Here is a 1,153,433-nt window from a genome sequence, read left to right on the forward strand (position 1 = left end):
CTGGGACCTGTGTCATTGAAGGGAATGGATATCTTATTAACTTGAGCAAAGTTAAATGTTGCTTTTAAAACTTCAGAACTTAAATTTGGAATAAGAGCAGATATTTGTGTTTAGGTTTGAGGTTTTGTGTATATGTATGATGTGTTGGGGATGGTGCAGTATGTGAAGAAAGATGATCTCTCAAATTGGCTTTGTGAATTATGCAAAGTATCAAATATCCTATAATATGTATCTTATTCATTTATATGATAGGGGTAATGGATAGAAGACTGGACCTCCTCTCAAAGCTGCTGTCAGGATGCTCCTAGGCAAGTCACTTAACCTTCCAGTGCCTCAAGCAATTCTCATAAATTGCCTGAATAGGTGCAATCCTTCTGCAGAAGGAAGTTTCTTCACTTAGAGTTTCATGCCTGTGAAATCTCAGACAATCTTCCCTCATTCCTTCCAAATACACCTGACAAAGGTGTGTTGAAGTCAGTTCAAATCAGTTGGAGAAGAATTGTTACATTTTTGGGTGTGAGCATATACATCTTAAAAACTGTGGAACTCTACAAATCAGGGTTTGATTGTTGATTATCAAGAATTAAGAAAATAACAGAGAAAATGTAAAGGATGCAGATTAAACATAAAAGTAGGTCACATTTATCTACCCTCCCGCGTTGTCAGAAAGAAAAATAAATTATGGTAAACTTACTAGGAGTGGAGTCCTAGTTGAAGTTTAGTTTCTGAACTATGGTTTTTCTCATAATTTATTGGATGTCTAGTCAAAATTTTCTGAACATGAAAGAAAAACTGAAAACATTTCATTGATAATCTTTCCAGTGCTCAGTATGTAAACAACTGCTTATTCAATATTCTATTTAGTCTCAGTCTGTCTCTCTTCCTATCTCTCTCTCTCTCTCTCTCTCTCTCTCTCTCTCTCTCTCTCTCTTTCTCCCTTTCTATCACCTATCTGCATCTACCAATATCTCTATCATCTCATTTCTCTGTGTACACATACATAGCATTAATCTATCTGCCTCTGTCACCTTTTGGTCTAACTTGTGTCTGTCTGACTGAATCCATTTATCATCAGATATCTATTTGTCTTCATGCAGATCACCACTATGTCTATGTTTCTCATCTAACATATCTGTCTTTATAATCTGTTTTTATCTATCCATCTATCATCTGTCTGTTGCTGTCTGTCCGTCTATCTGGATGGAGTAGATGCTAGTCACTTCGGAAGAAGAGCAGGACATGTGGAGAGGTAGGTGGTAACTGAGAAGAGTATTTTGAATGTAAAAGTAATCAGTGCATATTGACAGCATAAAAGCAATTCAGCTTTTCTCTTTGAAGGGCCAAAGGTCATTTGCAATAGCTGTGTGGAATTCTTGAGAACGGTTTTGCTGCTTCCAGCTGGGGGCTGGAGAAGAACAGATGTCACAAGATAAGATAAATGATAAGAGTTCAGTTCCTCATTGTTGTAAACAGTGGGTGACATCGAAGGGCACATCTGCACTATTACAATACACTCAGCACCTGTGTTTTTGTTTTCTTTGCAGCAGGGCGATTGACCTGGTATGTATCAGGAGCATCTGTCTGCCTCCCAGGCAGAGAATCAGGAACCCAAATACATTTCACTTGAGAATAAATGGCACATTTGACTCCCATTCCCCATCCTATTCACAAATATGAGCTTTATGGATGCCTAATGCAACTAGGGAAAAATGATAAACTTTGTAAAATTTAAGGAGACTTTAACAATGATTCTTTGATTGCATTGCTGGTTCATTAAAGATTTGAGTTGTTTAGTTATTTGAGCCTGAATCTTTTTGACTTTTGATTTAGACTATTTAGCTTTGAAAAGTGCCTTTCTTTGCATGATTATACCAGGGTTCGTGTTCTAGTCCTACTCAGCAAGCAGCTACCGTTGAAGAGAATGGGATTGCTTTAGTGATATGGGGCAATCTAAAAAAGAGATAATTTAAAAAATCATATCAGTTTCTTGGTATTATGATTTCTAGAGTTACACCAGAATTACCCACATTTTTCCCAGTTTGAGGGAAGTGTGAAAGCATCCCAATAAAAATGTACTTTAAAGAAAGATAGACTTCAAGAAGGCTTTAGAGGAGATCGCTCCTAGGGGACTAGTCATGCTCTTAGAGCCTTTTCCCAAGGTCCCTAACACAACAATGATGAAATAAGATGGAAAATAAGAAGCCTCAGTTACAATCCAATGGCTCAAAAGCAGCTTCTTTTCATAATAAAAAGACAGTCAGAAACATTTCAAAGTAAGTTTTGATGTTTTTTGTCCAGCGTGCTTGGAATGAAATATAGCCTCAAGCACTCTGTACACAGCAGAAACTACATATGGGTATTTTTGACAGTGCAAAAGGGATAGTTTTGGAATGACATATTGAATGTTATTCTATCTAAGATGCATGGAAAGGTGAAATAATAAGGTAGAACAACAGAAAAAAAAGAAAAAAAGGACAAGAACCACCACACGAAGTAATGAATATTCCAACAACTCAGAAATGGCCTCATGGGATTCAGAACTAGAATAGATCTTAAAGATTATTGAATGCAACCTCTTCATGATACAGATGGGAAATGGAAGGGTAAAGCTACACTGCCTTCTAGTTAACAATGAATCTTCCTATGCAAAACTATGTAAAATGCATAGTTCATTTTGTGAACATTTGGGAGCTTCAGATCTAGAAAATGTCCAGTGTGCTGTAGTTTTGACAGCAATGACTCCAGACTATGAGGGCCATGTTGCTCTCCTCTGACAAATCTACCAGATTTTCAGATACAACAAACTCTTTCATACGGAGAAGTTGGAAAACTTCATCAGTCATGAGTATTGACTTTTTCTGGGAAAATTTCAAATATAATTCTGGAAATTGTAGGTATATCCATCAATCAGGGAAAGACTGGACAAGTTGTGCTATATGATTGTGATGGAATTCTACTGTTATAAGAAATGATGAGCTCACTGATCTTAGAAAAACATGGAAATTCTTGCACAAAATAATTAAGAGTAGAACAAGCAGAACCAAGAGAATGTTGTATACAATAACAGCAATATTGTTTTAAGAATGACTTTGAGTGAAGTAATTTTGATTATTATAAATATACAAAATAAAAATAAAAGACACATGAAGAAAGACAACTACATCCAGAGAACAATAAATAGAAGCATATATAGAATAATTTTATATATCTATACTTATTTTAATCGAATGGTAGCCATCTCTAGGGTAAGGAGAGGGGTAAGGGAAGAAAAAAGAAATTTACATGATACTTTTATTATTTTTATATTTAAAAGGAATAGCATGTTGTACATAATAGATTTGCAAATTAAAATTTAAAAATAGATACATATATATTTATAGATATGCATACATACAATACATAAAGAAATACAAAGATTATTAAGTCCTTGTATGCTGTCAATTTGTGGATTACAAGAAAGCTTTATAATTCAGTGGAAATAATAAAATAATGAGGAGACGTTAGGAGACAATGAGATAAACCCAGCATATTTCTGTATCCTCAAGAAGATAATTTGATGCAAAACAAGATTCCAGGTGTTTGAAAAACTGTAGTCAACATATTGATCAACATTAGTAGGAGGTCATCAAGGGAATCCAATCACTTCAAAACAATTTATTGTAATGGAAGGTGTTGTTCTGAAACCTTGATGGGAAAAACATAACAATGAAAAAGAACCTCTTACATATTTGATTTTGGAGGAGTTTAGTTACTTACTAGCCAAGAAAATTCCAACAGCTATTGGACATATCAGGCTTGAAGTGAACCTTGATAAAAAAGTGAATGTACCATGAACTTTTTTCATCAAATATGACTTGCAGACTTGGCAGGGATTTGAATATGTTCAACCAACAGTCCTGACAGCACAAAAGTTTGCACAGAGAACTAATGGACCAGCAAATATGAAGTGTCTTGGATTAGTTTCAGCCATATCAATAAAATATGAAGCAATGATGAGGGGGTCAGTGCAGATGCAGACAGAAAGTTCCACTTCACAGTCTTGCCTTGAATAATCAGCACAACTGCTTGAGCTCAGTTAGTAGAAAGCAGAAAGATGACGGGCATTATCCTGGATGATTTGCAACAAATGAAGGTCAAGAGCAGCTTATGAAGTGGAGACATGCTAAGTGTAAGTCATGAAAACAAGGATAAAGAATCAATTGCAAAATTTACATAATAGAGAATATTAGGTAACAATTTATTGTAATTGAGTAAAAAATTTAGTCAAAGATTAATTTTGTTGTTTGGACAGAGGTAAAAATGATAAATATGGGATTATTATTAGTTATTATTAAGCTATAATTATAAAATAATGATAATAATTAGTTCAGATATTTAGTGGATCTGCACAGTTACACTGTTGAACAGTGATCAAGCTGAATGAGTAAATAAAAAATGCATTCTTAGGTTGAATTATTTCCATTCATTGGAAGTTTTACCTGGAAGATGGCTTGAATTATGGGAAGGCTATTACAATGAGGGTCAAATTTGGCAAGTGACATTCATTGATCTCAATGACAGGCCAAAATCACATGTTAGGAGAAGGAAGAAAGCGAAAAAGACAAACAATTAAAAGAAAAGTTATTTGTTCTCTGTCCTTGGAGAGGACCATGACATCAGGGAGGGATACCTTGACATGCAAATGAATTGGATTTAAGTGGAGGGAGGGCTGTGCAAGGTCACCTGCCTCACTTTCTTCTCCAGAGGCATCTGGGTCCATTGGCAAGATATAAATTAAGAGACTGGAGGTGTCCTGGATGAAATGAAAGACCTTGGTCTTTTTAAGTTAAGATCTTTCACAGGTCTCTGTTTGACTGAGGCTTAATAACTATTCAGTTATTAAGGATAGGGAGCAATTAAAACAATAAAAGAATCTCCTCTTTCACCTAGTCCAGAAAAGATCTACATAAATAAATAAACAAATGAATGAATCTGGGAGGAAAGATTCTCAGGATTTCTGGCCAAAGCAGAAATAATTGAAATTTACATTCATTCCAAACGATGATCAAATAGGCTTGGTCTAAGATCTATTGATGGCCAATCAGAATCAGATTGGTAAAAAGCACTTATTTGACAGGGGACTACAAAGGGGTTATATTCTATTAAAGCTACTTATTTGAATCCCTACATATATATTTTATATTCTTTTAAAATGGGTTACATATGGAGAGACATAGAATTCTGCAGTGGTAATGGATAATCCTTAGAGTCAAGATGGCCTCATTTCAAATCCCACTTCTCTGTGATTATGTAAAATTGTTTGCCTTCGATGTTCCTCCCAAGTGACTCTCAAATATTAGTCACTCTGGAGTTAACTAAACTAGTGAAATCACAAATCTGGACTTTGCATAAACAAAATGTCTATGTCTAGCAGTAGTTGTGGGCATTGGTATTGTACTGAGAAGTAGAAAAGTCAGTTACCCTTTTCTCAGCTTCTCCCTTTATCTCCAGTCATGCTCTGGACTTCAACCTTCAGGGAAATATTTATCTTTCAAACCTCCCACAGGAAGAACAATTGGAATGATCCAGATGTCTCAGAAAGGATAACCTTAGCTCCATTATAAACCTTCCCTCCATTAGGTGCTGACTCGTGTAGTTCTATGCATTGGTCTGAATCCAGAAGTTCTTCCACTCTGTAAGGAGGGTGAATAGATATTCTCAGCCTCTTTCCAGATTTTTAGAACTCACTTCCAACTGTGCATGACTCAGGTGCTTGTAATAGGATATGACTGATTGCTGAGCCAATGATTAAAAAAAGAGACAAAACTACCAGCTATTCTTTCTTACCACTGGTTGTCCAGATGATATCATATAATTTTAGTGAAGGGTAGAGGGAAATGGTCTTTTATGGCAATTTTAACATGGATCCCTGTGTGTAATATGGCCTTAATGATGTAAGCTTGTGTTAAGGTTCCTGGCCACCTTCATCATGTGTGTGTGTGTGTGTGTGTGTGTGTGTGTGTGTGTGTCTTTGATATATACCTAGATCACTTAAAATGTCATTTACATTTTACATTACATATATGGAAAAAGTTAGGAAGCCATAACACCCAGCCTGGATTGTTGTATTCCTAGATCCTTGTGGTTCATGTTCCTAGATCAGAGACTTCACCCCTTCCCCTGAGAATGATCAAAAATTTAAAAAAATGGATAGAGGCTCAGGCCCATTTCTTGAGGGAGTTGGGAGGGTTGGGAAAGGAGGGACAAAAAGTCTTTTTCTTAAACCACATGTTATAATAGGCTGTGAATGAAAGAATTAGTTTAATCTCTCAGAAGTGAATATTATAAAAGCCCTCAAAGTAGTTTGATTGAGACGATTTGAAATACCTATGGATTCTGTCTACATAAATAATGGAAAAAGTCTCCTCCCAACAGTATAATAGACTAACACCAATTATCCAAACCTGATCTAGCCTCCCAGATCTCCTCAAGATCTTCCAAGTGAATGATAACATCTTAGGTGGTTTAGGCACTTATCAGACCCTCATTACATGTATGTACATATTCTTTCCTCATCTTAGGCAAATGAGCACCCCAATGGTAAGTTTATTAGGAATAGAAACAAACTTATGATTTCTGAAAGATCTGAAGATCCCAGACTTGCTAAGTGATAGCTGTTGTGTTGCTGGAAGGTCAGCGACTGACAACATGGGAAACTTCGTCATTGGAGAAGTAAGTCATCTCAAAGAATTTCAAGCTTGGCTATCTGACTGGACAATTCCACTGAGACAAAGTACAAAATGTCTAATTAGTAACTTTTCAAACTGTTTTATGCCTAGTTATCATTTTAAACTCATGTAAAAAAATGAACTTGTTATCTTTCCTCCAAAACCCTATCCTTTCTTCCTGAATGCCCTATTATTATTATTGAGTGGATGTGGTGTTGAAGGTTACCACTATCCTTCCAGTCGTTCAGATTCACAAACTTGATATCACCCTCAGTTCGTCACTCAGTTCTCTTACCCTAGAACTAATCAGTAGCCAAGTCCTGAGGATTCCACCTTTGTGACATTTCTAAAACACTTCCCCTTCTTTCCTTTGGTACCCACCATGATACAAATCCTCAGCACCTTATTCCTGTACTATTACTATAGCTGCTACTTGGCTTTCTTGCTTTAGGTTGCTTCCTGCTCCTGTACATCTTCCACTCTGCTGTCACAAAGTGCAAGTTTAGGAAGATCAATTTGATATTTATATCATATAAAGTCCAGAGGTTCCTTGTTCCCTTTGTGATAAAATATACAATTTTCTGGTTTCAAAGTTCTTCCCATCTTACTATCTTACTTCCTCCCTGCCCCATCACCACCTTTCCAGTCCTTTTAGATTATATTCTCCTCCTGATATTATCTGATTCAATGACTCTTACCTCCTTTCACAAGAAGTAATATATGTTCTAGGGTATGCAGGTTGTAAGAGGAAGAATCCACTAAGTCAATAGCCAGTCAGTCAACAACCATTTATTAAGTACTTATTTTGTGGCTCATTAGAACTGGATACAGGAAGACCTGAATTCAAATTTGATCTGAGAACTTTACTAGTTGTATGACTAGTTAAGCGTCTAGTTGTATGTCACGTAATCTTGGTTAGCCTCAGTTTCCTCAACTGGAAAATATGGATAATAATAATAACACCTACCTTGTAAAGTTGTTGTTGTGAGGATCAAATGATATATTTGTAAAACACTTAGCATAATGCCTGGTACATAGTAAATTCTATATAAATAGTAGCTATTATTATTATTATTATAACACTGTGCTAAATGTTAGGAGATACAAAGAAAGGCAAATGAATGGTTTCTGCTCTCAAAGAGGTCACATTCTAAGAGAGAGAGAATATAAAAAAACTCCATACAAAAAATATATGTGCAGAATAGATCTCAGATCTACTGTAATCTCCGAGAGAAGATACTAGCTAAGGACAGGACAGGGTAGAAGGAATAGAGGGGAAAAATTTGCAGAAGGTGGGATTTGACCTGAATTTTGAGAGAAAGTAGGCCCAAACATGGGCAGCACAGCCTGTAGTCAGAAAGATTCATCTTTCTGAGTTCAAATCCAGCCTCAACACTTACTAGTTGTGTGACTCTGGGCAAGTCAATAACTCTTTTTGACTCAGTTTCTTCAAGTGTAAAATGAATTAGAGAAGTAAATAGCAAACTACTCTAGTATCTTTGCCAAGAAAACCCCAAATGGGCTCACAGAGAGTTGGATATGAATGAAGTGACTGAATAATAGTAACAAAAGGCCAAACATGATGGCACATACCTGTAGTCTCTGCTACTGGGAGAAGTTGAGGCTGGTGGACTGCTTCAGTTTAGAAGCTCAGAGTTTCAGTAGGGTAAAGTCTGGCACCAGTGTAATGAGCCCTTAGGAGCAGGTGGCCATTAGGAGGGGAAATGGATCCAGTTTGGAAATGGTGAGCAAGTTAAAACTTTCATGCTGATCAATAGTAGTTGCTGAACTGGTAGCCTGGGTGAGGGGGGGAGAAAAAAAAGGAAGGAAGGTAGGAAGGAAGGAAGGAAGGAAGGAAGGAAGGAAGGAAGGAAGGAAGGAAGGAAAAAAAGAAAAGAAAGGAAAGAGAGGGAGGAAGGAAGAAAAGAAAGAACAAAGAAATATCAAGGAGGTAAAAATAAAAGGGAGAACATACCAAGGATGAAAGATGGGACCGGAATCAAAAAGGCATTGAATAAGGAAAGGAAAATATAATAAAGGAACAACAAGAAGTCCAGAGTCTGGATTGTGGAGGCATGGGAGGAAGGCAACTGAAGGAATAGTGGGAAGGTAAGAAAGGACAAGGTTGAAAAAAGTTTTAAATGTCAAACAGAAGATTTTACATTTGATCCCAGAGATAATTGAATGAGGAAGCAGAAGAGGAGGAAGTCAGTTCTCTATTTTAGGAAAAGAATTTTAAACTTTATTTGGTTTAACAGGAGCCACTGAAAATGGACTTTTCTGCTATACAGAAAAAAGCGAATTAAACCTGTTTTCACTTCCTCTGTTATTTCAGCCCAGATTATTTGTATTCTCTTTGGTTAGAGAGTCAGAGAGGAAAGAAGAACACTCTGAGAACTTTCATGTGGTTATCATTTCTGAGAAAAATCTTTCTCTTGTCATCCATATGTCTGGCACATCTGTCTCAATGTGTCTGTTTGGGACTCTGTGAGGATATTGTTTGAAGAAAACAAAGTTGTTATTTTCAAAATATGGAAAAAAACTGAGTCAACAAATAAAAAAATCGTCATCAGAACATATTTAAGAAACCATATCAGATATGAAGAGAATTTTTTCAGGCTGCAAAAATATTCATAGGTTTTGGGCTATCCACAATATTAACCACTTGATGTATAACAAGAGTTACTAAAAATAAAAGAACAGTCTGCATATTTCAATATCTTTATACCACACAATGGTATTTGCCTTTAATACACTACTGATAATTTGGTTGTATAAAATTATAATGAAGAAATCCAAAGAAAGCATAATAAGTTCATTCAGTCAGCCCAAGACTGCATTAAAACACGGTTGGAAGCCAATGAATTTTGGCAAAAAGATTCTGCTAAGGAATCCAGCACAAATTCAGATAAGTGGACCAGAAGCCAGCTAATGCTTTGTTCCCAAGGGGCCAGAAACTTGGACTGCTCCAATGAGAAACCTCTAGGAAAAGCCCCAAACTTAGTAGCATTGTCACTAGGGGTGTCTGAGCATCATAGACCAGTGGCCAGAGCTGAAAGAGTTAAGATCAAGAGCAAATAGAGCTTGATCACCCCAATAAAGAATATGGCAAAGAGTGCAACTTGATCCTGATATGAAGTCACATAGTAGAAACTAAGGCTGGAGATATGAGGAGAAACATTGAAGACATTGAAAAGGGACTGCTTTTCCTTTTCTTTGTTTATTTCCTTGTGTACTCATGCTTAACACATTGCCCAGCACAAAATATGGACTAAGCAAATATTTATTGACTGACTTACTAAATGTAATGAAGAAATACTATAGGTCAAGAGATTTCCAGGAGATAAAATTAGAAAAAGAAAGTGATTTCATAATACTTGGGCAATTAGGTGACTTAGTGGATAGAGTGCTGGGCCTGTAGTCAGGAAGATGAGTTCAAATATAGCCTCAGACACTTGACACAGATACTTGATCCTGGGCAAGTCACCAACTCCATCTGCCTCAGTTTCCTCAGTTGTAAAATGATTTGGAGAATGAATTGGCAAACTGTTTCATTATCTTTACCAAGAAAATCTCATAAGGGGTCATGAAAAGTTGAATTCAATAGAAACAACTGAACAACAATAATAAAAGTGTAGAGGAAAAAAATGTTCTGGTCTTGGGACTACAAAAAACCTGAATAAAAGACAGAGAAAAACAATGAAATAAGAGTTCCGGAGGAAGAAAAAAAAGTTAGAAATGAGTGCGGAAAAAACTTATCTTAATAGTAGATTCTGAAAATAAGAATGGGGCAAACAGAATAAAGTAAAAAAGATTGAAGAAAACAAGAAAATATAAGGGAACTGTTATTTAAAATTCTAGTAAATAATCTAGAAAAAATACAGAAAAAATATCATCTAACAATCATTATTAGACTTCTGAAAAACATGACCAAACAAAAAAAAAACAAAACTTGGGTCCATGTTTTAAGAAATAATGAAAGAAAACTACATAGATCTCTTAGAACTATAGGGGAAAGTGAAAATAGAGCAGTGGGTCATCTGAAAGAAAACTTGAAATTTAAAACTCCTAGGAAGTGATGGCCAAAATCCAGACCTTCTAGGTCAAATAAAAAAAATACAGTTACCAAGCTAAAATAGAGTTCAAATACCAAAGAACCATAATCAGAGTCATTCAAGATTTGTTAGAAATGACTATAAAGAAAAGAAAATCTTGGAATATGATATATCAAAAGGTTAAAGATAAAAGACTTAAAAGCAAGAATAACTTAACATGTAACTGAAAATTATTTTTTAAGTAGGAGCTATATCTATGAGGCCCTAATATATAAGTTTGTTTTTCTCTTAAAAAATAGGGCAAGTCTTTCTGAGACTTGAATGGTCCTGGGTTTAAGTCTTGAGCAGTTTGTCTGACTTTGCATTCACTAAGAGCATAAAAAAGACAATCCCAGAAGGAGTTAGTACCATCAATTTTGATGGATGTTTCACTGATTTTGAGCCAATATGCTCTTTTGACTTGACAAAATAGACTGCATTTACTTGAACCAACATGGTATCCCTGTTGAATATTATTTCCACATCATGGCTTAATAAAGTAAAGTAGTCTATTATTAAACTGTCAATTGGACTAAAAAGTCAAGAGGACTTTTGCTAAGAGTATGGTTCTTGGGGTGGAAGTGAGGGAAGAATGATATAGAGGAAGTGGAAGTTTAGGCAACTTAACTGACATGGATGGTCTGGCATTGTTCAACTACTTTATATGAACCTTTTGGGTTCACATGGGACAGAGAGGAGGGTTCCCATTGACTGCAAGGGATTACTCAGTGAGGAAAGATTTTCAGGATATTGTCTGTGATCCTAGCAAAGCTGAACTGTTGGCATAAAGAAAATGAGAGTAAACTAGTTCATCACTTTCAGCAATAAGAGACAGTGCTTTTGGATTTTTAAGGACAATGTTTAAAGACAAAGGAGGTGACTGATGGACTTAGTAACACTGAAAGTAGAAAGAACAGTACTGATGAATTCCGGGAGTAATAGGCCATGGATGGGACATATAGTCCCCAATCTAGAGGTTTCATTCAAAAAATTCATTAAATTCACTTGAGATGAAGAATATAAAGGAAGAGATTGGGAATGGAAGTGAGAATTAGATTTGGAAATTGTGAACAGTGGTTCATTTTGGGAACTATAAACTTATTGTATCACTATACTTTATATCAGGATTTCCTCTACAGAGGGGTTTGAGGATAAATGGGCTTTCACCTCTAAAAGAATTAAAAAGAGAAATTTAAACCATCAGATAAATTTTCATTGAGGACATCTTCAAATGGACCCATTCTGGAAATTCTCTCTATAGCAACTTCATTGACTTTGGGAATTTCCTGAAGACCTATTTCTGAAAGCTATTTAAAATCAGTTACAGGTTCCAGAAGACGACTAGTTTTTGTATTGTTGCAGGTAGCTAAAATTAGGAGTTGTGTATTCATGGTCCTATGAAGTTGAAATCTTATTGTAGCTGGTTCTCTCATGAGACTCTGAAGGGAGGTGTTAAATTTTAAAAAGGAATGTGTTCAGAAAATTGGATCCATGTACCTCTTCCCTAAGTCTTATGACCTGTCTGTGTGGGGAAGAATTAGATCTTGCCTTCTAGGCAGAGTTCAGAACTATGGGATTCTTCTAAATGTCTTTTATCTTACCATTAAAGAAAAAAGAGCACTTCAAATGGTAAAATTCAAGCCAGATATGTGAAAGCAGTAATTGTTCAGGCAAATGTATTTGTTGACACAAATAAAACTTTAGGGATGGTAGGCAGAAGCACAGTATCCAATGACCCAATGCCGTGGGATGATGACATGTATGAAGTCCTGTAGATCCTGCTTCCATCCCTGTACTTATAATCATCCAAGGAGACAATTCCTCTGGAGAGGGAGCCAGCTAATCTTACTAAATGTCAACCAATTGTCACAAATGGAGCAGGCAAGCCCTGAGAGATAAGAGCCAGCATCTACTAGGAAGATAAAATTGCCATTGCCACCCAGACCACCATTCATTCTTATACCAGATGCAGATAGCCAAGAGGTCATGAGACTCAGGACCAGCACTGGTTCTAGTCTAGAACCTTCATTCTGGGAACCAATGCTTATAGATGCATGTGGCCACCTGCCAAAGTTCTTGTTCCTAGAGTTTTTGGCACTGTCAAATATCAGAAACAAATTATTTTATCAGTGGAAATGACATTAGGGAGAAAACATTATCTGCTTTGCCACCGTGGCATAAGGACCACAGGACTTTTCTTTTGAACTTTCAGTTAAAACTTTCCCTAATTGGCAATTAATTTTTCATTGCCCTCAATCCTTACACCAAAAAGCTCTGGAGGTGGAGTGAGCGAGGACAGAATTAGTCCCAGCTAGATGCCTTTCCTTTGGGCCTGGTGCACCTCCACATACATAGTGATGCTCTTGTTCTCTCTGTCTTTATTGCTTTCTGGTTAAGTGCTGCAGCAGGCAAAGCATATTCTCACTTTTTTCATATTTCTCTTTTTCTGAAAGTGGGCAGGGAGAATTGAGGATTATTGTTTGTTGCCAGAGAATGGTGGAATGAAGACAAGATTAGTATGTACCAGCAAGCTGAAGCAGCAACAAGGGAGATTATAGAGCTCAAGCTGGCTTGAATGCCCTGCCAGAGCATGGGAACTAGAGGGGAGAGTTGAGTGAGTAAATTAGAGATTATCATTCTCCATTAATTCATCAGAATTATGTTAGTCTTTTAGGCTTTTGCTGCAATTTATGAGATTTAGTGAGGACTGGAGACAATGTCACAAATAAATAAGATTAAGAACCATTTCCTAATATGAAAACTTTAACAATTATGTTCTGAACAAATTACAAATACAAATTATTAATAACTACTTGAAACATATATAAAATCATTAATATTCAGAGAAATGCATATTAATACAACCCTTCCATATGACCCTTTCTTAAGGTAGTTTGCATGATATTCTTAAGATGAAGTGTGAGGAAGGCGGACTCCATATGTCAACAGTATGAGACACAGGAGTATATAGAGGGAAAGTAAAGTAATATAGGCTGATTACAGACTTTATTTAAAAGATAACTGGAAGCTGGGGAAGAATTTTGAACAAGAGACTGTTCTGTTCAAAGCTACACTCTAAAATGATTAATTACTTTTAGAAGTGTGGATAGAATGGGGAAGAACAAGTAAGGGTCTAGGTGAAATGTAATGAAGAATTAAAATGGTGAGACAGTGGTGGTAATGGAAAGAAAGACATAGATAAAAAATATTTTTGACACAGAAGAAAATAAATGAGCAGGGAATAAACCAAAGATGATTTCAAGTTATTCAAGAAGGATGACTATATTACCATGAGCTTCCTAGAAACTAGGAATTCAGAAAGACCAAGAAGTTTAGTTCTGAATATATTATTTAATAAAGTGACACCAGCAATGTAGTTATGATTAACCTAGTTTTATCTTAGAGATAATAATTGAGGATAGGACTGAAATCATAGCTGTCACTAAGATAAGGGTATAAAGTTTGTGAACATTGTTTCACTTACATTTTATAATAACCTTGTTAAAGTAGACAGGACAGATAAGGAAACCTGGGCCCAAAGATACTTGGCTGACACATTTCAAAGTTGGGATTTGAACTTAGGTATCGCTTAATTTCAAGTTTATCACATTTTCTATTATACTTCCCTCTTCTAATATTGACACAGATTAAAAAAAATACTGATGGAAATTATAAAATATATTAAATCATATATAAGAATCTTAATTCTCTTTATTCTTTCCTCCCCTTTTCCTTGTTTCCTCCTTCTCTCCTTCCCTTCCTCATTTCTTCCATCCTTCCATCTTTTCTTCCTTCCTCCCTTTCTCCCTTCCATTCTTTTATTCTCTCTTCCTCCCTCCATTCCCCATCCCTCTTTCCATCCCCATCCCTCTCTCATTTCCTCTCTTCCTTCCCTTCTTTCTTTCCTTTCTTAACCTCTCTCCTTCCCTCCTTCCTTTCCTCCTTTGCTCCCTTCCACTCTCCCCCTCATCCTTCCTCTCTCCCTTCTTTTCTCTCTCTCTTTCTTTTCTCCTCCTTACCTCCCTCCCTTTCTTCCTTCCACCCTTCTTTCCTTCTCTTTTTTCCTCCTTCTCTCCATCCTTCCTTCCCTCCCTCCCTTTCTCCTTTCCTTCCTCCCTCTCTTCTTTCCTCCCTCTTTTCCTTCCTCCCTTCCTCTCTCCCTTCTTCCTTCCTAACTCCCTCCCTCCCTCTCTAACTTCCTTCTTCCATCTTACCTTCCTTCCTTCTTTCCTTCCTTTCAGAGCTTCAGATAACTCTCCATGGTCCTAATTTGCAGATTTCCTATTTTAATATGTATCTATGGAGAGTATTTTCCTCCTTTTCTCTAACCAATGAAATCAGATGTCCAGAACAAAAAGCCACGGGAAAAATATTATATATTGTGAATGTGGGCCAGTTGATGAGCAAATAAAATTGGTCCACCAGAGAGAACACTGGTGTCATTTGAAAAATGCCCTGGCTGGAGCTCTGTTCCTGCACCTCTCCTGAGAAGACCCTGTGAGAGGATAAAAGGCTCTAGAGCTCAGGGCTGCCATTAACAGGAGAAGGCCCCACACTGATGGTACATGGGAAGAAGGTTTCTAGCAACTTGGTGCTTTCTGTCCTCCTCTGTGGACTAGCACCTCATCCCTTTCCCTTAATTACTGCTGGTTAAAGTGTGTGTGTGTGTGTGTGTGTGTGTGTGTGTGTGTGTGTCCTCCTGGACACACTGCCCAGCCGTTCTTGTCTCTAGAACTTCCCCTGCAAGGTTAATAAACCATTGTGATGAAGAGCATTCCAATGTTTCCTTTTTCTGGCAGAATCCTACCCTAGGGAGGTGAGCATAGCTAGCTCAGGACAAGGGATTACTAGAGAGACAACCTCCTTTCCTTCTTCTGACTCCTCTACCTCCACATACACATTCGGTTGATTCCCAGTTTCTGGTTTAGCAAGTTTTGTAGGTCTACAGATTCTGGTAGATCTCTTTAAAGGTCTGGGCTCACTCCAAAAGGAAATCCATTATTAGAGTCAATACTTTCCCCATCAGACCTATATAACTAATAGTACGAGCAGAAGGCAAAGTTGAGGTTTAATTTTCTACACTGTTTTTACTTAACCACATTATTCTGCTATTTAGTAGACTTCAATGACTCTTTACTGGATCTAAACAAAAATAATTTTCTCTGGTGGTTTTTTAAAGCCCTTCACAAACTATTTGTAGTCATATGAAAAGTTGCTCCAAATCATTATTGATCAGAGAAGTGTAAATTAAGACAACTCTGAGGTACCATTATACACGTCTCAGATAGGCTAGGATGACAGGAAAAGATAATGATGAATGTTGGAGGGGATGTGGGAAAAATGGGACACTAATACATTGTTGGTGGAACTGTGAATGGACCCATCCATTCTGGAGAGCAATTTGGAACTAAGCTCAAAAAGTTATCAAACTGTGCATACCCTTTGACCCAGCAGTGTCACTACTGGGCTTATACCCCAAAGAGATTTTAAAGAAGAGAAAAAGACCCATATGTGTAAAAATGTTTGTGGTTGCTCTTTTTATAGTGGCTAGAAACTGGAAATTGAATGGATGCCCATTGATTGGAGAATGGCTGAATAAATTGTAGCATATGAATGTTATGGAATATTACTGTTCTGTAAAAAATGACCAGCAGGATGATTTCAGAGAGGCCTGGAGAGACCTACATGAACTGATGCTGAGTGAAATGAGCAGGACCAGGAGATACACTTCAACAACAATACTATATGAGGATCAATCCTGATGGACGTGGCTCTCTTCAACAATTAGATGATCCAAATCAGTTCCAATTGTTCAGTAAAGAAGAGAATCAGCTATACCCAGAGAGAGAACTATGGGAAATAAGTGTGGACCACAACATAGCATTTTCTCTCCTTTCTGTTATTGTTTGCTTGCATTTTTGTTTTCCTTCTCAGGCTATTTTTACCTTCTTTCTAGATCTGATCTTTCTTGAGCAGCAAGATAACTGTATAAATATTTATAAATATATTGTATTTAACATATACTTTATTGAACTACCTGACATCTAGAGGAGGGAGTGGGGGGGAAGGAGGGGAAAAGTTGGGACAGAAGGCTTTGCAAGGGTCAGTGTTGAAAAACTACCCATGCATATGTTTTGTAAATAAAAAAACTATTAAAAAAACCCTTCACAACATATATCTGACTGAACTCTTCAGCCTTTCCCACAGTTTCCAAACTAGCCTTCTTCCCCTACTTTACACCTGATACTCCATCTCTCATCTTTGTGCTTTGCCATTGGCTGACTTTCATGTCTGGGAGACTTCCTTTTTTTCTCTTATTTGTTCACTTCATTAGCTTCATTTTTCACTCATACACTACCTATGAAACTTTTTGTGTTCTTCCCAACTGCTAGTGGCTTCCCTCCAAACTTTGTGCTTATTTTTTTTATTTTTATTTGATAGCCTGTTATTTGCAGGTTATATGTATGGGTAACTTTACAGCATTGACAATTGCCAAACCTCTTGTTCCAATTTTCCCCCTCTTACCCCCACCCCCTCCCCCAGATGGCAAGATGACCAGTAGATGTTAAATATATTAAAATATAAATTAGATACACAATAAGTATACATGACCAAACCGTTATTTTGCTGTACAAAAAGAATCAGACTCTGAAATATTGTACAATTAGCTTGTGAAGGAAATAAAAAATGCAGGTGGGCAAAAATATGGGGATTGGGAATTCAATGTAATGGTTCTTAGTCATCTCCCAGAGTTCTTTCGCTGGGTGTAGCTGGTTCAGTTCATTACTGCTCCATTGGAAATGATTTGGTTCATCTCATTGCTGAGGATGGCCAGGTCCATCAGAACTGGTCATCATATAATATTGTTGTTGAAGTATATAATGATCTCTTTGCCCTGCTTGTTTCACTCAGCATCAGTTCATGTAAGTCTCTCCTGGCCTTTCTGAAATCTTCCTGTTGGTCATTTCTTACAGAACAATAATATTCCATAATATTCATATACCACAATTTATTCAGCCATTCTCCAACTGATGGACATCCATTCAGTTTCCAGTTTCTAGCCACTACAAAGAGGGCTGCCACAAACATTTGTGCACATATAGGTCCCTTTCCCTTCTTTATGATCTCTTTGGGATATAAGCCCAGTAGTAATACTGCTGGATCAAAGGGTATTGTGCTTATTTTGTTATCGAGAGTTTCCTTGTATTCCTTCTTCTAACCTCCATGTGGATGAACAAAAGTTCTTTGAACACGATAGATAACAAATCAACTAACTAAACAATTTTGTGATTATTTATCATACAGTTTTACGTGAATTTATCTTTCTGAGAGGATATAAACTCCTTGAGAGTAGAAATTTTCCTTTTATCTTTGCAACCCTAGTGCATGGCACATGGAAGATGCCTAGTAATTGCTTGTTGATTGGTTGTGGTTCTGTTCTTACTACTTTTCCAGCTCTAGCATTATGTGCTTCATCATTTGTCCTTCCTGAATTTCTGAAGGAAACTGGACTTCAGGAACTTCCTCCTTTCCACCAAATACACCCTATCTCCAGAGCTGCCATCTCTGAGTTTGACAGTAAAGATGTTATCCCTAGAGAAGTACAAGAGCAGGTCTTTGATAATTTCTGGATGAATGCCCCTTTGCATCCCAATTCTGATACCTTTTAAAAGCCAGTTCAAACAACTTCATTCACAATAATGTAACCTAATCAAATCATCCCTCCAAGGGAGATAATCACTACTGAAGTAGTTTTCACACTGTTCCAGTCCCAAACAAGGACTTCAACTCATTGAATCTCATCAAATCTCCTAACCATTCCTGATAAATTCTGTCCATTAAATGCTCAACTCTCTGCCTTTAAAATTCTATTGTGATTTTTTTTATGATCAGCTATCAAATTTCAGTATAAATATAATTTTGAATTTTATATTTTTCAAAGTTTCAGTATATGTGTGTGAATATACATAACATTACATATTTTTCCCTTTCCCCCCTCCTTCTTTTCTTCTCCCTCCTCTACAATACTTGAAAATATCCATTTTTTCCAAAGCTTGAAAATCAAGATATTAAGAGTTTGCTTTAAAAATGGTAACAGCTGAGATATGCACATATGCATTTAATTCTAGGGTTTAGCCACCTCTTTTCTGGCTCTTTGCCTATACTGTTCTGCCATCTCTCATTGAAATTCAACTGAATTTAAAAGAACAACAGGATGAACATTGTATTGGGCAAATGGGAGAGTTCCACTCTTGTATATAGTCTTGAATTATTCACTAATAGTTAGCATTACAATTAGAAGATGAGTAAGATCAGAAAAATGAGGGCACTATTGAAGGATGTGTGGCTTTTACTTGTGCAAAAATAGAATCAATTAAAAAAAAAACTTGGCCATTTTCTGATATTACTCCCTACCCCTCAGCAACAAAAATTAAGCTGGAAGAAAGAAAAGAGTTTATTATCTGTTCTTCAGAAAATATTTTACTTTTACTTTTTGAATGCTATATAGTGTGTGTATATGTATGTGTGTGTGTGTGTGTGTGTGTGTGTGTGTGTATGAAAGAGAGAGAGAGAGAAAGAGAGAGAGAAGAAGAAGAAGAAGAAGAAGAAGAAGAAGAAGAAGAAGAAGAAGAAGAGAAGAGAAACAGAGACAGACAGAGACAGAAAGACAGAGAGAGAGAGAGAAACAGAGACAGACAGACACACACACACATACACACACACATACTCACACACAGCCAGGGACTTATTTTCCCCTTCCAAGCCTACCTGGGGGATTCTGGCTACAAGAAAACTTTTGCAGTAATAATTGCTGATTTCTTCTTTTCTGAGAATTTAATGATTTCATGTGAATAGACCTCAGGCTTTCAATCTTAAGATGCCTATTGTTTTAGGTACCAATTGTTATCATTTTTAACCATCTCTGGCCTTATCTTTTACACTTTTGTGAGTTTTGCCTCAGATTCTCTATATAAGTAGCAGTTAATTTAGTTTTCAGATTAAAGCTGTGGTGGAGTTAAGTCTTTCCAACTTCTGCTCTCTCTCCCTCTCCCCCAATTGCTAGTAGCTATTTACCTTTGATGAAGGCATTTAGATCAATTTCCTGTGCAGCTTTTTCTAATTTTGATATTGTGTCACAAAAATAATTTGGCACACTCATTCCTAGAACTCACCTACTAGGATAGCTGTGAATCCCATTGGCATCTTCTTTGCCATGTGAAATTTCAAATATTTTGCTATGGTTATTTTATCTCCAAAGGGAATTTAACATTCTCATTCTGGAAATTACATTTTTTTCCCCTCCTTCCAAAGGTGGCATTTATTTTAAGCACAGATAATTTTATTTCTTTATTGAATACATCCTGGAATTGTTTCCCAGGCAATATGTCAGAAGGCCCCTAGCTTTTTTTTTGTATTAATTTAATTTTTTGGAGATGGACTGAACATATATAGACTAGCTTGGCTTCATTCCCTAGCTGATGCTACCACGAAAACACTATTAGATTTATCTATTCCTGAACCTTACTGTCATGCAGTATCTCAAGCAAGTTTGGAATGCTGTTGTATGCTGAATTATTTAGTATGTATTTCATGAAAAGTCATTGATATGGTTTTAATGATTTGAGTTGATTACTAATGCCTTGATATTTTACTGCTTAAACACAATAAAAATAAACTCATAAAGCAGTATTGCTGTTAATACTACATATTTATTACTTGAATATTTCTACACTGATATTGACACAACTTGAAAAAAAGATGGGAACCAAGTTTCCTTTATGCACACATATGGATATATGAACACACAAACATTCATGCATACTTACATGTGTCATTAATATACAATTACACACTATACAAACACAATGCATAGATATGTATATATAAATATATGCACAATATATTTCTTTAGCACTTACCTTACAGCATTCCTTGCTTTTCATTTGCAAATAAGGCTATATAGGTTATGCATGTGCTATCATGTGAAACATAATTCCATATTAGTCACAGTTGTAAAATAAGAAATAGATCAAAAGGAAAAAACCTTACAAAAAAGAATAAAGTAAATGAAAAAAGTATGCTTCAATTTTCATTCAAAGTCCATCAGTTCTTTATTTGATTTCAGATAGCATTTTTCTTCCTGAGTCCTCAATATTTGTCTTAGATCATTGTATTGCTAAGAACTGAGTCATTCATAGTTGATCATCACACAGTGTTACTATGTACAATGCTTTTTCTTGATTCTGCTGTCTTAACTTTGTATCCTACGTGTCCTTCAGGTTTTTCTGAAATCTTCCCATTCATCATTTCTAATTGCCCAATAGTATTCCTGTTAGTATCCATATATCACAGCTTGTTTAGCCATTCCCTAATTGATGGGCATCCCTTCAGTTTCCAATATTTTGCCACCATTAAAAGGGCTGCCATAAATATTTGTGTACATGTAACTGCTTTTCCTTTTTTTTTATTTTTTATTTTTTAAAATAATCTCTTTGGAACATAGACCTAGGAGTGGTATTGCTAAATCAAAGGTTATGTGTAATTTGGTTGCCCTTTGGGCATAGTTCTAAATTGCTCTTCAGAATGATTGAATCAGTTCACAACTCCCCCAACAGTACATTAGTGTCCCAATTTTCCCATATTCTCTCAACATTTATTTTCCATTTTTTTGTCCTATTAGCCAATCTGATAGGTGTGAGATGGATGGTACGAGTTGTTTTAATTTGCATTTCTTTAATCAAAAGTTAGAATACTTCTGCATATGCTTATAGAAAACTGATTTATTCATCTTAAAATTGCCTGATCATATCCTTTGACCATTTATCAGATGGAGAATGCCTTGTATTCTTATACATTTGATTCAGTTTCCAGTATATGTGAAGCCTGTCCTAGAGACATTTGTAAAGATTGTTTCACAGATTTCTGCTTTTCTTTTAATCTTAGTGGCATTAGTTTTGTTTGCACAAAACCTTTTTTAATTTAATATAATCAAAATTATATATTTTACAATTTGTAATGTTATCTCTTATTTAATCATGAACCTGTGACTCATCTAACTTCTCTAAGAATCTGGATGCTATAATACTTGGTGCATATACATTTAGTATCGATATGCTTAATTGTTTATCATACCTTTTAGTAAGATGTAATTTTTTCCCGATCTCTTTTAATTAGTTCTATTTTTGCTTTTTCTTTGTCTGAAATCAATTACTACTCACTTTTTTTAAAACTTCAGCTGAAACAGTAGATTCTGCTTCACCCCTTTACCTTTACTCGCTGTGCATCTCTCTGCTTCAAATGTAAACAATAAATTATAGGATTCTGGTTTTTGATTCATTTTGCTATCCATTTCTTTTTTATGGGAGAATTCCCATTCACACTCACAATTATGATTATTGTATATTTTCCTACATCTTATTTTTCCTCCTGTTTGTTTTCTGTCCCTCCTTTAACACTTTTCCTTCTCGACTGTTTTGCTTCAACTACTGCCTTCTCCAGTCTGCCCACTCTTCTCTGTCCTTTACTTGTCTTCTCTTCTAATTTCCTCTGAGGTAAGATAGATTTTTATATTCAACTAATTGTGTATATCATTTCCTTGTTGAGCCAATACTGAAGAGAGTAAGCTTCAAGCAATGTCCATTTTCCCCTCTAATAGATTTTTCATGCTTCACGTGAAATAATTCTATTCTATCCCTCCCTTTCTTTTACATTCAGTGCCCTCTTACAACTTAAAATTTTTTAGGACATTTCCTCTAATTCACCTTTCATCCATTTTTTCTATGTATATTTCTTCTGGCTGTACTATTGGTAGTATAATTTTTAAGAATTACAAGTATCATCTTCTCATATATGGATGTAAAGGCTTCTATTGATCTTGATATTAGAGATCAATTTTTTTGTTTATTTCTGGTTTTCTCCTTGTGAAATTTGAAATTCTTCTGTTTTATTGTTATGCTTAATTTCATTGAGTGGGTAATTCTTGTAGTCCTAGCTCCTTTGTCTTCTGAAATATATTCTATGACCTCTGAGCCTTTAATGTTGTAGGTGCTTAGTCCTATGTAATCTTGATTGTGGTTCTAAGAAAACTTGTCTTTTTTTTTCCCCCTGGGTACTTGAATTATGTAATTTGGCTATAAGGTTCCATAATGTTTTTATTTTGGGATTTCTTTCCTGAGGTAATTAGTGGATTTTTTCAATGCCTATTTCATCCTTTGATTCCAAAATTTCAGAGCAGTTTTCCTTAATAATTTCTTGAAAAATATTGTTCAGGTCTTCCTTTAGATTATGGCTTTCAGGTGATTCGATGATTCAGACATTTTTTCTCCCAGATCTATACTCTATTCAGTTATTTTTCCTATGAGATATTTAAAATTTTCTATTTTTTCATTTTTTTGAATGTTTAAATTCTTGCTGCCTCATAGAGTTACTAGTTTCCACTTGCCCAGTTTTATGTTTTCTATAGTTAGCTTTTGTATTTCTTTTTCCATTTGGCCAATTCTATTTTTTAGGCAGTTTTCTTTTCCTAAACTGTTGACTAACTAACTAAACTGTTTTTATGCTTGATTCCTGGAGTAGTCTGTTCCTTTCCTTGACTATGTCAAAGTAGATGGGGGCCCTGGTCTTAGCCTACTGCACTGAACTAGGGCTCAGGGTCTCTCAGTGGTTTGCTAAGTGGGGCTTACTACTGACTAGCTGGAATGCTAAGTGAGACAGATCTTTTTTACTCATCATCCAAGCTTTTGGGGCTAAAAGACTATTTCACTCTCTCATTTTGATGGTTCTGTTCCAGGATTTTGGGTGCTATTTTGTAATTGTTTAGAGGTAAACATGGGAGAATTATGATTTCCTGCTTACTCCACCATCTTCTCTCCTGGAAGTCAGTTTTTAACATTTTCTAAAAGAATTGACAAAAAGAGGACTTTTACAGAGCACAGTGACATCTATTCTTTCCCTGATTAAGTTACCACGTAGACAAAAGCTCTAGATTGTGTACCCCATTGGATTAATGCTCTCTGGGCAAAGAGGAGTTGGAATCCAAATCCAAAGCACTTTGTCCAACCTTCCACAGCAAAGTGCTTTACAATTTTCACTTGATTTTCATTACAGACCTCTGATGTAGGTACTAAATTTTATGTATTAGGAAGTTGAGGCTTTATGAGACTAAGTGACTTATTTATTCATTGTTAGAGCTAGTAAAGTATTTGAGGAAGACAAGGATTCTGGGAAATAAGTAGAAAACACTAAAATAACATTAATATTAAAACACAATGAATAAAATATTAGCAAAGTGGTGACAAATGTTCAAAAAGTATTAGTTATAGCTAGGATGGATTTATAACAGAAGTGCAGAAAAGGCTCTGCACTAGAAAAGATAGCATCTGAAAGAGAGAATTTCTGGGCAGTGTCTAGAGAAAACTCCATGTCTAATAGAAGTACATATAGAACAAATTTGTCCAGTGGAATAGGGAATGATAGTAGTAAAGTAGCTTTATGACCAAGGCATGGGTCCAGGTGTCAAACATTTCTTACATGTGTACTTTTAATCTATGACTTTGTTTTGAACTTTGCTGTCTGGCTCATTTAATTTTTAAAATTTAAATTTTATTTATTTTATTTTTAATTTTAATATTTATGTTATATATATTATACATTTTATTTTAATGGCGGCTCTTGTGCCATAGTGTTAGTACAGATTTAGAGAATATCTTCAACAAAGAGCAACTGCTTTCTGTGTATATTCCATTGGGGAACCATTGCAAGAACTCTAATTTATTTTTTCATCTTTTCCCTTCACATTCATTTGCATAATACACAAAATAATTTTATGGTTGAAACTTTGGGTGTGGGCTGAAACTCAGAAAGCTTATGGTAACTTATAGAGGCAGTCTCTCAATTGCAGTTTATTAAAATTTTTGAGCGCTTTTAATCCTAATTCAGAGAGTTTGAAAACTACACTGGGCATATACAAAAAGTAGAAGCAAAACTGCCTCTTGCTCTTATTGTCTCTCAGATAAAGGTTCCAGATATATCCGACCAGCAGAAAGAATGGGACCAGGGAGAATCACAAAACTAAAGCCAACGGAAATCACCAGCAAGCAATGCCCATGCTCCTGCCAGGGAACACATATGCAGAGGGACAACCACGTGAGATTTGATTCCTGGGAAGGAACATGATGTTATGGCCAGCAGATATCTGTGGTGACCCTGAGGCAATGGAGCTCAGCTGTTCTGTATGCATGTGCTTTTCCAAATATATGTTCTAGCACACAGAAATCAATCACTAGATCACAAGCAGTTACTAAGTGTTTATCCCATACTAAATATTGTGCTAACTATTGAGACAAAAAATAAGACTGTCTGTCCTCAGAGAGCTTACAAAGTTCTGGAAGATGATGTAACATGCTCCTATATAGGTAAATAGATGTCTACCAAAGGCATACAAAATGATTTCAGGGGTGGGGAATCAATAGCTGTGTGAATCAGCATTTGAACTGAACCTTGGTTGGAGCTAGGGAGTTCCCAGAGGCAAAGGTAAGTTCTTGAAAGAGCATTTGAGGCACAATGGAGATAGATACAGGAGATACAACAGCATTGGCTGGAATGGATATGTGGAAGGTTGTAATATATTATCTCATGGAAAGATAAACATGGATGTTTGTACTTTATCCTAGAGGCCATAGGGAACCTCTGAAGTGTCTTTAGCAGAGAAATGATGTAGGTTGGTTTTCCAGGTAGGATTATCATTTTGGCAGCTAGCAACAAAGAGGATGGAAAAAGAAGGGGAAGTCTGGCTACAGACACAATGAGGAGGGTATTGCAATAGTCCAGGAATGAGGGGCACTCTGACCTGAGCACAGAAAAACGACCAGATACAAGATTGTGGAGGTAGATTATTCCCTAGTGGTGTGCTCTCTTGTCTCTGATGGTGGATTTGTGGGAAGTGTCAGGCCTGTAATTCAGGAATACCAATCCGATAGCTAAACTAAGTCAGTAAGCACTTCAGATGTTGGGCACTGTGCTAGGTACTGGGCATATGAATAAAAGCAAAATGAAAGACAGTCCCTACACTCTTTGGAAGGTGACATTCTATTAGGAAAAGATAACATGAAAAAGAAAAAGGGGACCTAGACAGAAACATGGTGGAGAAAAAAGTTTGGAGAGCAAAATTGGTTCCCTTCCTACCCCACAATGAGTAACCATAATTGGCTTGGGGATTCTTCCTAAAAATGGTGGAAGGAAGGGCCTGCAGCTGCATAAGAAGGCTGCTGGAGCATGGTGGAAAAAAGTCTGGAGATCCATGAGCAGATCGAGACCTTTCTCAAAATGGAGATTCCTGGAGAAAAAAAATAAAAACAAAAATGACCAAAGGAAATTATCTGTGTGGAGAATGGAATGGAGGCAGGAGAAGTTTGATGCAGGAAAAATGATTGTGAGGCTCATTAGGGATTTGAAATATTTTATTGTTTCTTTATATACTACTTTATTTGCTTTGTTTTGAATAGAAAAAAGTTAATTGGTGGGGTATTTCGAGTTATGGTTTTGAATGAATGCAAACTCTAGAGAAGCTTTGTCTGGAGGGTACACTCTGCAAGGTGGGGTGTGGGTGTCCCCAGCTAGTACATATAGATGAATAATACAGGCTTTGCCCTCAATTGTTATATTCTGGGGACATGTACACAAATAATTAAAATATAAAAAAATAGTATGAGAGATGTGACATATTTGGGGAAGGAAGTTACTTAAACTGGGAATGGGAAAATAAATAAAATGTGAATAGAGGGACCAATGAACAAAAAATTACAAGTGGGAAAGTACAGAGAATTCTGTGGAGAAGCAGCATATACAGTGAATAAAAAGGCAGCATGGAGTAGTGAGTGGATGGGGCATTTGAATGGTAGGTAGTCAAGAAGGCTCAGAGATCAATCTGGGGCAAAGCATCAAAGATTGCCTCAGTTTCCTGATCTATAAAATGAAGGGTTTACACCTGATGGCTTCTATGGGCCTTTTTCGGGTATAAATTTATAATCCTATAAATTTGGCTATAATGTAGGATACAGAAAAAAGTGCATTAACTGAAAAGATAGACTAAGGTAAGGTCATGAAGAGCCTTAAATGTCCTGTTAAAAGCACCTGATTGTTTTAAGAAGTCATTAGGCAGAATATGCTGTGAAGGAATATCCTATAGTGTGATTCATGGTACTGATTTAGTGGCCATTCAAGTAAACTCTCAATCATCTATCATATTGAGGCATCAAATACAAATGCTAAGATATTAGAAATTAATCTCTTGAAACTTAAAACTGTCACTGAGGATATAAAAATATTTCAATCCCACCATTAAAGAATTCCACAAAAACTTCTTCTTTCCTTTACATTTTAAATTTTGCCTTCATGTTACATTTTCATCATCCCAACGTTAATGCCAGAAATGATAATTGCAGATAAATATATCTGTACTACGGATTCATACTAAAATTACATAATTGTCAAAGACGGCAATAGAATGAAAAACTTTTTCACATATGTTATGCATTTTTGGATTGATATTGCTTATTTTGAGTATAGGATAAGAAAGGAACCCTTAGCTAGATTAGATGCCCACAGCCACTTCCTTGGGTAATTTTCCTCTACAAACATTGAAGAGTACATATTGAGGGTTGGGAATATGATCTCTTATAAAGCCTTTCCAACTTTTTCACTTTTCCATCAGTGGTCTCCCTCCACTCTGGCCACAACAACACAGCACAATCTCAGGTGCCAAAGTCAATCGCAAGGAATGTTTTGTCAACCTTAGCTTGGTTCACCATGATCAGGATCTTAACTGTCTTTACCTATATCCCATTCCCAAGTCTTCACTATTTCATTCCTTTCAAGTCAATAAGTTCCTTTGCTAGTTTACTCTTTAACCCATTGAGTACTGTTTTGTTAACTAGATTTTATAAAGTTTACTCTTCAGTTTAAGGTTAAAACTGCTATCCTGGTAGGCATCTGAACTTTTACCCTAGTGGTGTCTTTGATCCTGGGAATAGTCTTTCTTTCATTAACCATTCTTCTGCTCTCAGTCTACAACATCCTGCCTGTCTAAACCTTCCTCCCTGATCAGATACTTTTTTTCCCCCCTGAATCATCAGTTCCTCAAAATGTCACTAGGTTTCTTCCCCGTGTTGTTCCTCAGCATCGCTAAATGCTATGAAGTTCCTATCTGCCAGTTATAGGATCATGTTTAAAATATTAATTTGACAAGCATGTCTTGAGATGTTATAGGTTCATATAGGCAGAGCTAAAAGGGAACATAAAAGTCAATTATGCCAACTCTTTTCCTTTACAGTAAAAAGAAGGCTACAACAACTCAAGAGACGTTAAACAATTTGCCCATGATCATACAGGCAGAACCTGTATTGTTCTTTTTACATAGAGAATTAAGTGACTTAATGCCCCATATTTGCATGATTTAATTCAAGAAATACATAAGCTAGAGTAGATCTTGCATCATATAAGTATTTTAAAATCTTCTCATCTTTCTTTCAGGGATTTCTGCTATGTGGAATATAGTTGAATTCCATTCCTTTTGTTACTAATAGAAATTCACACAATTCTTATGTGTGAAAACCCCAGGCTTAGAAATATCACAAATTATTGCATCTTTGAAACATCAATGATTTTACTCATGTGAGCTGTGTCATTCAATATGGCTTCCTTGTTCATGAAAGGACTTTTGTAGTGTAGGAAAAAACCTCAAAATGAGATTGTAAAAGTTACCCTTGTATTCATCAAAAGGCAGTCAAGAGAGAGATCTCTTCAAATGTCTTTATTTGCCTCATAGCTACAAGTCTTGTGATTTAAACTTATTGCAAGGAAACAGAAAATGACCCAGTATGTTGATGTTTAAGTCTTTCTTCGAGAAACATGGTCATAGATGACAACTTGCAGGTAGAGGTCCGTTTGGATAGGAGTCCTGGTAGAGTTATCCCCTGGGTGAACCTGAAACACAAATCATATAAGTCATAAGTACTCAAATATTTCCCCTCATTTAATTGTTAAATCTTATAGAGAAATCAACAATTTATGATTTTAGAGATATTGCAATCATTTTCCTTTAGAAGCTTTTTGGCAGGGAGGATTGACAATTTAGATTTTGAGATTGTGACTTGGAACTCAAAATGCCCCCCCATAACATGATGAGATAATGGGATAGGATTTTCATGGCAGCCTGTGCAGTTATTTCAGAAAAAATAAGGCAGTTAAGTAATTTTTAAGGACTTTTTAAGCTTCTATATTATAAGAGTGGAAGATCAGCAAAAAGGAGTTTCTAGTTAGAGAAAAGCATTGATTATTGCTTGTGCTGGACTGAGATGAAAAAAAGATACTGGAAGAGAAATGAGAAATAGTCAAGCAAAAAAGATGATATCCTTAGGCAGATAAGAGTCTCAGACAAAGTATGTACTTTACAGGGTACAACCACAGAATTAGATGAATTAGGACAATGAATGCCACCTTGTGGCTACCTATCCTGTATGTGAAAATTCCCATTAAAGATAAACACAATTATTGCTACTCCACAAAAAAACAAAACAAAACAAAACAAAAAAACCCCAAAAAACCCCAGCATCTTGAGTGCTTCAACTGCAACTCTAAAAAGTGAAAGAAGATTATTGTTCTATATTCATGATCTCATGGACCACACTGTCCAGGAGGTTTCTTGGCAAAGACACTGTAGTGTTTTGCCATTGGCCTTTCCTAGTGGATTAAGACAAACGGGGGTAAGCTAGTAAGTTTTTGGCATTGGATTTTAACTCTGGTCTTCCTTACTCCAGGCTCAGAGCTGCATCCACTGAGCCACCAAGCTGCCCCTTCAGCACTCACACCTGTTATTTGGAAATATTAAGAGAATGTAGTGGCATATTGCTGAAGCATCATCATTTATAATAGGGGCTTTTACTCCCTTCCTCCATTTTTTGTCATAAATCCCTTTGGCAATTATACTAGTAAAGCCCTAGACTTCTCAGAATAAAGCTTTTAGATACATAAAATAAAATACAGGATTATGAGGAAAAAGTTATACTGAAAATTACAATGAAATATCATCAAAATAGATAAAGCAAATTGTAATATAGGAATATGTCAAGTAGTGAGCCAAAAACACTAGTCATTTCAAGTAGTGATAAATGTATAAAGTATATTTCAAAGTATCAGCAATGATTGCAATGTGATATGAACATCTATGATTTCTATTGTACCAGTCACAAGGATTGCTTACATTACTGTTTGTTGCCTATATTCATAATTAAGACAAAATGCTAAATTTTAATTGGAGCTTAGTGGAAATAAAGCTGTAATAAGGATATATATTTTTCTCAGTCAAGCTCTGAAAATCTAGTTACACTCAGCTCAAGAGTGTGTGGAACTTAAGACCCACAGATTTAGAGATATTCACAGGCATATTTTCAGATGATTAATTAAATTATGAGCATCTTTTAACTATAATTCTTCAGTGCCATTGTGATGGTTTTTTGATTTTGATATCATTTTGATCTTTATTGCAATAATTTTGTGGTTTTGTTTTAGGTATTTTACTAATGAAAATAAGGCTTGATCTTCTAAAAACTTAAAATTTAAGATGGCCATATACAGAGGGCTTACATCTAGATAAACTATCAAATAAACAAAGACAAACATTCTATTAACATTCTATCCCTGGTCAGTTGTAAGAATTTCTCCTTGTCCCTGACTGTCCTGAGCTCATTTATTTTCTTGATTGTGTAATAGATTGAAGAGCAATATCTCTTTTGAAGTGAACACAGTCTAAGTGTATATATTAGGATAGTGAATGAAGCTGAATCTTTTGATAGGCTGGTATCAGGACATATTCTTTTAAAATAGAAGCTGCTAGATGGTACAATGGATAGAACCTGGAGTCAGTAAGATTCATCTTTCTCAGCTTAAATCTGGTCTCATACACTTAACTAGCTTTGTGACACTGAGCAAGTCACTTTACTCTGTTTGCCTCAGTTTCTTGATCTGTAAAATGAACTGAAGAAATGGCAAACCATTTCAACATCTTTGCCAAGAACACCCTAAGAACCAGACAAAATGAAAAACAACTTTAAAAAATTTAAGACAAAGATTCTTCTAGGTTTTCAGAGTCATCCACCTTAGTCACCTCTTATTTATTTCTATGGCAGAAACATACTTTGTTCTTAATCATTCCTTCTGATCCACAATTGATACTTAACTTCTATCCTAAAGTCTCTCCTTGAAGTTAGACTGATTTTGTTATTGATTTTTGTTATTGATTATACTATGTATGAGAGACAGGAAAATAAGTGAATAGAGCTGAAATATCTCTAACTCCCTATGTTTTTGCCTTTATTCTTCAGTAGAGTTCGCATGTCTATTAGTTTATATTTTTTAGAGCTATTTTTTACTAATAAAAACAGTATCATTTCTTCGGATCTTGTTTACATTTAAAAACATATAGGCAATTTCCCCTTCTAAACTAGTTAAACATTTATGTATACAGAGATTGACATCCGTATGTAATTGCATATGCAAATTTATTTTTCCCTTTCAATACATAATATAAACTAGATTAAAACAGAGGAGGGGTGAAGGCATACTATTGCATATGAAGATATGCTTTGTAATGAAATGATTATACCAGATAGACAGGAGAAAGCATGGTTAAAATTATTTTGGGAAAAGCCTGAAGAAAACAATTTTGTGATTGGAGTATATCACAAACTACCTGGAGAGTAAAAGAAAAATAGGAAAGGAATTTACTAAAATAGATTACAAACTTGGACTAACATCACAACATGGTAATGCTCGGCAAAGACTGAAGAGTAAAGTTCACTTCTCATTTTCATGCCAATAATCAATAAAATGTAGGAATTTACATAAGTAGCAAATCTTGGTGAAGTAGGTATAAAATATTGTGAAGCAATCCTTCATAAAGTAATGCACTCAAAACTTGTTGATCGATGTGAAAAAAATGAGTACTAAGATTCTCCAGTCAAAAATAGAAACCTTTTTTTCAATTTGTTGTAGATAATATATTTTAACTAAAAGGAATTAAAATCAGTGGCCTTTAAAAAAAAGCAACCAAATACACAAATTTGGAATTTTTAACCAGTGAGCAATATGAGATCATATTTTAGGATGTGAATAGTTTTCTTTTTTCTATTTTTCATGGATACCATTCATAGGCAACTGCAGTTCATGAAAATAGTTTCCCAGAGTTCCCTATTGTAGAGATCTTTTATTTAAATCAGAGACATTTTTTTTTCTTTCAGTGGAGTCGGTTAAAAGGCATATATATTTTCTAACTTTGGGCCTAAATTACTATTTTTTGTTTATTTAGTATTTAATTTTTTCCCAGTTATAAGTAAAAACAATTTTTAATATGTGTTTTTAAAACTTTGAGTTCCAGATTCTCTACCTTCCTCTTAACTGTTGAGAATTAAGCCATTTCCTCCCCCCATTGAGAATGCAAGCAACTTAATATTCAATAATTCAATATGCAAGGCTATACATGTGTGGTCATGCAAGACCACACATAATAACCATGTTTTGAAAGAAAATAGACCAAAGGAAAACCCTCAAAAATAAAGTGGAAAAAAGTATGCTTCAATTTGTATTCAGACTTCATCATATCCATCCATTTTTCTTTGGGGATGGATAGCATTTTTTCCATCCTAAGTCCTTCAAAGTTGTCTTGATCATTATATTGCTGAGAATAGCTAAGTCATTCCCAACCAATCATCTTACTTTGTACACAGTACATTTAAATTTATATTTGTTCATATATTTGTCTTTCCAGGTTTTTCTGAAAGCATCCTGCTCATTATTTCTTATATCACAATAGAATTCCATCAATTTGTTCAGCCATTCCCATCCTCTCAATTTCCAATTCTTTGCTACAAATAGTTTTTGAACATATAGGTCCTTTTCCTTTTTGTTTTTTATCTCTTTTGGGATATAGACCATATAAATGCTTTTATACATGGCTTTACAGTTCTTTGGGCATAGTTCCAAATTGCTCTATAGAATGGGTGAATCAGTCACTAATAGTACAATGTCTTTTTTCCCACATCCCCTCCACCATTTGTCACTTTTTTTTCTGTCCTATTAGCCAGTCTAATAGGTTTGTAGTAGTAGCACTTCAGAATTGTTTCAACTTGCATTTCTCCAATCAATCGTGAGTTGGAACATCTCTTTATATGGGTACAGATAGCTAGAATTATTTTATTTGAAAACTATTCATATCTTTTGATCCTTTATCCATTAGGGAATGACTCTTATTGTGATAAATTTAACTTAGCTCTCTATGTTTGAGAAATGAAGTCTTTTTCAGAGCAACTTCATTTTTTTTCATAATTACTCTTCTTAAATGTATTTCCCCATTTAATTCTATCCTCCCTCTCTTTTCACTTTGTCCCTCATCAAAAGTGTTTTGCTTCTGATAAACACTTCCCTAATCTGTCCTCCCTTCTATCACCTCTTCCTTCTTTCAGGAGGTGATCCGTGGATTCTTTCAATTTCTACTTTTCCTTCGGGTTCTAGAATATTAGGGCAGTTTTCCTTGACAATTTCTTTAAAGATGTCCAGGCTCTTTTTTGATCATGACTTTCAGACAGTCTAATAATTAATCCCTCTTCTATCTTCTGGATCTATCTTCAGTGAACTTTTTTGTCTCTTTTCATTAGGCCAATTCTGTTTTTAAGACACTGATTATTTTTAATGGTGTTATTTTCTTCAATTTTTTTTGGTGATTTTTTTTTTTTTTTTTTTTTTTTTACCAAACTTGACTTTTTTTTTTTTTTGTCATTTTCTTGCATCAGTATCATTTTTCTTCCCAAATTTTCCTCTACTTCTCTTACTTGGATTTTCAAAAAATTTTTTGAGCTCTTCCATGGCCTGAGGTCCATTTTTTTTTTGGAGGCTTTGGATATAGGAGTTTTGACTTCTTCTGAATGTGTGTTTTGACCTTCCTTGACGCTACAGTAACTTTTTATGATCAGAGTTCTTTTTTTCTGTTTGTTCATTTTCACTTTTAATTATACTGAAAAGTCTACTTCCTACCTTCCAGTGGAGGGCTCACTATCCCAAGCTTCAGAGTTCTGTTCTATTTTCAGAGAGACTTCCAGGGACTTGCATGTTTTTGTTTTGCCAAGTGGACATAATCTAAGGAGAGGTGGGTTTCCCATTTCCCTTGTCTGGGCTCTGTTTTGTCAGTGGCCATAAGCCACATTGTGTTCTATCCTGAAACTGTGATGAGGGATCCCATTTCATTGTGGCAGTCATCTGTAGTATGCTCCTCCTTCTCCTCACCCTGGGGCTACCACCCAAGACTGTGACCCGGATCTGAATATCACCAAAGCAATAGTCCTGCCTCAGTGCTAGCAAAGAGACCACCTGTAACCTCCCCACCAGTTATTTAAGCCCCTCACCCTCTGGGCTTTGGAAGCTGCTACTGAGACCCATTCAGGGGCTCCAGAGCCTGCTCCTGGTTAGCTGGGACTGGGTTATGCTGGAGCAGCCTGCACTGGACTGTACTCCACTTTTACCCAAATGTGACAAATCTTTCCTGCCAATCTTCTAACTTGGGCTGGAAAACTTTTTTTCTTGGGCTGGAAAACTTTCACTTGTTCTTTTTGTCCGTTCTACTACTATACAATTATTAGAATTTGTTGGAATCCATTATATAAAGGTATTTGGAGGGATTTGGGAAGAACTCAGCCACTTTTTAATATTCCCAGCATGAGTACACAGTAGGCTCTTAATAAATGCCATTTGATTTTCTTTATGCTTTTAAATTAAGATTTATAAATTTTGTTTATATTCTCAGAGAACCCACTTCTAGTTTTGCTTATCTATTACATACTCTTGGGTTTTCAATCAAACTATATTTTTTACTTTTCAAGATTTCCTTTATATTTTTGCTTATTGTGGATTTCTTGAACTTCTAGTTCAATTTATTAACATTCTCATTTTTATTTTGTTAATGTGTATTTTAGGGATATATATTTTTCCTCTAAAGTCTAGTTTTCATCTAATAGTGATTTGTTTTAGAATTTCATTATTAAGTCTTAAATCTGGGCTTGAGTTGTTTACTTCTGGTCTTTGAATTAATTTCTCTTTTAATTGGGTTATGGCCAGCTAAGAATGTATTTGCCTTAATTTAGAATTTCTCTGTATTTTTATGCATTTATATTTTTGTGAAGGTGCCATATGGTATTAGAGAAATGTACATTATATTTTTAGTGGTTATCTTCTGAGGGTGCCATAAATCTTTTAGTTCCATCAATTATTCAGTTCATCAATTTCCCTTTTGCTTATCTTTCCATTAGTTGGGTCCAGCTTTGAGAAAAGAATATCAAAATCTATTTTTAATGTTACTATTTATGTTTTGATCTACTGGTCATCCTGCCATCTGGGGGAGGAGGTGGGGGGAAAGAGGGGAAAAACTGGAACAAGAGGTTTGGGCAATTGTCAATGCTGTAAAGTTACCCATACATATAACCTGTAAATAAAAGGCTATTAAAATAAAAAAAAAACTATTTATGTTTTGTCCACTTAGGAAATTTTTCTTTATGAATTTAAATGCTATGCCAAAATTGATGCATACAAATTTAATATTCACATTGGTCCATTGTCTAACATAAAATGTTATTTTCTTGGGTCATTTCTATTAAGATTGATTTTTGTTCTAATAGAATGATTGCAACTTCTGTTTTAAAAAGTTGATCTTAAGCATAAGTAAACTTAGTTTCAGTTTTTAAATATTATCACTTATTTTCTATTTTGTATATATCAGATATGTTTTCTTTGAGATCAATTCAGTGTAACAATTATAGCGAAGCAAAACAAATCTATTCATTCGTCAAATCCAACAATATATCTGGTCTAATATAATTTTTATAGTCTCTTACCTGAGTTAAGTTGTTCATTTTAGTACTAAGTTGTTTTAACAAAGTTGTTTATTCTCCTAAGTATTTAGTTTTGATCTTTCATTTCATTTATAATATAGAAAAAACCCTAACCAAATCCTTGTCTAATTTTTTAAGGAATTCCAATGGGGTATTTGATAAATCTATATTTATAAATAATGTTGAATTCTCTCTCTTTCTCCCTAACTCTATTCCCTGCCCTGATTTGTGTTTTAGGCATATCTAGTTCCATAGTCATTATTTGTTTTGTTTACTCACTTTCCCAGCATTACTTTATGATTTGATATTTGGCATATTTTGTTAATCTCTCACTTAACTTCTAGAATTCCTAATTTGGTGTTTAATTGGGGGCCTTTAATTTGTTGGTTCTCTATTTTAGTTGCATGCCCAATTCATTGATATACTCTTTCCTTTTTTGACTAAACTATTGAGATATAAATTTTCCCTTAATTGCCTTGACTTAAAAGCCTGCAATTTTAGTATGTTGTCTCAATGTTGTCATTATTTTTAAAGAAATTACTGGTTTGAAGATTTTTTGACTCACTCTTTATGATTAAAATTATTTAGTTTGCAAGGAATTTTTAATCTTTGATTCATATAATTATTATTGCATGATGATCAGTAAAAATGCATTTGCTATTTTTTCTTTTCTGTTATTTATGAAGTTTGAAAAAAGTCCTACTACATGGTCATTTTTATGAAGGTGTCATTCACATCTGAGAAACCACCAAACTCCTATTCCTATTCAACATCTTTTTACCTTCTTCCTTGTTTACTTTGGTTGATTTATTTAGCTCTAACAGGGATAAATTAAGATCCCCTACTATTATAGATTTGCTATTTCCTTCTGCAACATGTTTTTAAACTTTTCCTTTAAGAATTTAGATTCTATGTCATGTGATGCAAGCATATTTAACTCTGATTTATTATTAATTCACTGCTTATGATGCCTGTTAGTAAAATATATTTTTCCTGTTTATCACTTAATTAGGTTATTTTGTGATTTTGCTTTGTTTGTTCATTACCGCTACATTGGCTTTTTTTTTTTTTTTTTTACTTCAGCTGAAGCATAATAAGAGTCTACTCCAGACCCTCTATGTATAACTTTCTGTTTCAAGCATGGTTTTTTTAAACAGGTGAGTTCTGATTTCTTATTCATTCTATCTTTTTTTGTTGTTGTTTTAGAATTAAACATTTATCTTTGTTAACTTTATATTTCCCTCCTTCCTATTTTTCCTTCTTATTCCTTTTCTTTTCCTTATCTTCCTTGATCCTTCTTTAAAAGTCTGCTTTGCTTCTTACTAATGACCATCTTACCTCCCTCTTATTTATCCACTTTCTCTCAACTCTTTCTCCTTATAGTTCTCTATAGGGTAAGATATATGTACTTTTCCCTCCTTATCAAACCAGTTTAGGAGTGAAGTCCAAGTGTAGCTCACTTCCTTGCCTCCAATAGTCTCCTGCAATGTACAAAATGTCTACCCTCCATTTATCCAAGATAATTTTCCCCATTATTCCTCTTACTGAAAATATGTAAGATGGTAAATAGTTCTTCACCTTTTTAAAAATCCCCATTTCTTGTTCATATTTACACTTTTATGCTTGTTTCCTATATGTAAAATTTTCTACTCAGTTCTAATCTTTCATTAGAAATACAGGGTTAAAAAATATTTTGTTAAAAGTCCCCTTTTCCTCTGTTGGATTGTATTTAATTTTGTTGGATGGGATGCAAACCTAGATCCTTTTCCTTCTGTAATACAATATTCTTAGCATACTGGTGGGCTACTAAATCTTGTGGTTCTTCAGCACTTGAATTCTTTCCTTCCTACTGCTTACAGTGTTTTTTCTTGATCTAAGTGCTATAGATTTTGGTTATAATATTCCTATGGGAATATGGGAGTTTTTATTTTGAGGTTTTTCTGAGGTGTTAACTAATTAGATTTTTAAAAATGTCTACTTTGTCCTTTGAATCTGAGGTATATGGACATTTTAATGATTTTTTAAAAATATGCCTGGGCATTTAAAATTTTTTTTGGGGGTGTAGCTTTCAAATAGTCCAAGAATTTTTAAATGACCTCTCTTTAAACTGTTTTCCAAGTCATTTGTTTTTTCTATATTTTCCATTTCCCCCCAATTTTCCAGACCTTTGAATTTATAATTTATAAATAACCTATAGAGTCAGTTTCCATTTGAACAATCTTAATTTTCAAAATGTTATTTTCTTCAGTACAGTTTTGATATGTATTACCTTTTTCTAAACTTCTAATATTCCACTGATAGTTTTGTTTAGTTCTTGTTCCCTTCGCTCATTTTTCTTCTACTGCTTTTAATTAGTGTTTAAAATAAGTATTTGAAAAGAATATAAAAATTAACTATTCTAGGAATTCTTATTGGATGTGTACCCAAACTGCAGTTTTCTTTGAGACTTTTGTTTGTAGATATTTTTGAATTATTCTCTTCTGTGTTTCTCTTGAGCTTCCCTGTCATAACAACTCTTAATAGAGAATTTTCCTTCTTTCTCCTCCTACTCCTTTTTGCTCATTTTATGTTAGTGTTGGGTTCTTTATAGCTTCAGGAGGAGGTCTGACTTGCCTGAGGCCTGTCTGACCAGAACTTTTAAAAATGCTTCTTCTGCTACTTCAGTGGCCTAGACTGGGCCCTGAAAGGTTTCAGTATTCCCCATGTCATATAACCCAGGGTGAGATCTGTTCATTGCCCTCCTGATTTGAGCTCCTTAAGTTCCTAATCCAGGTTTTAAGTTTTGGTTAAGAGTTTCAAGAGACCACTGCTGGACTTATTGAGAGACAATGAAAGTTCAAAGTGACTGTATTGCTGGCTCTCCTTTGTTCTGGGACTCCTGTCCTAATTATTCCATTTTAGATTAGAATCTGGGCTACCTGGTAGGTTTCAGGAACTTGTTTCTTAATTCAGTACATACCTAGGGTCCACACTCTGGACAGTTTTTCTCTCTGCCCTGAATGTGTGACCCAGAACTGGGAAATGGCCATTTGAGCTGCCACATGATATCTATCTGTACCAAGGAGGCTCTGAGAGCTCTTTCTGCCCTCATGTCTTGTCTGGCTCCCCCTGCTTCTAGTTTTAAAGACCTTAAGATCTTTCTAAGGAGCTCTGGACTGGAAAAATGACTCATTGAAACTTTTTCTTGGTTTTTATCATCAGTATGTGGTCTCATGCATTTTCTAAATCATTGTGGAGAAGGGAGCTAGGCATTAATGCTGCTTCTCATGTCACCACCTTCCTCCACCTCCCAAAGTTATGCTATCAAATAGAAGAGGTAACAATAGGAATTCTAGCTTTTTTGCTAGTGATTTTTGCAGTCATTTCCAACTTTTTCTGAGTTTATGGACACAAACTTTATAGCACACGAGTGCCTTCTACCTTCCACTTTTTTAGTGACATTATGCATTATTCTTATGTCTTATTCTTTGAACCACCAATTCTTTAAGATTAAGTTTGCCTCCAGCTGTCTTTTCTTCAACAGACATTTATTTAACTTTTATCGCATTATAGTTAGTAAAGGATGTGTTTGAGATTTTGTATGTCCATAGTCAATTTAGTAGGTGTCAGCTGAAAATTATGAATTATTTTTTGCTAGTTTCATTTAAAAATTACCAGAAATCTGCAATATCAAGTCAACAAACATTTATTAAATACTTTTTATCAGACACCATGCTAAGTGCTAAGGACATATAGAAAGATAAAGACAGTCCTTGTTCTCAAAAACATGATCCAATGGAATAGATAAATAAGCTAACAGTTCTATGCAAATGAGATACGGGATAAATTATAGGTAATTAATGAAGGAAGGAATTACAATTAAGATATATTGCCTCTTGTGAAAGGTGGGATTTTAGCTGAAACTTAAAGAAGGTGAAAGCATGGAAGTAGAAATAAAATTCCTGGAATGAGACAAGCAGTGAAAAATGCATACAGAGGAGATGGATAAAGTGCATTTCTAACTTTTTAGGTTTTCTTATGTTTTTATTTAGTTGTAAACATTTTTCTAGCTCTGAGAGAGTTATATTGAGGTCTCCCCCTCATTATAATTTTCCTCTTTTTTCTGCCTATAACATTTAACTTTTAAAAAATGTTTATATATTATGCTATATGGTGCATATGTTACATATTGAACCTTATTCACTGTCTATAGCAAAAAGGTTAATTAAATGTGAGTCCATGGGCTGTTACAGGGTGCCTACTACACTCCCTAATATATTTTTTTGTACTTGGTCTTTCCATCTCTACTATCTTCTTCTATTTTATCCCATTTTTGAGTCAGTTATAATAATTAGCTATATTTCCCATCTTCCTATTTTTTTATACTTTCTCCTCTTTTTACCTTCTCTTTACCTCCTCTATCCGTAGGATGGGTTTTTCTTATTACTAGTATATCTTCCCTCTAATTCCTTATCCCCTCTCTCTGTTCCCTCTCATTTCCTAATTTAATTGAATATCAAGATTATGTGAGGTAAGTTCCCTTGACATCTTTTCCTAATCCATTTTCTCTATTTCTTCTCTTTGTCCTTTCAAAATTCTTAAACAGAACAAAATCATTTCCATACCTTTTGTCTTATTTGATTCACTAGATTGTGAGCTCCAAGAGGAGGAACTGAGTTGTCTTTTTTTGGGGGGGGTCTTTTTTTGTATCCTTATTACTTAGCACAGTGTCTGGCATATATCAGGTACTTAGAAATGATTATTGGTTCATTTTAACTCACTCCATGGTCTTTGATGTCATGAGAGTTTAAAATGTAAACCATTTGTCCATATAAAGTCCCTCCCAATTGCCTATTTGTAGTTAAAAATTTTTTTTTATATTATACTTTAGGCCAATGTTTATATTTCAAAGTTCTATTTTACCTGGTCTTTTTAATCTGGATTACTTGGAAATCTTCTATTCTACTGAAGGACAACATATTTTTTTTCTGCTCTAGGTTTATATAGTCAATTTTACTTGTAACTTACTCCACCTTAGTTCAGAATTAGAGTGAAGGTTAAGGTTATCTTGGCTATTTAAAAAGTGACAATTATAAGTGTGTGGGTAGATAATTTCTTTTTTTTTTTTTTTTTAAAGAAAATGATACTATGAAATTTATAAATGTTTCCATCCTTATGTGATTTTGTTGCATGGTTCACCTAGAAAAAGTCCTTGGCATACGGTTACAAACAATTAGACTGTCATGAGCTATGCGGAGAATTGTGTTATCAACTGAATCAAACCAAAATGATGATAGATGAGGCAGAAAAAGAGCACAGAGAGTATAGAACAAAAACTTTGAAATTAAAAGATCAGGAAATGATGGCCAGATGATTCTTTCCATTGACTACTCTGTATCGCTTCAGTTTACAAAGCTCCCATCAACTTCAGTGGATGATTAAAATCTGGAAAAGCTACTTGAACAAAAGAAATGGGAGATTTGGATTTTCTTTTTTAAATTAGAGTTTATGTTTGTAGACAATATGTATAATTTATATGTTGTACTGGATATTATATTGGGGTGGGAAAATAGGTAGGATATATAGGCAATGAAGGTGGTGATTGAACAACAAAAGGACTCACAGACATGAAACCTGCAGTGGTGCCTGCCAGTAGTTCAGTGAGGAAAGATGTTCATCAAGAGGAATCCACAAAAGTAGAACAGAATGGAACAGATAGTCTGGGGAATTTTAATTATATTTTATCAAGAGGCAGGATTGCAAGATGGTCCAAAGCAATGTTTGAAAGCTCAAGAACATTTTAATAGTAAAAATACAACTCATAACTCTGAGGACCAAGTATGACAGATTTCATGAGCCTTGGCAGGCCGTCTTCTGGTTTCTGGTAGCATTTATTGTATATTTTCAAATAGAAACATTGGTGATCTGAGAACCTGTTACAGAAGGATTCAGCACTGACCTATGTACCCATAGACATACATATATATGTGTATATACATACATATAAATATCCATGGGGAGGGGGAGGAAGAGACACAGAGAAACACACACACACAAAGAGGAAAAAAAAGAGAGAGACAGAGATAGAGAGAGATATATGCTGAGGATTATATCTGTCTTCTTCCTAACTACTTTCATCCAAAAGCTGCATTATAACCTGTGATTTTTCAATCTAAAACACATTTACTAAGAAATAATGGCCTGAGGTATGATATGAATGGGGAGGATGAGATCCAACGATTTAAGTCTTATGTCAATAAGGAGGCAACCAATGCTTGCCTAGCAATAAGGAGATGTTTCTTATCTCTTCACTTCCTTTACCTCTAATAATTGGTGCTATAATAGTCCCCTTCTATGCTAGATTAAAAGATGCAAATCCTCAAAACTTTTTCTTACCATACATGTATGTGATTCAGGTATCCAAAATTAAACTTCTTCTAAAAGGGAAAAAAGCCTTGAGAAGAATAAGGTTTCCAGTGAATTTACTTTATAATTGGGGACATGTCAATTCTATATGGTATGAAAGAGTTTTCAACTTCATGGCAAAAACAATTTTCTTATTTGTTCTGCTGTCTGAAACATTTGGTTGGGCATTTGTTTTGTTTGTGTGTTTTTCCCTCTGTGCTGATTCCTACTCTTTATGCATCCCAAAAGATAGATCAGTTATGCATGGAGATGCCATGAACTAAAATAATAAGGTAATTTAAACTATGTTTGTAAAGTAAAAGGAAAATGCAGAAATACTACCTTTGTTAATTCAGATCCTATGAATGAATTTAATGTTGAAATTTTATATAGGCATCATTTCTTTTTGGTCATGTCATATCTGGCCTTTGTTAAAGAATGTTACTATTAAGTTGAGAAGAAAGTTTAACACAGAAAATATCTGCTTTTTGATACTGTCATAATACTTTGCTCTGATAATGATGTCTAATCACAAACACTCATGGGATGTAAGCTAGGGCTACCAACCACATTTCTAAAAGCTGGTTAGATGATGTAGGCTGGCAGCATGCAGCTGTCCATCCTAGTTTAAGATGTGCAGAAAAATCCTGCATTCTACATATTTAAATGAGAATTCAGTAAATAAATACATATTTAAATGCCAGCAGTTGGCATTTATGATATTGTGCTTGTGTAACAGATGGCTAATCCAATGCCAATAGTGACCTAAATACTAATGATCATATTTTAGATTTATGAATTTCTGGAAGTAAGATTGCTTTTTTCCATCTGCTAGACAGAACTAAAAATACTTCCTAACAAACATTCAAAGATGCAAAGAACATTATCATGACAGTAATTTATCTGCTCAGAGCTATTTGAAGGAAAGGTACCACACTTAACATTTTTAAGTTAAAGTATTGAACTCTGATGTTGAATTATTCTGTTTGAAGAGTAAAACATAAAAAAAACCATAAAACGTCATCATTTAATCTCAATTTTCAAGTTAAGTTAAAGGTCATGAGGGGAGACCTAAGGTTAACTTTTATGCTAAGGTAAAAAAACAGCAACACAAGTTGTTAACTTACAAATTATGCTGAAGGAACACAATTTATAGACTATAACAACTGTGAATTTAAGAAGGGAGCCATTTAGATGATGCAAGGAACAGAGTTGGGTCTGAAGCAATAAAGATCTTAGTTCAAATTCAGCCTCAGTAGAGGGCGGAGCCAAGATAGCAGAATAAAAGCAGGAACTTGCTGACTTTTCCCCTAAATTGCTCCAAATTCCTTTAAATAATGACTCTAAACAAATTTTAGAGAGTCAGAGTAGATAGACAAAAGGCAGAGTAGAACATTTTCCAGTTTATTAAGTTAGGTGGTATTGTGACAACAGGATGGGAGCCCAGCGTGCAGACCCTACCAGTGCAGATCTGAACCCACTAGGACCTCTGAATCAGCTGCAGTACTGGTGGCTTTTAGACTTCTCAGCCCAGAGACAGCAAAGAGGAACTCTGAAAGATCTGTGGAATCAGAAGGGAACCCAGGTGAACAATCTCAGTACAGGCCATGCCAGTGCGCCCCAGGATGAGCACCTGGCCCAGCCCTGTTCTCTCCCCCAAAAGCAGACTCTGTCGTTTTTTACCACAGCTACAGTGGGGCAGGGACAATCCTAATAACTCCAGGGCAGAAATGAAGGCTTGTGGTCAGGCTCTTAGAAAAATAATCTCTGCACAAAAAACACAAAAAAGCACATAAAACAGCTGCACAAAACTACTGAAGCTTGTGACAGTGCACTCTCCACCTTGGAAACAGTTTACAAAGAGTTAAAATCTGGGTAATAGGCTAGGAAAATAAGCAGACAAGATTCTGACCATAGGAAGTTACTATGGTGACAAGGAAAATCAAAACACACACTTAGAAGATTACAAAGTCAAAGCTCCTACTTCCAAAGTCTCCAAGAAAAATAAGATTTGGGCTCAGGCCATGAAGAGTTCAAAAGGGATCTTGAAAATCAAGTGAGATAGAGGAAAAATTAGAGAACTGAGAGTGGTGAAAAAAGGAAATTTAAAAAAGTTAATGAGGAGAAGAATGACTTAAAAAGCAAAATTGGCCAAATGGGAAAAGAGGTAGAAAAGCTCACTGAGGAAAAGAATTCCTTAAAATAGATCTCAAAGAGATAATTTAAAAATTATTGCTCTACCTTAAAGTTATGATCAAAAAAAGAACCTAAATATCATTTTTCAAGAAATTATCAAGGAAAATTGTCCGGATAGTCTAGAACCAGAGGATAAAATAGAAATGGAAAAAAAATTGACCAATTACCTCCTAAGAGAGATCCCCAAATGAAAACTTCCAGGAATAGTATAGACAAACTCTGGAACTCCAAGATCAAGGAGAAAATATTGAAGCAATCAGAAAGAAAAAATTGAAGTACAATAGAGCCACAGCCAAGATTTAGCAGCTTCTACATTAAAGGCCTGGAGGATTTAGAATAAGATATTCTGGAGAGCAAAGGAGCTAAGATTACAGCCAAGAATCATGTACCCAATAAAACTGAGTATAATCCTTCAGGGGAAAAGTTGGACATTCAACAAAATCAACCTCAGACACCTCATAGTTTTGTGACCTTAAATGACAACTTCTGTTTGAGGTACCTCAGTTTTTTCAGCTACAAAAATGAAGAAAATAACAGAGCCTGTCTTGTAGTGAGGACAGGTAAGTGACAGTGGATAGAGGGCTGAGCCTGGATTCAGAAAGTTTTGTTATTGTTTCTTCAATCCAACTCCTTGTGACCTCAATTAGGGCTTTGTTGACAAAGATACTGGTTTGCCATTTGCCACTTCTTTAAAATGAGCCTGAGGAGGAGTCAGGAAGACCTGAGTTCAAATCCACTCTCAGACACTTATTAATTGTGTGACTCTGGGCAAGTCACTTAAGTGCCTCAGTTCCTCATCTGTACATGATCTGGAAAAAGAAATGGTAAACAAGTCCACTATCTTTGTCAGGAAAACTCCAAATGGGATACTGGAAAGTAGACATGACTAAAGAAAAATGGCAGTAGCAGAAGCAACAAGAATAATAAAATACTGATCCAACCTTGGTCTCCTGGTATAATTCATACATGGTTGTATTATATAATTTCAAGATATAGGAGTTGTATCCTTGACTGAATAGTCTTTCTTTTCTCTGAATGTTCTTTCCTAGCTATAACTAAATAAATCTTTTATTAATGATTAGGTGGACTACTGTATTCCATATCATTCTAACCTGAGTCCTTCTATGCCTAAGTAGCTTGCCTGCACATTCCAATGGGTCATCCCACAATCCCTTGCGTTAGTGTGATACAATACTAGGTGAATGACCTTACTTGGAAAGTAATTATTCATGGTTAATATTAATTTGGAAAGAGAATTCCTATAGAATGGTCTAGGGATTGTGTTTGGTCCTATATTGTTTAATATTTTTATCAGTGATTTGGATAAAAGAATTGACATGTTCCTCAAATCTGCAGAAAACAGAAAACTAGATTATACAATGGATGATAGCTTGGATCCAAAAAGGTCTTGATAGGCTGGAGCTCAAGGCTAAATCTAATAAGATGAAATATAATTATATATTTTAATTCTTAAAAGTGAAAAGAAAAACTGACTTCCTAGATATAGGATGCACGTTGCTTAGTCAGTAGTTTGTATGAAAAAGCTCTGGACTTTTTGTTCAATATCAGTCAGCAGTGTGACAGGGCAACATCATGAAGTAATAGGTCCATTGTACTCTGCTCTAGGTAGATCACACTAGAGTATTAGGATCAATTTTGAGTGCCACAGTTTAGGAGGAACACTAATAATTAGGCCAGAAAGTAGATGAGGGAAGCCAGGATAGTAAAACCTCTCTTGATCAAGTCCTATTTTTTTTTAATGGGATTTTAATTCTTGAAGAATGGATTAAAGGAACTAGGGATTTCTTCACATATTATGCAGAATGAAGATCAAGCTTATTTTTTGGGAGAACCCAAAGTATAGAAAATAAAGCGGGGAAACTGAAAAGACAAATATTTAGATTTGTTAGGATAAATTTTTGAACAGTTTATATTTTTCAAAGCAATATGGCTTTGGGATATTGAAAATCTTCCAACAGAATCTGAATGACCACAAATCCATAGTCTACTTCCACAATCTTGATCCAAGAATTTGGTTTCCCAATTGTTAAATATGCTCTCCTTGAAGATCTAGTGACAACTCTAAGGGGTTAGGATCTCATAAGCCCTCAATGATGTGCTTTTGACTACTAGCTAGTAACTCTTTGCAAGTATTTTTTTTAAAACTAAGATGGCAGAATGAAAGTAATTGGTACCAAATATGCCCATAAAGATCTTTCCCTTAAAACACAAGATTCCCGGAGGGAAGTAAGCATATGGGTATGAAATACATTGCAAAAGTGTACTTCATAAGCATGGGGAAACTCTTCTTTGTGGAGTCTTCATGAAATTTCTCTAAATGTAGCTATTTTCTGAGTTCTCATCAACTAAGTCTGCAGTTAGAATATTCTGTCATGAGGAGGGCCTAATCTCTGAAGGTGCTGCTTCTCTTTGATGACTATCTTTTTGGACCTCTCTGTGGCTGTCCATGTATTTCCTTATTCCTCTTTACTACTACTTTGATGTATTTTTTAAACTGTAATTTTACTGTATACTGTATTTACTGTATTTACTTTTCAAAAAAAATCTATACAAAAAAATGACTATTGGATGGGGAAGGGAGATTCTTACTTTCTCTGTGGTCCTTTCCTTTTTTTCCTCTCTGTATGCTCAAGGGTCTGCCTATTCAAAGCACTACCATGTAATTTTGCTGTTCTAAACTACATTCCTGTTTTACACATCTCCCAAGAGAAGTAAGATTTTATCTAATCCACTAATAATAACACTTTGCCTCTGTAGTATTACCCTGCTTTCATCCAATGGCCTAAAGTCCTGTGATCTCTTCAAAATGATTAAGAGCATGGCATTCCTTAATGTCTAATTCACTCTACTGATTGATTTATCAATTCAATTAAATTGTCTGTGCCTTAAATGAATACATTATCTGGATTAGAGACAGAAATTCCCACCCTTACCTAGTTGTAGTATAATGGCTATTAATTTGGGGTATAGTTTGGACTTAAGAATTACAAGTGGAATTCTGTGATTCTGAACTCTGTGTAAGGAAAGAAGTATATTGAACATCAATTCTCTAAAACAAATATTTAAAACTATTTGGTATATTATTCATATTGTTGAAATATAACTAACTTTGAGACGTGAAATGTGATGTCAGACATATGAAACTATTCAGAAATTGATAATGACTTGTTTCATATAATTCAAGTTACTGAGAATTAACTTTCCCTTTCATACCTTTATAAATATAATATAGTCAGCTAAAACATAAAAAGCTTTGTAAATATCATTTCATACACCTAAGATTATTATTGGTGGTTTCCCTGAATTGAAATTAACTTGTTTTCAGAAGAGGATGTTTAGACACATTTTCATAGTCAAGTGATACATAAGAAGTTATTTCTAGAAGGAACATGGATAAAGTAGTTTCTCAAGTAGTAATATATATATATATAATGATAATAATGATTATTATTTTCCATGCCATAAAGGCTCTAGCCTGAACTAAAGCTCTTCATTTATTTGGTAGTAAGGATTTTAAGTCTTAAAAGATCTTTCCTTTAGTTACATCCTTACTATTATATTTAATTATTTTTCTTTCTTTATATATAATTAGACTCAAGAACTTCTAGAATTCATGAAGATGACATCACATGACCAAAATATTTGTCACCAAATAGGAAAAAATTCTAATAATATCACTGTACCTTTAAATAAGTAAAGGCTTAAATTTGCTAAGTAAAATACACATTTTAAGACATCAATCTTTTTACAAATGAAAATGCAAATATTTGTTCTTCAATAAATGAATTAAATTTAAAATATTTCCCATTAACAAATTCACACAAGTACAGATATGCACACTGAATTTGCTTTATTGATAAGCTTATAGCCAGGAACTGGGAAATACATGAGGAAGAGTATACAAATTCCTGTTCTGTGCAAAATGTATATGTAAGGTTAGGTGTACTGGGATTGAGAATATTCAGACCATTTCAAAAATGCTGCCAGCTTACATACTAAGTGAAGGAAAACTATTCTGGAGAATTCAAATTCCATTTTCCCATCCCATTTCAAATCAGAGTTAATAATTCATTACTTTAAATAATCTTTCCTAAGTGAAACAGACTTATTTTTGTAGTAGGAGAATTTTCCCATTTGTGTGTTGTATAGATATTCCTAAAAATTCATGGTGATTATTAGTTTATTAGCTTCTGAAAGGCCAGAGGGGACTCCCGATCCATATTTTTAAGACCCGATACTAGGGAAGCTTGAGGCTGATGGATCATTTGAGTAAGAGAACTCTGAAATATAGTGGGCATGATTGACGGTCTACACTAAGTCTGGCACCAATATGGTGAAATCTTGGGAGTATAGAGCCATTAGGCCTAGTGAGGAAGACACACCCTGGTCTAGACTGGCAATGGAAGTCAAAACTTTCATGTTAGAATTGGATGGAGGGCCCATCACTGGCAGCTGTTCTATGCTAGGTGAAAAAGGATGATCCAATCTCACAAAAAAAAATTGAATTGTAAAGCTTGGTTTTAAAAAGTGAATTGACATTGTTTATTTGAAAATTTCCAAATGATATTTTCTTCATGTACTCTAAAAGGAGAAAACTTAATGCTTTAAAAAGTACCAGATACTTAGCTGAACACTTTTAGTTTTTAAAGTATGTTAAATACTAATGGAAAAAAAATGAATAAAGAGCCAAAGAACTCTTACCTTTGGATCTACATTGATAATCTTCCTATCTCTCTTGTATTTGAAGAGCAAACCATCACAGTTTTCAGCAATCACTTGATAATTAGGACTTGAGTTCAAAATAGCAACGTGGCTATCCCAGTTGTAAAAGCTATAAAAATAATATAATATTGATTGAATTGATACAACTTATTAAATTACCTACTGTGACTCTGCTGGCTTTGAAGTTAGAGGGCTGAATTCAAATCTTGACTCTATCATTTAGTACTTTTATGATGTGAGTATAATTCACATAAAACTCTCGGGGCATTGGTTTTCATGGCATCCATATAGGTTCAATTCCTATAAGCTTAAACCTAATCAAGATCCTGCTACAAACTTAAAAAGTTAGCGAATAAGGCCATGAAAAACAATAATAAGAAAGCACAGATAGAATGCCACAAATTAAAATTCTAGAGAACAAATCGGCCTTCTCAGTCACTCAATATGTATTTGTTAAGCACCTATTATGTGCCAGGTACTGTGCTAAGTACAGCAGGATACAGATACAAAGAAAGAAAGACAATCCTTGCTTTCAAGGAGTTTATTGTTGTTTGTCCCTTGTTCTTTAACTGGATCATGATATTATAGAAGTGATGCCATGATATGCAAATGAGGGAGAATGGTACAAAGTTACCAGCTTCACTTTACGGTTTAATGGAGGGAGACATAAGAAAATTGACAAGGTAGGGAGATATGGTGGAGGCCAGGTAATTCTCAGTACAGTATAGCTAGATAAGAAATAAGGACATGTTTGAACTGAGGTCTCTCCTTAAATGAAATTTGAAGTTCATGGTCCAACTCTTCAATCAAAGGAGAGGCTAGATCTAGAATCTAGATATACAACCTAGAATCTAGAAGACAATGAGAAATAAATATGAAGAGAAAAAAGGGAATTTTTCTTTATTATACTCTATTTCCCCCATATACATGTTAAAACAATCTTTAACATTTACAAAATTATCTGCAGGAAAATGTGAGAACATGATAAATTCAAGCCATAAAACATGAAAGGAACTCTCAAATATCAATTCTGATAAATGTTGGGAAGAATATGGGAAAACTGGAATACTAATAAATTGCTGGCAAAGTTATGAACTCATCTAACTATTATAGAGAACAATTCGGAACTATGCCCAAAAGGCTATAAAATTGTGTATACCTTTTTATCCAGCAGCATCACTATCGGGTCTATATTCCAAAATAATCATAAAAATGAGAAAAGGAATCACATGTGCAAAAATGTTTATAATACCTCTTTTTGCAAGTAGCAAGGCATTGGAAATTGAGGGGATGCCCAGCAATTGAGGAATGGCTAAATAAGTTGCGGTTTATGAATATAATGGAGTATTATTATTCCATGAGCAGGCTGATTTCAGAAAAACCTGGAAAGACTACATGAACTGATGTTAAGTGAAGTAAGAACAACCAAGAGAACATTTTATAGAGAAAGAGTACAATTAGGTGGTGATCAATTATGATGGACTTAACTCTTCTCAACAATTCAGTGATCCAAGACAATTCAATAAACTTCAGATAGAAAATGCCATCTGCATTCACAGAGAGAACTATGGAGATTGAATACAGATTGAAGCATTCTATTTTCACTTGTTTTTGTTTGTTTTTCTCTTGATTTTTTCTTTTTGTTGCGATTTTTCTTTCACAACATCATTAACATGAAAATATGTTTAAAATGATTATACATTTATAACCTATATTGCTTGCTCTCTTGGGGAAGGGAGAGGTAAGAGAGGGAGAAAAAAATTTGGAACTCAAAATATTACAAAAATGAATATCTTTAAATGAAATTGGAAAAATAAAATACTATTCAGATTTTTTAAAATGTGAAGCTGAATTGTTAAGAGATTTCTGAAAGAAAACAAGAGAATGGGAAAGGAAAAAAAAAACCCAACAAAGACTGTCCCTATGTTCAGAAAAAGAAAAGAATGGAGTCTGCCAACTATAGACCATTGGGCTTAATGCAAATTCCTGGAATACCTCATTAAATTTCTAGAATTACTACATTAAAGGATGCATAATGAATGTATTGAAAAGGAAGTGGTAAAAATAAAGAGACAGTGTATTTGTCAAATACAAGTCACATTAGAGCAACCACATTTCCTTTTTTTCCCAAAGGATTACTGGACTAGGGGAATTCTACAGATATAATTTATATTTATATTTTAATACATCATGTAACACATCATGTCATATAGTGTGACACTAATCATTTGGAAAATATTTAAAGATGTGAGTGAATTCATAAACTTGATGAATAGTGGCATCTGAAAAGTAGCTATCAGTGGCCTAATATCAGCTCAGAAGGTCTCGAATGCAATGCCAGGTGCTTAGCCCCGTGCTATCCATCAAAATATCAATGACATGGCTAAACTGGCATACTTATTCAATCTTTAGATGATGCAAAATTGGTAAGACTATAACTAACACTCTAGATAACAGAATCAGGATTCATAAATCTCTCTTCAGGTTAGACTATTTCATGGAATGAAATGGAGATTAAATTAAAGGACAAATATAAAGTTTTATATTTTATATAAAAATATTTTATATTTATATAAAACAAATATATAGTTTTACACTTAAGAGCAAAATCTCCCAATTTTGTAAGATCATAAAATTGTAACTTTAGAGATAAACATTATAAAAATTCATTTTGTTTAAGCTTTTCAGAAAGTTAAGGAATTAGAAATAAAGGTTCAGAGTATGTCAGAGTATGTGATGATACAGGTATTGCCTGACCTAGAATTCAAAGTCAAATCCTCTCAGTTAGGAGCCAGTATTTTTTCTGATAGAGAGGACAAGTATAGATATGATTGAATTTGAGAATTCTTGTATAGGGCCTTGGTGGACTCAAACCTCAGTACGAATCAATAATGTATAGGATTGTATTGATTGATAAAATCAATAATTGTATAGGAATTTATTTTTATCTGATTATTAATTTTTATTACTATACTCTGGAAACTTCTCTCCCCCTCTGGAAACTTTACATAGTGTTTTACATATGACTACCTGAACTGGAAATAATAATAAAAATTTGATAAATCCCAAGCATATATGATATATATCATACTTAGGCAGCTAGATGAAATAGTGGAGAGAATGTTGAACCTGGAATCAGGAATGCTATCTCAGATATTTATACTTGTGTGACTCTGGGAAACTCATTTAACCTTTGTTTTCCTCAGTTCAAAAAAAAATTATCTTTTTTAAAAATTTATCTTCTAGGATTGTTTTGAAGATAAAATGAAATGTTTGTAAAGCACTTTGCAAATCCTAAGCTAGTTATTATTAGCATAGTAGTCATAATAAAAATAACATACTTGTAACGTATGTGAAGTATGTTATGTGCTTGATACACACTACTATACTTGATCTTGAAAATGATTTTGTGAAGTAGTTATTATTCTTATATTCATTTCACAGATGGGAAAACTCAGGGATAGAGAAATTAAGTCACTTGCACAGAGACAGAGCTACAACCTTGACTCAAACCCGGGGCTCTGACTTTAAATGTTTTCTACCAATTTAAAATTGGTAATGTGGCTCTTCCAATGTGGCTTTCACATAATCTTGAAGGTCACCTGGTCACAACTGAATATAAAAATGAATATGAATGTCAGCATCTCTGGCAAATGATCATCTGGACTCTGATTGAAATGAATAGTTGAATAACTTTTTTTTTTAATGTGGTCCATTCTTCTAGCTTCAATTATTAGAAATCTTAAAACAAAATTTGCCTCTTTGCAAAAATTACCCATTATTTCTGAATGGAACAAAGTCCACCTTCTTTTCTTAGCATAGTCATTCAGATGATAGGATTTGTATATATTATGTCTTTCCTAAGTCTTCTCTCTTCCAGTTCTTCCAATCAGTTCTTGAATGGCATGTTTTCCTAGCCTTCTTGCAATCTTGTCTCACCTTCTCAGGCATGCTTTATTTGGCTAATGCTTTTTATCAAGACCAAAATGATAATCCAAATGGACAAGGCAAAGTGTGATGCACTAATTTTTTTGGCTGCCAGGTCACACTATTAATTCACAATGAGCTTGTAAGCCATTAAAATACTCAATATTCAAATCTATTTGTGATCACATCGGTGCAGGTTATTTCTTCTAACACTATAATTATGATGAATAATAAGGTTAATTTTTACTAAGAATATTACATATATCATTTTATAAAACGGCAAACTGAAGCCCAAAGAATTGAAATGATTTTCCCAGAGTCACACAGCTAATAAGTATTTAAGGATTTGAAATTGCATCTTTGTAACTCCATCTAACCCTTCTAACCCTTGTAATTGTCCATATACTTTGTGTAAAATCTCATTCATGTTCATCTGAGAGTCCATCCCAGGGCTTCTTTAACATTTTCTATTCATAAACTCTTTTTGCCTGTGACATTTTTATGTGGCTCTAGGTATATAAAATAGGTACAAATAAAATACTTGCTGATAATAAATCATATTTTACAACCTTTACATTCAGTTACATGACCCTATATAGGGTTGCGACACACAGTTTAAGTCTATCCAATGTATCTGAACCTACGGGCTTTTCCTGTCAACTACTTCCCAAGCAATGCTTTGGGGGGTTTGATGCAAGTTTGATAATATCTGCATATGGGATAATTTGAAAGACTTTATCCTCTCTAGAGAATTCCTTTTCCATGTGGACACTGTATATTCCTTTGTTGATCCCATACTCCAAAAAGGATCTTTTATTTCTTTTGTTTTTTAATAACATACTCAACAAGTGGCTTGGTTACCTTCCAAAGCAGCCTATTCCATTAGTGGACAACTCTTATTGTTAAGTTTTCCTGACAGTGAGTCTGCTATTCCAGAAGTGGTTTGATCAGGGCACAGTAGAGCACAAGATCTTGGGTATTTTGACCTTTTTTTGGTCTTCAGGGACTTCTCCTTGCCCCAGGTTCTGCTAATGTATTCAGAACATCAATTCTCAACATAACCCCAAGATCTATCATCCAGTACTACTGAATTCAACAAAGAATTTGAAAAAGAGCTGGTTTATTTCAGTTTGTCTTTCTGCTATCATGTCACAAATGGTCCTTTACCTTATTCTTTTTGATCGTGGATCTTTTGATACTTGGAGGAATTATAAGATGCCAAATGGGGTAATCAATTAACCAACCATTTACTGAGCCTATTATGTGTCCAGCAATATATTATGTGCTGGAGAAAAAAGACAAAAAGTTCCCTGATTCTTCTCCCTACAATTCTATCCCTACCATTAAATGGCTATTAGCCATTTTAAAGTATTTTATTTCTCTTGATTTTTTTTCCCTTTGACTTTGTTTCATCATTTTTTTCTTGTCTCCACATTTTGTGTTCTAAATTTTTTTCCAGAGATTTTGTGAAAGTCAATCATTTTTTACATTTTCTATTCTAGATTGTCTTATTCTCATTGATCACTTTCTTCATTCTTCTGTTCTAATTTCTGTCTTTTCTTTCTAACCTTTCTTCTTTTGCTTCTTTGCATTTCATTTTTCATTTTCATTCTCATATGGAGATTCTTTCAGTTGAAACACTGTCATTAACAGGGACTTTAAAACATCATATTTCTCCTGTTCTCAGAGATTTTCAAACCAATTTCCTTTACATCATATTACTTATTGTATTGTTCCTATCTGGTCATCCACTAGGACAGGAAAGCTTACCCAAGCTAACCTTCTGTCATCCATTTTACAACTGTCCCTTCCTACCGGCAACAATGATAATCTGACTTCAGATTGAAAATCATGTCCACGACATGAAAAGAGATTCTTCTTAGGAGTTGAGTGGGTGGCTTCAAACCATTTCCAATGCTTGGGGCACCATGTTTTTCCCAGCTAAGTTATTTTGCCATTAATCCTGTAATTGTATATGTTTCCCTGAAATTCAGTTTGTCTATTTTTTTTGGGGGGGTAAACAAAAAAAATCAACTAAATATTATACTTACTAATGGAAAAGGTATGAAAATTTACTGATCTATTTCTCTATCCACAGTCACTGTGATAGCCTAGATCAAAACTCCCTTCTAAGGTTACCTACGCACTTCTCCATTTGTGTTATATAAATAATATGCAATTTAAAAAATTGCAAGTATCTGAAGACTGACTTTCACTTTTTATCTTGATATTTTTGATAGCTGGCATACAGAAGACATATAATAAACATCTGTTGATTGATAGGTGATGAGAAGCTGAACCTTTTCATCTTCAAAAGCCTCTCATGATATCCTTTTCCCTGCCTTTTCCCCAAATCCTAGAAAAGTTCTTAAGTCTCTGATTTTGAGGACATGGCTACTTCAGGAATGTTTCAGGATACATGCTCATATCTTGTTGAAATATAATATGACCCATACAATATAACAGAAGCTCTGCAAAAGTGACATTTATCAATTGACATTTCCAGACAAGCTTCTTCCATCATCATCAGTTTTTTTCCTTATGTTCTTCCAAAGACAATAATATCATGAGATACAGTAACAAATTTCACATAGTTCATGTCACAAACTACTTTCTCCAGCTTTAGAAAGTGGCCAGTGATTCCAGAAGCTTTGTGGCATAGTTTTGTCTGATAAAACTAGACTGAACAGATGAAGATAGTATTTTCCTTATCTTTCTCAACTTCAGGAATCTGTTAACATTCACTTATATCTTTAAACCTGGCTCAGTCTATAGAGACTCTTTGACCTCTACAGACTCCAGTGACCAGCTCTACTTCTCCAGTATGTCTTTAAATCCCCACAATTGTTATGGCTATCCCTATGAGTAACATTCTATCTGCTCTACATATATATTGTATGCATATGGTGATTTGTATGACTAGCATTTCCATGAGAATGGAAGCTCCAAAATGGCAGGGGGCTATGTTTCTGCTATCCCTAATATTGTATCCCTAATATTAAGCCTAGTGCCTGGCATATAAGTAAATGCTTAAGATAAATGTTTGTTCATTGACTAATCCAAAGGCAGATTCTCATTCTGTCGCCTTGTTGTGGTATACTGTTTCAAACCTCTGATATACTTATCATGAATTAGTGTGATTTATTATTCTTGTAGGTTATAAACTATATTCTATTAGTTATAAACCATATGAGTACAGTGAGCATGTCTTATCTAAATTCTGTATTTCTTTTAGGCCCTAGTATAGCACTCTTTACATGCAAAATGTTTAATAATAGCATTTAATAATTTCACACTAATTCATTTCAAAGACTATTTTGATCTTGTAATATGAAGTAGCATTGAAACATTTCTTCTCTGGTGCCTGTAATATGAAACTATGGGTACAATCACTGAGAATACTAAAAGAATGCATTTCTGACATGGGAAACATTCTAGCTTAGAAATTTCCTCCCTCGACTTACACGAACTGATGCTGAGTGAAATGAGCAGGACCAGGAGATCATTATATACTTTAACAACAATACTATATGATGACCAGTTCTGATGGACCAGGCCATCCTCAGCAACGAGATCAACCAAATCATTTCCAATGGAGCAGTAATGAACTGAACCAGCTATGCCCAGAAAAAGAACTCTGGGAGATGACTAAAAACCATTACACTGAATTCCCAATCCCTATATTTATGCACACCTGCATTTTTGATTTCCTTCACAAGCTAATTGTACAATATTTCAGAGTCTGATTCTTTTTCTACAGCAAAATAACGTTTTGGTCGGGTATACTTATTGTGTATCTAATTTATATTTTAATATATTTAACATCTACTGGTCATCCTGCCATCTAGGGGAGGGGGTGGGGGGGTAAGAGGTAAAAAATTGGAACAAGAGGTTTGGCAATTGTTAATGCTGTAAAGTTACCCATGCATATATCCTGTAAATAAAAGGCTATTAAATAAAAACCAAAAAACAAACAAACAAACAAAGAAACAAAGAAATTTCCTCCCTCATATTATATATACTATATATGTATATATATATATATATATATAAAACTGATTGCAAGATCAAGTTGGAGTGTCATTCTAAACTTGGACTGTCATGATTTTATTCAAAGAAGAAAGAAAATTCTCTTTAACAACTGAAATGAAAAATGAGACCCACAGTTAAAAATCCTATTCCATGTAATTAAGTATCACTGACTTTGATATACTATCTACAATTGTCATTACTTTCATGTCATGTCAATTAAGACAGGTCAAAGAGGCAACCAAATTTCCCACTTTTACTTCAGTAATGATTAGAAAAAGCACCATATTCAACAATGACCAAGAAATCCAAAGATGAAATATCAGTAAATTTCTTCATGCAGTGAAGAAAACCCAGAAAAGTTATAGATACTAGAAGAGAGCACTGTTTCACTACCATGAGTGCCAATAAACAGAACAGAAGATTGTGGAAACTCCTGAAATTAGGAAGCTTAACTGAAGAAGCCCCAGGGAAAAGAAACTGTTTTAATAGGGAATTCCGTGGGAGGGACATTCAGTACTCTGATTAAGGGAATCCCATGGGAGACAGAAGTTTTTCTAGAACTTTGATTGGGAAGTCAGGGTGGGATGGAAAACTATGGCAATCACCTGAATGGATTAGAAATAAGAGAAATTTTAGTAACAATTTTGCTTAATAACTTGCCAATGAAAGTTATAACTTTTTATTAATGTTTAAGTTGTAACATAAACATTAATACCTATAAAAAATAAAATACCCTGGCATATGAATGACCTAATCTCACAAGAAACTGTATAAGGAGCTGATGGATTATATGAGTTCTACCAAATATTCAAAGAATAATTCATTCTAATAAACTGATTTCAAACTAGAAAAAGAAGAGACCTTACCAAATTCCTTCTATGATAACAAATATGGTCTTGATACCCTTAACCTGGGAAAGCAATTGGAGAAAAAAAGAAAACTATTGACTAAAATTCCTAATAAATATTAATGCAAAAATCATTGAAAAAATTAACAAAGAGGATCTAGCAATTTATCAAAACTTTTTAACACTGTGACCAGGATGAGTTTATGTGGAGAATATGACCAGGATGAGTTTATATGGGGAATGGACTTGGTTCAATTTAGGGAAATAATATATATTACAGAACATATCTGGAACTAAAACAAAAGGTTATGATTATGTCAGTAGCTGTAGAAAAAACAAAATTTAATGTCTATTTCTGTAAAAATAACCCAAACACTGAAAATTATAGGAGCAAAGAAATTTTAAAAACTGACAAAGCATTTAATATAAACTGAAGCCCTTTCCAATAAAATTAGAGATTAAGGAAGGATATTCCTTATTAGTATTACTACTTGTAATTGTTTCACAAATGCTTGCGTTGGCAATGAAAAACAAAAATTGCTTATTTTTGTGGATAACAGAATAATTTATTCACATTTAAAATATAATTTACATTACTTTTTGCAAGCAATTAACCTTTCCTTTCCATTCCTTATTTCAAGTGAAAAATTAAAAATGACTAAAATATCTCATACCATATACCTCAATTAGACACAAATTTATGCAGAACTAGAATACAAGGTCACATCACAAAGAAATTAGGAGATAAAAGAAAAAATTAATTTTCCCAATAATGGATAATAAAAAGTTTCATGATAAGTGAATGGAAAGATAAAGGCAATAAAAATAGATTATATTGATTATGTAAAATTGACAAAGTTTGGCACAAATTAAATCAGTAGTCAAAAACAAGAATAAAGTAGGGAAAAACTTTATAAAGGATTTCACTAAAAAGTCTAAAATATATAAGTAGAAGAACAATTTCCCAAAATTTAATTGGTCAAAGGATAAAAACAGATTTTTTAAAAAATAAAGCTTGCTATCAAAAACACATAAAAGATTCCCCCAAATCACTAATAATAAGGAAAATTAAAACAACTTTGAGGTTGTACCCCATGCCAGCAATATTCTAATCTACAATATTTCACCATCTGCCCCATGATTTCCAATAACCTATATGATCAAGGTCACATGTGTCATCTTCAGAATACACACAAAAATATTTGTAAAAGCAGTTTTTCTTATATTTTTCTTGTTGCTTTCTTAAAGAAAGAATTATATTTTCTTATAGAAAAGAAATGGAAATTAAAGGGATAGCCATCATTTGAAGAATGGCTGAACAAATTATGGCACATGAATGAAACAGGACATTATTAAGCCATAAGACAATGAAAGACTTGAGTGAATTTGTGTGAAGGTGCTTAGAGTTGGGGGAGGGGGGGGGCAGAACCAGGAGAAAGATTTGTATAATGACTACATTGTAAAGAAAAACTGTTTTGAAAGATTTAATTCTGATCAATGAACCAACCAATGGCTAAACACCATTGCTTTTACTTGACTAACTCAAAACATCTGACCTTTACCAAATGAATCTAGTTATATAGCCTTTAATTCATTCTCTATCAGTTGAATGTTAGATTTGGTAACATATAGAGGAGTGATGAACCATCAGGTCAAGAATGAAATGGGCATGCTTGGCTATCACCACATCTGTCTTGGTCCGCTGCTTCAGATTTGGATCTGACCAGGAAAACAGGTAAAGAGGCTGCTTTTAACAACACTGGAGAAGGTGAAGATATAGAATTCCCCTGTACCTTAGCAAGTTCAAGCAGAAATAAGGGCAGTGACATTTAGCCATGTATCATTTCAGACACTGTAGCAGGATAATGAGGAAAGCAGTGGCACTCAAGCACCACCAGGTAGGAGAGAAGAATGATCATAATAATATTCACTCTCAGGTAGAATCTTTAATATCTTCCAATTGCAGCAACAATCAATTAACAAAGATTTACTATGTGTCCACAAGGCACCATACCTTGTTTAAGCCCTGGAGACACTATAAAAGACAAAAAAAAGTTCTTGTTCTCATAGGCCTCATAATTTCATATGGAAAGGGCACCGTGGTTTGTGGCCTCGGCACTACTCATGCAGTTTATTAAAGCAGTAATAGTTATTAGGGAGTGGAAGCAGTCTGAGGTCTGCCCCCTCAGTTCTGCCACCTGATAGGCACAAAAGAGACAGACCTATGTCGATTTCTTTTTTTTTTTCTCTGTTGGTTTCTTGTTGCTGTTTTGATGGAGTCTCACTGGTTTTACTACAAGTAGGAGCTCTTATATTGTGAAGCTGATACTTGTGACAACCTCCTAGGTTATTGGAAATCATGGGGCAGGGGGTGGAATGTTATTATCTAGAACATCACTGACATTGAGGAGAATTGAATTACCCCTTCTCCACTCCCACAATTACAGACCACCATTCAAGAGTTCTTACGAGTCAAGACTATGAAACAAGCTTGGGAAAGTTTAGTTAACTGCTACCAATTAAAAATCTGTTCTAGGCCCCAGCTGTGGGGCCTTGGGGCAAGAAGCTTCTGAACTCTAGAGGAGAACTTTGCCAATTGAATTTAATCTCTTTGTTGGCAACTTTTATCTATCTGTAACTCTTTGGACTGCTTTTTATCACCTTGGGGACTGATTTTACCTGGAGACATGTTTTTATTAAAGAAATTGCTTATATGAAATCTCCGGGTCTCAATGATTGGTTGCATCTGACATGGGCCATGATCAGGTCAAAATTCATAAGAGATATACATCTTTAATGAAGATACCATTGGGCCTTCTATACTGTTTGAATTTTATATGTGAAAAAAATCAAAATGTGATAATATTTCAAATTCTGCATATAACTCTCTTTTTCTATTCATTTTTGGGTATAGAAAATTCCTATTTGATGGTGTTTATTAAGTTCAGAATAAGTAAAAATAAAATGAATTTTATTTCATAATGTATAGCTATATCTTGCATCAGAGTTCACAATATTATTTCTAATCAAGCCATTCTCCAATTGATAAATGGCCAAAGGATATGAATAGACAATTCTCAGACGAAGAAATTGAAACTATTTCTAGCCATATGAAAATAGGCTCCAAGTCATTATTAATCAGAGAAATGCATATTAAGACAACTCTGAGATACCACTACACACCTGTCAGATTGGCTAGAATGACAGGTAAAGATAATGCAGAATGTTGGAGGGGGATGTGGGAAAACAGGGACACTGATACATTGTTGGTGGAATTGTGAACACATCCAGCCATTCTGGAGAGCAGTTTGGAACTATGCTCAAAAAGTTATCAAACTGTGCATACCCTTTGATCCAGCAGTGTTTCTACTGGGCTTGTACCCCAAAGAGATACTAAAGAAGGGAAAGGGACCTATATGTGCCAAAATGTTTGTGACAGCCCTGTTTTGTAGTGGCTAGAAACTGGAAAATGAATGGATGCCCATCAACTGGAGAATGGTTGAGTAAATAATGGTATATGAATGTTATGGAATATTATTGTTCTGTAAGAAATGACCAGCAGGATGAATACAGAGAGGATTGGCGAGACTTATGAACTGAGGCTGAGTGAAATGAGCAGAACCAGGAGATCACTATATACCTCAACAAAGATACTATATGACAATGTATTCTGATGGAAGTGGATTTCTTCGACAAAGAGATCTAACTCAGTTTCAATTGATCAAGGATGGACAGAAGCAGCTACGCCCAAAGAAAGAACACTGGGAAATGAATGTAAACTGTCTGCATTTTTGTTTTTCTTCCCGGGTTATTTTTACCTTCTGAATCCAATTCTTCCTGTGCAACAAGAGAACTGTTTGGTTCTGCACACATATATTGTAGCTAGGATACATTGTGACATATTTAACTTGTATAGGACTGCTTGCCATCTGGGGGAGGGGGTGAAGGGAGGAAGGGGAAAAGTCGGAACAGAAGTGAAGGCAAGGGATAATATTGTAAAAAAAAATTACCCAGGCATGGGCTCTGTCAATAAAAAGTTATAATAAAAAAACAGTATTATTTCTATTAATCAATCTAACATTTTTGGCCCTCTGAAAAGCATCAGAAGAATTTACTAGAGATAAAAGATTTATAGTATATGTAGGGAAGATGCCATGCCTGTTAGCTTCAATGTTCAAGGCTTGAACATTCTTTTTCATTTTATTGTTAATCTAAAAGATAAAAAAATAACATTTTAAAGAGTCATGAAACAAAACCACACTCTGCAATGACACTGAGAAAATATTCTTTTAAATGAAAAAGCTGTTCTCCTGTCATCAGAAGATATTATTGCTATTGGGCTTCCTAGCTGTATTCACAGGCTTATATATTCCCAAAGATGAAGAAAGACCTCAAAGCTCATCTAATTCAATTTCTGATCTGAAGAATGAATCCAGTGTTGCTAAAAAGTGATTTATAAATAAGTGATTTTTTAAAAAAAAAGCTGTGAATGTGATTTTGTCCAGCATCCATGGAGAGGTGTGGGGCCTCATAGTGATACAGCTAACTCTTATAACATGCTTGTAGATCCAGAGGCCATCGAGTCCAACCCTCTTATTTGTAGACAAGGGAGTTTAAGGCTGGAAGAAGTCAAATTGGTCAATATCACAAAGAAAGCCCTTGAGGTGAGATTTGAGTTCAGATGCCTATAATAACAAATCCAGAATCTCACTTCATCTCATCACTTTAGAAGCCTTGGAATATTATTTTATAATAATTTTTTATAAATTGATCCTTTTGCTAGATAATCAAGCAGTGAGCTTATCTAATTTCTATGGCCTTTTCCAGTACCTATCCATTTTCCTAAGGCAATTGGGGTTAAGTGACTTGCCCAGGGTAACACAGCTAGGAAGTGTAAGTGTCTGAGGTCACATTTGAACTTAGGTCCTCCTGACTTCGGGGCTGGTGCTCTATCCACTGCGCCATCTAGCTGCCCCTCTACCAAAGTATTTAGTAAATAGTACTTTATTTTTTATTGAATTAGAATCTGAATTTATGTTGTAGGAGCCTTAACATATGAGGCATATTTGTTCCCATATCCTGGATACATTTCTTAACCTTTTGTGCAGTGGCATTATTGCAGGGTCATTTTGCAAGCTCTCCATTTCCATTTGAGAACTTCCATGTCTCAGGATACCAAAAGTATAACTGGTGGTATCATTTACATGCCACATTGTACCTAGAAGCTTGAGACATGTTGAAACTGGGACTGATGAAAAAGGTTCTGGCAGAGAATTCTGAGAAATAAAAGATGCCAGATGGAGTAAAGGAAGGAAGGAATTAGATTTAGAATTCACATAGTGTCCTTTTTCTTGATCTTATATTTGAAAATGTGGGTGCTCAAGCATTTTGTGCATCCCCAGCTCATAGAGACTCTGACAACTTAATGAATTGCTGCCTTTGAGGCTAAGGATCATCTCAGACTTTTCATTAAGATCATTATAGAAGATAATTGTAGAGTTAATTATTATGAAGAATAACATTAGATTACATGTTCATATTGATTATACAATATAAATAAAGATTTAGGATTATAATGGGGTCTGTAGACAATGAATTTTGTAAGATATTAGTTCAAAAGAAGAAAGAAAACATTATGGCCACTTAGACTATAACACTGCATCACTAATCTTACAATACTTCTCTGGCATTTGAAATGAAAGCTAAAGATACCTTTGAATCCAACATATATGGAATAAGCTTACTGAGAGACACTGACTTTGTTTCTATACCAAAGCATTATTTTGGATAAAGAAATGTAATGAGGAGAAAGGGAGATCAGTAGGTTTAATTACCATTATTTAAATCATAAATAAGCTAGCATTAATGTATAAAGCATTTAAAGGAAGATTATAGAATATGTCAGAGATTCAGGACTCTTAGTTTCTCACATAAAAGTATTTTCTAGTTAACTATACAATCATTTCACATTGACTACACAGATCTCTTATATGCACATCAGATTTCTTTGCTAATGTTAAATTTTGGGGTATATGAAAAATTTCTATTTCTATTCTCTTAATTTCTATTATTCATTATCCAAGTTTCCAAGACTAAGCATAAGAGCTAATGTTAATCTAAATGGAGAGTGGGTACTTCCTCACTGGGAGATTACTATGCAGATGAAATCATAGGTCTAGTCAAAAAACAGAAACAAAATAACCTGTTGAACCTCAAACATTTTTATGCCATCACAGTGATAATTTGGGGCAGGCTACAGCAAAATAAAGAGGCTCTAGAGATTAGTGATTGATATGTGCTTGTGTCCAAGGACCAGCTAGGCTCATCACTCACTACTTGATTACCAAGTATCAGATGGGCTTTCTAATCTCTTGTCAACTTATGCCTTCTTAAGGCAAAGGAGGACATAATGATAAAATTATAGCTTACTGAAATATTCTATTAAATAAAGAAAAAAAGAAGATATAGGAAAATAAGTCACTGATCTTGGCATCAAAAAACCCGTGCTCAGACCCAACTCTATCACTTCTTAATCACATGATCTTGGGCCTTTCAAAACCTCATTTTCTCTTAATTGAACTGTCTTCCCTTTAGTGTTGTTGTAAGAATCAAATGAGATATGTTTTAAGTATTTTGTAAATATAAAAATTTATGTAAACATCAGCAATTATCTAATAAACAAAATAGCATTATCTATAAAACAGTTTTGTTTGGGGACTTTTCTCTTGCCTCTTGATAAATTTATCTTTTAAGTTTGTAGTTTTCTATCTGCAAAATGAAAACAGGATTTAAGTCCTTTGATGATGAAGAATGTGTCGAAACTATTTAGTTCAACAAAACTAGCAATTTTAAGCACATACTATATACATGGCACTGTGTTAGGAGTTGAAATTACACAAAAAATCCCTATCCTTCAGAAGTTTAAGTCTGCTGGGTCCATGGAAGGGCCCCAATGCTGGAGTGAATTATATAACACCTAAATGGATGAAGATGGTATAAAATTTAATGAAAGGATTAACTGAAGGACTTTGGAAGAGCTCTGTTTCCAAAAGGATTGTACTTCTATTTAAATTTCAAGGAATGGCATAAGCGGCTTGCCTTTCTGGGGTCTGAAAAAAGAGAAATCTCTTAAACAGGCTCTTAATAATAGCCAAAATTACTTTATGTTTTCTTTATTCCTTTGGTGTTCATTAGAAGAGTCATAGGGTTAGACACACAAGTATGCTGAACATGGAAAATCTTGAAGGTACAAAATCATGTCTCCTATTTGATTTCCTTTTGGGATTCTAGGATTGAGATTACAGAGTATCTATCTGTTTCCATAGCAAAGCTTCCTAGCTTTCTTAGATTCTATAGGAAATAATTTCCCTGAAACCTTTCTCAATACTTTTGGCATAAAATAGCAGAGAGACTCCAAAGGCTTATTATAATTTATTTGTTTCCTTCCCACAGAGCAGATGAAAATACTAGGTTGGGTTGATGATTTTAAGAAGCTGAATGAATTATGGTAAGATCCATGATACACATTTATGTGTACTATTATTTTTTTATTTAATACTACGTTAGTATTATTACTTTAATACTTCAGTAAAACAAATGTTGGTTTATCAAATATCAAGTCTTTGACATAATAAAACTAATTTTTTCTACTGTAGAAAATATGTTTCTAGATTTGTAACAAAAGTTGAATGTGATGCAAAAATCCTCTTCCTTAAAATAGTGAAAGAATGCTTTCTTCTAAGTGCAGGCTTTTGGAAACAATTTCTTTTGTGGTTGGCAAATCAATCTTTCTACAAAAGACTGCTATAATCGAGTGTGTTGTAGATTCTGCTTCTATGAATAGAGATATATTCAATCTGTCTGTAAAGTTTGGATATCTTTAAACAACACAATCATCAGTACAACTTTATTGCTGAAGTTGAGACTATTAGGTCAGGTTTCACGTCCAATCTGGCCTCAGAGCAACAATGAAGATGGCTGGTACTTCCGATCATTTTTTAAAATTTTTTTGAATTAAGGAATGCTATTATGATAAAACTCATCATAAGAAAGAGTGGGGAGGTTTGTTACATGTGGCCTCAAATAGAAAACTGTTCATTTGTATAATTTATAACATGCCTCTTGAACTCTTTCTTAAATATGTATCAAAAGATCTATGTTTACATGGAAAGATGTTTGGATTTAGAGAGATTAATATGAAAATAGAGAATGATCTTTTGCCCAAGACAGATAAGAACTTGCTGGCAGCTTGGGAGAAAGGGGAAGAATTTGGTTGGCAACCTTTGAGAAATTTTTAAAAAATTCTAAAAACTTGAAAAGATGGTTGAGTTGAGTTTATTACTCTTTGGAAATTCTAGGCTTAATAAGCCTCTGAGTTATAATGAAATTAAACTATAAGGTATATACTATGGAGAAAGAGAGGCATCTGGACAAATAGTAAACTTTAATTAGGCCAATAGGTTAAAAGTTAGTGGTTATTAAATCAGTACTCCAATAATCTACAGTTGTAGACAGATGAGAAATGTAATTAAGACAGCAGGACATTCAAACTATCAAATTATTGTAAAGTTTATAACCAAAAAACCAGAGCTCCAGAATGTCATATTGCTGTGACAATGTGTAAGGGACAGGAGGCACATTAGAGTTCAGAAAGTAAAGCCAAGTATATTCTTTCAAGTGCCTTGGCCGAAGGGAGAATAAGAGATTTCTGATGTTTTTTCCATCATGTTTCCTGAATGTTTAATAACAATATCAAGTAACAAGCATTGCATCATGATAGCTCTTATTGGATGGCTCATCCATAGGGAAAGAGGCTGTTTCTAAGCAGAGATCTTTGATATTAAATAAGAATATATACATAGCCCAATAAGTCTTAAAAACTTCATCTACTAGGGACCTTAGAGATCATTTTAGTGATAAAAGCTTATAATCAGGAATAAGCCTTGGGAAAGAAATAAGACATAAAATCGGGGTCTTCCTTTGGGATTCAGATTATTTTCCACCTATGGAAAGCCATTAACAATTCATTAAGATGAATGAATATCTCTCTTTAATGGGACATAGGGATGAGAATGAGTCTTTGCCTCATGAGTAATACTAGTCAAAGCACACTTTATTGAGGATGAGTAATTAAATTTCAGTATTTGGAATATTTAATTTGAATAATCATAGATAGGAATGATAGCTTTTCATTGAAGCCAAAAAAAGCAGCCAGACACTGCTTTTGGCCAGACAAAGAGACAGGACAGGAACAGAGCTGAGAATAAACCTCTGTTGGGGTGGTGGTAGGGAAATCACTCTCTATCTCTACAGCTACCCAAACTTCAAGACATCACTCATGAAAGTTATATGATCTTAGAAGATGATGAAGTCAATAAATAAAAAGACACATTTCAGTTACACATGCTCAAAATAGGTGGCCACAGCTTCACATAGTAATGGAATGGCCAAAGAAGCTGCAGCCACATTTCTGGAGGGGTGGAGAGCTCCAGAATCTGGGCTTCTAGGTGTATAAAGAAAATGGACAGTGCTTACTAGAAAACAAAAAAGCGTATCAATTTGTTGGTTTTGTGCAGTTGTTTCAGTAAGAGATGATTCTTTGTGACTCCATCTGAGGCTTTATTTAGGGCCACACAGTCAATAAGTATCTGAGGCCAGATTTGAATTCAGGAAGAGGAATCTTCCTCACTCTGGCCTTAGTACAAAATTTTCATTGTGTCTTCTTAGCTGTATAGTAACAGTGTATACACACCTGTAAATCTTTTTCATTATATCCTCATTTCTGTTATGTGGAATAAAGGCTGTATACAATATTGTGAACTGGGTATTAAAAGTAGAGATATGCATGACAGAAAATTTAAAGTTTCCATGGAAATGTGAAGGAAGGCAAAACAAATCAGAAACGAGATTCTAAGAAGCCCTCAAAGATTAAATCAGTCTTTTTACTTAAAAAGATTACTTAATCCCATGTAAAGGGCTGAAACTCTGAACAGATGCACTGGGACAATTGAGCACTTAAGGCTAATTACTTATTGGACAATACTCTATTAGCATAGGTTTGGAAAATGGCCCGCCCCACTATTCTGTGCTGGCGAGATCTGTTGGTGTATACAGAGAATTGTAGGAGGGATTAGAGAGTGGAGTAAGACAAGTCAGAGTTACTTTTGGGTGGGAGATGAAGAAGAGAGCTGTGGAGATTCCTGTGTGGAGATTCCTGTATCCATTCCTCTCATTTCGACCAAGAATAAAAACCAAGGACTTTTGCTTATTCTGACTCCAGCTGATTCTAAAGTATCCAGGGTGCTAACTCGGTCTTCACAATCCCAGGCCTTAAAGATCTGGGCTACAGGTTAAATTGTCCAACTCCCACATTTTCCAGATAATGAAACTGAGTGACTAGCTTAAGCTGACTCAGAGAGCAGAAAAAAGACTCGAAATTATGTCTTATGACTTTATATTGAGTTTATTTCCATTCCACTAATGTTTCCAAAAGTAAAATTATAAAGAAAAAAAGAGGTATTATTACCTCTCTTATTTTCTCTACTATGCATTAGTATTCCACATAGAATTCAATGAAAATCAAACATTAGGAAAAGACTTACCATGGAGAGATAAATCAGAGAATGAAAACTGGTGAGCAGTTGTGCTTTGTGCTGGTAAGGCAAGTAGACCACTTCACATTATTTATTCTCTCAATAATGACTGTAGGGCCCGGGGTTGAAAGTAGGTCTAGGGATTTGGGGAAAACTGTTCCCAGTTTTGAGGTCCTTGAATTGAGGGTTTTGGGTAATCTCTTTCACGGTCTAAGGAAGATGATGAAGCAATAGAAAGTGATTAGAAGGAGGAACTTTTATTGTTGGATTTCAGAAGTTTTATTGTTTTTGTTTGTTTTTTATTTCCATGAGGAACATAAAGAGATCAAAAAAGGAATAAATAGATATAAACCACAAATCAAAGAATAAGAGTTTAGAATAAACATAAAGGGAATATAATTAATGAAGAGAAGAAGAAAAATCATCTTTAGCAAAAGATCAGAAAAAATGAAAAATAAAAAAAAAACCTAATGAAGAAAACAAGTTAGGGGAAGGAGAAGAAGAGGAATTTTAAACTAATCATTGAATTGGGAAGAGAAAAAAAGGAGAGAAAAAATCAGCTAAAAAAACTAAAGAAAATGGATAATTAAAAGAAAATTCAAGACTAAATAAGAAAGACTGATAAATGGGAAGGAAGGTGATGGAGAAGGAAATAAACTTTTAGAAAGAGTATTACTTCAAAATAGTTTAAATAAAATTTAATCATACACACAAAACATGGCTTAAAAAAAGAAGATACCTTTAAATACTCTAAAAATAATAACCTAGAAAAGAGACAAATAAAGGAAAACATAAACCCAACTCCTATAAATTTAAATCAGAATTTATTATGTAATACAATAAAATTATACAGAATGAACAAACCCAAAGACAAGTTTTTAACAAGAAACAAACCTAACAGCAAAGTCAGAAATAGAATCTGAAGGAGAGGCTGAAGTAAAATATATTCTATATCAGGTGAATTAAAAACCAAACAAACCCAGGAGATACATTTGAGGTATATTAACACAATAAATGTAGGAAACTTTAATATTCATATGCATATACATATTCATAATATTATTCATAATATTCATATACATATACATATTTGAATATACATATTTGTCAGAACCAAACATATGAAATGAACCAAACATATGAAATGACTAGATCAAAATCCAAATTATAGAAATATTAACTATGAAAGATAACTCTAATGGAAAAACATCAAAATTAAAAAAAGTCATCCTCTGAGAAAACAAAATTATTTCATAAGAATGTACATTAATAGAAATAGAGAGGCTTAATGAACTGTGTTACAAAAATGAGAGCTAACAAATAAATGAACTCAAAATATGTACAAAAGCTAAGATTTTGAAAATTAAGGAAGAAATAGATCAGTTGAAAGACACAAAGACTGATGAAGTTTAACAGCTGACTTTTTAAAAAGACTAACAAAATTGACAGACTTTTAGTCAAATTTGGAAATAGAAAGGAGCACAAAGTAGCAGAACTGTTTTGAAAGCAATGTGAAGAACTTATTACTTAAAAAAAGCAAGTGGAGACTTATTTTTTAAAGTACAGAGTTTCATGTAAAATCCTATTTTTGTTTTGTCAAGTATGTGGAAACGAATGCTTATAAACACCAAGTTTAAGTCCACAATAAAATTGTATAATGTTGGCTTGGAGAAATAATTATGAAGCTATATGGAGCATACTTGAGAATAAATAAGTGAATAAAATGGATGATGATTGTGCATGGCTCTATAGCTAATACTGTGAACAAAAGTATAATTCCTAATTTTTAAAAGAGCATTTTATTTAAGAGGATACACACACACACACACACACACACACACACACACACAGACTTTTTAATGCATTTAAGTTCAGAATCAAAATAATAGCAAGACTTTAAAATATTCAACTTTATAGAAGTAAAGAATTTAAATAACCCAGTCTCAGAAAAATAATTTAATGAACGAACACAAACACAACCCCTCTTCCTCTCCCCCCCAACCTCCCAACAAAAGCCTCAGGATCCAGTTATTAGAGCTGAGAACAGCTGTTTGGAAAATAGTAAAGCAATCTGGGAGAAATCTCTGTTCTTAGATAACTTTCTGATATCATGTTACAGGTAACGCCACATAAGATACATGACATATATGAAAAGTGACATTATAAATTAAAGGAGAATAGGATATTCCTTTCAGAATGCTGGTTAGTACAAGAAATCTTTAACTAAAAAGGGAATAGAAATGGTCATAAAAGATAATTTGGTTATATTATATTGCAAAGGTTTTGTATGGAGGCATATTCCTATAGTCACTGTTACTGGAAATGCTGAGGCTTGTGGATTGTTTGAGTTTGGAAGATCTGAGCTTCAGTAGAGCTAATGTTGATCAGGGATTAAATCTCCACTATGGTGAGCCACTGGTAACAACATAAGGACCACTAGGTATCTTAAGAAGGGGCAAAGTGGACAAGGATGGAAATGGAACTGGTCAAATCTTCTCTATTAAGCAGGATGGAAGTGGAGCCTTTAGTGGTTATCACATTCCAAGTGGAGGTAGACAGGGATATCCACCTGATCTCAAGAAAGAAAGAAAGCAGAAAAAGAAGGAAAGGAAGGGAGGAAGAAAGGAAGTAATGGATGAAAGAAGGAAGTCAGGAAAAGTTTTGCACTATTTGTACAAAAAATCATTTCAATTCAACTTAAAGCAGAAATAATCAGAAAAAAAAAACCTTTGTAGAATTTTTTTTATAAAAAAAAGGCTGAAAAACCTAGATGTGTAGAAAATTGATTTAAATATATAAGAACAAGAGTCATCCTCTAACAGATAAATGTCAAAAGACTGTGAACAATTCTATTTCAATTGAAGATATCTAATCAAGATCATGTGACAAAATGCTCCAAATCATTCTCCTTTGAGCCAGTAATACCCCGGCTAGACATATATCAAAAAGAGATCAAAGAGAGAGAGAAAGGAGCCATATGCACAAAAGTATTTACACAGTAGCACTTTTTTGGAGAAGCAATGAACTGGAAACAATGTGAGTGTGGTACCCATCAACTGAGAAATGGATGACAAAATTATAGGGCATTACTGTTATACCTTAAAAATGACCAAAGAGACAGATTCTGAGAAACCTGGGAAGAGGTATATGGACTGATGCAAAGTGAAAAGAACTAGTGGAATTAGTTATACAACAAAACTGTTTATACAGAGACCACATAATTTTAAAGAAAAACAACTCTCAAAGATGTAAAAACTGTAATCAGTAAAAAAGTCAAATCTGAACACAAGAATCATGAATGAAACATTAAAAATTACAAAGAACAGCATAGAAACAAGTTTAGAAGGTGACTGACAAGCAGCACAATGTTGGTGGTTACCATGTTAAATTTAAATTATAATTTATAATTTATAACTGAAAAATTATGAGTCATAGTTTCACAGAAAATGCTCTTTTTATGATTCACTTGTTTTTTCTAGCTCAGTTTAAAAAAATTAAAAAGAAAAGACTACTAAAGGATTTGATAAGTATCACAGGTTAGACATAAACATTATTATAATGTAAAATTTATAACTTACTATGGCTGGGAGCTGTGATTTAAACAATTAAAATGAAAAATAGTTCCTGCCCAAATTGAGCTCATGCTTTATTATGGGTGGTAACATGCAAGCATAAGTAATAATTATAAAATCATAAGAGTGAATGAGGAAAGACTTCCCATAGAAAGAGGACCCAAAGTGGCAGAAAGTTGTGAGACGTAGTATGTTTTAGACAGTGGAGATAGCCTTACCAAAAGATAGATCGGTAACTTCTGTAGGCTAATCTGTCTAGAATGTGGATCACATGACAGAAAGTAATTTGTGACAGCAGACATGACAGCAGTATTTGTGAATACCCTGAAATCAATAAATAATCAATCTGCAAGCACTTGAGCAATGCCATGTGTGTTAGGTATTATCATATGCTCTGGAGATACAAAGACTTAAGTCAAATGTTAACTTCCCCTGACAGGGAAGACATAAAACAATATAGGTCTATATGTATGCAACATTTTGAAGACAAAACTGGCTGTTTTGGATGGCCTGGGAAATTAAGTCAAGATACTCTCTTGGACCAATGAAATCTTAGGGATGACTTCCTTGCCTTAAAAGGGAAACAAAAAGCATAAACTACATGATGAGAGGAAAGAAGAGAGAAAAGAAAGTTGGTAGATATATGGACCTTTTGTTATCACTCTAACCCACAATCCAACTACCTCTAGAAGTTTTAGGATCAAATTTTGGAGAAGATGGAAAAGAGACAATGTAGAAGAAAGGACACACAGCATGCTGAATTACTGATTCTCAATTACAGAATGACAGAACCATGGAATCTTGAACTTGAAGAGACCTTATTAGGCCATTAAGAACAACCCAAACTGGGAAAATAATCAATGCCTTCTACATAATTCCCTACAAATGGGAGAAGAAATGCTGTTTTTCAAGGATATCCATTCCATTCCATTTCTACAGTTACTTTTACTAACTGTATTTTCCTCTATCCTATTTCCCTCCTCTCCTCTTCTCCCATTTATTCTATTCTCTTTATCCTTTCACTCTGTCCCTCTTCAAGTGTTTTGTTTCTGACTTTCCCTTTTTCCAATCTGCCCTCCTTTCTGTGGTTAATCTCTCATTCCTTTTCCCTCCTATTTTTCTGTAGGGTAATAATTTAGATTTCTATATTCAATTAAATGTGTGTCCATTCCATTTGTAGCCTAGGTTCTGTATTATTTGCTTTCCACCTGGCTTGACTTTTTAAATCCTTAACAATAGGGCTACAATTTATATGTTCAGCTTTAACAAGAAGAATGCTCCCTCAAGATTAGTTTTATAAATTCATTGAAAGAAAGTAACACATCATGCTTATATTTTTCCAGAGGTATATGTACACAATACTGTTTTGTTACATGTGAATGATTTGCATGTGAATGATTTTTACTTAATTTGTGACCACTCTTTAAAAATCATGTCATACATCAAGCCTTCTGAAATAAATATCCCTCCATTTTTAAATTTATAAAAATAGTTTTGAAGTGACTTGATGTTTTAGGAAATGAGGACATCATCTGTGTACATGCTTCCTACTTCAAATAACAGGATGGGTGAATTATTTTCTGTCTGTAAAGTGCTGGGTGTGGCACTGAAGAGAAGGATTCAAATTTTGCCTCAGAATCTTAGTAGTTAAGAGACAAATCAGGTAAACTTTCTGCATCTTTGTGACTTCATTATAAAGAAGGAAGATAACAGTATCCATCTCATAAAATTGTTATGAAATTCAGGTGTATATGAAATGTTTTGAAAAATGAAAATGTCACATAAATTTGTTATTATTTTTACTTATTACTTGCATTTTCTCTCTTTCAAAAAGTAAGATAGCAGGGACATTTTATATTCTTAAAAATCATATTTCAGGTAGTATACTTGTTCAATGTGGAAGAAATACTCTAAATCTTTCCACTGAGCAGATTTTATTTTCTTTAATAAACTGAAATTTACATCAACAAATGAAATTAGAAATGAAAGAAGTAATATTTACACCAACAGAAGCCAGATGTGGAAGCACACTTCTCCAGATTAAACATTCACTGAGTTGGCAAGGATGAACTTGGTTTCTCATTTATCCAAATGTTTCATTTGAATGGATTCTAATTTCCTCTAATTCCTTTACTCTTTTCACCATCATTCTGTTGTCCTGTTTACCTAACAGTGGCTCTTACCACAGTTTTGTACAGCTGCTTCCCAGATGCACTAAGCAGCTCATTTTAGCCTTTAGAAATTTTTATATGATGGAACTAACCCTATATATCTTTCATAGAAAGAACCACCAAAATCCACCTGAGTATTTTTCACTAGGATATAATCATTTCCAAATGAAGATTCATAAGTATATTTTAAATTAAACCATCATCAGCCTGTTAATAAAAGCAAGGTTAAGGTGCCAAAATCTTGCAGTCACAAAATAGTTACAATATGGATTTTTAAGAGTGTTTCACATCATTGTGGCATTTTATAAAAGTAAATAGGACACCATATAATACTAACTCCACAGAATGTGACTGATAGAATTGCAAATTAGGAAAGAAACAAATGGACAAAAAATGTTCTTTTGTTAATAGTATTTTTCCAAATACGTGCAAAGATAGTTTTCAACATTCATTCACCTTTACAAAACCTTGTGCTCCAAATTTTTCTCCCTCTCTTCCTCCCTTTTCACCTCCTCTAGATAGCAATCTGATGTAGATTAAACATATACAATTCTTCTAAACATATTTTCATGTTTATCATGCTGCACAAGCAAAATCAGATCAAAAGGGGAAATAACACGAGAAAGAAAAAAATTAGTAAACAAACAACAACAAAGGTGAAAATATATGCTTTGAACCACATTCAGTCTCCATAGTTATCTCTCTGGATGCAGATGGCTCTTTGGATCACAAATATTGGAATCTCCTTAAATCACCTCACTGTTGAAAAGAGCCATATCCATCATAGTTGATCACCACATAATCTTCTTGTTGCTGTGTAACCACATAATCTTCTTGTTGCTGTGTACAATGTTCTCTTGGCTCTCTCACTTTAGTTAGCATTAGTTCATGTATGTCTTTCCAAGCTTTTCTGAAAAAAGCCTGCTCGTTGTGTTTCTTACAGGACAATAACATTCCATTATACTTATATATACCATAACTTAATCAGTTATTCCCCAACTGAATATTCATCTATTCAGTTTCTAACTCCATGCCACTACAAAAGAGATGTTATAAACATTTTTGCGTAGCAACATGCTTTTCTGATTCTGCATGAACAGAGACTATTATAAATGGAAATCTTCATATACAAAATATGAATAGAAATTAATGTCCTATACTGACACTACTAAAAGTTTATATATGGCAGGATTTAATTAAAACTTAATTATATGGATTATATCATGATAAAATACTCTATTAACAACAAAAGATAAAAGCCTACTATAATATGGTTAACATATTTAACAAATGTCTGTGTTCAAGAGGGAAAGGTTGTATTTATACCAAAATATGCTCACCAGAATTTTTGTGATATAAGCATTAAGCTGGAAAATGTAGATGCCTGTCATTTGAGAAATGGCTAAACAGTTATATGTGAATGGAATGGAAAATTTATAAGAAACCATTTCAGAGAAACATCAGAAGACTTGTATGATCCAGATGTGAAGTGATAAAATTGAGCAGAACTAGAACAGTATAAATTATGACCCCAGTAATATGATGGAAAGTAAAGACAAAAGGCAGCAGATCTGATCGTGATGACCAATCTCTGTGCTGTTGTTGTTCATACTTTGTACTCTAGGAGGAACAACGACATGGTCAGGGTACAGCATGTTTGACTGTGGTGGATCAGTCCTATATGAGCTTAGAAGACTACCATAGCTCAGGCATAAAAAGTCTGAACATTTGAATGGAGATGTCTTTAGTGCCTCTGGGGATATGCATCTTACTTTTTCTTTGGGATACTGCAATTCTGCCTTGCTCATATAGCACAGCATCTTCTTTGATATGGGCACACTATGTTGGGCAGTTCTGTGCTTCATTTCCATGCCTCAAAATCAATACTAAAATTCTTCCAAGACACCTTGAGAGTGTCCTTGTACTACTTGAGCTCCCTGTGAGCACATGCTTTATATGAATTCTTCATAAAATAGTCTTTTAGGTAAAAATGCATTTGATATTAAGGCTATGTGGTTAGGCCATCAGAGTTGTTTTTTGTGTAGTAGAGTTTGAAACCTTTGCAATTCAGTTCAAAAATGGATCTCAGTTTCTGGTACCTTGTATTGCTAGGTAGGTAATCATCAGAATCTTTCCAAAACAATTCAGATGGATGCAGTTCAATTTTTTTCCTGGCACGGTACTGGCCAGGTTTCATAGGCATATAACAATGAAGTGAGTACAATGGCTCTGTAGACTTTAAGTCTGATAGGCTATTCTAATACCTCTTATTTTTCATACTTTCTTTAGGAGTCTCACAAACACTGAACTAGCTTTGGCAATGTGTGTATCAAACATCATTTATGTGGACATTCCTCCTAATGCAGCATAGATAGGTAATTAAGTATACATACATTGTTAGACAAGATGTTGGGTCAATTCATTTTTCTTAGCTTTTTTTCTTTGATGTGTAATAAGGTTCAATAAGGATTGGGAAAGATATATCTTATTACAAAAAAAAAACAGGAAGCATTACTGAAAGGTTCTTCACTTTACTCAACTGGATCTATCATCTCATTTAGAATTTCTCTTTAAAAAAATGACACCCATGACTTTGTGTTAATTAGGCTTCTTGTCCAAGTCCTTCCATGAGTTCATGGAGGAAAGAGGAGACAAATGTAAGGTCTTTTTTTTCCCCTCTTCAATTGTGAGACAGTATCAGTGCATAGTAATTTTCCTTATGCTTATCACATTGTCAACCCCTCTTCCTGACATACAACTTCTTGCAGGCACCTTGTACTCCTGATAAAAATGAGATCATGTTTTAATATGAACTTTAATAGGCATTAACTCAACAACATTAAGAAGTAACTAATCATCAAATGATAAATTTCTTTTAATTTTTTCACAGAGAAAAAATGCAGTGAGTGCCAACCAAAAGCAAGGTGTTTATTATATTATAGGCATAAATAATTTAAAGATAAAAATAAAGTGATTCTTGTCCTCAACAAGCTTAAAAACAATTAGAATAAGGTATAACACATTCAAGTAAAATACTTGAGGAAATCAGGAAATGTAGTGGAGTCAGAATTCTAGAGGCAGTCAATAAACATTTAATGAGCACTTATTTTGTGTCAGGCATCGTACTAACCACAAAATACTCAAATATAAAAAAGGTGAAACAAAAAGGATTTTGTAAGGGTTAAAAAAGAGGGAAGAGTCCAGAAAATTTACAGTCTAATAATAGATTATAACCAGACATAGGAAATGATATCATGCAAACAATAAAAAGAAAGGGCATTCATTTTTTAAAAAATCTATATGAAAATGTCAAGCCAATTTAGTTTTTCTCAAATGAATAAACACATGTAACTTTTCTCAAACCTGCTCTTTTGCTATTATTTTAATCCATAATTTCATTCTAATCTAATAACGTTGCTAATATTGAAGCTCAGATTAAGAAGAAGAAATATTTGGTCCCTCTAATAATGCTGAGGATGTCACCATTAAGTGTAATCAATCCTTCTTTCTTTCTCTGTTCCTGTTTTTTTTTTTTTTTTATCACATTCATTAATATAATAGCCCTTTAGAAAATTCCAAATAATTCTCCAGAATGGATGCATAAGCTCAAAATCTCATTACTGTCTCTATTTTTCCAGTTTACTCCAACATTTTTCATTTTCCTTTTCTGTTATGTTGTTGTTGCTGTTTAATCATTTCAATTATGTTCAACTCTTTATGACCCTATTTAGGGTTTTCTTGGCAAAGATACTAGAATGGTTTGTTATTTACCTTCTCTTGTTTATTTTATGAAAAACTGGGGCAAACAGGGTTAAATAACTTATTAAGAGTCATACAACTAGCAAGTATCTGGGATCAGATTTGAACTTAGGTCCTTCTAACTCCAGACTTTATCAGCTGTGTCTCTTAGCTATCTGTTATCATGATACCTCATCTAACAGGTATAAGGTGGTATTTAAGAGTTGTTTTGATTTGCATTTCTCCAATCAGGAGTGATTGATAGCATTTTTTTTCATATAAACAAAGCTTTGATTCCTTCTGAAAAGTTCCTATTTATATCCTTTGACTACTTATCAGTTGGCAAATTACTCATAGTTTTATAAACTTAACTCAGTTCTCTATACATTTGAGAAATGAGGGCTTTATTGCAAAAATTTGCTATAATTTCCCCCCTCCCCTCCAGTTTCCTATATTCCTTGTAATCTTGGCTTTTGTTTGTGCAAAAACTTTTAAACTCAGTGTTATCAAAATTATCTATTTTGCTTACTACAGTGAGCCTCTCTATCTCTTGTTTGGTCACAAATTCCTCCCTTTTTTGTAGATCTGACAGCTAAAATTTTCTATGCTCCTAATTTGTTTATGTCTAAATTTTTTACCTTTTTTCACGTTTTCTTGGTATTATCTTGTGAAATGTCGATTTACCTAGTTTCTGCCTCTCAGTTTTTCCAGCATTTTTTCTTTGTTTTTGTTTCTGTCTTCCTGACGCAATTGGGGTTCAGTGATTTGCCCAGGGTCACACAGCTAGTAAGTGTTAAGTGTCTGAGGCCACATTTGAACTCAGGTCCTCTTGACTTCAGGGCTCATGCGCTATCCACTGTGCTACCTAGATGCCACTAGCATTTAAAAAGAATTTTTTTTATTACAGCTTTTTATTTACAAGATATATGCATGGGTAATTTTTCAGCATTCATAGTTGCAAAACCTTTTGTTCTAATTTTTCCCCTCCTTCCCTCCCCTGCTCCCCCAGATGGCAGGTAGACCAATACATTGTTAAATATGTTAAAGTATATGTTAAATACCACACACACACACACACACACACACACGTCCATACAGTTATTTTGTTGCACAAAAAGAATCGGACTTTGAAATATTGTACAATAAATCCGTGAAGGAAATCAAAAATGCAGGTGGACAAAAATAGAGGGATTGGGAATTCTATGTAGTAGTTCACACTCATTTCCCTGAGTTCTTTCGCTGGGTGTAGCCACTAGCATTTTTTAAAAATGTGAATTCTTTTTCCAAAAGCTTGGATCTTTTGAGAGTTAATCAACCACTAGGTTATTATGGTTATTATTATTTTTTTTTTACTATTGTGTATTATATACTTAATCTATCCCAATGATTTGCCACTCTATTTCTTAGCCAATACTAGATTGTTTTGATGTTACCACTGTGTAACACATTATCTTTTACTGCTAAATCACCTTCCTTCACATTTTTGCCCACTGATTGATTCCATTGATATTCTTGATCTTTTTATTCTTCCAGATAAATTATTTTTTCTACTTCTATGAAATGATTTTGGGGGTAGTTTGATTGGTTTTGTACTGAATAAATAAATTAATTTAGGTAGAATTATCATTTTGGCCGTTTTAGTTTGGTCTCCGCATAAGCAGTTATCACATTTCTAGTTATTTAGATCTATATTTCTGTGAAAAGTGTTTTGTAATTTTGTTTACAAAGTTCCTAAGTTTATTTTGGCAAGTAAAATTCCAAGTATTTTATATTGTTTGCAGTTATTTTAAATAGAATTTCTTTCTAGCTCTTCCTGCTACAAAGCTTTTTGAATATCTATCTACCTATCTCTATATACTGATGACTTACTTATTAATAGCTTTATTTTATACCCTTCAACTTGCCTAATGTTGTTTCAAGTAGTTTTTAGTTGATTGTCTTAATTATTCCATCATATTATCTGCAAAACATAATTGTGTTTTCTCATTACATATCCTAATTTCTACAATTTTTTCCTTGTTTTATTGCCATAGCAATTTTTTTTTAGTACAATGTTGAATAATAATTGACTTCCTTACTTCACCCCAATTTTATTGGGAAGACTAGCTTATTTCCATTACAGATAATGCTTGCGGATGGATTTAGATAAATGCTACTTATCATTTTAAGGAAAGCTCCATTTATTTATTCAGCTTTCTAGTGTTTTTAATTGGAATTGAGTGTTGTCTTTTGTCAAATGCTTTTTCTGCATCTAGTGAGATAATTATGATTTTTTGTTTACTGACATATCAATTATGCTGATAGTTTTCCTAATATTAAACCTACCCTGCATACCTGTTAAACATCTTACCTGATCCAAGTGCTGTAAAGTCTTTTAGCCAGATTTTATTTAAAATGTTTGCATCAGTATTATTTAGGGAAATTGGCCTATAGAATTCTTCACCCCTCTACTTTGCTCCTCCAGGTCATCAGCATCATAAATGTGTCATAAAAGAGATTTGGTAGGATTTTCTGCTTAGTTTTCCAAATAGTTTATATAGTATTGGAATTAATTTTTAAAAAATTTTAAAAAATGGTAGAACTCCTTTGTGAATCTATGTAGTCCTGGGTGATATTTTTGTAGAGACCTCATTTATAGCTTGTTCAATTTCTTTTTCAAATTTGGGGTTATTTAAGTATTCCATTTCCTCTTCTAATAATCTAGATAATTTACATTTCTGCAAATATTCATCCATTTCACCACTTAAGATTATCAGATTCATTGTCATATAATTGGAAAAATAACTCCTAATAATTGCTTTAATTTCATTTTCATTGGTTGTACATCTACCCTTTTCATTTTTTGATACTGACAATTTTCTTTTCTTTTAAAAAAAATCTGGATAGAGCACCAGCCCTGAAGTCAGGAGGACCTGAGTTGTTTTTATGCCCTAATGGTCAGTTTTTTTGTGTGAAGGAAGCACTGTCAGACCCAGCCAGAGGGAATAGTTAAATGAGACACAAAGTTGGTATACAATAATATCATTTTTGTAAAAGTTTTTTCTCGGCAATCACATCCCTCTCAGGGTTATCCCTAGAGGTCACCCCTCTGAAGACCCAACTTGTGAGAGTGTGCAAGTTAGGGGTAATCTCTTAAAAGAGATTGTAAAGATTGTAAAGGCTTTGCCTAGCATATCTGGAAGACACCCCTTTCTAATATGGTTCTGCTTCTGATTCTCTAGACTTTTGTACTTCTGCTCTTACTGTTCCCTCAAGGTAGGGATGCCAATACCCCTGCAACCCACTCCTCTAAGTTCCTTCCCTGAAAATCCATTTGAGCCTATGTCAACCACGTTCATAGCTAGGTCAGCTCTCATCTTGACTGTATAGACTTTTTCACCCTGTCTCTGAGGGGATACCTTCCTTTTACCACTCCATATTATTCCCAGTTTTTTAGTTCCTTTTAATGCGTTTCTCAACCTGTTAGAATGTAAACTCTTTGAGGACATAGAGCTGGCTGTGATTTTGTATTATCCAGTGTTTTGTATAATGCTTTTATATAATGGCACATAATAAAAGCTTTCTCTAATCCAAAATCCCCATAATTGTGGGGACTCATGGGAAAGATTTTTCATCTTGATCTCTCATTCTTGGTTGCTCTGATTTTTCCAAAATTTTTAGAGTAAAAGGAACAATTTTCTTTGTTTGGATTTAAAGTCTAATTGTGTAACTATTTTTATGGTTTTTCCTTTATAAATCAGATCAGTTTCTATGAGAAAATTAGCTTATTAAAATAACTACATGCTGATATCTGTTATATTACTGTATCTATTAAAACTACTGTAGCAATCCAAACAGCCTAGCCACAGGGGTCTCAAGATTTGACCAAATAGTTAAAACAACTAGAAAACAGTCTTGCAGAAATCAGGTTTAGTCTAACATCTCACACCATATTCCAACATAATCTTAAAATGGATACATGAATTAAGTCACATCATAAATTAGAGGAACAAAAAAAAAATCACAAATTATCACAAAAGATAAAATGGACAATTTTAATTAAGATTATAAATTGTTCTGCAAAAACAAAACAGATTAGAAGGCAAGCAACTAATGGAGGAAAAAATCTTTGCATTAAATTTCTGTGACAAAGTTTTCAATACTAAATGTAATGAAGTAATTCCAATTTATAAAAAGAAAAGCTATTTGCCAAAGGATATGAACTGGCAGTTTTCAAGTAAAGAAATCTTATCTAAAGCCAGCTGGGAAAAAATATTACAAATCACCAATAATTAAAGAAATGAAGTTCCAACTTATATTTATCAGACTGGCAAAGTTGACAAAAAAGGAAAATAACAAATGTAGGAGGGCTACAGGAAAAGAAGCACATCAATGATTGCTTCTCTCTCTTTTTCTCAAATGGCCTAGAACTTTGAACATAAGAGATTGTCCATCAATTGGGGAATTCCTGAAGAAATTCTGGAGTATAAATGCAATGTAATACTATTTTGCTATGACAAATGAATAAGTTGTCATGCAGAGAAATGTGGTAAGATGTACATGAACTAGACAATTTATACTATGCCATCAACATCATAAAAACAAGTGTAAAACGCTTAAACATTAAGGTCAATAAATAATCAACAGTGATTCCAGAGAGATTACGATAAAGAATGTTACCCATTTCTTGACAGAATTATGATGGACTAATATGCAGAATGAGATACACATGTTTGGACATAGCCAATATGGGAATTTGTTTTGTTTGACTTTGTTTATTTGTTACTAGGGCTTTGTTTATCATTTTTCCCCTGTGGGGTGGGGGAAGATGGAGAGAGAAACAATAAATGCTTGATAATTTAAAAAGTACTGCATCTAATAGGAAGAGAATGGTTTCTTCATCTGTGAAATACTGGTGGTTAGCACTCTGCCTAGAACGTACTATGAAGTTCCTTTAATGCTGTGTTTCCTTTCAAACAGATTTAGATTGTCAGCTTTTCTGGGATTCCTATGTACTGCAGATCAAGAATAGCTTTGTCTCCTGGCCTAGAAATACAATAATCTACTTGAAGTTCTTAATCCATTTTGGGAGCCTCACTCCTTCTAGGGCCTTTTTTGACTTTGTTTTCTTCTAGTTGTCCTAGTGAAAGATGAATGCTGACATACATTTGGATTTCCTATGTGTTTCAGGGATTACTGAAGAAATGCTTAGTTCTCTTAAGTGCAAGGGCTCAGAAGACAATTTTGTTAGTGGAATCACCACCATTTTTGTGAAAGAACCCCCTGAAGGCACTTGTGTGTCATGGGACATCTGGAGATGATATAACCATTCAGCCAACCTGCTGTTGGATATCTTACACACCAGAATTTTTAGTGCTCTATGTTGTTACAGCTTCCCTGAGGAATTTTCTAGAATTAAAGTTAGTCAGAACGTGTGGATCCAGATCAGAGAGGCTCCTTGGGGAAAACATAGAGCCCTACTTTGATGTAGCTCTTGGTACCGCAGGGCCCAAAGTAGTGGGGTTTCTTGATGTGACAGGGAAGTGAGCTCCACTTTATCCACTCCAGTGTGACAGTGTTGTTACAAAAGCATCAAGCTAAAGGAGTTTGACTTTTCACCTGAAGGATGAGGGGTTATCTTTCCACCTGATCTTAGGATGAGAGAGCTCCCCCATGTGTTCTGGAACCTCTTTTGATATTTTTTAAAAATCTTTTTTTTCCTCTGGATTAGGGAAGGTCTCTCATTCACTAAGAAAAGGGGCAACCTAAGAAACTTTGTGAAATGATGAGTTCGTTGAATTGGAAGAGTGGAAGAATGCTAATCTCCAGGTTTCTTTATGAACTGATCAATGTATACTCTTTAGTATAAGAGAGTAGGGAAAGAATTTGAAAGAACAATGCTTGAATCATCTCTAGGAACCCAGAAAATATGCAAGATTAGAGGTGTAAGTACAAAATATAGCCTAAATGATAATGTGAAGAATAAAATAAATAATAGGGGATGAGTACAGGAAAATAAAATGTAGATAAAGTAGCCCAGAAGGGTCATTCTTTGAAGCATACATAGATAGTCCCTGCCTGATTTCAGTATACTATAAAGAAGACTACTTCTAATAATAGAGTAGGATTTGTCCTGTGAGATAACAAAGTCTCTTCATTGGATAACAACCCCAGGGGAGGGATGACTGAATATATGAAAAGAAGCTCTAATATCTTGGAATAATTATTAGAAGCCAATAATTTTTGGAATCATCTGTCTTTTCTAGTGATGATTAAGAGAGGAATGATTTGAGTTGCTTGAGAAATAGATGGGAGAGTGGAAATTAGATCCTTTTCCCCACCAACCTATACAGCTAGATGTTATTTTTCCAGGTCTATCAAAAATCTCTTGACAGTTTGATTGGTTAGACTAATTTAGCTTTCTTTTTCATATTATTAGCATAGCCTATTCATGAGCAGTGAATAAATATTAATTTTAAAAATTATATCTAATGTTAAGAAAAAAGTATTTTGTACCTGCATTGATGTCATTATTGTCTGCTTGACCTCCAAACATTTTTATACTTCTTGGAAGTTATTTTGAATGGAATTTGCCTTTCTTGCTGAGTATGGCTGCTTATATGTAGCGATAATTTATGTAGAATTAATTTATTATCTTGTAAATTTACTGAATTGATCATTTCATTAGAGTTTTGGTTGAATCTTTAGATCATATAATTTTCAAAAAGTAATCATTTTGCTTTCTTTTTTTCTTGTCTTATCCTAGCTAGCATTTCTATAGTCAAGTTAAATAGTAATGATGATTATGTTTATCTTCCCTTATCCTTGATCTTTTAAGAGAGGACTTTAAATTTTCTCCATTATATATGATTTTCTTTTAATTTTAGATACTACCTAATCTTATTAAAAATGACAAAAGAAGAAGAAAAATAAAAGTCCATTTAATCTTACCCTTTTTAAAGTGTTTTCTAAAAAACAGAAATGAGGTTTAGATTTCATTAAAATACTCTTTTCAGTATTTATTGGCAAAATCATGTGGCTTTTTGATTTTTATCTTATTTTTGTTAAGTTTGCTTAATATAAGAAAAATCACAAACATAACAAAAATAAACATCTGCCTTCTTTCTCTTGTTGGGCAAGTGACAAAGGTGTGAAAATATAACAATACTTGCCACTCAGGCTAGGTAGGGTGATGGATCCAATTTTTACTTTACTATACAAATCTCATCCAAATATTCCTTATCTTAATGGAAAGGACAGATGATTCCAAGAGCCAAATAACTTGTTTTCTTCACTTATTCAGAGCTTCTGGGCTCAGTAGCCAAAGAAGAGGCTTAATCATCAGTGCAAATCCCAGTACACCACAATACACCGCAGCAAAGAAATACAGTAGAATAGTTTTGAATGAAACAAAAGATCTCAGTTACAGGAATAAGGACTCATTTTTTAACAAAAAATTGCTGGAAAAACTGGCAGGCAGGCATGACAGAAATTAGATATAGACCAAAACAACAACACATCATATACCAAGATAAGTTCCAAATGAATAATGTCTTAAGACCTAGAAGGAAAAATTGAAATCAAATTAGAGCAAAGAACAAATTGCTTTTCCAGTATACAAATAGAGAAAAACTTCATGATAAGGGAAAGACAGCATCACAAGATAAAATGAGCAATTTCAATTACATAAAATATTAAATTTTAGGGACAAACTAAACAAAATCTGTTAAAATTCCAAGGGAAAGAGGCAACTGGAAAAACCTTTACCTTACTCTCTGATGGAGATTTTAAATCTAAAATATACAGGGAAATCATCCCAATTTATATGAATAAGATCCATTTTCCAATAGATAAATGATTAAAGAATATGAATAGGTAGTATTCAGAAGAATAAAAGGCAAACTATTAGTAACCACTTGAAAAAATATGGTATCATTAATAAGAGAAATACATATTAAAACAACTATCAGATTGGCAAAGATGACCTCCCAAAATAACAACTTTTGGAAGGACTGAGGTAAAACAGGCATACTTATACCCTAGTCATGGAGTTCTGAATTGGTTCAGTCTTTCAGGAAAGCAACTTGGAATGATGCTTCAAAAGTTATTAAGTTATGCACACAGTCAGTAATACTACTAAGAGTAAACTCTAAAATTCCTTATAAAATATGAGAATAGAGAAGATAAGGAACTATATTTATACAGTCTTTCTCTTTTCACATAGCCACGAAACTTAGAAGTTTATTATGTATTGACCATCAGTGTCTGTTATAAAGAAGGTAATCTATTAGAAGATGACTAAAAATAATTATGATATGTGAATGTAGTGGAATATTAACTAACCATATGAAAAAAGTGTTTCAGAGGGAAAAAAATCCTATATGAACTGGTGTAGAGTGAAATAAATACAAACAGGAGAACAATTTATAGAGTAACAACAAAATAAAGATAAACAACTCTGAAAGACTTGAGAACTAGAAATGACAATTCCAGAGGATCAAAGATGAAATATATTTCCATCTCCTAAGAGAGAAGAGATGAACTCAAGATATAAAATAAAATATGCATATTTTTAGACATGACAATGTGAAATTTGCTTTGCTTGATCATGAATATATTTTTTATAGAGATAAATTTTTTTTTAATTCAATGGGAGGAGGCAAATAGAGAAATTAGAGTTAAGGGAAGAAAATAAGCATTTATCAACTCCTTCTTATAAACTAGGCATGGTACCAAGAGCTTAACAAATATCTCATGTAATTCTCTCAATGACCATGTGAGGTAGATGCTATTATTACCAGCACTGGAGGTAATTAAAGAATTACAGTTGAGGAAACTAAGGCAAATAGAAGTTAAATGACTTGCCTAGGGTCAGACAAGTGGGGATGGATTTCAGTTTTACTGACTCCAAGCTCAATCTCTACTTGCTGGGCCATTAGTGTTTACTATTTGAAAAATTAAATAAAAAAGAAGGCCCTCAAAACATACATGAATATAGTGAAAAAGGCAAATTTCCAAATTGATTATGCATAAAATGGATGTTTTTATTTTTATTGTAAGGACAAAAGGAAGCAATTGATATTTATTGAATGGTAGAGTCATATAAACCAGCAGTTAAAGCAAAGCAATATTTAAATAAGTCACTTTTGAAACCCAACAACATCTTAATGATTGCTGGATTACCATATACTTTGGGATCTGGTATTACTATTACTTCTACTTTTTTTTTTCATTACTTCCTTTATTAATTCCAGGCCTTTTGCTATATCCAAAAGTATTGTTATTTTGACTTGGCCTATAGACTATTCCCTTGGCAATTTGATATGTATAGTATACATGTATACATTAATTTAGGTGTTATCATTTTTATTTTATTTGTCTAAATCAACCATGAACTATGTAATTTTCTTCCTTTATTTCTGAAAAGAGTACCTTATATTGCATGTGTATAAGGTTTGAGGATGTCTTGATAAACTAATTTTGAAATCATGATTTGAATTTATCTTACCTAGTTTTTGTTAGTACTGCCTAGAAATGCTAAGGATTTTTGTTTTTATATTGTACTCTACTATTTTATTGAAGTGATTAATCATCTTAATGAATATCCTTGCTGACTCTGAGATAGTCTGAGTAAATCAACATGTCATTTGTAAAGGAATATTTTATATATTTCCTCAGTGTTTATACATGATTTCTCATTTAAAGCTTATTACTATAGTTAGCATTTTTAGAACTATGTCAAAATAGAGTAGAAATCATATTTACCCTGGATTTCTGTCTATGCTTATTGAGAAAATCTACAGCTAACAAATACTTATTAGATTTTGGTTTTATACATACATACACATATAAATATAAAAATATGCACACACATACATATACATTTATATAATCAATAAACAGTATCTTTCTATTTCTATTCTATTTACTTTTATTTTTTGAAAAATGATTGCAATATTTTTTTCAAAAGTTTCTTCTATATCCATTGAAATAATTGTTTTTGTTGTTTTGTCATTTACCCAAAGTTTTGCCTAGTGCTTGTCACAATTTTGTTGTTCAGTCATTTCAGTTGTGTTTGAATCTTTGTGACTCCATTTGAGTCATTTTTCTTGGCAAAGATACTGGAGTAGTTTGCTATTTCCTTTTCCAGCTCATTTTACAGATATGAAAACTGAAGCAAGCAGAATTAAATGACCTGCATAGGGTCATATGGCTAGTATGCAGGACTGTATTTGAACTCAGGTTTTCCTGACTAAGAATGGCACTCTATCCATTATGCCACCTAGCTGCTTAACTTACTAAATACGTTGATTTATATGATTAGTAGTGAAGTTTAACTATCCTTGCAATCCTAGAATATGTGCAAATCTATTAGAATCCACAATGTATTTAAACTTTATTAATGAAATTTCTTTGATAAGATTTTAGTTTAAAATTTCAGTTTGAAAACATCTGACACTCATTACAATGAAATTTGTATATAAAGTCTCTTTTTCTTTATGTTACCCTTTTCCTGGTATGGCTTATCAGGGGACTATATGTTTTCTCTCTCAAAAATTGAGAATGATTTTGTTAGGTATTCATTTCCCTTTAAACATTAGGATCAGCTGTCAATCCATTTGTTCCAGGTCTATCTCCTTCCATTATCTTCTATCTTGTTCATAATATGGGCATTTATATTTGGTTTATGTATCCATTTGGAGCTAATTGTGGCATATTGTATGGGCTGGTCTAAATCTAACTTCTTCCAGATTGCTTCCCCATTTCTTATGCATGTTTTTGGTTGAATAACCAAGTTTTAGTTTCTTGACATCTTTTCTTTTTTTGGTTAGTGTATCAAACACTATGATATTATGTTTCTTAATTACATAGTCTCAGTCACCAATTGACTTTTCTATTTGTTTTTTAAGCAGCTCTCTTTCTTCCCACTTGATATTCTTGACTTTTGGATCCTTGAGATAAGTTTCTGTGATTTTTATGACACTGATTAAGTTAGTTTATATAGTATTATCATTTTTATTATATCGCCAATTCAACTATGAGGAATTAATCATTCTATTATCAAATGTCTTTATTTCTATAAAGTGTTTTGAAATTTTATTTATATAATTTGTATGTGTCTTGGAGCTGCACTTCCCATGCTAAGCAATTTTATTAATTTAAAAATATCTCATTTGATCCTTGAAACAATCTTTTGAGGTCAGCACTATATTATTATATGCATTTTCATAGTGGAGGAAACAGACTGATAAAAAGTCTGAGGCCACTTTTAAATTTATTCTGACTCCAAGCCCAATGAAAAATTTCTTTTTTTCCCTCTCTATCTCTCTGCTGAGTTTTGTTGGAACAGACAAGCTGATGATTTTTGTGTGGATTTGTATAGCTTGTTACTTCACTGAAGTTATCAATTCCCTTTTTTTTTTAATATAAAAGAGGATTGGTTAATAATGGCCTAGTCCAAGTAGTTTCTCCATTCTTGTGCTTCCTTTTTATCAGCTAGTAGATTCAGTTTTTTAACAAAGGCAAAATTTATTCTACTGGTATAGCCAGAACATTGGTTACAAAGCATTCCTCCCTGTACTAGTAACAGATTAGAATGACCATTATTAGCTCTCAAGAAGGGCTAAACATCCTTCCCAAATCTAAAGTGAAAACTAAGGAATACTGTAGCTAAATTTCAGAATTATCATTATAAATATAATTATAAATTGCAGAATTACTTCAAGCATACAGAAATAAACAATTCAAGTATAGTGGAGCCCACATCAGGATTTACCTAAAACCTAGTACCTTCCATATTAAAGGATCAGAGGGGCTTGGATCTTCTGGATCTTCCAAAAGGCAAAGGACTTTGGATGACAATCAAAAACCAACTGTCCAGCAAAGCTAAGTATTATCTTTCAGGGGAATAGATGGGCATTCAATGAAATAGGGGACTTTCAATCATCTCTGATGAAAAGGCCAAAGAACAGAAAATTTGATTTCCAAATATAAGATTCAAGAGACACATAAAAATGTAAATGAAAGAAAAAATATTTTTAGAGTTAAAATGTTTACATCCCTACAGAGAAATAAAACATGAATAACTTTTGAGAACTCTATCTTTGTCAAGGCAGTTAGTTCTAAATGAATTTTAATGTGATGATATAAAAAAAATTAGGGTTGGAAAGGGGGATTGAAGTAGAAGGAGAAGAAAGAGGATCATAAAATCAGTTATGCCACATGAAGAGGCATAGGCACGAAAGATCTATTATAGTTGAGCAAAACAAGGGAGGAGAACAAACATTATTTGAGTCTTAATTTCATCAGATTATTTGAGTCTTAATTTCATCAGATTTTGGAGGTGCTGTTATAAGCAATATACTAGTAGGCAAGGAAGAAAAAGGTGAAAGGAGAGAAAAAAGTATAACTTGGGGAAAAATAGGATGGCAGGAAATACAGAATTAGTGAATTGTGAATGTGAATAGATGAACTGTTCCATAAAATGGAAGCAGAAACCAGAATCTTACAATAAAGTGATTATAAGAAACACATTTGAAGCTGAGATATACATACACATAGAATACATACATACATACAGAATAAAGGTAAAAGGCTGAGCAATATATACTTCAGCTGAAGTTAAAAAAAAAAGGTAGCAATTCTGATCTCAGATTAACACAAAAATCAAAAGAAATTTAATTAAAAGAGATAAGGAAGGAAATTACATCTTGTTAAAGGATACCATAGATAATGATGTGTTTTCAATACTAACTGTATATACCAAATGATACAGCATCCAAATTCTTAGAAAAGAAGTTAAGCCAGTTACAGGAAAAAAACAGATACTAAAACTATAATAACCATCCCTTCTCAGAATTAGATAAATAAAACAACAAAGTAAACAAGAAAAAGGAAATGAATAGAAAAGTTAGGTATTATAGCCCTTTGATAGACTACATAAAAACTGACATATATTAGGGCATAAAAGTCTCGCAATCAAATGCAGAAAAGCAGAAATAGGAAATGCATAATTTTCAGATAATGATACAATAAAAATTACAAGTAATAATCTAATCCTAAAGAATGAATGGGTGAAACAGCAAACCATGGAAACAATTGATAATTTCATCCAAGAGTATGACAATAATGAGACAACATAAAACTTATGAGATATAATCAACGCAGTTCTTAGGGGAAATTTTATATCACTAAATGCTTACATGAACAAAATAAAGAGAAGATCAATTAATTTGGCTAAAAAAAGGCTAGAAAATCAACAAATTTAAAATCCCCAATTAAATACCGTATTAGAAATTCTGAACATCAAAGGAGAGATTAATAAAATTGAAAGTAAGAAAACAATTGAACTAACAAAACAGAGTTGGTTTTATGAAAAAACCAATAAAATAGATAAACTTTTGATTAATTTTATTAGAAAAAAGAAAAAATCAAAATAACAGTATCAAAAATGAAAAAGGGTGACCTTACCACCAATGAAGAAATTAAAGCAATAATTTCGAACTATTTTGCACAGTTGTATGTCAATAAAACTGATAATTTAAGTGAAATGGATAAAAACTTACAAAAGTATATATTTCCTAGGTTAACAGATGAAGAAATAATTAAATAGTCCCATTTTAGAAAAAAAGAAATTGAACAAGACATTAATGAACTCCCTAAGAACCAGGACCAGATGGATTTACAAGTGAATTCTACCAAAAATTTAAAGAACAATTAATTCCAATACTATATAAACCATTTGAAAAAACAAGGGACGAAGGTGTTGGAATCCTTACAAAGTGCTGACTTATTAGAGTTGATAGAGACAATAATTATCTAATTTAGCATGGTTCAGTATGATTGATCTGATCTTACAAGGAGATGTTATGGGCCAGAACTTAAAACAAGGTACTAAGTGGAACTGATAGAAACAATGCTTGTGTTCACACCTTTAGAGAGCTCATATAAGCAAGAAGCTCTTAGGGCCAAAGAGCACTCTGGGACAGACAGAGCACTCTGGGAGATTGAGAGCCAGAACCCTCTCTTAGAGGCGGAACCAGATTCATTCATCCCATCTCACACCACTGTGGTGGCTGGTCTTCTGCACTTCCCCCTGAGACCAAGGCTGGTCTGAAAGGGTCTCCAGAAAGCTGCCCAGCCCCAAGGCAAGGAAACAAGACTCAGAAGGAGGACTCTGGGAGGAAGCCCACAAGCCCACTCTCAGAGGTACCAAGAAAACTAACTGGGCTATTTTGGAGGAAGCAACAAAAGATCTGAACTTTTAACACCTGGCTGCATTTGGAGTGATTATTACTTTTAAATGAAACTAAGGCTGCCTCCAGAAAACTTCCCTGAGAAACCTGCTCCCAGAGAGAACCATTATATTTTAAAAAAGAGAACACCACAAGAAGTCCTACCAAATTCGTTCTGTAACACAGCTATGGTACTAATACCTAAACCAGGAAGGTCAAAACAGATAAAAGAAAATTATAGACAAATTTTCCTAATCAATATCAAAACCAAATAATATATTAGCAACTTATATTCAGGATCATACACTATGACCAAGTAGGATTTATACTAGGAATGTAGGGCTAGGAATAATTGATTCTATCAATAACCAAACTAAGAGAAATCATGGGTTATCTCAATTGATGCAAAAAAGCATTTGACAAAAATCCAACATCCATGCCTATTAAAAACATTAGAGAACATTGGGATAAAAAGTTTTTTTTAAAATTGAAATTCTATCCCAGTGCAGGCTTTTCTCTTGAAGTCAGTTTAGGAGATTTCTCCCAATACTACCTAATTCTAACCTTCTAATTCTATCTAAAATAATCATTTTGGCACCATGAAAAACCATTATGCTTTTTAAAAAATTTAAATAAAATCTCATTTTATGAATCCTTTTTTAAATTGAAAAATGAGTTCCAAATTGATATTTTTAAAATTATGGAAACAATACATTCTAGGCAATGTAGAAATGTTAAAAGTATCTTGGGAAACAAACTGAGGTTCAACATGCCATGGCCAATCTTCCCTTAAGCAATTTTAGGTTGAAGCCATAATTAAAAGCCAGTTTTAGTTTTTTCCAAAGTTATTCCACACATAAGACTGTGGGTCACTATAATTTCTACCCATGATGACAGAAATGAAGGCTTAGTTAAGTACAAAGGGACACTTTCTGCCAAATACAATGATAGAAGGGAAGTGGTCAGGGTGGGGACAGGATGGCTGAAATACCACAGTCTTAACCATGAATACCAGGAGTGTTGTAACTTCTGCTAAAAATACCAAATTAAGAATTTTCAAATTATGAAATTATAAAAGAATTATATCATCTGAAGGTTCCTTGATGTAAAGAAGGTTTCTAAGGCCAAAAGCAAAGCAATTTTATTTTTCTTTACATCAAAATCCTCTATCTTTCATATGAGAATAATTTTTCATCCATGATATTCTCCTTCCTTCCAAATCCACAGAGGTAATGTTGAATAGGGACATTTGTCTTGGAGGCTTGGATACTACCAGCTATATGACTGGGCAAAGTACTTAACCTTGACTTCAGTTCTTCAACTATAAAATGAGAAGGTGACTTCTAAGGTCCTTTCTAACTACATCTACAACCATCTATCCAGATACATCAATTGTTATATTGATACTTCATAAGTGTTAGATTTAGAAGGCACTTTTAATAAAATTCATCCAACCTCCTTATTTTACATAAGTGGAGATGAATGAGGAGGACTAGAGAGATGAGTTGCTCAAAGTCACAGAATAAATAAAACAATAAAGATATAAAGATTTGGATCTGACTTCAAATCTAACACATCTCCTACCATATCACGTTGCATTTTATATCAAAGAATTGTAAAAAAAAATTAGTTATTTGCTTGGCAAAGATCAAAGAATGAATGTAAGTGACTAGGTCTTTGGTTTCCTAAGTCAGGACCTTCATCTCGAGTTAATCACTAGGGAGAATGGTGTTTTTTTTTTTTTTTTTTTTTGGCTAATGCTATACCAACTGGTGCACAACAACCCACAGATAGGTAAGCTTAAAAGACTGGAACTTTTCAAATCACTAGTACTACTTTCATATGAGTTTCCAAAGCCATCATTTCAGGAAGCCAGTCACATTAATAAATGGATGACTGCCACCAACATGGCAGAAAAGCCCTAAGGCAAGGATCCTTGAGAAAGACGTACAAAGTTATCAAATGGCAGGCAAATCAAACTACTAACACTACCATGACCACTTTCATATAAGTTCTTGAACTTTTCAAAAGTCTTGGGAGTAGCAATGCTTCTAGAGCAGAATCTTTGTAGAAGTTCCTCACTGTCAAAGTCGTAGGCATTAAAACTGGCATGATTTTATCAATAGAAATGATAGTAAATAAGAGGTAACTGCTTTGCTTGCTATAACCTAAGGACTATGGGATCTTTCCATTTTACATGTAGTTTAAGCCTTCTAATTGTGTTATCTTAGCAGATTTTACTTTTCTATTTGTATCCCTCGTGCTTAGTAGTGCTTTGTACACATAGTGAGTGCTTAATAATCAACAACAGTCAGTAAATTAGTGTTTGTTAAGTCCCTGTTATGTTTTAGGAAACATGCTAAGCACTAAGCATACAAAGAAAAGCAATAGTAATTCCTTTTCTCAAGGAGTTCATAGGCTAATTCAGGAGATTGACAGGCAAACAATTATGCACAAAGGATAGAAACTGAATAAAATAGAGATAATAAAAAAAAAAGAGCTCTGTGTGTGTGTATGTGTGTGTGTCTGTCTGTCTCTTCACACACACACACACACACACACACACATACATACACAAAAAAACTAACACTAATGTGGATCAGGAAAAACTCCTTGAGTAGGTGGGTTTTTTAAACTGGGATTTGAAGGAAGTTGGGAGCTAGAGATGATGAAAGGAAAACATTCCTAATAAAGGGCATAACCAGAAAAAGCTGACGATGGAATGTCAAGTGTGAATAATAGCAAAGAGGCCAGTCCTGCTGGATCACAGACTTCTGAAGATGTCAGGGAAAGGTAAGTCTAAGATGTCTAGAAGCAAAATGGACAGAGGATTTTATATTTGTCACCTGAAGGTGAAGGGGAGCCAATTAAGTTTGCTGAATAGGAGGGTGCCATGGCAGGCTGTGCTTTAGGGAAGCTTTGGCAGCTGAGCTGAAGATAGCTTGGAATCAGGAGAGACTTGAGATAATCAGCACATTATTGTAATCATTCTATTTGAGGTAGTATGAGCTACACCAGGGTGGTGGAAGTATCAAAGGAGAGAAGGATTAAACAATAGATTGGATATGGAGGATGTGAGGAAGTATGGAGTTGAGAATGATATTTAACTTGAAAGCCCGAGTGACTGAGAAGGTGGTGATAATAATTATAGAAATAATGGGAAAGATAAGAATGCAAGGTGGTTTTGGGAAGAAAGATAATGAGTTTGGGTTTGGGCATGGTGAATTTTAAGATGTTTTTAATTTGCATTGTCCAATAAGCAGTTGGAGATATGAGTGTGAAGGTTAAAAGTGAGAACAGAGCTAGATACATAGACATAAAAATAGTTAATAGAACCTATTGGAGCTAATGAGATCAAGTAAAAGAGAGGGAGGGAGGGAGGGAAGGAGAGAGAGAGAGAGAGAGAGAGAGAGAGAGAGAGAGAGAGAGAAAGTGCCTCGGTAAATATTAGGAAGGATGGATAAAGATCTAACAAAGAAGACTGAAAAAAAGGTAGTCATGCAGGTAGGAGAGAGAGAGTAGAGAGAAGAAAGGATCCAGGGAGAGAGAGTGATTTGACAGTGACCAAGGCTGATGACAAATCTATGAGGATGAAGGCTGGGAAATAGGCATATTAGTGACTTTGGAGGGAGAAATTTCAGTTCAGTTATGAGGTCAGAAGCTAGAAGAAAATAAGGCAAGAAGAGAGGTATGAGATAATAATAGAACACTTTCACTGTGCATGTAGGCAAGAAGGTAGAGACTAAAAATCAGAGAATAGGGATGAAAGAAGAAACAACAGTGGGATTACTTGAAGCTGGGGAAGAGGCCCATGAGTGGCATGTATATGAACTTAATTAATGGTATTTCTTCTTGCCTTCTTACCTTTTCATGTGATATGTGGTGAAGGAGGAAGCAATGGTATAAGTCAACCAATGAGATGAAAAGGAGGGTATAAAAAGGGAGTTCTTGGTGAATAGTCTTAACTTTTTCAGTGAAATATGAAGACAAAGACAAAAGGAAAGAAGAAAAAAGGCTCCTGCTTTCAAGGAGCAAGGTCCATATTTGTATCACCAAAGACTTAATTTTCTGACAAACTTCTGTTATAAAAACTCAACTAAATGGTAGGATTTTCTCATTTTTGATTATGTAGGGAAATATTTACTTCATTATAAGAAGGATTCTTTACAGATTGGTAAGTCAGTCTTAAGTTGATGAATATTTGGCTTAGTTTTTTTTTTTTTTGAATGTCATTCGGTGTTATGTGCAGGCTTTTGCTAAGTACTAATCTCTTAAAAAATAAATTCATTATGAAAAAATGCAAAGTGGCCTGGCAGTACCAGACCTAAAACTTATAAAGCATCAATTATCAAAACCATCTGCTACTGGATAAGAAATAAAGTGGTTAGATTGGTGAAGTTAGTTAGATACACGAGATAAAATATTCAATGACTACAGTAATGTATTGTTTGAGAGACCCAAAGAGACTAGCTTTTGGGATAAGGAGTCATTATTTGACAAAAAAGTTTTAACAAAACTAGTATGGCAGAAATTTAGCATAGATCTACATTCTTTAACAACCCATACCAAAATAAAGTCAAAATGTATACATGAGTTAGGCAAAAAGGAGGATTCTATAAGCAATTTAGGAGAGTAGGGGATTGTTTTATCTATCAGATCTTTGGAGAAGGGAATAATTTAAGGCCAAAGTAAAAGTAGAGAACATTATGAAATTCAAAATGGATAATTTTGATTGTACTGAATTAAAAAGGTTTTGCACAATCATAACCAATATAGCCAAGATTAGAATGGAAGTAGAAAGCTGGGGAAAAAAATTTTATAACCAATGTTTCTGATAAAGGCCCATTTCTGAAATATATAGAGAACTGAATCAAATTTATTAAGAATACAAGTCATTCCCCAATTGATAAATGGTCAAAGAATATGAACAGATAATTTTCAGATGAAGAATTTAATTTTATCTATAATCATATGAAAAATGTTTTAAATCACTATTGATTACAGAAATGCAAATTAAAACATCTCTGAGGTACTACTTCATATCTTTCAGAATGGCTAAGATGACAGTAAAAGATAATGACAAATATTGGAGGAGAAGTGGGAAAATTAGCACACTAATTCATTGTTGATGGAGTTGTGAAATGATCCAATCATTCTGGAGAGCAATTTGGAACTTTCCAAAGAGCTATTTCATTCAGCCATCTCACAAATGAGTCTGAATCCCAAAAAAACTATATAACAGGAAAAAAAAAGATTGATGTGTGCAAAAATGTATGTAGCATACCCTTTGATCCAACAGTGTTTCTACTGGGCTTATATCCCAAAGAGATCTTAAAGGAAGGACAGGGATCCACATGTGCAAAAAATGTTTGTGGCAGCCCAAACTGGAAACTGAATGGATGACCATCAGTTGGAGAATGGTTGAATAAATTATGGTATATGAATGTTATGGAATATTATTGTTCTGTAAGAAATGACCAACAGGATGATTTGAGAGAGGCCTGGAGAGACTTACATGAATTGATGCTAATTAGTAGAACCAGGAGGTCATTATACATGGCAACAACAAGATTATACAATGATCATTTCTGATGGATGTGGCTCTCTTCAACAATGAGATGATTAAAACCAGTTCCACTTGTTCAGTGATGAAGAGAGCCATCTATACCCTGAGAGAGGATTGTGGGAATTGAGTGTGGTTCACAACATAGTATTTTCACTTTTTTTGTTGTTGTTTGTTAGCATTTTATTTTGTTTCCCTTTTTTTCTTGTGCGGCATGATAATTGTATAACTTTGTAAGCTTACAAAGAAATATGCAAATTTCTGCCATGTTTAACATATATTAGACTACTTGCCATCTAGGGTAAGGCATGGAGGAAGGGGGGAAATTGGAACACAGGATTTTGCAATAGGCTAATGCTGAAGAATTGTCCATGTATATGTTTTGAAAAATAAAAAGCTTTAATAAAAAATGTATATAGCAGCTCTTTTTGTGGTGGCACTGTAGTATTTGAATGTAATGGAATATTATTATTCTATAAAAAAGAATGCACAGGTTGATTTTAAATGAACTGATTTATATGACCTGATGCTGAGAGAAGCAAATATAATAGGAAAACTCTATACTTTAAACACCAACAAGAAGATTGTATGATGATCAAGTGTAATGGACTTGGTTCTTCCCAGTATTCAGTGATACAAGATAATCCCAATAAACTTTGAATGGAAAGTGTTATCTATATCTTAGAAAGAGAACTATGGAGATTGAATGAAGATCAAAGTATAGTATGTTCTCCTTTTCTTCTGTTTTTTTTTTTCTCATGGTTTTTCCCTTTGGTTCTGATTTTTCTTTCGCAACATGATTAATATGGAAATATCTAAAAATTAGTATAATTTATAACCTAAAAATTAAATTCAGAGAAGGCGAAGCCAGTATTGTGGAATAAATAGTGACTTGCCAAGCTCTCTTCCCAATAGTGACTCTAACAAATTTTAGAGCATCAGAACCCACAAGTGATGAAAGGACCAGAGCTGAATAGAAGCTTTCAGATATAGGTCTCAGGAGAAACATAAGGGCTTAATCAGGAAAGGAATATCATAAGGGACTTAAGGTGTATTTGTTTACATTCCTACATTGGAGGGTGATATTTGTAAAGAGTTTCTCATTTTTTATGGCAGTTAGAATGAGTATATTTGTGAGTTTAGTATGAAGGAATAATATTTAAAAATATATTAATAATTAATAAAAAATTAAGGGGTGAGAGAGGAATATACTGGGGAGAATGGGAGAGGTAGAATGCCATATCTGTCACAAAACAGGCAAGAAAAACTTTTACAGTGGAGAGAGAAGAGGAAAAGGAGAGAGGGAGTGAACCTTACTTTCATCAGAATTAACTCAAAAAGGAAATAAAACATACATACTCAAAATATGAGTATAGAAATCTATCTTACCCTGAAGGAAAATGAGAGGACACATAGGAATAAGGGAAAGTGATAGAAGAGAAGGAATACTGGGGAAGTGGGTGGTCAGTAGAAAAAAACATTTTTAAGGAGATCAGGGTGAAAGGAGAGAAAATAGAATAAACAAGGGGGAAATTCATTTTTCAAATGTATAGAGAACTGGGTCAAATTTACCCCTCCCCCCAAAAAAAGAAACCATTTCCCAACTGATAAATGATCAAAATATATGAACATTGTCAAAAGGGTTATAAAATTATTTAACCCAACAATAATACCATTACTAAGCATGAATTCCCCAAAGAAATTTTTTTTAAAAAGGAAAAGGACCTATATGAGCAAAATACTTGTAGCAATTCTCAGGGCAAAGAACTGGAAATTGAGGGGATGTCCATCAATTGAGGAATGGCTGAAATAAATTGTGATATGTAATTATGATGGAATATTATTGTTTTATGGGAAATGATAAGCAGGATGCTCTCAGAAAAACCTGGAAAGTTCTCCATGAATTCAAGCAAATTGAAATATATACTGCGCACAAAGTAATAACTATATTGTGGGATAATCAGCTGTGCATGATTTTGCTGTTCTCAGCAATAAATGATCCAAGTCTATTCTGAAGCACTTATGATGAAAAACGCTATCCATACCCAGAAAAAGGATGGATTGTCTTTATTTTGAGGTTTTGTTTTTTTTTTTTTTGAGAGGGAGAGGGGAAGAAATTTATGTTTTCTTTTGCAACATAATTTTTATGGAAATGTTTTACATAACTTCACATGTATCTTCTTAAAGGGTGGTGAGGGAAGAAAGGGGTAGAATCTGGAACTCAAAGTTTTAAAAACAAATATATAAAGTTGTTTTATATGTAATTGGGGAAAAATATTAAATACATATACATATATGTATATGACCCAAAGAATATAGATGAGAAGAAATTTAGCTTGATTCTTTGCTGAGGTGAGAGGTCCTCTATCATATCAGCCAAAAAGTGTGTGGAGCATTCAATATAATGTTAGATTTGTAGAGATAGCTGATTTGCTAATATTTTTCTTTCATTCTTTTTATTTAAAAATACTTTGATATAAGGGCTGATTCTTTGGAAGAAGAGTGGAAAAGGATATCAGGGCAAATCTAATGAATGTGCAAACAAGAGACATCAGTAAAAATCTATGAAAAACAGGCTAAAATTAAATTCAAAAATTTATTAATTATTATGTAGCTTTGATTTAAGATAAGACTTTTCCTTAGGAGTAGAAACTTTTGAACTATTAAGACATAAGGTTTCTGAACCAAAACAACAGTATTATTGGCATAGTAAAAAAGGAATTTTAAGTCTATCATAATATTTTTAGGATGATAAGGAACTTTTTATGGATCAGTATTAAAACTGTTTTATCCTTTGTCAATGAAATTTTGATTCAAAGCAATATGAGTCAAGATGCTCTCCTATTGTTCTTTTATATCTAATGTTCTGTGGACAAAAATCCATAGAATGCAATAGTATTAGTAGGCAAAATAATCTGTAAATAAATAAAACGAGTGGCATGATAGCTCATTTTGGGAGGGCTTGCTGAAATCATCATCAGGACAACTCCAGTAGCTGATGGTGCTAAGATGATGGATACCTCATCTACTTCCCATAGGACATAGAGTTTCTTGGCTAGATCTCTCTCTATATATTATATGAAGCTGTTCATCCCATGCTTGGAGGGTAAGTATACTTGGGATGGCAGTATTAAACACACATAATTCTTCAGTTGTTAAGATTTGAGATGCTGGAGATTACAGGCTATATAGTTGGTCTGTGATAATGATTCACTTCAAAGGTCCTTATTTGGTCTCCAAGATACTTTGAGGGAAGTCTATATTTGTACCACGGGGATTTGACATTTAAATGTCAATGTCAAAAAGAGTCCATGAAACGCAGCATACTTTTGATGTGTAATATTAGCTGCCAGGAACCTGGAAGTGATGTATTCATGGTTTCTATCATTTCTTTTCATAATCTGCATCATCAAGTTCAATTTCTATAAAAACAGCTCTGCAATTACTGATTCAATGAACAAATACATCCACAAAGTAATCATCATATCAGTACTTTGTTGAAATACTGTGGGCTAATGCAAAAATGAACTCTCCATTATCACCAACAGAGCAAGCAAGAATGAACAGGAAGTATGTAAAAATAGAATTCTTAACACTTTTCAGAAGAATATTTTGGTTTGATTTTTTGTTTTGTTCTCTAAATCCCTGATGATTTTAGTTTAACATCATAAGACTTTCATCATATAAAGTAATTATTTGAAGGTTGATACCATTAGATTTTATCAGACACTGTTAAATTATACAAAGTCTTATCACTTTATTTATCACAACAAGCAGCTAGTAAATAGATCTGAAAGGAATAAACAATCCTAAAAAGATAAAATGGCCCATTTGAGTGTAAGCTAACCAAATGAAACAATTTGTAGACAGTGGTCTAGGACAGAATTTTTTGATTCAGAATTACATTGAACAATATTTTCCAGAAGCAGATGATTTCATGAAGACGGCGGCTAAATTCAAGATACAATGAACCAAGATAACTGCTATATAATTGAACATTAAGATGCTTGGCCTGTTTCATATTTTTTGGTCATCTTGATTATAATGTTTCATTTATTGTTAGTTTTCTCTTACATTTCCTGACCCTTTTGGAAAAGTAATGAAGGGCCAGATTTAAGACAAAATAGGAAATTTTAAATCCAGGGTTTTTTGTCTATGATTCTTGCAAAATGATTGGTAAATATCCCACAGAAAAATTTCACTGGCTGTTCCCATGCCTGTAATTTTCTTTTTTCTCGCTTCTGCCTCCTGGATTCACTAGCTTCCTTCAAGTCTCGGGTAAAAAAATTCACAACTTCTGTAATATCCAATAATATGATCCAGCTCAATACTAATGCCTTCCCACTACTTTCAGTTTATCCTATCTATATCTTATTTATACATAAATGTTTACATGTTCTCTCCATTGAGAACAGGGACTATTAACTTTAAAAAAAAGTCCTTGGTTCTTAGCATAACATCTAATATAGAGTTCCATAAACACTTACTACCTGATTGAGTGATGTGTTGTCTATTTGTTACAAATGTATTTCAATAGCTTTTATTAACCTGCTTATCATTTGTTCCAAGAACTACTGTGCCTATTTCTTGTAACAGCTAATGTTAATCTTTCTTTAAGTGTCTTAGGAATGATGGGCCTTTTACTTCATCAAAGTTCTATGGGTTTTTTCCAAGAGTATTTTCTAAATTTGTAGGTTTATTTTACTGTTCTGAAAGTATACATTATGATTGGTATTGCATATAAGGTAACTAATTTAAATGCATCCTTCTCAATCATATTTAACTTCAGAAATCCAGTGAATCTCTTAATATATCCATCCACAGCATTCTTTTTGACACAAGATGAGTGAAGCCTGTCACAGGCCGAATTATTTATAGTTATCGACTTCATTGAGTAAATATGATCTTGGAAGTTAATATCAAACTTTTATTTTTTATAATTCTTTTTGGTATTTATTAGGAATTTCAACATTTCAAGCCCAAATGACATTTTGATATTTTTGGAAAAAGACTTCCCCAAAAGAAGGAGATAATTAGTTTGTGTGGGGTTTTTTGTAAGCATTTTTTTCAATTTACATGTAAAAAACAGTTTTCAACATTCATTTTTAAATAAGATTTTAAGGTCCAAATTTTTCTCTCTCCATATGAAAAATAACGTAAAAAAAAATAGTAAGTATTTTTCCACTTAAAACAAAATAGGAATCTCTTCCTTTCTCTAACAGATAATATAATCTGATTGGTTGGGGTGAAAAATTTTATAAGAAATCACATATAACTTACCTCAAATCAGTGGGCCTTGGAAGCAGTTTTCTTTTCCCAGTGAAGTAGACTTCGAAATCTTCCATCTTAAGCCTGTGTGCGTAGTCAATATAACCAGACAGCTCCTGACCGTGTGCATTTCGATCACGAATGAAGATTATAGACTGGAAAATAACATAAAAGTGGAAAAAATAAATCAATAAAAATAATGTCATATTCTATTTGAACAATTGCTAAATGTGTTTTTTCCCCCTCTCAGTTATGAACTGTGATAGATCTGTGATGAAACAACATGGCTATTCCTACTTGACATGCACTCTGCAACAACTGCAATGTGCTTTTTCATTCTTTTCCATGTTCAATTTAATTTGATAAATGTTTAGTTAGCCTAGTTATGAAAAAAAAAAGTCTCTTTCTTCAATATGTTCAAATTCTGCTGGTGTCAAAATATCTTGGAGACACCCTGTTTCCCACAGCTAAGGCCCTTCTGACTGTGCCCTGAGCCACAGCATAACAACAATCCTTTGTGCTTTGGATGACCTCACCCTCTGGCAAAATGTATTGCTTTGACCAGCAGCAGATATTCACTAAGGGAGCTTCTCCGATTTCCCAGGGATTTGAGAACCAGAAGCAGGTGATCCATCACATCTCCACATGCTCACAACCCTTGTTTTTGTAGCTGCCAAATGAACTGAACCAGGTACTGCAGTCCTGTTCCCACCATACTAACTCTGGTTCGGTACCCCACTGTGAGACAATCAACTTAGACTGTTTCCACAGACCCCAGGAACGCTTACACTGTCCACACCTGAGAAAGTGCTACATGATTATATCATGGTTCAACCACTTTTATGTATATAAAGCATTGTCTTTGCTCCAGCATGGTAAGTTGTCCTCCTCAGGAGAGGAAGACATCCACTTGCAAGTGCTTCCCTCACTCTGAATTATGTTTGTTCCCTGATTCTCCTGTCTCTTTGTTTGATTAGTCTGGTTGATATGCTGTCAGAAGTGGAATTTGATATGGAACAGGGCCAAATGGAATTCTAGTGGGGTTGGACTATATAACCACCAGAGATATCTCCAGATTCTGAACTCTTCTCCCCCCTTTCAGCTGTTGAGTTCACCATTCTTTCCTACTCTATTCCTCTGAGCTCACTCTTGATTAGTTTGCCTTTCTTTTTAAGGAAAAGTCCAGGGCCCATACCCCGACACCCCCCCCCCCCCAAACCTCTGCTCTCTGCCCATCTCTATAATTTATAAATCTATAATTTGCTATGTGCTTTTTTCCCCTGCATTCCTTAACATTATATACTTCCCCTAATCAACTGTATGTACCAAGTCAACTGGATAAAATTAAATTTGCACACCTGGTCATTTGCATTATCTTGTCATTATATCTGTGCCTGTGTCTTTATAAAATATAGAATGCCTGTGTTGTGTGTGTGTTGTGAGCTAGATTCTGTAACTTCAAAAGATTTAAAATGCAGCCAGACAGAAAAAAACCTTCTAAGCCTGAGTTTAGAATACTGGAAAAGACTAATTTTCGTAACTGAAACAATTGGCCCTGTAAGCAGAACTAGTTCCACTTTAGTTTATCCATAGGAGATTAGATTATAAGAAAAAAAAATCCTAAAAGACACTTTTTTCCCTACATTTTTCCAACATTTGCCAAGTTGTGATTAAAAAAACAAACTCAGATAATAAAATTTGTAGAACCACCAGAAACATCTTAGCAGATTCTGAAGGTTTGGAGATTAATTGCTAAGGAGTTCAAAAATTAATTATTTTAAGATTGTAGGAAAGAACTCCTGAAACTTTGGGGTAATTCCAGGACTCACTCCCTTCTGAAATATCCTAATAAATTTTGGAGTACCAACATGTGGAACAAGTTTTAAGAAAAAAATAAGGATTAAATCTTATATAAGTTAAAAAAAATGTTTTTAAAGGTAATTAGAAAGACTGATAGTTTTATTGTTCTAGGGCTTTGGTAGTGATCTCAGAAATGAAGAGAATGAAGAGGAAAAAAAAAGGTAACCTTTTTGTACCTTATAGCAATGTTAATTTTTCTCTGACTTTTTAGCTTTTATTCCATTTTATTATTAATTTTCACATACACCCTCCCCCATCTCTAAACAAATCGGCTATTTCTGATGAGTTGGAATCTTTACAAAGTGTTAAAGTCATTAGAGTTGATTGATAGAGACAATAATTATCTAATTTAGCATGGTTCAGTATGATTGATTTGATCCTATGAAATGTTATGGGCAGAACTTGAAACAAGGTGCTAAGTACAACTGATAGAAACAATGCTTGTGTGTTCATACCTGTACAGAGCTCATATAAGCAAGAAGTATTTAAATACTCATTGGAGTTCACACATTTGGGAGATTTCAGGGTTTAGTATGAGATATTCGAATTTACACCTCCCAGAGTGCTCTCTCTGATGGGCAATATTTTGACACTGAGTATTCCCTTGAGACCAAAGTAAGTGGAAATAGGATGAAACTAGTCTCCTAATTTCTTCTGTACCATTAGGAAAGGAAAGTATGATCTCTTTAATCCACAAGACACACAAGATAAGGGTTTGTTTTTACTGTAAGAAACTTGCTCACTGGAAAACAATGTAGAATAAAGATGATGAAAAAGGGAAGGTAACCCAGAAGATACTGAGGGACCCTCCCCATGAGACTGATCATTCAGCATGATAAGGCTCTAGGAAGAGATAGCAAGAGGAGGGAGCACTCAGTAAGCCCTCTTGCCTTCCCAGGAGTCATCGTGTATTTCAGTTATGGGGACTGATAACAAGACCAAACAACCCTTGTCTTTCTATTAAGCACTCTTATCTCAGGTCAAATTAAGAAAAAAAAAATGTTGGAGAATTGTAGGGAAACTGGAATTATCCACTCTCAGAAGTGGCCCCAGTGCCTCTGTGACTGTGGGCATTCAGTAGCCTGCCACTCTAGGCAGGCCTGGGGGAATCACACAGATGCAGTACATCCTGCTTATCCTGTCCCAGCACCCAGGAGCAACTATAGTTGTCAGGGGGCAGGGAGGAATAAGACCATATGCACATTTGCTTTGCCAGGCCATTAGGAATTACCATTAATGAGAAGCTCTTGCCACCAGCCAAGCCAGCCCTTAAGCAGGAGTGTCCCCCAAGGCACCCTACAAAACCTGGTCAGTTCAAAGTGGGCCTAACCATAGCAGGTCCTGGCAGCTGAGAGGGATCTGCCAAGATTTAGTCCCATCTGGAAGAGGCCAGATGCCCTTGTCAGTGCTTAATGTGGCAGTACAAGGGTAGCCAGCCAGCTTCTGCCCTTGATGAGCCTACCCTTCTCTGTTCTGGTTACAGATATGTATTAATAGGCAAGCTATCTTATCTCTGCTCCACTTTCCTATTTGTAAAGAAAAAAATAATGGTATCCATGTCCCAGGATGATTGTGAGATCAAAATGACATGATGATTGTAAAGTGCTTAATTATATATACCAGAGACTGGCATATAATAGGCACTATATTATTTCTTTAATTTAATTGTTCTGTACCTGAAAACTATAAAGTGGTTTTTAAATATCTAAGATAATATGTGACAATTTGGAAATGAAATTTATTGTTTGCTTTATTACAGTATTTCTAAATTGTATTGCATTTCTAAATCTATAAATTGTAAAATTTGAGAGATTACTGTAAACCAGAAATGCTGGTGGACAAAAACTTTTAATCTGGATTTTGCTACATATGAATTGGTCTTTTAAAAGAAGGTAATAAAAACTGGGTATTTGAAAACTGTTGAATATTTAATATTAGGGAAATAGCAGGAAACATATTTAAGCCCTATGTTATGTTATGGCTAGTGAAGATTTGCTATTTAAGGTAAAATTTCTGGGAATGTAATTGCTATGTCTTTTTACTTTTGTAGAAAATTTCTATAATGAAGAAGTTTTTTTAAACACTAAATCTATTAAATAATAGATTGATAGTGGAATATCTCTGAGTTGCTATGATAGGATTCAAGTATGAACATTTTATAATTTTAACCTACATTTGTGGTCAAATTATAATAGAGGGATAATATTTTCCTAATGGGGACATGATTAAATAAAGACAAAGATTTAACGTGAAAATTTTCTAAATAAATAGAATAGTAAATTTTAAGAAAGAAACAGGAATAGACTGTTTTCTTTAAGAACTATACACATATGTATATGATTGGTTTACAAATTTATCTTTCATGAAAATACAGGTCTCAACTATGTTTTGGTAATAAATTCTCAAAACTGTATTAAGGATTTATCAATTAAAGATTTATTGTATTTTATACATAAATTATATCTATAATGGTACATCATAAAGGGAAATTATTTTCCTATTTTTAGAATGTGATGATTTTTTAAAAAGCAAAAGACTTCATTTTATAGTTGGCCACATAACATTTTAAAAGATTTTTATATCAAGTACAGGATTTAGGTAAGGACAGAAACAGCAAATGATATATAAATTGAAATTCTCTGAAGTTTCAAAATTGTAAAATCAAATTTAAATGGTTGTACAAAGCTCTAGATTTGGAACCAGAGAAGCTGTCCTGACAATAAGCACATTGTCAAAAAAAAAGTTATTTAGGAACCAGATAGATACGTGAAACATCTGGGACTCAAAATGTGGGGTTGATAACTGTTGTATTGCTTTGTTCTTTTGCTCCAAGTTATTTATTTTCAAGTTTTCTTGGTTATCTTGGTGACAAGTAAATCCCCCTTCTCAGAACCAGTACATTTTAAGCCCTCTAAGTAATTTGATCTATATATACTTGATATAATTATATCTTATATGGGAATTCTGTGAATAACTTTGCTGCATTATTTAAACCTAGCCCTGTGTGGCTGAGAAACTGAATCATCTCTCTGTACAGATTAATATAATATAATATGATATATAATATAACATCATAATTAATAGTTTTCTCACAATTGTACAGCTCAAGCAACCCATATGTTTTGTCTGAAAACTGATCTGATCAATCAATTACTGTTTTTAATAGCCCTTACTGTCTGTCTACTACTTCCACAGTTGCCAAAGTTATGGGTGTGCAGTTAATACGATCAACTACCAAGACTCTAATTCAAGTGTGGGTTGGTATTCTCTCCCCTTACATTCTTGTACTTCCCCTTGATTTTCTGCTCGTAAGGAAACAATGGCTAGCAGTGATATTTAGGACACACTTTCTCAATAGGTCCCCCTCAAGGAGCTAAACTCCCTGGTCAACATCTCTTCCTGGCCCAACTGACTACTTGTGGCATCTTAGCTTATATCTGCCTCTACTTTTTTGGCCAGGATTCTGGAAGGGTAGGGGTTCTTTTAGACCCCTCTCTGTGGTTCAAAGAGGGAAATGTCAAAATATTTTAGAATCACCTGTTTCTCAGAGGTAAACCCCAGCAAGTAGGCTAGTGTCCTGCACTTGAGATAACAATAATACTTTGTGCTCTGGATGATTTTACCTTCTGGCAAAATGAACCATTAGGAGACATTATTTTGTACAATAAATCAGTTCAAGTGAAGTGACAGAAAAGTTAAGTCTGGAAAGATTGAAACTGAGATTGGAGCAAGGCAGAAAGCTTTGTTCCTTGTAACAAGGAACCCTGTTAAGTTAGGGGGGAAATCTGATTAATTAAGTATATTATTCTGACAACTGCATATGGGACAGTGTGCAGAGAGGAAGTTGTTGCAATATTTCAGGCAAGAGGTGAGGAGGATGTGATTTTCCTCATAGACACACAGTAAAGAATAGGGTAAAATTTTAAGTGCACTGAGAGTAAGCCATATATAAGATACACGTGGGGCAGAGATTGCATAGCTCCTGGTACTCTAAGACTTGGGAGTATTTTCAGAGACTTCCCAAAATTCTCTCGTTGCCTTGAGTTCATGGCTGGCACTCCCCAGATACCATTAGGGACCTCTTTCTGAAGCTGCCACTTTTACCTCTCTGTATTTATCTGTCCTATATATGTCTTCCTACTCCATGATGGATGTGCTGTCCACCACCTGGTCCAGTCTATCTAGTGACACCATCAATGATAAGGGAGAGAAGAAAATTCTGTCTTCCTTTCCCTTCACCAGGTACTTCGTCTCAGGGACCTGACATCTCAAACTGAAATTATGCAGTTTTTTAAAACCTCCAAAGGAATAGGCAGACTGTCAGTAGAGATCATCATACACTTTAGACACAGAAGCTCATCATTGTAGCACCTTGTCTGCATTCTTGGTCTTCAACAATTACATTCATAGATATGTATGGTGTGTCCAGAAGAAAGCCCCTACCCTCCTTTATTTATAAAAGAAGGCCTGGATGATGTTTAGTAGACAAAAAAAGACAACAATCTCAATAAGACGACTGCGGAATATTCAAACAGCAAGATGGAAAACTAGAAAAGGACAATGTCACAGACCTGAGAAATTAGAGTGAACTAAGGCATGGATAACAGGGCAAACAATTAAGAATGATATTTGGTTTGGCTCTTAGTATTGTGTGCCTACAGGGACTGGAAAATCAACTGTGACCTTCTTTAGGGTGTGTTCTGTCTAAATTTTATGACAATAATTTCTCATGGTATTCCTTCTACTATTCAAAAGCTCCTCATTTTCCTTTGCTGGAATTGTATTCATGTCATGCTTGGTAATACAGGTATCCACTGAGGCTCTGTTTTGGATTCTCTTATTTTCCCTCTATACTTTTTACTTGGTGTTTTTATTAGCTCAAATGGATTTAATTATCTTAATGCTGATATTTCTCCTTTTAAATTTTTATTAATTTATTATTTTTAATTAAAGATTTTTATTTTTAAAACCTATGCATTGATAATTTTTCTATACTGAACCTTGCAAAATCTTGTGTTTCAAATTTCCCCCCTTTCCTCTTACCTCCTTCCCTATATATGTTAAACATGTTAAAATATGTGTTAAATCTAATATTTGTGTGCATATTTATACAATTATCTTGCTGCACAAGAAAAATCATATCGAAAAGGGAAAAACAAGAGAACAAAATGCAAGTAAACAACAAAAAGAATGAAAATGCTATGTTGTGATCCATTCTCAATTCCCAGAGTCCTTTTTCTGGGTATAGATGGCTCTTTTCATCACAAGATCATTGGAACTGGCCTCAATCATCTTGCTGTTGAAAAGAACCATGTCCATCAGAATTGATCATTGTATAATCTTGTTGCTGCTATATATACAATGATCTCTCCTAGTTTTGTTCATTTCATTTTATGCTGATACTTCTCAAATCTATATATCAAGCCCTACCTCTTGATCTTCAATCTTGCACTTCCAATGATCTATCAGACATCTCGATTGAGATAAAACTCGAGACAGCTTAACATGTCCAAAACTAAATTCATTCTTTCCTCTCAAATGTTCTTTCACACTTCCCTATTACTTGTTATTATTACTTGGCAATACCATCAGACTCCTCACTCTCACCCTCTATTTCCAATATATTGCCAAAGCCTCCTGATTTTAAAACTTGTGTGATAGTTCTCAAATATGTCCCCTTTTATGCTTATCACTTTATGTCTGAACTATTATAAAAATCTATTGGTGTGCTGTTCCTCTGTACACCTTTTCTGATCTTTTTACCTGGTACTTCCTTTTGCTCCCCACTTCAATCCAGTGACACTGTTCTTTTTGCTGTTTCTCAAACAAGTTATTCTATTTTTAGTGGCTGTCTCTCCTCATTTCTGCTTTATTTGCTTTCCTGGCTTTATTCTACAGCAAGCCTTTCTAACACCCCTCTTAATTCCAGAGCTTTTATTCTGTTGATTATTTCCAATTTATCCTGTAAATGGCTTGCTGGTTCATGCTTATTTGCCTGTTGTCTTCCCCATTAGGAGGAGGGTAGGCTGCTTCTTGAGAGTAGGAATTATCTTTATTTTTTTTTTGTATCCCCAGAGTTTAGCACAGGGCTTGGCATATAGTAGTCTCTTATTAGATGTTTTACTGAGTGACTATGTCTTGAATGAGTCAAATTTCTCTGAGCTGAAGGAAGCAGGTCCTTTGCTGGCTTTTTATAAGCATTTTTTTTAAAAGAACTGGTTATTTTTTTAAAAAAGTTATTGAATACACACTTAAAAGAATGTTTAATTTCACTTCCACTATCTAGAAAATCAGGTACTTTTGTTTTCTTTCCACATTTAATAAGTGAGATACTAATAAAATATCCATCTGTTCTAGCATCACACTCCATCTTCAAGGCCTTATAATTCCAAAGTTCCAACGTTTTTCCTCCCCATTTTCCTTATGCCCCCCTTCCCCAAGACAGCAAGCAATTTGATATAAACTATTTGTGTACAATACTTTTAAATATATTTCCATACTAGTCATATTGTGAAAGAAAATAAAAATAAAACAGAAAAAATCACAAAAAGTAAACAATAAGAGAAAGGTAAAAATAGTATGCTTTAAACTACATTCAATTTTATTATTCTTTCTGGAGATGGATGAAATTGTCTTGGATCAGGGTACTGTTGAGAAGAGGCAAGTCTATTGTAGTTGATCATTACAAAATCTTGCTGTTGGCTATGCATCATGTTCCCCTGGTTCTGCTTTCTTCACTCAGCACCAGTTCATTTAAGCCTTTCTAGGATTTTCTGATATCAGCATGCTCTCCATTTCTTATAGAACAATAATATTCCATTACAATTCTATACATAACTTATTCAGTCATTCCCCAGTTGTTGGACATCCACTCAATTTCCAATTTCTTGCCACTACCAAAAAAGCTGCTTACAAACATTTTTGCACAAGTAGATCCTTTTCCCTCTTGTATGATTTTTTTTGGATACAGACCCAGTAGTGGCACTGCTAGATCAAAAGTATGCATAGTTTAATAGCCTTTTGGGAATAGTTCCAAATTGCCCTCTACAATGTCCAGATCAGTACAAGATTCCACCAAGAATGTACTACTGTTCCAGTTTTCCCACATCCCCTCCAAAATTCATCAGTATCTTTTCCTGTCCATCTTAGGTCAATCTGATAGGTGTGAAGTGGTACTCCAGAGATGTTTTAATTTGCATTTTTGATCAATAGTGAGTTAGAGCATTTTATATGACTATATATGACTTTAATTTCTTCATCAAAAATTTGTTCATATCCTTTAATCATTTATCAATTAGGGAATGACTTATATTCTTATAAATTTGACTCAGTTCTCTATATATTTTAGAAATTAAGCCTTTATCAAAAACACTTACTATAAAAATTGTTTCCCAGCTTTCTGTTCTCCTAATCTTGACTGCATAGGTTTTGCTTGTACAAATTATTTTTAATTTAATTTAATTATTTTGCATTTCATAATATTCTCTATATCTTGTTTGGTGACAAATTCCTCCCTTCTCAAAAAATCTGACAGATAAACCATACCTTGCAGAGCCTAAGAATATATAAAAAGGAACCATTTATAGAGGTTTCCAAAAAAATACAATCTGTAATTTTATTTTGCATAAATCAGCAACTTCAGGATATGATCAAGTCTCCAGAGTAATGACAATGTTTAATATACTAAATTCTTCTTACATATTCACTCCCAACACTATATGCTTGCTTTGGGAAAAAAAGCTGTTTTCTTCAGAGGTAAGACTCTATTATTGGGAGAGAGGCCATGAATAACTGGGTTTAGCAGTAATAGTACAGCACCCTCTAAAGCATCATCTAAAGTGCATCAAATCTCAGCAAAGTAGCAGGGAAGGTTATGTATTGAGAGGGAGAATAGTGAAGTACAAGCACAGTTGCTCTGTTATGAGACAGTCAATCAGTGACATGGCAAAAACAGAGAGGACCTGGCTGAGATTAGTGACTTTCATGATTAGGAATAGAAAAGGCAGATTGTGATGGTGGCACAAATTAAAATTGGACAAAGTGCGGGGGGAGGGAGGAAAAAAACAAGGGGATAAAAATTTCCCGGGGAAAAGAAGGTACTTGTTGAACTGAATTATCCCTAGAAAATAGTCCACAGCAATGAAGGGGGAGGGGAATGGAAGTCACAGTGAGAATAAAGTACTTCTTTAATAAATTACTTGTTTAGGGGAAACAAGGCAAAGGGAGAAAAGGAAGTCCAGCAATTTCAGGAGTCAATAAACATTTAAATGCAACACTGTACTAAGATGTGGGGGCACAAATATAAAAAAAAATAGTTTTCGTCCTCAAGGAGTTTACAATCTAATGGATAAAATATATATATATATATATATATATATATATATATATATATATATATAAATGAATTTCACAGTAAAGAAAGATGAAAAAGTTATCTAGCAAATAAGGGAGATTTCAAAGGGAATAAAAAAAGGGCCAGATTTCAAATTAACCACAAAACAATGATCATCAACATGACTGTGTAATGGTTATAAATTGAACAGATTAAATACACAAACTATATAATGAATAGAGTAGTACTGTATTTGATAAACTCAGAAATCTCACTTTTTTGGTAAGAACACATCATTAGGCAAAAACTTCTGGAGGAAATTAGAAAGCATTCTAGAAGAAATCAAATATAGACCTGTATGTCTATCTACCTACCTACCTTTCTATCTTTTGTAGAGACAAGAGTACACCAAAACACTGTGTATACACATATATTAAATGTATACATATGTATGAAAACATATATGAAATATGTACATATATGTGTACATATATACATACACACATACAAATATGTATATATAATAAAGTAATAAGGAAGAAATTGCCATTAAGATCAATGGATAGGGAGGGGAATAGATCAAGAGATATTGGATAGGGGCAGCTAGATGGCACAGTGCATAGAGCACTGGTCCTGAAGTGAGAAGGACCTGAGTTCAAATCCACCCTTGGACACTTAACACTTTCTAGCTGTGTGACTCTGGGTAAGCTGCTTAACTTCAATTGCTTTAAAAAGAAAGAAGGAAAGAAAGAGAAAAATGAAAAAAAAAAGAGGGTATTTACACTCTAGAATGAAAGAGGATATAATGGAGACAGAAACAAACTTCAAAAATGCATATTTTTGTAACTTCCACCCAAATAAAATGCACAATTTTAATTATGTAAAATTAAAGAAAACTTATACAAGCATAATCAATACAGGCAAAATTAGAAGATAAACAGAAACTGGGAAAACCAGTCTTTACACCAAGTGGTTCTTAAATCATTAAATTAATAAATGAGAAGATTGGACTTGGCGATCCTCAACTTCTTTTCAAGTCCATATCCTTTGTTGTTGGTCTTTCGTCAGTCATATCCAACTCTCTGTGACTCCATTTTGGGCTTTCTTGACAAAGATGCTAATGTGGTTTGTCATTTTCTTCTCCAGCTCATTTTACAGATGAGAACACTGAGGCAAGTCACTTAAGACTTGTCTAGGCCAGTAAGCTAGAAAGTGTGGCCAGATTTGAACTCAGTAAGATGAGTCTTGATGATTCCAGGCCTAGCATTCTATCCACTGCATTACCTAGGTATTTATGTCCTATACTCTATGAATTCACATTAATTTTTAAAAAAAACATTTGCTGGTTACAACTAAATAACTAACTAATTAATATTCTGTGATCTGACAATAAAACAATTTAGGGTCCAAAGGAATTTCACTTATTTCTCTAACAAGAGAAATTCAATTTCAATAAAATTATTGCTTTATATATTACCTTCTAATAACAAATTATAATATTGTTTTTGTGAGGTACAGGATGACACTGGGAACATAGGTCTGGTATTTCCTCTAGCAATATTTGATCTTTACATTTCCAACAGGTCAAATGAAAACTACACTTGATACTTTTAGATTTTTAGAAAACTAGCAGTACAGGAAAATCCTAAATATAAAGGCAAACATATTCTTTATGTTAAAGTGTGATTAGTTGACAGTGGGAAGACTTTCTCATATGGCTGTTCTGAAAATTTTTCTTTTTTCTATAACTTGCAGGATTCTTTAAGGCCATTTGTATTATCTTGTATGTATAGAATGCTTCCTTGGAAATTGAATCAGGACCTTTATCACTGTAGTATTCACATAGTTGATCTCCTACTAGTTTCCAATTAACTGCCTCTGTATCTTCTTCCTTTAAGAACCAAGGGGACATGAGTTCTAATGTACCCAAGAGTCTAGTGATCTGTTCCCATGTTACAATTAAGCCTTGTCCCTTGATCATCTTGAGAATTCTTTCTATAGTGCTCCCTTGGGGTGGGGGGTGGGGGCTGGGGATGGGAGAGAATCTTTTTCTTAATATCTGCCCCATTTCAGCTAGAAAAGGTTACTAGTTTAGCCCTTAACAAAGCAAGTTCCCTGTTTGTCTGTTAAAATACTCACCCTATTTCCTGGTCACCAGGGATTTCTTCAGTGAAATTAGGGTCCTTGGTTCACATGTTGGGCACCAAATGTGAAAATTTCATCTATATACTATATGACCTAAGCTTGGGCCATCTTTTCATTGAAAAGTCTTATGAAAGATCTTATAAACTTATCTTTCAATCTCATGTTTTTGGGAAAATAAATTGACAGGAAATTTAGTATATTACTATTTCATGTAGATCTCTGGTTGATCGTCTTTCCCCAGATGTGGAATAAAATACAGATTTGTAAGAATGTGAGAAGGAATTTAATCCCATATTGCCTGGCGTTTCTTGCCAAATATTAATGAGGAGAAATAGACAAGATCCTTACAAAAAGGGAAATGCATATATAGAGAAGCCAAAGTAATTTTATTTTAAAAATATAAGCAAAGAAAGTTTCAGACATTCACCCTTGCAAAAATTTGTGTTCCAAGGTTCTCCCCATTCTCTCCCCTAGACAACAAAGTGATCCAATATAGGTTAAACATGTGCAATTCTTTTAAACATAGTTCCACAACTGTGAAGACCGTGTATTTTTAAATCAGCAGGAGTCCGGAGTTCAGGTTAGGGGAAAATCGTCAGTCTTTATTCTCAGTGAAGAAGGATCGGAGGCGGAAGAGAATCGGCGATAGCAATGTGTGCAGCTGAGTCAAGAAGCTAGCTAGACCCGCAGCCACACGACCAGCAGCTAGGAGAAAAAACCTAGGCCCAATCTCTCCCAGCTTCTCTTCCTGTTCCTCTCTCTGCCTCCACCCACCAAAATCGTCATTTCCTGTACAACACATCAGGACTTGCACAGAGAGTGGGCAGGGACCATTCTTTATCCAATCTTGTATATTAATAGAGTATAGCCTAATTACTATTTAGCCTCACGTACTTGGGACCTCAGTGCATCAACTCAAACCTCAGCCCATTACACACAACTATCATGCTGTACAAGAAAAATCAGATCAAAGAGGGAAAAAATAAGAAAGAAAAAAAAAGTAAATAACAAAAAGGTGAAAACATTATGCTGTGATCCATATTCAGTCCCCATAGCCCTCTTCTTGTGTAAAGGGCTGAAACTCTGAGTTGATGCACTGGAATCAGCTAATTACCAATTGGTATCTATTAGCATATGCTTGGAAAATGGCCCTTCCCACTATTCTGTGCTGGTTCGATCTTTTGGTGTACACAGAAAATTGTGGGAGGGATTAGGGGGTGGAGTAAGACAAGCCAGAGTCACTTTGGCAGTTGACGAGGAGAAGGAAGATTGTGGAGATCCTGTGGCCATCCAATTCACTTCTCCCCCCAAAGACCAAGGACTTTTGCTTATCCTGACTCTGGCTGATTCTAAGGTGCTAACTCGGTCTTCACATTTGGTGCCCAACATGTGAATCAAGGACCCTAATTTCACTGAATAAGTCCCTGGTGACCAGGAAATAGGGTGAGTATTTTAATAGACAAACAGGGAACTTACTTTGTTAAGGGCTAAACTAGTAATCTTTTCTAGCTGAAATGGGGCAGATATTAAGAAAAAGATTCTCTCTCATCCCCAGCCCCCACCCCCCACCCCAAGGGAGCACTGTAGAAAGCATTCTCAAGATGATCAAGGGATAAGGCTTAATTGTAACGTGGGAACAGATCACTAGACTCTTGGGTACATTAGAACTCATGTCCCCTTGGTTCTTAAAGGAAGAAGATATAGAGGCAGATAATTGGAAACTAGTAGGAGATCAACTATGTGAATACTACAATGATAAAGGTCCTGATTCAATTTCCAAGGAAGCATTCTATACATACAAGATAATACAAATGGCCTTAAAGAATCCTGCAAGTTATAGAAAAAAGAAAAATTTTCAGAACAGCCATATGAGAAAGTCTGAGAAAAAAGAGGAAGACAAAGGACAGATTAATGGCAATATCGCCAGAGGGCATGGGGAGTTAAGGGAGGTTTAAAGGGCATGGTGATTCTCACTCTCACAAGGCAGCTTCAACTCAGACTATGGAGCAGATCCTTGACATACCTCCATCAACTCCACCTTCCGGGATGGAGGGAGGAGGAGTAGTGGGAGGGGCAGTGATACTACCAGCACCCCTTCCCCCTTCCCCCCCTAGCAATTACCCCCTCCTATGACTAGATTGCAAAAGGCACTACTTAAAGCCTTGGAAGAAGAGAAAGATGTAAATAAATTATGACCACACATTTTTTCTTGTGATTCAACAGTTTAACTCTTCAGGTCAAGAAAGTTACACAGTATTTATTCTTAATGATTCAAAGTTTCTACCAGTGGAGCCAATACTCAACCTTTCTAGGGAATCAATGTTTTCTTATCTGCAAAACTGAAGTAATAATAGAAGTTACCACACAGGCATCTGTGAGGACCAAATGAAATCATGTATATAAAAGTGTTCTAGAATTCTCAAAGCACTACATAAATGTTAGTAATTTTTCTTTTTATATTATAATATTATAAAAGAAGAAAAATTGTGAGAAATTATTTGGTCACAGAAATAAACTCAGAAAAGAGTAAGGATAAACTTACTTTTCCACAATGTATTAAATAGCACCTACTTAAAACAAAGAGTTGGGATTATTTTTAATGCAGAAATTCTAGAGGTCTTCAAAATCAGATCAAAGGTAAAGTAGAGATGTCCATTGCCACCACTATTTGGTAGAGTTCAACAAATGCTAGTTATATCAGTAAGATGAGAAAAAGAGGAGGGAGTAGAGCCAAAGAAGTAAAAAAAAATGACAAATTTTGCTACATAATTGTCCAGAAACTTACATTTTGCCCCTATCACCAATAAACCTAAGACTAAGTAGATGATGACATAAATATAAATTTAAACAGACAACAATCTTTGCCAAAGGAATTTTTTTAGGAATTAGTAATGTTTCTAACTGGAGGATAAAAGAATGAGTATGATAAAATTTAACTTTTCATCTAACATAACATCATCAATACATCAGAGAAGATAGCCGGGACTACTTCTGAGCTTCAGATAACTTCATTATTGCAACAATGTGTAAAACAAAAGAATTTCTATAACTCTTTTGGCTTCTCATTCAGTAATTTCCTTCTAGTATCTCTCTAGGCTTCTGGCTATACAAGAAGTTCTGGATTGAATGGATATTTTTTTAGTCATTGTTCTATTTATTATTATTTGATCTTAGGTTAAATTGGAAAGCCTAAGAAAGACAAAGTCCCTGGGGCAAATCAACAGTTCTCAAATTGACATAATCCAGAATAGAGGATGCTTGGAATTTAATTTTTGAAGACTCAGAAACAAAAATAAGTAAACAGCAAAAAAAAAAAAAAAAAAGATTTTGATGATGTCAGATATGGCTGATATATAGACTGGGTAGAGGAGAATAACTTTATTTAAACACTTATAATTAAAACTTCAAAGAAAGAAAAGCAAACCAAATTTCTCACAAGAACAATTAGAATTCTTCAAAAAAATAATGCAAGAATTTTTTGTTTGTTTGTTTGTTTTTTTTACTAGAAATAAGCTGGGGTGAAGAAACATGAAAAAAAGGACTGGCAGCTTAATTGAAGAGACACAAATCTTATCCTTGCAACAAACTCCCTAAAAACAGAATAGAGCAAATAAAAATTAATGATTACAGGATAAAACAATAATTCTTAAAGTCAAAAGAATAAGAAAATAGAAGAAAATGCAAACTTCTGTTATTAAAAGAAAAACTGACTGCATGAGAGATCAAGAAGAGATAAGCATCATAAGCTTAACTTAAATCCATGACCAAAAAGAAACTAGATATCATTACATTTTTTTCTAAATCATTAAATGCCCACAGAAAATAGAAGAAAGCAATGCAAAAATAAAAAATATCAACTAATCAAATCTTGAAAGAAAACCAAAAATGGAAACTCCCAGGAATGTTACTGACAAAATCTCTATCTTATAGGCCAAAACAAAACACAAAAACAAAAATAAAAAATATACAAGTAGGCAGAAAATAATATCAAGCAGTCATAATCAGGCCTGCACAATATTGAGAATTTATCCCTTTAAAGGAATGGACAACATACAATTCAATTCAGTATTCCCAAGGGAAAAAATGGTAAAAAGTTTCCAATAATAACACGCATCAAATAGAGAAAGAGCAATGAATTGGCCATGCAATTAAAAAAAAAAACACCCAGAAAAAGAACAAATTTAAAATCTTCAATTGAATATTAAATTGGAAATCCTGAAAACTGAAGGAGAAATGAATTAAATTTAAGAAAATTAAGAAACAGATAAATAAAACAAGGAGCTGTTTTTTTTTTTTTTTTTTCCCCTCTGAGGCAATTGGGGTTAGGTGACTTGCCCGGAGTCACACAGCTGGGAAGTGTTAATTAAGTGTCTGAGACCAAATTCGACTTGAGGGCTGGTGATGTTTCCACTGTGCCACCTAGCTGCCCAAGGAGCTGGTTTTAGAAAACAAAAATAACAATATAATAAATTAAACATTGATTAATTTGATTAAAAAAAAGAAATAACTGGTATCAACAATGAAAATGGTGATTGCATCATTAATAAGAGGAAATAAAAGCAATTAGTAGTTATTTTACCCAATTATTTGTCAATCTAAGTGAAATGGCTTAATATTTTTAAAAATATAAATTGTCCGATTAACAGAAAAGGAAACAAACATAAATAATCAAATTAAAAAAAGAAAAGAAAATGTACAAGTCATAAATGAGATCCCTAAGAGAAAATTTTACAGCCTGATAGTAAATTCTACTAAACATTTAAAAAATTAATTCCAACACTATATAAATTATTTGGAAAAATAGAGGCCTAATAATTTTTTCTCTGTGTCTCTGTCTCTGTCACTGTCTGTCTGTCTGTTCTCCCTCTCTCTTTTTTTCCCCCCGATTTTTTTAGCAAGACAATTGGGATTAAGCCTTGCTCAGGGTCACACAGCTAGGAAGAATTAAGTATCTGACACTTGATTTGAACTCAGCCTCCTGCCTTCAGGACTGGTGCTCTATCCACTGTACTTAATCTAGCTGACCCCTAACAAATTTCTTTTACAACACAAATATGGTACTGATACATGTACCAAGAAGGGCAAAAACAGAAAGAAAACTTTTCCCTAATGAATATTGATACAAAAATTTTAAGTGAACTATTAGCAGGGAGATTACAGCAATATATCACAAAGATCATACACTATGACCACTTGGGATTTTTAACAGGAATGTAGAGCTGACTCAATATTGGGAAAACTATCTGCATATCTAACCATATCAATAACAGAAACAACAAAATCCTATATTTCAATATATGCAGCATTGAAAAATATAATACTCATTTCAATTAAAAACTGTAGAATGCATAGGAATAAATGGAGCTTTCCTCAAAATCATAAGTGTCTATCTAAAACCACCAACAAGATTTTTATATACATGTTTTTTAATTATAGCTTTTTATTTACAAGCTATATGCATGGGTAATTTTACAGCACTGACAATTGCCAAACCTTTTGTTCCAATTTTTCACCTCCTTCCCCCCATCTCCTCCCCCAGATGGCAGGTTGACCAATCAATACATGTTAAATATGTTAAACTATAAATTAAATACAATATAAGTATACATGTCCAAACAGTTATTTTGCTGTACAAAAAGAATCGGACTTTGAAATAGTGTACAATTAGTCTGTGAAGGAAATAAAAAATGCAGGTGGACAAAATAGAGGGATTTGGATTCTATGCAGTGGTTCATAGTCATCTCTCAGAATTCTTTCGCTGGAGTGTAGCTGGTTCAGTTCATTACTGCTCCATTGGAACTGATTTGGTTCTTGTCATTTGCTGAAGACGGCCACGTCCATCAGAATTGATCATCATATAGTATTGTTGCTGAAGTATATAATGATCTCCTGATCCTGCTCATTTCACTCAGCATCAGTTCATGTAAGTCTCTCCAGGCCTTTCTGAAATCATCCTGCTGGTCATTTCTTACAGAACAATAATATTCTAATAATAATAATATACCACAATTTATTCAAACATTCTCAAATTGATGGGCATCCACTCAGTTTCCAGTTTCTGGCCACTACAAAGAGACCTGTCACAAACATTCTTGCACATACAGGTCCCTTTTCCTTCTTTAAAATCTCTTTGGAATATAAGCAAGCTTTTTATATTTAATGGGAATAAGCTAAAGACTTCTCAATGAGATCAGGGATGAAGAAGCAAGGATATACATTATTGGCACCGTTATTCAATATTGTACTAGAAATGGTAAAGAAAAAGGAATTGACGGAATTAGGCAAAGAGGAAACAAAAGTATCACTCTTTGAAGATGGCATGATATTATAAAATAAACCAACCTAAGTCATCATCATTTCTACATATTACTAACAAAGTTCAGTAGGAAGAGAAATTCCATTTAAAATAATTAAAGATAATATCAGATTCTTAGAAGTCAGCCATGTTGTCAAACATGGAATTAAAGTTAGCTACTATACTGATGGTAAATTCTTCAACTTGAAAAGGCCAAAACTAAAATGGAGGGCGTGTTGGTGCATGATTCTTTGCAAATATAATGATTATGTACTCCATGCTGAACCTGAGATGCAACAAAGTATGAATTAGTTCTCTACTGCTTGTGCTAATTTTAGCATAATGATTAACATCAAGAAAACACAGGAACGCCAGAAGTCAGCAACACCATATGGAGGACTACCAGTTACAGAAAAGTCAAGTTTTGAATTGTGTGACTAACTTCTTTTACCATGACATTATACTTAACAGGGATGTCCACATTGATAATGGGATTGACACATGTATTCCCAGAACTAGCTCAGTGTTTGGGAGGCTCTGAAGGAAAGTGTGGGAAAGGAGAGATATTAGACTGACTAACAAACTGAAGGTACAAAGCCTTTGTGCTGACCTAATTGTTGTATGTCTGTGAAACCTGGACAGAATACCAGTGCCATGCCAGGAAACTGAATGGCTTCTACTTGAATTGTCTCAGGAAGATTCTTAGATAAAAGATACCAGACACTGAGGCTCTTTCTACAACTAGACTGCCAAGCATTCCATCTCTACTGCAGAAATCACAACTCCACTGGGCTGGCTATATCATTCGAATGCCAAATGTGCATATGTTTGTCAAGAAGATTATTTTATTGAAAACTTACACAAGGCAAGCATTCACAAGATGACTAGAAAAAGCAATTCAAGGACACTATCTGTTTAAGAAAATTTGGAAATGATTGTATGACATAGGAGACACGGCATGCCCTCATCAGAGAAGGTGCTGTTAGAGAACCAAGGCAGAATTGAATTAATTCCAAAGAAATGTGAGACATGAAAAGTTAGAGAGTCCACCCCAAATGAAATAGGACTATTTGTGTCCAACCTGTGGCAGAGCATTCTTAGTTTGTATTAGTCTGATCTACTACAGTCAGTCAAACATACTGCAACTTGACTCCAATACAGTGATGTCATTTTGGTCCTCTTCAAGAATGAAGGACAACAACCAACTTTGATTCCAAGATTTGTGATATAAATAAAAGAGAGACATGGAAAGACATACAAAGAATTTTTGCAGATTAATTAGAAAAAGAAGAAAAAACATTTTTCCACATCAATATTATAAAATGAACTACTTTTAAAGACTTACAATATGTTGAAGAATGAATGGAGGACAATTTCTAAAAATAACAAAACTATAAAGACAAGCATGTTTGTAAGTTTTAAGAATTATGATGATCAATATGAGAATCATTTATGAATCCACAGGAACAATGAATTCTCACCAAAAGTTACAGATTAATTTTAATGAGCTTGGACCTAGTGGTCTATGTAAGTTATGAAATGAAGCACTGAAGACTGCAAATATTTTGCATCTATAACATGCCTAACATGATATGACCTGGTGAATTAAATCATACTCAGAAAACTACATTTTATGAACTGATGATAGGGCATCTTACTATAAATACTAACCCTTAAAATCTTTAATCATTAGTCTTAGAAAGGAACTGAACTAGCATCATGAGCTGAAATACTTCCTACATTATCTCCTGTACAGAACATTGATCAAAAAAACTTTTAATAAATAAATTGATTAATAAATAACTAATGCTATTGCACCAAATACTTCTAAATTTCTAAGGCAGTTTATAAAACATTAAATGTAAAAGAATATAACAGTAGGATAAACAACTAGTCAAAGTCAGAACTAATCAACATTCATATTTTCAACATAAACATTGTCATCTTCAACTCAGCAAGCCTAAAACTGAAGCCATTATTTTTTCTCCCCAAACCCTTCCTGTTTCTTAATTCTTTTTATTATTGTGTAAGGTACCACCATCATTTCTGGGACTCAGGCTCACAATCAAGATGTTATGATTAAATGAGAAAGTAGAGAATTAATCTGTTGCCAAGTCCTTTCAATTCTACCTTAGAAACATTTTTCTTTTTTTTAAAAAAGTTTCATTATTTTTAATTACATGTAAATTCTATTTTTAACATTCATTTTGGGGAAAAAATGAGTTCCAAGTTCTCTCTCCCTTTCTTCTTTCCCATCATTGAGAAAGCAAGCAATTTGATATAGATTATACATGTGCGGTCACATAAAGCATATTTCCATATTAGTCATGATGTGAAAGAAAACAGACCAATTCCCCCCAAGAAAAAAATATATTTTTTAAAAACTTCAATCTGCAGTCAAGACTCCATGAGTTCATTCCCTGGAGATGGATAGAATTTGTCACCATAAATTCTTTGGAATTGTCTTAATTCATTATATTGTCAGGCATAGTTAAATCATTCACAGTTGATCATCTTTATAATATTGCCATTTTGATGAATGTTTTCCTGGTTCTACTCACTTCACTTTGCATCAGCTTATTTAAGTCTTTCCAGATATTTCTGAACTCATCTAGGTCTTTATTTCTTATAGCATAATAGTATTCTATCACAATGAGATATCACAATTTGGTTAGTCATTTCCCAACTGATGAGCATTCCCTTAATTTCCAAGTTTTTGCCACCACAAAAAGAGATGCTATAAAATATTTTTATTCGTATAGGTCCTCCCCACCCCCTTTAAAAATCTCTTTTTTTGCAATATAGACCTAGTACTGGCATTATGAGGTCAAGAGCTTTGCATCAGTTTTATATAGCCCTTTACAATTCCAAATTGTGCCCCCAAAATGATTATATCAGTTCACAATTGCACCAACAATGAATGCACTAGTCACTTTTTAGTTATATCCAACTTTTTGTAACCCCCTTTTAAAGATTTTCTTAGCAGAGAAACTTGGAATGGCTTGACATTTCCTCCTCCAGGTCATTTATAGATGAGGAAACTGAGGCAAACAAGGTTTAAATGATTTGTCCAAGGTTCCACAGCTAGGAAGTTGGTATATACCTAGTTTCTGCAAAACTACAGTTTTCTCAGCAGTTTTTGAAAAATAGTGAATTTTTGCATCTTTGTATTTATCAAATACCAGATTAATATTGTAACTTGCTATCATGTATTATATTTATGTATATAAACATCTTTAATATACACTTTCTCTTCTCCTCTGACAATACTACCACCAGACCCGCATCATTTTATACTTGAACTATTGCAGTAATCTTTTAGATGGTCTCCCTGCTTCAAGTCTCTTCAAGCAGTCTTTCTTCTCCTTAGCTATTAAAGAGAGCTAACTTCCCAGAGTACTGCTCTGACCATGTCACTCTTGTCTGTACACCCATTTAATAAATAGCAATGGCTCTTTATTACCTCCAGGATCAAACAGAAAATCCAGTGACCCTGATTCTCTGTGCTGCTGCTCCTCTCACATCTGTTTCCATCACCCAATTTTAAATTTTCACTGGCTCTCCTCCATAAGTGGAATTCTTTCCCTCCTTATCTCTACTCTGACTAAGTCTTAGGCAAAATTCTGCTATATTCTTCTCTAAAATGTAAAGTTTTCTGGAAGCAGGTTTCTTTGGGGGGCTTCTGGAGGCAGGCTTAGTTTCAGTTCAATAATCACAAGTGCAGCCAGGGATTAAAGTCCAAATCCTTTATTGTTTCCTTTTAAGTCTTGTCTCCTTCCTGGGTCCCAGTTAGCTTTCTTAGAGGCCTCTCTCTCTCCTTGGTTCTGAGAGCTTAAGCAGACTTCTCTGGCTTGCGAATCTCCTTGACTGAATCTGGCTGAGGCTCTAAGAGCTTCTAGTGAGCTTCTATTCTAGTAGGCTTGTCCTCCAGTGGGCTTGTCTTTCCTGGCCCTGAGACCTCCTTCTTATATATCCCACAGAGTATACACCAATCATTATATCACTAGGAAACCATTATTTGTTGTAGGATTAAATCAATGCTAAACTAGATTTACCACTGTCTCCTCAATTCCACTTACTTAGTACCTTGTAAGAACCCTAACAAAATTCAATTTATATGAAAAGTCTTTCCCAACCACTTTAAAGTATTTCCCTTTAAAATTATCTACATTTTTGTCTTTCATTTGTCTTCTTTATAAATAGTTGTTTAAAATGTTCCTTCTCCATTAGACTGAATTCTCTTGAAAGCAGGACCTGTTTTTGACCTTCATTCTATACCCAGCATGTGGTAGTAGGCACTTAGTAAATGCTTGTTTATTAGATATTGATATTGAATAACCCAGCTTTTAAAAAAGATAACTTCTTAAGTAGAATTAGTCCACTATCAGTTTAAAAAATCTTTTCCTTAACTATTGGGGGAAAAAACTGAATTCATGAAAGAAGTGTACAAAGACTTTTGCTTCATCTCCAAGAAACCCAGGTTCCAACAGTCTTTAAATATTGCTGAAGGCTTTTCATATTATCCTTATGCACCTGCCTGATCAGAACGTCAGCAAATTATTTTCACTGGCAAGTAACTAATTTATGAATAAATAAGAAGTTGGATTCTAAGAAACTGGAATAATAAAGTCAATTCCTTAAAGTATTCATTTAAACATTTGCTTAAAATTGGCACCAAAAAATTTTTTTTTTGGAATTTTAAAATTCTGTCAAGGAGAGCATTTGGGAGACACGAAGATGAGTACATAAAAGATCTTTTCACATGGTAAATCCTGTAGATTGATTTTTTTTTTTCTGTTAACTATTCTGATAGATTCTCAGAATGGTCTATCACTCTGTGTGTGTGTGTGTGTGTGTGTGTGTGTGTGTGTGTGTGTGTGAAAATATCAAGCCAATGGAAGCTTATCCATCAAGTTTTAGTTAAAAAGTTCCCTCTAGGATGAACAATCATTCACTGTAAAACTTTCTGCAGGTGTCCTGGGGTGTCAGCCGGCCTCTGTTTATTATTGGTGTGCTGTGTACAGGGTGGCTGGCTGGGCCATCACTAACAACTCTGTGCAAATGGGTCAGAGAAATGAAAATAAACCCTGTTCTAGCAGGAACTTTTCGGGTCTGGGGTTTTGTTGGCAATCCTTGTCCTAGTTTCTCTTTAGGTGCTACTTAAAATTGCTACTTATTTAACTTGGAAGACACTTCACACAGAGAAGTCTTTGTGAGATATGCATAGTAGGAAAACCAGGTGGAAGCAGGTGTGCAGCTGTTTTATTTTAAGTTTCACTGGAGGAACACTTCCTCTGCTAGTTCTGAGGGTTTTCTCTTCTTCAGAAGTCTGTTTGTGGAATTTGTTTTCCAGGGAGAGTCGGGTGTGTGTGTGCGTGTGTGTGTGTGTGTGTGTGTGTGTGTGTATTTGTGTGTGTGTGTCTGTTGAGAGGGTAGAATTACTATGAAAATAATAAAATACTCATTTGCATGATTTTGAACTTAAATAAAAAATGAAACTTACTTGTAATTAAATTTTTAAAAAAGAAGCAAATACCTATTAAAACAAATTTTTTTCCCTACTTGGCTTTTATGTTGTTTATGGTCCCTCTGGTTTCTTAAGCACTTGATTACTTCTACATCAATTCTCTAATCATTCTAAATCATTTGTTTGTCAGGCTTTTTCCTTTCTGAGAAGGGACCTTAGAGATCATTTCCATTCCCTTTCCCCTAAAATCACTTTGTATTTATTCTGTGTATATGGATGTGTGTGTGTGTGTGTGTGTGTGTGTGTGTGTGTGTGCTTATAAACATATATATACTCACCTATATCCTTAGTGGCAGAATCTGATTTATTTTCACCTTTGTATTACAAACACCTACCCTAATGCCACATACAACGAAAGCTTTGTAAAGATTTGTTCATTTATTAATCTTACAGATAAGAAAATAAAGGCCAAACTTGTCCAAGGCCATACAAGTAAACTGAATCCAGCTCTTCTGAACACAGATTTAGAAGTCTCCCCATCACCCTCTATAAAATGCTCTTGAGTTCAATATGCTTATATGTGTCTTTAGTTCTCAAACTCCCCTTCTTTTGTTTTGTGTGTGTTTTTTTTTGGGGGGACAATTGCAGTTAAGTGACTTGTCCATGGTCACACAGTGAAGTAAGTGTCTGCAATGGGATTTGAGGTCCTTCTGACTCCAGGGCTAGAGTCACTACTATATTCTCTCTTCTTGAGCTCTAAGTAGATGATTCCCAAAGCTATGTATCCAGTTTTAGTCTAATGAATTTCAGTCCTGAATCATCAAACGCCTCTTAGATATCTCCAATTGAGACATCTCAAGATGGCCAAGACAATTCATTATCTTTTCCTCTCCTCTTTTCAGTTTTTCTTTTCCTCTGTAGGATATCACAATCCTCGAATTCATTGAGGCTTACACCCATGGAGTCATCTTCAACTTATCACTTATACTCACCCTACATTTTAATTCTGTTGCCAAGTTGCTCCTTTACTTAATGCATACAATTCTTATCCATGTGCAGGCCTAGACTTCTCTCTGGGCTACTGAAATAGCTTTCTGGTTGGTTTTTCTGGTTTGGCCTCTGTTCACTTCCTCCACTCATTTGCCAAAATGATGTATTCAGAAGACAAGGAGACCAGTGTCACTTTACTATACGCTAGGTAGTATGGTGGTTGGAGTGCTGGATTTGTTGTCAGGAAGACTTGAATTCAAATCTGACCTTCAAGATACTTACTAGTTGTGCAACCCTGGGCACACAATCTCTGCCCGCCTAAGTTTCATGTGGATAGTAATACTTCCTTCACAGCACTGTTGTGAGAACCAAATGAAATAATATTTGTAAAGTATTTAGTACATTGTCTGACAGCACTTTTCTGCTCCCCCCTTTTTTTTGTTCCTTTGCTCCTTCCTTCTACACTTCCTTTTCTTCCTTCTTTCCTTCTCTTCCTCTCCCTCCTTCCTTCCTTTCCAATTCAATAAATTCCAGTGATCCCCTACTATCTGGGGATATATAAATATAAATATAAAACCTTCTGATACCTAAAACCCTTAACATTGGCTTCTTCCTGCTTTCCCAGTCTCTACACAAAACTTCCTCTCCATGTACTTTATACTCCAGCTACACTGGCCACCTACATTTGCTCTTCTAAGTACAACATAATCCAACTTCTAATTCTATGCCTTTTTTGCTATTCCCTCATTCCTGGAATTCTCTCACCCATTATTTCAGCCTTCTGGCTTCCCTGGTCAAAAAACACCTTCCCTACAAAACACCTCAAATCCTATTAGAAATGGCATTTTTCTTAGTCCCTTCTCAAATGCTCATACCTTTCCTATGAGATTAACTACCATTTAGACAGTTTATATCTTGTATCTACATAGGTGTTTGCATGCTATGCAAACATTATATTGTGAGCATTTTGAGTTTGGGGACCCAGTTTTTGCCTTTCCATGCACTAATAGTGCTTAGAACAGTTCCTGAGATTTAATGAGGATTTAATAAATACTTGCCAAATGTCTGACAATTTCAGTTATTTAATATGATTTAACTCAATCTTTTTCTACCACTTAATTCTAGGTGCAGCTCATTTCCATTTTCCACACCTACCTAAAATTATATATACACCAGTTTCCTGACTCTAAGGGGCTGCCTCTACAGCTGCTTAACAAAATATAGAAGTATGTGGTCTACTTTTCCAGTGTGGAATGCTAGTGATTGCCCTTGAGTCACCACAAATTTCACTATAAGATAGTCCAAGTTGTATTGAAGTCTAATATAAATCACTAAAACACCATCCAAACAGAAACATTTCTACAACTATGCTCTCAATCGGAGAATCTAATTTCTTTGTTTGGACTTTGCATAGGATATCAACTATGATAATAATAAGCAGTATTTGTCAAAATACACATGTATATATGCATATATATGTATCTTATCTATAGCTCTTAAACATACAAATAAATGTATGGGGAGTAATGATTGATTTACTCAACTCAATAGGTAACTTAATAACGTGAGAAAAAAATCTCTATCGATCACTCGTAGGCTTTAGATTAAGTCAGGAGAATGCTTGACAAAAGAGTGTTTTATAAATATATATATATATATATATATATATATATATATATACACACACACACACACACACACACATATTATTAAGTCTTTGGGAAAATAATATGTTTAAGATGAAAGTAGTAAATCAATAATCCTATAAAGTTAAACATGCCAATTTTAGATAGAAAACTATTGCTCTACATTTTAGATAAGTTAATTTCAAATTTCAGAGAAAAGTTCATTCTGATTCTTTGGTTAGAGAGAGCTTGCCACTGTTTAAGAATGGCTGTTTCTAGTATGTTTCCATATTATGTGGTGAGTGAGAATTTAATATATATAGTTGCAAATTATTCAAAGATATTTAGAAACTGGAATCAGCTCTACAGAGCAAGCCATCAAAACTGGTTATATGCTATAAACATGCCTATGTCTACTTCATCCTCAAAAAACACTCAATCTATTCATCCCTATTAGCTACTGTCTCCATCTCCTCTCTTTTGTGGCTAAATTTCTTGAGAAAGTAATCTACAATAAGTGACTTTAATTCTTTTCTTCTCCCTCTCTAAACTCTCTACAATCTGGCATTCAACTTCATCATTCAACTGAAACATTTCTCTCCAAAGTTACCAATGATCTTTCAATCTCTAATGGGTTTCTTAAATACTCACCCTTTCCCAAGATGGTAAAGGAACAGGAAAAAAGTACAGTCTATCTTTTCTTAAGTATTACACACATCTAGAAAATGTAACAGATTGAGTCCTTATCATAGGGAGTAATTTTCTTCCTCCAGTTCAGGTTGACCACAGCAGAGAAGAATGCTTTGTGAACACTGGGGATGGAATGCAGAGCATTCCAATACATGAACATCTAGCACAGAAGTGACAACCTGGACAAGAGTACAGGAATAGGGGCCAATAGGAAGGTCTATCACTGACACCCAATTCTGGATCAAGATATTCATGATAACTACAGAACTTTGAAAGGTCTGCAGTCAAATTTGTGTTTTAGGATAAGAAGCTGAGCAATTAGTAGGTATGTGGCTCTAATGCTTGGACAATGGAACTCAATTCCAGCTTCCACTCTAGTCTAAATCCTGTAAAGGGTACCAAAGAAGAGTTTAAAGTTCAATAATTCTGAACCTGCAAAGCTTTCTAGCTGGTTGCTAGTATGTCTAGTAGTAGTCTAGTATAAAGTATAAATCTAATTAGGAACAAACTCATAGGACATCATTGTACACAGCAACAACAATATTATATGATGATCAACTGTGATGGGTTTAGCGCTTTTCAACAATGAGGTGATTCAGACCAATTTCTTTCTTTCTTTCTTTTTTTTTTAAATAACTTTTTATTGACAGAACCCATGCCAGGATAATTTTTTACAATATTATCCCTTGCACTCACTTCTGTTATGATTTTCTCCTCCCTCCCTCTCTTCCCTCCCCCAGATGGCAAGCAGTCCTATACATGTTAAATAGGTTACAGTATATCTTAGATACAATATATGTGTGCAGAAAGGTCTCTTGTTGCACGAGGAAGAATTGGATTGAGAAGGTAAAAATAACCTGGGAAGAAAAACAAAAATGCAAGCAGTTTACATTCATTTCCCAGTGTTCTTTCTTTGGGTGTAGCTGCTTCTGTCCATCCTTAATCAATTGAAACTGAGTTAGATCTTCTTTTTGTCGAAGAAATCCACTTCCATCAGAATACATCCTCATTCAGTATCGTTGTTGAGGTATATAGTGATCTCCTGGTTCTGTTCATTTCATTCAGCATCAGTTCATGTAAGTCTCGCCAATCCTCTCTGTACTCATCCTGCTGGTGGAATATGGTGGATATGGAATATGGAATATTCCATAACATTCATAAACCATAATTTACTCAACCATTCTCCAATTGATGGGCATCCATTCATTTTCCAATTTCTGGCCACAACAAACAGGGCTGCCACAAACATTTTGGCACATAGAGGTCCCTTTCCCTTCTTTAGTATCTCTTTGGGGTATAAGCCTAGTAGTAACACTGCTGGATCAAAGGGTATGCACAGTTTGATAACTTTTTGAGCAAACTGCTCTCCAGAATGGCTGGATGTGTTCACAATTCCACCAACAATGTTCAGTGTCCCTGTTTTCCCACATCCCCTCCAACATTCCACATTATCTTTTCCTGTCATTCTAGCCAATATAACAGGTGTACAGTGGTATCTCAGAGTTGTCTTAATTTGCATTTCTCTGATTAATAATGATTTAGAGCATATTTTCATATGGCTAGAAATAGTTTTAATTTCTTCATCTGAGAATTGTCTGTTCATATCCTTTGACCATTTATCAATTGGAGAATGGCTTGATTGATTCAGACCAATTTCAATAGCCTTGTGATGGAGAGAGCCATCTGCATCCAGAGATAGAATGATCAGGACTAAATGTGGATCACAACATAGTATTTTCACCTTTTGTTGTTGTTGTTGATGTTTACTTGTTTCTTATTTTCCTGTTTGATCAGATTTTTCTTGTGCAGCATGATAGATGTGGAAATATGTTTAGAAGAATTGCTGTTAAGCCTATGTTGGATTACTTGCTGTCGAAGGTGGGAAAGGAGGGAGAAAATTTTGGATAATAAGATTTTGCAAGGGTGAATGTCAAAAACTATCTTTGCATGTACTTTGAAAAATGGGGACTTTCATTAATTCATGACCAATGAGGATTCTAGAAGATTTATGATGAAACATCTTACCTAAATAGTAATAGAGAAATAATGGACTCAATGTGCAGAATGTGACATTTGGAAGTGGGGGGGGGGGGAGGGATCATAGCCAAAATGAATATTTATTTGATTTTATGTGTTCATAATGGGACTTCTGTTTTTCTTTCTTGAGGGACAGTTACATGGCATAGTGAATAGAGCATTGGGCATCAAGTAAGGAAGACGTCATGAGTTCAAATTTTACTTTAGACACTAGCTGCGTGACTCTTGGCAAATCACTTAACCCTGTTTTCTATCTTTTGTTCTTCTAGTATCTTTGCCAAGAAAACCCTAAAAAGGGTCATAAGAGTTCAACATAACTGAAAATGACTGAAAAACAAAACAATAATATTTTCTTTTTTTGGATAAGGCGAAACAAAAGAGAAGGTATATTTTTTTGATTGAAAAAATCTAATTAAAAAAAGAACTAGAGCAAAGACTTGCTTTTTGAATTGATCTGTCAGAGGACATGGATAAGAGACACAAAGAACATGAAGATATGTTATATTACTGGAAGAAGTATATGCATCAATTAGACTACCATGAAATGTTGAAAGTAGATATTTGTTTTTGCAAATGTTCATTTTTTACCTTTTTCTCTTCCTCTTAACTGCAAGAGTGTTTAATCAGACTCTTCTGCCTTAAATCTGAAATACAATATACTCTTCTAAGATCTACCAATCAGGTTCTTCTTTCCTTTGTTTTGCCTTGAATGCTGCCAAACTGAAACCATGCTATCCAATTGCATGTTCCAGTGTTTTTTTATCTTGTACCATATACCTCCAAATTTAACCATGGCTTTCTAGACTCACCATCAGTGAGATTTTTTTTCAGAACCGTAAATGCTCTAAGATAAGGGTATACATTCACTTCCTTTAAAAAGGCCATTTCCTTTTTAACATAAGACCTATCTCAATGATATCAACAAAGACCAAATAACACCAACTCTCTAAAGACCAAAATTCTTCCCTCTTCTGAAAAATATTTTGATTACAATGTAAAAATGCTCTATTCTATTTGTATGTCATCTAATGAAGACTGTCAACATCTTGTAGACAAGAATTACCTTTATAAATTCTCTGCCTACAACCTCAAAAGCAATTTACCATATTCTTTGAGGACACAGAATAAATATGATTTGAGAATGATTAAATTTACTGTGACTCATTAATGTAGTTGTGCTTTTTAAAAATTGGCATGTCCCAGAATGTGGCCATATGACCGTAACAAGTGAAAACATGCTTACAATCATTTTGTTTACTTCAATGCTATATAAACTTTAGTTGAAACATTCTTTCATTTTGGGCCACCACATTTTAAAAAGCACATAATGAAATTATAGCAATTCCACAAGAAAGTATGAAAATGAATGAAACATTGGGACATTGTGTGCTATGAAACTAAATAAATTAGGATTCTCTCAACTGAAGAAAAAAACATTCTGGGGAGATATAATGACTGTTAGAAAGAAAGTGAATGAGTTTTACAAAGAAGATGAGAAATAACCATTAAGGTAAATATTATAAGGCAATAAACTGTAGAAGTGTTAGGTTACACACAAGACAGAGCATGCTGAAAAGGAAGAACTATTTAAAAAAAAAGATATTGTAAAGTATCAGAAGAATGAAATAAGCTAATTATATTTGCCCTTTCCATTTGTTTTTGGGAAAATTGCATCGCTCTTTTACTGACCCTCTTTTTACTTAACATGAAAGCAAAAGCTAACATTTTCAAAACCATCGTTTTATTTGCATTGCAATACATTAATCAGATGTGGAACTTTATTGTCTCTGAAGAAATAAAAATGACTATCATGGAGAGGAGAATAGGGAGGTATGTGATAAATGTGAGAAGGCTGCAACATATAATGAACAAGAAACTAAAGAAAAACAGGAATAAAGGAATTGTAAAATAAGAAAAAAAGATGGATTCAACATATGGGAAGAGTGAGGATTAACAGTGCCCCTGAGAGATTAGAAGAAAGCAAATGCTTTGGTAAGAGCCATATAAACTGGGCAATATGGATGAAATACGCTTTGAAGCATTAGAGAGAATTTCCAAATAAGGAAGATCATAAGTTCATTTATAGAGCCCTGCATTATTATAATTTAATCAGAATATTAAACCTAAATATTATCCCTATCCAGACAAAGAACTAATTGTGTGGAAATACAGACTGAAGCATGATTTTTTTAATGTTATTTTCCTTGAGGTTTTTGTTGGTGGGGAGGGGAAAACTATGTTTTCTTTTGCAACTTGGCTTTTATGGAAATTTTCTGCATAACTTCACATGTGCATTCTTAATGGGGAGGGTAGGGAAGAATGAAGAGAGAATCTGGAAGTCAAAAGTTTTAAAAACAAATGTTAAAAACTGTTCTGGGTTTGAAATTCCTATATTTACTATTTTATTTTTTTTCCATTTGCATGTAAAACAGTGGATTCCTATTGCTTCCAGGATTAAATACAAAATATTCTATAAAATATTCAAAGTCCTTTCATGATCTAGACCCATCCTGCCTTTTCAGTTGTTTTATACCTTATTTCTCCTGTGACATTGGCTTTCTGGTTGTTCTATAAAGAAGACAATTCATCTCTTGGTGGGCATTTTTTCTGACTGTCTTCTGTAATGTTCTGGTTGGTTTTCCGGAGGTCTCTGGTGCAGCCTTTTTTTCAGCAATCATCACCTCGAGAATAACCAGGTGTTAAGTCCAAATTCTTTATTGTCTCCTTGCCTGGGGCTCGGCCAGCTTTCTTGAAGCCCTTCAGATGAGCCTTGGTCTCAGTGGGGAAAGCAGAACAACAGGCTAGTCAGCAGGGTCGTGTGAGAGGGAGTGAATCTGTCTGGCTGAGTTTGTCCCTGCTTTATATACTCTACTCTACTAATTACATTATCATAGATGTGAAGAGTGTAGAATAGTACTAAATACATGTACTGAACTAGAGAACTATTAATCACTATACTAAATTAGATAACCATTGTCTTATCAATTCCACTTAGCACCTAGTAAGAATCCTTGTTTCAAGTACAGAGTTCTGGCCCATAACAGTCCTCCATGCCTGGAATGTTTTCTCTCCTCTCCTTTCATGGATTGTACCTTTTATATCCCTAATGCTTAGCATAGTGTTTGGGACATACATAGCAGGCAAATATTTACTGTTTAATCAATAGAAGATAAAAAACAATAATAAAATATAAGAGGAAGTAAGGGAAATGGAAGAAAACCTTTCAAAAATAACTATAAAATGCATGCATGCAATATTTGGCGATCCAAAAGGAAAAACCTACAAAATATTCACATAGATTGAATTATACAGGTCTACTCCTGAGAGAGATAAAGAACAACTTAAATATTTGGAAAAATATTCCAATACTCATATTGTAATGCCAAAGGTCACTTTTAATGGGGGTGACCAGTTCCTCCATTTGTCCTATTTCATAATTCTGCCTTAAGGTCATGACCGTCCCCTCTTAATGGTTGAAATAAAGGTGTTATAGACATTCCTTAATGTCATTAGAATATCAGTAACCTCCATCTATGAGGCTATCCCTATCTAGGTCTTTCCATTCTGCCATTGTTCTTGTTATTCCATAAAAGGCTTGCTGTCCCGATACTCCGGGCTAGACTCTTTGAGATGATAGTCTCTCATCTAGTCCTGGGATCCAGTGGTCCCAGTATTTCTCTCCATTTAATAAACTATTGAATTGGTCTCTAATCTTTGTCTTGCTCAGTTTCTTTTGGCATTACATTTGGAGGCCCCCCAGCGAGATAATTAGAAAATGAGCAAGATTAGAGATGAGACTTTCGGGTCTCTGCTTTGAGCAGGATGGCTGAGAATCTGAACTCTTGGCCTGGAGAGGTCGGCCCTCCTGGATTTCTTTCCAGAGCCTCCAGGAAAGAGAGCAGTTTCCCAGCCACAATAGCCTGATGGTAGACAACCCCATTTCGGCCAGAGGAGAGTAAGTTTGTCTGGGTACCTTTTGGGGTACCATGTGGTTACTTGTTTTGTTTGTTTGGTTTGGTTGATGAATAACCGGATTCACCGGGTTGCACGGTTGTACGGTTGTCAGGTTGATTAGTGAATAACCGGACACAGGGTCACTTGGGGTGGCCTTTTGGGGGTGCCATTTGCTTGGTTGATGAGTGGCCTACTGGACGCGGGAGGTCACTACTGGAGTGTGATCTAGACACTCCACCGCCTCAAAACTCTTTTAAACTCTTTCTGTCCAACTCTTTTCCAGACATAAAGGCCATCTTTGTATTTCTAAGAGGTCCTCCCACTTCTTCCATCGAGTAGGAAATTTGAAAATGGGACTCAGTTTCCCTGTTTGGGTCATCCTGTGTTAAGAGTAATGCCGGCCCCTCTGGCTTTTGCATGCTCAGGGGGCTATCTACAAAGACTGGGGGTTTTAAAAACACCATTTGGTTTGGCTTTAATGTTAGTGTCCTACTGAATGTTGTAATTGTGCAGTCTAAGTGTGATCAGTGTTCTGTATGTCTTGTATGTTATTGGACAGTCTAGTTGTGCTCTGTGTTCTATGTGAAATTGTAATTTGTCTGTTTCGGTAACTTAAGAGCTCTGTTAAATTTAAGAATAATGATCAAATTTAGGAATTGGTTATTTCACTACTGAACTCCAGTTGGTGAAAACATTTGATTAGGAATTTAAAGATGATTCTAAATTTGGGAAATGGTTTTACTTAAGTATAAGATCTTAAAGGAACAATAGCTTGTTAAAGAAGTTCTGTTAACCTGCCTGAAAGAGGTCATGTGCCTTTAATTTTACCTTAAGTATGTAACAAGGACTTTTCTGAAAGCTTTATCCCTGGCCAAGCTGGGCTTAGGAGAAGTCCATTGGGAATAATGGCCACGTGGGGCCAGAAGGAGAGAAAGAAACTATGTTTTATTTGAAATGAGATAGAAATGGATTATATGCTTTAAATCCAGCTCTGCTGGACATGTAGGTTTTATGGGATTCCCCCATCCACCCACTGATTTCTGCTACTTTAAATGTTGGGTGGGGTAGGGATCTTTTGTAAAGATTTAAACTCAACCCCCCCCCCCCCCCCCCCCCCCCCCCCCCCCCCCCCCCCCCCCCCCCCCCCCCCCCCCCACACACACTACTGCTGCTACTTCAGCTATAGGAGCCATTTAGTTAGCCTGGAGTGATTTCGCTCCCCACCCTTGTGGAATTGGGGGAAGGGTAGTCACATGAAATTCTATTCTCCCCCCTTATTCTTAACTGTTCCAGACATTTTAAAAGCAGCAAACTGATAAGATTATGGTAAATATCTGTTTAGGATTTGTTACTAGAGGTAAAATATCTTGGGTTTGTAGTTAATATGCACTGCATTTTTTCCCTCCTGTAATTGATTTCTATAATGGTCAATAAGAAATTGTTAATTCAATTATGTCATACTTTGCTGTTTCCAATCTGGTTATGTGTAATCACTATATTCTAAATACTCGAGCAAATAAGTATTTAGTCTGGTCATCTATTGGTTACTAGATATTGTGTCTGGAGAAGCCACATCTTGTACCAGTCCTTGTGGACCGGTCTTTCTATCTCAGACTGTTCTAATTTTTCTTTGTTAGATTCGTTTTTATTTCTAGATTTGGTCAAATTGCAGATATACTGACTTGCTTCTGGGACCCAGATCAAACCTTTGTTTGTCAGCTCGCCACACTACAGACCCATCCCCCACCAGGACCGAGCATCGTCCCTGTTCAGCTTGGAAGAAGCAAATGACAGCCATCACCCACTTTTCCTGATGTAATTTGATCTGATGGAGGGGAGTGGGAAAGTGGTTGACTTGTTAGAATTTTCACTGTATTACTGTGCTGTGTTTAAGATTTGGAATGGAAATTGTTACACTTGTGTAACTATTGCTATTATGTTTGAGGGACTTTTAGTCTGTTATGTATATGCATCTGTGTATGATTTGTATGTGGGATGGTCATTTGATAATTCCTTTCCAAAAAAAAAAAAAAAGGGGGAGGAGAAGAAATAGGAAATTGTGAAAACTGGTACCTTGCTAGTTCAGATTTAATTGGAAGTTGGGAAAACTGGTATCTTGCTAGTTCAGATTTAATTGGAAATCCTTTACTCCTTGCTTAAATTTACTAGACTATGATTTGCTGGTTGTGCTTTAACTTGGAAATCCCTTATTCTGTTGGAATTGCCTTGGCAGACTCAGTTTTTGGGATTATTTATTAGAAACAACCAGAAATTGGATACCTGTCTTGGAACTGGCAGTCTCTCTGATCTGTTTCTCCACTCCTGTCACCCCAGGTCCTTAATTAGTATTTCAGCGTACTTAAAAGGACCTTGTTGATATCGAGGCCTCTAAAAAGTTTGGGGTTGCCTGCCTTGGTCTAACTGCATAATCTGCTCCAAACTCTGTATTCTAGTGGCAGCCCTGTTTGTTCCTCTGGGTGGGACAGGTGGGGCTACTCCAAGCCTCTCCCTTCTCTCCTGGAGCCGGCCCTCTGAATGGGCAACACATATTCCTTGAGCCTGCTGCTCTCCGTAAGCAGAGGCCGTGTCATGCACAAATGACCACAGCTGTCCATATATTCCCCAACTGCAGAGGATCTGACAATTGATTGTCAGAAATAATTGAAATAAGGAACCTTGTGTATTGCTGATTAATTCTGGGATTATCAGGGAGAGACTTGTCCTTGCATTGGGCTAGCTTTATTTTGATTTACTTCACATAAGGTTGTTCAAATTATAGTGCTAAGGCCTTTTAGAGTAAGGTAATTCAAAGATTTGAATAATTCCAAGAGAAAAAGGAAGGAATGTAATGCCAAAGGTCACTTTTAATGGGGGTGACCAGTTCCTCCATTTGTCCTATTTCATAATTCTGCCTTAAGGTCATGACCGTCCCCTCTTAATGGTTGAGATAAAGGTGTTATAGACATTCCTTAATGTCATTAGAATATCAGTAACCTCCATCTATGAGGCTATCCCCACCTAGGGTCTCTCCATTCTGTCATTGTTCTTGTTATTCCATAAAAGGCTTGCTGTCCCGATACTCCGGGCTAGACTCTTTGAGATGATAGTCTCTCGTCTAGCCCTGGGATCCAGTGGTCCCAGTATTTCTCTCCATTTAATAAACTTTGAATTGGTCTCTAATCTCTGTCTTGTTCAGTTTCTTTTGGCATTACATTATCTATGTTATGCCAATATATAAAAAATGACAATACAATCATAGTTCTCTTATAATTCTAATTATGCCAATCAAATTACCAAAGGAATACCACAATCAAATAATAACCAAATTCTAAAATATTCAGGAAAATGAAAAAAAAAGTTAGAAATGAAGGGGAGATTGCATTCCATTCCCCAAACTCTATCAAAACAGTTTGATAATCATAAAACAAATCCATCAAAGAGACTAGACCAAGGAAAACCAGAAACAATTACCCAGTATTTTATAAATTTAAAAGACAAATTAATTAGGAAAGAATATATTTTTGTAAAAACTGTTGAGAAAATTGGGCAACAAGTCTAGACAAAATTAGGCTTAGACCAATTCATTCCACAAAATATTTAAAATTGATGTGTTATCTTCATTCCAAAGATCACACCATAACTAGAGAGCAAGCAGCTATACATATTGCCCACTGAAGAATACAGGCAATTACAAAAGAAAAAAAACTTAATAAAACTGAAAAACTTTTGAACAAAGTTAATTCATTTAGTATTAGATATGAAGTGATCAAACTGATAAAATATATCAAATTTCTCAGATAAGGATTTGGAATCATCCAAAATACATAAACAATTAATCTAGAAGAAAGACAAAAAATGATATCTATCAGATATATAAAACCAAAAATTAAATGTACAAAAAAGATGAACAAATCTTAGAAAATCATCCAAAACCTACTTGAAACAATTAACACTTTTTAGCAAAGCTGTAGGATATAAAATAAACCCACACAAATCAATATATTACTGATAAAGCCCAGCAGCAAGAGATAGAAAGAGAAATTCAGTTTAAAATAACTGGTGACAAAATAAAATATTTGGGTGTCTATCTGCCAAGACAAACCCAGGAACTATATGAACACAATTACAAAACAATATAGCAATATTCACTGGGAATGCTGGTATGCTATCAAACTCATTCTTCAACATTTTATCTTCATATTTTAAAAATCTGATTTAAAAATGAATTAAATTCCAAAATGTGCAGTTAATTTATTAAAGCATGACACTTATATATCTTCAATTTCAATATCTGTTGCACTGACAGCTGTAATAGCTTTCTTGGTGTTTATGGTTTCTTTTTTTCATTCTCTTCATCAAAGCCATTTCTAAAAATATTAACCTGTTAGATTATGTGTTGCACGTTAGACATTAACAAATGTGATTTTCAAACAGCCTTTTGTGTGACACATATAGAATGAAATATTTGTGAGAGATTTGATTCAAAGGACCACAATTGCAGGTTAGTTCCCATTCTCCCATTTTTTTTTTTTTTTTCATTTGTTTGTGGCTAGTTTTAATGTGGTCATGGTATACAATCACAAGATTTACGATCAAATGGATTAACCACTAATTTAAGCCTCATTCAAGCATTGTCCATAGGCATACCTTCCAGATGCTGGGCAAAAGCAAAAACATCATTATAAAGAATTATTCAGACCACATATTTTTAAACACAGAAGAAATAGCTTAACATACAACTCCTATAGTATAACATTACAGAAAATGCCCAGATGAAACCAGAATGCCTCTGACAAAGGCATATAATTATTTATAGCCAAAACTGTCTGATTTAGAGCAAACCTATTGCTTCTAACCACATTTGGTGCAGAATTTTTTTGGCTAACTGTAGGACACTTAAGCACTGCATGAAGGCATATGCACTGCGACACACCCTGTAATTATATAGGAAGGGTTCTTTTTTTCATTACTTTGTGCTGGCTCATTCTCCCTAGGAAAGGGGTTGGAAAAGTATGTTGTTGCTTTCAATAGAGAAGACAAAAACGAAATGTCTTAAAAAATTCAAATTGTTTACAAAGTAAGCCGAACAAACATCTAAGAGACAGACAAAAACATTTACTAAGATAGTGCTAGATGTCAGGCATTGTATTAAGTTTGGGGATATTCGGTGCAAAAGGAAACACAAGAATAACAAAACAATTGGAACTGAATGTTGAGAAGTCATAGTGAAAAAAAAAAAAAAAAAAAAAAACTTGTCCCCAAAGAAGAGATATGAAAAGACATTTCTCAACTTATTTTCAGGAGTAGGAAGTGGGACATTGAACATGTAATCAGACTTTTCTGATGTGGTGACTAGCCAAATTTGTCTCCCTGCTCCCCTCTATTTTTTAAATATGGATATGGCTATTAGGAAGATGCCTGATATCTGTGAAAAGTAATGTGGGAAGAGGTTTAAGCCTAGAAATGTACCTAGGAAAGAACTCCTAGGAATGTACCTAGGAATTGATATGAACTTTTGGAAAAACTGGAAAACAATCTGGTAGGAATTAGGCTTAGAGTAATATCTTACATCATATTCTGCAACTAATTCAAAATGTATGCATTGCCTGGATATTAAATATCATACCATAAAGAATTTTGAAGAGAAGCAGATCATATACCTTTGGGCAGAAAAAGAATTCTTAACTAAACAAGGGACTGAAATAAAATAGATAAGTTTGATTAGCTTTTGAACGAAATGAATGCATCTAGAATGAAAAAGTAGGTGACTTAAAAAAACTATCAAATTTTTCTGATACAGTTCTGATATCCAAATATATATGCCCATATAATTAGGTAAATATTAAGACTACAAGCCTACTTTGTGCCAGGTCTGTGCTAAATACTGGGAATAAAAATATAAAAAAAGAAAGTCCTTTATTTGAAGGAGCTTACAATCCAATAGGGGAAGACAACATACAAAAAAGAAAGCTAAAAAAGCAGAGGGGAAACATGGGAATATGATTGTGAAGCTCAAAGAAGTAAAGACAAATGGGAATATGAATATAAAGCAGGAGAGCTTTCTCTTTAAATGGAGCTTTTTGCAAGCACCTCTTTACTCTTTATTCAGAAGGAGAAGCCCTAAGGGTAAAGGGTAGTGATTAAGGGCAAATTCCAAAGCTGAAATGATCTTTTAGCATGACGTTCTGGGGGCATGATAGTGAAGTTCAGAGGAATGCAATGTAGATGAATAGACAGATGGCCTTGGCCACCTCAATCCCTAATATCTCCAAATTTTGAATAAAAAGAGAAATGAAAATAAAAACCAACCCTAAGGCTTTCTCCTCATACCCATAAAATTGGGGAAGAAAAATAAGAATAGTTAATGTTGGAGAGACTATGAAAGACAGGCATACTAAATACACTGTTGGCAGGGCTGTGAATTGGAAGAATCATTATGCAAAGCAATTTGGAAATATATACAGTGGTTCAAATGTCCATACATTTTGATCTAAACACTTCATTCATAAACATATTTGTCAAGGAATTGACTGAAAAGAATAAAAGTTCTATATACACCAAAATGTTTAAAGCAACATTACTCATGGTAACAAAGAGCTAGAATCAAAGTAGTTGTACATTGATGGAGATTGTTAAACCGCAGTATATGAAGACTATCACAATACAGTGAGCATGATGTTAAACCTAGACAGCAAAACAACATACATAATGCAAATGAAAACACAACAATAATAATGAAAAAACTAAAACCAAATATTGAGAAGTCATAGTGAAAAAATAAAAAATAAAACCCTTGCCCTCAAAGAAGAAATATGAGAAAACATTTTCCTCTCTTCTGTCCCAATTTGTTCTTGGGATAGGAAAAAAGAATTTGTAGGAATGGCATACTGTATATATCATCAGACTTTTCTGATGTGATTTAGCTTTGCTGGATTTTTTTCTTTTTAAAATTGGCTCTCTAGGAAAGGGAAGTTGGAGAAATAAAGGGAGAAACGTTGCTGATAGTAAATAGATTGAATCGAGTGATTTGAAAGCCAAAATACACAGAATTAGGAAGTGAATGTTGAGTGGAGACATTAAGGGTAACTGGCTTTATTTCTAAGGGTTTGGTAAAGAAAAATATGCTGGCTGATAGAAGGAATTGTAGGATCTAGTAAAGGTTGATTGTATTTTTGTTTGTTTTTGTTTGTTTTTAATGAATAGAGGAAGCTTAAATATATTCATAAATAGTAAAGAATGAACCAGTGGACAGAGGGAAAATTTGAGATTAGAGAAAGAGGGGAATGTTGGGTTTAGGTTATTCTAAATATTAAATTCTTATTTATAATTCAATAAATTCAGGATCTGACTGGTATGAGTTAGAGTTAGCAACACATGTATGCCTTCTCATCCTGTGTCACTTAAACAATCTCTTATAACTCCTTCATGGGGAGTCTACTGAATGTATTAAGGACAAACTTTTAACTCACTGGGCAATGCATAAATACAGATGAAGTAAAAAGGTCTTAATCAACACTTGTTTACCTCATTCTTGCTACATGAGTGGTCTTTTCTGGTGATAGATATCTCTGAGGACATTTATGCTGCTTCTGGATAATTAATAATTATTCATTGGCAATATATTGAAATTTACTAGTGCCCTCCAAACTCTCCTTTGCTCATTGGGTGACCCACACTTTTAATTCTTTAGAGCTTGTATTGTTTCAGGACTTGAAATGCAATCTTACCAGAATTCGGATTGATACATGAAAGTGGGCCCTTATCTTGGGGAAAAGCTTAGTTAATTAACAATACTGTATTATTCTTCAAAAGAAATCTGATCTTTTTGATTCTGGGGTCAGAAGAGCAGTATTTCCCCAAGCAACGCTAATTGATGGATTGGACTTTATGGGTTATCTATTCAACTGTACATTCTTTTCTGTTCATTGGCAGGAAGTTGTTTTTGCCTATTTGGTTTTTTTGTGTGGCTAGGCAGATTGGATTGCTTTAAATTATTCTGATATGATATAGGATGCTCTACAACATGTTCTGGGAATGTTGGAAATCTGGCATATTCAATGACTTTTCCTATAGACGAGGTTCTGGTAATAAGTGTGTATACTGAGTCTTTAGTCTTAGATTGCATTCTTTAAAAGCTAATGTTGGAGACTCTGTCTTGAAGTCTGTTCTTATCAATGCAAGAGTTAAATCTTGAATCTAGCACTGGATACTGAAGCTAAGGGTCCAAAATCTGAGACTCAGGTCCTGGTGGGGTTAACAGTATGAACGGTGAAAAATCAGTCCAATATGGAAATAGAGACTTTGCTCTGGCCTCTACATAACTGTAGTAGAAATCTGAGCTTCTGATATAGAGTCACATTAGAGTAATAATAAATACGAGGGCAGCCGAAACCTTTGCAAAGTTCAAGGAGACAATTACTTCCACAATCCCAGTAATTTCTCTCACCTGAAATTATTGGATTCCTCTGGAGTCACTTGTCTCAGACTTTTATTCTCTATTCTCCTATGAGACTTCACAGTAAAGACAAGATTCATGATATTTGTAGGACAGCGATTTCAAAATAACTTTAAGCTTATTTCTTGTTTTGAAACTTTTGAAACTTTTTTTAATTGGCTTTTCCTTTGTCTACTTTTGCTTTGTATTGAATGTTAAAATTATATAATCAATTTAGTTCAAAAGGTTTCATCACGATTTTCATAGAATTTTTTTCACCTATCTACTCATCACCTGCAATATAGATAAGCAGTTGTATCTTTTTTCCAAAGGTTTATATCATATCGGGGCCTCTAAGGAGAATATGTAGGCTACTCATTAGCAAAAGTCTTTTTGTTTGGGAATTTCAAAAGTCTGATTTTTTCTATTCCTTTAGTCCAAATTGAGAGGGAAAACAAAACAAAACCAAACAACTTCTCAGGGACTCTCTCTGGCTTCATTTCACTCAAGCATAACAGGAGAGAGAGGGAAGGAAAAAACCCAACCTTAAGAACACTTAGGTGCAATGTCTCCAGATAAAACCTCAAACAGGTCTCTAACTCAAAAAGGCTCTTTTGGAAGAACTCAAAAAGGATCTTAAAAAAGAGAAGAAAAATGGGGAAAGGAAATAAGAACTTTGCAGAAGAGTGTGGAAAAGGAAACACAGAAACTAACTTTAGAAAACAACTTCTTAAAAAATATACTTGGCAAAATGGAAAAAGAAAACAACTTGAAAAACAGAATTGGTGAAATGGAAAGAAAACAACTCCTTAAAAATAGGATTGATAAAATGGAAAAAAAAATCCAATGAACAAAACAACTCTTTTAAAAGTACAATTGGCCAAATGCAAAAGGAAGTTAAAAAAAGCTAATTGAAGAAACAATTAAAAATTAAGTTAGACAAACAGAAGTGAATGACTCAATGAGACATCAAGAAGCAGTCAAACAAAACTAAAAAAATGAATAAACTAGAAGAAAATATAAAATACCTCATTGAAAAAAAACAACTGACCTAGAAAATAGATCCAGGAGAGACAATCTAAGAATTATTGAACTACTTGAAAATCATGATTAAAAAAAAAAAAGTCTTTTTTTCAACATCTTTCAGAAAATCATCAAAGAAGACTGCCCCCATATGCTAGAACCAGAGAGCAAAATAGCCATTGAAAGGCTCCACTGATCATCCCCTGAAAGAGGGCCCAGGAATATTGTAGCTAAATTCCAGAATTTCCAGAACTATCAGAACAATAAATACTGCAAGCAGCCAGAAAGAAACAATTCACAATCAGGATAAGCTGCTTCCACTTTAAAGGATAAAAGCACATGGAATAAATATTCCAGAAGGCAAAGGAACTTGGACTGCAGCAGGAGAATCAACTACGCAGCAAAATTAAGCATTATCTTTCAGGGAGAAAGATGGACATTCAATGAAATAGGGGATTTTCAATCATTTCTGATGAAAAGACAAGAGCTGAACAGAAAATTTTATCTAATTCAAGAGAAGGATAAGAAGGTAAAAATGGAAGAAAAAAAAAACTTTGGTTTACACATCCCTACATGGGAAGATGATGTATATAAATCTTGAGAAATGTATTTTTGTTAGGGGGATAGTTAGTTAGAGGGTATAGAGTATAAGTTGAGGATATGAAAATATATATGAGAGGATATGAAAAAGAAACTAGGAGTGGAAAAGGGATTGTATTGGAAGAGAAGGAAAGGGGAGGTAAAATGGGGTAAATTACATCACAAAGAGGCAAAAAAAGACCTATTTACAATTGAGGGAAAGAAAGGAGGAACATGAGCAGTGTTTGCATCTTAATCTCATTGGATTTGACTCAAAGAGGGAGTATCATACACATTTAGTTTGAAAAACAAAGTTGTCTCACCTTAAGGGGAAAGAAAAAAAGAAAAGGGGGAGGGTAATAAAAAATGAGGAAGTGGAAGGGGGAAAAAGATAAACAGATAAAAAGATAAAAGTTGGGGAGAGGTGGGGAAAAAAGGATGGCAGATTGCAGGAAGTGACTGTCAGAAGCAAAAAAATGGTGAGAAGGGAAAAAGAGAAAAAAGTATAATTTGGGAAAAATAGAATGGCAGGAAATATAAAGTTAATAATTTTAACTGTGAATGTGAATGGGATGAACTCTGATAAAATGGAAGTGGATAGCAGACTGGATTAAAAGCCAGAATCCTACAATATATTGTTTACAAAAACACATTTGAAGCAGAGAGATAAATACAGAATAAAGGTAAAAGGTTAGAGCAGAATCTATTATACTTTATTTGAAGTTAAAAAAAAAAAAAAGCAGGGGTAGCAATCCTGATCTCAGATAAAGCAAAAGCAAAAGTAGATCTAATTAAAAGATAAAAAAAGGAAACTACATCTTGTTAAAGTTGGAATCTTTACAAACTGTTAAGTCATTAGAGTTGATAGAGACAATAATTATCTAATTTAGCATGGTTCAGTATCATTAATCTGATCCTAGGAGGAGATGTTATGGGCCAGAACTAGAAATAAGGTACTAAGTACAACTGATAGACAACAATGCTTGTGTTCACACCTTTAGAGAGCTCTTATGAGCAAGAAGTATTTAAGCACTCATTGGAATTCACATGTTTGGGAGATTTCAGGGTTTAGTATGAGATATCTGAATTCATACCTCCCTTGAAGATCTTAGGGCCAGAGAGCACGCTGGGAGATATCCCACAATCCCACTCTCAGAAAAGCAGCATAAATAGAGCTTCAGTGAAGCTTGAGTGAAAACTCACTCGAGAGTTTTTACTTGGGAACATTCCCAGGGGTGGGAGATTCAGCACTCTGGGAGATTGAGAGCCAGAAGCCCTTTCTTGGAGGCAAGAGAGATTCATTGCATCTTCCACTTTGGTGTTGGCTGGAGGCTGAAGAAAGCAGAGGCAGAAGCCAAGGACAAGGCTGCAAGAGCTCTTAGAACCAAGCAGAGAGATAGGCCTCTGAACTAACTGGGCTATTTTGAAGGACACAATAAAAGATCTGAACTTTTATCAGCTGGCTGTGATTGTGGGTGATTATTCACTTGTAACTGAAACTAAAGCTGCCTCCAGAAAACCTCCCCAAGAAACCCTCTCTCCCAGAGAGAACTTTCAAATTATATTATAAAGAACAAGATTACCACATTTAAAGGGTATTATAGATAATGAAGTAGCATCAATATTACACATATATTCACCAAATGGTATAGCATCCAAATTCCTAGAGTAGTTAAGAAAGTTGCAAGAAGAAATAGACAGCAAAATTACACTAGGAAGGCATCTCAACTTTCCTCAATCAGAACTAGATAAATATAATCATAAAATAAACAAGAAAGAAGTTAAGGAGATAAACAGAATTTTGGAAAAGTTAGATATGATAGATCTTTGAAGAAAACTGAATGGAGAGAGAAAGGAATATACTTTTTTTCTCAGTAGTACATGGAACCTACACAAAAACTGACCATGTATTAAGTCATAAAACTTCACAATCAAATGCAGAAAGACAGAAATAGAAAATGTACATTTCCTTTTCAAATCATGATACAATAAAAAATGACAAGTAACAGGGGGCCATGGAAAAATGGACCAAAAATTAATGCTAAAGAATGAATGGGTGAAACATCAAACCATAGAAACAATTGATAATTTTATGCAAGAGAATGACAACAATGAGAAAACATGTTAAAATTTATGGGATGCAGTGAAAGTAATTCTTAGGGGAAATTTTCTGCCTTTAAATGCTTAGAGAAAGAGAAGATCAATGAATTGGGCATACAACTAAAAAAAGCTAGAAAAAAGAACAAATTGACCCCCTCCCCAATTAAATACCAAATTAGAAATTCTGAACATCAAAAGAGGGATCAATGAAATTGAAAGTAAAAAAAAAAAACTATTGAACTAATAAAATTAAGAGTTGGTTTTAGGAAAAAGTTAACAAAATAGGTAAACCTTTAATGAATTTGATTAGAAAAAGAAAAGAAGAAAATCAAATTGCCAGTATCAAAAAAGAAAAGGGTGAATTTACCATCACTGAGGAGGAAATTAAAGCAATAATTAGGATTTCACCCAAATGTATACTAATAAATCTAATAATCTAAGAGAATTGGATTAATACTTACATATAGATTGCCCAGATTAACATAGGAGGAAATGATTGAAATAGTTCCATTTTTGAGAAAGAAATTGAACAAGTAATTAAGTCCCTAAGAAAAATAGGAATAAATAGTTTTCCTTAAAATAGTAAGTAACATCTATCTAAAACCATCAGCAATCATCATATATGATAAGGTTTAAATTTGGGGTACCCAAATGAAAATGGGGTCTAATGGCAGATTTGCGGTACAGGGAGTCAGATGGAGCTCCCCTGTAACCCCTCTGGATTCAGCGCAAGGGTAGGGAGTTAAATGAGGCCTAGGGGCAATGCAAGAGTCCCCTGTAAAGGAATTTACAGACCCAAAAACCTAGATTGATAAAAGAGGTTTATTATGGGGATTGGAAGCAAGGTTCAAATCTAGTTAGTAAAAGGTGTTAGGTAAAGAGGGAAGGGCACTAGAAACATTATTCCAGTGGGCAGAGACCCTTGGCAGGCCATGTGTAGGACTGACATATTTGGAACCTCTGCAAAGAGAGGACACCAGCTTGGCCCTTTTTATAATTAGAGATTTAGCTAAAGGGGCCGTGGGTGGAGTCCCAAGTTGGCTCAGATCCCATGGGAGTTGTGAGAGCTCAAGTTGGCTCAGGCTGGCACAAGCCCGGATCTTCTATTGGAATTCAAAAGGGTGCTTTTGATCAGGATTTGTGAATCAAAGGTCCTAGGAGGGGTTGGGAACCAGAAAGGAATAAATCAATCTGAAAGGACTAGTTTCTTTTTTCTTTTCTTTTAAAATTTTTTTTTTTATTAAAATAACTTTTTATTGACAGAACCCATGCCAGGGTAATTTTTTTTACAACATTATCCCTTGCACTCACTTCTGTTCCAATTTTTCCCTCCCACCCTCCACCTCCTCCCCTAGATAGCAAGCAGTCCTATATATGTTGAATATGGAGGACTAGTTTCTTAAAGGGACCACAACCTGCTTCATTATATCCTGGAGATAATAAACTAGAAGCATTCCCAATAAAATCAGGGGTGAAACAAGGTGACCCATCATTACAATTCAATATTGTATTAGAAATGTTAACTTTAGCAATAAGAGAAGAAAAACAAATTGAAGTAATTACAGTAGATAATAAACAAAATTATCATTTTGTCAAATGGTATGATGACATACTTAAAGAATCCTAAAGAATCAACTAAAAACTACTAGAAACAATTAACATTAGCAAAGTCGCAGAAAATAATATAAATTTACTATCAACAAAGTTCAACTACAAGAGATAGAGAAATTGCATTTAAAATAGCTATAGCTAATATAAAATATTTGGGAGTCTGTCAAAACAAAGCCAGGAACTACATGAACACAGTGACAATATACTTTTCACACAAATAAAGTTAGATCTAAACAACTAGAAAAATAATCCAGTGATCATGAATAGGACAAGCTAATATTCTACCTAAATTAATTCTATTGAAATTAAGTTACTTATTTAATGTCATGCTAATAAAACTGTCAAGAAAATACTTTAAAGAGCTAGAAAAAATAACAAAATTCATCTGGAAGAACAAAAGGTCAAGAATTTCAAGAGAATTAAAAGAAAAAAAAAAAAAGGAAACAAAGGTAGCCTAAGATGTACCAGACCTAAAACTATATTACAAAGCAGCAGGCAGCAAAATCATTTGGTACTGGCTAAAAAATAAGAGTAGTTGATCAGTGGAATAGGTTAGGTTCACAAGAGACCATAGTTAATGATTATAGTAATCTAGTTTTTGATACATCCCAGCTTTGTAATAAGAACTCACTATTTGACAAAAATTGCTGGAAAAACTGGAAAACAGTATAGCAAAAACTTGGCATTGATCCATACACCAAAATAAGATTGAAATGGGTTCATGATTTTGACCTAAAGGGTGATACTATAAGCAAATTGGGAGAACAAGGGATACTAAGTATATCTCTCAGATCTATGGAGATGGAAGGAATTTATAACTAAAGAAAAACTAATAAACAAACTAAAAGCTGGTATTAGGAAAAAACAAACAAAATAGATAAAGTTTTAATTAATTTCATCAGATAAAGGAAAGAAGAAAATCAAATTGCCAGTATCAAAAATGAAAAGGGTGAACTTACCACCAATGATGAGGAAACTAAAGCAATAATTGGGATTTCGCCCAACTGTGTGCCAATAAATTTGATAATCCAAGTGAAATTGGTTAATACTTACATAATGATAGTCCAAATTAACTAAAATATATAATCACTGAAATTTATAAGAATACAAGCCATTTTCCAATTGATAAATGGAAAAAGGATATGAACAGGCAATTTTTGGATGAAGAAATTGAAGCCATTTCTAGTCATATGAAAAAATGCTCCAAATATTGATTGATTAGAGAAATGTAAATTAAGACAACTCTAAGGTACGACTTCACACCTTTCAGATTGGCTAAGATGACAGGAAAAGATGGATAAATGTTGGAAGGGATGTGGGAAAACTGGGACATCAATACATGAAGCTGTAAACTGATCTAACCATTCTGGAGAACAATTTATAACTATGCCCAAAGGGCTATCAAACTGTGCATATCCTTTGATCCAGCAGTGTCTTTTAGTGGGTCTGTTTTCCAAACCCTTGCTTTTGTTCTGCATTCCAGAAACATGCAAATATCATGAGTGACAAAGATGAGAAAGGCCTCAAAGGCAAATATTTCATCTTTAGACCTGAGCTTAGTGAAACCCAAGCATCTTCTGAGAAAACTTTGTGCTTTGTTGGATTTAAAGTTAGAGCACCTAACTCTTCAATCCCCACCTCATTTTGAGGTAAGGGAAGAAAATATATCCAGATAGCTGTATTCTATCTTGGCCTCACCCCTTTCAAATAAGGCAAACAAGAAGTGTGGGGCATGGTTCCCAAGTTAGTCATTCCCCTAAGGGAGCCCATTGACTATATTCCTTAATGTCTATCAAATGATAGGAACTAGGTATTCTTCCTGAGTCTTCTAGATATTATGACTTGGCTTCCATGACAGTAGTTCCAGGATGCCTATATGTAAAGAATTAAAAAAAATTCTTCTCAGTGGTTTCAGTTCAGATTCTATCTTTGGGGTACCAATTGTGGTACCACAATTCTAATGGGACCAATTTATACAATCCGATGGACTATATTAGTGGCAAGCCCCACTGAAATATATGAAATGAACTAGAAAATCAGGTTTAATCCAGCATAGGTAAAGCTCACATAGCAGATAACTGAAAAACCAATAACTACACTCATGGATCTAAATCACCAAAGGGTGACCTTTCCCAAATGTAATGACATGATTAATGTAGCCTTTACTAGATAAATGGATCCATGCTCAAATCACCTATGGAAATAAACACAATATGTAGGATTGGCTTACCAGGGAAGTCTCTATCTCTTCTTTTTTTAAAATTAGTATTTTTTCCCATTAACATGCAAAACAATTTTAACATTTTCTTCAAAACATTCTCTCCCTTCCTTCCTCCCAATCCCACCCCACTGAAAAGGTACATGTGAAGTTATGCAAAATATTTCTCAAGAAAATAAAGTTTAAAAAAGTGTGCTTCAATCTGTATTTAGACAAAATCAATTCTTTCTCTTGAGTATGGATACCAATTTTCATCATAAGTCCTTCAGAATAGCCTTGGAAAACTGTATAGCTGAGAACAACAAAGTCAATCACAGCTGATCATCACCCAGCATTGCTATTACTTTGAACACAGTACATTTCACTTTGCATGAACTCCTGAAGAACTTTCCTGTTTTTTCTAAGAGCATCCAGCTCAGTATTTCTTATATATACAACTATTCCATCATAGTCATCACTCACATATCACAATGTATTCAGCCATTTCCCAACTGATGAGCATTGCCTTAATTTCCAATTCTTTGCCTTTAGAGAAGAGTTGCTATAAATATATTTGTACATATATGTCCTCTTCCTTTTTTAAAATCTCTTGGGATACATTCCTAGAAATGATATTGTTAGTTTAAAGGAGATGCATAATTTTATAGCCCTTTTAGGGGCTGTAGCATAGTTCCAAATGGCTCTACAAAATCAGTTCACAATTTCACTAACAACTCATTGTTTCATTTTCTCCATATTTCCTCCAACATCTGTAATTTTCATTTTCTGTTCCATTTTCCAATCTAATAGGTATGAGGTAATACCTCAGGATTGTTTTAATTTGAATCTCTACAATAGTTGAGTTAAGACTCTTAAGTATTTTTATATGGATATAAATAGCTTCATCAGTTCATCTGAAAACTGTTCATATCTTGATCAATTATCAAGTGGAGAATGACTCTTTGTTCTTAAAAATTTGAATCAGTTCCCTATACATTTAAAAAATGAGGCCTTCATGAAAGAAATTTACTTAAAAATTCTTTTCACAATATTGCTAACTGTATATTCCCATTTATTGTATTCTCTCTCTTTCACACTGTCTCTTCTCCAAAGTGTTTTCCTTCTGACAAACTTCTTCCCCAATATGCCTTACCTTCTATTATACTCAGTTCTTCTCCTATCCCCTTCCCCTCCTAATTTACTGCAGGGTAAGATAGATTTCTATATCCATACTGAGTTTATATATGTTATTTCCTCTTTGAGTAATTGTGATGAAAGTAAGGTTCTCTGCCTCTCCCTCTCCCTCCTTGCCTCTTTCCTTCCATTTGTAAAAGCTTTTTCTTGCCTCTCCCTATCCATTTCTTCTTGTACATTCCTCTCTCACCACTCAATTTCTACTTTTTTTAGATATTGTCTTTTCAAATTCTTTTCACAACTGTGCCCTCTTGTCCTCTTCCTTAATAATTAGAATGTTCTTAAAGTAACAAGTATCATCCTCCCATATAAGAATATAAACAAATCACCTTATGATTTTCCTTTCCCGATTACTCTCTTATGCTTTTCCTGAAGCCTACATTTGAAAGTCAAAATTTTCTGGTGAGCTCTGGTCTTTTCATCACAATTGCTTGAAAGTTTTATATTTCACTGAGTATTCACCTTTTCCCCTAAAGGATTATATTCAGTTTTGCTGTGTAGGGTATTCTTGGTTGTAATCCTAGCACCAATGCTCTCCAGAAAATTTTATTCCAAGCCCTTTCATCCTTTAATATAGAAGCTGGCTATATTTTGTGTTATCCTGACTGTAGATTCACTGTATTTTTTTTTTTCCTGGATGCTTGTAATATTTTCTGCTTGACCTGGGAATTCCAGAATCTGGCTGTAATATTCTCAGTAGTTTTCATCTTGGGATCTCTTTCAGAAGGTGATCAGCACAACACAGTATGTTCAAACTCATTTTCTTGTTATTTGCTTGCATTTTGTTTTCTTATTTTTTTCCTTTATGATCTTGTTTTTCTTGTGCAGCAAGATAATTATATAAATATGTATACATATATTGGATTTAACATGTTTAACATATACTGGATTACTTGCCATCTAGGGTAGGGGGTGGGGAGACGAGATGGAAATTTGGGACACAAGGTTTTGCAAGAGTCAGTGATGCCTTTATTCCTCCATCTAGACTCGGCCTCTCCAAGGTCTCTATCTCTTCCAAAAAGAAGCCAAGGAAGTGATGACTAGTTGTACTTCTATTGACACCATTGCCACATAGCATATAGTATTAAGATCCCTGAGGAAACATATCCCAGGAGGTAAGGCCTTGGGAAGTTGATTATCTAGGCCCTCTTCTATAGCATTAAAATCCATTAAGATCCTATGGTCAGAAGTAGTGGGAGGTACATGGTAAGGCAGGAGAACAATTTGGTGCAGATGGGTAGGAAGTGGGCAACAGTCAACAGAGTAGGCCTAAAGGGAGACTAAGGGGACAAGCTGCCTAAAGAATAGTGGGGGAAAAAGTGATTAGACATAGAAGACTTGTAGAAAAGGAAACACTAGATCTTAGCCTCCACCCTTCTTTGCTTTATTTCCACAGGTAATTCTGGACACTAGATGGGAACCTGTAGAAATACTGTAATTCCATTTTGACTTTTCCTGTAGACCTATTTGATTTTGTACTTGATCTTTGATCCTGGCCATCATCCAGATGATGGAATCAACTATGAAAGTTCTCATGATTTTTGCAAGAAATTTCTTGTTTTTGTGTTTGTCTCCCAGTACATTGCCAATGAAGTTCTTTCTGCACCTTCCAAACAAGAGTAGACACACTAATTTCAGCAGCAGAAGGAGCTATCACCTGAGGGTTTGATTATGAACACTGTACACAGTTCCATATGCAAAAGTTGGCTCATTGTGTAGTATCCTCACTCAGAGGGCAATGGGTGCTGCACACCAAGACTTTTCCCTGTTGGCATCTCTTCTACGTCTTCTCCAGTGAGTAGTAAAACTCTTTGTAAACTGCTATCCCTGTTTCTACTGCTCTATACTGGAATCTTCTTACATACACTATGGTATTTAAAAATTATTCATGGAAATGAGGCTGGGAAGAATGATGTGTATTATAAAATCAAGACAGTGAAAGATGCAGGAGAAAAACACCAACCAACCAGAAGTTAATAAGGGATAATGAAAAATTGTAGTTAAATACAACAATTAATTTCAAGTATCAAGTTTCTATGTACCATATTGGAACTTTCAAACCAACAGCTATTTTAATCTATGGGGATGAATAAAGCAAACATGTTTAAGAATGAAACATTTACATATATATAAGGCTCATACATGCATCTGTATGAAGACATGAGTCTTAGATAATTAACAACAGCATGTGGGGAATTCAGTATAAGTAAGCATCTCTTGTATATTTACAGAGTATTTTATAATAGTATTTTCAAATTAGCTACTTCCTCTGATTATTTTACTATTCTGATTTCAGGCAAAGAAAATAAAGTAGTAAAAATGCTTTGTTGAATATCTTAATCATAATGTATGAAAATTATATATATTTTTTCTGGAATTCTGCATTCAGTTGAGTATGTCTTTCCTTTCTCCTATGTCTTTTCTTTCTTTTTCCTTCCTTTGGTTCACTGCCTTTGCTCTGCCCAAAGGATTGTAAATTTTGATCACTGAAACATAGCAAGATAACTTTGGGTTCAGAGCTAGTACCATGGTTTAAACCCAAATTACGCTTATTTACATGGACTGACCAATAATAGAGCACAAGTCAACTTCCACTTAGTCACTGTACTGATCCAGATCAGCTCAGAATGAAAGTAAATAGCAATTGTTTATGTTTTGAACAGAAACACTGAGGATCTTTCCCTCCTAGATTATTTTAACTGGGTAAAAATGTCCATTCTCCATCTCATTTCTTACCTAGCCTTAATTATTAATTGGGTGTTGCCTCAATTGCATCAGTCAAACTGAGACCTGTTAAAGACCTCAGTTTAAAAAGGCTAAGGTTTCCTTCTGAATCCAGGGTCATCTCCCGTCACATAGATCTATATCTTGCCACTGGACAACTCTTTCTCAGGGAGGGCCTACAGGCCTGGTGGGGAGAGCTGTTGGGAAGCAGCTTGTTTTGACTTGTTAAAGGGGGGTAAAAAATGTCTATTTGTCAATTAGAAAGGCAAAGCTACCTCATGATATAGCAAGGTATTCTGAGAAGCGCAGGAATAACAAATGTCCGTCATGTTTCCAAGACTGGTCCTCTCTATTATCATGAAACACTTAACATTTCTAATTACCAGCATTATCAACTATAAAGGAAGAGAACATAAACCCAGTCAGCCCAGGAATAGCAGCACTCCACCCCTACCCCCCAAGGCCATAACACTGCTTTCAGCCCAACTACTGTTCAGTGTAACAAACCTTTTAGGAGAAACATCCAGAATCTATTTCTGCAGATAGCTCTCCCACTCCCTTCTCCAGCAGCCAGAGCTATAGAAGTCATAGAAATTCTCACTAACAGTCTTTGGTACCTTAAGTGATTCATCATTCGAAAGAAATATGTGGTTTTAACATTAATAGTAAAGAAGTTTCTTTGCTTTGGCACTCTGCTGAATCTTTCCATTTGGATTTTGGTTGAAATTTACCCCTATTCCCATGAGAATATGTGCTATAAAAAGCAGAGATTTCTATTTGTATCCCCAAGACTTAGCACAGTCCTTTGCACAGAGTAAGCGCTTAATAAATACTCTTTCATCCATCCATCCATCCATTATTATTATTTTGCAAATCTGAGACTGAATCATGGACTAACCTAAGCTTAGACTAGGTTAAAGTATCATTCATTTTACAGATAAGGAAACTTAAGACTCAAGTTATAAAAGTGAGAAAGTACTAGAAAGAGACCTAAACCTAGATCTTTGTTGTTTCTTTCCTCTCCCCAACTCCCACACCAATCCAATGTTTCTTCACTCTTCCTGTAATCCTTTTTCCCTATAATTCATGTACTGGGTGGCAAAGCCAGGAAATGGTTGCTAAATTCTACATAAACTACCTGCATTCAAATACCAAGGGACAAGACGAACAAGAATGGAGAAAAATTATAATAACCACTCTACTGATATAACATTTTACAGTTTCAAAAACTCCTTCCCATGCATTATCTCATTCAACAACCTTGTAAATTTGGCAGTAGTCATTATAAACAAATGATAATATATGAAAAGTGCTTTGCAAACCTTAAAGCTCTATATAAATGCTAGCTCTTAAAATTATCATTATGCCTATTTGATGAAATTTTTTTTAATGAAGGAGGAAACAAAGGCTTAAAAATGTAAATGATTGGGCTGTTAAATGGTAGAGCCACATCCAGAACTCAAGTTTCTGATGCTCAGACACACTGTATTTCATTTTCATGTTAATACATGCTCACTATTCCCATGACATCACTGGCTGTAGCATCTCTTCTTAGCCCTGGCCTCCTTTGAACATACTGTCTTTCCCTATGATAAAGTAAGTGTGGGGGTGGGGGAAGAGGCTATCTTATTTTTCCTACACAAAAACTTAGCTCCATACCTGGTACAAAGAGTCCTTCCAAACATAATTTTTCATTCATTTATTATTAAAACTGCTAGTAAAAATATCTGACCAAGAATCATTGTTTGCACAACAAAACTTACTATATTTTTCTCTTCTGATAAATTTATATTGATACCTAGTTTGGGAGCATTACCCTCCAACTATTTATAAATTAAAACCAACAGAACATATAATTTCTTTTCTTTTTTTTTTCTTTTATTGTATCTGTTTGGGACAAAAAGACCTACCCAAATTGACTACTCAGAGATCACTCATAGAAAGCAGAATTTTTTATTACAATTTCAAGAAGTGGACCCCACCCTGGTCTGCGAGCAAAATTTCACAGCAGGATGGAGCCAGAGCCTCATTTCAGACAAAGAACCTCCAAAATCTCACCTTCTATATGCTGTGATTGGTCACATAAGTGTACTGTTCCCCTAGTTGGTCAGTGGAATGTAGTAGACAAGGTGATATACAGCTTCTTTGGCCACTGGAATGCAGTCCAGGCCTTATCTAAAACCATGTGACTCCAGAGAAACCAAAACTGAGGCCTATAGGCTTGACCTACTTTAGCTAACAGTCTCTGATCAATGTGCTTAATCTGTAAGTTCTTCACCTTTTCCCACACATATCTTTTTATTTACAAAACATATCCAACATATATGCATGGGTAATTTTTCAACATTGACCCTTGCAAAACCTACTGTTCCAACTTTTCCCCTTCTTCCCCCATCCTCTCCCCGAGATAGTCCAATACATGTTAAATGTATGAAAGTATATGTTAAATACAATATATGTATACACATTTATACAGTTATCTTGCTGCACAAGAAAAATTGGCTTTAGAAAGAAGGTGAAAGTAACCTGAGAAGGAAAACAAAATGCAAGCAGACAGTAACAGAAAGAGTGGAAATGCTATGTTGTGGTCCACACTCATTTCCCATAGTTCTTTTGTTGGGTGTAGTTTGTTCTCTTCATTACTAAACAATTGGAACTGATTTGGATCCAGAACATATATTTTCACTCTTTCTTGAAAACCATACCATAAAATTTTTTTTATTTATTTGACAAAACTAGTCCTAGAATAAAAATGGGAAGCAAATAATTACTATTAACCCCAGAGATATCTTGGATATAAGGATAGAGCATGAGACTATCCCCAAAAATAAATTTCATGGGATTTGGTTACAGACACTTAATTTGTAGCCAAGGAGGGTCCTTGTTTGCTAAAATAGACACACAAATTTAGCACTCTCTTATTGTAAATCTTTCAAAGTATTTCAAAGATTATCTTGATAGGATTTAGTATCCTGACAGTATCACTGTCAAAATGTATCATATATTTAAAAATTTCCTACACAGCACTCATACTATAACAAGTTGTATTTTTCCATGCAAACATGTGCGCGCCCACGCACACACACACACACACACACACACACACACACACACACGATTTAAAAAAAAAACTTGTGGAAAATAGAATTTAAGTTGGGCAAAGGTTTTATTAATGTTTCTTGCATAATTATGTTCCCCAATTACACTTAAATCTATTTTATATCTTTAACAGTAAGTAAACTTGTAGGTGGCAATTTATTTTTATAGTCTCATTAATATAGAAATAAAACCCTCAGGATGATTATGGATTGTAATATATATAGTGGTATAGTTTAATAACTTTATTTGATATATTAGATAATATGAACTAAATAGCAATTTAGCCAGAATTTTTCTTTTTTTTCCTTTTTGTGTCCTATTTCTCCTTTAAAAAAACAAACAGTTTTTGATACTTAGGCTCAAAACATCTTAACTGAATAGAGTTTTGCCCACTTAAAACCATGAGATTAAAATACTCCATCTGGAGTTTTCACCTTGGGAGTTAGCCATCTTGATTGAATTAAAGGTCTGTTCCAAAGAAAGGAGGTACATATAATTTTTCCTCCTTTTGCTGCAAACATTGATGATGGCAACCTCAAGAGGAGTCTAACTAGCCACTAATCTGTCACCAATGCTCAAAGAAGAAATCAACTCCAAATTAAAAGCAATGTCATATATATATATATATAATTTTTTATTATATTTCCTTCCAATTTTATTATATTTCCTTTAAAATTTTCCCAAATCACAATAATATTATGTTGATCATATTTTCTTAGTCCAACTTTAATATAATCTACTAATCTTTCCTACAAATATTTCTTGAATCTGCCCCTAATTTCTATAACCAAAACACAAGTTGATAGATCAGCATTTATTAAATACAACAAATGAAATAGTCCCTGATATTCCAAAGTTTACATTCTTTGGGAAAATAAATATATATCACATATATGTGTGTGTGTCTATGTGTATATATGTGTGTGTGTGTGTGTGTGTGTGTGTGTGTGTGTGTACAATGCTATTTATAGGGGGAGAAGACACTAGGAAACTAGGAGAATCAGGAAAGATTTCATATAGATAGCTGAGTTTTGAAACAAACAAGGGGTTCTAAAATAAAGAACCAGAAGAACCTATATTCTATATTCTGGGAAAAGGTGACAGACAAGGCAAAGACTGGTGAAGAGAAACAGAAGTTCCAAATATGAGTAATGGTAAAAAGGCCAGTTTTGACTAGACCACAGAGTATATGAAAGCAAAGTAAGGCCAAGTAAAGTTGAAAAGTTATTTTGGATTAGTTTGTTTCTTTATATGTCAAATAGAGGAATTTATGTTTTATGTATAGGCAATAGAGAGCCATTGGAGTTTACTGAGGAAAGAAGTAAAAAAAAAAAAACTCCTTTAGGAAAATTACTTTGGTAGTAGTAGAATGGAGGATAAACGAGGTAATGATACCACTGAGGAAACTATTGCTACATTGGAGGTGAGGGAATGAGGGCTTGAACTAGGATGGTGCTGTGCGACCCTCCGCCACCCCACCCCCCCAAAAAAAAAGGGGGGGGGGAAGGGTCGGAAAGGAACCTTTGGGGTAAGAAAGCTGTTTTCTTAGCCTAAATAAACCCATTTTTGCCACAAACCTCCAGCCTGTATTCATTGGGGTTTGCAAATTCTTTTGTAAAGTCTGCCACTGGCCAAGGGGGATCCCATTGCTATTGGGGCAGCTCTCAACCCTCAATTCTTACACCTCAACATTACATAAATAATATATAAAATACAAAAAAAATGTAAAGTATTACATGGAAAAATGCCTGAAAGCAAATGTAGAATTCAACATCTATGCCTCCTAACCTGTCTAATTCAACAAAAAAACAGATTTATAATCATGAATTCTTAAGCTAAAATCTAACTTCCAGCACCTACTAGCTATTGTGATCTAGGGAAGACTCCAAACCTTTCTGGGTCTCAAATTTCCATATCTGTAAAAGTTAAACTATATTAACTATTGAATTATTGAATTATCCTCACTGGATTATTGTGAAGCTCATATATTTAATATTTTGCAAGCTAATATTTTTTAAAAGTCAATTATTTTAACTACATTGAGAAAGAGAAAAACCTTAAGAGTAGTATGAAAGATCCAGATGGCCTGAGGCATGAATATGATGGGGGTGGGGTTTCAATTGACTAAGGAATGGGGTCACTATATCCTTTTACACAGTCAAATTTTGGAATCAACATATGCCTGAGAAATAAGGGTGCTACTTTGAAAGAAAACATATAAAGTAAGAGTGAGGTAATGAGGTGGAGTGGCAAACAGACTGTAAATAGCAACTGTAATCACAGACCAAAGATCTTAGTCACACTCTTAGCACACGGATAATGACCACCCTCGAAATACAATCCTTTTAGGAAATAAAAGACAAAAATGACCATATTTGAACTATATTTTTAAAATGTGTTAGGGTAAAAGCAAGTCATTTACCATCTAGTATTCATGAATACCTGTGATAAATTGATGGGATTGACCAAGAGCTGTCATTGATGACAACTCTAGGATTTAGCTGAGGGTAAAAGTACCATAAGAAGAAGCAAAAATTGTCTAGGAAAAAATGCATTTCCATTAAATATCTCTAAAAATATTAAAATATACAGAAAATAAATATAAGCCTAAGAGCCATTCCCCAAAAGCTAAGTGGTCAAAGAACATAGAAAAAGAATTTAAAGTAATATACAGAAATAAGAATAAACAGCTTAAAGGTATCAGTCTTATTCAGCAGACTGGCAAAGAAGACAAAAGAAGAAAATTTTAAATTATTTCTCCTGTACCTATTTTCTATAATTATCAAGGAATTATTTTCCTCAGTGAGGTCTTGTACCTCCTTTACATATGACCAATTTTGCTTTGTAAGGCACTTTTCTTTGTCAGTTTTTTCTTAGCCTAAATAAACCCTAAATAAAAGCCTAAAGAAAAAAAAAAATTAGTTAATTTTGGAAGTATCGTTGAGAATTAGGGTTAGGGTTATTCCAATGTTAATGTATTAAATCGGTCCTTTTATTTTGGAAATGAATTGGAATTGTGCAAGAAAAGAGTATTAAAAATCCTTAATTCATTGATCCTGGGATCCCAATGGTAGACATAATGCTGAACTATTTGCTTTTTTAAAAATTTCAGAAGGTAGAACATTGCATGTATTTGGAAAAGAATGTGATAGAAAAGGAAGAAACAATGATTGATTATATATATATATATATATATATATATATATATATATATATATACACACACACATACATATATATGTATATATATACACATACACATATTCATTACTACATTATCATTTATATTTTATATATTAATACTTTGAATCAAGAGCAAAATTGTGGAAAGTTATGTATATGGATAGTATACTAATACACACATATGTAAAATGCTATGTACACACATAATATATGGGTATTTCCTCCAAGGTTGAGTAAATGAATAGAAAGATAAAGATATGTCTATATCTAACTTATCTACAATCAATTCTATTTTTTTAATAGCCTTTTATTTACAGGATATATGCATGGGTAACTTTACAGCATTAACAATTGCCAAACCTCTTGTTCCAATTTTTCACCTCTTATCCCCCCCCCCTCCCCCAGATGGCAGGATGACCAGTAGATGTTAAGTACATTAAAATATAAATTAGATACACAATAAGTATACATGACCAAAACGTTATTTTGCTGTACAAAAAAAACAGACTCTGAAATATTGTACAATTAGCTTGTGAAGGAAATCAAAAATGCAGGTGGGCATAAATATAGGGATTGGGAATTCAATGTAATGGTTTTTAGTCATCTCCCCAAGTTCTTTCTCTGGGCATAGCTGGTTCAGTTCATTACTGCTCCATTGGAAATGATTTGGTTGATCTCATTGCTGAGGATGGCCAGGTCCATCAGAACTGGTCATCATATAGTATTGTTGTTGAAGTATATAATGATCTCCTGGTCCTGCTCATTTCACTCAGCATCAGTTCGTGTAAGTCTCTCCAGGCCTTTCTGAAATCATCCTGTTGGTCATTTCTTACAGAACAGTAATATTCCATAATATTCATATACCACAATTTATTCAGCCATTCTCCAACTGATGGACATCCATTCAGTTTCCAGTTTCTAGCCACTACAAAAAGGGCTGCCACAAACATTCGTGCACATACAGGTCCCTTTCCCTTCTTTATAATCTCTATGGGATATAATCCCAGTAGTAACACTGCTGGATCAAAGGGTATGCACAGTTTGATAACTTTTTGAGCATAGTTCCAAACTACTCCCCAAAATGGTTGGATTTGTTCACAACTCCACCAAGATTGCATCAATGTCCCAGTTTTCCCGCATCCCCTCCAACAATCATCATTATTTTTTCCTGACATCTTAGCCAATCTGACAGGTGTGTAGTGCTATCTTAGAGTTGTCTTAATTTGCATTTCTCTGATTAATAATGACTTGGAGCATTTTTTCATATGACTAGAAATAGTTTCAATTTCTTCATCTGAGAATTGTCTGTTCATATCCTTTGACCATTTTTCAATTGGAGAATGGCTTGATTTTTTATAAATTAGAGTTAATTCTCTATATATTTTGGAAATGAGGCCTTTATCAGAACCTTTGACTGGAAAAATATTTTCCCAGTTTATTTCTTCCCTTCTAATCTTGTCTGCATTAGTTTTGTTTGTACAAAAACTTTTCAGTTTGGTATAATCGAAATTTTCTATTTTTTGATCAGTAATGATCTCTAGTTCTGCTTTGGTCATAAAGTCCTTCCCCTTCCACAAGTCTGAGAGGTAAACTATCCTGTGTTCCTCTAATTTATTAATAATTTCATTCTTTATGCCTAGGTCATAAACCCATTTTGACCTTATCTTGGTGTACCGTGTTAAGTGTGGATCAATGCCTAGTTTCTGCCATATTAGTTTCCAATTTTCCCAGCAATTTTTATCAAACAGTAGAACTTTACTTTTCTTAAAGAGTTTTTTTTGGGGGGGAAGGGAATCTACATTTTCTTTCACAACATGACTTTTATGAAAATGTTTTGCATAATTTTATGTGTCTTCTTAAAGGGGTTTAGGAACAGGAAGGAAGGGAGAGAATCTGGAATAAAATTTTTAAAAACAAATGTAAAAACTGTTTCACATGTAACAGAAAATAAAAAATATTAAATATTAAACATGAAGGACAAACAACAAATAAAAAAGAATTGCATACAAAAAGTGTATTTTTTAGCAATTTACATTACAGTTTTTGTTGGTTGTGGCAATCTAACTCCATTTCCCTCTTTCAATGTATCAATATTCACATTTTTGCTTTCATGCCATTTTCTAGAAATTTTAGAATTGATAATTTTAGAATTGATTAAGGATTAATTTTATATAAAATATATACTATTACCTAAACAATATAAAAGATGTCATTTTTTAATGGTAGAGAAATTAAGATATCTGCATACGTGCACATTTTTTGGTTTTCTGCACCTGTGGTCTGGATCCATAGTTATACTGGTGTGTAAATCTCATCCATGTCTTCTCTGGTGGTTTGTTTCAACCAATGCACTGGAAAATTTCTGAGGATTCTTTTGATATCTTATGAATACTTATATATTATTCAGGATGTTCATCTGTTGAGAGTTTTCATTGCATTTAATTAAAAAGTACTTACTATGTGCAGGGGAATGGAGTTACAAGGCAAAAAGAAAGTGGTTCCTGATCATAGAGTTTCTGTGCTTCTGGTTCTGTCAGGAAAGGGACCAGCCACCCCAAATGGCTAACTAATCTCTACTAGAAGAATTTTTGGTTAGAGAACCTACTATCTCTCCAAACTATCCATTCCATTTTTGGAAAGCTCTTATTAAAATGATTTTCCTTATTAAAAAAAAGAAAACAACAACAATAAAAGAATTTTAAATTGGGGTTAACTAGTGGCATAGTGGATAGATCCCCAGCCTTGGAGTCAGAAAGACTTTAAAGTTTAAATCTGACCTCCCTGAACAAGTAATTTAACCCCACTGATTCCAAAACAAACTAAACTTTCAATCTAATTCAGTCCAACTTTTCCCATCCAGTCCTGGACAAATCTCTCTTCCACAGAACAGGTTTTCATATAAAGACAAATATCATTCCTCAAATGATAAATAGTCAAAGGATATGAACAGACCATTTTCAGTAATGAAATTAAAGCTATTTATAGTTATATGGAAGAAATGCTCTAAATCACTATTGATTAAAGGAATGCAAATTAAAACACCTCTGAGGTATCACCCCACACCTATCAAATAGGTTAAGATGAAAGGAAAAGATAATGATAAATGTTGGAGGGGATGTAGGAAAACTGTGACACTTAATGCATTGTTGGTGGAATTGTAAAATGATCCAACTATTCTAGAGAGCAATCTATAATTATGCCCAAAGAGCTATAAAATTCTACATACCCTTTGACCCAGCAGTACCATTACTGGGTCTGTTTCCCAAGGAAATCATAAAGGAGGGAAAAGGACCCACATGTGCAAAAATGTTTGTAGCTCTTTTAGTCGTGGCAAAGAATTGGAAAAGGAGCGGATGCCCATCAATTGGGGAATGGCTAAACAAATTATGGTACATGAAGATAATGGAATATTATTGTTCTATAAAAAATAGTGAGCAAGTTGATTATATAGAAAAGCCTGGAAAGATGTACATGAACTGATGCTGAGAGAAACAAGCAAAACCAGGAATACATTGTACAGAAGATCATCAAGAAAGTGTGATGATCAACTATGAAAGGTTTGGTTCTTTTCAACGGTTCAGTTCAAAGCAATTCCAATAGACTTTGGACAGAAAATTCCATCTGCATCCAGAAAAAGATCTAAGGAGACCGAATATAAATCAATACAAACTATGTTCACTTCTTTTTTTTTTTTCTCTTTTTTAATCTCTTCCGTGGTTTTTTCCCCTTTTGTTCTGATTTTCTCTCCCAACATGATTCACAAATCAATGTTTATTAAAAATAAATAAATAATCTTACTACAATAAAAAAGGCTGCAAAAAAGACAAATATCATATGCTAGTTAATTTTTTCCTCCTTAAACAATCTCTGTTCTCTATATCAACACTTATCTCTAAACTTCTTACTTTCCTTATTAATCTATTCTGGGTTTTCTCAAGCTTATAAATGTTCCTACTAAAATGCTGTGTCCAAAACAACACAGCAAAACCAAGCAACATAATTTCAAATTCATCTGACAGGCAGAATACAAATTGTATCTATGTATCTATCTACCTATCTGTATCTGCCTATCTAATCTATCCATCTATCTACACACACACACACACACACACACACACACACACACACACACACATTGATTATTTGCACTTATGGGACTGCATGTTTTCTCCTCCATTACATTATGAACTCTTTGACAGACACTGGTTTGTTGGGATTTTTTGTTTTTGTTTTGTTTTGTTTTGTTTTTGTGAGTTTTTTTTTTGTTTTGTTTTTTGCCTTTCTATCTTCAGAGCTTAGTCATATTATCTGGCACACAGTAATTAATGAATACTTCTTGTCTTGATTAATTATTTTTATAACCTCTTGAAAAACAGATGTAAATGAATCCCTAGCCTCAGTACTATTCATCCTTAGGCCACTAAGTCCTGAAGCAGCCACATACTAAAAATAGTAGTGAAGTTTCTGATCTCTGCAGTGAGGAATAGGATAGAATTATGGCCCAACAGAAGGTAGGCTTATCCAGTGAGAGGAAGATGATATGGTGTAGGAACAAGCATTATTGGGGCAAAGCCCCTCAAATTCCAAACAATGGGGGCTAGTCCCTCAGCTAAATACCTTCATTCCTGCTTCAGAGTGCCACCTGCTGGTTACATGTCTGTTAAATTTTATCCTACTCTGGGTCAATAGTCAAGCATGTTGAGTTTTTTTTTGAATGTATGATCTCAAAAATGTATGACCTATATTTTTAGTTTTCTGTCATCTGCAAAACGGATAATAATGACACCTATGCCTTCAGGAGTTGATAAGAATACAATTCTAAGAATTCTCAAGCATTCCATTTGAGACCTCACTTCAAGTAAACTCTATCTTCTGATTAATTTTCAAAATTGTATATTAGTTCAGTTTCTTGAAAGTTGGAGCTATGCCACTTTAATAATTAATTTTTTAATTAATTTAATAGTTATATTAATTTAATTTATATTAATTAATTATATTACTAGTCTTACATATCATAGGATTTTAAGAACTATTTATTGAAATGAACTGAATTAGCATTTCATGAGATTTATATAGTTATTTATCGTGACCTGTAGGATATTAAATTTTAAAAATGGCTTCTTGAAGCACAAAACAGCTTAGGATCACTGAAAGAAGGGCACAATTTCTCAAATGGATGTAATATGTGTAAATTTATTTACACTTATTATAAACTTCTCCTGAGCTTTTTAACACTAAAGTTAAAGGCACTTGAGGAAAAAGGAAGTATGATGCTATAAGCAAGCAGGAGAAGAAGCATCAAAGAGTCATCAAAAGTTCTGAAGAGTTGAACCATTTGAAATAAAGCAATGATCCTGACCTGAGTACAATGGGGACGTGATCTATGGATTAAAGAATCAATACCAGTCTGGGAAAAGAGATAACATCATTCCCCCTCCCTTTTCCTCTCTCCAGAAGAAAGCTTTGCTTAATTCCATGCTTTTCACCTATCCTTTCCCTTCCTTGGCTCTACAAGAATATTTGCTATAAATAATTTTCACATGTAGATCCTTTTCCTTTTTTCTTTCATCTCTTTGGGAATATAACCTACTGCTATTGCTAAATGGTATATGTATAGTTTCTTTCATGCCTACTTCCAGGCATGCCTACTTCCAAATTGCTACTGGGATCCCTCCCAGATTTTAAATTCTTTGATTCTTTGAATTGATCAACTCTAATATTGAAGGGCTGACATATTAGAAGTCATGATAAGGCAGAAACATAGGTTTAGAAAGAAAATTCATAGGAACTGTCTGTGACTATTCTGAGAATTAGGAGTTTAAGCATTTTGAGGGAGCATCAACATTGATGCTACAGGCCATTGTTAGAAAGTCAGGACAGGGAAAGAGAAGACTGAAAGGAAACTAGATGGCAAACTTCTTGAGAGAGGAGGGAAGGTTAACTGGTTGTCAACCTGTAATATTCACCATGAACTAAACTTTGTAATTGGATAAACTTCTAATGATGAGAAGTTGGTATGTGCTAGTGGAAAAGAGAGAACCTAGAAATGGCAGGGAGTATTTATTGCCTTCCAAGGTTCCCTTCAGAACCATTGTGTGTAGAGTGGGGGAAGTTAGGGATATGGGAGGAATGAAGATCCTGAGCTAGTCATTTGACCTTTGTTTACTACAATGTCCTCAACTCTCAAATAAGGATCAAAACTTACTTAACAATGATGTTTATAAAATACTTAGCATAATGCCAATATACAAACAAGGCACTATTCCCTTCCTAATCTCTCTTCTCATTTCAGGGAACTCCACTGCTTATGTTTGGAGAGAGAGAATACCACCATGGGGGTGGGTAAGAGTCTTCTAAAGTTTTTCAGGGCATATGGTCTATGAAATAGCCTCAATCCTTGGCCTTTGAACTTGAGATTTTTCTTTTTATTTATTTTTAACTGCCTTTTAATTTTGAGTTCCAAAGTTTTTCCCTCTAGTTATACAGTGAAATTGTGCAAACCATATTTCCATATTAGTCATGTTGCAAAAGGAAATGAGAAGATTATACTTCAATTTGCACTGAATTTATCAATCCTTTCTCTAGAAGTGGAGAGAATTTTTCATTCTGTTTCTTTCAAAATTGTCTTAGATCACTGTATTTATTAAAGTAACTAAATCTTTCCCAGTTGATCATTACACTATGACTGTTACTGAGCACAATGATCTGGTTCTGCTCACTTTACATCAGTTCATACAAGTCTTCCCTTATTTTTCTGAAACTATCCTGCTCATCATCTCTTATAAGACAATAGTATTTCAACATAATCATGTTTTATCCATTCTCTAACTGATGGCCAACTTCTCAATTTCATTCAATCCATGCCACCACAAAAAGAGATGAAATATTTTTGTACATATATGCCTTTTCCTTTTTTCTTTGATTTCTCTAGAGTACATATCTAGTAGTGGGATGCCTGGGTCAAAGAATATACAGTTTTATAGTCCTTTTGTGCTTGAATTTTGAAAGGCACAGGAAGTACTCAAATAAAGATCTATTGATTAGATTACTGCCTTCAAAGAATAACAAGTGAGGAAAGTGATAAAGCAACCAGGCACTTGGGGAGAACATTAAGAGACACAGGAAGAGGAAGAAAGAGAGCATAAAAAACAAACTTAGACTCTATGTCACTAATTTTTTTTCTGGATTACCCTTTATGTTAATGTCAGTAATACCCCCTCCCCACCTTATCTGAATGTCAAACTTGTGACAAGCTCAACTATTCTAAGTATAGCTGCAAAACATAAAGGAAAATGTTTCTTGGCAGCACAGAAAATAAGCCATCACAAAGTCTATGGATTTTACTTTGTAAAGTGAATAAATACCTGCTGGCCAATAGCTGACTTGATCTAGTATTCAAAATAAAGACCACTAACTAAACAAACTTAGTTATTTGAATTTCCCTGGATAACTAGTTCTTCCTGGGTTAAAAAAATAACTAGAGATTATAAATACCAAGCTGTTGAGAAGACAGATATGCCGATGATAATAAGGAGTTATATAACTGACAGTAAGGAAGGAAACCAAAGAAATGTTAACTAGGAAAATATTGTGTATAATTTGGGTCACTGCACATGGACTGATCATACATCATGCATTAGGATACATAATTGCCTTGTGCTTTATTGTGTTCTCAGAATTCAACAAAGTTGCTGATTGGTAGCCAAATTGGTAGCCAACTTTTAAACTTTTAAAAGTCATTCAACCAAAAAAATATCCTCTCATCTTAAATCAGAATACATATAGATACAGGGGATGAGGAAATGACTGTTGAATGTTGAAGTGACTGGCTACGGATAATAAATCAATAAAAGCAATGTCAAAGAGAAAAAAAGAGTTCTAAGAACCAGATTCAAATAAGATGAATGAAAGGTGGATTAATGTGTTGTCTGAAGAGCTTTTGCTCTAAGAACCAATTTTAAATGTCTCTTTAACTTCTAGCATAGCATGATGGACAGTGTTAGAATCAGTCAGGGAGCCCTATGTTTGAATTCTGTCTCAGACACTTTCTCGATTTCCATTTACTCATCTGTAAGTTAAAAGGTTCAAGGATTTCTGAGATTCCTTTAAGCTTTAAATCTATTATTCTGTGCCTATAGATTTTCATTTCTGATGTGGCAAGGCTCCACTGAGGCCACTAGTTAGTACCAGAGTGCATAGAATGCAGAATGCTAGGCTTCTAGTCAGGAAGAACTGATATTAACAGATCTTAAGTTAAGTAATGTGCCCAGGGTCTTCCTCAAAAATGGGGATAATAGCACTTCCTAGGGCTGTTGTTGAGTATCAAATGAGATATTTGTAAAAAAAAAAAAAAAATCATGTAGCACAGAGCTTGGCATATATAGTTGGCGCTATATAAACGCTCATTCCCTTCCCATTTAAAGAAAACAGCAATGAAAGAAAAAAGTCACTATATATGTGAGAAAATGTGGAGTACTGCATAGAGACCTGTCCTCAAAGCCAGGAAAACTTCCCACAGATCCCCTTTGAGAAAAATGGGATTATATTTACAATAGTACAATAGTACTATAGAATTGTGGGTAGAGAATTGTCCTTAGAGTCAGAAAGAACTAAATCAAAATTCCATCTCTTGACATATTTAGCCTCTTTATGAGTTACTGGGCAAAATACAAATGCTTGAGGTGAACTAACACCACGTGATCCTGTAGGGTTTCATGTCCTTTTTCTCTTTGAGAAGACTTATATAGCTCCTAATTTGTACAGCAGCTCTGCCTGATAAACAGCTCAGCTTGATTCCTGCTCCTCTCCAAACTCAGACTCTCATCTTTATTGCCAGGGGTCTCATTCCTTGAAGTTTCCTTTTGTCAAAGCCTTTCAATTTTACCTTTGCAATATCTATTGCATATGTTTCTTTCTCTCCTTTGTCAATGCTCCAATCTTCATGCAGGCTCTTATCAGTTCATGTTTGGACTATTATAATAACCTGCTGGTGGGTGGGTCTTCCTGCCTCAAATTTTTCCCCACTCCAATTCATCCAGCAGTCAAAGTGATCTTTATAAAGCATAAGTCTGACCATGTTATCCTTTTATTCAATAAATGGCATTGGGTTTCCTACTATCTCTAGGATTGCTGCTGTTTGATATTCAAAAAACTTCAGACCCTGGGTCTTTTCACTAGTTGTCCTTTATTCCTGTGAAAAATTCCCTTTTCGTCTCATCTTCTGACTTTCCTTCAAGTTCCAGCAAAATCTTATCATTAACCATTACTCTTTCCCAATCTATCTTAATTCTAGTGCCCTTCCTCTAATATTTCCTATTCATCCTTTACATAGCCACTTACACCTTATTTCTTCCACAAGACTGTGAGCTTTGTAAGAGCAGGGCCGGCTTTTACCTTTCTTTATATATCCAGCATATATAGCACAATGCTTGGCGCATGGTAAGGCTTAGTAAATATTTACTGATAGATTCTGATTATCTATCTGGCTTCAGGATTGATAAGAGTGACTACTTCTCACCCAGTAGCTGCCCTTCCAAGCTACATGTGATGTGAATTAAGAGGAGCAAGAAGAGGAGGAAAGGAAGGAGAAGTCACTTTCAATTCAAAATGCTCAAATTTATCTAAGGCTTTGCTATTTAAAATCCTTGGAAAGTAGTTGTATATCTAATAAAAAGTCATGATAAAGGCCAGAATGTAGATCCTGCCTGATTCACCTACTACCATTTAGAATGTGATCAGAGGGAACAAGGAAGAACATCCCTGATGTTCAATGACCAGCAGAAAGTAGAATCAAGAGCTGAGGTTTGGCCCTAGGCAGGGATGAGTAGCCAGCAAAGATCAGTATAAGGACCGTATCAGCATTCATAGAAAGCTGACCACAAGTCAGCAATAATTTATAGCATTTTTTTTCATATGACCATAGTTTTATTTCATCTGAAAACTGATTTTATATTTTTGATCATTTATCGATTGAGGATTGACTCTTATTTTGATAAATTTGATTCATTTTCCTGTATATTTGAGAGATGAGACTTTTATCAGAGAAAATTGCTTCTGACATTTTTTCACAGTTAAGATTGTTGATTATATTTCTCCCAGTTTTATTTCCTCCATTTATTCTATTTTCTCTCTTTCACCCTGTCTCTTCTCAGAAATAATTTGCTTCTGACTTTGTCTCCCCTAATCCATCCTCCCTTCTGTGACCAAATCCCCCTTTTATTCCTTTTCCCTCCTACTTTCCTATACACAATTGAGTGATATAGAAGATTATGATGTACGCTGGACTAAGAAGCAGAATTAAAAGGAATAAACTCTCAATTGGAAATTTTCTAATGATCTAATATGTATGAGGTAGTACCTCAGAACTGTTTTAATTTGTGATATCTTATTTATATATCTATATATACCTGAGATCTCTCTGAATTATAATGGTAGAGAAAATTCTTCATTGGATGCATACACTGAGTAAGTCCCAAACGCATCTTATTCAAAAACCTTTCCCACTATCACACACATCTGGTGCCTTCTTTTTGATATATTTCCATTGTACATATCTTGAATGTACAATTGTTCATATATTTTTAGCCTATTAAATTAAATGTGAGTTCCTGGAGATGAGTGACCTTTTATTTGTATCCCTGGTACTTAGCAGTGTAGGACACAGTAAGCACTTGTTGATTGAATGAATTACTTAACTACCTTCATTGCATATATACACTAATATGCCATCACAATCATATATACCACAACTTTGTAAGCCATTCCCCAATTCATGAATATTCCCTCAATTCCCAATTGTTATCTAACATAAAAAGAGCTGCTATATATATTTTTATTTTTTGCTATAAATATTTTTGTATAAATCCATTCTTTTCCCTTAAAAAACAAAAATCTACCAGCAGTCTTTTTGAGAGATAGACCCCCAAGTTTCAAAAACCACTTTTATACATCTTCTTCTCAAGAGACTTATAGTTGACAGTCAGATAAATCAACCGGGGACAATGTTAACCTGCACTAAAATTTGTATCACAAGTTCTTTGCTTGCAAAGAACCCTCATGTTCCCACACCACCAATTGGTCTTGTGGGAGAGTAAGGGGAGTTAATTCACACCCCTAGACTCTGCTTCATAAGAAGATATAAACTTGGAGGGTCCAATACAAAGTAGAAATAGTGTTAAGAGTAAGCCTAGAGACCAAGGTGGAATAGAAGAAATAATGCATTGGTGAAGATGTGAAATGTTTATGCTTTCGTTATTACAATGTATTCAGAGTAAATATCCCAGTCTTAAAAACTGATAATGTTAAATGGTTAAATAGAAATAGGACCCTAATCATTTATACCATAGTATCTGTGTATGTAGGAAGGAGATAAGGGGATACAAACAGTGTGAACTCAAGTTAATTGCATTAAAGGAGGAATATAGTCTGGATGTCTCAGGTTACCTCTAGATCCCTGAGGAGGAGATGCCTCTAGGATATTAGGCTACAACATAATCACTAGATAATCATTTTACAGATGAGGAAACTGCTTAGTATCAGAAGTAGATTATAAATCCTGGTTCTCAATCTTCAAGTCCAGCATTCTTTTAACTATTTCATTAACTGACCAGCTAATATTAGTCTCAGAATTTATTGTTATTCTGAATTTAATAAACACCAAATAAATAGCATTTATATATAAAGGGTGGATAGGCTCAAACCCAGTCTCATAAATTTACTTGGGCAAGTCATTCAACCCCATTTGTCTCAGTTGCTTATCTGTAAAATGAACTGGAGAATTAAATGACATATTCTCTAATAACTTTGCCCAAAAAAAACCCAAATGGGATCATAAAGAGCCATACATGACTACAAACAATTACACACACCAGATATAAAGAAACAGAGAAAAACAATATTGCACATGAAACTACAGGTCTCTGTTAAATACGGTTTACTTTTTTAAAAAAATGTAATAAACTCAAATTCAAGGTCTATACAATCAAAGTTATGTTTTTTCCAATAACATTATATGGCCGTGAGACTTAGACTAAAAGGAAAGCTAAATGCTTCAGAATCAATGTTTTCAAATTGTGGGGCTAGAAAAGATTTTTGAGAATCCCTTGGATAGAAAGGAAGTCATATCAGTCAATACGTACAGGTCAAATACTGAAGCTTCAGTCGAAATAATTTGGCCACATAATGAAAAAATAGGAATTTTATTAGAATTGATTAGAAATGACCTTGATGTTGGGAAAGATTGGAAGGCAAAAATAAAAAAGGGATAGCAGAGGATGTGATGGATGGGTAGTGCCAAGAAAACATGAGTTTGAATACATTTTGGGAGATGGTGGAGGATAGAAGGGCCTGGCATACTCTGATCCATGGCATCACAAAGAGTCAGACATGATTGAATGAATGAACAACAACAATAAATTTAACATATAACTTTCAAGACTGCCCTACTTGTCTATGATTCTTTCTGGCTTTTATTCTGTTATTTTCTTTCATACAAAAAAAAAAACCAAACTTTTTTTCAATGACTCTATTTATTTTAAACAATCTAGCCTTACCATCCTGTCCTCAAGTTGGGGGGGGGGCAGAATGTAACAAATATTCAAAACAGTAAAACATTTCATTTGAACTATATATTAAAATGTGTATCTGGAATAGGTGATGGGCATTGTACTGATTAATAGTTCCTAAAACTTTCCAAGTTTTTTTTTTAAATAAAGTTGTTATTGTGTAAGTCATTCTCCTTGTACTATTATCTTCATACTTCTTTCATTTATACAAATCTCCCAAGTTTCTCTAAAATTATATGCTAGAGTCTGGCTCTGGTTACCACACCGCCTGGCTCTCTCCCTCTTCTTCATTGTCTTCAGTGGGCTGTGGGGGGCTCTGTGCCGCGGCCGTTAGTATGTCAGATTCTGGAAGTTATGATCAGTCTTGGGGCAATCAGCAAAGCTATTCCTATGGCAATCAAAGTGACCAAAGCTATGGACAAGCACCACACGGTTATTCTGGCTATGGGCAAAAGGCTGATTCCTCTTATGGACAGAAGTATGGTGGCTACTCAAGTTATGGACAGAGTCGTCAGGTTATTCACAGTCCTATGGTGGTTATGAAAATCAAAAGCAGAGCTCATATGGCCATCAATCTTATAATAACCAGGGACAGCAAAATGCGGACTCATTGGGAGGCCAAGGTGGAAGAGTGCCTTCATATGACCAGTCAGACTATTGTCAACAAGATTCATATGACCAACAGTCTATGACCAACACCAAGGTTCATATGATGAGCAATCAAATCATGATCAGCAGCAAGACTCATATAATCAAAATCAGCAGTCCTATCACTCACAAAGGGAAAGTTACAGCCACCATACACAAGATGACCATCGTGACATGAGTAGGTATGGAAAAGATAATAGAAGATATGGTGGGTCACAGGGAGGAGGTAGAGAACATGGGAGATATGACAAGGATGGAAGAGGTCTATGACAGGATCAAGTGGTGGTGACTGTGGTGGCTTCAAAAATATTGGTGGCCACAGGGATTATGGACCGAAAACAGATGCTGACTCCAGAGTCTGATAATTCAGACAACACGATCTTTGTTGAAGGACTTGGAGAAGGGGTATCAACTGATCAAGTTGGAGACTTCTTTAAGCAAATAGGAATTATTAAGACAAATCAGAAGACTGGTGAACCGATGATTAAATCTATATACAGACAAGGGTACAGGCAAGCCAAAAGGAGAGGCAACAATGCCATTTGATGACCCTCCTTCAGCTAAAGCTGCAATTGATGGCTTGATGGAAAAGAATTCCATGAAAATATCATCAAAGTATCTTTTGCCACTAGAAGACCTGAATTCCTGAGAGGGGGTGGAAGTGGAAGTGGGGGATGAGGTTCATGTGGAGGATACAAAGGGCTTGGAGGCTTTCAAGGTAGAGGAAATGACTTGAAAAGTGGTGACTGGATTTGTCCTAATCTGTCATGTGGAAACATGAACTTTGCCCAAAGGAATTCCTGTAATCAGTGTAATGACCCCAGACCACAGGACTCTCGTCCTTCAGTAGGAGATTTCTGAGGGAGAGGCTATGGTGGCAAGAGGGGCTATACAGGCAGGGTGGCAGAGGTGGAGACTGAGGAGGCGGTGGCTATGGAGGAAACCAAAGTGGCAGCGGCTACGGTGGTGACCAGAGTGGTGGTGGTGGCTGTGGGGGCGACTGAAGTGGCAGTGGCTACAGAGGTGACAGAAGAGGTGGCCATGGTGGAGACTGAAGTGGTGGCGGCTACAGGGGAGACTGAGGTGGTGGTTATGGAGGAGACTGAGGAGGTGGTTATGGTGGCAAAATGAGAGGCAGAAATGACTACAGAAATGATTGGCGTAATTGACCATACTGAAGACCGTCTTGATTGTTCCTTTGCCTCTGACATGTTTGATAGTGAAGTTGCCAGAGTTCTGTCTGCTGCTTTCCTTGTGGTCTCTTCTCCAGTAGTGGAATTAAGTGACATTTGGATTTTTATTTTGGTGGCGGGGATGGGGCAAATTTTTCTTTTAGAAATGTCCACTGAAATTTCCCCTTTTAATTTCCAACCTTCTTCCCAGCCCCTGAACAGTTTGAAAACTGAAAATGTTGTAAAATATTGCCAAAATAGAAAGTGTTTTATCATACTGCAATAAAGGCTGCTTTTTTGTTGTTGTTGTTGTTGTTGTTGTTGTTGTTGTTTAGAAATAAAATAAAATTATTTGCTACATCTTTTGGCATGAATATATTCCATTATGCTCATCTGTCATAATGCATCTGTCCATTCCCCAACCATTTTCCGTTCTTTACCACTATCAATAAAAGCTACTACAATTAAAAAAAATACAAACAGACCATTTTTCTCTTTCTTTGAACTCTCTGGGAGTATAGTATAGACTTAGTGGTATCACTGAGACAACAGGTATGCATATTTTAGGGACTTTGGGACCTTGATTTCAGATTTCTCTTCACAATTTGCAGTTCTATCAACATATTCTTGTGAAATTCCTTCAGTAACTATCAGTTAAAATATCACATTTTGGAATTTTAATTAAAAATACTTCTTATGTAATATCTTTGTTTTTTATTTGCTTTTTTGAAAATAATCTCATTATATAACTAGGGTGACACATATAGAAAAACATGCAAATATTCATTACATTTTAGCTTCCAACATACAGCTCTTTTGCACCTCAAAGTACATCAACTTTTGTCTTGCATGCCCTTTGACAGAAAGAAAAATGAATTCATTTTCTATTTTACAATTACCATATATTTTCTGGGTAGTATGGAGAAAGATATTTGATTCATAATGAGGATTTGGTTCAAAACAAATGATACTCTTTATAAAACTTAAAACTGGATAGCCAATCAAAAAATGCTAAAATTCTAATAATTATGGGTTCCACTAATTTCCCTACAGAATGCAGATTGAAAAGATGCTTCAATTTTTTAAGGTCAATCTAGCTTAGGTTTCATTAAGAACATCAGAATGTCCAGAAGAAAGGATAGTACCATGTTACACCTCCCTGGGCAGACAACTTCTGGAATATTATATTCAATTCTAGATGTAATCTTTTAAAGAAGGAATGCTAAGCTGGACTATGGAATTCAGGACTCAAGATTATGTCTTATGAAGAGTAACTGAAGACAGAATTTAGCCTGAAGAGAACTGGGAAAAGGTATGATGAAAAATGGATGAATAAAAGCTAAAGGGGTAATTACAAATGGAAGAATTTGCTCTGTTTGTTGACTGCAAAGTGAAAAACTCAAACCACTGATTAGAGGCTTCAAAGAGATACATTTAGGCGTGGCATGAGGAAAAACATTGGAAAAGTTAGAGCTCTTCAAAAGTAGAATGTGCTACTTCACTAGCGGTCTCCATGGAAAGATTGGAGGACATTGATTGCAAAGGTTATTCTAATCAGACGTGATTTGAACCATGGTTCCTTTCAACAGTGAAACCAGTAAAGTCATATATATACTGAGTCAATGAAATATAATTGTGTTTTTCTCAATGAATTGCACTATATATTTCTTGGTATGATTTTACATACATATTTCTATTATTTCCCATTCATTATTCTATTGTCTAAAATTTGTAATTTTTGGCATCTACAATAAGTTACTTCAAAAATTTTCAATTAATTTCTGAATTAAGATCACATTTTAACACTGGAAAACTTTTTAATAAGGTATCATTTTTGAATGTTTTTAGGAAAATTGTGTAATTTAGTATAATTTGAATGTAAGTATAATTTTGTCATTAAAACTTGATCGGCTGAATCAATCCATAATTTTAGGTCAAGAAAAAAAAGAAATATACACACAAAGTAGGGATAAGAGGAGAGAAGAGGCAGATAGAAAGGTCCAGAAAAGCTTAATTTTTTATATTTAGACAGCTAAATATATATATACATATGTAATATACATATTATAGACTGAATTTAAGTATATGTACATGTGTAAAAGATATATCTATCTCATATTAAATTATATATTTATTCAGTGTGACTCATACCAGGTGGTATGTCTCTATGTGAAAGTCTGTAAGTATGTATGATGTCTGTCTGTGTTAGCAGGATTAGCAGGCCTAATCCTGTTACCCAATAGTTCAAGTTTGATTTTGAGACTATATGAAATACTTTTGCCACTGAAAAGTCAACAAATGGATGTTTACTTTGCCCTAATCAAGTAAAAACATACAACAAGGAAGGCTACAGCAATATTTCAGTTTTACAGACATCTTCCTATCACATTACTCCCCACTCCAGCATGTTCAACAGGGTAGGGTATTGATTACTTGAATAGTCTTCAGGCATCCATCTAGTCTGAGGGGCGTATACATGTATAGGAATATAGGTGTGTGTGTGTGTGTGTGTATGTATTAACACATGGAATTCTCCCTATAGGGATGAGAAACGTAGGTTTGACTAGACGGCACTCTCACTGTTAATGGTTAAATTATTCCAAATAAAAAAATCTTACTTGATTACCCTCAACATACAAGTTTCTGTAATGCAGATACAGACAAAACATCTCTAGGTGTACCTTTCATATACAGGAACACCAAATTTTCCCTAAGAATTCCTTTTATAAATGTAACAATCTTTTTGGAGGTCCAGATATTTTCCTGTATCCTATATCCTAGCCAGAAATTTTCAATGAGCATGGTGATAGTAATGGTTTCTAACTCAATCCTCATCAAAATGAGATGATTACCTAAAAAAGAAATAGAATTTAAAAAAGCCTTAATATGTGCTGGGCAGTCCCAAAATCCACTAGGGGTTGATTACTTGAGTTTTGTAAGCCAGCAAGGAAATTCTATCCAACAGACTTGTAATCCATAGGTATCTCAAATAAGCCATCTGGTCTCATGTCACAAATAAATTAAGAAGACTAGGACTATTTTAAAGCAAAAAAAAAACAAAAACAAAAAAACCCCCCAAAATTGACATTTGTGAGGTATCATAATATGCTGGTGAATTTATAGCACCATTATTTTAAGTTTGGGAATATCCATACACATCTTAGTCTTTATAAGTACACTAACACAAGCCATAAAATAACAACTCATCTGACTCATCAGGAAACCCACCAGAAAAAGAGTCCAATTGCAATCTTAAACAAAAGAAGGTGAAGAGAGGGAATCTAATAATTTTTCTCTAGTACATAAATAAAATTAGGGTATCCATTAATAAATTCCCAAGTGGAGAATTTCTCCAATGTGCCTTTGCAAATGGAAATGGCATAAAATTTATTCTAGATATACTTCCACATGTAGAATCAGTGGTTGTAGTAGAGGAGATAACTGGTGATCATACTTGTCACTGTCCTCTCTTCTGTAGCCATACCTGTTAACCTGATTAACTCTATCTAAAACTTGGGAATAAAAAAATGACCTCTTAGAAGCATAATCGAGTTCAGAACCCCTAGTTAGGAAAACGTGTCCAATTAAGGCTCTTGGCCTAGTTTAAATTTATGTTTATTTCTACATAACTACTAATCTCTGTATAGTTGAAACAAAACTTCAGGTTACTGCAAATATTGGGGCAAAGAATGAACAAAATATGTTCCGGTGTCTATTAATGGGCTGGCATTAGGAGGAAAAGAGGGCAATATGACAGATTCTTTCTTGGAACTTCCTTCAATTTTTGAAAAGTGTGCAAAATCCATAGTTTCTGCCAGAGTCTTCTGTTCCAAGATGCCTGTCAAGAGTCCAGGACCCTCCACAATTTCTCACTTTTCTGTTGCAGCTTAGTTTTGTTTTTTCTTTCTCTTTTTGCCCAGTGGCCATGTGGTCAATTCTTTCCAACTTAATTCAAGAGGTTCCCCTTTTTTCAGTTTCTCTTGCAGAGTAGATATCTCTTTAAAAACTTTGGAGAATGACTGCAATGTGTCTCTGGCTCAAAGAATAAGATGGTACCAAATCACTCCCAGGGATGAAGCAGAATGTTTGTTCCTCTGAACTATAAAACTTGCAGGATACCAATCAGTCCTCAAATCCCTATCACACTTCTATATGGTTAAACACCTTAACAGTAAACACATGAGCCACAATTCCTTTAAAAAGGAGAAGATGCTTGCCATCTGGGGGAGGTGGTGGAGGGAGAGAGGAAGAGAGTGGAGGGAGAGAGGGTAAAAATCGGAATAGAAGTGAGTGCAAGGGATAATATTGTAAAAAAATTACCCTGGCATGGGTTCTGTCAATAAAAAGTTATTTAAAAAAATAAATAAATAAAATTAAAAAAAAAAAAAAGGAGAAGATAGGCCAATGGTCTGGAGGGGAGGAAGAGAGCTTGATGCTCCAAGGGAAAGAGACCGGATAGATAAAGAGTGAGAACAGATGAAGCCACCTCTGTTTTCTTGCTTATTATGGAAAAAGGCCAATGGGAAGCCATCTTGCTCCTCTAGTAAGGGAGAGGAAGGGACCAGAAAGCCAATGAAGGCAGAGTGAAAACCCAAAGGAGGTAACTTCAGAGTCAGTGCCTCAGTTTTAGAGGGAGACTAACAACTCTGGGCAGCTTTGCTTCACTGAAATCTGGTCAAACAAGTCAAGAAAGAACACCTCAGGGATGTCACTGACCTTCTTAGAAAACAAAGGACAAACAACAGAAAAGCAAGCAGGACAGCCACCCTGGGAAGAACAATACCCACTCGCAGTCCTACTATGGAGGGCCAATTCTAAAGGAGACAGGAAGTTCTTTTGCCAGGGACAGAGTTACTTTTCCCTATTAGCAAACAGAAAATAACATGAGACCATGTAATGTTTTGGGGAAAGGGGTGAGGCGACTCTCCAGAAAAGATTCATCCTGTAGCTGAGTTTGAGAGAACAGAATTATTCTGACTCTCCCCACCGCCCCAACCTTCCATACCCGAATTACCATCATCTCTGCTTTAACTCCTGTCATTATATGTGATATATGTGGACTTTGATATTCACACAGATTTTTTTCTTTTTTTTTTTCCCAATTACATGCAAAGATAATTTTCAACTTTTATTTTTGTTGAGATTCTGAGTTCTAAAATTTCCCCTCTTCCTCCATTACCTTCATCTTTACAAAACAGCAAGCAATTTAATATGTTACAAATGTACAAGCAATTTACACACATTTCCCTATTATGTTGTAAAAGAAAGATCAGAAAAAAACATGAGAAAAACAAAAAAGGTAAAAAATAGTATGTTTTGATCTACATTCAATATCCATAGCTCTTTGCAGATTATATTTTCTATCCCCCATCTATTGAAATTGTTTTAGATTACTAAATTGCTAAGAAGAGCTAATTTTATCATAGATGATCATCATACAATCTTGTTGTTACTTTGTACAATGTTCTCCTGTGTCTATTGATTTCATTCAGCATTGTCATGTAAGTTTTTCCAGGTTTTTCTGAATTCAGCCTGTTCATCATTTCTTACAGAAATTTTATATTGCATTATTTTCACATAACCATAACTAATTTGCCATTGCCCAACTGGTTGGCATCCACTCAATTTCCAATGCCTTGCCACCAGAAAAAGCTGCTACATGTGGGTCCTTTACGTCTTTTATGACCTCTTTGGAAGATACAGCCAGTAATGACACTGCTGAGTCAAAAGATATAGTTTTATATAGGCCTCTCTTTGGGCTTAATTCCAAATTGCTCTCCAGAAGTGCTGGATCAGTTCACCACTCCAACAACAATGCATTTAGTGTCCCATTTTTCTCAAATCACTTCCCCCACATTTATAATTTTTTCCTGTCATCTTAGCCAGTCTAAAAGCGTGATGTGGTACCTCAGAATTAATTTACATTTCTCTAATCAATAGTGATTTAGAGCACTTTTAAAAATATCATAATAGTTTTCAGATGAAAACTACCTGTTCATATCTTTTGACCTGCATTCTTATAAATTTGACTCAGTTTCCCACATATTTTAGAAATTAGACTTTTATCAGAAACATTGGCTATAAAAATTTTCCCAGATTTCTACTTCACTTTTAATTTTAGTTGCATTGGCTTTGTTTTAATTCATTATAATTAAAATTATCCATTTTGCATTTCATAATATTCTCTACTTCATGTTTGATCATAAATTCCTTTCTTCTCCAAAGATCTGATCAAATAATAGATTACTATAGTCATTGTCTATTGTGTCTTGTGCACCTAATTCATTCCACTGATTCACCACTATTTCTTAGCCAGAACCAACTACGTTTAAAGATTGCTGCTTTAAAATATAGTTTTATATTTGGTATGGCTAGATTCCCCCCCTTCCTATGCACTTTTTTCATTGCTTCCCTTGATATATTTTTCACTTTTGTTCTTGCAGATAAATTTTATTATTTTTTTCTCGCTACATAATTTTTGGCAGTTTCATTGACATGGAACTGAATATTTAGGCAAATTGTCATTTTTATTTTATTACTTTGGCCTATTCATGAGCAATTGATATTTTTTCAGTTGTTTAGATATGTGTGAAAAAAATGTTTTGTAATTGAGTTTATATAGTTCCTGGGTTTGACCTCACAGGTCCAAATATTTTATATTGTCTACTGTTATTTTAAATGGAATTTAAATGCTGGATGCTGGACTTTGTTGGAAATATGTAGAAATAATAAAGATTTATATGGGTTTACTTTATATCCCTGAACTTTAAAGTTGATGTTTCAAATAATTTTTTGGTTGATTCTCTAGAAGTCTCTAAGTTTACCATCATATCATCCGCAAAGAGTGATAGTTTTATTTTCTCACTGCCTACTCTAATTCCTTCTATTTCTTTTTCTTTTCTTACTGCTTCCACTCATATTTCTAGTACAATACTGAATAATAATGGTGATAATGGTATCCTTGTGATCACCCTTGATTTAATTGAGAATGCTTCTGGCTTATCTTCAATTACATATAATGCTTCCTAATGGTTTTAGATAGATGCTGCTTATCACTTTAAGGAAAACTTTGTTCTATGTTCTATATTGTTTTTAATAGAAATGGGTGTTGTATTTTGCCAAAAAAATTTTCTGCATCTATTAAAATAATCATTTGATTTTTTGTTTAGTTTTATTATTGACATGGTCGATTATGCTGATAGTTTTCCTGATATTGATATCCACTCCTGTATTACTGGTATAAATCTCACTTGGTCATAACATATTATCCTGGTGATTAATTGCTATAATCTCTTTGCTAACATATTTTTGCATAAATATTTATTAGATAAATTGTTCTATAATTTTCTTTGTTTTGGCTCTTCCTGCTTTAGATTTCAGCACCATATTAAGTGTCATAAAAGGAATTTCTTTTTCCAAATAGTTTATATAGTATAGGAATTGTTCTTGAAATGTTTGGTTGACAGCAGGATGATTACAGAAAGGCCTGGAGAGATTTACATGAACTGATGCTGCTGAGTGAAATGAGCAGGACCAGGAGATCATTATATGTACTTCAACAACAATACTATATGATGATCAGTTCTGATGGACATAGCTCTCTTCAATAATGAGATGAACCAAATCAGTTCCATTTATTCAACAATGAAGAGAATCAGCTACACCCAGCAAAAGAACTATGGAAAATGAATATGAACCACAACATAGCATTTCCACTCTCTCTGTTTTGGTCCACTTGCATTTTTGATTTCCTTCTCAGATTATTTTTATCTTATGCCTAAGTCCAATTTTTTCTTGTGCAGCAAAATAACTATGTATATGTATATATATATATACATATATATGTATATATAGTATTTAACATATACTTTAACACATTTAACATGTATGGGACTACTTGCCATCTAGGGGAGGGGGCGGGGGGAAGGAGGGGAAAAGTTAAAAAGAGGGTTTTACAAGAGTCAATGCTGAAAAATTACCCATGCATATGTCTTGTAAATAAAAAGCTGTTTTATATATATATGTATGTATATAAAATAATTTTATATATATATATACATATATATAAATTTTATATATACCATTAAAAACATTAACATTAATAACATTATAACATTAAAATAACATTAAAAAAAAAGAAATGTTTGATCTTAGTCACTGGAAAATCCATCTGGCCCTGGGGATTTTTTTCTCAGGGAGTTCACGGATGGCTTATTCAATTTCTTTTTCTAAAATGGGGTTATTTCAGTATCTTCTGTTCATATATGCAATTTATATTTTTGTAAATATTTATCCATATCAATTAGAACTAAAGAAAATGGGTTTAAGTGATTCATTCAGGGTCACACAGCTAGTACGTTGTTTGATGCCAGATTTGAACCCATGAAAATAAGTCTTCTTGACTCCATGTTTAACATTCTATCTACTATGTTGTCACCTAGAAAAAAGTTAATTGAATGAATTTTTCTTTGAAGAGAATGTATATAGCCTCAAGAATACAAAAAGTTATTTTAAACTTGGGCTTAATCAGACCTTGTTAATAACAAGAGTGTAAATAATTCTATGAAATCAGAAAAATTGTATCAACTGATGTCCTTTTCTCCTTTGATGGTACTCTGCTTAATATTTCTGTGTAAGCCTTGAATTGTCTTAATTGATAAGTCTAAATCTGGATCTCAGGGTCTCTTCCCCCAAATCACAATTATCACTTGTTCTTTGTAATAATTCACCCTTAATGATTATGACCTGAAGATAGATAGTGATTAGAACCTCCTAGATCAACTGTCTACTTTTGATACGAATTTTTATTATCACATCTGATAAAAATGATCATTCTGGAGGCTCAATCCTGTACTGTTTATTCAATGCTGTATAAAAATCTTCTTCCTGCTCTCCTCAGCCTCATAGCTTCCCAAGTTTCCTTTCTAGATTCACTTCAAGTCACACCTTCTACAGGAAGGAAGGCTTTCCAAGTTCTCTTAGAAGCTGATTCCTTAGCCACTGAGATTGGCATCCTGAGATTGCCATCACTTAGTATATATTAATATAAATAAAGAATATTACACATAATATATATTATACATGCATGTATATCTCCCTCATTGAAATGAAAACTCCTTGAAGACTGAGGACTGTTTTTGCCTTCTTGTTTACGTCAGTGCTTAGAATAATTCATGGAAAGCACAAAGCACTTAATAAATGTGTTCTGGCTAACTAGTTACTCCCATGATTTAAAAAATTTATATCAAGAAGTAAACAAGAAAATGAAGTAAAGATGAATGAAAATCTCAGTTTCCTGCAATTATACCATTCTATATAGCATAAAACATCTAGAATTCAACATGAAATTATATTCTTTTTTTTAAATATAAAGACTTAAGGTAAGTTATGATATTGGCAACTATGTGGTACAATGGACACTCGAGTGCTGGGCCTAGTCAGGAAGAGTTATCTTCCCAAGTTCTAATCTGGTCTCAGATACTTACTAGCTATGTGATCCTGGGCAAGTCACTTAACTCTGCTTACCTCAGTTTCCATATCTTTAAAATTTACTGGGAAATGGCAAACCACGTTAGTATCTTTGCCAAGAAAAACCCCAAAATGTTACGAAGAGTCACACATAGGTGAAACAACTCAACAATAATTCATGTAATTTTATAATGACAGGTATGCAATCTTATGTCAACAATAGTGGGTTTTAATCACATTCACTATTTACAACAACAATCAGAAACAAAACTATAAATTGAAAGCATAGGTCACTATTTTTCCTGGGAATTAGGCTTCCTTTTTAAAATGATTTGACATGATCCAAATTATAATATAATTTGATTTATATTTGATTATGCTTAAGTGAGAAACAATGAGCTATGGGAGTTCAAGTGAGATAGAATATTAAGTAGTTATTATTTTATAGATACTGTGCTAAGCTCTGCAAATATAAATATAAGTTAGCAAAAGTCCCTGCACTCAAGAGGCTTACACTCTTAATGGAGGATCACATAAAGGAAATCTAGAAAGGGAAGAGATGAGGGAATGATTCTTTTTAAAAAATTATTATTTTTATTTTCCCCCAATTACATTTAAAACATTTTTCTACACTTATTTTAATCTTTAGTTTTAGATTCTCCCTTATCCAAAGTACATGTGAACTTATGCCAAATATTTCCATAAAAGTCATGTTGTGAAAGAAAATATCTATCTTCTCCCTTAAAAAAATCCTTAAGAAAATAAAGTTAAACAAAGAGAAAGACTATGTTTCTATCTGTATTCAGATACAATCAGTTCTTTGTCTGGGTATGGATAGGATTTTTCATCATAAGCTCTTCAGAGTAGTAATGAATCATTGTACTGCTGAGAATTGCAAAGTCATTTACAGCTGATCCTCCCAGAATATTAATATTACTTTGTACACAATACATTTCACTTTGCTTGAACTCATGGAGTACTTTCCAGGTTTCTCTGACACCATCTTGCTCTTCTTTTTCCATAGGAAAATAATATTCCATTACAAACACATATCATAATTTATTGAGTCATTCCTCCATTGATGGTTATCCCCTGAGTTTTTTTTTTTCTCTGAGAGGAGATCTGCTATGTTTTTGTACATATATGTACTTTAAAAAAATCCCTCCTGGAATTCATGCCTAGTAGTAGTATTGTTAGGTCAAAGGTTATGCTTGATTTTATAGCCTTTTGGGTACAGATCACATCTTTTGATCATCTATCAACTGGGGTATGACTTTTTTTTTTTTTATAAATTTGACTCAGTTCTGCTTACGTTTGAGAATTGAGGCCTTATACCAAGATAAGGTCAAAATGGGTTTATGACCTAGGCATAAAGAATGAAATTATAAATAAATTGAAAGAGCATAGGATAGTTTACCTCTCAGACCTGTGGAAAAGGAAGGAATATATGACCAAAGAAGAACTAGAGATCATTATTGATTACAAAATAGAAAATTTTGATTGTATCAAATTGAAAAGTTTTTGTACAAACAAAACTAATGCAGACAAGATTAGAAGGGAAACAATAAACTGGGAAAACATTTCTACAGTCAAAGGTTCTGATAAAGGCCTCATCCCAAAATATATAGAGAATTGACTCTGATTTATAAGAACTCAAGCCATTCTCCAATTGATAAATGGTCAAAAAATACGAATAGACAATTTTCAGATGAAGAAATTGAAACTATTTCTAGCCATATGAAAAGATGCTCCAAGTCATTATTAATCAGAGAAATGCAAATTAAGACAACTCTGAGATACCACTACACACCTGTTAAGACTGGCTAGAATGACAGGGAAAGGTAATGCAGAATGTTGGAGGGGATGTGGGAAAACAGGGACACTAATACATTGATGGTGGAATTGTGAATACATCCAGCCATTCTGGAGAGCAATTTGGAACTATGCTCAAAAAGTTATCAAACTGTGCATACCTTTTGATCCAGCAGTGTTTCTACTGGGCTTATACCCCAAAGAGATACTAAAGAAGGGAAAGGGACCTATATGTGCCAAAATGTTTGTGGCAGCCCTGTTTGTAGTGGCTAGAAACTGGAAAATGAATGGATGCCCATCAATTGAAGAATGGTTGGGTAAATTGTGGTATATGAATGTTATGGAATATTATTGTTCTGTAAGAAATGACCAGCAAGATGAATACAGAGAGGCTTGGAGAGACATGAACTTATGCTAAGTGAAATGAGCAGAACCAGGAGATCATTATATACCTCAACAACAATACTGTATGACGATGTATTCTGATGGAAGTGGATTTCTTTGACAAAGAGAAGATCTAACTCAGTTTCAATTGATCAAGGATGGACAGAGCAGCTACACCCAAAGAAAGAACACTGGGAAATGAATGTAAACTGTTTGCATTTTTGTTTTTCTTCCCGGGTTATTTTTTACCTTCTGAATCCAATTCTTCCTGTGCAACAAGAGAACTGTTCAGTTCTGCACACATATATTTTATCTAGTATATAGGGTGACATATTTAACATGTATAGGACTGCTTGCCATCTGGGGGAGGAGATGAAGGGAGGGAGGGGAAAAGTCGGAATAGAAATGAGTGCAAGGGATAATGTTGTAAAAAAAATTACCCAGTCATGGGTTCTGTCAATAAAAAGTTATTAAAAAAAAGAGAATTGAGGCCTTATCAGAAAAATGTGCTTCAAAATTCTTTTTACAATTACTACCATTTCCTCCCATTTATTCTGTTCTCTTTCACCCTGCCCCTCCTCAAAAATTCTGCTACTGACCACTCCCTCTCCCAACATGCCTTCTCTTCTATTGCCCTCTCAGCCTTCTCATTCTTATTTTTCTGCAAGTAAGACAGATTTCTCTATATCCAAGTGTGTATGGTGTTGAGACAATTCTGAGAACAAAGTTCACTCATTCACCTTCTTTTCCCAGTGGGGAATGAGTCTTGAATGAGCACAGTGAATAGTCAGAGAAGTGACACCATTATGAACATCCTCGCTAACATTTATGTAGTGCCTATTATGTGCCAGGAAACATGGTAAGTGCTTTAGAAATATCTCACTTGAACCTCACAAAAACTCTAGAAAATAGCTATTATTATTATTATTATCCCCATTTTGCAGATGAGGAAACTGAGGTAAACAAGAGGCTCAGTGCTTTGCTTGGAATTAACACAGCTATTATGGGTTTGATGCCATATTTGAACTCAGGTCTTCCTGACTCCAAGTCCAGTATTTATCCTCTTAGAGGCTTCTACAGAAGCACTGGCCTCCAAGAAATAAGGCAAAAAAACAAACAAAAAAAAAAAACAAAAAAAAACTTAGCCATCACAGATATAGGACCCAGGTGTGGGATAAAAGTTTGGAGGATGGATTTGGAGGAAGCTCTATCTTTGACTAATCCCAGCTATGGGATAGGCAAGTTCTTTTCACTTTTTAGTATTCCAGGTAACATTCTAACACAGGTCTTTTGATATTAGGTCTATGATACTATGTGTATTACTGTATGCATTTAAAAGCATTATTCTGAGAAGGGGTCCACAGGATTCACCAAAGTCAAAGTGATTGTCCATGACCACAAAAAAGTTAAGAACCACTCTCTTAGGCCTATACATTGTAAACAATCTCCTTTAGTATAAGAAGTCTGCCTAATAGAAGTTCTATACACCATTGCCCAACAAAAAGTATAATAATGATGAAAATATTAAGAGTTCTGCTATTACAATTGATTGTTTCTGATTCCAAATAACCCTTCCTTCCAATTCCCTTTTAATTTTTTTAAAAATCACACTATTTTATTTTTCTTTTATCACACAGCCACCATCTCACCTCGTTCAGGGTTTCATCACCTCTCCTCCTAACTGAATTCCTGATCTAAAGTCTCTCCCCTCTCTCCAAATTCATTTCTGACATGGCTGCCCAAATCAGTATCCAAAAACTCATTTCTAAACATTGGCTCTCGATTTCCTCTCAGCTAAAATACAAACGTTGGCATTTAAAACTCTTATCATGGCTTCAGGTGTTCTTCCCAAGACTGTTTCTCAGCAGAGTTCTATACCCACTCATATGGTCTAACTAAAGTGGAACACTCCATTGGCTTATTCCTAAAACCAACATTCTGTCTCCTGCCCATGTCTTTGTGATGGCTCTGCTTGTTCCCGGAATGGACTTTTCTTTAGCCCTCTAAAGATCCATAGTTCCCATTAGGGCTAAACTAAAGTGATGTCCATCTCCTATGAGGAGACTTCTTGTTAATGAACTCTTATTAATGTGCATCTCACTCTTCTAGCAAGTTAAGGATTATTTGGGTGTTTTTGTGCTCTTGGTACCTGGCACAGTGCCTAATAAATATCAGAAAATGTGTGTCACCTGGAGCTGGTTATATACTAACCTACACTAAATTGATACAATGTATGGTAATAACAGTAACTCTAAACTGTATAGTATTAGGATTCTACATAATATTATGTGTATTATTGTATGCATTTAAAATAATTATATATGCTAGGATCTTCCCTGGAATGCAGTTTTACCTCAATTTCACAGTATCTAGCATCTACTGAGATCTTAATAAATGCATGCTAAAGCCCTTTTTATAGTGCCAAGGAACTGGAAATTGAGTAGATGCCCATCATTTGGGAATGGCTAAATAAGTTATGGTATATGAATGTAATGGAATATTATTGTTCTGTAAGAAATGACAAGCAGGCTAATTTCAGAAAAGCCTGGAAAAAATTTAAATGAACTGATAAGTGAAGTGAGTAGAACCAAGAGAACATTTTACACAGCAACAAGATTACATGATGATCAGCTGTGAAGGACTTGGCTCTGAGTAATTCAAGGCAATTCAAATAGACTTGTGATGGAAAGTGCCACCTATATCCAGAGAGAGGACTATGAAGACTGAATGTGGATTATAATATAGTATTTTCACTTTTTTCATTGTGGTTGTTGCTTGTTTTTTTCTTTCTCGTGTTTCTTCCCTCTTAATCAGATTTTTTTTTTTTTGTGCAGCATGACAAATATGGAAATGTGTTTAAAAGAATTGTACAAGTTTAATCTCTATTGGATTGTTTGCTGTCTTAGAGAGTTAGGAGAGGGCAAAATTCTGGCATAAAGTTTTTGCAATGGAGAATTATAAAAACTATTTTTGCATGCATTTGGAAAAATCAAATACTACTAAAATAAAAAAATCTGTATAAGGAAAAATAAATAAATGCATGCTCATTAATGGCTTGTTTGACTGTCTTTCTTCGATCTCAATCCAGGATATGCTCCACTAAACTGAACTGCTTCGTGGAAAAAAATTGGAGAAAGCTCAAATGAAGAGGTCCAAAAACAATGAGTAATGACAAAACAAATCATATCTTGAAGGCTATTTCTAATAACATTATGATTAAAAAATAGAATAATACATTTTAACAGCATTGGTCAAAAATCTACAAGAGTTCACAGTCTCATCCATTTGAACAAACATGCATAACACAAACGAATATATATATGCATAACAAGCCATTTGATGTACATGTATATTTAATTTTGAAGATGATTTTCCACATATTATTTCTGGGAATTTTCTTTTTTTAAAAAAACTTAACTCCCACAAGAAGATAATTAACAAGTATTAAAGAATTTGAATTATTCAAGTATGACTGATACCAAACACACTAACAATCTCACAACAGACATATTTCATAAGATTATTTATTGTTACTTCAGTTCTAGTCTAACATTTCCTAGTCATCTATACATTTCTAAAATGAGATAGTTCTTATCTTTCTCTTATTATTTCATAAGGTTGGAGTGTGTGAAGAACAGAAAAAATGCCAGCCTTATGACAGTTTGTCCATTTTAAAAAGTAAAGACGTGATTTCTGTATCTGCAATTAACTAGTGTTTAGATACATTAATTTTCTTTTGGAAAAAATTATACATAAACAATTCTACAATGGAGTAAAATATATCTACATTGACCTACATATGGTCTAAATTAGCACCTGTATATTTCAGTTATTAAATGAAAAACAGCTCTTTTTTTTTGACCCATAGAATTCTTGTATAAAAGAATCTATCAAAAAACATTATGTATTCCCTTATCAAATGTGTGTGGTATGATATAATGATGTAATGTAACATAACACTTCAGTACAACTGGCATGATTTTTAATTCCCAAGAATTGGGTCATATTACCTTTCTCCTTGTTTTTAAAGCAGACAATATATATTAAGTATCTAATGGAGAAAGCTTGGATTTTTACCTTGGGGAATTCAGACCTAATCTGAGAATTGGAAACCTAAATTTAATAACAGCCTGAAAATTATGAGTTGAATAATCATTTACTAGGATAAATCATGAGACTCCAGAGGAATTTAATGGCGAAAGTTCAAGTGCTTCTTATATCTAAAATGTGCAAAGACTAACACAAAAGTATGAACACTTTTCTCTGAATAATTCAGAAGGGGCAATGTGATAGTATCAAATTGGATCACAATTTGGGGGTTTTATATAGTTGAGTAAAGGGAAAGATTCAGCAATTTTTGGGTCAGAGAGAGCCAAAGTGGATAAGTAATCAGGAAGATAACCAGCTCTTTAATTTCTCTCCTCTTCTTCCTCCCTTCCTTCCTTATCCCTTTATATTCAGCCCTGATAGCAGCGAAGTTAATTATCTAGGATGTATATACAATTGGCAGTGAGTAGGTTCTATAGGTTTTAAGGAATAGATACATTTAATACAGACAAGGATACATAGAGACACCTTGAAAAGCACCTCAAGAAGCAGGAAAAAGACCTGACCATAGACTCAAGTGAAAACCCAAGAAATCCAAAAGTTTTGCTTTAGTGTAGCTGAACTTGGGAGGACAGCTGAGTAAGAAATGTTATGCCTTAAAAAGGCAGTTTTATGAAGACTCAATAAGCAAAGAAAAGACACTGGTGCCCTAAAGTTCTGGAGTGCTAACAACTTCTCAGCTACATGTGTGTCTTACTGCCATTGGAGAATTTGTACAAATCTTTGAAGCAGAAAAACTGTATATTGGGTTTATAAGGGCAATGTTTATTTGCTGTTCAGTTGTTTCAGTAATGTCCAATTTTTCATGACCTCATTTGGAGTTTTCTTGTCAGAGATTAGAATTTTTTTATTGTTGTGTTTTTTATTTCCTTCTCCAGTTCATTTTACAAATAAAGAGCTGTGGCAGTCATACATCATTAGTAAAGGGTTTTGCTAATCAAAAATAATTTAGAGCATTTTTTTTCATATTATATTTGGATTTTATTTCTTCCTCTGAAAACTTCATATCCTTTGACCATTTATCAAATGGGGAATGACCTGTATTTTTATAAATTTCCATATATTTTAGAAATGAGGCCTTTATCAGAAATACTGGTTGTAAAAATTGTTTCCCAGCTTTGTATTTCCCTTTTAATTTTGTTTGCATTGGCTTTGTTTGTGCAAAACTATTTAAATTTTAATATAATCAAAATTATTCATTTAAGCATTTTAGAATGTTCTCTCTCTCCTGTTTGGTCATAAATTCTTCCCTTCTCCATAGATCTGACCAGTAAACTATTCCCTGCTCTCCTAATTTAGTTATGGCATTACCCTTTTTGGCTAAATTATGTGCCTATTTTGACTTTTTATCTTGGTATAAAGTGTAAGATGTTGGTCTATGACTAGTTTCTGACATACTATTTTTTAGTTTCCCTGGAAATTTTAATGAGTTCTTATCCTACAACTACAAGCAGGAATGTCCGGGTTTATTAAATGTAGATTACTAGAGTCACTAACTATTGTGTCTTATGTACTTATCCTATTCCACTAATTTACCACTTTTTTTCTTAGCCAACACCAACTAGTTTTAATAATTGCTGTTTTATAATATAGTTTTATATCTGGCATGGTTAGGCCCTCTTCTTTTGCATTTTTCTATTACTTCTCTTGATATTTTTGACCTTTTGCTCTTTCCGTTGAATTTGGTTATTTCAAACTTTATGAAATAATATTTTAGCAGTTTGGTATGGCACTGAATAAGTAAATTAATTTAGTTAAAACTGTCATTTCTATCATATATAGTTTAACCTACCCTTGAGAAATTGATATTTTTCCAATTACTTAAATCAGACTTTGTATGAAAACTGTTTTGTAACTGTGTTCATGTAGGACATGAACAGATAATTTTCAGATGTAGAAATTAAAGCCATGTGTAGTTTCTAAATCACTATTAGGTCTGCCTCCTAAAGAGATTATAAAAAATGGAAAAGGACCACATGTATAAAAATATTCATAGCAACTCTCTTTGTGGTGGAAAGAAGTTGGAAAATGAGTGGATGCCCATCATCTAGGGAAGGGCAAAACAAATTGTGGTATATGAATGTGATGTAATGCTATCGTTTTATAAGAAATGATAGGCAGACTGACTTCAGAAAAGCCTTTAAAGACTTACATGAACTGATTGATACATGAAGTGAGTGGAACCAGCAAAGATTGTATATAGCAACAGCAACATTTTGGGAATGATCAATTTTGATAGACTTTGTTCTTCTCAGCAATACAATGATCTAAGACAATTCTAAATGACTCATGATGGAAAATGCTATCCATATTCAGAGAAAAACGATGGATCCTGAATGCAAACTGAAGTCTTCGATTTTTCTTTTGTTTTTTTTTTTCTTATGATTTTTCTTCCACAACATGACTAAAAATATGTTTAATATGAATGTACATGTATAATCTGTATCAGACTGATTGTCATTGTGGAGAGGAGTAAGGCTAAGGAGGGAGAGAAAAGTGGAAATTAAAATCTTGTAAAATTAAGTGTCAAAAACTAATCAAATATATTTTTAGAATTTTTAAAAAAAAGTCAAAGACACTTGCTCAAAGTGAAATGGTTGATAAATATCTGAAGTTAGATTTTTAACTTATGTTTTCTTGGTTCCAAATCCAAGGCTCTATTCACTGAGAAACAAGGCAAGATTTATATGAACTGAGACACAGTGAAGTAAGCAGATCCAGCTCTCAAAGAAAATTGTGAATTGGTCTCATTCTTAGAAAAAGAATCCCTGGAATAACTCAAAAAGGATTTGTAAAATCAAGAGAAAAAGAGGAAAAATTGGTAGAAGAAACGAAAGAAGAAAATGAAAAGATTTTTCTGAAGATTATCCTGCTTATCATTTCTTATAGCACAATAATATATTATCACAATATATGACAACTTGTTCAGATGTTCCTCAATTGATGGTTATCTTCATGATTGTTCCCAGTGTCTTGTTTCCAATTGATAGCCACTACTAAAAGAGCTATTATAAATATTTTTTGTACACAATCTTTTTTTAACATCTTTAGGATTTGATCTAGTAGTGGTATTGTTGGGTCAGAGTGGTATACATGGTTTTATAGCCCAATGGTATAGTTTAAAATTGTTTTCCAGATGGTTAAATAAGTTCACAGCTCTATCAGTAGTGGATTAGTGTCCCACTTTTCCCACATTCTTTCCAACATTGTCATTTTTCTTTTCTGTCATGTTATGGAATCTGATAGATATGAGGTGGTACTTCAGAATTGTTTAATTTCTAATGAGTTGTTTTAATTTCTAATGAGAAGTGTTTTAGAGCATTTTTATATGATCAGTAGTTTTGATTTCATATTCTTTTGGCCATTTATTAGCTATTGATTGACATGTATTTATTTAAGTGATGAGGCCTATATTAGAAAAACTGGTTATCATTTTTTTCATAATTATTACTATGTATTTTCTTCCATTTCCTATTTTTCCATTTAGCACTCACTTCTTCCTTCCTTCCTTCACCCCTCCTCTCTTTCTCTCTCTCTCTCTCCCTTCACCTCTTGTTTCTGACCATCATTGACCATCATCTCGCCCAAACTACCCTCCGAAATTTCTCTAAGCAACCCCCTTCCTCTTCTTTTATCTCTTTTCTCTCTTCCCTGTAAGATAAGATACATTTCTATACCCAACTTAATGTTAATTACTTAACTTGTACTTTAATTTCTACTACCCCAAATACTATGAAACTATTTGTTTGCTTCTGAGTGTTGGAAACAATCTGTTCAACTCATTAATCCTTTTTCTTTCTTTAAAAACATTTTTTACTTTTTTTCTCCTTAAAATTACATTTTGTACATTATGTTTTTGCTTCTGAGATATATAAAGAAACAATTCAAGTGAATATTTGAAGTCATTACAAAAAAAAATAAAAACAGAAAGTTAGAGAAGAAATCCTTAACAATTGTGTCAAAAAAAGATGCTTTCACTTATTAATTATTAGAGAAATGTGAATTTCCACTTCACATCTATCAGAATGGCAAAGTTGAAAAATACTGGAGAGGCTATGAGAAAACAGGTACAAGCATGCAATGCAAGGAGAACTGTGAATTGGTACAGGTACTATGGAAAATAACTTAGGGCTATATATATTAGAAAATCACTAAACTGTATGTATTCATTGACACAGCAATAATCCCACTACCAAGTCATTAATCCCAAATAAACAAAGAAGAAAAGGACGTATATATAAAAAAATATTTATAATAGATATTTTCATGATAGTCAAAAACAGGAACCAAATGGGGTGTCCTCCTAATGGAAATGACTAAACAAATTGTGGGTTATATATGTAATTGAAGAAAGAAACTCTTGAAAAAAAAACCACAGAGGCAACAGAGAATACTTTTATGCAGATATAAATGAGAATAATTAGGATAATTTATAAAATAGCAGTATAGAGGAAAACAACTTTTAAAGAACTTAGAATTCTGATTAATACCATGAGTCCAAAAGAAGAAAGATGAAACATGAGACATAATATACATTTCTGAACATGGCTATTACAAGAATTTGTTTTGCTGAACTACGTAAATTTATATTATATAAAGGAATTTGTTTTTCAGAAAATCTGCTGTTTTCTTAGTAAGGGAGGAAAGTATGAGAAGAACAAGTTTTTTTGAAAAATAAAAACAATAAAATAAAAAAAAAACAAGAAATTGTGGAAACAAAATAATTCCAAATGGAGAAAAAATGGAATCTAGGAGATTATATTGCTATGAAGAGTCTCAACAACTAAGTTGGATTTTAAAAATTAACAAATACTGAAGGACAAATAAAAATATGTAAAGATATGACATAGTAGTAAAAATATATAAAGATATAAAACTGAGATGCTAAAAATCAGAATGAGTTGAGGTTAGTAAGAGAAGCTAATATATGTGTGTAACTGTGTTAAGAACAAATGAAATAGAACCTTTGTTTAGTGGAGGGGAAAAAGAACAACAACAAAAATTAGAACAAAAATTACTAACAGGGACTTGATACTCAAGAAAAGGAGATAATAACTAATTATTCTTTATGAATTCAAGTCAGCTTAGCCAGGTAATTTAACAGTCTTGGTAGATGTAATTGCTAGGTACTCTCAGGGATATCTGAAAAATTATGAAAAAAATAGAGGGTTCCATAAAACCAACTAAGTGAAAATATTTTCTTAATTTTCAAAAAATAGGAAAAATATTAAGTGCTCTTGGAGAGGCTGAGCGAATATAATAAAGATGACAATACTCCCTAAACTAATCTATTTATTTAGTGCTATACCAATCAGACTTCCAAGAAAATATTTTAATGATCTAGAAAAATAACAACAAAATTCATATGGAAGAATAAAAGGCCAAGAATCTCAAGGGAATTAATGAAAAAAAAATCAAATGAAGGTGGCCTAGCTGTACCTGATCTAAAACTATATTATAAAGCAGCAGTCACCAAAATCATTTGCTATTGACTAAGAAATAGATTAGTTGATCAGTGGAAGAGGTTAGGTTCACAAGATAGAATAGCCAACTATAGCAATCTAGTGTATCCTAACTTTTGGGATAAGAATTCATTATTTGACAAAAACTGCTGGGATAACTGGATATTAGTATGGCAGAAATTAAGCATGGACCCATACTTAACACCATATACCAAGATAAGATCAAAATGGGTCCATGATTTAGGCATAAAGAACGAGATTATAAATAAATTAGAGGAACATAGGATAGTTTATCTCTCAGATGTGTGGAGGAGGACAAAATTTGTGACCAAAGATGAACTAGAAACTATTACTGATCATAAAATAGAAAATTTGATTATATCAAATTAAAAAGCTTTTGTACAAACAAAACTAATGCAAACAAGATTAGAAGGAAGCAACAAACTGGGAAAATATCTTCACAGTTAAAGGTTCTGATAAAGTCCTCATTTCCAAAATATATAGAGAATTGACTCTAATTTATAAGAAATCAAGCCATTCTCCAATTGATAAATGGTCAAAGGATATGAACAGACAATTTTCAGATGATGAAATTGAAACTATTTCCATTCATATGAAAGAGTGTTCCAAATCACTATTGATCAGAGAAATGCAAATTAAGACAACTCTGAGATACCACAAATTGGCTAAGATGACAGGAAAAAATAATGATGAATGTTGGAGGAGATGCGGGAAAACTGGGACACTGATGCATTGTCGATGGAGTTGTGAACAAATCCAACCATTCTGGAGAGCAATCTGGAATTATGCCCCAAAAGTTATCAAACTGTGCATACACTTTGACCCAGCAATGCTACTACTGGGCTTATACCCCAAGGAGATACTAAAGAAGGGAAAGGGACCTCTATGTGCCAAAATGTTTGCGGCAGCCAAGTTTGTAGTGGCTAGAAACTGGAAAATGAATGGATGTCCATGAATTGGAGAATGGTTGGGCAAATTGTGGCATATACCACAATGTTATGGAATATTATTGTTCTGTAAGAAATGACCAGCAGGATGATTTCAGAGAGGCCTGGAGAGACTTACATGAACTGATGCTGAGTGAAATGAACAGAAGTAGGAGATCATTATATACTTCAACAACAATACTGTATGAAGATGGATTCTGATGGAAGTGGATTTCTTTGGCAAAGAGACCTATCTCAGTTTCAATTGATCAATGATGAACAGAAGCAGCTACACCCAAAGAAAGAACACTGGGAAATGAATGTAAACTGCTTGCATTTTTGTTTTTCTTCCCGAGTTATTTTCACCTTCTGAATCCAATTCTCCCTGTGCAATAAGAGAACTGTTCGGTTCTGCACACATATATTGTATCTAGGATATACTGTGACATATTCAACATATATAGGACTGCTAGCCATCTAGGGGAGAGGGTGGAGGGAGAGAGGGGAAAATTCATAACAGAAGTGTGTGCAAGGGATAATGTTGTAAAAAATTACCTTGGCAATTAACCATTACCATGGTTCTGTCAATAAACGTTATTATAATAATAAAAAAATCTAAAAACATTTTTCAAAAAATAGAACAATTAAAACTTCATTTTTTGAAAGTTCTAGAATTGGACATTAGAGAAATGGCTAATGAATATCTGGAAAAGGAGCTGTGAATACCAAGAAACAGTAGGATTTTCACAAGAACAGATCTCATGTGTCACCTTAAGTTCACTTTCCTTTTTGACAGCATTACTTACTAAACTAGTATGTGATAGAAATGTAGACAAGAGATCTCCTAAATTTTAACACACTTTTAAAATATAAATGTTTTAATACCACCATTCTCCTCCTATCTTCTTCCTTCTTTTCTAAAATTTTGTTTTATTAAAACACTGAGTTTTAGCAAGAATATTTTTATATATAGCAGAATATAAAAAGATTGAATGTGAGACCCAAACATGAATATTCGTAATATTTTTACAGTATATAACTGATTTCAAAATAGTCTGGCTTGTCTTTGCTTCCTTTTTAATATCTTCCTGTTTCTTTCTGTCCATTTAAAAAAATATATGTCAATGTTTGTCCCTTTTATGTTTTATTGGCATCATTGCTGCTACCCTTATACTTCCCTATTAGAATCAAAGAGAACAGAAATGAAAAACATTATCAGATGTTTATGTTATATTTATAAATCTTATAAATAAAAAAAATCCACAGTGTGTCCATCATCTAAATCTTTATGTCCCTTTCTGTATGAGTCCTTTGCCTCTCTCTAAAGGAATGGGTAACATGTTCTCATCAAAATTGTTTGTCGTGTATGTTGTTGTCCTTGTATAAATTCTTTTCCTCATTCTACTCTGGATCAGTGCATACATAATAGTTAGGATTCTCTGAAATCATCTCTTTTGCACAATGATTTTCCATTATACTCATATGCTACAAATAATTTAGCCATTCTACAAATGTCTCAGGATTACAATTTTGTTTATTTCTAGCTATTTTCTCCCTAGTAATACTCTCCCTTAGCTAGCTAGGCGGTTGAGAGGATAGAGTTCTTGGTCTAAAGTCAGGAAGACTCACCTCCCTATATTCAAATCCAGTCTCAACCACTTCTTAGCTGTGTTACTCTGGCCCAATCACTTAACCCTGTTTGTTCAGTATTTTCATCTGTAAAATGAGTTGAAGAAAATGGCAGACAACTCCGGTATTTTGCCAAACAAAACCAAAACCAAATGGGGCTGACAGTCAGACGTGACAAACAAACTGAACAACACATTAATCACTCTTAATTCCTTTTCTCTATTTTTATTTCTCTGTTGGGTATGAGCTGTGTGTTTAGTATTCTTTTGTCAATTTTAAATAGGGAAGTTCACCTGATACATGTTTCCCCCATTTCTTACGTTAGTTTTTTTTTTAAATAAATTCTTCATACATTCCAATAAAGAAAAACAGAGTCTCTCCTCCCCTGCCTTCTTTCCTCCTTTTCTAAATAGGGTATTCTATTTACTCTCTCCTTTTTGTCTTCTTTAAATCTTCAGAACCAATCCACCTCCCACTGCTTTGGTGTTTTTTAATTAAAGTCTCTCAGTACCTTTCAAAAACAGTAAAGATCTGAAAGTATGCTTATATTAATTAGCATTGTCATCATACAGTACCTTCCAATTATTCAAATAAATTTTTCTCTATTTCTCTTGATTTTTGTGCTTATATTTCAAAATTTTCTAGTTTTTTTTCATCAGAAATGCTTAAAAATCTTCTCTTCTACTAAAGTTCTATCTTTCCCATTATAGCATTATATTAAATTTTGCAGAATAAATGCTTGTTGTATGATTGTTGATTGAATACGTCTATTTTTTGGCTTTTTTTTTTTTTTACAGTATCATATTCTAAAATCTCCTTTAATTTAATGTAAGAGCTGCCAGTTTTTCTATGACCCTAACTGTGTTCACTCTGTATTTATTTTTTTAGATAGCTATACTGTTTCTTCTTAGTTATGACTTTTTAAAGGGATTTCTTTTCCTTTTGGGGCTCCTTTGAGGAAGTGATCAGGGGTCTCTATTTTCTGGATTTAATAGATGAGGGTATGTTTTGTTGATTATTTCTTTAAACAGTGTCTAGGATCTTTTAAAATCATGGTTCTCAGGGAATCCATTGATTCTTAAATTATCTCTGTTTATAGCTGTTTCCCCAGTCAATCATACACATATATATCATATATATTTTCATTTTTTTTCAATCTTTTGTTTTTGTTCTCATTTCTTGCGTCTCAATGAAATCACAAATTTCTGTTTGTTTTGTTCTAGGTTTCAGGGAGTTTGTTAGCTGGGTAAAGTTTTTTGCTTTTTTTCCCCAAGCTATTTATTCTTTTAAATGTTTTCGCCAGAGCTTTTATTTCAATTTTTATTTCTTGAATATTTGAATGAAGGAATGAAAGCATTCTTCCTACGTGCAAAGCACTGGAGATACAAAGTAAAGCACTCATGCTCTTAAGCAGCTCATGTTCTCTTAGGAGTAACCGAAAGGTTCTGTTGGTAGACAAAAACATTCTCAGTGCTATTAACATTGTTTTCAATAACTGGGATAAAGGCAGAAATAGGTGACATGTTTGCTTCATTTACAGAGGACACTGAGTGGGGTGGGGTGGGAACTTAACAAGGGGTGGCAATCCAAGAGGATCTTGAAAATGTGGAAAAACTGTGCTGTATCTAATAAGATGAGATAAATGTAGAGAAAGAAATGTATGGATAAATGTAGCCTTGCAATTGGATTAAAAAAAAATATAAGGTGGATGGTTGGTAGATGGTTATTGACCTTCTCTAAGACAACCAAAATGACATTACTATTTTAGAATCAAGTTACATGTCCAAGTGTGTCCAGACCAATACAAACTTGGAATACTCTACCACAGATTGGACACATATAATCCATATAATCCATGTGAACATCTAGGATGGATTCTCTAAATTTGTGTCTTTCTTACTTCAGTTCCACTTTGATAACAGAGCATAGTATCTGTGAATATGCCATACTTGACAGTTCTTTGCCAGCATCTCCTGATCGATTCTAAAGTTCTTTAGAGAGACCCTTCAGAGTGTACTTATATTGCTTCTTCTGACCACCACATGAACACTTGCCTGTGTGAGTTCTCTGTAAATTAGCCTGTTAGGCAAATGCATGTTTGGCATTCTAACAGAATGTTGGAAGTTTAGTTAAAGATAGAACCTTAGTTTTTAGTAGCTTATCCTGCCAGGCAATCTTCAGAATCTTCCTGACATAATACAAAGGGAAGCTATTCAGTTTGCTGGCAAGGCACTGGTATTCTGTCTAAGTTTCATAGGCATACAACAAAAAGAGCAACAAACACAATGGCTCTGAGACTTTCTGCTTGTAGGTAATCTAATACTCTTCCCCCACACATTTTCCTTCAGAGACTACCAAATCCTGAGCTAGCTCTGGCAACGCACGCATCAACCTCAACAATGTGTTGAGTACTTGTTCCTTCTTTTCTTCCTTCTGCCTTGAATTTTCCCAGAACCTAAAATCTAGAAAGTACATTTCCAAGGTCAATGAACTTATCCACAGTATTCATTATCCATTTTATCCATTTGCTGTATCCTGATGGTTCCATGGATGGATGATGTAGTGCTACGCTAGTGGAGCACCTTGTTCTTTTGGTGATTGTTAGGCCACAATTACCACAAGCAGCAGAAAATTGATCCATACTTAGTTGTATCTCATCTGCATTCTCTGCATTAAGTGCACAATCATCTGCAAACAAAAAATCATGCACCAATTCTCCCTCCACTTTAATCGATTTGTAGCCTTTCTGAGTTAAATAATTTACTGTCAGTACGGTAGTTGACTTTGATGCCCTGTTCATTCTCATTGAATTGCATCTGACAATGTTGTCGAAAATATCATGCTAAAAAGAATGAGAGCAAGCACACAATCTTGTTTCATTATATTGGTGACTAGGAAAGTGTAAGAGCATTATCCATTATCCAGAAGCTGGGCAAGCAATCTCTGATCAGGAACCTTGCCCTTGAAGGGCAAGCAGAACCAATACATGACTGGCCAAAGTGGAACAGAAAAGGAATGAGTAGTTTTCAGAAATTTAAGTGTACAGTACTATATTTATTCATTTGGCTCAGAATACTCACAAACATCAAGACTGATCTAACAAAAATGATGACGAAATTCAGAAGCTGCTAAATGAAAAAAGAGATCTCCATAATATACCAGCACTATACAGTTCATCTGTCGTGAGGGTGGCAGCATTTAACTCCATCAAAAAACAAAGAGTAGCATTCTTGGCTCAGAAAGAAGACAGATGAAAATCAGTTCTACACAAATTCTTGTTTTGTTTATGTTAAGCTATCCTAAAAAAAGAGAAGGATAAATAATAAGGGGCAGGACCCTAAGAAGATTAGTGATGGAGAGGTCAGAAATGATATATTAAACTGCTATTTTTTGAAGTGGTAATACACACCAATTGCAAAGTAGAAATGGACTACCAATGTAAATGAGGATATAGTAAGTATCCTTTATGAGTCCAACTCACCCAGATGAACTAAATTTTGGTATTAAAAGAACTGACAGATATCACTGCTGAGCCACTCTCGATGATATGAAAAAGATTGTGGGGGGAAACATACTGTGGGAAACAGGAGGGGTACAGAGGACTGAACAACAAAAAAAAAAGTTTGTACTGATGCTGAGCAAAACAAGCAGAACCAGGGATACATTGTATACAATTCCAGCAAGAATGTACAATGATCAACCATGAAAGACTTAGTTCTTCTCAGTGGTTCAGTGATCCAAAGCAATTCCAATAGACTTTAGACAGAAAATGCCATTTGCATCCACAAAAAGAAACAAGATTGAATGTAAATCAACACATGCTATGTTTACTTTTTTCTGTTTTTTTTTTTTTTGTCTCTCATGATTTTCCCTTTTGTTCTGATTTTTCTCTTCCAACATGATTTATAAAGCAATGTACAAATAAATTAATTAATTTAAAAAAGAACAGTTTGTAAACTATAGATTTGAGTTTGATTTTAGGTTCTGGGAAAATTCAAGGCAAGAGGAAGAAAAGAAGGAACAAAGTTTTTAGTTAGAAAGGAAATGTACCATGTGTCAGGTTCTGGGCTAAGAAATTTACAAATATCTCATTTGGTCCTCAAAACAACTGTTGAGGTAGGTGCTATTATTATCCCCAATTTGCAAATGAATAAACTTAGGCACAGATTAAGTGTCATGCTAAATCAAGACCCAGTATTTTTATCTTGACACCAACTGCCTTTATTAAAGAGATAGTTAATGCCATCTAGGAAATGAGGCAATCTTGTTTTTCATCAATAGGACATGAGACATTAATCTTATTTCATTTTTGGACAAGGTTTGTAAAATGGTAGGAAAAAAGGAATTCTGTATATTCAGTTTACTTGACTTTTAGCAAATCATTTCAAAAATGTTCATGTACTATTCTTAGAAAGGAAGAGAAGATGGAAAAGATATAGACTAGATGGTAATAGAAGATAAAATCAGTACTGGCTGAATGGCCAGACTTAAACATTTGTTAATAACTCAATGTCTACTTGGAAAGCAGTTTTAAGAGCAGCATCCTAGGGATTTTTGCTTTGAATTATTCTGCGTTTTTTTTTTTAAAGACTCAGATTAAAGCAGAAGTGGCAGGCTCATTGAATTGTTCCTTTTTTATTTCTGTATCTCCAGGATGTAGCACAGTTCACAGTGGGTACTGAATAAATGCTTATTAACTGACTGACAAGTTATTTAATAGCAGTTAGGATGAAAACCAAGCTCTCTAGAAAATAGATCCAATGTTTCTGATATTATACTATAATGTTTCTATTTTAGTTCCTAATATGGTGGTGCGGTACATAAAATTCTGGGTTTGGATTCAGAAAGACTCATCTTCCCGAGTTCAAATTTGGCCTCAGACACTTACTATGACCCTGGGAAAGTCACTTAATTGCATCTGCCTCAGTTCTTCAGCTGCAAAATGAGCTGGAGAAGGAAATGAAAAACTATTTCAATATCTTTTCAAGAAAATCCCAATAGGGTTATGAAGAGTCAGGATTCATTTTCAAGATGACAGAGAGAACAATATTTCTTTTCTTGCCAAGGGGAAATCCTGAAGTCACTCTGAAGGAATCTTTGTGATAGTGTACCTTGTGGATGGTGAAGGGGAATGAGAGGAAGTGGTGAAATATCAATGATCAGAAATCATTCTAAAATTCACAAAAGTGGCAAGAATTGCTACTTCCACTATACATGTGGAGGGGCAAGACTGACAAGTATGCCTTCACTGGGCTGGTCACATGCAAAAAATAGCAAGATGCCCTCAAAAGCAGTTGTTTGAGTAAGATGAAGTAAGCAGGATGACAGACAAAGGAATCAGAAGAAATATGAAACTTTTGATAAAATTTACTCCTAAATAATGAAGACTTATGTCTTCATTGTCGATGGCTATAAAGTGGACCTGAAGAGCAGCTATCAGGGCTGCCCTTACTAAACCTGGGCAAATAGTTAAATCTCTCCTTAAGTATAAAAGAATTCTGAAGAGTGGCAATCTTGTCAAATAGCAATTCAAAATGATGATAGAAAAAGCCTAAGATATGAATTGATCTTTTCAAAGTCACATATACCAAACACTAATAAAATCAATAACATTATACTTGAAAAATAAAATCCAAAATAGCAAAATAGTAAGATTTGACGGGTGAAAGTAGAATAATCTTCAGGTAAATAAATGTGATACCTCTGAAAAGTAAACCAGCAAAATAGAAAAAATAATTTAAAAAAACTAGGTTACCAACAAATTAAACACAAAATTAACATGAAAGAAGAATTCTTTTAAATTAGAATTGGAATATATACAATGAAAACCAGAAAGTGCCACAGAAATGATCAATAAAATTTAAAGTTAGTTTTTGAATCAACAAAATTAGCTAACCTAGATTTTTAATAAGTAAATCAAATTACTAACTAAAAAAACAGATAAAGTGAATTCATAAATGATAAGGAAAGGAAAATAATTTGTAGAAATTACATCATTGTATGTCAACAAACTTTTAAAAGCCAAGAGATTATAGCTTTCTAAAAAACAAAAGATCTAATTAAATAAAATAACAAAGATCTTAAGCAATAAAGTTTTAGAAACAGATATTGAGCACCTTATAAAAGAACTACCAAAGTATTTGGGGATGGTGATAGTGCAGTCGACTTAACCAGATTTATCAGTGATTTTTTAATAGATTTTTCAAAATATATGCAAAAATAGTTTTTTAACATTCACCCTTGCAGAACTATTGTGTTCCAAATTTTTCTCTCTCCTTTCCCACCTCCCCCACCTAGCCTTAGACAGCAGGTAATATAATATAGATTAAATATGTGCAATTCTTCAAAATATATTTTCACATTTATACTGCACAAGAAAAATCAGGTCAAAAGGGGGTGATGAAATAAAAAAAAAAAAACAAGCAAGCAAACAACAACAAAGAAGGTGAAAATACTATGTTATGATTCACATTCAGTCCCCAGAGTCTTTTTTTCTGGATGTAGAAGGCTTGCTCAATTACAAGTCTATTGGACTTGGCCTGAATCATTTATTCATGAACCATGTTCATCATAGTTGATCAAGTTGTTTTTTTTTTTTTTTGCTGTTGTTGCTTTTTTAAGAATAAAGTGTCAAGTCTTTTTCCCTTTCCTTCTGCAGTTATGATCTCTGGGGTGGCTGAGGGAACCTAGCAATAGCACAGGTACTTTATTATTTAAGTTTTTAGTACAGATTTATTCAACATTTAGTGTGTGTCTCATGGACAGAGTGCATCAGTATGCACAACTCATCTTTGCAGGTAACAAGAAGAATCATCTAATATCATTAATACTATGCTCACACACATTCCTCCAATCATATTCCAGTATACTTTCCCCTTGCGGGCCCTGCCTCAACCCTGGCATCACCTCACATATTTAGAGCCTACTTCTTCTAAATTGACCTTGTGTCACAGTCTAATTATGATTAGATACCTTAGTGTATAAAAATGTTTCATGATTCTCTCTCTCCCCTACCAAATCCATAAAGCTTTGTAATGGAAGAAGAAAGTCAAATTCTTATCCAGGAACAGTCACTTTACTGCTTTTCATGAAGTTTATGTTTATGTCTCTATCTATGTGCAAGCCATTATGCTAGATATCTGCAGGGATACAGAGATCATATGAGACATTATTCTTTACCTGAAGGAGCTTATCAGCGATTTGGGATATTAATATATTACCACTTCAGGCCCAGAGAGCCAAGGGCACTGGGAAGCTTGTGGGACAGAGGCAGAGAAATGGTTGCTCATTTGCCAATGCAGGGGGCACATAAGAAAGCAAACAATGTACTGAAATTATGCAGTTGAGAGAGAATATGGTAAGGAATTTTAGTCATCATGAAATAGAAAATTTTTTTGTGTATGAAAAAAAAGTTGTTAGCCTAGATACAAAGAGGGAAGAGCATGTTGGGAAAATCAGTAGTCCCAGGAGCTACTGTGTAGTCTTCCATATGAAATAAAGAGTGATTAAGAAGCAAGTTCTTAATTCTTAATTCTCTGGCTGGTGGTTATTTTATCATATAATGTTTATGTTAATCAGTTCTTATCTCGATCATGTTTTATGACCTGGCTGTTGGTGTATCCACCGTGAGATAACAGATGGAGCAAACAAATTTAAGATCAAATTCTATCTAATATAGGCCATATCATAGGTATGGGGCCAGGGGATAGTTATCAACTGAGCTTGCCTCCGGTCCCTATCCCTTAAGGACAGTGACCAAGGTTATTAGGGTACAAACTACATAGAATATGAAGTATAAGGCATATTTACCTTGTGAGTTGCTCTTAAGACATTTAATTACTTTTTAAAATTAACTAATTTGTGGGAAAGTAGAAATAAATCATAAAAAAGTTTTACTAAATTTTTGAAAATAGTTGAAATTTCAACTATGAGATAAGGACTTTTCACCTCTATCATTATGATACTCATAAACACATATGCTAAAATATGAAATACCCAAAGGAAAAGGTACAATGTTAAATACTTGCAGATTTTATATAGTAGAGAAAAGGCACAATTATAATTTCAAAGTAAAAATATTTAACGAATATTCTTTTATTTCTTCTTTTGTCAGGAGGTTATAAAATTAAATTCCTATGTCCACATGTCAAAATAGAATGCAAGAAGCTTAACTTTTCACTATATAGGATAAGTGTGTGTATGCAACAACTGGGGATGATGGGAGAGACTGGTCTGGTCCTGTGATCTCACTGACATAGTGAACTTCCAACAAGGAAAATCCATCTACCCAGGATATGTCAGTAACTGTACTGCAGTTAGAAATTGCACTGATTCTAGCCTTATAGGTTAGGCACAAAATTGAAGTTCAATTATGTTACATTTTACCAAATTTATGAAGTAAAAGGATTAAACTATAGCTTCTTCCCAACCCCTTATGCTACAAAAATGATAAAAATTAGTTCAGGAGTCTTAATCTGGAGTTTGGGAATATTTTTAAATATTTCAATTTTATTTTAATATAGTTGAATAAAATTGGTTTCCTTTATATCCTCACGTACTTTATTTTATGTACTTATACAAACATTATTCTGAGAAGAGGTCCACAGGTTTTTAGCAGACTGCTGAAGATTTTTATGACAAAAACTAGTTAAAAATTCCTGTCTTAGAACCTTTATAACCATATATAACTATATATAGATATAGATAAAACTATATGTGTGTGTGTGTATACACACACACACACACACACACACACACACACACACACATCCAAACACATATCCAGCACACATTAATGACATTTTATATAGATATTTTTAAAAAACTGAAATGTTGACATTAAAATATTTACTACTTAAACTTCATTTTTTTTTTTACCTTTTTGTGGAGCTGGTGGAACTTCCTGAAAGTTCTATGGTTTTTCTGAATCTACAGAGAACAAAATAAGACAACTCTGGTTGAAAAATCAGAAAGTTTTGAGGCCTTAAATTTCCAGAAGAGGCCAAACAGTTTTAACCTCATCACTATAATGACACACAATTTAAATAAAAGCTATAAACTACAATAGTTTCCCATCTTTTAATTGCATTTTTTGGTTATAATGTAATTTTATACACTAACTCCTCCAGACAAATAAGTATTGATAAAGAATTATGAATTAAAAGGAGATCCAGGGCAATATTATATATAATCCATTCAGAAAAGTGAAATATTCTCCCAAATTTTAAACACCATAGCTCTCTGAATTCCTTCCAAAGATTAGGGAATGTTTTTAAAATATCACAAATGATCAAATGTTAACATTTCAAAACGTGGGACATTTTGGGAAGAATAAATAATGGGAAAGATATTCAAAGCTAAATAATTTGTATGACTGTAATAAAATAATCTTTGTGAATAAAAACCACTATCAACAAGCAAAATAATATATACTTTTAGAGAAGGAAATTCCACAAAAGGTGGAATGAATTTCATAAACTTTGAAAGACTTCTCTAACTTTGATTAAAATATGCTAGGTCTTTTTAAACATTTGTTTGAAGCAACTTAAAATGTTTCAATTATCCTATAACAATAGTCATTTTAGTTCAGTGTCAAACAGCAAAATAATCTGTTCTGCCTTTACTCAAAGAATATTTTTTAAGGCTAAGTGCAAACACTTAGCCAAGAAAATTAGATTAAATGATTTCTTCCCATTTCAGCTACATGCTGGTTTGTACATACTTAGAATAGTATTGGAGAATTTAGTGCAGCTGTTCATTATGTTAAGAATGAGAGGAAATCATTAAAGAAACTTCCAGGCACTTGACTTCCACACCAAAATAGAAGCAAGTGGTACAGATCAGGGAGCAAATTCACATGCCAGCAAGGGCTTTTTGCCAAAATGTAACTTTCCTGGTAATGTGTTTCGGTAAAATGCAATTGACAGCTTTCCAGTTTTGCTCTCCTGGGTCTCCATGTTTATAATTCCAGTAGCAAGAATTTACACAATTGCAATTTCACTTTGATAATGTTATTGGGCTCTTTTTATGCTTAATTTTCTAAATAGTTGCTTCTTCAATTTAAAAACTCTGTTAATTGTCTCAAACCCAAGGTGAAAATGTGGACCATATTTGATACCATTGTTAATTGAAAAAATAGCATCTCATGGTTTTGGAAGAGAGGGGACTCCTTTTATTTTCTCTTCAAGAACTACATATGCAAAACATTTGGGAAGCCAACACAGCTGCAGGGCTTACTTACCATACCAGTACTGTCTACTCAGTATCCTTTTAGCTTTTTTATAGAAGCTAGTTTAAAACACATGAAATTTATTTCCTGAAATAATTCCAAAATATTTGCTTTAAAATCAGTGTTTCAGAAATATTGTTCCAGTAATTCATGGATTGGCTATTTTCTTAAATTATCTTTATGAATTTCATATTACCTTTTTCATATTTATCCCCATTTCTTTTCATGTTAGTTAGACAGCAAAAGAGCTGCTTAAAATAAATCTATATAAATCAAATGATAAATACAAAACTGACCTCTTAAACTGAAATATGTTAAACTTAATTACTTTATTACTACTTTATTGGATATTAAAAGATCAGTAATTTTATTGATAGGGAGACACTTTTCCAATAGTGCAGATAGCAGTCCATTCATGCCCATATGACTTGTGTACATCTTGTCCCTGATTTCCTATAAATCTTCCAAAGATAGACTATCTCATTTTTTGAGTACCAAGGCTATACAACTGTTTTCACTATATGACTGGCCCATTTCCTCTAGGATAGCTTACATGTTACTGTGTGTGTACATTTCATCATCAGTAACAGGCTGTAGAATATGTTCATATAAAGACTGTACAACTCATGTATAACTTCATTATCTTTGAATGACCAGCAATTTTGATTTTTCAGAGATTATTCAGGTATTTTATCATTCACAGCATTACAGTATCTATTAAAAAAGAGTCATCTATTAAATTCACTTTAACAAACACTTATTAACTTTACATCAGGTACTGAATTCAGCACAGAGTATACAAATACAAAAAAAATCAAGCAGTCTCTGCCTTCAAGTTTCAATTGTATGGAAAGCAAGCAATAGATATACCGAAAATAAATACAAAACACATACAAAGTAATTTCCTAGGAAAGCTAAGTCAAGCTGACAGAATAGTAAGAAGTATATATAGGGACAGCTAGGTGGCAGAGTGGAGAGAGCACCAGCCCTGAAGTCAGGAGGACCTGAATTCAAATCTAACCTTAGACACTTAACACTTCCTAACTGAGTGACCCTGGACAAGTCAACAAAATTCTTCATCAAAGACCTAGAACAAGGATCAATCAGGAAGTTCAAGGGAAAAAAGCACTGACTTATTTTTTCAGTCCAAGTCAACAAGGGGAGACAGACTGAAAAGAATGTAGAAACTGGGAATGAATGGGTTATATAGCCAGGAGCTTGTTGCACAGAGAATTTGGGCATTTGTGAGAGAGTAAAGACTAGGAAGAAACAGAGATTTCAGATCTTTATTGTAGCATATGATTTCCTGAAGGGTGTGGAATCAGGTGCCATCTGGTAGATTAGGCAGATTACAGATACAAGAAAGAAGGATAAGGACACCTACAAAGGAGTGGCCTTTAAGGATAAGGCATGATGGCATGTTCCTTTCCTGACTACCCAGCCAGAAATATAGTCAGAAGTAATCAGCAGCTGGTGGCTCTGATATAAGGAGAAGAACTGTATCTCAGTTCCAGCTTCCGGCCCCAGTAATGTATAAAGATCAAGGCAGGAAACCCGGACCAAAATGGAACTTGCATTTCCACCACTCTAAACTAGCAGAGACTCTCAGATAGCTAAGGGCATGAGTCTAGAAACAATCTATTAAAACATCCAAGCAGGGACAAGTCCACTGGAATATTGCTCAGACCCAAGCCTTGATCAAAAACAAAGTCAAAAGACTGAAAAAAACAGAAGAAAATATAAGATATCTCATCATGAATGGAAAAGAGACTGAAGATGAATAATTTAAGAATCATCTGATGACCTGAATGCTTTGTACAAAAAGCAGCCAAGACATAGTTTTAAAAATCTTAAAAGAAAATTGCCCACATCTCTTAGAACTGTAGGGCAAATTAGATTTTGTTCTAAACATCTACCAAAGAACCACTGCAAGAAAAGAAACCCTGAAATAAAAAGTCTGGGAAATATTATAATCAAAATCCAGAGCTTCAAGGAAAAAATAATTGCAGGTAGTAAAAAAAAAAATTTGGTAATAAGGAGTTACAGTCAGGATCACACAAGATTCAAAAACCACCACCATAAAGGAATAGAGATATTGCAATATAATAACCCAGAAGGCAAAAGACAAAAGCTTATAGCAAAAGAATAACTTAAACCAGATAAACAGAATAATTTTACATAGGGAAAAATATATCTTTAATAAAAGAAAGGATTTCCAATAAAATAGCTGAGTAGAAACACAAATACAAATATAGGAGTCAAAAAAGCACACACAAACTAGTGAACAATCATAAAGTTTAAACAAAGTAAAGTGTGAGAAAAAACATTCAATTGTTCATGTAGCCTCTTAGAATTCTAAAATCATAGAAGTCATAAAAGGCAGTCTAATTAGACACAAGGCCTGAAGTTCTATTTTGATGATTCCAAAAGAAGCAATGGAAAAACCTGGAAAAGAAATATATACTGAGGGCTGGGTGGAAGGAAAGGAAGGATGGAAAAAAGTATCTCATGTAACTGGAGAAAGGCTTAGGGAGAGGAGTGAACAAACTCCTCTCCCTAAATCACATTCTTTAGAATGGTCAAAGGAGGGAAGAAAACTCAAACATAGCTAGATACCAAAATATATTTCACTAAGCAGATAAACAGGACAGAAAGAAGATTTAAAAAAAAAGAATAAGAGTTAATTAAAAATACGCAAACTCTTAAAAAGGGAGGAGAGAAACAAAGGGAAGAAAAAATATAAGAGAACAGATAGAGATGGAAATACGCAATTAATAAGCCTAATTGTGAATGTAAATGGCATAAACTTACCAATAAAATGAAAACAGATTAGAAAGCAAAATCCAACAAAATGTTACAATTAAGAAAGACATTTGAAACAAAGATTTATACAGAGTCAAAAGAAGACGGAACAAAATTTATTTTGCTTTAGATGAAGAAAAATAAAAGGCAGGCTAAGCAATCCTAGTCTGAGACAAACCAATAGCAAAATGAGGCTTAGTTAATTAAAAGAGATAAAGTGAAACTGCATGTTAATGAAAGCTAAAATAAACAATGAATTAATATCAATATTAAACATAAAGGCATCATATGCCATAGAAAAGAAAATTAATCGAGTTTCATAGAGAAACAGTAAACCTATAGTGTAAATATCATTATTTTATCTTCTCAGATCTAGATATCTAAATAAAAAAATTTTAAACAATATAAAAGATTACAGAATTTTAGAAAACTTAATTTTGATAGATTTCTGGAATAGGAATGAAAAAAAATATGCCACTCATCAGTGCATAAAACCTACACACACACACACACACAAATTATTGTATTATGACATAAAAACCTTGAAAAGAAATGCAAAAAAGCAGAAATTTTAAGTGTATATTTTACAGATCATAATGAAATGAAATACACTCAATAAAGGACCTTTAAGGCAAGAATTAGAAATCAGCTGGAGAATAAATAACTCAACCTACACAATAGATAAGTCAATGAACAAATAATAAAAGCAAATAGTGATTTCATTAAATATAATGACAACAAAAAGACACATATCAAAACTGCAATCAAAGCACTTTTTAGAGCTAAGTTCTTTGTCATTCTTATTAACAAGATAATTATTAAAAGCAGATCACTGAATTGGGTATTCAACTTAAAAAATTCCACAGAAACCTAACAAATTTAAAAACTCCCATTTAAATACCAAAAAAGAGGGAAAAAAATTCAATCAGAAGAACTTGACAAAATTGAAAATTATAATATCTAAACACTTAAGTTAATAAAACTGAACTGATTTTAAAAATAACAAAACTGATAAACCATTAGATAACTTGATTAAAAAAAACTGTCAATATCAAAAAACGAAAAAGGTCCATTTATAACCAATGAAAAATATAAGTAAAAAGAAATGACTAAAAAGTCATTTTGTTAAACCATATGTTGATAAAATTGGTATTTTAAATATGAAATGAATAATTATACATACATAACATGTTCAGGTTAACTGAACAGAAAGAGCTTTTAAATAATTCAAATCTAGAAAAAGAAATTTAATAAACCTTGGATAGACTTCCAAAGAAAAAACTTTAGGACCTAATGGATTTACAACTGAATTCTACCAAATATTTAAAAAAATAATTCCATTATTACATAACTATTTGGAAAAAAAATAGCAAAAGAATGGATTATATCAAATTTCTTTTATGATATAAATATGATCTTAATATCTAAAGGAGAGTCAAACAGAAAGAAAATCATAGACCAAATTTATAACAAATATTGATGCAAATATTTAAAATAAAACATTATAGATAGAAGATTAGCAAAAACAAAGACAAATCACTTAAGAGAAAATATACAGGATTCAAACATACAAATGATTTTAGAGATCATCTAAATCACTTTTTATAGAGGAGTACTCTTGAATCTAAGAAGTTAAATGACTTCAGGGGAAACGGTAAAATTATAATGGAGAAATCATTACTTTATTTCTCAGATCTAGATATCTAAATAATTTTTTTTAAAAAGAAATTAATTAGAGCCTTTTCTATTCTAATAAGACTAAAGAAACTAATGCCACCAGAAGTTTGAAAAGAAAAGCGACAATGCTGGAATAGTTTTAAGTCTACCCTCATATATCTTCTTAGGGCAAAACTTAACCCAAACTACATAACACTTGCTCTGAGTTTCTTTCAAAAATCATATCTGGAATATTTGACTAAACTTATGTTCTCTAATCAATATAGAATAGATCTCTACCAAATGAAATAAAGAAGCAGGTCATTAGTTTATATTTATTTCACTGTAACTCAATCCAACAAGCATGCTTTAAAAACATCTACTATGAGGAAGGCACAAAGGAGAATCAAACAAAACAAAAAAAAAACAAAAAGCAAACAAACAAAAAAGAGCCTACTCCTGGTTCTAGGGGAAGCATGTCTCATATCTTGAATAGAAAATCTAAGAAAATATACAATAGAGGCAAAATGTCAAGAATTATGGCAGAATTAAAAAATAAATTTCACAAGTATATGATGAAACTGGTCAGTAATTTGTGTGAAAAAATTTGGAGGTAGAGGATTAGTGGCCAACAAGTTCAATATACTGGGCACTGGAAGACTAGTAAATAATGACATTTTTAAATCCTCTTATTGTATTACCTTGATATGCCTTTGAGAAATCTATGAATACTATCAAAATCATTTTGTATTATCATCTATAAATACTTAACATTAAATTTAATTCACCAATAAAGTTTTTTTAAAGGACTTAGGACTTTTGCACCAATTTTTGCAAAGGTCTTTGAAGACTAAGCAGCTTTCCCAGAAGATAAGTATTTATTACTTCAACATAATACAAAATGAAGAATAGAAGCTTACATTGGAATTAATCATCTTCTACACCACAGAACTAAAGTAATTACCTTATTAGAGATTAAGATAATAACATACAAGTCATTGATTTAAATTGGATACAGGTGGCTAGCCAGCACTGGTTACTGAACACTAAAGCTATGGTAAAAGAATTTTTAAGCTAACTAAGTATAACATCTGGTTGAAGCATGTCTGTTCCTTTTTTTTCTTTTATTTAATAAATATTGCATGGGATGAAGGAATGCTAAGGCCAAATGCTCTAATACAGATGTAGAACATATGCATTTGTATTAGCTGGAATCAAGATTACAGACTTCTATACACTGTTGAAGATGGCAGTTGAAACCTTCCATTTTAATTAACACATGATCCAGAGACACTATCTCATTGGGATTAGTTGATTAATAGCTAAAATATGTCTGCTTAAGTTTGCAATGTGAAAGGACCTAGAGGAGCCTAGGTCTCCCATAAATATACCAGCAAAGGTCCAAAAAGGCCCTAGAGAAAATAAAAAAGATCAAAGAGGCATGAGTAAAATCCTCCATTCAGAAAAAAAAACTGCCCAAATAGCAGAAATCCTGTGAGCACTTTGGTGGGAGGACAAGCTAGAAGAGATAAAAGCCAGAGAAAAGTTACCAATAATTACTTAACTGCCAAATAATAAGGCTTTTTCTTAATCCTCATCCTCATTTCTGCAGCCTGTGAACTGTCAACAAGTCAGGGTGTTCTAATAAACATTTAATTATCAGCGCTCTGAAAAGTAGGGCATACTTTTAATAGGCATTATTAACATTTTCATTATTAGCTTCCTAAGCTTAGATAATTAGCAAAACAATAAATTAAGCCCTTATTTATGGCCTTTGCTATTTAAGTGATCACACTCAAAATTTAACAATCTCAAGACTATCTCAGCAGACCTTCAAAGCCTCTTTTTCTGGATACTCTCTCCTTATGAAATGATTGGTTTGAAGTGTTTTTTGATTTAGGTTTTTTTGTTTTTTTTTTTTGTTCTCTGGTAAAAATACCTGTTTGGCCACTTCTCAGTATCCTTTATAGAATCTTCAATAAGATCTTACTCAGTGTTTCCCCATAACTCTGTCTTTTGGCCTTTTTTTTTCTCGCTCTAATAATGATTTAGTGATCTCAGCTTCCAGTTTAATTTCTATGAAGATAATTCCCAGATATACATACATACATATATATATATACACACATACATATAGATGGTAATTTATATTACACTACATCACATATTATATTATACTATATTATATAACAACATGTTTTGCTATTTCTGGGCTCTCACTCCAGACTAGCATTACCAACTGCCTCTTGCACATCTTAAATTGGATGTTCCATAGGTGCAAACTCAACAGGTGCAAAGCTGAATTCATTATCTTTTCCCCCTAAGTCCTCTATTCCTACCAATTTTCTTAATACTGTTTGTTGAGGCATACTTTCAGTCAGAAGCTCACAGCCTCTATGTCATCCTGAACTCACTCATGCTCACCTCGTATCTCCAATCTTGTCAGAGTTTGTTGTTTAGGACTTCACAACATTTCTCATTTTTATGTCTCTTTCCCTCTACTCACACAAAACAGCCACCACTCTTCAGGCCCTATTCACTTCTTGACTGGATTACTACAAAACATTCTAGTTGGTTTTTACATCTCATATCTTTTCCTACTCTGCTGTCTTGTCATTTTCCTATTCTATAAGCTCCACTGGCTCCCTATTATTTACAAGATCAAATATAAAACCTAACTTGTTAGGCATTTGAAGACCTTTGTAACCTGGTTCTTTCCTACTTCTTTGTATTCTAGTATGCTTTATCCTATAATCTTCCTTACTTTCCTACTCCCTACATACATACATACTCTTCAATTCTTATGTGGTGACCTACTTGCTTGCTCACACATAACACTCCAAAATATCCATGAAGCTAAATGGATAAATAAACTTGAAGACGGGATTTTGAGATCAATAAACTGTTAGTTAATTTGATTTTAAAAAATAAGACAGAGAAGAAAGCCTTAATATCAAAGTCAAAAATAAAAAGGGAGATCTAGTAATAAACGCAGAAAAAACAAAATCATGAGAAATTAAAGTCTCTGGTTATATGTCTCCCATAATGAATAGATGGAAGGCATTTTATACTTATAAAATATTTAAATTAACCAAACATTGAATAAGAATCAAAACAACTAGATCTTATAAAGAGAAATTGGGCAAATAATAATGTTATCCCAATGGAAAAAACCTCTAGGACAAGAAATAATTAAATGTAAATTTAATCAAATATTCAAAGAGCAAATAATTCCTAAGCATATAAATTGTTCCTTGTCTTCATAAAAAATAAAGGCACTTTAAGAAACTCCTAGAAACAAATAACTAAAAAACCAAAGTATTTACACTTATAGACAAAAAACTTTCAAGAAAATCTAGTGCCTATATATGTTAAAAATTCTAAAAAAAGTTCTAGAATATAAAGACTATTATACACAAAGTATCTTTTCAAAACCACTGATTAGAATTATTTCTAACAATGGAATCTTTCCATTGTTAAATAATATAGCCAGTGACAAAGCATTTATTTCATGATTTCCACTACTATTTAATATAGTCGTAGCTATGTTAGCAACAGCAATGAGATAAAAAATTGAGGAAATAAAAATAGAAAAAAAGAGGAGAAACCGAAAAAAGCCTAATTTTTTTCCCCCAATTGGGGTTAAGTGACTTGTCCAGCATGATACAGCTAGGAAGAATACTTTGAACTCAGGTTCTCTTGACTTCAGAGTTGGTACTCTCTACTGAGCCACCTAGCTGCCCCCAAAGCCCAGATAAAAGCAACTAAGAGCTTTAAAAATAGTAAACATTTTCAAAAATAAGTTTTTTCTATATACCATCCTAGCTGAAGAGAAAAGAAATTTTATTAAAGATAACAACAAAATACACAAAATTATCTTGGAATTAGCTTTCTAAGATTCATGCAGAATTTATACAAAACAACTATGCAACGTTAATGAAAATTAAAAGATTAAAATATCATGTTCTTGGATAAGTAGTTTTTGTGTTATGATGATTAAATCACCAAAAGAATACTATAATAGAATCAGGAGAAAAATAACAAATTCATGTTTTAAAATTAAAGTCCAAGCACATAAGGAGATGTAATAGAGGAAAAAGTGGAAAACATGTGAGCTTGTTGTTGCTAGTAGATCTCAAACAATATGGTAAAAATATTAACTTTTAAAGTCATTTGGTATAGAGTAAAAATTGGAAAAGTATATTGAAAGTCAGGGAGTCAACAGGCATTTATTAAGTAACTACTATGTTCCAGGCTTTCAAAGCCCTTCATCACATCACTTCCATACCTTTCCATTCTTCTCAAATTTTACATTCTATACCATTTACTCTTTGATCCATTAACACTGGATCCTTTGCTATTCCCAGAAGAAAACACTCATCTACAAGCATTTTTTATTGGATGTCCCTAAGTCATGAAATTTTCTACCTCCTTATCTTCACCTACTAGTTTCCTTCAAGTCCCAGCTAAAATTCCATCTTCAACCTAAAAGCCTTACCTAATCCTTCTTAATTCTAGTTCCTTTTTTCTGTTGATTATTTCTATTTACTCTGTATATCATTTCTCCATTGTTTCTATGTTGTCTTTCCCATTACATTTTGAGCTTCCTGAGGACAGCTAGTGTCACTTCTTTATATTCCCAATGTTTAGCATAGTACTGGCACATAGTAGGCACTCAATAAATCTCAATCAGCTAGTTATGGTATAATTATTAAAGTAATGGATGATTATAGTACTTTAACAAATAGGAAATGGAAAGAATCAGTACTCATCATTATACATTTATGTAGCACTTTAATTCCCCTGTGTGTTACTTATTTTCCCAAAGATTCAGTTATAGAATTTGAGAAATGGAAGGGACCTTCCCCTCATCAGCCATCTATCCTTAAACCATTCACAAAAGGAATCATTACAAACTTTTCAATAACTAGTCCAATCTCTGCTTTTAGGCCTCCAACAAGGGGAAATCTACAACCTCTTGAGGCAGCCTATTCCACTTTCTGGACAGCTCTAATTGTTAAGAAGTTTCCCCAGACATTAAACCCAAAGTGGCCTCTAGGGTCAAACAAAATATTTGAAATTAGTCTTTCAATCAAAACTAGGGCTGGCTGCCTCTCAAGAGTCACAAAACCACTCAATAGGCTAGGAATTGTATTTCTTCCTGGATTTGGAAGTGATGAAACACTCTAGGGAATCATAGGGAAAAGTTTTCCCCTGCAGGGGCTGTTTTTAAATCTCTTGGAATGGCATAGAATTGGAAATGTGAGGGAGGAGGAGATGTGTGCAGAAGAGGGTGATGGGGGCAGAATGGCCTCAGTAGCAAAGTGAAGATGCTACTAAGTAGCTAGAATCTTGTCCTATCCTTTGGGCTAGTTGCTAAACTGGTAAAGAAAACCCAGAAAGGAGGTTAAGGACTACAGTAAAGCAGCTGGACTGATGGGGAATGACTAATCTCATTCTGCCCCCCACCCCCGCATTTTATTGCTGCCTATAAACAATCGATATAGTTTGCTTTGATTTTTTTTTTTTTTTGTATTTTAATGATGGTCCTAAATAAAGATCATTTTTATTGTGTCCTTTTTTATTCTAGAGAAGGGGAAAGGGAATGGTAGTAGAGAGGAGTAGCAATGAATAATGGCGCTGTACCAGGTTCAGACTGCTGGCAGCTTTGGAAAACCAATAGCTTTGCATAAGAGATTTGCGTAATTTTTTTAAATTTTATTAAAAATTTGTATTATTAAACTTTTTAACTTTGCAGTGAAGGGAAGCCATGTGTAACTGGTACATTTGCCCTAGACTAAAACCTTCCTGAGTGAATCTCATCTCTAAGCAGGCAAGCCATTCTATACCACAGGCTTTGGGTTCTTCATCATTGTGCTCCCATGAGGAAAGGTACCAGAATCCAGCTGAAAATTCTTTACTCCAGTTTCTCCAAGATCCTCTTATTATATCTCCAGGAAGAAAGCTCCTCAGTCTGTCCATGAGGGGAGAGGCCATTAGAGATTTTTTTTTTTTCTCAGTCAGGTCTTTGCTATACAAATATGAAAAAGACAATGTCCTGAAGACATGCCCTTGGTTAATGGTATGAGATCAATATGCAAAAAAACCCATAAAACATGACATGAGAATAATATGGGTTGTTATTTTAAATGTTATTATTTTTTAAGACTGCAATCTAGGGGCAAGTAAATGGCACAGAAGATAAGAATACTGACTTTAGAGTCAGCAGGACCTGAGTTCATATCTGACCATAGAGGCTTAATATTTCTTAGCTATGTGACCCTGAGCAAGTCATTTAACCCCAACTGCCTCACCAAAAAAAAGGACTGTTATCTAATTTGTTCCCAAAATGTTGTTTCTAGAGTCATTTATAATTTATTCAACTTTAATCCATGAGACAAGTATTTTTTCACTCATTTGCACTGTGAATTTATTATAATTTCTGGAATAATTCTAGAATCTCAAGTTCTGTGATGATGGTATGGCTACATTAAAGGTCCTGACTCTATTTTAAAATTACTAATTACAATATAGCTATGGTCAACTAAAACCACCTTTAAGCAAAGTACCATATGCTAGAGTAGCCTAAAAATCATGCATAACTGACATAATACTGAGAAAGCTCACACCATGTTCACAGATTAAAGAATATAACAAACATACATAAAGAGGACTATATTTTATAATCAAAATAAAGGTACACTAGAAAAGTGGAAGCTCTAATTGTATTACTAACTGAGCACTTTGCAAGATGAGTTGGATGACTATAAGTTCTCTAGATACTTTCAGTTAAAAAAGATTCTTTGACTCACCCAACTTCCTGAATTTAACAAAATAACCCACTAGCACTGAAACACACATACAAATGCACATGCTTGCCCGCACACACACATGGTAATTGAGGAAAATCTTTTTCTGCCCCAGGTAATGCAAGCCAAAGGGCAACTATCAGGGAGGCCTGATGAATACTTCTTAGGATGCTTTAAGTTGAGGCATTTCTTACTCTTCTTAAAAATAGCTCAGAGATGATTAGGAGAAAAGACAAAGAACCTGTATGTTTTAAAATTTTTTCTAACAGCTTTCTTTGTGTTGGCAAAGAAATCAATTGGAGAATGGCTGAACAAATTGTGGTATATATGACTGTGATAGAATACTACTGTGCTCTAAAAAATGTTGAGTTCAGTGATCTTAGAAAAACATGGAAAAATTTGCATGAAAAAAATGAAGAGTGAAATGAACAGAACCAAAAGAACACTGTATACAGTAACAGCAATATTATTTTAAAAAATGACTGAGCAAATGTTATTTTGTACTATAAATATCCAAATTAACTATAAAAGATATATAGAGATGCTATCTGCATCCAGAGAAAGAACTATGTATAGGTTAATTTTACATATATAAGTGTATGCACACACAAGTGCACATACATACACCTATTTATGTAATGTTACCCATCTAGAGTCTAGGGAGGGGTGAAGGAAAAGAAAGAAAACAAAAGGAGAAAAAAAGCCATTTTCATGATAATTTTGTTGTATAGTTAAAAGAAATAGTAAGTTATACTCAATAGATTTGCAGTTTCAGGTACAATCATCTTTTTTATTTTACAATATTATGGAAATGCTTTTATGCCATAATTTTTTTATTCCATAAAAATGAATTTATGTAAAAATAAAAAGAAAATAATCTCTCACTAGAAACAAGATTTAAAGTTCTCTAAGAATGGCTAGTATTTGTTCCTTTTTTTCAACTAATAAAAGTAAACATCTTATTTGCCCTTATTTTTTCTGAGGGTTCAGTGGACAGAGGGTCCTCACATGACTAGGATGTTTGGAATCTCTGCAAAAAGGGGTTCCCAGCGTGGCCCTTTTATAATAGGCCTCCCTCTATAAGGGAGATATATTCCTCCCTTCCCATTTTTACTCTATTCAATAAATAAATTCACAAGGCAGATTTTTCTTCTAGATAAATTTTTAAAATCTAGTATTGCCAGGAATGATTAATTAACTGAATAAAAAATTAATGATGGAACCACTATTTTAGGTTATTTATATATGACAATGGTCAGATTTGGAGATTTTCTGTTAATTTCAAACATTATTTCTTTTTAAAATCTACCCTTATAGCATTGTGAATTGGTCGAATCATTGTGACAGATTATATTATAGTTATGGTTAATTATGGTTGAAGAGTTTTGTTTTTCCTCCCTACATATTTAAGTTTTTTGTACTGAATTTGAAAAAAGCTGAACAATCAAATGGAAAATGAATACTAAGGTTATGGGATTGACATGATAGTGGAATACTTATTCTCCACCAACCTCTCCAACATTGTTGTTCAGTTGTTTTCATCATGCCTGACTCTTTATGATCTCATTTTGAAATTTTCTTGTTAAAGATACTGGAGTAATTTGACATTTCCTTCTTCAGTTAATTTTCAGATGAGAAAACTGAGGCAAGCTGCGTTAAATGACTTGCTCCAGGTTACACAACTAGGCTATTAAGTGTCTGAGGTAAAATTTGAACTCACAAGGATGAGAGATCTCCTGACTTCAGGCCCAATACTCTATGCATTGAGTCTTCTAGCTGCCTCTCTAACCTAAAAACCTTTTAAGAAACAAAAAAGATAAGCCAATGGGAATAAAAACTAAAAGATGAAAGAGAAAAAATAAATTGAAAGAAATATAAAAAAAGAAAAAAGAAAAAGCACCACATATTCCCAGCTCCCAGACAAAGACAAATGTAAAAATGACTGAAAATTTAAAGATAATATTATGCATTGAAAATATTATATGAGAAGGAAAATACAACAAATTTCCCCTCTGAAAATATTTCTTCAGACTGCCTAGTGATAACAGAAAAAATAGTAAAATTTGTTCAAAAGAAATAAAACACATAGAGATATCAGGGATGAGACTAAATTAGAAATCTTAGATCTGACAGCTGAATTCAGGATAAACAACAGGATACATAGAAATGACTAAAGAAGAATATGAAAAACAAAAAATTCCAAATTCCAAAGGAAAAAAGGCTCTGAAAGAATCACAGATATGAAAATTAAGATATAAAAGTTGAAGAAAATTGAATAGAAAAGGAAAATAAAGTTAACATTAAAATAACACTAAATAAAAACAACTGTCCTTGAAGACAGGATATACAGTAATTTTAAGGAGTGAAGGTCTTCCAAAAAAACATGAAATTTTTTAAAGATATCATTTTAAAAGATAACTTTTTAAAGATAGTGCAGGAAACCCTCTTTGTAGTGGCCAGAAACTAAAAATTGAGTGGATGCCTATCAATTGGAGAATGGCTGAATATATTGTGGTATATGAATATTATGGAATATTATTGTTCGGTAAGAAATGACCAGCAAGATGATTTCAGAAAGTCCTGGAGGGACTTAGATGAACTGATGCTGAGTGAAATGAGTAGGACCAGGAGATCATTACATACTTCAACAACAATACTATATGATGATCAATTCTGATGGACGTGGCCATCTCCAGCAATGAGATGAACCAAATTAGTTCCAATAGAGCAGTAATGAACTGAACCAGCTATACCCAGGGAAAGAAGTCTGGGAGATGACTATGAACCACTACATAGAATTCCCAATCCCTCTATTTTTGTCTGCCTGCATTTTTGATTTCCTTCACAGGCTAACTGTACACTATTTCAAAGTCCAATTTTTCTTGTACAGCAAATTAACTGTTTGGACATGTATACATATATTATATTTAATTTATACTTTAACATATTTAACATGTATTGGTCAACCTGCCATCTGGGGGAAGGGGTGGGAGGAAGGAGGGAAAAAGTTGGAACAAAAGGATTTGCAGCTATCAGTGCTGAAAAAATTACCTATGCATATATCTTGTAAATAAAAAGCTATAATTAAAAGAAAAAGATACTAAAGGAAATGATATAATTGTCCAAAACTTCTGAATACAGATAATGAGATATTAATTCATTGAAATCACAGATCACTACTAGAGAAACTCACCAAGAGAAAACAGTTAATCACAGTGTACTTTCTTGACAGATTATATTGTGATAGAAACAATGGAATGTGTCCTTAGTATGTAGCCTTTTCAACATCCTGTATTGAGGGACAAACTAAGATATAGTGTATGACAGCTAAATTTCACAATTTCATCAACAAGACTTCAGTTATGAAGAAATGTCCAGCGAAATGATACGTACATATTCAGCATCCATTAGAAGTCACAAAGGGAAGTGAACAGGATTTCTAAAAAAGCAATGGGACTCAAGTAGCAACCCAAATTAAAATATCCTACAAAGTTCAAACTTAATCATGAAGGAAAAAACGATGTGAGAAAGATTCCTTTCTAGATCCCCATCCCCTCATAGTTAATAATGTAAATTACCCTTTAACTCACAAATCCTGGTCCCTTTGAATTCCAATAGAAGATCCTGACCTGTTCCAGCCCCAATCTGGATCTGAGCCAATTTTGGGGCTACACCCCAAAGCCCCTCAAGCTAAGTCTCCTATTATAAAAGGGAACCCCTCTTTGCAGAGATTCCAAACATCCTAGTCATCATGTGAGGACCCTCTGTCCACTGGGCCCTCTGTCCACTGGACCCTCTGTCCAGTGCCCTCCTTATCTCTACCTTCACCTATCTCCTTACTTCCAAACCTAATAATAAACCTCTTTTATCAATCTAGCTCTCGGGTTAATAAATGCTTTTATTGAGGACTCGCACCACTACTAGACCTCATTTACCTCCATATCCTTGCACCGAATCCAAGGGGGTTGCAAGGGAGCTCTGTTTGACATCCTGTACCCCAAACCTGCCACTAGACCTCAACTAAACCATAATTTCACTTAGGTACCCCAAATCTAGACCTCAACAAAAATAGTTAGGAAAAAAAAAAAAAGCAGAGGCATTTGTGGTATTCCCCAAGCATGCACAAAGAGAAATATACACACACACACACCAATCCACACCCACACTGGGAGGGAGAGAGAGAGAGAATGTTGGACATTCAATGGAAAACATTTCAAATAAAAGAAATACAAAACAGCTAAATAGCCTTTGCTCAATAATCACACTTAACAGAATCAGTTCCCTAATATTTATAGTCTATGGCAACAAAAGAAAAAAAATATAGTTAAAGTTAAAGAAAGTTAAACTATATTATTATTCTGTGGAGTAAATTCTATTCTCTATCTTAGGGATTCATGCCAGAGAATACTGCGCATAGAAAGGATAATACTAAGACAGTTTCAAGATTCAGGAGGTAGAGTGTTCTAAAAGATATGGCTTGCTGATACTTTTAAGGGCAAGCAGAAAAAGTAATTTCAAGAAGCAAACAGGCTCACCACACCTCTACACACAGAATGTACTTGCATGCTCTAAGAACTAGGAAACCTAGAGACCACTAAAGGAGAGAACAGAATTCAGAACAGACCAGGAAGGAATAGAAACAAGGAAGAGAGCAAAAGAACTTATAACTAAAAACTTAAGAATTATTAGATGATGATAACAGTGGGGGTTGTGATGATATTGTTTAGAGGAAGGGGAATGATGTTGAATCACACACCAATCTCAACAGGAAAAGGGAAGAGAGATTGGATAGAAACAGACTATTTTCTGAGCTGTTGTGAGGAACTAACAAGAGACTAAGTAAAAGGAGGGAGTGAACCCAGTCAGTACAGTTTTATGATTTCCTCCAGCTCCTTTCAGTGGTGAGTGAAGAGGAACAAATGAAGTAAATGGCGTGATTAATCCAGGGTTGGTATTAGCAATGTGTGATCAGTAATAGGCCAACAAATCAAGGAATTTTATTACCTATAGAGTAGAACTGATTCTTCAAGAGGTCAAGGCAAGAGAGCCCTCCTTTCCTTACAGCAAGGTAGGAGTGATGACAAGGAAAAAAGAATAAAGGGAGGGGTAGTAGGAACAAAGGTCACAATAAGGACAAAGAACAAGGAAAAAGAATGAATGATAAAAGGTTATCAGATAAAGGGATTCTGGAGTTTGTAAACATGAAAGTGGAGTTTTTGTGAGTGACAGCAAGATCAAGATATGGCCATTTTCGTGTGTCATAAACATTGTGTTTGACAAAATTATTTTGTCATATGTAACTAAAAAGATATAAAGGTAGAGTGGAGGAGTTTGGTTATGTAACTGTGACTAAGTGTAACCCAACAAAGAAAAGAGAATGGTGTCCTAAGAAAGGTCCTGTGATGGAGGAAGACTTCAGAAGATGAGAGTCAAAGGATGAATGAATGTTTGAATGTCAGAATAAATATCTTTCTAGTTCTCTAGACATGTAAAGAAACCAGTCTTCCACTAAACTTCCAACTTCTGAAATCCATGTCCCTAGTGATTACTAAGAAAGAATTTCTCTGGTTAAACTGTTCCTTCTTTGGTCAAGCTGAAATTTCATCTCCCTCCCAAAGAGCTCATTTACCCTCATGTATTCTTTTGTTGGCTCCAATCTGTGTAACTTCTCCAATTTCTTTTTGTTGTTTGCTTTGATAAACTGGCTTGTTTGTAATCCCAACATTTCTGTCCTTGTCCGTGTGTGTATCAATTCTTTGATAGGAATGAGCAAAGCTGGCAAAGAAAATGTTGCCTTACCTTTCAGGGTAAGCAGGTAAAGTGGCCTTTATTTGGAACCTCTAAATAACGGCAATGTATTTAACTACCTAGAGATATTTGAAATTTGGTAGGTACAGTTCTAGCCCAACATATCCCTGGAGATAGGAAAGTGAATATTTGAGTGTTTAGGTCCCCATCTTGCTCCCCATAAAGAAAGAAATCATAGTCTTCTGGGAGATGAAGAAGACCAGGTCCTCAGTAAGATACGTACCACAAGTAAGCCAACAATATGTATATTAAGTGGTTATCTACCTGTAGTACCTGAGGAACTGAGAACATTGAATATCTATGTTGGAGTTTCTGGGATGAGGGCAACAGTTGAGATAGAAGGATTGGATAAATTCATTAAGAAATAAAGAAGAATGTTCTGAAAGCCATCAGGACCTGGACTGGTGATGCATTCTCATAGTATGAGAGCCTACAGAGGAGGCTGCTGAGTTGATAGTAGTGAAGAGTGGGCCTGAATATGGCAATGATGAATCAGAAGTATTCCAATTCCACCATCACAGCCAGTGAAGGAAGGTTGGGATCAGGCATGATTTTTCACATGCCTGTACAATAGCCAGCACAATAAATAGTTTTGAGGGAAATGAAGGGTATCAGATTTCAATGATGGCCAAATTATGGAAAGAACAGGAAAGGAAAAGATTAATGATGAAGAGAAGTATATTAATTAAAGAGCAAGCATCCCAGAGGACAAGGTAGAAGAGGTAAACATATTTGGAAGAGGACACTGGAGAAACAGGGTTCAGTTGGATAGAAATAAGTGGTCAATTGCATGTGGGGAACTGGATTTGTACATCAGTAGACAGGAGGTTGGAATTTCCAGGATGGGGCCAAGTAGGGGAGTTTGCTTACTATGTGTGAGTCAAAATAAAGGATTAGTGTTTGGAGAAATTAGATTGTTCTAGGTCTTCTGTGATTTAGCCTCATGATAGATGGCGATTTCTGGTGCTGTGAGAGCCCATCTCACAGTAGGCAGGTGTAGATGGAGACATGGAAGCCCCGAGTGGAGGTGGCGCCAGGTGACAGAAGAAATCTTATCCACCGAAGACAGTCCTCTATTAGTAACAGTCCTGGGGTAAGAATCCAAAGAAGCCATCAACAACTTTCTGGCATACAGCTTTGCGCTAGATATAGTCCAGGGACAGAATCCTACAGAAGGCAGCAGGTGGCACGTATCAATAATTCTAGCCTGAAAGTTGAGATTTCAGATTTAATTTCATTCATACTATCTTCTAAGAGATAATGGAATCTCAGTGGAAACTCCAACACACTTTCTAGTTTTGTTTGTTTGTTTGTTTTGTTTTTTTTAAGGCCCCACACGGAGGAGGTGGCAAAATCAAAACTAGACTAACCCTCCCCCAATTATTTAATATTGAAAAGGAAAAAAATAAGGAATATTTTAGTTTTATTTCAGATAAGAAACCTAAGTAAGACATGCATACATTGCTTGAGATTTCATTTAAGGAAATGCAGGAAAGAAGATAACAAGTCTAACTGCATCTCCCTATATTTAAAATTTAAAAAAAAAATTAAAAGATTATGACAATTTAGTAAATTTATCCAGAACACCATGACCACTAAATGAAAAATCATTGTTTAAACAATCCATTGAAATAATATTTACTAAAATTTAAAAAAAAAAAGCGTAAGCTAGAAAAACACAGTAGCAACTTTCTTATTTCAAAGGAAAAACAGCAAATCATCATGCTGATCATTTTAAGGAAGAAGTATATAATTAAGGCAAACGTTATTCATCCTCACAAAAGTTGCAAGAAAAACAGAAATAGGAGAAAAATAAATATGTTTCCTAGGGATAGCAGATGCATTACTTAATACGTGTTCATTAAACGAATGTTCCTTTCCTGTGCCTTTCCAACTGTTTTTATTTTTGACATGATGAAAATGTGAACCACCCCAAGCTCATGAGAAATAGTTTCAGGATTCTACGCGGCCTTAATGGGTCGGGCCTGGATAGTAACCTGGGACTTCCGAAACCACCAAGATCTAGCACACCACCGCGAGGAGGCGTTCAATCGCCCACTAGGAGGAAGGCAGTTTGGGCCTAGGAAAACGTATTCTATTTGGAGCCATAGGGCCTGGGTTCGGATCCGGGTTCTGCCATTTTTACTGCCTCTGTTTTTCTACTTTGGGCGGGTCGTTTTTTTCCTCTCTCATTCATTTTTTTTTCTGTAAAATAAGGAGGGCGGCTCCCAAGGCCCCCCAGAGGTTCTAGCGCTAGTCTGCAGCGTAAGGAGCTGTCCAAAAGCGGAACGGGCTGCGATCTGCACTCGCACCTCCCCCCCCCTCCCCCCGCAGCCCCCGGGCCAGGGTCAGTCAGGGTCAGCGCTGGGGACTTTGGTTCTTACTTCTTGGTCTTCTTGGGGTCCGAAGTCCGGGCCAAGCTGAGCAGGGGCCTGGTGCTGGGCGTGGGCGAGCGCCTCCGACGACCCGTGGCCACCGAAGCTCCCCGACGGCGCCTGGGCCGGGGCCGAGGGGATGGCGAGCGCCGTTTGCTGGGGTGCCGAGAGCGGCGGCGCTGCGTCGGGGAGCCCCTCTTGACCTTCGGCGGCGCGGACGGCGCCCGCCGACGGGACGGCAGGGCTGAGGAGCAGCAGCAAGCGCGGCGGCGAGGCGAGGCCTTCCGCCGGGGCGTCCCAGAGTATGGCGACTCCGAAGGTCGGCGCGGAGAGGCGTGCGACAGCAGCTTCTTGCCCCCAGGGGAAGACGAGCGCCGCCTCCGGGGACCCTGCGGGGTGCGTCGCCGCCGGGTCGCGGGCGAGTGCTGCCGAGGCCGCGGAGGTTGCAAGGACGGCGGCAGTGACGACGTCAGCGACTGTGGCAGCGACGGTGGCGGGCGGCGGCGCCTCGACAGGGCCCGGGGGCTGCGGGGACTGCGGCGGCGGCGGCGGCGGGGCCTCGGGCTCGGGGGCGGGGAGAGGTGGAGTTCTCCCCAGCCTACGTGGAGGGGGCACTTCTTGCTGGACCGGTGGCGCTCCGTGATGCTCCCGGGTGGTGGGGCTGCGCCGCGCAGCGTTCCGCTCCGTGTGGCCGGCCCGCTGTCGGCGTCGGGTGGCAGTGGTGGCGGCGGTGGCTGCGGCGGTGGTGGTGGTGGTGGTGGTGGAGTAGGTGGTGTAGTCGGTGATGGTGGTGTACTCGACGACGCTGCCGGCGAGGGGCCGTTGCGCGCCTTGGAGCTTTCGGGCCGTCCGCCTTCGGAGGGGGTTGGGGGTGGGGGGCACGAGCCATGTCGCCCTCATCAGCGCGTAGCCTTCGCCTTGCCCTGGTCTCAGCTCCAGGGCCCCTGAACCTCCTCCTGCACCCGAGGCTGCGCTGGAAGAAACGGAGGCAGCAGCTCGCCCGAGGCATGGGGGAGGGGAAGAGAGAGTTGCGTTTGTAGTGGGCAGACGGAGGAGGGTGGCCGGGCCCTGGCCAGAGAGAACTTGCCCTAAATGACCCAAGTCTGGAGATCGTTTAGGGGAAGAGGAGGAGGAGTCTCGCGGGCTTGCGGCCGTTTGGTCTGATTTCCTTGGGGGACGCACGGAAAACACACCTGGACACTGATTGGGACCGGTAATAATACACAGCTCTGCAGGCATGAGGCCGTCCAGCCTCGGCCAGTTGTTTTTTTTTTTACCGATGGGGATCAGTTCCAGAGAGCCCGGGTCAGCCAGGTAGTTTGCATTGGAGGCAGCATGTGAACTCAAGGCTTGTGACTCCAGAGCCATTGTTCTTTCCTTGGTACCACTCTTGAGCCCCTTTTAAATCCACAATTGTAACCATCTCATGGGTTCTAGTTAACATCAAGGAAACCTGTCGTAGTGGGACAAAGGGAATTGATGGGGGGAAATCATGCTAAGTGTATTGATGGATTCATGAACTTAATGGCAAGTGCATCAATCTAACTCCCCTCCCCCGTCCCAAACTATATGGAATCATACAATGCTAGAGCTAAAAGCTAAGTTCTCTAGTCAGGACAGGCTCATGTTACAGATAAGCCAACAGGCAGACACGGTTAAATGATTTGCCAGGAGCACACAACAAGTATGTGAGTTGCAGATTTGAACTGATTTCTTCCTATCTACAGGCATGGTGATTTATTGTGCCACCTAGCTGCCCAAGCAGGCTTTAGGAAGTTGGAATTGCTTGGACCAGAGACCCTACAACAGCAAGCAATATTGCTATTATATATAGTCTGTTGCAGGGTTTCTACTTCAAGTATTTATAGCACTTTAAGGTTTGTTCTCCATTTTACACATGAGGAAAGGAAGGCAGATTAAGTGACTTCCCCAGTGTCATGGCCGCTGAACTTTGGAGGCTGGATTCACATTCAGGTCTTCTTGCCTCTACTTTTAAAGAAAGGTTTAAAATAGGTTCCACTTTTAAGGAGCTCACACACTGCTTGGTGTGGGAATGAAGGGATGGGAAATAGAGAAATACAAGTAAATAAATGTAAAGGGGATAATGAAGAGAGCACTAATAGGAAGTGGGCTTGTGGAAATCTTTATTTGCCAATTGTTAAAATTTCCATTCTTAAGCATTTACATCAGCAGAAGCGGACAAATGAAACAAATTGAGGCTTGATTTTTTATTTGTTGGTTAAGAGTCTCCTTGGAGAAAATATTAATAGTGAAAATAAAAGTTAAAAGTGTATCCTGAGTACATTCCTCCACCTCCCCAACTGCCATTCATGAGAACTAGTTGTTAAAATACTGGGCAACTAGGTGGTGCAGTGGATGAGGTACTAGCCATGAAGTCAATTTAGGTGATATGCTAGGTTGAAATCTGGTCTCAGACACTTAATACTTCATAGCTGTGTGATCCTGGGCAAGTCACTTAATCCCAATTGCCTTAGTAAAAAAATAAAATAAAATTGTTTTACCAGCACATCCCCCAACATCTCCTATGCAATAACAAAGAATGGGAAATGAAATGCTTGAGTTTTGGGAACAAGCCAATTTATTTATTTGGGGCTTAATGACAACCCTTAAAATGAACAAAAACAAAGCCACTCTGGCTGCATATGGTAATTATAGAGGAGTAAGAGGAGAAGATATTCATCTTAAATACAGAATTTATTGGGATTGGTAAGTGTCTGAGGGATTTGAATTTAGGTTCTCTTGACTTTTGGGCCTAGGGTTCTATTCAGTACATCTAGCTGCCCCCTCCCCTCATCTGAATCTTTTCATTAATTCCAGTAAGTTTCCTTTTGCCTCCTATGTAGACTAGTTTTTAAAGCCCTAAATTGCCTGAGTCACCTATCTTTCTAACCTCATTAGACATAACTTAACTCCTGCACTGACCCATCTTCTACACCTTGAATACACTCCTTGTTTCTGCTTCATAGAGTACCTCTCTTCCATTGAGCACTCTCTTCTATATGAAGTTTTTTCCTAATTCCTTTAATAATACCCTCCATCTCAGACTACTTTTTATTGAATGTGTATATATATTTGTATGTGTACATTTATACTAACTTATTATATGTTCAATATATGTAGATATATATGTTTGTGTATACTTGTCCTTTCTTCACCACCCACACAATAAATTGTAAACTCCTGAGAATTAATTGTTTCATTCATTGTATTTACGTCACATTGTACCTAGCACAGTGCCTAACACACAGGAACATAACAAATCATTGTTCATTCATTCATAGATTATTAACATTCTGTTGTTAGTGCACAATCTTTGTACAACTATAACACATTATTGAAAGAACTGAATCACGTCCTAATAACAAAAAATAGTGTTTTTCATAGACTCCTCTCCCAAAAACATACAAACTTGGTCACTGAATGAGATGGAATATTTTTATATGATAAGAAATGCTAGATATGTGGAATTCAGAGAAATTTAAGATTTGTTTGCACTGATGCAGAATGAACAATACTAAAACAACCCAGTATATACCATGACTACATCAATGTAACTGAAAAGACCTTTAAAAGGAACTTGAGATATGAACAGAAATTTTTCAGATGACAAAATTAAAGCCATCTATAGTCATGAAAAATGCTCTAAATCACTACTGATCAGAAAAATGCAAATTAAGACAACTCTGAGGTGCCACTACACATCTCTGATACTGATTAAGATGACAGGAAAAGATAATGATAAATGTTGGAGGGGATGGGGAAAAAATGAGAAACTAATGCATTGTTGGTGCAGTTGTGAACCCATCCAACCATTCTGGAGAGCAATTTGGAACTAGGTTCAAAGGGCTATAAAACTGTGCATATCCTTTGACCCACCAGTGCCATTTCTGGGTCTGTACCTCAAGGAAATCATAAAGGAGGGAAAGGGACCTACATATGGAAAATATTTGTCACAGCCCTTTTTGTGGGAGCAAAGAATTGGAAAATGAGTAGATGGGAATGGCTGAACAAGTTGTGGTATATAAAGATAATGAAATATTATTGTTCTATAAACAATGATAAACCAGCTGATTTTAGAAAGCCCTGGAAAGATTTACACGAACTGAAGCTGAATGAAACAAGCAGAACCAGAAATACATTGTACACAAAAACAGCAAGAATGTGCTGTGACCAACTATGAAAGACTTGGTTCAGTGATCCAGAGCAATCCCGATAGACTTTTGAACAGAAAATGGCCTCTACATTCAGAAAAAAAGAATTATAGAGAATGAATGTAAATCAACACATGCTATGTTCACTTCTTTTTTCTGTTTGTTTTTTTTGCTGAGGCAATTGGGAATAAGGGACTTGCTTAGAGTCACACGGCTAGGAAGTGTTAAGTGTCTGAGGCCACATTTGAACTCTGGTCCTCCTGACTTCAGCCAGTGTTATACAGTGTGCCATCTAGCTGCCCCTTTTTTCTGTTTTTTTTTTTTTTTTTAATCTCTCCCACAGTTTTTTTCCTTTTGCTCTGATTTTTCTCTCCCAACATAATTCATAAAGCAATATGTATTAAACAATTTTTTTAAAAAAGGAACTTGAATCCTGAGTAAATGAAATACAAGTGAAGGTCTTAGAGAACATCAGATATATACCTCTTTCCTCAAGGCAAAGAGATGGGGAACTACTAGAACCAATAAAGCATATGTTATCAGGTATATCACTGTAGCAGATGCTTTTGCTTTATTATTTGATGATACAGTAGCATTTAATCCAGAAGGGAGAAATGACAAATGATTTCTGAAAAGACATGAAACGTTTTAAAAAAATTATATTGTAGACAGGAAATGACTGGTTATAGACATTGGTCACTGAAGAATCAGGTTGTCTATGTGTAGCTAGCTTAATGACCAGATGGAACAATATATCCAATTAAAATGAGATCACAGACTTTGCTTTCAAAGAGATGTCAGAGACCATATAGTCCAACTCTTCATTTTGATAAGGTACTTGAGGACCAGATGATAAAACACTTGATAAAGCTCCAATTTTATTTGCTTAAAGAATCTTTAGATTACTAACAAAAAAACAAACAAACAAAACAGAAACAAAAATTTAAATGTTATTTTTAAAAATATTATCTGTTGACATGCCTGCATTTAGCAGGGCTAGTCCCCCAGAATACAAATACTCTTGATTTAAGAGCCTAAGAGTATTCCTTTAAACCCATAATTCACAAATTCATAAGGTAAACATCAATGAATTGACCTTACCCAGAGGATACAATTAGTCTAAAAGGAAGGCATTCAGTGGAATAGCATAGTAAACAACACATTCCTTGCTGAACCTGGGGGACACTTTGCCCAGACATCCATGAGAAAAATTAATGCCTGTACATAGGAAAGTCACATGGAAAGGCATAGAAGCAAGGAACATGTGTGGACAGGGTGCAAACATGGAGAGATCCGCGTTTATGGCCAGGTCTTATGCATGGAGAGCTAACACTTGTCTCTGATGTGGTCAGGCTATTGATGTCTTTCTAGTTATGTTGTTGTCCTGCTCCCACCAGGCCTTCTTTTCTGCAGGGTTTATTGTCTCCATCCACTACTTCTCAGCTGTACACTACTGCCAGATGCTGCTTATGGGCTTGGTTTGACTGCTTGACTTGATGAATGATCTTCCCTTCTAAACATTGTTCTGCTGGAAACATCTCTGTGGAGCTTCTCTCTGCCTCAGTATCTGCCTCATTTGAAATCCTTTCTGATTATAGTTCTTGTGGAAGAGAGAGCAACTCCAGTTTTGGATTGGCAAAAAGTCTTCTCTTGGCTTCTCTCTTTTTCTCTTCTGAATTTTAGCTAAAGGGCAATACCAACCTCTTTAGTTGGGCCCTCTCCTAGCTGGCTAATGCCTCAATTAAGTTTCATCTTTTCTTAGTACATTTTCTCACCTTGGAACATGGGCTTGGTCCTTCTGTTAGAGACTTTACTCTAACTCAATGCTGAATATTCCATACATATATCTTTAATCTCTGAAGACTGGACTCTAAAGTAGGTAATGGTTATATGCCCAGACAGTTGTTTGGCATGGTGGATAGATCATTGGGCCTAAAGACAGACTTGTATAGATATCCAGCCTCAGATACTAGCAATGTGATCCTGAGTGAGTTACTTAACCTCCTTTTGCTTCAGTTTGCTTATTCATAAAATAAGGATAATAATATCTCCTGTTCTCCAAGTGAGATAATATTTATAAAATTCTTTGAAAAATCTTAAAATGTGTATAAATATTAATTGTTAATATTAAAATTAATAACCAAAATGACTAGGATTTGGGTTCCCTGATTTTTTAGTCTTTTTATTTTATCCAATAAATGAATGAAAAGGATAAAAGGTACAAAGACAAAATGAAAGCCAAAGTTATTTTATCTTCTGTCATTTAGCTGTATCCCTGTGTATTCCACATATACCCACAGCTACCCAAAGCCTAAGAGAGCCTCTAAGACACACGTTAACATCAGAAAATTACTAATTTACACCAGGAAAACTGAACCCATTAAACACCTGAACCAACAGGTAATCAATCCCTGTGCTTATGACAGTCACAGTGGTTTGGCGTTCAATATTCTTTACAAAACATTGGAAGATAGGATGACTAAAGATCAGAAGCATAATTAGCTCCTAAATGATAGATGAGGAAAATAGATTTAAGTATCAAGGGAAATGAGTTTATAAAAAGCAAGCACAAAGTTAAGTGATTCACAAAAGGTCACCGCTTATACATGTAAGAAGTAGGATTGAACCTGAATCATCCTGAGTATAAGGTTACCATGTCAGCAGTTCTTACTATAGACTAATTATAGATGCTGAGAACCCCAGAATTGTTCAGGAGGTCTGAGAAGTCAACATTTTCAATATACTAAGACATTATTTGCCTATTAAATTACTGTTTCCTATAAAGTTGTACTCATATATTTCAATCAAAACAATATATCATAAGATTGAATGCTGAAACACATGTGGAAATGCATCTGTCTTCTATTAAGTCAGACATTAAAAACTTCCCAAAATGTGTTAAAATCTGCCACTCACTAATATTTTTTGTTTTAGAATATGTAATTGTTTTTAGGAGGATATCCAGGAGAGGCCAAGTGAGAGAAAGGAAGGGTATGTCAAAACTCTCACAAACTCCCCTCCAAGCAACTGTAATACTTCAAAATGAATTCTGGAGCAGCAAAAGTCACGAAAGGATGAGGTGAAACAATTTCCCAGTCCAAGACAACTTAGAAGGTCATCATCAGTAAAAGTCTGTTGCAATAGTGTGAGAGTAGAGCATGCTCCAATGCAGGCTGCATCAATGCAGACTGTGCCCCAACAAATTTGCAGCAGGCCTTTGTGGAAAACTAAATCAGCAGCTTCCAGAGCTCTCAGTCCACAGATAGTAAGGGGAAACTAGTCAGGAGGATTCCTTTGCTGGCATTGGATGCAGGATTCTGTTGCACTGCCCATGCATGGATTCAGTTTACAATCATAGTGGCAGTCTCAATGTGAAGAGAAACACTAAAATACCAGAGTTTGTACCCACAGAGTGGCATGGGACTCTGATTGTAGTTCCAGGATAAAAAAGAGGACTTGCAGTAAATTACAGACCAGAGCACAAGTTAAGAGAACAGTGACCACACCTTTCTTTAGAGTATACAACTTTGGAAAAATTAAATACTATGAACTCCTAGCACTAACTCAGAAAACAATAGAAGGAAAGGCCTGAAACTTGTGACAATGCTCCTTTGATTTCAGGAGCAAATCTCCATTTTAACATAGAATTTAAAAATCAAGAAAAAGGCAGGAGAAAGAAGAAAACAAAAAAGAAGCTACCCATAGAAAGTTATTACAGTGACAGGGAAGATCAAAACACAAACTCCTAAGAAGATAATAAAATTAAAACTACTGAGTTCTGGAGGCAGAGTCAAAATTGCAGAGTGAAGCCAGGAAGCTGCTTGAGTTCTCCTAGTTTCCTTAAAAACTCACAAGAAATCAAGCTTCTGAGCAGAATCTAATGGAATGAAACCACTCTCCAGCTCAAGATAAATTGGAAGGACTTCAAGAAAGGCTAGTCTCTCTGGGATAAAAGAGGTGTTCAGCCCAGCTCAGACAGAATGTGGAAAAGTGAGAAGGTTTTAAATACAACAGATCAGTAACTGAGACCCTTGATCCTGGCTCACTAGTTGAGCAGACTAGTAGGGCAGCTTCCAGTCACAGCTCAGAAGGCAAATTCTGGGAAACCAAGCTATTCCTGGAAAAAGCAAATAAAGCTACCCTCTGCTGTGAGTAAAATAGTAAACACAAGGGGCCCCTGTGCTCTAAGTCAAGGCTTAGAGTTGCATAGGAAGCTTGGTACAGCATTCCTTTTTTTTCCCCAGGAGCAGAGCTCTACTATGATAGAGGAAATGCAAAAAGAGTAAGGAAAGAAAATCAGCAAGAAACATAAAAGAATCTTAATCATAGAAAGTTACTATGCTGACAGAGAAGACCAAAATAACAACTCAGATGAGTACAAAATATCCACAGAAGAAATCTCAAAGAGTTATGTGAATTGGTCTCAAGCCCAAAGAGCTTTTTGGAAGTTCTCATAAAATATTTTAAAAGGAAAATAAGAGAGGCAAAAAAATGAAAAAATAAACAAGAAGTATGTGAGAGAGATTTAATAATTTGGAAAAGGAAGGAAAACCATTGAAGAAAACAATTCTTTAAAAAATACAATTAGCCAAATGCAACAACAACAACAACAAAATCCACTGAAGAAAACACCACCTTCAAAAGTAGAATTTATCAAATTGAAAAAGAAATGCAAAAGCTAACTGAAGAAAATCATTCATTAAAAATAGAGCTGAACAAATGGAAGCTGATGACTCTATGAGACATCAAGAATCAATCAAATATACTAAAAAAAAAAATGAAAAAATGGAACAAAATGTAAAATACCTAATTAGAAAAACAGCTCACCTGGAAAATGGATCCAGGAGAGACATTTTAAAAATTATTAGTCTACCTGAAGGCCATGACCAAAAATACAGTCTGGATAGCATCCTTCAAGAGATCACAAAAGGAAAACTGTCCTGATATTCTAGAACCAGAGGAGGAAATCTTTATTGAAAGAATCCAACAGTCACCTTGGAAAGAGATGGATCTTGTGATGAAGAGAGCCATCTACACCTAGAGAGAGAGCAGTGGGGTCTCAGTGTAGATCACTACATAGTATTTTCATTTTTTGTTGTTATTTACTTGCATTTTATTTTCTTTCTCATTTTCCCCCTTTTTGATATGATTTTTCTTGTACAGCATTATAATTGCAGAAATATGTATAGAAGAATTGAATATCTTTAACATATATTGGATTACTCGCATTCTCAGAGGAGAGAAGAGAGGAAAAGAAGGAGAAAAAAATTGGAACACAATGTTTTATAAGGATGAATGTTGGAAATTATGCATGTGTTTTAAAAATATAAAGCTTTAAAAATAAAGAAAATAATGAATGGGTCAAACAACAAATCACAGAAACAATGTCATCCAAGAAAATGACAATAATGAGATAGTATAACAAAACCTTTGAGATGCAGCCAAATTTGTTATTAGGGAAAATTTTATATCTCTAAATAATGACATGAATAAAATAAAGAGATCAGTGAATTGGGTATGTGACTAAAAGAGCTAGAAAAAGAATAAATTAAAAACCTCAATTAAATATCAAATTAGACATTCTGAAACTCAAAGGAGAAATGTATAAAATTGAAACTAAGAATACTATTGAACTAATTAATAAAACTAAGATTTGGTTTTGTTAAAAAAAATCAAATAAAACTTTGGTTAATTTGATTACAAAAAGGAAAGAAAAAAACAAATTTCTAGCATCAAAAATGAAAAGGGTGAACTTACCAACAGTGAAAAAGAAATTAAAGCAATAATTAGGAGCTCTTTTACCCAAATGTATGCCAGCAAGCTTGACAATATAATTGAATTGGTTGAATATTTACAAAAATATAAATTGCCCAGATCAACATAAGAGGAAATAAATTACTTAAATAGTCCCATTTTAGAAAAGGAAATTAAAGCCATCAATGTACTTCCGAAGAAAGAATTTGCAGGGCTAGATGGATTTACAAATGAATTTTATCAAACATTTAGGGAACAATTAATTCTAATATTATGTAAACGATTTGGAAACATATGTAAAGAAGAAGTACTGCCAAATTGCATCTATGACTTGAATATGGCATTGATACTGAAACTAAGATGATCTAAAGCAGAAAATTACAGACCAATATCCCTAATGAATATTGATGCAAAATTTTTTAATAAAATTTTAGCAAAAAGATTACAACTTATCAGCAAGATAATACACTATGATAAAGTGGGATTTATACCAGGAATACAGGAAAACTATTGCCATAATCTATCATATCAATAACAAAACCAACAGAAATCTTATGATAAGCTTATTAGTTGCAGGAAAAAACGTTTAACAAAATACAGCACCTATTAAAAATACTGGAGACATAAAGGGCGTTTTCTTAAAATAATTAGCAGCATGTATCTAAAATCATCAGCAAGCATTACTTGTAATGGAGTAAAGCTGGATTCATTCCCAATAATATCAAGGATGAAACAAGGATACCCATTATCACTACTATTATTTAATATTGTGCTAGAAATAATGACTTTAGCAGTAAGAAAAGAAAAAGAAATCAAAGGAATTGGAATAGCCAGAGAAGCTAAAACTATCACATTCTGCAGATAATATGATGATATACTTAGAGAATGCTAGAAAATTATCCAAAAACCTACTTGAAATGATAACTTTAGCAAAGTTGCAGGATATTAAAATAAATCCACACAAATCATCAGCATTTCTACATATTACTGCCAAAGCCCAATGGCAAGAGATGGAAAGAGAAATCCCATTTAAAATAACTGTAGACAAAATGTTTGGGTGTCCACCTGCTAAGACAAACACAGTAATTGTATGAACATAATTACAAGACCCTTCTCATATAAATAAAGTCAGATATAAACAATTGGAAGAATATCAATTGATTGTGGGTAGCCAAGTTAATATAACAAAAATGATAACGATAGTTAATTGTTCAGTGCCATAACAATCAAACTGCCAAAAAACTATTTTATACAACCAGAAAAATGATAACAAAATTCATGCAAAAGATCAAAAATATCAAGGGAATTAATGAAAAAAAAAGATACAAAGAATGGTGACCTAGCAATAGCAGACCTAAAACTCTATTATACCAGTCATCAAAGCCATTTGGTACTGGTTAAGAAATAGCATGGCAATCAGTGAAATAGGTTAGATACACATGATACAATAATCAATGACTATAGTAATCTTGTAGTTGATAACCCCCAAACTCCAGGCTCTTTAATAAGAACTCACTATTTATTTTTTTGTGTGTAGATCTAAGCATATTATTTTTACTTTTTGTTTGTTTACTTTTTGGCATGATTTTTCCAGAATGGGTAAATCAAATCTCAAGTCTACCAACAATGTAGTAGAGTCCCAGTTTTCCCACGTTCCCTCCAAGTGTAGTGATATCTCAGAATTGTCTTAATTTGCATTTTTCTGATCAATGTGATTTAGAGCATTTTTTCATATGACTAGAAATGGTAAAATTTGAGTAATCTCTATACATTTTAGAAATGAGACCTTTATCAGAACCCTTGGATGTAAAATTTTCCCTAGTTTTCTGGTTCCCTTCTAATCTTGTCTGCATTGGTTTTGTTTGTAGACAAACTTTTTAATTTCTATAATCAAAATTATCCATTTTGCATTTCATAATGTACTCTTTTTCTTCTTTGGTCATAAATTCCTTTCTTCTTCACAAATCTGAGAGGTAGACTATCTTGTTCTTCTAATTTGCTTATACTATCACTCTTTATGTCTAAATCATGAAGCCATTTCGATCTTATCTTGGTATAGGGTATTAGCTGTTTGTTAATGCCTAGTTTCTGCCACACTATTTTCCAATTTTTCCAGCAATTTTTGTAAAAAAGGAATTCTTATCCCAGAAGCTGGGGTCTTTGGCTTTATCAAACACTAGATTACTATAGTCATTAACTATTGTGTCTTGTAAATTTAACCTATTCCACTGATCCATTACTCTATGTCTTAACCAGTACCAAATGGTTTTAATGACCACTGCTTTATAATATATAAACTTAAAAAAATTCAAATAGAGAGGCAGAGGAAAAATTGGAAAAGGAAATGAGAGTGATACAGAAAAATCATGGAAAAAAGAGTCAATAGCTTATTTAAAAAAGCACAAAAAATCCTGAAGAAAACCACCTTAAAAAACTGAACAGAATAAGCTAAATGGTAAAGATACATAAAAATCCACTGAAGAGAAGAACTTATAAAGCAGAATTGGCCAAATGGAAAAGAAGGCACAAAAACTCTTTGAAGAAAATAATTTTTTAAAAATTAGAATTCAGCAAATGGAAGCTCCATGAGACCTCAAGAAATAATGAACAAAATCAAATAATGAAAAAAATAGAAGACAGTGTGAAATAACACACTTGAAAAATAAATGACTTGGAAAGTACACTGAAGAGAGATTATTTAAGATTGTTGAATTTATACTGAAAGGCATGATAAAAAAAAGAGCCTAAATATTATCTTTCCAGATATTATGAAAGAAAACTACTCTGATATTCTAGAACTTGAGGGTAAAAGAGAAATGGAGAGAATCCATTGATAACCTCTTTAAAAAGATCCCAAAATTAAAATTTTCAGGAACATTATAACCAAAATCCAGCATCTCCATCTGAAGAAGAAAATATTCCCAGTGGCCAACTCTCTTAGTCAAAATAGCAACTTCCACTTTAACAGATTAGAATGGAGTCCAGGGGCTAAAGGAGCTAGGATTCTAATCAAGAGTCACCTAACCAGAAAAAACTAAGTATTATTCTTGGGGGTTGAGGGTGATTGAGGGGAGGAAATGGAGACTATTCAATGAAATAGAGGACTTTCAAGCATTCCTGATGAAAAGATAAGACCTGAATGAAATGTTTGACAAACAGAAAATTCAGGAAAGCATTAAAAAACCAAACACGAAAAAGAAATAATAAAGAATTTAATAAGGTTAAACTATTTACATTTCTACATGCAAAAATACTTGTGACTCTTAAGAGCTTTCTTATTACTATGGGAAATAGAAGCCATATAAAATAGAGGGAAGACATAGGTTTGAGTTGATTAAGATGGAAAGATATTTTAAAAAATAAGGGGGCAAGGAAAAGGAATGAATTGGGAAAAGGAGATGTATAATGGGGTAAATTATACCACATAAAATATGTGTGAAAGAGTTTTTACAGTGGAGGGAAAGATGGTGGGGGAGTGCTTGAATCTTACTCATTAGATTTGGCTTAAAGAGGGAACAACAAATATACTCAATCAGGTACAGAAATTTATCTTATTCTACAGGAAAGGAGGGGAAGGGAATAAATGAAAAGAAGGTGGGTAATAGATTGGAAGACAAATGAGGGAAGGTAGTAGTCAAAAGCAAAACACTTTAAAAAATGGACAGCATGAAAAAGGGGGAGTGATAGAGGGAGAGAGGAAGAGAAGAGAAGGATAAAGAGAGAGAGAGAGAAAGAGAGAGAGAGAGAAGGATTAATGAATGGGAGAAAAGAGGATGAGGTAAATAACTGAAAAAAATTTATAGCAAGTTTCTCTGATAAAGTTCTCATTTATTAAATATATATACAATTGCGTCAAATTAACAAAAATAAGGATATATTGATGGTCAAATGATATGAAAAGGCAGTTGTCAGCCAACATAATAAAAGCTATTTATATTCATATGAAAAAATGCTCTAAGTCACTATTGATTAGAGAAATGCAAATCAAAACAACTCTGAGGTACCACCCCATACCTGTTAGATTGACTAATGTGACAGAAAAGGAAAATTATAATTATTGGAGGGGAAGTGGAGTTGTAAATTGATTCAATCATTTTGGAAAGAAATTTTGAACAATAGTCCAAGGGCTATAAAACCTTGGCTCAGTAATACCATTATGAGGCCTGTAGCCCAAAGAGATTAAAAAAAAAAAAAAAAAAAAAAAAGGAAAAGGACCTATATGTATAAAACATTATAGCAAAGCTTTTTGTGGTTGAATTGAAAATTGAGAGGAAGCCCATCAATTGGGGAATGATTTAACATGTGGCATATGATTATAATGGAATATTATAAAAATAGCAAGCAGGATACTCTCAGAAAAATCCTGGAAAAACTTACATGAACTGATTCAAAGTGAAATGAGCAGGACCAGGAGAATATTGTATATAATAACAGCAATATTGTCCAGTGATCAACTATAAATGACTTACCTACTTTTAGCAACAAAACAATCTAAGACACTCCCAAAGGATATAAGATACAAAAACATTAACCTCCAGAGAAAGAACTGATGGATCTGACTGCAGACAGAAGTATATATATTTTTAACTTCATTTTTCTTGGTATATTTTTGGTCTGTTTGTTTCACAATATGACTAATATGGAAATATTTGGAATTCAAAATTTTTAAGAACAAATGTTAAAAATTATTTTTATGCGTAATTGGAGGAAATATTTTAAAAATAGTTGTTTTCATAAAAAATCTGTTATTTATGTTATTTATCATTGCTATTTTAATTAATTTTAAATTTATTTATCAGCTTTTATTTCTAATAAAATTGATAAATACAACACACATAAACTAAAGGTTTTGTGGCCCTCAACAACTAGTAAGGGTAAAGGCATCCTGAAAAGAAAACATTTAAGAAGTTCTTAACTAGACTATACTGTTGCTTTCATATAGTATGTAAGGCAATGATAACTATTAAATTGGCTCTAGCTTAAGTTGTGACACTTGAATAATTTTCAATTTAACTTATTGATATGTTGTGAGTAAAAAAAAAAAAAAAGATTATTAGCCTAACGAGATTTTAGGGCTGACAAATCAAACTTGATTTAGAAGAAAAATATTCTTATATCAGTTGTCATCAGGATAATAAGAAATTGCTTTAGGTCACATATATTAATTTTCTCTCTTCAACTAGATTATTAAATTCATTGAGGTATGGAATTATGGCCATTATTTATACTCACCAAAGTTGTCATGAAGCAAGAACAGTACACACACACACACACACACACACACACACACAATCCATTCATATAGCAGATACTCAGTAACAGCAGACTGTTAGTGCAACGGATACAAGAATAATAAAAATATATGGTTACATTTTTGACCATTTAATGCAACTAATAAATCATATTTGTTTTAGAAAAGAAGAGACATTACAATAATTGCTTATTTAAATGTCAGATTAGAAGTAAAGGGTACTTGATACATTCACTGGAGCCTGAGCAGGTGACTGCCATCTTGTGGTAAAGTGATTTAGAGAGTTTAACTTACCTTTCTGAAAGGTTGCACAGTCTGTGGACTTAGACTGGGACTCTTTCCCAGATATTTACTGTGGTAGTAAAATATTCCTAGGTAAATTTCCAATTACAGGAGTAGCCATTCATTTCATTTTTTATTTTCCAATATTACCTATTCTGACAAGGAGAACATTACCATATAATTTGAAAAGCCAGCAGTATATTACTCTTTATTTTAAAAAATATTCCCACAAATAATATGTGAAGTAAAAGTAAGGTAAATAATAGAAACAAAAGCAGTTTAGAAAAAGCACCTTACTCATTTAAAAAATCACATTTTCCTTAAATTAAAGGAAAATCATTTTGATTAAAGCAATATTCAAAAGGGGAGAAGGCTGCTCCAAGAACAAATGAGGTTTCCATTACTGAGAGTCTTCAAGTGAAGGAGACCATTTGCTGACTGTGCTGTACAAGATATTCCTGGGGTTTATTAAGTGGATTTATCCCTTATATATGTGATTTTCTTACATTTGTCATTACTATTTTAAAGAACTTTAGTTCATTGAAGATTTTAGATTGGTTTTTGTCTTTCAATTAGTCTATGTCCCAATTTTCTTCTCTTTTGAGTGAGACCATTTTCAATATTCACTCTACACTCCATCACAGTTTTTCCAACCTTACACTTTTATTTAATAGACTGTGAACATTAGGCAACTTTAAAAGCACATAAATCATATTGACTTAAGAATTTTTAAAATTATATTAGATACCATGTTATTAAAATTAACTGAATAGATACAAGAAAAAAATTAAGGGAAAAAATCTCAACACATTAGATTTTTTTTCATGAATTTGCATTAGCTTCTTTGGGCCTTTTTTCAGCTGAAGAGTGTCTTGTTATTTTACTGGCAAATAGAAAGATTTACCTAACTTCTGCTTATAAATCTGGTAGAATGGCTATGAATTACGGTTATAAACATACCACAAAGTAGAGGAACTCTCAAAGTCAGTTCTGTTTGAAGCCATCAAGATTCTCCCTACATCAGAGAACCATCATGATTCAATATCAAGTCTCATCACCAGAAAACAGGAAATTCAATACATAGTAAAGTATTTATGTTGCCTCTCCTCTAAGGGTGTACTAGGGGAAGGAGGGGGTGACCCATGAGGGAAGAAGAAGGCAAAATACAAAAAAAAAATTGTATCTAATTACAAGTTTTTTTTGTTTGTTTGTTTTTTGCCTTTTTTTTTTTTCTTGACCCTCGTGTAGTTTCAGGGCCACACAATAGAAAAGTCAATAATAGAAACTGAATGTCAATTAGCATCCATATGGGGCATTTACTGATGTGGCAAATACACTCTGGCTGAGGCTGCTTTAGCTTTCCTTTAGGGTTTTGAGAGTATTCTGAAAGTTTGAGGGTTGTGTCTTCTCTAAAACAAATGAGACCCCAGCAGTTGTTCTCCCACACACATTGATAGGTACATTGAGTAAACTAGTGCTCCAGTTTCATTTGATGAATTAAAAACAATTAGCTTTTCAAAAGACATATTTACTTCAAAGGTATATCCATAACAACAGATCAAAATTTTTCTCCTACTATTTTGGGGCAACATTATGCTTTCCTCCAGCTCAGTCTCTGAGAAGTAGGCTTACTCTTAGCAGTGCTTACTACCTGTTCATATCCTCAGATCATTTGCCAATCAGGGAATAGCTTATGTTCTTCTATGTTTGAATCTATTTGAAAATATTTTAGATACAAGATCTTCATAAGTGAAACTCTCATAAAGATTTTGTTGCAAAGACTTGTAAATGGGAGACATTTAACTATTTCTCTTCTAATTTTAATTGATTTTGTTCAAACAAAAACTTTTAATTTTTTAAAAATAAAAAGTATCCATTTTATTTCTCTATCCATTGTTTAGTCATAAACTCTTCTATTCATAGATCCAAAAGGTATTTTCTTCCTTGTTATTCTAATTTGTTTATGATGCCAGTCTTTACATTGAAGTTATATATTTATTTGGAATTCATTTTGTTTTATTGCATAAAGTACAGGAATGTATTAGAAAAAAAAGCTAGTCTACTTCTTAATTTCCCCTATAGTTTCTGTAGAATAGTGCATCATTACTTAGAATCCATGGTCCTTGGTTTTATGAAACATTATACTACTGTATTTGTTTGCTTCTGTGTACCTAATGTGTTTCAGTATTTGTTTGCTTCTGTGTAATATGTCAGAAACTCTGCATACCAAACTGCATGCCATACCAAATAAGGTCAAAATGGCTACATGATTTGGGTATAAAGGGTGATACCATAATCAAGGGATAATTTATCAGATTTTTGGAGAAGAGAGGAATTTTTGACTAACGAAGAACCAGAGAGCATTATGAGATGAAAAATGGACAATTTTGATTATATAAAATTAAAAAGTTTTTTTGCATAAACCAAAACAACACAAATTAGATTAAGAGGAAAGCACAAACTGGGAAAATTTTCTTACAGCTGATATTTCTGATAAAGGCCTCATTTCCAAAACAGATAAAGAACTAAGTCAAATTTATAAAAATACAAGTCATTCCCCAGTGGATAAATGGCCAAAGCATATAAACAGACAATATTCAGATGAAGAAATCAAAGTCATCCATAGTCATATGAAAATAATGCTCTAAATTGTTATTAGAGAAATGCAAATTAAAATAAATCTGAAGTACTAACTCATACCTTTTAGATTGGTTAAGATAACAGGAAAAGATAATGATAAATAGAAGGACTGTGGGAGAACGGGGACACTAATACATTATTGGTGAAATTGTGAAATGATCTAACCATTCTGGAGAGCAATTTGGAACTATTCCCAAAGGGCTAAGAAACCATGCATACTTTTGATCCAGTAGTGCCCTTACTGGGTCTCTATCCCAAAAGAATCATAAAAGAGGGAAAAAGCAACCAAATGTGCAAAAATGTTTGTTAGCAGCTATTTTTGCAGTGGGAAGGAACTGGAAATTGGGTGAATGCCCATCAATTGAGGAGTACCTAAATAAGTTATATAAATGTAATGGAATATTATTGTTCCATAAAAAATAATGAACAAGTTGATTTTTATAGAGGCCTAAAAAAATTTATACATGATGCTGAATGAAACAAGCAGAACCTGGAGTACACTGCATGGGAATAACAGCAAGAATGTGCTATGGTCAATTATGAAAGACTTGGTTCTTTTCAGAGGTTCAGTGCCAAGGCAAGCCCAATGAACTTTGGATGGAAAACACTATCTGCATCAGAGAGAAAACTATAGAGATTGAATGTTTAATCATTACATGAACATATGCTATATTCACTTTTTTCCCTTTTTTTCTTTTTTTTTCTCTTGTGATTTTTCCCACTTTGTTCTGATTTTTTTCTCCTGACATGATTCATGAGAAAATGTATTTAATAAAAAAGTGATGGAGAAAATGTTAATGCAAATTGAACATAAAAATAAATGTCACCCATTTTTAAAGAGCCAGTTACTAAACATTTACCATCATTCCACAGCCATCTGGGCTGAAACTTTATTATATAGACAGCTTTAGACAAAAGCCAAAATGATACTAAAAACACACTGCTACATCATCCATGGAAGAAGATGACTGGATAATTTGGACAAGTGAAATGAGGGTATTTTCTGAATTACATAATAAGGAAAAAAGAATGACTCAAGAAACTTAATAATATTCCATATAAGTAAGAGGCTACAGGAGGAAAAATAAAAATATACAGGGTCTTTCTCTGAATTTGTTAATTATCTTCAGTATACATGTATACTTGTGAACTGAAATCATTCCAATCAAATTGATTTTTAGCATATCACTTTCTATAAAAATAACCCTATAACAGTGAATGACATTCAATTAAAAAATAATTTATATAGTATTGTCATTTTTATTACATTGTCATGTCATACCCATTAATAGTTAATATTTATTCAATTACTTAGGTCTACATTAATTTCTGTAAAAAATGTTTTTCCATTGTGTTTATAGAGTTCCCGACTGTGTTTTGGTAATTAGACTCCAAAGTGTTATATATACTATCTAGTTATTTTGTAGTTATAGGAGTCTAATGGAGAGTTTGTTTTTTACTGAGCTATTTTTTTGGGGAGAGGCTATGCAGAAAGGATATATTAATATGTGATGCTTTACAACGAATATTTTATATTCTGCAACTTTGCTGATAGTTTTCTGTTTGGGCCATTTTAATATTAGGGAGTTCAATTCCTAAGTTAGGTTTACCACCATCTGTTCAAAAGTATTACTTTTTATTGTCATTCTTTGTTCTCTAGCTATTATGTACTTTTGTTTCATTTATTCCAGGTACTTCTTTTTGCGTCTGCATTTTATCTTTTTTTTTTCTTCACACAGTGGCTTCTCTTCTCTTGAACCAAAAGGAACGATTTAAAAAGTATAATGTAAAGAGAAATATCTATAATTTCTTCTATCTAGGTCAGTACTACACAAATAGACTGCTAGAAGTCTGCAGAGTCTCTGAACAAAGACAAATTTGATTTGTGCTTCCAGTATCACTTTATCATTGACAACCTTTTTGTTTGTAAATTTCCTAGATTTGCTTTGTATTGTGAATAGGTTCTGCCCACTTTTGTAGGCAGTTGTCTTCTCTAGAATTTTTTTATTTTCTCTGGTTATTGAGTGTTTCTCAAGGGTCATAATGGCAGTTTTAAAACTTTCAGACGTCCCCAAATAGTTTGAGTTTTTTAGGCTCTTGACTTCAATATGGGTCTGAACAATATAACTGAAAACTTGCCCCATTGTGGAGCTCCAGTAGACCAATGCTCTATCCATTGTACCATCTGATAATCCAATTTATAAATACACACACACACACACACACACACACACACACATTTCTCCCTGATAGCTGTGCTAGAAACTGTGGAGATGTGACCTCTGTCTTCAGGGGTCTTAGACAGTTAGTGAAAGACTTTGCAAGATCCCAATGACAGACCTCTTAGTCAGTCTTTGGTTTGCATTGCCAACCCTGGTTATTTGCCCCCTGGGAAAAGAATGATATCTCATTCCAGGAATCAGAATAGCAGAGCTGCCTGAAGACTTATAGCTAGCCCTGGTTTGTGCATACAGGTTGAATATTATTAGTTCTTGCTCTGAAAGGTTGTGAGTAAGCCCTGTTATATAATTCTTTTCCTGATCACTTGACTTTGCACCTATTTTATGCCAGAAAGATGACGCACTGATTTCCCTTGAATTTCCTTATCATTTCTTAGTGTTGAATTATTGTTGAATTAGCTGTGGAGAACAGCTGGCCTTTTGCCGCTTCCTTCTATTTCACCATATTTGCTGATCTTCACATTCTTAGATGTCATAAAAGACCTGGTCTCACTATGTTACCTAGTCCTGAAATTCTGGGACTACATATGGGCCCAGTCCCTTTTTAACCAGCATAGTAGCTCTAACCTGTTCTGTTTATGAGTAGGAATGGTTATCCTTCCTTAGACTATCCAGTAACCACATCACTATATTAATATTAAACTTAGTATAGACATGAAGATGACTTAGTACATTGAGGCTCAAAACTTAAGAGATCCTCTAATTTCTGCCTCATAATAGGAATTACCAGAATGTGCTATCATACTCAGTCTTATATTTTAAACCATAATCCAAAATCTGTATCTTTTTGTCAGTAGTTAGCTGTTCTAAACTAAATAATTTTTTCTTCTACAACCATTATCTTCAATGGTCAGCAGTGAATAAAACATAACCTGTTCCATATTGATACCTTTCTCAAGAGTATAAATTTTGTGCATGTGAATTAGCAGAAATAGAGTAATTTTGATTCATTATGGAAGATTCTCTGCTATGGTTTGAATATGATGTCCTAGGAAACTAACCAATTTCTATAATTGTTATCAAGTCAATGGATGACTATGTTGGTGCTATAGTCAATCTAGTAACCAACTACCATTTCTCTTCTCCTCTGAAACATATTTCATAATTTTTCATGTGATTGTTTTTGTGGCTATACTTTATAATTTCTTTGGGGACAATTCAAAGTTCCTGTCCAGAGCATCTAGTTTTTTCTTTTAAGGAATAGTTTCAAATCTTTTTTTTTTAACTCTCTAAGTACATTTAGTTTCTTTCTCATAAGGAAAAATCTCTTTTTTTTATCCTACAGGTGCAAAATTTTTCTTTTATTTCCATTCCTTTTCTGTGTGACATTTTTTGCTTTTCAATTTTTCAGCAAGGGCCAAGTTTTCCTTATGCCACATTAGATCTTATTTTTCCTGTTAAATCCTTCCATCTTTTTTTAAAGGACTGTTAATTGACCCTGATGATTGGATTGTGGCAAGGCATCCCCTTGAGCCACTAATCCTTCTCTTGTAGAAAGAAGAACAGCCTCTACCTTAGAACATAGATCGAATTACTTGACTAAGGCAGAAATACAAATGTCTCACCCAATAAAGTCTTTTCAAAATTAACTTTGCTCTCAGTATTGTTTTTAAAAATTACCAGTTTTCACACTTCACCTTTTAATTACTTCCAACCTTTCTACTTTTGTACTTTAAAAACTTGGCAAACATTAGTCAATTTGGTTGCTCTTCTCATCAATTCTAGAGATGTTCTACTTAGTTCTTTTTGTTAACCCTATTCTTTTACTTATTTCAACAGTTTATTTACAAACTAAAACAATTTATCTTACTTTTTCTTATGTAACTTTCTTTTCCAACTATCTTCTCCTTTTCCTTTTTTTTTTTTTTTTGAGTTCTCTAAATTATTTTTTTTTCTTCAACTCTCTTTCAATGAGAAAACTCATATTAAGGAAATGGAGGTGCCGAAGTCAAGCATTATGAAATCAGAAGCAGAGCAGTGACCTGGAAATTTTAATTCTTCAGTTCTTATTTTTTTTTCTCCCAAATTCAACTTTATCAACTTTTCAAAAGCCTAAATCCTTCCAAATCAATTACAACATTTTCTTCTCTTTTCTGAGCTCATGTCCTTAAGTTCTCCTATTAATTCTTTAACAGTATTTTCACACTCAACTTTAAATAAAATAAAATAAGTAAATTAATTCTTTTTAGTGAGTGCTAGCTCCAATTCTTCCTGAACAAAATAACCTGTTTAGTAAAAACTTGAGCAAAAGACTAGCATTTAAATTCTATTATACCTGTGCTATTTAACAATTTGAAAGCTATATAACACATAGAGCTTCATTTCATCCAATTGTAGTTATATATTATATAATAATGTACAAGAAACTTATTAACACATTTCATATGCTTACCTCATATCTTTAAAATTTCTCAATGTTCAAAAATATTTACAATTATTTACAATTCAAGATTATATCATGATTAATTATACCATTTGTAAACTCTCTATGGTCTTTTTTTCTTGTCTTTGTCTACCTTTCAAACATTTTATTGCTCATTATATCTATTATAAATAGGATAAAAAAATAAAAATCAAAGGATTTCACTTTGCCTGTATTATATGGGTGAAAATATGTTGTATGAAGATAATATGGGGAATGAAGATAGTTTCAGAAAGATGTATGATTGGAAATGGAAGTGAGGTAGTCATGCATGGAGATTGAGGGATAACTGAGAAATAGACTACTCCATTGCTATTTATAAAATGTAAAGAAATCTAGAAGTTCCCCAACATGTTAAATGAACCTTTGTAGAAGAAATAAGGTGGAGTAGTGGATAGAGTTATGAGCCTGGCATCAGGAAGATCTGACTTTAAATCTGGCCTCAGATATTAATGAGCTGTGTGAATCTGGGGAAGTGTTTCAGTTTCCTTACCTGTAAAATGGGGATAATAAAAGCATTATTGTATAGATCAAATGAGATAATATCTGTAAAATATCTAGCATGGTGTCTCACACATAGTAGGCACTTAGTACCTTTTTTCTTCTGTTTTTCTGTGAGACAGAAGTCATGTGTAATCAATCAATAAACATTTACCAAGTTCCTACTGTGTTCTAGGTTCTATACGAAGTCCTGGAATTAGATGTTATTTATGAGTTGTATAATCTGTCTGTCAGAAAATAATAGTAATTATGACATAGTTAACTAACTTTTATAATAATACTTTAAAGTTTTCAAGTATTTTATATAAATTACCTTGTTTATTCTCATATTAAACAATTCTGAAGTATTATTCTAATTGAAGTTCTGGGACCAGGTTTGGTAAGTGATAAGGCTGACCTCCCAAGTAAAATGATTGCTGGTGAACATCTGTTGATATTATTTATGCAGACTAATTTTACCACAAATCCCTGAAAACTGACAATTATAATCCAAGGCAGTAGTTTACAAATTCTATTTACCAACAGGACAGATAGCTAAAATGTATATATTTCACTTAGATTTCCTTCTTTAATTCATTGATACCAAATTAATCTAATACACAAAGCATCCACTTAGACTACAAAGAAGCAATTGGTAAAAAGGTCTTGTTTAAGGAAATCCTTTTCAACTTAGAAAAATTTTCCTTTATGAATTAAAAGAAAAAATTCTTGACTCTTCTTACAAGGACTCCCCTCCAAAAGCCTATTGCTACTGTTTTCCATATTATTCACTCATCGGGTTAATGAATGGCAGTTACAAAATAGTATTTCTATTGCAATGTACAGATGTTGATAGTTTCCATGATTTTCTTGGATTAAATAGAGGGTTTTCATATTGAAAATATTCATTTCAGATGTAAGAGGAGAACTCAAGTTTCCAATTTTTCATATATACAGTGTTCCATTTTTAAAGTTTACTTCAAGAGATTGTCTTCCTTGGCAATGATAGGAAGCAGATGTTATATAATGGAGCCAACAGGGATATTGAATGATCATGGAGAGTTAGGAAGAGAAACATGAATGTATAGCAAGTCAAAAAAAGGGGGTGGAATGGAACTTAGAAAAAGGTGAGAAAGAAATGAGGGGAAATGACAAAAGATGGTGGAATTGAAATATTTCAGATAATCCTAAAATGAAAAAATATGGAATTGTCTGGATTTCTTAATTTTAACTATTTTTATTTCAAATTACATTTAAATCTGATTTTATGTAATTTATATAATATTATAGCATCTTGTACTAAGCGAAAATTAATGAAAATTACAGGTAAGTTTCTTAGGGAATATTTAAAGAAGATCAGGATATTCTATTTAATGTCAAGGTTAAGTAAAAATCTTTGTTATCTAAAACTAAAAAAAAAAATCAATTTGATGTATGTTATGGATAAGCCACTTTTCATCTGTTTTGAAACAGACTGTTAAATGTTTTAGATTAGACTTTGGTAGAATCTGATTAATGTACAGAATTGGGAAATTGTGCTCATTTTTCAGTGTGGTTTGATAATGTTAATGAGAAGTTTTAATGATACAACAATATGTTAATTCTTTGTACTCTAAATTTCTGATGTATTATTGGATTGTGATATTGACATTGGTCTTGAAGAGTAGGTCAACAGAACACAACTTCTTTCAGGTTTAACAACACTGGAAAAACTTTTCATTTGCATATGCATTTATGAATAGTTTATATTTCCCATATGTATTTCCATATGCATTTATAAATATATACACATACATTTACATAAGCTTCATTATTGGCTTGTATATTTGCCATTCAAGTATAAGCCTAGCTAAGTTCAGCATAGTAGGTAACCAGGTTAAATATCATCAGGAAACAAATTCTTTTTCAAAGCAACTAATAAAGTTGTTAATAATTACATTTTTCTCCAATGTCTATAATTTTTATTTCTTTGATAGTTATCTAATATTTAGCAGTCTCAAGCAGGAATTTATGAAGCTAGTACTGGGTGTAAACACTTGTGTTCTTGTTCTGATCATTTCTTAATCATTTTCATAATAAATGGAATCAGTTTATAGGACATTTGATGATTTTTATGGTACCATGGCATACAAACTTTATTTATTGGATATCTATGAGATACTTACTTTGGGGGTTTTATATATGAGTGTGTTTTTGTAGGTCTCCAGTAATATACAATCATGCCTTTATATTTACATTTCATATACTGAACTTTGTGATCTATATTAATATTCACTATGAATGTTAATGATTTATATCTTGTAAAAAGAAGGGTTTTGCTTGATTGGTTCACATATTTCCTTCAAACAAAGAAAGTTAAAAATTATTCAAATGAATGGGTAAAAAAAAAACACTTATGTGTCAAGAACCAGAAATTAAAAAAAAAAAAAAAAAAAAAAAAAAAAAAAAAAAAAAAAAAAAAAAAAGCAAAAGCAATCCCTGACCTCAAGAAGCTTACATTCTACTGGGGAAATAACACACATACAGAGAGGAGCAGAGCAGAGGCCAGAATAGGGTCCTGAAGGGCCTTTCTATAAGCAGAGCCCTGAAGGGAACAGATTTACAAAGCCTTTCGACCAGCAATGGCATTATGAATTTTCTTATGATTAAAACTGAAAAAGAAAGAGTAATCTGCACCAAGGCCTAAACTAGTGTTGAAGCAATGAGCTATAGGTACTACATACAAGGACATCCAGGCTTCAGAGCTGATTTTAGGATATGAAAAGTTAAGCTTTTAGGAAATAAAAGATTACTTGCGGGTCACTGTATCTTAGAGTGGCAAGGTAGCTTGTGAGAGGGTGACTGGATTGAAGAATATAAACAAAAGTTAAAAAGTTGATGAAAAATTAAATTCTACAAATACATTTATCACATGACTGTTCAAAGATAAAGTTTCAAAAGTAGCAAATATAAAACAATCATGTTTACTAAATAATATTTTGTTGAAAAATTTTAAAATGAGATTATACATATATAATGTTTTGCAAAACTTAAAACATTATGTAAATCTTAGATATTAAATAAAGTATGACAGTCTGTTTATTGGTTTTAAAGGCTTTCATGAAATTTGTATACTTTATGAATCTTTTCTACCAAAAAATTCAAAGTGCTTTATGAACTGAAGCAAGTCTCTGTATTTCTTTGTAATTAACCTATCTATATACCCTTTAAAAATATTCCTTCATGAATTTAAATAGAAAATTCTAATTTAAGTATAAATTGGATTTTAAAAGGAACAGAATTTAATTTTTGTACTCATGTAAGCATTATTTAGCAACTACTGGGGCAAAATATCCACCAAAAGAAGAAAATGTTTTAAAAAGAAAGCAGGGAAAACTCCATTATGCAAGCTGATTTGTGTTCTATCAAAGAATTGACAGGACTTTTAAAATAAATTCTTTAATCTCATCCTCAAAAGAAAAAATTATTTAGAAAACATTTTATTTTATAAGAATAAACATACATAACTACACATCCCTTCCACAAAATGAACTTGGTATGATATAGAACCATTATTTCTGACATGGTGATGGCAAAACTTCTATTTTAAATCTTGTTAGTGGCCCAGAACTTGGCAAGCTAAGGGTTTTTATACGTTGTTCAGTCAGTTACAGTGAAATTGTTTTTAGAGGAGTCCAATTCATTTTTCCCTTCTTTAGGGTGTGAATATGTAGTAATATCATTTGTGATCATATACTAAGTTTTTCACCGACCATCCCAAAGTAAAAGCAAACAAACACATTCCCTATCCTGTCAGAATACACTGTAAATCTTTGTAACTCTACAGCCAAATGGTAAACCACAGGACCACATGACTTAATTCTCCTGAGACAGTGAATGTTATTCCTGTCAGACTTTTCTTCCCTCATTCATCAGTTAGAGGCTTTCATCTCCTTTTAAAGTCATGACCTTTGGAGTAGGGGTGAAATTACACCTGTCAGAAATAAATGTTCCTAGTACTCCATCATTCTGTCAATTCACAAAAGAAATTAAAAGGAGCCATGTCTTTCTTCACGTACAGTAAAGAACACTCTTTTTTCTTTGTGTTACACTTAAGGACCTTCTAATTAAACTATGTAAAGGAGACAAAATAAAAAAGAACCCTTGTCAAGACTGAGAAAAGAGTTGAGAATGGTAGATGTGTGCCTGTCTATTCAGCTGCTGGGGGATTACATCTTTACATACCTGCCTGTCTTTGAATATAGAAATTCAAGAATTCCCTTAAAACTGTTCTTGAGAAACTACAACTTGATTTGTTATTCTTTTTTTATCAACAATAGCAGTCTAAATGTGCCCCTTAGCACACTTGTTATGTTATGGCTGGTTTTTTTTTAAAGGTTACACTCTGATAAGTTTATGGTTTCTAGCAACATCACACAACAGGTGCACCTGAATAGTTCCCACTTCATTTACGCAGAGAACAAAGTTAATGTTTTAGCAGATTCAGGCCACACCTGGATTGAGATCTCAGGAGGAAGTCAGGATTCAAAATAGAATTGCATTGCATTGTTTGCTTAAGATTTTAATTCTGTTGAACCAACCCTTTCTGAGAACTTTTTGGGGAAAAATTGTAGCCTCTTCTATTTAACTTATCCATTAAGCTTAAAAATAAAGGCAGACTTAAAAATCTAAAAAAATGCTGAATCATCACTCCAACTAATATTGGATTGTACCTTGACTCAAATAGTGGGACTCGCTAACCTTCTTTAGAAGTCTCATGGATATTCTTGTAACTACAGAATGAATACATCTTAGTATACTTGAGGATATTTTAATGTATTTGAATCTCTGAGACACGTTCTGTAGTTAATAGTCAAGCCAATACTAGACAAATTAATGTTTTTCAAGCCTAACCTAAAATTGATCAGAGTCAAAAGTCTTTTTCATACCTTTCAAAGAGCAATAATTCATAAAGTGATTTGTAAATGGTGTTGAGACCAAGAAAACAAAAAGAAATCAGTTACAGAATGTTAGAGCTAGAAATGACTCGGACCATACAGAGGTCTTCAAACTACGGCCCGTGGGCCAGATGCGGCAGCTGAGGACATTTATCCCCCTCACCCAGGGCTGTGAAGTTTCTTTATTTAAAGGCCCACAAAACAAAGTTTTTGTTTTTACTATAGTCCGGCCCTCCAAACGTCTGAGGGACAGTGAACTGGCCCCCTATTTAAAAAGTTTGAGGACCCCTGCCAGCAACCCTTATTAAAAAGGACTATCCATTTCAATCAAAGTCCATCAATGAGGGGGAAATCTACTATCTCTCAAGCTAACGCATTACCTTTCTAAACAGCTTTGTTAATAAATATTTTCTGACATTGAGTCTGAATTTTCTCCTTCATTATTTCCAACTATATCTTCTGGTTGTATACCTGTATCAAGAAAGAATTCTTTCTTCTTGATAATAGCCTTTAAATTCTTAAAAATAACTATTGTGACTCCCAAAACTTAGGACCCCATGGGAAATGATAATGATAAGAAAATAGAAGATGAGGATAATAATGATGATGATGATAGTGATAATTGCTCAAGTTTAGCCAATTTTCTATGAAGTGAATCAATGATTGACTTATGAACAATGACAGAATGATGAATGATATCAGAAGCAAAGGAATACTAACTAGGATGATGCAGAATAGAGATTCTGTCTAATTCTTATGAACAGAAACAGTTAAATGCTAGCCATTTAGACTCTAGTAGCATTCCTGATAGGTAGTTTCTCTTAAAAACACAAGCCAGATGAAGCATGAGTTTGCTAAAACACTAACTTTGTTCTCTGTGTAATGAAGTGGAACTACTCAGGTATATCTGAAGAAGATACTTGAAATCCATTATGACTTTGCCTATCTCCCCAAACCAATCATCTCTTTGAAAAAGAATGATGTGTACCCTTCATATTAAAGAGGGGAATCAATCCAAAATATTTTAGTCACTTCATGTTCAAGCTTTGTGCTAGCACAATGTTTGGTACCTAGCAGACATTTAATAAATGCTTATTAATTCATTGAAGGATAATTGTCACTATTCTCCACTGTACCCAACTTTACATTAAAGTCAGGAAATAGCAAATTCAAATATTGTCTTCACTATATTTGTCATATTCTTCCATTCTCTCAGTTCTATTTCACTACTATATTTAAGCTTCTTATGACCTTCTGGCCTACTAATCTTTTCTAACTCATCCCTATTCTCTATCCCCTCCTCTCATCTGCTCCTAACACTGGGAAAAGAAAAAGGAAGTTCTTGTAAGAAATATGCATATTCAAACAAAAATTAGTGTCCACCTGGATGTGGCCATTTTTTTTTTGCTTTCTTATATTACTTTATTGTTAAGAAGTGAGGCTTCATCATCATTCTTTTTAAACTGTAGGTGGTCATTGCATTGATAAAAGTTTTCTAGTCTTTCAAAGTCTTTCTTTTAAATTTCATTATTTTACACATATATTTTATTCATAGTTCTGCTCACTTTACTCTGTAACAGTTTATATAGGTTTCCTCAGATTTCATTGAAACAATCCATTTAGTCATTTCTCATGACAATAAGGCTCCATTACATTTATATAATGCAATTTCTTTCACCATCCTCCAGTAGATTGGAGCTCGTAGGTTTTTTTTTTTTCTTTCTTACTATAAAAAGGGGTGGTATAAATATCTTTCTTTATATTAATCCTTTTTCCTTAATCTCTTTTAAGTTCAGGACTAATAGTATTAGTGAATCAAAAGGCATATAACTTTAGGGGGAAAGGATGGGAACAACAAAGTTCCAAATTGCTGTCCAGAATGGCTGGGCCAAATTTTAGCCCCACTAAATATACATTCTCCAACAAACATCATTGCCTTCTTTTTTTTAACCTTTATCAATCCAATTTCCTTACTTGAGGTGATCCCAGGACTCCTTCTTATCATTAAAGATAAGAAAGCTAATCTATCTGAAGTTACTTTCCATGTGAGGTACAAAGGGACAACTGTCCTTGCCTCTAGCTAGCACATCCCTACTCCAACTCTCTAACAGGTGAGCCAGATCTCAGATCAAAGTGAGCTATGCAAACTATGAGTAGTTAGTATCTATGTATTTGGACAACTCATATAGACATAATTATATATGTTAACATACAGTGGTCTTACATCTATAACCCTTGTTTCCTGTTCTTATTTCTGGAGTATGTTGCCACAGGGATGTCAGATTCTGGAAATAGCAAAGAGACTCTGTCCTAGAACTTATCAATTCAACAATGCCTTTTTAAATGTAACCTTTGAAGGCTTCTAGGAAAAAAGAAGCCAGAAGGTTATCTATCTTACATCATATGAAAGAAAGTACTGTACTGGTCAAGTTGTGGTTGGGAATACATATTCCTGCCCCTTCTCTGAGACTTGGACAGATTGCTGCTGTAGGATCATTGCTCTAAGAACTAATTGGATATCCGCTACCAGTTCCATGCTGTTATCTCTTAGATTAGGGGGAAAAGAGAAATAAGGGAAACAGAGGTCTGCTTTCTATCAATTACCACTGTGATCAGTGCTTCTTTATGTTAATATATCCTTCCCCATACTCCAATTGAGTCTAACTCTCACATTATCAGCTTTGTCCCTATGTAATTATAAACAAAATTTTGGGAACCCCCGTATAACACTGTTGCATGCCCATCACAGAAATTTGCAAAGTTTTAAGATCTTTAATGGAAAGTGATGGACATAGTTCCTCATTTTACCATCAGCTTAGAAGAAGGAAAGGGCTTATGGATTTTCTATGTGTAAGAGAAGTAATAATCAGATCCTCTAGGGAAATGCAAGTTTTTTATAAACAGGAAAATGCAGAAGATAGAATAAGTTACAAATCCTTACCCTTAATGCAGATAAGTGTTTGAGGCAAATGAAATTATAGCCTTACATAGAGCTGCCCTGGAAAGCAGGTGGCTATTTCACTAGAGAGGTCCTTCTTTATCCTCTCTGCCCTGCAGATTGCTGTTAGAGAGAGGAGTTCCTCTCATCCAATATGTCTTCCAAAGGGCATTTCTGTTCTAGACATCTAAGGGGGTGTGTGGTAGGGTGTTGGCAGCCATGTATTAAAGTGACACTTTTTCCTTTAAAAGGGGCATAATCTTGCACACTAATGTACATATGTGCGTGTTATCCCCAAATTAGCCAAGTATTCCCCTGCCTTTTCCCCCACATAGACTTTTGATATTTTACAACTCTTTATTTTCTTATATTTAAAAAATCAAATTTTAGAATCCTGTATTTAAGTTTACAAAATAGTAGCAACAATCATGCAATTATAGAATAGAAATGTATGGTTTGGCAACAGTTTGTGTGAAAGAATCCAGGAGATTTGAAATGCTCACAAGCTTAATATGAAGGATTTGCTGCTATTGATGCTAAAAAAAGCTAGCAAAATCCTGGGCTGCTAGTAATTGAAGTGTAGTGAATAGATACCCCTATGTTCTACAGTGGTCCATCCACATTAAAGCTGCATTCCCAATTTTAGCAAAACAATTTAAAAGGAATGTTGATAAATCAGAGCCCATTCAGAGAAGAGTGACCAGGATCAAAGAAACAACAGTAAAAGAGAACTATCAATGTTTAATTTAAAAAAGAAGAAACTTAGAGGAAATGTATTAATTATACAATATTTGAAGGATTTCCTAAGAGACAAAGAACAGTAATGGGGAAAGTTACAAAGGGATGAGTTTTGAGTCCACCTAGGAAAGTTATCAAGTAGAGTTGTCCAAAAGCATGATGAATCATTAGGAGCATTCAGAGTTTTGGGGATTTCTTCTTATGGATACTGCCACAGAGGGATTACTGTGCTAGGTGGGAGGCTGGACCAAATGATCTATAAATTTCCTACAAATTATGAGACTTTATGATTCCAATATCCATTTCTCCTAATATTGGTTTAATTCTGTAGGTACCTCACTTTAAATTTAGGGTTTTGATAATTTGGAAATCAGTTAATATCATCTTAAATACAAAGCCAACTTAAACTAATAGGATTGTTGTTAGGGAGCTGAAACCTTGTCTCCTCCATCATCGACAAAGCAGTACAATCTTTTATGGGATCCCCCAAATCACATACTTCATATAATTACCATTAGTGTATGGTGTAGCAAATTTAGTCCTTATCTAAAGAAAGTCCTTAACTAAGAAATGCAACTGGGTTAACGTATAAAAGAACTGCATATAGTTTAAATAATATTAAAAGAGATAACATCATGAAACATTATTCAAGGAGTGATATTAGACTGTTTTAGATATTATAAAAGCAGACTGATTTTTCCCCCCTGCTTTATTTTCTTTGTAGATATATTTTGAGCCAGAAGGAAATGCCATAGGCAAAAGGCTCATGCTTCAAACATATTTTTGACTGTCATTCTTTTTTTTTTTTTTTTTTTTTTGGTTAAAATGCTACATAGAAAAACCAGTGATGGTACTCTTTAATGTCATTTCATACTGAATATGTAATTTGATATTCCACTTTTCCAGTCCATATTTGGATTTGGATTTTAAAAGGTAACTGCTTATATATTTTAGGAAAAACACATTTTTCCTAAAACTTTAGACTAAAACTTTTTGTGTTTTCATCTGCCAATTTTGACAGCTTTTTTGTCTTTAGAAAATAAATTTCCATGTGCTTATTTATTTGGAGAGGAAACATATGCTAAATATATCTTCACAGAACATATTTCTTATTAAATCCAATGTCTTTCTTAAAAGAGGAAAAAATGTTTTGACTTGACATTAAAATATTATTGTGTGGTACAGTGGAAAAAAGAGCTGTATTTGGGGTCAAGAAATTGATTCAAACTTTGGCTCTTCCACATACTCTTTGTATGACCTTGGCAAGCCACTTAATTTCACTTGGACCTGTTTACTTACCTATAAAATGAAAAAGTTGAACTAGATGACCAAAGACTCTTCAAACTTTAAATCTAGGATTCCTCATGCCTTAGATTCATGATTTTTAATATAAAATGCTCACAATGCATTTAAAAGTAGTAGCCTTACTTTCAACAAAAGAAAAATCAAAATAAGCTTAAGAATTTTGCTGTTTTCACACAAAGCACATTCTTTTCATTTTTTCCTACATATAATAGTTTGGACTAGATGGCTGAGATCATGCTAAATGTTTTGACATTAACCTATACTTGTTTGTGGGACAAAACAGGATGATTTCACAGCTCATTTATAAATCAGGAAAAGACCTTTTGTAAGAAATGGTTCGAACTAAAAGTTGAAGAAATCAGGGTATTCTAGAACCAGGGGAAATGTATATATTGTTATTGTTGTTTTGGTTATTTTTTCGGTGGTATTTGAAACTCCATGACTCTTTTTGAGGTTTTCTTGGCAAAGATACCGGAGTGATTTGCTTTTTCTTTCATCAGGTCATTTTACAAATGAGGAATTAGGAGAAATATGGTAAAATGAATTGTCCAGTATCACATAGATATCAAGTGTCTGAGCTACTAGAACTCATGAAGATGTGTTTTCCAGACTCTCGGTCCAATTCTCTATTCACTGTATCACCTAGCAGCCTCTTAGGTATATGTACAGAATACAGAGATACCCAGAACTGATTTCAGATTCAGTCTCCTTCCCAGTTCAGTATAATGGGAGTTTCCCGCATAGATTCAATGACCAAAGTTTCTAGCTAGTCCATCAGTTTGAAGGACTGCCATAGAAAAGGAGAATACAGCATTCAGAACTTTGCCAGATTGCCAAAACAGAAAGCTAGAAGAACAAATTAAGAGAAAAGGATAATGAGGTATAATAAAGGTAAAGATGCTCAAGATACAAACCCAGAAGAGGATAATATTTAAAGCAAAGCCTCAAAGAAAAAACACACTGCTTACTCACAAATTGGAATTCCTAAAACAAATAGTGCAAGAATTTAAAATTATTTTAAGATGATGTAATGAGATGAAAATAATAGAGTAATTTTGAAAAAGAAATGAGAAGAGGCTTGGACAGAGAATAGCTTAAAGGTATGAAATTTTGCCAAATAGCAGACTCCTCAAAAATTAGAATTGAACAAACAGAAGTTAATGTGATCCATGAGACAAGAAATATTAAAACAAAGTAAAATAAATTTGAGGAATAAAATGGAATTATAAAATAGTTTATATAAAAAAACTGACCTAGAAAACCAATGAAGCAGAATTTAAGAATCATCAGACTACCTGAAAGCAAAAAAAAAGAATTTAGATATCTTATTTCAAAGAACCATAAAAAAATCTACTTAGATCCTTAGAACCAGAGGGAAAAACTAAAAATAGAAAGAATACACACCAATGAGGGCCTGAAAGAAACCCCAAAATGAAAACTTCCAGGAATATTATAGACAAATTCAAGAGCCCCCAGGTCAAAAAATACTGGAAAGAACCCAGGGAAAAAAGTTCAAGTACCAATTAATCACAGTCAGGATCACACAAGATTTAGCTTCTCCCACTTTAAAGGGGTAATGGTCCTGGAATATGACATTCCAAAAAGCTTAAGATTTAGGCTTACAATAATCAAACCAGAAACACTGAGGGGGGAGATAACTTTTTAATGAAATAGAAGTCTTCATAGAATTCCTGATGATAATACTAGAGCTAAATAAATTGCAAATAATCAGGAAAGGCCTCCTTAGGATGAAGTATTTGCTTTCTAATAGGGAGGGGCTAAATAAATAAGCATTCCTTAAGAACCAAAATATCATCCTGGTCATGGAAGGAATCAAATAAGAGGAAAGTCCTGGGAGTGAATTTTGTTATGTTGTGATTATCTTAAAAGAAGAAAGGCAAAGGCAAAAGGGAACAAAAGAAAAAACAGAAAAAAGACCTATTAGCTCACAAAACTGGGGGGCAAAAGTAGTAGTTTATGTAAATGAGGAAGGAGTTGGGAGACCAGGTATCATTGGAATCTTGCGTGAAATGTACAGAACAAAAAAAATTGATAACCTGATATAAAAATGAACAATTTTGAAAAAAATTTAAGACCTCTGATCAGCACAATGATTTCTGAAGATAGGTCATTTAGAAATCTGTCTACCATTGACAAAGGAGTGATAAATTAGATATGCAAAGTGAGATAGGCAAGAGAAAGTCACTGTTATTTCTTGAGTAGGAGAGTAACTTAGTCACTGTTTCAGCTGTGTGAAGGATAGATTGAATAGGAGAGAAATTTAAATGAGAAAGACTAATTAGGGACTATTTTAATAATTCCAATGAGGAGCTGAATAAAGAGTGATTACTATAGAGAGTAGGAGATATTGGGAGACAGAGGATAGTGATGTTTGGAGGTAGAAGTTATAGCATTTGGAAATTAATTGGATTTAACAAATATTTGTTGTATTTAAATTTGAATGAATATTTCAAAATGGTCATGGTAACTAGGCCAATATGTGTTGTTGTCCAGTCATTTTTCAGTCCTTTCTGAAGCTCTTGGCCCCATTTGGAGTTTTCTTGACTAAGATATTAGAATAGTTTGCCATTTCCTTCTCTAGCTCACTTTACATATAAAAAACTGCTGTGTTTGAGATTAGATTTGAACTCATGAAGATTCTAAGCCCAACACTCTATCCACTATATCAACTAGTCATCCTGTTTAACAATTTTTAATAATCAAACTATCATAGGCAGGGAAGTAGTGATTTACTGTGACTAGTTGGAATATGTAAATCTTGCCACTTTGGGAAACCATAAAAGATTCTGAAACATAATTTGCTAAACAACTGAGGAAAACAAAAGAGCAGAGTTTTTATTACATTTTGTGTCCACAAGGAAAATCAACTAACACTGTCCAGAACTAATTGAAGTAAAGATTGAATAAAAAATGATAGAAAATAGTTTAAGACATTGTATTTGATATATTGATTCCAAAAAATGACATGTCTGTAAAGTAATAACTTAAGCTGCATCAGAACTGTGGGAGGCAGTAAAGGGGTAGGAGGGAAGTTCATTCATTGATGTTGAGAGAGAGAAATTTTCTTTGGACTGGCCATATCAGATAATATGTTTGTACAAGAAAAAAAAAACAGATGGAAAAAAAAGTCTTGCATGTCTAATGTGAAAGGAAAGCATATTTGTGCCTAATATATTGCAGAAACTAAGTAGGACTCATTCTTTCAAAAATATTACCTTCATTATGTGGCCAAAGTCAGCATGAATTTTGGTAATCTGTTATGTAAGTTCTGATCATATAGGTTAACTGGGTTACTACGTATTCTGACATTCTGCCTTTTAAAAACATTTTTTCTGTTTATTATTCATGAGTTGCTATTTTCTTTTCCTTGGAGATTTGGTAACCTCTAGCTTTTTTTATTTTGTTTTGTGCACCAACTTCAACTTTGTATCTTCCAAGTTTCCTAATGCATGAGCAATAGCCTTCATTGCTCCACTGCTAAAGATACATATAATGATTTGTTCGTAGGCCTTATAAAAGCACTACTATAAATGTTTCAGGAATAAATTGCCCTTTACAACCTAAACATTAGTATCAGGCCTCAAAGGTTTACTTGTAGAATAGCTCAGTCCTAATGCAAAAGGTCAAGAACATCAGCATCTCACTCTGTGCAAAACCCATAACAATCTTTAAGACACAAGAATGTGAGTCTGGGGCCTGAAATTCTCAGTTATTCACATTAAAATCATAGAACTATAGAATTTTAGAGCTGGAAAAATGTTAAAAGTTCTACAATTTTATTATATGTATGAGGAAATTGAGGTCCAGTGACAGGTTTGGAATTTCACAGATTTGTTGATTGACTTTTGGGCCCTCTTTTCTTTCTCTCTGTATTCTTTTACTTGGTGATCTCATCCACTTCCATGAGTTCAGTTGTCATCCCTGTGTTGATGATTCCCAGTTCTGGTCTGCCTTCTACTCAACAGTGCTGAATTAGCAATGGTTTAATGGACATTTTGGAGTAGAAGTCCCGTAGCCATCTTAAGTCTTTTAAATTCTAATACCATCTTGGCTTTAGTGCCATACTTTACTCCCATTTCGGTCCATTTTGATTTTCCTTAGTTAAGTTAACCTATCAAGACATTGGCAAGATTTATATAATGATTACGGTAAATATTCTGTAGAAATAAGGAGGTACACTTCTGGGAGCCAACATGGCAGAGTAAACAGTAAATCTCAATAACACTCCCATATTTACCTCCAATCAATCATAAAATAGGATCCCAAACAGATCCTGGAACAATAGAACCAGCAAAAAGATGGGGTGAAACAATCTTTGAATCCAAGAAATTTGAAAGATTGACAAATAAAGTCTGTCTCACGTGGGTAAAAGGGGAATGCAGTCCAGGATAGAAAGCATCCTGGCAAGACAGCAGCAAGTCCCATCTTAGCAAAATAGTGGAACATTCTCAAGTCCCAGGATACTGGAGCAAATGATAACAGAACATCCCCCCTCATTGCCTCAACCTATCCAGAAAAACCAGCAGACTTCAGTTCCAAAAATAACCATATTCTTTATTCTTCAGTGTATTCTCATGCAAACAGGCATCCTACACAAGCTTCAGCACAACCCCAAGCAAAAAGGCAGTCCCCAACCATATTAGTGCCTAAGCAAACAGGCATCTACCAGTCCCACCATTCTTCAGCAAAACCCCAGGGAAAAAGGTAGTCTCTGAAGGCCTGACTTGCTTCAGTGTAGTTCCAGGAAAACACAGAAACACTTCAGCACACAACAAACATTAGTGTCTCCTCAGAATAACATCAATGCAGCCAGATAGTGCAGTCATTGGCACAAGAAACCTGAAACACTCCCTGATCCTTCTACCCTGGAAGCAGAGCTCAAATTTAAAAGAAAGGGAAAAGACCAAAAGAAAAGAGCAAAAAGAAAAAGAATCTGATAATAGAAAGTTATTATGGTGAGAGGGAAGACTGAGACACAAACTCAGAAAAGGACAATAGGGTCAAAAAACACAAAAATGTAAAAACCCCAAAGCAAAATAGGTAGTGGTTTCAAGCTCAGAAACAACTCATGGATGAGCTCAAAAAAAGCTTAAAATTATGTAAGAGAGTAGAAAAAAACTGGGAAAAGAAATGAGAGTGATGCAAGAAAATTATAAAAAAAAGAAATAACATCTTGGAAAAAGAAATCAATTGCTTAATAAGGAGAATTGGCCGAAAGGAAAAGGAATACAAAAAATCCACTGAAGCAAACAATTCCAAATAAAAAAGGAAATACAAATCTAAGTGCAGAAAACAACTTCTTAAAGTTAGAATTGGGTAAGTGGAAGTGAATGACTTTATGAGACATCAAGAATAAATCAAATACATTCAAAGGAATGGAAAAAATAGAAGTAACTGTAAAGTATGTTGAAAAAAATGACTGGGGCAGGTAGTTGGTGCAGTGGATAGAGTACTAGCCCTTAAATCAGGAAGATCTGAGTTCAAATCTGACCTCAGATACTTCACTACCTAGCTATGTGACCCTGGGCAAGTCACTTAACCCCAATTGCCTCAGCAAAAAACAAAAACAAAAACTGATCTGGAATCCAGGATCCAGAAGAGACAACATCAAAATCATTGGACTACCTGAAAGCTATAATCAAAAGGAGGACTAGGATATCCCTTTGAAGAAAACTACCCAGATATTTTGGAATCAGAGAGCAAAACCTATTTTACTATATTGCTGTATTGAAGTTATATACCAATCACATCAGGAAAGAAAAGTCCCCTCGCCCCCCAAAACTTCAATGAACATTATAGCCAGATTACAACTATCAGGTCAAGGAAAATATATTAAAAGTGGCTAGAAAGAATGAATTAAACCATCAGTGAGACACAATGAGCATTATATAGGATTTAGCAGCTGCAACATTAAAGATTTGGAGGTGCATGATATTCTGGAAGGAAAAGGAGCTATGACTATAAACAACTAGGAATCATCTAACTGGCAAAATTAAGCATAATACTTGAAGGGAAATGTTAATTGTTCAATGAATAGGATTTCAAGCTTTCATAAGAAGACTAGAATTAAACAAAAAATTGATCTCTAATATCAAGATCCAATAGAATCCTAAAAAGGTGAAAAAAAGGAAAGAAAATATAAGAAAATCAATGAAGCTGAAGTGTTTATAGCTCTGCATGGGAAGATGATACTTATAATTCTTTTTAAAATTATTTATTTATTTATTTTTATTATAGCTTTTTATTTATAAAACATATGCATGGGTAATTTTTCAACATTGAACCATTGAACCTTCTGTTCTAACTTTTCTCCTCCTTTCCCATACCCCCTTCTCTAGATGGCAGGTAGTCCAATACATGTTATATATATTAAAGTATATATTAAATCCAATATATGTATACATATTTATACAGTTATCTTGCTGCACAAAGAAAATTGGATCTAGAAAAAAAGAAAAAAACCTGAGAAGGAAAACAAAAATACAAGTAAATAACAGAAAGAGTGGACAAGTTATGTTGTGGTCCATACTCATTTCCCATAGTACTTTCCCTGGGTGTAGCTGATTCTCTTCATTACTGAAGAATTGGAACTGGTTTGAATCATCTCATTGTTGAAGAGAGCCACATTCATCAAAGTTGATCATCTTATAAATAACCTTGTTGCTGTGTATAAAGATCTCTTGGTTCTGCTCGTTTCACTTAGCATCAATTCATGCAAGTCTCTCTAAGCCTCTCTGAAATCATCCTGCTGGTGATTTTTTACAGAACAATAATATTCCGTAACATTTATATACCACAACTTATTCAGCCATTTTCCAATTGATGGGCATCCACTCAATTTCCAGTTTCTAGTCACTACAAAAAGGGCTGCCACAAACATTTTTGCACATGTGGGTCCCTTTCTCTTCTTTAAGATCTCTTTGGGATATAAGCCCAGGGATACTTTTAATTCTTGAAAAATTGTATAGGAGAGATAGAATCTGATAAAGACCTACCAAAGTGAAGGAAATGATGGCAGGGTAGGCGACAAGCATCATTTAAACCTTACTTTCATCAATATTGATTGAAAGTGGGAATAATATGCCCAATCAGTTGAATATAAAAATCTATCTTATTAGATGGAAAATGGAGATTAAATAAAAGCAGGGGTATACTAAGAGAAGAGGGAGCAGACAGGGGGAGGTGGTAGAAAAAAGCAAAACACTGTTAAGGAGAGAAAAGGTGAAAAGAGAGAGAGCACAAACAGGAGGAAAAATAGGATAGAGAGAAAATACATAGTTGGTAATCATAACTGTAATTGTGAATAGGCTGGAATCTCCCATAAAAAGAAATAGATGGCTCAAAACCCAGAATCCTACATTTTGTTGTTTATAAGAAACATACTTGAAGTAAAGAGAGACACACACAGAGCAAAGGTAAAGGACTATAGCAGAATCTATTATGCTTTAGCTGAAGTTAAAAAAAAAAAAAAGGCAAGGGTAGCAATCTTGATCTCAGACAAAGTAAAAGTGAAAATAGACCTAATTAAAAGAGATAAAGAAGGAAACTACATCTTGCTAATGGGTACTATAGATAATGAAATAATATCAATATTAAATGTATATACATACAATTTTTAGCATTCAAATTCCTTTTTTTATTAAAGCTTTTTATTTACAAGATATATGCATAGGTAATTTTTCAGCATTGACAGTTACAAATCCTTTTGTGACAACTTTTTCCCTCCTTCCCCCCATCCCCTCCTCCAGATGGCAGGTTGACTAATACATATTAAATATGTTAAAGTATAAGTTAAATATAATATATGTATACATGTCCAAACAGTTAAAGAGTCGGACTTTGAAATAGTGTACAATTAGCCTGTGAAGGAAATCAAAAATGTAGGCGGACAAAAATAGAGGGATTGGGAATTCTATGTAATGGTTCAAAGTCATCTCCCAGAGTTCTCTCCCTGGGTGTAGCTGGTTCAGTTCATTACTGCTCTATTGGAACCGATTTGGTTCATCTCATTGCTGAAGAGGGCCACGTCCATCAGAATTGATCATCATAGTATTGTTGTTGAATATATAATGATCTTCTGCTCCTGCTCATTTCACTCAGCATCAGTTCATGTAAGTCTCTCCAAGCCTTTCTGAAATCATCCTAGCATTCAAATTCTTAAAGAAATTAAGTGAGTTAAAGGTTCATGACTAAAGAGGAGATAGATAGGAAGTACTAAATGTAAAATAAACAAAACCAGTGAAACCAAGATTAGAAAGCAAGCAGAAAGCTATGAAATGATCTTTATAACAAATGTCTCTGAGACAGGTCTTAGTTTTCAAATATAGAGAGAATGGAGTCAAATTTATAAGAATATAAGCCTTTCTCCAATTGATAAATGGTCAAAGGACAAGAACAGGAAGTTTTCAGATGAAGAAACCAAAACTAATTATGAAAAACTGCTTTAAACCACTTTTGATTAGAGAAATGCAAATAAAAGCTATAACACCTCACACCTATCAGATTGGCTAATATGTCTAAAAAAGGAAAATCATGAATGTTAGAGAGGATGTGGGGAAACGGGGAAAATAATGCATTTTTAGTGGAGTTGTGAACTGATCCAATCATTCTGAAGAACAATTTGGAACTTTAGCCAAAGAACAATCAAACTATGTATATCCTTTAATCCAGCAATACCACTACTAGTTCTGTATCCCAAAGAGATCATACAAAAGGGAAAAAACCTATATGTGCAAAAATATTTATAGCATTTCTTTTCATGGTGGCAAAATTAATTGGGAAATGGTTGAACAAACTGTGGTATGTGAATGTAATATTACGCTATTGTGCAATAAGAAATGATAAACATATAAATTTCAGAAAAAAACATGGAAAAACTTGTATGAATTGATGCAGTAAAAAGAACCAGGCAAATATTGTATGCAATATTAGTGACACTGTGATGATCAACTATTAATAACTCAGTTCTTCTCAATGATCCAAGAGAAATTTAAAGTACTCAGAATGGAAGCTATGATGGGCTTTAAATGAAGACTGAAGTATATTTTTTCACTTCACTCTTTTTTGTGTGTTTTTCCTTCTTTTGATCTGTTTCCTTCACAATTGTAATGTAGAAATATGTTTTACATAATAGCACATGTAATACCTATGTCAAATTGCCTACCATTTTTGGAAGAGGCAAGGGAAAGAAGAAAGGGAGGGGGAAAATCTGTAACTCAAAATCTTATAAAATTGAATGCTAAAAGTTGTATTGACTTGTAATTGGGTGGGAAATACTATTTTTTAAAAAAAGAAACATAAAACCAAGCATCTGAACAGAATCTGAAGGAATGAAACTTCTTTTCAGTTCAAAACAGATCTGAAGAACTTCAAGAAATGTCAGTCTCACTGCAGTGAAAGGGGTGTTCAGTCCAGCTCAGATAGTGACTGGGAAAGCCAGTGAGTGGATCTTGATGACAGCAGATCAACTGATACCCTTGATCCTGGCTAGTAGTGGAGCAGACCAGTGGGGCAGCCTCCACTCCCAACTCGGAGCACAAATTGCCAGCTAAGGAAACCAGGCTGTTTCCTTGAGAAAGGAAGCAGGACTACTCTCTGGTGTGAGCAAATCAACAAGCAAAAGGGGCCCCTGTGCTCAAAGCCAAAGCTCAGAGCTAGAGGAAAACTTGGGACAGTGTCCTCCAGGAGCAGAGCTAGACCATAAAAGGAATAAAAGAGGGGAAAAAAGAGAAGGAAAGAAAATGAGCAAGAAACAGAAAAAACCTTAACCACAGAAAACTACTATGGTGACAGGGAAGACCAAAATGCCAAGTTAGATAAGGACAAAATGTCTACAGAGGAAATCTCAAAGAAGGACCTTAATCCCCAAAAGGCTTCTTGACAGTGCTCATAAAAGATTTTAAAAATCAAATAAGAGAGGTAGAAGAAATCTGAGAAAAGAAATGACAAGTATGCAAGAAAGATTCAACAGCTTGGAAAAGGAAGTTTAAAAAACTGACTGAAGAAAATAATTCCTTAAAAAACAGAGTTGGCCAAAGGCAAAAAAAAAAAAAAATCCAGTAAGGAAAACAACACCTTGAAAAGTAAAATAATCAAATAGAAAAAGAGATACAAAAGCTAACTAAAGAAAATCACCCATTAAAATGTAATTTTAATTACATTAAATTAAATTAAAATTAATTAAACAGCAGACCTGGAAAATAGGTCCAGGAGAGACATTTTAAAAATTATTAGTCTACCTGAAGGCCATGACCAAAAATAGAGCCTGGATAGCATTCTTCAAGAGACATAAAAGGAAAACTGGCCTGTTATTCTAGAACCAGAGGAGGATATAGTCATTGAAAGAATACTTCGATCATCTCTGGAAAGAGATCCTACAAGGAAAACTCTAAGAAACATTGTTGTGAAACTCCAGAACTATAATCTCAAGGAAAACATACTGCAATCTGCAGACAAAAACAATTCAAGTATTGAGGAGCAATAGTTGGAATTGTCTAGGATTTGGCAGTTTCTACCCTAAAGGATCAAAGGACTTGTAATACCATATTCTGCAAGGCAACCCAAACAGACTGAGCATCATTTTTCAGGGGAGAAGATGGATTTTCAATTAAGTAAGAGATTTTCAATTATTTCTATTGAAAAGACCAGAACTAAATAGGAAATTTGATCTTCAAATCACAACTCGAGAAGAATACAAAGATATACATGAGGAAAATACTTACATATATATATATATATATATATATATATATATATGTGTGTGTGTGTGTGTGTATACATATATATACACATATATATTTTCTCTCTGTTTATATAAATCATATGATAATTACAATATATGCAGAAAATGCTTTTGACAAAATACAGCATCCATCCCTATTAAAAACACTAGAGAGCATAGAGATAAAATGAGTTTTATAACTCATATATATATAAACTGCATATATATAAAACCATCATCAAGTTTTATTTGTCATGAAGAGAAGGTGGACATATTTCCAATAAGATCAGGGATGAAACAAGGATGCTTATTATCACAGTAAGGAATTAGAATGGCAATGAGGACATAAAACTATTACTCTTTGCAGATGAGATTATGGTTTACTTAGAAAATCCTACATAATCATCTAAAAATCTACTTGAAACAATTAGCAGCTTTGCCAAAGTTTTAGTATATAAAATAAACCCATAAAAACAATCAGCATTTCTATATATTACTGACAAGGTCCAGTAACAAGAGATAAAAAGAGAAATTCTATTTAAAATAAATGAAGATAAAATAAAATATTTGGGTGTTCACCTGTCAAGACAAACCCAGGAATTATGTGAACACAGTTACAAAATACTTTTCACACAAATAAAATATGATATAAACAACTGGAAAAATATAAATTGCTTTATTTTAATTTATCTACTTGTTCAATGCCATACCAATTAAACTGCCCAAAATTTATAGAACTAGAAAAAATAATAGCAAAATTTATCTATAAAAGGTCAAGAATATCAAGGGAATAAATGAAAAAAATATAGAGAATGGTGGCCTAGCAGTATTAGATTTGAAACTGTGTTATAAAGCAGCAGTTATCAAAAACATATGGTACTAAGAAATTGAGTAATGGATCAGTGAAATAAGTTTACACATGATACAATGATCAATGACTATGGTAATCTTATATTTGGTAAACCCTTGAACTTGAGCTTCTGGGATAAAAACTCACTTTTTCATGAAAATTACTGGGAAAACTGACAAATGATGTCAGAAACTTGGTATAAACCTACAGCTTATTCCCTAAATGAAAATAAGGTCATGATTTAGATATAAAGTGTAGGCCAATTAGGAGGGAAAGGGATAGTTTACCTATCAGATCTTCGGAAAAGGGAGGAATTTTTAGGCAAATAGCTACAGAGCATTAAAATACAAAATGGTCAACTTTGATTACATTAAATTAAAAAAAGTTCTGCACAAAGAAAACCAACAAAGCAAGAAGCACAAAGTTGAGAAATATTTTTATAGCCATTGTTTAAGATAAAGGCCTCATTTCTAAAATATATAGAGAACTGAGTCAAATTTATAAGAATACAAGTCATTCCCCAATTGATAAATGGTCAAAGGATATAAACAGACGATTTTCAGGTGAAGAAAATCAAGTCATCCATAGTCATATGAAAAAATGCTCTAAATCACTATTGATTAGATAAATGCAAATTAAAATAGCTCTAAAATATCATATTATACCTCTCAGATTGGCTAACCTGACAGGAAAAGATAATAGTAAATGTTGGAAAAGACATGGGAAAACTGAGACACTAATGCATTGTTGATGGAGTTGTGAAATGATCCAAACATTCTGGAGAGAAATTTGGAACTATGCCCAAAGGGTTATAAAATTGTACACCCTTTGAACCAGCAGTGCCATTGCTAGGTCTATATCCCAAAGAAATCATAAAAGAGTGAAAATTACCCACATGTGCAAAAATGTTTTTAGCAACTCTTTTTTTATGGTGGCAAAGAATTGGAAAATGAGCAGATGCTCCTCAATTGGGAATGGCTGAATAAGTTATGATATATGAAAGTAACTGAATATTATTGTTCTATAAAAATGATGGACAGGCTGATTTTAGAAAGACCTGGAAAGATTTACACAAGTTGACACTGAGTGAAACAAACAGAACCAGGAATACATTGTTCATAGTAACAGCAAGATTGTGGGATGATTAACTATGAAAGACTTGGTTCTTCACAGTAGTTCAGTGATACAGGACAATTGCAATTAACTTGGGATGGAAAACACTATCTGCATCCAGAGAGAGAACTATGGGGAATGAATGTAAATCATATGCCATGTTCATTTTTTCTTTTTTTTTTTCTCCCATGGTTTTTCATTTTTGTTTTGATTTTTCTCTTCCAACATGATTAATAAAGAATTGTGTATTAAAAATAATTAATGTACATGTATAACCAGAAAAAGGAAACAATTAAAAAGTTGAAAAAGAAAGGAGAGAAATAGAGAACAAATAACTGATGGGATATGATTGTAATTATGTAATCCAAATTACAATAACACCACATTAATTTTATTGTTTTAATGCTTATTTATCAAAACAATTTAGGTATGTTATACAGAAGTAGACAAAAAATTAAAATTCATTTGAAGGAACACAATGTCTCAAATATCACTATTGATACCACTTAGGTATTTCCTATGCATTTTTCTTACATATAAATTAGGCATATGATTCTAGGAAAGTCAGATATAATTAGAAAAATCAAAGGTAACTTTAGGGTACAGTGGATAGAGTGCTAGGTCTGGAGTCAGGAAGATCAGTGTTCAAATTTGTCCTCAGATATTTGTTAGTTCTGGGACCCTAGGCAAGACACTAACTTTTCTTTGGCTCAGTTCCCTCATCTGAAAAATGAGAATAACAACAACACATATCCTAGGGTTTTTCTGAAGATGAAATAAACAATAATTGTAAAGTTCTTTTTTTTTATTATGGAATATTCTTTTTCTTTCTTTTTTTTTTAATTTAATAGCCTTTTATTTACAGGTTATATGCATGGATAACTTTACAGCGTTAACAATTGCCAAACCTCTTGTTCCAATTTTTCACCTCTTACCCCCCACCCCCTCCCCTAGATGGCAGGATGACCAGTAGATGATGTTAAATACATTAAAATATAAATTAGATACACAATAAGTATACATGACCAAAACATTATTTTGCTGTACAAAAAGAATCAGACTCTGAAATATTGTACAATTAGCTTGTGAAGGAAATCAAAAATGCAGGTGGGCATAAATATAGGGATTGGGAATTCAATGTAATGGTCTTTAGTCATCTCCCAAAGTTCTTTCTCTGGGCATAGTTGGTTCAGTTCATTACTGCTCCACTGGAAATGATTTGGTTGATCTCGTTGCTGAGGATGGCCTGGTCCATCAGAACTGGTCATCATATAGTATTGTTGTTGAAGTATATAATGATCTCCTGGTCCTGCTCATTTCACTCAGCATCAGTTCGTGTAAGTCTCTCCAGGCCTTTCTGAAATCATCCTGTTGGTCATTTCTTACAGAACAGTAATATTCCATAATATTCATATACCACTAATTGTAAAGTTCTTAGCAGAAGGTCTAACACAGTAAGTACTTTGTAAATATTTGTTATTATAATTGGCTATTAACAATATATTTTCAGAAGTGACCAGTATGCTGATAAGAAAGCAAACCCCAAACCCCTAAGAATAACAAAATCCCCCAACCTACTGGCCATTTCTTTTAACCCAACCTCTGCTGCCATCAGTGAGAATGAAACCCCTGTGAAGAAGGGGTTAACCATCTCTATCAACTGTGAACCAATCAACAACTCCTAAGAGAGAAAAGAAAATAGAAAGTCAAAATAATTATAGTACTTTATTTCCAGATCTCAAGGAAGAAAGCCTGGGGCTCTGAACCCAACCTTGGGAATGGCAATTCCTTCTTGAACAATAGGTCTCCTTCTATCCTGTGTTCCAAACCCATCAGTGAAGAGAGAAATCACTGTGGAAAAAAGACTCACTTTCATTACAAGCACCACTATCACCAACAATCATTGACCATTACTCTCAATGGTCAGATATGCTCAAGAACCCTGGTCATGGCAGTACCCTGTCCCCACTGGCCCTGTTTGAAGACCAGTCCTCAAAGCCATCATCTCAAACAACCTCGTGGAGATGAGTTTTGGCAACTACTTCACAACCCCTGTGTCCTTAACAACCCAGGAAATACTTCTTGATACTAAAAGCCTTTATCAAATGATTCAACACCAAAAAACAAATATAATTTTATCATGTAAAATATCATTAAAGAAGTTCTACATCTGCACTGTCATTTACTTTACTACTATAGCATAAGAAATATAGGCCTTTTTATCTGCCTGCAACTAAAACCTCTCTATGTGATCTCCCCTTGAGAGTGGAATCTGTCCCTTCTTTTCAATTTCTACCCAAACTTCTATCATAGTGCTCTGCTTATAGCACTATCTTAATGAGTGCATTTGCATTCATTCAATCAATGTATTTGGCTATTATTATTTAATATAAGGGAATGACTCTTGGGAGGAGCAAGAATGATATAAAAATAGAAGAGAATTTTGTATAAGAAGAAAAACCTGGAATATGAATGTGATAGAAAAATCATGTAGTAAGAAATGATGACTATGAGGAATTCTGAGAACATGGAAAGATTTGTATAGAATCTCATATAGAGTAAAAGAAGTAGAATCAAGATAAGATATATGAGGAATTTGACAAATGCAAGGAAAGAGATTTCTTAAGTGAAGTCAGATTGCCTAAATGATGAAAAATGAAGGTCCTTCCCCATACCACAGTGGAGAGGCAAAGGATAACTAGGAAAGCAAGTTGTATTCATCATCAGATTGGGTAATTCAATTTATTTATTATAGATAATTCAATTTATAATAAAATGTCTTGTGGCATTAAGAGTCCAAACAGAATCATAGGTTGCCAAACAAGGGAGGAGAGATGGAGCACGGCTGCCAAACAATTGCCTTTGACATCAATCTATAGATATGTCCACAGGCTTTAATAATCAGAAAAAATTACCTCCTTATGTTCTGGCTCCTACTCCCAACACAATAAAATCGCCTAACTCTTTCCCCCCAAAAGAGAGAGAAGAATAATTAACTGGAGCAAAGTAAGGGAGCTTAACCAAAATACAGGTTAACAGTCTGTAAAATGGTGAGGAAGACCAAAAAAACCAAAACAAAACTGTGAAACTGTGTACAAAAATCGAAGATCCCAATGATCTTATGAAGATCAGAATAGTGTTAGTGTTGATAGGGAAAGCTACAGATAGTATCTGCTATTACTTGCTAACAAGCCCCTGAGCATCAAATTAAAACATGTGATGAAATTGGGTTCCTTATAATCTGTCTATTACAGTAGACTAAAAGAAAAAATATGTGTTGAACAAGAATCTCAACAAATAAAGCTGCTCCCAGTGGTACCTTCTTTGCCTTTGACCTCTAGCAAGGGCAAATGAAAGAAATGACTATATTAATCACAATTTCAGACTCTCCCAGGGCAGCCAAGGCAGAGACTCGGGCTTCCAGAAGGTACAGGCTCCTATTCTTTTTTTAAAGTCTTTTAAAAATTATTATTATAGCTTTTTATTTACAAAACATATGTATGGGTAATTTTTCAACATTGACTCTTGCAAAGCTTTCTGTTCCAACTTTTCCCCTTCTTCCCCACATGTTAAATATGTTAAAGAATATGTTAAATCCAATATATGTACACATATTTATACAGTTATTTTGCTGCACAAAGAAAATTGGATCTAAAAAGGAAGAAAAAAAAAACCAGAGAAGGAAAACAAAAAATACAAGTAAACAATAACAGAAAGAGTAGAAATGCTCTATTATGGTCCACACTCATTTCCCATAGTTCTCTCTCTGGAAATAGCTGATTCTCTTCTTTACTGAACAATTGGAATGATTTGAATCATGTCATTGTTGAAGAGAGTCACATCCATCAGAATTGATCATCATATAGTATTGTTATTGAAGTATATAATGATCTCCTGGTCCTGCTCATTTCACTCAGCATCAGTTCATGTAAGTCTCTCCAGGTCTCTCTGAAATCATCCTGCTGGTCATTTTTTACAGAACAATAATATTCCATAATATTCATACACCACAATTTATTCAGCCATTCTCCAGCTGATGGGCTTGCATTCCATTTCCAGTTTCTTGCCACTACAAAAAGGGCTGGAGTGGCTCTCTTTCAAACACTAGCTCACATGATTCTGATTAGTATACTTTCCATGAATAATCAGCTGATTGACTCAGTTAATTAGCAAAGATTTTACCTAAATAATATAGAAATAAAATTACAAAGCGTTTTCCCTCTCTCTCAAAAACCCCTCCAAAAAACCCATACAATACAAAAAAAGGGACAGATTCTTCCATAAACATACATAGAGTCTGGGGGGGTTAGAGTGGGAAGGATGAGCATGAAGTTAGTATACAATGATGGTGAGACATATGTGTAGGATGGGACCAAAGCCATGACTTTGTGACTCTGCAACTGCAGGACTTCTATATCCTATTTCTCTCAGAGAGTCCTCACAAAGTTCTCTATGGACTATTCACTCCATAGCTCTGCTGGGCTGGCTCCCTGAAGAAGCATCTCAGTTAGAGGAATAGACCAGTCAGCCTTGCCCCTCCTAGGAAGTGGGAATCTTGGATGGATGAGCCAATTTAGTGCTTGGCTGGGTCAAACTGGTCACTGGTGGCTACACCTGCTCCCTACCAAGCCTGGTTGTGGCTGGACTGGCCAGGTAGCTTGTTTTGCTCCTGGGTTGTGGCTGTCTCCAGCACAGAGAGGTCACCCTTCCCCTGAGCAGTGGTGGCTAAGTTTGGTCAGAAAGATCGCTCAGTTCCTGGACTCTTCTCAGGTTCTGGACCCCCTGGACTCACTCTTGAATGGGCAGTTGTAGTTATTTTCCACTTTCTACTACTGGCTTTGCTAGGCTGTATAGCTGGAGTATTACAAAGCCTTCTCAGAGCAACTACCCTCAGCGTAGGATTGGCAGAAGCCCCTTTCTTTTGGCTCCCCACATCCATAGCTCAGAGACTATTTGTCAAGGAGTCTAGACACTCCTCTTTGATAATCTTTTCTGGCTCAAAATCCTTTTCCCTCAGTAAGGTACTCCACCTTTCCTTAGAGTGATCAATTCCAATTGTCAATTCCACCTCCCATATTCCTTTAGGGATATTATGTAGGTCAGTGTCTATAGGACAGTCTGTAGACTGGTACAGGATTATTCATATGCCATGGAGCTATTCAAGCCTCAGACCCCAACTAAAGTGGGAAATGTCTAGTTTGCATTGAATATCTTCCTTTTCACATTTTAATATCTCTATCTTTTAGCTCTTCCAGAACTTAGCTTTTGTTGAAGTCTCAGAAGTCTTACATAAAGAAAAAGGAAAAATGTCAAAAATCATTTCATCAAACAGTTTCTTAAGGTTTCTGATATTCATTATGAAATGATTCATATGGCATGGTCTTGATAAATATTTTCTAATTGGCAACCATTGCTAAACATTCATAAGCATTAAGAATTTTATCAAAAGCATTAAGAATATTATCAAAATCAATGATGCAAAATATTTAGGTATCATGTTAATTTTTAAAAAGCTGATAAAAAAGAAAGTTTGTTGTTGAAACTAGGTGTTATTTGCTGAGATGACTCTAATATTTCTTACATCAAAATGCTCCATGAGAGCAGAAAGTGTCTTTGTATCCCTGGCATTTAATACAGGACCTGGAAAATAGTAGGCATTTAATAGATGCACAATGTCTCCAATCTTCTCTTTCTGCTCCATTTTTTTCTTTCTTATTCTATTGTTCCCTTAACTTTTATGTTCTCTCTACTTACTTCACACCATCAGAAGCTGTGTTGAAGCAATAATATCTGTTACACTCATTCATCTTGGATGCTTTGGTACTTGCATGGATATGAGATTTTATCATAGATACAATAGATACCTAGACCAAGATAAATCTAATTCCTCAGCTTGTGTGATTCTTGTCCATATTTCCCCATGGATCCTCCACAAAAACAAAACAAAACAAAACAACAAAAAAAGAACTAGATATCATCCTGTTTATTTGTTAGCACTGAGTTACTAAGGTGCCACTTAAGTTGAATACATGTTGTCTCTTATTCTTATCCCATTACCTTTCTGACTACATATAAATTATATTGATTATAACATCCATAAAGTAGAAGAAAACTTAAATATTACAAGCTATTAATTAAGCTGATGAGGCTTAATGTTTATTATTTTTCTTGCCATAAATGTATGACTTTAATGGGGGGTCAAGGCCTTTAAATCTTAAGGAAAATTTATTTATGTGTTTAAGTTATTAATCGTTCAATGAGAATTCTTTAAGCATCTAATATGTGCCAGGCACTTGGGATAGAAATACAAAGAATTAAACAATTCCTATTATCAATGACTTTACATTCTAATGTGAAAGGCAGGTACATATGTGTATGTATACAATGTATACAACATAAAATTAATGCATCAACATACCCACACAGAAAGTAGTCAAATATATAAGGTAGTTTGGGAGGGAAGGCACTAATAGTTAGATTAGGAAAATCTTTATGCGGAAAATGGTTTTTGAACTGAGTCTTAAGGAAAGAAAAGAACTCTTTAAAAAAATTTATAGCTTTTTATTTACAAATTATATGCATGGATAATTTTACAGCATTGACAATGGCCAAACCTTTTGTTCCAATTTTTCTCTTCCTTTCCCCCCATTCCCTCCCCTAGATGGCAGGATGACTAATACATGTTAAATATATTAAAGTATAAATTAAATACAAAATAAGCATACATAGTCCAAACCATTATTTTGCTGTACAAAAAGAATCGGACTCTGAAATATTATACAATTAGCCTGTGAAGGAAATAAAAAATGCAGGCAGGTAAAAATATAGGGATTGGGAATTCAATGTAATGGTTCTTAGTCATCTCCCAGAGTTCTTTCGCTGGGTGTATCTGGTTCAGTTCATTACTGCTCCCTTGGAAGTGATTTGGTTCATCTCATTGCTGAGGATGGCCAGGTCCATCAGAATTGATCATCATATAGTATTGTTGTTGAAGTATATAATGATCTCCTGGTCCTGCTCATTTCACTCAGCATCAGTTCATGTAAGTCTCTCCAGGCCTTTCTGAAATCATCCTGTTGGTTATTTCTTACAGAACAATAATATTCCATAACATTCATATACCACAATTTATTCAGTCATTCTCCAATTGATGGGCATCCACTCAGTTTCCAATTTCTGGACACTACAAAGAGGGCTGCCACAAACATTTGTGCACATACAGGTCCCTTTCCCTTCTTTAAAATCTCTTTGGGATATAAGCCCAGTAGTAACACTGCTGGATCAAAAGGTATGCACAGTTTGATAACTTTTTGAGCATAGTTCCAAATTGCTCTCCAGAATGGCTGGATGTATTCACAATTCCACTAACAATGTATCAGTATCCCTGTTTTCCCACATCCCCTCCAACATTCCTCATTATCTTTCCCTCCCATTCTAGCCATTCTGACAGATGTGTAGTGGCATCTCAGAGTTGTCTTAATTTGACTTTCTCTGATTAATAATGACTTGGAGCATCTTAAGAACTCTTTGAGAAGTATAGAGTACATTTCAGGCATGGAGAATGTCTGGTGTCCAAATAGATTGATGGAGCATTGTTGGTGAGAACACCCAGAAGGTCTATATGGCTGGATCAGAATGCCATAGACAGCATAGTATCTACTGAGGCTTTAAAGGTAGATTTTGTGGCCCAAATTGTGTAGAGCTTGAAAAGGTAAAAGATTAATGCACTGTTTTAAGTTATATTAATCCAGTGACAAAAAGAAAGAAAAAGAAAGAAAGAAAGGAAGGAAGGAAGGAAGAAAGAAAGAAAGAAAGAAAGAGAGAAAGAAAGAAAGAAAGAAAAAAGAAAGAAAGAAAGAAAGAAAGAAAGAAAGAAAGAAAGAAAGAAAGAAAGAAAGGAAGGAAGGAAGGAAGGAAGAAAGAAAGAAAGAAAGAAAGAAAGAAAGGAAGGAAGGAAGGAAGGAAGGAAGGAAGGAAGGAAGAAAGAAGAAAGAAAGAAAGAAAGAAAGAAAGAAAGAAAGAAAGAAAGAAAGAAAGAAAGAAAGAAAGGAAGGAAGGAAGGAAGGAAGGAAGAAAGGAAGGGAGGAAGGAGGGAAGAAACAAAAGGAAAAAAGAAGGGGAGGAAAAACATAAAAATAGATGCAAAATATGTATACAGAAAACAAAGTTAAAAACTTGATTTGGGGGATTTTTTTTGAGGGGAGTAGGCAGCTGGGAGGATCTAGAAAGACATAATGTAGGAGGTATTGAGCCAATTATTGAAAGAAATAGATATCAGTGAGACAAGTATTTAATGGGGAGGGAAACTTTTGTATAACTCCTGAAATTATGGTAAGGGGCAGTGGGCCTTGTCCCTCTGAAAATAACCCTCAACATAGCTATCTTCCAGTTTATAAAATAGCATCAATTCATCATGTAAAGATTTTCATCTAAACTACAATGTGATGACTACTAGATTTAAAATAACATCATCCATATTTTAACTTATAAATATATGAATTTAATGAACCAATTTGCTGATCAAAAGAAAATAATGCTTTGGAACACTGTGTGCCCTAATTTGCTCCTCACAGCATGAATATAAAAATACAGCTGCAACATTATATAACTTGTTATTTTATTTTATTTTTTTTGGCCAGGCTCGCCATCAAGTTCTATGGAGCAGATGAACAATTTTCATAAAATTCTAAAAGGAATCATTGGTATGACTCTTTTCTCTGAAGGCCAGCTGTATAATTTATTGCAATGTTTTGAACATCCTGACAGCTGATTTTTACAAGAGTCTCACTTATCAGACCATTAGTTAATTTTAGGAATTGAAATGATCTGTTGACAGAATCACTGTTTATTTCACTCATTTCCATTAAAATTTTTCATGCATAAACAATTTCTTCCTTTTCTCATTGCTTATTTGGAGGTAATCAGTCATAATGTGAAACTCATTGTGTTTGTTAACTTTCAGCAGCCAGCTGTTGTTTTTTGTTCTTTAGATTCATGCATTTGAAGAAAGAAACACTGTTGTTCAGGATCAAAGGTCAAGCCTACTAACGAATGCAGATGGGAATAATTGTATTCGAAAAATACATAACCAGAGAAATCTTAACTATTGTCTCAGTTTTGTACAGTATACAGTATAGGATGGAGAAACCTTTTATTTATATCAGGGCAATTCTACCTTGGAGTTCCTGTATTTCCTACTTGTCTCTGCCTATTAGAAATTTCTACTTATTTTTCAGAAAGGCTTGACTTTTCCTCCATTGGCTTCTAGGAAAATAAAGGGCATTTTAGCTCTTTCTGAGCATGTGGTTCCTTATATAAATAGAGAGGTGACTATTATTCCACAGGTGGAATCCCTGAGCTGAGTAGAAAAGTTTGAGACTTCAGATTCCTTTCAGAGGGAGCTGAGGAGGTTTTATTGGTTCCTGGGGCTGAAGTGAGTCTAAAATGTCAATTTTAATTGCAAATTGAAAGATGATTTATTGTTTGCTGACATTACAGAATGTCAGAATTTGAGAATTAGAAGGGACCTCAGTGACAATCTAGTCTCAGTCATCCCTCTCACTATAACATTCACCAAGTGGTCATCCAGGTTTTGCCTGAAGATCCCTAATAATGGGGTTCCTACTACTACTTCTTCAACTAAGCCATTCCACTGCAGGATGGCTCTAAGAATTTAAAAGTTTTAAAAAAATTTCTAATGTCAAACCTAAATTTGTTTCTTTGCAACTTACACAACCTGTTACTGGTTCTGATCTCTAGGGCCAAACAATATGCTTAACTCTTCCTACACATGCCAGACTTTCAAACACTTGAACACAGTTAAAACATTTTCCTTGAGTCTATTGTTAGGAATATGTCTATTCCTAAATAAGAGCGATCCGGAGAGACAGAGAAAGAGAAAGAGAAACAGAGAAAAGACAGAGACAGAGAGAAAAGAGACACAGAGACAGAGACAGAAAGAGAAATAGAAATGCAGACAGTGAGATAGACACAGATACAAGGTCAGAGAGAGAGAAAAAGACAGAAACAGACACACAGAAAGCCAGAGCCAGAGAGAGACACACACACAGAGACAGACAGAGAAAAAGAGAGAAATGGGAGACCGAGAGAAAAAGAGAGACAGGGACAGAAAAAAGAGAGACGAAACAAAGACAGAGAAAGAAAGAAACAGAGACAGACACAGAGAAACAGAACAGAGACACAAAGAAACAGAGAGAGAGATAGAAGCAGATACACAGAGATAGAAAGACAGAAAGACACAGAGAGAGACAGAGAAAGAGAGATAGATATAGAACCAGAGAGAAGAAAAAACAGAAACAGATAGATACAGAGATAGAACCAGAAAAAGAGAAAGACGAGAGAGAGAGAGAGAGAGAGAGAGAGAGAGAGAGAGAGAGAGAGAGAGAGAGAGAAGAGAGAAGACAGACACAAATAAAGAGAGAGATACAGAGAAACAGACACACAGAGAAACAACAGAGATGCAGAAAGATGGCAGAAAAAGATAAAAACGGATGCACAGAGAGAGACAGAGACAGAAAGAGAGAGAAAGATTCATAGACAAGAGACAGACAGAGAAAGAGACAAACACAAGCAATCATAAACAAACAGGGAGAGAGACACACACAAAAACAGAGACAGAGAGATACGGAGAGAGAGAGAGAGAGAGACAAAGACATACAGAGAGAGACAGAGATAGAGAACTAGAAACAATGAGCGGCAGAGAAATGGAAAGACAGAGAGACAGAAACTGAAACTCAGGTTGATAGGAACAAAGAGGCTGAGCAAGAACTCGCTCAAATTTTAAGAACAAAGGGTACCTAGCAAGATGAGCACCAGGAGTACTTTTCTCCCTTTCTGGAGTCTTTATGAAGCTCTCCTTCCATGGAACTCTCTGTGGTGTTCACTGGATCAGTGCCTTCCTAGAGTTCATGGCCAGCAGTCTCTCTATCCCGAGAGAGCACACAGAAACTGGTTCTTCCTTTAGCTAATCTTTTGTAGTTGTTTGTATTTGTTGTGTTACTCAGCTCCCAACTGAAGACACTATCTTCTATTAGTCCAGAATTTCTAATTACATGAGCAATGGTGAGGGAGTTGGGAGGGAGGTGAGGAGATTATAGCATTCCTTTTGGGACCAATTGCCCATCTGATGTCCTCTGAAAAAGGTACAAAGTTATCCTTCCTTAAGGTGCTCCTAGGCCTGGAGTATTTCAAAGCTTTATTAGTACAGTGGTGAACTGCTTTAAAAAAAATAACCCAAAAGATGCAACTTGATCTTCTGAATCAATGATAAGATGTTTTCTGTGTGACATCATCTGCCTATTATCTAATGCCTCCAATTCCTTTCAAATTAATTAAAGTCTTAGTCCTATTTTTTGGTGTGGTCATAAGAATTAGCTAATTTATTCTGCTGTTTGAATGAATGAGTAAATCTGGCTTGGTGGTTGCCCCAGGATCAGAAGTCATCTGAGTCACTATATCCTGCCTTGGTATCCAAACTTGTTTCATTAAGGAAGGAGATCATTCAAAGCTAAATACACGTTTATCCTTGCTGATATCTTTTTAAAAAAAATTATTAAATAAGCCCCTTTCGCTCATTGTTCAGTGACGTATGAGTTTCTCATTCCATCCCAAAGTGGACCCTTGAACCAACCGGCCTCAGGCCACCCCTAACATTCTCATCTCAATATTTCTCTACATTTTCCTCCATGTCTTCCCCTAAAGAAGGCATATTTTTCTTCTCTACCTGTGACTTTTATTTCCATTCCTCCGGATTACAATCCCCACTAGTATCTTGATCAGTCATCCCCTCTTTATTGTATCTTCAATTTGCTTGTTACACATCTACATCTCTCTACTATCCAAAAATAAAGTAAAACAAAATGATAAGGACATGTTTCTCATCCATGTCATCCTTCTTCAAGTTGCTAATCTATATTTTGCATTCTGTTTCTTGACAGATTTCTAGAAAGAATAGACATTCAGTGCCCACCCTGCCTCATTATCTGCTTATTGAATCCTTATAGTTTGATACCTGTACTCACCATTAACTGACAGTGCTCTGAATATGGTCATATTCATAATATTGAATATGACCTATTTTTAATTCATTATATTGGTACCTTAAAGGCACACAATTCTGATTATATCATTCTTATATTGAAAATTTTTCAATGGCTCCCAGGTGCCTTAGGGATAAAATATATGCTTCCTCAGTTTGTTATTTAAAACCCTCCAAACATTTGTTACATGCCTAATATGTTAGCCAAATGGAACACTCCTTGCTGTCAAGGAACTTACATTCCATTGAGGAGACAACATGTGCATATTTGTGTGTGTTTGCATATACAGAATAAATAAAACTAATACTTGTAGAGATCATGAAAGTCTTCATATAAAAAATTATTGAAAAGAAAAGATGACAAAGGGGAGGAGGGTGTGCATTCTTGTCATGGAATACTGCCATCTCATAGTCACAGTTCTGAGGAATGGAGTGTCATATTTGAAGAATAGAAAGAAGGCTAATTTGTCTGGACTGTTGAGTGATAGAAGAGGAGTGATATGTTATAAATGAGCCTACAAACATAAATTGGAGCCAGATTGGGAAGAGCTTGCAAAGTCAAAAGCAGTAGTTTATATTTTATTCTCAATAGGGAGTCATGGGAGTTTATTGAGTAAGGGAAAGATATGGTCAGACCTTCATTTAAGGAATATCACTATGAAAACTATGTAAAGTAAAGGCAGACAAGAGTGGGAGACTAAAAATCACTAACCTCTCATCTTCCTTGAATCTATGTTCTAATCAGTCACCAAATTTTATTAATTCTACCTTTTCATTTCTACTGCCACTGATTCACATTCTCATTATCTGTTCTGGACCTCTGCAATAGCCCTATTTATTCTAATCTCTTTGCTTCTTCAATCCATTGTACATACTTATTATAGTTGTTCAATGATGTCTTAATCTTAATGATCCTATGGATTTGTCCAAGATTTTTTTTTTTGGTAAAGATACTGGAGCAGTTTGATATTTTCTTCTTCAGTGTGTCCCCATTTTCCAGATAAGGAACTGAAGCAAATAGGAGTTAAGTGACTTGTCCAGGATCATACAGCTGGAAAGTTTCTGAGGCTGAATTAGGATGTTTAATCTGCATTATTAAATTTCTTTCTATCACTTTTTTGTCAGTCATCAAAACAAGAAACCAAACCCTGTTTTGCAGCATTTGCTGATTTCCAAGATGTAAATTATCACACTGAAATTTTAACTATCAGTGTTCTTGAGCCCCTATAAGCTGACTCTAGCACACCTATAATTCTTCTCATCAAATTCTTAAAGGACAAGATTAAAAGATAGCTTCTTTATAAAGTCATCCATGATCCTTTTAGCTAGCTGTACAATCTCTCTCTCTCTGACCCTCTATAGTGTCTTGTAGACTTCTTATTGTCACTTTTCCTTTTCCACTTCATATTTTTATAAATTAATGTATCTTTGTATGTCTTGACACTAATCTCTAATCAGATTAGGGGAATTATGTAAGACAAATACACTGAGAAGATTTTATGAAGGCAATGCCTTTTGATACAAACTTGGGCATTTTAATATCCTGTAACATTAGTCCCCTATGTGTAAGTTCATGCAAAAAAATTGCTGAATGATTAAATATCTAATGGGACAATATCAGAAATCAACTACAAATTGAAGGAGATATTTTTGAGCAGATGCCATTTTCTCTACATTTGAATAGATGTCATTTACTCTTTTGACCATATTTACTACTAAAAATACCTTATATTTCATTGCTTGATGAATTCATGTTGTTTTTTTCCTTTGTTCTTGAAGAGAATGTAAAAATGTATCCCAAAGAGATCATAAAAAAGGGGAAAATACCCACATGTGCAAAAATGTTTATAGCAATCCTTTTTGTAGTGGCAAGGAACTGAAAATAGAATGGATGCCCATCAGTTGGAATGGCTGAGTTTATTGTGGTATATGAATGTAATGGAATATTATTGTTCCATAAGAAATGATAAGCAGGATGATTTCATAAAGGCCTGGAGAGACTTATATGAACTGATGCTAAGTGAAGTGAGTGATCCAAGAAAACATTGTACACAGCAACACGATTATGTGATGATCAGTTCTGATGGATGTGATTTTCAATAATGAGGTGATTAAGGCCAATTCTAATGGACTTGTGATGGAGAGAGCCATCTTCATCCAACAAGGGGACTGTAAAGATTGAATGTGGATCACAACATAGTATTTTCACTTTTTATTGTTGTTTACTTGCTTTTTGGTTGTTTTTTTTCCTTTTTGATCTGTTTTTTCTTGTGTAGCATGATAAATGCAGAAACATGTATAGAAGAACTGCATATATCTGACACATATTAGATTGCTTGCTGTCTGGGGGAAGAGGTGGGGGAAGGGAGGGAACTCACGGTGTTTGGCAAGGGTGAATGTTGAAGGCTATCTTTGCATATATTTTGAAAATAAAAAGCTATTATTTAAAAACAAAAACAAAAAATAAACTATAGCTTAATAAGCCTTTCTTTTGGCATTGAAGATATCACCCTAAGGAAAGTACGGGCATTTCTACTGGGGCTTAATGAGGTTTGGGGAACAATTTTTTTCACCTGAGACACTTCTGGGCCCATTGACATGTAAGGATGATTGACCAAGTCAAAGCATTTAAGATGATTTGTTACTGTGACTTTTATAGATGAATATGATATTTAGATTTGGTTCTTTAAAAGGGGAGCAGGAGATCAAAGAGTTGACAGAAATGATAGATCAGCATAGATAGAGATTAGCAATGAGACAAGGGTTTGGGGGTTGGAGGAGTGATAGCACAAAGAGAAAAGCAAGGGATTTAAATCAATACTGACATAAGGATGACAAATGCTGGAAAATAGCTACAGAAAAATCTGGGATCATTTTAGACTTCTAATGGTTCAAAAACACACATTGATGTGAAAAAGATCTTGCTCTATGCAAACAAAACAATAAAATTACACATCCTCATAAAGAACTATGAGATTGGCCAGAAGACCCTTGGCAGAGTCAATCCTGCTTTTCCTGGGTGAGGGGAAACAGGAAACCTACAGTGCTTCCCCCAAACCTCACCCTTTTGGAGGTAGCAGCCTTCATTCTGGTAGGATATGCATGTGTGAATTTTTCTGATGAAGCTGAACTGTTCAGGGCAGATTATAAGTAGATCATCTTATAAAATAGTGTTGCTTAAGATAACACGGAGAATTCATATCACGAAAGAGTTATGCTTTCCCTGGTGTCTTCACTTCATTGGTGCAGACGGAAAAGAGGGAAAAGGAGAGAAAATTGTTAGTCACTGATAATGTAAGAAGACTGAATTGCTATGAGAAAAGCAAGGGCAGACTAAATCCAGAGTATTCTGAAGTCAATTTCTCACACTATTGAATAATTCTTCTCTTCAACTAGTGGTACCCAAAGCATAAGAATGAATAGAGAAGGGATGAGCGCAGGAGGCAGAAAAAATGGTCAAGAAGATGGATCAGGGAAAAAAAATTGTAGAAAAAGGTAGAAAATTAGTAATCCTAGACTCTTGAGAATGGCTGAGTCCTCATCTTGGACACCTTGAATGCCAGGCTGGCAATTTCCCAGAGCCAGGGGCATTGACAACTTTATTGAACTCATCCTGGGAAGATTCTGCTCACCATCTGTGATTCTCTCCTGCTTACAATTGTCACTCCAAGCTCTTCTCTTTGCCAGAACAATGCATGGGCTTCTTTGATGTTGCTCTTGCTTTCTGTTGGCTCTGGGCTTCTAGTTTGGAAGTAACTCAGATGCCCCAGATGGAGATCTTGATTCCCCTGGCAAGATCATGGATGTGGACATGGACACAAATGCTTATTTGATCTATTGAAATTCCTACTTAGGTATCACTTCTGCCACCTATCAATGACAAGACTCCTAAAAATCTCTCACATGTTGAGCCTGGAACACAGACTGTGCCTTAACCTTCTTTGCATTAGGTAATAGCAGATATAATGACTTCCCTTGTTAAAGTGTCTTAGTATAAGTTGAATTTTGCATAAAAAATAGGGACTAAGAGAAATTGTTTCCCATTGAATATATTCTAATTCTAAATTAATGTTATTTATTATTGCTACAGCAGTTCACAAGTTTTAAAACTCCAATTATAGGAATATAGAATATATGTACATATCCATATATAAAATTATTTATATCCATATATACAAATATATGTACATATATGGAACAGAATATAAGTATATATGCAATATATATAAATTTACATAGGCACTATGCATTTGTGTGTATATATATATATATATATATATATTATGGACGTACATACACACATACACATATAGCTTCAAGAGAAATTATTTCATATTGCATACATCTAATCTGACTAATCTACTTATGAACTGATAGAGTTCAAAAGTTTTAATAGTCAAATTATATATGTGTATATTTGTAGAAATATATTAATTCTATTCCATTAATGTAGTATACATGTACATATATATGAAACAGAATACATATTCATATAGAAACACACTTATTCCCCTTCCTTTTTACAACTTTGAAAAACTTATAAACTTTTTGTATTATTCTACTTTAGTAAAATGGGCTCAAAATTTATTTATCTAAATCAAATAAGCCCAGAGATGGATGAATCCAGATCAGATAGCTAGGATGGGACCTCAGATATCTTAGATATCTATATACATGCACAGGAGATAGTCCCAAAGCACTTGGGCACATTGTGTGGTTTAGAAATATCTCTGCCTCCCTAAAAATGAAAAGGCATGGGAGGGAGGGTGTATTTTCAGACAGATTCAAATTGTGATTGATGAAAAAGCTATGGGGTAGCATGACAAAATAAACAACTTGACAGATAAATGAGTGAATGAATAAACTAGTGAATAAATACATAAGTAATGAAATGACTGACATGGTGGAGAGATAGGAGACCTGCTTTCAATTCTACTCAGTGATCTAATTGTGTCATTGGGTAAGCCACTTGGTCCATCTAGGCTTTATTTTCCCGAACTATAAAATGAAACTTTACAGTAAGTGATCTCTAAATCAAAAAAGGTCCCTTCTAATATTAACTTGGTCAAAGGATCTGGTTTCAAACCATCCTCATCTGTAAAGTGAGAGGACTGAATTAGATAGCCTCTTCGGCCATCTCTTAGGTCACTTTCAGTTCTAAATCAATGATCCTATCAGCCAATATTGTATGAAATTTTATATTGTATATACATTATATATATTATATATTATATGAAAACAGATTATTGTGACAGAGATCCCATATTATTGAAGACCTATGAAATGCAGGTACTTCTTCCAGTGTAACCATATGTTATTCATTTGCTAATGACCACTAATGATTACTTATTCAAGAAAATGGTTGTCTTTCTTATTTCTAGGATTAAAAGGGCTTTGTGGAAGAATTAGATGAGTTATAGATATTGAAAGCAAATTATTCAGAAATTTTAAGAGAAAGTCATATGTCTTAAGCAGAGATATCTAAGGAAGTAGAAAGGATTTACAAGGAAAGGGTACCAGAACAATTCAAGTAATTCCTCACTCTGAGATGAGAATTGAAACATTGAAACTAAGAGAGCCCAACCATCTCCCTGCCACAAGATTTCAGACTCGCACCAGGAATGGGACTGCTTACTTTTAAAATTTTGGATTTAAGCCTAGATATTTGACTAAGGCTGTCCTCATAAGTGGAGATAATGATTATCTCATGCTTTGTGCCTCAATGAGGGTTGCATGAAGTTGGTGAGACCTTGGGAGAAGAGAGTTCTTTTTGGTTCTTGCTTCAAAAAGTGATATATTGTTCCAGGCTCTTTTCAGGGAGAGAACCCTAAAGGAAGAGAAAGATTTTGGGAGGAGCTAGAACCTCAAGCATGTCTCTGTTTCTAGTCTTCTGCACAACAGACATTGGGGAATTTCCTTGGTTGAGGTGAGATAAAATATCTCGTTCCAAATGACAGAGTTCATTCATTCTGTGTATTATAAAACATATTCCAATTTATAGAATTTTCATGATTTCTGTTTGCTTTTAACTTGGATAAAAATGGTTTATTCACTATTCAATATTTGTGATGGTCTTTGTATAACTGAAATTCGATGGGAAGGCAGTCAGACTTTTAGATATAATAATAATATAATAATAGATATAAGACTTTCTTTCTCCATTAAAGGATCATTAACTTAAACACATCTTTTCATTGAGTCTAGCAATATTTAAGGAAGCTGGTAGATAGAATTCTTGTCCTGTATCCCCTTTCTGAGAGAGCAGAGAAACCAGTCACCTGGCCTCAATTTTATGCTTCCCTGCAGGGGGGAAACAAAGCCTCTTGTGGAGAGCAGAAGGTGAGATATATATTCACTGCTCCCTTCCTGCTGCAATTAGATACACCCAAGTTAAGTATACAAATACATAGCTTATGTGAGCAAAGCACATATCATGCTACTTTAAAGCAAGCTTTAGAAGGGGGAGGTAAGGAATATAATCAAGGATGTTGGCAGGGAACCTTAGTAGGAAAAGGGAGGCCACAATTTTGTAGAACTCCCAAGGCCATGCTTTAGGAAAGTAGAAGCAATTCTGAATTCAGGGCAACTTATCTCCTGGGAAAGGAGGATATTGCTCTAGAATCAGAGCAGCTCAGATGCTTCATAGAAAAGGAAGGAGTCCTACTCAGGTAGGGTTTTTAAATTAATAAATATATACACTTTTATTGAGCACACTTAATGGTTTGCTTTCTCTAATTTGGTCATTGTCAAATTGTGAATATTTGCATATGTGAACATGTATCTTGAACTCAGAGTTTTATTTACCTCTGAGGTTACAGATGGGGATACAACATCCAGCCCCCAAATTGGAAGTTTTTAAATATAGAACATTTATATTTGGAGAAGGATCTAGAAAAGGATAAAGACATGATTAAGGGGATAATGAACAGGAGAAATAGATGAAGCTAGGAAATGAACAACCTGTTGGACAGAGAAAGTCTAGGCTAGAAAACCCTTCCTCCTCCAAATCATAGCAGACCTCTTCCTTAAATATTCAGTTGGTTTTGAGAATGTAAATATTGCATATTCAAATATATTTGTGAGCCTGTCTATAGCTCATATTTTAAAAAAACACACAACAATTCTGCAATAGATTTTTGTACAGGAAGTGTAAATTCACTGGTGCATTTACCTGGATAAGATGTGTTTGATGTGTTGTATTCTTAACTTCATTTTTTGCTTTGCAAAGTAGTAAACTATTAATAGTCCTTCTAATTTTGTCATCTGAGAATCAATATCCTGAAGCTGCTCATTAACCTAGATGTTTGCCAATATGGCACAATTTGTTGTTATTCATGGAACTGTGGTTTTATACCTTTGGGAACTCCCCGATAAGGAAACTTATTCTACCCAAACAGATTAAAACCTGCTTTTAAATTTATGAACTTAGAAAGTTGCCTGGGGTACTGAAAGGTGAAGTGACTTACCTAGAATCATACATGTACCATTCACCAAAACGTGAAGTTTGAAACTGGTCTTCCTGATTCTGAAGAGTGCTTGTTAATCATTATGACAAACTGCCCTCCTTACCCCCCCCATATTACTATAATATAGTATATAGTATAATATAGGATAAAAGCTTAATTTCATTACTGTTCTGTGGTTTCATTTGGTTCTTTATTAAACAGCTGATTCTCTCTCTTTTTTGTTTTATTTTATTTAGGAGACACAAAGTCTTCACTCATGATAGGATATACTAATTTTTTTGTCCAGGTAACTAACAAATATGACATCTAGCAAGATGCTTTTCATGGAGTAAATATTTTTTAAAAATTGTTGAATTGATAAACAAACCAAATATTGATCTCTACTGTGAACAAGGTTCTTTACTCAATAATTGAATTATCTTTTACTTTGTAAACTTTAAATAGTAGAGAAATTCTCTGATTTTCTGGGTAGATCTTTGTAAATGAAACAAGGATACAGAGTTTACAGAAGTTTCTAAGAGTTTTCATATTAGGATATTTAATTACATTTTTAATATAAGATTAACTGTATTTTCATATAAGAAATAAGATATATAGTTACATGAATCATAAAAACTATTATTATTATTATGCATATAATTCTATATATATACATATTATATATATTTAGGATTTTGAATTAAAATGTAGATATGAAATAGAAAGTAGTTAGCATGAGTGGATGCAAGCAGTGACATTTTCCCTCATGAAATGTGCAGAAAACTGAAGCTATGAATCTTACACTATATCACAACTAATTCCAGGAAATACAAAGTTTAGGGTTTTTTTTAATGTTCTTCCTTTTAATAGAAAGGGGATTTGATATACATTTCATTTTCCAAACATAGACATGTTTGTTTGAAATTAAAACATGATCTTTATGTCATACAATTTCCATAGGGGTTTAGTGATTGTACAAACATGGGTTCAGTTAAAAGGGAAATAAGAATTTTCACAATACTTTCTTTTTCTTGAAAGACTGCATTTTTATAGAAGTTTGAAAATAGCAAAGAGGGGAAAGATCATGTCAACACAATGTTTTGGGTCATATACAACACAATCTTCTGTTTCATTGAGATTTCAACACAGGAAATGGGTATATTAGGAACTGCCTCATTCACAGATTTTTCAGACTCAGATACAGTGCTTTCTTTGAGTGATGGTGAAGGAATGAGCTGTAACCAGTGCTTTTATACTAGCCTCAATAATACACATTTCAAAGTAAAAATGACCCAGCCTTATAACTGTTTGCATAGTCAATATTCTGTGGGAAAATAAGTGTCAATAGGTTCCACATTACCAACTTTGAATAGCATCTGATTTCTTAATTACTATTCTCATATATTTCTGGACAGGAAATGCATTTTCCTATTCCTTTTTCCTAATCCCTACTCTCATCTCTAATCAGTAAACCAAAAAACTATTAGCTTATAGCCATTTCAATAATAGTATAAGAAATACAATAGCACAATTCTATCTAGGCAACTGAGAAATTTGTTTATAGATTTTTTTGATATTCAATTTGTTATATTATAAAATCAAATGATCAAGAGAATGCTATTCTTTTTAGTGAAGTCATTAGTTCCATCCCCAAATCAACATGAACAATCTTGCTACTTTTAGAAAATTTTAGAATCAGAAATAACCTTGAACTAGGCCTCTAAATCTTCTCTAATTAAATTAGCCAAATGAATCTTACGTTAACTCTAAAGCAGTGCTTTCCATCTAATGGTTTGTTAATACCTGGTAGTTCTAGACAATGGTCTGAAAGGTTTAAACTCAAAATTCTTAAATGGCTGACTTAACCACTGGTTTTGAAAGACGACCAGTTTGATTTTTTTATACAAGGAATGCAGAGTTGGTTCAATATAAGGTATAATAAAAATATAATAAAACATGACAGTAATTTCAATAATGAAAGTAAGCAGCTCAGTGGAGTTCCCACTAGGCTGGAGAAGAAAATGGCAAACTACTCCAGAATTTTTTTGCCAATAAAACTCCAAATGGACTCACAGTCAGATGACAATAACATGTAAGATATATGAGAAAGTGATTTAAAGTTATAAAGATTAAAAATTATTCCAAATACAAAAATGGTCAAAAGATATGAATGTCAGTTTTCAAAGGGAGCAATCTAAGCTATCAATAAGCATAAAAATAATCTATGATACTAAGTAGAGAAATAGAAATTAAACAACTTTTAGGTTCTATCTCCTATTATTAGGCTAGCAAAGAATGACAATAGAAAATATTGGAAGACTGGGGAAAACAGGCAAACTTTACTTTTAGTGGTTCTATGAACCCAGAATATTGACTATGCAAACTGTTATATGCCTGGTACATTTGGTCTTGGAAATGTGTATTCTTTTTTAAAAAAAATTTATTATAGTTTTTTATTTACAAGATATATGCATAGGTAATTTTTCAGCATTTACGTTTTGTTCCAATTTTTCCCCTCCTTCCCTCCACCCGCTCCCCAGATGCCAGGTTGACCAATACATGTAAAAGATGTTAAAGTATAAGTTAAATACAATATATGTATATATGTCCATACAGTTATTTTGCTGTACAAAAAGAATCAGACTTTGAAATAGTGTACAATTAACCTGAGAAGGAAATAAAAAATGCAGGCGGACAAAAATAGAGGGATTGGGAATTCTATGTAGTGGCTCATAGTCATCTCCCAGAGTTTTTTCACTGGGTGTAGCTGGTTCAATTCATTATTGCTTTATTGGAACTGATTTGGTTCATCACATTGTTGAAAAGGGCCACATCCATCAGAAATGATCATCATATAGTATTGTTGTTGAAGTATATAATGATCTCCTGGTCCTGCTTAGGAAATGTGTATTCTTGAGACTAGTATAAAAGTATTGGTTACAGCTTGTTCATTCACCATCAGACTACTGTATCTGAGTCTGAAAAATCTGTGAATGAGGCAGTTTCTAATATGCCTTTTTCCTGTGTTGAAATCTCATTGAAACAAAAGATTGTGTTGTATATGACCCAAAACATTGTGTTGACAAGATCTTTCTCCTCTTTGCTTGAAAGCAATTTGGAACTATTCCTCCAAAATTGCAAAACTATACATATCTTTTGGTCCACCTATACCATTCTTTTGTCTATATATTCTCAAAGACATCACAGAAAGAGGAAAATGACCTTTTTGTACAAAGTATTTATCACAACTTTTTTCATAGTAGCCCCAAATTGGAAACTAAGAGGTGCCCGACTACTTTTGTTGATGTTTCAATTGTGTCCAATACTTTGTGACTCCATTTGGGATTTTCTTGGTAAAGATACTGGAATGGCTTGCTATTTCCTTCTTCAACTCATTTTACAAATGAGGAAATTGAGGTAGAAAAAGTTAAATGACTTACCCAGGGCCAGAGTGCTAACATTGGAGGCCACATTTGCACTTGGGAAGATGAGTCTTCCTGCCTCTAAGCCTACATTTTATCCACTGTATCACCTAGTATACCAGAGTCCATTAGGGAATAGTTAAAAATTATGTGTTATGTTCATATAACTGAATACTATTGTGCCATAAGAAGTAATGAAATGGGCATTTCAAAGGATAGTGGAGAACCTATGAATGATCCAGAGTCAAGTAAGTAGAATTAGAAGTGCAATTTATACAATCACAACTTTATGTAGAAAAAAAAAGCTCAAAAGCTTTAAAACTTTGATTAATGTAATGATGAATCACAAATTCAGAAGATTAAAGACAAAATGCCACTCATCTCTTATCAGAGAAGTGATGGTCTTAAAATATAGAGAAAATGTACAGTTTTGGACATAGCTATTATGGGAATTTGTTTGTTGTATGTTGAAGATAAGGATTAAATTTTTGTTTCATAGCTATTGTTCAATGAAGACATTGAGACATTATAAATTAATGCAAAAATAAATATTTTAATTAAAAAAGAAAACTTTTGCAAGAGAGATGTGTACTAATTTCTGAATGGCACTAGAAAGGAATATGCATACTATCAGTAGTATATGGTCGCTTTATAAAAAATGCCCATACCACCATTACCACCACCATCTTCACTAATATTTATTAGTCTTTACTTTGTGCCAGACAACATGTTAAGTGTTTTATAATCATTATCTAATTTGATTCTCACAATAACTATAGGAGATAGATACTATTATAACCTCATTTTATAGATAAAGAGGTTCACCCAATTAGAAAAAAATATGAAAATGGATTTGAGTCAGTTCTTCCTGATCTGAAGGCCTGAATTTGCATAGAAACCTCATAGAAATGTGGAAAATTGGGAATATATATTCTTTTTTTTATTTCTTTTTTTTTTTTAACTATGAGAGAGTTTAATCAAGAAAGTATAGGTTGACTTACTTTTGGAAATTTCATTAAGTTCTTCATGTGATATATTTTTCTTCTTCATCTTTTGCTCAAGATGTGAACATAGAAAATCAACTTAAAAATATTTGTAAATACTTATTGTGAACACTTTATTATATAATATTTTGTTATATATATAACAATATCTAATATTATGTCTCTTGTGGCTCTTCTATATACACTCTGCTGGATCCTTTATTTTTCTCTCAAAGAATAATCTGTTATCTTTTCTTTTCTTCTTATATTCAGATTTCTTTCATAGTATCCATCAAGATTGAGCTTATTTAATTCCTTTAGTACAAGATATCTGCCATTCACAGATAAAAAAATCAAAACAAGATTTCTTGAAATTTACAGCAACAGAAATAATCTTGCTTGACATTACCCTTATTATCAAGAAAAACATAAAATATAGAGATGTGCACATATGAAATAGATTTGCCACTGTTATGAAGGAAAACCAGAAAGAATTTGATGAGGATCCTAAGATCCTCTTTTTTTGGATGCATTATATTAACTGAACTAAAATCTAAAACATTTCAGAGCCTCCTAAATGAGCTCCATAATAAGAGAATTTAATTTATTTCTCAGGGAATACCAAGTGAATAAAAATGTCTTATTCAGAGTATTATATGCAGTTGGATGTATAGAGTCCTATAGAACTTGTCTAGTAGTGAGCATTCTTTTGCATGAAGGAAATCAATGTACTTAGAATAAAAAGAGAACTTGTTAATTATTTTTATAAATCCTTATCAAATATTTTTATAAAAATTTCATATCCAAGATCTATAGGGAATTCACACACAAACACACAGTTTAGTTGTTTTAGTTTAAATATTGTTTAGTCATATTTAATTGGGTTCAAGTCTTCATGATTTCTTTTGGAGTGTTTTTAGTAAAGATACTGGAGTGGATTGTAATTTCTTTTTCCAATTCATTTTATAGATAAGCAAACTGGAGCAAAAAGGATTAAGTGACTTACCCAGCATCACATCAGCTAGCAAGATTTGAATGCACTATACCACTAGTTGACTGTATATATATAATATTTGAAATATATATTGAATATATTTAAATCTGTAAATATACAATACATACATAAACACATACAATACATACATACAATACACATAAACATACAATACATATGTACATACATGTACATACATACATACATATACATAATATGTATACAATATGATCTCATTCTCTAACAGAGCTTCTCAAACTACGGCCTGCTGGCCAGATGCAGCAGCTGAGGACGATTATCCCTCTCACCCAGGGCTATGAAGTTTCTTTATTTAAAGGCCCACAAAACAAAGTTTTTGTTTTTACTATAGTCCATCCCTTCAACAGTCTGAGGGACAGTGAATTGGCCCCCTATTTAAAAAGTTTGAGGACCCTTGCTTGAATAGATCAGTTATATATGTGTGTGTGTATATATAAATGTACACACATATATAGTATATTTATATATCTAGTGAGAGAAACAATTAGGAAACAATTGACCAATTGATTTTCATTCAGCTTAGTTGATGAAATCATAGAAATTAGAGAGGTAAATATTGGCTAAATATTGATCAAGTCCTGATGGGCCTTTAAAAAGAGAGATGCACATATGTAATGGAGACAAACTGCAACCATTCCCAATAAGATCTGGAGTGAAACAAGGTTGCCCACTATCACCGTTACTATTTAATATTGTATTAGAAATGCTAGCTTTGGCAATAAGAGCTGAGAAAGAGATTAAAGGAATAAGAATAGGCAATGAGGAAACCAAATTATCACTCTTTGCCAACGATATGATGGTATACTTAGAGAACCCCAGAGATTCTACTAAAAAGTTATTAGAAATAATCCACAACTTTAGCAAAGTTGCTGGTTATAAAATAAACCCACTTAAGTCATCAGCATTCTTATATATCACTAACAAAATCCAACAGTCAGAGTTACAAAGAGAAATTCCATTTAAAGTAACTACTGATAATATAAAATATTTAGGAATCTATCTGTCAAGGGAAAATCAGAAACTTTATGAGCAAAATTACAGACCACTTTTCACACAAATTAAGTCTGATCTAACCAATTGGAAAAATATTAAATGCTCTTGGTTAGGGCGAGCAAATATAATAAAGATGACAATATTACCTAAACTAATCTATTTGTTTAGTGCTATACCAATCAGACTCCCAAAAAACTATTTTAATGACCTAGAAAAAATAACAACAAAATTCATATGGAAAAACAAAAGGTCAAGAATTTCAAGGGAATTAATGAAAAAAAAATCAAATGAAGGTGGCTTAGCTGTACCAGATTTAAAATTATATTACAGAGCAGCAGTTACCAAAACCATTTGGTATTGGCTAAGGAATAGATTAGTTGATCAGTGGAATAGGTTAGGTTCCAAGGGACAAAACAGTCAACAATTATAGCAACCTAGTCTTTGACAAACCCAAAGACCCCAGCTTTTGGGATAAGAACTTACTGTTTGACAAAAATTGCTGGGAAAATTGGAAACTAATATGGCAGAAACTAGGCATTGATCCACACTTAACACCATACACCAAGATAAGGTCAAAATGGGTTCATGTGCATTGTTGGTGGAGTTGTGAATGAATCCAACCATTCTGGAGAGTAGTTTGGAACTATGCTCAAAAAGTTATCAAACTATGCATACCCTTTGATCCAGCAGTGTTACTACTGGGCTTATATCCCAAAGAGATCATAAAGAAGGGAAAGGGACCTGTATGTGCACGAATGTTTGTGGCAGTCCTCTTTGTAGCGGCTAGAAACTGGAAACTGAGTGGATGCCCATCAGTTGGAGAATGGCTGAATAAATTGTGGTATATGAATATTATGGAATATTATTGTTCTGTAAGAAATGACCAACAGGATGATTTCAGAAAGGCCTAGAGAGACTTACACAAACTGATGCTGAATGAAATGAGCAGGACTAGGAGACCATTATATACTTCAACAACCATACTATATGATGACCAGTTCTGATGGACCTGGCCATCCTCAGCAATGAGATCAACCAAATCATTTCCAATGGAGCAGTAATGAACTGAACCAGCTACGCCCAGAGAAAGAACTCTGGGAGATGACTAAAAACCATTACATTGAATTCCCAATCCCCATATTTATGCCCACCTGCATTTTTGATTTCCTTCACAAGCTAATTGTACAACATTTCAGAATCTGATTCTTTTTGTACAGCAAAATAATGGTTTGGTCATGCATACTTATTGTGTATCTAATTTATATTTTAATATATTTAACATCTACTGGTCATCCTGACATCTGGGGGAGGGGGTGGGGGGTAAGAGGAGAAAAATTGGAACAAGAGGTTTGGCAATTGTTAATGCTGTAAAGTTACCCATACATATAACCTGTAAATAAAAGGCTATTAAATAAAATAAAATTTAAAAAAACAACAACAAAAAAACAACAAAATGGGTTCATGACCTAGGCATAAAAATGAAATTATTAATAAATTAGAAGAACACAGGATAGTTTACTTCTCAGACCTGTGGAAGGGGAAGGAATTTATGACCAAAGAAGAACTAGAGATCATTACTGATCACAAAATAGAAAATTTTGACTATACCAAACTGAAAAGTTTTTGTACAAACAAAACTAATGCAGACAAGATTAGAAGGGAAGCAATAAACTGGGAAAATATTTTTACAGTCAAAGGTTCTGATAAAGACCTCATTTCCAAAATATATAGAGAATTAACTCTAATTTATAAAAAATCAAGCCATTCTCCAATTGAAAAATGGTCAAAGGATATGAACAGACAATTCTCAGATGAAGAAATTGAAATTATTTCTAGTCATATGAAAAGATGCTCCAAGTCATTATTAATCAGAGAAATGCAAATTAAGACAACTCTAAGATACCACTACACACCTGTCAGATTGGCTAAGATGACAGGAAAAAATAATGATGATTGTTGGAGGGGATGCGGGAAAACTGGGACATTGATGCATTGTTGGTGGAGTTGTGAACGAATCCAACCATTCTGGAGAGTAGTTTGGAACTATGCTCAAAAAGTTATCAAACTGTGCATACCCTTTGATCCAGCAGTGTTACTACTGGGCTTATATCCCGAAGAGATCATAAAGAAGGGAAAGGGACCTGTATGTGCACGAATGTTTGTGGCAGTCCTCTTTGTAGTGGCTAGAAACTGGAAACTGAGTGGATGCCCATCAGTTGGAGAATGGCTGAATAAATTGTGGTATATGAATATTATGGAATATTATTGTTCTGTAAGAAATGACCAACAGGATGATTTCAGAAAGGCCTGGAGAGACTTACATGAACTGATGCTGAGTGAAACGAGCAGGGCCAGGAGACCATTATATACTTCAACAACCATACTATATGATGACCAGTTCTGATGGACCTGGCCATCCTCAGCAATGAGATCAACCAAATCATTTCCAATGGAGCAGTAATGAACTGAACCAGCTACGCCCAGAGAAAGAACTCTGGGAGATGACTAAAAACCATTACATTGAATTCCCAATCCCTATATTTATGCCCACCTGCATTTTTGATTTCCTTCACAAGCTAATTGTACAATATTTCAGAATCTGATTCTTTTTGTACAGCAAAATAATGATTTGGTCATGTATACTTATTATGTATCTAATTTATATTTTAATATATTTAACATCTACTGGTCATCCTGCCATCTGGGGGAGAGGGTGGAGGGTAAGAGGTGAAAAATTGGAACAAGAGGTTTGGCAATTGTTAATGCTGTAAAGTTACCCATGCATATATCCTGTAAATAAAAGGCTATTAAATTAAAAAAAAAAGAGAGAGAGAGAGAGATGCATACAAGAGGAAGTAGACAAGGGAGGAAAAAGTCTGAGTTACATAATTTCTGGTAGTAGAGAAGAGAGCCATATATGGTAGAATAACCCAGCTTTTCAGAAGCAATATTCCTTTCCTCCAAGAAATCAGAGTCAATTTCTCATTCTTTCCCTCACCATTTTGTGACAGCAACTTACAGTGGAGCTATTGTCTAGTAGTTTATATTATATATTTGTTAAAAAATAAATGGTTCTGTGGTATTTGATGCTAGCCATTATCCAGCATGTATTTTTTCCCTAAATTACAGAATTCACACACACACATATTATGTATCATATTAGTTATCCATCTATCAATAGAATATATCTTGAACAGAAATTTCCATAGATCTAATCCCTCAGTGTATGTAAGGCATAATATTCTTTGTCAAACATAAAAAAATAATTAACATGGGGAATGTAAGAAAAGATATAGAAAAACAATGATACAGTAAATAAAGAATAAATCATCAAAAAATTAACTATGAGAAAGAGAATGACAACAATAAGAATATCACTAAAATTTTAGGGATGCAGAAAAAGCTGTCCAGAGAAGAAAAAACAGTATCATTGATAAATTTTCTTAACTCAGTACAAGATCAATGAAACGAGCATGTGACTAATACTAAATAATGAACTAAGGAAACATTTAAAAACAATAGTTTATTTAAATTTAAAAGAGATAAAATGAGCTATACAAACTAATAGTTGATAAATTTTCACTAGCAATCCCCCAAAAAGAGGAAAATAAAATTAACAAAATTAAAAATAAACAAAATAAACATATAATGTATAAGAAATTATATGAATTAACAGAAAGCACTGAATGAAATTATGTTCTAGAAAAAATCAGGAATTTTCAAAAATGAACTATGCTTGGTGAAAATGTAAAAACCTCAAATAAAAAAGAAATAAAGATTTTTTAACAACCTAATTTCAGAGGTAGGAATTGAATAAATCATAACTGAAAATAGAAAAAGAACTCAATTCTGATGGAATTAAAAGCAAATTCTATCAAATGTTTAAAAGGTGCATATTTCTAGAAAGTAATTGTCAATTATTAAGAAAGGTTGTTTCATATAAAATTTTTTATTGGAAGAATATGATACCAAAATCTAACCAAAGAGGGATAAATTATAAAAATGTAACTATAGACCAATATCATTAACATTTTAAAAGTTTTATCAAAGTATTTTTACCCTTAATCCTTATGTATCCAAAGAGAATTATACCTTTCTTATTTTAATAGTATTTTGTTTTTCCAATACCTATTGAGATAGTTTTCAACATTCATTTTTGTAAGATTTTATGTTCCAAATTATTTTTCCCTTCTATCTACTCTTTCCAAGACAGCAAGCAATCTAATATAAACTATACAAAATTACTTTTAACATATTTCTATATTAGTGATGTTGGGAAAGAATAATCAGAACAAAAGGGAAAAACCACGAGAAAGACAAAAAAACAAAAAGGCAAAAATGGGATGGTTTGATCCACATTCAGTCTCCATAGTTCTTTCTCTTGTTACATATGGCATTTGCTATCCCAAGTCTATAGGAATGGTTTTGGATCATTGTATTGCTGAAAAGAGCTAAGTCTATCATATTTAATCATAACATAATCTTGCTGTTACTGTGTACAATGTTCTCCAGAATCCTGTCCTGCTCACTTCATTCAGCCTTAGTTCATGTAATTCTTTTCAAGTTTTTCTGAAATCAGCCTGCTCATCAATTTTTTTTAAAACAACAGGATCCCATTACATCCCATAATATAAACCATTGTATGTACCACATATAACATTCCCCAACTGATATACCATATATCACATATACCATATGATATACCATGTATCATATATAACATGATATACCATATATCATATATAACATATAAACCATATATCATTCCTCAATTGATGGACATCTTTTCAATTTCAAATTCCTTGCCACCACAAAAGCATCTGCTTACAAACATTTTTATACAAATAGTTTCTTTCCCCTCTTTTATGATCTCTTCAGCATAAAGAGTTTCAATGATACTGCAGGATCAAAGGGTACACAAGGTTTTTAGGGCATTTAATAATGACCTATTGTAAATATTGATGCAAAATTAATAATATACTTTTTGTACCAGGGATTCAAGATTGTTTCAATGTTAAGAAAGCAACTAACATTACTAATCAGATGTTAAAAACATACAAAAACCACGTGATTATATCAATAGCTACAGCAAGAAACTTTTTAGAAAATCAACAATTATTTTGTGCTAAAGTTAAGAAAAGAATAGGCAAGAAAAAGTCTCTTTTAAAAAGCTAAAAAGTATGCATTGAAAACCTAAGGTTAGTATTATTTTCAAAGGAGAAATATTAGTATCTTTCCTAACAATGTAATATTGTACCTTCTTCCTACTATCACTTCACATAATTCTAAAGATATAAGTTGTGATGGAAACTCTATACTAACTTTCCCACCTTCCCTCCCATCTCTGTTATAAATTAGGCTACTTTTCCCCCTTAAAATGTTTTGAGATAATCCTTTTAATTTGATTGGCTCTGGGAATTAAGACTTGGGACATTGATGTAGCTTCCTGATTATCAGGACACAAGAAACACAAATCTTCTGACCTATAATGAACAATAAGCATGAATAATACTGAGAAGCCATGATCATCTGAATCAACATTTTATCCTGGGAAAAGATTTCTCCCTTCCTTTGCAATCTTTCCCTTGTTATCGCTATGTAAATTTTCTTTTGGTAACTGTTAGATGGATTATGAGTATCTTATTTAATACCAACTTCATTTTATGCTATCTAGGTGACTAATCTAAATCAGATTCAGTAAGATGAGAAAATTAAAGCCACAGAAGTTTGTAAAACATGATAAAATTATTCCTACTTGCAAATAATATGGTAGTTTGTGTAAAAGTCCCAGGAAATCTTCAAAGAAATCAACTGAAATAATTAATAAGGGAGAAAGGAAGAGAATAAGCATTTATATAGCACCTACTAATTGCTAGGTAGCTAAATTTTACAATATTGCCTAATTTTATAGCTTCAATAAAATATCAGGATAGAAAAATACTTACACAAAACCATACAGCAGTAACAAAACCATGAAAAAATTATATAAAGAAAAATTTCCTTCAAAATAATTTAAAAATATGGAAAATACTTGACTTATGTTTCAAGACTCACTCAAAACTTATTCAAATATAATTACAAAATGCTTTTTACAGAAATAAAAGAAGAAATAATGAGCAATAATTTTTGCTCTTTTTACTGAACATTTTTATCTGAGGGATTATGGAATATAGTCCATTTCTAATTTTTCCTTTTGAGTCTAATATAGATGTTTTGAAAGTTCCACTTATTGAAAGCTCCTACCCTATTTCAGGAATTTGTTTTTTATCCTTAGAAATCAGAAGTCTGGTCCCTGTCACATATTATCATGGATTCATGCAGTTTTCAGTAGATATGCTGTCTTATTAATTTGTTTCTATGCTTTTTGATTTGTTTTAAAAACAAATAGGTATATTATTTTGTCAAATGCCTTTTTTTGGTATTCATTGGTATAATCATTATTTGCTATTTATTTGGTCCATTATGCTTGTAGTTTTTCAAATATTGAATTAACACTATACTCCTGGTATAAATTTAACATACCATAATATATAATCTTTTAAATATGTGATTGAAATATTCTTCCTTGATATCTTAATATTTTTGTTTTAAAATTCATTAGTTACATTGGTCTACAACTTCCTTTCTCTACTTTGCTCTACTTTGTTTGGAATTATAAAATCTGGTCGTGGATTTCTATTTCTTGTGAGTTTATAACTTATTCATTTATTTTTTCAGAGACTGAGTTATTTAAAATTTCTATTTCTTTTTCTCTTAACCTTTATATTAATTTTTTTGAAATATTAATTTCATTTAAGTTAATCATTTCTGGAAGAATAGTTTTTGATCATTTCCTTTATATTCTCTTAATTTGTTGTGAATTCTATTTTTTGATTGTGGCAATTTGATTTTTTCCTCTTGTTCAAATTAGCTAACAACTTAATTATTTTTATAAAGTTTTAAAAAGTTTTCTTTACCAAATCAGTATTTTGTGTCTTCATTTTTATTTCTTTTTTACTCTTATTTCAGTGTAGTACAATTAATAGACCTTGAAAACCAGGAAGGCATTAGTTCAAATTCTGAATTTTACAGACTGTATGGCTAGAAGAATCACAACCTCTAATGATCTAAGAAATATTATAAAACTGTAACAGAAAAGGTATCAATCTATATGATAGGAGTTTTCTCATTTGATTATTTCATAGAATAGAATGAATTAATATGCTCTATATAATAGTCTCTATTGACTATTCATTAACTTACAGAATTAATGTTTCTCTGTCTGTCTGCCTCTCTCTCTCAACTGGAGGTATTGCTTCCAAAACAGTTTAAAAGAGTCTCAGTGACAGACTTTTGATGAAACTGAATGGGAACAGAAAGGAATATACTTTTTCTCAACAGCATAAGGCACTTACACTAAAATTGACCATATTTGAGGATAAAAATTTCAAAATCAAATATAAGAAAGCAGAAATATTAAATGTATGCTTTTTTGATAGTTCAGTATCTCATATCATATATCAGGATAAGGTCAAAATGGTATATGATTTACACTATTGATTAGAGAAATACAAATTAAGACAACTCTGAGGTACCATTTCATACCTCTCAGATTTGCTAAGATGATAAGAAGAGATAATGATAAATGTTGGAGGGAATGTGGGAAAACTAAGACACTAAGACATTGTTGGTGGAGTTGTGAACTGATCCAACCATTTTGGAGAGCATTTTAGAACTATTTTCAAAGGGCTATCAAACTATGTGCACCTTTTGATATTAAAGTGTCTCTATTGGGTCTATATCCCAAAGAAATCATAAAAAAGGGGAAAGGACTCACTCACATGTGAAAAAATAGCAGCTCTTTTTTTCGTGGAAGGGAACTGGAAACTGAGTGTATGCCCATGAGTTGGAGAATGGATGAATAACTTATGGTATATGAAGTTATGGAGTATTATTGTTCTATAAAAAAACTATCAGCAAGATACTTTCAGAAACATTGTACACAATAACAAGAAGATTTATACAATGATCAATTCTCATGGATGTAGCTTTTTTCAACAATGAGGTGATTCAGGCCAATTCCAATAGCCTTGTGATGAAGAGAGCCATCTGTACCCAGAGCGAAGACTATGAGAACTGAATCTGTATTACAATATAGTATTTTCATCTTTGTTGTTGTTTGATTGTTTTTTTTTCTTTCTCATTTTTTTCCTTCTGATTTTTTCTTGTGCAGCATGATAATGTGGAACTATGTTTAGAAGAACTGGATTACTTGCAGTCTAAGTAAAAGAGGAAATAGAGAGGGAAGGGGGAAAGAGAAAAATTTGGAACACAAGGTTTCACAGTGGTGAATGTTGAAAACTATTTTTGCATATATTTTTGAAAAATTAAAAACTATTAAAAAAAAGAAAAAAACCTAAAAATTGGGCAACTGCAAAAAATGGTATATTATTTAGACATAAAGATTGATACCAAAAGCCAACTGGAAAAGCAACTAATAGTCTACATGTCAGATATATGGAGAAGGAAAGAATTAATGACCAAATGAGATAAGGAACATTATGAAATATATAAAATATAAAATAGATAGCTTCATTGTATTAAGTTAAAACGATCTTGCAGAAACAAAATCATTGCAACTGAGATTGGAAGGAAAGCAAAAAGTTGGGAAACAATCTTTACAGCAAGTGTCTCTGATAAAGACCTCATTCTCAAATATATAGAGAACTGAGTTAAATTCATAAGAAGGCACAGGGTTTTCCCCAATTAACAAATGATTAAAGGATGCGAACAGATAGTTTTCAGATGAAGAAATCAAAGCTATCTATAAATATATGAAGAAGTTATCTAAATCACTTTTGATCACAGAAATGTAAATAAAAATAAATCTGAGGTACCATCTCATACCCATCAGATTGGCTAATATGACAAAAAAGGAAAATGATAAATGTTGGAGAGGATATGAGACAATTGAGACACAAATGTACTATTGTTGGAGTTGTGAACTGATCCAACCATTCTGAAGAGCAATTTGGAACCATGCCCAAAGGGCAACCAAATTGTGCATACCTTTTTGTCCATCAAAACCACTATGAGCTCTGTACTCAAAAGACATCATTAAAAAAGGGAAAAATACCTCTATGTACAAAAAATTTTATAGCAGTCCTTTTCATGGTGGCAAAATATTAGAACTTGAAAGGCTGCTCATCAATTGGTAAATGACTCAACAAGCTATGGTATATGAATGTAATGGAATACTGTTGTGCAATAAGAAATGATGAACAGGCAGATTTCAGAAAAACTTGGAAAGATGTGTAGGAGCTGATGCAAAGTGAAATGAGTAGAAGGAGGGAGATATTATACATATGAGCCACATTTTGTATTGATCAGCTATCAAGTACTCAGCTCTTCTCAGCACCACGATGACCCAAGACAAATATACAGGACTCCAAAAGGGAAACGCTATCCACATCCAGATAAAGAACTGATGGACTCTGACTGCAGACCAAAGCATATTTTTTTTCACTTCATTCTTTTTGCTGTGTGTTTTCTCTCCTTTTGATCTGTTTCTTCTTTCACAATTGTGAGCAATATGAAAATATGTTTTACAGCATAGCACATGTATTACCTATATCAAATTGCCTAACTTTTTAGGAAGAGAGTAGTGTGTAGGGAAGGAGAAAAAATTTGGAATTCAAAATCTTGTAAAAATGAATGCTAAAATTTGTCTCTATGTGTAATTGAAAAAATAAAACAGCATCAAAAATTTTTAATTCTTTTTTTATTTATTTATTTAATATTTCCCCCAGTTACATTCAAAATTTTTTAAAAATTACATTTGTTTTTAAAATTTTTGAGTTCTAGATCCCTTCCTTTTCCCTACCTACAATTAAGATACATTTATGTAGTCATGCAAAATATTTCTATAAAAGTCAAGTTGTAAAGAAAAACATAGATTTCTCACCCTAATGAAAATAAAAAGCCTCAAGAAAAATTAAGTTTAAAAAGAGAGAGAGAGAAAGAGAGAAAGAGAAAATGCTTCAAACTGTATTCAGATACAATCAGTTTCTTCTCTGGGTATGGATAGGATTTTTCATCATAGTAGTCATGGATGATTGTATTAATGAGAATAGCAAATCATTCATAGCTGGTCATCCCAGAACATTGCTATCACTTTGTATACAAGTACACTGTACTTTGCTTGAGTTCATGGAGGACTTCCCAGGTTTTTTTCCCCCTAAAAGCATTCTGTTCATCATTTCCAATAGAACAATAATATTCCATCATAAACACACACCACAGTTTATTGAGCATATCCCCAATTGATGGACATCCCCTCAATTTTCTTTTTTTTTTGTCCTAAGAAGAGTTGTTATAAATATAGTTTTGTACATATAGGTCAAAATAAATAGTTTTAAAAAGAAAAAAGGAGTCTCAAAATCATATGACAAAAATATTTCTTGGAGACCAAATCATCTTTCAGACTATAGTAATCCCCAAAAGAAAATTAAACAAAACTTTAAAGAAACATAAAACTCTCCAAAACTGAGGATTCTAACTAGTATATTTTAAATTCTTTAATGCTTCAAATATTTGGTGATGTGGGAGTTTCTTCAATATGGCAAAACATACCTTCTCTTCTCTCTTTGATAGTATCTGACCATAATCCACCTAAAGATGAGATTTTTAGGAATTTGCCTGATTATCAGGCAACTGACAAGCAATCATATTTAATCCCTTGTAGTAACCTGCCAAGGTTTCTTTTGGTTTTGATTTCACTTCCAACTAACTTTATCAGATAAGAATGAGTAATTTGTTAAAAGCTTTTAAGCTTTGATAGTTAAAAACTGTACTGAGATTTTTGGGACATCCTATTGAAGAAAAGTTATTAACAAGATATTGAAGGCCAAAATGAATAGATAAGTGGTAAGCGAGAGAGTACCGACTGAGATCAACTTCTGGTTTAGAACTACATAATGAAACAATTGGGTGGATAAGACTGGTGAACCATTGATGATAGTCTCTGGAAAATGGTGGAATACTGATAAGGTGTCTATTAAAGATGAGCAAAGGTTTTAATATTGTTTTGAATTTCAGAAAGGATGAAGGCTTTTTTCTGAAGCCATTTTCAGAGCAGTAAATTTGTTTTTTTCTCAAAAATATTTCTAGAGCATATTTCTAAAGGAATGAGTTCTATGTACTACAAAAAGGCAGCAATTATCAATAAGACTCAGTATAGATTCACAAAGGACAGGCAATGCAAAATCAGCTCATTTTGTTTTTGAGAAGTTTATTAAACTAGAGAGACAGTGTGATGTGAAGTATAAATTCACCAAGATCTGTCTCTAAATCCTATCTCTGAAACTTGTTAGTTATATGACCATCAATAAGTCAACCTTTTAGAGCCCTCAAATAACTCTATGAGACTTTAAGTTTAAATAGAGTGCCTGTTTGCATTAATAAGAGAGAATTTACAACTTGGGAGTTTCCTGCATCTATGGAATCATAGATTCTGGTAGAAAACCAGTAATAGCAAACCTAATTTTGGTGGATTAGGGCATAAGAAAACCACATCATACATGGATTCTACCATGATATTGGACAGTCTCTCATGATATGATAATGAATACAATACAGCTGAAATATAGACACAGACAAAATACATACATGGATAAAAAGGAGTCATACAGCGCTCTTATCAATTATTGTTCTTATTATATGACCAATCTCTCTCTTTTTAAAAATTACATTTAGTTGAGCTACATATGTTCTATTCCCTGGATAAAAAAAATTGTGTATAATCAGATGATCCCTTGGTCCCCATATCTGAAGGCTGCTTACAATAAAGAACATGGAAGGAGCTGTATATCTAAGATGATTAGCACCAGAGCCAGAATAATTTGTCTACTTTGGAGGTTATAAAAAGGAAGGACAAACGGTTTCTAATTTCTTTTAAAGAATTATCTTCTTAAGAACATGGCCATTGCCAGTTTTGCCTTGGACTTCTAGTGAGATGAGGGGATGCGATATAACTCTACTCTCTCACAGCAACAATAATGATAGCAAGTACAACTCTAATAAACCTTGGAGAAAAGGGTCAAAACCTAAAGCCAATTTCCCCTTCCTCTAAGTGTTTAAGATTTAAAGGTTTATTTTTACTTATTTATGTAATAGAAAGGGGTGGGGCTGCCAGAGAGAAGAGAATGTGGAACCTTAGAAACTGGGAAAATCTTTCTATAGTATCTAGACACAATAAGAATCTTCTCTAAAGGAGATTACACTCTTATTTTGAAATACTGGGATATCCTCTGACTTTGATCTCAATAATCTTGAGCTATGCCGTAAATGAGAAAAATTCTAACTCTCTCCTAACAAGATTATTTCTTGGTAAAAAAAAAAAAAGTCATCAGTAAAATGTATCATATATCAAACAATATCCTGCAAAATATATTCTTTTGAAATATTGTTAACAGCATAGAAAAGCATCACATTTCCCATATGACTCCACTAAGAAGACTATTTCACTTGGATTGACATAATTATAAATTATTTCTCCAGATATCTTCCATTCTGATATTCAAAACCATTATTTTAATGTCAATCATGAAGGAAATTTTCTCACTTTAAAATCTCACTTTAAATTTCAATGAAAATAATTTCTGTAAATTTTTATTTCCTACCTTTGAAGGAAAAAAATTCTAAACTAAAATTAAATATTAAATGAAGATATGAAAATAAAATAAAATTTATTGTCATAAAATAATTTTATTAATTTTCTTTAAATTATTTTTGGTGAGAATTATACCAAATCCTGGATTTGGTTTATATGCATTTTAAATTATGTTGCTTCATAGTTACTCACAGTTACTTTTCCAGTACGGTTGTCATCCTCCCTTTGTGCTAGTGCTTTCAAAAAATTGTCTCTCAGTTCTTTGCCTGCACTAGCCAGTGCCCTATAAAAAACAAACAAATAAATAGGACTTTTGTTATAGCATAATTCATAATAAATGCACTTAAAATAAGAGGAATGGCAAGGAACATCAGTAATTGATGTGTACCTTTTTATGTAAAACTTAAATCTATTTTCCAAAAAAAAAAAATGAGAAGAAAAATTTATGAACTTGGTCATCAATTTCAGACACACAGATAATAGGTTTATTATCTAGCATAGTTCCCCCACTGAACCCTGGCTAGTCAAAGAATGAAAATAAAAATTTAAAATATTTACACAGCAAGGAAACAGTTCCCAAGACTTTACTAGCCAAAACTGCTGAGATCTCAAGCTCCATAATGATTATTGAATCTTCCCGGGAAACTGAAGTCATGATGGTACAGCTTCCAAGTAGGACTATATTGGTAAATGTTTAATGATCAGCTTTTCAGCTTTCCAAAAAATGAAGAACGCACTTTACATCTTAAATCACTTAAATCACACTTAATCTTCATCAATTTTTTATTTCACTTTCTTAAGATTAGAAATCAACAAAACAATGAATCAAGCCCAGTTTTGCAGTTTTAACATTTCTGAGACATAAATATTCTGAAATTTAAATGAAGCAACATAATTTAAAAGAGGAGGAGGAAGCAGGAGGAGCTGGCTCCAGAAAATTCCTTTTCCCTGGTTCTCTTAAAATATAAAAATGTGAACCCAAATTGTGAAGACCGTGTATTTTTAAATCAGCAGGAGTCAGGAATTCAGGTTAGGGGAAAATCGTCAGTCTTTATTCTCAGTGAAGAAGGATCGGAGGTGGAAGAGAATCGGCGATAGCAATGTGTGCAGCTGAGTCAAGAAGCTAGCTAGACCCGCAGCCACACGACCAGCAGCCAAGAGAAAAAGAATCCAGGCCCAATCTCTCCCAGCTTCTCTTCCTGTTCCTCTCTCTGCCTCCACCCACCAAAATCGTCATTTCCTCTACAACACATCAGGACTTGCAGGGAGAGTGGGCAAGGACCATTCTTTATCCAATCATGTATATTAATAGAGTATAGCCCAATTACTATTTAGCCTCAGGTACTTGAGACCTCAGTGCATCAACTCAAACTTCAGCCCATTACACCAAATGAAGTTATTCCAAGACCACTTACCACATTCTTTCTTATTGATTGGGCTGTCAGCTAAAAAAAGAGTTGCTAGAGTCCACTCACCTTATAGGGAAAAGGATAAAGGACTCTAGTTTACACTCATGTAATTAGGGAGCAATTCCTAGTTGTGACCATATTGACTTGTTACTAGCAGTGACCATGAAGCCAAAAAAGGAAACTGAAAGTATATCATGTTCACATGTCACACAGACTTACAACAATAATCTCTACCAATGAGAAATGAATCCCATACCAATGAGTTTAAGAGCTCAGATTATATTCAGTTATTATTATTAAAAAACAATTTGTAAAGTAAAATGAAAAATGTATTTTAAGAATTATCAGGCTACTATACAAAAATATTTGTAGCAGATGCTTTTGTGGTGGCAAGAAGTTGGAAACTGAAGGGATGCCCATAAATTGGGGAACAGGTGAACAAGTTGTGGCATATGAATGTAATGGATTACTATTGTTCCATAAGAAATGATAAGCAGGCAGATTAAAAAAAACAAACAAACAAACCTGGAAAGACTTACATGAACTAATGATGAGTGAAATGAGCAGGACAAGAACACTGTGTGATGATCAACTGTGGTAGACTTACCCCTTTTCAGAAATGCAACAATCCAAGACAATTCCAAGGAATTCATGATGGAAAATTCAGACCACATTGAGAGAAAGAACTATGGAGTTTGAATACAGATTGAAGCATTCTATTTTCACTTTCTTTTGTTTTTCTTTCTCATAGTTTTTTCCTTTTGTAAAGTAACATGACTGATGTGAAAATATGGTTAATATGTTTGTACAAGTATATGATAGATTGCTTCCTATTGGGTAGGAGGAGAGGAAATAAAAGGAAAAAATAACGGAGCTCAAAATCTTACAAAGATGAATGTTAAAAGCTATCTTTAGCATGTAATTGGAAAAATACTATTAAGTAAAATAGTTATGGCATGATACTCTCAGAAAAAGCTTAAAAGAGTTACATGAGTTGATGCAAAGTCAAACATACTGTCTACCAAGTAACAGCAATATTGCAAGATGATTGGGTATGAGTGATTTAGTTATTCTCATCAATACAATGACCCAAGACAACTCTGAGGAACTTGTGATGAAAAATCTTATCCAACCTCAGAGAAAGAGTCTCAAAGCAGATTGAAACATACTTATTTTTTCTTAAGATTTTTTTTTGATGGGAAGGGAGTTGATATATTTTTTTTAACAACATGACTAATTTGTAAATGTTTTACCTGACTATATATAAAACCTATATTAATTGCTTCCATTCTCAATTATGAGGGTGAGGAATGAGGAAGGGAGAGAATTTGGTACTCGAAGAATTAAAAATGATTGTTAAGGGGAAGCCAGAAAGTTGCTTGAGCTTTCCCAGTTTTCCTCAAAAACTACATAAAACCAAGCCTCTGAATGGTCTGGAGTGACAGAACTTAGAAAGAGAAGAAATGAAACTATTCTCCAGCTCAAGACTGGTAGGACTTCAAGAAAGGTCAGTCTCTCACAGTTCCAGATCAGACTGTGTCTAGAAAAACCAGTGGGAGGGTCTTAATAACAGCAGACCAGCAATTGAGACCCTTAAACCTGACTCAGTAAAACAGTACTAGAGCAGACCAATAGGACAGCCTCTGGTTCCAGGGTAGAAGGCAAATTGCCAGCCTAAGAAACCAGGCAACAATGGGTGAGACTAAGTTGTATTATCCCTTTCTGTGAGCAAGCCACCAAGTACAAGGGGTCCCTGTGCTCAAATCCCAGGCTCAAAATTGAACAAGATGCTTAGGAGAGCCTGCTCAGTACCTCAGGAACAGATCTTATTTTAAAAGTCATGGAATAGGAAAAAAAGAAACAAAGAGAGAAAATGGCTAAGAAACAGAAAAGAACCTTAACCATAGAAAGCTACTATAGTGACAGGCAAGACAAAAACAGCAACTCAGACAAGGACAAAATGCCTACATACAAAAACCTCAAAAGTGGATATAAATTCATATCAAGTCTAAGAAGCCTTCTTGGAAGAGCTAATAAAGGATTTTAAAAGTCAAATAAGAGAGGTAGAAGAAAAAAAAATAAGAAAAGCAATGATAGGGTCAACAACTTGGAAAAGGAAGAACAAAAACTGACTGAAGAAAACAATTCCTTAAAAACCACAATCTGCTGAATGGAGAAAAAATCCACTGAAGAAAACATCTTAAGAGTAGAATTAATCAAATGGGAAAGGAAATAAAAAGCTAACTGAAGAAAATCATACATTTAAAAACTAGAACTGGGCAATCTAATGACTCTATGAGGCATTAAGATTCAGTCAAACAAACTAAAAAAGAATAAAAAATGGAAGAAAATATAAAGTATCACATTGGATAAACAGCTTATCTGGAAATTAGATCCAGGAGAGACAATTTAAAAATTATTTGTCTACCTGAATGTCATGACTAACAAAAGTACCTGCATAGCATTCTTCAAGTGATCAAGAAAAATTGCCCTCATATGTTAGAACTAAACAAAACAGTTATTAAAAGAATCCATTGATCATATTCAGAAAGAAGAATAAGGAAAATTCCAAGAAACATTATTGCAAAACTCCAGAACCATAATTTCAAGAGAAAAAAAAATACTGCAGACTGCCAAAAAAGTAATAAACAAACAATAAACAAAAAATTCAAGTATCAAGGAGGCACAGTCAGTATTATCCAGGATTTGACAGCTTCTACAAAAAAAGGACCTGAAAACCTGGGAATATTATATTTCAGAAGGCAAAGTACCTGGGATTAAAACCAAGAATCAACTACCCAATAAAACTGAATATCATCTTCCAGATGAATTTTCAATGAAGTAAGGCAATTTCAATCATTTTTATTAAAAAGACCAGAATTAAAAAGAAAATTTGATCTACAACCCAAGACTCAAAAGAAACATAGAAAGATAAATAGGAAAGGAAAAAAATCATGTAATTTAAAGGTTATACTATTTGCATCCCCACGGTGAAAAATGATACTTGTAACTCTTGAGAACTATATCTTTTATTGGAGCAGTTAGAGGGGGCATATATGGACAGAGGGTGTGAATATAAACTAGTTCTGATGTCATGATATTAAAGAAAAAGACATTAGGGGTGGGGAAAGGATTGTACTAGGAGAGCATGAAAAGTGAGGTAAAAAAAGGGTAAATTATATCAGATGAAGAGGCACATTTGAAACATTCACACAGAGTAAGACTAAAAGGCTGGAATAGAATACATTATGTTTTAGCTGAAACCCAAAAAAAGTAGGAGTAGCAATTCTGATGTCAGATAAAGCAAAAGCAAAAATAGAATTAAGAGAGATAAGAAAGGAAGCTACATCTTGTCAAAGAAATCCATAGACAATGAAGTGGTATTATTACTACACATATATGCACCAAATGGTACAGCATCTAAATTCTTAGAGAAGAAATTGTCATGTACAGCAAAACTATACTAGTGGGAGACCTCAAATTCCCCCTATCAGAATTAGATAAATCTAACCACAAAATAAACAAGAAAGAAATTAGGGAGGCTAACAGAATTTTAGACAACTTAGATATGAGAGACCCTGGAGAAAATTGAAAGGAGATAGAAAGGAATATTCCTTTTTCTCAGTGGCACATAGCAGCCATGCAAAAACTGACAATAATGAGATAACATAACAAAACTTATGGGATACAGCCAAAGGAGTTTTTAAGGGAAAATTTTATATCTCTACATGCTTACATGAATAAAATAGAGAAAGAGAAGGTCAATGAATTGAGCATGCAATAAGAGAGCTAGAAAACAATAAATTAACCCCCCAATTAAATAGCAAATTAGAAATTCTGAAAATCAAAGGAGAGATTAATGAAATTGAAAATAAGAAAACTATTAAAATAATAAAGAAAACTAAGAGTTGATTTTATGAAAAAACAAACAAAATAGATAAACCTTTGGCTAATTTGATTAGAAAAAGGAAAGAAGAAAACCAAATTACCATTAAAAATGAAAAATGAAATCCTACTATCAATGAAGAGGAACATGAAGTAATAACTAGGAGCTATTTTGTCCAACTATATGCCTATAAGTCTGATAATCTAAGTGAAATGGATGAATACTTACAAAAATATACATTTCCCAGGTTAACAGAAAAGGAAACAAATTATTTAAGTAGTCCAATTTTAGAAAAAGAAACTGAACAAGTCATTACTGATCTCCCTAAGAAAAAAATCTCCAGGGCCAGTTGGATTTACAAGTAAATTCTATCAAACATTTAAAGAACAATTAATTATAATACTATATAAACTATTTGGAAAAATAGGGAATAAATGCTACCAAATTTATTTTGTGTCACAGATATCCTGCTGATACCTAAACCAAGAAGGGCCAAAACAGGAAAAAATATGCATAGGCTAAATTCCCTAATGAATATTGAAACATAAATCTTAAATAAAATATTAGTGGAGTTTATAGCACCTTATCACCAGAATAATACACTATAACCAATTAAGATTTATACCAGGAATGCAGGACTGGTTCAACATCAGGAAAACTATCAGCTTAATTGACTACATCAATAATCAAACTAGCAGAAATTATATGATTATCTCAGTAGATGAAGAAAAAGCATTTAACAAAATACAACACCGATTCCTATTAAAAATACTAGGGAGAATAGGAATAAATGGAGTTTTCTTAAAACTATAAGTAGCATATCTCTAAAATCATTAGCCATTATGTAATGGGAATAAACTAAAGCATTCACGATAACATCAGGGGTGAAACAAGGAAGCCCATTATCACCACTACTATTCAATATTGTAGTAAAATGTTACCTTTAACAATTAGAGAAGAAAAAGGAATTGAAGGAATTAAAGTAGGCAATGAGTAAACAAAATCATCACTCTTTGCAGATGATATGATGCTATACTTTCCTAGAAATTCAACTAAAAAACTACTAGAAATAATTAACAACTTTAGCAAAATTGCAGGATATAAAATAAACCCACACAAATTATTGGCATTTTTATATATCACCAACAAATTCCAGTAGCAAAAGTTACAAAGAGAAATTCTATTTAAAATTACTGTAGATAATATAAAGTATATGGAAGTCTACCTCCCAAGACATTTCAAGGGAATTAATGAAAAAAACTGCAAAGGAAGGTGGCCTCACTGTACCACACTTAAAACTATGTTATAGAGCAGCAGTCATCAAAACCATTTGGTTTCGGCACTCACTAATAAATACAGAACTGGATCAGTGGAATAAGTTAGGCTTTCAATACACAATAGTCAATGACTATAGTAATCTTGTATTTGATAAATCCAAAACCTCTAGTTTTCAGGATAAGAATTCACTATTTGACACAAACTGCTGGGAAAATTGGAAAATAGTACAGCAGAAACTAGGAAAGGACCAACATCTAACATCCTATACTGAGATAAGATCAAAATGGGTTCATGATTTAGAGATAAAGACTGATACTATAAGTAAATTAGGAGAACAAGGGATAGTCTCCCTTTCAGATCTGTGGAGAAGGGAGTAATTTATGGCCAAAGAAGAACTAGAGAACATTATGAAATGCAAAATGGATAATTTGGATTATATCAAATTTAAAAAAGTATTTTCACAACCAAAACCAAAGCAGTCTAGATGAGAAGGGAAGCAGAAAGCTGGGAAAAAGATTTTTATAGCCCGTGTTTCTGATAAAAATGATATGTCTAAGATATATAGAGAACTGAAGAATGCAAGCCATTTCATAAATAGTAAATTGTCAAATGATCTGAACAGACAATCTTCAGGTAAAGAAATTTAAACCATCGACAATCATATGAAAAAATGCTTTAAATTATTATTGATTGGAGAAAAGCAAATTAAGAGATACTTTACTCTGAGGCACCACTACATACCTCTCAGACTCACTAAGATCACAGGAAAAAGATAATGAATGTTAGTAGAGTTGTAAACTGATCCAACTATTCTGGAAAGAAATTTGTAACTATGTCCAAAGGACTAGAAAACTGTGCACATTATTTGATCTAGCAATATCTCCACTGATCTGTATCCCAAAGAGATCATAAAAAGGGGGGAAAGACCCACATATGCAAAAATGTTTGTAGCAGTCTTTTTTGTAGTACCAAGGAACTGGAAACTGAGTGGATGCCCAACAATTGAGGAGTAGCTCATTAATGGAATAGAATATTATATTCTTTAAGAAGTGATGAGCAGGATGATTTCACGGAGGCCTGGTGAAAATTACATGAACTGATGTTAAGTGAAGTGAGTAGAATCAAGTGAAAATTGGACATGACAACAAGAAGATTATGTGAGGATCAGTTGTGATGACTTGGCTCTTTTCAGCAATGATGTGATTTAAGGTAATTGCAATAAATTTTTGATGGAAAGAGCCATCTGCATCCAGAGAGAACTATGGACACTGAGTATGGATTAATACCTATTATTTTTACCTTTTATTGGTTGTGGTACTGTTTGTTTGCTTTTTTCTTTCTTGTTTTTTGTTTCCCTTTTTGATCTGATTTTTCTTTTACAGTATGAAAAATATGAAGATATGTTCAAAAGAATTTCCCATGTTTAACCTATAGTGGATTGTTTACTGTCTAAAGGAGGAGGGAAGAGGGAGAAAAATTTGGAACACAAGTTTTTGTGAAGGTGAGTGTTTTGCATGTGTTTGGAAAAATAAATGGTTATTATATAAATAAAATATTAACAAAGAGATTATAACAATTTATAATCAGGATAATACACTATGACCAATTGGAATTCATACCAGGAATGTAGGGCTGGTTCAATATATATTTAGAAAAAACTATTGGCATAATTGATATTATGACCAATAACAAAACTAACAGAAATCATATGGCAATCCCAAGAGATGCAGAAAACTTTAACAAAACACAATACCCATTCTTATTACAAATTACAAATTACAAATGTTAGCAAGCATAGGAATAAATGGAGTTTTCCTTAAAATGATAAGTAGCATTTCTATAAAACCATCTGCAAGCATTGGAAATAATGCTAGAAGCATTCCCAATAAAATCACAGGTAAAACAAGGATGCTCTTTATCCACACTTATTATTCATATTATACTAGAAATGTTGATTCTAGCAACAAGAAAAGAAAAAGAAATAGAAGCAATAGAATAGGCAATACCTGCTGATGATATGATGGTATACTCAGAGAATTCTAGAAGATAATCAAAACAACTACTTTAAACAATAACTTTAGCAAAGTTGATGGATATAAAGCAAATTCACACAAATTGTTAGCATTCCTATATGTTGCCAACAAACTTGGCAGCAAGAGAAAGAGAAATTCCATTTAAAATAACTGTAGACAAAATAAAATATTTGGGTTTCTACCTGCCAAGACAAACCCAGAAACTATATGAACACAAATACAAACACTTTTCACACAAATAAAGTCAGAAATAAACAATTGAGAAAAATATCAATTGCTCATGACTAAGCCGAGCTAATATAATAAAATGGGAATTTTATGCCATGCCATTAAAATTGCCAAATAATATTTTGTAGATCTAGCAAAAAAAATAACATAATTCATCTGGGAAAAGTAAAGGTCAAGAATATCAAGGGAATTAATAGGAAAAAATTCAAAGGAAGGTGACCTAGCAGTACCAGACATAAAACTTTATTATAAAGCAGCAGTCATCAAAACTATTTGAAACTGGCTAAGAAATAGAGTGGTGATCAGTGGAATAGATTAGATACACATGGCACAATAATCTCCTGTTTGATAGAGACTCTATGTTTTGGGATAAGAACTCACAATTTGACAAAAATTGCTGGGAATACTGGAAAATATTATATCAGAAACTTAGCATATTCCTACATTTCACATCCCATATCAAAATAAGATTAAAATGACTACATGATTTAGGCATAAAGGTGATACTATAAGCAAATTAGGAGAGCAAGAGATAGTTTACCTATCAGATTGTTGGAGAAGGGAGGAATTTATGCCAAAGAAGAACTAAAGAACATTATGAAATGCAAGATAGATTATTTTCATTACATTAAATGAAAAAGTTTTTGCACAAACAAAACCAATGCAGACAAGATTAAAAGGGAAGCAGAAAGCTGGGGGGAAATTTTACAGGCAGTATTTCTGATAAAGGACCCATTTCTAAAATATAGAGAGAACTGAGTCAAATTTATAAGAATATAAGTCATTCACCAATTGATGAATAGTAAAAGAATATGAACAATCTTCAGATAAAGAAATTAAAACCATCTATAGTCATATGAAAAATGCTTTAAATCACTATTGATTAGAAAAATGCAAATTAAAATAACTTTGAGATACATTTCACATCTCTCAGATTGGCTAAGATGATAGGAAAAGATAATGATAAATGTTGGGGGGATATGGAAATAGTGGTACACTAATAGTGGAGTTGTGAAATGATCCAACCATTCTGGAGAGAAATTTGGAACTATGCCCAAAGGGCTATCAAGTTATGCCTTTCTTCTAGCAATATTTCTATTGGATCTGTATCCCAAACAAATCATAAAAGTGGCAAAAGGACTCAAATATGCAAAAATTTTTGTAGCAGCTCTTTTTGTGGTGGCAAAGAATTGGAAAATGAGTAGATGCCCATCATTTGGGGAATGGCTGAGTAACATATCGTACATATAAGTAATAGAATATTATTCTTCCATATAGGATAATAAACAGGTTGATTTAAGAGAGGCTGGAAAAGATTCACATGAACTCATTCTGAGTAAAGCAATCAAAAACCAGAAAATATTACATACAAGAAGAAGATTGTGTGATGTCAATGATGATAAACTTTGTTCAGTGATTCAAGACAATCCCAATAAATTTTGAATGGGAAAAACCATAAATAGAATTATGGAGACTGAATCTAAAATGACACATACTATTTTCACCTATTCTTTTCTTCTGCTTCTCTTTTGCTTGTGGATTTTCCCTTTTGTTTTGATTTTTCTCTCTCAACATGATTCATAAGAACATATGTAAAAAAAATGAATGTACATATATAACTCCCAAATTGTTTTCACATATAACTGGGAAAAATAAAAATAATATAAACCAACAAAAATGAATATTAAAATTGTTTTTACATGTAATTGGGGAAACAAATAATAAATTTTTAAAAAGTTCTCTAACAGATAACTTTCTTTTCAATTCAATAAATTTAAAAACTTTCACTGAGGATCTCCCTTCCAAGGGGAAAATCCACCATTTTTATTAATTCTCAGTCTATTTCTATTAATTCTCAGTTCTATGAATTCTTGATCCTTTTATATGGGAATTAAAATTTAATACCTAAAGTCTTGTAATATATATTCTGCAAACAAATTTTATTCCAATATCTAAAAGTCCTATAATTCCTTCATCAAATGGATAGTGCCTCAATAATAAATTTATTATTAATTAAATTAATTAAAAATAAATAAGAATAATAAAATTATTATTTGGGATTGACTAGACATAAGATAATCAGAACACATTTTTGCTTCCCAATATAAATTTTAAAATGGAAACTTATCTTAATAGGGATCAAAGTTAGGAATTTCTAAGATGATTTTCATATTTTTTTCCTTAAATCCATCTTTGTACTGAAGTTATACAATTGTCAAATTACATGCTCAAAAGACTGCTTTAAGATGGTAGAATGAAAGGGAACAGAAAAGTTTAGGCCTTCCAAAATTATTTCACCAAATATGAAAAAGTACTATACCAAGTAATAATTAAGAAATCCAAGGAAAAATGCTAGATGATTTTTTCAAGTTCAGACAGGTCCTGACAATGAAATAGTTAGAAATCTGTATGTACTAGGGGAAGAGTCCATCCATCATATAGGAGCACAGTATATAGAAGAATTTTAACACAGACCAATGGAAAATCTAGTTTTTCTCTATGGAGCTTACAACTATATCACTCTGGTCTAAGAATCTAGCCCAGGAGTCTATATAAGTTGGACTGGGAGAGCAATGACCTGGCCATGATCTGGATCAGACTGCGGTTTGGTTCTGAACTACTCTAAAGATTCTTTGTAGACCACAGAAAGCAATACCTGGAGGAAGCAGTGGAAAATCATACAAATAGATCAGGACCAAACAAAACTCCCAGAATTCCTTCCAAAAATGTTCAGAACCTGATCTTGACACAAAGTCCAATTCAGGAATTAATGCTGGGAAAATGAAATAAAATATGAATAAATAAAATAAAAAAGAAATATTATAGACCTAGGGATGCTCTGGACACAAACTTGGGAGAAGAGAATAACTCTATAGTGACTAAAAGCAAAATTTCAAACAAAAACATAGACTTGCTATAATTTTTATTAGAATTACTAGAAGAAATGATGCCCCTAAAATAATATTTTAAGTGAAATGAGAGTTCTAGAGGAAAGAAGCAGAAGGAAATAAGTAATTTGGTAATGGAAATACAAAATATTAGCTAAGTAAAAAGCTCTTCAAATGTAAAGGACTCTGGGAAAATAAGAAATAAAAAAAAGATAGGGGGAAAATGTAAGGCATCACCTATTAAAAACAATTGACTTAAAAATAGATAAAAAGATCATTTTGTATGTCCTGCAGAAATGATCAAAAAATTCTAAATAGCATATTTTTTAAAAATTATCAATAAAAACTGTCCACAACTATTAGAACCAGAGAGAAAGTGAATTAAAAAGAATCTACCAGTTAACTCTTTTGTAGAGAAAGTAGAACTTTAGGTGATACTCAAAGGAAACCAGGAGGCAAAGGAGAAGGGAATGAATTTTAAGCATGGCGGACAGCTATGGAATATCTTATTCCAGGAATAGCAAAGAGGCAAGTGTCACTAAATAAAAAGTGTTTTGTAGGGAATAGGAAGATGTGTAATAAGATTGGAAAGGTAGAGAGGAGTCAGACTATGAGAAGGTAATAGGGAGCTATTGCAATATTCTACGATGAGAAGATAGTAGTGTCAGAAGAAAGAAGGGAAAGTAACATGTTAGAAAAGAGAAAATTTGGGGGTTATATTACAAATTTTGTTTTGGAGTTTAAGATAGTTCTAGGACATCCAGTTCAAGATACCTAATAAGCAATTAAAGATATAAGCTTGGAGTCAGCAGAAAGGTTCTACATAAAACAGATTTGAGAATCCTATTACTAATTGAATCTTTGGAAACAGATGAGATTATCAAGTGTATTATATAAAAGAAGGGAGGAGGACTCAGGACAATGTCCTGTAGGACACCTGTAATTAATGAGTGTGACCTAGACAAAAATTTAGAAAAAGAGACTGAGAAGTAGTTAGATAGAAAACAAAGAGAACCTTGAGAAAAAAAGAGTATTGAAAAGAGAGCGAGGTACATTACAAAACCATCAGTACTTCTGAGAAAAACTGCTACTGTTAGGATCATGGAAGAAAAAAGAGAGAAGAAATGTGAACATTTACAAAAGCCAGCTGTTTCTTTATATTTTTCATTTTTAGAGAAAACCTATTGGGAGTTCTAAAAACTAAGTTGTTCTACATCAATCAAACCTCATATTGCTTAGGGAAACAGAGAAAAACTATACTTATCTCTTTTTGGAGACAGGGAGGGGATAAGGAAAGAGTAATACTTGGCAAATGGTCCCCGTTCATTCTTCAGAAGAGTTAGAGAGCTTATTTTCACACTTCGGAATGAGAGTTGCCTTGACAACAAATAAATGTTCATTTTATTTGAGTGAAAATTATACTCCTATACTTAATCAGGGTGTTTTTCCTTTATTCTGGGAAATTGAAATAATTAAAGTATTCTTTCTTGAAATGTACTTGATGTGCTCACAGATTTTAAAGTTATATATGGCCACATCTAAATAATCAAAATTAGGTGGAGGGCAGAGGCAAACAGCTATAAATTATTGGTGCAATTACCCCAAGACCCTATAAGAATTGCCCCATGTGTTGTATGATTGTGGGAAAGTGACTCTGAATTCGACTTGAAACTGGAAAAGCATTTCAAAACTTCAAAAACTGAGACACAAAGTCTTTATTTTTAGAAATAATGGCTTTCTCTATTTTAGATGAACCTTCTTTTGTATTTGATTTCACTCACCCCACTATTTTGCCACTTTTCTTCTGTGATGTTTGGTAGAAAAAAAAGAAAAGGATTATATATAAACAAACATAAATTTGTTGTGTTGTTATCTTAACATACACTCCTTCTTCTCCTTTCCTAGCTCTCTCTTTTTCTCCTACCAGATTATCAGGTCATTTTCTTTGTCTCTTGGTAGATCTTCCACAAATTTATATATTTGTATAGAAAAGACAATGGTCTTTTAAAACTATACTAGTATACTAAAGTTGTTACTTGGATTGAATCAAGCAGCTTCATTCATTTTAGTATGGTTTCTTATGTTTCATTTACTTGTTTATTTTAAAATGCTATATGCCATAAAATCATCTATCTCTCTCTGTCTCTGTCTCTCTGTGTCTGTGTGTCTCTGTCTGTCTATCTCTCCCCTTTGCTTCCCTTCCCTTCCCAGGAGCATTGTACTAGAGTCCTTCAGCCATGATGACACTGGACCCTTAACAACTATTCTTTGTGACTGGCCATGCATCTAGTTCTAACTCTATTTGATTATTTTATCTAATCTGTCTCCCCATCTTCTCCACAAGAATGGAATGAGACATTTTATCATAAACTTTCCTAAAATCAAGCAAATTATATCAATAATATGCACCCTCATTTAATTAGTTTAGTAATTGTGTCAAAAAAAGAAATGAGATGAGTCTCTTGAGATCTTTCTTTTTTTAATAAAACTTTTAATTTTTAATTTATGAAATAAAACAAATGTTTCCATAACATAGTGAAACAAAAAAGATGATCGAAGACCTGTTCTTTATACAGATTTGCTTCCTTTTTCTAATCACTGTTTCCTTTTCTAGATGGGCAACAACCATCTCTTTATCGATACATTCTAGAATTTTACCAAATTCTGTTCCTTTCCTTTAAAAAAATACTGGGATATTTTCCTTCTACAATTTATGGTCTTAGTGGCAGCTAGATGATGCAGTGGATAAAGCACCAGCCCTGAAGTCAGGAGGACCTGAGTTCAAATTTGACTTCAGACACTTAACACTTCCTGGCTGTGAGATCCTGGGCAAATCAATTAACCCCAATTGCCTCAGCAAACAAAACAAAAACTATTTATGGTCTTACCCTTACTTTCTACTAGCATTCAAATATTATCAGCAGTGACTCAGTTACATCTTTCAGTTCTTTCAGGTTATCAGAATTGATTGAGGGTAATTACATACTTTTTAAATTTTCTCTTCTCTTCAGTTATTATTGTTTGATCCACACAGTCTGGATTGTTAGAACTCAACTATTGCCACTATTTACTTTGGATAAATACCAATTTTCCCCTTATTTAATTTGTGCCTTTAGAATTTCAATATTAACCATAACCCCTTTCTCTTGAGGATAATTTTCTTGAAGCATTTTAATCCATAGCACTCCTTTCTCTTGTGAATGATTTTTTTGAAATCTCTATTTTCTCTATTTGCTGAATGTATTGAAACTAACTTTGCTTATGTTTATGGAAAATATAAGATTATACCAACATTTCTTTTCCTCTATCACAGATTTCACAAGTAAGTAATCACTTTCCCATTAGGATCTCCAAAATATTATTTCATAATTTTAGACACTGAAATTTTAAACCTCAGAACAATATATAGATGAATTGGTTATATATGTAAACTCTGTCACTGTTACTAAACTTTATATTTTAATGAGAATAAAACTTTTATTGCATTAACTATTAATGAATGAAATGAATTGCTAATTGAAAAAAAGAACATGGAATGTATTGGGTAGACTACTATATGATATAGAAAGGCTTTTTTTCCCTTCACCTTTAACTCCATCTCCACCCTAAATATTCACCACATCATTAGTTGAACAAGATATATGGAATAATAAACAAGGAAAGAACAACAGACCACCTGATGAAAGGCAGCAGCCAAGAAAGCCAAAACTGAATAGAAAGTTGTTCAGATCAGAATATAACAAGAAGGAGATGTCTACCATTTTACAGAAAAAGACATAAAGTATATTGTCCATTTCAGCAGAGAAAAATCCTGGAAATGTGAAGATAACTTGGAAAAAAGGGTGGGGGAAGTAAAAAGTAAATATCTCATTGTATTCTGTGTTCTCAGAATTCTTCTTCATCCTGTGGCCTTTCTTGAATCCTTAGTTCTTCTAATTCTTGGTGAAGTTGGATGATAAAGTTCCCCATTTAACCTGAAGAATTTTCCAGAGGTAGAGATGCTCATTGTCTCCTCATGGAGAGAACACATGGAATCCCTCTGGGAGTGGATTTAGGAATCATACTGCTCTGAGAACTTTGAAAGTAGCTGTAAAAGTTGTGGAATGGTGTAATGTTCTTCTCTAAAATATAATGTTCTCTGGGAGCAGGTTTCTTGGGGGGCTTCTGGGAGCAGTCTTCCTTTCAGTTCAATTATCACCCCAAATGCAGCCAGGAGTTAAAGTCTAAATCCTTTACTGTCTCCTTCAAAGTCTTATCTCCTTCACTTGGGGCTCGGCTAGTTTTTGGAGGCCTTCCAGATCTTGGTTTCAGTGTTCTCCACAGGACAGCCTGCCACCACTTCTCTGTCTTCTTTAGTTCTGCCCGACTGCCTTCTCTGGCTTCTGAATCTGCTCAAGTGAATCCTGGCGGAGGCTCCTAGAGCTTCTAGTGGGCTTGTCCTTTCTGGCCCTGAGACCTTCTTCTCATATATCCCACACTGAGTATACACCAATCATTATATCACTAGGAAACCATTATTTGTTGTAGGATTAAATCAATGCTAAACTAGATTTAACCATTGTCTTCTCAATTCCACTTACTTAGCACCTTATAAGAATCCTAACAGAATGCCATGGAGAGGAACATGATCTCTTTCATTTCAGGACTTCCTTTCATTCTGCACTATACTCTCTTTCTCTGTATGTGCGTATCTATCTATCTAGATATATATATATGTATATATATATATATATGTAAGCATGTATATATACATATATAGAATATATTTATATGTGTAAATACACATATATAATATCTATATATCTATATCTATCGATAGATATTCTAGCTGGGATACCTAGGTGATGCAATGGACAGAGTTTTGGGTCTAGAGTCAGGAGGACCTGAATTCAGATATGACCTCTTCTGTACACTTACTAGCTTTATAATCTCAGAAAAATTAATGATTTCATTTTGCCTCAGTTTTCTCTTAAAATAAGACTTATATTAGCATCTACCTCATGGTGGTTCAAATGAGATAATATTTGTAAAGCACCTAGCACAGCTTATAGTAAATGCTAAATGTTAACTGTTCTTGCTACTGTTGCTTTTATTGTGTTGTTCTTCTTGGGCTCTTTTCCAGACTGTAGCAGGTAGAGGAGGGAGGGGGATTTCTCTTTTTCCTTTTGCCCTATAAAAGCATCTTATGGAGACTGGAGGAAAACAGTGAATTAATAGAATTCAAGTGACTGGCTACTCTCTGATACTCTGTTTCCTTTTCTGAGTATTAGTCAAAGATAGACTTGTCATGCTTAAATCTGAAAACAATCCAAGCTGAGTTTTCCAAAGTTCCAATGTTCAGGAACCAGACTCTTCCTTTCATACAGTGCTTTTTGGAGAAAGGAGATAATCTTGCACATGAAGAAAGGAGATAGTCTTGCTCCTGAAGTCTTGCCATGACATGAAGTTGCAGTTGTGTGGTGATTGGAGGAGATTTGGACCCTGTCAAACCTTTATACTATTGCCATAAGTTGCTTGGGCATTATAGGCTATGGTGAATGGAGAATACTTGTTTTATCGGCTCCCCAACTTATGTTTCCTTTAATGGGGAGATTGGTGAATGTAATACATTCTTAAAAAATAATTTGTTTCTGTAACCTGGTTTTCCAAGCCTAGGGCATTTTGTGTGTCATTGGCTAGGCAGATGATTACTCCTAATTGGTGGAGAAATTGTAGATGTAATTCTGAGTAGCTAAGTGGCAGATGGAGTTGGTTAAAGCACTTCAAGAAGGGGCATGGGATGATAGATATCTTTGGGGACTGATTTCAGGAAAGAGAGCAAAAAAAGATTGTGCAACCTTCACATTAAGGGAAATCAACTCCTTGACACATAACTGCTTTCTAGCTTTTTTCCCTAGAAACTTCTGAGAATTTCTCTTAGAATGAGATCAAACATCCCTCTTGGTTTGAGTTGAGGTCTTCCAATAAAGAACTCATTCCCTTTTGTATTTTTAGTTATGTTTTAATCTGTATGATTTTTCTGATTTTCTATTTTATTGAATAAATAAGTTTACTCACTATTCACTATTTATGATGGTCTTTTGTAGAACTAGCATCTGGTGGGATAGTCATAATCTCAGATCATATCTATTCATACCTCCTCATGAGTTGCAAATTTACATTTAAAAAATCCATGTGGAAATACATATTTTTACAAGGGCAAACATATCTTATATTTCTAAGTGCATTTATGGACTACTGTGTAAACTTGGCATATTATGCATTTTTTGTGGTGGTGAAATAAAGGATGTACCATATCTTATGCCCACATTATATACTGAGTGCCTGTACCAGAATTGGATACTCTATTACTCACGTTTGGGAAACACTAGACATGAGCTATATATAAGCTTTATTTTGGAGATTTTCCTGGATTAACTCCAGGTGTAGGAAAAGAGCCAGAAAGAAATCAACACTTAGGGGTCATGTCCCTAGGATCAAACCAAATTTCTGTGAGCCAAGAATTTTAGGGTTATTGGGCTATGGGTCACATCTTCTTTTGTTGTTTGCTTAAACATTGCCATTAACCATGTTTGGCCCATTAGCAATGAATAGGAGTTATTCTATAGGTTTCTATAAGGAGTTTATTAAAAATAAAGTATAACTTAATTTACCCTTCATTACTTTAGGTTTGTGAAAATACATTGACTTTAGATTTGTGGAAAAAAAATCAATAAACATGAAAAGACAAACCAAAATAGCTCTTCCACTTCCAAATCTATTCATTGGTCTTAATAATCTATGAATAAACTGAATATATCATCTTATTTTAATCTGTTTACATTCAAAGTAAAAAACAACAACAACACATCTAGCATGTTTTTGCTGATGCTACTTAACTTTGGTGTTTCAGTATATTCAGACCTAAACATCATGGATATCACTTACAGCATGCATTTATTTGAGATATTGCTTCTTATGGGGACAACTGGACCCTGATTTTCACAGCAATATTATATCTGATTTCTTCCAAAAGTGTTGTTTAGAAATATTCTTAATTTCAGGATAGATTCATGGCTGTAGACTATTTCTCAAAAAAAATTATTGCTGTCTGTAAGATATTAAATGTTTAAAATAAAGAAAAAATGGTTAGGGAGTATTAGCCATCAGATGAAATCTTGTCTGGACTATCTGAAGAAATTAGTATGTGATTCTTAATCTGTTTCTCGTGAAACAGTTATATAGACTCTTATATATGGTTCCATTCATAAATTTCCTTCATATATGAATTCAGAAACAATGTGAATTAGAAACAAATATACATTTGGTCAATTTTTTTTTCTTTTTGGATTTACTTATTCATTAAAATTTCTTCAAATAATTAGTTTCCAGACTGCACACATGAAGAATGTACTATCTTGTACAATTTGTAATTGGATTAGGAAGTCATTTTTTAAAAGTTTAGACTGTTAGTCATTTTGACATTGTTGGCAGGTTGTCAGGTAAAAAAAAATGTACTATAAAATTTTTTGATTGCTACTTATATAGTCTAATGTACAGGAAATACTTCTGTAAGGCCTCATGCCATATCTTTTGTTATTGAATAAAATGAACAAGAAATTGTGAAAACTATACTTACTACATGGTATTTGAAACTCCATGGAGTAAATGATTTTAAAAAAATATTATGGTTGCTTATAAATTTCAGTTCCACAGTTTCCATGGTTATTGGAGTTTTTGGCTTACATTGAAGTCTACACCTGACAAAACATTGGTGCCAGTGTTTCAGGTTAACAGAGAGCCCCAATAACACAGTTCTGTCATTTATCCAATATTCACTATATATTTATGTATATCCCTATATCAGCTTTGTACTGTTAGTAAAAACAAAATCTTGCCAGAAAATATCCATGATTGTGAACCTTTCTTAAAGTTTAGGATACTTGAAGAGCTAGATTATTATTATAATTATCATTATATTATTATTATTATTTGTTATATTTATGCACATAGAACTAAACACACTTATGAGTGGTATACATTGTATAATATCTGTGTAATGGTCTAGTGTGGGAGAGGCAGGTAGCTCACTAGAACTGGTTTTGTGATCCTGGCCAGGTCACTTAACTTCTTGGTCAAAATCTTTAAGAGTTTAACTTTCAGAACAATTTCAGGAGCCTTGTAAATATGCATTGTCAAATGGTCTTCCTTAGTTAGGTATGTAGTATTTAGGCTAGTGGGCATAGAGCCAGGAAAATTTGAATCCAAATCTGACCTCACACACTTTATTAGTTATTTCTTCTTGACTAAGTTTATTCAATTTTCAACTATAAAATAGGAATAATAATGGCAACTACCTCACACAATTGTTGTAATGATCAAATGATATATTTGCAAAGTGCTCAACAGTCCCTGGCACCTGGTAGGCATTAATGAATGCTTATTTTCTCCTTTCCCCAATGGAAGCACAGGTCTGAACAATAACAGCGAAAACATTTTGGCTGAATGAAAAGAAAGGCAATTATCAAAATTTAAAAGCCCCTCTTTTTCTTTATCTTACTTCATAGGAAAAAGGGACAACAATTGCAAAGAAAAAAATTTAGTTTTGTACTGAAGAAAACAATTCTTTAATAATTTGAGTTGCCCAAAGGGGTGATGCATTCACCACAATTGGATCTTTTCAAGTGAAGGATGGAGGACAATTTGTTATAAATGTTATTCAGATATAGGTTGGAATAGATAGTCTCTCCTATTCTTTCTAACTATGATGTTTGATGATTCTGTTATTACTTAAGTTATATAACATAAAGATTAAAAATCTAAAAATTCACTTTTAACACTGGACTAAAAGAAAGCAAGATCTCTATACTTTTGTTTTTGTTGATAATTAATAAGCCGTGACTTCAACATTTCACACATCTATTCATCAGGATGGGTTCTTACCCCACAAATGTACATGAAATGGTCTCCACTTTCTACCTATGGCTTAACTAAATGATTTCTAGATTTGGGTGAAAAGTTCATCACCTGGTAGCCAGTTTCCAGTGATCAATCTCTACAAATTTTAGTGAGGCTAGTCCTCAGATTAGACTTAAATTTCATCACAAGACCACACACAAAGTCTTTCCAAATAGTGCATACCTGCTAGAGCTTAGAGTCTGTTCTTACAGCCTTTGAAAAGCTTCTACCGCATGATGAAGAATCAGAATAGGATAATAGTGGAAGAATAAAAAGTAATGTACAATAAATTAGGAAGGAAAACTTACTTGACAGAAGGTACAGATGGCTGATATATAGGAGTAACAAAACCAAGTCACAGAGGATAAATGTAAGTATGAAATAATACTATAAAAATAGTGGCAAGATAGTTTTTCATTTTACCTAAATTAAAAAAATTAAATTAAATTTTATTTTTACAAAGATCCATTTCCTCACTTTCCTCACCCCTACTGTGAAAGCAAAACAAACAACCCCCCAAAATTCCAACAAAACTCCCACAAAAACTCCTGTTACAAAAATGTATAGTTAAGGAAAACAAATTCCAACACTGACTATGTTCAGAAAAATGTCAATTTGCACTGAGTCCATTACCTATCAGAGGGACTAAGCATTTATATAAGATCCTATTATGTGCTAGGCACTGTAATAAATGCTTTTTGTTAATTATATCATTTGATCCTGAAAACAGCCCTTTACAGATGGGAAACTGAGGTGTAGTCACTTGCCAAGAGTCTCATGGCTAGTCAGTGTCTGTAACAAGTTATATTAGAACTCAGGTTTTCTATTTCTAGCCATATGAAAAGATGCTCCAAGTCATTATTACTCAGAGAAATGCAAATTAAGACACTCTGAGATACCACTACACACCTGCCAGATTGACTAGAATGCCAGGGAAAGATAATGCGGAATGCTGGAGGGGATGTGGGAAAACTGGGATACTGATACATTGTTGGTGGAATTGTGAATACATCCAGCCATTCTGGAGAGCAATTTAGAATTATGCCCAACAGTTATTAAACTGGGCATACCCTTTGATCCAGCAGTGTTACTACTGGGCCTATACCCCAAAGAGATCTTAAAGGAGGGAAAGGGACCTGTATGTGCATGAATGTTTGTGGCGGCCTTCTTTGTAGTGGCCAGAAACTGGAAAGTGAGTGGATGCCCATCAATTGAAGAATGGCTGAATAAATTGTGGTATATGAATATTATGAAATATTATTGTTCTGTAAGAAATGACCAACAGGATGATTTCAGAAAGGTCAGGAGAAACTTACATGAACTGATATTGAGCAAAATGAGCAGGACCAGAAGATCATTATTTACTTCAACAACAATACTATATGATGATCAATTCTGATGGACCTGGTCATCTCCAGCAATGAGATGAACCAAATCAGTTCCAATAGAGCAGTAATGAACTGAACCAGCTACAGCCAGTGAAAGAACTCTGGGAGATGACTGTGAACCACTACCTAGGATTCCCAATCCCTCTATTTTTGTCCACCTGCATTTTTGATTTCCTTCACAGGCTAATTATATAATATTTCAAAGTCTGATTCTTTTTGTACAGCAAAATAACTGTATGGACATGTATTCATATATTGTATTTAACTTATACTTTAACATATTTAACATGTATTGGTCAACCTGCCATCTTGGGGAAGGGTGGGGGAAAGGAGGGGAAAAGTTGGAACAAAAGGATTTGCAACTGTCAATGCTGAAACATTATCTATGCATATATTTGTAAATAAAAAACTATATAAAAAAGAAGAAAAAAAAGAACTCAAGTTTTCTTTTTTTTTTTTTGAATTCAAGTTTTCTTGACTCTAAGTCCAGTGCCTGTTTTACTGTACCATCATCCATCTGCTCTCTGTATCAGGTGGCAGGCAATATGTTTCATTATAAGTCCTCTGAAATTACTGGTTTTCATTATATTGATCAGAATTTCTAAATATTTCAAAGTCATCTCTACAATTATGTTTTTATTATATAAATTTTCCTGGTTCTGCTCATTTCATTCACCCTAAGTTCATAAAAGTCTGCACAGGCTTCTCTGAAACTGTCCACTTAATTTCTTATAGCTCAATAGTATGCAATCACATTTATATGCCATATAAATGTTTACAATTTGTCAATTTCTATTTATTTTTACTAATCACAAAATGGCGCTACAGATACTTTTGTACATATTGTTCCTTTCCCCATTTAAAAAAAAATCTCTTCATGGTATAAACAAAAACTAAAAATAAACAGACAAATAAATCAAATGGTATGCAAAATTTAATAACTTTGGGGGCATAGTTTCAAATTGCTTTCCAGAATGGTTGGAACAGTTCAAAGTTCCAACAATGGTATATGTTTCTTCACAGATCCTTCAGCACTTATTATTTTATGTTTGTTTTACATCTTGTATTATTTTCCTTGTCAAAATGATACATGCCCATCAGTTGAAAAATGGCTAAAGAAAATAAGGTATAGGGGGCAGCTAGGTGGTGCAGGGATAGAGCACCAACCCTGAAGTCAGGAATACCTGAGTGCAAATCTAGTCTCAGACACTTAATATTTCCTAGTTGTGTGACCGTGGGCAAGTCACTTAACCCCAATTGTCTCAGCAATAAATAAAATAAAAAAAATAAGTTATTGTTTATGAATGGAATGGAATATTATTGTTCTGTAAGAAACAGTCAACAGGGTGATTTCAGAGAGGCCTGGAGAGACTTATATGAACTGATGCTGAGTGAAATGAGCAGAACCAGAAGATCATTATACACAGCAAGAGCCCATTCTGATGGACGGGGCTCTTTTCAGTAGCGAGGTGATTCAGACCAGTTCCAATGATCTTGTGATGAAGAGAGCCATCTGTACCCACAGAGAGGACTGTAGGTATTGAGTGTGGTTCACAACATAGTATTTTCACTTTTTGTTGTTGTTTGCTTATATTTTGTTTTCTTTCTCATTTTTTTTCCTTTTTGATCTGTTGCCAATTGCCAATTGGGGAATAATTATTATCCTTATAAATTTGACTCAGTTCTGTATAAATTTTATCAAAGAAACTTGTTTCCAAAGATTTTTTTTTCTAATTTGTCTGCTATTTATCTAATGTTAGTTATACTGGTTTTAGTGCAAAAAATGTTTTTATTTTATGTAATAAAAATGTCCATGTTATTTCCTGTAATGCCTTCTGTCTCTTGTTTGGTCTTGAGGTTTTCTCCTCTTCACAGATTTTACTTTTTTTTTTCTTGCTTTTCTAATTTGTTTATTATGTTGTCTTTTTACATCTAAGTCATCTACTCATTTGGAGCTTATCTTGACACTTGGAGTAAGTATTATCTATACCTAGTTTTGCTGGTCTATCTGCAATTTTCCCAAAAGTTTTTATTATATATTAAGTTATTATTCCAACAGCTGGAATTGTTGGCTGTATCCAAATATTAAGGTACTGTGCTCATTTATATCTGTATATTGTGTATTTATCTGCTTCACTGAACATTACTAAATTGTTTTGATGATTTCTCTATTGCAATATAATTTGAGACCTGATATTTTTACATATCACTTTTGTTCTGACTTTTAAAAATTAGTTCCTTTATTATATTTTATATTTTTAAATTTATATATAAATATGTATATATCATTAAAAAATATATATTGTATATATGTACCCACAGGACTATGGTAATTTGATTGACATGACATTAAATAAGTAAATTTGTTTAGTTAGTATTGTTATTTAAATTTATATTGGCTTGGTTAAATCATAAGTAATTAATATTTCTCCAATTATTTAGATCCATCTTTTTTGTGTAAAGAGTTTTGTAATTGCATTCATATGGTTCTTGGGTGTGTGCTGGCAAGCAAAAGTGTCAAGTAATGTATAATTTATATGTGTATACACACACAAATACACACACACACACACACACACATATATATATACAAATACATATACATATATAGGTATAATATGTACATTTTAAATGGAATATCCCTTTCCATCTTTGATGGATTTTGATGCTTTATGTATATTTATTTTATATTTGCAACTTTGATGAATTGGTTAATAATTTTAATTACTAGTTTTTTAGTTGATTGTAGGGTCCTTTAAATAAACCATAATGTCATCTGTGAGAGTGATAATTTTTTCCCTCTTTTTACTATGTTTCTTCTCTCAATTTCTTTTCCTTGTCATTTCTAAAACTAATATTTCAAGTACAATATTGAATACTAATAGTGATAATAGGCATCTTTGCTTTGTGCCCTATTTTATTGGAAATGTCTCTTCTTTAATCTCAGTAACAATATGATGACTACTGGCTTTAGATATATTTTTTTCTAATCATATTTAGAAAAAAAGGACAATTTATTCCTGTGCTTTCTAGTCTTATTGTTTAAACAAGAATGGGTGCTACCATTCATCTAAAATTTTTTTTTGCTTTTATTGATATAACCATATTATTTTTGTCTCTTTTTTCAGTATTGCTAATTTTTATAGCTTTATAATTCTCCTAATATTGAACCAATTGTGAATTCCTGACTTTAGCCAGTCTAGTTATAGAGTAATTTCTTGTGATATGCTGTAAATGAAATTTTCTTGCCAGTATTTTGGTTAAAACTTTCATATCTATTTGTTAGGGATATTAGCAGATAGTTTTCTTTCCTCTTTTTGTGTCTTCTTAGTTTAAGGATCAAGACCACATTTGTATCATAACAGGAATCTGACATAAACCTTTTCCTACTTTCTGCTTATTTATTTTTAACACATAATTTAAAAATTAGTAAATGAATATCTTAAATGAATTGTCTTTTAAATCATTGATAAAAGTAATTTGTAAGTCCATTTGGTATTGGTCTTTATTTTTTTTTTCTTTAGTTCATTTATGACTGGTTGAGTTTTTTTCCTCTAAGATTGGATTTTTAAGTTCTTTATTTCTTCTTTTTGTTAATCTGAGCATTCTATGTTTTTATGAAAATTCATGTATTTCATTTAAATTGCCAGTTTTATTGGTATATAATTAAGCAAAATCTTTACTGGATGGAGCTTAAGAAACTCACAAAACTATACTAATTGGGACCACTGTAAATTTTTACTTTACAATCTTAATTTGTCTATAACTAGATCAAGGTATTCCTTGTATATTTCTCCATAGAATGGAGAATATAACCAGTCCAAGATAATCCTGAAAAGAACTGAAGGGTGAAGGAAAATCATAAGTATAGGGTAGGAGTCAGAAGGGAGAGATAGAATGATAAAAAAAAAAGGTTATTATGATCACAGGAAAGAATTTCAGATTTCATGAACATGGAAATGATGTGGAATTTTGTGGAAAAAGGTATAATCATCTCTTTTTATACCTAAAATGTAATGGAGGAACAGTCCCTGTGAAATGAATGTGAAATGAAATAAATTGAAGACCTGGGAATTTAGGTCATTAGAAAAAAAATCAAAATGTATGTTGAAGACTTCTAATATAAGGGCAGGAGTTGGGAAGGAGAGAAAGTGAAAGGCACTAAATCAATTAAGGAATCATTAAGGAGAACGTCATGAGATAGTTAAAATATAGCAATAGATATGGATAGGAAAATAAATTTTGATAGTATGAATCTCAGAGAGGTTGCTGAGGTAAAGAAAGTGTCTAGATGTGCTATTGAAAAATAATGCTATTTTTTAGTAGGTACTATTATTGTCCCAGTTTTGTTGATAATAAATCTGACACCAACTAATTAGATAATTTACTCAGGATCAAGTAGCTAGTATATAGCTGAGATAGGATTTACCTCCAAATCTTGATTCACTTAACAGCTGAACGAAAAATACACAAACACACACATATATACAAATACATATACATATATATGTGTGTGTTTATATATAGTACATATATATATATATATAAAATTCAGATTTTTTCTGAAACATCCAAATACCTCGTTTCATCTTTAGTTGAACTTATTGACTAGAGAAACATGTAGTTCAATAAAAGCAAAAAAAGACAATCAATCTCTATATTAAAGAGATTTCTTTACCCATTAAACTACATGAACACAAATAATAAAAATTGTTGGTATAGAAACTGAAATGGTTTTGTCCTGTGAATGTTGGAGAGGAAGTAAAGCTCTTTTATTTGTAATCAGTTCTATCAGCATCTTTATGTTGGTTTGCTTCTCAAATGGAAAAAAAATATACTTCTTCCTTGACTACTAAGATGAATAAAAGAAAATAATTTGTTTTAAATTCCAGGTGCAGTTGTGATAAGGAATGCCACTTGACTAGACATAGCAATTCAAGTATTTAAAGATCTTGGAGAAATATCATGACTTTTTCACCTGAAGCATAATAGATTTTGCTCCAAAAAAAAAAAAAAAAAAAAAAAAGAAATATCATGACTTTGATGATGTCATCACTATGATTTGTGATCAGGGGTGAGTCATAATTTGCTTTGACTAAAAATGCATTTCATTGAACAGAAAAGAGAGCATTGTACATAGTAACAACAAGATTATGTGATGACCAACTATGATGGACTTGGCTCTTTTCAACAAAAAGGTGATTGAAGGCAATTCTAATAGACTCAGAATGGAAAATGCCATCCTCAGCCAGAGAATGAACTATGGAGATTGAATGTAGATCAAAGTATAGTATTTTCACTTTTTTGTTTGTTTTCTTTATCATGGTTTTTCTCCCTTTGCTCTGATTTTTCTTGCATGACATAAGAGATAGCAGACATAATCAGATAACTTGTATCAGATTGCCTGCTGATTTGTGGAAGGGAAAGGTAAAGGAGGGAGGGAGAAAAATCTGGAACACATAATCTTCCAAAAATGAATGTTGAAAATTATCTTTATGTGTATTTGGAAAATAAAATACTATGGAAAAATTTTAAAAGGAATACTGAAAAATTGCAAAAATTAAAAAATATATGTCTTAACCATGACACACCAAAACCAAACTTCTAATTGTATTTGTTAATACAACTATTTTTAAAGATTTGCCGAGAAATAAATTTCATCCTGTTTTGTTGTCATTAACTCAAACTATACACAAACTATCACAACCACTACCACTAGCTGACAATTTATGTTCTTGGAACATCAAAGAAAAAAGTTATCATATCTTCATGTGTACCACTCTCAATTCTTTTGGAATAATTTCTATAAAATAACCTAAAAAATACATTTTTTAACCAGCTAATCTGAAAAAAAAATTGTAATTCTTATTAAAGGACTTGAGGCCTTTCTATTTTATTTTGTTCCCTGGAGAAGAATCATAAGAAATATAATTTTATATTGCTTGCCCTAAACGTAAAAGGAAAAAAAAAAGGTTTTCTTCTGACATTTGATAAAATGCAACATGTATAGGCAAGAGAAACAAAAAGAAAGGAAAGTAGGCTTTGAAGGTCAGCTGGACTTGTTGAATTTGAATTAAATTATGGAAGGAGACTTTGATTTATATCTTTTTTTTTAAATACATCTGACTACTTTGTTTAAATGTAAAATCTTATAATTAATTAGATTGATATTTTAAAAAATATAACTTCCTCCAAAAAGGACTAAAAGGAATCCCTCCAAAATTTAAATACATTTGTAGATTTTTATTTTTTAGTCCGCACAATAAAAACTGGAACCTTATTAGTATTATGTAGATGAATTCCTGTTTTTCATAGGAATGGATGTTCATTCCTTCTCTCAATGTGAATTGTAACACCTTAACTTATTATTGCTATTTTACCAAAATGTGTCCTTGTGGTAGAAAAGTCTCTAACAATACTGAGGTTTTTATATAATTAAAATGGCATAAAATGCCTGCCTGGGTTCCCAACCAAAAAAAAAAAAAAAAAAGTTCAGAATTAGAGATTTTCCTTCTTAAGTGATTGAGACATTTCAATAAGAGAATCTTAGAATGGAACCCTGATTGCCCACACCTGTGCATTCTAATAAATGTTAACATCTAATTAAACTCTCCCACTGAAAAACCACACATACACACCTACAAACCCAGAGTAAAAAGCAGAAAGCCTTAAGAGACACTACTTAAACACAACATTCTTCTCTTTTATATTTGTCTGAGTAACCACTGACAGCTTCAATTACTTTGTTACTATTATGCAAATTATATTGAAGGCAGAAGTCATGCACCTGGGCATAGCTCTGGATTTAATATTTCTAATGAGTCCTTCAAGTCTATTCTACAGAAAAGCTCTGGGAACTTCTCAGCTCAGATGACAATAGATCAGGTGAAAAGCTTTTCGTAGATAATAGTTTCAAAGAATTTAATCCGGCCCAGAAGGCTGGAAGCTTAGACCTAGTTGTATGGGAAGTGAATATAACAAAAGTACTTCAAATTATTGAAATGTTTGTTTAGTAATAGAATTCTGTAACCAATTACTTTCAAGTAATGAGAAACTGAAATGGCGTTAGCCAACTCTAAAGAGCTTACAAATTAAGGGTCTTTGTTGTTTCTTTGCTTCCATCCATAAAAACCTAAATCAAAACTGGCCTTCAGTTTCCTGGCTTTGTCTTTGTTCTCAAAAACTACGTGTGCGATTCATATCCAGTACGATTTTTTAATCAATAATTTTACATTGATTTTATCAATATCAATTATCAATTTTATTAATAATTTTGTCAAGAATTTATCTAATGGGGGCAGTTAGGTGGTGCAGTGGATAGAATCCTGAAGTCAGGAGGACCCTGGGCAATTACTTAATTGCCCCTTAAACCCCAATTGCCTCAGCAAAAAAAAAAATAATAATAATAATTTAATGAAGAACTCGTCTATTACCATATATATAGTTATAAGATTTTAATTTTTCTAATTTTATGTGCTAGAATGCTCTAAAGTACATCCTTACTGATCATCATCTTCTTGAATTCTTAAGAGTTGGAAGTCTTAGAAACATGAGGAAAAATGGTTTCTATAATTCTGTAATATTTTAAAAGTGTAAGGAACCAACCTAGACTATGTTGACTATTCCCTTTGTTTTATAATTGAGGAAACTCTCCCGAAGAGTTTAAGTGACTTGTCAACGGACACATAGGCAATAAGTTGCAGATTTAGGATTTAAAACTGTAAATCCAAAATATTTTCTGTTGTACTATGCTGCCTTCAAAGTTAGATGGAAAATATCAATTGACATTAAATTAGATGTCAACAGTATCATGGGATTCAGCCATACTTGGCCTTTATGAGCACAAGTTGATGAAATCTCTTGTTAGAGCATTTTGGTGAGGAAGTTGCCAGATGTGATGTTGACTTGTAATAAAAGCCTTCCTAATTCAGAACCTTCACAGGTGTTTTGTCTGTTCTGGTTCCTTTTTAGTTTTTGATTATCTGCTGAAATGTGAAAAAGGACATGTATACAAAATGAATTGACCAACTTTTTTTTTTTAACTTTTTGCATTTTTTTTAGTCTAGCTCCTTCAAGAGATATACGGTAAGCTTCTCAGTGGGAAGAAGTTTTTGAACTGTCCTAAATGGTGCTGGGAAGTGGGTCATGAGTATGAATTCTTTAACTCTTCTTTCTTACTTTCAAGTTTTAGGTGGAATAGCAGAATGAAAGATGACCATGACCTTGTGAATTCTGAAATTTTGAAATAGTTAACACCACTGAAGTGGGTGCTGAAGACCATGCCAGGATTTGCAGAGATGGATAAAATAATAAGAGACAGAAAAATGTGCCTCCTCTTTCTTTGCTATTTTTTCTTTATTCACTCTGCTTTTTCCCTCATCTCCCTATCCCCCATCCTTATGCTTTGGGTAGAAAGAAACCTTCATAATTTCTGTTTCTGCTCTTTCTTTCCACTAAATAACTCTTTGTATGTTTCAATTTATGTTGATTTGTCAAATGATATTGGGTTACTGATTATTGGAGAGTATAAATGATATAAAGTAAATAGTAATTGTAACTGGCAATTGATATCAATGCGAATACCTAAATCCCTATGTGCTGATAAATATTTAACAACCAAGTTTCTGAAAATAAGATATAATTTTAAGTTTAAACTATATTATTAACATTTTTCCATTATTTTCTTAAGTCTAGGCAATTACTAAAACAACAAATCAAGCCCTGTTTGTAGTCTTTGCTAATTGAAAAAGTATAAATTCTCACACTAAAAATTTAATAGTTGGCACTTGGCAGCCCATTGGAACTGATTCTACTGTACATTTACCTCTATCTTGAAACCTGAGGTAGAGTAGTCTTGTTCTAGTAAAGTTAGGTTAGAATACCCAAAGCTTATAAGTGGCAAAGATGGACACATCTCTAAGTTTTCAAAAAATTGATAAATAGAATATTTGAGTGAATAAAAAAATGAAACCATTAATTATGGATTAATCTTCTACAACATAATCTACTTTAAACTACCTTTTGAAGAGAAAGCCATCAACTGTTAGAGGATATGCATGAAGATTATTCTAGGAAATAATGTAAGACATTCTCTTGCCATATTGTGTAACCCCAAATTACAAAGTTAATGTGCATTTAGATCATAGAATCATAGATTTAAAATAAGAAGGGAATTCAGAAGTCATCTAATTCACCATTCCTTCCTTTTGTAGTTTAACTAACTCTGGCCCACATAGCTTAAGTGATTGCCCATAGTCACATAGAAGCAGCAGAGCCTGAATTTCAACAAAGTCTACTGAGTTCAGCTTTATATCAACAGTACTGATGAATTATAGGGTACAGAAGTGCTGAACCCCAAAAATACATTATGGTTTCAGAACGCTCCCCAAATGCTCCATCAAATGTTGGGGAGTGGGGATTTTACTCCTCAAATTTTACTCCCCAGATATATTGAGGTTCTAGACAGCGTCCTTTAAAGATGCTCTGTAATTTCCCATAGTCAATCCAGTCAATTCTTCCCTTCCTATTTTATTCTAGTCCCAATTCTTTGTCCATATGCAAATGAAAGATTTCCAATCATTGGAAACCATATTCTGAACAATAGCCAATGAACTTGTTTTTTCTCCTGAAGCTGGTTAGTCCAAGTAGTTAGAGTAGTTAGAGATCTTGTCAAAGAAGTTCTGCAATGTTTTGGGACTCTTTGCAACCAACATAGTATCTTCAAATAACAATATCTGGGGGAAAAACCTCTTTTAACTTGACCTCTATATTGAATCTCCTCCGTGGCAATGGAAAACCACTCCTGTTAATATTCATTTTTCTGTTTTATGCTTGATTTTAATGATCAGAGGGTTTTTGTACAATGCTCTCTTCATTATGAAATTTTTCATGGAATCTTGGATAATTTTGATCTTTATATAGAAGAAAAATTCTTTAAGATCATATATTGCTCTGCCCAAGTGAAAGCTTTTCTATATCCACCAAGATAAGAATTGTTGGGTCTAATGTTCTCTTTAAGTCTTTTAATTTTGAGACAGCAAAAATACGCTATTGGAAAGACCTATCTATTCCTGACCAATGCTTTCATTAGGGATGTTTTCAGTATGTATATACACGCACATATACACTCACATATATACAGAGAGATACATATATTTATATTACATATAGTTATACATAAATTCAATTTATATATATATATGTGTGTGTGTGTATACACACACACACACACACACACACACACCTGTAAAAAGAGCTGGAAATGACAGTATCTTTGTCAAGAAAACTCCAAATGGTGTCATAAAGAGTTAGACATAACTAAAAAGAGTGAATGAGAACAACGACAACTGTCAATTCTATAAGTAAATTCCATGCTGAAATGTTAGGGTCCAAGTGTTGTGGTTCCATTTTATTTAATGAATAAAAGTTTATTTTAATAATCTTTGCATATGTTTTCCATCTTTCATGTGTTTGTTATTCTCTTTTGTTGTATCATTAAATGCCCTTGGGATGACTTTGCTTATTTGGTTCTTGCTCCAGGTTTTATTTTAAATATTTTTAACTTTCGTTGCTTCTCTCTTTTTTTATGAGGGATGGGCAATACTGGTCATAATTTATCCCTATTCTTTCTATGTAAAATTTTAACAGATGAATTTATGTTCTAAACTGGTTCATCTTTTTCTGCAATAGCTGTTGCTTTATAATAAGGAACATTTGTTTCCATTGTCATCATTTTGCAAATGCCTATCATGAACACTACAATCCTAGAGGACCAAATATCCCATGAAAAAATGTGTGGTGGTGTTTTTTATTTTTATTTTTTTTGTTGTTATTTTAATTATTGGCTTTGAATACAAAATAAAAGCCATTTTCACCAACTGTTTTACTTGCCTATCCAAGAATTTGTGAAACATCTTTCATTTAGTTGCAATTAATTTCTTCTGATTTAATTTCTAAATACAATTCACTTTCTCTAAGAGCATATTTATTAATTGGTTATTGGTGAAGATATTACATTTAGCATATGAATAGCATATGTTTATTTAAAACATATAAAGCTTTTTGATTTTTCTCCAAATTGAACTTCAGGCTTTCTATATGATAATCCAGGAATTTCTTTATCCTGGAGATTCACTGGGGCCCTGAAATTCAAATTTTGGAAAGTATCCTCTGAGTCTGATTGAATCATTCTCTGATTGAATTACTTCTTCCAGAACCTCCATTTAAAGAGAGTATCCAAGGCAGCTAAATCTTCATTTTTCTCTAGACTGCACTTTGGTCTTTGTTTATTATGCTTCCATATAGTGTCCCCCTTTTCAGCTTCCTTTTATGTGTTGTTTTTTCTTGTTAGAATGTAAGCTTTCTGAGGACAGGAATTGTGTTTGTATTGTTTTTTGTATTTGTATTCCCAGAGCGTTCCATGCACTACATGCTGTAAAATAGCATAGAAAGTATTTTATACATACATACTTTTACATATATATGTATATTTACATACATATATTTATATAGTTATATATACTTATGTATATAGTTATATAAAATATACATGCATTTAATAAATGCATATATATAAATACTTTATATATATATTGTATATATATATATATATATAAATACTTTATATAAGACTGACTTCTTTTTTGAAGTTTCATGTCTTTCCTCAAGAATTCTTTACTAGTTGGCTATCCTACAGGTGATGAATCTCTCCTTGTATAGATAGGCAGCTACTTGAGATATAAACTCAGTCTCTTGCTGGACTATGTAAGAATTATTTCCTGTTTAGCAAAATATGCTAAAAGCTCACACTCCATCAAGTATAGCATTTAAGGTCCCAAGGCCACCTTAATGACATAATGACCTATCAATGTGGGGCCAGGGATATGTTTTTTTTTAATTATAAACATTTTAGTGAAATGTATAAATGTACATGTTAGAAATCGGGAACTTATTTTAAAATAGAACATGTTAAGCTGGAGTTTCTGAATTTATTTATAAATATTTTTACTGTATTTCCATGTAATTGGTTTCCTGTATTATACCAAGTACTTTATGTGCTGCTTTATTTTGAAAAGGGGTTTATAGACTTCACCAGACTGCCAAAGAATTAAGAACTCCTGATGTAAAGAAAAAACAAATGCTAGTCTAGGAATAAGTTTATTTTCATTTCATATAAAATTCAATTGCAGACTTTTCTCCAAGTATATTGTTTAACTTAGGATTGTAGAGCTGGGTATAAAGGACTTCACAGGACATCTGGTCTAACTCCTTCATTTTCCAGATGAAGAAACTTAATCCCAGGAAATTTTAGGGTCTTGCCCACTGTTACATATATAGTGATCATCATTTTTATTGGGCCATATGGGTACAGCTCCCCATCTTAGTCGGTGAAAAAAAGAGAAAGGATGTTCCCCATCTGGGGTCCATGACTGATTTAATGGGCCTTGCAAAAAGTAAGTCTTCCATAAGATCCAAAAGTCAATGGAACTCAGCAGCCAAGAAAAACTGGTCATTGGCCCATAGAATGACATTGTTCCAATGACTCATCGAGTTGTTTTTTATACTTGTTTGTTCTCCCAGGTTTCTTGGTAGTGAAATCCTAGCCCCCTTTCCCTGCTTAGTCAGTGAAGAAAAATCATTCCCCAGGTTTTCTTACCATTGAATGAGTCCCAAATTCTCATCCTCACTCTTACTCTCATTCTCCTCTCACATTGCCCTTATAATAGCAAGGTTCAACACATTTTCTAGTGAGTCCTTTTGTTTGGAGAGTTGGGCTGCCAAATGGCACTGGGTTCCCATTTATGACCATCTATTCACCCAAGATTCCTCTTTAAATTGACCTCAGTCTTCTTCATTTATGAGGTCAACTACAAAGTCATTTTGATCCAACTTTGCTGGTATACCAAATGTCTAGGACGGACTCAGACCAATCTGGTGGTACAAAATTAAAATTAGAACAAAATAAGACACTTATAGATGATTTAACAATAATGATGTAGTGTGATGAGTATAGCATCTTAGGAAATGAGTGTTTGGAGTTGAAGTACATGGGAAGAAGACAAAATAACTGAATTAAGATCACAAGAATGAGAGCTGGTACTCTAAGGGGAAGAACTGTATAAGATGGCAACTGTGAATGATTAAAGTTCAGGGATCTTTTTCTTTTATTTTCAGAGGAAGGGAGATAGCAGGGAACTATGATGGAGGAGGCAATTGGAAGATACAATGTTTTAAATGGGTATTAAAGTCATGATATAAATGGCTAAACTCACAGCCAAGTGCTCTCTAGCTACTAAGTCTCATGTTGAGAAATGACTGAATTGTTCTTTCTTGAGCTACTTCTGGAACTGGCAAAATGCTTCAATTCTCTTCTCTACCTCCTCCACCCAGTTTGATTGTTGCGTACAAATGTCAGGAATATATTTTCTAAGTGTTGGGTAGCTTTTGAAGGAACATTTTAAAGTCTATTCATAACTTTTGTTTGAATCATGCTTTTAAAAGCATTTTTCTTTATTATTCATTAATTAGTAAATATATTAATATTTATATTTATTGACAAAATATTTAATCATAACTTCTTTGTTATGCATATATACGTAAAGAGAGAGACACACACAGAACAGAGAAACAGAGAGACACAGACAAGGAGAACAGAGAGAGAGACAGAAAGACAGAGAGACAGAGACAGACAGAGACACAAACATAGAGAAAGAGAGACATAGAGGAAGGGGAAATAAAGGATGCTGTGAATGTAGGGCAGTTGATTAAAACTGTATCCTGTTGGTTAGGATCTTATCCCATCCCCATCTCTATGAGCTGAAAATGAGAAAAGGGCTTCATATTAATGGTTTTATTAATAAATTTTATAAACTCCCACCAAAGTGACATTAAATTAGATCCAGGACTTTCCTTTGCTCTAGGCTAGAAAATGGAATGACTGTAGTCAGAATCAAATAGCCCAGACCCTGGGTGACTCTGATAGCTAGAAGCAGCTGGATGGCATTGTAAATTGATCATCAAGCCTAGAGTCAGGAAGTCCTGAATTCAAATCTGGTCTCAGACACTTACTAAGTGTGATTCTGGATGAATTATTGAATCACTGTTGGCTTCAGTTTCCTCATTTGTAAAATGGAAATTAAAAACACCCTCTGCCTCATGGGTTGTTAGGATCAAATGACATATTTGTAAAAAGTGCTTAGTATAGTATCTGAAACACAGAAAGTATTATATAAATGCTTATTCCCTTCTCCTTCCCTCTCTATTAAATCTCATTTTCACGCCAAGAGTAGAATAGGAGTATCGTATTAAGGAAGTTATATCCTTGAGGCTTCTCAGTGGGAGATAGAAATGAAACCTCCCTCCACATTAACACCTTTAATAATATGTATATATATATATAAATTTCAATACTATTTTATTTTTCTAATTGCATCTAAAGATAGTTTTCAACATTTATTTTTGTAAGATTTTGAATTTTAATTTTTTCCTCCTTTCCTCTATTACTGTTTCTATGCTCAACACAGCAATCTAATATAAATTATACATGTACAATATTTTTAAGGTTAAATATGTGCAATTCTTTTAAACATATTTCCATATTCATGGACAAGTTTTAAACATATTTTCAATTAGTCATGTTGTAAAAGAAAAATCAGAACAAAAAGGGAAAAAACACAAGAAAGAAAAGCAAATAACAATAAAAAAGGTGAAATAGTACACTTTGATTTTCATTTAGTCTCCATCCACAGTTTTCTTTCTGGATGTGGATGGCATTTTCTATTTCAAGTCTACTGGATTTGTCTTGGGTCATTGTAATGCTGAGAAGAGCTAAGTCTATGATAGTTGATCATAACATAATAATTGTTCGCTACTGCATACAATGTTCTGGTTCTGCTCACTTCACTCAGCATCAGTTCAAGGTTTTTTTGAAATCATCCTGTTCATCATTTCTTCTTCTTATAGAACAATAATATCCCATTATATTCATATACTATAACTTCAGCAATTCTTCAATTGATGGGCTCAAATTATTGTATTAATTAGTATAATATAATGTAATACAATATTAATACTATTATAATAATATAGAAAGAATTTGCTATAAGGAAAAACCATTAGTTTAGTTAGGTTTATCTTTCCTCATCTCCATCTCATGATATGAAGATAGGAAGGTATCTTAATTTACATAACAGTGCATCAAGTATAAAGAGCACCAGTTACTTGTGCATTGGTTTTTCTTTTTTTTTTATGCTTTAAGTATACAGCAGTTCCTTAGACCAATTAAAATTTGAGGATGTTTTCATTGCCTTTTTAGGAAAAAACTAACCTAGCCTACTAGGTTACAGAACTAGGAATAATGGGTAAAAGCTGCAGAGTTAAATTTGGATTTCATGTTAGGAAAAACCTTCCTAACAACATCCAAAAGTGGGTTGTTTTAGAAGATAATTGGGTTTTTATTTATTTGAAATATATAATCAAATGCAAGTTGAATGCAATACCTTTTGTTTTTCTGGTAGAAGGATTTTTTTTTTTTTTTTTTTTTTTTTTTTTTTTTTTTTTTTTTACTATTGTGAGTTATAACATTACACGGCCGTTCCTTCTAACTACAATTCACTGATTCTTTGTTCCTGAATACCTAAGTGGAAGTGACTAAGTTGCCAAAATGATATGACTGCAAGAGTCCACTTGAATTAGATTGCGAAAGTCCTTCAATACCAGACTCGAGTCAAAGTATATCTCTGTAGGTAATAGACTATTGCTTTCTGATCAAGAGAGTAATAGTTAACAGCAATTTTTTTAGGAAGGTGAATCTTCTAAGCTTCTATTATTTAATGACTTTAAAAATAGCATTATTGGTGAAGGGTGAGATGGGGTAGTGGTAGGGGGGTGAAGGAAAGTTAAGAATTGAGAAAGGAAAGGATGAAGATTAGCTCTAAAGAAAAGAAAAAATGTACCTCTCTCTTTTTTTTCCCCACAGAGGCACTAGGCAGAGATTTAGTTGATGTGTTAGTTTTGTCAAACTTCCTCTTTTATTTATTTATTTTGTCACATTTATGTTATGTTTCCCCATTAATTACTAAAATTGTAAACTCTTTCTCATTAAACAAGTAACTCTTAATTCCCGTACCAAATTATTTAAATATTTTATAACATACATAATTCCTTCTCTTATGGTTGTAACATACAAGTCTAAAGAATATAAAAAATTTAGAACTTTCCCCAAAAAATGAGTATTGATCTTTTAGAAAGTTAACCTTTTCCAAAGTTAATTTAATAGACATCCTTATTTTTTACTCCTGGTATGGCTTTTTTATTGGTATCTATGGATATAGGGTTTAGGAAATAGGTTGTAAAAAATATAAATAAAGTTACAAATAATAGTAATATCCAGCATGCTCTTTAATGTTTCCAAAACACTTTACAAATGTTAACTCATTTAGTCCTCACAACAACCTGTGAAGTAGATATTATTATCCTCATTTTACAATTAAGAAAACTGCGGCAAACAGATTAACAGACTTACCCAGAGTCACACAGTTTGTAAATGTCAAAGGGTAGATTTGAATTCGTCTTCCTGATTCCAAGATCAATATTCTAACCATTGAAGCATCTAGATGCATAAAACTCTCAAGGTGATAAGTGTTTGTCATTTTACTATATTTCATCTAGTAATAAAAGAGAGGTTTGCATCTCATTTCTCATTACTTGTAAATGCTTTTCACTGATGCTTTTGATATGCTTTTCTTTACGGTTTTAACTAAATTCTCTATACATGTCTCCTTCCCCTCCCACAACTATGACAACATTTGGGCAATCATCCTAAATAAACACACATTATGTGATTTTGTATGATGTAATTTCAATCTTCTGAAATGGCTCCATCAACACTGATTTGAAATTCAATGTTCATAAAAATATCTTATATATGGCTTTATATACATATATAAATATATATAAAGATATGTATAACTTTATATATTAAAGAAACATAGCTATATGAAATTGTTAAAGTTTAATTTGCATCACTACAAAAAGCAAAATATTAATTTGCTATTGTCAATTTTCAGCTCATATGGGCATTCTGGTCAAGAGAAAGGACTTAGAGGTTTCTATGCAGCACATCAGTTTTCACTGCCTTTACTGTTTTGTAATTGTTTTTATTCATTTCAATGACCTTAAAAGAAAATTTCATTATATAATTGAGAAATGAGACTTTTATCAGACAAATGTCTTATAACATTTTCTCTCAGTTTCCTGCTTTCTTTCTCATCTTCGGTTGCATTGTTTTTATTTGTGCAAAGTCTTTTTAATTTCATCTAATCAAAATTTATCATTTTACCTCCCATGATATATTTATCTTTAATTTGCTTATGAATTCTTATTTCTATGTCTGACATGTAATTTTTTTCTATTTCCCTCTAATTCGTTTATATCATCCTTTATGTCTAAATCATGTATCCATTTCAAGATTACCTTGTTATACAATGTAAGATGTTGGTCTGTTCCTAGTTTTTGCCAGACAAATTTTTAGTTTCCTCAGCAGTTTTTGTTTAATAGTGAGTTCTTGTTCCAATAGCTGGGCTCATTGGATTCATAATCATCTATATACTGTATCTATTCTATTGATCAACTGCTATATTTCTTATCCAGTACCATATTTTATTTATTTTTTGATAATTGCCATTTTGTAGTATCGTTTTGGATCTTTTCAGCTACCTTCTTTTACTTAAAAAAAATTAATTCTTTTGATATTCTTGATCCTTAGTTCTTAAAGATGAATTTTGTTTTTGATTTAACTCTAAAAAGTAATGCCATGGTAGTTTGATTGGTATGATTTTGAATAAATAATTTAGATGGTATTATCATATTTATTAAATTAATTCCATTTATCCATGAGCAATATATATTTTTCCAATTATCTAGCTCTTTATCTGTGTAACATTTCTCCTTCATGTTTAATTTTATTTATTAGTGCCTTTCCTCCTCATCCCCAATAATTTGGATGGGATAATAGAAGACATTGCAGACCCAGAAGCTAAGAGCCTCTGGCAGAATATTAAGAAAATCTCTTCTACATTTATGATGACTAATTAACAGAATAAGACCGAGGCACACTGAATGCTCAACCTAAGGCAGGGTAATGTCGTTGAAAGAAAGACCCAAGCAAACCAGCAAGTGGCTTCTTCACAGTTGCTTATAAACAGCCATGAATCTCTGTTGTCCATATGTAGTTGTTATAGGAAATGTCACCTCTCATCTTATTTTTTACTCAGATGAGTTTCCCAAAATAAAATACTCCATTTGCAACATAAGATTATGATTAAAAGATACATTATTCTATTGATCTTTGTATTAATTCCAAACTATAGATAATAATCCAGGCAAAATACTTAATTGTCAAAGCTTTCTTCTCTGGAGATATTTCCTTCCTCACTTGCTTTTTTCCAACTGTAACTCCAGTTAGTACAACCTCACTAGCGATTTGTAGTGGTTAACACTGCTTATAAAAAGAAAGTAAATATTTGGAACAGAGAAAGGTAAACAGATTGCCCTAATCTCCCATGTGGAGATGAAATGACTGAGTTCCTGTGAAGGACCTCAAGGTATAAAAGAAGATGCAGAATGACCACTGTTGCATGGGCATCTGGGAAAGTTTCAGTAACATAGTTTTTGTGCTGACCTGCTTTTGTATTTTATTAGTCTAAGCTGCCTTGTTTTCTAAGTTATGAACCCCTTTCTCTTTTTAAATTTTTTTTAATCTTTAAAGTTTTTATTTTCAAAACATATGCACAAAACATGTGCACATATGCACATTCATCCTTGCAAAACCTTGTTTCAATTTTTTCCTCCCTCTCTTCTCCCCACCCATTCCTGTAAATGGCAAATAATCCAATATATGTTAAACATGTGCAATTTTTCTATACATATTTCTAGAATTATCATGCTGCACAAGAAGAAGTGGGTCAAAAAAGAAAATAAATGAGAAAGAAGACAAAATGCAAGCAAACAACAAAAAAGTGAAAATGCTATGTTGTAATCCACCTTCAGTTCTCATAATTTCTCTCTAGATGCAGATGGCTCTCTCTATTGACAGACGATTGGAACTGGCCTGAATCAACTCACTGTTGAAAAAAGCCAAGTCAATCAAAATTGATTATCATATAGTCTTGTTGTTGCTCTGTACAATATTCTCTTGGTTCTACTCACTTCACTCAGCATTAGTTCATGTGAGTCTCTCTAGTCCTCTCTAAAATCATCCTGCTGATTGTTTCTTATAGAAAAACAATATTCCATAACATTCATATACTGTAACTTGTTCAGGCATTCTCCAGTTGATGGGTATCCATTCAATTTCCAATTCTTTGCCACCACAAAAATTAGGCTGCTACAAACATTTTTGTACATGTGGGTCCTTTTCCCTTTTTTACAATCTTTTTTGGAATATAAGCCCATTAGAGGCAATGCTGGATTAAAAATTATGCACAGTTTGATAGCCTTTTGGGCACAGTTCCAAATTGTTCCTCAGAATAATTGGATCTTTCACAATTCTACCAACAATGTATTAGTGTCCCAGTTTTCCCACATTCCCTCCAACATTCATCAAAAACTTTTTGTATCATCTTAGTCACTCTGAGAGGTATGAAATGGTACATCACAGTTGTCTTGATTTGCATTTCTCTGATCAATAATGATTTAGAACATTTTTTTCAAATGACTAGAAGTGATTTTAATTTCATATCACTTGACCATTTATCAATACAAGAATGCCTTATATTCTTGTAAATTTGAGTCAATTCTCTATATATTTTAGAAACGAGGCCTTTATCTGAATCTTTGAATGTAAAGATTTTTCCCCAGTTTACTGCTTCCCTTCTAATCTTGTCAGCATTGGTTTTGTTTGTACAAAAGCTTTTTAACTTAATATAATCAAAATTATCCATTTTGCATTCCATAATGTACTATGGTTCTTCTTTGGCCACAAATTTCTTCCTTCTCCACAGATCTGAGAGGTAGACTCTTTTCTTCTTTGAATTTGCTTATAGTATCACTCTTTATGTCTAAAGTCATGAACTCATTTTGATTTTATATTGGTATATAGTGTTAGGTATGGGTCAATGCTTAGTTTCTGCCATACTAATTTCCAATTTCCCAGCAATTTTTGTTAAATAGTGAGTTCTTATCCCAGAAGTTGGGGTCTTTGGGTTTAACAAAAACTAGATTACTATAGTCATTGACTGTTGTGTTTTGTGAATCTAACATGTGATACTGATCAACTATATGTCTTAGCCAATACCAAATGGTTTTGATGACTGGTGCTTTATAATATAGTTTTAGGTCTGGTACAGCTAGGCCACCTTCATTTAGAGTTTCTTCATTAATTCTCTTGAAATGCTTGACCTTTTATTAGTTTGGCAGAAACTAGGCAATGATTCATACCTAATACCCTATACCAAAATAAGGTTGAAATGGGTTCAGATTTAAACAGAAAGAGTGACATTATAAGCAAATTAGAAGAACAAAAGATAGTTTGCCTCTCAGATCTATAGAAAAGGAAGGAATTTGTGGCCAAAGTAGAACTACAGTACATTATGGAATGCAAAGTGAATAATTTTGATTATATTAAGTTAAAAAGCTTTGGTACAAATAAAACCAATGGACACAGGATTAGAAAGGAAGCAGTAAACTAGGAAAAAATCTTTACAACCAAGTATTCTGAGAAAGGCCTCATTTCTAAAATATATAGAGAATTGACTCAAATTTATAAGAATTCAAGCCATTCTCCAACTGACAAATGGTCAAAGGAGACGAACACTTTTCAGATGAAGAAATTAAAACCATTTCTAGTCATATGAAAAGGTGCTTTAAGTCATTATTGATCAGAGAAATGCAAATTAAGACAATGCTGAGATACCACTACATACCTCTAAGATTGACTAAAATGACAGGAAAAGATGTTGGAGGGAATGTGTTAAAACTGGAACACTGATACATTTTTGGTGGTGGTGTGAACTGATCCAATCATTCTGGAGAGCAAAGTGGAACTATGCTCAAAGGCACTATCAAACTCTGCATATCCTTTGATCTAGCAGTGTTTCCACTGGGCTTATATCCCAGAGAGATCATAAAGGAGGGAAAGAGACCTACATATGCAAACATGTTTGTGGCAACTTTTTGTGTATGGGAAGAAATTGAGTGGGTGCCCATCAGTTAGAGAATGACTGAATATAGTTTATGAATGTTATGGAATGTTATTGTTCTATAAAAAAATGATCAGCAGGTTGATTTCAGAGAGGCCTGAAGAGACTTACATGAAATGATGCTTAGTGAAGTGAGTAGAACCAAGAGATTATTGTACATGGCAACAGTAAGATTATATATTTATCAATTAATGATGGATGTGGATCTGTTCAACAAAGAGATGATTTAGACCAATTCTAATGGTTTTGTGATGAAGAGAGCCATATATACCCAGAGAGAAGACTCTGGGAACTGAATGTGGACCACAACATAGTATTTTCATTCTTTTTCTTGTTATTTGCTTGCATTTTGTTCTTTTTCATTTTTTTCCCTTTTTGATCTGATTTTTCTTGTGCAGCATGATATTTGTGGAAATATATATAGAAGAATTGCATATGTTTAACATATATTGGATTACTTGCCATCTAGAGAAGAGGATGGCAAAAGGGTGAGGGGGGAATATGGAATACAAAGTTTTGCAAGGGTGAATGTCGAAAATTATGCATGCATATATTTTGAAAATAAAAAGCTTTAATTAAAAAAATGAATTCTTGACCTTTTGTTCTTCCAGAAGAACTTTGCTATTATTTTTTCTAGCTATGTAAAATAATTTCTTGTCAATTTGATTGGAATGGCCCTGAAAAAGTAGATTAATTTAGGTAGTATTTTCATTTTTATCATATTAGCTCAACTTGTCCATGAGCATTTGATATTTTTCCAGTTGATTACATCAGACATTTTGTGGAAAGTATTTTGTAATTGTGTTCATATAGTTCCTGACTTTGTCTTGGTAGGTAGACTCCCAATATTTTATATTATCGACAGTAATTTAAATGGAATTTCTCTGTGGATCTCTTGCTGCTGGACTTTGTTGGTAATATAGAAATTCTGATGATTTATGTGGACTTATTTTGTATCCTGTAACTTTGCTAAGTTGTGAATTGTTTCTAGTACTTTTTAGTTGATTTTCTAAGATTCTCTAAGCAGAACATCACAATCTGCAAAAAGTGATAATTTAGTTTTCTCATTCCTTACTCTAGTTCCTTTAATTTCTTTTTTTCTTCTCTTATTGCTAAAGCTAATATTTTTAATACAATAGTAAATAGTAATGGTAATAGTAAGCAACCTTGTTTCACCCCTGATCTTATTGGGAATGCTCTAGTTTATCCCCATTTTACATATGATGCTTGCTGATAGTTTTAAATAGATGCTACAGATCTTTTTAAAGAAAACTCCACTTATTCCTACAATTTCTAATGTTTTTAATAGGAATGGGTGTTGGATTTTGTCAAATGCTTTTTCTGCATCTATTGAAATAATTGTATGATTTCTGTTTGCTTATTGATATGGTCAATTATGCTAATAGCTTTCCTAATTTTGAACCAGCCCTACATTCCTGATATAAATCTTATTTGGTCATGGTGTATTATCCTGGGGATGATTTTCTGTATCTCTTTGCTAATATCTTATTTAACATTTTTGCATCCATATTCATTAGGGAATTTGCTCTATAATTTTCTTTCTCTGTTTTGACTCTACCTGGTTTAGGTATCAGCACTATATTTATATCATAAAAGGAATTTGGTAGGATTTCTTCTTTCCTTATTCAAATAGTTTGCATAGTATTGGAATTAATTCTTTAAATGTTTGGTAAAATTCACATGTAAATCCATCTGGTCTGGTTTTTTTTTTTTTTTTTTTTGTCTGAGGCAATTGGGGTTAAATGACTTGCCCATGGTCACACAGTGAGGAAGTGTTAAGTGTCTCCATGGTCACACAGTGAAGAAGTGTTAAATGTCTGAGACCAGATTTGAACACATGTCCTCCTGACTTCAGGGCTGGTGATATATCCACTGTGCCACTGGTCTGGCCCTTTTCTTAGTAAGAATTTTCTGTATCTGATGTTTCACCTCTCAGTACAACATGCCCTTACTATGCCCCTTTCTCTGAATTTCTATGACTTTCCTTCCTACAGCTTCATGTTTCTTTTTTAATTTATTTTTTTCAATGAATAAATTTGTTTACTTCTTCCTACCTCCTCCCCCTTGTTGAGGAAAAAAAAAGAAAAACAAAAGCTTTGTACCCCTTATATGTGAGTTGCCAACCCATATATATACCTAGTCAAAATTAGTTCACTTTGACCATGTCAAAAAAAATGTTTCATTATGTCCTTTGCAGTCAACACCTCTCTGTCAGGAATTCAATAGCATGTCTCATTATCAGTACTGAAGAACAATTTTTGATCATTACATTGATTAGCATTCTTAAATTTTTCAAAGTTGTTTGGATATGTTATAATATAACATGGTGCTATTATAGTATAAATTGTTCTTCTGATTCTGTTTATTTGACATAAGATTATTCAAATCTTCCTAGGTGTCTGTAAAGTTATCTTTTGTCAGTTCTTAAGACATAATAATATTCAATTACATGCATATGTCATAATCAGTTCAACTGTTTTTTAATTGATAAGCTTTTTTATTTTTTTTGCTAAGGCAACTGGGGCTAAGTGACTTACCCAGGGTTACACAGCTAGAAAGTGTTAGGTGTCTGAGGTCAGATTTGAACTCAGATCCTCCCGACTTCAGGTCTGTCGCTCTATCCACTACACCAACTAGCTGTCTCATTTGGAACAATTTTATACAACTGTGGTTCCCTTTTCTTTCATTCTCCTCTAGTCCCCTTCATCCCCCATCTCTCTAGCGAGTACAAGTCTAAATTGTACATAAAGATATGTGGATATATGTGCCAAATCATTTCATGCATATCTATGCAATTAAATATAAAGGAATAATAAAAAGTCATTGCAATAATATCAGTAGAGCTATATAATAATACCTCATGTACTAAATAGAAACAAAGTCACTAAATCATACATAAAGATCCCTAGAGACCACATGTTGACTTAGAAAAGACAATAACCTTATCAACATTATGTTTTATTTTTATTTATATTATTAAATATTTCCAAATTATATGTTAAACTGGTTCTTCCTGTCCTGGGGAGTATTGGTGCCCATTGCAGACCTTGAGCTACCCATTTGACGTCTTCACTAAACATCAACATACATACAAGGAGATAATCATTTATTAGCCAAAAGACAAAGATTTCTATGATTCATAAATATGTGGCAGTTACTATATGCATTAATGAGTTTGTGCAACAACCACTTCCTTTAATTCCTTTGAAGTGCCATAGATTGGTTTGGTCACAGGTCAAATGAACCTTGGTATTTTATGAACTATTGGTTCATCTCCCCTATATCTAAACTTGCTAAATTCAAGCTGATGATAATACTCATCAAAACTATGCTTCTGCATCCCAAAATATAAAGTGGTGAAGGGTACAGCTTCAATAGCAATTACTGTACTATGTGGGGTAACCTCTTCATCTAGGCATCTCAAAACATTAAAGTTCTAGGCAGGGAGTCTCTAACTCTTCCATAGATAAAGAGCAAGATGTTTTTCACAGGGGCCTTGATGATTTCTATTTGGTTATCCAGTCTTTCCATTACAAGGTAGGAAGTAGCTTTTCATTGACCTGATAAACTTGTGTATCCCCTTAACAGCAAAATTTTTTTCTTTGTTGGTGTTGTTGAGTTTCTTTTTTCAAAAAAAATTTTTAATTTTTCTTAATTTTATATAAAGAAATTTTTAACATTTTTTTTTAATTTTTGAGTTCCAAATTTTCTCTTTCCTCTTTCACCTCTGCCATTCCCTGACACAGTAAGCAATTTGATAGGGTTTATACATATTCAATCATGCAAAAATATCACCATATTGGTCATGTTGTAAAAGAAAACAGAGATCCAAAGTGGGAAAAACACAAAACAATACAGAAAGTGAAAAACAATATGCTTTGGTCTGTATTCAGACTTTTATCAGTTCTTTCTCTAGAAGTGGAGTACTTTGGAATTATCATGGATCACTGTATTGCTGAGAATAGTTGTCATTCACAGTTGAGTAGTACACAATATTGCTATTACTGTGAACAATATTCTCCAGGTTCTACTCATTTTACTTTGTATCAACTGATATTAATGTATCCAGGTTTTCCTGAAATCTACCTGTTCATCATTACGGGATAGTAATATTATATTACAAACATTAAGATTTCTTAGTAAGGTACTGGTTCCTTATTCAAAGTATTCCCAATGAATTTGGGAATCATACCATTTCTTGTTTTTGTTAATGCTATTCTGAATTAAAGTGGTAGGATATTTCAAAATCTGAGTAAGCAGATGTAAGATGTAAAATGGAATTCATTTTTTTCCTCTCAAATTCTTCTCTTTTCTAAACTTTCGTATATCTGTTGAAGGCACCTCTTCCAGCCATCCAGGTACACAACAGAATCATTTTCAATTCTTTCCTGTCCTTTATTAGTCATATTAACTTACTTGCCAAACAGTGCCATTTTTGTATCTATAATATTCTGTTCATCTTCTTTCTTTTTACAATCATTAAATTGCATTTACCTCTTGCCTGAACAATTTCCATAGCATTTTAATTGATTACTGAATGAGTGACTGAATGGAAAAAAAGAAAGACATTTATCAGAGTGATTCTTATGTGCTAAGTACTGTGCTAAAACCTGGGAATATAAATATAAAAAATGATAGAAACTGCCTTTGAAGAGTTTACATTCCAATAAACAGAATCATCAATTAAACGGTAATGGTGGCCAGGAAGAGTTGTGTTGGTTTAATAAGTCAGAGAGATATGAATGAAAGTATAAAGGACTGCATACAATGACATTCCTTTTTTCAGTATCAATGGCAATATATAATTTTTACTCCCAGAGAAAGAGGTGAAATCAGAGGAGGTTTGGGTGGAAGAGGCAACCCAAATGACACAGCTTACTCCTTGTGTGACTTTGAGCAGGCCACTAAATCTCTCTGAGCCTCAGTGTTCTTAGGTATAAAATCAAGGGGTTAGATGACATGACCTCTAAAATCTTTTCTAAGTCTAAATCTATAAGCCCAGGATATTTTCACATGAATAAAATAATATTTCTTCTTTGTAAAAAAAATTAAAGAATGTTATAAACTCCCTAAAATAAAATATAATACTAGGCTGTTACTTTATTATTTCCAGAAATTTCCTGAAATAAAATGTAAAAATAATAAAACAGGTTCTAAATTAAAGAGGAAATGGTCAATAGTCTAGTGGTTAGAACTCAGGATGTAATCCAGTAGTGTTTAGTTTCACTCTCAGTTCTGTTTCTTGTTAAGATATGACCTTTAATTTATTATTTAGGTTAGCTATAATTTAATTTATCCATCAATTTCAAAAAGTCATTTTGACTACACAGATAAAATATGTTTAAATGAAAGAAAAGGTGAGACCACATGAGTGGCAAAATGGTGGAGTCATTTTTTTTTTTTTTTGTCCATAAACCACTGTAACCCAAAAGCCTCAAAAAAAAAGGAATTATGGATCAGGTATAGAGTAACTAAACCTGAATTCAACATATTAGAAAACAGAAATACTTTAATAGGTTAAAAAGCCCATGAAATGATTTTGGAGAATTTAAATACTTGGAACACCCAGTGCCTTTACCTACCTCTTAGTATATTACTGGAGGCAGTAGAAGCAAGCTCCCAGGTTTATGCTTTATGGCTAGGGACTCCTGTCCAATCCACTTTACTCCATAAGAAACAACAAACATAATTTCCATTTAGTCATACAAAAGGAAGAACTAAATAGATGAGATAGATGGGAAAAGACTCAGGCAGCAGAGAGTACACAGCAGATTCAGGCCAGATGAAATAGAATCCTTGTACCTAAAGGAAGGGGAACTAGAGTTTTCTCTGAGTAGGAATCTCAGTCAGCGCAAACCACTTCTCTTCTCTTCTCCCACAGATAGGAGATTGAGTATTCTTAATCTGGCGGGTTGGGGAAAGAGAGGAAAGTGAGAAAATATGTGCAAGTCAGGCCAAATAATAAACAGAAAAAGTAAAGTCAAGCAATTCAGAATACAACAAAAAGGTTGAAAGGCTAACAGTGACCCAAAATATTGTATCTCATTAAACTAAATTTTTAACTAATTTTAAACTAATACTTTCAAAGGATTAGTCTTAAGGTAGAATATTTTAGGATGTACAAAAGCTCTTTTTGTGGTGAAAAAAACTTGGATACTGATGGGGTACCTATAATTTGGGGAATGGCTGAGCATTTTATGGTTTATGACTATGATAGGGTGCTATTGTGCTTTAAAATGATGGATGATAGTTTCAGTAAAATCTGGGAAGACTTTATGAACTGATGCAAAGGAAAGTGAGGGAATCAGAAGAATAATTAATACGAAAGCAATACAATTAAGTAGAATAATCTTGAAAGATTTAGTAATTCTGATCAGTATAATGACCAACTACCATTTCAAATATTCTACCTACTCATCTTCTGACACAGAAGTGAAAAAGCCAGTCAATTGGAGAATGGCTAAATAAATTGTAGACATGAATGGGATGGAATGCTGCTGTATGGTAAGAAATAATAAATGTGATGAATAAAGAGAAACATGGAAAGATCTACATGAACTCATGCAGAGTGAAATTAGCAGAGCCAAGAAAACATATATACAATGATTTTAATATATATGTGTATATATATATATATATATATATAAATGAGAATAATCACATTAAAAATTAAAAAAATGAATGTAGCAAAATTTTAAGTTTAACTGAATGAAGAAATTTGAGAAGCTACCCCCAATTTACCCTGGAGGTATTTCATATTAAACATGTTTTTGGAATTTTTTTCAGTGCATTGACCAATTGTACTTATTTTTTCCTCTTCATTGTGTTTTTAAATAATACCATTTGTTATAGGGGATGAATTTTTGAAGTGGGAAGCAAAGGGACATTGAGGAAAATTGTGATGTAAGAAAAAATAGGAAAAGATGTTTTAAGAAAAAGAAAATAAACAGAATTAAGAAATAGAATAAATTATTAATAGATCAGCGAGGAAGCCAATGTCTTTGGAAAGAAGAATATATTGTTAAGGTAGAAAGAGAGATAGGGGTGTAAAGTAAAAGAGGACTGGAAAAGTTGGTGGGGTAGAGTTGATACTGGAAGTGAGAGAGAGTTACTGGAGTTCATTGAGAATGGATGGAGAGGAGGTGTTAGATGTTGGGTAGAGGATGGATTAGAGTGGGGACAAACTTGTAACAGTGAGATCAACCAGCACACTGTTGCAATAACAGTACAAACCTTAAGATGAGACTTGCAATAGAGTGAAGGTATATTTGAGAGATGTTGCAAGCTAGATAGATAGTGCTTGGCAAAAAATTGTACATGAAAGAAAGTAAGGAATTAAGAATAAAACATAGCTTGTGAGTGTGAGGGATCAAAAGGATACATAAACAATAAAAGGGAAATTTGAAAGGAGAGAGGGTTCAAAGTAGAAAATTCTGAATTCAAATTAGAATATGTTGAGTTTAAGATGTCTGCATCTAATGGATAGCTGGAGATATGAGGCTGGAGATTGATAATGCGGTAAGGACTGAATAAGTATATTTGAGAACTATAAGCATGGAGATGATAATTCACTCCATGAGAGCTAATGATTCACCAAATAATACTAAAAAGGGCAGTTTTAGAGAAATCAGAGAAGACTTTTGTGAACTGATCAGAATGAATGCAACAGGACCAGAAGAACAATATATACAAAAACAAAAATAATGTAATTTTTTTGAAATACAAGAATTTTGATCAACATAATGAACAACTATATTTCAGAAGACTCATGGTGAACAGTATACTTCCTGACAGAAAAGAGATGGACTATTTAATGAAAAAGATATTTTGACATAAGATCAACATAGAAATTTGTTTTCTTTCACTATGAATAGGTACTATAAGAGTTTAATTTTTTATATTGGGGGAGTATATGACTTAAAAATAGCAATAAGGAGAAAGGAAAGAAGGAAGGGAGAAAAATGTTGATACCTTTTAAAAATAGCTTTTTATTTTCAAAATATATGCAAGGATAGTTTTCTTTTTATTTATTTATTTATTTATTTTAATTTAATAGCCTTTTATTTATAGGTTATATGTATGGGTAACTTTACAGCATTAACAATTGCCAAACCTCTTGTTCCAATTTTTCACCTCTTACCCCTCACCTTCTCCCCCAGATGGCAGGATGACCAGTAGATGTTAAATATATTAAAATATAAATTAGATACACAATAAGTATACATGACCAAACCGTTATTTTGTTGTACCAAAAAGAATCAGACTCTGAAATATTGTACAATTAGCTTGTGAAGGAAATCAAAAATGCAGGTGGGCAAAAATATAGGGATTGGGAATTCAATGTAATGGTTTTTAGTCATCTCCCGGTGTTCTTTCGCTGGGCGTAGCTGGTTCAGTTCATTACTGCTCCATTGGAAATGATTTGGTTGATCTCATTGCTGAAGATGGTCAGCTCCATCAGAAATGGTCATCATATAGTATTGTTGTTGAAGTATATAATGATCTCTTGGTCCTGCTCGTTTCACTCAGCATCAATTCGTGTAAGTCAAGGATAGTTTTCAACATTCTTTCTTGCAAAACCCTGGGCTCCAAATTTTTTCTCACTCCCTTCCCCTGATCCCTTCCCCCAGGCATCAAGCAATCCACTATAAGTTAAACATGTGCAACTCCTCTATACATACTTCCACAATTATCATGCTGCACAAGAAAAATCAAATCAAAAAGAAAAAAAAAAGAAAAAACAAAAAGCAAGCAAACAACAACAGAAAGGGTGAAAATACTATGTTGTAATCCACATTCAGTTCCCATAGTCCTGTTTCTAGATGCAGGTGGCTCTATCACAAGTCTATTAGAATTCACTTTAATCATCTCACTGTTATAAAGAGCCACGTCATCAGAATTGATCATCGGATAATTTTCTTGTTGCTGCATATAATGATCTCTTGATTCTACTTATTTCACTTAGCATCAATTTGTGTAAGTCTCTCCAGGCCTCTCTGAAGTCATCCTGCTGATTGTTTCTTATAGAACAATAATATTCCATAATATTCATATACCAAAACTTATTCAGACATTCTCTAACTGATGGATATGTACTCAGTTTTCAGTTCTTTGATACCACAAAAAGGGCTGCTACAAACATTTTTTGCACATGTGGATCCTTTTTCCTCCTTTATGATTTCTTTGGGATACAGATCCAATAGAAACACTGCTGGATCGAAATGTATAGTTTTATAGTTTCAACTTGCACTCCAGAATGGTTGGATCAGTTCTCAACTCTACCAACAGTATATTAGTGTCCAGATTTCCCACATCCCCTCCATCATTCATCATTATCTTTTCCTGTCATTTTAGCCAATGTGAGAGGTGTGTAGTGGTACCTCAGAGTTGTCTTAATTTGCATTTCTCTGATCAATAGTGATTTAGAGCACCATTTCATGTGACTAGAAATGGTTTTAATTTCTTCATCTGAAAATGTCTGTTCATATCCTTTGACCATTTGTTTTGAAACATTTTTTCATACAGAGAAAAGAATAGAAGAAAACACAGATAAACACGACAACTTTGAAAATTATCTGTTAAATGTACATGCCTAAAATGAGACTAGTATAACAGAGATTCGGTTTTATGTACATCCTCTTTTTCTGTTCTACTTTGTATAGGGAAATAATAATATTTGCTTTTTTAAATTTAGCATTTAAAAACCTTTTAAAATCATTCATCAATATCCTATATTTTGAATGCAAAATTCTATGCAGCAACAATGTATCCTTCCTAGAGGCATTTAAATGATGCACATAGATCAATGAACCTGGAGTCATGAAGAAATGATCTCAAATCCTTTCTCACTCTTATTAGCTGCGGGATGCTAGGCAAATCACAACCCCTATTTCTACTTCAATTTCCTCATTTGTAAATTGAAGATAAAAATAAATAGTTCTTATCTTACAAGACTGTTGTGAGAATCAAATGATATGTGACTTGGTTGCAAATTTTGCAGCACTATATAAATATTTGCTATTGTTATAAGATGTTATTAAACTTGACTTAGGGATTATCAGCGACTTTACGTTATTATAGTATACTTAATAACTGTGGGGTTTTTTGCCCCAGTCACCACTGTTATTTTCCATATCTTCAATGGACTTTTACTACTTCCAGCTGTACAACAAGTAGATTTGGGTAGCTATCTTATTAGCAGCAATTTGCCTGTTTTTATTTTTTAAGTAGATACAGTCCACTTCCATTTGGTTATTGGAATGAATTAGAACTTTTAAAGGACCAAGGGAAACTAATAAACCACAGTGAGCACGTAGGCGGCTTGGCAGGGATAAAGAGGGAAAAAATAACCACACCACTTCCTGTGGTTAAAGTTTGAGAACTCCTTCCAGAACAGACTGTACCAATATTGTGAGGTTTGTTGGACTCTGATTTATGAGGATCGGAAAGACACTTCTTACATATGAGCTTGGCTTCCAGTAGGATGCACATACAAAACAGATGGAATTTATATTTTTATCACATACAATTGAAAACTGTCATTGAATATACCACTAGATGCCATAGATAATTAAATAGTTCTGGAAGAACATAATAATTGTTGCTTTGATAGTCATTTCAACACAATAGGTTATAGAAACAAATGAAAAGATATTGCTTACAGAACTGGTAAAGCTCTAAGGCTTCATGTACCTAATTCAGTATAGTCATTAATTTTTTTTTTTAATACTCAACTAAACCTACCCATATTTCAGTGTTTATTTGTGTGTGTGTTTTTTAATAAAATGCAGGCTCTTGCAAAGAAACAGTTTTTAATTTAAAGCATTTCTATATTACTCTATTTGGAAATACAAATTTGAATAAATTAAAAACAGTTTCTCTCATATTTCAAGTCTTTTTAAAGCATACAACTTTTTGCATTACAAACTTTTATTTATTGTGTTACATTTTCAGTAGTAGTAATGTGTGAAAGAAGTGACAAAATGAACAATGACTCTACACTTTTTGCTTTAGCACATTTAATACAGTGATGGCCACACTGCAGTTTTTCATCTTCTTCATAAGGCTTATTTCTTGCAAAACTTTGTGAAATAAAAAATGCGGAAAAATCTTGAATAGCTAACAAAAATGATTATAAAGTAAGGGTTAAATTACTTTTCGAAGAAAATTACTTTTGCAAAGTAAATGAAATATATATTCTTTATGAATTAGAAACTAAATAAGTAAACTAGTCTTTACCATAAAAACACATTCAATACTTTAATGGATTTCATTCATGAGAATATTCTATCTGTCCAAATCACATGCTTCCTATTCTTTCTTATTTTGTGTGATTCAATGTATTATAACAATTTATTAACATACAACATATTTGTGTGGATGTCAAAATATTCAGTTAGACAAAAATGGAATTGGTAACATCTCTTGTATAAGGAAAAGGACATATGGCTTTTCTTATCAAGATGATTGCTTTTATTGGAGGCTGAATGTGAATTGAATTAGTTATTTTAAAAAATTCAACAAGAAACAATAGAAAGTGACTTCTTCCACCCCAGTGATGCATAAAAAATCAGCCAAAAACCCAAAAGTAATGGGAAAGTGATCCTTGCCAGCAAAACCTATGAAAACACAACGTAACCTCCCAGAAAGAGCAGAGACATCAATCAGATAGTCTTCCAGGCTCTACTAGGGGCAAGAGTAAGGGCTCCCCTGAGAAAGCCCCAAGGTGGTCAGAAGCCTCAAATAGAGGTAGACACCCATACATTATATTAGGACTCAGGTTGGAGCAATGAAAGCCCAGGGGCTCTTATATTCCTAAGAGTTTTTCCTGAGATGCCAAAGACAGCCAGAAGATCTAGAACTCTAAACCTAAAAAATTATGGAGGCCTAATCACAAGAAGTAAAGTTAAGGGATCTAGGTAAGAGCTAACCATCTCATCAAAAAACACAGATAGGGATGGAATTTGGCCCAAACTCAAAACTCCAATTTAGTTTAGGAACTAAAGGCTAAAAAAATCAGTAAGTTTCAACCAACTAGTCTAAAAAAAAAATTGAAAATTTAGAAATCCAAAGAAGAGAGAGATTACAATAGTCAATCAGAATCTCAAAGAAAAAAAAACAAACTTTTACCACATATAAGAATACTTATGAAATGAATTTTTTTAAAAAGTGAAATATGCTATTATTTAAAGATTAAGTAGCTTGTAAGAGAAAGGTATAAACCTTAACCAACAATGAACTATCTGAAAAATAAAATAGTAATTAGTAAACAGCAAATGATAAATCTATTAGTTAGCCAGAAATGTTCAAACAAAATTGGTCTGGATAAAAAGGTCAAGGACAGATAAAGGACTTTTGGATTCCCCCCAAAACCATGATTCCCTCCCCTCTTAAAAAAAAAAAAAACCAAAAAAACCCAAAAAACAAATAACAAGAGGGACAGCTAGGTGGTGCAGTGGCTAGAGCACCAGCCCTGAAGTCAGGAGGACCTGAGTTCAAATCTGGTCTCAGACACTTACCACTGCCTAGCTGTGTGACTTTGGGCAAGTCACTTACCCCCAGTTGCCTCTGCAAAAAAAAAAAATATATATATATATATATATATATATATATATAGAGAGAGAGAGAGAGAGAGAACCCCAAATCCTGAACACTATATTTAAAGAAATCACAATCACAAATGAAATCTATCCAGATCTATCAGAATCCTAGAGAAAAATGAAGTTTGGGGGAAAATACAACAACAATGACAACAAAAACATTGATCACCTTCTGTACTGAAGGTACATTGTCATAACTCAAATTTAAAATTTCTAAGAGAGAGAAAAAAAAAAAACCCAGAAACAAAACAGTGTAATCATCTAGAAAGAAATATTTTGAGTACCACAGAACTACATTCAAGATCAATCTAAATCAGGCAGCATTTTACTGGAAAAGTTTTACTGAAGGAGTTAAATAAGAAAAACAGAAAGCCAGAGGGTGGGGTGGGGAGGGAGTGGACAGATTCTTTTTTTGAGAGCTTTAAGAAAAGAATAAGAAAGGCCCTAGAGTTAAGACTACCATTTATACTTGAAGATAGTAGGTGTTTTCTTTTACCTGTAGCCATTAGGGGCCTACATAGTTAATCCTTAGGGCAGGCTGAGCCTAGAGCCTATGTACCACTCAGGCATCTTTGGTATTTCTAATTGCTGATGAGGGCACTCTTTCCAAAGGGTTTCTATGGCCCTCTGATTCATCACTTTGCAGCCACATGGCTGATGAATCTTTTCAATCTCCATTAGACCCTGTGACAGGAAACATCTTATTAAGAGTTGCTCAAATATAATACAAACTGATACAAACAAAATAATACAAACTAATTTTAAAATAATTCAATAGAATGTCACAGCTATCTGACTATGCAAAAATAATTTCAATCAATTGGCTTGATGTTTAAAATCTTTATAATTCTGTCTATGCAAAGAATTGGAAAACGAATGAATGACCATCAATTGGGGAATGGCTGAATAAGTTATAGTATATGAAAGTAACAGAATATTATTATTTTATTTTTAAAAATGATAAGCAGGCTGATTTTAGAAAAGCGTAGAAAGATTAATATGAATTGATGCTTAGTGAAGCAATCAGAACCAAGAAAACATTATACACAGCAATAGGAAAATTATATGAAGATCAACTAGGATAGACTTGACTCTTCTCAGCAATTCAGTAGTCCAAGGCAATAAACTTTGACTGGAAAATGCCATCTGCATCCAGAGAGAGAACTATGGTGACTGAATGCAGGTCAAAGCATATTATCTTTGCCTTTTTTTTCTTCTGCTTTTTTTTTTTCTTCTGTTTTTTCCCTTTTGTTTTGATTTTCTTCTTTCAACATGATTCATATGAAAAGATGTAAAATGTACATCTGTAAATGTAGATCTATAAAAAAATTAAAATTAAAAAGGAGAAAAAATAATTGTGCCTATATAGCCTGTGACTATTTTTGTGCAACTAATGGAATAAAAATAGATTAAGACAAAGGCCTAGTGAAATATAATGAAATATATTATGCAACTACATGACAAATTCATGTCTGACATAAGATATTAAACAAGTTTAACATGAATTGTATTCATTCATTCATTCATGTATACATATGTTTGTTCATTCAACAAAAGCATTTATTACTGGACTAGTCCTTAGGGGTACCATGGCTCTGCCTTCAAACAGTTTATTGGGTGGTAGAAGAGAAACATGGAAGGTAGAATTAGAGTTGAACCTTGAAGAAAGGATCTGAGAGTCAGAAGTGAGGTGGGAATGCATTTAAGGCATAGGGAAATAGCCTGGGCAAAATGCTATTTGTTGGGCAATAAACTTGGAAATGTAGAAATAAAATTATAGGGCTATAAAAGTCAAGGAGAAGAATTTGCATTTTATTTTAGAGGCAAGAAGTTTTAAAATTAAAGACTACACAGTTGTGTCTTACTTTAGGAATATCAGTTTGACAGCTGTGTAGAGAATGATTAGAGAGGGGAAATAATTAAGACAGAGAACAATTGGAAAACAATAAGAGCTTAAATCTGGATAGTGTAGAGAAGAAGGTGGATAAGAAAGATATTGGGGATTTGGAATTTAAAACACTTAACGATTAACTGTTTAGATGAGAAGAAAGGAGAAAGAATTAAGAAAGAATGGTAGTATCTTTAACAAAAACAAGTAAATTAGGAAGAGGGGAGGGTTTGAGAGAAAATGCATTTGGACATGTTCAATAGGCAAGTATGTATGAATTCAGGAAAGAGATTTAAGATGCATATATAGAGATGATAATTGAAACAAAAACTGATAAGGAAGAAAAACTGATGATGAAGAAAGCACATGGAGAGTCTAGAATGGAATCCTGGAGGAGTGGAACAAAAATGAAAATTTAGCAAAGGAGAATGAGTATTAGAATTCAGATGAATAAGAGAAGACATTTTTATAAATTATGAAAATTCTAGGAGGAAAGTGTGTTTGAGATTAGTCAGTGATCTACAGTGTCAAGGGCTATAAAAACAAACAAACAAATACAAATAAAAACTGAGAAAAGACCATTGGATTCCACATTTAATGGATGGTTAGAAAATAATTTCATCTGGGAATGCCCAGTTCAACCCAACTCCCCCCCCAAAAAATAAAAATGTTGCTAAAGACAGCTGTAAGAATTCTATTAGATTCTATATTCTACTAGAATTCTATTAGATTCTAGAAATCTTAATCAAACTTCTATTATTTTCTCTGAGGTGAAAATTTTAGGTGTCTGTGACATTAACTTCTTTTAAAGTGGATATAATAGATTATATAGTAGTGGCTTGAATCCCACTTATTTTTCCAGGTATAAACATGACTTCTGGGTTTCAATCTGTCCACCTGACAAATTAAAATAAAAATAAGTTGCAATTTTTCTAGTTACCTCAGAAAAAATTTGCTAAGTTAATAACTATAGAAAACTTTCTATTCCTTTCAATAAATACTGTAATATAACTAACAAGGATCACATCACTCAGTCTTTCTGTGTTAAAATTAAAGGTTGAATTTCAAAATTGATGATGTGAGTAATAAAGGCATTTGTTCTTAGTAAAGAATAAAATAAATTATACTTTATCCTTTCTTTTTACTGTAACCAAAAGTTTTTAAATGACTAAATTAGATGCAGAAATATTCTGAAAAAGTATCTTCATCTTGGATCTCTAAAATGCTAATGTAATTGGGGCTTTGGAGCATGCTGAGATCAACTAATGTAGAGGTGCCCTGCCTCTGGGAGAAGACATCCTAGAGTCCTCCACTACCTAAGAGAAGCCTCCTTTGACTAACTGCATACCTGGAAGAGGCTACATCATTAAAACTGCTAGGCAGAGACAATATTTCTCTTTTTCCTGATTATTTGCTTGTTTGATTAGCTACAATGATCAAATTAAAATTAATAACTAATTATGAACAAATCATCATTATTTACAAACTTATCCTCTCTCTCAGTACAGACATAGGGAGGGATTTAAAAAAATAATGAAGAATGTTCCATTCACATTGCTCTTACTATTATACTAATACATTGTGTACTTTATAAATGTACACAAAAATAGACGTTTAGAAATGCTGAATAGGAAGGTCAAATTTCTCTTAGTAATCACAATTTTATTCCAAGGAGGCTCTACAATTTCTGGAATTGGATGCATTCACAAATAGGAGCATATGGAAGAACTCATCATCCACAGGGAATCCTGGACTATCATCAGGATCTATTCCATCACAGTTGTGAATTTCTTTACATGGCATATATCTACAGATAATATACATAGCATTTATGACTTTCCTGATATTTGTGATCAAAAGGTCATTGGAAAGTGTTAAGAAATCTTAGTTTTCATATGAATGGGAGATATTTTATTGTAAAAGAGCCTGCATCATTCAGTTAATTATGAATAGGACCATAGTAAGATAATAAAAAAAAATCAGTGAAAAATTTCACAACTCCAATCAATATTGTGATCAATCATGATTTAATAGTTATGTCACCAGTCTCATTTTCTTCTCCCTATTACTATCCTCCCAATTCCTTAGGAGGATGGTAATACAGAAGAGAAAATGAGGCTGGTAACTTTGCAAACCTATTCTTCACTTAAAGTAAATCACTTGCCTGTCAAGCTCTCACCTTCCTAATATTATGTTCCTCTTTAAGAATAAAGGACAATTAAGAATAGGAAAGTGATGGGAAGGATTTTGGGGGAAAGATAATGAGTTCAGATTTGAACATGTTGAGTTTACGATTCTTTCTGGATTTGAGATATCTGAAAGGCAGATGGAGTCATGGGACTGGAGGTCAGCAGAGATGTTAGAACAGGATAAGTAGATCTGAGAATCATCAATATAGAGATGTCAATTAAATCCATGGGAGATGATGTGATCACCAAGGAGAAAAGAAAAAAGTCCAGGACAGACCAAAGTTAATGGAAGTGACCTGGAGGAGGATCCAGCAAAAGTGATTAAGGAGTGGTTGGCTAATTTGGAGTGGTGCTCTAAATCTCTAGAAAGAAAGAGTATTAAGATAAAGAGGGTTATCAACTTAGGCTTCATAGAAGTCAAATAGAATAAGGAATGATTTGTCAACTAGAAAATACTGATAACTTTGGAGAGAACATTTTCAGCTGAATGATGTAATTGAAAGCCAGATTTTAGAGATTTTAGAGGTACCTATTATAGACCACAAGGGGCAGAATAAATATGGAAGGTCCTTGATATGAGGGACTGTTTCATTTTTGTCCATATCCCCACATAGAAGTTAATAGTGAGCAAGCACATGCTTTCTGAATTAATCCCCAATTTCCTGATAAATAGTTCTAGCTCCCTCTTCTCTACTTGCTACTTACAATTGAATTAGCACAATAAAACTGCTATAGGTAATTTCTATTTATAACGGATTACCAATAACCTTTTAATTTTGTATCTTTCAAAAAGAAAAAATTTTTGAATGCTCTGAGCAACTGAGTTCAAGGGGTTATTTATAGAATATATTATATTATTAATATATACTTCAAATCATTTTATCAGAAATTTATCCTTTTCCTTAAGTAGAGAAAGAATATGAAATATTTCTTCCTTTTCTTTCTCTTTGTGGGCATTTGGTATTCATTTCAATGAACATTTATTAAGTACCTCATACACTATGAGAAAAATGCTTTTACAAAACTTACAGAACTATATATTATAAGCTATCATTATTATACTATAGTTAGTTATCATTAATATTTACAGATAATGTTTTGCATGACTACACATGTATAAGTGGATAAATGATGGATAAAATGAAAGTAGAGAGTAGGAATTTATTTTTTATTTTTATTCTTTGTATTTTATTCCCCCTTGATCAATGGCAGCAGCTAGGTGATACAGTGGAGAGAACATTGGGCCTGGAGTCAGGAATATGAGAGTTCACATCTTACCTTAGACAGTTATTAGCTATGTGACTCTGGGCAAGTCACTTAATCCTATTTACCTCAGCTCCTTATCTCAGAAATGGGGACACACTGGAGAAGGAAATGACAAATCATTCCAATACCTTGCCAAGAAAACACCACGGACAAAGTCCATGGTGTTATTTAAGAGTTGGACATAACCGTACAACAAGGTGCTCAATAGCAAGTATATAATAAATGCCCAGTGCTCTATTCACTGTACCACCTAACTGACCCCATTTTATGTGTTTAGGATAGCAATTCCTCATTCCAAGTGATGTTTGGGATTAGGCCACATGAAAGAATTCACAATGGTCTTTTTTTTTTCTTGGCAAAAGATAGATTTATTTAGGAGAACAGGTTACAGACAAAATGAAGTAATACAATAGACACAAGAAATTGCAAATATGAAATTGAGTTAAGAGATCATAGAGTTAGCAAGGAAAGGTGTTTTAATAATTAAAAATGGAAAAGACAAGACAGTGGAAGTTCTTAGTGGAACTTACAGTTAACTAGAAAAAAAGGAATACTCCATGAGGTGGAAGCAAGCTAAAATCCATAAATTTTTAGCACCTTAAAAAAATTAGTTAGCTATAAAATGGAGAAAAATATCAGGTGGCTTGGGGGAGAGATAAAAACAAAGACTCCATGAGGCACAGTGCCAGGGCAGGCTTAACCAAAAGGGGTTCAAAAAAGATGGCACAAACCATGGATAGATTTATAGGATAAAATTAGCCTTAGGGGTTTGATATAACTTGGATTTCTGACTGGACATAGTAAAATGGAGCTATCCATGACTTCCATATAAGGTTAAACTGATCCCCATCAGTGTCTTCCTCTGCTTGTCTCAGGGAGTAATTTTATTAGTACTTTAGGCTCTCTCTGCCAACCCCACCTAGCAATCCAGGACCTTTTCACATTGAGCACTTACTATGTACAAAACGACAAGCCAGGATTTGGGAGTAAAATAAAAAGAATAAGAAAAAAAATCCTCACTTCCTACTTTCAAGAAAATAGAGAGAGAAAGAGAGAGAGAATAAGTGTAAGCATAAGGTGTTAAAAAAAATTAGGAAATGAGAAAGGGCACTACTGAGTTGTCCATTATGTGTATGTGTGTGTGTGTGTGTGTGTGTGTGTGTGTGTGTGTGAGTGTTTGTGTATATTACCCTATGGGCACTGAATTTTACTCAAGAAATTGGAGAATGGCCAGAGGAAATGGTAGGGGCTTTGCATTCATGGCACACGATTATATAGCTCACAGTTATATTATTAGGAGGTTCACAAAGCACTTAGTATACATGATCTCATTTGACCATTACAATAGTCCTATGAAGTAAATGGCTATTATGTTTGTTTTATAGATGAGGAAATTTAAATATAGAAAAATTAAGTGACTTACCTATGACTATAGAGCTAATAAAAGTGTCTGAAGATGAATTCAAACTTATGTCTTCCTGACCCCACATTCAGAATAGTAAAGACTCTTAGCACTTTTAGGACTATATGCATGTTTGTGTATAAGTCTATATGAGGATATACATATGTGTATATGTACATATATACACATACATATATAATATATTTACATATGCACATATATGTGTGTGCTATGATGAATTTTCATCTTTGATTTCCTTTTATTAATTTTTATTATCTGAGGGAAGGTCAGGGCAATATCTTTTGTGTTTAAGAGGTTACTGAGCTGGGTAAAACCTATCCCATGAGGTATGAAAAATTACTTAAAGACCCAAGCATTCCTCAGATGAGAAACCAAAATAAGAGTCAAAGTTTCCCAAGTAATTTAACTTAAGAGTCATAAAATTCCAACTTTGTATATATGGTCATATTGTATTATCCTGGTGATAAGTTGATTAAAAGACTTTGAAAATATTTTATTTAAGATTTTTACATCTATGTTTTTGCATCTATGTTCATTAGGGATATTGGTCTATAACTTTCTTTCCCTGTTTTGGTACATCCTGGTTTTGGCATCAGCACTATTATTTGTGTCATAGAAGAAATTTGGCAGGACTCCTTTGCCTATTTCCCCAAATGGTATTGAAATTAACTATTCTTTAAATGTTTGGCAGAATTCACTTGAAAATCTATCTGACCCTGGAGATGTTTTCTTAGGGAATTCATTGAAAACTTGTTGAATTTCTTTTTCTAAAATGGGGTTACTGCAGAGATGGAGCCAAGACTGTGAAGAATAGATGCAGCTTTATATGACCTCCTCTGATCTTTCTTCAAACCAACAGCAGATTAAGCTTCTGAACTTGTTTTGGAGTGACAGAACCCACAAATATTTGGAATATGACAAATTTCCAGAAGAAGATACTTTGGAAGAATTTCAGGAAAGATCTGTTTCAATTGGGCAGGGGGAGAGGCTGCTGAGCCCAGACCACAGTGTAGGAAGCTGGGGGCAGTAAGGAGGGTGAGGAGGTAAGGAGCTGAGGTGGGGAACCGGAGTGGTAAAAGACTTCGCCAACCAAGGACTCTACTGTGAAACTCTAAGGCTACTCTGTCCTAGTTGCAAACAGGTGGTTTAGCAGATAAGCAGATTAGCAAATACAAAAGGCAAATTGTAAACCACTGAGCCCCAAAAGAGGGAGCTGGCCATGATAACCCAGTACCAAAGTCAATCAGAAACACTGGCCCAGGGCAAACTAAAATGGCTGTTGTGAAGACTGTGTATTTTTAAATCAGCAGGAGTCAGGAATTCAGGTTAGGGGAAAATCGTCAGTCTTTATTCTCAGTGAAGAAGGATCGGAGGTGGAAGAGAATCGGCGATAGCAATGTGTGCAGCTGAGTCAAGAAGCTAGCTGGATCAGCAGCCACATGACCAACAGCTAGGAGAAAGGAATCCAGGCCCAATCTCTCCCAGCTTCTCTTTCTGTTCCTCTCTCTGCCTCCACCCACCAAAATCATCATTTCCTGTACAACACATCAGGACTTGCACAGAGAGTGGGCAGGGACCATTCTTTATCCAATCATATATATTAATAGAGTATAGCCCAATTACTATTTAGCCTCATATACTTGAGACCTCAGTGCATCAACTCAAACTTCAGCTCATTACAGGCTGTCTGTTGCCCCTTTCCCTTAAGAGAAGAATTCATCATCTGGAGCTGCTTTGCCTTTAGGAATCTCAGGGTTTGAGATCTGTTCTCTTTCTCCATAAAGGCTGTTCTTTTTAAAAAATAACTCTAAACATGGTCAGCCTTTATGGAGAAAGAGAACCAGAACTTTAAATATGGTCAGCCTTTATGGAGAAAGAGAACAGATCTCAAACCCTGAGATTTCTAAAGGCAAACCAGATCTGGATGAAGCTCCAAAATATGATATAAGTTGGTCCCTATTTCACAAGGCTCTCTTGGAAGAATTTAAAAAGAATCTTAAAAGAGAGTTAGAAGAAAAATGGGGAAAAGAAGGGAAATCTTTGCAAGAGGATATGAAAAAGAAAAACCAGAAATTATCTGAAGAAAACTTTAAAAATAGACTTCCTGAAAATCATGATTGAAAAAAAAAAAAGAACCTAGAGAGCATCTTTCAGGAAATCATCAAGGAAAACTGCCCTGGTGTCCTAGAATCAGAAGGTAAAATAGCCATTGAAAGAATTCATTGATCACCTCCTGAAAGATACCGCAAATTGAAAACTTCAGGGAATATCATAGCTAAATTTCAGAATTATCAGATCAAGAAAAAATATTGCAAGCAGCCAGAAACAATTCAAGAAACATTTCAAATATTGAGGAGCCAAAATCAGGATTACTTAAGACCTAACAGCTTCCAGCTTAAAGGTTCAGGGGACCTGGAATCTGATATTCTGAAAGGCAAAGGAACTTGGAATGCAGCCAAGAATCAACAATCTAGCAAAATTGAGCATTTTCTTTCAGGGAAGAAGATGGATATTAATTTTTTTAAATTAATTAATTAATTAATTTATTTTTTATTTAATAGCCTTTTATTTACAGGATATATACATGGGTAACTTTACAGCATTAACAATTGCCAAACCTCTTGTTCCAATTTTTCACCTCTTACCCCCCACCCCCTCCCCTAGATGGCAGGATGACCAGTAGATGTTAAATATATTAAAATATAAATTAGATACACAATAAGTATACATGACCAAAACGTTATTTTGCTGTACAAAAAGAATCAGACTCTGAAATATTGTACAATTAGCTTGTGAAGGAAATCAAAAATGCAGGTGGGCATAAATATAGGGATTGGGAATTCAATGTAATGGTTTTTAGTCATCTCCCAGAGTTCTTTTTCTGGGCATAGCTAGTTCAGTTCATTACTGCTCCATTAGAAATGATTTGGTTGATCTCGTTGCTGAGGATGGCCTGATCCATCAGAACTGGTCATCATCTAGTATTGTTGTTGAAGTATATAATGATCTCCTGGTCCTGCTCATTTCACTCAGCATCAGTTCGTGTAAGTCTCTCCAGGCCTTTCTGAAATCATCCTGTTGGTCATTTCTTACAGAACAGTAATATTCCATAATTTTCATATACCACAATTTATTCAGCCATTCTCCAACTGATGGACATCCATTCAGTTTCCAGTTTCTAGCCACTACAAAAAGGGCTGCCACAAACATTCGTGCACATACAGGTCCCTTTCCCTTCTTTATAATCTCTTTGGGATATAATCCCAGTAGTAACACTGCTGGATCAAAGGGTATGCACAGTTTGATAACTTTTTGAGCATAGTTCCAAACTACTCTCCAAAATGGTTGGATTCGTTCACAACTCCACCAACAATGCATCAATGTCCCAGTTTTCCCGCATCCCCTCCAACAATCATCATTATTTTTTCCTGTCATCTTAGCCAATCTGACAGGTGTGTAGTGGTATCTTAGAGTTGTCTTAATTTGCATTTATCTGATTAATAATGACTTGGAGCATCTTTTCAGATGACTAGAAATAGTTTCAATTTAGAAGATGGATATTCAATAATACAGGTGAATTTCATGTATTTCTGATGAAAAGACCAGAACTGAACAAAAAAATTTGATCTCCAAATACAGAACTGAAGGGAAGCATAAAAAGGTAAAAAGAAAAGAACTCTTGAGAACTATATCTCTGTTATGGATATACTTAGAGAATGCAGGTATAATTTGATTTTACCATGATAATAATAATAATAAAAGAAATAGAGGTAGAAAGAGGACTGTACTGGAAAAAAGAGGAAAATAAAGGTAAAATGAGGAAAATTATATGTCATGAAGAGACAAAGAAGACCTATTATAATTGAGAGAAAGAAGGGAGGGCGATAAACATTGTGTGAATCCTACTCTCATCAGATTTGGCTCAAAGAAAGAATATCAGACATATGTGGTTTCAAAGAAAAACTTTTCTCATTTTATAGACAAGTGGGAGGGGAAAGGGGGGAAAAAAGAGGAAGCTAATAGAAGGGAAAACAGAAGCAGGAGGGGAAAGGTATAAGAAAGAGGGAGGGGCTCTAAAGGAAGACTGCTGTTTGAGGGAGGTGGTAGTCAGAAGCAAAATACTGGAGACTAGGAAAAGAGGGAAAGGAAAGAGAAAGGCATAACTGGGGGTAAATAAGATGGCAGGAAATACAGAATTACTTATTTTAATTGTGAATGTGAATGGGGTGAACTCCCCTATAAAATGAAAACAGGTAGCAGACTGGATTAAAAGCCAGAATCCTACAATATGTTGTTTACAAGAAACACATTTAAAACAAAGTGATATGTTGGAATCTTTACAAACTGTTAAGCCATTAGTGTTGATAGAGACAATAATTATCTAATTTAGCATGGTTCAATATGATTGATTTTATCTTAGAAGGAGATATTTTGGGCCAGAACTTGAAACAAGGTAATAAGTACAACTGATAGAAACGATGCTTGTGTTCACACCTTTAGAGAGCTCATAGAAGCAAGAAATATTTAAGTACTCATTAGAGTTCACATGTTTGGGAGATTTCAGGGTTTAGAAAGAGATATCTGAATTTACACCTCCCTTAATCCCTGCCTCCAGAAGGCAGAGTCAGCCTTTTACACTCAGCATAAATATAGTTTCAGTGAGCCACTCGAAAGAGTTACTTGGGAACATTCCCAGGGGTTGCAGAGGAGCACTCCGGGAGGAAGCCCACAAGCCCTTTCTCAAAGACAAGAAAGATTCATTTTCATCTTCCACCTTGGTGCTGGCTGGAGGCTGAAGAGAGCAGAGGTAGAAGCAAGGGACAATCTCTTGGAGCTCTTGGAACCAAATAGAGAGATAGGCCTCTGAGCTAACTGGGCTATATTGAAGGACACAATAAAAGATCTGAACTTTTATCAGCTGGCTGCAATTTTGGGTGATTATTTACTTTCAACTAAAACCAAGACTGCCTCCAGAAAACCTCCCAGAGAAACCCTCTGTCCCAGAGAGAACCATTATTATTTTAAAGAATAAGATCACCACAGTGATACATTTAGAGTAAAGGTAAAAGGCTAAAGTTGAATCTATTATGCTTCAGGTGAAGTTAGAAAAGCAGGGATAACAATCCTTATCTCAGATCAAGCAAAAGCAAAAATAGATTTAATTAAAAGAGGTAAGGAAGGAAACTATATCTTGCTAAAGGGTACCATAAATACTGAAGCAATAGCAATACTAAATATATATATATATATATATATATATATATATATATATACCAAGTAGTATAGCATCCAAATTCCTAGAGGAAAAATTAAGACAGCTGCAAGAAAAAATAGACAACAAAATTATACTAGTCTGGGGATCTCAGCCTTGCTTTATCAGAACTAGACAAATAAAACCACAGAATAAATATAAAATGTTAAGGAGATAAATAGAATTTTAGAAAAGTTAGGTATGATAGACCTTTGAAGAAAATTGATTGGAGACAGAAAAAAGTATACTTTTTTGGCAGTTCATGAAACCTATACAAAAATTTGCCATGTATCAGGGCATAAAAACCTCAAAATTAAATTCAGAAAGGCAGAAATAGTAAATGCATTTTTTCAGATCATGATGCAATAAAAATTACATGCAATAATAGGCCAGGGGAAAATAGACTAAAAATTTATTGGAAACTAATCTAAACCTAAAGATTTAATGGATGAAACAGCAAATAATAGACACAATAATTTCATTCAAGAGAATGACAATAATGAGACAACATACCAAAATTTGTGGGATGCAGCCAAAGCAGTAATAAGGGGAAATTTTATATCTCTAGATGCTTACTTGAATAAAATAGAGAAAGAGAAGATCAATAAATTGGGTTTACAACTAAAAAAGCTAGAAAGAGGACAAATTAAAACCCCCAATTAAATACTAAATTTGAAATTCTGAAAATAAAAGGGGAGATTAATAAAATTTAAAGTAAGAAAAATATTAAATTAATAAATAAAAGTAAGATTTGGTTTTATGAAAAAACCCAACAAAATAGTTAAAACTTTAGTTAATTTGATTAGAAAAAGGAAAGAAGAAAATCAAATTGTTAGTCTCAAAATAAAAAGAGAGAACTTTCCACCAATGAAGAAGAAATTATAGCAATAGTTAGAAGTTATTTTGCCCAATTTTATGTCAATAATTTGATAATCTAAGTGAAATGGAGGGATACCTAAAAAAATATAGACTGCTCAGATTAACAGAAGAAGAAATAAATTATTTTAATAGTCCCATTTTTAAAATAGAAATAGAACAAACTTTTAATCAACTCCCTAAAGAAAAATTTCCAGGGCTAAATGGATTTACATGTGAATTCTATCAAACATTTAAAGAACAGTTAATTCCAATACCAAGCAAACTATTTGAAAAAATAGGGAAAGAAGTTCTACCAAATTCCTTTTATTATACAGATATAGTGCTAATACCTATAGGATAAAAACAGAGAAAGAAAATTATAGACCAATTTCCCTAATGAGTATTGCTGCAAAAATCTTAAGAAAACATTAGCAAAGAGATTACAGTAAATCACGCCCAGAATAATAAACTAAGACCAAGTCGAATTTATACAGGGAATGCAGGACTAGTTCAACATTAAGAAAACTATTAGCATTACTGACTATATCAATAACCAGACTATCAAAAATCATGATTATTTCGATAGATGCAGAAAAAGAATTTGATAAAATCCAACACTTATTCCTATTAAAAACACTAGTGAGTGAGCGGAGCCAAGATGGCAGAGATGACACATGTTACTGTCTGACCTTCTCTACAACCCTCACAATAATTATGAAATCCAGCCTTTGAATTAGCTCTGAACCGGTAGAACACAAATATTGGGAGTGCAACAAATTATCAGCAGAAGATAATTTTGAAGATTGCCAGAAAAGGTCTGTTTCAATTGCAAACTAGAGGTAGGCAGCCAGCACAATCAGCTGAATACAAACACTAGCCCAGACAGTGCAGAGTCCTAGGGTGTTGATGACTTTGCATGGCAGAGAATCTGTGGGTAGGAATCCACAGGAATCTACAGTGGTGTTGGCCACTTTGCCCTGGTTGCAAGCCAGTAGATCAGCAGAGAATGTATAAAACATCCAACAGAAACACAAAAGATCAACAGTGAACCCCAAAAGGCCTGGTTTTATTATTCCTTGTCACCATAATAGCTTCCTATGGTTAAAGTTCTTCCTATTTCTCCGTTTCTTTCTTTCTTTTTTACTATTTCATGACTTTCAAGCTCTGCTCCTGGGGCAAAGGAAGCTCTGTCCCAAGCTTCTTGTGCAGCTTTGAGCCTTAACTTTGAGCACAGGAGGACCTTGTATTATTTGATATGTTCTCACAAGGGGGTAGCCTGATCTAATTCCATCTGTTATTTGCCTTCTATTCTGGGACTAGAGACTGCCCCACTGGTCTGCTCTGCTACTGAGAGAGAAGCTAGGGTATCAGTTGCTGACCTGCTATGATTAAGACTCTGTCTTTCCCAGATACTGAATGATCTGGGCTGAGTATTCCTTTCACCCCAGTGTAACTGACCTTTCTTAAAATCCTTCAAATGTATCTTGAGCTGGAAAATAGCTTTATTCCATCTGTTTCTAGGCTCTGTCATTTCAAACTCTGTTTAGAGGCTTGGTATCATATGGTTTTAGAGAGAAACTTGGAAACTCAAGCAGCTTGCTGGCTTCGTTCCACTATCTTGGCTCTACTTTCAGTTAATAAAATGAGAAAAAGCTTCATATTATTAATGTAAGGGAGGAAGTCTCCCTTTCTATCACTGACAATTGTAGAGGGCTGGAACTCTGAAAGGGTGTATTTGAATCTAAGACAGCAGAGCACTTAAGGCTAATTACCTACTAAAGGTGTGATAATGGTTCTATAAACATATGGTCTCTTCTCACAATTGACGCTTACTAAATGTGTTGTGATGAGGTAATCAGAGGCAAGGATTAGAGAGCTGAGGGAAAGGGTCAGAGTCTCTCTCCACAGCACACTGAGGAGAGAGGACTTCTGGCTCCAGACTCCAGAGTTCAGGATTCATTTTTGGCAAGCTGAGTGGCAGCTTATCTGCCTCCTTCACTTCTCCAGGGAAGAACCCTCGTGGTTTGAGTCCCAGTGAAATTTGGCAAATAGATGTGACCCATTATAAATCTTTTGGTTGTCTGTCTTTTATCCACGTTGTAGTAGATACCTTTTCAGGATTTACTTTTGCAATACCAGCAGCAAAAGAGACAGCCCAAGTGGTCACTGAATTCCATATACAAGCTTTTGCAATCATGGATGTGCCACAAACAATAAAAACATAATGATCTGCATATACTTCTAAAGATTTTGCACACTTTTGTGTACAGTATAATATTTTACACACCACTGACATATCTTTTAATCCTCAAGGACAAGAAATAGTAGAGAGGAGAAACAAAGACATCAAGATGTTCCTCCATAAACAAAAGAAAAGGGGAGTCACAAATAACCCTAGAGAACTTCTAAATTTAGCTCTTTATACAATTAACTTCTTGATTTTTGATAAAGATGCACTGGCTCTGGCAGACAGGTTTTTTAACCCACCGGAGGGGCAGTGTCTGGTGGTGAGCAGCTCCACTATCTTTAGATAATCGCCAGGTGATGTGGAGAGGTCCAGAAAGTAGTGAATGGAAGGGACCAGATAGGTTAACTGCTTGGGGGAGAGGGTTTGCTTGTATCTCTATAGATGGAGAAGGAATTAGATGGGTACCAACAAGCCGTACTTGCCTTATCCATCAGAAAGAGATGGAGAAGACCCTTGAAACAAAGGAGAAGACCCAAGAAACATCAAGTGGTTCTATTGCTGACTGTGCCCACCACTGAAAAAGCATGGCAGTTATGGAAATTGACTCACAGACATCAAAAATTATTAATGAGACTGATGCAAGACTTCAAAACTGTCAGGAATTATTGGAATCCCTGAGACATGACAAGATTGTAGTAGGACTTGAAAACCTCAGGAATCATTGGATTCCCTGAGACATGATAAGACTGTTGGAGCTGGTAGAGCATGAGACTCAATCTCAGGTTTGAGCCCCACATTGGGCGCCAGCATATAATGTCCAGGCTAACTCTCTGGAGGGCCTCAAGATCAGTCAGAATCAGGATCAGTCAAAGTCCTTGGTCTTTAAGAGAAGTGACAAAGGTAGGCAAGCTGCCACTCGGCTTGCCAAAGATAAACCCGGGACTTTGGAATCTGGAACCTGAAGTCCTCTTTCCTCAGTGTACATGGCAGAGAGTGTCTGACCCGCTCTTTTAGACCTCCAATCCTTATTTCTGATTATCTCATCACAACACATTCAGCAAGGACCAATCATGAAGAGAGCCAACATGTCAACATATGTTTATAGAATTATTATCACACATTGATTAGGTTATTAGCCTTAAGTGCTCTGCTATCTTAGATTCAAATATACCTTTTCAGAGTTCAGCCCTCTACACACAGCAGAGTTAGCATTTCAAACACTTAAGAATGTTTGAACATCATGACCTCCTCCAAAAGTCTCCACATTTAGGAGCAGCTCAGGAATGGGGGCACAAACAGGAAAATCAGTTTCCAGGCAGTTATGTGGAAGAATGATTGTAAGAAATGAAGAGAAAAATGAGATAAGGAAAGGAATCAGTTCAGAGGCCATTGTATACTCTTGATGAGAGGTTTTAAGGATCTGAATTTAGTAGCCATATGAAGGAGACTCACATGAAAGATGTTATGGAAGTAAGTTGACAAAACTGCAAATGATTGGATACTCAGAGTGAGGAGAAGGAGAAGAAAAGGATAACTCTGAGAAAACTTATTATCCAAACTTTGGCCAAAAATATCCTCATCTTTTCTTAGAACAGAATAAAGAAAATCAAATCAAATAAGAAAAAACAACAACAACAAAAAACAAACACATCAAATAAAATTGCAGATTGAAGATAAGGCACAAACACTCCAAATTTCCTCAAATCACAATGTCATACATTTCTCAAACCTCAACAGAAATCAAATGAAAACTGTCCTGAGGCTTCAAAGATTCAGAGATATTTTGAATCAACACATAGTAAATGAAAACTAATGGTAGGCCAGAATGTACAGTTAGATTTGAATTTTCCTAGAGAACAATTTTCAGATTGGCATTTTGTTTTGTAGGTGGTTTTTTGACATTAGTTCTTGGTTCTATTATATATGATCCCAACCCATAGGTTTTGGTGCTACTATGAATGTTGAAAAAACAAAACAAAACAAAAAAATGTGGCTTCCACCTGATGCCAGTGGATAAAGGAGAGAATTAAACTGTTAGAAGAAATAAATTTTGGGGGAATTTTTTTCCTTAATATAATAATAGGAAGAACTTGCTCAGGAGTAATTTCATTTTTTTGTTTAAGAAGAAGTTGCAAAACTTTCAGGTAGAATGTGGCAACTGATCATTTAGCACCAAACATTTCCTTTCAGTTAACAGAAGATAATCCAGGAATTTAAATTTTGTGCTCCCAAATGGCTGTGCTCCACATTACACAAGCCTGAAGGCAAATAAATCCTTTAATATTTTTGTACCCTCAAGTAAATATTGCAAACAATTTCTAACAGGAGCTTCATTTCATGTGTTACAACTCATAATAAAAGTTAAGAACAAATTTACAAGTCAGAAATATTTCAAGATGAGCATCAACACATTTTGTTTATTAATGCATGTGTTTTTCCCATTCTAACCTTTAATTTTTAAAAATATCTTTTTGCCATCAAGAGGTTGGCTATTATTCAGTAATTATAAGAGAAAATTGATGGAAAATAAGTAACTTATTAATCAAAATTATAAGGATGTTTTTATGTGTCCTTTTTTCCTATTGCAAGAAAATTATCTTGTTATCACTCTTCTTAACAATGATGTCATGTATTCCAAGTCATGTGTGGCTGTTTGTGATCCCATTTGGGGTTTTCTTTGCAGAAATACTGGAGTGATTTTATTTCCTTCTCAGCTCATCTTAGAGATGAGGAAACTGAGGTAAGTAGGGTTAAATGACTCGACCAGAGTCAGACAGATATTAAATGTTGTCTGAGACTGGTTTTGAGCTTATAAAGATGAAACTTTCTGACTCAAGGCCCAGTATTCTATTCACTGTACCACCCAGCCATCCCTTTGTTTAACAAAACAAAGCTTTCTACAGAGACTTCTCAAAAGTACAAAACAAATATTACAGTTAGTATTGTACCAAATAGCCACTTGAACTTAAAGTATATTAACATATTTAATGATTGAATACATAATTGAAGGAATGAAAAAAATTATTGAGTATTTACTATGTGTCAATCACTGTTCTGAATTCTGGAAATACAAACAGAAAAAGAAAAATAGTCCTGGTTCTCAAGAATCTCACACTTAGGGAGGCAACTCCTTAAAGAATGTTCAGGACAGATGGAAAGGTAGAGAGATCCTTAAGCTATATAAGTAGGTTAGATCAAGTCTTCTTAAAAATTTTTTAAAAATTTTTCCTTTTTAATTGAGAAAAATTTTAGCTGACCCTGGATATATAGGCATATAAAATAGGTATACAAGTTAAACACATGTTGATAATAAATCATAATTTCACAACCCCAACATTCAGTTATGACATCTCATATTGGGTCATGAACCACAGTTTAAGAATTAAGAGTTAAATTATAGTGATAGGGGACTGCTGAGTGTAAAAGCAGGGCAGGTGGGAAGGCTTGGAACACATTAGAAGGATAGTAGTGGGAAAGATGGTTGAAACCTGGTGGTTCTTTATCTCCTCAAAAGAATGGAATTAAACTCATATCTCCTATGAGTCCTCTGAGAAGTTAAACAGTCTGGGTGAGCAGGGAAAACAAGGGGTGTGGAATGAGGAGGGAGGAGGCAAGTTTTTCAGCTACAGGGAGTCCTGGATTGATTCCAGGAAACCCTGGACCAGAAGAGGGAATGAGGGGGAGCCGCCAAATCCCCAAACCCATAAAAGTTGCTGTGTCTATAATTGGAAATGCTGTATGTTTAGAGTACAAGGAAGAAGGAAGGATTTAGGAATACCACTTTAAAAATAATTTAACATAATATTTTAATGTAATAATTTATAGAATAAAGTGTTTGAGATAACCCAAATTTTGGGGTTTTGGCTTTTAAAAATTTGCTTCATATTCAGAGGAGGAAAACAGTAACAACAACACTTTGCCTGCTTCTGTCATTCAGTTTAGACTCCTGATTTGGTCAATAAAAAGCATCCTGAAAAATTAAAAATAAAATTGTTTATTTTGTAAGTTGGTGAATCATAGAATTATAGCTCTTGAACACAAAGGGACATCACATTTCAGTTACTTCAATATCCTTATTGTACATAAAAGGCAACTGAAGTCCAGTAAGTTTATATAATATGTCCAAGGTTACAGAGGTCAAAAGAATTTAACCTAAGTTTTCTGACTCGAGTTAAAAGAAATGAAAGTGTATTAAAATATGTTCTAATTTTCATAGGATCAAAGCTTGAGAATTGGAAAGGACCCTAGAATGGGGGACAACCCCCTCATTTTGTAGAAGAAAATAAAAATCAGAGACATGAAGTAGTGAGTCCACTTGTAATCTATGAAATAAGTGGCAATGTTAATATTTAAACCCAGATCTTTTGAGTTTTAATCTCATGGCCTTTTCCTTATGCAACCCTAATTCTCTAAGCTGCTATTTATTTAGATACTGGCTTTTAGAGCTTAAAAAATGAAAGGAGAAAAATAATTTATAGAACTAAGATCACAAAAATCAACCCAATCTTGGGAAACTTAGTTTCTCTTTTCAATCTTTATTTTAAAATCAATCCAAAAGACGAGGAGGAGTAAGTAGAAAAGCACTGGTCTATTATAAGCAAGGCATTGTGCTAACAACAACAATCCTATGAAGCAGGTGCTTTTATCATCCCCATTTTACAGTTGAGGAAATTGAGCAAACAGATAAATGACTTACCCAGAATCACACAGCTAGTATTTGAGGCTGAATTTAAAATTAGGTCTTCCTGACTCCAGTCCCAAAGTTCTGCCACTATACCACCTAGCTGTGATGACCACTTATCTTATTTGCAACAAATAATTTGAGATTTTCATTTATGGAAAATTTCAAAACTACAAATCTTGTTCATCCCCCTGGTACACTGCTATTTTCTTTTCTCTCTTCGCTCTACTCTTTGTTCTCCTCAGTTTAATGATTTCCAATTTTTTGCAACATATTCATCTTAATTTCCTAGATAACAAGTTTTTAACAACTCAGTGTACTAAATTTTTTATAGTTTTTAGATGACTGAAAATTTTTGATGTTGTGATATTGAACTTGCTATTTTAACTTGTCCAACAGTAAGTCTTTGTCAATCTTCTAATTAAACAAAGAATGGTGATGACATATAGATAAAGAATGGCACTATCCATGGCATTTCAGCATGAAATAACTGCTCTACTTTTAATGGCCTGTTCACGGACATTGGCTGGAGAGCCCCAAAGGCAGTCTGATGATCCTACCCCAATTAGAAATGTGCCTTTTCCCATTGATCTGAAGCACATTTCTGGTAAAGGAATTTCGTGCATCATAAAATCAGCCTTAAATTCTATATTCCCATACAGAGCTGCCACCTGTGTAGTTATTGAGCCATTTAATAAGTCTTGCTGATTCTTCCTCAATTTCTTTTATTACTACCCTATTTTATATAGCAATTCTTGCTCATATAATCGATCCCACCTCAGGGATTACCCTTTATCCAGAGGATCTGCCATTATAATACAAAAGATTCCTGACTTCCCAACTTCAGAAACTGTTGAGTTAGCAAAATGTTTTAAATCAAATATTAACTCTCTATCTCGTGAATTGAAAAGTAAACTGTCTGCATGAAATGCCTAGTCCTTCATGGGAAAATACATCTATGATGGTATTTTTAAAGAAAGAATAAAAATACACAATTTGATAAAATTTATTATTTCTAAATATTCTGGATTGAATCAAAAGAACTGACTTCCAGGGGTCTGTCTTCCAGTGGTTATGAGCAAGCTGAGTCATAAGTCTGGCCTTCATTTTTTCATTTGAAAAGGTGAAAGTTATATCAGAATATAGGATCATTGATGTAGACGGACTTCAGAGGACATCTAGTCCAACTGAGACCTTAAGAAGTTAATTGACTTGCCAGAGTCAGAAATCAGGAACCAGAAGCCAAAAACCAGGGTCTTCTGATTCCAGATATGATGTACTTAAAAAAATATTTCAAACTTAAATAAAAAATACACAATTAAAAATAAACATTTCTACAAACATAGAACAACATAAAAGGATAATTCAACACAATTTTCTATTTCACAGTTTCCTTTTTTTTGAAAAATTATATAATAAATACTTCATTTTTTAAAGGTACCCAACTTTTCTGTGCTTCATTCTAAGTTTTCTTTTGTTCTCTGTGGTATACTTTTGAGTTTTTTCTCCCTTTCTCCCTGCCCCTCTCTAAAGAAAGCTACTATTAGGTGTGTGTGTGTGTGTGTGTGTGTGTGTGTGTGTGTGTAAAACCATTTTTGTATCTCTTTCTCTTTATCGGTTCTTTTTCTGGATATGGATCGCCTCTTCCTTCAGCTTTGTAGTTGATTTGAATATTTGTAATATTCAAAATTCTTAGTCTTTCAAGGTTGTTCTTAGAACAGTATTGCTGTCACTGTTTACAACTTTCTCTTGTTTTTGCTTATTTCAATGTATACTCTTGGGAATATATTGTAGTCTTCTGGAATATATTTTATTTAGGATTTTTACACCCATACACATTAATAAAACTGTTCTATAATTTTCTTTCTTTGTTTTGGTTCTTCCTGGTTTGCTACCATATTTTTTTTTTCATAAAAGGAATTTGGTAGGATTCTTTCTTTGCCCAGCATTTTAAGCAATTTGTTTAACACTGAAATTAGCTGATCTTTAAAAGCATAATATACTTTCTACAACACCATACTGATCTTTAAGGTTCTTTAATATCTAAAAAGTTGAAATAACATTCATATATTGAATAAACATATAAACTTCAAATTTACTTCATATTATAATTAGGACTTTTATAAAGATTCTAAAAATTTCACTCTTCTAACTGAACTGAAAATGTGTGTTAGGAGATAAAATGTTTAGTTGTAAATTAAAACACATCTAATCATTTCTGCTCCTATTTATTCCAACATGTTTGGGGGGCTTTGTCATCCCAATCTATATATCTATAGAGCAATAGTGAAATAGAGAGGAAAAAAATTCTTTAGTGAAATAGAGAGGAAATAATAATGATTTCCATAGATTTAATTGCTTTTTTTTTTTAAATCAATCCATCAAGTGACAAGTAAGTGCCTATTATATGCCAGGTACTGTACCAGATCTGATATAATTAGGATCAAAATGAAATTATTCTTGTTCTTCAGGAGCATAGACCTAGGTTTTTTCATAAGAATTTGGAAGGTTATCACCTATGAGCTTAACCATATTTTTGTTATTCATAGGAGAATTGTTTTAATATGCTTACCTAGGCCATTGATGCTTGCCAGTCAAGCCTAATGCCAAACAAATATTGTTCTACTTTTTGGCCCCCTATATTCACATCCTCATAGACATTTGTTTAACCATCTTGTTTCTGTTTAAAAGAACTTATCATCATGGCTTTTCAAGTTTTATACTCTACAGTGTAGCAAATATATAGCACCTATATTTGAGATTTTTTGTGATCAAACAAGATAATATTTATAAAAAGTTCTTATTACAGTGCCTCACATAAAGAACGTACAATATAAAGGTTAGCTATTATTATTATAGTAACTTGTTAACATGTGATTTTACATGGTGAACCTTCTACTCGTGTTAGAATTGCTTACACTCTGAACAAAAATCAATTAGGCATATTAACACCCATAAATAGACAATATTTTTTGTGCTTTTAAAATCATTATTTGGCCAAGAATAATATTACATAGACTTACATATGATTTGTGACCTATAAGAAACTATAAATTGTGAAATATTTTTACTGAAAATTGAATCTCAATTATCCTTCTCTACCCAAAGAGTTAAGTCAGAAAATGTTCTATTGCCCCTATCATATGAGTTATTTCCTTCTTTATGTCATAGTGGACATTATGACAACAAATCCAATGAATTGAGTATGTATTTAGTAAAGATAGAGTAGAGAATGAACATGATATGTTATACTCATTATATATCTATAAATGTTATAAGACACAAGCTTCAAATTCTTATCAACAGAAACTGCGTCTTGGAATAGTTGTAAAGGAAAAAAAAAAGATCACATTTGAATTATTTAAAAGGGAAAATATACTTAACCATGTAAGTGATAGAAGAAGAAAAGGATAAATCATTTTTAAAAATCAAATCTCTGGAACACAGTAAATTGGCACAGCTGGGTGGAACTATAAAAAGAGGGACCTGGAAGTGACCATTAGTAGACACTTGACAGGTAGAAAGCAGAAACATATGATTTTGCTTAATGACAATTGCCTCACAGTTTATTGTCACTAGCCCTCAAGAGGCTCTCCAAAACGTGTTAATGTAACTATTGCAGGTGCACATTCAACTCAGTTAGCAATAATAAAAAGATTATGGCAAACTCTAGTCCAAGTTATAAAGCAGAACTGGACATCTGCTGCTTGGACTTAAATTTTGTGGCTCCCCTTCTCTATAGTCTTGACACATCTGATTTAAATGAATGTACACTTTTTTATAACTATTTTTTACAGTACTAAGCAAAACAAAAAAAAACAAGAGATTAAAAAAAATAACATTAACTTGTTCCTTTTCACATATATATCGGTTAGGGTAGAAATGGATTGACAGAATATAAGATTGTTGAGGGAGAGAACTAATTGTTTCATTTTTGTCTATTTGGACAAAATAGTGCCTAGTTAGTAGTGCCTAGCACATTTTGTTGTTCAGTTGTTTCAATTGTGTCCAATTCTTTGTGACCCCATTTGGGGTTTTCGTGGCAAAGATACTGGAATGATTTGCCATTCCCTTTTCCAGCTCATCTTACAGACGAGGCAAACAGGGTCACACAGCTAGGAAATATCTGAGGTCAAATTTGAACTCATTTCTTTCTGACTCCAAACCTGGAATTCTATTATTGTGCCACCTATTGCATATAATAGAACCTTAATAAATACCTCCTGATTTATTGATTGATTTTGGATAGTCTTATCTCACTGTTGTAAAAGAGCAATTCTCTCATATTACACTTAGCTTCCTGGAGTTAAAATTAAGCATTAAATGTGAATATTAAATTATTCATTATTCACTAAATATTAAAATCATTAAATAAATTAAATTATTGAATTATTGAATCAAATATTATGGAGGAAAAACCTATAGAAGAAAAGTTATATTTTGACTCAGTAATCAGTAAAGTGAAAATATACATTTTTACAGTATATACATATTTACAGTGACATTTGATCATAATATTTTCATGATGTAATATTGAAATAATATTGGACTATGTAACTTTCTGCAGAATAGAATTGGGCACTGGATTTGGAATTAGGAAGTGTTTGGTTCAAATTCTATCTCATGGTAATCACTTTGCTTTTCTAGTTATCCATTTCCTCGACTATAAATTGAGAATATAATAATGATCTCATATAGCTTTAAATTTTTACTACATACATTTTTAAATCTCTTTACACTATAAACCCACAATTCTTTGTTCCTTTTTTTTCAGTAGACACAGAAAACTACTGATCCTCAACTTTCTCTTGACATAATGGACAAAATGTTTTCTCTGTTTCTTAGACTAGTCATCAAGCCATTCTAGCTCTTTTTACTTCTTCTCATGTATCATTCTTTGTAAATATATCTTCATCCTTTTGGTTTGTTTCTTCTTAAAAACATCAGTATCCTTCTCAAAATGTGATTTCTAATACTGACAAAAATAGAACAAGTCTTGAACACAGGCAATAGTTTTGAGTTTTGAGATTACAGGTTTGAATGGTAAAGGCATTCCAACAATCTAATACCATTCCAAAATCCCTACCCCACAGCTGAATATAATTCTTCTGAGTCATCGAGCACTTTGGAAGAAAAATTTAAACTTAACATATTATCATCCCATAATATAATCTGCTCTTAAAAAATTATACTATATTGCATCTATAGCCTTCTGAGCAAAATACAGTAAATATAGATTTGTTTGAATGTCATTTTGCTCTTTAAAATACTAATAACTTCTATCAATCTGGCATGACTTGTTAAGTTTATAACCATGGTCTTCAGTCCATAATTCTAGTTCTTAAAAAAAAAAATAGTTGAACATGAGCTTGTGGATCTCCATTTTGGTTCTTTTTGGCAACTTGTTTTTGCATTGAATAAATTCATGGTAAAGTTTTTTAATACATTCTCAACCAATTATTTTATTTTGTTGAAATAGGTCACATACTAATAATTTGTCAAAATGTATTGAATATAATAAAACTTTCAATTAGCACAAGCTATATAGCACATCTACTGGTTCCCCTCTGCTAAGCCAGCTGCTTTATTAGAGGAAGAAGTTGCATTCTGTGCCTTGCTTTTGATAAACTAGTACTAACTGTCATTTAAAACCCTTCTTGATAAAAAATTGGACTTAAAATAATGGTTCTGGAATATTTCCATGAGAGGAAAATTTTTATGAGTGATTATAATTATTAAGAAATTTTTTCTTATTTTCTTTTTAGTGTCATAGGCATTGTTTGCTGTTTTGTGTTGCCATTATCCCTGTTATTTTTAATTAATTTTAACTTAAATGTGGCCTAATTAAACATACAGCAAAATATGTGTATAAACATTAGAATTTTAAAAATCCATTTCAGACCTCATTATTTAATATTTTACTTTATTTCATAAAAACATTATTTATATTAAACAGAAAAATGACAAAAGATGACAATAAAAATGAGTATATTTTCATAGATTTTGGTTAGTTTCTTTTGGTTGTTTGAAAACTATGGGGACAACTCTATGCTAATTTTTTTAAATAAGTTTTTTCCTTCCTAATGTAATCAAACAGAGCCCTAGAATCCTTATGGAGATTTTTATGGGTGATTACTAACAGGAATGTAACAGAGGTAGTCCTCCAGTTAATGGATCCTTCAAAATGGTAGAAGAAAAGTATGGTAGAATAAGTGATCATTAAGGTCAGTAGCCATCTAACATTTATTAAATATCTACTATATATTAGGAAAAGAAAGGCAAAAAACAATCTCTGCTTTCAAGAAGCTCGGTATAATGGAATAGACAACATGCAAATAATCATGTACAAGTAAATAAGAAATATAAAAGACAATTTGGGGATAAACTCAGAAAAAAAGACTTCAACATTAAGGATGGTTAAGAAAGGCTAAAGGTTGAATTTTATCTGAGATTCAGAATGAACCAGGGAATCTAGGAGACAATAAGGGAAGGCATTCTGGACATGAGGGGAAACTGTTGAGTTTAAGATATAGAATGTCAGCTGAGAGCAATGGCAAAATAGCCAATGCCCCTGGATTAATGGAAGAAGTAAAAAGATTTTGTACACATGTCCCTGAGATAGGCTCCAGTTTCTGCCATATTCTTGTTATTGAGAGAACTTAAAAAAACCAAAACCAGTAAATTTAGTAAATTTCAATATTCAACCTAGAACCATTTTAAAAAGAATATATTTGAACTATGAATAAAAGTTATTATTCTATCTCTTCCCATTTCATCTAGAATCACGATCATTTAACTAAGTTATGAAGATTCATTTCTTCATCTCATTCTACGAGACAATTATCAACAATACACTGTATACCCTTGAGGAAAGCCATTATTTAATCACTTCAGTGTCACTTGAAGGCTGACTACAAGAAATTGCTAATTAGCTGGAAATCTTAATTTATAAACCCACACCCCTAAATTTAATTTTGGAAAATGTTGTTTTTGTAAATTCCCTACCTTAATTTGTGCTCTCTTGAACCCTAAGGAATTCAAAAACTCTCACTTCCCTAATCTTTTTGTGGACTATATGGTTCCATGGGAAAAAGAATTGGACTGAGAATTAGGAATCCTAAATTCTTATCTCTCGTCCACCACTAATTAGCTACACCAATCATTTGGCCTTCATGCTTAATCTATAAAATCTATAAAATTCCCATCTATAAAATAAAGAGATTAGAAGAGAACATCTCTCAGTTTCCTTTTAGCTCCAATACTCTCATCTTATTAAATTTCAAGGTCATTTTTAGATCACCATCCCATTTTTTTCAATAGTTGAAAATTGGGGAAACAAATTGAATCACAAGCCTAAAAACACAGTGTATGAAAAAAATGTATATATACGTATATTTAAAGTTCAGCAGTATTTGCAAGACATAATCAATTCCAGTTTGGGACTTAAGGGAATGTCTGTGCAACCTTCTAAAATGGGAATTAGGTTCCAACTAGGTGATTTATATTAAATTCCAAGCTGAGGACTCCTAAATCAACATTCTAACAGGGCCTGCTAGTGAAAGTGCAGGGCCAGCATTTCTTGCCCTGGCTGAAAGCAAATTGAAAGCTGTGACTGAAGGATTGCTGCAAGGCCATGCACTGCCAAGGCCTCAATGTAAACACAGGTGTTGTGGGAAGGCGTGCATCTAGCAAAGCAACTGAAGGAACACAGGCCGTCATGCTGTGGAACTGAAATGCTAGATTCTTCTCCCTCCCCTCCCCCCAAAAAGAATTCAAAAATTAACATTTGAATTTCCTTTCTCTACTTCTTGATGCAGTTGTAGATCCAATGGTAAATTACTCTGTCATTGTGGTTACAGAGATGAAGTATATAATAAGTTTTTATTTTTTAGAAAGGTTATTTTATTTTTAAACATTAATTTTTAAAATTTTTGAGTTCCAAATTCTTTCCTTCCCTCATCCCCTCCCCCATCCATTGAAAAGGCAAGCAATATGATACCCATATAATAAGGTTTTTAAAGCATTTTTTTCTTTCTAAAAGTCTTCTTTCAGTGCAGTTGTTCTTACCACCTCATTTATTGGCATTTAAAAAAAGTTCTTTTTATGTATCTAATACCACCATACAGTCCTTTTTTTTCCTATCTAATTTTTATTAAAGAGCACTATTGTTATTTTAAGGTGGCACAAACCATGTATATGGGCAGAAATAAAAGTCAAATTCTACAAAATAGATATGTTGAAGTTCTTATTCCTCAAAGCCAGTAACACAAAGCATTTACTTAAGTATATACTATATGCCATGCATTGTGCTACACTCTGTGAAAATTAAATAGAAATGAAATTGTGCTTGTTCTCAAGAAGCTTGCCTTCTTTAAAAAGAGAGCTTATGTTTATATATTTTGAATTTTAAGTCAGTTATTAAATTTTCAAAGCTACATCAAAGTGTAAAAAACAGCTAAAATAACCAAATAAAATGCAAATGCATTTTGTACTTTGACTTATCAATGTACTTAAAGGAAAAAAAAAACCATTCTGGATAAATACTGTATTATCTGTTTTCACTTTCTCAGGTCTTAAAATTTTTCCCTTAGGAAAGAGTTCTCCACAGGTTGAAAGATGATACTTGAAATTCATCAAACTCTCTTATAAAAGAAATACTGTGTTTTGTGTTTTCATCTCCAAGCTATAAAACAGTTTACCGATTTCAAAAGTTAACTCTGGCCATAAGATTGAATCAATATATCCAAATTTAACATCAAAACTTAAGGCTAGGGGGAATCTTACAAGGACTAGCTTCCTTGTCTTATAGATGAGGAAAAAGAGAGATCCCAAAGACTGATGTGACTTTCCAGATTTACTCATCTATTTAATAACAGAGCCTTTACCTGAATCCAAGCCTTCTGATTTCTAGTCCGGTGCTCAGGGATTTTACTGTCCTACTCAGCTTCAATTCAAATTGATTTCTACTAACCATAATCAAATGAGAAGGGGATATATTTGGACATAGAGATCAAGAGATTTGTTGCTTTTTTTGTCCTAATTATTACAAAACACCTTTCTCCTTCTAACCTATTTATCTTAACTATTATATAACACTACCATTTGAGGTAGATAAAAACTCAAGCTGTTTTTCTGGGCAACCAGAAAGCTAATTTTGTTGTAAACAGCACTGTTTTAATGGCAAAGAAGTTTGACTTGGCAAACCATTTGTTTAAGTGTGCTTTGGACTCCAGGATAGAGATGCATCAATAAAAGGGTAGAGAAGGGAGAGCTGGACTGTCAAGACTGGGGCTACTGGAAAAGTGACAGATGGACAAAGCTGAGTCAAAAAGAAACAGCAAAGAGATGGGAATAGGACAAAGAAAAAAGCTTCATCCCCAGGGACTGGGTCTTCCTGGGATTCCCAGAATTCCTCAGATTATGTTCCTTTGCTAAAACAAATATTTTTATTGTCCTGCTACTTTCTCCTAAACTGTCTTTACTACCCTTTTGTCCAAAGTAGCAATTCTTCTTCTTATAGATAGCAAAAAGGGGTCTATGATCTGAAATTTATTAGCTGGGTATTTTTTGCTAAATGATTTCTTCTTGGTTCTCTAAATCTTCCTTGTTGTATGAATAATGAATATGGATTAGCCATTTAACAATACAAAACATGGACTAGCCATTTAATAATACAAAATATGGACTAGCCATTTAACAATATAATAAAGAAGAAAAACTAGATCACGAGTCTCTCATGTCCAGTCTCTCTCTTTCTCTCACTACATACATACATGTCCAACCAGTGAATTAAGTGATGATTCCATTCTATACACTCTATTTACACTCTATTCCCTCTGCAACCATCATAACATAAGGCCATATATTTCTGTCTCTATCATCTATATCTATAGAGATTCATTTTTATCTCAGAATCAATAGATATGCCCCACAATACACAGGAGATAAAATACAAAATAGCAACCATGGTCTCAAATGTTTATAGACAAATGATCAAAGTTTATTCATCAAAGAAAAGGAACTAGAGATCTAAAACAAAGGGATTTTTGAGCTCATAAGCATTGCTAAAACTTAATTAGTTAGAACCCATGAGTGAACTATGTCTTTGGATAGGTATAATTTATTAAAAAGAAACAGGATAAACAAAAGGAAGAAGGGAAGGAATGGAAATAAATATTGCAATAATGCCTATTGTGTGCTAGTTATGGCATTAAGCACTTTACAGACATCATCTAATTTGACCATAAGAATAATCCTGCAAGGTTCATGCTGTTATCTCCCTCATTTTACAGTTGAGAAACTGAGGTTAAAATGGTTTGCCTAGAGACATACAGCTAATAAATATCTGAGGTTGGATTTAAACTCTGGTCTTTAGGACTATAGACCTACTGTTCTATCCAAGGTGCCATCTAGCAGAGCATTGTGCATTAAAAAGCAAACATTATCTGGGTGAAGACTGAAAGAGGAAGAAAGAAAAGTGATTTGGTCATTGGAATTTACATCATTCAACCTAAATAAAAAGAGGAAAAAAAAAATGAGGAGTTTGGGAAATAGCTCCTAAGCCAAACACAAAGGCATATATAATAGTGAGGGTGGGGAAAAACTTCCATTATCAAGATATTTGTTGGAGATCTCTTTACTGAAAGTATAGAAGTTCATAACTCTATTTTTAGTGATAATTTCATTCTACAGAAAATTAAGGAAGGAAAAAAGAAAAATTCTATTCTGGATCTTATTCTAATTATCTGGAAAGGATTGATTGCTCAGAAAGAAATGATGAAAAAGCTTGGGGGAACAGTGACCACTCAAGTTTTCAATAAAGGAGAGGAAACATAGGCTTACTGTGATATGTAGCCTAGACTCTGGAAAATCATATTGCAAAGGATTTAGAGGAAATATGGAAGAATGGGATTTATTTGAAGAGACTGGTATGAAAGCCTAGAAAACTTATCAACCAACCTAGATTTTAAAAAGAATATGCAGTATATATATATATATATATATATGTATAAAATGAAAAAAAGCCAAGTAAAGAAAAAGATGATGATATTATTCAATAAATTTAGCTCATTCTGAGCTTAGTTAGGGGTCATTGAGAAAAAAGCTAAAGGACAACAAAAAGAATTTTCTTTAAATTAAATTTAACTAAATTATTTATTTTTGCAGTAATGGAAGAAAAATGACTATCAAAGAAGAGACAATATCTTTGCTGGGGGTAGATCAGATAACTGAAAACACAGAAAAGCCACATTTATTCAGTTATTATTTTATTTCTTCCTTTTTCTCTGCAAAGAAGAATTGTCTTTAACCTGGACATATTTTAGGAGACCATAAAATAGCAATGAGTGGCTTTGAATGATTTCAGGTCTCCTACTCCAGATGTACTATATCAGGTACTGAAAGAATGGAAAGATAGGATTAATGAACCTGTGTCAGCATTATTTGAAAAGTCATGCCTTTTGCTTGTGACTTTACTCCAGATGTGATGGGTCACCAACAGCTTTACTGGGACCACCTGTGCAAAGTAGACCAGAGGTCTTTTTTGTGCTGCATGTCTTTTGGCCAATACCAAGGCCTTGGGAAGTATGCAAAAGATGTAAACTTCAAGAAGGAACTTCAGAGGTCATGTGTTCCAGTCCCTGATCAACCTCACTGGTATTCTTACACGTTATTCCCTTCTGTATATTCTATAATTCAAGCAAAATGGCCAACTTGCATTTTCTTAGACATGATATTCAATCTTCCATTTTGAAGACTTTGCATTGATTATTTCCATGTTTAGAAGGCTTTTCTTCCTTACTTCTGTTTTTAAAATCTCTATTTTAAAAAGAAATACCCAAATTAATAAATATTTATTAATCATCTGCTATGTGCCAAGTTTTCTTTGAAAATACAAAAAGTAGCTACTGGATTATAAACTCTTTAAGGGTAGGAAATGTCTTTTGCCTACTCTATCCTTAAGAAGTTTACAATCCAGTAGCTACTTGCCTCAAGCACTATCTTCTGCAGGAGACCTTTCCTGCTTCCCGTATCTCCACAGGTATTAATATCTTCCTCTATAAAGTCACCTTACATCTATTTTTGTGTCCTTGGCAATTGTTATCATTTTTCAGGGATTCCCAATTATACTTGTCACTCACTGCCCAGACTGTCTATCTCTTTATCAATATTGCTCCCTAGGAAGTAATTCCCAATTTCCAGTTCTTTTTTATGTGCTATTCCCTTCCATTAAAATGCAGATTACATGAATAATGGAGAGTGAAATGAAAAGAACCAAGAGAGTATTGTATGTGGTAAAAGAATATTGTTTTAAGAACAACTTTGAGCAACTAAGTCATTTTATTTATTATAATTACCCCACTTAACTACATAGGACATATGAAAGAGAAGATTATCTGCATCCAGAGAAAGAACTTATAAATAGAAGTATGTGTAGAATGATTTTTACACATATATGTATATATATGCCCATCGGTTGGGCAGGGAGAAAGAAGAAAAAAAAAAGAAAAAACAAATTTATATAACTATTTAATATTTTAAAAGAATAGCAAGTTGTAGGTAAATGGGTCTGCAGTTTAAAGTGCAATCATTTTTTTTAAAATTATACTATCTCACACCTTCCCAATCATCAATGGAGTGAAACAAGGCTGGATGCTTGCTCCCATGCTTTTAAGCTCCCATGTTTTCAGTTATGTTGTCGAATGCCATCAATGAGGACAAACATGTTACCAAAGTCAGCTACCACACTGATTGTAAATTTTTCAGCTTGATAAAGCTACAGACCAAAACTAAAGTGAAAGGAGTGCTGATGCATGACTTTTTGTGCACAGATGATTTTGTGCAAATTGTGCATAGCATCCGAAGCTGAGATGCAACAAAATATGAATCCATTCTCTGATGCTTGTGCTAATTTTGGTCTAACAATCAACACCAAGAAAACATAGGTTCTTCATCAGCCAGCGCCCTATGTGGAACAACCAATTACAGCAAAGGGAGAAGTTTTGAATGCTATGGATAAGTTCACTTACCTTGGCAGTATACTTTCCAGGGAGGTACAAATGGATAATGGGGACACAGACACTGCCAGAGTTAGCTCAGTGTTTGTACAAAAGAAAATTTGAGAAAGGAGAGGTATTAGACTGAACTAAACTAAAAGTCTACAGAGCCGTTGTGAGGGCCTAATATACCTGGGAAACCTGGACAGTCTACCAGTGTCATGTCAGGAAACTTTACTGCTTCCATTTGAATTGTCTTAGGTAGATTCTGAAAATCACCTGGCAGGATAAGATACCAGAAGTCCTTTCTCAAACTAAACTGCCAAGCATCCTATATGTACCTCATGAATTTTTGTTGAGTGAATGAATAAGTAAGTGAATGAATAAGAACTATACTTTTTTTTTTTTTTTAAGTTGGGCCACATTGTTTGAATACCAAATGTTTGCTTGCCAAAAAGACTATTTTATGGAGAACTCACAGAGAGAAGGTGCTTATGTGGTGGTCAGAAAAAAGTCAGACAAGGACACTCTCAAGATCTTTTATAAGAACTTTAGATTTGACTGTATGATGTGGGAGACATTGGAACAGGACCACCCAGCATGGTGTGCCCTCATCAGAGAAAGGGTTGTGCTCTATGAGCAAAGGAGAATTAAATTAGCTGAGTAAAAATGTGAGATATGCAAAATTAGAGAATGTATCCCAAATGTTCATAGGGACTATTTGTGTCCAACCTGTGGCAGAAGGTTCTGAACTCGTATTGGTTTGATTAGCCACAGTCGGACATATTCAATGATGCTATTTGGATCCTCTTTGACAATGAATGATGACAACAAATCAACCATGTTATGAAAATTCTTGTTTTATTCCATGAATTAAATAAAAATAAATAAAATGAAGGTTGAGAATAAGCAGAGATTATCTTGCTTTCTTTCATTTGTGTACCTGGTTCTTCACACAGACCTTGGTATGTAGTAAGTACTTAACTCTATCTGTCTGCCTTTTGCTCAACTATCAATGTGATCTATCCATATATCTCATATTTAAAATGCACTTTTCTTTCTTCTTTATATGCTACTTGAGGGCAAAGACTATTTCATTTTTGCCTTTGTATCCTCCAGGATTTGACACAATTCCCGAACAATAATTTCTTGTTGATTGAATCTGCTCATGTAATTATTCTGCTCAATAGTCTTCAATGCCTCCCTTTGGACTCTCAAGTTTAAAGCCTGTTTCCTGATATTTGAGACCGGAAATAATTTGATGTGTCCCTTCATTTCATCTCTTTTTGCTATATATTCTAAACTAAACTGGGACAGTTTTCATTCTACGCCACAAAATTCCATACAAAAATAACAACTAGCTTGTTCTGTTCCTTTTTGTCTATAATACTTTCTCCTCTTCCTTGTTGAAAACTTGTCCATTCTTCAAAATCCAGGTCAAAAATCTTCTCTTCTACAAAAACTTTTCTGATCTCCCCCATCAAAAACTACCTTCTCACATATCACTTATTTTTGTTTTTTTCTAATTTACTTATTACATGTTTTCCATTATAGTTATCTTAATTTGTCTTCTTTTCCTAGCAGACAGTAAATTTCATGGGAATGAGAATGATGCTTTATTTAAAAGTTCTGCCTTGCCTCAGCATTTAATACTACATGAATCTCATGATTTTTTGTCGAGTGAATGAATAAATAAATAGAACTTGAACTGTACTTGTTTTTTTTTAAGTATCTTAATATATCTACAACCCCGGTAAAAAGGTGAGTAACAAAACACTTTATTTTCACTTAACAGTATTTCATTTTCTCCGAATCCATGTAAAGATAATATGCAGCATTCATTTTTGTAAGATTTTGAATTCCAAATTTTTCTACCCCTCTCTCCCTTAACTCCTTCCTCCCCAAGAAAGCAAGCAATCTGATATAGGTTATATGTATACAATCATTTTAAACATATTTCCCTATTAGTCATACTAGGAAAGAAAAATCAGAATAAAAGGGGAAAATAAGAAAGAAAGAAAAAAATAAAGTTAAAGAAAGAAAAAAAATAAAAGTTAAAATAACATATTTTGATTGTTATTCCATCTCCATGGTTCTTTCCCTAAATGTGAGTGGTATTTTCCATCCAAAGTCTATTGGAATTGTCTTAAATCATTGTATTGTTGAATTAAGTCTACCATAGTTGATCATCATATAATTTTGCTGTTACTGTGTACAGTGTTCTTTGGGTTCTGTTCACTTCCCTCAGAATTAGTTCATGTAAGTCTTTCCAGGCTTTTCTGAAATCACTCTGCTCATCATTTGTTATAGAACAATAATATTCCATTATATTCATATTCCACAACCTAGCCATTTCTTTTTATTTTTTTTTAATAGCCTTTTATTTACAGGTTATATGTATGGGTAACTTTACAGCACTGACAAGTGCCAAACCTCTTGTTCCAATTTTTCCCCTTCTTCTCCCCACCCCCTCCCCCAGATGGCAGGATGACCAGTAGATGTTAAATATATTAAAATATAAATTAGATACACAATAAATATACATGACCAAACCATTATTCTGCTGTACAAAAAGAATCGGACGCTGAAATATTGTACAATTAGCCTGTGAAGGAAATTCAAAATGCAGGTGGGCAAAAATATAGGAATTGGGAATTCAATGTAATGGTTTTTAGTCATCTCCCAGAGTTCTTTCGCTGGGCATAGCTGGTTCAGTTCATTACTGCTCCATTGGAACTGATGGAAGGAGATCCACTCAGTTTCCAATTCCTTACCTCAACAAAAAAAGAGCTGCTACAAACATTTTTATACATTTGGTCCTTTTCCCTAGGAGATAAAAATTTAATGGATTTTCATAGTACTTTAAGATTTATATTATGCTTTATAAATATTATCTCATTTTATCCTCACAACAGTCCTGTAAATCATCATACCCATTTTTCAGATAAGGAAATTGAGGTGGAGAGTCAAATGACTTATACAATATTTCATGGCTTGTAAGTATGGGGACAGGTTTTGAACTCAAGTCTTCCTGACTGCTGATCCAACATTCTATATCATTGGACTACCCATTTGCCTATTCTAGTTACCTTTACCAACCACAGTGCTCTCAGTCAGTAAACATAACTATATCATTAATACTTAGGGAGAGAGAATATTGAAGTTCATATAACTTAATAAATGTGGCTTTGCTTTTTAAAAATATATTTTTAATGAAGGAACTTTATATAACTTAATATACATGTGTTTCTTTGCTGCATTTACTATACATTTTCCCATTGTAAGAATTATCCAAGAAAATGGCATTTTACCTGGAAGAAAAAAAAAAGATGACAATCGGAGTCTATTCAAAATCTATCAATCCTAAATATGAAAGTCATGGTGTGATGCAAAACTTAAAAAAAAAAAAAAAACTTTTCAACATTCAAACTTTTTTTTTCCATTTCACTTATTTACAGATGGAGTATATCAGCCAGAACCAAGAACTTCAAAGGTTCAAAAAATAAACTGCAAACTAGCAAACTTTTAGTTTTTGCTTTACTTCCTTTATTTTTCTAACCTTTCATTTTGAAACCCACTTTTCTTGCATTTTCCATTTTCAGATAAAGTTGGTAGGACTGAAATAATTTATTTTTAAAAATTATAAAAATGTTGTTAAACCACTCAGGGTTGGACTTAATGACATACAAACTGTGAAGTTCCAAATTTTACAGCCCCTTCCATCCTGCCATAATATTTTAACATCTCCTAGTCTGCTTCATATTAAAGGCTAAGTGGTTGATCATTACTGACTGGTAGAAAAAGCAAGTATACTGTGGGCAAAACAGAATACATTTGTGTCCTTATATTCTCCCATTACTAAATTTTCTACTCTGCAGGTAAAGTACAATTGACAGCTTTGATTTCCTCTTCAAAAATGGAAAAAAGCTGGCCAAAATGGGGAGCTAAAACTTCTTCAATGGAAATGTTGCTTCATTTTCAGTTTGTTGATTGTTATTAAATGATTTCCACCTAAATTAGGGGTTTATCTTATCCCTCCCCCTTTTTTGCCAAATCTATAATTTTCTGAGTATATGGAATTCCTGATATGCAAATTCTTGCTTATCCACTAGGATAAGTGACTTGTTTGGGGTCACTTAAAAAGAATCAGTGCTTAGAGCAGCTAAATGGCACAATGAGAGAGCACCAGGATATGATTCAGGAGGATATGAGTTCAAACTTAGCCTCAGATGCTTACTACCTGTGAGACTTTGGGCAAGTCAATTAATTCTGATGAAGGAAGGAAGGAAGGAAGGAAGGAAGGAAGGAAGGAAGGAAGGAAGGAAGGAAGGAAGGAAGGAAGGAAGGAAGGAAGGAAGGAAGGAAGGAAGGAAGGAAGGAAGGAAAGGAGGGAGGAAAGAAGGAAAGAAAGAAGGAAGGGAGGAAGGGAGGAAGGAAGGGAAGGAGGGAGGGAGGGAGGGAGGAAAGGAGAGAGGGAGGGAGGGAAAGAGGGAAGGAGGAAATTTAATACTTTATCCACTACTTCATGCCTTTCTTTCCTGTTTTGGGACTAAGAAAAAAGGTCACTTCCTGAAGGTCTACAGAAACTAAATATTCCAAGTGTCATTCAGTTCAATGTTGCTCTAGTCATATTATAGAAAAGGGTGATCACAAAGTTCCTTCCAAACTCCAACTGGCTCTATGTTCTGGCAAAAATAAAACCAAATCAACCTGCATTTACTAAGGATCGAATTAATCATTTCGTCAGAGAGTAAATAATGAACATTTAGTAAGCACCTACTTACAACTAGGTGAAACAGTGGAGACAGTGTTAGGTCAGATGTCGGGGGGACTGAATTCAAATCCATCCACAAAAATTCATGATTCTGGTAAGTCACTTAACCATGTTTGCCTCAGTTTTCTTATCTACAAAATGTGTTGGAGAAGAAAATGACAATACCCCACTGTGTTTGCCAAGAAAACACTAAAGGGGTCAGAAAGAGTTGGACGTGACTAAGATGACTGGACACAACGGTGAGAGCTCAGGAGAGGTAGCTTTAGTAGGAAACTTGATGGCACAGTGGCTAGTGTGTTAGGCCTAGAGTTAGAAGACCTGAGTTCAAATCCAATCTCAGACATTTATGAAAGGTATGATTCTGAGCAAATCATTTAATCTCAATTTGTTTTAGTTTTAACTGTAAAATAGGGATCTTGTGTTGTGAGGTTCCAACTGAATAATATGTGTTTGTGTGGGATGGGTGCTAGACCCCCTTTCCCAAATCAACTAATTTGAGATATCTTCAAGTACAAAGAGAAAGCATTTATTTGGTCCCTGCAGGGAGAGGCCCAGCACATCCAGCAGGCATCCCAGCTCCCACCATGTGCTCCTGAACCTGACCAGCAGGAAGTAGAACACCCAGTTAAATAGCAAAAGACTCAAGCCTTTTCACTGGATAGACTAAAAGGAAGTAACCATCCTTGACCAATGGTCACCAATGTTGCCTGCTTCCTGTGGGTCACATCACTTTCTATAACTTCTTGCCACTGACTTGAGTCTGACCTTTAGAGACTTAGGCCCAGAGATCATATGACTCCCTGAAACCTGAGGCCCAAAACTTCATCTTCTCTGGCTCTGAGAATAGGGATCAGGTGACTTAGGCCTAGTCTTATAAACTGAGAAAACTTCACCCAATCAATCCCATTCATGTTGAACAGATGCTTAATAAATGCTATTTCCTTACAGGGGTCCTCAAACTTTTTAAATAGAAAGCCAGTTCACTGTCCTTCAGACTGTTGGAGGGCTGGACTATAGTAAAAACAAAAACTGTGTTTTGTGGGCCTTTAAATAAAGAAACTTCATAGCCCTGGGTGAGGGGGATAATCGTCCCCAGCTGCCGCATCTGGCCCGCAGGCCGTAGTTTGAGGACCCCTGCCCTGGAGTGGATACAGACTGGTGTCTATATGGCCTTATATACCTAAACTCTGGTCTAATCTGAGCCTTCCCCAAGCCTGTGACCTCAAGGGATTGTGACTTTGAGGCCTTCATTTAAGATGAGTCCTCCGGGCCCAGACTGAGCCTCCCCCAAGTCCTTGGCTGGCTGCTTGGGCCCAGTTCTAGGGGGAGCAGCCTGGGAGAATTTTGGGTAGGTTCAGGGCAGCTCTGCCTTCCTGAGTCAGCTCCCACCTGTTCCAACCCAGTCCTAGTCCAGCAGGGAAAGTAGTTTCAGGGCCTTCCAGGTGGGTCCAGTGAGGCACTAGTGGCTGGAGTCCAACTGAAGGAGAGGGGCCCAGAGCAGAACTCAGCCCCCAAACAGTTCCTGAGGCCTGTGGTGGGCTGGGCACTGGAGTGGGAGTGAGGGGGGGGGGGGAAGGGAAAGGGATGCAAAGACAACCCACAGCATGGGGTTCTCTGAGCTCTCTGAGATAGGCAGAGCCTAGACTGAACAACATGGCAGTCCTTCAGGAAGGGGGCACACTGTTTCTCAGGACGAGGCAGGCCCTGTCCACATCACTGGGTTTAGGGGCTCCAAGCAAGCCCTACACAACTGTATGATGTAGTTGCTAATACCGATAGGGAGCACAAGGGATAGAACTTTGCACCTGAAATGAAGAAGATTTAACTTCAAATTAGGCCTCCAATACTTGTTGTGTGACCCTAGTGGGCAAATCATTTAAACTCAGTTTCCTCAGCCATTAAATGAAAATAACAATAGCATTCACCTAACAGGATTGTTGTTAGGATCGTAGGAGATAATTGCAAATGCTTGGCACAGCACCTAGCATATAGTAGATATTCAATGAGTTCTTTCTTTCTTTCTTCCTCCTCCCTCCCTCTCTCTCTCCTTCTTTCTCTCCCTTCCTTCCTTCCTTCCTTCCTTCCTTCCTTCCTTCCTTCCTTCCTTCTTTCCTTCCTTCCTTCCTTCCTTCCTTCCTTCCTTCCTTCCTTCCTTCCTCCCTTCCTCCACACAGAAAGTTGCCAAAATTTCTTTATCACTTCATTTCCTATGGTACCTTTTTAGCAAAAAAGAGAATCAAATCAAAGTTCTTAGAACCCATATAGCTCAAATTCAAGCATTATCTTATACTTGAGGAATCATGTTCACAGAAACATGTAAGTGATTAACCCTAGATCTCTGAGTTAGCTTAGCATAGTAAAAAGTTAGAACCAAAAACAAATATATTATATGCGCAGACTAGGACATTTGCCCAGGAAGAGTGAGGAGAGGACCTTGAGTTACATGGAAGTAGTTGCTTTGTCAACATCAAACAACAAACTATACTAAACCTCTTTAAGAATGAAAGCTTCTTGAATTTGGGAGCTGAGGATTACTTTAGGGAGCTTGTAGGTGGGATATTGGATTGTTATCATTGTTATCATTTCTGATTCCTCTCTATTTTTGATGAAGCAGAAGATTTCAATGACTTTTTTTTTTAACATTCTGACCAACAGGTGGGAGCTACTTGGTTCGATAAAATTATTTTCCACAGCTTTCCCGGTGTGAGTGACATACTTTCAAAGTAACTTGCCTCTTTATGCTACAGATGTCCCTGATAGGGATTATATAACTATTAAAACATGTGCTATAGCTTTTAAAACATATGCTATAACATTTAAAGATATTATGGGCAAGGTTTATATGCAATTAGGGAAACAGCTTTTCAGAATGTTTAAAGCTAATCTTCTGGTTTAAAAATTAAAAAAAAAGACATTAGATTAATGCTAGCAACATGAAATTAAGAATTTAATTATCATCTCTACAAATGTTACTTCCCTATTCATATATCCAGCCTCAGTGTCTCCTGAGCTCCATATCATCATCTGCTTATTGGATATTTTCTGACAGTCCCAGAGGTACTTCACACTCAATATATTCAAAATCTCATCTTTCTACCAATGTCTTCTCTTCTTATGAATTTCTCTATTGTATTAATGTAGAAAGCACCATCGTCCTTCCCATTCACCCACAATCTCAGTATTATCTTCAACTACTCACAGATTCACATTGCATAGCTAACCAGTTGCAAAATAAATGTAAATTATCCCTACTCTTCTTCCATAAAAGCTTTTAGTTCAGATGCTCATCTTCTCTCAGGTGAGCTGTTGTAATAACCTTCTTAATAGTCTCCCTGCCTCAGGTTTATGTCCACCTCAATCTATCCTCTACATAGCTGCCATAATGATTTTGCTAATATTCCTAACAGGTCTGACCATATTGCTTCCACCTTTTTTAAACTTTGCTAATTCCTTATTGCCTATAGGATAAAATATAAATACCTTTTTTGGCATTAAAGTCTTAAGCTATCTTGGCTCAATCTATTTTATCAGACGTATGGCTTGCTGTCTCCTTACATGGACCCAACCTTACAGTCAGCCTGGACGTCTTACTCTTCCTCATATACACTATTCCCTTCCCATCTCTGTGCTTTTGGACTAACTGTCTCCTCTACCTGGAAGGTACTCAGACTCTCCTCTGCCTCTCAGAATTCCTAATACCCTCAAGACTCAGTTCAAATTCCATTCACCAAAGTCTTCTCCAAATTCTAGAAATTTTGTGGCTTTTCCCTCATGATCTGTCTTAAACAATCCATTTTATGTCAGATAATTGTAAATTTGGGGCAGCATTTTCTTTAATATTCTGATTCAATATTCAATATTCTTTTTTTTTTTTTGGCAAACTTTGGGGTTGAGAAAAAGTCAACTTCTTTACTTGGGCATTGGAAAAAATCAGTTAATTTCCAAATATCTGGAATTCTTGGTAGGCTGTTCACCTTGGTAGGTTAACACATAGTATACCTCATACAGCCAATGTCCTCCCAAAGTTATCAAGTAAGAATCAACTGTAGTTTTCTTTCAATGATTCTAAAACGTTTTGACATGGTGAATAATCTCTAGTATGTCAGAGCTCTAATTAGAGCTTCTAATGGATTCATTTCTTGCTCTATAAAGCTTTTCCTTACTTTCCTATCAAATCATCTATGTACAACACGTATACATGGTCTCCAGTGGAAATTTAAGTCAGTTTTCACGTGTGTGTGTGTGTGTGTGTGTGTGTGTGGTATATTAATTTTAATGTTGATTTAGGGGTAAAGAGTCCTTTGTTTTGTTCAGGATGACCCTCCACTCTCTTTTTCTGGAACTCCTTAATTCCTCCACTACAACCATTATCTCATATTCATGTAACTCCTAACTTGGTCTAGAAATACCGTACTGCTCAGCTATTTCCTTTTCCTTCAGCCATCCATGAGGATGAATATTTCAATGGAGGGACTTGCTGTTAAGAGTAGATTTTTATTCAGAATACTGGAATCCATGTATATCTGATCATCTCTTGTTCTTTTCTCTAGACTGTGGTCTTCTTTTTAATGTTACAACTCAAGAACGTGTATGAACTAGCTGTGACTGTTCCATCATAATCAACTTGAACTTCCACTTCTCAAATGAGTGGAATGAGTGAATTCCACTTATGAGGAATTAATATGTCCAGGGAATCTCACCACCTAAGAAGGTGTCATCAATAGCAAGAGCAAATACTATCCATTGTGGCAACAATAAGATAGCATAATGCCATAAATGCATTCACTATCAAGGTAGTATTTCAAGGTAGAAGAGCTGGTTAAAGATCAGGCCTGAACCAAAACCTAGTTTAAATTTTTGTGGAGAAATTATAATTCCTTTCACCTTTAAAAATGAAGAAGTTTACAAAGTTGGGAGGAAGTTTTCCTTTTATGATAGTTATGCACACATGGTGTCTATGAAAGTTAATGAGCTGATGTTTTCAAAGGTTACAAAACTTCCTTCCATCCTCCCAAATATCCCTGCGTGTGGGCTGGGGACTAGGGGAAGGGGAGACTTTATCAAAAACATACATCATAAAGCCAAGTTGGTTTTAATTTAGTACACCATCTGCATGCCTGGATACAGTCTATTCTGGGCATGTAAATGGGTGTTTCAACAGATGTGGCTATAACCATATATGAATTTCAACATCAAACAAGAAACACACACTAGAAACAGAGAGAAAAAGGTGGGGCTAAAATTATAAGTAATGTGAAATCATCTTTCCTGTTATAAAACTTAATGTGGTAAGACTTAAGGATATAGGCAGAAAAATATAACTACAAAAAAGGAAATGTCTATTCTGTGACACGCACTCTGCAAGGCATTTACAAATATTATCTCATTTGATACTCACAACAAGCTTAGGAAGTGAGTGCTATTATTATTTCCATTTTATAGCTGAAGTAGTTGAGGCAGATAGAGATTCAGCAACTTGAATTAGAGGATGGATTTGAACTCAGATGTTCCAAAAGATTTGAGAAAGTACTCTGATCAGCTGAAAAAAACTAAATATGTGACCTGGTTAAGTCATTTATCCTCTTCGTAGAGGTGTTTCTTAAAATGAAGGGTCTGAATAATATGACTTGATAAACTTTTCAACTTTAACAGGCAATGACATTCTGAGTTAACATCCAGTTGTTTGCCATTGCTGTTTGGTGGCCCTGAGCCTATATAGATTACCAAAAATTTCAAAGACTTACAATAAAAAATATACTTGTCACTGAAATGTATATGTATAACACCTCTTGTTAAGTTGTGACACCTGGGAATTTCATTTTATTATTTTTTGAGGTGTACATTTACAGAATTCAACAAGAACACTAATTTTATTTCTCATATTAAAAAAAACAAATTCATTTTAAGATAAACAGCTCAACTTTTCTTTGAAATGCAACCTTTAAAATGAGGTAGAGTACCATTTTTTGAGAAATCAGTTTACTCCCTATTCACTGAAATCATATTCAATATTACCTAGTATTTCTTTGAGGATTCAGAAATTCTAGATCATAGAAATGATATTGATTGTTTTGAACATTGTAGATAACAAATTTAGAATGAGGTCTTAATATTATCCACCCTGGTGATTACATGTTATTTTAGAGAACTATACACTTAAAAATTTATAAATTCCATTTCTAAGTAAATGGCAGTCTAATGTACACCATTCTTGAAATAGAAGGAAATTTTTAACAATAAGTTTTTATTGATATCTTCTGTTTTTCACATTCCCATAATCTCTCTAGTATCACTTCTCTTTCCTTTTCTAGAGAGCCATTTGATAGAACAAATAGCATTTTTTAAAAGAAAAGGGGAAAACAGAATAAGTAACCAATATATCAAAAGAAAGGAAATATTGAGAAAGATTCCATTTTTACACATCTAAGATGAAGTGCATTTTAAAATCAATTTTGAAGGCTAAGATCTGCAATTTCATTGGTGCAAGAAACTCCTTCTACTAAATAGATAAGACACTTTCCTTCAAATTATAGTTTCACAATTGCCAAAAAATGAGACAACAAAGATAAGTATTTCCAATTCACTACTTAATATGTCATCCTTCACTGTTTATACCTTAACGTCATAAATTTATTGGATCAGTGCAGGCTAACGCACATTAGATCAAAAGATAATCTAAAGTCAGAGAGAGAGAAGGAGATGGAAGGCTCATATTCATTTTACATGACAAATCTATCAAATGTCTCTAGTCTTGAAGAGACTTTAAATAACAAAATGTCAATAGAACACGACCTATTATTACAAGAGTAAATTGTCTACCATAGAATCAATGGTAACTGGATGAGTGTGAAAGGGGATGTGAAGGATTCATTTCCATTTGCCTCATCTCCCTTTGCTACTGCCCTCAAAAGACACAGGTAGAGTAAATGACACAAACAGTTCCCATTTCATCTCCTTACATTTACTTAAATCCTCAGAGGTCCTCTTGGGACTAATACCCAGGCGGGCCCCTGAGTAAGGGTTTCTTCTGAAATCTTCACTTATTATATTTTATTTTTTGTGTCTATAGAGAGTCACCATTATTTTCTGCATGTCTTTGCCCCCCATTAAAAATGATGTGAAGAACCACCCATAGGAAGGGAACCCCTCCAACATCTGCTTTTTATTGTTGCTAGTGTTGCAGCTGGTATGAGTTAAGAGTATATGCAAAGGTGCTCCCAAACCTATGCCCTTCCACAACCTGGATCTTTCCCTTGCTCCCTGCATCCTACAAGAGAGAGCAGGCTGTCACATAATTAATTATCCAGCAGGCAAGTGCTGCATATGTACTTGAACCACAAGGGGGGGGCTCAGAGAATACACAAACTACTCCTCCCCTCCAACTACTAAACTACTACTAAGCTACTAAGCCTTGGATGGCTGGTCCCAGGTATCATGTTAATCTAGAGATATGACCTAGAATAAAATGAAAATTTCCCTAATAGGATATTCTCTCATCTCTGCTCCAAAATCAGAGGTCCTGCCCAGCTGCGTTGCCGGGGCTGAGGCTGAATTTTGATGAGATTGCTCACTAGGTTTCCACTCTCGTTCCACAAACCTTTTCTGCTGACCTTCTAGGTTCTTTTTGGTGTCTCTGGGCTGAGAAGTCTGAAAGCCACCAGTACTGCCACTGATTCAGAGGCTGGGCCGGCAGGAGCTGGGCCTGGATCCAGGGCTGCGCAGTATGTCCTGTCCCACGACTCTTAAACGGGTTCCACAGACCTTTTCTGCTTTGTTTCTAAGTTGCCTTCATCTGGAAAATGTGCTACTCCATCTTTTTGGGTGTTCTGATGCTCTAAAATTTGTTTAGAGTCATTATTTAAAGGAATTTGGGGCAATTTGGGGGAGAGGTTAGGCAAGTTCCTGCCTTGACTCCGTCATCTTAGCTGCACCTCCCCTAGAAAGGCTTTTTTAAGAGCAAAAAAGAAATAAAAATTCAAGGATTTCAGTAAATGGATGCTTGTACACACTTCCCACCTTCATGGTTCAGAGCTCCACCTTCTAAGGCATTGGAAAACCTACATATAATCATGTTTTATTTCTTTTTTTTTTTTTTTTTAAGGAATGTAAGTAAGAAATAAGGTATGCGATTGTTATTCTTTTCCATAATATGTCAGAGAAATGGAGAAACCTAGTCAAGTGTGATAAGGGGTAGTAATACAAATGTAAATGGACCATTCCTTTACTTGTGCCCTCAGGAAAAATAAAATCACATTTTGCTGGTCCATATTTACAAATGTCCCTGTCAAATTAACTTTGTTAAAGGAAGAAAAGAAGAAAATATGCAATAAGCATCTAAAATGTGCCGGGCCTTGTCCTATCTACTTTACAAATATTATCTCTCTTAATTCAGCTTTTGAGAGGTAAGTGCTATTGTCCCCATTTCACAGTTGAGAAAATTGAGGTAAACAAACATCAAATGATTTGTCCTGATTATATGCTGATAATTGTATGAGTATATATTTAAATTCTGGACTTCCTGACTCCAGGTCTAATTCTAAAGTCTTGGAAGTTTCTAGGTACTCACCCCCTTGACCCTCTGGAAACATTGTGCTCCCTCTCAACATAATTACTCCATGCTCAGCCCTCAGGAGAGCACTATGAGAGTTTTCTTTAGCCCATTCCACTTACTACTTGAATTTCCATGAACCTCAATATGACCTATGGAGAGGGAGAAGGAGATTAGGAGCATTATCTTAAGTCTTGAGATGTAAGTAAATTTGTGTTGTTACTGGCATACTGAGTTGGAACCCTGAATATATTTCCCCCCACAGAAACCCTGTCATAAATAGCTTCTAAAATACTATTAAATAGGCTTTTTGTGAACTGGCCTGAGAAGCCATCATGTAAAGTATTATTTCTATGAAAAAAGAGTATTCCAGACTACTGGCTTACAGATAAAGTTTTGGAACACAAATGTGGTTGTAAATTAGGAACTGCTTTAAAAGAAAATCCCATTCTGTCCTTTTCTTCAGAACCAAGGCTTCAGGATTCTTTTGCTCTTTTAAAAATTATTCAGGATCACAAAGAGCTTTTATTTTTGCAGTTTATAGCTACCACTATTTGCCATATTGGAAATTGAAATGTATTATTATTATTATTATTAAAAGTTGGTTTCCTCAAACTCCCTGAAAGAGCCTTGTGTCCTCCCTGGCATAACATAGACCACAATTTTACAATTAATGATGTAATATATTACTACTGGGGTTGTTTGGAGAGACTTCTGAGAAAAAGGCTGACTATGAGATTGGGTAGAATCTTCACCATTTCAAAACAGCCCAAAATGTATGAAAGAAACTAACAATAATCTCAAATAAAAGGAGGAGAGAAAAAGAAATTCCCATAAAGCAACCCCCCAAAAAAATAAAAAGCAGAGTCAGAGTAATTAAGAAAACTAAGAAAAACTTCTAATACAACAAAGATAAAGTGTGGTGTAAGAGAATTTGAGTACCAAAATTCAGACAAATAAATGCAACAAAAATCCCAGAACTTTGGGATTAGAGATTTAAAGAAAGAAATTTTAAAAAATAGAACTCTTAATGAGATAAGAACAGAGTTCTACGTGAAAAACTCAAAGGGAAAATGGATGTTTTAAAACTAAAACAATACAATATCTAAAATTTTGATTAAAAAAGAATTAAAGTAAAAATTCAAACAAAAATTAATGATACAATAATATTGAAACAAAATTTAAAAGCAGAAAAAGTAGAAGATAATGTCAAATCATCACTATCAAACACAACACATGATTAGTTTATTAGAATTATATGATGAAACAAACAAAATAGATGAATCGTATAATTCAGGAGAACATAAACATTTTTTAAGTATTTGAATGAAAAATGGTATTATAAAGTTCAAGATTTCCAGGATCACAATATGGTGTACCATAAAGCAAAGTAAAATGACATACACCAAAATGTAATTATTCTGTCAAGTTGAACATAATTTGGGATAGGTAATGGTAGGGAGGACATATATGTAGCAGGATGAATTTGGGGAAAAAAAAGTCAAAATCTGACTAAACTATAAAATACGAACAATTAAGAGATAATCAAATTTTAAAAGCTCAAAAGAGATTGATGTTGATAAAGTACTTAATTCTGAAATAAAGGAAAAATTACTAGTCCTACTTTATTTAAGAGATCATCTGGGGTAAAAGAGTCTAATAGTATATATACCTAGTGTTGTTTATTATTTTCTTCTAAAAGAAAGCAATAAGATTTGATGAAGGAGAAAAAAAAATTAACCTTAAATGTAAATGGGATGAACATGCCCATGAAACAGAGGAAGTTGATTAAAGGAATTAAAAAGCACACTCCAGGAATTTGCTATATTCAGAAAATACATAAGAAACACACAGAATTAAACAGAGGGATTTGAATAAAATTTATTATGTCTCAATTGAATACCAGAATGAATAACAACTATTATTACAGCTAAGGCAACATTTTAAATAAATGTGTGTATGTGTGCGTGTGCATATATGTATGTGTATGTGTAGTCAAGTAAGATGGCAAGGAAACTAAATGATGCTTGAATGCATTATATATAATTAAAAGCATCATCAATATTAAAATATAAATCATTTGGCATGATAATTTTGGGCTAGAAATGTCAGCTTTAGCAATCAAACAAGAAACAAGAAATTGAGGATTTAAACATAAGTAAATGGGACTTGTAGATAAATATATATTTATAAATATATATATTATAAATTATAAATAAAAATACTTGTAGATAAAACGATTTATTTGGAATACTGAAGAAAATAAATGAAAAAATGAACTGTGACAATTATTGGAATCAGTTGTTAGAATGCACATCATATTTTAAAATAATTAGCTTTTCTCTATAGGCAATGATGCAATGATGCTCTGTATGTTATCTGTGCTAACAAGCCAGGTTATTAGAGGAACCTCACCTTCAGATCTGATCTCCCAATAGGAGTTTTCCTTTACTCATTCCTTCAATTTATGGGGATTGAACTATATTTACAATCCTAGACAGGGAGACAACAATCAGGGATGTGATAACAGCCTCCTCTCTCACCATCAATAAGTTAATCACAACCTCTGATCCACTAAACCAGCAAAAGACAGAGGAGAGGGAAGAGAGAGAGAAAGGGAGGCTCACTTTTGTTCACTACCAAAACTGTAGACAGAAAAAAGAAAAATAGAACTAGCATACTAATAGAATACTGTAGTTCTAAATCTCTACTTCTTCTCTCCTAGGTATTACATTATTTCTTTTTTTGACTACACTTGGTGCTCAACCATGTTTATCATGAAGATGACTTTAAAGACAGATAATCCTGCAATCAGGAGGCCTCATCTTCATGAGTTTAATCTGATCTCTGATATTTACTACCTGTGTCACCCCATACAAGTCATATAACCCTGTCTCTTCAATTAGTCATCTTTAAAATGAACTGGAGAAGGAAATGTCAATTCTTTCTGGTATTTTTGCAAAAAATAAAAACAAAAGGGTCAATGCAGGAATAGAAATATATTTTTATCTGGAGTCAGAGCTTTTGTCGTTCCTTGAAAAATTAGCTACTGTACACAAGACATCTGCCATCATTTATCAAAGTATTATTGCTTCATAGAACAGGGATATTTAATCTAGCATTTCTTGTTTTCTTATCTCAATCTGCCAGTCATGGCAAACATACAAGAGCAAAACAGACAATACACGTAGCACAGTGTAGAACATCACTCAATAGGGTGCTTCAGTGATGATAGATCCAAGTGACAATATGAGACATGCAGTCTATGTACATCCATAGATGAAAGCAAAAGTCATAGGAGCAAAACAAAAACTCTCAATACCAAGAGATTTATGGAGTAACAAAACATTCACAAAGAGCACCATATATGTAAATAAACAGCAAAACAACATTTACAGTAAATGCCTGCTCCTAATACAGAAGCAAATAAACATGAGAAAAAAAATAAAGCATGCTCAAAACATGTTTTAACTGACACATTTATCAACTAACATATGAAAGTACATTCTAGGCGTGTATGACATATTTATTAGTATTGTCACCCATTGCCATATGTAATCACTTTTCCGTTTTCTCCCAGAACCTCATGAATTTGGCACCAGTTGAATAGACTTTGTCTCTTATGGCTTGCTTTCCTGTCTGCTCCTATACTTGGGACTATGATTGATCATAGTGGTCATCAGATTTAATTGTTTCTTCCTAAACTTTGGAAAGGGCCAAGCATGGCTAACAGCAGTTATATGCTGTGCAGTGTCTATGTACCTTAAGAATCCCTATAGCTGAAATTCTGGATATTGCCTTGCTTTCAGTCTTTTCCCTTTATTTAAATAAGTTGTTGAGTACATAGAGTCTCCTTGAAATATCTTTTTTGGGGGCCCATTTTGTTTGCTGTTCAATATGTTTATGTAAGCAGGCAAAAATTAAATTCTTGGTGGGAAATGTACTTTAGACCTTTTTTCCTTCTAAGGCTGCAATGATAAATGCATGGCCTTGCCTGCAGTTGTTTCTTTCATTCCTGTATCTATTATTCCATTTTTTAAGTGAAGGAGATTGAAATAATTATGTCCTAATAAGCTTCAGAAAGTCAGCAGAGAGAACCATGAGAAGATCTGGGAGCAGAGTCCATGACACATTTTGTGGTCAGCTAGTCCAGTATATAGATTCCAAGAAATAACCTTTGAGACCCAACTCAGCATTAGATGAGGTTAAGACAATGACACATTTTGGAAGTGAACTTGATAGGATCAAAGTTATATAGAACCTACTTTAAATTTAACCTCATTTCTGCCCAAGGACTGAAGTAGATTACAAAAGTGTTCCCTCTCTGTTTTCTTTTTCTTTTTTTGGAGAAAGGGAGAGAGGGAAGGAAAGAAACAAATATTTTTTACTTTATATGCATTATCTCATTTAATCCTGGGAGGCAGATACTATTATTACCTCAATTTTTACAATTGAGGAAACTGAGGGAGAAGGGATTTAAGTGAATTACCCAGGATCATGTAGCTCCTAAGTATTTAAAGCCAGATTTAAACTCAGTTCTTCCTAACTAAAGAGCCAGTGTTCTCTCTACTGTACCACTTATTTGGAGGAAGGGGATGGGGATGTTTGTAATTCTGTTCTTGCTAACTCTTGGAAGGTAATAATTCTATAGAAGCTTTTTTTAGCTATGATTTTTACACAGCTGATGATGGTCTAATCTTTTTTTTAAGTCTTTTGAGGTAACTGTTCATCAATTTTTGCCAACTCATTTGGAAGTTTCATATCTCTTCTATAGATAATATAGATTCTCCTGTCTCCAGTCTCTGAGGTATTTTATGAATATACAAGTCTTTCTATAACTTTCTATGACTAAGCATAGAGTAGGTCTCCATCTGTTAATTGTGTTTCCCCTGAAAACTAAGATTTATCAAATACATGTTTTCTGCCCTCAGGGAGCTACCATTCTAAATGAAGGAGACAACAAATAACTGTACATACAAGATATATACACAGCATAAATAGTAAGTAATCTTAGAGATTACTTCCAGTGGATGGAATTTGAAATGAATTTTGATAGAAGTCAGGGAAACAAGGAGGAGAAGGTAAAGTGGGACAGCATTCCAAGGATGAAAAAAAGTCATTGGAACAAAGATGTGGATCCATGCAAAGAATAATGAGACAAGAATTACCAAATTATAGAGTAAACAGAAGGAATAAAGTACTAGAAGACTATAAAGTTAGGAAGAGGCCAGTTTATTTTTTAAAAAATTTTAAAGTCAAACAAAGGATTTTATATTTGCAGGCAGTAGAGAGTCTGAAATGTATTGAGCAGAAGAGGAAAATGGTCAAACCTGTACTTTAGGAAGATTACTTCAGCAAATAAATGAAGGATCGTTTGGGATAGAAAAAAGACTTGAAGCACAGAGAACAAGCAGAGAAGCTATTATTGCAATAGACTTTAGAGCGAGACAATGAGGACCAGGAGAAAAGATGATTATATTAAAAAGATGTCATCAAGGTAGAAATTTAAAGAACTGACATTAAATTAGATACACAAGGCTACTGTGAGTGAAGATGAAAGGAAAAGAGAATATGCACATTTAGGCAACTGGCAGGATGATGGCACCCTTGACAGTAATAGAGAAATTTGGAAAAGAGAAAGGATGATAATGAGTTCTCTTTTGTACATGTTGAGCTTAAGTTTAAAATTAAAATTAAAAAAAAAAAACCAAAAACTGGAGGTCCAGGAGAGAGATTAAAGCTAGATAAGTAGATGGGACAATTATTTGCATGCAAATAACAACTGAGCCCATGGGAGCTGATACAATCACAAAATGAAATAGTGGAGAGAAAGAAGAAAAGAAAGTTCAGGATAGACCAGAATGTCTGCTCCCTCTCCTCCTCAGAGACTCTAAATAGACCTTAATTTCATTTTCTAAACATGAGTGAAAACCCTTTGTCATCATTACTGGTGATGAATGGGAAATAAATGAAGATAAATAAGGAAAGCCACATATTGATTCCACTGAGATTTTCATTCTTGTCACAGTGTTCCTAACATATTTAGCAGTGACATTTGAAATGTTCAGGCTGTGGGTCTCTTTTGCATAAAAAAATATAGTTCTAGATTTCTTGATGTCAGCCAATATTAACCTCAACAGTGAGCTTTCAAATTCTTTTCTCTGCTCAAACTGGATCCTGACAGGAAGCCTGCACAGTGAGAGATGCTCTTTCTACAATTACTTTAGCAATTGTGAGAAATTTCTGGTTTTTATATTGACTATGTGCCTGAATTGTGAACCACCACCAAGTTATGGTTTATAGTCTTATTATCTTTCTCCAATGAAAGACAATCAATGCAGATAAGATTCAAAAATTTGCTAATGTTTATTCTCCAATTATTCATTTTAAGTGGATAGCACTGTATTCTGTATACAAGAAATCTATCTTGCACAGTGACATATGCAGCCTTCTTGAGACAGAATAATTTGTTTCTTACTAGCTCTAGATTTTTTCTTGATTATGTGTCCAAAGTTATTATGTAAAGCCTGCATGGCCATAGAGTCATGTACTAGCAACACCAATTGCTTCCTCATGTTATGTATGGGTGAATGACAATCTGGTTCAGTATTCTATTGTTCAGATCTAACTTACACAATTTTTGTCAACAGCAGGGTATCCTGAGGATTATAACCATTTTGAATCACCGACTTACTTTGTGGCTTGGTATCACTTATATCACTTTTCTCAGACCTTCATCAACCATTGGCTTGTACCATTAATTAGCCATATGAACTGAGATAGATATTGTTAGGTTACTAAGATACCGATGCTGCTGGCATAATGTCTGATAGAAGTCCCTTCTCTCAATTGCATTGCTATTCTTTATAGCCCAACTCCCTGGCCTTCATTTTTTTTTTTTTTTTTTTTAGATATTATCATGATTTTAGTCTTATATAGTCTTAAGGCTAGGTCATTTGTATTAGCATTTCTTGAGCTTAGTTGGCAATATATGTTCAATTTCTAGTGGACCCATCTTTGCTGAAGTAACATATAACTAACCACTGATCAAGATATCAATCAGTCTAGTATTATTGGTTCAAATGTTCAATCACATTTCATATGGTCTTTGAACTTCTCAGTGATAGTCTCATTTCAAAGCTAAGAAATCCTGGTTGTCTAGATTAGATGCCCAACTTTTTAAACTGTTATCCAGTATCCCATATGGGGTCTTGTAAGTGAATGTAGGGGTTGCAAAATTATGAATTATTATCAGTAAATGTTTGGTTTGTATACCTATTTTATATACCTATATACCCTTCATGAGTTACTTGAGGCTACCTAGAGAATCTCAGAGAGACTGAGGAAAGAATCACTCTCCTTTTTAGGGCTCACTGAATTTTCTTAGCTTAGGGGATAATTCTATCTAATGAAGCTTTTTCACAGCTTAATTACATTACAAATTTTTCAGTATTTTCGTTTTGGTTACTGACCCCAATACATTTAGTAATGATATTTGAAATGCTCAGGCTATGCTCTCTTTAAGAGTGGTAAAATGTAGTTCCAGACTTCTTGGTATCAGCAAAATGTAACAGCTCCTTGAATCGGTGTGCTTTCAAAGTCCTGATCTTATGGCAGAAGCTTCTTACTCTTCACAGGGTAGGGAACCAAAAGAGCACTTGGGTTTGCTGTCATCCCAAAGAAATAAGTTCTTCAGAGGTAAACACGTGTTTTCCCAGAAGTAGCCAGGGCAACTCAGAGCACATCCCTGAAGGCTCAGTGCTACACATGTTTTAAGGGGTAGAAACCCTTTTACATATAGAAAAGTAATTATTCTTAGAAATGCTCTTTCGGGTATCTATCCCATATGCTAAAAGCATAATAATCTGAGGGCTGCAATTCATTATAATGACATGTTGATGATCAAATTCCAATTTCTTGATGAGAGACTCAAAATATGCCTCAGACTCTCCAAGTCAAGCCTTATGTACCAATTTTAGTCCCTCCACTATTCTAAATCCCATTGTAAGCATCGGGGGAGATATGAAGATAAACATGCTTAAGTATTGCATACATCATTATGGCCATCTGTTTTTATTTTTCTTTCTCATTTGTTTCTCATTCTTTTTAACTCCAACAAATAACACAAGCATAATTTTAAAATTAATTGTTGACCAAATCACAAGAATTGCTTTAAGTTAAATTAACATCTCTGAAGACTAATCAAAAACATAAATGCAGACAGTTGTTTTCATTTTGAAAAAAAATGTGTCAAATCCTTTCAAACAAATCCTATAATCCACACCCACAACTTCTGCTGCTTAGCAATATCTCAAGTGAAGTGTAACTTAATTACTTTATTTTTCAAACTTGAATTTTTTGTGCACTTTGAATTGTTTCCCCTTTACAAAGCCAATTATTATCAATGGTTTTAGCTATTAGAACACAGTATGTACATCTACTCCAAAAGTTTTTTACCCAAATGGCAACATGCAGATAAAACTCTGATAACTCTATGCTCCATAATCCAAGTATTATAAATCCAAGATGTTGATAAATTCTTAGGGAAATTTCAAAAGGCGTTTCCCAGTATATACTTCTCTGTAATAAAGGACAGTAAACTAAGAAAGCTGGTTAGCATTCATAAGTTTTTGAATGGATTATCTTTAGATGAATTTTAGTAGGAAGTGGGAAGAACAAAAATCTATCTGTACAGATAGATTTACAAAACCTCATGTTAATTAATATCAGTCAATACATATTTATTAAATCCCTTCTGTGTACGAGACATTGTGTTAAGCTCTGAAACAGCACTTTACTATTTAGAAAGCATTTTGGGGGCAACTAGGTAGCACAGTGAATAGAGCACCAGCCCTGAAGTCAGAAGGACCTGAGTTCAAATTTGACCTCAGACACACTTCCTAGCTGTGTAACCCTAGGCAAGTCATTTAACCCCAATTACCTGGGGGAAAGAGGGGAGGTGATGGGGAGAGAGGGGGGAGGTGGCGGGGGAAAAGTATTTTCTTCACAAGACCCCTTAGAGATATCTAATGTTGCTTTCCCTCTTTTCCATATGAGGATCATATTCACACATGTTTTATGGTAGAGATTAAGATTTGAACCCAGCTCTTATGATTATAAGACCACTTTTTTTTCCAGTGCTCCATGATATCTGTAAACGGCAATACCCAACCCCCATTTTATTTTCTAGGTATCTTGTAGTATTTCTATTTGCAAGGAAAGAACATTGCAATCCTTAAATTCTACAGAAATATGAGTTGTTAAATTATGCTATGTGAGTGGTTTGCAGGAATGAAATAAGTATTTAATAAGCACCTATTATATTCCAGGTATTGTGTTAACTGCTTTTACTACTTTTAATGAAATTATTTTATTTTATCTTAACAAAAACTCTGTGAGAAAGGTGCTATTATGTTTCCTTTTTTACACATGAGGAAACTGAAGCAGGTAGAGGTTAAATCAAATTGCCCAGGATCACACAGATATTAATTGTCTGAGACAAACTTTGAACACAGGTCTTCCTGACTCCAGTCCTGTGATTTATCTACAATGCTACTAGTTGCACCTAGTTAATCAGATTTTAAAGGATAAAATGAAAAATTGAGCAAAAAATTTGCCATTATCTGTTCAATAGATATTGTCAAAGTCCAAGAGAAATCAAAAATAGTCAATAAAGTATCTGTATTATGCTATTTATTAACCTTGTGATATGGAGTAAATTCCATTTAATATTTGTGGGCCTCAGTTTCCTTAATTGCAAAATGAGTTAGGTAATATGATTTCTAAGGTTTCCTCCAGCTTTAATGTTCTGTGAGTCTATGTGAATTCATCCTATGAATCAATGTGATTAATATCCACTCACTTTCCAAAAACAGCAGAACTTAAATCACTCATTTATTAAAAAAGAAAAATCTTATTTTTCTTAGTGAAAGTTATAGATTGTTTTATCACACTACTTTAATTGAGTGGTAACCTGAAACAGATTTCTTTTTTGTGAATTTTGTATGTCATGAAAATTGCTATTCTGAGAACCATTAGATGAAACATTTTTGGCATGTTTCACCAAGAACTAATATGATAACTTTTAAGGAATTGAACTGAAAATCATAATAGTTAAAGTCGATATTATAGTTTGTTTTACAAAATATTTTGTATACCTTATCTTATGTGATTCTTAAAACAATCCTGTGAAGTAGGAGCTAGAGGAATTGTAATTCTTCTTTTGAAAATACAGGTTAAATGACCTGTACATGGCAAGTCAAGAAATATGAAAGATGAAATTGAATTTCGGTCTCTGGATTTGAAATCAGGTCTCTATAAGCCCTAAACTGGGTATACATTCGTCTACATTTTAATGCCTCTTATCCCACACAAGACAATTTGCATAATCACCTTATTGATATTTATATCAACCTTAACTTGGATGAATGTTTAAAGTCTGAATATTCTCTTTTTTTCCTTTCACTTGGGTCACTACTTCACAAAACTCGTTTTAAGATGTTCCATTCTTCAACTTTCTTAGTTCTACTATTTGTAAAATATTGCCACATTATCCCTGTTTAAAGCTTCATTATAAACATTTCCCAAATCTACTTTAACGTCCTTACTCAATTCACATGTTTATTGATTTTACCTTACTTATTTCCCATTTGCCACAGTTTGAAGTCAGAGAAATCTGTGTCAGCCCCAGTTATCCCAGTTAATTAGCTGTGTGACCTTGAGTCATTATCTTCATCTAATGAGTTATATTACCATTGAGTCTCAGTTTTCTCTACATGCAAAAAATAATGTATTACCTACTGAGGTTTTTCTAGGATGTATGGAGGACTTCTCATATCTACTGAAGTGATAAAAGAGGATTGGCAGATTCTTTTTTGAGAATTTAGGTTGGGTATATGAGAGGCCAGGCTGGGCACAGACCCAGGGCATTATGGAGAGGATGGCATCCCCTCCCAACAAAAAATAAAAACAAACAAAAAAAGTGTGGCCTTGATATATATGGAGAACCTTGGGTACCAGTTATATGATAGAGTCGATAAGCCATAGCCTGAAGGTTGTTTCCTAAAATATAAATGAATACTGATTTCTACCAGGAAAGGATCACTGATGCCTATGGCAAATAAACCACGATTCCTTGAAATAAAAGTTGTGATAAATAAATAAATAAAATAATGTATATGACAGTGTCTTGTAATTGTCAATAACTTTATAGAAAAAAGCAATCAATCACCTTTGCCAATGAGTCACTTTTCGCTCTTTATCCTTACCTCTCATATCTCTACCAAATTACTTTGGTTCTAACTTAATAGCACTCTCAACTATGCCCTTCATTCACTTCATACTGTCTTCATCACCTCTGGTAAGAGATTGTTATAATAATCTCCTAATTGGTTTCCTTGCATCCACCTAAGCATCCCCTTCTGTAATCTACCACATAAACTGATAAAATGAATCTACATATAACACAGTTAGACTGTGTTGTTCTTCTCAAAAATCCTCAGCAGCCCCCCAAACCCCAAGTATAAAATACTAATGGTTCCCTTTATTATTTTAAGAACATTACAATTCTGCCTTTCGTTGATAATTGATTATTCATTATTTCCTTTCATAGGTTTTATTTACTAATAAAAAAAAATTCTTGGTTTGCTCCATATTTGACATTCTATCTCCTCTCCCTGTGCTTTTGCAAGGATATCCCACATTTCTGGGATCCTTTTCCTCTTCATTTAAACTTCTAGGAACAAAATCCTTTTTCCAGTCATGTTTAATCAAGCACCACCTTGTGTATATTTGTCTATACATAAAAATATCTATATCTTTTTACAAGATAGATTATATAGGATATAGTATACAGGGGACATGAACCTACCCAATATTTTCCATATAGTTTATGCTTAATAATGCTTGTTGAATTGAATTAAACTAATTATAAGTGACTGAGACTCAATCAGTGATTTCACTGTTATAGGGAACAGCTGGGTTAAAAAAAAAAAAACACCTTTCTAATATAGGTTGACACTTTCTCTGTAGGCTGGAAAACTAGTAGTTTAAGTGATTTGTCAGTAGTATTCCTGGATCACACAAATAACATATATCAGGGTTTTCTAGTTTAAAAACCAGCCCTCTGTTTACCTCTCTAAACTGATGATAATTGTGGTAAAACATAAAAATAAAGTCATAGATAATAAAGAAGAACATGTGTCTGTCCTTCCAAAGGGGCACCTACTCATACTTCTTGCTAATGGATATATGTGACCAGTGACTCCTGATTGGTCCCTGTAACTAAAAATTATATCAAAGAAGATGGGTGACAAAGCTAGAAAGAGCTCCTCTCTGAGGGCTCTAAGAAGTAAAGAGACTTTTTTTATTTTAATTTAATTTTTTTTTTTTTTTTTTGCAGAGGGAGATAGTTGATACCAGCTTTTGACTGGGCTTCTTATGGCAAAGGTTGGTGATTTCTCTCCTCTCCATCTCATTTACAGAAACGTTGATTGCAAGTACATGATAGCAAGAACATATGTTTGCCTAGACAAAACCTGAGATTAGACCTCACTCAAGTCCTTGGCTGCCTCTTTGTTTTGACTTTTTTACCAGTGGCCCAGACAATCAGTAATTGTGAGGAATGTATATTTCCATCCCTGTCCTTGTTGGTTGGTCTCTTCCCAGTTTAGTCCATCCTTGTCCACTCAGCTGCTAAAGCGATATTCTTAAATTGCAGATCTGACCGTGTCTCCCCCCCCCCCCCTTGGCACTCAATAACTCCAATGACCACTAATCACCTCCATATGTACAGAAGTTTTCTTTAATAAATAAAAAGGGGCTGTATTGTCATATAAGTCCACAGTGAAGGAAGAGATAATGAAAACAGATATCTGAATGACAAAATAGGGAAGAGCAGGAAAAGGAGCTTGTTAGTCTCAGTTAAGATGTGCTGTATAAGTTAATATCCTTAATTAAAGTGTGAGGAGAAAGATGCAGTGGGATGCTTAATGAGCCATCAGGTCTGAAAGATCTCCTGTGGAGAATGGGATAGTGAATTAATTACGAAGGAAATAAAATTGTTGCCTTTCTTTGGTGAGGGCTCAGGTAACGTTAAATAACAAACTGTAGTGAGCTCAGTCACCACTGTTTAGTGATTTCCTCCACCTGCATTTGGTAGCTTAAAAGTCGGAGTGAAGAAGGTAGATGGAGCTTGGAAATTCATGATCAGAATTAGGATAGGGACAGAGGAACAAGAGAATCAAAAGTGAAGGACAGCGACAGGTGCAGTGAATAGATGCTAAGTCTGAGACAGGGAGACTCATGTTCAAATCCAGTTACTAGCTGTGTGATTGTGGGCAAGTCACTTCATCCTGTTTGCCTTATTTTTCTCATCTGTAAAATGAGCTGGAGAAGGAAATAGCAAACTATTGCAGTATCTCTGCCAAGAAGGGGTCAGGAAGAGTCATGCATGGTTAAATTAACTACACAACAACATGGCCAGCCAAGGAGTTGACATAAGAAGAGAGGAAAATGTATCCATTGCAGTATTACTTGGGGATTAATTGAGGGGTAGAGGGCAAGGAGGTCACAGGGAGGACAAAGAACAGTCATAAAATATAGGAAGAGATAGAATTATAAGCAGCTAGGACTCAAAGTTTTAATTTATCCATAAGTGTTCATTTTCACTTCTAAGATTATAAAACGTGATAAACTTGTTGAGCAACAGAAAACAAAAACAAAAACAAAAACTCAGCTATTTGATAGTTTACCTAATGGTCAGATAAGAGAGAGTAGAATTTCCCTTTTGAAAGATGATAGAAATATTTATTTGACTAAGTAGAACTGGGAGCTAATCCAAGAGGAGGAAATGTATATGTATGTGTGTCAGGGGTAACAGGTGGGGGAGGGAAAGTGTTTAACTTTCATAAACCTTTTAAAATATTTAAGGTACTAATATTTAATTACTTCCTTTTTGGTAAGGAGGCAGTGAGTCAGAAGCTGTGTGTTGTTGGGAAATAGACGCCACTGTGTTAGTAAAAAATTTAGCACTTCCCTGAAGCATCTGAGAACCCAAGCTCTGAGAAAGGAATAAGGAAGTTATTGATGTAGAGTCTCAAAAATAATGATTCTCAATGATGCTACTAGGGACCAAACTTGGCCATGAATTACACGAGGTGACTAGATAAATGTCTGCTAATTCAGAGAATTAATCTATATTTTATTTTATTTTATTTTTTACTGAAGGAGAAAATAGCTGTCCTATGTACTTGATATGTATTGATATTGTGCAATGAGATCTATTCTAGAAAGAATCTCACTAATTTTACTTGGAAAAGCCCTAGATTTGAGTCATACCTCAGCCTTGTAGACTTTTCTATGTTGGAAAATGAGGATAAAAAATAGTGAGTTAGAGAATATCTCTCTCTTTTAGAGATCAGGCTCTTCTGGGATTGAATCTGGTCCATAGGAATCTTAATAGAGCTGATTTTGGGGGAATAAGTTTCCCTTGTACTATGGATGATGTCACTTATGGTGGGTAAAATATACAGTAAATAAACATTTACTAAACCATTGCATCTCTAAACTTAACTTGAAGAACATCATGTCTACTGTGTGGCTTTCTCACTACAAATGAAACTAGAAGTTAATTATATCTAAAGGGAATCATAGCACAGAGTTTCTCGGGAGAAGCAAAAACCCCTCTAAGAAGCAGACCATTCACAAATTTGTTTTTTTTTTTTTTTAAATTAGTGGACAACCAAATTACCAATGTTAAAAATGAAAAAGAAGTCATCACATATGAACAACACATAAGGAAAATAATTGAAAATTGTGGCAAATGAAATTGAAGAACATTTATAGAAATACAAAACAGACCATCAAAAAAAGAAATAGAGAATTAATTTGATCTCAGAAAAAGAAGTTGAACAAAATATATCAAAGAAAGGATTTACAAGAGAATTTTATCAAAAATTCAAAGAATAATAAACTTCTATTTTGCATAAATTGATTATACAAATAGGAAAATATAGCACCCTACCAAACTTTTATGTGATGAATTAGATACTGACATCTAAATCAAGAAGAGATGAATCAGAGAAAGAAAACTACAAACTGATCATTTTTAATGAATGCAAAATATTGAATATAAAATTACTAAATTAAAACATATTAAAAAGATTCACTATGATCAGATTGGTTTTGTGGCAGGAAGATAGAATTATTAGAATTATTATTAGAAAAACTACAACCTTTTTGGAGCTGGGGAAACTGTGGTAAACAGAAGTAACTTGATCACACCAGTAGTAAATGTTTGAAACTGTATATGAACAGTGTATATCTCCTGACTCCAGGTCAAGCATTCTATTTACAGCACCACCTACCTGTCTCACAAAATAGTGAAAAAACATTGAAAGTCATAAATGACACCAAATGGGGAAAAAAATGCCAGCATGTTTGTAATGAAGAAGGGAGTGGGACAGAGTTTGGGTATATACTCATAGTTATGGAGAATGATACAAAGAACTGAGAAGTGAAAGAACAGAAAGGCAATGCATATGGACAAGATTTTTTTTACTTTTGATGTTTTCTTTGTTTTATTTTTAATTTGACTGGAGAGGGGAAGGAAGGACATGTTGAGGTTTAGTGAATGTTTCAGAATGGGGGGAAAAGTGGGGGTATATTCAAAGTCTTCACTGAAGGAATCAGTACACATGGAAATGTTGAAGATAAGAAATGGAGGATGATTATGAAAGTAATCTCTAAAAGACATATGAAGGACTGAGATCACAGATACTGTAGAGGTTGACCCTGGTGAGAAGGGTCATCTTTTCAAAATAGACTGGAGTAAAAAGGGAGAAAATGAGGCATAAGGTAAAGTTTTCTTGAGAGAAAAGACAAAATAGGAGTTTACTATTAATGTTTGTAATTTTCTTGGAAACATGAGATAAGATTTAGAATGACTCTGTGGGGTGGGACTCAATCGGGCTAAGAGCCTATTGAGTTTAGATAACATAAATTTATGTTACTGATTGTATTACTTGTTGTTAAACAAGGCATAACAAGGATGAATGAGATGATAATAACTGACAATATAGAGGAAAAAAAAGCTATTCAATTATTATTTTGTTTCTGTTTTATCTGCAAAGAATGACTTTGACGCAGGAAATGAGAGAACAGAGAAAATTAAGGAGATCATAAATATGCCAAGCTGCTCTAAATAAATTCAAGTTACTAATATCAATAGATCCTAAAAAAACTGGAAGATGTGATTTCTAGGTCATTGCCAGTGATATATGAAAGATCATGGAAAATGGGAACCATACCATAAGACTGAAGGACAAATGTCCTGATTTTCAAAATATAAAGAGGATGACGTTTGTAAGTGATAGGTCCTTGAATTTTCCTCTAATTTATGAGAAAATCATAGATCACCTCATGAAAGAAGTAGTTAGTTGCCCATTAGGGAAGCAGTGATGACAAAGAACCATCAATAGCAGGTAATGACAAGTTAGCTTTATTTATTTATTTTTTATGAAAGGATTTCTAAACTAGGAGATAAAGGGGATGCCGTGGTATATAATTTGCCCAGATTTTGACAAAGCTTTTCGATAACACATGTAATACAATGCTTATGGAGAAGATGGACAAAAATGCATTAGATACTAATTCATTCATATTGATGGCTTAATTCAAAGAGTACAATTGGACAATGTCAACATATCAGAAGGTCTCCTGTGGAATATCCTTAGGGATCTGAGCTGGATTCTGTGCTATTTGACCTTTTTTTTTTTTTTTTAAATCAGTGGCTTGGCTAAAGGCATAAATGATATGCTCATTAAATTTACAGGTGATACCAAACTGGGAGTAATAGATAACATATTGGATGATAGAATCAGGATCCATAAGGATCTTGATAGTCATCAGCATTGGGCTGAATCTAATAAGATGAAATTGAATTTTGCTTTGGGGTACAAAAAAAAACCTTTCAAAAATGTGATGATTGCAGAAAATCTCTAAGGCACTTTTTAGTGGATTTCAACCACTTAATATTAATTAAATGTCACTTAATAGTGGGGTGTAGCTGCATTAAGGGGCATAGCTTCTCAGAACTGGGACTTGATAATCCCACTGTTATCTTCTCATAAAAGACCTCATCTGTCACATTGTGTTCACTTTGGGGCATGATGATAAGAAGGACATTAGTAAGCAGTAGAGGTCCACCAAAGGTAATTAAATACCTGATGTAGGGATTGGTTGAAATTGGGCATGTTTAGTTTGGAGTAGACTTGATAGATATTGCAGTTTTCTTTTGGTATCTGAAGAGCTTTCATTGTAAAAAAGGAACTAGATTTATTCTGTTTGGGTCCAAAGGACAGAGCCAGGATTATGACAGAAAAAAATATAGAAGTCAATTTAGGCTTGAAGACAGAAAATACCTTCACAAAGTGAAATGGACTAGGAATCTTCCAACAGAGGACAGATAACTATTTGTTGAATAACTTATAGTGGGGATTCTTTCTGTGAATAGGTTACATTAAATGGTTTTTAAGTCACTTTTATTACTGTTATTGTTGTTGTTGTTTAATTATTTCAGTCATGCCCAATTCTTTGTGACCCCATTTGGGGTCTTCTATACTCAAATTCTGTGAGTTGATAAAAAAAAATAGTCATTCAAACCTTAAAGTATTTAGACTTTAAACTAAAATTCTTTAATCTATATGATGTCAGATTTGTGAGTTAATCTTAAAAACATACACACATAAGATTAAGAAACCTAAGGTACATGGTTACCTCTCTCATTTCTCTACAAATGCTACATGGATAGATTTTAAGGGTTCTGTGAATGTGGATTGGGAAGGGAGTTACATCTTTAGTTCTTTATCATCTTATGTCTTTTATGCATTTAAAAACATCATTCTGAGTTTACTTGCTCAGACATTGCTAGACAGTGGCCAATGAGAGCCATCTTTCCCCCACAAAAAAAGATTAAGAATTCCTTAACTAATTTTTCTCTTAAATCTATAATTGCTCCCTCTCTATTACTTCCTTCCCCTCTGCATATGAACTTTCTCGTTTTCCCTTATCCTAAAAAACTAAAACAAACAAAAAACCCCAACCAAACAAAAAAACAAACCTTTCCCTTATCTTTGTATTCTAAAGTCAAAATTTTCTTTCTTCCTTTTTACTGCTTAAGGTAAACTTCTGGAAGCAAAGAATAGTTACTGTCTAATCAGTGTCTTATAGCATCCTTTGAAAACCCTTTTCTCTAAACTTGTCAATGGCATCTTAATTGCCCAATCTAATAGTTTCTATTCATTCCTTATCTTAACCTTTCAACTACACTTTACACTGCTGACCACTTTTCCTACTTGACATTTCCTTGACCCATTACTTCGGTTTTACTGCTTTCTCCTAGTTCTTCACTTTCTTCTTTGATCAAACTTTAATCTGCTAAATTAGTTCCTCCTCTCAACTAAATCTATAAACTTCTGCTCAGATATCATTAGCCTCATTTATCCTCTCTTCTTCTCTCTTTATGTTACATGAGGTCAGTATGTACCCTTTCTTTTAAAAAGAACAAATTAGAATTATAATGTTTAAAAAAATCTTAATATTACAAAGTTTTAGATCTGGAAAAGACCTTAGATCTTTTAACCCAGCAACATGATATAGAAGAAAGAGCACTATTTTAAATCCAGATAGCCTAATTTCCAGTTTTGTGTGATATTTGGGCACTTAGATTTTTCTCAATCTCATTTTTCTTATTTACAAAATGGAATGTGAGGTCTCAATCTATTGTCCTGGGAAACACAGCTGTATGCCAGCATTATTCTTAATATACAAAAGATTTGAAACTTGGGTCAATAGTAGTTTTTAACTGTTTCAGTGAAACTAGAGGGGTTAAATTATTTTAAATTTTTATTCCTCATCATCCATAGATTGTCCTGTACATTTTGCAAGTAATAATGTTTGCAGCATTCTAATCTGATCAGATCTGGTCCTTATATCCGCTACATGATAGCAGGAGAAGTGAACAGAGTCCAACTGGAATTCAAAAATCTATTTTCATTCTATTTGATTATATGTCCTAGAGAACTTTCCTGTTGTACTTTTGAAAGTAAATGAAACTGTGCAAATAAGTAAGAATGTACTTGAAGTTCTTCCAGTAAGATCTGTGTCTTTCAGATTTAACTTGTGACTGGAATTAAACACTTTCACCTAAAAATCTGCTATTTCTGCTATAATCACTCCCCAGGCCATTCATTCCAAGGTTTAATTGATAACACCCTCTCAACCAGCAGCTCCAGAAGAAGTGAAATGCTTTTAAACAGTGACTATGGAATAAGGCAACATGTGATTAAACTTCCAGACATTATCTCTCAGTATTTTATTACTGCAGGTGCAGATCACCACTGATCAGAGACTTGCTAAGGGCAAGGTTCCCTTTCACTAAAAGCAGTTCTATTTATGCACCTGCACTTATAAAAGATCCTGAATGGAGAGGTGGAGAAACAGGTCATGGACTGACAAAACAGCAGCAAATAATATAATCACAGAGGTTCCTCTCTAACTTTAGATGAGGAATGGTATAAAGAATCCCTTACCACTTTTCCAAAACTTACACTAGAGTTTTCAGCAGTTTAATTCAATAAACATTGATTAATGTATGCTTTTTGTAGGCACTATGCTAAGCACTGATAATACAAATAAGATAAAGAAATTCTCTGACTGATAAAGCCAAAAACCCCAACTTCTGGGGTAAGAACTGACTATTTGAAAAAAAATTGCTGGGAAAATTGGAAATTAGTATGGCAGAAACTAGGCACTGACCCACTCCTAGTACCCTATACCAAGATAAGGTTGAAATGGGTTCATGATTGAGACACAAAAAGTGATAGTATAAGCAAATTAGAAGAAGAAAGGATAATCTACCTCTCAGATATGTGAAGAAGGAAGGAATTTGTGGCCAAAGAAGAATTTGAATACATTATTTAAATGCAAAATGGATAATTTTGATTACACTAAGTTTAAAAGTTTCTGTACAAACAAAACCAATGCAGACAAGATAAGAAAGGAATCAGTAAACTGGGGGAGAGGGGGAATTATATCCAAGAGTTCGGATAAAGGCATTATTTCTAAACTATATGGAGAATTGAGCCAAATTTATAAGAATTCAAGCCATTCTCCAATTGATAAATGGTCAAAGGATATGAACAGACAATTTTCAGATGAAGAAATTGAAACCATTTCTAGTCATATGAAAAAAAATTCTTTAAATCACTATTGTCCAGAGAAATGCAAATTAAAACAATTCTGAAGTACTATTATACACCTGTCAGATTGGCTAAGATGACAGGAAAAGATAATGATGAATATTGGAGGGAATGTGGAAAAACTGGGACACTGATACATTGTTGGTGGAGTTGTGAATGGAATCAACCATTCTGGAGATCAATTTGGAACTATACCCAAAGGGTTATCAAATTGTGCATAACCTTTGATTCAGCAGTGTCTCTACTGGGATTACAATCCAAAGAGATCTTAAAGGAGGGAAAGGGGTCCACATGTGCAAAAATGTTTGTGGTAGGTCTCTTTGTAGTGGCAAGAAACTGGAAATTGATGGATATTCATCATTTGGAGAATGATTGAATATGTTATGGTATATGAATGTAATGGAATGTTATTGTTCTAAAAGTAACGATCAGCAGGATGATTTCAGAGAGTCCTGGAGAGACTTACATGAACTGATGCTAAGTGAAGTGAATAGAACAAGGAGATCATTGTACATGGCAACAGCAAGATTATATGATGATCAATTCTGATGAATGTGACCCTTTTCAATATCGAAATGATTCAAACTAGTTTCAATGGTCTTGTGTTCATCATGAGAGAACTGTGGGGACTTACTGTGGATCACAACATAACATTTTCACTCTTTTTGTTGTTTGCTTTTGTTTTCTTTCTCATCTTTTTCCTTTTTGATCTATTTTTTCTTGTGCAGTATAACTGTGAAAATATCTATAGAAGAATTGTACATGTTTAATATATATTGGATTACTTGCATTTAGGGGAGAGAGTGGGGAGAAGAGAGGGAAAATGTGGAATACAAGCATTTGCAAGGTGAATGTTAAAAATTATCTATGCATTTGTTTTGAAAATAAAAAGCTTTAATAAAAATATTATTCAACTTACAGCTGTGCACCTTCCTCTCCCTCCCCCCTCTATATGTATGTTTAGTATGTGGATATATACATACACATATATATATATATATATATAACACATACACACACTCCTAATTGACTTAATAAGAAAGTTCTTATATGTTCCAAGTTATCATCTTTCCATGTAGGAATGTAAACAGTTGAAACTTATTGAGTTCCTTATGATATCTTTTTCCTGTTTACCTTTTTATGTCTCTCTTGAGTCTTGTATTTGAAAGTCAAATTTTCAATTCAGCTCTAATATTTTCATGAAGAATGCTGGAAAGTCCTATATGTCATTGATTGTCCATTCCCCCTCCCCCCCTAGAATGATTATGCTCAGTTTTGATGGGTATGTAATTTTTGTTTGTAATCCTAGCTCCTTTGCCCTCTGGAATATGATATTCTAAGTCCATTATTTCTTTAATATAGATACTGCTAAATCTTGTGTTCTGTGACTCCATGATACTTGAACTATTTCTTTTTGGCTGCTCACAATATTTTTTCTCTGACCTGGAACTTCTGTATTTGGGCAATAATATTCCTAAAAGTTTTCATTTTTAGATTTCTTTCAGGAGGCAATCGGTGGTTTTTTTCAATTTATATTTTACACTCTTTTCCCAGAATATCATGGTGTCTAGGTTCTTTCTTTTATCATGACTTACAGGAAGTCATTTTTTTTCAATCCTCTCTCTTGAATCTATATTCCATTTTTTCATATGACTAGAAATGGCTTTAATTTTTTCATCTCAAAATTGTCTGTTTATATCCTTTGAACATTTGTCAATTGGAGAATGGCTTATATTCTTACAAATTTGAGTCAATATTCTATATATTTTAGAAATGTTCTCATTGTCTTTTTATGCCTCTTTTATCATTTGGCCTACTCTGTTGTTTAAGATATTATTTTGTTTAGTACTTTTACGCTTCCTTTACATAGCAGGAAATTTTTTTTCATGATTTTCTTCATCAATCTAATTTCTCTTCCCAATATTTTTTCTATCTCTTACTTTATTTTTAGAATTCTTTTTGAACTTTTCCATAACCTGAGACTAACTATTTGTAAAAGGGAGGCTCTGCTTTCAGGGAGACACATTGTCCCAAGCTTCCAGGGTTTTTGTAGCTGTTTTCAGAGATAGTTTTAGGGAAACTGTAAGTTGTCATTTCTTCCAAGGTGATATGATTTAAGGAGAGTTGTATTTTCTCATCTCTTGGCCTATAAGTGGCTCCAAGCACTCTTTTCTGTTCTGGAAGTGTGAGGAGGGTCTCTACTCCACTGAAGTCACAGAAGCCAAGCTCTGATGTGCTAGTGCTACTCCTTATCTTAGGAATGCCAACCAAGGACTGCAATTGGATCTGAGTATGAGCAAAGTAACAGCATCCTGCTTCTAGTACCAGCAAAGAGTGAATGTAATCTTCTTCTGATCACTGTTCGACTCCCTTAGTTTCTATTGGCTGAGAACTCTGGAAGCATTTGATGCCATTGCTGATTGAATGGCTTCAAAGTCCTGCTCTTTGTTTGTTGAGGTCCATTCTGCAGTGATGTAGCCTGCACTGTAATGTGTTCCATTATCACTCCAGTTCTCTAGGACTTCTTAGTTGTCCTTAACTGGAAAATTATTTCACCTTGTCCTTTTATGTGTTCTACCCCTCTAGGATTTATTTTAGGGAATTATTTAAAGGTCTATGGAAGGGTTTGGGGAGCTTTGCTAAGACTCTGCTTTTTCTCTGCCAATTTGGCTCCACCTCTTGTCTGTCTCTTAAAAATACTTTTTTACTTAAATGTTTTAAGTAATTGAATTTCCTCTCAACCATGAAGAATTTGAGGGTTAGCTAGAGATAAATATAAATGTAAATTGAAGCAGATTCAAATCTTTGCCTAAATGTTGAGCATTTTCCTTAAATTTTTCTCAAAGCAAAGGGTGAGGAGAAAAGGAAAATCTATGGACCTGAACCTTAAAAGAACTAACTATTGTGACTTCTACTGATATGAGGCTAACTCAGAAGTGTGCCCTTGACCAGATGAAATTAAATTGAGCTGTTTTTCTACATATAATTTTTATACAATTTCACTCCTTACCCATATTTCATTGTTTTCTTTCATTGTGTTTTAAATTTTGGGAATTTTAAAAATAGATATAAGAGTGTAGCACAATGACTTATAGAAACATTGCAGTAGTTTTTAGTATAAGGAAATTTAAAGACTTCAAATATGTTTAACCTAACTGTAATAAGATTAACACAATGAAAAGCAAAGGAGAGTTCCATCAAAAATGTCATTCAGATAAATTCATCTTCAAATAATCATAAAATAGGGCCCCCAAATAAATCTTCAAACAGCAGAACCATCATAAAAAGAAAGAGTGAAACATTTTTTTTTAGCTAAAGAAACTTGGTAGATCCATATGAAAGCTCCATCTCACTTGAGAAAAAGGGGAGTGCAAATCAGGACAGGAAGAATCTCAATAAACTAACAGCAAGTTCCATCTCAGCAAACCAGCAGGAGATTCTGAGCCCCAGTGTGATGGAGCAGGCAAAGTTGGGAAAAAAAGAAATGAGAGTGATTCAATAGAATTATGAAAAAAGAGGCAATATCTTGAAAAAAAGAAAGCAACTACCTAAAAGGTGGAATTTGTCAAATGGAAAAGGAGATACAAAAATCCATTGAAGAAAGCAAGTCCTTAAAAAGTATAATTGACCAAATGTAAAGAAATCACAAAAGCTAATTGAGGAAAACAACTCCTTAAAAGTTAGAATTGGGCAAGTGAAAGTTAATGTGTATATGAGACATTAAGAATCAAACAAATTTAAAAAATGAAAAAAATATAAAATATCTCATTGGAAAAACAATGGACTTGAAAAATCGATCCAAGAGAGATAATGTCAGAATCATTGGACTATATGACAGCCATAATCAAAAGGAAGATCTAAAAAATTATCAAAGAAAACTGCCTTGATATCCTTAAACCAAAGGGCAAAATAGGCATTGAAAGAATTTACCAATCACTTCAGGAAAGAGATACTCAAATAAAACTTCCAATAAACTTTATAGTCAAATTATAGAACTATTAGATCAAGGAAAGAAAATGAAATATGGCAAGAAAGAAAGCTTTTAAATATCAGAGAGGCACAATTTAAGATTACACAGGATTTAGCAGAAGGTCATGAGACATGATAATATGGAAGGCAAAGGAGCTAGGACTAGAACCAAGACTCACTTATCTGGTGAAATGAAGCATAATACTTCAAGGGAAAAAAGGTCATCCACATAAATGGAAGGATTTTAAGTTTTCATAAGAAGATGACCAGAAATAAAATCAAAAATTTGATCTCCAATATTAAGACCTGAGAAAAGTATAAAAAAGTAAAAAACAAGAAGAAAATAGAAGGTATTCAATAGAGCTGAAGTGTTTATTTATATCCCTACATGGGAAGATGATACCTGTAATTCTTAAAAAATATATCACTAATAGTGTAGCTAGAAAGAATATCCATAGAAAGTATAGGCATAAGGTAAATTTGAGAGAATGACAAAAATTAAGGGATGAAAAAAGAGCATTCTGGGTAGAGAAGGGAGAAGTAGAATAGGCAATTTTTTTCACATGAAGAGGTATAAAAGACTTATTATAACAGAGGGCAACATAAAGGAGTAGGCCATAGGCAACATTTGAACCTTACTCTCATCAATATTGGCTCGAAGAGAAAATAATATATATAATTAGCTGAATATAGAAATCTATTTTATCAGACAGGAATGTAGGAAGGAGGAGATTAAACAAAGGCAAGGGGGAGGAAGGAACTGACAGAAGAGAGGACAAATGAAGGGAGGTGGTAGATAGAAGCAAAACACTGTGAACAGGGAAAGGGTGAAAGGAGAGAGGACAAACAGGTGAGAAAATAGGATGTAGGAAAATTCATAGTAAACTGTAAAAGAAGGAGATGAAAACTCCATACACAGTAATTATAATGGTAAAAGTTAATGGGATATTTTTCTCTTTTAAGATGATTTTTTTTCCCCTCTCCCAACATAATTCACAGGGAAATATGTAAAAAAACATGACTATACATGTATAACCAAAAAAAATGTTATTTTTATGTATAGCTGAGGAAAATAAAAATAAATAAACAATATCCGAAAAAGTGAGTAGGATGAAATCTCCATAAAAAAGAAATGGATAGCGGAGAGGATCAAAAACTAAAATCTTACAATGTATTGTTTATGAGAAGCACACTTGAAGTGAGACTCCCCCATATGCAGAAAAGATAAAGGGCTAAAGCGCTCCAGCTGCTTTATTATGTTTTAGCTGAATTTTTTTTAAAGTAGGGGTAGTGATCCTGCTTTCAAAGCAAAAGAACAATACAGACCTAATTAAAAGAGATAGGGAAGGATATTACATTTTGCTAAAAGCCATGGTAGACAATGAAGTAAAATTGATATTAAACTATTAAACATATGTATATATGTATATGTGTGTGTATCACACACACACATATACATATATACATATGTTTAATATCGATTTATATATACATATATATAAATTTATAAAAATATATAAAATTTATAAAATTACACACACACACACACACACACACACACACACACACACACCAAGTGATATAGCATCTAGATTCTTTTCTTTTTTTAGCTGAGGCAATTGGGGTTAAATGACTTGCCCAGGATCACACAGTTAGTAAGTGTTAAGTGTCTGAGGCTAGCTTTGAACTTGGGTCCTCTTGACTTCAGGGTTAGTGCTTTATCCATTGCACCAACTAGCTGTCCTAGCATCTAGATTCTTAAAGAAGAAATTAATTAAGTTATAGGTTCATGACCAATAAGTAATAGAGATTACAAAATATAAAATAGATTATTTTGATTATATTAAATTAAAAATCATTTGTACAAACAAAACCAATGAAACTAAGATTAGAAGGAAAGCAGAAAGCAGGGAAACAATCTTCATAGCAAATACCTCTGATAAAGAAAGTTCTCATTTCAAATTTATAACAAGCCATTCCTCAATTGATAATAGGTCAAAGGATATGAACAGGCAGTTTTTCAGATGAAGAAATTAAAGCTATCTATAGGTATAGGAGGAAGTACTTTAAATCATTTTTGATTCAAGAAATGCATATCAAAACAACTCTGAGATACCACCCCACACCTATCAGATTGACTAACATAGCAAAAAAAGAAAAGGATAAATGTGGGAAAATTAGAACACTAATGGAGTATTAGTAAAGTTTTGAACTGACTCAACCATTCTGAAGAACAATTTGGAGCTATGCCCAAAGGGCAACCAAATTGTTCATACCTTTGATCCATCAATATTAATGCTAGATCTGTATTCCAAAGAAATCATAAAAAAAGGGAAAAGGAGCTACAAGAACTAAAATATTACTAGTAGTCCTTCTCATGGTGGCAAAATATTGGAAACTGAGGAGATGCTCATCAGTTATGGAATGGCTAGATAAACTGTGGTATTTGAGTGTAATAGAATACTACAATGTAACAAGGAAAGATAAATAGGCAGTTTTCAGAAAAACCTAGAAAGACTTATATGAACTAATGCAACATGAATTGACTGAGTAAAACATTGTATACAGTATCAGCAACATTGTATGATAATCAACTATGAAAGACTTGGCTCTCCTCAGCAACACAATGATCCAAGATAACTACAAAGGATTCAAGAAGGAAGGAAAATTTGATCCACATCTAGATAAAGAACTGATGGATTCTGAATGAAGATTGATGAATTTTTTTCATCTAATTTATTCTTCTTTTTTCCATATGATTTTTCATTCACAACTGTAATAAAGGACACATATTTTACATGAGAGTACATTAATAAAACTTATGTACATTTGCCTTCCATTTTAAGAAGAGAGGAGGGGAGGGATGCAGGGAGAAAAATTTGGAACTTAAAATCTTGTAAAAGTGCTAAAATTTTCTTGACATGTAATGGGGGGAAAATTAAATACTATCAAGGATTTAAAAAATGACAAGCAACCTCAAGAACTGCAAAAATGTTGCTATGAAACAGTATACTTTATCCTTAGAAAATAAATCAAAGCATTTAGAGACCTGACAGCTAGAGAAGTTGTTATTGATTCCTCCACAGTGTGAAAGAGGGTTTTTGAAGTTAGAAATCAGTTAAAAAACAACAGCTCCTGTTCACCTTTGCAGATTTAAAAAAAAAAAAAAAGATGCTAATAGACAAGGCAAAACAAAGACCAGAATATGAAGGATTCAAAAAAGGGGGATTTTTACCTATAAAATTCATTTTTCTATTCACACCTATACTAAAACCATTATTAGAAGTCCAACTGTGTCTATAATATCTCAGTAATTCTTATAGATTGCAAAACCTTCTAACTCCCCTCAAATACTTTGGAAATATTTTTACTTCTAGTGGACCTGAAAGTCATGCCCTTACTGAATGAACAATGAACACTGGAAAAATTTCAAATTGAGATAGAAGAGATACAGTGTAATCTATGACACATAAAAGCTTAAGAAGTTTATTCAATGGATAGAAATAAACATTCTTCACTGGCTTGGGACCAAAATTGATTTAAATCATTTTGGTAATTTCTGGGCTATAATCAAAGCTACACTTGAAAAATAGATTGTTAATTAAAAATATGCTTCATATGTGATTTTCTGATGAAAAATTAATTAAGATGTCTCAAAATCTTATGAACAAAATCCTAAAGAAGAGTAAACAATGTAGTGAACAGAACCCTAACTCTATAGTTAGGAAGATGTGATTTCAAAATTCTACCTCAGAAATTGACTAGTTGTGTGACCCTTACAAGTCACCTACCTATTTTAGGTTTCAGTTATTTCATATGAAAAATAAGAGAGTTGTATTCAATGATCTCCTAAGGTTGTTTATGAAATAATATAAAATGATTGAAGCAAAAGGATGAAATGTTGCATATTAAGTTTTTTTTAAGACATAAGTTGTAAGTTTTATTTTATGCCAATATATGAAATTAATTTAGTTTGTCCTAGATAATTTGCTCATTACTTCATCTTATCAAAACATCATATGAATATCTTCCTGGAGCAGAGTACTAATGATGATTATATAAAGCAACTCTAATCAATTTTTTCTAGTTTAGATTTTGCATTCCTTAGCCAATAAACTCACAGTTCTCCTTTGAAAACATAAAAAATATATTACAAACAAAAACACTCATAAAATTGTATTTTTCCAAAATGTTGCTGAATAAATAAAGAATAATAAATGTTATTTGAAGAACTCAATGTGTTTCCCTTTATCTAAGGGGCCCCTTTCTATTCTGGAATTATATTTAGACTATATTTTTGTGACTATAACCTGCTTCTGGGCCCTGTAACAATCCACATGTTCCCCAAGAATTCATAAAATAGATAGTTAATTCAATTGGAGATCTGTATGTACCTACCTTCAGGTATTGTTTTCTACAGAGAGTACCCAATATTATCCAATGGACTCCTGTTATATGAATGCCTAGTCTAATTGTATTATAATCTCAACAAATAAAAGATAAACAGACTCAGTTCGAGAAAAAAAAGAGAATAGGATCAGGTCAATCCTAAGTGAATGTGAAGCTCATAAAAAATGGTGTTGATTATTTGGAGTCTAGAAACGAGAAGAAAACCTTATCCTATGTACCTATAGCCCATAGGGACCTCATAAGCAATCTAAACCTGTTTATAAGGAAAAGCAAATAAGTATATAAACAAATAAAGGAGCAACTTAAATCTGGAAATTACTATTTATGGAAGATCTTTCCACTGAAAAGCTTTACCAAGTCTTGGCATAGGTTGATAGGAGGCAGAGCTTATTGTAAATGATTTACAGACTGGGTTCTCACTGGCTAGTACTCCATTACACCTGCTGATAGGAAGTTAGTCTCTAGGGGAACTATGGAGAAGGAGAACATATCTTGCCACTCGGTATTCATTAAATGCCTTTTGTTTAGAATTTCAAGTATCACACCAGTTTGATCTCCAGGAGAATATAGTAGATTATGGCTTTAGCTAGAGATTTAAATAACTATTCCCCTACCCCCAAAATATCAGTCTTTATCTCAGGAACTAGAAAGGGACAACAATCAAATGAAAGCCTCTGGGGGATTTGTTCTTCATTAGAATCTAATGAGATAACATATATGAAGTGCTGTGTAAACCTTAAAGCAGTGGTTCTCAAACTTTTGTTTTCAGTATCTTTATTCTATTAAAAATTATTGAGGATCTCTCCAAAGAGTTTTTGTTTATCTAGATTATATTTATAGACATTTACCATATTGGAAATAAAAACTATTTTTGAATTTGTAGACCCTCTAAAAGGTTTCAAAGATCTCCAGGATTCTCTAGACCATACTTTGAGAACCACTGCCTTAAAGCATTGTATAAATGCAGCCAATGATAATAATGATGATTATGAAGATGAGGAGGAGGAGGAGAATTACTAATGAGACCAACACATATTGGTAAGCAGATGGGAATTATGCAGTAAAGAGGCAGAGATTGAAGGTAATCCAGCATAATGAAAAATGCGTTGGTTTTGAAGATAGCAGAAGTCTGTTTTCAAATCCTGGCTCTAACACTTGCCCTTTTGTGGACAAATTAAATGTCTCTCTCTTTCCTTATATATAAAACAGAAATAAAAAGGAAAAAAAAAAGAAAAAAATTTAAATGTTAGCTATATCTGCCTCACAAGTTTGTTATAAATAAATGTTTTGCAAAAGCTAAAAATGCTGTATAAATATGAATTTATGTAGGGACTGGACTTGTGAGTTCATTGGTGTAGAAAGTGTCCTCAACAATGCATACTGGCATCTGCTCTGCAACTTAGTCTTTGAGAAGTTACCTAAGCACTAAGCACTTTAGTGACTTGTTTAGGGTCACAAAGAAAATAAGTGATAGAGACCAGACTGGAATCCTGGTCCTTCTTATTCTAACACTGGTATCTGGCCATTATGATTTATTGATTCATGTCACTATTATTATTGAAAAACTGGGGGAAAATGAGATTCAGATAGAGACAATCCTGGACCAAGTTTCTACTATTTATTCTTTCATATTTAATAATCTGTTGTAGAAGCAGATAAAAACAATCAGTCTTAGTAACTGAATAAGAATATTGGATATGTTCTGAAAACTCAGTATTAGAGACATTCCCATACCAGAAAGGATGATAGTCATGACCAAATCTGTTTCCATAATCATATTTTCTTCCATTAGGTATTTACATTTTGAATATATTTCATTCCATGTTGTTTGGAAGTTATAAACATTATAAGTATTTGACAGGAATGAACCCTGAAACTCTGTCCCCTTTAATCTGTAAAAGAAGAGTGATTGGGGTCTCAAGCTTTCCTCTGGGAAAAGCTTACCTCTCCCAGACTATGCCCTCTTAAGTGGTCTCATTCAGTCAGACATCTCCACCTGATATTTCTATTGAGTGTCTTGAAATTCCAAGATAAATACTTGCTTTTCAACTGGAAATCTAGGCATGGGAGCATTGACAACATTGAGGGATTCTCATTCAATTTTGAATGGAAGCCCAAGCCTCAGACAACTAATAAAAGACAATTCTGAACTCCAAATCTCTGCAGAAGTTCAAAACAGGAATTTGCTTTGCCAGGAAGATCTCTTCTTGGCAAAGCTGCCTGCCAGGATTCTTGCCCACTGTGAAGATACCCTCTTCTCAGTGTTAATGTTATTTTCCCTGACAGGACCTTGCCACTAAGAAGCCTGTTCTCCTAGCAAAGCTGGCTTCTCAATGTCAATAAAATTCCCTTTTGCCTAAGATTTCAGGTTTTTAAATTCTTTCACATTGGCTTTGCACTGACCAGAGGGGATTTCCCACCTCAATTCTCACACCACTAGCACTGCATCATATTCAGTAAATCAATAAGGGCAGATAGAGCACCAGGCCTGAAATCAGGCAGACTCATCTTACTGAATTCAAATCCAGTCACATTAATTGTATGACCCTGGGCAAGTCACGTAATCCTGTTTGCCTCAGTTTCCTCAGTTATAAAATAAGCTGCAGAAGGAAAAAGACAAACCACTCCAGTATCTTTACCAAGAAACCCCCAAATGGGGAAACAGTCAGACACTATTGAAAAAAATGAACAAAAAAAGCTACTTTTATTAAAGATATCTGTGGAAAGAGGACCAAGGATCTATCTTTGTTTGCTTCTAGAGCTATTGATTTCACTGTTAGTCAACATATCACAGAATCACTGAATTTGAGACCTAGAAGAAACTTTAATACCTCTCTAGTCTAACTCATACATGAAAGGAATATACACTATCACATACTTGACAAGTTATCATCTAGCCTCTGCCTGAAGATTTCCAAGGAGGAAGAACCTATTCTAATCTTGGCCATCACTCACTGTTAGGAAGTGTTTTCCTAACATGAACCCTAAAATAGATTTTTTGTAACTTCCATCCCTTATTCCAGATTCTGTCCTCTAAGGATAAATAGAACAGGTAACATCTTTCTTCCTCTGATAGCATTTTATTTTTTTTAATTTATAGAATAAAAAAAATTTCTATAACATATAATAAAAATGACTGCACATAAAATTGCAAATATATTATGTACAACTTGCTATTCTTTTAAAATATACAATAAAGTTATCATGTGAATTTCTCTTTTTTCTACATTTCCACCCTAGAGATGGTTGCATTAGACACAAATAGGCACATGTATTTATACATGCACACATACGTATATATACACATGTATAAATATATATATATATAAACACAAAGACACTATATATATATATATACACAAACATATACACACAGATATATATATATATAAAATTATTCTATACATATTTTTATCAGTTTTTTTCTCTGGATGCCGATGGGTCTTTCTTCATATGTCCTTTGCTGTTAATTTGTGTAATCATAATAGACAAAATTACTAATTTGCTCAAAGTAATTCTTAAAACAATATAGCTATTGCTGTTACAATGTTCTCTTGGTTCTGCTCATTTCATTCTTTGTTATTTCATGCAAGTCTTTTCCTGTTTTTCTAAGATCACTGAAATTATTATTAGCTTATAGTACAGTAGTATTCCATCACAATCATATTCCATATCTTGTTTAGCCATTCTCCAGTTGATGGCATCCCTACAATTTCAATTTCTTGCTACTACAAAGAGAGCAGCTACATTGTGGAACATGTAGGCGCTTTCCTTTTTTCACTAAACATCTTTGGAAATAGATTGGAAATTAGTGGCAATGCTGGGTTAATGGGCAGTTTAATAACTCTTTGGGTATAGTTCCAAGTTGTTCTCCAAAATGGTTCAATCAGTTCACAATTCCACCAACAATGAATTAATGTTCCCAATTTTTCCATGTATTTATCTTTTACATATTTATAGACAACTATATTGTTCAGTCTGAATCTACTCGTCTATAAACTAAACAGGCTTATTCCTTTAAACCAATCATGTGTTAAAGACCCAAATACCTCACCAGCCTGAGTGCCCTCCATCTAGTTCAGTAATCCTGGAAAGGAAGTGAGATAAATCTGGCATGAACTGTTCTTGGTAAATCCAAAGTGGTTCTTTGTACTCACTTCCTTTCTCAATGTTTGCTAATCATCTTTTAAATGATGCATTTGAGAATCTCTCCAGGAATAGAAGTAAAGCCTAAATTAGGTCAACAGTTTACAGCTTGTTGTTTTCTTTCTTTTTTAAGAAAATTAGATCATTTGGCCTTCTGTCATCATATGGTACCTTTCCCATTTTTCATGACTTTACAATTAAAGGTGCAACCACACTTTCCAGTTCTTTGAGTATATGAAGATGGACAAGATTAGTGTGAATACATTTTGGGGAAATGTGTTGCTATGAGAAAGAATTTTGATGACCAGTATACTGATTCCAGGGAGAATAATAGAAAGCTCTTAACCACCTTGCAATACTTCTTCCAGGAAATTCTTATAACAATTTCCACTAAACATTCTTCTATCAATCTCCTAATTTTGTATTTCATTACTGCCTTTCCCTATTCATCTTTCAACTCTTTACTACCCCAATTAACTCTGTTTCCTCATCCCAATTATAAAATTATTGATTGGCCAACCAGACTCTATTTTAGGGAAAATATGTCGATGAGATTTTCTTGTATAGCCGTGGTCCAATAGTCTATTATGTCCATGGTAAAAATGCTTTGGTTAAGCCTGGAAAATTCAAAGCATTAAATTAATGTGTTGATTTAATTATTTTCATGCAGTGCCCTAGATTGAGCATGGCTTTCTGACTCAAGTAAGCTTGCTTGGGAGGTCTTCCCCCACCAATACCCCTGGATTTCACCTCGTATATCTTTTGAAATTTCTAATTAGAGGCTGTATAAAGGTTGAATTCCTTTCTAGGATGCTTGAATTGTGTGTGTGTGTGTGTGTGTGTGTGTGTGTGTGTGTGTGTGTCTGTGTCAAGGTGGGGAAGGGAAGGAGAGGAGAAGCAAAAGTATGACTTACAACACATTTTTCTGAAAGGAATCCCAACAGGTGAATGCTTAATTTCCCCTGTCTTTATCCAAGTTACAAACTGTGAGCTGCTTAGGAATTGTGGTAGCTACTCTTTCTAATAATTCTCCAGCTGTGGGGAAGGTTTCTTTTTAATATCTCCCAGCTGTGGGGAAGGGTCCTCACTAATTATCCCCCAGCTGTGGGGGAGATATCTGGTTTCTTGAAATTTCTTCTGGGAACTTTACCCCCTCCCCGTCAAACACTTCTTTCTGGTCCTGGCAGGGGTGGGTGTGGGGGTGTGTGTGTGTGTGTGTGTGTGTGTGTGTGTGTGTGTGTGTGTGTGTGTGTGTGTGTGTGTGTGTGTGTGACATTCATAGCTGGTTTGCTTTGATCCTAGATAAATTCACCAATGTCTATTTTGTGTTATGAATATACTGTCTTAGGTGACAGTGGCATGTATTCCAAACTTGCCTCTTGTGTGAACTATATTCCAGAATGAAAAGTGTGTTTTCTCAGCTTGTCTTCTCTTAGACCTTTTAAAATGATTTGTAACTGGTGTTTCCCAGTGGTTGAATGACGATCAAGTTAACTCCTTCCCCTTTAACTCCAAGGAAGAGTTTCTTTAAATTAATCACAGGAACAACAAGTGTTCAGCAAGATTTCATTTGTTAGGGAATAGAAAAAAATAAACAGAAAAATTAAATGGTGGGGAGAGGAATAGATCTTAAACAATTAGTGCTGGGAACTTACCAAAACTCAAGTTGGAATGGAGCCCAGAAAAGTTTGACCAGTATTGTATAATGTTGACAGATGTTTGGTTTGTTTGTTTGTTTGTTTTCTTTCAGATATATATGATTAACTCTTAAGTGAGGAAGTGTAAATTCTGGAGTAAGTTTTAAAAGGAACAAAGGAACTTTCCCAATTTGAGCAGAAATCTTTTTCCTTGATTTAGTCAATCAGGGGACAGGGAGAGATCATGAAAAGTATAATTAAAAAAACCCAAAAAAACAAAAACTTGAGTTTATCTTTCTTATTGTTCAGGTTTTTCAGTTGTGTCTAACTCTTCATGATAAAATTTGATGATTTCTTGGCAAAAACATTTCAAGTGGTTTGCCATCTGGGTCAATAGGGTTGAATGACCTGCCCAGAATCACATAGCTAGTAAGTTTCTTTTCTTTTTTTGCTTTTCCCTGAGGCAATTGGAATTAAGTGACTTGCCCAGGATCACACTGCTAGGAAGTGTTAAATGTCTGAGGTCAAATTTGAACTCAGGTCCTCCTGACTTCAGGGCTGGTGCTCTATCCATTATGCCATCTATATATTTGCTTGTTTCCCCTCCTATTAGAATGTAAGCTTATTGTAAATAGGGATTATTTCATACTTTGTATGACTGACACAGAGTAGAAACTTCATAAATACTTTTTGATTAAATTAAACATTCATTCCAGGTAGTTATTGGTACTGTAAGAGAATACATATATATTCCCTATATACACACACACACATATATTTGCACAATATGTATCCATATGCATAAGCAAATAAATTATATGTGTGTATATGCCTATATATGAATATAATTAATGCTTCATTTTTAGTGGGAGAAATTTATACTTCCTATGAGCCAGAAAATATAAATAATCAGGTGGAATTCAATTATTTGGCAAATTGAAGGAACTTAGTGTAGATCCAATTGTAGCTAGTATTCATGTTGTGATGGGTAAAGAAAATGGACAATGAGTAAAGAAAAAATTGAAAGAAATTTGTTCAATATGAAGAAAATATAGTATGTTGAAGAGAGAAACATGGAGAAAAGGAAAGCTTGAAGTAACAATACAATTAAAATCCCCTAAACATGGAACAAAATAAAAGAAATACAGTAGCCAAACAATGAGAAATATTTTAACTTTACAGTTGAGTCTGTCTGAATTGCAAGTTATTTGTAAGCTACTGGAAATATAGAAAACTGAATTGATTTTTTAAAAATGGTGCATAGGAAAACTTCTCCCTGTTAGAAACTGTTTGGGATACAATTTTTCTCCATTGAGTTGGAGAATTGAAAATGATTTTCAAATGTAGTTTTTCTGATTGTAAGTATCTTGGAATTATAGAACTACTTTAAAATTTAGAATTGAGAAATTTAAAATGAAATATATATTGAGTTTGATAGTTTATTAAGCACAATTATATATCTATAGAAGAACTGATCCAGGTTGTAGATAATACTTAATGGTCAATGCTATCTCACCTTTGCAGCTGTGAAATCCTCTGTGCTGGGGTTTTGAATACAACCAGCATGAAATGCCAAAACTAGCTGACAGCACAGAATATTTTTCCCATGTCAATAATTTGGACATGCATTCAACTGAGCTAAGGTTATCAAATTGCTGGAAAGAAGTTCTGTTTTCTGTTTTAATTGTTCATAAGATGCTAATGCTATGTTTGAGTTTCAAGATTTGTGATTGTAAAAAGTATTTTAAAGTTCTGCAGTTACTTGGAAATGATACCAAGACTAATATTAAGGGCTTAGAAAAATATTTAAAATGTGTATACTCTGGTATTTGATTTGGTTTGGACAAACCATAGAGGATGTCTTAAGAAAAAAAATTTAAGGTGTAATTAAGTTTGGAACAGGAATTAGCTAACTATAACCCCAAATTACTAGCTTCAAATTGATTCTCTAACAGCATGAAGAATAAAAAAGCTACTTTTTTAGATGATGAACTAGCTAAACGATGGCTCAGGTAGCTGAAATTCTTTAAGTCTCAAAACAAATTGAAACGATGCATTTTTTTAGCCTGATTATAAATTGAAATCAGAAATGCATAGATATTTAGAGGTCTCTTGAACATAATACTTAGAAAATTGGGTTTATACTTAAAAGAAAACTCTTTAGAATATGATAAAAAAGCTAAGTTGATTTTATAAACTGTATACATCTGGACATAAGCATATTTATATAGAATACCTAAAGATAACTGAATTCTATCCTTCCCTTCTCATAAGATGGGAAGGTTACTGTTATGTGTGTTTTATTAAGGAAATTTATTTGATACAATGATTAGCATTATTCTAAGAAATGAAAGAAAGCAGTTCATAAGAACTAGAAAAATTTAGAATGTTATCTAAATAAGCTACCTATACTGTACTTAAATTAAAAAAAAATTGGAGTATGATGAGGTTCCTTTAAAAGCTTACATCATTCTGTTTGTCAAATTCCAATATCTGTGGGCATATCTATAATGTTACATTGACTGAACTCATTCAATTTATATCATTTTTTAATAACTACATCGTATGCTTTCTAGGAAGAATTGTTGATACCTTTTTCTTGAAATAATTTAGAATATAATTCAAGTAACAGCATTAATGTTACACTTGAGACTAGCTAATAACAAAAATCACCTAATTCTGGAAAAAATACTAACTAAAACTAATTTTTTAGGTCTTCTTTTAGTATTTCAAGAGGAGTATCACAAAGAATCAACACAATTTGGCATTTAAGATTTTGTAGCTATAGTATAATCTAATTTAAAAATTAGACCTATCTTCTATGATTATTAATGGCTATAATTTAAATACCATATGGGAAAGTATATGGTACCAGAAGACATCTTTCTGAGTTTAAATCAGACCTCAAGCACTTAATATCTGTGTGACCTTGGACAACTCATTTAACCCTGTTTGCCTGAACTCATCTGTAAAATGAGCTGGAGAAGGACATGACAAGCCATTCCACTATCTTTGAAGGGAAACCCTAAACAAGGTCACAAAGAGTCGGTCGCAAATGAAAAAGTAACTGAACAACTACATGAATAGTTCAGTAGTAGTGATGAAATTTGTGGGTACCAACACAAGGGAAAGGAAATCCTTTTCATGTGTACAGATTATTAAATATGGTTTTATCACTTCTCTTTCTTAATTCATTTTAAACAACAACAAAATGACTAAATGTTCCACATCAAGCTTTTGGTGTGAACAAATGAACTTTATAGAGCTTAACTCTGTAAGTAAATTGTGGATGGACTCAGCACTTTTATACTTTCAGAGAGGAAAAGCAAAATAAAAAGAAGCACTTGGCATATAAAATTTTTAAACATGTCAAAAATTATTGATTATTTATTTGGTCATCAATTTGATGCTTAGGTAATTTGAGAGGCTTTTTGTCCTTTTAAAAATTCATATACATTGACTATCTCATTAGATGCAGAAAAAGCATTTGACAAACTACAACACTCATTCCTGATAAAAACACTAGAGAGCATAGGAAAAAATTTAGTTTTCCTTAAAATAAGTAGCATATATCTAAAACCATCAATAAATATTATACATAAGGACATAAGGGTATTATACATAAGCTAGAAACATTTCCATTTAGATCAAGGTTGAAACAAGGGTTTCTGTTATCACCACTATTATTCAATATTGTGCTAGAAATGTTAGTTTTAGCAATAAAAAATGAAATTGGAAGGATTAGAGTGGGTAATAAAGAAACAAAACTATTTTGCAGATAATGGTATATTTAGAGAATCCTAGAAAATCAACTAAAAAGCTACCTCAAACAATTGACAACTTTAGCAGAGTTAGGATATAAAATAAACTCAGATAAATCATAAATCATTAGTATTTCTATACATTACCAATGAAGCCCAACAGACAACATAAGTTATATGGGAATCTACCTTCTGAAACAAAGCCAGGAACTATACAATAACAAAACATTTTATATACAAATAAAGTTAGATCTAAATAACTGGAAAAGTAGAAATTGCTCATGAATAGGCCAGGCTAATATAATAAAAATGACAATTTTACCTAAATTAATCTACTTATTAATTACCATACAAATAAAGCTATCAAAAATTACTTTATAGATCTAGAAAAAATAATAACAAAATTTATCTTGAAGTTTAAAAGGTCAAGAATATCAGGTATTGACCAACATCTCACACCTAATACCAAGATAAGGTTGAAATAGGTTCATGATTTAAGCATAAGCAAATTAGTAGAGCAAGAATACCTGTCAGATCTGTAGAGATAGGAAACCAAAGAAGAACTAGAGAATATTATGAAATGAAAAATGGGTAATTTTTGATTACACTAAATTTAAAAAGTTTCTGCACAAACAAAACCAATGTAGCCAAAGCAGAAAGTTAGGAATCAATTTTTAAAGCCAATATTTCTGATAAAGGACTCATTTCTAAAGTATAAAGAGAAATGAGTGAAATTTATAAGAATACAAATCATGCAGTAAAGTGAGTAGAATCAAAAAAACATTCTATACAGCAACAACAAGATTATGTGGTGATCAACCGGGATGGATGTGGCTCTTTTCAACAATTAGGTGATGTGATTCAGGCCAATCAAATAGATTTGTGATGGAGAAAGCCATCTGTATCCAGAGCGAGGACTATGGATATTGAATGTGAATCACAAAGGAGTATTTCCACCTTTTTTTGTTGTTCTTTGCTTGCTTGTTTTTTTCTTCTCATTTTTTTCCCTTTTTGATCTGATTTTTCTTGTGCAACATGATAAATGTGGAAATATGTTTAGAAGAAAAGAAAAGAATACAAGTTATTCTCCAATTGATAAGTAGTCAGAGGAATATGAACATATAATTCTTAGATAAAGAAATTAAAGTCATTTATGCTGCTGTAGAGAATGAACTCTTAGATTGCTAAAATGACAAGAAAAGACAGTGATAAATGTTGGAGGGTTATGGAAAAACTAAAAAAGAACATTAATGCATTGTTGGAGGAGTTGTGAACTTATCTAACCATTCTGGAGAACAATTTGGAACTGTGCCCAAGGGACTATAAAATTGTCTACCCTTTGATCCAGCAGTGTCACTCTTAGATCTGTATCTCAAAGAGATCATAAAAGAGGGAAAAGGACCCGTATGTGCAAAAATGTTTCTAAGTTCTTTTTTGTGGTGGCAAGGAACTGGAAATTGAGTGGATATCCATCAGTTGGGGAATGGCTAAGTTATAATATATGAATGTAATGGAATATTATTTTTCCATAAGACATGATGAGCAGACTAATTTCAGAAAATCTGGAACGATGTTCATGAACTGATGGTGAGTGAAGTAAGCAGAACCAGGAGAACATTGGATACAGTATCAACAAGATTATGTGATAACTGTGATGGACTTGGCTTTTCTCAGCAATGTGGTAGTTCAAGATCATTCCACTAGACTGAGGATGGAAGAATGCCATCTGCATCCAGAGATATAACCATAGAGACTGAATATGGATTGAAGCATAGTTTTTTCACTTTTTTTGTTTGTTTATTTTTATTTTCTTGCGTTATTTACCCTTTTTAGTCTGCTTTTTCTTATATAACATGACAAATATGGAAATATGTTAAAAAGGATTAAACATGCATAACCTACTTAAGATCACTTGCTGTCTTGAGAAGGGGTAAGGAAAGGAGAAAACATTTTAATATAAAATCTTACAAAAATGAATGTTGGAAACTATATGTACTTGGAAAATTAAAATACTATAGAGGGGGGAAAGCCATATATGTTTTAGATCACGAGTGAAATACTGGATTATTTTGTAAACTTCGTGTCAATGAGAGGTTAATAGGAGATGTGACTGACAGTAATTATTTTCAGGCTTTATGCAGTTTAAAATCTACTTTTCAAGGTTTCTAAATGAAGGGTGCTGTTTTTAGAGGGTCATAAAATGGAGGTAATTTGATTTTAAATGCTGGTCTACAGCAATTGGCATTTCAAACTCCAAATTAAAAATAACAACAGAATAGGAGGTTAGAAATAGGAGTTACTGTTAAGAAAGGTAGTTTCAGAAGATGCAATAAGTAGATATACCAAAATCTCAGCTGCTAAGGAAGAAGACAGGATTAGCAGACCAGTGAGTTCTTGGGCTTCCATTTATTTTCCTTGAAGAGTATTAACTTGTTGCAATGAACGAACAATCATCATAAAAAGGAAATATTTTATAACAGCTATTTAAACAGATTTCATTTATTTGTTATTGTGGTTTCCCCCTAAAATTACTTAGTATGAAAACATTTTTAAAAGTCAGAAAATTTTAAAAAGGAGTCATAATTTGTTCCAAGGTTGAGCAAGTTTGTTATCACTACTCAATTCCAGGTGCAAAAACATTTTTGCTAATATAACAAATTCACAAGTTAGGATAGAGAGCTACACAAACACACCTGCACTTTTGCAAAGCTGATTTAATATTGCATCAAAGTACATACATTATGAACATCAATGTTTAGTCACCAAAAATCCCCATAGTTCAACCCACATGTGATTTAGAGGCAATGGGTGTGTGAATGTCATGGAGTGAATAGTACAGGCAACTTATCTGCATTCATCACTTCCTTTTTTAAGCCTCAGTATTTCAGGATATTTTTATCAGGCAGCACATGGTGCTGATAGAAATGGAAAAACCTGGAAGCTTCTCTGCTAATTAGTTATTTGGCAACATGATCTGGATAGCTGAGAATATATAGCAATTATTCACCTGTCAAGCATAAGAAAAGAAACTTGACTCTGAAAGTCCGGAGTTGAATGGACACAATTTCCTTCCTGCACTTCAAATTCCTCATGCCAAATCTGTTCCTAGGCAGCTCCATCAAGGGCACCATTAAAAATGTGATATGTAATGAAGAAAAAAACTTCTGTGATGTTATAATAGTTAAATGTTAGCCTATAAATTATATGTTATATTTTAAATTGGCAACTCTTGTTAAAAAAAAAAAAAGAAAGAAAATAAACTCACTTTTTGATTCTGCTTAAGGGCAAAATCTCTACATACAGACTTTCTCAGTTCAGGAATATCTAAGTCACCCTGACCTCTCCCCTACATAAGTTTATATAATTCATACACAACCACTACATTTATAGTAAGAAATGATTGCATCAAACCTTTTAATTTTTAATCAATGTAATCTGACCTTTTTGTTTAAATGAAGTCTATAAAAGTAAAGAATTCTAAAAATATTTTAAATTTAAGCTAGTTTCGTCAATCTCAAAGATATCTTCATATGACAGGGAACTTAGCTCTTAATTACAAAATATTTGATAAACACATGTTGAGGAGGGAAGAATCTTTCTCTCTGTCTCTGTCTCTCTCTTTGACACACATGTGCACTCACATACACACACACACACTATGGAAACTTGGGATTTGGCTAAAGCAATACGAATTGATTTGTCATCAAATGTGGAAATGATAATGGTAGTTTCAATTTTTTCATACCAATATGATGCCAGAGAAATGAAAACCCAGTAGAAAGACTGTATTGGTTATTAATGGAGGTAGGTAATAATGGTACTTGTAAAGAAACTGTAATCTTTTTTGAGGTCTTGTATATTCAAAAAGAATAGGAAAGAAGAGAAAAAAATTATGGAAAGCCCAGAAAGATCCCAGACTCAAATCAAGAATGATAAACAGCAGGTTAGGTACCTAGGACAAAAAACAATTGTTAAGAAATTTCTGCAGACTGAATCCAGAGTACATTGAATTAAATTCAAATGCCCTCAAAAAAGGTACTTTATACTTGAAGTCAGAGGAATGGGCATCATCGCCCCAACGAAAAAAGACCCTGAAAGTAGAGTATCTGAGTCAAAATTAACTAGATTCAAGTCTTATCTCTGACATATATTGGCTATGTGACACAAGTACTGAATAAAAGAATAATAGACAAAGGAGCAAGAAGAAATAATTAATGGATTAAAAGTATGCAAAACCAGGTGAGTAATATTAAGATTCTATTCCTAACACTAAGATACTAATTTTCCTCAACTTTAAGTAGTCCTAAGGATTCCTTCAAATTGTATGAAAATTAGTTGGGCTCTTTGCTAACTGGATAGAAGCCCATTTCAGTGAAAGATATGGGACAGAAAATTTTTTTAAAGGCGAAAGTGTAAGAAGAAAGGGATTCCCTTGGAGATGGTGATAGAAAGTTAGTCAGGAATACCTGGAGGGAAACTTTAGCTTTATGTTTGACATTTGCTTCCAGTAGCACCTTTTTAATCATAATACTAGAAAATATTTATAAGAAAACCAAAGCACCTGATAGTTATATAAAGTTTCATTGTGGAATTTTAATCTAGGTTGTCTTCATCCTAAATCCTTTTCACTACTCCACACTGCCTAAGCTTCATTTAAACTAGGAAATAGGTATTGGAGATACTATTTCAGCAGGCATAGGGAATCTTTTGTAAAGAAATTCCCTTTACCAATTCAATTTGGTAAACCTTCACTTTAAAATCTTAGAGATTGCTTCAGAGCTTTCTATAGTTTTAGAATCCTTCTATTTAGGTAGTTAGGTGGTACAGTGGATAGAGTGTGAGACCTAGAGTAAAATCTGTGTTTAAATCCAGCCTCAGCTACTTATTAGCTGTATCACCATTAACAACTCATTTACATTCTATATCACCCCTAAGAAAAAATTTCCAGGGCCAGATGGATTTGTATGTAAATTCTATTAAACATTTAAAAAATAATTAATTTCAATACTATGTAAACTATTTGGAAAAATGGGGAAAAGAGTCCTACCAAATTCCTTTTATGACAGATATGGAACTGATACCTAAACCAGGTAGGATCAAAACAGAGAAAGAAAATTATAGACCAATTTTTCTAATGAATATTGATGGAAAAATATTAAATAAAATATTGGCAAAGAGATTACAGCAAGTTATCCCCAGGATAATACACCATGACTAAATAAGATTTATACCAGGAATGCAGGGCTGATTCAATATAAGGAAAACTATTAGCATAATTGATTATATCAATAACCAAACTAACAAAAATCATATGATTATCTCAATAGATGCTGAAAAAGCCTTTGACAAAATACAGTACCCATTTTTATTTTTTTTTAGATTTTTTTTATTGTAGCTTTTTATTTACAAATATATGCATAGGTAATTTTTCATCATTGACAGTTGCAAATCCTTTTGTTCCAACTTTTTCCCTTCTTCCCCTCACCCCTTCCCCCAGATAGCAGGTTGACCAATACATGTTAAATATGTTAAAGTATAAGTTAAATACAATATATGCATACATGTCCAAACAGTTATTTTGCTGTATAAAAAGAGTTGGACTTTGAAATAGTGCACAATTAACCTGTGAAGGAAATCAAAAATGCAGGCCGACAAAAATAGAGGTGTTGGGAATTCTATGTAGTGGTTCATAATCATCTCCCAAAGTTCTTTCCCTGGGTGTAGCTGGTTAATTACTGCTCTATTGGAACTGATTTGGTTCATCTCATTGCTGGAGATGGCCACGTCCATCAGAATTGATCATCATATAGTCTTGTTATTGAAGTAAATAATGATCTCCTGGTCCTGCTCATTTCACTCAGCATCAGTTCATGTAAGTCTCTCCAGACCTTTCTGAAATCATTCTGTTGAGTACCCATTCTTATTAAAAACACTAGAGAGTACAAGGACAAATTGATTTTTCCTTAAAATGATCAGTAACATCTATTTAAAAACCATCAGCAAGTATCGTATGTAATGGAGATAAACTAAAACCATTCCCTGTTAAGATCAGGGGTGAAACAAGGTTGCCCACTATCACCATTACTATTCAATATGGCATTAGAAATGTTAGCTTTGGCAACAAGAAAAGTAAAAGATATTAAAGGAATTAGAATAGGTAATGAGGAAAACAAATTATTACTCTTTGCAGATGCTATGATGGTATACTTAGAAAATTCTAGAGAATCAACTAAAAAACTACCAGAAACAATTCACAACTTTAGCAAAGTTTCAGGATACAAAATAAACCCACATAAATCATTAGCTTTTTATATATTACCAACAATGTTCAGTAGCAAGAAATACAAAGAGAAATTCCATTTAAAATAACTGTTGATAATATAAAACATTTGGGAGTCTACCTTCCAAGGCAAAATCAGGAACTTTATGAACACAATTACAAAACACTTTCCTCAGAAATAAAGTCAAATCTAACCAATTGTGAAAATATCAAGAGCTCATGGGCAGGCTGAGCCAATATTATAAAAATGACAATATTACCAAAATTAATCTACTTATTCAGTGCCATACCAATCAAACTCTCAAGAAATTACTCTACAGAGCTAGAAAAAATAATAAAGTTCATCTGTAAAAACAAAAGGTGAAGAATTTCAAGGGAATTAATTAAAAATGCAAATGAAGGTGGCCTAGTTGTATCAGACCTAAAACTATATTATAAAGCAGCAATAAGGTCAAAATGGATTCATGGTTTAGACATACAAAGTGATATTATAGGCAAATTCGAAAAACAAAGGATAGTTTACCTCTCAGATCTGTGGAGAAGGAAAGAATTTGTGGCCAAAGAAGAACTGTAGTATTGAATTACTGACTACAAAGTAGATAATTTTCATTATATTAAGTTAAAAAGTTTTGCACAAGACAAAGTTTTGGCAATATTAGAAAGAAAATAATAAACTGGGAAAAAAACTTTACATGCAAGGATTCTGATAAAGGCCTCATTTCTAAAATATAGAATTAACTTAAATTTATAAGAATTCGAGCTCCAATTGATAAATGGTCAAAGGATATGAACGACAATTTTCAGATGAATACACTGAAACTATTTCTAGTCATATGAAGAGGTGATCGAAATCACTATTGATCAGAGAAATGCAAAGTAAGACAACTCTGAGATACCACTACATACCTCTCAGATTGGCTAAGATGGCAGGAAAAGATATGATGAATGTGTGAAGGGATGTGGGAAAACCAATGCATTGTTGGTGGAGTTATTGAACTGATTCAACCTCTCTGGAGAGCAATTTAGAACCATACCCAAAGTAGTATCAAACTGTGCATACCCTTAAATCCAGCAGTGTTTCTACTGGGCTTGAACCCCAAAGAGATCATAAAGGCAGGAAAGGGACCCACATGTGCAAAAATGTTTGTAGCATAGCAGCCTTTTTGGTAGTGGCAAGAAATTCAAAACTGAGTGGATGCTCATCAGTTGGAGAATGGTTGAATAAGTTATAGTATATGAATACGATGGAATATTAGTGTTCTATAAGAAACTAAATAAAATAAGAATAATAAAAAAATAATAAAAATAAAAAATAAGAAGCTAAAATAAAATAAAAAATGAAAGTAAAAGCTTGGGCAGCTAGGTGGAGCAGTGGATAGAATACCACCCCTGAAGTCAGGAGGGGACCTGAGTTCAAATGTGACCTCAGATACTTAACACTTCCTAGCTGTGTGACCCTGGACAAGTTACATAACCCCAAATGCCTCAGCAAAAAAGAAAAAGAAAAAGCTTTAATTTAAAAAAAGAAAAATACAAATTTTATATTGCTTCCGTTTCCTCATGTAAAATGGAGATATTAACAACGCAAATCTCCTAGCACTTTTGCAGATATAAGGTAAAATGAAGTTTGCACCTCATTTTGTTCAAGCACTATATGAATACTAGATATTTTTGTTACTATTATAAATAAAAATTTGGCAAAAACTTTAAGGTGAAAATTTCTCTAAAATTATTATTTTGGTACTTATAGACATATAATATAAAATTCATTAAAACAAAACAAAACAGGGAGTTTTAAGAGAACAGTTTGGGAAACTGGCCCATGAGATGTTAAGTGATTTATCCAAGATCATGCAATCAAAATGTATTAGAAACAGGGTTCTTTTCCCGGTTTTGAGGCCATTTCCCTATCTATTGTACCATGTGTCCTATTCTTTAAAAATGAGAAAATAAAACTGACCAACCAGGGAAATCATGTGCTATAATAGAAACAGTCTTTGTTTACTTTCTAATTTTGTGACTTAGAGCATTCATACTTACTTCTCTTAAATTCAGTTTTGTCAAATTTGAAAATAGAGATTGTTGTAGAAAGCATACATATCTGTATGTATATCTTTAGCAGTGACCAAGCCCTGTTCAGGGATAAGGAATTCAGAAGCAAAATTCTTACTTATCAAGAAAATATATAACAGTTGTTTGTATTTGGCCCAAATCCTAGGCAGAGAGGAGGAGTCCAGAGATGAATGAAAAGGATATGAGACATTTAAAAAAGCAAAAAAACAAAAAAAAAACTTTTTTGATGAGATTTTTAAGTGAATGCCAAGTGAAACAAATTCCTTAGCTGAGCCTCACTACTTACATTCTTGAATAGTAAGTAGTGATTAAGATCACTCACTAGATCCTTACAACAATAGTAGTAGATAAGAAATCTATAAAGTCTAGAGGTATTAATAGTCCCATTTTTTAAGTTTCAGAAAGTTAAGTGCTTTGCCCATGGTTGCACAGCTAATAAGCGTCCTGAAGTGCTTCTTCAGGAGAAAGATGGTAGTCATGGAAGGCTTATAGGGCAATTAAAACTTGGTCTGCATCCTAAAAGAATTATGAACTATCATAAAAGAAATAGTGAGATACATTGTAGGGAAAAGCCACAAAATTAGCAAAGAACTATTTGAAAGCTAGGAAGAAAGTGGCAAAGGTGGATAACAACAAAGAGATGGGTCAACACTAGAAAAGGGTTCATCTTAGGGAATCGTAAGAGACAAAATTGGAATCAAAGTGTGATAATAACAGTATTGTTGCTACTACTTTTAAAGGAGGAGTATTTTTTTCTTGGACTAGCTCTCAAGGTACTGACTACTTCAGCTAGTTGCAAAACAGACTTTTCTGAAGAAATCTGTTGGGGGAAGGATAATTATTTTGTAATAGGAACTGGATTTCTATTGGTTGCTGATCCCAAAGTGACTTTCTAATACAAGATGAATTTCAGAAGTGCTTTCCAAGTCCTTATTTTTTAATTAATAGTATTTTATTTTTCCAATTATATGCAGATAGTTTTCAGCATTCATCTTTGCAAAACCTTGTGTTCCAAATTTTTCTCTGTCTTCTTCCCCCTCCAAAACAGCAAGCAATCCAATATAGTTTAAACATGTGAATTTTTTTTTCTTTTATTATAGCTTTTAATATACAAAACATATGCATGGGTAATTTTTCAACAATGACCTTTGCAAAACCTTCTGTTCCAACTTTCCTCCTCCTTTCCCCCACTCACTCCCCTAGATGGAAGGTAGTTCAATATATGTTAAATATGTTAAAGTATAGGTTAAATCCAATATATCTATATATATTTATACAGTTATCTTGCTGCACAAGAAAAATCGGATCTAGAAAGAAAGAAAAAAACCTGAGAAGGAAGACAAATGTGCAATTTTTCTAAATATAATTCCATATTCGTTATATTGTGCAAGAGAAATGGGATCAAAAGGAGAAAAACATGAGAAAGAAAAAAATCCAAGCAAACAAACAATAGCAAAAATTTTCAAATCTTTAGTTGGATTTGCTTGGTTTCAATAGGAGACCCTACCTGATTGCAACATTTCTGTTTCAATTGTTTTATTTCTTCAGAATGAAGTTCAGTGCTAAAACCATTCATTTTAATAAACATTTACATCTTTAAAAAAAGAAGCAGGGCACATGAACTCACAAGCATACTACTTATAATAGTGGTAATCCAGTGGAAATTGCACTGAATTTGGAGTTAAGAGTTGCTTAAATCCCAGTTCTGTTACTATGTGATAGTGCCTAAATAAAAGCCATTCTGGACCTCAGTTTCCACATTTATTAAATATAAATGTTGGACTGTGATTTCCAAGATTTTTTGAAACTTTGAATCTGTAATTCCAGAAAGAGGGCTCTAAAATGGCATCCAAATAATTCTAATTGCCTAAAACAATAGCTCATGGTGACACCATCAATAATTCCAATTTCATCAACAATATCAACATTAATAACAATAACAATATCATCATCATCATCATCATCAATAGCAATAACAGAAAGGGAAAACAAGATAATGATAGTCTCTCTCAATAAGTTTTCACAGGGGTTAATGCTATGTGCTCTAGTGGACTACAGAAGATAACTTGCCATGAGGGTCCTCAAACTACGGCCGACAGGCCAGATGCGGCAGCTGAGGATGACTATTCCCCTCACCCAGGGCTATGAAGTTTATTTATTTAAAGACCCACAAAACTAAGTTTTTGTTTTTACTATAGTCTGGTCCTCCAACAGTCTGAGGGACAGTGAAATGGCCCCCTATTTAAAAAGTTTGAGGACCCCTGAATCCTGGCATATCCCAATTACCTCCACTGGAGTAATTTCTTTCAGGTGCTCATCTAAGCTTCAGTTAAACTCAAAATTCAGAAAGATTTCTGATGATACAGAAAAGTAAGAGTTTATGCATAAACCTAGAGTTCTTTATCATTACTTCAAAGTAGAAAATAACTGTTAAAAAGGAAATTAAGAGAAGAAGAAAAGAATTCCCTTAAAAACAAGAAATTACAGAAAATGAGCAAGTAAAGAAAAACATCCCGATATAATTTAAATGGCTTTCAGTTAGTTTAATTATTTTTGTTATTTCTCTTTGATTAATTTTCCAAATCAGTTATTTTCCGCATGAGGTATTTCATCTTTTATCCCATTTTTCAGTCTTTTGGCTCTGTTTTATTGGTTCTTGATGTCTCATGGAGTCTTAGCTTCCACCCAACCAATTCTCATTTTAAGGAGTTATTTATTTGAGTGTTTTTTGTGCTACTTTTATCAAATTGTTAATCTCTTTTCATGATTTTCTTCCATTGCTCTCTTTTTTTCCCTCAATTTTTCCTTTATCACTGTTATTTGCTTTTTAAAAATAATCTTTTTGCTTTTAAAAACAAAACAAAATAAAAAACAACCAACTCTTCCTTTAGATCTTTTAGGAATTCTTCTGAGGCTTATGTCCAATCTGTTTTTTTTTTTTTTTTTTTTTTTGAGGTTTTGTTTGTAGATGTTTGCAAATCATTGTTTTTTTCTGAATTTGTGTATTGAGATTTCTTATCACCATATAAGTTTTTTATACTTAGACAGTTTTCATTTGTTTGTTTGTTTTGTTGTGGGCTCATTTTTTAGGTTATTTCTTGACTTTAGATTTAATGTTAGAGTTGGGTTTTGCTCACCACTGGGTTGGGGGACCGGATGACTACCTTGAGCTTCTGTATCTCCATCTAGGTACCTATAGGATTTTGCTGATTACAAGGTGATTTGGGGAAAATTCTGATTATTAATCCCTGCTTTGATCCTTACCCAAGTATGAACTTTATTCCCTTGTGATCACCAATCATGACTGCTCTTTTGCCTTGGAATTATGGCCAGAACTGAATAATAAGTGAAGGAGTAGTTCAACTACAGAGTTTAAAGGGAGATCAGAAATGGTAGGTTGTCATTTTTCCTTTTACCTCGTGGGTCTTCTGACAATGTGAATATTGCTTCTTTCCCTGCATTTTATGGATTGTTTTATGGTTACTGTGTTAGGAAAAGGAATAATGTTTTGTTATAAAAAGTTGTATGAAGAAAAGTGTTTTTTTTTTCAATAATCTTAAACAAAAGATTACGGTTATGCTTTCCACTGTATAGAGGTTAGAGGCAAAGTGATCTGGAAAATTCACATAAAATATTTTGGTCCTCCTTTCATACCAAAAAAGAAGTCTGAAGGTGTTTTCAATACTATACATATATTTTATGCATTCCTGAGTTTCTAAATCTTTTTTGTGTGGTCTGCTTATCTTTACGTGTTATCTGCCACATAACTCCATCCAAAATTCCCATTTAATTTCTTATGCTGATCTGAAATATATCAAAATTGTGATGGGGAAAGTCACAATGTAGAAGGGATAAGTACAATTTTTGGTGATTTCAGGTACCTAATTCCTATTTCCTATAGGTTCAATGCATCAATATTCCAGTTTTTGGTTTTTTTTTATTTTTGTGCTATTTTCCAGAAATATTACCCCTGAAAAAGTTGAGGATTGACCATATATACATATTTGATACTTCTATATCTTCTCTAAACCTTTGATCTTTTTTCAATTCTTACTTCACAACTCATTTTCCTAAACACTTTTCATTGTCTTCCTACATCTACCTATGGATTGACATCATGGAGTATTTAACTTGGAGGACATTAATAATATTCATAAATTTTCTTTATCATCATTTCATATGTACCAGTGGAGATGTTTTTCATTATGGCTTTGCTGCAAATGTTTGTCATAGCCATAATTATATAAGATGTCCCAATACATATCCTATGAAATGATATCACTGTAGCTTTTGGAGGCATAATAAAACCATATCCACCAACTCCTTTATTTGCCTCAGTAAGGAGAACCTTTGAGTTTATAGCAACTTTCTTTTGATTTCTGGTTGTATTTACAGAGAGAATGTCAAGATTAATATGATTCAGTTCCTCACTCTATATTCATTTGGTCCTTAGTTCAACATATTTTGAATAGCAACAGTTAAATTTATATTTATATAGACAGTCTAAAAATTAATTGGTTTATTTTCCACAATTTTCTGTAGTTAGTGCAGAAACATAAAGGGATTACATAGTCATTTTTGTTCTTTGTGCTAGCATTTACTTTCACTCTTTTCCTAACTATAAAACTATAAAAAAAATTCATTGTTCAATTGAAACTGCCTTTTCTCAATTCTCATCCATTTTGATCTCTTTGTAGTCTTTAATACTGCCAGTGATACTTATTTTGTTTGGGACTTGATAAGAAAAAAATCAACCCATGAGGTCTCAGTCAAATGCTATTCTTGAAGTAATGAAATTATGTAGCTGAATTTAAATCAATATTATTGATAGAGAAAAATGCAAAGTTTTAAAACAGTGTGTTTTCTTCTTGTTGTAACATATGACAAAGTTTTAAAGTGTGATAGTTTCTATTGGTGTTACCTTTGCCAGCCTGCACATTCACCAGCATGTACTTGTTAATCTAACAGCCTGTTTTTATAGAAACCTCAATCTGTTATTGATGCTGCCTTTAATTTTCCATTTTTTCTTCTGTGTCTTTTGTACTTTGTTGTTAAGATTTAACCAATATCTATAAAGTTGCCTTCCCATCCTCCCTCATTCCCAATATGGGTTTTCTAAAAAAAAGAGAGAGTCTTACCAAAGTCCTAATCATAGCCCCTGCACTTCCTTGATAGCAACATCCTGGGTCCTGGTATGATTTCCTGACTATCTAAAGACATACAAAGGTTTATTAGTGTGGATTCTGGTCTCTTCACACTTGGTGGATGCTCTAAAATTGATCAAATTCCCATACCCTGCCCTGCTGCTCAGACAGATTTCCATAATGGGTAGAGGGATTCCCACATCTATTCAAATTGAGTGTTACTGTATGTATTCCTGCTGAATATCCTTCCTATGCTATAGCTAAGTAAACATCTTTCTGATAACTGTTTAATGTCTGTTGAGTACCTCGTTTAATCCCAGTATTGTAGCTGAACTTATTTGGTGTCAGTCTGGATCAGATGTGCTCTTAAGAATTATACAAAGAATTTCAAAGGTAATTTGAAAGGAAGTATGAGCATAAATCAAAGTCCATGGACACTGCTAAACATTTGTACTGGAATGGGTCAGATGCTTAGACAAAGATGATACCAGGACAATTGTAGGAAGATACTGTAGTGAATAAAAAGTGTTCATAAAGAGAATAGAAGAAATATGAGAAAGAGGCAACAAAGTGCAGTAAGCCCATCAATTTGTCAATTGGTAGAGTGGGATGGGTCAACTGACTGGTTGTCAGAGATCATGAGGCATTGATCAGTGTTCAATCATACAGAATGTGCCCATATATTTTCATTTGTGAGAGCCTTCCCAAAGACTATAAAAAGACAAAGCCAAAAGAAATAAAACTACTTAGGAAAACTTTTGTATTCTAAAGTTATATAAAGAAAGTGTTGTATTTTATTAGACCTGTTTCTTAAAGGAGATTGGAAAAATAGAAGACAACTACCCAGGTTGTGGGTACCAGGAAGTATTTCAGCCTATCTACTATACTGTTTCACATAGCTTGAAATTGTATGATTAGATATTTATTCTTTTGACTTAGGCATTTCCTCTGTATACATTTTCCTTTAAGATGCAAACCTGTCTGGAAGTAACCCACTGTGGTTATCAGAAGTAATGATGCAAGGACATATTAATAAAGCATTTTACAGTTTTTGCATGAAAAGAAAATTGTTTTTATTATAAAGCAATGACACCATTAACTTACTCTACTGTATTTACCAATTGGCTTTACTCAGTTTGGCTTTACTCAATTTGTCTTTACCTTTCCATCTATCTATACTCAATTCTAACACTTGCTTAAATGCTCAATTCCTTTTATATCATTTAATATGGTAGCAAATGACAAATACAAATATTAGTACTCTTGTTTTATAAGTTAGGAAATTGAAGCTCAATGAGTTTAAATGACTTATGTTCACACAGCTCATGATTGGCAGAGCCAGCACACCAGCCCAAGTTACCTCATGCTTGTGCTCTTTTGAATGTACCACATTAAGATGTTAAAGAGTCATAGAATCTCAGAGTTAATCTTTAATAAATTAGTGAAAATTAGAAAATAAAAATAGTTGTCTCTATTATTAACATGATTAAAATTAAATAAAATTAAAATAAATATTAGTGAGGATTTTTAAATGCATCATGCTGTAATAGATAAGAATACTAGATTTAGACTTTCTCTCTGGATATTATACTGTATCCACCCTCTGGATGTCATTGGTCCTATTCAAAAATAAAGAATGAACAATAACAGCAATCTAAAATGATGGTTCCCAAAATTAAATGCAGTACATCAGATGTGATCTAACCAGAGAAGGATACTGAGGGATTTCACATCATCATTTCAGGAAAATATTCCTTTCTTAAAGCAGCATAAGATTACATTAGGTGATTTTTTTTTTGGTTGCCACATCACATAGTTGAATGACATTGAATTTGCAGTGCATCAAAGACGCCACATCTTTTGCATATAAACTTCTATCTATGTCTCTCCTGCCTGATTTAAAAAAAATAAATACTAATTATTATTGTTATCCAATAAATGTCTGCTATTATGATATAATGTTAAAGAAAATAAATTTGTTCATGAACAACTGTAGAAAGAATGTAACTCTGGGTGTAATGCCATTTTAAGGCAAGAACAGTACTTAGTAATAGAGGAAGTAGGGATAAAAGGGCATGGTAAGAGCCACAAGCAATGGGGTCCAAGAAAAGGGTTAAGTTGACACTAGAGGTATAATTTTTCTCAAGAGCAATAGAGGAGAAATACTTTTTAAAATCTGAATTTAAAGATCACCTATATATCATCGTAGCAGACAGTTTATAAGGGAAAGGGTGGCTATAAAATAATGATTTTATAGAAATGTCAATCAGGACTATACCTCTGAGAAAAAAAGGAGATCTTGGTGTCAATACTGTTAAGTATTCAGAGATTTAGCAAAACAACCTGAAAGATAGTTATGACTTTTAGCCAAAAAAGTATCAACTTCCCATAATACTATAGGAGATAACACAGAGGTTAACCCAATTCTTCCTTCCTTTGCCTGCCTGCCTTCCTTCCTCCTTCCCTTCCTCCTTCCCTCCCTTCCTTTCTTCTTCCCTCCCTCCTTCCCTCCCTCTCTCCTTCCCTCCCTCTCTCCTTCCCTTCATCCCTTCCTTCCTTCTTTCCTTCCTTCCTTCCTTCTTTCCTTCCTTCCTTCCTTCCTTCCTTCTTTCCTTCCTTCCTTCCTTCCTTCCTTCCTTCCTTCCTTCCTTCCTTCCTTCCTTCCTTCCTTCCTTCCTTCCTTCCTTCCTTCTTTCCTTCCTTCCTTCCTTCTTTCCTTCTTTCCTTCCTTCCTTCTTTCCTTCCTTCCTTCTTTCCTTCCTTCCTTCCTTCCTTCCTTCCTTCCTTCCTTCCTTCCTTCCTTCCTTCCCATGGACAAAGTGAGAATAAAAAGTCAGTAAAGCAGGAAAAAGAGATATTGGAGAACAAACTCCAGTAAGAGGTGAAAACGAGTGAAATGGAGACAGCTAATAAGTTAGCCTTCTTTTAAAAAAATTAATTTCAATTTCTGAGACAAATTTTTAGGAGCAAAAGGAAAAAAAAAAAGTTGAGGCTGTTTATTAGATGGTATTGATCTCAGCAAAGTAAGAGAAATAAAATGTGTCTTCCGGGTATTTTCTTTACTGATTTAAAATACTATAACCACAGAGAAGAATACACACAGACAGTTTGTTTTATACAAAAACAAATTATTCATGTCTTTAGCAGTATTTTTTATACATGATCAACAATTTTTATATCAAATAGGTTATATCAAGTATAAAGTAATATGTGAGTTGTAAGGCCTTGTATACATACACACACACACACACACACATACGTGTGGTGTGTGAGTGTATAGTTTTTTAAAGAAATTTCAGCTAGACACTTCTAGTTTTTATTACTTTGTAAAAATAATAATAAAAAAGAAAGTTTTCACTTTAAGTTTTACCCAAGACATTATACATTGACTATGTTTCATTACAGTTTAGATTATTTTAGTTGAACTCCAGACTGACTACTAAAGTTCAATAATGTTAATGGGTTTTTGTATTAACAGTGAGCATTAGGGCATTAAATTCCAGACCTTCTAAGGTCTGGAACAAAATAATTACAAGTATTACCAATTAAAATTGGACATTCAAAGAATTAATTTAAATTTCACAAATAAGCAAAAAGTGCTGCTCCATTCTTTGTTCTGCAGAATAAATATATGAGGGCTTTTAGTCATAAGAAAAAAAGAAAAGCTGAGTAAAACCCCTTTATACTAATAGAAGAATCAAAATCTAAACAGTTCTCTCTAAAAATGAATGTCAAATCAAACAACCTAAACAACCAGTGCTTTGGTATATCTTTATGTCTTTTCAATTTAATGTATATGTATGCTGTAGCATAATGTGGGATATAGAACAGCTAACTAAAAATGTTTTGTTAATTAAATGGTATTCTGTTGATTGGTAAGATATGATCAGTTTCTATGTATTACTTTAGGCTTCACAGGATACTCAAACATAGGGATAAACACAAGGTATGTTGTTGAATGTGAGGAGCAAAGATTTGTGGGAAGGGAATAGAGTGAAAATTAAAAATTAAAAAGATTATTATAAACCTGAGAAATAGCAAAGAATCCTAAGTCCAAAGTCACATCCATTTAGTACATATATTATTGAGTTACTTTTAAACAAAATTTTATTGGCATTTTCACTAAATGTATTTTTTTATTTTATATATTAGTACATCTATTTTTTTTATAACCAGCACATTCCAGTTGATTGATCATTGTAATTTGTTGAAATAATTTTAGTTCATTCTACATCATTCAACACTTCTACAGTTGAGAAAATCCGATAAGATTTCTGGGGTGGGGGTGAGGAGTTGAAGGGACTGTCAGTTTTCAAAAAGGAAAAAGTAAGTTTTTGAAATCCAAATGGACTGTATATTGTGTTGAGCAGCATCCACTTACTTTTTCTGACTCCTTTCTGCAAGTCTTGCTATCTCAATAGCTGCCTTCCTTGCTTCAAAGTCTTCCCTTCTCACTACTTCTCCAGTTCCTCTATATCCCAGCTCCACCAGCTGGCGGGCCAGGTCTTCATCCTAAAGAAAAACAAAATAAATCTGCATTTTAAAAAATATTAGACTACTGGCAGATTTAGTTTACACAATTAAAGTGGATATTTATTATTACAAATGAGACTTTTATAAGTAAATCATAGTTAAAATCACAATTTTCCCATCTGTAAAAGAGAGGAGAAATATTCAACTTTTTACTACCAATCTCATAAGCTTATGATTTTCAAGCAAAATCATGTTTATAAATAACATATATTCATATATATGAGATCATGTTTATGAAATGTAAAGAAAGAGCTATCTAAATAAGAGGTTTTAATTTTGCTGTTACATTTTGTCAATTTGGATCATCTACATAAAGTATATTGCAGTCTTTTTAATGCTATATAAATACCAACTAGTAATTTACCCTTTAAACAATGTATTTTTATACTTTTGATATTTGCCTTCCCCCCAAACTACCTAACATGCAATACAAATAGCAAAAAACTCCAAATTTGTCTTTAGAGAGAAAAAATAATAAATCATATTTTAAAATCAATTCTGAGAAGATTCAAACACCTAATAGACTGACTTCCAAATAATGAAACTTGTACATCAAGAAGGAGCTTTCTTTAAGCCATCAAAAGTAACTGTACCAAAAAAAACCCCCAAAACCCAATAGTGTTGTTTTCATAGGAATCATCATCCTAATCATTTAATTTTTTGAATTCATTCTTATTTCCTAATTCCCAATTATTTGTTGTCATGGCATACTATAATGTAAAAGAAACAGATGAATTTCCCACTAAATTATAAAGATATTTATATATAGTATCTCTACTAATAAAAATAAAGAGACAAAATGACTCCCTAAGGGTAAAAAGCATTAGTAAAATGTTTTCAATTAATTTCGATTATAACTTCACAGCAACATTAACTAGAACTTCAACACATGAAAAGATTCATTACTTTTTCTGTATGAATACTGCAAAACAGATTACATAGTCTCTCTATATCTTTTGATCTTACTGTCCTGTAGAGGTATGGATTAGACAATAATTCAATAAGGTAGATTCAGAACTGGTTGGATAGCAAAAGATAATTGTGAATAGCCCAATATCAACATGGCAGGATGACTTCATTGGATACCACAGGGATCTGTGCCAGTTATTTTCTTTGTCTTTCTTTCTTTCTTTCTTTCTTTCTTTCTTTCTTTCTTTCTTTCTTTCTTTCTTTCTTTCTTTCTTTCTTTCTTTCTTTTTTATTATAGCTTTTTATTTACAAGTTACATGCATGGGTAATTTTACAGCATCGACAATTGCCAAACCTTTTGTTCCAATTTTTCTCCTCCTTCCCCCCCACCCCCTCCCCTAGATGGCAGGTTGACCAATACATGTTAAAGTATAAATTAAATACAATATAAGTATACATGTCCATACAGTTATTTTGCTGTACAAAAAGAATCAGAAATAGTGTACAATTAGCCTGTGAAGGAAATCAAAAATGCAGGCGGACAAAAATAGAGAGATTGGGAATTCTATGCAGTGGTTAATAGTCATCTCCCAGAGTTCTTTCACTGGGTGTAGCTGGTTCAGTTCATTACTGCTCTATTGGAACTGATTTGGTTCATCTCATTGCTGAGGATGGCCAGGTGCATCAGAATTGATCATCATATAGAATTGTTGTTGCTGTGTATAATGATCTCCTGGTCCTCATTTCTCTCAGCATCAGTTCATGTAAGTCTCTCCAGGCCTTTCTGAAATCATCCTGTTGGTCATTTCTCTCCGAACAATAATATTCCATAATATTCATATACCATAATTTATTCAGCCATTCTCCAGTTGATGGGCATCCACTCAGTTTCCAATTTCTGTGTGCCAGTTATTTTCATCAATGACTTAGATAAAGATATAGAAGACATCCTCCTCAAATTTGATGATGACACCAAAGTGAGAGGGGATGCGAATACAATGAGTAACAGGGAATAAAGTCCAATCTTAAAATACTTAAGTACTAGGGTGAAACAAATAATACTTACATAAATACAAAGTCTTAGATTTGTGTACCAGCAATCAGCTTCACAAGTGTATGATGGAGGAGACATGGATAAACAGTTGTTGTTTTTATGGGGAGGGAGTTGACTTGGTGTACTGACTACATGTTTAATATGACCAGTATGATATAGTGCTAATGCAATTCTTGGGTTATATCAAGATGGCTTCTATATATAGAAAGGTGATAGTTCCACCGTATCCTGCCCTCATTGGAGTGCCTTTGGTATAATGTGTTCACTTCTGGAGACCAAAGAATGTTGAAAGCAACAGGAATGACCAAAATTCTTGAGTCTATTTGGGGGTTTGGTTGGAAGAAGCTAGATGTGTTAAGTCTGTAGAAAAAAGGACTCAGACTCTGTATGTGTGTGTGTGTGTGTGTGCGTTTATGGAATATGATAGTTTTCTTCAAATATTTAAATTATGACTATAATGTGGTAGAAAGGATGAAACTTGTTCAGATTGACTTCAGGGGGCAGAATAGAAAATAATGCATAGAAATTACAAAAATGTCCATTTAGCTTCCATTTTTGAAAGCTGTCTTGTAATATGTATTTACTGTCCTTCTCTTCTCAGGCCTGGCTTCTGTGTTCCCCACAGGGATTTAGAGATACTCTGAGAGGATTGGATTATCTGTCTTAAAAAAAATAGGTGGAGTCCCTTCTGACTGCACTCCCCTCCATTTGACTTAACATTATCTCCTACGCAAAAATTTTTTATTTTAAAGACATAGCCACGTCTTTATAAGGGAAAAAGTTTATACTTATTCCTATACCACTCCCTTCTCTGAGGGAATAAATTCAAACTGAAGGAGTAGCATAGTTCCTAATTGATTCCATCAAATTCTTATTCAATCAAGACATCACAATTGATTGAGTTCTTCCATTAATTAGGCTGAAGTTACTCCCAAAGATCTCCCACTGCTCAGGGGATTGATTGTGAGCTAACTGTAAAATCCAGCATGCATCCCAAGCCAAAGATTCCTGTACCTTGCTCTCAATGTCAGAGACTCTGCTTTCTTCACCAGGAACTATGATTGAACATGTCTTTAAACTCTACCAGAAGTCAAATGAGGCAAAGAAACCAGAGCCAAAGAAGATAGACTGTTTTGGATTGGATCCCTCTGCAGCCAGGAAAGCAGCCTCCTCTTTAATACTTGTTGAAACAACTGGAACCAGTTATGGCCTGCCTATATATGCTCTAGTCAGTCTCTCCAAGGCGCTTTATTTACATGTCATCACATTTCTTCTAGATGCACGCTTCCCATGTTCTCCATGTGGAGAGATGCTACTTAGACAAATTCACCAAACCCCACTTACAATTATACTTGAAACAGTCCTAGTTTCTAACTGAAAATTGCCCACTTTCTGTACTAATCCATAAAGCATTCTGCTTTTTGAAGTCCAGGAAAGTATTACTTAACTGTAATCAGTCAACAAACATATTAAATATCTTGTGCTAAAGAAGCTAATTTAACCTAAATGACTCTTAAGTGGCCCTAGTCACAGAATGCTCTTTCCTCTTCAGCAACTACAAGATTTCCCAATTTTGGTACTTAGTAATATCTAGATCTCATTAAGCACCTTGCCACTGAACCCTGCCTATGTTTGACTTTTCCATTGTCCTTTTTCTTGTTATACAAAAGAATCCTAGGTATTGAAGGATTTTTGAGTAACTAGTAGAAGCTAACTCTGAAATTAAGCAATGCCTGAGCATACTTATCCATCAGCCAAAATATTAGCCTTTATTGCAACAATCCAAAATAAAACCCATGAAATAATGAGACAGGAGAGATGGACTTTAGCAATGGATATAATATCTAATACCTAGCAAATGGGAACTCCTGAGTAAGTCCCTGATTTTTATTTCTCAGTCTTCTTAAGTGGAAGATGATGAGATACAAAATGAGGTTTTCCACATGCAAAAATCTGCAATACTGAAAAGAATATACCTGGTTATGTTATTCTTAAGGCAATTACTGTACTTTCATTGCTACTAAAGGGAAATTATTTTCTTAATGCAAAATAAATGCAGCATGCTGTCTAGAGAGAGTTGGACTCAGTGTCAAGAAGAACTTGAGTTAATTCTCACTTCTAACACTTGGCAGTGTGAGGGTGAGCAAGTTACTTATAAATTACAACATAATCTGTGCTGGTAGATGAAGCTGCCTTATGGAACATAACATATTATTGTTCTCTAAGAATATATTCCCCACATTAACAAAATCAACAAGATCTAGTTTTTTTTAAAAAAGGAAGAAGGACAAGGAGGAAGGAAAGGAGGAAGTGGAAGAGGAAGATTAGAAGGGAGCAGGAGGAGGAGAAAAAAAGGGGAGGAGGAAAATTGCTAAGTTTTTAAACTAGAGAATAGAGAGCCCTGAAGAATAATGACACTTGCCATTTGCCTTCATAGAAATATATTTGGTTTTTTTTTTCAATCTTTAGTGTAAATGTGCAATGCAAAACTGAGTAAATGCTTCCACCTAGTGGATTTGACAATCTTTAGGAGAAAATAGGTGAAGCTCTATTTCCAGCTCCACCTCCCCACAAAATTGAAACACTGTAGGTTTAAATTTTTTAAATTGTAGGTTAATTTTTCTTCCTAAGAACACAAATATGTCTGTCTTCACAAAATTCTGTGCAAGGGGTTCATGCTTTAGACTAGTCTAAAAGAATACCAGAAGATAAAACTCTTCAGCAATAGAACTCACCCTAGATCAAATTTCATTTTGTAGGCAATGCTGTTCCAGTGAAATTTAGTGTATCCCTGTTTACAAAGGACAAACATTTCTTTTTTCTCTTTCTTGACTATTAGAACAGAGATGACATTTATAAAATCATAAGAACAATTATGAGTCAAAATGTTTTAGACTGTCAAATACAAATATTCCACTTTGAGAATATAAACACAGAAACCACAAAAGGTATGACATCACTGACATTTTTCTCTATTGCTTAATCCATTCCCCTAGTTAAACCTTTCATAATATAAATCAGTGCCATGCAGAAATGGAGCTCATGGCAATCTGACTGTTACCTCTGTTTAAACAAGTAAAATTTTTTGGCTTATATGATTGTGACTCAGCACCTTGTTTTTGATAGGAAACATGAAACAATGAGCTTCCTTCCAGTGGATAATCAACTAACTGGGGTTCCAATGCATTTCTGGAACCTTTGTGATTCTATGACTCAAGACTGACTTGAGAAAATAAAAATGAAGAACTTGCCAAAGTGATCCTATCTACATGATCTAGTGAACTCCCTGAGCAATCAAAGGTCTGGCCTCTCTGGACCATGACAAACATGTATCTGGCAATATGCAAGTTAATAACCTCAGCACTAGCTTACATTTCAATACCTAAGAAATAATGCCCTAAGGCTGCCCCCAACACACAAGAAGCACTTTTTGCATCTGAAACAAAACAAAACAAAATAAAACTTGAGTGGTCCTAAATCTCTCTCATGTTATTCTCAGAAATATATGAAGTAACATGGAGGGCATTTTAAGACTTCCACAATTTGATGCAAAGGTGCTCTAAATCACTATTGATCAGAGAAATGCAAATTAAGACAACTCTGCAGTACCACTACACACCTCTCAGGTTGGCTAAGATGACAGGAAAAGATAATGATAAATGTTGGAGAGGATGTGGGAAAACTGGGACACTGATACATTGTTGGTGGAGTTGTGACTGATCCAACCATTGTGGAGAGCAATTTGGAACTATGCCCAAAGGGCTATCAAACTGTGCATACCCTTTGATCTAGCAGTGTCTGTATCCCAAAGAGATCATAAAAAAGGGAAAAGGACTCACATGGGTAAAAATGTTTGTGGCAAGGAACTGGAAACTGAGTGGATGCCCATCAATTGAAGAATGGCTGAATAAATTGTGGTATGAATGTTATGGAATATTATTGTTCTGTAAGAAACGACCAGTAGGATGATTTCAGAAAGGCCTGGAGAGATTTACATGAACTGATGCTAAGGAAAATGAGCAGAACCAGGAGATCATTATATACTTCAACAACAATACTATATGTTAATCAATTCTGATGGAGGTGGCTCTTTTCAACAATGAGATAATTTAGGTTAATTCCAATTGGCACAGGTCAGTTGTGATGGAAAGAGTCATTTGTACCTTGAGAGAGGACTGTGGGGGTTGAGTGTGGATCACAACATAGCATTGTCACTTTTTTGTTGTTGTTTGCTTGCATTGTATTTTCTTTCTCATTTTTTCCATTTTTGAATTAATTTCTTTTGTGTGGCAAGATAATTCTATAAATATGTATACATATATTGGATTTTGCATATTTTACCATGTTTAACATATATTGAATTACTTGTCATCTAAGGAATGAGGTAAGGGGGAGGGGGGAAATTGGAACACAAGTTTTTGCAAGGGTTAATGTTAAAAAATTATCCATGCATATGTTTTGAAAATTAAAAATCTTTTTTTTGTGTGATCCAAAAAAGATCCCCCCAAAAGACTTCCACAAGTTGGTTCCTAACTACCTTTCCATTTTTATTTCATACTTCTTTTCTCTATATCAGCAAAACAGAAATTCTAGCTTTCTCTTACACTTGAAACTCCATTTCTCCTCTCTAAGAATTTTCCTGGAATCCCTTCATCTCTCAGAATCCTTGTCTTCCCTCAAAACTTGGATCTAATGCTACCTTCTTTCTCTGAGAGTTGATTCAATGGGCCTTCCTTGGTTTTCCCTTCTCAAATTTGCCTTGTATGCTTCTTATTGCATCTCCTCCACTTTATCTAAAGAGAATACAAGTTCCTTGTGATCTGGCCCTGGTCTCAATATCTAGGAGAATGTCTTGTGCATTTGTTTTTCAGATTGATCTGTGATTTCATTGGTGATTGGGGTGGGGATACTTCTCATTAGGAAATCTCTTCCACTAGTGCACTAATGCTCTGAAACTTGGTCTTCCAACATTGTCCAAGGGCACTGATAAAATAGTATGGTTTGTCCAGGGCTACACACCCCATATGTGTCAGAGATAAGACATGGATCCAGTTTCCCTGATTACAAAGCTGGCTTTCTGTCTATTATGCTATGCTGTCTCTTCCCTTGGACATATTAGGTACTTAATAATCATCTATTGAGAAGTAACAGGAACCAATCCAGCTGAGAGCCCTTTCACAAACCCCTCCAATGAGATTTCAAAAATACACCTGACCAAATCATAATGGGGAAATCTAGAAAAAGGTCCCAGTGAGTCTTTCATAAGGACCAACTTGGAATAGGAAAATGGATATAGTAGTCTGTGGAATTGAGGATGGGGCTGATTGGAGATTGCTACATAATGAGTACTAGAGTGCCAAGAGAAAGGCTGTGCACCAAAACAAGAAAAGATCTCAGACCTGATGGGAACAGTGTGAACTGGACATTTTTTTTTCCCTATTGCCTAGTTCTGGGTCACAAATCTAGAGGGAACTGATAAGGAAGCCTACATAGTATTATTCTGGGGTACTAAGACTCTGGGTTATGAGCAAAGAAAGGGGGAAGTGAAGATGCAATATTGTGATCCTGAACCCAAGCCCAGAGGAGAACCTTACTTCTAGTAGGTTTACAGAGGAATAACCAGGGCAAAAGTCCCAGGCTAAAAGGGATCCTTCAATTCTGTCACTCTAACTCAAAAGAGCTTTCAATTGGCTGACAGTGGAGGTGTACAGTCACAATGTATTGCTTAAACTAAAATTCAGGTCAACAAAGCTCAGATCAGGAGGGCGGCAATCAAATTTTGTTCACAATCAGACCACTTTGGGAATATTAAAAGCTTATATATCATCTGCCTATTTCTGAGATCCTGGGATAATATACTTAACGCAAGAAAATAAGACCAGCCCAAATTTTCCTTCGAGAAATATTGAGACTAACTTCAATATCAAGTCTGTAGTCAGGAAGTAGTCTGGAATATGGACAAATAAAAAAAAAAAGAATCCTACCATAAAAAGCTATTTTAGTGGAAGGGGCACTCTAGATTCAAATAGAAAGGAATATAATTCCATTTACAAGAAATGCCTCAGGAAAAAAAAAAAGAAAGAAGGAAAAGAAAGAAAAAGAAAAACATAGCTTGGGCACAGATTCAACTAGAATCCCTGGAAGAGATGAAGTGAGAGTTTAAAAAAAGAGTGAAAATGTTTTTATAAGTGAAATGAGAGTACTTACTTGGAGGGGAAATAGGTTGGAAAAAATTGAGAACTATGAAATAAAAAAAAATTTGTAAAGGGAATTAATAGCTTCACACAAGAAGTACATGTGCCAAAACAACAAACTCACAGAACATTAGAACAGACCAAAACAAAGCTAATAATTCCATGAGATAAGAAATATCAAAATAAAGTCAAAAGACTTTAAAAAAGAAGAAAATGTAAAGTATTTCACAGCAAAAACACAACTGACTTGAAAAACAGATTTAAGAGAAAAAAAAATCTATAAATCTTTGGACTATAAAAATGTAACCCTTAGCTTGAAGTTCCAATTGTATGTATCTTTCTCCTTGTTAGCTGACATTTATTGCTCAATGTCTTGTGCCTGTGTGAGGAGTGGCAGGATTACTGAGAAATGGAGAGAATAGAGATGAAGATGTACCATTTTAATTTCTCTTCAGATCAATGAAGGAAAAAAAAAAAAAAAACTCTGAGAAGAAGTGGTATGTAGAGGAGTTGGCAATTTCAATTATATCCCTATCTTTATCTTGCTACATTAGAAACTTTGGGAAAATTTCTCCTTGGGTGAGCTTTAGGACTGACTCAATTAAGCTGAGATATCTTATTCTCTTTTTTGTTTGTTTGTTTGTTTGTTTTGCTTTGTTGTTTTTTGTTTTGTTTTGTTATTTTGCTGTGGCAATTGGGGTTAAGTGACTTGCCCAGGGTCACACACCTAGGAAGTGTTAAGTGTCTGAGGCCACATTTGAACTCAGGTCCTCCTGACTTCAAGTCTGGTGTTCTATTCTCTGCACCACCTACCTGCCCCAGATATCTTATTCTCAATGAGAGCTCCTTCATTCTTTAATGTCAAATATATTTCTTATGTATACCTTCTCTGATTTTCATTTTGCTATCAACTTGGATAAATGGATGTCTTTACTTTCTACCATGTTTTTATTGCACAACTAGTGTTTGATGGGAAGTCAGTTTTTGAATCTATAGCTTAGGGCCCTTTTTCCCATTAAAGAATAGCACTCAGAAATATAGCTTGAAAATAGAAAAGTTACTTCCCCAAAGTAACAACATGTAAGGGAGTAGATAGATATTATAAGTTTATTCCAGAAAACTTGGTATACTTCTATTTCATTCAATGATCATTTCTCTTCTTGATATATTATGTTTAATTTCACTAGGTAGGTGGTTCTTGATTGCAGTAATGGTTCTTTGGCCTTCCAAAATATCATGTTTCATGACCTCAAGTCTGGTGTAATCCTGATTGTGGCTTTCTGATATTTGAATTCTTTCTTTCTGACCACTTGCAGTATTTTTTCCTTGCTCTTATACTTTTGAAATTTGGCTAAATATTCCTTGGAGTTTTGGTTCAGGATAGTTTTCCATGGGTGATAGTTGGATTCTTTCAATACCTATTTTGCTCTCTGTATGTGAGGGCAGTTTTCCTTGATAATTTCTTGAAATTTCCTTGATAATAGCTTTCATGTGGTCTAATGATTCTGACATTGTCTCTCCTGGATCTATTTTCTACGTCAGTTGTTTTTCCCATGAGTTATTTTACATTTTTTCCATTGTTTCATTCTTTTGAATTTGTTTGATTGATTCTTGATGTCTCATAGTTATTAGTTCCTAAGTGCCCAATTCTAAGTTTTAAGTTGTTTTCCTCAATTAGCTTTTGTACTTTTCATTTTCAACTACTTTAAAAAAACTTTTCTTTTTCCAAGCTGTTGACTCTTTTTTCATAATTCTTTTACATCACTGTCATTTCTTTCTCCAATTTTTCATCTACCTCTTTTATGTGATTTTAAGCACCTTTTTGAGTTTTTTCATGAGGTTTTCATGAGGTAGTCTCAAGACTACTTCTCATTTTTCTTTAGGGTTTTGTGTCCATAGGTGTTTTAACAGTGTTGTTCTCCTATGAGTTTGTGTCTTGCTCTTCCCTGTCACCATAACTACCTTTTATGATTGTATTCCTTTTGTATGTATATATATATATATATATATACACACACACACATATACATATAGTATCACCCTTTATTTCTGAATCTTGAACCTATTTCAACCTTATCTTGGTATAGGGTGTTAGGTGTAGGTCAGTGCCTATATTCTGCCATACTTTTTTCCAATTTTCCAGCAATTTTTAAAATATTGAGTTCTTATCCCAAAACTTTGGGTTTATCAAACATTAAATTACTTTAGTCATTGACTAATGTGTCTTGTGAATCTAACCTATTCCACTAATCTATTACTCTATTTCTTAACTAGTACAAAATGGTTTTGATGACTACTGCTTTGTAAAGAAGGATGTTTAAAAGCAAATTAGAGATATAAAAGAATAATTAGAATAATAAATGAGAGTAATGGAAGACAATCATGACAAAAAGTCAATAGCATGGAAAAATATATACTAAAATTTTCCAAGGAAACTAACTCCTTTTAAAAGTGGCCAAATTGAAAAGAAAGTACAAAAGCTCAACAAGGAAGATAATTCTTTAAGAATTAGAACTGAACAAGAAGGAACTAGTGGTGCTACAAGACATTAAGATACCACAAAACAAAATCAAAAAGGTAAGAAAAAGAAGAAAATGTGAAATTTCTCACTGAAAAAGCAACTGATCTAGAAAATAGATGGAGATTAAACAAAAATTAAAAATCAATCAATCAAACAAACAAAAAGCTTCCTGCCCTGCTATAGTAGAAATAAATGGCAAAATAGAAATTGAAAGAATCCACCAATTATAGCATGAAAAATACCCTAATATGAAAACTCTTAGGATCATCATAAACAAATTCCATAGGTCACAGAATAAGGGGAAAGCTTTGAAAGCAGAGTAAAAGAAACAATGCAGATATTATGGAGCTACAGTCAGTATCTCAAAGGATTTGGCAGCTTGCACATTAAAGAACTGGAGGTCTTGGAATAAGATACATTGGAAAGCAAAGGAGTTAGGATTATAACTGAGAATCATCTACGCAGGAAAATTGAATATAATTTTTTTTTTTTTTTTTTTGCTGAGGCAATTAGGGTTAAGTGACTTGCCCAAGGTCACACATCTAGGAAGTGTTGAGTGTCTGAGGCCACATTTGAATTAAGGTCCTCCTGACTTCAAGGCTGGTGCTCTACCCACAGTGCCACCTAGCTGTTTCTAAATATAATCTTTCAAGAAAAAAAGGATGCTTAACAAAATAGAGGACTTTCAAGCATTTGTAATTTAAAAAATGAGTGGTGAATAAAAAATTATTTTAAGGTACAAGGCTCAAAAGAAACATAAAAAAGTAAAAAAGAAAGAAATAAAAATATAAGAAATCGAATAAGGTTAAATGATTTATATTTCTATATGGCAAGATAATAAATTAATATTTATTAATATAAGTACAGTTAGAAGGAGTATATGTAGACAGAGAGTATGGATATATGCGACTTTGATAGGATGATAATACCCCAACCCCCTCCCCCCCCAAAAAAAAAAGAAAATGGTGAGAAATAAAGTTGCATTGGAAGAAGGAATGGGAAAATTGAATTTATCTCACATAAAAGAGGCATGAGAAAAGCTATTTTAATGGAGGGGGAGATGAGAGGGATGATGAACAAAGCTTACACCTTACTTTCATCAAAACTGGCTCAAAGAGGGAATAACATATATATATACAGATGGATATAGAAATTTATCTTGCTCTAAAAGGAATTAAAAAGGAATAGGCATAATAGAAGGGGGAGGGGAGACTGGAAAAAAGGGAGGGTATATTGAAAAAGGTGGTGATTAGAAGGATTGTGAGAATGAAATGGTGGGAGGAGTTAAGAGTCAGCAGAAGAGAAAAGCAAAAAGTAGCATGAAGAGATATACAATTAGTTATCTTAATGTTGTTTATAAGAGAAAAACTTTTGAAGCTAAGACATACACACAGGGAAGAGGTTGGGGCAGAATCAGGTAAAGATAGCAGGGGTAGCAATCATGATTTCAGACAAAGCAAAGGTAAATAGAGCTAATTAAAAGAGATAAAGAAGGAAGCTATATCTTGATGAGAGGTATCACAGACAATTAAATTCTGTCAATACTAAATAGATATGCACCAAATGGTATAAAATCTAAATTTTTGAGGGAGCAGTTGAATGATTAACAGGTAGAAATAGACAGTAAAACTATACTAGTGGCACCCTAAATTTCCCCTCTCAGAACTAGATAAATCTAATAAAAAAAACAAACAAACAAGAAAGAAATTCAAGAGGTGAATAAAATTCTGGAAAAGTTAGATAGGCAAGATCTCTGGAGAAAATGGAATGGGAATAGAAAGTACATGGCATCTAAACAAAAATTTCCATGTATTAGAACATAAAAATTTATCAAATGCAAAAAAGCAGAAATAGTAAACAATAGTAAACACATTTTAGATCATAATGCAGTAAAAATTGTCTTCAATAATGAATAATGGGAAGATTAAAAACTAATTAGAAATTAATTAATCTAATCCTTAAAAAAAGTGACCAAAGAACACATCATAGAAATAATTGATGATTTCATTTAAAGAAAATGGCAATAATGACACATCATTTCAAAATTTATATTATGTAGATAAAATGGTACTTAGCAGAAATGTTTGTATTTCTAATTACTTACATCAATAATATAGAAAAAAAGCAAATTAATTGAGCATGCAACTAAAAAAATCTAGAAAAAGAACAAATTAAAATTTTTCAATTAAATACAAAAATTGGCAATCCTTGAAATCAAAGGAGAGAGTGATAAAATTGAAAGCAAGAAAACCATTGCACTAATAAATTACACTACATTATGGTTTTATGAAAAAATCCATTAAACAAACAATAAAATAAACCACTAGCTGATTTGATTTTAAAAAGAAAAGAAGAAACCCAAAATATCAAAAAAGAAAAGGATGAATTTACCACCAATGATGAGGAAATTAAGATAATTGTTAGGAATTATTTTGCCAGATTATATTCCAATGAAATTGACAATATAAATTAAATGGATGGATATCACAAAAATATAAATTACCCCTAGCAAAGAGATTATAGCAATATATCACAAGAATCATGTCGGATTTACGCTAGGAATGTAGGGATGATTCAATAGTATGAAAATGATCAGATAATTAACTACATTAATAACAAAACCAACAGAAATCATATGGTTATTTTAACTGATATAGAAATTTTTTTTTACAAAATACAGCATTCATTAATAAATACTAGTAAGTACAGGAATAAAGAGTTTTTTTCATTAAAATGATGAGTAATATTTATCTAAAACTATCAGCAAGCATTATCTATAATGTACAATCAGGGGCAAAACAAGTATACCTATCATCACCTCAATTATTTAATATTATACAAGAAATGTTAATTATAGAAATAAGAAAAAAAGAAACGAAAGAATTAGAATAGATGATGAGAAAATAAAACCATCCCACTTTGCAGATGATATGATGGTATATTTAGAGAATCCTAGAGAATCAACTAAAAAATTACTTTAATAATTTAACAATTTTAGCAAAGTTATAGAATATAAAATAAACCCATTGCCATTTCTATATGTGTGACCAACAAAGCCCAGTAGCAAGTGATAGAAAGAGAAAATTCATTAAAATAGCTATAAACAATATAAAATATTTGGGAGTCCATATGCCAAGACAAACCCCAGGAACTATATGAACACAATCACAAAACACTTTTTCACACAAATAAAATCAGATCTAAACAACTGGGAAAAATATTAATTGCTAATGGGTAGACCAAGTCAACATAGTCAAAGTGACAATTTTACCTAAACTAATCTATTTATTCAGTGCCACACAAATCAAAGTACCCCCAAAAATTATAGAACTAGAAAAAAATGTGTTAACTTGACTCAACTGTTAAATACCAGTGGCAGAATCTGAACTCAGCTTTTCCTGATTCCAAGTATATATGTCAATTAAACCTACCTTCTAATATTTGAAAAACTAAAATTTCAAAATTCAAAGATTTTTTAAGTAATTAAGAAAAAAACTAATAATTCTCACTTCAAAAATATGCCTTCAGAAATAAAGGAATCATTTGTATCTTTATCCTTAACTAAGGGATACATTTCTAGAATGAGCTAGTGAAGTCTGGTCTCTAGAGACAGAAATCATTTTAAAATGTGTCTCCACCCAATTTCATAATAAAGATACCACCTACAAATTCCAGGATAAATTAGGAATTGATTTAAAATTTTAAGAATATGAGTCATTCTCTAACTGATAAATGGGCAAAGGACATGAGTAGGCAATTCTCAAAGGAGGAAAGCCAAGCTATCAACAACCATATGAAAAAAAATGCTCTGAATTATTAATAATTAGAAAAACTGCAAACGAAAGTAACTCAAAGATAAAAACAACAACAACAAGGAAAATGAAAAAAAATTTGATGATCTTATGGGAATAGAACCACATTAACTCACTATGAATTTTGTAATGGAATTCTGAATTGTTACATTTTAGAGATGAATTGGGGAAATATGTGCCCACTTGACTTTGATTCACTGATACTTTAAGTAGGCCTATATACTAAAAGCAAGAAGAGGAGGCCTATATATTAAAAGAAAAAGGAAGAGGAACTAAAGTATAAAATAACTACAGTAGTTATTTAATATCAAAAGACCAGAAATGAACAGTGATATCTACCAAATAAGCAATGGCTAGGTAAATTATAATACATGAATGTAATGAAGTACTATAATGATGAAAGGGATGAATTAAGAAAAACCTAGGAATATTTTTATGAGCTGATGCAGAGTGAAGTGAACAGAATCAGGAGAATAATTTATACAATATTATGTGACATTATAAAGTCAACAACTTTGAAAACCTTAAGATCTTTAATCAATTCAGGAACTAATCACAATTTCACAGGATGGATGATGAACTGTGATATCCTTTGCTCTTTCTCTTTTTAATTTAAAGAAAAATGTTAATTTATGGAATAAAACAATAATTTCCATAACATAACATAAAAAGATTACATGAAATTGCGAATCAATTATGCACAAATTGACAAGTAAATTTCTTTTTTTCTTCCTTCCCTGTTCCCCTCCATAGAAATGGCTACTATTATACACAAATCCATACATTATCTATCTCTGTCTCTCTATCTATCTATCTACCTACCTGTAAAATTGTTCTATACATATTTCTATTTATGAATTTTTTCTCTGGATGCAGGTGGTATATAGCTAATTTAGTTTTTGTAACAGAGAAGATAAGTTATTCATTCAAACTCATTTTAAAAATAATATTGCTATTACCATATACAATCTTCTCTTGGATTTGTTCATTTCACTATGAGCAATATTATATATTTCAATATATATGATCTGGAAAACTTCAGTGAGCTTTTGTATGAGCAATGGATGCAATCCCCCACCTTGTAAATCCTAATTGGAATAAAATCAGCACCTAGTGTTTGCATTCAAAACCTCTTCTTTAGTTGGAACTTTAGCTAGCAGTGTTTGAGTTTAACTTGAGCATTGATTCTTGATAAAACTTTCCATGTTTTCTGAATGAAAAAGTTTTCTGAAGATCATTGAACTCAATTTCTTATAGTAGTATTCCATCACATTTATATTCCACATCTTGTTCAGCCATTTCCCACTTGATGGTATCTCTATCGCTATTTTTTTTTTTTTTTTTGCCACCACAAAGAGAGCTGCTATAATTATTTTAGAACATAAAGATTATTTTTCTTTCCCCCAAATCATCCTTGGAAGTCGTGGTATTGCTAGTTCAAAGGCATAGGTAGTTTAATTAACTCTTTGGGCATGTTACTCTCGAAAATGGTTAAATTAGTTAACAATTTCACCAATAATACCAATTAATTTAATTTTTCTTTCTATCTTATAGCATTTGTTGTTTTCTCTTTCTATCATTTTAGTCAATCTGGTAGGTATAAAATGATCTCAAAATTGTTTTAATCCACAATTCTCTAATCTATAATGATTTAAAACATTTTTATATGACTTATAAATTGTTTTGATTTCTTCATTGGAAAACTATTCATATCCTTTGGCCATTTAGCAATGACTCATTCTTATAAATCTGATTTATAATAATTTATAATAAAGTTATTTATATAATTTTAGATATGAGACCTTTATTTGATAAACTGTCTATAAATTTCCCCCCATTTTTCTTCTTTCCTTCTGATCTTGCCTACATTTTTAAAATTTGTACAAAATCTTTTTAATTTAATATAGTAAGAATTATTCATCTTGTATCTAATTTTGCTATTTATTGTTTATTCATAAATTGTGTAGCCATCCATAAATATGAGAAGTAATATGTTCTGTGTTGTTTTTGTTTAACAAAGTTAAACAAACCAAAGTTGTTTGGTTATTGTATTTCATTCTCAAAGATGACCAAAATGATATCACTGTGTTTCTCACTGGTTGATCCAGACCAATATGAGCTTGGAATGCTCTACCACAGGTTAGACACAAATAGGGTGATCTCTCATTGTGCACATCTCATGTTTCTTCTGAGCTACTCCCTTGTTTATAGAACACAGAACTTTCTCTGATAAGGGCATCATGCTGGCCATGTCATATAATCAAATCTAAAGTTCTTAAGAGAGACTTGAAAGTGTTCTTGCATTGCTTTTTTCTGACCATCACTTACCCTGTGTGAGTTCTTCACAAAATAATCTCTTTGGCAAATATACATTTGACATTTGAACAGTGTGGCCAACCCGATACAGTTGCACTCTCTGCAATATAGTTTGAATGCTTGGAAGTTTAGTTTGAGAAGGACTTCTGGTATCTTATCTTGCCCAGTGATCTTCAGAAGTTTTCTAAGACAATTCAAATGGAAGTGATTCACTTTCTTGGCATGGAGCTGGTACCAACATGTCCAGGTTTCACAGGAATACAACAATGAGGTCAGCACAAGGTCTCTGTGGACCTTCAGTTTGGTAATCAATTTTTAAAAAAAAAATTAATAGCCTTTTATTTACAGGTTTTATGTATGGGTAACTTTACAGCATTGACAATTGCCAAACCTCTTGTTCCAATTTTTCCCCTCCTTCCCCCCACCCCCTCCCCCAGATGGCAGGATGTTGGTAATCAATTTAATACTTCTCCTTTCCTACACTTTTCCTCAGTCTCCCAAACACTGAGCCAGCTCTGGCAATGTATGTGTCAATCTCATTACCAACATAGACATCCCTAGAACGTGTACTGCCAAAATAAGAGAACTGATCCACAGCATTCAAAATTTCTCCATTTGCTGTAACTGGTGGTTCCACATATGATGATGTTAGGTGATGGAGTACCTGTGTTTTCTTGGTGTTAATTGTTAGACTACAATGAGCACGAGCCGCTTCTCAGCTACAGAGGTTCCACTTTAGTTTTGGCTTATAGCTTTTTCAGGTTAAAGAGTTTACTATCAGTATGGTACCTGACTTTGTTTGCATGTGTGTTCTCACTGAAGGCATTTGACAATGTGACTGAAATATGGAAACAATCATACAATCTTTCACTTCATTAGTAACTTGAGAGCATTGTTCATTGTCCAGAAATCCAGGAAGCATACTATCATGAAATTGACATACTGTATTGATGAACTTCTCAAATCAAATTTTGACATAATTTTCAATAAGCCCTATCAGCTGACAGTATCAAAGACCTTGGTCAGATCCATTAATATTATATACAGACCTTTGTTCTGCTCCTGGCATTTTTCCTGAAGCTGTCAGCCCCTTCTGAAGCCATTCTGTCTCTCAGGTAAATTACCTTTTTCCAGGTGTAGAGTTAGTCTATTAAAGAGAACTCTGGCAAAAATCTTGCCAGCATCAGTTGAGAGAGAGAGAGAGAGATTCCCCCCCCCCCCTCCCCACCCGCATTATTGTCACAGGACAATCTATAACCTTTAATTTTACAAAAATGGACAATGAGCTAATCCTTGAACTCCTGGGGCATAACCTCCTCTTGCCTTATAATCTGGAAAATTTCAGTTGGCTTTTAGAATCACCACCTTGTAAATCTTAGCTGGAATAGAATTAGCATATGGTACTTTACCATATGAAAGTATCTTAAAGGCTTTTAACCTTTTCTTCAGGTGGAACTTTAGCTAGGAGTGATTGATTTCAACTTGAAGTAAGCAATACTTTCAGCATTTGAGAACACTATGGAAGTGTATTTGAGAACACTGTGAGAGTGTTCTATTGTTGAGAACCCTATGAAAATGTTCAAACCATTTTTCTGGGATCATGTCTTTATTACTTTCTTGTAAAAATCTCTATATCTACATCATGTATCCATTTTGACCTAATTGTAAGACATTGGTCTATGCATAGTTGCTGTAATACTGCTTTCTAGTTTTCCTACAATTTTTATCAAATGTTGACTATTTATCCCCAAATCTACACTTATCAAATACAGGATTCTTATGTTTATTTCCTGCTATAAATTGTATGTCTACTCAGTTTCACTGATCAACCTTTCTATTTCTTACCCAGTACCACATAGTTTTAATAATTACTGAGTTATAATATAGTTAAGATCTCATATTGCTAAACCTTCTTTCTTTACATTTTTCATTATTTCCTTTGATATTCTTTTTTTTTGTCTTTCCAAATGAATTTTTTTTGTTGCTACCCTTCTCTTGACATAAAAGAAATAATTTCAACGTAAAAAATGAGATATTTTTAAACATAGACAATTTGGGAAATTGTTTTGTTTGACTATATATACATGTGTGTATGTATATACATGCTTTTATATGTGGATAGATGATTTATTTGCAACATAGGTCTTTTATTTTTTTAATTGTGAATTGGAAATTAAAGCTGGAGAAAATAATTGAAAAATAAAATACAACTGAAAAACACCACCTTAATAGTAATGTAATGCTATGTTCGGAATCATCTTTCAGTTTTATAATGAGATAATAAAGATAAATTTGGCTGATATTAAAATCATTTTTAAAAGTTACTCCTTAAGTTTTTTCCCTTCATATTCATGCATTTTTATAAAGCTAAATATGATTGGGTTAGGGGTAAGCTGTATGGTATAGTGGATATAGAGCTAGCTTTTGAAACAGGAAGATATGGATTTAAGTCCTACAGGTACACTTAACCTCTCAGTAACCTCAGACTGGTTTTTAATATTATAAACTGTAGAACTTCTACAGTTGTTATTGTTATTATTGTTATTATTACTATTGTTATATTTGGTTAAAAAATTTGATCAACTTGCAACCAACAAATTCATATGTTTAAGATATCTTAATTCAAGTAAACAAAAAAATTATTAAGCCAGGGATGAAGGATTTTTTTTTGGATACTGGATTTTGTTATTTTATTATTTATATTACAATTATTATGTCATATTATATACAAAAATGATATATTATTTTTATTTTGTATATAATTTGTGTTATTGTATATCATGCAGTTTTCTTTTGTATATTATTCGTAATTTATTATTATAAAATATGATGATATTAAATCATTGTGTTAAATATATTCTAAACCTATTTTCATAATTTTTTCAAGTTTTAATATAAAAATATAATTGCTCCAATAATTTTTGTGCTCTGTGCTTGAGATTTTATCCCTCTAAGAAAGGAGTTCTTAACTTTTTTTTTTTTTTTTTTTTGGTGTCATGGATCTTTTTGACACTTTAGAGAAGCACATGTACTACAGAGAATGTTTTTAAATGTATAAAATACATAGAATTCACTTATTACAAAGGAAATCACTTATATTGACAGTTATCTAAATACTTTTTTCAAAGAACATGTTAATATGGCTCAACATTAAGAATCCACATGCTAAAAACACAAAAATAAACTTTCTTTAACCCATCTCTGCTCAAAGGATAATCTGAGGACTAAGGTCTCTGGAACCCTTTCTGTCAGTCTAGGGGGTCCAAACTGTTTTCATTATAATATATAGATGTTTTTGTTTCTAATATAGTAAATAGTGATAGTTATTTCCACATAAACAATAATTCTTGAGGGGGGATCCTCAATAATTTTAAAGAATATGAAGGGGTCTCCAGACTAAAACGTTTGACAGTGATACTTTAGCCAGACTGTAAAACGAGAAGAGGAAGAAAGGAGACATTTTTCACACGTTAGAAAGCAAATTATTTTAAAATGAAAATCTTCAATCATAATGATTTTCATTGAAATCTTCTACTTTATTAACATTCATCAGTTCTCTACGTAAAAATCTGGAGTTGACCTGTTTTGTTTGAGGCATCTGTTAAAAGTAATTGCAAAGACAATCCTTAGACTCCTGTAATAAGAGGGCAAGAGACAGATTTAAGTTCTTACATAATTTAACCCTTAAATCCCTGATCTAGAAGCAGCCTTCTTCTCAAATAATCATTAGGGACGAGTGATTTGTTAGCAGTAAGACTAACTCTGCTTTCTCCTTTACATAGAAAGGTAGTTTAGCCATAGCAAAATTCTAATGAAGATAAAATTCACTGAAAGTTAAAACTTGAAGAAAACTTTGAGGTCCTTATTTTCCAAATTGGGAAACCGAGGACCAAGGCGATAAATCCGGTTCCACGGTCACATAGAGTCAGTATTCAGACACAGATTTGTTCCCTCACCTCGATTCGGACCCCGATAATACATAAGTTCTAAGAAGGCAGGACTTTTTTACTTTTTTCTTTGCATTCTCAGAATCCATTATATAGCTTGTACTACATAATAAATTCTTTTAAAAACTGCTTTTCGATTGATCCCTGCGGAAAGGGCAAGAGCAATGTCGTCAGAGGACCAAGTTCAGACGCTGCCTCTGACATTTACTACCTGGATGACTTAAGGCACGTCATTGATTATTTTATCATCTGTTAAGTAAAAAGTTTGGACTGGATGGCCTTTAAGGCTCCTGCCATCTCCAAATCTATAATCTGTGATTCACCTCTACAAAGGAAAAACTCCAGGTAGTATTGGAATTGACTACTATTTGTTGGGCTGGGAAAAGACAGGGAATCCAGACTCCCAGGGGAAAGGAGGAAAAGAAATACTATGGGTTTCCCCTCCCCTCTAATTTACACTCTCGAATCACCCAGAATGCAACCTCTTTTAGAGGACGCATCAGTCCCTGCGCTGGCTAGCTGCGTGGGTGCACGTGTGGCTCTGCTTCTCTGCGTTGGAGTGAAGTGGCTTGGACCCATCTTTCCTCCGTATGTTTTCAGAACCTGGCAGGCTTCTCTAATGGTAGTCCGGCAGGTAGGTTGAGGGACAGAGTATGCGAGCACCCCACTTACCTCCAGGTAATAGAGGTCCAATGTGGTAATCTGCGAGTCCAGAAAATCTTCGTAAGTGTTAAACTGTGAGACTATATTGTCCACGGTCGATACCCCTTCCTCATTCTCTATCATGGTTACTAAGGGCGCGGCGTCCCTAGTAACCTGGAGCCAGGCTCTGGGGAGGGATCCTAAGTAGCCCGGCTCTTGTCCAGCCTCTTAATCCCCTGAGGGAAGGTGATCGGAACTTTACGCCCTTAGGCCACGACCTTGCCCAGGTCCCTTCTCCCGGTCCTTAAGTCTGCCTTTTATCTTTTCTAGTTTGTTTTAGACGTTCTAGAATGAACCGCGCCTTCAAACATTCCGAACCTTACTTCATGTATTATGAAGCTCCAAGTGGAGATAGTCTTTTGTTCCAAGTTCGTTAATGAGCCGAAATCAGTTTAGGGTTCGGGGAAAAAAGAAACAAAACCAGAGAACAGAGGGAGAGCCACAAGCAGAGCTAAAAATGAAGGAACGCTTTTGGAATTTGAGGGGAAATGTTCCGTAACAAAGCACAAATACACCCTCGCCCCCATCTCAATTTGTTCTTTAAAAGCCTTTTGCAGAAAACTAGGAATGTGGTAACGAGTCCTGAGGAGGAAGCAAAGAGGGTGATTTGTATCCCCTAACCTGGATGAAATCTGTCAGACTGTTCAAACTCGCGTGTCATAGAGATGTACTCTTCCTTGACTTTCTCTTCTCTTCACGGAGGAAAGCCAAATGATTCCCTTAAAACAAACAAAAACAAACAAACAAAAAAAAAACCAGACAAAACAAACAAACATTTTTAACTTTCTGATGCCTCCATGTTGAAAAGGACAGTCAGGAACTTGGTAGTGTTGTTTTTTTTCCTCTTTGAATGTTTAATTTTAAGCTTTTGACGAATGATAAAAATATTGGCTCATACAAACCCGATTTGTTTATTCTATTTTAGATATATATTTAACCTTTGTTCCCCTCTTAGGGATAAGCTTTAAAGTCGGGAGTGGACTCCCATTTTGGTAATTGATAGACTAGTCAGTGGGAGATGAATTTATGAGCCAGCGATAAAGTTAAAAGACAGGAGGTAGATTCTTTTATTCTGAGGAAGAATCTGAGACCTAGGGTGTTTTTATTTTTTATTTTTATTTATTTTTTTGATGTGAGTCAACAGAGTCCGGGAAGAAAGTGAACAAAGTTGGCTGTTTTTCTCCTCCTGGAAGGCTGAGTAAGGAAGGCTGAAAAGCACAGTTATGTCCTGGAACAGGAATGAGTTTCAAGGATAGCTTTACCCAAGAAAAGGAAGGGAAGAGGGGAAGTGACTGACATCATCTGTGACAGAGCCACCTTGTTTGGCTTCAGGTAAATGATAGCGAATCTAGGTCTTCAATGAGTAAAAAGGGTTCTTTCCATTGTATCCATTTGGTTCTCCAAAGGTTCTGTTGCCATGTAGGTTCTAGGGGGCTTAAAGGATGCTCAAGTAAATTTTACATGGAACTTTTCGTTCTTAAATTCTATGTTCTTGATTTTGATTTTGTAGCATCATAGAAGCAGAACTGAAAGAGACCTCAGAAATCAACTAATCCCACGACCTCATTTTCCAGATGAGACTGGGAGAGATTAATTACCTTGTCTGATCACACACTAATTTGGTGCATACTGTAACTAACAAAATAGAATCAAAATACTGAATTTTCATTCAAAGAGGACTGGTCTGAATCCTAATTTTGAAATTTACTAACTTGGTGATATTGGGAAGGATACAACCTCTAGGGACCTTATTTTCTTCATTTTTAAAATGGAGGAGTAAGATTATTGTTCCTCCCAGTTCTCAATCTATGATACTAATTTTCCGAGAGGATTTGAATCTTGATCTCCTGACACCAAATTACAATATTCTTCAAGTTCTACCATACTTGGATTCTTTAAGCAAATGTGGAAATAATATAATACGGCTGCTGGAAAGCCTCTTAGTAGATATTTTAGAATTGTAATTGCTTTCAAAAGCTCTTGAAATGTTAGCACCTTGTACTGGAATATTAAATTGAATACCTCTCTTTGAGAACTAACCTCACACACAAGAGCACCAGGCTAGTTAAATAATTTTCACATGGCAAATGAGTTACTTTTAATTAGTCACCTAAAAAATAGTAGTGTTAAAACCTATGCAAAATTTCATGAAAATAAATGGATTAAAAATCAACATTATGAATTTAAAAATATATTTTGGACATGATCCTTCTTCCATTGTCAATAAAACCAAATATAGCAACTGAAAATTTTTTAATGTAAATTTTTTCACTAAATTCAGGAAAAATGAATGAGAGATAATAACAACAAAGGAGACCTATTTAAGGTTACTGACAGAACCTAATATCATAGTATTAAGTAGTAAATTCTTTAAAAAAAATTATGCATATGGCCAATGGTCAAGTAATAAGAATCAGTAACATTTATAACATTTCTTTACCATATAGGGAAATGATTCTTAAACATTGTCCTATTATACAATCAATTCTGTAATTCCATGCTGAAAGAATATTATAAATAATTTAAGTGTAAGGAAAAAAGAATCATTAGGGATCTTAATTACTACTATATTGATATTATTATTAATAATAAGAAACTCTAACATTTACGTAGTGCCTATTATGTGCCAGATACTGTGCTTAGCACTTTAGTGCTAGACACTTTATAAATATCATCTTAGTGGATCCTTACAACAACTCTGGAAAGTAGATACTATTATTAGCTCCATCTTACAGTTGAGGAAATGAGTCATAGATTAAGTGATTTGCCCAAGATCACACAGCTAATCTAAATTTAAATTTTAATTCAGGTGTTCCTGACTTCAGGCCCAGCGGTTTTTTCTACTCACTCATCTTGCCACTTCCATATTCTTTTAGTTGCTAAGAAGGAATTGTATGTCTGAATCTTAGATCATTCTGTTCAATTCAATACATACTTATTAAGTACTTTCTGCATGCTTCTACTATGTTCTCCTGGGGAAGGGAAAAAATAGTTCAGATACAATATGATCTCAAACCTCTTGAACTTAAAATAAGTGAGTGAATAAATATATCCAGATAACTATATACAATGCTCCAAAATATACAGTAAATGCATTGGAAAGGTGAAAAATCAAAGAGGTTAAAGAGAGGAAAGGTCACTACTGGCTGAGGAAATCAACAAAAAAATTTCTGGAGGAAATGGAATTTGATGGTTTAAAGGTTGTGTAGAAATTAAGATGGTAAAAACAGGAGGCAGAATATTCCAGATTATAACAGTTTGGCAGAAAACCACAAAGCCCAGCTTCACTTTAACAATTCCTAAATAACAAGTTATCATCCTAAATCTAACTTGATAACCTTTTTTCCCCCCCTGTCATTGCTTGATCTATATTTGACTTTTAGTGGGTTTACTATTAAATTCAATGCAATAAACATTTATAATCATCTAATATTGGGGAAAGTACCATGCTAAGTGTTAGGTATAATAAAGAAAAATGCTAAAAACCAAAACAGTCCCTGCTTTTAAGGAGCTTACATCCCATTGAGGATTATAAATTTAAAGAAAGAAGGAAGCTGAGGGAATAAAATTTTTCAAATAATTTTTATATTTTACTTATGAAATATTTGTATTTTATAATTGTATCATTTTACAGATGAAGTAATTGAGGACTGGAAAGATCGAAATCTTATAGATAGTTAAGAATAGAGTTGGGACTTCTGTTTTCGAATCCATATTCCTGCTATTCTACCAAAAGAACATAAGAGTATAGAGATTTTTTTTTGGTTTTTGTTGTTGTTTTATATACTTTTTTCAATTAAGAGCATTTTATTTTTCCAAATACATACAAAGATAATTTTCAACATTCACCTTTACAAAATCTTATGTTTTAATTTTTTTCTCTCTCTACTTCCTTCTCCCTCCCCAAGAGGTTAAACATATGCAATTCTTCTAAACATATTTCTGTATTCATCAGGCTACACAAGAAAAATCTCATTAACTGAGAAAAAAAAACACAAGAAAGAAAAAAAATTTAAAAAGCAAACAAAAAACAACAATAACAAAGGTGAAAATGCTAGGCTTTGATCCACATGCTCCATAGTTCTCTCTCTGGATGCTGTTAACACTTCCCATTCCAATTTTACTGGAATTATCTTGAATCATCTCATTGTTGAAGAGTCAAGTCCATCACAGGTGATCACATAATCTTGCTGCTACAATGTTCTCTTGGTTCTGCTCACTTCACTTAGCATCAGTTCATGTAAGTCTTTGCAATTTTTTCTGAAAGTTTAGAGCTAGAGATTTTTAAAGGAGCTTATAGGTCACTCATTCTACATATGAAGAAAACTGGCCAAGGATAAAAGCTAATAAATGATGGAGTCAAGACTATGCCCTGGCTCTCTTCATTTCTCACCATACTGCATTCCTCTGGAAGGACTTCTGCATCCTTCTTCCCTTCTCCCAAGCACAGGTAGATACCTTCCTCTCTTTTCAGTTTCCATTTTTGGGTTATTTTTCCAATTAGACTAAAAGCTCATTGAGGGTAGATATTATCTTTCTTTTTGCTTGTACTTATTCCCAGTACTTAGTACTATGCCTTAAATTAATAAATGTTTATTGACTGACTGATAGACTTGGACTCCAAAATCAGTATTCTTTTTAGGAAAGGAAAGTAAATAGCAAATTATTTGAGGAAGAGTACCAACAACTAGGAGGACTGGGAAAGTTTTCTCAGTATAAGGTACTTAAACTAAGCATTAAAGAAAGCTAAGCGTTTTGAGAGCCACAGGTAAAGACAGTGCATTTCAGGCATGGGATATCCCTTGTGCAAAGGAGCAGGAGCAGGAGATAGAGATAATGCTAAGAAGCAATCAAGTGAATTAATGCTGGTCCTGGAAATTGGTTAGACTTGGGAGTCAAATATTTTTGCTCTGACTTCTTTTTAGAGGAAAGGAAATGAGCATTTATTAAATATTTTCTATGTGTCAGGCCACAAAAGAACTGTACAAGAAAGATCTTAATATTACTGATAACCATGATGGTGTGGTCACTGATTTAGAGTCAGACAACTTGGAGAATGAAGTCAAGTGGGCCTTAGGAAGCATTGCTAATAATAAGCTTAGTAGAAATGATGGAATTACAGTTGAGATATTTAAAATCCTAAAAGATGATGCTGTTGAAATGCTGCATTCAAGATACCAGAAAATTTGGATAACTAAACAGTTGACACTGCTATAGAAAACAAACATTAATTTACACTCCAGTCTTAATGAAGAGCTGTCAAATTACTAAACAATTGTACTCATTTCACATACTAGCAAGGTTATGCTTAAGCTTATGCACTCTAGGCTTCAGCAATATGTGAACTGAGAGTTAACAGAGGAACAGGATGGTTTTCGAAGAGACGAGGACCCAGAGAACAAATTATCAACATTCACTGGATTATGGAGAAAACAAGGTATTTCTAGGGGAACAAAATCTACTTCTGCTACATTGATTACACTAAAGCCTTTGTGTATATCACAAGATATAGCTAGTCATCAAAAAGATGGCAATAGCAGATCATCTCACTTGTTTCTCAAAGAATCTGTATATGGATCAAGAAGCAATAGTTAGAGCTAAACTTGGAATCACTGATTGATTTAAGATTGAAAAGGAGTATGACAATGCTGTATAATGTCACCTTTTTATTTAACTTATATGAAGGAAGTATCATGTAAAATCCAGACTGGATGAATCAAAAGTTGGAATTAAAGTTGCCAGGAGAAATATCAACCATTTCAGAAATGCCAAAATACCACTCTGATGTCAGAAAATGAAAAGGAATTAAGAAGCCTCATGATAAGAGTGAAAGAAGAGAGTATAAATCTAGGAGGAGAAATGAAAGCAGTGTCAGATTTTATAATCTTGGGCTCAAAGATCACTGCAGATGGTGACTGCAGTCATGAAATTGAAAGATGTTCCTTGCAAGGAAAGCTATGGCAAATCTGGATAGCATACTAAAAAGCAAAGTTATCACCTTGATGATAAAAGTCCATATAGTCAAAGATATGGCTTTTCCAGTAGCAATGTAATGCTTGTGAGTGCTGGAGTATAAGGAAAACAGAATGCTAGATAATTGATGCTTTCAGATTATGGTGATGGAGAAGACTCTTGAGAATCCCTTGGACAGTAAGGAGATCAAATCAGTCAATATTTAAGGAATTAATTCAGGCTGTTCACTAGAAGATCAAATGCTTAAGTTGGAACTTAATACTTTGCCATATGATGAGAAGAGAGGATTCATTGGAAAATACCTTAATGCTAGGAAATATAGAAGCCAAAAGGAGAAGAGGATGGTAGAGGATGAGATGGATAGATAATGCCATGAAAACAATAAACAGGAACTTGGACATACTTTGAGAGATAGTGTAGGATAGAAGTATCTAGACAGCTGTGGTCCATGGGAACACAAAAAGCTGGATATGACTGAATTACTAAATAACTTATGTTAAGCACTGTGTGAAGTTCTTTAAAATATTATTTTGATTCTCATAATAACTCAGGAAGGTAGATCCTGTTATATGTTATATGTTATAGGGTCATACAGTCTAAGAATAGATGTGAAACAAAAAAACTAATTTTCCTTCATATACTTTGTTTTTCTATCATCTTCATTTTTGAGTATTTCTTTCCCAATGAGCCATCCTTTATATTGCAGTAGTCCTTAAACTTTTGTTCTCAATATCTTTTTTCCTATTAAAAATGATTGAGGATCTGTCCAAAGAGTTTTTGTTTATGTGATTTATAGTTATAGATATTGATCACATTAAAAATAAAAACTAATTATGAATTTGTAGACTCTCTGAAAGGATTTCAGAGAATCCCAGGATGCTCTGGACCAGACTTTGAGAACCACTGCTTATAGCATAGAATAATAAAAGGAGGGGAAAACAGTTCAGTAAAACTAACCAACTTACCAACTAAGGTTGACAGCATATACAATTTTTCACACCCCTCATCCCATATCTCTACAAAGAAAAAATAAAGTTGCATTTTCTCATGTCTTCTCTGGGACTAAGTTTAAAGCTCTGACATTTACATAGCTGTAGGATAATGGGCAAAGCATTTATTGCCTCCAATCCGCAGTTTTAGAGCACCTGTAATACATTTAATGTTAGTGTAAGGATCAAATGAACTAATTGTGCATAAAAGTGCTTTGCAAACTAAGAAAGAGGTATGTGGATATTTTCTCTGTAGATATCAAGGTTTGTTTGGGTGTGAGCCCATTCCTTATTTACTTTACCTTAATTTATAAATAAAAAGACTTAATTAAAAAACAATTAAGCTATTATTAAATAAAAAAGGTAAAAAGTCAAATAAAATACTATAACATACAAAAATATGGAACCAGCCATCATATTAGGGTCTATCCCAAAGCCTCATTGCACTGGAGTAAACTTGTATTCCTGAAGTCTAAAGAACAAGCTTTAGTAAATACTAAAAAGCACTATCAACTTCAAGTAAGGGCCCATTAAGAAGAGAGTATGGAAATAGAGACGAGCACATTAACTAGATGGAAAAGGAACTAACTACTGATACTACTAATAGTGAACAATCTGGCAAGGTAATCAAAGGAGAAGTCTATGCAGGATAATAACAAGACAAGAACTGGGCTAAACCGGAGTCACATGTATAGATTTAAAGTTATAAAAGCTGTTTATAGAACTGGTAATTCTCCAGTAATTCCCATACTTTGCTTCACTCTTATTCCATTGCAAAAGAGGTAGACCAGTTTCCCAAATCTATTTCTTAAGAGTCTGTTTTCTTGTTTGGAAGTCTGTGTTATTAACTGAAGCCTCCACTGATTATATTATCCCAAATTTAGAGGTCCTTTGCACTCTAGCTCCATTTAACCATTTAAAAGTCAGATTAGCTTTTACAAAGTATTGTTTTCTTCAAAGATATGTAACAAGAGCAAATATATTAAGAATTCTCTCTCCAAGATTTGAGAGAATCATATTTTTAGGGAATGTGTTACTTAAAAAAACATATATATATGTATACATATACATATATATATAAGCTTATATATATATATATTTTCTTGCTAAGATGTTCATTCATCTTAAAGCTTTACTTATATAGCTTTCCTTTATAACTCTCATTTCTTTTCTAATCATTTCCTTTAACCTTCTCATTTTATGTAAAAAAAAAAGTTAACTGTTTTTTTCAATTTTTGCTTCATTTCTTCCAAAAATTCTAATTGAATTTGTGCCCAAGCTGTATTATTCTTTTAGGTTTTGTTTGTTAGTATTTTGAAAACATTCTTTTCTTGGATTTTTTTCTTGGAGACCTCTGCCACTATGATCCGATTCTATTTTGTTTGCTCTTTGTTTCAGCTTTACTCCTGGAATTTTGATTTTGTGTTAGGATCAAGCTCTAATCACTTCTGGAGTGAATTTTAGTTTTGCTTATTTCTATTTTGAATTGTCTTGAATTCTGCTGGTGCTTTCTTTGTGTATTGTATTAAGTTATATCTTCTTTAAGAATCTCCTAGGGTTTTCTTGTGCAATATGATAATTGTAGAAATATGGAGAGAAGAACTGCACATGCTTAAATATTAGGTTAAATTAAATTATTGGATTACTTGCCATCTAGGGGTAGGGATGGGGAGATGGAGGGAGGAAAAAAATTGGAACACAAGGTTTTTCCAAGGGTAAATGTTGAAAACTGTCTATGCATGCATTTTGAAAATAAAAGGCTTTAAAAAAAATCTAGTTATTTCAGGATGAGGTCTTTCAAGCTTTCATTGTATCCGGAGTGAATTATGATTACGATTCTCCTGGTCTGAGCTTTACAAGCTTCTGACCCAAGTTTGGGTTTGGACACCACTGTAACTCCATTAAACTGCTTGCTGATGCTTATCCCAATCCCTATCAACTAACTGAAAGACTCTGTAGGTTTTTTCTTGGTCTAAATCCAGTGGTTTTGAGATGGGACTTCAAGCTTCAAACCACTCTTGGGGCAGCATCTGAGTTCTTATTCTAGGTACTGAGCCAACCAAATGTTCCATCTTTTCTTCCTGCACTTTACCAGAATATAGTATCAGGAATATAACTAGTCCTTCCTCTAATGCATCACATTTAGGAACAGGTCCCCTCCACAATTCTCAGTGGATCTGAGATTTAGCTCTGGGATGTAAGAGAAAGAGTTGCCATTTGATACCTGTTACTATTCCAACAGAGTATGATAAATATTAGAATGGTTAGGGGGAAAAAGAAGGGAGAGGAAAGAGAAAGAAAGCAGACACATTAATGCACCCTTGGTAGAGCTGTGAATTCATGAAGTCATTCTGGAAAGCAATTTGGAACTATGCCCAGAAAGTTGCTAAATTGTGTATATATACCTTTTTGCCCCAGTGGAGCCATTTCTTTACTTATACCTTTAAAGAAATGAAACAAAGAGAAAAAGGATCCATAATACAAAAATATTAATAGAAGCCTTTTATGGTGCCTAAAATAGACTAATGATCTGTTCCTATTGCAGTTGTTGAACAATATCAACATATTCCATGTTGGATCTGGGCCTTCTTGCTTTGGTGCCCAATCATAGCCTCTAGTTCACTCTTAGTTGAAAACCTACAGTTGCAGCATCTGCAACTCTGAACTGGTTGGAAAAGATAGTGGTTGTTTAAAAACCGTTTATTGATTACTAGTTCCTGGTAAGCAGACAATACGGTTTTAACCTGTTAACCAGGAAAATGGAGGCATAATTCCCACAACATATGATGAAAGATCCATCTGTCACAACCCAGGCTGATTCCAGGGACAAAGAGATAGAGATGAAGGCTAGAAGAAAGGTAGAAACTTTTTTCTTTCTCTTTTATAAAATTCTTAATTTTTGGAGGGATTGATAGTTTCATTTTTTAAAAAAGCAGATTTTTTTCATCTTTGGAGCAGACAAATGGGGGGAGAGAAAACAAAGGAATTAAAGTTAAATCCAAGGACATCAAGTTTTTGTCTTCTTTTTGACCCTGCCATTTGCAAGAAATGAACATTTTAGAGAAAATGAAAAAGAGTCAAATTTTTGAAAAAGGGTGAGACACTTGAAATGTCCCAGAAAAGAAAGAGAAGAGAATATGTCCAAATGTATAGAATCAAAAAATAGAAATCTGTGTAGAAGACAGTAATAGGAGGAATATGCCTCCAGGGGAGAGGTCAGGAAGGGAAATATCAAGAACCGAGTGAGTAGAGTGACAGTGGGAGGGCTTTGAATCCAAAAAGCAAAACCAAGAAGCTTTTAATTGAGGGTCATGCTGCTTAAGAAGATGAAAACTTTTGGAAATGATTGCATCCCAAAGGGAAACTATTCTGGTTCAACCTGTTTGAACAGCTCCAGAAATATTTTCAGAATATATTCAGAAAATATTTCAGAATTTTCAGACTGAAAAGCTTTAGTTTCAGTCACATGAAGATGGAATGTGACATGTTTTAAATGCTTTCCCTGCTTTGCATTCCTTTTTATCATATGAATGTATTTTATTACTGTTTAGAAAACAAGCTGGTGGTGTTGTGATACTTTTGACAGCAGGTGGCAGCCTTGGACCATAAAGTCCCGATACAGCATGGACGTGAGAGCAAAAAGATAGTTCTGCTGAGGATGATAGTTGTTTCATCAAACTCTAACAGATTAATGAGATTTTCCCCTCCCAAAAGGATCTCACTGTCCCAGGCATCTACAAGGTCACTCAAGGTAATCAACAATTTCTAAATAAGTAATTGTAAATCACTGTAAAAAGCTGTTATTTATTTGGATTTATTAAATATCATGTATTAGAATCCCCATGACAAGCATGTGCTTTTCAGAATGTTGGATTTGAAATTTTCTGCTTATTTTCAATGTGACTGAGCAGAGGCCACTGAAGCTCTGTGGGGCTTCTTTTCTCAGCTCTAAAATAAGCGGTTGAACTAGAGAGTCTCGGAGAGATCCTCTAGCTCCTCAAGATCCATGATCTAATAAGCAGTACAAAATGTTCTTCTCTAGTACCTAGTATGAGACATTACACTATTTTAACCTTGACTGCATTGATTGCAGCAGTTCCGGCTCAAAGTCAGTTTAGCAATAGAGGCAGGCAGCTACTCTATAACTCAAGTCTTAGAGAATTCTTTAAGGCACTCAAAAATTAAATGACTTACTTGTGTTCACATACATTTTGTCTTGTGTAATTTTCATTTATGATTTCTTGAAATATATCTCTGAAAAACCAAGCTCCGTTAAAGCCCAATGTGTTTCAAATAGGGCTATTTGACTATAACTTTAAGCCCAAATCACTGGTCTTTTATGAAGGAAAACTAGGCCCTTTGTTGCCTCAGTTCTTACTTAGCATTTAATTATTGAATAGGTGTTGCCTCAGACAAACTGAGACCTAGGAAAGACCTTAGGTTAAAAAATCCAACGTTTTCCACTGTGTGGAGATCAGTGACAGAGAAGTGAGAACTCGTAGGAGTAAGGGATGGATGAAGATAGAAGAAGGGGCTGGATAAATGGGAAAGTGGACAAAATGAGCCAAAAGTCTTTTCTTTCAGTGCTAGAGGTTTCAAGCCAAGCCTCAGACCAGGGTGAGAATAGAATTCTTCTGTTTTCACTTGGAAGGGTTTTTTAGATGCTTTTGCATATGTGTGTGTATGTGTGTGTATGTATATGTGCATTTCTTACAGACTTTGCATAATTTGAATTTACATAAAGAAGGAACTGTATGTGCTTTTAAAAAGTTTGTTGAATGAATACATAAGTGAAAACTGACATCATTATTGCTTATAGTCAAATTCATCAAAATTTAATGTTTTCACTGTAATCCTAAAGGTGTCTGATTTTAAAAAATGTAAAATAATCAACCAGGTATGATTTTTAACAAGGTCATCTTCTCCACCAGTTCAACTAAAAGAAAGGAAATGAATATATTTAGAGTTGTTCATGCCTTAATGATACAACCAGGAATTTGATTTTAATAATAATTCTTTTCAAATTCAAAATAACACAATTTCTTCTAAATTCAGTATTAAAAGTCTTATAAACGTTTGCTTAAAAATACAGAGAAGAGTTTTCAGTGAAGAAACTAATGAACACCAAAGAATCTCTATTTCTCATCCTAGTGTCTTTGTTACTGTTAGGATGTCTGTCATTTTGGGATAATATGTATTTCTACATTGCATCTAGGATCTTTAAAATCTGAAACAAAATTATCAACATTCTCCCAAATTCTACCTTTTGCAAAAGGATAAACAAGGATGTGATCAATTCATCACAAAACCCAAAGATGTTAAAAGACAGAATCATACATTCATAGGATTACAGATTTAGAGCTGGAAGAGACTTTTAAGGTCATTCAGTTCAACCTTCTCTTTTTATAGGTGAAGAATTGAGACCTAGAGAGATGAGGAAACAGAGAACTCAAATCACAAAGTTCATCATATTGATGAAACCAAGATTTAAACTCAGGTTTCTTGACTCCAGTGTCAGAATTTGGTCAGATGCATCTAATAATTTACTTGAATAAGTGCTTTAGATCAGGATTTCTTAATTTTTTTCCATTTGCCATCCCTTTTCACCTAAGAAATTTTTATGTGACTTTGAGCATATGGGTATATAAAATAGGTTATAAATCAAACATTTACTGATAATAAATCACAGTTTCATGACTCTACATTTAGTTACAAATAACAATTTAAGAAGATGGTTAGATAGTGAATGTAATTTATTTTTAAAAATTAATTTAATTTAATTATTACTTTAATTTTACTTTACTTTAAAAAGCTAGCATTTTTCTAGCACTTTAAGATTTTAAAATATTTACAAATTTTATCTCATAACAACCTCGAGAAGGAGATACTATTATTATCCCAGTTTTATGGATGAAAACATTAAATAGGGGTTAAGTTATTTATTCAGAGTCACACAATGAGTAAGTGTTTCAGTCTGGATTTTAACTATAGTAAGCTGAAGGCAGCTCAATAGATAGAACATTGGGCCTGGAATGAGGAAGCCCTGAACTTAAATTTGGTTTAGGAGACTTGCTTGCTGTGTGATTCTGGGCTACTCACTTAATCTCTGTTTGCCTTAATCCATTGGAGAAAAAATATCTTGTACTGGTATCTTTGCCAAAGAAACCCCATGAACAGCATTAGTGTGTTGTGGTCCACAAGATCACAAAGACTCAGACATAACAATGTTCTTAACTAGAGAAAATACACCTTAGAATTTCAAATCCAATTCTCATTTTTATTTTCCAAAGTAACTACTGTCAGCAACTTATGTCGCTAGATATGTGGAGAAGAAAATAAGGGACAGGTTGACATAATAGTAATTGTTTTAATAAGATTATTTCTGAGAAAGATTATGAGACTCTAGTCACAGTGTTGTAAGAAAGGAAAAAAAAATGATGTAATAAAAATGTATAACTATAATGTTGTCCTATTGCTTAATTATTAGTAATACATTATGTAAGTATTAGTATTCTTGATAATGACAGTAACACTGAATTTATTAAGGTGTTTCTTCTAGTAAGATCATGGAACTTTATGTATTTTCAAAGTTCTTCAGAGATCAAATTAATATGGGGCCAATGGGACTTTGCCCTTCAGTGCTGATAACACCCTCTTAGTATCTAGTATTTTAGTATCTAAAATAGGAAAAATTAATTGAAATGAGAAATAACCAAAAAACATGCACTGGATTACTCTGAGTGAACTCTTTCTTGTACATCCAGCCCATTGCTCCTCCCTACTCTTCCTGATAGTGGTATTTAAATATGGTTACCACACTTGCTCTGGGAACATTTTGTGCTATTTGACTTTCAGCAATAGGAAGAGGGTGAGGACTGAGAGAAGGGTAGAATTGCTAAAATTCAGGTCTTTCACTTTAAAAAAAAATCTCTCTCCCTCTCTTTTTCTCCCCCCTCCCTTCCTCCCTCCTTTACTCTCTCTTTTCTCTCTCTCTCTCCTCTCTCTCTCTCTCTTTCTCTCTCTCTCTCTCTCTCTCTCTCTCTCTCTCTCTCTCTCTCTCTCATCAACTTAAAACACCAACCATCACAAACATTTCAACATACAAAGGAGAACAAAATAGATTCTGTGTAAAACTGAATTTTGCCCATATGCTACTTGTTTTCTTTAAAGTTCATATTAAATTTAACACAGTAGCAATAACATTTTCTGGCTTGCATCCCCTTTGGAATTTATTTTTCGCTTTCCTCTGTATTTTTTCAATGTTCCACTGATGCTCTTTTCTTTTTTTCCCTGTATGTATCTACATGCCAACACTCAAATCAAGTCATGATTGTTAATTGCACTGATTAAGACTTCTGAAGTCTTTCAAAAGTTATTTTTTTGGACATTATTGTGAAAAATAACTTCTTGTTCCTCACTTCACTCTGTATCCATTCTCACAATTCCTCCCAATTTTCTCTATATACATCCCTTTTGACATTTATTATGCTGTATTAATATTTTTCATTATATCTATGCACATACTTTGGCAATATATTCATCAATTGATTGGTTTCCAAACTTTTACCAATATAATCCAATAAACATTTATTGTCTACTATGTGCTAGGAATTGTGCTATGTGTTGGGGATACAATTTTTAATGAGAAAGACAATCTCTGCCCAAAAGGAGCTCACATTCCAATGGAGGGAGAGACAACACATAAAAGAAGGCAGGAAAATAGGGAGAGGAAGGAAAGGGAGGAGAGCTTGGCTTGAAGAAATTTTTTTCAGTGAATCTAAAATCGGGCAAGGCAGCCGAGTGGAATGAATAATAGTCTAGTTTCTGTCCTCTCTTAAAGAAAGGCACTGGGAAGAGTTTAGTACCCTGAGAATCTTACAATCAGAGAAGAGAGATGGTGAGACTGAGAGAGTTGGTATAAATCAAAGCAGGAATTAGCAGCATGGTGATCAGATTAGAGGTAATTAGAGAAGCATCTTATTTGGTCAAGTTGAAACTAGGCTGAGTATGACATGCAGAGAGTACATTCTAAACCTGTTTTCAGTTCTTTGCTATAACACCACAAAAATCCTGCTATAAATATGTTTGTGTATGTGGAAACTTTTCCTTTGTTTTTTATATTTTGGTGATATATATATATATATATGAATATATATATGTGAATATATATATTATATATATATATATATGAATATATATATGTGAATATATATATTATATATATAATGAATATATATTTATATGAATATACATTCATATTATACATTCAATGAATTCATTGAATTCAATTGAATTCATTCATATCATACATTCATGAATATATATATATGTTCCCAGGAGAACTGTCTTTGGGTCAAAGGACTTGAACAATTTGGTGGCATTTAGGATATAGTACCAAATTGCTAGTTTGACTGATTCACAGCCCCTCCAAAAGTGCATTAGTGTTTCTATTTTCTCAAAGCTCCTCCAACAACTAACATATTTTCATCTTTAATAATCTTTGTCTCTTATTAGTAATTTTAGTATTTGTGGATTGCTTACATTTCTTAATTTTAAAAACTGTCCACTCATATCTTTTGATTACTTATTCATTTCAGGTATGTTCAACTCCTCATGTTGCCATTTTGTTTTTATTTGTTGGTAAAGCTACAAGAGTGGTTTGCCATTTCCTTCTCTAGTTCATTTTATAGATGAGAAAACTGGTTATTTGACTTGCTCAAAGTCACATAGCTAGTAATTTACTGAGGTTGGATTTGCCTTTTTATCTATTAGAGAATGGCTCTTGTCCTGAACAATTATATCAATTTTCTGACTATCTTTGCTATTAGAACTTTATCAGAAAATCTGCTAACTTTAGTTTTCAATTGGTTTCCCTTCTAATTCAAATTGCATTGACGTGTAAAAAGCTCAAAACAATTATAAAATTGAAATTTTCTTTTTTGTCTTGGTTGTCAGTCCATATTGAACAACATGGAATTGTAGACAGTCTTTAAACCAGAAAAACCTGAGTTCAGATCTTTGATTTGTGAAGTAGGAGTAATATCTTAACCCGCTACCCTAATGTGAGTTAGACTATTTTTTCCTTTAAAAGATACTGAAGAATTTTCTGAGACTTAATTGGCTCAGAGGACTAAAGCCTCAAACTGTTGACAATAATTCTCATTGCCTGAAAACAAAGCAGCCTCAAGAAGCTCCAGGGGGTCTCTGATAATTGGTTGGTGAATCATGACTAGGCTGAATTAACTCAAAGGTTACTCTTGTTGAATGTCTGTATTTGTTAAATATCCTTCTCTAGCTATGACTAAGTAAATCTCCTATTGTTAAGTGCTGAATGACCTATGAATATCTTGTTCCATTCCAATATCAAACCTAAACTTCCAAGAAAATGGTCTGAGTCAGGCCCACCCCAGAATAATTACTGTATTCTTGAGAGATTGGCACATGGTGAGCTCACTGAAGTGGGAACATCAGCAATACAGAGAAAGGTGAGATTATGTTGACCGTCATATTTCTGATGGTGCTTTTAGGGCTGCTTCTAGAAATGTGTTTGTTTTTGTTTTCATTTTTTTCAAATTGTGAGACACACTCCTTCCTCCAGTTCCTGGGAGCTGGTTATTGAGCCAGAAAAGAACAGTGTAAGAAGTATAGCTTAAATAAAATTGTAGCAAACTATGTTTTAGGCCCTTTGTGGGATCTTCTAGTCTGGTAATTTGAGCTTTCTCCATGTGTAGTAGGGGAGCTTTTTAAAACCTTCAAAGCAGATTGGGAAGGATTAAATTTTAAGATGAGGGGAATAAAGAAAGAGATTTTCCCCCTTATTAAAAAATGAAGTTCAGAAGAACTTGATGTGTTTAGACTTTGCTGGTATAGATGCCTTTATATTGCTAATAGTTACCATCATCAATCACCATTATAGGAAAATACTATTTACTGCTACCTCCTTGGACCCTGCCTTGAACTTCAGGAATCATTATTTATGGCCTTGTAGGCACCTCATCTCCCCCTTTCCTGAAGCTCTGGACAAACTTGTGGACAAAGATAACTGCCTTTCACCCTTCCCAGTGATTCTGAATGCCCAGTTGGTATTATTCAAATGCCTTTTTCTATCTTCTATTGACCAATTCCTTATTCTCATGAACCTCAACCCTTCCCTCCCAAGCTCCTTGTTCTATTACTATTCAACTTTATCATTATGCTTTTTAGAATGACTGCTCGATGGGTAACAAATTTGATTTCATCTTAAATCTTTTTTCTCCTTTCTCCCTCCATCTTCTTTTACTCATTGAGACCTGACTCCATCCCTATATCAGTTTTCTTGGATGCCATTTCCAGCACTGCTTGAACTTTCACTTATTCTTCCCAATTAACTGGTCATGGTGCAACATGGGCAACTATAAGTACCTGTTCTATAGGTAGGAATTTCTTGTTTTAGATAAAATGAATTCAAACCCAATTGTTCTGAGTCCCTACTTAGGAAAATCCCTAACATTTAGACAAATCAGATTATCTCCCTTAATTTATATCTTTCTCTTTGTGATTGAGGCAAAATTCAGGTTGCTGGAAATATTTGAGTACAAAACAGCAAATTATATCATAATATCTGTGGATAAAATGAGAAGAAATCAGGGAAGAGCAGACCTATTAACAACACTTCCTTCAGTCCTTAAGTAAGTGGATGCTACAATGGAAGCATCATGCTGAGTCTTATGCCAACATGCTTATAAAACTAATGGCCCTCCTTTATCTCTTCTCTGTCATAGCTCAACCCTTCCTTCTCTTTCTCTTTTTGTTGGTTTTCCTTGGATTTCTGATTCTTTCCAAATCAACTTTCTATGACCCATTCTTTCTCTTCCATTTCTAAACCTTCTGAATCTTTTTGATTTTATGATAGCTCACCCTATTTATACAAGTTCCATAGGTTCTGCCTTATTCTCTCAGCAATGGCTCTGATTGATTTAAAGAAATGTGAACTCATATTAATTCAATCAAAAAGTGTTCTTAACTAACAAAGTAAATTAATTTTAAATAGGACACAATAATTAGTTCAGACTCACTCTTACCTTAGAGACAAATTTAAGAGATTTTTGAGATAGAATCATAGCAGTTATTGTTTTTGGTTTTTATTAATTTTTTTATTTGAGATCACTTTTCTCTTTTTAACATTTCTCTGATTAAAAATCAGCTGACAAATTTTAAATGTTAGTTCTTTATGAAACATGTTTGATATTTAATAAATCCTAAGAAAAAACTCGGAGGGTCATAAAGGACACTTGGAAAAATAATCATTTTCATGGGAAAGGAAACATTTTGATGCTCTGATGAGGATAAGTGAAAGGAAACAGACTATTTCTATGAGGAATATACTTAGCTTTCCCCAAATATGAGATGGCTATTGTCAAATTCTTATGAGGAAAGGCTTGATCTATTTTAGACCAATATCTGGTTTCTAGCTTGAGCATTAGATGCCCAATCTCATCAAGTACTTAACTATTTTTGCAGCTACTGTAACCATATAGGCTCAGGAATGTCTATTTCAATTAAGGCATATTATTACAAGAAGTTATAAATCAGGTCTAAAAGATTTGTGGTTATGGTTTGTAGCACAAATTCTAATCACTTCTGCCTACCAACTTTTTTCAATGTCTAATGCTTTCCTTGGACTCAGCCTACTTAATCAGAATGAAAAATATCTCAAACTACCTTCTTTCCTGGTTCTCATTTGACAATGAAAACAAAATAATAATAATAAAAAAGCATTGCCTACAATGAGATGAAACAAAAAACTCAAAAATATGATTGCTTCATATTCGACACTAATAAGAAACATATTTTCTTACAACTAATGTTAGAGCTAGAAAGAACCTTAATAATTTCTCAGCCCAATATCTTTATTTTATGAAGAAAAAAGATTGAGGCTCAGTGAAAAAAGGACTAATACCGTGGTCTTCGAATTACTTATCTGATGTTTTCTCCTGTTGTACCATATTCCTTGTGACTGACGTGTGTGTTGGAATAGAGTAAAGAAAGGGTCCTGTAATAAGTCCTCACTTTTGAGTATAAATCAGAGAGAAATCTCAGTAAATTTGGCTTTACTTATGTCTAGAACCATACCAAGAGACATCAATAAGGCCACTTCCAGAAAATTTACATAGTGTATACTTTGACCACAAAAGAAGTGTATAAAACACAAAAGACTTAGAAGTATATTTTGATAAATATTTAAAATATTAAATTGTAGCATATTTAACCTATTATACTCTCCTAGGAGATAGAAAAGACTTCCAAGAGACTTAAAGATACAGTGCTTCACATTAAATCCATAAATACACAAACACATTACCCATCATCTCTATTATACTCTCTTAAAAGGTAAAGACTCCCAGGAGACTTGTAGGACTGAATACAGGATAAATTTTACTTTTCAGTTTACAATGTCCTAGGAGCAATTCAGTGATTTAGATAAAGACATAGATGGCAGGCTCATCAGATTTGCAGATGGCACAAAGTTATAGGGAACCTGTGACACTTTGGATGACAGAATCAGTATACCAAGAAGTTAGAATATTGGATTAAATCTAATAAAATGAAATACAATAGGGATAAATGCAATTCTTACATTTAAGTACAAAAAATAAAAAAAAAGTCATAAGTATAAAATAGATAGCTATTGTTCTGTTAAAAATTCAAATGTTTTACTTTGAATACTAGAGTGCTGGGCCTGGAGTCAGGAAGAACTGAATTGAAATTTGGACCAAAAATATTTATTAGTTTTGTGACCCTTGGCAAGTCACTTATATCTCTGTTTCCCCTACTCAACTATAAAATGGGAATCATAATAGCTTCTATCTTCCACAGTTGTTGTAAGTATCAAGTGAGAAAATATTTTTTCCCTGAGACAATTAGGGTTAATTGACTTGCCCAGGGTCACACAGCTAGGAAGTGTTAAGTGTCTGAGGCTAAATTTGAACTCAGATCCTCCTAACTTCAGGGCTGGTGCTCTATCCACTGCACCACCTAGCTACCTGAGATAATATTTTTAAAGTACTTAGCATATAAGGTGAGAGAAAATGACAAATATTGGAAGGGATGTTGGTGGAGTTGTTAACTGATTGAATCATTCTGGAGAACAATTTGGAACTATGTCCAAAAGGCTATAAAATTGTATATATCCTTTGATCTGGTGCTGTCACCATTGGATCTGTATCCCAAGAAATCATAAAAGAGGGAAAAGGACACACATGTGCAAAAATGTTTGTAGTAGCCCTTTTTGTAGTGGCAAGGAACTGGAAATTGAGTGGATGCCCATCAATTAGGAAATGGCTGAATAAGTTGTGGTTTATGAATATAATGAAATATTATTGTTCTATAAGAAATAATGAGAAGGAATATTTTAGAAAAGCCTGGAAAGATTTATATGAACTAATGATGAAGGAAATGAGCAGAATCAGGGCAACATTGTAATATTATGCAATTATCAACTATGACAGACAATTCTCTTCAGGAATACAGTAATTCAAGATGATTTCAATTGGCTGTAATGGAAAATGCCATCTACACCTAGAGAAAGAACTATGGAGTCTAAGCATAGTATTTTCACTTTTTTTCTTTTTTCTTTCTCATGATTTTTCCCTTTTGTGGAGTTTTCTTTTACTACATAATTAATGCGGAAATATGTTGAAGGGAGACAAATTCGGAATTCAAAAGTTTACAAAAATGAATGTTGAAAGTTATCTTTTCATGTAATTGGAAAAAGTAAACTATGATTAAGTAAAAAAAGAAAGAAATCATGAAAAAGAATGAATCTAAACAAAAAACAAAAATTAAGGAAACAATCTTTTATGTATAATCATTGAAGAATAATTGAATAAATTATGGTATATTAAAAAATATTTAGTGCAGTGCCTAAAATTTAGTAGGTGTTTAATGAATGCTTGTTTCTTTCTCATTCCTCTCTTAATGGATTACGAATTCAAAGAAATATGATGTGACAACATCTAAAATGACCTTGGGCTGTATTAAGAGGATCCAAATGGTTAGGAATAGGAAAGTGATCAACAAATGGCATGAAGACCTGAATGGCCAGATTACTGAATTTGAGAATTAGAAAGAACATTGTACTCATTCATCACCAGCTGTCATCTGGAATATTATATATCAGTTCTAGTTTAAGAAAGGCTTTGGATAAGGTCTAGTGTTTAGAGGAAAGCAGCCAGGATGGTAAAGAAGCTTATATCCATTTCATATAAGTATTAGGGGAAGGAAATGATTATATTTGGCCTGGAGAGTAGAATAACCAGTCTCAGCTTGGCTCAAGAGCCAGAAGCAATGGGTGAAGTTTGCAAAGAGAAAAAAATGGATTTAGGAAAAACGTTCTAATAAGTGGAGTTGTTCCAAAATAGAATGAGCTACCTTGAGAGGTAATGGGTTACCCTTCCTTAGGGTCCTTTGAATAGAGGTTAGATGGACACTTGTAGAGTGTGTTTGAGTGGGGATTCCTTTTGTTTGTGGGTTGGACAACAGGGATATTGAGGTCCGTCCCTTATAACTTCTCATATCCTGTGATCATTTAGCCAGCCAGATTTGAATGCCACTAATAGTGGTCGTCTCTGAGAAAGCAGTAGTTGTGGGAAGCACTTCTTGTTTCCTACACTCAGTAACTTTCAACCTCTCAAACTCTCAGAGCTAGAAATTTTCATGCTGAGACTGTTGTTTGGTGACGTGCATTATCCTCCTAATTCAGTGAGATCATTCTGCTCCACTAAGGCTCCCCTTTCCAAATAGGTCAAGCCTAATTCAGGCCAGTCTGGTACTTCAGGTTCAGAAACAGAACAACACGAAACATTTGTAGAATGTTTGACCATTTGCTTAGGCAAGGAAAGGAAGGTCCATTCACATCATTGATTCCTATGAGCTAAGCTTCCTGACCTTTGTGTTAGCCAAGCTGGAACAATAGTCTTACCTAAATGAGAACAAATTTGACTTTTTCATGGTCTGCCTTTTTCACTAAAGTTAACAGGAAATTATAGCAACAGTCCAAAACTTAGTCTCCTGAACTTACAAAGCCTTGAGAACAGTTTCAATATCTTTTAAAGAAAAAAAACTAGTAGGGGTAACTAATTGGCACAGTGAATAGAGTACTGGCAATGGAGTTGGGAAGACCTAAGTTCAAATGTGATCTCAGACACTTACTACTTGTGTGATCTTGGGCAAGCTATTTAACCCTAATTGCCTCTTTACTCTATTCTACTTCCCATCAAAAAAAAAAAAAAAAAAAAAAAAGAAATAAAGAAAAACTAGCCGATCCTAAAGGGTAGATATTTATCCTACCATATAAAGAAAAAGATGAGTATTGGCAAATGCATTCCTTTAGTCAGAGATACACTAGAACCTGCAATCAGCTTTCGAGAGCCAATAATTTAAATTTCAATGTGAGCATTTACACCTAGGGAACTGACAAATGCTACACCCTGGATTTGATTTTTTTCTTTTGTTGATTATTTAGACTTAAGAACGTGAGGTAGAAAATGCAGGTTAAATCTACAAATGTATCATGTATACATATTTTCAGAGAGCCAGCTGTTGAATGTTTACCAGCATATTTGTGCCTATAGAAGGCTGCATGTTTATAAACATATAATTGCATAAAAAGGACAGAAAATATGTGATCCAAATGTGCTAATTTGTTGATTATAAAAAATATATCTGATGATAAGCAGGATGATTTCAAAAAAGCCTGGGTGCTGAGTGAAGTAAGCAGAACTAAGAGAACATTGTATAGAGTAACAACAAAATTATGTGATGATCAATTGTGATGGACTTGACTTTTCTCAATGATGCAGTGATTGAAGATAATTCCAATAGACTTAGGATGGAAAATGCCACCTGTATCCAGAGAGAGAATTGTGGAAACTGAAAATGGCTTGAAGTATAGTATTTTTACTTTTTTGTTTGTTTTTCCTTTTTCATTCTTTTTTTCCCTTTTGCTCTGATTTTTCTTGCACATCATAAATGTGGAGATATTTTAAAAGAACTGCACATGTTTAACCATTAATGACTTATTTGCTGTCTTGGGGAGGGGAGAGATGAGGAAGGGAGAAAGAAAAATTTCGAACACAAAGTCTTATAAAAATGGGTGTTGAAAACTATCTTTACATGTATTTTGAAAAAATACTATATGAAATTAAATACACACACATATATCTTTTAAAATTAAAACTTTTTATTTTCAAAATATATACATGGATAATTGTCAGTATTCATCCTTACAAAACCTTGTGTTCTAATTTTTCCCTCCCTTCTCCCACACCCTTCCTTAGATAACAAGTGATGCAATATATGTTAAACATATGAAATTCTTCTATATATATTTCCACAAATATCATGCTGCACTATAAACAGCAGATCAAAAGGAAAGAAAATGAGAAAGAAAACAAAATGCAAGCAATAACCACAAAAAGAGTGAAAATACTATGTTGGGATCCATACTCAGTTCCCACAATCCTCTCTGGGTGCAGATGGTTTTCTTCATCACAAGACCATTGGAATTGGCCTGAATCATCTCATTGCTGGAAACAGTTACATATATCAGAATTAATCATTGAATAATCTTGTTGTTGCCATGTATAATGAATTCCTGGTTCTGTTCATTTCATTTATCATCAGTTCTTGTAAGTCTTTCCAGGTCTCTCAGAAATCATCCTGCTGATCTTTTCTTATAGATCAATATAATTCCATAATATTCATATACCATAACTTATTCAGCCATTCTCCAACTGATGAGCATGCAATAAGTTTCCAGTTTCTTGCCATTACAAAAGGGCTGCCCCAAACATTTTTGCACATGTGGGTCCTTTTCCCTCTTTTGTGATCTCTTTGGAATACATATCCAGTAGTAAGACTAGTGGATCAAGGGGTACGCAGTTTTATAGCCCTTTGGGCATAGTTTCAAACTGCTCTCCAGAATGGTTGAATCAGTTCACAACTCTACCAATAATGAATTACTGTCCCAATTTTCTCTCATTCCCTCTAACATTCATTATTCTCTTTTCCTGTCATCTTAGCCAATCTGAGGGGTGTAGAGGTGTGTCGTGGTACCTTAGAGTTGTCTTAATTTGCATTTCTCTGAGCAATAATGATTTGAGCACCTTTTCATTTTACATATATATATATATATATATATATATGTTAGGAGTCAGTATAGGAAGTTAGGAGTCAGAGATGAATAGAAAGAGCATTTCGTGTACAGGAGACAACCAGTGAAAATTCAGAGTTCATTTGCTGCAGGATTGTCTGTGAGGAAGAGTGTATCTAGATTGTGTAGCTTATGGAAGGGAGCAATGCAAAAAAAGACTGTAAATAAGAAGGTACCAGAATGATGAGGGATTTAAATGCCAAATATAGGTTCTTGTATTTGTTCCCAAAGGGAGCAGAGTTTATTGAATGCTTGTGCAACAAGTACGGGGTTGGGGGAAGCAGTGTTGGGGTTTAGGTTGGGCGATGACATAGTCAAACCGTCATTTGAAGAAAACACTTTGGCAGCATAGTGAAGAATAGATTTAAAGAGAGGAGAAAAATGCTTAATATGATGAATATTTGAATTTTATCATCAAATCAGTCACATTACAGGGTGATATATATTCTTTTTTTTTATTTAATAGCCTTTTATTTACAGGTTATATGCATGGGTAACTTTACAGCATTAACAATTGCCAAACCTCTTGTTCCAATTTTCCACCTCTTACCCCCCACCCCTCCCCAGATGGCAGGATGACCAGTAGATGTTAAATATATTAAAATATAAATTAGATACACAATAAGTATACATGACCAAAACATTATTTTGCTGTACAAAAAGAATCAGACTCTGAAATATTGTACAATTAGCTTGTGAAGGAAATCAAAAAATGCAGGTGGGCATAAATATAGGGATTGGGAATTCAATGTAATGGTTTTTAGTCATCTCCCAGAGTTCTTTCTCTGGGCGTAGCTGGTTCAGTTCATTATTGCTCCATTGGAAATGATTTGGTTGATCTCGTTGCTGAGGATGGCCAGGTCCATCAGAACTGGTCATCATATAGTATTGTTGTTGAAGTATATAATGATCTCCTGGTCCTGCTCATTTCACTCAGCATCAGTTCGTGTAAGTCTCTCCAGGCCTTTCTGAAATCATCCTGTTGGTCATTTCTTACAGAACAGTAATATTCCATAATATTCATATACCACAATTTATTCAGCCATTCTCCAACTGATGGGCATCCATTCAGTTTCCATTTTCTAGCCACTACAAAAAGGGCTGCCACAAACATTCGTGCACATACAGGTCCCTTTCCCTTCTTTATAATCTCTTTGGGATATAAGCCCAGTAGTAACACTGCTGGATCAAAGGGTGGGTGATATATATTCTTGTATAGAATACGTTATTATCAAGAAGGATATCTTTCATAGATTTCAAATTGGAGAACAATTCCCTGTAGATGATGAGGTCCTTCAGGCACTCTTGTTTTCAGTTAATATTACATTGATCACATAAAAATACAGTTTTTAGGAACACTTCCAAAATGAGATCAATAATAGAAAAAAATGAGACAATGTTTCATAAATGCAGAACCAGATTGATGGTGTACAAACCATGGATGACCAGTATAAAGAGCTTAATCACCATTTATGTAAGTTTGCCATCAGAGCTGGACAATTAACTCAGCATAGAATTAAATAATAATAAGAAAATGGACTGGATTATCTTTGAAAAATTGCACAGTACACTTAATGATTCCAATATGACCCAACTTCTAATGAGACTAACTGGTATTAAAGCATTAATAGGAACTGGGGATATGTGAGTAATATCCTATGATCCCATCACACATTACTTCCAATGCTATTGCCTCATGGAAAGAAATTTTCTATTTCTGTAATTTTGCAGTTCTTTATTAACTTTTTCCCCCTTTCCCATGACAATTTTTTCATTTGCCTCGAAATCTCTTCCTTGGATCCGTGACTTTCCATTCTTCTGAATGTGTACAGTTCCCAAGAGTTTAGATTTGACTTCATCTGAAACAGAATGAATGGTATCTCTGAGTCCCAAACCCTCTTCTTCCATTGAAGATCTCACTAGTGGTATTCTTTCCATCACAGAATAAAGAAATTTTTCCCTTCCCCTTATTCCAGTTTCTCTAATTGCCTATTTATTCATTCTCCTTTAGGTTCTTTTCTTTCTGAGAGACTATCAGAATTATTTTTGATTCATTCAATCAAAATGAATTCATTTCAATCCATGTTATTTAGATTCATTCATTAACCTTTGATTTGATAGCATACACATTCTTCTCTATCTTCTTCCCTTTGTTACTTTCTGTAATTTAATACCATAAGAATATTGGATCTTCTGTAGGTTCTGTATTAAACAGTTTAGCTCATGGTGTTTTATGTATAGAAATTTCTTAATGGTATTTTTTTTGGTTCTTGATTGTTGTATTTATTGACATGAGTTATATTTCTATTGTCTGGAAGTGTATAACAAGCAAACAATTTGTTCAAATCTGGTTTTCTTTATAGAAATGTCTTGGATTTTTTTAAAAAATTGAACATTCTTATCTTTTAATTAATGAATAAATTGAGGTTTCTGGTAGGAAAAGACTAGTCTTGTGTCATTTCAATTTCCTTTACATTTGAAAATCTTCTGGTCACTTGCAGAATTTGTTATTGAAAAGATTAAGTTTAATTATTAGGAGTCTTAGAGTTTATAGCATAGTTTTTTTGGTTGTTGTTGTTTTGTTTTTAATTTTCCTGGAATCAGTTTGTGGATTTCTTTCATTAGTATTTTGTTTTCTGTGTTGAGAAGTTCTGAACATGTTTTAAATTATTGTGTGCATTATTGTACACAATATTTGTTGTATACAAATTTTTTGGTTTGTCATCTTCTTCATTCTTTTAACTAGTTGTTCTTTCCTTTATTTATTTGGTGAGACTTACCTTTGTGGATTCCTTTTTTTCTCTTTGGCCAATTAATTCTACTTCATAACATTCTTTCTCTCTTAAAACATTTGAGAACACCCTGTTTGTGATTTCACATTTCATTGGGGATCCATTAGATAACTTTGAGGAAAAAATCTTTGAAATAATTTTCTGTAATAGAAGTTTTATTTACAAGACTTATGAAGAGCTGATTAAATTTTATAATACTAAGAACCATTTTGGTTGATAAATTATCAGTTTTATAGAGGCTGTTTTCTTTTTTCAAATAGTATTTTATTTCCCTCAAATTATAGGTAAAACAATTTTTAATATTTGTTGTTTATTTTTTTATTGAATTTCAAATTTTATTTCTACCTCTTTCCCCTTCCCTCTCCCTGATACAGCAAGTAATCTGATACAAGTTACACATGTGCAAATATGTAAATATTTTCATAATAGTACTTTGTGCAAGAATATCAAGAAAGAAAAAAAAGAAGGAAAGAGAAAGAGACTGGAAGGAAGAAGGAAGGAAAGAAGAAAGAAAAGAAAGAAGGAAAAAAGAAGGAAGGTAGGAAGGAAAGAAGAAAAAATAGGAAAAATCATAGACTTCAGTCTGTACTCAGATATCAGTTCTTGATAACATTTTCCATCATGAGTTCCTGGAGAATATCTTGGATCACTGAGTTGCTAATAATAGCCAAGTCATTCACAGTTCTTCATCGTGTAATCTTGTACAATGTTGTCCTGTTTTTTCTCACTGTACTTTGTTCATGTACTTCTTCCCAGTTTTTTTTCCTGACATCTGCCTGATCACCATTTCTTACAGCACAATGAAAATCCATTATAATAATGTGTCACAGTTTTTCGGCCATTGTCCAGTTGACTAGTATCCCCCAATTTTCCAATTCTTGGCCACCTCAGAAAGAACTACTATAAATATTTTTGTACAAGTAGGTCCTTTTCCCTTTTTAAAAATTTTCTTTGGTAGACTGAAGCCAAGATGGTGGAGAGTAGACACGTCTTTGAGCTCTTTGTGGCTTTCCTCAGATCAACCCCAGATTAAGCCTTTGAATAGGTTTTGGAGTGCCAGAACCCTCAAATATTTGAAGTGTATCAAATTTCTAAGAGAAAAAATTTTAAAAGAACTTCAGGAAAGGTTTTTCTTAATAAGGCAGGGTAAGGGTTGCAGCCTGTGGCTGGGTTGTAACCCAGTGGATGGTGGAACCCAGTGCAAGGGACCCAGGGAGGAGCAGCCTCTGAGTTCAGGGGGAATATAGTGCTCCCACACTTAGCCACAGAAGTGTTTGTTACTCTATCCTGGTTCAAAATCAAGTGAATAAATTTCAGCAGACTAGTTGTGAGACCCCTCCCCCCAACACAACCACAGAAGGCAAATAGTAAGCCCCTGAACTTCAGCATAAAAAGTAGGACTTGACCATATCCACCCAGCACAAGAAGGAAGCCTGAAGCATCAGTCCTAGGGCAGTGTGAAGTGATTGTCAACTATAGAGGAAGCTTGGGACAATAACATTTGCCCTAAGAGCAGACTGCAAACTTTAAAAATGAGCAAAAAAGCAAAAAGAGCTCTGATCATTCATAACTTTTTTGGAGACAGGGAAGAACAGACCTCAAACAATTGAAGATGCTAAAGGCAAAATATCTCCAAATGAAGCTTCAAAGGCTGATATAAGTTTGTCTCTATCTCCAAAGGCTCTCTTAGAAAAAATCAACAAGGATCTTAAAAGAGAGAAGAAAAATGGGGAAAGGAAATGAAAACTCAGGAAAAGGAAACAAATTATCTGAAGAAAATCACTCCTTAAAAACAGATTTGGCAAAAAGGAAAAAGAAAACATTTCCTTGATAAACAGAATTAGTGAAATGGAAACAGAACAACTTTCTAAAATATGGAACTGGAGAAATGGAAAAAAAAATCCGATGAACAAAACACCTCATTTAAAAGTTCAATTGGCCAAAGCCAAAAGGAGATAAAAAAGTTAACTGAAGAAAATAATTAACTAAAATTAAAATTGAACAAATGGAAGTGAATGATTCAATGAAACACCAGGAACTAGTCAAACAAAACTAAGAAAATGAAAAAATAGAATAACATTTAAAATATTTCATTGGAAAAACAATTGACCAAGAAAATAGATCCAGGAGAGATAATCTAAGAATGATTGGACTACCTGAAAACCATGATTTAAAAAAAAAATAGCCTAAACAACATCTTTCAAGAAATCATTAAAGAAACTGTCCTGATGTCCTAGAACCAGAGGGTAAAATAGACATTGAAAGAAACCCCAAAATGAAGACTCCAAGGAATATTGTAGCTAAATTTGAGAATTATCAGATCAAGGAGAGAATAATGCAAGGAGTCAGAAATAACTATTCAAATATCAAGAAGCCACAATCAGGAATACCTAAGACCTAGCAGCTTCTACTTTAAAGGATCAAATGGCATGTAATATGATATTCCAGAGTGCAAAGGAGCTTGGATTGCAACAAAGAATCAACTATTCAGCAAAATTCAGCATTATTTTTCAGGGACAAAATGGACATTCAATGAAATAGGCAGTTTTCATTTATTTTTGATAAAAAGAACAGAGTTAACAGAAAAATTTATCGTCACATACAGAACTTAAGAGAAGCATAAAAATGTAAAAAGGGAAGAAAAACAAAATTATGTTTTTAAAGGTTAAAATGTTTACATCCCTATATGGGAAGAAAATATGTTTAACTCTTGAGAACTGTATCTTTGTTAGAGGTATACTTAGGGGGTATAGGTATAATTTGACATTACTGTGATGATATAAAAAATAAATTAGGGGTGGAAAAGGAATTGCACTTGAATAAGGGTAAGGAGAGATAACATGGTATAAATTCCACTACATAAAGAGGCAAAAAAAAAAAAATCCTATTTCAGTTGAGAGAAAGAAGGGCATTGTGTGAACCTTAATCTCATTGGATTCGGTTGAAAGAGAGATTTAGAGTATTTAGTTTGATAAAGAAATTTGTCTGATATAGAAGCCTGAAACTCTGAAAAGGTGTGCTTGAATCAGATAGCAGAGCTCTTAAGGCTAATTACCTATCTAATGTGAGATAATGGCTCTATATACATATATTTATATGAGATGGTGATGTGATGACTCTTCTCACTATTGGTGTTTGCTGAATGTTTGGTGGTGTGGTAATCTTGGCAAGGATTGGAGGGCTGAGGAAGAGAAGTCTGAGTCACTTAGCTGCAGGACAAAGAAGAGAGAGGCTGGAGACGCCATACTCCAGAATCCAGGATATATCTTTGGCAAGCCATGTGGCAGCTTGCTTGCCTTCTTCACTTCTCTCTCTAAAGACCAAGAACTTTGATTGATCCTGACTTTGACTGATCCTGAGGCCTTCCAGGGAGATAGCCTGGACATTATCCCAGACATTATAGTCTCATCCTATAGGGAAGTATCAGGAGAAAGGGGAAAGGAAAGGAGATGGCTAAAAGAAGGGAGAATAGAAGTAGAAGGGGAAAGTACAAAAAAAGGAGGAGGGATGTAAAAGTGGAAGGCAGAATGAGGAAGAGGTGGTCATAAGGAAAATACTGGGGAGAAGAAAAGGCGACAAGGAAAGAGAAAAGTATAACTTGGAGAAAAGAATGTGAATGAGATAAACTCTCCCATAAAATGAAAGCAGATAGCAGACTGGATTAAAAGTCGGAATCCTAAAATATGTTATTTATAAAAAAATATATTTAAAGCAGAGTGATATAGAGTAAAGGTAAAAAGTTGAAGCAGAATCTATTATGATTCAGCTGAAGTCAAAAAAATAAGGGTAGGGATCCTGATTTCAGATCAAATGGAAGCAAAAATAAATCTAATTAAAAGAGATAAGGAAGGAAGCTATATGTTGCTAAAGGATACCATAGATAATTAAATAATATCAATGCTAAACATATATGCACCAAGTGGTATAGCATCCAAATTCCTATAGGAGAAATTAAGAGAATTGCAAGAAGAAATAAAACTGCAAAACTATACTAGTGGGGGATGTCAACCTTGCTCTCTCAGAACTTGATAAATTAACTCACAAAGTAAACGAGAAAGTAGTTAAGGAGATAAATAGAATTTTAGAAAAGTTAGGTATGATAAATCTTTAGAGAAAATTGGAGACAGAAAAATTGAGACAGAAAGGAGCACACTTTTTTCTTGGCAGTTCATGGATCCTATACAAAAATTGATCATGTATTAAGGCATTAAAACCTCAAAATCAAATGCAGAAAGGCAGAAATAGTAAATACATCTTTTTCACATCATGATAGACTAAAAATTACATGCAGTAAAAGACCAGGGGAAATAGACCAAAAATTATTTGGAAACTAAATAATCTAATTCTATAGAATGAGTAGGTAAAACAACAAATCATAGACACAATCGATAATCTCATCCAAAAGAATGACAATAATGAGACAACATATGAAAATTTATGGAATACAATCAAAGCAGTTCATAGAGAAACTTTTATATCTCTATATGCTTACTTGAATAAAATAGAAAAAGAGAAGATCAATGAAATGGACATGCAACTAAGAAAACCAAGAAAAAAAAGCAAATTCAAAATCACCAATTAAGTAGCAAATTTGAAATTCTGAAAATAAAAGGGGAGATTAATAAAATGGAAAGTAAATTTTAACATATATTGGATCACTTGCTGTTTAGGAAAGGGGGTAGGTGGAAGGGAGAGAAAAAAAAAATTAGAACACCAGATTTTGCGAAGGTGAATGTTGAAAATTATCCATGTATATATTTTGAAAATAAAAAGCTTTGATTAAAATTTTTAATTAAAATTTTAAAAATTTAATTAAAAATTTTAATTAAAAAATAAAAAAATTGAAAGTAAGAAAACTATTGAATAAACAAAATTACAAGTTGGTTTTATGAAAAAAAACAAAAAACACATAAACCTTTAATTTGATTTTTAAAAAGAAAAAAAATAAAATTGCTAGTATCAAAAATGAAATGGGTGATGGTTCCACCAATGAAGAAGAAATTAGAGCAATAATCATGAGCTATTTTGCCTAACTGTATGCCAATAAATCTGATAATCTAAATAAAATGGATGAATACTTACAAAAATGTAGATTTCCCAAATTAACAGAGGAGGAAATAAATTACTTAAATAGTTCCATTTTAGAAAAAGAAATTGAACAAGCTATTAATTCCTTAAGAAAAAATCTCCAAGGCTAGATGGATTTACAAGTGAAATATACCAAATATTTCAAGAAAAATCAATTCCAATACTATGCAAACTATTTGGGAAAAATAGGGAAAATAGAAGTCCTACCAAATTCCTTTTATGGCACAGATATGATGCTGATATCTAAAGCAAGTAGGCTCAAAACAGAGAAAGTAATCTATAGACTAATTTGTCTAATGAATATTAATGCAAAAATCTTAAATAAAATATTAACAAAGAGATTACAACAAGTTATCTCCAGGTTAATACACCATGATGAAGTAGGATTTATACCAGGAATGCAGAATTGGTTCAATATTAGGAAAATTATTAGCATATTTGACTACATCAATAACCAAATTAAGAGAAAATATATGATTATCTGTTGCATAAAAAGAAGGAAGACTAGAATAGAAGGGGAAAAGTATAGGAAAGGAGGAAGGATGTAAAAGTGGAGGGCAAAATGAGGGAGAGGTGGTCATAAAACACTGGGGAGAAGAAAAGGGGGAAAGGAAAGAGAAAAGTATAACTTGGAGAAAAGAATGTGAATGAGATGAATAAAAAGCATTTGAGTATATTCCCAACACCCATTCCTATTAAAAACACTAGAGAGTATAAAAATAAATGGAATTTTCCTTAAAATGATTAATAGCATCTATTTAAAAGCATCAGCAAGTTTCATATTTAATAGTGGTAGAGTAGAACCATTCCCAATAAGATTGGGGTGAAACAAGATTGCCCACTATCATCTTTGGTATTCAATATCGTATTAGAAATATTAGCTTTAGCAATAAGAGAAGAAAAATGAATTAAAGGAATTAGAGTAGGCAATGAGGAAACCAAATTATCACTTTTTGCAGATGATATGATGGTATACTTAAAGAATCCTAAAGAATCAACTAAAAAAAAACTACTAGAAAAAATAACAACTTTAGTAAATTTGAAGGACAAAAAAAATTCATATAAATTATTAGCACTTCTGTATGTTACCAGCAAAGTCAAGCAGCAAGAAATACAAAGAGAAATTCCATTTAAAATAACTGTAGATAATATAAAATATTTGGGAATCCCCCTGCCAAAAGAAAATTGGGAATTATAAGAAGCCACCAATAAAAAATCTAATCAATTGGAAGAATATCAAATGCTCATGGGTAGGCCAAGTAAATTTTTTTTTAAATGATGATTCTACCTACATTAATCTATTTACTCAATACCATACCAATCAAACTCCCAAAAATTTATTTTAAAGAGCTAGAAAAGATAATAACACAGTTCAGCTGAAAGAACAAAAGGTCATGAATTTCAAGGGAAATAGAGTTATCCTTCTGATTTCAGGGCCAGTGCTTTATTCACTGTGCCATCTTAGCTGCCCCATAAAAAGCTATTATTAAAAAGATAAATGTGGAAATATGTTTAAAAGTATTATAGTGTTTAATCTATATTAAGTCTAGGGGATGGGAGAGATGAGTAGAGAGGGAAAAAAACACCTGGAACACAAGATATTGCAAAGGTGAGTATGGCAATTATCTTTGTATTTTGAAAAATAAAGAGCTATTATTATTTTCAAAAAGAAAAAAAATCTCTTTGGGATACATACTTAGAAGTGGTATTGCTGGATCAAAAGGTATGCACGGTTTGATAGTTCTTTGGACAAAGTTCCAAATTGCTCTCCAGAATACTTACATATGTTTACAACTGCACTAATAGTGCATTTGTTCCAATTTTCCCACAATTCTCCCAACATTTATCATTTTCCTTTTTTTGTCATATTATCTATTCTGATAAGCATGAGGTGGTACCCCAGAGTTGTTTTAATTTGTATTTCTCTAATCAAAAGTGATTTAGAGCTCTTCATATGTCCATAGATAGCTCTGGTTTATTATTCTGAAAAATTCTATGTACAGGTTACTCTGAAAGGAAAAAGTACAATATGTTTGTCATGTCTACCTAGGTCTAGGGTAATCTACTCTTAAAATCTAGTAGTTGGGTTCCTATCAGGATCTGGAAGTATGAATTAAAAGATCAGATTAAATCTCTATGGGGGGTTACTTTAAGAAAAAAAATCCAGGCACCAAAATTTGAGGGATTAAAATGGAAATACAAAATTTATCTAGGGGTAGAAATTAATACCAAGAGATCAGTAATAGATTACAAGGTAAAATATAACTAGGCAAGCCTGTCTAACTGAAATAGAAAGTCACCTTGATGGAGAAACAGAAGACAATGTATGCTGGGAAAGTCATACTACCATCACGATCCTGTCTACTGCCTTCCTGAGGGCATTATGGAAACATCTCAAAACTTGATTTTAAGAGCATAGGAATTGCTGCTATCACAGTATCTTCAACTATCTTCCCAGGAATAATGATAAAAGCTAATTATAGCTGAAGAAGCAGAAAGGCAAGTTGTTGTCATTGAAGGCCCTGGAACTATCAAATGTTTCAAGATAAAAAACCGATATGATTTTGTTAGTGGAAATAACATTAAAGCAAAGACATTAATATTTCCTTGGGTTCTGGATCCTAAGGACCATGCTTGCAGTTTAAATGTACTATATGTATTGTTTTCCCTATTAGAAAATGAGCTCTTTCTTACTTTTCTATTTTTCTCATGCCCTGAACTAACATATAAACTAAATCAAAGGTTTATTCTGCCATGTCTACACATGTTTTGGCTACACTATGAGATTAGGGCTCATGGTTTCAGGCTATAATTTAATGGGGTATCCTTATTAAGCACTTTTATCAATTCCAGGATATGCACATCTAATTAATCAACCATCCAACTGACCAAATAGTAAGCATAAATGCCCATTTTGTGCCTGGCACTGTGCTAGGTATTGGATACAAAAACAAAAATGATAGAGTCTTCATATTCAAGGAATTTATAGGCTTCTATCCTGCCAGAATACCAAGTATGACTAAAAGATACTCTGTTGATTTTGTAATAATGTTCATTCTTCCTTCCCATTCACTCTTATTGGTGATAGGCAAGGACAGGTAGTCAAGTATCAATCCTAATAAAAGCTATTGAATGATCTTATGTATAATCCTGACTGGTGATTCCTGCGCAGGGATATTTTACCCTTACAGTAAGTTTCTGAGAATGTCTGATGGTGCCAAAGTTATGGAAAGACAGCTAGATATTTATTGTAATACTAAATTTCTCAGTTTCTGCTTGTCTCTTCAGTTTTTATGAGAAATGTTTGAAAATTCTCATTTTGTAAAAAGTCCATTTTCTTCCCTCTAGGTTTATATATAGTTTTGTAGATAAAGGTATTCTTTACTGAAATCTTTATTTTTAGAATATTTTAGAATATAGCATTCTAAGATTTTCTCTCCTTTATGGTAGTATAGCTTAGCATAGCATAGCATAGTATAGTGTAGTATAATACAGGATAGTACAGTTTAGTATTGTATGGTCTTGACTGTGATTCTTTGGAGCTTGAACTCTTTTAGGTTTCAGGAGTTAAATGGGGAGGGAGGTAGTTGCTCTGTCTTGCACCTGACCTCCATGTCTATGAACACATATATTAACAATCAGCATTAACCACTGTACTGGGAGCTGAAAATGAATTTTTTTTAAAATAAAAAATCCCTTTCACAAGGAATTTACTATTATTTGGCCAATTTTGTCCTTTTTGCTTATCTTTTTTTTTCTTTTCCTGAGGCAATTGGGGTTAAGTAACTTGCCCAGGGTCACACAGGTAGGAAGTGTTTTGAGGTCACATTTGAATTCAGGTCTTCCTGACTTCAGGGCTGATGCTTTATCCACTACACCATCTAGCTGCCCCACCTTTTGCTTATTCTTCTCTAATCTTAAGCAAATAAATATTTCAAGAGGAAAATATTTAGAACTGTGCCATATAGATTTTTCCTCCTGAGACTCTTTAGGCCCAGGAGCAAGGGATTCAAAAAGGAAAATATAGGTTCTCCCCAAGTCACTAAAGAAATATGCAAAATTTGGGACTATTGTCCTTTGCCAAACACACTTAGGTAAATTTTAGAGGACAGCAAATATTAAAACATCATGAAAGGCAGATTCAAAGCTCTCTAAGGAGCCTGGAAGAAAAGCTATATTACATCTAAAGGGAATTTCATGAATACTACACAAAGTGAAATACATAGGAGCTGTGAGTTACTCCTTTAGCACATGCATTGTCTTTTCTCTTTTATTTGTTATATAAATAAATAGCTATTGGACTTAATTTTTTAAAATTTGTTTAATAGCAATGATAAAAACTGTGTGTCACCCAATTAGAGTCAGCTTTGTTCTAGTTCTGAACCCAATCTAGAACTAGAAATTCAGAGTTGACTAGTTTTACACTAAATTCTTCTCTAATGATTCACCATTGACATATATAACACTAGAAATGTGTTTGGAGATGTGTAGTATTTAGATAATTTTAAAATGTACAGAAAGAGAATTTGCAATAGTATCATTACCTCTGTGAGGATCTTAGGGATTTTTAAATATGGCCTGTATATAAACATGTTAAGTTTACAAAAATATTAGAACACTGGGCAAAATCTTATTTCTTAATTGGAATGAAAGTATGAGAAACATGTTAATGAATTCCACCTGAAAGCAAGACTCTCACTAGCAGCTGGTAATTTGACCTGCTTAACTTTTACGAAGCTGACAATTTACATATGTTTCACCTGAAATGTCTACAAGCCCAGTCAGAAAACACTTTTTGAATTCCATGTAATTTATTGTTTCGCTATAAAATATGATTGTCACATTTGTTGTCCATATCATTCAGTCACTAGTATATCCCTAGAATAGTAGTACTCTTGTGATTAAAGTAATTTTTATGCCTATTTTGGGATTTTACCCTAGGGGGGAAAAACACACTAAAAATGGCCCTTTTGAATCAAAATCAGTCAAAAAGTACTTTTTAAGCACTTCCTTTCAGCCTAGCATTGTGCTGATTATCAGGGATTTATGTACAAGAATGAAACAAGCCTTACTAGCAAGGGCATGTACTCTTATTTGGAGAGATAAATACATAAAAATATGTATTTACATATACAATACATAAATACATAATAGTAAATTGTTTGCCTGTTGCCTAATGAGATCACAAGATGGTTTCTTGACTTGTATATCAATTGGATTTCAGTGAGGCAAAGTTACATAAAGTCATCTGCCTTACTCTCTTTTTCAGAGTCCAGTGGCAAGTCAAAAGATGACTAGTGATGGCCTGGAATATAGACTGTGACTTTGGCATCTTCAATGAATGGCCAAGGTCTAAGCAATCCATAGCACCTACTTCTGCTGCTTTTATGGTTGATAAAAATGCTAAACAATTTATTATCAATGCTAGATCTTTGGGTACTCCACTAGAGATTTCCTGTTCCCTTGACCCTGAATTAACAAGACCACTTTCAGTCCAGTCATCTAACCAGTTTAAATCAATCTGATTGTACTCTCATTATTCTAAACCATATTTCTCCTCTGGTTCTTAAAGAATAATATGAGACACTTTTATCAGAAGCTTTGCTAAAATCTAAGTAGCCTATATTTACATTTTTCACATCTACTAAAATAGTAAACTTACATAAAAAGGGAAATAAAGTTAGTGTGACTTAATCTTGATAACATATTGGCTCTTTGTAATCATCTAGTTCATTATAAATTCTATCCTTTATTCTGATACATTGATGATCTGAGTTTTCAAGCAGTTCACTCAGGGATAATTTCTGTGACAATAATAAGTTTTTTTTTTTTTTGATGCTTGTCAAGTTGCAATTTCACTTTTGTGATCTTATTTGTACTTACCACATTCAACTCCTGCCTATTATCATTATTATTATTATTATTATGTTTAAAGAAATGGTTGATTGTGCTCTGGAAAAACTCAGGTCTTTATTTCAGCTCCAAAACATACAGAATTGGATTTATAACAAGTTACTGTTCCCCTTCAGGATTCTAGATGTACTCCTCCCTCCCCCCCCAAGGATAGTGTTGTTAATTTCTAATTCCATTCATTCTCTCATACTGATGAATTCTCATTAATGATAACCATCAATAATTAGTGCTCCACTATTATCAGGTAGCAGACAGTTCTAATACTTTATCTAAAAGAGGGAAAAAACAAAAATAAAAACAAAAGATGCAAGCTAGTATTCATGGGTCACATGTTTTCTAGATAAGGAAGACCTGAGACTTTTCCACAACCAGAGGCTTACAGAATATCTTATTTGCTGGTTCCTGATGGGAAGGATAGTACCTTATGGAAATTTTTTAGAGATCTTTCAGTTCTGCTTCAGCAGCCAATGAAAAGATTCACATTCATCATTAGGTAAGTAAACAAGAATATATTCAAAATAAATTTGTATGTCATCACATTTTTAAAGAAGCAAGCTTCCTAGTCTCTTCCATGAGGGATGGAAGTAGGCAAAGCATATCTTGTACATGCTTTGGGGAAGGGGATTCCATTGACCAGGCTCCTTATTCCCTTATTTTGTGAAACTATGTTTCATACCTTATATGAAAACCTGTATCATTGGACTAATTTCTTTTTTCACACTTTCCTATATCTCTCTCTTTCATTGCATTTTTTCATGGGTACTTATGTAAAACTCAGACGTATGGTGGATACAAACATACATATATTTGTATAGGTATTATATAATATGGAAGCATATTACATATAAGATTACTTGCTTTTAAATGATCTCCCACAGAGACCTTAGACACTGTTAGTGTGTCTTTAGGAATCACTTAGATGCTAAAAACCTGGAAGCTGTACTGGCAGTTTTAAGAAATTGAAAAGAGCAAAGATTGACAAAAATTATGGAGAAGATAGAGAAAGAAGAAAAACTTCTTCCTTGGAATAACTAACTCACATTTTGAAGAAATATTATAAAGAAATTCCTTGAGGAGACAGAGGAGTTTTAATTATCATTATCAAGAATAACCTGTCATGACAAGTCCTTGGCACCATGAAATGTTTCCACATTAAAAACTTATATGGTTTTTATTCATGGAAACCACACTAAAGAAGATACATTACTAAATACCTTGCTCTGGCACCCTATGGACCATTGGGCCTTTCCACCTGACTTGCAGTTGAAACTTCCTCTCTATGTTGTTTCCTCCATTAAAATATGAGCTTTTTGAAAGTACAAACTATTTTGCTTTTCTATTTATATCTTTAATGCTATTCTTTTTGTGCATTAAGCATTTAATAAATGCTTTTCCATTCATCTGTCCATTCATAAATAACTAAAGAGAGACTGGATGATTCATAGAAAATACTAAAAAAAATGGATTTATCTCTATATTAAAAGGAAATATGAAACTTTATTAGGTATCCTAAATGAAATAAATGACAAAAAGGTATTTCGGGAACAAAGTCAACTATCATTTTCATGATGACGTAATGTGATTTTCACTGTGAGCCTTTTGAAGCCCCATATTTCATAAATAATTGTCTGATTTTTAGTTTTAGTACCTGGAACATAGTAAATAATTAATGCTTCTTGAATGATGAATTGGAAAATCAGTTATTGAAACTGTGAGCACAAAATAAGACATCCATTGTAAATCCAAGTCAGAAAGGATGCCTGGAAAAAAAAAAAGTCAATGAAGCTTCTATGAAATCTAAGAACTCTTCAGAAGTCAGTCCAAAGTTAGAGCAAATTTCAAAAGGGTATCCAGTAAGATTTGAGCTCCCCAAAAGGTTTCTAAACAGTTTTGTCACATTCAGTTTGCTGAACACATTTGAGTCATTTTAAGTCTGGTCATTAGATACTTATTTCACCCTCATCTGAATTGTAAACTGTGACTATGTAGAGTTAGGTACATTCAGATTCCATGGCAATTGGGAAGCTGTAGAGACTAGGGTTACTATATAATAGGATTATATATTTGCCCCAGCTTAGAATCCATTGTTCTCTTGCCTCAGACAATTCTAGGTCATAAAGCTAAGTCATGTATGCTTCTGAAAGTATACAAACCAAACTGTTAGTTAATGTGAAAAGAGGCTAGGATGGAAGTGGAACAGAATGCAGCAGAATTTTGAATCTTAGGGATAAGAGGATACAAAAAATAAACAAGAGAGTATCAATATGAAGAATGATTCTGGACATGCAGTGATTTTTCTGTGATAAGACTACTTGGAAGACTGTGTTTTGGGGTAGAATTTTGACAAAGAGATGAGTGGATAAGGATCAGAGTAAAAATTTGAACTCAAGTTTTACTGACATCATGATTGTTTGATATCACTTAATTAGCTCCTATTTCAGAAATGCTGTATTAAGTACGTGTTCAGCAAAGATGTGGACACACAAAGACATGTGTATATATACATGCATGTGTATGTACATATATGAAAATATATGTATGTGTATGCATATATATACACACATAAAGATTACACATACATTCATATACACACACTGGTCTCGCTCATTAAAATGTAATCTCCTTAGATTTGGTATTGTTTCAGGGTTTTTTCTTGCTTTTGTATCAATTATAAAATATTTACTTGTCTCTTTTTGTTGTTGTTTGTTTGTTGCTCTATACCAGGCACAGTGCTAAATACTTAGTATACAAAGGAAAAAGAAAAATAGTCACTGGCCACTAGGAATTTACTAGGAATGAAAGAGACAACAGGATAAATGCAAATTAGATGGGAGATAACTTCAGCGGGAATGACCCTAGCAACTATGGTTATAGGGATTAGAAAAAACTTCTGCAAGAGGTGATATTTGAACTGAGTCTTAAAGGAAACAGAAACTTTATATCATTAGGAAGCAGTGCATGTCCTAAGAATTCCACTCCAGACCCAGAACTCCTACTTTTACCAACTAGTTGTCTCTGTCCATATTAACAGAGGTAAGGGTTAATAGCTTGCTTTGAGATATAATCAATATTCCAGCCAGTGCCAGGTTAGGAATCATACAGGATGATATCATACTGGTCTTTCAAAAGTGGATGCTCTGATTAGCATGAGGAACATAGCTGGTCTGAACTCCTTTCTCAAGTGGATATGTGGTTTTTGCTCATAACAACATAGCTTCCCAGCTCCTGTTTCCATATTTGTAATAGTTCTACTCCCTAATTTCTGCTATTCTAATATTAGAATCAATTTGCTTATTCAATTCATTTGACATATGATGTCTCTGATGCATGCTGACATGCCCCACAAATGACCATGTGATCTCAAGGGCATTAACAAAATCCCTTTATTGGTCTTGACCCCAAAGGAATGAGCCCTTAATTGTTCATTACTGTATTTCCAGGCTCTAGGCTACTCTGCCAGCCCCAAAGTCACTGCCTACGAATCAGTGTAGATAAAGGTCTCATATCTTTCTCAAGGCTGTTTCAAAGACAACTGTATAGCCTATAGCTCAAACCATTGGGAAGCCTTCACAAGAAATTCGTTCTTCAGAGCATCTGCTATCACTGAATTAATGACTGCTGAAGTCCAATTCTGTGCATCTCTCTCCCATAATAATCAGAGCCATCAGTAAACAATGTTGCTCAGGAACCAAGTCTTCACAGGCAGAGGCACACTGGGCTAGCTGATTGAGTTGCAACTTATTTATGATGAGCATCACTTCCTTAAGAGCTAGGACTGACTCAATCTTGAATTTGACATATTTATTTAACAAAACTGTAATTTTGTGCCCTATCTACCTTGGTAGAGAACTCATATTATATAACCCAAATCATAATGAGGATATCTGGGTGAAAAATAATCCTTGTTTAGAAACAAGGAAGGTTCAATAGTAGAAGACTAACTGCTTTTCAAAAGAAGTATAGTGACATGATGCTTTGGGAAGATTGTGACTTCAGAAACCTAATCTCTATTTGACCTAGCCACTCTTAGGTGCCTTTCAAAGGTTCTGTTCTACTTTATCTTTGGGTATAGAGACTGCCAAAAATAAAGACCCCACAGAGTAATGAGGGTCAAGAGAGATTCTGCTGGATAACTGGGTCTTTCAGGATTCTTCTGAGTTACACTCAAAAGAGGAAGATTTGCAGATGATTGGTACATGGGAATCAATTGGAATATTCAAGAGGGGAATATGATTTCTCTAGAACATTTGCAGTATCTAATAAACTTCTGGACTACACGTTTGGATGTGGAGAAGTTGTCAGTGACTTATTCTGGATCATGTCCAGAAATATCTGGGTTCTTTAAATTCATTATATTCCCAAGAACTTTCCTGGGTGGTATAGACCTTGGATTTTCTTGACAATAATTTCCCCTGTCTTTTACTCCATATTTGTCACCATTCAACCTAGAGTCTTTTCCATTGTGGGTCTCATCTGGCCCCATTGATATAAGTCATCTAAATAGTGGTATACCTTATGCCCTCATAAAGAGAGACCTTTTACGGGTCTTTGTCTACCATATGGCAACATATGAGTGAGTTCAAGTATTCCTGGGGAAGGATTGTGAGGGAATACTTGACTGTAATATTGTCTTTAAAATGTAATGTTCTCTGTTGGGGTTTTCTTGGGGTCTCTGGAGGCAGCCTTCGTTTCAGTTCAGTAATCACCACACGAGTAGCCAGTGGTTAAAAGTCCAAATTCTTTATTGTCTCCTTCAAAGTCTTGTCTCCATCACTTGGGGCTTGGCTAGTTTTTCTGGAGGCCTATCTCTCTCCTTGATTCTGAGAGCTTGAGCTCTCACCTGCCTTCTCTGCCCTCCAAATCTCTCCGTTTCCAAAGGTTTGTGCTTCAGCCTCTAGCCACCATAAAGGGGGACGATGGAATAAATCTGTCTCGGCTTCTGAGAGCTTCTAGTGCTTTTTGTCCTTTCTGGCCCTGAGAGTTTCTAGCTTATATGCTATATACTCTGAGTATACACCAATCATTATGTCACTAGGAAACCATCATTTGTTGTAGGATTAAATCAATGCTAAATCTACTTTACTCCTCAATTCCACTTAGTAATTCCACTTAGTACCTTGTTTCAAGTTCTGCTCCATAACATTATTTGTTGTAGGATTAAATCAATGCTAAACTAGATTTAACCATTGGCTCCTCAATTCCACTTAGTACTTTGTTTCAAGTTCTGGCCCATAACACTTGACTCCTTCCCAGGTGAAATTAAACTGTTCCTAACACATCTCAGCTATAGAAATAGAAAAAAAGCTTTGCCAAGGTCAACAGTCCCATACTACTGACCTGGGCTATTCGATCTACCACACTGATGAAAATAAGGATAGTTGTAACTATGGATATGGCAATTTTGTTCAGTATACTGAACGTTACATGCTATCCACTGTCCTCTCTGGTCCTCCCTGCTGTAAGGGATGATGATATAGAGAAGTATCTGAGATTCCATCATCTCCATCAGAAAAAAAAAGATAATTGATTTCATTCTCCCTTGCTGCTCTCTCTGACCCACCACAGGGATCCAGTATTGTTTGACATTAACTACATATAGGGTTCAGGAAACTTCAAGCATACTATTTGTCCCCTACCCACAATGACTGGTATAAATTTTTGAAAATCTATTTAAATTTTTTATTAATATTTTTATATTACAAACATTAACATGTTGTTTCCTTTCATGCAAGAGTTGGAGGTAGGGAGGAGAGAAGGAAAATAAGCATTTATATATCACCTGCTAGCTTGGCTTTACTTGGGAACCATCTCAGCACTATTCTATATGTTGGTCTTAGACTGTGAATATATTAAGTGACTTGCCCAGGGTCACACAGCTAGTAAGATTCTGAGGTCAGATTTAAACTCATGAAGATGGGTATTATTAATTCCAAGCCAAGTGATCTATCCATTGCACTACATAGCTTCCACATGTGGAACTATTGGTTACAGCAAAAGTAAAAATTTTGAATTCTATGGATAATTTTCTTTGGCAGTATATTTTTCAGGGAGGTACATATATCTGATCAGGTTAATGCATGCATTGGCAGAGCTAGCTCAGTATTTAGGGGGCTCCAAAGGAAAATATAGGAGAGAAGAGCTTACCAAACAAAGGTCAATGGAACCATTGTGCTGATTTCATTGCTGTACATCTGTGAAACCTGGACAGTATGCCAGTGCCATGCCATCACTATGTATGCACTTACACCTTAATTATCTTGGAAAAATTCTGAAAACTACTTGGCAATATGAAGTCCTTTCTTGAACTAAACTTTGAAGTATTCAAACTCTACTGCAGAGAATGCAACTCCAACAAGTTGACAACATTGTTCAAATGCCAAAAATATATTTGCCTTAAAAAATATCCTATGGAGAACTCAGACAAGGCAAGTGTCACATGGAGCTCAGAAGAAGCAATAAAAGTATACCCTCAAGGTCTTTCTGAAGAAGTTTTGAATCAGTTCCAATACATTGGAGACATCAGTACAAGACTACCCATCATGGAATGTGTACTCATTGAAAGTGCTTTAGGGGCAAAGCAGAATTGCAGCAGCTCAAAAGAAACCCTAGTTGTACAAATTTAGAGGCATTCCACTCCAAATGGACAGTTTGTGGACAACCTATGATAGTGACTTCCAAGCTCATATTGGTCTGATAAGCCACATCTGATACACTTTATCTCAACCCCAACATAATGATATTTTGGTCCTCTTAGAGAATGAAAGACAACAATCAACCATAGGCTAGATACTATGTTAAGCATTTTATAACAAATATTGATCTTCACAATCAAGATAGGTGCATTTATTTTCCCCATTTTATAGTTTAGGAAAATGAGAAAAACAGAGGTTAAGAGATTGCCTATGGTTACAAAGATAGTAAGTCTTTGAGACCAGATTTGACCTTCAGTTCTAGCAGTCTATTCACTGTACCAAAAACTGCCAATAGAAAGATCTCTTGGAATAAAGAAAAGTAATTAAGCCAAGCTAATCCCACAGTGATCTTACCTGACAGCAAGATACCACCTTTTGCATTTAAAGCAACCTCAACTCTCTGTTTTAAATTGTTTTCAATCTTTTTTTTGTCTCCCACCACCATTGGAAAAAAAGAGAATATAAACAAATTCATTGTGACAAATATGTATATTCAAGCAAAACAAATTTCCGTGAGCTACATACAGATCAATTGATTAATAGATATAAATTAATATTTATTTATCTGACTGTCTGTCTATGTCATTCTGCAACTTAAGTCTATGATCTCTCCAGATGGAGGTCAATAGTATTGGTCCTCTGGAATTATGGTTGGTCATTACATTGATCATAGTTCTGACAGCTTTCAAAGTTGGTTGTTGCTTTGATTACATATACTGTTCTCTTGGTTTTACTCATTTTATTCTTTATCAATTAATAAATATCTTAGTATTTTTATAGTATTGATATAATTATTATATTATAATTATATAATAATATTGATATAATTATAAAATATCCTTTGGTTCTGCATGCTTAATGAAATCAATTCAAACAAATCTATCTACAAAGTCTTTTTTAAAATGCCATTTCCTCATGTTTTATAATACAATGGAATTCTATTCCATTCTTATAATGCAATTTATTTAGCTATTCCTCAATTGATGCCATCCATTTTGTTTCTAGGATTTTTTTTGTCACTGCACAAAGAACTCCTATAAATATCATGCACCTACACTATATATATTATTTATATGTAAATATAGATACACAATGTATGTTATATGTAAAATGTATATTATCATATGACTATATGTGTATAATTTGCCTATACCCACATAGATGAAATATTTTCCTATTTCTTTGCTATCTTTTATGTATATCCTAGTAGTTCTATTGCTGAGTCAAAGGGTATTCTCTCTTTTAAAATTTTACACACACACACACACACACACACACACACCCCTTTGACCCAGCAATACCTCTACTAGGTCTGTTTTCCAAGATGATTAGGGGAAAAGGAAAAGAACTTATATATTTTAAAATATTTATAACAACTCTCTTTTTGGTGTCAAAGAATTGGAAATTGTGGGAATGCCCATCACTTGGGGAATAGCTGAACAGGTTGTGGTATATAGTTATGATGGAATACTACTGCACTCTCTAGTAACTTTTTTGGGGAGACAATCTTAAGCTAGTTTCTAGAATGAATAGTTTTTGCTGAAAGGACTCAAATTGGTATTTAATCCTTGATACTCTTCCCCTTCATTCCCATAATATACTCTATCTAATTTACCATAACTGTGACCCATATAAATGGTTTTTCATATACTTTGAGCTGAGGGAGGATGCCTCCTCCTCAGAAATCTGCCCCCTGAATCTTGCTATGGAAATTAGGATCCCTCCATGCATTCATCTGGGTTTCTTTAGTATGGTAGTATCTTGGATACCTGAATGTAAACCTTAATATACTTGGCATCCTGTTCTTTTCCAGATCCACAACCAGGACCTATGTTCTTCAGTCTCTTTAAGGTCCTTCAGCTAGGATGATTTTCCTCAGAGGAATCTTGACCTTGTACTTGTTTAGGCTCATGTGTCAAGTCCTTCAAAAAGGAATCCAAAAATTTGAATGAATCAAGACTGCCAAGTAGCATGGGAACTATAAGATATGTCTTAAATTTGAAAGGGGCTGAAGGATCCCTGTTCTAGATACTGTTACATTATCATTAGCACCATTAGGCTGGCAATCAGGTACTTTTTTAAAAAATTAAATCCATGTTTTAAAAGCTATATCCAAAACTTTCTACTAGAAATGTTCTACCTATCTGGCAGGTCAGCAGATGTAGGGCCTTCTTCCACTATCCTTGGAGTACCCATTCACACCCACAACTATATTTGCTTTGATCAACACTTGTTCCAGTCTCCTATTCAAATTTCACTAGTTGATTTGCGTAGGCCTATATGGTTGTATGGAGAGGAAATAAACACCCATAACTAAAATTTGCTGCCATTTGAGTCAGACTCCTCCCAGAAAGTAGAATCTAATTATCCTAAGGTAGGATATGGAAGGCACTACATAGTCTTAGATGACATAGTGAATAGAACATTACACTGGAATCAAGATAATTCATCTTTTCTAAGCTCAAATCTAGCTTCGGACACTTACTAACTATATGATACCAGGCACATCACTTAGTCCTGTTTGTCTCAGTTTCCTTATCTATAAAATGAACTGGAGAAAAAAAAGGCAGACCAATTGAGTAACTTTGTCTAGTATATTTCAACTAGGGGTCATGAAGACATGGACATGATTGAAACGATTGAACAACAACAAAAACCTGATTAAGATCCTGACTTCCGGGGTTACCAGATACATTAAATGATTCTTAACAAATACAGTCCTTAAAAGTCAAGTGCTTTGTTTTTAGTTAGTTGGGCCAGCTTACTTTCTGTCTTATTATGCTGTCAGTGCAGTTCCTGTAGGATAGACAACCAGAAAGGCTAGACTTTATATTTTCTTTACCCTTCCTGTCAGCCTTTTCTGTTATCTCCTGAACTAATTGTTCTGTGTTAGCAGGTACTTGCTCCTTATTCTATTAAGAAGACATGCCATATATAATCAGAAAACCTTCAGCCATCAAATTACCAATATGAGGTTTCTGGCTATCCCTTCCTTCTATATTTTCAATCCTTGTCCCAATTCCATGATGTGATACATGAGACCGTCTTGTCCTACTGGCTATGCCAAATATTAGAAGCAGATCTGATATCAGCACTCTGTTTGTTCAGGTTCATTTAGGACAAAATGAGGGTCATGGAGGCAAACCCCTTAGTTATAGCATAGAAAGGATATCAGAGAGGATACAATAGGACTTATGCTTTGGTAGACATAGCTTCCTTGCCCTCTTTTAGAAACACATTTGGTCAGCTGGGCTGGGTATGGTGACTCTAATGATATGAAGGTCTCCACCAATATAAAGATATTTGCCAACTTTGAAATATCTTTACTACATGTGGGTGTCACTATTTATGTAAAGAGGTCACTAGCTTAATATACTCCTTTCTCCTCTGAAACCGATACTTGTCCAGTGCAACTCTCACCTGGATTATAACAATGGCTTGCTGGTGAGTCTGCCTACCTTAGCTCTGTCCCCATTCCAATTCACCTTCCATTCAGTCATCAGAGATTTGTTTTCCTAAAGAAAAACTCTGAACATCTTATTCCTCTTCTCAATAAATTTCAGTGGCTCCTTATTGCTTTAGGATTAAATATAAAATGCTCTTTTTTGGGATTCAAAATCTCTTTATAATCTGTCCTCTTCCTATCTCTCCAGAATTCTTGCTCCTTACTTCCCAATAGGAACCCTTTGATCCAGGAACATTAACTACCTGGCCATTTCACAAAGAAGATAGATAATTCATCTTTCAGATTCAGTATTTTCTCTGTCCCCCAAGCCAAGGGTTCTCTCTCCTCTATTCAGCCTATTCTTTCCTGGATCTTAACAAAACTCCCTTTTTTTATTGGAAATTTTCAATACTTCTTAATTCTAGTGCTTTCTCTTTCAATCACTTCTGAGATCTTTTATATAGCTTGCTTTGTAAGTATTTGTTTCTATGCTGTTTCCTCTATTAAAGTGTTCCTTGAAAGCAAAGAATGCCATTTTGCTCTTTTTTTCTATTGCCTAGCACATCAATTGTTGCTGAGTCATTTCAGTCATGTCTAAGTCTTTGTGACCTTATTTGGGCTTTTCTTTCTTTTTTTTTTTTCATCACTAGTATCTTATTTTTTCAATTATACTTTAAGATAATTTTCAAAATTCGTTATTGTAAGATTTTGTATTACAAATTTTTTTCTTCCTCCATCCCTTACTTCACCTCTCCCCAAGACAACAAACAATCTAATATAGGTCATATATGTACAATCCTTTAAAACATATTTGTCATGTTGCACAAGAAAAATCAGGCTAAAAGGGGGAAATACACATGAAAAGGGAAAAAAATAAACAAACAAAAAGAGCTGAAAAAACAATGCTTCAATCCACATTTAGTTTCCATAGTTCTGTTTCTGAATGCAGATGGGATTTTCCATCCCAAGTCTATTGGAATTGTTTTGGATCACTGCATTGCTGAGAAGAGCTATGTCTGTTATAATTGATCATCACATAATTTTGCTATTATTATGTATAATGTTCTCCCAGTTTATTTGGGATTTTCTTGGCAAAAATACTGGGACAATTTGCCATTTCCTTTACCAACTCATATTACAGATTGGAAAACTGAGGCAAAGAGAGATAAATAACTTGCCCAGGGTCCCACAGTTAGTAAGTGTCTGAGGCCTAACTCCAGATCCAGTTTTCTATCACTGTGCTACTAAGCTAGAGATTGTCATTTAAAACAAAAACTTCTTTTTTTTTTTTTTTTTATTTAATAGCCTTTTATTTACAGGATATATACATGGGTAACTTTACAGCATTAACAATTGCCAAACCTCTTGTTCCAATTTTTCACCTCTTACCCCCCCCCCACCCCCTCCCCTAGATGGCAGGATGACCAGTAGATGTTAAATATATTAAAATATAACTTAGATACACAATAAGTATACATGACCAAAACATTATTTTGCTGTACAAAAAGAATCAGACTCTGAATTATTGTACAATTAGCTTGTGAAGGAAATCAAAAATGCATGTGTGCATAAATATAGGGATTGGGAATTCAATGTAATGGTTTTTAGTCATCTCCCAGAGTTCTTTTTCTGGGTATAGCTAGTTCAGTTCATTACTGCTCCATTAGAAATGATTTGGTTGATCTCGTTGCTGAGGATGGCCTGATCCATCAGAACTGGTCATCATCTAGTATTGTTGTTGAAGTATATAATGATCTCCTGGTCCTGCTCATTTCACTCAGCATCAGTTCGTTAAGTCTCTCAGGCCTTTCTGAAATCATCCTGTTGGTCATTTCTTACAGAACAGTAATATTCCATAATTTTCATATACCACAATTTATTCAGCCATTCTCCAACTGATGGACATCCATTCAGTTTCCAGTTTCTAGCCACTACAAAAAGGGCTGCCACAAACATTCGTGCACATACAGGTCCCTTTCCCTTCTTTATAATCTCTTTGGGATATAATCCCAGTAGTAACACTGATGGATCAAAGGGTATGCACAGTTTGATAACCTTTTGAGCATAGTTCCAAACTACTCTCCAAAATGGTTGGATTCGTTCACAACTCCACCAACAATGCATCAATGTCCCAGTTTTCCGCATCCCCTCAACAATCATCATTATTTTTCCTGTCATCTTAGCCAATCTGACAGGTGTGTAGTGGTATCTTAGAGTTGTCTTAATTTGCATTTCTCTGATTAATAATGACTTGGAGCATCTTTTCATATGACTAGAAATAGTTTCAATTTCTTCATCTGGGAATTGTCTGTTCATATCCTTTGACCATTTTTCAATTGGATAATGGCTTGATTTTTTATAAATTAGAGTTAATTCTCTATATATTTTGGAAATGAGGCCTTTATCAGAACCTTTGACTGTAAAAATATTTTCCCAGTTTATTGCTTCCCTTCTAATCTTGTCTGCATTAGTTTTGTTTGTACAAAAACTTTTCAGTTTGGTATAATCGAAATTTTCTATTTTGTGATCAGTAATGATCTCTAGTTCTGCTTTGGTCATAAAGACCTTCCCCTTCCACAGGTTTGAGAGGTAAACTATCCTATGTTCTTCTAATTTATTAATAATTTCATTCTTTATGCCTAGGTCATGAACCCATTTTGACCTTATCTTGGTGTACGGCGTTAAGTATGGATCAATGCCTAGTTTCTGCCATATTAGTTTCCAATTTTCCCAGCAATTTTTATCAAACAGTAAGTTCTTATCCCAAAAGCTGGGATCTTTGGGTTTGTCAAAGACTAGGTTGCTATATTTGTTGACTGTTTTATCCCTTGAACCTAATCTATTCCACTGATCAACTAATCTATTCCTTAGCCAATACCAAATAGTTTTGGTAACTGCTGCTCTATAATATAATTTTAGATCTGGTACAGCTAAGCCACCATCATTTGATTTTTTTTTCATTAATTCCCTTGAAATTCTTGACCTTTTGTTTTTCCATATGAACTTTGTTGTTATTTTTTCTAGGTCATTAAAATAGTTTTTTGGGAGTCTGATTGGTATAGCGCTAAATAAATAGATTAGTTTAGGTAATATTGTCATCTTTATTATATTTGCTCACCCTATCCAAGAGCATTTAATATTTTTCCAATTGGTTAGATCAGACTTAATTTGCGTGAAAAGTGGTCTGTAATTTTGCTCATAAAGTTTCTGATTTTCCCTTGGCAGATAGATTCCTAAATATTTTATATTATCAGTAGTTAACTTAAATGGAATTTCTCTTTGTAACTCTGACTGTTGGATTTTGTTAGTGATATATAAGAATGCTGATGACTTACGTGGGTTTATTTTATAACCAGCAACTTTGCTAAAGTTGTGGATTATTTCTAATAACTTTTTAGCAGAATCTCTGGGGTTCTCTAAGTATACCATCATGTCATCGGCAAAGAGTGATAATTTGGCTTCCTCATTGCCTATTCTTATTCCTTTAATCTTTTTCTCAGCTCTTATTGCTATAGCTAGTGTTTCTAATACAACAAAAACTTCTTTGTGTAATTTTCAGTTTATTGGGATCATAGAATCAATCATAAATCATCAAAATTTAGAAGTAGAGGGGGTCTTAAAGATCATAGAGTGAAACTCCCCTCCTCCCAATTTTACAAATAGTCTTGCTATAGTGACTTGTCTGAGGTGACCAGCTTGACTCAATATAGGGCTCTTTCCCCAATTTTTCCCTTTCCTAGGTTCCATCAAGATGCCCTAAGCATACTTATAAACTCTGGTGAAATGCTGCTATAAAACAGCCCAGTATGGGAACATCATTACAGACATGAGACACCCAAAGGAAAACTATTCTTGGAGAAAGTGGGAGCTGCACATAAGCAATGATTTTCCAAGATGCTCCCAAATCCCTATACCTTTTCCCAGCAAGAAAATTCTAATATGATTTATCAAGAGACATAAAAGTTTTTTGAGCAGCTGCTGCACAGAACTCTGACAGCTGGTGAGTTACTCTTTTTAACACAAATGTGGAGTGGACACAGTTTTTTCCCTCACTTTTGCCCTTCTACACAAAGGAGAGACTCAAAGATGTTTTTGTGCAGAGAAAACATCTGCCCAATCCTGAGTTATCTGAGTGAAAAATCTAGTTGATTCCTGCTTCCCAGGTAATTCAGGCAAAGGTCTGTGCTGTAATTTGTGTCTGTGTTATCTAGGCATTTGGCTTAATTCACAACCACAATCTAGATGGGAAGATCTGGCTTCCGTGAGATTTTTGTTCCCATTTTGGTTGTCTTTTAGAATAAAACAATGATAGATTTGTTGGAAGAGACATGAAGTCATTCTCACAAACTGTTTCCAACTGTCACTCCATCTGGCTGGCACTTTGACATTCTCGATCTGGAAAAGTCCAGGGTGAAAAATGGCAGGATTTTTTTTAGTTCAAAACTGTAATGACTCCCTTAAAGAGTGCTTTGGGAAGGGAGTATTGCAAAATCTCTGACTAACATTTTTTTCCCAGATGTGTTAAGTAAAAAGGCTCAGAGGCAAAAGACAAGAAGACAAACAAAGACTAAGCGTGGGCCAGCACTTCAGAGTACAGGTGTGATGCCCTGAGAAGGTATCCCTAACTACCTAAGACATGTTGCAAATGTACAACTCCTGGCAAGACTATTTTTCACCAATATATTTACACAAAAATGAATATGAAGTAAGTCCCAGCAACAGTTGGCATATTATGCACCTGTTGGAAAGGAAAGAGGGTCCTGAAGATTTTGTTCTCCTATTTCAGATCTCTTGACCTTTTCAACTTTTTCAACTGCTAACTTCATAATGCTCATACTGGTGGCTAATGGTTGACACAGCAAATATGAACCATGAGTTTTGTTTCCATTTTAATTGTAAATCCAAATCAAAGTACCAATTCCTTTGAAAACATATAACTTGGAAATATACTTCAAGAATCTCAGCATTTAGAAACTAGAGAAATAACAGAAATGAGAAATAACAATGTACCATATTATTATTGCTGTTGTTACAATTTCTCAGTTCTTATTGAAATAACTGTGCCCACTGTAGTTAGATATATGCCTAGTGAAATGAAGTAAGGCATTGATTACATTATATAGAATATATTCTTTTAAAAGATATTCTTGCTCTAATTTTCTGAACATTTAAGACAAACATTTTTATGTACATGTTTTTACTGATTTGTATTAGTCTCACCATTGCATAGTTTCTATTGCATAATTTTCCTTTATCTGCTAAACACACAGTAGTTACATTCTCTTATGTAGAAAAGATGTTATATTCTACCATAATGTCATCTTAATATCCTTTTCTTCATTAATCTATCGTACAGATTTCTCTGTAAAATGTCTTTACACAGAAACAATTCAAAGGGCAAATGAAGCAGTGTAGAATCCCTGACAATGAGTTCATAAGCATTTAAATAATGCAAGAGAACATCTGTCTAAAAAGACCCAATTAAATAGTTGATTTAGCAGTCACTCCATCTATGAAATTTAATTATCTTACACTTGCCTTTTTTTCCCCTTTTGTAAAAAAAAATGCTCCTGGAAGCATTTAACCGTACTTGGAATAATAAAAAACACACTATCTTTTGGCATCAGATTGATAACAAAGCAATAAAATTTAGCTAAGAATTATATAACTGTTTCTGAACACACCATGAAGCTTTCAGCATATATGTCTTCCTGTCTCTGCCCTAAGTCCATCTATCATCTACATATGGTTGTCTTCATTAGAATTATTTTTTTTCTCAGAGGCTCATTAAATCATGCAGCTGGCAGGGCAGCCTTCTGCCAAATGGGGGATGAAGTTCAGGAGGAACCTCCTGACCCCACTGCCTAATCTTACATAGGGAATGTCAAAGCCATGGGGCACCCTCCTGTTTTAGCAGAAAAAAAAAATGAATTTCCTTTGGAAAGAACCTGATCTGGAAGTTAACCAAAAAAGGCAATGGAGTTTGGATAAGGTTATAAGTCCTAATGATAAAGTGATCAGGTTAAACCTCTAATGTAGCTTCATCCCTGCATTCACATGTTTTGTGTTACACACTTAAGCAAACAGGTTCGTAGGTAGCGCTTTAAAAATTGCTAGGGAAGTTTATTTCATCTGTTTGACTGTTTTTTTCTAGATTTTTTTACAAGTGACTTTGTACCTTTAACACTTTGCTCATTTTCCTCCTTGTCTCCTTTCCTTCCTTCCTTCCTTCCTTCCTTCCTTCCTTCCTTCCTTCCTTCCTTCCTTCCTTCCTTCCTTCCTTCCTTCCTTCCTTCCTCCTTCTTTCTCTCTCTCCCTCCCTCCCTTCCTTTCTTCCTTCCTTCTTTCCTTCCTTCCTTCCTTCCTTCCTTCCTTCCTTCCTTCCTTCCTTCCTCCCTCCTTCCCTCTTTCCCTCTCTCTCTCCCTCCCTCCCTTCCTTCCTTTCTTCCTCCCTCCTTCCCTCTTTCCCTCCCTCTCTCCCTCCCTTCCTTCCTTCCTTCCTTCCTCCCTCCTTTCCTTCCTTCCTCTCTCCCTCCCTCCATCCCTCTCTCCATTCCTTCCTTTCTTATTATATAAAAAAACAGCTTTCCACTATGTACTGCATTTTGACAAAGTAGATACTATCATTAATCACAAATTCACAAAAGTACAAATCCCAAATATGTCTATTTATAAATAATGTACCCTAATATGCACTCACAAAGCAAATTTTTTTAAGTATGCAGCTTTTAGTCACTTTGAGAAAACTGTAGCCTCTGTAATGGCATTAAAGAAAGCAAAGTCATTTAAGGTATGAGAAAGTTCACAAATCATAAAATCTGTTTCCCAAACTTACTTAATTGAGAAACTAAGTAGACAGTTTAAAGAGGAAATTATCAACTCAGATAAGGCTACTTTTTTCACCTAGATATGCCAATAATAATATTATTTCAAAACTCTACATTTAAATAGAAAATAAATATTTTCATGATTGTCCTGTCCTAATTACATTATACTTTAGTTAATCTTTGGCCAAGAAAGAGAGAGGCCTACCTGGTCCATTGTTCCTTTTCCACAGGATTGGGCCTGGTTGCTGGAAGAATCCTAGCTCATAAGCAATTAGGCTCATCCTGTACTCATGTTGCTGCTCAAAAAAAAAAAATCAATCAATATGTGTGTGTGTGTGTGTATATTTCTTTACCCTATTTTACTTTATGTAAGCTTGTAAAGGGGCAAGAGCTGAAAGGAGCAATTTTTGAAACAAAGCTTTATAGTAGCTCTATCTGAATAGTTTTCCAGTCATATATACTTCAGGGACTGCTGAACAGTGGTACACACATGGAGAAGAGATAATAATATAACCCCAAACTCTTAATAGCAATAGACACAGAAGTGAACTATTTAAAGAAAATATTGTTTGAGACTTTGTATAAAATACTATAAACAACCATTCAAAAAGTTATTTGGTTGGTTTGAGGTTTAGAAACCTAAAATCTTAAGTTTGTAAGAGACTTGAGAGATTATCATATTATATATGTGTATATATATATATATGTATATATATATATATATACATATATATATACATACATGAGTGTGTATTTAAAACCATACCATATACGTGTATATTACCATTCCTAATACTGCCCCAATTCAGTAGAAGTTTTTATTAAGACTGCTTTTTGTACAAGATGCTCATGGATGCCATTGGCTCATAACCCTTTATATCAATAAATGTTCCTGATGTATAGCTTATATCTTTCTCATTGTAGTTCAAGACAGTTGCTTTTTTGTTTGTTCTCAAGTGAAGAGGTATTAAGTGATGCTCTAGAGTACTGGACCTACATTTGTTTGTGTCAATAAAGAGTAAATATAAAATTGCAATAATAATAACAGCCAATTTTCAGTCATTTAAAAAATGTTCTAAATCATCACTAATTAGAGAAATGCAAATGAAAACAAGTTTGGGATATCATTTTGCACCTACTAGACTGGCTACAATGATTGGAGGGGAAAATAGAAAAATGTTGGAGGAGACATGGAAAAATTTAGACACTAATTTATTGGTAATGGAATTGTGAACTGACCCAACAATTTTGGACAGCCAACTGGAATTATGCCCAAATAGTTACTAATCTACTTCTGACCTCCGACCTAGAAATACCATGACTAAGTCTATTTCCAAAGATTAGGAAGAAGGAAAAAAAACCTATATGTTCTAAATGTTTATAACGACTCTCTTTGTAGTGGCAAAGAGCTAGAAATTTCAGTGATGCCATCAATTGGGTAATGGTTGAACAGATTGAGGTGTACAATTGTGATGGAAGACTATTACACTATAAGAAATGAAAAGCTCTATGATCATAGAAAATATGGAAAGACTTGCACAAAATAATGAAGAGGGAAATGAATAGAACCAAAGAACATTGTATGTAGTAATAGCAATATTGTTTTAAGAATAACTTTGAGTAAATAAGTTATTTTGAATTATAATACCTAAAATAACCATGAGGGACATATAAAAATATGCTATTTACATCCAGAAAAAGAAGTGATAGATAGAAATATGCATAGAATAATTTTTTACACACATATATTTATGTCTAATAGTAGCCATCTATTAGTAAGGTGGGAGAGAGTAGAAAAAAGAGAGAAAAAAGAAACAATAATTTTGATATACATTTCAAAAGAATAATAGGTTGTGCACAATAGATTTGCAATTTCATGTGCAATCATCTTTTTTTATTATACTAACTTATGAAAATGCTTGGTTTTGTCCATAAAGATGTATTAATACAATAAAAGAAGAAAAACTAATTGTATCCAAAGTTGTAGTGAAGATAACATGAAATGTTTGCAAAATGCTTAGCATAGTGACTGGCATACAGTAGGCACTTAAATCTTTCTTTTCTTCACATATATATATATATATATATATATGTATATACATATAAACAAACATACATAGATATGCATATAAATCCATGTGCATATGCATGTATGTATAACATTTATGTATATGAAAGAGACAGAAAGAGAGTTACACACATATGGGGGAAGACAGAGAAAAAGAAAGAGATACACACACACAGGTAAAGACAAAGAGACAGAGACAGAGAGGGACACAAAGAGAGAGACTGATGCAATGTTCTCTCCGTCTTACAGGGAAAGCAAATGAGGTTGATGGTAAAGAAACTAGTCCCATTGAGTATATAGTGGAACTGATCATGCTTTACTGTTTCTTTTTGTGTAAATATTCATAGAATATTCCAACTGAGAGGGGAGTATATTCTTCAGGGTGAGAGGGGATCAGAATCTTTCCCCTGGACAACACAAATCACAGTGAAGCAGACAGACTGTTGGAGTGGAGTAAGAGGATCTTGATTTGAATTTCAGTCAAGTTATGTTTCTGGCTCAGCTGTTTTTTTTTTTTTTTTTTTTTTTATCATTTCTAAAAGGAAGGAGCTCAAATAAATGGCCTAAATTCCCTTCCAATTTTAAATCTTTGATCTATTTCTATTTCCTTTTTCTTCGTTACTTCAACATGCTTAAACATGTATTCATTGCTAAGGCAGGTAATTACACTTATGTCAGTGAATAATTGGGTATGATGATGGGCTTACTTGAGGAAATATTGACTTGAGAATTTGAAGAGTCTATGATTTTATTGATGTGCCTTATCTGCTGTCTGAATAATAAAGACATGTACAATTTATTGCTATTTTGCAATTTTACTGCAATATTGTATTTGTACATTATTGTGTTAAAATTGTGCCAAATTGTATGTAACCTGGTAATAACTCCTTCTAAACTTAGCAAGGCAGGTACTGGGGCAACAGATATACTGTAAATTAAAGTGAAATAAAATTCTTGAGGAAAGGACTTAATTTGCTAGAATTGTGAATCTCAGTCTCCCAAATTCAATCTCCTTGACATTTGAAATGGGGGCTTTGGGGTGCAAGAACTCAGATGGCAATAAAAAGGGTGAAATAGTCAAGGAAATGATAGGTCATGAGGACATGATCTCTAGAAGGCCAGGACATGCCATGCTAGATTGGAGAAGAAATTGATGAATATTATAAACCAACACCAATTGTGGAGAATCTCTACATATTTGTTTATTTAAAGAAAGCAGAGAAGATGATTCTGAATCTTCTTACCTTTCTCCTGATATTACATCCTATTTTTTTGAAAATTTAAAAATTTATTAAATTTATATTTTGACTTTAAAAGTCAGAACAAGATAAAATTCTCATTTTTTGAAAGGTCTTACAAGAAATACATAAAGAGCACATAAGATTAATACAAGAAAATAATATTTTCTTTGCCACTTTCCAATCTCATTTTGAGGAAATCACTTAAGCCACTTGAGTCATAGTTTTCTCATCTATAAAGGGGTAGGATTACCCTACATTAGTGGTGTCAAACTTAGAAAAGGTCACTAACCTGTAAAAGGAGATAGAATGGTAGGGCTGGATATATTTGTAGGTAACATGAAAGGAACCAATAGATATGTAGAAAATGAAGATGAAAGAGAGAAAATAATGGATAAAGCAAACTCTGAGAGGAAACAGAAAAGGATTGAGGCTGAAGCTAGAGTATAGAGAAGGCTCCTCAGAAAACAGGAGCCAAAATAAAAGGAAAGGGAGAGACAGAGACACAAGGGGATTTGGGAGTATGGGACAAAAAAAAAGCAGATGGAGTTTATAGTAGATAATTTTAAATTTCTGGTAAAGTAGGAGTCGTAAACATATTTTATAAGATATGGACGAAACAGTGGTGGTAAAGGAGGGAAAATAATCAAGAACTAAAAACAAGGTACAGTTGAACTGGTCAAAACTATTGTTATAGAGGCACTTCCACTGGAGCATGTGTTTCAGTCTATGAGATATGGGACAACTAGGACTTTTAATCTCTAATGATAAAGGAGATAGGTAGATAGATGACAGATAGATGTGTCTATCTCGCTATCCATCTCCATATACTATATGTATCTATATGTACTACGTACATATCCATATATACTATATATACTATGATATATATATATATACACATGATGTATCTGTATATCTATCCACACATACAAATATGTAATATACTATGTATACTATATGTATTTATGTAATATGTACTACATATATGTATACATATATATATATGCTGTGTATTGGTATTTACTTTGCATACGATCTGTATGTATTTATGTATCCTTATGTTTGTTTTTCCATATGATGATGGATCCATGACCCATGATGAAGTGTTGGAGCAAAAGAATTATTCCTTGAGCTAGCAAAGTGTCCCATAAAGTAGATCTCAAAAAAAAAAAAAGACTCAGTCTTATGGCATACTTTCTTCTCCAGTTTGCTGAGTATGTTTGGATTATTCAAGTCTCTCCTTTAGATTTTCCCTGAGAGGAGGTAGGGCTCCCCTCTCCACCCTGTTACTGCTAGATAAAAGCTCACATGGTAGCTAGGGCATGTGCTTGTTTCAGCAAACCTGAGGTTGGACCACAACACTAATCCCAGGGCCCTCTTCTGCTTTTTCCCTTCTTTTCCTGAGCAGAAGTGACAAATCAGTGCTTCTTCCCTAGCCTCAGAGGCAAGTTCAAGAGGTTGGGATTTCTTCAGTTGGTCTGAGCTGCAAGAAGGGGAGGCTTTCCCTGAGAAGAATATTAGGCTTCTCAGAGCAGAAGATGAACATTGCCAGGAATATGAGCTGGAGTCATGCCTTTGCTTGCCAGAAGATATGTACCTAGAGGGAGTTGTTTGGGCAGAGCTAAGGCAAAGGCAAAATCACTGTTCAGTGGCCCCACAAAATGTTTAATGTTTTGATGTTTTTAGTATCTCCCTCCTGGGAGAATACAAGAGGAGTTACAACCTACGATTTCATGTTTCAAGTAAGTCTTTCTCAATAAGTGTTTTATGTATTAAACATTTTAATGTATTCTTTTCTGGTGAAAGAAATAAATAACAGTTCTATACCTCATCTACATTGTATATCATATACCTTTCTGCTGTCTTTGGGGAGACAGACTTAAGCCAAATGTAAGTGTTAAATGATTGGGTGCTCTGGGTTCGGGTATAGTGAGCCAGAGTGAAACACTTAAACATTTTAGTCCTTTTTTTAGAAGCCAAGATTCTCCATGATTGAATAGAGTCCATGGGAGTCTAAAGCTGGGACCCTTTTGAGCTACCCAGGCTCTTGGACTGCTGTTACTTTCATGTTGTATTGTGAAGAAAAGAAAGTGAATGAACTGGATGATGACAACCAGGGAATTAACTGCAAGAACAAGGAAGCATGGAAGAGACTAGAAGTTACAATTGATTCACCAAGTAGTATAACCACTTCAGGGAGAATAATGTAAAGTATAGAAATGATGGCCTAATATATAACTGTGAGTAGAGGCAATGGAATTAATGGTGAGAATGAAAAATAGGGTTAGGGATTATAAAGTATAGGGATTATGCTAAATGAAGAAATATTTCTGCTTTCAAATACTTTGTACTCTAATGATATTTTACCAAACCCCAACCCTAGATTACTCCCATTATCCATCTCTTTGCTCCTACTAACATGCTGTTGAATGGCATCGGAGGTCATCTTGAAACTGCAAACTGAGTCCACTATACATTTCTCTTATCAGTTCTCAACTGGGTCATCACTGCAACAAAGAAAGATTCTATTAATCTCTAAACTAATTGATTTACTATCCTAGTCTCCACAGATCAGGCTTTCCTTCCAAACCTTTTTCAACTTTCCTCAAGTCTACCATAGCATCCCCTTATCTATATTCTCAACTAAAAATATTCAAGAACCACTTAATTCCTTGTCCTAACCCTTTAAATATTTTTCTTCGTTCCATTATTCCTCTCCCCACTTCATTTTATTAAAGTTTGAAATTCCACCAAAGAGAGATTTAGTTTAAGAAAACCCTTTTATTTTAATTAAAATACAAATACTTATGAGAAGGTTCAATCTAAGGTGAACCTATTAAATCAGTATTTTGTTTTGTTTTGTTTTGTTTTTACAGACAACTAGATGAGATCAACTGTACTGAGAAGCTAGAAATTTGCACAGGCCAGAAGATAGATATTTTTGAAGTATGAGGCAATTGAGAGAGAGTAGAAGATGACTGGAGAGAGAGTTGAAGTGTATCTTTGGAGTCTCAAGAATAGCCTGAAAACATGTTGATTTTAGGAAAGAGGAAAGGAGGAAGGAGGAAAGTCCAAGAAAAAGGTGCACAAAGGAAAGTAAAGAGGTATCAATGTAGTGTTTTCTAAATTATATATTGTTCTCTGTGAGCAGGTTTCTTGGGGAGCTTCTGGGGGCAGCCTTCATTTCAGTTCAAGATAATAATCACCCCAAATGCAGCCAGGAGTTAAAGTCCAGTCCTTTATTGTCTCTTCCAAAATAGCCCAGTTAGCTTTCTTATAGGCCTATCTCTCTCCTTGGTTCCAAGAGCTCTTGTTGCTAGTCCTTTTGCCTCTGCCAGCTTCAGCCTCTAACTCTCTCTGAATCTTTCATTCTGCCCAACTGAATCCTGGCTTCTCAATCTCCTAAAATTCTCTAATTGGTTTGTGGGAATTCTTTATATATGATCTCTTAAAGGTGTGAACTCAAAGGTTGACTCCTCCTCCAAAAGTGAGATTGTGGGAGCTGTGACTTGTGAATCTCCTCCACTGAACTTGTGAATCTCCTGAACTTGTGAATCTTGTAGAACTCCAATGAATACTAAATACATTCGTGAACCAGAGAGCTCCTAAGCATGATGCTAAAATTAGACAACCGATTTAATACTTTGTAAGAATCCTAACAAATAGGGACCTACCTATTTTAGAATTTGTCTAAGGAAAGGTATATGCCCAGGAAAAAGAAAAAAACAACCAATCTTTTTTTCCTCATCATTTTTGTCAATGAATAGCACACTCCTAAGACTCAGAAATCAATATTTATATTTGTAGTTTAAGTATGTTTTAGTATATTAACTTGGGAACTTCACATATCATAATATTATTGTTATGGAAAACTGCATTCTGAGTTCCAAACACTTGACTTGCAATAACTTTTAAACAATTAAGTTCTTCTTTCATTGAAGTGGTGAGAGTCTGTGGAAGTGAAATATTCTATTTATTGACCTAGTCATTTTATTTTTTACTGACCTGGTCATTTTATTGTTTGAACTTACAAAATTGATTTTTTCCATGAATAATTTGTGAAAATTTCATAAATTTCATAAAGAATTAAAATCTGTTACAAGACATGGCTTAGTTTTAGGGGACAAGGATATATGGAAATGAAAGTGGTAAGAAAGAAAAAGGAATACTTTAAAAAAAAAGTAACTTAGAGGTTAAAAGAGACAATACCTAAACTCCTTTCTAACTTCAAAATCATATGTATATATACAAAACAAATCATCCCCTCCTAAAATATAGAAGATTTTTGCTTGGATTACCGGGTGATTGGTCTCCATTTTTTCATTTGTTTTGCTGATTTGGAAGTGACTGGAGAGTTGAGGAGCATTAACCATCCACATTGAGGCTGATAGGGTTAGGAGTAAACCATGCATTTTGGCCACATTCTATATCCTGGCATTCTCTCCAGACAACATCTGGGTAAGTACATGGAGGTGATACTTCCTCCCAACCCCGATTCTTGCACCAAGCATTTTTACATTATGCTTCCATAAATAGTATACTTTTTAATGTTACCATAGTAAGATAACAGAGCAAATCTGGGCTTTGCATGGATTCTAACTCTGATTTTAGTGACTGGTTTAAACATTAGTGACCTATTTGATATACATGATATTTGGGCTTCACTTTTCATCCATTTCAGCTTAGGAATTTGAAAGCAAAGGTTTGTTATGTGTGGATGAACACTGGATGCCAGATATCTGTCAAGCATACCAATATTCAGCCAGCTACTGCATTAGGTTTTGGTTTAAAGCCACTCTAAATGATTTATTGTTTTTAAATTATTTACATGGCATTATTCTTTTCTTGTAAAATGCAAAAGTGCTGTCAGTAATATCTCTGCAGCTCTGTTATGTATGTTATTACAAATAAATCAAGGTAATTAAGGGCCTCATGTTACAAATACTGGCATATCCTATACCAGCTACCATTTCACTGATGATAATAAAATTTGCATGATTTCCTTATGTTATATTCACTGCATTTTCCCACCCCCTGTTCACAGTAATTACTTGGGGCATGATCTCATAGTCACTGCAAGCAGAACTCTCACTGAACCCAACAATGAATATTACAGGTGTTTAGTTGTGATGAGGACAGAATGAAGGGGAAAGAGAGTTCCTGACATTGCTTTAGGGATATGGGATATCTTGGCAGGCAAGGAAAAAAGGAAATATTCTCAATTGCTCCTAAATATATCCAGAATAAATTATAATTGTGTATTACCAAAATGAACCCCACATTCTGAATTTTGATAGTATTGATCCCAGGAATTTTCTTTGTGAATCTTTAAATTAGAGTGAATAAAAAAGAGATTATTTATATATGTGTATTGATACATACTTAGTCACATTTATAGACATACATTTATAGTCATCATTATATATTATGTGTACATATGTGTGTTTTGTGCACTCATATAATTATATATATATATATATATATATATATATATATGTCTATTTTATGCTAGGCTTGCCATGAAAAAATAAACACAGTGTCATGCTATTAGTCAGGGTTTAGGAAGCATCCACATAATAGACCATTGGGTTCTATCATTAGACTTGGAAATAACTAAAAGCAGACAAATATAAGGTCAGCCAAAACTTAGGTGGCACTATACCCGATCAATTGTTTTATTATTTTATCTTCAAATGCTTAGGAAGGCCTAATGATTGTCTAATTATTTGATAATTTTGGGGGAAATGTATCAGTGAGAAGACTTTGCAAGCACAGAGACAGTATGGTGTGACACATGTAAGATGATATATGTGGGTGTATATATACATATAGATACCTATATACACATAAATACATGTGTAATAAATATATAGATATGGGGCTTATAGATGTTATCGTTGTACATAATTTGAAATCTGGCCCAAAGAAGAGGGCTAGGCTGGTCTCACCAGCACATATTGCTAGTAGTGGTAGGGATAGGGGGAAAGTGTCAGGCAGGTTCTAGAAATGATCAAGTTTGAGTGATTCCTATTTTGTTAAATTATATTTATGTGACACATTTCAAATGTCTATGGTATAGGGCGTACAAGTCTGTATTTCAAAACCACAGCAACTATCTTTGATTACTCTCAAAGGGGAAATAATACTAAGCTTATGCTCACTAGCTAATAAGACTGACTTTACAAAAGACTATCCTGATTAATGGTCTTATTTATTAATGGTATCAGAAGATAGAAATTGGAGCAGCTATTCAGTTTAGAATATTTCAAAAGAATAAACAAGAATAAATGAACTTTTCAAATCTCTTTCACCAAGTGGAGCCCATTTTCTAGAGCTGCTGGCACTAGAAGTCAATAGATATGATGGGGGATGGCTTTCCTATGTATTTATACCTCTGGATCACCAGTTATCCATTTAATGGTTCATGACAGCCTTGAGACAAGATCTTTTTTCACAGTGTCATTGAGTAATCTCTCACATACAGATCTACAGCATTTCTCGGAATTATTTCCACCATTCAGGAGATACATCTCCTTTTGAGTATGCAATATGAAATAGAGGGTTGATTAAATGAATCTAAAGCTTTAGTGGAAGTAGAATTAGGGGTTATTGCCAAAGAGAAATGAAATCCATGGTGAGAAAGGAGAAGCAAGTAAACCAACTCAATTAAACTTCTCTAGGCAAGGCCTTGTTATGCAAAGGTCTAAGCATATGGTTATGATTGTTATGCATATGGTCAAAGCCTGAGAAATAATTCCTTAAATTTTTATAGTACTTTAAATATCAAAAGCACTTTTGTATACATTATTTCATTTGATCCTCACAACAATTTTGTGAAGTAGCCCATTTTATAGATGAGAAAAAAGCACAAGAAGATTCAAACAGGTTATAAGTTGCCTAATATCACAGATAATAAATGCTAGGGCTAAACCCAGAGAGATCATTTGACAAAATCTTGTGAACTTTATTGAATGGGTAAAATACAGAAACCAAGAAGAAAATAGTAAGAACATTTTCTTTTCTTTTAGCTCAAGTTTCTAATTTCTGAAGCATTAAGGGAAGAACATATTATGGTTGTGTGTCCTATCACCTATGTAAAGTAGAAATCATAAAGAAATCAGAGCAGCATAAAAAGACATATGAAGTGGTAGAGTGTGAAATAAGCAGAAATAGGAAAATAATATACATAATTACTAGAGCAATGTAGGAAAGAATAGCAATACAATGCAAAAATGAAATGTGTAACCACAAAAACCAAGCTTTACCCTAAGGAAGAGATGAAAAGAAAATGTAACTTCCTTCTTTCCTGGCAAAGATGAGAGGCTATGGATGCGGAACATCAAATTTGGGAGTGGACTATCAAATTTACTGTTAAGATTTTGTTGGTAGTTAAATTTCCTTTTCTCTTTGTTTTTCTTCTTTATTACCAAGTGTGATCCTTTGAGCAGGAAAAACAGGAAGGACATATTTGGAAAAGAAAAACATATATAAAACTAAAGAAATGGATAAACATTAAAGTATTATATAAAATGATAATTTGAGTATTTAATTAGGTGCTTAAATCTTTGGGTTTTGAAATTTACTACTTCTAATATCAAAAGGTTACTACTCTTTGGTAAAACTGTGAAATATTCTAACAAGTCTACATATCATCAAAAAACAAAATAATATACTGATTATTCAAGTACTGGGGTCTGAAACTGGAAGAATTTTAAATCCTGAGTTGCTCAGGATACACATCCAAAATATCGCACCCACTTCCTTTGAATTCTGTTAGATTTAGATGATATTTGCTAAAGTGAACACATTTTCTCAAATGTTATAATTTCTTCCTTATTCCTAACCTGTATTCTTTATTTCATGGTAAGTGATATGTGTTTGGATTAATATATAAACAGTCTTTAGCAAAGTAGAAGAAAAGTCCTTTGTAAAGAGTTTGGCCTAATTAACACAAAAGATTACATCAATCTCTGTGGTAGGTTTACTCATTTTTAATTATATCCATTTTTAGACCAGTAGTAATTTATGAAAATGCTGGAATGTGTTGAGTAATCCACACTGTAGACTGACTCACAGTCTCAGAAGAAAAGATTCCTAGTATGCCCTAAATGGTATGACTGTAGACTTGCATCACTGGTAACCCATAAGCTTTAGTAACAAATGCACCAAAAGTGCATGGTCTGATGAACCCAATAGTAAAAGTGAAGGGTTATAAAATGGCATTATATGAATAATTATAATGTATGCTGGGTAAAGGATATTACTAAGGGGTTTGTATGTGTGTGTATGTGCTTGTGTGTGTGTGTATGTTATTTAAGTCAAATTCCTTTTTTTTTTCCTGTGCCTTATTTGAATATGCTCTCCTTTGTATAATTCATTTCTTATGAAGTTGGTAAACTGCAGAATAGACACTATGACCAATTCCTACACAAACTTCTCCTTCCAGAAAAGTAAGGAAAATGATCTTTATCCAAATCCGAGGTGGGTGTAGACTCTTGATAGTAGAAGAGATTTTTGAAAAAAAAATCTTTATGCTCAATTTATATTCCATCACTCGACTGTTAATACATATTGTTTCTATTTGAAGATCAACATGAGAAATTTAGAACTATTAGTGTGACTTTCCAAGTAAGGAAAGTTTGGGTCTTTCTCATCCTTCCACTGACATTCTGACTCTTTATTCTGAGGGCTTTGTCTCTTATGGGTGAGCTTTCAATATATCTTTCTTGGAATTAGAACACTATGACATTTTCTGGTCAATACAAAATCATACTCTCAGGTAGTCCTTCCCCAAGTCCCTTTACATAAGCTTCTTGAGGGTAGGGACTGTCTTGCTTGCTTGGAATTGTATCTTCTCTGCTTATCATGGTATCTGGCACAATATATTTTTTCCATTCACTCATTCATTTTGAACTAAATAATTCCACTATTATAAATATTACAAATATATTAAAAGTAATAAAGTAGCTACTGTAATAACTTCCACACAAAATTTGAGTGTTATATCTATTACTAAATAAGTGCTATTTTGGTATTTTGTACATTATGGCAAATCTTATAAAACATTTTAGACCATAAAAATATTTCTTGACTTGTTTGTTAATGTGGTGAACCATCATCTATCAATGTAGTCAAGAGGAAAAATAGACTCAAGGCAGAAGAAATGGCCAGCATGACAAAGAGATGTCTAGATCACCATTCTTACTTTCTGACATTGTAGCTTAAGGATAACTGAATTGGTTCAACCATGTTATTGTGAAGTAGGCATGTTTTATGTCACTATTTTACAGATGAGATAAAGGATATAGCTAAAATCTATTTCAATCATTTTGAAAAAGAAGTTTTACAGAAAGGTCAAATGAACCAAGAAATAATTAAAACCATAAACTATTGTTTTAAAACATTTGAACTCATTTTAATTCTTTTAAGACAGGGACTTAGTCTTAGTATGACAAATCCAGGGACAAGGACAGGGTTGACAACATGGGACAACAGTAGTAAGGGAAGAGAGCTTCAGGATAAAAGATTCCACCAGTTTGAGCTGTATGTATATCTGCATGAATTGATTAATTCTCGATTTGAAGATGGCTAGCATTTTTCATCATGAGTTCTTGGGAGTTCTGGTAGATCACTGTAATGATCAGAGTTACTAAATCTATTACTGTGAATTATTTTTACAATATTGCTGTTGCTAGGTTCTCCTAATTCTGTTTTCTTTTCTTTGTCTTAATGTCTTTCCAGACTTCTCTGAAATCATTGTCTTCATGATTTCTTACTGCAAAATACTATTCTGTCACATTTATATATCAACTTGTTCAACCATTCTCCATTGATGGGTATCCTTTGTTTTCAACTCTTTTCTACAACAAAAATTGTTATGAATATGTTATGAATATTTTTATGTGCATGGATGCTTTTCCTTTTGCTCTTTGCTCATAGTTCCAAATTGTTCTCCAGAATGGTTGGACTACTTCATAGGCCTACCAACAGTGCCTTAATCTAGCTATTTTCCTCCTAGACATCATTAGAACATGGTGTAGGAGAACAATAGTAATGGGTATAAATTGTCAAAGTCTTAATGTACCAAGATAAATTATCATTGTTATAATTTTACTGTAAATAATGATATACATTTTAGATAGAAGGAAGGAAACAAACATTTATTAAGCATTAGTAAATATTTGTGCCAAACATTGTGCTAAGTAAATCGCAAATATTACATCATTTAATTCTCAAAATAACCCTGAGAGATAAGTCTTATTATTTCCATTTTACAGATTGGGGGAATGAGACAGAGGTGAGATGGCTCACCTAGATTCACATATCTGAGACTGGATTTGAACTCAGGTCTCCCTGATTATAGGCTCAGAACTTTATCCACTAAACTACCATACTGTCTCTAGGTATAACATATTTGGGCATTTGCTCTCTCTAGTTTTCAATATTTCTTTAATGATAAATTAGCAGTAGTTCCTTCGAGTTATTTGGTGATTATTTATCATATTATATTATATTACATTGTTCCATTATACATTGGAGAGAATCCAGTATTTCCCATTTGTTTCCTGCTACTTGAGAATTCACAATTTAAAGAAAAGACCTAGACCTTAAAAAAAGGAAGAAAAATCGCTGAAGCTTAGGTGAGAATGATAAATGCTTTACTGCTCCCTTAAGTTGAAACATCACTTACCTCATATGCGTGCTTCAATTAACCCTTGAATGAGTCACCCTGATACTTGATGAAAATCTGCAGATGGCCCTGTTTCCCCTTCACAGAAATGGTGTTGACATGCACCCATCTCAGGCTTCCCCCATGCCAGACCAATGATCACAAATGTGAATCCTGTCTGTGTCTTCACGCCCACCTTTACGCCTATGCACAGAGTTGTGACCACAGAGCCAGACACTCACAGGGTGGTCCACTAAGCACACCCTCAGGAGAACAGCCAGAAACTATTTATTGACAGCAGTCCAGCCCTACTGGAATGCTTGCTCTAACTAAACCCGAGGGCCCTTCATAATAGTATGGTATCATTGCCAGCCTCCTCACATGTCCTGGGGGGGTGTTCATTCATACCAATCACAGCAGGCAAGACAAGAACAGGTCTTCTCAGAAAAAAATTAGGTATAATCCCATTCACATCAGCAGCAAGAAGATGCCATTTTTTTTCAATCATGCAAAGTTGATAGGCAAGTAGAAATGCTGTTAAAATGGTTAGAGATACAAGTCTTACATCTCTAGACATTCATTTCCTCATTAATAAAATCAATGCAACCACTAGTAGGGAAGCTCAAAGTCTTTTCAAAGGGAAGATATGTAAATCAGACTTGATTCAGAAAAAATCATAGAGTAGAATCAGGAATTTATGGAGCCAATAATGAGGTGTATATAAAGTGGTACTAGAAATTCCCAATACAATAATATTTCATCCAGGATGGAATTTTGAGTGGGAGTGGGAGAATTAGAAGTTACTAAATCACTGTTTACTCCAAAACCATTCAATAATAGTGAATTCTGGTCAATTAACATGAGTTTCTGATCAGCTTAACTTGTGTGGGAAAGGATAGCTCAACAGAACGACGCAAATGAATGAAAATATGGCATAAGATAGAAAAACAACTTTATTTGCTATATTTCTATATCCACCAAATGGCTTTTTGATATATAACTTGCTTTCGGGGTAAGGCTTTGAACCAAGATTATGTAACATTTTTTAAGTAAATTAATATTAGGGCACAATTTAGCCTCTTGAGTTTAGGTAGGATGATCCAGTTTTTCTAAGATATGTTCAGCTTTGAAATGAGTTGAGAATTAAGGTTCGAAATCCCACGTGCTGAGAATTGATTGTAAGGTACGAAACGTCACCTGCCAAGGGATGTTTCCACATCTTTGAAAATGATCCAGCAATACTACAAGATTTCCAACTCCAGACCTGTTTTCCTGTGGTCTGTCTTTCAGAGTCACAAAGCCTTGATAAGCTAAGGACAAAGGACCATCAAGATTGGCAAAAACATTCACTCCAAGAGATCCTTTTTAATGTGCAATTCACCTTGTGAGATTGAACACTCTTATTTCCCCCAATTAGCTTCTCTTCTCTAGACTAACTATACCCAATTTCTTGAACTTATCCTCATCTGTCATGGACTCAAGGTCCTTCACCATAGTCATTGCCCTCCTCTCAACATTTTCCACCTTACTATGGTATGGTATTGGCCCAGACCCCATGGGTGCCATTGTGATGAATCATGATTTTACATGTTTTTTAGCAGAAGGCAGCACATTTTCATAGACTGCTTTATACTGTCTCTTCTAAAAATTAAACTAATCATCTATACTGATTCATATGGATAGTGACTGTCATGAAGGTCTTACTATTTTCCTGTGAACATTTTAATATTCTTGTAATAGTTACATTTAATCCCATGGGTACTATATTCAAGGGAATATAAAGAGATTAGTGAGTTCTTTCAAATTTCAAATGGATAACCTGTGTCAAAATGGGAAGATAGGTTATGGAATCTCAGCATACTACAAAGAGAAACTGATCATAAAATAAAGCCTAGCCAGGAAAGTGTAGGTTTAATTGTACTCTAGAGAGTAAAAGGACATCCTACTGCCTTTTCAGCAAAATTTCACCTGACTCTATGGAAATCTGATAAATTTTCTAGTTTCCTACTGAGGGAATGACAGAGAATTTAATGAGAAACACATTTGAACTGTAACTGTAATGGTGAGATTATATTATAACTAATCTCTCTGTAGGATACAGAATGACTATGCTCTCAGGGAGTGTTCATGTGGGGTGGGGGAAGGGTAAAAAGGAGATGGGGAAATACAATTAGAACCAAATTACCAAAAGCATTGTCTTCACCCTCCTACTGAAATCTCACTGGAATGCTTGTTTGACTTGTGAATAGCTAAGCATTGACAGCTACATGATAATCCAAGCATTTTTATGACTGCAAAACAAATCAAAATCTATTATGATGATATCCTAATAGGGATAAATCAGCTTTTCACTTCCTGAGTCCCGCAGGGAGAAAAAAGGTGGCAAGAAAAAGAGACAGTATTGCTTTAAAAAAAATCACATTAAATGCAGTTCTATGTGGGAAAAATGTGATCTTATAAGCCATAATTAATGTCAACTTTATCCTATATTGATATTTAATAAAACCTATGTGTATATAAATATTAGTAGACATAGTGCATATTGACTATTGGAGTAAATACTATCTTTATCACCAATGTCATGTCCAGAAACTTTACAGTGCCTCTTTACATTGGACATTAAGTTGAAAAATGAGCAGAGGGTATTAGATATAGTTACTTACTTCAAAAAGTTTACAATCTGAGATTGAATCACTGGCACAGATAGTCAAACAAATGTGAACTGAATATATTAATTTCTTCTTAATTGATTGCTTCAGAAGTTTTCAATATCATGCCTAGAACAATGCATGAAAATAGTGGGCATACAATATTTGTTGATGTGCTAATTAAATAATAAACAAGAAGTTAATATCATGTAAAATTAAAAAGTCCCATGTTTTCCTCACTTTAAGCCACATCTCTTTGTCATAAATGTAGCCTAATCATTAGAGCTTGGTTTGAGTGTATACCTGTATATGTTTTTGCTTTCAGAGATGCCATATTGGGGAAGCATTATGTAAATGAAATCAGCTTATATTGAGATGAAGTTTGCTGATAGAATAGAAAACGTTTGAGTAGAAAAGAGAAAGACAGCGAGTTTCAAAAACAGTCAGTGTGTATAATGACAAGATTTTAGGTGATCAGTTTATCCTGGGGAAGGCATGAAATGGCAGATTAGCTGATGGAAAATGGAGTAACACAGAGGAAACATTAATTTCCTGATAATTAGGAAGATAATCTCTCTTTATGTCCAAAATGCAAGGAGAAATGATCATCACTTAGCTGATTAAATTAAATGAACAAAAATTAAATTGTATTTAAAAAAGATGAAGATATTTCAATGGCCTTCCTTTTTTTCCCTTTGGGAGATCATCATCCATGTCTCACCCCCAATTGTGGGTCTACAAAGCCCTATTCTGTACCAATTAGCCTTCTTTCTCTATACTCTCCCTTGATGATTCCCTCAATTTCAACAGGTTCAAATGTGTTTTCAATAAAAGATGACTCCCTGAACTTTAATTCCATGTCACCAATCGCTTGTTGGATATCAAACTCAACATGTTCAAAAGAGAAATAACTATCTAATAATTATCTTTCTTATTCTCTATTTTTCTTGAGAATAACACTTTAGTTGAGGAAGAAATATCTTAATACTTTATCCCATGCTGGCTAAGCTAATTTTTACTTGTAATGTACTGAGACAGTTGGACCAGCAGAGTATGGCTTATACCATTGATGTAGATTCTGGTGCTTAAATACAAAGACTAGTGCATACGGAGACAGCATTTCTTCTGTCAGGCATGTGCCCAGCAGACCAACAAGAACAATGCAGACTGGAAAGCTGTATCTAACTGAAGTTAATGCTACAGTCTGGGGAAATAGTATTTCTCTGCTATGGCTACATAAGCTTAATTTTGCTAAATGTTAGATGATCTACAAGTGAATAAATGAATGAAAAATATTTCATTAATCATTTTCTATATTTTAATCACCGTCAATCACAAAAAATACAGATAGAAAACAATTAAACAAGTTCTTCCTCTCAATTTCAGTGTCTAATTTGTGACACGTGTTGTGTGTGTGTGTGTGTGTGTGTGTGTGTAAGTTCAGCTGCAGTGCAGATGGAAAGGTCCAGAGGACGAAAGGCTTCAGTAGAGGGGTGGATGGTTAGAGCTGGGATATTTAATGTCATATCTCATATCAATTCAGAATTTGAAGAAGCTTGAATTAGGCTTATGAGAATCATCCTTTTAGCTATCCAGATTTATAACTTCAAAGTCATCATCGATTCATAAAGCAGAAATACTTTCAAATGATTCCAATTGTCAACTCATCTATAATTTATAGTCTATGAAAATTCCCTGGTGCAGCTAAAAGTTTAGTGACTTGCCTATAATTGTGTAATCATTATGTTAGAGGCAAGATTTGCCTCAGGCCTTCCTGACTCCAAAGCTAGCTAGCTATTATATCACTATGAGCCTTATATTACTTTAAAACTTGTAACTGCAAAACTTTTTGCAATTTTTTTTTTGCAAAATTTGCAGTTTGACTAAGTAAATCACTTTTCTTGTCTTTAGAACTCATTGCATATATACTTATAGCTTGAATATTTTTAAAATGAAATAATATTAATATTTTGAGTTTAAAATGTATAATCCTAATGTCTTCTATTGTCTGTAATCTAATCAAAGATCATAACAATCTCAGATACCTGTATAGGGTCATTTGTAGCCTAGAAATATCAATTTTTTAAAATGACTTATCTTTTCTATGCCCTAAATGCCATGAATAATGACAACTCAGAGGCATCTAGGTGGTGCAGTGGATAGAGCACCAGCCCTAAGTTCAGGAGGACCTGAGTTCAAATCTGGCCTCAGACACTTAACATTTCCCTAGCTGCGTGACCCTGAACAAGTCACTTAACCCCAAGTGCCTCAGCAAAAATAAAAAAAAAAGAATAATGACAATTCATATTTATATCATACCTTATAAAGGCCTACTACTTATATAGGACCCTGTGTGCTAAGTCATGAAAATCTTTGTGTTATTTTGCAGAAAAGGAAGCTGAATTTCATAGAGATGAAGTGACTTGCCAATGGCTACATAGATATCAATGTTCAAACCCAAAATTCAAACCCAGGCAGCTTCTTTATTTTTATTAAAAATACTAGGAAACATATGAATAAATGGAAATAGTCTTAAAATTATATGTAGTCTTTATCTAAGACCAAGGACAGGTATTATCTGTAATAGGGACAATAATATGAGGGATAAAATAAGGATGCTCATTATCAACATTATTATCCAATATTGTAGTAGAAATGTTAGCTATAGCAATGACAGGAAAAATAAATTGAAGGGTAGTGGTGAAAACCTATTACTTTTCATAAGATGATATGGGGGTATATTTAGAGAACTCTTGAAAATTAACTTAAAAAAAGACTCATTGAAACAATTACAAATATTAGCAAAGTTAAAAAAATATAAAATAAATCCATATAAATCATCAGCCTTTCTATATATTACTAGCAAAACCCAGTAGGAAGAGATAGAAAGAGAAATTCCACTTCAATTTACTGCAGACAATTTAAAATACTTGTACGTCTACCTGCCAAGATTCAGAAAGGAGTTATATAAATACGACTATGAAATACTTTTCACACAAATAAGGACAAATCTAAACGACTATAGAAATATTAATTGCTCATGGATTCTTTGAGCCAATATAATAGAAATGACAATATTACTGAAATTAATTTACTTGTTCAGTTCCATACCATTCGAATTACCAAATAATTATTTTATAGAGGAGCTATAAAAATAATTTTAAAATTTATCTGGAAGAACAAAAGGTCAAGAACATCAAGGGAATCAACGAAAACAATATATAAAGGAAGGTAGTCAACCAATAACAGCTCTCAAACTATACTAAAAAGCAGTAATCATCAAAACAATCTGCTACTGGATAAAAAAAAATAGAGTGGAAGATCAAGGGGATAGATTAGGCACATATCCTATAGAAGTAAATGAACACAGTAAACTAATGATTGATAAATCTAAAGATTTAATAATTTGGGCCAAGAATTTGTTATTTGACAAAAACTGCTGGCAAAACTGGAGAACAGTCTAGCAGAAACTAGATATAGACCAACATCTCACAACAAACACTAAGATATGCTCAAAATGAGTATATGATTTTATCATAAAGGGTGACATCATAAACAAATTGGCTTATGCACAAAATTCTTGTCAGATTTATGGATAAGGGGAAAGTTTATGACCAAACAAAAGATACAGTGATTAATAGCAGGTAAAAGTGACTAATTTTTACTACATTAAATTAAAAACTACAACTTGTACAAATGCTGTCAAAATTAGAAGGAAAGCAGAAAATGGCGGGGAGGAGAACTTTACAGCAAATTTCTCTGATAAAGGTCTTAGCCATTCCATAATTGATAAATGGTCAAGGCAGTTTTCAGAAGAAAAAAATTCAAAACTATCCATGTTCATATAATAATTAATAATTATTTATTAATATATAATTAATAATTATTATAGATAATAATCTAATTTAATAATTAGAGAAATTGAAATCAAAACAACTCTGAGGTACCAACTCACTCATCAGATTGGCTAAGACGGTAGAAAAGGAAAATGATGGAAGGCATGTGAAAAAATAGAAAACTGGATCAATTATTCTGGAGCACAATTTGGAAGTATGTCCAAAAGGAATAAAACTATCAATACCCATTCACTCAGAAATACACTATTAGATCCAAACAAAAAAGAAAAAGACCCATATGTACAAAAATATTCATAGTACCTCTTTTTTTGGTGGCAAAAGATTGGAAACTAAGGATGACCATCAATTAGGGAATGGATGAACAGACTGTTATATGTGATTGTGATGGAACACTATTTTGCTATGAGAAATGACAAAATATGTGATTTCAGGAAAAACAAAACAAAACAGGAAGACTTGTATGAACTAATGCAAAAGGAAGTGAGCAGAGACAGAAGAACAGTAACAGTAATATTGTAACAACAATCAGCTGTGAAAGATTTATCTGCCCTGAACAAGACTATGATCAATAATCCATGAGAATTCCAAAGGATTTATGATGAAAAATGCTATTTACCACCAGAGAAAGATCTGATGAACTGAGTGCAGATTGAAGCATTTTCTTTCTTTTTTTGCTTTTTTTCCCTTCAAATGACATAAATCTTGACATGACTTCCTATGAATAAGGAGAATCATATTTCTTGCCTTCTCAATAGGTTTGGCTCAGGGTGGAAGAGAAGGAGAAAATTTGGAATTGAAAGCAAAAATTAAATTAAATTTTAAAAAACCAATCAGATCCCAGACCTCCAAGTCCAGTGCTCTCTCCACCTTTTCACATTGGCTAGCAAGGGAGTGTTAGTAACTCTTTAACAGTTTTAATTTGCAGGCTTCTCTATCCAGACCAAACCGTGGCTCTTCTGTGAAATAGCGTTTTCTTAACATCAGGAAGAGTAAATTCAGATTGGACATTTGTCTCTCCTTTTTGGAGTAACTTTAATTCAGGGCATGAGTGTGAAGTGGAGAGCTGTTTCCCTTTAACCTAACAAATAAAACAATAACTTATTTAATAACTTAACTGATCACTACTTTAGTATTTTTTAAAGATTGTTCATACCTATTGTCTCTGCTACGAAATCTAAACAAACTTTTTTTTTAACAACAGCAACAAAATATATATAAGAACAATTTCTTCAGTGAAGTCCATCTAAAGCACACGTTTCTGATTTTTTCATGACAATGTTTTTGCCACATTATTGATAAACAAGTGTAAATCCAACTGGAATTTTATGTGATTTTAACAGTAATAATCATTGTTATTGAAATTGTTTCCATATACAATACTGACCATATTTGAAATGTTTTCATTGCTTTGAATAAGGGCACTAATTAGAAAGTAAAATAATTTTTAAAAATCATTAAAACTAATACTTACATTGCTCTTGTCTTTTGAAAACCAAGATATTATAATAGATATTGGGAGAAAACTATTGTCATTTACCTTCTTTCTTATTAAGCTAGGTTTTTTTTAAAGAGGGAGGTAGGGGAGAGGAAAAGAAATCTAGAGCATGTCACATACAAAATGGATATTTGCTGTGCATCCATGTATTCTTAGAGCCATCTCTTCATAGATTGATCTAACTGAAGAATATTTTAATTTTAAAGGGAAAATTTGAAATAATGAAACAAATAATTTGCCTTGGATGTTTGTCATTCCTAAAATTTTAAAGTTAAATTTTGTTAACTTTTTAAAATGACCACAACTACATTTAAATAACTTGATTAGCACCTTTTATTATCCTACTTGTAGAGCAAGTTCTGTGATTCAAATGCACCCACAAATACTATAAATAGCAATCTTTAAATAATAAAGAATATTAAGAAAGTATATGATATAGGTTTTCTGAAAATGCTTCATTCAATTAGCTAATTTAGGCTTCACTGAACATTAATTAAATGTAATTGTGTAAGGCTGGTAAACCGTAGATAAGAAATGCAATTTAATTTTTTTTTTTAGGTTGGATTTAAAATGAATGAGTTCTGGCATGCAGAAGATATCTCTCTTTGCTTATCCTACTTTATCTCTGCTTCTATTAATCTAGTCAAAATTAAGCATATGAGATAACCTACAGGGAGTTTGAAGTATGATTTAAATGACAATAAGTACTTCTAGGACAATGGTAACACAGGCATTCAGATCTGATGTCATTCTTGTCATCCTTTAGAGAAACATATTTATTTGGTTTTATAGCTTACATTCTTCATATGTAGGTAACAATTTAAATCAATTCATAAAAGGAAACAATTGCAAAAAAAGAATCACAAATATGCTTTATTATGGATTAAAAATTATTAATATATTGTGTATGTACATAAAATAGCCTAGCTTTGATAGCTGGATATGCCAATTCATGATGAAAACAACATCTGTACTTGTAAAATTTTCTATATTACCATCAAACTAAGTCAAACCTGAAGCATGTATTAGAGTTTAAATTATATAGCTTTTGTAGGTTTTGCAGAGTTAAAAAAAACAAACAAAAAAACAACCAAACTAAGGCCTTGAATTCACAAAGAAACCATGCATTAAACTGAAATAAAGTTTAATTAAATTACTAGTTTTATAATGGAATACTCTATTTGAATTACAGCATGGCTTTGCTATTTATACTAATTGCCTTAAAATATATTAGCATAATTAATGAGAACATTTTTATCCCACTGAAACAAACCAGGCTGACTTAAATGGTAATACATTCAAGTCTTGTAAAATTTTTTATATCACATTTATACAGAAAAAACGCTGAATCTTTGATTTTTTTAAAAGTATTCATACATACAGAGCAACAAACATATCTTTAAATGTTTTCTTAAATAGGAGACCAATAGTGTGATGAAATAGATACCTTTTGTGAAATATGTCATTCTTACCAAGAAAGACACACAATTTCCATATTCACTACACCATTTTATTGCCACGTTTCTATATATAAAATGAATTCAAATATATTCACAAAAATTGCATATAAGTGAGCACTCAAGTAAATAATGTATGTAAATAATGTAAATAAAGTAAATAAATTATGCAACTAATATTAAAAAAATTTGTAGACTAGCACTTGCTCTAAAATATGAAACAGGGTTAGACACCATCATTATCTGTTTTTTGGTTTTTTTTTTTTACAAGTTGCCTTCCAGTGGACATCACTTGTTTCCTATTAAAATGAAAGGCTGCCATTGTTATAGGAATGGTTGATTATCTTTGGAAGGGAAAGACTTTTAAAAGTTTGATTTTATGACTACAGTGGCAATTTTTGATGACAGAGACATAGATAAGAATCATCTAATAGATCTTTGAAGTGAATATGGTTCTTTTTGTTCTCTTACAGAGGAATGTTTTTCATAGATCTATCTAGCAGGGATGTTACATTAAAGGTATTTTAAGTCCTCCATTCAGCATGTTTGTTGGACAAAGTAAAATGTACTCTTCTACTTGTTGGGTGTGGGGTGGATGGGTGAGTAATTGTGGGGAAACAGAAGAAAAGAAGAAAAGGGAAGGAAACGGAAGGGGAGGGGAAGAGAAGGGAGGGGAGGGGAGGGAAGGGAAGGGTTGTCCTGACCAAATGCTGTACATATTTGGAATCAAAAATGATTTCTGTATTTGTCCCTCCAAATGCCTTTCTCTTTTCTCCCCAAAGCCTCTTTCTGTGTATTCTTGCCTTTACTCCAATCCCCATTCTAGCCCAGTAACCAAAGAAGAATGAATCCACATTACAGAAAAATTATATAAAAAAAGAAATCAAGATGACCCTCGGGCTCTGAGGGAAGGAAAGAAACATTTTAAGACGCAGAGCTAAATGTAGAACATCTGATGAGGTATGGTCTAAAAATAATGAAAAATCTGGGAGAAAAGAAAATGTAGAAGAGATGCACATAAATTACAAAAGAGTTTTAAATGCATGGATAAGTGATGTATATTACATTAAAAAATTCCTTAAATTGCAATAATGAAAGTAAGAAAATATGCTTTTTTTCTTAAAAAAAAAACAAAAGAGTTAATAAAATATTTTCTCTGCACCAAAATATTCTTTGGAAAAAAAAATAAAAATGTTCCATGTATGTTCTTTCAATTTGTTTTGTAAAAATCATCAAAATACACAATCCAGTCCTGAAAATAGAGGTCCAAATGCCATTGAGAAGTAAGCAAACAAAAGGTTTTCCATTTTCATGATTTGAAGCCATCTTCTTCCCTTTAGGCTCCTACTAAGAACATCACTTCAGTTTGAACGCTTCTTCATTGTAAATCGGCAACATTGCTTGAGTCTAGAGATGCAAATTGTTACCTCCCTGCACTGCTTTAATGGAGAAAAGTGCAGCTTGTCCTACATTCTAGGTCTAGAACTCTGAAGATACCCATAGCAACTAGTGAAGGGAAAAAAGTCTTCTCACAAGACCAACTGCTATCCAAAGCGAAACTTGAGTCTATATTTGACTGTATTTGGCTTCTTTCGAGGTACAGGAAGGGGGACCTTTGGTTTGATCACGTTAGGAGGTCGCTTGTTTTTTTCTGGAACAGTGACTGTAAAAGAAAGTTCTGGCTGTTCTGACTGTTTGAATCTTGGAAGGAAATGTGTAGAAATATGTTGGGGTTTGACCCTTGGGCTACAACCTCTTTTGGCTTTACCTCTTTTGTTGAGTGCCACATACCATTCTCTTCCAGTCTTTTCTGTCCTGTGGATGGCTGAAGCATAGGTATTATAGCTATTTTCTTGAAACCGCTCCTTGAATTTGCAGTCATCTGTAAACTTGGCCTAGAAAGCAAAATGAGAGAATTTTGACTTTCAGAAGAAAGGCTTCAGTAGACTTGAGTGGCAAAATTTTCAGTTTGGATTCAAATAACAGAAGGCAAAGTTTCTCGTGATCCCTATTTCATGCCCTTAAATAAAACTTCCCAGACATTTTTATCATTAACACTGCTCTATCAGTTCTAATATTCATGACACTGATTTCTACTGAGTTACCACAGACTCAGTAGCCCAAACATTAACATTCATAAAAGCTGCAATTAGATGTCTTAATACATTTAATTGTCATTAATTCTATGAAAGGTCTAAAAATAAATGACCTCTGAGATCTGTAGTCCCTTGCAAATTTGCAGAAAAAAGCTCCTTTTTCTAAGGTAGACTCTTGCAAATTTCTGAACACTTAATCTTAAAAGTAACCAGAAACATTTCCTTAAGAAATGTCCCTTGGCAACATATGAATTTGTGTTCTGAAACCTTGGGTTACATTTTGTACCACTAAGAGATAGCCACCATGTAATTTTATTCACATTCTGTTATATAAAGAACATATAAGTGAATATAAATATAGAAATATTTATGCATAAATAACATAAATCTTTATAAAATATATCATCAAATAAGTGCATAAAGCAGCAAATGTCCTGTGGCTCTGCTTGTGAGAAAACTACAAGTAATTTCTAGGAAGGAGAAAATTGGTAGGAAGAGAAGGAGCAAACTGGTAGGAAAAGACAACAACAACAATATATTTAAGTTACTTTCCTTTTCTTATGAAAATGTATTATTTGCTGAAAAGCGGAAAAGGCAATTTGTGTGAACTATAGAAAAGAAATGAGGACTTAGCTAAGAGAAACAGAGAAAGTAGCTCTTCAGATAAAAGTTCTGGGAAGACTGGAGAAAATTCTTTTCTGAGGTAAAAGTAGTAACTATTGTTTTTCCATTGTTAAGTTGAATATAACTTTAGGTTTATCATTAGGAAATGTCAAATCAAATGACTGTTTAGTACTATGAGATTAATGTTTAATAATCATCAAAGCCATATTTTACATTACTATGGATTCTGGGTTTCTCAGCCTAAGTTTGAGATAGGCCACTGAGACCCTGATTTAATATTTTAAAAGCTAGAGGGGAAAGTTAGATCATTGACTCTTTGAAAATGTTGATTGGAGGAAAGGAGAATCCTTTAAAATGGAATGAAGGATAGGTTACAAGGAAGTAGAAAAGTAATCTTATTTTCTAACAACATCTATAGTTTGAAAGAGGAGAAAACTCTTCAAAACTTGTTGTCATTTCTCTTTATTCCATTTATGAGGGAAAAACCCATTACAGCTTATAAGCGAGGGAGGGGACTTTTGTATAACCCAGAATTAGAAAGAAATACTTTTTTCATTGAAAGAATATTACATTGCATATGTCCTTAACCAAAGGAAGATGGGAACCACTGTAGAATCCAATTATAAGATTTCTTTCATTTAGAAAAATCTTCACTTTAGTGGCTCAAGAATAACACAAATGACATATCTCAAAAGAGTAACAGGTGGCAAGTGGTATAGATTATTGACAGAAAGAATCCAGACCTGAAGACTTTAAGATCATGAATTACTTTGGTCACATGTTTGCCTACTCACATGATTCTCTGCTGGATTTCTGTAAGGGTGTTATCACCCTTTCCCCCATCTCTCAAAATCATGAAAAAAATAACCCCGATTTATAAGTGGTCTATTACATTTTTATTATGCTTGTTTTTATCTTCTATTGAGTAAAATTATATTAAGATTATTATTGCTTTTGACTAATCTGGTAAATTTTTCATGTTTAAGAGTTAATGGTATTGTTACTGATGTGCATAAACATGAAGCATACATTTAGGGGTTTAGGAGCTATAATATGAGTATAGATATATAATATTCTATACCCCCCCAACATCTGGAACCCAAAGAATGAATGATAATCACATTTCTGTCCAAATTATTCCAATCTGCCAGAGAGTAATAAGCAGAGGGGGGGGGTCACTTCTCTTAAAATTTGCTACACTAATAAAGCTTTTTAGAAGTTCCAAGGCTATTTCACATTTTATTTGACCCTTACAATTGTTCATGAGGGCCCCCCCCCCACTCTGAAATAGTTTTGGAAAGAAAATGTTTAGGTTATTTAGGAGAGAGAAAGAGAGATGAACAGAAAGAGAGAGAGTGAAAGAGAGAGAAAGACAGACAGACAGACAGACAGATAGACAGACCCAGGCCCAGAGACACAGACAGAGACAAAAAGACACAGGCACAGACAGACATTTGGAAAGAAAAAGTGGGTCCCTCTTCCAGGTTTTGGAAGGTTTAAATTATATAGATCTTGATAAAGCTATCACATACAAATCACATAAGAAATCACATGAAAGAATCCCAAGGCAAAAACTTGGGTAGACCCACAAGACTGATTAGCTTTCTCTTGAATTCTTAGAGAGTTACTAGAGTGAAGCTAACATTCTGGATGCAAAGTCTTTAAAGCAGCATAATAATGTTTTCCAAATAATATAACAGCATTCTTTCCATACAATAAAGCTGTGAAATAGGGATAGTGGACATTAGGGCCCATGTAGAGAACTAAATATCAGTAACATGTAAATTTGTCTAAACTGATTATTTGCAGTCAGGTACAGTTTGAGTTTTGATGGCAGCCTTTATTTGTGAATTGTCCCCCCATGCATTCAAATTTTCTAAATCTCTACTGTTGATAATCTGTAGTCATTCTATATTTGAGAACCAATAGATTGAAAACCAAATAATTTAAACAAAGTGTAATATCTTTGGAATCTTATTCCCATTCTCTAGAAGCCCCCCTTTATGGTAAAAGCTAATGCTGGTATCATTTTAAGAAATCATTTAAATAATTCTTTTTGCATTTTTAACAAAAAAAGGATTCGTTACAAATAGAAGTGTGAAATTGTTATTAATTTCTTAGCTTTTAAAAGAATTGATGTGCTCGCTTGTTTAAATTACATAGTCAAAGTTTTACCATAAAATAAAAGCTACAGCCTTATATGAAAAGGTAAGCATCTTAGAAATGAATTTTCTCTTGAAATGCAGTTGAATGCAATGATAAATATCTTACATACGGTGTACTGACCTCATTTTCATTTCTGTCTTACAAAATTCATTGTCTCTAAAACTTAAATTTGGAATGATCAAAACCACAATTTGAGCCAACTACCTTGAAATATACTGAATTCTTTGGTCCCTGCTTTGCATTTATTTTTTCTTAAAGATGCAGTGGAAAAAGATATGGAGAATATAACAAAATTTGTCATTGTTGTTTGTTCAGTGAAAGGATTTTATTTCACTTTCATTGATACATAAATTTTGCTTTTCAACTTTTAGACCCTCTCCTTAGGATCCATAGCATTAGTGAAAACCCTTCTTGAAAAGTTCCCTTCCCCAAAACTCTTGTTACAAAAGTTCTGATGTTCCACTGGGAGTGATCAGACCTCTTTGTTGGGTGAAGTAAGTTGTAGAAGAGAGAACACTTTAAAAAGTTTCTAGTATGCAAACAACAGGGGCCAACAATCATTTGAGACTTCAGTGATATTAGTGGAAATACCTCACTAATCTCATTACACACACACACACACACACTCACAACACACACATACACACACACACACACACACACAAACACACACACACACACACAGAGAGAGAGAGAGAGAGAGAGAGAGAGAGAGAGAGAGAGAGAGAGAGAAATAGAGACCTGAGCCTCATAGACTGTTTTAGACATCTTAATTGGGTCCTTATATCTGGAAACTTCCTTGAATTATGGCAGAAAAGATCTATTTCAAGTAAACATTTTAATAAATGTTTCCTCAGAAAATAAAGCTTTTCCATGAAAAAACTTTACCCCAGATAAGTACCCCCAGCCTTATGCATACATGGTGCTAAAAAGGATGTAAGGCACCCTTGCATCTCATGCAATGAGACTTTTGTGCTGGCCAATCTTGAATTCACATAGACTTTGAGTAAATTTTTTAGAGACATAAATTTCCCCATTGCAAGTTCCTATGAAGTCACTAAGTGGTACAGCGGATTGAGTATTGGGTTTCACATTAGGAAGTTCTGAGTTCAAATGTCACCTCAGACACTTACTGGCTAATTGACTCTGGGCAAGTCTATCTCTGTTTGCCTGAGTTTTTCCATCTATAAAATGGGAAAAAAAAACAACTTCCCTTCCAGGATTGTTGTTAGGGTCAAATGAGATAATAGTTATCAAGAACTTGGAACAGTGCTTGGTATATAGAAGGTTCTTAATAAATGCTTATTCCTACCCATGAGATTTCAAGAAACCATCATTTTGATCAGAAGTCATATAAATACTATATTTATTAAATCAATATAAGTAATGTCAGAGGACAAGATTTATTAAGACATTATGATAATTTTAAAAATTTCTGATTATTCAGGCAGTCCACCAGTAAGCATGTATGAAGAATCTTTTATATTCCAGGCACTGTGCTAAACTCTGGGAATAAAGAGAAAGTCATGACTGTTCATGCTTTGAAGGGCCCATAATCTAATGAAGAGTCAACATTCAAACAACCGTGTAAAAACAAGATATGGACAGGAAAAATTGGAGATACTATCCATATCATACAGAGGCTAATTCAGTGGATTCAGGCCTAGTTGAATTGCCAAAATCAGAGGCACAGTCAATAGTTCTAGGTCAATTTGGAAGATAGTTTCTAAAGAAACACCTTAAGGAGCTGTACTTGGCATTGTATTATTTAAAACTTTTATCAATGATTGGTGTAAAACACATAGGTAGCATGTTTATCCACTTCAAAGAGACAGAAGGATGTTCAGAAGGATAACTAATTCATTGGATGACAGTCAGGACCCAAAAAAATGAACAGGCTAGAATATGGGGCTAAATCTAACAAGATGAAATTTAACAAGGCTAAATATAATGTTTTAAATCTGGAATGTAAAAATCCCCACTCAACAAGAAGAAGATAGGGTAGATGTGATTAGATAACAATTTCTGGGAGAAAATAATCTTAAGGTTTAAATGAACATTAAGCTGAATGTGAATCAACACTGACAAAAGAAAAAAATGAAGCATTTTTAGGCTTCATTGAAAAGCATAGGATTCACAGAATGGGGAAGTCCTAGTCAATCTTCAGCTGAAATAATGTTTGTTCCAAGTACCACATTTTAGAGTTACCAATATGGTGAAGGACCTTATAACTCATGATAAATGAGGGCTCTTTGAAAGTTCTGCCTGTTCATTCTAGGGAAGGTAATACAGGAACATGGACACTGGATTAAAATTGTTGAAAGACTGTTATATGAAAGAGAAGGTCTAGTCTGTTTTCAGAGGACAGAACCATGAACAACAGGTAAAAAGAAAGGCAGACTTTAAAAGTTCATTGAAAGAAAAAACTTACTAAAAATTAGAACTCCCCCCAAAAGTAAACTTTTCCAGTAAGTCATAAGGAGTCATGAAGAACCAGCAACAAAGGCTTAAAGCAAGCAATAAGAATCAAGAGGAAAATCAACAGAGATGAGAACTTCCATCATTAAAAAAATGAGGAGGGAGAAAAGACCAATGATTTTTAGCTTATAAAACATCTTGTAAAGAGGAGGTTTTTTTTTTAAAGAATTTTAAAAGATGGGTGAGAAATACATATATACAAAAATATTTATAGCAGGATGTTATATTGTTACAAAGATTGGGTAATGCCCAAACAGAATATGATAGAAAAATATAATAGTGATATATATGATTGTGCTGTTAGACATAACAAAAGGAGCATATTTCAAGTTTGGATAACTTGTATGAATTGACAAAACCAAGTGAACAAAACCAGGGGAACAGTTTACCCAAAGATAACAATAATTTAAACTAAGAAGATTTTGAAATTTAAAACTCTGATTAATGCACTGACCATTCACAATTTTTAAGAGATTGATTAATAAGAATTTTTTCTACCTTTTGACAGTTCTGATGGATTAGAGATGCAGAATAAATTACATATTGTCAGATTGTCTTTTCTAGATGAACAATTTTATGATTCTACATAGAAAGGGTGGTGGCAAGGAATTGGAAATTGAGAAGATGCCCGTCAAATGGGGGATGGCTGAATAAATTGTGGTTTATTAATGTAATGGAATGTTATTGTTGTATAAAAATGATGAGCAGGCTGATTTCAGATAAGCATGAAAAGACTTAAATGAACTGATGCCAAATGAAGTAAGCTGATCCTGGAGAGGACTGTACACAATAACATCCAGATTATGTGATGATCAGCTACAATAGACTTAGCTCTTCTCAGAAATACAGTGATATAAGACAATTCCAATATTTTCAGGATGGAAAATGCTATCCACATTCAGAAAGAGAATTATGGAGACTGAATGTAGGTCAAAGCATAATATATTCACCTTTTTTGAGTTGTTTTTTCTTTCTTATGATTCTCTTTTGTTCTGATTTTTCTTTTACAACATGACAAATATGGAAATACGTTTAAAATGATTGTTCATCCATATCAGATTGCTCTCTGACTTGAGAAAGGGGAAGTGAGGGGAGGAGAAAAAAAATTTAGAACTCAAAATTTTACAAAAATGAATGTTGAAAACTATCTTTATATCCAATTGGAAAATGGAATAATTTTGAGGAAAAAATAAAATGGCTATAGAAAGTAAAATTAATCTCTGATTTTTTTGTTTGCTTATGATTTACTTCTTCTTAAACAACAACAGTAGAATTGAAATCTATGCAAAAGTGAGATACTTCTGTTCGTCTCCCTGAAAGGCCAACTCTTCGAAGAGGAGGAACTTCTGCTATCCTGTATCTCCACTATTGTTGCCTTACTCATCTTCAAACTTCTCTCCAAGTGGTGCTGTTCTCCTCCCACCACTTTGGTTCTAATTATCAATTTCCATTTGTTCAGAGACTATCCTTCCTCATTCAGTAGTGCCCCCTTGTCACCAATATGCATTAGTAGTAATTCTCAAAAAAAAAATAAAATTTAAGAATGGAAGATATGAAGGAAGAAAGGAAAGGAGGGAGGAAGGAAGGAAGGAAAGAAGAAAGGAAGAAAAGGAGGGGGAGGAAAAAGGAAGGAATAAAGGGAGGGAAGTGACATGTTGTTTTAATGAGAAAACCTGGCCCTAAAGAAGAGATGATTGATATAAATGTGTCTCACATCTTTACAGAATTAGAGGACTATGATTATATGAAACTTTGCTCATGTTTTTACATTCCACTGATGTGTTGGTTAAAAGAAAGAAAATAGAACACTTGTATTTTCTTTCCCCTCACTTCGGGAAGTAATTGGTAAATTCTTTCTATCTTGACTTTTTCTTCTGGTCCTAAAATAGATCTGAGAAGTTTTCATTTACATCTTGAAACATAATGTCTCAGACTTAAAAAAAAAATTCCATCAACAGGATTTTCATGGAATCCAATGATTTTAAAGGATTTTTGCTTGACCCATTTTCCGATTTGATGTTAGATATCTTACACATATATTCTTCAACTTTTTCATCATTTTAATTTTGTTCTAATATGTCTTGGTGTCTCATATTTATTTATTTGTATTTGATATAGTCTAGCTTTTAGGAAGATTATTTCTTAGATAATGTTTCCTTCTTTCTCTTATAAACTATTTATGCTCTTTCTACTTCTTTTCTCCATGGTTTTTATTTCATTTTTAAAATGTCTTGTTTCATTTTTTCTAGTTATTTATGTAGTCCTTATGGAAAAATCTATTTTTTCCACTGAGTTTCTGCCCACAGTTGCTATGGAGTTATTTGCTCCTTCTTTTGGGGAATTTCTATATTTGTCCTATATGTATATACACGTATAATATACAAATATATGCATATACACACACACATATATGTGTACACATATCTCTCTCTATATGCATACACATAACATACATTTATTATTGGTCGGTATTTTCTTTGATTTATTCATCTTGCCAACTTTTTAATTACTACACTGGAGCTTTGTGCCAGAGACAGGCTTTGCCCATAGATGTGCTTTTGGATGATTTAATCTACTCTGCATGACCTGGTCCTAGATTTCCTGGCTTTCTGTACTGACCAGATAACCAAAGTAAAATTCCCCAGTTTGCATCTTTCCACTTCTTTCTGCCTCTCTTAGGCCCAGAGTGATGGGATTTCATACCATGTATGGCATCTCAAAACAAAGTGCTCAGAACTTCTGAGCACCTGGATGCCTGGTCTATCCTAATGGGAACATCAGTGTGTTGCACTGCTCACTATACCCACTAGAGCTTTCAACGTCTCCATCTTGGAGCTTTCTTACAAACTAGGTCTCTATCAGTGGGTCTTCTTTCTCGCTTTTGGATACAGAACTTTGTAATCTACACATGTCTCTAGCCCATCTCTGGGCATGCTTGAAGGCTGGGCTTATTTGCCTTTTCTGATCCTGGCTTTTCTTATGGTCTTCCCATTTTTGCCCATAGGCTTCTGGGTGATTTTTTTTTCAATTCTGGAAAGGAAAAATAATTTGTTATTATTTCTCATTACATTTTTGGATCATGATTCAGTTTAGTATAAATTTGAGATGTTTTTGTTTGTTTGTTTTGTATTGTTTTCTATAATGGTACTGTTAAGAGCGGGCAATGTGTCTCCATTCAGACAACCATCTTGATCATTTTTATTTGCTAACCAAAAAAGAATAGTTCTAGAACTAGGAATTTTGAGTCAGATAGCTAGAAAGTGAAAAATATTTTTAAATTATTGGACCTTGTAATTGAAACAATAACCATGTTTTATCTTAGGTCATCCTTATAATAATTCATTGATATAGGTACATCAAGTATTATCATTATTACCATTTTTACAGATGAAAAAGGCTGAGGCCCAGAAAATTTAACTGACTTACTCATGGCCACATGCCTACTAAATACTACATCCTAGATGCACACCCAAGTCCCTCAATTCTAAGCCAAATATTAATCCTTCTACAATACTCTGTCTATCTGTGGAAACAGTATATAAAAGGAGAAAGAGTAGAATGGTAGTCAAAGAATCAGTATACCTTAATTCAATCCCAAGATCTACTACTTATTAGCTGTAGGACTTGCAGCCCATTACTTAATGTCCTTAGAATTTACTGTCTGTCTCTTTAAAATATAACATTAGACTATAGAATTTCCAAAGCACCTTCCTAGTTTTATGTAAGGAATTTAGAGTTGAAAGAAAAGGGGAAGAAAGGAATAGAACTTACAACAACCCTGGAAGGTATGTGCTAGTATTAGCTCCTTTTTATGGTTAAGTAAATTGAGGCAGACAGAGGGTAACTGACTTATCCAGGGTCACACAATAAAAGCATTTGAGTCTGGATTTGAATTCATTTTCTAGACTCCTGAATCAGCACTCTATCCATTATACTATCCATTTCATTGCCTAAAGGAATTTGTACTTATTAGTCCAACCCTTTTAGGTTACAGTTGAAATATGGTGGCTTAGAGACCTTAAGTTATTTGCCTAAGGTCATGAGGTACTAGGCAGCTAAACTAAAATGAACATGACCAACACTGAAGACCACTTCTGTTGCCTAAGATTCTATTAGTACTTACTACACTTTGATTTTTCCAAATCAAGAGAATTATAAAAATTACCAAAAAATTACATAGATGAAGATCTTCTAGTCTCATAAATAACATGATTAAATTCCAGGTATTACCATTAGACTTCAGAAACTTAATATAACTCAATCTCCTGCTTCAAAGGCATCAACCTTTTCAAGTTCAATCCATTCTCCCATGTTCATTTCCTCTCTCTCTCTCTCTCTCTCTCTCTCTCTCTTTCTCCCTCCCTCTCTCTCTTTCTCTTTTTTTCTGTATTCTCTCCCTTCCTCCCTCCACTGAGAGATACAAAGAAAATTAACATAAGAGAATAAATGACATGTATGTGCATATATATACATACATATGTACATATTAATACAATGCATATGTACATATACTTCTACACAATGCATGTATTTGCATGTGTTCATGTATGAATGCATGTGGACACATGTGTGTGGTCATGAATATGAATAAACATAAAGATGAAAGCAGAAAAATCTGTTCTTTTCCTTTAAGTTCATCATGAGTAAATGTCTCATAATCAAAAAGTTTACAAACTGCAAGTAGAACCAGAAAGAGCATTCGGACGTAAGACTACTATATAATACATACATACATGCATACATATATATGTGTGTATGTGTATGTGTGTAACATATGTGTATATATATGCACATATACTTGAGTTTACATGGCATAAAAATTAGTTTTAAAAAACGTATTTGAACTGCAAAGATAGATGACCCCTTTTTGTATGAATGTTTTACTTTTCCCAATAATGTAGTAGAATTTTCAGAGTTGACAGTGGTCTTCTAAATAAATTTAGACTAACAAAGTTAAATTATAATATCCTAGATATAATATAATAATATAATATCCTAGATAATAAAGAGGTATGGGGATAGGGGTTGGGGAGGAAACTTTATTCTAGGTGATACTTTAGCTTTTAGCTTGGCAAAGGGGATATTTCATTAATGATTGTCAATATGAATGAAAATCATTATTCTGTTCTTCATTGCACTGTGTGAGAAGTACCTCTGGTTTTAAGAAAAGCCCCTGGGAAAGCTGGGTAAGAAAAACTGGTGAAACCTAGACCATACCTTGAATCAAAATGATTTTTCCTAGGTAAACTAACAGGTATAGTATTCAATAAGAGGAGAGGCCTTGTAGGGTTGCTTTAGGGTTGATCAAGTACAATATCCTTACCTGTTTCATAATGCCCTGCCCTTAGAAGATTTTTGTTTTTTACTATATTTTCTATGATTCTTCAGATTGAGAATTACATATCAATTAATGGATAAATATTTATTGAGGGTCTACTATGTGTCAGTCACTATACTAGGTACTAGATTTTAAAAAAAGAAACAATTATGAACTCAAGAAGCTTACATTTTATCACAATAAAAATAATACAATTATATATATACATACATACATACATATACATATATATATATATATCCTTTAATAGAAGAATGAAAGAATTTATATCAATCCAGCACTTTTAGGAGTTCACTGAAGGAAAATAGTAAGATTTTAAAAAGGTGCTTCAACAATAACAAGATTATGAAAAGGCATATATCTTTTAAGAAGTAGGAATTAGGAATTAGGGACGTTTTACAATTAAGCATAATTTAGGGAGAAGAAATATCTATAAGAGGTCAGAAAATGCCCTAAGTAATACATTTTATTTTATTTTACTTTATTTTTGGAGTTAAGAAAGTTTTTTTTCCTCTGGTTTTGTTTTATTTATTTAATATTTCTCCCAGTTACATTCAAAACAATTTTTTTTACGTTTGTTTCTTAAATTTTTGAGTTCTAGGTTCTCTCCCTGATCACCAACCACAATTAAGAAACCACTTGTGAAGTTATACAAACATTTTCATAAAAAAGTTGTGAAAAAAACCATAGATCTGCCATTCTAATGAAAATTAAACCATCAAAAAATTGAGAGACAAAGACAGAGACAGAGAGACAAGAGAGACAAGACAGAGAGACAGAGAATTCAGACACTATCAGTTCCTTCTCTGAGTATGAATCAGATTTTTCATCAAAAGTCCTTCAGAATAGTTGTGGATGGTTGTACTACTGAGAATAGCAAAGTAATAGCCATGTCCTGGGATGACCACCACTGTGGTCACATAGATGTTCATCCCAAAACATTACTATTACTTTTTATATAGTATATTTCACTTTGCTTGGATTCAAGGAGGACTTTCCAGGGTTTTTTTCCCCAAAGACCATCCTGTTCATCATTTACCATAGAACAATAATATTCCATCATAAGCACACACCACAGTTTACTGAGTTACTTCCCATTTGATAAGCATCCCCTTCAATTTCTACCTGAAAAGAGAGTGGCTGTGAATATTCTTTGTACATATAACTCACTTTCCTTTTGTTTTTTGAATCTCTTTTGGTATTCATGCCAAGTGAGTGGTATTGTTAGGTCAAAAGACACATATGAATTAATTACCCTTTGGGCACAGATCATATCTTTTGAGGCATGATTCTTATTTTTTAGAAATTTGACTCTGTTCCCTCTACATTTGAGAAATGAAGCCATATCAGAGAAACTTGTTTTGAAATTCTTTTCACAATTACTACTGTTAACTGTATTTCCCTCATTTATTCTTTCCTTTCACCCTTTCCCTACTTTAAAAGTGTTTTGGCACTAAGTAAAATATTTTATTTTATTTTTGTTGAAGCAATTGGGGCTAAGTGACTTGCCCAGCATCACACAGCTAGGAAGATTAAGTGTCTGAGGCCAAATTTGAATGCAGGTCCTCCTGACTTCAGGGTTGGTGCTCAATCCACTGCACCACTTAGCTGCCCCTAAGAAAAATATTTTAACAAAGATAGAAGTAAAGGCTAAGCAGGATGCTGAGCTGTCAAGGAAGATACTTTTCTACCTTACCAAGAAACAAATAAACTTTTTCCTGAGAGAGAATACTAAGGAGGAGCTAAAAGCTGCTTTATAAATAGGAAGCTAGAGATCTCCTTCCAGAAGAATAAAATCTGGACCTTCTTGGGAACTGAAGAAGGGCTTCCTATTAAAATGCAAGGAGTGGTGAGGAAGAGAAGATGGAGAACTAAAAGGATTACTTCCAGGAAAACTTTTTTATTCAGGTTAAGAATTATCTGAGAAAGAGAAGAGGTATAGAAGGAATGATTTTTGCACTAATAGATGAGATAATTTGAGCGACAATTTTGGACTTCCCCACTGAATTCATAAGGGTTCCTTTGCTTATCTATTTCTTTGTTTATTTATTTATTTATTGCTACTAGGGAAAATCAATTAAAAGAAGAAGTAAAAGATATTACACATGGCCATCTAGTCACATTTGTGGTGCATTGCAACTTGTCAATGTAGTCCTAAAATCTGTTCTTTTATTCCTAAATAGAATTTAATGCTGCTTTTTTTTCCCCCAAAAAAAGTACAACCTGCAAGACTCCTATATACACTGGAGTGGGTATGTGATTTTATATAAAAGTATAAGTATTTTATAGCTTTTAACAAAATTGCCAAATACCAGTAGCATTATTAAATAATGGTCATATTTGAATTAATGAAAAAAATTTCTATGATTGAGCTAAACAGTGCTATGAAACCAGTTCTTTGTAATCCCACACAATACTTTTTTTTTTAAAGTAGACAAATAAAAATAATTTTGAAGGAACAAAAACCAGATCTTCTTTATGCCTCAAATCCAGATTAATTACAAGGATCCAGAATTGGTTTCTCATTATATAAATATTATTAGGGTGGTTTTGAGGATTAAATGAGATAATATTTCTAAAGCACTTCATATAGTTCCTGATACATTGTAGGTTGTTAATACATGCTTATTGCTGTCTCCTTACCCAGTCAAGAATCTGGGCTGATGTTTTTAGGCTTGTAAGTATCCATTCATTCACTGATGAAATTAAAGGAAATATATCTTTAAAAATCCACTTTTAGATTCAAAGATTCATCTTGAAATTTAATCAAGTATTTATAATGTTGCCAACCAAAACCTACCCATTAAAATTCATTTAACATGCCAAATCAATCAATCAGGAGGTATTTATAGAGTGCCTATTATCTGCCAGCCTCTGTGCAAGGCACTTGGGATAGTGAAACAAAAATGAAACAATTTCTTCCTTACCTCAATGTCTTTATACCCAGGGACACATAGTATATACAAGGTAACTTAGTGGGGGTGGTATCAGCAGTCTCATGTAGGTAGACTGAAATTGAAAATTCACTACTGAAGATTCTAGCTCAAGATGATATCCCCCAAATATAACATAAAATGTTAATAAAAAGCCATAATTAGAACTTTTCAACAGAGTAAGATAATCCAAATGTTTCCATATGGGACTAAGTAGAACAGTATTTTTTTTAGCATATGTTTACCTAGCTACAAGATAATTTTGAAAGCTCAGGATGTGCCTCCAAATCCCATTTTTTAACTCTGTAAGTATCCAGTAATCTTCAATTGTATTAATTTCAAAACAACAACAAGAAGTCAATGTAGTTCCAAGTCAAGGATGGGATTTGAGGGGAGCATTGATTATAGTAAGAATTATTTCACTTGCTCTTTTAACATTGGCTTCTTGTAGGAACTCTCTTAGTTTTATTGTCATAGTACCTCAAACCCATGGAGATACCTCATAAATTCCTCTGTTGAATTGAATGCTATAGCTTTATAGGAAAGCTCAACATCTTTATAAAACTATTTATTGAAAGTAATTCAAAATTATTCATCTAGATTTCACAATACATCTTTTGTATGTGGATATATTATATAACTGTCTTTGTGATTCAAACTAATCAATATTTGGGAAACAGTATTAAATTTTCAAAAATGTAAACCGAGATTTGAAACAAGGAAAAAAACCTAACCTTGCATGGAATTGATAATTGCTAGAATTAATATTATTTCTTAATTCAGAATATTTAAGAGTGAACTGATTTGTAAATCAATTATGTTGTCCTATAAAGAAAAGGTTTTGTAAAGCTCATAAAGCTCAGATGAGAGAATGAGAGCTTGAAAAATATGGTTTTGAAAGAGTCCACATAATTGTAGGAATTAATATTTATCTCCACTTCAGCTCAAAGTCATCAAAATGACTTTTATATCAAAGCATTTCAGTGAGTGATGGGAACAAGACTCGCCTTATTCTGTTTAAAGCTCATTAGGCCATGAAATAACTATCCTGTCAAGTCAGGACAGGAGAGCATATAGTGTTTTTGCATTATCTATGTTATTTAGACCAGACTTCTTTAGAAACATCTGGGTCAAATTTCTAGAAATTTGTTGCTTGAATTTGACTGAGGAATCAAGTATCCCAATCTTATAACATTATGTAGTTAATCGCTATCCATTTGTAACTCAGTACTTTTGATGACAACTGTTCTTAACCTAATCCAAGTTTAATCTAATTTATATAAGCCATAGGCTAGCAATCTGAATTTAAAGAAAATAGTAAGTTGTTCTTCTCTACCTTAATTAAATATTATCAAAAAACAAGAGTATATTATATGGTTATATTTAAATAGATAGATGGATAGATATTGTAAAATTTAATCTTTTTTACTAGTGAAAATAGATTGGAGAAAAATTATTCTATTCATCATAGATACTTTATTATTGATATGTCTCCTTTATGTTTATCTCCTTTATTAATATTGCTAATGGGATTAATGATAAAATGGGGTATCCAACATTTCCCCAAAAGATGCTATAGCAAAATAAAAATACAGATGTTTTAATATAGCATATCATTATAGTTACTATAATGTAAAGCATTGGCGTTGAAAATTATGTTTCTATAAATATACACACACATATATATATAAAATACATAAATCATTATTTTAAGTTAATTGGATATAGAATTTCATCATGATCTCTCTTTTATCTTAAAAATATTCCATAACTTTAAGTTATATTGTAGGATCTAGAAACATTTCATATTCCATTGTTCATTCCAAGAAGCAATCAGAGTTTTTTTTAAAGGCTTATTGAGTTGTAAAATCATTACATTACATTTAACTGGTATGTAAAAATTTCCCAGAGTCAAATAATCTCTAAGATCACCATAAGTGATTTTTTTCTTTTATTGAGTTAAAGTGTTTCTCCTACCAATTAGCATTCATTTTAATCTCCTTTAAAAACATTTATTTCTTGAATAATGCCATTAAATGTTTGTTCACTACACTGGATAAAATATCTTCCACATGTATTTTTTTTTGAGTGGTCCCCCCCTCTCTCCTCTTGGTGCCAGAAAAACAATGATTTGTAAAGTGGTAATAAGCACTATAGTATTGTAAAAACAAAGAATATTTATGAATCAAAATAATCTTAGAATATACAAAATCCTCTTAGACATGAAACTATTTTATAAGGCTAATACATAAACATAAAATATAGGAACAATGTTATGAGAGACTGCATATACAAAGTTCATGTACTTTTCATTTGAGAAAACAAATGAAATTATTTATCTAATTATGAATTTACTTGTATGTAATCTATGAAATACAAACTACTTGTTTACAACATGTATTAGATAACATTTGGATCTTATTAGATGTATGCAGAATAAACTCAAAATGAAAATAAGTATCCTAATCATAAATGTAGATATATATGAACATCATTTGCACTATTTGCATTCATTCCATTTCTAAGCATTGAAAATTCATATTTTCCAAGTAAAATTAATGTCATTTCTATATGTACTTCTTTATAATTCATGAGGATATTTGAATCCAATAAAAACATTTGTGTGGTTGAAATGCATATCAAATGTTTAACAACAAAACCAATTTTTGCTAAAACACAAATGAATCTATAACTTTAATATAGATATGTACACGTATAAATATGTAAATTCATATAGACACACACATACATATGGGCAAGTTGTCACCTCTACCTAATGACTTTGGAAAATAACTTTGCATGTAAAGTTTCCTTAACATCTTTAATTAATGAACATAACACAATTCTACTTACACTTGCATGGAGTTTTCCCTTTTTTGACATCGCTAAAAATTTGTTGCTGAAAACTCCTCGTATTCCTACAATCCCCTGAGACACAGCAAATATTTCCAAAATACCTAGGATGACAGAAATCCCAAAATAAAACACAGATTGTTTGATAATGCTGTGAAGAATTCAATGTATATGTAGTTTCTCTTTATTTTATATCTTCTTTGTAAAACCTAATCTATCTTCTTGTTTTGGTCAATATTAACTTTAAGAAAATTGGTTAATACCTTAAATTATTAATTGCAGGCTCCAAAGAGATTTCATTAGTCTCTTTTACTATCAATGTTCATTTGCTTTCTTGCAAGTATTGATTAACATTTACTAAATAGTACTTGATGATGATACCTTTAATATAGAAATTCAAGGAACTTTTTCATCAGTATGCTTTAAAATCCAATATAGAGTTTTTGGCAAGAATAATAAATTCCTTTTCTATTAAATATAAATAATTTATTCTTTAAGTGAAATATAAAGAAATGTTGGTTCAATAAAATTAAGTTTAATAGATTAAAGTTTTTATAGTCATATAATAGATTAAAGTTATAGTTATAGTTAAAGCTTTCATGGAAATGTAAAAATTAAATTGAAATTACTTAATTCATGTTATATATATTAGTCCAATATCATTGATATTTTTTGGTCTCTGTTCCTTTATTTGGAAATTATAAATCCGTGAGAATTAAGGAATAAATAGCAGAAAACTATAGGTGAAGCAACTTTGATTGAATCCACAGATTGGATTTTGAAAATCAATATTATGCCTTAAAAGTACGTATCTTAGAATATAGCTTTAAGCATCTTGCAGTCATATATTTATATTTATCAGAAAAACTGTGGTTGATACTGTGAGGAGAAATTCCCTGTTTTCATTTTCTCCATTATCTGAATATTAGAGAGACAGGGCAAAAGAAGCCTGCTTCCCTCCCATCATATTGTGGACCTATCATCACTTTCAAAACACCTGATATACAACTCTCCACATTTATAAACTATATAAATTATAAACATATAAATTGTGATCATACTTGTATTATAAAGGGATGCTCTATTTTACATTAGGGTTTCCCCTGAAGAGTTTCAGAAAAAGAAGGTGTACTTAAACTTAGCACTATTGAGACAAATCTCTCGGCCAAATTCCATGAAATTACCTGGCCAGGTGGCAATTCCCTGTAGCAAGAAGGGTCATCTGAAAGACTTTTTGAAAAAAAAAATCTTACTGAACACTTTTATTTAAGAAAAGCAACGACAAATTTAAAAATGCTCATTTTAAAACAAACTCCTAAAGAAACTTTTTAGAAAAAAAATAAAGTAATATTATTTGCCATTAGGGTGTGGACAAACACATCAGTTACTGTCATGTATTTCCCTGTCAATTTCAATTTATATTATGTTTTAAACACTACTACTCTTTAATAAATCTTTCAAAGAAGCAGGTCTAACAATAGGAAACTAATTAAAGACTTATTCTAAGGTTGTTACAAATTTGCTTATTAAGAACTCCAGGGAAAGGTTCTTTCTATAAGAATAGTATTAGTACCTTTAGAAATGTGCAATTTTGCATTGACTATATGTAATAGAAAAAAATGAGATAAAAATAGCAAAATCTCTAAAATATGGAATGAATGTGGTAGGGGGACAGATACCCTCCACGATATATCCCCGTTATTATTTCTTAGAATTTCACATTTTAAAGTTTCCAATTTGTATTTCAAAAGAAAACAAACTGAAATTTATCATTCAGACGATCCATCTGAATGAAAATGAACAATCTAGCAATTGTATATTATTTATTTCTTATATCAAATTAGCATTATTTATCTATTTGCTCATATGGGTTTCAAAGAATAAAAGTATTTGACTTTTAACATTAGTATATTACATCTGTTTTGAGGCTATGACCATTGTATTTTTATGAGACAAACTGTATTTTGAGGGAATTATTACTGATAATTCATCTCCCAGGAAACTTGTACTTTTTTGTGGTTAAAAATGAGATATGCTTTAATGAAATGCAATATTGAAATATATGCAACTGATTCTTATATGTTTACATTTCCTAATTTGAAAAGTACAATCTATTTGCATAAACTTTACTAATTCACATAGGCATTCATATAGATCCAGGGCAAACATTACAGACCTTATTTTAATATTTTGGCAAACATTACAAAGATGTTAAGGGCTTAAAATCCAAAGCAACTCCAGTAGTGGTTTCATGATAATTCATTTGTATTGGGCAATGGATAAAATTTTCTATGTTCTTTCATCCTATATGTTCCTAGGAGTTTTTGGAAAGCAACATATTTACTATGCCAAATCTCAATAAATAAATCAGGCCTAAGATTGTGGCTATATGTAAATTAATGCATATATTCAATAAATGCTAGCTAGTTGGCCAATATCTGTTATGAAGAAGTTAGTAGTTATTTAATCCTATTGTCCTTAGAAGCCTAGAAGGTTGAGTATTTAAATCAGAGATTTTGTTAGCAATAATATTATACTGAGAAAAAGGACAAACCTTAACAGAATGTATGGTTAATATATCTGTTGAGCAGAAATGAATTGTGTAAGATTATATAGCAAGTTAAAGTTCATATTCTTAATTCAGACTCTCCTTTCTCCTTTTCCCTTACTTTCCTTCTCAGAAACCACCCTTCCATTCTCAGTTTTCCCTAATCACAGAAGAAAATTTTCCAAGATAATTTACCCTGAGGTTTTATTGATTTAATATGCTATCCTTCCCAAAATGTTTACATTTTAAGAAGAAATTAGAAGAGAGAAATGCTCAATTCAAATGAATTCATCACTAATAGAAGAATTGAAAGAAACATAACACCTGAACATGGAAGATATTTTGAAGAAAGAGTATATCCTTGGTGGCTCCCAAGTGATAGGACACAGACATCTATATGGTCCACTTAAGCATAAGGCAAACTCATTGTTCTAAGGTAAACATACTCAATTATGCATCATAATATAGAGAATGAGACTATTGAAATGTAATGGAAAATATTAGGAAGAAGTGTGTTTTCTAGATAATTTTTTCCTCTGAGATATAGAGGAAAATATCTTAAGTATGAAATCATATAGAATGTATCTTTTGTGCAAACATAACAAGAGCTCTAATAATGTAAACAATTCCTTCTTCAATGAATATTCACTGGTTTGTAAAATCATAGAAGCTATAACCAAATAAAGAACTGAAAAAAAAGAAGGGGGAGCAAATTCAGGAAACATTCATTTTTTTCTCAAAATCCTCAAACTGTATGTTCCCCTGAGTTTACCTTACATTGCCCAAATCCATCAGATAATTCTTTCTGTTCACTTAAGCTAATTTAAGCCCAAAAAAAGAGTACCCAGATGGGCAGCCTAAAAATTATTTTATCTAATATTTGTAGTCAAGAGGTGACATAGTAATTTAGTTTCAGTTTCCTCATCTGTGAAGTGTATATAGAGACTATACCTTTCAGGGTTATTGTGATGCCTAGAGGACATACTCTTTGTGTACATAGGGTAAAGCAAAGAGCTAAACTGAAAGTGTTATGTGAACACCACTATTTATATTTCCCCAATGGCTAGTGAAGGGGCCAATTTATAGAAAACTTAATTTTTTTTTTTAAAGAATCAGATTAATGAGATGATTGCTTAATTCTGACTTCCCTTTGACAAAGTATACATGGCCCCAATCCATTTTGGCTAGAAAGAACATAATCATGGCTGTTAACAAAACACTAGAACACCTGAATAATTGGCCAATCCAGTTGTATGCATATGTATGCAGGTATTTTTGCATCAGTGAAAAAAGAATAGCATTTTGGAAGAAAAATGAAATGATGACGTTTTTCAGTTTTTTTCATTTTTCAGGCAAATGTTTTTTGCTTCATTGAAATATGGCTTTTGCCTACACTGCAACTTATGCCAAACTTGATGATTTCCAAGCAATTCCCATGGTATTGCTATGACATTTAAAAAACACTTGCATTCCAGCAATATTTTAAACATATAAGAAAAAGAGGTGAGGTAAGATTGGGCAGATGAGACAAAAACCTTTACAGATCTACTAAATAATGGAGATCTCTATTATCCCTTTGTATTTCCAATTGACAGAAAATTAAAGAGATTTAGAGTTGACCATTTTATAAACGAAGAGTCGAATACCCAGAGAAGGGAATAACAGATCTAAGGTGTGAACCTACATCTTCAGATTACTGATACAGGACACTTTATTTGAGACCGCTGACACCCAGATAAATATATCAGAGAACCTAAGAATATGTTAACATTGATAATTTTATACTAATGTGACACCCCATTCAAATTCTTTCAAACTCAGTGCTCTGGGTCTAGAGGCAAAGATCATAAATTGGAATCATAACTCTGCTACTTTCTTTATACTTCTGTGACTTTCTGAACTTCAATTTCTTCATCTATAAAAGGAGGCAGTTGGATTACAAGGGGTCTTAAATTCTAAGTCTATGCTTCCAAAATCCATCCTTTTGAACTGCAGAACTCCAAAAATTTGAAAAAAATTTCCTAATGTCAAATAATTTTGTAACATATATCCACATTGTTAAAATGTTAATGTTTGAAATAACTCTTTTTGAACTTACAGAAATGTTGGAATGACTTTGCATGGCAAAAAATTATCTTTTCTCAGGGAGATAAATATATAAAGTGATCATGTTTTGAATAGTTCTCTGTCTTTTCTGCAAAATATACACACTAACATTGTTAGTGCTGTTTCAAGATCCTTTTAATGATTGTCAACTGTCTTAAACATGCTCTGTTACAACCCTATCTCTTCTGCTATCATTGGTCTCTTACATATAGTCTTTTGTTCAATCATTTTCCCTGTGCTGCAGATTGTTACTTCAGATGCATGAAACCCACAAAGTGATAACATTGTGTTACTGTAGAAATGACTCTGATTATGGAGTCAGAGGAAACAAATTCAAATCTTGTCTCACACATTTGCTACTTATGGTACCTGGAACACATCATTTCATTTCTGTGAACCTCTATTTCTTCATCTGTAAAATAAAAGGGTTGTACTACTACCAGCCCTTCTTATTCTGAATCTTAAGCTACTAACTGATAGGACAGAAATAACCTATAGGTTTTTTAATATTTATAAGAGGGAAAAAATAAGGCACTGTTGGGTGTGGGTGTTCTCATGCCTAGAGTAGGGAGCAGGGTTTAAACTTCCTTTCATTCTTCACAGCAATTAGTGTAGTGCTGGGCATATAAAAAGTAAGCAATAATATGAGAGTAATTTATATTTATAAGTACTTTATAGCATATATACATATATTTTACATTTACTATAATTTCACATAGTGAGATTATTAAAGTGAAATTTTTTACAAATAAGGAAATAAAGACTTGGGAGAGGTATAAGCAATTTGCCCCACATGACACAGCAGGCAAGTAGTGAAGCCAGTACTTGGAACTGAGACTCCAGCCTGCAGTCTAATTTTGCTCCCAGCAGAATCAAGGAATCTGGGAACCAAATACTGCATGAAGTGTATATAGGCTTTTTGGAGGTAGTGGTGGTGAAGAGATTTCTGTTACAAAGGAGAGTTTAATTACAAGGATGAAGGAAGTAATGTATAAAGAAATGATTGTGAAATAAAAACAAAAGGTATCAATACATTAAATATACATGTTGGGGATATGGTATGGACTTGTGATTTAATTGGGATATGGAACCTTTAGATCAGGGGTTTTCTGATCTTGGATTAGACCTCTTAATAATGCAGATCAGCATCTTTTCTTCATTTTATAGCTTGAGAGAATTGCCTAGAGTAACACCAAGAGTTTCAATAATGTACCCAGAGTCCCTTAGGCTATATGTGTTAGAGCTGAGATTTAGACCCAGGTCTTACGTGTCACATCTAGTATGCCACATGGTCCCTCCAGTATTAAAAATCTAGTAACTAAAATTCATTCTGTTAAAAAGTCTAAACTTAACATTGCTTAATAAGAAAAAAATCACACAAGTGTTAACTCTTAAAAGAAGTCTATATCTCCCAGAATGATACATAGATATTCATTTTTTGGCTAATGAAAAACATGTGAGGCAGTGGGTCACAGGGAATCAAGTTTCAGATTTCAAGATCTCTGTTCAAATCCTATCCCTGACATATACTGATTATGAATCATTTAATTCCTCCAGGCCCTAGACAACTCTTTTAAAATCAAATTATAGAATAGTAGTTGTACATCCACACTCGAAAGAGTTTGTTCCCTAAGAGTTCCCAGAGAGAGGCGGGATAGTAATATAGTAGAAGGATACTAAGAGAAAATTCAGAAGTTTTGGATCCAAAGGTGAAAGGGTGTGATTTTGAGAAAGTCCCATAAGCCTGTGCTGTAAAATAGAAGTAAATCCTTTTCTGCCTACTTTACAGGGTTGTTGTGAAGATCAAAAGAGATATGTATGTTACACAAACAACCTCGATGTATTATGGAAATAAGAGCTATCTTTACTCCCCTTATCTCATACAATCCTAGCTGTTTTAAAGTGTTGCTAGTCAGTGGGAAGCAAACCAAGAAGAAGGATACCTCTAAGTATCCCTAGGCCACTGTTTGAGAGTATAAATTGAAGAGCAGGTGTCAATGATAACCATGAATAAAGTGATTTACCTCACTGGCAAGTTTTTGGATTAAAATAAACAAGCAAACAAATTCTGGTCAATAAATTCTTTTCTTAAATGAATTTGCTCTAACATTCACTGTTAAACTTAGATATATATTTTTCTTCTCTCTATCTTGAATAATCTCTCTCATACTCTGGCAACAATAAAATTTCAGGTATCTCCCCTGTTTTGCTTAAATCTGCTCAGATACACAGGTCATCTCTTGTTCAGGAAAGAAGATTGGAACCAGCATTCATACAGAAATTATTTTCCATAATTAGAAATACTTATGTAAAAAACTTACATAAAATGTAAACAAAGAAGGAAACAGAGAGGAATTTTACTTAGGGTCCACAACTATCCTAATTGAAGCGATACCCCAAAGTGATTACTAGCCAAGATAGATCTAAAAAAAGACTCTGGGAGGGAAGTGGGGGTGGGGATTTTGAAACACCATCTAGGGTGATGTTCGAAATGATTCCTTTGGAGGAATGAAAGATTGTTCTGTGAGGTGGGAAAGACTTGAGGCTGACGTGTGGATCTTGATGGTAGGGACCAAAGAGTTCCTCATACTAATGATTAGAGTGGAGAGGAGGGGAGGTTAATGGAATACAAAATCCCTTTTCTATTCATCCCAGAATTGGATGCCTTTGTCCTTGCAGGCATAACACCAGAAGAAATAAATGAAAGGACCCTGACAGGGCTCCCTAAAATATGTGGCCATGCATTCCCTGGATCTTGGAGGAGGGGAGAATTCTTGTTGGTAGGATATGCATGTCCATTTTCAGAAGGTCAAACTCCAGAGCCCTCTACTCATCTGTGAAGTTGTGAAGAATCCTAGAATTAGCCAGTTACACAAAAATCTGCCACTCAGCCAAGCTAAAAGAGGAAAACTTGGTAGTCCAAAACATGGAGCATTGACTTTACAGCTCCACACTAACATTGAAGAGCCATGAAGGGAATATGGAACCCATGAGCTGATTCACAGAAACTGATGGCTCACACTGCTAGAGACTTGAAACACTGTTAAGATAACCAAAAACTGTTATGACAGGCTTCTCTCAACTCCAGGGAAGAGGCATTCTAGAGCACCTTCTACCTAATATACATGCATATATACCCTTGTGCTTCTACTCAATCCTGTGGCATCCTTTTCTTGTCTTTGCTTTTCTTCAGCCATCAGCTTCTGGGCTTTTGGAAACTGCGTGGACCAGAGCTGGCCTTTCTGTGCCACCTTACCTTGTTTTTTTCAAACATTGCCTGCACCTATAACCATGACTCTGAAGGATTCTAGGATCATGGATTTTGAGAAATGGGACCTTGGAAGTTATATATAGCAAAAAACAAAAACAGCCCCCCAAACTTAGAGAGAAACTGAGGCTCAAAGGCTTAATAAGATCCGGGAACTAGCAAAGTAATCAAGCTCTTTGGAATCACCCAAATCAACATGTAGTTTTAGAGTATATGTTAGCTTGAGGGAAACACTTTGAAGAAAGAGTGTAGAGAGCAGAGATAGTTTACTTCTCTCTCTCTCTCTCTCTCTCTCTCTCTCTCTCTCTCTCTCTCTCTTTTCTCTCTTTCTCTCTCTCTCTCCCTCCTTCCCTACTTTTCCAATAACAATCTTATTTAAAATCCTCTTGACCAAAATGTTTTATTTAATGTCTCACAGAGGTACTAATTTTTCCTCTAGGGCTAATTCGGTAATTGATTTGCTAGGGCATCTAAGTATTATAATGTGAGACCCCCAAAACCCATAAACCCAGTTAGCAAGTGGCAGAGAAGAAAAACTGAACGCAGTTCAATTTGCATAAATGCTGTCATTATTTGCTAAGAGAGATGTTAAAAGTATTTGAAGGATAAAGGAGGTAGTAGAAGTAGAATGCACATTTAGAGGTGCATTATAAATTTCATTTAAAAGGCTGATGGGAGGGAGTTGCAAACTTGGCAAAGTCCTAACACAGGACTCTTTTTTTTTTTTTTTTTTTTTTTTTTTTTTTTTTTTTTTTAGAAAAAGAGCTGAGAATGTTGAATCCCTTACATCTTAGTACTTATATTCCAACCCTGTCTGCTCTCCGTTTCTTCATAAATATCTGTCCTCTAATCTACCTCCAGGAATACTAAAGACTGAGCGGACAACCATCATTACAAGGAGCTGCAAATAGCCCAGTTGATTTTCATTCTGATGTCAATCAGATCGCCCCGTTAAACGTGCCTGTTAGCAGAATCACCATTTTTGGGATATTTCGCAAATACAGCATGTGGTGGAGATTGGCGATATGACCGGGTGTCAGATGTCCTTACAGGATTTTTGTGAAAATAGTTTGCTGTTCCTTGCAGTGTTGTATTTTTCGATGAAGCAGTTGGGACACGGGGGCAAGGATGTGCTTTAATTCTTAATGAGGATTCCAGCCATGCAATAAATCTGAGCTAAAGACAAAATCATAGAGGAGAGGGGATAGGTAGGAAGCGGAGAGTACATTGGAGGAGAGGAGGGAATCGAGTCTTTGTGTGTGTGTGTGTGTGTGTGTGTGTGTGTGTGTTCGCGCGCGCGTGTGTGGTTCTGATTGTCATCCTATGCCATTATCGGTGTTTACATTTAGAGAATGGGGAAGCGACAAAAGTGGTATCTTACTTAGCTAAGCTACCCGAAAATCTGGATTGCAGGTATATATAGATATGAATATATGTAACCACTAGCTTGTATGTGTGCTGTTTGTGTCTAGGAAAGATGGGTCCCCACCCAACTCGTGTGATTATAACTAGCACTGGTTCGGGTGCCAGTGTCCAAGAGTCGGGAGAGGATGTCTTTATTTCCCTGAACTCCAGTGTTCTCCCAGTTCGCCCGACACCTGGCGCTGCGAGGCCGGTTTTCTAGGATAGCAAACAACTTACTTAGCATATTGGCTTCGTGGGAGCCGTTGACTTTGCCATCCGGATGGATCTGCAGATGGAAACCGATACCAACTCTGCAGTAGAGACTACCAGTCCGGCGTCCCGATGGGCTCCACTGAAAGCTGCTCCGCTCCGAGCCGCTGCCTTTAATTCCCAGGGAAGAAGAGGAGGAGGCAGAGGAGGAAGAAGAAATCAAGGAAGAAGTGCTGTTTCTGCCCCTGCTGCCGCTGCCCCCTCGATTACGGTTACTGACTGTGGGTCCTAGTTGCGCTTTGGGAAAGAGTTCCTTCTCTTCAGTCCGAGAGCTGCGAATCAGGTGGCCGAGGAAGAGGAGGAGGAGGAAAAGGAAGGACAAGCTCATTCTTCCAGACCCAGAAGTCCTAAGAGCATCTTGCAAGGGTCCTCCCGGGATCCTTGGCCCCGGTGCGACTGCGGTAGTGGCGGCTGCGTGCCTATCCTGCTCCCCTCTCTGCACTCGGTGGACATAGCCTCAGAGGGGAGGGGGGGTGGAGAAAAAGAGAAAGGGGGGGAGAGGAGAAAGGAGGAGAGAGAGAAACAACCCGAACAAATTTCAACCGTGGCCCAGAGATATTTATAACAGGAGTGATCTCACTACTCAATGCATGCTTGCGAAGCTAGAAGACCTTTCTCCCGCATCCGCTGCTTTGTGTACCAGTCGGCCAGTGCGGTTAGGGAGCTAGCTAAGGGAGAATGGGGGGGGGGGGAGGGGGGAGGAGGAGAAAGGAAAAGATGAGCAGCAGGAGGACAAATAGGGAGGGAAAAGGCTGCACTTCAACTCTGGATGCGTTCAGCGGAGGGCCACTGCCAACAGCTCTCACACGCTACCGGCACAGGGTTAATTCCTATCCCACAGCAAAGCCTGGGAATCCCTGACACTAGGAAGACAGATCTTCCGGCAGGCAGTGGCGGAAATAGGTGATTTAAAGATGGAAATTTGCCATTCTCCCCCCCGCCCTCACCATACACTCATCAGAAATACCTCCCACCTCAACCCAGGTCATCTACTTTCACAAGCAAATAACCAACCACCTCTGCCTTCCCATCTCCCTGAAAACCCCACTAAAACCGGAATGTTTCTCCTCGAGGAATCCCTACCAATCCTGAAATACATTAGAACTCAAAGCCAAAAAGCACTTGAAACTACACGTGACCAGAGACCTTCGGTCTCTCATATCCCAGTTCTAATTTCTAGCGGCTTTGGTAGGAAGCCGGAAGGGAAAAGGGGTTGGGGTGGGGGAGTGGAGAATCAAATACTTAAAGATTAGTAATGGCCCAGACTGATTAATTTCTGCATAAAAGAGATCTGTTCAGATCAGCATCTACTGATGCTCAAAATGGGTCGCAGGGTTCATCTACTTTTCTCTCTTAAACATAAATTCCACCTACAAGGATCCTGGACAAAAACTAGTCTAGTGTCTGGACTATAATAAGAACTTAAATGTTTGTTTACTCTCTGAAGGACTGATTCCTCATCTTAGCCAAAACATTTGAAATGCTTCAGTGATGAGAAACTCATTACCTCTCAATTGTTTTACCCTTCCATTAGCCCATTTTTTGGTCTGTATTGTCTTGAATATATCCGTGGAAGAATAGAGTCTAGGCAAGTACAGAGGTCTGCCTAAATTGCCCTCCCTCTCACAAGGTTTCCCTTCTCCTTGGGGCATGCAGCTCTATTTGCAGAAATACCATGAATTATTAATGATAAATAGCTTCTGATTTTAACCTTAAGAAAACCGAGAATAGAAGATTTCTCTTTATACAATTCTCCAATTGTCACTTAACCTGAAAAAATATGCCTTGCATTCTTGGAATTGTCTGCAAATATGTTTGTTATAAACTACATTTTGATGCATTATTCACTGAAAATCTTAACGACAAAACTATATTATAGGCCAATAATGCCAGTTCACACAGGCCAGGGATAAGGTTAATACTATTTGACTTTGTAGATTATTAAGTAACCATATGAGGCTTCCTCTCTTAATAATGAAGAGTACATAAAATATATGTAGATGTTTTCGAAGTGAAATTCTTCCAGTTCTTTCAAGTATTTAATACTACCCAGGTAGAGAATCATTGAACAAGCATTGGGGCCAATGTCATCAATAAAGAAAGGAGACATCCTAAAATAATGAATGTGTATACTAACAACAGGAACTATATAAAAAAAACTTTAAAAAGACAGACAACAGGGAAAAAGGAAGAAGAAAAAAGAGAAAGGTAGGAAAGAACGAACGAGAAAGAGAAGGAAAGAGACAGAAAAGAAAGTGAAAGGGAGGGAGGAAGAAAAAAAAGAATTAGAAAGGGAGGAAGGAAAGAAGAAAAGATGGGGAGGAAATAAGGAAGAAAAGACGGGGAGGAAAGAAAGGAAGGAAAGGAAGAGAAAAAGAAAGAAAGAAAGAAAAGAGGGAGGGAGGAAGAAAGAAACGACTAAATTCTACAGTGCAGGTTTCCCTAGTCTACTAGTAAGTCTGTGGGAAATTTAAATTAAAAATGCCTTGTCTCTGTATGATCCTGTGAAATATATTGTACTTATTAAATTGTATTGTCATTTAATCATATTAAATTATATCATTTTTCTAAAGTAGACTTTTTTTCCCTTTCAGATTCCATTTCTGTTTTCCTCTAGAACAGGTGACCTTGCAGGAACCACTAGAACTGAAATTTCATAAAGGGAAAGAAAGTTTTGTGACTTGGACCAGTAACACCTGAAAAAAAAAAATTGACTACGCCTACTAAGGGAGTACCCTCATTCAGGTCAGACTTTGACTCAAAAGAAGAAAATAAAATTATGACTCCAAAAGTACAGAAGATAATTTTTTCCAGACACCTGAACGACTTTTATGTCTTTTCCAACTTTCGAACCTCCTCTTAGACCAAATAAGGATATGCTACATACTTGTAGCTGTTCCTGAGAATTAGACAAATCAGACCTGACTAGGACTTCTGATTATGCCCTGATGCATGCCTGTATCATAATGAGGAACTCTCCTCCTCCTAGGCAGATCCTGCATCTACTTTGAAACTTGAAAGACACAAAGAGTTGGAAGAAACTTTGGGAGAGATTAAATGACTTGCCCAGGGTCATATAGATAGAACATTTTTCCAAGTAGGGCCTTCCTGACTCCAAGGCCAGCCACACTGCCTCTTTGAAAGTGTTTGGATATACATTTATTTAGAAACCAAACTGGGGTCGGAGTTTGAAGAATCCCTGTGAGAATGAGAATTGTTCCAGCTAAAAGTCTACAAAGGTCTCCTAGATAGCCATGCTCTCTCTGCTGGGACTGATCAGGTCTCAAAGCACTTTTCCAGGTCTGCCCCAAAGGCTAAACCCCTAAATGGTCGGAGTTCGAACTGTGCAAATTTTTTCGGGTCTAAAGACGTGTTTCCAAGGTGTATTTCTGGTCTCCAAAAGGATGATCGTTTATCAATCCAGTAGCACCGGGCTTAATTCGCATTAACATCTCAGAAGAAAAAGCTTATTGCATTTTTTTTTCTCTATCCAGCATCTATGATCTTCACTTAAAAAACATCCAAGCTGAAAAGCTGCTTTCTGTCCCTTTTATCAACTCTTGGGTCACTGAGATGCATCTCGGAACGCCTCATTATGAGTCAAAAGGCTACTTGCACAGAATTTTCTTTATCAACAGCTCCGCTAAATGGTTATAGTTAATTACATACAAATTTCTCAGCCATTGACAACAAGGTCAGGGAGAAAATGTATTCGAGCAGCTCAACCTGCAGAAATAAAAACAGGAGACAATTTTCTTTAGATTGGAAAAGAGAAGGAAGCCCTGAAAATCGACAGAAGCTGGTTCCAGGCCTTGTAAGAGCACCTGAGGCTTCTTGGAGAGTTGAAGCTACTTTAACCTTTCCTGCTTGGCTCCTGTTTCCTTGGGTATCTATTCACCTTGTGATCTGGAAGACTCTGTGAATTACCTATGTAGTTCCCTTACATCCTTTCCTCCTGGAGTGAAAACAGTTTTGACCCTCTCTTGCTTAGCGTCCCTTTCCATGTTTTGCAGTCAGTAGTGTGAATAAATTTATAATCAAGGATGATAGCAAGGCAGCAGACAGTTTTATATTGAGATCTGGGAAAAGAGAGAAAGAGGAGAGGAGAAGAGAGGAGAGGAAAGGAGAGAAGAGGAGAAGAAAGGAGAGGAGAGAAAGGAGAGGAGAGGGAAGAGAGAAGAGGAGAAGAAAGGAGAGGAGAGGGAAGAGAGAAGAGAGGGAAGAGAGAAGAAGAGAGGGAAGAGAGAAGAGGAGAGGGAAGAGAAGAGGAGAGGGAAGAGAAGAAGAAAGAAGAAGAAGAAGAAGAAGAAGAAGAAGAAGAAGAAGAAGAAGAAGAAGAGAGAGAGAGAGAGAGAGAGAGAGAGAGAGAGAGAGAGAGAGAGAGAGAGAGAACTGCGCCCAGAAGAAGGCCTTAGCTGAGGTTTATCTCTATCATTACATGCAACTGCCCTCCCTAATTCCTTCCTCAAATTAGGGATTGTTCAGAAACTTGGAGTCCTGGGAGAACAGCCTTGGAAGACCCTCCCCTCTTCTTCTACTACACTTTAAAATAGCTGAGGATTCATGGAGCAGGATCTTTAGATATCCTGTGAAGTTGGAGTGGAGGCAAAGGGTCACTTCTTCCTAGTATGAACAATCAGAAAACCCATAATTCAATGTTACCCTAATTTAGAATGTATCAAACTCTTCTAGAAGCGAAGGCCAGCATATTTATTAGGAATTAGTAAAATATGCTTGTGGGATCCCCATTGTTTGATTCCCCAAAATGTACAAACAAGATTTATAGAACTTTCCCCTCTGTGAGAAGGATAAGGGTGGGTTGCTGCTTTTGGGTAGGCAATCTCCAGATGGGCTTTAAGACACTCCTCTCTCCCATCCTCACCCCACTTTATGACCTCACTTAATTTCAGAGAGTAGGGCAGAAATCCCCCTCACCCCACAATGACCTCCTCCCCCATCTCTCCCAGCACACAGTATTCTACTAAAGACTAATTTGGCGGGGAGGGGTGGGTAGGAGTCGGGAAGTGATCCTGTTGAGGCCTTCTGTCGACACTGCTGCCAGGTCCCTTTATTTCCACCAGGCCTGTCCTTAGATCAGCCAAGTTGGCAGCAGAAACTAGCAAATAGCCTCGGGCAAAAGGGGGAGGCTAAAAGGAGGGGTCATTTTGAGGGTGGGCATGGATTTGAAAGAAACAAAGACACTAGGAGAGTGTGTGGTGAAGGGGAACACTCATGGACTGGAGAAAATAGAGAGCCTCCATTCCCTGATGGCACTGCGAAATATGATTGGAAACCCCCCTGTAGATGCTAAGGCTTTGGTCCAGGGAACTCGGCTCACCCAGGGTTCTCCCAAGGTCTTGATCCCTCTGAGTAAGCATCTGTTCCCTTAATAGGGGACAGGAGGCTACTACTCACTTCTTTGCAGAGGGGGGTTGTGTGCTAAAGGTGGGGGTGGTGCATGAGATGGAAAGGAAAAAGAGGAAAGATATTTTTGCTAGACAGCATGAGAACATTTTAAAAAAAGATTTTTAAAAGATTCTTACACACTTTGCTTTCTCACTTTCCCCATCCCTCTTCCCTCTTCCTTCTTCTGACATTATTTTGCTAACTAAGCAAACCTAGCCCACTTTGCTTATTCCAAAAGAGCTCAGAATTCTACACCTCAAAAAAAAATCTGCTAGTATCACCTTCCCAGGTAGCTGGGATTACAGACATACTTAGTAGCTAGCCGTTGTGCTAGGGACTAGAGACACATACACAGTTCTTTACTCTCAAGAAGCTTACATTCTCAGGAAAGAAAAAAGGGACATTATACACACACACACACACACGCATATATATCTATATATGTCTATACAACACAAATATAAAGTTAATAACATGAAATAGTTAAATACAAGATATTTTGGATGGGAGGGCATCAGCAGTTAGGGGGGATCCCGAAAAGCTTCATCCAAAAGATGTTCCTAAGTAACATATTTTAAGAAGAGTTAACTCTATCTTGCATCAGTAACTCTGTTTGGGTACAATGTACCTCTTCCCCTCCCCCCAGCTGATCACCTGAAATTTCATTGCCACCAAAAAAATGAGTCAAGTTTTGATACTCAGAACCTTCTCATTCTCAGTTGCCTCGGCCCTCTGACTGCAGAGCTGAAGGTCCAAGCACTAAATGCCTTCCAAAGCTTTTCTTTATGGAGGACTCACAAGCTTCCTGGCAATTCCATTTTCCATCAGCAGCTTTAATTCCAAGGAACCACAGATTCCTCTGCCAGGCACTCCCCAGTGTTCTTCCCACCCTTTTAAGCTTCTTTTTGTATGTTGTCTTTTTTCCTCAGATTATAAACTCTTTATCTTATTCATATTTTCAGCACTTAGTACTATTCCTGGCATGTAGCCAGCACTTAATAAATGTTTATTGAATTGAATAGAAAGTTAAGAAGGGAACTCATTTTAGTCATGGGGAATGGCTGTTATAAAGGCACCTTTACATCTCCATCTGGGAGATGGAGTGTTGTGTATTTATGAAGAATAGAGAAGAGATCTTTTAGACTGAATTTCAAAGTGTGTGAGAGGCAGAGTGTTTTCCAAGGAATAGAAAGATAGACTTGGTTGTATAGAGCTTGAAAAACTAAACAAGGAGGTAATATGAAGCTACTGGAGTTGGTTGAGTGGCAGCAGGTGGTGGGAGATGGAGAGGGGAATGTCATATAGTGAGATCTGCACTTAAGGAAAACTATTTTGTCAGCATGGGGGATGGACTGAAATGAGGAGAAATGTGAGATGAGTTATCAATAGAAAGTTATTGTTATAATCAGGTGAGAAGTGATTAGAGTCTGTAGGAAATGGTAATTTTGTGAATGTAGAAAAGGAGGTGACATCAGAGTTGACATGTCTTAGAAAAATTTTCCTTTTCTTGGTTATTGCAATTTGAAAAATTCATTGTTCTAATCTGACATGTGAACCTCTGTGTTAACTTCCCTTTCCTTGTCTCTCCCCCCGCCCCCATTTTAGACAGAGCTTCACAATCTACTTCGAGAGCTAAATCTTGAACATCTTAGAAGAAATAGTTCTGCCTATGAGAGAGCAGGAGAAAGCACCAAAGACTTTATATGTGGAATGAGAAGGGTTGAAGGAAAAAAAAAAGTCAATGCTATACTTTGTGTAGCATACATAGGCATAAATCTGCCAGAAATAATTCTATTTAATTTAACATTAATCTAATATCCAAACCATTTCTGGTTTACAGAGACAGATGTCCAAATTGGCATAGTTCCTCCATGACCGTTCTCTACTCTGAGATTATTAAAGGTAACATTCAATGGAATATTGAACAAGCAAAAACATTGCAATAAGTACAGTATGGGGGTTAACATTCTAAAAATAATAGTCATTACCCTATTCCTTCCTGGAGCACTCCCCTTAAGAAGAGAATGGAGAAAGATATATCCTAATATTATTTTCAGAACATGGGCTCTGTCACTTCTGGAATAGGGATAGCAATGATCTAATCTAGATAAGAGTTAAGTTTGGTTATCATTCTTAATACATTTCCCTAAGAAAGGTTTTAGTTTTTCTATGGTCTTTTCTAAAAAAAAAAAAAAAAAGGTTTCGAAAGTGTTTGGTTCTCCTTCACTTCCCACCCATAGAAATTATTTTTTAATATTTCCAGTTACAATAAAAGGAAGGTTTGTTGTTAATGATTAATATGCTTCCACAAAGAGTACCAGCAGATTATAAAGGTGAATCTGACTAAAAGGAGAAAACCAATGCACTCTTCTAGTGGCAACTGAATGCTAGGAATTGGAAAGAAAAGGGGGAAAAACAGTTGAGATAGACACACTCTAACAGCAATCACCAGCTAGAGCAGAGTTAAGATGTTATAAAAGCATTGCTCAATTATTGAGTAGCCCAGCAATTTTTTTTCAGAAAGTAATTTGATCAAAATGGAACTCTCTGACTTATTTACTGAATTGGTGACATACTCTATGTTTTTGTGTGTCAAAATAAGGTGCTTGATTTTCTTCAATCCCAAAATTAAAGCAGTAACAGACTCTGGGAGGATAAATAGCTTAGATAACTAATACTAAAGTAGCCACAGATAAATGGTTTCCCTTGATGCTCTTGTCTATGCTCCTCCTCCCCAATAGACACTTTCCTATCCCCAAAGAGTTTGCATAGAATGTTAGAATGATCTGGAACTAACTCCTTGTTCAGAAACTGTTGTGTTGCCTTTCTTTCTTTCTTTCTTTCTTTTCTTTTTTTCTTTTCTTTTCTTTTTTTTTTTTTTTTTTTTTTTTGCTTTTTCTTTCTCATGTTTTTTTTCCCTTTTGGTCTGATTTTCCTTGTACAACATGATAAATATGGAAATACATTTAACATGATTGTGTGTGTATCTATCTATCTATCTATCTATCTAAAACCTATTTTAGATTACATGCTGTCTTGGGGAAGGAGAGGAGGTAAAGGAGGGAGGGAGAGAGAAAAAATTTTGAAAATACAATCTTATAAAAAATGAATGTTGAAAATTATCTTTACCTGTATTTGGAAAAAATAAAGTACTATTAAGAAAAAAAAAACTATTGTGGTAGAGTTGAGGAAAAATTATGTTTACTTGATGGATAAAAACAAAAACAAAGAAGTAACAATCCCAGAAATATCCCCTAAGAAATAACTGGTATTTTGTTCATAAGATTCACACAGATCAGAATTTTCTTTCAATTACTTTTAAGTGATTTGGTCTCTAAAGCTGCTTCTCATAACCACTTTTTCCTCTTGTCTCAATTTTCATCTGAAGCTATAGAAAGGAAAATCTGTCCTTATCTCTAAATGACATCCACTGATATCACATGTCTAACAGACAGCTAGCTAGATATGTCACAAAAAAGTTTAAAGAAAAGGTGGGAAAAAGTATACTTCAATGTGTACTTAATTCATCAGTTTTCATTCTGGAGATCTATAGCATTTTTTCATTATTTGGAATTGTCTTAGATCATTGCTTTGATTAGAGTAGCCAAGTCTATCACAGTTGATCCTCTTTATTATATAGTTATTGTGCAAAATGATGTTTAATTTTTCATCAGTTCATATTTTGCCTCCTGAAACCACACCCCTCATAATTTCTTATAGCATATATTCCATTACAATCACATGCCACAACTTGTTAAATTCCATAATTGACATGTATCCCTTCATTTTCCTATTCTTTGCTACCTTAAAAAGAACAACAATATTTCCCCTTATTCCTTCTAGCATTGGTTATTTCTCATAGATGTGAGGTGATATCTCAGAATTGTTTTAATTTGCCTTTCTGTAATCAATAGTGGTTTAGGTAATTTTTTATTTGATTATAGATAGCTTTTTTATTTGATTACAAATAACTTTATTTGATTAAAGATAACTTTGAATTCTTCTTCTGAAAACTGCCTGTTCCTATCCTTTGATTATTTATAAGTTGAAGAATAGCTCATATTTTTTAATAAATTTGACTCAATTCCTATACATTTGAGAACTGAGGCCTTTATCAAAGAAACTTGATGTAAAATATTTTCATATTACTTTATCATCTGTGCAGCCTTTTGGCAAAATGTAGTTTTCCTTATTATTTCTTTTAATTAGGCCTACTTTTGCTTTTGCTTTATTTGAGATAATGATTGTCAACTCCTGCCTTCTTCACTTCAAGTGAAACATAATATATTCTACTCCAGCTCTTCCTTTAAACTGTGTGTGCTGTATGTGTCTTTTGATTCCAAGTGTGCCTGCCTTCCATATTTCTTCTCCCCATCTCTCCCTTTTTCTCTATCTGGTAAGATAGATTGATTTCTATACCCAAATGAGTGTGTGTGTCTCTGTGTGTGTGTGTATGTGTGTTTGTATGTGTCTGTGTGTATGTATGCATATATGTGTATGTATATTCTTCCCTCTTTGAACTATTTCTGATGTGTGAGGCTCAAGCATTACTTGCCACAACTCTCTGCCTTCCACTATAAAAGCTCATTCTTCAATTCCTCCTGTATGTGTGAAAATTTGCTATATTCTGCTTCTCCCTTACAGCTTTTCCCAATGCATTTCTCTTTCTCAACCTTACCTTATTTTGTTGGAAATCATTTCAACATCATATTTAATTCAAACCTATGCCCTCTGTCTATTCAGACTCCTTCTAACTGTCCTAATAATGATAAAGTTCTTAGCAGCAACATGTATCATTTTCTCATATAGGAATATGAACACTAACTCCATTGTGTCCCTTGAGATTACTCTTCTCTTTAGTCTTTTGTTTCAATGTCAAATTTTCTATTCAGTTTTTTCATCAGACAGGAATGCTTAGAAGTCCTCTATTTCAGACTCACACTCCCTTTTTTTTTAAATAGAAATTCAATATGAAACAGGCAGTTTTATTCCCCTAAAGAAAGGTAATTGCTAAGCAATTAAGAATCATAGAATCATTACAAATAAAGCCAGACTATTTTAAAGGCCCAGTTGGGACATTTGCAACATGGCTGTTAATTAGCTATTTACATTTCACCTTCCCTGAGTATAGCCTAAACAACAACAAATAAATATTCACTCATTCGCCCACTCCCTCTCCCTTCTTCCACTTGTCTCAGTAGAAGGCTCCCCACTTTTCTGCTGGCAGTGTTGCCACTATAACTTTTTTATAACCCAATAATTTGGGGTTTTAGGAAGCAGAAAACTTGTAGCTGCCTTTAAGATTTCTCAAAGTTCAGTATCAAAGGAATGAAAACTAAGAAGGGAGAGCCTCACAGCAGACACAGGCTTATCAAGAAGGTCACATAATGATGGGCTGACCCAGGGGAAAGAAGGTTATCCTCTCTATTCTTCAGATATAAGATAATCATTCTCATACTTCAAGTACAGACCTACAGGGTCTTTCTTAAGACCCAAAGGACAGAGATTGTGCCTTTGTTATATCCATGGAGTTCTGGCTCAGTAATTCTCATGTGTCATGAGTCCTCATAGTAGACAGGAAGCAATAAAAGGATATTTGAACCTCTTCTGAAAGGATGGTAGTGCTATACAATTAAATGCAGAAGATGATATACATTTCCTATTTTGACTGCCATAATATTTTTAGAAAAGACATCATGTTTTAGTGGAAAGAGGGGCTGGATTCAAATTATAGACCCGATTTCAAAATATATCTATGAATGTTCATGAGAAAATCATTAAAACTCTCTCATCCTCAGACAGTATTGTAAGTCTGGAATTCATAGAATACTAATGAATTGTCTTGGTGAGGGATTCTCATATGGTGGATATCACGTCTTTAAAATATGGACAATTATATCCACAAAAGAAAATGGCTAGATTCTGCACGTAAATCTTTAAAACATCAATCAACAAATATTGTGTTGAATTAAATACACTTTGCTAGACAATAAAGAAAATACAAGTTTAAATGAGACATTGTCTGCCCTCATAGAGTGTACAGTCTGTTTTTTGAAATGATAGAGACATAGATTCAATCTTGTTTTATTCATTTTTATATCCTCAGCACTTCAATGAATGAGTCCTTCACTTTTACTCATAACACCATTTTCTCACATTAAGGTGTCTACCCATGCTAAACCAACAAGATGACTCTAGCTGCCATACTGAAAATATATGGTTTGAACGTTTTATCTGAACCAGTATTTGTAAAATTTGGGGAAAGTATGTCCTGAACTCACACTACAATGATTATGATTTGCTCCAAATGATTAACTACATGCTAAATGTTTCTTTAAAGGATGAATACAGTGATTTAGTGTAGAGGGCTGAAACTCTTGAGTTAATGCACTGAGGTCCAGACAACGGAGCACTTAAGGCTAATTACAGATTAGACAATACTCTATAAGCATATACTTGGAAAATGACCCTTCGCACTATTCTGTGCTGGCTCAATAATTGGTGTATACAGAGAATTGTAGAAGGGACTAGGGGGTGGAGTAAGACTAGCCAGGGTCACTCTCTGGCCGGGAGATGAAGAAGGAGGTCGTGGAGATTCTACTTCCAATCCAATTCAATCCTACCTCTAAAGATCAAGAATAAAGATCGAGGACTTTTACTTATCCTGACTCCAGCTGATTCTAAGGTATCCAGGGTGCTAACGCGGTTATCACAGTTTAGGAACTGAGTTTAGATGTGTCCATTTAACCTAGCAGCAAGATTAAGTATTTATTATGTATATGCCAGACACTATGCAAAATGATGTAGATAGAAAAAAGATGAGTTCCTGGTCTCAAGGAACTAATGTCCTAATAGGGAAGAGAATATATAAGTTAATAAGCATTCAAGGCACTATCAATTAAGGAGTCTAGGAAAGGCCTTCTGTACAAGGCCTTTAAAAAAGCTGAAATTCTAAAAGGCAGAGGAGGAAAAGGATTCCACTTAAATTATGTATGCAAAGATATTCTTTTAATATCTATGTTGCATCTTGTAGTTCACTTGCTGATTTCTTTTAACCACATCTCCTGTTTTCCTTGTCTGAGATAATTGCCATTCCTGCTTTTTTCTGAGTTTTCCTAAGGCCTAACAAAACTTCATTTTAACTCTCTATGAAACTTTGTTTCAGCTATTGAATTCTGCTTTTTAATGTACTTTCTAGCTATTGGATTCTGCTTTTTATGTACTTTCTATCTTCTTTTTAGTGAGTTCATGTCATTCACATAAAACATAATTATTATTAATTGTGTATTTATCTTTATTAGATACTTTTTCTATATTTTCTCCATCATCCCCCTTTCTTTTCCAAATAAAGTGATGAAAGCAAAGGAATGTGTTTATATTATTAATCTATAATTAAAGTAATCTACTCCAATTGTACTACACCTCCTCTTGTCACCTTGACCACAACCCTATTATTACCCCTCATGCTTTTTCCCCCATAATCCTCAGTTAAAGATCTTTGATCCAGTGTTGTTGTATATTTTCCTTATGTCTTTTCCATCTTTAATTTTATTCTCCACTGTAGACCATAAATTCTGCCTTTTAAAAATGCTTCTCTCTTTTAAAAATATTAATGTAATACTTTCCCCAACAGTGAACAAGATTGTCTGAGAAAAAAACATGGAAAATCCTTCGTTAACTTCATGAAGTGAAATGTTCTCTATATAAAATAAGAGCAATGTTCTGGGATGGCCCACCATGAGAACTTTGAAGAACTTATGATGAAAAATCTTATCCAAACAAAGAGAAGAAACTGATTGTGTCTGAATACAGATTGAAGCATTCTCTCTCTCTTTCTCAAAGAGGAGCTTATTAATTTATTTTTGTTGAGACTATTGTGGTTAAGTGACTTGTCTAGGGTCGCACAGCTAAGAAATATTAAGTATTAAGTGTCTGAGGTCAGATTTGAACTCAAATTCTTCTGACTTCAGGGCTGGTACTCTATCCTCTCTCTAACTCTAACTCACTCTCTCTCTCTTTCTCTCTCTCTCTCTTTCTCTCTCTCTCTCTCTCTCTCTCTCTCTCTCTCTCTCTCTCTCTCTCTCTCTCTCTCTCTCTCTCTCTCTCTCTCTCTCTCTCTCTTTCTCTCTCTCTCTCTCTTTCTCCCTTCCTCCCTCCCTCCCTCCCCCCTTAATGGGAACTGAGGATGGGAATAAAAGAGAAAATCTGGAATTCAAAGATTTTAAAAACAAATGTAAAATTGTTTTAAATTTAAATAGAGGGAAATATTAAATAAGTATATTTAATAATATATATGTATTGATTAAGGGTAATGAATGGAAGGTTATGTACTGTTGCTACTATTATTTTATATAGTACTAGAAATATTAGTTATGGCAACAGGAAAAGAAAAAAAATTCAAAGGAATAAACATAGGTATATAGGAAACAAAAGTATCACTTTTGCAGATAAGATGTTTTACTTAGAAAACTTTAGTGACTCTACTGAAATATTTCAGCAAATCAATTATTTTAGCAAAGCAAGAAATAAGCCCTCTTAGAGAAATCAGCCCATCTTACATAAAGAATAAGAAAATTCTATTCAAAGTAACTCAAGAATATGAAAAATATTTGGGAGTCCACATACAATTTCAGTTATTAATTTGTCATGATTGAAACATGCCCCCAAAAAAAGAAAAGAAAAGAAATGACAATATAACCCAAATTTACAAATTAAGTGTATTCTATTTAAGATCCAAATGGTAACTTTATAGAACTAGAAATACAATTATCTAAGGGAGCAAAAGGTCAGAACTTTTTAAGGAAATTGTTCAAAGCAAAATGAGAAGGAAAGGAATCTACTAGTATCAGTACAAATATTCTACAATGCAGAAACATCCTTATCAAAACTAGCAATGCTTAAAAATTAGAAAAGTTGCTTAGTGACATAGATATCAATGTAAAGTTTTTGTACAAATAAAACCAATACAGTTAGAATTACAAGACAAACAGTTGTTTGGGAAAAACTTGGCAGCAGAGTCTTATGGTGATAGTCTGAGACTCAAGATAAATAGGAAATTCATTCAAAGACATTAGAATAAGAATCATTCCCCAATATGGAAATAATCAAAGGCTGTGAATAGGGAATTCTCAACAGAAAAACAAATAAGCAAACAATAAGTTGTCAATGACCATATTTCAAATAATAATAAAATAATTATAATAAAATAATAAATCATTAATAATAAAATGCTCATAAAAACTCTGAGATCCAATCTATCATCTATCAATTTGACAAAAAATGACAATTTTTGGAAAGAATGTGGAACTTCAGATGCACTAATGTATTCTTGTTGAATCTGTGAATTGGCCTCAGCATTTTGCAAATACAAAGCATTTTTATGCCTCCAGAAGCCACTCAACTGTGCATAACTGTGCCTCAGTGATACTACTACCCCAAAGAAATCAAATAAAGGAGAAAGGACCTGAATGTTCAAAATCATTTAAAGTAATACAAAGTAAAGATTGGATCAAGAGGTTAGTCTTGGCAAGGATCATCTTCATCAGAGAGTGGAATAAATGAGGAAATACTATATGCTTTTATCAGAGATATGATACAAGGAGTTTGGGATAAAAGGAAACTTCGCTCAAATTGTCAATTAAGTGTGAGATATTTAGATGAGAGAGTGGAATAAAGAATTCTGTGGGAAGTTTGAGATGAGAAGAAGCAATTTGGAATAACCACTATGGTGGATAGAATAGATAACTGATTAGGAAGGAGTAGATATATTGCCTTGCTACTGCCTTTGACTCGGGCAATTTGGTTTCTCCCACCTTGATTTAGCAGTATGTGAGGAGAAACAAATGAAGTGAATGGTGGGAGTAAACTAGGGATGGAGTTTGAAAAATTTGATCAGTTATGGGACATGAGAATAATGGATAGTGGAGAATTGAACTGATATACATAAAGGGCAAAATTGAGAAAGGAGAAAAGTAAAGCTGGAGTTTCAGTGATTGATTTAAAAAAAGGACTGAGTATTAGAGGGAATAATGAGAACAGAGAATAAGTTCAAGAGTAATCAAATATAAGGAGAGATGGAATAACCAAAGGCAGTGGTCACAAAGGAATTTCACTTTTTTAAATATGGGAAAAAAATATATATATATAAAGGGTATCTATCACATTTAGCATTATATACATTTTCTTCCTTCCTTCCTTCCTTCCTTCCTTCCTTCCTTCCTTCCTTCCTTCCTTTCTTTCTTTCTTTCTTTCTTCCTTCCTTCCTTCCTTTCTTCCTTCCTTCCTTCCTTCCTTCCTTCTTTCCTTCCTTCCTTCTTTCCTTCCTTCCTTCCTTTCCTTCTCCTTCCCTCTCTCTCTATTGTTGTTCTCTTCCTTCCCCCCTTCCCCCTCTCATTATAATCTCTGTAGCCTTCTTCCTTGGCTGAGAGATGCATCATAATAGCATTGTAGAAGACATATAGATAGATTTAATTATGTAACTATTTAGTTGTCCAAATATATGTTGCCTATCTTGCTAATAAACGTTGTATTCTTTATTTTGTATTTTTGAATACCTAGTTTGATATTATTCACTAGCAGAGTCTCCAGATTAAAAAACTGAATGACTAGAAAAAGACATGAGTGAATGTAATGTAGAAAATATGAGATATATTTTGTGAAAAGATTCAATAGATGTTTGAATTTTCTTCTAAAAATGAGATAAACCTTTAGCACTAGTAAGTATAATGTGATTTATTCTTCATTGTGAAGGTCTGAGTTGGAGCAAGGGGTGTGTGTGTGTGTGTGCATGTGCATATGTGAATGTATATGTGTGTGTTACATGTACCTTAACACTGTTCTTAATTACAATAATTGGTTCTCAAAAATCGGTTTTGTTTTCTCCTTCAGTTTCCTGGCTCTTGGCAGGATACATCAGGAAAACACCTGTTGTCTGGTTATAGAGAGAAACACCTGTCAGTGGAACGACTAAGGACTGACATGGGGCCTGTCAATACCCTCTTGGGAGGCTTGAGTATTGTGGGGATAAAGGAACAGGCACCTGTTTGGGACCATTGCCGACTGAATGACAGCTTATTGACTTCTGACAGATGATGTCAATAAATTGCTCATTCTCCTCTGAACTATGATCTAAGGTCTCAACATCTGTTAAGAGCCAATGTTTAGTATTTTTTAAAAGTATGTGTAGCTTCCTTTTTATAGTAGAAAATAGTGGATAGAAAATGTATCCAGCATTTTGTGGATATCTTGTAGAAAAAGAAAAGTAAGAAGGTTGAAAAGATGAAAGACAGAGAGCATAGGATTGTAAGGGAAGGAGAAAAAAGAAAAGAAAGGAGAGGGAACAATGAATCCAAACAAATCATGCTAAGGCAAAATGGAATGGTTGAAACAGAGACATCAGAGGTATATTTGAATGCATCTCTTCCTGATTCCCTGTCAAAACTCTATGAAGTTGAATTTTTTTTCTTTTCTCTTTTTATTAAACAAAGAGCCCGGTGTTCTGGGTACAAATCCTGGTTCTGTGTTTCAGTTGCTTGTATTACCTTGAATAGGTCATCTGTCCCACTTTCTAACACATCTGTATGATGGAGGAATTTAATGGCAAAAGCCTTTTCCATATCAAGATCCTATGCTCTTTTTGAAAGCTAACAAAACCCGCAAATTTCTCTTTAAATATCTAAGACTATTCTCTCTCTCTCTTTCAACTTCATAGAGTTTTTATATGAAATCAGGAAGAGAGGCATTCAAACATACCTCTGATGCCTCTGTTTCAACCACTCCATTTTGCCTTAGCATGATTTGTTTGGATTCATCGTTTCATTCCCCTATACTTGTTTAGGAATCTTGAGCAAACAAGTGGATTAGCACGGGGTATGAATGTAGATTGTGCCTTTTAATCAATCCTTTTTCTCACTGACTACTTCATGGGCAATTCTGAGATTCAAGCCCATTTTAGCTTCTCAGTCCTTTAGTATCCCAGACTTTCTGCTTTTGTCAAATTCTCATGGGCACCCTGTTTATAGAGTCAACATTTATTTCATTATAAAAGGGTATATTTAGAAGGATGAATTATTTGATTTTTTGATTATTTTTCCTCCTTTTTGTCCATGGCTAAGATTTAGCATGAAAATTTAGACTAGCTAAGTAGGATTTCTTCCCTTGAAGAGCAACCTACAAAGCTGGATTATGGAAAAAGAAAATAATAAAAAATAAAAAATAAGATGAAACAACCAATCCATTTACTATCTCTTCACAGTAGAATGTATTTTCTATCATGAAGACCTGCCAACATGAATATGCCCTCAAGATATATTTTTCCTTCCTGTTTTCCCCACATCTATCATATACACAAACCATTAAATTTTTTACAGCCTGCATTCACTGTTCTCCTGGAAGAATTTCTCCATCAAAGACACTAGAGAGTAGCTGGAAATATTTCATGGTAGAAATTGAAATTATCTGAAGCTAAAAACTTTGGAACCTCTCCTATAACTTGGATCTTGCCATGTCAGTCAATCTGTCAAAAAGCATTAATTACATGTTGAAGGCAGAAGTAGGATATTCCATGACCCAATTTTACCACCTCAGTTTATTTATTTATAAGGGCTAAGTAGAAAAAATGAGGAGGAACAAAGTGAATTCCAGTGCTTCTTAGGAAGATAATTTTTATCCTACTATTTTAAAAATTAGGTTTAAACTGTTCTAGGATGCTGTCTGCATTGAAGGGAAATAATCCTCTGGGTTTCTTCTCCATCATTTTGCCTCATTCTCTTGTTCCTTTCCCTTCTGTGAGAGAAGTAGCTAATGAAAAAAGTGGTAAACTGGGAAAAGAAGGATGTGTGCTCCTGTTATCTTTGCTCCTTCTTTCTTGTCTCTGCTTCAACAACAGTTCTCATATCCTTTATGAATGCCCTAATAAAATGAATAATGAAATGGGAGGCTATAACATGGAGTTAGTTTGGTAGGGTTGTATCTTATTTATTATTCTTGGTGTTATGCTTATTGTATAGTATTATATTATATATTATTATACTTAAATTTTAAAAGTTAAGCCCAGTTTTTGGACGCAGTTTTTCTTTCAATGCTGCCAAGTGAACCAAGTGAGAGACTGATGTTTAAGCATTTAGGTGCAATCTGGATCAAGCAAAAAAAAATTTTTTTCTTAGACTAGAATGTTTACAGCATTTTTGCAAACTGATACAACTAATATAAAATAGATAAATGTAATCCAAAGCTAGTGGGGATCTATGCCCCCTAATGGATAGAAGGAATTCCCCAACCTTTCTCTATCTGAGAATTATACAATGTTTCTCTATCCATTTTTAAGAGACGAGTAAGAGGGGAGGCCTTTTGAGAAGTAATTAATGTATGTCAGTAATTGGAGAAGGGAAGGGAAGACAGATTGGTGGAAGAAGTCTGGGAAGTCCAAGAGGGAAACCATCAGCACTGAGTGGGAAAACTCTTAGGAGTAGCTCTAAGAACATTATCTCCAGAGAAAACCATGCAGATAAATGAAGACCCAAGAAGGAGTCATGCTGCATATTCACAAAAGGTAATAATCTGTTCAAAGAGAATACTAGCTAGCTCTGCTTACCAGTCAAGCACCTTCCATGATCCCTTGTTAAATAAACATGTTTATAGGTATACCTTGCTTTGGATAAATACCCATGTAGTAAAAACAAATATATATGTATGTATGCGTGTATGTATGTATGTATGTATGCAACAACTAGATATTCAGCTCAAACAAGTCAGATAAAACTATCTCCATGTATATGTGACATATACTCTCTTGCTTCCTCCCCAAAACCAGGTCTGCCACATCACCTCCCAGAATTCCAGGGCTTCTTGGGAGGGAGTCATGGTTGTCTAACCCCATTGGTTTGAATGTCCACCAGCTAAACTGACTCCATTTTTAGAGGCTACTCACTATTACCTTAGTTTCATTTTAACCATTAACATCAGGTAACTTTTCCCAAAGGATATGTATTTCAAAGATGTAGCAAGAACAAAGTATAAAAGTTTCTTTTAATACTTCCAGGGCATACTCTTGTTTATAAAGCACCTCAGTCTCCAGAGCCCAGCTTCTTAAAATGTGGGTTGTGAACCCCATGTGGCTCCTTGCAACTGAATGTGGGGGTTGCAAAATTATTATTTATTATCAGTAAGTATTTGATTCATATAACTGTTCTAACTACATACCCAGAGTCATGGAAAAATTTCCTGGCAAAAGGGGTTACAATGGAAGAAGTTTAAGAAGCCCTGTTCTAGAACAGGTGGAAATTTTAGTTGGTTCTTGGTTCTTACATAGTGTTGGTTCTACCAAGTTCACATCCAAATGTAGCATTTCTTTGGGATGAATCCTTTTCACAGCCATGACCGGGCTGTTGTCCCAAAAGTCACACCCAAAGATATCAATATGGGGCTAGTTATGACATCTGTCAAGTCTTAAAATAAGTCAAACTCGTGAGTGGAGGAATAAAGCATCTTTAATTAAGATATCGGGGAAACCTATCACCCTGAGAGATGTCACATCAATAGACTCATGGAAAACTTTTCTTATACTTTTAGGAGAAAGGAGACAGGGATGGGAATGAGGGAAGGGTCCAATTAAGTAGCAAGGTATGGCCATGAGATTCCGATTTCCCTTGGCAATCTAGCCAAAAATACCTACTTCATTTTGACTATTTTATGCTGCATGAATCAACCTGTCATAAATCTCAATGAATAGGACAAGAACATTGGGAGCTGAGATCAAGTTCAGATAGGTTCCTTTACAAAGTAAAATCCCAGAGTGAGGACTTAGGGTATAGTTCAGTTCAACCTAATCAAGAGTAAATATTTTAAGAATAGGACTGGAAGGACATTTGAAGAATTTTGACATTGTTAAGATTATTAAGAAGAGTGGTAGGGATTAGGTAATTTTTTTGATATTAATATGTCTGTCATTATATTAATTATTTTCCTATCACATCTCTTCTGGATTCTTCTGACTCATTCTGTGGACCAAGTTGGAGACTCTAGTCTTTAAAATGGAAATTAACAAATTAAAAAGTCAAAGATTAAAGCTTTTTTGGGGGGTGGGTGGGTAAGTGTTATGATTTCAAAAGGATGAAAACCCTAAAACCTTTTTTCTGATAGCATAGTCAACCAAAAGAACAAAAAAGCCTTCTTAGACAAGAATGAAGAAAAGAGGAGGCTGAAACTGACAGTTTTTTTAAGATACTGATTGTCCCAAGTAAACAGCACATTAACTAAAAAAAACCTCAAACAAAACAAAAACTCCTTCCAATGAATGATGCAGTTAGCCAATGAAAACCATTACAAAATAGTATTGTATGGTCTATTGGCTCTTTAAGATAATTTTCTTACACATCTTAATACATGATTAACAAAGAATCATTTTCTTGGCCTCTTTTTGTGGAATATTACTATCAATTGAATGAGAAATGACACATATGACAAATTCAGAGAAACATGGGGACATTTTTATGAACTTAAGTAGATTCAAATATATTGGTTCAGGAGAACACGTTCCACAGTGCTATATAAAAAAAAAAAACCCAAAAAACCCCAACGCTTTTAATATGCAGACGTCACAGCACAGGTTAATTATTCAGTAGCATCATATGAGCAAATTGCTGCTAATGCTATCAAAGCGTGGGATTCGATTCACAATAAAAATGATAAAGGTGAGGCCTTCACAAAAATAATGCAAGGGCCAGATGAGCCCTTTGCTGACTTTGTGGGACGTTTGCAGACTGCTATCACAAGAACTAATGGGGAAAATCCAACAACAGATGTTTTAATAAGGCAACTTGCTAAGGAAAATGCTAATGAGGTGTGCAGAAGGATTATACTAGGACTGCCCAAGGATGCTCCTTTAGAGGAGTTCATAAGACGCTGTGCCACAGTGGGCACAAATGCCTTTTATAGCCAGACTATGATGCAGACTTCCCAAGATCCCAACATGGGTAGACAGGGTCCCTTCCAGCAAGGGACTTCTAGAGAGAAACGGCAATGCTTTCAGTGTGGTAAAGTAGGGCATCTGAAAGCTCAATGTTGGTATAGAGGCAGAGTGAGAAAGCAGGGTGGGAGAACAAGACCCAGTATCCCATGTCCAAAATGCAACAGAGGCTTCCATTGAGCCTCAGAATGTAGACAGGTTCAGGGAAACGGGATGAGGGGCCCAGCCCCAGGGCCCCAGGCAAAAACACCTGGGGCATGATGGCAGCCAATGGTGCACCCAGAGAGTGCCTAGACGGCCAATACCCCAATATGACCAATCAGCCAAGAAGCCATATGATGGCAGAAAGGATTACACAATCAATCAGCCAGGAAGCAACCTGATGGAAGAAAGGATTACAATTAGGGAGAATAGAGTTGTGTGCAGCTGAGACAACTGAGATACCCCTGGAGAGGTGAAATCTGTTCCTCTCCAGCCTATGGATCCCTTGCCTCCAGGCACAGTAGGCTTGACCATTTTACCTCCTGAGAGTACGTACAAAACAGTGTCCATCCACATACTGATGTGGGAAACTGGGAATGTGTAGATAATATCCCAGTCACCAATACAGGCAGACAATGTGTGACTTATCACCCAGGAGAAATAGTAGCATCAGGTTTACTCATACAGAATCCTAATAAGCAGCCTGGTGATAGTCACCCAGATTCTGATTCCAGATCACAAAATCCAGCAGTTTACTGGACAGCAGCTGTAACAACTGACCGACCTATGCTCACAATCTATATAAATGGCCTTCCATTGGAAGGATTGGTAGACACTGGTGCAGATCGGTCATTAGAGGTGCCAGCTGGCCCAGTCACTGGCCAAAGATTAAAGCAGACACCTACATGTCTGGTGTAGGAGGATCAATAGCAGCTGAAGTTAGTGCTGCCCCATGAGATGGACTTTTGAAGGCAAAACAGGAGTTTTACTCCTTTTATAGTTGAAAAATCCCCATCAATCTGTGGGGAAGAGACGTTTTACAGCAATTAGGGTTAAAAATGAGTACTTCGGTTTTTTAAGCAGGGCTGCTGTTGAAGGCCTGCCAACACTTTCACCTGTTCCTATCCAATGGAAAACTGATACACCAGTGTGGATAGAGCAGTGGCCCTTAAGTAAAGATAAAATTCAGGCCTTATTAGATATAGTACAGGAGCAGCTTGACCAAGGACACTTAAAACCTTCTCTAAGTCCTTGGAATTCCCCAGTGTTTGTTGTGAAAAAGAAATCTGGAAAATGGAGGATGTTAACGGATTTAAGAAAAGTGAATGAACAGATGGAAACTATGGGAACTCTTCAGCCTGGACTTCCATCTCCTACTCAGTTGCCTAGAGAATGGCCTCTTTGGGTCATAGATATTAAGGATTGTTTCTATTCTATCCCTCTGGATAAGGAGGATATGAAAAGATTTGCCTTTTCAGTGCCCAGCGTTAACTTAGCTGAGCCTTATAAAAGATATGAATGGACAGTTTTGCCACAGGGAATGAAAAACAGCCCTACTATGTGTCAAATGTATGTTGCTGCTGCTCTTGCTCCAGTAAGAAAAGCATTCCCAAAAGTTATGCTATTACATTACATGGATGACATTTTGGGATGTGCACCTGAGGAACAAATGTTAGAGGCATGTCTACAAAAGACCATAGAAACACTAAGGAATTACAAATTATACATAGCACCAGAAAAAATTCAAAGACATGCTCCTTTTCAATATTTAGGATATGAAGTATACCCTAAGGTGCTTACAGTTCAAAAACTCTCCTTAAGAACAGAAAAGCTAAACACATTGAATGATTTTCAGAAATTGATAGGAGATATCCAATGGATGCGACCAGTGTTAGGTTTGACTACCTATCAGTTACAACCGTTATATGACATTTTAAGGGGAGACAGTGCTTTAAATTCACCACGCCAGCTTACAAAAGAAGCTCAAGAGGCTTTGAGAGAAGTTGAACTGGCTTTATCCAATGTGGTTGAAAGAGTCACTCAAAAACCCTTGGAGATATCAGTTTTTGCCACACAAGAGGCACCCACAGCAGTCCTTCATCAAGGACACAGTGTGATAGAGTGGGTGAACCTCCCAGCACAACCAGAACAAAGCCTTACACCCTACCCAGTGCTTGTGGCTAGAATTTTATTAAAGGCCACTAAGCGAGCAGTACAATTATCTGGGACAAGACCTGATAAGATATACACCTTTTATACCAATACACAAATTAATGTGTGTTGTGAGACCATCCCAGAGTGGCAAATTTTATTAGCCATGGCTCCAAATTTTTTACATGGGTCTCCATTAAAGATAACTAGACTATTACATAATTGGCGATGGACTCTTGAAGAAAAAGTTTCTAAAGTTCCTCTTCAAGGACCAACAATCTTCACGGATGCATCCAAACATAATATTTGTGCTGTGTACTCTCATGATCTAACTATAAAGAGAGTAGTCAGAACTCCTTTTCAGTCCACTCAGCAGAATGAATTGTACGCGATCATTCTAGCTCTTACTTATTATCCAGGAGACATAAATATAATATCTGATTCGGCCTATTCAGTAGGTGTGGTACAAAGAATTGCCACAGCCCAAATAAAATTTGCAGCCTCTAATATATATCAGCTCTTTAAGAAACTTCAAGAGCAAGTGAGAAAGCATCCAGGTAAGATCTATATATTACATGTCCATTCTCATAGTGGACTTCCAGGTCCCATATTTGATGGCAATTCAAAGGCAGATAGCCTTCTAACTATGTTGGTCAATACCCCTTTGTTCCAAGAAGCTCAGGCATCTCATTCTAAATATCATCAGGCTGCTCGAGCTTTACGTTTACAATTTGGAATAACAAGAGAGGAAGCTAGGAGCATAGTAAAAGCCTGTACGGCTTGCCTTCCTTTCCACGCTCCTACACTGCCTCCAGGGAAGAACCCTCGTGGTTTGAGACCCAATGAAATCTGGCAAATGGATGTGACCCATTATAAATCTTTTGGTCGTCTGTCTTTCATCCATGTTGTGGTAGACACCTTTTCAGGATTCACTTTTGCAATGCCAGCAGCAAAAGAGACAGCCCGAGTGGTCACTGAATTCCTCATACAAGCATTTGCCATTATGGGTGTGCCACAAGCAATAAAAACAGACAATGGTCCTGCTTATACTTCGAAACATTTTGCACACTTTTGTGCACAGTATAAGATTTTACACACCACGGGCATACCTTTTAATCCTCAAGGACAGGCAATAGTGGAGAGGAGAAACAGAGATATTAAGACACTACTCCAAAAACAAAAGAAAGGGGGAGCCACAGGTAACCCTAGAGAACTTCTAAATCTAGCTCTTTATACTATTAACTTCTTGATTTTTGACAAAGATGCACTGGCTCTAGCTGACAGGTTTTATAACCCACCGGAAGGTCAGTGTCCAGTGCGAGCAGCTCCACTATCTTTAGATAATCGCCAGGTGATGTGGAGAGACCCAGAAAGTGGTGAATGGAAAGGACCAGATAGGCTAACTGCTTTGGGGAGAGGGTTTGCTTGTATCTCTACAGGTGGAGAAGGAATCAGATGGGTGCCAACGAGCCATATTCGCCTTGTCCATCGCAGAGAGACGGAGCAGACCTTTGAAACAAAGGAGAAGACCCAAGAAATATCGGGTGGTGCTGTTGCTGATTGTGCTCACCATTGAAAGAGCGTGGCAGTTATGGCGTTTGACTCATGGACATCAAAGATTGTCGGACTTCAAAACCCTCAGGAATCATTGGATTCTCTGAGCCATAGGACTTGAAAACTCTCAGGAATCATTGGATTCTCTGAGACATAGGACTTGAAAACCCTCAGGAATCATTGGATTCTCTGAGCCATAGGACTTGAAAACTCTCAGGAATCATTGGATTCTCTGAGACATAGGACTTGAAAACCCTCAGAAATCATTGGATTCTCTGAGAAATGATAAGACTGTTACAACACTTCAAAATCTGCTGGAATCATTGGATTCCCTAACACATAAAAGACTTTTTCAGGACTTCAAAAACTCAGGGGGATCATTGGATTCCCTGACATGTGAAACTATGGACAATAGATTGGTTTGGACTATCTCTTGGCTGCTGAAGAAGGTGTATGTGTGACTGTTGTTTACATACCCACTTTCTAGGACTTCTGGTGATCTTTTCCAACACCATGTTGATTTATATTGTTTGCTATTCTGCTACTTGTGTGTACAATTCATGTTTGTTACACCACATCGAGCCTGCACTGACTGAGGGGAGGGTCATCCCTAATAGCCTCGGCGTTATTGCTATGTGCTTGTGTCATACCTCCCATGCTGATGGGTTTGTGCATAATAAGACCCTTCAGCCCAGAAACCCGCTAGCAACCCCATTTCCCTTTGGTGCTTTTCATCTCCCTTCCTGAGATGTCAGGTAGGGCGTGACCTTTTTAGTGCTTTCACCGCCTTTTCTGAGAAGTCAGGGAGGCTGTGATCACCTCCTTTTCGGTGCTTTCACCTCCTTCCCTGAGAAGTTAGGGAGGCTGTGATCACCTCCCCTTGGGGGCTCTGACCTCCCTGAGGAGTCAGGGATGGCATGACCACCGGTGTTCTAAAATAAAAGAAAGTGGGAAATGTAATGGGCTGAGGTTTGAGCTGATGCACTGAGGTCCCAAGTACATGAGGCTAGATAGTAATTGGGCTATACTCTATTAATATACATGATTGGATTAAGAATGGTCCCTGCCCACTCTCCTTGCAAGTCCTGATGTGTTGTATAGGAAATGATGATTTTGGTGGGTGGAGGCAGAGAGGGAAGAAGAGAAGCTTGGGGAGATTGGGCTGAGTTCGAGACTCCGAGCTGCTGGTTGTGTGGCTGCTGGTCGAGCTAGCTTCTTGACTCAGTTGCACACATTGCTATCGCCGATTCTCTTCCACCTCCAATCCTTCTTCACTGAGAATAAAGACTGACGATTTTCCCCTAACCTGAATTCCTGTCTCGTGCTGATCTTAAAATACACGATCTTAACACATTTTCTTGGCCTCTTTTTGTGGAATATTACTATCAATTGAATGAGAAATGACACATATGACAAATTCAGAGAAACATGGGGACATTTTTATGAACTTAAGTAGATTCAAATACATTGGTTCAGGAGAACACGTTCCACAGTGCTATATAAAAAAAAAAAACCCAAAAAAACCCAACGCTTTTAATGTTTTACTTTTCTATGCTTTATTTTTTTTTAAATAAGTAAGGGCTTCTATAGTGGAAAGGGAGAGGACAGTGACTTAGGCATGAATAAATATGTAAAATAAGAGAAAAGAAAAGTTTATGAGATACTAAAGTTTTACAGGAAAAAACAAACAACAATTTTATTACTTTAAGGTTAAGTTTAATATAGACTTTTAAAAATTCATTTTAAATTTAAATACAAAATGAGAAAAGAAAAAGGAGAACATTTTTATGGACACAACAGAACATAAGAGGATTCAATATAATACAAAAAATTCTGTTTCAGAAAAACATATAATAAATATTACATATTGTTTTCAAAGCTGCCCAACTTTTCTTTACTTAAGATAGACTTTCAAAAAGTAAACAAATTCACAATTTTTGTTTTTATTTGTAATGAAACATTTGTTGATGATTGCTAAGTTTATAATAAAAAATTTAAAGTTATAATATTAAATTTAGTTAAAGTTATACTAAAAATGACTAACATTTTAAAAAGGTTTAAAATAATGTTCTTTATCATTTGGTTATTATACATCTTTACATCCAGAAATGTCAGAAGCTTCTCCTTAGTCCAGATCACTTTTCTCTGAACTATTCAAGTCTTCAAAAGGTCATTTTGAATTATGTTTATTTTATGAATTAAATTTCTTCTTCATTTTTGAAGGAAATTACCGAAGGCAAAAGATAGTAATAAAATCATAAAAAAATAAATATGTATAGAAAATATTTGAAATTCTACACGACTTTCAACTGTCTTTTTGAAACAAGCAATTATTTTCATTGCTAGGAGATATTTAAAGATAGCCAGAGTCAGAGAATAGTATGCAGTCTTCTCTGACTTTAAATCCCATAACAGGTGCTGTAGCTCTCCATGTGTATAAATCTATAGAATTAACTTGTCTATTTTTTGAAACAAATTATCTGGGTTTGAGCTTCAGGTTACCTATTCAGCATACCTTTGTGGAAGTCATCTGGCCATTATAATATTAAAAACTATTTGTCTTGAAAGATTATAGATATGTTGAAGTGTTTGAAAATATGCCTCAGTTTCTTTACCTGTAATAATCCTGATTTTATAGATGTGTCAAAATCACTGAGTATATTTAAAAAAATAATATCTTTGAACTCCTCAGATTAATTAGAAGACAATAAGCTTAAAAGAAAACAACAAAAATCAGATCATCGGAAAATATATTACACATGTAATATATGATAGATGAGCATTGAACAGACAGAGACTGGTCCATGTGTGACATGAATAAATAGATATATGATCTGGGGTCTGTTCCACTCTGTATCCAAGAGAGTCTGATTTTGTGGGAGTAACAAAAGTCTGTAGCAGAACATTCATGCCTTAGCATTCCTAGTCCCAAGAAGGATATTGGGCTACAATTCTATATACATATGACACTTCAAAAATTTCTAATTTATGGTCTGATGCCATTTTAGGAATTCAGAATAAAAGCTACTTGCCCTGGTCATTCTAAAGGAGAAGGTAAAATCCAACTTACTCTTGGCTTTGTTTCTTCTCACCTAATGGTGGTTACACAAAAAACAATCACAAATAAAGAATAACACATTTATCAAAGAAAACAAATAAAAGTCAAGGAAATTATAAAGATTAAAGTAGTTGATAGAATACATAAAATTAATGGAGCTCTTCAATGTAGAAGCAAGATATCCAATTCTTAGGGAGATTTTTTGTCTCTGCAGAAGTGTATTCTTTGTCATTTCTGGGAGAGAGAAATTGGTTATCAAAGGAAATGACAGAGGATGGCTTTGCCCATATGTGTAAAGTTCTAAAATGATCTCATTTGCTGTGCAGAAATGTATACCTTTTTTCTAGCTCTTCTCTGTTAAATTGATTTTCCGAAGTCTATGTCTATGCAGTTTCATGGGCTCAAAGGTCTTCTGGACAATTGGGAGTCACATCTATCTTCTGGGTAGTATCACAGGACTATCCTTCAGAGAACTGCTTCAAATTTTCTGTGGGAGGGGTATTATACAATAACTTATTTTTAATTACATAAGATGCAAAACAAATAGCTACAAAATATTCATATCAGCACAAAAACTCACTGGTATAATAATTAGGTAAATATGGGGTAATATTCCTTCAGAGACATAGAAAATTATTTTAAAATTATTTAACTTAAAAAAGTTTCTTTCTGAAATTTTTACTAATTAAAATGCATGATCACTTTTCTATTTTCCCCTATCAAATCTGTGAAATATTACACACACACACACACACACACACACACATTGTTTATGGGACAGCTAGTGGATAAAGTGCAGTATCTGGAATCAGAAAGACTCATCTTCCTAAATTCAAATCACTTACTAATTGTGTATCACTGGACAAGTCACTTAATCTTGTTTGCCTCCATTTCCTCATCTATAAATTGAGCTAGAGAAGGAAATGGAAAGCCACTCCAGTATCTTTGCCAAGAAAATCCCACGGCTCATGTAGAGTTGAATGAGACTAAAAATGACTGAGCAACAACAAATACAATTATATATTCTCTCTATGCATATATGTGTGTGTATAATTGTATTTATATTTGTAACTTGTGGTCTACCTGATATCCCCCTCCACACACACATATACCCTCCCACTAAAAGATTACAAATTCTGTTACTTTTAATCCCTCTACCCCAAATGCATTTTAATTATAATGTTCTTAATAAACAATAGATCTGAAGCTGAATTTAAGAATACCTAGGTGGGCACAATGGATAAAGCTCTGGCCCTACAGTCAAGAGTTCAAAATCCATCCTCAGACATTTACTAACTGTATGACTTTGGGCAAGTAACTTAATTCTAATTTTTTTTAATGAAGCTGAATTTAATCCAACTGTAGAGATACCAATGCTAGCAAGCAGGTATAACACTGGGGATGATATACAAGTCTGCAGCTTCTTAGAGGGGCACACCTATTCATACCTCTCTTCTTATGGAAATGTTCTCCTTTGGGAACTTCTGAGAGAATAAAGAAGCATCAAGATCTAAATAGGAATTAAACACAGAATGTCAGCATGATATCAAAGGATACCCTAGTTTGAACACTTGAGGATACTCGATTAAGTCATTAGGCACTCTTTTTCTCATCCATCCTAAGCCTGATTAAGGTTTAAGAACCACGAGCGTTGTAAACAAAACACTTTTTATATTTGAGAAAACTTAAGTATAGTAATGCTAAATTACTTCAGCTCAAATTGGGAGATGAAGCTCATCTAGAATGGGAAACCATCACCATCAAAAAATGTTTGTTTTTCTGTGTCCAGAGGTGACTCTTTAACTTGATGTCACCTAGTATGTGACCTTGGTTTTATCTGAGACTCAGTTTCTCCATCTGCAAGATGGAAGTCATAATACTATACTTTCCACATAGTAGAGCTTTTTTATAACTCTTAAATTTAATGTAACGTAAATCTGAGTTATTTTTTCTTTCCTGGTGCTATCCTTCTTATTGGCCATATATCTAGAGCCTATCTCTCCTCATCCCAGCTAAACAAGGAGGGAAAAAAATTGGAGAAGACACTCATCTAGGCTATCCTCTGCTAAAGATGAATCATTTGCCCAAGTTTTTTTAATCACCTTTCTATGATACCGTCTCAGGAAGAGAGGTAATATAGTGCCCAGATTCTTAAACTCTGAGTCATGATCCCGTATGGGTCCTGTAACTGAATGTGAGGGTTATGAAATTATGATTTATTATCTATAAATGTTTGATGTGTATGCCTATTTTATATACTTCACAGTCATATAAAAATTTCTCAGGCAAAAAGGGGTTGCAAGTAGAAAAAGTTAAGAAACTTTGACAAACTGTATAGAGTGCTAGACCTGAAGTCGAAAAGACCAAGTATAAACCTAGCTTCATTAGCTGTATTGGGCAAATCACTTAATCTCTCCCTGCCTCAGTTTCTTCAACTGTAAAGTATGGATAGGAATAACATCTATCTGCCAGAGTTGTAAGGATCAAGTAAGATAATATTTACCAAAAAGCTTTATAGAATGCCTTGTACATTGTATATGCTTAATAAATGTGTTTCCTCATTTCCATTATTAAAAGGGGAAGAAGGAGAAAAAAAGTTATTTAATTTGAGGGCTATATCTCACAAAAGACTTCTGTCATAAATAACAATGACAATTATATTGACTGACATATAGCAAAATGACAGTCATCCTTTTAAAAACAATGGTGCTAAAGCGTTGAAAGCTATGAAAAAGTGACAGTCCATATTCTTCCATTACCAGAGTAATATCACCCAGACACTTATATTATTTATTATATGAATGATAGCAGCAATATTTCTTCTAGATAATAAAGACACCTGTCACACAGTGCTATAATGTAGAATAAAATCACCCTCTACTTGTCAGGTGGATGGAAAACAAAACATTTTTTCCTGAGATTGTGGCTGCTTTTTTCATACACTAAATTTATAATAAGGAGTTTTTTTTTTCATGTCAGAGTACTTACAAATTGTTTTAATGTATATTGATGGTTTTACTTCACTTTCCTTTTCAAGTCTCTTCTTTTTTTCTTAGCTCATTTTATCATTGTTTAATCATGATGACCCATCTCTTGTAACAAAAAATAAAAAGAAAAGGAATTTTGAAAAATAAAAACATCAGTTCATCAAAACTAACTAACTCATCATCCAAGCCAAGCTTTTCAGTCTAGGTGGCTTTCCAGATCATAGTCTGTTACCATTACTCAGAAGGGAGGAAGATGAATTTTTTTACCTTCTCTTTTGGACCATGTTTGATCATTATAATCTACAACATTCAAGGCTTTATGGGATGGATTTCTTGTTCTCTTCTTTTACCTTGTTCTATTCATCACATACATTGTTTTTCTGGCTCAGTTCTATAGCAGTTCATGCATCTTCCCATATATCTCTATGTGGGAATATATCTATCCCATATATTTTGCCTTTAATTAACTTTGTGAAGTTGGATTCAATCTTTCTATGCATCAGCTTTTTGCATCTGGAAAATAATAATTAAAATTTAAAACAATAAAAAATTTTGTTAGTAAAGTTAGTAAAGAATAACAAAACAGGAGCTTCCCTCAAAAACCACATGAAACCAAGCAACAAAACAGTCTAATAGAACGAAATCACATTCCAGTTCAAGATAGACTGAAAAAATTTCACAAAAGATCAGTCTCACTGGGGTGAAAAGGGTGTTCAGTCCAGGTCAAACAGACTCTGGGAAAGTTGAGGAGATGGGCTTACTCACAGCAAATCAGCAACTAAGACCTTCTATTATGGCTCAGTAAAGGAGAAAATCAGTGGGGCAGCTTCCAGTCACAATTCAGAAGGCAAACTCTGGGAAACCAGGTTGTTTCCTGAACAAAGTAGGCAAAGGTACCTCTGAAAACACAAGTGGCCTCTTTGCTCACAGTCAAGGCTCAGAGCTGCACAGGAAGTTTTTATGTAGGTGCTATGTACTGCTAAGAAAACATGTACATAGCACCTACATAAAAACTGATCATGGATCAGGGCATAAAAACCTGATAATCAAATGCAAAAAGGCAGAAATAGTAAATTCTTCCTTTTCAGAACACAATACAATAAAAATTATATTCAATAAAAGGCCAGGGGAAGAGAGACTAAAAACCAATTGGAAATTAAATAATTTAATAGTAAAAATGAGTGGGTCAAATAACAAATCGCAAAAGCAATCCATAATTTCATTCAAGAAAATGACAATAATGAGACAACATGCTAAAATGTATATGCAGTCAGAGAAGTTTTTAGGGGAAATTTTATATTTGTAAATAACTACATTGATTAATTACATTAGAAATAAAATAAATATTGAACTAATAAACAAAATTAAGAGTTGATTTTATGAAAAAACTAACAAAATAGATAAGCCTTTGGTTAATCTGATCAGAAAAAGGAAAAGAAAAAGCAAATCACCAGCGTTAAAAATAAAAGAGGTGAAAAAGAAATTAAAGTAACAATTAGGACCTATTTTGCACAACTCTATGGCAGCAAGTTTGACAATTTAACTGAAATGGATGAGTATTTACAAAAAATATAAAATGTCCAGGTTAACAGAAGAGGAAATAAATCACTTAAATAGCCCCATTTTAGAAAGGAAATTGAACAAGTCATTAGTGAACTCCCTAAGAAAAAATTCCCAGGGCCAGATGGATTCAGAAATGAATTCTACCAAACACTTAAAGAAGGATTATTGCCAAAATCGTTTTATGACACAAATATGGCACTGATACCTAAACCAGGAGACGCCAAAACAGAGAAAGAAAATTATAGACCAATCTACCCAAAGAATATTGATGCAAATATCTTGAAAAATATTAGCAAAGAGATTACAGCAATTTATCAGGAGAATAAAACACTATGAACAAATAGGATTTATACCAGGAATACAGGGCTGGTTCAGTATCAGGAATACTATTATAATAATTGATCATACCAATAACAAAACCAACAGAAATCATATAATAATTTCAATAGGTGCAGAAAAAGCTTTTGATAAAATACAGCACCAATTCCTACTAAAAACATTAAAGAACATAGGGATAAAGGAAGCTTTCCTTAAAATAATAAACAGTATCTAGCTAATACCTACAGTGAGCATTATTTGTAATGGAGTGAAGCTGGATGAATTCCCAATAAGATTAGGGGTGAAACAGGGATGCCCATTATCATCACTATTATCCAACATTATTCTAGAAATATTGGCTTTAGCAATAAGAAAAGAAAAAGAAATTAAAGGAATTAAAATAGACTATGAGGAAATAAAACTATCCCTCTTTGCAGATGATATGATGATATACTTAGAGAATTCTAGAAAACAATTCAAAAACCTATTGTAAACAATTCACACCTTTAGCAGAGTTGCAGGATATAAAATAAACCCATTTTAAAATAAAATCATCAGCATTTCTATATATGACTGACAAAGCCCATTAAGAGATATTAAGAGAAATTCCATTTAAAATTACTGTACACAAAATAAAATACTTGGAGTCTACCTACCAAGAGAAACCCAAGACTATATGAACAAAATTACAAAATACTTCTCACAAAAATATAATCAGATCTAAACAATTGGAAAAATATCAATTGTTCATGGCTAGGCTGAACTAATATAATAAAAATGACAATTGTTACTAAATGGGTCTCCTTGTTCATTGCCAAATCAAACTGCCAAAACATTATTTTATAAAACTAGAAAAAATAATAACAGTATTCATCTGGAAGAACAAAAGATCAAGAATATCAAGAGAATTAATGAAAAATACAAAGGATGGTGACTTAGCAGTACCAAACCTAAAACTGTATTATAAAGCAGCAATAATCAAAGCCATTTGGTAAGAAATAGAGTGATGGATTAGTGGAATAGATTTGATACACACAACACAATAATAAGGCCTATAGCAATCTAATATTTGATAAATTCACAAACTCCAGCTTCTGGAATAAGAACTCACTAATTAACAAAAAGTTGCTGGAATTACTGGAAAATAATATGTTGGAAAATTGGCATAGACATACAGCTCACACCCAATAGCAAAATAAGGTCAAAATGGATATATGATTTGGGCCTAAAGTATGATACATAAACAAATTAGGAGAACTTATCAGATCTTTGGAGAAGGGAGGAATTTATGACCAACAGAAAAACTAGAGAGCATTATATGAAAGGCAAAATGGACTACTTTGATTACATTAAATAAAAAAAGTTTTTGCACAAACAAAACCAACACAAGCAAGATTAAAAGGGAACTACAAATCTGGGGAAAAACATCTTTATAGTCAGGATTCTTGATAAAGGTCTCATTTCTAAAATATATAACTGTGTCAAATTTATAAGAATCCAAGTCATTCTCCAATTGATAAATGGTCAAAGGATACAAACAGAAATTTTCAGATGATGAAATTAAAGCCATTTATAATTATATGAAAAAATGCTCTAAATCACTATTGATTAGAGAAATGCAAATTAAAACAACTCTAAAGTATCACCTTACACCTCTCAGGTTGGCTAACATGACAGGAAAAGATAATAATAAATGTTGGAACAGATATAGAAAGACTGGGACACTAATGCATTGTTGATTAAGTTGTGAAATGATCCAACCATTCTGGAGAACAATCTTGATGTCCAAAGGCTATAAAACTGTTCATATCTTTTGATCCAGCAGAACCATTATTGAGTATGTATCCCAAGGAAATCATAAAGGAGGGAAAGGACCCACATGTGCAAAAATGTTTGTAGCAGCTCTTTTCATGGTAATAAAGAATTGGAAAAGGAGTGGATGCCCATCAATTGGGAAATGGATGAACAAGCTGTGATACATAAAGATAATGGAATATTATTGTTCTATAAAAAATGATGAACAAGCTGATTATAGAAAGGTCTTATGCCTCTTACAACAGAAAGAAAAAGATAACTATCCGTAACAGTGGATGAATCATTGTGCTATCTTTTAAATGTTTTTTTTTTCTTTTCTTTACTTTTTTTGATTTTCCTCTGTAAAGCTGAATTGATTCTTGATTCATTTCACTCGTTTTTATGGCATTAATACCTCTATTTTTATAGCCATATTTTAGCCATTGGAAAGTTCTGTGACTGCAGAATTTCTCCAGATTGCAGCCAAATTTCTGATGTACCGCACTTCACAAGAAGTGATATATAAACAGAACGAGAGTCTGGAAGATGACAAATACTTCTTTCATGCAGCAGTGAATCTCTCTTTGATGAGAATTACAAGTAAATATCATTGTTGCCTTCATTTTGTTCCTTACCATTTTATTTCAAGAAATTTGAATTGTTTCTATTAGTCACATAGTTGGTAAACATATGAAACTAAATTTGAACTCAGGTATTTCTTTTTTTAGGTCCAGTGTGCCACCTAGTAACTTTTAGTATGACAGATAGATAGATAGAATTCAGAAGTTAAGTAGCATGAAAATGATAACAGATGGATTGTCTAAGTGCCATAATAGTATCCAAATAAGTAAAAAGATCTACTCTTTGGTGTAAGGATATGGATCAAGGAGAGGAAGGCATTGAAGGTTACACTTCGCCTTATTACAGACTACACATTTTGAGAGAATATGGAAAAAAGCACAAAAGAAAATAACCAAATGAAAATATATAAAAATAGGATGAACATAGAAAAATATTAGAAACACTTAAAGCTTACAAAACAAAATGCTAACAATAAATGTGACAGTAAACATAAATATTATTTTGATCTATATTCAGAGTAAGAAGAACAAGAAAGAAATGAGACTACCGGTCTAAATCAGATGATATTCAGATAACAGAAAACAGAAGTAAAACAAGTCAGCTCATATATGTTTCTATCTTTTTTACAAAAAAGAAATCATTTTCATACTGGGAAAGATAGAACTATCATGTTTAAGAAGTCCAGTGAGGTACAGAGATGGAAAATCCTTTAAAATTTCCTATCTTTATTTTCAAATTAATTTTACCCCAGAATGTTTTTTGTAAGTTTAGAGAAAATCTACAGTATTAAGAAGAAGTCAGTTGACTAAATTTGATCAAAAGTCTTTACATTTTTAAGAAAAAGAAAAGAGGTAGATCCTAGAAACATAAACTGTTAAGTTTGATATTTGATTCCCTAACCAAATTCTAGACTGGGTGAACAGATATCAGGTACTTAGAAAAATTACTAAAAACATGTTACTTTTAAACAACTTTCTTTACAAAAACATACACTTTCCCAGATTAACAGGATATAGAATATTTAAAAGACACTATCTTTTAAAAAAATTGAACAAGGGAAAAATTAGCTCCCTAAGAAAAAAATTTCCAGCACCAGATAGATTTACAAGTGAATTCTACCAAGAATGTAAGGAACAATTTGTCCTGATACTATATAAACTGTTTGAAAAAATAAATAAAGAAGAATTCTGACTAAATTCCTTTTATGACACAAATGTGATTTTGATGTCTACACTAGGAATAGTAGAAACAGAGAAAGAAATCCATAGGTCAATTTTTCTGATAAATATTGATGCAGAAGTTTTAAATAAAATGCTAGAAAGGAGATTACAGCCATAAATCACAAATATCACACTATGACTAGGTGGGATTCATAATAGGGCTGGTTCAACATTAGGAAAATGATCAGTATAATTGAACATATCAATAACAAAACCAAAAATAATGATTATTTCATTAGATACAGAAAAAAAACTTTTGACAACTATAAAGCATGAAAATAAATGAAGCCTTTCTTAAAATAAGTAACATTTTTAAAAACATATTTAGCATGTATTGGTCAACCTGCCATCTAGGGGAGGGGGTGGGGAGGAGGGAAAAATTGGAACAAAAGGTTTTGCAACTGCCAATGCTGAAAAATTATCCATGCATATATTTTGTAAATAAAAAGCTATTTAAAAAATAGTATTTATCTAAAACCGAGAGGAAATATTGATTGTCATAGGGATAAGCTAAAAGACTTCTCAATAAGAACAAGGGTTAAGCAAATATCATTCCTTATTGTATTCGAAATTTTAGATGTTAAGAAAAAGAAATGCTAGCTGTAGAAATAAGACAAGAAAAAAGAAATTGAAGGAATAAAAATAGACAATAAGGAAACAAAACTATCACTCTTTGCAGTTGATAAGTTGATAAGAACTAGACAATATCTACAAATTAATTGAAACAATTAGCAACTTTAACAAAATTGGAGAGTATAAAACAAAACCACAAAAGTATCAGTATTTCTACATATTACTAACAAAATCCAGCAGGAAGAGATAGAAACTTCAGTTAAAATAACTTCATATCGTATAAAATTATGTATAAAACTAGGAGTCTACCTGCCAAGATAAGGCCAGGGACCATATGAACACAATTAGCTTGAACAACACTTTCCAGACAAATAAAGATAGAACTAAACAACTGGAAAAATATGAATTATTCATAGATAGCCTGAGCCAATATAATAAAACATGACTATTCTACTTAAATTAACTGACTTATTCAGTACCATACCAAACAAACTACCAAAGAATTATCTTATAGATTTAGAAAAGTATAATAACAAAGTTCATCTGGAAGAACAAAAGGTCAAGAATATCAAAGGCATTAATGAAAAAAATATGAAGGAAGCTTACCTAACAATATCATATATCAAAATATATTATGAAGTGGTAATCATGAAAGGAATCTGGTAGTGGCTAACAAATAGAATGGTGGATCATTTAGGTGGGTAATATAATAAAATTAAGAAATAATAGAAAAATTTACTCATCAGATTTATATATAAGGAAAGAATTCATTATCAAATGAGATAGAAAAAGTCACTAGAAATAAAATGGATATTTTTTATTAGATAAATTTAAAAATTTTTGCATTAGCAAAACTAATGAAGTCAAAATTAGAAGAAAGGCAAGAAACTGGGAAATTTTTATAGCAAGTTTTTCTGATGGAAGTTTTATTTCCCCACACATATAGAATGCTGTCACATGTACAAAGATAATAGTTATCCCTCAATTGATAAAGAATATGAACAAGCAATTTCCAGAAGAAGATATCAAAGCTATCAATAATCACATGAAAAATTTCTCTAAATCACTATAATTAGAGAAATGCATATGGAAATATCTCTAAGCTAAATATTCATACCCATTACATTGTCTAACATGTCAGAAAAGGAAAATGACAAATGCTGGAGAGGATATGGAAAAATTAAGATACCAATATACTATTGCTAGAGTTGTGAACTGGTAATATGCCCAAAGGACTGTAAAACTGTACACATACCCTTTGACCCAACAATACCACTACTAGGACTATATCCCAGAAAAATCAAAGAAAAGGAAAAGGATATATGCAAAAATATTTATGGCAGCTACTTGTATGGTGGCAAATAATTGGAAGTTTATAACTTCTCCCTCAATTGAGGAATGGCTGAACAAGTTGTGGTATATGATTGTAATGAAATAGTCTTATTCTATAAGAAATGACAAGGTGAGTGGTTTCAGAAAAAAAATGAACATGGCAACATCTATATGAATGCAGACAAAGTGAAGTGAGAATAGCTGGGAGAACATTGTACATAGTAACAGCAATATTGTACAATGATAGATAGAAACTATTTTGATCAATACAATGATCCAAGAATATTCCGAAGGGCTCATGATGAAAACTGCTTTCCACCTCCAGAGTAAGATCTGAAGAACTATAAGTACATACTATCACACATATTTTTCACTTATTTTTTATATTTCTCTTGCCACATGGCTGTTCTGAAAATATAGATTTAAATTGATAATTACATGTTTAATTTTATTACATATATATATATATATATTACATGTATAATTGATAGCATATTGCTTCTTATTGGGTGAGAGAAGGGCTGGAGGGAGAAGGTAATTTGAAATTCAAAATAAAAAAGAATCTTAAATGGACGAATAAATGGTTGAACAAATAAGTTGATAAATAACAAAAACAACACATGAAAGAGGTTTTTGTTGAAAGTCATTTGAAAAAGTCTTTTCTCTTTCAGGTGCAGGGCAGACAAGATACTTCTTCTTCAATATCATTTCCACTGATAATATCATATCCATTTCTGGCATTTACCAAGTGACAAGGATGTTGGTGTTGAAAACTTTGGGTTTTTTTGAGTCTTTAATAGATAATGCTACAGCACTTGGAGCAGTTGCAAAGCTCCAATGCCATGGCAGTTGCTTCCTAGGAGGATGGCTATTCTTAATCACCAAGATAAGACAGGACTTGTGATAAAAGGCTACCACTCTCAAACCTCTTGGTTTTTCCTGCCTGTCAGTAGTAGTTGGTCAACAGTTGTTTTTGATGATGTTGATGATGTAATAATCCTTTTCCTTAGTTCATCAATCTTAGTTCTTTAGTGACCAGTTTGGAGGTCAAAGTCCAGGGCTGACTTCATCTGAGGAAAATGACCGTTGAGGTGGGTTTGGCTCACTTGGCACAAGATAAGTCATATCTCCTTCCAAGAATCTTGCTGCTGGAAAATATAAGACAAGGTTCATAGTAATTTTACTTTAATTTTTTTATGTTAAAGCTTTTATTTTCAAAACACATACATAGATAGTTTTCAACATTCATCCTTGCAAAACCTTGTGGTCCAAATTTTTTTCTCCCTTCCTTGCTTCCACTTCCTCCCCTAGAAAACAAGTAGTTCAATATATGTTAAACATGTACATTTCTTCTACAATATTTCCACAATTATCATGCTGCACACAAAAAATCAGATCAAAAAGGGAAAAAATGAGAAAGAAAACAAAATGTAAGCAAACAACAACAAAAAAGTGAAAATACTATGTTGTGTTCAACACTCAATCCCCATAGTCCTCTTTCTGGATGCAGATGGCTCTCTCCATCACAAGTCTGTTGGAATTACCTTGAATCACCTCATTATTGAAGAGCAAGTAAGTCACAATTATTGCTCATCACATACTCTTGCTGTTACTGTGTATAGTGTTCTCTTGATTCAGCTCACTTCACTAAGGATCAGTTCATGTGAGTCTGTCCAGGCCTTTCTGAAGTCATCCGGCTGACCATTTCTTATACAACAATAATATTTGGCCATTCTCCAACTGATGGGCATCCATTCAGTTTCCAATTCCTTGCCAATACAAAATACGTCATTATCTTTTCCTGTCTTTTACCCAATCTGAAAGTTGTATAGTGGTACCTCAGAATTGTCTTATTATATTTCTCTGATTAATAATGATTTAGAGCATTTTTTAATATGACTAGAAATGGTTTTAATTTTTTTGTCTGAAATTGTTTGTTCATATCCTTTGACCATTTATCAGTTGGAGAATGCTTATATTCTTATAAATTTGAGTCAATTCTCTATATATTTTAAAAATGAGACCTTTATCAGAATTCTTGGATGTAAAAATTTTGCCAAAGGATATGAATGGGTAGTTTTCAAATGAAATAAAAACTATGTATAGTCATATGAAAAAAATGCTCTGCCTTACTAGTGATTAGGGAAATGCATATTAAAACAACTCTGAAGTACCACCTGATACTTTTCAAATTGGTTAATATGACAAGAAAGAAAAGTGATAAATGTAGGAAATTTGTTTTCCTTGACTCCAGAGAGAACTAGAAAGAATTTGTTGGCAATCCTCCATGTAAGGAAATTAATTTTTTAACAATTCAAACTGTCTAAAAGTTGAGAAGTATGAGGTTTCCATCACAAGAGGTTTTTAAAAAAAGACTAGGTACATATCCAAAAATGTATGCTTCCACCTGTATCATGAACCCATTGTTTCAGAAGAGATGGGTAGCATATATGGCTAATTATTGAAATGTAGGAATTTGTTTTGCTTTACAATGAAAGTTACATGGGTTTTTTCTTTTAAATTAGAAGTGAGTTGGGGAGGGGAAAAGTGTTTGGTGGGGTATGTGGGAAGACTGGGACACTAATTCAGTGTTCAGAGTTGTGAATTGTTCCAATCATTCTGGAGAAAAATTTGGAACTATGTCCAAAGGGCTATAAAACTGAGTAAACCTTTTGATAACAGCAATATCCCTGTTATGTCTATATCCTTGAATTTTCTCTCTTACCCCCCTCCACCCTGTTTCTAACAAATTGCCAAGTTATGTTGATTCTGTCTTAAAAAACATCTCTTGTGTATGCCTTTTTTTACTTTTCTGACACTGCTACAGTACAGGCCCTCATTGCCTCACATCGAGACTTTTATGATAGCCTTGTGGTTGATTTCTTTGCCTTATATTTCTTCCATTCCAGCCCACCCTCCACTCAGCTGTCAAAAAACTTCCTAAGTACAGGGATAACCATGTCATTGTTGTGCAATCATTCAGTCATATTCCACTCGATATGACTCCATTAATTTTTGCTTATAGGATATTCTTAGCAAAGATATTAGAGTGGTTTGCCATTTCCTTCTTCAGTGTGACCCCATGTTATAGATGAGGAACTGAGATAAATAGGGGTTCAGTGATTTGCCAAGGGTCACACAGTGTCTAAAACCAGAATTGAACTCTGACTCCAAATGCAGTGCTTTAACCACTGGTAACTTAGCTGCCCTTTACAATGTAAGGCTCACTTATCTTCTTGGAAATAATCCACTTTTGAGACAGAAGGCTTGGGTTACCTCTACAATAAAGTCTGTGACTTCTTTTTCATCCCCTGATATGGAAAATTATTTTTATTACTTCTCTCTTGGATTCTATTAGCTAAAAGACTTCTAAGACCAATCTATCTGTGAAAAAAGAGAGGAATGCATGTTACTGCAATCCAAGATTGATATTTTTATTCAGTAATTTTTTAGTCATGTCTAACTCTTTATGATTCTATTTAGGGTTTTCTTGGTACAGATACTAGAGTGGTTTGCCATTTCCTTCTCTAGATCATTTTACAGATAAGGAAATTGAAGCAAACAGGGTTGTTACTTGCCTAAGGCCAATCAGCTAATAAGAGTCTGAGGCCATATTTGAGCTCAGGAACACCTCTTCTTGATTTCAGGCATGGCACTGTTGCCATTGTGCCACCTAGCTGCCCCCAAACTGGTGTTGCTAAAGTTCATAATTTAGTTGTTAAGCTAATTTTTTTCATTAATAATTCAATAATATTTTTGTACCTGTCTCATATTCTAGCCATGTGATATTTAGGAAACTAATTATGGGAAGCAAATATGACAGGTCATTTTTTCTTTTTTTAATATACACTTGATTTTAATAAAATGACTAATAATAACTAAATGAATAAAAATGACTAAGTAATTCACTAGGAATAAATTTTGCCATATTTTCAAAACAAGTAGAAGATAACCTTTTTGACAGTGTCTTTATTAAGGTCCAGACTATTTGGGCTAGTTCTTTCCCTATGAGTCAAGGGAATTGCCTTCAGTAGTTGAATAGTTAGAGTTCAAGTTTCTTGCTGTTGAAATATAGCTTCCTGGTAGCCTCAAGTTGTGCTGACTTAGTTTTCTGATGATCTAAAGGCATTAACAAAAAAATGCTCATATGCTCTGTGTGTGTGTATGGGTGGGTGGGTATTAAGGTGGGAAAAAAATGTGGAACTTCCTACTTGCCAAACATTCCAAGGATATTGGAGTTGCCAGTCCCTGCTCTGCTGACCAGAGTACATCTATATGGAAATAATGGCAGTGGCATCTATTTGGGCTTAAGTGATGCATCCTTGTTGCATACTCTTTCCATTCCCTGGCTATCTCACCTTCCTTTACTTACTAATTGCTAAATGACTTGTGATTATTTCATTTTATTCCAATATTGGACCTAAACTACTATTCAGGTCCAACTCATGACAACATCCTGCTAAACCAACCTTCAAAGTAGTCACAAAGAAATTTTTTAAACACTAAATTCATTTGTCCCATCATAAAAAGAACTTTTGTTCCAAGTAGTTTGCAGCCAAAGAGCATGGTAACTGTGCTAGTAAACATTTTTCCTGTTCAAAGTCAATGTGCTTGTGGTAGTCTGGAAGTGGAGGCATGCAATTTCCAAGACAGAAAGATATGTACTTTTATATTACATGGCTAGTCCTAGTCTGTAAAGATTTGAAAAAAGCATAGATGAAATATGAGATGTAGCTCTGACTCTTGAATAGCCAGCTGTCTTTACTATTATATATTTCATTTGATACTCTTTATCTCAGTGGAAAAGTTGTGTTCTTTTAAGAACTTATTTTATGTGTATGAATAATGATTATGGTACAAATTGTTTCCTCTGATAATACTGCTCTTCATAATGATAGTTTTAGCTATGTTTTTGATACTGGTGATCTAAGTGAAATGAGATGAGATTGTTATCATATTATATAATCTAAAAAAATTGTGTGTGGGGGAGAGGAAGATGGATGGTTTTAAATGTGCTGATTGACATTCAGTATGCTTATTGTTTACTAATACTTTCGTCATTCCAAGGATACAATAATCTTACTTAGACAACTAATTAGGACTTGAGTATCTTTACTGTCTAGGTGAGGTACTTCTTGGATGGATCTCATATGGCAGTCCCATTTGCAATATTCATAAATGTTTAGAAAGAAATTATTAGTTGGGACAATTAGAAAAAGTCATTGCCCTTATGAAGTACTCCAATTGAATCAGCTAACCATGGAATTCAGGAGTGTATTAGGTAACCACAAAAGAATAATCTTTTTTTCATTAATGTGTATGACTATCTAACAGACTAAAACACTCCAGTGGAAGAAAAATGCTCTAATATTCAGGATTCCTTGAATGACAAACTATAAATTTGAATGAAAAACTGATCATCACTGTTGGACAGACGCTTTTTTCAATAAATCAGATGTTCCTTCTGACTTATGGCCATGAAGTTATACCTGGAAGTTCTCAGGTTGGGAATTCAGCCACTCAAAATGCTCTATTCATGCCAATGGGTTCACTGAGGAAGTGTACTTGATAAGGGCTTTAAGAGTATGTATTTAGGTGGGAGTGATCTATAGTGATATGTGGGAGATTAGGCTCTCAAAATTGCTAATCTCATTTTGAGTACTGTTGAAAAAAAACCCATATATTTGGTATGGAATGAAGAATAAGTAAAATTTTTGTTCTTAGAAACATACATCTGAATTCTGTGCAATAATTTTAGATGAGAATGTAGAATGTAGTGGTATGATAAAATTTTGGTATCAGACAAAGAGAGAGAAACATGCTGCCTAATGAGTTCTAGTTGTATAGGAACAGTCATATAGATTCAGAAAATTCATTTTGTTATAGCAATTGCTAGGGGATCAAACTATTTATGGTCAACTGACTAATAGAAAAATATTACTTTTAAGTTCTATTTTCTCTTAAATTGGATCCCCTGAATGCCAGATAGTTTTGCTCCTCTTAAGAGATTTCTGGTTACTATTCAGCAAATTGAAGGACTAGAAGAATCAGATATATTCAAAGCTGGGTTTTTGTCTCCACCTACTGCATTGGTTTCTGAATCTCGACCAATATAATCTACTACATATTCAAGACAGTATCTCAAACTGATTTTGCCATTTGGTATACTATTATAAGCTCTGCAATAATTTTCTTCATAATTTTGGTTTTTCTGTATTTACTGCATCAAAGGAAAATACAGAGAAGCCTCTGTTTACAATTAACTAACCCGAAGTGAAGCCAAGATGAAAGAATAGCAGGAAGTAAACCTGAGCTCCCTATCACTGCTGCTCCACAGAGATCTGGAAAATATACACAATTTATTAAATTATATATGCACAATATACACATTTATTAAACATCAGCGAGATGCCATTCATTGCACTATGTGCTAAAGATATCAAAAGAATTGTAAGGCAGTCCTTGCCCTCAAGAAGCTCACAAACTAATAGATGAGAAAATAAACAAGCAAATAGGTACTGATAAACTACATATGAGATAAATACAAAAGTAATTGAGAAAGAGGAGACACTGAGATTAAGGGGGTTGGGAAAGGCTTCCTATAGAAGATAGGATTATGGTTGGGACTTTAAAAAGTAGCAGAGACTATGATGGACTTGGCTCTTTTTAACAATGAGATGATTCAGATCACTTCCAATAGACTTGTGATAGAAAAAGCCATCCATATTTAGAATTAGATATATTAGAGTTAGATTCAGTCCCCATATAGATTATGGGGACTGAATATGGATCACAACATAGTATTTTCATCTTTGTTATTTTTTGTTGTTTGTTTTTTCTCTCATTTTTTCTTTCTTTTTGATCTAATTTTTCTTGTGCAGCATGATAAATGTGCAAATATGTTTAGAAAAACTGCATGTGTTAAACCTATATTGAATTACTTCCTTTCTAGGGGAGGGGAGGTAGAAAGAAAGGGAAAAGTATGTGGAACACAAGGTGAATATTAAAAACTATTTTTGCATGTATTTTGAAAAATAAAAAGGTCATTGAAAGAAAAATAGATGGATGGATGGATGGATAGATAGATAGATAGAAAGATAGATAGATAAACAAAAAAGTTCATGGCAGTCCAATAGACAAGACCAGAAGAGGAAGAGCATTCCAGGACTGGGAGGCAGCCAGAATAAAATTCCTGAAGCTGAGAGAAAGAGGATCTTGTTTGTGGAACAGCAAGAAGGCTAGTGTCAAGGCTAGATTTTAAAGCCTTTTAAATGACAGAGAATTTTGTGTTTGATATTGGAAATAATAAGGAGCCACTAGAATTTATTAAGTTGGGGACAGGGAATGATATTGTCAAACCTGGAGTTTAGAAAAATCACTTTGGTGATTGAATAAAGAATGTATTGGAGTAAGGAGAGATTTGAGGTAGGCAGATCCACTGGCAGAATAGTGCAGTAGGCCAAGTATAAGATGATGAGGGACTCTGCCAGAGTAATGGCGTTGTCCAAGGAGAGAAGGGGATTGGTCTTGAACAAGAAATCTATGAAAAAAATCATTGAGTCATTTTTTTGAGCCTAGGTCAGTGTAGGGAAGCAGAGAGGGTCTGCAAATGCTGAGGACAGGATGTAGTCAGCAACAGCTAGTAATAAAGCATTATACTAAAAGAATTTTAAAAGGATTGAAGCAGTATATCATAGCAAAAAGAGGTATCCAGTCTCATAAGATTGGTTCCCCCAGGTAAGATTCAGGAATATATGCCAACTGGGAAGTTTTTTCACTATCCAGTTGCAGGCCAAACATCCTGAGATGACTGCAGAGAGGGCCTACACCTATAAGTAGAATTCTAAGGTGAGAATTGGTCCTAGTGAAGATACAGCTCAGCAAACATCTAAGAGACTCTGATTCAAGGAATATAATAGATTCTCTGTTCCAGCTCACTCTCTGTCTGAAGCCTCTAACAAATAACCAAGGCATGAATCTCAGAGCAAAGAATAACCTCAAATCCTATTATTCTGAACCTGTAGAGTCTTCCAGATGGCTGAGTCTAGAACTATAATCATGAGGTAGTCCAATTGTTCGTTGCTCAGATCTAAACATGGGTCAAAAATCTAAAAAGCTCATAGATCCAAATTTTGAATTCTTTGTGTGCTCCTATGCAGTGCTCATTAGACCAAGAAAGTAACAAAAAGTTCCAAGAGGATCCAAGATTACCCCAGACATTTGCTGCTGAAATGAACAGCGCCTAACATAAAGTAGAATTCAAGAAGTATAGTGAAAGAATAAGAAAAAAATGGATAAGGAGCTATTACAGTAACAAGGACACTCAAGAAATAATGTAAATGACTCAAAAATATCTATAAGCAGATCCTGAAAATATAATTACAAGTCCAACAAGAATTGTTGTTTTTTTATTAAGACTTTTTATTTTTAAAACCTATGCATTGGGGGACTTCCGGCCAAGATGGCGGCGAGGAGGCACACAGCTGTGTAAGCTCCGCATTTTCTCTCAGAATCCATCTCATTACAAGCCTCTGAATTAATGCCTGACTGAAAAAAAAAAAACCCACAAACAGTTACCAAGAGAAGACATCCTTGAGATTAGCTAGGAAAGGTCTGTTTTTGCTTGAGGCGGGACGGTTTTAGATCGGGCACAGGCTGAGGGCAGGCAGCGGCCGAAGCTGGCAGGCAGCCTCCAGCCGAGCAGACCGGAGGTTGGGGTGTGATCTCAGCCATCTCTGGGAGAGCTCACCAGGATTGGATACTTTGCCCTGGCAAGCAAGTCGGCCCAGCAGAGAAGCTAAAAACCCTGGGGGTGAAGAATACAACCCCAAACAGCTGGAGTTCCTTGGACGGCCACCTCCCACAGCGTCTCAGCACACCTCAGAGTCTCAGAGCCAGGTGCAGCACAGTCCTGCTAGTGCCTCGCTGCTGCCCCCAGTCTGTGAGGAAGCCAGTGCCACCCAGCCCCTCCCCCAAAAAAGCAAATTCCATTTGGGGTTTTTTCCCTTTTTTTTCTTTGCTAGTTTGTCTCTGATTCTTCTCTGACAAAATGAGCAAAAAGTTTAAAAGGACCTTAACGATTGACAGCTTTTATACAGACAGAGAACAGACTCTAAACCCTGAGGAGACTAAAACAGATTATCTTCAGGTGAATCCCCAGGAGGAGATCATCTGTTCCTCACCAGATGAATCTTAGAAGAAATTAAAAAGGCTCTCACAAGAGAGCTAGAAAAAATGGGAAAAGGAGAGGCTTGGCAAGAGAGTCGGGAGAAGTCATCCCCCACTTAAAGACAGAATGGATAAAGAAATAAAATCCTTGAAAAATAGGATTAGTGAACTGGAAACAGAAAATAGCTCACTAAAGAATAAAATAGGCGAAATGGAAAAACATTCCAAAGAACAAATTGGACAATTAGAAAAAGATATAAAAAAAGTGAGTGAAGAAAACACTTCATTGAAAATAAGAATAGAACAAATGAAAATGAATGACTCGAGGAGACAAGAAGAATCAATCAACAAGACCAAAAACCAAACAATGGAGAAAAATGTGAAAACCTTCTGGGAAAACAACAGACCTAGAAAACAGGTCTAGGAGAGACAATCTGAGAATCCATTGGACTCCCAGAAAATACATTGAAAAAAGAGCCTGGACACTATTTTCCAGGAAATTATCAAAGAGAACTGCCCAGAAGTCATAGAAACAGAGGTAAAATAGACATTGAAAGGATTCAGATCACCCATGAAAAGGATCCAAAATCAAAACACCAAAAATATAGTGGCCAAATGCCAGAACCCTCAAACAAAGGAAAAAATACTCCAAGCAGCTAAGAAAACCCAATTCAAATATAGAGGACCCAATAAGGATCACCAGATCTAGCAGCATCCCATTAAAAGATCGAAGGGCCTGAAATAAGATATTCCGAAAGTCTAAGGAACCTGGTATGCAACCAAAAAATAACTTACCAGCCAGAATGAGCATCTTTCCAGGGAAGAAGATGATCATTCAACGAAATAAGTGAATTTCACCTATTTTTGGTGAAAAAACCAGAACTTAACAAGAAGTTTGATCTGCAAATATAGAACTCAAGAAAATCCTAAAAAGGTAAAAAGAAATCTTGGGAACTATATTTCTGCTGTAAAGATGTATAAAAAATACATGTATACCTTGTTCTAGAAATTAGAGGTAGAAAGGACATTGTATTAGAAAAAGGGTAAAGTGGGGGTACTATATCTCACAAAGAGGCAAAGGAAACCTATTATATCTGAGAGAAAGAATGGAGGGGGATGAATATAGTGGGTATTTTATTGCCATAAGAATTGATTTTAAGAGAAAAAATGTTAGACATTCAATATATGGTGAAACTTCTCCCATCTCATTGAAAAGTGAGAAGGGAAAAGTGAAAAGGGAAGGAATAAGCTAAGCAGAAGGGAATACAGAAACTGAGAGGGAAAGGAGTAAGATAGGGGAAGGAACTCTAAGGTGGGGAGGAGGATACTAAAAGGGAGGGCTGTGAGAAGCAAGTGGTGCCCACAAGTTTAATACTGGAAAGGGGTAAGGGGAAAGAAGGAGAAAAGCATAAATAGGGGTTAACAAGATGGCAAGTAATACAGAATTGGTAATTTTAACCATAAATGTGAACGGGGTAAACTCCCCCATAAAGAGGAAGCGATTAGCAGAATGGATTAAAAGCCAGAATCCTACAATATGTTGTTTACCCGAAACACACCTGAAGCAGGGACATACATGCAGAATAAAGGTAAAAGGATGGAGAAAATCTACTATGCTTCAGGTGAAGTCAAAAAGAGGGGTAGCCATCCTGATCTCAGATCAAGCAAAACAAAAAATTGATCTAATTAAAAGAGAATAAGGAAGGGACTATATCTTGCTAAAGGTGCTAAATAATGAAGCAATATCAATATTAAATATAATGACCAATGGTGTAGCATCTAAATTCTTAAAAGAGAAATTAAAGAGCTGCAAGAAGAAATAGATAGCAAAACTATAATAGTGGAGATCTCAACCTTGCACCTCAGAATTAGATAAATCAAATCACAAAATAAATAAGAAAGAAGTCAAAGAGATAAATAGAATACTAGAAAAGTTAGATATGATAGACCTCTGGAGAAAACAAAATGGAGACAGAAAGGAGTACACTTTCTTTTCAGCAGTTCATGGAACCTATACAAAAATAGACCATATATTAGGACATAAAAACCTCAAACTCAAATGCAGGAAGTCAGAAATAGTAAATACATCCTTTTCAGACCATGATGCAATAAAATTACATTCAACAAAAAGCCAGGGGAAAGTAGACGAAAAAATAATTGGAAACTAAATAATCTCATACTAAAGAAGATTGGTGAAAAAGCAAATCATAGAATGATTAATAACTTCACACAAGAAAATGAAATAATGAGACATCATATCAAAATGTGTGGATGCAGCCAAAGCGGTAATGGAAATTTCAATCTCTAGAGGCTTATTGCATAAAGTAGAGAAAGAGAAGGTCAACAATTGGGCCACAAAAAATGCTAGAAAAGGAACAAATTAAAACCCTAGTCAAACACTAAACTTGAAATTCTAAAAAAAGGAAGGATCAATAAATTGAAAGTAAAAAAACGATTGAATTAATTATAAAACAAGAGTTGGTTCTATGAAAAAAACCAACAAAATAGACAAACCCTTAGTAAATCTGATTAAAAAAGGAAGAGGAAAATCAAAATTGTTAGTCTTAAAAATGAAAAGGAGAACTCACCACTAATGAAGAGGAAATTAGAGAATAATTAGGAATTACTGTGCCCAACTTTATGGCAATAAATTCGACAACTTAAATGAAATGGAAGAATACCTTCAAAAATATAGCTTGCCCAGATTAAGAGGAAGAAGTAAATATCCTAAACAGTCCCATCTTAGAAAAAGAAATAGAACAAGGTATTAACCAACTCCTAAGAAAAAATCCCCAGGACCAGATAGATTTACATGTAATTCTACCAAACATTTAAAGAACAATTAACCCTAATGTATAAACTATTTGAAAAAATAGGGACTGAAGGAGTCCTACCAAACTCCTTTTACAACACAGACATTTCTGATCCTAAAACCAGGTAGGCTGAAAAGAGAAAGAAAATTATAGACCAATTCTCCTAATGAATATTGATGCTAAAATCTTAAATAAAATATTAGCAAAAAGATTACAGAAAATCATTCACAGGATAATACACTATGATCAAGTAGGATTTATACCAGGAATGCAGGGCTGGTTCAATATTAGGAAAACTATTAGCATAATTGACTATGTTAATAAGCAAATTAACAAAAACCATATGATCATCTCAATAGATGCAGAAAAAGCATTTGATAAAATCCAACATCCATTCCTAATAAAAACACTTGAGAGTATAGGAATAAATGGACTTTTTCTTAAAATAGTCAGGGATATATTTAAAACCATCAGTAAGCATCATATGCAATGGCAAAAACTGGAATCTTTCCAGTAAGATCTGAGTGAAACAAGGTTGCCCACTGTCACCATTACTATTCAATATTGTATTAGAAACACTAGCCTCGGCAATAAGAGTCGAGAAAGAGATTAAAGGAATCAGAATAGGCGGTGAGCCAAACTATCACTCTTTGCAGATGATAAGATGGTATACATAGAGAACCCTAGAGATTCTACGAAAAGCTTATTAGAAATAATCCATAACTTTAGCAAAGTTGCAGTTATAAATAAATCTCCATAAATCTCAGCATTTTATACATCACCAACAAAATCCAACAGCAAGAGATACAAAGAGAAATTCCATTCAGAATAACTAGGCAGCATAAAATATTTGGGAATCTATCTTACCAAAGGAAAGTCAGGAATTATATGAGCTAAATTACAAAAACTTTCCACACAAATAAAAGTCAGACTTAAAACAATTGAAAATATCAAGTGCTCCTGGACAGGTCAAGAATATAATAGATGACAATACTCCCTAAACTAATCTATTTATTTAGTTATACCAATCAGACTTCCAAGAAAATATTTTAATAATCTAGAAAAATAACAACAAAATTCATATGGAATAATAAAAGGTCAAGAATCTCAAAAGAATTAATGAAAAAAAAATCAAATGAAGGTGGCCTAGCTACCTGATCTAAAACTATATTATAGAGCAGTCACCAAAACCATTTGGTATTGGCTAAGAAAATAGATTAGTTGATCAGTGGAACAGGTTAGATTCACAAGACAGAATAAAGTCAACTATGCAATTTAGTGTTTGACAAACCCAAAGATCCTCACTTTGGGATAAGAATTCATTATATGACAAAACTGCTGGATAACTGGAAATTAGTATGGCAGAAATTAGGCATGACCCACATTAACACCGTATACCAAGATAAGATCAAAATGGGTCCATGATTTAGACATAAAGAATGAGATAATAAACAAATGGAGGAACATAGGATAGTTTATCTCTCAGACTTGTGGAAGAGGAAGAAATTTGTGACTAAAGACGAACTAGAGACCATTATTGATCACAAAATAGAAAATTTTGAATACATCAAATTAAAAAGCTTCTGTACAAACAAAACTAATGTAAACAAGATTAGAAGGGAAGAACAAACTGGGAAAAACATCTTCAGTTAAAGGTTCTGATAAAGGCCTCATTTCCAAAATATATAGAGAGCTGACCTAATTTATAAGAAAAGCCATTCTCCAATTGATAAATGGTCAGGATATGAACAGACAATTTTCAGATGATGAAATTGAAATCATTACCACTCATATGAAAGAATGTGCAAATCATTATTAATCAGAGAAATGCAAATTAAGACAACTCTGAGATACCACTACACACCTGTCAGATTGGCTAAGATGAGAGGAAAAAATAATGATGAGTGTTGGAGGGGTTGTGGGAAAACTGGGACACTGATACACACACTGTTGGTGGAGCTGTGAACGAATCCAACCATTCTGGAGAGCAATCTGGAATTATGCCCAAAAAGTTATCATACTGTGCATACCCTTTGATCCAGCAGTGATCTAACAGTACCATGTTAGTTTCAAGGAGATACTAAAGAAGGGAAAGGGACCAGTATGTGCCAAAATGTTTGTGGCAGCCCTGTTTGTAGTGGCTAGAATCTGGAAACTGAGTGGATGCCCATCACTTGGAGAATGGTTGGGTAAATTGTGGTATATTAATGTTATGGAATATTATTGTTCTGTAAGAAATGACCAGCAAGATGAATACAGAGAAGCTTGGAGAGAATTACATGAACTGATGCTAAGTGAAATGAGCAGAACCAAGAGATCATTATATATGTCAACAACGATACTGTATGAAGATATAATCTGATGGAAGTGGATTTCTTTGACAAAGAGACCTAATTCAGTTTCAGTTGATCAATGATGGACAGAAGCAGCTACACCCAAAGAAAAAAACACTGGGAAATGAATGTAAACTGTTTGCAGTTTTGTTTTTCTTCCCGGGTTATTTCTACCTTCTGAATCCAATTCTCCCTGTGCAACAAGAAAACTGTTTGGATCTGCACACATACATTGTATCTAGGATATACTAGGACATATTCAACATATATAGGACTGCTTGCCCTCTAGGGGAGGGGGTGGAGGGTGGGAGGGAAAAATTGGAACAGAAGTGAGTGCAAGGGATAATGTTGTAAAAAAAATCACCCTGGCATGGATTCTGTCAATAAAAAGTTACTATAAAAAAAAAAACCTATGCATTGATAATTTTCAACATTCACCTGTGCAAAATTTTCTAAATTTTTTGCTCCCTTCTCTCTATCTCCTCCCCTAGGTAGCAAATAATCCAATATATGTTAAGCATTTCAATCTTTCTATACATATTTCCACAATTATCATGCTGCATAAGAAAAATCAGATCAAAAAGGAGGGAAATGAGAAAGAAAACAAAATGTAAGCAAATAACAACAAAAAATGAAAATACTATGTTGTGATCCACACTTAGTCCACACAGTGGACTCTCTCTGGGTGCAGATGATTCTCTCCATCACAAGACTATTGGAAGTAGCCTGAATCTCTTTGTTATTGAAAAGAGCCACATTCATCAAAATTGATTATCATATAATCTTGCTGCTACGGTGTACAATGCTCTCCTGGTTCTACTCACTTCACATAGAATCAGTTCATAAAAGTCTCTCCAGGTCTCTGAAATCATCCTGTTGATCGTTTCTTATAGAAAAGTATTCTATAACATTCACATGTTATAACTTACTCAGCCATTTGGCAACTGATGGACATTTTCCAGTTTCTTGCCACTACAAAAAAGGTGTGCTACAAACATTTTGCATAGGTGGATCCTTTCCATTTTTTATGATCTCTTTGGGATACAGTTCCAGTAAAGATTCTGCTGGAGCAAAGGGTATGCACAATTTGATAATTTTGAGTATGGTTTCAAATTGCTCCCCAGAATAGTTGGATCAGTTCACAGCTCCACTAACAATGGGACCCCAGCACATAATTACAGCACAGGATGCACCAGTTAAACTCTGGGCTGGACCCAGACCTAGCTCCAGACCTAGCCCTGGATGGGGCCCCAGTTTCAATAAGAATGGACTTCTGAATCAGTGAAGAGAGTGAAGGTTTCTGGATCTTTCAGTCTGGGACACCAGATAGAGCTTGGAAGTTCAGAGGAAAGGATCTACCACCCCAAGGTGGGAGTCTGGCACGTAGTCCAATAATAGGCCACATGAGTGCAGTTCCAGACTTCTGAATCTACAATGCAAGACTCTGTTGCTTTAACACACTAGATCTTAGAACTATAATGGGGTAGGAGCTCTGCCAAGAGCTCCATGGCAGAAAGCAGTTCTTGTAGTCAAGTCCATAAAAAGACCACTGAAAATAGCTGCACAAAAATCCCTGATGCTTGGGACAGTACACCATCCACCCAGGAAAGAGAGCCCTACTTTGATAAAGAATTAAAAACTTAGTAATATACTAGGAAAATGAAAAAACAACAGAAAAATTTTCTGACCATTGAAAGTTATTATGGTGACAAGGAAGATCAAAACAAACATTCAGAAGGTGATAATAAAGTCAATGCTCCTACATTCAAAGCCTCCAAGAAAAATAAGAATTGGGTTTAAGCTATGGAAGAGCTCAAAAGAGATTTTGAAAATCTAGTAAGAGAGACAGAGAAAATAAAGAAAAGAATCAAAAGAGATGCAAAAGGAAATATAAAAAGCTAATGAGGAGAATGCCTTAAAAAGCAAAATTGGCCAATTGGGAAAGGAGATACAAAGGCTCAGTGAGGAAAATAACTTCTCAAAAATTAGAATTGAGTAAATGGAAACTAATGACTTCATAAGAAATAAATATACAATAAAGCAAAACCAAAAAAAAAAAAAGAAATAAATGAAATCTCTCATGGGAAAACCATTTGACCAGGAAAATAGATTTAAGAGAACTAATTTTGAAATTTTTGGTTCATCTGAAAGTCATTATAAAACAGAGAACCTGAACATCATCTTTCTTTCTTTTCTTATTCTTTTGCTGAGGCAATTGGGGTTAAGTGACTTGTCCAGGGTTACACATGTAGGAAGCTGAGGCCAGATTTGAACTCAGGTCCTCCTGACTTCAGGGCTGGTGCTCTATCCACTTCACCACCTGGCTGCTCCCCTCCAACATCATCTTTCAAGAAATTATCAAGGAAAACTGTGCTGATAATAAAGAACAAAAGAATAAAATTGAAATTGAAAGAATCTACAAATCAGCTTCTGAAAGATACCAAAATGAAAACTCCCAGGAATATTATAGCCAAATTCCAGAACTCCCAGGTCAAGGAGAAAATATTGCAAGCATCCAGAAAGAAACAATTCAAGTATAGCAGTGCTACAGTCAGGATAGCATTCTACATTAAAGTATCAGAGGGTTTGGAATATAATATTCCAGAGAACATTGATAGCTAGGATTACAACCAAGAATCCCCTACACAGCAAAACTAAGTATAATCCTTCAGAGGAAAAGGTGGTCATTCAATGAAATGGAGCATTTTCAAACATTCATGATGAAAAGACCAGAGCTGAAAGGAAAATTTGATTTTCAAATATAGGACTCTGCAGAAGCATAAGGAGGTAATCAGAAAAGGCATAACATAAATGATTTAATAAGGTTTATCTGTTTACATTCCTACATGAAAGGATATTTTTAACTCACTAGAACTTTCTCTTTATTATGGCAGTAAGAAGGAAAATTATATATATACAGAAAGAGAAAAAAAGGGAGGGGGTTATAGGTGTGAGTGAGTTGAATATAAAGGGATAATATCTTTTCTAGAATGATGAAATTAAGGGGTGAGAGAGGAATGTACTAGGAGAAAGGAAAAGGGAGAAGTGGGATGGTGTAAATTATCTGTCATAAAAAAGAGAGATTTGTTCTTTTCTCTCTCCATAAAAGCTATCTATAGTAAGAGTTCTTTTTTGTTCATTTTTTTAAATGCTTGAGGTCTGCTCTTAATGCAAAGGAGTGACAGCTGCTTTAGTTCACCCTGGGGCAGTTCTGATGATTGATTTCCGATGTTGGGCAATCCAGCTAAATCCTGCATTCTTCCAGAGTTCAGGGTTTTATAATTTTCCTTTTGTAGAAAATCTACTAGATCACCCATTTGCAACCAGGACAGAATAGTTACAGGGGTCCTCAAACTATGGCCTGCGGGCCAGATGCGGCAGCTGAGGATGATTATCCCCCTCACCCAGGGCTATAAAGTTTCTTTATTTAAAGACCCACAAAACAAAGTTTTTGTTTTTACTATAGTCCGGCCCTCCAACAGTCTGAGGGACAGTCAACTGGCCCCCTATTTAAAAAGTTTGAGGACGCCTGGAGGAAGCACACAGAAGCTTCCCAGGTGTGTGGAAGCTGCCCCTCTCTGACTTTCTGCCCCCAGCTCCTTGCCCCAGGCTCCCTGTGCTGTGGTCTGGGCTTGGCAGACTGTCCCTCCCACCCCCAGCATCTGTTTGAAACAGACCTATTCTGAATTTCTTCCAAGGTATCTTCTTCTAGAAATGTGTTGTACTCCAAGTATTTATGGGTTCTGTGACTCCAAAACAAATTTAGAGGCTTAATCTTCTCTGTTGGTTTGAGAGATGGTCAGAGGAGGTCATAAAAAGTCCTGTCTGCTCCCCCCCACTCCCCCCAGAAACATTTTGTGCAAAATATTCCAAAGAGCCAAAAATAAAATTAGTACCAAGGAGCTACAATCAGGATCACACATCTTTCAGAAAGGCAAAAGATAAAGGCCTACAATAAAGAATAATTTATTTACAACGTGAATATAATTCTAAAAGGAAGAAACTTTTCACAAAATATAGGATTTCTAGGCATTCCTGATGAAAAGGTTTGAGGTGAGTAGATACTTTGAAACAGAAACACAAGAGTCAAAAGAAAGATTAAAAAGGTAAACATAAATGAACAATAATGAACTTTACAGATGTTCTGGTGGTATATTCAGAGAATTGTAGATAATCAATTAAAAACCTGCTTGAAACAATTTTAACAACTTTAGCAAAATTGTAAGACATAAAATAAACCCAAATGAAACATAAGCATTTCAATATGTTACCAACAAAGTCCAGTAGCAAAAGAAAGAGAAATCCTATTTAAAATAAATGCAGACAATTTAAAATAACTGGGAATCTATCTGCCAAGAGTAAGTCAGGAATTGTATGAACACAATTACAAAACACTTTTCAAACAAATACAGTTAGATGTAAGCAACTGGAAAATGTCTAGTACTCATTGGTAGGATGAGCCAATATAATAAAAATTATAATTCTACCTAAATTAATTTACTTGTTCAGTCCCATACCAAGTAAACTGCTAAAAATTACTTTATAGAACTAGAAAAAATAATAACAAAATTCATCTGGAAGAACAAAAGGTCAAGATAATCAAGAGAATTAATGGGAAAAAATACAAAGGAAGGTAGTCTAGCCATCTATATTATAAAGCAGTAGTTATCAAAACTATTTTGTACTGGCTAAGAAATAAGACTAGTGAATCAATGGAATAGATTAAGTACCCAAGACACGGTAGTCAATGACTGATAATTTAGTGTTTAATAAACCCCAGAACTCCATCTTCTAGGATATGAACTCACCATTTGATAAAAACTGTTGGAAAAACTAGAAAATAGTATGGCAGAAATTAAGCATTGACCAATATCTAACAGCCTCTATCAAGATAAGATCAACATGAGTTCATGATTTAGACATAAAGAGTGATATAGTAAGCATATTAATAGAGCAATTGATGGACTGTCTCTCAGGTCTGTGGAGAAGGAGAGAATTTATGTCCCAGATGGATAATTTTGATTAAATTAAATTAGAAAGCTTTTCTACAAACAAAATCAATGCAGCCAAAGTTAGAAAGGAAGTAGAAACATGGGGAAAATATTTATAGTCAGTGTTCCTTATGAAGACCTCATTTCTAAACTATATAGAGAACTGACTCAAATTTATTAGAATACAAGCCATTTCTCAATTAATAAATAGTCAAAGTATATGAACAATTTCTAATCATATGAAAAACACTGTAAATCAGTATTGATTAGAGATTTGTAAATTATGACAACTCTGAGGTACTACTTCACACCTCTCAGATTGGTTAAAATAATAGAAAAAGCAAATGATAAATGTTGGAGGAAATGTGGGAAAACCAGAACACTAATAAATTGTTGGTAAAGTTGTGAATTGATCAAACTATTTTGGAGAGCAACTTGGAACTATGCTAAAAGAGCTATAAAACTGTACATACCCTTTGATCCTGCAGTGTCATGATTGGATCTATAATCCAAATAGATCATAAATGAGGGAAAAGGATCAATACATGCAAAAATGTTTATAATAGCTCTTTTTTTGTAGTGGCAAGGAACTGAAAATTGAATGGGCACCCCTCAGTTAGGGAAATGTCTGAATAAGTTATGGTATATGAATGTAATAGAATATTATAGCTCTATAAGAAGTGATGAAAAGCCTGAAAAGACATGAACTCATGCTGAGTGAAGTGAGCAGAACCAGAAGACCATTGTATACAGTAATATCAAGATTATGTTTTGATCAACTATGATTGGCTCTTCTCAACAATGCAGTGATTCATGACAGTTCCAATAAACTTGGAATAGTAAATGACATCTGCATCCAGAGAGAGAACTATAGAGACTGAATTTGGATCAAAGAATAATATTTTCAACTTTGTTTTTACTTTCTGTTTTTCTTTCTCTTTTGGTCTTGCTTTTTTGCACAATATGACAACAATGGAAATATGTTTGAAAGTATTGTATTAGATTATTTGTGTCTGGAGGAGAGGGAAAGTAAAAAAGTGAGGGAGAAAAATTTGGGACACAAAATTTTACAAAATTAATGTTGAAAACTATCTTTACATGTATTTGAAAAAATAAAATACTTTAAAAATATTTATCAATTATAAAAAAGAAAAGATCATGAAGGACTAAACCAGGATAAATTGTTTGTATTCTAATTCATGCATCCCATCAGAATCTCATGATGACCAGAGGCCATAGAATGAATCTAATAATAAAGGCCTGAGTGTTATTTTGTTATGTTTTAATGAAGAAAAAGGAAAAAACAGGAGAGAAAAAAGAATATAGCAAGGGGTGATAAAGAGGAATGATAGGAGAAATGATCTCACATAATTGACATATGCAAGTAGAGGACTATTCAAACAAGGAGTAAAGGAATGGCCCACACTGAACTTCATTCTTATCTGGAACTGGTCACAGAAGAAAAGAATGCCAACTCATAACTGAATAGAAAAATACATTTCATGTAAGAGTGAAGGAGGGGAAGGGAAGAAGAAAAAGAGTGAATTATAAGATAAAGTAGAAAGGAAGGATAAAAATCTATGATTAGGGTTTAATGAGAGAAAGAGAATGGCAAAGGAGAAAAAAACTACTACAAGAACTGTACTGGAACCAAGAACATTTTACCTCAATTGTTATGCTCCTTTTTTTTCTCTAAAGGGCACAGAAAATAAAAGAAGAAACAAAAGTTTAAGAAATGTAGATGGAAGGAAATAAAATTAAAGATAATTAATGAGAGCACCAGTACAATGAACTTGCACAAAATAGAGGACATTAACAAAATGGTTTAGAAAGCTGAATTCAGTAATATGTCATTTATAAGAAAGACACTTACAAAGAATCACATAGTGAAAATAAGGAGTGGGAGAAAATCTATTATTCTTTAACTTAAAAAAGCAGGGATAGCAATCATGAACTGAGATAAAAAGCAAAAAAATAGACCTAATTAAAGGGGATTACCTGGAAAAGTATAAATTATTGAAAGGTACTCGTAAATGAATGAATTAATATCATCACTAAGCAGATGTTCCTTAACATCTAAATCCTTAAATGAGTGATAGGGAGAAATAGACAGTAAAATATCACTGCACAGGACCTCAATTCACTACCCCTTGGATCTAAAAAGCTAGCCAAAAATAAACAAAAAAGTGATTTTGGGGGGGAATTTTAGAAGTTTGATGAAATAGACCATTCCTGGTCTTTATGACCAAAGCAGAACTAGAGATCATTACTGATCACAAAATAGAAAATTTCGATTATACCAAACTGAAAAGTTTTTGTACAAACAAAACTAATGCAGACAAGATTAGAAGGGAAGCAATAAACTGGGAAAATATTTTTACAGTCAAAGGTTCTGATAAAGGCCTCATTTCCAAAATATATAGAGAATTAACTCTAATTTATAAAAAATCAAGCCATTCTCCAATTGAAAAATGGTCAAAGGATATGAACAGACAATTCTCAGATGAAGAAATTGAAACTATTTCTAGTCATATGAAAAGATGCTCCAAGTCATTATTAATCAGAGAAATGCAAATTAAGACAACTCTAAGATACCACTACACACCTGTCAGATTGGCTAAGATGACAGGAAAAAATAATGACGATTGTTAGAGGGGATGTGGAAAAACTGGGACATTGATGCATTGTTGGTGGAGTTGTGAACGAATCCAACCATTTTGGAGACAAGTTTGGAACTATGCTCAAAAAGTTATCAAACTGTGCATACCCTTTGATCCAGCAGTGTTACTACTGGGATTATATCCCAAAGAGATTATAAAGAAGGAAAGGGACCTGTATGTGCACGAATGTTTGTGGCAGCCCTTTTGTAGTGACTAAAACTGGAAACTGAATGGATGTCCATCAGTTGGAGAATGGTTGAATAAATTGTGGTATATGAATATTATGGAATATTACTGTTCTGTAAGAAATGACCAACAGGATAATTTCAGAAAGGCCTGGAGAGACTTACATGAACTGATGCTGAGTGAAATGAGCAGGACCAGGAGATCATTATATACTTCAACAACAATACTATATGATGACCAGTTCTGATGGATCAGGCCATCCTCAGCAACGAGATCAACCAAATCATTTCTAATGGAGCAGTAATGAACTGAAATAGCTATGCCCAGAAAAAGAACTCTGGGAGATGACTAAAAACCATTACATTTAATTCCCAATCCCTATATTTATGCACACATGCATTTTTGATTTCCTTCACAAGCTAATTGTACAACATTTCAGAGTCTGATTCTTTTTCTACAGCAAAATAACGTTTTGGTCAGGTATACTTATTGTGTATCTAATTTATATTTTAATATATTTAACATCTACTGGTCATCCTGCCATCTAGGGGAGGGGGTGGGGGGGATAAGAGGTAAAAAATTGGAACAAGAGGTTTGGCAATTGTTAATTCTGTAAAGTTACCCATGTATATATCCTGTAAATAAAAGGCTATTAAATAAAAAAACAAACAAACAAACAAACAAAAAGAAATAGACCATTCCTGCCTCCCACCCCTACCTAAAGATCACTGAATGGAAATATAAAGGTGTATACATACATATTATCAGCTATACGTGACCCTTTCACAAAAACTAGCTGTGTCTGGATGCAAAAACTTCACAAATATATGCCAAAAATCTGAAATATTTAATGAATATTTTATGAAGCACGAGGAAATAAATTATATTGAATAAAAGGTCACTGGAGAAAATTAAATTGGAGACCAATTAAATTAAACATAAGGAAAGGGTGAGTAAAAGAATAAATCATTGAAATAATTGAAAATTTCATTAAAGATAATGATAGTTATGAGTGAATACACCAAAACTTTAGAATTCTGCCAGAGTATCCCTTAAGGAAAGAATCATATTTCTAAATATTTTCATTGATAAAAGAAAGAAAAGACCATTGAATTGAAAATGCAATTTAAAAAACTCAGAATATAAATCCAAAAGAATAATTTTAAATAGCAATTTTAAAAACTGAAAGACAAAATCACTGAAGTGATGAATAAAACTAACTAAATAAATAAACAAGAAAATAAATAAATGAAACAGAAAAATTAGCTAACTTGATTTTACCAAAAGAAAGAAGAAAACCAAATAATCAGTTTAAAAATGAAAAAAGGTAAGTTCATAACCCAAGAGAAATAAAAGAAGCTATTAGAGATAATTTTTCCAAATTATATGCTAATAAAATGACAATCTACTTACAAAAAATATAAAATGTTTAACAGAACAAGAAGTAGAGAGCTTAAATAATCCAATCCTAGAAAAAGAATTCGAATAAATCATAGATACGTGACATCAGATAAATTTACAAGTGAATTCCTTCAAACATAACTGATGTTAATGCCTATACATTACAAGCTGATTAAAAAAAATAAAAATAATTAGGAAAAGAAGGGATACTACCAAATTCTATGAGAAATACAATCTTGATTGCTAAGCCAGGGAAAGTCAGAATAGAGAAAGTATACACCAATATACCAAATGAATAGTTAAGTCAAATTTAAAAACAAAATTTTAAAAAGGGAACTATAAAAAATATCACAAAGTTTATACACTAAGATCAAGTTAGATTTATTTCAGGAAAATAGTGATAGTGCAATTTAAGAAGCAATAAGAACAACAGAACCAAGGTTATGCTAATAGATGCAGAAAAAGCTTTTGTCAACATAAAACATTCATTCATGTTTTAAAAAATGTTAAAATAAGAAAAATGAAACTTTCTTTAAAATAATAAATGGCATTTCTTTGGAAAACCAAGAGCCAGCATTATCTGTAATATGGATAACAAAGACCTTTTCAATAAGATAAGGAATGAAGTAAGGATGTTCATTATCATCATAACTATTCAATATTGTGTTTGAAATTCTAGCTGTAGAAATAAGACAACAACAACAAAAAAAATTAGAGTAAGAAAGAGAAAACAAATTTGTTAATTTTTACAGATGATATGATGATTTATTAAGAGAACCTTAAAAGTCACTCAATAAAATTGGAAACAACAATTGTAGAAAAGTTGTTGGGTATAAAATAAACTCACATAAATCATCAGCATTTCTGTATATTATTATTAAAATCCAGCTGCCACAAAAAATTACCTCTCATATTAATGGGTAGGAAAGAGTGAACTGCCAAACAAGAGCTAAAAAGAATTCCAGAAAGAAAAATGGACAATTTTGGTGACATAAAATTAAAAAAAATTTTTGCACGAATATATAGCTAAACCTAGAGATGCAGGTAGGTAGGAGAAAATCTTTGCAGAAAGTTTCTCTGATAAAGGTATCTTTACCTTTATATAATGAATTTGTTAAAATTTATTTTATTTTTTTACTGATTAAAATTTATAAGAAAAAAAATTCATTACTAATTGACAAATGGTCAAAGGATATAAAGTTTTCAGAAGAAATCCAAGCTATCAATAAGCATGCACAGATCCTTCAAATCATTAATTAAAAAATTCAAATTTAAATGATGCTTAGATTCAACTTCACATATTTCAGATTGGCAAAGTTGATAAAAAAGGCAAAGGACAAGTATTGAAGGTGCTATGGGAAATCAGGTACATTAATTCACTGTTGCTTGAACTGTGAACTGGTCTAGATATTATGGGAAGCAATTTAACGCCATGCCCCAAAATATATTTTATTGTCCAGATCTTTGATCCAGTGATGCTCATAAAGTGAGGTAATATTCTTACAATGCAGATTAAGACATTTATTTAAAATGTCTATTAAAACGATTTGCTTTTGGTTGAGTAATCATGTTTGTAACAAAAAATTGCATTTTCCCCTCAAAGTGAGAATATAGGGGTACCATAGGAAGGAAAGAGTTTAAATTTTCTTTGATTGCTAAATAGTACTTTGATTCTTAAAAAATGAACAAAAAGTATCTTGCTACTAATTAACAGGAACAAAATGGGATCTTGAAATTAATGAACAGACACCATGCCTCCAATTTGTTTGTGTTGAGCACAAAGGAGATAAGGAAAAAGATGTGGCAGCACATTAAGGTCACAACCCCAATTCTTTCTTATAGAAATAAGATATGAATTAAGGTCAGTATCTAAGTCTGAGGATCCTTTAGAATCTTTAAGGAGACTCCTTAGAAAGAAGTTAAAAAGCATAAAATTAAGATGATGAAGTGAGAGGAATTTTTTTTGGTTACTCCTTCACCATTTCCTTCAAAATGATCCGTGCACCAAAAAAGCATCAAACAGAATTCTGAATCAAGAAAACCAAAAGTAATAGTCAATTTAAAATGACTTACTATGACTTGGGACTGTGACTTACTATGACAGAGTTGATAATGAGGTGCAGTGATGGCAGGAGCAAACTTTGGTAACAGGAGCATAGAATTGAAATAATGCCAAGTATGATAAAGGAAATGTGCACCTAGGCAGAAAAATATCTTAAGGGATGTGTTATTCTTGGGAGCAGGAATGCATATCATCTGACAACTCTGTTGTGTATTAGCCAGTTTGGGGTCAGAGTTCCAAGGTAGAAAGGAACAATGGCAGTCACAAGGGAATAAGGACCATACTTGTATAAAGAGCAAGGAATAACTTCCAGAATCACAGGTGTGTGGTTCTGAGTCCAAGCTCACAGAGCTAACCTTTGGTCCTGCACATAACATTTTAATTTATAGTTCTGCAGGAAAATAAACCAGAACAGGAGAACAAAAGGGAATTAGCAGTTCAGTGACTCTGAACATGCAGAACTTTTCAGCAACAGTCTTTTGAAATACAACAATATACAAGCCAAATGATCTAAATTAAGTCAACAATTTACAGAATGCATACCAGACCTCTTCTTCAATCATCACTTTGGAAGCACCAAAAACGAAAAACCACTTACTGAGCTATGAAAGCAAAAGTTGGACATAAAAGATAGACTTCTGACCAGATATACCCCCTTCCAGAGATGTGAACAGAGCTTGATGCTAACATAAAGTTGAAAGTTAAAAAGTAGGTTGGAAAAATGAGCAAAAATAAGAACAACAAAAAAACCCTCATCATAAAAAGCTTTTATGATGACAGTAAAACTAAAGGCAAAAAAAAGACAGCAATGACTTGAAAACATCTACAAGTAAAACCTCAAATAAAAAATCAAATAGGACACAATCCCAATAAAAATTAATGTTTCAAATTTTTTACCCCTTTCTCCCTCTCCCTAAGACAGTAAGAAATATGATATAGATTAAATGTGTACAATTATTCTAAAGATATTTCCATATTCATCATGCTCATCATCAATCAGATCAAAAGGGGAAAAAGCATGAGAAAAAAACAAAACAACAACAAAAAGGTAACAATATTATGTTTTGATTTACATTCAGTCTTTATTGTTCTCTCTCTGAATATTCCTTACCACCACAAAAAAAAAGATCTGCTACAAACATTTTTGTACATATAGACCCTTTTCTTTTTTTTTTTTTTTGTTATTTTTTGAGGGTACAATCAAAATCATTCTTTTTGCTTTTTATAGTGTTCCTTAATTCTTCTTTCACCATAAATTCCTCTTTTCTCCACAGATCTGAAAGGTAGAATATCTCTTGCTCTAAGGTTTTAGATGTTGGTCAATGCCTAGTTTCTGCCATACTATTTTTCAACTTTTTCAGCAATTTTGGTCAAATAGTAAGCTGTCATCCCAGAAGCTATATATTTTTTTGGTTTATCAAGCATTTGTTTACTATAGTCATTGTCTATTGTGTTTTATGATACAAATCTACTCCACTGATCCACTTGTCTATTTCTTTGCCAATACCAAATGGTTTTGATGACTGCCACTTTATAATTTAATTTTAGATCTGGTCTGGCTAGGCTATCTTCCCTTGTACTTTTTTTTCATTAATTCTCTTTATAATCTTAATCTTTTGTTCTCCAAGATGAATTTTGTTATTATTTTTCTAACTCTATAAAGTAATTTTGGCAGTTTGATTGATATGGTATTAAATAATAGATTAATTTAGGTAGAATTGTCATTTTTGTTATATTAACTCAACCTGCCCATGAGCAATTGACATTTTTCCAATTGTTTAGATATAACTTCATTTTTGTGAAAAATATTTTGTAATTGTGTTTATACAGTTATTTTAAATAGAATTTTTATTTCTACCTTTGTTGGTAACATAAAAATGCTGATGAGTTTTATGGGTTTATTTTATGTCCTGCAACTTTGTTATTAATTGTTGTTTAGTGTTTCAAGTAGGTTTTAGTTGATTCTCTGGAATTTTCTAAATAACCATAATATCATATACAAAGAGTATTAGTTTCTAATTTCTTCCATTTCTTTTTCTGTTCTTATGGTGAAAGCTAACATTTACAATACAATGTTGAATAATAGTGATGATAATGGGCAACCTTGTATCATCCCTGATCTTATTGGGAATGCTTCTAGTTTATCCCTATTACATACAATGCTTGCTGATGATTTTAGATAGTTATTACTTATCATTTTAAGGAAAACTGCACTTATGTTCTCTAGTATTTTTATTAGGAATGGGTATTATATTTTGTCGAATGTGTTTTCTGCATTGATCAAGATAATCATATGGTTTTTGTTAGTTTTGTTATTGATATCTTCAATTATACTGATATTTTTCCTGATACTGAACCAGCCTTGTGTCCTTGGTATAAATTCCACTTGGTCATAGTGTATTATCCTGGTGATAAATTGCTATAATCTCTTTACTAATATTCTATTTAAGATTTTTACATCAATATTCATTAGGGAAGTTGGTCTATAATTTTCTTTCTCTGTTTTGACCCTTTCTGGTTTAGGTATCAACACCATATCTGTATCATAAAAAGAATTTGGTTGGATTCCTTCTTCATATATTTTTCCAAATAATTTATATAAGATTGGAATGAATAATTCTTTAAATATTTGGTAGAATTCAGTTGTAAGTCCATCTAGCCCTGGAGATTTTTTCTTAGGGAATCTTTTGATAGTTTGCTCAATTTCTTTTTCTAAAATGGGACTATTTAAGTATTTTATTTCCTCTTATGTTAATCTGGGCCCTATATATTTTTGTAAATATTCATCCATTTCCCTTAAATTGTCAAATTTATTGGCATACATTAGGGTGAAATACCTCCTAATTACTGCTTAATTTCCTCTTTATTGGTGGTAAGTTCACCTTTTTCATTTTTGGTACTTGTAATTTGGTTTTTTCTTTTCTTTTTCTAATCATATTAAACAAAAGTTTTTCTTTTTTGTTGATTTCCTCCTCCCCATAAAACCAACTCTTAGTTTTGTTTATTAATTCAATACTTTTCTTACTTTCAATTTTATTAATCTCTTCTTTGATTTTCAGAATTTCTAACTTGGTATTTAATTGGAGGTTTTTAATTTGCTCTTTCTCTTACCTTTTTAGTTGCATGTTCAATTCATTGATCTCCTCTTTCCAAAGTTAACATGTCTTTAAGTAATTTACTCTCAACATTATCTACATTGGTTCAAATAACTAATGGGAAAACCATACAATGGAAAATATGTCTCCTATAGTACTTAGCAACCATGGAAACGTTTTGTTTTTAAAATGTAGTTTTTAAATTTCCATGTGTGCAGTAAAAATATCTGCATGCAGTAAAATGATCAATTACTATTTAAAACATGACATGTATTGTCTCATCTTGGTAAGGGAAAAAAAAAGTGAAAATAAGTTCCAAAGTTTTGTTAATCCTTATATTGTCCATGAATGCCATACAAATCACATTAATTTTCTTTATACAATAAGTAGAGATCTCATATTTTTAACAGTGACTTCAGTCATCTTTGAACATTAAAATCTGTTCCATATGAACTTGGCAATTCTTGCTTAAATTAATTGCTTCAATATCCAAAACTGTCATATTAGAGGAAAAAAAGTTTTAGTCTGGGATTCTTAAATTTATAAAAGTGGTAATCATATTTTAATATGATTTGGGTCCTTTGTATACATGCATACACACACGTGTTTGTGTATATATATGTATATATATATATGTATGTGTACATATATATATGTAGAATTGTTTCTTAATCTATTTATTTTGGGAATTTAAAACTATTATTCTGAGAAGTCTGTGGATTTTACCAGACTACCAAAGGATTCTGTGACACAATAAAGTTAAGACTCCATATTAAGCTTTCCTGGTTATGATACAATATGCTTTGAATAGCACCAGTGACTTCTAAGTGTATTTAGAAATAGCCTTAAATAGTATTCTATTGCACAACTAGAATTTTTCCATTGTCACAACAGCAGAATACAACCTAGGGACTCTAGATTGGATCCTTTAGCATCACTGACTTACTTCTTAGCTTGTATTGTTTTCCACAGTTCTTCATCAGCCACCTGCTCTCTCTACCAATTATCTACAGACAAATAAGGCCTAAAAGGGTTGATTTAATGAAATAAGGTTCACATATGCTGCTGGCACACTGCCTGCTGGAAATCTCAAACTCTCAGCTACATTTCTATTTGTTGATACCCCTGATCCCTGGGTATTGCAAATCATTAATACTTTGGTATTACTATAGTCATATCATCTTTGATCACAGATAATCATCATCCATGTTTGTTTTCCTTAGATTGAAGTATATACTGAAATTCAAAAATTGGCCAGTTCTGCTACTCATTTCTGGCAAGCAGAATTTAATATGGCCCTAGTCAAAAAATAAACTAGTCCACACTTGAAATTTAATTCTATACAATAGACTGATATTTAAAAGTAATAGTCCACTTCCAAGTCATGAACTCCAGTTTATGTAAAGAATAACAAGTATTATTATCATTGAGTTCTCTGGTAGAAAAGGCCATTAGAGTCAGATGACTACCACTCTCTTAGTACAATGCTGTTCCCTTGCCTTCCAAACCAATCCCTAAATATAGAACAAAAGACTTCTCTGAATCAGCACAGGTCCAGATTAATGCATTTGTGAGATAACTCACTGAATCTTTAAAACTATCCAATGATAAATAACTTTAAATAATTGGAAGTCAGAAGACTATTCTAATAATGTCTTTTAAAAAAAAATTCTCTGGGCCCTCTCCTAAAATCAGTGCTTTAGTTCTAATTTCCTGTCCAAAGATGTTTAAATATTTGTTAAATTATATTATTGTTTTAAAGTAATAAGATAAAATTATATTTAGCAAATTAATAAATGGTAAACTATTACACATTCAGACTATATAGTAAATAAGCAATGTAATAATGGCTATATACAATTAACATGTATCAAGTTAAACAGGGAAGTTGTCATTAGTTTGCAGCAACATTTTTAGATACTTAACATTTATGATACTATAAAAACATTTATTTAATGTTATCATGTTATCATTTATTTAATAAACTAGAGAAACTTTTCCCCCCAAACAAAATTGTTCATATTGTTTCTCTAGATCATAAACCTTAATCTCTTAGGCATACATAAATATTAAAGGAACTGGCTATATAATTTATTTGTAAGATAGCCAATAACAGCATGAAGACATATGCTATTATTTACAATGTTTCATCTGCAAGAGAGATTGTAGTTAAAGTCATGTTGACCATCAGTACATCTCAATCTTTTCTCACTTGTATAGCACAGTCACATTATTTAGTTATTTCCAGTTACTAGAGTCTATTCTAATGAATTTTCTTCATTTTTTTCATAATTTAAAAATTAAAATAATTATTTAGACCAAAAAAAAAAAACAATCCTTTCTCTGTACTTCATTCAGTCTCTTTCTAGTTATGACAGTAAAGCAGATGATTTCTAATAGTTAAAATCACTTCAAAATCCAATAGCCTATTGCAAAAATGCAATTGCAATATCTATGATCTTTGAAGAGCAGCATATAATTCAAGGTAATCCCAATAAACTGTGGATAGAAAATGTCACCGGCATCCAGAAAAAGAACTATGGAGACTGAAGATAAATCAACATGTGCTATGTTCACTTCTTTTTTCTGTTTTTTTTCCTCTCCTGTGATTTTTCCGTTTTATTCTGATTTTTCTCTCCCTACATCATCCATAAAACAATGCATATTAAAAAAAAAAGTAAAATAAAAATTTTAAAAGAAGACATAACGCTCTATGTAATATAAATGAGTTGCTGATACTGATACTGCTGAAATAATTAATTCAGAGCAAATACACATACACATAAATATTATTATATGCTAAATGAAAAAAGTCTTTCAGATATGAAGCTATGAGAAATTTGAGTGCTGAGAGATGAATTTCAGAAGAGAAGAATCAAGGAAGACTCCATAAAAGAAGTGGCAACTTAATTGTCTCTTGAAGGAGAGATCTAGTTCAATTGTAGAGATTGGTGGCTGAATGGAGAAAAGTACATTCCAGGTATAGGGAGGGAGCAAACACAAAAAGGAAAGAACAGGAGCAGCTAGATGATGCTGTGGATAAAGCACAGCCCTGAAGTCAGGAGGACCTGAGTTCAAATCTGATCTCAAACACTTAACACTCCCTATCTGTGTTACTGTGGGCAAGTCACTCAACCCCAATTGCCTCAGCAAAAACAACAACAAAAACAGTGTAAAAATGAGAGATAAGGAGAAATTCAATTGATCTAGAAAATGGATCACATTAAAGTAACTAGTACAGTGGATCTAGGAAAATATGTCATAGTAAGATTTTTAGTCTTGAATGGAAGTGTTATGACAGAGTTGAATGATATTTACTCAGTCATTCCAATTCATTTAAAGTAGATTATAAAATGCTCAATTTATCTTTAGCTGTATGAAGAAGTCTTTGAAAGTCAATGAATGAAGTGAAATGATATCAGATAGGAAATCTGTTCTTGTTAGCTGAGGGATTACATTGTGCCCTGTGGCTGAAATTGGGGAGTTCCAACAAGGAATGATGCAGGGAAAGGGAGAGGGAGAGGGAGAGAGAGAGGGAGAAGAAGAGGGAGAGGAAGAAGAAAAAGGAAAGGGAGAGGAAGAGGGAGAGGGAGAGGGAGAGAATTTGGAGAATATGTGTTCCAGTAAATGTCTAAGAATAAACTGCATAAGGTGGGGGGTGGGGAAAAGAGAGGCTTTAGCTTTAATCAATAAGCATTTATTAAATAACTACTGTGTACCAGACATTGTGCCAAGTGCTAGGGATGCAAAAAGAGGAAAAAGACAGCCCTTGACCTCAAAGAACTTACAATCAAATGTTAGAGACAACAATCAGGTTTATGTCTTCTTTTTCACTTACCATTCTGACTAGAACAAAACTGTGGGTCATGTATCTGAATGTGGGGGACATAAAAACCGACAATAGTAAAAGGTATTAAATATTTCAGAAAGACTTATTCTTTTCTTTCAGCAGCCATGGTTAAGTGACATGCCAGGATTATATACTTAGGAAGTGCTAAGTATCTTGAGTTGAATCTGAAGTTGAAGTTCTGACTCCAGGATCTGTGCTCTATCCATGGAGCCATCTAACTGCCCCAAGACGTAATTCTTTATGTAAAAATAAACTTTGCACATCCATAATATTAGTATGATAATTTGCTTTTGTTATTAATAAGTGATAAAATCAAACGTATACCAAAGAATTGTCTTAAAATAATTTTTTATGTTTTATTATCAATATTATACTTATTTTATATACCTATATACTTGGGATTGTGGAAAAATTTCTTGGGCAAAAAATGGAAAAAGTTTAAGAAGCCTATGACTGGAAGAGGACCACATGAACTTCAAAAAGCCCAAGAACTGTGGGATTTCCTAGCTTCTCATTAGCATCCCATTTCATCTCCACAAGAGAGTAGCAGCTGCCACAAATGTTTGCATTAGAATAAAAAACAGCCTGAATATAGATTAACTACACTAAGAAGGACTACCTCAGGTACAGGTAAGAAGGATTGCCAGCAATGAGGATCTGGGTTTCCCTTCTTATAAGTTTGAGCCAACTTTGTCTTGGACTTTGTACTATTTGTGAGAATGAGTGTCACAGATTTAAGATCATGTTTTGTTGATCACCTTTCTTACTTTTCCTCTTCAGTAACTATTACTATTCAGTTGTGTCCAATTCAGGATTATTATTGTTCTATAAGAAATGATGAGCAGGCTGATTTCAGAAAGCTTTGGAAAAGCTTACATAACTGGTGCTAAGTGAAGTGAGCAGAATCAAGAGAACACTGTACACAGTAACAGCAAGACTATATGATGAACAATAATTGTTATGGACTTGGCTCTTTTCAAAGTGATTCAATTCAATTCCAATAGACTTAAGATGGAAAGTGTCATCTACACCCAGAGAATATGGATCAAAACATAATATTTTCACCTTTTTTGATTGTTGTTTGTTTCTTCTTTTCCTTTCTCATGTTTTTTCTCCTTTGATCTGATTATTTTTTGCCCAGCATGACAAATATTGAAATGTTTAGAAGAATTGCACCTGTTTAACCCATATGGGATTACTCCTCCTTGGGAGGGGGTAAGGGAGAGGAGAGGGAAGAAAATTCAGATCACAATTTTTTAAATAATAGCTATTTATTTTCAAAATATATGCATAGATAGTTTTCAACATTCACCCTTGCAAAACCTTGTGTTCCAAATTTTTTTTTCTCCCTTCCTTCCCCCACTTTCCCCTAAATAGAGTTGTAATTCAATATATGTATTGGATTGCATATGTAAACATGTAATTTTTCTGAACATATTTCCACAATTATCATGCTGCACAAGAAAAGTCAGATGAAAAGGAAAAAATGAGAAAGAAAACAAAGAGCAAGCAAACAATAACACAAAAACCAGTGAAAATACTATGTTATGATCCACATTCAGTCCCGATAGTCCTCTTTCTGCATGCAGATGGCTCTTTCTATCACAAGTCTATTAGAATTGGTCTGAATCACCTCAGAATCCATTGTCATAAAATCTTATTTCTTTGTACAATATTCTCTTTGTTCTACTTACTTCATTTAGCATCAGTTCATGCAAGTCTCTCCAGTCCTTTCTGATATCATCCTGTTGATCATTTCTTATAGAACAATAATATTCTATAACCTTCACACACCATAACTTATTGAGCCATTCTCCAACTGAGTGGCATCCACTCGGTTTCCAGTTCCTTGCTACTACAAAAAAGGGCTGCTACAAATATGTTTATACATGTAGTCCTTTCTCTTTTTTTATGATCTTTTTGGGATACAGGCCCTGTATAGACACTGTTGGATCAAAGAGATGCAGCCTTTGGGCATAGTGGAACACTAAGTTTTATAAAGGTGAATGTTGAAAACTATTTTTATATGTATTTGGAAAAATAAAATACTATTAAAATAGCATTTTATTTTTAAGGCAATAGGAGTTAAGTGACATACCTAGAGTCACACAAATATTAAGTGTTAAGTGTCTGAGGTTGGATTTGAACTCAAGTCCTCCTGACCTCAAGGTCTATGCTCTAACTACTACATCATCTAGGTGCCCCACCAAATAATCTTTTTTTTTTTTTTTATTGAATAGCCTTTTATTTACAGGATATATACATGGGTAACTTTACAGCATTAACAATTGCCAAACCTCTTGTTCCAATTTTTCACCTCTTACCCCCCCCCCCCTAAATGGCAGGATGACCAGTAGATGTTAAATATATTAAAATATAACTTAGATACACAATAAGTATACATGACCAAAACATTATTTTGCTGTACAAAAAGAATCAGACTCTGAATTATTGTACAATTAGCTTATGAAGGAAGTCAAAAATGCAGGTGTGCATAAATATAGGGATTGGGAATTCAATGTAATGGTTTTTAGTCATCTCCCAGAGTTCTTTTTCTGGGTATAGCTAGTTCAGTTCATTACTGCTCCATTAGAAATGATTTGGTTGATCTCGTTGCTGAGGATGGCCTGATCCATCAGAACTGGTCATCATATGTTGTTGAAGTATATAATGATCTCCTGGTCCTGCTCATTTCACTCAGCATCAGTTCGTGTAAGTCTCTCCAGGCCTTTCTGAAATCATCCTGTTGGTCATTTCTTACAGAACAGTAATATTCCATAATATTCATATACCACAATTTATTCAGCCATTCTCCAACTGATGGACATCCATTCAGTTTCCAGTTTCTAGCCACTACAAAAAGGGCTGCCACAAACATTCGTGCACATACAGGTCCCTTTCCCTTCTTTATAATCTCTTTGGGATATAATCCCAGTAGTAACACTGCTGGATCAAAGGGTATGCACAGTTTGATAACTTTTTGAGCATAGTTCCAAACTACTCTCCAAAATGGTTGGATTCGTTCACAACTCCACCAACAATGAATCAATGTCCCAGTTTTCCCACATCCCCTCCAACAATCATCATTATTTTTTCCTGTCATCTTAGCCAATCTGACAGGTGTGTAGTGGTATCTTAGAGTTGTCTTAATTTGCATTTCTCTGATTAATAATGACTTGGAGCATCTTTTCATATGACTAGAAATAGTTTCAATTTCTTCATCTGAGAATTGTCTGTTCATATCCTTTGACCATTTTTCAATTGGAGAATGGCTTGATTTTTTATAAATTAGAGTTAATTCTCTATATATTTTGGAAATGAGGCCTTTATCAGAACCTTTGACTGTAAAAATATTTTCCCAGTTTATTGCTTCCCTTCTAATCTTGTCTGCATTAGTTTTGTTTGTACAAAAACTTTTCAGTTTGGTATAATCGAAATTTTCTATTTTGTGATCAGTAATGATCTCTAGTTCTGCTTTGGTCATAAAGACCTTCCCCTTCCACAGGTCTGAGAGGTAAACTATCCTATGTTCCTCTAATTTATTAATAATTTCATTCTTTATGCCTAGGTCATGAACCCATTTTGACCTTATCTTGGTGTACGGCGTTAAGTATGGATCAATGCCTAGTTTCTGCCATATTAGTTTCCAATTTTCCCAGCAATTTTTATCAAACAGTAAGTTCTTATCCCAAAAGCTGGGATCTTTGGGTTTGTCAAAGACTAGGTTGCTATATTTGTTGACTGTTTTATCCCTTGAACCTAATCTATTCCACTGATCAACTAATCTATTCCTTAGCCAATACCCACCAAATAATCTTAAAATTTTTTAAATGCAATTTAGTAGTTAACTAGCAATTAGAAAGCTCAAAGAAATTCTCACTTAAAAGATTGGTTTTGATCTGAGCTTTGAAATAGAAAATAGGAACTGATAAAATTGGGATTTGATGGGTATGCAAAGAAAACATTTTTTAAAAAGAAAAGAAAATGAGTTTTGAGTGTTGGTTGCCTAGGAAGGTATTTCAATAGAAATAGAGAAGATGGAATTAGGAGGATGAAGAGATAATTAGTTCAGCTTTGAAAATATTTTGAGGGGTAAATGGGAAATTTGTGTAAAAATACCAGGAAACTTTAAATGTAGGACTAGACTGATTAGAGAAAAGGTCAGGAGTAAGTTTAGTTATTGTTGAGGTAAGTAATTGATATTATTTAATTATGAGATCATCACAAAAGAGAATACAGAGAGAGGACCAAGAACATCAAGACACCAATATTTATAGAGTGCCTTAAGGCTTGTAAAAGCAAGAAGCACACCTTTTCTCGTATGATCTTGAGGAACCAAGATATGTGATAGCACAAAGTCTAGAGTCAGAAAGACTTGAATTCAAAATCCTGCCCCCAGATACTTATTAGTTGTATGACTCATTGAACCTCTATTTTTCTTTATTTCCTCAATTAAAATAGGGATGACAATAATAGTACCTGCCTCTAAGGATTTTCTTGTGGATCAAATGAGATAAGTTTTTTTTTAAATAGCATTTAGCATAGTGTCTGGAACATAGCACCTGTTGTAGATATGCTAGCTATTATTATTGTTGTTATTATTGTTATTATTCATTAGAGATGAGGCAATTTCATAGAGTTTACATGATTTGCCCAAATTTATTTAAACTTTGGAACTAAGATTTGAACTATATTATCTATATATTTATATATGTATCTATTCACAGACAGGTAAGCTAAGATTTGAACCCAAGACTTTTGGCTCTGTCTCCAGGACTATCTACTGTTCTTTCCATCACGATCTGTTGCCTCAGTTTCAACAATTACCCTTCATTTTGGAAGTTTTTACAGGTCATGAAAGCCCAGCCAATGAATCCAAGGACAGTAAGCACTTCAGACCTTGAAACGTGGTAGTTAAGCACCCTGGCATGTGCTGAAGCCATATACCTTCTCAAGAACAGATGACATGGTATTTCCCAGATGCCACTATTTAGTTGTGTCCAAAAGCAACTACTGATTGAGGAAGTGGGCTATGGGTTGGGGTGGAATGGCCTTTCTCACCCTCAAGGGGCACTGATGGCACTAATGGCCACAGGGGGAATTTTGGCACAGGACAGGAACAGGTGGGAACAGCAGGTGTGGTTGGCTAGAGATGACAAGGGCATACAGTATGCTGTTGGCAAGCTACTGGCAATCTGGGTTCAGGAGCTAGAGAGCACAAAAGAAGAACAGAAATGGTCACAAATGGATAGAGGAGCAGAGCAGAGTAGGCTGTCAGAGCAGGCTGACAGGTACTCTCAGAGCAAGTGCCGAGAAAATGATCAATGCAAGAGGTGGACTCTGTGCTTCGATGGACCCCAGGGGCTCCCATCACCTTGACAGTCACTTGCAAAGCATGCTGTGGCAAGCATTAGAATAGCCAAGGCCTGGGACACTGGGAGGCAGGAAGTATACCCCTGGAATAGCCTCACTGGAGAGAAGAGCAAAGCAAAAAAATATCTTAGATATTCCTCTCCCTGTTATTGTTTCTTATGAACAAGCTTTATTTGGGAACAACTGTTAAAGATCTATAAATCATTTCAAGGATCCATGAAGCAAATGACAGTTTAGGTAACAGACATCAAGTATTTCAGTTTTGCTCTTCTGACTTGCTATGTGACCTGGGTAAAATCACTCTATTTGTTTATATCTTAATGTTGTCAAAGACTGCTCATAAAAAACAGATATAAAAGATCATAGAATATTAGACCAAAAAAGGCACTAAAGTTTCTCGCTTCTGCCCCATTTTATAGGTGAGGAAACAGATTATAAAAAAAAAGTAGTATGTCCCCAAGGCTCTTAGATTCTCTTCCCTTCTCCTTCAAAAGCATCTTGCTTGATGATCTCATTAATTTCCTTGGGTTCCATTGTCATCTCTATGCAGATTATTCCTAGATCAACACAAGAAGCCTTAACCTCTTTCCAGAGCTATAGATCACTACTGGATATTCTGTAGACATTTCAAGCTCATCATGTCCAAATCACAACTCATTTTTTTCCTCCAAATTCACCCCTCTTCTGAACTCTCCCTGATTCTCCCATTTTCCCAGGGATAAAACCACAGTGTCATCTTTGACTCCTATTTTTCATCCCACATATACAATCAGTTGCCAATTTGAGTCATTGCTACCTTCATGTTTCCCACATATGCCCTCTTCCCTCCAGTCACACAGCTGCCACCTTGGAGCAAAACTTCAAAATTGGTTTTCCTACTTCCTATTATATTCCATCTTTCACTCTGCTATTAAAATGAGTTTTCTAAAGTGCAGACTTGATGATGTCATACAAATATCCCCACACTGCTTTCCCCAAAACAACTTAATGAACTCCATTGGATTCTTATTACATCAAAAATTAAAAATAAAGACTTCCTGTTTGGCACTTAAAGACCTTCATGACTTGCTTCCTTCTTCTATCTTCCAAATTTCCTTGTTCTACAGTACTCTCTATGAACTCCATGATCCACAATTCTGGCTTTTTTATTATTTCTTGCACTTGCCACTTCATCTCTTGACTTCATGCCATTTAGTGCTTATCTTTCATGCCTGGAATGCCCTTCCTCCTTTATCTCCTTTCATCTTTTGAGACTCAATTTAAATCCCATTTTCTTCAGCATGACTTTCCTGGAATTCCCTCCCTCCTCACTTCCCATCAGTGCCTTTTCTCTAAAATTACTTTCCATTTACCCATTACTCATTACATGGGATGTATAAGGTGATTAAGGAAAACTACTGTCCCTGGTGCAAGGGTTTGTGGAGTTGTTTTCAGGGCTTTTCTGTCCACTTTTCACTGAACTCTCACCTGTGGCTCCAAGAAACTAAAACACAGGAACCACAACCTAGTAAAACTCTGAGCAAATGGGTTAAAAATGGAAATTTGTTTTAGACAAAAAAGTTATGATCACAATTATAATAGCTACAAGCCCCTGATTAGGAAAATGCTTAACATTTATACAGGGGACTTAATTTAGGTTCTTATCCATTTCTATTAACTTCTAACTTTTGCAGCTAAAGCAAGTTTCAGGTTTCCAGAAACAATTTAGTAATGAAGCAACAAGTATATTACCATGTTTGTGCTTAGATAGACAGAAGTTGAGGAAAGACCAATCATTTTTTTTTTGAAATTTTCTTCTTTCTCCAGTAATTAGAGCCTTTGGGTTTATGCTACTGTTTGTTTGCTTCTATAGGTTATATACCTAAAATGTTCACCTGATGTCTCTTTCTCTGTCTCTCTCTCTCTCTCTCTCTCTCTCTCTCTCTCTCTCTCTCTCTCAACTAGTACCAATGATTTTAATATTTACTTTGTAGTATAGTTTGAAATCTGGAACTAATAAGCATCTTTTCTTCTCACTTTTTAAAATTAATACTTTTGAAATTTGTGATATTTTGTTCCTCCATAAGAATTTTGTTAGCCTTTCTAGCCCAATAAAATATTCTTTGGGGTATATTCCATGTGCAGCATGGAATAAATACATTTAGGCAATATTTTTATTTTTCTTACATTATTCCTATCTACCTGTGAGAAATTTGTCCTCCTCCACTTATTTAGATCTATCTTTGTTTCTGCAAAGAATATTTTATATATAGATTCATACAATATCTAGGTGAATCTTAGAAGATATATTCCTGACTATTTTATAGCTTCTGTAGTTATTTGAAATGGATTTTCTCCTCTTAGGTCTTTTTACTACCTTTTGTTGCTTACATATAGGAATACTTAAGTTTTTGTGGATTTAACTTAGCAGTTTTCATTTAACTAAAAGTTCATCAATAAATAATTTTAAAGTGTATGAAAGAAAAAGTAGGAAGTTCAAAAGGGGACACAGAGGAACAGGACAATTTTTAAAAAAATTAATACATATTTAAAACAACTAACTATATAAAAGTTCATAGTGTCATATCAGATCTTTCCTGTTTTCCTTTATATATTAAAATATTCATGCTTGCTAATGTTTAAATTTGAAAGGAAAAAAAGGAAAACAAAATATAGACCAGAGCCCAATTGAGAAGGACTTCACATACCAAACAATTTTATTTTATCTCATTTTCACTTATTCTACAATAAACCAAACCCATTAAGTTTCTGTCTGTCTGTCTCTCTCTCTCTCTCTCTCTCTCTCTCTCTCTCTCTCTCTCTCCTCTCTCTCTCTGTCTTCTCTGTCTGTCTTTCTTTGTGTCTCTCTGTGTCTCTGTGTCTCTCTCTGTTTCTCTCTCTTTCCTGTGTCTGTCTTTTTCTTCTCCTATAAATTGTTCCTTAACATATTTAATCAATGTTTTCTCTCCTTTGCAAGTGTTTCGATAGTAGTTCTCCTATTTATTTCCTTACTTTCCATTTGCTCCCTAAGGATTTATGTGTTTGTTTTTTTCTCACAATAACTCCGTAAGGTAGGTGGCATAAGAAATATTATCTTCATTTTTTCAAGTAAGGAAACTGAGATGAGGAGATCAGTGACTTGTGAAAAACAACAAGGCTAATAAGTAAGCCTCAGAGCTGTCCCAGGTATCCTAATTTCAGGTCCCAGGTACCTTCTACCACATCTCATCACTACTTGAAACTGTACATATTAATAATGAAATACTCATTTCCATGTATTCATAAGATTCAGATTTGATGAGTTGGTAGCAAATTACAGGAAATGACAGAGAGGAAAGAAAAGTGTGGAAAGAATGAAAGCAAGTGTGGAAATTGGAGAGCAGCATAGAAAAGGAGAAAGAGCAGCAGCTGTTGCAGCAACAAGAAACAGGAAGAAGAAGGAGCAAAACATGTGTAAAATACATGATTAATTTCTCCTCTGGTTAGCCAGGAAACCTGATGAAAGGTAGTCATCAGCTCTAAACAGGAAGAAACAAGGGAGAGGAGAAGTTAAGGAAGAGGCTGAAAAATGGGAGAAATTAAATACCGAGGAAAGGAAAAGGAAGGAAAATGAAACCCAAGAGAGAGAGGAAATGGGAAGGCAAAATTTGCTCCAAGTATTGTACTGGAAAGCAGATTGGAAAGATAGCAGAAGGAAGAGAAGTCACTGGATTGGGGAGGAGAGAATAGAAGAGGAGAAATCATAAGTTAAAGCACACTTTCTCACTCATAAAAAATGCAAAGACGCCAACAAGTGTTCATTTGTGGTAAGACTATTAGAGCATCACTAGACACATTAAAGAATTCTGTGAAGTGAAAATAAGTATGTGAAATATTACTTGTAAAAAAAAAAAAACTGGGGAAGCTATATGTGTGGATGTGTTTCTAGGATAAGCCATACATACTTGCAGATTTTTAATGACCAGGCTGTCATGATTGGTAAACATACTGTCCTGATTTGTGTGGGCAAGAGTTCAAATTGGAATGGCTCTCTAATCCACTCTGTCCCCATGCATGCTGACATACAGAGAGATTTCTGATGTGATTCACATGCCAAGGCTAAAGGAGAATGTGACTAGTGCTTAGAAGTGGAGATGTAAATGAAATATTTTAGAAGACAAGTGAAAGCCAAAGATTTGGGTTTACAATAGTTCTGAATATACAGGATTCATAAAAGAAGTATATCCTAGAGAATGCTTAATAACCAAAGATGTTATAGTTTTCAAAGTGAACTAAGAAGGCAGCCAGATTTACATGAAGATATGAATTTAATTATTAGATAGAATAGCAAATAACTGACATGTACACAGTGCATTGAGGCAGCTAGATTGGAGACAGTGCACTGGGCCTGAAATCAGGAAGATGTGAATTCAAATATATCCTTGGACATTTACTTGCGGTATGATCCTGGGCAAGTCATTTAACCCCATTTAACTCAATTTCCACATCTGTGAAATGAGCTGGAGAAGAAAATGGAAAACCAGTCTAGTATCTTTGCCAAGAAAACTTCTAAAAGGATCACATAGAGTCAGATATGCCTGAAAAACAGTGCTTTGAAGTTTGTACAGCTTTTTATATGTTTTATGTCACTTGAATCACACAATAAATCTAAAAAGCAAGATCAGATCTGGATGGTCACTTGTACATTAACATAAAGCAGGAAACTAATTTGTGAAGAGAAAATACACCTCAACATTTTAAAGGATCTCTGATCACTATTCTTGGCAGGGACCAAAATTAACAGAACAATAAGTGAAGTGATTAGAACCAAGTGAACACTGTACACAGCAATGGCAAGATTGTACAATGATCAATTCTGATGGACACAGCTCTTTTCAACAGCAAGATGATTCAGGCCAGATCCAATGGTCTTGTGATGAAGAGAGCCATCTGCACCCAAGAGAGGATTGTAGGGACTGAGTGTGGATCACAGCACAGTATTTCCACCTTTTTATTGTTTCATGATTGTATTTTGTTTTTTCTCATTTTTTCCCTTTTGATGTGATTTTTTAATGCCCTATGATAATTGTGGAAATATATATAGAATAATTGCACATGTTTAACATATTGGTTAATTGCCATTTAAGGAGAAAAAAACCTTGCAACACCAGGTTTTGCAAAAGTGAATGTTAAAAATTATCTATGCGTATGCTTGGAAAATAAATAGCTTTAATTTTAAAAAGAAAGAAAAGTAGAATAGCTGTAAAAATGATATATTTATTAGTTTTCAGGAAAAAAAGGATACAATGAAAGAGAAATTCATGGTTTTATGTTGAATTCTCTATTTGCATGGTGCCATATACATGCAAATGTTTTCCCCTGTCTTTTTGTGTTTAAGCTCAAGATGAATAAAAGTATTTATGCCTATTTTTAAAATGTTAAAAAAAGAAATTAATAGAGAAATTTTTCTTCCCATTTTAGTTCCATATCATTTCTTGAATTGACATCCTGTCTAACTACCCAAGGCCCTGAAAAATCTCTTTTTCTTCCAAAAATAATTCTCCTGTCTGCCCTAAGCAGCTATATTTCCTACCCTGGGAGTGGACAACCATTTTTCGTTAAGATATTGTGTTCAAGCACAAAATCACTATTAAAATGCAAATATTTAACCCTGGAGAAATAATTCATTAAACCACTAATAGTCATCTATTCTTTGTTGAGAATTGGTTAGGAATACTGATCTTCCAGTTTTAAAAAGAACAATAACGTGAGTTCAAGGACTGGTATTGTTATTCTTATAAATGAGACCAGATTGGAAGGATATAACAATTATGTAATAGAAATTAGAACATGAAATCATCCCCCTAAAAGTCACATTAGATGAAGTTGGAATGATTTTTCAGAAAATAGCAAACTATATGTCTACTTTACATTATGCTAGAAAACTTATTTGTAAAAAGAAAAATAGTTAAAGTCTGATTAGCCCAAAACCTACTTATAGGAAACTGGCATATATTATGAAAAAGCAGAATCATTATAGGAAGTTGAAATAGAGCTATAGAAATTCATGAGAAGGAGAACTAATAAAGAAAAGCAAAGAAAATCATCTACATTTTGCACAGAGCTATATGAAAAGACTGTCAGATTGCCATGGAATAAAGAATCAGAAACAAGGTGAAAAAGGGAAGTTAAACAGACTATTCTGGCAGCAGGAGACAAGGCCAGATGAGTGCCCAGGCCCACTGCAGGGTGACTCAGGGGCCAGATCCCCATCTACAGAAGGAGACAGGGCCAGATTAGCATGAAGGCACAGCAGAAGGTGACTCAGGGACTCTATCTGAGACAGGAGACAATGCCAGACCAGCATCTTGGCCATACCTAAACTAGCATCTAGGCAGCCTGGGTCTGAATCACAGTAGGTGAACAAGGTAAGGTAATTTCTGCAGAAGGCAAGCTTAGTCATCCTCAAAATTCAGGATCAAATAGGGCATGAATACATTATTCAAGAGTGTTGGAGCAGAGTTTGATTTAAGCAAAAGGCCCAAATGTAGGAACTGAGTCTAGTGATAGGAGTAAACAGAAACACATTAAATATGATGAAAAAATATCTTGAACTGAGAGAAATGTAAGAAGTAGAGCTGAAAGAATAGAATGCCTTTACAGCAACCCCAGAGAAAATAAAATATGCTAGCCTCAAGGACTACAGAAGTACCTGGCAGAAATGAAACATGAGAACAAAATAATGATGCATGCCTAATGATAAAATGATAAAGAAATGCCAAGGCTCATGGATTGCTTGAGTTTGAGAATTCTAAGCTGTGTGGACTCAAATATGATCAGGTATCTGAGCTAAATCTGGTACACTGGGATAAGTTCCCAAGGATGCAAGCTCCTAGGCTGCTTAAGGAGGGGCAAACTGATTTAAGTTGGAAATAGCAGGTCAAAAAAACTATGCTGATCACCTGTTGTTTGGGGTCTGTTAGTGATCTTTGTACTTCTAGATTGAGTTGGAAAGAAATGGAAGGAAGGAAGGAAGGAAGGAAGGAAGGAAGGAAGGAAGGAAGGGAGGGAGGGAGGGAGGGAGGGAGGAAGGGATGTGTTTGAGGTTTAGCACCAAATGTTGAGATTGATGTAGGCACCAAATATTGGGATTCAATCATGTAAAGAATTCAAAATGGTCATTCTCTTTGGCAAAAGATAGATTTATTTATGAGAAGAGGTTACAGACAAAATGAAGAGATACAATAGACATCAGGAATGGTAGATATGAAACAGAATTGGGAGAGTATATAGTTAGACACCATGGGGAAAAGGGAGAATGAAGTAAAGAAGAAAGACACCATGAGGCTTGGGGGAGGGATGAGAATAAAGACACCACGAGGCAGAATGTTATGTGCTAGTCTAACCCAAAAGGGAGGAAAGAAGGAAAGAAAGTGTTGAGGTTCAAAGGAGATCCTAAAAGTTTGGAGTTGCAGACCAGTGTAGAGAGTTGTCCAAGTCAAGGAGCGAAGTTTATTATAATTGTAATGCCAATTGAAGTGGGCTAAGTTCCAAAAGAATTTAGCAAAGAACCAAGCACAAGAAGATGAATTTATAGGAAAAGACAGAGAGATCAGGTTCTTCAAGTCACTGATATGCTAATTTTATGGCTTAGAGATAAAATTGAGGAGTGATCTGATATGCACCTCAATATTTAATTTTATGGTTTAGACATCAGACTGTTATGTAGCAGTTGGGAATGTTTGTAGGATTGTGCTGTAGTATTCCTAAAACCAAAATTATTGATAAACAGATTGTTAGAACAATAGCACTCCTAAAATCTGGGGGACTAAGGATTACTGTTATATTTCTCCTAGAAGCTGTACCCTAGCAAAAAGAGGAAAGGAAGAAAGAACTAATAAAATAGAGAAAGACAAGATAGAAAGAAAGAGAAAGAGAGAGAGAGAGAGAGAGAGAGAGAGAGAGAGAGAAGGAGGGAGGGAAGGAGAGAGGGAGGAGGAAGAAAGGAAGGAAGAAAAAAGAAAGAAATGAAATGAAATGAAACAAAATGTAATTGCCAGAAAAGAAAAAAAAAATAACAAAGATGATGTGATCTGTGATGTGGGGTTTGGCACCAAATGGTGGCAGACACCAAAAATGAATTTCAGTCATGTGAAGAATTCACAATGGCCATTCCCTTTGGCAAAAGTGTATTTATTTAGGGGAAAAGGTTACAGACAAAATGGACTATAATAGACAATGGGAATGGTAAATATAAAATAGAATGGGAGAGCATATTAAAGACAAGTTCCTCAGTGGAACTCACAATTTATCCAGTAGAAAAGGAGCACCCCATGAGACTGGGGAATGCCCTTAGCTGGCAGGCTAAATCCTGATAGGGACTTAGTACCCTAAAAGAGTTAGTTAGCTGTAAGGAGGAAAAGTGGAGTTAGAAAACATAGTGGACTTAAGGAATGTTAGAAACACTCTTGACACTAAAAATCAGATATTGAGAAAAAATTAATGAAGAAAAATCTTAAGAAATTATCTTAACATTTCTGGCCAGAAGTAGACTCCACTCCTATTTTGGAAGAGGGAACTCTGAATACAGAAGCAAGAAAAATGTTATACTTATTAGCTTGGCGCAGCCCCTCCCTTCAGGGAACAAATTGGTTTGTTCCTTCTGGGTTACAATCTTTCTGATATGTCCACTATAATTTTCCCCCTAAATATGTATAAGCATGTCCCCCCTCCCTTATCATACATCTGCACATTCAAAAATGATGGAAAATTCCTCCTATGGGATGTGTTGTTTAATATTCAATTAGTCCATTAAACAGGTGAAATAGTGATTTGGTCAAATCAGGTCATTGACCCCCAACTAGTTTAGGCTGGATGGGTATTATCTTAAGTTTGTAGTTTTCTCAAAATCATTCTTTCTGATTGGCTGAATCCACCCTGTGCCTTTCTAGCTTCCCAATTTCTTGTTTGCACAAAGCTTCTAATGATCACTTAATTCAGGGGTCTTCAAACTACTGCCTGTGGGCCAGATGTGGCAGCTGAGGACGATTATCCCCCTCACCCAGAGCTATGAAGTTTCTTTATTTAAAGGCCCACAAAACAAAGTTTTTGTTTTTACTATAGTCTGGCCCTCCAACAGTCTGAGGGACAGTGAAGTGGTCCCCTATTTAAAAAGTTTGTGGACCCCTGATAATTGTTCTGTGGAAACTTAACCTTCCTTAACCTCTCACATTCTAAAAACCTATTGGTCAGGAGTAGCCACTATCCTCTACTATCTTGAAGTTCGCAACACGGTGGAAATAAAATTTTGCAGTATTTCTCACAAGGAGATACCACATGGCATGGGGGAAGAGAGGTAAGGGGAAAGACACCATGAGGCAGAGTGCCGTGGTGGACTTGTCCAATGGAGGGTAGCAGCCATGGGATGGTCCACAAATAGATTTTATAGGGAAAATTTAATCTCAGGGACATGATTGGGTTTTCTATAGGGGGGTGGGTCTTTTCTACTTTTCTACAGGGGTCAGGAGTTTGACATAACTTGAATTTCAGACTGGACCACCTCTCTAAAGGGTGGAATCATGGAGCCAAGTTAATTTCTATCAAAGCCTTCTGCCTGTTTGCCTCAGGAATCAATTCTTTAGTTTCTCTTGGTCCAAAACACCATTCAGGACCTCAACAAAGAAAATCGATACTTTAATACCTTAGAAACGAGTGGTAAATCTTATTCAAGAAATGAAGTCCATGAAAATTAGAAAGAGCCACAAAGAAATGACATTCTGGCAAAAAATGTGCAAATAAAATGACAATATGCAGTTTTGAAAATAATAAAATGCATATATTATTAATAACAACCACCACCATACTAGAAGACAGATCAAGCAGAGATAATCTAAGAATCATATGATTACCTAAAAATCATGGCAAAATGTCTTTGTCCAAAAATCCTTTTATATACCATATTTTTATTCTATTTTGAATTAGTAAACACTTATTATTTTCTTCTTTCTTTCCTTCCTCCACGGGAAAAAAATGTACATTTCAAATTAAAGCAACTCTGAGGTTTTATTCTGGTCTCTATATCTGACTTTATACTTTTGGATTTCTTTCTGGAACATGGTCTAACAATTTCATCATCTTGAAAATTCACTCCACCTTTGAAGTCCCTTCTTCTTCCATCATTCATATTCACTCCATTATTCTTCTTAGGGTTCTATACCTAACTCTCAGAATTTCTTTCTTTCTATAGAAATGAGCTCTCAAGGTTTCCCCCTAAGCATTGAATATCCTTCTATTTTTAAAGATACCTTGACAATTGATCCCTTAATTCCCTAAGCAATGCGTCACTACTCATGTGATAGCAGAGAAATGGAGGCAAGCAGAGATTGGTTTTTAATCTTTAATGTGGAGTTTAAGCTAGCTGACCAAATGGGACTCTTGTTCAAAGCATTCGGTGCAGATAAACTGAGGCAGAGAATTTATACAAGATTTTAGCTAACTAGGGTTTGTAAATAGAATACATAACATGGGTATACAATCTTACCAGGGAAACAAAGGCAGATAAGGGGACAAGGATACTGGGAGGACTGACAAGCCATAATTCCAAGAAAGGATCATAACTTAATCCTGAAAGGATAGGGGTCAAGATAAGAAAGTCAAGGGCAAGAGACCGCGGAGTGAGGCAACACTCAAAAGAAGGGAGAATTATTCTAGCAAGGCTCTAGATAATGCACCTGGAATTTATGGTATGTAAAGGTGGTCGGAGCTTCAAAGTTTTCCTGGGCTCTTTTTTTTAAACTCAATTCTCCCAGTCCTAATGGCAAGAAAGAGGAGTTGGCTATGGCTTATTATCAAGGGCTCAACACCAGTACACATTTCTTGATCTAGTTGCTCTTCTCATAATTGTTTTCTTTAATGACTTTTTAAATATATTTCAGAATACATTGAGTACCAATATGTTAGAATATAAATGCGTCAGCTTCACTACCATTGACTGAGAAAAGAATTTATAATAGAAATCTTAAATATTTTCTATTTTTGTATGTTTACTTGTACTTCTTCCAATTTCATCTTTAATGTCCCTTGAGATGACTTAGCTTAATTAATTTTCTCAGCAAGTTTTCTATAAACTTATTTTATTTCCTACTGCTTCTCATCTTTTATATGTTAGCAATCATAATCTTCTATAATTTTTCTCCAGTGTTGTTTGATCATCATATTTTCCCACTTGCAGTAGCAATTAAATATTGCTAACTGAGATAATTTCTAGGCACTTTTGATCGGTTTGTTATAGTATTTGATTTATATCTGTTAACTTTAATTGAGGAAAGTTACTAGCCTTTGTTAATATCTATCTTTTCATTCATTTTTTTTTCTGAATCAGTAGCATATTTAAATAGATCAGGAAATTTCAATTGTGCACCATATCTTCTTACTTTTATTGACCAAGTTTGGTATTGATTTTGATCTTCCCTCTTTCAAGAAAATAGTTTTACTTAAATAAAAAGAGCAAATGGGTCCTGTCTCAATTCATTAATTTTTTTTTTAAATTAAGCACTTATTACATGCCAGGCACGCTCCTAGGTTCTTGGGCAAGAATGACAAAAGGTTACAAAAGTCCCTCTCCTCATGTACATATGCAGGTACATACAAAATAGATATCAAGTAATTTTGCTGGAAAGGTACTAGCAGTTAAAGATAAGGAATAGCTTCTTGTAGAAGGTGTTACTTTAGCTGAGTCTTGAAGAGAACTAGAAATTCTAAAGAAAGAAAAACATAACAGGATAATTCATTCTACAGAAACAGCCAGTGCAAAGGCATGGGGATGAGAGAAGAGAAATGAAGTACTATGTGTAAGGAATTGTAAGAACAGATTGGTTGGAGCATATGAAGTAGGATAAGGAAAGCACCATTTTAAATATGATTGATGAGGTCAGGAATGAGTTCAAATGAAGTTAATGACAAGAGTACTAGAGATATAAAAGGAAGAAGTGGAGTTTGAGTCTAAAAGAAGAGAAAATAATATGACAGCAATTTGTGGGGACAGAAGGGACAGGGAAAGTGGATTGGGGTCATATTGTGAAGTTTTAAAATATCAAACTGATTAAGTATATATTTTTCCATTTTGGGGGGGTTTGTCATATCCAACGTCTCATGACTTTCTTTTTGTATAAACTATTAGTCCAGAAGCCTTTAGCATCTTTTGCTTCTTACTCCTAAGCCATATATTCTATGGGAGATGTAACAGTTCTTATGGAGTCATTCTAACCCATTCTAACCCTAAATATATATAGTGAATTATATGAATATGAAAAATTTCAATAAAACATTCCATGATAAACTTGGAGTTATTCCCCTATAACCACATAAAGAACTAATGAGAAGAGTAGTTCATATATATATATGCACACACAGATATATATATATATATATATATATATATATATAGTAAATTATATGATTTCATAATGAAGCACCCATTAAAGAAACACATAGACAAGACAATTCTTGCCTTTGTATTTTGAAGCCCTAGTATCCATGATTTTCTCATGTTGTGCACTCCTAGGCACAGTATTTCTACCATGCAGGTCACAGAACTGGGGTCCCTGAGTTTGCTCTTCTCAGCACTCTAACTCCTCTTTTGGCAGGGAAAACTCAACTTCAAATTCATAGCTAGTTTTGTCATTTGTTGCTGGGGATGGGGGGATGCATTGGGAGGAGGGTTTGGCACATTCCTTGGTACTGCTTCACTGCCTGTCTCTGTTCCCTCTTATATTCAATGTTTTCTTACTGACCTTATAGCTCTAATAAAAGGCAGCATGACTCACATGAAGGAAGGGAGGGAAATCTTACACCCAAATATACTGTTATATAGAAGAAACAGATATGGAGGGACAAAGAGCAGTTCCATCTCAAGAACCAACATATTCCTCACAGCTGCCTTTCCCTTAGTCTTTCAGTGATCATTCTTGTATTCAATTCATTTCTTAACTGTGCCCAGATTTGGCAAACTTGATTTTTGAAGGCCATCTGGGAGAGCAAGCTGCCCTCTTAATTCCAATAAAACTTCTCCATTGATACAAAAGAGATAAGAGAGCGATCATTCTTCCTGGTACTTTTAAGACTATTGTCAACATACTGTTCTATGATCTATGATCTATGTTCTATGTTCTATGATGTTCTACATCACCTGGGGTTGACAGGACATCAGTTGGGGTGATAAATTGTCTGTTCCTACTGTAAAGGTTTCACTCTCTTCTCTAATACTCATCTATGTTTTTAAATCAAATATTGAGTGTTAGTTAAATTAGAAGGTACAGAACAAACTGTGCCTGAGAGTTAGGAAGAAATGCAGGCTGTCCCCAGAGCTTTAATAAGCTACATGTTTCATATCTATATTAATAATAATTGTAACTTGTATCCTGCTTTATATCAATTTCAGTAGATTCCCACAACAATCAAGTATCAATATCTCCATTTTCTAAATACAGAAACAGAGAATTTAAATGAATCAAATATGGCCAGATGGAAGCAATAAGTGACAGGGCAGAGCACAAATCTGAATGTCTCCTACATCACATTGATGCAGGAAAAGGCTACATTAGGAAGCAAATCCATATGTTCATCTTGCTTACAATATATGCATATGATGCTGTGAAATATATAAGAAAAATATGACAATGAAGTTAATTAGAAAAAGGGGTAGTTTAGGAAAACTTTCAATTGGGAATCTATAACTAGGAATCAAAAAATGATAATATATGAAATGAGAATTGAATATATAAATATGTATACATAATTGATGTATTTTATTTATGCATATATTTATCACCTGTAGATTTTTTTCTTGGAATTAAAAATTCATGAGGAAAAAAGGAATAAAAGAAATTATGAATTCTTTGAAATAAATGAGTGTGTTATTTTAACCACTCATAAAATTCCCTTCCCTTCCCTTCCCTTCCCCTTCTCTTCCCTTCTCTTCCTTCCCCTTCCCTTTCCTTCCCTTCCTTCCTCTTCCTCTTCCTTCTACTTCTCTTCTTCTTTTTCTTCTTCTTCCTCCTTCTCCTTTTTCTTCTTTCTCCTCTTCTTTTTCTTTTTTCTCTTCCTTCTTCTTTCTTCTCTTCTTCCTCTTCCCCCTCCACATCCTTCTTTTTCTTCATCCTCCTCCTCCTTCTCCTCTTCCTCCTTCTCTTCCTCCTCCTCCTTCTCCTCTTCCTCCTTCTCTTCCTCCTCCTCCTTCTCCTCTTCTTTTTCTTCTTCTCCTCCTCCTCCTTCTTCTTTTTCTTCATCTTCTTTGTCTTCTTCTTCCCTCACAATAACCACAATAGCCTCCTAATGCATCTCCCTGAAACAAATTTCTACAAACTCCAATTTATCTTCCATTAATACTTAATCTACCACTATCCAATTCAGTAAACATTACTTTAGCATTCTGCTTGGTTTTCTGGATGTCTCAGGACCAACTTTCTTTAGCAAAGTAATCATCACAAGAATAGCCAGGTGTTAAAGTCTAAATCCTTTATTATCTCCTTCAAAGTCTTGTCTCCTTGCCTGGGGCTTCGCTAGCTTTCTCAGAGGCCTTCTGAAGTCTTGCTTTCAGTGGAGAAGTGAAGGAGGAGAGCCTGCCACCATAGTGGTGTGAGATGGAGTAAATCTCTGAGTTTGAGTGCTTGTGCTCCAGTCTCCAACCACCTTAATTAATCTGTCTCTGAGTCCCTTTATGTCTGTACTAGTCTCTCCCAAAGTGAAGGAAGGAGGAGAGCCACTAGGAGTCTGATCAAAGATGGAATGTCTCTGGCTGAGTTTGTCCCAGCTTATATGCTCTATTTTAATTATGTCATCATAGGTGTGAATCTTGTAGAACTATATTAAGTACTAAGTACATGTACTGAACTAGAGAACTATTAATAACCATGCTAAATCAGATAACCATTGTCTTATCAATTCCACTGAGTTAGCCCTTGTAAGAATCCTTGTTGCTAGTACAGAGTTCTGTCCCATAACATCTCCCTCTTTCTTTTGTTTTAGATCATAGGTGGTCACACCTCCCTGACTTCTCAAGGAAGTGAGAATCCCCAAAAGGGAGGTGATCACACCTTCCCTGACTTCTCAGAAAAAGGGGTGAAAATACCATAAAAGGAGGTGATCATGCCCTCCCTGACATCTCAGGAAGGGAAATGAAAACACCAAAAAAGGAAAATGGGTAATCAAATCAGATTAGCTGATTTCTGAAGGGTCTTACTTGAAACAGATATCCATAAATACATTAACATGGGAGTTATTACATAAGCACATAGTAACACAGGCTAGTAGTGATGTAACAAACAATATGAATGAACATGAGGAATTATACATGTCCATAAGTCCTAGAAATAGTCCAAAACCAATCTGCTGTCCATTATTTCACATGTGTCAGGGAATCCAATGATTCCTGCAGATTTTGAAGTTCTGTATCAATCTTGTCATGTCTTAGGGAATCCAATGATTCCTGCTGGGTTTGAAGTTCTGCAGCAGTCTCATTATCAGCCATGCTCTTTCAGTGTCAGATGTTTTTTAGGTCTTCTCCTTTGTTTCAAGGTTTTTCTTTTTTTCTGTCTCTCTCTCCAACGGACAAGGTGAATACGGCTCCTTGACACCCATCTGATTCCTTCTGTAGAGATACAAGCGAACTCTTTCCCCCAAGCGGTTAACACATCTGGGCCCTTCCATTCATCACTTACTGGATCTCTTCTCATTACCTGAACATTATACTGGAGCTGCTTGCACTGAACATTGCCCTTCTGTTGGATTATAAAGCCTGTGTTCTTCCCAATTGTAATCCCTTTCTCCCATCTGATTGCATCTCTGCTGATTGATCATATCAGAGTCCTGAACTTTTAAAGACTCTCTGGGTGTAACTTCGGCTGCCATCATGCCCCACCTTTTTTTTTTTTTTTTTTTTTTTTGAGGTCTTGGAGCTGGGCCCTGCTTCTCATTTCCCTAGGTCAATCTACATTCTGAGGTCCAGTGGAAGCCTCGGTTGCATTTTGGACCCAGGGTTTTGCATGTTCTCTCACCCTGTCTTCTCACTCTATCTCTATGCCTACATTCAGCTTTCAGATGCCTTACCTTACCACACTGAAGTCTCTCTGGAAGTCTCTTGCCAAGAGGACCCTGTCTTCCCATGTTCTGCATCATAGCCTGGGTATAAAAGGCATTTGTGCCCACTGTGGCACAGTGTCTTATGATCTCCTCTAAAGGAGCATTCTTGTGTAATCGCAGTGTAATTATTCTACAAACCTCATTACCATTTTCTTTAGTGAATTGTCTTATCATAATTCCTCCAATCGTTTGTATATAGCTTTTTGTAGACGTCCCACAAAATCAGCAAAAGCTTCATTTGGACCTTCCTCTATCTTTGCGAAGGCTTCCCCTCTATCTTTTCCTGGGAGGGAGCCCCATGCTTTGACAGCAGCAGCAGCAGCAATTTGTTCATATGCTTTCAAAGGATAATTAATCTGTACTAAAGTGTCTGTATACTGACCTTTACCTTTTAGTTGGTCAAAGGTGATTTGTATATTAACTCCAGTTTGCCTTTTTCACTGGGCTTGTATTCTACATAGTTCACTTTACTCCAAAAGCCACAACAAGTTTTGTCCAGGTTCTAAACATGTCTTTGATATAGATTTCCAATCACTTGGGATTAAGATTTCATAAGACAAATTCTCTAATAACATCTTAACATAAGATGAAGTACAGCCCCATAAAGAGTGCAAGCCTTTTTCAAATCCTTAATAATTTCCAGATCAAAAACAGTATATCTTCTTCTTTCTTGACCTGAAAAGTGAAACTCTTAAATAATAGGGTATGCATTTATTTTTAAATCAGATATATTCTGTCCTTTTTTTAATCGTATCATAGGCTGCTACATAGGTGATGCTGATTGTGTCACTGTCCCTCCCCCTTCTCCCTCCACCCATGAAGTACTAATTGAGGGGGGAGGGTCATGAGATGGAGAATGCCTTAATGGATTCTGTTGTGAAGCACCACATTCCTTAATTTCATCAGAATTATACTTAACTCCATTCTTGTCTAACTCTTCATCCTTTTCACCTAGTTTTTCAGTCCTCCCCTTCCTTTCTTTTTCCTTTTTTCCTTATTCTATAACTTATATAATTCCTTAAAGCCAATTGTATTAAGTTATATGTATAGAATGTTTCTTTAGGAATTGAATCAGGATTATTATCATTGTAATATTCACTTAGTTATTCTCCTACTAATTTCCACTTTTCTGGATCTAATTCTTCTTCCTTTGAGAGCCAAGGAGATGTGTATTGTAATGTTTCTAAAAGTTCAATGATCTGCTCCCAAGTTACAATCAAACTTTGGTTTTTTATTAATTTAACCATGCTTTCTACACATTTTCCTTGTGGTGGAAAAGGCTCCTTTTTAAACATTTGTCCCATTTCAGCTGAAATACTTACCCTAATTTCTGGATCATGGAGACTATTCCACCGAACTTAGGATCGGAGGCATTTCCACTGAACTTAGTCTGGACATCTGATTGTAAATCCTTAGTCCTATGTTCAGATGTCAAAATGTAGTGTTCTGGTTGGTTTTCTGGAAGTCTCTGGTGCAGCCTTCTTTTCAGTAGGGTAATCACCACGAGAATAGCCAGATGTTAAAATCCAAATTCTTTATTGCCTCCTTGCCTGGGGTCCAACTAGCTTTCTTGAGGCCCTCAGACAGACAGGCCTTAGCCTCAGTGGGAAAAGGAGGACAGGCCAGCTACTACTATGAGGCTGATGAAGATGGAATGAATCTATCTGAGTACTTCTGAGTCTGTATCAGTCTTTCCCAAAGCGCAGGAAGGAGGAGAGCTACCAGGAGCCTGATCAAAGATAGAATGTCTCTGGCTAAGTTTGTACCAGCTTATAAGCTCTATTTTAATTACATCATCATAGATGTGAATCTTGTAGAACTATATTAAGTACTAAGTACATGTACTGAACTAGAGAACTATTAATCACCATGCTAAACTAGATAACCATTGTCTTATCAATTCCACTGAGTTAGCACCTTGTAAGAATTCTTGTTGCAAGTACAGAGTTCTGGCCCATAATATGTTACTCATTTCTTGTTCTCTTAGAATTCCTTGTCCCTTTAACAACTCAGTTCAAATGTTACCTGCTATCAGACCTATTATGCTGTTCATTTAATGAGGAAATTCCCAATGAGCAAACTTCTACTCTTATTGGTTGCATAGTCTTAAAAAATTGTGAGGGTCATTTGTAGAGGGCAGAACTTTGGAGAAGTATACTTGAAAGAAGTATGCATGAAATAAAGTGTTAACTCAGAGGAACTGATGAGACAATGGTTATCTAGTTTACATATACTTAGTACTTAGCATGGTGATGTAATAGTTCTCTAGTTTACACATATTCATTGTGCTGTAATGATGTAATTGTAATTGTAATAGGGTATATAAGAACTGGGGACAGGAAGTCAGACAGAAGTCATACTGCTGAAGGGAGACTGGGTCAGACTATAACAGACACAGACTGTGAAAGGGACAATAAAGATTTTGGATTCTATTCTTGTCCATCCTCATGGTGACTATCCAGCTGAGACCAAGGCCCTTCTGGAGGACCTCCAGAAGGCTAGCCCAGACATTACAGTCATTGAACACTTAAATGTCTTATTTAGAGTCACATAGCTAGTATGAAAGAAAGAAAGTGATATATTGTATCATTTTAAAATGTCTGTTGTATTCTAGGCATTGTGGTATGCACCAAGGATCCAAAGACAATGGTTCCTAACCTTCAGAACCTTATATTCTAATAAGAGAGGCGATACTTACAGGGCATGTTGCCTAGGGAAGGAAGTTTTTGATGGGAACTAGAGAACTGGTGAAAAATTCTTAGGACACTGCATTGTCACATCTTTCAAGATGCAACAATAGTGTTGACTTAATTACTGTTCCCAGAGCATGAGATGGTAAGATGGGGTTGGGGTGGAATAGGGTTGCTTCACTGTGATACAGAGTTTAGGATACAGGTCAAGATATCTCAAGAGGTTTGGGTTAAATGGATGTCAAAAATGGCCCTTTATCTGAATTTGTACTTATATAGCAGTCAGTGAAGTTTAATCTCAAGGAAAAGATAAGATAAATGGATAAATGAACCATCCAAAGGAGATGACAGAAGGAAAAGTATACCAATATATCAGAATGGGTAGATTTGGGATATGGTTGGGGCCAACTAGATGAAGACCTTATGTAGTTTCCACATATGCATTGGCTAATCAAGCTCAGCCTTAGAGTGGAATTCTAAGCTAAATGGGGGAGATCTTGAACTTAAGGCTTACTGACTCCAAGGTCAACTTTTTTTCCATTATGTCTACTTCACATGTTTTTTTGTGAAAATCCAGTGAGGTGTTTTATATGAGAAAGTATTTTGGATAATTCTCAAGTGTTATACAAATGCAAACTTTTGTTAAAGATAATTGTTAAAGCCACTTAATATAGAATGTGTGTGTATAGAAAACAGAGCAGAATTTATTTGCATATATACTGAAATAAGTAATAGATGACCAGTGGAACTTGACACCTTAATAGCTTACTTCCCCCTGGACCCCACAGCACTCTACTTTTTAGTCTTGTACTTATAGATGCATTGTTGATATTAACCTAGGCCTAACCTCTTGTGGAATTTATATTTTCTTATATTTTCTTTCTTTCTTTTCTTGGGCTACATATGGTTGAGTCACATCTTCCATTGGCTCAACAGGCAAATATTGAATTGTTCATAAGAAATTTCCTCTTTCATCTCCTCCTAATAATAATAATTTTCTCCTCTTCCAAACAACAACCTAGAGAAACACTCTGTTGTACTAAATAGTCCAGTCTTGAAATCAGGAAGACTTACATTCAAGGACTGTCACTCATACTAACTCTGTGATCATGGACAATCCATTTAACCTCTTGATAATTTCAGGGAACTCTTTAAAAAATCCATAAGTATTAATATCTTAGAATTTGACAATTTGGCCATAATAATCTTAGAAAATTATTTGTGATATAAGGTGACTTACCCAGACCCATGCATCCTTTATTTTATTCTTCTTTGAATTTCCTTACTTGTTATTTGTGACATCATGGCACCTCCACCATGGAGTGTTCCTTTGCCCTCTGTATAATGCTCATTTTTGATCCTATAGAGATTTTGTATGTTGTATATATCTGTATAGCCAGACAATATGCACAAAATCAACTCCATTGATTTTTTTAATGATGAGTCTTTTTATTTATTTTATTTATCAAAGATGAGTCTGTACTTAATAAAGGAACTTTGCGTTTCCTGAAGGTAATCTGGATTTTTTTTTCTTATTGTTTAATTCTGTACTTAGAATCCTTAATTCTATGTTCTAAATAGAACAAATGAAGAATTAATTTGGCCCAGAATTAAAGGAGAGAAAAGGATGGATTTTCTTCAGGAAAATCAAAAGTAATTGCATAAATAAGACAAGCAACCTGCAAAGCTTATATGTATGGATATGTATGTAGAAATATATACATAAATACACACACATATATAGTTGTGTGTGTATATTAGACTTGGCATTGTAGAGTAATTGTAGAGCTGATATAGCAAATTATAGAATTTGGAAACAGGAGAGGTAGCCAAAACAGGAATCATGGCTTGAGAAGACATGTGACACACACACAGACACACACATATACACACGTGCACACATGCACCAAAACAGAAATAGAGACGTGAGAAATCAGAAAATAGAGATAAAGTGAGAGACACAGAGAGAAAAACAGAGAGAGAGAGAGAGAGAGAGAGAGAGAGAGAGAGAGAGAGGAGAGGTAGGAGACAAAAAGACAGAGAGAAAAAGAGACAGAGAGATAGAGATGCAGAGAGAGACAGACAAATACACAAGAGACCGAGTCATGTCATTTGTTTTCCATAAGCTTTAGATTCCATTTGGTTCCATTCTGAAACTTATACCAGCATCTACCCTCCTTAATTTGTTTTTAGAATTCTAGAAAGGCATTAATTTTTGTTTTTTACTATTTGAACATTTTTTGTTTAAACTTTAATTTTAATCAGGTAATTAGAAAAAGGATAAGTAAAGGATTATTGTTTAATCAATGTCAATTTTGACATTTGAAAATGTACATTATACTTTTTTGACATTTTCTATTCAGTGACATATTTTTAAAAATTCCTTAATATTTATTTAAAATTATATGCCATCATTGACTAATGCCCAAATTTGTTTTTGCTAATTTATAGAAAAGAAGAGAATGAGCCATCCTAACATTATTCATCAGCTTATCAAGACCACCCACGGTGCTTCCTCTAGGCCTGAGTGGGCAAGCAGGTCTGCCCTGTGCCCTAAAGGCCAGAATTCCTATGCTCCATTGGACCACCAGGGAAGAAAACTTATGCTCCATGAGCTTCCAAATGAGTTTGGGGGAGTGGATTTTTGGACCAAATATTTAGGTAAACCATATCAGAAGAGAAGTCTATATCTAACATCTTATCATGTCTCCCTTGCTTATTCCATTTAGGGAGAAAAACATTCTCTGTACTGCAATGACCATTCTTTCATTCCTTTTTTACTCCTATGCCCAGTGTAACTGTGATCTTCTCTTTGGAAGAAGACAACAAGAACAACCTGCTTTTTTCACTGTTGCTAGAAAATGGTAATGGTGGAGATAAAGAACCATAGAATACTCTATGTCGATGCAAGTGTCTTATCAGGAGAAGTCACTGAATAGTAAGAATGATACTAAAGAGGTCATTGAGAATTATACTATCTGTCAAAGATGGACTCCTATAATCCCCCCAGTACTTGCCTCCTCAAACATTCAAGGAATGACCTCCTAAGAAGAATGCCTTTGGTAGCAAGATTATTCTATTTTTAGAATACTGAGAAGCTAAGAACACTCACTTGAGTTTGTATATTGCTAGGGGTAAAAATTATATGACTCATTTACAAAAACAGAGGTCCAATGAGTAGATAGGTCACCTTGTCAATTGGGTCTTCAGAGAGAGGATAGCAAGGAAGAAGACAAATAGTGTTAAAACTGAGACATGGAAAATAAAATGCAATGACTTGGGATTTCTGGTGTATCATGTGACTCTTAGAAAACTGGAATATTCTAGGATGCCTGCCAAGTGAATGCTTGTTAGAATATAAATAAGTTTATTAATATACATATGTATAAATTTGTATAACGTGATCAACAGGGTTAATGAACGATTCCATTTCTAAACAGTTTGTCAGCAAAGAACCTTTGGTTGTTCTTTTTTCTATTACTCAGTGTTCCATTTTAATTTTTCTCCTTTATTCTGATTGCCAACAATGTTTCCAAAATTAGTTCATTAAAATGAAAATTCTTCCTACTTTGAACAAGGAGAAATGCATGTTTGAAGAAAAATCTCTGTCCACTATGGCAGGAATGCCACCTTCCTAGGGCTCAAGAGCCCAGGAATGTCCATTAGCTGTAAATGTGTTTTGTTTGAACCATGAAAATGAAAAGAAATGCCTTTAAAAGAATTTTTTTTCATAAGAACCAAAACAGTGTAACACTTCTCCAGAATCATCTTCTAACTATTGAATAAAAATGTTAATTTTACCAATAGGTTAGAACTAACTAGAACTATCTGATCTTAAGTTTTGATTAGCAATCTTCCCACATTGAAGACAAGAAAAAAATTGCCATCTTCCACAGAATGAGTTGGTGTATCGCTTCAAAAAAGTTATATTAAATTATTATGAAACATAAATTATATATATATGTATACAAATGTATAAATCCTAAAGGTCTTTCCCCAAAATCTATAGAAAATCTCTTTATTAATGACATATGTTTTCATGTTACAATGTGACCTTCAATTTGTCACTGTCACATCCATCTGTTGTTTCAAGCCTGCAGACCACTCCCTCATATCTTATTCCTGGAGACAACCTGTCTAACTGGTTACTTCGAAGATGTAGTAGTAGGCTGATGATCTTGCCAATGGAATTGTGAAATCAGACAGATTAGATTGCGTCTATTCAGGTTGTTGTTTTTTTTTTTTTTAAGTACTAGAATCACAACAGAAAGTTGAAGCAAAGGTGTTTCCCTATAAAGAACCTTGAACTCCAACTTTAACATCAGAAATATTTTTCCTCCTAGAGGTAAGTGTCTTCTGTTGGATAGATCAATCTAGCCAATCAAAAAAAAAAAAAACAAAACAGTAAATTAAGCCGTAATTTGAAGTGTTTGTCCATTTCTGAGGTTTACCTTCTGAGGTTTTATGCTCTCTCTTTTCTTCTCTCCTCTTTTCTCTTCTCTTTCTTTCTTTGTCTCTCTTTGTTTCTCTCTGTGTCTCTTTCTCTATGTCTCTCTCCCTCTTTCTTCCTGCTTCCTAAGCACTACACCAAATAATAAATAATACTTTTAAAGAATGAAAAAAAGAGAATAAAATCAGCAAAAATGATTAGAACATCTGAAAACTCCCCCCCACCCAGGAAATTGGGGTTAAGTGACTTGTCCAGGATCATACAACTAGGAAGTGTTAATTGTCTGAGGTCAGACTTGAATTCAGGTCCTCCTGATTTTGGAGTGGTACTCTATCCACTGCACCACCTAGTTTGCCCCTCAAAACTCTTAAAATATGTGCAATATACCAAACTAACCTATCTCAAAGCTTTAGTTTATTTGTTTTTATTTGTTTAAATGGAGAACAAAAATGTGGTATATAATATATTAAGTTGAGCATAGGAGTTGAGGGTTGTGAAAAGTAATTTTTTTGAAAAGTAGTTTTATGAAAAGTAGTTATTTTGAAGAAGGGAGAATTCTTCATCTCTGCTTCCTAGCTCTCAGTGACATTGGTACCATCTTTCAATCTCTTCCCAAGTTTCAGAAAGGTGTTAATTAACATCCCTCTGTATCCTAATTCAAGACAAAGTCTCTAAATGTTTCTTACTTAAAAGCCAAATAAAATCTTAACAAGGACTCTGGATTTAATCCCAGACCTAAATCAATCATTAGCTTCACTGATCTCAGGTTAATCACTGATGTTTGGCTCCTTCATCTTGACTTTTAGAAGTCATAAAGCACTTCACAAATACTTGATGGTTTTCCAAATACTGGTGTGCTGGTAAATTTAACAATCAGCTCTCCCTCCCCCCAAATTACAGATATATGCCTTAAAATTTAAATTGCATTTTTATCATTTTCTCCTTTACTTTCTTAAATCTAACCAATCAACAAAATAGTAAAGTAAGACAGAATTTATAGTGTTTGACCATTCTGAGCTTTACATTTTCATGGTGGTGGGCTCACAGTTTATATAACCTTCTAAGATTAGGTATTTCCCATTGGGTATTCCCCCAGCCCTGATTGGTTAACAATTATTAAGAGAACGAATATTAATTACAATGAAGGGCTGAGAATGACATCATATCATCCTTGGACAAGAGATTATCTCCATACCCAATCTACCCCCAGCCTTAGGAAATTTAGATTTTTTTTCTTGTTTGTCCTTTTTTTTGAAGAGAACCATGAGAACAAGGAGGTGATGCCATGATATGCAAGTGAATTGGACTCAAATAAGGGAGGTCACCTACCTCACTTTTCCCCTCAGTCATCAGTCCAGTGGTCAAATATGAATCAGGAAGACTGAAGATATCTCTGAATGCCCTTGGCCATTTTAAGTTAAGGTCTTCGAGAGATCTCAGTTTGACTGAGGCCAAACTCATTCACTTATTAAGGCTAGGTAGCAATTGAGGCAAGAAATCACCTCTTTCATCGAGTCCAAAAAAAAAAATAAAGAAAGAAATAAATGAATCTGGAAGGGGAAGACCCTCAGGGTCTCTTGTCAAACTAGAAATGATTGTTATTTACATTCAATTTGAATTAATCAGGACCAAACAATGACCAAATGGGACTTGGCCTGGGACCTATTGGTAAACCAATCAATAAGAATCAGATTGGTTTTAGTATGATGCTTATTAAGTTATTTCTGTCAGGGGTAAGGAACTTTATATAGTCTACAGATTATATAAAGCCCACAAAATTATTTGCTAAGGCAATCACAGGCAGTGATGAGCTAAAAGCTCCCACTGCTTGAGTTCTTTAAAATGATCATTTTGTATGGCCCACAAATTGATATCCAAATGGCCATTGGCAGAAATAAGATTTCCTATACCTGCTGCAAACAATGATCTTCTTATTCTCACTTCTTTTTATGTCAGTTCATAACAATCTTGCCATATTTTTCTGATACCACCCCCCATCATTTAGATAAAAGATCCTTTCTTCACTAAGTTTGATTGAATTGAATTTATTTTAAATGAGAGATTCCTTATAAGTTTGGGGGATTGGATAGAGGAAAAGGTAAACTTAAACTTCAGAGACTGAGGCCTTGAAAATAGAAAAAAAGGGAAACTCTAAATCTTTCCAAATCAATTAATTATTAATAATCCTGCATGTCATATTAAAATTTATAATCAGCTTTTTACAAACCAGTTTGAGATTGCTCAAGTCCACCCCTAATTCCAACCGACTTTTATTTAAGCAAACAAATTGGCATGTGCCGTTTTTCTTAATTCAGTTATTCTTTCTAAAGACAAATGATTGGAGAAAGTGAATTTTCAATAACTCCAAGGCCCTATTAGGTCTTCAGGTGCTTCTAACTCCTATCTAATACTTGTGTCAAAAGGAAGTCAATAACTTAAGCTCCCTGTGTTACACCACCTGAAATAGAACCTTTGCACGAGGTACCCACATAATATGGTTAACTAATTATGGACTGTGAATTTCTTTGCACTTACCAAGTACAATTAAAAAAGGAAGCATGTTCAAACTGTCTTTTCCTAGTGTGACCCATGGTAGGAAAGGCTCTTATAGGATTTACCAACTAGATCATATCATCCTCTACTACTATAAAGGGCAACAACTATAAATCAGTTAATACTAACTTCCCCAACCAGTTTAAGACAGGAAACAATAAAGGAGTAGACATCAGAACTGAAACTGGAAGGATAAGTTAGCTGAAAGGAATGTAATTACCAGAGTTAAAATTAGCCAGGTCACCTTACTCTTGTGAAAAAGACCCTGGGAACCTGGCAACCAAGTAAATAGATAAGAATTCCCTTTCCATTAAGAAGCCTTCCCTGTACCCTGTTGAAATACTATTCCAGAGATACATAAAGAGGAATTTGAGAGGGGGGAATTAGATTTACATAACCCCTACTATGTGTACTGACACACTACTCTATAAAAGCATAAAGAGAAAGGGTAAAAGTTTATATGATACCTACTATAGAGATTGAAACTACTTTAGAAGAATAAAGCATAGAAAGGAGAAAAGCACTTTTGTAGTGCCTACTATGCACCAGGCATTTTTTTTATTTAATAGCCTTTTATTTACAGGATATATGCATGGGTAACTTTACAGCATTAACAATTGCCAAACCTCTTGTTCCAATTTTTCACCTCTTACCCCCCACCCCCTCCCCCAGATGGCAGGATGACCAGTAGATGTTAAGTACATTAAAATATAAATTAAATACACAATAAGTATACATGACCAAACCGTTATTTTGCTGTACAAAAAGAATCAGACTCTGAAATATTGTACAATTAGCTTGTGAAGGAAATAAAAAATCCATGTGTGCATAAATATAGGGATTGGGAATTCAATGTAATGGTTTTTAGTCATCTCCCAGAGTTCTTTCTCTGGGCATAGCTGGTTCAGTTCATTACTGCTCCATTGGAAATGATTTGGTTGATCTCGTTGCTGAGGATGGCCTGGTCCATCAGAACTGGTCATCATATAGTATTGTTGTTGAAGTATATAATGATCTCCTGGTCCTGCTCATTTCACTCAGCATCAGTTCGTGTAAGTCTCTCCAGGCCTTTCTGAAATCATCCTGTTGGTCATTTTTTACAGAACAGTAATATTCCATAATATTCATATACCACAATTTATTCAGCCATTCTCCAACTGATGGACATCCATTCAGTTTCCAGTTTCTAGCTACTACAAAAAGGGCTGCCACAAACATTCGTATGCACCAGGCATTTTGCTAAGTGCTTTACAAATATTAACTTAGTTGATAAAGGAAAGAATATACTCAATAATACTAATCTACCTAATCCATAGATACAATCACCTAGGTAATAGATAATCAGATTCTCACTCAATGCACTGAAAACATATGGAATCATAGAACTTGAATGTGAGCCTAGTTTTATAGAAACTCAGAGGTTAAGCAATTTTCATACCATTATATAATGTAGTTTTATCTATTTTGTTCATAAAATTATGCTTATTTTTATTTGGACTGTTATTGGACAGCTTTCTTTAGGTATGCTGTAAAACTGTGTTATTCCCCTATTGTCACTTTAGCTAAAACTCCTCTGAGGGGAGCCATGTCTAATTTGTACAGGATAGTATTTTAATAGGTACATCACTTCCCTATATGTTTTTCTGATACCTCATGGTAATAAATAGGTGATTTTTTATTTCTGTGGCCTATCATAGCAGACTCCAGTTTCTAGCAGACCCTACCAAAGTATTAAGACTCTCAGTGCAACTTAGTTTTTATTGCAAAAGAATTGTCTATCATACCAAGTGATTAATTTATTTTTATTTATATGTATTGATTTATTTTTTCTCACTATACCTCCCAGAGAACATTTTAAGTCATGGAATAGTGTACAATTTCTGATTGGGTGGAGGAAAAATTAACATAAAAGAAATCATTGATATTTGGAATTATTCAAATAAGAGCATACAAGCAAAAGTTATATATATAGTATCTCGTACTGACCAAGTAACATTCATTTACTAATGTAGATATATGTATGTATTTATTCATATATATAGTCTCAGATATGTGACACTAGGCAAGTCACTTAATTGTTTCTCTCAAGTCTCTCATCTGTAAAATGAGCTGGAGAAGGAAATGGCAAGCCAGAGAAAACCCTAAATAATGTCATAGAATTGGACAGAACTGAAAAATAACTGAATGAAAAATATTTGTATTTCCATGTGCCAGTAACGTGTGTATGTATATTGTATATAAATTTATTTATTTATCTATATAAATTTTCAAAAATAGTTTAATTAAATATTTATTTTAATATTAAGCATTATCCTTTTTTAAAAATTACAATCCAATGATTCTATCTATCTTCCACTAGGTGGCAATATATCTTTTCCTTTAAAACTAAACTTTTTTTTTTTCCATTAAGTATGGTGAAGTCTTTGTCACTGAGAAAGCTTGATTAGAGAATTCCAAGAAAGTGGCATAGAGAGGTTTGGGGATAAAGGTCATTTGTCTCTAGAGAACTTGGGATTTAAATAAAAACTTTCTTTTTAACATAAATAAGGTCAGCATTAAAATTTAGATTAGATCATAGAATCTTATAGTTAAAAAGCACTTTCGTACAATAAAAGATACAACTTTGTCAATGATTTGTTTTAATTGAGGTTTTTGTCTATATGCTATTAATTGCCAAGAGCAGGAAGGATGGCAGTCTCTACTAGCCTTGATACATGGTTTTATGAATTGCTCCATGGTCACAGCATTGAGAATATTAAAAAATATGTCATATAGTAGTGAACTTCCTAATGATGAACATGTCCAAAATTAGCTCATATTTACACACAGACTGTTCATTAGGCCTGTAATGTAAGCCTTCTGACCTTGGCAGAAGTTCCCAGAGCTTGCGGTATTCTATCATACAGAGTCCCAAATCACCTCTACATCACCACAAGTTATTGAAAAAGGCCTTTAATGAAGAAAAACTAGGCTATGGGATTTGGAAATGCACTGCTTCTTTTCTTTGCAACAAAAGAATATTTCTTATTTCAAAAAACGATGTGACTTTATGGATGAAAAGAGAAATTACTTTCAGATTGAGAGAGTTGGGACTTTTTCCTACCTACCATCTACTCTCAAGGGTAGACCTAAAGAAATGCATTCTGGTTATTTGGAGAATACACAGTTTTCCTCACCTGCTTCCTATATTGTAAAGTGAAGGCAGTCCAGGCTCCTAAGCACAAGAACCCCGGGAATACTAGTACCCCATACTGCTAGTCTTATTTCCATACTAACTCTAAAGTCATCCAAAGAAATAATTACAGCCCCTAATTCTTCAACAAACACAACCACTGAAGCCCCAGAAAAGAAAAATCTCTCCAACAAAGTCCTTGGCTCCACATTGGAAACAGAGGTATGGTTTTATTAATGGAAATGACATTAAGGAAACTGAATTACCATCTGCTTTTCCGTGGCACTATAAGGACTTTTCCATCTGACTTGTAGCTGAAACTGAGACATTACCTGGGTTGTCACTCCATTAGAATGTGAACTCCTTGAAAGTAAGGATTTCCCAACTTATATTCTCCATGGTTAGCAGACTTCTCTACTCATAGCAATTATTTAAGAAATGAGTCCTCGTTTTAAAATAAATAGTAGAAATTACTAAGAGTTTATAGGACATTTAATTAATTCTACTTATTTGTCTAGAAAATGAATTTTAATGTTCTTAGATAATTGGTTTATTGATTCCCAAACAAATAAGAAATGAAACCAGAAAGAAAACCCTTCCTGGAGTTTTAGTGGAGAAAGGCTTCACAATTGGTATTCTCTAAATCTGAAGATGATGTTAGTGACAGGACCTTTCTTTAATTTGGAAAACAATAGGATTTGGTTTCCTGAGCAAAAGTTTTTTGAACTAGAATTTGGCAGGTATGTTGGAGTTTTGTGAGGTGGCGATCTAGAAGTCTCTCCCCTTTGTGTTTTTGCTAAGGAACTGAAAACAGATAAAGACTGGATTCCCGAGAGGGATTTGGCACTTGCTGAGAGTGACTGGTAAGAACAGAAGAATCTGAGGAGAGGAATGCCTGACGTGGCCCTCTGGAATCTTAAGCTTCCTGTTGGAACAACTAAGACAGAAATACAGTTGTATTTCTGGACCTGAGAAGGGAAATACCTTTATCTCTTTCAGAGAAGATTGCTTATTGACAAGTGTTGTTCATTCATTTTGTTCATGTCTGACTCTTCATGACCCCATTTGAGGTTTTCTTGGCAAAGACACTGGAATAGTTTGCCAATTCATTTTCTAGCTTATTTTACAGATGAGGAAACTGAGCAAATGGGGATAAGTGACTTGCCCACAGAATTACACAACTAGTAAGTGTCTGAGGCCAGATTTGAACTCAGAAAGCTGTCTTCTTGATTCCAGCCCAGTGTTCTGTCCACTGCATTACCTAGCTGACCTCACTAACAAATGGCTGGCATTTTAAGAATATTTTATTTTGGATTCATTTTATTTTCTTTGATAGCTGAGGTTCCCCTGCTTGTGAGCTCCAAAAACTTGTTTTTGAAGACTATGAAATAGCATATTTATTAGATAAGGTTCAAGAACTCTTATCCAATATAATATATAGGTAGACTGAAAAGATAGGAAAGGGACGGGTTGTGAAAGATGTTAAATGAAAAAGAGGAGTTATATTTGGTTCTAGATGTAATAGGAAGTCATTGGAGTTTATTGAATGGGAGGTGTGTGTGAGGGGGTGAGTGTGGGCTTACATATTAAAATCTGTTCTTTAGGAAAGTCATTTTGGTAGCTAAAGGAAGAGAAATTTGAAGAAAGAAAATCAATCGGGAGGTTCTTAAGGAGAAATCAGACAAGAGGTCAGAGTAGAAAGAAATAATATAAAATTTCAGCTTTCCTCAAAATGCCACCACAAAGAAAATATACACTGGACTGAGTGTTGACCTGGAAATATGAGAAAAATAATCACAATGAATTATTTTTCCTCTGAAGTTGGGCTAATGAGACAGACAGTAAAACCTACAGACATTGGCAACTAGTAGAGTCAGAGTCTAAATGAAGACTATGCAAGAGACAAACAGGCAATCAATAATAAGCAGGCTTTATCTAGTGCTTTAAACATTGCAAAACACTTAAAAATTATTTTATCTTTACAATAAACCTGGGAGGTAGGTGTTATATACTTATGTTGATGGTAGATATTTATATTGAGCGTACAAAGAAAAGCAGAAAATATCCTTACTGTCAAGGAAGTGACAGGGAGAGAACATACAACACCTCTGCACAAACAAAATATTATATGGAATATATTAGAGATAGTCAATGGAAGGAAGTTTCTAGAATTAAGGGAGATGGGAAAAATCTTCTTGTAGTAGGTAGGACTTTATCTGTAACTTGAAGGAAGCCAGAAGATAGAAAAGGGAAGGGAGAACATTCCAGACATAGCAGACAATCAATAAAAATGCGCAGCTAGTGGATGAAGAGCATGAAGGTCAGTGTCATTGGACTGAAGAATATGGAAGTGTGAGGGTTGGCAGCCAAGTAAAAAAAGAATGGGAAGGTAGGAGGGACGACCAAGTTTTGAAGTTAATTTGATGACAAATGGCAGATTTTACATTGACCTGAAAGTGATAGGAAATGACTGGAAGTTATTGAAAAGGGAAAAGACATGATTTGATCTATATTTTGAAAAGATTATTTTAACTACTGAGTGGAAGATGGCCTGGATTAGGAGGAGAATTCAGGCAGAAAGACCAACTCACAGAATCTTAATCTAAGTGTGAGAAGAAGAAAACTTGAATCAGAATGGTGAATATGTCAGAGGAGAGAAGAGAGAATATAAGAGTTGTTCTTTAGCTATTTCTTGTTTTATTATAATTATGTTATATATTATATTATTATATTTGTAATATATTATATATTATAATATTATTATAATTGTGTCTTATTCTTCATGACCTCATTTAGGGTTTCTTGGCAAAGACACTGGAGTGGTTTGTGGCATTTCCTTCTCCAGCTCATTTTACAGATGAGGAAACTAAGGCAAACAAAGCTAAGTGACTTGCCCAGGGCACAGCTAGTAACTGTCTGAAATCCTGAGTACAGGCCCCATTCTTCATCCATTGTACCACCTGGTTAACCCCCTGAAAGATGTTGAAGGTAAAAATTGACAGGATTTGGCAATAGATATTGGGAATTATATGAATCATGCTATGAAGGTAAAAGTTAATAGATCTTGGCAACACTTTGAATGTTGGGGGAGAGGGAATGAGAGAGAATGAGAAGTTCAAAATGACCCCTAGCATCATGATGGTCCTTTCAACATTAATAGAAAACTTCAGAAGAAAAGTAGTTTTAGAGGGAAAGATAATGAATTCATGTTTGTACATATTGAGTTTAAAATGTCTACATGACACCTAGTTTAAAATATCCAATAAGCAGTTGGAAATGTGAGTCTGAAGGTTAGGAAAGAAATAAGGTCTGAATAAGTGGATCTGAAAATCATCAACATAGAGATGAGAATTAAATTCATGTAAATGGATTCAATCACAAAATGAAATATTTTAGAGAGAGAAAAAGACAAAGTCCTAGGAGACATGTACTTTTAGTGAACTTGGCCCAAATGAAGATCCAGCAATAGACTGACCATGGCAAGAAGGAGAATGAGGAAAGATTAGGACCATGTAAACCTGGAGAGAAAAGGTCATGAAGGAAAATAGGGTCATCAACAGTGTCAAAGATTGTATAGTGTTTAAAAAGAGTGAGGATTGAGGAAAGACCATCAGATTTGGTCATTAAAAGATCCCTAGTAACTTTGATTTTGTTTGTTTGTTTTGGGGGATTAAGGCAATTGTAGTTAAGTGACTTAAGTGTTAAGTGTCTGAATCCAGATTTGAATTCAGGTTCTCCTGACTTCAGAGTCTAGTCCTTTCTCTATCCACTGAACCATCTAGCTTCCTCCATTAGTAACTTTGGAGAAAGTTTGGAATAGAAGCTTTGATCAGTAGGAAACTGAGTTAATTAGAAGGTATAACAGGATTTCCTTTTCATTGGTATTGCATAATTTGTAATGAAACACCAAGATTTCATAATTTTCTCTAGATCATGTGTAGGAAAGAAAGCAACAGATATTTGGGATGATTCAAAATTGATCCTTGACCGGATATAATTGACCATAAGATAACCAGTCAAGAAATTAGAGAAAAGAGGAGAATTCAATATTGAACTGATTCACCAAAGTTCGTCTTTACAATGGGAAAAATAGGGGAATGTGGCAAGTGGAGGAGAAATAGGCTTGGAAAGAACTTCGGAATCAGAGACAAGTCTTAGAAAAACTAAAGAACAGCATTTGCCATTGCAAAACAAAGGGAATAAGGGAAGGACCAGGTCAAGAAGAGGTCATTCATCTATTCCATAGAGAACTAACTTTGAACTGGTAGTAGAAATAGGTTTTATTTGGAAGTTCTGCCAAGTACTTAATTACTTGTTCATAGATCCAGTGTGAATTAAGAAGGACACCTTTCACAAGGATTTTGGTCCAGAGCAACATGCAGTCTTAGGCTCTGGTCTTTGTATTGAACAGAGATCAAGTGTACAAGCTAGTAGTAACTGTGTTTTTGATTTTAGGGACAGAGCAGCAGTTTAGATCTAGTTCCTCTCAAACCCTAGTCTTAAGCCTTTAGCAAAATTATTTGGGATAGGTTTTCCAGAGTAAAGAAGAACCAGCCATTCTTTTCATTCTGAACCTGCTAAGCTTCTCATCCAAGTGACAGTGCCAGAGTCTACAACCATCTACTATTATGGCTGTTATGGGTACAATTGTGTTGCTCTGACCAAAACCAAACACAGGAATTTGTAGTGTTTAAAACAAGAGGGCAGTACTCAGATTTTGACCTGGATCAGACTGTATTGGGAACATTGAAATTTTGTAGGAACAGAACTTAAGCTATTCCTGAAATACTGGAATAATACAATAGTCTATATTACAAGAAAGGAACAGCAAGAATCCAGGAGCAAATATGGTCTGGATAGTCATTCAAGAAAAGTACAAATACTATCCCTAAAACCAAGTTCTAAGTCAGAAAGGGTCACTGAAAAAATGAGCAAACAATAAAATCCTATCATAAAAAGCTATTTTAGAGACAGAGACAATGAAGACACAAACCCAGAAGATCATGACTCCAAAATATCTATTAAAAAAGCTTCAAAAACAAACACAGGTTTGCCTAAGAACAACTATAATTCATGGAAGACACTAAGCAAAAGAATACTTTTTAATAACCAAAAAAATTAAAAAATTAAATAAGAATGCTGCAGGAAATAATTGGAAAAATATGAAAGCACTAGAGGGAAATCAGAAAAGAAATGAGAGCTGCACAGGATAGAATGTGAAAGAGAATTAACAGCTTGACACAAAAATTATAAAATATTATGTAAGTAACAAACTCCTTGAAATTAGAATGGACTAAGTAGAAATTAATGACTCCATTAAATAAGAACTAGCAATACAATTAAATATTTTTAAAATATAAGAAAATGTATATTATCTCATATCAAAAACAACTTACTTGAAAAACATATCAAGGACAGATAATTTAAGGATCTTTGGATCATAGTATCACATAAAAGTTAATAGTCAACAATATAAAGGAGCATGTGATAAAGGGAGATAATAAGAAATAAAGGATAAAGGAGAATGTGATATTCTAGAAAGCAGATGATATAGATTTATAAACAAGAATAGCTTACTCAGAAAAACAGTATAAATCATAGAGGTAAAATAATAGATTTTTAATGAAAGAAAAGACTTCTAAGAAATCCTGATAATCTTTTTAACTGGGGTGTGTGAGGGACAGTAATAAGTTTGCCAAAAAAAAATTAAAAATCAATGGAATTTGTTATTATTGCTGATGTTGTGGTGGTTGTTTTTAATTATTTGTAGAAGAGAGCAAAAAGAAGTTTGGAAAGAAGTTTCAAAAGTAACATGTTGAATTTATTTTGCCTGCTATTCAGCCTCTTCCCAACTGTACTTTTGTCTTTTTCTGTTATAAAGTGGGTCTCATAGGATTTAAGATCACCATTTGCCACAAGGTTAGACACTGAAGGATGATCTTGAATAATCTAATCACCTGCATCCCTCAATGAACTTCTGTCTATTCAGAATTAATCTGTCTGGGTTCATGCCAAGATGCACATTCTCATTACCATTATATTCTTTCTATGCAAATGATTCTGATCACCTTGCTGTCTCTGTACAAATTCCATTCCCCATCCTCTTCACTGTCTATTCCTTTATTTCCCTACCCTTCAACCTGAATTTTCTTCCTTTTCTTATACTTCTTCAATGTCCCATTCCAGATCTGCCCATTCCTTCCACTGTACACTCTGACTACCTTCTCCATACATGACAAATTTGATTGTATCTTAGGATGTTTCCCTTTTCACTCCTTCCCTCTTCTGTTACTCACTAAGATCTGGATCTCTCCTAGTGATATGACATCCTTGGATACCTTTCCATTCATTATTGTATTCTCCTTCTATTATGACCTGGACCTCAACCTTGGTAGAAAATTAGATTTTAGAACAAAATGCAGCACTTGCATATTAATCCACAAGTAACAAAAAGAGATGTGCTCAGTCATCAAGGAGGAAAGATATTCAACAAGGATAGATATTGAGAATACCTTAAATTAATTCAGCCAAGTGAAGCTCCCTTCCCTAAATTTCCCATAATGATGATCCAACAGCCATCTATCAAAGAACATCTGATGCTCATTTAGACTATTTTCTATTCAGGTGATAAATAGAATGAAGTGATGTTCATAGTCTAAATCCCTACTCTCCTGAGTCAAGCCAATTTTTTTCTTTCTAATCTCAAAGAAACTTTCCTTCCTTCCTCAATATGTTCAGTGCTTGGATCTTTCTCTTCTCCTAGCTCCTGCTCTCATACTAGGGCACTTCAACACATATTTTCCTCAAACACCCTAACTTCTTAGTTCCACAATTTATTTATTTAGTTCCTATGATGTATTCCTTTACTCCATCTCAGGTAATATAGAAAGGTAGTGATATTGTTGATCTTGTCAATAGCTACAACTGTTTCATTTATATGTTTATGAACTCTGTAATTCTTTTATTTGATCATAATCATTTATCATTTCTTTTTCTTTCTTTCTTACGATCTCTCATCCTGCTCTTCATACTCACTGTTACCTTCAATTCCTACAGCTCTCAATTATTTATTAGGCTTTATTCCTATACTGTTTATATTCTCCTCCTTTCCTTGTCTTGGACTCCATATGAACCAGTCTGATTTTATACTATCCTTGACATTCAACTCCCATGTCCCTTTTTGTTGTAGTTGACCATGCACTGTCAGAACCCATCCTTGAATTACTCCCACCATCATTCCCTATCTTTGCTCCCATTCATGTATTACTGAATAGAGCTGGAGAAAAATACAAAACTATACTAATTGGATTGACTACAAATTTATAGAAATTATTGTTTTAATATAATAATTTATTTATTTTATATATTTTACATAACAATTTCAAGTGAGCCCCCATTGTAGCAAAATAATTCTTTTATACCTCCCTAATTAGTTCACTTTTCCAAATGTTTTCATATGTCTTCAAATTTTTCATGCCCTTTCTCTCCCACAATTGAGAACTTTCCTTCACATTTCACTGAAAAAAAATTGAGGCCATTTGCAAAAAGCTACTTCTCCCCTCTTCCTCATTTCATATTATTTAAAAATTTTCCTATTTCCTCCTTAACGCTTATCTCACATGAAGAGATAGTCTTTTTTGACAATGATAACATTTCTACATTCTATCTTCTATAATAGATTGCCTCTCTATCTCCATTCTTTTTTTCTTCTGTCTTCAATACATCTTCTGGCTCCTTCCCTGCCACTTCTAAGTATGACTATATTTCCTCCATCTTGAAGAAATCCTCATTTAATTAATTCATCCTCTCTAGTTATTGTTTTATGTTACTTTTCCCTTTCATTACCAAATTCCTTGAGAAGGCCACATAGATGAGTAGGCCATTTTAATATGTGACTCCAGTTCCTTTCCTCTTACTAGCACCTAAACTCTGCAATCGAGCTTAGGATCCAACTGTAACTGTTCTCTCCAAAGTGATCAATAATCTGGTTATCAAACCTAATGATCTTTCGTCAATCCTCATCTTTTCTAACTTCTCTAAAATCTTTGACACTGTTGATGACTCACTTCTTCCTGAGAATCTTTTCTCTGTAGATTTTTGTGAATCTATAAACTCATGTTTCTTTTCCTATGTAACTGTTCTTTCTGGATGTCCTTTTCTTGATTCTCATCCAGTTTAGCCCTGTTAACCATGGGTGTCCTCCAAGACTCTATCCTAGGCCCACTTCTCTTTTCCATCTATACTATCTTACTTAAATTAATTCTCATGGATTTAATGATAAGCTTTATTAAGATGATTCTCAGTTATATCTAGGCCTAACCCACTTGATCTTCAGTATTAAATTTCCAGCTGTTTATTGGACATCTGAAACTGGGTGTCCTAAAGATATCTTAATCACAATGTGATCAAAACTGATTTAATTTTCCCTACCAAATCCTCCCCTTTTCCAAACTCCCCTATTACTTCCCCATCCTTCTAGCAAGCTAGACTCATAACAAAGATGCCATCCTCAACTTCTTACTTTCTCTTGTCTTGGAAACTGATGAAAACTGACTGCATGAATCAGAAGCTAGACTTTTCTCTACAATAACACAAAGGTTGAAGTTTTACAGACTTGTGGAAATCTCAGTTGTTTCTAGCCTTAAATGAATCTCATTTGGGCATAGCATTTTTTCCTGCAGATTCTGGTTTGCCACAAAATTACTTGCTTACAGATGCTATATGTTTTTGTTGCTATGTAGTGTTACAACAAGTCTTAACCCTAATCTCATTTACAAGCTCAAGTTCCAAGGGCCTCTTGGATACCTCTCCTTTCAGGGTTCTAGGGTTATGAGTTTGAAAGGTATCTCATTCTATTTTTAACAAACTCCCAAAAATGGGTTTCCTCTTCTTTTTAAATAGTTGGTATCACTTAGCTATCCAGACTTAACTAGAAACTACTTTTTACTAAGATAGTATACCAATAATAATTGGTATAACTCATCCTTTCCAAGCTAGGGACAAACTCTTCACCAAGAATATAGATAGACAAGGGAAAAGTGGAGTACATAGCGTGGCAAAGGGAGTAATATATAGCTCTTAGAAGTCTTTTGACTGGAAATCCTTTCCTCCAATTCAAAAGTCCTCCTGAAGTTTGTAGGCATGGTTCATTTTCTGATGTGTTCCTTGTAGAATCTTAATGCTGCCTTACTACAGAGTATCTAGTTTATTTTTAGTTCAGGATACAAATGTTGCCACTAATCAGGGTAATTCTAGGGAAAGTAATGGCAATCCTGACTCCTTTGATACTTCAAAGATCACAAGATCATCCTCTCTTCAGTGAGGATAGTAGTTGATACATAACAGGCTCTTTTATTCTTCTCTTCTCCCAAGCAATTCATTTCTAGGGGTATGACTGAGACTGTTTCTACCACTTTGCTGGATTGCCACTCAAATCCCATGTTCCACACAGACTTGATCGTTTATCTAAAACTCATAATTCATGATTAAATCTCTTTTGATAATCACACTTCTCTCATAGAGTTATTTCATTTCAATCAGTACCTGAAAAAAAAAATCTCCTCCTTCCCAACTTGAATAATGAATGAATTCAAGAGAGGTTTTCTCCTAAAGATGATATTAAGAATAAAACGTAGTATTAGCTACTGTAACAGTAGACTCAATAGATTAAAGTTTCTTAAACTTTTCCTACTTGTGACCCCTTTTTATCCAAGAAATTCTTCTTTGATCCTGAGTGTGTGTATATATATATATATGTATATATATATATATAGTATGTATATATATAATAGATACACAAATCAAATATTTAGTGATAATAGATCATAATTTTGCAATTTCCACATGCAATCCTATCTAGCGTTCCAACCCATAGTTTAAGAAGCAGAGCAATAGGCCTTATTCTTATAGTTGGAAACAATATAGATAAGAGATACTATTTCTTTCTCTTCCCAGTTAGTGCTAATTAACAAAACACATTCTTCTGTATTCTTTTCTTTCTAGGTCCTTGAAAGATGAATTTCACTGTAAAAGAAGTATTAAATTAGAAATCAAGAACTTTGAATACCCTAACTCTGTCATTTCATAAGTTTTTAACTTGGTGCACTTGGCTTGTTGTAATATTCTCTCTAAAATGTAAAATTCTCTTGTTGGGGTTTTCTTGGGGTCTTTGGAGGCAGACTTCCTTTCAGTTCAGTAATCACCACAAGTGCAGCCAGGGATTAAAGTCCAAATTCTTTATTTTCTCTTTCCAAGTCTTGTCTCCTTTCCTGTGGTCTGGTTAGCTTTCTTATAGTTCAGATCCTTTATTATTTCCTTCCTGGAACTGGGCAGCTTTCTGGAGAGCCTTTCAGTCTGGCCTTGGTTCCGAGAGCTTGAGCTCCTACCTACCTTCTCTGGCTTCTGAATCTCCTTGACTGAATCCTGGCTGAGGCTCTTAGCTTATATATGCTCTCTTATCAAAGGTGTGGATCTTGTAGAACTATAGTGAGTACTAAGTACATGTACTGAACTAGAGAACTGTTAAGCACCAGGCTAAATTAGATAACTATTGTCTCTATCAATTCCACTGACTTAGCACCTTGTTTCAAGTTCTGACCCATAACATCTTGTACCCCAGATTACTCAATTATAAAATAGGATGGTTAATACCTGTGCTCACTAATGCACAAATATTTTTTCTTTTTCACTCTGACCAGTGAGACTTAAAAGGAATAGTGGATACACAGCATTTAACAAATTTTAGAAAACTACAAAACCAATTATTCTTACATCACTACAATTAAACTTGAAAGTCATATATGAATGTGATTTTTTTAATTGTTGAAGGCGCCTTCTCTTCTAGCTTTATCTTACTCTGTTCTCCTTTACATTATTTGAATTCCTGACAACCTGAATTTCTTACTCTTCTTTCTTTATCTACCATTTTCAAATATCTTGTCTTTGTTCTTTCATTTGTTGATGCCCAAAATGGAGTCCTTCCTCTCCCACTATTCTTATCGTTATCCCAAATTTCTCCTCTTAAAGTCCCTCTCTTCAAAAACTAATTCAGGTATGCTCTTCAGGAAGATTTTCTTGATCTCTCTAGCTCAAAATAATCTCTAGGTTGTAAAATTTATCAGTGTAATTTGGACCGATTCTTTCTACCTTGAATGAAAGATATTTATATTATTTCCTATCTTCATTAGATGGCAAACTCCTTAGAGGCAGGGGCCATAATTTATTTCATTCATCTTTATATTACAGCACCTAGGAGTGTGCTGGAGCAAGTTGGAATGGAAGAGATAATTATTAAATGTTCAGTGTGAGCATTTATACTCAGAAATCAGCAAACGCTACAAATCAGTGCTTGAGTTATTATTTTATTGATTATCTATAATTAATAAAATGATGGTGAAAAAGCTAAAATTGAAAGTTAAATTTTAAAATGTTTCATTTCTGTATTCTTTCTTCCCTGGGATTGTTAAATATTAACCAGAGCAAACCTGTTAGCACTTCAGCAGAGTATGATATACATCACAAGCACTTAATAAAATGTCATAAATATAATAAAGTTTATTGTTGTATTAGGTGCTCCGAGGTCCACACCCTATATTTTAGATTACTTGGTCTAATTACCCTTCTAACCTGAAAATGATTATCTTTTCCAGGAGGGTGAAAAATCACAGGCTATAACTAAAAAACAAAATATAAACTTCCAAGATAGAGGAAAATAGTACCAAAAGCATTTTTAATATTAACAAGATAGAAGATATTCACATGTCAATGGTTGGTTAATTGTGGGACTTGCTGAGACTTGCTCTGACATGCTAATTATCTTTACTATTCTTGGAATGATCTTTTTTGTGAAACCAGATTTTTGTAGTGCCTTAACTTCTCCCTGGATTTAAGTTTAGACATGTCTAGATGTTTCATTATATCTTCCCAACTGACCTGGAATAAGACACCTCAAGGATGTTGACTTCATGTAGTTTAGACATTTCAGATAATTCCCAGATGTAGAAAATATAAACTACGCATTCTCTAGTAGTAGTATTTCAGGGCTACTCCACCTGCCAGAGATGCCTGAAATTTCTTTAACAGGAATAGAACTTTCATTCCACAATTAGATATAAGACAAAATACTAAGATCTAGGAAGGCATACCATTCTGACAACTCATTCATGCTAAAAAAGATATGAGATATTAGATTCCAAAAGGACTTCAGGATTGTTTATTCTGAACAAAGACCTTAAAAGGGGCTTTAAATATGACCTAATCTGAACCCTTCCAAACTTCTGCCAGAATTGGGACAAGAAAAGGAAAGGGAAATATAATTTACCCCCCCCCCACACATACACAAAATTATATATGTCTGTTTTTGACCTTCTCACTCAAAATTCTCTCCTTTGATTTCTTCCAACTGTAAGTGTTCAGATGACTCCCATATTTTTCCTAAACTCTGGGGAACTTCACTTCCTAATTTCCATTGCCTTTATAAATATTTTCATTTGAATGCCTGCTAATTTTAAAATTCAAATTCTATTCAAAGCAGAATTCATCTTTCTTACTGTCTTATTCTCCCCTTTTATGCTTTCAATTTTATTGATGTTTTGCTTTTAAAATTTCACATATTTGAAAATTATTTCCCTTTTGTTGAAAGATCTCTTATAAGATCAACTAACTACTACTATGTCATCTGAAATTCTAATCAAATTAAGATTAGAAAGGTAAGATGGGACTGGCTTTGAATGGCAAGCAGAGCATTTTGTATTTATTGATAGAAGCAGTAGGTAGTCACTAGAGTTTTTTAGAGATAGAGAAATAACATGATTGGAGCTGCATTTTTGTAAAATCACTTTATTAGGGCTGAATAGAAGATAGACTAGAGCAGAGTGGAGACTTATAACTTAAGCTGTAAATAACTATCTCTGTTATCCCACAAGATGTTAAGATTCTAAAAGAATTAACATCAATCCTTTATATTAAAAGCAACAACTTTATTAAAAGATGGTACAGTAGATGAAGTGCTGGACCTGGAGTCAGGAAGACTCATCTTTCTGAATTCAAATACATCCTCACATCGCTTATTCTTATTTGTCTCAGTTTCCTCATCTGTAAAATGAGCTGGAGAAGGAAATGGCAAACCACTCCAGTATCTTTGCCAAGAAAATTCCAAATGAAAGATTTGGAAAGATAGCCACAACTGAAGCAACTGAACATACATACATACTCTTTATTAAAACAAACATTTTATTCTTATAAAGTCCCTTATGATTATTCATTTGTAGTTACCCTTTAAAAAATTTTCCAGTGACCTCCCATATTGTATTTCAAATTTCCTTCCCAAACAGAGATTGGATTTTTATTAGGAATTCTAAAAAATCCTCTATTTTATTGACAATCCATTCCCTCCCCCCATAATATAATAATCAATTAGCTGAGTAGCTTATTTTAGGTTATAGGCATTTACTTATCTTCTGATAAAAGTAATACTTCATAGTAATACCACAAATACTCAAAGTAATACCACAATCCTGATTGTGGTTTTTCAGTATTTGAATTCTTTCCTACTGACTTTTGGTAGTGTATGTTTTTTTCTTTTGTCTGGATATTCAATATTTGAAAAATGACATTCTTAGGAGGTTTGATTTTGGAGTTTCTTTGGAGAAATCATCAATAGTCTTTCAATTTTCCTATATCCTTCTTGTTCTAATATTTCTGGGCAATTTTCTTTAATGATTGATTGAATTATGATATCCAGATTCCTTTCTGATCATGGGATTCAAGTAATTATATAAATTTAAAGTTATCTCTTTTTCTGTTTTCCAGGTAAGTAGTTTTTCAAATAAAATGATACATTTTCCTCAACTTTCTCATTTTTATAAGAATTTTAAATTTATTTTATTTTATTGTTTTTATTTTTAAAATTGTTTATTTTAAAAGTTATTTTTAAAATGTTTGTTGCCAGGGAAGAAACCAATATGATGGAGAGGGCATCCCTCAGATCAAGTCTCTGAACTGATTTTGGAGTGACAGAAGCCACAAAAATTTGGAGTGAAAAAATTTCCAGCAAAAGATATTTTGGAAAAAATTTCAGAAAATGTCAGATCGATAAGGTAAGAGGAAGGCTGCTGAGTAGTACAGGAACACAGGGCAGTGGGGTGCCAAGAAATATACCAGGAGGCTCTTAGCCAAAATGCAGCAGCACGAGCTACTTTGTCCTGTTTCAAAAGCCCGTGGATTAGTAAATTAGCTGTGAAATATCCAATGCAAATACATAATGTAAATAGTGTACCTCTGAACCCCAAAATAACACTGGACTTGGCTATACCCACCTAACACAGGGAGGAAATCATCAGCACTAGCCCAGACTATCATAAAGTCATTGTCACTCGTAGAGGAAGCTTAGGACAATCTCCTCTTTGCCCAAAGAGCAGACTTTAAGCTTTAACAGATGAGCAAAAAAGCAACAATAACTCTGACCATAGATAACTTTTATGAAGACAGAGAACATACCTCAAACCCTGAGGATACTGAAGGCAAATCATCTCCAGATATTGCAAGCAGCTAGAAAGAAGCAATTCAAATATCAAAGAGCCACAATCAGGATTACCCAGAACCTAGCAGCTTCCACTTTAAAGGATCAAAGAACCTGGAATTGGATATTCTGAAAGGGAAAGGAACCCATTGGATTGGAGAAAAGAATCCACTACACAGCAAAAGTAAGCATTATCTTTCAGGCGAAAAGATGGTTATTTAATGAAACAGGTGAGTTTGATTTATTTCTGATGAAAAGACGAGTTGAACAGAAAATCTGATCTTCAAATATACAACTCAAGAGAAGCATAAAAAAGTAAAAAAGAAATAAAATAATAACTTTCTTTTAAAAGTTAAAAAGCTTATATCCCTATATGGAAAGATGATATGTTTAACCCTTGATATCTGGATCTTGATTATGAATATACTTAGAGGGTGCAAGTATAATTCATTTTTATTGTGATGATATAAAAAAGAAGCTAGAGGAGGAAAGGGAATTCTATGGGAATAAGAATAATTTCTAAGGAAAATGGGGTTAAAATTCCATCTCATAAGAGGCAAAAAAGACATATTACTATTGAGGGAAAGAAGGGAGGGGGATGAACACTTTGTAGATCTTATTTTCATCAGAATTGGCTCAAAGAGAGAATATCAGATACATTTAGTTTCACAGAGAAACTCATCTTACTCTATAAGGAAGTAGGCGAGGAAAGGGGAAAGGAAAAGGGGAGGCTAATTGAAGGGAGAACAGAAGTAGAAGGGGAAAAGTATGAGAAAAGGAAAAGGGTTTTAAAAGGGGAGGGCTGTTTGAGGGAGGTAGTAATCAGAAGGAAAATACTGGGGAGGAAAGAAGGAAATGAAAAAGAAAAATATATGTTGGGGAAAATAAGATAACAGGAAATTCAGAGTTGGTAATTTTAACTGTGAATGTGAATGGCATGAACTCTCCCATAAAACAGAAACAGATAGCAGACTGGATTAAAAGCCAGAATCCTGCAATTGGTTGTTTACAAGAAACATATTTAAAGCACAGTGATACATTCAGAGTAAAGGTAAAAGGCTGGAGCAGAATCCATTATGCTCCAGCTGAAGTTTAAAAAAAAAAAAAAAAAAAAGCTCTGGTAGAGATCCTGATCTCAGATCAAGCAAAAACAAAAGAAATATCTAATTTTAAAAGATAAGGAAGAAAATTACATCATGCTAAAGTGTACCATAGATAATGAAGTAATATCAATACTATATATATACACCAAGTGTTATAACATCCAAATTATTGGAGATGTTAAGAGAACTGCAACAAAAAAAATAGACAGCAAAACTCTACTAGTAGAGGAACTCAATCTTGCTCTCTCAGAATTGGATAAATCAAATCATAAAATAAATAAGAAAGAAGTTAAGAAGGTAAATAGAATAGAATTCTAGAAAAGTTAGGTATGATGGGCCTTTAGAGAAAATTGAATGGAAACAAAGAAATATATTTTTTCTTGGCAGGACTTGAAAGCTGTACAAAAACTGATCATATATTAGGACATAAAAACCTCAAAATCAAATGCAGAAAGACAGAAATAGTAAATACACTTTTTCAGATCATGATGCAATAAAAATTACATGCAATAAGAGGCCAGGGGAAAATAGATCACAGATTAATTGGAAACTAAATAATCTAATCCTAAAGAATGAGTGAGTGAAGTAAAAAATCATAGACACAATTGGTAATTTCATCAAAGAGAATGATAATAATGAGACAACATACCAACATTTATGGGTGCAGCCAAAACAGTTCTTTGGAGAAGTTTTGTATCTCTAGATGCTTACTTGCTTAAATAGAACAAAAGAAGATCAGCGAATCAGGCGTGCAACTAAAAAAGCTAAAAAAAAAAAAAAAAAAAAAAAAAAAGTACAAATTAAAGCTCCCCAAATAAATACCAGATTTGAAATTCTGAAAATAAAAGGGAAGATTAATAAAATTGAAAGTAAGGAAACTATTGAATTAATAAACAAAACTAAGAATTGGTTTTATGAAAAAAACAACAAAATAGATAAAACTTTAATTTGATTAGAAAAGAAAAGAAGAAAATCAAATTGTTAGTATCAAAAATGAAAAGGGAGAATTTTCCACCAATGAAGAATAAATTAGAGCAATAATTAATAATTATAAATCTGATAATCTGTGAAATGAAGCAATACTTACAAAAATATACCTCTTAGATTGGCTAAACTGACAGGAAAAGATGACAAATGTTGGAGGTAATGTGGGAAAACTGGGACACAAATGCATTACGGTGGGATTGTGAACTGATTCAAACAGTCTGGGAGAACAATTTGGAACTATGCCCAAATGGCTCTCAAACTGTGCATACCCTTTGACCCAGCAGTCTTTGACCCAGCTTGTATTCCAAAGAGATCATAAAGGATGAAAAGCGAACCACATGTGCAAAAACTATTTGTGGCAGCCTTTTTTTGGTAGTGGCAAGAAACTGAAAACTGAGTGGATGCCCATCATTTGGAAAATGGCTGAATAAGTTAAGGTAAGAATATTATGGAATATTATTGTTCTATAAGAAACAATCAGCAGGGTGATTTCAAAGAGGCCTGGAGAGACTTATATGAACTGATGATAAGTGAAGTTAGTGGAACCAGGAGAGCATTATACACAGCAACAGCAAGATGATATGATGACCTATTCTGGTGGATGTGGCTCTTTTCTTTTCTTTTTTTTTTTTTTATTAAAGCCTTTTATTTATAAAATATATACATGAGTAATTTTTCAATATTGACCTTTGCAAAGCCTTCTGTTCCAAATTATTCCCTCCTTCCCCCCACCGCCTGCCCTAAATGGCAAGTAGTCCAATACATGTTAAATATGTTTAAAAATATGTTAAATCCAATATATCTATACATATTTATACATTTATCTTGCTGCACAAGAAAAATTGGATCAAGAAGAAAAAAAACTGAAAAAGAAAACAAAATGCAAGCAAAAAACAACAAAAAGAGTGAAAATGCTATGTTGTGGTCCACACTCAGTTCCTCCAGTGTTCTTTCTGGATGAAGATGGCTCTCTTCATCACTGAACAATTAGAATTGGTTTGAATCATCTCATTGTTGAAGAGATCTCTTTTCAACAATGAGATGATTCAGGACACTTCAAATGGTCTTGTGATGAAGAGAGTCATCTACACCCAGAAAAAGGACTGTGGGACCTGAATGTGGATCACAAGATAGTATTTTTACTCTTTCTATTGCTGTTTGATGCATTTTGTTTTCTTTCTCATTTTTTTTTCTTTTTGATCTAATTTTTCTTATGCAGCATGATAATTGTGGAAATATGTATGGAAGAATACTTTTAACATATATTGGATTACTTGCTATCTAAAGAAGGAGTGGGGGGAAAGAAGGCAAAAAATTTGGAACACAAGGTTTTACAATGGTGAATGTTGAAAATTATCCTTGCATATGTTTTGAAATAAAACAGCTTTAATAAAAAAAAAAGAATTATTGACTCCTGGAAGTCATTAAATTCTAATTTTGGCATATTCTGATTGGTAGGAAATGTTTTTAATGTAAAGTTTTATACTGTACTTCTTCCCTTAAGCTGTTAGTTCTTTTAAAAATTTTAGCCTCTTTTCTTTTGTATTAATAAAAAATCCTCACATGATTTATAAGCTCCATAGAATTCTAATTATTCCTGTAGTGTAAGGCATTTTTTTTCTCTGAAGTTTTGAATGTAGGCATTTTGTAGTTATCCTCTTTGGGATTTGTGTCTTGGTTATTCCTGGAATTACATTAGTGCCTTATTTTACTTTGGTTATTATTTTTTGTTGATGAGACCTCAAGGCTTGATTTCTAGATCTCCCCTATTCTGAAAACTGAATCAAGTTGAGGAGCTTTCTTTTTCTCCAGTGTTCTTTTGTCAGTCTTTCCCTGAACAGTGGACACCAAAGTTGTACTCCCCTGTGTTTGGCCTTGGTTGAAATTTTTTCCTTTGAAAGAAGAGAGAATAGAATAAGTGGCCTTTTCTTTTATCTTCAGTTAAATCTGAGGATGTATCCTCTGATGGAAGAAGCCTAGTTGCCACATTTTTCTGAGCACCTGAAATTTGCTTATTCTCTTTAGTCCCTTAAGAGATTTCTTCTGGGTGAGACAGTTGAGAACTTAAAAAAAATCCACTCTCAGTCTGAGCTCAGACTCCTTTATACTGAGGTAGTTCCTTAGTAAAGTTCTTTTGTTTTGTTGTGTTTTTTTAACCTTAAAAGTCTGTCAGTTTGATCTCAGTCCCTCAGGATCTCAACTGTCAATTGAAGCTTTTAGTCTTTCACTTTTCCTTTCTTCCCTAAGGAGTTTCTTATAGCTGAGGTTTGAAGTTTTTGATTTTCATCACAAAGGGGATCTGGATTATATTTTCTTTTTCTTAAGGGGTGAGTTGTTTATTAATCAGATTGTTCCAAGGTGGGATAGAACTGAGCTGTGCAATATCATTCAACTCAGACATTTTGGCTTCAGTTTTTTTCTTGTGTTTTTAGCTTTTTATTTTCAAAATATATGCACAGATAGTTTTCAACATTTACCTTTGCAAAATCTTGTGTTCCAAATTTTTTTCTCCCTTTCTTCTCCCCATCCAATCCATGAGAGGGAAAGTAATCCAATATATGTTAAACATATACAATTCTTTTATACATATTTCCACAATTATCATTCTGCACAAGGAAAATCAGATCAAAAAAAGGAAAAAATGAAAAAGAAAATAAAAATCAAGCAAACAATAACAAATAGGTAGAAATATTATGTTGTGATCCACATTCAGTCCCCATAGTTCTCTTTATGTTTGCAGATGGCTCTTTTCATCACGAATCTATTGGAATTGGCCCAAATCACCTTATGGTTGAAAAGATTGACCTCAGTTTTCTTATGGAGGTAATCCTGCTTTTGCTCAATATTGTTGCTATAGTCAAATCAGATAATTTACATTAAGCAACTTATAAATCTTAAAAAAAAAACATGTAAATGGCAGTAATTTATTATTTTTCTAATTACTTACTTTATTTTCATCATTTTTCTGTGGAAATCAGATAGAAATAGTGCTGGAGTAAGTTGCTAGCTGTCTTTTTCTTTTTTATTTAATTTTTGTAAATTATTGAACAGGCAGACATATTTAATGAATTTATAGTTAAATAAAAGTTTGAAATTTCCAGTTATATTTAGGAGGCTCACTAAAAATTTCTTTCCAACAACTCTAGAAGCAGATAGGATGCAGGAGATGATGCTACACAGTCTTCTGCTACAGATCTATATTTTGAGAGCTTTTTGTTTCACATAACCGGTCATTTATCATGCTGCACAAGAAAAATCAGATCAAAAAGGAAAAAAAAATGAGAAAGAAAAAACCAAGCAAACAACAACAACAAAGGTAAAAATACTATGTTGTGATTCACATTCAGTCCCCATAGATCTGCTTCTGGATGCAGATAGATCTTCCCCTTTACAAGTCTATTGGAATTGCCTGAACCATGTCATTATTGAAAAGAGCCATGTCCATCAAAATTAATCATCACATAATCTTATTGTTACTATATACAATGTTCTCTTGGTTCTACTCACTTCATTAAACATCAGTTCATATGAGTCTCTCCAGACCTTTCTGAAATCAACTTGTTGATAGTTTCTTATAGAACAATAATTTCCCATTATATTCATAAACCATAACTTATTCAGCCAATTCCCATCTGATAGGTATCCACTCAGTTTCCAAATCCTCATCTCTACAAAAAAGGCTGCTATAAACATTTTTGCACATGTGGGTCCTTTTCCCTTTTTTATGATCTCTTTGAGAGACAGGCCCAGTGGAGACACTGCTGGGTCAAAGGGTATGCACAGTTTGATAGTCCTTTAATCATAGTTCCAAATTGCTCTCCAGAATGGTTGGATCAGTTTGTTGTGGTTTTTTCCAACAACCTGAAGTGCAGTTCTCATCTTCCTTCTTCTTTCTCAAAAATGGAAGTCAGGAGCAACTCCAGAACCCAGAGATTCAAGAGACTTCAAAAGATCTGGAAAGACTGATCTCTCCAACTCTTGCCATCTCTGCTCCATCCCTAATATAGGTGCAGAGCATTGATCCACACCAATGAGGAAAGAATCCCACATCAATAGACTTTGGAACTTGAGTTACAGTTGGAGTAGCTGATGTTTTCATCTTTTGGTTGTAGATATATGGTGACTTCTGATAAGAAGACTGGGATCAAAGTTGCATCTGAAAGGAAGCTGGCAAAGTGCTTTATTAGTGTAAGATAGCTGGGAGAATGGTTGCCATGTATAAGAGGGTTACAGAAGGTCTGCCAGCCACACAGTTAGGTAACCCTTACTGTGTTACTTGATTTATTCTTATAATTAATTTTGACATTCCAAGTTCTAAGGTAATTCATACATATGTTTGCATATTTCTTCATTGATTAAAAATATTTTAACATATCTCTCAACAAACTAAATTCAGCGTCTAAGCCAGGTCATCAAATATAATTTATTTAATAAATTAGATAAATCTTTCAAAATAGCACTTATACTTATCTACACCTTAATGTCGCATGATTAAATAAATTCTAAAGTTCTATTTAATATACAATTTGCTAAGAATGAAATATATAACAAAGCAAAGGCCAATAATTATTTATATTTTAGTTATAAGAATAATCACAATCACTTTTCTCAAATCTTTAAGGAAATTGCAGATGTCTTCTCTTCACTTCTGAAAGCAGTCACTCCATTTAATTCTACTTAGATCGCCCACAACTTTGGGTTACCTATTCAAAGAATGTGTACCTCAGCCAAAGCTGAGCAGAATACTAAAAACTTCCACCAGGATAGAATCTTGAACAAGAAAGTTAGTCCAATCTCATTAAGAGCAATATCCTTCAAGATACTGAACTTTTTCTCTTTTAAAATTAGGAACTTAGAAGAAGATTCAGAAGAACTCTGTACTTCCCCAAATTATTGATTATTAATAATTATTTCTTATAACTCTTAAGAGTAGCTACATCACATTGATCAGGGAACTAATCAGTGTTATTTCCAGAGCATAAGTTATCAACATACATAATGGCCTTTTTATTTATTTATTTATTTTTTGATTTATTTATTTATTTATTTAATAGCCTTTTATTTACAGGATATATACATGGGTAACTTTACAGCATTAACAATTGCCAAACCTCTTGTTCCAATTTTTCACCTCTTACCCCCCAGCCCCTCCCCTAGATGGCAGGATGACCAGTAGATGTTAAATATATTAAAATATAAATTAGATACACAATAAGTATACATGACCAAAACGTTATTTTGCTGTACAAAAAGAATCAGACTCTGAAATATTGTACAATTAGCTTGTGAAGGAAATCAAAAATGCATGTGTGCATAAATATAGGGATTGGGAATTCAATGTAATGGTTTTTAGTCATCTCCCAGAGTTCTTTTTCTGGGCATAGCTAGTTCAGTTCATTACTGCTCCATTAGAAATGATTTGGTTGATCTCGTTGCTGAGGATGGCCTGATCCATCAGAACTGGTCATCATATAGTATTGTTGTTGAAGTATATAATGATCTCCTGGTCCTGCTCATTTCACTCAGCATCAGTTCGTGTAAGTCTCTCCAGGCCTTTCTGAAATCATCCTGTTGGTCATTTCTTACAGAACAGTAATATTCCATAATATTCATATACCACAATTTATTCAGCCATTCTCCAACTGATGGACATCCATTCAGTTTCCAGTTTCTAGCCACTACAAAAAGGGCTGCCACAAACATTCGTGCACATACAGGTCCCTTTCCCTTCTTTATAATCTCTTTGGGATATAATCCCAGTAGTAACACTGCTGGATCAAAGGGTATGCACAGTTTGATAACTTTTTGAGCATAGTTCCAAACTACTCTCCAAAATGGTTGGATTCGTTCACAACTCCACCAACAATGCATCAATGTCCCAGTTTTCCCGCATCCCCTCCAACAATCATCATTATTTTTTCCTGTCATCTTAGCCAATCTGACAGGTGTGTAGTGGTATCTTAGAGTTGTCTTAATTTGCATTTCTCTGATTAATAATGACTTGGAGCATCTTTTCATATGACTAGAAATAGTTTCAATTTCTTCATCTGAGAATTGTCTGTTCATATCCTTTGACCATTTTTCAATTGGAGAATGGCTTGATTTTTTATAAATTAGAGTTAATTCTCTATATATTTTGGAAATGAGGCCTTTATCAGAACCTTTGACTGTAAAAATATTTTCCCAGTTTATTGCTTCCCTTCTAATCTTGTCTGCATTAGTTTTGTTTGTACAAAAACTTTTCAGTTTGGTATAATCGAAATTTTCTATTTTGTGATCAGTAATGATCTCTAGTTCTGCTTTGGTCATAAAGACCTTCCCCTTCCACAGGTCTGAGAGGTAAACTATCCTGTGTTCCTCCAATTTATTAATAATTTCATTCTTTATGCCTAGGTCATGAACCCATTTTGACCTTATCTTGGTGTACGGCTTTAAGTATGGATCAATGCCTAGTTTCTGAATGGCCTTTTTTTTTTTTTACCTGAGGCAATTGGGGTTAAGCAACTTGCCCAGAGTCACACAGCTAGGAAGTGTTAAGTGTCTGAGGCCAAATTTGAGCACAGCTCCTCCTGATTTCAGGGCTAGTGCTCTATCTACTATATAAACTAGCTCCCCCATAATGGGCTTTTATAATTGAATAAGAAAATTGGATTATAAACTCATATTCTATAATTTCCATGAAAGAGTCTTCAATCCAAGTCCATTCCAGGTTTATACCCTTGAAGTTATTTCTTCCTTTTTTTCTACAGCCAACTGTAGTTGAATTCAGTACTAAATCCAGTGGATTCTACCTGCAACTCCTCTTGGACTTTCCATTCCCACTGTAAAACAGAGAATATTCATTTCTTTATAATTTATTGCACTATCCTCTTAGCAAGTTTGCCTGTTTCTAACCTGGTCTCAGTCCAATCACACTGATACCATATTTCATGTTGTCAACCAATAGCAACCCTATGGATGTGAGTATGTATTGATAAGAGAAGCTAGACGGTGCAATGGATAGAATACTGGATCTGAAGTTGGAATACATATACATTCAAATCCATGTCTTAGACTACCTGTGTAACTCTGGACAAAGCACTTTACCTCTCTGTGCCTCAGTTTTCTTGGCTATAAAATGGGTATTATAATAGAACCTATATTTCAAGATTATTTTGAGTATCAACTGATACAATAGCTCTACATTACTTAATACAGTATCTGACATATGGTAGGCACTTAAAAGCTTTAAAAATAAAAAAAACCCCTAACACTTTCTGGTACTCTCATGATCAAACATACCAATTAATTGTCCCCATTCAGCTTGTGACTTGTTTCATTTATTATCTTAATAATTCTCTCACATCATCTTCAAAGACCATCAAAGGCAATGTTCTGATATTTCCTCATAAATTATTAAAAAATTCAGCATCTTTCTCAATCCTCATAGACTCTTTTAAAGATAATAGTTAATTTAGTCTTAATCTCTCAAAGCATGATAGGTAACTATTTCTCCCCAAGGTTTAAATTTCCTTCTTTCTTAAAAATAATCAAAGACTCATTTAAGTGGGGCTATTTAAGCTGGGGTTACTTTTTCCCTCTGTGGTCAAAATGTTTTTGTCCCTAAAAATCACTAAATATCAAATCTACATTAATATTATATACAATAAACATATCTCAAAGAAAATCATCATTTATTAGACCATTTCAATATCCTTATAGCTAAATTTGATATGAGACACAAGACATGTACATATCATAATAGTATACACATATCCAGAGTAGAAAATCATTAATCAAACAATCAGTGCCCACCAAGTGCCAAATACTGTCAAGTTTACAGATTTTGTCTCATTCGATCCTCACAAACATCCTGGGAGATAGGTGCTATTATTATAAACCATTTTCATAACTGAGGAACCTGAGATAGAAAGAAATTGCATTAAGTGAATTACTCAAAGTTACACAGTTAGTGTCTGAAATTGGAAGTCTTCTTGACTCCAAGTCCAGAGTTCTAGCCACTGTATCATTTAAGTCCTTCTAAAAAGCAGGAAAAAAAATGAAACAATTGTAAAAGTGATATTAATGGGTATGAATGCAACTGAGATTTATCTTCACAATTCCTCATGAGTTATATAAACCATATGCAGATATTCCCTGTCTTGTCCTATTCTATAACATGGAACTTTGAGACCTGGAACTCTGGTCATATGTGATCGAGAGGCTTGTATTGTATAATGATGAAAAGTGTTCTAATTGGCTGCTGATCTAAAAGAATTCATTATTTGAAGATTGTAGAGATAGAACCATCTAGATTGATTCTTTTCTTTTGTGGTCACCAATTAGAAAAGACAAATGTTCCCCCAAAAGTGTGTGTGTGTGTGTGTGTGTGTGTTGGGGTGGAATGCCTCTCTCTCTTTGTATTTTTTATTTCCTGATCTTAGGCAAACAACTATCCCTAGATGGAGATGTTGAAAAGTCAATTTTGTAACATTCAAAAGGGCTAAATGTCTGTAGTTGCAGTGACCTAAACAACATCCACTGGTGTAATAGCAGCTAAGGCAGGGGAATCATTTGCATTATGAGCAGAGTAATTCTGGACAAAAGACTTCAAGATGTGTGATCCCTTGTGGTGGAGAAAAGTGCTAACGATGGACTCCAGAAAGACACATACTCTTGTAGCCCCACAACTAAGGAAAACTAATTAACAAAGAGGTGAAAAAAAGGGGACTTCTATGATTAGAAGTTGAAAGATACCTCTTTGCCACACGTGCACTCTTTATATCTTCATCACTAACATTGTTCTTGGAGTTTGAGGTTCTTTTCCTTATGAATTTCATGTGTACTTATGCAAAAGTATGATCCAGGCTTTTGTTTATATTTTTAAGGATGATAGAAGTTTTTTGTATGAATTATTCTATGTTACCTTAATAAATATTATTCGTAAAAGCTAATTAAGCCAAGTGGTTGATTGTTAATGGAGAACTAAGGTATATAGCCTCAAGAACTATAGTATAAGAAGCAAATTTGCCCCAAGAACCTTCCTAAGAATTAGCCATTTGTTCATACATGTATAGAACACTGTATATCCACATCAAATAAGCATCATGTACATCCCTATACACATATGTATTACAATAAAATAACAACACTGCATTATATAATTAAAGATATCAATTACAAAGCAACATTTTGTGTGTGTTTGATACACGAACTAGGTCTGGCTTTATGGGTAATCACTTCTCCTGTTTCTTCTGTAGGATCATATATTGGTAAAGTCTGATTGGATGTTCTAGTCCTTTTGTGATCTACTGATTTTTCTACATCAGTACCTAAGTTGCCTGATTGTATAGTCTGTTATCATTATCCTTACATAGGTCAATAATTGTGCCTTTCTAAACATTAAATTATTTTATTATTTAAGCTGATTACCATTGGGTTTCTGTGGCTACAAGTCTCAATAGCACTTCATCTCACTTGTTTGAACAAAAACATTCTTCAATAAAATGCAGAGAGGTTGGATTGCTATTCTCAAAATCTTTTTTACTCAAAACTATCTGGATTTTATCATGATTAATCTATTGTTTCAATGTAGCAATTTCATTTTTTAGCATTTTAATTTTCTTTTTGGGTTAACATACTATTTTTTTCAGTGTCTTGCTATTTTTCTAGATATACAAAAATGAAAATTGGGGGTTTGTATTTTCAAAAAATCATTAAGGAAAACTGCCTCAATATTTTAGAAAAAGAGGGGAAATACCCATTGAAAGAATCTATCACCTTTGGGAAAAGATCCTATAAGGTAAACCCCAGGAACATTATTGCAAAACTCCAGAACTACAGTCTCAAGAAAAAATTACTGCAAACTGCCATACAAAAACAATTCAAATATTAAGGAGCAACAGTCAGGGTTATTCACAATTTGGCATCTTCTACAAAGATTAGATTACAAAAGATTAGAGGACCTTGAATACCATATTCCAGAAGGCAAAGGACATAGGGTTACAACCAAGAATTAACTCTCCAGCAAGACTCAGCATCATTTTTAGGGGAAGCAATGGATCTTCAATTTCTATTGAAATAATAAAAAAAGAAAAACTAGAACTAAACAGAAAATTTAATCTACAAACACTCAAGAGAAGCACAGAAAGATAAACAGAGGAAAAATATGTATATTATTGTAGAATACTGGCTAGCTCCTTGGAGGGCTTTAGGGTCAGCCAGAGTCAGGATAAATCAAAGTCCTTGGTATTTAGGGAGAGAAGTGAAAGAGGCAGACAAACTGCCACGAGGCTTGCCAAAGATGTCTCCTGGATCCTGAAGTCCAGAGTCACCAGCCTATCTCCTCCTTGTCCTGCCACCCAAGTCACCCTGCCCTCTCTCCCTCCACCCTCCAATCCTTGCCTATGATTATCTTAACACCAAACATGCAGCAAGCACCAACAGTGAGAAGAGCCATTTATCCAAATATATGCTAATGGAGTCATTGCATCACATCGAATAGGTAATTAGCCTTAAGTGCTTGATTGTCTGATTCAAGCATACCTTTTTGGAGTTTCAGCCCTCTACATATTATTTAAAGGTGAAACTGTTTACATCACCAAATGGGAAAATGATATTTGTAACTCTTGAGAATTGCATCTGTCACTGGCTCAGACACAGGGGGGGCATCCCATGGACTGAGGATATGGTTGTGAATGACTCTGATGTGATGACATCAAAGAACTAATTAAGAGGTGGGAAAAGGTCTGTACTGGAAAAAGAGGAAAGGGATGGTATAATGGGACAATTAGTTTACAAGAAGAGGTAAAAAAGACATTATAATCAAGAGAAAGAAGGGAGAGGGATAAGCATTGTCTGAAGCTTTATCTTATCATTTTTGGCTGTAAGAGGGAATAACTTAATCATTTAGTTGGGTAGAGAAATTTATCTAATCCTATAAAGAAGTAGGAGGAAAAAGAGGAAAGAAAAGGGAGGGATAGGATAGATGGAAGAGGGTAACACTAGGGGAAAAGATAAGAGTAGGGGGGAAAGGAGTGATAGAAGATAAAGTAGTGAGTGGAAAGGATTAAAAAAAAAACACTACTAAGAGAAAGGGGGAGAGTGATGATAGGAGATAAACTAGTAGGTGGAGTGGGAAAAATACAATTAAGGATAGGGTGGAAAGAGAGAACAAAAATATACACAGAAGAAAATAAAATGGAGGGAATAATTATGAATGTGAATGGGATGAACTCTCCCATAAAATGAAAGTGAATAGCAGAGTAGATTAAAAGAGAGAGACAAAGAAACAGAGAAAGAAAAAGAAAGAGAAAGATAGTCAGGATAAAAGAGATGACTATTATAGCAGAAAGAGTTGCTTGGTTCTCATTTTGCTTTTTTTTTCCTCCAGTGAATGCTCTTTGGACCAGAAAGGATGGCTAATAATGAGTTAATACTCCAGATAAGAGGGCAGTTAATATCAATGTCTATAGAAAAGTGGGTCTAGAGTCAGGAAGAGTTGTCTCCTTGAGTTCAAATCTGGTCTCAGGCACTTATTTGTCTGGGTGATCCCAGGTAAATCACTTAATCCTGTTTATCTCAGTTTCCTCACATGTAAAATGAACTTGAGGAGAAAATGACAATCCACTCCAGTATCCTTGCCAAAAAATTCCCAAACCAGCTTAGACCTGATTGAAAACAACTGAACAACAAGGGAAAATTAGAGTCTTCAGTCATGAGACTTGAGGTTAGTCAAATAGAGGCTGGATTTTAATTCATGATTTCCCCATTCAAGGTCCAACACTCTTCACACTGCACTATCAACTAGTACATGATAAATTTTTAATAAAGGATTTCTAATTGAAAAATAAAAGAAAACAAAATGTTAGCAAAGAGGTAAAACATTACATCATAGAGATTATAAATTGTGACCTGGTTGAATTTATGCAGAAATGCAAGGTTGGCTTAATATTAGGAAAACTACAAGCTTATTTAACCATATCAATGACTTAATTATCATACGATTATGTCAACTGATGCATAAAAACCTTTTAAAAATATAACACTCATTTCTATTGTTTAAAAAAACACAGAAAACATAGAAATATAATTATTTTTCTTCAAAATGATAAATGGTATGTCTCCAAAAGCAAGAACTACATTATTTGTAATAGAGATAAACCAGACTCTTTTCCAAAAACTGCATGAAACAGGAGTGTTCTTTGTCACTAGTTCTATTTGACCTAATACTAGAAATATTCAGAACAGAAATAAAAGAAGAAAAAAATTGAGGCATAACCATAGATTAAAAAAAGAACCCCAAAATATTACTTTTTGTGGATGATACGATGTTCTTAAAGATTCATCTAAAATTCATTGAAATTATCAATGACTTTATCAAACTTGAAGAATATAAAATAAATCTACAAAAATCATCTGCATTCTATATGACACCAAAAAAATCAGAAAAAAGAGATAAATTTAATATACAATTACTAGAGAATTTATAAAGCACTTGGAAGACTACTTTTAAAAGTATACACAAGAACTATACAAATATAATTGCAAATGACTGTTTACAGAAGTAGAAACAGACCTATATATTTGGGCAAATATTAAATTGTTCCGGTCAGGTTCTAAGGCAATCAAAGCATTATATTCTGATTTTTTTTAATACATTTCCAAAAATGTTGACATCTTTTTCAGTCTTTACTCAGACTCAAAACGATAGTTTGTTCAGCTACCTAATCTCATTGTTTCAAAAGTCAGCTATACTCCCCCTAGTGTCTATTCCCTGCTTTCATAAGAAACAATAATAGTAATCAAAGTGTCTGTGAGAGATGATTTCTAAATTGAATATTCATTTCATTCCTTTACTAAAACAAAACAAAACAAAACCCTCCAGTTCCCTAACTTAAGTTTCCTAAACTTTCAGTTGCTTTTTGCTTTGTGTCTCTAGCACAGTGCCTTGCATTTAGTAAATGTAGTAGTAGTAGTAGTAGACAGGCATTTAATAAATAATAGGTAAATGATTGCAATTATATAAGGTTTGTGAAGCAATCTGCAAATGTTATCTCATTTTTGTCTACACCATAACTTTTGGGAGATAGGTGCTATTATTATTTTCATTTTACAATTGAGGAAAATAAGATATTCAAAGGATAAGTGACTTGGCCAGGATCATACAAGTTAGTGTGTGAGTTCAGAATCAAATTCCTGGATATAAATGTTTATTGAATTGAATGAGCTACCAAACATAGTATAAACTTGATTTTGCCCAAAAAAGGGCCTCTACTTACTTTTTAACTCATGTTATATTAATAACTACTGCTCTTTTAATATTCTATATTTCAGTCAAACTGAACAACTCTATAACTGCTCTTTTTTTCTTGTTTTGATTAATACTCTTCATTCTTTCTGAGTTAAAGTTTCTTCCTGTTCTTCATTTATGTTGATTAAGGTTATTGTCAAGATCAGACAGAGGTGCCAACTCTTTCATGAACCCTTCTCAAGTCACCTTCACCCCAGCCTTGTAAAAGGAGTCTAGTTTACTTTAATTGGATCGCTCTTCTGAATTCAGCTCACTCTCTATTGTACCCACAGATTTTATATCTATATCTATATATATATATATATATATCTATACACACACATATATTTCATGTCTTCCCCCACTCCCCATCCACCATAATTTTGAAAATTCTTTGAGACTAAGAATGTGCTTTATATCTGTGCATCTGAAGTGCTCCAGCCACATTTTGAAGTAAATAAATATTTGTTGAAAGAATAAATTAAAGGAGAGAGAAACCTCACTGAGTGGAGCAAAACATTTTGTTTTGGGGAGAATTAGCCCTTGCCTTCTTTTTGTTGTTATTCAATCATTTTTCAGTTATGTCTTATTCTTTGTGACTCCCATTCGGGGTTTTCTTGGGGAAGATACTAGAGTGCTTTGCTATTGCCTTCTTCAAATCATTTTACAGATGAGGAAAATGAGGCAAACAATGTAAAGAGACTTGCCTTTCTTTTCTTTAGCTGGAAGAATCCAAAAAAGAAAATGCCCACATATAATTATGTAAAGGCAACTGGATGGATAAATGGCAGCACAATAGATCAAGTGCTAGGGCAGTCAAGAAAACTTATCCTTCTTAGTTCACATACGGCCTCAGACACTATCTTGACAAGTGACCTTGACAAGTCACTAATAGCCTTGCCAAGAAAACCTTAAATGTGGTCATGAAGAATTGGATTGAACAACAGTAAAGACAAAAAAAATGCAAACATTTATTAGTCAATAAATGTTTGTTGAATGAATAACGGGGAGCAAAAAGTAACCTCACTAAATAGAGCAGGTCAATTATGAAATAGAAATAGAACATACATACAAAGTCTCAAAAATGAAAACTTATTCCACTGGTCTTCAGAAAAGAGATAATGTTCAATGTATGACTACCAGTTTTGGGGGAAAGAGAACAAAAATCATGATTCCCAAGTTTGCTTTATTTCTTCTTATACCTTCTCACCTCCTGTACTACACCTGACTCTAGAGCCTATAATCCTGAGCCACAGTGATTTTTTTCAACAGCAAGACTTATACCTTTTCCTGGGCTGGGTGTCACTGTTTAGCTATGTTTGAATTTCTTCCAGTGCAAATGTATCCAGCCTCAGGGAGAATCAGGTCTGGTTTTTGTTAGCTGGTTGCAGATAAAACACACACACACACACACACACACACACACACACACACGCTCCTCTCTTCTCTGAGCAAATTTAAAAAACTGTTTTAAATATTTACACAGAAATCAATGGAAAAGAAAGCAGTAAAATTAGAATCTATAATACAGACCACAAGTCTAGGAACAATTACAATTCTGCTTCTCTTATCTTAATTTCAATTCTCCTGTCAATATGTACATTACTCTGAAGGTCTGAGAATTCTGAAGGGGGTGAGCTTTGGTCTTGGGAAAAAAACTGTTGCCTTTGCTGGAGCTATGTTTCCCTAGAAAATGAGAAAGAGGGAAACAGAGAGAGGGGGAAGTAAGGAGAATAGATATATCAATCTTGTCTTTACTCATTGATTATCAAATGAAATAACATTTGTAAAGTACTTACTGCCTGGCACATAGTAAGTATCCTCCTCCTGATCCCCCACACCATTTTTGAAGGAATTACATTTATTTTTTGTCATTTAAAAAAGAGCTATTTCTCACAAAGCTGAGATACATACATTTCCAAATACTAAAAAGGTGGGAGTAATCTAGCCTCAATTTCACATTTCAAAAATTAAAAAATAATAAGAAGAAGCATTAGTCCCTTATCGGTATAGAGCTCTGTCTCCTTGTTCCTAACTGAAGGAATAGCCCCTTCTGAGATTATGGGGGTTCAGGTACCAGTTTCTAGGTCTTCCATTTCCACATGCTGGATAACTCCAGTTTTCCTTTTCTTCTACTATCTATGCTGTGTCTCAGTGGTCTTGCTTGGCTTTGGGGAAGCTTCCATCTCTATGGCAGCCTTCTCCTTCTGGGGCCACTGTCCCTCTAAAAACTCCATCTCATTTAGAACACAAGTAAAAGGAAAAGGAAAAGATGTTTATCAGAAAAGGAAATAGAAATAACACAGTTCCCAGCACCTCAAAAATGGACAAGATCCAGAGTACTACAGGATACCTCCTAGGCAAAAGCCATCATTAACAAGGCATCAGATAAGGGGGCTAAACTCCTCCTAGACTGAACTTCATAAGAAGCAGTTTTGAAGGCTAGTGGACATACTCCCTTTGGAGCATTTCCCTATGATTGAGGGAGAATGCAGATCCAACCACCTCTGACTGAGGCGAATGTGGTGCATTTATTAGGGGTGGGAAGGGTAGTATCTGGTAAGCAAGCCAAGTGTTTCCCCATAGAGCAGATTTTGCTTTCCCAAGGAACTTCCTTTCCATGTATGGTTGGTCTATTTTAAGATTTTTAAAGCACCTTTAAAAAATATTTTAAGGCACTTTCAGGTATTTTTAGACCTTGCAGCTTTGTGTACTGGAAAGGTAGAAGACTGAGAGGCAGAGGTATGGATATCCTTGACAGAAGCTGTTTCACCTTGAATAAATCATCTAATCTGTAAATGTCTGTTTTCCCATCTATGAAATGAATGGTTGGATTAGATAATCTTTACAAGTCCCTTTCAATTTTGAAGAGAAGGCTTCTGTTAGGAAGAAGTTTACAATATAATGCCAGAGAAATACAATGAGTAAAAGGACTTTGGGATCATGTGAGCAACAAGATAGTAAACTTAACATTTTTTCTCCAAACCAAAAGACTTTTAAACCTCTCTATTATAGAAATTATATGCCAAAGATGGATCATGTCTCCATGGTCTAGGACACTAAGAATCCACAAGAAGAATTTTCTAAAACCCTGAAAGAACTGTTGTTCACTGATTCTGAGCTTACTCAGTACTGCACTTTGCTATGTGTAGCAAAGACCCACAAGCAGATCCAAGGACATAATATAGGCTTACATCACAATGCACTTCTATACTATAAACTCCCTCCCTCTTTCCAGGGTCAAAGGAATCCCATTTTCAAAATGCAAAAGTTAATCTGAACCCTGACAAACAGCTTGAACATAGACCTTTAGGAGCAAAAGTCTTCTGCAACCAACACTGCAAATTCTGAATTGTCGATGCTGGGGGGAAAAAGTATGCTGAACTTCCAATCTGGGATCAGAGAACTAGGAAACAGAAGGAGTGGGACAAGTCGTGAAGATAGGGCACTTCATGTGGGGAGATGTGTGCCACATTATGAAGCTTGGGGGAAAAGCCCAGCATTTACCAGTTTTGACCAACCAAAAGTTAGTTGGGATAGATATCTAGGCCTGTGAACCATGAATCGCTCAGTGTGGAAAGATCCTGAGATGCTTTGAAATTTAGCCCCCAAGGAAAGATAAATTGTCAGGGAAAAACAGTCACAACAGAAGGAAATATGCCCCCTCCCCCGATCTAGTTAATAAGTTCAGGCAGCTATGAATAAATATTGCAAGAAAAAAAAAGAAAAAGGAAATTATTCAACATCCAACATTTGAAGAGAAATTTTTAGGAGAACATAGAACCAAAACACACTATTCCTGAATGGTTTAAAAGAGAAATGAGAATTATTAAAACAGAATCTATGTCCTGTACAGCAAAAAACAATGAACAAAATAGAAAACCTTGCATCTGTAATGTCAAGCTTTGCCAAAGAAACAAAAGAGACTATAATAGATTTAGAAGTAAAAAACAATCCAGAAGGAAAAAACCCTTCCAAACTCCCAAGAATGTTAAAAGAGATAGATGAATAAAATAACAAGAAACAAGGCAGACTGCATTCAGTGCTTTGTGGATATAAATGCTATATGGGAACATTAGTCTTTCTGTTAAAGAAATCAGAAAGTCATTTTGACTATTCTGAATATCCAAATTAACTATAAAGGACATGTATAGAAATGTGTTATCTGCATTCAGAGAAAGAATACATCTGGTTTCCCTTCTCGATGTTCTACAAAGACTTGGATATTCAGACTTATTAAAGATCACTTTATTGTTAAATTTTTGGCCCCTTTGCCATTTTTGAAGTTCTGCTTCAAACCCCTTCCTCCTTTATACTCTTTATTCTTTTAACTTCTCTGAAGTTTATTTCTCCTAGTTTTCCTTCTATATATTTAACTATTTTTGTCCTACTCTGTAAGATATCTTCTGAGAGCTTGTTTCTTTTCCTCTTCCTTCTTTCCTTCCTTCCTTCCTTTTCTCCCTCTTTCTCTCCCTTTGTTCACATAGGATATCATATCCTTATTTACAGATGCACTTAAAAGCATTTTTTCCTCTTTTACACCTCTGAATCCTTCTAAAATATCCTAGGGTTTAATAGCTAGGTTTCTTTCTTGAGGACAGCGACTTAAACCAAAACCAATCTGATTCTATTTGGCCACCAATAGGTCCAAGGCCAAGCCCCATTTGGTTATCGTTTGGGTTCTGATTGACCCAGACTGAATGTAATATTAGTCATTTCTGCTTTGGCCAGAAACCCTAAGGGTTTTCTCCTCCCAGATTCATTCATTTATTTAGATTTGTTTTTATTCTGGGTGAAAGAAGAGATTCTTAGGTTTCATCCAGGGCCATCTCTACTCATCCTGATCTATATCTGGCCACTGGACCAGATGGCTCTGGAGGGGAAAGTGGAGCAGGTGACCTTGCATAGCTCTCCATCACTTAAATCCAATTTACTTGCAAGTCATCATATCACATACCTAATGTGATGGTCCTCTTCGAGAATGAAGGACAACCAACAACAGCCAGGCAGACATCTCATTTTACTTGACTTTAAATAGTAAGGATTGCCCCCCCCAATATCAAGTCTGAATTTGTCTCTTTCCAACTTCTACCTATTACTTATAGTTCTGTCTTTTGAGCCAAATAAAACAAATATAATTCTTCCACGTAACAAACTCTTCAGATGCTTGAAAGAATATAATGCATCCAGAGTTGTGATCAAGTTTCTTCAACATATCCTCATGTGACATGGACTTGAGATACCTCCTTTTGATTCAGATATGTTATTCAGGTTCAGTTATGCCCAACTTGGGTCATTTCCTTCTCTGACTCATTTTATAATGAGGTAACTGAGGCAAATGGAGTTAAGTGATGTGTCCATGGTCACACAATTAGCAAATATCTGAAGCTGAATTTAAACTAAAATGTTCCTGACTCCAACCCCAGTGTTCTATCCAACTGTACCATGTAACTGCACCCTAAATCATTTTGATTCCTCTATTTGGTTACAGTGATGGTCTCCAGTTTAGCTAAATTCTTATTAAGCTATAGTATTTATAACTGACCCTGCTATCCAGATGTGGTTTACTCAATGTAGAAGTCAAAGAAACTTAAATTTCATTTTTGGAAGATGATTGCCTCATCTCCAATGTAGCAAAAAGTCACTTTAGAGTTTGGGATTGGCATAGGATATTGGTGACTCATATTGATCTTAAAATCCACTCCAACACCTAGATTTTTTACACAGTTCTCTAATTAATATACTTGGAAATTAAGTTTTTGAAATCAAATATGAGACTTTGCATTTATTGTTCTAGTCTGTCAAAAAGTCATTGGAACTAACCTGTGTCACTGAGCAATGAGATTTTTTGTGAGGATGCCATGTATATATAGCCAAATTTTTAATCACACATATCTCAACATCATCATCACCACCACCACCAAAAACAACAACACAGGAGAAAAGCTAGATTGCTTATGCACTCCACTCTAGACTTCCTCTCAAGTTAATATCAAAATACTGAGGTTTAGTCTTTGAATGAATTCAGCAAGTTTGAGATCTATTAGATCACATTTCTTTAACTTGCCAAAAAACTTAGAATGTGATATGATATCAAATATTTTGCTATGATGTCAGTTACCTATATCTATAACACTTTTTTTTCCTGAACTGCTAGTTTAGTAACCTTGTCAAAATAAAATTGAAGTTAATTGAATCTTGCCGAGATCACTGACAATTCTATCTTCATATTCCATAGGTGTTGCAAACATCATGTTCAAGATGGTGTTCATTATCTTTCCTCTTAAGCCTTATCCCTTCCAAAGTTTTCTATTTCTATTTAGGACATCACCATTTTGCTAGTGACATATATTCCAATCTCTGAGTCATTATTTTCCCCATTTTCTCTCATTACTCCTATTCTATTGGTTTCCAAGTCTACTGCCCCAAAAGTTGTGATCTGCTCCTTTCTTTCTATTTATATAGCTCATGAAGTAGTTTGGGAACTTATCTCTTCTTTCTCTAAACAGTCTCCCTGTTTCCAGTGCCTTCCCCTTTCAATCCATTCTTCATAAAAGTATAAAAATAAGCTTGAATATTCTCTATGAGATATGAATACGCATCTCTACAAAGGATAACACTCACCCATACAAACTCCTCAACTTGATATTTTCACAGTCTACATCCATGCTATCTGCTCATGTTTATTTAATTTTATTCCATACCTTTATGCATTCAGTTTTAGTAAAATAATCCCAGTTATTTTCTCCTAACATGGTAGTATCTTCTATCACCTCTGCCTTGGGCTTTCTGCCTTATATCTGCTTCTTTGAATCCTTCTCTATTTTTTAGTTACAATTTCTATACTCCTGGAGACAAGAAGTCTTTTCTGATTCCCACTAGTCATTATTTCCTGAAATTACTTTGAATTTACTTATCTGTCTACTTTTTTGTATCCTCAGTATGATGCAAATATCTTGAGAACTGGCAATGCTTTTCTTTCTTCCCTTTTTCCTTCATTCCTTCCTCCTTCCTTCTTTCCTTCCTTCCTTCCTTTCCTTCCTTCCTTCCTTCCTTCCTTCCTTCCTTCCTTCCTTCCTTCCTTCCTTCCTTCCTTCCTTCCTTCCTTTCTTCCTTCCTTCCTTCCTTCCTTTTCTGTTTTTTAATAATCCTAGCATCTAGCATGATAATGTGCACACAGCAAGCATTTAATATTTTTAAAATTGAATTGTTATTTTCAAAAAAAGAAACTGTGTAACCTTCTCTCCATTTTTATTGTTCCTATATGTGTCTCATGGGTGGATGAGTGAATTAGAAATTAGGTACTTTTTTGCCTAAATCTTCATTTGTGTATGGAGGTTTTATCTTCCTGACCTATTTCCAGGTCAAGAAGTCTGTCCTCTCAGTTTGATCCATCCAAGTTAGGGCTAACTTCTTAAAGGAAGAGGAGTCATCATAATCTGCTGGGTCTAAGGGAAAGTTCAATTGTCCTAACAAGGTCTATAAGGGCATAATTTTAAAAGTTTTGTGTTTGGATCGCTGTCAGGACCACAATTGGATTATACTAGAATTTCAGATTGAGGTTCCAGAAAGAGAAAAACTATACAATGGAATGAGAACATGGAGAGTCTCAAGGGATGGGATTGGGGTGGAAGGGATTATTCCATGGTGTTCCCTGTTACAATTTCTATTCACAAATATCTTTGAATTGCTGCTGAATGTATAAGCTTCCCTCCATATCTGTGATTCCTATCTGTATTTAAAATGTGTGGGAGAATGCCCAACACTACAAACAAAAGATAAGAAATAAAACCCTTACTCTCTATCCCTAAACAGTTGTCAAACCCTGTAAATGTTAGTAATTACTATTACTGCTCCCTATTATACTGGTAGATTTGGAGAATTAGAGGAGCAATAGGAAGGACCTGTCATCCTCTCAAGATTGATATAAGGGTTTATGGGTTCAGTCTTGTGAAAAGTGGAGGTTTTTAGAGGAAAGGGTATTCCAGTATATGTTACAATCCTTACCTTACTTGCAGCTGTTGAGTAGTTCTTATACATTAGTTCCTTTCTCCCCAACATGTCAGATTTATCTTTCTATGTATCTCCAGCACTTAGCACAGTACTTGGCACAGTAGGTGTTTAATCAATGTTTCCTGATTGATTGGCTCAAACTTAGCACCACTCCTTAGGACAGTATTTCAGGTTGAGCAGCACAAATTGATTACAGCAAGTCTGGAAGCTGTACAATCTCTTTAATTTGTAATTATTTTATTTTTACTTCCCAGCTAGTATCATTCTCAGCCCCCTCCCCCAAGAAAACAACACTAACCAAATAGAAAACTCTTAAAAACCTTCACTGTCCTTTAATCCACCTACAAATCTAAAAAGAAAGTTGAATTTATACTTGTGGAAGATGCTTAGGTGGGGAAAATATAGAATTCTAGAAAGCTCAGATTCAAAATGTTGGACATAAGTAAGTACCTGTTACATAGGCTTGAAATAAAGGACATTAAAAAAAAAAACAACTTGAAATGTCTTCTCGGTTTAACTAAATATTTGGGCATTGATAACAATTAGTTTTACACGCCTTCCTTGAACTTTCCTCTTATTTAGAAAAAGAAAGTTCCTGTGAGAAAATGCATCTACATAGCCATACACAGTTGTCAGATAAATTCATTTTTAATTTAACTTGAAGCCTTCCAGAACTTCTTTTATGGCTAGGTGGATCAAGTCAGTAGAAATCTACTGAATAATATGGGAAGCCATGTTTGGCCTTCTGAAGCAGCTCTTGTGTCAGAATCGAAATGTAGAATCTGAAAATTATTGCTCCCACAGCAGAGTCCTAACTTCCATATTTCTTCATTTCTAAGAGAATGTGTTATTTTTTTTCATTGCATTTCATATAGCTGACATGATGCATAGCAGTTGATACTCAATACATATTTATTGAATTTGAATTTTTAAAAGCCTGAGTCCCAGCTAAACCAGGAAAAGCCATGTTAAGTAAGAAGATAATAATTAGGAGCATGTAAATGGATTTTTATCCTGATAGGAAAGTATAAATATAGAAAGAAGGGGTCTGAGGTCTTTCTAGAACTTTCCATTCGGTTAGTTCCAAATCATTATCTTTTAAACATAGTTAATTTAGGCTATATTCAACCCATTGTGTTTTGAAGAGAAAACAAAATTCTATTCACTCCATTCATTAACTTGACATTCTCACCTTTAAATTCATGTCTTTAATATAAACTTTAATCTACACTGGCATGCCAGTTCTTTTCTAGACATTTCCAAGTAAAATGTGGTCCATGGAGAAAAGAAAAAAAAATCCTCTCCCTTGAACTTACTGTGGATGAGATTATCAGATCACTTAGTTGTGACCTTGGAAAATACCAAGTCTAGGGAAATAGGGAATATTGGATGGGGGTGGAAGGTGTAGTGGTAATGCATGGGACACTGACTGGATAAGCACAGAAAAATTCCAGTTTTTTCCCCTTCAGCTTGGTTCAGAGGCAATGTCCATAAACAGAACCCTTTCTTCCTTCAATATAGAACTTCTAACTCAACTTAATTCTAGAAATAGAGAAAAGTCAAGTAAATGTGAATAGTGGCATCTCACTCCAAATAACACAAGTCATTTTAGGTCCTTAGGAAAAAAATCCTATCACAATGTTTCTAACATGTGCATGTACCCAAATGTACATGATAGGGTGGCAGAGGGAGGAGAGGAGAGTGGGGTAAGGAGTTGTAAACATCCTGATTAAAATATTAAAGCAAACATTTCTGTAGCAATCAGGATGAAACAAGCAATATGATGTAGCAGACAGGTCCACTGGGGTAATTAATGTGGGGAAGAGAAGCAGAGGCTTAAATCTCACCTCTGACACTTGCCCATGGGCAAGTCTCTCTGCACATTAATTGTCATCGTAAAAATGGAGATCTTATTTAGAGCAAACTTAGTAGCCATTTGGACCAATTCCATTTTAGGGGAGGGAGAAGGTAAGAACTTACTTATCTCACAGCTTTGTGATGGCTTAAAGAGATTATATATTAAAATCCTTTTGAAGGTAATTCTGTGTCTGGCTCTTTGGGGAAAGTAGAAGCACAAGGCATTTCAAGAGACACCAATCCCAGAAAAAAAAAAAAATCTTGTAGAAATGACAGGACGAAACCAGAATCAGTAAAATTCAGTTTCTTCAAAGGTATGGAAACAGTGTGAAATGCCAACGCTTTATTATTATTATTACTAGTCTTATGATCAGCTTCTTTCATTTTCTTTGTAAGAAATGAGGGAACTTCTCAACATGGAGATTGCTTTCAAATCCAGGCTTATCGTGCCGGCTCTGCCGCCTAATCATGGCTTTTTGGTGAAGGGTCTTAGTTGAGGGATGTAGGGTTGGGGGAAAGAGAGAGAAATCATTGCACTTGATGCATTCAGCCCTATAAACTGTTTGTCTACAACGAGTAGGAAAGAAGCTAATTACATTGTGAGGAGTAAGAAAGGTGACCTTCCAGAATAAATTATCTGTTCCCACAATGTCAAATCTTTAAAACATAAACCCAATATAATAGCAAAAGATTTTCCAAACGATCGTCTGATAGGACTGTCTACCTGTCCCCACACAGTTGATTCCGTTGCCGCCACTTAACACTTTGTTATTGGTGAGGGAACGTGCAACTTTCTTTATTCCCGGATTTTATTCTTTGTTTTCGCAGGCTCTTTTCTCCTTCCTCATCCACTCCAAACTGCAACTGTAAGGAATGTGCGTATTTTACCTTCTTAAATCTCAGTAACCAGACGCCACAAAAAGAAGACACACTTTCCAAAAGTCTTAGCCACACTCAAGTGCTTTGAAGAAAATAGTCATTTATTGTCAAAGCATCCAACATACCGAGATAAACTATAAAGTTTGATAAATCTTTGGAAGGGGGGAAAAGAAACACATAACTATGCATACTTCGTTTCACTGGCACAAAATTACACTTTGTAGTAAAAGGAAATACATATTTACAGAATCGATGACATTCTTCATGGAAGTCCTGTAACTATTTCATGACACATGCACTTTCCCCTGGAAACTTAAACCAATCCCCCCCCTCCCCATTTTTCAAATTAGTTTTTGCTTGTTTGCTTTGTGGGAACACAAACTGTAATCGCGTAATGCAGAAGCCTTGCATTCTTCTTTGTGCACTTCATATCTAAAATAAAAATTTGCCCTTCCATATAATTATTACATCTAAATTGTGTAAGTGCTTAATAATTTAAGTAGAAACGTATGACAAATGCATCAATATGTTGCAATATATGACATTTTAAAAAATGTATTTTGGGGGAATGAAAATGCGTGCATTAAAAAAATCCACAAAAACAAACCAAACCCCCGAATAAAAACCCACTCCCCTTTCTGACTCAGATGTATATTTGCGGGTGTGGCTTTGTGCAAGTAAACATCGGAATGGTAAATCATGTCTCTGAGTCCCATTTGGTGGCCCTTTTGCCCTACACTGTGTGCGTGTGTGGGAGTGTGTTAGGAAAGAGGTGAGGCAGAAAATGTAGGGGGTGAGTTTCATTCCTGCAGCTGAAGGGGGTGAGTTTCGTTCCTGCAGCTGATTTTCTTCCTGTGCGTAGAGATCCCGCTGACTGACTGGTTCTTCCATTCCATTTCAATTATGCGAGGTCATGTGCCTGGATAAGTGGTGGCGCTCCCTGAAGGATTCATTGCAAATGGGGCACTTGAGTTTCTCCTCTCGCCTTCTCTTCACCAAAGGTTCCATCGCATACTCCTTTTTGTGGTGTGACCGCATATGGTACACCAGGTCGGAAGTCATGCGGAAGGAGGCGTTGCACTTGGCGCACCAGTTCTGTGCTGGCAGGCAGAGAGACGTGAAGGATGGAGGCAGCAGCGTGAGCGCCGAAGGCAGCTGCAGCTGCAGGGGTCCGGCTGCGGCCGCGGCTGCTGCGGCCGCGGCCGCTGAGCTCTTGGGCCAGAAGGTGGTGGCGTATAAAAAGGGGCTCTGTTTGGGAAGGCCGCCTCCATTCTGCAGCGGCGCGCAGGCCCCATTCAGGTCCGCAGCAGCGCTCTGAAGTTTCACTGCCAGAGGGTCTGCAGGGTACAGTCTGGTAGGGCCCACGCCGTCCCCAGGATGGCAGGGCTCCAACGAACCGAGCTTCTGGCCCAAAACTAGGGGAGGCATTTGGGAGAAGCTTCGCGCGGGCTGCGAAAAGGCGCTTTTGCGTTCGTCGGACACTGCGCCCTGCCCGGTCCCAGCGCCGGCGCCTGATCCTCCATTTCCCGCGCTCCCGCTGCCTCCGAGCTGTGGCACGGTAGTGAAGGCGCTACCCCGGGCCGGGCTGGCTCCCTCCAGACGAGCGGACAACGGGCCCCCGGGCCGAGCTCCCAGGAGTTTCTCCGGGCCCGACGGTGAAGATGAGGAGGAAGAAGATGAGGGGGAAGAAGTATTGCTGGCTAAGCCGCCTGCTCCAGCGCCAAGATCCTTGTCCTCTCCCGCGCTTGTAGCTCCGTCGGCAACCTCCTCTTCTTCCTGCAGGAGCCCCGAGGTTCCCCCGACGACCCTAGAGGCCTTTTTCACCTCCACGAAGGCGCTGCGCTTGGCCTCGCCAGTCTCCGGACTAGGTGGGGCGAAGAGACGGCCGTTTTCTTCTAGACTGAAGTAGCTACCCGTCGTGCGATACTGTTGCTGAGGAGTGCACACCAGGTCCTCCTTGGAAGCCGGTTGGGGCCGCTCAACAAAGCGGCCTCGGCCCCCCACCAATACCACTCCACCACGGCTGCCCTCCTCCAGCTCCTCTGGGTATTTTCTTTTCGATTTGCTGCCGCCGCCGCTGCCACTACCACCGCCACCATTCCCGCTCCCCGCACTCGGCGTGGCTGGGTGCAGAGCGCAGGTGGTGTTGCTGTTTGGGCTCAGCTCCACCTCCTGGTGGCCGCTGCCGCTGCTGTTGACTCGGCTGCTTAGACTTCGAGGAGGAGAGCAACTACGGCCCCCACGGGAGTTTTCCAGCTCTCGTGCAAGGTTGTGAAAATCCGTAGACGGTTTGACGCCGCTTCCCGCGCCGGGCGTCGAGGTGTTGTTGCTGTCCTGGGATGCCTGGTAGTGGTGGATGGGAATGGTGGGTGGTTTGCAATATTTGGGTCCAGGTCCCAAAGTAGCCTCCGGCTGCTGTTGGTCCTTCGCCACGCTGCCACCCCCGCCTCCTCCTCCACCACTATCGCCGCAGCCTCCACCTCCTCCGCCGTGTTCCTTTGTGCAGCCTCCGCCGTCCTGCTGCTCATTGTGGGAGCCGGTGTCAGCGCTGTGTAGTCTCTTGGGGCAGCGGAAGCGCAGGTGCGCCACGTAGGGGAACTCGAACTGGAAACGTTGGCTGCAGTCCAGGCATGTGTAAGGGGGAGACCCTGTAGCAAGCAGACACACAGTACACACACAGACAGAAGCTGTTATTCTTGTCACCCCACGCCTGTCAGTCCTAATCGTTGCATAAAATCGGCTGTCTTTCATAAGTTTCTCAAGAGTAAGGTCTATAAACTAATCAGACTACACCAATTCCAGCCTAACTTTTGTTTTCCCACTTGTAATAAATCAATCAATTAAATTACAATGTCTACGTCACAGCTAATCCCTCTCACCAGCAGCCTAGTTTCATTCGGGGCTACTTCGCACTAGGGACCTACAGCAGTTTTTCCAATAAATGAATAAAGCTTTCACTTCAGAGGTCGTGGGCCAGTAGTCTGAAGTGAGTTCCGAGGTTGATGGGCCACCTCCCGCCTACGGTTTCCTCCCCAAGCCTCCAAAGGGGACAATGATTTAAACAAACTGATAACCTACCATTCATTTTGCTGTGCGATCTAGAGGAACAGAGCAAAAGAAGATCAGTCAGGTCTTTCCCATACCAGACAAGCAACTCCTCGTCTTTGGCAATCCTTCGGAGGGATCGGTAAAATAATTGTCCATTTTTTATGTAGGCTTCTAGGTTCTGCTCTTCTTTATCTCTAGCTGACTGAACCAGACGAAGCCACATTAGACCTTCTGAGGACCCATTTGCTGCTGAAGTGTCCACCTGCATTAAAAGTAACCAAGAGGAGTTAGCCAACATCTAATCTCTTCCCCTCCAGCCTCTCATCCTAGGTCCGACACGCTGAAAGCACACCCTGCCCCTCATCTCACAAACGTTTGACCCAAACCCTCACTCAAACACATTTTTTGTTTCTCACAGAAAGCATGAGGAGTAAATGTATCAATAAATGTATCTTCCAAATACATCTTTAGGACATTGCTTTGTTGTATTGGACAAAAGCCTTTAACTTAAATATTGTATAATCAATTTTACTTCAAAAAATTAACCTGCCTTTGGTGTTTAAGATTTATGTGCTAATTGAATTAGTTTCTTTCCTCCTTCAACTTCTTCGCTTTATATTTTGTTTAGTAAAGAGATGGGTCTAGCTTAGGCCTAGGCCCTAAGATCAGGATCCAGAAACTCAGTTCACAATCAACTCCCTGAATGAAGAAGGAAAACCACAATATCGTTGTGACTTTCCTCAACTATAAAAAGAAAAGTTGGCCAAAAAGATTAGGAAGATTCCTTCCATCCCTAACTTCCAAATTTGCCTGTTGTTGGGAAAATGTTGTTGTAAGTCTGCAGCACCCAAACCTTTTAAAATCTTTTCAGACAGTTCCATCTCAGTCAAGCATTAGGGTGAAGGGTGTATGTGGGAGGAGAAAGGGTGCATTTAAGGGTAAAAAGACACTTTAGAAGTTACCAAATGGAAGACAAAAAGAATTATTTTACAAATGGTCCAAGCATGTGAGAAATCTTTCAACAATAAAAATAATTCATAAGCCAGTTCTACAGACAAAATGAAATGGAGAATTGAACCAGTTGTTGGACAGATATTGCAAGCATAGGAAACCACTACCCCTTATATTATCAACTCGGTTCAGCTGATAGGGAGACAGGAGGAAGGTGAAGAATATTTCACTTTAGGACCGATAGATACTGCTACTTACTGTAAGCCCCGCTGAGTTGATATGTTAAGGGAGGGGCACGGGTATAAATCTTTCCTTAACCCTTTCTTAACAGTTCATTGGCAATGCACTCATCAAGCAATCAAATCTTACCCGGAATATATAAGGAACTGTTCTCTTATCTGTGGACTTAAGAGCTATAAAAGCGATACTGTCGTACAAGGAAGTGTGGCTTAGAACGCAGGGACCGAATATGGCATTTTCTGGAATGTCGCAGGTGGTATAAACGCTGGTAAAAATATCAGTCAAACATTGCTGAACAGCCTTGGCATCTCCATCCCAGACGCCCCTTTGGACACCGGTATCCTCCATCGCTTAAGACGGACATGCACAGCAGGAGGGGAAAAAAAAAGTTACACAAAGTTATCTACGGGAACCAATGTATTGGTTATTCTAAAATCTAAGAATTCGATTCTCCTCTTATTTTTATGGTGCTGTTGTTTAAAAAATAAAATGAAGGATTTCCTTTGAGGGGAGCGTGTTATACTTTGATGTTTTCAAGTAAAATGAGCCTTTGTATTTTCAGGATGTGAACTGAAGCCGCAAAGCAGTAGGGGTGGGGGAGCAAAGCGATGTTGGGGAGGGGACGTAAGATGAAAAAGTCATAATTATATTAACCAACGGAGAAGAGGAAGGTAAAGTTGAGGATAAGAGGAGAATAACGTGATTTTAATACAGGTTATTGATTTTCTCAAATTAAAAGAAACTTCTAGTGGCTGAGGGAAAGCTTATTCCTTCGGTCCTTTTTGAGCTTTAGAGCCATAGACCCAATCTCTCTCTTCCAAAAGGAAAACCAGAGTTAGAGAACAGGCTGTGACAGAGGAGCATGGCAAATGGATTTCAAGTGGACTGTCAATGTCACTGATTTCATGTCAGCTAACCTTTAGCTCTAGTCTACAAGAGGGAACGTATGTCTGCTCATTACCATAATCCAGCACTTTCCCTCCGAGACTTTAATTAAAAGCAGCAAGCAGAGGTAATTATTTTTACCTCGACACGCTTATTTATGGATGAGGGTGAATCCCAGTTACCTTGTTATACAAGGGGATAGATTCAGTCAAATGTGACTTGTGAAGTGTGCAGGTACAAGGCAAGCATAAAGTGTCCCAGTTTAGGAATACAATTTGTGCAATGAGTTGTGAATGCTCACTTCCCCAGACAGGACACTTTGTTTTTTGAAAGGGTAGGAGTGGGGGGCTCAGGCTATCTCTTCGTTGGTTGTGCTCTTAAGGGTGGGTTCTCCAGCTGTTAAATCTTTAGGAGCTTCTAAATCAGTCACTGATGGAGAGCTCTCTATTAAGCTGTCATAAATGAACATTTCTCCCTCCTCCCTTTGAACTCGCCAAAATAAAATAAGATAAAAAGGGAAATGTTGGGATCATTTACAAATGGAAAAAAAAGATCGTTTTGAATCGTAAAGAACCATTGGAATAGTGTTGGGTGTATTATCTATTATGCTGGGTGATTCTTAGGTTTCTCGGACCTGGCATTTTCTTAATTCTTATCTCAGGGATAATACCTGTAATGTCAGTAACAGAAGATATGGGGGCTAATTATCTCCAGAGAAACTACCGATTAGGAATTAATATTATTAATGTACATTTCCTTTTAATATTCATTAACCAATTAAACTCACAATTTGGTTTTGAGATAGATTTTTCCCCCCTGTAGTTTACAGCATGATTGAAAGTTTGATTTGGTTTGCTTCCTTTTACCTTTGCTTTACTATGCCCAGAAAAATTTAGAGAGAAGAACTCTTAAAAGAGAAAGTTCCTTTTTTATGGACAATAGCTCTTTCCTCCCTCATTTCTCTGTGGCTTTTACAAATTAATGTAATTTTTAAAAAAACCCTCCACAACTTATCTTACTCTTTTAAAAGCCTACTTCGATTCTCTTCTTTCATTTTGCTTCAATTCAACGTTTCAACCTCGAATTTTTCTCTCTTTTTAACAAGTCCCATTCTCAGAAGCCTTTCATTGTGCTGGAGGTCGCCCCGTCACTTCGGGCAACAGCAGGGACGCAGTCATTAAAATGCAGTTTTACCTAACAATACGGGGAAAGGGTCCCCAGAACACCCGGGGTAATCATCACACTGCCCGCCCGCCAAGCCCCAAGCTCGGAATCAACACAATAACCCGCTGATAGGGATGCTGAAGAGAGTAAAGAAGAAGAACCGAGGGTTTGTCTGCCCGCCTGTTCGCCAATCTTCCAGATTCCTTACTCTTCCCTAGGCTACTGATGAATTAAGATCTCAAAATCTTGCTCTGCTCTGCTCTCTCGTTCTCTCTCCCTTTTCGGAATCCCTTTCTGAGAACCAGATCCATTCAGAGAAAGCCAACCGCTCCAAGACGATCGGGTTCCATCCCTTCTCTTCCATCAGCCCTGGCATTGTCTGCCGGTTGCCAGATCACCACCTCGGTAGCAAACCGCTTCTTTCCCCTTTCTCCCTTTTGTATATAACGTATTGGTATTGTAGGTTCCCAGCTCATCCCCACCCCATAGCGCTTGAAATTAGGAAGAAAAAAATACTTCCCCCACCCACTCCCGTTGCATCCCCTCGTCCCCGTTCCCCCCTCCAATACACAGAAGCATCAACAATCACTACCAATGTAAATGGACTTACCAGGAATAAGGTCAGAATATAATTCCCAAACCAAGGATACCCGAAAAGGATAAAGGATAAAATCGACTCTCTCTTCCCCTACCCCTAAGTGTCTATTGTATTTCCATGTCAGGAGACGTTGGTTTTCCTGTCCTGTGTGTCTTGTAAAGAGAAGGGGAGAGAGAGGAAGATAGAAAGGAGAAGAAAAAAGGGAAGGAGCAAGGAGAGAGAGAGAGAGAGAGAGAGAGAGAGAGAGAGAGAGAGAGAGAGAGAGAGAGTTGTACAGATGGACCCGATGCAGTGACTGACTGGCACACAGACACACACTTTTTGTTTGCTGCACATAATCTGCCCAATGACGCGTGACAGCCCGTGTCCCCTCCCTTTAACTCTTTACTCGGCGCCACTATCCCTGTGGTTGTCCCCTTTCCTCTTTCTGCCTCCCAGCTCTGCTAGTTACCTGGAGGTCCAACACTTCCCTGCAAGAGTCGAAAAGCCTCTTACGGGTGCTTAGATTTTATTTCATCTCCTCCGAATACTTCATTTGGGGATAGGATGGGGAGAGCAGGACAGGGAAAGGAAGAGAGAAATAAATTAATTTTATAAGAAATAACCCTCTCCACCAATACTATCATAAATTAATAATAATAATGATGATCATAAGAAGGGGGATCGAAAGTTTCAGTAGGTTATTGTGTTCCATTTAGCACTTAGGGAGTTCTGGAAGCACAGCTGATGAGAGCACTACTACTAAGGGAGGATCTTAAACAGTCGGTGACGGGTGATGGACAGGGAAAAGGAATGGGTGAGTTGGGTTAGTCCCAAATTGCTCCCAAATCACTGACTAGAGACTAAGTAGAGTTTGGGGATGGGAATAGGAAGAACGCTAGCTTCTTCCCTCAGGATTTTTCAGACACCCACTGCCCCGAATTTTCAGAGGGGAAAATCAACTTTTTAAAAAACACAAAGTCAACTTTTCCATGGCCATGGGACCTCTGTGCCAGACTTGGTGATGATAGAATAGAAAAGGAACTGGGTTGGTTATTCCAGAGAAGTCGGAGGGTGGAATGAACAATTTGTGAAGCTTTGAAGGAATGGGGTGGTGGGAAATAACGGGACCTATAGGAACACTGTTCCTCTTCTCTGGGTGCATAGAATAAGAGATCTCAAAGTGATTGAAGAAATGTTCAGCTTACTAGCACCAGCCATACCTCACCACCATCCCCAGTGCCTAACATTCACCCAGAGATCCCCCAGAGATGTGAAACTGGGGATTCCTGAAAGAGAGTATGGAGTTTGTGCTTTGAAAGTATGTAGGGAGTGGAAGAAGTTTCATTCAAAGGCTTACAAGCTGCTTTACTTCTTCAGGCCCTTGAATTCTTGAAAAGGAGTTACCTTGGAAATCTCAAGAGCATTTCTAGATCCTCCTATAGATATTCCCTTCAACATTATGTTCTAAAGCTTGGGGGTGCTAATATGGATGCTAGAAGAGCCTTAAAGTGAACTGCTAGAATCAGTCTTTCAGTACATTTTTACCTTTATGGAGAGGGTCTGAAAGCTTTCTGTTTTCCAGTCTTCTACTAAAGGAAAATAGGCTACTTGGTTGTTACAATGTTGGTTTTTCCTTTACTAATGTGCTCATGGCCAAAAATCAAGAAGACATACAGCATTTATCCATATAACTTCAGAGGACCAAATACTATAACTTCATTTTATCAAATTTATAACCTTATCCAAAAAAAAATCCATTATAAAATTCTAACCTAGCAGAAATCTTAGGTTCAAATTAACCAGGTACTAGCAGATTTCTAAATCATTTGAATTAGGCTGAGAAGTTAAGGACAAAATACGTACTTATTTAGTCAGACTAAGTTCTGAATTGCCCTATAATTGTTGGGGGTGGAGTGGGCGGAATTAAGGATAGATGCATCCCATTATTATTGAAGTCAATAAAATGTATGCATTGTATAGATACATCAAATTGTAAATAGATAGGAAAATAGGTAGTTAGATAGACAGATACAGATATACATAGATAAAAAGATGGAGTTTCAAATAAAGACAGGGATGGAAAACTGAATAGTGTTTAAGAGGAAGATTTGTATTGGGTGCTACTTCAGTTCCTCATCTCAAGCATAGCTAGGACTCTTTCTGAAGCTGAACACATGACCAGTTTTCTGGGTCAGAATGGCATTAAAATCATCTCCTCCTGAGTGAAAAAAAATAAGTATTTTTGTTCAAAAGAAATGAAGGAACTGATAGAATATAATAGAAAAGAGATCATTAGCTACTTTCACTTTCTTTTGCCCCCTTTTCCTTGTTTTCCATGTCTTTTTTCCTCCTCAGTCATCTGTTCACCAAGGTCAGGAGTGATTCTGATCAGACGGCATCCTTGTGCTGCAGGGGAACTGAGCTGGGAAGCTTCTCTACTAGAAGGAAGGATTCTGAAGTCATTCTGTTTCATTTAAGTCACAAAACTGAAAGTGGCAAAAACCAGAGAGAGCAGCACAGAGGACACTTTCCCTAAAGTTTTAAATTTCCTCCCCTCTAAAGAAAGCTTTCTTAAAGTCCTTGAAAAATTCACATTCTTCTTTACTCATCATTCCTGTCTTCAATCCCACCACATGGACACACATCGTGTGTCCATTCTTTTCAGTTGCCTTTGCTAAAGAGAAATTAAAATCACTTAGCAATTCACATACCCCACCCCCATACTTTCTCATTGAACTTATCAGGACACATCCCAGGGAGAAATGATTGTGTTGACCAAATCTCCTTTATCTATATTGTAATGGAAGGTTTTCAAAAAGTTTTCCTGTCAAATCCCAGAGAGGTAGAGAATAAAAAATTAATACAAGTAACAATAATACAATTTTAATTTGCATTTATTTGAAAGATGTGTTTTCTCCTTACATTTGCACTATTAACATTCATTTAATATCAAGAAACCAGAAGAGCAAACAGAAGGGGGACAAATCATTAAAAGCACTCTCTTATCCAAACCAAGGTGGAGTGAGAGGTTAATAGAAAGAGAAGTAAGAAAAAAATAAAGTAATATTTTAAAGGATTTTAGCAGAAAATCCAGGAAAATTTTTAGGGCTGAGCAGAAATATTAAGACAAACAGGTAATTAATAAAATAGTGAGGAAGAGAAGAAAGTTGAGAAAAAAGAGAAAATTGGGAAAGAAGTCTCACAGACATCAACAGAAGCTCTTACAGGAAATTGCAGGTGGGTTAAAGGAAGATTTACTGTTTGTTCCAAATTTCACTGATTTTTATTTTAGTGTCAAAAAGATTAAGAACTGCATCCTAGTTACCATGAGTTGACAGTTAGACTTTGGGGGGGGGGGGAGAGGAAGAGGAGGAGAGGGAATACAAATCAAGATGTCATATTTCCTAATGATTCCCTTTACAAATTTTTGAAAATGCCTCCAATGAATACTATTAAGTGCAGAGTGAAGCTTCTTAAGGAAGAAGATAATTAATGTAAACTTTTAGTAATGAGACTTCCTTGTCTTTTCTTTAACAAGTCAGTCAGTTACATGTTTCAAATATGCCCCATCTGTACATGTTCTTTAACTTGAACAAAGTGCAGAAAGGTTGTGGTTTTTTGTCTTTTTAATTTATTTTTGCTAATTCAATGGGGAAATACATGTCAGCTATTTACTTTCTTTTTCTTCTTCCAAACCAAAAAACCTTGGGGAGGCTATAACTTTGAATATCTTGGAGGAAAATAAAAATGTATTCTGTCCTTTACAAACCAAATATTCCCCCCTGCTTCATTGTAGCAGTTTGAATAGAGTTAAGTAGACTTTCAACACTCATTTTATCCAATTCCACCAAACTTGTCACCTGAATTAAGGAGATTGACATAACATTAAAATATGGGAGTATGTAAAATTTAAACAGTAATTTCTGCCTGAAAGATTTTCAGTATTTCAAATGGCTCAGTTCTTGCTTTGTGGTATAAATTGTCTAAATGAATATCATTAATGGGATGGGGGGACGAAAATCTACAAATTATTTTTATTTCTCTCAAAATTTAAGGGACAGCACGGTACATAAACCAACTTGAAATTGCTCTGACATTATTAATTATAGAAATTCACTGATACTAAAAGCACTGTTAAGACATTTATGTGCATTTATTCAGCTTCAAAAGCGACTATAAAGCATACCTCAGTCAATAGTTTCATCTAATTCTCACGGAACAATAGGTTTATGCATATATTTGGGGTTCTTTTCCCTGATATTTTATTTCCAATTAAAACGTTAAAGGGATAACAATGAAGAAGGATGAAGGATATTCCCCGTGAGCATTTCTGTAAAGCTTTCCCCAGCTATTGAAAAGATAAGTGGATATTCTACTTCTACTGCCTTCTTTTGGAAAGGATGAGTAGAAAAGATAAGTTGATGAAAAAAAATCTATTGAAGTGGGAGAAAGCAGTAGGAGAAGAGGGGAAAAGAAGTGGGGGGGGGGAGGGCAGGGAGAAGGTGTGGTAGAAGGGAAAGGTAAAGTAAGGAAAACTGTTTTAGAACTATTTGAGTAAGAATCTGTATGCTCAGCTGAGATAAATAGTGGGGAAGAGAAATTTTAGTCTTGTTTAGAGAAAGATGAACTCTTGTACGATGATCTTCATAAGAAACCCCACAGGATGCTTAGGCTGCAAAAGGAAATTGTGCTCCCCTCCCAAACGTCCTTCCCTCTTGGCTCACCTTATTCGCCTTACAAATAAGGGGTTGGTTTCCAAAGGATTTGGATTTCTTTTCCAGAAACAACTTGGAAGGAATGAGAAAGGAATGTAGAAGGAAAATGGAGCTTACTTTATGCCTTTTCCTTTCCTAATTGAGGCGGATGTGAGAAAGGAGCACTTGTAAGAGGAAAGAAACAGAGAATTCTGATTGTGCTTTAACTCTGACAGTAAATGACAAGTTGTTTGCCTTCATTGGAATTAGTGGGATGAGGCACATTTTCAGGAATAAACTTGTTCAGACTCTTTGATATGGATGGAGAAAAAGATGAGAGGATTGTGTGGATTGTGTAGGAATACTTAGGAAGGAAAATTTACTCCAGAAACATCTCCTATCATTCTATAAGGGATGACCAATCTGACTAAGCCATTGGACTCCTTTGATGAAGTGAATCAGAGGTTGAGGTCTTAATTCAAAACCTGTGGCATGTATCAGATCTTATTCAGTGAGGCTTAAGAAATGAAGTGGGACTAAAATATGAGCACATTTTACTGTTTCAGACTGAAGTTCATCTTTGTCTTTTTTTAGGGGGTTGCATAACACTTTTGGGTAAGATTTTATGAAATCTAAAAAAGAAGATAGATGAAATGGAAAGAGTAATGGCTATGGAAGCAGAAAACCTAGGTTTAAATCATGACTGCTGCTTCTTTCTTGTGTAATATGTATAAACTGAGGTCTGTTATTTTTTACTTTTGTGGGCCTTGGTTTCTTCATGAAGAAAATGAGCGTATTTGACTATATGACTATTTCCCTCCAGTTCTAAAACTTAAAATGTAAATTTTAATAAGTAAGGAGTTAAAATTCCAATATTTTTCCCATGAGAAATCAAGAAGATTGATGCCAAGTGAAGAAGTCCCTTGTTGTAGCTGCTGCTGCCTGGAAATTCACCTTTCATGGATTTTGTTAATCCCAGGCTCTCAAGAAGAAATATCCCAATTAAAATCTGTAAATTACAACATTATTTTCTCAAAAGCAGTGTTAAAACACATGCATAGCCTCTTTCTCATGCACTTTATAAATTCAGATTTAGAGAGAGAGAATGAAAAATATTCTGGATTCCTGCATTTGGAGATTTTGACTCACATCCTACCTCTGACATTAATAATGCCATTTACTATCTTCTGTGACCTTGGTCAGATTACTTAAAAATTCTGGCCTAAAGTTTTCTCATCTGTAAAATGAAAGAGTTGGAGTTCACGACTTTTTAAATCTCTGATCCTATGTACTGCCTATTGGATACCTCAAACTCAATGGATCCAAAATAGAAACTAACATCTTTATTTCAAACCTACATCTTTTCTAACTTCCCAATTCTTTTAGTCACACAGGTTTATATCCTGGAATACTCACCAATTCTATTTTCATAGCATTCCTCCAATTCATTCCTGCAACCCAATTCTTTCTAGTCCCCCTGTCACCTTAACCTAGGCCTTTATCACCTCTTAAATGTATTATTTCAATAGATTTCCTAATTAGTCTTGTCTTCTTACTCCAATCTCTTCCCTCCATTCTCCACACCACTGTCAGAGAGAAAAAAAGTTGTATTCCTGAAGCAAAGAGTTTCCATTCTCCACCCTATTCACTATGTCTATAAGCATCTGTCTTAATCTGCCTTTAAACTATGTTTCCAGACTTAATGCACATTACGCCTTATACCCTTTATCATTGTATTTTTAGATGGGTCTATTTGCCGGTTCCTTTTCCATTAAATTTCATTTCTTGTCTTTTTACTTTTGCTCAGGATACCTTTATATCTTGGAATATATTCCTTTCTCACCTTCCTCATTTGGAATCTTAAGCTTCCTTCAACAACTATCTTAAGTGCCACTTTTATAAATTTTTTCTCTATTCTTTCTACTGCTTTGGTATTGGGGCATCAGTCACACAGAAGATAGAATGCTGAGCCTGGAGTAAGGAAGATTTGAGCTTATATTTGAGCTTGCACACTTAATAGCTATGTGACTCTGAGCAAGTCAATTAACCACGTCTGCCTCATTCTCCTCAACTATAAAATGAGAACTACAGCAGCTACCTTTCAGAGTTATTATGAGGATCAAATGAGATTGTGTACCTGGCATATAGTAGGAGTTTAATCAATGATTGTTTACTTCTTTGCTTTCAATTAGACATATCAATTTACATGTTTCTTAAAGAATTTTTTTCATTTTTCATATTTCCATTCCTAGCACCTAGTATAGTTCCTTGCAAATAGTAGCCTATTGATAAATGCCTACTGAAGGAATGAATGGATGCAGAATTTGGAGGCTAGTGTTACTATTTGTTCTCTCATTTTCCACTGCTCCCAGGCCTCTGCTGAACAGCGGGTTGATCCCTTTCAGATCACCAGTGTAGAGCTCTTTTTTCAGGCAGCAGACAAGACCTCTCTCTCCTTCATTTAAAACATAGTAGTAAAATAAATATCAGATTGGAAAATTCTTCTGGATAGAGTGTTTTCCAGCCTTCATCATCATTTTTTTTTCAATAGTAAGAATAAAATGTAGGAGGTCACTCAGCAGAAGTGAATCTCTTATTCTTTCTTGCTCTGATAAACCTCACAGTTCTGCATGTAACAGAGGAATGTAGCATGGAGAATGAAAAGAGAGGGCTGATCACACCTAGCATGGCAAATTTTTCCATATTGACTCTCTGGAAAAACAATCTTCCTAGGAATCAAGTTGAGTGTCTTCTGTCTCATTCTTAAGGATGAGGCAACGCAAGGAGGCAATCATTGACTCTAGATTGTTTACTTCAAGGAGCATACATAATCCAAGTCAAGGGCTTTCTTGATACATATACACTGAGAAACCAGTTAACATTTGTGATTATTTCCTATACTCAATTCAGAAGGGCTATGAATCTTGGAATTATACATGTTAAACACTGCTGCTGAAGAGTTTTAAGAAAGCTTTTCTCTTTTAGGAGAAGGGATCTAAGTAGAGGGCACATAGGTGTGTCACTTCTGTTCTTGGAGGAAGTCTCTGGGATCCCTGCTTGAATACCCTCCACCCCCAAGAGAAAGATATTTGAAGAATGATGATAGTAATTGTGAAAAATAAAAGGTGCGGGGATTGAGGAGAGGGAGGAAAGTGTTGAGGACAGCAATTAGTAACCAAAATAGAGACCAATTCCTTCTCTACCTGAGACACTTGGAAGGAGATTTACATTTAATCCTAAACAGAATTACCTATGGCTTTAAAAGGGCTCATATTTTCACATTAAACCGATTGAGTGTTTGCAAAGCTCCCTTCATGATTAACAGTTGCATGAATTTCATGGACTGCACAGTCCAGGGCTTTGTTGTTGTTGCTGTTGTTTGTTTGTTTATGCTTTTCAAAAAGGAAGGATGATTAAAAAAAAATAACCTGCTAAACAACTCCAACATCAGGCTATCAAGAAATGAAAAGGAGATATAGATGTGAGCTGGGAATGTCAGTAGGAGGTAATTAAATGTGTCAACAGAGGTGAATGACTGTATAGGGTAGAGCAATTACACTAACTCTGAAATCTGGAAGGATTGGGGGATAAGATCTCACTCCTGGTATTTGCTAGGTACATGACCATGGTCAAATTATTTGTTCTTTCTGAGATTTGATTTCTTCATATTCTTAGGGGAAAGTGGATGGCAAATGCGAGTTATTTAAACATGAAATACAATGACAAACCAGGAGGAAAGGTGAGCTTTGACAAAAGATATAGGACTTAGTTTAAAATCACTGACAGCTTACTCACAATAAAAAATGGACATACAAATGTCCACTAAGGTTCTTTATGACAAATTCTTTGATGCTGTGAATAAGGAAAGGGGAAGTTCTCTGTAGTAAACCATAAAATATCCAAGAATACACACACACACACACACACACATACAAAGATATATATATATATATATATATATAGAGAGAGAGAGAGAGAGAGAGAGAGAGAGAGAGAGAGAGAGAGAGAAAGTTCTTGAAAACTCATTCTGAAGTTAAAACAATCCATTAGATTGTATGGATAAGAAAAGCCTCAGAAACACATTTTACCTATTTATTTAGAGGTTTCCATTGTCCTAGAAAGCAGCCCAAGAGTGGGTAGATCTATTGATGGAATGTCCAGATATAGCCATCTTTTGGTACTGAGGGACTCTCATGACTATCATTTTGCCTTCTTGTGACTATGACAATTTATGTGACTATAAATATGTCTCTCTAAGAAGAGTTTGTGACATATAAGTTTGTCCTGTGAATTGTTAGGGAAGGGTTTGGATATTATAAGCAGGGAAAAAGATTTATCAAGGTAGGACTTCTCTTACTGAAAGATATTCCTAAAAACGGGTTTCTCTTTGTATTCTTAGACTCCAGTTTTCCTTTGGTGGGATAAGGTGCTTCCTACTACATAATGCACACTCTAAAGTAAATTTTCTGGAGGTGTTACTAACATAGGATAAGTGGCATTCTACAAAGCTGCTTAGTACACCTAACAAAACAGAGTGGAGTGAAATAAGGGCTTGCTGTGAAAGAAATGAATCAAAATACCTATAGGCTTAGGACTCTTAGAGGATGAGCACTCAGTCACTGTTTCTCTCAGTCTCTTCTTTTAGAGGAAATATTTATGGGCTGAAAGCTTCCAAAAAACTGTCAAAAATTAGGAAAATTCATTGATAAGAAAAAAAAAAACAGTTCCTCCCGTTTTCTTAAAAGACTGAGTCAGGTATCTACTATATTTCACCTCTCTCCATTCTCCCAACTTTATATGGAATTTCAGTGTGCCCAGCACAAAGCACAATGATTTTTTTACCTGGTAGGAATTTATTATTATTGTTATTCAAGGATTATTATTCAAAGAGAGGGACATCTAGATTCTATTGAATATGGTGCAGTGGTTGGAGAGTTGAGTCAAAATAAGCTGAGTTCTTCCCTTTAAAAATATAAATATAGATAGATGTGTATATATCTATATATTGGCCATATGACAGAGCTATTCATTTAACCTCTCACTTCTTTAGGAAAACCCCTGAATTAGTGTGAATTTTCTTTTCTGGGAGTCACCAATACTAATTAAATCCCAGGTCCAATCCCTATGTCCTACTCCTGAAAGCCACTTGGTGTAGTCATTTGTATGGACCCCTATGGAACTTGGAGATAATCAGTTAGTCATATGCCACATATTTAAGACTAAGCTTGCAAGGGAAGGGACAAAAATTATATACATCTTCTACAAAAGTATAATCTCTTTCTCTCTGTCTCTATCTCTGTCTCTCTGTCTCTCTCTGTGTGTGTTTGTCTCTCACACACAAATACGCCCACACACATATAGAGCTAAAATTGTAAAACACAAAGGAACTTTATAGATTCTGACTCATAAACTTCAAGTTTTAATCCTTTGAGTGTTAACATCTACTCACTTCTAAGTAACAGCCTAAGTGACTGTTGGAATAGTCACTGGGGCTTGCATATTGAAAACTATTCTACTCTAGTAACCTTCCAAGTTGAGTAGGAAAACACCATCACAAAAAAAACATACCCAAATATTTGGCTATCTGGGAAGCTCTGGCTGCTTTCCTAAATCACTCATCACTCAGCACTGCCCTAGGGTTATCCAGGTCTAGGGCTACAACTTTAAATACACCTAGATGATGATTTTTTTTGACTAAGTGAAAGAAGACATTCTTTGCCTCAATTTCCATCCAGCCATAATCAGTAAATGTGTGTGGCCTTAGTCAAACCTGTTCTAGACCTTATCTCAAAAAGCCCAAAGTCTCTTATTTCATCCTGGGCCATCTACAGTCATCCTGATCTATATCTGGTCACTGGATCCAGATGACTCGATGGGAGGGGGGAGAATAAGGCAAGTGACCCTACACAACTCTCCCTCACTTAAATCCAATTCACTTGCATGTCATGGTATTACCTCCCTGATGTCATGGTCCTCTTTGAGAATGAAGGACAAACAAGATTGTCAGGACATTTTTGTGTCTGACATTTTGTGTCTGACTGTTCTAAGATTGAGAAGAAGAACCACATCCACCTGAATGAGAGCCACAAGAGCAACCAAATAGCTGCACCATCTTTTTGAGCTCTATTTTGAAACTAATTAACTCTAGTGTTAAAGAGAGATCATTTGCTATCTGACTCAGCACATCAAGGCAGCAACTACTGCAAATTGAAGGCTATCATATAGAAGACCACTCTCCTGCCCGATCTGTGGCACTCTAATATCAGGGTGAATTTATATTGAAGGGGTAATACCTGAGGTAAATATTATTATTAGGACTGCAAACCTGCTTGTTCCTAATGACAGTTGCTACAAGTTTGAGGGCTGACTGATATCATTTCTGGAGCAGTTCTTCTGGAGCAAAATACAAATGGAATGAGATGGACAACTTTGAAGCTGATTCCAAAATTGGAAAAGGAAATCAATAATCCTGAGTGTATTTATATTAATGAACACAGAGGAACAACTTCCCAGGGCTAAATCCATCTCTAACAGAAGGCTTTCTTGGAGATATGGTTTTCCATTCATATAAGACCCTTTGGCTGATGCTAGACATCATGGAGAACTTACAGCTCATTAAGACTCAGGACATCCTTGCCAAACACACAAGCATGATCATTGTCAAAGGAGGCCTGAAAAACATCACATTGCCAGTGCCAAACTCATGAAAAATGGGATTGATTATACTGTCATATGAACGTGGCCCAAGAGTTTGGCGACTCAAAATTAGGTGTGAGGCCAGATGACTCTGTGTCCTGGAACAAGATTTATATGAATTCTGGGCCAGTCAATGTATATACTGATACCCTTCCTGGCTTTCTTTTGCTTATGGCAGAGACTTTTGCCCAGAAAATTAGCACCTTCACTCTTGAGAAAAGTAACTGAAACAGCTGATTCTAGCTGTAGCCTGGGACCTGGGAGTGCTGCATTCTGACTTCTACTAATTATTTTCTCATAATTATCCCCCTCTCCCTCATCTCCAATCCTCATGGTGCCCTAGTTAAGGTCAGTAAAAATGCCCAGGGCTAAGGTAAAGATATCTTTATGTGTCAGTTAATAATACAGAACCCCAATGCCAATAAACTTTGCTTGTCTCACCCTCTCCCCCCCCCCCAATAGAAAAAACAATGGTCTTTAATTCTGCCATCCTTGTCATACCCCCTTTCTGAAAAGAACCAATTTCTTTTAATCCTCTACTATGGCTCAGCTGTGGGATTTCAGCTAACCCAGAATTTAGATTCCCTGAATCTAAATGTATTTACCAGACAAATCTGAGGCAGAATGAGAAGAGAGGAGCTATGGGAGAGAGCTTTGAAGAATTATTTATTTTCCTGAGGCCAGCGAATTTTATTTTATCTTTTACTTTTTTGATAAGAGCCAACACAAGTTTAAAGGTCCTAGGTGATATTTTCTCTTTGGGGGACACAGGAGGACTTTGATGTTCAAATCTTAATTGGACCAGCACATGATTTCAAGTGTTGACCTGGTGGAAGACTATCAAACCTTTCTCTTTGGGGAAAGGATGGGATTAGAACAAATGTTTTTCAGCCCCCATCAGCAGTCTGAGGTAGTTTTACAATCTATAAAGTATCTTCCTTGGTATGCACCAAAATAGATTTCATAAGGAATCTGTGTAATTAAGCGGGTAAAATTTGGTTAATTGGAAGGTGATGCTAATGGAAACAAGATCTTGGGTTGCACCTTTCCCTAAGGAATCATCTTCAAAATGAAAAACAACATAAAACAAAAGAACTGAGCCACTTCCTGGATAAACAAAACTTTCCCAGGCAGAAATTTCAGGAAAGTCAGAAATTAACCAATAGCTGGACTTTGTGGTAGGAGGATAAGAATGACATGAAATAAACTCATAATCCCTTTTTTAAAAAGTTCAAAATCTATTTTTGATGGAAATACTGGACTGGTTGAGTATAAAGATAATGAAAAAAATAGTGGTTCCTGTTTTTTTTTTTCCTCTGGTGGTTCCTGTTTTATAGACAGTTTGTATAGACAAAACAGGTGGATTTTAAGCAGTAATGGGATTGGAAATTTTCAATGAAGAGAGAAATTGGACAACTAATTAACAAGAGAAGATATAAGCTGAAAACTGAAGGATAAAGAAGTGGGTTTGACTTTTCTTGTTCTGATTTCTTAACTGAACCTCCCTTCTCCATTTATTCGCTAAACAGTCTGACACCCTGGAGAAGTCAAGTGGAGGATAATTAGCTGAAGGAATTTTTCTGTGCCATTGCTTAATCTATCTTTTTGAAGTACTTTAAGGACATTTTTCATTTTTGTCTAGTTTCTCCAAATTTCCAAGATATTATGGACTATACTTAGTCATGGTCAATATTGCTTGTAGTAAATGATAACAACAATAAGAAGAAAAAAGACTAGTTTTGGAGAGAAACGAAAACTAATTTTGTTCCAGAAGTTAGATCTAACCCAAATATTGTCATTCTCCTTCTCTACAGTATAGTAAAGAAAAGAACCTGTTCTCTCTCTCTCTTTCTCTTTGGGAAATTCCATAGAACAGAGATAAAATAAGAGGATTCCATTTTCCTTTTTCTTTCTAGCTCATCCCTCACATTCTTTGCTTTTGCTCTTCTCCTGAGAGAAGCATGGGACAAAGGGACACTTTCAAACCAGGGTAAAGAGTAGGGAATGGTAGGGGAGGGAGGAATGAGGAGAGATTTATGTGTGATTTTTGGAAACCACACTTGTGTCTCCAATCTGTCATCTCAACCTATTCTGGAAGAAGGGTCAAATGGACTGGAATTAGAGAGCCATAGAGATGAGGGCAAGGAGTTAAGTATGTAATTTTGAGGTTTAAGAAGAAGTGGTGAGTGGGAGAGGAAGGATGAGAAAAAATACAGAAAACCCATAGATGAATTAGTTTAGTTTCTTTTTTGAGGAGGAAGTTAGGAGTGGAGTGGAAAAAAGAGGTTGTGAACCTACACATGTGTTCTTTTGTGTCTATAAATTGATACACATACATATAAATATGCATGTATGTATGTATAGTTGTGTATCTCTTAATGTGCATGTGTTTCTATGTGGATATGTGCATGAGTGTGTGTAGGTGTAGGTACACAGCTGCTAAAATGTCTCAACCACTGGCAAGTCTTTAGAAACACAGCAGGTACTCTAGTGAGTCAAGAAATGCTGGGGAAGTCTATTGATGATAGAGGTGCAATTTGTGGCAGTTACCATAGAACTAAAGACTTAGAAGTAAAGGTAAGAGATTTTTTTTTTTTTGGAGGGAGGAGAAGAGCACTATTGAAGGGAAAGGACCATTAAGGAAGGAGTAAAGTTAAGGAAATTTCTATTGGTGGCTCACACTATAGATGAAGAATAATACTAAGCCCCACACTGATATTTCTGGTTACTCTGCATACACCAATTCGAAAATGGATAGCTTAAATGTATTTTCCATTTCACTTCCCCCTCATTGGGCTGTAAATGGCATTTGTTTTCATTTCTAGAAAGTACAATGCCAATAGAGTTATATTGTATTATTTTCATCAGGATGCTAACATCTTTGGATGTAATTTGTTAATACTTCTTTGCAAATAGGAAGTCCAGCTTGTCACTCCACTTCCCCCCCCAAAAAAAAAAAAAAAAAACCATCCTTGATTCATGACTATAAATCCCTATTTCCAAAGTTAGATTTGGAGGAGTATTTTATTTTGCTTCTTGCATTCCATATTTTTTCAACTCTCCTATTTCATATTACTGGATAAACAGAAATCCTTTCCCCAGAGTTACAGTACTGGGCAAAGTTGACAACGAGTGGGAAGGAGTTGCAACTTTCAAAAAGATTTATTTTTACTCGCCATAAATCTCTTCCCGTTGTTCCTCTGCCCAACGAAGCATGATAAAGCCCTTTTCCATAAAGTATTCAGCATTAAGGCCACAAAGCTCGCCCAATCAGTAGCCATCTGCTTCTGCCATGACTGCTGCTCCCTAAGCAGGGAAAAGCAGCCAGAAGAGAAAGGGCGCTACTGTTAGGGCTGCAGGACAAATGAGAAGCTCTGAATAGCGCTCGGACCCTTTAGTTTGCCTTGTGTATCTGTATCTATAGAGACAGGGAAAGAAAGGAAGCATTATATTGATACAACAATTGTAAAACAAAAAAAGGAAGAGGCGTCTGAAGGGCAATATAGCATGCATCAGAGGTCTCCAGATAAAAGGGGTGCTAGCAGATTTATAGAAACCTTTAATTGGTTTTCAATTGAAAGATAAAGAGGTTGAGGCAAAACTATGGAGAGGGGCAAAGTGTTCTGTATTCACAGTCTGGAGGCTTGATCGATTTCAAGGAGTCAAGCAGTTGCAGAATCTTTCTTTCCCCCATTGCCAGTGTGGCGGACCACTGAAGGGGGTTGCGCCTTTTCCTTTTGGGAGGGAGACAGAGGCTCAAACAGTAATAGGGGTACTGATGTGAATCCTGCCCAATTATTGGCTTGAAAACCTAACCTTCAGAGACCGGGGATCGAAGGGTTTTGAGGGATTTTGTGTGTGTGTGTGTGTGTGTGTGTGTGTGTGTTTGTTGTTGTTGTTGTTATTGTTCCTTTCTGGGATGGGGGTGGGGGTGGGGACAGCACGACAAAATAAGACTACAGAAAACAATATTTGATAACCAGAGAATGACTCTTGCCTGTTAGTGACTCCAGGGCGATCCTAACATCAGATTGATGTGCTGGCCGCTGTGCCGATGCTGGGCACATACTTTATCAATGCGTCTTTTTGCCTCCCTCTCCGTACGTAGTGTCCTCAAATCATGCAAACATTCCTTAAATAAGTCTGGCTCTTCGTTTGTTCAGAGAGCTAATTTATTGTCCTGAGCCTCGGTTATCTTTTTCAATCCCCTAATTAATAAAAATAAAAAGCAATGGCGCAAATTACGATTATGAGGGACAGGAAGACTGTTTTGAATAAAAAGAAGAAATGATTAAGTTAATGACACGATAATGAAATCTCAAGTGCGATAAACAGCCCCTTGTTGATCATTGGGCATTACCCAGGGCAGGCAGAAAGCTGGAAGCCTGGGCTTCCTCCTCAAAGTGGGTGGGCGATCTCAGGCCTTGCCAAGGCAACCAAGAAGCTCCACTGCCCGCCAGCCCCCAAATTAGGCCAATTTCCCCCGAAGCCTTTGAAATGATGACTGTGAAAAATTTAGAGTCTTCTAGATGTCTGATGTGTTGGAGGAAAACGAGTCTCTCCATCCTTTCTCCCTCGCCTCTTGCGCCGCTCCTGGCACCTCCCAAAGTCCCTCAACCCCTTCCATGAGGTCAAGAATTGCACCCTCTCTGACTGAGTTATTTGATTCCATAACAGAAGATTTCTCATCAAATTGCACAAATGTGCCACAACTTCCCTATCACGGTTTTCCTTCTGCCTTTGAACATTTCTCTAACGAGTCCAAACTCCTATGGAAATAGCCAGAAAATGAATGTACTAGGTCAGAAATCGCATTTGCTCACGCATGGGATTAATATGAGCATTGCCTAATGCTGCTCTTCACAATTCGTTAAGGATTAAGAGGCAGACAGACGCAGGGACCCATTTGGTATTCACTCTCCATTGTGAATCATGTAGATTAGGGGATTTAGGGTGGGTCCTTGCTGAACTAGCCTCGGTTGCTTTGAAACTTGCAGCGAGCAGCACGTGGCAGACCAGACAGGAGTTTGGTTTAAAATCTGGACATTATGCTGATGCTAGTAGGGATCAAATAGTACAGGGAAGTCCAAGGTATTTTCAGGACATTCAGCCTTCATTGACTGCGATCTTATTGCAATCTCGATGCTTGTCTTTGTTGTATGCCTGTTTACAGTAGAGGAGAAACTAGCTTTGGGCCTTTCAGTAGGGACGGTGGAGTGTGTGTGCGTGTGTGTGTGTGTGTGTGAGAGAGAGAGAGAGAGAGAGAGAGAGAGACGGGGCAGAGAGACACAGAAAGAGAGAGAGACAGAGAGACAGCAAGAGAGCGAGCAAGCGAGGGTGGGGGGAGGAGGAGGGACAGAGACAGAAAGAAACATACACAGAGAGACAGAGAGACACAGAGAGAGATTATGAAGAATACTCTTTTGATTTTACAGTGGGAGAAAGGCACCGATTTATTTCACCTCCTCAAGTGCACCTCTGTAAGACCAGCGAGATACACTGGATGGGACGTGAGGCACGGGGGATTTATCACTTATTCAACATAACAAGCACAATGCCAAATGATGGACAAAAATGAAGCCACTCCTCCGGACAGTTTTAAATGAAAAGTTTTGTAGTTTTTCTGGGGGATCCCATTAGCAGCGGTTTCCCTAGGTAGGACTTCTAGGTGCCTGTTGCTGGGGGTGGGAGGAGGAGAGGAGAGAGAAGAAAGGAGTGAAACACCCGGTATTGACAGCCACAACCATCCTCCAACAGACAGTCGTTGGGAACTCTCTGGGATGGTGTGGGGAAGAAGAGAAGAATATGAGTTTTTGTGTGGCTCGTTTGTTTTGTTTTTTAAAGAAGGTTGAATAGGGATGGAGGGGGAACGAAGAGACAGTATCCAGGGAAATGGATCCTGAAAGAATAGAAATGAAGGAAATGAAGGAAAGAAAGAAGAGAAAGAAGAAGTAAGGGAGGAAAGAAAGCAAGAATGCAAGGAGGGATGAATAGGAGAAAAGAATTAAGGGAAAAGGAGTAAAAAGGGAGGGAAGGATGAAAGAAGGGAGGAAAGTAGGGAGATAGGAAAGAAGGTAGGAAAGACGGGAAAAGGGGAGGAAGGAAGGAATGAAATGAGGAAAGAAAAGAGAGAGGAAGAAAGGAAAGTAAGAAGAGGAGAGGAGAGGAAAAGAAGGAAGAATTGGGAGGAAAGAAAAGATAAAAAAGAGGGGAAAGGGGCATAATAAGGGGGGAAATGATAGAACAAGTAAGGGAGAGAGATAAGGGAATGAATGCGTATTCCATACTAGATGCCTTATGGATACTGGTAGTGAAGTGGAGGGTGGGGATGGAGGTAGTGCTGCCCTGGTACTGTTGTCCTGAGGAAAAAGCCCTATTGCCTAGTTTGGAATGCGCCCCCTTCTGGTACCTTTGTTTCTACTCCACAGCTCCCCAGTTGGACTAAACACTTCAGCTGACCCCGGGGACTTGCGTGTCGAAGCGACCCAGAAAGGTTACACTCCCCCTCTCCTCTGTCCCCTTTTTCTCCCTTTCCCCAGCCTACAGGCAGCCTTCCTTCTTACCCTAGGGGTGTTCGTTGCATCCTCCCCTTCCAGTTTGCCTTCTCCAGCTAGCAGCAGCCTCCACCAGCGCCTGCTCCTCTCTCTGCTCCCGGGAGCCTGGCCCCCTCTGCCTCTTCTGCAGCAGCTGGGAGGGAGCAACTGGCGGCTGCTGCCGGGCGGCGTCTTGGGGGCCCGCAGCCGAGTTAGAGAAGCCGCCATCTGGAGCCTCCAGAACGGACTGGCTGAAGCGTGGGGGAGAAAGAAAAAGGGCCTGTAGTTAGCTCGGGTTCTAGACCGGGAGAAACGAGAAGTAAAGAAGCAGGAGCGGGCTTCAAAGGGCTTCGGAAGGGATTTGCCCAATGTGGTGAGCTACTTAGAAAGGGTCAGTGTGTGTGTGTGTGTGTGTGTGTGTGTGTTTGAGATGGGGGGGGGGGCGCCTGTGTGAGCGCGCACCCGGTTGTGTGCCAGTGTGTGCGTATAATCTTAAAGCAGGATGCCCAGGAGGGATACTAGATAGGGAAGAAGAGGCCTGTTCTCCTAACCTTTTGGCCTTTAGTACAAATGACCTGGATCATTCAGAGAAGAAAGAATGGGGTCAATATACCTATTACTCTTCTTCCCTTCCCCTCCGTCAGGTGAGTGAAGGGGATGGTGGATGGTGGCCGATCAGATTAGTTCACACGCAGAGTCAGTGTGTAAGAGTTCCCATTTTCTTCCTCTTATGTCTGTACCCCGCTCTTCTCCCCACAACAAAGCAGCCTCCCCCAGGCCTTTCCACGCCCGAAAATTTTGCTCTGCTCTCTCGGCAGAATTGATAGTCTTGGCCCTCATAGATTAGTCTTTTATTTAGTAAGAACCTGGAAAACATTATTTCTCTGGAGGTAAATATTCTTCTGTTTCCGATGGAGGGCAGAAGAGGAAAGTCCAAACCAGAGGGAGTTCGACCAAAGGAATGGGATGTGGAAACTTTATTAGAACCTTTGCTCACTTTTGACTTAAATGTAAGAGAGGGGAAAACGGTCAGGGGAGAAGAAAAGGGTGGGAGATAAGTTTCCTTATTCTTTTTTATTTCAGATTTAGTTCAGTAACTGATTCGTTTTCTCCTAAACTTTGACTTAAAATTCAGCTCAATTGAGCGAGGAAAAGGGGAATGGGGTGGGGCAAACAGGGCAGTTTAAGGAAAGAGAAAGCGGTTGCCAGGGGGTGGGAAGGTAGGGACAAACACTGGCACAAACCCTTCCGAAAGAGCAGAGGCATCAAAAGCCTCCAAAATCCTCCTTTCATTTTTGGCATATGGGAAAAGCGTTCAGCAGCTGACCTAATCCAGCGTGAATGGAGGTGATTAGAAAATGGGAAGACAAGGTTTGGAGGGGGGGAACGGAAAGGAGAGGGAAGTGGCGATTTCTTAAAAATAGAGTTAGCGCCCCACCCACTTATTCCCGGATCTTAACTGCCCTAGCTGTTCATCCCGCCCAGCAGTTCCGTGTCCAGCCGAATTGCATTATGTAAAGAATCTGGCATGTCACCCGGTGGCACATCTGGTAGGTGTAGATGGCATTCATTAGCACAGGGCTTCGACTCTGCCGCATGCCAAAGTCCTGACAGGGATGCCCGCTGCCAATCATTCATTCCCTGCCAGTCCAAATGTGCGTCCGTGTGGGATGGCTCCCTTCCACCCTGGCACCAGAGCAAGAGGAAACAATGTGTTTAGATGCAAAGAGATGAAAGCAGAGCTGAGTATGAGAAGCACCCAACAGATGCAGCAGAAGAGGAGATAACGGAGCTAAGTGTCACTTAGCAATAAAGCATATGGAGGACCGCCGGAGGGAGTCGTGAGAGTGGGCAGAGTGGGGGTTGAGCTGAACTGAGCTTTGGAGTTCAAAGCTTCTCCATTGTGGTTACTGTCCACCTGCCCCCTTTCTACAACTCGCCCCTGAAAATCCCCTCTACTACTTAACCTTTCATGATTGCATTTAACTTCTCCTATTCTTAATATTGTCATCCCAGAATGCTTTCTTCTTTAAACTTCTGGCTTAAAGATCAACATTCATACACGGCAGCTTTCCGTTGCAATAGCTTCCCCCTTTCTCCTTTTTATTCTTTGACTATATTCCATGTGTGATTAACCAAAATAAATGACTATTGACTTATTTTTTTCTTCACAGGAAAGTTCAGTTTTAGCCCTCATTTTCCAAAGGAGGGAATGAGGAATGCTGAGCAAAGTCCACGATGCTACAATATGTCTAAGTATAACAGAGATTTCCCAATTAAACTTCAGGAAAACTTTTCTCATAAATGTTTCCTCTTTCTCCTCCTCCTCCTCCTCCTCCTCTTCTTCCTCCTCTTCTTCCTCCTCCTTTTCCTCCTCCTCCTCCTTTTCCTCCTCCTCCTCTTCTTTTTCCTCCTCTTCCTCTTCTTTTTTCTCCTCCTCCTCTTCTTCTCCTCCTCCTCCTCCTTCTTCTTCTCCCCCTTCTTCTTCTCCTCCTTCTTCTTCTCCTCCTTCTTCTTCTCCCCCTTCTTCTTCTCCTTCTCCTCCTTCTCCTCCTCCTCCTCCTCCTCCTCCTCCTCCTCCATATTTTTCCTTGGCTATTTTATTTATATGTAAAATATATATTATGTATAAAATGTATATTCAAACATATATATTCAAAAACAAAGAAAGCAAAGAAAATAATTTTCTGAAGAGGCTAATATCTAGTTTAGATCACATAACAGGACTTTGTCAACCATTCAATCAGAATCTAGTTTTATGTTCACCTTAATTTTCTCAAATGTTAAGGGTTTTTTTTTTTTAGCATAATCTAACATAATGAGATAATCAATACATGCTAAATAATTAACATGGTCAAATTAAATTCAGATGATTGTTCTTGACAGGGAAGATCCTGTCTAGCTGAGATGTTTTGTCTTATTAAGCATGATACTAAATAGTTCAAATCCAATCTAAAAATATTTTCCCAGGTATAAGAAAAATACTCCAGCTTTATAAAACCAGTACAAGGGGGAAATAATGTAATTATATAAAAACATCAATAGGTTTACTTAGAAAATCCTATGGAATCAGCAAAGAAATTGATTGTAAAGAAGCAGATATAATAAAATAAACCCACAAAATGAATAGCATTTCTATATATCAATAACAAAGCCCAGAAGGAATTGTAGAAAGGGAAGTTTCATTCAAAATAACTAAATAAGAGAAGAAATGCATAAGACATCTGGGAATCAATCTATAAAAGCTCATCTAAAATATTTATAAATACACTTATAAAATATTTCTTCAAAAGAGAAACAACTTTTTTTTTTTTTTTAATTTAATAGCCTTTTATTTACAGGATATATGCATGGGTAACTTTACAGCATCAACAATTGCCAAACCTCTTGTTCCAATTTTTCACCTCTTACCCCTCCACCCCCTCCCCCAGATGGCAGGATGACCAGTAGATGTTAAATACATTAAAATATAAATTAGATACACAATAAGTATACATGACCAAAACGTTATTTTGCTGTACAAAAAGAATCAGACTCTGAAATATTGTACAATTAGCTTGTGAAGGAAATCAAAAATGCAGGTGTGCATAAATATAGGGATTGGGAATTCAATGTAATGGTTTTTTGTCATCTCCCAGAGTTCTTTTTCTGGGCATAGCTGGTTCAGTTCATTACTGCTCCATTGGAAATGATTTGGTTGATCTCGTTGCTGAGGATGGCCTGGTCAAAAGAGAAACAACTTAACAGGAAGGCTATCCAGAAGTCATGACTGGATTGTGGCAATATATTTAACATGATAATACTACTGGAATTCATTTAAATATATCCTTTGATTCAGAGATTCCACTGTTAAACTATTATCTCAGGTAAGCCAATAATATCTCATATACATCAAAGTATATATCCTTGCACTTTTAGTGATAGCTAAAAGTTCCAATCAAAATAGAAGCATTTACATATAATATCTTTGAATCAAATGTGATGAATATAGAGAAGTATGGAAAGGAATATGAATTGATATAAAGTGACTTGAGTAGAACCAGGAAAACAATATAAACAATTACAACAGTGATTTAGATGAAAAAATTACAACAAAATGAGAGAAATTGTATGCTTCAAAATTATAATGATTAAATTTGATCCTATTCTTTGTAGAAGAAGGTACTGTGAATGTATAACATTACATATGAAGTCATATTTTTAAAAATAAGTTTTAAATCATAGCTCTTGTTTTTCATTTTTCATTTTCCTTTATCTTTTTCCCTATTATAAATAATTTTTCATACCCTCCCCCATATCTTAGCTAGTTTATTTATTTAAATTTATTTATTTATTTTAAAATTATTGAATAAAACAAGCATTTAACATAGTAAAGAAGATGATTGCACATGAAACTGGAAACCTATTACGTACAACTTGTTATTCCTTTTAAATATGTAATAAAGTTATCATGTAAATTCTCCCCTCCTTTTTTTCTTTCCTCTTCCTAAAGATGTCTAATATTAGAAATAAATAGGTGTAATGGGCTGAGGTTTGAGTTGATGCACTGAGGTCCCAAGTACGTGAGGCTAAATAGTAATTGGACTATACCCTATTAAGATACATGATTGGATAAAGAATGGCCCCTGCCCACTCTCTGTGCAAGTCCTGATGTGTTGTATAGGAAATGACGGTTTTGGGGGATGGAGGCAGAGAGACAGGAAGAGAAGCTGGGGGACATTGAGCCTGGGTTCCATACTCCCAGCTGCTAGTCGTGTGGCTTCTGGTCTAGCTAGCTTCTTGACTCAGCTGCACACATTGCTATTGCCGATTCCCTTCCACCTCTGATCTTTCTTCACTGAGAATAAAGACTGACGATTTTCCCCTAACCTGAATTCCTGACTCCGACTGATTTTAAAATATGCGGTCTTCACAAATAGGGATATGTATATATATATATATATAAACAGAGATAGGTAAATATATCAATATGTATGTGCATGGAAAATTATTCTATACTATTTCTATTTCTCAGTTCTTTCTCTGGATACAGATAACATCTTTCTTGGCTAGTTTTATTGACTGATTCCCTTTTCTTTTTCATTCATTGTTATGAGGAATGACTCTGGGAGGAGAAGATATAAGGGATTCTTTGGGATATGGTTATAAAGATATTAATAAAATTTACTTTAAAATGTCATCAAAGCTATATTTTGGAAATAGCTATCTTATTAGTGAGAAAAAGCATATAATTTCTAAGGAAAAATGCTGTGATGGTAAAAGATATTACAAATTTTTTTCTGATAGTGTCTTTGGAAGTGTAGCTAAGCATAAGATATTTACCTCAATAGATCCATAATTTTATCTCTATGAATAGTCTTTTCAATAAGTAACACACTATATTTTGCCTTCTAAACATGTGTGATCATTTTGTATTCTACAATGAGTCTTTCATAGAGGGTTCATGCCAAAATTTGATGGACCTCCCTCTAAATCTCTTGAAATAATGATTTGTGAGAACTATGGTGATATAGTGGACAGAACAGTGGTCTTGGAATGAGGAAGATCTGAGATCAAATCCATCCTTAGAAAATAATTAATTATGTGACTCTGGGCAAGTTACTTAATCCTAATTGTTTCAAACAGGGAGGGAGGAGAGGGGAGAAAGGAGAAAGGAGAGAGACAGACAGACAGACAGACAAAGACAGAGAGAGACACAGAGACAGAGAGAGACAGTGAGAGGGGGGAGGGGGAAGAAGAGAGAGATAAAGGGAATGTGAGAGAGGGAGAGAGGGAAGGAAATGATTTAAGTTTCATCAAAATATGTCTACTATCCAGTTGGTTATCTCCTTTTTTCAATATGACTAGCCTATTTCCTTTCCTAGTCATATAATTCAACTGATGATAACCTTTCTGATGCTTCTGCACAATATTTTGTGAGTATTATGCAACAGCCCTGACCAATTCACCTATCATGTAACTTTCTATTGTCCTTTTGGTAATATTCTAGTTAATTTCTTCAGATACTATATTCACCTCCGCTTAGCATCCCTGGAAAAGACTAGTCTTTGTTTCAGAGAGAAGTTTGACTTGACTAAAAGCACTATGCAGTTTAACAGAAGCAATCCAACCCATTCACTTTCTGTATTAATTCCAGACCCCAATTTACTACCATTTTTGATATCCATTTAGCATTAAGTATATTAATGGACCACTCTATAGTTTCTTGCTCCCTTCCACAATTGCATTATCACAGTTGGGACAGTAAGTATGTTTATTTACTTGGGGTTTCTCATGTGGGTAATTAAGTTAAATTCATTTTTAGTGATTTAAAATTTTTCCTTTAATAGTTTCTTCAATATTTCAGGGGTGAATGTAATCAATACATTATTAATTACATGCAAAGAGAAACATTTGGACGATTTCATCCTATTTCATTTAGCTAGTGCTCTGGATATCTTTCATAACAATGGCAAATACCTTTGGTGAACTTATTCTCCACCTAGGTCTGGTTTTATATATTTCATAGAATCTGATGTTGATACATGTGCAGAAGGAATGTGTCAGAAGAATATCCTTCAAGGATACCCTCCAAGGTAATGCTGTGTTCTATTTTTAAAGTAATCAACAAAAGCACAAATACAAGGAAATCTTTTTTAAAAAATAGAATTTTATTTTTTCTAATTATGGGTAAAGACACATTTTAACATTCATTTAAAATTTAGAATTCCAAATTTTCTTCCTTCCTCTCTCCCCTCGTTTCTCCCTAAGATAGTTAATACTATCATCTAGGTCATGTATGTGCAATCATATGAAACATATTTACATATTAATCATTCTATAAAAGAAGAAACAGACTCCCTGGAAAAAAATCCTCAAAAATAGAAAAGGAAAATAGTATGCCAATTTGATCTTTATACAGATTCTATTGGTTCTTTCTTTAGATGTGAATATCATTTTCCCTCATGAGTCTTTTGGGATTGTCTTGGATTATTGTATGCTGAGAATAGCTAAATCATTCATAGTTGATCATCATACAATGTTGCTATTTTTGTGTACAATGCTCTCCTGGTTTTGCTCACTTCATTTTGTATCAGTACATGTATTTCCAGGTTTTTTCTGAAATCTTCCGGGTCGTCATTTCTTAAAATGAAGTATTCCATTATATTTATATATCACAACTTAGTCAGCCATTGTCGAATTGATGGGAGTCCCCTCAATTTCCAATGCTTTGCCCCCACAAAAAGAACTGTTACAAATATTTTGTACAAGTAGATCCTTCACCTCCACCTTTTTTTTTAATTCTTTGGGACAAAGACCTAGATAGTGATATTGTTGAATCTAAGGATATGCTTTTGGGGCACAGTTCCAAATTGTTCTCCAGAACACTTGGATCAGCTTACAACTCCACTTAACAGTACATTAGTAGACTAGTTTTTCCCATATCTCCTTCAACATTTATCATTGTTTTTTTCCATCATATTAGCCAAACTAATATGTGTGAGATGGTACTTCAGAGTTGTTTTAATTAAGCACAAAATAATCTTGTATTCTCTAAACCTTCCAGTCAATTGTGTGACTATAAAGATGTATTACAATATACAATGTAATTTGTGAATACTTGCCTATTTTTTCTAATACTTTTAGGAAGGATACCTTGGAAATACATGGAGATTATTTTATACACATTTTATAGAGATGGGGAACATGAAAGAATATTTTTATAGTTTTGTGATTACTTTTGGAGGATAGTAATAAGATCAATTATCTCCCTTTGATATTCTTTCTCCTTTGAAGAATATCTTCAGAACTGACTCTTCAGTTCTCACAAAATTATGTTGTAACTAATTTGAACTCTCTGTCTATATTTGGACTATTACAGCTGTCCTTCTCATCTTTATTTTCTTCTATATTATTTGTATTTTCTCCCATAGCACACTAGAGACTGTCATTGTTCCATTGCCACCCCCTGCCCCACAAAACATCAGCCCCATTATCTTCTGCCTTCACTCCCCTATTTCTCATGTGTCACTGAATGAAGGTAGAGAAAATCATCAAACATGATGATCTGGTACACTGAATTTTTTTTCAGTCATATCCAATTCTTCATGGTCTCATTTTTTTTTTTTTTTGACAATGGTACTGGTGTGGTTTTATCATTTATCATTTTTACCATTTCTTCTATAATTCATTTTAAATTTGCAGGCAAACAAACAGGTTTAATGTCTTGTCCAGGATCACACAACTAGTATGAAGCTAGATTTGAACTCAGGGAGATGAATCTTCCCGACTCTAAGTCCAGCCCTCTATCCACCAAGTCATCTGGTTTCCTGTGAATTTCTGTCACATAATCTCAAGTGGTTCCTCACTGCTGCTAGACTAAACAACCTTTATTCTCTCATTAACCCATTCTCCAGCTCTTTTAAACCTTTTTAGCTCTTTTCAAACCTCCCATGATACAGCCTTCCCCTATCCTCTCAGTTGAGAACTTTACCTCACATTTTATGGGAAAAAAAATCACATTCATCAAAATCTCCTTTTCCCTTATCCCATATCATTCAGATACCTTCTAGCAGTATTTCCTCTTTCACTCCCAATTTACACAAAGAAAGGCCCTCTTTTCTTAGTAAGACAAACCCCTCTATCTGTATAATTGCATGCTCTGTAAATCCCACTTAACTTCAATCTCTCATTTCCTATTACCTACAAACATACCCCATGTCTCCTCATTCTCAAAACAATATTCAATTTATCTTTCCATCCATGCTACCATCCTTTATCTCTTCTGCCCTTTGTGGTTAAGCTTCTTGAAAAGACTGTCTTCAATAGGTACTTGAACTTTTTTCCTGTCACTATCTTTATGACCCCTTATAATTTGTCTTTTGACAGTATCATTCCCCTCACACTATTCTTTCTAAAGCTACCAAAAATCTCTTAATTGCAAAACTAATAGCTTTTATTAATCCTCATTTTGACATTTTCAATCACTTGCTTCCCTTTAATCATCTCTTTTCTCTAGGTTTTCAACAGAACAATCTCTCCTGATCTTCCTTTTACCTATTTGAACACTCTTTGTTAGATTTCTTTTCTAGATCCTCATCCAAGTTACACTCACTAATTGTGGGTATTATACAAGACTCCATCATTGACCCTCTTCTTTTATCTATAATATAGGGTGGTCTCATTAGTTTCTTTGGATTTAATTATGATCACTTTGGTAATGAATATGAAAGTTACCTAGCTTTTCAAGTATACATTTCAAGTATCCTGGCCCCCTACAAACTTTTTTTCTCTCTAATACTGCCATAGCACATTGATTCAGACCTTTATCACTTAACTAACCCACTGCAATAATCTGTTGGTTATTGTCCATTCAGTCACCACAGGTAATTTCCTTAAGTATAGGTCTAACTGTGCTATATCCATACTTAATATACTCTAGTAGTTTCTTAGCACTTCCAGGATCAATTATAGATTTATATTTCATATGAGTCCTAAATTCATAAGATTCAAAGCTAGACCTTTCTAGCCTCCTTATACTTTATACTCTATTTTTTTCATCTAGTGACACTGGGCTCTTTGTTTTGCCACAAACAAGACACTTCATCAGTTCCAGGCATTCTCTCAGTCTGTTACCTGTGTCTAATGTTCTCATTCCTCATCTCTATTTCCTAACTTCTCTAGTTTCCTTGATATTTAAACTAAAATTCCTTATTGTACAAGAAGCTTTTTAAAATTCCTTTTAATTCCAGTATCCTTCATCTGCTAATTATTTCCTATTTAGCTTGTATTTTTATACATTTTTTTGCTTGCTTTATCCCCTATTAGAATGTGAGCTTCTTGAGGTCAGGGAATGTTTCTTACCTTTTATTTTTCCCAGTGCTTAACACACTGCATGGCACATGGTGGATTATAGTGGATGATTATTGACTGGATGTTGTCTTATGTGTATTAAAATATCTTTCAATTGCAGTCTTTTTGAAATTTTAGCATCACCGTTATTAAATACCTCCCCCTGTCCCCATCCCTTTCAATTGCAAACTGAAAGAGGAAAAAAAAAGTTGTAACATTTAAATAAGTCAAACAAAACAAACCCACACAGGAATCATGTCCCCAAATATGTTTCTCTCTGAACCTTACATCCTTCACCTCTATATTAGGAGGTGAGTAACATGTTTCATTGGAGGTCATCTGGAGATATGATTGGTTATGGGATTAATCATAGTTTTTCTAGGCATTGACCCACATTTAATACAGTACACCAAGATAAAGTCAAAAAGGATTTATGATCTAGGCATAAAGAATGAGATTGTGAATAAATTAGAAGAACATAGGATAGTTTACCTCTCAGACCTGTGGAGGAGGAAGAAATTTGTGACCAAAGAAGATTTAGAGATCATTATTGATCACAAAATAGAAAATTTTGATTGTATACAATTAAAAAGGTTTTTGAACAAAGAAACAAATGCAGACAAGATTAGAAGGGAAACATTAAAATGTGAAAACATTTTCACAAAGGTTCTGATAAAGGCCTCCTTTAGAGAATTGACTCTAATTTATAAGAAATTAAGCCATTCTCCAATTGATAAATGGTCAAAGATTACGAACAGACAATTTTTAGACAAAGAAATTGAAACTATTTCTAGCCATATGGAAAGATGCTCCAAGTCATGATTAATCAGAGAAATGCAAATTAAGACACTCTGAGTTACCCCTATACACCTCTCAGCTTGGCTAGGATGACAGGAAAAGATCATGCTGAATGTTGGAGGGGATGTGGGAAAACTGGGACACTGATACATTGTTGGTGGAACTGTGAATACATTCAGCCATTCTGGAGAACAATTTGTAACTATCCTCAAAAAGTTATCAAACTGTGCATATCCTTTGATCCAGCAGTGTTAGTACTGGGCTTATATCCCAAAGAGATCTCAAAGAAGGGAAAGGGATCTGTATGTGCAAAAATGTTTGTGGCAGCCCTCTTTGTAGTGGCCAGAAACTGGAAACTGAGTAGATGCCCATCAATTGGAGAATGGCTGAGTAAATTGTGGTATATGAATGTTATGGAATATTATTGTTCTGTAAGAAATGACCAACATGATGATTTCAGAAAGGCTTGGAAAGACATGAACTGATGCTGAGTGAAATGAGCTGGACCAGGAGATTATTATACACTTCAACAACAATACTATATGATGATTAATTCTGATGGATGTGGCTCTCGTCAACAATTAGATGAACCAAATCAGATCCATTTGTTCATTAATGAATAGAACTACCTACCCCCCAGCGAAAGAACTCTGGGAAATGAGTGTGAACCACTACATAGCATTTCCAATCCCTCTGTTTTTGCCCACTTGCATTTTTGATTTTGTTCACAGGTTAATTGTACATTATTTCAAAGTCTGATTTTTCTTGTGCAGCAAAATAACTGTATGGATATGTATACATATACTGTATTTAACAGTCACTTTAACATATGTATTGGTCTACCTGCCATCTGGAGGAGGGGGTGGGAGGAAGGAGGGTCAATGCTGAAAAATTACCCATGCATATATCTTGTAAATAAAAAAAACTATTTTAAAAAATCATAGTTTTTAAGTCTTTCAAAGTTGTTTTTCTTTATATCTTTTATTTTATTTTCTTTCATTATAATGTTGCTTTCCTTGTGTAAATGATACTACTGATTTTGCTATTTCATTGTATTAATTTTTGTTACTCAGGACTTTCTGAAGTTGTTTCATTTGCTGTTTCTTCCTGTGCAATAATATTGCATTATAGGTATATAACACAACTTGTTCAGTCCTTTCCTAACTAAGAGGACATGTTAACTTCTATATCCTTAAATCATACTCTTTCCTTGTTTATTCCTTTCTACAGTATTGGGAGATTTGTGTAGTTTATGCTTATTGCCTTCCAGTACTCTATTCTCTCTTCATTCCCTGATTCCTGTATAACGCTTATTTCTCTGTTGAGTTTGTTATATTTCATATCAAAATGTGTGCGTCTGTGTGTGTGTGTGTGTGTGTGTGAGTGTGTTCTTCATTTTAGACAAACATGAGGTTCATTTGATGGCCACTTCCATTGTGGCTTCCTCTATGTTTATATGTTTTTCTTATACATACTATGAGAAATAGCAAACTCCATCTTCTTTTTTCCTTTCTGTATTAGAGTATTCCTTTTACTTTCACTTTTCTTTCCTCTTTAAATCCTCAGAACTGAATTCAGCTACCACTCTGGATCTGTTTTTCTTATTTAATTCTCTCAGTTCTTACTGGAGATGTTAAGTTTTTGAAGGGACACATTTCTTCTCACCCATTAGAATATTAACACTACACCATCATACAGGCTTTCCAATTGTTCAAGCAACTTAACTTTTCTATCTTTCTCTGGATTTATGTTCATATTTAAAAGTTCTTCCATAATTCAGATCTTTTCATCAAAATACTTAAAATTTCTATATTCCACTAAAATTTGTTTCCCCCTTTAGAATTATGCTCAACTTTGCAGAGTAGTTATTCTTGGTTGAAAGTTCATATCTCTTTTCTATAGGAATATAATATAATATTCCAAGATCTCACTTTTTTTTTAGGAGAAGCTGATGGATCTTAGGTAAATTTATTGTTTATTGATATTTGAACTACTTTTTTCTGGATGTTTCAAATTTGTTTTCTTTAACATGGAAACTTTGGATATTCTGTAGATTTTTTATTTGGAGATTTCTTTCAGAAGGTGATCTATGAGTTCATTCTATCCCTACTTTGGCATCTGGTTTAATTGAACTGGGCAGTGTTCATTTCTGATTTTTTAAATATAATACCTAATGATTTTTGTTGTTGCTGCTGCTATTAAGGAGTACAATAATTTTAATATTAGCTCTCTCCTTGAACTATTTTTCATATTAGTTATTTTTCATATCAGGAATTTTACTTTTTATATTTTTAAATTATTTTATTTTGTTTAAATATTTCTCGTTCTTTTTTGGAGGTGATGATTTCTGTTTTGTGTATTTTTGTTTTGAAGGAATCCATTTCTTGAGAGAAGATTTCCTGCTTTCTTTTCAAATTTACTTGTTCTCCTTGCAATTCTTTCTTTAAGACATTTTACTTCATTTTTATCTAGTTCCACTTTGCATCTAGTTCTTGTGGTAAGCATATTTTTATATAGATTTTCTGCTTGCAATTTTTCAAAGTTACTCATTCTTTCTTTTGGGGGATCTCAAGGTCTACAATAAATTTGAATTTTGGTTGGTGTTTGCTTTGCTTTACTCATCTTTTCATCTTTAGTTAATAATGAATTGAGTATGTATACCAGGGCCATGCTTTGTCTCCTATTGTTTTTTGGAGGGAGTGGTTGTTGTTCCTATTTGACTTTGCCCTGGAATTAAAGCTTGTAGAATTTATCATTCTGAGGGGACTGATGAAACATTTCTTCCTCCCTTCCCCTCTATATTTCAGATAGACAGGCATTTTCTCCAAAGGTACTTTTCCCCCTAGTCTTAAATGTACTCATAATTTCTGATTTAATTCAGGTTATTTATTTGAAAATAAATTTGGTTATACTGGCTTTTTATTTGTGAATGGGAAGTGCAAAAAGGGCATTATTGATATATACTAGAGGTGGGGAATCTTTTTTTTTCTTCTGCCAAGTGTCATTTGGATATTTATAACATCATTCACAAGCCATATAAAATTATCATCTTATAGAACTTAATCAATATAAGGTTGTTGTACCTAGTTTTCAGCTCATTTTGCCTGCAGTTGCCTTAGTAAATGATTTTGGTGGTCTTATACAGCTCCTGGGCCAATAATTCCTCCTCTCTCTTCTATGTCAATGATTCCTGATTTGTGGCTAGATGGAGGGCTAACTTTCCATGGAAGAAAGTCCAAGATTAGGCCAACTATAGGGTAAAGAAATAGTTCTCCCATACATCAAGTAGAAGAATAGTTCCCTTGGATCGCACAGAGTAGTATGTCCTATAGGCAGATCCCAAGAGAATATATGTTTTTACTACATGATTGGGTTGAGATATGTGCTCAAGATTCAGCTCACTAATTCCCTAATGTTCCAGAAAACATTTAGAAAAACTCCTTTTTGATGAATGATTGCAGAGACTTTCAAGAAAACAGGTCAATATAATCAACAACAAATTATGAATCTTTTATAGTGGCTGTACTGAAGAATAGAAACATAAATATATGTGTTGATTACTAGACTTTGAACAAAAGAATTGAAATGGATAAGAAAGGCCAGAATTCAAGATACTGGAGAGTGTATTAACCTGATACTAATTATTAGTAATGTATTTTCACAAAGGCTACTGTCAGATTCCTGTGGGAGAAGAAGATATTGTTTACTCTAGCACCAGGACCAGACGATTTGCATGTATCAAAACTCTTACTATAATCTGGTTCTTATCCCTCAGAAAATTTTAGACCAGGGCCTATCACTCACAGCCACTACCAACTTCTTGACCATGTTCTTTGACTATCTCAACCTTACATCTTCATTGAGGGAGTCTTCCTGGAACTGGGTTGGAACTTGGGAGACAGGCTCTTGAACAATAATTACGTTCCTCCTTCAGGAGAATTCTCTCCAACCACTGAGATTCTGCCTAGTCTCTTTACTTATAGGTTCGCATAACATCACTTCTTAATACTTCCATTCTGAACAATTCTAGAATTGTTCCCAGTAACTTTGAACATTTGCCTCTTGATGTACAAATACGCTCAACAATCTATTTTTTCACTCTCTTCCACCTTAGTTTTCTGCTTATGATGTCCTACTCCAGATCTGCTCACAATAACTTTCTCATGATTTTGATCTTCTGGAACTCATTGAAACCAAAGTCCCTCCTGGTAACACCATTTCTTTCTATTCTTTATGAATTTTCTCTGATAACCATGACTCATTGGCAATAATTGGGGGAATTGGAATAGTTCTCTTTTTAGTGAGTTCAGTGTTTGACTCATAGCCTCCCTCTCTAGTTCAACTTCTGCTTTTATAACTAGGGAATTTCAATACCCCTAAGTTCTCAGTTCCTCAATGTCCTTATTTCCATGACCATTCCACTTCAGCTACCCATAGAGATAATCTATCTTTGATCTTGTTATCAATCACAATATTCCACTTTTACAACTATGAATTCCCAAATTCTTGTATCTGATAATTATCTTCTCTATCATTTCATCTTTTCTTATGCAATATGATTGGTATCTTTGTACTTTGTCTTCATCATAACCTCTATTTTTGCTCCTTTTGGTTCTTTTCACTAGCCATAATCCATGAAATGGAAGTACTTTCTTCTCTTTACCCTTTTGACCTCCTAGAGAAACAGTTTAACTCTTTACTATTCTTTATAGGCTTAGCATCTCATTCCATTGTCAGGCACACATTGCCAAACCCTGGTCTTGAATTAATCTTAATATCAATTTTCTTCATGTTTTTGAAGAACATGTCTACCATGTTATTCATGGTGAATGAAGCTAGAGAAAATCATAAATCCATGATTAATGTATACATTACAAATTTTTAATTTTTCCCCTGGCTCCCTTCAAAATTCAGCTAATCTTTGAAAGCAGCACTTTTTCAGTTCCCCTAGATTCTAGTGGCTTGTTTTGTGATATTTATTTAGTCATCACATATCCCGTATAGAGTTATTTATATGTTTTCTCTCTTGGCAGAATGTGAGCTCCTTGAGAACAAGAGCTGTTCTTATCACTTTCCATTTGTGGAAGGAGGTAGTAATAATATAAAACATACAATGATTGTGATTTAGCATATTACAAAGTTTACTTAGACATGCTTAACCAGGAATCAGAAAGTTTCCATGACTGATAAAGTAGTATGGGAAAAAATATTTTCCATTGTAGGGACTTCTTCATAAAAAAATCCATTTAGAGCAAAACCGAGACTTTGAAACATACTGATTTTGGAAAGTAGTTTGGGCTGATATCAGGAAACATTGAACGATACCTTAACATACTCAAAGAGACCCATAACTTGAATATTTCAATAACATACTGATAAATTTTTTAGAAATAAAGAATAATCGTCTCAGTGGTGCATATGCAGAGGCATTCCTGGTACTATGTACAACTCCACCATTAATGATATCACTAGAGTTTTACTTTACCGGGTGATGCTTGGGAAAGGGCCACACTTACCTAGTGAGTAATTGTTTTAGAGTCTCTGAGGATCCTCGAGTAGGTCCTATTATCATCCATATTTTAGGATTGAGGAAACTAAGGCAGACTGAGATTAAATTATTTTCCTGGCATCATGGTGTAAGCGTCTTTAAAATTAAACTCAGATCTTTCTGGCTCCAATCCTGGTACTCTATCCACTATGTTATTGCCTTTGTGGAAAACTAGAGGAATATTACATGTATTCAGATAATGCTAGTTTTTATTCATATAATATGTTCCTTGCATGCAATTGATATGTGATAATTGATATGTATGCTAATTATTGTACATTCTGAACGTACATTTGTTTATGATTTTCTTACATTTATTTGTTTTGTGCTAGTAATTTTTGTATTAAATCTACACTAATATATTAACTATGTATAACTTTGTTGTTTATTTGCATTTTTTTGCTATTTTCTCTTTTGTTACTATTGCTTTATTTATGTTCAATTGCTTGTGTTCTATAGATATATATCCATTACATAGACATATACATAAAAACTTATTCATGTGATATGTCCTGCATGTCATTTAGACAAGTAGTCACTGAAATAGTCTGCTTCATATACCATTGATAAATATTTGCTGCAATTAGCATCTATAATGATTTCCTAGGATAATGACTTTGCTATCTTTGTTCCATGAATTGCTGATCATTATTCTTAAACTGTGCTACATACTTCCAAATCTCAAGTGAATAAAGCTGCTTTTGCAAGAAGTTAAACCACAGAGAAGAATTTAACTGGTGGTATTACTCTGTCAGAAAAATTGCTGTGTAGAAGTTGAAGTTCTTTGGGTTGGGATGGAACCTTCGGCTTGCTATTGTGAGGAGTTAGGCATTGGGACCTTTATGGTCACTTTTGGCTCTGAATCAATTGTTTTTGTGGACCTTTAAGACTGGTTTATAAACTAGAATGTGAGGATTTTGTGGCCACCATCTGAGTGATCATTTTTTAATTAAATGTCTCCTCTGCTGCTGTCACCTCTATTTTGATTGGAGATGGAGGAGAGTTGTCACTGAAACAGACTAAGGCTTATGGAACTATTCACTCTGGGATATCTGATAAAGGACAGTTCCATGCTGTCTCTGTCCTCTTCATTCTTTGTCTAAGATGGGAGGCATTTACTCCACATTTTTTTTTTCTTTTAGCTTGTCCATATTTCCTGGTTTAATTAGGACTTTAATTCTTGCTTAATCTAGAGAAAAATAGGATTGGTCACAATTGGTTTTTATTTGTGAATTAATTAGCTATAATTGGGGTATGCAAAATGTTATTGTCTCAGTATACAGTTGAAAGTGACTCATTGGTAAATTCAGATTCTGACTAAGGATGATAAAAGGAAAACATATTCGTTTATTAATTTTTTTAATTATCAAATTAAGTAAAACTGTGTCTGAAGATTTTGATTTTAGTCAAAGATGGCCAGTCAATGATACCAAAAAGGCTTGGCTTACAGGTCACACTTTCTAATTTCCACCATGCTTCTACATTGTTGGCCACTTCCCACTATGCCTCTGTAGAGAATTTATAAGAAACAAGTCAAAGTAGTAACAACTACAGAATAGATTAGTCAGTTAGTCAAATAAATATTTATGTTTATATCTCTATGTCAAGCATTATGCTAAGAACTGGGGATTCAAATAAAGTCAACAAATAGCCCTTGCCTAAGTTCACAATCTAATGAAAGAGAAACTACATGAAAAGAAGCTCCAAAAGGAGGGATGAGAAAAGACACAGGAGTATCATAGAGTCTAGCAATCATGTGGGACAAGATGAGATCACTTCTCCTTAAATAAAGAGTCTGAGAAGAATGCTCTGATATCCATCCCCCAACTTCTCCAGTCAGAGAGAGGCATGGATCCAAGGGGGCAAGGAATACTTGAAAGGGTTGCTGTCTTCTTGCAAGATGACAAAATCCAGAGAGCACAAAAGCCACAGGGATCACAATACATTTTGGTAGCATTTTCAGAAACTTTAGTGTTGATTTGATAATTGTCTCAAAGTTAGAAATGTTAGAGAATGGGGGAGTGGGAAAGGAGGATACATATATAGGAGTATAGCAGGAGAAGAACCAGAAAATAGCAGCATGATGTGCATAGGACAGGGTTAAATATGGTGAGCATTCACCAATCAGAAGAAGCTTGGCTGGAGTTCCAGGTGGCTGGTGGAGGATGGATACATTTGATGCATTTGGAAGAATATCCAGGAAACTTACTTTCTCTTTATCCTTTTGGAAACACTGAAGACTAACTATCTGGTTCTATTTCTTGATGAAAAAAAGTGCTATCAGTGATATCCATTGTAGTCAGACTTTCTCAAGTCAGACTGACCCCCAAACAACTTTGATTTCACATAATCAACTCAACTTCAGCTTGTACTACTAAAACTACCAGATAGTTTTTTACAGAACTATAATCTCCTCCTTTATCTCCCATCTCTTATACATTTTATAAGTTAAATTTTGAATCAATATGTAAGACTATACATATGTCCTTGTTAAATTCTGTCTCTTAGAGATAGCTCAATGTTCTATTTACTTTTTCATTCTGACTTCTTCTGCTAATATGTTGGATCTTCACTCTAGATTTGCATCATCAGCAAATTTGATGTATGTCACTGATAAAAATGTTTAGTAAAGCACAGGCCAAGCACTGAGACAAGGCACTAGATGACTATTATTAATAGTGATTTTGGGGGATCTGGCCATTTTACTATCTTAGAACCCAATTAATTATATTGTCTATACCAAGCCTCTCCAATTAATAGATAATAACATGAGATATATTGTCAAAATTTTTATTAAAATCTAAGTAAACTATACTGATATCATTTTTCTGACCCAATTGTTTAGTAACTCAGCCAAAAAAGAAAAAAGAAAAAAATGCAGTTGGTTTGGCATGACAGGTTCTTGTTTAAGCTAACTTTTTGAGATAACTAGTTCCATTTCTGTAGTAGCCGTTTCTTTCTAGATTCCAGAATTTTGCTAGGAATCAACATGAAGATAACTGGATAGAATTTTCAGGCTCTGCACACGGTTTATTTATTTATTTATTTATTTATTTTTTTTATTAAATCAAGACACCATTTGCTTTCCTAAATTCCTTTGGTTCCTTTCCCATTCTTCACACTATAGATATCTGAGACCATAGGATTTATTACTCAGTCCTTGAATTTTGTTTCCTGTCTGGCCATCTCTGTTCATGTTCTCCTTACATCTTAATTACTGTTTATGGTATATCACTTGGTGGATATACATAGTCAAGTTTCTCCTGTTTTCTTTTTCAATTTGCCAAAGTTCCAATCCAAAGTTCTTTGCATTAAATTTGCAAAGCTCATGGCAAAAATATTCTTGCTAGTTGGGTTTGTTTTATCCTTGGCCAGGGACCTGATTTGTATGCTTTAAGTACTGGTCCAGAAATCTAAATCCCATTTTCAAATCCCCATTCCTAACAAGTTATTTACTTGACTAATTGGTCTTATCCTTCAAAGTCCTTGATTTTGTTTGTTAGCAGTGAAGAAAAGTCTCCATTACTCCTAAGATCTTTATTTTCTCATCCAAGATTTCACAACCCTTAGCAGCATTGTATAGATTTCTTCCAGCAATATCTTTTGTGTCCACATCAATCATCAGTAGTGATTCATGGTGATTAGATCTGACAAGTCATTGGGTGTTCTCTATCACATCTTGAATATATTCCCTGGAAAGACAGAAGATATCTCCTTAGCTGTCATTACCTTGACAAATAGCTGCTTCAGTGCCCATCAGCAGGGAGTAACCAACCATTGTTTCTTCTTCCTCTTAGCCTCTCTGTCTGATCTCTCACCTGACAAGACCTGTGGCTGACAATGAACATTTCTTGGAAGGACAAACAATTTTCTACTTAGAAACTCTAGTTCTTTACCCGTTATGAGGAACCTTCATTGATAAGTTAATCAAGTAAAAATCAATCATTTAAGCTTTGCCACAAAACATCTCTCCCCTTTGGAGAATATATTTCTCTAACCACAAATATATTCAACCAACCCACAAAACCTCTCAGGTATGACTAGCATAATGAGTAATATATTTGAATTTGGTGGATCAATTTGCAACTGGCTTGAAAATGAAAATGAAATTTTTTGGAATCCCTCTCTCATGAACAGTTTCCTTATGTAAAATAACATGTTGGGGAAAATACCTTGAAAATAGTATTACTCAGACAACATCTATCTACATGTTTCAATCCTTTAATAACTCATGATAGTTTCTAGCAATCATGGGAAACTTTGCAAATCCAGGCTTGAAAAGGATGTTAAAATATTTCCCAGCAAATTTCCTTGGGGCACTCTATCTTTTTCAACATTCTGTGGCTTCCTGAATTATATTAAAAAAAATGTGGCCAGTTCTGCCTAGTCCATTTCTTCTGCTTCTTGGTAGTTGGTATCTGACTCATTTTCTAGGAAGGGCAACCTCCAAGACACAGCAACCAGCTACTACCCCAGAATGAATCATGTTCATTAACAACAGAAAATGCTCAATGATTGTTTCAACAGAGACCAAAGGCTGTATGGACATAGAGACTGAATCACCTTTTCAAATCCAGATATGCTGCCTCTCCTGAAGTGAATTAAGCCCACTGGAATAAGGAAACTAGGAAAAGTGCGGAAAAAACTGATCTTGTCCCTGAAGCTTAACATGAAAAATAAACCAAAAATATATCAATAGACAGAGTGCGGAGATTGTGGCATTGTGGGCCTGAGAGGTAGAAAGTGATTGTGGACTGCAACTAATGGGACAATGATGATGGATGGCAATTACTGTTTCTCTAAAGATCAAAATGGATACTACTGATGAAGGCTTCAGAAAATTGGTGTAGAAAATTTGTGGTGTTACAGTAGATATTGTCTGATTTTAGTTATGTGGATCAGCCATGTGATCTGACTTTGTCTCTAGTGCTGATGGAAAGATCAGGAAGGGGGTCATGGTAGCTAGCTTCTTAGATCTCATTCACAAGCTACAAAGAGTCCTGATAGTGGTAGGTGCCATTTTCCACTACTGCAAGAAGATGGTACCATCATATAAATGGAAGAGTATTTCCAGGTACAAAATGAAGAAACAGCTCTCATGGCCCTCAGTAGAGGCGGAAATTGTGACCAGCATTCAATCAAGGGCCGTATCTCATTCTTCTAAAGCAAGATGACACAGTGGATAGAGCATTAGGCCTGCAGTCAGGAAAATCTGAGTTCAAATCTGGACTCGAACATGTATTAGCTCTGTGATTTTGGCAAAGTCACTTAAGCTTTGTTTGCCTCAGTTTCCTCATCTGTAAATTGGAGATAATAGTGAAACCAGCTTCTCAGGGTTTATGTGAAAATCAAATGAGCATTTACAATTACAATTACTTGTTATGGCACTGTGCTGAGTTAGCACAGCTCCTTATACATTGTAAGTGCTTTAAAAATATTAATTATATTTATAATTAATGTTAGTGATTATTAGAGAGGTTGAAGAGGTCTTTGATTTTTACAAAATAAGATCAAAAGACTTCACTCACTTCTCCAAAATGAAAACAACACAGTATGATACCTATACGATATTTTGTCACTTAACTTTTGGGGAGCAGGGGAAGGAACTGAAGGTGGTCAATACCTTATGGAATCTGAGACTTGATAGTTCACTCTCTGGAGCTGATTTAATTGTTCCACAGTAAGGAATTAATGACACCTGTAATTTCCAACAGAAATATCTGCTTCATTTCTTTCTGGGTTCTATTTGACTCTCCAGACTTCTCTAGCAAGCAGTCTTCTCATCCTGGAAGATTCTGCTACCTCTGTGGTTGCCTATTCTGATTGGTTGGTTCTCTAAAATCTCTATTTTAAGGAATGTACTTCCCCTCACTCTTCTCTGTACTCTGATACAAATTCACATTTCTTTCTTTACTTTAACCCTATGCAGATACTTTCTCTCTCTACTCAATTCCATTCTGTTCAGTTTCTTCTTTTAAAAAAATATTCTTTCTCTTCTCCCATCAAAATATAAGTTTCTTGAAGGAGGAGGAATTATCTTTATTTTTGCTCATAATAAGCATTTTAATAAACACTTTCTGGACTGGTTGACAGAGTATGTAGGGATGTCAGGGACTAAGAAATTATCTGGAAGTTGTTTGATGGTAGCAGAAACTGACTAATATTTGGGAATTTAGGTAACTATAATAAAGTAGGGGCATTATATAATATGCAGAGACATTGATGAGAGTAGGACTGAGTTTGAAGAAATACCATGAAAAGTTTTTCATCTTGCCTGTGAATCAAAGATCTTAATTATTCTCCCCTTATATTGTTATATTATGTGGAAGGGCTCGTGGATATTTGTATTTGTCTTGGCCTATTGTATACAGTGATTTCCCTCCACATATTAAACCCAAATGATGATGAATCTGTAAGAAGTAGCAATTAGTGCTGCCTGTTGGACCTGTATTATTTAAGTAAGCTCATACGTGGTCTCTTGGGAGGCCTGTGAAAAAGTTGGATGCTCCCACTCTATGATGATCATCAAGTCTCTTCTATTTTTTCAAGTTTTTTTGCTTTAAATCTAGTATTTCTAAAGTAATTGATTTCTGCTCCATTTCTTTTAATTTTCAGGGATCCCATCTAGGTAAAGTCTCCTACTTTCTCTTCTAAGGTTTTCCTCTTCTAATTGTTTTCTCAAGAACTTTCCATTATTTATCTCTTGCTTCATCCCCTACCTCCACTAGTTATTCATATAATCTTTGTGAAAAATCTATTTTTCCCCTTTGAATTTCAGCTTACATTTTTTCCAAGTTACCATTTACATCTTTTAGAGAATTTCTACTTTTGCAATACTTTTTGATGTTCTTTGATTTTTCTTCAGCTTTTGTTCTTGAACTATGGCTTTATGCCAGGGCCATGCTCCATCCTGACTGTGATTTTGGTTAGGGGTAGTGTACCCTGTTTAATTTCACCCTGGGACCCCTGAGTCCCTATTTTAAGGATTTAGCTGTCCAACTTCAACCCCCTTCAATATTCATTTTTAGGCCCTTCTCTCTTATATCAGAACAGAACACTAGGGATATGGGAGCTGAATCCTACTTTCGTAATTTCTAGGCCTTTGTAGGTGGCTACTGATCTCCCAGCCCCTATTCAGGATTTACAAGCTCCCTAAGGCTCTCTGGTAGAGATAATAGGAGATCTCCACTCTTTTGCTTTGCTGGACCCCTTTCCTATTGCCTGTGTGCTCCCTGCTGCCTTTGATCTAAATTCTTAGGTGGAAGAGGTAATTTTCTATAGTTTCTCATTTTAATATTTTCTTCATTCTAGTGAGAGTTTTAGGTTTTAGCTGGTATATATGTGAGCATTTTGCTTCTACTCAGGCATTTATTTTAGCTAGGAGTCTTAAAATAACCATTATTATTCATATCTTAGAGATGACCAAATTTAGTCTCAGAAAATTAAGGTGATTAGCCATTTAACCTGTTTTCTGTTTCCAAGTTCAGTGATTGTTCTGATATTAACTGTTCCCTAATTTACAAAAGAAGGAAGGAAGGTAATAGATCATTTTAATTTTCAAAATAGAAATTACTTTATCCCCTCTCTGATGAGTAAGATAAGATCCTCAGTTTATGCTTATGAAATCCTTACTACTCATATTTCAATTCATTAACATATAACCATATCAACTCATGTTGTTATATCATTTTTTTTACTTCATTTGAATTCATTTTTTTTTCACTTTACTGTTTACTGCTTGTCCAATATTTTGTTTTTTCCCTACCGTTCTTTGTTCAAAACTGCAAAAATTTGAAATAAAAATATAATATAAAAGTATAGGCATCAGTTCACATTTTCTATGGCATATGGTACTTCAGATGCCATATGTACCAGTGTTTAGTAATTCTGGCAAAGAGGCATAGAATGGTGAAATCCAACTGCCAGGACTGCTGAAAACAAATATGTAAATGCTCCAGTGCTTTTGTTATTCATAACATACCTCTAACACAGCACATACAATATGCTGTTCATTCTGTAACTCGTATAACTAATAAACCATATTTTTTCTTGTTCTTATTTTTCAGGCTTATCCAAGTATATGTGGCCTTCTACCTCTAACCTTGCAATCCATTATTAAATTCTTCATTTAAAATAGCTGGGACAAAGGAAAGAAATATTATGGGGACACATTTATCCAATTTTTCTTTTGCTTCCTTCACATTTTTAATGAAAGCCCAAGTCTGAACAGAGGCATCTATGGTGAAACAAAGAGCTCTGTTGCAGTTCTTTGGACAACATATGGTAAGGAGGAGCAAGAAGTTATCACCAAGAAAGGTGAATTTAGGCAAAAGAGCAGGAAAAGTTTCCCAAGAATGGTTTCCACTATACAATAGTTTCCCTAAGGAAAAGCTCTTGCCTCTTAAATCAAATCAAGGCAAATCATTCTGACCATCTGGAGATGGATAGTGTGACCTAAGTTTTTTTTTCCTGCTCTCCTTAACATTTATTAATTTGAATAGAGAATTATGGTAATCTAGTAACTTTGTAACTGGTCCAAATATGAAACCCGTGTACAATCATGCTGACTTAAAGACTGAACATTTCCAAGGTGGCCTTTCCAGACTTTTTCCTGGGATCTGGGCATGACTTATTAGACAGCCACTGAGTTTATCCTCCTTGTTTATCCAGGAGAAAGGGAGCATCTGCAGATTTTTGCCTGGACTTTAGAATTATAATAACTATATTAAATAGCTCCCTGAAGTTTGACAAGCATTTCACATATATTATCTCATTTCATCTTTACTGAAGCCTTAGAGAAAGCAGGAATTCCTTTCTTTATCTCACTGACGAAGGAACAGGCTCATGAGTCAAATGAACTGGCCTTACCCACACTGTATGGAAGGGATTTAAACCCAATTTATTTTTTTCCTTCCATGTTTAGTACTCTATCCACAATGCCAGCTGCTTTTCAACCAGAGGGAGCCTTGGAATTCTACTGAGAAAAAAAATCCCTTTATTGCTCGTACATGCCCAAAAGGAAAATGAGGAAGAACCATGTCTATACTGAGGAAATGATCATAGAACTAAGGCTTTTCCCTGATATCCCTTTTCTCCTATAGAGAAATGCAAGGAAGAAATTGGTCTTTGTAGTTCCCCCCCCCCCTTTCTCCAAATAAGACTAGGATCATTATTCCCTTATATTTTCTCATTCTCTCTCTCTCTCTCTCTCTCTCTCTCTCTCTCTCTCTCTCTCTCTCTTTCCATCTCTCCTTATCTCTTTCTATTTCCATCTCTGTCTCTTTCTGTCTCTCTCTTTGTCTCTCTATCTCTGTCTCTGTCTCTTCCTCTCGCTCCTCTTTCTGTCCCTGTCTCAATGTCTTTGTGTGTGTGTCTCTGTCTCTGTCTTTCTCTCCCCTTCCTTCCTCTTTTCTATTTTCTTCTAGAGCCACTTTAACAAGTTGATATGGAATTTTCTGGAAGGCAGATTAACTTTTAAGCAAATTTCACCCAAGAATTTTATTTAAAAAAATCTGAGAATTATGAGGAAGATTGATTGTATTTTTTCTAAGATATTTTATTGATGCTTTTTTCATATCATAAATATGATATGAATATAGAGCCTTCCCAACTGAACCCTTCTTTCTTTTTTTTTGATGATTACATACTACTAAAATAACCTTTTAACTGTTCATTCCAGGACAATTTTTTTGTAGAAATGTTCATTTCAGATGCATTTATGCAAGAACAGTATCTAACATATACATGCATACAAGAAGATGTGGGGATATGGTAGAGTTCTAAAGTATATGGCAATAAAAAAGTTGGTGGGAATCTACCAGTTATAAATTTTTTGTTTTATTGCATCATTGTTTCCCTAGAACAAAGAAAAAAAGTTAAGTTGAAACTATATTATGACTCTATAGTGACCTTATTTAATAATATCTTACATTCTCTTCCCAATGTTCTCACCTTTTTCTTGAGAGGAAGGAGATCTATTTCATTAGTTATTCTCTAGGACCAATATTGTTTACCATAGTTACTTAAATTTAGCTTCCTTTGAATTTTCTTTATATTTTTTTTACATTTACTATGAAATTGTGATCATGGATATTGCTAGAATGATTGTGTTTCTATTTGCTGGTTAGAAATGCCCATAGTGGTTTTTTCTCCCTTAGATTTCTTCTCAGATTTTATGTAGATTATGGTGGGGAAATGATAATGATGACATTGGTGATATTTTTTAGAAGGCTTTAACTATTTTACAAAAAGTTGCCTATCTGGATATTCTATCTTCTATTAACATGCTCCCTTTGCTTCTATTATCCTAGTAACAAATGCCAGAAAAGGTATTTGTGTCATATTACAAACTGAGATAGCCCCTAAGCAGTACAGAGGAATACAGTAGGGTCAACTATATAAATGCAGCAAAAACTTGAGAGTAAACAGAGACTGCTTTTGCTTACCTTCCTGCCTCAATCTCAAAATGATACTATCAACCTGATATAACTCCTAAAAGAAGATGATTAATAATTGTTAATACTAGCATGTTCTTAATGATTCAGATGTAATTTTTATTATTTGAATATGAAAGAATACATTTTTATTGTCCTTTAGCATATATTAGCAAAGAGCAAAACTCCTTTATGACAAAATTACAGAGAGAAAACTTGGACAAGGTGAAAGAACTGCCAAGTCCTGTCAGAATACTCTTGTGATGCAACACTTTTTTTTTTTTTTTGATGATTACATACTACTAAAATAACCTTTTAACTGTTCATTCCAGGACAATTTTTTTGTAGAAATGTTCATTTCAGATGCATTTATGCAAGAACAGTATCTAACATATACATGCATACAAGAAGATGTGGGGATATGGTAGAGTTCTAAAGTATATGGCAGTAAAAAAGTTGGTGGGAATCTACCAGTTATAAATTTTTTGTTTTATTGCATCATTGTTTCCCTAGGTATTATAGTCCTCATGGCACAATGTCTAATTTTATATTTTGTCAGTTTCAAATAGTAAGACTATCAGTTTAACTCTGAGGTTGGACTTTATCTCTCTCTGATAGTATGACTTTCAGAAGCATATAAACTAATAAAAAGTAAACTATATTTAAAAACATCTTCATAATGATTTTTTTCACTGATTATGCATAACTAATATATTTAGTCAGCTAATCAATAAACACACATTTATTAAGCACTTACTCTGTGTCAGGCCCTTTACTAAGTTCTGGGGATGCAAAAAAAAATCTTTCTTTTAAGAAAGTAACATCTTAATATGCTAGATCATAAATATATACATGATAAATACAAAATAGGCTTAAGATAACCTTCTGAGAGAAGGCATTAGCAACAAATAAAGGCCTATGGCACATGTGGGAAACAAAGTATCTAATGTATAGGTGAGGAGGAAGAGTATTCCGGATGTGAGGAACAGCTAGTACAAAGGCATGAATACAAGATTGCAAGCTATATGTAAAGAGCAGGTCAATTGGAGCTGGATCAGGAAGTGAGGCTGGAGGGGAATAAGAAGACTAGAAAAGTAGAAAAGGTCCAGGATGTGAAACTTTAAATTCTAACTAAGGAATTTATATTTGGTCCTAGAAGTAAAAGGAAACCATTTGAACTAATTAAGTAGTAGAGAGTGACATAGTTAAATGTCACACTTTAGGAAAATCACTTCAGCAGCTATATGGAGGGTTGTTTTAGAGTGGAGTGACTTGATAGGGAGTTCAGTTAGAAGATTATTGTGCTAGACCAGATGAAAGATGGTGAAGATCTGAATCAGAGTAGTAGCTCTGTGTGGGGAGAGAAAGGACTCTTCTTTTTCTCTTTCTCACTCTTTATTTATGCATATATGCATATACATAGCATGCATATATATACATATATGGTCTTTTATCTCTCTCTCCATATATAAAAATGTATATAAAATATCTCCTCTGAATAGCATTCAAAGGTATGTTCATATATAGTTATAAACAATTTTATATGTATGCATATATATATATATATATATACATACACAGGTATATATATGTGTGTGTGTGTATGTGTGTGTGTGTATGTATTGTTGTAGAGAAAGTTTTTATAAGATTTATGTGTGGAATGTGTGGAATGAATGAGAGTGAGAAGTCAAGCACAGTGCTAATGTTTTGAACCTTAGTGATAGTGGGAGAATGTTGTACCTTGTTAATAATTATGAGAATCAGAAGAAGTATGGGTTTTGGGGAAAAGATATTGAGTTCTGTTTTGGCCTAGTTGAGTTTGAGATGAGTTGAGTTGAGTAGTCTGAAATTAAGCAGTTGGGATTACAATACTACAAGTTAGGAGATAGATAAAAGCTGGAAATGTAAGTATGGGAGTTGTGTATATAGAGATAATAGCTGACCTTTTTGAAACTTATAAGATAATTAAGTTAGAAGAGAGAAAAAAGCTTAGCAGGATTTATAACATTTGGGGACATGACTGGGAAAAGTGTTTAAAGATTCTGATTCTGAAAATTCTGAAGTTATTTGACTAGTAGAAAAACCAAGAGAGCAGTCCCACAGAAACATAGAGAAGAAAGAGTATCCATGATAAGAAGACATTGTTATCAAAATCTATAGGTCAAGCAGGATTGATTAAAAGTAATTAGATATGGAAATTATTTTATCATTGATAACTTTGGAGTTTTTTGTCAAATGATGAAGTTGAAAGCAAGATTGCTGAGCATTAAGAAGGGAGTAAAAGAACAGAAATTGGAAGCACTAGATATAGACATTTTAATCTAAGAATTTAGCTGGAAAAAAACCCTGGAAAAAATAGAGGATGATAGCTAGTGAGGATTGTAGAACCTTGTTTTAAGGATCAGGAAGACATATAGTTATGTAGGTAGGAAGGAGGGAATAATATGCAGGTGCTGTGTTAAGTGCTTTACAGATATATTTTCAATGGATCCAGACAATCTATGAGATGCTACCATTACCCTCATTTTACAATCAAAGAAAGTAAGACTTACAGCAATTAAATGACTTTGGATCATGCAACTTATAAGTATCTGAAGATGGATTTGAATTCAGGTCTTCCTGACTTTAGACCCAGCACTCTATCTAATCCATCCCTTATTTGTCATAATCAGGAAATAGATCAAATGCTAGGACATTGCAGAATTACAAATACTTGTAATAGGACAGAAATATTCAAATAAAATTTCCTCTTCTTTCCTTCCTTTCGCCTTCCTCCTCCTTTTCTCCTTGCCTCCCCTTCCCTTCAAAAACTTATGGCAGAAAATAACTCCTTAAAAATTAGAATTGAGCATGGGGAAACTATTGACTTCCTAAGACACCAAGAAACAATAAAATGACTCAAAATAATAAAGAAGAAGAGAACATGAAATATCTTATTAGAAAAGCAACTGATCTGGAAAATAGATCAATGAGAGAAGAGTATAGACAGTTTACAAAAAGAAATTATTATGGGAAAATTGCTGTGAAGTTTTTGAATTAAAAGAAAAAAGTGAAAGTTGTAAAAATTTACAGATCCCTGCCTGAAAGAGATCTTAAAATGAAAATTTAGAGGAACATTATAGGTAAGTTTCACAGCCCCAAGGTCAAAATATTGTAATCAACTAGAAAGAAACAATTAGAATAATGTGGAGTCACTGTCAATATATTTAGCAGCTTCTATATTAAAAGATGAAAGGGCATGAAATATTATATTCTAAAGAGGAAAGTATCTGGTTTTGAAACAAAAAATACACTACTCAGCAAAGCTGAATGTAATCCTGCAAGTGAAAAATGGATATTTAATTAATTAAAAACTTTCAGGTATTCTTGAGGAAAAGATCAGTATTGAACAGAAAATTTGACTTATAAGGATCAGGAAAATACAAGAAGGAACATATAAAAGAATAATTGGAAGGGATTTAAGAAGGTCAAATTGTTTTCATCTTATATGGGAAAATGTTATCTATAACTCTTAAGAATGATCATATTAGTTTGAAAGAGTTTACATAGACAGAAGGTTTAGGACTGAGTTGATTATGAAAAGGTGATTCTAAAAAAATAAATAGAAAAGGGAGAAGTAAAATGGAGCAATTTACTTCATACAAAAGGGGCATGAATGAAGGAAGAACTGTTATAATGAAGAGTTCAAGAAGATGGAGAGTGTGAACTTTACTCTTATTATGAATTTGCTGAAGAGGGAATAATCTATACGTCTAGTAGGATATTAAAGTCTTCTCAACTTAAAGAGAAATAGGAGGGCAAGGGGAAAAGGATAATGAAGGGACTTTTAGAAGCATGTATAGATTTTGGAAGCAGTAGTCAAAAGCAATTTAAATTTCTGAGAAGGGATAGAGTAAGAAGAGAGAGAGAGAGAGAGATGCATAAAAATAAGGGAAAATAAGATATAAGTAACTATGCAACTAATAATTATAAATTTTAATATGAATGGAATGAATTCACCATAAAACAGAAATGGATAGCAGAATGGATCAAAAACAGAATCAGAAAATATGTTTACAAGAAACATTTTAAAATAAGAGATATACATGGAGTAAAAATAAAAGGCTGAAAGAGAATTTCTTATGTTACAGCTAATGTAAAAAAAAAGTAGGTGTAGCAATCATGACCTTAGATAAAATTAAAGCTAAAGCATTTAATTAAAAGAAAGAAAGGGGGGAAACTATATAATGATAAATGGTATCGTAGAATAGATAATAAAATGATATAAATACTAATCATATATGTACTAAATGATACAGCATCTAAATTCTTAATGAAAAAGATAAATGAATTACAGATGGGACTACAGAGCAAAATTATAATAGTAGTGAACTCCAATCTCTCTTTCTCAGAATTGGATAAATCTAACCAAAATGAATAAAATGTCAAGTAGAAGAATAAAATTTTAGGTAAACTATATATGATAGGTATCTGGAGAGAACTGAATTGGGATAGAAAAGAGTATACTTTTATCTCAGCATCACATGGCACCTTTACAAAAAATGAACATATATAATTGGATATTAAAAACTTTATATTTAAATTCAGAAAAGCAGAAATACATTTTTCTTATCATTTTATATCATAATATAATAAAGATTTTATTCAATAAAGGATTATAGAAACACAGATTAAAATTAATTGGAGCCAACCTAATGTTAAAAAATAAATAATAAAGAATGTTGTAGAAAAAAATACTTTTATTAAAGAGAATGATAATAATGAGACAAATACCCAAACTTAAAGGATACAGCAAAAGTAGTAATAAGAGGAAATTTTGTATCTGTAAATTCTTACTTCAATAAAATATAGAAAGATTAGGTGATTGGGTATAAAAAACAAGAAAAAAAGAACATTAAATACCTCCAATTAAACACTAAATTGGAAAACATGAAATCATAAGGTGATATTAATAAAAGTGAATGTAAGAAAATCATTGAATCAATAAATATAACTAGAAATTGGTTTTATGAAAGCATCATTGGCTAATAAGATTTTTTTAAAAAGAGAAGAAAATGCAATTGCTATTATAAAAAATTTAAAAAAGGTGAACATACCACTGATGAAGATCATATTTAAGCATTTAATAGAAGTTATTTTGCTCAATTATGTGACTATAAATTTAACAATTTAAGCTTCTGAGATTAAGAGAGGAATAGATATAATATTTAAATAAGCCTATTTTAGAACAAAAGAGATTGAAGATGGCCCTAAATAAGCTCCTCAAGAAAAACAAACAAACATCAAGACCAGATTGATTTACCAAGTGAATTCTACCAAACATATGAAGATTATCTAAAATAATAAGCAAAAAGGAGTCCTTCCAAACCCTTTTTATGAAATAAATTTGGCTATTGATTTTTAAACCAGGAAGAACCAGAAAGAAAATCATAGACCAATTCCACTAATGGATATGGATTCAAAAATCCTAAATAAAATGCTAGCTAGGAGACTATAATAATAAAAAGTTATACACGGTGACTAAGTGGGGCATATGTCAGAAATGTAAGCCTGGTTCAATATAAGGACAAATATTAACATAGTTGGTTATATCAATGATAAAGATGATGATTATGTCAATAAATGCAGAGAAAGCTTTTTTTAAAAAGGTGGTAGGTACCAGTTTATTACTACTCAAAACCTTGATTTAAATAAGACATAAGGGAAAAGGAAACTCATACCATAAAAGTAATATACAATTAACAAAGTAGCCACTGTAACATTAAAGACACTTAAGAAACAAACAACAATATCCCTACTTAGAGGAATCAGCAACATCTGAATTCCTTGGTTGGGAGAATTTATGGTCACAACTATTCAGAGTCTCAAGTTGGATACATTCCAAAGAAACCTTTTTCATAAAATAAACGATTGTGTGTTACAAATACCATCAAAAACATAAAAAAGGTATAAATTAACTTTCCTTAAAATGATAAGAAATTTCTACCTAAACCTATCAACAAGCCCTATCTATAATGGTGATAAACTAGAAGCTATCCTAATAAGTCAGGGAAGAAACAAGGATGTTCATTATCAATATTATTTAACATTGTACCAGAGATGTTAGCAATGGCACTAAGGGAAGAAAAATAAATTGAAGGAACCAGAATGGACAGTGAGGTAAAAAACTATATATATTTTTTTTTTTTTGCAAACAATGATGGTATATTTGGAAAATCCAAGAAAGCCAATTAAAATGTTAGTTGAAACAATTAATACTTTTTAGCAAAGTAGCAGGATATAAAATAAATTTGCATAAATCAACAGCATTTCTATATATCACCAAAAAAGCCCTTCAATAAGAGGTACTTCATTTAAACTAGCCGTAGACAATATAAATATCTGGGGGTATATCTATCAAGACAAACCCAGGAACCATGTAAATATAATCACAAAATGTTTTGTATACAAATAAAGTCATTTTTAAATAATTGGAGAAATAGTAATAATTCATGGGTATGCTAAGCCAATATATAAAATTATAATTCTTGTGAACTGATCCAATCATTGTGAAGAGAAATTTGGAACTATGCTCAAACAGTGCATACCCTTTGATCCAGCAGTGTTTCTACTGGACTTATATGGCAAAGAGATCTTAAAGAAGGTAAAGGGACCCACATGTGCAAAAATGCCTGTGGCAGCCCTTTTTGTAGTGGCAAGAAACTGGAAAGTGAGTGGATGCCCATCATTTGGAGAATGGCTGAATAAATTATGGTATATAAATATTATGGAATATTATTGTTCTATAAGAAATGATCAGTAGGATAATGTCAAAGAGGCCTGGAGATACTTATATGAATTGATGCTAAGTGAAATGAGCAGATCCAGGAGAACATTGTATATGATAATATCAATATTCAGTTCTCTGATGAACATGACTCTTTTCAACAATGAGATAATTTAGGCCAGTTCCAATGATCTTGTGATGATGAGAGCCACCTAAACTCAAAGAGAGGACTGTGGGAACTGGGTGTGTCTCACAACATAGTATTTTCACTTTTTAAATTGTTCTTTGCTTGAATTTTATTTTCTTTTGCATTTTCTTCTGCAGCAAGATAATTGTATAAATATGTATTTCTATATTCGATTTACATATATTTTTACCATGTTTAACATATACAGGATTGCTTGCCATCTAGGGGATGGGATGCGAGGAAGATGGGGAAAAATTGGAACACAAGGTTTTGCAAGGGTCAATGTTGAAAAATTATCATTGCACATGTTTTGAAAATAAAAAGCTTCAATAAAAAACATTAAAAAAAATTATAATTCCACCTAAACTAACCTACTCATTCAGTGCCATCCAAATTAAAGTACCAAAAATTTATTTTATTGAGCTAGAAAAAATAACACAATTTATTTGGAAAATATATAATCAAGAATGTCAAAGGAATTAATGAAAAATGTAAATAAAAAAAGGAAGTTTAGCAGTAACAGATATTGCACTATATTATAAAGTGGTAATTATCAAAACTATCTGGTACTGGATTAAAAAAAGAGAAAGGTAGATCAGTGAGGCAGAATAGAAATACGATACATAGTAGCAAAGGAAAACAATATAGTATTCTTGTGTTTTTAAAAGTAAAGAGGCAAGCTTTTTAAATAAGAATTCACTATTTGTTTAAAAAATGTTGGGAAAAATGCAAATCAGTCTGGCAGAAACTAGATATAGACCAATATCTTATACAATTTACCAAGAGAGGATCAAAATAGTTTCATGACCTAGATAGAAAAGGAAATGTCTTGAAAGAATTAGAAGAATGTGGAATATATTTCATATTTATGGATATGTGAAGAATTTATGAATAAACAAGAATAGAAAACTTTGTGAGATATGAAATGAATAATTTTGATTTCATTAAAATATTAAGATTTTGTACAAAGAAAGAAAATATAACAAAGATTAGAAAAAACAGAGAACTGGGGAAATCTTTTACAGTTTCTTAGAATGAACACTGTATAACTCAATATGTAGGTAATTGTCAAATTTATTAGACTGAGTAATTCCCTAACTGATAAATAGTAAAAAAATATAAACAAATTGTTTTTGGAAGAAGAAATTGAAGCTATATATAGTTATAAAATGCTCTAAATTGCTATTGGTGAGAGAAGTATAAATTAAAAATGGTTAAAATGATAGGAGGGGAAAATAATAAATGTTGAAAGAGATTTGCAAAAAATTAGAACCTAATATACTATTGGTAAAACTGTGAATGGATCCAACCATTTTGGTTGGATTACCAACACTAACAATCTGGTGTTATGATTTTGGTATATAAATGTTATGGAATATTATTGTTCTATAAGAAATGATCAGTAGGATGATTTCAAAGAGGCCTGGAGAGACTTACATGAATTGATGCTAGGTGAAATGAGCAGAACCAAGAGAACATTGTACATGATGGCCCCAATATTACTACATTAGGTCTGTTTCCTAAGATGATTAGAGAAAAAGAAAAAGAACTTAAATGTTCTAAAATAATTATATCCACTCTCTTTAGGTTAATAAAGAATTGGAAATTGAAGGAATACTCATGGCTGAATAATTTGTTGCATATTATCATTATGGAATACTATTGTGCTAAAAATTATGAGCAGATTGATTTTAGAAAAACAAGGCAAAATTTAGATGAAATAACAAAGAGTGAAATGAGCAGAACCAAGTGAATATTGTATATCATAACAGTAATATTGTTTGAGGAATAACTGTGAATTTTTAAGCTATTCTGAGTGACATGAATATTAAAATCAACTACAAAGGACCTACAAAGGACCTCCTCCAGTAAAAGAACTGATATATAATAGTATATATTGGATGGTTTTACACACACATGCACACAAACATACATACACACTTGTATTATAATGCAATAAGAATAGAGAAAGTGTAAGGCATTTGTCACACATTTCTCCAATGACATCTTCCCTTATTTTATTTTCCTTTCCTCTAGTCTCTTAAACAGGTGGATTTTCTCAAAAAGGACAGCCCCTCCACTCATAATCTCATTCCTTCCCATTTCGACTATCAGAATGCTCCAACAATCATTCAGGGTCTCACGAATCCCCCCCCCTCCCAATTTCCAATGTTTTGCCATTACAGAAAGGACTTCTACAAATATTTTTGTACATGTAAGTCCTTTTCCCTTTTATATGATCTTTTTGGAGTACAGACCTTGTAATACTATCACTGGATCAAAGGGTATGAATAGTTTTGTTGCCCTTTAGTTATAACTCCAAATTGATCTCCAGAATTTTTGGTTTAATTCACAACTTCACCATTATTGCCTTAGTGTCTCTCATTTTCTTTTTTTTGTCACATTGGCCAGTCTTATTAGTTTAATGTTTTCTCAGAGTTGTTTTAATTCCAATAGAAATTATTTAGAGTACTTTTTCATATGCCTATACATGACTTTTGTTTCTTCATCTGAAACTGCTTATCATTTTAAGTTATACTCCCTTTATTTCTATACTCTCTAGTGTTTTAAATAGGAATGGTTGCTGTATTTGGTTAAAAGGTTTTTCTGCATTGAGGTAATCATATGATTTCTGTTGGTTTTGTTATCATGTAGTCATTTATGTTGATAGTTTTCCTAACATTGTACCAATTTGACATTCCTGTTTGTAGTATTCAACCCTTGTGATATATAACTGTAATCACTTTACTAATAGTTTGTTCAAAATGTTTGCATTGGTATTCATGGGGGAAATTGATACATGATTTTCCTTTTTCTCTTTTTGCTTTAGACATCAGCATCATACTTGTGTCATTAGTTTGTTTGGATTCTTTCTTTACTTATTTTTCCAAATAGTTCATATAATACTGAAATTATTTGTTCTTTAAATGTTTGTAGAATTTACTTGAGAACCCATTTTGTTCATCAGTGGCTTGAATTATTTCTTTTTCTAAGATAGGGGTTATTTAGGCATTCTATTTCCTGGTCTCTTAATCTCATCAATAAATATTTTTTGCAAATATTCATTGATTTTCAGATTTATATATAATTGGACAAAATATTTCCTAATGATCACTTCAATTTCTTCTTTGATGGTGATTTTGCCCTTTTCATTTTTGATTCTGGGCATTTGGTGTTTTTTTCTTTCTTTTTCTTCCTTTTTTTTCTTGATCAAATTAACCAATGGCTTATCTATCTTATTGATTTAAAACAGGTACTAGATTAATTTATTAGCTCAATAGATTTTTTTAAACTTCTAACATTAATAATATCATTTTTGATTTTTAGGATTTCAAATTTTATGTTAAAATCAGGGAATTTTAAATTTGTTTTTTTCTAGTTTTTTTCATCTGCATACCAAATTCATTGATCTTTTTTTTTTTTTTCATTTTTACTAATGTAAGAATTTAGAAAAATACATTTCCCCCTAAATACTGCTTTGGCTGCATATCATAAATTTTAATATGTTGTCTCATTGTTTCCATTCTCCTTAATTAAATTATTGTTTCTTGATTTGTTCTTTGAGACAATTATTCTTCAGGATTAAATTATTTCAAATTAATTTTTAATCTATGTTTCCACTTTCCTTTCTTGAATTTAATTTTTAATTCCTTATGATAAAAAATTGCATTTAGTATTTTTGCATTTATACATTTGATTTTGAGGTTTTACCTGATCAATTTTTGTGTAGGTGCCATTCTCGGTTAGAGGGATAATCTTTTCTATTTCCATTTAGTTTTGTACAAAGGTCTGTCATATTTAACTTCTGTAATGTTCTACTGACCCCCTTAGTTTCTTCCTTGTTTGTTTTGTGCTTAGATTTATCTAGTTCAAAGAGAAGACAGTTGAGGTCCCTAAGTAGTATAGTTTTGCTTTCTACTTCTTTCTCTTTGAGGCACTACTAATGAGAATAAGATTCAAGTGATGTCTACTGCCCATCCTCCCATCTTTTTTCATGTGAAACAATTTATCTCATCCTGCCTCTCCTTTTCTTCTGCACCAAGTACATTCCTCTTTCTTATCAATTATTTTTTATGCTATTCCCTCAATTTCACCTTATACCCATACCCTCTGTTTATGTATATTGCTTCCAGCTATAATATTAGTGGTGCAATATTTAAATATTAATAATAGCTTCTTCACATATAGGGATAAAAAGAGTTCACCTCCACTGAAGCCCTTAACTTTTATTTTCCCTTCTACTTTTTAAGCTTCTCTTTTGTATTGATACTGGAAATCACTTTTTTTCTTCAGTACTCATCTTATGAAAGCTCAAAATCCTTCTAATTTGTCGGATGACCATTTTATTTTCTTTGAAACATTATGCTTAATTTCTCTGGGTAGGTTCTTCTTGGTTGTAGTCCTAGATCCTTTGCCTTCCAGTATATCATATTCCATGATCTCAGTCCTTTAATGTTGTAACTGCTAAATTCCAGTGGTCTGGAATGTAGTTCCCTGATATTTGAATAACTTCATTCTGGACAATTGCAGTATTTTTTTCTTAGACCTGATAGTTCTGAAATCACACACACACACACACACACACACACAAAGAGAGAGAGAGAGAGAGAGAGAGAGAGAGAGAGAGAGAGAGAGAGAGAGAGAGATTATAATTCCTTGAAGTTTTTATGGGATATTTTCCTTGAGGTAATCAGTAAATTCTTTCAATGCCTATTTTTACCTTCTGGTTCCAGAATATAAGGGTGGTTCTGTTTGATGATTTCTTGAAAGGTGCTATCCAGATCTTCCCTTTGATTATGGCTTTCATGTTGTCCAGTAATTTTGATATTGTCTCTTCTGGATATATTTTTATGGGTCAGTTGCTTTTCCAATGAGATATTTTACAATTTCTTCCATTTTTTCATTCTTTTGGGTTTGTTTAATTGATTCTTGTTGTTTCATAATGTCATTAGCTTCCATTTGCTGAAGCTAACTCTTAACAAGTTATTTTCAACTCACTTAGCTTTTGTACCTTCTTTTCCATTTGGCCAATGGTACTTTTTTATTATAGTTTTTTATTTACAAAACATATGCATGGCTAATTTTTCAGCATTGACCCTTGCAAAACCTTCTGTTCCAACTTTTTCCCTCTTCCCCCCCTCCCCTAGATGGCAGGTAGTCCAATACATGTTAAATATGTTAAAGTATATGTTAAATACAATATATGTATACATATTTATATAGTTATCTTGCTGCACAAGAAGGATCAGATCTTGCTCTCAAAAAAGAAGGTAAAAAAATCTGAGAAGGAAAACAAAAATGCAAGCAAACAAGAACAAAAAGGGTGGAAATGCTTTGTTATGGTCCACACTCATTTTCCATAGTTCTTTCTCTGGGTGTAGCTTATTCTTTTCATTACTGAACAAGCCAATTGTACTTTTTAATAAATTGTTTTCTTCTCAAGCCATTCTCCAATGGATAAATGGTCAAAGGATATGAACAGACAATTTTCAGATGATGAAAATGAAACTATTTCCACTCATATGAAAAGGTGTTGATGCATGAACTGATGCTAAGTGAAATGAGTAGAACCAGGAGATCATTATTTACTTCAACAACAATACTGTATGAGGATATATTCTGATGGAAGTGGATTTCTTCGACAAAGAGAAGATCCAACTCAGTTTCAATTGATCAATGATGGACAGAAACAGCTACACCCAAAGAAAGAACACTGGGAAATGAATGTAAACTGTTTGAATTTTTGTTTTTCTTCCCGAGTTATTTCTACCTTTTGAATCCAATTCTCCCTGTGCAACAAGAGAACTGTTCGGTTCTGCACACATATATTGTATCCAGGATATGCTGTGACCTATTTAACATGTATAGGACTGCTTGCCATCTGGGGGAGGGGGTGGAGGGAGGGAGGGGAAAAATCGGAACAGAAGTGAGTGCAAGGGATAATGTTGTAAAAAATTACCCTGGCATGGGTTTTGTAAATAAAAAAGTTATTTTTTAAAAAAAAGAATTTTTGCATCTCTTTCCTGTTCTTCTTTGGGGTTTTGCTTATAGGTATTTTAACATTGTTGTCTTCTTCTGAGTTTTTGTCTTGATTTTCTTTCATAATAATAACTTTTTATATTCAGATTCATTTTAAAATGTTGGGTTTTTTCATCTTTTTTGACCTTTTCCATTTCTTTTACACTTGACCTCTACTTGTGGGATGTAAGCAGTGGTATCTCAGCCTTCTTGTTCCAGAGATAATAGTCATTAATTATTCTTGATGCTGTGATGATCTTGTCCTGAGTTCCATGGGAGACCTTCATGTCTGGTGTTGTAATGAGGACATGGGGTGAGGAGTGATTGGTGCTGCCTGAGGTACCAGCTTACCTGGTGCTGAATTTGCATATTAGTAAGTGTTATCTGGCATGTGCTGAGGTCAATAGGGTGTTTCTCTGTTTCCCCAAAGTTAAATTTAATAATGTGTGTCTGGTTACTGGAGTCTGCCAATTTCTGCAGAACTATGATGAATCAAGTGGTAGCTCTTGGAGCTGTAATCTGCCCAGTTCTCCAGCTGTAGTGTGCCATTTGGGGGTCATGGTGTTGACATTTGCCTGCTATACAGCACTGGGATTCAGGATCTTCTGTGGTTTTGTTGAGATGATTGATGCCTGTTGCTAATTTGTGGGATGCTTCCTGTCCCAAACTGTGCTTCATTTTTATCCAAATAAGACAGATCTTTCTTGCTCACAATTCAACTTTCTTGGAATAAATAATTGTTTCACCCCATCTTTTTGATAGTCCTCTTATCCTAGAAACTGTTTTGGGGAGATAGTTTATTGTTAGTTAGAGGTGTGGTAATACCACCATCTTGATTCCCAAAAGTAGGACACTGCTTACTTTTAAAGTAAGGGAGTACAGGACAATCTGATATATCTGAAAATAAAACCAACAATTATTCAAATTGAATTGGATATCAAGGTAAAAGAGAAGTTAGAAAGTGAGGTTAGCAGACCACTGCATGAAATCATCAGAATCAAGGATAGGGGCACTAAGTTAGTAGAAATGAAGAGTACAACTAGTCATATGAGATGCCATAGCATTTTAATGCAGAGAGATTGACTGTTATAAAGCTGTAGAAATCCATCAGACTGAGGAGATAAGCTGTTGTTGTTGAGTTTTTCAGTCTTGTCTGATTCTTTTTCAGTGCACAAAATACAGGGCTCTCAGTCTTTCCATCCTCCATTAGTTTTCAACCTCTGTCCAAGTTTGTGCTTGTTGTATCCATGACAATATCAATTTCATTCTCTGCCATCCCCTTCTCTTTTTTGTCTTCCCTCTTTCCCAATATCAGGGTCTTTTTGAATGAGTAGATTGAGGCATTATGAGGATATGTGTATAAATACAGAGCCAATGTATTTAAGCTTCATCTTTAACATTTGATCTTGTAGTGAATAGTCTGAATTAATTTTTTAATGTATTGATTTATTTGATCTTATTGCCTAAAATTTCTTAAACCTCTTTGTTTTTTTTTTTTTTTAGTTTTTTTTCTTTTTTTTTAAATTTAATAGCCTTTTATTTACAGGATATATGCATGGGTAACTTTACAGCATTAACAATTGCCAAACCTCTTGTTCCAATTTTTCACCTCTTACCCCCCCACCCCCTTCCCTAGATGGCAGGATGACTAGTAGATGTTAAATATATTAAAATATAAATTAGATGCACAATAAGTATACATGACCAAAACGTTATTTTGCTGTACAAAAAGAATCAGACTCTGAAATATTGTACAATTAGCTTGTGAAGGAAATCAAAAATGCAGGTGTGCATAAATATAGGGATTGGGAATTCAATGTAATAGTTTTTAGTCATCTCCCAGAGTTCTTTTTCTGGGCATAGCTGGTTCAGTTCATTACTGATCCATTGGAAATGATTTGGTTGATCTCATTGCTGAGGATGGCCTGGTCCATCAGAACTGGTCATCATATAGTATTGTTGTTGAAGTATATAATGATCTCCTGGTCCTGCTCATTTCACTCAGCATCAGTTCGTGTAAGTCTCTCCAGGCCTTTCTGAAATCATCCTGTTGGTCATTTCTTACAGAACAGTAATATTCCATAATATTCATATACCACAATTTATTCAGCCATTCTCCAACTGATGGACATCCATTCAGTTTCCAGTTTTTAGCCACTACAAAAAGGGCTGCCACAAACATTCGTGCACATACAGGTCCCTTTCCCTTCTATAATCTCTTTGGGATATAATCCCAGTAGTAACACTGCTGGATCAAAGGGTATGCACAGTTTGATAACTTTTTGAGCATAGTTCCAAACTACTCCCCAAAATGGTTGGATTCATTCACAACTCCACCAACAATGCATCAATGTCCCAGTTTTCCCGCATCCCCTCCAACAATCATCATTATTTTTTCCTGTCATCTTAGCCAATCTTACAGGTGTGTAGTGGTATCTTAGAGTTGTCTTAATTTGCATTTCTCTGATTAACAATGACTTGGAGCATCTTTTCATATGACTAGAAATAGTTTCAATTTCTTCATCTGAGAATTGTCTGTCTTAAACCTCCTTGGCACCAGAATTTGAAAGTACTGTTTCTAAGGTGTTTGGATCATTGCCTTTTTTGCAGTGGAGGAGTTTGCACTATATTATGCAGGATTAACCAATATGGACTGGTCATAGGAGAGTTCAGACATAGGATGATCAACTATAGAAGGAAATATCGTATTCCAGTCTCTTTGCCAAAAATACTCCATAGACAGTATTTATATGATAAGAAATATGACAATGGATGATAAGAACTTCACATTGGAAAGTGTCTATTATATTATTGGGGAAGATTGGAGGACAATTGGAAGTAGCTCAAAGAAGACTGAAGCAGTTAAGCCAAGGAAGCTCAGCTGTCTATATATCCAGTGATTAAAAAAAAAAGTCTTGATGTCGTAAAGAACAATATTATATAAGAAGACTCATTGTATATAAGAAGCATGTTCTGATTTAGGGAAAGATTTATTTTTCTAAATGATGGCTTTACTTGTCTCATAGGTAACCTCTGGAGAGGAAGCTTAGTCTACATTGTGAAACCTGTCTCAAGTTATTCACACCCCTAAGTCTGATAGTAGTGGAAGTAGTTAACAGTGCCAGATAAGATCTTTTAAAGCTAGGATCCAAAGTCCAAGGTGTGTCTATCAATAAATCCATTCTTTAGAGTGCAAGCAGTAAAATAGACCTTTGTCTGGGGTTCCAAGGCAAACAGCTGAAACTTTAGTAAAAGAAGACTGGGCAACTTTCATCAGAGCCTTATGCCAGTTAATTATTGATGGATATGCTAGATAAGAATGCAAGGACTGATTTGATTTCAAATTTGATTACCGGGGTCCATAAACTTGTTTTTTGCTTTGACTTTTATTTTCTCCTTCATTAAATCAATTATTTAATTATTTCTAACATGCTTTCTCCCAATATTTAATATTTTGTTTTCTCCAGTTACATGTAAAGGCAATTTTTAACATTTGTTTTTAAAATTTTGAGTTCCAGATTCTCTTCCTTCCTTCTTCCTCATTCCCTCTCCATTGAGAAAGTAAGCAAATTGATATAGGTTGTACATGTGTATAAAACATGTACAGCATCTATAAAACATGTTCATAACAGACATTTAACATTCACTTTTGAAAAATTTTTGAATTCCAAAATCTCTCCCTTCCTCATCTCTCCCCTACCCATTAAGAAGCTAAGTAATTTTCTATCAGTTATACGACTAAGTCATACAAAATATTTCAATATTTTCTATACTAAAAAACACACAAAAATAGGCTTTTGGGAACCAAGATGGTAGAATAAGCAGTAAATAGCCATAGCTTTTCCATAATTGTCTCCAGACAACCATCAGATAGAAACCCAAACAAATAATGAAATAGCAGAACTAGGAAAAATATGGCTCAAACAATCTTTGAGCCCAAGAAACTTGAATTATGGGCAGGAGAGCTCTGCCTTATTTGGTTAAAAGGGAAACATAGTCATGGTCAGGAAACATCCCAGCAAATCAGAGCAAGTTTCACCTCAGCAAAGCAGTGGTAGACCTTGAATCCCAATATTGTAGATAGTCAAATATGAATGTCAAAATCCACTATATGCCTCAGCAGAACCAAAGCAACAGGATAACTCCAAGTTCAACAACCACTACATGCTTCAGTAGAGCTCTAAGCAAAGAAGGAACTTCCAGCAGCCAGACTTCAAGGGCTTCAGTGTATCTCTGGATATACCTGGATAGCAGATATTGTCTAAACAAATAGGCAGCTGAAAGGCTGGACCCCAGCCACAGTGCTTCAGCACAGCTCTGGGCAGTCAGGAAACTTTGAATGAGCAGATTTCGATGTGCTTAAATGTAACCCCAGGGAAACAGAGACCAGCCTCAGCACATACCTGGCACCATTACTAGGACCCCAGTCCATCACCAAGTAAGCTTCCAGAATCCAATGTTCTCCAGAAGCTCCATCCACTTCTTAACACAATTCCAGACAAAAGAATCTCAAGGGCCTCAAGGCAATATCAGTGCAGCATGAGGTAAAGAGCCAATGGGTGCAGCTCCTAGCAGAAGAAGCTTGAAACAATACCCTGTCCACACTAGAAACAGAGCTCAAATTTAAAAGAAAGGGAAAGGACCTAAAACAATGATTAAAAAACCAATTAAAAATAATCTGATCATAGAAAATTGTTACGGTGACAGGAAAGATCAAGACATAAATTCAGAAGAGGACAACAATGTCAAAACACCAATGGGCAAACTCCAAATAAAAATAAGAAGTGTTCTCAAGCCTTAAATTACAGAAGAAAAATTGAGAAAGAAAAAGCTTTTGACAAAATACAGTACCAAATTCATATTAAAAACACTAGTAATCAAAAGAATAAAGGGGGTATCACTTAAAATAATAAGTAATATCTATCTAAAACCATCAGTAGGTATTACCTTTAAAGGGGATGAACTAGAAACCTTCCCAATATGATCAAGTCTGAAGTAAGGATTGTCATAATGACTATTAATCAATAAGTACTAGAAATGTTTTTTTTCATAATAAGGGGAGGAAAAAGAAATCGATGGAATTAGAATGGGCAACAAATAAACAAAGCTATCACTTTTTGCAGATGATATGATGGTATACTTAGAGAACAATAGAGAATAAATTAAAAATATGTGAAATAACTAGCAACGTTAGCAAACTTGCAGTATATAAGATAAATACACATGAATCATCAGCGTTTCTGAAAATTATCAACAAAGTCTAGGACGAGAGAGAAAGAAAAATTCCATTTAAAACAGCTGATAATAATATAAAACACTTTAGACCCTACCTTCCAAGACAAACTTAGGATCTATATATAAACACAAATGCAAAATGCCTTTTACACAAAGAAATTTAGATCTAAACATTTGGGAAAATATCAATTGTTTATGGGTAGTCCAAGTCAGTATAATAAAAACGACATTCTTCCTACACTAATTTACTTATTCAGTACCATACCAATCAATCTATCAAGACATTATTTGATAGAGCTAGCAAAATAATAAATTAATTCATCTGGAAGAACAAAAGATCAAGAATATGAAAGGAATTAGTGACAAAAATAATATAAAGGGATGTGGACTAACAATAGCAGGTCTCAAACTATATTATAAAAGTTTTCTTTTTTCCTTCTTTTTATTGTTTTATTTTTTTCTGGTTACTCAGTACATTCATTTCTTTAAAAAATATATTTCTTTATTAATCATATTGGGAGAGCAAAATCAGAACAAAAGGGAAAAACCATGAGAAGAAAAAAAAACAGAAGAGGAAAAAAAAGAACGTAGCATATGTTTTATATTTACATTTACATTTACATTAAGTCTCCATAGTTCTCTTTCTGGATGCAAATGGTTTTTTCCACCCAAAGTTTATTGAGATAGCTTTGAATCACTGAACTCCTGAGAACCAAGTCTTTTGTACTTAATTATCACAGTCTTGTTGTTCTGTGTATAATGTATTCCTCTGTCTGTTTGTTTTGTTCAGCATCAGTTCATCTAAGTATTTCCATGGTTTTCTAAAATTAGCCTTCCCATCATTTCTTATAGAACAATAATATTCCATTACTTTCATATATCATAATGTTCTTATTCAGCCATTCCCCAATTGATGGGCATTTACTCATTTTCCAATTCTTTGCCACCACAAAAAGGACTACTACAAACATTTTTGCACATGTGGGTTCTTTTCCCTTTATTATGATTTCTTTGGGATACAGACCCAGTAGTGGCACTGCTGGATCAAAGGGTGCTTTTGGGGCACAATTCCAAATTGCCTCCAAAATAGTTGGATTCTTTCACAATTCTACCCGTCATGTATTAGTGTCTTAGTTTTCCCACATAACCTTCAAAATTTATCCTTATCTTTTCTTGTAATTTTAGCCAATCTTAGAGGTGTAAAGTGGCACTTCAGAATTGTCTTAATTTGCACTTCTACAATAATGATTTAGAGCTTTTTTCATATGACTATATATGGTTTTAATTTCATCATCTGAAAATCATCTGTTCATATCATTTGACCATTTAGCAACTGGGGAATTGTCTATATTCCTACAAATTTGATACAGTTCTTTATATATTTTAGAAATGAGGACTTTATCAGAAACACTGGCTATAAAATTTTTCCAACCTTTGTATTTCCCTTTTAATCTTGTTTGTGTTGTTTTCACTTGTGCAAAATCTTTTTAATTTAATGTAAAGTTGTTCATTTTGCATTTCATAATGTTCTTTAATTCTTCTTTAGTCATAAATTCCTTCCTTCTCCACACATCTGCTAGGTACACTATCCTTTGCTCTCCTGATTTGTTTATGGTATAAAATCTTACCCAGATCATGTACCAATTTTGACCCTATTTTGGTATCAGGTGTGAGATTTAGGTCTATGCTGAGTGTCTGACATTATTTTCTAGTTTTCTCAGAAATTTTTGTGAAATAATGAGTTCTTATTCCAGAAGATGATATTTTTGAGCTTATCAAATACTAGAATACTATAGTCATTGACTACTGTGTCATGTGTATCTAACCTAATTCATTGATTCAGCACTTAATTTGTTACCAAAACCAAATATTTTTTGATGTCTACTGCTTTATAATTGAGTTTTAGGTCTGATATTGCTAGACCATTGTCATTTATATTTTTTTTTCATCAATTCCCTTTTGTTCTTCCAGATTACAAGACAATTTTCACCAAAACTGTCTAGTACTAGCCAAGAAATACAATGGTGGATCAGTGGAGTAAATTTATTACAGGAGACATAGTAGTCAATAGGTATAATAACTTAGTATTTGATATACAAAAAAGGCCCCTTTTAAGCCAAAAACTCACTATTTCTTTTTTTTTTATTTTAAATTTGTTTTATTTTTTTTAACTTTTTATTGACAGAGCCCATGCTGGGTAGTTTTTTTTTTTTTTTTTTTTTTTTACAAGATTATCCCTTGCACTCACTTCTGTTATGACTTCTCTCTTCCCTCCCTTCACCCCCTCCCCCAGATGGCAAGCAGTCCTATACAAGTTAAATATGTCACAGTGTATCCTAGATACAATATATGTGTGCAGAACCGAACAGTTCACTTGTTGCACAGGGAGAATTGGATTCAGAAGGTAAAAATAACCTGGGAAGAAAGACAAAAATGCAAGCAGTTTACATTTATTTCCCAGTGTTCTTTCTTTGGGTGTAGCTGCTTCTGTCCATTCTTGAGCAATTGAAACTGAGTTAGATCTTCTCTATGTGGAAGAAATCTACTTCCATCAGAATACATTCTCATACAGTATTGTTGTTGAGGTATATAATGATCTCCTAGTTCTGCTCATTTCACTTAGCATCAGTTCATGTAAGTCTCGCCAATGCTCTCTGTATTCATCTTTCTGATCATTTCTTACAGAACAATAATATTCCATAATATTTATATACCACAATTTACTCAACCATTCTCCAGTTGATTGGCATCCATTCATTTTCCAGCTTCTAGCCACTACGAACAGGGCTGCCACAAACATTTTGGTACATACAGGTCCCTTTCCTTTCTTTAGTATCTCTTTGGGGTATAAGCCCAGTAGAAACACTGCTGGATCAAAGGGTATGCACAGAAAAACTCACTATTTCACAAAACTGCTGGGGAAACTGGAAAACAAGAAAATACTAAGTATCAACCTGCATCTCATTCCATATACCATAATAAGGTCAAAATAGTTTAGAGATTTAGATATAAAGGGTGATACCATAAGTAAATTAGAAGATCAGGGAATATTCTACCTTTCATATTTAATGGGGAAGGGAAGAATTCATGATCAAACAAGAGATAATGGGCATTACAAAATATAAAATAGATAATTTTGATTTTAATAAATTGAAAAGCTTTTGAAGAAACAAAACCAATGCAACTAAGATTACAAGGAAAACCAAAAAGTGAAACAATTTTTACAAAAACTGCCTCTGATAAAGGCCTTATTTCTTTTTTTTTTTTAACACGGTAAAAATATATGTTAAATTCATTATATACATACATATTTATACAATTATCTTGCCGCACAAGAAAAAGCAAATCAAAAAGAAAAAAATGAGAAAGAAAATAAACTGCAAGAAAACAACAACAAAAAGAGTGAAAATACTATGTTGTGATACACACTGAGTTCCCATAGTCCTTTCTCTGGATAAAAATGGCTCTCTTCATCACAAGATCATTGGAACTGGCTTGAATAATCTCATTGTAGAAAAGAGCCTCATCCATCAGAATTGATCATTGCATATTCTTATTGTTGCCATGTACAATGATCTCCTGGTTCTGCTCATTTCACTTAGCATCAGTTCATGTAAGTCTCCCCAGACCTCTCTGAAATCATTCTATTGATTCTTTCTTATAGAACAATAATATTCCATAACATTTGTATACCATAACTTATTCATCCATTCTCCAACTGATGGACATCCACTCATTTTCCAGTTTCTTGCCACTACAAACTGCCACAAACATTTTTGCACACGTGGGTCCCTTTCCCTCCCTTAATATCCCTTTGGGGTATAAACCCAGTAAAAACACTGCATACCAAAGGGTATGAACAGTTTGATAACCCTTTGGGCATAGTTCCAAATTGCTTTCCCGAATGATTGAATCAATTCACAACTCCACCAACATGTATTAGTGTCCCAGTTTTCCCATATCCCCTCCAATGTTTGTCATTGTGTTTTCCTGTCATAGCCAATTTGGGAGATGTGTAGTGGTACCCCAGAGTTATCTTAATTTGAATTTCTTTGATCAATAGTTATTTAGAGCATTTTTATATGACTAGAAATGATTTTAATTTCTTCATCTAAAAATTGTCTGTTCATGTTCTTTGACCATTTATCATTGGAGAATAGCTCGAATTTTTATGGAGTCCATTCTCTATATATTTTAGGAATGTAGGTTCATTTCTTAAATACATAGACAATTCAGTCAAATTTTTAAGAATATAAAGGACTCCTCAATTAATAAGTGATCAAATAATATAAACAGGCCATTTTCAGATGGAAAAAAATCAGAGCTATCTATAGACATGTGAAAAAGTTCTCTAGATCACTTTTCATTAGAGAAATGCAAATTAAAACAACTCTGAGGTGCTACCTTATACCTGTTATATTAGCCAATATAACAAAAATGGAAGATGATAAATGTTGAAGAAGTTGTGGGAAAATTGGGACAATAAGTGCAGAGGAATGCCAACAAGTAGTTGTAAATTGATCCAACTATTTTGAAGATCAATTTGGAGCTATTTCCAAAGACCAACCAAACTGTTCATGTTCTTATCCAATAAGAAATTATAAACAGGAAGATTATTTAAAAAATCTATATAGACTCATGCAAATTGATGTAAAATGAACAGAACTAGGAAATCATTGTACACAGTATCAGTAATATTTATTGTGTGATAATCAATTATGAATGAGCTAGCTTTTTTCAGCTACGCAATGATTCCAGGCAAGTACAAAAGACTCAGGAAGGAAAATACTATCCACATTGACATAAGGAACCAATGAACTCAATGTAGCATTTTTTTCGCTTACTTTATTCTTTTTCCTGTTTTGCCCCCATTGATCTGTTTCCTTTTTCACAACTGTGAATAATATGTGAGTACACATGTAACCTATATTAAATTGCCTACCATTTTTGTAATATGGGAAGGAAGAGATAGAGGGAGAAAAACTTGGAACTCAAAATCTTGTAATAAAGAATGCTAAAAATTGTCTTGGCATGTAAGTTGGGAAAAAAGAAAATGCTATTTTTTTAAAAGCAAGAAAAATAAAACTGGAAAATTATACTTCAATTTGCATTGAGTTCATCAGTAATCTCTTTGGAATTGAATAGCATTTTTTCATCATGTGTCTTTTGGAATTGTCTTGGATCATTGTTTTGATCAGAGTAGTCAACTCTTTTTCAGTTGATCATCATAACAAGATTGCTGTTACTATGTACAATGAGCTCTCTGTTTGTCTCACTTCACTTTTCTTAAGTTCATAAATGTCTTGCCATATTTTTTTTCTGAAGTTACCCTTTGGTTATTTTTTATAGCACAATAGTACTACCTTATAATCACATGCAAAAACTTGTTCAGTCATTCCACAATTGGTGAGCATTCTCATGACTTCCAATCCTTTGCCACCACAAAAAGAAAAGTTATAAATAATTTTATAAATACAGTTTTTTTCCTTTTTTCTCTTACCTCTTTGGATTATAAACCTAGTAGTGATGTTGCTGAGTTAAAACATATCCAATTTTAATACCTGTAGCATAGGTCAAATTGTTCCTTGCTGGACTAATTCATAATTCCATTGACTGTTCATTGTTATTGTTGTTCAAGTCATTTCAGTCATGTCTGATTCTTCATGATCAAATTTGGGTTTTTGGGGAAGATATTGGAATGATTTGCTATTTCCTACTTTAAGGCATTTTACAGAGAAGAAAACTGAAATAAAGTTAAGTGACTTACCCAGAATCACACAGCTAGTGTCAGAGGTTAAATTTGAACTCAGATGTTTTTATCTCAAGACTTTGTGTTCTATCCACTGTACCACCTAGAATTAATTAGACTGCCTATTTTCCTTTTATTCCCTTCAGCATTTGCCAATTCTGTTATATATGAGATAGGACCCAAAATAACTATTTTAATGACCTAGAAAAAATAACAACAAAATTAATCTGGAAGAACAAAAGCTCAAGATTTTCAAGGGAACTAATGAAAAAAATATCAAATAAAAGTGGAATAGGTTAGGTTCACAGGACAAAATAGTCAATAACATTAATAATCTAGTGTTTGACAAACCCAAAGACCCTAGCTTTTGAGACAAGAATTCACTATTTGACAAAAACTACTGGGAAAATTAGAAATTAATATGGCAGAAAACTTTGACCCACACGTAACACCGTACACCATGATGGGTCAAAATAGGTTCATAATCTAGGCATAAAGAATGAGATTATAAATAAATTAGAACAAAATAGGATAGTTTATCTTTCAGACCCGTGGAGGAGGAAGGAATTTGTGACCAAAGAAGAACCAGAGATCATTATTGATCACAAAATAGAAAATTTTGATTATATCAAATTAAAAAGCTTTTGTACAAATAAAACTAAGGCAGACAAGATTAGAAGAGAAACAATAAACTGAGAAAACATTTTTATAATAAAGGTTCTGATAAAGGTCTAATTTCCAAAATATGTAGAGAATTGATTCTAGTCTATAAGAAATCAAGCCATTCTCCAATTGATAAATGGTCAAAGGATGTGAACAGACAACTTTCAGATGAAGAAATTGAAACTATGTCTAGACATATGAAAAGATGCTCCAAGTCATTATTAATCAGAGAAATGCAAATTAAGACAACTCTGAGATACCACTACACACCTCTCAGATTGGCTAGGATGATAGGAAAAGATCATGCTGAATGTTGGAGGGGATGTGGGAAAACTGGGACACTGATACATTGTTGGTGGAATTGTGAATACATCCAACCATTCTGGATAGCAATTTAGAACTATGCTCAAAAAGTTATCAAACTGTACATAACCTTTGATCCAGCAGTGTTAGTACTGGGCTTATATCCCAAAGAGATCTTAAATAAGAGAAAGGAACCTGTATTGCAAACATATTTGAGGCAGCCATTTTTTGTAGTGGCTAGAAACTGGAAATTGAATGGATGCCCATTAACTGGAGAAAGGCTGAATAAATTGTGGTATGTTAAGGAGTATTATTGTTCTGTAAGAAATGACCAACAGGATGATTCCAGGAAGGCCTTGTGAGACTTACATGAACTGATGCTGAGTGAAATGAGCAGGACCAGGAGATCATTATATACTTCAACAATAATACTATATGATGATCAATTCTGATGGACGTGGCTTTCTTCAACAATGAGATGAACCAAATCAGTTCCATTTGTTCAATAATGAAGAGAACCAACTACACCCAGCAAAAGAATTCCGGGAAATGAGTGTGAACCATTACATAGCATTTCCAATCCCTCTGTTTTTGTCCGTTTGCATTTTTGGTTTCCTTCTCAAGTTAATTTACCTTCTTTCAAAATCTGATTTTTCTTTGGCAACAAAATAACTGTATAGATATGCATACATATATTGTATTTAACACATACTTTAACATGTATTGATCTGCCTGCCATCTGGGGAAAGGGGGTGCGGAAGGAGGAGAAAAATTGGAATAGAAGATTTTGCAAGGGTCAATGCTGAAAAATTACCCATGCATACATCTTGTAAATAAAAAGTTATAGTAATAAAAGAAAATGTATGAGATTGTACCTCTGAGTTATTTTCTTTCTTTAATCAACAGTAATTTAGAACATTTTTTCATATGACTAGGGATAGTTTTTTTAAATTTTTTATTATAGTTTTTTTATTTATAAGTTATATGCATGAGTAATTTTACTGCATTGACAATTGCCAAACCTTTTGTTCCAATTTTTCCCCTCCTTCCCTCCACCCCCTCCCCTAGATGGCAGGATGACCAATACCTGTTAAATATATTAAAGTATAAGTTAAATACAAAATATGTATACATGTCCAAACTCTTATTTTGCTGTATAAAAAAGAATTGGACTTTGAAATATTGTACAATTAGCCTGTGATATGGATAGCTTTGATACCTTCTGAAACCTGTTTATATCCTTTGGCTATTTATCAATTGGAAAATGGTTCTTACTTTTACAAACTTGAGTATAGACCAGTATAAACGGTATATATTTGAGAAATGAAGCCCCCAAAGAAACTTGTTATATATATTTTTTGATATTACATTGTCTAGGTACCTTTTAATTGGGTCTATTTTTGCTCTTGTCTACTCCTGCCTTTTTTATTTCAACTGAAGCATATTGGATTCTGATCAAGCCTTTTAATTTTGTGTATGTCTTTCAGTTTCAAATACGTCTCTTGTATACATCATAATGTGGGATTTTAGTTTCTAATCCATTCTTCTACCCACATCATTCCATTTCAATTTACTGTTGTGATATTTCTCTTCATCTTATTTTCTTTTATTTGTTCCTCTCTCTTTTTATACTGTTGTTCCTCAAAAGCCTCCCTTAATCTGTCCTCTCTTTTTATAATTCCCTCCATTCATGTTTTTGTTTTATCTCCTTTCCCTCCAATTTTCCAATTGGGTAACTTAAATTTCTACATATAACTCTTTGTGTGTGTGTGTGTGTGTGTGTGTGTGTGTGTGTGTGTATTCTTTCCTTTTTGAACCAATTCTAATGAGAATGAAATTCAACAATTTCTTGCCACCCCTCCATTTCCTCTTTCACTGTAAAAACTTCCTTCTATGTCTTTTTTATGTGAAAAAATTCTTCCCATTCTACCTCTCCTTTCCCCCTTTTCCCAGTGAATTTCTTTTTCTCATCCCTTCATTTTTTTGAAATTATTTCACCATAATTAATTTATACCTATGCCCTCTTCTGTGTAAACTCCTCTTAAGTACTTAAGCAATGATGATAGTTTTTGGTAGTTTCATGTATTATTTTCCATATAGGAATGTAAACAATTTAACCACAATAAATCCAACATTTTTTTTTTTTTTTATTGAGGCAGTTGGTGTTAAGTGGCTTACCCAGGGTCATACCACGAGGAAGTAATAAGTGCCTGATATTAGATTTGAACTCAAGTCCTCTTGATTTCAGAGCTGGTGTTCTATCCACTGCGACACCTAGTTGCACCAATCCAATACTTCTTAAGTAATTTCTCCTCAATATATTTTATATTAGTTGTTTTTCCAATGCAATACTTCAAATTTCCTTTTAATTTTTCCTTCTTTAATTTTTTACTGTTTTTGATGTCTCATAAACTCATTTCCTTTAACTTTTACAGTTCTTATTTTTTTTCCTTCTCTTTTTAAATTTTTTTTTTATTTTAATAGCCTTTTATTTACAGGTTATATGTATGGGTAACTTTACAGCATTGACAGTTACCAAACCTCTTGTTCCAAATTTTCCCCTCCTTTCCCCCACCCACTCCCCCAGATGGCAGGATGACCAGTAGATATTAAATATATTAAAATATAAATTAGATACACAATAAGTATACATGACCAAAACATTATTCTGCTGTACAAAAAGAATCGGACTCTGAAATATTGTACAATTAGCCTGTGAAGGAAATAACAAATAAAGGTGGGCAAAAATATAGGGACTGGGAATTAAATGTAATGGTTCTTAGTCATCTCCCAGAGTTCTTTCACTGGGCATAGCTGGTTCAGTTCATTACTGTTCCATTGGAACTGATTCGGTTCATCTCATTGCTCAGGATGGCCAGGTCCATCAGAATTGGTCATCATATCCCAGTCTGCTATCCACCTCTGCTTTATGGGAGAATTCATTCCATTCACATTTATGGTTAAAATTACTAATTCTGTATTTCCTGCCATCTTATTATCCCCAGATTATGCTTTTCTTTTTCTTACCCCTTACCCCCTGCCCAGTATTTAACTTATTGGCACCACTTGCCTCATGCAGGTCTCCCTCTTTAGAATCCCTACCACCCCCTCTGAATCCCTTCCTCTTTCTTATACCTTTCCCTTATTATTCTTTTTCTTTTCTCTTTTCCTCTCCCACTTTTTGATGAGGTGAGAGAAGTTTCTCTGTAAACCAAATATGTCTATTATTTTCTCTTTGAGCCAAATCTGATGAGAGTAAGATTCACACAATATTCTTCCCCCTCCCTAAATTCCTTCAGATATGTTAGATTTCCTTTGCTTCTTCGTGGGATGTAATTTCCCTCTTTTTATCTCCCCCTTTTCCTTTTCTAATACTATTTGCTTTTTATTTCTACTTCCCTTTTTAAAATATTATATCAGTAAAATCAAATTATATGTGCACTCTTTATGTATATCCATAACCGAAATACAGTTCTCAAGAATTCTTTTTACCTTTTTTCTGCTTCTCTTGATTTCTAGTAGTTGGAGGTTAAATTTTTTGTTTAGTTCTGGGGTTTTTTTCCACTAGAAACATATGAAATTCACCTATTTCATTCCATATCCATCTTCTTCCCTAGAAGAAAATGCTCAGCTTAGCTGGGTAATTTATTCTTGGCTGCATTCCAAGTTCTTTTGCCTTTCAGAATATCAGATTCCAGGCCCTTCAATCCTTTAATGTGGAAGCAGCTTTTAAAAAATGAGATTCTTGGGCTGCCTGAAATAAAGGAGTATTGGCTAACATGGTTAGAAGGTGATCTGCCTTTGAATTCCTATAAAAAAAAATAGGGCCTGGAAGTCTACTATGAGAGTGGACATGCAAGATGTAACTCTTACCTGGATGCTTTCTCACTTCCTCTTGAAGTTCCTTAAAGAGCTGATATATATGTATGTGTATATGTATATTATATTGTACATAAGGAATTTTTCCTCAGGAATTGAAAAAGGACCCTTAGCTTTGTAATATTCAATTAGTTACTCTCCCACTATTTTCCACATATCTGACTCTAATTTTTCTTTCTTAGAGAGCCAAGAAGACGTGCACTCTAATATATTTAAGAGTCCAGTGATCTGCTTCCAAGTTACCAACAAACCTTGCTTCTTTATTAACCTAATTATGCATTATACACACTTACCTTGGTGTGAGAGAGACTCTTTTCTTAATATTTGCCCCATTTCAGCTGAAAAACAAAAGTGACTAGTTTAGCCCTTACCAAATTTTCCTGCTTGTCTATTTTTATACTCACCCTAATTCCAGGTCACAGGGACTTCTCATTCACCTTCTTCTTAAATGATGGGTATCCCCTCAGCTTGCAATTCTTTGCAGCCAGAAAAGAGCTAGCATAATTTTTGTTTGCTTTATTGACCTATTGCTATTTCATAATTTGCTGTTTCCTCAAGGGATAATCTGAGCATCATGAGATCTAGCAGAAGGCCTTTATCTAGGAGAAAGGAGTTACTCCATATTTTTTCAAATATACATTTTAAAGCTCTTTTATCCTTTCTCTCTTTTTCTGAGCTCTGAGAGTGATATAGTCAGACATTTGAAAACTGGAAAACACTTGTGTAAAGTGTTGAACAATCTGTTCTGTGACATGGATTTCCTGGTCACTGGCCACCTGATATGGAATTACCCAAAATGGAAGTTTCCTCTTTAAAAGCAGTTTGGTCAATCTTGTGGCTGTAGCCTTTCAGTCAGGGAGGGCCTCCACCTAATCAGAACCTTAAACTCTTCATATCCGTTAGATGTTGACAATTACAAAAAAGTATAATTGTAGATGTTAAAATGAATTGTGGAGAGGAACCTTTTGTTCCAGGTCTATCAGGACTTGGCAAATTACGGACAAAATAAGAGGAAGTTAGCCTACTCATTGAAACAGAAAACAATTGACAGAAAACAATTCTTAAACACTCAATTAAACCATTTTTGTTTGAATGGGATAGATTAGTTAGAGAAATGGCTAATGGATGTATAATGGAATGAAGTGCTACCAGGTAACTCCTCTTGTATCTCCAAATCTCATGCTGGAATTATTGTTTTGGAGCCAGTTCTGCTTTCATTTAGTTAAAGCAAGTCTATATGTGTTTTGTGTCTGTTATTTGATGCACTAGTGAGACTAGAAAAATTTATATTTCAAAAGCATGGAGTGGAAATCTATTAAAGATAATATATTTGTCAGCCATATCTGCCAGATTGTTGTTTTCTATTCTCAATTATTTATGCAAGCACAACTTGCACTTTCAACACCTACTATTTATTCATCACTTGGAGCATATTGTTTATTAGACAACCAGACTAGGTAAAGAAGTTCCTATATTTCCAAACCTTTCTAATCATGTACCACATTAAGAGCACATCAACCAAACTCTGCAACTTACAGTCTCTGTTTAAAGTCATGAGTTCAGGATCCTGAGCTTAGCATAGAGAAAGATGTGCTTTTTGAAGAACAAAATATAGCATAGCATGATATAGCATAACCTGAAGAAAATTTACCCTGATTTGCTCTAAAATATGAACCATTCCCAAATTAATGCAGATCCATGTTTCACAGAAACATCTTACAGGTCTAATTTGGGGAGATAGTTGGATCAGATATTTGGATCTATAATCAATAGAAATCCCTTATTTTAGTAGTGGATAAAGGTTAATAAAATTTTCCATTTCTCTCTTCATTATCGTTTAGTCAGGGATGTCTGATGGAAGTAACAGTAAGATTAATTGTAAAAGATTTGAAGTTTTGTTGCCATAGTCAGAGGGATTTGTTAGGAAGGGAAGAGGAGTGCAATTTCCAATTTATCTTGTATGTTGCTTGATTTTCGTTAGTAATTGACACATTCTCTTATTAGATAATTAGCTTCTTCAAAACAGGGACTGTCTTTTAACTTTTGTTTATATTCCTAGCACTTTGCATAGTGCCTGGTCTGTAATAGGTGTTTAATAAATGTTTTTTGCCTGACTAATAAGATGTGTCACAAAGTACAATGGTACAAAACTCTCCCACTGTTTGATTTCAGATACATGTCCAAGTGCCATTTGGAATAACCAATACATACATTAGAACTCCACATATTCAAAAGATATAATAACCAGACTCATATCCTAAAATATGAGAAATTTCTTTGTGTACAGAGGAAGCAAAACAATGGATAAACTAAATTAATAAGCTCCTGAAATTAGGGTTTTGGTATATAAAGAGAACATTTGGGATGGTATCACCCTCCACCTCATGGAAAAGCTGAGAAGTCTGTCTACTTTTGGAAGAGTCAATTATAGAATCAAGGTGCCTTGGAGTGACTATAGAGTATACATAGATATTTCATTGCTCATTTATATCTAAGCACATTTGTGAAGATTTTTTTTTGATTAACTTCATGGCTAGAACTAGGGAAATTTTCAAAAGAGTAAATAAGTTTTCTCTAATCTGCATGGCCACTCTCTGAGTGGTATTCATGGAGAATTTTGGTGTATAGCATCAGATGAGAGATAATGGGACTAAACTTTTGCTAAGATAAGGACTCATCAGGCTATCAGGTGATTACTTTAAGTGGTTAGAGGTGAACTTGAAACAATATTTAGTAGTATTTGAGGGTAAAGTATTTTTTTGAAGTGTTAGGTAAAATGTACATTTATTCTTGCTATATCTTTAAGTCATCCCTCTAAAATGTCTAATTGATTTTAAATAGTTAAATAGAACTGGTATATTAAGTACAAGAGATCAGAGTTGGGAGGGACATAGCCAGTGGGAATTTGATTAGAGTAGCAGTAGTAAGTACTACTTACTTAGTAGTAGTAAGCAGCAGTAGAAAAAAAGACATCATAATGTCCTCAGAGTACCCTAGAATCATGAAAGGGAGATGTAGGCTGTCTTTTGGAGATGGGGTCAGAAAGGAACTTGATATATACCATTTTAATGCCATCTTCTCAATTTTGCCAGAAAGATGAAATACTTAAGTGACTATAGTATTTGGAGACATAAAGGCACTACTTCTAGTGAGTAGTTATTAACACTTTCATTTGAGTGATAGACAACTACACAATTGTTTTAAAATTGGTTTGTTTTGATTCAGAGGACAAATAAAAATGATAGTTTCAAGATATTATAGATCACAAAGCAAGTTTCATTGTTTACACTTGAGGACAAGATGCAATTGTTTCTCAAGTTGATATTAATACCAATGAGTTCACAGTAAATGATAGCAATTTAAAATATTTATCCTTTGTGAATTCAAGTTCTTTTTGAAAACTTTTAAGTGTTCTCTCTTTTCCATATTTTAATGTACTCTGATGCAAAATTAAACTTTAGAAACCAATAAAATAATAACAAACCTTGGATTTTGCAGAAAAAGTGAAGGCATGATAGACACAACAGCCTTGTAACTCCTAGATCATTAATCCCGCTTCTAGCCTAGTCTTCATAACTACCACATGAGGAAGGATGTGGAGAAGAGTTCAGTCATCTTCATCTACTGCCCAATTGCCAGTAAGTAGCAAAGCAGCCTGAGAGAGATAAGAGATGGCACATGCTAGGCAAGTCAGGTCACCACCATCATGCCCTAAACCAACATCCTGGTAAGCTGACATGCACTTATGGAGATGCATCCTTGGAGCCAGATCATTGTGGCACTATGGCCACAGATACTAAAGATGCAGAAAAGAATGTTCTTGTCAAGTCTTTGGTACTATCAATCAAATATTAGAACAATGTCATTTTATAAATTAAAATGACATTGAAATTTGACAAAATTTCCTGGAAAACTGGAAAATAATATGTCAGACACTCAGCATAGATATAAATCTCACACCTCATAGCAAAATAAGGTCAAAATGGATGCATAAACAAATTAGGAGAGCAAGGGATAATTTACCTTTGGATCTTTGGAGAAGGGAGGAATTTATGACAGAAGAAGAACTAGAAAACATTTAAAAAGTCAAAATGTAGAACTTTGATTACATTAAATTAAAAAGGTTTTGCACAAACAAAAACAACAGAAACAAGATTAAAAGGGAAGTACAAAGCTGGGAAAAATATATATAATCAGTGTTTCTAATCTTTTTTCTCAAATAAAGAACTGTATCGAATTTATAAGAATACAAGTCATGTCCCAATTGATAAATGGTTAACAGAATATGAATAGACAATTTTCAGATGACAAAATTAAAGCTATCTATACTCATATGAAAAATACTCTAAATCACTTGTAGAGAAATGCAAATTAAAAAACTCTAAGGTGCCATCTCACACCTCTGGCTAAAATGACAGGAAAAGAAAATGATAAATATTGGAGTGAATGTGGGAAAACTGGTACACAAATATATTGTTGGTGGAGTTGTGAAATGATGAAATATTTTAAAGAGCAATATGGAAACATACCCTAAGGGCTATCAAACTATGCATACTCTTTGACCCAGTAGTGCCATTATTGAGTCTGTATCCCAAAAAAATCAAAAAGAAGGGAAAATTACCTACATGTTCCAAAATGTTTGTAGCAGGTCTTTTTGTGGTAACAGAATTGAAAAATGACTAGATGCCCATCAATTGGGGAATGGATGAATATGCTATCATATATGAAGTTAATTTAATAACAAACTGATGTTGAGTGAAACAAGTAGAACTGGAAATAGATTGTACAAAATAACAGCAAGATTGTATGATGATCAGCTGTGCAAAACTTGGTTTTTCTCAGTGGTTCAGTGATCCAAAGCAATCCTAATAGACTTTGGACAGAAAGTGCTGTCTGCATCCAGAAAAAAAAAAAAAAAAGTGGAGATTCAATGCAAGTCAGCACATGCTATGTTCACTTATTTTTTCTGTTTTTTTCCTCTCCCATGGTTTTTCTGTTCTGATTTTTGTCCTGATTTTTTCTCCCAACATGATTCATAAAGTAATATTATTAAAAATAAATACATTAATTAAAGAAGCTCAAAAATAAAATAAAATGACATTGAAGCAATGTTAACATTTGATGCTTTGATACTTAGAGAACCATAGGGTTTTTAAATTTGGCTTGCAGATCTCTTCTTGGGAAGAAAATCTTATATGTATAACATAAAACTCTCACAGGAATTAAAACATATTTCTACTCAAAGATATAAGGGTGATCCACTATTTCATTATTTCACTCAATTTTGCAACATCATCTAACAGATGGGGCAATAAGAAATTATGATGCATAACAATCAATTTATAATTTATCCAGTTAGCTTTCATAGATTCCATAATAATCAGCAGCTACCCAAATCACCATATAAATAATTTATATACTATATTAAAAATATTGAGCTATCCTCCTAACAAATTGCCAAAAGTTACCATCGATGCCTATTAAGTTTTTCAAATATAAGTTTCATAGGTCAATTGTACAAGTCATGTATGAAGCTGACAAACATGTTTGAATTACTTTATGTTTGAATACATGTTTGAATTATTTTAAGGATTTGAAGTTAGAAAACCACCATATCATGGTTATTAGTTCCCCTTATAGTTTAGTTAATGGATCATTTGAAAACATATCTAGTTTGAAGATTGCGCAAAAGTTCTCTTTGCTAAATTCTAGCTTTTAACATATGATTTATGATCATGTATATATAGATAGGGACAATTAGAAAGCAGAATTTCTAAATTAATTGCTAGCAACTAAATGAAGTAAGCAATAATGGACATGCTACATGCTCTTCCTTTCTTTTTACTTCCCTCCGTCCATCCCTCCTTCTCTCTCTCTGTCTCTCTCTCTTTCTCTCTCTTCTCTCTCTTTCTTTCTCAAATGACAAAATGTGTATAATTATAAGAATAAATGCACAGAAACAAAAAGAAACACAATTATATTATTAAGAGATGCAGCTATATTATGTAAAAAAGTATTTGATCAAATAATAAGGCAATTATGTAAATAATAAAATAATACAATAATCATGACAGTCAAAAGTATTGACATAGTGAAATGCATTGATTAATATTTGCATAAATGAATATGTAGAATTACATGCAAAATACATGTAATATGAGTAGATATTGACTATATATGTAACTATTTCTCCAGTTTTACCTATGTAACACTATGTTATTCTGGTCACAAACACACTATTTTAAGTTTCTTGTAATCTGTCCCTATAGTTGAACTGGTTCATAATAAAGGCTGATGATAATCACCATCAGAATTCTATATCTGAACCCATATTGTTGCTTGAGAACCCATGACTGTGATATTTCTAGATTCTGAGGATCACCTTTGTATCCTAGGAATCTATACAATTAAAGGAGTTCCAGGCAAGAAGATCTCAACAGGGGCCTTGTCTTTTAAGGCAAGGTTGTTGGGTTTCAAGCCAAAAGGTCTTCACCTGAAAGATCATTTTTTTGATTCAGTGTCTGATTCAGTCTTTGTATATAAGCATCCATAATTTCATTCCTCCTGCTTATTAGACAGTCCAAGTAACTTTATAATAGCAATAAGTAACTGTGGTGCATTGTCTTTCCATTCAGAGATTGTTCTGTAAACAGGCAAGTTCCCTAGTCTCTTTGCATTTTGGAACAGAATATCTATTCATCTGATGTGTGTCTCTTGAACACTGAGGTCTCTCAGGAAAACTCTGTCTCTTTGTTAAAGATCTTGATAATGAATTTGGAAATCATTTGTTTCTGTAACCAATTTTGAGTTGAAATCCTCTTTGGTTAATGTGTATTCTTTATTTAGAGCAATGGATGGACAGAGCTCCGAATTTGACTTCAGAAAGACCTGAACTCAAATCAGAATCCAGATACTTACTATGTTGACTCTAGGCTATTTACTTAACTTTTCTGCTTCAGTTTTCTCATCTATAAAATGGAGATAAAAATAATTACTGCCTTGCAACAGGATAATATGAGATAATATTTACCTAAGAGCTTTACTGACTTTAAAGCTTTATAAAAGTGCTAGCTATTAATACTGGACATAAGTGTTCACATCCCCTCTAACTCCAAAGTCTCCATAGGCATATGTTTCATTCAAATATTTATAAGGATGATGTGAGGTCTATGACTTCCATCTAGGTAGAATTATACACTTGTACTAGAAATGTAATATGTTTTTGTTCTGGTTTCAGTGTTCTCAATTTGTTCAGGAGTGTGTGCTACTGATATGCTATTGAAATTTTTTTTTAAATTTTTACTTTCTTTAGTTACATATAAAAACATTTTTTGATTATATGTGTTTTTTTTTTTACATATTTCCTTATGAATAATGTTAGGAGAGAAAGTTCAGAACAAAAGGGAGAAACCCTCAGAGGAAAAAATAAAAACAGAAGGAAAAGGGGAAGAAAAGTGAACATAGCATATGTTGGTTACATTTGATCTCCATAGTTCTCTTTCTGAATGTGGATGACATTTTCCATACAAAGTTTATTGGGATTGCCTTGGATCACTGAACTTCTGAGAAGAACCCAATCTTTCACAGCTAATCATTGCAGTCTTGCTATGTACAATGTATTCCTGATTCTGCTTGTTTCACTTTGCATTAGTTCATGTAAAAATCTTTCCAGGCTTTTCTAAAATCAGTTAGCTCATAATTTTTTATAGAACAAAAATATTCCATTACTTTCATATACCATAGCTTATTTAGCCATTCCCAGCTGATGAGCATGAACTCATTTTTCTAATTCTTTGCTAACACAAAAAGAGCTGTTATAAATTATTTTTTGAACGTGTGGGTACTTTTCTCTCCTTTATGATCTCTTTGGGATATAGACCAAGTAGTGACACTGCTGGATCAAAGGGTATGCAGTTTTATAACCCTTTGGTCATAATTCCAAATTGCTCTGCAGAATAATTGGATCATTTCACAACTGATTGGCATTTCTTTAAGGTATTTTGTCACGGACAAAAGAATTATTCTAGATTAATCCTAGATTATGAGAACTATTTATGTGGATTCTCTCAGTAACTCTTTAGACAAGTCTTGCTCATGCAGCAAGAATACACTTAGCAATATTTTTAAAAAATTAATAGACTTGAATTTTTTAATGAAGAAAAATCTATTTTCTCTTCTACTTACTCTGTAACAGGACAAAAAAGACAAATAAAATCATTTAAAGAAATATGCCTAATTAAGCAAAACAAATTTTCACATTTGCCATGATTTAAAAAAAAACATTTCATTCTGCACCTTGAATCTACTATTTCCCTCTCAGGAAGTGCATCACATATATGTTCTTCAGTCTTCTGAAATCCTGGCTAGTCATTGCATTGATCAGAGTTGTAAAGACTTTCATTGCTGGAGTTTCTTTACAATGTTCTTGTTATTATATGTTGCATTCTCTAGGTTTTACTTATTTCACTCTGCATTATTTAATACATGTCTTCCCAGGTTACTTTGAAATCAAGAATTTCATTATTTCTTATAGCATGTGTGAATAGCCATGAATTTATGTGATCTCCCTTAGTTTAAAGTTCTTTTATTATGACAAAAAAGAGCTAAAGCACACATATAAATTTGTACATATGTGTTCTTTTCCTCTTTCCTTGATCTTTATGCAATATTGCACTTGTAGTGACTTTAAGTCAAAAGCTATGAACAGTTTAGTGACATTTTTGAGTGTTTCTTTTTCACTTTCCAGAATGACTGACCTTACAATTCCACCAATATTGCATTAATGTGTTAATTTTTCTATAGCCCTTTTATCTATTGACATTTTACATTTTTGTTACCATTGCTAACCTAATGAGTGTGGGGCAAAAAAAGATCAGCTTTTACTTTAATTTATCTAAATATTAATGATTTGAAGCATCTTATGTGATCATTAACAGCTTAATTTTCTTTAATTGAAAATTATCTTTAAAATCTTTTGATCATCAATTTATTTGGGAATAGCTCTTTTTTTAAAAAAAATAGATTTGAATCAGTTCTTTCAGATAAATTCCATGATTATTTTTTCTAGCTTTATACATTAATCCTTTGATAATTTGATTGGCATAGCACTAGACAGCTAAATTAATTTATATATTTAAATGCATATATATATATACACACACACACACATTTTATTAATGAACATAATGATATATTAATTTGGATATTTTCACATATAAAATAGTTAAGTAGTAGTGATTATAAGTATTCTTACTTTGTCCTTAATATTATTGAAAATGCCTCTGGTCTTTCTCATGTTTGCTCTTAGATTTAAATAAATACCTTTCATTATATAGCTTTATCAATTTTATATCCTGATTTAGGGTTACTTGGCCTATTTCTTTATTATGCAAGGCATTTTATATTTTATAAGGACACATCTTTTTTTTGAAATTATCACTTTTTAGCATATAATTGATTTTTTTCAATTATTTATTTATTTGTTTGTTTTGCTAAGGCAGTTGGGGTTAAGTGACTTGCCCAGGGTCACATAGCTAGGAAATGTTAAGTGTTTGAGGTCAAATTTGAACTCAACTCCTCTTAACTTCAGGGCTGATGCTGTATCCACTGCACCACTTAGCTGCCCTTTTAGCATATAATTGAACAAAATAGTTTCTGATAATTTCTTTTTCATTTTCTGTGAATCCTTTTTTTCACTTTTTGATATATTTTAGTTTGCTCTCTTTTAAAAATTAACTTAGTTAACCATTTATTCATTTTATTAGATTCTTTTAAAAAGCAGCCCCCAGGTTGATCAGTATAACAATCTTTTTCTTTCAATTTCATTAATCTCTTTTTAATTTTCAGAATTACTACTTTGTTATTTAATTAAAGATTTAAAAATTATTGTATATTTTTAAAACCACATGTTCATTTTATTGATTTGTTCTTTATTTTTGTTTATGAAAGTGTTTAAAGCTGCAATTTTTTTCTTTCTTTAAGTGTATATCATGTTTTGAATTTTGCCATTTTCTATAATAAATTTTTATCTTTTTTTATCATTTCTATAATTTCCTCCCCTCAACCTACCATTTCTTTGTTGTTGTTGTTCATTTGTTTTAGTTCTGTCCTATTCTTCATGACCTCATTTGGTATTTTCTGTGCAAAAGTACTTGGGGTGGTTTGACTTTTCCCTTTCCAGTGGATTAAGGGAAACAGATTAATTGACTTGCTCAAAGTCACACAGCATCTAAATATTTGAGACTGGACTTAAATTCAAGTCTTCCTGGCTTAACAACCAGTCCTCTATCAATTGAGCCACCTAGCTGCCTCATTTCTTAGAATTGTGATTTAGTCTCTAATTAATTTGACATTCTTTCTTTAAAGACATTTAATAAATAAAATGTTTATTGCATTGAGTTCAAATAATAATGCATTTGGTATTTCTTCTTTTCTTTAGAAATTAATGGTCAATTTTTTTCTTTTGCAAAAGTAAGACACACAACTGAATGACAGAGTTTTATCATTTCCAGTTTTTCTAAAGTTCTATTCAGGTGCTTAACTTCCTTATTGTTTACTTTGTTTTTAGATTTTTCTGCTATCAAGATCCCTCCCCAATGTGGTTTATCATCTATTTATCCCTCTTCTTTAATTAGCTTTTTCTTTAAGATGCAATACTATTTTACATATACATGTGTAATGTGCATACATACAATATGCAACAGCTATACATATCTGTGTATATAAGCACATATACATGTGTAATAAATATACACACATAAATAGATGTTATTTTGTTGTGACATCTTTATCTGAAATCATGATTGCTAGCCATAACTTTTAATTTTGTTTAGTTTTTTGTTTCTTGGAGACAGATCTTTTGGGAGATTTGATAAATCAAGGCCCTCCCTTGGGTAGACTCTCATGGCAAATATTATTATTGTGGTCTGTAAAAGTCTAGGCAGCCCGGCTCACAGAAAGCTGGAACAGACAAAAGTATGATCTGATGGAGTTAGAAATCTCTAGACATGCACACACATATATTCATATACATATAGCACAGTGAACTACATTATCCAAACATAGTCAATGATTTGTTTGAGAGAAGTTATTTAAAAGACATTATTAAGTATATTTACCATCAGAAGAGAACAGGCCAGTTTTTAAAAATGAGACATAGCAGATGGACAACCCAACTGTTAAAAGCCCTAAGGTACTAAAAGAACAAAAGAAAGGCCTTCAGTCCATTAGATAGATTTTCCTTAGAGAATTCATTAAAAAATTGTTAGCTGCACCTCATAGAATGAAAAGAGAGGGACTGAAATCAGCCATGGTGGAAGTAGTGTCTATATTAACACTATAATAGCACTAGCTATTCCATTTGTAGCTCTCAAAATGCAGAGTAACTTAATTTGTCCTGAGATAAACCATATTATTATCTTTCTTCCTTCACTGAGCAGGCCAAGAGATTGACTGCCTCACTAATCTAAAAGAAATTTCCAACTTTCCAAGAAAGGTTCCTGTTTATCCCATTCAACTTCTGTACTATTCTGTGAAGTCTTAGCTTGTTCCTCCTGTAATCAAATGATTTTGTTCTTGCAAAACAGCATTTCTGGAAAGGACTTGGCCTTTAATTTCATAGGTATATGGAGTTCTTGGTGAGGAAACTAGCCAATGGAGATCATAATCTGCTCTATAATTTACAGTCTTAGAAAGTTTTCTACAGATCAGAGAAGTTGCTTAATTTGTCCTGGTCACACAGCCAGTCTTGGTCTTTGGGGACCCTAAGTCCATTTTATCCATTACCATGGGGTGCCTCTTGCAACACTGTGTTATTACAGTGTAACTATATATATATATTTTTTCACATAAAACATAACATAACATCACATTTCTTTGAGGCTTGTGTTATATTCTAGCACAAACCAATGAAATCATAGATCTGCCAAAGCACCGCTATCTTAGGATCTTAGCAAGAATAAGGAATAACAGATGGAGACTTTGAGTGTTGCACTTGGAGCTATGAAAAAAAAAAAACAGATGAAGGCCTATAGCACATTATGGTTTTTTTAAATTAAATTAATTTTTTTCAATTAACAAGCATTTAAAGTTTTTTCCCAACTGAATAATAAAAAATAAATAAATAATAAAACTTGATAATTATGCATAGCCAAGCAAAGCAAATTCATGCATTGGCCATGTCCACAAATGCATTTTTTGTTTTGCCTTATGAACCTATGTCCTCTCTCTCAAAAAGCAGGTATTACTTTTCTTCTCCAGTCTTTTTGGGGAAAAAAAAGGTTTTCTGGTACTATCAGAGTTATCAAACCTTTCAAAGTTGTTTTCTTTGTAATGTTGTTATTTAAATCATTCCCTTGGTTTGGCTCACTTTATCATAAGCCTTTTCAGTTTTCTCTGAAACTATTCATATCATTATTTTTTATGTCACAATAACATTTCATTACATTCATATACCATAATTTGTTGAGCTATTCTTCAACATATGGGCACACTCTAACTTTCAAATTCTTTGCTATAACAAAAAGAGCTACTATAAATATTTTTGTACATATGGGTCCATTTCCTCTTTCTTTGATATCTTTAAGGTTTAGACTTAGTAATGATATCATTGGTATGCACAATGTAATGACTTTTGGGGTATAGTTCCAAATCGTTTTCCAGAATGGTTGAACAAATTCCCAACTCCACCAACAGTGTATTGGTCTGTTTCCTTTAGCTCCTCCAATAATTGTAATTCTCCTTTTTTTTCCATCAATGCAAATCTGATGGGTGTGAGATAGAACTTCAGATTTACATTAATTTTCATTTTTTCTATTAATGGAACATTTTTGAAAAATATATTTGTTGATTATTTAAATTTTTTAATTTGAAAACTACTTATTCATGTCAGATGAGTAGCTATTGTTCTTATAAATTTGAATCAGTTGTTAACAACTTTTATAATATTCTCATATCAAAATTGCCGATTTTTTTCCTCAATTACTTAATTTCATAATTTTAACCACATTTATTTTGTTTGTGAAAACCTCTGAAATCTAATTAGAATATGGAATTCTTCATAAATTTGTGTGGCATTTTCATAAAGACCCTATACAAATCTTTTCTTTGTTGATCAAATTTTAATATATTTCCATACATAATAAGTAACCACAGCATACTGGCCAATTCTCTATTAAGAATTCACAATATTTTGAATGTGTTGCTATCTGTACTATGAGAACAAACACCCACAAATATGTGATTTTCAATTTCACTGAAATACAGAAGAAATGGGTTATTTTTCTCCATAAAAAAAATGCTAAGAGATTTAATTGAATTGAATCTTCCTCCAGCAATGAAGGCTGTAACTCATCCATGCATATCTAGTTATTCTATAAAACTCCTGTCCATGTTCTAAATGGTGTTTAAAGGGAGTCTGCCCAATTTGTTGAAAACATTCCATTTTTTTCTCTTGATACTAAGAGCCCTTGGACTCTCCACTTACATTCCTTCACAATTACAACACATTTTCATTTCTCCAAATACATCTTTTGCTCCTGTTTTTCTTTGAAACTTTTCACAGGTTACATATTTTGACTGATTCATATCCATCATCTAACTTTTTTATTTCCCTTCATTGTGTCAATGACTTTCTTAATTAAAGATAAAATAATCACTGATGAAAAATAATGCTTTGGATCCAGCCTTGACCTTCTCAAGTTAATTTTATTATGCACTATATATCCACAGTGTATTCCATGATGCCATTACTTGGGTTGGAATACTATGCTATCTAATAAGAAATATGACCCTATTTATCATTTCTTGTATATGTAAATTTCCCACAAAAGACAAGTATTTCAAAGCAAAACCTTCATAAGCAAGGAAAACCATAATGAAAATATATAACAATCACAGCATAGCTGATTTGATAGATATATTATAAAGCATCACAATCTAAATTCTAGCAGATTACACCTTTCTCCTATCATGTGACAATGATTTTCAGAGCAGTACAAAAGCACTTAACTGTTAACAGAAATTTTATATTTGTCTCAATGTGAAGGTGATATTTTCTCTGTGTATTTTATCAAACAATTTACATAAAATTGGAATTACTTAATCTTTAAATATTTGATATAATTCCTTTATAAACTTATCTAAACCATACATTTTTTCTTTGTAATTTTTTATTACTTGTTTATATTTCTGAGAATTGCTTATTTTTATTTTATTTTACCTGGATATCTTATATTTTTGAAAGTCTGCATCCATTCCATTAAAGTTATCAGTTGTATTGATATGAAGTTGGACAAAAATGATTTCTAATAATGTTTTTTTCTCTCATCATATGAATTTTCTTATTTTCTTATTTTCCTTTTTTTGATTATAAAATTGGTTCTTCTTTTCTTTCTTCTCTCTTCTTCTTCTTCTTCTTCTTCTTCTTCTTCTTCTTCTTCTTCTTCTTCTTCTTCTTCTTCTTCTTTTCCTCCCTCCTTCCCTCTCTCTCTGTCTCTGTCTCTCTGTTTCTTTGTCTCTCATCAAATTAGCCAACCAAATAATTTTATCCTTTATTACGTTTTTCCCTAAAAACTTATATTTTAGAGCAATTTAAATTTTATTTTATAACTCTTTAAGAATTTCTATTTTGTGGTTAATTAGGATTTTAAAATTCATTGCTTTTCTAATTTTTAAAGTTGTATACCTAATTCAATGATCTCTTTCATTGACAAAAAAGTTAGAGATCTAAATTTTTCCCTATTTCTTTGGCTGCATTCCAAAAGATTTTTGTTGTGTTGTCTCATAATTGTCATTTTCCTTTATGAAATTGCCTATTGTTTTATGGTTTATTCTTTTTTTCTTCTTGTTTCAAATAGTAACATGATTTTATGAAAATACTCTAGTACTTAATCATAAATAACATGATTGATTTTTTAAGGAGGACCTAAACACAAATGTTATTCCCAGATTTTAACAATAGTTATTAAATGAAACTTATGATATAAATATTTAATGATTGATATAACAGAGTTTTGAGAATTGTAACTTTAGTATGTTCATGATTCCGTAGTCATGTTATTTGTAAAGTATAAGTAGAAAGTGCTATGTGCAAATATCAGAATTGAATATAGCTGAAAGATTTTGCTTGTTTTGTTTACTATGGCCAGTCTATGTAAACCCATTAAAAGCAGAAAATATTTCTAGATCTTGCTAGAAATAGTAGCATCTTTTTGAGGCAATTTTCCTAGACTAGTATATATTAAGTGTATCTGATTCTGTTATAATTATGAAAACAGTGATGTATAACATTACAAATGTATATTTTATGAAGTTAAAAATAAAATTGAATAACTATAAAATATTAGTTTCTCATTGGTATAGATTGGCAATATATATTTCATCTTTGCATCAGAGGACAGAATCAGTTATGGACAGTTTTCATTTAAATGGGCTTCAAGTATTCTGAATGGCACCTACTATTCTCATTGCATTAAAAAAAAAACTCAAGCAGTACAAACAGGATGCTCCAAAAGTCTGAGTGTAGTTCCAAGGTTTAATAATGTTAAGCTGCTAAGACACAGTGAATAAGTAACTCATGAAATATATAGCTAAAGCAGTATATCTTTAACTTACCAATTCCTTAGAATTAAATCATTTCATCTCCATTGAAGTTTAAATCAAATTTTCAAAAGGTATTTATTATCATTTTTATTGTTTTATGGATATGCTTCATATTTCTCCTTTTTTTCAAATATTTCTGGCATTTTATGTCCTATCACTGAGATAATTGAGGGAATGAGGACAACACATGTTTAATTGTGGGAATTAAATAAACCATGTTGATTGCAACTTGTGACTCAATTCTGTAACTACTGTACTAGTAGTTGTACTAGTAGTAGTACCGTACTAGTAATTCAGTTACTACTGTAACTAAATTATATTTTTATTAAATTATTTCCTTCTTGTGAGAAATCTTTATTCAATTGTGGGACTTAGGAGAAAAACTTTTTGTATTGTTTGAAAACATCCTTGTTAAGAAATGGGACCACCCCAACTAGCTGCTTAAAGACCCTTAACCAAGGCCTAGATTATTCTGAATAGAAACCTGGTTAGATGCAAAGACTGATGAAAGGAATTTTCTCATGATTATACATCTCAATCAACCTATATGTCTTATCTGAAAACTGGCCCCATATAGATAAATTATTTTTTCCATTTTCCTTTGATTATTTACAGGTATTTGGGGAGAGTGGGACATGTCTTTTTCTGAAACCTGTTCACTTTCTCCTGCCCAACTTGGAAATTCCCTATCTTTCTTCCAGTTAAAAATCAGATTATTTAATGCTGTCTTATTTTCTTTTAATTAATTGATTTTATATAATGAATTATTTTTAATGTTTAGAAGTCAGTATCTCCTGTATTCAGGGTCTAGCCCTAAGTTAATGAAGAGTCCTGCTCCTGATCTGTTAGGTAAAGATCATGCATTATTAAATAAATTGATATCCGTAAAAGATCAAACCATATTTCCTCAGTTATTACATCTTTCACCAGTCACAGTACATAGTCATTTATTTATTTATTCATTTTATAAAAGTGATATACAGCCGAGAAATATTTGTAAACCTCTTAATTATCTTTCAGTAATTGTCAAAATTCTATTGTGGTCCTTTCTGTCGCATTTATCTTTTTTATTAGGCTTGCTTATGTCTGAAAAGAGAGCATAGTGAAGTCTCCAATTCAATATCTCCAGTACTAGAGAAGTATCTTGCTTTTCTCTATAATGTGTTTTTTTTTCCTTTCAGATACTTAGTTGCATTGTCATTCAGTGCATTCTACTTTCATTAAATTTTGATATTTTTCATGAACTATTGTACCTTTAAGCATAATGTAATTGCCAAGATAATGTCTTCAAATCACATCTATTTTTTCTGTTGTTATATCTCACATCATGGTTGCTAGTCCTGGTTTTAAAATTTTTCTTGAGACATAATAAATTATGCTTGTTTTAACTCTATGTGAATCTTGATATTTCAAGTATGCTTCTTATAAATGACATGCAAATAAAACTGCTTTCTAGTTCATCCTGCTCTATTCTTTTGTTTTACAGGTTAATTTATGTCATTCAAATTGATAATTGCATTTCTTTTGATATCATATATTTTTATTATTTCTTCATTCTTTGTCCTAAAAAGAATAAAGAAGTAAAATAAAAGAGATGTGACCAATACTAGTAATTTGTAATTAAACCTATTTGATCCCACTTCTAAGCCCCTTTTCTCTTTACCTAATCCACATCCTGATCATCAAATCTTACTATCTTTCTCTCCTTTTGAACTCTGGTTTTGATCCACCATCTCAAGTTGAAGTTTGTTTTACTTGTAATTCCAAATTCTATTGTCTCTCTTAAATTACTTCACATTCCCTTTCCTGGTCCTCATTTGTTTCACAGTTGAATTTATTATATTTCTATATCGAAAAATTTGTATTTAAAAATTCAAGAATTCTTTGCTCATTTCAGGTGAGTGAGGTTTGTAATATATGCCCTATTCCTAGACTTCATGTTTATATACTATTCCTTTCTTATACTTTAATTATGAGAAAAAGCAAGTTCATCCTCCTTTCTCTTTAGTTAATTTTTTATTATGTTCCTCTTTTCCTTAACTTTTTTTTCCTCTCTTAAAATCAATGCTATGGAACTAAGCCAATGCCAATCCCTGTGTATGACTTTCTCTGGTACTTCTGTGATTCTAAAAGTCAATGGGATTCTAAAAGGACATTTCTCTTCCATCTCTATGAAAATGTAGATACTTTATTTAGCCCCTTTTCATTACTCAAATACATTTGCTTTTTTAAGGTTATCTTTTATGGTGTGTTTGTACTTCAACCTAGCACTGATCTTTTTACTAAGAATGCTTATTAAACATCCCTTTTTCCTACTCTGTAATATTATACTCAAATTTTCAGGGTGGATTATGCTTCATTTTAAGTGTTTATCTTTTGCTGTTGGAGTATATTTTCTTTCTTAACAGTAGCTTCTAGGGTCTTATGTGGTCCTGATTGTAGTTACTTGGTACCTTCACTATTGTAGTGGTATTGTTTCTGGCTGCTTGCAATACATTTTTCTTTGACCAGAAAGCTCTGGATGTTGCCTATTATATTTCTGGGTATTTTCAGTTTGGGCTTTCCTGAAGTAAGTGACTGATGAATTCTTTCTTTTTCACTTTGATCTCTGCCTTTGGTAAATTTGGGTGGTTTTCTTTCTTTTTGTTTCTTTGTTTTTTTTTTTTTTAATATGTTATGTAGGATCTTTGGTTAGTTTCAGAGTTTGGTGATTTTTAAAGTTTTGAATCTCATATGTTCCAATTTTTTCTTCAATTTCACTTTTTTTCTGAGATTTCTATAAAATTGTGACAAAATATTTTATTACTATTATTTTCATCACTAACATTTATATAGTATTTATGATCAATTACTATGCTAAGCACTTTACAAATAATATCTCATTTGATCCTCTAAAAACTCTAGAAAGTAGGTGTGATTATTATTCCTATTTTACAGTTGTGAAAACTGAAGTTAAATGACTTGCTCAGGATCACAGTAAGTGTGTGAGTTCTCATTTGAACTCAAGACTTTTGACTATAGACCCAGTGTTCTATCCACTGTGCCACCCACTACCTCCCTGTGGAGTTATTACTTGTTTGTAACATTTCATTTTTGAGAAAATCAGTTATTTGAGTAAGCTAGTCAGGTACTGTCTCCCGGTTTGGTTCTAGCCTGGCATTGTCAGGTTTTGATAATTTTTGTTTGCTGTGCTGTCCCTGTTTCCTACTATAGCCCTGATGCAGTGTGGTAAGGCTTCTATCTCTTCTCCCTAAGAGCATTTGGAAGTTTCTGATAGTCTTCTTATGAAATAGAAGAGCTCTCTTATGGGTAAAAGGGTTTATGGACATTTGTCTTTGATTTTCTTTATTTTTGTTCATTATGGTGCATTTCTTAGTCCTTTTGGGGGGCATTTATGGAAAATCTGTGGTCTTCTAGTATCATAGTACATCACCATTTTAATTGGAAGTCTTCTATATATCAACTAAATAATATATTCAGGACCTTTCAATTTGCCTGCTGTATCAAGCAAAGTTTTTTTTGGAGGAAGGGTGGTCCCATGCTGGTATACCTTTTAAGCAAGAATATATGTGGTGGAATTATGTGATATACTCTGTTATAAATTAATTCATAATTTTATTTAATTAATTTTATATAGCTTTAAGACCTTGTTCCAGGAAGAGTAGCTAATATAATAATACAGTATTTTGTTCCATGAACTGCTATTGCATGAAATATCTAAGGAGTCCTAACCAGTTAGGACAAGGAAAACTCTAAAGTCAAAGATAGAAAAAAAAGATTTGTTTCATATGTGTGTACTTCTGAGAAAATCATGGAGTCTCCTATGTTATAGAAATGTTTGTTTTATTTAATAAATGGAAAATAAATAAAAAGGTAAAAAAGAAGAAAATGGAGAGAAACTTTTTTTTAACAACTAATCTACTTATTTCAATTACCAGACTTTATTTCAGTCCCAACATATGAAATGGACCTAGTCCATCAAGTGTATTTTCTAGCCATGCTTACTGTTATAAAGTCAAAGAGAAAGCTATTTCAAACAATAGGATGCAGATTTATTAATTCCTTATTTCTAGCCATGGAAGATTTCCTTGGGAAACACACACACACACACACACACACACACACACACAAATGAATACCATGTGTCTTGACTGCAAAATGAATTCACATAAATGAAGAGTTAAAGTAACAGACTTGTTAATCAGAATTTGGGATAGACTTATATTTTCACAGTCCATTTTCTCGCTCTCACTTTCTCGCTCTCTAAAGCCTGCATGCCTGCTTCTATATTCTCACAACACACATCCACACCCACGCACGCCTGTCATAATTTCTCTACCCAGATGGATATAATGGACTGAAGTTGGGAGCACCAATGTGTCTTTTATAATCAGTATTCACTGTCTCAGAGTCAGACAAGTGAGTATAAAAGAAAAACACACTTTTGAAAAAGAAGGAAAAAACATATTCCTGTTCCATCCTATTATCACTAGCACCTGGCTAGGTACCAAGTTTGTGATAGGTAACTAGTATTAGCACTGATATAGGAACGTAATACAGTTAAGCTGAGAAATCATTTCAGGAAAAAAAAAACCATGTCAATATGGTTCTTCTTTCTACCAACATTATAAAAGGGTTCAGGTGACTTGCTTTTCCCTTCTTTTTCCCAAGTAAATTTGACTCTCATAACAAAGATGTAACAACAACAACAACAACAAAAAAAAAAAAAAAAAAAAAAAAAAAAAAAAAAAAAAAAAAAAAAAACAAGGCAATGAAGTCAATTTCAAAATCCACCCAATTTTGAAGAATTTGAAACTTCAAAGTAAAGAATCTTATATTTTATTTAGAAAAGGAGTTACATTTACATATGGGTAAAACAACAGATGAGGAAAGTAGACATCATGGAAGAAGAAATGATTGGCTTTAAGAGAAAAACTTTCATAAGTTCCAGGAAAAATGTTTTCTAAGGCTTCAAAAATAGAATCATTAGGTAAAGATCTAAACTTGAAAAGAAAGTATTAGTGATATAATCCATCTTCTACTTCCATTCCCCAAGTTTGAAGATGTAAAGTGAGGAGGAGGGAGAGAAGAACATTAGACAACAGAAAGATCTACTATCATGGCAAAATCTAAATATCCATATGCAAGAATCAGTAATAATTTTGTAATTGAAAGCATAAATCATTATTATTTACTCCAGGGCCTGAAGTATCATATTTGAAATAGGAAACAGATAATTATTTTTCCTTCCTTATTACAACAACTTCCTTCCTCTGCTTTATAATTCATCTAAGGTTCTTACAGCAAAAACACTCATTCATTAGAAACTAAATCTATTGCATTGTTCCTTCTGTTTTCAAAACCCATTAAAAAGAACAAAAGATCTAATATTTTCACCTTTTCCAGATCCTCCTTGTTATTCATCACAGAAGTATACTCCTGCTCTCATGAATGTAAGGTAGCCCAAGAATAATACGCTGCCTTCTTTTCACTTGTTTTTTGGAGGGGCTATTTTTCTTCATTTTAAGCTTCATTTTTTTTAACATCATAAATAAGCTTAATATGTGAGTATATAGCATAGTATTTTACTTCATCTGATTTTATATAGCCACACAATGGACTTCTTAGGAGTCACAGAGAGATAACTGTATGGAACACAGTGAAGAATGAGAAAAATAAATTTAATAACTTCTTTTACTTTCTGGACATTAGTGAATACAAGCTTGATAAAAAAACAATCATTGTTTCAATATGACATAAGAATGATACATCTATGTACATATTTTTGTTTTTCAAGCTTTCAATTTGCTTGTATCTATATATTTATTTTGTGGGAAATAACACAAACTGAACCAACTTGGGAAATTATTTTTCAAAGTACATTTAAAAATAAAATTTAGTTAACCTAGCTTTGTCCTAAAAGAGAGTTAAGAAAATAACTTCGCATCATACTTTGCAAGCTGTGAGAGTACAAAATAGATTATTACTTATTATGTCAAATATAATTGATATATTGTTTGAGTTGCATGAACTGCTATTTTTTTCTTTTATTTTTTATAAGGGATATCTTCCTGAATAGGGGAGACAGGAGAAAACTGTTTGGAAATATAAATGATGTAAAAATTAGAAGTATTATTAAAAGAAATTCAAAAACAATCCATTTAGGATGATATAGAATCATTTATTCTTAGATTGGGAATTAGTTTCAGAAGAAATCTATCTTTAGCATAACATGCAATATAGAAATTTCATTCCTGAAAAATATCTATTCAACTATTCAATCATCTTCAAAGTAAGATGCAACTATAAGGAAGCTCTGGCCTAAACTGAAAGGATGTGTGATCAGCGGTTATGAAGGATAAGAAAATGAGTTGCTTCATAGTTCCTCCACTTCTCCATATTGTCAATAATGGGCTTGTCACTAATACTGGCATACCATCCAATTTTCTGATATTTCCCTCCTCTATTCCATCCTTTCAAACTCTTAAACTCTCCTTTTGTTACATAAAATTGAGTTCTTCAGGGAACCTGCTTAGGCATCTACAGTGGCAGCTATGTTAATGCCATTGAGAAAATTCTCCAACTCTCCCTTATAACCATTCTGAGTCCACCATCACAACCATTTCATGGGGGTAGTAGGTATTCCAAATGAAAGTTGATTTTGAATTTCAGACATTGAATATTGAGTAAGAATTTTGATTCCCTCTATATTAATTGTGGGTAAGACTAAGTGAATTGCATAACATGAACAAAAAGCATGGGTATTAATTTGTATCACACCTTTCAATGCATTAATTTTTAACTACTATTTTTTGTGTAATGATGAATATAATAATACATATTTAAAAATATGGCCACATCAGTGTGCCCAAAAACAAATTATTCACTTTTTATAGAATTCTAACTCTACTCCTAGAAAAAAAATGCTCTAATTACAGAATAATTACAATTGAACCCCTAATATAAAGAAAGCAACTCCAACAAGGTAAAAATCTTTATAAATTAACGTGGGAAATTTATGTCCCTTCCAGTTGCCAGAATAGAGGCAGACCACCCAAAACTTGAAATTCACACTGGACTAAATAATAAAGAAATCCAGTGAAAAAACCACATTAAATAAATTCTACCACAGAGCTTAGCAAAAAAAAAAAAAAAAAAAAAAAAAAAAAAAAAAAAAAAAAAAAAAAACACAAAAAAAAAAAAAGTAGGCAGAAGCCCACAGGAAATTAAAAACAAAAACAAAAAACAGGATTCTGCCAGCAAAGTCTGTACCAGATCAGAGAAAAAAGGCAGTAGATTCCCAGCAAGATCAGAGTCTGGCTAGAGAAATGCATAGACTGCAATTCTTTGTTTTGGGTGATAGCAGCAGGGGAGAATTGCCCTGGGAAAAGCTCAGAGCTATCAAAAATCCACAGTGGGAAACTAGGAAGTTCTGCAGAAGAGATGTAGCAAATAAATAACTTTGAAAATAAAGTGGTAAATCTCACCAATTAACATTTTATGAAAAGAAACTAAATAAAAATGAGTTACTCTGTTAAGAAAGCAATACATATTATAACAAAACCAAAAGATTGAAAAAATAGCTGAAAAGGTGTAGCTCATGCTCTGAGGTCATTATCCCAAATGTCAGGAGCATGTCTCAAGGGGGCAACTCATAGCTTTTGGAGGTCCTTTACCCAAAATCCTCAATAAATTCCCTTTTATTTGTTTTCTATCTTTTCTTTTGGCTCTTTAAAGAGCCTTGAAACTGTTTTCCTTATTTCATCCAGTCTATTTTGGTTTCTGATACAAGCACTGCTATTAGATATTCTGGATGTTTCTAGAACAGTAAGGAAAAATGTCTAACTCCTCTGAGCTGTCAAAATCATGAAAGTTTGGGAATTCTACACAAAACATAATAAACACAGATAGTGTGTGCGATTTTAAGGCAACATTTTTATTTGAGTTTGACATCACTTCTCCCTACAAGGCTTTTCTAGGGAGTGAAAAGACTGAAATTGAGGCCAAGGTGGGGTTCCACTTCTTCCCCAGAATCAGTTACTTCTCAGGCATTCAGATAGAATGATCTCTTCTTTCTCCTGTAGGCGCATGAATCTCTGAAACTGATTAACTGAGTTGTTTGTAAGACAACTCAAGCAGACTGACAAAATTCCTAAACCAACTTTATATATATATATATATATATATATATATATATATCTTGTCTCACCAAGGGAAATATCATGGGCAGATTAGATTCAGTCCTTTATTAGTGAAAGATCAGCATTGGAGAAAAATGAGACATGAATCAGTCTTTCAACAGTTAACAAAATAAGATTCACTGAGTTATAACATAAAAGAGATTTTCAGCAGAAATACTGTCTTTAGTAGATGCAATCTTCCTTCATCTCCCAGTCTCTATATGGAAAACTGTGTGGTCATCAGGATAGGATATGATGGCTTTCTTGAGATACCTACCAAGTATGAAGGGTCCTTATGCTACAAGGGTGGCATGTGGGTGACCAGAAAGCTATATTGGTATGACTAGAAGACACTACAAAATTATGTGAATGGATGCACAAGATTGACTCTAGGACCTTTGAGGACATTCAAATCCCAAAGGCAGTTTTGTTAACTTTCAGGGGAAAACTAGCTTACCTCTGGTGGTAGTGGGAGACAGAATTTATTACAGGTTCTATCAGATGAAATGTCCACATCATGTTCCTAATTAGCCAAGAAAAGAGGGGCAGGGAGCTTTACCTGATTTAAAAAATGGAGTGTTGAGTATCATCAGTGGCTATACACCCACAAGGGAAGGGTATTAGTAGGGTAATTCTGAAAAAGAGAAATTTTGAAAAATTTGAAAGTAGAAGTTAGAGGATCCAACACTGAAGTATCATAGACTTGTTTCATGACTTCTCCTCATAAATTAATTAATGTATCTTAATGGACAGAATTACAGAGTGGAAGGTAAAAAAAGAAAAAGTATTTTTAATTTTCTACTTAATTAAGATGCAAAAAAGAGAGGATATAAAAGAGATGAAATGAATAACTGAATAAAAGGAATGTTTAAAAATCAAGCAATGAATGTAATTCTTTCTTAGTCTCTTCTCTTATTCTAAAATCAGTCATCATTGCAAGCAAAAACATGGAAGCTTGAGGTGGGCCTGTTTCTAATCATGAATATAGGTGATGGTAGAGGAGGAAGACAGACACATTTCAGAGCAAGAGCATGTCTCTCCTGTTTCCTGTTAATGTAGATGACTAAGGGGTTTACAGGCAATGATACACTAAAGAGGAAATCCTCATACTTTAGGCTACTATTTCCTGTTATCTTTGATCTATAACATGATTCATGTCCTCTGGGGAAGACTTTGCCTGGGGTGGGGCCCCTCTACCTGTCATCCTATCATTTATATGTTCTTTTCTGTTATACAAAGTCTCAAGAAGCTAGTTTTTAAGTATATTATATATTTTTAAAAATTATATTTTAAAAAATATTATATTTACCATAGTAAGGAAATGCTCATTGATTATTATGCTTGTTAAGGATTTTTCAAAAGCAGAAATGACTATTTTATTTTGTCAAAAATTTTGAATATGTATGTGTTTTTTATTAATGCAATTTATTTTTTTTATAGTTTTCCTAATATTGAACTTTGGTCTTTGTATAAATACAGATTAGTCATAGTGTTTGATTTTGTTTTATATTTAGTTGTAGCTTTTTTGCTAGCATTTTATTCAATCAACATGTTTGACTTAATATTTATCAGGATGTTTTCTTTTTCATTTTTGTCTCTTCCTGGTTTAGATGCCATATTTGAATCAAAGAAAGAATTGGTAAAATTCTTTCTCTTTTATTTTCAAACAGTTTATATCACATTGAAATTAATTTTTTATTTAATGTTTAATAGAATTGACTTCTAACTCTATCTGATCCTGACTTGCACAATTTTGTTTTTTTAATTTAAGTTAAAATCTCTACTACATCTTAGTAAAGATTCATATATTTTGTAAGTTACAAGTTACATGCTTTCTGCTATATAATTTATCAAAATACTTTCTAATAATATCCTTTGTTTCCCTGAGTGGATGCCCATCAGTTGGAGAATGGCTGGATGAGTTGTGGTATATGAATGTTATGGAGTATTGTTGTTCTGTTGGAAATGACCAGCAGGATGATTTCAGGGGGGCCTGGAGAGACTTACACGAACTGATGTTGAGTGAAATGAGCAGGGCCAGGAGATCATTATATACTTCAACAATAATACTAGATGATGACCAGTTCTGATGGACCTGGCCATCCTCAGCAATGAGATCAACCAAATCATTTCCAATGGAGCAATAATGAACTGAACCAGCTACGCCCAGAGAAAGAACTCTGGGAGATGACTAAAAACCATTACATTGAATTCCCAATTCCTATATTTTTGTCCACCTGCATTTTTGATTTCCTTCACAAGCTAATTGTACAATATTTCAGAGTCTGATTCTATTTGTACAGCAAAATAACGGTTTGGTCATGAATACTTATTGCGTATCTAATTTATATTTTAATATATTTAACATCTACTGGTCATTCTGCCATCTGGGGGAGGGGGTGGGCGGTAAGAGGGGAAAAATTGGAACAAGAGGTTTGGCAATTGTGAATGCTGTAAAGTTACCCATATATATAACCTGTAAATAAAAGGCTATTAAATATATATATATGTATATATATATATATATATATATATATATATATATATATATATATATCCTTTGTTTCCTCAGTCTACTGTGAATTCTGTTCTCATTTTTTTATTTTTTATTTTTCTTTTTTCTACAAGTGTGTTGTATTGCATATATTTTCTGACTTTTACAATAAATTGATCAATTTTGCTGACTTTTAAAATTTTATTCTTTCTTTTTTCTATTTTTCTTTAAAAAGTATTGTTCTATGGAATGGTTCTCTGGGAAGGGGAAGAATTCTGGTAATATAAAAGTATATTAATTATATATATGTGTATATATTTATTAAAAAGAAAGTATTCTCTTCAAAATAATGTTAGCTTTGGCTGACATTAAGAGTCTAGAACTACACTTTACACCCTCAGGATTTCCAACAACTCAAACATTTTTACTGCATATTGATTTAAAAAAAATTAGATATACTAAACCCAGAACAAAAATTTCAGTACAGCCAATGTGTGAATTTTCTGGAAAATGCTTATAGCTTCACCAGGAACGATGCCATTGGATTACATCCTAATTTGCTACACCTCACTATTTGCTTGTAGTTCTGAATCCATAAAAATGGCTAGACTACAAAACCCAATGTTATTATCATATGAAAACAACAGTGATTCTAGCAAGGCTTAGACTCACTTGTATTAGAAAAAGGGTTTAGGTCACATAAGATAATGAGAACTTGTATTTTGCCAGTTAAAGAAAATAGTGATCTTAAAATCAAAATTGAAGGATTTTGTTGTTTTCATTTTTGTTTGTTTGTTTTCCCACTACAGGAGTTTTAATGTTTTGGACATGGTCATTATCATATGATTACAAAAACAGTTTTTAATAATTTACTTTATTCTTTTTATGAATTTTTTTCAGTTTTTACAATTTTTTACTGTAGTAGCCTAAGGCCCAAGACCACTCATTACCCTGGACATATCTCTTCAGACTTAGAACTGGATAGCAAATGACAAAGCTACTGATTGAAATTTATACCTGTGTTCAGCAAAGGATTAGGCCTTTTTCTATGAGTCTAGGATGTCTTGGTGTACTGGTGCAAAACACAGGTTATCTTTCAATTTGTAGGCTGAAATGTTCCACTGAGCTTTTCCTGGTTAGGTTCCACTCTACTGTCCATAAAACTCTCTGATCTTTATTCCAATCTGGGACAGAAAGAGAGAGGTGATAGATTCAGAGTGCAGAATGGAAATAAATATGTATATTTGTGTGTGTGTGTGTGTGTGTGTGTATACACACACACACACACATATACACACAAATATATTTAAAATGACCAATAAAAGAATTTGTTTTATTTAAATACACACACACACACATAACATATATAACATATATATATATATATATATATATATATATATATATATATATATGTAGTTACATTTTTTTCCTTCTGGGGTTGGTAGGAAGGAAAGAAAATAGATTTCTATTAATAAAAAGAGCTATGTGAGAAATTGTTGGAGAGATCTCAGCTGTACCTGTCCCTCCACCATCTTGGCTCTATATCTTATAGAAAACTTTCTCTGAAAATACACATAATATAGTATGTGTAAACCACAGACACACACACACTTAATCACTCACACATATACAGAGAAAACCATCCAACTAACAAAACTAACCAAAACTACACTAGTCAGCCATTTAGAGATCCTACTCTTCTTAATTTCTCTTCTGACAAAACAATCAACTCTGTAATGTTAGAGTTACTGTAGAAACACTAGTCTAGAAATCCAGAATACATTCACTTCTATTGACTGGCTACATGTAGCCTCTGAGGAGAAAAGAAACTTGGAGCTTTATCAGAGCTCCTGGCCACAACTTCTACTTTCATGTTCCATAGATGAAATGTACAGCCTCTTGTTTGTCTTAATGCTAGAAAAATAAATTTCTTTTCTACATACATGAAAAATCCAGGCAAAATCTGGTTTAAAAGATCAATTATGACAGCTTTGATCAATAGAACCCAAGTTTCCTGTTTTTTTTTAATTCAATACACATTTGCTACATGCTTGTGTATAAAGTATCATTAAGGAAACTGGAAACATTTTTGCTTCAAAGTTTCCCTAGATCCATAATCATTTTCATGTAGGTACAATGAGGGATAGCTTGTGTAACAGACCTGTCCTTATTGTGCAGTTCTTGTCTGCTCTTTACATAACTCTTTTGCAACATCTCAATCCAAAATTTTGAAAGTCTTTTTTTTTTTCTTAACATTTTTTCTTTCTTTTTCTTTTCTTTTCTTTTCTTTCTTTTTTTTGTTTTTTTCCTGAGGCAATCAGGATTAAGTGAGTGAGTTGCTTAGGGTCACCCAACTAGAAAGTATTAAGTGTCTGAGGCCAGATTTTGAACTCAAGGTCCTCCTGAGTTGCCCTATCCACTGTGCCACCTAGCTGCCCCTGCCCTTTTTTTTTTTTTTTTACATTTTTGACATTTTGCGAATTTCAATATAACACATAAATTCGCCATCATTTATTCCTCTCTCTTCATAAATGGCCCATTTCCCCCAGTTTATTTATCTATAAGATTACATTCTTTCTGACACTTCCACAGAATTCTTTGTTGATATAGTTTTATATATTGCTCATGTCCTTCAAGCAGAATTCCAATACTCTTTGAGCAAGTCAAAGCTTTAAGTCTATGGGAAGTGGTGTTCTATAACTCATAGTGAAACATAAGAATCGACCAAATATTGGTCCTTTGTTTCAGGAAATTGATTTTATTTATTTGAATCATTATTTACTTGAAATAAATCTCTATTTATTTGAAAGTTCTATTTAAGACCTTTTTAAAATAATGGACTAGATTTTAATGCTATTTTTAAAATATGAACAAAGAGAATTAGTTTTTGAGTTACTAAGTCAAGAAATAATTATAAAACAACTCTCCTGTATTAGGAAAAACACTAGACATCAGGGATGCAAAGATAAAAATAAAATGAAGTAATATGTTCCAACAGTTACATAAAAAAAGGTAAAAAACAGAGTAATTATAAAGGAAGAAGCTGAGTATATCAGGAGTCTGCTAAACAAATATGATCAATAAATACACATTAACCAACATTTAAAGAAATATTATTATGTAATAAATGCCAGGCTTTATTATAGTTATTATTTTATTCTAAAAAATTATCTTACCTTATTTAAAGTGATAGAATGTTTTGTTCTAACACCTTGACAGGTGAAAACATGTTTCAATCTAATGTCCAAGCTAGCTCCCTGGAGGGTCTTAGGATCAGTCAGAGTCAGGATCAATCAAAGTTCTTGGTCTTCAGAGGGAGAAGTGAAGAAGGCAGGCAAGCTGTCACTTGGCTTGCCAAAGATGTATCCTAGATTCTGGAGTCCAGAGTCTCCAGCCTCTCTCCTCCTTGTCCTTCACGAAGTAACTTGACTTCTCTCCCTCAGCCCTCCAATCCTTGCCTACAATTACCTCATCACCAAACATTTAGCAAGCACCATTGGTGAGGAGAGCCATCACATCACTATCTCATCTAAACATATGTATATAGAGTCATTATCTCACACTGAATAGGTAATTAGCCTTGTGTTCTTTTGTTGGATTCAAGCACATCTTTAAGAATTCCAGCCCTCTATATCTCCCACTTTCTTTTATTTTAGAACCCCGGCAGTCACGCCCTTCCTGACTTCTCAGAGAGGTTAAAACCCCAAAAGGAAGTGATCATGCCCTTCCTGACTTCTTAGGAAGAAAGATGAAAAACACCAAAGGGAAGTGGGGAGTCAAGCCAGATATTGTTAGCAGGTTTCTGGGCTGAGGGGTCTTCCATGGGAGGTATTACACAAGCACATAGCAACAAAGCACAGGCTAGTAGTGATGACTCTCCCCACAGCTGGGTTATCTTTAATGGAGACCTGTGTGTAAAATTTGGAACTGTGGCCAATAAAATTTGCCACTCTGGAATGGTTTCACAGCATGCATTAATTTGTGCATTGGTATAAAAGGTGTATATCTTGTCAGGTCTTATCCCAGATACTTGTACTACTCACTTAATGGCCTTTAATAAAATTCTAGCCACAAGCACTGGGTAAGGAGTAAGACTTTGTTTTGGTTGTGCTGTGAGGTTCACACTCTCTATCGCACTGTCTCCTTGATGAAGAACTGCTGTGGGTGCCTCTTTTGTACCAAAAACTGATATTTCCAAGGGTTTTTGAGTGACTTTTCAAGCACATTGAATAAAGCCAATATATAGAGAATTAACTCTAATTTATAAAAAATCAAGCCATTCTCCAATTGAAAAATAGTCAGATTGGCTAAGATGACAGGAAAAAATAATGATGATTGTTGGAGGGGATGTGGGAAAACTGGGACATTGATTCATTGTTGGTGGAGTTGTGAACGAAGCCAGTTCAACTTCTCTCAAAGCTTCTTGAGCTTTTTGTAAACTGGTGTGGTGAGTTTAAAGCACTGTTTCCCCTTAAAATATCATATAACGGTTGCAATTGATAGGTAGTCAAGCCTAACACTGGATGCATCCATTGGATATCTCCTATCACTTTCTGAAAGTCATTTAAGGTGTTTAGTTTCTCTGTTCTTAAGGAAAGTTTTTGTATTGTAAGCACCTTAGGGTATACTTCATATGCTAAATACTGAAAAGGAGCATTTCTTTGAATTTTTTTCTGGAACTATATGCAATTTGTAGTTGCTTAGTGTTTCTATGGTCTTTTATAGACATGCTTCTAACATTTGCTCCTCAGTTGCACACCCTAAGATATCATCCATGTGATGTAACAACATAACTTTTGGAAATGCTTTTCTTACTGGAGTAAGAGCAGCAGCAACATACATTTTCCATTCCCTGGGGCAAAACTGTCTATTCTTATCTTTTATAAGGCTCAGCTAAGTTAACACTGGGCACTGAAAAGGCAAATCTTTTCATATCCTCCTTATCCATAGAAATAGAATAGAAACAATCCTTAATGTCTACAACCAAAGAGGCCATTCTCTAGGCAATTGAGTAGGAGATTGGAGTCCAGGCCGAAGGGTTCCCATAGTTTCCATCTGTTCATTTACTTTTTTAAATCAGTCAGCATCCTCCATTTTTCAGATTTCTTTCTTAAAACAAATACAAGAGAATTCCAAGGACTTAAGCGAAGGCTGTAAGTGTTCTTGGTCAAGTTGCTCCTGTACTATATTTAATAAGGCCTGAATTTTATCACTAGCTAAGGGCCTCTGTTCTATCCACACTGGTATATTAGTTTTCCATTGAATAGGAAAAGGTGAGAGTGTTGGCAGCCCTTCAACAGCAACTTTGCCTTAAAAAATGAAGTACTCATTTTTAATCCTAACTGTTGTAATATGTTTCTTCCCCACAGATTGATGGGGATTTTTTTGACTATAAAAGGAGTAAAAACTCCTGCTTCCCCTTCAAAAGTCCATCTCAAAGGGGTAGCACTAACTTCAACTGCTATTGATCCTCCTACACCAGACATGTAGAACATGTAAGTGTCTGCCTTCATCTTTGGCCAGTGACTGGGTCAGTTAGCACCTCTAATGACTGTATGATTTGCACCTGAGTCTACCAATCCTTCTAATGGTATGCCATTTATATAGATAGTGAGCTTAGGTCGGTCAGCTGTCATAGCTGCTGTCTAGTATATTCCTGGATTTTGTTGCTTGGAGTCAGAATCTGGGCAACTATCACCAGATTGACTATTAGGAATCTATATCAGTAAACCTGATGCTACTATTTCTCCTAGTTGATAAGTTACACATTGTCTACCTGTATTAGTGATACAGTGTAGATATTATCTACACATTCTCCAGTTTCCCACTGGATGAACACTGTTCTATAAGCACTCTCAGGAGATGAAATGGTCAAGCCTACTGTGCCTGAAGGCAAGGGATCCATAGGCTGGAGAGGAACAGATTTCACCTCTCCAGGTGATATCTCACTAGGCCCAGCAGCATAAAACTCTATTCTCTCCAGTTGTAATCCCTTTCTCCCATCAGATTGCTTCTTGACTGATTGGTCATGTCTGAGTGCTGAACTTCTAAAGACTCTCTGGGTGTAGCATCGTCTGCCATCATGCCCCAAGTATTTTTTTCTTTGGGCCCTAGGGCTGGCCCCCCCATCCTATTTCCCAGAATCAATCTACATTCTGATGCCCAATGGAAACCTCTGTTGCATTTTGGATGCAAATGGGTTTGGGGTCTTGTTCTCCCACCCTATTTTCTCACTCTGTCTTTATGCCAACATTGAGCTTTCAGAGGCCCTACTTTACCACACTGAAAGCATTGATGAGTCTCTCTGGAAGTCCTTTGCCAAAAGGCATCCTGTCCTCCCATGTTCGGATCTTGGGAAGTCTGACATCATAGCTTGGGTATAAAAAGTATTTGTATCCACTGTGGCACAGCATCTTATGATCTCCTCTAAAGCAGCATCCTTGTGTAGTCCTAGTATATTTGTTCTACAAACCTCATTAGCAGTTTCTTTAGCAAGTTGCCTTATCATAATTTCTGTTGCTGCATTTTCACCAATAGTTCATATGACAGCTGTCTGCCAACATCCCACAAAATCAGCAAAAGGTTCGTTTGGACCTTGCTCTGTTTTCGGGAAGGCTTCCCCTCTATCTTGCTGTCCTGGGAGAGTGTCCCATGCTTTGATAGCAACAGAAGCAATTTGCTCATATGCTGCTTTGGAATAATTTATCTGTGCTGAAGTGTCTGCATATGAACCTATACCTGTTAGTTGGTCACAAGTGATTGGTGTATTAACTCCAGGTTGCCTATTTCATTGGGCTGGTATCCTATAGAGTATATTATACTCAGAAAGCCACAACAAGTTTTGTCCAGGTTCTAAACATGTCCTTACTATAGATTTCCAATCACTAAGGGTTAAAATTTCATAAGCCAAATTCTGTAATAATATCTTAATATAAGATGATGTAGACCCATAAAGAGTGCAAGTCCTTTTCAGATCTTTGATAATTTCTAGATTAAAAGAAGTGTATCTTCTCTTTTCTTGACTTGAAGAGTTAAGCTGTTCAATCACAAAATAAATGTCTATTCTCAAATCATCTGTATTCTGCCTTTCTTCTTTGGCTTTAAGTAGTGCTTTTTGCAATCAATTCAGAGGGAGGGGGTGGTTGCTGGGGGTATCACTGTCCCTCTCACTCCTCCTCCTCCCTCCCCACCCAGGAAGGTGAAGTTGATGGGGGAGGGTCAAGAGCCTGCTTGGGTGTAGGCAGAGGTGAAGCTGGGCTGTGAGAGGGAGAAGCACCACACCCTGTAAGTTCACTCAACTCCTCATGCCTTTCAGTGATTTTTTTTTCATTATCCCTTCCCCCCCTTCTCTTCCTCTTTCTTTGCACACTTGCTGGTCTGGATGTTCTCTTTAAAACTTTTTTCCCTAGAATTTGTGAGATTCTTTAAGGCCAATTTTATTATCTTGTATATATAGAATGTTTCCTTAGAAATTGAATCAGGACCATTATCACTGTAATATTACTTAGTTGTCCTCCCACTTAGTTTCCAATTATCTGCCTCTATTTCTTCTTCCTTGAAGAACCAAGGGGATGTGCATTCTAATTTTTCTAAGAGTCCATCCATCTGCTCCCAAGTTACAAGCAAACATTGACTCTTTATTAACCTATGTATGCTTTCTATAGAGTTCCCTCAGGATGGGGGTGGGGAAGTTCTTTTCCTAGTATCTGTCCCATTTCAGCCCTTAACAAAGTTTCCTGCTTATCTATTTTAATACTCACCCTACTTCCTGGTCACAGGAACTTCTTTACTGAAATTAAGATCGAACTACGAGTGCAGGTCCTTAGTCCATGTTGGGGTGCCAAATATAATGTCTAGGCTAGCTCCCTGGAGGGTCTCAGGATCAGTTAGAGTCGGGATCAATCAAAATTCTCGGTCTTTAGAGGGAGAAGTGAAGGAGACAGGCAAGCTGCCATGCAGCTTGCCAAAGATGTATCCTGGATTCTGGAGTCCAGAGTCTCCAGCCTCTCTCCTCCTAGTCCTCCGCAAGGTGACCCTGACTTCTCTCCCTCAGCACTCCAATCCTTGCCTATGATTACCTCACCACCAAATATCCAGTAAGCACTAATGGTGAGGAGAGCCATCACATCACCATCTCATCTAAATATATGTATATCGAGCCATTATCTCACATTCAATAGGTAATTAACATTAAGTGCTCTGTTGTTTGATTCAAGCACACCTTTTCAGAGTCTTAGCCCTCTACACAATCAAATAATGAATTTCTTTTTTTATTGACTTCTGATATCCAAAAGAATCTTTATCTTTTCCTTGGCATACTACCAACATACTCCTTTATGCTGATGGCACTATCTGCATTGAGCCCAAAAAGGATTGGAAACAAATTCAAATCATTACAACAAGTTTAACAGAAAAGTTCCTTCTTAATAAGGGCAATGTTTTGATGACAATAATAAAAAAAAGACTTCCAAGAAAAGTGTATTAATTATTTGGCATCTGTAATCTCTAAGTTTTCATCAACATTCCATTGGAGTCTACATGTTCTAGTGGGAGAATGTCAGAGACTTTGGGAGAACGTTCATACTTCTGTTATTGCTATAACTCTTCAGGATATATTCCTTTATTAAAAAAATTGATGTTAATTGGTTAAATGATACAGGGCACTAATCACTGGCAATAAGTATGGGGAAAACACATCATATTTGGAGCTCAAGCTGATAGCATTAGAAAGACACCCCAGCTGCTCAGCTGTATCTCTCAAATTTTGAGAAGGTGAAAATGTAGTCAGCCCAATCCATAACTGAGAAAGGCTGAATTAAGAGTTCATTATTATAGCTCAGGAGAGAAGCAGTTAGGCTATGAACTCTGATTGTGGCCATGAAAAAAAGGAAAAGATATGAAATATATAGTAACAAGGGCAAGTTTGACAATTGGATATTTGAGGGGCCGAGGTAAAAAAATACATGCTGGCTCACAAGAAGAATGGCTGCAACCCTTGAGAGAAATTATGTCACAATAGAAGTATAATCAAAGGACCTGAGTTTGAATGCTAATTTTGAATTGCTTGAGATTGGTCATATCAGAAAACTCAGGGCATCAGTTTCTGTAAAATGATGGGCTTGGTTTAGATATTTGAATTCTGTACAACTCTGAATCTCTTTTGCTGTGATCAGAACTGAATGCAATGGTCCAGATAAGGTCTGACTAGTATAGAAATAGTGACCATATCTGTTCCTTAGTATAGGAAGAAATGTTTGAAATGTGATGCAGATCATATTGATGTTTTGTTGATCACATCACCCTTCTGCCTCATATTAAGTTTGCATTAGATCTAGATTTCCATATGCTTTTCAGACAAACTATTGCCTTCTGATCTTGTAAAATCTTAAGAAATTATTTTTATATCCTAAATGTGAGGATTTATACTAATGCCTTTTGTTTCATTTTCCTAGCTTCAGTTTGTTAACCTATCAAAATCTTTTTGAATATTCACTGTAGTCCTGTAAAACATTGGGTTAGCTTTTATCTGGGTGATTGTTCTCTATGGAAAGAAAAAATATTAGCACTGAGCTTAATTTTCTTGGATAAAGTTACAATTCAGTTCACACAAAAACAATCTTCCTAAAGCATTTTAGACCTTTGGGTCAGAAAATTATAGATTTAAGAACTGGAAGGTTTATTTGAAGTTATCTGGGCCAACCTCCTCATTAAGTAATTGAATAAACTGAGAAACCAAAGTATTTGATGATTTATCCAAGGTTGTTACCTGGAACCCAGAACTTTTGATTTCCTCTCCAATGCTTCTCTCTGTGTAGATGCACTGTTCCTATTCTAAAATACTTTGGCATGTCTTTTATTTTTATTTAAGAAGGCAGTGAGTAAGAATGAGCCCAGTTTTGACAGCTTCCAGGACATAAAGCAAGACACAAATTGGTGTCTGACTAGTATTAGTAACAGTTTGGTACTTGTGAATTGTATGCTCTTTTAAATTTGTATTTTTGTGGACATTTTAATATGTGTGTATGTGTATGTGTGTGTGTGTGTGTGTGTGTGTGTGTGTGTGTGTGAAGTGGAAGGTCAAGAGAAACAGAGAGGGATGAACAGGATTGAGCATCCTGTTGATGTTACAGAAATATGTTACTCACCTGCTTGAACTACTGAATCTTTCAAGAGCCTTAGTTGTAGCATCCTCCTGTCAAGTGGCAAAAATCTACGCTAAATTTTAGTAAATCATTGCAAACATGTCAACACATTATGTAGTATTATAAACTTTTAAAAATGCTAACATCTGAAGATGAGCTATTTTTCTCAGAAAATATGTACATCATAACTTTTGTGTTGCTCCAATAAACATGACTGAGTATGTGGTTGTTATTGCTCTTTTATTTTTAATTTTCTTCTTGTCAAACTTGTTATAAGCACATTGATTATTGTTATCTGTACATATATGTACAAAATGGTATATATTATATGAAATATGTGTGAAAAATCAGGACATAATTATAAACAATATATTGACTTTTTCTTTATTTTTTATTTTTAAAGTAATTTCTAAAAGCTTGTTGTTATTTTCAAAGAGGGGAAATTTCATTTTAAGAATAATATTTATTCTAAAAAGAAATACATTACATCCAGCACAAAATACACTTGGATTATAAAAGTTATTTTTTTTTCTTCTGGTGTATTTGCAGCACATTTGTGCAAGTTGTTAAAAGACTTGTTTTGTCGAATGTTCTTTAGCACATTCTGAGTGATACAGTAACATTCAGTATTGCTGACAAATTTCCTGGGCAACTCTAGTAAGAGTTTATGTCTTTATTAAATTTACTGAAATGAGCTGGGATTATGAAAACTTCTAGGTCCAAACTAATAACAAAAAAATCAAGATTAGCTTCATACCTATAGTTACAGAGATAAAATTGTCTTCCAAGTAGGAACCAAACCATTGGTCTTTTCTTTTCTTTTGTTTCATTTCTTTTCCTTTCCTTTTCTTTCCTTTTTTCAATCATTTCACTCTCTTCTCCTCTTCTTCCCTCCTCCTCCTTTCCCCCCATAATTCATATCTTGTTTCTTTCTTTTATTCTTACCTTCACCTTGTGTAAGCATTGACTTTTTTCTTGCTAGGCTAAGAGGATCCTAGATAATAGAAGTGACTCCATAGTTTATTACTGACTGACTCACCTATTTACTACTAGGAAATTTATATGTACCCAGCAACTGACTCAGTCAACTATATTTAAGGTTAAGAATTCAAGGCTAGTATGCCATCTTAGCAAACTTCATCTAATCTGTGTATGTATGTTAACATTTTCCAGTCAAAAAGCCCTTATTGTCCATAAAGGAAAATGTCTTGATCCAGACCACTTCCTGATTGATTGACCTGAAGTTGCCACTCCCACTTGATCCCTGTGAATCTTACCAGAATCAATAATCAGATATAAAGGCAGAGACCCAGAAATCTGAGTTCTCAGTTCAGGTCCACATTTCCTAACACCACTTGTGCTGCTCATGGAACAATAAGGCAAGTGAGTTTCATTTCCTAATTTGTGTGTGTGTTTTTTTTGAGTTCTTGTGTTCCTTCTTGATACCTGATCCATAATTGTCCCACCTCTTTTTATCCCATTGTATCCTTTTCCTTCTAACTCTTTTCTCTCCTCCTCATATGAAAGTCCGTCCTTCCTTCCTTCCTTCCTTCCTTCCTTCCTTCCTTCCTTCCTTCTTCATGATTTCCACATTATTTTCTATCTAGTTTTCCCTTATATCTTTTTACTGAATATTTTTACATTAAAAAAATTCTATCATTATATATACAGATCACTAGTCATTTTTAAAATATACAATGCCTATATAAAGAAATAAATTTATTCTAATTAAAATGTTAATTTAAGGAATAAAATTCAGAATTGTTTTGACTGTTTCAATTAAATATTAAGAAAAAATGTCATCTATCTTTTCCCCTAAGATTCAGTTTACCAGCTTTCAAAATAGTAGCCAACAGGCATCCAATATTTTGGCTTCAATTGAGTATTCTCTCCCTGTACTGGCTGTCCACATGGAAAAAATGGAAAAAGCAAAAAAGGGATATAGTAGGATATGGATCCTGACTCATTGACAACCAGCAAGCTTTAAAGAATGAGTAAATGCAGGAGTGAGGAGTGATTCACTGAGATTTAATCCATAAATTCTTAATATGAAAAACTCTTAGTGAAAGAAAGAAAATTTGTATGCACCTTTTTGAGAAGCTGAAATTCTCTGAATCAAGTCAGTTTTCTTACTTGTAACTTGAGGAGTTTGAAGTGGAAGATTTCTAGGGTCTTTTCTAGTTTTAAAATTCTATGATGTTAATGTGGAAGAGTCATCACTTGTGAAAGAAGCAAATATGCCATAAGTTTATCCTAGAGAAGACTTGGGGGAAACATCAAGACTTCTAGTATTTTAAAATCTGTCATATGACTGAGGATCTAGATTTATTTTGTTTGGTTGCCAAGACCAAGACTGGGACCAACATGTGGAATTTATAAACAAAAGATCCTGTTATATGCAAGGAAAAACTACCCCAAAACTATAGTTATTTAAGGGTAAAATGTACTGATTTAGGAGATAGTGAATCCCCTCTGTAGGTTATCAAGTGGATGCTGTAATCAAGTGTCCATGCTAATATAGAGGGGATTTCAATTCCTGTAGAAGATTCATAGTTTCCTTCCAGTTTTAAGATTCCAAGATTCTAAATCATGAGTACTAAACCAGTTTCTTTAAAAAAGCACAAAAATAAGTATTTCAAAATCTATCCTCTGACTAAGTAACCAAAATCCATCATTGAGGTAAGTTTGGATTTGGGATCCTTTAAAATTTTAAATTTGGCCTTTTATTGTTATTTTCCTCTACCTTAATTGCATCATTTAATATAGTTTTCCCAGTCAAACTTTCTTTGCTTTGCTACAGTTCATACAATAGTTAGTCTTGTCCATGAGAAGTTTGAGAGTATAGATGAGATAACAGGAAGAGATCTCCCCTCTGATGTCCCTAGACAAAGATTTAATTTTTTTTTATTTATAATCATAATTAATTCCCTTTTATTAAGATTGTTCTATTCAGTAGCTTATTTCCATTGGCTGTGTAGCATAAAAAAACTGCCCTTTAAAAATTATCAGACTGATATAGTCTCTCTTTTCTGTCACATCCTAGTGGAAAAGGTCAAATTCCCCATAGGATAGATAGGTGCCATAATCCAAACAGCATTGGGGAAAGAGGCATCTCCATTTTTTCTTGCTTGTGCCCTATGGCCCTAAAACATGGGCTTGAGATTTTGGTCTGTTTTATTTTTTTCTTTTCAGTTCTAGGAAAAAGTAATGTAGGAAATAATCCAGATTCAGCCACCTTGAAGGCATGATTCCAGATCAGATGTTGCTGCCAGTCTAGCAGGAGAGCCTTAAGTAGCTAGAATGCTGTGACAAAAGTTCCTTGGTTTGGTGAGACAATGCTATATAGAAATTGAGTTAAACTGTGAATCTACTTCTCTTTACCTTTACAAAGATTAAAGTAGCATATGGGGAGGATAATAGCACTATGTGTTGAGGAGATTTTTTTTTCATTTATTTGTTCTTGTTATGTCTTTGAAGTAAATGTTTGCAAATTTGTAAATATTTGAAATAATTATTTGAATAAATATCATTGAATTTGTTCTATGAATTAGGATGTGGGATACTCCTAAAATTGGTAGAACATAATTAGCGAGTGTTTGAGCCAAGAACAAAGAAATTAGATGGCCATAAACTGCCTATTAAAAGAATACTACATTTTGCTTGAAGGCTGTAAAGTCATAAAAGTAGCCTGTATGAAGTAAGAGTCACAGTAATCATTGTTATATGTAGGCCCTTTGTGAGAATTTCCAGAGAGATTCCCTGCCTGGAATTTTTACTTTTAGATATCCTGTTCCTCTATCCCCTAGAAATTGATAAAAAAAAAATTTTAGTTCATAATTATCAAATCACCCTTGAAGAGTCTACCAACACAGAATTTATTAATAAGTTTTTATAACAAAGCACACAGAATCCATTCATGCCCTCTTAATTACATGGAAATCATGTAAAATAAAAAAGTATGTGGGCCATCACAGACATGGCAACCTTTCAGCTCAAGAGACAATAGCAGTTGGGGCAAAAATAGACTGTTGAGAGTACTTGAACCCTAACTTTGAAGATGTAGTGCCAAAGGCACATGTGATTTCAATCATGTGAGAGCTTTTGAGTGAGGACCAAAAGGTCAAAGAAATGAAAGTTCTTGAATCCCAGGTTTTGGAGGAGTTTTGGCAATTCTTCCTTGAGGATTATCCTCTAGATCTTCCAAGATCAAGAGTTCCTGAATCCAGTCAACCAGAATTAGGAATTTCCTGAAACTTCTAAGGCAATTTTGAAGTTAGTCTTTTTGACAAGAAGAGGGGAATGTATTTGGTAGCATAAACCTTAGGCTTGGCATCTCTAACATCTCCAAATTTGTGAGTCCTGGATCCTGGATAGAGCTGGTCTTTTAAAGAGATAAAAGAAATAAGCCTATAGTCTGAAAGCTAGAAGAATGGAATTGCCAGATATAGAGCAACAAGAGTCTTGGACTTTGGACTCTACCATTATTCAAATTATTCAGCCAATTGTGTCCATTGGGAAGCCTGGTAGCCTGTATGACAGTTTATTTTTTTTTCCTTCTGGTGAATAGAATTATAAGATGATATTCTTGCTAATTTTCTATGGAGTAAAAAAGTAACTTACTGTAATATTATGATACTATTTTTCTAGAAATAGTGCCTAGCTTTCTCTTCTAAAGAGAAAACAAACCATAGAATGATTCTAGATATATGGTGGATTTGCCTGTATCTCTATGGAAAATAGGACTCACCAGATTTCTGGATGCTTTTTTATTGGTCATCTTTGTTTATTAACCTTCCAAAGTGAGTACAAACGTTAGGGTGACATCACGAGTCTAGAGAACATTCACACTTTAGGACCCTGTGGGATGTGGGATGCTTGGAGTCTAAGAGGCACTATGTTGACTGCTTAAGAAATACTGAGTCATTTTTGTATTTTTGGTACACTGTCTATGGGATGTTATGAATTATTTACCATGGTTTTATATTTTATATTGGACAGAATAAAGGACATCTTGTGCCTGATGTATGCATTATTTTATTAAGCAATCCTATAGGATTGGGGTGTCTCTCTCTTCCCCATCCCTTTCCCCTCCTCTTCTTTTTCCCCTTTTCCCCCAACACTCTCTTTCTCCTCTAAATATTGGTGGAACCTTCAACTTTTTTTAGAGTAAATCCTGAGTAAGGGCATAACATGTAAGAAAAAAGTAAAATACTTTCTAATAAATCTCAGGACTGCAGTTATTCAGTGTAAAGGTAGAGCTTAAAATCATGGGGCATAGGTTATATCAGTATTCTTGGTGCTTAGCAAAAGTGCTTTGGGACAAAGTGACACTCAAATACTTATTAGATTGGTTGGCTTGGACTGAATTGTTGCATAAACTTATCTATAAACATAAATAAGGACAAGCACAAAACATTAATTGTGAAAAAAAGTCAACACTGAAAGATTTAGGATGGCATGTTGTGGAAAAAATGAAGACTTGTGGTTTCCTTTGTTTAATAAGGAGGTCATTGGTTTTTTCCCCAAATGTAAAAACCTTCATTTTTTTTCTTTTTTTAAAAAGCTTTTTGTTTTCAAAACATACTCATGATAATTTTTAACATTGATCCCTGCAAAACCTTGTGATATAATTTCCTTCTCTTTCTCCCACCCCCTCCCCTAGATGGCAAGCAATCCAATATATGTTAAACATGGCAAATATATATATGTTAAATCCAACCTATGCATATGTATTTATACAATTATCTTGCTGCACAAGAAAAATCAAATCAAACCAGAAAGAGAAAATGAGAAAGAAAATAAAATGCAAGCAAACAACAACAAAAAGAGAAAATGCTGTGTTGTGATCCACAATAAATTCCCCAGTCCTTTCTCTGGGTTTAGATGGCTCTCTTCATCATAAGATCATTGGAACCTGGCCTGACTTATCCATTTTTGAAAAGAGCCATGTTCATCAGAATTGATCATCGTATCATCTTGTTGTTGCCATGTACAATGATCTCCTAGTTCTGTTCATTTCACTTAGTATCAGTTCATGTAAATCTCTCCAGGCCTTTCTGAAATAATCTTGTTGATCATTTCATATAGAAAAATAATATTCCATGACATTAATATACCATAACTTTTTCAGCCATTCTCCAATTAATGGACATGCATCCAGAGTCCATAATGGACTCTGATTCCAATTTCTTGCCACTACAAAAAGGACTGCCACAAATATTTTTGCTCATGTGGCTCCCTTTTCCTCCTTTAAGATCTCTTTGGAATATAATCCAGTGGAAATGCTGCTGGATCAGGATTTTGATAGCCCTTTGGGCATAGTTCTAAATTGATCCAAAATGTAATGGTTTTTCTTGGGAAGCAGTCTTAGTCTCAGTTGCAATCAATAATTAATCCAAAATCGCAGCCAGCTGCTAAAAATACAAACGTTTATTTCTCCTTACAAATTAGCCCGGTTAGTTGATGCCTATCTCTCTGCCTGGCTCCAAGAGATCTTGTAGCTTTGTCCTTGGCTTCTGCCTCTGCTTTCTTCAGCCTCCAGCCAGCTCCGACTCATGGCTTCTCAATCTCCAGTCTGAGGCAAGTAGTCTTTTCTTCCAGAGTGTTCTGTCTCAGAGCCCTGTTGATGTTCTGGAGAACTTCACAACTCCACCAACAATATATTAGTGTCCCAGTTTTCCCACATCCTCTCCAACTTTCATACTTATCTTTTCCTGTTATCTAAGCCAATATGAGAGGTAAGTAGACATACTTAAAAGTTGTCTTAATTTACATTTCTCTGATCAATAGTGATTTAGAGAATTTTTTCATATGACTAGAAATGGTTTCAATTTATTCATCTGAAAGTTGTCTATTCATATAGTTTGACCATTTATCTATTGGAGAATGGCTTGACTTCTTATAAATTTGAGTTAATTCTTTATATATTTTAGAAATTAGGCTTTTATCAGAACCTTTGAATGTAAAAATGTTTTCCCAGTTTATTGCTTCATTTCTAATCTTATCTGCATTAGTTTTGTTTGAAAAAAAAAAAACAACCTTTTGAACTTAATATAATCAAAATCATCTATTTTGTGTTCAATAATGAACTCCAGTTCTTTTTGTCCACGAAATTGCTTCCTTCTTGACATATCTGAGAGGTAAACTATCTTTTCTTCTATTAATTTGCTTATAATATCAGTCTTTAGTTGTAAATCATGAATCCATTTTGACCTTATTTTGATTCAATGCTTAATTTCTGCCATACTAGTTTCTGATTTTCCCAGCAGTTTTTGTTAAATACTGAGTTCTTATCTCAAAAGCTGGGATCTTTGGGTTTGTCAAACATTAGATTACTATAGCCATTAATTATTTTGTCCTGTGAACTTAACTTATTCCACTGATAGATCTTCTCAATAATAAATCATGATTTACAAATGCTGATGGTTTTAGATAGATGCTACTGATCATTTACAGGAAAACTCCATTTGTTCCTATCTTTTCTTTACTTTTTTTTCTTTTCTTTACTTTTTTTTTTTTTTTTTTTTTTTTGCTGAGGCAGTTGGGGTTAAGGGACTTGACCAGGGTCCCACAGCTAGGAACTATTAAGTGTCTGAGGCCAGATTTGAACTCAAGTTTTCCTGACTTCAGGGCTGGTGCTCTATCCACTGCACCACCTAGCTGTTTCCTAGGGGATTAGAGAGTGTTTTTAATAAGAATGGGTTCTGGATTTTATCAAATGCTTTTTTCTGCATCTATTGAGATAATCATATGATTTTTGTTAGTTTGGTCACTGATGCAGTCAATTTTGCTAATAGTTTTCCTAATATTGAACAACCCTGCATTCGTGGTATAAATCCTACTTGGTCATGGTGTATTATCCTAAGGATGATTTTCTGTAATCTCTTTGTTAATATTTTATTTAAGATTTCCCCATCAATATTCATTAGGGAAAATGATCTATAATTTTCTTGCTTTGTTTTCATCCTTCCTGGTTTACCTATCAGCACCATATCTGTGTTGCAAAAGAAATTTGGTAGGAATCCTTCTTTCCCTATTTTCCAAAATAGTTTGCATAGTATTAAAATTAATTGTTCTTTAAATGTTTGGTAGAATTCTCATATAAATCTATCTGGCCCTGGAGATTTTTTCTTAGGCAGTTGATTAATAGCTTGTTCTATTTCTTTTTCTAAAATGGGACTATTTAAATAAAGTATTTCCTCTTCTGTTAATCTGGGCAGTGTATATTTTTATAGGTATTCCTCTATTCCACTTAGTGTTATGGTCCAAAATTCTGTATTTACAACAAGGATTCTTACAAGGTACTAAGTGGAATTGATGAAACAATAGTTATCTAGTTTAGCATGGTGGTTAATAGTTTACTAAGTTCAGTATGATTGATTTACTCTTGCAACAAATAATTTTCCAAATAAGTTTCCTAGTGATATGATTGGTTTATATTCAGTGTAGAGCATATAAGCTGGGACAAACTCCGCCAGGGTCAAAACCAGATTCATTCACTTCATCTCACAGTGCTATGATGGCTCACCTCCTGCACTTCCCCAACTGAAACCAAGGCCAGTCTGAAAGGCTCTCCAGAAAGCTGGCCCAGGCCCCAGGCAAGGAAACTAGATTGTGAAGGAGATAATAAAGGACTTTATCACCTGACTATTCTTGTGGTGATTAATTGTAAAGGACTGAAACTCTTAAAAGGTGTGCTTGAATCAGACAACGGAGCACTTAAGGCTAATTACCTATGGGACAATGATTCTATTAGAAATATGTTTGGAATTTCTCTCCTTGAGACTTACATGAACTGATGCTGAGTGAAATGAGCAGGACCAGGAGATCATTATATACTTCAACAACAATACTATATGATGACCAGTTCTGATGGATCAGGCCATCCTCAGCAACGAGATCAACCAAATCATTTCTAATGGAGCAGTAATGAACTGAACTAGCTATGCCCAGAAAAAGAACTCTGGGAGATGACTAAAAACCATTACATTGAATTCCCAATCCCTATATTTATGCACACCTGCATTTTTGATTTCCTTCACAAGCTAATTGTACAATATTTCAGAGTCTGATTTTTTTTCTACAGCAAAATAACGTTTTGGTCAGGTATACTTATTGTGTATCTAATTTATATTTTAATATATTTAACATCTACTGGTCATCCTGCCATCTAGGGGAGGGGGGGGGGGGTAAGAGGTGAAAAATTGGAACAAGAGGTTTGGCAATTGTTAATGCTGTAAAGTTACCCATGTATAGATCCTGTAAATAAAAGGCAATTAAATAAAAAAATAAATAAATAAAAAAAAAAAAGGAATTTCTCTCCTTTCAGTTAATGCTGGCTCAATGTTTGGGGTTAAGAGAACTGTAGGGAAGGATTAGGGGGTGGAGTGAGAAAGGCAAGAGAACTTCACTTTACAGCAGGATCAGGACAAGGGAGGTTGGTGGCAAACTTGTGGCAGTTTGTCCATCTCCTTCATTTCTCCCCCTAAAGACTAAAGACTTTTGCCTATCCTGACTCCAGTTGTTCCTGAATGCTCCAGGGAGCTAGCTCGGACTTCACAATTAATCTGCTGAAAAGAAGACTGCTCCAAAGACCTCCAGAAAACCAAACGAGAACCTTACAACTTAGATTATCAAATTTATTGACATATAGTTGGGGAAAAAAAAGTTCTTCTTCATTGGTAGAAAGTTCACCCTTTTCATTTTTGAGACTAACAATTTCATTTTCTTCTTTTCTTTTTCTATTCAAATTAACTAAATGTTTATCTATTTTGTTGGTTTTTTCATAAAACCAAACTCTTAGTTTTTATTTTTTAATTCAATGGTTTTCTTACCTTAAATTTTATTAATCTTGTATTTTCAGAATTTCAAATTTGGTATTTTATTGGGGGGTTTTAATGTTTTTTTTCCTATCTTTTTTTCATTACAAGTCCAATTTATTGATCTTCTCTTTCTCTAGTTTATGCAAGTAAGTATTTAGAGATATAAAATTTCCCCTAATAACCATTTTGGCTGCATTGCACAAAATTTGTTATATTGTCTCATTATTGTCATTCTCCTGAATGAAATTATTGATTGTGTCTATGATTGTTGTTTCAGCCATGTATTGTTTAGGATTAGATTATTTAATTTCCAATTAATTTTCAGTCTATTTTCCCCTGGCCTCTTATTGCAAGTAATTTTTATTGCATTGTGATCTGAAAAAAAAATACATTTACTATTTCTCTCTGCATTTGTGTTTGAGATTTTTATACCCTAATGTATGATCAATTTTTGTATAGGTTCGTGTACTGCTGAGAAAAAAAAGTGTATTCCTTTCTGTCTCTATTCAATTTTCTCCAAAGGTCTATCATCCCTAACTTCTGGCATTCTATTTACCTCCTTAACTTCTTTCTTATTTATTTTGTAGTTTGATATACCTAGTTCTGAGAGAGCAAGTTCTGTTGCCTCCCTAGTATAGTTTTGCTGTCTAATTCTTCTTGCAGCTCTTTTAACTTCTCCTCTAGGATTTTGGATGCTATATCACTTGTTGCACATGTGTTTAGAATTTATATTACTTCATTATCTGTGGTACCCTTTAGCAAACTTCCTTGTTTCTTTTAGTTAGATCTGTTTTTGATTTTGCTTGATCTGAGATCAGGATCACTACTTCTGCTTTTTATTTTTCCCTCAGCTGAAGTATAATAGATTCTGCTACAGTGTTTTACCTTTATTCTGAATGTATCACTCTACTTTAAATGAGTTTCTTGCAAACAACAAATTTTAGGATTCTGGCTTTTAATCCAGACTGCTATCAACTTCTGTTTTATGGGAAAGTTCACCCCATTCAAATTCACAGATAAAATTACTAACTGTATTTCATGCCTATTTGTTTACCCTCAGTTATACTTTTCCCTTCCCTTTCCCCCTTTCTCTCCCCCCAGTATTTTGTCACTGATCACTCCCTCCCTTTTTGCAGCCCCTCCCCCCTTTTCATATCTTTTTTCTTCTACTTCGGTTCTCCCTTCTATTATCCTCCTCCTTCCCTTCCCCCTTCCCCTACTACTTCCTTGTAGGGTGAGACAAGCTTCTCTGTGAATATAAATGTGTCTGATTTCTCTTTGAGCCAAATCTAATGAGAGTAAGATTCACACAATGCTCATCTTCTTCTCCCTTTTCCTTTCATTGCAATAGGCCTTTATGCTTCTTCATGATATTTAATTTACTCCATTTTAACTCCATTTCCCTCTTCTTCCAGTAGAATCAATTTTCCTCCTCTAGTTTCTTTTATAAATCATCACAAAAACCAAATTATACTTTTACTTTCTAAGTATATCCATAACAGAGATATAGATCTCAAGAGTTAAACATATCATCTTCCCATAAAAGAAAATTATTTTTTCTTTCCTTTTTTACTTTTTATGCTTCTCTTGAGTTATGTATTTGAAGATCAAATTTTCTATTCAGTTCTGGTCTTTTCATTAGAAATAGATGAAATTCACCTGTTTCATTGAAAGTCCATCTTTTCCCCTGAAATATGATGCTTAATTTTGCTGGGTAGTTGATTCTTGGCTGTAATCCAATTTCTTTTGCCTTTCAGAATATCAGATTCCATGCCCTTTGAACTTTTAAAGTGGAAGCTGCTAGGTCCTGGGTAATCCTGATTGTGGTTGTTGAATATTTGACTTGTATCCTTATGGCTGTTTGCAATATTTTCTCCTTGATTTGATAATTCTGAAAATTAGCTATGATGTTCCTCAGAGTTTTCATTTTGGGGTCTCTTTCAGGAGGCAATTGGTGTATTCTTTCAATGGCTATTTTACCTTCTGGTTCTAGAACATCCAGGCAGTTTTCTTTGATGATTTCCTGAAAAATAATGTCTAGGTTCTTTATTTCATCATGGTTTTCAAGAATTCCAATAATTCTTAGGTTGCCTCTTCAGGATCTATTTTCCAGGTCAGTTTTTTTTTCCAATGAAGTATTTTACATTTTCTTCTATTTTTTTCATTTTTTGTTTTGTTTTCTTGGTTTGATTGATTCTTGAAGTCTCATTGATTCATTCACTTCTATTTGTTCAATTCTAATATTTAGTGAATTATTTTCTTCCTTTAGCTTTTTTATCTCTTTTTTCATCTGGCCAATTGAGATGCTTTGTTCATAGCAATTTTTTTTCCATTTCACAAATTCCATTTTTCAACAAATTGGTTTCTTTTTCATATCTATTTTGTAAGGAATTATATGTTTTTTACATTTCATCAGATCTATTTTGTAAAGAGTTATTTACCCTTTCCTTTTCATCAAATCTATTTTAAGGAGTTTTCTTCAGATAATTTCTGTTTTTCCTTTTCCATACCCTCCTGCAAAGATTTCATTTTCTATCCCTATGTTTCTTCAAGCTCTCTTTTAAGATCCTTTTTAAATTCTTCCAAGAGAGCCTTGTGAAATGGAGAACAACATATATCACCCTTTGGGGCTTCATGTGGATTTGATTTGCCTTTAGGATTCTCAGGATTTGAGGTCTGTTCTTCTCTTTCTCCATAAAAGCTGTTTGTAATCAAAGTTCTTTTTGTTTTTTTGGGTTTTTTTTGCTCTTTTCTTTAAAGGGTTGAGGTCTGCTCTTAAGGCAAAAGCACTTTAGTTTACCTTGGAGTTGGTGTTACTGATTGATTTCTGATGAAGGGTAGGCATGGCCAGATACCATATTTCTAGGGGTCAGAAACACCCAAATTTGCCTTTTGTATTTGCTTTGGGTGTCTCACAGCAAATCTGCTAAATTATTGGCTTGTAACAAGGACAGAGTAACCTAAGAGCCTCGCAGTAGATTTCCTGGTGTGCAGATGCCTCAACACCATAACTCCCTGCTCCAGCTTCTTGCCCCAGATTTTCTGTGCTTCAGTTTGGGCTCAGCAGCCTTTCCTCCTGCCCAAGTGAAATAGACCTTTTTTTTGAAGTTCTTCCAAAGTATCTTCTTCTGGAAATTTTTTGTGCTCCAAATATATGTGAGTTCTGTCACTCCAAAAGCAGTTCAGAGGCTTAATCTGTTGTTAATTTGAGGGAAGTTCAGAAGAGCTCAGATAGAGGTGTGTCTATTGTCCACCATCTTTGTCCTGCCCCTTCCTGTGTTTTTTTTTTTTTTTTTTTTTTTTTTTTCTGCATCTGTAGTAGGATGTCATGAAGTAGTAGATTATTTTTGAAAATTATTTATTCTACAAAAAGTACAGGCCACTCATAAAGGAAGAATTTCCTTTTTTTTTTTTTTTGCTTTTAAGTCTCTTGAATGTGGCCTTTTTGCAAGTCATTTGTTCTGTTTATGATTTAGGGGACTTCCTAAACAGGAAGATCAGTTTAAATAAATACAAATAATTTCCATCTACTCCACATCTGTCTTCTGAGTTGCTCTGCTCTACCTTCACAATATTTTAAGTCAATTCCTTGCTTTCTCTTCCTATAGACTTTATCTTTTTTTTCAGATCCTTCTGGGTGAAAAGCTTCTGTAACAGTTTCATAGCAGGCCTTCCTATTTCCTCTCCTTTCATCCTCTGATCTTACTATGTTCTTATAATATTGATTTTCCTAAAACATGAATTTCATAATGTTATTTCCTTGCTCTAAATCCTTTCATGACTCCCTAACATCTATAGGGAAAGTGACATTCAGGGTCTTCCATAAGCTAACTCTAATACTTTTTTTCTAGCCCTATTTCTCATTATTCCACATTATGAATTTTTCATCTAGTCAAATCTTCCTACTTTACTATACCCTGAAGATATTCGGTAATCATTCCTTTAATTAGGTTTTTTTTTTTTTTTTGTTAAAGTATACATTTAATTTTTGACTTAAAATTTGTGATTTAGCCTATTAGATCTCATCCCAAAATGAGAATTAGGTGAGAACTGATTTTAATCTTTTCTGTAACAGAGGTCTTAATACCCATCGTGTGGATTAGGTAAAAAAGTATAGTTTTAGATGACTTGAGCCCAAATCCTCGATTCTGTTTCTTAGTACCAGTGTGACCTTGGGCAAATGACTCAAACTATCTGGGACTTAGTTTCCTAATTTGAAAAGATAAGTATATTACCCCCAAGTTTTCTTACAACTCTGTTGTAGCCTGGGCCTACTCAGCCTAGTCCCTCATAGTTTAGGTCTAATGCTAGAATGATATGAGATAGCCAATTAGCAATTAACAAAAAGAGATTTACTTAACTATATTAGAATCAGGTTATTCACCAAAGATATGCAGTAAGTACACCAGCTGAGTGAAACTTTCTACTTCTGTAATACTCTGCTATGGTTAATAATAAAGAAAGGCTGAAGTGTTTCATTATTTTTTTATACCTAGGTGGAAATTGTTGCTGATAGGCTAAGTCCTGGGCCAATTAAGTTTCTTGAATTGTTTAAGGTAAACCTAATTTAACTTGTGTGAGAGAAAAGGGGTTAGATTATTGCTCCTACCAACATCTAAATCTATGAAATATAAATATAAATCTTCTCTCATGCTTCCTGCAGCCAGTCATTTGACAAGTCTTATGCAATATCTTAATTCTATCTCATTGAAAGGTTATTGTGACATAAAAAGGAAAAAATGTTTTAAAGTACTTTTTAAACCATAAAGTGCTATAAAAATGCTAGTTATCATTATTATAGTATTATTCTCTAATTCATTCTCTTGTTCTGTCTCTTCCCATCTGCATTTTTTCTCATGCTGTTTTCTATGTATTTTCTCCTTGCCACATCATGATTTCAGTTAATTGAAGCCTTTTTCTTCCTTCAAGGACCAGCTTTGTCATCAAAATACAAATTATAATAGCACTTACCTGGTAGGATTTTTGTGAAGATAAAATGAGATATTTGCAGAGTCCTTTGCAAATATAAATGCAATATATTCATATATGTCTTTATGTGAATATATATTTTATATACATATACACACAAATAAATATAATAATCACAATACAATAAAAGACAACTTTGAAAGATGTAGAATTCTGATCTTTACAGTGACCAAGAATTATTTCATAGGATTATAAATATAAAAGTAGAAGGGACTTGGTGGCCACTGATTCCAATGCTATTATACAGATGAGGAAACTGAGTCACAAAATGTTTAGTGGCTTGCCCAGAATTATAGGACTGGTATTTGAACACATATTCCATATTCCAAATCCAGCATTATTTCCATACAGTCTCCCTGTAAATGATAGAGATAGGATTTGAATCCAAGTCTTCTGACCCTAAAACCTGCACATGAATAAAGCATATATAGCACTTCTTGGCAAAGAAGGATGAACAAGTAGTTTAGAATGAGACATTCATTTTTGATAGAACACACACACACACACACACACATATATATATGTGTGTGTATATACATAATACATATATGTATGTATGTATATATACAAATATATATACACATGCACACATATAGTCATAATTTGACCATAATTATTAATTACAAGGGAGAGCTTCTATTTGAGGGGTGGGGGTGGGGTGATAGAGTAGGAAGTAATAGAGTTGTAAAAAGAAATGAACATGAATAATACACTTAAAAATATAACAAAGATAAGATAAAAAAAGTTCAGAAGAGGACATAAAGAAATGAAAACTTTTTATTAGTTTGTTAAATTTAATATATGATTAAAAACTATATAACAAATTAATACCTTTATCTATGATTTTTGGTCTTTGGATATCAAAAATATGTTTCTCAAATATATAATAGCTAATATTTATAGAGTACCCATGAAATGCCAGGCACAGTGCTAAATGCTTCCCATATACTATTTCATTTGATCCATACAACAACTCTGTACATAGGTGCTATCATTATGCTGGAAACTGAGACAAACTGAGATGAACTGACTTGCCCACTGTGTAACCTGGGCAAGTCAGTTCATCTCAGTTTGTCTCAGAGGCTGAATTTGAATTTAGGTCTTCCGGACTCAAGACTCAAGATTCTATCCACTGTGCTAACATTTTGAACCTATTATTTTTTTTCTCTGTACAATAAAAAAGTTGGGATTGATGATTTTTATGATTGCTCCCAGTTCTAAGTTCCGACCAACATGAGCATTTGAAGGTAAGTTCTATTAAAAAAAAAAAAATCAAATATACCTGTATTGCAACATCATTTTTTTTTCTGTCATGTATGTTGGAAAAAAAATTTTTAAAACTAACATCCATATGAGTGGCCATCTTTAGAAACTCTCAAGCAAACCAAATGTGTATTACATTGACTTAATATAACAATGAATTGCCCATCTGAAAAAAAGTTGCATGTGTGGCTTAGCAAAACAAAATTAAGAGTCATCCTAGAGAAGGACATTGCCACAGCTTTGGCGTAATTAGGAATCATCATAATCAAATCCAGGAAATTGGCACATCTGCTTTTCAGGCTGTTGATCCAACTGTGTTGCTGAATGTGCCGTACTGGCAAGAGCAGCTCTGATGCAGCTTGATGTGTTCTGCAAAGCTGTCTTTGCATAAATATTTACATAATTTTCTCCAAATACCGTTATAAGCAGTTGTTTTTTTACCACTTTTTCTCCCTTGGGTTATTATTTCTTTCCATCTCTCATCTTGGGGATGGAGTGCTCACTTGCTATTATAATGGTTTATCTTTTTTTAAAAGGTCATATGTAGAGAGGGTAGACAAAATAAAAATAAAGCATCCCAAATAACAAGAAAAGCACTCACTAATATTGTTCTTAAAACAAACAAACAAATAAAAATTCTCACTTGTATTGTCAGCTTTGTTTTCCAGATATATTTATTCAGTGGAGGGCTAGGAGTAGTAATCAGTAGGCCTTCATACTTATCTTCAATCTGCAAATAACTAGCTCTTTGATTTTGGACATCACATTCCTTTGGATGTCAGATTTCTCTTTTGTGTAAGGAAAATGTTGAACTTTACTGTCTTTTACAAATCTGAATTTTGTGGACACATTTATGGATACTTTATTTCTTTTTATCATTTTCATTAAGAATATTTAAATCCATATACATAATCTGACAATATATATATTGATATGTATTATTGATCCATAAGTCAATAGGTTTTGGTCAACCTTAAGGAATATGTTAGATAAGGTCTTGATGATACATTTTTCTTTAATCTATGGACAAGAAACTTTGCTGGGGGTATAAAGCCACGTAAAGAAATACTCTGAGGATTGACACAGAAATGAACAAATGCATTTTCCTTTCAATAGGGGCAGCAGAGGAAGAATTTTCTACAGAAATTTATGAAATTTTTTTAAATTACAAAAACTTAAGATTTAAGCAAGAACCACAATATCCAACAGACTAATTGGAAAGAAGAATGAAAATGATCAATTAAAGGGACTTAAAACCTTTTCATGAGCCTTTCATTTAACCTATAAGAATGTTTTGCTCTTTGTAGTTTAGTCAAGTTCTCTTGAGATTTGGGGAGACTCATGGTTTATTACTGGTAGATATTCCTTTATTTCTACTCCTGCAACTGGTGGTTACCATAGTACTTACAATAGTGGTTATTAAACAAAGTATTCTACAATGATATCACATTGAAAACAATCATACAGTCATGTAAAAGATAATAATGAGCTGATATATTATATGACACTTTATGTGAAAGCTTGATCCGTTTATTAACTTCTAAGACATATATTCAAGTCTTTATTTCCATTTTACAAAATAAGCAAATTGGGAATGAGTATAATAATTTTTATTGATCTGTTTACCCCTATAGAAGAAATGTTTAGAATTATCTATCTTCTGAAATTATTTAAATGACCTAAATTTGGCATTTTGAGACAAATTTTTTAACTTCTTAACTATTCCCTTTCATTGGCAAAATGTTTTCTGCATCATAATTTCCTTTTCACTCTCCTTCCTTTCCACTCCTCTTCCTTCTTTCCTTCCTTCCTTCCTCTCTCCTTCCCTCTCTTCCTCCTTCCCTTTTCTTCCTTCCGTCCTTCCTGCTTTCCTGCTTTCCTTTCTTCCTGCCTTCCTGCTTGCCCTCCTTACTTCCTTCATTCTTATTTGTTATTAATTCTATTAATTATAACTTCACAATCATTTTGGGAGGTCAAGACTCTCCTTAAATGGAAGCCACTCTCATAACAAAGAAATAGTTGAGCAAAAACACAAGATTCCATGACTATATAGAACAGTGCAAACAACAATTTATGGTCTTTTTTTCAGATTTAGAACCTTGGAATCGTCAAGGAAGATAATAGTTGTCTCAACCACATACCTTGTATAATAATTTTTAAAAGAATTCTGGAGTGCAAATTACCTTTTTGAACCTCTGTATATCTATTAGTTATTTAAATCACTATATTTTTTCTTAATAGTTCTGACAGCCATCAAGTTTCTCAAGTGCTTACAATTTCATTGGAAATAGATACCTATGTTGTGTCTTTAATTGGTAACAGTTATGATTTGATTCAAAGGCTGAACGTCTGTCAGTAAGTTTTATATTCATATTTATATCCTAAAATCAGAGGATTTTTTTTACTTGTTCTGTCTTCAATTATCTTGGACAAAAAGATTTTTTAAAAACTCCACATATGTCTCAGCACATTTTGCAGTTTCTAATCTAACCAGGATTTTTAAAAAAATTCCTTCTGAAATCATCCTTGGAAAGCATTTATTTTACCTATAATTTGTTTGATTTTTAAAAATTAAGCTTTTTATTCTGTACAACTGTGAAATTAATTTTCTCTTTTGTAATTGCAGATTCTGCCAAACTTCCCTGAAATTGCATGTTTGAGTTTGTTAGAAGGAAATGGAAAGAAGGAAAGAAGGAAGGAAGGAAGGAAGAAAGGAAGGAAGGAAGGAAGGAAGGAAGGAAAGAAGGAAGGAAGGAAGGAAGGAAAAAAGGAAGGAAGGAAGGAGGAGGGAGGGATGGAGTGAGAGAAGGAAGAAAAGTATAAAGAAAAAGAAACAAAGACCAACCTTACAACGTAAGGAAACATCATTAGTGGGGGATGTAGACATTGACAGAGAACTTAGACACCAGAGACCTACTTGAGGATACCAGAGAACTCTTAGAGAAAAGCAGAATATAGCAAACAGCCTACAGGCAGTGGGCATCAGAGTACTCAGTGTTGCATGTGAAACCAAAGTATGCCACTGTATCAAACAGAATACGCCCAATTGTTCTTTAAGGGCATAATTCAATTAAAAGTTTATCAATATTTAGTTTTTCTAAGTCTAGGAGGTATGAATTGGGAATTTTCTGAAGGAAGTCCAATGTCACTGACAGAGATTTGTTCTTTGTAGTAGTGTAAATCAGAACATCGGTCCCATACCATGGTTAAGGTTTCTTTTTTTTTTTTTTTTTTTTTTTTTTTTTTTTATTTAATAGCCTTTAATTTACAGGATATATACATGGGTAACTTTACAGCATTAACAATTGCCAAACCTCTTGTTCCAATTTTCATGGTTAAGGTTTCAAACCCATCTGCTGTACCCAGTTGTCCCCCCAATAATATAGAAAAGAATCCGTCCCCATAATCATTTTCCACTCTCAATTTATGCTTCCAAAGACACTTATGCTTTTAGTAAGGACAAAAGACTCATAAAACTCAAGTTCTTGGGGATAGATCTTAGATCTTGAGGGTATATACAAATAGATTTTGAGGAAAGGAATGCAAAATTTCAGTTTTTTCCCCTGACAAAAGTTGAGATCTTTTCCTTTAATATTAGACTATATCCAATACGCTAATACCTTTGTATATCTGACCAAGGCTTTTGATAATGTCAGTCATGAGGGCTTATGGAAAATTATGTCAAAATTTGTCTGCCCAGAGAAGTTCATTAGTATAGTACATCAATTTTATGATAGCATGGTTTTCCCAAGTTCTAGACAATGGACAATGCTCTCGAGCTTTTCCAGTCAGCAATGGAATGAAACAAAGCTGTGTGCTTGCTGCCATGCTTTTTAGCATGATGTTTTTAGCCATGTTGTCAAATACCTTCAATAAGGACAAACATAGAATCAAAGGCAACTACCACATTGATGGAAAAATCTTCAGTCTGAAAAGGCTACAAGACAAAACTAAAAGGCAGAAGTTTTGGTGCATGATTTTTTATTTGTAGATAATTGTGCATTCAATTCAGCCTCTGAAGCAGAGATGCAACAAAATATGCATCAATTCTCTGTTGCTTGTGCTAATTTTGGTCTAACCATTAACACCAAGAAAACACAGGGTTCCATTAGCCATCACTACACCTCCATATGTGGAACCATCAGTTATAGTTAATGAAATTTTGAATGCTATGGATAAGTTTGCTTACCTTGGCAGTATTCTTTTCAGGAATGTCCACATTGATAATGAGCGTGATACATGCATTGCCAGAGCTAGCCCAGTATCTTGGGAGACTCTGAAGGAAATTGTGGAAGAGAGGAGGTATTAGACTGACTACCAAAGTGAATGTCTTCTGAGCCCTTGAACTGCCCTCATTGTTGCATGCCTGAAATCTGGATAGTATAACAGCACCATGCCAGGAAACTGAATGGCTTCCATTTGAATTGTCTTAGAAAGAGTCTGAAGATTTCTTGGCAGGATAAGATAACAGATACTGAGGTCCTTTCTTAAACTAAACTGTGAAGTATTCTAACTCCACTGCAGAGAGCACAACTCTGTTGTTCTGGCCACATTGTTTGATTGCCAAATGTGTGCTTGCCAATATATAGGTATCCCTTAAGAAATTTAGAATTGATTGTATGACATGGGAGTCACTAGCACAGGACTACCCAACATGGTGTGCCCATATATATATATATATATATATATATAACTCTAACATAATGAAATCATTTTGATCCTCTAAAAATGAAGGACAACAACCAACCAATCAACAGAACAGTAAAAAGAGTAAAAAGATACAGCTATAGACACACACATATAACAGAAATACATATGAAACTTCAGATGATAAATAGCTATCTCTAGATTATGAATATAAATTTAATTTGCTATGTTTCTTTGCTCTAACATAAGCTATATAAATGATTTTAAGTGAGGCCACGTATTTCAAAATGCTTTTAAGTTTTAATAATGTTCCAGTTTCTACATTGAACTGTAATTTGAAATTCAGCTGACATTAAATAAAATTGGAAATGGTGCAGGAAAAAATGAGAAGATTCAGTTTCTTGCTGCAAAGCATGCTGACTCTATCATGTACAGTATTACTGGATTTCCCTTACTACTCCACTTCTGTAGTGTTTTCACTCCAGAAATCTGATGAATTTCAACAACATCTTCTAAAGAAATACATGTGATATACAGTATTCATTTTTTAAAAATCCAGCCTAACATTAGCCTTTTGTTTTGCAATTAAATGGAGTGCCTTAAAGAGTAGGTGTGTCCCCATTAAAACTTAAAAACAAACAAACAAAAACAAATCTTGTCTTCAGATAGGAAAATAATTTGACTTTGTAATGACTAACCTTAAAAGCCATTATTATTAATGAAATTTATTTTAGAAGGGAAAAAAGATGACACATTATACAAGTCTGAATTACATTTGGAACGTACTAACACATAAGACCCCAAAATGTCTCACACAAAGTATGAGGAAGCAATGATGAATTCTTATGAAACAATAAGGAAAAAAATCAAGGTTTCCTTGGCTGTGATTTAATTCTTTGTTTACCCTATGAAACTTCACACATTTAAGATCTGCTTTCTTCGCCTATATACCTTGACTTCTCCTTCAAGGACAGACTTTTCCCCCTAAACTCTATTGATTTTGTGTCTATATTATAGCTTTGCTAGTCACTTCATATAAAGAGTATGATCTCAGTCCATAAGGAATCAGTCCCTGGAAGTCTTGCCACAGTTGGCATCCAATGGGCTTCACTAGGGCTACCCTTAAGACCAGGAAATGAATATACAGTAGTGTTCATTCTCATAACTTCATGTGAATTTCTGGTTGTAATGAAAAGTGAGGTTGCCACTGATGAGGATGGAGTAGCAATTTCTAGTTAAAATATAAGGTGTAAAGCATTAGGCACATGTGAAAAATTCACAATAGAGTTCTCTTTGCCAAAAGCTAACTTTATTTACGAGAAGAGGTTGCAAACAAAATGAGTGGGTAAAATAGAAACAAGGAGTGGTAAATAGATTCAGAAGAATAGATTCAGAAGAGCAGATAGTTGGCAGGGAAAGAGTTTTTTATTTTTTTTTTATTTTTTTTTTATTTTTATTTAATAGCCTTTTATTTACAGGTTATATGCATGGGTAACTTTACAGCATTAACAGTTGCCAAACCTCTTGTTCCAATTTTTCACCTCTTACCCCCCACCCCCTCCCCCAGATGGCAGGATGACCAGTAGATGTTAAATATATTAAAATATAAATTAGATACACAATAAGTATACATGACCACACCGTTATTTTGCTGTACAAAAAGAATCAGACTCTGAAATATTGTAAAATTAGGTTGTGAAGGAAATAAAAAATGCAAGTGGGCATAAATATAGGGATTGGGAATTCAATGTAATGGTTATTAGTCATCTCCCAGAGTTCTTTCTCTGGGCATAGCTGGTTCAGTTCATTACTGCTCCATTGGAAATGATTTGGTTGATCTCATTGCTGAGGATGGTCATGTCCATCAGAACTGTTCATCATATAGTATTGTTGTTGAAGTCCTGGTCCTACTCATTTCACTCAGCATCAGTTCATGTAAGACTCTCCAGGCCTTTCTGAAATCATCCTGTTGGTCATTTCTTACAGAACAATAATATTCCATAATATTCATATACCACAATTTATTCAGCCATTCTCCAACTGATGGGCATCCACTCAGTTTCCAGTTTCTAGCCACTACAAAAAGGGCTGCCACAAACATTCGTGCACATACAGGTCCCTTTCCCTTCTTTATAATCTCTTTGGAATATAAGCCCAGTAGTAACACTGCTGGATCAAAGGGTATGCACAGTTTGATAACTTTTTGAGCGTAGTTCCAAACTACTCTCCAGAATGGTTGGATTCGTTCACAACTCCACCAACAATGCATCAATGTCCCAGTTTTCCCGCATCCCCTCCAACAATCATCATTATTTTTTCCTGTCATCTTAGCCAATCTGATAGGTGTGTAGTAGTATCTTAGAGTTGCTTTAATTTGCATTTCTCTGATTAATAATGACTTGGAGCATCTTTTCATATGACTAGAAGTAGTTTCAATTTCTTCATCTGAGAATTGTCTGTTCATATCCTTTGACCATTTTTCAATTGGAGAATGGCTTGATTTTTTATGAATTAGAATTAATTCTCTATATATTTTGGAAATGAGGCCTTTATCAGAACCTTTGACTGTAAAAATATTTTCCCAGTTTATTGCTTCCCTTCTAATCTTGTCTGCATTAGTTTTGTTTGTACAAAAACTTTTCAGTTTGGTATAATGGAAATTTTCTATTTTGTGATCAGTAATGATCTCTAGTTCTTCTTTGGTCATAAAGTCCTTCCCCTTCCACAGGTCTGAGAGGTAAACTATCCTGTGTTCCTCTAATTTATTAATAATTTCATTCTTTATGCCTAGGTCATGAACCCATTTTGACCTTATCTTGGTGTACAATGTTAAGTGTGGATCGATGCCTAGTTTCTGCCATATTAGTTTCCAATTTTCCCAGCAATTTTTATCAAACAGTAAGTTCTTATCCCAAAAGCTGGGGTCTTTGGGTTTGTCAAAGACTAGGTTGCTATAGTTGTTGACTGTTTTATCCCTTGAACCTAACCTATTCCACTGATCAACTAATCTATTCCTTAGCCAATACCAAATGGTTTTGGTAAGTGCTGCTCTATAATATAATTTTAGATCTGGTACAGCTAAGCCACCTTCATTTGATTTTTTTTTCATTAATAAGGAAAGGGGTTTTAACAATTAACAAGAGAAAAGACTACATCCCCTAATGGAACTCACAATTAACCAGTTAATGAAGTGAAAGTGCACCATTGACTGGCAGGCTAAATCTATGGAGGAGTTTAGCATCTTAAAACAGTTAGTTAGTTATAAGTAGGAGAAAGATACCATAATGCACAGCAGGAGTGAGTGAGAAGAAAGATATCATGAGACAGAATGATATGGCAGACTATCTCCACAAGGGATTCAGAAAAGATGGCATAGTTCATGGGCAGATTTATAGGGGAAATTTAACCTCAGGAGTTTGATATCATAACTTGACTTTCTGATTAGATACAGTAAGATGGGGCTTCCAAAGACCTCCATTAGAGGTAGAACTGTAAGACTGAGCTGGTCCCATCAACACCCTTACCTGCTTGCCTCAGGAAGTATTATAATCTTATCTTCTGTCTTTCTCTACCAATGCTTACTCAACCACCCAAGACTTCATCAAGCACTGCTCTTACATATAATGTATCTACTCTCTATAGATGAATCCAAAACTTGGTCTTGACACAAAATTTTAATTTTCTTCCCTTTCCTTTCTTATTAAAGTAATTTTTTAAACTTGTTTTTAACTCTTCCTGAGAGGGAAGTGCCCCAGGACCTCTGAAATTTTCCAGGGGTCCTCAAACTACAGCCTGCAGGCCAGATGCGGCAGCTGAGGACATTTATCCCCCTCAGCGAGGGCTATAAAGTTTCTTTATTTAAAGGCCCCCAAAACAAAGTTTTTGTTTTTACTATAGTCCAGCCCTCCAACAATCTGAGGGAAAGTGAACTGGCCTTCTATTTAAAAAGTTTGAGGACCCCTGTTTCAAAACAGAGCTACTTAGAGTACTTTGAAGGGTTCATCCTCTTAGTTATAAGAGAATATAATCAGCAAATATCTACAAAGGCAACAGCATAGAAACTGTCTAGAAGAGAGACCCTGGAATTTGAGAAGAATTAATTCTATAGATTAAGTAACATTATAGACTACAAATGCTATAATAAGGACTCAGATTATGTAGAAAGAAAAAAGAATTAATGAAGAAAACAAAATTCGTAGGAAAAATGTAGGGAAAAAATGAACACACAAATGAAATTAGAGAGAATAGTAGGGGTTTTGAAATAGCTATTTAACTGATAAGAGAAAAAGAAGGGTAAAATTAAATAAATAAATGAAAGAATAAAAATGAATACAATAATTTAAATGAAGAGTTAATGGAGCCAGCTGGCTTATTTGTCAAATAGAAAGTACATTTTTGAAAACTCGTGATCTCCAGTGTACTATAATCAAGGAATAGACACCTACCAGAGTCATTCTTAGAACCAAGAGAGAGAAAGTTGTCAACTGTCACATCTCATCAGAAACCCCAAACTCCCAGTGTGAGCACAAGTTGTTTTTCATTATTAGAAGAGTTAGTGACTTCTTGTCCAAGGTTTTTAACATTTTCTCAGAAATTTTTTTATTACTTTCCTAAGCTGCAGAATTGTTGCTAGTCAATAGTTTTTTTTCTTTTTTAAAAAAAGGTTTTTGTTCTGAAGATGTGGGAGATTGAAGGTAGAAAGAAATTTTATTAAACATGGGCAAATTTTATCCACACTGATGTCAATCACTTATTGGGATACTGTCTTATTGAGAAGTATAGACTGAGTCTTTTCTCCCAAAATCTTATATAGCAGCCTTAAGAATGTCAGATCTATCATGGTTTTGCAAATATCACTAAGGTGGGACCTATAAAGAGTCATTTCCTTCTTGGACTTAATTTTCCTGCACATCATTTACATGATTCATCTCATTTTCTTCTTTGCACAGTAGCTTAACCTATGTTCTAGATCAATATTCAAAGAGATCTTGCAGTAAAAATCCTCCCAAGTTCAATTTTGAATTTGACCAAATAAAGTTGTCATTCTTTTTCAACATAATTATCAACACCTCAGTTTTTAAATTTACTTATAACTTTTTATTATTTAAGATGTGATACTACTGATACATTGTTGGTTGAGTTCTGAATTGATCCAAATTTCTAGAGAGAAATTTGGAACTATGTCCAAAGGGCTATCAAAATGTGCATAATCATTGATCCAGCAGTGTCTCTATTGGGTCTGTATTCCAAAGAGATTTTTAAAAAAGGGAAAAGATCCCACATGTGTAAAAATATTTGTAGCCATCCTTTTTGTAATGGCAATGAATTGAAAACTGAGTGAATGCCCATCAGCTGGGGAATGACTAAATAAGTTATATTTATGAAATGAATGTTATGAATGATATGAAATATTATTGTTCTATAAGAAATGATCAGCAGGATTATTTCAGAGAGGCCTAGAGAGGCTTACATGAACTGATGCTAAGTGAAATAAGTAGAACCAAGAGAACATGGTACACAGTAACATTATATAATGATCAATTCTGAGGCACTTGGCTTTTTTCAACAATGGAGGGCCAATTCTAATAGACATGTGATAGAGAAAGCCATCTATATACAGAGAGAGAACAGGGGACTGAATGTAGATCGCAACATAGTATTTTCACCTGTTTTGTTGTCTGCTTGATTTTTGTTTTCTTTCTCATTTTTTCCCTGTTTGATCTTGTTTTTCTTATGCAGCATAATAAATGTGGAAATACATTTAGAATTTCACATGTTTAACATACATTGGATTACTTGCTGTGATGGAAAGAGGGTGGGGGGAAGAGAGGGAGAAAAATTTGGAACACAAGATTTGCAAGAGTAAATGCAGAAAACTATCTTTGTATATATTTTAAAAATAAAAGGCTACTATTTTTAAAAAAAAAAACAATGAAGAACAACAACAAAAAAGAAAAGATGTGGTAATAAATAATATAAATGCAAGTGAAGGTGGCCTAGCTAAACCAGACTTAAAACTACATTATAATATGGTGCTTATCATCACCATTTAGTACTGGCTAAGAAACAAAGTAGTGGATTAGTGAAATAAGTTAGGTTCACAAGACACAATAGGCAATGGCTATAGTAACCTGGTGATTGATAAACCCAAAGACTTCAGCTTCTGGAAAAAGACCTTATTATTTTGACAAAAATTTCTGGGAAAACTAAAAAACAGTATGACAGAGACTAGGCATTGACCAACATATAACACCTTCTACTTGGTATATCTTGGTATAGATAAGGTCGAAATTTGTTCATGCTTTAGCTATATAGAGGGTGATATTATAAGTAACTTAGAAGAACAAGGGACAGTTTACATCATATATGTGGAAAAGGGAGGAATTTACAGTCAAAAAAGAACTTAATAACATGACGAAATGCAAAATAGATAATTTTAATTCCATTAATTTAAGGAAAATTTTTGCAGAAACAAAACCAATGCAGCCAAGATTAAGAGGAAAGCAGAAAGTGGGAAAACAATTTTTATAGCCAGTGTTTCTGATTCTCATTCTAAAATATGTAAGGAATTGATTCAAATATATAAGAATATGAGTCATTCTCCAATTGATAAATGGTTAAAGAATATGAACAGACAAATTTCTGATGAAATTTAAGCCATTTCTAGTCATATAAAAATTCTCTAAATTATTACTGTTTAGAAAACTGCAAATTAAGACAACTCTGAGGTACCACTTCATGCTTATCAGATTGGCTAAGATCACAGGGAACAATAATGTTGAATGTTGGAGGGGATGTGGAAAAACTGGTTCACTAATGCATTGTTGATGGAGTTGTGTACTGATCCAACCTTTTGGGAGAGCAGTTTGGAACTATGCCTAAGGGGCTATAAAACTGTGCAAATCCTTTGATTCAATAGTGTCTCTACTGGGTCTGTATCCCAAAGAGATCATAAAAGAGGGGAAAAGACTCATATATGCAAAAATGTTTGTAGCAGCTTGACAGTAGTGTCAAGGAACTGGAAATTGAGTGGATTCCCCTCAGTTGAGGAGTGACTGAATAAGTTATGGTATATGACTATAATGGGATATTATTGTTCTATAAGAAATGATGAGCCAGTTCATTTCAGAAAAGCTTGGAAAGACTTACATGAACTCATGCTAAGTGAAGTAAGCAAAACTAATAGAATATAGTACATAGTAACAACTAGATTACCTGATTGAACTTGGCTCTTTTCAACAATGAGGTGATTCAAAGCAATTCTAATAGAGTTGTGAGGGAGTCATCCTCATCCAGAGAGTGAAGGGTAGAAAGGGAATGGAGATTAATGCATAGTATTTTTGTCTTTGCTGTTTTATTATTGTTTGTTTCCTTGTTTTTCTTTTTCCTTTCTTGTGTTTTTTCCATTTTGATCTGATTTTATTTTGCACAGGATGATGAATATGGAAATATATTTATAAAAATTGCACATGTTTAACCTTTATCAGAGTGGAGGGAGGCAAGAAGGGAGGGAGAAATCTAATTTGGAACACAAAGTCTTACAAAAATGAGAATTAAAAACTATCTTTGCATGAATTTGGGAAAATATTATTAAAATACAAAAAACAAAAAAGTAATAATCATTAAAATGATTTGGTATTGGTTAAAAAAATAAAGAAGTCAATCAGTAGGACAGATTAGTTATACAATATATGTATATACAGAAGTAAATGTCTACTATTCAAGGAACTTTGCTGGGATAAGGACTATTTATTTATTTTATTTTGCTGAGGCAATTGGGGGTAAGTGATTTGCCCAGGGTCACACAGCTAGGAAGTGTTAAGTGTCTGAGACCAGATTTAAACTCAGGTACTCATGACTTCAGGGCTGGTCTTCTATGCATTGTGCCACCTAGCTGCCCAAGGATTAATTATTTACTTAAAAATTATGGGAAAACTGGAAAGCAGATTGGTCAAAATTGTGTATAGATGAACATGTGACATTGTAAATCAAGATAAACTCCAAATAGATATAAGTATCCCTTCAGTAGTTTGATTAGAATAATATTAAAATGCCAACTTACTTGTATATTATTGTCATTTTATTATATTAGCACTAACTAGTCATGAGTACTGAATATTCCTTCTGCTGCATATTTATTTTTTCAAATTATTTCAAGTAGCTCTTTGAAATTGAATTTATATAAGTGTGTTGAGTGCTTTAGAAGACTGATTTTCAAATACTTCATTATTTTTTAGTTATTTGAATTATGATATTCCTTTGTAATGCTAGCTCTTGAATCTTCATTATTATATGAAAATAGTATTGATTTTTGTAGATTTGTATCCAGCAACATTACTGAAACTCTTAATTGTCTCAATTAGTATTTTTGCTTATTTCCTATGACATAAGGAAACATTATCAGAAAATAAGGAAAATTTTATTCTTACTCTTTAATTATTTTTCTCATTGCTATTGCTAAAATTTCTAAATCTATGCAAAATAGTGGATAAAATTTCCTATTTTGCACCTTTATTTATTAAGAAAGCTCCTAGTATTCTCATTGTACACAATGCTTGGTTTCAGTTTTAGTTGGATACTTTCATGATAATTTTAAAAGGTCCTTGTCTACATTTTTATGTTTTTGTTTTTGTTTTTTTAAAAACAAATGCATGTTCTATTATGCCAGAGATCTTTTTTCTGCATCTGTTTAGATTTGTCATGTGGTTTGTCATATTCTTGCTTTTATTATCAGTAATTTTCTTGATTGTTTTTCTAATTTCTGTGTCATCCTTGCATCCTCAATATAAAACTGACAGTCATAATGGATAATTTCTGGAATAAACAGAATATAATTTTTTAAATTATAAATGATATTGGAGATCTTCGAAAGTTCCTTTCTAGCTAATTTCATTTATTTTTCTGAAATTGGATTAAAATCTATATTCAGTTTTCTGTTTGTACAGATATTTTATATCATATTTACATAGTTTCTGATGTTTCAATGTGTCCTTTCATTACCTCATCTCCTGTAGACTTTCCTGAGAAAACTACAATAGTTAATTTCCTTTTATTGTTAGCTATTGACTTGATTAAGCTTAACGTACAACTCATATCTCCCTATCTTCTTCTGATCTATTTTTTTCTTTTTGTTTGGTCCCATTCTATAGTTTGGTTCCACAAAAATATTAATTCACCTGTAGGGAGCATATTATAAGATTCACACTTCAGTGTTTCAAATCCACTTTTCTTTCATCGATTTTATACGTTTGGCTTTATCATTTAGTTTGATATTCTTTTAGAAAGAAGTATCCAAATAGTCCCTCTGTTGCTATTTTATTGCTGTTATGATTCTTTCAAAACCCAGAGGCATCTTTCTCTTTGTAGTATATTTTTCCTCTCCCTGCTTCCTGGTTGCTATGTTTTTTAAAAATTACCTTTATATTTCTGTTATTTGATGTGCTTGCAAAGAAAATAATTTTCTCACATTTGAAGTATGGAAGTTTTTTGGAGGTAGGAATTATTCAGTTACCTCTTTTTCATTGAATGTCTATCTTTTACATTGATTTTTAGGCTGAACTTTATGGAACATATTGCATCAAATTTTATCTTAAACTATTTTGTTCTTCATAATAAAATATATTATTCCCTTTTGTGGTTTTTTGTGGATTAAAAAGACTTTTATGAGTTGCATTTCTTGTTCTTTATATTTGAAAGCATTCTTAATTTTCAATTGAAGAATTTTTTGTTTGTTGCATATACTGTATGTGTGTATATGTTTGTGTGTGCATGAATGTTTCCTGTAACTGATCTGATTTATCTTTCCAAAACCATGTGTTCCAAATTTTTCTCCCCTTCTCCCCTAGACAACAAGCAATTCAATATAAGTTAAACATGGTTGATTCTTCTAAATATATTTTCATATTTATCATGGTACAAAGAAAAGTCAGATCAAAAGAAAAAAAGAGAGGGAGCAAACAAATAAAAAAGGTAAAAATACTATGCTTTGATCCACATTCAGTCTCCATAATTCTCTCTTGGGATGTGGATACCTCTTTTCATCATAAGTGTGTTTAAAATTGCTTTGAATCACCTCATTGTTGAAAAGAGCCAAGTCCATCACAGTTGATCACCCTATAATCTTGTTACTGCATACAATATTTTCTTTGTTCTATTCACTTCACTTAGCATCAGCCCATGTAGGTATTTCCAGTTTTTTTCTGAAATCAATCTGCACAATATTTTCTTATAGAAAAATAATATTTCATTACATTCATATACCATAACTTATTCAGCCATTCCCTGGCTGATGGACATTCATTCAATTTTTCAGTTTCTTGTATGTTTTTAAAACTAGATGTTCTTGTTTATGAGATCTTTCGTAGCTTTCTGTTTTTCCCCCTAATATTATTTTACCACTGTCTTCTGATTTCTTTCCCTTTGATGAGAGATTGTCAAATACTATTCCTCAAAGTTGTCTCAGCCCCTTATTCAGTAGGGAATTCACTTTTCACTGGCCTCAGCCCTTATTATAAGTGACTTTTGGGGAAATAGAACTAGAATAGAATCAGCAAGATGATGATCACCTTCCCTTATCCCTGGTGTAATCCTACTCGCTCAGTCTCAAAAAATGTCTTTCCTCAGTTTCCTTAGTTCTTTAGTTCTTTGGCATAACCTTGGAGAAGCACAACACTGGCTACTCTAAGCAGAGTAAACTTTCCCTTTAGTTTACCATTCACACTCTCCTCTACATGGGCATGGAAGTCAGGGTTGAATTCTGTTGCTAGTTAATGCAGAGTTGAATGAAAACAGGGATTGGGATAAGGGTGGTAGCTGGCAAAGACCACAATAGCAGTTAGGGAATTTCTGACTGGATAACAAAGCGTATACCCCAAAATCCTATTGTGAAGACTTGGCAGAGTCTGAAGGCTGGTGAGGGTGTATGTGTGTGTCTGTGTGTCTGTGTGTATAAGTGTATGTGTGTATGTATGTGTATTAAGTGATCAAGTTAGGGGTCAGGGCTTAGTCTCATCTGCTGTCTATTCATTAGGTTCTTGATGACTTCATATGGGGAGAGAACCGGGTTCTTTTATACCTCACATATAATTCTTATTCCAGACAGTTTTGAATGGTCAGGAGTAATGGAAAAAATATCCAGTCCATCCTTTGTTCAGGTAATATGACCTGTAAATAATCTTTAAGCATTAAGAATGAATTCCTTTATTCTGTTGATGAGCTGCTTTTATTTTACTTTAGAGTATCTTATAAATTCCTTATATGTTTTCTTCATAAAGCAACTGATTTTGTGTTCCTTTGGCAATGTAAAGGCTAAGAAGTACTGAATTGATGCAGTATTTTGAATTAGTAGCAAGAAACCAGCTATCAAATGCTTTCTTAACAAATAAAAAATAAAACTACATGTGTCATGTATACGAGGACCAGTTGTGCTGTTGATTTTGCTTCTTCTGCTGTTGCTGGAAACCAGAGTTAGTCATTAACAGGTTTTGGCAGCCAGATGAATGAAGATGATTGAGAGCCAAAATTATATAAGAACCCATAGGATTCTTGATAGTATCAAGAATGGGTGTAGTGCTCAATGTGTTTTACTGTTGCAAATTAAAAATTCTTTGGCAAAGTAACCCTTTCCTGTCAAGAGTCAGAGTATCTAGATTGCTTGAGGGAGTCTGTTCATGCTTCTCTATGGAAGGAAGAACAGCTGTGATACATGAATGAGTAATCTGAGTGGAGACAAATGTCACTGGGGAAATGTGTGTAAAGACGTATAGACAGAAATATACATTTGGAGGAAGAAAAATAAGATACAGGCAGAAGCTGGTTAAAGTATTTGAGTGGTAATGCAAATATTTATCCAAAGGGAGCCCAACTTGAAAAGTTCAAAGCATTGAATCAAATCACTAACATTTACTTTGTGTCAGACAACAAACTAAGAACTAGGGATGCAGCTGGGTTGGGGGAGCCAAGATTTCTTATAGGAAATAGGATTTTAGTTGACTCTTGAGGGAATCTTGAGGTGAAACTAAAGAGGGACCACATCTAGGAATAGAATGAAAATGAATAGATGAGGAATTAAGTATTGATTATGAGAACTATTAAGGAAGCCTTTTTTTTTTTTTGCTAGTTCATAGGACAGGATATATAAAGGGTAGTAAATTTTAAGAATACTAGAAAGGTAGGAAGGACCCAGGTTACGAAAGTCTTTAAATCCAAAGAGAAAATTTCACATTTGATCCTAGAGATAATATAGAGTCACAAGCATTTACTGGATAGGAGAATGGCATGGTCTTTAGAAAGACTGCTTTGATTTTTGTGTGGCAATTGAGAGACAGGGGATACAGAGAAGTGAAGCTGAAGGTTATTGCAGTGGTACAGGGATGAGATGCTGAGGAGCTGTACTATGTAGGATGGTAGTATGTTGAGAGTATCAGAGACACTTGGAGAAGAGGCAGGGGAAACAATGAGCTCTGTTTGGAACATTTTGAGTTTGAGATGACTGTGGGAAGTACAGTTTGAAATATCCAAGAGGCAGATGGTGATATGAGATTGGAGGTCAGGAAGGAACTCGAGGCTGGATAATAAATAAAAAAAGCATCTGTATAGAGATGATTGAATCCATCACAAATGAAAAACCCAAATGAAAAACAGTATGAGAAGGCAATAATAATGTATTATTTTTGCATTGGGCAGTTTTTTAAGAAAAAATTCTGTGTTTCTACGATTATGATGCTTACCAAAGTATAATATTATTCCAATTTGACCTTTTATATTCACAAGTAAATTTTGAGTAAAATTACTTAGCTATACTTCCCCAAAGAGAATTGGGTTTAATGTAAAATATCTCAACAACACTCTTACTCCTAATATACTTTGAGCAAAAACTGGGGCAATTACTAGTTAGAGTTTAAACATGTTAGAAAATAATTTGGATGAGTTAATAGTCAAAAATAATAGCTAACTTGCATATAGCACTTAGGTGATATGTATACATACATATATATATATATATATATATGTGTGTGTGTGTGTGTATATATACATATATATACACACACATATGTGTGTGGGGGTGTATACCTAACAGCTAAGTGACACAGTGGGTGGAATGTCAATCCTGATGTCAAGAAGATTCATATTTCTGAATACAAATCTGATCTCAGACAATTATTCGTTGGGTTACCCAACTTACTATAGCACTTACTATATGCCAAGCACTGTTCTTATATTCTTTAATCTTCATAACAACCCTAAGAGGGATGTTTGAATTCAGGTCTTCCTGATTCCAGACCTTGTGTTCTATAGATTATGTCACCTACTTGCTATAGTGTAGTTTCACTGGCTGATAGTCTTGCTACAGTTCTCTCAGTGCCAATTCATATTGTAACATATATTCTTCAGTTTTAATAAATAACAAGGGTAACAGCTTCTTTTAAAAGAGTGGTTGGATGGATTCTGACTGGAATTTGTAAATTGGGGAAGAGGAGCAACATAGTGCAGCAGAAATGAAAATATTAACTGAACACTTGAAGAGAGAACTCCTGTATCCTAGTTTCAATATTTTTTCTAATGATTATATAACTTTGAACAATAATAACTCACAAATGTAAAAAAAATGCATAATGCTTTAAGGTAGTAGTACATATTTAGTGGTTTCCAGAGTGCTGAGAGCTCATGACAATGGTCCAAGGGGTTTGTGATAAAATTTCTACAATGAAATTTTAAGTAGTAAAAAATTGTGCAATTGTCACACATATATTTTATCTCTGTGATAATGGATGTGTGTATGCTTAAATCATTATAAGGTTTTTTTTTCTTCCTATAGCAATTTGAAACCATAATTATCATTTCATGATTTTTATTTTCATGCATGATTACATCAAACTCTAATATAAATACAACCAACATATTCTCAGTCTATCATAATTCTCCCCCCCCCCCAAACTACCACATGCATTGAACATTCAAACTCACACAATTCCCAATGGGTGGTAAAATTGTTCATAAATGTCCTTGTTTACATTCTGTACATCATACTGCAGCAGCTCCCTCATTCCATCCTCATGTGATCAGGAGGTTTCAAATATTTACATTCTAATGGCACCATTTTCTAGCCATTATGGACTATCACAAACATACGGTAGAAACAAACCTTAGATTGAATCTTATAGCATGATCAGGCTTTTTTCCCATTTAAATTTGTCTTCCATATATATTACTTTTCTTATATCTAATAGATTTTCAAATAAACTTATTGGTAACCCTGATCAGTTATTGAGTAAAGTTTCTATGGAAATGTAGCCAAGGTATACCATTGGTACAAAAGAAGTCATATCTGAAGAGATTATTTCCTTACAAAGATTAATTTGTATATAAATATAGTTTAAAATGAAGCAATATATGCAACGCAAATTTAAGTACACTTATTATTTAATATAGCACTTGTCAATAATCATGAGAAAAGTAAAATTTTACATTGGAACTAGTTATTCATTTTTAATTATTGGTTAGGTAACTAAAAATGAAAAGTGATTTTTCCATCTCTCAAAAAGAGATCTTTTAAAAATCTGGTATTTCCTATTGCATTCTACTTCTATTGCATATTTTTGTGTGTGAGCATTTTTTTATTCTTGTTTTAAGTTAAAATACAGTAATAAAGTATGCAGAACATGAATGAGCAGTGAGCTTGTTTGGTGTTGAGTCAAACATTGAAAAACTTTGTTCAAGTGAAAAATCCTCAAATTAAATTAAACTTTCATGTGGTTATTATGTTATGCTAAGCTTCTTCCAAGTTAATATTTATTTCATTAAAGTGTTATTCAAAAAATTATAAAATAAAGTAATTCAATGTGAAGATTTATAAGTAATATTAAGAATATTACATCTTACTGTTTATATTTTTGAGGTAGGATAAATTTTACACTTTATCATTTTAATTATATAATTTTAATTTACATTTGAAGTTTTCTTGGCAAAAATGTCACTGTAGTTATAGTAAGTACTTAATAAATAAATCCAAAACAATATTATAAAATAGTAAATCATGCTGGAATTTCATAATGTATTCTGATGTTCTTGAATTTGTAGAACAAAAAATGCAGGGAACCTCTACTTTAAGATTCACAAAAATACTGTGAAGTCAACAGCATAATTGTATCCCATTTGCAGATGAGGAAAATAAAGTTCTGAAGCTTAAGATTTCTAGGATTACATAAGCAATAAAAACCAGAGCCAGTACTTTTACCCAAATGTCCTGATTCCAGGATACACTGACTTCTAAGTAAATTACTTGCAATTTTTCCGTGCTTTATCAGTCAAAAAGGGGAAAATCCTTCCCCTAACTGGTTACATTGACGATCAAATGAAGTAACAGATTTTCAAAAATGAAAACGTTTTTAAAGAGCTCTCATACAAATTTAAGGTCTTCTATGATGATTAAAGAGAATGAGGGAGTAATGAACTATGATGGGGAGAAGAATAAACAGATGTTCTTCAGCATATGCAGGGGGAGGGGAAAGAAAGAATAACAGCTTGCAATGGGTGATTACATGGAGCATTTGTGTGTCTGTCTAACAAGCTGATTAAAAGGAACTGTGCAAATTATAGGATTAACGTGAAAGGGACATTGATTCAAAAAATATTTGTGGATGGGCATATTACACACTTGGTTAGATGCTGAAAGTGCTATCTCTGCAAAATATTTTATATTTCTTCAAATTATTTTCATATTTATTAACATCTTCACAGACAAAAAAAAAATTTTCTGCATCATGTAAGACAACTAATATGTCCCTTGCAGATTGAGTTTCCTGAAGGTAGAAAGTAAGGGGTGAAGAAATGTTATTTACCTTGAAATGTAACACAACATTGGAGTAGCTGGATAGGACAGTGGATGGAGCATCAAGACTAAAATCAAGAAGACCTGATTTCAGATTTGATCTCAGACACTTATTAGTTGTATGATCCTCTGCAAGTCACTTAATCTCTGATTCAGTTTCTTCATCTATAAAATGGGAATAAAAATAGCACTTCCCTCCAAGAATTGATCTAAGGATCAAATGAAATAATAATTGTAAAGTGCTCAGCACTATACTTGGAACATATTAAGTGATATATAAATGTTAGCAATTATTGCTACTAAGATTATGCCAAAAAGTTAGTACACTTGGGAAATGATTTGTATATTTTATATTTGCTCAGAGAAAATTTTAAAAGTGTGATAATAATTGTCCAGAATTCATTCACCCATTTATTCAGTAGGTATTTCTATGCAAGGGATTATTCAAGGTGCTGAGCAAAACAAAAACAGTATCCACTCCCAAGGAGATTGTATTTTATTGTATGGATACAATACAAACAGATTAAATGAATGTCATATGATTTTAGGAGTCAAAAAAGATAAAAATTTGTATTTTCTGGCATTTTATGTTAACGTCAGTGTACCATATTATACAACACAGTAGACACATAGAATATGCTACAATATAATTCACTACAATGTAATATACAACTCATTACACCATATGATATACTATAACACATAATACAGCCCAACATGATACAACAAACATCCAATTAGCACCCACTGTGTGTATGTTCTTTTCACACAGTAAGTCTGGAAGTGAAAATCAGCATGAGTATTGTGATAATGGGCTGTAAATGGAACAAACAGGGTGTATATAATATATTGTATGATATTGTGTGTACATTTAAGATACTGTCAAATCCTCTTAATCACTACCCTTATGTTAGAATCTTTGTTTGTCTTAACTAGTAAAATGTCACTTCAACAAAAGCTAAAGAATTCTTCAAGATCCACATGCTAAGATAGCAGAAAATAGCAAAGTGTGGGAAATAAGTCATCTCTACAAGGAAAAGTCAGTAGAAACATATGGATTCTCAAATGCAATTGAAATAAGGTTTCTTTACAGACCAGATATTGTGGCTGATAACGGCGCCACAGGCCAGACAGAAGGTTCTTAAGGCCCCAGGCTTCATTTTTACTTCATCTCTGCTGCAGACTTATTTTCAACATTATTTTGGTGATAACACTTGTTATACATCCTCTGCATCCTCAGCTGCTAAATCATCCTGCAATGTACTCCATCCAGGAAATATAAAGGCCAGCCATATTTCATCATTTCTTAAATTTTAGTGATTGTAAAACAACCATCTGTACATGTCTGAAAGCATATTTTTTGTTTTGGTGGATATTTGATAATGTACAGACGATTCAGTCCTTAATCCCCTTCCACACATGTGTCTTCTCCCCCAGAAATGTATGTGGCCTTTTATCTCTTCCTCCAATTTTATTTTCTTTGGATTATCCACAAACATAACTCACCTTAACCTTTCCTAAATATGAAACTTAGTAATAGAATACTTATGTTAGATGGGATAATAAAGTGTAATTCTGATGGGAAGTTAGTGTATTCTATTATTTTATTATAAATAGTTGTTAAGGAGAACCATAGTTTCATAGAGTAATGTTTGAACATTCTGCAGTAACTTGAATAGATGACACTCGTCCTTAGAATTTTCCACTCAAAATAATTCTTGAGGATTCTTTTTGATATAAAGTTCTATTGTATATTGATCAATATCAAAAGAACCATCATTTTCAGTGGTAAAGAAGAAGAAAGAATAGAACCTATGAGTTCATAAATGAGACAATATTTCTAAAGTGCTTAGCACAATGCCTGGCACATGTGGTTGTTCAGTTATGTTCAATTGAGTCCTACTGTTTATGACACAATATGGAGTTTTTTTGGCAAAGATACTGGAACAGTTTGCCACTTCCTTTTCCAGCTCATTTTGCAGATGAGAAAATTGAGGCAAACAAAACTATGTGACTTGCCTAGGTCACATAGCTAGTAAGGCCAGATCTGAACTCAGGAAGAGGAGTTTTCCTGACTCCAGCCCTGATGCTTCATTCACTGCACCCCCTAACTTTCCTCCTGGCATATAATAAGTGCCAAATAAATGTTAGCTATCATTGTTGTTGTCGTCATTGCTTTTTGTTATTGCTATATCCACAAACTTGGCTTGAGTTCACTAACTCATTGCTCATCTTCTTAGCTTAGTTTTTAAGAAATAAATTATCCCCTCAGAGGTTATGATAGGACCAATATGTACCAGGGCTCTATCTCTCTCCACACAAGAAAATATGTTAATCCCTCAGAAGATGATAAAGCCAGGACTTAATTAGACTGATTTAGGGGGAGTTATGGGGGGAAATTCAAGCTACACTTCCCTAATTCAGGTTCCTGGTGGCCTCTTTCTGTGTTTTAATGGCTTCCTAGTCACAGAATGGCATAAGAAGCCCTATGCACATGGTTGGACTTGCATTGGACCTGTTAAGACTTGATAGATGCTCCAAGATCACAGAAATCCTCACAGCCCTGCCCTGATGACCAGACTTCTTTGTAGAAGGAGATGGGGAGGGGGAATGAAGCAATTATATCATTTGGAGTTTTCACATAAAGACTGACTTGTTCCTTTGAACAGACTGAGATAGGTTCTCATGTACACCTGGCCCTAAAGATGAATTACCATTGCAGCTGATTCCCTCAAGTAGGTCTGCAAAAGAAGATATTAAATTCTTAAAGTAAATGGATTTTGATAAATTGGATCTGTCAGTATTGTTGTTCAGTCATGTCTGAATCTGTGATCCCAGTTGGGGTTTTCTTGGTAAAGATACTGAAGTGGTTTGCCATTTCTTTTTCCATTTTATTTTACAATTGAGGGAACAGAAGTATATAGGGATTAAGTGACTTGACCAGAGTCATATAGCTAGTAAGAATCTGAGACTAAATTTGAACTCAGGTCTTCCTGACTCCAGGCCTGAGGCTCTATTCAGTGCATCCAGCTGCCCCATTGGATCTATTACTCACTCCTTTTATTATACCTTATGACAAACCTGCCTTTCGGCAGCCAGATCCTCGCTTTGGGTGAAGTTTCACCAGAGTGGTCTTAGACTTAAGTTATGGATCTACCATGACAGAAGCTGGGAGGAGATTCCCAAACATAATTATTCAAGTGTGAACTAATCAATGGGTACAAATAAACTTTGGTTTGAGCAAAATGGCTTTTGATTTGAGGGCATCCCCCACCATGAAGGGCAATACTAGGTAAATAGAGAACCTGCTTGTGCTTTGGATATACCTCCTTGAAATATCAACTGATAAGAAAGAAATTGATGATCCTCTAATAGAAGTGCTAGAGAAGTTTTATAGTGAAAGAACCCTTCAAGAGATAGGTAGATAAGATTCCATCAACATAGATTCTTGGGTAATTGGTCATGAGTCTGGCCAAGGGGTGTAAGGCCTGAAAAGGAAAAAAAAATCAAATTCTTTCTTCTTGAGAATCAAGATAAATGGAGGAATTATAATAATGCTTCCCATTGTATAAGGTTGTATGTAGAACTTGTCAACACTTAACAGACATATGTTCTTAATATCCATATTGAAGTCTTTATAAAAATAGCAGAGATTGGGGGGTTGATATGGACACTGGGTTGGTAATGTTATCTTGTGCTGGCATTAGATCATATTATTCCCCTTAGCGGAGGTATTTTTATTCCTCTGAACACTACTTGAGGCATCTACTTGGCCTAAATGGCTTTCAACTTATCTCTGACTGGAAAATGGCACTTCCACATTTTGGAGAAAGATGTTTTCCCCTACTAACCAACAACTACAGCATTGTGGTGCAAATGTACAATTTCCTTGAATCCATTTGTATGACAAATCAATCCTACCTTAGGAAGAGAAAAGGATCTCCATTCATTGATTTCTGGGATCTAGTGTCAGGAAAATTTACATGATAAGAATAGATTCTTTTTGAAGATAGTTCTAACTGATCCTTTCCAGTCCTTCCTTATTACTTGCTAAGAGTTTCCTTGGTCTCAAAGTCCTTGATTCCTCCAAGAGTTCCATATATCCTAGAAAAAAAAAGTTGAGTTCTCCCTTCACTGACAGGCTTTCTTCCCCCTAGAATGGTTGTGACAAATTCTTCTCAGAAATGATTTAGTGGACCAAGGGAACTTATTGCTAAGAAGGTGTTTTTTAAGGCCGTGGGGAAGTAAAACTGTTGCTACATAAATATAGTGAATTTGTATTTACTTGAAAAAAAGGAAATACCGTAGCTAATTTGGTAGTAATTTTGACTCCTTTAATGTGGTTGATGGAAAGTCCTTGTTTAGTTCCTCTGACAGAAGGTTTTTAATAGGACAAATATTTCATATCATTCCCTTGATGTGACTTAGGGAGAATAAGATTTTGGTGAATACTGAGTCGGTGGCACTATTGAGAGATCCTTGGTATCCACCTATATCCTGAGACAGATTGCAATAGAAAAGACTTATGACGTCTTAGTCACTTTATTATAAGTTATTTTCAAATGTGATGAAGTATTGCTGACTGTGCTGGAAATACCATTATCTGTGCTTGGTCCAGATTTTCCTGATGCTATTCCCACTTCTCATTATTGCCTTCCATCAGGAAAAGAATCCACTACTTTCACTACTGTCCTTGAAATGTCATCATCACCATCTTTCATTAATTAGGATTCACAATTAGACCTCTTGTAAAATACAATGATTTGGCATCACACACCACAAACATCAGATCATGGAAAGCTAAGATTTCATCTTTCCAAATAGTGAAGACAGACCTAGGATGCATGAAGCTATCATCAAATATTCATTTTCTGGAACAAATTAGCTAATAATTTACTTTTCTGACAGCTAGTAAGGATTCTTAGGAGAAGGAAAAGAAGGACATAATTTTAGACCATTCATGGAGTACTGCCTTTAGTAGACAAAGCTGTAGTGTAATTCAGTGTATATGAATTAATAGGAATTCTCGGGGTTTTGGAGTGCAGGGGAGAATGAAAGTACAGAAATGTAAAGCAGATGGCAGATGTTTTTTTAAGTTTGTTTTTCCTGAGAGAAAAGAAATAACAGAAAGCCAAATCAGCTGATAAACCCAAGGTAACCAAGTTATCAGTGACTAGTTCCAAGTTGGTATTCTTTATGGAGGATCTCCAGATAACTGGCCACTGCAGACATGGATGTAAAAATTGTATCTACAATATATTATTGTGATCACCTTATTTTTGTGGGCATTATCTAAACAAAGACACCGATGGAAGGGGAAGAACTTTTGGACCACTTAGGTGACTAGAACATCTTATTTTGTTCAAACTGTTTCCTTATTCTTTTTTTTTTCATTATTCTGCATTGGCAGAATCATGGGACTGGTTTTAGGAAAAACATTGCAAATTTTGTAACTGCTCACAGCTTGTGAGCCCTCTGTACCTCTCATGAATGCAGAAGCACCAGTACAACTCCTGGAATAGTTTTTATACCTTTTCCCTCCTCTTCTTCTTGGATCATCTGCACTATTTAGCCTGTTGTGCTAACATTTTTTCTCTTTTTACATTTTTTTTTCTGGGCAGAATAGATGGAGTAATCATTTATCATCCTTTCAGCACTCAAAAATTCATTTATTAATACACATAAAGATACAGAAAGTTTGGAAGTTTACATAGTAAAGAGGGCATTACTACAATAGGTAGACAAAATGAAGAATCAATGTAATGGCCTCTGCTTTTCTGGAAAAAAACAAATAAACAAATGTTCTTCCATACCTTGTTCTACAACTAGCTCTTCTGTAACATCTAGCCCTCTGCAAAATTTCCTTGTATATCTTTTGTATATGCTTTTATAAGTATTCATGCTGCCTATCTTGGGGGAATAAAGGTGAGAATGATTTCATTTTTGTTATTATGTCCCCATTGTATAGTTAAGTGTTTTACATATTGTTGTTGTTCGATTATTCAATCTTGTCAGACTATTTGTGACCCCATATGGGGTTTTCTTGGTAAAGTTTCTTGGCTATTTGTCCATTTTCTCTCCCAGATCATTTTACTGATGAGGAAAATGAGACAAATGGGGTAAATGACTTGCCCAGGATCACAGCTAAGTTTTTGAGGTCAATTTTGAATTCAGTTCTTCCTGACTTCAGACCCAGTACATTACCCATTGAATCACCTAGCTGTCTCTATTTTATACACAGTTAGTACTTAAAATAAAATGTTTGTTGTATTATACTTTCAAATATTCATCACTTGTCAAAGGAGACTTGATTAAAAAGAAGCCTATTATGACTTTACATTTTTTTCTATACATAGAGACTGAAATATCCAATAGTTCTTGATATTGTTATTTGACATTTGTCCTCCATCCTTTATATGGATGTTTTTTGTGCATATGGTTCTTCTGCAATTAGTGTAGTAGACCACTGAGCTTGGAGTGAGGAAGACATGGGTTTGAGTCTTGCTTGTAATACTAATTGAATCTCCATGGGCAAGTCATTTAACTCCTTTGAGTTTCAGGCAGCTTTATAAACTATGATTTATAGATTCCTTGTCATCTGTCTTGGTAGAGGCAATTCCTACACTGATAAAAACATGGTTTCTTTATGTATTCACACATAAATTTTTTGGCTTGTACCACTACGTGTATTACTGTCCATTAATAAAGATACTTTTAAAAATATATTTCCTGTACTTTTTATCCTTTGGAACTAGCTTTCAATTTAAACTGTAACATAAAGTAATGGGTGAAGAATATTAGCACATTTCATGTTTTCAAATTGTTTCTGTGAGAAAAATCACCCATGAGGGTGTATCCAAGATGGCAGAGAGGACACAGGCTTCTTTTTGAGTTCTCCTACTACCCTCACATTAATTACAAAATACAGCCTCTGAAATAGTGCTTGACTGATAGGATTCACGAATATTGGGAGTGCAGCAAATTACCAGCAGAAGTTAATTTAGAAGATTTCCAGAAAGGTCTGTTTTGATTGGATCTGATCATGGCGGGAGGGAGGAAAGGGGAGACCAGATGTAGGCAGGGAGGCAGAGCACTGAGGCCAACCCACACTAACGTCTTTGTGGGGTGGAGAATCTATGGGGAAGACTCTACCACAGGCTACTCTGCCCTGGTTGCAAGCCAGTAGATCAGCAGAAAAGTTATAAAACATCTAACACAAACACAAAAGGTAAAGAGTGTACCCCAAAGCATCAGAGTCTCATGGGACCTGGGCCATACCCCCACAGCCAATCCCAGTGCAGCCACTGTCATTTCCTGGTCTATAGAGGAAGCTTGGAACCTCCTTATCCTAAAAGCAGATCCCAAAGTGTTTTTTTTTTAAATAAATAAAAAAGCAGAGTGAGCTTTAACTATAGACAGCTTCTATAGTGAAAGAGAACAGATTTCAAACTCATAGGAGACTAAAAGCAGATTGTCTCCAGATGAAGACCCAAAGGGTGATATAACCTAATACCTACCACAAAATGCTCTCCTAGAAGAAAGTAAAAAGCATCTTAAAAGAGAACTAGAAAAAAAATGGGGAAAGGAAAGGAAAACTCTGCAAGAGGATTTGGAAAATACATATAACTCATTAAAAGATAGATCTGATAAAGTGAAAAAAGAAAACAACTCCATGAAATGTGAAATGGAAAAGATAAAGAAGTCACAGGAAAACAGAATTTGTGAAATGGAAAAGATAAAGAAATCCCAGGAAAACAAAATTTGTGAATTGGAAAAGGTAAAGAATTCCCAGGAAAACAGAATTTGTGAATTGGAAAAAGAAAATAACTCCTTAAAAAAATTGTGAAATGAAAAAAAAAAATCCATAGAACAAAACAACTCATTTAAAAACTCAATTCGACAAATACAAAAAGAAGTTCAAAAAAGTAAATGAAGAAAATAATTCAATAAAAATCAGAACTGAACAAATGGAAATGAACGACTGGAGACATCAAGAATCAGCCAAGCAAAACCAAAAAAAGAAAAAAAATAGAAAAAAAATGTTAAATACCTACTTGGGAAAACAACAGACCTGGAAAATAGATCTAGGAGAGATAATCTAAGGAGTATTGGACTCCCTGAAAATCATGATTAAAAAAAAAGAGCCTAGACACTATTTTTCAGGAAATCATCAGAGAGAACTACCCAGATGTCATAAAATCAGAAAGTAAAATAGCCATTGAAAGAATTCATCAAACACCTCCTGAAAGAGACTCCAAAATTAAAACTCCAAGGAATATTGTGGCTAAATTTCAGAACCATCAGACCAAGGGAAAAATATTACAAGTAGCCAAAAAAATAATTCAAATACCAAGGAGCCACAATAAAGATTACTCACAATCTAGCAGCTTCCACATTAAAGGATTTAAGTGCCTGGAATCTGATATTCTGAAAAGCAAAGGAATTTGGAATGCAGCCAAGAATAAACTATCTAGCTAAACTGAGCATTTTCTTCCAGGGAAGAAGATAGACATTCAGTGTAACAATTGAATTTTATTTATTTATGATGAAAAAACAAGAGCTAAACAAAAAATTTGACCTCCAAATATAGAACTCAAGAGAAGCATAAAAAGTAAAAAGAACTCTTGAGAACTGTATTTCTGTTACAGGCATACATAGAAAGTGCATGCATAATTTGATTTTACTGTTATAATATAAAAAAGAAACTAAAGATGGAAAAGGGATTGTATCAGAACAAAAGAAAAGTGGAGCTAAAAAGAGGGAAATTACATCTCACAAAGAGGCAAAGAAAATCTATTGTATCTGAGGGAAATAAAGAAGGGGGAATAAACATTATGTGGATCTTATGCTCATCAGATTTGGCTCAAAGAGAAAATATTAGACATACTTGGTTTACAGAGAAACTTCTCTCACCTCATTGAAAAGTGAGAGGGGAAAAGCAAAAAGGAAAGGGGTAGGCTAAATAGAAAGGAATACAGAAATAGTAGGGGAGGTATAAGAAAAGGGGAGGGACTCTAAGGGGGAAGGATTCCCAAGGGGGAGGGCTGCTTGAGGCAAGTAGTACCCCTAAGTTAAATACTGAGGAAAAGGGTAAGGGGGAAAGGAAAAAGAAAACATAATCTGGGGATAATAAGATGTCAGGAAATACAGAATTAGTAGTTTTAACCATAAATGTGAATGGGGTAAACTCTCCCATAAAGCAGAGATGAATAGTAGACTGGATAAAAAGCCAGAATCCTACAATAAGTTGTTTACAGGAAACACATTTAAAGCAGGGTGATACATACAGAATAAAGATAAAAGTCTTCAGGTGAAGTTAAAAAAAAAGCAAGGATAACCATCCTGGTTTCAGATCAAGCAAAAGCAAAAATTGATCTAAGTAAAAGAGATAAGGAAGGAAACTATATCTTGCTAAAGGGTATCAGAGACAATGAAGCAATATCAATATTAAACATATCTGCACCAAGTGGTATAGCATCTAAATTCCTAAAGGAGAAGTTAAGAGAGCTGAAAGAAGAAATAGCAAAACTATACTAGTGGGCCCTTGTACTCTCAGAATAAGATAAATAAAACCACAAAACAAATAAAAAAGAAGTTGAAGAGGTAAATAGAATACTAGAAAATTTAGGTGTGATAGATCTTTGGAGAAAACTGAATAGAGACAGAAAGGAGTACACTTTCTTCTCGGCAGTTCATGGAATGTAGAAACAATTAATTATAGATTATTATGTATTATATAATATGTTTATTATTATATAATAGTGTATTAATATAATAATTATATTACGTATTATATTAATATATTCTATTATTATTTAATTAATTATTAATTAAGATCTAAGCAATTGGAAGAATATTAAGTGCTCTTGGATAGGTAGAGCAAATATAGTAAAGATGGAAATACTACCTAAACTACCAAAACTAATCTATTTATTTAGTGCTATACCAATCAAACTCCCAAGAAGCTATCTTAATGACCTAGAAAAAATAACAACAAAATTCATCTGGAAGAAAAAAAAGTTGAGAATTTTAAGGGCACTAATGAAAAAAAAAATCAAATGAAGGTGGCCTAGCTGTACCAGATCTAAAACCATATTATAAAGCATCAGTCAACAAAACCATTTGGTACTGGCTAAGAAATAGACTAGTTGATCAATGGAATAGGTTAGGTTCAAAGGACAAAATAGTCAATAACTTTAATAATCTAGTGTTTGACAAAGACCCAAAGACCTTAGCTTTTGGGATAAGAATTCATTGTTTGACAAAAACTGCTGGGAAAATTGGAAACTAGTAGGGTAGAAATTAGGCATTGACTCACACTTAACACCATATACCAAGATAAGGTCAAAATGGATTCATGATCTAGACATAAAGAATGAGATTTTAAACAAATTAGAAGAACATAGGACAGGTCTACGAAGGAATTTGGGACCAAAGAAGCACTAGAGATCATTATTGATCACAAAATAGAAAATTTATATCATATTAAGTTAAAAAATTTTTGTACAAACAAAACAAATGCAGACAAGATTAAAAGGGAAGCAATAAACTGGGAAAACATTTTGACATTCAAAGGTTCTGTTAAAGGCCTGATTTCCAAAATATATAGAGAATTAACTCAAATTTATAAGGAATCAAGCTGTTCTCCAATTGATAAATGGTCAAAGGATACAAACAATTTTCAGATGAAGAAATTGAAACTATTTCTAAGTCATATGAAAAGGTGTTCCAAATCACTATTGATCAGAGAAATGCAAATTAAGACAACTCTGAGATGCTACTACACACCTGTCAGATTGGCTAAGATGACAGGAAAAGATAATGACTAATGTTAAAAAGGATGTGGGAAAACTGGGATACTGATACATTGTTGATGGAATTGTAAACAAATCCAACCATTCTGGAGAGCAATTGTAATGGGCTGAGGCTTGAGTTGATGCACTGAGGTCCCAAGCATGTGAGGCTAAATAGTAATTGGACTATATTAATATATATACTTGGATAAAGAATGGCCCCCACCTACTCTCTGTGCAAGTCCTGATGTGTTGTATAGGAAATGACGATTTTGGTGGTTGGAGGCAGAGGGGCAGGCAGAGAGACTGGGGGAGATTGCTGGCTGGGTTCTGTTCTGGTGGCTGCTGGTCTCATGGCTTCTGGTCTGGCTAGCTTCTTGACTCAGCTGCACACATTGCTATTGCCAATTCCCTTCTACCTCCGATCTTTCTTCTTCTCTACTGAGAATAAAAGATTGGCGATTTTCCCCTAACCTGAATTCCTGACTCCAGCTGATTTTAAAATACGCGGTCATCTCAAGCAATTTGGAACTATACTCAAAAAGTTATCAAATTGTGCATACCCTTGGATCTAGCAGTGTTACTACTGGGCTTATATCCCAAAGAAATACTAAAGAAGGGAAAGGGACCTGTATGTACAAAAATGTTTGTGGCAGCCCTCTTTGTAGTGTCTAGAAACTGGAAATTGAATGGATGCCCATCAATTGGAGAATGGTTGAGTAAATTGTGGTATATGAATGTTCTGGAATATTATTGTTCTTTAAGAAATGATCAGCAGGATGATTTCAGAGAGGCCTGGAGAGACATGAATTGATGCTGAGTGAAATGAGCAGGACCAGGAGATCTTTATACATGGCAACACCAAGATGACACAGTGAACAACTCTGATGGACATGGCTCTCTTCAACAATGAGATGATTCAAACCAGTTCCAATTGTTCAGTAATAAAGAGAATCAGCTACACTCTGAGAAAGAACTATGGGAAATGAGTGTAAACTACAACATAGCATTTCCACTCTTTCTATTATTGTTTGCTTGCATTTTTGTTTTCCTTCTCAGGTTCTTTCTTTCTAGGTCCTTTTTGTGTGTGTGTGTGCAGCAAGATAACTATATAAATATGTATACATATATTGAATTTAACATATACTTTAACATATTTAACATGTATTGGACTACTTGCCATCCAGTAGAGGGGATGGGGGGAAGAAGGGGCAAAGTTGTAATAGAAGGTTTTGCAAAGGTCAATGTTGAAAAGTTACCCATGCATATGTTTTTTAAATAAAAAGCTATAATAATAAAAGAAAAAAAGAAAAATCACCTGTTAAAAAAGATAGTATACTTCATAAATCTGCATTAGGGAAAACAGAGATTTTTTTGTTTGACTACACAAACATGTGGTTTAAAATTCTGTGTGAATGTCTTTTTTGAATTGTCAATTATGTATGAAAAACCATTAGTTTAGAAGTGTCAAGAAAACAATGAATGGTAAAGATATCAGCTTTGCTTGCTTATCATTAGTGTAGCCACCACAGATAATTTATTATTTATGAATAAAAAAATGAAAAAATAAATTTTAATGACAAATATAAATATCAGCCAGTGACTCAATATTGACTCAGCTTGACACATTGTAGTAATCTGCACAATATTACCGTAAGTTTGGAAAATACCTTAGGGTAGGGTGGAGATCAGTCATGTACTGCTGGGTTGTGATACAGCTTGAAACAAAAAGTAATCAATGAATCCTTGTCTGGAATAACAGCTGGAGTTTTTTTTTTTTTTTTCTTCTTTAATTATACATTAATAGCTTGTTTTTCTATCTTCATATGTATGTGCTCATCCTATGCTACAGTTAGCTTCTATATCTCTCTACCTCTCTCTTTTAATATAATTTACATATAGTTAATTAGATGTTCTAAAGGAAAATAACATATAGAATAATATATATAAAACATATGGAAAATAACATATAGAATCTAATTAACTAGATATTCTATGTTATTTTCATACTCTTTTGTACTTGTTTAAACATTCACATGAACCTTCTTATCCTGTACATATACAAGTTATTATTTTATACTAGAACAATTTAATGTATCTACCTGATTGTTCTCCCCTGCCTTCCCCCAGAAGTAAATGAGCCCATCTTTCTTATTGAGTCAGTAATCTTTTGCAAGTAATCTTTATTTGAACTCAGGTCTTCTGACTCCATGTCCAGGACTCTTGTTTTCCACACCTGACTAGTAAATGGGGGATGGAACTGAGTCCTAATCTTTGGTTTAAATTGTTGCTGTATCCTTTATGAGTTGGGTGGATCAATCTGTATACCCCAAGCACCCTGGGCCCTGTAGCTCTACAAGTACCAGAAGTAGAGTAGATCAGAAACCAGAGTTTAATAATATGTTCTTTACAAGAGAGACACATGCTATTGACAACTGCAATTCTGCTCACTTAAATTCAATATACACAATTCAAGATATCAGTCATGATGCTATTGGTCCTCTTCAAAAAACAAACAATGACAATTTTAGGTGTATATATAAATATGTCAATATCTATTACATATAACCTAAATATATGTGCTTGTGTGTGTATGTGTGATTATATACATATTATATTTATATATTTACATAGACATACACACCTTATGTCTATTTAAATTCCTTTTAACTATTCTTCTTATCATAAAGTTTGATCATCCTATACAACCAACTTAAATTTGCTGAAACTCTTATGATTACTTTTTCATGTTTACCTTTTTATGCTTCTCTTGAGTTGTGTTTGAATATCAGATTTTCTATTCAGCTCTGTCCTTTTTAATCAATAATGTTTAAAAAGCCTCTATTTTATTAAATATCCATTCTTCCCCCCAAAAAAGGATTATACATAGTTTTACTGGGGAGGGTATTCTTATTTATAATCCTAAATAGTTTGCTTTCTAGAATATCACATTGCAATCTTGTCATTCCTTTAATGTTGCAATCACTTTATCTTATGGGATTGCAATTGTGGTTCCATAATATTTGAATTCTGATTGGTAACTTCAAGTAATTTTTTAACCTGGAAATTTGGAATTTAGCTATAATATTCTTGAAAATTATGTTTCTGAGAGTTTTTATTTATGATTCTTTAGAAGGTGATTGGTAGATTCTTTCAATTTTAATTTTACCCTTTATCTAAGATATAGGGCAATTTTCTTTATAATTTCTTGAAATATGATCAGCTGCATATGAAGGTAATGGAATATTATTGTTCTATAAGAAATGATGAGCAGGCTGATTTATAAAAAGCCTGGAAAGACTTACATGAAGTGATGCTAAGGGAAGTGAGTAGAACCAAGAGAACATTGTATACAGTAACATTAAAATTATGTGATGATCAACTGTGATGGATTTGACTCTTTTCAACGGTGAGGTGATTGGAGGCAATTTCAATAGACTTGTGATGGGAACAGACATCCACATCCAGAGAGAGAACTATGAAGACTGAATTTGGAGCAAAGCATAATATTTTCACCTTATTTTTGTTGTTGTTTGTTTGCTTGCTTTTTTACATGTTTTTTCCCCTTTCATTTTTAATTAATTTTTCTTGTGCAAATTGATAAATATAAAAATATGTTTAGAAGAATTGCATATGTTTACCCTATATTGGATTCCTTGCTGCCTATGGAAGGAGGTATGGGGGAGGGAGGGAGAAAAAGTTGGAACACAAGATTTTGCAAAGGTGAATACTGAAAACTATCTTTGCATATATTTGATAAAATAAAAATTGTTAAAATGGAAAAAAGAAATAGGGCATCTAAGCTCTCTCCTTGATCATGATTTTTCAGATAATCCAATAATCCTTAATTTATCTTTTCCTTAAATATAACAGCAATATTGTGTGGTGATCAACTGATAAACTTATATTTTCTCAGCAATACTGTGATCTAAGACAATTCCAATAGACTTGTGATGGAAGATGCCATCCACAGCCAGAAAAAGAACTATGGATATTGAATAAAGAACACTTTTCACTTTTTTCTCTATTTCTCATGTTTTATTTTTCTTTTGTTCTGATTTGTCTTTTAAAATATGACTAATATGGAAATATATTTAACATGATTATACATGTATAATCTATATCAGATTGCTTGCTGTCCCCTGGTAAAGTAAAGGAAGGAGGAAAAGAAAATTTGGAACTCAAAATCTAACAAAAAAAGAATGTTGAAAATGATCTTTAAATATAATTGGAAAAAATATTATTAAGTGGTTTAAAAATTATCTTTCCTTAAACTATTTTCCAGGTCAGTTGTTTTTCCAATGAGATTTTTTCACATTATCTTTTCTTTTTCATTCTTTTAACTTTGTTTTATTTTTTCTTGATGTCTCATGTAGTCATTAGCTTCCAGTTGCCCAATTCTAATTTTGGAGGAATATTCTCTTCATTGAGCTTTTGTACTCCCCCCCCCCCCCGCAATTTGGTTTAGTCTGATTTTTTAAGGAATTCTTTTCTTCAATGAATTTTTGTGCCTCTTTTCAAAGTATTAATTCTTTTGATAAATGTCTTACATCACAGTTCATTTCTAACTTTGCCCTCTACCTCTCAATTTTTTGTTGAACTCTTCCAGAAATTCTTGTTGATTTGTGTTGAATTAGCATTTTTCTTTGAGGCTTTGGTTGTAGTGATTTTCACATTTCTGAATTAATATCTGGGTCTTTCTGCCACATTATTACCTTTTATGGTCAAGTTCTTTTGTGTTGTTGATTCATTTTCCAACTCTATTTCTTGGTTTTAAACTTTTAGTTAAAATTAGACTTTATATTAAAATCTGGATTGGGTGAGGGGAGGCACTGTATCAAGCTTCAGCAGACATTTTTGTGCTGCTCTTTTCAGAAGTATTTTTTGGGGATTTGTCAGGTTTTTGTACTTCCAAGATGGTATGATTCTAGGAAAAGTATAATCATGGATGTTCTACTCTAAGTTCTGGATCCATAGTGCTTAGGGATTTTACAATAACAAAAGTATTTTGTAACTCTTAAAATGCAGAAGGAAAAACAAATTTTTATGTGCTAGACATAAAAATGTAGAGATGTAAAAGCCAGATTTCTCATGTTAGACTCAATTATCATCAATTGTACTTAAATATCTAACTATGCAAAAATCATCTTTAAATGAAGAAGTTTGGCTTGTAAAGGAAACACACCAGAATAAATGACTATATAGAAACAATCTAAAATGACAGAGAGAAAAAATTGCCTGTTTTTTTTTCCTAAAACTGAAGTATCTAGTATCAACAGTATATGGTGAAGAATCTTTCCCATGGGTACTCAGATATGCAAAGGACTCAATATTTAGCCCAGATGATGTCAACATGCATGTATTACAAAAGTTTATTGCATTCTTCATCCAACTTTATTCTTCCCAGACAAGCCATTTTCCAGAGGATAGGCCATATCTTCTAGGTATGGCCTAGGAAGTGGTGGTGGTTCTCAACATTTGTTTTTGTAAGATTTTGAGTTCCAAAATTTTCTCCCTCTTTGTCTTCTGTCTTCCCTCTCCAAGACAACAAGTAATTTGATAAAGACAGTAAATGTACAATCATGTTAAGTTTATTTCTATAAGGGGATTCTCTAATATTATTTATCATTACTCTCTATAACTATTCTTCTTGCCATAATTATAAATTGAAACAAATTCATTATCCAGACTTAATTAATTACTAGAAATGATCATTTACTAAGGTGATATTTATAATTTTATTAAAATACATATTTATTAAGGTAAATATTATCACAAAAATTTTTCTAAGTGTGTAATACACTCTTCAGTACATATAGATTCCAAATCAAAATAAACTCAAATTTAGAGAGCATATGGGAAACATTTTAACTCACATTTCCTGTAAGCCATTTTGCTGAAGACCTCAAGATGTTTTTCTTAGGCATAACGTGGTTTTTCTTTTGGGGTAGCTATATGGTGCAAAGGATAGAGCATTGGGCTTGGAACCAAGAAGACATCTTCATAATTTCAAATTTGGTCTCAGTCATTTACTAGCTATGTGGCCCTTGGCAAATCACTTAAAACTGTTTTTCTTTGTTTCTCCATTTGTAAAATGAGCTGTACAAAAAAATCACAATTTATTCTAGTACCTTTGCCAAGAAAACCACAAATGGGGTCATAAAGAGTTGGACATGATTGACCAACAACAAAGTTTTCTGTTAGGCTATTTTTGGGTGTTGAATCTACATATATTCAGTCCTTGCCTTATGATTAAAGTACTTTTTCAGCTATTCCTGAGTTGCTGTTAGAATTCTTATAGAAAGATGATGATCCAAACTTTTTTGATAACTTTCAAGTTAATGAGATCTTCCTCTGGCAAAGAAGAGAGGCAATTAAAAAATTAATATTGAGACTTGTGGTTGTCTTCCTTCCTCTTCTCAACTGATTCCTTCAAAGGAGTACAGCTAGAATGTTCTCCCTCAATTGTCAAACACTTGAAACTCAAAGAAATGAACCAATGAAAGTATGTAACATTTCATCCTTTATCTCTTTCTGGTTTTGGCCAGATGAGGACCTTGGGAACTTGGGACAGCTGAATGATTTGGGGCTTTTTCATTGGTTCTCTAGCAATATTTCTAAGAAAGCAGCAAACAGCTGTGTTTGTATCAATAATAGAAGAAAAACTAGATGACATATAAAAAGATGGATTAAACATTGTACAAGCATCCCAAAAGAAAAGTTCCACAATACTTATGAGGAATTTTGTTCAGTACCACACAAAGAGGAGGATAGGACTTCCAGCAACAAAGAGCAGTATCTTATCCCTTTGCTATTTTTTAAGCTTGAGCCCACTCTCCCACAAATTTTTTGTGTATTGGTGAAATAGTATGCCATAAACATTGGGTGATATTTTGTGCTAACTATACTAACATAGTAAATGTTTCTCTCTAAAAGCTACTTTGCCTAAATAATGAATATTAATTGATAATCATGTGGAGAATACAATGCTGGAGACTCATAAGCTATAATAATATAAACCTCACACATTCATCCTTAGTGTCTCCAGGACACTAAGACAAGATATATAGCAGTCACACTCTGGGCTTCTATATGTCAGGGCAAATTGGAGTTTGGAATAGTAACCCAAGATTATGTGGCACATGAATTTATTTAAAATTATATATGCCTAGTATGCTCAATAAAAATGATCTTTCTATAAAGATCAGTGCCACAGTAAGTCCTTCAATTCACCATCATTTAAAAATATCCTCAGGCACTTGTGGTCCAGTACTGTTTGAACTGAACTTGAAGGGTTTTTAAAATTTTGTTTGTTTGTTTGTTTGTTTGCTAGCCCAATTTGCTACATATGAAACCTATTGGCCATTTGGGGGACTGACAACTTTCCTACTGCTCCTTTCAAAGCAATTCCCAAGAAAACTAGGGTAGATTATCTATGCGCCATATGTGCTGTTAAAATAGAGTTGTCGATGTACTAATCAAGTGGTTTCCATGAGAAACATGAGGCTTTAAAAATATGAAAAATTCTCCTAATTGTGGTAGGAGCTCTAAATAGTAAAACTACACTTCAAACTGTCTTTTCTTTTTAGAAATGTATACCATGTGGCATATCAAATGTCTTGTTGTAGAAACACAGGTGCTGTAAAATCCATTACATAAGTTGGCTTGGAATTTGGAGGAAAAATGCAAGTTCTTTCACTTTTCTTGAGAAACCTTAAAAATCATTGCAGGGTTTAGAAGAAAGATGCTTTGTGTTCTGTCAAGGCTGTGTAAGTGTGGGAGTAGTGACATGCACTTTCTGTGCCCTTTTGCCATGGCAGATTGCAGGGAAGAGATGAGAAGCACATACTGCCCTCCCTGTACAAAATGGAATTAACTAAGGGGCATCCTTATTTTAGGCACAGCTTCCAGGATAATTGAATCTGTTTCTTTTTTTTTTCCCATTCCAGGAAGATGACTGATATGGAGAAATTAACATGGCATTCTGTTTCTTTTTAGTGCACCTGGCATCCAAAGCCAGCTGGTTGAGCTTTGGGAGTGGTTATTTTACAAGAGAGAAAATTTTCATAGTTTATTCAATTTCTCAAAGGTGATTACATGCTATGGGTTCCACGGGATCTGTAAGAAGTCTACCAGTAATCTAGGAGTAGTTTATTGAGATTCTAGCTATATATTGTTAAAGTACTTATTCCTTACTATATTTTTCTGTTTGCTTTTATGTCTATTTATCCTTTTTCTATTTGTGTGTGTGTGTATATAAATATATGTATGTGTATATAGATACATAGTGATCCAACAGTCTTAGTGTTGATGATCATTGGTATCATGAAATGATAACATTGATATCAGTAATAATGATAATATTAGAAACAAGTAGGTGGTTCAGTGGATAGAGGACTAGAGTGGGCTTAGTTAGAAGACCTAAGTTCAAATATCATCTCAAACCCTTACTAACTGTGTAACTCTGGGCAAGTTATATTATCTTAATTTACCTCAGGTCCGTTCATTGTGAAATGAGTTTAATGATAGCATCTACCTTCCAGGCTTGTTACAAGAATCAAATGAAAAGATATAAGGGGTGTAGTGGATAGAGCACCTGTCCTAAAATTAGGAGGACCTGAGTTCGAATGTGATATTAGACATTGGGCAAGTGACTTAATCCTAATTAACTTAACCCTAATTGCCTTGCATATGTGTGTGTGTGTGTGTGTGTGTGTGTGTATGTATGTATGTGTAAGCAGAATGCCTGTCATTTAGTAGGAACTTAAATCCTTATTTACTTTCTATGCCACTTTTATTTCCCAAAATATGCCCATGAAAGAAATATCCTATGTAACAAAAATTTTGAAAAGGGAAAAATACTTATTTAGTAAAAGTAATCTATAAAATAGTCAAATTTGATATTACATGCTGTGTTCCATGACTCATTATTAGAAATATTTTTAAGAGCATGATTTCTTCTGCACATAAATGTTCCTGGAAAGAATATTGCTCATTGAGGATACACATGCAAAATAATAGCATGTGTGTATGTATATCTATTGTTATAGTATTATAATTACATATAATGTATAATATCTAATATTATATATTACCTTATTGATACAACAAAAATAGCTCACATTTATGTAGTGATTTAAGGCATACAAAATACATACATTATCTCATTTGATGCTTGAAATGCTGAGGTGGATTCTGTTATTATCCCTATTTTTCAGATTAATATGGCTAATAGTGATCATGAAATTTACATATAATACCTCAAACCAGACATTGATGCTATTTTATGCTTTTTAATTTTTTATTTAAAAATAATAATCTATGTAAGGGATGAAAAGAATTAGTAAAGTTATAGATTTGAAGGAATAGATAGAAGTTTTGAAATAAAAAGGGGAGACTCTTTCAGGGGCAAAAGAAGCATCATATATCTTTACAAAATATGAAGCTTGAAGAACTTTGCTCAACTCTATATAAAAAGGACAGCCTGTCCACCTTCACCCCATTCTTCTACCCCTTCAGCATGCCCCCTACAAACTATTATCTTTTTTTTCTGAGCCACTGACTTACATGAAACTCCAACAGGAACCTTATGAATATATCTTTTATCATTATAAGTAAGGTTAGGAACTCTCACTGAAGCAACTCTTCTCTGAACTAAGAATATAAAGCAGGAGAGGTTAGAAGTCTCTTTTCTCTTTCTTGTAGGTGATAAACCTTATTACTGAGGCACTCAGATAGTCAAAGAGAAAAGGTTTCTTTATCTTGAAGAGTTAAGATTTACAAATAATCCAAGCATGAATATAAGGCAATCGATGTAATCAGGTAGTAAATGGTGTGATAGTTGTAGGTCTTCAGAAATTCAGAGAGGGAAGAGACCAGTATAAATGGAATAAGTGAGTAAGGGAAATTAAAACAATTTAATTTGACAAATACTTTTAAAGCATTTATTATGTTATTGATTTATGAATGAATGAAGTTAGTATTTAAGGTATTATATAAAAATGAAAAAGGATAGCTTCCTTGCAATGTTGTCAAGGTATTTATAACCTAATAGGGGTGGGATAAGTTATATTCACATATAAGTATGATAAAACATAGATTATGACAGGGGCAAAGGAGAACTCTAGATAAACTGCTCTAAGAAAAAAGTAGTAGGAACTGAAAAAGATTCTTTGCTGCAAGTTTCTTTGATAAGGGTTTCATTTCCAAGATATATAAGGAAATGATTCAAGTTTATAAGAATAAAAACTATTATTCAGCTGATAAATGGTCAAAGTATATGAACAAGCAGTTTAATAACTAAATAAAAATACTCTAAATAACTAAGAATCAGATTATCTGTTTTTTAATTGAGCAATGTGAATATAATAAAAACAATGAATTATTACCATGGAAATCCATCTACTAAGGATTTATTTTATAGAAATGTAGAAAATAATGACTATGTATCTGGAGATATCTGGGTAGAAATATTGGGGGTGGGGGAAACAGGAAGAAAGGGTAGGTAGCACCAGATATACAAATATGTTACATACTGTAAAATAGAAATCGCAAAAAAAAAAAAAAATAGTACTGGTTAAAAAAAAGTTAAGAAGAAATTAGGTAAGTCTCAGGAGAAAATATAATAGTATAACAGTGTCAATTATGGAGGGAAAATACATTCCCTTTTCTTTTTTTTTTTTTTCTGCTGAGGGAATTGGGGTTAAGTGATTTGACCAGAGTCACACAGCTAGGAAATGTTAAGTGTATGAGGCCAAATTTGAACTCAGGTCCTTGTGACTTCAGGGCTGGAGCTCTATCCACTGCATCACCTAGATGCCTCTATATCGCTTAGCTGCCCCAATAAGAATGCAAAATGATTGAGACCAAAATGTTATACCAATAAGCTACAGTAAGCTCTAAGTCAATATATGATGTAAACTTAGAAAGGCTATATCACAAACAAATCAGAGAGAAGAAGAGAACTTTTATAACTAAGACTAGAGGGAAAATACTTACCTAAACCTGGAATACCAATATAAAATTCAGGTTGTCCTAAAAGTCTTAATGCAACTATTAAGACAAAATTGCATCAAAATTTTTGGGACATATACAGAAAATAAAACAGACTAATTTGATTACATAATTTTGAAAATCTTTTGCACACACTAACTCAATGCAATTAGTATCAAAATAAAAACAAATAACTAGGAAAAATCTTGTTAACAAATTTTTCTTATAAAGTTTTTTATCCACTATATACAAGAAGTTGGTGCAAATATATGAGAATATGAACTATTTTCCAGGGGATGTGTGGTCACAAGATATGAATAGGGAATTCTCAGAAAAAATGCTATCTATTAGGAACTATGTGAGAATTTGTGCCAAATCATTGATAAGAGAAATTTAAATTTTAAAAACACTTTTGAAAATCTATCTCATATCCATTAGCCTGATAAAGATGATCAAACTTCAAAATATCAATTTTTGATGGGTCTATAGGAGAAGAGACCCATTAATTCTATTGGTGGTGCTCTGACCTTTCTTCAATCATTCTGGATTTCACTCCCTACATCATTAATCTATGTCTATTGTTCAGCTTACTGGTAGCATTAATAGATATATACCTAACAGAGGTCAAAGAGAAAAGGAATGGACTCACACACAAAAACATTTGTAGTACAATGATTTGTTGTTGTAGCAAAGCATTGGAGCATATGGGTGCTCATCATTTGGGGAATGAGTGAACAGATTGTTGTCTATGAATGTAATGGAATTCTATGTGCTAGATAAATGTTTATTGACTGACTGGAATATTATTTAGTCAGAGGAAAATGATGAATTCAGAGAAACTTGTGAAGTCTTGTATAAAGTGTTGAAGAGTAAAAAGAGCAGACCTAGGAGGGTCTTTGTGCACATTGTGCACACATTACAACAGTAATGTAAAGGGAAACAACTTTCAAGACCAAGACCAACATGCAGTCATCCCTTTAGACTTCAAAAGTTTGATAATGAAACATATTTTCTACTCCTTGGCAGAGCAGTGCTAGACTAGAGGTGCTGAATATGGTCAAATATTTTTCATGACTTATTTGTTAAAAAGGAGAGTTTCTGTTAGAGCAAGGGTGTGAATTAATAGCTATTCAGACTTTTTTTAAATATGAAAGAAAGGAATAATAATTGATAAGAAAAAGAGCATATAAGAAAGAATGGTACATAAATAAGATAATTTGTTACTATTATGGTAAATTTAATATGCACTTCCTTTTAAAAGAAACCATATTAATAAAAGTTCAGTTTCCTTTATCTTCTCTTTTTTGTTCTTTATCCTATTAATTGAAGTGTTTATTTTTATTAAGATTAAGTTCATAAGAAAAAAAAGTTTATATTTTAAAAAAGACTGGTGTTTGGGAGACTTAATGTACTTTACAAGGTGTTAAGTAATTTGTACTCTGGAAGACATCTGAAGTATTCTTACTTCCTTTGACTCATTATAGATATCATAGGATGAATCATTTAAAATATAAAGTGTATGTAAATCACTTCCAGTGTGAAATACATTTGTCGTTTATTTTTATGACAATTATTTTTCTAATAATGTTTATTATATAAAGGATTATATAGATTCATAAATACAGAAGAAAGTTATATAATAATTTACTTTTTTTCTTAAAAACTGGTTAAAAATGATCAACTTAATTTGCCTTTCTCTACAGAATCAATTAATTACCAAATATTACTATTTTAGTTGACCTCAAAAGCATATAATCTTATACTCACTTGAACCACCTCAATAAAAAAATCTCTCTATAACATAACTAATGAATGGTCATTCATTTTAGAATGAACAGATAAATATTTCTAGTATGAAGAAAACTCTTTTCCAAAGCAGGCTACTTGACTTTGGAATGGCTCAATTTCTTAAGTATTTTTTCCTGAATAAAATTTATATATTGTTCCTACTTCTAACTTCTGTGGTTGTATAGATCTATTATCTTGTCTATGTAATGAAAAATTAAATAATTTATGTGATAAGGAATCAGATAGTTGAAGTTGTATTTCCATTATAAATTCTTTTCTCCACTATTACCCTTATTTGGTTAAAATATTTTTTGCTCTCCCCCCACTTTTTCCCAGTTACATGTAAAACATTTTTATATTTGTTTTTAAAACTTTGAGTTCTAGATTCTATCTCTTCCTTCTCCTCTTCCTCTCCCCCATTAAGAAAGCACATGTGAAGTTGTGCAAAATATTTCTATAAAGTCATGTTTTGAAAGAAAACATAGATTTCCCCCCCCAAAAAAAAGAAACCCTCAAGAAAAAAAAATATATATATATATACACACACACATATATCCTCTTCCTTTTTAAAAAAAATCTATTTTGGGATACATGCCTAATAGTGGTATGGTTAGGTGAAATGGCATGCATGATTTTATAGCTCTTTGGGCATAGTTCATATCTTTTGATCACTTATCAATTAGGGAATGGCTCTTTTTAAAAAAAATTGATTCAATTCTCTATACATTTGAGAAATGAGGACTTCATCAGAGATACTTGCTTCAAAATTCTTCTTATAATTGCTATTGTTAACTGTATTTTCTCCTCTTTATTCTATTTTCTTTCTCCCTTTCACCATGTCCTTCCTCAAAAGTGTTTTGCTTATGATGACTTCCTCATCCAATATGTGCTCTCTACTATTGCCCTCCACCCTTCTCGTATCTTCTTCCCTTCCTATTTTCCTGCAGGGTAAAGTAGATTTCTGTACTCATAATTGAATGTACATGTTATTTTTTCTTTGAATCAATTCTGATGAGTTTCTACCTTCCATCTTCTCCCCTTTTTTCCTTCATCTGTAAAAGCTTCCTCTTGCCTTTCTTGTGGCAAATAATTTATGTCATTTTACTTCTCCCTTTTCCTTTCTCCCAACACATTCTTCTCTCACTCCTTAAATTTTATTTTTAGGTATTATTGCTTTATATTCAATTCATACCTGTGTCTTCTGCCTATATATACACACCTTCTAATTGCCCTAATAATGAGAAAGATTTGTGAGTTAAAAGTATCACCCTCCCATGTAGGAATGTAAACAGATTAAACAATATTAATTAACTTCCTTATAATTTCCATTTCCTGATTACCCCCTTATGCTTATCCTGAGTCCTGTATTTGAAAGTAAAATTTTCTATTCAGCTCTGATCTTTTCATCATAAATGCTTGAAAGTCATCTATTTCATTGAATTTTCACTATTTCTCTTGAGGTATTATATTCAGTTTTGCTGGGTATGTGTTTCTTGGTTATAGTCCTAACTCCACTGTTTTTCAGAATAATATATTCCAAGTCCTCCAATCCTTTAATTTAAAAGCTACTAAACCTTGTGTGATTCTGACTGTGGCTTCACTATACTTGAATTATTTGTTTCTGAATACTTGTAGTATTTTGTCCATGACCTGGGAGTTCTGGAATTTAACTATAATATCCCAGGGAATTTTTATCTTAGAATTTCTCTTTAAGGAATTGATTATTGAATTCTTTCACTTTCTAATTTACTCTCTGATTTTAAAATATCAGGAGAGTTTTCCTTTAAAATTTCTTGAAATATGACATCTAGACTCTTTTTTATCATGGATTTCATGTAGATCAATAATTTTAAATCATCTCTTCTAGAACTATTTTCCCTGTCAGTTGTTTTTCCAATGAGATATTTCACATTGTTTTCTATTTTTTTATTCTTTTGATTTTGTTTGATTGTTTCTTGATTTCTCATAAAGTCATTAGTTTCCATTTGCTCAATTCTAATTTTTAAGGAATTGTTTTCCTCAATTAGCTTTTGTACCTCCTTTTCCATTTGACCAATTTTGCTTTATAAGGCATTTTTCCCTCATTAGCTTTTTTCTATTTCCTTTTGCAACACTCTCATTTCTCTTTCCCACTTTTCCTCTACCTCTCTTACTTAATTTTAAAATCTCTTTTAAGCTCTCCCATGACCTAACACCAATTCTTATTTTTCTTGAAAGCTGTGAACGTATGAGCTTTGACTTTGTTATTTTCTTTTGAGTGTGTATTTTGATCTTCCTTGTCATCACACTAACTTTCTATGGTCTGTTGTTACTATTACTTGGATTTTAACTCTTTGTAAAAGTAGGACTCTGTTTCCAGGGTGGAGATTTTGTACCGATTTTAGAGATCCTTCTAGTGACTTGTACTGTAAGCTGGCACTGCCACTGGAATCTAAATATGGGCAAAGTAATAGAGCTGTGCCTTATTATTAGCAAAGAGAGCCATACAATCTCCTTCTGACCAGCTGTTTGGCCCCCTTATCTGTGGGCTGGAACCTCCAAAAGCTGCTATTGCTCTTGTTGTTATGGCTGCTGCTGTCACCATCGCTCTTGATTCTGTGGTTCCCAAAGCCTGATTCTCTCCTACTGGGGCTCCTCTTACCACCCAGTGTGACAAACTTTTCCTGATGATCTTCCAAGTTGCCCTCAGTGTCTGTGGGATGAAAGCTCTGGAAACCACAACTGCTGCCATTGATTCAGAGGCCTGAATGCCTGATCTTGATTTGGTGAGGCTGGGTCTGTGCTAGTAGGACTGTATTTCAGTACTATCCTGATGCTACAGATTTTTCCTGCTAACCTTCTAAGTTGTCTTCGATTAAATATTTGTTTAACTCTATTTTTGTTGGTTCTAATGCTCTAACATTTATTTAAAGTCATCATTTAAAGGTATTTGGAAGGTATTTTTAGAAGAGCTCATGAGATTCTCTGCCTTCACTCCACCATCTTGGCTCCACTCCTGTTCTTTAAAAAAACCCAAACAAACTCTAACTCTTTTAAGAATTCTTATTGAGCTTGTATTTGATCTATATTTTTCTTAGAAGCTTTGCTTGTAAATGATTTTATGTCATTATCTTCTGTCTTTATATCTTGAGCTTCAGTAACTCTTTATGGCTGTGTTTTCTTTTTGTTTACCATTTTTCCAGCCATCTTCTTGGATTTGGACTTTCTATTTATCTTTTATATTGGTTTCTGATCATTTATGGGCATAATGTCTAGCCTAAGCTTTTATCTTTTTGTGTCCTTCTGTGGTTGCACAAGCCTGAAATTTTTTGCTGTTTCTATGGTGACGTAATCTGGGGAGAGATTTGTTTACTATCCTCTTGGTATGAGCTCTGAAATATCCTGACTCAGATCTGTGGGGTTTTTTTGGGGGGAGGGGGGCACTGTGTGTGGTTGAGTTTCAGTTGACTGCTGTTGGACTCAGTTACTGTTAGCCTTGCAGGAAGTTCTGCTTTTCAGAGTAACTGAACTGATTTGGTCTTGGCCCTCTGCCCCTATTTGTTCCACTGCAAAATTATGTGCTTGGCTAAAGGTAATAATTGAGTCCCTCTGTTTTTGTGGGTTCATAGCTATTTTTTATCATAAATAAGTTTTTAGACATTGTAGCTTGGTTTACACATAGTTGAGGAATTCCCTCATTTGTAACTGTTCCTATTCACTTTGGAGCTATGAGTCAGACCTAGGTAGTAGGTGACAGAACAGATACTTGTTGCTGTTCCTATTCAAAGTGTCAATTCAAGGGCCCCCTGATACTCTTTTATGCTTCAGTTCTTAGAGTCCTAGTGTTCAATCACAGCCCCTTTGCCATGCATGGCTGCTAGAATACTCTGCACCATTATGCTGCTGTTTACCTTAGACTTCTCTATATCCTTATATTGCTCTGGCCTGGAAAAATGTCTTGTGACTTTTTTCAGGCTTTCTTGATTAGAACTTAATCTAGCTTCTATGTCATTGTGAAGAAAGCATATTGGGCAAATAGAGCAAAATTTTTTTTTCACTGTTATCTTGATTCTTTCTCAAGACTTCTTTTTGTGAAGTAAGCCAGATAGTGCAGTAAATAGAATAGTGGCCCTGGAATCAGGAGGACCCGAGTTCAAAAGCCTCAGACATGTACTAGTTATGTGACTCTGGGCAAGTACTTAATCCTATTTACCTCAGTTTCCTCATCTGTAAAATGAGCTGGAGAAAGGCATGGCAAACCACTCTCCACCAAGAAGACCCAAAAGAGGTACCGACTAATTGCACATGACTGATATGACTATAAAACATCAGTGCTTCCTTTAAGTGATTCTCTGATAGTATAACTTCAAGGCCTTTGCCATTTTGATCTCCCTCCTTTCCTAAAATCTGACCCCCAGAACTGAACACAATTCTCTCTAGAGATACTATCTGACTAGTCCAGAATAGGGTGGGAATTATTTCCAGACATCATGTCTGTTGTAATGCTGCCTAAGATTTCATTCATTTCTTTGGCTTCCCTACCATACTGTTGACTTATATTGAGCTTGTTAGCCATTAAAATAACCAGAACTTTTTCTAAGATGAACTTTCTTCTAACTATACCTCCCCATCTTGGATTTGTGAAGATAATTTGTTGAACTTAAGTGTGAAGCTTTACATTTGTCTCTACTAAGTTTCACTTAATTTTTTTCTTTCTTTCTTTTTTTTTAGTTTCACAATTTCAAATCTGTCCTAGCCTATTAAGGTCTTTTGGGAACCTGACTCAATATATTAGTTCTTCTTTCTAGTTTTTTGTCATCTGCAGATTGATAACCATTCCACACTTTCTTGTATCCAAGTAATTGGTAATAATATTAGATAGCATAAGTCAAACATAAATTCCTTAGTTCTTCCAGTAGAGATCTCATTCTCAGTTAACATTAAATTAGTAACATATATTTTTGTTTTGGATGCAGTCATTTAATCAGTTTTGAATCTACCTGTTGTCTAGCATACAATTCTTCAATATGTAGCAAAGAGTGCCAGGGATCACAGGCAGGTAAAATTAGACATTTCTAATTTTTCTCCCTCTATTCCTTTCCAAAATAGACTGATTCCTGCCAGGAAGGAAGGCAAGAGATTGGGTGGTATCAGAGGCTGACCACTTTGCTTTCCTTAGAGAAGAGTACTAGGATAGAATTATATCTAGTCCCAGAAATATTATTTGTGTAGGGGATTTATTTTTAGGTTGAAACTAAATTCCCATTTTCTATTTTTAATGTCAAAAGGAGGGCTCCAAATTCTGTATCTTGACCCCCTTTGACAATGAACATATAAAACAAGTAGCAAAGAAACCTACTTATCCAAGTCAAATAGCAAAACAGAAATTGAAGAAAGTATTTCAGATTATATAACAGAAAATCTCACCAGGAGCAAAATAGAAAGTCCCAGATCTCACTCATAGGAGAATTTCTCTGAAATCTTTAGTGTAGCAAGTTGAGAAGAAGACAATGAAAATTCTACATTTTGGCTTCTTCCCAGAGTCTTTCTATCCCTTCAATGACCAGAAGAGAAGTTGAGGCTTTTGCTATAAAATCTAGACTAACTATATTCATATCACTTTCCTAATTCAGAAATATTTTCAAAAAAGGATATCAGAATAGCTCATTTATTATCACTTGTTCTTAACAAATCTAGTTGGTTCTTTGTCAGTCACTTAATAAATTGCATTTTCTACCATGTACCAGGCATTATGCTGAGTGCTACAAATACAAAAGAAGAAATGTTAATAGTCTCTTCCCTCTAAGTTTATATTCCGTCAGGAAGAATGTGTATATATATATATATATATATATATGTATGTGTGTGTATATATATATATACATATGTATATATATGATATGTAAAATTTATACAAAATAGCTACACAATGATTTTGATGGAGGGGATTGAAATCTGTGGGAAATCAAGAAAGACCTTATAAAGAAGGTGGAGCCCTTGGGATATATTTTGAGGAGACTAGGAAACATTCTGAAAAACTCATCTCCATGAATTCAAATCCAGCCTCAGATACTAGAAGTGTGATCCTAGGCAAGTCACTTAACCTTGTGTGCCTTATTTCTCATCTATAAAATGAGCTGAAGAAAATGTCAGCAAGTATCTATGCAAAAAAAGAAAAAAACTCCAAATGGGGGTCACAGAGAGTTAGACATGATTGAAATGAATGAACAATTACAATTATCGTAAACCTTTACTTGAGACCAATATGAATCATACAAATACAAGAAAAATATATAAAATGTAGTACACCTTAGAAATGACTGGAATCAGAAGACTAGGATTGATAATCTGTCTCTACTTGGACAAATCATTTAATTTCCTAGGGCCATAATTTCCTTCTATGTAAAATTAAGGAGTTATACAAAATGACATCTATGTCTTCTTTTGGATAAAAGTCATACTACTATGAACTATGTGTTTTAGGCATTTTTTTTTTTACTGGCAACCAATGCTTAGGAGTCCTGTTAAAGTAATGTTAGTAGGCTAAAGGTTTCCAGATTCATTGGCTTATACTTTGCAATTGGAAGTCAAGGGCTATTCCTAAAGGCCTAGTTAGGTTAGTAACAAAGAAGAATTTTCTGACAGTGAAATTTCATGGTACAATACCAAGAATGACCTGGGAGCTGGCCCAAATATGTTCTTTACTACCCATGTGGCCTTGAACAAATGGCTTTACATCTGTGGACCTTAGTTTCTTCATCTAGGGATGGAAGTAAACGTCCTCTAAAAGTTCCTTCTAGCTCTAAATGTGTGTATGCATAAAAAGTGCAGGGTTTTATAAAACAATGCAGATCATAGCAAGGAAAACAGAAATACTTTATTCTACCATCTGTATATTTCATATTAAAATGATTTTGGAAGGTACTATCTTTTCTCAGTTTGTTTCTCATTGTCTATGCAGTCCAAGAGCCTAGTTCAGTATTTATCACTTTATAGATATTTATTTAATGCTTGGTTAATTCAACTGAAAGATTCATGTGTCGCATATTCTGGAATTCCCATTAAGAAGCATCTCAAACAGAGGCAAAATAGTGTCTAAAAGCTTTTGTGTTTTTGATCTGGATTTCATGGTTAAACCTTCATTCTTTCAATTTTATACAGGGATACTCTATCTTTGAAACAGGTTGTACACCAAAAGTTCACATTTAAGTTACTTGGGAATTGGAATATCTCTTCCCTTAAAAATCACATTTATAGATCAGGCAATGTCTTAAAAGATCTGGGACCATTTGATTTTTGTTTTTATATGCCTGGTAAAATCATCTTGGCAGAGAGGCTAAACTAGGTTAAGGATAACCACTGGACATCAAATTCATTCATGACTTGGAGGGAGGTGTCCATTTCAAGCATGTGAAGACTTCCTCCTCATCTCCTCTGCTGGAAGGGGGATGAGCACAATTTGTTCCAAACAACATGAAGCAGGTGGATTAGCATTTGGTGAGACATGGAAAATGTCATGGTCACCCATTGTGCCTCAGGTCATTGACAGTCATCTTGACCTTTGTCTTGTCAGTTTACTTCATTTCCTGAGAGAGTAATGCTGCCAACTTTGTACAATTCTGTCTTACTTAAATCCAGTTCACTGGAAAGCCAAGGAATTATCCTATTGATATTCTTCTTCTTTACAAAGAACAGAATAATTATAGTTTATTCTCTAGTTAGCCTGTTCAGCATCTATAAAGCATTCTATTACTTTACAAAAAATAGCTCCTGGCAAAGAACTTTCCTCAAACAACACAGGAACACACACACTCTCTCTCTCTCTCTCTCATTGTTCTACTGATACCCAGGCCACATTTCTTTTGAAAGAAATTTTTACTAATTCTTTAGAATGGGCCAAGAGAATCCTTTTTTTTTTTTTTTTAATAAAAAGTTTAGTTTTTAAGTTTTAGCTAGGTTTGTGCAAAAGGTCCAATCTTTCTTAAAGCTGAATAGTGTTTATAAAAACTTTATAATAAAAGACCAAAATGGAAATAATCCTTGTCCTCAAGACCTTCTAATAGGGAGCTGTTACACATGATATGGCTTCTTGGAGTCATAGATGAGAATATACAGCTATATAGATCATCTATCATTTATTGAAGGACTGGACTTATGAAGCTATAAATTGTGGTAGGTGTTAAGTGCTGGACTGGGAGTTCAAATTTTGCCTCTGATACTTATAACTGTGTGACGACACATTAAGTGATTTACTCTCTCAACCAGTTTCCATATCTGTCAAATGGGCACAATAACAACATCATTCTATACCGTTGTTGTGAACATTAAATGAATGTTAATTAGTGTGAGAAAGGGATATTTCTTCAACCAAAACAAGTCTCTTCTCTGCAACTTATTGGTATTTTTGTCCTTCATTCTCAAAGGACTGTAACATCTAGGAGGGATATGCAAATAAATTCGATTTATGTGAGGGAAGGCTGTGCAAGGTCACCTGCCTCACTTTCCTCTCCAGAACCATCTGGGTCCAGTGCCAAGATAATAGATTCAGATGACTGGAGATGGTCTTCGATAAAATGGGAGACCTTGGCCTTTTTAAGCTAAAGTCTTCAACACTTTTCAGTTTGACTGAGGCCGTACCCATTCAGGGATGAAGAGTAAATAGCAATTGAGGCAAAAAAAATTCTCGTCTTCTCACTTAGTCCAAAAAAATCTAAATAAATAAATCAATGAATGAATCTGGGAGGGAAAGACCTTCCGGGCAACTTATAGACTTGTCTCGGGCCGTTAGTGGTCAAGTGATTCCCCCGGAGTCACCGATTCAGTATCTGTCAGAAGCAAAACTTGCAGTTGTGTGTTTACTGCAGGCACTCTGCCTTATGCAACACTGTCGCTTTCCGGGTTCCCCCAGTTAACCGTGGACATTTTCAGTGCACCTTCTGGGCTTGAGTTTTCTCATCTGCATGAATACCAGCTGGCCCCTGAGGTCCATCCAGGCTCTTCTTTTATCACACTTAACGGTTCCTAGCACTTTTTCTCCCTTTTCCCAAGTCTAGCGACTTTCTAACGCCAAGCCCCAGCGAGCCCTCTCTGGGCTCAGTTCCGGGGCTCAGCGACAACCTCTTTACCCTCCCGTCGCGGCACACAAATGCTAGCTCCCCCGGAGGGCGGGATCGGGGTCGGGAGTGGGGGATGAGAGGTTCCCTCTCCTGAAACCGGACAGCTGTCCCAGCGGGAGCAGCCTCCTCCTACCAGGGGCCCCGGGGCGGAGCGCAGCGTAGCGCAACGGTTGAGCAAAGTTGGAGAGGCGTGCGAGTGTGCGGGCGGGGCCGGGCAGCAGCCTGGGCCCAGCTGCAGGAGCCGTCCGACCCGACGCAGCTGTATCTCGTGCCGCGGCCCGGGCCGGGCCGGACCTGGCTGCCGGGGCCGCCCTCCCTCGCGGTTGGCAGAGCTCCTCTGGGGCGGAGGGCGTGGGCTCCCCGGCCCTTACACTTGGAGTTGGAACGAGGGCGGGGACTGGGCCAGGGGCGGCCCCGGCTCCCTTTGTCCTGCGGCAGAGCTCCTCCCGGGCCCGAGGAGGAGCCGGGCTCGGCTGGGCTGGGCTGTACTAAGAAGGAACGCCGCTGAGCTGAGCTGAACTGAGTCGCGGAGGCCTGAGAGCGGAGCAGCGGTGGCGGCGACGGCGGCGGCTGCATCCCAGGCTGGCCGGGATGAGGGCCCGTGGCCGCCCGCTCTGCCTTTGGCTTTGGTTGTGGCTCTGTCTGCTGCGGGCCCCCGGAGTGTCGCTGACCGCCGGGCCGGCCCCAGCGCAAGCTGAAGAGCAGCCCTCCTGCAACGCAGCCTTTGACCTCTACTTCGTGCTGGACAAGTCAGTTCCAATGCCTATACCCTTACTAATGCCAGTGTCGCTGCGGTTCTGGGGCGGGTGAGAGGTGCGGGTGGGATTGTTGGTGGGGGATGGAGAGGCTTGCGGGCGGTCAAGTGTGCCTGTGAGGGCTGCGATGCAAACAGACTGTTGCTTTTTCTCAGATGCTGGTAACTGCCTCTAGAGTCTTAAATGCTCTCTGCCTCTATGGAGGGCGGGGCCGGGAGCAGTAGTTGGCCGAAGCTGTTCTTCTGGTACCTTAGCTTGGGGCCAATTTTTTGACCCTGAGACCTTTGCGAAAGTGAGGGGTGCTCTTTGGCTGACCTATGGGACAACTCTGCCAGCGACCATGGAGTCAAGATGGGGGTGGGGTAGGGAGTCTTCGTTTCCTCTCTTCCTGCTACAACTCCTTAAAGTTGATCAGTTTGTAAATTCTTAGCACTGAAACTTCACCAGAGATACACCAAAGTCCAGACCCAAAGTGTTTCTTGTCTCCTACTGGGAAAAGCGAGAGGAGAGATGGGTTGATAATAGACAAACTTTTTACTCGGGTCAACACAGTGGACAGCTCTGTCTCTAGGGAAGAGGAGCTAGCAAGCTTTCTCTCCACTTAATGTAATCCCCTGCTAAATACCCAAGGGAAGAGGCACTAATAAATTTAACTGGTTCGGTATCGAAGCAACAACCAGTTTGAAATGTCAGTATAACAAGCCTATGCTTTGATTCCTTCATAGGTCACATTCTAATTGTTTCAATTTGTGTAATTTTCAGATCTGGAAGCGTTGCACAAAACTGGATCGAGATCTACAATTTTGTTAAACAGCTTACCGACAGATTTGTGAGGTACTTCCATTTCTCTCTCATTAAAGAAAATAGAAAATTGCTAGAAATAAATAGTTAAAAAAAGACACTAAGTAGAACTTTATCTGAAGAAATCAAAGACGACACTCTTTCAAAGTATTAATTTATTTTGATTTCCAGAATTCTTAAGACATAGCTGAACTGGATCCACCTCCCTGACAATCAATAAAGAGATTCAGGGAGAGAAGAAGAGAAATCAGTTTATCAATTCTTTTTATTAATTTATACTGAGTCTTTGGTTGTTTCAGAATTTTTTACTGGGTGCCAGAAACTTGTATGAGACTTTTGTAGCAGACTCTTCAATGCTATCTCAAATGCTTTTTCCTTTCCCAGTTTGCTTTTGTTTTATATTTCATTTACATATTTCAAAACATTTTATCATTAAATACATTTCTTTTATCAAGTTGTTTTTTAACATATTAGAGTTTCTGAATTAAAAGTGTTGAAACATGTGTCGCTAAACAAATACCAAAAAAGGCCCTTTTTGTGTGTCTGTTGAAAGAAAAGATTTGTTTACATAATGTGTGGGTGTGTTTAACTCTTAAAATTTAACTCTTCTGTATTTGTCAGTAAATTTCCCTCTAAAAGGAATGACTTCTATAAAAAGCAATACTATTAAACTTAGCTTATTCTGTACATATCTTTAGAGAAGATAACTTCCTAATAGCATTCCTTCTTTAAAAGTAATCAACAAAATATCTGAATTGGTTAGGTTTCCCCCCACCCTCTGCCATGCTAAATAAGATGCAGTAGACAACTGGAAGTTTAACTGTCTAATGGAAAGGACATGAAGAGGAGCTGTATCATTAAATATTACTTCCTTCATTCTTGTTAGTCCAAATGTTTTCTGTAAAGCAGGCTTGGATGATCAAAACATTTTGAAAGTCATTTTGCAAGTAACTTCAAACAATCTGTAGAAGCCTAGGAAATCTATGCTTTTAGTTATTGGCAGCAGATCAGCCTGTTCTGTAAAACAATGTATGCTTATTGCTTGTCCGTGAAAAGTCATCTACACTTTTGCTTTGAAAAGTCAACCTTAACACTTTTTTTGATCAGTTTCTGAAATACAGTAAGGTGGCCTTGTGGAAATACATGAGAAAGTGAAATAAATAGATATTTCTTTTAAAAAGAAAATTTAAAAATAGGTCTAGACTCATATGAAAGGGACAAGTGAGAGTTCATAGGTTCTTAGACACAGAGATAGGAGGAATCTTGGAACCTTGAAGGAAACAAGAAGATGATCTAGTTCAGACTTGTCATTTCCAAGTAAGGAAACTAGCTCTCTGAGAGTATCAATGACTTACTCAAAATTATGTGGACAAATAAACAGTAGAAACAAGATTTGAACCTAGGTACCTTGACTACAAATCCAACATTTTTTCAACCCAATGATTTTAATCCAACAAATCTAGCACAGATTGGATTCTATTCAATAATAATAATTAATTTATTTAGCACTCTTAAAAAAAAAGAACATTTTCCTTGGCATTAGCCTGAGAGGGTCAAAATCCATGCCTCCAAACTAGTATTTTCAATCAGACCAACTTTTGCTCCTTATCAAGGAGCTGAGTCACCAAAAATAAGCACCTGATGACATAAAGGATCAAATGAGAATCACACCAGTTTTCGCCAAAATCCCCAGTTTTCTTCAAAACATATAACTGAGGCAACATCTCTTAAATAAGGGCTTTCTAGATCTCTTTTACTCTCCTCCTGCATGTGAGTGTTTGTAAGTGTCAACATCTGGAATAAGAAAACCTGAATTTGAATCTCAGTTCTAAAATGTACTTCAGGTTGGCCTAATTAATTACTTAATTTCTGGGCTTCATTTTCTTCATCTCCAAATGAAGGATTGGACCAGATCACTTCTAAGGTCTCTTTCAGTTTTAAATTGATGATTTTATGTTCTTTGGCCTCTCCCCCATAATCAAATGAAATTTATTTGATGGGAATGACTTGTTTTGTCATTCTTTTTCTAATACCCAGAACTCTGTCCTTGTATATAATGACTACTTGTTGGATTGAATTGAATACTCTTTGTAACAGGATGTCCTTTATGATCTGAATTGCTCTAGAAATCAGTCTTCTTTAACATAGAGTTCATTATGCAACACTCATTTCCTTAGCTCTAACCTTCTGATAAAAGGGGATGGGAACAGTCTATGCCAAGAAGATAAAAGATTGCTAAAAAGCATATCTGAGTGATTTAAATGAGTTGTGGAATCAGTACACAACTTTTGATTTTCAATAATGATTTCATTAAGTATTTCCCATGTAAGAACCATTCTGTAAAATGTAAAAAAAAATTATTTTTCTACTGTTGGCTAGATATAAATGATGGCAAGAATTGTTTCCTGTGGGAAGCATAATTGCTGGGATCAGGAAGACTGGAATAATGTAATTTAAAATGTGCTTTGCACTTCTCTCTCATATTTTTCATTGTAGTATTTAAATGTTTGATTTTAGTGTTCACTCAAATTTGAACAGTTCTGGAGGGATTTTGTGAGGGTATTTGTTAGCATTTTAACTATTTAGTCAAATTTTTTGTTGGATGTAATTGAGTATCACTGGTAATCATCTATCAAAAGAAACTGATAAATTATGGTTAATAGAACTTAGAGAAGAAAACATTTCCTGAAAAAGAATTTGATATTGGCTTGGAATTTTTTTCCTAGTGTAATATATTTCTGAGTATAGGATCATAGCAAAATACCATTTACAGAGAAAACTAAAACAAAGTCCCATATAACTTAGGTAATGATAGTAACAGTTTAAAAGTGTCCTGGGGGGAGGGAAAGGGTATAGGGTTAGGAGTCATCTGTGGAGAGAAATTCCACTGTGGAAACTGTTTCCACAGAAAAAGAGTTCAGCAACTCTCTAGACTTTATACTCATAAACATTTGTCTGGAGATATTGGAAAGTTAAATGACTGTGAGCTAGCTCAAGGTCCCACCACTAGTACATGTCTTGAATCTACACCTGTTTTTAACTTTAGTACCATGCATGTCTTGTCCATTTATGAGACTCAGATCATTCAAGGAAGCCTGTTTAAATGTAAATATGTATATATGAACATATGGAAAATATGTAAATGTACATACATTAAAACAGGTTTCCTTGAATATATATATGTGAAAATGCATTTATATATATATATATATATATATATATATATATATATATATATATATATATATATACTCTGTGAATGTCTATACTATATTATTACCTCTTTTTCAAATATCTAACCATCTGGTTTCTTATCTTTCAGCCCTCGGATGAGATTATCTTTCATAGTGTTTTCTTCTCAAGCAACTATTATTTTGCCATTAACCGGAGACAGGTTAGTACTATCATTTCACTAGAAAGCTTCTTAGTAAGGAATGATGTTAGTAGAATGATTGATATTTTTAAGTAATGATTTAGCCTCTCAATAGAGTCAAGAAAATGTACAATCATGCCAATTATCTGTACTAATGGAGAGGTGTGAATAATAATGAGCTAATCTCAAAATTATATTTTTATATTTAGAATTTTATCTTAGGTGTTTTATCATTTGCTATTTTTCTTTTCTTATATCTTCCTGTCTTGTCCCTCAAACACACACACACACACACACACACACATACACACACATGTACACTCATATACTCCTTAGTCATAAGTCCAGTAAACTTGTCCTAGAAGGTTCTGGGTAGAAAGCAATCCACAGGTTATTTTGGATAATATTATAATTTAAACCAGATAGTTGTTACATTTTAAATTAATTGAGTTGATTGCAATCATTTCAGAAAAAAAATTGTAAATCAGTGAACGTTATCTTACTCTTAACCCAATTTTTGCTGAATGTGGATTTATTTATATGAATAATAAGAAAAGCTTAGTTGCTATTAAAAATTACATGGAAAAATTCTACATAAGATTTAAAAGATATGACTTTCATATAAACCCATAGACATACATTTTTTACTTCATTATGTTTCATAGGCCACTTGACCCATTTGAAGCCTTTTAGAATTTGGTTATTTATATTCTTTGAATTAAAATTGTGTTTATAGTACACTTCCTATGTAATCAATAACTGATTAGCATAGCTTTATTTTTATTTTTAAAATTTAAATTATCATTTTATTAATAAAACTATCATTTATCTTCTCATCTTTGCACATCCCACTTCTTCCCAACTGAATAACAAAAAAAGAAAAGCCTTTTAACAAATATGTATCATCAAACAAAATTCCCATGTTTGCCATATCAAAAAAGTCAGTCTCATTCTGCAGTATGAGTTCTTCACTTTCAGGAAATGGGTAGGATGTTTCATCTTCTGATCTCTGGTAATCATAATTCTCAAGTCTTTCAGAACTGTCTTAAAAAAAATCATGTTGATCTTATTGTATAAATCATTTGTTCTGCTCACTTCAGTCTACTTCAGTTCTTAGAGTTCTTCCCAAAATTTCTCTGAAAAATATGTATTTCTTGTGGAACAATAATAGTCCACTCTATTCATTTACCATCTTTTGTTCAGTCTTTCCTAATAGGTGGATACTTTTCTTTCTAGAGTTTTGGTATTACAAAAAGAGCTGCTATCTAAAGCTGCTTCTTCTTTGACTCTTCAGGGTTATAGTCCTAGAAGTAATAGTTTCTCTGGGTCATTTTTTGTGTATAGTCACAAATTGTTCTCTAGAATGTATGGACCAATTCATAGTTCTATCAGCAGTCCTTTAGTTTTTTTTCTGTTTTCCTACAAACCCTGTAGCAATTGTTATCTTTCTTTGTCATCCTTGCTAATCTTAATGGTGTGAAGAGGAATCTCAGAGTTGCTATAATTTGCAATTCTCTAGTTTTTATACATTAGTAGTGTTTTTTTTTCCATATGATTGTAGATATCTTAGGTATCTTTGTTTTGAAAACTGCTTGTTAAATGTTCTTTGACTATCTTTTGGGGAATGTCTTTTTCTTATAAATTGAACCAATTCTTTATATTTTTGTGTGTATATATACACACATAACATGAGATCTTGTATGCACATATAATATGAGAAACTTATTGTAAATATTTTCTCCCTAGCTACTTGTTTACTATTTTTTAACTACATTGGTTTTCTTTGTAGAAAAACTTCTTAATTTTATAGAATTAAAAAATTCTTTATTTTATTATCTGTGAATGATTCTTTGTGTCTCTCATTTTGTCACAAATTCTTCTAATTCTAGTTGTGAAAATTTCTTCCTGGATTCTCTAATTTGCTTATATATTTATTTTGGTAAACAATGGGAAAGACTTAATATAGTTTTAGAGGAAAAATTCCCTAATCCACTGGCTTAATGTTAAGGTGTATTTTAACTTGGACAGTATAAATGTTCCTGAAAAATTACACATATAAATTGTTTTAAATAAATTGATTTTTTTTCAAAACATTCCAAGGAATTTTATTAGATAAAACAAATCCTGGAGTACAGCTTTGTATGGATCAAAGATTCATTAATTAATTCATATCAGCCATTTCTGAATTTATCTAATTTGTAAGCTTTTAACAAAATTGGTGCTTATTGTATTATGAACAGAGAATAGTATTTAAGCTCTTGTTCTGCCCATTGGTACTCTGCTGTGATATTATCTTTCAGGTTTCTTGGAGTATAGATGCTCTCTGGTGTTGTTCAGTCCATCTTTGGTGAAAATTTAATTTGTGTTTTGATATGCATTCTTTGTCTTTATGTAAAAACACTCTTTATAAATTATAAAGGAAAAATAGGAGAGATTTTAGGAATACAATGTAGAAACCATTTTTATAAGTTGCTGGGGAAAAAAACTACTACATAGCTTTATTAAAAAACTCTATTCTTGTAAATTCAGAACTTCTAGTTGTAAAGAAACTTAGTTCAGAAAGAAACAATACTGGTTAAACAGATCAGATTTCATCATTTCAGTCCTATATTTTCTATTGCTCTAGTACTTTTTCAAATACAAGAAGCAACATTTTCCACATTTTACAGTATTGCTATAAGAAGTAAAGATGAAGCAAAGTTAAAAACTAAATCCTTGTGGCAGGCCTTTGTCTCCTATTATGAATCATTGTCTAGTAAAGAAGTCCTCAAAATATCATATTTAACATGGCAAGAAGCCATTAGGAATGATATTCATATCATTTAATAGTATTTCAAATTCTGTCCTTAGTTATCTCCATTTGAATGTCCATATTTAGTGGTTGTAGGAAAGATCCACATAATAATTTCGAGGTTCTTGTCAGTACGGTAATCCTTGTTTAGTGACATTTTAATAAACATACCTCTTTTGAACTTACCTATTTCTCTTGGATCTAAAATCTTAGTATCAACTCTTCACCCTTATTCATCTCTCTTTTTCCAGTCATTTGCTAGATCTTGCCACCACAATAGTTCAGTTCACATTACTTCTGATTGAGGTTCAGTTAACTCTTCAAGTGTCTTTTTACACTAAAACATCTTCCCCATGGCTACTAAACTGATTTTCTGAAAGTTTAGGTCTGATTATAACACTGTCCTACTCAATAAATTTTACTTGCTCATTATTGCCTTTAAGCATCAAATATCAGCTCTTGGGTTTTGTCTTTAAAACCAACCTGCCTTTCCCTTCTTGTTACATTACTTAAGTTCCTCTGCATTTCAGGCAGAGTGCCCTTCTTGCTCTTCCTCACATACAAGTACTTTATCTGTCATCTCTGTGTCTTTGTCACTTTATTTCCACTTCATCTTCACTACCTAGAGACCCTTGTTTCCTTCAAAAGTCAGCTAAATTTATGCAACAATGTTGTGAAAGTTAGCTCTGTCCTCTTTGCTTCTCCCTTTGTTTCCTGCTGCCTCTCTCACCCCAACCCCCTGTCACCACAAACATCACTAACATCATGTCTTGAATTTGGGAGAGGCCTTACTCTCTTTGTAGACTAACTGCCTTTCCCTAGATAGACTGTGAAATTCATAAACTCATACCACTGGTGAAAGACATGACTTGTTTGGCTTCTATGATTATTCGGTAATCATAGTAGCCACAGATGCAGAATCCTACATGTTAGCAGTTCTATGAAGAGTGAAGCAGGATGCGGGGATTTCACCACTTGGCTTTGTGAAAAAGCTTCTAAAGAATGACCAGTGAGAGACCTATTCAGCTCTCTTCTATTGTATAAATCTGCAATATTTCCTTGCATAGGTTGCTAACATGACCTTCATTCAGAAAAGAATGTAATAGTGATGAAAACTCAAAGGAGTCCTTTAGTAGTTAGTGTAATATTAAATTCTGACTCTACCAAGAGTTAAAAACAAAACAAAACAAAAAATTCTGCTAAGTTGAATTACTTCAAGATGATCTACCGATTGGCTCTGAATTATCTTTTTGTTAAGTTTTTCTAGATTTACTGATGAAGAACACTTTATGTATTGATGATCTCTGGTCATGAGATGTAGTAGTGAACTGACTAAGAAATGTTATTTTTACATTATAAAATCCATTTATGTAAACTTGAATTTCAGTTGTCTTTTTTTCCCCCTCTTTTGGCAGCAAAACATTAGTGCTTGAGGACACGCTGCCACTCATTTCTGGCAAGCACCAAATATTTGGTTTATAATCTGCATTCAGACATAGTCAGTTTCAAGTTGTTTCTGTAGATGCTGAACATAAATATTTATCTAAAACAAAATCCTACTGTATGTAATTGACTCCTTCATCTGTGGAATAATGAATTTCTTCTTTTGTGGATTTGACTAATTAATTAACAAGTATTTGTCCTGTATTAGCAGGGTGCATTGTAATAGATTTTGGTGGGTAAGTGCAAGGAATACAGAAAAAATAAAACATAGTCTCTCTCATTAGGAACTTAATATGAGCATAGAAATGTACATACACACATAACACACACATATAGACACACACCTCCTTACAAAAACCAACCAAATTTGCTGAAAACAATTTCAGAATGGAATTTCAATAATGTAAAAATGATATATCCTGGAGTACAAGATGAACTTTAGAGGTTAAAATTACATAGAATCTTGATGGAGCGTTAGAGAAAAGCTTAATGCAGAAAATAAACTTTTAATTCCAACTTAGTAGAAATCTGTTAAGTTACTGGGTTACTTTGAATGGTTCATTTAACTTGACCACATTTCCATTTCTTTCTTGGTAAAATGAGATTGGTAAAGTATGTGATCTCTTTAATTTAGTTTTGAATCTTATGAGATTGTGTGTGTGAAGTGGGGACATGGGTTGTCTATCACAGGAAAAAAGGAATCATAGGTGTGTACATGGAGAATTGTCTTGTACAAATGAAAACTTATTCAGTAAAGTGGCAGTTCTGTTAGGGCTTTGTGTCTCCAGTGTCTTGTCAACAGTAGCTACTTATTAAGTAGCTGATTTTGAATTTTACTTTGCTCTGGTTAGGCCATATTTGTACCTTTTAAGAAGGGGCTTTGATAATTTGAAGGTTGCTCAGTAAAAGGCAATCTGGATGATAAAGGGTCTTGAATTTATGTCATGTAAGTAGCTTTTGAAATAACTAGGAATATTGATCTAGGAGAAGAGAAGACTTAGGGAGAATGTGAAAAGTGTGTTTATTTATTTGAAGTTAAATAAGATGGCAAGTAGAATATGTTTATTCTTCTTGGCCCTAGGAAGCAGAAATAGGAACAGAATTAGTTCAAAGTTGTAAAGATTTGATGACTAAACATTTTAGGCTCTAGTCTAAAAACTTCCTAAATGAGCTACTTTAAAAAATGATAAGCTTTTTTGGGAAGTAGTGAGTTCCTACTCCCTTTCAGTAAAGAATGAATGGACATTTGTAGGGGGGATATTCTTGTTCTGATATAGTTTGAATTGAGATTTGAATCTGAGATTTTGTGATTCTGAACCTAAAAGATGCTCAGAACTAAATAGAGTATTCCAGATGTTTTCTGAACAGGACAGAATATAGCTGAACTAGATTCTGTGCTTTTCAAGGCAGCTCAAAATTTTGTTAACTTTATTGGGTACTCTTTTAGGCTCTTGCCATATAGAGCATGCAATTTTATTAAATCTCCAGTTGAATAATGTAGCACCAGTTAGATGCATAGGACAGATAGATGGCATTCTTAGAAAGACTCACCATTCTAAATTCAAATTTGTCCCCAGACTGTGTGAGTCTGGGCAAATAACTTCACTCTTTTGGCCTCAGTTTCCTCATCTGTATAATGGGCTGGAGAAGGGACTAACAAACCATTCTTGTATCTTTGCCGAGAAAATCCTAAAAGGTATTGCAAAGAGTTGGACATGAATGAACAACAGTAGCAAAACTTATCAAGGAATGTTATTTTGAAATTTGTCTATCCTGTTTCAGAGTGCAAGAAGTTGTTTCCATGCTAGACTATTGTAGCTCCCATTAAATTTAGAACATTGGAGTATCACCATTCTCTCAAAATCAAAGTAGATTTGATGGGCTTTAAATATTTCTATATCTGTTGCCTTATCTTGCAATGTGAGTACTTTGATATTTGGAATTGTGCTGACTTTTGTTCTATATATTTTAGCTACTAGTATTTAAATGGGAATCTAAACAGATGTACTTAATAGTACTTCAGTGGTTTTAAGATTTCAGTATGGATATTCACTCTACTGATATAATTTGTAGTTTGTCTGTACCTTCTCATATGTGATATTTGCTCATTCTCATTCATAAATTCTCCTTAGCATCTCACCTACTTGAAAAACTTCCCCTGATACATATATATAGTAATATCTCTTTATATATATATTATATATAGAACATATATATTAACATATACCTAGAGGAAGGATCTCAACATATTGTGTATACTTCCTGTGGAAGATTTATGGAAGAACATGAAAGTTACATATGATGAGGTTTTGATGAGTTATGATACATACATTAGCGAATGTTGCATTAGGGAAATGACAGGCATATATGAGTTGATAGTTGTTGATGTCTTTTGGATGAGACTTCTAGGGTGGTAATTTTGCTTGTAGTTTCTTTTTCCATTTTTTTCTTTCCTTTGAGATTTCTGAAAGGTGATCTTTTGGTTCCTTCAAAATTATGTTGGATCCAGCATCCAACACTGTGATGTTGATCATGTCCTAATTTCATCTTTGTAAGTGCTACTTATATTAATGATGACTTATATGTGTAGCAAAATATACCTATCTGGATATGTATTTTGAGTTAAAATGAAAATAACTGCTTGGGGTGAAATACTCTCTTTTTTGAGATGTAATGATGATATTGTTGACCAGGATTAGTCGCCCCTTTTCTCCTCCCACTGGGGAATTCCTCCTTTCTAGTCTTTGCCTGTAGCGCTACAAAGATCATTCTCTTCCTATTTGTTGATCAATTGAAGAAAATTTGAGGGAGGCCACTTGTAGAGACGGCCCAGATTTGTTCTTTGCAACAGAAAATGAAACCTCTTAAATTGAAGACAAAAGAAGAGGAAGAAGAGGAAGAAGAAAGAAGAAAGAGGAGAAAAAGAAGAAGAAAAGAAAAAGGAGGAGGAGGAGGAAGAAGAAGAAGGAGAAAAAGAATAGGGGGAGGAGGAGGAGGACAAAGAGGAGGAGGAAGAGAAAGGAAAAAAAACTAACCCAAATCTAATTTAGTTCATCCTATTGAAAAATTAAAAAAAAATTGTATACAAAGTATACAAAAAATTATTAATCAAACCCTATATAAGATTCTTTCTCAATTTGACTCAGTTCCTAGCTAGGAGAAAGTCTGGCATTTTGGGGCATTAGATTGATTGTATCATATGTGTGTGTAGATAGGTATAAAATTAGAGAAATTCATAAGAAAATGGAAAGGTAATTTTATGGAACAGAATAAGCTTTGAAATTATCTTTTGAATGTCTTGTGCAAAGAAAGGTGAGGAAGGAAAACTCAGGTTCTCAGTTTGGTACTTATTCCTCCCATGGAATAAGCAGCCACTCTCCCATTCTTTCCACTGTCCAGAGAACTTGTCAGTGCTTGGTGTTCTAGGAATATCCCAGTTGCTGTGCTAAGAACTCAGGCTGTTTGGAGATCCCAAAACTGCTTTGCTACAATGTTTAGCTCTTCATTCTCCAGCTTCCCTCTTCAGTTGTCATTTCATTTCCTCTTTTGAAATGTGTGTATCCTTTGCTGTCACCCCTATATGCTGCTTCTGCTTTTGCCTCAAGACTCACTGAAAAAAAATGTGGTTGTATTGCTAAGTTTGATTGTACACCTAAGTTTCACCTTAAGTGCTATTTCTGCCTCCTCCATAGACATGGGAATAGTAGAATCAGAGTCCATAGATCATTTGTAATGAGAATAGATTTTTAAAAATAAATACTGGGAAAATCTATATAATATTTTATCTGTTTATTGCTCTTGGAGTGTTCTGATATAGTTGTGTAGCACTCCAATTTTTCCACAATTAAATTGTGGAAATTTCTTCTTCTTTCATGCTTTTATGTAACTCTACAATGTCAAAAAACAAAACACTAAGTACTAGCTAGGGGAACTTTGCCTCTATATATCATACCATAACAGGGAACTGGGGAGCTTCTATGTAAAGGAGAATAAGGAAGTCCCCTCACAGAAACCAAAGAAAAGTGACATTTTACATGGTGAACCCCCAGCTACTATAATTCTCTTTGCTACCACCATTATCTTTTCCTTACTGCAACCCTCTGCTTTCACACTTGCTTCTCACCTATTCCACTCCATTCTATATCACATCTCTTTGCTGAACAAATAAATTATACTTTACTTTAAAAAAAAAAGTATTATGAATTGGGTGGTGAATGTGAGCAGGATGCACTATATAACAAATAAATAACTTTGAAAAAGTTAAAAGGTATCCTAAAGGACACTGTTGATTTTGGATTAAAAAAGATAATGTAGCAAGAGTGAATGACAACATGTGAAAAGTTCAAATGCCCCCTTAGGTATTTTGTGATATTAGGACAAATTTAGAAAAGGTCTTTAGTTACATTTTGGTTGGACTCCTTATTTTTTTTTTTTATTTAATAGCCTTTTATTTACAGGATATATGCATGGGTAACTTTACAGCATTAACAATTGCCAAACCTCTTGTTCCAATTTTTCACCTCTTACCCCCCACCCCCTCCCCCAGATGGCAGGATGACCAGTAGATGTTAAGTACATTAAAATATAAATTAAATACACAATAAGTATACATGACCAAAATGTTATTTTGCTGTACAAAAAGAATCAGACTCTGAAATATTGTACAATTAGCTTGTGAAGGAAATCAAAAATGCAGGTGGGCATAAATATAGGGATTGGGAATTCAATGTAATGGTTTTTAGTCATCTCCCAGAGTTCTTTCTCTGGGCGTAGCTGGTTCAGTTCATTCCTGCTCCATTGGAAATGATTTGGTTGATCTCGTTGCTGAGGATGGCCAGATCCATCAGAACTGGTCATCATATAGTATTGTTGTTGAAGTATATAATGATCTCCTGGTCCTGCTCATTTCACTCAGCATCAGTTCGTGTAAGTCTCTCCAGGCCTTTCTGAAATCATCCTGTTGGTCATTTCTTACAGAACAGTAATATTCCATAATATTCATATACCACAATTTATTCAGCCATTCTCCAACTGGTTGGACTCTTTATGATGGGAAGGCATGGTTGAAAGTCATCTGGGGTAGCGGGGAATGAATGAATTGAGAACCAAATTGTATAGAAGAGGAGGATATCCAAAACATTGAGATCACATTTCCATTTGTGTATCTGAGTTTCAGTGTGGTTTTTGTGAGGCTCAAAGAAGATGATATGTATCAAATAGTATGCAAACTTTGATATAATTATATATTATGCCCATATATACAAATGTAAATATAAAGAACAAAAGTAATTTTTTTGTCAGATAAAAGATGTGGATTTTAATGTTATCTCTGACATTGATGACTTCATGACCTGGGCAAGTCTCTTGGGCTCATTCCCTTACAGCTCTCCATTGTTCTTGCTATGATTTTACTAGTATGTGTAACTCCTATCAACACAGAACTTGACCCCTGCTCTGCAAATTAAAACAAAACAAAATACCAAATAAACAACAACAAAACTTTTTACTCAAAAAAAAAAAAAAGACAAGTATGTATTTTCACTTCATCTCACCTAGTTTACACCTATTACAAAAGAAAAACAAAACCCATGTAACATATCCATAGACAAGTCAAACCGAACTTTGTATTGGTTGTATCCAAAAATGTATGTCTGACTCTGGATCTTGAGTAAGTGATTTATCTGTTAGGCAGATAGAGAACATGCTTCATCAGCATTTTTCTGAAATTGTCTTCTATAATCTCATTTGTCAGAGTTTGTAAGTTTTAAAAAGTTGTTTTTCAAGTGTCGTTTTTATATAAATTGTTTTCCTGGTTCTGCTCACATTTTACTTGATAGCACTTTGTGTGTGTCCCTTTAGGTTTTGTTGCCCAACTGTCTTTCATTGTGTTCACATAGCATAATTTGTTTGGTCATTTTCTAATTAATGGGTGTGCCTTTAGTTTCTAAGTCTTTTCTCCTCCAAAAAGGAACTGTTATAAATATTTTTGGACTTGTGGATTCTTTTCTCATTTCTTGATCTTTTAGGTGCACAAGCTTAGTGGGGTGACTCTGGGTCAATGGGTTGCATTTCTTTAATTTGGAATTTGGAACATTTTACACATCATATGGTGTTGATAGCTTCATTTTCTTTCTTTCTTTTTTTTATTTTTTTGAAAATTGGCTATATTCTTTGATCATTTTTCAACTGGGGAATGTTTCTTATTAAAAATTTTAACAAGTTACTTATTATGAAAATGAGATTGTTATCAGAAAAAAATTGCTACAAAGATTTTTTTCTAAGTTTAGCTACATTGATTTTGTTTTAAGAAAACCTTTGTAATTTTATGTAATCGAAACTATCTACTTAATGTTCTGTTTCTTTTTATTCTTTGATAATGTTTCATCATGACCTCTTACTTTATACATAGATCTGAAAGTCAAATTTTTCCTTCTTCTTTTAAGCCACATCCATATAGAATTGCTCTGAAATTTAAGAAATTGCTAAGGCCCAAAGAGCTTAAGTGATTTGTCTAAGGACTTGAGTCATTAACCTTGTTAGAATCATGACTTTCTTTGGCAAGCTGATGAAATCTTTGAATCCCTTTTCAGAATGTTTTAAAACATAATAAATAAAAGATGAAATTTTAATAAGAGATCAATTATGTTGAAATATAGTTTTCAAATTATTAAAACAAGACTCCTGATTAAAAACTCTTGCCCTCTGGTTATATAGGTATTACATATCAGAATCAGAATTTAAATCCAGGTCTTGCTGATGCCAAGGCCCATTTTCTTTTCATTATGTTATGGCTACCCCTTCTGTTGAAACTTTAATGCTTTGTGTTTCATAGACATATAAGCATAATTGCTTCTATAGTCTTATAATACTAATTTTATAGATAAGTGAACAGGGGCCCAGCAAGATTAATTTAGTTGTTTACAATCCACATGGCAGCTTCTTAAGGTAATATATATGTATATGTATATATATATATATACATGTTTTTTATTACTAATATTAAGTATCTATATACTTCAGCAACTGTACATTTATTGTAGGCATTTGTAAAGGTTAATAAGTTAAATATGTAGAATATAGATTATAAATATAAGAGCTTTAGACAAATGAACAGTTTATATTTCTTTTGAAAAATGTGTTATTGTTTCATTTATAAATCTATTTTGTGATATTTTAAAAATTATATTCACAGAGCAAAAATCACTGAAGGCTTAAAAAATTTAAAAGAAGTCAAACCAGCAGGAGAGACATATATCTATGAAGGATTAAGATTGGTAAGTGTATTATACCTGTGATTATGGGAAAATGTGCTTTCTCTTTTTGTCTATAGTAAACAATTTTTTTTCAAGATGAAGGGAACTGACTTGTGATTTCATTGATTTAGGGAACTTCTAGGGGAAAAAAATGAAAAAATACCACAAGATTGGAGAAGGACAAATATTTTATTTATTGATTATATGATGTTTATTTTTTTCTAAATAATATTTTATTTTCCCCTAGTCACAGGTCAATAAAAATTTTCACATACAGTTTTACAACATTTTGTGTTTTAGGCTTTTCTCCCTCCTTCCCTTCTATTTCCTCATCTAATGCATTTGATATAGTTTGTACATATGCTATCATGTAAAATATATTTCCACATTAGTCATAATTGTGAAAGAAGAAACAGATAAAAAGGGGAAAAAAAGAAAACATGAGAAAGAATAAATTAAGTTAAAAATGTGTTTCAATTTGGATTAAGAATTCATTGATTCTTTGTCTGGATATGCATACCATTTTCCTTTGTGAAAACTTTGTACTTATAATCATTGTGGAGAATTATGTTGCTGAGAAGAACTGAGTCATTCTTAGTTGATGATCATAATATTGCATATATTATGGATAATGTTCTTCTGGTTTTGATCATTTTATTTTCCATCACTTCATACAAATCTTTCCATGTTTTTTTTTTTTCTGAAATCTGTCTATTCACCATTTTTTATTGCAAAAATGGTATTCCATTGCATTCATAAGCCACAGTTTGTTCAGCCATTCCCCAGCTGATGAGTATTCCCTCAATTTCCAATATTTTACCACCACAAAAAGGGCTGCTATAAATATGTTTGTATGTAGACAAACTTTTTGTCTTCTTTTCCTTTTTTAATTATCTTTTTGGGATATGAACCTAGTAGTATCATTGCTGTATTGAGGCATACACAGTTGGTTGCCTTTGGGGTATAGTTCCAAATTTCTCTACTGAATGGTTGGATCAGTTCACAACTCCACCAACAGTAAGTACATTAACATCACAATTTTCCTACATTCTCTCTAGAATTTATCACTTTTCTTCTTTTTGTCTTATTAACTAACTTTTTAGTTGATCTAGAGCAAAGCTTCTTAAGCTGAAGGTCACAACTCCATATGATATCATATAACTCAGTAGGGATTGTCATGAAAAATACAGCAACAGTAAAAGATCTCTGAATGTAATGAGTAAAAAATAATTTAAAAAATCAAACACATAATCAATCTTAGTTGTTTCTGGTACCACTTGCATCATGTAACTGCACATTCATGAATACTCCCTAAAAACACCTGGGCTCAGATTTGAGATGGGGTTGTCTAAGAATTTCTTGGGCAAAAACAGGTCACAAGAGGAAAAAGTTTAAGAATTCCTGCTCTAAAATTTTCTAAGTATATCATCTGCAGAGAGTGTAGTTTTGTTTCCTCATTGCCCATTGTAAGTCTTGATTTCTTTTTTGTCTTCTATTTTTCCATAACCTCTGATCCTTTTATATTGCAGCTAGCAAATCCTGTGTAATTCTGATTATGACTCCTTGATTTGAGTTGTTTCTTTCTGGCAACTTATAGTATTTTTTCTTTGACTTTATAGTTTTGAAATTTGGCTATTCTGTTCCTTGAGTTTTTTATTTCGGGATTTCTTACCTGATGTGATTGGTGGATTCTGTCAATGCCTATTTATCTCTTTGGTTTTAGGATATCAGGATAGTTTTCTTAGATAATTTCTTTAAAGATGCTGTCCAGATCCTTCTTTTGATTATTTCAGATAGTCCAGTGATTTTGATCTTGTCTTTCCTGGATCTATTTTCTAAGTCAATTGTTTTTCCTATGAGGTATTATACATACATACATACATATACATATATATATATATATATTACATTTTTTTCATTCTTTTCAAATTCATTCACTTGTATTTGTTTGATTGATTTGTAATTTCTCATACTCATTAGTTTCCACTTGCCCAATTATAAGTTTTAAGGTGGTGATTTCCTCAGTGAACTTTAGTACTTCCTTTTCCATTTGGCTAATTTTACTCTTTAAGGAGTTCTTTTCTTCAAGATTCTTGTATATTCTTTTCCATTTGACCAGTTCTATGTTTTAACAAGTTTTCTAAGTTGTTGACTCTTTTGCTCATAATTCTCCTCCTGTATATTCTCATTTCTTTTCCCAATTTTTCTTCTCTCTCTCTTTGTATGATTTTAAGTTCTTTTTTGAGGATGTTCCATGAGTTCTTTCTGGACTTGAGACCTCTTTTTGTTTGAGGTTTCCCTCATAGGTGTTTTGACATTATTGGCCTCTTTTGAGTTTATGTCTGTCTTACTCTTCTCTGTCACCATAATAACTTTCTATAGTCAACTTCCTTTTTTTTTGCTTTTTTTTTTTTTTTTTTTTTTGCCTGTATATTTAGGCCTTTCCTCTTTCTTTTAAATTTAAGTTCTGCTTCTGGGTTAGGAAAGAGTATTGTCTCAGACTTCTTATGCCAGTGGCTGCAGGCTATTTACCTGGTACTGCAATGATGTTGTGCTGAGGACTATGGGGGAATTCTTGTGTCTGTTATTGTACTGAGCCGGTATTTTGGGGGAGGCCCAAAAGTTGAATGTGTTGAGGCCCGAAGGGGTGTTCTGCATATCCTTGGGGCTACACTAAAGCATGTGGCAGTCTGACCTCTGAAGGTTTTCTGTTTGCCTTGAATGTGCTGAATGTTGATGACATTCTTGCTAGCAACTGCCTCTTTGCTTAAGCACTTGTAGGTTGGGCATCTATTTATTTGTCTAGGGCTATGCTGAAGCCCTTGATGGTCTGCTGATGGAGATGCCAGTTTGCCCAGAGTTGTACTGAAGCAGGTAGAGATTTGGCCCCTGAAAGATGCCTTTTTGCCTGGAGCTACATTGAAATATGTGGTGGTCTGGCTGCTGGAGTGTACCTGATTGCTGATGGCTACACTGAAGGCATGTGGGAGATCTCGTGTTGATATTAGCATGTTCTACCATACCAGGACTTAAGATTTCCTGCTGGTTTGGTGGGGTGAGGTTTGCTGCCAGCTTGCTGGGAAGCTTCCTATCCTGAACTGCTCCCCAACCCTTTACCTAAGTGAGATGAACACTTTCTGCCAATCTCCCAAGTTTTATGGGCTAAAAGATTGTTTCACCCTGTTTTTTTCCTGATTCTGCTGTTTTAGGACCTGCCTTAGAGTGCTAGTTTATAGTTGCCCAGAAGTGAACATGGGAGAATTACAGTATTCGGTGTTTACTCTTGTGAACTTGTTATCTTGCCTTCTCGTAGTTAGCATGGATAAATATTGTCCTGATTTACTGATTTTCAAAAAAGAGAAAAAAAAAAAAAAAACAGAATCTGTAAGCTCTTGGCCAGGGAGCCTAACTTCAACTCCTAGGAAAATTCCCAAAAGGAACATTAAAGAGATAGGTGAATTATATCTAGGGAAGTAGGGATTACAAAAAACAAGCATAGTTTCCAGAACAGCTCAAACAGCTCATGCCAGACAAAGAATGGGTATGTGGTAAATATAGTTTACCTAGATGTTAGCAGTCTTTTGATAAAGTTTCTCACACATTTTATCATGGATAATCCAAGCACAATTGCTTGGATAATCATACGCAAAAAGTGATTGTCCATGGTTTAATGTCAGCAGAGAAGGAGGTATCTAGTAAAGTACCCTAGGGGTTTGTAGTTAGCCCTGGGCTATCTTAACATTTTTTACAGGCTTAGAAAAAGGTCTAGATGATTTGCTTATCTTTGCAGATGACACAGAGCAGGGAGAGAAAACTAATCCAGTGTTCACATGTGAGGAACCAAGATAATCATAACAATATTTTGATTATCATGGGCTTGAATCATTCTGAGACAATGAAGTTCCAAAGAGATAAATGTAGTCTTGTATTTGAAATGTAAACTTACTGTAAATAGTGACTGTTTCATTCATTGTGGTACTTAATAGATATATGGTGATTTGTTGATAGAAAAAATTATCAATATATCTATTCTGAGAAAAGATCTGGGTATTTTTAGTGGTCTTGTAAGCCATATATGAATTAACAGTACAATGTGACAGCCAAAGTAACTAATGCCAGCATTAAGGACATAGTTTTTAAAAACAGGGTAGTGATAATCTTAGTATAGTGTTATTTCAATACACCAAAGATTGAGGACATTGATAATCTGGAAAATGTTCTGATACAGAGAACCTCAGTGGTAAAAGTATTTGAGTTTGTAACATATCAGCTTGGGCTGAAGGGACTGGGCATGTTGATTGTGGAGAAGTGTGCCCATCTTAGTTAGCTTCATGTATTGGAAGAGCTGTCATGTGAAGAAGGGCTGTGATTTGTTGTGGTATTGTTTTTTGTGTCCAGGTTTTTAACTTTTCAATTTGATGCTTCTGTGAGACTCTCTCTACCAATATAGATCAGCAGCTGTTTCACTTTGGGAGAGTGCCTCGGGCACTGAGAGGTTGTTATTTGCTTAGGGTCACTTAGTCACCATCTCAGGCTTTGAATACAGGCTTTCCTGACTCTAAGATTGGCTGTCTAGCCACTGTGCCACATTATTTTTTAGGAAGATAACAGTTATGAATAGTATATTGAAAAAGTACTTTGTATTTAGTAGAGGCTTAATGAATGGTTGCTGAATGAGTAAGTGTATCAAACTTAAAGATAGAAGACTTAACCATGCAAACTTTGAATCTCACTTGTCAAAAATGGATATAATAATAGTTTTACTATTTACATGATGAGGATTGTTGTGAGGAAATTATTTTCAATAAATGTGTAAATGTAAGTTATTCTTCTTGTGATTATATCACTTCTAAAGTTCATAATATTTATTACATTGTAGAGTGTTATCTCTTTTATTGGTACTACAGGATAATTTTAGAATAGTTGTGATAAGCTGTGGTGGATCTAAAGTAGATATAAATACTGTAAGTGACAAAAAAAAAGTTCATTTGAAAGGATATCAACCCTGGAATTAGGAAACAGGTTCAGATCTACTTCTAGTACTCACTACCCATATGACATTGGGCAGATCACTTCAGTTCCCTAGGATTTGATTTTCTCATCTATAAAATAAAAGGATTGGACTAGAACATCTCTGACGTCCCTTTTCATCTATAGTTCTATAATCCTGTGATCTTTAAAAAGTTTTTCATTTTATTCATAATAGTAAAACATAACACATATATTACTAATATTATATGAGAATATATATGAGAATAATATCTGAATATATTTATAATTATGTGATTATTCAATTAAATATATGCATATATATGATATTTGCATAAAATAATCAGTAAGAACAGAATTTAAACTGTCAGCCATTGTCATTTTGATTTTGTAAAATTTTTTAATTTGCTATAAAAAATCCGTAAAGAATAAGTATTTAGCTATGAACAGGAAATGTTTCTTTTCATTTTCAGGCCAATGAACAAATTAAGAATGCCGGAGGATTGAAAACTTCGAGTATAGTGATTGCACTGACGGATGGAAAGTTGGATGGTCTGGTGCCCCAGTATGCAACAAAAGAGGTGAGTCTCAAACTGAAACTCTGAAATATGTTCTGTTGCGTTTTGTCATGGAGCTTTGCTTGTGTAACCTAGTGTTTAAATAATGGCTTTCTTTGATAGGCAGACATATCCAGGACCCTGGGGGCCAGAGTTTATTGTGTTGGAGTTCTTGATTTTGATCAAGCCCAGGCAAGTATATCAGATTTATAGCTTTTTCTCAGTTCAGAGTGATGCATTCTAGAATAACTGTTACTGAAGTATAGTGAAAACAGGATTCATGGAGATTTCTATTAAGATATTTTATCTCCTATGTCATAAATCAATAAACTCAGTGAATAGGGTTAGTGATTTAGAATGTATCTGTTATTGTAGAACAAAACATCTCAGAAATTAACCTTTCACCAATTGATGAGGCCAATCTATATATTTATTTAATTTTGGGGGGTTGGGTTTAAAATCTCTCTCCTTAAAATAAACTTTGACTAATATGGATTTTGCAAAGAGTAGGTTTTACTTCAATTTTCCCTGAGTTTTAATGCTTATCTTTTATTTTTTCTTTTCCCTTTCTGAATTTTGGAAGTTTGCATGATTTCAATAAACAGATCCAAGTTTATCTACCTCAAAAGTGCCTTACATTTAATTTTGCAGTAAGGGATGATTCATGTAAGTTGATGTGTCCTTCCTTAGTTTAGTGAGGATAATTGACATAAATCACCTTGGTTTACAAACCAATCTTATGACCATCTGTTGCATTTAATTCTTAATAAATATACCATATTGCTGTATCATTGCAATTGTGACAATCTTATCTTAGGATCACTGCTTAAAATTTACTAAGCTTTAAGTACATCTCTATCATCACATCCTTGTCAATCAATTTTTTTTTTTTTTTTTTACCATTTTTTAAAGCTTGAAAAAATTGCTGATGCCAAAGATCAGGTATTCCCTGTCAAAGGAGGATTTCAAGCCCTTAAGGGAATAATTAACTCTGTGAGTACTTTGACTTTGTGGAGAAAACTTTCATAATTATATACATAGTTTGAGTTGACATGAGGTGATCTGGAAAACAAACTCATGTTGCTTTTGTTTTGAAGAAAGGGAGTTATGTGGAAAATATAACTTTTTAAATGACTGTATTTACTGGTTATAAATTTATTATTTACTGATTGTTGTTTAATATAAAATTTCTGCATTTAAATTCCAAGTGAGATACTGATAATTAAGGCATAATCTCTAGAGGAATTTGTGAACTTAATTTTGTGTTTTCAATTATAAAATTTTCAAGGAGATTTTGTTACCAATCATTTATTCCAATGGTGTCAGTGGGGCCATGACTTTGTACTTAAATCCCTGCAAGCTGCATATTGAATTAGGTTTAAAATCTAATGTGTCTATGTTTTCTTGTACTTTGATTTATTTTGTTAAATATATCGTAGTTAGATTTTAATCTCGTAATCATACTGGGGAATGTTATAGGGCCTTTATGGACCAGGCCTGTGCTCGACACCTTTGAATTACTCAACAATTAAGTAAGAGTGAACTGGAAAAAGTAGCATCATAATATTTTGAACCTCAGAAGGGGAAAGGTTGTTGAAAGAATGAATAAAGCATTTATTAAGCTCTTGCTGTGTATAAACCACCATGCTAAATACTACTCATACAAATAGAAAAGACAATTTCTGATCTCAAGGAGCTTGCATTCTAATACAAAGAGACAGGATGTGTGGAAAGTTATAATTGCAAGTCATACAGAAAGGTTCTGTGACCCTTAATGGTGTAACAGCAAAACATAAGTTAATGTTTCTTTAATGTCATTTCTCCTGAGAAAATGGCATCAGATTTTGATGGCAAACTATTTGACAGTGCCAAGGACTTTGGAGGCCAGAACTTTTTTCTGGGTCTTCATTAGCTGGGGTTGTAGCACCTGCCAGAACTGTGGCTAGGATGTATCTATGCAGAAGTTTGCCCCTGGGACTAGAGCATTGCTATTCCTAAGGCTCTTGGGTACATCTCTATCAGCGACTGAAGGGAGATGGACAAGCCAGTGGTAGTGGTGATGGATGGCACATACTTCCTCTTGTCTTTCTCATATTTGTCTTGCTTGTTTGCATTGTTGAATTATGGTATTGGAGCAACTGTTTGGAAGAAACTAGGCAGCAAGCATTTATAAATTTTTTATTATACTCCAGGCACTATGTAAGCACTGGAGATAAAAAGAAAAAAAAGGAAATAGCCCCTGTCCTAGTTTAGATTACCTTCTAATGGAGCATGTAATGGATGCATATATCAAATATGTGAATATTACATATATACATATACGTATATATAAATAAAAGTACCTTTTTAATTTTGAAATAGATTTGGCTTGCAGAGCTTCTTTAAGAAAGCATAATTCTCTTAAAACATTTTCAGGAGTTGTTTGAGAATGAAGTATTTTTTTATTATGATTAATGACATTATTTTTCTAAAGTTGAACTATCCTGGTATCCCTGATATAAACAGAATTCAGTCATAATAAGTCACTTCTTGGATGATATGTTGTAGTTTGGTTAATAAGATTTCATTTAAAAATTTACATAGTAAGATGAAGGATTTGGGTAAAAAGTCCTTTATTTTTTCAGTTTTTGAGAATAATTCATATAGTATTATTTTGATCTTTGAAAAAATTCTCTTCAAACTATAATGGAAACATCAGATTATTTTTCTCCCACTTGGCCATCTCATCCCTTCCCACTTCATGTCAACCCCAATGTAGTTCATTTACAACTAGTTGTATTTTTTTTTTGAGATTGGATTATTTACGATCTCTAGTTGTTTTCTGGTAGTTTAGATATTTCATATTTTTGAAAGTTTTCCTCTCTTTTGTCTTCTAAGTTTTATTCACATATAATTATGTAAATTCTAATATTTTTATTTCTTCTGGTTTTCTTGTGACTACCTTTTTCACTTGCTATTTTATTGATTTGATTTTCTGCTTTCTTTTTAGTCAGATTTGCTAAGTTTAATCAAATTAATCAATGAATTTATATTTTAATTGATAACTTTTATTATAGACTTTATGATTTTCAGTTTATTAACTTTTTGTCTCTAATTTTCAAAATCTTTTTTTTTTTTTTTTTTGGTATAACATAACATCAGGAATACGTGGCTCTTCCCCATTCCCACCCCTAAACTGTAAAAATAATTTAGCCATTGGTCTGGGAACAAGAAACCAGGGACTCAAACTTTTTCACTATACATATGCTTTCTATTTAAAAAAATAATTTTGTGGAGCCCAGAAGGTTTTTTTATTTGAAATTAAATTTGTCTCTTTCTGACATTTATTAGATATACCTTTCTAACTAAGGGAAGAAACACTTTTGAAATAAAAAGCAGAACTTTCAGGCTTCTCTAAGTAGACATTTTTTATTTTTGTTTTTGCTTTACTATTCTTATCTGTGAAGGTTAACAAAAATTATCATTACATATTTGTGACATTACTGTATTCATCAAACTAAAATACCAGTAAATACTATGTATCTTTTAAAGCAGAGCTTTTCCTTTAACTATTAACTCCTTCAGGAGCAATAATCTTAATTTCATCTGACCTTTAATTGTGATCTTAGGAAATTCCCTTAACATTTGAAGGAAACCCTCCAGAATAAACACTATTCAGAATGGGTTTTATTGAAGTGGACTTTTTGTAAGTTTCAAAATGTATTTTTTAAGTGGAAAGTATTAATTGTTTTATTTAGAAGAGACTTTTCAGTGCTTTAAACATTTGGTTCCATTATGAAACAGGACTTCTAGTGGACAAAGAAAGATATATTCATTAGTTAAAGAAGTATTGTGTGTTTAATAGTAATAAATGGTGTCTAAAAGTCTTTCGCACTTTTTTCTATATTCATTAGAGAACAATAATGTGGCTGTAGTATGGTTTTGGTAGGATGGGAATTGGATTTGAAGCCAGTGCTAGGTTTGAATCCTGAACCTGTGACTTATTGCAAATATATTTTTGGGGAAGATAATTTCTCTCTTATTTTTTTATCTTTAAAAGGAGGAACATAAACTTCATGACCTCTAAGGTATTTTTTCCAGTTATTAATCCTGTTGTCGAATTAGTTGAATATGGCACAATTCTTTAAAAATATTGTAGGTAACTGTAAAGTTGAATTTCAACTAATCAGGTATACACTTGTTATGTGTTATATATACTGTGCAACAAAGACAAAACAAATGAACAAATACTACAAGAAGATATAGTTTTAGTTTTACAGCAAAATTTCATATGCAGAATATACATTAACAGTTGAGATTATACTAGAAAGGTAAAAATACAACAAACAAACAACAAAAAGTTTCCTACTGACATTCTATTCTTTCTCTAAATATAACAGGTGCATTGTTTAGAGGTTAACTTTTGAAATATCCACAGTTTTTGGTAATAACTAATCCTTCTTTTGTTCTGCCCTCCCCTCACTATTCTTCTGGATTTGTGGTCTTGAACCTTGTCTTCCCATTGTCCCCAGGTCTAGTTGTTGACTAGTCATTTCTGTGGCCACAACTTTTCTCTCTTTTGTTCCTTAGTCCCCTTGCATAACCACAGTTCTAGTTAAAGGCACAGTATGTGTCTTTATCACATACGGTCTGACTGATAGTTTGGATGGTGTCTCAGTTTTTTAGTTTTCCCCTTCTCTAGTATGCCCTTTCCATAAATGCCAACTTACTCTTCAAAGATATTCTTACTTGTTTATGTGCTTTCCTCTCAGTATAATGTGAGGTCTTTGAGGTCCCAGTCAATATGTAAGTGCAGATTTGGTGAGTTACTTTTGGAAATGTATTATGGAGAGTTCTGCTTCAGAGCAAGTGTAGGTATCTGCTGACTGTTTACTGTAGGCTCACTTCGAGGTTATGTAAAACCTTCTAACTGGCTGCTGACAAGAGCCTAGAATGGACAAACTCTTTCTCTCTTCCTTGGTGGCATTTGGGTCAGGAGGAGGAAATGCCATGGTCTCAGGATAGGAGGAAGGAGGGAGAGCAGCTGCCTGTTTCTACTGCCTTATTTCCCCAACTGGTTTCCATGTGTCTGTGAACATATGGCACCACTGTATCTTTTGTCCCTTTGTATTTACCAGATTTGGCCACAGCTGTTACCAGCTCCAGTTGCTGAGGGGACTTTTGATGACTCTTAAGATCTTTCCTGTGACCACAGAAAAGTACATCCCTCCCCATGACATTTATACTAAAGAAATCCCTTAGATGAATTTTATCCTCTCTTTTTTCCACATTTTTTTCCCCTCATCTGACTTGAAATTCACAAGAGAAAGTTAAGCTGTAATCCCTTGTTCTGGGGACTCTGATCAGCTAACTCTTCTATTCTTTCTATCACAGTTTGTTCACACACACACACACACACACACACACACACCCTTTTACATGTCTTTGAAGTTCTTTGTTCAGTATCTGCTACAGTCTGCTTACACTTACCATGTGCCTTCTGGGTGACACCTCTCCTTGTTTCTTCAGTGGCAGAGGTGTTTCAGGCTGAACTGGGAGTAAAATACTCCTATTAAAAAGGCAGGTCTTGGCTGCCATGGTGTAGGGATGAAGATCAGTAAAAACGCTTTTCTGTTTTTTAAGTGTAACTTAGTCTGCTTCCTTTTAAGTTCATGTTCTATCATGCTTTAAGATTTACAAAATGTTTTTCTTACCAAAACCTTCTCTAAGATAGGCAGAATAAATGTTAATATCTCTATTTTAGAGCTGAGGACATGGAGTCTAGAACGGTTTGATATGCCCTTGGCACTACAGCTAGCATGTCAAAGAGACAGAAATTCCAGTTCAGATCTTCAGGAGTAAGTCCAGGAGCCTTTCCACTGTGCCATGCTATCTCTGAAAATCACGACAACTCAATCTGGTGACCTAACCTGCAAGATTTCTTCTATTGTTACAATATAGCTTATTCAAAAATAATTTCTCAGTGTACCAGAGACAGGAGTTTTAAATTAAACCTGGTATCTTTCCAAACTATGTTTTAAAAAAAGAAAACCAAATAATAGCACTGGTTTGTCTAAATTAAAAGCAAGGGACCAAAAAAACCCCACAGTTATGAACATTTTGGTTTTTACAAATTTAGTTCCTTTTTCTGAATTTTAGTTGATTCAGAAGACTTCTAGTTTTCAATTCCTTTTTAATGCTAATACACACACATATAAATATAAACAATAATTTCATCTATTGTTAAAGGTATTCTCTCGTATTTTGGATTATCAACTCTCTCCCTAGGAACACAATTTTTGCAATGGCTCCAGTCATGCTTCACTTCCTATGTCCTTAGATTCATTCACCATGACTTCCCCTGCTCCTTTCCAAAACCCTTTCCAAAGCACCCTCCTGAAGCTCTCTACTCTTTGGATTAGTGACCCCTTCCCTTGGGACTGCCATTTTGGGAAGTACCACAGCCAAATGTATCTCACTTATGTCTAGATCACTTTCCAGATTTTTTCTCCTCTGTTTTCTTTCTTCTTTCCTGCTACATTGTCCCCTGGGAGAAATCTCTGACTTGCTCTCTTTATTTCTTTCTTGACCCACCATTTTGTCCATACATGAAAGCTCTTTTCCCTCAGTACAGTTCCCTTGTATTGGAAAATATGTTATATTCTCTAATGTCTTGAAAATGTTTATTTGATCTCACTACTGGCTTTCCTACTAGGGTTTTGTCCTAGCCAGCTTGTCTTTGTGGCTTAAGTCCTTGAGAAAATAGTCTATAATTGCCTCTTCTATCATTCTTTTTTTCAGTTCTTTACAGTCTGGCTTCCAGTTTCCACTCTGCAGCCTTTGAAAGTGTTGATCTCTAGAATTTTGTGAGACTTCATTGTCTTGGTTCTCCTCTGTCTCTGTTTCCAATGCTGGCTCTTCACTCCAAAGCTCTCCTCTAAAACCCTTTCTCTTTTTACTTTTTACAGTCTATCTTGGTCATATTTTTGTACTTGGTATAATATATTATCAGATTATAGAGGTTCAATTAATCATGTATACACACCCACATACACATATATACACAAACATAAAAAGAGCTTTACATCTACCTATACCTCCCATACAAACGCCAAGTAAAAGCAGTTTCTCAAGGTTGTTAAAAATAGTTCATGAAACTAAAATCCACTAGCAAAGAGATGAAAAGTAAGCACTTAATAAATGCCTTATATATCAAGTTATCTATCTAGTAGACTTAGGATATCAAGGTACTTAAGGTGTATAGAAGATGAGTTCATTTCCCATTTTTCATACCCAGTTGTAAATTTTCTTTGGGATTTCATGTCAATGAACTAATTAGGAACCTTCTTCCTTCTAAGAAGTAAATGTTAGATGGGCATATCCTGTTTTTTCAGTACTCTGCTAGGCATTGTGATAGAAAAATTATTTTAATTTGAAGAAATGAAGCAGTTAGAGGTTGTGACTTTTTCAGGGTTATACACTGAGTAAGTATCTAAAGCCAAATTTTTATCTGTCTTTTTGACGCCAGGGCCAGTGCTGTATCCTCTGTACACCTAGAGCTCTTAAATCTTTTTCAGAGATCATAGCATTACATCTCAATTTATCTAGAGCTAGAAACACCTCAGGAACCATCTGGTCCAGTCCTTAATTTTATAGATGAGGAAACTGAGGAAGAAGGAGATTTTGGCACTTGTAATACACTCTGGGATTAAGCATCAGAACTGGAATCTGAACCCAGATCCTCTGACTTCAGAATCAGTATTCATTTCACAGCATTGTTTTATGTAATCAGTTTCTAAACTCCAAGTATAAAACTTGATTGTTATCCCTAATGAACTTTATTCAGTTCAGCCTAGTCTATTAGACTCTCAACATTTTTTTATGTTCTGACTCAGTAAATCCTTTCCCCTTAACTTTTGTAATGTACAGACTTGATAAGAATATCATCTGTATCTTTAGTTCAGTCATTAAAAAAAATTGTTCAACATTATGGGATCCCACCTGATAATTTTGCTGTATATTTCCTTTCAAGTTGCTTTTGAACACTGAAGAATTCTTTGAGGATGGATATTCAACCAATTCTGTCTAAATCCATCTAACTGTACTATCAGCTAGCCCATATTACCATTTAAAAATTTAATTGCGTGAGATACTTTATCAGACATTTTACTAAAATCTAGGTAAGCTATAAGCATACCTGCTGTGCCATTTAGTAACCCTGTCAAAGAAGGAAATGAGATTAGTATGGCGTGACCTGTTCTGATAGATCCATTCTAGCTATTTGTGGTTTTTGTTTCTTTTCCTTATCTGGAAGTTTGCTAACTATATCAATATGTTTTGAATCCTGTCTGGAATTATCATCTAGCTTTTCCCTTCCTTCCTTCTTTCCTTCCTTCCTTCCTTCCTTCCTTAAAATATCATTTTTAATGCAAGTAGTATTTAAGATAATCAATAGAAATAGGGTTTATGTTGGAACAAAATGGAAAGAGGCTATTAGTAATAGATCACATAGTTTATTAAAATGAAGTCAGTAATACCTACTGAAAGCCTGAATTAGGATGATGGAAGTGAAGACACAAAGGATAGGATGAGAATAAGATATTTGAAGGAAGATTGTATAAAATTTATTTAACATTAGGGTGTAAAACAGAGAAACATTAAAGATTCTGAGTCTGGGAATCATTGAGAGAAATAGGATAGAAAAAGAATTGGGATTGAGAAAAAGGGAGATGGTTAAGTGTCTTGTTTATGAATTGGAAATGATAATGAGGGCCTAAATAGAATAACTTTTATAGAGTTAAAGATATAGGACTGGAGCTCAAAAAAGTAGTCAAAGGTTGATGAGAGAACTGATATTCCCTTCTCCCTTTTCCCATTGCATGTTTCCTGAATATAAAATTTAGGCAGCTGCTGAAGATAAATCAGGAGAAAATGTTTTTTTTAAGGATGGGAAATGTACAAATACATATATGTATTGTGTGTAATTGTGTGTATATAATTATATACATTTACATCATGTAATTATAATGTCCTTGACAATGCGATTTTTTCCCATTTGAATATTTATAGAGAACTTTAAAAATGCCTAATTATCACAGTTCAGTGAATAACATGGAAAATAAAATAAAAAACTTACCAATTTACAAAAAAGAAAATGACAATGAAATGATTTATTCTTTAGATCTATTTCCAGAAAAAAATTATCTTTTTTTTTTTTACAAAGGAGAATGAATTAATTATGTATACTTAGAGGGAGATGAAGCAAAAATGATTATATTTCTACAAAACCTATTCCAAATGAATTTTAGAATTTACCTGTTGATGGCAATCATCCCTGAGAAAAGTAAAGCCTGAATAGATTGCATGTAATTAAAAAAAGAAAGAACAAAACATGCTGATGAATATCAAGTAAGCATAAATAGCTACAACCTTGGATAATTTTATTTGTTTTTAAAAATTTTTTTTGAACATTTTGCCTTGACACATTATAACTTTTCAATGAACATTACTTTTAGAAGCAAATAAAATTGTGTAAGTTAGTGATTATAACTGACCATGTAATTTTACATTTTTATAGTTTGTCCTGTGTTAACAGGAAAGGCACAGTGTTTTAACTGTGATGATTTTGAGCTTCTATTAACCATAGAATTTGAGCTGCTGTTTTAGGATCCATTAATATTGGTATCATTCATATGGCTGTAGTTGTTGAGTCTGTTTTTCTTTTGATCTGCTTTTCTTTCCTCTGTCTCAATTCATTATTAAGTAAATTTATTAATTAAAAAATGCTAAACTTAAGTTAACTTGCCAAAAAAAACTTTTTCACATACATAATAGAATACACTAGATGAAATCATTTTATACTATTTGCTTTAAAAATTTTTTTTAATAAATTCTGCACATTATTTTCTAACTTATCCTCTTTGCCTGGTGAATTTCCTTCTGCTCTTTTATGGTCATTAAAAAGCAAAAAGTCACAATATCCCTCTTTTCTGGCATCACTTTTGTCAGTCTTGCTTCCCCCTTCTCTCCAATGAACAGAAAAGAGATGTATACAGAATAAATTTTATGGAGATAATAAAAGAAAGCCAATAAAATTAAGGACGGTCAGAAAAGACTTTCTGCAGATGGCGGAATTTTAGCTGGAACTTGAAAGAAGCCAAAGAAACCAGGAGGAGGAAATGAGGCTGGAGAAAATTGGGAAACAGCCAATGAAAAGACCCAGATTCTAGAGAAGGAATGTCTTGTTAGAGCAATAGTAAGTAAGGAGGTCAATGTAAATGGTTCTAAGAATACCCAGGAGAGGGGAATATAAAGTATTAAAACATTGAAAAGGGAGGAGTGTTGTAAAATGCTTTGAATTCCAGAGAATTTTATATGTGATTCTAAGGTGAGAGAGAGCCAGTGAAGTTTATTGAGTGGGCTGAGGGTAGAAGGTGGGGGTAGAATGGGGTCAGATCTGTGCATTAGGAAGATGCATTTGATGGCTATAAGTAGAAGATGGGCTGGAGTGAGGAAAGAATGAGGCAGCCTGTAGAAGGTGTAAGCTCTGGAGAAATATACTTGAAACAAAGATACAGCAAGGTGTTAACTCAGTGGAATTGATGAGATGATGGTTCTTTAGTTCACAGATATACTTAGTACTTAGCATGGTGATATAATGGTGCTCTAGTTCACACATACATAGTAGGCTGTAATAATATAATCATACCAAGGTATTTAAGTTCTAATAAGGACTGGAAATGGGACCTTCCACCATTTTTGACCATCCTCCTGGTGGCTCTTCTGCCTCCTGCACTCCTCCACTAAGATCAAGGCTGATCCCAAGGTCCTCCGGAAAACTAGCCTGAACATGACAGCAACCCAATCAACAGGATATTTATTTCCATATTATAATTTTGAGATGATGAAGGCTTGCAGCAGAGTGATGGCAGTGTCAGAGGAGAAAGATGTCATATAGGAGATGTCATAAAGTTTAAAAGGGTGGGACTTAACCACTGACCAGATATGGTCTTCGCTATTATGTTTAATATTATGGATAACAATATTATGGACCAAACAGTGGTCTTAATAACTTACCAATCAATCTTCAAGAATTTATATGCAAACATATTCTATTAAAGCCAGCAAGCGTTTATTAAGGGATTACTACATGACAGACATTATACTAGACACTGAGGGAACAAAGGCAGACAATTCAGTTCTTGCCCAAGAGGAGGTCTTCTATGTTCTACTGGCGAGAATGATGGCTAGATTAAGTACAGTGTATTTGTGGAGGGGCAGAACTAGCAACTTGCGGAATGAGAAAAGACCTGGGGTGGAGCACTTGACTTGAAGCTTGAAGGGAGATTGGGATTCCAAAGGGAAGAGGTAAGGAAAGGCATCATTCCAGATATGAGTGACAAGCCCATATGCAAATAGGCCTCCTTGGCTGGAACATACGATGTATGATGGAGAGAAGTTTGAATTCAGTTTACAACCATGAATTCACAGGAATTAGCATTAAATGTTAAGCAGAGGACTTTGTAATTTAACCTAGAGGTAACTGACAGACTTTGAAGCTTTTTGAGGAGAGGAGTATCGTGGTCTGAGCTATGTTTTATGAATTCTAGTATATAATCCCTGTTTAGGGAGGATCAGAGAGAGGAGACTTAAGACAGGGACTAAAGGCCCAAACTAGTAAGATGGGTGAGAGATTTTTACTTGTCAGATTTTGTTTAGCTTTTGTTAGTAATGTTCCATAATAGACTCGGAAGTCGGAAAATTAGTGTTGGAGGGAATATCTATGATTTTTTTTTTTTTTCTGATACAATTGGGGTTAAGTGACTTGCCCAGGTCACACAGCTAGGAAGTGTTAAGTGTCTAAGGTCAGATTTGAACTCAAGTCCTCCTGACTTCAGGGCTGGTGTTCTATCCGCTGCACCACCTAGCTGCCCCTAATGTCTACAATTCTCAATAGAAATTCTTATAATTAAGGCATTTAATTTAAATGGGACATATGAAGAAAGAAATATTCTATTTTTTGAGAAAGGCCCAATTACCAGTAGTTAAATATAGAATGAGGTTGTAGGGACAGTGCCAATCAGTGCTTTAGATTCAAGTGATCCTTATTTCTTTTTCACAGCCCCCTTAAAGAAAGAAAGTTTTGGGTGGGGATGGGGTTTTTTCTCAATATTCCTTATTGTTGAGCTTTCATTTCTAGCCCTCCCTCTCTGTTCTCTTTTGGCATGTAGATTTGTGGCATATGGATGCCATCAGCTACCACAGCCTGAACTTGTGGGAACAACTCCCTACACTGTTTGTAACTAAAGCTGGAGCCTGGTAGTATGATGTGATTAATTAGGATAAAAACTCATTAAAATCTATGTTTTTATGTGTGCCATAAAAAATGCCATACATTCACATCCATTTTGCTTTATTTTTTTAATTTAATGATCATTTTAAATAATATTAAACACCAATACAATCAATTAAACATGCATTATGACTATTTACATATAAATAAATGCCATAACCTTTTAGTTACTCTCTCCAAGATTTGTTAAGGATTCTTTGTCTGTTCATTACCATTCACTGCCTCATATATAATTGTAATTAGTATTAATCCAGCTTTTTTTTTATTCCTGTCTTATGGTTCTACATTAATTCCTAAAGTTCTTTCCATGTTCATTTTATTCCTCACATTTGTCCATCTTAATTGTGGTACATAATGCTAATGTACTATAATTTGTTCATCTATTCTTTTATTGTTGCTTCCAGGTTTTTGCAATAATAGATAATGCTATGAAAAAGATTTGAACAGATAGTTTAAAAAAATTTGGTGCATGCATGGATGTATATGTATATGTGAGATAATACTTTCAGGGTTCAACTCATAGATCTAGACCTGAAAAAGGCCTTAGTGGCCCTATAGTCCAAGGGTAGTGAAACTTTTTTTCTGCCAAGGACCATTTGAATATTTATGTCATTTATGGGCCATACAAAATTATCACCTCAAAGAACTCAAGCAGTAGAAGGTGGTTATCACTGGTAGTTGCCTTAGCAGAGCCAAACCAAATGATTTAATGAGTCTTATATGGCCCGTGAATTGGACATTTCTCTCCCTTGTTATAGTCTAACCAACTAAACTTAAAATGAATGACTAATGCAAAATTTGACCTAACGTATTCCTTCTAGTCCAATATTCTATGCATCATTCCTCTTTTTTAACTCTAGAGATAGCGCTAGGTCATAATTTTCAGGATAAAACAGAATCATTGAGTCAGTGTATATATTATTTTGGAAACTCATTTTTGAACTCCTAGATTATTGTCTTAAGAAATTATACTAATTTACAATCTCATCAGCAATAAATGCCTTCCTCTATAGCCTCACCAGCATTGTTTGTTTCTTTGCTCTTAATTATTTTTTGCTAGTATGAAGAGAAGAAAGTGGTACTTCAAAATTTTTAATGTTTTGATTATTAGAGTTGCTGAACCTTTTCAAGTGATTATTAATAGTTTTTCTCTAGTGAAAATTATCTTCTCATATTCTTTGACCGTTTATAAAAATGTAAGAGTGAATCTTTTGAAAAAATTTATGAGTTCTTTCGCATTTCAGATGTCAAGTTTAAATTTTCCCTGTATCCATTATTTCTGTTGCAATTTAAAAATTTTATTTTAATCAATTACTGTTTTTTGTTATCAATGATCTACTTACCAAATCATCTTTCAATTATTATTCCATGTAAATTATTCTTTTCTTTCACCTTTTTTATGCCTGGGTCATATAACTGAAATTTATTAAGGTGCACTATATGAGGTATGGGTCTAAATTGTTCTCTTACCAGTTTATCATTTCTTAAATAATTCTTTCCCCAATTTTTGTTTGCTGTATAAATTTTTCAAACCTTAATATTTCACCTATGCAGCTGCTATCTCTACTCTCTTTTACTGAATTATTTCTATATATTTTTATCTACTACTATATAGTTATTCTTTTTTCCCCCAAGAGGTCTATTATAACTAACTTTTCTAAAATATATATTTTCTTAACTTTTTTTTCTTTGTTTTGTGATTAGATTTACACAGGTTGAGATTTACAACCTCCACTATTATAGTTTTGCTTTTTATTTTTTCCTATAACTCAACTTTCCTCTAAGAACCTGGATGGTATGCCACTTGGTGCATATATGTTTAATATTGATATTACTTCATTGTCTATATTATTTTTACCAAGATGTAGATTCTTTCATTATTTCTTTTAATTGGATCCATTTTTTGCTTTTACTTTGAGATCAGGTTGGCTATCTTTGCTTTTTTACTTCATCTGAAGCATAATATATTTTTGCTCCAATTTTTTTAATCTTTACCCTGCATGTATCTCTCTGCTTCAAATGTGTTTCTTGTGAACAAACATATGGTTGGATTTTGTCTTTTGATCCATTGTGCTATCCACTTCGATTTTATGGGAGAGTGCATCCTATTCACAATCATAATTATGATTACTAACTCCATTGTATTTCTTCCTATTTATAGTTTTCTCTCCTTTCACTTTTTCATCACCAGTGTTTTGTTTTTGTCCCCCACCTCCCTCAATCTGTCCTCCCTTCTATCAGCTCCCTCTTACCTTTTCTTTTTCCTTTCTACTCCCCCCCATCTCTATAGGATAAGATAAATTCTTATACCCAACTGAATATGGATGTCATTGTTTTTAAATCAAATCCAATGAAAGTAAGGTTCAAACAATGCTCATCCCCTCCTTCTTTCTCCCTAATGCAATGTCTTTTACACCTCCTCATGTGATATAATTTGTCCTATTCTGCTTCCCCCTTTCTTCTTTTCTCAGTATAATACATTCTTTTACCTCTTGTCTTCTTTAAAATATCATCACATTAAAGCTAACTTCTACCAACACACTCTATTTGCCTTAATAAAAATACAGTTCTCGAGTTACAAGTTTCATTATTTACTCTAAATCAAACACTATTTTCATATCTAAGCACTACATCTCTCAGTTCTCTTTTGTAACTACGAGTTTCTCTCTCCTTCATTTAAAGGATGGATAATCTTCCTTAGTTACCTAGTAATCCCAGCTTTAATTTAACTGTACTGTAAAGCCTAGGGGTAGGAGATGTTCAAATTATAATTTACAAATCTTAACCTCTTAATTTTTTGTGCTTCTTAATTTGGACTGTTTCCATTTTTATCATGAAAAATCTTTTTCACTATAGAATATTCTGAGAAAAATGTTTACAGTATGGCTATAGGATGTACTTTTTAGGTAGTACCAGCTTCTAAACATGATTGCTACGTCCTAAGCTATCTTTTGAATTGTTAAGTACAGTATCACCAGGTTTAGAGGATTATATCTGTTATTTAAATATGACTTACATTTTTAGAGGAAGAAAGGTTTTCTTTAAAAAATAAAAAAGTCACTTAATGGCAGCCAGATTCCCATGTAGATAAAAGCTGTTAATTTCCATTGTAGTTCCTACTTCTGGAAGAAATGAAACACTTGGATAGCATAGACCTTTTGTTACATTCTGATTATCTGATAAAGATGATCCTTTTACAATATATTTATTGTTTGACAAAAAATAGTTACCTAATTTATAGTCCTGCAGTCAAAGTCCTCAATTAGAGAAATGAATCACTATACAGCCCAAAAACATGACTGAAAGAGCAAAGCATGAAATATGTTTGGAACCAGGTCTAACATGAGCCTTTCTTCTACTGCTTTTGTAGAATAATTTCATCCCTAACTTAAGAGTAATTCTCAAGTTTGTACAAATTTGACCAGTTTTGGCTCCAAGATACTTCGCTGCCATTTGTTATTTAGTGTACAATTAAGCCATGTGCTATAATCATATAGCATGACTACATTACAGTAAATTACAATTAGATTCATTCCAAATTAATTTAAAATGTATCAAATGTATCCATGATAAAACTTCATTTTGATGCTATATTCAAGTCAAGCTACACAGCAAAGGAAAAACAGAATTTGCATTGACAAAGAGATCACTTTCATCTTTTGCCAAACATCTGCATTCAACATTGGACATGATGACAGCTGGTTCCTAATGTTACATTCATGGTTAATGCTAACCAAAAGCAAATAGAGAATAAGGAGCAACCATCTTTTCTTGGCCAAAACCCTTGTGAAAAAAGTTATATAAGATTACAGAAACCCTAACAAGTAAGAACATTTGAAATATTTTAGTATTAGAAAATACTCTAATATATAATTGTTGCTTTGGAATTAGTAACATGTGATTAAAAGCAAAGAGTACATATTCCTACTTTTTTTTAAAGTTTGAATGTTTTCTTCCCATTAGCATATTGATGCAAATGTTTGGTTTTTGCACTTGCAGATTAGTTGAGGGTTTATTTTTGCTATAACCTTTCTTAGGGCTTTATTCAGAAAGAATAAGCTTTAATAAGGATAGTTTCAATTATAGGATAATTATATGTCTTCTGAAAGAAATATAAAACTTAGTAGTTATTAGGTTGATGTAAGATATTTTAAATGGAATTTGGGACTCAGAGCCAGAAGTTATAATTTAGGATTTTTAATTAATTAATGAATAAAAATAATTATTAAACATTTATTCTCAGAATTTGCATAACATGGGGCAGCCTCCAAATTCATAAGTATCCTACTTACAAATAACCAATATAATACAAATGGCTCCTCTATGTAGTCCCCAGCTACTGTTGTCAGGGGAGGCAGTTGAAACTCATAGAAAATATAGAACTTCAGACATGAATGAAAGAAAGATATTTTGAAAAATAAAGATAACTAAAAGGAGCTACGACTTGAATAAGAATTCCAGTTAGACTGACCTTGAATAAAAATGCTTAATGACTCAAAATATCTTCTATGACCTTGACCAAATTCTTTCCTTTTTTTTTTAATACTTTTTTATTGTTATCTTGTGATTTGACATCATCATTTCTCTTTTTTTAAAATAACTTTTTATTGACAGAACTCATGCCAGGGTAATCTTTTACAACATTATCCCTTGCACTCACTTCTGTTCCGATTTTTTCCTCTCTCTCCCTCCACCCCCTTCCCCAGATGGCAAGCAGTCCTATACATGTTAAAGAATTTACAGTATATCCTAGATACAATATATGTGTGCAGAACCGAGCAGTTCTCTTGTTGCACAGGGAGAATTGGATTCAGAAGGTAAAAATAACCAGGGAAGATAACAAAAAAAATGCAAACAGTTTACATTTCCCAGTGTTCTTCTTTGGGTGTAGCTGCTTCTGTCCATCATTGATCAATTGAAACTGAGTTAGATCTCTCTGTCAAAGAAATCCACTTCCATCAGAATACATCCTCATGCAGTATCGTTGTTGAAGTATATAATGATCTCCTGGTTCTGCTCATTTCACTTAACATCAGTTCATGTAAGTCTCGCCAATCCTCTCTGTATTCATCCTGCTGGTCATTTCTTACAGAATAATAATATTCCATAACATTCATATACCACAATTTACTCAACCATTCTCCAATTGACGGGCATCCATTCGACATCATTTCTCAACATGTCTCATTCCTTTTCCCTCTTCCTTCCTATTGAACCATTTCTTATGATGAAGGAAAAAAAAAGAAAGAAAAAATTTTATTACAAAATTCATGAATAAAAATGTGATATTATATTTAGTATTGCAAAACGTGATCCTTCATTTCTGCAAAGAAGCAAGGGAAAGTGCCTCCTTATATCTTTTTTTGGAGCCAATCTTATTATAATTTCCACAGCATTCAGTTTCAGTGAATTTATTGCTAGATTCTTTCCAACTACATTTTGTAATCATTGTATATGTTATTTTTCTATTTTTCTGCTTACTTTATTTTGTATCAACTTGAATAAGTCTTTGCATGCTTCTCTGTATTCATTATATTATATACATGTACCACTATTTGTTTAGTCAATTCCCAATCAATAGAAATCTGATTTGTTTTAATTTTGTATCCCCCACAAAAAGCTTTTCTATAAATATTTTGGCATAGATGTAACCTTTCTTATTGTCATTTATCTCTATAGAGTGTATCTTATATTAATAAAATCTCTGACTCAGTGTATCGTCATTTTGGTCATTCTTTTTCCATAATTTCAAAGCATAGGTTTACTAATTCATTTTTACTATATTGTGCCTATATTTCCACAACCTTTCCAATATTGACTGTTCTGAATTGTTGGGCTCGAACAAGTTCAGGGTTATTTTAATTGGCATTGTTATTATTATTAGTGACTCAGAACATTCTTTATTAAACTTTTTTGTGCCCTTTTATCGGAATAATTTCCCTGCTTTTTTCTCTTCATTACTTCTTTTCCTGGCTATTCTAAATTTTTATTCTCAATTTCATGGTCAATATCCTTATTTATTCCTTTTTTAATTTCCTTATGTTCCTCACAGGGTTAAAGACAGTAAATCAGATTTAAAATCCCTGTTCTAATGAATTTCTATGTTTTTGTCTTCAAAGAAATTGCCCCAGTACTTTTTCTCTTGTGCCTTACCTCTTAGACACTCATAAGGGAAATAAAACAGATAGAAGTGGTACAATATAGAAATTATGTTGTTTATCATAAACTTTACTTTTGCTTTCTGCCCTTTGCATGATGATATTCCTTTTCATTGTCCATGACAGGTCCCTTCTACTTTTCTGAGGGTCAGCTGTTCTTAGGAGCTGGCAATTAGGTGACATAGTAGATAGAGTGCTGGGCCTCCTGTCAGAAAGACCTGACTTCAAATTCAGCCTCATATATTTTCTATCATATATGTTCTAGGAACATATTTTGTTCCTGAGTAAATTAGCCACTATCTGCCTCACTTTTCAAAATTGAAAAATGGGGATCATAGTTTACTTTACAAGATTATTATGAAGATAAAGTTAGAAGCTATTTGTAAAGTATTTTGTATAATACCTGACATAAAGTAGGTGCTTCATAAATGTTTGTTCTCTTCTTCCCTCCCCTCATATTTCCCTTCTCCTGAGGAATGATGTTGTCTATACAAACACAAAACTTTCTTAGAGAAGATAGTCTTCCAGTGTGTCAATTCTTCTTAAATTATATCCATTGTAAAATCCCCATCTGAATCGTTAGATTCAAGCATATATTTTTCCCCTATGGGAATGTTCTTTAATGGGACCTTCTCCCTACACTGATTTGAAACTGACCTTCTTCCTTCATAAACCTCCAGTTCTTCCCTTCTACTGCTTCTCCCACTTTCCTCAAGGTCTTCTTGTTGACAGACTTTAGGATTTATTATTTATTACCAATGGACTTGATAAAAGTATATATATTCTACTCAATGTTTTCCCTCCTGTTTCCCCATTTATGGTACTCTCCCACTCTTAATTTTTCTGTGATATATATATATATATATATATATATATATATACTCATAGAAAGGTTCTGAGTTTTACTGCTTATTTCATTTCTAATTCTTCCCCTTCACTTCTCCTATATCTTTAAATTCTTTTCCCCTTAGACTTACCAAAAAATTTTCTTGATTTTCCCCCCCTCCCTTATTTTTTCTTTACTATGTAGGTAAATATGGTTTTGTATGTGTGTGTGTGTGCATACATTTATTAATATATTTCATTCTTTCTTTGGTAAATTATATTTACTGCCTTTCTCATATTGCTGTTGTCTGGGAATTAATAAAGAAAGAATGAGCATCATAATAGAAGCAATCTTGCTAAATAAGATGACAGGAGATTGAATCAGGAATATCTGTAGAGTGACTGGTATTGGCATGGGGGAACCTCTTAATTGTAGCCTGGAATAAAGGAAGAAAAAAAATGGGGAATGATGTTAGAAAGGTATTCAGAGAGGGAGAAAGGGAATTATGAATAATGACTTCAATTTTTTTTCATTAAAGTATGAGATGAAGTTCTGAGCTGTGAAAAGTGAGGACAAGGAAATATATGGGATGCTTGAGAATAGAAAAGGTTTGTAAGTGTCACTATCTGAGAGGGAAAGAGAATCAATTAAGGAAGAGTAGAAAGATTGCATTACTACATTTAAGGCCTAGGCTGAAATGATGTAACAAATGTCTCCTTGACCCTATCAACGTATTTTAATTCCTTTTTTTGGAAAGAAATACATTTATTGGTAGTCAATTTAATAGTTATTCAAATTCAAATTCCATGTATAAATACTTTATTGAAAGGACTATATTTGTTTAAATTGAAAATGCAGTACTTTAAAGTTGAAAGAATGATGCTATAACATTTCATTTATTCAGTCTCAGAGAAATGAAGTGTGCCACGTCTGTAAATTTTCTGGATAATTGATGCTTACCATGTAAAGTAGCAATTTAAAAAAATTACCCATTTAAGACAGAAGTCTTTCTATTATTATATCACATATTTCTGCAACTTTTATTTATTAAAGCTTTTTATTTTCAAAACATATGCATGCATAATTTTTCAACATTAACCCTTGCAAAACTTTTGTTCCAAATTTCTCTCCCTTCTCCACACCTCCTCCCCTAGATATTAGGTTATTTAATCTAATATATGTTAAACATGTACAATTCTTCTAGACATATTTTTATATCAGTCTGAACACACAAAAAAATCAGATCACAAAGGAAAAAAATGAAAAGGAAAACAAAATGCAAGCAAACAACAACAAAAAGAGTGAAAATACTATGTTGTGATTCACACTCAGTTCCCACTGTCCTCTCTCTGGATGTAGATGGGTCTCTTCATTACAAGACCATTGGAATTGGCCTGAATCATCTCATTGTTGAAAAGAGCCATGTTCATCAGAATTGATCATTGTATAGTCTTGTTGTTGCCATGTATAATGATCTCCTGGTTCTGCTCACTTCATTTAACATCAGTTCATGTGAGTCTCTCCAAGCCTTTCTTAAACCATCCTGCTGATCATTTCTTATGTATCAATAATATTTCATAACATTCACATACCATAACTTTTTCAGCCATTATCCAATTGATGGGCATCCACTAAGTTTCCAATTTCTTGCCACTACAAAAAGGGCTGCCACAAACATTTTTGTACATGTGGGTCCCTTTCCCTCCTTTATGATTACTTTGGGATACAAGCCCAGTAGAAATACTGCTGGAACAAAGGGTATACGCAGTTTGGCCTATTGGACATAGTTCCAAATTGCTGTCCAGGATGGTCAAATCAGTTCATAATTCCACCAACAATATATTAGTATCCCAGTTTTCCCATATTCCCTCCAATATTTTTCATTGTCTTTTCCTGTCATCTTAGCCAATCTGAGAGGTATGAAGTGGTACCTCAGAATTGTCTTAATTTGCATTTCTCTGATCAGTAGTGATTTAGAGTATTTTTTTTATGTGACTAGGAGTGATTTTAATTTTTAATCTAATTTTTAATTGAAATTTTTTTTTAATTTTTAAGCTTTTGGGTACAAAGTTTTTCTCTTCAATTTTGCATTCTTTTAGAGTGGCATCCTCATTGAGGATTTTGCCTTCACAAATTAATTTCTGGCCTGCTACTAAAAAGGCATCTTCTCCTTTTCAAATTCAGTAATATCCTTCAATTCTTTAACCATCTCCACTGGATCAATGTTGATTTTGAAGATCTTTTGCTGGAGAGTCTTCAGGGTGATGTGCATGGTGTCTCTATTACCCACAGATCCTAAAGTCTGCTTTGTGTTGCTTGGCCTCTAGCTTAGCATTTAAATGCTAGTGAAAGAGGTGAATAATAGAAATAATCCAGAGGGTTAAAGTTTGGTCAGGCAAGATCAGCAGTAGAACAAAGGAACCAAGAGATTTAGGAATAGAGAACAGTGTAGGGTTGAACTAATTTATTACTAAGGAGTCAAGATTAGAAGAAAGGGACAAGAGGATATCTAGAGCAAGGATAACTGTCTGGAAAAAAACATGAAAACATGGAGAAATTTGGAATCACGTGAGGAAGAAGAATGAGTTTAGTATTAATAAAGATGGAATGATAGAAGATAGACCAGATAGAGAACTTGGGGACTCCAGAGTATGGAAATAGATAGATCATGTCTAGCAAGGTGAAGGGTATGACTATCATTGTGTGAAGCTAAGTAGAATGGAGGAGTTGGGAGAAGATTAAGAAACTGGTAAGTTTGATTATTCAAGGGTATGTTAATATGGGTGTAGTTCCCTAGTATAAGGTAAAAATTTGGAGTGGAGACTTTGAGGCATACATTGAACTCATTGAAAAAGGAGAATGAGTACTGGGGGATGAGATTTGGTTGGGAACAATGAAAAGAATACAGATTGGATTTAGGGACTCTCACAGAGGAGAAATTTTTTTCTAAAAGTAATCTGGAAGTAGTCATGGAAGAAACAAATATTGTCACTTATCACAGGTATTCCCTCTTTGTTCCCATTAGTGGGGAGAGAATGAGAGAAAGCTCAACTAATACTAAACAATGATCCATTATCTTTCAGGAGACACAGGATTCAGCAAGTGCCCAAAACTGTAAAGAACGGGTGGAAAAGAGAAAAGAGAGATTTGGAATCCCAATAAGCATGGGTCACGTAGATCTGGAGTGGAGCATTGGTAGAAAAAGAACTGATGTGGATAGGGATGAAGCATTAAATAGTTGGTGTTGGGAAAAGAGGTGGGTTTTGAGTCAGGTTCAGCTTCAGCAGGATAGGGAAAATAAGAGGAGATGGGAGCACATAAATCATGGAAGAATGAGTCCAGGCAGAGAATCTTCATGTGGAAGGAACTCTGGGATTAAAGACAGATCATTAGAAGTTTGAAGAATTTTGAAGGTGCTTCTTCATGGAAGGCAAAAACAGGGCCTGGAAATCCAGTCTTGAAGATGACAGTGTTGCCTTGTAACAAATACAAGGTTGGCTTGGGAGGATTGGTTCTTACAGTATCTCGAAGCCAGCCCTGGGCTGCAGTGGGGTGTATTTTTGGTACTCTCATGTCTTTGGATTTGTTGGTGAGGTTGAATCTTAGTAGAGTATTCATCAAAATTCATCATTGATCAGTCAATAAATATTTATTAAATGCTTACTGTGTACCCCCTTAAGTGCTTACTCTGTGTGGCTACTTAGTACTGTGATAATTACTGAGTAATACAGAAACAAAAATGGAAAAAGTCCTTGTTCTCGGAGAGCTTATATTTGAACATGAAAAATAGCAGGTGTCTTTATAAGTGTATACAAAATGTAGAACATTTGTTGTTGTTTTTGAGGAAGGCACTATTAGCTGGAGGCATCAGGAAAGGCTTCACTTAGGAAATGTTGGTCTTGAGCTTTGATGGAAACTAGCGTTTCTCATAGATGGGAATGAGGAGGGAGTATATTTAGCCACAGGAGATATTCCACTCCAATTCCACAAAGGAGCCATGCTTCCTTTGAGGGGGAATGGGAAAGGAAGAGAGCAACTTTGTTCGGTTCACTAGTTGTGTTTTATGGACCAGGTCCCAGGCAGGACCTGCTGACTCAGACATGGTTAAGAGGCAGAGTGAGACATTAGACAATTAGATGAGAGGAAGCAAGTTAGACACAGAATAAGAATGCACAATGCAAGCATTTAGAGGGCACCGATAAACTTAGGACATCTGTAATGGGGGGAAAACCCAGCCACACCCACAAAAACAACTCAACAAGGATAAATCCCTCATAGCAAAAATGGCAAGCAATGGGGAGATTTTCCAAGTAGCTATTTATAATGCTTATTATTATATAGACAGGCAGCTGTGGCAGTGGCCCTAGTAACCTGAATATGCCCATTTATTGCAATTCTTGTAGTGATGCTGTTTAAAATCAATTACACATTAATATAAAGGAGTTCAGTCAGATATTTTCCTCAGCTGAAATTGACCATAATGAATTGATAGAATTTTTCATTTGGAGGTAACTGAAGGTAAATGTTACTGAAGGTAAATGTTTTTGATATATGTAATACAAAATAAACTTCAATAGGATTTGAAATAAACAATATAACAACATCCCTTCTTCCTCTGATAAGGCAAACATCATGTTACCTTGCCTCACCTCCAAATCGCCTGCAGAAATAAGAACACATATTACAGTGAGGTTTCTTAAGTGAGCTGGTCATACTTTCAGCATGGAGCTTTTAGCAAAATGTGGTGCTGGGAAAAGATGTTGATGCAAATTGAAGTTGTCATTAATGTCTATATCTCTAGAGATAGCATCATAGGGTCATATAAAGCTCTGAATGTGGAGTCAAAGGATCCGCATTTGAATCCCACCTTTTCTGTTGAGTGTCTTTGGGTGAATCCTTTAAACTATCTGGACGACAGTTTTCTGTTTTGTTGATGGAGTTGAGTCAGTTCTTGTGCTAATGATATCAAAATATTTGGAAATACTTTAGACCATATATCAAAAGAGATCAAAGAGATCTCCTTTAAATTAATTAATTTAAAATTAAATAATAATTAAATTATTTAATTAAATTTAATTTAATTAAATAAAAATTAAAAATAAGTGAAAATGAGTATTTTATTTAGTTTTTCTTCTCCCCCAATTGTCCATTGTATATCATGAAAGAAAGAAAAATTTAAATTATCCTTCAATCTTGTGCAAAAGGGGCTTTTGTAATTCTTCCAAGAATATAGACTATATTATAAATAGAATATCAGGAAAAGTTAAAAGGATACTAAGAATTACCATTTTAGACCATCTATAAACATTAATTTTTAAAATCATTACTCTGAATGTGAACTATTTTTCCAGTGAATTAGTGAAGTAGCATGTTGTTGTGTCAAGACCTAAATCACAATCTTATCAGTATACTCACAATACATGAAACCAGAAGTCCATAAAAGGTTGCAGCTAAATGAGAGGTTTTCCTTTCAGGGTCACACAAAGTAATTGATAGAGTTTGATTATGTGCCCAAAGGAAACAAGAAACATAATTTCATGGGGAAACTGGTCATTTCATTTTGTAGTACATAATCATAAGTAAAAAGGATTACTAGAAAGATAATTTCTCATTGCATGCATCAAATAACATAATATCAATGATGATGTAGAGAAATTCTGTGAAGTAGATAAGATATTCCAAAGCATCTCATTGATTAGAAAAAGACAAACACATTTGTATGGTGAGTTATTGTTAACATTATCACTTCATAAAGCAGCAAAAGCAGAGGAAGTGAAAATAAATCTATAGAAAGCTTGGCTTGAGATTTAACCAAACAACATCATCCCACGAGTATTCTAAACTGTAACTGGATGAAGGCCAAAAACCACATGAAAATGGGCATTTATCAGGATTTCTAGAAACATTAAGGGCAACAAACTGGTACAGTAGGTAGAGTGCTAGGGCTTGGATTCAGGAAGTTCAAATCCAGCCTTAGACACTTAATAGATGTATGATCCTGGGCAAGTCTGTTAATACTCTTTGTCTCAGTTTCCTTATGTGTAAAATGAGTTGGAGAAGGAAGTGACAAACCACTCCAGTATTTTTTACCAAGAAACCCCCAAATGGGATTACAGAGTTGGACATAACTGAAAAATGACTGAACAACAGCTATAAACAATTATTTTCATCAATGATAGTGAAATTACTGCTATTTACCCTGACACCTCAGTTCTTGAAACCTTTAAAGCTTATAAGATCAGTGACATTTAAGAAGATGAAGTCAAGAAAAGTGACTTGACCGAATTAGATCCACATTGGAAATACTCTAAGAAAGAAGAAAAGTCATAGAAAACATTGCTATCTCAAAGGATGATTGATACAAACTAATACAAACAGTCAATGACTACTCATCAGAGTGCCCTAGGCTCTTGGGAAGAAATACATACCATTGCACTCCTGTTTTTTTTTTTAATTCAAACATTTTATTTTTAAAACATATGCTTAGATAATTTTCAACATTCTTCTTTGCAAAACCTTGTGTTCCAAATTTTTTCCTTCCCTTCCCCCAACTCCCTCACCTAGATGACAAGTAATCCAATATGTGTTAAATGGAATGTGTATGCGTATTTATACAATTATCTTGCTGCACAAGAAAAATCAAATCAAAAAGGAAAAAATGAGAAAAAAATAAAATATAAGCAAATAACAATAAAAAGAGTGAAAAAGCTATGTTGTGATCCACACTCAGTTCCCACAGTCCTCTCTTTGGATGAAGATGGCTCTCTTCATACAAGATCATTGAACTCTGGACTGAATCATTTCATTGTTTCTCTGGTTTAAGTATCAGCACCATATCTTTATCATAAAAGGAATTTAGTAGGAGTCCTTTTCCCCCCATTTTTTCAAATAATTTATATAATATTGGAGTTAATTGTTCTATAAATGTTTGGTAGATTTCACATGTAAATCTATCTGGCCCTGGAGATTTTTTCCTTGGGAAGTTGATTAATAGCTTGTTCTATTTCTTTTTCTGAAATGGGACTATTTAAATAATTCATTTCCTCTTCTGTTAACCTGGGCAATTTATGTTTTTATAAATATTCCTCCATTTCACTTAAATTATCAAATTTATTGACATAATTGGGCAAAATAACTTTTAATTATTTATCTACTTTCCTCTTCTTTGGTGGAAAGTTCTCCCTTTTTATTTTTTGAGACTAACAGTTTTATTTTCTCATTTCCTTTTTCTGATCAAATTAACTGAATGTTTATATATTTTGTTGGTTTTTTCATAAAACCAACTCAGTTTTACTTTTTAATTCAAAAGTTTTCTTTTAATTTTATTAATCTCCCTTTTGTTTTTCAGCCTTGGAGATTAGAGATGGGATATCTCATGTGTAAAACAAGTATGTGATTGTGGGTGTCGTTAGAATATAGAATACATGAAGGAAAGTCATTTTCAGTAAGCCTGGAAAGAGAAATCTTATTTTTTATTATTTTTCCACTTAATAGCATTTTAATTTTTCCCTATGTGAGAGATATAGAAGACCCTTACCCAAAATGACTACTCAGAGATCACTCAGTAGAAAGCAGAAATATTGTTTATTAAAACCTCAGGAGGATGAGCCGTTCCATCACAAAATAAGGGAAAGAGAAAGCTTGTGGTAGGAGGGCTAAAGAAGTAGTAAAGATACACAGCTTTTATACAAGAGATTACATCACAAGTAAGAGAGCATTGAGAAGGGGAGGGGGAAGCATTTTTTTTACAGATTGGAATGGAAAGGTTTCTGTTTCCCAGAAATCACTTGATTTCTGGGAAACAGAAAATCAGTCCTTCTGGCTTCAGATAGACTGTTGGTCAAGCTAATAGACTAAATATAGATAAATGTCAAATACTGATAAATGTCATCAGCGCAGCAAATATGTTTCTAGCTGGCCAAGGCTCAAGTAAATATGGGTCTGTACATATTATACAGGTCATAGGGGAAACACAGAAATAATGAAAATAAAATACATAAAAAGAATTCATATATTTCTGTAAGTACTTCACTTTATCTCTCTATTCCACATACCAATTACATATATACTATATATAATGTGTATATATATATATATATATATATATATATATATACACACACATACATATATACACTATATATACACACACACATATATATATATACACACACACACACACACATATATCTGCATTCAGTCAAGATATTCAGGGGGAAAAGATAATTCATTTATTAAATTTTAAAGTTCATAAAATCCATAAAGATAAATCATTTATTATATTTTAAAGTTCATGATCTGCATTTAGACTCCATGATTTTTTTTTCAGGATGTGGATAGCCTTTTCTATCATGAGCTTTTAGAATTGTCATTAATAATTGTATTGCTGAGAAGAGCTAAATATATCATAGTTGATCATCCCACAGTTGTTGTTACTGTTTGTAATGATCAGAAGAAAAACTTTAGCTAGATTCCAAATGGTTTTAAATGGCAAGTTGAAGAGTTTACATTTTTTTGGTGTATATATATGAACTTACTTATCCTGTGCCAGAGACTGTTTGTGACCCTGGACAGGTAATTTAACCCTGTTTGTTTTACTTCCTTATCTATAAAATAAACTAGAAAAGCAAATGGCAAACTACTCCAGTATCTTTCTCAAGAAAACCTCAATGGAGTCTCAGAGCTGGACATGACTGAAAAACAATTGAACAAATGAAGAAGAAAAATAGGTTCAGGAGTAAAAAAGGTTTGGAGAAAGAATAGATAATAGAAAATTATTATCACAGACAGAAAGTAATAGTTCCAGAATATGAAAGTGTAATACTTGTGGGTGATTACAAGATTGAGTGTAAAGTCAACTTAGAATTGAGTTGATTGAGAGACTATGTTGTTTACAAGAAGTAAACTTGAAGTGGAAAGATTATAAAGTAGAAAAATCAATTTTCCACCAGCTCAGATAAAAAAGCAGGTGTAGAAATCATGATCTCAGAGACAGCAATAGTAAAATAGACTTGATTAAAAGAAACAAACCTGGAAACTATATTATATGTAAATGTGTTTTAGATGATATAATATCAATACTGAATACATATGTATTGGATGATTAATAGTCTTAATATTTAAAGGAAAAGTTAGCCAAATTAAGATTATTCAAAACAATAAAATTTAATAATGGTGAACTTGAATACTTCCTCAGACAGATGTAATCAAATATAAACAAGAAAGGCATAGATTTTTAGAAAAATTGTATTCAATAAGGGACTTTTGAGGAAAGAATTAACCGTTATTTTGAGGTCAGAGTATTGTGTCCTAAAGAATTTGAAGTACCAAACAGATTTGTTGTTCTGTTGGTTACCCATATTTAGAGAAATGCTTATTTAAAAGCAATCCAGCTATGCATTGGTTAACAGCTAGACTCAAAAATATATTTCTTGAGTGGAAGATTATTGTACTTGCTATTGTTCCAAAAATTTAAACTCAGGCTTAGTAGGCTAACTTGAACTTTTGCAACAAATTAACATTTGACCTATTATTTGCTTAATAACATATAATTACTGCTGTTGTTGTTAATAATGTAGTTTTTTCTTAACTTTGTGAGCATCATATAAATATAATAAAGTAATATAAAACATAAATACAAAATGATTTAGAACAGCTGAAGAGTAAAAAAAACTGACTACTTTTCTTTGAATAAGAGTAGGATAAACAGTTAATTTTTTCTTAATGCTTAAAGAGCTATAAAATGTAAATGCTAAATGTGAAATTATAAACTTGAGATTTATTTACTAATGATGCATGAGTTGTCTCATATCTCTTTGAATTTCTTTGCAGTAGGAAATCTATTTAGCCATCTGTATTTGTCCTAAACCGTGAGTTTTTGTGTTTTCAGAATTTATAATTAATTGCAAGACTAGATGCTTTTTCATGCAAGCATAGCTTTCCTTCTACTTTTCTAAATCCTGATATCAAAATTGAATTAACAACTGTATAGCCCTTTCAATTTATTCAGCTGTTAAAAAGAGTTTAAGAGCAGGAATCATAATCTTATTACTTTATAAGAATTTTCATTCAGACAGTCATTTCAGGCTACATTATTTTAAATGTTTGCTTCCCAGGTCTGAAAGATTGGTAAGCCATTTCAATCAATTTCAATTCATTAATCATTTGTTACATACCTACTGTTTTTCAGGTATTACATTTACAGAGATGAAAAGAACAAGTCCTGCCCTCAATGATGGGCTTATATTCTATAGCAAGAATGTCAAACTTTTAGTCAGATTGAGACCAATAGCTGTTCCATAGCATGGGGAAACCAACATGTACACATATAAACAAATAAACAAGTATGTGCAAAGTAATTTCTTTGTGAGTATGCACAGATCTAATATGAAGGGCAGCTTGTTAACAGTAGAAGGTGAATTTTGGAAGCTACAGCAGAAGGATAGAGAAGAGAGAGAATCAAATATTAGAGGGATGAAGCTAAAATGAAATTTTACTCATGGTTTCCAATTCAACTAAAATATATTATCAATAAAGTCCCTTTAGTTTATATGTGTATATACACACATATATGTCTATTCTCATTTTCTCTCTCTCTCTTTCTCTTTCCCTCTTCCTCTCCTTTTCCTTCCCCCTCCCTCTTTTCCTTTCTCCTGCCCCTTCTCCTCCCTCTCTTCCTCTTTCTCTCTTCCCCACTTCTCTCTTTCTCTCACTCCTTCCCTCTCTTCCTATTCTCTTCTCCTTTCCCCTTTTAATTTCTGTCTTTTCCCCACTCCATCAATTCTTATATTTTAGTAACTTTAATTCATAATGAATCTTTCAAGAAATTCTTTGAATTCTTCTCTTTTATTACTCTTTTGATTTTTTATGATACTTTAAAATCAATTATTAAAAAGATTATTTCTTGACAAGATACACTGAAAAGTCCCTTTAATCTAAGTGGAGGGGGGTTTTCAGATCCTCAGCTTTATCTTTTCCACATCTCTTGTCCCATTGATATTATTCCATTATCACTTTGTAGCTTTGGTTCCCTAGTCCTATGCCTCTGAGTTGAATTCTCTACTTATCTCTTGGTTCTTTTTAAGAACATCTTAAATTTTTTCCTATTACTGAATGTCCAATTACTTTTTTTTGATATGTAGGCTCTAATTTGTACTATATTTTATTTTGCGGTGCAGCTGTTCTTTGTATTTTGAAATTCTATATTGCGAATTGTCCTTTTATTCACATACAAAAGTTTAATTCTGTGGCATTCTGATTGTTATTCATCTGAAAGTGACAGTTTTTTTTTTCCTTTGCTTTACAAAATTTAATGTTTATGAATCTAAAATTTAATAATAATTTTCTGTGAATGTAGTTTTTCCTCTCATTGCATGAATTTCCTTGATATATACTTTGCCAACTCTTTTAAATATATCTGAAGAATTTTTGTGTCTGATTTCTTCAAGTGTATATTATAGGTTTTTTGTTGGTTTTTAAATTCTTTCTCCCTGTAGCCCGTTATTAATAGTTTTTCTTTTCACATTTTCTCTTCATTTATGTTCTTAATATGTAAGACCTCATGAGTTCTTTCAGTCTTACTATATCTTGGTTTTATTAAATTAGTTTTCCTTCTACATTTGCATTTTGCATTGGTATGTTATTCTGTTTTCTTTATCGAGAATCTATTATTTTAGAGATATTCTGACTTATTATTTTCCTCCAAGTTCCCTATTTTCTTTTTAAATTTTTCTTATGAGGCAGTGGGATGTAGTAGATAGAAAACTGGCCAGCAGTCAGGAAGACCTGAATTCTTATCTTTGAAATATGGTGGCCTTGTAACTTTTTTTAATTCATTAATCCCTCATGGGTCTATGCAACTCTTAAAGAAGTTGGAGAATAGCTTTTGACTTACACTGGTAGAGGAAACTCCTCACTGATAATATGCTAGATAGTGAAATCATAGGTCCAGTAAGGGAAAAAAAAAATGAGTGCTAATTCCTGACTTCATTTTTTTTCAATATTTTCATCCACTTTTTAATTGCTTATCTGAGCTGGAGTGTAGATTCCTGGAATTTTACTTCATTGTCATTTGACATCATTTCTTTGACTGTTTTGATTGCTGCTTTTGTTATAAATGCTTGTTCATTGAGACTGCCTTTTTCTTTGTATACTGGTTTATTTCTTTTCCTCATTTAACTTTATTTGCCCCTATTAGTCACTCTACTGATATATCTATGATGTCTTTCCTGTAAATATGTTTTAACACCAGTTTTCTATTCTTGGGATCCCTTTCCCCCCCCCCCCACTTTCTTGCTCTCTGAGTTGTTCAATGGATTCTTTACATCTAACCTTTTCCTAATGTTGTAGTGGCTATTCTAAGAAATTAAAAAAATTAAATTAAAAACAATTTAAAAAAAGAAATTAATTTGTCTTAAAGTGTTGGAAGATGATAATGTTTAAGAAGTTGTCTGTCCTAGAAGACATGCTTGCATGTCTTTTAACAGGAATGTTTAATGAGTCCCTGGAGGAGATACTTAAGGCACAGGAGGAGACTTTTGTGTTCCTTAAATCATATTTATCGCTTCTGTTTACAGGTAGAACTTGTGTTTTTAGTTACAGAAGTTAATCTTTTAAAAATCTCTATCATTTAAACTTCACTTAGAAAAATATGAAGGATGCACTTAGGAGAAATTCTAACAGGTGTTATTTTTGTAAATAAATACATATTTGTAGACTTGTCTCTATGCAGTTGCTTTGGAGGTAAATTATTAATTTCCACTTGTTTCAAAGGACATACTTTACTACTTTAATTCCCAGTTTTATGTATGAAAAGCTTGGAAACTATTGTGTATTATCTGTTTTATGGCAAGAAGAAATCATCATCTGGAATTTTTGATGCTGGAGTACAAAGCAACCCTAGCAATAAAAGAAGAGTTGTTTCATTCTTTCCAAACAACTTGCTTTGTCATGTGCTATTATTGCTGTTGTTTTTTTTTTTTTAATTTGGAGTCTTGTGCCTTGTATGATGGTCACTCTTTTTCTGAAGGAACTCAGTTGAGTCATTCTTCTGTCCTGATGTTCTTTGGGAGAGGATGCAAGTGTACAAGATACAGACTCTCTGTTTTGTGAAAGTCATATTTGAATCATGCCTCAGGACTATAATCCAAGGGAATTGAGCCCAGAAAGTAGAATAAAAACTCTGTAGCCAAGATAATAGTCATTAATTTATTGGATTCAGGTTTCATCTGTAAGTGGAAAACAATCTGTTTGGATTGCGATTGGTTTACTAGAGTTTGTTGACCTGACTTGATTGCTGGGTATGGCTGGCACTTTTCTTACTGTTGATATTGACCATATAGAGTATAATTTTATTTTCTTATGGTTATGTTGGACATGGAGTATAAGAACTTAAAATGTATCTTAGTACAATAAGAAAGTTTAAGTGAAAGCATAATAAATATGTCTAAAGTAAATATTTCAACAACTAGGGAGTCCAGGGAATAGAATACCAGACTTGGAGTCAGGAAGGCCTAAAATCAAATTTTGCCTCAAATACTTACTAGCTATTTAATCCTGGCCAAGTTACTAAACCCTGTCTGTTTCAATACTCTCAATTGTAAAATAAGGATAATAAAACCACCTACTTTTAAGGTTGTTGTGAGAATCAAATGACATGATGTTTGTAAAACATTTGATTTAGTGACTGATACATATTAAGCATTTGATAAATGCTTCCTTCCTTCTTTCCTTCTCTCTCTCCCTTCTTCCTTCCTTCTTTCCAGAAAATGATATTTTTGTAAAAGTATTTAGCATGGCTTAATTAATGCTTATTTTATTTTTTCATTTATAAAATTTAAAAAATCTAAGCATTATCTGTCATATTAAAATGTCATGATCATTGTATAATTTCATCTATATATTACTTTACTTTTTTCTTTTGTAGATATTAGAAAAATCATGCACAGAAATATTAGAGTTGTATCCATCAAGTGTCTGTGTGGGCCGTAAGTATTTTAAAATTTGTATTTAAAGTAAAATAAAAATTTTGAAACTTAGTTGGAAATAAAAATAGCTAAGTTCCATTTAATAGTTTGTCCTCTCAAACTCATCATTTTGGATAGCTGTAGTTTTCATTATCACAGAATTTTGGAGTTACATAGGACTTAAGTGGCCATCTAGTCCAATTTATTCCACATAAGATCTTTGTTTTTGTTTGAAAAGCTTCAGTGAAAGGGAACCCCACTACCTTTTGCAAGGGTAGTTAGGTGGTATTATGGATAAGGTATTATTAGGTTTGGAGTCAGAAAGAGTCATTTTTCTGAATTCAAAATTGACCTCAGACACTTAACTAGCTGTGTGATTCTGAACAAGTCACTTAACTCTGTTTGCCTCAGTTTTTACTATGAAATAAATTAGAAAAGGAAATGGCAAACCACTCTAGTGCCTTTGCCAAGAAAACCTCAGATGGGGTCATGAAGTGTCAGATATGACTGAAAAACAATTGAACAGCAAAAAGTCTACTTTTGAAGAACTCTGTTAGGAAGTTTTTCCTGCTACTAATCTTAAGCCTTCCTCTTTGTAACTTCCATCTATTGTTCCAAATTCTGCTCTCTGAAGTCAAACAGAAAAAAATTAAATCTGTCTTTCACATAATATCCTTTCAGATATAGATAGACATGATATCCTTTCTGATATAGACAGATGACTATCTTTGAATCCTTGAGTCTTCCTAAGTCTTAAGTCTTCTTAAGTCTTCCTTTGCAGCATCTTTGATCCTCAGATAGCATATACATGAAGACTTTTACCAATCTGATTATTTTGACTGAAGGCAAGAATCAAAAGACACAATAATTCCTAACTACTCATTAAAAGAAGAACTTGTTACATATTACCCATCATCATTTTGATACTTGCGTTAAAAAAATGCTTGTCTTGATATTTGGAAAGTTACTATTTTAAGAAATAGTCAAAATAGTAGTTTCTCACTCTGGTTTCAAGGAACCTAAGAAGCTCATATTTCTAGTAGCTTTATAAAATTCTTTAATTATTGAAGTAAAATTGATTTTAATTCACTCCAAATTAAAAAAAAATAAACATGTGCCTTATAACATTCTATGACACATGAAGGTGCACATTAATCATCTTTGAATTGATGAACAATTCAATCTCTGGCTTTTATATTTTCCAACAACATGGAAAGAACCCATTTGATTCTAGCAACTATCTCTGCTGGTTGTTCCTAGGCAAATTTCTATGGATAAAAGCGTTAAAATTTTGGTTATATTTTAAAGAATATATAAATAAATAAACAAAATAATTCATTAAATTAAACAAAGTACAGTGGAAAAAATGTCAGATTTGGAGCCATAACACCTTAGCTCAGTTCTGTTGGAGAAGAGGTTTAACCACATTATTTTTTCAAGTTATCTCCTAGGTAAAGGTATTCTTATATGTAAAATGAAGTAGTTGCAATAGAAAAGAAAAATGCCCTCCAACTCTAAATAGTACATTAGGCTTTAATGAGTTATTTGTTATGTGTTTAAGATTTTATTCTATGGCTCAATATATTAAGCTTTTTGATATAGTTTTGTAAGATAGCCATGGAGATAACAGTCATTCCTATTGCAGCAGATCAGGGCATTTCTCTTTGACCCCAAGCTTTGAAAAGTTATGATGGACTTTTGGGCAATAATTTAGGGAGGTATTCTGTAGGAAGAAAAGAAGTATATCTTAGATTTACATTTCTGCAATTACTTTTCCATCATTTGTGCAAAGTTGTTGGGACTATCTTTCTATTTTGTGAATCATCTAATCTTTTAAGCTTACCTCAAATATTTTTTAACCTTATATCATCTTATGTAAATCTGTTTGGGCATACAAGTATTATTTTACACTGGTTACCTTCTTCTTCCCTTGTATCCTCTCAAAAACAATGCTAGCTCTAAAGCTCTCAGTCCTCTTAGGGACAGCCCTAATGATAATGATGGGAAACATTTTTTAAAATATTAATATTAGTATAGAGTATTAAATAGATAGCTTATAGGAAAAATAATTAAAACTTAGAATGAATAGTATTTGACAGAAACCATATATGTTGTACACAAGTATGGGGGAGGCAGGGGATACTATTGACAAGAATATGACCATTAGTATTTTTCCAGTTTAGAGAGAATGTTTTAGGATAGGTGAAATCACGTATTCAGAAAAATTAAAACAGAAGTTTTCTTTATCTGTAATGTTTAGGGAGTATAAAATATTGATGAAAAGAGGGAAATTATCATTCTTTTTCTTTACTTCTTACAAATGATTTGATGTGTTATCAGATTTAATTAGATTGTCTGCTGTTCCATATCTGTGACAATTTGTAGCAACTTCACTGCATGAATCATATCCCTGGAATATTTCCTAGATGAAAACTTTTTACTAATAGTTATTTATGTTTACTTATACTTTCTGAAGGAAACTTTTGGGATCAACTAGGTCATCAACCACATTCATTTTAAAGATGAAGAAAGACCTGTAGTAGTGAAATGATGAAACCCTTATATACACAAACACACATGCACACACACACACACACACACACACACACACAAAATGATGGAACCAAAATTCAAATTAAAAGTCTTTGATTACTAATTTAGTGATATAGACATGCTATCCATATAATTAGAGCTAGTAACAATTTAGATATTTTAGAAAATATTTTAAAATGTTGCTTTTATTTGTTTTACTGTCTACTTTATAAAGATTAGCCCAGTGCTTTTTACCTAAATACAGTCATTAGCAATGGCCTAATAGACCAAAGTTAGATTATCAAAAGACAAAGGAATTACATATCTTCTGGGTAGATTAATTGTTTGCTAATTGACTTGAAACTGGTGAAATTTTGAATACTTCTCCCAGGGGAATCTGTTTTGATCCAAAGTAGTTTCACTTGTGTGGAAACAATTCTTATCAGCATAAATGAGCATCTTACCTATAAATTATTGTCTTAGAAAGCTATTTGGGAAACTGAGGAGTTAAGTTATTTGTTTATTGTCTGTCACACACCTATTACATGTCTAGAGAGGACTCAAAGTTTACTTTCTCTATGGATCCAACCCAGAAAAATATTAGTTCACTGAAGCAGGGATTCTTAACTTGGTGTCCATGACTTTGGTGTTTTAAAATATTTTTTTCAATGTAATTAATTTCCTGTTTAATCTGATATATTTTATTTTGTACATTTATAACAACAATAAAAGTTAAGAACTCTTGTCCTAAATGCTTGGAATGAGTTCACATAAGTTAGTAAAAAATATTGCAAATCATGAATCACTATATGAATCCCAGATGTTATTATTTAGAAGGAAACCCAGAGAATTTTATTTCCTCTCTGGATAATAGTTGCTGCGTTGATGATTTCAATTCAGTTTTACTAACCAGTCAACACTTGACAAATACTTTTCAGTATTTCAAAGATGTGCAACTTCGCTGGTGTAGATAATTCCTCCAAAGACATTTCTGGCAACCTCTTTAAAAGTCAGTTGGTAATTTTTCAGTTTGCTTTAATGGTAAGAGGCATCATTCTGTGGCTTACCTGGTAATGAGTTTGGGTTTAGTTTGGGTTGTGTACAAATAATAGAAGTCTAGCCAATCATTGAGCCAGTACTCAGTGCCTGGTTTTCAGCTTGCCAGATCTTGGACTTGTCAAGAATTCCAGGTTATTGCCACTCCACAATTTAATTTAATATTTTTAGTTTTTTTTAAAGCATTGTGCCATTATTGGCTATGTCACTGAGGATCTAAAGATTTTGTAGGTATAAAAATGGAATTATTTTGGTATTGCTAATTATTATGGGGTAACTAGATGGCACAGTGGATACCATCCTGAGCCTGGAATTAATAAGCCATGAATTCAAGTCAGACACTTACTAGTTGTGTGAGTCACTAATACTTTTTGCCTCACTTTTTACTTAATTGTAAAATTGAGATAATAATAATACCTGTTCCCAGGGATATTGTGAGGATTGGAAAAGATGTTTGTAAGCATATGAAAATACCTGGCAAGACATCATCATCACCACATGAAGACATTTAAGCCTGCCTACTTGATACTTCCATTGTCTTTTGCTATTGCTAACTTTTAAAAATATTAAAATGAAAATATTTATTTTCCTTTTATTTTTTTAGAGGAATTTCAAATTGTGCTGACAGGACGAGGGTTTGCAGTGGGCAGAAATGAAAGTGCCTCCTGTACCTTTACTGTAAATGAAACATATACTATGAGTAAGTATTTTCATCGTCCCAGAATTACTTCTGTATTAGAATAAAGCAGAATGAAATGTCACAAAAAATTCCTATTTATTAGAAAGAGATTCTATATTGATATTTTTTCCACTTGTGAAGAAAAAGGAGCATTTCTTCATTGACTCCAGTGTAGTAATTCCTGCAGTTGGTAGTAGAAGAGATGATCTTTAGCATAACTTGTAATTTTAAGACTCAGATATTTAAAGCTGCTTTCAAAGGACAGGCACACACAAATTCTGTTTAATAGGTTTGCTTTTTTTGCTTTGAGTCCAGAGCTTGATCCTATCCCCTGCCTTTTTTTTTTAAAGCAAATTGCAACTTTAATCATTAATCCTAGCCCTCAAATTCACAAACTCCTCTCTAGCTCCATTAGATATTGCTTCTAGCTCCTACACTCTATGACCTTGTTAAATTGAACTCTCTGTTCCTCACACATGGTACTTCATTTTCAATCAATCAATAAATATTTGTAAAGGGTTTATATATTATGTGCCAAATAATGTGATAAATGCTGAGATTAAAAAAAAAAGGCAAGAGGCAATTTCTATCCTTAAGCTTTACTTCGAGTTGCTCACACTCTAAAGGGGAAGATAATATGCAAGCAATTGTATAAAAAGCAAGCTATATACATGATAAATAGGAAATAATTAATAAAAGAAAGGCACGAGGTAATGAAGAGTCATTGGGAAATATTAGTTGGGACAAATATATATCTATACACAAATGCATATATGCATATACATATATAAAACAGAATATAAAATAGTATAAAATTATATACATATGCACACATATGTGTATAATATAAAAATAATAAAAGAAACCAGTAAAGTCATCTCTAGGGTCTGTACCTTTATTCTGGCCATGCCTTATACTTGTAGAATGCACTCCTTTTTCTTCTTTCTAGAATCTCACTTTTCCTTTATGATAGAGTTAATACCACCTGCTTTCATGAGCCTCCTTATTTCTAGTGTCCTCCTTCCCAAACTCCCCTTTATTTAACTACCTCATATTTATTTGTATTCTTTATGGATATTGATATCTTTTTTTGCCTTCATACTGTAATAAAAAGTCTTTGTGAGTAGGGAGTGCTTTTTTCTTTGTGTATCTCCAGTGCTTATCACAGTCTTTGAACTATAGTAGGTGGTTAATCTACTGGTATTTGATTAATTGATGCTAGTCTATATCATATATGTCAACTAGTTTTCTTATGCATGTTATTCTTATCCTTAGTATCACTGGAAGTTATCTCTTACATATTATATTTGACTGCATGACAAAATATGAAGTATTGTTTTCAGAGACAATTTCATATATTTCAGAGAAGGGAGACCTTTAGATTCTGGAAGAATCTAGCCCTTAATTTACTTTTTTGCAGTTCTTGTTAAAAATACTCAGAGAAATGATGTCTATAGGTATAAAAACACAATATAGCTTTGACAATGTTAATTGATAGCCTCAGGGTTTATCCTCCTATCTGTTAATTTTTCTTTTTTACCTATCTTTTTTTGTGTGTACATATTATGTGTATGTGTGAGGTGTATCTCAAAAGAAGTTTTAGTTAAATTAAGTTGCTTTTTAAAAATTTATATGACCCTTGATTGACTTTTCCTGTGGGTCTGTGACCCTTTAAAACATTTTTCCATATCTGGCTTTTGCTCTCTGGAAGTTTATGCTCTGTGTCAACTGGGTTACTTTTGCTGTCTGGCACAGTTTTTGAAAATATCCAGACATAATATTTCTATTTCTCTGTTGGTACTAATTGGTCACTGGTAAAGCTCCAAAATATTGAAGTTGTTGCTTATTTAATTCCTTAGCCTCACCATTTTGATTCTAAAGTATCAGTCTTATAGTTACATTGAATAGTCAATTAACTAGATAAATTAGACATAAAATAAGCATGTTCTTAGACTTAGAAATGTTAAGAAAAGTCTTTGTATGGCATTAAACAAGTCAGCTTCAAATGAGTTTGTGAACAGATTCATCTCAAATTCTAAGCCAAATTTTGACTTCCTTAGTCTACTGGAATAAAAATAATCCCTTTCTCTTTGGAACTCTTAAAGTCCAAAGTCTCATAGATAAATAGTTTTATTTTTATTATTATGATTTATGCTTATTTTAGCAATGATGCAAGAACTATATTGTGAAGCTTTGGAATCTCCCTTACTCATTTAACATTCCAAAAGCATTTGTGTTGTAAACTTCTATGTGCCAATACTGTGGATGCGAATAGACCTTGTGTAGGAGTTGAGATATAGAGAAAGCTAAGGATTTCATGAAGCAGGGGTAAAGACAAAATGCAAAATCATATAGCTAAGAGATGAATGTCATAGCCAGGGAACAATTAGTGGACTAGTTTATCTGGAATATAGAGCATGTAAAAAAGACTAGTATGGAATAAATCTGGAAATATTGGTTGGAACCAGATTGTCAAGAAGCTTTAAATGTTTAACACATTTTATGCTGAAATCAAAACATATCTGTACTGGTTCTTTCCATATTATCCAGGCTGGATATGCACTGGAAATGCTCACTTGTAGGTCACCTCCCAATGGTGATTGATATGGAAATATCAATTTTTGCTCCATTTTTGTGACCTGAGTCATTCTGGCCTTCCTTAGACAGGCAGGCTAGTGATGCTCACTTCCCTCATGGGGACTTACCACATTGGAGAAGAATCCTTTACAGATAAAAGTACCTGACTTAGCCCACTTTACCTTGGAAGTTCTGAACTCAAGCAATGCACCAGCTTTATCTTCTTCAGCCATAGAGACTATATATGTGAGCTAGGCTCAATAGGCTCTGGAAGTTTTAAAGCAAGGCTTGATTGTCAGATCTTTGCTTTGATATTTCATTGTGGAAACTGTGTGGGGGAATGATTAAAGGGAGAGAGACCTGAGTCAGTAATTATTGTAGCAGTAATGGTGAGAAATGATAAAGGTTTGAATTAGGGTGATTTCTGTGTGTAGAAATAGAGGCGAGGCAACACAGGCAGACAAACAGAAACACATATGTACCAGTATGTATAAAGAAAGGTGGAAGCATGGAAGGAAGGAAGGAAGGATAAAGGAAAGAATGGAAAAGAAAGGAAAGAAAGGGAAAGGAAGGAGAGACAGAAGGAAATAAGCATTTATTAAGCACTTTATTATATGCCTGGAAATGTTGTAAGCACTTTACAAATATTATTTCATTTAATCTTCACAATATCTTTGAGTAGGTAGGTTCTGGCATTATGTACATTTTACAGGTGAAGATATTGAGGAGATAGAGGACAATTGACCAATTGCTTGTTAAGTTCTTTTGAATAGATATGATATTCATTTTAAATGTTCATCACTGAAAATAGAAGCTACCTAATAATAGATAGCAATATACTTTGTTATTGTTCAAAGTTTTCCTTTATCATCTAAAAACTTAATGTAATGTAATCCAAAAGATCCTAGCTGCTAAGAGTCTGAGGCAAAATTTAAACCTCACTCCAGGTCTAACATTCTATTTACTGTCCCACCAAGTGACTTTTAAGAAGCAGAAAAAATAATACTTAGTAATCGATTGGATATAATAAATAGGAAAAGTCATAAAACCCTTTGATCATGAATATGGGAGAATGGGGCATCCTAGGTAAACATGGTGAAGGTAAGAGACTTAGGGAATAAATGTTAATTTTTCAACAGCTTAAAATACTGATAGCTTACATAGATGAGATAACCCTATAGGCAATTGGTTATATGAATCTGGAGGTAAAAAAAAATTTGGTATTGGAATGATAAATGTATAAGCCATCAACATAGAAAAAGTAGTTAAAAGGTTCTGAGAGAATGTAAGTACCAAGGAGGAAGGAAATGAACTGAGGACAGTCTCTTGAAGAACTCTAAAATGATCAGGATGATATAGAGAAGTCTTGGAAGGAGACAAAGAAGTGGCTAAAGAAAAAACAGAAGAAGCTCTCTCACTAATCAAGTCATTGATTATCTGGGATATCAGGGAGTGGGCAATCATATCAAGAACTTTAAGCAGATAAGGACTAGGGAGGGATTATATTTTGTGATTAGGACAAAGAATTTTGTGATGAACAAAGAAAATGTAAAGTGAGGAAGTAGAGAATACAGATATATAGATATCTATATATCTATATATAATTTTTAAAAAAAAGTTTATCTTTGAAAGGAAAGAGAGATGAAACAGTAATTGGGTCAGGGCTAAGAGGTCTTGTTTTTAGACAAATTTTAGACAAATTTAAAACACTCAATGGATAGAGGATAATAAAAGGACATTATTAGGAGAAGATCATGTTGGGATAAGTTGAAGACCCATGGAATCAAGTGTCTTGATATAGAAGAATTAAACTTAGTAAGAAGGATCTCATCTTTGATAAGAGGGGATCAGGAGAGAGTCAATGATGATGTTGAACAGTTTTGAATAATGAAGGAAGGAGCTGAGAGTGATTAATTATACTAGTTGTCACCAATCTTAGTGAAGTAGAAGAAAGAGCATAGATGTATAGGGAGAGGAAAGATTAGGAGGGGAGAGAAAGTTATTGTTGGTAGAAATTTTAAAAAATTCTTAACTAAATTTTAAATTCATTTTTTCCCCTTACATCATTTGTATTATTTCTCTATCATTATTTCCTGTCATAAAGTTATGTGTTCATAGAGAATATTGGGCTGTCTTTTCAAAATTGAAAAAAAAGTTAATAATTCATATAATTTCATATTATCAGACATCATGTGTCAATTTTTCTTATAAAAATAGGATAATGAATGCTCTGTCAGGATAGCTTATTGATCATATATGATTGATTTCTTTCTCTCTCTTTCTCCCATCTTTTGCTAATTGTTTTTTCCAAAAGGAAGAAATTTGTCTATCCATATTTCTGTTGGAACACTTACGTTTTCCAAAAAATTTAATCCAGTTTGCATGCCTTACATATGAATTCATGAAAATTTATAGTATCATTTATTAATTTATCAATACCTTATTTTCTAGGTGTAAAACCAGTAAGTGTGCAGTTGAACTTTATACTCTGTCCAGCACCTGTCCTGCATGAAGTTGGAGAGTAAGTTCTTTGTAAATAATAATAATGATAATAAATTAAAAGTATATGTATATATATGTTTATACATATATGTATATATATACCCATATATATATTTATACACACACACACCTACACACACACACACACACACACACACACACATATATACACATAATACATAAAACATATAGACATATGTATTGCAATTATGTTTGGGAAAAATGATACTAAATGGTAAATATGGAATTTTGGTTAAAATATTTCCTTTCTTCCTCATGTAATTCCCTTGATGTACATTAGACAGACTGATCTGAATAAAATACCTTCATTGATATATCAAACACTTATTCATTAAAAATGCAAATGTCTTTTTTCTGCAAATTAGTTGGTTAATGGGGCATAAAGAACTTTTTAAATTTGGGGATAAGATTTAGAGTTGTTTTAAGTCTATATATACATTTAGATTTAAAATAAAATTCCCAATGTAGATACTTGTAATTCTGTCTCTGAAATGAGATTCTAATTCAGTATTTTCTATGATATCTTAGAGCTTAGGGCTAACATGTGAATCAAAATGGCACTTTCTCAGGCCATCTCTGGCTGATAAAAGTCTCTGTGGTGAAATGATTTGTGCTGAGATGTTGTAGGACAAAAACTCCAGTTGTTTCAGATATGACATGGTCATATTTGTTCTCAATGGAAACAGTGGCTTTTTGTTAACTGTCTTTTCACATAGAGAATTTAGTACTTCTTGAACTGTAAAATTCTGTATAATGAAACATTTTCATGATTTTATCTTGATATAAGAGAAACTTTAGGGGAAAACATTGAGAATATATCACTCTTTAATGGTTTTCCCCCAACATTGCTGCTCAGTGAAATTTAGTCCTATTAGTTGCAGGGAATAACTCATCTTTGAAATACTGGTAGTGATAACAGAGAAATAAAGTATTTTGAAAAGTTAGAAAAAAGTTTATGTGAATCTAGATATACATTTTAAAATATTTAATAGATGTATTTTGATATATTTGGATTCCTTTATAACCTTTTGAATTTTATTCTATGTATTTAAAATGGTTTTGGGGAAAGAGTCAGTTTTTCAAGTCTGCCAAATGGATCCATGAATGAGAACAATTCATAGACTCTGTTTTAAATGAGCTAATGGAAGTTAGCAAGAACCCTGGCAAACCTTGAACCACACATATGGGAATTCCAGCTATTATTATTTAGAAAAAGATATGGAGAAGCATGTACACACATGCATATTCACCTACACATGACGAACATACACATACATATTGGATTATTCTTATTAACCTATTTTGTAATTAGGACAGTCATTGTCCCTGTTAGTGTTAAGAATGCCAGGTGGTATTCTTATGGTTTATTTTGTCATCTAAAAAGTATATTATTGCAGACCATTAAGAAAAGTTTGAACAGTAATATAAAGTACATTGCTATCTATTATTAGGTAGCTTCTGTTTTCAGTGATGAACAATTAAGATGAGTATCATTATCTATCCAAAATAATTTAATTAACTTTGTAAACTAGTAGTCTTTTATTAACCTAGTCAATAAATATGGATTGAACATTTATAGTTGAATGAATGAATAAATAAATGGTGCTAGCATTATTGCAAAATGCTTTAATAATAGCTGAATACATGATTTTCAGTAGTAGAGCTGACTATCATTTGAATGCATGTTAAAGTAACAAATAAGAATGTTCACTGACACCTATCATTTGAAAAAGAAAGACAATTTAATTTCATTTTATAAAGAAAATAAGAATGTACTTTTCAAGAACATTCTTGTTGTTTTTTGTCATTTATTCTCATCAAGGACCATGATTTCAGGGAGGTGATTCTGTGACATGCCAGTGAATTAGATTTAAGTGACAGAAGGTTGTGCAAAGTTACCAGTCTTACTCTATCCTTCACAGCCATCTGAGTCCAGTGGCAAAATATAGATAAGTATGACTGAAGATGGCTTTGGATGCTGTGGGGAGACCTTGGTCCTTTTAAGCTGAGGTCTTAAACTGTTTTCAGTTTGACTGAGGCAATGGCCTATCAGTATTAAGCCTAGGTTTAAAAAAAAAAAAAAAAAAAAAAAAAAAAAAAAAAAAAAAGATGAGGCAGAGAATGGTCTCTTTTATCTACTTAGGAAAAAAAATCAGTTTGGAAGGGGAAGACACTCAGGGTTTCTGACCAAAACTGAAACAATTGCTGTTTACTTTCACTCTGAGCCAAACAGATCCCAAATGATGACCAAATAGGGATTGACCCAGGGACCTATTGTTCCTCATTCAATGAGAGCTAGAATGATTTGGTTTAAGGGATGGTTCTAGTCAATAAATCCTCAGATATCTTAGGAGGTTTCCCTGACCAAAATTTATATTCCTTTGGTCAGAGCACTTACCAGAGCACTCACTATGTGAAAAGAGAGAAGGGAAGGGAAAGAACAAAGAAAAGGAAGAAAAGAAAAGAATTTTTCATGAACCTAAAATATATATGAAGCTGGCTGAAAAGTTCTTGAATCTTAGTACCCTTGTACATTTTGCTTCTTTTTAAAATCATTTATTGTTATGATTTATTTAAGGATACTTTTATATTATAAAAATTTACAGATTACTCCAACTTCATAGGAGATCTTTTATAATAAAGTCTTTAACTGAAAATAAAATAGGCCTTCTTTGTTCTACCCCTTCCATCTTATAATTAAAAAAAAAAAAGAGAAATCTATTTCTCTCTCTTCTGTTCCCTTTTATGGGGGAATGTGTGTGTAAAATATATACATAGTTAATCAAAACAAATTTCTTCGGTAGCTACAGTAAATGTAGTTGTGTTTGTGTATACATGTTTTGTTTTGTGTATGTGTATGAAGGGGGAAGGGAGAGAGAAGGAAAGGAAAAGGAAGGAGGGAGGAAGAGAAGAAGGGAGAAGGGAGAAAGAGAGAGATGGACAGAAAGAGAGACAGACAGACATTGAAATTATAGATAAATTGTTCTGGTTCTCCATGTTTCATGCACCATCAATTTATAAAAGTCCTCAAAATTGTTCATTTTCATAACATTAATGCAATTATACAAATGGTTTTGCTGATTCTACTCATTTCACTCTCCACCATCTCCTGTAAATATTTCTACGTCTTTTTTGAAATCATCTATTTCTTCATTTCTTATAGCATTATTATATTCATATTCCCCAATTTATTCAGCTGTTTCTTAGTGATAGGGCTATACCTTTGTTTCTTTTCTTCTTTCTTCCTTTCACCACCACCATAAAAAAGAAAGAGCAGCTATAAATATGTTTGTACTTTATAAATATGTTTTCCTTTTCTTTAGTCTCTTTTGTGTATAAATCTTCTAGTGGCATAGTTGGGCCAAAGGGAATGCAATGAGAGAATATTGAGTAAAAAAAAATTGCACATTTTACACAAGAATATTAGCAAGCCATTTAAGGTCAATTAAACTGTCCAGCCTTGCCAACTCTACTCAGTGACACTGCATATTTTAGGAACATGTTATATAGAAATTTCAGAGTATAAAAATGTTTTATCCAGTTTTCTTTTAATATCTTATTATTATTTTGTCCTCAGTGAATTTTAGGTCTTTTAATCCTGTGTCAGTATTTAGTCTGAACTGCTTCTTTGGTTCCACTGTGTGAGGCAGAACATTTCATTGGTACAGAATATAAGACTTTTGACCTTCTGCATATGCATCCATGTGTGTGTTTTATGTGTGTGTGTAGCTCTGGGCTGGCTTTTCTAATTACTACTCAGTTGGCAGTCTGCTCCAGTCATTGTCCTTTGCCTGACATCTGTTGTCCACAGTTCATGCCGATGTTAGCCTGACCTCTCATCAGAGGATTTAGGCTCCCCATTCTCCCAATCCTTATTTTCTCCTCCTCAACTTCTTAAAGGTGCTATTTACAGTCCATTACCATTGTCTCTAGTGAAATAATTTGTTTGGCCTTCAAAATCCTTCATATCCTAGCCTAGTTCTCCACTTTTCTTATACCTTATGCCTTCTTCCCCTCCCTCACACAATCCAGTGTCACCAGCCTACTTGCCATTTCAAGACCAAGATGCTCCATCTCTTTACTCTAGGCATTTTCTCTGGTTACTCCCATGCTTGGAATGTTCCCCTTCTTCATCTCTACCTCATGGTTTCCCTGCTTTCTTCAATACCCCACCGAAATCCTGACTTCTACTAGAAGCCTTTCTCATTTCTTCCTAATTCTAATGCTTTCCTTCTGTTCATTATTTCCAATTTTTCATCCAGTATGTAGTTTGTACATATTTGCTTGCTTGTCTATCCTGTTAGTTTTGAGCTCCTTGAGAGCAGAGACTAACTTTTGTCTAGTTTTTAGTCTAGTGTTTTTATATAGGACCTAGTATATTAAACCTTAATACATATTTCTTGACTGATTTTATTGTTTCTTCAGAGATGGGAAAAGTAAAAAAATATTCATTATGGAAATATGAATAAGATATGAGAAAAAAACCTATTCCCCAAACAGAAAAATGATTTGACACATAAGACTCATAATGCATATGAATATCTTATCAGTATAAATGTACAGTATAATACAGTATAATTTGAAAGGCTAATATTCAGATCTGGTTACAGTATAGTTTTGGAAACATTGTTAGTCATTTTATATTTCCTTTCCATTGAAAAGTCAACTAAGAAAAATTTCCAGTGGCTGTTTTTTTTGAGGTTGCTTCCTCACTTGGCACAAGCCTCCTGCTGCTGTTAATGTTGTAGTCATGGCGATTGAATTGCCTGATTCAGTCAAGCCCCCCTTTCTGCCCACCTTAGACATTTGGGCAGGGAATGCCCCTAAGTCTGACTTTCTTGTTAGTGATGCTGTCACTGAGATTTCAAGCCTCCAGGACTTTCAAGTTCTTACAAGGCTCTATTCCAAAGGAAAGAAGTCAGGAAAGGAGCCAGTCCTTACACAGGCACAGGTTTGCTTAGGCAGGATATGTACTCACAGCTGTGGCTTAATGGCCAGCAAGGGCATTCCCCCATCTGACCTTCCGGAAACCTCAGAGTCATCCTTAGTTTTCGAAATTGGAAGGAAGAGGAACAGCCATTGGATGAGTTCCCTTCGTAACATACTCAGAGAATACTGGGTCAGTAGCCAGTCATGTGGATTCAACCCAAGGATGAATCACAATTTTCACTAACTCCTCTCTTTATAAGGGTATTTACTAGTCTAAATAAATAATTGGTTTGGGGGGGGAGGAAGGATTTGTGAGGAAGCACACTAAATAATGGTTCAACCTTTTATTTTTAGTTCCCTTTGCCTCAAATAGTCCTTTTTTTAAAAAATTATTTTTAGTTAATTTTTTTTTGCCTCAAATAATCCTTAACCACTTTATTTCTGCTCATTTCATCCAGTCCTGCTTTTCAACAAAATTAGAGGTAGGTTTTGGAGGTTCAGGAAGAAATGGCTAGAACTAGGGTGAGATACAGAGAGGAGAGGAGAGGAGTTGGCTTGGAGTAGACCTAGAGCAGTGTTACACAGGATGAGTTGTTGCTTGGAATGGTGGTATTTTGGATGATGGTAATTGGGGAAGCAGTGCATGTCTAACATCTTATTATACATTAATTTTTTATAAAGCTTTTATACTGAACTTTTTTGTATTATATATTATCATTTCAATAAATGTTAATGTTATGGGGGAAATAATTCCTCCTGAGTTGGTGGGGATCCTTCTGCAAATAAATTAAATTACTTTGGGAAGCCTTTTGGCTTCTTATTTAAGTAATGTTTGAGGTATTAAGTAAAAATTTACAACGTATAGGATAGATTTCAGCCAACTCAATAGCTTCTTTGATAAGAGAAGTAACCCTGAACCCTAAATAACAAAAATGAATAAAAGAAAATAAAATTCTCATAACATTATTTTAAACCTTAGTGAAAATCAGTCAATATTTAGAATATATATGCATGCATGTATGCATGCATACACACATATATAAATATAAACATATGTATTTAGAAGATAGTTATATATAGTTTAGTAGATAGTTGGGAATAAGAAAAGGGAATTATGTATTGTTCTCAAAAATTCAAATTTTTAAAAAATAAATAATAGCTATAACTTGAGCTTTTTGTCACATTTGACTAGTTGTTAAAACAAAAACAACAACCATCACCTATATTAAACATTAAAACTGTCAAAATTTGTCATAGTGATGGCCAAATTCTAAACTCCTTGCTAGAAGTGTTATATTTCTAATGTGAATTTTTAAAATTTAAGTTAAAAATAATGTGATTGTAATGAAATGAATTCAGGATAATAGGGACCTGAACATTTGCTCATTTAGACCTTTGAATATATTCAACTATAGTATTTATACTTAATTGCCTATTCTTGCAAAGGAGAAAAACAATATTCAGCCTAATATATATATATATATATATATGTGTGTGTGTGTGTATATGTATTCACATGCATGGCATATATGCATATAAATACACACACACACATATATATATATATATATATATGTGTATGTATATATATATACACACACACACATGCACACACACACACACACACACACACACACACCCTCTCTTTATAGAGCAGCTAATAAGAGTTCTAGGTCTGGAGTCAGAAGAACCTTAGTTCAAATCTTGCCACAGACTCTTAATACTGTTGTGACTCTGGGAAAATCAATTAACTCTGTTTGCCTCAGTTTCTTCATCTGTAAAATGAGCTACAGAAGGAAATGACAAACCATTCCAGTGTCTTTGCCAATATAACCCCAAATGGGGTTACAATGGATTGGGTACATCTGAAATGACTGGACAAAAACAAAATACTTTGTATATGTACATACATGCACAACACGTACATGCATGTACACACACACATATATATCATTGCTTTTAAAAACTATTGTAATTGACTAATTTTTCTGTAAGATGTTTCAGGAGGGTAACATGAACTCAAATTTAAAGTCAGATAGTTTAATATCCATCCTGTTTTATTCAAATATGTTTTCATATTTATCATTTTAGCAACAATTAAATAGTTCATTCAGTGAAGTTCATGGTGCCATGTTGTGAATGAAAGTCACAAAATAATTAAAAAGCAACATTTTCTCCTAGAGTAACTTGGGATCTGAAGGAGGAAACGAGATCAGACTTAATGAAAAGACATAAAAACACTCAAGACTTAGACATCTGACCAAATATATAGCTGACTATAATTACACAATTATGTATGTAATTATGGAGTTACTGAATGCTGAGTAAGTTTCAAATTCTCTATTGTTCTCAGCATCATCAACTTTCTCTTCATTAGTTTTGATTCTCTAGAGTGCTATGGATTTATCTTGTATTTGAGCTTCTGCCCACTGATTACCTTTTCAAACTTGATGTAATGAGCTCTAATTTACCACTCAGCATTCTGAGAATAGTTGCATACACAGATGCAAATAAACATACTTTGATACTACATATAGTTGTTTTTGCTCTCAGCCTAGAATCAATAAGTGAATAGATAATACATAATAATAATAATGCTGCAGTCCTCAGTAGATATGATATACTGACCACTGTTAATTGAATAGAGTTCTTCAGTATCACTTCATCCTGATTTTATACCTTGAATATGAATGAAGTACATGGCAGTAACATCCAACTTTCTAGATTGGTAGTTAAAAGGCAAAATTAGTTTTTAACTTCATGACCACTGAGAGAATCATTTTAGGAATATTCAGTTGACCTATACATTTGAACTTTGGTGGATGTTCAGATAATTCGGTTGTCTATGGAATACTGAGTTCTTTTATTCCCCTGTAATATCTTGCAACAAAAATAGCTTTTAATTAAAATTAAATTAGAAAGGATATCATTTTTTCTATTTTTTTTGCACAAGTGCTATTTCGTCTATTCATCCAGTAAAAACTCAATATTTATTTTTGAATTTACTTCATGCTGTCTTTGGGCAGCTAGGAGATAGAGCTGATAGAGTTCTAGGCCTAGACTTAGGAAGACTTACCTTCATTGAGTTCAAATCTGGCCTCAGATACATACTAGTTTTCTGATTGTGGGCCAGTCATCAACCCTATTTGTCTCTGTTTCCTAATCTGTAAAATTAGGTGGAGAAGGAAATGGCAAACCACTTTAGAATCTTGGAATAAAACCCCAAATGGGGTCATGAAAAGTCAGACACAACTGAAAATAATGACTTAACAACAACAAACAAATATTATAAATAGATGGTTATGGCTAAATTGGTTAAGAACCTGAACATTAAATGTATTCCCCAAATGGAGTCATCTTGGAATATAGATAGAATCACATCATAGATTTTAGAGTTTGCAAGAACCTTTATTAGATATTATTTAGGGCAATCTCATTTTAAGGTTGAGTAAATAATAAGCGTGACTCTTTGCCATGAGACAAGGCCATAGATAAGCCATATTAAATCAACTAAATGTTTTAATATCCTTTGGACTGTTGTGCTTAAATACATACATAGCCATTAGAGTTTTTAATTGTGACTTTCTGGCTTTTATTGTAACAATTCAGTGGAAACCATGAACAACAGGAATTTAGGAAAAATGTGAGTGACCGTAGTAAGTGTGAATATGAATACTAGATAAAGTTTGTAATATGTTCTATTAAAAGTTACCAGTTAAATCTTCCAAATCAGATCATCTTCAAGCACATATTAGAAATAGTCTTTTGGGAGGAAGACTGTCTCCATTTTTCACCAATGTAAGCAGGGAATTGACCGCAAATTGTTTGGCCATTGATTTTTCTTTGAGAATTATATCTAAGGGATTCAGTTGTAGCTTCATTGCTTAGCTTCAGAGGAAGATAGCCAGAATGGTGAAGAACCTTAAATTCAGGTCACAATTGATTGGTGAATCTGGAAATGTTTAGCTTAGAGCAGAAAAGATTAAAATGGAATTCTGTTAGCTCTCCTCAAATATTTGAATGACTATTCCTTTGAAGAAGGATTGTCCCTTGGAGGACTTCAAGCAGAGACTGGATGATCAATTGTTTTTGGATGTGGATTGGACTGAATGGCTACTTAGGTCCATTTTGAACCCTCAGTTTAAGATGCTGATTCTTACTGAACAGTTGTTCATTGCATTAAAATATATCTTTCTATATCTGTATCTATTAGTAAACTTTTATGAAGTACCTACTATATTCCAGTCACTGTGCTGAGTATTGAATTAGAAGATGAGCAGTTCCTGTTCTCAAAGAACATACATCTTCTTAGGGGAGATACAACCTAAGATAGATAACTCTTTCTCACTAACAAAGAGCTCAGATCTTTTTCTAGCTCTAGGAATACAAATCAATCAAGTTTGTATTCTGGTGAAATCTGATTTTTCAAGGCAAGGAAGGACTGCTGTAAAAACAAAAAAGAATAGATACTTAAATGAAAGTTTATTGAGTGGGCTTTTCTCTGGTTCAGTGACCAGTTGTCTTTGACATAGTGGGTTCCTTCCCTCTTCCTTGGATCTGGTTGAATTCTGAATGCTGGAATTATGGTTGAGGAGACAAAGATAGGCAGTAGAAAGAAAGTTGAACTTGAAATTCTATTGCAATAAGCATCAAGGACTTTAGCCACATCACTTAATCTCTCTAAGTCTTAGTTTTCTTATTTGTAAAATAAGCAGGCAGGACTAACTCATCTTCTATCAGTTACACTCCTGGAAGGATCCTTCCAGCCTTTCCTATCTGTGACAAGAAAAAGTAATGAATTTGGACCCTGAGTGCTTGGGTTCAGATTGTGACTCTTCTCTTTCTTACAGAAGACAAATATCTTAATTTCTCTGGGCCTTATAGTCTTTATCTATTAAAGAAGGAAGTGGAATTAGGCAATTTTCAAGGTCTTTTCAAGCTCATAAGTCTTTGATCCCATAATCTCTTTACAAAAAGATTATATGAAAGAGAATGAAAGATTAATGGCAGTTATTTTTAAAAGATTTCCACCTCCCCCCCTTCTGACACAAATCTTTCTCTTGCTACCCCAGAAAAATTTTAGGAAGGAGACATGCTAGTGATGAATTGAATCTTTGTAGGTAATTTGATGGATCTCACTTTGTCAAAGCACCTAAAAAACGAGATATCTATATTTATGTGCGTTAATAAGGTATTACTATATAATAGGATTGTTTTGACTTTTTAAATTACTTGAGTGCATAGGGACATTATTTTTTAATTACAACTAATATTTGCTTTAACTAATTAAACTTCATCCTTTGCAGTGAATTTATATTCTTTAGATTTTTTTCTGTAGATGACAAGGTCTCTTAAGAGATTTCATTAAAGTCAATGAAACTATACTATTTTATACTTATAAGGTGATGGCTGTTTAATATCTGTTTAACTAGCTTTTGGCCAAAGATTCTAGCCCCTTAAATAGCTAGTTAGTATATGTTTCACATAAATACATTTGGCTCAACATTCAAAGAAAGTTTTTCTTGTATTAGGGTAACAGATGTGGTGATCATTCCTCCTTTTACTTAAATAATTAGCAACATTCTAGTGAAATAATCCTAGACAAAATGCCACAAAGCCAGCTGTGTGATCTCAGAGCTCTCTCTGTGAATGTGTACCTCTCATTCCATCAGCCTGGATCATTGATGGCACTCCATCCTTTGTGATATTTCCTCAGTTGTTTTTAGTTCTATCATGTAATCTCCTAAATTAACTTTGGAATCTTGCCTTTCAGTTTAAAAACAAAACTGAGACTTGACAGGAAGAGAGTAGAATTGAGGGATAGGGATCATGCCTTTTAGCAGGTTACTATTCCTGGTATGAAGCTTGACTGAGCCCTTTTCAGGGCTGCTTATCCACCTTTAGTGTCCACCTCGTACTTAGCTCTTACCTGTGGCTCTAAGAAGCTATAGCATGTATAGTGATGACATCCTAAAAAATACTATCTTGACAGACAAGCAAAACCAGGTTGAGGATAACCAACAGACCGCAAACCCTCAGCGAGTTAGGGGGATATCTTCCCTAAGCATGTGAAGACTTCCCTCTTGCATAATGGACAGATAAGAACAATTGTTACAATGGCTGCGAGGATGGCTGAAGCTCTTAAAACTTGGTTAGACATTGAAACTGAAATTATCCATTGCATTCTGAACTGTTGCCAATTTTTTTTTACTTTTGTCTTAATAATGGGCATGGATGACTTTGGAGATGAGAGTGAAGTCGATGACTGAACAGCTCTTCCTTTAAATCTAATGCACACACAAATCCAAGAAGTGTATTGATAACTTTTGGAAAGAGAAGTTTTGGTTGGGATAATGAGGTGGAAAGCCAGATTGTAAAGGGTTAAGAAGAGAGAAGCAATTCTTAAGGAGATAGAATATTAGCCTTGTAAGACAGGGTAAAGGAGGAGATAGTGGCAGAAGACATCTGAGTGAAATGAAATGAGGAAGAGGGAGAAGTTCATAGGAAATGGCTTCAATCTTTTTTGTTCAATACAAGGCAAGGTACTCAGATAAAAGGGTTGAAGAGGTGGAAGAAGAAGGTAGTTTTGAGAAGGGGAAATGAGTAGAGAATAGGAGAAATGTGGGGTGATGGAATGGTGTGAATTGTTGGATCAAGTGAAAGTTTTGTACTCATGGGAGTATTTGTGGCCAACAGGGAGGGATCAGATAGATGGTAAGAGATTAAAAATTATAAAGAGGGAATGGGGGTGATAGTGGGGGCAGACTGTTATAGAAGACAGGATAGAGAATGAGAAGGAAAATGCATATAATGACATTTTTCTTGGTCAGGAGAAGGGCCCAGCTCTTCATGTAAAACAGAGTCCTATGTGCATTATAAAATATGCACAAAAATAGAAATTAAAATGAGATGAAAATAATTTAAATTTTATTTATATGAAAGTAATTTTATTGTAATTAAAAGAATATTATTAATACATTTATTGATAGTATGCTTCATTATTTTAAAAAATCATGTCTAAGTATTGGGAGATTATTTTTTCTTTTAAAATTAGTATTTAATTTCCCACTAATGACATATAAAAACAATTTTTAACATTTGTTTCGTAAAACTCTAGGTATCAAATTATTTCCTTCCCCTCCCTCTTCATTGAGAAGGCAAGCAATTTGACATAGGTTATACGTTGCAGTCATACAAAACATATTTCTATATTAGTCATGTTTTTAAAAAAAACACATTAAAATAAAGTATAAAATATGCTTTGATGATAATTGTGGAAATATATAGAAGAAATGTACATTTAACATATATTGCACTGCTTGCCATCTAGGAGAGATGTGGGGAAAGGAGGGAGAGAAAAAATTGGAACACAAGGTTTTGGAGGAGTGAATGTTGAAAACTATCTATGCATATGTTTTGAAAACAAATAAAAAATATACTTTGATTTGCATTAATTCCATCAATTCTTTCTCTGGAGCTGGATAACAGTTTTTTAAATTATAAGTCTTTAGGAATTGTTTTTGTTCATTGTATTGCTGAGAATAGCTAAATCATTTGCATCTGATCATCATATGATATTGTTGTTATGATATACACTGTTCTCCTGGTCTGCTTATTTCACTTTGCATCAATTTATGTAAATCTTTCCAGCTTTTTTGAGAGCATCCTGCTAGTAATTGCTAATAGCACAGCAGTATCCATAAAATCATATACACAACTTGGTCAGTCATTCCTCAATTGTTGGACATCTCAATTTTCATTTTTTTTTATCATTGGTGGTGAGATAATGGTAGGCAAGGATTGGAGGGCTGAGGGAGAGATATCAGAGTTTCTCTGCCACAGAATGCTGAGGAGAGAAGACTTCACACTCCAAACTCCAGAGTCCAGGATTTGTATTTAATGAGCTGAGTGGCAGCTTGCCTGCCTCCTTCACTTCTCCTTCTAAAGACCAGGAACTTTGACTGAACCTGAGGCCCTCCTGAAAACTAGCTGGGACATTATACCCATTTCACATTTTTCTTTGAGGTTTTAGATGTAGCTGTTTTGAATTTGTTGTCTTCCTCTGAATTTGTGTTTTGATCTTCTTGTAACCATAACTTTCTGTGTTTAGGATTTTTCTGAATTATTGTTTGCTCATTTTCTAACCCATTTCTTAACTTTATATTAAACTTGGTTCCTGAAATGGAGAGGACACAATCCCAAGTGTCAGGTTTTTTGTGAAGCTGTTTGCTGATCTAGATCTGGAGGTCTATAAGCTTTCAGGTTTTCCAGGGTGATTATATCTAAGAAGAGATGTGTTTACTGCTCTTTTTCCCTCTACTCTGGTGGTTGAGTGAGCACAAGAATTCTTTTCTGCTCTGGAAGTGTGATCAGGGTCCTACATTCCATGCGGTCACAAGCTTTGGTGGGCTGGTACTGTCTTTGTTCTGAGACTGACTCAGAACAGCAAGTTGGATCTGAACATGTGTAAAGCAACAGAGTCTAGCACTGAATACCAGCCAAGAGACCCCTGTAATCTTCATATGACTAGTTATTTCACCCTTACCATCTGTAGACTGAGTTCGAGAATCAACTGCTTCAGCCATTGATTTGGTCACCTGCAAAGCTTGCTGCTGATTTCCTGTGGCATGGAGCCTAAGGTGGACTGTGCTCCACACCCCCAGTGTGATAGATCTTTCCTGCTGCCCTTCTAAGTTGTCTTGGGCTGGAAAATTGTTTCTCTCCAATCTTTTGTGGTTTCTGCTGCTCCATAATTTGTTTTGAGCCATTATTTAAAGACGTTTGGGGGAATTTGGAAGGCTTGGATGAATGTCTGCTTTTTCTCTATCATCTTGGTTCTACCCCATAATTTTTGTTAATAATGTTCATGGACTTAATTTAATCAGTGTAGATGATGAAGTAAATTAATTTTTAAATACTTAAAGCTTAAAAAAGTACAATAATAATAGGTCAAAAAAGTGAATGTAACAGTAGTCACTTTGTCCATTTGATCAGTAGTCACATTTCTTTATGTGCTATTCACTACCTAGAATTTAAAATCAACAAGCAGACATTTTCTCTGTTTTGAACTCAGAAGAAAGTTTTCCAGAGGAAGCTATTAGTTTTTCTTTATGTGGTTCTGCCTAATCATTTTTTAGCTTACAGATCATTTTTGGATTTGGACTACAAAATACAGGAAGTGAAGTAATATGTAGTAAGTATAGAAAGGTAGGTTAGTGCCAAGTTTTGAATGATCTCAAGTGCCAAATAGAGGAGGGGTTTTTTTTTTTTTTTTTTTTGCTTAGCTGCTTGTGTTTGAAGTTAAAGGCAATAGGAAGCTATTGGAGTTTAACTAGTGGAGTAAGGGAGTGACATAATCAAACTTGTATTTTAATCCTACATCACTTGTTCCTAAATAATCAATATAGAGGAGATTGACTAGGGAGAGAACTAGGGCAAGAAGGCCAATTAGGAAACTGTTGCAGGAGCTGGGTAGAGAAAAGGGGACAAGATTCAAAAATATTGTTGCAGTAGGACAAAATAAGAATTGGCAACTGATTGGATATATGGCATGATACAGGGACTAATAGAGGGATCCCGATGTTGTGAATCAGGATAACTAAAATAAAGGTTGTGCCTTTGATAAAGGTAGAGAAGTTCAAAAGAGTTTTTGGGTAAAAATATGAATGCTGTGACCTATGATCTTGTGATCCTATGGGTCTTACGATCCAAATAATAGAATGAGACTGTGAAAAGGGGGGGGCAGGAGGCAGGACATGCTGTAAGCCCTTATTATCCACTCCCTGGGAACACAGAGCTTTCATTGCATGGGGAGTGCTGAGAATAAATGTTAGTAAATAGGAAGATGGAGTGGTATTGGAAATAAGCACTGGATTTAGTATTCAGAGGAAGGTAGCATGTGATCATCTTTCCTACCTCTGATTCCTTTGTACCTCTATGAATCATCTCAACATTCTTTGGGGAGGTCATCTCATACTCCTCATGTTGTAGAATGGTATTCTAGATGAAGGCCATCATTAGAAATTTTTAGCATTTACTGCAAAAGAGAATCATTATCAGCATAATGGAAAATAGCTTTCTTCTCTATTCCTCCTGTCATACATATTAAGCTTAAAAAAACAAAGCTAAATTATTTGGGAGTTCATTGTTTTATGAGGCTCATTTGTATGTGAATTTGGTCCTAAAATGAGATTAGACTGAAAGCTCTTAAGAGAGGTGGTAAATTTATTTAGACTTTTGAAAGTCTATGAATCGACTTCCTTCTTTGGTCATTACTCACAGTTAATATGCAGCTGTCATTAGTCTTTGTATTATTTTGTGACCTTTGGTTGGTAAGCTATCAACAGCTGCCTTTGCATAGCTGACATCTTAAACCTGTAACTTGGCAAGCGGAACAGAGCACATCAGATAAATATACTTAAACATATTTCAGAGAAAGAGAAGCAGAACAGAATGATCCAATTGCCTCATCTTACAGCTTGTTTGATAGAGATAATTTTAGTAGGCATATGGTATAGTAAAATGTGCTTTCAAAAACATTGGCCACAACCTTCTGCCAAAAATGAATGAGCTTGTTTGATAGAGATAATTTTAGTAGGCATATGGTATAGTAAAATGTGCTTTCAAAAACATTGGCCACAACCTTCTGCCAAAAATGAAATAAATAAATAAATAAATAAAATGATAGCTGGTAATATAACCTCTTGTAAAAGGCAAGATTGAAAGGATTTTTGTCTTCATGTTTAAGGATAGAAAGTAGGACATTACTGTATGCTGACAGTTTTGTGGTTTTTATTATTGAGATAAAAGGATCAAGGCAAGTATTTTATGGTTAATTACAGTAAGAAACCATTTTATTTCCCCTCCCCCACTTTGGCTAGTCATCCTGAATCTGTTTTCCTTAAAATGAAGTTTTGCTTAAAATCAGATTGGTAGGTTGATTGATTGCTTCTGTTTCCATTGCTCATGCTTTAAAAAAAATTGTGACTTTAAATTACACAGCTTTTCAAATAAAAAAAGAAGATAATCCACCCAACAGTCATGGATTCTATTATCAAGAGAGAAAGTGATACAAGTCTAATATTTAATCATTTCTTCTGAGCTCTGCATTTAAACAAGCTTTGAAATATATTTTAGTATGCTAGATCATGTGATTAAACAATAGATTGAATAGGTGCATTGGAACACTGAGTTAAATGTTACTGCCTTGTAAATGTGAAATAGGATAATGCAACAAATAGAGTTCTAAGGACTTGAAAAAACTAATGTATCTCCTTACTTCTCAATACATGAAAGAAATTGGAGAGACAAGCCCATAATATCTAGCTAGTTAGATAATAATTTGTGAGCATAAGTCACTTTTCACATATTATAAGGATGTTATTGATAGTTACATTTTCATATCATCCCTGATTGGCAGCATGCATCATCTTACAGTTGGGAGTCCTAACACTGGAGGTAAACACTAAGAGGCATACAATGTCCCAAGGTAGTCCATCTGAAAACGATTACTCAAACGATTCTCATTGTCCTCCAGCTGTTTAATACATTTAAATATCCATTAGCATTTCCCAGGAATATTTCACTGAAAAATTGGTTGTTTTACAATTTCTCTGTGTTTCACTTTATTGTTTGGTGGATCATCTGAAAATATAAAACTGAGTCAGTAATGCTGTTCCCCCTCATTTTATTTTATTTTATTTTATTTTTACTGCATGGTATATTTATTTAAATTTTTTACTTTTCCTCAGTTACATTCAAAACAATTTTTTTACATTTGTTTCTAAAACTTTGAGTTCTAGATTCTCTCTTATTCTCCCCCACACCCTATTAAAAAAGTACACTATGAAATTATGCAGAATATTTCCATAAGTCATGTTGTGAAAGAAAATGTAGATTCCCCCCACAAAAAAGCCTCAAGAAAAATAAAGTTTAAAAACTGAGAGAGAGAATTCTTCAATCTGTATTTAGACACAATCAGTTCTTTCTCTGTATATGTATAATTTTTCATCAAAAGTGCTTCAGAGTAGTTGTGGATCATTGTATTGCTGAAAATAGCAGTCATTCACAGTTGATCATCCCAGAACATTGATTTTATTTGTACACAGTACTTTGCTTGAGTTCATGGAGGACTTTCCAAGTTTTTATGAGAGCATCCTGTTCATTATTTCCCATAGAACAATAATAGTCCATCATAATCATATTCCAAAATTTATTGAGCCATTCCCCCATTGATGGGCATCCCCTTAATTTCAATTTGTTTGCCTTTCTCTGAGGTGAGAGCTGCTAGAAATATTTGTGTATAAATAGATTCTTTTCTTTTTTTTTCCCCAAAAATGTCTTTTGGAATTCATGCTTAGTTAGGTCAAAGGATATGCATGATTTTATAGCCCTTTGGGCATCTTATCTTTTGATCATTTATCACTTGGGGCATAGCACTTTTTTTTTGTTGTTGTTAATGTGATTCAGTTTCCTTTACATTGAAGAAATGAGGCATTATTAGAGAAACTTGCTTCAAAATTGTTTTTACTATTACTATTGCTAATTTTATTTCCCCCATTTATTCTATTATCTCTCCCTTCTCATCCTGTCCCTCCACAAAAGTGTTTTGCTTCTGACCATTCCCTATCCCAATATTCTCTATCTTATATCACCCTCCCCCCTTCTTGTGTGTCATTCCCCTTCTACTTTCCAGCAGGGTAAGGTAGATTTTTATACCCATAGTGAGTGTGTATGTTATTTTCTCTTTGAGCTAATTCTGATGAGAGTAAGGTTCATTCACTCACCTTCTCTTCCCCCCTTTCCCTCTATTGTGAAAGCTTTTTTTGCCTCTTCTTATGGCAGATAATTTATACCATTCTATTTCTCCCTTTCCCTTTCTCCCAATACATTCTTCTCTTACATCTTAATTTCATTTTAAAAATATTATCTCTTCATATTCAACTCACACTAGTAGTAGTCTTCAAGTGCTATAATAAGGATAAAGTCTAATGAGTTGTAAGTACCATATAGGAATATAATTGATTACCTTTTGGTTTCTCTCAAGCCCTATATTTAAAAATCAAATTTCTAGTCAGCTCTGGTCTTTTTATCACAAATGCTTGAAAATGCCCTGTTTCATTGAATTTCCATCTTTTGCCCTGAAGGATTTATAATCAGTTTTGTTGGATAAGCGATTCTTAGTTGTAATCCTAACTCCATTGCTCTCTGGAATATAATATTCCAAACCCTGCAGTACTTTAATGTAGAAGCTACTAAGTTTTGTGTTACATTAACTGTGACTCTATTGTACATGAATCTTTTATACAATTTAAAAGAAAAAAGTTCCATATTTCAACAATGGAAAATAAGGAGGATTTATACTTTATACTTCGTGTGCATTTGCTCTCTGATAATTCTTTTCTCTAGCTCTCTAGAGTATTTCAATAGAAACAAACACAACAACTACTTTTATACAGAGAAAAAGGTATCATTCATTTAACAAAATGTAAGCTGTCACATGAAGATAGAAACACTATAATCACATACACAAGGCTTAGTGCTCAAAAAATAATAGTTATTTCACATTGCATTTACTTGTTCATATATTTTTTCATTCATGCTCATTTTTATACACAGTGGAAAAATTTTGAATGAATAGGTAACACTTACCTAAGAAAGGTCTGGCAAAAGGCTTTATTGTAATTGCACTTCAAATGCCTTCATGTGTCACAACAGGGAGAATCATTAATCAATAAAACCTTTCTTATTTGGAAAAAACAAAACAAAACAAATAAAAAAAGCAATTTAGTTCTTTTATGAGGGAATCTTTCATTAGGGGCATTAATCCCCTCCCCTCCCAATCACTATACTCATTTAACCTCAATTTGTATACTTGCTACAATGTTTTAGTAATTCACTGTTTGGCCATCATTTTGTGACTACTAAATTAAAACATCATAGCTACATGTTAAAGTTGCATTTTTTAATAAAATAAATCATCCATTCTAAGAGCCTAATTAACACTTGGGCAACAAAATTCAGTAACTCTTCCCTCTCCCACACCTGCCCAGAATACCCTCAAACTATTTTAACTTCCAATTGACTAGATGAATTTTTTTGTTGCTTGTATGACCAGACTTAAAAACTTCTGATCTACTTAAGATTCCCAATGAGTAGTGAAGTATTACTTTAAGACATATTGGATTATAAAATGAAAAAAAATACCTCTAAAAAAAGACATATTGGACCAACACATTTAGTTTCAAGTATCCCATTACTTATTTCTTTGTTCTTGAAATTCTCATTTTAAAACAAAACAGGTAGTTTTCCCTAAGTGAATCAACAATGGTCCCTGGGAATGTGCATGGTAAGAGTTCCATGTAAACTAACATAAAAATATCAGCTAATAAAAATTCAACAGGGTAATTTCTCAATTTTATCATTTCATTGAAGACCAAATATAGCTGTGAGTTAGCCACCTAATCTTGCAAACAGCAAATGTGAATGAGTCTTAATCTTTCCTGCAAATGAAGTAATGTATCATTTTTTCCTGGTGAGTTTTAATGAGGATGATTTTCTCATAAAGAACACACAAAACACATATTTTCTCTTTGTCTCTCTGTCTCTGTCTCTCTCTGTGTGTGTCTCTGTGTGTCTCTCCATCTTTGCCTCTGTCTCTGCCTGTCCCCCCCCCTCTCTCTCTCTCACACACACACACACACACACACACACACACACACACTAAAAGTCAGCAACATGATGTGAAAATGTCTACAGTAATCTAAACTTAAAATGTGAATACAGGCTAAAAGTAGACCAACACACAAGACAGTACAGTTCATTCCTTTCATTTTTCAACCTATAGTGTTCAGGATTACAGTCTAGTAAAGAATATAAGCTCCTTAGAACTTATTATCATATGTGTGAAGAACTGAAGTCCAAATCATCTTATTCTACTGAGTATTTGAACATCTCATATATATTTATGCACACACACACATATGCACATCCTTGCTCATAGACATATATATATATAGTATACACAGAGTTTTCAGAAGTAACAGTAGTGAATAGTGTCATCAAGTTCTTGGTGTGACACTTAATCATGGAGGTGACCAGTCTCTATAATAGTTTATCCTATTTAAGTAATATTTGTGACGTCAGAACCAGTCTGATCCTGTGGGAGTTCCATGTTGAGGTCAAGAATTACTTCATCTGTCTTTTCTTGAAGGACATATTTACTTGGTTTTGTGGAGTTCTTAATGCTGCTCATAGTGTCTTCTGTTTGTTTTGTTTGGACATCTAATGTTTCAAACTGCTTTCAAATTTGTCCATTTGTCCAGCTTTCTTCTCAGGGTTCAAGCTCCTCAGTGGAGCATCCATAGACTTAATTACACCTAACACTGATTTAATTAACTTGTTCATTGTCATAGCTGTCCGAACTCTAGCTGCTATATTATCTACCTGAGCACTCATTCTCAAGAATTAATTGCTTGGTTTTTCTGATGAATTGTATTTTCAGCACATATTCATGCATATCTGTATTGCTCTTCTGAATGACCTTTTAAATATAGATTTCTTTCAGTTTTTTTTTTCTTATTTATCACATTTTTTACATTCCTTTTAAGCTCTTTTGGACCAGACTTCAGGTTAAATAGATGTTTTTACATGTTCTATAATTGGATCTGCAATTTCTCCCAGGGCTGGTGGTGGTGCCTATGGGGTACCAGATCAGTGTAGATTATAGGCTGCAAATCATTGGAGCTCCTCTGTTTGCACTTTCATGGAGCTGACTGCCCAAAGTATATTATTTTTGCAAGCATTCTTTCATTTATCAGCTTATTTGCCTTGGATAAAGAAAGGAAATGAGGCAATAATGGCAATTTATTCTTGCTGAAGCTATGATGGATCTTAATAATCACCACTTCCTTTTTCTACTTCTTTGTCGCATCTTTAGTACATTTTCCCAGCATTAAAAGAAAGGAAGTTTATTTTCCAGATACAACATTATATTTATAGAGACGTTTTCTATTGCCTTTTAAAAGAAGTGGCTGCTAATATACTAATTGTTCCTAAGAAATGTTATGAGCTGGCACCATGTCCATGAAACTATGGTTTTTAAAAAGGATTCATACTTCATGAAATATTGCTTGCATTTTAACCCACAGTAACCAGTGTGCAAAATATTCATTTGCTCCTTGCTTTGTGAATATCTAATAAAAGATTTCCACTTTATGATCCATTAAAATAGGTGAAAAATTAAGTAAAATTGTGAGACATTTGCTAGAAGTAATAAATAATTTACCTCCAGTTTTCACAGACTGAAAATTAAACTGGCAACTACTCAAAAAGTTATTAAAATTGTGGTGACTAAAGATATTTTGAAATCAAGTGCTGGTCTTTAATACTTAACATAGCTTTTAAAAAGTTAGTTTTATGAACAATAAAGAGCATAAATTGTTACAAATGGGGTTTTATTTTTGTTCATTTCAAAATTTTCTTTCTAGTTTTTCTATGTAAATTGTTGTCCCACAAATCTATATTTTGCCTACAATCTTGCCACCAATGTGTTTAAATAATACCCAGATAAGTGTGTCTATCATAGGTACTATTTAATTATACAAACTAGTTTGGTGTTATATTGTAAGCCACAATTTTTGTAACTGCTTTTACATGAATCCACAAATACTATACATGCCAACATTCTCCATTGACAAATTGGAATATTAAGATTTTGCAAAAGGAAGGAATGTTTTATTTTGTAACTGCTTTTACATGAATCCACAAATACTATACATGCCAACATTCTCCATTGACAAATTGGAATATTAAGATTTTGCAAAAGGAATGTTTTTTTAAATGTCTTTTAGTCCAGCCACCTTGCTACTAAAATGGTTATTCTTCAACATTGTTGGCATAGGTCATTTATTTTTTATTTGAAAACTTCCAGTGACAGGGACTTCTCTCCTTCAGATTGAAGATATGCTCATTTTTGAAATGCCTTAACTGCCCTAGTTACATGTAAAAACAATTTTAAAAGTTCATTTTAAATCTTTGAATTCCAGTTTTTTCTCTTCCTCCCTTATCACTCTCCTGTCCATTGAGAAAACAAGGAGTTTGATGTAGTAGTCATACAAAACATTTCCATACTAGTAATGTTGTAAAAGAAAACTCAGACCAAAAAAAAATCCTCAAGAATAATAAACTTTTTAAATGTATGCTTCCATATGTATTCATACACCAACAGTTCTTTCTCTGAGGATGGATAGCATTTTTCATCATCTGTTCTTCAGTATTGGATTGGATCACTGTACTGATGACAATAAGTGACGTTCACAGCTGATCATCTTATACGATATTATTGTAACTTTGTGTACAGTGCATTTCACTTTACTTCAGCTCATTTAGATCTTTTCAGACTTTTATGAGAGCATCTTGCTCATAATTTCTTATAACACAATCATATTCCATCATAATCACATAGCACAATTTATTCAGTTGCTGTAAAGATTTGTGTGCATATGGGTTCTTTTCCTCTTTTTTAGGTTCTTTTGAGATAAATACCTAGTAAAGTTATTTCTAGGTCAAAGATATGTATGTTTTTATAATTAAGTAATTATTTTCTTTAGTGGGCTTTTGTACCTCCTTTCCCATTTGACCAATGTTAACTTTTTAAGATATTCTTCTTTTTAGTGAATTTTTGTGGCTCTTTTGCCATTGGTCAATTCTATTTTTAATGTGTTTTCTTCAGTATTTTTTTATGCTTCTTTTACCAAGTTGTTCATTCTCCTTTCACAACTTCTTTCATCATCTTATTTCTTTTTCCATTTTTCCTTTCCCATTTTTATGTCTTCCTTTAACACTTCCAGGAATTCTTATTGGGCTTGGGTTCAATTGGCATTTTTTTTGAGGCTTTGTTAATAGCTATATTGATAGTATTATCTTTTTCTGAGTTTATTTCTTAATCTTCCCTGCTACCATAATAGCTTGTTATGGTTAAGTTGTTTTTTTTTTTTGTTGTTGTTCATTTTTTTTCCAATCTATTTCTTAACTTTGAACCTCCATGTGAGCAAAGACTAATTTTAAAATAAAGTAGGCACTGTCCCAAGCTTCAGGCTTTTTGTACTGCTACTTTCAGAACTAGTTATGTGGGTCTACAAGTTTTTGGTGGTTCTTAGATAGTATGATTCAGGAAGAGGGGTAGTTATTGCTCTTCTGCTCTGTACCCCTGTTTTTCTCCATGAGAGAAAGTTTTCCTCTTTTCTTTAGAAAGATGATCAGCTCTATTGCTCCCTTGTGACTGACCCCTGGTATAGTATTCCTCTGTGACCTGAAACAGCAATCCAGAACTGTGTAGTCACGGCAGAGTTGCCAGTGAGCACTTCTAGTATAGGGTCACCTCTGATCTGTTGTCGACCCTCTTTCTGTCTCTGGGCTAAGAAATCCTGAAGCTGCTACTTCTAATTTGGCACAGTCAATCATGTGTGGACTTTCAATAGTTCACTCTGGCATCATAGACTTATTCTGCTTATCTTTTAATCTTTCTAAGGCCAAAAAAGTCTCCCCTCAATATTTTTTGGGGGCTCTGAGACTCCAAAATTTGAATACTAACCTTACTTTAAAGTTGTTTGGAGGAGAATGTTGGGAGAGTCGATTGGGTGGTTGCTCCTCATCTGCCATCTTGGCTCTACCTTTCTATTATTTTGCTTCTGAAAACAATTTGTGATATAAGAGAAAGAAGAATTTGCACTTGTAGCTTCTGGAGTGAAAATGTTTAACAACTATTCTAAAATATCATCTATAGATAATGAATGGAAAGGGAAAAATCATGGATGATTCCTTTTGACCAATTACCTTCCTCCACAATTTTTCCTATAGAATAAAAAATAATTTTTAAAAATTTACCTATTTAGCTGGATAAACCAATTATGTTTTAAAGAGTTTGTTCATCAGAAAATCAAACCCAAAATTAACTTAATAAAGGAAAAATAAACTCTTCACCTGCTTACATCCTGTTCACTTCTCTCCACCCCCAAGAAGTATGATGGGATGTGGGTTGCTGATACTGGGGGTTAGGGGACAATGCAGAAAGAGGAACCTGAAGATAGAGATGCTGAGTGTTATGTCAACTTCCTGGCCAACTTCATAGTGTTGCTAAGCATCAGTCTTGTTTATTGCTAACAAATCAAGAGTAGAAAGAAACTGTTCCTCCTCTGCCATCCTGGCTCTGCCTTTCTACGTGTACTTCTTATGTAGTGTGTGCTGGTGTGCTTACTGAATTTATTTTTCCCCTTTTCAAAACATAGCTTCTTTCTTTTTTTTTTTCTTTCTTTCTTTTTTTCTTTCTTTCGTTTTCTTTCTTTCTTTCTCTCTCTCTCTCTTTCTCTTTCTTCCTCTCTCTCTCTCTCGTTCTCTTTCTCTTTCTCTCTTTCTCTCTTTCTTTTGCAATTAGGGTTAAGTAACTTATCTAGGGTCACACAGCTAGGAAATGTTAAGTGTCTGAGGCCAGATTTGAATTCAGATCCTCCTGACTTCAGGGCTGGTGCTCTGATCCACTGTCACCTAGCTACCCCTATGGCTGATTTCTTATAAAGAAAATTGATTTTCAGGGGATATATTAATCAAGTTACCACCATGTTATAACTAAATAAAGTCAACCTCTGTCAGGTTAAAGAGTGAGTGGGAAATGATAATTAGTCCATGATTTTTGCCTCCTTAATATTCTTTTATCCTAGTAAATTAAAAGAGTTGTGTGATTTTCCTTGTTTTCCTTGTATTTTGATTACTATGACCCTTTTCTCTTTTGTTTGCCCTCCTCAAAATCAAATTGAGGTTAAAATAATTTTTCAACTATCTCTGAGATTGTTTATGCTTATTCTGTCAGAGTAGTGAATACTTTTTGTTTGTTCTCATGGAACATTTTTGCCTTGTATCTTCATAAAAAAATCAAGCAAAATATTATGGTCATCTCTAAAATCTATTTATAAAAGTTTAGTCTCAGGCCTTTTACTTACTGTGTAATAGATATAAAAATATTTTTGTCTGTGGAAGTGTCAATGAATTAATAAACATTAAATGCCTGCTACATGCCACATCCTGAACTAAACTCTGGAGGCACAAAGACATAAGCTTCATTCTGTTGCAAATTGTTAATAATAACATTGCTGTGATAGAAAGTTTAGTTTATCCTAGACTCTCATCTTGGGCTTAGTTCACAAAGACATAAGCTTCATTCTGTTGCAAATTGTTAATAATAACATTGCTGTGATAGAAAGTTTAGTTTATCCTAGACTCTCATCTTGGACTTAGTTTATTATTATTATTATTATTATTATTATTAAATTTGAAGTTGTACTTTCTTTGAAAACTGTAATTAAATCCTATCTCAGCTTGGCTCCTTTTTCTTTTGTGTACCTACCCATAATGTAATGGGTAATGTAATGAGTACTATTTAATTCATTACAAAAAAAAATTTCTTAATTTTTTACATTTTAAATTTTAAACAACCAAAAGGAAACAGGTCTATGTTTCATAAGAATATATATCCAGAGTTTTTCTTAGGGCATTGACAGAGGAAAAAAAAATATTGCTGCACTGACTCAAATAGGAAGTATCTCTAAAGACAGAGAAATCTCAGGCTCACCTAGCTTAGTCCTTGTGTCCTAACTGTCATGTCTTGTTTCTGCTGAGGTAGAGGAATGCACTCAGGGCTCTCACGAGGTGCTACCTTAGATGTCTGAGAAAGAGAACATTATATTCTACATATTGAAGACTGAAATTCAACTCAATCTCACCCACCCCCATCCTCATCAAATCAACTGGGGTGTGTTTGATATACTTGTCTATAGATTCAGTTTGGAAAATTCTCTAGGTTTCTGGGACAGTTAAAAACATTCTCCTTTCAAGATATTCCCCCAGTTCCTTGTATTAAAATCTCAAAATCTATATGATACAATTCTTTTCTTTTTGATGTCAGAAAATTTGAATTTTTATTTTGCCTCAGACATTTATTGTTTCTGTGATTACAAGCAATTTACTTATATTATTAAGCACTTATTATATGCCAGACACTGTGCTAATTGGTCACATTTAAAATACAAGCAAAAAAAAGGGGGGGGGGATCATCCTTACCTTCAAAGAGGGTGTCACAATTATAGTTTGTAATATTAATCTGATACTTGATGTGTGACATTTTATAATGCTAATTATCTTTTTCATGTAGGTGTATGCGCATAACCTCTTCTTACTAGATTATTAATTCCTTGGGAACAGGGCCCATGTTTTATGTCTTTGTAATCCAGCATATGTCTTGCACACAGGTGGCATTCAGTATTTGCTAATTGATTGTTCTGCTCTATTGGAAACCGACAATGTTTCTATTGTGTGTAAATGATACATATTTATTGTATATGATATACGATACATCTATATAATGTGCTTTTTTCTATATAATCCATATGCATACATATATTTCAGTTCAATTAAATTTTGAATTATTTAATTAAACAATTCAGTTCAATTAAAAATTTAAATTACATAGCACTGTGATAATACAAAGATAAAAATGATATTCAGTATATCCTTATCAGATTGGATATAATGTGCACATTTGGTACCAAAAGGCAGTGTGCATGCAGTAATACAATATTATTTCAATAAGGGAAGGGCTTTTTTTTATTATTAAAATGAGACATCAGAATGGGGCATATAAGAAGGTAGAGCCTGAATAAGTTTTTTTAAGGAAGGTAGGGATTCTCTCAGAAAGAAGTGAGGATGAAGCACATTTAAGACATGGAGGATTTTCCACAAAGGTAGATAGATGGTACTTTCATATGTGAAAAACAGCCACAAACTAATACAGAAATAGCTCAGTACTCTAAACTCAAAAGCAGGCAGGACCAATATTGATCACATTAGATAGGTGAAAGAAATAGGGATGCAGAGAGATTGTGATTTGCCTAAGGGTTACATAGTTCCTTGAGGACAGAACACAGATCTTCCCACTGTTATTAACTCCATTCTAATTGGATTTTAAATGATTCAGAAATAATCAGTTGATTGTTGTAGAATTATCTTATATTGCAAGATTGTTCTAAAGTGCTGATTTGACCACATCACTCTAATGCAAAAAAATTATTAGTGATTTTCTATTGGTTCTAGAATGAAATATAACCTCTTTACTTTGATATTTATGGTCTGTGACAATGTATATTGACTCTTCTAGATTTCTATCTCCATATTCCTTTTCACACATTTAATTTTCTAGTCAAATTAACTTATATATTGTTTTTTGAGCTCACTATTCCATCTCTCCACTTCATCTTTGCATGTTCTTCTGTGTAAACTTCTACCTGTAAGAAACTACCTAAAAGGTTTAGCTGGCTATTCCTACTAGAAGCCCTTTGTGATTCTCTCTAGTTATAAATTTTCTTTCCCTATTAAAATATTTATGTACATGTTGTACTTTGAAGTAGAATATAAGCTCTTTAAGGTCAGAAACTATGTATTTATATATGTGTGTCTTGTATCTTCAATAATTGATCACATTGAAAAAAAGCCTTTTGTATTTTACATTAATTAAAAACAAAAGAAAACCTTTTCAAATAATCCCACTTTGAAGATATTTTTCAGAGAATAACATGAAGAATAACACTTGCTTATTACCTGCACAGAAGACATATAAATTTTTGTTAAATTGAACTGAATTTTTTTAAATTGAAAGTTCTTGGCATATTCTTCATTCTCAATACCACAGATTAAACATGCTTGGCCAATATTCTCTTTATAAATTGAGCCATTACCTTATAATTTCACTTATTATTTCATTTCTATGGATTTGCATTCCCAAGCAGTTGTTCTGACTGTTTTATATTCTCTTTATAAATTGAGCCATTACCTTATAATTTCACTTATTATTTCATTTCTATGGATTTGCATTCCCAAGCAGTTGTTCTGACTTTGTTTCTCATGTGAATTTTGTCATTGTAGAATCATGGTTTTCTATCCTCGTGATTACTTCTGCTTTGCAGGCCACATATTCTGTTTTCACAATTACTGTTTCTCTTTTAAACCATTCAGCAACATCTGCTGTGGTTCTATACTTTGGGGAATTCACAAGATCCTCTGTCTCATCTGGTTTTGATTAATTTTTCTGTGTCTTGCAATATTTATTCTTAGATATCTGGACTCATTTAACTTATTTGAAGGGTATCTTTCCTTATCTTATTAATATCTTCCATGTTGTTGTATATCTTATCCTCAAGGTCTATAAATCATTTTTTTTTCCTCCTGACAACTTTGGCAATTTCAATCCTTTCTTCTGTATTTCCCTATCACTCACTTTTTGACTCTTCCCTTTGCTAAAGAATTGTCAAAGCTAGATAGATACCATTTCGTGGTTGCTTTTTAAATTAGACAGCATGGGAAAAAATAGCTAATGATTTCTGATGAAGGTTTTTCAAAATAAAGTGTCTGATTTGTTGTAATTTATATCTCTTTATAAAAGTTTGTCACAAAGTTATAGAGTTTTATTTAAATTACTTTCTCATTTTCTTTTAGAACTCTTGAAGTTTCTGTGAGCTTGAATGAAGGAAAATCCGTCCTCTACAGCTCATTGACAGTCACAGCTACAAAATGTGTAAGTAAACAAGAAAATACTGTAAAGATTACATTTGGGGATCTGGATGTGCTAAGTTCATCAAATACTAGAACATGCCAGAGCTAACTAAATTAGATATGAATTACTCCAAACTTTTACTTTATATTTTCTGGGAATTATAGTTGAATTCGTGACTAGTGTATTTTTTTTTACTTTTAGATGCTCTAGTGTCTTTTTGTCTTCATTTGTGTTTGTCATCATTTGTCACCATTGATGATGGAATTCCTTTTTCATTCTTCTAGCCTTTCTTCCCAATTTGCCTTATTTGGTGCTGTTTTCTGTGCCCTTTGTTTCTGCTACTGTTTTCTCTGGTTATTGTTGATTGTATCTTTCAAGCATTTTAGGGGCAATTCAAGTTGGAGGCCTACAGTTTTTCAATACTCCCAAACTTCTCTGACCTAGCAAAGTCTGATTCCTGTCTGACCTAGCAAAGTCTGATTGCTGTCTTCCTAATCATAATTTTATAAGTTCCTCAACTGGTGTTTGGTCTCACAGACACACCTGTGACCTTGCTTTTGATTGAAAATCTAGTGGAATATTGCTTGGCCCAACTACCATTAACTAGCTGGAAAACTCTGTAGTTTTATGTTTTAGAACGGCAGACTTCCCCCTATTTCCAAGTTTACTGCTTTTGTGTTTCTTCTTTAGGCTTCAGGTTGACCTGAAGCCTGGAACTGAGACCTCATTTCACTCAAAATGTCAGAGCCTTATAGTTACTGCTTTTTTTCCCCAATACAACTCAGTTTTATTCCACATGCATAAGTACACAAAGACATTTACCACATGGAACATCTATTGATTGAAATTTGGCAGACATTTCTGATCATTTGTGACCTATATCAACTTCAGGCATCACAACATTTTCATAAGGTGTCTTCTTCATGTCATCTTTTGTTTGTGAATTGTCAGTGAAATCACTTGACATTTACAAGGAGAAGTCCAAAAAAGAATAAAACAAATCCACAAAATACTAAAAGCTTACACTAGGATGACAATATGAAGTTTACCACACTACTGAAAGATCTAAAGTGGGATGAAGTTTGATCTGACTGTCTTCTTGGACAGAGATTGTGAGGGATGGAAAGATGTTAACTGGGGCAGCTAACTGGCATAGTGGAAAGAGCACCAGCCCTGGAGTCAGGAAGACCTGAATTTTCAAATCTGGCCTCAGACACTTAACACTTACTACTATTTGTGTGACCCTGGGCAATTCATTTAACCCTGATTACCTCAAAAAAAATGTTAACCACTGGAGCATTTTTTACTTTCCTTAACAAAAAGGGATTGCAAGTGGAAAAAGTTTGAGAAGGCCTGATCTAGACTGTACATTTTTAAAATTTTAAATATTCTATCTTTTCATTCATTCATTCATTTATTTTTTAGCCCTCAGTGCCTTGTTGCTTGTGAATACTCAATAAATATTTATGTAATGAAGATATGCTTGGTGTTTTCATGTTTGTTATGCCACAGTTCTCTTTTATTGTCTTAACTCAGTTTCCCTAATTATCCTGACTCAGATTACCTAATTGTTCTGCCTCAGTTTACAGTTGTTCTGCTCAATCCTGCAAAACCAACCCTCCCTCTTAATCAGAATATTTGATAAGGATAAAAGATCCTATGTTTTAGAATATCAGAATGCCTCTCACATCCCAAGCTATCAGAATATCAGATACCATTTTATCAAGATGCCTCTCCCATTTTTAGAAGTCTTCCCCTGCTATATCATCCCCCTTCCAGTGGCTCACCCCACCCTGTCAGAGCCCATTCCTGTTGTCAGCACTCTGACTTTGTCCCTGCCTCAGTCTATCCCCTGAGTCTGAGCCACGTGTATATATGTTATTGAGAATTCACATTGTTTGCTGGATTCTTGGAGATGATAGTGTCATTCAGCCCGGGACCAAACCATGGATCCATTTGGTCCCAGTAAATCTCTCCCATTTAAATAAATTTTTAAATACTCTCTAATCTCTATCTTGCCTCAGTTTCTCCAGCATTACATTTTGACTTCTGTTTTTGAATGTATATATACAAGAGGTTGTTAGCCATGATTTATGTCTATTTTTCATTACCAGGCCCTACAGATTCTATTTTCTCCTACATTTCAACATATTTTTAAGTAAATCATTGGCTTATGCCTAGAAGATAAAATTACCTTCTAAAAGTTTTAGCAGAGTTAGGTTCTTAGATTTAATTTCCTTATTAGTGTATGAAGTTTGAATATTCAAAAGAGAGGAAATGCAAATATTTTGCAAGATTTAAAAATCTTTATTGTGGTTTCAGTTTTGACAACTCCATTTAGGAAGTGGGAAAAAACATTATATATTTAAATGTTCAATACAATACAATTCCACAAACATTTAAGTTTTTACTATTGGTTGTATTGTGTAAATGAAGCACTGAAGAATATGAGGAGGTTGATGAGTCAAGGAACCAAAATATGATGAGGTGAAGTCTAGTTTTGGGGGCTCCCAGTATGGGAACCAACAATATCATGAGGTTTAGGTTTTGAAGTTCCCTTTAGTAGGGAACCAAATGATAAGATCTCGATTTTAGGGAACAAAAATGAGATTAGGGTTTCTGGTGGTTAGGGAGTTAAATGATAAGATCCAGTGGCAGGATGGTTCAGGAAACCAAATGGAAAGGTTTGGCTCCGCTACACGTCCCCCTTTGGATTTGGCATATGGGTAGGGGAGTTTTAGGGAATTCCCTTCTGCCGGAGCAGATTTTCTGTAAAGGATTTACAAACCCGAAAACCTAGATTGATAAAAGGTTTATTATAGGGAATTATTATTGGGAAGTAATATTAGAAATCCTGACAGAGAGGCATAAAGTCTCATTAGGGAAATAAGTGAGGGTAAAGAGAGGATAGCACTGGAAGAGAATATTATTCCAGGGGGCAGAGGTTTCCTTGGCACAGCATGGCATAGCCTAGCATGGAATAGCATGGCATGTTTAGAACCTCTGCAAAGAGAGGATTTTAGTTTGGCTCTTTTATAATAGGAGCTTTAGCTACAAGCTGAAGGGGGCTAATGGGTGGAGTCCCAAGTTGGCTCATCTACTAGCTGGGTTTCAGCTTGAGCTGGAATTTTAATATAATTCAATAGAAGATAACAGAAGGAAACTGTCTTGTTTCTCTTGGGTGGGGTCCCTCACTGAGGCAGAATTGAAGGAGATTTTCTCCTTCAAGGAGTTTTAGAGTTTCGGGGTCCCTTCTTCAAATTGGCTTTGCTAATGTCAGTAATAAATTTTGTCATAGAATGGTATTCAACATGTATGTCTTTGAGTTCTTGAATCTTTATGTATTCTTAAGATATTTTATCTCTTGATAGTTTTGACAAATTCTTTAGATTTCTGTTGTTCTTAGAATGGACATTCAGTTTATATTTAGTAAGTAGTCTTTCAGGCTTTCTGGCTTTTTTATTGTTATTTTACAAAATTCTTGTGTTTAAGAAAAAGCAAAGCAGTATAAGAATTCTTCATGAAGATAGACTAAAATATAATTACAACTACATGCAGAAAGCGAAGGGCTGAGAAAGTTTAGCAAAACATATAATATAAAAAGTTATATTAACCATAAAAATAATAGAACTTAGAAAAACTCTTTGAAGCTTCAAAAAGTTTTAATTTTAGGGTAGGTATTGATCCTCTGATGTAACTGACATAAGTAAATCCTCAATGAGGTTTTCTTATTTGTCAAGCAGATTGGTACTTTCCCTGAAATTTATATTCTTTAAAAAATTGTCTAGATCAGAGCTGTCAAACTTTCAACATGTCTGAGTGAGTCTGGAACCAGATTATATGTAATTGGGAATTTTTTTTTTAACAAAATAAGCATAAAAATGACATAAATAATGCTAATTTGTGGTTTTCTAAGACAATAAACATCTGGTAAGGATCTTTTTCCATTTAAGTTGGATACCACTGGTCTCATAAATGAGAGATTGCTGCTTGTTGAGGATCACATAATTGGTATATGTCCAGTATGGGATTTATTCTCTTCTTCCCAAATCTTAGGCCATTTCTTATACTAGTATTGCGTTTGGAGTCAGGGTACAAAATCTCAGTTCATCATATGATCTTCTTTGGTGAGCTTTGAATAGTGTATAAGATATGAAACACTGTACCTTAAGTACATATCTAGGGGAAGAAAAGGGATGGAAATATGGTAGGGGGGGAAGAAAGGATTGAAAGGTAAGAAGCAAAAAGCTAAAAATAAAGTTTGGAGATGATTATACTTTTGCATTGCACTTTCCTGCTTCATTTAAAACAGATCTATGCTTGGGATTTGGATTACTGTTTTGCTGAACATTGACTTTTCTCTTGCAGTCCAATGGAATTGCAGCTGTCATTGCAATTTTGGTGCTACTACTTCTAGTGGGCATCGGCTTAATGTGGTGGTTCTGGCCCCTTTGCTGCAAAGTGGTGAGTAAGAAGACATCAAAAACATCAGGTTGTTCTTGCTGTCGATTTTTTTTTAAGAAAAAAAGATCTGAAAATATGAACTAAGAGGAAATTATTGAAAGGTTTTCAAAAAGACCAACAGGAAAGAACCTGTTAGTTTTCTTAGTCATTATTATAATTGGTTAAGTTGGTTGTTAACACCTCTATGTGTCAAGAAATGTCAATGACCAAATTTCCTAGATCACTTGATTTTGAAAATTTTGTAGGTGAGGGAAGGATAAGGTTGGAAGGAGTTCTCAATAGATTCTGTACAAGAAAAATTAGAAATGAAAAGAAATGAGATTATGTCAGGTTTCTTTAGCAGAAGTTGATAATCTGCTCAATATTATTATTGAAAGTTTATGAGTTCTTTGTTTTCTCTTTAACCAGTTAAGTATGTTTGGTGTTACAGGATCACTTTCATATTTAAAAGGAATCTTACAATTATACCATGGAGTTGTCAAGAGTATCTAAAAAACTTGCAGATATGATATAGGAGTATGAAAGTATCTGTGAAAGTCTTAGGGGAGAACTTCACTTTGCATCATTTAAGTACTTTTCATGCAAGTATTCTATGCTAAGTAAAAAGAGAAGAAAAAGATGAAAAACGTTTTTTTTTCAGAAGTATCCAAACAATCTTTTTTGGATTCTTCTTTGTTTCTATAAATACCAGTATGTAAATGATTTCATATAAAAACACTCCTTCAGAGCCTTCCTACTTCTAAATTTAGGGGAAAATGTTTATTGAGTAAAACCCAGAACACCATGCAATGCTCCATAGTAGATCATCTTTCTATTACTTTTGATGACTGGTCTGAGATTTGTACTTTTTTTAAATTATCCTTTTAAAAACTCCACTCTGGATTTCAATAATTTTATATGGTTTCATAAGGCAAATTTTATAGTTCTTATTCAATTACTAATAGTTTTAACTATGTCAGAGCTGCAGAATAGAAACAGTTATAGTAGAGATAGTAAACATCCTGAATTAGTCCATTTCCTGTGTTACTGTTTCATATTCAAGCAGTTTCCTGTCCCAGGTCTCTTGAGTAGAGTTCTGAAATTCTTATAAGAAGGAATAACAGGTGTTCGGATACCCTACCCTTATAAAGATAAGACCCTAATAAATCATGTTGTCTCGCTGTGGGTTTCCTGCTTTTCAAAGATCACCATTCAATGACTGTAGTGTTCAAAAATGTCATTAATGTCAGACTTCTGCGCACTGCTGCTTAAAAGGACATTGTTAAGCCAGAGAATATGCAGAGGAGAGCAGCCAACATTTTGTGGAGATTTGAGTCTTTGTCAGGTGAGGATTTGGGTAAGGAAATGGCCATATTTAGATAGACTATGAAAACTGTCTTCAAGTATTTGAAGAACTGTCTAATGGAAAAAGGAGATGATACTTTTTCTGCTTGTCCTCAAAGAGCAGAAACAGGAACAGTGTATCTCTGATAGAGATAGTGGAATAGGTAAGTTTTCATTCATTCATCCACCAATTAAGATGATTAGAAACCTTTGTGAACTCTGTTAAAGGGATCAGAAGCAATGTGATCTTAAGTAAATAGACCTTGTAGTTTTTAGTACAGAAGGGAACAAACTCCATTCCCTATATCCTTGTGCAAAAAGAAAGTAAAGAGAAGTTGAGTGCTTTGTATATGAATTGGGGCCAAGCAAGAGATATAATTGCCAGTATCCTGCCTGAGATGTTTCAGAGATTAGTCAGCCCTCAGTTGACTACAGTACAAGGAGAAAATCATGGAGACCTTAAATAGAATAGAGGAATTTCAGTAGTCCTAATGAAAAAATCTGAATTGACTTAAATTTTTGAAATGTAAACAAAGGAGAAAACAAACATTTGGAAGGAGATAAATTATGTTTAAATGTTTAAATTTTAATTGGAAGGAAAAAAGCAAGGACACTTTCAGAATTTCATTCTCTTCAAGGGTCATAGAGAGAATAAAGAAAGACATATAAGTCATAGATGAGAATTTATTCTATTTATTTTGAAAAGAGAGGAAAGGGAGAAGTAGGGGGTGAAAGGAATGTTCTACAGAAGGGATAAGAACTTACTTTTCCTCATATTTGGGGTGCTTCAAAAAAGATATATAAATGACTTCTTTTGGGAGTTTGGACTTTGAAGGGAAGCCATTGATTGATTATATGATAGTATAACATGATCAAATGAAGGTTATTGTATTTTATATTCATTTTTTAAAATATCACTTTGATTTATTGAATTAAAAATAGGGGATACCTAGAAGTATTTTTAGGCGACAAAGAAGAAACCAGTAGATAAGGAGATGCTGAGTGAGAATCATAGTGGGGAAAATGGTTAAAGGGAGCAAGCTACAGGAAAATATGGGAAGAGATAGAATTAAGGGCACAGATAGAAGCTTTTCTTTTGGCAAGGATATAGGCAAGACATTCCTTTTTCTAATAACCAGAATATAGGAGATGAGATTTGGGAAATATGCTCAAAGAAAAAATTTAAAAAATAATTTCATATAAATTTGGGGAAACATGTATGAATTGATGCAGATTGAAATGAGCAGAACCAGGATAATAATTTATACAATAAAAACATTGCAGAGAAAAACAACTTTGAAAGACTCAAGAATTCTGATCAAAGCAGTGACCAATAAAGAATCTAGAAGACCTGTGATGAAGCATGTTACCCATCTTCTGACAAAGAAGAAAGGGATTCAAGGTGCAGAAAAAGATACATTTTTAGACATGATGACTGTATTGATTTATTTTACTTAATTTTGCTTATTCATTATAAAAGAGTTCCCCCCACCTCTTTTTAAAATTGTATGAGACTTGGAGAAGATAGCTGTACTAATGTCATAAAGAAAGAGGGAAATATATATTCTAAATTTAACAGAAGAGACTAGAAAGAAGTTTAGAAGCAAACATAAGATAAGTATTAATTATATATTTTTAAAAAATTTGACCTGTTTCATATACAGTTTATGTCCTACTTGTAATACTTAAATATGAGTTCATGATTTTTAAAGTTTAGATTTAAAAAGGAAAGAAGATGAAAGAAAGAAAGATGGAAAAATAAGAAAGAAAAGGATCAAAGGAAGAAAGGATAGTGAATGATATAGAGGGATTTTGTTATATGGAAGAGATAAATTGTATTTGAAATGAGATCTTCTGCTGAAGGGAAGGAGAGAAAAGGTGATGTAGGTAACTTTTAATAGAGAAGAGTTTTGGACTAGTTACTATTGAGAGTGTGACATCTATCAGGTAAGAATAGATGGTGTGCTGTGAGGCATTGAGGGTCCTGTTGAAATTCAATAACATAACTTCATTATTGGCCAGATAGAAATTTTATTCAGTGGTCTTTTACAGCACATGAATATGAACAGAAAAGGCCAATGGCAGATATAAAATACAGTTGGGGAGTGGCCAAAGAGGCAAGGAATTCAAAGTAAAGGGAAAGACTGTGAAAGGAGTAAAATGAATTAATATTTAGTTTTTTGACTAGGTGTCCAGAAGAGCTGTCTCCATATGGATTATCTTACCTTCTCGGCCATTCCTCCTCCCATTCTCCTCACCGCCTTAATCTTTGATCCCTTTAACCATTAAACCTCTTTAACCCCTTAACCTAAGCTATCTCATAACCTATCCTGAAGGAAGAGCTGTTATCTTCCTCTACTATTTGTCTGTTTGCAGTTTTTGAATGAAAGTGAATTCTTTGGATGAAAAATAGGGGCGACAAGCTCTGCTATCTACCCTGCCTATATGCATTACATTCTCTTAACCCTGTCCTCTCAATGAATTAAATAACCCAAGCATCTCTGAGTCAAGCAATTAGACCCACAGATTTACTTAGTAAGACTTGTGGTCCTCTATCTATATACCATATAGCTAAGTATTCTCTTATGTTTTCTCCCCCAATTAGAATGTGAATTCTTTGAGAGTGAGACTGTTTACTTTTACCAATTTTATCCCCTGTACTTAGTGCAATTCTTGGCACATAGTAACTTATCAGTATGTGTTTTGTTCTTAATTCTCATTCACGTTTGACTAAATAGCTTCAAAGAAACACGAGTTCAGAACTTCAGCTCCCTTCTATTACAGTTTAAGAAACTGAGGCTCAGAGATGTTGCCTGATGTGTTCTTTATTGTATAGGTAATAAATGCCAGAGCTAAGATTGAAACCAAAATTTTCTGACTCCAAATCATAGATTCTTCTGAACCATGCTTCTTAAGCGTGTTAGAAGTGATAGAGTCACTTTTCTCTAATTTATTTTCTTTGGGTCCCTCATTCTTTAGCAAAAATCAGTCATTTCTTCATGCTCAGAGAATTTTAGGTATTACATATACAATAAATTTTAATTTGAGAGATCATTCTAAAAGTTGTTGTTCTGAAACTGAATTTACTCATTTTAAATAGAGATTTCACAGGAGGAGCTATCTCATCATGGCTTTATAGAATCATTTCCTTGGCCAGCAACAGCTGTGCTGCGCTTTCCAAATAGTAATAATGATTCTACATTGCACTTCCTTTTATTGTTGAAGAGGGCTTATGGTGCCTTTATTGAGTTATATAGAAATCAGCCTGATTTTCTGAATGAGCAATAAAACCTAAGTATTTTAATTTTTAATATGCTGTCTTTGCACCGTTAATTAAAATAATTTATGTTCTGTTACTTCTTGAAATAGAGTGTTATCTTAGGACCTATTGCTTCCATGTTGCTAACTTCCAAGCACTCATTTAAACTAAACAGAGCACCAAACTACTCTCTATCCTAGTTTGTTTTGACTACAGAAACTGTAACTCATTATAATGTATTTTTATGATTTATTTTCCAATCCCTATGAGATATTTTAAAGGAATCAGTCAGTATTTTTCCTGAGAAAGAAGTATAAATGATTTATTTCTTTAAAGATATAACAAAGAAAAGGGAGAATATGAGATATCTCATGCTTACTTTGGTCTTAAAAACATTAAATTTCATTTTATTCAGGAAAAAACTGCAGTTTCTAAGTATTGATCATTAGGGATTTTTTTTGCTGATATAGTTTTATTCCTCTTCAAAATACAAATTTTCTTAAAAAGGATATAAAATAAACCCACAAATCATGAGCATTTCTGTATATTACCAACAAAACTCAGTAAAAAGAGATAGAAAAATAAATTCCACTTAAAATAATCATAGACTGTATAAAGTATTTGGGAATCTACTTGAAAAGATGAACCCAGAAACTATATGAACACAATTACAACTTATTTTCCTATGAATAAATATGATCTAAACAAGTGGAAAAATACCAATTACTCATGAGTAAGCTGAGTTAACATAATAAAAATTACAATCCTACCTAAACTAATTTATATATTCAGTGCCATACCAATCAAAATACCAAAAATTAATTTATAGAGCTGGAAAAAATAATTTAAAAATTATCTGGGAGGACAAAAGATCAGGAATATCAAGGGAATTAATGGAAAAATAAAAGCAAAGTAAGGTGGCCTACCTGTGTCAGATCTAAAACTATGTTATAAAGCAACACCAACTATTTGGTACTGACTAAGAAATAGAGTAGTAGATCAGTAAAATAGATTAGATATATGAAACATAAAGCAAGTGATTATGATCATCTGCATTTTGATACATTCAGAGATGTCAGCTTCTGGGATCAGTACTCATTATTTGACAAAAACTGATGGAAAAATTGGAAAATAGTGTAGTAGAAACTAGGCATACCCCAACATCTTACTTCCCCATATCCAAATAAGGTCAAAATGAGTATATGATTTAGATATAAAAGGTGATAGTATAAGCAGTTTAAGAAAGCAAGAAATAGTTGGCCTGTCAGATTTATGAAGAAGGGAAGGATTTATGACCAAACAAGAGATAGGGAACATTATGAAATACATAGAGAATAATTTTGATTACATTAAAATAAAAAGGTTTTATATAAACAAAACCAATACAACCAAGGTTAGGACAGCAGAAAGATTAGAAACATTTTTTACAGCCAGCATTTTTGATAAAAGCATCATTTCTCAAGTATATAGAGAACTGAGTCAAATTTGTAAGAATATAAATCATTCTCCAGTTGATCAGTCGTCAAAGAATAGGAACAGGCAGTTTTCAGATGAATAAATTAAAGCTACCTAATAGGCATATGAAAAAAAAATCTCTAAATCACTATTGATTAGAGAAATACAATTTAAAGCAACTTTGAAGTACCACCCTCACATCTATCAGATTGGATAATGTGACAGAAAGGAAAATGATAAATGTTGGGAAAATTGGGACACTTAGCATTGTTGGTGCAATTGTGATCTAACTATTCTGGAGAACAATTTGGAACAATGACCAAAGGGTTTATACCCTTTTATCAAGCAATACTACCTCTAGATTTGGATCCCAAAGATATCATTAAAAAGGGAAAAGGCTCTATATGTACAAAAATATTTATAGCATCTCTTTTTGTGGTAGCAAAGAAATGGAAATTGAGGGGATGCCTATAAATTGGGAAATGGCTGTACAAGTTGTGGTATTAGGCCAGAAGAAATAATAAGCAAGCAAATTTCAGAAAATCTTGGAAAAACATACATGAAAGGATGATGAAAGAAGTAAGCAGAACAAGAATAGTACATAGTAGCATTATGTGATGGTCAACTATGATTAACTTAACTCTTCTCAGAAATATAATTATTTAAGACATTTCCAAAGATTTATGGTGGAAAATGCTATCCATATCCAGAGAAAGAACTATGGAGTCTGAATGTAGATTGAAGCATATTATCAGTCTCACTTCATTTTTTGGTGGCTTTTTCCTTCTATTTTTTTTTTTCTTTCACATCATGACTAATGTAGAAAGACCAGGGACATCTCAGTTGTCCTGATCTATACCTTGCCACTTGACTCAGATTTCTGGAGGAGATGGGAAGTCGGTGACTTTGCATAACTCATCTTCACTTAAATCTCTCACTCACATTTCAAATTGTGTCATGGTCCTCTGAGAATGAAAGACAAACAACAACAATATGGAAATATTTATATGATTGCACAAGTATAACATATCAGATTGTTTGCTGTCTTAGGAAGAGGAAGTAGTAGGAAGAAGGGAGGGAGAAAAAATTTGAAATGAAAAATTTTATTAAAAATGAATGTTGAAAACTTTCTTTATATGTAATTGGAAAAATGAAATACAATTTACCAAAAGAAAAAGAGAAAAAAGGAGGGTAATATTTTTTAACAATTTTATGTGCATGCAGAGATAGCTGTTTTATTGGCTTACAACACTTGCTGATGGCTTGGGCAGTCTTTTTAGTTACTGGCAAGAATCAATCCTGAAATCCTACTTCATCTGTACTCCTTGTAGAGTATCGTTATTATTTTTTTTCCTCTAAGGCAGTTCACTGTTGACAGTTCTTTTCACTCTTCTCCCAATATCAGAACATATGATTGCATCAAGCTGGCTCCAGGCTCGAGTGCTGACATTTTCTAGCGCAAAGAATGCCCACATCACTCGAACATTTGAAAAGTGTTAATGAGCAGATCAAAAGGACTGTTGCCTGAAGCAACTTTTTTTTTAAAAGAAATCGGCACTCCTCCAAACTGAAATCTTCATTTTTTCAGCTAAGTAGATGAGATGTGATTCTCCCTGATGATGATAACAACAAAAAAAAAAAAATTGGAGAAGAATCAAACTCTACATATGGTTTATAAAGTGGTGGAAGTATTTTCCAGAATCTTCAATGCAACACTGAAGTATGCTAAGTAGAAAAAAAATACTGGCAGTGTTGCAATATTATGCCTTTTAAAATCTCCAAATTCTCATAAATTATAGTACATATGAATACATGTATTTTAGAATTACCGGTGTCCTTATATTACTCTGTAATATAACAGTAACATTCTTACTGATTTTTTCTTTTAATTATTCCTCAGAGTTTAGTACTGAAATTTCACTTTCTTCTGAATCAGTTTTTTTGATCTCTATGTTTTACAGATAATGAAAGTAAGGTCAAAGAGGTTAATCATGTGACTTGAGTTTTGGATCAGCAGAGCCAGAAACATTAGAATTGGGATTCAGATCAGGTCCTTCAATTCTGAGTCAGGCTTATCCAATGGAAAGCTAACTCTGATGAGAGCATCCTTCTTTTTCTACTTTCCCAGTGCCTTGTGATACTGAATCCCAAACTCCTGAAGAACAAACAAGCCTCCTTCAAACCCTACTACTCTTCTTTCATCTTAATTCATCTTAAACTTCTCTTTCTTCACTGTCCCAGTTTGTATCTGTTCATTCCTTCCACTGTGCTTTCTGGAATTATTTACTTTTAAGCCTCTTTCTGTCATGCTCTTTCTATCTTCTGGCCCTCATAAGACTTTAATCCACAGAAATGAGACTATATCCCTGACTATTTTTTCCACTCTAATTCATTATTTTCAGAGAGGGAATCAGTATATTTCTGTTTCCCCTCTTTCAGACAAATACTTTTTCTGCCATCACTAAGCAGCCCTTCCTCCCTTTGTGATTCATTCTGTCCAAATTTATCACCCAAACTCACATTCTTATGACTCTTATCTACTGGCCACAACCAGAAAATTCTTCTTCCTCTATCAGTGAATGCAGTGCCTGGCTCAAAGACTTTTTGCTCCTCCTATCATCCGTGTAGAAGACTTCAGCATCCATGTTAATGTTCTGCCAAGTACCTTCAGCTCTCAATTCCTCAGTATTCTCAACTCCAATGAACAATTTTTTTTGTTCCAATTCAGAATCCCAGACAAAAGGTCTTCCTTTTGATCTCACCCCAACCAGAGTTGGTAGTCTACTCCCACAATCCAGAATTCTGAAAGTGTTGTGTCCAATTGCAACTTTTACTGAGACTAAGGCTAGAAAGGGAAAAAAATAGGAACAGGACTTATGAAGAGCTTTGGAAACTGAATAGATAATAAAAAGGTTTATCCTTTTAGTATTCCCAGCTTCTTCCTCTCCTTTTATCCTCTTCCAGCTAAATGTCTTCCTCCCTAGGGAGTCAAAAGATAGGAAAATTTTTAACCTCCAAGAATTTAGGAAGATTGTAGGAGATATTAAGGCAGTAAATTAATGAATTATAATAAAGTTATAGTCAAATGAGGTCAACTCAAATTTTTTGGCATTTTCAGAGTTCTACCATTTTCAATAGGTTAGGAAAATTTGCTTTTCCACCTGAGCTAATTACAGTACCACAATGGGGATTTCCCTTTGTCTTCGTTTAGATGGATTAAATGGGGCATCCTACACATAAGACCCCATTATAATAAATCCCCTCTACAGCAATACTTCAGTGAGAGCCAACAAAAAAGGGTAACTTTAAAAAAAGAGATAGGTTTGTTGAAGTGGGTTGGATTTTGGTTCTTCCCTATGACCTTTCCTCCTCCCTCCCACTTACTTTAGATACATAAGTAGCCTACCTTAATTTTTGGATATCCCTTCATATTATGTGCCTGGAAAGATTAACTGATGAAATTTGAGCAGGAGATTGAGGCAGCTGACAACTCAAAATGGTACTAAAGTAGTAATGGGAGGATACTTGGTGCCTATCATGTTAGATGAGCATAGAGTGATAATAATACTTTCTGAAAGGAACTTTGATTGTGGCTTTCTAAAGGTCTCATAGTCCAGGATATAATGGTATATCCTATAGTATAGTAAAGTGTAGTATAGTATAGAAAAGAATAGACCCTGCTTGATCCTCAGTTTTGTAGCTAAAACTAGGCCCCATCTTCTGGAGGAATTGTCTAGCCTTGCCTCCTATCAGTTCCTAGCTTCCTGGATATTCATCTAGTTATCTTCTGCTACAGGTGAGGATGAGGTTCCTTGAGCTACTCCCTGATGTTGTTGGCCTATGGTCCTGACCTTTTAGTCTTTATCAAATAGGGGAGAGATCTCCAGAAAGAGTACTGTGCTCTCTGAGCAAAATAGAATTGAATTAGCCCAAAAGAAACTTGAGATGCATGAAGTTGAAGTTAGAGAATCCAACTCAAATGCTCATAGGAAATACTGTGGTAGAGCCTTCTGAGCACAGTATAACTTGACTCTAACATAATGATATCATTTTGGTCCTCTTTGAAAATGAAATATAACAATCAACTATTATTAAGGACAATATTAGTCACTGTTCTTAATGCTAGAGAAACAACAGAAAGTAAAAGGCAATTCCTGTTTTCAGGGATCTCACAGTCTAATGGGGGAGACTTCATGCAAATAACTATGTGCAAGCAGCTACATGTGTGATAAATTAGAGATAATAGCAGAGAATGCATTCAAATTACAGGAAAATCAGGAAGAGCTTCCTTTAAAAGTTAAGATTTTTATCTGAAGTTTGAAAGAAGTCAAAGAAAGGAGGAAAAAATGAGAAGAGAAAGCATTCTGGGTATGAGGAATAGTCGGAGAAAATGTTGAGAGTCCAGAAATAGAGTGGTTTTTTAGAAAAACATCAAGGAGATTAGCATGATTAAATGAAAGAGTGTGTGTGTGTATGTGTGTGTGTTGGGGAGGGGAGGCAAAGCATAAAAAGACTAGAAAAATGTAAGATTTTAAAAGAAGATTAAAAGCAAGGAAAAATTAAAGTTAATTATAGAGGCTGGGTAAATGGTGCCATTGGCAGGTATCTGGAGGAGAACTTTTGCAATAAAAAATAATGAAGTTATTTTTGAACATATTTATTACTTTGATGTAAAAACATGATATCCAAATTGGAATGGCTACAAAGTAGATGTATAAGCAATGAAGTAAAAGGGTAGAGGTCAGCACTAAAGGTACAGATTGATAAATGGATTATTACTTCATTTGTAAAGTAAATGTGACAACAGTTTGCAAGACTGAATCCATTTCCATTTTTGCTGCAATAATCTTACGCATTTTTGTCTTTCACCCAATTTAAAAGTTTTTTCTAGTCTTTTCATGACTTGTGTTTCTGAGGAAACTGAGTGAACAGTCTCATGAAATCTTGTTTTATAAAATTTGAAAGAATCTTGACAGGCCTGTACATTGAACTGAACTAGTAAGATGAGACTTAATGGTAATGGAGTAAAAATAAGTCCAAGTCTTACACTTAGGTTAAAAAAAATGCTTCTCATAAGCACAAGATAGGAGAAACATGACTAGACAGGAATTCATTTGAAAAAACACCTGGAGATATTAGTGGACTGAAAAGCAAACATGATGAATCAGTGGAATATGGTATCCAAAAGTGAATACAATCTAAGTAACTATAAGAGAGACATCGCTTTTGGAAAGGAAAAACACGATAGTCCTGATGTACTCGGTATAGACCATATCTAGAATATTATTTTTTGTCCTGGGAAATGCAGTTTGTGAAGTGAGGTTTCAAACTAGAAAATATTCCGGAATGGGGAAGAATTTTGAGTCATCAATATACAGATCTAGGGGTGATGAATCTGGGAGAAAGAAGATTGGGAGGGGGGGGAAAGGAGAAGGAAACATTTTGTGTGGTACCTACTATGTGCCAGGCACTATGCTAAGCACTTCACAAGTATTATCTCATTTGATCCTCACAACAGCTCTGGGAAGTCAATGCTACTATCCTCTCCATCTGACAGCCGAAAAAGCTAAGACAAGAAGCAGTTAAGTGAATTGCCCTGGCTTGTCCTGCCTAGCTTGAAAGTGTCTGAGACTGAATTTGAACTGAAGGCTTCTTAACTCCATGTCTGATGCTCTTTTCACTGAACCACAGCATGATAGCTATAGTATGAGTATTTGTTCAGGGATTATTAGATTGTTTTTGTCTGACTAGACAATAACCTTAAAAAGAAATGGAAGTAGTAAAGAGTCAAATCTGTCCAGGAAAAACAGCATCAACACCCTGTGCCCAAACCCTTACCAGGCAGGGGTCCTCAAATTATGGCCCGCAGGTCAGATGCGGCAGCTGAGGACGATTATCCCCTCATCCAAGGCTATGAAGTTTCTTTATTTAAAGGCCCACAAAACAAAGTTTTTGTTTTTACTATAGTCCGGCCCTCCAACAGTCTTAGGGACAGTGAACTGGCTCCCTATTTAAAAAGTTTGAGGACCCCTGCTTATATATAAAACACATTATATGTTTTACAAATATATATTTACATATATATATATATATATATATATACAGAAAATATAATAATAAAGGATTCAAAATCTTATATATAGATTGTCATTAAGCTAAACCTCTATCTACTGAGTTCTACATAAGTTCATTTGTTTATATTCTTTGTTGTTTTTTTTTTATTTGTAGTATTTAAGGGAAAAGAAAATGTTAGCAGTTCAGATAAATCAAAACTATTGCTCTCAATACATTCTTCTATTGAATTCACAGAAACATGAAAAACTCAAAACTCCTGTAATTAAAAAATAATAATAACCTGTGATATAAAGCAATCTATGTAATACTCATTTAAGGAGATAAAATTTAAATTCTAAGTCCCAAAATATTAGGACTTGGTAAAGTAGATTGAATAAATAGCTAGGGAAGGGCATAAGAATTCCTAAAGCTACTTCACACTTGTCACTGGATAAGGAATTTTCCAGCATTTTAGCATTGAAGTTGTAGGAAAAGACAGCCCAGTTTAGGCTTTAGGCTGTGTTTCTGCTTTCTTTTGACAATTAGCTACATATGATTTCATGAATGGAGATGAATAGCAAACTATATTCAATTAATTATTTAAAAAGGGCTACTAGCTTTTTTAATACTTGTCCCAAAGAGTCATTGTCAACAAGTTGATTTTGATTGATGGTAAAAGCCAAAGGAAAATAGAGTGTTGACTTCTACATGATCTTAGTGATCAATAGCCAAGGGAGCTGACATCTGTAATTATCATTAATGAACAAACATAGATGAGTCATAACAGAAGGCTTTTACCGGCAAAATCTGCAGTTAGATCTGAGCATTTATGCTTATATTACCATTTTACTTAAGCTTTCTATCTGATGTTCTTATCACAGGTTATCAAAGATCCTCCTCCACCACCACCACCGCCACCCAAAGAGGTATGGAGTTAATGGTTATTTTATATGATTTTATGCCATTGATTAATTTATACAATTGTATATATTATGCCTGGTATTCATATACATTATACTCCAATTTTGTTTTGATAACTCAATTATATTTATCTCAGTGCCCTAGGCAACTCTCATGATTGTAAGTTGCAGAAGCTATGCATTAGTAGTGGGATTTTGCTCATTCAGTTGTTCTCTTAACTAATAAAATGTCAGCACAGATCTACTCTGATTCTGACATAAATACACACACATACACACATAAATGCATACTTCATGTATGTGTATAAGTATATATGTATGTGTAAAATATGTATATATATATATATATATTCATACACACATATTTACCTGTTAGATGTTCATATCATATTGGACTGAATGTGTGAATAAACTTTTGTAAAACTTTATTATAGGTAATTAAATAATTATTTTTCTTTAATATGTATGTACTTAGGAAGAAGAAGAACCACTACCTAACAAAAAATGGCCAACAGTAGATGCTTCCTATTATGGAGGTCGAGGAGTTGGAGGAATTAAAAGAATGGAGGTTTGTACTATTTAAAACACACACATAAACACACACTCACACACAAATAAAACATAGGTAACCTGTAACATGTTTGTGGGGAAAAAATATTTGAAAACTATCCTTCTAATTTACTTTTGTCTTTGGTATCACTGTATTAGTTTTATTCTTTATGAAGGAATTAATTTTATTATTAGAAGAAGAGCATTGCTAATCAAGGACCAAAACAGAACAAAATTTCTTCAGGAGAAATGACCCTATGGTATCAGGACTCTTCTGCTCTGACGAAGGGGATTCTTTGGAAAAAGGGACATTGATAAGATATTGAAGGATCCTATAACTGTAATGGTGCTCAAAGAGAGAAATGGGGATGCAAATATTCTTCCCCATTTAAGTATGAGACAAGGTCATATTTATTTTAAGAAAATTCAAGGCATGGGACTTTTCTGTTATGAGTGTTATTAAATAAAATATGTAGAGATAGCTAGTATAGTGTATCAGTTAACAAACATCCTCAAGTACTTATGTCCCAGGTACTATTATGTGCTGAAATTTACTATGGTTAAAACAAGTTATAAGTTTTCCTCCAACACTTACCCTTCCAAACTTCAACATGTCAAAGAAACCATTATTCTTCTAGTCTCCTTTGTTGATAAGCTAAGAATTATCCTTACCTCTTTACTCTCTTTTATGCCACCTATTCATTTGATTGCCAAATCTTGCTCTGCATATATTCAAAAAGTCTATTACATCAGACCCCCAACTCAATCATAAGTTTAATGTAGACCCTCCTTACTTCTCAGACAATATCAACCAACTACAAATTGGTTTTCCTTCTTTTCTTTTACTCTATTATCACAGTGATCTTCTTTAAGTACATATCTCTTCTTGTTATTTAGTAAATTCCAGTAAAGTCCTAAGATAAAATACAATTTTATATCTTTTCAATTTAAAGGGATTCACAAATTTTGGCTGCAACTTTATTTTTTTAACTTTATTATGTATTATTATTTCTTTTTTTTCCCCCTAAAGCAATTAGGGTTAAGTGACTTGCCCAGGGTCACACAGCCAGGAAGCATTAAGTGTCTGAGGCCAGATTTGAACTCAGGTCCTCCTGACTTCAGGGCTGGTGCTCTATCCCCTGAGCCACCTAGCTACCTACCCACTTTCCACTATTACTATTTCTTTATGCACTCTATACTACAGGTTGACTGGTCTCACAGTGTTCTTTAAATATTTCCTTATTCCATCTTCCCTTTGTCTTCCTTAAATTGGACATCCTCCATGTCTAGAAAGCTTTCCTTCTTTGTCTCTGCATTATAGAATCCCTTTCATCCTTCAAGAGACAGTTAAACAACCTGTTTGTACTTGAAAGTTTTCCTGAGTCCCCAATGACTATTACCCTCTCTTTAACTAACTAGTCCAACTTGTATTTAATAACCATGAATCTGTACAACATATATAAATATACACAGGCACACACACACTCTTAGAAATATGTATCTCAAAAAAAAAGAAAAAAAAGAAATATACATCTCTCTCTATTGATAGAATATGAAAATGGGAATTATTTAATTCGTTGTATTTTTATCTCCACCACCTAGTACCAGTGTCTGGCACATATAAGACTTTTATTAGATTCTTGTTGACCAAATTGTTAGAGATTAGGGAAAAAAAGTGAAATTGTTCTCTAGGCCATTCTCAGAGTTAGGAAGTTATACTTCTGAAATATACTATCTGTGTTGCCTTAGAATCTTAGAGTCTAGAGTTGCCTAGAGTCACAGCCTTTTAGTCCCTCTGTTAATTTTCTAAAACTGATAGATAAATTACTGATCTAATTTGGTGGAGGGAATTTTTACACCTGGGGTTCCCATAGTGATAAAATCATTCATCTAAACAAAAACAGATATGCTGACTTTATTATAAGTGAATCAATTCAAGGAACTTGAAAAAGATAAAGTAGAACTATATAGATTTCTCAGTTTGATGTGAGATAGAATATCACAAGGAAAATATTTAATCCAGTAGCACTCAGTAGGCAATCATCCCTGTGCACTTATTAATATTTCATATATAGGCAGATAATTATCTTCTCTTGAATTTGGGGGAGTTTCTAATTTTTTTCTTTTAATTTTTGTGTAGGCAAATGCATTTAAAAATTCCTAAATACAATTATTGATCCTACACAATAACCATTTTTGGTTATTAATCATTTTATGACTTTCCTTCCTTCTAAGAGCAGCATAGTAAAATTTGGAGCTGGAGGGGATCTTAGAGAATTCAATATATCCTGACAATCAGCTAGACCAGCTTTATACTTAGCACAGTGCCAGGAACATATTAAGTGATTAATAAATGTTTATTTTCCTTCTTTCTTTCTCTCATTTTTACTCATAAAAGCATTTTGTCACATTGCCACCTGCTACACGGTGTTAGTCGTGAAATCATTTGGGTCTTTAACCACATCAAGATTCTTATAAATGTAAAATTCAAGTTCCCCAGAGAATTCCTCTTTAAAAATATTTTAAAATGTTCTTTAAAATAGGACAAATTTGAAGTAAATGTAACTTGTACAATGATTAATTACCATCAATGATGATTTTACTTCAAAAGCTCAAACAGTAATTTGTTACTTTATCTAACAAAACATCACTGTGAAATAATGAACAAAGCAGTGTGTTGGTTAATAGTATACAATAATATTTTTCACAGACCTGTTATTTTATGATATAGAGCCTTTAGTCAGCAAATCAGTAGTCACCAAGTATTTATTAAGGTTTTACTCTATGCCAAACCACCAACAATGCCAAGATGCCACTGCATCTCTAACCATTGCCAATCTTTTAATTTTTGTCCTGCCAGTGGACTTCAGTGATTCAGAGAGTGAAGAAAATGATGACTTTGTGCAATTCTGCCTCACTTAAATCCAAATCATGCAAAAGTCAAGACATCGTTTTAATATTCTCTTAGAAAATGAAGAACAAACAAAAACAGTACTCCAGACACTGATAATTTAAAGAAAGTCAGAAAGTGACTAGCCTTCAGGGAGATCACAATTAGAGGGAGATACAATGCAAATGACTGTTATATTAATACAGTAAGGGTAGAGTGGAGATAATATCAGAAGGAAGGCACCAGCATTGAGGGGGACCAAGAAAGATCTCTGACAAAGGATAAGATTTGAGTTGAGTCTTAAAAAAGCCCAAGGAAGTCAGGAGATAAAAGTGAGATAGAAGAGCATTCCATTTATGGAAAACATCAAACAAGGCAAAAGGTTGAAAGATGGTTTCATATGCAAGGAATGGAGTAAGTAGACTGGTATCAATGGATCATACAAGGTTCGAGAAGCAAAGTTTGAGAAGTCTGTAAAAGAAAAAAGGGGTCAGTTTGTAAAGGGTTTTAAATATCAAGCAGTTGGAGGTAATCGGGAGGGAGGTCCTAGAGTTTATTGAAAAGGGGATACTGTAGACAGATCAATACTTTTGGAAGTCCTTTGGGCAGCAGGGATTTCAGAATCACTGGGATAGGAATATTATGAAGGAACAAGAATATGCTAACCACTGAGAAATGAATCAAGGAAAAGTATCTGTGATTGAAGAGAAGTCTGTTAAAGTAGATGTGTGATTAAATTGTTCAGAGGACTTCTCTAAATTTGATTTCATAGCAGATGGTGATATTGTGGCCTGCAAGGACCAGAGGCCTCCTTCATAATAGATAGGAGAAACAGTGAAAGGTATGACCTGACAAAGTTCATTCAGGAGACAGTAATGAATGGATGGTAAGTTTGATGTGGGGATAGTCTTGGAAAAATTTCTAGCACAATGTTTTACACAACTTAGAAAATAAATGGTTATTGAGTGAATGATTGAAAGACTTCATCATCCTTTTAACCAAATGCATATCTGTGTATCTTCATTGACCAAATAGTCTACAAGACTGATTCCTCATTGCCACTAACTTTTAGGATATAAAAAGTTGGTGCTAAACTTGCTTCACCAAATACTTATTTTACATCTAATGATATGAAGGTAGTTGTGTAGAATGAGAACACCAAAGAACTTCCTGAACTATTTGGGGAACTAGATTACTTCTTAATATTGCTTTTATTGTGGTATACCACAATATTTACTAGATGAAGAAATGTTTAGTATTTCATAGATCTAGAGTTGGAAGGGACCTCAGAAGTCATTTCTTTCTACCTTTTTATGGCCAGAGATATTAAAAGTCTTCCCTAAGGTTTACACAGAGGGTTAAGGAAAGAGCCTCTTGCTCCCAACCAAGGCTTTTGCCACTATACTACTATTCTACCTTTCTAAAATAAAAGAATTCACTACTATCTTTGATTGAGAATGATGAGATTTACGTTGCAGACTCAATTCTACACTAGCTAAGTGACCTTCAGCAAATCACTTAATCCTTTCCTTTCTGTATAAAATGTGTATCCATTGATGGGTTTTAATAATCTTTGGTGGAAGGACCCATTAATATCACAGAGACATGAAAGAGAATAACCATTTATTTTCTAAGTTGTGTAAAACATTATGCCATAAATTTTTCCAAGCCCCTATAGACTACCCCCACACCAAATAAATAAATAAGAAAAAGATTTTAAAGGTCAAAAATTTTGTGGCTCTTTGTTAGAAGGGAGCTTTCTTTTAGTTCTCCAAGGATTTTAAAACACACAAATCTATAGCAGAAGGCTTCTGAAAATTTAATAGAACTCTTGGGAAAACAAAATTCCCCTCTGTGGAAATGGAAGAGATTCTACATTATTAACTTTTTACTTCTGAGAAAGCAGTTCATTGATCCCTAATTTGCCAAAAGAAATACAGAAAAGCCCCAAGATTTCCATGTCACAATTTTGGATTCCATAAGGAACATTTCATTATTAGGAGATTTTTTTAAAAAAAAGTATTTATTCTACCTATGTAACTATGATATCCACTTCCATGGATATAGAACAATATCAACTGGTAATGGATCTTTGGGGTTGGAGGAAAAGGGCTCATCGATCTTTTTATTTATTACTTCAGTCCTTTATTGTAGTATTTTTAACATATAAATAATTTAATGTTATCATATCTTTTTCGTGAGTCATCATGTAGAATGTGAGATAGCAATCCTAAGTAAATGGACCCAAATAAGTCCTTTGAAATTATAAGTATGAGGTTTTCAAGTTATGTCTCCAGATTTATATTGGACTAAAAGGAAGCAGATGAGTGTTTGTTTTCATCTGATGTTCTATTAGCGAACAGATCACTCCAAAGTTCAGAAAGTCCCACAGTGGAACCTTGAGAATCCCACTGGTAGGCTACCTTGGCTTTATTACAGTCTTTTTCAACTTTTTTCACTTGTGACCCCTTTTTTCCCAAGACATTGTTATGTGATTCCGGATTTATAGGTATATAAAATAAATATACAAATCAAGTACAAATTTGTTGGTAATCATAATTTTGTAATTTTCACATTCAGCTATGTGACCCCGTATAGGTCCATTTTAAGTTTAAGAAGTTTTAAGAAGCATTGCTTTACTGCACCAGGCTTTAGTAACGACTATTCCAAGTGCTTTAAAAATATTTCTGACTTGGTACCTCCTCTTGCTCCTCTCTGTATTAGTACTCATCAGTTTCCACCAATTCACTTTTCATTCTAAGCTGATAATTCTCAGATCCACTTTTCTCTCTGCTGACCTCCAGTCTCACATCTCCAGCTATCTGTTGAATACTGCAAACTTGATAATCCCAGAGACATCTTAATTTCAATATGTTCAAAAATAAATGTGACGTTAGGAACAGATGCAGACTTGAATATGACAAGTGTTTTCTACTTGCCTCCCTCATTAGGTACACAATATTCTGTGAAGAATTTTGCAAACTACTAGGGTTTCCTTAATCTCCCTTCCTGTGAAAGAACTATCTTTTACCTCCCTTTATTTAGTATTCACTGCAGAAATTCCTTGGGAACTTTGAGAATTTCTTTGTCCTTACTCTTAATAATTAGTATACAGAAAGTTGAAAGTGCTCTGACAGGTGAGGATGCCTAAGTGGTTATAATGGTCCTTCTGTTTTTAGTTACTCCTCAATCTCCCACCCTTTTCCCACTGAAAGTGGTGGTTCTCTATTGTGATAATAGGCTAGTTAATGATTTCCAATAGCTGCATATATTATCCAAGTTGAGCAGAGGGGTTAGATCTTGGGGGCTTTAGGCTTAGAGTGACTGAATTTGGAATTGTTTTCACACACTTTTACCAACTCCCTCATAGCATGTCAATCAATATTCTTATCATTCCCTTGTTTTAGTAACTTAAATTTTACCATGTCATCTGCTTGAGCCTCTTTGGTTGTGGCACCATAGTAACCATAGCAAAAATTTCCTTCTGGAAGGTAGAATCAATTATTCCCATGCTGGTTAATCATAGATTACAAGGCATTGTAGAAAGAGGTTGTGAAGGATTCTGCCCAGTATACCAAGGTATACTTGGAACCAGATATACAGAACTTCTCATCTTAGGACAAAGGATAGTTTTCATGTTTGGTCTTTTATTGATTTAATTTGACTTGCAAAAATAAATATTTTATCTCTTTAATTTTCCAAAGTTGATGGAGCTCTACTGCAGGCAAAAAATCATTGTTTTCATTTGTACATGATTTTACTCACCACGAGTAAAGTTTTTTCTAATAGGGTATCACTTAAATTTCTCCTGCCTCCTCCTAAGATTTCTAGTAATGAAATTCCATGTGTCTTTTATCCCTTCCTGTACAGTTATAATAGGTGAACATTGAGACTATTTTTAACTGGGTAAAATTGCCTATTCTCATCTTCATTCACACTTCATTATCTTCTCTTATTCCTCTTCTTTCAATAGTCCATAACATGTTTTCCAGCAAAATTTCTGAATTAGAGGCTGTACTTCATGTCCACATACTTGTACTTCTTGACTTCTTGGTCTCTACTCCCATTTTCATCACCTTTTCACTTTCTTTTTATCTCTATTACACTTTAGGTTGTACATTATATCTCCCATTAAATTCTAAGCTTCTTGAGAGGAGGATCTAAAGGGATTTAATATTTCCCCCAATTTTTTTGCTTGCAGTAGAAATAGAAATGGAAGTAGAGAAACAAACATCAAAAAGCAAAATTCTCCTTCTTATAACTATTAGTTCAAATCTGGAAAATAAATCACTTGGAAAAATAGTTTAAATTAAATCAAATCAATAAAAACAATATCAAGACATAAGCATTACTTATGAATTGAAGAACAAAATATAATAAGGAACTCCACAAGCTGAGGTTATGGACTTTCATCTAGTACTGGCTTCTCCCCAATAATTTCTTTATAACCCTTCTTTTTGGCAAGCATCTCACTGCTATTATAATGCCAATTTGCAGGAAAGCAGGATGTAAGAGTACTAGGATGTTATTAACAGCTGCTAAAATAACTCAACAGCAATAGATGACTTTATGTTTTATCTTCCATCAAACCACAGGGGGAAAAGTGTTTCTTTTCTTCTAACTTTGAAATTACTTCATTTTCATTTATTTAATTTCCCTTCCACTCTCTACAAGCTGTAATGAAAATCAAGTAAAATTGGAGAACCTCAAATATCAAACTTCTTGTTTCTCTCTATAACCAAAGAATCAAACATGCCAAATTTGCTATTTTAGAGACCCTTATTCTTTTATTTTCTATTTCATCTGTTAATCATTTTTGAACAATCTTATCTCATTCTTATTTCTAAGTTATCGCTTGGAAGGTTTTGAATGCAATAGCATTGAAAACACTGAAAAAGGTGTGTGTGTGTGTGTGTGTAGACAAATGTATACATATATAGGATGTGGAAATTTTTTCCTTTGAGATGACCATTAAACTTGTAGTTGCTGATAAGATCACAAAGTGAGATAGCATGGGGGAAAAGAGCAGAGGGCAAGAGAATGAGCTGGATATGTAATGTCATAGACATAACCAATTTACTTGGACAGACTTCAAGAGATAGTGGAGGATAGAATGATCTCGTGCGATAATGTATACAGAGCCATGAAGAGTTGTATACAACTGAACAATTGGACAACAACAACTTTGCTAAGTTATGGGGATCCAAAGATAAATTAAAAAACAGCCCTTTACCTCAAAGAACTTAGATTCCTTGAGGAAGAGACAGCATGTTTATAAATGGACACTTAAAATCTACGTACAAGGTAAATGGAAATTAACCATAGTTAGAAAAGGCCTTTTGTAAAAGATGGTATTTCAATTGAGTTTTGAAAGAAAGAAACTGATTCTGAGAGGTAGATTTCACAAGGCAGAATATTACAAGCATGAGGAACAGCCAGTGTAGAACTGTGGAAGAAAAGAAGGGAAGAAACTCCACAAGCTGAGGTTATGGACTTTCATCTAGTACTGGCTTCTCCCCAATAATTTCTCTGTAACCCTTCTTTTTGGCAAGCATCTCACTGCTATTATAATGGCAATTTGCAGGAAAGCAAATTCTTTGTGGGAAGAAACAATTTTTTGTTTATCTTTGGATCACCATCACTTAGCATAATACCTGGTACACACTTAATTCTTAATAAATGCTGATTTATTATTATTTAGATGTTTTCAAGTGTGTTTCATCACTTAAGGGAAGGAAGGATCAAATGAAGAAAACATTTATTAAGATCCTATCATGTGCTATGCTTAGCTTAGCACTTTACAAATATCATCTTATTTGATTCTCATAGTAATCATGGGAAGTCAGTGCTACTAAAATTTTTCAACTGAGGAAACTGAGGCAAACAGTGGTTAAGTGACATTCAGAGCTAGTGAATGTCTGAGGTCAGATTTTGATTTAGTTCTTCGTGACTTCATCCACCAATATAATATAGGAAGAACATTTGAGCTTAGGCTCCAGCTAGATTTACTTTTTCACTATGGTTTAGGCAACCAATCTCCTGTTAGGTAACATAAGAATCTCTGCATTATAAGATGCTGCTATATATCTGAAAACACCTGTTAATTTTTTTCTTCAGGTTCGTTGGGGTGATAAAGGCTCTACTGAAGAAGGTGCAAGGTTAGAAAAAGCCAAAAATGCTGTGGTGACAATTCCTGAAGAAACAGAAGAACCTCTCAAACCTAGACCTCCTCGGCCCAAACCTACATACCAGGCCCCTCAGACAAAGTGGTACACTCCAATCAAGGTAACCTTCAAATTTATTATTAAGCCTTACCTATGTCTGTTGCATGTTCAAGGATTTATTTTCAATTGGTTAGTGTTTTCTGCTGACTGAAATTTGTTTTAAAATGCTCAACCATATGCAACTCTTGTGTCAGAAATACTTATGGTGCAGGGAGCCTAGGAACATTTTTGGAAGATATTCAGCTGGTTCTGACTCAGACTCCTGCTCAGAAATCCCTGGAAAATATCCCAATTGGACAGGCCAACACACTGGCTATAACTCTATACTTACAAGTATGCTGGCCATATTTGTAAAAGTTTTATAAGTTTTTATTACGAATTATTATAAAAATTATTATATAATTACATATTATCAGATAATATTATAAATCATTATTTTATAAAGGTTACATAGAATCAAAGAATAGGATATACCAGTGGTCCTCCAAGTGTAGTCCAAAGAATTGTTGGGGTCTCTGAAACCCTTTCAGAGGGTCTACAAATTCAAAATTATTTTTTATTTCTAATATAGTAAATAGCTATAAAAATAACCCATGTGAACAAAAACTCCTTGAACAGATCCTTGATAGGTTTTTAACAACATGAAGATACTGAGAACAAAGGTTTGAGAACCACTTGTATATACTCTGTAACAGATAGATTATATTACACCCTGCTCTACTAAAGTTCCTTATTGAGTATTTCTAAGCTTTACATGTTTTGGCCTATTTTATAGCTGATGCCTCTGACCAATTGTTGGATGACTGCAGCTGGGGTATTTTCTCATCTGAGTCCTTCTACGTCTATTACAGAAGTCCTCTTTCCAATAACAGTTGGCACTTGCCATTGTACATTTTAAGAGGCTCTCTTCTACTCTGATTTGGGTTACAATTTTTTACCACCAAAGCTTATGGCTCTGTCAACTTGGCATGCCCCTTCTGAAGCTCAATGAAGAAGAGGAATGAGGAAATACTCTCCATCCTTGGAGGGAATAGTCTTTCCCAATTGAATTATGTGAAAGTTCAGAATACAGACTCCATATTTAGGTGAGCTAAAATCCTCTCACCCTTCCATCCCTGATACTAAGGATAGACATCCTACACACCCCAGAATTTCTCTTTTCCCCATCTCCTCACAGTGATTTATCTCATATAACAGAGAAACAGATAAGAAAACCCAACAGAATATAATAGTTTTATATAATATTCTGCACCTGTAGCCCCTCATCTCCCCCCAAAAAAGCAAGGAAAAACATTCCCTTATCTATTGTCAAATCCTGGATTAATCATTACAATTATGTAATAATCCATTTTGTTGTATTGTTCTATACATTTATATTTTGAAGTTAGAGTGTTTTCATTATTGTGCTTACTTCTTTGTGCCCTAGTTTATAAATCTTCTGATTCTGTCATTTGGGTAAATACACACACGCAAAAAGACTTCAAATATTTATAAAACATTGACATTTTATGCAAATTATTTGATCCAGGCAGTAATTTTGACAGTTTCATTTTGTCATGTGTGTGTGCTCCCACTGAGACTAAACTGACTCAAAACATCTGACGGTCAGCAAATAAAATTGGATTGAGGTAATTTTCTTACCTTTCATTAGTTCTCCATTACTTGAATGCTGCATTTCGTGCCATCTATATGTGTTTCCTTGCTCTCATTTGTAGCAATTTTTTTTTTAGTTCTGGATTTTTTTGAGAATAGCTATATTACTTCAGGGCAGTTAAGTGTCAGAATTCAGACCTGGCCTCAGACACTTACTAGAAATGTGACCCTGAGCAAATCACTTAATCCTATTTGCTTCAGTGTTCTCATCTTAAAGTGAACTGGAGAAGAAAAATGGTAGACTACTCTGGTATCTTTGCCAAGAAAACCCCATATAGGGTCACAAAGAGTCAGATAGTAAAATGACTAAACAACTAAACATATTACTTTTTTTTTTATTTAATAGCCTTTTATTTACAGGTTATATGCATGGATAACTTTACAGCGTTAACAATTGCCAAACCTCTTGTTCCAATTTTTCACCTCTTATCCTCCACCCCCTCCCCTAGATGGCAGGATGACCAGTAGATGTTAAATACATTAAAATATAAATTAGATACACAATAAGTATACATGACCAAAACATTATTTTGCTGTATAAAAAGAATCAGACTCTGAAATATTGTACAATTAGCTTGTGAGGGAAATAAAAAATGCAGGTGGGCATAAGTATAGGGATTGGGAATTCAATGTAATGGTTTTTATAAACATATTACTTTAAGGAAACGTGAATAAAAGTTCTAGCTTTGAAAGAAGTGAGACTTTAGGACATATTGTAGTTGCTGTCGATATGTGACAATCAGAAATTTCAAGAATTCTTTGAGCCTATGCACGATCATCATTGTACAGAAGCAGAAAGGAAACTGTGGTCAGCACTAAAAAACAATTCAAAGAACTGATTAACTGTTTTTTCAAAATGTCTTTAAAAATTATCAGAGAGATCTGAGAGTTGAAGGAAATATTTTAATTCTGCTATAGTGTGATCTTGCCTTCTTGAGGTTTGGACAACAATAAGACTATTTTCAATAAAGAAAATCAGCTAAATATTTATGTGAAGAAAGAATGGTTGTCATGGATAAGACTAGTTAAAGACTGGAAAGATCTGCAAATTCCCTGGTATAGGAAATACCTTGGAGAGGAAACTCCCTTTAACAAAGCAAGTCATAATTTTCCTTGCAATTTATAGTCTTAGAGAATTACCTGAGGTACTAAGAGATTCCATGTCAAGTCCAGGGTCACAGAACTGACATGGGTCAGAGGTAGGATCACAAGTCAGTTCTTGCTGACTCCAAGACCAACTCTCTATACACTGCATCATAATGGTATTTCCTTGACAAAATGTTATTTTTTTTTTCAGATGAATCTCACTATTCTAAAAATTGTTACAGAAGTTCAAAAGATATTATGAGATCTGGATATTTTTAGCCAATGTAAATTATCCATTCCTCCAAAAGTATCTAATCACAGTACCTTGGATATATGGAAATTTTTATGTTATTTATAACTTAACCTACATAATCAAAAAGAAAATGACCAAATTATTGTGAAATGAAAATATATGGTATTTCTAAAACTTAAAAAAGTTCCATTTTTTAAAATATCCTGACAAGTTACCATTCAATATGATGATAATGATATTGATGACAAAAAGTAATATTGAAAGCTAGTATTTATATAGTGCCTGCCATATAGCAGGCACTGTGCCAAGCCCTTAACAAATATGATTTCATTTGAGTCTCATTATCCCCGTTTTACAGTTAAGGAAACCGGGGCAAATAATGGTTAAATGACTTTGCCCAGAATTATACAGCTGGTGAGTATCAGAGCCTATATTTTAACTTACGCCTTCCTGAATCCATGCCCAGGGCTCTATCCATTGTACCACTTAGTTGTCTGTCAGTATTGTTTATTATAAGCAATGAATGACTTGGATAAGTTCTTCCTTCTGCTTCTATACTGGGTCAGTCATAGGAGTGATAAAGAAATAAATTATAGTGATCCAAAGGAGAACAACCACAACAGTAACCACAAAAACTAGAAGGGAAAATCAGGCTTTTAAATAAAAAATCCATTTCATAATCAAGGTATCTTTAGAATTGAGGTTTATTGATCCTCACAAAACCAAGTAAACAAACAAACAAAAGATAATAGTAAATAATTGTTGTAGGTCATATTAAGAAACAGAAATGATGACAATCCACATTTTCATATTGAAGGATTGTTTTTTAACAAGTTGAAAGTCAGTGTCAGTGATAATACAATTAGCTTTCTTTTTAATTTTCTTTTTTCTTTGAGCTATTCATTCAAGAGACATCAATTATTTGCATTGTTAGTTACTATATTATTATTCTATCATGACAGGGCCGGCTTGATGCACTCTGGGCTTTGTTACGTCGGCAGTATGACAGAGTTTCTTTGATGCGACCTCAGGAAGGAGATGAGGTTTGTATGTGATCCATACATCACCACAGTGGTGATGGTGCAAAGGGAATGTGAAATATGATCATTTCAGGAAAGAAAATGCAGCAAAATCTTAAGTGAAAAAACAATTCAGAATTCTCATTTCATCTATTGAAGGAATGATTTCTATCATGAGTGAGTCTTTAATGAATTGTCATCCATGATAATAGGAAATTGAATCATTAAGTCACTTCATCCTAAAAATATATACTTTCAATAGATTTTTTTTTGTTCTAGTCATAGTCACAAAATGTGTTGAGGTTTCCAGGAAATATAAATACATTCATTGAATTCATAGTTTGTCACCAAAAGCACTGGGTTATTTGAAGATTTGACCAATATAAATGTCTGCCCTTTCTCTTGCCCTATTTTAGAGTAGAAACATTTATGCTTAATGAACTAGGGAAGTATGTCTTTAAAAATATAATGTTATATATTGTATTTAGTATAATAGAGGTCATTTGAATTTAGAATCATGAAATGGTAGTAGATATTTGTTTTATTAAGGTTAATTCATTTTATATTTATTTACTTTCAGAGGTTTTTGTTCATCATATTCTCCAAAACTGGATAAGTTATTTTCTTTAAAGAACTGATTAAATTAATTTAGTTTAATAAGCATAAAGATTAGGGTTATTTTGGAAATTGTATCTTTCCTAGAACATAAAATAATGCCTCCCTTTAGAAGTCAGACAATATAGAATCCTGGAATATTTGAAAAATCATATATAAGCTACTAATTGCAATCCTATTAAAATATCCAAGAGAAATAGCCTCTGTTGGAATTTCTGTAGGATTTCACTCATTACTTTATGAAGTAGCTTCTTGTATTTTATAACTCTAATGAGAAAATTTTTTGTACCTTTTTATCCATTTGCTTTCACTTTTATCTATTAGAAATATTCAGACATCTAACATATGTCTTCTTAGTCTCTTATTCTACTCATTAGGATCCTCTGGACATACTCTAGTTTGTCAACACTGATAAACTGTGGCACGTAGAATTGTTTGCACAATTCTTTCCATGTTGTTTCACAAATTTAGAGTACTATGAGATCATTGTTTTCCACATTTGATGTGTTATATTTCTATCAATGCAGCCTGATGGTGGTAACGTCCTTGACATCCACATCACACTACTAGCTCAAATTTAGCTCATGAACAAGATGAACATTTACAAACCAAATCTCCTCATCATATGTTACTCAATTGGTTTTATGAACTTAATGCAAGACAACACATTTACCTATTAAACTTAATCTTACTAGTTTTAGTTTATCAATCTAAACTATAAAATTGCAATTAAATATTATAAATGTTTAAGTATTTAGTAGGTATAAAACACGGTGCTGATACAGACTCAGAAAGATGAAGAAGATACTGAATGTGTCCAAAGGGCATATAGTGGAAGGGATGGGACAGCCATGCAGATAACTGTGATCTTAACTCTCATATTAATATATATAAATAATCCTTCTAACTCTTATGTTCTACTTATTTTAAAATGTCATTTGAGTTATTGATAAAAATATTAAGGAGAATAGTAGGATAGCATTTCTTTGTTGTATTCCATTAATTACCTTCTTTTAGGTTGACATAGAATGATTAAACACATATTAAATTCTTTTGGATTTATCTAACATTGTTATTCAACTCAGTCTTTACCATATTAACCATAGGAATGTGTCATAGAAGACTTCACAAATCTTTTCCATTAATTCTAGATATTACACTCACACTTTTGCATGTATACACACATATGTGTGCTTATTGTATATGTACATATATGTACATATCTATATTTATGTAACATTATCCCACTTTGCCAATATTTTTAACAGAAAAAGAAATGAGGTTAGATTGACATAACTTATTTTAATAATCCTATATAATTCCCAATACTCACTTTATTCATTTCTAAGTGTTCATAATCCATATTAATCCCTCTAGAATTTTGTTGGGTCTTAATTGTTAACTTACTGGCCCACAAATTACAAAACTTACTCTTTTTTTCCTTTTTTTTTTGGAAATTAAAGAAAACATTTTAGCTGTTTTAGGTTTTTTTTTATCATTTCTCAAAAATTACTGAGAGTGGTTAAAAGATGGCATTTACAAATTTTCTAAGCAATCTAGGATGCATTTTTCTTGGTCTGAAGATTTGGATCCATTGTAAACAAATTGATATTATTTAACTGATTCTATTTTAGCATCATAGGGTCAGAGATTTTCAGCTAGAAGGGACTTTAAAAATCATCTAGCTAAATGCACTTATTTCACAAGAGAAGATAAGGCCCCAATTCACAAAGCTAGTAAATATTAGAGCTAAGATTTGAACTTAGATCATTTTCTGCCAAATGCAGCACAATTTCTGCATAGCCAGGCTATATTTGAACTATAATTTCTGTTTTATTAAAAATGTTTACTCTCTCCTTTCCCTGTTGAAAACCGTTACCCATAGTGGAGAAAAAAGAAGCAAAAGAATTAAGTAGTTCTGCTATCTTTAAGCTATTAAGGTTGGGTTTTGTTTGTTTGTTTTTTGAATTGAACAAAATAAGTAGGGAAGGAGTGGTTTGAATATTTTTCATTGTTCATTCTGATTATCATTCTTGTAGGCTTGGGTTATAGTTTTCAATTCACTAATTCGGGAAGTTTAATTCATAAAAACTTCATATACAATCAGAACTAAATGTTGCAAAATTATCAAGAATAAATCTGATTTGAAATAGGAGAGATAAGTAAGAAGTCTTAACTCACTTCTTCACAGAAGCAGGAGGCCCAGAAGTGTTATACTTTGTACATGATCTTTTTGGAAAGAAATTATGGTGATGTAAGAAACCAAAGACATCAATGAAAGCTTATGTAAAAAAATTGAATTAAGTCAAAAATCAAACAAGATTTTCCATTGAAATAATCATCCAAAATTTTCACTCAGCTCAATATTTTGTAGTAAAACACAGCCTGAAACTACTAACAATTTTAAGGGGAAGATGTCAAGAGATAAAAAATAGTAGTACATTAGATATTTATTGTGGATTTCACATTTAGCTTTATGTAAGCTGAAAAGATAATATTAAACAGACTTCTCTTATAAAGGTTGTTCTAGAGGAACTCATAAAGAAATCCTAACTTGAGTTTCAAAAATTTAGTTTGCACTTCTCCTAAAAGGACACTTAATTAATACACTAAATAATTTTTAGAAAAACAAAGCCACAGATGTTAGTAGCATTTTTATCACTTACCTGCTGGGGTTATATTACAGATGTGCTTTTGTGTAATATTTTATTCTTCAATGCATAGATAAAGCTTAAACTGTTAGTAAATTTTATAGTGGAAGCTTTAGGTAATATCATTTAATAAATTGATTCCAGATCTATTTTATTATAAAAAGGATGTATTCAAATCATATGACATTTAGAGGGGTATGTGCTTATGTGTTGATCCTAGTTTATGATCAGTTGAAACTATTTGATATTCTCAACCTCCCTAGTTTTTGTAGGTATTAAGAGAATCCGATATGAGTATAATGACTTTTTTCCATATAGAAGTTATGCTGAATGTTAGATATTCAACTAAGATCAGTTAATATTGAGCGTGGGGTACCATCTCAAAAATCTTCCTTTTGCATTCAAATATTTCCTAATTATGTAGAAGATACTATGTTCAGTCCCTCTGAAGATTATATTAATATAGATTTTTTTCCATAACTTAAAACTGCATTAAGATTCTTGGGACATCCTACATATCTAAAAATCACTCACTCCCCATGTTTTTAAAAAGCCTCTGTTTTATTTTAATTTATTTTATAATTTAACTATCTTTAGAGGTAGAAATCCTGTCTTTACTGCATGCTATCTTTCCTCAAATTCTCTTGTTTGTTTGATCATTAATTTTTGATGGTAGTTTATACAAGTATTTCCATTGCTGAAGCATGCTCAAGATATAGTTTATGTAAAACTAGGTACAGGGAAATAGAATTTTATTATCTCAGTAGCTCCAATTTTTCTTTCATGATTCTGTCTTCAAGCTACTCTAAGCCCCAAAGTTTGTCACTCACCTGTGCCTTGAATTTGTAATTGTTACAATGGTAGAAAAGTTAAATTTTCTTTAAGAGGAGATCATAATTCCTTCACTCCTTCCCTCTCTCCCTCCTTCCATCTCTCCCTCCCTCCCTCCCTTCCTTCCTTCCTTCCTTCCTTCCTTCCTCCTTAACTCCCTCCCTCTCTCCTTCCTTTCCTCCATCCCTCTCTCCCTCCTTTTCTCCCTCCTTTCCTCTCTTCTTCCTTTTCTCCCTCTCTTCCTCCCTCCTTCCCTCCTTCTGTTCTTCCCCAAATGTGTACCAGCATATTCATTCAAGAATTACCAACTCTTAGGAGCTTGAACAACTAGTCACCGTGCCATGCCCCCTTTAGATACTGATGTGGAATTGTACCAAATCCCATGACATAAAAGAAGGAGCATTTCTCCCTTGTGCATCTTTGCATCCATATAAAACTAGTCCCCTTACTGAGGAGAGATCCAAACACATTATGAGACACTTCAAAATTGATCTCAGAACCACTGAGCATACATCTTTCATACATGGAGGAAGATAAAAGCTAAATTGAATGAGCACTTATAATGGGACAAGCACTTTGCTAAGAGTTGAGGGTACAAGTTGGAAAGTTAAATAGTCCTTCTCACTGGGGTCACATTCTAAATAGAGGAAACAGCATACAGAGAGAGGTCAGTTGCCAGCAGATAGAAGGTGCTTCAGAGGATATGGCAAGGTCCAAAGATCCTTAGGTCATATTGGCAAGTTTGATGGTAATGCCTAGGAGTCTGGAGGGTCTGGCACATGTATCTGGTAAAACCCATTCACTTGCAGTTTGTTTGCTCTTCTTCCCTTTAAGAGGGAGCCCAGAGTTCCTGAATTTGGAGGAAGGTTGAGAGGTAGGGCAGCCTGAAGAGTCTCCTTTTGGGTTCAGTTGGAAGCATAGGACAGGGAGGGAGAAGGTATAGCTCATGATAGTTGACTGTTGTTGGATTGACCTGCCACTTAGTAGGCTAGATGAGTAGACAGAAAAGATAGCCTAGGGGCAGATGTTGAGATGTTTAATTCTAAATTTCAGTATTATTCCTTCACAAGGAGTTGATTGTAATTGTTTTGCAAAATAATCACATAAAATAAACATTGAATCAACTTTTAAAAAGATATTTTGAAATTATAGAGAGTATCCCAAAAATCTCATTTTGTACATAAACAAACTGTCACCAAACTGTTTCCATACTTTTAGAAGTATAAACTTAAACTAAGCAAAGAAGGAACTGTGCCAAGAGAAGTATTTCTTTGTGCATTCCCTGGCAGCCTTTGCCTTGCTGACTACTTAGACAAAATCTTTGTTTGTTCTTAAGGCCATAGAAATGGCAGATGGATTTATCTAGTATCAGCAGCAAGGGAATAATCAAGATTGAACAACATTTTAAGAAAAAATCTGTAGAGATGTATGTTAAAAAAAAAAAAAGACAAGCAGATTAGCAAGGTAGAAAATACATTGTCATTTTTAGGATGTCTGACACCAAAATAGAATCACCTCTGCCTAGTTAACTGCATTTCTTCTCTCCTGAAAAACATTTATTCAAAAGTAATTCACTATAAAACTCCTGCTACATCTAATCCCCCAGGAGACTGCAGTTCGGTAAACAAAATTGACACAGAATCTCTCAACCTTTCTCCCTCTCCTCTCTTATTCCCTTCCTTCCTCCTTTTCTTCTCTCTGCTCTATGTTTCTATCTCTATCTCTTTCTCCTTCCCTCCTTTCCTCCCCCTCTTTCCTTTCCCATATGTCTCTGTCTCTCTCCCTCTCTTTCTCTGTCTCTCTCTCTCTCTCTCTCTCTCTCTTTCTCTCCCTTCCTCTCTCCCTCCCTTCCTCTTTCTCTCCCTCCTCTCTATCTGTCTGCTTCTGTCTTTTTCTCTGTCTGTGTCTCCTTTTTCCTCTCTTTTCCTCCATCTCCCCTCTGTGGAAGTCTTGTTATGCTCAATTTCAAGCCAAACAAATGTTTTCCTTCTCCTGCTCAGAGGTCTCATTGTACTAGTTTTCAGAAGAATTCACTACTGAATTCATGTCCTTGATCAACTAATTGAAGTTTAGGCATAAAGTATCAAAGCAGAGAGAAAATCCCCGCCCCTCCCCCTTCCCTTGCTTGCTGCTCCTACAGAGGGTGGCCCAGTTTGAGGGCTGCACACAGACAAGACAAGAAGCTTTGATTGTGAATGGAAGTCCTCAGAGTCATCCATTTTTCATCTCACAATCCGCAAGGTTAGGGAAGCTTGTACAGGTGTGAGTTAGCAGGTTGTCTCTGACATCTGTGGAACAGAGGCACAGGTCCTCCCCAGCCTGCAGGGAGGCTGCTGGATTGTCAGTGGACGTAGTTGATTGTGGCAGAACAGTTTTGGTCCCACATTTGCTGCCTGGGGGTCCAAAACACCAAAGGTAGAGCCGGGGTGGACACAGCTGTGCTCCTAAACTTGCCTTAGGCACAAATAAAGAGATCTAATATAGTTTGACTCTGTTGTGGTGGGGAGATGAGGACAGAGAGCCACTTCAGAGACAACTTAGCACAGCAACATCTGCCACCAAGTTTCCAGGGAGTGACAGGGGACAGCAGGTATGGATCGAAGCCTCCACGTAAACAGCCTCCATTAGGCCATGAATGCTTTTGAAGGGCTCCCATCAAACATGCTGCGACCACAGCAGGAGTTTGTTTTGTTTTCAAAGTAATGTTTGGTTTTGTGCAATTGCAAAGTAATTTATAAATGATGCATCACCACCATTCTCGCTTTTGTTTGAAGAGAGTGAGAGAGAAGGGGAAGAGAGGCGGCAAGGCAGAGAAAAAAAAAAAAAAAAAAAAAAAGATCGTAAAGCAATAGTTTTTTTTGGAGTTTTTCCACAAATCAATTAACTCTCTAAAGAGTTTCTTGTCTTTAATTGAGGTTATGTTAACCTTCAGATTGCATCACTATATCCAGCTACTTCATATAGGTAAATTTATAGTCTCCAATAGTGGTATCTAATTTCCCAACATCCCAAACATTTTAGTTTACAAAATTCAATTATTTCATGGATTTTTATAATTATATAAAAAAAGGAAACTGGACTAAGTTTTATGTGTTTTGAGTAGACTTTTAGTAAAAAATAATATTCTTCAAATACATTTTTGTTTTTATTCAAGAACAAAATTTATTAACTTAACAGATATGAAATTGCTCTAAAAAAATTAAAAGCTTTCTACGAATGTCTTTTTGAAAGTTGACATGTGTATCAGTTGATAATGATGGTGTGATCATGATATGTAAAGAAAAAAATTAAATCTATTACCTATAAATCATATGAATAACATCTAGAGTTCTAGCATTATGAAAGTCAGTACTATTTAAAAGTTTAGATCTGGCTGTATAATAATTCTTTGAACCTATTTTTGTGTTATCAGGATCATAAAAATCAGCAAAATATAAATTGTGTCTCTCTGCATATGGCATTATCTCATTGTGTTGATAATTCCTTCCAAGAATTTTCTGCTTTCCAATCATTTGTCCTTCCTATTTTTTTTTTTCCATTTTTGCACTTAGAACCTGAATCTTGAACAATCCCCAGGACATACCCATCACTATTTTATTATTTTATGTATTGGTCTTTTGTCTTCAATTTGATTGTAAGCTCCTAGATAGCAGAAGGTATCTTATGTATAATGAGTGTTCATTCAGTTCATCCAAATGTTTTCAGGTACTTTAGCATTTGGTATCATCTAACAATGTGGTGGAAGGCCTGTTGGATTTTGGAGTCAGTTTGGGTATAGATCCTAGGATTGTTACTTACTATAGGTTCAATTTTACCTCTCTATGCCTCAGTTTCCTCTTCTAGAATTTGATGGGGTTGTACTATTTGATTGCTAAGGCCCCTTCCAATTCTAAATCTATGATTTGATTAATTTAGCTTTTCATTTTTTATCTAGAATTTTTATGTTGCATAGATATATTTTATCAAATTTTATACATTATTGGAACACCTATTATATTTGAACTCAATTGAATGTATAGCTTTTGCCATATTTACATTGTAGGCTCATTAATCTGAGACAGAAGGGGACCTCAGTGACCATCTGCTTAAATCCTTTCATTTTACAGATGTAGAAACTGAGGTCTAATGACATTGTTACTTCTTCAGTATAATTTTACTACTTTTTAAATAAAAATGTCAAGATTTTAAAGTATTTTGACCAAGTGAATTTGAATATAACAAAATGAAATTGAATATAATGTCTTTTGTACTCATATATTTTATATCATGAATTTTAGAATATTATTCTGACAAACGGTTGATAGGCAATTTATAATCCATGTTAGCAAATAGATCTCTTTCCCTCTGTCTCTGTCCCTGTCTCTGTCTTGGTCTCTCTCTCTCACACACACACCACACACACACACACACACACACACACACACACACACACACACACACAAAACCTTTGCATTAATCAGATTATTTGCCATCACTGTAGTATAGATGGATCCTTTGGGCTTGCTATTATATGAAATCATTGGAATATGTATTAACTAAATATTTCTATCTTTTATGTTGCTAAATATCTTTTACTCTTTATTATCTCTCATCTTTTCATTACAAAGCACTCATAAAACATCATTATGTCCTGCACAAGGTAGGAGATGTAATTGGCTTTGTTTTACATGTAATTGAAAGATAAAAATTTTTCCAGTGTAGCCTAGGGCATGAGCTTTCTATTATTAATATAGTATTTTACTGACTATAATTTTTAGCTGTACACATATGTTCATACAGAACATATTTTCTGAATATTTATATCTATATCTATATATGTCACCAGTACTAGGGAAGAATAAGTAACTAATTCATAAGTCATAAATCAGAGTTCCATTTATACTTTTTTCTGGAAGATTTGAAACTTTAAAAATATCATTGTTTTATTGATCGGTACAGATATAAGTCTGTAAAAGTGGTAGGTGGGTCTGGGTCCCCGCAAAGAAGAATCATGTGAAATTCAAACATCCAGGTTGTTTTTAGTAATTTGTCAAGAGAGAGCATCTTAATTTACTGAAATGAGTTTTATAATAGAAATAAAAATTGGACTCTAATTCATGAATTTACTCATCCTTTTCATTCCTTGTAGATATGTTAGTATTTAGGTATACCACGGAATTATGAGATCATCTAACCATAGGTTTGGGAATTTTTATGGAAATCATTTAATGAAACCAATTTTGCAAATGAAGATCAAAGACTTAGAGCTGGAATGGACTTTTAAGCCAATCAATATATAATCCTAATTTTATAAATGGGGAAATTAAAGACCCCCAAAAGATTATAAAACCTTCCCAGGTTCACAGAGGTACTGTGTTTGAGGTGGCATTAGATACCACATGTTCTTAATCCAAATTTACTGTTATAGATATGGTTTTTTTTCCCTTTTTGGCTTTTGTATAGTTGTCTGTGCCTTGATTAAAATTCATTATTCTGAACTTAAGATAATCAGAGAATTAATAGAATATGCATTTTGAAAAAAATCCCATTAATTTTTAAAAATTAACTTTTTTCTCTAAACACAATATTTTTTAAAAGTTTGTGTTTGCACAGGGTATTAAAGAATTAACAAAAGGAGAGACCTATTTTGATATATCTAGATCTAGATAGTTTATGGTGTCAAACTTTTTGTCTAAGTCATGAATCTATTTCAACCTTACCTTGAGATATGATATGACATGGAACTATATCTAGTTTCTGCCATTTTGCTTTCCAGTTTTCCCAGCATTTAAAAAAAAATTGTTATATAATGATCTTTTATCCTAGTACCTAGGATCTTTGTATTCTTTGAACACTGAACTTTTATATGAATGTTTCTGTATGTGGTGTGCCAAATCTATTCCACAGATCAATCTCTCTATTTCTTAACCAAATAATTTTCATTTGTTGAATACTTAACATCTGGTACTAGTAGGTCCCCTTTCTCCCCTTTCCACCCTTTTTTTTTTTTTTTTGAGATTCTCAACTTTTTATTCCTCCAGATGGATTTCAGTTTTTTTTCCAAGATATATAAAGTAATCCTTTTGTAATGTGATTTGTATGATAACAAATAAGTAAATTAATTTAGATAGCATTCTCATTTTTATTATATTGTATTGGTCTACCCATGTTCAATTAATGTTTTTCCAGTTATTTAGGCTTGTCTTTATTTGTGAAAAGTATTTTTATCACATCCATAGATTTTTATATATGTCTTTATAGTTGGACTCTCAAATATTTTTATTCTGTACTTATTTTAAATTCTATTTTTCTATTCCTTCCTATTGTGTTTTGTTGGTAATGTATAGAAATACTGATAATTTATGTGTATCTCTTTTATATCCTGAAACTTTTGCTGATTATTAACTGTTTCAGTTAATTTCAGTTGAATATCTAGTCCATCATGTTATCTCTATAAAGGGATTGTTTTATTTCTTCCTTGGATTTTTTTTGTTCTCTAATTCCTTTTTTTCTTGTTTTAATTAATGTAGTCAGCATTTTAGCATTATATCAAATAGTATTGATGACAGTCTTTACTTTGGCTCTGGTCTTATAGCAAAGGCTACTATTTTTTCTTTATTGTACACAATTCTGACTCTTGGTCTCTCTCTCTCTCTCTCTCTCTCTCTCTCTCTCACACACACACACACACACACACACACACACTCACATACTTGCTATATCAAGGAAATGTCTATTATTATGTTTTCTAATGTTTCAATAAGAATATGTATTACATTTTGTAAAACAATATTTTCTGCATATATTTATATCATATATTATGTCAATATATTAAACATATTGATATAATAAATGTTTTATCTATTGATATTTTTTTATTTTTCTGGTTGTGTCCTCAATTATGTTTATGCCTTTACTAATATGAATCTAGTCCTTTATTCTAGGAATAAGTCCAATCTCATTAAAAAGTATAATCCTTGAGATATGTTGTATATACCTCCCTGCTAAGATTTTATTTTTTAAAAATTTGCATCGCTATTCACTAGAGATATAGTTTTTTTCTATTTTTCACATTTTGCTTCTCATGTAAACATTATAGAAAGTGTTTGGTAGGATCTCTGCTTTTGCTTTAAAAAACAGTATGTGTAATATTATAATTAATATTCTATGATTATTGTATAAAATGCATTTGTGAATCCATCTGGCATTTGGTAATACATTTGTGACTTGCTGAATTATTTTTTCAGAGATTGGGTTAAGTTCTCTTTTTTTGTTTTGTAAATCTGGGCATTTTATAGTTTTTTTAAAAATCATATCACTTAAGTTGGGTTTTTTTTTTTTTTGGAATTTAGATGGACAAAGAGTTTCCATATGCTCCTAATTTCTTAACTGTCATAATTTATCCCTTTTCATTTTTTTGATACTGGTAATTTGTTTTTTTTCTTTTTTTCTTTATCAAGTTAACTAACAGCTTTTTTTCCCCAAAAAACGCACCTAGTTTTATTTCTTAATTAAATTTCACTTTTAACAAATAAAATTGGAATTTAAACAGTAAATTTTATTTTACTTTTAATTTTAATAATATGTTTAATTTTTAGAACTCACTGTTTATTTATAAAAATTTATATTCTAGTTAATTTTTAAATCAATTTTTTCTTTTATCTATATAACTATTTAGAAATATAAATTTTCCTCTTAGACATTTTCATTCCCCCAAATTTTGGTATGTCCTTTTATTGTTATCATCAATTTAAAAGATATCATTTTTTAAGTTATCTAGGATTCAAGTTACTTAGTCTCCCATTAATTTTTAATCTTTTGTTTAATATCTATTCATAACATTGTTGCTAATTTTAAAAAAATAGAGAGAAAAGATTGAGGAGGTAGGTTATGAATGGCTTTAAAAACCAGAGAATTTTATATTTGATTTTGGAAGGAGCCACTCAAGTTCATTGAATAGGGCAGATGACATAGTTACACCTGTGTAGTAGAAGACATATTGTAGTGAGGAGAGAAATGAATCAACAGGTTATTGCAATAATCCAGGTGATTAGACCCTGGACAAGAACAATAACAGCATCATAGAAGAGAAGGCATTAAATAGAAAAGTTGTTAAGGAAAAAAAATTAGCAGTTTGCTTTAGACCAGATTATGGGGGGTGGGAGGGAGGTGCAGAATAAAGAGTTGAGAGTGACAATTCTATTATGAACCTGGATGTGTAGGATAGTGATAACTTTTGACAAAGAAGTTAGGTAGAGGTGAGGGTTTTGACAGGAAAGATAAAATTTTTGGACATACTGAGTTTGTTATCTATGGAACATCCAATTTAAATTGCCTGATAAGCCATTGAAGGTGCAAGCAGAGAGGTCAGCAGCCACATAGGTAGTTTTGAGAATTGTAAGTATAGTGTTGCTAATGAGAATTGATGAAAATACCAAATGAAATAGTTTAGAGGGAAAAGAGACCACCCAGGAGAGCCCTTGGCATCTGAGTCATGGTAGCAAAATCTATAGAGGAAGAAGCTTAGTTGGGGAATATCTAAAGCAGGACCCAGCCTGAATTTGTCCCCAAATGACATTAAAATGTGTCCCACATCTATTACCTAAAATACAAATTCTTTACCTTTGGACAAGCATATCTTGTCCTTTATCAAATTAATTTTTTCCTGTAATCTTAGCCCCCAGACTATGATCTAGAAATATAGAAGGAGCAGCTAAGTGGCCCAGTGGATAGAGCACAGGGTCTGGACCAGGGACTCCCAATTTAATCCTAGTTGTTTGAGCAGTTCTGTTGCTCTTTGCAGCCACTCACTTTTAATGGAACTATATAAGGGAAAGACAGAAGGTTAATGAGATTTACCTGGTCAGTTTCTTATTTTTGTTTTTACCTGCTGAGCCAACACAAAGACCAAAATAAAACACTCCTTTCCTTGAAGGAACTTAGAATCTATTGTGAAATAATATGTTCACAGAAAAGTATATAAAAATATGTACAAAACATTGACAAGTAGTCTGTGTCACCCCAAATATACTTTAAGGTTCGTTTATTTGTTTGTTTGTTTTGCATCTATATTTTTTCCTGAACAAAGTAATTTGAGTTTATCTTATTCACATACTGGGCCATGGTATCTTAACTATCCAGCCATCATGCTGGGTGCTGGTAGTGCCACAATAAACTTAGAACAGACCTTTTTTTTTTAAGGGAATTTATATTTTAACAGGGGAAAAATATGTGTATATAGAAATTACGCAAAAAGTGTAAAAAGTAAATTTAAGGCACTAGGGGTAAGAAATTAATAATTAAAACAAAAGTTATCAAATAAAATACCATTTTTATTTGCAGATTCAATTGTGTCTACTGATACATAGAATTAGTGAGTAATAATGAAGATAGAAAATTTAACCCATTTGGCATAGTCAATGGATTATTGTTGTTTACTATTGTTATAGATCTTAAATATAAACAAAAGTAGAAAGGAAGATGTTTAATTTTTAAAGAGCTGAATTTTTTAAGATCTTAAATTATTATATTCACTTATTAATTTATTGTATTTTCCTTTGTATTCCTATTCTGGTTATTTAGAGAACATTTTGGTCTTGTGTTTGTTTTACCTTGGATGAAAAAGGCTTTCAAGAATAGAAGCACTTTGTACAACCCAGACCTCAGCAATCTCAGGCAGGTTGTGATTCCATTCACTTCAAATTGGCCATGAATTGTGGAAGTCTAATGTGACTTATATTAATTAATAGCAAGTTTCTTATTAGGCTGGTTTACAGAAATGTTGGCTAACTTCAAGACCTAGTAAGAAAGCTGACATTTTAATTCAGTTGTGTTTCTTCAGAAGAAACGTCAGATTTAACTGTCTTCTGCACCCAGATTTATGAACTAGGCCTATACTCTTAACCAGATTACTTCCTTTTCCATTAACTGCTTAAAGTAGGGCAGCTGTCCAAGAAGCTGGTAGTAAATTTGATAATGTTCGCTATGGTGTTAATCTGTCAGCTTTTCAGACAGAGAAGGCCTCAGATAATAGGATTAAAGCTTCACAACCTTAAGATAAGGTTGGAAAGAAAGCTATCAAATGTTTTAGGAACGAAAAACAGGAGGAATGTTGTTATAATGGGTTGCTATAAAAGGAATTGATGTTAGTTATCAAGATTTTAAAATCTTGGTTATTAATTATGAGGTTAAACTCTTAATGCCCTTTCATACATGAAAATCAGATTCTCTTTTATGGGTTAGGAAAGTTAGCATGTAAAGATAGCAGATACTTTTCTCTATGTATATGTATCATTCATAAATATTTTCATTTGCATCTTTCAAACATTTCTCTGAGTTAATATTCAGTCCTTCACCTTTTGACAGTTACTTGTAGGACAGTTAGGATAGACAGACAACTAACAATAAATTCAAATAAAATTCCTGCATAGAGCAACAACAGTAAATCTTGATAATATTACCTTCATGTTTACCTGAATACAAAATACTTTGCTCAAGACGAAATGTGAGTTTATGAGCTGAACATGTTACAGGGGTGGGAAGAGAGCGAGAGCAAGAGCGAGAGAGAGAGAGAGAGAGCACAAGCGCAATTGGTGGAAGGAAAGAAGTGTTTCTGTAAATGTGGAATTTTAAACTATGGCATTAGATTGAAAATCCATGACTATTTCTAGTTATCCTTGTTCATTCAGATTTAGATTAAATCTTGAAATGAAAGCCTTTATCTTAACATTTATTTTTAATTTGTCATTGTACATTTCTATGTAATGGGATTGCGCTACTTAGTCTTATTGGGTTAATCCTCATAAATTTATTTACAATATGATCTTTAATATGAAACACCAATTTAAAGACATTAGTTGTATTTTCTAGATTTAGAAACTTATCTTATGGTTCATCAAGGGAGGAACATCTTAGAAAGTCTTTGAGTACCTCACATGTTCCTGTACTAAATAATAAAGCCAAAATTAAATGAATCAATCTATTATCTCAGGGAATTCTTTCAGGGCAGATAGTATATACAAATATAAATAAATAAAGGATATATTAAAAAAAATTAACACAAAGTAGCTGAAGGGAGAACTCTGTCAATTAGAAGGATCAGGGATGACTTGATGCAGATGATAGTAGGCAAATTGAGTCTTGAAGAAAGTGAGAAATTTCTTGAAGAAAGTGAGAAATTTCTTTGAAGTAAAGGTGAGGAAGGGGTGTATTTTTTGGCATAGGCGATGGGAGTGAGAAGGAACAGACAAGAGATGGAGTGTTTTGTGTAAGAAAAAGAGAAAGACATTTTGGCTGGACAATAGCTTACAAAAGAGGAAATAATATATTCTGAGACTTGAAAGATCACTTTGGTACTGGATTGTGAAAGATTTTAAAAACCAAGCAGAAGAGATTGAATTTTATCCTAGAAGAAATGGAAGCCATTGAGGAGTGACATGGTCAGATATCTATTCCTGAAGGAAATAATTTTGGCAGCTGTGTGGAGAAAGGATTTTCCTGGGGTGAAACATGAGGGAGGAAAATCAATTAGTAGGCTCTTGGTGAGAAGTGATCAGATCTGACTTGTTATGGTGGCTGTAAATAGAGAGAAAGGGTAGATGTGAGGTGTATTGTGATGGCAGAAATGGCAAGCTTTGGAAGCTGGTTGGTTATATGGGTTGAAGGAGAATGAAGGATCAAAATTATCAAGGTTCTCAGAGACTTGGAGGAATGATGGTGCCCTTGATAGATATATGGAAGATTTGTAAATGGGAAAAATACTGAGTTATGATTTGAAAAAGTTGAGTATATTATGTCTATAATAAATACCATTTGCAATGATTATTTTCCAATAAAATACTTCAACTGGATAGACAGAGATCTATGAATAATTTCCATAGAGATGATAATAAAATGAGTTAAAGCCAGTGCAATTCCCTAAAAGAAAGCATATATGGAGAAAGGGGGACCCAACATGAATCCTTGGAGATATGGATACAGAGTCAGTAAAGTCATTGAGAAACAATCAGATTGAAGGGAAGAGAGCCAAGAGAGACTAGTGCCATAAAAATCTTGTAGCTGAGAGTATGAAAACTAAAAACCCTTTCACCATAGAAACATCAATTTCATTGAAATGATGAGGTTAGAGACCAGATTCCAAAATATTGAAGAGTAAGTTTGAAGAGGGAAGCAAATCATAGCTATTTATTTTCTTTTCCCTAGAGAACTCATTCTCTTTTTCCCAAAAAACTTTCCCTCTTCCTAACTTTCCTATTATTATCCAAGGCACTACTCATCACTTGCTCTCACTCCACATATCAAAACTGTTGCCAAATCTTGTAATATTTACCTTCACAACTTCTCTCAGATAAGTCCCTATTGTTCCACTCATAATAGTGTGCACCCTCATCATCCTTTGTCTAGATTAACTGCAGTAACTGGTTGGTGTCTCTTTCTTAAGCCTCTTCCCCAGATTATTCCATCCTTCACTATGCTGTCAAAGTGATTTTCCTTCAGTGTATGGCTGACTTTGTCATAGTCATACTTCTCCTTAATAAACTTCAGTGGATTCCTGGTAACACTGGTATTAAATATAAAATCTCTCTATTTCGCTTTTAAAGTTCTTAACTACCTGGCCCCTTCCTAGTTTTCTGATTTTCTTTCCTATAACTTCTCCCCATGTACTCTACTAACCAGCCATGATACTCTTCTTTGTGTTCCTCAGATGAGATAGATCTCCTGACTTTTCACTGTCTTCCATAGCTGGAATGTTCTCCCTTCTCTCTTCTACCTGTTGATTTTCCTTCTTGATTTGCCTTCATGTGTCATTAAAACCCCACCTTCTGCAAGGATCAAAATCTTTATTTGCTCCCTCACAACCTTCTTACCTTCCATCTGTTTAGATATGTATATCCATGTGTATGTGTAAAGATATGTATATATACAAAAAATATATGTATATATACAAAAATATATATATATGTATATATACAAATGTATATATATATATGATTATACAAAAAGATACACATGTGGATGTGCATCCATGTATGTGAAATGATGAATATATATTGAGTATACAGTATAAAAGCATACAACATACATATAATATATATAATAATTATATTAAATGCATATTATTTTGCATAATATTAAATATATAACGCATATGTATAGTGTGTTTAATATATGCACACATTCTACCTAATTACATACATGTTGTCTTCCCTTGGAATGTGTTACCTCTTCCTTGAGGGTAGATGAAGTTTTTATCTTTCTTTATGTCCCCAGAATTTTATGCTGTTCCTGGCACATAACATGACTTTAAATATTAATTAACTGATTGACTGACTGGCTAGAAGAATCAGGATAGATTCTCATGTTGGAAATACCATTTGAAATGATCCTTAAAGGAAGCTGAAAATTTCCAGAGACAAAGGCAAGGAGGAAGCTGATTAGAGGTATGTAGATCAGTCTGCAAAAGGACAAAGGCAGAAGATTGAATGTCATGGATCTATTTGCAGGGAGTATCCTAATTTAAATGAAACATGGATTAATTATGGAGGCAGAATTGAACTCTCTTTAAAATAATAGGTTGGAGATATATTTTTAAAGAATTTTAATAGTACTAAGTAAAAAAAGTTTGTATTTTCCCCAGAATAATAATAAACCCTTATATAGTGCTTACTATGTTTTAGGCACTGTTCCAAGTCCTTTACAAAGACTATTTCATTTAAGAAGCAGGAAGGACTCCCTGAAGGTTCTGAAGTAGGAAAAGAGTATCAGAATAGTGTTTTACATTTGAAACAATTTGAAACATTTGAAAATTAGAGAGATAATTGTTTTTTTTTTTATTGCTATAGACCTGATAAGATTTCATGAGGGCCTGAACTATAATAGAGAGGGGATAGATATGAAAGATTGTATGGATGTAGCTTCATCAAGACTGAATTTGATGAAACATTTGAAATAGGTGATAGTGAGTGAAGATTCAAGGATGACTCTCAAATTTCAGTCTGAGTGACTGCAGAGAAGTTGAAGAGAAGTCTTCATAGAAATAAGAAAGACCTGGTTCAAATGCTGCCTTTGTTAGTTCATGACCTAGGGCAAGTCATTGGGCCTCAATTTTCTGATCTGTAAAATAAGGTGAAAGGATGAAACTAAATATTTTGCAGTTTTCCATTTTCCATTTCCAAAACCTTAAGATTTTGAAATTGCTGCAGATACTCAACAATACTTCAAATTGTATTTGAATAACTGTAGCAGTGTGTTAACTCTGTACCATTAATTAATATCTTGTCAATACCATTTGGAACAGTCTTTTAAAAATTAATAGAGATTGATGGTGATTAAAAGTAGACAGAAAAATGATTATAGTCTATCTAAATGAGTATGTTTAAATCTGTCAATTTTTTTATCTTTATAAAACCTATCTTTTTATTGCCTTCTATAAGGAAGAAAAAAAGATAAATGTGAGATAATGGAACATATCAAATTTTAACATAGGAGCTACTGTCTTTTGATGTAGGTTATTTTTTTAATGATTATGCTTTAATAGGATTTAAAAATAAAATCTATTTTAATTACAAATAATGTATTAATGTGACTTCTTGTCCCTATATAGATAGATCGATAGATAGTAATATATCTTTATATCTATACACAGAAATTTATATGTATGTATGTATGGAGAGAGTGTTCTTCCTTTTTTCTTTTTAAAATTGATTTTCAACTTGTATATTTATATTGGAATTTTTCATTTAAATGTTAGTTTATTTTGGAATTATATAGTTTAAAACTCATGATGTTTATTTTAAAGACTAAAATTAATTCTCTAATACATTAAGAATTAATATTGAATGAAGTATCATTGTTTACTAATGAACATCATAAACTCAAATGAATCTCTAAAAGTAGTTGTAATATGTGGTTTTAATTTATTACAATACTCTATTTAAAATTTAGAATTGGGGTGCTTTACCTCAATTAAATTGACATCTAGTTACCAAATACTGGAAGCTACTGAAAGATGGATATACTCAGTGCCTTTGAAATAGGAAGTGAAAGTAAGAAAGATTAAGGAAGGAACTTGTGCCATTTCTTGGAACATTTTAGCAAATAACTCACCTCCTTCAGATAGCTACATAATCTGACATTTGTTTCAGTTACTTAATGATTTGTAATACTAATCGTCCATCTCCCCATGCAAATTAGTATTTCCTTAAAAGGCTTTAGACTTGGCTGGTTTATGGAACTACATCTTAGGCTATTGAGATCAATTCCTGATTTGCTGAGTACTAAGCAGTCACCATTAACTTCAGGAGCTCTTTGATGTTTGGCTGATGGATCAGGACTGCCATCTCAAGCAAGAAAGCTTCACTTAGCTGAGTCAACTTGAGTTTTCCTTAATGCCTATCCTTGTTGAATATATTTCTACTGCTCTGGCTCTTTTTAACTCTTGATTGATCTACTAACATCTTATGTTTTTCCACTGTTAAAACATAAACTACCAGGGTGTTGACTTGAGGCAGGCCCAACACAGAATCTGATTCAATATGTAACGAAATGACAGCTATAGTATATTAAGAAGCAAAGGAAATAGAAGTTGTTAATGAACTAGAAACAATTTCTTCCTTCAAATAATTGAAAAGGACTTAAAAGTGAGAGATAAATATGTTACAATTGCTGACAGTGTTATAGCCATTAGTAACTGATTAAATTTAACTTTTGAAAATATATTCCTCTTAATAGGTAAGGCCAGCAATTAAGAAAATTTACCTGTGAAGAGACAGACACTGTGACAAAAATTCATAACAACATTCTATAAATATAGCTGCTTTCATAGCTATTGTTTCAACTGTGGAATTGACATTATTTTTAGATTAGAATACATTTAACTTATATACCTAACAATGTAGTTTTCAGAGTATTTCCATTGTTATTTCAAGCTTTAGGAAAATGTATTTTTGAATTTATTATTTTTCCCAATCTCTGTTTTACATTCCCATGTTGGTATGTGATGCAAGTAATTATATGTGTCAAGTTTCCTTTTTGATCTAATAGAAGATGACTATTACCAAAACAGTTCTAAACAAATTCCTAAAAATACTCTTCCACTTAAATTTCCTTTACATTAATGAAAATGGATATGGACAGCATTTTTAATAATCCTATTTTTGATAAATATGGTATTTCTGGAGTAAGAAAGCAAAGAGGATAAAGCCTCTTTAAATTTACTTTTTAATGTTTGGCACCAATAATTACTTATTTTTACATTTAATATAGTAAGTTCAAGATTTTTTTAGTGCGTGCGCACACACACACACACGCACACACACACACACACACACACACACACATATATACCCTCACCCCTACTTAGAAAATTGCATATAAATGAGATATTTCAAAAGACTTTATCAACAGATGAAAACAAAAACATTTTGCTATGATAGCTCATTCCAAAGTTATTTCTACTTTTACATCTCCTCTAAATTTCCCTTTCTCTCCACATATGTAACTATTACTCTAGTTCAGAGCCTTGTTAGCTCCAACTTAGACTACCAATTAGCCTTCTTCATCTTTGCTTCAAGTCTTCCCCTAAATTGCCTTAGCTCTTACCATGTCATCCCCTCCCTACTCAGTAAATTCTAATGGTTTCCTGTCATCTCCAGGATCAAATGTAAAATCTGTTTGACACTGAAACATTTTATAACCTGGCTGCCCATTTACTGTCATCCATGTATATAAACTTCTAGCTGCATTGGCTTACTTGCCGTTCCCTCAAAAATAATTAATCTCTTGTCTCCCTGTTCTCAGAATGCTTTGCCCTCTCAACATTACTTCTTATTTTTCTTGACGTTTTTCATAACTGAAATCAAATCCTACTTTTTTCAAGGATCCTCTCTTAGTCACCTCAGCTGCCAGTTCCTCTTTGAAATTACCTTTACTTTGCATCAAATATATGCCACACATACATTTTTATACATACTTTTACTTTAGATACATACACATCCTTTTTATACACGTTAAAATATGTTAAATACAATAAGTGTAAACATATTTATACAATATTATTATAAATATAAACATAAATATTATAAAATTACTATAAATATGAATTTGTTAACATATAAACATATTTATAGAATATTTTCTTGTTGCACAAGAAAAATCAGATCAAAAAGGAAAGAAAATGAGTAAGAAAACAAAATGCAAGCAAACAACATTAAATAGTGAGAATGTTATTTACGATCCACACTCAGTTCCCATAGACTCTGGGTATAGATGGCTTTCTTCATCAAAAGGTCATTGGATCTGACATCAATCATCTTATTGTTGGACAGAGTCACATTCATCAGAACTGATAATCATATAATATTGATGTTGCCACATACACAGACATTTTAATGTCGGTAAAACACATACTCTTTGGGTACTAGAATTGTTTTCTCCCTCTCCTTCCTTTGTATTTCTAGTACTTAGCATTGTGGTTGATGCATAATAAATGTTTAACAAATGTTTTTTGACTGACTGTGATTAGGTCCTAGACTTGGCCATATAAACTCTGTTGCATGTGTGTGTTGGGGGGTAGGGATGGGGGTGGAGGTAACTCTTTCTATGATTAATATACAGAATGAAATTTAAAATAATTTAGGAGCAAAGTCATATTCATAAACAATATGTTTCCTAATTTCAACCACATTAGAGATAGGGACTGGTGGGTCACCAATACTGTCTTATCTTGAGAGAATTGCCTAAAACACTTAAAGGAAAAGTGACTTTCCCAGGATCAAATAATCAGAGTGCATCAAAGGTAGAAATTGAATCCAGGTCATCTTGACTCCAAAACATGGTCTCTGTTCAGTACACCATGTTGACCTTCTTTAAATTGAACTATCCATTATAAACAATATCTTTAGAAAAGTAGTTCTCAAACTTTTGGTCTAGAGTCTTTGAATTCTTAAACTATTGAAAACTCCTTTACACTGATAAAAAATTATTAAGAACTCCAAAGAGCTTTAGTTTTTATCTATTAATATTTAATTCATTATAAATTAAAATGGATACTTTTTAAAAAATTAATTTAGTCATTTAAAAATTAGAATAATAAGTCCATTATTGGTTAATATATTTATGAAAAATAACTTTTCCAAAACAAAAAAATTAGTGAAAAAGTAGCATTGTTTTACCTATTTTTGCAAATAACTTAAATATCTAATAGAAGACAGATGGAATCTTATATCTGCTCCTCCATTCAATCTGCTACAATATGTTATTTTGGCTTAAGCATATGAAAAAAATTCAGGCTTACACATATATGTAGTTAGAAAAGGGAGGGGTATTTTAACAGGTAAATAAGTGAAAGTATTATCTTAATATATTAAAAATACATTTGACTTGCAGATCCCCTGAAAGGTCTTGAGATCTCCAAAGATTGCATGGACCATACGTTTGAGAACCACTGTTTTATAATTTTTAATTAATTAATCTAGCTCCAGCTTTAAAAATTTTAAGAAGATATATCCTCAAAGTCAGTAAATCATTTTAGGAGGCAAAATATATTAAAATTGAAACTAGTGCAATTGTAGAAAATCTAACAGTTTTAGTTAAGATTATGAATAATTTGTATAAACTCTAGAAGTTTTATAGAGGAATAAGGAAGATTGGTTGAAATACCCATCCCATCTCATAAAAGAAATTACTTTAAATATAGATATTTCAATAACTTTTATGTTCCCTTTTTTCTCTTTTATGCATGGATTAGTTCTTTCCTACTGGACCAAAGGAAAAAAATCTAAATCCTCTTTTATATGATAGAATTCTAGATTCATCCTGAGTCTTCTTTTCTATAAATTAAGAATTCCCAGTTGTTTCTATCAATCTTCCTGGGATTAGACTTTATAATCTGTTGCCCACTCCTAAAAACATTATTGATGTTAAACTTAAATAGAAATGTAAGCCACTGATCAGTCCCTGTGGACCACATATTGAATTAGTTTTGAAATGAAATATTATCTATGTTGTATTTTATTTTTAGTTACTTTTAAAAATATTTTCTTTTAATCTTGTTCAGGTGGCATGGGGTTGTGGTGTTTAACACCTGTAGTCTAGGTTATCAATGACCTTTACAGGAGATGATCCTAGAGCTGAATCCAAAACTCTCTCCATGTTTAACTAGTGCAGAAAATAATGGGACTTGTAAGCTGTTGCTTAAACCATCACAAGGTCTTAAGAGCTCTTTGGGCTGTTCTATTGCTCTTCAGTCTCATATTGAGCTTGTAATGTGCTACAGTTCCCAGATAAAGTAGGTCTTCCTTTATCTCATACTTGGAAGTAAATTTTTGGAAACAAAGTATAAGATTTTACATTGTGTCCTCTAGCCATACTGCCTCTCAAAAATTTACCATTATAGTAACTAAGACATCAGAAAGAAAAAGTCAGCTTCTAATAATTATACTAGCCACAGAAAAGGAAGTGATAAAGAGTGAAGTCAATGATATTTCTGAAATTCTTTAGAAATACTACATATATTTGTATATATACATATATTATATTTGGATATTTGTATACATATAGAGATAGATATACATATATTTGAAATAAAACTTTTTTGTTTCTATGTTCTAAAAGATAATTTGAATTCCTTTTATGCTACAAGAAATGAACAAATAATAAAATGATAGAATTCGCAGTTGGGTGTTATACAAGAATCTTTGTAGTATTAGTTGATGGTAGCTGACATTTTTATAGGGATTAGTGGGTTTTAGAAGTGCTTTATTCAGATATTTAATATGAGCCTTGAAGTAATCCATACAATAATATAATGAATCAAGAAAAGACAGAAATTACAACCTAGTGATAGATATGATGAATGAAGTTGAGAGAGATTAAATGACTTTTCCAAGATAATCATTTTGTATTCCAAATACAATTGTTTGTAGTTAGAGGGCAAAGCTGACGTAGTACCTATTCTTGTCTTTTTCTTACAATCTAAGATGTTTTGTAAATATTGAACTGGGTTTTTTTTAGCTTTCTGTATTTTTAGCAAAATGTTTTGTAAAGTTTTCTGTAAAGAAAGTCATTTTAGACTGAATCTGACCAGCTTATCAAATAAATGGCTTCAAATATATACACACATACACACACACACACACACAATCTTAAGAAAGTAAATTATTAAATAATACAAAAACATGGAAGCCTTATGATTCATATTGCTTTGGATGCTATTTTAGAACTTATGCCTTTTTGCTGTCCTCTATCATAACTGAGCTAGGTATATACCATTTAGGCCTCCATTGAAAAGGATTATGGCAGTGGGGGGTCAGCCCACCTGGGAGGTAGACAGCTGTTAGAGCTGACTCCAGCTCTTGTCAGCATTAATGACCTGCATTTGACACTTCATCCCAGCCAACCTTGTTTAGTGTACAATGTACTGTATTAGAATAATTACTACCTGTCATCCTCTATTTAACAGACATCCTTCTCTTAGTCAGCCCAGACATGCAAGTGACATGTGATAGTGTACTAAACAATGTTGACCACTGATGCATCATCCAGTTTGTAGCCTCCTGTGTCTCCTGTCTTTCCATCTTTGTCTCTCTTTTTATTGTGATTAAAGAATGCTATACCTTGTGTTAAGCTGATATATACTAAGATCATCATATATCTCATTTACTTTGAAAGAACAATTTAGAAAATTATTATTTTTAAGATTTCATGATTTAAGACAGCATATTCTGTCCTGAATGCTAAATGGAACAACAGTTAAACGTTGTCCTTGCTCATTGTTGGGTGCTAATGATCCCCACATTGCATAGATAAGGCATAAATATTAAAACTAGATATTAAGAAGGAAGGATAGTAAGGCAAAAAAGGTCAAAAATGGCTAGATTATATTTTAAAAAGAGAATTCTATAACCTTATTCATAAAAGCTTTGCTAAACTATACTTTGAGAACTCTGAAGGCAAAATGGGATAAAAGCAGAAAAGTCTAAACAAAGGTATAAGAAAAATTAAGGATGGAGAGATTACGTTCAAATGTGGGCAAGAATCTGGAATGTTTCAGACATCAAAATTCTACACAGTGATTTATAATAAAAGAATGTAAAAGTTCTCTTGTTGGAAGGTTCCATGAATAAGTATTTTTTTCCGGATGCTTCTGTGCCATATTTAATGATAATTCCTGTTGTATAATAGCTTTTAATATGGAGAATGAAACTGAGAGAGATTAAATAACTTTCGAGATAACCAAATTCTCCATTCCAAATACTATCATGAATAGTTGAGAGCAGAGCTGATCTAGTAAGTCTTTTTTGTCTTTTTTCATTGCCACTTTAGTTTAGCTGTGTAGTGCAGTAGATCGAACATATCCAGGGACTGGAATAAGGAACACTTATTTTGTGAATTCAAATCAGGTCTCGGACACTTGCTAGCTGTGTGATCCTGAGACAGTCACTTTACCCTGTTGCCTTAACTCCCTATCTGCAAAATGAGCTGGGGAAGGAAATGACACTATCTTTGCCAAAAATACACCAAAAAGAGTTACAGAGTCAAACACTAAAAATGACCAAAAAACAACTTTATTTATACCATCCCAATTATTTTGGTCAAGCTATTTTGTCCAAATTTATTTTAAAGAATCAGAAAAAGAAAAAAAAAAAACAAAAAAGGAATACAAAATAAAACGAAACAAAACAAAAGGGAACATTGTCAAGTGCCCAGAATCAGGGAAGATTCAAAATATATAAGAAATATCAGTTCAAGAAAGTGTGTGTGTGTGTGTGTGTGTATGTGTGTGTGTGTATTAGTAGAAGAAATTTTATTTATGAGTGTCTTATAAATTGTTGTTTTGTTCTCTGCTGCACATCTATTTTTACTTTATTATTTTTCCCCTCTTTCATCCCCCCCTCACTATCCCCAACTATATAATTGTGTATACACACACACACAGAATATTATTAAGAAGGATATATTTATATATAATTTATTTATATGTAGATATATAATACATTCTCACTCACACACACATAGATAGACACATATATCTTTCCTTATTTTGTTTACCCTTTGCTTTAATTTTGCTCCTAACTTGCCTTACTATTACTTAACTTTCCCCTACTCATGGATCCTTCTTTGTTTTCTTCCCTCATACTTTGCTTCCCTGTCCACTCATCCCTCCCCTTTATTTCTTTATAGATTTTGGAGAGTGCCATACCCTTCATAATATATGTAGTGTTGCCTATTTAACCCATTTCCAATGTAAGTTTTCAGAACTAGTAGCCCTCCTACTTCCTTTAATGCTTCTGTGTCTGTTCTTCCTCTGCATCTCATTTTTATGACACAATTATTACTTTTACCTTAATTCGGCCCCAATCTTTCTTTTGAATTGTCAGATTGTTTATGTCCATCTTAAATTTAGGCTATAAATTTCCCATGTGAAAAAATTATCTTATTGGCTCTTATATGTTACATTTTTTATTTAAGTTCAGATTTGTTCCTGGAAATCTACAAGTTCATTGAATGTCTTTTTTTTTTTTTTCATTCAATACTATAGATAATTTCTACTGGATGATATTTTTGGCCACAGGCCTAGTTTTTTTGATTGTCAATAGATATGATTCCAGGACCTGTGATCTTTTATTGTGGTTGCTAATAAGTCTTGTACAATTCTAATTGTAGCTCCAGCATATTTGAATTGTGATTTTTTAAAAATTTCTTGCAAAATGTTCTCTTTGATCTGTGGGTTTCATAATTTGGCAATAATGTTCATATGTGGTTTCCACAAAGGAGCCTGTGAGGTGATGTGGCTTTTTTCTATTTCTACTTTCCCGTCATGTTCTATTACTCCAGGATAATTTTCTTGGATTATTTCCTGTACTGTTGTGTCAAGGTCCCTTTTTTGGTCACAACTTTCAGGCAATCCAATTATTCTTATCTTGATCTGTTCTCCAGATCTTTTGTTTTTCTTATAAGATGTTTCACATTCAGTTCTGTTTTTTCATTCTTTATAATTTATTTTTTTCTGGTCTCTCATAGCTTCACTGGCTTCCCCTTCCCCAATTTTAATTTTCAAAGAGTTAATTTTATCTTTGAGACTTTGTATCTCTTTTTCTAGTTGGTTAACTTTTTTCATAATCTTATTTTCTTGAATGGTTTTATTTATTTAGGATTTTTTTTTAAGTTTTTTCCTCAATGTCTCTCATTTGAGTTTTAAATTCTTTTTTTGAGGGGACAGGGTTCTTCTATAAATAGTTTCTGGGCAGGGAGTCATTTCATGTTACTCTTTAGGGTAAAAGCTCATTTTATTTCAGTGTCTTCCTTTGAAGATGAAACCCAGGATCTTCTTTGTTCCCATAGTATGTTTCTATTGTGGGGTTCTTTCTTCTTTGCTAGTTCATTTTTTAAAATATTAGTCTAGGCACTGATCCTAGGGTTGAGAGGATGATGGTGTGTCTGTCTTTACTTCAGCTCTCCCCCTGACCAAGAACTCCAAACTAAGAGTTGCACCCTCCAGCAAGTGCCCACAGCCATCAGAGTCTCTGCCCCCCAGCCTCACCAGGTATGCTAGTTTCTTCTCACTCTGGTTTGTGGTTCTGCAGCACAGCTGGACCTGGAGTTCCTGGACTCAGCCCCCAACTCCACAAATTGTCCAGGAGGTGAAAGTTTCTGCTGAGACTCCAATCACACTCAGCTAGCCCCAGGTCTCCCCCCTTGTTATTTCTGAAGAGCTATCCCAGAAGTGTTTGCTCTTCATAAGGGTTAATTCTGGTCCTTTTCTTCAGATTTTTTCAGGTTGTATCTGGAGGACCCCTGTTCTACCCCAAGTCTTCTTGATTTTTGAGTCTGTGTTCATCCTGAGGTGCAAATTTGTTCTATTTGTGGGGGAAGTCTGGAGAGTTTGAAATTTACCAACCCACTCAACCATCTTCCCAGAATCATCCCCTCCCAAGCTATTAGAAAAAAGTAATATTGAGATTAACAAAAACCAAATAAAATGTGCTTTTCCAAATAGTTATATAGGAAAAAAGATACATATGTGGTAGTCACTTCATGAAGCTATCCTAAGCCCAAGTATCCAGATGACACAAATGATTGCCTTGGCATAAGCAGGAAGTGGATAAATAGATAAACAGCCAGCCAGCCAGAAAGATATAGGTATAGATAGATAGATAGTTATATCTATCTATATCTATTTTTAAAGATTTACTTCACTAGTAAGGATAAAGTTGTCAAACACAGATGTTCACTACAGGGCATTAGTGTGTCAGTTTTCCTGAAGCCCCTCAAACATTTGTCATGTACCTGTCAAATTTTCCAATCTGATGGGTTTGAAATGAGAGTTGGAGAAGTTTTTCATATGGCTATAAATATATTGGATTTCTTCATTTTAAAACTGCCTGTTCATATCCTTTGCTTATTTATCTTTGTAGTTCTTATTCCCTTATAATTTTGGATCATTTTCTTATATATCAGAGAAATGAGAACTTTATCAGAGAAACTTGCTGTAAAATCCCTCTCCTTCCTCTCAGGCAACTTTTTTCCCTTTCACTTTTTAATTACATTAATTTTATTTGTGCAAAAGTTTATTAATTTAATATAATTAAATCCTTTCCATTCCATATGTGGTCATGAATTCTTCCCTTTCCATAGATCAGAAAGTTAATTTCTTTTTTTGCTCATGTAACTCATTTATCATGTGATTTTTTTATATATAGTTATAAAAAGTTGTGTATCCATTTGGAGCTTACTTTGGTCTACATTTAATTTCAGACAGATTGCTTTAGAATTTCCACAGAAGTGTGCATGTTTGTTCCAAATATTGAGTCCTTACCACAGTAATTGGTGACCTTGATGCTACTATGTTCATTTGTTTCTGTGTGATTAATCTGTTCCATGATTTGACCATTCTTGTATTTTAACTAGTAACAACTAATGTTAATGTTTACTGCAATATATTATAGTTTGTGATCTGGTACTGTTAGAAGACTCCCCCCTTTTCCCCTTGTGATTACTGATATTTTATTCTACTATATGAATTGAGTTATTATTTTTTCAGATTCTAAATAGTATTTTTTGATAGTTTACTTGGCAAGGCACTGATAAGTGAATTAATTCAGATAGCAATGTCATTTCTATTATGTTAGCTCAACCTACCCATAAGCAATTTGTTTCTCTCATTATTTATGCCTTTCTTTTTCTCAAAACTGTTTTGTAGTTGGATTCATAGAGTGTGTGTGTGTTTGTGTGTGTGTGTGTATGTGTATGTGTGTGTGTGTATACATGTGTATACACTTATATATTCTGCAGTTATTTGGGGTGGAATTTCTCATTCTATATCTTTCTGCTGGGTTTATTGGTATTGCATAGGTAGTTCCAACTAGTTTGAATAATGAATCACATGAAATAGTGGCATAATTCGAATTCACATGGCATATTCACATTGTATATGTATATTGAGCTGGAACCAATTACCTTATTTTATGTAATTATAACTTTTAGTGGTTTCAATTAATTTAACTTTAAATGAATTTGAATATATGTGATCATATAATAGGATTCATTATTCACACTAGTCAGGACCTAGCTGTACAGGCATTCTGATAATTTTCATGGATTTATTTTCAGCAATTTTATTGAAGTTATGTTTTCTAAGAAATAAAATTTTAAAAACATTTAAAGCAAGAAAAAGACAAATTTATTTCCAATTTCAAAAATCTACCTATATTCATTCATAGCTTGTTAGTAATTTCCTGTTCTGACTCATGTTGAATTTCTACTTAAATATTTTGGAATTAAACTTAACTGTATTCAAAAGTCATTTATTAAGTGTCTCATATGAGACAGTTAACAAAAGTGAAACATTTCCTAACTTCATAAAGCTTATAGTCTTTTCAGGGAAGGCTATGTTCACTTATACAAATGAATATTAAAATAAGATAATGGGAATTTAGGTGTGAGAGGCATTGTAGTTGAGGATATTAGGGAAAGACCTTATGAATTTTATTGAGCAAAGAAATGACATTTTCAGATTGTGCTCTATGTTTCCTTTGGCACCTGTGTGAAAGATATATTGGAGAGGAGAGAGACTTGAGACAGGGAATATGTGACATGCCATTGATATCTCAGTTTTACTGTGACCTCTCTCAAGCCTAACTTCCCTTGTAGGGTTGCAGGCTGAAAGATGATTTGTTCCATCATTTATCTGTTTTTACCTCTTTGGTATCTGCTATAGATCAAAATCATGGGATGAATGCCTATCTCTTTGTAAAATTAATGCTCTTTTGAGTCTCATCTTGTCTAGATGAAAACTCATTTAAATTTAATGGACATTTATTTAACTTTTCTTGTCATTGAGTCGGATGCTATAAGGAGGAATACAAAACTCAGAAACTATATGGTTATGCGCTAAAAAGATAATATGTTTCAATGAAATATAAAAGAGTCTACAGGGATATAAATAGATATCCTGGACTTGTCATTTCATACACATTCACACTTAAATATTTGTATAATATATTTATAAATTACATGCATATATATGTGTATGTGTATATGTGAATACATATAAATGCACATGTATATATACACACATATATGCGATTATTCCTTCTATATCACTGAGGTTAGGGGTATGACACCTCTGTTAATCTGGAGTCTGAAATATTAAAATATTAAAGATAAAATATGTTAATATTATGCAATTCTATATACATTTTATGCATTTTTGACTTCCTAAACTTTTTTCAGTATCATCTCCTGGCCTGTTATCTATGGCTTCTGCAAAACTCCCCCAAAATTTCCATTAAGTTTTTTATGCCCACCTGTGATATATCCAAGCCATGATGAGGAAAGTTGCAATGTGAAAGTAATAACTATACACACATTCACACACACACACACACACACACACACACATAATTGGTTCAACTATGCAATAAACCACTCTTCCCACCCTCAAGCATAGTTTATGTAAAACCAGAGGGCTATCTATCATAGTCAGGAAGCCATGATATTACTCAAGAACCATCCAGAAAAAATAGAAACCTTGGTAATTTTAGTAAAAGGATCAGATGAACCTTGAAGTTAAACTTTGTTTTGTTTTGTTTTTACATTGTAAAAATATGGCTGTTTGTGTGATCTTTTTTAAGGTCTTTTTACAAATAAATTTGGTTTTCTCTCAAAAAATATTTCCAAATAAATATGGTACAGTGGAAATAAAACTATTTCAGAGAGTAGACTGATGCAACTCAGATTCAAATCCTCCTTCTAAAGCTTATTGAAATAAGTTCCTTTACCACTCGGTGCCTCAGTTTCCTCTTTTGTAACACAAGGAGTTAGACAAGTAGCCACAGAAATCCCAGCCAATTCTGGATCAATCAGTAGGTATTTGTTAGGTGCTTGCTCAGTGCCTGTGCCAGGGTACAATTCCTGACCAAACATATTCAAAAAACACCCCAAAACTGGTTGGTCACTTTTTTCCTATTTCCTTTAATTTCCTGTATGCAAAAATTGAATGACTCAATTCAACCTCCTACTCCCAAAATGGTTACTCAGATATTGAGATAAAATTACAGTATATATTTTGAGACATTTATTAATAAGTAATATTACATATAAGAGAAAACAGGAAGAAAATAAAATGTTAATGAAATGGATGTGCTAAACTGGAAGTCAGAGATTAATAATAATAATAGCATTTATATAGTTTTTGAGGTGTTCAAAACACTGAAAATGTTATCTCATTTGATTCTTGTGATAATCTATTAAGTGAATAGATTATCTCCATTTTATAGTTAAGGAAACTGAGGTTGAGGGAGCTAAATGGTTTTCCCAGGGTCACAAAAGTATTAGATATCTCAGGTAAGCTTTGAAGTTACATCTTCAACTGTCCAAGTCTAGTGTTTTGTACAATGTAGCTATCCCTGAAAAAATATAAAATAACAGCTCAATAGAGAAGATATTTTAGAAGCCTAAACTTAGTTGACATCAATAAATAGATGAGAATTTAATTTCCTCTGTAAAACAAGAAAGACAAAATGGAGTTCTGATTTTTCACAATGTCATGCAGTTGAAGGTCTTCTAACCCTTACTTAAGGGGGAATTAAAAGCCTAGAAAAAATGATCTTTAAAAGAAAGTGGCTTCTAATGAATGAATATTTGCCTTAACTGTATATTGCAGATAGTTTTTATGAAAGTATGGTAGTGGGGATGGCAGCTCTCCCTTTCCCTTTCCTTCTCCGTCTCTTCCTCTTTTTTTTCTTCTCCCTGTCTTTCCCCTTCCTTTCCCTCTCTCATCCCCCTTTTGTTCTCTTCATATTAATTTTCAAATACGGAAAGTTTACCATTTTATGTCAACTTTTCATTAGGTGATTATTTATTTCTATATTGTTCTCATTAGGATTTCTCCTTGTGTTCCCAGGATAAAACCCAGGAAGCAGTTACACAAATTCTCCTTAGGAAGTCTAGTTTCATTTAACTTTGAGAAATTGCTAGCTCATTAATGCTGAGCAAATGGGAAAGTGGTAATGAATAAGTTTTAGTATTTCTGTATTAGCAACCTTCCCAATCCTTCAGGAAAGGGAAATTTTGGGACACCCTTCTAGCATTAGAGTTCAGGTTTGTGTAAAGATCTCATCTAATAATGTAAAATCTGAAATTCAGATATAGATTTTCATAATGTGTTTATTAGTAAATTAAGCTATAGAATAACATTTATAGATAAACAATATGAGCCCTGCAGTTTGTATTCAAAAAGAAGCCATTCAAGTGCAAGAACTATTTAGAGGGCAGCATCCCTTAAAATTAAGAATGCATCATCAAAATATTACTATTATTGTTATTATTATAGAAATGACATCCCAGCTACCAGTACTAGTTTATTGTTTATGTGACCTGGACTCCACTTCTATGATTTCTTCATTTGAAAAAGGGAAACCATTACTCACATAATTTGCTTTATTTTGAGGGAAGATTTTGTGAAATGTCAGTTTATATTATAATAACTACATGGTAAAGAATGTTGTTTTCTATGACTTTTCTAATACAGTGAATGATAGGTAAAATATGAAAAAGATAATGTTTAACAAAGTAATGATAAAAATTGACAAACCATTTTTATTTGAAATGAAAAAGTTAAAAAGGTGATCAGTACATTTCTGAATTGGTTATTTAATATAACAGTTATAAATGTATTTATATATTATTTGGTTATATCTATATACTCTGTAATAGTGTATGTATATACAGTGTGTGTGTACATATACATATACAAATATATGTACATATGTTTTCATATATACTATGTATATATTTATACATATTTATATAATATATTTAATATATAAATACAATATATTTAACATATAATACATATATTTATACATATGTATATATGTGTAAATGTGTGTATTGTGTTTGTGTGTGTGTTTTTGCTTTTTAATGAGATCTAATTTGGGAATGTGATTTATATTCTCAAAACCTGCAGTCTTCCCAATAAGATTCTTACTTATGATAGTTTTGAGGTAATTGTGTAAATTTTCTATCCCAAGGACAGTAAGTTATAGCAATAATCTTAAGAAATATATTAAGTAATTCACAGGACAACTACCTTAAACTTCTTTGAAAAACATTTTTAAGCCCTATCAATTGGATTTTAATGATATGTTTAGTGGTTTGTTTTTTTTTTTTTCCATTGGCAAACCGATATATTGGGAAAGACAATTGCCAATCTGGATTCATTTAGCCATGTTGTATTATCTTCTAAGTTCCAGGTTATTACCAAGTAAAATGGGATCAACACAAAATTATAATTAATTCCTTTAATATTTACTTTGGGAATGAAGTTCAAAATTCATAAAAATAGGCCAAATAAAGTTATTAAATATATGTTTAATTTTATTGTTACTTATATGTTTTTATAAATTTTTATTTCTCTATTTCTTAATTGTTCTCCACATTCTAATTTAGATTTTCACACAATTTATTTTGATCTTCCCAACAAGTACTTGGTTTTGATCTTCCCAACAATTATGGAAACTCCCCAACCAAGTATTTTGCCTCAAAATAATTAAACAAAACTACATACAAGTGCTTTAAGTGTTTCAAAAAACCATGATGTTTCTTTGTATTTTTAAAGTGGATATTTAAGGATACATCAGGTGTTTAGTTTGAGAAATCCTTATTTAGTGTTCTGAAAGATCTGCTGAGGAAGTAATTACTAGTAGATATTAATTAATGAATGTCCCTATACGTATTCTTTGATATCTTATATCATCACTGGAAAGTGACCTTGTTCAGAGAGGGAAAAGGAAAAAGAGAGACGTACAGTGCCTCTTGAGATCAAGTGGACTGATGCGTATCAGAAGAAGACACTAAAGATTTATTATCTGTGGCAAAAGAAACACAGATCTCTGCTTGTGCAGTAAGCGTTTTTGACATCACACACTGTAAAGGATGATTAGATACTGTAGGTTAGAGAGTACTCTGGTAAAGGGAAATAATAGACGTTTTATGTTGTTTATATTAGTAATATGCTTACTTTGAAAGTACCTTCATTTTTATGATGTGGTCATATCCAGCTAATCTTGATTTAACTAGAGTTTTGTATCTATCATTTAAGAAATTAAAAACAGATTATTTGATGTAATTGACATGGTAATATGGTTATTTTTGCACAAATCTCTCCCATCTAAAATCCTCAAAAAGAGAATTATTAAACTGAAACACAAGATAAGGTGTAAAAAAAAACTTCATGAAATAATATTGGAGAACTGAAATAATTAAAGCTGCTACTGAACATGAACAATCCAGGCAAACTCTCTTAAGGTTTGTGCTAAGCAGTTTTGGGCTTCATAGTCCCTTCATAGTCCTCCATTCATGTCATTTAGCCACAATTCCTCCTACCTAATTTTGTAACAGATTCTGCCCAATAATTTCAAAGAAATAGAGGGCTATTGGAAAAAATGGGCAAAAGTCAGCAGTGTAGGACTGGCTAGTGAGGAAACAGTCTTGAACTAATAGAATGGGAGATTAGAAATTTATTTGGGGTTAATCCTTGGTGAGGTAAAAGGAATCATAGATTCAGAAAAGAACTAAGAAGAATAACTTGATTTTATGAGTGGTGAAAGATCATTGCCAGAACAAGATAGAACCAGACCTCATGACTTGGAACACAGTGACTCATCCTGCTTGACACTGATGCTTTCCTGAAATGATTTCACTAAGAGTGAGACATAATAATAACTAAACTATGAAGATAGAGTAAGATCTTTAAATACAATACCATTGCAAAGGAAGAGAGAGGGAAAATCATATATATTCTCAGGCAGTCAAGGTCAGGGTAGAAACAGATTAAAAAGATAGAGAGGGTAGAAACAAATTAAAAAGATAGAGAGGGAAGAAGAAAAAACAAGACTTAAGTCCATAAATCAGATAATATTCATAATCAACTAAAGAAAATTAAATAAAGGAAAATTTTTTTTAAAAAATAAAAGAGTGCTAAAAAGATCGCTAAAATTTTGGACCACACATTCCTCTAGAAATGGGGAAAAGTTAGAAGTGGGGAAGAAACAGATTAAAAAATGTAATTTTTAACTATTTAAATAAATTCCATAACCTTTATATAAAGCATGCAAATAGGAGCAGATGAGAAATCCAATAGCTGCAGAAATAGGGTTAGGGAAAATCATCACAGGACAAATTCTGAATTGAAATAGGAAGATAGTAAAATCAAAACAAAAGAATAGGAACAAAATATAGGTTTAACAATTATGACAACCCCAAACACATGTGAATTAATCCTATTTTTTAAAAGTGATTCTTTATCCATTTTGAATTTAAATTGAACTTGGCTAGGGGGAGTTTATGAACTCATTTTGGGCAGTTCATGAGACATTCATTGTTACAAAGAAAATGAGAAAATATTTAAAATACAAGTCTTTCCTCTTATTGTTCCATTAACTGCTGGCTCCACATTTTGAGGATATTATAAAATATACTTCCTTAATTATTGTTTTTGATATTGTATTCTAATGTTGAGGTGCCAAGTTTGTGTTTTGGCAAGTGAAGTTAACATATCCTATATCTTTTAATTTCTTCATTAGTATTTTAATAATATTCCAAAATATATTTGTTCTACACTTGACCTGTTCCATTCTATGAGGGGCTTATTTTCTATCCACTTACTTTTTTATGTCTTTTAGAAGAATAAATAAATTCAACTAAAATATGTAAATGCATATTATGGGTGAGGTCATGTTCTAGATGTCAGAGCTACAAAGACAAAAGCGTTTTCAAGAAGCTTTCATTCTATGGGGTAGATGCAACACACATCCAGATAAGTTAATATGAGGTAATTAGAAAACATGAAGAGCTGAGAGGATTTGTAAAATGTGCATCTTTGTAAGATTTGAGCATAAAGTGATGGAAAATAGAGATTCCAAAAGGCAGAGGCACATTTTACAAAAAAGGGAAGTAAAGTAATCAAAAATATGATTGTTATTATATTCAAATTGTAGACTAGATCGTACTTGTGCATTCTGTGCAACTCTTGCCCATATTTTCCTATGAGTTCACAAAAGAATGTCTATTTTTATACTCAGGTAGGAAAATAAATCTGTTGGAATGTTCTGGAAGCTAATTTTTTTTTTCCTTTTGACTCAGAGAATCAATGAAACACTTAGATTTCCAATGGTCATCCTTTGTTCTGGTCATATGATCTTAAAAAAAAAAAAAACTACTTCCTTGATGGTATTCTTTATTTTTCTTTATTTGCTATTTTGTTTTTCCTTTTTACTCACTATGAGCCCCACAGTAGTCCTCTGAGCAAAACTTATTCTCAGTCATTTGAAACTTATTGTGTACTTGTTTCATAGTCATGAAAAAAAAATCTAGTAAAAAAAAACTAGTATAAAAAATATAAAATCTATTATAAAATCATTTTTAACATTGTTCTTTATTTAAAGGAGTTGTTTGTAATTGTTGAAATAGTTGTATAATCTCTCAAAAACATTTCCCTTGATTTTTATCCTCCTATTTCATCTTGGCCATAAGTCATCAAAACCATTAGTACTTTTACTTTCTCTGATAAAAACTGTAATATGAATTGACAAAATCTATAGATTGTCTATCCAATTTTAATTGTAATCAAGACAAGAGGCACTCATTCATTGCTTTTCTTTTCAGTGTCATTACAACAAAGATGGAAAAAGTAACTAAATTATATTGTGTGTATACATGCATATACATTAAAGGTAACATAATTATAAGACTTTTAAAATATCATTTTGCAAAGTGTTTGAGAGATTATGAAAATGTTTCTATTAATACTGAATTTTATTGGAAGAATTAAGAGGCTATGGGAGAATGGTTATTTATATGTATATGTATATTTATATCTATATATAACTATATAGATATATTTATTTATATCTATATATATATATATATGTATCAGCCAGGCAGAATGATTAAGAAGTAGGTATCTATAAAAATATATTAAAAACTAAAACCATTTCTGAGAATACTATCAAGTATTCAAGAAAATACTATCATTTTTAGTGGGAGTATTTGGAAGAATCAGTTAAGTTTTTTTGCACAAAGTATTCTATCACAACGTAAATTTTCACAATCATACAACTGAATGAAAGATATAGATAATACAAGATCTGACTATGCTAATTGTGATATTTTTAAAACTTTTGTTTGAGCAGGAAAAAATATGCCACCAAAATAGGTCTCTTACAACAGAATGTGTTCTATCCAAATCTGACACTTATCTAAAAATTTTTTTGATAGTATAAAACAAATACCTTTGTTTAATGATTCATTGATCATTAATATCAGGCAGAACAATAGCCAAAAGGTATTTGCTACTGTCATTGAAAAGAATCATGACCCATGCCTACCATAGTAAACCCCAGCCCATGGCCACTCACAGGAGCCCTCTCAGCACTCCTCACCTCTGGACTAACCATATGTTTTCACTTCCACTCTATTCTCCTTCTATTTATTGGTATCACATCTTTATAAGAAACATTCTGCAATTGAATATAATTGAATATTTTGTATGGTTTTGTAAATCAATCCTCAGACATTATTTGCTTTATATAGTTATTTGGAATGTAATTTTTTTTCTTTTTTTAATATTTGACATTTTTCTTTTCCCTCAGTTATATTTAAAACAATTTTTAAACATTTGTTTTTAAAACTTTGAATTCTAGATTCTCTCCCTTATCCCCCACTCCAACCCCCATTAAGAAAGCATGTGTGAAGTTACATAAAACATATCCATAATTGTCATTTGTGAAAAAAACATAAATCTCTCTCCTTAAAAACAATCAGGATAAATAAAGAAGAGAGAGAGAGAAAAGTAGGGGAAAGGAGGAAGGGAAGAAAAAAGGGAAGAAGGGAGGGAGTAAGGGAAGAAGGAGGAGGAAAGAGAAAAAGAGAATATGCTTCAATCTGTATTTAAACACAATCAGTTCTTTCTCTGAGTATGGATAGGATTTTTTATCATAAGTCCTTCAAAGTAGTTGTTAATCATTGTATTGCAGAAAAATCAAAATCATTCACAGCTGATCACTCCACACTATTGTTATTAATAAAGTACACAGTACATTTTATTTTATCTGAGTTCATTGAGGACTTTCCAGGCTTTTCTGAGAGTATTGTGCTTATCATTTCTCATAAAATAATAATATCCCCAACTGATGGACATTCCCTCCATTTCTAATACTTTGCCCTGAAAAAAGAGTCGCTATACATATTTTGTATATATAAGTCTTTTTCCTTTAAAAAAAAAATCTCTGGGATTCATGTAGTGTAATTATGTCAAAGGATATGTATAATTTTCTAGTCCTTTAAACATAGTTCATATTGGAGTGATTTTTTTTTTTTTTGCAAATTTGACTCAGTTCCCTTGTTTGACAAATCAGACTTTTTTTTTAACCAATTACTATTGCTAACTATATTGCCCCTCCCCTTATTTATTCTATTGTCTATCTCCTTTCACCCAGTCCCTCCTCAAGAGTGTTTTGGTATTGATCATTCCCTCCCCTAATATGTCTTCTCTTCTGTCATCCTTCTCCCTTCCTGTAGTTTTTCTTTACTTTCCTGCACAGTAAGATAGATTTCTATATCCATATTGAATGTGTTCCCCTTTTAGCCAATTTTTATGAGAGTAAGGTTCACTCAGTTCCCTCTCTTCTCTCCTTCCTGTCCACTCTAAAAGATTTTTCTTGCCTCTCTTTATGCAGATAATTTACATCAATCCACTTCTCCCTTTCCTTTTTTCAAGATCAATAATTTTTAAATTATCTCTTCTGGATCAGTATTCCAAAGTCAGTTGTTTTTCCAGTAAGATATTTCACATTACTTTTCAATTTTTTCATTTTTTGGTTTTCTTTTATTGTATCTTGATTTCTCATAAAGTCCCAATAGCTTCCATTTGCTCAAATCTAATTTTTAAGGAATTATTTTCCTCAGTAAACTTTTGTATCTCCTTTCTCATTTGGCCAATTTTGCTTTTTAAAGCATTCTCATTAGCTTTTTGTATTTTCTTTTGAACCACTGTCAATTCCCTTCCTAATTTTTTCTCTATCTCTTTCACTTGATTTTTAAAATCTCCTTTGATCTTTTCCATGGCCTGAGACCAATTCTTATTTTTCTTAGAGGTCTTGGATGTAGGAGCTTAGGCTTTGTTATTATCTTCTGAGTGTGTGTCACTATAGTAACTTTCTATGGTCAGAATTTTTTTCTGTTGTCTACTCATTTTCCTAGCCTATTTCTTAACTTTTAACTCTCCTTTAAAGTAATTCTCCATTTTCAGGTGGAGAGCACACACTCTCATTTCATCCCTCTCTCTCCACCTTGCTCTAGTGAAGACCACCATTTGACACAAATTTTTAATATATGGAAAATCATGCTATGCATATTTCTGTTAGTTCTTTCTCTAGAGGTATATAGCATCTTCCTTCATAGGTTCTTTATAATTGATTTAATTATTTATAGTATTCAGAATTACTTGCTTTTTCACAATTATTCTACAAACAATATTGCTGTTATAGTATATTATGTTCTCTTGGTTCTGTTCACTTCACTTTTCATCATGTCATTCAAATCTTTCTCTGTTTTTCTAAGATCAATGAACTCATCATTTCTTACAGCACAGTAGTATTCCATTACATTCATATACCATTTGTTTAGACATTCCCCAAATGATGGGCATCCCTGCAGTTTCCAACTTTTTTGCAACAGTAAAAGTGATATAAATATTTTAGGATATATATATATATATATGAATTTCCTCTTTCCCTGATGACATTGGGAAACAGACCTATTTCTCCAAAACAGTTGAATCAGTTCACAGTTCTTTCAATAATGTAGTAATGTCCCAATTTTTTCCATATCCCCTCCAACATGTGTCATTTTCCCCATCTATCATTTAAGCCAATGTTGGCTTATATATTAAACAACCTGATGGGTATGCAATATCTCCAAGTTGTTTTAATTTGCATTTCTCTAATCAATAATAATTTAGAATATTTTTTTCACAGTAATATGTATTGTTATTTCTTCACTGAAAAGCTGCCTGTTCATGTCCTTTTACATCAATTTGAAGACTCATAGTCTTATACACATGACATATTTCCATACATATTTGAGATAATGAGACCTTTATCCAAGAAGCTGCCTATAAATTCACTCACCGCCCCCTCCAATTTTCTGCTTTCCTTCTAATCTTGTCTACATAGTTTTATTTGTACAAAACTTTTCATTTTTATCTGTTTTGTATTTTGTAATACTCTTATCTCTTGTTTAGTCTTAAATTGTTCACCTATCTGTAAATATAAATCTGATAGGTAATGTATCATATTCTTCTAATATTTTGCAATCTCTCTCTTTATATCTAGGCCATGTAACCCTTTTGATAGTATGTTCGTAAATACTGCAAGATGTTAATATCCAATTTCTGCCAGACTGCTTTTTAGTTTTCCCAACGATTTTTTGCAAAATAATGAATTCTTCTCCTCAAAACTTTACACTTGTCAAAAATAAGTTCCTGTAGTCATTTGTTGCTGTAAATCGTATGTCTACTTTGCTCCACTTATCTACATTTCTGTTTCTTAACTAGTACCAGATAGTTCTGATAATAACTAGCTTATAATATAGTTTAAGATCTAGTACTGCTAGCCATCCTTCTTTTATTTTTTTATTAATTTCTTTGCTACTCTTGATCTTTTGATTTTCCAAATAAATTATATTATTATTTTTATCTAGGTCAATAAAATATTTTTATAGTTTGAGATGGCATTGAAAAGTTGATTAGCTTAGTAGTATTGTTATTTTTATTATATTGGATCTGCCCACCAATGAACAATTAATATTTCTCCAGTTACTTAAATCTGACTTTATTTGTATAAAAAGAATTTTATAATTAAGGTCAGGTAGTTCCCAGGTTTGTTTGGCAGAAATACTCCAAAGTATTTTATACTATCTACAATTATTTTTAATGGGTTATCTCTTACTATCATTTTGTACAAGGTTTTGTTGGTGATACATAAAATTGATGATGATTTCTGCAGGCTTATTTCATATCGTAATATTTTGCCAAATTTTTAAATTGTTTCAACCAGTTTTTTTTTTTTTAAGTTTACTTTGGGATTTTTCAAGTATATCATCATGTTGTCTGCAAAGAGATGATTTTGTTACTTCATTATCCATACTGATTTCTCCAATTTCTTTTTCTTTTTTTGTTCCTATTTCAAGCATGTGATATGGTAGGAAGAACATGTATCTTCAGGAGTCAAAAGACCTGAATTTGAATCCTATCTCTAATGTTTATTTCCTGCAAAAACTTGGACCATTCACGTGCCCTCAGTAGGCCTCCATCTCATCATTTGTAAAGTATGGGATTTGATCTAGGTGGCTTCTGATCTGTCTTTTAGTTGTAGGTCTAAGATCTCATGGCACTCATTGAGAAGGAAGCTAGTAGAGTAAGAAGGTCAAATTTGAGTTAAGAAATGATTGTAGATTTTTGTATAGAGAATGGCTTGTCCAGGTATATTCTTCTGAACACTTGTGAAGCTATAAGGGGAAGAAAGCCTCCCTTTTACACTTCTGCAAAAGAGGAGATAGATGGTCCTGTACCAGAATCAAATGCACAGCTCCCTTTCTTAGAAAACTGATATAACTCAAGCCTAAAAAGTGTGGTATTAGTGTGCTAAGTTTTCCCTTTTTTTGAATAGCACAGAGTGGTGTACTAAATATATATGGGGAAGAAAATTCAGACATGATTTTATTAGTTTGGGATGTTTTCCTTTTTTATTTTTAATTTTTAGGTGTTTCTTTTTAATACATTTGAGTTAATTTAGTTTTAGTTCTAATACATAATAAAAATAACTAAATGCATATATGTGTGCATGTCTTTTAAGGATTAAGAATGTTAGCTTACATTTACATAGAATTTTTTAAGTATTGTAAAGCTTTTTATAATTATCATAATATTTACCCCTTACAACAATCCTATGAGTTAAATTAAAAAAAAATATATCCCATTACAGATTAGAGACACAATATCTCAGTGATTTGCTTATTATCACACAACTAGTAAATAGAGTAAAATAAACAAAACTTTATAAAATGAAACAGAAATTAAAACTTCTTTCTGTTTCAGATTTTCCAGTTTCTCAGGCCGGAAACCTTAAAATCATTCTTTGATTCTTACCATTCTTTTATCCACTATATGCCATCTGTCACCAAAACCTGGGATTTCATTCTTCAGAATGTTTCTTGGATTGATTCCATTAAAAATGTCCACCATCTCAGACTTGACCCTTTTCATGTCATGTCTGAATTAATGCAGCTTTAAAGCTAGTTTATCTGTCTTTGGTCCATAGAAATCATTTCTACTGACAGACCTGCTTTCCACATACTTTCATCTTGTCAACTTCTGTCCAACATTATATAGCAGCTTCCCATTTCTTTCTGCATCAAATTCAAAATCTTTTCTCTAACAATCCAGCACTCTAGCCAACACTCCCAAGTGCCTTTCTTTGCTGTGAAATTGTTTCCTTCAAGATTCCCCAGATATGCATTCTTGCCTCTATGCATTTGTTTGTATAGTGTTCTTTATCTTCAATGAAACACTCATTTTTTTCTTTCATTTAAGTCCCACCAACCTCTGTAGGTCTATCTCAATCCCATTTTATTACATTTTATGACATATTGCATTATACTTTTTTACAATATATACTTTTTTCACAGAAATATTTCACTTTTTTATTTAATCAATACTTATTGATTTAGTGCTTACTATTTATTCCATATTGTGCTAGTTGTTGTAGGAGGGAAAAGGAGATATAGGACACTGTTAGTATTCTTACAAGGTGCTGAGTCACTGGAATTTGATAGAGACAATAATTTTCTAATTTAGCATGGTTCAGTATGATTGATCTGATCCTACAAGGAGACGTTATGGGCCAGAACTTGAAACAAGGTACTAAGTGGAATTGAGGAGACAGTGGTTAAATCTAGTTTAGAATTGATTTAATCCTACAACAAATAATGGTTTCCTAGTGATATGATTGGTGTGTACTCAGTGTACAGCACATAAGCAAGAAGCTCTCAGGGCCAGACACAGAAGCCCACTAGAGCTTCAGCCAGGATTCAGTCGAGGAGATTCATAAGCCAGAGAAAGCAGGCCTCTCAGAACCAAGGAGAGAGATAGGTCTCTAGAAATCTAATCAGGCCAGAGGAAAGGAGACAGAAGGAGATAATAAAGAATTTGGACTTTAACTCCTGGCTTCATTTGGGGTATTTATACTGAACTGAAACTAAGGCTGCCTCCAGAAGCCTCCCCAAGAACTCTGATCCCAGAGAATATTATATTTTAGAGAAGAATATTACAGGACACAATTCCTATCCCCAAGAAGATTGTAGACTAATTAAGGAAACAGAACACATTTTAAAAAATAGATTATAACGAAGTATGACCTTGTTATTTCATTTCTCTGGCCCTGTGGTATTTGGCATTTCTATCAATATTATTGTTATTTAATTTGTAGTTTGTCTTTCAGTTTTTGAAGACAACCAGTGACATTAAGGGGTGATGACTTGATTTGTGTGTAAATTGGATTTAAATAAGGCAGAGTTGCACAAAGTTATCAGAATCACTCTCTTCCTGAGTCATTGAACTCTAATATAAGACAAAAGTCAAGATGACTGGAGATGGTCAGTGATGCATTGGATGACCTTGGCATCTTTAAATAGCTGACTAAGTTTTGAACATTCCACAGTTCCTGCTTTAGGCACATTTATGACACTGGAACAGTTTGTTCTTATCTGCCCATTCTGTTGACAGAAGTTTTCACATGCTTCCTAACCTACCTGTAAATTGGAAACCTATCAATAGTTACCACACAGGCTATAGCTTCTTAGAACCACTGATGAGAATTAGGGGAAACAGGTGGACACATTAGTGGATGAGCATCCCAGTAAAGGGCTCAGCAAGCTCTTAAACCTGGGTTGCTAGTCTTCCTGAACATCCCATATACCCAAATTACTTAACTAAGCTACTTAATTTAGAAATAATACAAAACTAGGAGAAATAGTTAACAAACAGGATGAAAAATCTATCACACTAGCCTTCTTCTTGGAGATTTTTAAGTAGAAGCTAAATGAATACTTGTTTGTTTTGCATATTTTAAATAAAATTTCTGAAGTTATTGAAGTTCCTAACAACTTCCCAGCGCCGGGATTCTTTCTCCCTGAAGAATGTCTCTCAATTTAAGATAATCTGACACTCACAAAGCACTTTAATGTAATTAAAGCTTTTTATGCAATTCATCTCATTTTGTTCTTTTACAACAGCCCAGTGAAGTAGTATTATCCCCATCTTGTATATGGAGAATACATCTAAGAGAAATCCATGGTTGAAGATAAGACTTGGGCCACGTATGTTTTAATCCCATTTCTAGTGCTTCCTGTTCTAAGCTATATCAGTGATGCATATGGCATGGAGCTAACTAAGCCTCATTTGGTCATTGTTTGGGTCATGATTGACTCAGATTGAATGTAGATATCAATCATTTCTGTATTGAACTGAAACCCTGAGAGTTTTCCCCTCTCAGAGTGATTCATTTATTTATTTATCTATTTAGATTTTGGGGGACTGGGTGAAAGAGAAGATTTTTTTTACCTCAGTTGCTACCTATTTTTTGAATGGATGAGACCTCAATCAAACTGAAACCTGTTGAAGACCTTAATTTGAAAAGATCAAGATCCCCCATTTCATGTAGGACCATCTCCAGTAGTCCTAATCTATATCTTGCCGCTGGAAGGGAAAGTGAGGCAGATGACCTTGCACAGCCCTCCCTTACTTAAATCCAATTCACTTGCAGGTCATGACTTCACCTTCCCCATATCTTGGTTCTTTTCAAGAACGAAGGACAAACAACAAACCTCAATAAGTTTATATCTTAATTTTCTTTAAAAACAAATTGTTAATTTAAAAAGTCCATTGGATCCCGTACCTTTAATTTTTTTCCCCCTATGGCTTGAAGACTTACTATTTCATAAGTTTTCTAAGAAAAAACTTGTTTTGTTTTTACATATAAATGATGCGAAATATTTAGACTTATCAAAAGCCTATCAAAGAGCAAAATTGCACATTTTCTTAATTGTAATTATCATCATAGCTTTGTTTTTCTTAATAGCTACCCCCTGAATTAATTTTTATTAGACTTAGAATTAGTATTTTCATTGTTAACTTTTATTTGTTTTTTAGGTTAGGTTTTTAGGTCCCTCCCCTCCCCAATAACTACAAATATGTCTTTCATTTTAAAAGTGTCTTCATTGGTAAAAATTGGCTAGCTGGCCAAAACATTAGAGTAGTATGTGAATTCTGTCAGATTTTTTGTCCCATGAGGATTCTTCCAGTAAAATGCAATCATGAAAGTTTGATGATGCTTTTGATGACAGGTGCTTTGTCATTTGTCAGGACATGGCATGCTTGGCACACCAACAGCAGGTCAAATTGTCTCCTTACGTTTGCTGCCAACCCTATTCCCGTGGCTCACTGAGGTGTTCCTTCAATATCCCTTTGCCACCATTACCATTCTCTTGAGTCAGACTTTTATGGCAAGGTTTATTAATTGGTTTGAAATGTTATGAATCTTCATGTTATCAGAGATCTCAATAGAAACATTAAGTTCAGAATCACCTTCTAAATATAGGTCATTATAAAATTTTCATTCTTTTGATTATTTGCATTGCTAGTTCCTTTCATTCATATAAATAATTGAAAGTTGGCTCATGTAAAGGATGTGACTTTAAATTAATTATATTGATTTTTTTTTACCAGATATGTCATAATTTATTTGGTCAAATGAACATTGAATTTGAAAGACATTATCTTGGCAGTCTATAAACTTATTCCACTAATCCACTGTTATTGAATGTTTTTGGAACTCTGAATTGGAATTTCTTTCAGGGCCAGTTTACAATTACACACATTACAAATACAAACACAATCAGTTATACTTCCTATATGGAATACAGAGTGAAAAGAAAGGGTTCAAGAAAACTGAGTTATAATTCCCGCTCTGATGCTAACTGAGTGACTTTAGGGAATTACTTCACTTCCCTTGACTTTGGTATGTATAACTGGACAGTTATAGCTTTCTTCTGGCAATAAATCCTATGAATTATTGCATATCCTTGCCACAAAGGCAAAATTTTTTAAAGCTCTTTATTTTTGTTTCTGAATAATTCCAAATCTGGCTGATAGAGCAAAATGTTTAAATGGAATATAAATATTAAGGATGAAAAATTAGTAAAAAAAAAAAAAATGCCCCTCTGCCTTCTTTATAAGGCTTTTTTATTAAGCCTTTCCTTGTGATTTTATTCCCTTTCAAGATTCCCAGTAAGGAATTTTTAAGGAAAGTGGAAATTGTCTAAATGAGCAGTAAATTAGAAGACTCAGTCACTTCTAAGAATAGGTGACAATCCTATCCACTACTAAATACTGTTTGTAAAATACAATAGTTATATGAAATATATTAGTAGTAGTAATTAAATTGATCCTTTACTGAAGCTCCTATCCCTTTCCCCCATCATATATATCTTACTACAATCTCCTACTATCTCTAGCTTTACAATCTCTAGTTTTTGAATGCCTTTTTCTCCCGGAGTTACTTAAGAATGCATATTTAAATTCTAATATAGACTTATATGGCATCATTTAATAAAGTACATCCTGGGATTTACATGTTCCCCCCAAAAAAACAAATGAGTCATAAAAATTATCTTTGCTTACCTATATAGGGAGATGGTTACCATTTGGTTTAAAGGAAAGAAATATGTGGTTTATTCATTGTCTAAAGGAAGATTTAGTGCCAATAATATTCAAATACTAAATACAAATATGCGTTAGAAGAGTATTTTTCATCTTGTGTGCATGTCTTATTAAGGTACATGCCAGTGTAACTAAATATCTCTTTGCTATATTGCAAAACTCTAAATCTATATCTTGCAGAGGAAGTGCTAGTTTGCATTGGTTGAGGAAGTTCCTCACCAGGCGTTCCCTATACTGATTAAATCATAGGCATATATGGCTTTAAAAAAAACAAAACAAATAACAACAAAAAACCCTCCAAACCTGAAGATAGTATACAAACCCCAGAATGTAGAAGGGAGCACTAACTCGAAAATTATCCCCATTAAATGTTATTATTTAACAATATATATAATCTATCTAAATAACATCTAAATTAATACATTTGAGGCAAGCAAAATAAATTAAATATGTTCATTTGTTTTAGAATTTCTATTGTTGATTCGGGAACAGTAAGCTCTCACAGTTGCAGCTTTAACCTTGCCAATCATAGAATCCCTGTAAGTGCACTGCAGTTATTTGGAAGCTTTTCTGAGTTGGCATTGGCATCCTTTTGCTAGATTACATTTATGCATTAGTACCATCTGTGCCTGCTGTACCTTCTGTGAGTTAGCCCTGGCCAAATGACTGGCATTTATCTGGAAGTGGAAAAGGGTGGGGGGGAAGGGAAAGAAGGAGAGAGAGAGAGAAAAAAGAGAGAAGTTGAGAGAGATCAAGAGTGAAAGAGAAAGAGGAGAAAGAGAGGGAACCCAATTTTCTACTAGCTACTGAAACAGAGAAAGCCAAGAAAAGGAGATATATCAGTGAGCATAAAATATCTGTAGCTGGTGCCCTTTCTTTAATCTTGATGAACTAAACTGTTACTTTTCTGCCTCTCAGCAAAAAAAAAATAAAATGTAAAGGGTTGATTTTAAATTTGTGTTATACAAAAGAAACTAAAAACATCAACAATACTACTATGTTTAAAGGCAAACAGAAAATGAAGTATGCAAGGTTTTAGAATTGAAAAAAATCATATACAATTTAAATATTGATTTTATTCATGTGTGCATATCTGCATCCAGGTTATAGGTAATGTTCACTTTATTTGGATGAATCGAGCCTTCTAATTTGCACACCTTTAATGTCTAGAAAATACGTAATATGATTGAAAATTTGGATTGGGAAAAACAAACAGTCAGCTTATGACTAAAATTATTCTTTTTCATCCCTTTGAAGTGATCTGCAAAATATATCAATTCTTCACCTACAAAAAGAATACAGCTGAAGAGTAGTCAGAAATCCCAAATACCACTTTGTGAATTGTATTGATAGGTTAGTTCTTCGTGTCCTCACTCCAAGCTCATTTCCTCTTACTTTACAGACAGTTCTATAGATTTTTTCTGATATTCCTGCAACCAGAGATTTAGAAATGACAATATAGAAGGGGGATAGGATAAAACTCTGAGGAATAAGTACACTGACAGCAATGATAGGTGACAACTGGCAGTCTGACAAGAAAAGAGAAAACATCAAAAAACTTATAAGGCAAACAAAGGAATTCAAAAAGCACAATTTTAGTGTATGGTTATGAACACCTCAATTAGCTCTGAGTCTATCATTGTATTTTAGTATGGCATAATAGTAATTAGATGTGCTTAAAGAGTTTCCTGAATATATAATAATTAAGTTAAATTATATTCATGGTTAAGAAGTATTTTTTAAAAAATCTCCATGAAGAATGGCTAAAATGTTTTTAAATGTTGCTTAAACTTGTAAATTCTCCACTAGTCAAAAAATTTATATAGATATAAATGTGTCTATAGATAGATATGTTAATGAATCTAGATATGGATATATAACTAACTATATATATATACATACTGATATATTTAGAGGATTAGATGTATAGATATATCTAGTTTATATGCTTTGTATATCTGTTGATATCTATCTCCTTCTCTATGTAACCTTATTTATTCCATAAAGAATAGCCAAAAGTACACTGTACTCTGATAGCATTTGGGAAAGGGAGAAGGCATAGAAAGAGGGCTTAGAAATGTAATTTTGAAGTAATATTTGCTATAGATGACAAATTTTATTTTATGGGAATTATGTTTGATAGTAATAATTTTAAATGTTATTTTTTAATTCATCTCTGACATGTAGATGACATAATCAAACCAAGATTGAATATTTTAGAAAAAAAAAAAACTTGGTTGAAAAGGAATGAACAGCAATAAAATAATAATCACTTTAAAATATTTGTGAAAAGTAGTTAGACATTTAAATTCCCTTAATGAAATTTTTTGATGAAGATATATTTGAAATTTATCTTGTTATAATCCACTTAAAACTTTTCAATAACAATTTTATTCTGTCCTAGTGGCCTCATAATAGTTCCTACCAATAAGAAAGTTATTTGAACTTTTTATTTCACAGTAGAATGTCTACATTCATATGATTAACTCATTCACCTTTCAAGGTGTCACTTTGTCAAGTAATGCAATTTAGATATAATTCCTCATCCTTATAAGTATTTATTTTCATTTTCTTGCATAAAAGCAATTTCTTAGCATCCTTATAACATCTAATTTGATTCTTTGAAGGCTTTTACTACCAATTGTAAGGAAATTTTTCCTGAATAGTCTTGCTATAAGAATTAAGTTCCTTCTATTTGTCAGATGAAAAATACAGAAGATCTACAGTTTTGATAATTAAATGTAATAATGTATGTTCAAGTAAAAAATTAGTGTAATTATTATATATATTCTCCAAATCCATGGTCAGGGAGTCACTGGCAACAGTGCTTAATTTGACTCTTTTCAACTATTAGAAAGACTGGAGCAAAATTCTATAAAATATAATACAATTATATAAATATGAATGTATATCTTATAGACTATAATACAATAAACCATCATTTTGGTGTATTGTTTAAGAATAAAATTAATTATTCAGGTAATGAAATATATATATACATACAAAATACATACATACATAAATACAAAATACATACATACATAAATATACACACAAAATCTTTCATATTTCAGAATCTGTACTATAAGGACTTTACAAATAATAAATATCCAATAAATATCTGTTGCTTTATTGAACCAAATATATTTTTTGATTTTGCTTTGGGATGCAGAAGATGTTCACACCAATTCTATTTATAATTTATGACATATCCTAGAGTAATTTACTTTTTAAAAATTTAAGATAATTTTGTTATAGATTATTTATCTCAAATCTGTCCCTTTTTTTTTTCATAAAAGTTGCATCTTCTGGTTGAATGGAATATGATTTTCACTAGTCTTCATTAGACTTATGAGGCCTGTTTCTTTATTAATGTAAGTGTTGCATTTGGGTTAAGTGTATAAATGCAAGCTATATAGATGTACAATATTAGAGTTAGAAGGAACCTCTGCAATCATCGAATTCAAACCTTTCAACTTACAAATGGGGCACCTTAAAGCCAAAAAGTGAAATCACTGGCCCAACATCACATTGCTTGGACATAGATTCCAACCCAGCTTCCAATTTCAGACTTTAACCTTGAACCTCAAGATGCAATTGTTTAATGGTTATCATTGATGTGTAATTATTTAATGTTATAAAGATATTATTCTTAGTTAGATACTGTAAAAATGATTGTCAGTCATATGAATATAAAACATTTGCTGAAATAGCCCTGCAACAAGTTAAATATAAATTCTAAAGATTCTAAGGAATATGATAGCAACCAGAAAAAAATTAGTCTTGAAGGACTGTAATTTTGGCAGAGAAAAGATCCCTGTATTAGTTTTTAAACCCAATAACCCATATGATTTGAGACTGCCTTTTATCACTACATATATACACAGTGTTAGCTTTTGAACCAATATTTGTGCATGGGATTCAGACTTTGCTTTTTCTTCTTTCCATATGCTATGTGTTAAACATATGTTAAGTCATATATTTAAAACCATAAATACCACAAAAAACCTAACATAAAATATGTTTTCTTGATTATCAAAAGCTTTCCTGCTATCATCATTTAAGGGGAAAGTAACTTGGAAAATAAGTTTTTAATAAAAATGATTTTAATAGTGCAAAAGTGAACTTAAACTGGTTTTCTAATCACAGGGTACAATGAGGTCAGAAAAGAATCGATCAAAATGCTATTATTATTTAAAGTTAGAGTTTGCCACCATAAGATTTTTTTGTGTCTTCAATTTGATTTTACTTCCAAATATTAGTCCTGGATTTGCTGAATAATTAAAATGTTATATATTTAAAATCCTCATTCTGTTTTAACTAAGTATAAAAAATGATGCTACTATGGTTATTATCAAGGATGTATTCACACAAGAATGCATATATTTTCTTGTCTTTTTAACTTGTGGTAGTAAGATGCCAGAATGCCATATGATGAGTACCATTTCTAATACAGTGTTATATTTAAATACATAGAATATTTAAATTCTAATGATGCAGCCTCTTTGATAATACTGTGTTCAATATTTTTTCACTAGTATGCATTAGATATATTTGTGTTCAGTTTTCTTTTTCTACTTTATCTCTCCCTTGTCTCAGAACAAGTTTTAAAAATCCCATCTTTCCCTATTTTGGCCAGTAATTTATGTAATGTTGAAATTATGCCTTATTTGAGTGTTTTATAGAATACACTTATAACTCCATTTTTCTTCTGAAAGTGTCTTCATAACTTATGAATCTTTTGTGGTTAATTTAAATTTTTTATGTCTTTCTCTATTAATCTAGGAATTTTATGCTTTAGTCTTTATCATTTTATTTAATTTATCTGTATTTAAACAGTTGTGTGAAAGAATTTCTAATAATTTTCTTTATTTCCTCTTTAATTTGCTATGAATTACATTTTTACTTTGGTAGTTGGATTTTCCTTTTTCTTTTTTTTTTAATCAACTTAGTTTTCTTTTTTATCAGCTTACTAATTCCCCCCTCAATAAAATAAAACTCATACTTTTATTTAATAGTTCAGTGACTCTTTTGCTATTTTCAATTTTGTTTATCTTTGCTTTTCAATTTCCTTTTTTAATTTAGTTGGGATTTTTTATTGTTTTATTAATGATACAAGGCTGATCCATTAATTAGTTCTTTCTCTTTGCTTTTGATAAACATATTTAGAGGTATAAAATTTTTCATAAAAACTATTTTGACTATATCAAAACATTTCTTTGTTGAACCTTTCCATTGTTGTTATATTTTGTTCTCTTATTCTCTGATTCTTTAGATTGAATAATTTAGTTTACATTTAAGTTTAAAACCTTTTTTTTTTCTAAATAAAGGCCCTTTATTTCCTAAAATTTTTATTACATTGTTATTAGGCAAAGGTTGTTTTAAACTTTTCTATTTTTGTTCATGAAGTTTTTCATATCCTAGTACATGATCAGCTTTTGTAAAATTGTCATGCAAGCTGAAAAACACTTGAATTCCTTTTCTACTCTAAGTGTTTTAGGAATACTTTTATTTCCTCACTTATCATCATTTTATTATGTATTTCTTCCTGTTATTCTGTCAGTTATTTCTATTTGGATTCTATGCTGTTCAATTTGTATGTACATGTGTGTATGTATACATTTTTATATATGTATGTATTTATATACAGATGTAGTATTGATATCATTTCATCATCTGTGATTCTGTTAAGCATAATGGCTTTCCTATTTATTTTAATTTTTCTTATTTATTTTTACTATTGGTATATCTAGTGATTATCACTCTTTTTTATAATTTACTTGAGACTCAATAAATTCTGTCCCATCCTTAATTTTGATTTCCCCAAAAGCTGTGTTATTATGTTTCCATAAGTATTCCCAAAAAGCTTTGTTTTATTATGTTTCTTTAAGTAATGTATTGTTAGATTTTGTTTCCTAATCAATTCTGCTACCTAAAGTCATCATGTTTACAGTTATTATTAATAAATGTTTTTCCTCCATTCATTCCATCCTCCATGGAATTTAACATACTTATCAAACTTTTTGAAATTCAACATACTTCTATATCAGACTATTTTTCTGTGTTCAACCCTACTTTGTCCATTTCAAATACTGAGCTTCCTGAGATGCCCTCTACCTTCATCCCCTCTGTGGTGGTTAATTTTCTTCTTTACATTCCATCTGTGGGAAATGGCAATTTTTTCCTTCGTCTTCTTTACTTTATCTATATTATGTCCCCCCTTTTTACATCTTCTTTCTTTTTTCTTTTAAAACTGACAGCAAACTGAATAACCCCTATGCCTTAGCACAGAATCTGTTATTTAATAAATGCTTGTTGACTGATTAGTTGTAAGCAGATTGCCTTTTAAAATATTATATGTCAGAATTTCACTCAATAATAGACACTAAGTTCTATGTTATCCTAGCTTTAGTTCATTTGTGCTTGAATTCTTTCATTCAGGCTGCTTTTGTTTTTTTGTTCGTTTGTTCTTGTTTTTGACTTGGTAGCTTTGGATTTTGGCTATGATATTTCTAAGAGTTTTTCTTCTGTAGTTTCTTTCAGGATATAACCAGTGAATTTCATATATTTTTCCTCTTGCTTTCTAATTCTATTAGATTTGAGCTAGTATTCATGACTTCTTAAAATCTGATATCCAGATTTTTTGTTTGATCATTCAGGTAATTTGATAATTATTATATTTATTCCCTTAATCTCTTTTCTAAGTCAGTTTTTAAATAGATTCTTCATATTTTCTTGTTGTTCACTCATTTTAGTTGTGTCCAACTTTTTGTGACCCCATTTTGTGTTTTCTTGGCAAAGATACTGGAGTGGTTTGCTATTTCTATATTCATCTCATTTTGTAGATCAGGAAATTGAAGAAGACAGGATTAAATGACTTGCCCAAGATCTTATAGTGTCTGAGGCTAAATTTGATCTTCCAGTTTTAACTCCAGGCCCAGCATGCTATCGACTATCCCTACCTGCCTATATATCACACTATTATCATATTTTCTTACTATTCTATTTTCTGTTATTCCCTGAATCTTTTGACTTTGTTATAATATTTATTATTTCATAAAGTTATTGATTTCTTATTGATGCATTCTATTTTTTAGATAATCTGCTACTTAGATAATTATGGCACCTTCTGTACCATACTATATGTTCTCACCATTTTTATTCCTTTAGAGATCTTACTTCATATCCCTACCCCCTTCTTTAATTTCTTCCAGGTATATTTGAATTTCTTGTGACCAAACTCTTCTTTTTGGCTAAGATTCTACTTGTACTAGTACTCTTTTCTGGACTTACCCTTTGGTTTTACTCAGTCCATAGTATTCCTGTATTTTATTAGATATTTCCTTCTGTTTTCTAATATTTCTATGTCAGTTTCTGTGGGATTTTGTGCTTAGGAAACAGTATAACTTCCATAGCAGTATAGGGGTTGGTTTGGTCCTGCTTGATTCTTTCTCATCTGTTGGCTATAAAGTCTGCCTTAGCTGATCTTCATTTGAGAGCTAAGAATAGGTTGCTCCTTTCTCAGGAATTCCTCAGTAATGATTCTAGCAAGTGGGGGCTCAAGTCAAGTTTTATATTTAGTCATTCCTTTATCTTCTTCTCCAGTTATTCCCAAGCAGACTGAACTGGTGGCAGCTCACCTGCAAGACCTTCATTGCTTTGCTAACTCTTTCTGAAGCTGGGGTTCCACTGTGGGCCAGCTGGGTGCCAAGAGGAACTTGTCTCCTGATTTTCCTCTAGCATGGACTCATTGAATTTTTGTCCCCTTTGTCTTTGCTCAGAATAGCTACAAGCTTTTGTAAATCTTCTAGTTAGCCCTGGACTGGATGGAGGAGTTTGTCAAAGTTTCTGTTTGGTTTTCTTCATAATTATATCTTCTGGTGATTTTTTAGAATTTTAATGGAGTATATATGACTGATCTGAGCTTCTCTTTTCATCTTTAGAATTCTGATATTTATGACTTTTTTTCATGTTCCATAAAGTTTTAAGTAACAAAGAAATAGGACTGATTAGAAAGGTAATGAACTTGTATTAATGAAAACTAAATTATCACAATATAACATCTAGATTTCTGTAGAGCTCAAGAAATGAAAAGGAAATATCTATTATACTGCAGAGCAAGTGTGGAGAACATCTGGCTTGTGGGCTTTCATTTGATCTGGCCCTGCCAAGGCAACCCTAGGCAACAACATAACACTGCTTGAATTCTTTAAGTTGATAATTTTGTTTAATCCGTGAATGATGTTATAATATCCAAATGTCCCTTGGCAGAAAAAAAAAAAAGATTCCCTATCTCTTCACTGGAAGGAAAATCATACAATGTAAGATAGGTTTTTGTATCAGAGACCTAGGACCCTAGCACAGACTTCATGTGGTTCTTTGTTGAAGATGGCTGGAATGGATGCAAGTGTTTAAGTTCATATATTTGACCTTCAGAACCTCTTAATTATTAATGGAGTTGGATTAATTGAATGTCTAGGAATTTTTTAATTTTCCTCTAGTTATTCTAGGAAAGTGATATATGACAGGTTCATTGGAGCAGCAAAACTACCTTTGTTTCAGGAGAAAATTGTGTACATTTATATTCTTTATGTGTTCATGTTCACTCATTTCAGTTGTATCTGACTTTTTGTGACCCCATTTGAGGTTTTCGTGGCAAAGATAGAGGGGTTTACCATTTGCTTCTCCAGCTCATTTTTACAGCTGAGGAACTGAGCAAACAGGGTTAAGCAACTTGCCCAGGATCCCACAACTAGTAATTGTCAACTATGTGATATGTGGTAAGATATTATGCATATCTGAATCTAGATTTGAACCCATCTTCCTGACTCCAGCCCTACTACTCTATCTATTATATCACCTGGGTGCCAGCATGAAGGCCTAAGTTAGTGGCAGTTAAAGTTATGTCTAGATAACTGGTTTTTAGAGGGTTTTTATCTACAGAAAACATGCATATTTTTATGCACAGAATAATATTATCTGTATCTCTGCTAATCTTATGTTGACACAAAAGATGTTATATTCTTCTTGAAATTGTTTTTGCTGTTGTATGAAGTTAGAAGAAATTCAGTTCAATTAATGAAAAAATTATTTCAAGCATGATATTGTTGGAGATTTTTGAATGGAAACAGAGAAATACAATCCCTCATGTAAGTGGTACATGGCCTATTGAAGGAGAAAATTATAATAATGTTTTTATTACAAAAAGCTAATCTCTACATTGGTTTGAGTTATCTTAGATAAACAATCTAGTCAGTTTCCCAAATCCTTTCAGTTCATGACAAAAGAACCAGAAAGTATCAAACAAAAAAGAAACCTATTTACCATTTTTGTGAATGGTCAAAGTGAGAAAATAATGTAAAATAATGAAGTGTTGACTCTAAAAGTGTTATGACAATAAAAGTCATATCCTTGGCTCCTAAATGTTTATCAATCTGCTTTTCCTCTTAGCTCTGTGAAGAAGAGAATGTATTGTTCTCTTGAGGAAACCATTTCCAAGATGTAAGTGACTTGTTTTGGATAACACCACTGATTAAAATAGTCTACAATTCTAGCAAAGTTTTGTTACCAAATATCCATTGTTCATACCATATTTAAATTTCTGGGATAGAGCGCTGGACTTGGAGTCAGGAAGAGCTGAGTTCAAATCTGAACTCAAACACTTACTAGTTTGTGGGACCATGGTCAAGTCACTTAACTTCTATCTATCTCAATTTCATCAACTATAAAATGAGGATAATAATAGTACCTACCCCAAAGGGCTTTTGTGAAAATCAAATTTAAAAAAAAAGTAATCCATTTAGCACAGTCTCTGGCACATTTTTGTTGTTGTTTATTTATTCAGTCATGTCCTTCTCTTCTTGACTTTTTGTACCATTTAGCATACCAGGCCCTTCTATCTGTGGTGGTTTTCTTGAGGCAGCCTTAGTCTCAGTTGAAATAAATAATTACTCCAAAATCGCAGTCAGCTGGTAAAAATACAAACGTTTATTTTTCCTTCCAAAATAGCCCGGTTAGTTGAGGCCTAACTCTCTGCTTGAGCTCTTGCAGCTTTGTCCTTGGCTTCTGCCTCTGCTTTCTTCAGCCTCCAGCTCAACATCGACTCGTGGCTTCTCAATCTCCAACTGAGGCAAGTAGCCTTCTGTATCTTCCAGAGTGCTCTGTCTCCAACCCCAGTCGAAGTTTTCCCAGAACTCTCTCGAGTGGCTCATAGGAACTGAATTTATGCTACTTCTCTGAGAATGGGATTGTGGGATATCTCCCAGCATGCTCTCTGAAATCTCCCAAATATGTGAACTCCATTGAGTTCTTAGATACTTATGAGCTCTCTAAAGGTGTGAATACAAGCATTGTTTCCATCAGTTGTACTTAGTACCTAGTTCAAGTTCTGGCCCAAAATAACTCTTTCTAAGATTAAATTAACTCCAATGGCTTAACAATTTTTAAAGATTCCAACATCTATCCTTGGCTATTTCTTGACATCTATCTAAGCTCATGTCTGTTGCTTCCATGACACCATCCCATTCATCTTATCCTTTGCTGTTTCATTTTCCTTTTGCTTTTATTCTTTCCCAACATCAAGGTCTTTTCCAGTGAGTTCAATCTTCTCATTATCTGACCAAAATATTTGGCTTTAGTATTTGAAGTCTGAATTAATTTCTTTAAATATTGACTAATTTGATCTCCTTACTATCTAAGACACTCTCAAAAGTCTACTGCAGTACCATAATTTGAAAGTGTCAATTATGCAGTGCTCAACTTTTTTTAATAGTCCAGTTCTCACAGTCATATTATTGCTCTTAGAAAGACCATACCTTTGATTATATGGACACTTGTCAGCAAAGTGGTGTCGCTGCTTTTTAGTATACTGTGGAGATTCTCTACAACTTTCAAGAAGCAAGCATCTTTTAATGTCTATCTTTATATAATCATTATAATCACTGTCTTTAAACTCAAGGATAAAAAAATCTTACATTGCTTCCATTTCTTTTCCTATTTTCAAGGAAATTATGGGGCCAATTGCCAAGATTTTAGTGTTTTTCTTTTTAATGTTAAACTTCAAGCCAATTTACATGCTCTCCTCGTTCATCCTCATTAAGGGTCTTCTTAATTCTTTATTAATTCTGCCATAAGAATGGTATCATCAACATTATCTGAGATTATTGATATTTCTCCCAGCAACCTTAAATCTGGCTTTTGATTCATCCACCTTGGAGTTTTGCATGAAATACTCTGCATATAGCCTTGTTATACTCTATTCCCAATTTTACACCAATCAGGAGTCCTATGTTTGGTTCTAACCTTGATCCACATAAAAGTTTCTCAGGAGATAAGATGATCTGGTAGTCCCATCTCTTTGAGGACTTGTCATATTTTGTTGTGATCCAATATTTTTTTTTTCTGAAACTTCCTTACTTTCTCTGTAATTCAGTGAATGTTAGCAATTTGATTTTTAGTTTCCCTGCCACTTCAAAAACCAATCTGTTCTTTTGGTAATTCTTGATTCACATGTTGCTGAGGTCTAGCTTGCAGAATCTTTAAGTGTAACCATGCTGCCATGTAAAATGAGTGCAGTTGTTTGCTAATTTGAACATTACTTGGCATTATCCTCCTTTAGGATTGCGACAATTATCTTTTCCAATCCAGTGGAAAACTCTCAACTCTCAACTTTTTACTCTCAGCTTTTCCAAATTTGCTGGCATTTTGAGGATAGCACTTAAAGAACATCATATTTTAGAGTTTTAAATAGCTCAGTTGGAATTTCATCATCTCCACTAACCTTATTGTTAGCAATGCTTCTAAGTCACATTTGACTTCGTTCTCCGTGATGGCAGCAACCACACCATTGTAGTCCTTCTTATGTTAAAATCTTTCTTGTATAGTTCTTTTCAATGTTCTTTCCCTTCTTTTAAACCTCTTCTACTTCTGTTAAATCTCTACCATTTTTGTCGTTTATGATCATTTCAGTGCTGAAACATTTCCTTGATATTCTCTTCTTCTCAAAGAGATCTATCTCTTTTCTTTTCCATTCTATTGCTAAAAAAAAAAATAAAAGCAATTTTTCTATTGTTTTGCTTCATTCATTTAAGAAAATTTTCTTTCCTTGTTCTTCTCTAGAATTCTGCATTCAATTAGGTATATCGTTATCTTTCTTCTTTATCTTTTACTCTATTTCTTTTCCTTAGTTATTTGTAAAGCCTCATCAGCCAGCCATTTTAATTCCTTGCTCTTCTTTTTCTTTAGGATTTTTTTTTGGCTCCTTATTTTACAATATTGAGACCATCTGTAGTTCTCCAAGCATTCCACTTAATCCTTAGATCTATTCATCACTTCAACTTCATTCATAAGAAATGTTATTTAAGTGTACTTATATGATCTGGTGGTTTTCCCTACTTGTTTTAGTTTGTCTGAATTTTGTAATAAGATGCGAATGATCTGATCCAAACTTAACTCCAGGTTTTCTTTTATCTGACTGTATAGAGCTACTTCACCTTTGGTTGCACATATATAAACAGTCTGATTTTGGTATTGACTATTTGGTGATGTCCATAGTATAGAGGTATGTTTTGGTTTGTTGAAAAGGAGTATTTTCTATGACCAGTGAGTTATCTTAACAAAATTCGACTAGTCTCTTCCTTGCTTCATTTTGTAATTCAAGGCTAAATTTGCCCATTATTCCAATTATCTTTTGATTTCCCACTTTAGCTTTCTAATCTCCCATGATGGATATAATGTGTGTATGTGTGTTATTTCTCAAAAATATTATATTTTCATATAAATAAAAAATATATTTTCATATCATCTTCATAGAATTGATCAACTTTGACATCAGTGTTAGGAGAATAGACCCACATTACTATGTATTTAATAATATAGTATATACATAGCATTATGTGCTATGTATAGTATGTATTACTGTATTACTATTGGCCTTGGATTCAGAGATATTCTGTCATTTTTGATATTATATTCCTGTACTACTTTCTTGCCTTTTTATTAATTAATTTTATTATTATTATTATATTATATTAATAATACTTCATTTCTTCTAAGGGATTCTTATCCATGGTAGTATATGTCATAATCACCTGAATTAAATTCACATATTCCTATCCATTTAAGTTCACCAACATATAATATTTTTCTGTTTAATCTTATCCTCTTTTGTTTGACCACATATAGTTTACCTTAGTTAATAAATCTTATATGATAAGTTCCTATACATTATTGATCTTTAAAGCATTTACTTTCCTTTACACTATTTACTTTCCTTTCATCACGAGATACATCCACAGCTGAGCTTCTTTCAGGTTTGGCCCAGCTACTGTATTGGTCCTGTAGCTATTTGTATTGTCCTCTGCTCTTCCCTATAGCATGTTGGACACCTTCTGACATAAGGGTCTCATTTTCCAGTGTCATATCTTTTATCATTTTAAAACCATCCATGAGATTTTCTTGGTAAGGAGAGTAGTTTACCAATTTCTTCTCCAATGAATCACCTTTTATCAGAACTCTCTGATAGACTTGTCCATTTTGGATAATTCTACATGATATGGCTCACAGTTTCGTTAAGCTGTGCAAGCCCCTCCACCACAACGACAGTGATCCAGGAGGGTCCTGATACATTTAGTAAAGGATATATAAACATTAAATGTTATTATTATTGTTATAAACACACATTTCTGGGGAAAGGTGGAGAGGTAAACTGAAAAAATTAGAAGAGATCAAAGGGGAATAGTCTACTGTGAAATGTATTATAAGAATTCTAGTCTTCTGCCCAAGTTTCTATGGTTATCAACTTTACCTGTTCCCAGTCATAGTGATTAGATTTTATTTGGAGAGGGAACAAAACTGTCTCTCCAAACATAAATATGTCCCTGTGTTTCCTAGCTGGCTATTCCTTTGAAAATTAAAAATGCTTTTGGTTTTCTGGCCAGTGTATCCCTGGATTTTTGAAACAAAACCATAATGGAAAATGAACTGTAATTATTTCTTCATGTACTCATCTGAAAAAGGGAGGTGGTGAAGACATACAGTAGTTTGCATTCAAAAGAAAGTGTAAGAAATTTTAACCTTTCATTTCATCTTCATTTTGTCACAAATGAATTTAGATAAAAATTTTATGCTTTTTCTTTTTTCTTTCTTTATATCATCTTTATTCCTGTTGTTTAATCAGCATTTGTTTGAACTAAGGATTCTCTTTCTTTTATTTTCTTGCTGTATCTAAAACTCTAAAAAATTAGAATCCCCATGGACAAACTGTTGAGTCAAGGTTAGGATTTTGATTAAATACTGATATTTGAGGAATATTTGTGTATTGCATATGCATAATGTTATATGAAAATGAACAAATGTCAATCTATCCAAGGCTCTGAACTTTTCTGCAATTAAATACTAAATGCATAGTTATTATATGACCACTGGTACTGTGGCTATCTAATTATGTCACACATAATTAGAGACTGCAGTTGTTAGATATGATGCTGAATAACATGACCCCTATGTGTAATAAGACATTTGAAGATTGGAAATTGAACACCATAATCTATATTTAATTATCCAGATTCTCATGGAAGAAAGTAATAGAGAGAAAATTTAAGTAAAATAAATTGCATTTTTCTTCATTTTATTTTTGAAATAAAAAAGAACAGCATCTACCTCAACATTTATGCATGCATGACTACAGCATATCCACCCTCTTATCAATTGTACTCTTCTTGTTGACTACGGGAAATCTTCCCTGGAATAGTCTGTTAATCTGCTGTGCCCTCTTTTTAAAATCCATTTTAAGTTTCTGCAACTCTTTATTCGTCTTCATTTCCATGTCCATGTTGGAACTTGGGTGTATCAAACTTTAAATTTTGAACACTGTTTACTCTTGCAGAGGTTTAGTAACCTCTTTAAGAAGGAAAGATATAAATAAATCAGCTATCTGTATTTTAAAAACGCTAAACTAAAGTGCAGTTGTATGCCTCAGCTTGTCAACGGATATTTATGAGGTGAGCATAATATTATAACTGTTATAGCAGTGAAATATACCCTGTGCAGAAAGCTAGTAAAGGAGCATGAGAATGTTAATGCCAGCAGAATTTTAATGCTCCCAGAAACTCAGAAATCTAACACTTGCTTTGGTTGAGGCTGCCTTTCCTGTCTTTGGTAAAAATGAAACAGTGATGTCTGTTTCCAAATGGAATAGCCAAGTGGGATCTCAGATCCTATACCTACAACAGATAACAACAGCAATCACTATTCCCAGCATTACACAGCTAGATATATTTCAGGCTGAATTTGAACTCATATCTTCCCAACTCCAGACCCAATAAATCTGTCAGTATATACTCTTGTTCCATTGTTTTTTCATTGTTTAGTTAACTGAAAAGTTACTCAGGAGAAATGTATCTTTTTTAAACCAAAAATCTACTGCTGTTTCTACTTGTGAGGCCACAAGGAATCTCATCTCTTACTTCTTTTTAAAATATTAATTTTTGGCTCTTTCATGAATCTAAAAGTTTTTTGAGCACTGGCTATATTATGCCTGGTACACTCTTGGAGCTGACCCATCCCTGTAATAATCAAGATTCTGTCTCTGACACTATTTTTTTTTCAAATCTATTTTTATTTTATTCCCAATAGAAAGATATTGTCATAGTGAGCCTTTCTGAAATGCTGTTACATTAACCATCTTGTTGAAAAATTCAGTATCAGGTAAATGACAACAGGTTATCATTGTTTAGAGAATACCATTTTTTTCTTACAACACAGAACCATGCATTGCAAAACAAACGAATGAATGAATTAAATAAAACTTGCTGTTTTGGCCAGAGTGAACCCGAGTTCAGATCCTATCTCACATATATACTAATTGTGTGACTCTGAGCAAGTCTTCAATCCAACTCAATTCATTTTAAAAAGAGAAAGAAAAATTTGAAAATAGACTATTAGTTTTGGCCAAATGTTAATCACAGGTGATCTTGCAGAAATTATGACAGAGACATGATGTTAAAACCTAAGTAAAAGATATTTAAAGATGATCATTAGAAACTGAAGGTAGTAGATGTAGACCATACCATCAAATATACTTTGAAAGGTATAAAAGAGATGGATACTAATTTTATGTGAGAAGTTTTCCAATAAAGGTGAGAGCAGGACCCATTTGAAAAATGGAAAGTAAGGAACTAGTGGAAGTAAAAAGGTTAGTGAGAAACCCAGAAAATTTATATATACAGTAAGAAAGAAAAAAGGGGAAATCTCTCATTTTCTAAAATGTCACAATTAGAAAATACAGTGATAAGAACACAGTGATTCTAAGAGGAACCTTGTGATCCATTAGCCCAAACTGAATATAGAGGGAAAATAGTGTTTAAGAACAGAGGTGCTTATCACTCTTTTTTTTTAATCTCATACAATTGTACTAAAAATAGCCCAGAATACAAGGAACTGAAACTAAGAGATAGGAACTATTTTATTTATAAAGAATGAGGTCTAGTAGGGTGATCTGTATTCTGAAAGATTGTTCTTTGTTCTTCTTTGACCCCCTAAAAGTGGAAACCATTCTTTGCTTAAGAATTTTCAAAAATGACAACCAAGTCCAAACATAACAACTAGTTGAGTTTTTTTTTTATCTTCACAGAATTAGTTCTATTAGTCATTAATTATCCATTTCCTTTGTCATTACAGACTATACAGTTTCTTTTTTTCAAGATGATTGTTGACACTTTACTAAGTTATCATATCTGTACTCATAAAGGCATTTCCTATTAATTTGTTACCTCCCAGCATGACATGCCTACATCAAAGAAGGTAGTCTGCAAAAAGTGCAGAAGCTCAAAAGAAACATGCAAATTTGGAGAATCTCTACTCTAAACATTCCTATGAACAATTTGTGCCTGATCTGTGGCAGAGCCTTCTGAGATTGTATTGATTTTATTAGTTACTGTACCTTGACCCCAACATAGTGGTGTCATTTTGGTAATTTTTGAGCATGAAAGGCAACAACCAACCAACCACAATTTGCAGAATTGTACAAAAAATAAAGAAGACTTTTGAATCTTAACTAGTTTGATTTAAAGTAGAAGAAACTCTGCACTCAAAGTGCTGGTCAGTCACTTTCAGTCCTTTGACTGTCTCTTCCATAAAACATGGATAACAAGTATGTTTCTAAAGGGAGGGGACAGAGCAAGCTGAACTGCTGAAATTCTATTTTTGACACTTTTTTTATCATTCTCCTTTTTTCAATTAAAACTGAAAATAAAGATGAATTCTAATCTAACTTCATAATGTTCAGAAGAAGATACTAAGATAGTTAGAAATTAGGTGACACATGGAGGAATTTGAACTTAGGGCTTCTAGATAGAAATCTGCTACTTTTATACCAATATATTTTTCCCTCAGAGATAGCTAAGTATAGTCAGTGAGTAGAGTGCTGGGTCTAGAATCAGGAAGACTTAAGTTCAGATTCAGTTTAGAAACTTACTAGCTATGTGATCCTAGGGATATACTTAACCTCTATTTGCCTCAGTTTCCTTAACTCTAAAGCAGATATAATAATAACCACCTGCCTCCCAGGATTGTTATGAGGATCAAATGAGATAATGTTTATTTTTTTAAGTGTTTATGGCATGTAGTACTTATTTAATAATTGCTCGTTTCCTTCTTTCCTCAACATAATTTTTAGTTGTTTGGTGACATAAAACCCCAAATTTATAAAGATAAATTTAAATTTAAGATAATAATTGAAACCAGGAAAATTTAGACATAGACCCAATGATAAATTCCTTATCTGTTGACTACCTTTCCCAACTGTGGAGAGACTAATGAATAGAAGATTGGGCACCGAATTTCATTTAACTGTGGTAATTCCAGAGCATATCTACTCAGTTTGTGCCCACATGGATGAAATCTCAGTTGAAGTATTGTAGTAAATTTCTAAATATTGATTGTTAAAATGACATTTTAAACAGTAAAACCTTTTATTTATATCTTTAATATAAGAAAATTCAGTTTGATTAAGTGAAAATCTTAATCACAAAATATGGGGAGATATGGCTTTTTATTGTGGATTTGGAGCCTACTCCAGAGTATGCTTTCTCAGACAACATTTGTGCATTTGAAAAGAATCCTAAGATTATAATATATCTTCATCTTTGAAATATGATGAATTGTTATGCAAACCCTTAAATTAGCCATTCTTCCTTATATATGGTCATTCACAAAACAGTTCACCTACTTCACATTCTCTCTCCAGCTACAAATGAGATATTGCTAGATCTTAAATTTTGAGTAACAAGTATCAAAATCAACCAATTATTGTGTTCTACATCTAAGGCAGCACATTAGCTGCTTCTAATGTACTTCGAAACAGTTTGATGTTGTAAGGAGGCAATATGTTCCTATAATCTCAAGTACTGTTAGTTTTCTTAGTTAGAAAATTAGATGTTATTGTACTATAAAAAGTCACCCCTACTTTCTTAAAAATATCTGTGCATTTCTGTAATTATATCTTTTGCTTTAAACACTTGAAAATATTTCTTCACATAATTTAGAATTTCCATAAAACTTGATAAATACTTTTGAATTCATTTTATTTAAACTGTTTAAATGCTATTTCCCAAGGAAAATCAGGAAATTATTTTTCAATTGATACAGCCCTAAATCCCTGATGTAGTTCAGTCCTTTCGAGATTATATGCTTGTACTATTAAGCCTTATAACTAATTGAATTAGAGCATAATACATATGAATTCAGATCAACTGTATTGATTAAGAAGCTTTTTGAATAAACTTAACTGACTGTAAGAGAGTAATATACTAGTGTTCTTGAATTCTTCATTAGGAAATCCTTTTTTATATTAGGAATAATTAAAGAAAAAATAAGTCAAAGCTAATGATGAAAAGGAATGAGCTGACAGCTCAGTACATAGAGCATTGCATCTGGAGTCAGGAAGATATGAATTCAAATGTGGTCTCAGACATGTACTAGTTACTTAGCCTCTCTGTTTGCCTTAATCTATTGAAAAATGATGAACCATTTCAGTACCTTAGTCAAAAAAAATCCTATGAATAGTATGATCCATGGAGTCACAAAGAGTTGGATATGATTGAAAAACAACAAAGATGAGAAAATGTTTCCTCTTAGATTTTTTTTTTTTTTTTATCTTCTTGTTTCATGAATAGGCTTTGGACCTGAGATATCTTTGCTGTAGGGAATCACCAAATAAGGGTATTCCCGCTATACATATGAGCATGTTCTCTACAACTTAATCTAGAGTCTTAGAGAATGAACTACATCTCTAATAGGTTAATTGATTTACCTAGGATGAACCAAGTGAGCTCTCTACTCACTACTGCATACTGCTTCTCTGATTGATTTTTATGATTTCTTCTTAATATTAATGAATAAATTAACTTAAAATTTTTCTTAAGGATAAGGATCCAAATGGAAAGTTATCACACCAGTCACATAGTGTTTCATTTATTTTAATTTAATTTTATAACCTTTATCTTCACTTTTCTTCTGTTCAAATGATTTACAATGTTAGAAATCAAATGTGCTTTTGATTTGTAATATAAAAATGATAGATCATAGTTCTTACAAGTCTTTTTTGTTTTGCTAGTGGTCACTTTATGGACAATAAGAAATTTTATCTAAAATCACTCTAGGCTGAGTGGAACCTGTTTATAAGGCTCCCAGGATCCAAGCCATTAGATTTTCATTCCCAGTGTGCTTATAGGATGTATTTTTGTATCTTAGGGTACTTAGATACTTTAAGGATCTGCTGTTTCATTGTTGGAGAGTACTTCTTCTAACAATATGAACTGAAAACTCGGCCTTCCTTCTTGTCCTATACAATTCTTACTCAGATCTTTCTATAAATCCTCCCTACATAAACTACTCTATTCAGTAGATTAAGATTCTGTTTGTTTGTTATTTAATTTTTGTAGATGTTTCAATAGCACTTGAATTTTATTTTACTCTTAACAACATCTTCCCCTTCTTTTCTAGATGCTTACATTCTGATGATCATAATGCTATGTTTGTATGTATGTATGAGTGCATACATATGCACAAACACACAATATCACTTGTTGCCTGTAATGATTATAATATAATATTATCATTATATAATATAATATAATATAATATAATCATAATATGCCATAGCCTAATTATTACAAATATCATGCATCTTTCCATTATATTTGGGTGATATGCCATTTTGATTCTTCTGAGATTATGGTGTTCAATGACTTGGAATCATCTGCTACTCCCAGTAGAGAACTGATATTAAAAAGTTAGGGATCTGAACAGTTTTTCAAGTGAAATTAAAAACTATATGTTCCTATTCAATTCTAGTTTTTAGGACTCTTAAATCATTCACATGAAAGCAAATATGCCTCCTATAGAATAAATGGTAAAAAAAAAAAAAAAAAAAAAAAAAGAATTAGTAGCTTAAAACAGTTTTGATGTTAAAAATCACAACCTACCTTACCAGAGGCATTTCTCACCTACAACTTGGTTGAATGATTGGGATATCACCTGTATTGTTTAGTGTAACAATTGGAAGAAACAAAAAGAAAAAACAGAAAGGAAGAAAAAAAGGAGAAGGTCACTAATCAGAAAGGCCACAACAAAAAATTTATTGAAAATGTGAAATATGTGAAGAGTGCCTTTATCAACGTGGTACTGTGTACTAAGTGGAAAAAAAAAAATCTATCAACAAGAGTGGAATGTTTCCACTCCTTCCTGTCTCAATCTGCCCATGTACCCATTAAGGGAGGCTTAAATTTTGTGTTTGTACTGCTTTATCTGTTTTACAAACAATATATAAAAGATATTTTTATTTCAGTTTTTTGTACAGTATAGCTTTGGATAACATTATCACAAGGATTGTAATGCTATATCTTACACACTAAAGCAACAGGTTTATTTTTCCTGTCATTTTCCTTTAACTATACTAATGAAACTGACTTAGGTAAACTTTGCAGGGAGAAAGAATCATATAAACTGCCACAGTTTGATACATGGAAAATAAAAAAGAATTATTATGTAGCATCTTCTTAATATTTCAGATTCATAGAAAATTGCAGATCTTTGTTAACAGCTTGTTACATATTTCCAAAAAAACAGGAAGATATGTGTATGTATTTGTATCTTTACTGTGTTACAAAGAAATAAATTTTTCTACTTTTTTTCTTTCTCAGGGCCGATGCATAAACTTTTCCCGTGTTCAATCTCAGTAAAAAAAAGAAGACAGGAAAAAACAGAAGGTACGAAGATGAAGCATTGTCTCTCTATCAGTTTCCAAACAAAAGAAGACCATGAAGCAATTTTTTCATTACTTGGAAAAGCAGCTTAATTCTTCTCATCATAGATGTTCTTTTGTGATTTCTCATCTTTACAGATTTCACAAGCCAGCCTTGCTTGCACCAAGCTGTTTCAGTCACTTGTTCTACCATTTAGGTAGGAATCCATTACAACACAGTGGGAACCCATGATGCATGGCAGTGGAAACGAAGAGGAAAATTAATTTGCATGCAGCATTTTGACGTAGAATCCAGTATTTATATGTAAAGAGAGGGAAAGTAACAACAGATGAAACAGTATACCATGAAGATGATATCTAGATTGAGACCACGAAAGAATTGGCCATGGTGTATCATTAATAGAGAAGTTAGTCTTCTCCGATGGGAATATGGCACTTGTAATTAATATAGAGAGATTGTTAGCCATAGGCAGAAGGTATGGAAGAGTCCCACCAGGCTAAGCAAATTGAAAAGTTCATTCATTGCCTTATAGCGATGTCATATCATAAAATCCTTCTGAGTACCCTATCACAGTGTGCCTTACGGGAAGTTTCTGACTGGAAAATCTTGTCATTTTAACACTGAGAAGTGCACATGCATGACAAAATGTAGACAGGATGCCTTAAGGTATTGGTAGCAAGCAAGACTTTGCCCTTTAGTTTTTGAAGACACCTTTCTTTCATTATGCACCCAGGACAAGAAGAAAATTAATAGAGCGTTATCCTCTGGGAAGACAGTCCCATAACCAAAGATATCAAGCAGATTCTGAGAGACTGGTGCTTCAAGTCTTTGACACTGTGGTCAGGAGAATTTTTTCCCCTTTTACTATTTTTAGATTTTGGTTCTTGCAACATTGTTTTCTATAATATACCTGACTATTCCAGTCTTCTACATTAGAATAGGTTTTTCCTTCAAATTTAAAAGAAGGGGTTACCTTAAAGCTAGTATCTCAGGGTCCCCCCTTCAAATCTCCAAGGGCTCTTCAGCGTCACAAGCCAGCAATTCTCTTTGCATGAGAATTTCAAAGTTTAATTAATATAATTAAAGGCAACAGCAAGCAGCAGCCTGTGAAGATTTTGCTCATCTTTTTTATGCCTTTTGACATTGAATGACCTATTACTATATGCGCATTACTTGGATTTTGAGGGGCACTCTACATTGGTTCTGATTCAGCAATCGGAAAAGACCTCCTCTCCTCAACTTATAAACAAAATTTTCAAGAGCGTTAGCCATCACAATTCATTGACAATGTATGTATTATAATTTTTTTAGAAAAACCATCGTCATGTCACGTTGATGATGCCAAATTATGTTAGTGTGAGCAGAAACACTGTGGGGGAGGAAGAAGGGAGCAGCTGAAGAAAAAGACTCAAATGATCCAGTCACTTTTGATACTGTACTTCAGATGCAAAATGGATATTCGAGTCGAAACCTGACAAAGCGCGCCTGCTTTGATGTGAACTGGTATAGACAATGACCAGTGGCTGGGTCAGTGGGATGTCTCTCTGTGAGCAGAGAAGCTTATCAAATGACACTAAAAATAAGTTCAACAACCATCACATGGCGGGGGGGTGGGTGGAGTGGGGGGCGCAGGCGAACACTTCCCGTTGGGTGGGCACGCTGCATGCGCGCGAGATGGGAAGAGCGATGTGGAGCATCCTGTTCTCACCACCTCTTTGTGCTCATCATGGAAATTTCAAGGGATATGAATGATTCCCTTGGTCAGTCTCCAAATTGGTGACGCTGCTCAAAGACGCCATATCTATATATCTGTATACCTATATATGGAGATATAGATATCCATCGCCTTTGCTTAAATTTCTTGCTTGAGTTTATTTCTGCAAGTATTTCATAAATAAAAGTCTTACCTAAGCTTATCTGACAACTTTCTTTTAGTCCACTGAAGGTATGTGCCTTGTTTCAGTGAATTTAAAGTAGTACTTTGTATCTGAATGTGTACAGAGTTGACCATTAAGAAGACCTTGTGACTTGTCCATACCTGCATAGATATCAGCCTATGGTTTGGAGTGTAACTGTGGTTTTAGAGCCTATCACTGTTGTCACTCTGCCTCTTCAGCTTAGCTTTGGTTGGAATGAGCCACTTAACATTTTTACTCATCAGTTTGCTGCCTTTTGAACTTCAGGAAGGAATATTAGTGATTTTAATGCAAGTGGTCTATGATTCTCTCATGTTGGCTTTTAAGTTTTTCTAATAATAGCATGTTTATAAAATGGAGAGTAAACAATGTAGATAGCCCCCACTCCAAGGACAAGTGGCTTTTCATAAATTGTCATGCAAATAGATTTGGAGCTTGATAGCACTGCCTGGAGTACTTTTTGCAGGGAAGAGGCAATCTTTAAGTCATAGATTTAAAAGAGAATTTCATAAAAGCTTGAATAAAACTCTGCTTAATAATATGCCAAATGTTAGAATTTCTCAGGTTAAGTTTAAAATAAAAATCATACCAAAGTAAAATAGACCAAAAACTTCTACAACATCAGAAGCTTAGGATAACAAGGTTAATTCATATGCATGTTAGAAACAAACATAGCATTACATGGAATATAAATGTATTTTAAGAACACTTTAATGAAATATGTTTAAAAGGCTCTGGTCTAATTAGATGACTAGATATTTTTTGAACTTTTAGTCACCTCTACCATGTACAAGCCACTAAAAGCTGACAATCATCAGGGAGAAAAATATTACTTTTAGCACTCACATCATGCATGCAGTTTTTCCTTCTTAGAGGATATATTTGTAAAATGCTCACAATTACAATATAACTATGTCTTAAACATTCAATAAAATTCTGTATTTATTTGATGCATGAAGAAGAAGAAAATCTGCTTTATTTACTGGACATGATGTCAATCCAAAGCTATTTTCCCAGAATATACCAATAAACCCATATCCATTATTTTAATTGTGTTGCATAAGGTGGTAAAAACAATTAAGTGGGAAATGACTCTTAACTTATGTGTCTACTCTGCCTAGATAGAAAGTTTTGAAGGCATCTATATATATTTCATAACAGTGTCTGTTCTTTATGGATTTAATCCATAAATATTTATCTATCTGAAAACTTTGATACTTGGAATGTTTTCCTTGAAGCATTTGGTGCTCAGAGGGAGGAAAAAAAAAACATTTGGTGCTAAGCATTGCACACTGATTTCTTTCCCCAAGTTTATTCTATTTTAAAAAAGTTATATTTTCTTTCCAATGAGATGCAGAATAAAATTTGAGGACTTCCATTAAGCAGGGAACAGCATCTGTCATCCATGGAGAGTTCCTGTTTTGGCAAAATAGACAATATGAGCTTTACAGTCTCTCCAATTGAAAGAGGTAGAAAACTAAATGATTTGCTTTGATTATTCATTGTACCCGTTATTCATACATAATTTTAAATAATAAGTTATTTAATAAAGTTTTGTTCTATAATAAAATCCTAGTTGTTAAGGTGTATCTATCTGAATTGAAGCGTTTTGCTATCCTTTGTATCAACCAACTTTCTCACTACTCACTGGAGACAATAATCTGTTTTGCATAATATTGAACAAAAAGAGATTTCAGGTTATCACTGGATGAGCAAGCAAAACTGTAAATTCAGTATTATAATTTTAATTATGAGAAAAGATAATATAGATATTGTGCATCCATGAGTATTATACATCAAAAGTTCCTCATGAATGTATACATTGCAAGGGCTGAATTCGTTTTAACAGTGCTAAATTTCACATGGCAGCAAATTGCTTCCAGTAATTCTTCCTACTTTATTACTGTGGAGATATGGTAGAAGAAATGTATACAAGAAACTTCTTTTCCTCCCTGAAATTCATTATCAAATCTCTGTGCAATAACCCTAATGTTTTTACTTTACTGAAATAGTCAAAGGAATCTGGAATTTTATCCAGCTGGGAATTCTTTCCAGTGATTGACTCATATCACAACTTTTCCATTTCTACCTGACCTATGAAATTCTTGTCCATTCTCTCCTGAGTTTGCAGGTTATCCACCCAAAATTCTGTCTTTCCTCGATTTCTTCTAACATGAGCATATATACCAGTGGAACATTTTACTTTGGACTTTATTTGTCACCCTTCATTCTTACCACATGCCCACTTTATGGATTCCTATCATATGTTTCCTTTCTTTCCTCTTTTGCTCCTATTTTTTAAAATAGATAGTCAATAAACATTAAGTATCTCTCCTATGTGCTGGGTAATGTGCTAAGTACTAGGAATAGAAAAAAAAAAAAGCAAAAGGCAATGTCTGATTGCAAGGAACTCGCAATTTAATGGGGAAGACAACATAGAAACAAATTCTCACACACACACACACACAAATCTATTACACAGGATAAATTGGAAATAATCAACTAAGAGAAGAAACTGGAATTAAGGGGAATTGGAAAATGCTTCCTATAGAAAGAAGAATTTTGGATGGGACATGAAGGAAACCAGAAGGTGGAGATGACAAGGGAGAGCATTCCAAACATGAAAAACAGCTAGTGAAAAAGTCCTGATTTAAATATCTTACTTGATGAATAGAATGAAGTTTGGTGCCATCGCATCAAAAAATACATTAGTGGTGAATTAGGTGGAAGAGGGAAGTTTCTTATTGGATATAATGCAGCTTACTCCCACTGTGGTGTTCTCCATACCCACTCACCCCTGCCTGTGATGATATTCATTTATCATTATTATTATTATTATTCAGGAATTATATTTGATGATGTTGCCATACAACAATATTAGGATACTTTTATGGAGCAAAGGGGATAAGAGTTGGGTGAATTGAGAGGTTCAGAAATACATATGTGTGCATATATTCATACATTTACATATAAATTTACATGTCCTTTTTATAAGTTTACTTTTATCTAGTACCATTAAAAATATGGCAAACATGGAGAAAAGAAGTTGATGACAATTCAGTTTGCCTTGCCTTTGAAAACGAAGTTTCATTTTGAGATTGGGTGAGTGTGATCTTTCAATGGGGGCTATATGATTATAGAGTTATGCAAAATAATTTTAAGGGTAAAACTAAGTGAGGGGAAAGAAAATCAGGAAAGGCTTTGTGTTTTGAAGGAAGTGGTAGAGATGCATTCCAGATATATACATGGGGAACCACTTGTGCAAAGACAATGGAGATTGAATCTTTATATTTAAATCTTTAGAAAACAGCTAGTAAGCCAATTTGGTTGGAATAGTGGATGTGAAGGGAAGTAATATGAGATAAAACTGAAAAGGTAGATTGGAGCCAAACTGTGGAGAACTCTTTATGCCAAGGCAAAGATTTTGCATACGAGGGGAAAAAAAGATGATCATCTTTGTGTTTTAGACATATTAGTGTGGCAGATGAGTAAAAGGTAATTTAGAGAGCATCTAGACAAGAAATAAACCGATCTATTAGGAAACTATTGCAGTAGTCCCCTTAAGAGGGGATGGAGACCTTACCTAGGAAATAGGATCATAGTTTTAGAGTTGAGACTTTTAGAGAATGTTGTGGACCACACCTCATTTTATAGATAACTAAAAGACAGCAATTACTTAACTTGAGCAGGGTTACAGAGTTAGTAAGTAGCTAAGGTAGGATTTGATTTTAGTTTTTCCTGAGGCCAAGTCTGGTGTCCCATCCATTCCACTAGAATGGGTAGAGAGGAGAGACAGAGACAAAGATTTGGAGGGAAAATCAACAAGAGTAGATAAGTGATTGGATTGGAAAGAAGAGAAAGAAGAGTCAGTAGGCTTTTTAATACTCTAAAATATTAATCCAAAAATTGCTAATTCTTTTTTACTTTTACTAAATTTTACACCTTTAGCATTTAAAAAAATAACAATCTGTTACAAAGGAAATATCAAGTATGAAACAAAATATGACTTTAATTTTGACAAAATTTTTTTTAAGAAAACAGTTTTCCAAACATAGTATAGTTACTTGTATTTTTGCATTGAAATGTATAATTTTATGATTCTGTGGGGTCATCAGTGTGAGAATTCTTTCTATTGAATCAGACTGCATTCAACCAAACCACTCTTGTACTTCTAGGGGATCCTCATGCAAAGGGAGTATCCATATATTGTCCTGGCATTCTTATTTTCTAGATCTTTTGACATTGAATGGATATCAGTTGCATACAATGACTATCAGTTATTTCTCAGTGGAATGTGACCAGCCTATCCTTAATATGGTACTATCCATAAAAATGCTTTCCATTTCAGTTAAGTTTAATAGAACTCTAATTATCATCAAATGTGAACATAATATATTTAGATGAAGAAATTCATGTCACCTTCATTTTGTGAACAAAAAGAGAAAATAAGCATAATTAGCTCCTCTAAATTTAAAGCAAATTATTCCAGATATTATTTAAGCAAATAGGGGAAAAAAGCTAATTGTCCTTCTGACCTTAAGGAGTCAGTGGAGCTTCCAAAAACCTGGGGTTTCACCCAGGTTAGCAATAGGTATAAGTAATTGGGTAACCCTGAGGACCCCAAAAGTTCCACAGTTGTAGATGTTGGATACCATAGACGGGTACTGCGATGCCATGTGCCAAGATACTGAGGATGCCAAACCTTTCAAGATGCTTTATGCTATGTCACCAGAATCTTAGAATTGATAGAAAAAATATTTTCAAGTGTGAAGCAAGATTGCCAATGATAGCTTTAAAACAGATGACACCTGTAAACAGAAATTCTGGGAATTTGGAATGCTGGTTTGAAACAGGTTGACTTGCTAGTTTGAAAAATGCTAGGTTGAAATGCTAGTTGTGATTTTGTTTTTGTCATTTAAAAACCTTGTTCCTCAGTTCCAAAAATCTCCATTAATTAAACATAGCAATGACAGATCTTCATCTTTAAATACTTTGTTTGTGTGAGGCTGTCACACGGGGAAAAAGATTATAATTTAAACAATATGTTCGAGCCTAAAAATTCTTCAACAAATTCTTAATGTTTAAAAAAGGGGGAAAATTTCCAGGACTTCTGGAATTAACATTTTGGACTTCTTCACTGAAAGAACCTTAAAGCAAAGGAGAAAAATGGGGTCAAAATTACCACCCCCAACTTGTATCATTTGTCACGAATAAAAAGTATCATTTTGTTCCAAAAAAGGCTGCCATGGAGCTCACAAAATAGCAACCTGATAAAATATGTTTAATATGTTTAAATGATCATTCCTAGCTTCAAAAACCATTTCAAAAATCAAGCAAACTAAGAACAGTCAAATAAAAAGTAATTTGCATCTCATTATAGTTTTTAATTGGAATCATTAGAAAAAGCTAAACAGAAACTGCCATTGATAGAGGTAACTATTTTTTTGACCATCTTCTTGGCCTCCAATTCATGTATTCTGCAGAAGTAATTTTGTTTAGTAGGCTAAATCCTTTTAACACTCTTCCATTGTTTCCTCCCTTCCCCCATTCCTGGATTATTTTGCTCAATATACCTGGCAAATACTGAACTTCCACCAAACCTGAATGTTCTCATGAGGTAGGGAGGCCTCCATGTGGCAGCCATGTTGTGTTAGGAGATTCATCTACTTTCCATATATATTAATAGAATACAGGGAGCACCCTGTAATGAGCACTAACAAGTGCCATTGATAGAGGGATTTAAGTCAGGATTAGACTGCACAGTTCTTTTGGCTGCTACTTTCTTATTCTAGTTCCAAGGCTTATAAAGTTAAGCATGAATTGCATATGGGGTGAATTCATGGTTAAATGTAACATTATGGGGGCCAGCTATATGGCACAGTAAATAGAGCACCAACTCTGAAGTCAGTACGATCTGAGTTCAAATCTGGTCTCAGACACTTAACACTTTCCTGGCTGTGTGACCAGGCAATTCACTTAACCCCAATTGCCTTACCAAAAAAAAAAAAAAAAAGTAATATTATGGTCTTTATTTACCACTCTTATTTATTACCCCAGGTTCATTTAAACCAAGGTGGATTCCTGTGCAGGAAGAATAGTTTATTTTTCTCCCTGCCACCTTAGCCAAGAAACTATCCCCTGAACCAAGAACTGAATGAATATATTATCTCTACTCCAGACCAACTCTACTTCCTTCTTATATTCTCCTACTAACCATAGTCAAGTGTAGTATCCCTTAAGACTACTCTTATCTGCCCACCCCTGGGTGGCCCCGACTAAGCCAGTTCACCTGCCTTCGGGCTCACACAGAGACAGACCAACAGGACCAACCATTCTGACTTTATTCAGTCTTCCTCTCAGTGCGAGCAGCTGGAAGCAAGAGCTCAGCAGCACAGTAGCACAAGAGCAAGAACGAGCTCTGCTCAAGGTTATCTATTTATGCTACCTCTCTTCCCATATTGCCTGTGTCCAACCCACTCAGAACTATGTAGGCAGAGCCCTCAGAAGGGAGACTTCTAGAGTTAGTGCAGTGTCCCAGGAGGAGATCTAGCCAGAGGACACACCCCTTGCCACCTCAAGAAACCTATAGCAGTTCCCTTAACTCCTTCCAGAGACCTCAGAGACGAAGCCCCTTTTTACCTCCTGGGCCCACCCTACCAGTGACATAGTGTACAGGCTCCATGGCACATCTCAGAGAGCTTCATTGCCTCTAATAATCTATATACTATTATATATACTAATAATCTATATACTATTCAATATCTATATACTATTTTTAATAGTTCTTTTTTTTTTATTTTTCCAAATGCATGCAAAGGTAATTTTCAACAGTCACCTTTACCAAACCTTGTGTTCTAAATTTTTCTCCCTTCCTCCTTCCCACCTTCTGCCATAGAGAGCAAACAATCCCAATATAGGTTAAATGTAAGCAATTCTTCTAAATATATATCTTCATTAGTCATGCTACATATAAAAAATAAGACCAAAAGGTGAAATGAAAAAAAAAATTAGGAAAAAACCCTAAGCAAACAACAACAGGAACAACAAAAATGTGAAAATACTATGTTTTGTTCCGCATTCAGTCTCCATGGTTCTTTGTTGGAATGTGGATGGCACTTTTCATCACAAGTTTGTTGGAATTGCCTTGAATTATCTTATGGTAGAAAAGAGCCAAGTCCATCACAGTTGATCATTACATAATTTTATTGTTGCTGTGTTTAATGATGCCTCTTGGTTCTATTCTTAAGGGGGAGGGTGTATTTTTTTATCATATATTAGAAAAAAGAGAAAAGAAACAAATTCATTTGAGATGAGAATGAGTAGGCACTGATGGGTACAAAAGTATTATAGGGAATCCTGACTTTAGTGAACAGTATAAAATGACCAGTCACCAGCTTTCATTCTCCCTAAATCTATATTGTCCCTACTAACTTTTTTGGTAATTTCTCCCTACAAACTTTTCTAGTAATATGTTTGAGATCCCCCTGATTTCTGAAAGTTTCTTTCTATAGATTCCATTAACTACTGGTCTTTAATAGCTCACCTTGACTTCCTACCAAAAAATCCCAAGAGTATAGAGTAAAGGCAAGGACTTATCTAATCTCTCCCCAAACTCTACTCCAAACTACTCTACAATAATGTCTCAAAACCATATTTGGAGTGAGAAAACTCACAAAAAGATGAAGTGAAAAAATATTCCATTGACAGTTTACAAGTTTGCCAGGAAAGGTCTGTCTCACTGTAGTAAAATGGGATTGCAGTTCAACATACACCATGGCTGGCAAGCCCTCAGTGAGCCTTGAGCCTGGTGCAAGTCAGCAAGATCCTGTACCTTGCACAAAGCAGCAGACCTTGGGTTAACTGAATCTGCTACAGTGACCTCCAGAGAGCTTAGCTCCCAGATAGTAAAAGCTCCTGTTCAAAAGATCAGAAGAAGATTATAAAAGAATTTCTGCTGGCACTAGGTTAAGAACTCTGTTCCATTACCCATACTCAGTTCCATATAGCAGTTTCAGAGTAAGGAAGAGCACTAGCACATTATAATTCCCTACCTTAGGGGAGTGAGGAACCTAGTCACAGTTCCAGGGCAGAAAACAGTATTTCCAGTACAGAAAACAGAATAACTTGGGGTACAGTAGGCCAGGAGATCAGTGAACTCACCTTTTCTGAGATCATATTATTTTGGAATTACTAAAAACATATAGCTCCCTAGAGTGAGTTGATAGCAATGGAATAAAACCAACCTGAGTACAGAGCCCAACTTTAACATAAAGTTGAAATAGATTGGAAAATTAGTAAGCCACAACAACAACAAAAAAAGAATATGACAATAGAAAGATATTATGGTGACTGGGAAGATTAAAACACTTATATAAAACATTTTATATTTATATATTGAACATATACATATATAATTGAACATATGGTTCAATAGTTTATAATTGAACATATAAATAATCAAAAAATCATTTGATTATCTTATTAGATTCAGAAAAAACTTTGAGAACATGCAACATTTATTACTATTAAAAAACACTAGAAAGCAAAAGAATTTCAATGGAATATTTCTTAAAATGTATCTATTTAAATAGTATATATTTAAAACCAAGAACAGGTATTACCTATAATGGGGATGAACTTGAAGCCTTCCCAACAAAATCAAGGGTGAAACAAGGATGCTCATAATCACCACTATTATTCAACATAGTACTAGAAATTCTAATTATAGCAATAAGAGAAGAAAGAGAACTTGAAGGATTTAAAATAAACAATAAAGAAACAAAACTATTATACTTTGCAGATATATGATAGTATACTTAAAGAATCTCAGAGAATCAGCTTTAAAAAACTAGTCTAAATAATTAACATTTTTATCAAAATTGCAGGATACAAAATAAAACCATGTAAATTGTCAACATTTCTATGTTTTGCTGATAAAGTTCAGCAACAAGAGATGGAAAGGGAAATTCCATTTAAAATTACTATAGACAACATAAAATACTTAGGAGCCTACCTCCCAAGGCAAATCCAGGAATTCAATGAACACAAAACCAACCACAATAACTTTCCCCATAAAGTCAGATATAACCACATAGAAAAATATTAATTGCTCTTGTGAAGGGTTATCCAATATAATAAAAATCACAATTCTATGTAAATTAATATACTTATTCAGTGCCATACCAACAAAACTACTAAAAATATTTCATAGAAATAGAAAAATAACAAAAATTTTCTGGAAGAACAAAAAATCAAGAATATCAAGTTGTAATGTCCGGACTAGCTTTTTCAAGGATCTCTCTGGAGAATCTCCAGACCAGCCTTGATTTTAGTGGAAGAGTGCAGAAGGCAGGAGAGCCACTAGTAGTATGGTCAAAGATGGAATGTCTTCTTTCCAGTCCTCTGAGCCCTTAAATACTTCAGTATGATTACATCCTTACAGCACACTAAGTATGTGTAAACTAGAGAAGCATTATATCAACATACTAAGTATTAAGTATATGTGAACTAGAGAACCATCATCTCATCAATCATACTGACTTAACACCCTGCTGCAAGTATCTTTGCTCCAAGTATACTTTTCTCAGAGTTCCCCAATATCTGTGGTCCTCTACATTAAGTGAATTGTTTTTTTTTTTTAAAGTAAAAGAGAGGTTTACCAATATCAGTTCTCAAACTATCGTACAAAGAGGGTATCATCAAAATAATCTGGTACAGATCAAGAAATAAGAGTAACGAATCACTGAAATATATTAGGTTCACAATTTATAGTAGGAAATAACCATAGTAATCTAATGTTTGATAAATGAAAAGATCTGGATGTTTGGGACAAGAACTCACTATATGACAAAAACTGCTCAAAAAACTGAAAATCAAATTGACATAAACTTGATATAGACAACATCTCATATCCTATACCAAGATAAGGCCAAGTGGATATATGATTTAGAAATGGTGATACTATAAGCAAATTAGGGGAACATGAAATATTTTACCTCTCTATCTATGGATAAGAGAAGAATTTACCATCAAACAAGATATATAGTGCATATGGGATATAAAATAAAAAATTCTGATTACATAAAATTAAAAAGACTTTGTACAAAGTAAACCAATATAGTCAAGATTAGAAGGAAAGCAAAAAATAGTGAAAAAAGTTTTTACAAGTGTCTCTAATAAAGGCTTCATCATACAGATATATAGTATACTGAGTGTGTGTGTGTGTATAATATGTAAATAATTATATATATTAAGTATACTAATTCAATTTTATAATATGTCATTCCCTAATTGATAAATGGTCAAAAGCTATGAACAAGCAGTTTTCAGATAAAGAAATCAAGACTGTTTATTATCATATGAAATATGCTCTAAATCATCCATTGATTAGAGAAATGCAAATTTAAATAACTCTGAGGTTGTTTAAACCTCACACCTATCATATTGGCCTATATGACAAAAAAAGGAAAAATAGAATAAATATTGGAGTGATTGTAGAAAATATGGAACATTCATGGGCTTTTGGTGGAGTTGTGAACTGATTCAATTATTTTAGAGTGAAATTTGGAACTATGCCCAAAGTCTACCAACTTATTCCTTTTGATCCAGAAATACCACTACTAGATTTATATCCCAAAGAGATTTTTTAAGAGTCTTTAAATATAAAAGTATTTATAGTAGCCTTTTTTGTTGTGGCAAAGAATTGGAAATTGAAGGGAACGCTTAACAAGTTGTGGTATATGATTGTCATGGAATATCATTGCGCTATGATAAATTATAAGCAGGATGTTTTCAGAAAAAAATCATAGAAATACTTTCATGAACTGATGCAAGGTGAAATAAGCAGAACAAGAAGAATAGTTTACATAGTAACAGCGATATTTTGAATGACTCAATTATTCTCAGAAATACAAAGGCTTAAGACAATTATGAAGGACCTAAATGATGAAAATTGTTATTCACCTCCAGAAAAAAAATGGAATCTGAATGCAGATGAAAGCATCTTTCAAGAAATCATCAAGCAAAACTGTCCTGATATCCTAGAATTAGAAAGCAAAAAAGGCATTGGAAAAAAAAATCTACCAATCACCTCAGGAAAGAGATTCTAATAATTATTACTTATAGTATAGCTAGAAGGAATAGAGGTAGACAGAGTATATGGGTATAAGGTGAATTTGAAGGAATAACACAAAAATATTAAGGGATGAGAAAGAAGAATACATAGGTGGAGAAGGAAGAGATAGAATAGTGTAAACTATTTCACATGAAGAAGTGTGAAAAGCCTATTATAGTGGAGAGAAAGACAGGAGAGTGGGTGCTGAGCAAAATTTGACTTTCATCAGTATTGGCTCAAAGAGGAAATTATATATACAATCAGTTGAATATAGAAATCATTCTGAACCTGATAGGGAAATAGGAGGAGAAGAGATTAAGTAAGGTGGGGATTGAAGATTGACAGAAGGGAGAACAGATAAGGGGAGGTGATAGACAGAAAGAAAATACTGTAAAGAAGAGAAAGGGTTATAGAAATTTCAGAGAGGACAAGCAGGAGGAAGAAAAGAATGCAGAATAGAAAAACACAGGTAGATAATTTTTATAACATTAAACTAAAAGGCTTTTGTAAAAACAAAACAATTGCAACCAATATTAAAGGGAAAGCAGAAAGCTGAGAAACAATCTTTACAACAAGTGTTTCTGATAAAGACCTCATTTCTCAAATGCCTAGAGAACTTGAGTCAAATTTATAAGAATATAATCCATTCCTTATTATTTTTCTGAAAGATTAGTTATTCTTATCTCATCATAATAAGCTCTATGTAATGATGTAGAGTATTCATCTATTTTGTCATTAGAAATAAAAGACTCTATTTGTTACTCTAATTTCTCATATTTGTGTTCTGACTATGAATTTATTAAGCTTTTCTATTGTTTTTGTTTCCTGTGATATTGATGTTCATGATGATGATCTTGCATATTCCCTTCAATTATTTTATTTCCATTTTGATATGTATATTATTAAGATTTTAAACTACTGCTTTAGAGATGAATTATGCTCCTTTTCTCCTTTGAGTGTCTTCTTGTTACTGTAGCTTTTTAAAAAATCACTTTTAAAATTTGTAGCAGTGTATTTTTTCCAATTATATGTAAAGATAATTTTCAACATTCATTTTCCCCCTTTTTATTACTATTATATCTAGTATAATTAGCTATTATTTAATATCCTTTTATTTATAAAACATATGCAGGGGTAATTTTTCAACATTGACCCTTACAAAACCTTGGTGTTCAACTTTTCCCTTCCTTCCCCCCGCCTCCTCCCCTAGATGGCAGGTAGTCCCATACATGTTAAATATGTTAAAATATATGTTAAATCCAACATATGTATACATATTTATACAGTTATCTTGATGCACAAGAAAAAATTGGATCTAGAAAGAAAGAAAGAACCTGAGAAGGAAAACAAAAATGCAAGCAAATAATAACAGAAAGAGTGGAAATGCTATGTTGTGGTCCACATTCATTTCCCACAGTTCTCTCTCTGAGTGTAGCTGACTCATTATTTCTATCTCAACATTCTCAACAAATGTATCTCAAACATTCATTACTAAACAATTGGAACTGGTTTGAATCATCTCATTGTTGAAGAGGTCCACGTCTATCAGAATTGATCCTTATATAGTCTTGTTGCCATGTGTAATGATCTCCTGGTTCTGCTCATTTCACTTAGCATCAATTCATGTAAATCTCTCCAGGCCTCTTTGAAATCATCCTGTTGGTTATTTCTTACAGAACAATAATATTCTTTAACATTCATATTACAGGGGTCTTCAGACTTTTTAAATAGGGGGCTTTCACTGTCCCTCAGACTGTTGGAGGGCCAGACTATAGTAAAAACAAAAACTTTGTTTTGTGGGCTTTTAAATAAAGAAACTTCACTCCCTGGGTGAGGGGGATAATGGTCCTCACCTGCTGCATCTGCCCCACGGGCCGTAGTTTGAGGACCCCTGAATTATAACACAATTTATTCAACTATTCTCTAATTGAAGAGTATCCATTAAGTTTCCAGTTTGTAGCTACTACAAAAAGGGCTGCCACAAACATTTTTGCACATGTGGGTCCCTTTCCCTTATTTGAGTTCTCTTTGGGCTATAAGCCCAGTAGTAACACTGCTGGATCAGAGGTATGCAGAGATTGCTACCTTTTTGAGCATAATTCCAAATTTCTCTCCAGAATGGTTGGATTCATTGACAGTTCCACCAGCAATGTTTCAATGTCCCAGTTTTCCCACATCCCCTCCAACATTCGTCATTATTTTTTTCTGTCATCTTATCCAATTTGAGAAGAGTGTAGTGGTATCTCAGAGTTGTCTTAATTTGCATTTCTCTGATCAATAGTGATTTTGAGCACCTTTTCATATGAGTAGAAATAGTTTCAATTTCTTCATCTGAAAATTGTCTGTTCATATCTATTGACCATTTATCATTTGGGGAATGGCTTGATTTCTTATAAATTTGAGTCAATTCTCTATATAATATGGAAATGAGGCCTTTAACAGAACCTTTGAATGTCAGAATGTTTTCCCAGTTTATTGCTTCCCTTTGTCTGCATTAGTTTTGTTTGTACAAAAACTTTTTAACTTAATATGATATAAATTTTCTATTTTGTGATCAATAATGATCTCTAGTTCTTCTTTGGTCACATATTCCTTCCCCCTTCACAGGTCTAAGAGATAAACTATGCTCTGTTCTTCTAATTTATTTATAATCTCATTTTTTATGTCTAGATCATGAACCCATTTTGACCTTATCTTGGTAGACAGTGTTAAGGGTGGGTCAATGTCTAGTTTCTGCCATACTAATTTCCAATTTTCCCAGCAGTTTTTTTCAAATAGTGAATTCTTATCCCAAAAGCTGGGGTCTTTAGATTTGTCAAATACTAGATAGCTATAGTTGTTTACGATTTTGTCCTGTGAACCTAACTTATTCCACTGATCAATTAGTCTATTTCTTAGTACCAGATGGTTTTGATGACCATTGATTTATAATATAGTTTTAGATCTGGTACAGTTAGGTCACCTTCATTTGATTTTTTTTTCATTAGTTTCCTTGAAATTCTTAACCTTTTGTTCTTCTGGATGAATTTTATTGTTATTTTTTCTAGCTCAGTAAAATAGTTTCTTGGGAGTTTGATTGATATAGCACTAAATAAATAGATTAGGTAGTACTGTCATCTTTATTATATTTCCTTGACCTATCCAAGAACATTTAATATTTTTCCAGTTGTTTAGATCTGACTTTATTTGTGTGGAAAGTGTTTTGTAGTTTTGCTCATAAAGTTCCTGACTTTCCCTTGGCATATAGATTCCCAAATATTTTATACTATGGACAGCTATTTTAAATGGAATTCCTCTTTGTATCTTTTGCTGTTGGATTTTGTTAGTGTATAAAAATGCTGATGATCTATGTGGATTTATTTTGTATCCTGCAACTTTACTAAAGTTGTGGATTATTTCTAATAGCTTTTTTTGTAGACTGTCTGGGCTTCTCTCAGTATACCATCATATCATCTGCAAAGAGTGATAATTTGGTTTCCTCATTGCTTACTCTAATTCCTTTAATCTCTTTTTCATCTCTTATTGTCAAAGCTAGCATTTCTAATACAATACTGAATAGTAATGTGATAGTGGGCAACCTTGTTTCACTCCTGATCTTATTAGGGATGGTTTCAGTTTATCCCCATTACATAGATGCTTACTGATGGCTTTAGATAGATGCTATTGATTATTTTAAGGAAGAGTCCTTTTATTCCTATACGTTTTTAATAGGAATGGATGTTGGACTTTATCAAATGCTTTTTCTGCATCTATTGAGATGATCATATGACTTTTGTTAATTTGGTTATTGATATAGTCAATTATGCTAATAGTTTTCCTAACCTACCCTGAACCAGCCCTATATTCCTGGTATAAATCCTGCTTGATTATGGTATATTATCTTGGGGATGGCTTTCTATAATCTCTTTGCTAATATTTTATTTAAGACTTTTGCATCAATATTCATTAGGGAGATTGGTCTATAATTTTCTTTCTCTGTTTTCATCCTACCTGGTTTAGGTATCAGTACCATGGCTGTGTCATAAAATGAATTTTGTAGGAGTCCTTCATTCCCTATTTTTTCAAATAATTTATATAGTATTGAAGTAAATTGTTTTTTAAATGTTTGGTAGAATTCACATGTAAATCCATCTGGTCCTGGGGATTTTTTCTTAGGGAGTTGATTAATAACTTGTTCCATTTCTTTTTCTAAAATAAGACTATTTAAGCAATTTACTATCCCCTCTTAATCTGAGCAACTATATTTTTGTAGCTATTCCTCCATTTCACTTAGGTTATCAAATTTATTGGTATAAAGTTGGGCAAAGTAACTGCTAATTATTATTCTAATTTTCTTTTTATTAGTGGAAAGTTCTCTTTTCATTTTTAAGACTAACAATTTGATTTTCCTCTTTCCTTTTTCTAATCAAATTTACCAAAGGTTTATCTATTTTGTTGGTTTTTTTCATAAAACTAACTCTTAATTTTATTTATCAATTCAATAATTTTTTATTTTCAATTTTATTAATCTCTCCTTTTATTTTTAGAATTTTAAGTTTCGTATTTGATAGGGTGTTTTTAATTTGCTTTTTTTCTAGCATTCTTAATTACAAACCCAATTCAATGATCTTCTCTTTCTCTATTTTATGTAAATAAGCCTCTAGAGATATAAAATTTCTCCTTATTATTACTTTGGCTGCATCCCACAAATTTTGGTATGTTGTCCCATTATTGTCATTCTCTTGGATTAAATTATTAATTATGTCTATGATTTGCTGTTTTGCCTGTTCATTCTTTAGGATGAGATTTTTTAGTTTCCAGTTGTTCTTTGGTCTATTTCTCCCTGGCTTTTTATTGAATATAGTTTTTATTGCATCATGATCTGAAAAGAATGCATTTACAATTTCTGCCTTTCTTCATTTGATTTTGAGGTCTTTATGTCCTAATACATGGTCAATTTTTGTATAGGATCCATGAACTGCCAAGAAGAAAGTATACTTTCTGCCTCCGTTCAGTTTTCTCCAAAGATCTATCATAATTAACTTTTCTAGTATTCTATTTACCTCTTTAACTTCTTTATTATTTATTTTGTGGTTTGATTTATCTAGTTCTGAGAGTGAAAGATTGAGATCTCTCACTATTATAGCTTTGCTGTATATTTCTTTTTGCAGCTCTCTTAACTTCTCCTTTAGGAATTTAGATGCTATACCACTTGGTACATATATGTTTAGTATTGATATTGCTTCATTATCTATGGTACTCTTTAGTAAGATATAGTTTTCTTCCTTATCTCTTTTAATTAAATCAATTATTTCTTTTGCTTGACTGAGATCAGGATGGCTACTCTTGCTTTTTTTTTTTTTCTTCACCTGAAGCATAATAGATTCTGCTACAGTCTTCTACCTTTATGTATCACCCTGCTTTAAATGTGTTTCCTATAAACACATGTTGTAGGATTCTGACTTTTAATCCAGTCTGCTATCTGCCTTTGCTTTATGGGAGAGTTCACCCCATTCACATTTACAGTTAAAACTACTAATTCTGTGTTTCCTTTTTATTATCCCCATTTTATTATTCCATTTTATTATCCCCAAATTATACTTTTCTCTTTCCTTTTCCCCTTACCCCTCTCCCCAGTATTTAACTTATGGGCAGAACTTATTTTTAAATTAAAATTTTTTAGTTAATGAAGTTTTTTCTCTTTTTTTCCTCATCCTCCTCCCTCTCCCCCCCCCCAAAAAAAAACCCTTTTTCTAATATGTATTATTTTTAATTAAAATGTATTAGTTAATGAATTTATTTTCTCTTCTTTCTACTCTTCCTCTGTTTCCCTCCCTCCCCCCAAAATACCCCTTTTGTAACATCTTATGGGCACCACTTACCTCAAGCCACCCTTTCCCTTTAGAATCCCTCCCCCTTTGGAGTCCTGTAAAGGTCTGAAACTCTGAGTTGATGTACTGGGATCAGACAACCGAGCACTTAAGGCTAATTACTTATTGGACAATACTCTATTAGCATATGTTTGGAAAATGGCCCTTCCCACTATTCTGTGCTGGCTCAAGATTTTAGTGTATACAGAGAGTTGTAGGAGGGATTAGGAGGTGCAGTAAGACAAGTCAGAGTCACTTTGGTGGTAGACAAGAAGAGAGGTCGTGGAGATCCTGCATCTATCCAATTCATTTCTACCCCTAAAGATGAAGAATAAAGACCAAGGATTTTTGCTTATCCTGACTCCAGCTGATTCTAGGGCATCCAGGGTGCTAACTAGGTCTTCACAGAGTCACCCCTTCCCCCTGCCTTTTCTTATATCTTTCTCCTACTATTTCTATATTTTCTTCTATTTAGCCTACCCCTTCCCTTTTTGCTTTTCCCCTCCCACTTTTTAAAAAGGTGAAAGAAGTTTCTCTGTAAACCAAATATGTCTAATATTTTCTCTTTGAGTCAAATCTCATGAGAGTAAGTTCACCTCCCTCCCTTCTTTTCCTCAGATACAATAGGTTTCCTTTGCCTCTTTGTGAGATGTCCAGCACTATTTCAGAGACTGAAATTTTTAATTAGTGTGAGGGTAGTAGGAGACCTCAGAAAGAAATGTATGTCCTCTCTGCCTTCTTGGCTCCATCCCCACCCCAACATTCGTTTTTGTAAGATTTTGAATTTCCAATTTTTTCTCTCCCTTCCTTAGCTCACTCCTCCTCAAGAGAGGAAACAATCTAATATAGGACTTACATGTACAATTATTTTAACATTTCCATATGAATCATGTTGGAAAAGAAAAAGAAGAACAAAAAAGAAAAGCTATGAGAGAAAACAAAACAAAAAAGGTGAAAATAGGATTCCTGGATCCACATTCAGTCCCCATAGTTCTTTATTTGGATGCAGATGATATTTTCTATCTAAATTCTATTGGAATTGTCTTGGATCACTGTTTTTCTGAGACAAGCTAAGTCTATCATAGTTAGTCATTACACAGTCTTGTTGTTATTATGTAATATAAAGCTGGTTCTGCTCACTTCATCATTAGTTCAAGTAAGTTTTTGGAAGATTTTTGTGAAATCAGCATATTTATCATTTCAAATAGAACAATAATATTCCATTACATTCTATATTATAACTTGTGCAGCCATTCCCCAATTGTTGGGAATTCACTCAATTTCTTCTTCCTTGACACCACTTAAAGAGCTGCTTCAAACATTTTTGTACATATGGATCCCTTTCCCTCTTTTATGATCTCTTTGAGATACAGACCCAATAGTGGCACTGTTGTACAGCTTTTTTTCCTGTAGATTTTTTTCACTCCGATGTATCTATTCTTTATATATTGTCCCCCTCCATCTCTCTTCTCTCCAACTCCTCTCTGTCTCTCTATTTTTGTCTCTGTGTCTGTTTTTTTCTTACTCATTTATTTGATCTTTCATTTTGCTTTTTTGATGATAGGTTTTTCTTTTAAAAGTTTCTTCCCACTCTCTTTAGTTATTTGCTAATTTCATTTGACATATTTGTTGCTGTTTTGAGATAATGCAGGATGTTTCCAAAGTCCTCTAAGCCCTCTAAATCCAAGGGATAGAAGGAAGTAGATGACATTCTGCTTTTTGTGACTATTTACTAGATGTGATGAATCTTCTATTTGGTAGTCTTAACTTTAGTTTTGAGAGTTAAAAAATTTCATTTTATCCCTCATGTATAATTTCTTACTGGGTGGTTAGATATTATCTTCTTGCTTATTATTCTCACAGTTGATATATATTTGGATGAATTATACTTCTAACTTTTGCAATATTTTCATTAGTACTATAGATGATTCAGTGATTGCTTCATACATAATCAAGGATGTCTTGCCTGTCTTTTATTTTTTAATTATAGCTTTTTATTTACAAACATATGTATGGATAATTTTTCAACATTGACCCTTGTAAAACCTTCCGTTCCAATTATTCCCCTCCTTCCTCCCACCCTTTCCCCTAGATTTGCCTATCTTTTAAAAAGCTTTTGTTTATATCTCAAACTGTGATTCTTGATTTTTTTTGTTCCTATTTTTTTAACTTATTTTCCTTCAGTTTTAAAATAGAGATGTAAGGAGCTAGAGTGTTGGGGGTGGGGAAGATTCAACATCATTTTAAGTGTCAAGGTCCCCAGTGATTGAATCTAATCCATGGATATGAAAATAGAGGCAAGTATTGCAGTATTGAAAGACAAGTGCCTTAGGTTTTCTGGGCCCAACAGTGTACTATTATCTTGGGGACTCGTCCAGGAACTAATTCCAATCAACCCTGAGTACTTAATCCCTTTTTGGGAGTACCACATATGTTCTGGACTCATTTGAATATATTTGCTCTTTTTTCATACTAATCTTACTTCTTTATTGTTAGACAAATTTACATTAATAAGTACTTTGGCAAAGATCCACTGGAGAAAAGTGGAATGCCTTATGTGTTGACCCCTAGAGAGAATTTTTCTGAACATTCTTCTGAATTTACCCTGTTCATTGGCAGACAATCCATTGTTGAAATATACGTGTTGTCTTAGGTGCTGCAAGGGCTCAGGGAGGCATTTTCACCCAGAACAATTCAGTTTATGACCTGAGTCATGGAGAAATTTTCAATTAATATCAGTTCCCCAATCATTGAACCTAGTCTTCATGTCCTATTCAAGGGAAGTTTTAGAAATTCCTTTCCCTTTATTCAAGCAGTCCTTCTCTTTATGAATCTCATATTTTGAGGGAATAGATTTCTAAAGGACTTGTTTTTTTTTTTCTTTCTCACTATCCAGACAACCACAGATTCCTATGTGCAAACTTCTATTTCTAAATCCCCATACTCTGAGTTTTTTTATTACTCTCTAACTTTCCATGTTTCTGACATTAAAAACAAGCAAAGATGCTCTATGAAAAAATATATATAATATATATTAGGATCTCATTTTCTGAAAATGAATATAAAATTATAAACTGGCTTCACTCTCTCTGTAGTCATTTTCATGATATGTTATGGATTTTATCTCCTATTTAATTATTCAAATGGAGATAGAAATAGGCTTGATCCTAGACTATCCTCAAACAACTTTTTTTTGTGAGAGGAGGAATCTTTTTAAGAGAAACTGTACTTTACAAGGGAATTAGCCAATACATCTGTTTGTGGAGTGTTCCAAGTTCGCAATATTAACAATGAACAGAACAAAGTATTAATCTGACCATTAATGTTTGCCAAAAAAAATTGAGCTATGGCTCATATACAGCAAATTATGTCATTGAATACTTTATATTATTCAAGCCCAAAATCTCAACAGCAAATAAATAGGAATTTAATGGAAATTTAAATATAGTAAATGAAATATTTAAGGGAAATATATACTATTTATGGTCACCTTTCTGCTTATTTTTGATGGTAAATACTACTAAATATCTTCATCTACAAAAATTAATTGTTGACTCCATTACACATCCATCAGAACTTAGCAAAATAACTTATACTCATTCTTAATTGTTGATGTCCAGTGGAATTTTGTTGATCCTTGCTGCACTTTATTCGATGTCCTAAAAAATAATTTCTTATTTTCCACAAAACTACTCACATAAGGATTTCAATGTGTTGATTTCTTAAAGTGTTCAAATTCTATGACTCTATGACTTGGCAGGCATAGAACTGATGATTCTTTCCTCTCAGAAATGGCAAATATCCAGATCTGACATGTGTGGATTATAACTTTAATAGAAATTCTCATTCTTAACTAAGTGGGCTTTGGTTAGATACTTAGTGTTCATTTGTTTGTTCATAGCTAGTAACTTTCTCTCATGTATGTCTATTAAAATTACTGTTATCAATAGGTTAGGAATCTGTCATGAAAAAGAAGAAATTGCCTTTCAGCATATAGAGAAAATAACAAAGAAAGATGAATAAAATATCTCTTCACACCAACAACTAATCATGATTATAAAACATTGTGAAGATCAGCTAAAGCCTGAAGTTTTTAATGTACTTGATTTGACTTTCTTTTAGGTAAAAATATTGAATTGTAGTTATTTGTCAGTAAGCAGCAATGAGAATTGGGAATATATATGGTTTATGTTTCCCCTAAATGTTTCATTTACTAGATACCTATTTCCCATAAAACCTGCATTTGCTGTTGGGGTTTGGCATCAAACATTACAAAGGGCTCAATGATACCATTCCTATGTGTTGACTGTGGCTCTTTTTTCCTTAAAAAACATAACTATTGATAGTCAGGTAAATTGTTGTGGTTCAATTGTTTTCAGTTATGTCCAACTCTTTGTGACCAAATTGGGACTTTGTTGACAAAAATATTGAAGTGTTTCGCTATTTTCATTTCCAGCTCATTTTACAGATGAGGAAACTGAGGCAAACATGGTTAAGTAACTTACCGAGGTTTACAAAGCTAGGGTCTCAAGCTGGATTTGAACTCAGGTCTCCCTAACTCCAGATCCAGAATTCTAATTACTATGCCACTTTGCTGCTTCAATATTTTTGATACTATTGATTTTTGCAATTATGTGAATTTGAGAAAGTCCCTTCCCTGGCTTCCCATCCTTAATAATTGGTCTGATAGGTCTCAAATAGAAAGGATATTGTTCTGAATATTTTGATGTTTGAGTTTCTCATTCTATCTGTGGCATGATTTTTTAAAGAATTGAAAAGCTGCAAGATTTCCTAGCTGTCTGTCTTTTGGAAAAGTCATTTAACTTTTCCTTGCTTCCATTTCCATTCTTATAAAAGAAGCTGAACTAATTCATTTCCTAAGATCTTTTATAGCTGTCATAAGTGCATCGGATCTTAGAGCTACAAAGGGCCATTGCTTATTAAACCAGTGCTGCACATCAACACCACAACTCTGTAAAATTCGGGAGTTGAACAGATTTTGACCAAGCTTTTAAAAAGACAGCCTGTAGGCAAAGCAGAATTTTTAGGACTAAATCCATGCCCCAATGAGTAAGTAGCCAAAGGATATGAATAAATCTCTAAAGAAGAATTGCAGACTATTAACAATGGCATGAAAGAATTTTTCAGATAAATAATGAGTGATATGTAAATCAAAACAAATTTGAGGCTTCACTTCATGCCAAGGAAATTGGCAAAGAAGATAAAATAAGGGAACAGACAATTTTAGTGGAGCTTTGGAAAGATGGTCACCTTGATGCATTGCTGGTGGAGCTGTGAATTGATACAATTATGCTAAGAAAGTGGCTAACCCATTGAAAGATCCTATTGCTAGCCATGTACTTTAAGGAAGTAAAAAGCAAAAAAAGGTCTCATATAGACCAAAATATTTCTCATAGCAGTGTGTGTGTGTGTGTGTGTGTGTGTGTGTGTGTGAATGTGTGTGCACATGTATATGTGTGTTTGTTGGGATACTAGAAACAAACAGAAGATCATTGGGTAATAAACAAATTTTGAAATGTAATGAATATAATGGGGTATGGCTGTTCTGAAAGGAAGATAATAAATATGAAGAATTCTGAGAAGCAGGCAGAGAATTTAGATGAATTTCTACAGAATAAAGTGTGCTGAACAATGACAACAAATAAAACCCCAATAACTAACACCATCATAACTATACTCTGGATATAGTAGAAAATTATGTATATAATATGTATTGTATATATGTATATAAATGCATTTAGAATTATGCATATATACATATAGGATTATGTGTGTATATATATATTAAAAGATATATCTAAAGATATATCAAGAGAGTGAACACATCCATTAGTTTGATGGAACTGGGTTTTTTTTTTTTTTTCATTTTCTTTTCCTTAGCATTAATTTTTTTAAGTTAAGAAAAGTACCAGATTTAGAATTGGATCTACATTTCAATTCTAAATCTGCAATTTACTTACCATTTTGCTCCTTTTAATATATGATTTGGTGATTATTTTCAATTTTTTCACATATACTTACTTTCTCTTCTAAGAATTAAGAAAACAAAACTAGAAGCATGTTGCCTGACACTTAGTAGGTATTATATAAATTATAACTATTATTGTTGTCATATATCTGTTTAAGCTTTGAAAAGTTCTGTACAAATATCTCCTTTTATCATCTCAGAACCCTTGGAGGCAGGTTCTATTATTCTCCCCATTTCACAAATAAAGAAACTGAGACAATCAAATGTTAAATGACTTGCTCAGAATTGTGCATACTCTTTCATCCAGCAATGTTTCTATTGTGTGTATCCCAAAGAGATCATAGAAGGAAAAGGATTCATATATGCAAAAACGTTTGTGGCAGCCCTTTTTGTAGTGGCAAGAAAATGGAAACTGAATGGGTGTCCATCATCTGTAGAATGACTGAATGAGTTATGGTATATAAATGTTATGGAATATTATTGTTCTATAAGAAATTATCAGCAGGATGATTTCAGAGAGTCCTGGATAGACTTAGATGAACTGATGCTAAGTAAAGTGAGCAGAATCATTGTATACGGCAACAGCAAAATTATTTGATGATTAGTTCTGATGAGATGATTCAGACCAGTTCCAATGGTTTTGTGATGAAGAGAGCCATCTGCAGTCAGAGAGAGTATTGTGGAGACTGAGTATGGATCAAAATAAATTATTTTCACTCTTTTTGTTGTTGTTTGTTTGCATTTTGTTTTATTTCTCATCTTTTTTCCTTTTTGATTTGATTTTTCTTGTGCAGCATGATAATTGTGGGAAATTATATATATATATATATATATATATGTTGAACATATATTAGATTATTTGCCATCTAGGGGAGGGATTGGGGGAAAATGAGGGAAAAAAATTGAACACAAGATTTTGTAAGGGTGAATGATGAAAATTACATATGCATATGTTTCAAAAATAAAAAATTTTAATAAACAAAAATAAATGATTTCCTCAGGATCCCATAGCTAGTGAAGCATCTAGACAGGTCTTCTGACCTCAGATTCCAAGCCTCTATCTCTTGAGCCTCCATCTTTGAAAGATGAAGAATATAAGTTTTGCCTCTTTCTGTCTTCACAAGAGCCTAATTTAGTGCTTTGCCTATAGCAAGTATTTCAAATATACTAATTAATTATTTAAAGAGCTCTGTAGGCTAACATGACTTTCCCCCCACTTGATTAAATAATCAAGATCAGGTCTTAGTATTTGTTCATGTTGATGTCCTAACAATTTTATTATTTTACTAACTCTTCTTATCATTTATTTATTTAAGTTATAGAAAATTAAAGTAAAATGTAAAGGAATCAGGAGTGAAGCTTGAGCCTTGTTTGGGCTCACTGAGAAAAACTTACATCATTGAGTCACAGAAGACAGAACCAACTTGGCAAAACCAGACTACACTCAATGGATATAGACCCAGTGCAATATTAAATGCTGCCTTGAGTTGGCAGTACTAGTCAGTATCAGCAAGTGTTTTCCAGTCCTGGAGAAGGAAAAAAGACAAAATTGAAAAGAGAAAGATACAGAGACAGAGAGAAAGATTATATATATATATATATATATATATATATATATATATAGAGAGAGAGAGAGAGAGAGAGAGAGAGAGATATTCAGGCAGAGAAACAGAGCAGAGAGAAAGAGAAGGACAGAAAGAGAGACAGAAGTGGGGGAAAAGAGAGAGAGGGAGAAGAGGGAAAAAGAGAAGGAGAGGAACAGGGACAGGGAGAAGGAAAAAGGGAGAGGAAGAGAGAAAGGGAGACAAAGACAGAGACAGGGACAAAAGGAGAAAGATTTCTAGTCAAGTCTCCTGAGGAACCCAACAGCTTTGATTCAGCTCTGGGTTTGGATCCTTGTCAGGGTGGGGTGCAGCAAGGAAATTTGTGTGTGGATAAGTTTTGGAAATAATTTCTCTTGTTTATCTACCACAGCCTGAATCTATTGACCTTTAGTATCCAGGGGAAGGCCCATCTGTTTGCCCTCCTTTTTAAGGGAGGAGATGGCTTGTTTGTCTCTGTGGAATGGGCGGGAACATAAATGTTTCTCATGTATTTGTTAATCATACGTAAGGAAAGAGGAAAACTGAAACCTATCATTGACCATTTGAAATAACTTTAATACTGATCTTCTATGAATGTCTTTCTTTGAGGCCTTAATTTAGTGCTGATGTGAACATGGGTTGTAGATAACAAAGTCAATATAGGTTTTAGCCACAAGTCTACATGAGAATCAGTTTTGCTAAGTTCAAGGACATCCAGAAGGTCACCTATAAGGTCACAATTTTTTCATCCACAAGTTTACCGAAAGCCACCTAAGTAGTAGTACAATTGTGACTTGGAAGGATTACCCATGTTGATGAAACTATATTTACTGGAAGCACTGAAGTAATATTAGTTCACATTTACTTAGTCCTATATAAAATTAAAATTATAGTTTTCATCTTCCTTCAATGTAATAATAATGATAATGCTGCTTTAGTACTTAACTAAAGTACAAAGTAGCATGATCGACAGATATACAGATAGCAGCTCTTTTACAATTTAAATAATCTAGGGTTGCTATAGTTGAAAAATTTACCCTTGTATATAATTTGGAGGAGAGACTTTCTGGACATATCTAGATTAAATATAATCCATTGTTGGACCCATATACGAAGTCTTTCTAGTTTACTTTACTTTTTTTATAATCTCAGGGTATGTAAGGAGTCCAGTCTAACTGGTTGCTAAATTTTCAGCATAAGCATTTATAAATTAGCGCTTTATTTATTGTTGTGCTTATTCTCCAAATTTAAGAAAGTATTTATAATGCAGATTAAACTTGAAAGTTTGTTTGCATTCTCTCTCTATCTCATTTACCATCACACATTTACCAGCAC

The 1,153,433-nt window shown here is 33.9% G+C and overlaps 4 protein-coding genes, 1 long non-coding RNA gene and 2 pseudogenes across 7 annotated transcripts; 4 read left to right on the forward strand and 3 right to left on the reverse strand.

Annotated features, from left to right (window-relative positions):
* Positions 1-28,595: 28,595 nt before the first annotated feature.
* On the reverse strand, positions 28,596-494,650 carry CFAP299 (cilia and flagella associated protein 299). 2 transcript variants are annotated; one of them, XM_031944215.1, is made up of 7 exons: positions 494,393-494,650; positions 472,816-472,946; positions 315,024-315,114; positions 209,585-209,635; positions 102,989-103,131; positions 49,033-49,162; positions 28,596-28,783 (listed from the first exon to the last, which is right to left on the reverse strand). In XM_031944215.1, the coding sequence occupies exons 1-7, from the start codon at positions 494,504-494,506 to the stop codon at positions 28,688-28,690; spliced, it is 756 nt and encodes a 251-aa protein (XP_031800075.1). In that variant the 5' UTR covers positions 494,507-494,650; the 3' UTR covers positions 28,596-28,687. The 2 variants fall into 2 exon arrangements, with proteins under 2 accessions (XP_031800075.1, XP_012407498.2); XM_012552044.3 differs by lacking the exon at positions 209,585-209,635.
* LOC100927961 lies at positions 175,414-176,904 on the forward strand (annotated as a pseudogene).
* Positions 494,651-574,284: 79,634 nt separating the features above from the next.
* Positions 574,285-605,054, forward strand: LOC116419796. Its single transcript, XR_004230099.1, has 3 exons — positions 574,285-574,364; positions 593,937-594,239; positions 603,446-605,054. It is a non-coding gene; the product is annotated as an uncharacterized LOC116419796 (long non-coding RNA).
* FGF5 (fibroblast growth factor 5) lies at positions 574,298-601,338 on the reverse strand. Its single transcript, XM_003772972.2, has 3 exons — positions 600,819-601,338; positions 591,256-591,359; positions 574,298-574,662 (listed from the first exon to the last, which is right to left on the reverse strand). The coding sequence occupies exons 1-3, from the start codon at positions 601,177-601,179 to the stop codon at positions 574,312-574,314; spliced, it is 816 nt and encodes a 271-aa protein (XP_003773020.1). The 5' UTR covers positions 601,180-601,338; the 3' UTR covers positions 574,298-574,311.
* A 141,851-nt stretch (positions 605,055-746,905) lies between the features above and the next one.
* PRDM8 (PR/SET domain 8) lies at positions 746,906-753,951 on the reverse strand. Its single transcript, XM_003772982.2, has 4 exons — positions 753,753-753,951; positions 751,223-751,443; positions 749,933-750,164; positions 746,906-749,502 (listed from the first exon to the last, which is right to left on the reverse strand). Exons 2-4 carry the CDS (start codon positions 751,439-751,441, stop codon positions 747,752-747,754), a joined length of 2,202 nt encoding a protein of 733 aa, XP_003773030.1. The 5' UTR covers positions 751,442-751,443; positions 753,753-753,951; the 3' UTR covers positions 746,906-747,751.
* A 564-nt stretch (positions 753,952-754,515) lies between these two features.
* LOC100931343 lies at positions 754,516-765,362 on the forward strand (annotated as a pseudogene).
* A 167,526-nt stretch (positions 765,363-932,888) lies between these two features.
* On the forward strand, positions 932,889-1,129,134 carry ANTXR2 (ANTXR cell adhesion molecule 2). 2 transcript variants are annotated; one of them, XM_012552052.3, is made up of 17 exons: positions 932,894-933,440; positions 934,209-934,280; positions 937,570-937,641; positions 949,047-949,128; positions 954,570-954,677; positions 954,777-954,845; positions 955,566-955,646; positions 987,893-987,953; positions 992,125-992,220; positions 997,228-997,297; positions 1,025,767-1,025,845; positions 1,030,193-1,030,288; positions 1,043,261-1,043,305; positions 1,043,775-1,043,867; positions 1,052,856-1,053,023; positions 1,056,917-1,056,997; positions 1,125,586-1,129,134. In XM_012552052.3, the coding sequence occupies exons 1-17, from the start codon at positions 933,283-933,285 to the stop codon at positions 1,125,622-1,125,624; spliced, it is 1,470 nt and encodes a 489-aa protein (XP_012407506.1). In that variant the 5' UTR covers positions 932,894-933,282; the 3' UTR covers positions 1,125,625-1,129,134. The 2 variants fall into 2 exon arrangements, with proteins under 2 accessions (XP_031800129.1, XP_012407506.1); XM_031944269.1 differs by lacking the exons at positions 1,043,261-1,043,305; positions 1,043,775-1,043,867; positions 1,052,856-1,053,023; positions 1,056,917-1,056,997; positions 1,125,586-1,129,134 and adding an exon at positions 1,032,896-1,033,308 and having other exon boundaries at positions 932,889-933,440.
* The last annotated feature ends 24,299 nt before the right edge of the window (positions 1,129,135-1,153,433 follow it).

Source organism: Sarcophilus harrisii, chromosome 6, assembly GCF_902635505.1.
Source record: "Sarcophilus harrisii chromosome 6, mSarHar1.11, whole genome shotgun sequence".
NCBI lineage: Eukaryota > Metazoa > Chordata > Mammalia > Dasyuromorphia > Dasyuridae > Sarcophilus > Sarcophilus harrisii.

Bases quoted from the DNA above. Each gene is read 5' to 3' on its own strand.
- PRDM8 (XM_003772982.2), bottom strand. From the start codon at position 751,441: ATGGAGGATACCGGTGTCCAAAGGGGCGTCTGGGATGGAGATGCCAAG. The intron at 750,165-751,222 runs GTAAGATTTGAT...CTTTTAATGCAG, and splicing joins CAGTTCCTTATATATTCCGG to GTGGACACTTCAGCAGCAAA. The intron at 749,503-749,932 runs GTAGGTTATCAG...TGCTTGCTACAG, and splicing joins ATCGCACAGCAAAATGAATG to GGTCTCCCCCTTACACATGC.
- CFAP299 (XM_031944215.1), bottom strand. From the start codon at position 494,506: ATGATAGAGAATGAGGAAGGGGTATCGACCGTGGACAATATAGTCTCA. The intron at 209,636-315,023 runs GTGAGTAACTAT...TGTTCTCTGTAG, and splicing joins ACCGTACTGGAAAAGTAACT to ATTCAGAAAAACCATAGAAC. The intron at 49,163-102,988 runs GTAAGTTATATG...TTATTTTTATAG, and splicing joins CCAAGGCCCACTGATTTGAG to CTTTTACAACTGGGATAGCC.
- FGF5 (XM_003772972.2), bottom strand. From the start codon at position 601,179: ATGAGCTTGTCCTTCCTTTTCCTCCTCCTCCTCTTCCTCGGCCACCTG. The intron at 591,360-600,818 runs GTAAGTTGTTTG...CTGTCATCCTAG, and splicing joins CCACGAAGCCAATATGCTAA to GTATTTTGGAAATATTTGCT. The intron at 574,663-591,255 runs GTAAGTAGAATT...TTTGCTTTCTAG, and splicing joins AGGGAAAACTCCATGCAAGT to GCCAAGTTTACAGATGACTG.
- ANTXR2 (XM_012552052.3), top strand. From the start codon at position 933,283: ATGAGGGCCCGTGGCCGCCCGCTCTGCCTTTGGCTTTGGTTGTGGCTC. The intron at 987,954-992,124 runs GTAAGTATTTTA...TTATTTTTTTAG, and splicing joins ATCAAGTGTCTGTGTGGGCC to AGGAATTTCAAATTGTGCTG. The intron at 1,053,024-1,056,916 runs GTAACCTTCAAA...CTATCATGACAG, and splicing joins AGTGGTACACTCCAATCAAG to GGCCGGCTTGATGCACTCTG.